The following is a 1,153,433-nucleotide window of genomic DNA, read 5'->3' on the forward strand; positions in this document are numbered from 1 at the left end:
TGATGTTTCCAATTCTGGAACCACCTATTATCAGACCAAACAATCCCTTATGGTGTCAGGTTGTAAGTCAACCTTGTTAGACATGCTATCCTAGGGGTAGCATGGACTAAGCAGCCTAAAGGCTTAACTTAAGAGGTCGTGTTAAGCGAGCTGTTTTACCACATACAATCCTGTAATATCAAATGAAAGGACACCACACAAGTATATATTATAAAAATATATGTGTTTATTACTAAAAACAATCCCCAGTATTCTTTATGAATAAAGGGGCACAAGCGTTAAATCAAAAGCACAGTTTAAACATACAAAGTTGCACAATTATGGATGAGGGCGGGTGGCCACTCAAACCATATACTAAACAAGTGGTATAAGAGATACCAATCGAACAGTGGTTAGGCCTAGGGCCTAGGGAATCGCTGGGAGCAGTCAGGACAAGCAGTGCTGAAGTCGGGAGAGGCCCACGGGATTCGGGAGCAGTGCGGAAAGCGCACGCATGCACCAATGTTAACCAATGGTGCGTAAAAGTTAGAAAGTTACAGTTTAAGGACACTTCCGCTGAACCTAGAGGAACAAAACTTAAGACACAGACCCTAGAGATGTGTACCAGTGTGGGAACACCGGCGGAGCAAAGTTACCTCACCCACAGGAAGCGGGTGCACAGGGTCGAAGTTGAGTCGGGTTTCGTCACGCAGGCTCTTGGTGCTTGAAGCTGAAAGGGCTGCAGGCGGGGTGAAGGAGAGGTGTCCGGTGGAGTCCAAGGGTGGACTCGAGTCGAAAAGTACCTGAAAGCAGAGGGGACCGAGTCTGGGTCACTCAGCAGTGACCAGGGTGGAACCAGGACGGAACCAGGCAATGTCGGGCGCAATCAGGTCGCTGTCGAGGTGCTTCTCTCCGCTGTCACGTGGGCTCTGGGGCATCTACGACGTCCAGGAGCAGGTCACGATCTGTCCCACGCAGGCTCTCGCCGTCGGCGCTGTCGGCTTCAATATTGGAGCAAACAACACTTGGCAAAAGCAATCCACGCGGAACCGGGAGATTGCTTCTCACTCGAACCAGGAGGGTCAGAGTGGGGGCTCCTTTTCAGGGGAGCGGGTGCAGATCTGGAGCAACCAGATTCACAAGTCGATTTCAAGTTTTCGTCAGCACAGGGGCCACTAGCCGGCTGGCAAGTGACCGGGCCAACGCGTTGAGCCAAAAGAAGCAGAAGGGCCCCACGCAGCAATCGTCGAGTGTAGAGGGCTGAACTTCGGTGCAAGTGTGGCTCAGGGTTGGGGCTTCTCAAACCCCGGTGTACAGCTTCGAGGGTCACTCGTGGGCTGCACGGTCAGCGTCTCGTGGTCAATTCAAGATGGCGTGCCCCACGCTTCCGGTCGCCTCCACGGGTCTCAGCTCTGCAGGGACTGTGGATCGGGCTGTTGGAAAGCAGGCAAGCTTGATCTCGTCGATCTCTGTCGCTCGAGTTCCGGCGGGAACTGCAACAAAGTAGACGTCGATAGCTGGATGGTGCCTGTTTGCACAGGGTGGGCACTCCTTGACCACAAGGGAGATTCTTCGGGCTTCTACGTCGAGTAGGATGTCGAAGGGTCCAGAATTTTGTTTCTTATGTTTCTTCAGGATAATCTCAAGTGCATTGGCACTGCTCCCAGTCTTATACTAATTTTGGGGGCTGGATTACCTGCTAGGTCCCCTCCTATGGGTGGGACCAAGGAAGGGGGTGGATACACCCCTTTCCTTTGATCCAGGCCGCCCTGGCACGAGGGCTGGAGTGCCCCAGAACCGGTTTGGCCGGATTATGCAAGGGGCAGCCTTGTGCGCCCCAGGCAGTGTCTGGTTTCTTTCAGACCTCCCTGCTACAATCCACTATCTCCTGTCTGGAGGGTGGTGACACCCTCCTGCGACAGGAAACCCTTTGTCCAGGCCCCATTTGGCTGAGTTTCGGTCAGCTTCAGGGGGTCAGACTCTTGTCTGTGGCAGAGGCATCCATTTTGTGGATCTAAGGCCCTTTTAGAAATTAACCGCATTTAAGCAAAGTAACATGTCTTACCCCTCTAGAGGGGTGGAATGCTATCCCCGTCGCCAGAACTGGCGAGGGGATAGTATTCCAAATCGTATGACACCTTACACGACATGTTTTGATAAAGCCAAACCAAAGTTGCTATATAACCGCGAGGATTATAAGGCACTTAAGAGTATATGGTATGGCATTATCCTGAAACAGCTTAGGGAGTTGTTCCCGACAGCTGCAGACAGGCTCAGCTCATGCTAGAGCTCCATCTCACATTAAACCACGCACTCTGCCTCCAGGATTGATGAGGCCTTCCATAGGAGTGGCTCACAGGTTTATATGTGTCCAGATATAGGTTTAGATATAGGTATACTATATCTAAGTAAGGGGTGCTTACACCACCTTACCCCAGCTGAGTGATCAGCCAGTTGTGTCAATTTAAGAACCAGCCAGGGGTGGCAAAAGATATGCTGCAGCCCCTGGTAGGCCTTGGTGGCCCCTATGCCCTGGGCACCTATAGTGCATTATACAGGGGCTGACAAGGAGTCCATTTCCAATTGTGGTATGTGCCTATAGCACATGTATCATTAATTTAGTGAGAGAACAGCAGGCTGGGGGTCTGATCAGCAGGCCCACAGCCTCAGTAGTCGAAAACCAGTGAAGCAAAAAGCAAACATTTGGGGTGACCATAGGATAGCAGACCCTACTCTCCTACACAACCCCCCCCCAAACGCAGGGACATTAAACTAACCTTGACCAGATAAGTCTTCATGTTCTAAGTGGAAGTACCTGGAGAGACCATCTGCATTACCATGGTCAGTCCCTGGGCGGTGCTCCACTGTAAAGTCCATCCCCTGTAGGGAAATGGACCACCTGAGCAGTTTGGGGTTTTCACCCTTCATCTGATTGAGCCACAAGAGGGGCTTATGGTCTGTCTGAACTAGGAAGTGAGTTCCAAACAAGTAGGACCTCAACTTCTTCAGGGCCCAAACCACAGCAAAGGCCTCCCTCTCAATGGCTGACCAACGTTTCTCTCTGGGGGTCAGCCTCCTGCTAATAAAAGCAATGGGCTGGTCTTGACCATCTTGATTAAGTTGTGAGAGCACAGCTCCCACTCCCAACTCAGAAGCATCTGTCTGTACAATGAACTGTTTGGAGGAGTCAGGACTCTTCAGGATAGGTGCAGAGCACATGGCCTTCTTCAGGTCATCAAATGCCTTCTGACAGCTAACTGTCCACTGAACCTTTTTTGGCATCTTCTTGGATGTCAAGTCATTTAATGGTGTCACTATAGACCCATAGTTTTTCACAAACTTTCTGTAATACCCAGTCAGGCCCAAGAAGGCTCTGACTTGTGTCCGGGTAACTGGAGGAGCCCAGTCCTGTATGGCCTGGATTTTGTTCTCCAGTGGCTGAACCTGACCTCCACCTACTAGGTGGCCCAGGTATACAACCTTACTCTGCCCTATCTGGCACTTGGTGGCCTTGATAGTCAGGCCTGCCTTTTGCAGGGCCTCCAGAACTTTCTTCAGGTGGATCAGGTGATCCTCCCAGGTGGAGCTAAAGACAGCAATATCATCTAGATATGCTGCACAAAAGTCATCCAACCCAGTAAGGACTTGGTTCACCAACCTTTGGAAAGTGGCAGGTGCATTCTTCAAACCAAAGGGCATTACCACAAACTGATAATGTCCACTAGGGGTAGAGAATGCTGTTTTGGCTTTTGACTCTTCAGCTAGTCTGATTTGCCAGTAGCCAGCTGTCAGATCAAATGTGCTCAGAAACTTGGCAGAAGCCAATCTGTCAATGAGCTCATCTGCTCTTGGAATGGGGTGAGCATCTGTCCTAGTGACAGCATTGAGACCCCTGTAGTCCACGCAAAATCTCATTTCTCTCTTTCCATCTTGGGTATGAGGTTTTGGCACAAGGACTACTGGGCTGGCCCATGGGCTCTCTGATGGCTCAATCACTCCAAGCTCTAACATCTTTTGCACCTCAGCCTTGATGCAATCCCTGACATGGTCAGGTTGCCTGTAGATCTTATTCTTCACAGGCAGACTGTCACCAGTGTCCACCACATGGGTACACCAGTCAGTCTGGCTGGGTGTGAGTGAAAACAAATGCCTGTGGGCCTGCACAACTTGTCTGCAGTCCCTCTGTTGCTGGTCAGTGAGGCTGCCTGCCAAGGCTACTCCATCAACTGAACCATCATCAGGGTTCTGAGAAAGCAGGTCTGGGAGAGGGTCACCCTCTTCCTCCTGATCCCCATCTGTGGCCATGAGCAAGCTCATGTCCTCCCTGTCCACAAATGCTTTCAACCGATTCACATGGATTACCCTGTGAGGGCTCCTGGGGGTTCCAAAGTCAACCAGGTAGGTGACTTCTCCCTTTTTCTCAATGATAGGATAGGGTCCACTCCATTTGTCCTGGAGTGCTGCTGGGGCCACTGGCTCCAGTACCCACACCTTCTGTCCTGGTTGGAACTCTACCAGTACAGCCTTTTGGTCATGCCAAGCTTTTTGTAATTCTTGGCTGGCCTCCAGGTTTTTGGATGCTCTTTCCATGTATTCAGCCATCCTGGAGCGGAGACCAAGTACATAGTCCACTATGTCTAGTTTAGGCTTTTTGAGAGGTAACTCCCATCCTTCCTTCACCAAACACAATGGACCCCTTACAGGGTGGCCAAACAAAAGTTCAAAAGGGCTGTAGCCAACCCCCTTCTGTGGGACCTCTCTGTAAGCAAAGAGCAGGCAAGGTAAAAGAATGTCCCATTTCCGCCTGAGCTTCTCTGGTAATCCTTTTATCATGCCTTTTAGGGTCTTGTTAAATCTCTCCACAAGCCCATTGCACTGTGGATGGTAGGGGGTGGTAAACTTGTAGTTTACCCCACACTCCTTCCACATTGCTTTCAGATAAATGGACATAATATTGGTGCCCCTATCTGATAATACCTCCTTTGGGAAGCCCACTCTTGAGAAAACTGCAATGAGGGCTTTTGCCACCACAGGTGCTGTGGTGGTCCTCAGGGGAATAGCCTCTGGATACCTGGTGGCATGATCCACTACCACCAGTATAAATCTGTTCCCAGATGCTGTTTGGGGGTCCATGGGACCCACAATATCAATTCCAACTCTTTCAAAGGGAACCCCCACCACAGGTAGTGGTATTAGGGGGGCCTTTGTTGTGCCACCTGACTTACCACTGGCTTGGCAAGTGACACAGGAGCGACAAAACTCCTTGACATTTTCTGACATATGAGGCCAGTGAAAGTGTGAAACAAGCCTGTCCCACGTCTTGTTCTGACCTAAGTGTCTTGCAAGGGGAATATCATGGGCCAAGGTAAGGAGGAACCCCCTAAACTGCAGAGGTATAACCAACCTCCTGGTCATGCCAGGCTTGGGGTCTCTAGCCTCTGAGTAAAGGAGTCCATCATCCCAATACACAGTATGGGTACCTTGGGCATCCCCAGCAGCCTCAGCAGCAGCCTGCTGTCTGAGGGGTTCAAGGGAAGGGCAATCTAATTGAGCCGGCCTCAGGTCTGCCCTTGAGGGTCCCCCTGTCCCCAGAAACTCAACCTGGTCAGGTTCAAGTTCCTCAGAGACAGTCTCCTCTTGGACTGCAGAATCAGTTTCCTCTGAAACTTGATCCTCAACCTGGGGCAAGGTGGAAGGCTCAGCCTTTCCTCTCTTGCTCCTTCTCTTGGGTTGTGGTTGGTCTATTGTCCCAAGATCCACCAGTGGTTCAGGAAGGCACTTCTTAGCCTGAGACCTTGTCACTGCAAGGACATGAGCTGAAATCCCTAGCATTTCTGCATGAGTCCTGTACTCCACTTCTGACCAAACCGAGCTTTCAAGATCATTGCCTAACAGACAGTCTACTGGAAGGTCTGCACTCACAACAACTTTCTTTAGGCCATCTACCCCTCCCCAGGAGAAGTTCACAACTGCCACACTATGGGAAGTAGTGGAGTTGCTTGCATTGGTCACTAGGTAACTTTCACCTAGTACAATCTGTCCAGGGTCCACAAAGTCAGGTGTCACCATTGTGACACTGGCACATGTGTCCCTGTAGGCCTGAGCCAGTTTCTCATTGATTAAAGGCGTCTGCCTATATTTGCCCAGGTTACTGGGACTCACTGTAGTGGACAAAGCTAGGTCCACATCATATAGGAGAACTGCCTGAGTAGGGGTTCTGACTAGGCCAGATCCTACTTCAATACCCAGGGTCAACCCTGCTACACCCTTGGACTGTGTTCCACCACTGCTTACTGGACTAGGGGTTGCAGTTGCTTTAGGAGCTGGAGTGGTGGGGACTGGATTTGTCTTGGTGCATTCACTGCCCCAGTGGGAAACTGATTTGCAGTTATTACACCAAGGCTTCTTTGGGCCATTGTTCTTCTTCTTTTTGTTTCCATTTTGGGAACCACCCTCCTTACTATTAGTTTGGGGGCCTGAAGACTTCTGGTCTTTTTCTTTATCTTTCTGATTTCCACCCTTCTGGTCTGTTTTCTTCTGGTCACCACCTTGGTTCTGGGGTTTCTGCTTAATCCTTGTTCTGACCCATTTGTCTGCCTTCTTTCCCAATTCTTGGGGAGAGGTCAGATCAGAGTCAATAAGGTATTGATGCAACAGCTGGTTTGTACAGTTATTAAGGATCTGCTCTCTCATTATAAGATTGTACAATCCTGTATAGTCTGAAACTTTACTTCCCTGCAACCAACCCTCCAGAGCCTTAGTGGCACAATCCACGAAATCTGTCCAGTCTTGAGTCTGTGCTTTTTGGGTGTCTCTGAACAACAACCTGTATTGCTCAGTGGTTAGGCCAAACCCTTCAATAAGAGCACTCTTCAAGACAGTGTTGTTTTTGGCATCCTCAGGTCTAACTGTGAGGAGCCTGTCCCTCCCTTTCTCAGAAAAGGAGTACCATAAAATTGCAGCCCACTGATCCTGAGGAACCTGCTGTACCATGCAGGCTCTCTCAAGAGCAGTCATCCATTTGTGGATGTCATCTCCTTCCTTGTAGGGGGCCACAATTTTTGTCAGGTTTCTATTATCATAGCTCCTGTCTTTTTCTCTAGGAATATTGCTGCCACCAGTGGCATCTAAGCCACACAATTTCTGCTCTCTTGCCAAGGCAAGTCTAGCTTGAGCCAAGGCTACCTCCTCCCTCTCTATTTGGAGTTTGACAGCCCTCATTCTGGCCCTATGCTCTAGCTTTTGAGAAGCAGTCATGCCTCTCTGAGATTCTCTTGAGGCACTAGAAATATGAGAGTCCCCTGAGGGAGATCTCACTCTTCTGTTGCCTGGGAGAATGACATGGTTGGATCTGGGGAGGTGCTGGCCCTCTCCATTTCCCAGTAGGTCTAAGTTGGCCTGGTTAAGCCTGGCAACTTGGACCTGGCTACCCCTCTGATCCTGATTCTCTGGGTCCTCTACATCTGAGTCCTCCTCCTCCTCCTCTTCTTCCTCTTCTTCTTCCTCCTCTGGAGTGGTATCAGTTACAGGGGGGTTCACTCCTTCTCCTGATTCTAAGGGAGGTTCATTTCCCTTCTCTAAGTCATCCTGCTCTAGAATGGCTATCAGGATAGGACAGGTGGGACTTCTGCCCCTTTTTAACCCTCTTGATATGCACAAGGCAATCAAGTCCTTTCGGGTTAACTTGTCATAGCTGGAAGTTGCCTTGGTAAGGTCAACTGTCACAGGAGCAGACCCTGAGGCTTTTCCTGTGTCAGACATGACTGCTAGTGAGGTGTAAGTGGTGTACTTACCTACACTAAGTGTTTTCCTACTGTACCTTGCTAGTGAGTTGTAGTCAGGGTGTGCTAATCCCTTTAACCTACAACTACTACGTTCAGTAGAACTTAATATGCTAAGCTTTTGATTTATATGTACCTAGAGGTACTTGATGTGATCTTTCAATTTGATAAAAGATTGCAATGGTAAAACAACAGCAAGCTCAAATCCGCACCGCTGCTCACCAATGTGAGAAGTTGGCCTGATAGGTGATGTTTCCAATTCTGGAACCACCTATTATCAGACCAAACAATCCCTTATGGTGTCAGGTTGTAAGTCAACCTTGTTAGACAAGCTATCCTAGGGGTAGCATGGACTAAGCAGCCTAAAGGCTTAACTTAAGAGGTTGTGTTAAGCGAGCTGTTTTACCACATACAATCCTGTAATATCAAATGAAAGGACACCACACAAGTATATATTATAAAAATATATGTGTTTATTACTAAAAACAATCCCCAGTATTCTTTATGAATAAAGGGGCACAAGTGTTAAATCAAAAGCACAGTTTAAACATACAAAGTTGCACAATTATGGATGAGGGCGGGTGGCCACTCAAACCATATACTAAACAAGTGGTATAAGAGATACCAATCGAACAGTGGTTAGGCCTAGGGCCTAGGGAATCGCTGGGAGCAGTCAGGACAAGCAGTGCTGAAGTCGGGAGAGGCCCACGGGATTCGGGAGCAGTGCGGAAAGCGCACGCATGCACCAATGTTAACCAATGGTGCGTAAAAGTTAGAAAGTTACAGTTTAAGGACACTTCCGCTGAACCTAGAGGAACAAAACTTAAGACACAGACCCTAGAGATGTGTACCAGTGTGGGAACACCGGCGGAGCAAAGTTACCTCACCCATAGGAAGCGGGTGCACAGGGTCGAAGTTGAGTCGGGTTTCGTCACGCAGGCTCTTGGTGCTTGAAGCTGAAAGGGCTGCAGGCGGGGTGAAGGAGAAGTGTCTGGTGGAGTCCAAGGGTGGACTCGAGTCGAAAAGTACCTGAAAGCAGAGGGGACAGAGTCTGGGTCACTCAGCAGTGACCAGGGTGGAACCAGGACGGAACCAGGCAATGTCGGGCGCAATCAGGTCGCTGTCGAGGTGCTTCTCTCCGCTGTCACGTGGGCTCTGGGGCATCTACGACGTCCAGGAGCAGGTCACGATCTGTCCCACGCAGGCTCTCGCCGTCGGCGCTGTCGGCTTCAAGATTGGAGCAAACAACACTTGGCAAAAGCAATCCACGCGGAACCGGGAGATTGCTTCTCACTCGAACCAGGAGGGTCAGAGTGGGGGCTCCTTTTCAGGGGAGCGGGTGCAGATCTGGAGCAACCAGATTCACAAGTCGATTTCAAGTTGTCATCGGCACAGGGGCCACTAGCCGGCTGGCAAGTGACCGGGCCAACGCGTTGAGCCAAAAGAAGCAGAAGGGCCCCACGCAGCACTCGTCGAGTGTGCAGGGCTGAACTTCGGTGCAAGTGTGGCTCAGGGTTGGGGCTTCTCAAACCCCGGGGTACAGCTTCGAGGGTCACTCGTGGGCTGCACGGTCAGCGTCTCATGGTCAATTCAAGATGGCGTGCCCCACGCTTCCGGTCGCCTCCACGGGTCTCAGCTCTGCAGGGACTGTGGATCGGGCTGTTGGAAAGCAGGCAAGCTTGATCTCGTCGATCTCTGTCGCTCGAGTTCCGGTGGGAACTGCAACAAAGTAGACGTCGATAGCTGGATGGTGCCTGTTTGCACAGGGTGGTCACTCCTTGACCACAAGGGAGATTCTTCGGGCTTCTACGTCGAGTAGGATGTCGAAGGGTCCAGAATTTCGTTTCTTATGTTTCTTCAGGATAATCTCAAGTGCATTGGCACTGCTCCCAGTCTTATACTAATTTTGGGGGCTGGATTACCTGCTAGGTCCCCTCCTATGGGTGGGACCCAGGAAGGGGGTGGATACACCCCTTTCCTTTGATCCAGGCCGCCCTGGCACGAGGGCTGGAGTGCCCCAGAACCGGTTTGGCCGGATTATGCAAGGGGCAGCCTTGTGCGCCCCAGGCAGTGTCTGGTTTCTTTCAGACCTCCCTGCTACAATCCACTATCTCCTGTCTGGAGGGTGGTGACACCCTCCTGCGACAGGAAACCCTTTGTCCAGGCCCCATTTGGCTGAGTTTCGGTCAGCTTCAGGGGGTCAGACTCTTGTCTGTGGCAGAGGCATCCATTTTGTGGATCTAAGGCCCTTTTAGAAATTAACCGCATTTAAGCAAAGTAACATGTCTTACCCCTCTAGAGGGGTGGAATGCTACCCATCGTCGCCAGAACTGGCGAGGGGATAGTATTCCAAATCGTATGACACCTTACACGACATGTTTTGATAAAGCCAAACCAAAGTTGCTATATAACCGCGAGGATTATAAGGCACTTAAGAGTATATGGTATGGCATTATCCTGAAACAGCTTAGGGAGTTGTTCCCGACAGCTGCAGACAGGCTCAGCTCATGCTAGAGCTCCATCTCACATTAAACCACGCACTCTGCCTCCAGGATTGATGAGGCCTTCCATAGGAGTGGCTCACAGGTTTATATGTGTCCAGATATAGGTTTAGATATAGGTATACTATATCTAAGTAAGGGGTGCTTACACCACCTTACCCCAGCTGAGTGATCAGCCAGTTGTGTCAATTTAAGAACCAGCCAGGGGTGGCAAAAGATATGCTGCAGCCCCTGGTAGGCCTTGGTGGCCCCTATGCCCTGGGCACCTATAGTGCATTATACAGGGGCTGAAAAGGAGTCCATTTCCAATTGTGGTATGTGCCTATAGCACATGTATCATTAATTTAGTGAGAGAACAGCAGGCTGGGGGTCTGATCAGCAGGCCCACAGCCTCAGTAGTCGAAAACCAGTGATGCAAAAAGCAAAAATTTGGGGTGACCATAGGATAGCAGACCCTACTCTCCTACAAGGTTACTTCCACGGGAACGTAGGTGGAGTGCAATAGAGCGAGAAGCCTTTGCTGTGGTCTGGGAACTGAAGAAGCTAAGACCCTACTTGTTTGGGTCTCACTTCCGGGTTCAGACAGACCACAGGCCCCTCAGATGGTTGATGCAAATGAGGGGTGAGAACCCAAAACTGTTGAGGTGGTCCATCTCCCTACAGGGTATGGACTTCACGGTGGAACATCGCCCTGGCACAGATCACGCCAATGCTGATGGTCTGTCCAGGTTTTTCCGCCTTAGTGATGAGGAATTCCCTGGGGAAGGGTAGTTCCCCCCACATTTCAGCTGGAGGGGACACGTGTTAGACCTGGCACCTTGGCGTGAGTTTCCCTTCCACTTTTTGCTGATGTGCCTCAGATGTTTTTGCTGGTGTCCGCCGCTCAGGGCACTGCGCCACGGCCAACTTGTGCCGCAGTGCAAGTGCTCCCTATGAAAAGTATAACTGTGATTGGTATACCTGATTGGTTCATTGGATTTACTGTCAGTCCCCAGTAAAGTGCACCAGGAGTGCCAGGGCTTGTGAATGCCAATACTGCTAGTGGGCCTGCAGCGCTGGTTGCGCCACCCACAGAAGCAGCCTTAAAATGTGTCTACGGTCTGCCATTAAAGAACCTGCGTGCAGTCAGGTACTGTCATGCTGGCTGGGCAAGTGCACACACTTGCCAGCCTCTAAATCTTTCCTTAACTTCATATTAGTCACCCCTATGGTAGGCCCAAGGGCAGGGAGCATTGTAAGTGTAAGGAAGGACATGCACTGATGTGTGTGGCATGTCCTAATAGTTAATTACAGCCAAATTCGGTTTTCACTATTGTAAGGCAACCTGTTCTCTTTAGGCCAGATGGGCTGCTGGAATTATTACACTCTATAATCCCAGCAGGCTCAGGGAACATGGTAGAAAATAATGTTTAGTATGCCTGAACTCAGAATAATAAAATACTTCTTTTAGTAAAGTTTATTTTAATATCCTGTGTTTGCAAATGCTACTTTTAGAAAGTTAGCATTTGCTTGCCTAACCATTTCAGCCCGCCTCTGCTTGGATGTGTATCTGACTGTCTGGGATGTGTGAGTGACAGGGCTGGGGGATGACAGGTGGTGAATGCAAGGATTACACCTTAGTGGGAGGTAGGAGTGCCCCTGGACTCTTAATCAGGCTGTGCTCTGCCACCACAATGCTGGCGCCGCCCCCCTGGGGGGCGACTGATGACTCAGCCTGCACCTGGCCCAGGAAGGGCGAAGCACTGTCATCAAGGTACTCCTGGCTGCCCCTGTCCCCACAATGCTGGCTCCACCCCCCTGTGGAGCGTCTGATGTGCCTGCCCTCACACTGAAAGCAACAGCCAGAGTACACCCAACAAGTGCTCAGAGGCTGAAAGGAATTATGCAGAAGCCCCCCTGGCCTGAAAAGACAAAGGAAATGGTGTATAAAAGTAGGAGCCCTGCTCCTTGTAAATCAGATCCTGTTTGCGCAAAGAAGAAGCTCTGCCTGAAGAGGAGGACCCTGGAAGCTGCATGGAGAAGTACTGACTCGGACCCCAAGAGACTGGCCTGTGGTGGGTGCCCTGCTGCTGAAGGAGAGCAGGAGAGAAAGACTGAAGGACTTTGCTTTATTTCAACTTGTGCCAAACTTTTACCAAGATCTCCAAGGGCTTGCTGTGGAACTTGCCCCCTGAACTGCGCCCCAGGAACAGTGGGCGCTACCCCCCCCTGGAAAGAGAAAGCTGTCGTGGGGTCTGCATCTGCCTGGTAACCCTCCTGAGGAAAAGCGGAGTGCGCTCTGAAGAAATCACTGCGCCTTCTGAGAGGCCCTTGGCACCCCCGTCCAGCCGAGCAACGCATCTGCTTCCTGGCAGGCCCCAGATAACATCGCCAGGACCAGCCTCGCTGGCCCCAGCACCATGCCTGTCGCCTGCCTAACTGCGGACTGCACCACAAGACCGGACTCTGCCTTTTGCCACCTGCTCTAAAGGAAGGATTGCCCCGAAGCCCCAGCCGCCGCCGTTCGTGTGCAGCAGCGGCGTGGGGAGAGAAGGAGCAACCCCTGTGCTTGTCAAGGCTTGTTTGTGCCTCACTCTGCTGCACGGGGCGCCGCCCCCTCTTTCTAGGACCCGAGGCGCTGTGTCCCAGTGACCCGGCCCGCGCCGCAACGCCAACCTTCGAGCCCGAGCCGAGCCGCCGCTCTGACTGGCCCAGGAAGGAAGACACCGCAACGCGGGACACCGAGCCGACCCCCGACGTTGTGGCCTCGACCCTCTTCAAAGATCTCCCAAAGGTACTGTGTTGCCCCCGCGGTGCGAGCCGTCCTGCCTTCAAGCTCGCACCACTCTGTGTCCCTCTGCTGTCCCCGGGAGCCCCGCAGCGTTTGCATCCGAGCCACGGTAGGAGCCGCCACTTCTGCGAGGCTCGCACCGCTCCGTGACCTTCTGCTGCCCCCGGGAGGCTCGCAGCTGCAGTCTGCACTGCGGTACGAGCCGCCCCCCTCCAGTGAGGCTCGCACTGCTCTTGGCCCCCCGAGGCACCCCCTGGCACTCTCCGTGGCCGGCGCCCCCTCCGCATCAAGTCGCGCACAGCAGTGCGACTCGTACGAGGAGCCAGACCCGGTCGTGCCATACGCCTCTCACGCGAGAAGCGTGAGCTTTGGCAGGCCGGGCCCGATTTACTCACCAGAGGCGCACGGAGGCGCTGGGAACCGCGCCGAAGCGCTAAGGAGCACTGTACTTGTTGGAAACTGGGCAGAAGGCCCCAAAGAACACCTTTTTGAAACTATAAGAAGCTGATTAAGAACGGTGGCATATTTAAAGAGTAACTGGAACCATTTTGAACTACACAAAGCCTGTATTTAAAAGTCTGCTTGAGATAAATATATAAAGAGATATATTTTTACACAAAATACAGTCTAGAGTCATTGTGTGGTGGGTTGACGGTTATTGTGTGTGATACTGCAAGTGTTTAACCTGATGCACTCCGGAGTTTAGCCTAGACTGCCTGCGCCACACTACCTAGAGGGTGAGCAGGGTTTATTTCTGTGAGTAATCCTTTGCCCTGACTTGGAGGAGAGGGTCCCTGCTTGTCGCCAGTGCTGCACTGCGCCAACCAGAGACCCCCAATTCTAACAACTATGTGTTAAATACACGTTTGAAAGACTGAAAGGTCACTTGCAGCAAGGCAAGTTAGTTATTTAGCATCTCAATTACCAACTGGTGACATCACAGTCCTCCAATGTCCCACTTTCTGACACCATTTTGATGGGGAAATACTGGCACCCTCCCAGGAGCAAATGAATGAAACTCACAAGACATAGCAGGTTTGCTCAGAAACAGAGTGAAATGTATTTATTGGTACCAAATGCATGCATCATTGCTAATTAGCAAGAATGAAGTCAGATCTGCCACCTTAGGGGTTCTCAGACTGCTTCTTCCCAGAGTGACAAGTTTCTAGGTGTTATATACAGTATGAAATGCCATATCAGCTGAACTAGAATAAGGCACCAAGCCAAATATGGCTAACATGGATGTGCAATGTCTACACCATGAAAATTATAAACAGCCAGATATGGTCAGACCAGAAAGGCTGGCTCGGCACTGTATAAGCGACTTGCACAACCAGAATAAGAAACATCATGTAGTCTGGACAAGCAAGGTGACCTCTAAGGGGTACAGAATAGCTTGTTGAAGCTTGTCCAGTCAAGGTCAGATAGGAAGCCCTTTTGAGCTCCAGGCCTCATGTTAATGTGATCTATCAAAGCATGATATCTTTTGAAGTGCATACACATGAATTTTTGTATGGATATTCATATATATTTTGCAACATATTACACCCCCCACTTAAATTGATCGTTTTGCCCATATAATGGCTATGAGGTTAGCTGTGACCCCGTTTCTGGAAATTATTGTCCTGCTACATTGCTGATAGGAGGACTAACTTTAGGACGGTGCAACCAGTGCAGCCGCACCTGGCGTTGACTTTGGTGGGGGGTGCTTGATTTAAAAATAATTTTTGGTTTAAAAGCACATGAACTTCTTGTGCATCAGGATGTTTTCAGACAACTATAAAAATGTCAAGATAACTCTGGTGATTAGTGTTCTTACTAGTGAAAGTTCTGAATTGTATCTAGAGGAAGTTTTGGCTCATCGTAAAGTAGCAAAGAGGGTTAGTGTGCCTGCTGCAAAAAATGTACCATGCGGATCACAGAACTGAGTGTGGGTGAACTATGAGAAGCACTATGAATAAATATACATGATTTTTCCACATTTGGTGTAATTACTTTGTGAATGTGAATAACTATAAAGCATATGTGCAAACTGTGCCTGCATGCCTGCCTTTCTCAACATTTTACTTCAAAACTATAAAATTGCATTCTTTCAACGGGTGAACGGTCTCACACAACGGGTGATTTGTATAGGGTCACTGGAAATTCAACAAGGTTGCCCCCCCCCCCCCGAAATGGTGTGTCTCCTACGCCCCTGGATCAGATCAATTAAATCATCGTCTGAGCAGCTGCAGTACCTGCCTGCCTTCTGTTCCTGAGAACCGCAGTCACACAGTCTGTCTTCAGTTAGTGCCCTTCCATTCCTGGTGCTATGCATCAATTTTAAGATCTTCTTAGAGTTTCTCGATGGTCAAATGGGTGCAATTTCTGATATTTATCTGTTTTCCTCCTTTTTATTGCTTGATTTTGCTCGCAAGAAAGTGCCACTTATAGTCGTTGAACAGTCACTCATAATTACACTGATTGTATTCAAATGTCACACATAACAATCTGATACATTGGCAGCTAGGTTTCTCATTGTTTATACTGCACTAAAAATATTGATGCACCAAATGTTCTTAAACCAGTGCGCTGGTAGGAATCGGATTTTCTTTAAAGTCTCCAGTTTTTGTACACACATTCAAGCTGCTTGAAAAGTTGGCTATGCTCTGATTCATCGAGACAATAAGTGTAGCGCTCTAGTGCTCCGAGGGTCTCTCCTGAGCCCCGGAAGCACTAGCACACATTGTAACACCTTCTGGCCACGCGTGGCCAGAAGGAGATAAATAAACGGGCTTGAAGTGGCACGGCACTTCCTGCCCAGACCAGTAAGCTGAGTACGTGCATCATTTGTGAGTGTGCGCACAGCACACATGTGTAGTGACCCCAAGGCCTTGGAGTCCATCAGTCTCCACACTGGCGACGAGGGAGTGGAGCCACCCACGCCCACGAGCAGACCAGCTGCGGGAGCGCCGGAGCCGCCGAGCCCCGTTTCGGCCGGAGCCCGCCGACCCAGCGCCTATGACCGTCCCGTGAGTCCCAACACCAACCCCAGAGTGAAGACGTCGCCTACCGGTAAGCAGCACATGCCAGAAGCTGCGTGGGGACCGGTACCGGCGACGCGCTGAGGCGAGGAAGCAGGAGGCGCCGGAGAAAGGCCCAGCCGGCCGCGTCTGAAGTGCGCGCATGCGCAGACGCTCAAAGCCGACGCAGGCCTCAGACTTGCACCGCGTGTGTGCGCAACGCCTCGCGCTGGAGGGGGAACAATGAGGCAGTGACCTCGCTGTGATTAAGAGCACGCCCAGCACTCTGTCTAGATGCTCAACCACACGAGCGAACAAAGGGAAAGAATTACAATATAAAACAAGCACTGGACAGCACAAGCAAACAAGCACAGGGCAAACCAATTCAACAGGCACAGAACAACACGAGTAAACGCTAAGCTAGCGTGACCAGCGCCTGAAGAGAACACTGCCCACGACACCATGTCTCAAGGCCAGGGAGGGGCCACTGGTGGGGCCACCGGAGGGGCACCACAGGTGGCAGCACCCCCTGCAGCTCAAGCTCCAACACCCTCCGCACATGCACAATTACAGGCGCTACCGCCCTTCAGCGAGCTAATCGACCCGGGGACAGCAGCACCCCGATGGGCAGTATGGCTAGGGCAACTTAACAATTATTTCACGGCCACCCGAGAAAAAGACAATGAAGTGAAGCGATCTCTACTCCTCCACTTCGGAGGCACAGAACTGTACAAGTTATTTAGACACCTCCCCAACACAGGTGCCGCCAATGATTTCGATGCTGCGGTCAACGCGCTCAACGCCCATTTCGACCCTCAACTAAACCCCCATTACGAGAGGTTCAAGTTCCGACAAGCCAAACAACGAGAAGGGGAAACAATGGACGCGTTTCATGCGCGACTAAGAGACCTGATAAGCACGTGCACCGAGGACGACGAAAAGAAGGAAGTCACCGCACAACTTATCCAGGGTTGCCGCAACAAACACTTGCGGACATTGATCCTGAGGCAGCCGCGAATCTCACTCGACGAAATCTTGATCCTTGCACGGTCCCACGAGCTGTCTGACGCCCGCGCCACCGCGATGGAAGCGGCCCTCAATCCACACCACGAAACAGGAACAGTGATCAAGACAGAACGGGTGGATGCAGTGCGTGTGTCGAGCCGAGGAAGCAGAGGTCGAGGGCCGACGCGAACCCGACGTCAGACGCTGTGCGGTTACTGTGGCAGGGAGGAACACACCCAAGATGGCTGCCCAGCACGAGGGAAGACATGCTCCAAATGCGGCATCCCCAACCACTTCGCCAGCGTATGCAGAGGAGGGTCCCGAGGACGGAACGCCTCAGGACGGCGATCGGCCGCTGGAGCAGTCAAACAGCTGTCGCTAGATGACTCCACAACGTCACGCTCCACTAGGTCGCACAGGTCGCAACAACCACAATACGATGATTCGTCCACAGACGAAGATGACGAATGCTATTTCGTATCCTTTGTCAGTGAGCTGAAGAAGAGTCGACGGCCGCAACCCAAATGCCAAATACACATCCACGGTTCACCAGCGGTTGGAGTCATCGACACCGGAGCCACGGTAAATGTAATGGGCATCCAACATTACAAAGCACTCAATCCGAAACCCACACTTGTTCCGTCTAAGGCCAGGATCTTCACCTACGGCAGTCAAGACCCCCTCCCACTGCGAGGCAAGATGATTGTGCAAGTCCGAGCAGAAGACCAGGAAGTCACGACCACATTCCATGTGATCGATAAAGAGGCGGACCTATTAGTAGGGAGCAACACGGCAGAAGACCTAGGCCTCATTGCCTTCGCGAACGCAGTGCGAGCAATGCAAGTAGAAGACATCCTACTCATGTTCCCCAAGTTGTTCACAGGCCTTGGAACCATCAAGCACCCACCTATCAAGCTACACATAGACCCGACGGTGCAACCAATTGCACTCCGACACCGAAGAGTACCATTCCACCTGCGTGCTGCAGTCGAGCAAGAGCTGAACCTGCTAGAATCACAGGGAGTGATCGAAAAGGTGTCCGGACCGACACCATGGGTGTCCCCCATGGTCATAGCCGAGAAGCCGAAACAACCGGGGAAAATCCGAATTTGCATCGACATGAGAATCCCAAACAAAGCCATCCGCCGTGAGCGACACCTCACACCTACAGTCGATGACATCCTGACGGACCTGAACGGCGCCCAGTGGTTTTCTAAACTAGATCTCAATGCAGGTTATCACCAGCTGAGACTGGCTGAAGAAAGCCGATACATCACAACTTTCTCGACACACCTGGGATTGAGGCGCTACAAGAGGTTGAACTTTGGGATCTCATCGGCAGCTGAGATTTTCCAGAATACGATCAAAGAAATCCTCTCGGGGCTCCAAGGGGTGCTGAACGTCAGTGACGATATCTTAATCCATGCCAAAACGAGCGAAGAACACCACAACAGGCTAAAAGCAACGCTACACCGGCTTGCACAGTATGGCGTAACCCTCCACAAGGACAAATGTCAATTTTTCAAGAAGTCCATCGAATTCTTTGGCTACGTGTTCGGGTCTGAAGGAGTTGCTGTCGACCCTCGCAAATCAGTGGCGATCAAGAATGCCCCTGCACCTACCACAGCATCGGAAGTGCGTAGCTTCCTGGGGATGGCACAATACTGTGCAAGGTTTACCCCCAACCTGGCCTCGATTGCAGAGCCGTTAAGGAACCTAACGAAGAAGGAAAACGCATGGCGGTGGACAGAGACTGAAGCCAACGCGTTCGACAAAATCAAAACTGCGCTGCTAGACAGCACCACAATGGCCTACTTTGACACCTCCAAACCTACTGAAATAGTAGTAGACGCCAGCCCGGTTGGTCTAGGAGCGGTGATATCGCAGGAAACTGAACCCGGCACGTGGTCACCACTAGCATTCGCAAGCAAAGCACTATCCCCGGTCGAGTCAAGATACTCGCAGGTTGAGAGAGAGGCCCTAGCGGTGAAGTGGGCATGTGCTCATTTCCACTTATACATCTCTGGACACCCGTTCCGCATGGTTACTGACCACCAGCCGCTGATACCTTTGTTCAAGGGAACCGCTCCTCATCCACCCCCGAGGATAGAACGCTGGGCCATACAAGTGCAGCAATACCAAATGGAACTAGCCTACCGCCCTGGGGCCAAGAACCCCGCAGACTTTCTATCCAGGCATCCAGGCCCAAAGGAATGCCAACAAACAGATCTTGAGAACCCCACTGAAGAATTTGTGGACATGCTGTCAGCTGCCTCTTGTCCACAAGCCCTCACAGCTGACGCCATCATACCTGAGTATATGAACGACGCGGTCATCCAGCGAGTAGCCGAGGCCGTACAATTAGGGTCCTGGGAGAACTTCCTAAAGAATGTCAGCAATTGGAGCGAGGACGACCGGACACGCCTGACACAATTCTGGAGAGTGCGCCATGACCTGAGCCAAGCAAGCAATGGCCTTATCCTCAGAGGCCACCGGGTGATCATCCCCAAGACCCTACAGGAAAGGGCGACTATCCTAGCACACGCAGGACACCAGGGCACCCGCCGGATGAAAGCTAGAATGCGAGAGAAGGTCTGGTTCCCGGACCTGGAGGGAGCTGTTGACACCGTGGTACGCCAGTGCCGAGCGTGCCAGATAACTAGTTCAGCAGACACTCCCGCGCCTGTGATCACGGAGGAACACGCTCCATCACCATGGTCATGGCTCAGCCTGGACTTTGGGAGCTTCCCAGATGGGAGAGTCACTGTCGTGCTGATCGACAACTACACGAAATACCCGATTGTAGATCTTGCCACCTCCACCAGTTTTGCCAACATCCGCCCACTTTTGAGCAAGTCCTTTGCCATGTTTGGTGTTCCGATGGTCATCAAAACAGACAATGGCCCCCCATTCCAAGGGTGCGAGTTCCGAGAGTTCCTACACAGCCTAGGCATCCGACATCACCGGATCACGCCCCAATGGCCTCAAGCAAATGGAGAGGTGGAGCGGTTCATGAGGACAACCAACAAGATCCTGCGAATTGCCACTGCTGAAGGAAAAGACCCAGAGGAAGCCCTCCAACTATTTCTGCGGGAGTACAGAAGCACGCCCCACAGTACCACGCAACAATCACCGTGGGCGTTGATGCTGGCTGGCCCGAGAAGAGATCTACTCCCCATGGCCGACAACTGGTCACCTCCACCTTACTCCCCCGGGCGCACCCAAGAAAGGCGGAGGAGAACAAACGAGAAAGCAAGCAACAAGAGGCGTGCCCGGTCCCGAAGTATACTACCTGGCGAGACTGTGCTAATTCGAACCCGAAGGCCGGGAGGAAAGTTCAACACCGCCTTTGAGCCGGAACCATGGGTCGTCAAGGAGATGCGGGGCACCGCTGTCACAGCTCGCCGAGATGGAGAAGAAGTAACTAGGAATGTCTCCTGGTTCAAACAAATACCAGCCACTCAACAACACAACTCCGACCAAATAGAACCAGCGGAAAGAGAGTCCGAGACTGGAGCGGGAAGACCCCATGATGCGAGCACGTCTATGGACACTACAGACCAGGGTGACGCAAACATCTCGACACCCAGCCCGAGAGCTGAGCAGGTACCGGTAAGAGGCAGATGGAGGTATGATCTTAGACCTAATCCAAAGCCGAGCCAGAAGCTGGCTGACTTCAGATGCTGAACTTTCACTGACTGTTGTTTTCAAACCCAAGTTTTCAAAAATCCAAGTTGGGGAGGGATGTAGCGCTCTAGTGCTCCGAGGGTCTCTCCTGAGCCCCGGAAGCACTAGCACACATTGTAACACCTTCTGGCCACGCGTGGCCAGAAGGAGATAAATAAACGGGCTTGAAGTGGCACGGCACTTCCTGCCCAGACCAGTAAGCTGAGTACGTGCATCATTTGTGAGTGTGCGCACAGCACACATGTGTAGTGACCCCAAGGCCTTGGAGTCCATCAGTCTCCACAAATAAGGACCTGAAGCAGAACTACAGAAATATCCATATGCATGGTGAAGAATAAACGAAACAGCCATAAACTTGGAAATACAGCAACGTCCTGGAAGCTCGTTGACAATGTGTGCTCTCATGATTGCCAAACTGTGCCCTGTTAAAAATGGGTAGGTTCTCAAACAAACGCATGAGGACCAGTGGGAAGAGAATGAAGGTGCTGTTAGTATAAATAAATCCAGCGAGTTCAGCCGACGGTGCAGCAGGTGGCAACATCCGACCAAAAAGTGACTCCCAAAGCCCCATTTACAGTCACACCTTTAGACCCAAATGCTTAAGTGGGTGCCATGTAGGGAACCTGATTAAAAGATGACAGGCTTCATAAAATATGATGTACGTCCGTATTTTATTTTATCCATGTAGCACTTAAGTCTACCGACGATGGTGGCTGCGTATCCAAAGTAAAGCTCGGTGACTCACTCGTGCAACGAGCCTGACTTCAGGTGTCTGCCTAGAGCTCATTCTTGGGCAGAGAAGCCCCGACGGGCAGAGAAGCCCCGAGGGGCGCACCTCCCTCTGACAGCCATTGACGCAACAGACTCTTCCTCTTCTCGGCCGCCCGCGAGGCGGTGCGGATAAACAATAGAAAAGGGCGGTTCCAGCCAATCGGGCGGAGGCATTCGGAACTACGAGAATCCACAGTGGCCTATCGGGTGGGGTCTTCTATTGTGCACCGTTCAGGCCAGCCGGGGTAGGCGGGGTCATGGGCGGGCCCGGCGGCGGCCGTCCGTGTGAACCACAGTGCGGGGAGTGGCAGGGGGCGGGCGGACGGCGCGAGAGGGGGCAGCGCACCTGAGAGCAGACCCGGGCAGCCAGTGGGCATTGGAGACCCCTGGCAGCGGCAGCAGCAACAGCCTGCCACCCTTCCTTCCCACTTGGTAGGGGCGAGGATCCCGATGTAAAGCTCGTGTCTGGGATTTCCGACAGCAGGGGGTATCCGACCGCCTGTCAATGGCTCACCGGGGGAAGAGGCGGTGAGGAGGAGGCTCTCTGCTCGGTAGCCGGAGCCATGGACTGCAGCCGGCTGCGGAGCCTCATCAACCGATACGTGAGTACCCGCCGTCGCCCTAAGTAAAGTTCGGGGGTCTGGGTGATGGGAGGCCCGGGTGCGGCTGCACGTGCTGGGGCAGTGTCCAGGAAAGGGACCAGGCTCTAAGAGAGCGACGGGTATTGGGCACTTCATGTGAGCCATCTCAGAAGTGATAGCCCCCACCTACTTGTAGACTCTAGAAAGTAACACGTGTTTTTCTACCAGGTGTCCACTTTTCTTCTCTTTTAGCATGCCCATTCTTACTTTTAAGAATGCCCATCTAGGCTCTTTAATGGACTGGCAAAGTCAAGTCGGTCGATCTAAAGTTTCTGAAGAGGTTAGACAGATGCCCCTTCCCATCCCACTTTACTGCCCCCTCCCATCCCACTTTGGTGCCCCCTGCCCTGAGGCACGCATCACTTCCTCTTACCCCCTGCCCTTAGCCACGCATCACTTGCTCTTCGCCACACTGTGCCTGCTTTAAAATCTCTGTGCCCACCTTCCACAATATTGATTTACTTGACATCTCACGCACTGTGGGCATAATATAATGTCCCTATTCATAAAATATGAAAATATTTTTTGCAAGGTGACAAAGTACCTTGTGGATTGACTTATTATTTGTGGCGCGGTGTGGGCGATAACTTCAGTGATTCTCATCTAAGTCTACCAGTTCATTGCCCTGCACTACAGAAACGAAACGAGTGTTGCTTTCGCCGCTGCAGATTGGCCTACTTGTTGCTCATGAAGTTCCAACATGCGCTTTGACCGAGTTAGTAAAGAACGTCTGAACTGAAGGGTGTATTAGCTCCAATTACTCAGCTCTACAGCTCGTTTAAGTTCAGAACAAAATACCCTCCAGGCTACGACGTGCTGTATTTTTTCATGTCCCCGTCCAATAACGATATTTTGAGGTGACTGAAGGCAGGCGTTCCAGCAACACAATTTTTGCAGATTATTTTTGCTGCATGAATTCTGTTCCACTATTTCCAGTACCAAAATCTAAAATGTAATTGAAGCTGAATGAGATTTTGATTAGTCATTACACACAATCTTTCTTATAGTGTAAGTTCTGCAGTTAGTCTGTGAATTGACAATGCTGCCTTTCGAGATGAGAACGTTACTGTCTTGTCTCTTTGTTTTTCCTGCATGAACAATAAACCGATTTGTACCCTCGCCGCCTGAAATGTAGTTAAAGCCTAGTGACACTTTGATTGGATTCTATCCCCTATTGTAATTACAATTTACTACTAATGATGCCTTTCTGGGATGTGTGTGTCCCTTTTTTTGCCCTTATTAACTATATAGTTATTTCATTTTCATTCACTGATGTGTAGTTTCTCCAGTTAGGGCACTTTATTTGAGAAACTAAATCATTATGCAGATTATAATTTTGAAAATCCCCGAGTTTTTCAATTTTCTGATGAGTTATTTGTAGCTCAGTTAACAGCCATTGTAGTTTTATGCTGAAAATTTTGCATCCTGCGCTCTTCATACCTCTTGCGAGGCCTGAAGCGATTTGACATGGTAGTGGTATGTGTTGGAATCTTTAGCCACATAGGATGGCAGTCCATTTAGCCTCAACTTAGATTAAGGCAGTCACTCGTGCTGTGAAGTCTCATGACTTGCTCTGACGATTCTTCAGAGGATTATCACCGGGACAAATCCTCACATGACTTGCCACAGGCATTTTTTCCCTAATGTTTCCAGATATTTTAAGCATGTTCTAAAAAGCTTACAGCGTTTTTATAATGGGGTTTTCTCTCATTCATTTCTTTGTGCAAATTTGTGACTGTGAGAGCCATGCTTTAAGATAGGAGAAAACTGTATTCCAATTTTTATTTAGCAACATCACAAATATAACCACATACGTATGCAATCCATTCATCATTGAGGATGTCATTCAGCAAATGCCCACATGATTGAGTCTAACGTTGTAATCCGCCATTAACTAGCATCATGGATATTGTGGCTTTGAAATGTGAAAACACGGATGCAGACTAGATACTTATTTTTCTTTGTAATTTCTTCCTATCCACTGCCCCATTTAGTATGTTGGAGTCCCACAGACTAATATGGGGCTGCCCTACGAAATATAATGATGTTTTACAGAGATATACCATTGCTGTATGTTTTCCCGCTCTGCTGAGAAATGCTGTCACTGGCCCATTAAACAAATTGCTGTCTTGTTGAGAATTGTGCTTAAAGTCTGAGTACCTGCATATTGCATTCCCGCTCAGAAGTAGAAGTGGGGCTAGAATTTCAGAGGTTTTTGGTGGGGGATTTCCCCTTCACAGCATGTCAACCCTTTCTCACACCTTTAAAATGGATGCTTTTCTCCCCCACGCTTGCAAAATTTGTAAAGGGCCACACTTAACTCATTCACCCCCCTGAACCATAGGACAATACCTACTGTCAACATTGAAGCCTATCTCTGATGAAATGTGGTCCAACATATGGTCTATAGCTGCTAAGATGTCAATAAGTACCCAACATTAAGAAAACACTGACAAATTATTACTAGATGGTATTTTACTCCATCCAGACTAAAGGTGCTGAATGGTGGCTCTGACCTGTGTTGCACGTAATTCCATATGTGGTAGTTCTGCGTTTACATTCAGTCTGATTGAAAAGCACTGGAGCTGTGGAATGTTAATATTTGATTAACAAAATGCCTTTACTGTGTAATGCCGAACCACATGTGCATGAATAACTTGTATGTTCTTTTTAAACACATCATTTAAAAAACATTAATTCTTATTTGAAATACATTCTAGCTCACATCATGTCTATCAGAAGGGTGGAACTTCCACTCATCCTCACTCTAATGTTACTGGGCGACCATAGGGCAGTTAGTCTATTCACTCACTACTCTAAAAGGTAAACTAATTACACATCCGGTGCTATCCTTTACCTGGAAACTACAGTTCACTGCATCATTGTCCATACTTTGAACAAAAGTGTGGAACATTGATGCAGGGGAGAAACCATATCAGCCATGGTAAATAACAAAATGCATAAATAATAAAACATTACTTGGATACACTTTAAGACACCTATGTAGATAGACCATATAGGTGTCTGAGGTCCCTCCTCTGAGCCAGATGTTTTACACCTGTATAGACTATATTATATGTTATGTTCCTGTGAAAGTACTAATGATTCTCATGAACTGCAGCGGTACGGACTCACAAACATACACACTGCATTGAATGATCTCACAAACTGCTGTTTATGTGAGTTAAAAAAAAATTGTTTCGACTTTTATGCCGTTTCACCTTCACGTCTTGATGTTCTCCAGCTTTGTGATCGATTTTGTTCCCCCTTGGACTCCCCTTTTAAAAACTTACATGCAACCAAATAGATAAAACAAGAACTCGAGACTTGTGAGAGCATGTTGGAGTGAAAGTGCCACAACCGACATGGCACCATCACTTTCAGAAGATGTATTTCTGACCCGAAATGGATTAAGGGAAAGAAAAGGGCACCAAGATGGAGCACTTAAAGATACATCATATCTCTGAATGTGCTGCACACTGCATTGGAGGGTCTGATTCGACTTGGAGTCTCCTTTAGCAAATCACAGGTGTAGGACAAACCAATAACTTCTAGCACATGATACGTTCAAGTGTTCTCCTGCTACTGCAGATGAATCTCTGGGTTATACATAAGGAGCATTAGTTGTTTCACATCTAGACTATTGTTTAATAGTCTGTCTACAAGATTTCACGCAGGCACTTTTAGGCCAATGCTGCGTCAAAACCCTGCGCCTGCTTGAAGCAGGCGTAAGGCTTGACGCAGCATTGGGCAGATAGGGCCCCCCAGAGCATTGCTGGAGCTGCGTCGCGCTTGCGACGTAACTCCAGCAATGCGCCGCCTTTAAGGCACAGATGCGTCACGCATCTGTGCCGTTTTTGCCCCCATGGTGCGCCGCATTGTAAATGCGGCGCACCATGGGTGGCGGAGCTGCGGCGCACAATAACTGGCGCATCCCTGGGGATGCGCCAGTTATTGTAAATCTGCCCCTGAGTTGGCCCACTGGGTTTCAACCCACGTGCCTTGTAGTTGCTAACATTCGACTGCAGCAAACGTTTTAATACAAAGCTGTACTTGTATTTCTTGCATCAAGCGTTTTATGCTAAAAGACGCAGCATTTCATTTTCATTTTTGAACTGATAGGCAGGTACTGAAAAGGGTTCTTATTTTAAATGACTCATGCCATCAGACCAAGTTTACTTACCTATAAGGAATGTTAGTGATTATGAAGTATTATGTTGCCAGCTGCAAGCAACATTGCTATCGTAAGCATGTTTAACACTCATATGTATAAGATATGGATTACATTGTCAATGAATCATGAGCATTAATAAGGGATATGTTGAGCTCTGAAAATGAATCTTTTCCCCGGGAGTGTGGAAAACTCCCGGTTTTAATAAAAAATAAGGGGATATTTCTCCCCTCTGTATTAAGTCAATGGCAGGTCTCTGTACTGGTCAATAAATAGAAGTGTTGCAGGCTTAAATATGAGGTGCCATTATTATATAGGTCTAAATATTGCATTTGTACTGAGGGACCTATGCGGTCTTCTGAAAGTAGCACAGTCTTAGTGAGAAGTGGCAGTACTCTGTTCCGAAAATATGAACTGCCAGTACTGGTAGAATAACTGAAATTGCCCATGAACCTGTTAACCAAAATTAGGTAGTTACCGCTGGTAGGTTGAACAGGATGATTTGAACACAAATGGAGAAGTGACATACGTTTAAAAATCTAGCGCCAGTTCTACTTTCTTGGATGTGAGTTCTTTGAACAAGAAGCCGCCACTGGACAAGCTGAACGGATGGCAGGATATCAAGTAACGAACAAGTGTGTGTGGACAGCAAATCCGTTTTGTTTCCAGCCACGACGTAGTAGCAAATCAACGTGCTTACAGTTTGTTTTTGCTTGTCCGTGATGTCAATGTTGTCGGAAATGTCGCCAAGAAATGAGTCATGTTTCTATGGATTTGTGCTGCTAGTGTGTAGCGAGGTGTGTCTCCCAGTGAATATTTCTCTCCCACGCTTCAGGCACCTTTCTTGGATATTTACACATGTAGATGCAGATTTGATAGGCGGTTAATTTCCTAAAAGTGATCCTACCAGAATTTCACCCCAGCCCCGAAGCAACTTGCTTTTATTAGAAACCTGTTCCCCTGCAGTCTCCACATGTTGTTGAGATGCATATAATGCTGCAGTAATTCAATCTTCCGTTGACAATCTTCTCTGCCCGGGCTCTGTATTGAGCTTTTAATGCACATGTGAATGGGTTCCTGCCCGTACATGTACAGTGTGCAGGAATGATGTATGGCAGTGCTAATGGCATACGGAATGAATCCTTAAGTGGGTCAGCAGAAATAGCTCTCCTTTTCCTTCTTGTAGGCATGCTTGGTGATGCACAGTAGCAGGGTGTTTGCATGCACCTGTTCGGTGGTGTCCCCATTTTCAGCTGCATACTGGCCTTACGTGGGATGATAGAAATTCGGGCAACTCAAGTGTCTTCATTTCCCTACTTATAGAATGTTGCATTTTTAAATTATTTAATTCAAATGCGCCATACCTTTCTCTAAAGTAGAGATGCTCAACATAGGTCTCGAAAGGTCAGATTCATGCTAGATTTTCAGTAAACCACTAACACTGTAAAATAATATTTTCATTTCATAATCTTTATTTCGGCACAGTTTGAGCCATAAAAGATACTTGAATCAACAATACATGATAAAATTAATGAATACAATACATAATACATTTTCTATATAGCGGAACGAATAACGATGGAGTTGCCAATGATATGGGCAGGGATCGTTAAATAAAGGAAGTAACATTTTAGTTAAAAAGGCATACAATGTTAAAAATGTATCTTATCAGATCTTTAAAAATAGGTACAGGTTAAAAAGATGAAGTGGATAGCGGAGCATAGTAAATTCTCTTTGATTTTACAATTGTAGACCCTTCTTGTTTCGTACAAAACTTATTGAAAGTAGAAATCTATTAACACCAAATACAATCACTCTTCTAGTATCTGACTTAATGATCCTCAGTGCCTCTTTACACGATCTTACTCCTAGACTGTTACACATTGGCTTTATTCATTTTTTCCTGGCTGTCTCATAGGCAGGGCAGAATAAGAGGATATGCTGGTCGTCCTCCTTGGTGCTGTTTTGACACAAAGTACATAGCTCACTTTGCTTAGGTTCACTTTGCCCTGTTTCGCCTGTAAAATAATATATATTTGCCGTATGAACATTTATTTTACATGGATTTCTCAAAATTATGGTATGGGTCCGGCGCTCCTCGAACTCTGTGGATATAGCAGAGTAAAGGTAATGAATGCTCAGTAGTGCCAGCGAGGGACGGCTTGGTTACATCCAATTCAAGATTTCATCCCAAAATATTTTTAGTGGTTTATGAGGTAATCCATTTTGAAATGTGACGTGGCATTAAGTTTCGGTTATGCTTTTGCTCAGTCCAGTTGGGTTTAGATAACAGGAGATTTGGACTCTCGTTTTGAGGTTGTGTATTTGTATTCAGCAGAACCGGATGCATTACTATTTAAAAATGACTTTATATTTGTTATTAATGTATTAGGATGTTTTATAAATTTATATGACTTAATGTCCCACATCCATCTTTATGGACACCCAGGATATATAAAAAGGGGTGGTGGCACCCATCCGTAGCGCTGCCTTACTTGAAGTCTATTGACCAGATCATACCATCCTAGTTATTACAGTATCAAAAATAAAATATGTGCCACAGTGAGTGAGTAGTGTAAGCCCACGTCTGAAACCATGTTTTCGAGGTGTAGCCTTTTTCATGGCTTCTAGAACAATAAACTCTTTGGTAGACAGGTAGAAAAATGAGTGGCCATTCCCTGAGCTGTCTGGAATCACTGCTTTGAGCAATTTATCCCTGCAGGTTGCACCATTTCCATTAATTTGAAAGTAGGCACATTGATTTAGGGAAATTGCTATATTTACTACTCAAACAATAGCATGTCTTATCATTCCATGACTTCTCACACTTTGTAAAGTAAGTAAATCTGTACATGCAATTCTTAATTTAACAGAGATACAGAGTATGTTCCTCATTGGCAGCAGACTTTAGTAGTTTCAGGTAGGCATGCATTTCTTGAAATTACCATTTTGTGAATATCACGGTTCCTTCTAGTGTGTTGATAACACACACCCTGATCAGATTCACCAAAATGCTTGCTTTTCAGAAATATTTGGTATTGGCTGGTGTGCAAAGTTTGGGGATGGTTGGACGACAGGTTACAATTTGATTCTCCACAGTATGAATCAGTGCAGAGTAGATAGGGTGTCGGAGAACGCTTGGCATTTGTCACAATGATATCAGCCTCCGAGTTTAATTTTCAGTTCCATAGTGTTTCATGCTTTTGAATGTTTATATGGGTTCCTAAAAACTATGGGCCAAGGCCACAGGGATTTACAAGCACTTATACCTTTAATTTCCAATCCAGCTAGCAAAATAAGCATGTTCTTTTTTCATGTTTAAAGATGTGCAGAAATGTAAAAAAAATACTGCTTGCTACCATAGTTTTACAGGTTTCTGGATTCCTTCTGAAATTAGATATGGTAACCCTTTTTATGGTCACCTCTTAATTAGGTGGCACAGCTCGTTTTTTATGTGGACAAATGACTGTAGAACTGTTTCTTTCTCATAGAATCAATTCTCAATTCTGTATGGTGCTGGGTGATGTCTTCGAAGAACTGGTAGCTTTCAACTTTTGAATGAAGGGTTGGGAATATATACCACTTTGCTCCTTCATGCTGAATTTCGGAGCCTATATCAAAATTGTGGCCATCGCGATAAAATGGCAGTGAAATTAACACTGATATGCAACTATCTTGACATTCATTTTTTAACGATATTTGCCTTGCAACACATTGGCTGTTCTATACATAACCGAATCAGTTACCTCCTCAGCTATGCTCTATGCGCCCTAAACTACAGTAACTGTTAGTTCAGGGTGCTTATCATTTCCCCTCCTCTTAGGAGGGTTTGGAGAGAGCTGCATAGGCAGGAACAAGGGACTTGTTGAAGCTGTGGCAAGATTTTGCAATGTGTTTAAAAATCTACACACTATGGGGCCGATTATGCCACCATAGAGTAGGAGGGACCGTCCGCAGGGGCAGCGGCGGTCCCTCCGTGCAAATTAGGATGTGACTGCCACCCTGGCGGTCACATCCTGTATATTTATCATTGCGGCAGGTGCTGCAATGATAAAAATGTAAGTTGTGCATTTGCATGCACAAAGCGGCAGGCACCGCACGATGCCTGCCGCTTTGTGCAGGCAAATGCAGGGGGGTACCATAGGTACCCCCATGTGCACCTCCCTTCACCCCTGGGGGCCCGCAACGGGCCCCCAAACAAAAATCCGTATGCCTTTGCACGGCGGAAATGCCACAGTGTAAAGGCATGTTCCTCCAGACATCCTAATATGGCTGGCGGTGTCTGATAGACACCGCCAGCCATGTTAGTGCTTTTCCGCCGCGGACAGGAGGCGACCGCGGTGGAAAAGCTGTGGACTGAAAAACGATCCACCAGCCATCCTAATCTGGCAGAGGGTCTTTTTCAGTCCGCTGCGATTTTTACCGCATCCTCTGGGCCGGTGGTCGCTTTCGCCGGTCCGGAGTATGCGGGAAAGCCGCCATCATAATCGGGCCCTATATTTTGATGCTTCTGTAATGTATTTCTCCGCAGTTGGCAGTTTCAGGCTGATTTATATATTGTGCATAACCCCTTGCACACAAAGGTAGGTAATCGATAAAAGAAACCCAAGGACCGTTGAACAGTACACAGCCACTGAGACTTTGACCAGAATTTGACCCAGCCTCGTCTTTACTGTCTATGCAAATTAGTAGACTTCAGCTCTAGGATTTCTGGGACTTCTGAACCTTAATATCTTTCTAGAGGTGTAGGAGAATTCTGTAAGCACTTTGTGAAATATAAATACAGCGCTGTAATATAGCACGAGTCACAGAGTGAATATGTGTTAATCTTGACTGTATGCTGCATGTTTTTTGTTTTGAGTGGTTATGAGAACATTCCATTACGAGTTTCATAACATGGGAGTTGTGCGTGTGCCATGAATTATCTAAGCAATGATCTGGCACTGCAAGACTGGGGGCGAGGCTGGTTTGTGAGCTGGTACCATGGAGAAATTCAGATAATTTGATTGTATACGGTCACCTTCTTGCAAATGACTGCCCACAGTGTTGACAACTTAGGAACTATGAAAAAATAGAGCCCGCTAGAGCAATCTTTTCGATCCGTAAGACAACCTCCCAAATCCGTAAAGCTCAATTCATATAGTGTGACTTTCTGTGTACTTGAGGCACTTGAGGGGAATCTTTAAAAGTCACTGACTGCCTGGTCCAAGGAGTGTCTTCTTCGGGATGCTCTAACCTTCTCTCACCTAGGTGAGCATGAAACTTTTTATGAAAGACATATATGGCATTTGTGATATAGTGTTGGATTCTGGATAAGAATGTGCATTATTTTTTAGTTCTTTTCGTATAATGTTATGTCCTTCATGGAGGAGGCTGGTGAAGTTTGTCTCGTTCTCGCTCTCTCTTTTTTGGTGGTTGTTTGCGTTTCTTGGTTATGACTGAACATTTCCCTATTTCCTTACGAGGCTGCTGACTCATAGTCTCATTAAAAAAATAAATGGTTCTACTGATTTCTTGGCTTTAACTTTAAAGACTTCCTCTTCACTACAATTCTGACTTATGGGAAGTAATTCTTCTTTGGCTATAGTTTTCCACACAATATTGAGTTTTTTTGTGGTGTCTTTTCTATAAAGTCTGGTGTGTAGTTTATTGTCTTTGATATCAATGATGAGGCACAGAAATTGGCTTGATTTCTTGAACTATGTGATGTGAGTTTAATGTTATAATTGTTGGTATTCATTCTCTCGATCTACTCCTTGAGTTTGTCCATTTCTAATTTTTTTTAAGTTTCAAAAAACTTTGTTGCAAGCAAGTACTGTTGAACATGCTTGGTGCCTACAACCCTGTTAGGGCCGGCAACATAGAATACGACGGGTATAGCAGTATTACCAATGTATGAGTACACAGCAAGCCGCCTACAACCACTTCGGGCCAGCTGCGTCAAGTTAAACATTGCACCAGAGTTTGTCCATTTCTACTTGCCATATAAGTATGTTACCATCGATGTACCTTACCCAGAATATTTATGGGGAATGTATTGTAAGGAATTCCCCCTTCAGAGCTGGTGTCTTTCTTCATGTCCTCTAAAGATGCAGACATTTGGGGAAGCATATTTGGTTTCTGCCTTCAAGCTCGCACCACTCTGTGTCCCTCTGCTGTCCCCGGGAGCCCCGCAGCGTTTGCATCCGAGCCACGGTAGGAGCCGCCACTTCTGCGAGGCTCGCACCGCTCCGTGACCTTCTGCTGCCCCCGGGAGGCTCGCAGCTGCAGTCTGCACTGCGGTACGAGCCGCCCCCCTCCAGTGAGGCTCGCACTGCTCTTGGCCCCCCGAGGCACCCCCTGGCACTCTCCGTGGCCGGCGCCCCCTCCGCATCAAGTCGCGCACAGCAGTGCGACTCGTACGAGGAGCCAGACCCGGTCGTGCCATACGCCTCTCACGCGAGAAGCGTGAGCTTTGGCAGGCCGGGCCCGATTTACTCACCAGAGGCGCACGGAGGCGCTGGGAACCGCGCCGAAGCGCTAAGGAGCACTGTACTTGTTGGAAACTGGGCAGAAGGCCCCAAAGAACACCTTTTTGAAACTATAAGAAGCTGATTAAGAACGGTGGCATATTTAAAGAGTAACTGGAACCATTTTGAACTACACAAAGCCTGTATTTAAAAGTCTGCTTGAGATAAATATATAAAGAGATATATTTTTACACAAAATACAGTCTAGAGTCATTGTGTGGTGGGTTGACGGTTATTGTGTGTGATACTGCAAGTGTTTAACCTGATGCACTCCGGAGTTTAGCCTAGACTGCCTGCGCCACACTACCTAGAGGGTGAGCAGGGTTTATTTCTGTGAGTAATCCTTTGCCCTGACTTGGAGGAGAGGGTCCCTGCTTGTCGCCAGTGCTGCACTGCGCCAACCAGAGACCCCCAATTCTAACAACTATGTGTTAAATACACGTTTGAAAGACTGAAAGGTCACTTGCAGCAAGGCAAGTTAGTTATTTAGCATCTCAATTACCAACTGGTGACATCACAGTCCTCCAATGTCCCACTTTCTGACACCATTTTGATGGGGAAATACTGGCACCCTCCCAGGAGCAAATGAATGAAACTCACAAGACATAGCAGGTTTGCTCAGAAACAGAGTGAAATGTATTTATTGGTACCAAATGCATGCATCATTGCTAATTAGCAAGAATGAAGTCAGATCTGCCACCTTAGGGGTTCTCAGACTGCTTCTTCCCAGAGTGACAAGTTTCTAGGTGTTATATACAGTATGAAATGCCATATCAGCTGAACTAGAATAAGGCACCAAGCCAAATATGGCTAACATGGATGTGCAATGTCTACACCATGAAAATTATAAACAGCCAGATATGGTCAGACCAGAAAGGCTGGCTCGGCACTGTATAAGCGACTTGCACAACCAGAATAAGAAACATCATGTAGTCTGGACAAGCAAGGTGACCTCTAAGGGGTACAGAATAGCTTGTTGAAGCTTGTCCAGTCAAGGTCAGATAGGAAGCCCTTTTGAGCTCCAGGCCTCATGTTAATGTGATCTATCAAAGCATGATATCTTTTGAAGTGCATACACATGAATTTTTGTATGGATATTCATATATATTTTGCAACATATTACACCCCCCACTTAAATTGATCGTTTTGCCCATATAATGGCTATGAGGTTAGCTGTGACCCCGTTTCTGGAAATTATTGTCCTGCTACATTGCTGATAGGAGGACTAACTTTAGGACGGTGCAACCAGTGCAGCCGCACCTGGCGTTGACTTTGGTGGGGGGTGCTTGATTTAAAAATAATTTTTGGTTTAAAAGCACATGAACTTCTTGTGCATCAGGATGTTTTCAGACAACTATAAAAATGTCAAGATAACTCTGGTGATTAGTGTTCTTACTAGTGAAAGTTCTGAATTGTATCTAGAGGAAGTTTTGGCTCATCGTAAAGTAGCAAAGAGGGTTAGTGTGCCTGCTGCAAAAAATGTACCATGCGGATCACAGAACTGAGTGTGGGTTAACTATGAGAAGCACTATGAATAAATATACATGATTTTTCCACATTTGGTGTAATTACTTTGTGAATGTGAATAACTATAAAGCATATGTGCAAACTGTGCCTGCATGCCTGCCTTTCTCAACATTTTACTTCAAAACTATAAAATTGCATTCTTTCAACGGGTGAACGGTCTCACACAACGGGTGATTTGTATAGGGTCACTGGAAATTCAACAAGGTTGCCCCCCCCCCCCCGAAATGGTGTGTCTCCTACGCCCCTGGATCAGATCAATTAAATCATCGTCTGAGCAGCTGCAGTACCTGCCTGCCTTCTGTTCCTGAGAACCGCAGTCACACAGTCTGTCTTCAGTTAGTGCCCTTCCATTCCTGGTGCTATGCATCAATTTTAAGATCTTCTTAGAGTTTCTCGATGGTCAAATGGGTGCAATTTCTGATATTTATCTGTTTTCCTCCTTTTTATTGCTTGATTTTGCTCGCAAGAAAGTGCCACTTATAGTCGTTGAACAGTCACTCATAATTACACTGATTGTATTCAAATGTCACACATAACAATCTGATACATTGGCAGCTAGGTTTCTCATTGTTTATACTGCACTAAAAATATTGATGCACCAAATGTTCTTAAACCAGTGCGCTGGTAGGAATCGGATTTTCTTTAAAGTCTCCAGTTTTTGTACACACATTCAAGCTGCTTGAAAAGTTGGCTATGCTCTGATTCATCGAGACAATAAGGACCTGAAGCAGAACTACAGAAATATCCATATGCATGGTGAAGAATAAACGAAACAGCCATAAACTTGGAAATACAGCAACGTCCTGGAAGCTCGTTGACAATGTGTGCTCTCATGATTGCCAAACTGTGCCCTGTTAAAAATGGGTAGGTTCTCAAACAAACGCATGAGGACCAGTGGGAAGAGAATGAAGGTGCTGTTAGTATAAATAAATCCAGCGAGTTCAGCCGACGGTGCAGCAGGTGGCAACATCCGACCAAAAAGTGACTCCCAAAGCCCCATTTACAGTCACACCTTTAGACCCAAATGCTTAAGTGGGTGCCATGTAGGGAACCTGATTAAAAGATGACAGGCTTCATAAAATATGATGTACGTCCGTATTTTATTTTATCCATGTAGCACTTAAGTCTACCGACGATGGTGGCTGCGTATCCAAAGTAAAGCTCGGTGACTCACTCGTGCAACGAGCCTGACTTCAGGTGTCTGCCTAGAGCTCATTCTTGGGCAGAGAAGCCCCGACGGGCAGAGAAGCCCCGAGGGGCGCACCTCCCTCTGACAGCCATTGACGCAACAGACTCTTCCTCTTCTCGGCCGCCCGCGAGGCGGTGCGGATAAACAATAGAAAAGGGCGGTTCCAGCCAATCGGGCGGAGGCATTCGGAACTACGAGAATCCACAGTGGCCTATCGGGTGGGGTCTTCTATTGTGCACCGTTCAGGCCAGCCGGGGTAGGCGGGGTCATGGGCGGGCCCGGCGGCGGCCGTCCGTGTGAACCACAGTGCGGGGAGTGGCAGGGGGCGGGCGGACGGCGCGAGAGGGGGCAGCGCACCTGAGAGCAGACCCGGGCAGCCAGTGGGCATTGGAGACCCCTGGCAGCGGCAGCAGCAACAGCCTGCCACCCTTCCTTCCCACTTGGTAGGGGCGAGGATCCCGATGTAAAGCTCGTGCCTGGGATTTCCGACAGCAGGGGGTATCCGACCGCCTGTCAGTGGCTCACCGGGGGAAGAGGCGGTGAGGAGGAGGCTCTCTGCTCGGTAGCCGGAGCCATGGACTGCAGCCGGCTGCGGAGCCTCATCAACCGATACGTGAGTACCCGCCGTCGCCCTAAGTAAAGTTCGGGGGTCTGGGTGATGGGAGGCCCGGGTGCGGCTGCACGTGCTGGGGCAGTGTCCAGGAAAGGGACCAGGCTCTAAGAGAGCGACGGGTATTGGGCACTTCATGTGAGCCATCTCAGAAGTGATAGCCCCCACCTACTTGTAGACTCTAGAAAGTAACACGTGTTTTTCTACCAGGTGTCCACTTTTCTTCTCTTTTAGCATGCCCATTCTTACTTTTAAGAATGCCCATCTAGGCTCTTTAATGGACTGGCAAAGTCAAGTCGGTCGATCTAAAGTTTCTGAAGAGGTTAGACAGATGCCCCTTCCCATCCCACTTTACTGCCCCCTCCCATCCCACTTTGGTGCCCCCTGCCCTGAGGCACGCATCACTTCCTCTTACCCCCTGCCCTTAGCCACGCATCACTTGCTCTTCGCCACACTGTGCCTGCTTTAAAATCTCTGTGCCCACCTTCCACAATATTGATTTACTTGACATCTCACGCACTGTGGGCATAATATAATGTCCCTATTCATAAAATATGAAAATATTTTTTGCAAGGTGACAAAGTACCTTGTGGATTGACTTATTATTTGTGGCGCGGTGTGGGCGATAACTTCAGTGATTCTCATCTAAGTCTACCAGTTCATTGCCCTGCACTACAGAAACGAAACGAGTGTTGCTTTCGCCGCTGCAGATTGGCCTACTTGTTGCTCATGAAGTTCCAACATGCGCTTTGACCGAGTTAGTAAAGAACGTCTGAACTGAAGGGTGTATTAGCTCCAATTACTCAGCTCTACAGCTCGTTTAAGTTCAGAACAAAATACCCTCCAGGCTACGACGTGCTGTATTTTTTCATGTCCCCGTCCAATAACGATATTTTGAGGTGACTGAAGGCAGGCGTTCCAGCAACACAATTTTTGCAGATTATTTTTGCTGCATGAATTCTGTTCCACTATTTCCAGTACCAAAATCTAAAATGTAATTGAAGCTGAATGAGATTTTGATTAGTCATTACACACAATCTTTCTTATAGTGTAAGTTCTGCAGTTAGTCTGTGAATTGACAATGCTGCCTTTCGAGATGAGAACGTTACTGTCTTGTCTCTTTGTTTTTCCTGCATGAACAATAAACCGATTTGTACCCTCGCCGCCTGAAATGTAGTTAAAGCCTAGTGACACTTTGATTGGATTCTATCCCCTATTGTAATTACAATTTACTACTAATGATGCCTTTCTGGGATGTGTGTGTCCCTTTTTTTGCCCTTATTAACTATATAGTTATTTCATTTTCATTCACTGATGTGTAGTTTCTCCAGTTAGGGCACTTTATTTGAGAAACTAAATCATTATGCAGATTATAATTTTGAAAATCCCCGAGTTTTTCAATTTTCTGATGAGTTATTTGTAGCTCAGTTAACAGCCATTGTAGTTTTATGCTGAAAATTTTGCATCCTGCGCTCTTCATACCTCTTGCGAGGCCTGAAGCGATTTGACATGGTAGTGGTATGTGTTGGAATCTTTAGCCACATAGGATGGCAGTCCATTTAGCCTCAACTTAGATTAAGGCAGTCACTCGTGCTGTGAAGTCTCATGACTTGCTCTGACGATTCTTCAGAGGATTATCACCGGGACAAATCCTCACATGACTTGCCACAGGCATTTTTTCCCTAATGTTTCCAGATATTTTAAGCATGTTCTAAAAAGCTTACAGCGTTTTTATAATGGGGTTTTCTCTCATTCATTTCTTTGTGCAAATTTGTGACTGTGAGAGCCATGCTTTAAGATAGGAGAAAACTGTATTCCAATTTTTATTTAGCAACATCACAAATATAACCACATACGTATGCAATCCATTCATCATTGAGGATGTCATTCAGCAAATGCCCACATGATTGAGTCTAACGTTGTAATCCGCCATTAACTAGCATCATGGATATTGTGGCTTTGAAATGTGAAAACACGGATGCAGACTAGATACTTATTTTTCTTTGTAATTTCTTCCTATCCACTGCCCCATTTAGTATGTTGGAGTCCCACAGACTAATATGGGGCTGCCCTACGAAATATAATGATGTTTTACAGAGATATACCATTGCTGTATGTTTTCCCGCTCTGCTGAGAAATGCTGTCACTGGCCCATTAAACAAATTGCTGTCTTGTTGAGAATTGTGCTTAAAGTCTGAGTACCTGCATATTGCATTCCCGCTCAGAAGTAGAAGTGGGGCTAGAATTTCAGAGGTTTTTGGTGGGGGATTTCCCCTTCACAGCATGTCAACCCTTTCTCACACCTTTAAAATGGATGCTTTTCTCCCCCACGCTTGCAAAATTTGTAAAGGGCCACACTTAACTCATTCACCCCCCTGAACCATAGGACAATACCTACTGTCAACATTGAAGCCTATCTCTGATGAAATGTGGTCCAACATATGGTCTATAGCTGCTAAGATGTCAATAAGTACCCAACATTAAGAAAACACTGACAAATTATTACTAGATGGTATTTTACTCCATCCAGACTAAAGGTGCTGAATGGTGGCTCTGACCTGTGTTGCACGTAATTCCATATGTGGTAGTTCTGCGTTTACATTCAGTCTGATTGAAAAGCACTGGAGCTGTGGAATGTTAAAATTTGATTAACAAAATGCCTTTACTGTGTAATGCCGAACCACATGTGCATGAATAACTTGTATGTTCTTTTTAAACACATCATTTAAAAAACATTAATTCTTATTTGAAATACATTCTAGCTCACATCATGTCTATCAGAAGGGTGGAACTTCCACTCATCCTCACTCTAATGTTACTGGGCGACCATAGGGCAGTTAGTCTATTCACTCACTACTCTAAAAGGTAAACTAATTACACATCCGGTGCTATCCTTTACCTGGAAACTACAGTTCACTGCATCATTGTCCATACTTTGAACAAAAGTGTGGAACATTGATGCAGGGGAGAAACCATATCAGCCATGGTAAATAACAAAATGCATAAATAATAAAACATTACTTGGATACACTTTAAGACACCTATGTAGATAGACCATATAGGTGTCTGAGGTCCCTCCTCTGAGCCAGATGTTTTACACCTGTATAGACTATATTATATGTTATGTTCCTGTGAAAGTACTAATGATTCTCATGAACTGCAGCGGTACGGACTCACAAACATACACACTGCATTGAATGATCTCACAAACTGCTGTTTATGTGAGTTAAAAAAAAATTGTTTCGACTTTTATGCCGTTTCACCTTCACGTCTTGATGTTCTCCAGCTTTGTGATCGATTTTGTTCCCCCTTGGACTCCCCTTTTAAAAACTTACATGCAACCAAATAGATAAAACAAGAACTCGAGACTTGTGAGAGCATGTTGGAGTGAAAGTGCCACAACCGACATGGCACCATCACTTTCAGAAGATGTATTTCTGACCCGAAATGGATTAAGGGAAAGAAAAGGGCACCAAGATGGAGCACTTAAAGATACATCATATCTCTGAATGTGCTGCACACTGCATTGGAGGGTCTGATTCGACTTGGAGTCTCCTTTAGCAAATCACAGGTGTAGGACAAACCAATAACTTCTAGCACATGATACGTTCAAGTGTTCTCCTGCTACTGCAGATGAATCTCTGGGTTATACATAAGGAGCATTAGTTGTTTCACATCTAGACTATTGTTTAATAGTCTGTCTACAAGATTTCACGCAGGCACTTTTAGGCCAATGCTGCGTCAAAACCCTGCGCCTGCTTGAAGCAGGCGTAAGGCTTGACGCAGCATTGGGCAGATAGGGCCCCCCAGAGCATTGCTGGAGCTGCGTCGCGCTTGCGACGTAACTCCAGCAATGCGCCGCCTTTAAGGCACAGATGCGTCACGCATCTGTGCCGTTTTTGCCCCCATGGTGCGCCGCATTGTAAATGCGGCGCACCATGGGTGGCGGAGCTGCGGCGCACAATAACTGGCGCATCCCTGGGGATGCGCCAGTTATTGTAAATCTGCCCCTGAGTTGGCCCACTGGGTTTCAACCCACGTGCCTTGTAGTTGCTAACATTCGACTGCAGCAAACGTTTTAATACAAAGCTGTACTTGTATTTCTTGCATCAAGCGTTTTATGCTAAAAGACGCAGCATTTCATTTTCATTTTTGAACTGATAGGCAGGTACTGAAAAGGGTTCTTATTTTAAATGACTCATGCCATCAGACCAAGTTTACTTACCTATAAGGAATGTTAGTGATTATGAAGTATTATGTTGCCAGCTGCAAGCAACATTGCTATCGTAAGCATGTTTAACACTCATATGTATAAGATATGGATTACATTGTCAATGAATCATGAGCATTAATAAGGGATATGTTGAGCTCTGAAAATGAATCTTTTCCCCGGGAGTGTGGAAAACTCCCGGTTTTAATAAAAAATAAGGGGATATTTCTCCCCTCTGTATTAAGTCAATGGCAGGTCTCTGTACTGGTCAATAAATAGAAGTGTTGCAGGCTTAAATATGAGGTGCCATTATTATATAGGTCTAAATATTGCATTTGTACTGAGGGACCTATGCGGTCTTCTGAAAGTAGCACAGTCTTAGTGAGAAGTGGCAGTACTCTGTTCCGAAAATATGAACTGCCAGTACTGGTAGAATAACTGAAATTGCCCATGAACCTGTTAACCAAAATTAGGTAGTTACCGCTGGTAGGTTGAACAGGATGATTTGAACACAAATGGAGAAGTGACATACGTTTAAAAATCTAGCGCCAGTTCTACTTTCTTGGATGTGAGTTCTTTGAACAAGAAGCCGCCACTGGACAAGCTGAACGGATGGCAGGATATCAAGTAACGAACAAGTGTGTGTGGACAGCAAATCCGTTTTGTTTCCAGCCACGACGTAGTAGCAAATCAACGTGCTTACAGTTTGTTTTTGCTTGTCCGTGATGTCAATGTTGTCGGAAATGTCGCCAAGAAATGAGTCATGTTTCTATGGATTTGTGCTGCTAGTGTGTAGCGAGGTGTGTCTCCCAGTGAATATTTCTCTCCCACGCTTCAGGCACCTTTCTTGGATATTTACACATGTAGATGCAGATTTGATAGGCGGTTAATTTCCTAAAAGTGATCCTACCAGAATTTCACCCCAGCCCCGAAGCAACTTGCTTTTATTAGAAACCTGTTCCCCTGCAGTCTCCACATGTTGTTGAGATGCATATAATGCTGCAGTAATTCAATCTTCCGTTGACAATCTTCTCTGCCCGGGCTCTGTATTGAGCTTTTAATGCACATGTGAATGGGTTCCTGCCCGTACATGTACAGTGTGCAGGAATGATGTATGGCAGTGCTAATGGCATACGGAATGAATCCTTAAGTGGGTCAGCAGAAATAGCTCTCCTTTTCCTTCTTGTAGGCATGCTTGGTGATGCACAGTAGCAGGGTGTTTGCATGCACCTGTTCGGTGGTGTCCCCATTTTCAGCTGCATACTGGCCTTACGTGGGATGATAGAAATTCGGGCAACTCAAGTGTCTTCATTCCCCTACTTATAGAATGTTGCATTTTTAAATTATTTAATTCAAATGCGCCATACCTTTCTCTAAAGTAGAGATGCTCAACATAGGTCTCGAAAGGTCAGATTCATGCTAGATTTTCAGTAAACCACTAACACTGTAAAATAATATTTTCATTTCATAATCTTTATTTCGGCACAGTTTGAGCCATAAAAGATACTTGAATCAACAATACATGATAAAATTAATGAATACAATACATAATACATTTTCTATATAGCGGAACGAATAACGATGGAGTTGCCAATGATATGGGCAGGGATCGTTAAATAAAGGAAGTAACATTTTAGTTAAAAAGGCATACAATGTTAAAAATGTATCTTATCAGATCTTTAAAAATAGGTACAGGTTAAAAAGATGAAGTGGATAGCGGAGCATAGTAAATTCTCTTTGATTTTACAATTGTAGACCCTTCTTGTTTCGTACAAAACTTATTGAAAGTAGAAATCTATTAACACCAAATACAATCACTCTTCTAGTATCTGACTTAATGATCCTCAGTGCCTCTTTACACGATCTTACTCCTAGACTGTTACACATTGGCTTTATCCATTTTTTCCTGGCTGTCTCATAGGCAGGGCAGAATAAGAGGATATGCTGGTCGTCCTCCTTGGTGCTGTTTTGACACAAAGTACATAGCTCACTTTGCTTAGGTTCACTTTGCCCTGTTTCGCCTGTAAAATAATATATATTTGCCGTATGAACATTTATTTTACATGGATTTCTCAAAATTATGGTATGGGTCCGGCGCTCCTCGAACTCTGTGGATATAGCAGAGTAAAGGTAATGAATGCTCAGTAGTGCCAGCGAGGGACGGCTTGGTTACATCCAATTCAAGATTTCATCCCAAAATATTTTTAGTGGTTTATGAGGTAATCCATTTTGAAATGTGACGTGGCATTAAGTTTCGGTTATGCTTTTGCTCAGTCCAGTTGGGTTTAGATAACAGGAGATTTGGACTCTCGTTTTGAGGTTGTGTATTTGTATTCAGCAGAACCGGATGCATTACTATTTAAAAATGACTTTATATTTGTTATTAATGTATTAGGATGTTTTATAAATTTATATGACTTAATGTCCCACATCCATCTTTATGGACACCCAGGATATATAAAAAGGGGTGGTGGCACCCATCCGTAGCGCTGCCTTACTTGAAGTCTATTGACCAGATCATACCATCCTAGTTATTACAGTATCAAAAATAAAATATGTGCCACAGTGAGTGAGTAGTGTAAGCCCACGTCTGAAACCATGTTTTCGAGGTGTAGCCTTTTTCATGGCTTCTAGAACAATAAACTCTTTGGTAGACAGGTAGAAAAATGAGTGGCCATTCCCTGAGCTGTCTGGAATCACTGCTTTGAGCAATTTATCCCTGCAGGTTGCACCATTTCCATTAATTTGAAAGTAGGCACATTGATTTAGGGAAATTGCTATATTTACTACTCAAACAATAGCATGTCTTATCATTCCATGACTTCTCACACTTTGTAAAGTAAGTAAATCTGTACATGCAATTCTTAATTTAACAGAGATACAGAGTATGTTCCTCATTGGCAGCAGACTTTAGTAGTTTCAGGTAGGCATGCATTTCTTGAAATTACCATTTTGTGAATATCACGGTTCCTTCTAGTGTGTTGATAACACACACCCTGATCAGATTCACCAAAATGCTTGCTTTTCAGAAATATTTGGTATTGGCTGGTGTGCAAAGTTTGGGGATGGTTGGACGACAGGTTACAATTTGATTCTCCACAGTATGAATCAGTGCAGAGTAGATAGGGTGTCGGAGAACGCTTGGCATTTGTCACAATGATATCAGCCTCCGAGTTTAATTTTCAGTTCCATAGTGTTTCATGCTTTTGAATGTTTATATGGGTTCCTAAAAACTATGGGCCAAGGCCACAGGGATTTACAAGCACTTATACCTTTAATTTCCAATCCAGCTAGCAAAATAAGCATGTTCTTTTTTCATGTTTAAAGATGTGCAGAAATGTAAAAAAAATACTGCTTGCTACCATAGTTTTACAGGTTTCTGGATTCCTTCTGAAATTAGATATGGTAACCCTTTTTATGGTCACCTCTTAATTAGGTGGCACAGCTCGTTTTTTATGTGGACAAATGACTGTAGAACTGTTTCTTTCTCATAGAATCAATTCTCAATTCTGTATGGTGCTGGGTGATGTCTTCGAAGAACTGGTAGCTTTCAACTTTTGAATGAAGGGTTGGGAATATATACCACTTTGCTCCTTCATGCTGAATTTCGGAGCCTATATCAAAATTGTGGCCATCGCGATAAAATGGCAGTGAAATTAACACTGATATGCAACTATCTTGACATTCATTTTTTAACGATATTTGCCTTGCAACACATTGGCTGTTCTATACATAACCGAATCAGTTACCTCCTCAGCTATGCTCTATGCGCCCTAAACTACAGTAACTGTTAGTTCAGGGTGCTTATCATTTCCCCTCCTCTTAGGAGGGTTTGGAGAGAGCTGCATAGGCAGGAACAAGGGACTTGTTGAAGCTGTGGCAAGATTTTGCAATGTGTTTAAAAATCTACACACTATGGGGCCGATTATGCCACCATAGAGTAGGAGGGACCGTCCGCAGGGGCAGCGGCGGTCCCTCCGTGCAAATTAGGATGTGACTGCCACCCTGGCGGTCACATCCTGTATATTTATCATTGCGGCAGGTGCTGCAATGATAAAAATGTAAGTTGTGCATTTGCATGCACAAAGCGGCAGGCACCGCACGATGCCTGCCGCTTTGTGCAGGCAAATGCAGGGGGGTACCATAGGTACCCCCATGTGCACCTCCCTTCACCCCTGGGGGCCCGCAACGGGCCCCCAAACAAAAATCCGTATGCCTTTGCACGGCGGAAATGCCACAGTGTAAAGGCATGTTCCTCCAGACATCCTAATATGGCTGGCGGTGTCTGATAGACACCGCCAGCCATGTTAGTGCTTTTCCGCCGCGGACAGGAGGCGACCGCGGTGGAAAAGCTGTGGACTGAAAAACGATCCACCAGCCATCCTAATCTGGCAGAGGGTCTTTTTCAGTCCGCTGCGGTTTTTACCGCATCCTCTGGGCCGGTGGTCGCTTTCGCCGGTCCGGAGTATGCGGGAAAGCCGCCATCATAATCGGGCCCTATATTTTGATGCTTCTGTAATGTATTTCTCCGCAGTTGGCAGTTTCAGGCTGATTTATATATTGTGCATAACCCCTTGCACACAAAGGTAGGTAATCGATAAAAGAAACCCAAGGACCGTTGAACAGTACACAGCCACTGAGACTTTGACCAGAATTTGACCCAGCCTCGTCTTTACTGTCTATGCAAATTAGTAGACTTCAGCTCTAGGATTTCTGGGACTTCTGAACCTTAATATCTTTCTAGAGGTGTAGGAGAATTCTGTAAGCACTTTGTGAAATATAAATACAGCGCTGTAATATAGCACGAGTCACAGAGTGAATATGTGTTAATCTTGACTGTATGCTGCATGTTTTTTGTTTTGAGTGGTTATGAGAACATTCCATTACGAGTTTCATAACATGGGAGTTGTGCGTGTGCCATGAATTATCTAAGCAATGATCTGGCACTGCAAGACTGGGGGCGAGGCTGGTTTGTGAGCTGGTACCATGGAGAAATTCAGATAATTTGATTGTATACGGTCACCTTCTTGCAAATGACTGCCCACAGTGTTGACAACTTAGGAACTATGAAAAAATAGAGCCCGCTAGAGCAATCTTTTCGATCCGTAAGACAACCTCCCAAATCCGTAAAGCTCAATTCATATAGTGTGACTTTCTGTGTACTTGAGGCACTTGAGGGGAATCTTTAAAAGTCACTGACTGCCTGGTCCAAGGAGTGTCTTCTTCGGGATGCTCTAACCTTCTCTCACCTAGGTGAGCATGAAACTTTTTATGAAAGACATATATGGCATTTGTGATATAGTGTTGGATTCTGGATAAGAATGTGCATTATTTTTTAGTTCTTTTCGTATAATGTTATGTCCTTCATGGAGGAGGCTGGTGAAGTTTGTCTCGTTCTCGCTCTCTCTTTTTTGGTGGTTGTTTGCGTTTCTTGGTTATGACTGAACATTTCCCTATTTCCTTACGAGGCTGCTGACTCATAGTCTCATTAAAAAAATAAATGGTTCTACTGATTTCTTGGCTTTAACTTTAAAGACTTCCTCTTCACTACAATTCTGACTTATGGGAAGTAATTCTTCTTTGGCTATTGTTTTCCACACAATATTGAGTTTTTTTGTGGTGTCTTTTCTATAAAGTCTGGTGTGTAGTTTATTGTCTTTGATATCAATGATGAGGCACAGAAATTGGCTTGATTTCTTGAACTATGTGATGTGAGTTTAATGTTATAATTGTTGGTATTCATTCTCTCGATCTACTCCTTGAGTTTGTCCATTTCTAATTTTTTTTAAGTTTCAAAAAACTTTGTTGCAAGCAAGTACTGTTGAACATGCTTGGTGCCTACAACCCTGTTAGGGCCGGCAACATAGAATACGACGGGTATAGCAGTATTACCAATGTATGAGTACACAGCAAGCCGCCTACAACCACTTCGGGCCAGCTGCGTCAAGTTAAACATTGCACCAGAGTTTGTCCATTTCTACTTGCCATATAAGTATGTTACCATCGATGTACCTTACCCAGAATATTTATGGGGAATGTATTGTAAGGAATTCCCCCTTCAGAGCTGGTGTCTTTCTTCATGTCCTCTAAAGATGCAGACATTTGGGGAAGCATATTTGGTTTCTATAGCAGTGACTTTTTGTAGTATGCAGATTTCTACGGGTAAGGTGAAAGGGTATTGTGAATATTTAGACCCAGAATGTCTAGCATCAGCATATGACTTGCTTTGTAATGTGTACTTCTGGTCGGTAGTGTTTGCCTAATGGCCTGGATCCCATCTTCTTTTCTTATTGAAATGTAACACTAATGACGTCTCAAGTCTCCAGGATGAAATCAGGTTGTGTGTTTGTGGGAGTAAGTATAATGTTGATCTCCTTGAGTGATTAATAAAGACAGATTTTATTTTTCTTCTACAGTGAGGAGTTCCTGGACATATTACATGCCCAGTTGTATAAGTTGTAGTTGTATAATGTGTAATATCGTGGCCATCTTTTTGTTGCCTGGCTCATATTATAATTCCCTTTCTGCCTTCTTAATGTATACATTGGCATGGTAAATAACTATGTACCCTTTTTTTATCTGATTCTTTTGTTGTCAGATTAGCGTTCTGCCGTGAGTTTTTTTAATGCCTTTCACTCTTGATTGGTGATATTTTTGTTGAAGTATTATTTTCTCTTTTCGGCTCTCTGAAAGGCTTGACGTAGATCTTCAGTGACCGCTGTGTGAAATATCTATTGAATTTTCTGTAGGCAATAAGTAAATGTAGATGTTGGTCAGCAATGGCAATTTACCAGCTGTAGATGTCAATATCCAATTCCTGGGCTGGGTTCTATAAATTCTTCTGCTCTGCAGTATTATCTATATTTGAAAGATTATCCAACAAATGTATGTCTCCTAGGTACTAGATGGACACATTGGTTGTCTTCTTTCCTAAAGACATTTTGATTTGTCTTTGAAGAAAGTGTGTAGTTTCAGCCTGCGAGTTTTGATAAGTATTATGCTCAATAGATTAACAGGGTTTTGTTTTGACTGAGTCGTGTTCTTTTCTGAAGTCGTGTCAGTATTTTCTGGTATATTCTCTTAGTTTCTTGGTTTTCTTTTGTTTCAGTATTATGTGTTCTTGTGTCTTGTCTAAGTTTCAGAATGTTGCCACTCCAATATCTTCCGATTTATTTTAAACAATATAACCTAATCTAGATATTGTGCCTCTTCTGTTTCTCTTTGTATTGATTCCATGTCTGACAAAGATGATAAATTGAGTTTTGCATTTTCTGATGGCGTTTTGTTTACTTTATCATATTTCTTAGCAAATGTGTAGACTCATCTATACTCTTCTATAGGTGTAAATCTGAATAAGGCTATTTTCTGTACATTTAAAGTATTCACAGCTGTCCCATATGGTAAATATGTTCAGAATATATAAAACAAAAAATACTTGAATAAATTCAAAGAGCTCATCTGTAGTGTACTTTGACCACTCTTATTTTTATGGCCTATACAAAAGTTGGCATTTACTGTGTAAAAGGCAGGTTATTTAGTTTTCAAGTTTTATAAGGTATAACGTTGTTGCTTTTATTTAGGTCATCCCTACAACAAACTAAACAATAACTTACAGTACAATTTCAAATAAATTGGAGCTTGTTCTACCTTTATTAAGTTTATGGCCCTTTCTAAAACAATTACATTTAAAGAGCGCACATTAAATTAATAAAATGCTTTCTTTTATTTACATTGAAGTACACAGTATCATGTTAAATTGGATTGTATGACTCATGTTCAGGCCTAAAAGAAGTTACGGCGCTATAGAAAAAGTAAAACATCTGAATTTGATGCACTGATACAGTTAGATGAGTTCAGTCTTCAAGGTTTTGTGGGTACTAAGGTATTCACTTAACAAATGAATCTGGTCAAAGACTCCCAAGGGTAGGCAGACCTTCATGAACACCTTTTTTCCGCAAGAGCCATTTACATTGATAAGTCTAAAAATGTAGTGTTGGACAGAGAAGCCAAAAGTATATATTTGACGTGAAACCTGTGGAAGTGCAGCAATGCTTTCTTTTTCTAGATTTTCCGTGCTCTTGTCAAAGGAAACAGAATATCATCTTGTGTTAGAAATCCCTTTTCGATATTCTAAAAAAAAATAATTGAATGCAAAAACCGTAAGGCATGAAGAAAATGTATTTTATTGACACAATGAGGATCCGATAAAGGTAATTGTTATCCTCTGTAGAGGTAAAGTGAATAGTCTAGGTATGGTTGACTGCTAAAGTTATTCCACCACTTTTGATTACCTTGAAATAGTGTATTGTTAATAAATGTGTTCATGGACTACAGTCCTATTGGCCACAAAGTGTCACGCATTTTGGGCAAAGTGATCGAGTTCCTTCAGAAAGTGTATCAGATTTGGATTTTGATTAGTCTGTGTCTATTAGTTGTTAAACAGTATTCACTCTTTATTTTTAACTTTTGACAGTCCATCGCTCTTGCATGCTGAGATTATCAAATGTCCTGCTCCCTCTTTACTACCCTGCTGGCTCATATTCTTTTCTACTTAAATACATCCTTCCCTGCTGTAAGGACTCTTGGTGCGCTCTTCAACTACAGTGTGAAAATGGAGTCCTTTATCTCATTTTTCACCGCCACGACTTCCAAGTACCAGGTTCTAAACATCTGTACTGTTTTCCCACACCTCTCACTACAGTCAAAGCCCACTCCATTAAGTTGCTGGTCGTGAATAACGTTAATTACTGAAATGGTCTCCCACTTTACCCTTTTGCCCCTTGGACACTATATAATTGGCTCTGCTACATAAACCCTTCCTAATCTTAACAGACTCACTCTCACCTCTTCTTAACAAGCCCAAGTTGGATGAATGCCGGTGAAAAACTGGACCTTTGCAAGTTCTAACTTTGGTCTATAAAGTTATCTTAGCACTTCCCTGCACTCTCATTCACACCTCCAACCATAATCACCTTACAGTTTCTAAATTGTATTGTACCTCATTCCGATTTTGATCTGCTTTTTCTCCTACATTGGAAGCAGTTATTAGTGAATCAGGCCAGTTCTTCGGTCCCTGCTTTCACGACTGCTTTGGAAGTCCATCTCTTCCATGCTGAGAATAAGATCTGCTCACAAGCCACACCATCAATACCATCAAATCACCCACCCTCCTTACTTTAACTGTCATCTCACCCCACTCACTTTCATGTAAATGTACAATATGCAACATCGTTTGTGCAAGTAATATTTGTGTTAATTTATACACAACCCGCTATATATCACCAGATTCTCGAAGTATTTTAACTTAGTCTACAACATTGTCCAATATCCTGTAATCATAGAATATAAGGTGTTTCTGTTCAAAGCCCTTTTTTTTAATTAAAATAAAGCCTTAAATGGCTAACCATGATTATTTATATATTTGTTTGTCTTTTAATTTTTTTGAGGTGGAATAACCTAAATGAATCTCTTCTTTGTCTTAAATATATCTGGTTTAGTATTACATTAACCCTCGTGTATTTCTCTGCATAGAACATTTGTGTGCTGTACTTTTATAGTAAATTTAAAGCAACCAACAAGCCCTCATAGACATGTATAATGAGCAGGAGTCAAATGCAAACACTTTTTCTGAATACTGTTGGACCCTGTTCACTTCCACGGGTGTTCCATATCATCTTACATCAACCACTGACTGAACTTCTACCTGCCTGCAAGACACCTGTGTGACGCCTCTCTTGCCCTTGCACAGACTCCCGCATTTATCGCAGCGCTCCTTCTCCCACTTTGCTGTCAAGCCTTGGAACGACCTGCCCATCCACCCCCAAACAGCACACTCCCTGGCGGACTTCAGAAAGAAGCTCAAGACCTAGCTTTTCGACAGACACAGCACCCTCCGCGCCCAGATACCCCTGGGGGAGACAGTGCTGCGCTCTACAAATGCTGATTTGGATTGATTGATTGATATCGTCCATTAAAATCTGGGTGTACGCCCACATTTCAAATTTCCACACTTTTTTTGTGTGCAAGTTTTGTCTTTGAAGAAAGTGATTGTTGCCACAAGCCTTACAAAGAGTCACTCCAATCAAAAATGGCAGTGTAGATATTGTGGTAGTGAATAAGTGGTGCTGGTATGGGGAACTTAGATGCTTGCCAATGCTTCAGTACCTTCTAGGTAAAGGGTGGCGAGTGAGGCGGAATGCTGCTGTTAAAATTGCTACTGCTGTTCAGTTGATGTGGTGCCAACGCAGGCGGCGCAACCATATGACTGGGCAACAGCGAGCAGTTGTGCATTGTTTTTTTATTGATGAACATATAAGCTTGATTCAGGCTGTTGCATATGTTACCGGTAAAATAGAGATATGGGGACCTCTCCGTCTCGGAATTAGGACTGCATTATTTTATTTCTCCCCTGGTCCCCTTTTCTACCCAATTTTCCTGCCTCGCCTGAGCGTTTGTGAATTCAGCAGCAAACCCGAAACTTGCATTACTTTTGACATTTGAAGATGTTTAAAGTTAAAAATGTCGGCTGTAGGAGAGAAGGGTAGTTAGTCTGCGTGTCCAAGAGGAGTGTATAATACATTACTAAACATTAAATGAAGTTTGTATATTAAGAAGTAGCTAACTCCTAAGTTTTAGTTGCTACGATATGTTGAGTAAAAGCTGATGACAAATATATTGTTATCCTTCTATTAAGCATTTTCAATTAACTTCCCTGCCGTGATGATTTTGCTCTTGTGAAGCGACTGCTTGTTTCTTTCCTAACAGGCTTGTAACTTCACATTGGCTCTCTCTGCTCATCTCTTTGTTTATCTTGTCTCGTGTCTGCGGGTATGCGTGGGCCACACACTCTTGTGACATCTCGTCTTCTGACTTTAATTAGATCGTCCTCGTGCGCCGCGTTAATTGCTTTAGCTGACTGCTCGGCCTTGTTTACATGCCCTTGCCTCTCTCAGTGCGACGCAATATTAAATCTGAGATCTGCAGGTGAAAAATGCTAGGAATGCGTGAGAGTAGATGTGGTGAAGTTGGAATGGCTAGAAGTCTGATCCTTCTTGGCAGGCAGTGTGAGAACAGAACAAAATGAACACCTGCGTCCTGCCGACAACATGGAGGGGCAGATTTAAGAAGGCCTTGCGCCACCGGTGCGTCACTTTATTTGACGCAACGGCGGCGCAAATAATGCACCCTATTTACAACGTGACGCATCTAGGAGATGCGTCACGTTGTAAAGCCCTGCGCCATAAGGAGGTGTTCCTGCGCAGGGGGGGGGGGCGTTCCTGCACAGGAACGCCTCCTAAAAGTGGCTGAGTGAAATCTATGAGATTTCACTCAGTCACTTTCAGGACAATGCTGCGTCAAAACCCTGCGCCTGCTTGAAGCAGGCGTAGGTCTTGACGCAGCATTGTGGAGATGGGGCACCCCCGAGCCTTGCTGGAGCTGCGTCGCGCTTGCGACGCAGCTCCAGCAATGCGCCACCTTTACGGCACAGATGCATCACGCATCTGTGCCGTTTTTGCCCCATGGTGCGCCGCATGATGACATCTCAAATGACATCACTGATGACATCATGACACACCAATACCAGTTACTACATACTCACTCACTGATTCCTACGTCTACACACACATTCACTCATTCACCCATACAATCACTCATACATACAGTCACTCATTATTACAACACTATCTACCTTGCCCCCTTTCCTTCATTTCCCCCTTCGTTTTTCACCACATCTTGTCTCTCGATCGTACCGAGTGACAAGATGGCGGCCGCTCCGGACTGTTTAGAATGTTGACAGACACCGGAGAGCCAATCAGCTTCGCTTCGTGAAGTTCCGTTACGCGTCAGGTACGCGAACCGGGGCGCTAACCGGAGCGCTGTCACAGATATATATATTTTTTTAAACGTTAATTTCTCAAAATCCACTGGAGCACATATATTGAGACATAGCAAAGGCACGTCGGGCAAACCATATCTACAATTTTGTCAAGTTTCATGTAAATCTATTCAGCCGTTCGAGCTAAAAGTGAGTCCAACCGCCCTATGGAAAAATGAATGGGAAAAACGCGTTTTGGGACCCCCTTGGCTAAACCCCCCCAAATTTTCAGGGGCTGCTCAGAAACAAAATGTGCCATTTTCCTGAAAATTTAGCCAATTCCGTCCACAAACGCCAAAGTTATTAGACATAGAATTTTCAGAAATCCCATAGAGAAAAAATCCTAACTATATATACCCACTGGCTATCGCCAGTAGGTAATATACATATATAAACATATATAATCTGCATATCTATATAAATATAAATGCATGCATACATATACATATGCATGTTATTTACATGAAAGTTTTAAAAACACTAATAAAAGCAAAGCTAAAAAGCCACCTCATTACAAACAGAATGGCTTTAACTTAAACGAGGGCGAGATCTATTGCATTTTCAATGCTGCTAATCATGGTTTGCAGCCATTTTCCCGCATTTTTTATCCCGCAGACTTTCAGTCCGCATACCATTATCCCGCAAGGTCATTGACCTCGCATACCATTATCCCGCATTTTTTCAAAACGCATGTGCATTTATCGCGCATGCCTTTACAAAGAATTACGTTTTAAAGGCATGTATGGTAAATGCATTTGCGTTGTGAAAACCGCGATGACGAGAGAGGTAAGTGGGTTTGTGTTAATTTTTTCGTGGGTTAGTGATTGTGTAGTGTAGTGTAGTGTTGTGTAGTGTAGTGTTGTGTTAGTGTAGTGTAGAGTTGTGGTGGTTGTTTAGTGTAGGGTCATGCTGGGGGTAGTGTTTTAGGGTTGTGTTGTAGTGTTTGCGTAGTGTAGGGTCATGCTGGGCGTAGTGTTTTAGGGTTTAGGATAGTGTTGTAGTGTTTGCGTAGTGTAGGGTCATGCTGGGGGTAGTGTTTTAGGGTTTTGGGTAGTGTTGTAGTGTTTGCGTAGTGTAGGGTCATGCTGGGGTGTAGTATTTTAGGGTTTAGGGTAGTGTTGTAGTGTTTGCCTAGTGTAGGGTCATGCTGGGGGTAGTGTTTTAGGGTTTTGGGTAGTGTTGTAGTGTTTGCGTAGTGTAGGGTCATGCTGGGGTGTAGTGTTTTAGGGTTTTGGGTAGTGTTGTAGTGTTTGTGTAGTGTAGGGTCATGCTGGGGGTAGTGTTTTAGGGTTTTGGGTAGTGTTGTAGTGTTTGCGTAGTGTAGGGTCATGCTGGGGGGTAGTGTTTTAGGGTTTTGGGTAGTGTTGTAGTGTTTGCGTAGTGTAGGGTCATGCTGGGGGTAGTGTTTTAGGGTTTTGGGTAGTGTTGTAGTGTTTGCGTAGTGTAGGGTCATGCTGGGGGTAGTGTTTTAGGGTTTAGGGTAGTGTTTGCGTAGTGTAGGGTCATGCTGGGGGTAGTGTTTTAGGGTTTAGGGTAGTGTTGTAGTGTTTGCGTAGTGTAGGGTCATGCTGGGGGTAGTGTTTTAGGGTTTAGGGTAGTGTTGTAGTGTTTGCGTAGTGTAGGGTCATGCTGGGGGTAGTGTTTTAGGGTTTAGGGTAGTGTTGTAGTGTTTGCGTAGTGTAGGGTCATGCTGGGGGGTAGTGTTAGGGTTTTGGGTAGTGTTGTAGTGTTTGCGTAGTGTAGGGTCATGCTGGGGGTAGTGTTTTAGGGTTTAGGGTAGTGTTGTAGTGTTTGCGTAGTGTAGGGTCATGCTGGGGGGTAGTGTTTTAGGGTTTTGGGTAGTGTTGTAGTGTTTGCGTAGTGTAGGGTCATGCTGGGGGTAGTGTTTTAGGGTTTAGGGTAGTGTTGTAGTGTTTGCGTAGTGTAGGGTCATGCTGGGGGTAGTGTTTTAGGGTTTAGGGTTGTGTTGTAGTGTTTGCGTAGTGTAGGGTCATGCTGGGGGTAGTGTTTTAGGGTTTAGGGTTGTGATGTAGTGTTTGTGTAGTGTAGGGTCATGCTGGGGGTAGTGTTTTAGGGTTTAGGGTAGTGTTGTAGTGTTTGCGTAGTGTAGGGTCATGCTGGGGTGTAGTGTTTTAGGGTTTTGGGTAGTGTTGTAGTGTTTGCGTAGTGTAGGGTCATGCTGGGGGTAGTGTTTTAGGGTTTAGGGTAGTGTTTGTGTAGTGTAGGGTCATGCTGGGGGTAGTGTTTTAGGGTTTAGGGTAGTGTTGTACTGTTTGTGTAGTGTAGGGTCATGCTGGGGGTAGTGTTTTAGGGTTTAGGGTAGTTTAGTTGTTTAGTGTATGCTAAAGGCATATTCGTTCTAAAAGTTTTCGTTATTTTAATTTGCGGCCTAATAGTACATGCAGGATTTTTTTTGCGGACTGATGGTATGCGGGATTTCGTCATATATTCGCTAATCATACTTTCTATGGCAAAATGAACCCCCTCATTTTGTTCCTTTTTAAATTAAATGTTTTAAGAGTTACCACTTTATTCCAATCAAGATGTCTTCAGGTGTGCCATACCTTTGTAATAAGTAGGACTGTTAGCACTCTAGTTGTTCTTTAGAACACTCTGGGACATTCTGTCATTGGGCTATAGTTGGGCTACATCTGGCTGATATTTGGGCTACATTTGTTTTTTTTTGTCTCTGGTGGCCATCTTTGGGCTTCATTGGGCTACATTGGGCTACATTGGGCTACATTTGGGCTCCAAGATATATATAGCCCAATGTAGCCCAATATATATTTTTCAAAGTTAATTTTTGTAAAAACCACTGGAGCCTATATCTTGAGACATAGCAAAGGCACATCGGGCTACCAGTCCCTACAATTTTGCCAAGTTTGGTGTAAATCCATTCCGCCGTTCAGGCTAAAAGTGAGGCCAACCGCCCTATGGAAAATTGCATGGGAAAAACACGTTTTGGGACCCCCCTTTTTTCTCGGCCCCCCCTTGACGAAACCCCCCCAAATTTTCAGGGGCTGCTCAGAAACAAAATGTTCCATTTTCCTGAATATTTCAGCCAATTCTGTCCTCAAACGCCAAAGTTATTCGACATAGAATTTTCAAAAATCCCATAGGAAAAAAATCCTAACTATATATAGCTACTGGCTATCGCCAGTAGGTAATGTATAATATACCCATTTCTAGTGATACCCGTAAAACCTTGAGTTCATGTTTTTACATACATTTTGGAAAAAAGCTGGCTAATATAGGTCCTGTTTTGCTGTCTTTTGTGAATAAAAAAATGTCACAGCATGTTACAGGGTGAATGTTCCGTCCTTTCGGGGCTACAAAGGGTTGAGCACGTTTATATGTTGTGCACAAAGGGATGCGCAACTGAGAACGGACAGCAAAAAACATTGTACTTTTGCTTACCCTGCTACTACAGAGTCTGTTGCGTATGGTGTAAAAGTCTACCTTTTCATGCAATCCGCTTCCGATACCTTTCCAGCGGCCTATTATTATTCTGTGTGTTGAATGTTTCTTAAAGCAATGTCTTCACGGAGTGGGAGGATTTATTACATTAACACGGCAGTAAAGCTTGATTACAGTGGCTTGTACACTGAGTGGGCTTCCCTACAACAAGAAAAGGAATGTAAGGCAGACTGGTTTTTACAGGCTAATTTTAACTCGCTTCTGGGGGGACAGACATCGTAACTTGACATCCATGACTGTAACACCTAATATACGATGTTATGCATTATGTTACAGTGGCTGCAGGACATTGTAAGCTCGTGGCTGTAGCAGTTGTGTAGTGATCTCAGCCCTTGCTGCAATTGGTAGCTTGCAAACATGTCTCATTGTGCAAAAGGTTCATCTACCTGCTGCAGAAAGGTAGACACCCTAGGACCACCCGCTTGCAATTCTGGTGGGTGGACTCCGTAGACTCTATATTGCGCTTTATGATGGTGGTTCGTCAGTGGTAAAAACATTTTGTTTAAAGGTCGTGAAGTCTATGTAAAAAAAACACAAAACCCTCTGATAAACAAACACTGCCCTGTTGCTCTCTAACTGTTTTATCTCTAATGCCTTTTGTTCTCTCTCTCTCTCTGTCTCCCCACCCCTCTTTGAATAACACACGGATGGACTGCAACAGAAAATCCACAACGTTGTTCTAAGAATCCTTTTTGCTGTATAAGTACATGTTAGTTCCATCCTGGAATACTTACTATTTTCACCCCAGAATGCACGCCAGAAGTCATGTACATATGTACTGTTTCATCTTCAACAAATTCATGGGTATGTGAGCTCATCCCAAAGGCAACGGCTGGGTGTGTTTCCCTTTCGGATAAATGGCTCCTCTGTCGCTGCTTTCATGCACTGCTCAGTATTTTCTGGAACTATTCATTCTTTTTGTATCCTACTTAAAGTGCACGCAGATTGGCTAGCATGAATAAAGGGAGTTGCCGTTGCATGTTAGCTGCTGTATAGAAAATTTACCAAATACTATTTATGTCAGTGGAAAGGAATATGTAGGTTCCGTGGAAATCCTTTTTAAAAGATTGCAGTTGATAAAGCGAAAAAATATTTTTACAGCAGTTTGGCAGGGCGCAGCTGTGCTTTGTTTGCCTTAATTATTGTGTTCCTTCTTTTTAGATCTAGTTTGTTTGCCTGAATGTTTATTGTGAGCAACAACAAAAAAACAGAGATGGGCTTTGGGGAGCTTTCTTCTAGCCGTGTAATTCATATTTTCGGCCAACTCCCATGAGTACTTCCTCTTAACCTTCCTGTAGCCTTTTCATTGGTGCATATGGAGTACCAGTCCGCCTATGTAATGCTTCCATTGCAGTGCATGAACTTTGAAGAGTCCTTTCACCGCAGTGGAACAGCATTTACTTACATCATTTAGGCTCGCAGCAGTGAAGTAATCCAGCAGGCAGGATCAGTAAGAAGAATCCGTTTATTTCCAGGAAACAGCTTAAACATCCACAGTGCAAAGAAGCAACTCTCTCTCTGCCCAACTCCCACATACAGAATGTACAGAGACAGAGAAAACATAACAATTCTAAAAGAGTATTCCAAATGAGAATACTACAAGCAGGAAATGGCATGAAGTTCACTCACCAATCATGTACCCCTCTCTCCTAATAGCCCCAACTGGCCGGTATCTTTGTGAGAGGTTTGCTGAATTTGGACGTCACAATGGCTCTCCTTCCAGAGCATCATGTTAAAGCCGGTGACTTGGGGGCAGGGGCAGCAGTGATGGAGGCTGGGAGCAGCAGACCGCTTCCATCCGCTGCGATTCGAGAAAGCGCCGGTCCTCTCCATCATGGCTGCCATGTGTAAACACACTGGGGTAACAGCTGACCCATTCTCAATTCCTGCCCTTCCAGCTGGGCTTGGGATGTCAGTGTCCGTACCAGGAGGCCGCTATATCTGCAGTGTGTTAATGTCTGCATGCCTTGTATTACACTTTCAGTATATTGCATGCAGAAAGTAGTAGAATAATAAGATCGCCTTTTTTGCGGCTTGTATTCAGGTACATATAGTTTTGTAAGTGTAAAGGTACATTTTCTCCTTTATCCCCAAATTCTATTTTTCTTTCCCAAAGCCCTCAGTTATTTGTTGTAGTTACATTTTCTCCTTTATTCTCAAATTCTTGATTTCTTTTCCATGGAAAAGAAATAAAGATTTTGGGAATAAAGGAGAAAATGTACCTTCAACAAATGACTGGACTTTTCTTTGCGTGCACCTTCCAGTGATTTACTCATAATATTTCTGTTTATCAGAAGTGTCAAGCAACGACTGGTGTTTTGGTTGCAGTGCAACACGCTTTGAAATTGAAGGGAATCGTGAGGGGGTGCGGACCCTGGGTTCCGCCGTTGCAAGTATAAAATACATGTAGTTTTGTGTCTATCACTTGAGAGCACGCTAAAGCCACCACTGTTGGCTTTGTCAAAGTTCATTTTTTCAGTGTTGAGCTGTTCTCTCTGTCCCAGTTCATTTAATAATTTACATGATGATTGTTATTGGACAGATTGGCATGGCAGGATATGCTTCACCCTATCCGTCTTTTGACGTCGCTATAGTTTGATCATTGTAACTATCTCATATGAACTGAGTTGCTTGTTGGCACTTGTATGCATTTTGGTGTTCGTATTTCATTACTTGCAATGATGGTCAAAAGTTGCAAAGCACAGGAGTCTAGAGTTCGTCACAGTTGTGCACGCTTCCCAATGTTATCCTCTTTCGTGTGCCAGTCACAATTCTAGAGAGTATAGAATACATCAGGCTCGTTCTCACCAAACTATTGGTCTGTCTGCTGACAACACCAGATGTTCTGCATTCTTTAATCGTTATTGTTTTCCATTGAGGTTGGGTTACTTTCCAGTGGGAGGCACTGTTTCTACCGTGCCATCTGACACTCTTCATCAATTAGTGCAATTCTTTAATGTTTTGTGTAATATCATTTCCAGTAAAACCATTTTTTGCTCTTTATGTTACATTCAGTTAGAGAACACACTTGAATATTTGTGGTTATCCATTTTCCGTGCTCCACCTATATTTTTATTACATCATCCCTTAAGCATAGAAAGTGTTTTCGTAATCAGCGTCCCTAAAAAAATACTCTCCAAATTAGCAGAGTTGCCCCAAAAAACAAGAACGGTATCTAGGCACAATTAATGAACAAAAAATATATATATATTTTAATTAAATCCATGAGATCCTTATATATTTATATGAATTCATCTTTATTGCAACAGAGTTGCATAATTCACACATTGAATCAAATTTACTTCACAGTTTGAAAGATACAGCTTTATCCAAAAAACTGTTAAAAACAGCTAACCAAGCAGACCGCTCATTCATTGTCTAAATTCATTAACCCCTTCGACGCTCATGACGAGCTGGGCTCGTCATGAGGTAGCCTCCTCGCACGCTCATGACGAGCCCAGCTCGTCATGTAAAGTGCGAATCCGCAAAATCCAGCGTACGGGGGGAAATCATGCCGCACGCATGCGGTTAAACAAACTTGGTAGAGGAAGTTCGAATAAAAGTGCAGCATTCTTTTAATTTCTGTGTCTTTTCCACTTTAATGTATAGTTCATTGGACTCCTCTCTTAAAGCCATATCCATCGTCTTGCACCATAGACTAGGCAATCGTCCATTGCCTGCCATAGTGCCTCTGAGTGTTCCCAGCTTGCCATACGCCTGCCCTTCTCTGCGCTGTACATCAGCAAACTAACCAGACCTCTCCTTACAAATCATAAACTCTTCTTCTGAGTACCCATTCCTTCAATAGCTAACCCTTTCAAGCCCGTCTACTCACCCAAGGCTCATAAATCACAAATTATCTGTGTAACCCCTCCTTGCAAGTTTACAATATCTAACCTCCTCTACCCTATGTACTTAACCTATTTCGCCACTTGAACTCAACGTAACAATCATACCTACCTCATACTAACTTAATGCACAACTAGACACTGGAGGAAATTATTCAGTCCCCTCAGTGCACAAGACAAACCCGATAACATACAAAGTAATAGAATAACTAAAAACCACTGGGTTAAACCACTAACTTTGGGTTACGGAGTGGCGTGCTACCAGCCATAAAGCACTTCAGCACCGTGTCATGGATAGTAAGTGCTATATCATTGTTGTTACAATACAATAGAGTGTGCATCCAGAAACCTGTCCTTTGCTATTTCTGAGGCTCCTAGAGAGAGCACCATCCAGGCCTCTTACCAGGCGTAGGCGACCAATAGCATTCCTGCTAGGAGATCTCATCTTTCCACACACCATGCCTATAACTGTTGGTTTCATGAGCAGTTAGAAGTATCGACGTACAGTAAGTTAGACTAGGCCATTGATAATTAGCCTCTGATTTGCTAAAGTTGCACCAGGCAAGTGTGATGACTGCCTGAGTAACAGCACAGTTTTCCTTTACTTCATTGCCTCCTTTAAGGGTTGATTGTATTCCGATGCAAAGGCGAGTTCTCCTTTTTAGGATTTCTATATACATCCCGCCATTTGTTAGGAAATCTTTCATGTGTAGGAAGGGATGTCTGTCATGTAATTGCAGTTTTTTGTGCTTCAGCAGTTTGCCATTACCCAGGCAGAACCACTGCACTGGCATTAATTTATTAGTGGGCAGCAATTTGCTGCGGCCAAATATGTAATTTGCGTAGCCTAGTAAGAAAGTGGTTTAACAATAAGAAACTGCCTGCCTGTCCCTCTATCTTCCTTACGTCTTCGTAATACTAAAACAAAATCCATGAGCGCCGAGTAATTGATACAATGGTACCAGAGTCACGATCAAAAAGTAAATGATTTGCAGTCCCTGTTAGTACAAAGAGCCTAGTTTTGCAATGAATAATTAACACAGTGCAAAAAAAATTCACTCAGCAGTCCGCGTCTGACGTAAACGACCAACAGGATTGGTCCGACAAGCCTCCTCGCCATCAAATTGTATCGAAATCGTTAATCCAATAAAGTATAAGATGTCCCTCATTTTAAAGTAGTTTAGGGAACCACAGTGTGGTATCTTCATGTCTTTGCCATGCATTCTTTCCTTAGTTATGTGCCCTGCTGCTCAGCCAGAGTGACTGTGATGTAATTAGAATGCTGATGTGTGCCTGGTTGAGTGAATGCGGGCTGGAGTGCGTGGGCTAAGCAGCAAGAATGCTGCTCGCAGTGGGGCTTTCCTGATGCCTTCCTGCTTCCTTACTACCATCTTTACCTGCAACCTGAGACTCCTACCTTGTGAATAAATGTTAACCTGTTTCACTTATGCTACTGGCTACCCTGCATCTTCATTTACCACACACAGCTTCCGTATAAAGCCAGGTGATGAGCGTTGAAGTGTAATACACTTGCTTTCATCCTCTAAGATTCAGTTACGAGCCCGCTCCACCGTCTATCCTCATGGCACCAGCAACTGGCTTCAGGGCAGAAAACCAGTGTCATTAAAACTGAGGGGTGTACTGGGTTACCGTACTTACGGTTGAGCAGGTGGGTTCGTATACACATGGTTGAGCAGAAATGCCATGGTTTGGAGCAAACTGAGGGCCTCTAATTATACTTTGGGGTTGTTATCAGTATGCCAGTTAACAGTCAGATGGTTCAGAATGTGTATTTTCCTCATGGCTGAGCATTAAGCAGCAACTATTAAGTTGTTTGGGAGCGCCAGCAAAGGTAGGAACATTAACAAATCTAATTTTGGTTTATACAAAAGGAGTTCAGAGAATTGAAAGGCATTTATGTTAGGGAAATTAATTTTATTTAAAAAGTGAGCAATTTGTGAGGAGGTACAAGGGCCCAATCACGAGATTTATGGAATGGAGACTCAAAACTATAAAAGCTTTAAAAGAAAGTGCTATTGTGTACTTACAGAATGATTAACTTTCATCATGAAAACATTGGAGCATTTTACAGCAGGGGTCTCCAACTTTTTCTACAATAAGGGATATGTTCAGTTAAAAAGCATCCCGTCCTACTTACTAGTTTTGTAATAGTGATCAGATCAGATTATATTGGTGGCCACCATATGCAAGAGTATAAGCAGCGACCATGTCCGTTCATCAGGCATGGCTTCCAGAAGTAATGTTATAAAAAAAAGGCGTTGTCAAATGTGGAATGTCTCTATGAAGGTAATACTGACAGCCACAGCTGCAGTGCCCCTTGTACCAAGGTAACAATATTAGTACTAAGTCGCCACAACTCTGCATGATTTATCACTCAAATACCAGCTTTAAATATATTTCGGCAATTCAATAATTTTCTCTTAACACCAACCTCTGAGTTCTGAAAATACACATATTTCCGTCCTTGCTACACACTTTTCACTATTGCTATGCAAATATTGGTTTAACCAAGGAAAAGCATCTAATTTAGTTGTGTTGGCTGCACATAGGAGACACAAGGGTCAACATTGTATTTACGTATGTCTGGGTTCAAGCTGAGGTGGCACGGCGGGCAAAAGAACATTGGGTTGGAATGCTTCCCCCAGCGATTGCCAGTGCTTAGACTTATTGCAAATAGTCCTCCCATCACCTTTTATGGGTTCGATGAAACGCCTTAAGTGGCAAGGATATGTCCAGACGTGGTCACTTGCTCAATGTGTTACTGGAACGCAGCGCACCAAACTGGCTAGGCCCAAATAAGGGCAAAATCTGTCTTGAGTTGCTTGTGTTCTTGTTCAGGCAGGAACTGGTCTGCAGGTCGGGCTATACTGTTCCTATTGGAATGGGCTCAAGAAAGCTTTGCATGTGGCTGGGTACAAACTGAGGTGGCATAGTGGGCAAAATAAAAACACGTTGGAATGTTTTGCAAGCATTCCGCCAAACTCCTTTTGTGTTTTTCAACCATAATTCCTCCCTGGAGGGCCTTCCCAATATATTTCTGCTTTACCTGGATGGACCACTTGAAAGCTACTCTTAGTTTAGCTGCCATGTTGTTCTTTTCATTGTCTCAACTCCAACCTACTCTGCATATCACTGTGTGAGATGTGGGGCTTGCAGTTTTGCCATATACATTTAGCACAGTCATTTGTAGATGCAGTAGCTCTTGTTTAGGCATTGCCACAGGGAGAGCCTGAAAGAAATGCTGAAATCTCAGTGAGATGTTCATTTTCAGGGCCACTCTTCTGCCGATCAAAGAGATACATAGGGGCCCGTATTGTGCAGATAATTTCTTTATAAAGCTTGCATAAATGACTGTATAGATATCATGCAGAGTTAGAGTTACATGAACGTCAGAGTATTTCATACTGCCTTTCGCCTACTTAACCCCTTCCATGCTCATGACGAGCTGAGCTCGTCATGAGTTGCGCCGCTCGCATGCTCATGACGAGCTCAGCTCGTCATGTAACGCGGTATTTCCAAAAAAGCCGCACAGCGTTAAAATTACCGCCGCACGCATGCGGTTAAAGGAGGACACAGACTCTACCGATTGGTTGGTGAACCCGGATACACAATATTTCCAACTTATTAAAGTAAACCTGGAAGCCGCTGGACACCTCTTTGAAACGTTGTATGAGTTGAATTACTGTGGAAATGGAGGTTTTGGGGCTCATCGGTGTCAAAAGAGTACGATCTACAAATAGGTGTATTGTATGTGTTAGGCCGTCAAAATCTGATCAGTTGGGCTAGAAACTCGACTGAGAGGGCAAATAGTAATGTGGATAATGTACACCCCTGATATGTGCCACGATAGGTGTGAAAACTTTCTTTTTATTCTCCATTGAGGACTCATGCCAAGCATGCCATGTACCCTGGCCAGATACAAATATACTTCCGCATGCAGGGGGCCATTCTGTTCTTCCCCAATACTTGCTGCGAAAATGGCCACTTCACATGGTTGATTGCCTTTTTCGCTGAGTCTGTGAGAATTAGTATTGAAATGGATTGCTTGTAAGCTTTTTTGACACACTGAATTTTATTGGATGCCTGTTTTTAATGAAACCCGAAGGGTCAGGGTCAACAAAGTAAAGCACGCATCCCTCCAGCCTGCTAGTCAGTATTTTCATATATATCTTAAAGTCAACATTAAGCAGTGATATTAGACTGTAAGACAAGCACTGCTCCTTTTGGTTTCCTTGCTTTGTTTAACAAGCATTTACAATGCAATGGTTTCGCCTTTGGAAAAGTTTGAGCTATTGGCATTGTAAATGACAAAATTTGTATTTATGTGTTGGTTTTGAAAACAGATAAATAAATGGCATTGTCATTTACATTGCCATTAGCTTAATCTCTCGCAAATGTGAGACCTATTGTACCCTACGGACGAGCTCAGCAGAGAGCAATTACTAGCACACACACACACACCCAGAGCCACACAAACACACCCAGAGCCAGCCACACACACACACCCAGAGCCAGCCACACACACACATTTCTGCAGTGAGGGTGAATATGCAGTGCTGCAGAGGAGGCCAGAGTGTGCAGTGCTGCAGAGGAGGAGACAGTGTGCAGTGCTGCAGAGGAGGCCACAGTGTGCAGTGCTGCAGAGGAGGAGACAGTGTGCAGTGCTGCAGAGGAGGCCACAGTGTGTAGTGCTGCAGAGGAGGAGACAGTGTGCAGTGCTGCAGAGGAGGCCACAGTGTGCAGTGCTGCAGAGGAGGCCACAGTGTGCAGTGCTGTAATTAGAGTCGGTCTGAGCAGTGATGTAATGATTATCACCTTGCAGTGTTGCCCTCTAGTGCAGTGCTGCTGAGGGGGGTACTGTTTGTAGTGTGGTAATGAGGATTATTCTGTGCATTTCCCCATTAAGCGCTTCTTTGTGTAGTACTGCACGGAGGGCTGTTCTGCGCAGCCCTGCAGTGAGGGTCACGCTCTACAGTGAGGTCTCTCCAGTGCAGTAATAATGGCGGTCCCTCTGTGCAGTGCTGCTGTGGGGGTGTCTTGGTATACTGGAGGGATGCTGTTCAGCCCTGCAGTGAGGGTCAGACTCTACAGTTCTGCAGTGAGGCCTCTCCAGTGCAGTAATAATGACTGTCACTCTGTGCAGTGCTGCTGTGAGGGTGTCTTGGTATACTGGAGGGACGCTGTTCAGCCCTGCAATGAGGGCCAGGCTCTACAGTGCTGCAGTGAGGTCTCTCTAATGCTGCAGTGAGATCCCTGTCGAGTGATGCAGTGAGGGCATAGTCTGCAGTGCTGCACTGAGTCAGTGCCACCATGTGCATTGCTACAGTGACAGTCACTCTGTGCATACAGGCCAACATTTTAGAGGAGGGAGGTGGGAGAGTCTAAAAACACAATCGGGAGCATGGATTTACCCCTTTCACTTCTATTGAAACAGATGCTGTTCAGGCGGGAGACAGCCTAAAGAAAAGCATTTTTTGCTCCAAAAATCGATAGCATCCCGCCGGAATCGGGCCCACGAGCATGCATGCTCTGTGTAGAGCTGCACCGTGTTACCCCGTAGAGTTCTGAGGGTGAATGTGCAGTGCTGCTGTTAGGATCACACTGCCCGAGTACTGCAGTGAAAATGACTCAGTGCAGTGCAACAGTGCAGCAGTGATGTTGTCTGCGTGATGTGCAGCGCTGTCTGTTTCACGTTGAATGTTCCTCTGTCCCCTTCAGAAATAGCCTGAGACCTTGTATGTTGTGAAGAATGATGGGCAGAGGCCAGACTGAAGGAAAGGAATGTTCGGGTTCCAAATTAGAGTGAAGTGTGTCCCCTTATTTCTTGTCTTTCCTTCTCCTAGTGCGGGAATGGATAAGTCACTGAAGGTTGGAACAAGGGCGGGGGAAGAGTGGCTGGCTGTGCCCGGCCGCCGTGCGGAGCACAAGGGCGGGGAAAGAGTGGCTGGCTGTGCCCGGCCGGACGGCGGAGCAAAACCCGGCCGCCGGGCGGAGCACAAGGGCAGGGGAAGAGTACAGGAAAGGCTAATAACCTCGGAAACACAGATTCCGAAAAAAGAACGTAAATAAACGAACATAGACCTATGCTGTCCCTGAGATGGAATTAAGAGTACAGCACTAATGCAATCTCCAAACAAACAAACAGCCAGGGAAGTAACCGCCGACAATAGCAGTCACACGGAGCACGGACAGCGGAAGGGGGGGCGGGAACGGACAGCGGGAGGGGGGGCTGGACCGGGCACACGGACAGCGGGAGGGGGGGGGGACGGAGAGCGGGACATCGCGCAACCCACCCCTGAAAACGACACTTTAAAAATGGCGAAAACAAAGCTTGAAAAAAAAGATAAACAACCGCCCACCGCCGCATGACGATCGCAAAGGGGCAGGATGAGAAAAACATCCCCGGAACGCCCACAAATCGCCTCGAACCATGACAGACAGATCTCACTTCCAATGGCTAGCCTCCATTTATGGAGCTAGCCAATGGAAGTGAGAGGCGTGACAAAGGCACCACACTCTTCTCAAAAGTTTTCGCCTGCGCGAACGCTGCTGCACAGCGGACGCCAGGCGAAACCTAAAAACTATACCTGCTTCCCCCATTTAGCCAGTAGCTCTACATGACTCTCCAAAGGACTTCTAGAGAGAGTACAAGTGTGGGGGTCAGCAGTCTTCAGAATCTTTTATAGAAGACGTATGAAACCATTAGGGCATGACTTTGTTGGATGGAAGGTTTTTAATGATTGATTCTGCCTTATCTACCGAGATCTCACACTCCAGGTCATCTCACATCTGTGGGAGAATTGGCAGCTGTACAGACTTCAGAAAGTCTGAAATCATGCGGGTGTTGGCTACTGTACCGGTCCCTGTAGAATACTTGGAATGCATCCTTTTTTGCTTTTTCTTTTTTAGATAGGTAGTCATTCTACAGGTGTGCATTTGCTCTTCAAGTGGACTTCCTGGAGTGGTGCAGTCTAGCACCCAGTAACCTTTCATCTATATTGACTTTTTAATAAAATTTTTGTTTTAAACACAAATGTTCTTTTTCCATATTTCTTTAGCTCTTTGTTTCTCCTCTAATTTATTGTGGGTAAGGGATCAATTGGGGCTCCGGTGTGCTCTTAACCCCTTCTACGCTCATGACGAGCTCAGCTCGTCATGGGCGTAACCTGCGCTACGCGGATGACGATCTGACCTTGTCACGTAACGCGGGATTTTTAAAATCGCAGCGCGCAGCGGGAAAACCGCTAGCGCGCATGCGGTTAACAATGTCACCTTGCCGTGAAGCATTGCCCCAAAGATGTCCCAAACAACACTCTGTAGGGTTGTTTCTGGTTGCTTAAGTGCTAAGTATTCCATAATTTGATCTGTTATCTCCTTTTCATGTAATTTGTCTTTCAGGATCGTTTGATCAAAGCCCCAGACATGTTTGGGGTCTGTGCATTTCTTTCTCAGTTAATGTCCTGTATTGTGGGCACTGAAATGGCCATAAGGCCTAGCTCAGTTTTAATGGTTTGCGGTAGTCCGGATCTTGTATTCCTAACCAAATTGATCTTTGTGTATGATCTGTGACCTTGTGGAACTGCTTTTCCCATGGGTGTTTCTCACACCAGATGTTTTCCTGTCCCAGTCCCGAGATGCATGACATGAGGGACCGAGACATTACACTCCTTAGTATATGTTTAGAGTATTTTTGTCGACCCCAGGATTATTATCTAGATTGAAATTTAATTCCCCCACTCAGGTCACTTCTCCATGTTTTGTCATCAATGTCTAGAATTTGAACCAAATGGTGTTCGGTGCGTAGGACCCCGCCATGGTAATGTCCAGTGTGATTAGTTTGGCTAGGATAATAATATGTCTCCTTCTTGTGTATCTATGACTGCATCTGACCCTTCCCTGGGTCGCAGTCTGTAGAAGGCTAAAATGATGCAGCATACCTTCCTACATCTGGAGGTAGCATAGAATTGTATGGTGTAGGTTCTATGTGACATCAACCATGTACAGGATATGGCGTAGCTGCTAGAGTGGTTGACCTCAAAGCTGGGGAACCGGGTTCAAGTCTCAGCAGGGTCGCTCAACATCCTGTGATTCTGGGCAAATCACCTAATCTCCCTGTGCCTAACAAAAAATGAATGGGTTCTTCTGGAACGCAACTGGTGTTTATGTAAAGCACTCTGATACCTTTGTGTCAAATTCGTGCTATGTAAAACTCCAGAGAGAAAATGAAAAACCAAAAATAATATCTTTCATGAAAAGGTGTGATTCTTGAATAAATGTTATATACGTTGGGTCCCTCAAGATCACTTTCCACACTTGTGTCTTTTAATCGGTAAATTTAGACCCACACATTTCTAACCATTAGGTTATATCAAATCAATGTTGATTTCTTGCCCTTAGGTCCTGGATAGCACCTGTTTACCTGTAGTAGGTGGGTGTATATTGCCTCTGATGTGTTTGTTGTAACCCTTACTTCTCCAACGATAGCAGCAACTTGAAACCAAAATACAACCATTTTGAGACTATATCTACAAATGCGCCGAAGAAAACGCCACGGTTGACAGCTCTCCCTTCCATCAGCATTTCTTACAAATTCCAAGACAAATTACAGCAAGGTCTTACTATAAACCGCTTTGCACCAGAAGGCAGAGCAACTAGTGTGGCTCCCCTCCTACTGAAATATCAATTGGTAGATGCTTCACCACTGCTTCCTCTCTTGAGGTTGTGTGGCTATCTTCTCCCATCTTCAATTTCTTCTCTGTTGACTTGTGTAGTCTATTCGCCTCAGTGTCAGATAGTTTTCTAATAATAGACTTGTGATGTATTCCTTGCCTTTCTCTGCCGATCTAATTATGTAGGGCTTGTCATTAATAGTGCTGATTATTGAAAATAGGAAAGCCCACCTGTACCCAATGTGCTTGTTTCTAAGCTCAGCCATTATTTCAGACACATCCTTCCTCATGCCCAGGGCAGCCTGAGAGATATCTTGGACTAGATGCTTTGTGCATTCTTGTAAGTCTGTGCCAGCGCCCTGCCCTGAGGATTTCCTCCGTAATCTCAGGTGAGCTCAATTTTACTATTAGGTCCCTTGGTCTTTTCCCAGGTCCCAAGTAAAATGACCCACTCCATGTGCCCGCACAGTGCCAATTTTCTGGTTGCCAGCCTTGCCAACTACCTGCTTGTAGAGTCTTTTGCAAAGTTCTATCACACTCATTCCATAAATGAATTGGTGGGCATCACGTATGCAAATGTTACTTCTGTGGGACCTATGCTCTAGAGCTTCACATGTTCTTTTAATTTCCTACATTTCCTCTGTTAGCACCCAAAAAAGTTGTCTGGGTTTTTGGATTGTTATGTTGTGATTGCGTTATTGCTACTAATTCTGCCCTGTCCCCCCCAGAAAGGTCACTCCTGTATAGACCAGCCAGAGAGGTTTGCACTTTGGTTCTGACTACTTGCATTTTTTTTTGTTAACTTGGTGATCAATTTGTTCTGCATGTCTCAGATGCAGGACAGCAGGTCTTCTTATGCTAGCGTTGGTAGGTGGGTGTGTGTGAAGGAATAGGGTGTAAGGGGTGATTTCTTTTCAGGTTGGCCACCTCGTAGTCTGGAACTCTGACTGGCGCTGTGACTTCGTTGAGAGCCTTTTGATAGCCCATGCTCCTGGCGAGCCAGCATGATTTGAGATCATGCTGGAATGTTGGTGGGTCTTTACTCTTCATGTATCCCTGTAGCTTGGAATGAGTTGCTTAAGCCCAGGACTTAAGCAACTCCTGGGGGAGTTTCGTATCTCCTTTCTCCAAATAGCTCAAATCCTAGTCTCTCTCTGCTGGTGTACTTACTTGGCAAATGACTATAGATGGTTGCACTAAATTCTCTGTGCGTATTAGTAGGACGGGCCTCTTGACTTCTCTGCAGGGGATAGCACGTTCAAGGAGTCCCAGCACTCTCAAGTCTCCCCCCCCCCCCTTCCGACAATGCTTGTGGGGGCATGTTCAAACAATCCCTGTGGTGCTTTACTAATATTCTGTTGCCCCTTTTATGTAGCTAAGTGGGACTGTCAGTCGTCCTCTGAATCTTTAGTCCGTGGTCAGGCCTTCTGCTAGGTACCCCATTGACCTAGCTCCTTCCAGGTCTCTGCAGGTGCGCAAGCACCATGCGCAGCATCCGCTTGGCACGTAGCACCTCCCCGAGGCCCTAACATCCACACGGGGCCGCTGCTTCTTAGGCATCCCTCCACTATTCCAGTAATTATGATGGCTAAGCCTGGTTCCTCTCCTCATTGGGCGGTCAGCTCAATCGATGTTACGCTGTGGCTGTAAAGTTCTTGGGGCACCTCCCATCGGGCTCCGGTACATGTGTGCTCAACAATCAGGTACTGATACTTCATATTACACATTGTTGGGGGATTAGAGCGACCACATTATTCCAGCTTCGGCTACGCACCCAAGGCATTTTTTTTTTTACAAAAATTGAATTACTTTATAGGAAGTTTTTGATAAACTCACCAGTCATTCTGAAATGTTCCTCCTTCCAAGGCTTGAAGTAGCCATCTTGTATTCCAGGAGGAATAGTATTGGAGTATTTGGAGATTCGAATATCGGTTTTCATAGTTTGACAATCGTGTTCTGCCCCAAATCTATAGTGGAATTAGGTTTCAAACTCCCTAATACAGCCATTGTTTCGCATTCAGCAAAATAATAAATATTGTATTCGCTTGTAACACTGCATTTCTGCCTTGTGGGCAAGACAGGGAATTCAGAGGTAAGTTGCATATCTTTCCCGTGATTGTGGTTTTACTCTAAACAAAAAATGCTTTTTTTCTGTATTTGCATACAGATTAACATCTCGGCATATGGAACTGAAGCGATAATGGCGAAATATGTCGTATAGCTTCTAGTTTGCTCATTTTCAAAGAAATATCGTCTGCACTTTAAAAACTTATGCCTCTCAAATTCTCAAAAAAATGCTGTCTGGCAGCCCCCTTGGAAACACAAGGTCCACGAGTATGCACGGCAGGCCACTTTCCCGAAATAGATTTTCTAAGTGTAAATGATGGCACCATTTAGACCTTGTCTCTTTTATGGCAATTAACCACCAAAGTTTGCCTTGTTCCACCTTTCGTCGTGCTGTATCTGTGCTCCCCGAAATAGTCTGTTCTTTACAATGTGATTCATTGTAGCGACAGAAGCTTTCACGCTGTGCCTTTATAATTGTATCGCCCCACTTGCAGAATAATTTAGATACAAAACGTTGCTAAGAGTACCTTTCTGTGAGGGAATCATGCTCTGATTAAAAAAGACAGTCAACGTTCTACTTTAAGTAAAAGACCAGTTTAAGGAGTCCAGACTCTGATTACTTGCACTAGTTCTGCAAGAATGTCCTATTTATAATGTTATAGCCTTTTTAACATCCTACATAAAAATTATTTGTCCCTCTGTGTTTAATTAAAAGCAAGCAAGCATTGACAAGTCGGGTAGATCTGGCTCGCACGATGAGTTCAGACTATTGTTAATGCATCCTTTAGTGGGACACATTACACAAACGGTTGCTTCCTGCATGCACCCATCGAACAAAGAATGTAATGTGTTTTTATTCAGTGTACTTTTGAGGTGTAAAATGCCCCCCTTTCCTCATAAACCAAGTGCTCTATAGGAGGCGGAATGATAAACAAAAATGCCAATAGCGTTAGGCTAAGTTATAATACACCAATGGGGTGAAAACACAACCCATTGTGTGTATATGCACACTAATTGCTAACAATAGACAGCTACGTTGTGCTAGCCTGTGCTAAAAATAGAGACTTTAAAATAAACTCAACTTTTTTCATTTCTGACAAGTACCAACCACACAACCCTAGCCATTTATAATTTGTAGGTTCGATATTTGTTGTTTTCAGATCTCAAACTTCTCTTGCATATTTAAGTCTCTATAGTTCAACATTAGCATTGACTGAAGAATGGAGGTAGCTGTGGTGAGATTGGGGCAAAGATGACCTAGAAAAAGAAAGAACTGCTTCTCATATTGAAAATGCACTTCTCTTCAACTTATCTCATTTTCCAACTTGACCTGATAACCAAAATGATACATGCCAATTTGCCATTTTCGAAATGCTGGTATTATAACTTTGTTAGATGTATATCTCTTTTTTTAACCACCAAATTTGGTTTTGGGTGTCTTTCCTGCTTCTCCATCCTTCAGTTTACAATGTTAATGAGGAACTATAGCATGGATATGACCTCCTTGCAAACATAATTAACACAGAATCTTGTGAGTCTGGATCAACTAATTTTATACATTCCTTAACATGTCATCTTTTAGCTTCATATATGGCTCCAGTCCAGGTCCTGCACTCACTCTTAGATTCACTGTACCCTTGGTCAACAGCTGACTGCACCTAAGCTTGCCATTTTGTATTCCTGAAGCAAGGATACCTAAAGAACTTCTGAAAAGGCTGCCACAGAGATGTGATTGAAGGATCTGTGAATTGTCTGGATGATATTTCCATAGAGAGAGAACGCTGATGCCTGACTGATGATTAGCTGACTGGAATGGCAATCGTATTCTTTATTGTTCTTCCATCGTGTTAGCTGTAGCCCACATTCTTTACTTTTTTTCTCCGTGTCCGTGGTTCAGCCTCCAGTGTGAAAATTATCGGGAGTTACGTGAATACACCCACCAGGACCACAGGGTAAATCAGTAGCTATCAAAGGAAATTTATTGAAAATTGCCATAATGAGATGTTGCACCTGCCACATTCCCCACATTTTTCCATCTAATTACACAGGAACCAGATCTTCACTGCCAAGGCCTATCAGAATTTGTCATCATAGCTATCTAGTCCGACGCGGGTTATACGGAAAACCTTTGTTTCCCTCCATCTAATCAAATCACATCTTTATCCCATATTATTCAGTGTTTTTTTTTATTGGAGCTTCTCCTCAAAGGAGTCTGTGAAGTATGACCTTGAACTAGAGCCACTGCCTATCTACTGCAAAGAGCTCATCATTTGCATTGCACTTGTTGCTCAAGCCCACCCCCTTTATTTTTAGGTAAATAGCCACTAACATTTAGAGGCAAGTGAGAACGGTTTACCTTCTGCTACTCGTATCACTCCCTCCACGTCAGCTGAGGTTTGCTTTGTGAAAGACGGTGCAATATCCTATGACTAAAATTGTTGCTAATACACTATAGCATTGTAAAATGTGGTACTTTAAAGGCTGTTTCAATCTGTGAGTACAAAATTGCACATTTTAGCCCTGTACATCAGCTGCGGTTGATGACTTTTAAAAATGGTGGATCGTAGAGTACCTAAATTCCAGCAAACAATAATGGGAGTTCTAAGAGCTGAATGCAAAACTTCACTTCCTTTAGGGCAATAAAAGACACCCCTTTGTCAAAGTAATCTGACTTTTCCTCCGTTTTCGTCTGATTACTGCCTTTTTTTCGCTCTGCTCTTGGGCACAGTGTAATGATAACAAATAATTACCAGCATAAATCTCTGTTCCACAGCCATTTTTTTGGGGACATTTTACTTGACCCCTGTTCCTTGCATGTGCCAGCAATTCTTATACCAGTCCTCGAATCCTTGCTGCAGCAGCAATACCATTGAAGTATAGCGGTGTGCGAGGGGAGGCAGCTTCTGCAAAGAGCTCTGCCTTCACTTTTACCCCTTCATAGCGTGGGCATGTAGACAGACTGTAGCCAGTTAACCTAACTAATCTAGATGCTGCTCTCATGTTGTTTGTAATAGTCAATCGCATGAAAGCAGCGGCCGATTGGTTCAGGCAGGCAAACCCAGCACTCATTAGGAGACTGAAGGCTTGTGTCTGCATTTGCCACAGCTTCTTGACACTGCGCTGGTTTAAAAGGCCTCCAGTGCGCATGTCTGATTGGGCACCACAAGAGAGCCATCCAATCTGACATGCACACTTTGAATGTTAGGGCATTATTCATCCCTGCTGTCAATCAGCAGGGATGGACACGCCACGCCCTTCAAGACACTAGAGCAAGGTAGCAAGGCCTTTTATTTTGTTAAAAGTGAATAATAAGTATTACTTTATTGTATGTGGTAGATCGATGGAGGGGGGCTACGCTATATTGCCTCCAAGGCGGCACCTCCCCTGCTGTACATCATTTTTGTCATTGCATCACGAACAATTCCTGGTCTTGTTTGGGTGCCTTTTTAGTGAACCTGGACGTTGTATATAAGCAATATCAACAATGTACCATGTGATGTGGTTACTTTTATTTGGTATTAGAGTGTTATACATTGTAAGTGACTAGCAAAAATTGTCATTTTAGATTCTACTCGTTTATCTTTAGGCATTTTAGCTGAACAAGATTCCATTTTAATTGAATATTGGTAAGAAATAACTGATAAAAGTGGGAAATAACCTTTGCGGTATCATTGGCTTCTGGCACATGGAAATGTTATGGGGTTTTAAGCATGGCTGGTCCCCGCAGAGTGGTCCAAATATAATTTCAGGACATGTCACGTTTATTAATTTCACCTTTTGTCTGGCAGAGGCAAGAAAAACCTATGTGAAAGGCATTAACTTCTGATCAGCAGTTTTAGCTGGGCATTAATTCAGCACAGTGTTATAGTGAGGGAAACACTATTTTGTGTTTATTTCAGAAGGGCATCAAGCAGATTTAAAGCTGCAGAGTTAAATAGCAACAGGTATGGATCACTGACATAATATCGAGGGACATAATATCGACTATCAAAAATATCGGCGACAAAATATCGACAGACAGAATATCGAGTTTGTATCAGGTAAGTACAAAAATCTCGAGTAAAAAATATCGTTTACAAAAGTATAGTTTATAAAAATATCGACTTTATTAAAAACAATGTTAAATTAAATTAATATTAAAAATTAATTACTAAAATATACTTAAAAATACTTAAATTAACTTATAATAATTAAATAATTAATGAAAGTTATAAAAAAATGTACAATCATATTTGTTAAAACATATATATATATAGTAACATAATATAATTAAATAATATCCAATATTATTACCGTACAATAGCGGAAGTGTAAAAATTACTATTCCCACTCCAGAGAGTGCAACAGTAGGGACAGCGTTGGATAGCGTAGGGATAAAAATTACTATTCCCACTCCAGTGAGTACAACAGTAGGGAAAGCGTTGGATAGCGTAGGGGTAAAAATTACTATTCCCACTCCAGTGGGTGCAACAGTAGGGAAAGCGTTGGATAGCGTAGGGGTAAAAATTACTATTCCCACTCCAGTGAGTGCAACAGTAGGGAAAGCGTTGGATAGCGTAGGTGTCAAAATTACTATTCCCACTCCAGAGAGTGCAACAGTAGGGAAAGTAAATACTTCATATATTATTTATAAAAATATAAATTAATATCTATAAAAAAGTGAATTAAAAGTAATTACCAATTTAATATAATATAATATAATAATTAATTAAAATTACAAATTAAAATTAATTATTACAATTAGTTACCTATTAATACAAATTAATTACACATTAACAATTAATTATTTAACAATTAAAAATTAATTAACAATTAATTAAAATTAAATACAATTAAATAAATTGAATTATTTAATTAATTACAAATACATTGCTTCCCACCCTATTCCCCTATAAACCCACAACCCGCTACAGAAAATAAATTAGTAAAATTAACATAATTAGCAATTAATCAATTAAATTAAACTAATTGGCAATTACAATTTAATTAATTACCCATAAAAAATTAACAATTAACTCTAAATAAATACCAATAAATAATTTTGCATATTTAATTAATTATAAATAAATTACTTCCCACCCAATTCCCCTATAAACCCACAACCCGCTACAGAAAATAAATTAGTAAAATGAACATAATTAGCAATTAATCAATTAATTCAAATTAATTGACAATTAACATTTAATTAATTACCAAATATAAATTAATTAACAATTAATGAAAAATTAATACCAATAAATACATTTACATATTTAATTAAATTACTTCCCACCCTATTCCCCTATAAACCCACAACCCGCTACAGAATTAAATTACGCAAAAATTAATAAAACAAAATTCATTATTTAAAATTAATTATAACATAAATACACACTTTTCACACATATAATAACATAAAAACCACTATAAAAAATTCGATATTAATAAAAATTCGATAATTTTAATAACCTATATTATATACTTTGATATTTTAACTTTCTATATTTTTAACATTCTATATTACATTACTTACCTTAAAAACGATATTTTTGATGTCTATATTCTGTCCATTTGATATTTTGTCCATTCTATATTTTAAACTCTATATTATGTCCATTCGATATTTTGTACTCGATATTTTGACTGTTTACCACAGGTATACATCATGAATAAACTTTTGGAGCTGGCCAAATAACGAGGTGTTACAGTTGAAGGTTCCAAATGCACCATGTTGCTGCGTAAGGTGTTGTGCATGTGAGGGTCAAATGCCTTAGCATTGAATCTAGATGGTAAGGTTTTTAACCCACCGAATACATTTTATTTCATTATGTAAACTAAACCAAATACCGTATTTTATTTACTTTTTCTAACACATTCCATGTTATGATTATGTTACATATTGTTGACTTAAAAGAACCAGTATTTTTAGGTGTTTATTGTTGGACATTATTTAACAGAGACTGAAAGTAAGCGGGCATGAGTACATAATCTAGCCCTGTTGGGGCAATGAAGGTCTTTGTCTTGGTTTATCAGTTGTGGAGTACAAGATAATGGAAGACGAAGTGTAGGCCTACAAAGAAAGATTCCAAGTTGAGTACCTGAACCCGAGCCTCCATTTTACTGTTTGTCACATGGTGTTATATATATATATATATATATATATATATATTTTACTTTCAAATCCTAACTGTTTTTGTTGAAATAGTTGTGGACAGTGCAGTGCTTAATTGGTGCACATGCTTGTTGGTAGTGAGCACACCCTTTTTTATTAGGTTTCGCCTGGCGTCCGTTTTGTTCATTTCATAGTGGCTTTTGCAGGAGTGGGCTGCGAGATTTAAGTTGCCAGGATGCGATCAGGTAAGCAGCATTTTGATAAAATTGTGTTTTCACTTTGTACGTCTACCCCGTCTCATGTCGTCTCCCTGTTTGTTTTACGTCTTGTGTGCCCGTTCCCGCCCCTCTCCCGCTGTCCGTTCCCGCCGTCTTCCCTTTTTGGAGCCCCAAGCTCGCATCCAGCTCTCCTGCCCTTTGAAGCACAGACCCTCTCCTCGCCGTTTCTCAGTAGACGCTGCTGTTCTCTCTTCATGAAGGGCCTACAAGATTGCATGGACACTTGCTGTTTCACTTTCCAGTTTTCGGTGGCGCCTTGTGGTCCATTCTTTATCAATTCTTTATGTTTTTTCCCTCTCACGCTCCTTCGCCCTGTTTGCTGGGCCCTCCGTTGTCTTGTCTCTCTGTTGCTTCCCGTCGCTGGAATGTTTATTCGCACCTCTCACAAGCCTCCTTCCTGCACAGCGGCGAACAAGTCACTGTGATTTAAAGTCCCAACCAACGCTGTTCGCCTTGAATTTCATTCCCTCCATCAGACGCTCTGACTGATTTCCACAAGGCCTTGTGCGATAATATCTACAAACGCGGGCCTTGTTGCAAAGACGTTGCCTCGCTGTGCGAAAAGAGCCACCTTCAAGCGTGGCATTATGTGTGAGCAGAGTGGCGTGCTGGAGACACCGAGCAGTTAAAGGCGCACGGTGCCCGGGTGTCGAGTTTTGTGAAGCTCATTGGAGTATCGCGCATGTCAAGAACAGAAAGTAGCCTGCGTTTCCCCAGTCTCGCCTTTCGCAGGCGTAGATTCCCTCCCGGAATCCGCTAAATAATTTCAGCTGGCCCTCAGAGTGTCTCGTGGCGTCTTCTCTCGCGGCCCTGCGCACGTGCTTGCTGATTCAGACCGAGGCCGTAAGTGATATTATTACCTGCGCCTCCGATCGAATGTCTGGCCAGCCGGCCTTTCCCGGCGCCTCAATAAATAATGCTGCAAGTTTACTTTTCAGTCACACTGCACTTTAAACAACGCGACCTGCAGCGTTGATAGGATAATTCTTATTGCACCACCACCACCCCCGCCACTTTCATAAAAGTTTGGCTGCACGTGCTGTTCACTTTCCTAAAGCTTGGCTGCACGCGCTGTTCGAGAAGGATTCTAATCTGCAAGGCCACACAAGGGACATGGACCAAAACTCTGGGCCAGGTATATTGCAGTGGGTGGGTGGTCTAAGGGCAGGGGCGCAGAAGTGGGGGTGCGAGAGGTACTGCAGTACTTCCAAGATATCCTTGCAGTGTCAGGAGGTCAGAGGGGGCATGATCAATAACCAGGCATGTGCATTGTGTATGGTGTCAAGCGTGATGCAATGTATTCTGCAAAACTGCTACTTGTTTACCTTGACCACTGGCGTTTTCTTTTCTTCGAGTGTATAGTAAGGGGTTCTTTTTAATGTGAAGAAGGTGACAATCTCATAGGGGTACAGGAAGTATGGAAGAAAAGGTCCAGCAATGTTAAATGTTTTCTACTATTTAACGAACTGCAAAGGCTTGCAAAATGAATTTTACAAATATTTCAAAATATATCAGCAGTAAGAAAAGTTCAGATGAGGCTCGTTTTTAGGTCGAAGCACGACCTGCATTCAATGCGTAAGCATTGATTGCAGTCAGCTTCGACAACTATTGTGACCCGTATTTGGGAATGTGGACAGCAGTGTGCCACCCGCTTTCCCATTGTCAGTTTTCACCGCGGGAGCGAGCGCGCCTGGGTAGACGCACACACAGCCCCTGCTTTCGCCTGGCTTGCATGCAAACACGGCGCGCACACAGCCAGCCCCCATCCCCTGCACGCACAGGCACGCGCGCACACACACACACACACACACACACACGCGCGCATGCACACGCAGGCACACACATGCAGGCACACAGCCCCCCCCTTACCTCACACACGCGCGCGCATGCACACGCGGGCACACAGATGCAGGCCCCGCCCCCCCCCCCCCTTACCTCACCGGAGTCGGACTCTGGCTCGCACCATCTGTCAAGGGAGCCCCGCAGAGCACTCGAGCTCCTCTGCCACTCTACCAAGAAGCGGAGCTCTCCCCATAGGCATGGGGGCCCCCGCAGTCTCCCCGCTGGTCTTCACCCGGGCCCCCTCCTGGGACCCGGGACTTCATGCGGCACTTCTCTTCTCCGGGCTCGCGCTCGTCCAAACGAAACGAAACTGAAGAGTGGCGCGCATGCGCAGGCAGCCCCCGCCCTCCCACTGTTCACAGGCCGGCAAAGAGCTGATGGCAGCGCAGGACCGGTTTCAGTCTCTTTTCTGCCCGATCTCCTTCCTTGTTAATTATGTAGCTTGTAGTTTTAAGTTTGCAATTGTGAGTATTGGCCTACAGTTTCAGCACGCACACTGCATTTAGTCATTAAAAATATGCGACTGGCTGTGTGACCCACATGTTGACATCTATGGCTATGCGTAGATGTCCATTAGTGCCTATGTAATTGCTGAGAAGACCTGTGTTGCTTTGCTCGACATATTTCAAATGAAAGGATACACTGTGAAATCAACACCAGATATTCAAGCATCCATACTCAACAGCCAAATAATTTCCAAACCACACGTATATAATGCCCAGAGAACCCAAACAACTGTAGCATGGCTTGCCAAACTATTTCTTTATTGAAAATCTAATTTTCGAAAGCAGCAGCATGCCAGCTTGTTTCCTTTTGCCGCGGCTAATTTTCTTCGCTTCCAGCTGCTTGTGTTCGGAGCTCTGCTCCAAACGCTACCCGTTGGTTCATTTTGCCTTTGCTCCTGCCCCACCATGGTCTGAAAAAGCTGTGGCAATAAACAGAGGATTGGCTTCTTTCTTTGTGTCAGGGAAACACGCATAGCAACCAGAGCGAAAGTGCCGGACTCGAGCTTCATCCCTTCTTACCTTTCATTGCTCAAACCAAGAAGGGGCGCAATGGTACTCTTCAACATCAGAATCAATAGTAATCATGTTCCTAGCCCGCCCCTTTATGTTCTGTGTGAACTTTGATCCCAGACCACTTGCTATATGTCATGATCCATAGCGCACTAACGAGATCGACTCTCTACAACAGGGTGGAACTAAATCAAGTTGGATGGGTAAACTAATTTATTTATTTCTGAAGTGTGCGTTGTATGTATTTATTTTACAAGGAGTCTTTCTACATTTCCGTGTTACGTCGAAATATTACTTTTTACTGTTTTTTTAACTGTTTATTTTATGATATTTTTGGCATATTTACTAAGCGCTTGTAGCTGTAGCTGCGGCACTGTAGGGGCTCTGTATGCGGAGGAGCTCGGCTTTAAAGGGCAGTGCTCCTGTGTCTACCGTATTTGCTCTTTAACCCAGGCTTCAGGCGCTGAAGAATTTTTTAGAACAATCTGGCTCACAGTTGGTTCCCTTCTGCTTTTGAAACTCTGTGAGAAGAGATTATTTTAGCTTTTCGTACACTAGGTAGTTTCAGTTGATAAGCTTCTCGAGCCAACCAAACAGCTGACCAGGATGCTGTTTTGTACTATATTAGCAGCCCGGGAAGAGCCTCAGAAGACCAGACCGCAATTACTGCTAACTTAAGCTTGCTTGTATCAATAAGGAAGCATATATTGTCATCCCCACATCCTGACTCTTCCTGAGAGAAGCAAGTGAAGGCTTACGTCTGACAAATGCACTTCTCTCTCCTTCACCACACACATACAACCCCACACACATACAACCCCCCACACACACAACCCCCACACACAAACAATACCACAGCACACACACAACCACACACAACCACACTCAACCACACACAACCCCACACACACACACCGAAACCCCCCCCACACCCACACACCCACACACACACAACCCACCACACACAACCCCACACACAACCCCACACACTCTGCCCCCTCACACACTGCCCACTCACACACTGCCCACTCACACACTGCCCCCTCACACACCCCCACACACACAAACACACAACCCACACACAACCCCGCACACACAACCGCACACACACACAACCCCACACACACACAACCCCACAACCACACACACACACATCCACACACACACACACACACACACACACATCCACACACACACACCAGGATAGCAAAACATAGCATAGCAAAACAAAACATAGTATAGCATAACAAAACATAGCATAGCATAGCATAACAAAACATAGTATAGCATAACAAAAAACATAGCATAGCACAACAAAGCATAGCATATCAAAACATAGCATAGCATAACAAGCACAACGAAACATAGCATAGCATAAGAAAGCAAAGCATAACAAAACATAGCATGAGAAAGCACAGCATAGTATAACAAAACATAGCATAGGAAAACAAAGCATAGCATAATAAAACACAACAAACATAGCATAGCATAACAAAACAAAGCTTAGCATAGCATAATAAAACGTAGCATAACAAAGCATAGCATAACAAAACAGCATAGCATCACAAAACATAGCATAGCATAACAAAACACAACAAAACATAGCATAGCATCACAAAACATAGCATAACAAAACAAAGCAAAGCATAACAAAACATAGCATAGCATAACAAAACACAGCATAGCATAGCATAACAAATCAAAGCATAGGCTAGCTAAACATAGCATAGCATAACAAACCAAAACATAGGATAGCAAAACAAAACATAGCATAGCATACAGTGTCACTCAGCATCACCACAGCATCACTCAGGGGCACCACAACATCACTATGCGCTACCACAGCATCACTGAACGCCACATCATCACTCGTTCGCCACCACAACATCACTCAGCGCCACCACAGCATCGATCTGTGCAACCATTCAACAACAACTGGTTCAAATATGTTCTCTCAATGTTTCAAGCTTTATTACAAATGTCACAAAAAGATGTTAATATTTCACTTCTGTTCTCGGATTTTCGTCACAATAAAATACACTGAACATAATCTTCACACAAGTTATTTACAAAAGTTTAAGCTATTGCCATTATGAATTACAATAACTTTTATTTAAGTATTAATTATTACAAAAAAGCCATTGTTATTTGTAATATCAATACATGTAAGTCACGTAAATACAACACATATTGCATTACAAATGCTATAGGTGTCACATTTGCAAAAGTTACTACTATTGGCATTGTAAATGACAAAGCTATTAATTTAGCTATTTTCAAAACCAACACATAAATAAAAAAATTGTCATTTACAATACCAATAGCTCAAACTTTCCTAATGCGAGACCTATTGCATTGCAAATGCTTGTTTTGTGTGATTCTGAACTGTGATTGTTACAAAGATTTTAATAGGATAAAAAAGAGACACTTTACCTGTGTGATGCAAAAATGATGAATATGCGCAGACAATCGATTTCCACGTCTTAGCATTTATGCGCCACGCAGGGTTAGCAGTAAAGCTGCTTGATTGAGGCAAATTTAGTGCCCATTTGTGCTCTGTGTAAAAGGCAGTACCCTAGCACACCTTGCTTCAGTCATGTACTTTGGACAATGGGTTCCTCACTCGCCCACCATTCACCTGTTCAATAGGTGTGGTATGTGCAACCCCTAGAACTGACGTATCATTGATGGCACCCCAACAAAATAGTTGCAATGCCACTAAAAGATGCTGTCAATGCCTTTAAAATCACATTTCTTTATTATTCATAGAAGAGTCAGTTTGCCATATTTCACCTATAAGACTGATTGTAAGTAAGTGAGTGACATGAATTTAAAGAGCACAGAGGTTCACATTACAGGTATCTTGGCCCTATAGTGTCTTGCCCTATCCCTCTCCCACTATATAGTCCAGAAGCTAGAGCCGTGATCAGGTTCTTGGAGGTCTAAGGCTAATTTCTGGGAAAGAGCCAAGTTTTTAGTTTTTTTCTCTGAAACTATTCAGATTTCGACTAGGTGAGATGGAAGCTGGGACACTATTCCACAACTGGGCAACCTTGATATGGAAGGTCCTTTCATCCGCCCTGTCTTTCCTATATTTTTATACAGAGACCCAATTGGTCGTTACTGACCGTAGGCCTGTTCCTCTGTGGCCTATAGTAACTGAATTTCCTTCGCAGCAGCGCTGGGCCAGTTCCCTTTAGTGCCATATAGACTAAGCACATTGATTTGACGATAATCCTCTCTTTCACTGGTAGCCAATATAGCTCTCTCAGTGTCGCTGTGGAGGAGTCATATCTCGATTTATTCACAGCAAATTTTGCTTCAATTGTCTGGACCATATACGGTCTCACGATCAAGTACTCTGGGGCTCCCAGGAGAAGGGCATTACAATAGTCAAGTCTGCTCAGAATTTTGCCCAGAATTGTGCCTTGCATTACTAATCTTGCTGGTGGCTGAGGTAGCACAGACACTATTTTCCTCAGGTTCCTTAGAGTGCCAAAGCCTGCAGCTGCTGTTTTCTTAACGTGTGTGTGTGTGTGTGTGTGGCTCTGGGTGTGTGTGTGTGTGGCTCTGTGTGTGTGTGTGTGGCTCTGGGTGTGTGTGTGGCTCTGGGTGTGTGTGTGTGGCTGGCTCTGGGTGTGTGTGTGGTAGTAATTGCTGTCTGCTGAGCTCGTCCGTAGGGTACAATAGGTCTCACATTTGCGAGAGATTAAGCTAATGGCAATGTAAATGACAATGCCATTTATTTATCTGTTTTCAAAACCAACACATAAATACACATTTTGTCAATTACAATGCCAATAGCTCTAACTTTTCCAAAGGCGAAACCATTGCATTGTAAATGCTTGTTTTGGGGGGCAGTACTTATTTGACCCAGAGAGAGAAAAGCAGAAGTAGGACAAATTAAGATAAGTGTAAGAAAACAGTGTCAAAGAGAAATACGGGCTGAAAAAGAGCCTGTAAGAGTGAGGTAAAGATACAGGAAGTGTAGGGTAGGGAAACAAAGAGGGGTGAGGTAGAATGAAGATTAGGCAACCTTTGTATTCTGCAACCTCTACCAACTTTGGACGCGATGGCAGCAGGCTCGTAACCCCCCCTCGACCCCCCTGTTTTTATTTATTTATTTTATTGCAACTTTAGTACTGGGCAGCTTTTGTTAACTGTTAGTCTGGCTTCTGTCTAAAGTAAAAAGAAAGTTAAAGCACAATGGTCGCCACTGGAATCCAGGATTTTCTTAAAGAAGGAACATTTTCATTGGCTCTTTAGTGTAGCACTTACTTCACTGCCCCATTCTCTTCCCTGAGGTCTCTTGCACTACCACTGTCCCCATCACCAGACACCGAGCTGCAGCTGAAGGAAAGACGGCGCTTTCCCCACTCAGTGTTTTTTTGTGGTGGTCCAGGTTGCTGGTGAATGTTGAGGTGCTCCTCCACCCTGAAGCAGTTTGGTATGTCATCAAGGTGCTGGAAGCGTTAAAGTTGTGTTGCAACGCGCAGGTGGTTCAGTGATCTTTAATGAACAAAGCCACTTATGAACTGAAGACCTCCGATGGGGCGAGGTGCAACAGTCCTTGAAATCCCACAGTATTCATTCCTGAAATATTTCCCATATTGTGCTTTCACTATTCCTTTGCATACATCAGCCATGCCATTTACTACCCTAACAGTCCTCAAGGCAAATATGTACCGAAAGAAAGGCGTGTGAAGTTGTAATAATTATTAACCTGTAGTTCATTTCAATTTGTCTTGAGACACAAAGTGATTATTTAGACGCAATTTTTAATCTGTCACCTACATTTCACACGTACTGTGACTTTCTAGTGCCACGTTGGGCCTCTTCCCACTAGTTGCCATTACTCCAGGTAATACCGTATTTCGGTCGGCCTCTTAGTGAAGGGACGTTTTCTGTTCAAGTTCAGTCAGAGCTTCAAGGCAGAGTGACACTGGGCGACCCTGTCCTCTGGAGCAGCAGTCGCCATGGCAACAGCTGCAGGTAGCGCGAGGCTCCATTTCCTCCGGCGCGCGCGTCTTTGTGTGTGGTGTGGCTGCATTTAATCCGAGCGCGAGCTCCTTGGAGGCTGCCGCGCCGATCTGCTCTCCAGAGGGGATCCGAGTTCAACCAATCTCAAACACGACTGCACTGTTCAATATTTCAAAGCAAACACCACGGCGAAGAATTCGACACCCCACCTTTCCTTTCTTCCACGCCACAGATGTATTTTTCTTTTGTTTTTAGCTTTCGTAATCGCTTTTAGAAAGCAATTTTCGCACCGGGCGCATCAAAAAACAGGTTTCCTCATTTTTGAAGCATTAGTACACACTTACGTCATCGGCAGAGTTTCCGCTCTGTACTACTCCGATTGTGTTTTGGAACATGTTGTAATATGCCGAGTCTTTTACAGTCACCCCGAAGCCACAACAAACACTTTCCTGAAAGGTACAGAGTGCAAGTATTTCAATTTCTATGCATCCTATCACACGTTGAGCCCTTTGCTCTGCTAGAGGTCGTTTTACGCTTATTTTTAATAAGTTCGTTTCTTTAGTGTCCCCATGTTTTGTACTGTGTGTAGTCTCCGCCTACATGAGTATTCTTGCCAAACCGAAACAAGGCAGATTTTTATCCTGCCGGCACCGGTTAATCCCATGCTAAATTCAAAAGAGGATTTCAACCAACCTATTTAAAGAGAGGCTTACGGATAATTGACTGGGACATAACTGGGATGTGAGCGGGAAAAATCCACTGAAAAGCTGACCTCCAGTGGCGGTGTCTTAAACTTACCTGGATATAGCATACTTCCTTCAGATAAATACAGAGGCCACATACTTTAGCAGGGGCTTGTTAAAATAGGGATCACTTTCAGCTAAGGCCCATTTTAAACATGGCTACAGTACAGGCACATGTTGTAAAAGGGTGACGCTACCAACCAGAATATAAGATCCTTAAGTATTGCCCGGCGGTGTCGCCTCTCGAACCCACAAGATATTTAACAAATGAAGAGGCAGGCGCTGGAGACTGGAAGGCAGGAAACAAGGTTTTATTTTCTCCGGAGGAGAAACACATCAGTTGGACAGCAGGTATCGTTCTGAGGTGCTCTACCCGCATCTCTGAGGCCTGGCCTCTTATACACAAGTTTGTCACTTTATTGCATGTAACACATTCTCGTCAATACTTTGATGTACGGAAAGACATCCTCGGAATCTCCCCTTCAGGCCCGTTCCCACATATAGTTACAGTTGAAGTCCCCACCCCGGTCACAACAGGTGATGATTATCGCGCAGCTGGATATTCCGCCGATTCACGGAATGTGTGGGGTTCGATCGGATCTCGTAGGGTGGGGGCTTTGATCGACCCGAGGGTTCTTTAACCACTTCAGCGCTAATGACAAGGGTAACTCGTCATGGACTTTCCATTGATTTCAATGGAAAGTCAATGGAAGATCATCAGGTGCCTTAGCAGCCAAGTGGTTAATGGGAGGAAGCTTCCTACTGTACTGGGGGCAATAAACAGCATCCGCAGAGTCAGGTGGTGGCCTGGGAACGAGGGAGACAAACGGGCACACAGGAAAAGGGGGTTTGTATCAAAAGACCTGGGACCATGAAAGGAATGAAGGGAGGTGTCGTGCTGGGAACAGGATGGGATTCCGAGGCAGAGCTGCGTTGAAGAGGGGTTTATGACCCGAGGCATGTGAGGGCGAGGGGGTTGTCAGCATGCGGGGGATGCCTGCGAGGCTAGGAGAGGGAGAGAGACGCGCTGGCTATCGGCAAAGAGCAGGGAAGCCATGGTGTTCAAAATGGCGGCTGTTTACGTGCACAAAAAGGGTTCGAGAAGAGCAAGAGGGCGCCGATAATGTTGACGGTTTCAGCCTAACTTTCAACAGTCCTCCCTTTTCAACGTATCTAGCCAACTTGCTTACGCAATGTCAATTTTCATCAAATTCCTAACCTCGGCATCATACAATGCTCTCATGTGTTCGCTTCCAAAGTCCACAGTTTTGGGGAAAATACAACTTGCACATAAAGAACACAGAGGTGGCAGACATTGAATTCCTAAGCATAGACCACATATTACAACTACAGGAATCATGATAATGGTGAGCAGTCTCCAGCCCCAGTTCTTAACGGTGTCCCAGAACCAACCACCAAGCGACCATTCTTCTTGTTCTTGGTGGACTTCTGAAGAGAGTCTGTGAAGATGTTCGATGGCTTTGTACACTGAGGGTGAGTTGTCCGGTATGTATGTACAACAGCTGGACCCAATAATGCGGCATGCTCCACCACGGTCCGCAAGAACCACATCTAGGACAAGGCGGTTCTGGAGGGCCACCAAGCGGACTGCTTGGAGCTCGGCAGTGTTGTTAGCAAAGATACCAGCTGTGATGTTCATGGTTGTCTCAACTGCCTGAGTCAGATGTCGGATGGCACGGCTGTTTGCCATCGGGCCCCAGAGGGGGACGAGTCCTTTCATAGCATCGAGGAACTGCGCTCCTGTTGAGTCGGCTTGCTCAATGTCTTTGGCTCGCTTTTGTCTATGATGATTCGCTGGGGCCACATAAGTCGGAGGAAGGATGAAAGAGATGAAACAAGTGCCCCCCCAGCCTTTGGGGAGCCAGGTGTAGGCCTTTGTGCCGCAGACGAAATACATGTTTGGGGACGACACAAAGGAAGGAGGATCCGAGGAGTCCAAAGTTCTGGTGAAGCGGCAAGCACTGTGGCCCACCTGTTGTGTCCCATGTCCTTCTATGCACATGTGGCCTGTGACGTTGATGACTGACAGGGCCACAGTCAGGGTGGCAGCCACTCGTTTCCGTAGGTAGGAGAAGGTGGGTCTGGTTGGATTGTTGAACACCTGCATTTCGATTCGTTCTTTAGCAGGGATGTCCATTTGGATTGAGTCGTTGGAGGTCTGCGGGCAGAAGTGTATCTTCGTTTTGTTTCGCCGGCCCCCGTGGGAGAAATGCGTTACGGTTTTGCTGGAGGTGGCATTGTCCTTATAGCTTTCCTGCAGGAGGATCAGCCAAGCAAGGCAAGAACCATGAACTGAGAAGGGCGAAGGGATGAATGGTATCGAGTGTCCAGTGGCGTGGGGTAGCAACCCACAGATCCAACAGTTGGTGGCATTGGTGGCGAGATTGTGCTGGTGAAGGAGCTGTACGAAAGAGTTATTCCAGAACTCCTTTCGCCTCTCTCTGAGTTGAGGAGAGAGCGAAACCAGATAATGTTCTTTCGTGGTGGTAGGCCGAGCGGTGGTCAGGAACGTTTCGTGAGCAGGCGCATTTTCCTCCACAATCCAGAATGTGGTCATGAGGAGAAAGCAGAAAAGGATTGCGATGAAGAGTGCAATTGTCTTTGAGCTATGGAGTCTGTCTGTTCTCGGATTTCTGTAGTGGGTATTTCCTGTTGTCTCCATCGTCTTCTTATTTGGCGCTTCCATCATCTTCTTATCTGGCGCTTCCATCATCTTCGTTTTCAAGGTGCTCGGTAGTGGGCAGAACCACAGACTTAGTTTAGCTTCTCTCCAGGTAACCCTTGGTAGTTTTGGGTCACCGTTCTGAGACCTTTTAACCTAGTCAGTGGCCTACTTAGCCGAAGCTCCCTCCTTTCGACGCAGGAAATACCCTTCTCGAGATGGCACAGTGGGATCAGAATGTTTTGAAAGTTCAAGTGTCTCTGTGTCGGGATAACAGTTCAATGATGGTCGGTCTTTGTTCAGGAGCTCTTCTTGGGTACTGACGTTGTCTGTCGTGGCCAGGGCTGAGGAGACCTTTTTGCAGTGATGGGCGTGCAGCCAGTGCTTCTTCCCCTCCACTCGAAGAGCTGTCCGAGTGGTGATCAACACTTGCCAGGGGCCCGTCCACCGGGGTTCCAAACTCTTCGACCGCTGAAAATTCCGGATCAGCACGAAATCCCCAGGTTGGATGGCGTGACCCGGACCCCTGGAAGCATCGGGGATGGCCTGCTGCACCTGCTGATGAATGACAGACAGAGTTTCAGTCAATTTATACAGATAATCAGACATTAGGACGTCCGGGACGTCATGAATGGAAGTTGGTTTTGGGGCAGACCAGACACTCATGGGTCGACCGAAGACAACTTCATAAGGAGTTAAGTGATGTCGGGTGGGGGTAGAGCGCATCGATAGCAATGCCAGTGGGAGGGCGTCTGGCCATTTCAGACCCGTGGTAGCCACTATCTTGGCCAGTTTAAGCTTTAGCGTGGCATTGTGTCGCTCAACAAGTCCAGCAGATTGGGGGTGGAAGACTGCGTGAAATTTCTGTCTGATGCCCAACCCCTTTAAGATGAGCTGGATAACTTCGGCTATGAAGTGGGGGCCATTATCACTCCATAAAATACGACAGAGGCCGTAACGGGGGAAAAATTCCTTTAACAGTACTTTTGCAGTGGCCATAGCGGTGTTGTCACAGGTTGGATATGCTTCCACCCACTTGCTAAATGCGCACACCACAACAAGTACATATTTTAGGCCTTGGCACCTGTCTAGCTGGATGTAGTCCATCTGCAGGACTAAGAATGGGTGGTTTGGGACCCCAAATCCCCCCCGGGGTACTACAGTTCCTTTCCCGGGGTTGTGTTGCAGGCATATTAAACATTGTTGGACCAGGCGTTTGGCGGAATCTGGGATTTTAGCATTGTGCCAAACTCTGGAGACAAGTTCGATCATGGGGGCTGACCCTATGTGGGCAGGGGAGTGTGCCATGGTCAGTATGGGAATCCGGTATGAGTCAGGTAGCAACCATTTGTTTGTGGCTTTTGTCCGCCAGCAGCCTTCGTCATCTTTTAATCCCACCCGTGTCCATTCAGTCAGTTCGTGTTGTGTGCTAGCCGTCTGAATGTCTCTAATAGTGTCCTTAGCGTCAGTCCAGTTTTCTGCTTGTGACCTGGTCACGTACATACGTGTTGTCGTCCTATTTTCAGCTGTCGTTCGGGCAGTGATGTCGGCTAGCGCGTTTCCCTGACAATAATGTCCGTCACCTTTTTGTGTGCCTGGCATTTGATGACTGCAAGCTTTTTGGGGAGAAGGACAGCTTCGATCAAGGCGGAGACTAGATCCCCGTGCAAAATGGGTGTGCCGTGTGAGGTCAAGAATCCCCTTTCCCTCCAAAGGAGCCCAAAATGGTGAACCACCCCGAAGGCATACTGGCTGTCGGTGTAGATGTTTGCTGTGGTTCCTGCTGCTAGGATGCAAGCTCGTGTTAGGGCAATCAGTTCCGCTGCCTGGGCAGATCGTTGCGTGATGCGGGCTGTCTCGATTACAGTTCGAGCCGTGGTGACTGCATAGGCAGCGGAAGTGGTGCCATCGGGGAGTTTGATGCAAGAACCGTCCACCCACAGCTCCCCGTCGGGGTCAGGGAAAGCCGTGTCTCTGAGGTCAACCCTACTTCTAGTCTGTTCGTCTGTGAGAGTCACGCAGTCATGTATAGGGTGTACGTTGGGATCGTTCTCTGGTAAGGGTAACAGGGTTGCCGGGTTCAGTGTGGTGCATCTTTTCAGGGTGATATGGGGTGCAAGCAAGGTCAGTTCGTATCCGGTCAGTCGTGCGCTCGTCAGGTGTTGCGTCTTGGTTTGGTTCAGGAGGGTGTCAACTGCGTGGGGTACCAGTACCGTGAGGGAATTCGAGAGTACGATCCCCTCACTCTGTCGGATAGAGATTGCAGCAGCAGCCACGGCTCGAAGGCAGGCAGGTAAGGCCCTGGCTACAGGGTCAAGAGTGGCAGAGAAGTAAGCGCACGGTCGTTGTCTCGGGCCAATGGCCTGGGTCAGGACGGACAAAGCGCACCCCTCCCTTTCGTGAGTGTAGAGGGAGAAGGGCTTTTTGTAATCAGGGGTACCTAAGACAGGGGCCGAACAAAGGGCATCTCGTAGTTCCGTGAAGGAGGTCTGACACTCAGGGGTCCAAGGGAGTGGGAAGGGGATGTCTTTACTTAGCAGAGAAAGCAGCGGTTTCACAATGAGGCTAAAGTTTGGTAACCACTGTCGGCAGAAGGAGGTGAGGCCTAGTAGGGAGCGAACCTGTTTCTGGGTCTTAGGGACAGGAGTTTCAAGAATGGTTCGGATCCGGTCGGGAGTGAGTTTCCTTCCTTCTTTGGACAAAAGGTGGCCTAGGTAAGTGACCTGGGGTTGGCAGAATTGCAACTTCTTCTTGGAGACCTTGTGACCATTTTCCGCAAGGAAGTGCAGGAGTTGAATGGTGGCGGTAACCGCTAATGGGGTAGTGTCGGCTGCCAAAAGGATGTCATCGACATATTGTACTAACACCACTCCATCGGGTAACTGGACTTGATCCAGTTGTCTTTTGAGGGCCTGGCTGTAGATGCTAGGGCTTTCTGTGTAGCCCTGGGGTGCTCGGCAAAACCTATATGAGCGGGCTTTTAGGGTAAAGCCGAAGAGATATCAGCTGTCTGGGTGGATGGGGATGGAAAAGAATGCATTTTTGAGGTCGATGACGGTGAAGGTGGTGGCAGTAGAAGGAATCAAAGTCAGGATGGTGGTGATGTCTGAGACCACAGGGTACTGGGGTACCACCACTTTGTTGATCTCTCGGAGGTCGATGATAAAACGGTATGCTTTCTCATCTCCCTCTCCCTGTTTCTTGATGATGGGCAAGATAGGGCTGTTGCAAATGTTGCTAACCACTTCCTCTACCACTCCTGCGTCTATCAGTGACTGGATAATCTTTACCAATGCCTTCTCGCCCTCGGGCGATATCCGATATTGTGGAAGTTTTGGGAGTGTTGCGTCTGGTCGGACAGTAATGTGCACTGGGTCAATCAACATACGCCCTACGTCCGAATCCGCTTTTGCCCACAGATACGGAGGCAGAGTGTCAAGCAGGGATGTATCAGCGTCGGTGATGGAAAACATGTGTTGGGGAGAGCAATGTCTAAGCAGAACGGGGTTGTCGTAAAGAAACACTCGAACTCCATCTTGAGAACATCTGATCGTCGCTCTGAAGTGTTTCAGTAAGTCAAGTCCCATAATGGCGTCAGGGCTATTGGAGGAGAGCAAAAACGTGGTGTCAGTGGTGTTGTTTTCTACGTCAAAGAGAATCGGGGCAGACAAAGGGTTAGTGGAGGGCGTTCCATCGAAACCTGTCGATGTTATGAGTGAGCCAGACAAGGGTGCCCTTGGAATCAGTCGTTTAGATAACGCACTACGTGTTGCGCCAGTGTCTACCAGAAATGGAGACTTGGTACCCAGGACCTTAGCAGTGACGTAAGGGCCCTGCTGGTCAACATGGAGCTCGACTGGATCCCTCCCTTGCCCTTGGCTGTCCTATGCGAAGTTGTGGGCGTCCTCATAGTCGGATTGCTGATATTGGTTCTGCCTGGGTCGATCAAACGTATTTGGTCTGCCTGATCTGTCGTTAGTCGTGTCATTTGGGGGCCCTCGCTGTTGTCCCTTATTTCTCAGTCCATTTGCTATGTCCCTGGGGTCTCTGTTTTTGATTATTTCCAGAAGAACTGGGCACTGGGATTTCCAATGGCCAGTTCCTTTGCAGAAAGCACACTGGTTCTCTCTAAGGTCTGTACGTCCACTGTAGGAAGTCAGAGTGCGGTCCTGGGGAAATGTAGTCTTAGGGACGTTCGTCTGGTAGTTTCCCCGGTATTGGTCTCGTCCTATAGTCACCCCTTGCAGTTTGGCAATCATCACCCTCTCTTTCAGGTCCTTCTTCTTTTTCTCTGTTGCCCTATCGTTTTCATTTTTCTGATGTTCATAATATTGGGCCATTTGGAGAATAGCTGTAGGTTTGGAGGCTGCCCAACTACTCTCGCTGGCCTGTAGTTTCTGGGAGATCTCCGATGACAGGCCCTTAACATAATTCTGGACAAACAGATGGTGTCCGGTCGCAGTGGTCATGTCCTGGCCGCTGTAATCGGAGAACACCGTTTCAAACCGGGAGAAGTATTCCGATACATCCTCTTGGGATTTCTGGCGACAGGCCGTTACTATCGACCAGTCCACTTTCTTTTCTGGAATCAGGGTTTTTAATTTCTCTACGATTTTATCTGGAAGGTCTAGAATGGATTTCAAAGGCTTTTGTCCTGGTCCCCGTTGTTTATCCAGGTCATCGAGTTGTGACCAGGTATGTCCAAACAGCTCAAGGTGGTCGACTTTCCGGATTTGCTTCCACACATCAGCTGGTAGACATAACCCGAAGAACAAGTCGATGTCAGCCAGGGTCATAATCGTTGAACCCAGGGCTGTACCCAATTCAGTATAAAAGGCAGTGGGGTTTTTACGCAGGTCAGGCAGAGATTTCCGGAATGTCAGAATCTCTTGCCGGTCCCATGGCTGGTAGACCCAGTTGTACACTACCCTTCCCTTTGCATCTTGGTTGTTTGCATCATCGTGAGTCCCTGTACCTCGGGGAGGAACACAGTAAGGGGCAGCTTCTCGTATCGGCATCATGGTGTTAGATTGCTCGGTTGGTGGCTCGGTCACTACGGAGGTCGTGGGTTTAGTTCCCGACTCTCGTTCAGTGAGGTGGCGGAAAACCTCAAGCGTACGCGTAAGGAGGTCCGTCACATCACACTCGCCCTCATCCCCGATATCGACCTTCCGATACAGAGTCGTAAGGCTCTCGGGACCTTTGTCTCGATATCGGTCCTCGTATGTGTTCAAGACATGGTAACACAGTCGTACGGTAAAATGTCGTCTGTGACTCCCTGTATACGATTTAAACATATCCGTGATGTACTCTTCACCTTCCTTCCTTTCTACCAGTGTCCTTGCTATCCTGTCGATCCCTGTTCGCTCATCTTTGCTTAGTCTGTTTGTTCTTGCAGAACCAGCCCTTCGGGTCTCGGGGTCGTCTAACGTTGTTGTCGACGTAGTATTTAATGCAAGGGGTTCGGCCGGTACAGAGGCCATGGGGGCCGAAGCTGTGGCGGTACCCTCATCCGTGCCTGGGGGTGGTGGGTGCTGTGTCAAGGGTTGGGAAGGGGCATATGGAGGGGGCATGTAGGTGATCGGAGGACCCAACAGCAGATCATCGTTGGCTCGTTGTTTCGAGGGTAAATCAGGGTAGAGTGTGGAGGGCGTTCTAACTGGACACTGGTTTGATGTTTCCCTTTCTAGTTTCTGTTTAGCTTTTTCCCTTTCCTTTATCTCTCCCTCTAGTTTCTGAGCAGCTAGGTGGGCTGCTTTTCGCAGCTCTTTTCCCAACCTATTCTCAGTTTTCTTTTTACGTTGTTCAGTTTCTTTGCGCCACATGCCGAAACTATCGAGCATAGTGGGTGTTGTCTTGTTTTTACCAAGGGCTGTTTCTAGCGCTTTTATTTTATCATCATCGAAAGATCCTATCAGTGGCCACTGACTTTCTCGATCCTTTTTCGTATATTTATGCCATAGTTTGCTATAGGCTATAGCGATCAATCCATGCTTCATGAACATGTCCTTATTAGGGGTGCCTTCCAGTGGAGCCGGATGGTTCACCTCTAATAAGCGGTCCGGGCTAAACAGGCTACTAATCAGTGGGGAGAAGACAGACATGACGGCTCGCAACGAGGGACAAAAAGTCAGCACTGCCTATCTTATCACTGTGTGCAAAGACTAGACAGAATATTTCTATTCTACGTTGTTTGCAGGCAGTGAATACCTCATGGATAAATAACAAATGACCAATAAATATTCAATGGGGAGAATAAGTGGGCCCGCAAAGGTCTGCGGTACCTACCCCTTTCACTATCTGCAAAAAGGGTGGTCTCTTTCCTGTTTGCAGACAGAGAATCTCCAGAAAACAATAGTTTTGCGAACAACAGTTCAGTTTCAAGTAATTATTCAGTGGGGAGAAAAAAATAGGCACGACGGCTGCCTTACCTATCCTCCACTGCTTGCAAAGAGAGAGCCTGTTGTTTCTCCGTTTGCAGACAGTGAATCTCCAAATAAATAAAAAGAGCAATACTAGTATTTCCTAAACAATCAAGCAATTATTTCGCAACTCGTCGTGTTTACACGACCTTACCCGGACCGCATGGACAGTTTCTTGTCTTCCGAATCCAGCGCCCGATCGTCCTCTTTTCTCCGTTATCTTCGCGGCACTCCTGATGGTTCCCAGTCAGGACCGTAGATCACTCGAGAGAGGTCTGTTCGGAACCAGTGAAGTTCGGATGATCGGCTGTCAGACGAGGGTCTATCGGACAGGCGCGCTCCCGATCGTTGCAGTCGTTCACTCTGTCGTCAGGACCTCTCCCACTGGATCCACGAGTCGCTGATGGGCCCCACGCTTGGGACGCCAATTGTAAAAGGGTGACGCTACCAACCAGAATATAAGATCCTTAAGTATTGCCCGGCGGTGTCGCCTCTCGAACCCACAAGATATTTAACAAATGAAGAGGCAGGCGCTGGAGACTGGAAGGCAGGAAACAAGGTTTTATTTTCTCCGGAGGAGAAACACATCAGTTGGACAGCAGGTATCGTTCTGAGGTGCTCTACCCGCATCTCTGAGGCCTGGCCTCTTATACACAAGTTTGTCACTTTATTGCATGTAACACATTCTCGTCAATACTTTGATGTACGGAAAGACATCCTCGGAATCTCCCCTTCAGGCCCGTTCCCACATATAGTTACAGTTGAAGTCCCCACCCCGGTCACAACAGGTGATGATTATCGCGCAGCTGGATATTCCGCCGATTCACGGAATGTGTGGGGTTCGATCGGATCTCGTAGGGTGGGGGCTTTGATCGACCCGAGGGTTCTTTAATGGGAGGAAGCTTCCTACTGTACTGGGGGCAATAAACAGCATCCGCAGAGTCAGGTGGTGGCCTGGGAACGAGGGAGACAAACGGGCACACAGGAAAAGGGGGTTTGTATCAAAAGACCTGGGACCATGAAAGGAATGAAGGGAGGTGTCGTGCTGGGAACAGGATGGGATTCCGAGGCAGAGCTGCGTTGAAGAGGGGTTTATGACCCGAGGCATGTGAGGGCGAGGGGGTTGTCAGCATGCGGGGGATGCCTGCGAGGCTAGGAGAGGGAGAGAGACGCGCTGGCTATCGGCAAAGAGCAGGGAAGCCATGGTGTTCAAAATGGCGGCTGTTTACGTGCACGAAAAGGGTTCGAGAAGAGCAAGAGGGCGCCGATAATGTTGACGGTTTCAGCCTAACTTTCAACAATGTGTGCAGTGAGACGCTGGAACATTTTAAGGATTTTGGGGGGCCCGGTCAAACATATTTTTTGGGCCGCGTTCAGAACAGCTTTGAAATTTATGATACAATTTCAGCTTTGATGCCCTCTTTTGTCAGGTCACTGACAGTGCACTGGCACACTTGTTCAGATACCAAATGTGTTTACATCTAATATTCAGGGATAGAGACGTGTTTTCAATATTGTAACACAGCAGCAGCACAATAATAATACTGCACATAATCTCTCTGACATCCTCCCTTTTCTCATATGTGAGGTCCTGTTTTGATCAAATAGAAACTTTTTTATGGATATTGCATGAACCATAATGCCAACATTCCTCTGAAAAATGTCTGTATAGACCCTCACACCACTCACATTAACGATAAAGAGGAAAACGCTATTCAAAACAATTCTGTTTAACTAATATTCAAGGTCATAAGGACAAGACTCTGCAGAACAGAGCTGGCTCTAGGGTGGGGGGGGCATAAATGTTGGGGCCCTGGGCCAGAGCCCACTTTGCCCATGCCTTAAAACGTATCCGGTGAGATGTTCTATTACTACACCCATTAAGCCCTCTCTGCTCAGTCTGTACTGTCTAAAGCCTATTCGCAGTATTGTATGTGGCATCTAACGTCTGAGCAGTGAGAATCTGGAATTGTATGTGTCCTTGAAAGGGATCCAGTGCCGTCTGACTAAAATCGACGACGCGTCTATCCGTCATTTGTAAGTGGCACTCACACCTCTGCTCTTGAGTTGGAGTAAGCTCGGAGGCCATTGTATATAAGGTTTGCCATATTCCAGGTGCATTAGCACAGTGGCTGCGAATATGTGATTTATCAATTGCTTTGACCAGTATTGAAAAATCAAGTAGGATTATTATCGTAGTTAGGATTTGTGATCACACATTGTATAAACAAAGAGGAAGTCCAAGGCATATCCGCAATACCACCAACCAGTCATCTACAGTGTGGCAGAAAGGGGCGCATTGTGGGTCTGCAGTGCCCTATTGTATTGTAGCATTTGTATAGTAAGTACTTACTAACTCAGTGTGGAGTATAGAAGGCGCGCGGGGCTGTTGGTCCCGTATAGATTTTTGGCTGACCTCCCCGGATGTCCTGTCCTGTCTCTCCGATGTGAGGCACATGGCTTGCACCTTCTCCGACCACGCGCCTGTCCAGATCCGTCTTCGCCCTCCCCATTTCCAGAGGCGGGCTTTTACTTGGCGCCTTTCCCCTACAGCTCTCCGAGACCCCGTCTTCTGTGCGGACATCCAGACCGCGATCACCGCCTATTTCGATCTTAATGTGGGTTCGGTGGAGTCCGCTTCCACCTTATGGAAAGGGTTCAAGGCCGTCATCCGTGGTGAGTGTATATCTAAGCAGGCAGGCATCCTTCGCCCTATTCTTTACACTTTGGAGAAGCTCGAGGGGGAAATCAGGGACTTGGAGGCCGCCCAGGCTGCAAACCCCAGTCCAGAGACACTGGCAAAACTGCACCAGAAACACACCAAGTTCTCCAACGAGGTTGGTCGTGAGTTGTCATTCCTGCGCATGGAGGGCCCAGTGCGTTGTTTTGGTGAGGGGGACTGCATTGGGTGCACCCTCGCCAACCTTCTTCACCTACCACGTGCTGCTTCCTATGGCGTGGCATTAAGTGATGGCGGTTCGGACATCCCTGGATGTCATCAAGTCCCGTTTTCCTGACGTTTATTCGCAACTCTACTCCGCTGGCACACCCCTGCCACGAGTGGACTTTGACCTATGTTTCGACTCCATCGCCTTGGTATGGCTGGAATACCACCATCGCAAATTTCTTGATGAACCATTCTCCAGAGAAGAAATATTGGCAGCCATCAATAGTCTACCCGGAGACAAGGCCCCTGGTTTAGATAGTCTGCCGGCCTCTTTCTATAAGACTTTTGCCGGTCTTCTGGAGCCGCATCTCGGTGGAATGTATAATGACTTGTTTGACTCCGGCTCCTTTCCGCCAATCCTGCGCGAGGCGCTGTTAACCCTCCTTCTTAAACCCGATAAACCTTCTGACCGTCGCAATTCCTACCGTCCCCTGTCTCTTATTAACATCGATAACAACATTTTTGCTAAGTTGATTGCTTCCCGTCTTCTTTTACTTATGCCTACCATCGCTCTTCCCGATCAATCGGGTTTCATCCCTGGGAGGGCGACCTCCCACAATCTCCGTACGATTTTCTCGGTATTGCATCAAATTAACCCTGACCTACCGGCCGTGGCTGCCTTGCTTGATGCCACCAAAGCGTTTGACATGTTGGAGTGGCCCTTTTTATTCTACATCTTGCCACGCATGGGCTTTAGCGACAACTTCCTGCGCAACGTCAGACTCCTGTATACCAACCCCACAGCGTGTCTCCGCATTAACGGCCAAGTTTCGGACCCTATTTCTATAGCTTGTGGCACACATCAGTGGTGCCCACTATCGCCCATGCTTTTTGCTATAGCGATGGAGCCCCTGGCTGCCAGGCTGCGGCAGCACCATACTCACAGGGGCCTTGGTTTTTCGTCTCGTGCCTTACTTGTCTCAATGTATGCGGACGACATTATGCTCTATGTCCGACACCCCCAAGAGAACCTTAGCCCCCTTGTCCCTGAAATCATTCGGTTTGGTGGGCTGTCTGGCATCCAGGTAAACTGGAGCAAGTCTGTCCTTTTCCCCCTGACTGACGCCACAGTGCCCTTTCCCCTTGACTTTCCATTTGTAGGGGCCTCCGGCCCAACGCGCTATTTGGGCATTTGGCTCAGCAGAGATCTGGCCGAATTGTGGAGATCGAACTTTGGATGCACGGTGGACTGGCTGGAATCCAAGACCCCATTGTGGAGTAGGCTCCTGCTGTCTTGGGCGGGTCGCATCGCCATCGCCAAAATGGTGGTTCTCCCAAAATTCCTCTTTTTGTTTTTAAACATTCCCATCCCCCTTACCACACACTTTTTCCGCAAATTATGCTCTCTAATTATTTCATTGGTCTGGGCAGGTAAACAACCGAGAGTAGCTTACGATATTCTTACTCTCCCCATGTCTGCTGGCGGAATGGGTACGCCTGACTTTAAGCTGTATGCACTATGCGCTCAGGCTAGTTTCCTGCATTTCTGGATCCACCCTTCTCCCTACCAGCCTCACATTGCCGTTGAGAGGGATTTGGCTGCTCCCTGGCCACCGCTCTGTTTGCGCCCGCAGTGCGCCCTCGAGCTGAGGTTGACAGGGTCGCAACGCTCCGATGGGCCTGTTCTGGCCTGCGCCGGCTGTCTGACGTCCCCTTGCTCTCTGCTAAATCCGTGCCCATAACAAACCACCCGGATTTTCCCTCCCTCCAGGCCTCCAGTATGTCCAGGAGTGCGGCGCACTTGGGTCTTGCGACGGTGGCGGACCTCTATCCGGAGAACACCTTTTTTACGCTTCCTGACGCATCGGGGCCACGGGACACGCTCCTGTTCTACCAGCTTTGTGCCACGTGTCGGAAGTTACACTCCACCTTTCCTCAACCTCCAACCAATATGCCCGCTCTGGATCTCATTTATACCTCCCCGTCCCAACACAAATTATTTACTAAACTTTATGCTCTTACTCTGGTGTCCCATCACCTCTGATCGTGCGCGGGAGGCATGGGGAACTGATCTTGGAGCCGAGATCTTGCCAGCTGACTGGCTTTATTGTTGTAATCAAACGAGGAAACTGTCACCGAATTACCGGCTTTGCTTGATCCATTTTAAGTACCTGCATAGGTTCTACCATACCCCGGTGGAACTCGATAGGCTCTGGCTCATTCCCGGAGACAGCTGCATGCGCTGTGCCACTCCTGCGGCGGACTTCACACACCTGGCTTGGCTTTGCCCGAAGGTCTCGGAGTTCTGAAGGGCAGTTTGCTCTGCTATTTCTGACATCACTGGGTTGACAGTGCAGCCCAATCCACCTCTGTGCCTCCTGGGGTTTGTTAAGTTCTGCCCTGATGCCTCCCGCCGCTTGATTGCAATGCTGCTGGTCCTTGCTAGGCGTAGGGTGGCCATGTGCTCGGGTCGCAAGCCGGCTCCCAAGGTTGAAAGTTGGCTCGAAGATGCCTCCCGGTGCCAGAGTCTCCTGTCGGAGTTCTGGGATTTAATGCCTGCTAGGTCCCGTCCTGTTAATATTTGGGGCCCTCTGATTACCTACCTCCTTTCCTGCTCTCATTCTAGTAGCACTGCCTCTCCCGCGCTCCCTGCCGGCCCTGAGTCCGCGGCAGCCGCCGGTGTTGGCCAGTGACTGCATCACCCCCCCTGTAGTGGGCGCCTCAGCCACCTTCTCTCTGGCCCTTCTATAGCCAATAACGCTTGATCTGTGTTTTTCCCAGTGGGAGGGATCTTGTTGTGTTGGAGCTGTGGTATTCTTTTCATGTTTATCCACTGTGTTGACAATTGACACCAATGTATCATGGAGCGCATGTTCTGCTTTTTTTGTGTATTGCACTGTGCTCTTGCAAGCTGTACTGTGTCTGCCTTGATCTTTCTCAAAAAAGTTTTTTGAAAAAAAAGTGTGGAATATAGAAGCTCTTTTCCACATGAATTGCAAGTTACACTTTGTGGGGAGTGTGTTTGAAAGGATATTGTTTTTGGTACTGAGACTATGTTGGAAGTGTTTTATGTCATGCGTGATATCCCGTACAGTGCAGTGATCATGGTATGGGATGCAGCGCCTGACGGTGTGATGGGTAATGCTATGGGAGAAATGAGATACGTACATTATAGTTGTAATAAGGACAAAAACATATAGGCAGCTAAACAGCACCAGCCTAGACATTGGGTCAGCGGAATGCTAAATGAGTGTACGCTAAAAAAGGGGATATTCAGAGAAGGCCCAGTAATGCTTATGGCAATACATGCCTAGCAGAGATGTTGTCAAATGAATAGGATGCCAAAAGGGCAAGTATAAGAATTGGTGACATGAGCATTAACCATGCACAAGGCAGGAATACTGCCTTCTGGTGATAGAATAAACGCCATGGATGAGTAAGTAAGGAGAAGTGCAATTCAGACAGTCAATTTGAGTAGAAACTACACATATATTTGAAAGGTTCCGAATCCACCAATTCCAGCTAGGCCGTAGGTAGGCAATATTTTGAGCAGGGGTTCACGTCCCAAGACCCTCTCTAGCTCCTGAAGGCTCATCAAATCTGAAACCCTATTTCAAAGTCTTTAAATCACTCCCTGCGTACGCCTTGTAATTTCCAGTTTTTCTTTATTGGTAACAAAAAGAAAAAGATCGAGAACTTGCAAGACATGAGCACTCTTGTAACACATGTGACTGAACATGGATATGACTTGCCTATGTGGCTAATGATGAATTTGATTTGTTTACTTGGGATAAATTGGATGAGCATTTGGGTTTGACGGTTGACCACATTATTGCAATAATACTGAAGCCGAATGAGACACATATAAAATAGAGTGTGAATATACTTCAGCCCCAGACAGATTTCAAGTTCTACTTAAATCCTTCGGTCCACAATCCCTTCCTGGAAAAAGCAAGAAGCTTGGAAACATGCAGACAACACTGATCATGTTTAACCAGAAATGAAGAACAATGTCATTATACCTATGAAGGCCCTAGATTGATCAGTAAGGAGAGGGCTTGTAGATCTGCTCCCCTATCTCAGTGATACTAAATGGGAAATCGGTGAAATTGCGGATTTGTTATCAAGAATTATTTTGTTAGTCTTATGTAGGAAAGATTAAACAGTAAATTAAAGAGGAAAACTGTCAACAAAAGTGAGTTAAAAGCAACAAAAAGTAAAAAAAAATGCTGGAGGTTTAAAGATGGTGTATATATATTGGTAAACATTTGTTTAAACTGTCCCACCACAAAAATGGATCAAACAGAAATCATGACACACAAAAGCATTGGTTGGCCGACCAACACTACACTGAAATGGAATACTTTTAGGCAGATGCTGACATATAGGCAATCAAACTGCTATTAAACACATTGAAGCGAGTCAATGGCTGAAGTGGGCTGAAGCAAAATGTGAAAGACATCTGAAAGACAGCCAGACGGTTGAAAAAATGAAAAATGACCGATTGAATCATGAGAGTGAGAAAGAGAGATAGAGAGAGAAAACGAAAAAGAAACGTGGCTCTAATATTTTTCAAGTATGTTTCTTTGATCAGTGCAACAACGCTGCCCAACGCATTTCGGAGCTCTCATCTCCTTCATCATGGTTCAGTTCACATTCAGCTTCCTCCTACTTTTAACACCGTGTGTCATTCCTAGTGCTTAGCAGATATAGAAAACAGACTATCAGAGGTTCCACCACAAAATCGTCTTTCGGTTTTACATCATTATTACATCCAGTGATCGCCATGATGCGAAAGCAGGCAAAAATACTTTATATAACTTACATACGTAAAACATTTCAAAAGAAAAAAGATTAACATTGATTATTTCCACATTTTTTAAACAATATTATATATCCTTACATTTTAACTAGAAAGATATTACATTTAAGAAAACATCAGTGCCTTTGGATGTTTTCACATTCTAATTCCAATTGAGTAATACTGTTACCATGAATGCATTTATTTTTATATATCTCTATATTCTCTGTACATATGGATATTAGGATGTTTTCTCAATTCTAATTCCGGATGTTGTTACTGTAGGTGCATTCTTAGTATTCTCTGTACAAGTTTGCTCAAGTGGGCATTTTAGACTTTTTAATTAGAATATGCTAAAACAATTAAACTTAATTACCACAAATGATCAACATTACTCTAAAACAAAAACCTGCTCACGTCCTTCGGCAGAAAGAATCAATTGCGCACCCCCACCTCCTGCTAGGTATAATTAGCTATCTTGCATACAGTCCTCTTCTTGTAATTTCTGATACATCTGCAATAAACATTGCGACAAAACCAGTAAAAAAATCACAACTTTTTTGTGATTAAAATTTAAACATCCTCTATTTATTGTACCAGAGAGGTCTCTTACTCAAAAACATCATTCTAATACACCTATTTCTGTATTTCATTATTTTAACCCAAATTCACTGCTAATTCTTCGTCAAGATTAAGCCCTGAGGGATGTATGGTATTATATCTGATAATCAATTTGGATTCCAATCGTCTTAGCTCTGTTGCCTCCTCTCTCTCTTACCGGAATCCGGTCCAATACACAGAATGATAACAGATTTGTATTCTGATTGTGTTATGATTTAAAGTGTCATGCGATTGGATACTGTTTGTCCTCTTTGTTTATCGCCCTAAGTCTTTCTAGCAACCTTTTCTTCGCTTTATGGATAGTACTTACAATGTAGTATTTGTTACATGGACAGCTTATTTCATAAACCACATGATCCTGAATTACTGTGTGTCCAATGCCATGCTCGGTCAGGCCACACACCCTTTGTGATTTATTTTTTACACTACCTATACTATTGTAACATGTGGTCCCACACTGTCTTTCATACCTATATATCATCATCAGTCTCCTCAAATACCAGGAACGGCCATCAGTTGGCTGTGGTTTTCATTAACAATATTCTAAAACTTTCTCAAGAATGGATACATTAAGCTAAAGGCGGACACCATTATGCCAGTGCCTCTGTTATGCAACAGATAATCACAATTGTGTCAACAATTCCCATAATATTTCAAGGATGGACTCCATTATATATGAATAGTCAGAACGGTGTCCAGAATGGCCACCATAGTTTTAGTATGAGCCTCTCCTGTGCCAGCTAAATCCTGATTGTTGTCCCTGACGATCATTATTACACCAGGGATAACCATAATGTTGTCACAAATGTCCACAATAAGTCAGTGGGGGCTCCTATGTAATAGGAAATGCAAAAAAGACAAGAACACCTACATTATGTATGCCATTGGCCACTGCATTATGGGAGGTAGCTCTAGCGCTTTTAAGAGCCCTCTATATATGTTGAACATGGGCCTCTATTATAACAGGATAGCAAAAAGGTGGTTAGGAAAGTCTACAATTTGATATCTATCTATCTATCTATCTATCTATCTATCTATCTATCTATCTATCCATCCTATTGTAGACTTGCCTAACCACCTTCTTGATGTGTATATATATATATATATATATATATATATATATATATACATACATACATGTGTATATATGTATCAATCTTTAGGAATGCTCACAGTATGCCAAGGATGGGCCACCTGGATGCTTAACATAGTCATAATATTATTAAGAATCCCCAGTGTGTCAGTAATGCCCAGTATCGTTCTAGGAATAGGCAGAGTCCCCTCAAGAATACAAACAATATGCTAAGGGCAGTACTTATTTTGACAGGGTTACCAAAGTTGTCATAAAGGTCTAAATACTTCAAGGATTGGCCACTAATATAGCAGAGCCAGCACGAATCTCACCAGGAATAGAATATCCACTGATCTTGTAGATCTCTTTCATTTTTGCTCTCCTGACACCGACCACAAGGATTGTTTGTGCAAGCAGCTCCTCCAATTTACTTGATTTAAAATTCATAGCTCTGCATAGACTACCTGTCTAGCGTTCTACATCTTCTTTTATACTATTGGATTTGACGACGCTAATGATATTTATGCTTTTTTGGTCGCGTCAAAACATTTCATCGGTGAATGCTGGAGGCATGATGTGTGCTGCTGAAATAGGTACACACAGAAGTCACTTCTGGATTTGCAAGTGGTGTGATGTGCACAACAGGTTTCTCAGTGGTGTTGTCAAAGTCAAATGGTGATTACGGGTACTGGGATATCTTTAAATGTCACTGCTTGATGGTTGGTCGTAAAGGTTGCTTTTTGCGGATAGTCATGTATGTGCCACCTCTTGAAAGTGAAAGTGTCTCCAGAAAGACTGTGTTTTACTATGACACAAAGTCACATTCCTTTACAGTACAATTTAGGATGTGTTTCTTTCTGCAGGTTTATAGACACAGACCGCATGCTACGCAAAAAATCTCCCTGCTGTATTCCTAAAACCCTACATGAAAAAAATAACCTTGACTTAACCCCTTGCATGCTTGTGATGGCTGGGAGCTGTCAGCTGTCACGCGTCACGGTGGGCGTGTGCAGAGGACGGCCCCTGGCCATCCGAATCCCGCCCACTAATAAAAACTCCTGCACAGCGCGAAAATTCGCCGCGCACGCAAGGGGTTAAACTTTTAAATTGTTTTCCTCCCATATTTATTTTGAATACCCCTCTCCTCTCTTCTCCTTCCCTTCTATTTTCTGCATGTCTCCTGCATGTGTGTGTATATATATATATCAAAGAGAGATTAGGCTGTGCATGCAATTTCGTAATATATATATATATATATATATATATATATATATATATATATATATATATATATATATATATATATATATATATATATATATATATATATATATATACTAAATTGCATGCACAGCCTAATCTCTCTTTCTTTGAAACCAGATTCCTGCAACCTAACAATATCTACTCATTCTATCAAGCTAGGGTGGTCGACCTCGAAGCTGGGGAACCGGGTTCGAGTCTCGCAGGGAGGCTCGGCATCCTGTGATTCAGGGCAAAATCACTTACTCTCCCCAGGCCTAACAAACAAAAAATGAATGTGTTTGTCTGTAAATCAACTGGTGCTCATGTAAAGCCCTCTGATACCTTTTGGTTTAGTTCACGTTATATAAAACTTCCCAAACAAACAATAAAAAAAAAAAAAAACAGTAAATACATTGAATATTTTGCTTGAGAGCACAAGACTAGTTCCAATAATCAGTGGATTGAATACTACCGTTGAGCTCCTGAGTAGTGTGCTACTTGCCGTAAAGCGCTTCAATGCCTCGTCAGTGCTAGTAAGCGCATTACAAATGCAATTTCAATACAGTGCAATACTGTCCGTATGCCTAATACCTCAAGAACATATATGCTTTCCAGAGCTAGATCCGCTCCCTCAACTCATAAGAATTTACATTTTTTGGCAAAGTGAACAAAATTAATAAGGATGGGTTACTCTGTTGCACATCAGCGCCTTCCCACATAAACACACAATGGCTGAAACCCTCTGATACATTAGGCTTGTTACTCTTTGATACATCAGGCTAGTTGTTCGAGTCTCAACCTTGCTAATTGACGACACGGTGTGGCTGAATTGCTTTCTCGTCCTTACCCGACACTACGGTCTACCAAAAAAAGAAGCTCTTGGAAGCAGGCTTAGCCACCCGTATTGTACAGTATATAAAAGCCTGTAAAACGCTGGGACTGTGTTGTTGCCTTCACATTTCCCAGTCCACGAGAGTAATGTTTCTTCAAAGGTATGTTGACTTGGAATGCTGCCTAGGGAGGCACAGAATTTGAGGGTACTGGGAAAGGCTGTCATCATTTTCTGTTTTTTTGTAATTTGTTTATTTTCCAACTCTATTGAACATTTAGCCTGAACCTCTGTCTTGTAGTAACAGTGCAGGAGCCACCGAATGATTAATTAATGGGCCTGTGGCAGACTCGTTGTCTCGGCAGAAGTAAAGGGAGGGAAATTGGCTTTTATTTCAATTATGTAGGAAATAATGTACACAACAGCATTGTTTGGCTTCGCTGTTCTGTTTATGACCGGAGGATGACAAGACTAATGCCACCAGCGTAGTTTAAAGTGCATTTTCTGCTGTCTGGTGCGTAAAATGATCCATATACAAATGTAGATTTTTTCCAAACAAGCACAGTAACCAGAATCTTAATGACTGTGTGCGATGATGGGAAGAGCGAATGGGCATGTACTGCGGGCCTAGCGAAACAGTAACTTGCCTGTCACTTACAGACGAAATTTCTGTTACTTCCCCGTAATCTCGTTTCATTTTGCGTTACGCTTGTAACGCAAAAGTACCTAAATTCGTTATTATGGCATGTCGTGTAATTATACTGTGTTGGCGGCACAAATTTAGCGCAAGGACGCGATAACGATGCCGATGACCAGAACACAAGCAGATGATGTTTGCAGTGCTTGTGTTTTTTTTTTGCCCTTGTGTAGTGCAAAAATGCAAGGACGCAATTCGGTCGAAAAATACAGCACCAAATGCCTGTTTTGCCTTTCACGTAATCATGCTTAATGTTACATAATTTCCATAAAATTTTGGCATAGCTTTGCTGATGCGCATTTCGCATAAAGTGCTAATCAGAGGTGGAGATTTTTCTGTGGATTAAACAAATTCCTAAGTTTCCTGCAAATTTCTTATTTGTCCAACAGATATCGACGTTCTGCAAATTTTTATGCAAGTTTAAAAATGTTGCAAATTACCTGCAGTTTATAATTCCCAGGCAGAGAGAATGTTTCTTGAAATGTCAGGAAAGCAGAATGAATTGGGCCGAGGCACATTCACAGTGGAAGGAGGTATTGTCATAAAGAAGCGACACCGTAGCACTGACAGAGAGATACTCTTGAGTCTTGATAGCGGTTGCAGGATGTGTTGAGCAGCGAGCACCCTTAGTGGTGTAACAAAGTTGCTATGGGCCCTATTGCAAGCAAGTTAAAAGGCCCCACCAACTCCAAGGTTGGGTAGCATAATTAGGATGCAGTGGGCCCATATTAACTCTCAGCCCCACTGCCACCGAAAGGGTTACGCTAAAGATTGCTGCGCCATTGGGCACATAGATAATAAGTATTTGGAGGCAAGCCATCCAACCCATCTCATTGAGTTGCGTAGTGACTTCTGTCCCTTGTATGTGAGTGCAACAAAGTTTTGCGTTGTTGAGTATACAACCATGCAAAGGGGAAATATGGAGGAAACGGTATGTGATGGTGAGGATACCCTAGAATCAGGCCCCAGAAAGGCTCCAGCGCGATGTCTGTGAAGGGAGTTCAGACCTTGACATCAGGAGTCGCAAATTGTAGCTGAGGATAGATGTCACGAGGGGAGGATCACTGCCATTCTTCAACAAACGTATTTTTTAAACATTAAAAAATATTGAAAATAAACCTACTGAGTGCAGTTTGACAAGCCCTTTTAGCTTATTTTTTGTTTTGGTCTAAAAAATATTAATATGATTTTGCATTATCTGGTATGCAGAATTTATTGTTTTCCCCCTCCGAATTGGTAATTATTTTCTGCCATTTTCCACATATTGTTCCGCGGATGTAGACTGCAGCTAGTCATAAGAGTGTAGCAGCATGCCATCAGGTTGCAGCCTCCCCTGTTTTCATGTGCTATGGGTACCCCAAATGGTGTTGGACAGGGGCGGTGTTAAGGAATGAGTTTCTAGTCTACTGCCTATGGTTCCCACCAGTAAGTTCACTAGATTACCGTTAAAACCTTTTTAGGTCTCGCGCCTGCGATGCATATGGCGAAGCCATATGCCATCGCGCAGGCGCGATACTATTGCTGGCGGGTCTGCTTCCCAGGAGACAGGAGATGTCACGCGCACGCTGTGGAAAGCGATCGGCGCCGGCCGCGCGCGCGCGTTTCCCAATCTCCTGTCTCTCTGGGAAGCGCCGTGGCAGGCAGCTGAAGCGCGAGCCGCCTCAGGAGGGGGTCTGCGCGCGGCCGCCTCAGTAGGGGGGTCTGCGCGCGGCCTCGTTACACTCCCTTTCACTTGTGTGCACTGAAAGTGAAGCGAGGTGCGTTTAGCCCGCAGGTAACGTCAGCAGCCGCGAGACCTCCAGCAACAAGTCTGCGGGGATTAACGAAGCCTCTCGGTCATTAGCGCCGGGTAAAAATATGCCTCCCCGGGAGGAAATCATGGCCGGGACTCCTCACACATTTCACAATGAGCTCCCCAAGCAGCGCAGGGCTCCGTCGTGTCGTTTCGGGAAGCCAAGGGTGTGAACAAGAACGAGATCTGGGAATGCATATTGCAACTGCTTGACTTGCTCACTTATTCTGTGGTGGGTCAAACTATATTCCAGAATCTCTTCTAATAGGATGGAGTCCTCATAATGCATTGTCTGGTCCTATGTACTCACAGTCCTGCATGCAGTGAGACCTATGCACCCATGAGTCCCAGACCCTTTGCTTTTCATCCCTGCGCACACCGCCATGCACATTCAGGCACTCGGGACTCAAACATACAAGCATGCAGACAACAAACCTACATCAACACACATACATCAACACACACCAGATTTGCTCACTTTATTGTATTGGGTGCAAAAGTTTTCTAAAGGCTTTGAAATCCTGCAGGCAGCAGCTATCTTCAAACACTACATAGCACCTAAGTAATATAATGTTGGTATGAGAATTACTGCAGCTTTGGGGTACACAGTTGTGGGAAAAATCCATGGATGTAATTAAATGCGAGGCTATTTCAGTGCGGTGCACTAAAGTAGTTATGTATTGTTGCATGTTCAATTCCTTATTAGTTATGCAAATGTTAATAATTTCCTGGCCGTACTTGGTTTGTGAGGGCGCGCCTGTGTATGTTATTGAGGGTTGACGTCAGTTTTCTTCGTGTAACTGTGCAGTTCTTCGATACTGATTTTGCACCCCTTGTGTTCTGTGAGGAGGTACTTTATTCCCATCGCTGCACTGTGCTTCAGCGTGCATTAGTTGCCCCCTTGACTTGTCCTCATTATTTCTTTGTTGGTGTTCTAGTCCTTTGGAGGAGGGAAGAATGGCTTCAGCAGGGGGTGGAGTGGCATGTTCTGCCTCTGAGCAAGGCATCGTTTACTTCCTTCTTCACAGCCTCCTTGACGCTGTCGGGAAGAGCTTTTTTTAGGTGACGCTTCCTGAAGGATTGAAGCACTGTATACTGTACTGCTTTTCTTTTCTTTCCGAGCACAGTGCTGATTCTTGGGGCATGTTTTTTTCATTGTTATATTGTGCATTTATATCTTCTCACTCCTGCTCCTCTTCTCCTGTGCATTTCTCCTATTCTACTTTCCTTCCACGTGGGAGATCCTTGAGTGCTTAATTTAGGTCTCGAGTGCAGCCAGACCGTTTCATCCATTGGTCTGTTATGTTAATGCTCGCATTTTCCTTACACCCACTACAGCATGAGACAACTGGGCAGCCCACTGCAGCCATTGCTAACTTTACTGTGATTGACCCCTTCACAGAGGGCACATCTGCCCACAAAGTAGTTCCTTTCAGTGCTGTGGAGTACTATTGCACTAAGTGCTTGTAGAGACAAAAATAATATTATACACCTCAGCCATTTTTTCTTACATTGACGAGGCTCCAGCAGCTTCCCAGTAACAGTTTTGAAAATAAAATACGCATTGACAGACCTATCCGCTTTGCCAACGCTTGTTTTAGGTCTCGTCTAGAGACCACTTTGCCTCGCCGCTTCTTGTTCTCTAGAAAATTCGTAATAAATATATACATAAATACAAATACTTTTGGTCCGTTCAGGTGTTAGTCACAATTTCCTTCCCCCCACCATAGCATACAGCATGAGGCAGTGAGTCAGGCCACATCATCCACTGACTGTCCAGCACTGCGAGGGACGGCATTTTGCCTGATTACTTGTGCTCGGCCACCTGACAAGGAGTGCATTTCAGAGTCGGGGCTGGTGTACCTCTGCTGCTGGGCCACTCCTTTAGTTTAGTTATATATATTTTTTATTCTTATTCAAGTGGGGGGCTTTTCACATTGGGAATAACAGTTACAACTAATTGTATGCATGCTAAGACCTGAGGTTTTGGCTTCCTTGGCAATGCTTGTGATTATTTATTTAGTCAACTACTAGACAGTGCAAAAACTTAGAGTGGGCTTAGAACAGGACCCTTGGTTAACATTGGATGGCATTATTGTCACTCATTTGCTTTCTTGTTATTTGATGGCTTGCTTTCCCATTCCTCTGTTTATCCCTCCTTTGGAGCATAGCCTTTTTGTGACCCTTATGGTTGGTTGACTTGTATTCTTCCCCTGCTCACATTTAGGGAACTACATTTTAGGGCTCGTCCTATTAATCGCGCAAGCGAAAATAGGACGAGAGTATTGAGGGCAAAACAAGCTCTGAAACCACCAGGCGGATTACATCGAGTGCATGTGCTCGTGAACGCGCTTACCATTTGCTCCCGAGCCGCCTGCCTCCGAGAGCTTCACTTCAAAGGGATCCACTCCCCCGCCTTTGCACTTTTCACGGCTGCCAGGCCGTGTCTCGCATTTCTCTCCCCCCCCCCCTACAACATTCTTTATCTACTCCGCATATGCTTTACCTTCCCTCGCTCGCTCCCCCCCAGGCTCTTTTATCTACTTGTTCCTATTGCTGTCACAACATGCTTTTCTGCAACATTCAGCATGTGATTTGCGCTTTCACTTTCCAAACAGCCGGTCACTTCCGTCACATGTTTTTTTAACTAACTCATTTTATCTTTCTCCCACTCCTTCCGAGATGTTGTTTATTTATTTATTTTTAATTAAAAAAGTGCCAGATCTGCTAATAATTACAGATGTTGAGCCATCGCCAAGGCTCGAACACTGGTCCCCAGCTCCACAGTTCTCTCTTCTCTCTCCATGCTTGTTCTTTTTAAATTCAGTTGGGAGCACTTCACTTCACTTCCCATGCTCGCTAACACAGCAACACTGTCCTGTCCTTACTACATAGTGCCTTTGTAATGATGAGTGTGGGGGAGTCTCATGCTCCTTACAGTTGAATGAGGCATGCCTTTCGCCTTCCTATGCCTTGTTATGCTCCTCCCGCACTTTTCTTATTTGTTTATTTTACCTACGGCAGTGCTAACACTGCAGCAGAGCGCATGCACACACTACTTAAAAGACACATTAAACATAGATTGTGGAGGTGCTAAGTGGAGTCGCCCACTCAACAGATATGCTCAGGTCAGTTAAATTGTTGTAAGTTTCCAGCAGCTGAAACGTAGAGTGACCTCACAAACAGGCAGCTTCAGAACTTCCACTGTAAAATGCGGCTGCGCTTGAATTACTTGTTTATTTTTCTTTACTTTCTCAGGCTTTTTTAATTAAATATCGTCAGAAGGAAAAGAAGCTGGCATTAGCCCCAGTGTGGTGTGAATGTCCTTTCTTATATTAAAGATGCTGCTGGCCACCTGTCTCTGGTCCCACGGGCAGAACTGGGAGGGAAGGTGCCGCAGCTCTCATACCCAAGTGTGCTCCGAAGTGCGTGAACAGAGCTGCTGGGAGACAGGAACACACTGACAGAGCGAGGAAGTGGCCTGATGTAAAATGAAGTGCTTGGCCAGCAGATTTCAAGGAACTCAGACGAGAAAGTACATTCTTTCTGTACTTCCTATTTGGCTTTCAAGAAGCTACACGAGAGCCGGTTAAAGGTTGCCCAGAATGCCAAGGGTCCCGGAATTGACACAGTACAGTCTTCAATCTCGGACATCCCTGGTCTAACGCCCCAAACACCCCACATAGCACCCATAGCCTCCTAAAAGCCACCTGTTTGTTGCAGAATAGCTGTACGTAGGGCCATAGACTGCAGATGGTACTTGGCTCTCCGAGCTCTGCCCTCTGTTAGACTCGTTTTTTTGTGCCTTTCTGCCCCCTGTTAGACTGGTTTTTGTGCCCATCTGCCCTCTGTTAGACTAGTTTTTCCCTTTTTTTTTCTGCCCTTCTGCCCCCTGTTAGACTCGCTTTTTGTGCCTTTCTACCCTCTGCATCGCCACATCATCACTCAGCGCTACCCCAGCATCACTCGGCGCTACCCCAGCATCACCCAGCACCACCACATTATCACTCAGCACCACCACATTATCACTCAGCACCACCACATTATCACCCAGCACCACCACATTATCACTCAGCACCACCACATTATCACTCAGCACCACCACATTATCACTCAGCACCACCACATTATCACCACAGCACCACTCAGCAGCACCACTCAGCACCACCCCATTATCACTCAGCGCCACCCCAGCATCATTCAGCACCACCACAGCACCACTCAGCACCACCACAGCAGCACAACAGCACCACCACAGCAGCACAACAGCACCACCCAGCACCACCACAGCATCACTCAGCACCACCACAGCATCACTCAGCACCACCACATTATCACTTGGCACCACCACAGCACCACTCGGCACCTCCACAGCACCACTCAGCACCACCAAAGCATCACTCAACACCACCAAAGCATCACTCAGCGCCACCAAAGCATCACTCAGCATCACTCAGCACCACTCAGCGCCACCTCAGCGCCACCTCAGCACCACTCAGCGCCACCTCAGCACCACTCAGCGCCACCTCAGCACCACTCAGCGCCACCTCAGCACCACTCAGCGCCACCACAGCACCACTCAGCGCCACCACAGCACCACTCAGCACCACTCAGCACCACTCAGCACCACTCGGCACCACTCAGCACCACTCAGCACCACTCGGCACCACTCGGCACCACTCAGCATCACTCAGCACCACCCCAGCATCACTCAGCACCACCCCAGCATCACTCAGCATCACTCAGCATCACTCAGCATCACTCAGCATCACTCAGCACCACCCCAGCAACACACCAGCACCACACCAGCACCACCCCAGCACCACTCAGCACCACCCCAGCACCAATCAGCACCACCCCAGCACCACTCAGCACCAATCAGCACCACCACAGCACCACCCAGCACCACCCAGCACCACCCAGCACCACCCAGCACCACCACAGGACCACCACAGCACCACTCAGAACCACCACAGCATCACTCCAGCACCACCCCAGCACCACCCCAGCACCACCCCAGCACCACTCAGCACCACCCCAGCACCACCCCAGCACCACCCCAGCACCACCCCAGCACCACCCCAGCACCACCCCAGCACCACCCCAGCACCACCCCAGCACCACCCCAGCACCACCCCAGCATCACTCAGCACCACCACAGCACCACTCAGCACCACCACAGCACCACTCAGCACCACCACAGCACCACTCAGAACCACCACAGCATCACTCAGCACCACCACAGCACCACCCCAGCATCACTCAGCACCACCCCAGCATCACTCAGCATCACTCAGCACCACTCAGCACCACTCAGCACCACTCGGCACCACTCGGCACCACTCAGCATCACTCAGCACCACCCCAGCATCACTCAGCACCACCCCAGCATCACTCAGCATCACTCAGCATCACTCAGCATCACTCAGCATCACTCAGCACCACCCCAGCAACACACCAGCACCACACCAGCACCACCCCAGCACCACTCAGCACCACCCCAGCACCAATCAGCACCACCCCAGCACCACTCAGCACCAATCAGCACCACCACAGCACCACCCAGCACCACCCAGCACCACCCAGCACCACCCAGCACCACCACAGGACCACCACAGCACCACTCAGAACCACCACAGCATCACTCCAGCACCACCCCAGCACCACCCCAGCACCACCCCAGCACCACTCAGCACCACCCCAGCACCACCCCAGCACCACCCCAGCACCACCCCAGCACCACCCCAGCACCACCCCAGCACCACCCCAGCACCACCCCAGCACCACCCCAGCACCACCCCAGCATCACTCAGCACCACCACAGCACCACTCAGCACCACCACAGCACCACTCAGCACCACCACAGCACCACTCAGAACCACCACAGCATCACTCAGCACCACCACAGCACCACCCCAGCATCACTCAGCACCACCCCAGCATCACTCAGCATCACTCAGCACCACCCCAGCACCACCCCAGCACCACTCAGCACCACCCCAGCACCACCCCAGCACCACCCCAGCACCACTCAGCACCACCCCAGCACCACCCCAGCACCACCCCAGCACCACCCCAGCACCATCCCAGCATCACTCAGCACCACCCCAGCACCACCCCAGCACCACCACAGCATCACTCCGCGCCACCCCAGCATCAATCTGCGCAACCATTCAACAACAACTGTTTCAAATATGTTCTCTCAATGTATCCAGCTTTATCACAAATGTCACCAAAAGATGTTAATATTTCACTTCTGTTCTTGGATTTTCGTCACAATAAAATACACTGAACATAATCTTCACAAAAGTTATTTACAAAAGTTTAAGCTATTGCCATTATAAATTACAATCACTTTTATTTAAGTATTAATTATTTAAAAAAATTAAGCCATTGTTTTTTTATTATCAATACATGTCACGTAAATACAACATATGTTGCATTACAAATGCTATAGGTGTCACATTTGCGAAAGTTATAACTATTGGCATTGTAAATGACAAAGCTATTAATTTAGCCATTTTCAAAACCAACACATAAATAAAAAAAAATGTCATTTACAAGACCAATAGCTCAAACTTTCCTAATGCGAGACCTATTGCATTGCAAATGCTTGTTTTTGCAGACTCCTTTGTAGTCAAGCGAGGGTGGCATGGCATTGTATAGGGTGCCAAACAGTCCTACCATAGGCCTGTAACAGGAACAACATCACTTGCTTTTGATTTCGGGTTGCTGGAATCTCCTCTGCTGAGCAGTCAAATCTTGCAGTCTTTTTGGGTGCTGTGCGAAGCCCACCAGCTACTAGTGGCACTGCTTCAGTTTCCTAAACATTTCAGGGTGAGGTTCTCCCCTCCTGTAAGAAGAAAGGGGACTGGATAATTTGGCCGGCAGAGGTGTCAACTCTGACAAGCCTTGTTCGGTGTAGTTTCGGTACCATGTAAATTACAAGGCCCATTATGAGCAGAGCAGTAATTCTCTCTCCCCCTCTTTGCTCTAAGCCCCCTTCCCCTATACAGGAATCAGTGGTTTGTTTCTGCATCAATGTCCTCTATGATATTTCACTCAATACTATACTTGCTTTAACTTTCAAAAGGCACAGTATTAGGATAAAAACTCCAGACCTACTGTGGTCCAGTGGGAGCTATAATCTCGATGGAGCCAATAACTTGTATCTTGGAGGAGGATAAGGCCGTGTCACAGCCTTGGGGATAAATGGTATGGCCAGGGACCTTATTTCATCTTTCCTGGAAAACCATACCCAGACAGTGAGGCTGGGAGATTTCTACTCCCCTATCTCTGCACTCCCTTGTGGAGTCCCACAGGGCTCCTCGCTAAGTCCTATGCTATTTAACATCTACGTAGCGGACTTAGCGAGGGTAATAAAGGCCCATGGGGTACGGCTTACATCCTACGCAGACGATACCCAGCTGGTTCTGGCAATCCATAGAGATGGCCCTATTGTGGCAGCCAACTTCCAGAGAGCCATGCTCGAGGTCAGCACTTGGATGGCCTGGAACTGTCTGAGGCTTAACTCGGATAAGACCGAGATCATGACCTTCGGCAGGCTCTCTCCTGAACGGTCTTCTATCTGGTGGCCTGAAAAGCTGGGCCCTCCACCTGTCCCAGTAGAAAAGGCCAGAAACCTGGGAGTGATTTTTGACAGTAAACTGTCTTTCGACCTCCACACAAACAAGGTTGTCTCTTCAGCATTCTTCATTTTGAAAAAAATTAAGAAACTATTGCCTTACCTCCCTACCTCAGCTGGGAAGACCTTGGTCTCTACCTTAGTTTTCTCAAAAATAGACTATGGAAACGCTCTCTTTTTAAACACACAGAAGCGTGTCCTAATGAAGTTGCAGTCTATTCAGAATGCGGCTGCAAGGATTCTTCTTAACATTCCTCGTCGCAAGCCCACCACTCCTGCCATTCGTCATCTCCACTGGCTGAGAGTCGAAAGCCGTATCAAATTTAAGGCCCTCTGCATTGCCTATAAGGCAGTACATGGCGTTGGACCCAGGTTCCTCACAGAAGCCTTTCAGCTATACACCCCCAAGAGGCAACTAAGATCGGCTAACATCTGTCTCCTCCCTGTACCGCGTACAAGAACTGCCACCTGGGGAGACAGACGTTTTCTGGTGGCCACTCCAAAACTTTGGAATCTCTTGCCATTGGCTATTAAAACTGCCCCGAACCTGATGAGCTTTCGCAGGCTCTTAAAGACATGGTCGTTCAACCAGTAAGTTAATGGCTGATTTCTAGTAGCTCACAAGCGCCGAGACACCTTAGGGTATTTGTTGCGCTATAAAAATTTCGAAAATAAAATAAATAAATGTTACCCTTCGCCAAATTGCAGGAGGTGTGCGATCTTGCTGCTAATCAGCAGCTTAGATTCTTACCGGGCGGGCATGCATTAGCTAGATACATGGATCTTCTGCAGAATGTAGAAGAGGGATCCCCTCAAGAGTTTAGGGTACCAGCGGGCTGCTACTTAGCCAGGCTATATCACAAATATATGAGACACTTCTGCCTCGTGGGACACTGAGCTTATCACTCTAGGACATGACTGCAGCACATGGGAACGATAAATGGGGTCATGTTTTTCAGGGGCTGGGGCCGAGTCTGGACACTTATGCACACTTTTTGGGAATACCCACGACTTCAACCGTTCTGGATTAGTGTGCGCCGGCTGGTGGAGGAGGTCATGGGGGAGGCAAATATTCTCACCCCAGCATTGGCGGTTTGGTGGGGAGACCAAATGTTGTCAAAATACACCCTCTTGTGGTGCAACGTCGCCCTGGTTGTGCCCAGGAGGGGCATAATATACCCCAGGTTCTCTAACTCAATTGAGGGTTAGTTACACAATGGGAGAGAAATATGGACTGGTGCTGCCGTGCGGAATAAACAATTTATAAACCACGGGGGCCCAAGCAAATTTTACCAAATAAGGGAACCTTGGAACAATCACAGGGATAGCAATGTTTGAGCAAGTGGCGATGCAAGACGGTCCGGCGATGATGGCTGCGACCCGGCAATTCCTGGACTCAGTATGCAAGATTAAAACTGTGCTTTCCTGTTGTGGGTGGGATGTTCAGAATTGATTTGCATATACGGTTATTTTACCTTCTGTACTGAGAAGCTAAAGGGAGGTAAAAAAAACACTAAAACATTTTATTAAAAAAAATAACTGCCATTGGTGGCCCATTCGGTTTAATGGAGTGCTCGCAATGGGGCACTTTATAATGAAAATATTTATAAAAGGTGAGAACATTTATACAGTTGTTATTTTTCCGAGTTTGCAGTTCAGTTTTGGAGAACTTGTATTGGTGCAGAAAACAAATTTTACAAATACAAGTGGCGTTAAGGCACCTGCTGCAAAGATCTTTGCATGCCCAATAAACCTCCGGGAATAATAATGGTAAGATAACTTTGGTGGTTACTGCACTTGCTGGAGAGTTATGTGTTTTATCTAGTCACGGTTTTAATTGATAAAGTAGCATAGAGGTTTACCACATCTCCTGCAGAACACATTGTGTAAAATGCAGATCAGAACTTTTTGTTTTATGTAGATAGTTAAGTGGGTTACTGCTTTAGACACCGAGATCCGTTTGTTTCTCGCAAATTATGAATTGCAATCTTTCTGGTGTACGATAGTGAGCTATAAACCTGCATCGAAGAGCTGTACACGGACTGTAAGGCATGGATTAAAAAATGTATTGTTTTTCTTAATCCATTGTTATAGGGCTGCTAAAAAGGGTTTCCTAGGGTAATAATAAAGTGTTATTAGTATGGGCAACCACAACCCCCATGCACTGTGTTACTTTTAAAATCCTGTCTTTGTGTTTCTCCCAGCCATGCACTCTTAACATATAATCTTTACCAGTGAAGATGATTGTGAGACCTTCACTTTGAAACCCTCATTGACTTGTGTAACATCCTGCACATTGATTTACACACGTGTATGATTGTCAGTGTATAATGTGTGTGATGTCAATTCCCAACATTTGGATGAAAAGCGTTATAAATTAATTAAATAAAACATTATATTATTTAACCCATTCGGTGCTGATGACGGCTCCCAGCCGTCATGAGTTACGGTGGGCGTGTGCTGATGACGGCCGGGAGCCGTCATGACCACGCCCGCGATCGGAATGTGCCGCACAGGCACGGAATTCCGGCCGCAGCCAGGGGGTTAAATTGTTACTTGTGTAAATACTCATACAGACCCATACATGTGCCATTATTACAGTGCATGCATACCTCTTATATTCAGGGACTGAACACAGTTAAAAGCTTGCCTCCAAATCTTAAATCCTCTTAAGTACTTGTGACGTTCTAACAAGCTGCTTGCCTTTGTTTTCCCCTCCATTACATTGGTATCTAGGTTGCTCCCAGCCAGAATCATACGCAAACAAAAGAAGGGTTGATGGCCCCCCAACTTGGTTCTTTGTTTTGGGCCCATCTGAACTCTAATGTAACAAAGCCCCCTCCACCACTCCGAACAGAAAGTAGACAAGGTACTGAATTGTTTCCTGTGTTGGCAAATATACCAAGACAAAGTCAGTCAGTATTTTCCGCCGGGGGGGGGGGGGGGATTGGGGTCCCCGAAGGATCGCCGATCCGGCTCAGTAATAGCGCAATCACTCAATGTTTATTGTTATAAGTTCATAAAAACCATCACAATATTACCATGTACATTAATTTCATAAAACATATAGCTGCCGGATCTGGCTGGTTCCCCTTTCATTCCAGCACTGTACAGAGGATATGTTCTTTAAGTGATATTTTGGTGCATATACATCATTTTTAAAGTATACCGTACTCTACACATATCACACAATTTACTTGCTTCAAACTTGACAGCACCAGGCCCTTGTACCAACGCAGTTTGGGTGAGGAAAGCCATTTTTGTGCAATACACGTCAAGCACTTGCTTCAGTTTTATTTTCACTTGATGTAAATGTTGGTCCTTAGATGAAGGTGGCACGGTGAGGGAAATGGAGTCTGGACTACTCCACATAACTGCAAGCCCCCACACGGCACCCAGCATTGTGCTACTACAGGGTGGTGGACAATAGGATATTTAGAGCCCATTCACTAACGCTCCTTGGCCTTTATGGCGAAAATGCTAATAAGAAACTGACTAGTTGTTCGTGCTTTTGTTAACAAGCTAGATTTGAATTCTGTGCTTTAGGTTATGATATGAAACTCTGGTTGGGTTTGTTTGGTGGTTGTGCTGTAGCTTGCAGGTAACTTGGGAAGAGTATGCGGTGTTACAGCCAGAGTGGCCAACTTTGGAACTGGGGAACAAGCTCAAGTCCCGGTGTCGGCTCATTGTCCTGTGATTTTAAGGAAACCACTTAAACTCAAGTGCCTAAAAAAAAAATGAATCTGACCTTGTTTATTTATTTTATTTATTTTATTTTAAGAGTTTTATATAGCGCTGGCTAGACCCGGAGGTATCAGAGGGCTTTACATGAGGTTCCACAAAATTACAAGATTACATCAGTTCCAATTTACATCAGTTGCTAGACAAACAATTACAAGAGCATAGAAAACGAGATGTAATGTGAAGTGCTCATGTAAAGCACTCCAGTGCCCTCGGGCTGAGTTTGCACTATATAAAACTGCAAAAATAAAATGAAGTAAGTCCCATTGTTTCCCTGCAACTGCCATTGTTCTGAGGAGCGAATGTTGCGGATAGGGTGGTTCTTGTTTGTACTAGCCTGCACTCCATAGCCTTGGGTGTGTTTTGCGTAGCAGGGCTCTCTTGAGACAGTGTTCACACGTGGGAGTAGTCTGATTAAGCACAGGTTGGATGATCTAAGGGACTTTGTTCAGTCATAACAATACATGTTTTGAGCCTAGGAGTTGAAACCTGCCCGGTCGTCGTCAACATGCAGCCTTTTGTGTCCAGTGTAGAGCATGCAGGGATCTGCACTGCGTTTGAAGATGGGCAGACTTTTTCCTTGCACCTTCACTTGGAGAGCAAACCTTGAAAACTGCTATTTTGGGGACTGAAAATGGCAAGATTTGTGTCAAATTGCCTCTGTGCTGCTACATGATCGTGTGATGTCTGTCCAGCCGAGTTAACTTACTCATTCTGTACCCAGAGGATACCTGTTCCCTGCTTCAGCTGTTGGTTTCTGTGCCGACTGTAAGAATTGTCTTTGTCCTATTTTTCCTGGCTCTTGACTTGAAGCAAAGCCTAGAGTCCTAGGCGGGAGGATGTAAATCTGGCAGGAGAATCCCTTGCCTCTCTTCTCCACCCTGGAGGGTTCACGTCTAATGGTAATAGCTTGCAGATGGTCTAACATCCTCTCCTGGTCTCTCTCCTGCTTTACTCGCAATAGCCCCAGGTGGCAGATGGGTGACTGTGCATGGAGAGGCAGTCTTGCATCGGTCTCTTCCTTTCGTCTTCAGCCCCAGAAAGAAGTGTCCTTTTGGTCCCCAGAAAGGTTCCCTCCCCTCTGTTTAATCCATCTCATGGAAACCCTTGGGTTCACCCAGTGTCATAGTTGCTTCACTCTGCGACTTCACCCTCCGATTTTAAGTGAGGGCTATAAAACGGCGCATAAACGACGCATCTTTTCCTGCCCTTATAATGTATTCCTTTTTCTGTAGCTCTTGAGTGTCATAGAAGCTTCCCAGTGTTCCCATATTCACCAAAAAGCAACAAAAAAGCAGTGTAAATCCTAAACAAAAGTCTGTTAAGTCATAATTGTGTTGGAAAAAATACAGAATTTGGATTTATTTATGTGATTCAAGTAATTCTAATAGCTGGCAAGCAATTGTATGAAATGTTGCACCTCTTGATATGACTTACTGTACCTGCATAGCGATTAATTTATAGATGTTTGCCCAAGTCTAGCTGCAACTGAGTGGTATGCACTTATTTGTTGCGTGAGTGCCCCTGATCAGGGTTATAAAGTAACATCCACTGCACTTGATTCCTAACCTTTCATTGATATGTGCTTGCAGCGCCTGTTTCATAATGCATTCAGTCGGGCTCGCCTAGATAAGTGATCTCTTTTTGTGCTGGCACAACTATTTTTTTTCACCCACAAATCCTTGCTCGAACTTTAAATATTCAATAAAGTAATGGATGGAATGGTTGAATTATTCTCAGCCACTGGTATGCCAGATGTGGGTCCCATGCATCCTGTGGCTCTGGAACCGAGCTCAATACCCTACTGACGAGCCCTAATAAGTGTGAAACCAAACCTGGGTGGCTTGTGATTCGGTTTGGGGAGTACCTGGCCTGGCAATTTGGACTGGTCAAGACTGATCTACATATGGCTGGGTCCAAACTGAGGGGAGAAAAATAATGGTGGATTGAGATGCGCCCGAGTAGTTACCAGTGGCTGGGATTATAAACCAAGCATTCCGTCCATCACTTTTTTGTATACTTTGGAACTGTAACTAATGCAGCATATTTGACTACCTACTCCCTCCCCCCCAGGGTAGGCAACAGATTTAGATCAATACGAGACCAGGGCAGGCCTGGAGTGGCAGATGATTTTACATTTCATTTGCATATTTATAGGTCTTGTTGAGCACAGTCTGGATGGTTTTGTCACTGGAGAACAACGGATGTATGACGTTACAACGCATACTTTTACAACGCATGCCTTTACAACGCGGTTTTTACAACGGAAACCTTTACAACGCATAGCGCTTTGGGGTGCTGGATAGTGAATAGTTTAATTTACTATTCCAACTCCAGTCCCCGTGGACACTAGGGAAGGTGTTGGATAGTAAATTAAACTTATTCCCTATCCTAGAGCGCCCCCCAGCGCAATGCGTTGTAATGGTTTGCGTTGTAAAAGTTGCGTCGTAAAGGCACTGCGTGGTAAAAGTTGCGTTGTAAAGGATGTTTCCCGAGAACAACATAAGGAGGCGTTCAGAAATAATCCTCCTACTCCATTGAGGTATGAATGTGTTAGGTCTTGACTTTTGCTTCCCGGAACCTGAGCTAGATGTACATAGTTAGTTATCCCTGGTTGAGTACAACTTGTGCGTAAATTAGCTTCGAGGTGGAGTTGGCTAACCTTCTTGATCCGTCGAAGCACACCTGAGGAATCAAAATATTAAGCAGGCGTAGGGAGCCCTTAATTTTTATTAAATTTGTCTGTGACAAGAATTGAGTACCATAATGTTCAGTTTTAAGGGGAATGTTTGCCAGGCTGCCATTTTCCTTCCATGACTTGAAATAAAATAATTTCAGAACCTACTCCTCCAGTTATACAAGTTGCAAGTTGTAGTATTTTATGTTGTGTTCATGAAGTCACAGTAACTTGCAACCAATTATACGTGGGTAAGCACTACACATGGACAGTGTAATTATGTGACATCTACTAACGTAGTTAGGTTGCATTGATGGGGGGGCTGTTTCTCATTGGTTATGGGAAAGATCTTGCTCCTATAAGTTTGCTCTACCGTGCTGTGCATAAGAGTTATAAGCATGCTAATGGAATTGTCCATAAGTATTTTCGTGTCTGAACGGATATGTTATTAGCACTGACCATTTGGGAAGGGAAACGAGCTTCATTTTGCTATGTTTAGCACACCAGTCTGCCTCTGGACTCTCTTGATAATGTATTGAAAGATATGTTTTATGCATGTTAAGACATTTTGGCACCTGTGGGACCTTTGAGGGACTCATGATGCCTACGTCTTTGGCAATGATTGTGTGTTGTGGACACAAGCATATAAATCGTAGGTATTAGGAATATATGCAGTGTGTTGCAGAGGTATTCTTTTATAATAATAATCATGAATTTCATCAATAGTGCTGGCCGCCTGTGTATTTGTTTGGTCACTGACGATTGCATAGGTTCTGGGCATTGTATGAAGGCCAAACATTTTGTGCTGATGACTTTTAATGCATATTGTTGCATGTGTAACATTTAAATAATCATCTTTATGTATAATATCAAATAATTATTTCGAGCTTCATGTTTTAGGAAATGAGTGGAAACATATGTGCACAGCTGTTATTAGGGAGTCGCCAACTGTGTCTAGGACAGCAAGTCCTGTTAACTCGCAGATAGGATTGCGAGATATAAGTGAATTTGTATTTCCTGAAGAGGGTAGTGTTCAGCCAGTGATCAGTTAAAAACAATATGAAAGGGACCAGATTATTTGGAGCCCCTTAGCCTCTTCTTGGTTCTATTTCATGAGTCTTTCGTCCACCAACCTACACTTCCGGTCTCTTTATCGCACTTTGCAGATTATTTTTCAAATGTGCTTTCTCACTTTCCCACTGTTTTCCTACCTTTATTTTCTTCCTTCTTTTATCTCATTTTACCTTTTACTTTCGCGTTTTTGGTAAAGTCGAAAAATTAACAAGTACCGCCCTCCAAAATGAGCATGTCCTTACAGGAAGACAGAGGAGGGAGGAAGTTGGTTTTACATCCTAATGTACTTTTTTGGATTCACTGCTCTTCTGAAGCAATTACTGCATGCACTCCCAGCAGTGAGTTGTAGGGGGATAATGTACAATAAATGCAACTTAATCATTGTGCTGGAAAGGGAATTTTTGCAATGGGGTAGAATTTCAGCCTGACTGCATGGACGTGACCATATTCCTGCACTCATATTGCTATATGGAGGTGATAATGTATTTACCCACTTAAAGAAAAAAATGAGACTCGGCTCCCCTAGAGTTTTAATACTACAACTGCTTGTAGTTACTAGGGTCAGTCAAGGGCAGAAAATAGGCCTTGGTCCAAAATAAAAGTGCCCCCATTAGCGAATCCGATAGCTGAAAAAGTGGCTCACATTTGCAAATCAGGACATGTTTAAACATGCATGTAAAACCCGTACTGGTGTTTTGCAAGGTGTGGGAGACTGCAAGCTTTTGATATTTCTGCACGCAATATTTTTGATAATAGCAGGGAAATCAACAATAACAAGCACTGGCGTTGCCAATAGGTCTCGCAGTAGGAAAGTTGGAGCTATTGGTTTTCTAAATTACATTTTATATTTTTGTTTTGTGATTTACAATGCCAATACTTTAGCATATGTGACGCTTTTAGTATTTGTAATGTCACATGTTTTGTATTGACTTGACTTGGATGTATTGATATTACAATTAACATTGCCTTTTATTTTTTATAAATAATTAATACTTAAATAAAAGTGATTGTAATTCTTAATGGCAATAGCTTAAACTTTTGATGAATGAGGTGAGAGGATCAAGCAGGTGAGAGGATCATGTGAGCGGGGCAGCCGGACGCGGTCTCACATGGAGAAGACGCTGGACCAATGCCGGGTAAAAAGCAAAAAAAAAAAAAGCACATCCAGTTGACGTGAGGACGTAAGGGTAAATTCCATCAGAAACTGTGCCTATAACGGCGGACATGATGTAATGTATAAATAAGCGTATGAAGAGAAGCAACATGTAAAGTGGCATAACGTGTAACATTGGGGTTATGCAAATTGTGATAAGGACTTTGAGAAGGCATTGCAATGAATACAGAAAAGGGGCTGTTGGAGCATATTTAAACATGCACAAAGAGAAAAGCCCCAGAGATTGGACAGTAGGGAAAAGATATAACGTAAGCCAGGCATTGGAATGATAGAATGCTATAAAGAAAGAATAAGGAGAAACAAGCGCGCGCTGGAGAAGCGTGAGCCTGGTGGGGGGGGGGGGGCGCGTTGCGAGCGAGTGGGAGGGAAAGGGCCAAGCGCGCGCAAAGCGGCCACGAAATGAAATTAAAAGCTGCCGGGAAATGTTCTCGGCAAAGTGTGAAGCAGGGGGGAGCGGATCCCTTTAAAGTGAAGCCTCTCTGCATTTGTGCTGGCGGGTCCGTTGCAATGATGCGAGGCAGGCGGCTCGTTCAGATGCCTGCAGGATAAAGACTTTCAGGTGGGGGCGTTAAATATTAGACTGCAGAAAATAAATTCCAACTAAATGTTCGTGCCCTTATGAAGATGAAATGCGTGGAATCCTTGAGACACTCTCCTAAGTGTTACGTTCAAACAATGAGCCGTTACTCCTTATCTGGGACGTAACTGGAGAATGTGAAGTGACTCAATACCGTGAAGCCCACCTCTGAGAATAAATTAGCATACGGGTGGTATTGAGTAGCGCCTTCAATGTCTTGCATGAATCTACAATAATAATGCGTTGAAAAATACTTTCTTCAATTGCATTCTTGCATTCAACTAAAACATATGTTAGCCGGAGGCACAGTGCTGGTTGGCAGACAAACTGCTTTTCTACAGAGATGACCACATGCGGGATGTAATCCGTAGACGAGACTGATTTGGAGACGTCCCTGGAGCGCCTACTTGATGCAAACTCCAAGAGCACACATGGCGACGGCAGATTGTATCTGAAATCCGTGCGGAAAAGGCCCGGGAAACAGGCACAGGGACATCTGTGGGTCTGCCAGGCCAAGAATCGCAACAGGGCCAGACAGGCAGCATTTTCACAGCATTTGAACGAAGTGTGAATTGTCACAGAGAGAATGTGAAATGGAGTGGTTTGCGAGCAGTGGTGTGCGCCTGGGAGGCTATGGTGGGGGAAGAGGCTGGGCAGGCAGCAGGAAAGTGAAGGAAGATGAGAAGAGAGGGCGGTAGAGAGAAGAAATACAGGACGAAGCAGAGAAGGTGGAGGGGGTAAATGGAGAGGCAAAGAGAGCAGCAAGGGACGAGTGGTGGAGAAAAGGAGAACAGACAGGGAGACGTGGGAGGGAGACAGTCTGCCCAGGAGCGAGACAGATAGAGAGAGGGAGGGAAGATACATTTAACGGAGCCGATGGCGCTCCACAGGAAAGAAAGCAGAACACCAGGTGTCGACAGACTTTAACACAATGATGGAGACCAAAAGGCGGCCAGGCTGTACAATGCTGTCACGTTTTGAAGGCATGAGTTTGGCCTGGGCTGGAAGCAAGGAGCACGACGAGCAGGGAGCGGTCGTGAACAGGGATGTAATTAGAGGGGAGGAGGGGGGAGGAGAAGTGGAGAACTGAGGCCGAGCAACAGATGGCTTTAACGGCGGGCAGGGGAGGGGGCGGAGCGGGGAGAGCGAGAGCGGCATGTGGGTGTGAAGAAGCCGGGCCTTTGAAGTGAAGCTAAGCTTCACTTCAAAGGTGTCGGAGGAATGCGGGCGGCTGTGCACGCGCTTTTAAGCTCAATGCACATGCGCATTGAGCTTAAAAGTCACGGGCACTGCAAGGAATCGCCACGATTCCTTGCTTGTTAGTTAAAGCGTGGTTAGGCCGCAATAGGCTCGCAAGCTCGATGCGCATGCGCATCGACAGGCGAGACCTAAAAACGGCCCATCAGACTATAAAACGGGCCCACAACAGCTGCCCACACACTGACCTGCCAGATCAGCTCTTCTGACGCTGCTAGATTTCCCTATAGACCAATCCGACTTTAGTAGTTTGTAGTAGGTGGGGGAAAGTTGCAGGGAGACTTGTACTAGTCATCCTATTTGTGTCGGATTTAATCACAACTATAATTTGATCTTTATACTGCAATTTTCACAGTTGAATGTCGTGGGCCTGGTTAGAATTAGTTGGATGGGAGTCTGATTTTAGCATTTCTGCAACTGCAGTGTGGGTTAAGATTAGGACATGGCCTCAAGTAAAAACAATCACGACTCAATACTGTTAGTTCATCAAACCAGTTTCCAGTCATATGGCCACGAGCCAACTTCTGTGAACGAAGATTTCATTCTAGAGGCATTAATCACATATTTAAGGTCATCTCGCAACTTCATCACAATACAAGGTACTATGGGAAGGGAATATTAGATGCCAAAAAGCACTATAAAGGTTGTGAAAGACTTCTCAAAAACCACTTAGCTAGTATAGGTGTTTAACGTGTGCTTTGGAAGAATTTGGAGAAGTTTGGAGCTCAGAAGTGTGATTCATGTAGCGTCGATTCAGCCTTTGAATCTGCCAACATGAATAAAAAAACACCACTGATTGAGTGATGTGTAGGTGCGAGTGTTCTTTGCTGTTGGTAGCATCAGTTGTTTTTTGGCTTTTCCCTTGCTAAGTGTATCTGGAATTATTGAGTGTGTCCTGTCTAAGTGGCCCCGACTCCAGGAGCTGCCTGTACACCAACTGTAGTGTTCCCCTAAAGACCCCTGCTGCTGGGATAGTTTGTAGCGGGTTCATAGTGGTGAGGCAAGGTCTGTAGACTGCCACCAGGTGTTCCCTCTGACATCCTTCCACTACTAAGGACTTATTAATACCCTCTCAATCAGTGTGTGAGTTCCTGTGACTTGGGTGCGTGACTGCCTCGAATTCTGTGCCTGCAAGCTGCTTTTTACCCAAGGATGGGGTAAACACTGAGGCTCTGCCCAAAACCCTGCTGCTCTTCTCTGCCTGGAATTAAACTTCCTATGATAACACGTGACTCAGTCATCTCACCAGGATCAGAGAATGAATCATGGCAACAGCCCACAAAAGACTCATCCTCGTGAAATAGTATATTCTACTTGTTGTTATTCACTAAGTGCATTTGAGCAGCCCCAAAAAGCTGTTTGCCACTGCCTGATGAGCGCATTCGCCTGTTCAAACAACTGCATGCTTATGTGTCTTGCCAAATGTAGGACTCACCCTCACTCCCTCAAGCCGTGTGACTTGAGCATGGTGTATCATATGTCTCTGGACTGGGTGGAGTAAGAGTGTCTTTGAGCTGCACTTAATTCCTGAGCTTGCTCGGATGTGCAGTTCTCCAGCAGCCAGTCGGTCCCTAAACGCCTGTGTAGTTTGACTGCAAGAAGCCCCTTTCATATGGCTTGAATCAACATTTATGCTATGCTTTGAAGCCGGTGCTGTCCCTCTTCATCCTCAAGAGAGGAGTCGTTCACCCTGTGCTGTAGTGTTTTTGCCAAGTGGGGCGGGAGATTCTCCCTCCCTTGCTCTGTGTACGCCTACATTGGAAGTTTTTATGTGTGACCAACTGTTTGTAAGGTGGAGCTTTATAACGTTATGTGGGCACCTTTAGTCCGACAGTTGGATCTCCCAGTATCCCATCAATTTCAAATACTTGAAATTATTGACACATTTTAAGACATCTGTCCAATAAGCCATGGCAGTAATCTAAAATTTCAACTGAATCAAATAAGAACCATGATAGCTAGAATTTTAGTTCAGCTTTAAATCAACTTTAACATTGATTTCACTGGGTTCAGATTTAGATTTATTTTCAAAAGCCTTGCCATACAAAGTTAAGGCTATGAGTATTTTAACACAATAGGTCCGCATGCATGCCCTTTGACTTCTACATATGTTATGTATTCTGTCTGGAGAGTACCCTTGCAACTCCTCCTAGACTTCAACGTTATTATATTTCAGCACACGAGAAGCTGGCTCTAACCGTGGTACTGAAATCATATACACCCAGCAGTGGGCATCTGTGACAAGTGTACCACCATGCCAACCAACAGAACAGTACCCATACCGGTCTGCTAAGCTCAGAACCTTGTGCTTAAGCATATTTTGCTCAACATTTTTGAAAAGTTAAGTTAGGGTCTTAAATGTACCAACATTCTTCATAATGTTAGTTGGAGTTATTTCTTTTCAATAAATAACCAGGGCTGGTTATAAGTATTTATTGTTAATAAAGTTTGTGTCATACTGCAAGTGACGATCTGCCTTATCGTTCACAACAACCTCTATGAGCGATGCTTGACAATGCAACAGAGCCACCACGGAAGTTTGGAGTACTGATCTTCTGGGTGAGCTCAAAGCACCATACAGAGTGGTCAGTAGGCAACAGCTGTAGTGTTAACTTTTGATACATAAGGTGAATTTTTATAGTGCTGCTTGTCACCCGTGAGCATTTCCAGGCGTTGAATTGTTAGGCCGTCCTATTTCTAGGTCGATTTTGCAAGTTTTAGGATCTGACTAATTGTGATACGTATTTTCATGTTTTCATTCCCTGAGACTTTCGTGAGCTAACACTCTAAAGAAAGATATTTTTTAAAATAAAAAAAGGCTTTGCGATAGACTTGCCGCTCAGTGCCCCCTCTGATGCCACAATCCTCCTTTCGTTAACTACAGAGCGCTGATGCTGTTTGAGACATGCCTAGACGAAGAAGATGCATGCATTTTTTTTAAAATACATTTTTTGAGAATGACCTTGAAAGTTGAACTGCATATTCAGAAGTCCTAAAACAAGTCCTACTTGGGCCTCATTTTATTGCTGTAGATGAAGAGAACCTTAATTGTTACCTTTTCTTTCATCCTTTAAAACGTCGTACAAAGTGTTTACACTGAGCTGCATGCATCAACTGGTAGGAGAATGGGAAAAAAAGATTTTTATCACTCCATTGTTTTCTGCCAGATTAAGTCTTCTCAGGTTGGAGCTTTAGACTCCGACATGGGCCCGCGCCTTTTGTGCCAGAATAGAGGCCATAAGATTCTCCAGTGGATAAGACTTGTTGAAGCAATTTCACCCATCACTTTATTTTTGCTGTCTGGGATAATCTGTTCTAGTACTTTTTTTTACTATAAGCGGTTAGATTTGATACATTTATTCTGTATATGGCCTGCGGAAGGAGGAACTCTTGCAAATGAATTGAAGGCCTCACAGTAGCTACTGCTGTCCTTATGATTGCTATGGACCAGGCAGCGACTGTCATCTCTGGGTGTTTCAGAGCAGAACCAACTTTCCATTGTTAAGGATCATCAGTTGAAATTTCACTTTTTGTTATCGATTTTCCTATTTTTTTGGGGGGGGGGGGAGGAGGAGGAGTGTGTGTGGTGGCTCCTAAATTCTATTACAAATGAGATTTTGACTGGGATTAATGCACATAAACAGCAAAGAATAATGTTACTTGCACATATGAGTCAATGAAATATTGGTAATTGGATTTACAACACTTGCTATCCCTCTCATTTGTATATCGTGCTAGTAAACAAAACTGGGTAGATCAACGGAGAAGGCAGACTTAGTGCCCCCACAGTGGAAGCTAATGCACCAGGCACTACATACTCTGTGCCAGACTATGGGTTGTTCTAGCCCTCCCCCTATGCACCGTCGGTGCAATAGATGTTGCTTGCTGATGAGTGGAAACTTTATTGCTAGAATGCCTCGTCCTCCATTCCACTGATATGAAACTGTAAGGCAAGTCTTTTACATGTTTGAAGCTCAGACATTATTGGGGACCCTTCTTGCCTTCCCAGTGCCAAATCTGAGAGTGATTAATTGAAGCTGTTTTTAATGATCTTAGGGGCAGATTTATGAAGGCGTTGCGCCGCCGGTGCGTCACTTTATTTGACGCAACGGTGGCGCAAACAATGCGCCCTATTTACAACGTGACGCATCTAGGAGCTGCGTCACGTTGTAAAGCCCTGCGCCATAAGGAGGCGTTCCTGCGCAGGGGGGGGGGCGTTCCTGCGCAGGAACGCCTCCTAAAAGTGGCTGAGTGAAATCTATGAGATTTCACTCAGTCACTTTCAGGACAATGCTGCGTCAAAACCCTGCGCCTGCTTGAAGCAGGCGTAGGTCTTGACGCAGCATTGTGGAGATGGGGCACACCCGAACCTTGCTGGAGCTGCGTCGCGCTTGCGACACAGCTCCAGCAATGCGCCACCTTTACGGCACAGATGCGTCACGCATCTGTGCCGTTTTTGCCCCATGGTGCGCCGCATTCTAAGTGCAGCGCATCATGGGTGGCGGAGCAGCGGCGCAGGATGACTGGCGCATCCCTGGGGATGCGCCAGTCATCATAAATCTGCCCCTTAGTATTCTTCCTCATGTTTCACCTTTTGCTCATAAAAAAGATCTCCCAGCCTATGTGAACTGGTGCTTTTATCAGATTTTTTTTTTCTGTAGATTAGTTGCTGGATATTTCCATGTATAAAACACATATCTAGTTCCCTCAGCTGTAACTGTGTAGTACGTACATGCTGCAGTTAGACAGTTTTGTGGCTGCTCCGTTTTAAGTAGTGCTTCCGCATATGTATATTTTGATGGGAAACACCGAGTTTTCTGTAAAATTTAACAGATTAATTATATTATTATCAGCCTTCGTAACAATGGAAGAGTGGTAGCCTTGATTAAAAATTGTAATATTCCTCACGTTAACTCATATTGTTTTGGGAAGGGGCATTCTGTTATACGATTGCTTCAGCAGATCTTAATTTATTGAAGCCTCAGTTTGCAGTTTGCATTTAACTTTGCCAGCAGAATTAAATTAAGGTGAAATAAATTACATCCTCTATCGTACTTCTTGTCCCTTGTGAACAGATTTTAAATATTTTCTTATGCACAGTCGTGGATTGCTGGTTTGAGCCAAGTAAGCCTGTGTCTTTTTCATCCGTACTCTTGCGATTACCTTACTTCTTGACCGTGGGAAAGTATTTTACCTCTTTGTGATTCATTTCGTCTACCAAGAGCTGGAAAACGAAGTAGTTTCATTAATGGCAAATGACTGTGCAATGGGGCAGGACCTACACTGATGGCTTGTTGTCCGGTGTAGTTGCCTATGTACAAGTCTTAGGCTTTTTAAAAAAACTTTTATTACAATAGAAAGCATTCTGTTCCCAACACCTAATGGTAAAATTATTTTATTGAAAAGATTATTAGGAAGTTTGCGCTTTTAAGGTCTGGCTAGAGGGAGCATTTCAGCAATTAGACCAGTGGTGCCCGTGTCCGGGAGAGCCAATTCAAACCATATTTTAAGATGTGCACTGTCTAAGTAAATGCCACCCTTAAGTTTGTTTAGTGTAAATTTGTCCTGTCTGGATATCCTGAAACTCTGGTATGGATCCTCAGCCACTTAACTCCCTCTCCCGATCTTAAGTTGCATACCCTTGATGATAATACTATAATGAAAAGACTCCTGGGAAAGGTATGGCAGAAACAACAGGAAGTTCCAATAGTCAACATTTGACAAAACAGGAAGTGTACGGATACAGCAATCCTTCTGGTCCAACTCTGACCACTCCAACCACTTGTTGCAACTAAACTACTTATTATGAAAAATAGTCATCTGTTAGCTAGGTTTGACGACACGCATCAGGAAGATGGTGCTGGAAATGAGTTGCTGGCAAACCAGGACTATTAAACTGTTAAAGTTAAAAAAACATTCTAGCATTAAATGTGATTTGTTTCATTTCTCATTTTGTGTTGATCATACATGTGAGAAGTTGGCCTGATAGGTGATGTTTCCAATTCTGGAACCACCTGTTATCAGACCAAACAATCCCTTATGGTGTCTGGTTGTAAGTCAACCTTATTAGACAAGCTATCCTAGGGGTAGCATGGACTAAGCAGCCTAAAGGCTTAACTTAAGAGGTCGTGTTAAGCGAGCTGTTTTACCACATACAATCCTGTAATATCAAATGAAAGGACACCACACAAGTATATATTATAAAAATATATGTATTTATTACTAAAAACAATCCCCAGTATTCTTTATGAATAAAGGGGCACAAGCGTTAAATCAAAAGCACAGTTTAAACATACAAAGTTGCACAATTATGGATGAGGGCGGGGGGCCACTCAAACCATATACTAAACAAGTGGTATAAGAGATACCAATCGAACAGTGGTTAGGCCTAGGGCCTAGGGAATCGCTGGGCGCAGTCAGGACAAGCAGTGCTGAAGTCGGGAAAAGCCCGCGGGATTCGGGTGCAGTGCAGGAAGCGCACGCATGCACCAATGTTAACCAATGGTGCGTAAAAGTTGTAAAGTTAAAGTTTAAGGACACTTCCGCTGAACCTAGAGGAACAAAACTTAAGACACAGACCCTAGAGATGTGTACCAGTGTGGGAACACCGGCGGAGCAAAGTTACCTCACCCACAGGAAGCGGGTGCACAGGGTCGAAGTTGAGTCGGGTTTCGTCACGCAGGCTCTTGGTGCTTGAAGCTGAAAGGGCTCCAGGCGGGGTGAAAGAGAAGTGTCCGGTGGAGTCCAGGGGTGGACTCAAGTCGAAAAGTACCTGAAAGCAGAGGGGACAGAGTCTGGGTAACTCAGCAGTGACCAGGGTGGAACCAGGACGGAACCAGGCAATGTCGGGCGCAATCAGGTGGTCGTCGAGGAGCTTCTCTCCGCTGTCACGTGGGCTCTGGGGCATCTGCGACGTCCAGGAGCGGGTCACGATCTGTCCCACGAGGGCTCTCACCGTCGGCGCAGTCGGCTTCAAGTTTGGAGCAAACAACACTTGGCAAGAGCAATCCACGCGGAACCGGGAGATTGCTTCTCACTCGAACCAGGAGGGTCAGAGTGGGGGCTCCTTTTCAGGGGAGCTGGTGCAAATCTGGAGCAACCAGAATCACAAGTCGTATTCGTAGTTTCGTCGGCACAGGGACCACTAGCCAGCTGGCAAGTGACCGAGCCAACGCGTTGAGCCAAATGGAGCAGAAGGGCCCCACGCAGCACTCGTCGAGTGTGGAGGGCTGAACTTCGGTGCAAGAGTGGCTCAGGGTGGGGGCTTCTCAAACCCCTGTGTACAGCTTCGAGGGTCACTCGTGGGCTGCACGGTCAGCGTCTCGTGGTCAATTCAAGATGGCGTGCCCCACGCTTCCGGTCGCCTCCACGGGTCTCAGCTCTGCAGGGACTGTGGATCGGGCTGTTGGAAGGCAGGCAAGCTTGATCTCGTCGATCTCTGTCGCTCGAGTTCCGGCGGGAACTGCGACAAAGCAGACGTCGATGGCTGGATGGTGCCTGTTTGCACAGGGTGGTCACTCCTTGACCACAAGGGAGATTCTTCGGGCTTCTACGTCGAGTAGGATGTCGAAGGGTCCAGAGTTTCGTTTCTTATGTTTCATCAGGATAATCTGAAGTGTCTTGGCACTGCTCCCACTCTTATTCGAATCTGGGGGGCTGGATTACCTGCTAGGTCCCCTCCTATGGGTGGGACCCAGGAAGGGGGTGGATACACCCCTTTCCTTTGCGCCCTGGCACGAGGGCTGGAGTGCCCCAGAACCGGTTTGGCCGGATTATGCAAGGGGCAGCCTTGTGCGCCCCAAGCAGTGTCTGGTTTCTTTCAAACCTCCCTGCTACAATCCACTATCTCCTGTCTGGAGGGTGGTAACACCCCCCTGCGACAGGAAACCCTTTGTCCAGGCCCCATTTGGCTGAGTTTCGGTCAGCTGCAGGGGGTCAGACTCTTGTCTGTGGCAGAGGCATCCATTTTGTGGATCTAAGGCCTTTTTAGAAATTAACCGCATTTAAGTAAAGTAACATGTCTTACCCCTCTAGAGGGGTGGAATGCTATCCCCGTCGCCAGAACTGGCGAGGGGATAGTATTCCAAATCGTATGACGCCTTACACGACATGTTTTGATAAAGCCAAACCAAAGTTGCTATATAACCGCGAGGATTATAAGGCACTTAAGAGTATATGGTATGGCCTTATCCTGAAACAGCTTAGGGAGTTGTTCCCGACGGCTGCAGACAGGCTCAGCTCATGCTAGAGCTCCATCTCACATTAAACCACGCACTCTGCCTCCAGGATTGATGAGGCCTTCCATAGGAGTGGCTCACAGGTTAATATGTGTCCAGATATAGGTTTAGATATAGGTATACTATATCTAAGCAAGGGGTGATTACACCACCTTACCCCAGCTGAGTGATCAGCCAGTTGTGTCAATTTAAGAACCAGCCAGGGGTGGCAAAAGATATGCTGTAGCCCCTGGTAGGCCTTGGTGGCCCCTATGCCCTGGGCACCTATAGTGCATTATACAGGGGCTGACAAGGAGTCCATTTCCTTTTGTGGTATGTACCTAGGGTACATGGAATCCATTTTACAGAGAGAGCAGATGGCCTGGGGCCCTGATTAGCAGGGAACCAGGTCAACTAAGTCAAAAACCAGCTAAACACAAGGCAAAAAATCGGGGGTAACCATAGTCAGGTAGCCACCTTCCTACAATACACTTTGTCATGAAATGACAATTTGTGTATTAAAGTTCACAAGTACTGTATTCATTCCCTGTTGCCTGGCAGGGCTAGTCTAGTCTACAATAGTGTCCTTTTTAGTGAATGTTCACAACCTTTATTTTGTTGAGGTCCTTGGAATTTATATTTGAAATCTTTGACACACCAGATTTCAGTATTTATTTCAGTATACATTTGTGAATGCACTTTTCATATCCTCTATAGCTCTACCATTCCAGTCTAGTCTAATTAGTTTTCCTCGGCTGACTGTTTACAGCCATTTCCTTATCTCATAAGGTCAGTGTAGTTCCTGGCCTGTTTATCTGATTAATTGATTTGGCCATTGGAATCCAGATTTTACAAAAGTCCAATTTAGTTTTTTTTTAATGTTAAATTGTAAGATTATTTAGATTTGAGATAGATTTAAGAACGATTAATGATTTGTTCCCCGATAGTAAAACAACTGATAAAAATACGTCAGTTTATTCTCTTTCATGGTGGAGTAAGTTCCTTAAAAAAAGGTGGAATTCCGGCACAGTGTTTTTTTTTTTTTTTTTTTTGCAGTACAAATCCTGAATATACTTCAGGACATTATGGCAAAGACATTAATAAAGAATCCTGATGTGATATGGTGTAGTTTTAAAGATAAAATTACCTCATTGGGCGGTACCAGTTGCTTTACATACCTAATATAGATTCAGTTTTTTGTATATTTATAAATAGGTCGTCATCCATTACAACGATTCACAGTTGAATTCATATATAGTTATAAGTTTACCTGTTTGTTTCTTTGCTTGCTTGGTTGAGGGAGCATGACTTTACTGGTCTCTGTATAACTCTAAGCTCTGATGGGCTACGAAGCAAGAAGGTGTATATCTCTAAATAGGCATTGCAGAGGGCGGGATCTTTGACCCATTCACTAACTATAGGGATTTGCCATATGACCCACTTTAGTGTAACTCTACTTTTGGCTAGCAGTAGGGCAATTGCTCTGAATATCCTGCAGACTTGAAGACTAATTTAACATATCCTAGTCCGGCTTCCAGTGGGTCATTGTCCACTCCACACATCATCTTTGCCAACTAATTCCAACCAGTAAACTCTAATGAGCAGGCATTCACAAGCCAGATGAATAAAGCCTGCATTCAGGATCCTACCTCTCCTGTACTCTGTGCAAACCTCTAATACCATGTTTCTAAGTCCCACTAGGTATAGTAGCTTCTGTGTAAGAACTTGTAGTGTATCAATCTCAGTCTACAATTCAGAGATAGGATCTGCTGACGGAATAACCTTTGTGCGTCTGTCAATTCCTACCCTAGGACTCCCTCCCACCTGTCACATAGGCATCTGCGACTTTCCTGTGTTTTGTCTAATACTGTATTGTACATGCATGTTTTAGGTGTGTATGTGAGGAGGTGGAGGTCAGCATGGTGGCAGTTGCCATTCTGCAGCAAGTTTGTCTGGAAATTTTGGGTCCCCATCTACTGTGGATTTCCGCAGCCCATGATACAGGAATAAGTCTACAGGGGATGCATGATGCTCTGTCTTTATAACTCTTTAGTGTAATATATGTGGGTTTTTCACATATATTGCTGATTTTGTATATTTGCCTGGGTTGTACTCTTGAATGTCGCCACCAACAATATTGTGGTATAAGAATATTGAGGACAAAGTATTGAAAGTAAAGTACATATAGGGAATTAAAGATTTACTATTCCTAACTCCACATCTACGTACCTTGAAGACATATGTACTCCGTAGATGCATATACGGGGAGCTAAGTGTAGAAAAACTAGACTTAACTTTTATATTTTTTTGATGTTTGGTCCTTGATATTCTGCCCCACCGATATTGTGGGTTCAAAATTCAGGGGGCATACCATTTGCTTGCTGTGTAATTGCCGCTTTGGGTTCTGATGTGAGTGGGATAGATGGTTTGCTTTTTCAACTGAAGTAGTGACGAGTATATTTTGTCTGTTGCACAGATATCTATTAGTCTGCACATCCCAAACTATTCAGTAAGTTATACACAAATGTGTCGTCATAATTACCAAATGTGTTTATAGATCTAGATTTTGACAGTGTAATTTCAAACAGACCTACTGCCACCAATATGCTTAGTTGGCATTTGAGTCTTACCCCTTTCAACTATTGACTTTCTTCAAGCCAATAGCCTCTTCAGCTACTGACTTGAGACTTTGTTAATCATGTCTTGGTTCAGTGAGTAAACATTTCTCGCCTAATAAATTGGTTGCTTCTTTGTATCCTTCAGTCTCTTCTCAAGTGCTTCCATTGAGCTACATGATGGACTATGGTACAAATGTACCCCTTGCTGTTCACTCCTGTTGGCTACCTCCTTGTGTGTCTTGCTTTAATGTGCTACGGCTAGCGCATTAATCCCAGACTTAGCTTTGCCACTGTTTGTTTAATTTGCACCTACCCGCTTCCACCCATATTGTTCATCTTATTTTTAGTTGGACTTCCAGCATCTTTACACATCGGAATAATTATTACATGCCGCCTCATAGTCATAGTCTGTGCCCTGACACAATCTACATGAAACAGTGCTTAACTTGAGCTGGTCCTTTGGTTGCCTGTGGTGGTCACTGGGACTCATTTTTGGGGACTAGCTCTTACTTCTGCATGAGCTCAAGAGAGGGAAATATACACAAAGCGAAAGGACGGAGTAAAAGATGAAAAAGATGTCACAAAGGGATAAAGCAGGAACCTGCAAGAGAGAGATAAACGGGCAGGGAGTATCTGGTAGTGAATTAAACAGGCATGAGTTTGATTTAGCATGAGGCAGCCTTTTTATTGGCGTGCCCACATTTAATTGCACCAGCTTTCTTCCAACTAGAGCCCTGGACACCAGCACTAATTATTTTACAAATTAAGCACTGGTATAAAAGTTATTTTATGCATGAGGCCACCTAGGCACCCTCAGTTTATTAAGTTGAGGGTGTCTTAAGCAAAAGTGCAAACAGCAAATGCGCTGGATTGAGGACAGACCTTCTGCCAGTGGCCTATTCAGGTCTGAATACTGTCATTAACCCAACAACCACTGTTTTCCCAACCAGATGCTCAGTGATCCAGCACCTATCGCAGTACCAAATCACAGTCTTTATCATCAACGTAATCTACCATCATTTGCTTTATGGGGCCTTAATAGACAACAATTGTTGTAAGAAAGTGTAATATAATTTCTGATATTCCTGTAAGGACGGCACATTGCAAAGTAGAATCTTCATACATTACTCCTGGCAATCTAGAGGTTGTGGTATTAATGATATAATCTACTGGTTAGAGGCGTTGTACTTCCTTGCCAAAGCAGCATTCCACCTATCGCCTTTTTTTTCCATTTGGTGCCTTAAGTGTGCCGGATATGCCCAGACGTGGGTCTCGTCTCACTGTGTCACTGGAACCAAGCAGTATCTGGCTGAAGAGCCCTAATGAGAGCGAAACCGGTCCTAGGTTGCTTGTGTCCCGGTTCAGGGAGGACCAGGCCTGGCAGTTCCGACTGGACTCATCCCATTAGGAGCAGGGCCAAGACAGATTTGCATATGGCTGTGTTCAAACGGAGGTGGCATGATGGGTGAAAAACAATGGATTGGGATGCTGCCCAGAGCAGTTGCCAGTGTCTGAGATTAATTCAAGCATTCCATCCATCCCCTTGTTTTTGCAAAGCAGCAGGGAAGCTACAACTCAGCTCTAATAGCTCAATGGGTTTAAGTCTAAGTAACTTCAGCATAGTGCGCCAAAAACAAGCCTCTATTGTTATTTTTTTTATTGTATTCTTTTTAATAAATAGTGTGTTAACTCCAGGCAAATGGATACAAAAATTCAAAAGTAAGAAAATAAATACTTTCTTCACAGCCTGGCATATGCCTTTGTCTTCTACTTTCCAGTAAGTTAATTCCCTGATATTCTCGTAGCATTACAATCTACACGTTGTAAACCATGTAAATAATAACCGTTTTGCCTATACAGTAATAAAGTGGATCTATAGGACTTTTATAAAAACAAGTGCTCTGACTCTCGAGCAACGAAGTTATTCGCCAATATGTACAATAATCATAAACTTGTGCAAGCAAAACACTTTTTCAGTATCTTTTTTTAGTATCTTTTTTATTAATGCTCCGTTTTTGTAAGTTAGGTAAACATACATGTGTCATTAGAGCTTCAATCAACAGTCTTTCAGGAATCATGCAAAAAGATACATACATTTACAATTTTTGTCATCGGTCATTGTAAATTACGTTATTCCTGAGGGTGTCATCTAGGACATATTTAGAATTGAAGGCCCAACAGCTAATTATATAAGGTGTGGGAGTTTGTTCCCTATGTTCACAGCAATATTTCAAAAGTATCATATCTAAACAAAGTAAATAACAAATACTAAGAAAACGTTTTAACGGTAAGAGCACCCCCGGGTCTCAGTAAGGATAGTTAAGTATATATCTGCCTGTCCTGCTGACAGGTGTCGTAGGAATTTATTCAGGATAATCTAGTGTTACTGTCAGGGGAACATGGAGTTGAACGCTCGGGGTGGTTGGACTTCCTCCTTGGTTTGGTCATAATAGAGCATATATATTCCTTGCGAAAGTATAAGATTCCCCCTTAGACTGGTCATAGTTGAACAGGGGTGTTATGTATGCTAGGAGAATGGGTTATGTATGAGCTTCCGACAGAACCATCCTTTTTCCCAGGATTGGATTGGGATTAAAAATCGGCCCGGGCACGCAATAAAAATGTGGCCCACATTTGTACATTGCCCTTTCGCAAAACACTGCTTTGGGGAAATTGTATAAAAAAACGGGGAGGGAGGGTGGTGTTAAAAATATTCACTGGTGAAACACACATAAATATCTGCTCAGGCCCCTTTCCCCCGCTCGGTATGCACACATTAACCCTTTCTGTGCGTACAAAATGTTAGCGTTGTGCGGGAGTTTTTATTAGTGGACGGGATTCGGACGGCCAGGGGCCGTCCTCCGCACACACCCACCGTGACGGCTCCCGGCCGTCACGAGCATGTAAGGGGTTAATGGGCAGGCCCAGTGAGAGAAAGGGAGTGACAATTTCGCCCCGTGGTAGACGGGAGGTAATGGACGCCCATCTATCTCCAGAAAGACCACACAGGCACCCACTGGGCCACTGGCGGCAGCGAACAACGCAGACACCCCCCAGATCGGCACCCCAGGCTGCTAAAAAAAAGGATACCGGCCCCTCGGGCATTGCCCTAGTGCCCACATTACCAATCCGACGCTGCGTTTTTCCCCAAGTTCCGTGCTTCCCATTCCCGCAATACCTCGGACCAAAGGGCCGCTATAGGGCAGCGTCTCACACCTTTGTTATCTTCTTCCATGAGTGCTCTCTCTTCGGCCCGTGCCCAGTCCGAAACATCTTTTTCCCAATTTGAGCTTTTTGGGCCTGTGGAGGATTTCCATTTTAGCGCTATTCGTCGCTTTTTGCATTCTTAAGCTTTCATTACAAACACAAAGTTAGAACCGTTGGCTTTGTCTGTGCTTATGTTGTGGTTTTTAGGTTTCGCCTCGCCGAAAGCTGCGCAGAAGACTTTCGCGCAAGTCGAAAACTTTTGTTTACTAGTATGGACAAAAGTCCCGCCTCTCTGTTCCATTGGCTAGCTCCATAAATGGAGGCTAGCCATTGGAAGAGAGAGGCGTCCGTCATTCTGCGAGGCGACTCGTGGACGTTCCTGAGATTTTTTCTCATCCAGCCCCTTTTATCACGTCAGTGAGGCGGTGGGCGGGGTTTATTTTTTTGGTTGTCCATGTTTCTTTTGGTCATTCCGCGGCTGACCGCCGCCGGAGGAAGTCCAGGTCCAGGTGAGTGCTTTTGATTGTGGCCGTTCCCGCCGCCCCCCCTCCCGCTATCCGTGCTTTTCCCGCCCCCCTCCCGCTGTCCGTGCCTTTCCCGCCCCCCCTCCCGCTGTCCGTGCCTTCCCTGCCCCCCTCCCGCTGTCCGTGCCTTCCCTGCCCCCCTCCCGCTGTCCGTGCCTTTCCTGCCTTCCCTCCCGCTGTCCGTGCCTTTCCTTGTTAATATTTCAGTCAAGACTCAAACACAAATCAGATCTATTGGCCTTGTCAGTGCTTGTTGAACCAGTTCCAATGTATTGATAATCTTAACATCAGTGGATGTTAAATAAACAGTATGGGAAGGTGAGTCAGCCATTACCCTTCCACGGTCAAGCCCACATTCCTCCACAACTCCAGTTGTACTTCATTCACAACACATCTCAGCGTGGTTCAAGTGTGAATGTTTCCAAGTGGGCATGAATGCCACCTGCTCACAGGGAAACCTTTGCTGCTGAAGGTGGCAATTCAGTTTCTCGGCCCTTAGCCTATCGGGTGGTAGACAAGCTAGATTCCTCTGTATCAACCCCTGCACAAGTACACAAGGAATTCATTCGCCCATAAATACAGCCGCAAACAACGTAGACACGTGGAAAAAAGAATTTGGTGCCAGTTGGTTTTGACAGGGACTTTTTAAATCAATCAAATAACTAAGCATGTAATAAAACACACACTTCTTCTGCAAATGAACTGCCATGAGATTGCCAAGATGCATTAAATCCTTCTCAAAACAGTGAAGTCACAAAACACACAGAGCAGCCACGGACTTCTCACGTGAGGCTCTGAGGCTGAACCGGTCGCTTAGGTTCCCTGGCAGGTCATCACCGTACGGTTTCCTTTCACAACCATTCCTGGTACACATTTATGAAAGGATAATTCGCCCGTCCATCAAAAGGGCCCCTTAGGTTCCCGGGCGGAATGTAAGACGCGCAGCTCGCCCGCACGTGAGGGAGCCTGCTGAGGTGAGCATCAGAGAGGGAAAAAAAAGTAGTTGAACGTCAGCACCACCCTGGAGGCACGAGGCGCTGCATCTTCACGGCACCCGACCAGGGGGCACACATGCCTGAGCGGTGACCTTTCGCAGCAGCACCACAGATCATCCCTGTTGACGGAGAAGGCAATTAAGGACAACAAGGGACACCCGACTCACAAAGAACCAGGGTACCTAAGCTTGCACACGTAAACCGCTAATTCCAATTAAAGTTTAGTCCAGAGGTTTTCATTCTGTTAAACACACAGCATGTCAGTCACGTTGACGGTATCGCAGGGACGTACTCTTCTGCTCTTTCTTTAACGTGCCTTTTAAACGTTTTGTATTATGGTTTTAATTAACTACACAATATATTTTCGTACTACTGGTACAGCATGTGTTGCACTTCAATCTTAAACACATTTTTTTAATGGAATGTCTTCCTTTTTGGTACTCGCTCTTGCATGCGCACGCCTATTTCTTGTGGCCGGAGGGACTCTTCCCGGTGGTTGCTATCGCAGGCCCGTTGCCCTTTCTCCTTACGTGCTCTGCACTTTGTAATGTTGTATAGGAAGCTGCATGTGCAAGCTCTTGATACTGGAGTGCTCGATACTTGTGTCTTCAATGTCGAATTGCTTACTGTATCGCGTATGTGTCACCATTTAGCCACAAACATAAATGTTTCAGGTTTGTATATTTGCATCAATAAATGTACAGATATTTCCACCATCCTTTTTATAAATCATATACGCTTTGTGCGAAAGTCCGTCCCTGCGCCATGGCAGAAGCATCCATGTTTCCTTTCAACAAATGGCTGCGTAGTCCTTTCGCTAAATGTCATTCACCCACCTTAATTTGTGTAGTTATTGGTACTATGATAACTATATGTTTCTTATTCAGGGATGCAGAAGACGCTGTATATGGGCGTGATGGCTACGACTGTGACTGCAGAGTGCTAGGGAGTGCAGAGTGACTACAGAGTGCTAGGGAGTGCAGAGTGACTAGGGAGTGCAGAGTAACTAGGGAGTGCAGAGTGACTGCAGAGTGCTAGGAAGTGCAGAGTGCTAGGGAGTGCTAGGGAGTGCAGAGTGACTAGGGAGTGCTATGGAGTGCTAGGGACTGCAGAGTGACTGCAGAGATTAAGCTAATGACAATGTAAATGACAATGCCATTTATTTATCTGTTTTCAAAACCAACACATAAATACAAATTTTGTCATTTACAATGCCAATAGCTCTAACTTTTCCAAAGGCGAAACCATTGCATTAAAAATGCTTGTTTTTCTTCATAAAGGTGCATCACTCTGTGTATTCCATGGTGCCCTTTTTCGGTGTGGGAAACGTATCCCGCTGGCTCCACCCTCAGATTTATATCGGCTTGAAAACGTGCGAGTGTGCAAGTCTTAAATCAAGGCAGTGTGTCAGTTCTCTTAATTAAAAGGACCGCTAAATATATCTCTCATGAAGGCAGGCGGAATGAATTCTCCACATAAGTGCAGTTTAAATGCTGGCTGCACGCGGGCATGGCTGGAAACCACTGACTGCCTCAGACCGGTATGCAGATTGAAAGCAAGCACAGGACAGTCTGAGAAAGCAGGATAGTGGCTTTGCAGTCTGCCCTGCTCGAGGCTCTTCTCCCATTAACGATAAATCGAAAGCTACTCAGCTACCGCCCTCCTTCCTTACAGGAAAGAGGTTGCAGCGCTCTCATTTGCGTACCCTCGTGAGTCCGACCTAGGTCCTTGGGGGACCAGAAAGAGCGGCTTGCGCAGGCAGGGCCTGAGTCAGCCCATTCACTTCATGCAGACCGTTTTACAGACGTTTTAAAGGGGATATTTTCTGTTTCCCGTTGGAATATGACGTCATGTTCTTTCGCGCGCCTATTTGTGGAGAGTTTGACTAGCAGTAATATTGTCACGGTTGTACTTCATGATGCCTCTCTGCATAGCTGGCAAGGTTTCAGATTGCTTATGTGTGACATTTTCATAATTTCAGTGTCATTATGACATTTAACGACTGTGAGTGACACTTTCTTGAGAGGAGAGGGAAACGAATATCAGAAATTACACACAAATGAGCAACTAGAAACTCTAAGAACATCTTAAAACTGCTGCAAAGTACCAGAAATGGAAGGACAATAACCTAGTGCCATATATAGGGGTGCTCCCTGGAGGCAATGCGTCGCAGCAGCCAGGCCCCAGGTTCAGGGGTTATGGGGGAGGTGTGAGAAGGCTACCGTTGGGGGTGCTGCCTGGAGGGTGTGCGTTGTTGCAGCCAGGCCCCAGATTCAGGGGTTTTGAGGGAAGTAGAGAGCTGTGAGAAAGCTTCATTCTTCCAAGGCTTGGTTTCACTCATTTCTTGTGGGTGTGCCTCCCCCTACCCCTTTGTGGCAGATGGTACCCTCCATTATGAGATTCATTGATGTTGTTGATCAGTGGGTAGTAGCACAGCTGAGCTTAGAGGTGTGAGGTAAGTGCAGCATGACCGCAGCCTGAGGCTGGTATGTCCCTGCAGTAAGTGGTGCACATGTTTCAAGAGCATGAGATTTTGTTATAGAATGAAAAGAATAAGTTCTGAAGCAGAAAGTAGAATACCCTGCACATGTCATTTCAAAAGACAGCAAGTATTCACCTTGTTTGGTTACAGCTATTGTTGCTGTTGCACAACCAAAGGACTTGGAGTGTCTTGAAATCATTTGTGCGTTTGTGAGAATTGTATTTACTGTAATATGGTTAAAGCAGCACGCATGTTTAAAAAAAAAAATATGACAAAAAAGTTAATTTTGACTGGAATCAGAAATGTCAAGACACATTTAAATGAGTCATGGCCAAATGGTTGATGCTAAAACACTGTCATGCAACTCTGTTGAAAGCTTATTTATCCTAACAAGTGAGAAGCATATACATAGTGGAGTGGAGTGGTGTGGCTCACTGGTTAGAGGCGGCAGACCCGGAAGCAGAGAACGGCCCGGGACCAGGGTTCAATTCCCGACGCGGCAGGGTCTTGGACCAGGGTCAGTGGACTCGACAAATCTCGCCTCGGTGCCTACTCTAACCAGGGATCACACTCGGCAACTCTGGGCATTAAGCTTGCTTCATCTCTACAACGGCCCCCACAGACGCCGGGGATGCCTGGTTTCACCTTGGAGATACCCAGAAGGGACCATCTCACAGGGAAAGCCAGGACGGGTTCCCCAGCGGTCTTCAGTGCCGGGACGCCTACGGGCAGCCGTGCGCTTTACAAGTCCCACACATTTAAATTTACATTTAGTTTGTTTGGATTAAGACCACATACTGTGTGCAGAAGTACTCACCCTTTAAGTATCGATTATTCCCCATATTCTCACTCCTGCAACACCCTTTAACACTGCTCCCACATGTACAATAATTTAGCCTCCACCCCAATCCTCTTGACTTTGTACCCTAACTGCTTGGAGTCTCTAAAGAATATCAATCCGCCTCAGGCTCGGGCTTAAGAGCATGGTGAGCAGACTCTAGCTGTAACAGGCTCAGAATGATGATGCTCCAAATTAAAATATACATTAGAGGAGATTATTAACCCTTTGGCTGCGGGGGGGCAGGTGCGCACAGAGCCCCGGTGCTGATGACGAGCTCACCTCGTCATCAGCCACCGTGCTCGTGTGCTGATGACGAGCTGAGCTCGTCACTGCCACACCCATTTCCTAAAAATGCTCAGCACAGCGGGGGAATTATCCCCGCGTGTGAGCGTTCTAACGGACATGACAAGCTCAGCTCGTCATCCGCACACAAGCCCCTTGACCTCGTCATCAGCAAGGGAGGGGTTAAATATAACAGGCTCTGTGAATGTTCCTGTGTTACCAGCATCTTTGCTAACCATCTTCCTCCTCACTTCTTTGTCTCGTCTGCTGTTCTTCTTATATGTAAGAAAACAAAAAGTGTTCGTTGGAATGTTACATTTATCTATGATAGAGGTAAGTATTCAGGATTGCATTCCAGTCCATCTGTTTTTTGCCAAACATACTACTGCAGGCACTCACCAGCTATAGCAAATCAGCCTTGGTCCTGTGCTCTGTCTGCCGCAATGCTCAAGCTGCACCTCACCTATGTAGGCCAAAACTAGTCATGGACTGCTTGTTTTTCCGTGTGGACTTGGCCTCTCTGTTCAGGATGACTTTTGTTGTTGGAGTATGACCGAGATTGATTTACATATGGCGGGTCTCTTTTGAAAGTGTTCTAGTGGACGAAAAAGGAGGACTGGAATTCGGCCACAAACGATTACCAGCGGCTGAGATTAATTCAAGTTTTTCTTCCATCATCTTGTCATTTGTTACTGTAAATGCCTTAATTGTGACTAGCATGCCCAGTAGTGCGTCTCGCACTCACTGTGTCACACGACTAAAGTTGTACCTCACTGATGTATATGGTATGCATCTATATGGAATTTCTGTTTTGTAAACCGAGCAAAAAAGGCAGCAGAGCTCTCTACAGGGTCACAGAACTGCATAAAGTCAATGAGTGATAGGAGAAGTACCTGAGTGATAGGAGAGATAGCTGGATTGCGGACACTTGGGTCCTAAGTAGATGAGGCTTGGTGGTTGGGGCCTATGACTGATGAGGCCTAGGTCGACCGTAACTGGTATGAGGTTACTTGTCCTACTCTCTGGAGGTAACCTGTCTGGCATTTCGTGCTGGGCTGTTCCTTCTGGAGCTGGACCAAGACTGATTTGCATGTGGCAGGTGTCTGCCCAGAATGAGATAGTGTGCGAAAAAGAGGGCATGGAATGCGGGCCGAGCGATCGCCAGTGGTTGAGATGAATTCAAGCATTCATTCCACCACATTGTTTGTTGCCATTTCCGTCTAAGGTACTCGGAAGTTGACTACAAATAGCCAGTGGAGTAAATAAATTGCCAATAAATAAATGTTTTAATTCATAGGATAGCATCAGTTAAGCGGAACATTCTTGTGTACAGAAGTCTTCAACTTCCTAGAGTGGAGTTCTTCTCTTAGGCCAGCCCAATAAAATATCCAATTTTTTGTGTCGCCTTGGCATATGTGTTGGCTTCACACATTCACATTAACACATCCGGTATCTGTGTATATGGACACACAGACAGGAAACTCTAGCATCTATGAAAGCACATTGGCATGGGTTGTGAACCAGGATGGACACACTCTGTGGCTCCAGCCTTTAGTTCCGCCAGTGAGTTTGGGTTGAGTTTTCTTAAAGTTCACCCCGCTTCCTTCCTAGCCTTTTGTTCATGTTCTTATGTCATCTGTACATTTAATTAACAGGCTTTCTACATCATATCTGCTGACGTAGGTAATCATTTCAAGCAATACACTGCCGATAAAGATGGGAATGAAACGTGTTGCAAAGTTAACTGTACAGGAGTGAAGTCTAAAACCAGTATAGGCGCTGGAAATGGGGGTGCAGGGGGTACTGCAGCACCCCCCCAAAAATAATGAAGCTGGAATTTAGAAGGTGAATGACCAATAAAGATGTCTTTAAAATGTGTGTTTATCTAGGTACATTAGCTGTGCATTCAAAGACCACGGTCAAATGTCAAGTTATGTCTTCTGACAAATTACTGCTTATTCAGAAACTGGGGCTTACTTTTGTTTCTCTGGCTGCAAAGTGAAAGGATTTTTGATTGTGACCCAGGTGACCATCTTGCTTGGGTACAGGAAATAAAAGGAAAGGCTATAAGGCTGTCCATTTTTTTTAACACTCAACGATTGGAAAAGAACAAATGAAGTACATTTTTTGTAATCTTTAAGTGTGATGGAAACAAAGATTTTAATGGGGTCAAAACAATTCAAGACACTTGGTGATGCGCATATTATAAATAGTCGCTGTAACTGGATTTCCACATATCATCGTATGTGCATTAAATAGTAATATCAGTAAACTGCAGGTCTATGCAGAATTAGTTAACATTTCAGCCGAAAATGTGCTGTCAGTTCATGACATTGCACTACCATACCAATGCTCCAAATTGTCCCACCAGCTGCATACCACACCCTTACAACTCTGCTGAATGGGTGTCGAATAGTTGCTATATATGTTAGGTTTCATCTGCACAGTGCTTGCACTGTGATTGAGAAATCTATTATTTTTAATATACACATAAAAGGGACTTGTATCATGCCTCCTCTCTTTCCTGGCTTCTCATTGGTTTCTGTGTTTGCCACTTACCTTTCCTCCTTTTCTATTGGCTGTAGCATATTTTCCTGCATTTACCAATGCTTGCTCCTCTTCTGCATCTCTTATCAGTTTCCTGCTGCCTAAATACTGTTAACATCCGCTTTGGTGGAACTATATGTTCTTAAAGATTTGCCTTTTACTATTGCAGCATATTCATATAACAGTGTATCACCCAGAGAGCTTAAGTGATTTTCAAAGAATCACAGGTTGTTGCGCGGCCCCACGGAGGCTCGACCCGGGATCCCCAGCTCTGGAGTCAGTAACTCAGGCAGCTGCGCCACATCCTCTCCACTCCTGTGTTATCTGCCAGGGAGCTATTTCCTTCTCCCAGCCGATGACTGATGAAAACGGCTCTTTATTCATTACAAATGCAAAGCTAATGCATTACCAATGCTTGTTTTTTGAGTGATGCTTGGGCTTTTCACAATCCACATGACTTCAGTGATATTACATAGATTTTAGCACCCCCACTCTGAAAGTTGGCCCAGCACCACTGACTATGAGGGTCTTGAGCTTGGAGAGCAAACTTAAGCTTCATAATAAAGCGCTCCATGTCAAAATTGACCGAGGAGTGGTACTGTTGTATGAAGGAGCCTCTCCCCTTTCCGGTGGCGCCTATCTCAGTGTTGTGACCAAAAAGACACATAGCAAACACTGCACTTTCCCTCCATTCTGGCTCCTGGATTACTCATGTGGCTGAAGTAGATTGGCGTGAATAGACCATGAGATCCATTAGTAAAGAAGGGTCAGAATGTAAAAATATCCTCACCGCTACTCCTACACAAAGGCAGAGTAATGTGATTACATATCTTCTCAATCCATCGATACACAATGCCAAGCAGTTGGGACCTTGTTATGCTGGACGGATAAAATGCATGTCATCTTTCCCCTGGATAAGAACATGTCCTCTGTCCTTTGGAGTAGATCTTGCATCACTGTAATTACAAATGCCATTAGGGAATCAGTGACTGCGATTGATATTTTAGTCAATGAAAGAGCAATTGATGCAAAAAAAAATAAACCAGTAAAGAAAAAGCTGAGGCCAGAAGGAAAGAGAAGGGGGGGGGGAAGTTGGACCCCAAAATGCATTTTTAGGAAACCTGCTTAGAGCGAGTGTATCAATAAAGTTATGAGGGTATAATAGATTAGTTAAAATGTAACTTTAGTTGACATTGTTGGGTGGCGGAGTCTGGGTTATTCTTTCTTTTTCATAGTTGAGCTTATTTTGAGCTTCTTTTGTCAGGCAGTTGCACTTGTGGTCCAACCCCCTGCAGTGCAGGCCAAAGCACATTTAAGCCAGTAATTCGCTAATACTATTTCGTCCACGCTGATCATGTTAAATTATGCAACAACAAAGGTGAAATTTGTTATAGAAGTATAAGAGGAAAAGAAGGTAGATTGGCAGATAACTAAAGCTATAGGATGGGGCACACATTTATTCATTATACTGATAAAAATAGCTGGCTACTAACAAAATGCATTGGTCCTAGAGATCAGAAGTTATAGTCCTGGCAAGGCAGACAGTGGTTTACAACCTTACGAGTTCGTAAAATTAGCCTAATAAATTAACGTCTGATATTTACACCACTTAGAAGAGGCAGGAGTGTGGTGTGTAACGCTATTCAAAGTCAAATATTATTATTGGGTAATAGTAGTAGAACAAAGCGATGGGTCAACACATTGTGTACACAAAATAGGGACTCATGTAAAAAGTAACCAAAATAAGACAACATTTCCAAAGCAATACATTTATAAACCTAGGGATTCAGGGGAAGTTGGAGCGGAGTTCGAGAGCAATAGGAGTTGAGTTCGTGAGCACCCCAAGCCACTAGAACGGGTATTCTGCTGACTGCTGACTGGGGCTCCCATTGATGACTGACTTTCTGGTCATCTCTGGTTGGGTAAGAACGGCGTCGGCGGATCATACATTGTCATCCTGCTCGTGGTAGCGTCCATTACATAGTGACCTGCAACTTTCATCTCTCTGTATGCCCTCAAGAAATCTACATTTCCCCAACACGGATTCCGCTTGTCCTATACCAGGCCATTTTGCATTTCAATTATACTCAAGTATGAAAAAATCCACAATAAATTCATCATTATTGTTCACATCTGATGGTATTCTTCGTATTTGAACTCAGCTGGTAGTGTAATACAGGATTGAACATGTAAGTACTTCTAAATTTCTTGATTGCACCTGTTACTTTTGGTGAGCAGGGTTACTTAACTCAATTTTACAGTGAGGATGCATTGTTACATCCATTCTGTTTCCGGATTAAACGTGTTTTGTTGTACCTCTTTCAAAAGTGTTGTGTTGTTTTCTAGAGTTTTTTCTTAATCTTCACTGTTCACACCTGTCACCACTGTTAATTTCACCGCCTGTAAAATATTGCACCGGGGTAGATCGCAAAGGGGTTCATACTTTATATTTCTGAGGGACTCGGAATGGCTTAGATTGGAGCCTTGGACCGAACCACATGAGTGTGCCTTTTTTCATTGATGGGAATCCCAACGTAAAACCTCGAACGTTTTCCATTTTGTATGACGTTTCTAAAAATATTAAACACTTTAGTAATTATAGTTCAGTTGTATGGCCAATAAGTAACCTTTATAATAGATTCAAAAGCATGGATATTTGCTTCAATATTCTGCTTGCATATCCTGTTTTGCACACTGTAGAAGAGCCACCAGATCTCCAGGTAATGGTTCCTACTACGCGCTTCCGTGCGGGTATATTGCAATTCGGAAAGTATCTCACTAGTGACATTGAGTACTGCGACAATCCTGCTCTTCTGTGTCCGCGTACTCGGAGTACCAAACCCTTTGCACACACCGAATGCCTCCCCAGGATATGTGTTTCTATTATTTACACATGCCGTGCGCTTTGCTGCACCTGCTGTCTTAAAATGACATTAGAGTAACGCTTTACTATCTGACTGTGTGTTTGTTGTCATACCCGAGTTTCTGTATTATCTGAAATGTGTGATTTTACAAGCTGTTGAGTGATTTGAGTTGTGATAGTTGAAAATGTTATCTATTTGATTTGTACAGCGCTTGCCTAATACGGGGTTGTGGGTTATCTTGTCACTCGTATAAAAAGGTCAGACATAACAAGAAGCAGTACAGCCGTGATACCACCCCCCCCCCCCCTATCCAGGGCGCCTGGAATTCATTGATTCTGCTGCTGCAGCCCTCCCCTTGTTATTAAGCATTCTCTTCACTTAATACATAATTCACCCGCAGCTTCATAATTTACAGCTTTCAACAGCAGAAATTCGTTTCTAGATCATATGAATCAAAAGATACTTAAAAAAAAGTACCACGGTGTTGGACTTTTCAAAAGGTGTTGAATGATCAATTTTCAGGTGTCTATTGCTTTATTCAAGTGTTAAACTAGTTGTGAGGAAGTAACATTTTTGCCCAGACAATATAAGTGTGTGTTAAAATGACCAACTAATACTTCCACACGCAGGGGCGTAGCTTGGTTGGTAAGATTAGGAGGGGGTGCGTGCCAGGTTTTACAACAACCATGCTGGCATATCATATTAAAATACATTATAAGAGAAGCAGTGCAGAAGCGGGGTTTAAGAGACGGTGGAAAGGAAACGGGGTGCAGGTTGTAAGGAGTACTTTAAAAAAATACTTTGTAAAGTAACCAACATTTTTTAAGACATTCAAAACAGACGTGTGTGTTTTTTATGTTTGTGTGTGTGTAAGAAAAAATTCCAGATATAATATCCGACAGATTCCTCACCATACCCGACTGAAAACACCTCTACCCAACTATTTACTATAGAATAGAGTTATTCGAGGGTTGTAACACCCCAAACACCCGCCCGCCTGAAGCTATGTCCCTGTCCGCACGATTTGCAGAATTAAGCCACATATGTCTTTTCTAGCCCCACTATTTAATCAACTGTACAACATAACTTGTTCCTCAGTTCCAGTGGCAATGCTCAAGCCAGGCAGTGTGACACCGAAGTTGTCTCCTTTGACTAGTGAACATCGCACAAATATTGTTTGAAAGACAGCAGATGACAAATATTTTGTTACGTTTCTGCTTTCCTCCTCCTTTCCTAAAATGTATCCAAGGGTTACATTTAATCAGCACTTTCTTCTATTAAAGTGCAGTGTCTCTTGTTCCCTCAGTGTCCCGCCCTAACATTTCTGCAGTATATAAAGAGAAAAGAAGAACTCATAGATTATCCAGATAAACTTTTTTTTAAATAAAGCTATACTTTGTATTCCATTAGTAGTTTGTGGTTGCCATCTCACTGTAGCAATAAAACACTGTCCCTGTGGATGAATCTAAGTATGTGAAATTTAAGCCATTAATAGTTGCAATTAGATCCTAACTTCATCGTAGTGGTGTATTGGCATTCTCGTTTTTTGTTCTACGTGAACCTGTGGATCGATCTTGTGTGCCCCAAAAATAATAAGAAAAAAAAAACACCCCCCCCTTTGCTCAAACTCCACTTGCATATTTTTCTTATCAGTACAATAGCATTGACTTCAGTTCTGAATTCAGTGAGCCACCTTGCCGGTCACTAGCGGTCAGAGTAGACGGGAACTAATGGAACTGAGTTCCACTACTTTTACTGGTACTTTAAAGTATTTCACTTACTTTTTATAAGTCTTTTCTCAGTTGAGGTACTTGTATTTGTTGCAGTTGCAGCGCAAGTCTTTTTGTTTCAACTGAATTTGACTTGATACTCGTTTGTCTTAATTATTTAAAAAGTGTTCCTGCTGAGCTGGAATACGTCAGAACTGTAGTCCGTGCCACCAAAGGGAAGTAAAACGAAAAACCCAAAATCCATCAGGCTGTTGTGTACCTCCCTATCATCTTCCCCCCTCTTTAGTCCACCCCCCTCTAGTGGTCACCTGGCCCCTACACACCCCAGTATTCTTTCCTTTCTTGACCCCTTCCCAAGTGGGCAGTTAGAGTTGGCTACATCTTTTTTATTACTGCCCTGTCTTTGTATGACACACAGCCTCTCAAGCAGATTGTGAGCAGGTGACCAACATGAATGCTTACTAAGAGACATCTACCTCTTCTAGGTCTCAGAGTTCTACTGCCTCTGTTCCTTCCTCCTTCTCTGCACAGTTTGCCCCTGCTCGCCACGTCCCTACTGACAGAGGTAAAAGTAGGTCGCACTACAGACCAAGTTTTATCTGAACCACTAACCTCCCTGCAGTAGCATATCCTGTACGACTAACCGTTCCCTCTAAGGGAACCCTATGTCCTTTGGTGTTCCCTACCAATCCTGTATCATATGGTGTTCTTACCTCGGAGATTGAGGGAAGAGGCGAGGTTGGTGAGTTCTGTGTATGTATGTAAATGTATTTGTGTAGTGTGAACTTAGCTAGGAAGCAACCGAGTACTGACAAGAGTGGAAAGGTCTATGGCTTCTTTGCTCAATGTCATCCATAGACTCCGCAGACCCAGCTTTGCTCTTTTGCAGGGAAATACTGACTGTTTGACAAAAATATGTTAAAAAAACCAACCTTTTGTCGCATTAGATAGATCGAACTGGTTTGTCAATGCCAGTAGAAACAATTTAGCAAGCAGTGGGGTCAGGCACCAATACTATGGAAATCTGGGTTTCTGAAAAACCCAGGAAGAAAGACTTGCTAGCACACAGTTTACGCAGCTCTACAATCACCATCAAACCTTTATATCAGTTCATGCCTTTAAACGAGAGGATCAGATATTTACATTAGACTGCATTCTTTGGACATTTCAAAGGACTGAGGAAAACAACATTTCTTAAAAAGTCCAGATTATTCAACATTTCATTTGCAAATGAATAAACAAATACAAGAAAAATATTAACAAGCATTGGCAACGCAAATAGGACTATGCAATATCGTTTGGCTTTCTCATTGTTTTTTAGATTAGACCTATTGGCTTAGCCAGTGCTTGTTTTTGTTACTTGCACATCTCCTAGTTTAGTGTGGGAATATCCAGTCTCCTGGTATGGCGCTGTCTGCCTGAGCTGGTTAGTGTTTTGGGCACAAATACAGATGTGCCATTTGGTGCCATTTGGTATGTTCTTGTAGGTGTTGCAGCTGGTCACGAAAAGTAATTTGGGCGAGTGGGGAGAAACACTGTAATTTCTTCTGTTGTGGGGAATTGTGGATGAATTTCCTCGATAAGCCATACTAGAAAGATGAGTGTTTCACGAGCCTGGTTTAGTAAAGGAATTTGTTTTTATTTCAGCTGAGTTTGCTGCTCAGTGAAAGCTATTACATACTGGGTTTTAACAGCAGCCCTGTTCTTTCTTGCTGCAGTTGGCATTTCTATAGGAGGTGCTGAAGCAACAATGTAAGTACTTAGAAGGAAAGATGCTCCTTTGACAATACTGTCGCCTAAAACAATTACAGGGCTGGCTTCTATTGCTTAAGTTACAATCGAGCGCTAAAGCTCTTTCTGCGGTATTGTCTCAATTTAAATTCAAAACCATTTCCCTGGGTGCTTTGCTGCAGTAGTGCTGTGGGAAATTGATTTTAGTCAAATCCTCTGTTATTTGCTCTCCGTTTTCCTCTTCATTTGCAATCCACCCTACTGAGCCTCGTCTCTATTGTTATTATGTCATGTTTTCTAGTTCGTTCCGGGTGGGAGTTTCTGTAGCAAGTTCGGTGTATGTTTGCTTATAAGCACACTCCTTTCATTTGTGTCTGTAAACTTGAATTATTTATTCCTTGATTGTGAGTTTACTATTCAGCCGACTGGGGAGCCTTACTTGTGGGAAACGGAGTGCTTTCTGATTGAATATATTGTCTGACCTCATTTCATGTTCTCTAATCTTGGATTTGTCATATTTACAGTTAAAGTATTCAATCAAAAAATAGTATCAAAGTCGCACTGGAGTGGTATTGCTCAGCACAGAATTTCAGACTCTTAAAAAGTCACCGGGCCAGCCACATTATTGTAATGTTTTTGGGTCCGATACTTGTGTGACAAAGTCAACAAATGGCCGCAATGTACCTTAATGTCTCCTTCTAGCCTTGTTTTAAAATCCTACTTTTTTAAAATTAAGTGCTTTGATCTTCGAAAGATCACGTTGAAGCATGATATTCTGGAATCGCCATTATGCATGCAATACTATCCATAAATCATGAGTTTGTGTCTGCTCTTGCCTCTTCAAAGGTATGCTGCCTTCTCACTATGCCCTTAGATCTACCAGGATATTGCTACAAGGACAAAAAATATCATGGGATATTGCACCAGTTGTGGGACACAATTGTATTTTTCTACCGTTTGGAGCACTACATTTTATTCAGGTTCGTTTGTAATGTTTTATTTTAAGCCTTAAGCATATATTTTCTATTCCAGCTGCACGGATTGTACTGGGAAATAGTCATGTTTAAAATGGAATTGGATTTTTTTAATACAACCATTTGTGATAAGATTTTGATCTGAAGCCTTGACCAAGTCGAACACAACTGTATCTGACTCCGCCCAGAACCACAGCAGCAAATCCACGGCAGTCTGTAGTCTCCCCCCACCTAAATAAGCCAACACCTGTCATTCTGCAGCCTCCTCTCCAGGCAGCCCCTGCTGCCTCCCCCCCAGTAGCAATACACCCCAGGCAGCAATACACCCCAGGCAGCAGACACACCCCAGTAACAAAAGTCTTGACTCCGAACCCAAAATCCTGCCTAATCCTCAACCCTATCCTGTGTCATAACCCTTTGTCCTACCACACCCCAGCTCTTAAGTAAAGCGTTATACCTAGTTTTCCTGCCTCCTTATTTAGATATTTATGCCGCTTGAAACAGAGTGCACACAATGTGATTATATGACGTTATAGTTCTGGAAGGAATCCAGTGTATAAATAATATGCCCACAGGTGTGAATAAAAAGTGATTTTCTCACGTGAATGAGGGAAGATGGCGGTAAGGATGACCTTGGGGATTAGTATAATATTGGCGGAAGTGTGTTTTATCGTTCGTGAAAGGAGCTTGCCGAAGGAGAGGTGACTTTCTTTGAGGAGAATTCATGGAGGCTTGTGCATAAAGGCTCTTGCTTCTAGCGCGTTCCATATTGAACAACGGGAGGCTCGCCATGGAGTTAGCTGTAGTGCAAAGTTATCAGCTCCTCTGAGAAATGTTTAACCACTCTTGACAAATAGAGAAGGAGATCGCTTTAAAGTTTTTCCAGTTATTTAGTATTAGCTTGCATGACAGAGTGAGCATTAGATCTATTAAAAAACGTTTGTTGTCCTTCTTGAGTTGGGGCGTCTAAAGGGCCTAGAATAATGTATGAGAACATTTTTGTGGGAAGATTATTTAGGGTATGTTTGATACAGTCTAAAACTTGATTCCAGAAGTCTTGGAGGAGGGGGCATTCGAATAGCATGTGTGGTAGGGAGCCTTCTTGTTCATAACGTTGCTGAGAAATGGTACCTCCCAGACCATAGATTATATTTGTTTCAGCATGAGGGAGCTGCAAAATTCTCCTTCTTTTGGTTTAACCAATGAACAGTCTTTACTGGGGTTTGCTCTTCGGGGAAACTACTGTTTCCTGTGTCGTGCTTTAGGTATAGAACCCACCTGGTTTAGTCAAATTAATACTCGTGAGCCAAGTTCTTAACTTATTCTATTTTGAGATTTCAATTCTTATTTTTTCATTAAGGTAGAACAGTAACATACATATATATTTACATGTGACTTAGAAATTTAAAAAGCGCAGAAAAATCAAACGAAAGTTATTGAAACATAAAGTGACAATACATTTTACACATAGACATTTTGTGTACCGTGAGACTTAATTTCACACAATCTACACAACCGACATGAAGTTTCATATCTTGTACACTTTATTTTATGCGCAAGTGTCCAACTGGAATTTGATGTTGGTACCTGTTGTCCTTGTGTCCTCATACGTTTTTTGTGTGATGGATTGAGGTCCTGTAGAGGTCAGAGCTATGCTAGATTCTTTTATTGTCTAAGCAACCATAGTTATGCTTTAGTTTATGGTGCTCTTTGTGCTCCGATCACTTGTTCGTGCTGGCTCTTGGCACAGTTTGTAATATGCCAACACGTTTCGACCTTCTTGGTTGGACCTAGGGCTGATATAAATGGAAGGTCTTCCTCAGGGCAGTTTGTGTTCTTTGAAGGACACTGGGGATATATTAAGGGACAACGTTGGTTATGGCATTTGTCGTTCATGCTTGTTTCTAAATGTTTATAAATGGGTACTGTTACCGTCCTTTTTACCATCTACAAGCTCGGAAGACAAGAAGTGTTTCAGCCCCTCCCAAAGTATAGAAAGCTGAGTTGGCCTAAATGGAATTCAAACTCCTGATTTGCAGAACACATACACCACACACCAGGGACCACATAGCAGCAATCTCTCTGTTTTTGGCTGGGAGCCCTGGATACTCCTCGAGAAAAAGACAAGAATGCCTGGTATAAGGCTATCTATATATGTTTGTGGAAAATGTAGAAGGCCCAAAGTCTGCTGACATCTGTCATTTACCATTTCCCTCAGTCAAACAGTAAAACGTTGAGCCGGCCTTTTCCATCTTATAAGAGTTTTTTAAGGAATGAGTGGAGTAAAACATTTGTTTATTCTTATTCCACTTTACACTTTGTTTTGTCAGCAGCTTTTAGCTGTGTGAAACTGAAGTGCTAAAACTGAGCAAGAGCAATTTCTGCTTAATTAGCAAGAGGTGGAAACGTAAAAACTAATGCAAAAAATATTTTGCTCCAGGTGTGTCTTTGCATCGAGCACATGTTTGAGGCCTAGTTAACAGTGAGCACGCTTACCTATAAAAGCTGTGTTGGAGGCAAAGATGTCGTTTTGGTCATGAAAATGAAGTCTCTTTACTTTAATTTCTCAATACTTATAACAACCCGAAAGAATTTTTGTTCATGTGCAGACATAGTAGCAAGAATATTTATTTTCTCCTAGGACATTTATGTGAGTAGCCCCGGGACATTTGTCTGACAAATATTTAGAATATATTTTCTTTTAATAAACATTGTGGTCGGAGAGGCAGCGCCTTTCAGCATAACACCTCCTGAAGAGTTCTGTGTAGATTCCATGCCACTTACACACTGCCACACACTTCATCAGCTAAAGGAGTGTGGGCAGAGAGAGGCAGCAGAGATATTTGGCCTGCTGATTAATTTGAAGACTTCAGCAATGTGAGACCTGCTTCTGAGTCTCATCTTCTTTATTTGACCTAATTTGTGATCCTGGGTATATCCCTTTGTCTCCCTTAACCATTGTGTACAGTGGGTAAATGCATACAAGGAGTGTGTACAAAAGCTTACTTTCGTTGTACCTTATATATAAGAAAAATGATTAAGGGTGAGATATCCGTTAGTGATGCAGTAAGCCTAGACACAAAACCTTGTGGAAGAAGTAAGGCCGTTGGACCCATTAGCCATTGGGTTGCGGTTGTCCTGCTGCGTAAGTGGATGGTTTTGTTTTGATGGTCTAATGTGTACATTTGTTTTTTGTTTGTAAGAGCGTAACAGGGAAACCAATATCTGCATGTTCTTCCTCCCAGCACAGATGGGAGGATTGCTGTAGAATTCTTTTTTTCTTGAAGAGTTTTTGCAATGAATCATGTCTTATTTTTGACTGTGACTCGATACTCCTGCTGCAAAATGATTTGCCATATAATGAATTGAAAAAGTAGAGTTTGAAGATTTTACTAAGTCACTGTCAGTAGAGGGTGACAGTTTTACAGCACATTTCAGTGACCTTTGCCAACATGCTGTACAGCTGGATTATGAGAATGGAAGCATCAGGCTTCATGGCGTTTTTGCCACAGATTTTCAAAGCTCTAACCTGGACGGCCAGTATAAAGCATTGGCCAATTTCACCGCCATTTCTTGCAGTAGTAAATTGCTCTCCCATTATGACCTTCTGCGCCACACGCCCGTGCAGATCTCTATCCAAAATAGAAGGGTGTTTTGCCGGGGTATCCGCTCTTAGCTTCAGTGAGTCCCCATGGAGATTATCTTCTCAGGTGCAAATTTAAAGGGGATGTATGTTTTCTGTATGTTTTCTCTTGCATACTACGGTTGGTGGCTTTCCTTTTTAGTTCTCGGCTACACAGCGCATGTGCTGTCTCGCAGAGACGTGTTGTGCTCCATCTGGGGGCTTACAGGCTGCCCATCTCCTACCACGGCTTTGTGGCCAAAGCCCTGCTGTGGGGTTGGCTGCATACAGGAAGTTGTAATATTTTTTTTAAGAGCAACTGGTATGTCCTGAAATGCGGTTCAGAGTTTGCACTTTACTTCTTTACTTTCGGTATTCAACAAAAGCCATTTACTTTCCGCAGCTGCTCTTCAGTGAAGGTATTGTTTTACCTCCTCATACATTATCATGTTACTGGCCAGCACATGCCAGCACAAGTTTCACATTCCACATGCCTGAGTTATCAAGAAAGGATTTGCAACACAAGCCGAAACCCAGACACGTCACCATTGCCAGCGCTCGGTCAGGGCCATCGCCCGCTTCACGGGCTTCCTTTTATTAATCGAAAGTCAGGGTTAGAAAATGAAAAATGTATTGACGCACACATTCTCTAATCATGGCATCTGTACTTTGAAGTGGCATGTCTGTTCTCTGTTGATACAAACAGGAGAGTTGATTGGTAAAATGATAATATGTTCCAGGAACGGTTCGCTGTGGGGGTCTACAACCTTTTATGTTCAGTGGAAAGCATCCTGAGCTACTAATATTAGTGTGGTACTAGTGACCACGTCAGACAACATTACATTAGTGCCCCTGCCCCCGCAAGATTACCAGCAGCGTTCACCTCAGGAAATCATGCAGGGTTGCCAGCAGTGACGTAAAAAGGCTTGCTCAATTTAGAAAGTCTCTAAATGGGTAATACCTGACCGCTATTGCTGAAATGATCTTGTCACTCAGTATCGGCTTTAGATATAGTTGTTGGAAATTTGTTTTTTTGAGTTCTGCAAATACACACATTTTCATCTTGAATACACATTTTTTTTTGTTTTGAGAAAGGAGTGCAGTAACTCCGAAACACGTCGGGATTTGTGTTGCCAACTTTCAATAAACACATTGGTTTATAGTGGCCACGGCACTGGTGTCTTCTTGTTTTATGAAAACGACTCGATTACCGGAGGAATGTTGATATATCCCCTGCTCCCAAAGGAAAACAAATTGCACACGAGGACTGCAGGATTAAGGCGTCTTTAATGCATTGGCCCTGTCTCGAACCAGCAGCCACGAGAGACGCGTTTCGGCAGTAGCAGAAGCCTTGATCAATCTGGTGAGCGCCATTTTCCTCATACTATTTATTGTGTCACATTTATAAACATCATAAAAATACCCCTTGTTTCAAATATCAACTAGTGCAAAAATATACATTGCATTTTGTGTGCATAAATCAATTGATACCTTAAAATACGAAAATTGCTTTGCACCAAAACATGACGTACAAAATAACTTATTTCATCTTTTAAAACATATTCTATAAATCTTCTTTAGAGATTAGCGCAAACCACCGCCGGTAGCATTGACATATAACATGATCTGCTTGTACTTCCAACATTATGAAGACCGCAATAAGCCTTAACTGTTTCCTTGCTTTGCTTTGTGATCACATATGCTGAACATCATAATTGTATCACAACTCCGTCTAATGAGTGAGATAATCTCCAGATTTGAAACAAATTAAATAAATTGAATATCCATGCATGGTTTTCCAAAGCGTGATAGTACTGCGCACACCACATGTATACAGTTATCGCCATCAATGTGTTTCAAATGCCACACAATTGTTCAAAAGTCACAGGGGACTACTGGTCCCATAACGTCACAGTGGAGCATCACCATTATTCCAAAACCAAGTATTGCATCAGACGATCATGATTAAAAAATAAATAATAACATACTGTTCTGTTTGACATTGCAAAGCTGAGAATGTCAAGCAAAATCCAATGTCGTTATTTCTATATTGTTCTCGGGTTGCAAAATAAAACAACTTTTGATCAAAATCAGTTCAGCATATTATGCGCTCACATAGCAGGTCCAAGGCATCCACATCCTCATCTCTCTGTGGGTATCCTACTAGGGAAATCTCCAGCTTCTTGAACAGCCCAATGTGAACCAAATCACGGGGTCGGGGGAGATCCTCCCCTCAAACGCACAACAATCCTTACCAATAAAGCGAATGTTTGTATGATGCCCAGTCACCAGACCTCCCTCGACTTACTGAGTGAGGCTTTTGTAGACATGGAGAAACACTGTTGCCGCGTTGAAAATCAACAGACTTCCCCGCACTGAGTCTACGTCTCCCAAATTGCCCAATATATATGTATATATCTCTGAAAAAGGCAGTTGACTGACTGACTGAATTATTTTTAAAGCGCTCTTATGCCGAGGCGTCTTGGCGCTGTAGCACGGAAGGGGGTACAGATGATGGTTAGGGCATGGCAAAAAGCCAAGTTTTTAATGCCCTCCTAAAGCTTGCTCTGTTCTTTTCCGAGCGCAGTGCGATGGACATGCTGTTCCACAGCTTAGATGCTTGGTAGGAAAAGGATTGGCCGATACTCGTTTTTCTTGTGTTCTTGCTACTGGGGCAACCTGATCCAATAAACAGGTTCTTTTCCCCCGACTTTGAGTGCCGGTTTTCATTCTCCTAACAGAGTTTGGAGCAAATTTAATACACTAGCGCTAGTGGCAGCGCTGTTTTCTGAGCACCACCAGCGATAAGGCAGCATTCCCCATATGTTTTTGATGCATATTATTTTTAACCAATTAAAAGCTTCGCTTTAGTAGTCTGGGCTGCACACAGGAGAGCTACTTCCAGGTAGCTGAAGAGCTACTAGTTGCTCCCGAGCTACTTGTTGGAGAAGCTGCTGTAAGCAGGGCCGTAACACGCCCCTGCAGCCCCCGCGGTGCGGGGGAGCCCAAGGCTCCAGAGGGCCCCCTCGGCACTGCACTCTGGCCAGGGAGCTCCTAATTGGGCCTGGAGGGGGGCCCTGTTCCTACCCTGCAAGTTGGCCCCCTCAATTTTCATTACGCCAGTTATGCATTGAATCTCATCTGTTTTGTTGCACTTTACTACGCCCAGAGACCTTTTTTTCTGGTGAGTAGTGTTCTGTAAAAATGTTAAATAAACATATAAAGGAACAGAGTAGTAAAAAAGTAATCCAAGCGGCTGGAAGATGCAGCCTGGACAGCTGAAGGATGGAAGATAGTGGTCCTGCTGCTTGCAGAGCTTGACTTTTTGAGTATCTCTATCCATGCGAGTCCAATTAAATGCTTTTGGAGTGAGAGTCAATTGAAGCTGGTGGAGAAAAAGCATTGTAAGGGTGAGTAAGTTTTCAGGGGTGATCCCATTAAAGTCTGTGCGGAGGGAGGAGGCATTTTGATTTGAAGGTCACGAGTCCAAGGAGGGGATGATGCCCTTCCATGAAGGATGATTTGAGGGGTATGTACTTGTGGTTCACAACAGCATCCTGGCACACTTTAATCTGAATTTCATGTGTGGGTAGGAACCTAGCCCAAAATCGGAGATGTTGTCAGTGACAATGGGACCTTTTTAAACTCCTATATAATTTCCTTCTACAAGCTCGTTATGAAACTGGAACTTACACACAGTAAGGGATATTAACAGTGAACTCGCCAGCAGTATGTTACTCTAGTGAGTTCTGATAAACATCACTACCAGTCGCTTCCACATGACTTGTTGGTGAAGGAGTATTTCTGCTCACTTTCTTTCACAAATTGCATTTATTTTTAAAGCGCATGTGGGTGTCCACTCGTCCGCGCTCCTTGTATAGCGCTTCTTCGATTGCAATAGCATTTTCTCGCCCAACATCCTCATTTAATATTTCTGCCAAACACTATCCCAGTTCCCGCTCTTATGCGCCCCTTCCCCCAGCCCGTGAAATTTTCATGATGGCCGATGAGCAACCTTATCATAGTGTGGTTGTGAAACTTTGCAGTGGTTTGTATTTGCAGTATCTTAATTACTTTATGTTCAGGGAAGACTGTTCAATGCGTGTCAGTATTAGGAAGCACGAAAGAGGAATATTTAGAAAATTGAATGAGGGGGAATTTGTTTTCCTCATTGACATACATTGACTTGGAGGTATTTTTAGCTAGGAGAAAATCAAGACAATTTAGGCTTCAAAAATGGGGTTCTCTAGTCTGAATGCTGTGTGTTGACATGTCAGCTATATGATACATGTTTCATACATTGTATGAGAGCAGAGACCGCTGGACTATTGTGGCTTCAGATAGTGTTTGCTTTGCTCTTAGTCTGATAATCCAAAGCCAAATGAAGGCTAGGACTAAAAGAGAGTGATGTAAAGCAATGAAAATGCTATTGTCACAGACTGGGTCTTTACAATGCACAAAAGGATTATCTTAAAGAAAACAAGATCTATGTTTTAAGTTTCACTAAAGGATCTGTTTCCGAAGTCCAAGAGCGAGCAGCCCATACAGTCCAGGTTTTTGCTCTGTATTTTAGAACTGGCAGTCCTGTTCATACTATCATAAATTCAAGACTACCAGTCCCAGAATGCCAAGGGAAAAGAATTGGATCATAGCCGTGCGAAAATTGAGAGCTCTCCTGTTTTGTTTTCTTACGAATAGCTCCAGAATAGATACGGATATCGGAATGGCAACCAGCAGATAGCCGAGTGCTGTAGCCACTGTTGACCTGGGGAGAATCGCTTGATTTGTCCCTACAGATATCAGAGATCACACCCCAAAGTGAATGTTCAAGTATTCTTTTTAAAAAACTAGAGGAAGACGAATTTGGACTGTTGTGGATTTGTCAGGGACGCATTCAAGTGTTGCTGCTATGCTAGTGTCTCCACACCAGGTCACTCGTCGACACACATGCTATGACTACACTGAACCTCATTACAGTGTCTGGGACTGGTTAGAACTTGTACTATAGCGGCGTTAGCAGATTAGTTTTTGTCACGGCACAGATAACCAGTGCCAAAAGCCATGTTGCAACAGGAAAACCTGGCCCCTCTGCCTCTCCGTTAGAGGGGGGGGGAGGGAGGGGGGGGGGTAAGGCAATTCTAACTTTGGTGCAGTGGGTCCTTCACTCCAGTTGTGCCACCAGCGACGGCTCCTCTGCAATGGCGAAGGAGCGTCGCACCACTGGCTCAGAGTTAGCAGCTGAAAAATAAAATGATATCTTACTATCGTTTTGTTTTTTAGCTGCTGGCTTTCAGCCAGCTTGTGCAGAGAGGGACGAGTCTGGGCCATAAAAGGGGGTAGGAGGAGTGACATGTGCACTTGTAAGTGCGCATGTCAGTATGGTCGTCCGTCTCAGGACGACCAAACTGACATGCGCACTTAGGTTTCTCTAACCCGGCTGTATTGTACAGCCCGGTTCGAGAAACAGCACAGACCCCCTGTGTCTGAGCGTTCGCTGTTCGAGCCTCTCAGGCCAATCCCCACGCTGCTCTCATGGTTGAAAGCAGCACGGGAATTGTATGGGAGTTGTGATGCTGTCCCAGGGACTGCTGGGACCAGGAACTGCAGCAGAGGTGCGCACGGCGGCCAGCAGCACCAGGTAAGTGTTTTGCTTTATTTAATGTTATCATAAACACCCCGCCAAACGCTCCCCCCTTGCTTCCCGTTGGCCACCTCCTACCCCTGCACCTGGTATTTTTCTGTGTCGGCCGTCACTATGTGCTACTGCATGCTACTGCATCTCTTCACTGTGTGCATGTCCATATAGTTTCTCTCCCTTTCCCTCTGCTACTCCTTCTCTCTCCCAAGTTCATATGTTTAATTATGACAGTAAGTCAGTTCTGGATAACCGATTTGGCACAAGCAGGCTGTGTCATAAAATGCCTTACGGGGTTAAGACACCTGCTGAGGAGAGCTTTGTATATACCCTATCATACCCAGCACTTTCCTGGGTATATTAATAGTATGGTAACTCTTATGGTTAATGCACTTGCTGGAGAGATCTATGTACCACCTAGTCACAGGTATGACTAATCATAAGCTGCAAAGCACAACGTAAAACATACAGGTCACTGATTTGTGTGTTATTGCTTATGTCGCAGAGATCGTTGTGTTAACAGCAGATCATAAATTGCAACCCTTGTAACATAGCACATTGAGGTATAGCCCAGCATTCAGGAGCTGCATGCAAATTGCATGACCTTATTGTTTCTCAATCTTTCGTTATTTTAAGTTTGCTAAAAAGGGTTCGCTAGGGTAGTGATAAATACCTAGGGGCATATTTACATGTTCTGGCGCATCTCTGCAAATCAGCAGGGATGCGCCAGAACAGATGAGTCATGCAATTCCCTCCTTCCGCCACCACAGATGCGCCGCATTTACAATGAGGCGCACCATGGTGCAAAGAAGGGAAGATGCGTGACGCATCTTGTGGCGTATGGGCGGTGCATTGCTGCAGTCACGTCGCAAGCGCGACGCAACTCCTGCAATGCACAGGGGCCACCCATACTCAACGTGGTGCATCACACCTTACGCCTGCTTCAAGCAGGCGTAAGGATTTGACACAGCAGCGTCGTAAAACTGACTCAGTGAAATCTTGTAGATTTCACTCCACCAGTTTTACGGGGCTTATCCTGCGAGGGAACGCCCACCCTGCAATAGAACGCCCACATGAAACCTGACGCAGGTTTCATGTGGCGCAGGGCTTTACAACGTGACGCATCTGCCCCCTAATTGTAGAGACAACCCCAGTCACTACGTTCTATAGACTCCACACGTTTTAAATCCTGAATTTTTGTTTCGGCAGAACAAATCTTCTTAATATATGTAATGCCTACTAGTATACTTGATGAGTGATTCCGGCACCTTGTAACTCAAATCATCTTATGTAGCATTTACTATATATTGACTTAAACACTTGTATAATTCATTTCATTGGTATAATATCTGTATGATGTAAAGCGCTCTGACACACTACATTGGGGTGAGTAGCGCTATGGTAGAAATGAAATAAAATACAATTCGTAAATGCTATGCAAATGGTTATTAGTGCAGTTACTCATACAGACAGGTACATGGGGCATTCTTAATATGCTTGTATATTTCTTACAAACGTGGGCTGAAAAAAGTGAAAAACCTGCCTTCATATCTTAGTTTTTCTGAAGTACTAACATAACATAACATAACATAACATAACATCTTAGTTTTTCTGAAGTACATGCGAAGTCATGAAGTGACAATAAGCTGAGAGTCTTTGGTGTTAAGCTCCGATTGGCTTCCAGCCTGGGTGAACACAGGGAATGCTGCTAATGGCCATTAAAGTGAAGCATTTGTGTTCGGATGGCTCAAAATAAAAATAAGAATGCTTCGTCACCCCTGCAGGTTGCTGCTCTAAATGAAAAGCAGATAAAGTGTGGTCGCAGCTGAATGTGTCCCACTCTCTGCAAATTACATTGGGACAAATTCAGCATTCAATAATACCTACAGTATCCGGGGTCCACCTGGACCCCCGTCTTTTCCTCCACTGCGCAGGCTCACGCAGAAAGTCCTTCAAGCGAAATGGAGGTAGGAGTGCTGAGGTTACAGACGTAGGTTTTCCTCCTTCTACACAAACAAGCATTTGCAATGCAATAGGTCTTGCATTTAGGAAACTTTGACCTATTGGTATTGTAAATGACCATTCCTTTTATTATTGCAGGTTTTTTAAACACATAAATAAAAGGCATTGTCCTTTACAATACCAATAGGTCCAAATCTCGCAATTGCGAGACGTATTGCATTGCAAATGCTTGTTTTGTAAAAGTGCCCTGTGAAAGCGCGCATGACGCGCTGAATGTTGCAGGAACGCGGTTGTGTCTGCAGAAAAAGAAACTCATTAAAGAAAATAGTGCTTCCAGAGTAAAAAATACAACCAAAGTAAAAGGGCCAGCCCTCACGGGAAGTTACAAATGAAGACAAGGCGGTACTAAGGAGGGACTAACAAGCCTATTTACCAATCAGAAGCCAGCATTTACGAAGGACAATGACATAAGCCAAAGACAAATGTGAGCGGAGAGTGGGCATGGCTTAAAGTCCATACTCCAATACAGCATGCCTCGCAGAGCAGCGCATAAGCTGCCGAGGCTGACCTAAAAACACCATAAAGCTAGTCACGATTAATCGGCTCCAGCTCACTGCCTGTAATAACATTCTCTTCCTCCTAGACACGAGAGTCCAAATGGAATCTGTTCTATGAGAAGGAAACTATACATTAAGTTGCATTAGCATGCCTCTGAAGCAATACATAAATTCAAAGAAAACCCGAAAGAAAGCTTGGGTAACTATGAAAAAGTAAAGGCGTGGCTGGAATGTATTGTACACCCTCCTGGAGAGGACTTTTTAACCTCCGGCTACTTTAGCAAATTATGCATTGCTTTAACTTCACACTCACTGGGAGCTCATGTGGAATTCCAGTAAGCGCTCTATAGTAAAATTTGCATTTTCTCTTATATGAGCCTTTGTGGTACAGGACTTTACATAATTACCACTATGCCCTCTAAAGGTTAGCATTTCCGGATGATATTTAAAATATCCGAATTATTTTGAACTTTTGCTGACAAGGTCGTTTTCAAAGTGACTTTGCCCTAGATTACATTTTTTATTAGAAAGTGGAGTCATTCGTCATTGAAAACCTCTGAAATCTCATGCTGCTTTCCATTAGTCCAGTTCACAAATGCTGAACTATATACTAAACTGAATGCGTGTGAGGCAAGAGGAATATTCTCGAAGCCTTTTGTAACTGACAAACTGACTGCATTTCTGTAAGCACGGACTACCCGACTGGGTCTCTAGGTCTCGACTCCCTGATGTGCAGATGGTGATAGGAACCTGTGCCTTCATTTGCTTTGAAAAGCAATACCTTATTTGATGTTGTATATTTGTAGTATGGCAGAGTGTATTCTTCCTTACTATTTAGTCACGTCTCTTTCTGATTATTGGTATGTGATTGGCATTCCAGTTTATTGGTATGTGATTGGCGTTCCAGTTTATTGGTATGTGATTGGCGTTCCAGTTTATTGGTATGTGATTGGCGTTCCAGTTTATTGGTATGTGATTGACGTTCCAGTTTATTGGTATGTGATTGGCATTCCAGTTCGTAGCATGAGTGAAATCTGCTTGTGTTACTGTTGAAAATGCAGATTTTTCTGTATGCTGCGACTATGTGCGCATGCATACGTCATATCTGGCAGACCCTCATTCCTCTGCCTATGCGCTCTCTCACCTGTTCACGTTTGTTTGATCTATTGGTGTGGGGTTCAAACCTGCTTCTCGCATGCTCATTAAATTATTGAAGCCAGTCTTCGCCCCTGTTGTTTGGGTCCTTTTGTGCCTATTCGTTTGCAGTTTTCACTTCCATATTCTTTTCCTTCAGATTGGGTAGTTGATGCCAAAGCGCTTTGGATTTTAGTCATGGGAGTCAACCCATCAGCCGTTCATAGCAGCTGACCTCCTTAACCACTGTCTTTTGTGCTCAGAGAATAGTCACCCAGTGTTCATCTGATCTGAGCTCTCTGCGATTTCATTGACACTATGTCCCAAGGGCAGAGCCTAACTTTCAAGCAGAGTAAGCGGGGCACTGCTTCTGAGCGAGTCAATGGATTTCATAATAAGGAAAAATGCTAGGAGATAATCACATGGCCGCATCGGTGTGGCAACAAACACCCTTACTTCTGTGTAGAGCGTGAACAATCGCTCTTCTTCCAGGAATCCTCCTGTTCCTCTGGTGCTCTGTAAGTGGTATGAGTAGCTTCAGGGAAGGTGAACTTTCTTGGCTGTAAGACAGTTCTCTATTCAAGCTGGAGCCTGTAATCGCCTCCTACAGGAGTGGCTGAAGTGCCTAAAAGAGTATGCTTGTGGATCGAAATCCAATTCTCTTGAGACTACATTGCACCAAGGACTAAAGCCCACCTCCTCCTTTGTGTGTGAGAGCCCCAAGCCGCCTTAGTTCCAAAGGGTCAGGGCAGTCTGTCCTTCTTTGCATTGTGCTCCGGGGTCGTTAAACTGAGAAGTAGAGTCTCATCTCCTTACCTGGGTGCTGGTCTAGGTCACAGGTCTCCTTCTACTGTGGTGGCTCTAGACTTGCACTGTAGACTGATTCTCCTGAGGTAGGTCTCTGACGCCGTCCAGGCCTGACGAAGACCAATCTACTGATGACCCCGCTGTCCATTGTATTCATCCGAGTTTATACACTGTGGAGGTGACCAATGAGTAGGGCATCACACACTCATCAAATGATGAGCCTCTGACCATGTAGAAGGCCTTCACCAGTACTCAAACACCCAGATTAGACCTGAAGAAGACAGTAGCACAAAAAGAGGTGGAAGCACATGGAAACTCACTAGCCCCTATCATGTTATCTTCTCTGATAGTCCACACTCACCATACCTGTAGGCAGGTTGCCATACACTGGAGGTGTTCTGAACTAAGGAACGGGAGTATGCACCTCTGCTGCCCTAATGATACAGATTTGACAAGCCTACTCTCTCAAAGTCGTTGGGTTCCATGTAGTGGGCCCTCCCTTAATGCCTGATGTCATGCCTTTTTCACACCACCGCCTCCATCTAGGTGCAGGTGGATACCTCCAAGAAATAATTAGCAGCTTACATCCTATGGTAACAAGCTTGAGGAGTCCTTTTCCACGACGAAACATCAAACAATCAGTTAAAGGTACCTAATGCAGAACTTCAGGCTCTTTACGCCTCTGAAACCTTTATGCTGTTTAAGAGCAACCGTGATTTTTCTAACACATTCTTATTTCTTACCAAAAGCGTTGCTCAAGTTCCACCTGAATAAGATCGTTTTCCTGACTTTCTTCCCAACCCCTCATTCTTCCATGGTTCACAAACTCCTGCACACCTTGGATGTGAAGCGCCGGGCCCTTTTACTGTGTCTGCATAAGTCAAGCTTTTCATTGATATTGAGGGCAATGTTTGCTGACCAAGCAGCTGCTCAGGCCAACATTTCTAGTGGGGTAACATGAAGCAATATCCATTGCTACAATCTACGTGTTGTCCATACTCCATCCATTACAAGGGTACACTTCACCAGGGCTCAGGCAGCAACTGTTGCATTTTTCAGGCATGAGCCTGCCTGAGATGTATGTTGGGTGGCTATGTGGGGACCCCACGCAGATTCTGTCGACACTGCTCTCTTTGCTCAGTGTGAACCTGTGACCCGAATAATATAGTATCAAGTACTTTATTCGGTTAGAATGTATAACCATAAAAGCATAAAACAACAAGGCATTAAAATTTACTTTACAATATAAAATACAAGTTTTCCCTATGGATACACATTTCAAATTATCCATATTGGTTGGAAAAAATAGGATCATTCATTACATGTTGGAAAAGAAGAGAAAACAATTTCATTTAAGGTAATGACTATATCTGTTCAGTTCATCCGAATTAGACCGAAATTATGTCAAAACGATTGAAGGTGGGAATGGTATAACCACTTGAGACAAGACTACTTCTACCCAGGGAACGGTTACTCACTACATATGGTTTCAGAGGGAGGAAGAATGATGCTCTCGGGTAAAAATCACAAAGATCCCAGGTGGATATGGGGCCATCTCCTATTCTTGGCTGCCAGTTGTGTAGGTGTTGGACAACGTGTTTGTTCCTGAAGTTGACTAAAACTAGGTCACCTGGTATATCTTTACGAAGGGGACCCAACCAGCCCACCCTTTTGACACTTGCTATTCTACCGTCGATGTTAGCAGGTAGGGGTCTGTTTTTAGATAACCAAAACATGACCTTATTTCTTAGATCCTCTTGTTTTTCCGATTTTCGATTTGTGAGTGCTGGCACTCCCGAAAGTATACACACAAATGGAGCGGCCTCTGGCGGTAAGTGTATATGATTAGCTTTTTGTGTCATGATGCCACGATTTACAGCTCTCTCCTTAGGAGATGTGGGATCTTTATTCAACCCTACTCTGGGGGAGGTGCTCAGTGCTATTGGGGGTTTTATTAGGGCCTTCGGAGTGTTTGAGGTTCGCATCTGCGCTACTACCGGGTGATTTGTAACAGTATTACATGCAGTTGTTTTGGGCACTTCCCTGTCAACTAAAGACTGTGGGTGGCTGAGGCTTTTTTAAGTGTGGCGAATTGGCTTTAATCATTTCCTCTAAACCTGTCATCCTGTCCCCTAAGTTGTTTATTTTTTCTCGCAAGGGGGATATTATGGATTGAACCATATTTGCGATTTGGGCCAAGAGTGTTGGCTGAATAGGGGGTACAGGAGAATCTGGGTTAGCAAGTACCCTAGAGGGTTTTGGGGTGGTAGTGATGGGCGTTGGTGGGCTTAGGTGCAGCTTTTGTTGTTTAGGTTGGCTCCCCGTGTGGTCAGTCTCTGCTCTCTTTCTTTTAGTGGAGGAAACCTGCGGAGACACTAAAGGTTGCCTACTAACTTTTACTGGTAATAAGGGGGGGGTACACGACAATGTTACATTTGGTTGGGAGGGGGTAGTAGTCTTGGGACTTGTGTTATCTGTGGAGCAGGTAGGAGTGCTGGGAGTTCTAGTCCGCATACTTTCTGCCTCCACAGGAACAAACGTAGATTTACATAGAATGTTTAGTTCCTCTAACCAAGATGGAATTTCTGCTAGGTCCGTTGTCTGTCGAAGAGATCTCATACTAGGTATGCTCTCGGTGGACGGGCACCGTACTGGACTTTCTAGTTCACAAGCAGTGGGAGGTGTTGCCCTGTTCACATAGTGGTCCAGTGTCCCCTTGCGCGAAACCCTCTGAGGGATTGTATATTTGGGCACCCCCTTACAAGTCATGATGTGATAGTTTTTCTCAAGTTTGTAATGAGAATGGCAACAGCACCTAAAATGTCCAATGTTTCACATAATAGTGCCCCATGGGTATGAAGCGAAAGTAGCTGTGTATAGATGAGTCGATTTTACCTCCTTCTGTCGTGGGGAACCAAGGGGGGTGGCCCGTCCCGTCCTCCTCTGGCCTCCGGAGGGCCACAGAGGGCCCGCCCTTTGCCCGGGCTTCGCCCGGCGTCCCGCGAAGCGGAGCAGAGCGCTGCTTTATGGCGCCTCCTGGCGCTCTCGTGCTGTCCCGATGCAGCGCCGCCGCTGAGGCTGCCGGGAGATGTAGTCCCGGGGCGGCGGCGCTATGGGCAACAAAGATTGACTCCTGGCGGTGACGGCTGCAGTGGGGGCCTCCTCGCTTCCCCCCTCCAAGTGAGTAAATGTCCCCCGCGCTCCGCCGAGCAGAGCGCTGCTTTATGGCGCCTCCTGGCGCTCTCGTGCTGTCCCGATGCAGCGCCGCCGCTGAGGCTGCCGGGAGATGTAGTCCCGGGGCGGCGGCGCTATGGGCAACAAAGATTGACTCCTGGCGGTGGCAGCTGCAGTGGGGGCCTCCTCGCTTCCCCCCTCCAAGTGAGTAAATGTCCCCCGCGCTCCGCCGAGCAGAGCGCTGCTTTATGGCGCCTCCTGGCGCTCTCGTGCTGTCCCGATGCAGCGCCGCCGCTGAGGCTGCCGGGAGATGTAGTCCCGGGGCGGCGGCGCTATGTGCAACAAAGATTGACTCCTGGCGGTGGCGGCTGCAGTGGGGGCCTCCTCGCTTCCCCCCTCCAAGTGAGTAAATGTCCCCCCTTTGCTCAGTGTGAACCTGTGACCCGAATAATGTGGCAGGTTACTCGGGCAACTGCCCCATGGAAGCTTATTATTATGAACATTATTGTTAGTAATTTTGTTGTTTTTAGCACTGTTTTTGCTGTTGTCATAATGATTTTGACAAGTATTATTATTCATGCTGCTATTGCTTTTATAACATGTGGGCTCCTGCAATCCGTGTATACAAGCCCAACTCTAATTTCATTACAGTTGAGTTTGGACATCTCTAGTACGTGTAATAAAGAAATTATGTCGCTGATTAATTGTAATAAATTATTACCTTTGAGTTATGGGGTTACAATGTGTTCCATTTTTTTAAATGTAATTTACATTAAGCGGATTCTAAAATATGTTTGCGAAAAATGTTAACTGCTCTATGGTGTGTTTAATGTCGCAGCAGAGATTCTGCTATTATTCTTCATGTTTATAATGAGCATGAAAGAGAAAATACTAAGGGGCAGATTTACAATCCCTTTGCGCCACTTTTAGCATGGGAAAAGTGGCGCAAGGAGCTTGTAAATCTGCCCCTGTGGATTTAAGTTGTTTGTGGAAAGACTGAGTGTGTGAGCCTAAATTATAAGGAATAAAATACCCCCTGCTGTACATTTATGGTGTGTTACACGTCACCTCAGAGTTCAGTGAACTGACAAAGGAACTCTGCCTTCTGCCTCGATCCACTGTATGGTGCGGGAACTTCTCTGTAACTCACAATGTTGTTATAATGTAAGGCAAGGTGTACATTATCCCATATTTTTGCATACATAAAAAAAATAAAGGTTCTATCGGCGCTGTCGAAATGTCAATGGAGGGACAGGCCACTGTAAGTGACAAAAACTAAGCAATTTGATGTGATTGGTCGCATTTCCTCAGTGATCAAAACTTACTCAGCACATCGAGGCATTTACCAAGACCGAAGAGGGTGACTTGCACGCTCACTCTGCAGGGAAATAATTCATACGGAAGGTAGAAATGAATCATGTTTAATTTCAGAACTTTTCATAAAATGCAGCCAGTGCAGCGCTCTGAGTGAAAGGTCTTTTCACTAGCAGAGAACCCTGCTTTTGCATTAAAAAAGGTATTACTCTTGAACAGGATTGCGTAGCCTTCCTCTGGGCATGAACAGAAAATGTATTTTTTTGTTAAGTTTGTATCGAAATGCTAAGAATAGAAGGCAGTTTAATCACAATGTAGGAAGGGATGGGTATTTTTGTAATACAAGGATCATTTCACCGCAGTAATTGGACCTGTCAGGCTTGCCCTGGAATGTAATGGATGAATTAACAAGCTTTCTGCTAAAGCCAGTGAGACCTTCTGGGAAGAGGAAATGCTTATCAGGGCTATTTTACTTCTGCTCAATGGAAAAGAAACCAATAGCTCTTGCTCTGTTTAAGACAGTAAGTGATGAATTCACTTTCAATCTCCGCAGCTTCAATATTTCAGGTTGATTGGATTGCATGATACTCACTGTCACATTAAAAGTATATAGAAAGAGTAACCCATGTCCGAACTCTACCCTGGGCCACCTTTAATTTCTACCTTTTATAAGCTGTCAGGACTCCGGGTCTGATGAGTCTGTTTAGAAAACAATCCTAGATTAGTGACTTTGGGCCATATTTGAAGCTTAGCGGATGGGATACTCTTGTCACTAGAGTGACGGGTATCCCGTCCACCCTATTACAAGGGCATTATGTCCTATGGCACTTGTAATATCCCATCCGCCAAGAGCTAGATCGGGCCCTATGAGTCAAAAACAGAAAGACTTCGAGCCTGTAACTTTCATTCACTTAAAAATATTAATTCATTATTGTCCTTCTCAAGTCCTTCTCAGTTCCAGGACAGGACAATGTAATTAGATTCCATTTTTTTATTTTATTTTTATTTTAGTTTAATAAATTGTATGAAGGATAAATCATAGAATAAACAAAGCATAACTATGTCGATCTGGTAAAAGACAGGAAAAAAACATGATTTGAAAAATAGTAATAAAATGCAAAAGCACAATGTGAAAATGAAAGGCTAGCCTATAAGATATGAAAATATATAAAAGAAGTATTTAAAAAATATGGAAAAAAGGAAGGAAAAGAAATTCAGTAAAAGCATTTTGTTTTTCTAAAGATGATTTTGAGATTAGTTTATTGTTCATGCTTCTTTCATTACGATCCTTAAACACATACATTCCTTGTGAATTCATGTAGAAAAACTTTAATTGACTGTAAATGTAGAATATCTTGCTTTTTGAGACTGTTTTAAAGAATGAAGCCTTGAAGAAACCAGTACAGAGATGTGACAATTTGGTTGAAAAGACAAGAACCATATATTTGTAGGTATTAGGAAGTTAAGCTCACTGAATAAGCCGTTGTTCCTTCACCCCCCCAAAAAAAAAACTCCTCTAAAAAAATTGGAACTATAAATGTTCTCCTTTGACTTATAAATGTTTCCTTGCTCACTGTATGATAGGTCAGCCTCACAGAACATACCTGACTTCTTTTAGACGTAGGTGGAAGCATTGCCTCTAACCAGGAGTAAATACCTCCATCCTCCTGCGATGTGGGTTATGGAGTAGGAGGGAGGTGGCTCGGTGGTGGTGATACAAGCACTGTCATGGTAATGTCCCTCTTTATCTTGGCGGCAGTGAAACCTCAACAATCCTTGAATTGCGTATGTATGCAATATCAGCAGGGGCACCCTTGTGAATTCCCCAGGACACGGCCTTCCCAGGGACATGGGTAGCACTAAGGAGCACCTTCCCCGGGTTGCAAAGATACCCCCTAACACTGCTGACCCTGCTCACATGTGCAGTACAGAATAGGAATCAAAGTTTGTGCCATACAAATTCCCCATTTGTACCACAGTACTATCCAGCAATCTACTTTTGTTTCACTCATTCACATAGTACAGACAATATCTTTTGTACTCTACATGGTTGCAGCGTCGGCAAGGCAATCCCCAGGATTCTCGTTTAGTCAGGAAGGAGGTGTGAACATACGTCAGGGAAGGTAATTCTCGGTGAAACCAATGTGTTTCCGTGAAGTGGAGACCGCAACGTCGCTCATTCTCAGTGACTATGTGAATCTGTCGGGATTCACGTGGCCTGAAGAGCATGTGTGGCAGCCCACGGAGGGAATCCATGCTTATTCCCTAAGAGTGAGCTACAGGGGTCCCAACAGCCATACAAGTACCATTGCTCTGCTCTGCTCTTCTAGGTATGTCAAAATGGAGTGGAAATGCCAATGCCTGATCCTAATAGGTTAGTGGTTTGGTGATCCAGGTGCACAAATAGGGCCACCCGGTTGGCAATGTCCCAAAGCCTGCGACCACCTAGGTATTGTTACTGGGTGGCAATGTCCCAAAGCCTGCGACCACCTAGGTATTGTTACTGGGTGGCAGTACCTTGGTGAAGGAGGCTACTGCCACCCTCCGCCAAGGTTTAAATTGAGCACATAATGGTATACCTACTATAATTCCTCAGATGAGTCTACTGCATTGAGGTGTGCTTTGCTCTTTTGGTTGCAAGATGCTCCAGTAACCTAAACGCTTGCTGCTGCCATCTGCTGTGCCCTCCTGATCATGGGTTAGAATCCTGGTAAAGCTTTTCATCCTTTCAATCTTCTCAGTTCGGTAACATGAGTACAATTAAATTGGGTTCTAATAGTACCTCTTACATAGCTGTTTAGAGATTGCAGAACTGCGGTTTTAATCCCTACATAAAATCACTGTATTGTTCCATGTATTTTATGTGTGATGACTTGCATTATAGCCTGCGGCAGTTGGCTATTTATCTTTGATGTAGGCTGCACCTCTGTTGGGCTCTCTGCAACCTTACCCTTTTGAAATCTAAGGCAAGTTTTCAAGTTAGTAAGAGATTTTCCCACAGCTTTTCTGTTCTGTTGGACAGAATTGCCTGTTACCTTTGATATATTTTATAACAAGAGACATCCCAAACATTTTTTAGAAGCATGTGTAATAAACCATATTGGAAAAAAAACGTGTTTCACCATGAATAAATCCTCTAAACAAGAGAAAGTCTGGTCTAAATGCATTTTTTACCAGACTATTGGTTAATCCACCATGGCAAATATAGAAATAGGTTCAAGAACGGTGTTTAACCTGCAATTAATGTATTCATTGCATAGTTTTTTGTTGCAGAATATTTACATTAAGCATTCAGATAGTGTAGAAGAAGATCCAGTTCTCACATTTGGGTGAAAGAGCGTGCAGTAGCAAGTGTGTGATAAAAAAATTGTCTGTTAAAATGTTTTTATATAGACCAGCCTTTCTGTTGTTTATTTGATTTATTATTCATAGTGAACCCCTGTCTTTTTCAATACCTGTTACCTTTGAGGCTAAGCACCATGGTATTTCGGCCACTTTCTCTATGATCCCATTGACTGTGGTTAATTTTGACTGTTTCCAGATTGTGACCTTCACTTCCCTTACCATGGCCTGCCGTAAGGGGAGAGGATGTGGCCTAACAGCTTGGGCGGTCAACCTCAAATCTGGGGTACCGAGTTATAGCCTCGGCAACGACGCTCAACATCCTGTGATTCTGGGCAAATCACTTATTCTCCCTGTGCCTACCAAAAATGAATATGTCCTTATGTAACACAACTGGTGCTCATGTAAAGCACTCTGATACCGAATACCTTCTGGTCAAGTTTGCGCTATATAAAACTCCAGAAGAGGATAAGATGCATAGTTCCTGGAGAGGTCCAAAGAAAGTGGAAAGAGTTACAAACAAAAATTATGTTTTGTGCGACACTGAAGGCCACTGATTTAGTGCGTATGCAGTGACTTTTGGCAGTGAAGAGTGCTAAGACAATAACATCTTAGGTTCTTCCATGTTGCATTTTGCTATAGGAGTGGGGAAGTGTAATCTTCATGCCTTTTTGATTCTTTGTCTCCCTGGAGGGGCAACTATTCAGTGAGGTCGAAAATGTTGCTTCCTGCACCCATTTAATCCCTGATCTGTCATTAGATTAGATTCACTGGTCAGATCATTACTTGACCTGGTTTGATATCTCTATAAGGGATCTCCAGGCTCAATCGAAACCTTCTTCTTCTACCTTGATGAGAAATTGGAAAAAACTTGATGCAGCAGCTTTTAAACAACATCTTTACTCTCATCTGCCTAAAGATGATACCTTCAGGGACAGCGTAGATATAATAGCTGCCAATACTAACACCTGGCTCACTGAAGCCATTAACAGTTGTCTGCCTATGTCCAGCCATAAACCAATTATCCACAAACCTCCAGCCCCATGGTATAATGACCAATTAAAGACTCAAAAGTCACTTTGTAAAAAGCTGGAGAGAGCATGGCGAAAGGACTACTCTACTATTGATGATTTGGCTTATAAAAAAGAATTGAAGCACTATCACAAAGCTTGCCGCCAGGCAAGAACCATCCACGTCGCTAAAACAATAAACGACCCAACAAATAAATCAAAAGTGCTCTTTGGGTTAGTCAAGGACTTGGCAGGATCCAACACAGTAGCTGGGCCTCCACCCCTGGATAGATCCCAGTGTGAGGAGCTGGCTCAATACTTTACAAAAAAGATTGAGGAAATCTATCTAAATATAGCTGAACAACGTGAAGACAAAAGGCTCCCCCTTATTGACACCAGCGAGAGCCCCAGGAGCTCGTTGCAGGTCCCATATATACCATTGGAGGAATGGCCGGATCTCAATCCATCTTCATTATCGTCACATCTGTCTAAAATTAAATCTGGCTCCCCGAATGATCCTTTACCAGTCCCCGTGCTCAGACTGTTGGACGAGCCTCAGCTCGACAGGATTTGCTCCACGCTTAATGCCTCAATACATCAGGCCAGCGTTCCGACATGTTGGAAGCACGCCATGGTTTCTCTCTTACTAAAGAAACCTATGGCAGACCCTAAAATCCCCGCCAACTTTAGGCCGATTTCCTTACTCCCTATCTTTTCCAAAATCTTGGAGCGGCACATTTATCGACATATGGCAAGGTTCGTTGCGGATAACAGTCTGCTGCATGACTCGCAATCAGGGTTTCGCCCTGGTTTCTCGACGGAGACGACCCTCTTAGGTGTCATTGAGAACCTCCGCTTGATGCTTGACAGAGGGGACACAGCCGCACTGATTCTATTAGATCTCAGGGCGGCCTTCGATACCATCTCCCATACCATCTTACTTAGAGCACTGAGTTCTTGAGGCATCGGCGGAAAGGCTCTGAGATGGATTGAATCTTTTTTGTCGGACAGGTCTTTCCAAGTCTTCTCTCACTCCTCGACATCTAAGGTCCATGCCTCTCCATTTGGAGTCCCCCAGGGCTCCATCCTCAGCCCCCTTCTTTTTAATCTGTATGTCATCCCATTAGCCCTTATTGCAAAACGTGCTGGCCTCACGTTATTTTCCTATGCGGACGACTCACAGATAGTCTTTTCCCTCACACAATCAGATAGGTCCCCCACCTCTCCTCTTCAAGCTGGGCTTAGCGAAATAGCCTACTGGATGAGTCAAAATCTGTTGAAGCTCAATGGGGAAAAAACAGAGATTCTTATTCTTGGAGGTAAACCCGAACTGTGGGGCATTAAACATTGGCCGGCGGAAATGGGGCCAATCCCCCCAGCATCAACGCACGTTCGCAACCTGGGGGTCATCATAGATCAGGGCCTAACAATGCAGACGCAAGTAACGAAATTAGCGGCTACCTGCTTTTCACTCTTGCGCTGGTTGCGTAAGATACTGTGGATGCTGCCACCGGAAACTCAGAGGTCCGTAGTCAACGCCTTGGTGACCTCCCGGTTGGACTACGGTAATGTGCTCTATCTGGGAGTCACTAAGGCGGTTATCCGCCGCCTTCAAATGGTCCAAAATGCTGCGGCGCGCCTACTCTGTGGCTGCAAGAGGAATGAACCCATGACACGACATCTAAGGGAACTCCACTGGCTCCGAGTGGAGAATCGTGTGAAGTTTAAAGCGTTATATTACATGCATAAAATAAAAGCTGGCACGGCACCAAGATATCTTCAAGACTTGGTGTCAACATATTCCCCTGCCCGCACATTGAGATCATCCACCCAAGAACTTTTTTGTGTGCCCAAGGTTAAATTTGTCAGGATGGGCGGGAGGTCCTTTGCCTCTATGGGTCCTAGACTCTGGAACTCCCTCCCTCTGGTCATTCGTGCAGAACGCTGTCTTAACCGCTTCAGAAGGGCAGTTAAGACCTGGTTATTTAACCAGTAATCTCTCCTTTTACCCTACGCTAGGTTAGCTTTCATTTTAGCGCCGGGAAACCCTTTTTGGGTAGCTGTCGCGCTTTACAAACTGAAAAAATAATTAATAAATTAGTCACCTTACCTTTTATAGTTATAAGTGTTGTAAAATATGGACTAATATTTGTCTCATTTCAATTCCTGGCCTCCCCAGCTGGGAGGAGCTAGCGGGGTTGCCTGTGAGTGTGGATGAAAATGTAAGCCCATGCCCTTTCAATCCTTTATCCTGGCACCTGGACACATAAAATGTAGTTTGGGTAAGTGCACTGTGTAGGGAGTTTAACACACAAGGAAATGTGGTGTTGAAGTTTCAAGGTTGATCGGGCCTGCACACCAGCTAGGTATTTAGCCAGTGTCTCCTTTAAGCAAAGTTTGGTTTCAGTGCCCAATCAGTTTCAGATCTGACAGCTGCAGGGGTGGGTGGGGATGCTGAGGGTAATAAACAAGGCTGGTATACCAGGGAACATGCATTTCAACCTATATCAAGCGGCAGTTGGGTGCACTGCGCTAGAGAGAAATTTGTGAAAATGCTGTCTGCCTGCCTCACCTGTGGTGGGCCTCCAATTTATTACACCATTGACTGGGACTTTGAGAAGACACAAGAGCCTGCCAGCTGCATACTGCTTCCAGCCATATGCATTTACCGATTTGCCTCAATTTTTGTGTGAGCCCACCAGCTGCCCACTGGTACTACATTGATTGTTTGGCCTAATTTGTGCAGCATCATGCACATTCTTATTTATTTTTATTTGTCATCCATCTTTGAGTGCACTTGCAAGGCAACCATCTTGTAATAAAAAAAAATGTAACAGTAAAAAAAAAAGATAAAGAAAGATGGCTGCGGTGTGCATCTGTGACGGTCGTCTTTCAATGTTTTTCTTCTTTTGCTTTAAGAAAAATCCTTACAAGCTGGGTGCTGCATGTGGTAAGGCGATGGAGGAGGAGAAGGAGGAAAAGCATTGGCAGAACAACAGGATTTTGTGGCCTAGAGCTATAGAGCTTTGCCAATGCTTGTTTCCATGCAGTCGGATAGCAACTAAGTCTGGTTGTAAGCAAACGATGATCTGCAATTTTGAGTCAGACAATTTTAGACAAAGACAAAAAAAGGTTAATTCAGAAGCTGCATTAAACGACGAACGGCAGGGTACAATGGGGACGATTGGAAAAAAATAGATGCTAAATAAGAAATTCCATTAAGGGTACTGATTTATGCATCTGTAAACAGCCGTTTGCTTGGATGCTGTGCGAGTTCGGGTACAGCGCATTAAGACTTTCCTATCTTCTCCTCACCCACCTCTTGGCCCGTCACTGGCCTGGGCCGTGAAGTTCATTACACACAGAAATCGACATGTCTGTGATTCACAGTCGAGCAGGGTGCGAATAAATCACGGATACGGTTTTCCGTTGTGCAGATTACTCTGACTCGAGGACAGGACAAGAACGTTACTGTTTTCTATACTGACCTGTTTGTTTTCTTCCGGGTTTGACGGTTCTTTTCCCTTAGTATTATTATTTCACTGGCTCCGTACTTAGCAAGGGGTTTTATGTATGGCACCCCAGAGGTAAGCACTCTGGGCCCCATTTATGAGGCTGTGGGTCACTTATACGCCACGGTGCGTCACTTTTTGTGACGCACTCGTGGCGTAAAAAATGCGCCTTGTTGTGCCATATTTACAAAGTGATGCATCTAGGTAGATGCGTCACTTTGTAAACCCCTGCGCCACATTATACCTGCGCCAGGTATAATGTATGCAAGGGGGGGCGTATTGACGCAAGAAAGGGTCATGGAAGTGACGCAGGGAAATCTATGAGATTTCACAGCGCCACTTCTAGAACTCAAATGCGTCAAAATCTTACGCCTGCCTCACAGCAGGCGAAAGACTGACGCAAACCCTTTCACATGGGGCTTGCCCCATGTGAAAGGACACATTGCTGGAGTTGCGTCACTTTTGTGACACACTCCAGCAATGTGTCACTTTTGCACCTACAGATACGTCAGAAATACTGACGTATCTGTAACTCCTTGCGACATGATGCGTCATACTGTAAATATGACGCATCATTGGTGTCGCAAGGAGGGCGCAATGAAAGTGACGCATTGCTGTTTTCACGCAGCGATGCGTCACTTTTCATAAATGAGGCCCTCTGATGGTTTTTGCCATAGATCTCTGCCACGTCGAGCACAACGGTATCCTCACATTTGATTGTATTTACTTTTGAGTTCATTTTTGTACTTTGTGAAATGCGTTGCATTCAGTAACTCGTATCACTGTTTCAATATGGTTGCAAAAACTGTCAATTTAATGACGTTTATAAAAATGTTTCGAATGACCTAACCTCTCCCGAATAAACCCACTGAGCCTGCGTTCTGTTTTACGACTGCTCTAGCTGTATATTCGAGCCGGCAAATTAAATGTTGTGTAGAAAACCTACAATTTATTAGGTATGTGCACAATGCGTCACGAGTTCATGGTCCAAGAGGAGAACACTACATTTGCTTACCTATGGTTTAACTTTTTTTCGACAACCAAAACATGAACATCTGGAAGAACTGAGTGAGTTTATTCACAGTGAAAGGTAGAGAAGGTTTTTGAAAGGAGTGTAAACAGGAGGCATCCCTTTTTATTTTGTGCTCAAAATACATATTTTTTTTATCTCCGTGGAAAACGTCTGATGCAAGCAGCTAATTTTCACCAGCCTGTTTTGTGGTCAACACCAATAGACTCACACGATCAAGGATAGTAAAAGTGACTTGCTGTCTGGTAAACATCTTAAGTGTGACACACCCTGTGGTTAATTTCCTGCCAAAAAGCATTTAAGAGGATTTTATTTTCTTGCTAGTTAGGAAAATTGACTGTAATGCATGTTTTAATCTTTGGTGTGTGTGTGGTGCTATTTTTGTTTGTGTCAGTTAATTTTCAGTCACATCATCTGTTTAGGTCTCGGCTATAGGCGACGCTCATGCGCTGTCTCGACCTGAGACTGAGTTTTAGGCTTCAACCCGTCCATAAGCTTCTGATTTGCTTGTTAACCACTTGGATGCTAAGGCATCTGAAGGATGTTAATGTAATTTCCATTGAAATGAATGGCATTTCCATGACGAGCTGAGCTCGTCATGAGCGATTGCTTCTTTTGCTAAATTTCCTTTGTTTATTTATGATCCACTTGTCTGGTGTGTTGATTGCAACTTTTTTCCACCTAGATATTGTAGTCGAACAGGTAGATCCTTAATTGGGTAATTATCAAGGTTCTTGCGGCAACATGTTCTGATGCAGGTCTTCTTGAACCAGTTGGTCAGGGTCCAAGGGGGTGTCTGCAGAGACCTCTGTAATGAGTTCTGCTGGTGGGCTCAGATCAGTCGAGACACTCTCCACTCTTTTGAACTTTGGTTACCAAACCAAAATAGGGTCACTTCGATGACAGTTTGAGAAACCTAGTTATTTTCATGGTGGCAGAGCGGCTGACTCTGGAGCGCGGAGCTCATGGATCTATTACGGCGGCAGCTCAGCTCACCATCATGTGACTCTGAGCAATAGTTCACTTAATCTCCACTACAGCCTCCCAGCGCCTGGATAACACTAGGGGTGATAAGTTCGTGCTTTACAAATGTAGAATTGTAATGTAAAATTATAGACAGATGGATTTTAAGATGGTCCATGGAAAGCTCGAAAGTTCTCAGACTTCATCCTCATTGGTGGAATCGTAAAATATTTATGTGTTTAAGGTTATTAGATGGAATCCATGGAAATGCAAATAAGGTTACAGTATTTGAGGTTTGGATTGCTCCATATCGGTTGCTATCCTACTGCTCTTGGCTTGGTGAAATTGGCCATTGCAACTGTCGTAGATTATGTGAAATTAAACTTTAATCTTTAAACTACATTTTTTTGGCTATGCCGTAGATTATAGGATGTACGGAGACAGTCCATTAAACACATTCTTGTTGAGCATGTGGTTCTTCATATGGCAACAGTATTGGAGGAATTCAAGAAGGGTCGGCGAACTGGATTTGCAGTATGCTTTATGTTTGCGAGCGATAAAATAGCACACGTTTGAACAGTAGATTTGTTGACCTATAGCGAATAAGCTTTGTTAAATTTTTGTTCGCTGAACAGTTGTCATTGGTATGGATTGTTGTGTGTAATTAGTATTGGTTGTATCCAATCTGATTTTATTGTTTAATAATTTAGTATTGATGAGACGTTCACAAAAGTTTGTACAGATTGTTTTAGGCAATAGGAATTGATTTAATTATATTTTATTATATCAGTGACTATCACAATTTTAGAATCACACAAAGAAACCAAAACAGAATTTTACTATTTCTTTTTTTAATTTCTTTGGTGCTTGTTAGTTTGTGTGTCCATGTTTTCCCTATCTTATTCTCTTGTGTACCATTCTCTGATCATTGCCCGGGACATTATTAGAATCTCCTGTCTTTTGACTGGTGTTAATCGCTGATGATGTGGCTATTTATCAGAAATTGGTGTAAGTTACTAATGCACTGATGCTGAAGCCACCCTCTCATCATCTCTGCCACCAGCTTCTTCTATCACCAGTCATAGAGGGCCCCAAAGTTACTATTTCTGTACCGGCAATTGACATATTTGCCTTCTTCATAGATTATTCATAGACTCCTCACACTGATTATCTCTTCTCAAACAAGGTATGCTGCCACCAGCGTTCTGTGCACTATAGCCAGGACAGGAACAGTGTCCACTGCCACAGTGAGGGCATGCTTGCCCCTCTAGGTTACTGGACGGGTCCAGGAACAAACCTAGTCGAAGACAGGCCTAGGCCTCTGAGAACACTTTAGACTAAAGGAGACGTGACTAGCGCCAGGACACCCTTGGTTAACCGCTGCGCTCTAAAAAATATCTATAACATAACATAACATTATCATGACACCAGGCCTGCCCAATATAACAGTTAGGATACCAGATACAGTTGGGCACTCAGGTCAGGTGAATAAACCCGTTTACTATGCAGGGGACAGTCATGTCCCAACAGTTACGAACAGCGGTAAAGAAGAAAGTGAGTTGATTTTAATTGAGCATTGTAGACCTCGGCCTGCGGGAAGGTGGGTGATGTGGGCGTAACAGAGAGAAATCTTGAAATAAATGTTTGTGTCCTATTGATGAGAAGGCCATACATTATTTTAGATACACCATTTCCTGTAATGTTGCATTTCCCAAATGTATTTGTTTTTCTGTGTTGTAACCTGTTATAATTAATTAAAAACAGAATTTGCCCACAATCACAAGTGTTCCCTAAATGGTATTAGATTAACCTTTTCTCCAGATCACTGTTGGTACTCTTATATTCAATAATACTCTTGTGACCTCCTTTTTGGCTGTTTCTGGTTATCTTGACCATCGGACATATTACACTTAGATTTGCACAATGATGAAGTATTGACCAAATGAATGAACCTGGATAGAATTCTAAATGCACAATTCAATTTGATCATAGCTAAGCATAAGTTCCCCAGAAATGTGTCTTCTCTTCAGTTATCCCTATCTCAATTGCCTTGAGTAACATAAATGCATTAGTTGTAGCTGGGGTAGATAGAATAAAAAAAGGGCCGAGAGTCATTTGTGTGCGTATGCATATTAACCATTGGAAAATGAATCAAAATGTATCAGTCTCACATTCCAGCATCACCAATACGTCCTGCTTTCTGTAAATGTGTTTGAAATTCATTCTAATCCCACTATATGGTCCTAGCGATACATATAAAATCTATGTAATCACCACCTACAGTTTTATGTAATGGTCTCAGAAAACATGGAAGAGTGTTTTTGAATATTTTCTTTAAAATAAGGAAAGCAATGAAATTAAATTAATTTCGTACACTGTTCTACAATAGAAGTTGAGTTGAGGCCAAAACGCTGCTTTAGGTACTTCAACCATTAAAACGACCCACCACACTTCTTATTATGGCTTTAACTTATTTTACATAACATGTTTTTCACCTCCACTCGACTCCCGGAGTAAACAATTCTGCAAAACAATCATCTATTAAATACATTTCAAATAAAAACGTGTTTGATGCTCCCAACAAATATTCATTGTGTTTTTTATTTCGCAGTTTGTAACTGCTTTTGCTGTGGGGTGAATCAATATTCACACAATTTTGAGTGTGACTGAATCTTACTTGAAAATTTAAGCTACCTGTGACGTTATCTGCCTTTAGGAAATGTATGCGTTCAGCTTGGCGTGTTTGAACAACAGTGTAATGTTGCCCAAGGGAGTTTTTAACATAGAAGGCGCCTTTAATTTTACATGTCTCATGTTGAAAAGAATACACTTTAATTTGGAATGGTTAGTAGAAACGAATTGACTAATCTTAGGTATCTGAAATTCAAATCAGTTGTGTGTCTGTAGGCAACTTCTTCTCTGAATCGACATTTCGGAGAAATTAATTAGCTAAAAAACAATAACTCTCTAAACCCGCAGTGGCACCAATACAGGAAGACGTCAAAAGGTTTTAATGTAACTTACGACTCTGCTTGTGCTTTTGGTCTCTGTGCACAGTCAGCTGTGTGAATTTGTGGTCCCAATATGGCAGGTTTGTCTGGGGATTTTTTTGTATCTTCCTGTCTTATTGAGACACCTTATTTGATTTCTGCTTCTTATCTTCCCCTCAGAAGAGAGACAGAGGCACCATACGTAGACCTGGGCTTTCAAAACCGTCCTCCAAGGGCTCCAGCCCACTGGTGAAATGCCCGGTGGAATAATAGGTCTGTCTGGACCAGAGAACATTTATTGAAGGTTGGAGGTCACTAGACTTTGCGGTTATAGTAATTTATTAAGTTACTCAACTTGTCTATTGGCAGTAAGTTGAGTTTTGAAATCTTGCTTTGATGTCAAGAACCAAATGTATTTAAAGACTTTATTTTACCAGAGTTGTCAACAAATTTACAAATCATAAAAAAGTTAAACGTTTTAAATGAAAACCATAACGATTGCATTGTTCCTCCCGTACATGATGCCATTAACACATTCTGATCATCACATGATATGTCTTCCTCTTCAACAAAGCTGTAATGACATAGTCATATATTTATATCGCATAATGGGCACACAGGTGTTAGTCTGCCCCTAAAGCCTCTATGCCCAAGATCTGCATCCTCTCTTGCCACATTTGAGTATTGTCCCCTCACCTTTTCATCCTTTCTAGTATTTTTGAGATGAATCTCCTCTGTCAGTGCGCACTCCAACACATCCCTCACCCCTGCATCAATACTGGGTACTCTGGTACCCATCCAGCCTTATGGCCTCACTGTAGAAATCCATAGAACATTTTTCTCTTGGAATTTGATAATTCCTAATAAACATTGCCTAGGAGATGGATCCAGCCAGATCACCTTTGTTTAATTTAAGCGCTCCTGGACTAATTTCCAACAACCATAGACATCTGACAGGTCCATGCAAAGTTCTGAAAGGCAGAAATGCCGCCCTTGGTCCCACAGCTAGGGCACTGCACCAACCTACTAGGGTATTTTAAAGCCAGGTTGTTTATAGGAATCCAATTAACTCTGCCCTTTCCACTTCTGAAAAAGTACTTTACATGTACTCCTTGCACAGACCTTACTTTTCAAAGTTAAATTATTGCAGGTATAAAGACATGGAGCCACCCAGCACCCCTTGACAAATTCTAATTTACCATACTGCAAATAAAAACTCATAAGTGTGTTTTGTTAGCGTGCCAGTTCACCCTGGCTTTACTGGAGAGTTACTTCATTATAACTTTTAAATGCACAAACCCTGGGGAAAACTCGACAATACCAATTCTGATTTACGCGGTTTAGATCCACCTAGCTTAACTTACATTAACTTTACATTGGGGTGGTTTGACGCAGGCAACGCATTCGATTCTGTAGAGTGGCCTTTATACTTCCTCAAATGAGAAAATATGGGTTACAGGCATTCTTTTTTGTTAAGGTCACAGTTGATACATTATGCACCACTAGCTACAATCAGAGTAAATGGTACCCTCTCAAAGATTTTTCTTATACACATAGGAACCAAGCAGGGATGCCCACTCTTCCCTGTCGTGCTTGCCCTTATCATAGAATGCCTGGCTGAATGGATGCTCAAAAACGCCCTGATCGGAGGTTGGAAATTGAGTGGCAAATGGTATGAGCATCATTATCTGTATGCAGATGGTCTGCTGCTATACATAGCTGACCCGGGCACCTCACTAGACAGTCTGGCATTGATATCTGAAATCTACGAGAGATACTCAAAATTTCGTATTGCGTGGTCAAAACCCTTACTCCTTAGCATATGGACTTGGTCATCAAGATTTCCTTTGCCTTTTGGAAAGGAGCACAAATATGTAAATACTTGGGAATTTGAATAGCGAAGGATCCAGTTAACATTTTATGCAGGTAACTTGCACCTGCTGCTACATGATTTTAGCAAAGACTTTTCACATAGAACAGGCATCACCATTTGAGGTTGGGGGGCACAACTATGCTCACATTTTGATAGTTGTTTGACCAAACCCAGAAGAAACAGCCATCACCTAGCGTGGGAGCACATACGTAGGAGGTAGAAAGCTTAATCTAGTCCGAATTTGTTTTCCACTGTCAAGTGCGGAGGGTGAGCAAATGAACACAAGACACAATGCAACACAAACCTAATGTTAAACACCCATTAAAGGAATTTGTAAATAAAGTGGTGACACTGTCTGCTGACAGTTAACAGCACTCTGTTACGGCGTACTGTCCTTATCCCTTAAACAAACACTACGCATCTGTGTCAAATTTTTCTGCATGTATTACAAAACACGCCATATGAGATACCTGGCAGGATCTTAAAAAAAAAATGCACAACTTGGTTAGAGCACTATTTTGAAAAATAGCACTTAAGAGAAATAGTTTTGAGGGTGTAATAGCGCTTCCCAAGATTACACAATACTACAAAACTGATAATAGAGTGACTAAATGGGCATTCACCCCTCAAGATGAGCCAGGTTTCCAAAGTGATAGCACGCACTAAATAGAAAAGAATACACTCTTGTAGTGTACAGGTCTACTCTAGCTAAAGGCCTAACACTGGCCTCATACTCGGTGGTAAAGACTTGAACGAAGTTCAGCTAGGAAAAGTGGCAGCCTAGAACACCCACATGGGTAGGGCCAAGATTTAAGAGTTTGGCTGGCCTGAAGGTGTCAAGATTTGGGATGGCACAGACATACGTGTAAACAGTTGCCCTAAGTCAGTCTTGGGGGAATATTTAAAATGTCATGCCCGTCACCTAAGGTTCCCTCCATGCAATACAGAGTTGTTCTTTATGCTTATAGCTAGATTTTGATCCCAATAACAAGATCATTTAAAACATCTATATAGAGTGGTGATTTACCATTCTAAATATCCACACAGGATTCAAATTGCTGTAATAAATTTTCTGTGAGCCACAATTGATAGTACCAATGTACGAATACGTAATTTAAATATTATTACAATTATTTATTGGCCAGAATCTTTTTAATTCATTCAATTTGTTACAAACAGTGCAAAAAAAAAACTGTTTAATATGAATCAGTAAGAATTTGAAGAATGTGGCATCTCTCCATGCGATGAAAAGTCTCTAAAAAAATCTTTCTCCATTTTAAGAGTGCTAGTTACCTGCGCTGTCGACCTTTACGGATAAAATAGCAACTAAGAACACAAAACCATTAAAAAAAAATGACTTAACTTACGATAAACATAAGCCAAGTTTATTTGTGTTTTTTAAGTTAGACCTCATCCCGCGATTCAAGAAACCAGGCAAAACAATGACACTTTCCTTAACCCCTTCGATGCTGATGACGAGCTCAGCTCGTCATCAGCCTTACCTACCCTGTGCGGATGACAAGGTGAACTCGTCACTCAACATGTTGATTTTGAAAATCCAGCACACAGCGGGAAAACTGCTAGCGTGCAAGGGGTTAAGAATGATCAGAAAAGCATGCACTTGAGTCAGTCATGGGGGTGAGAAGTGGTGTAACGTACAACATTCATAAGATACACTAGTTGCACAAATGACAACTTTGAAAGTGAAAAAGAAAGACAAACCATTTTCTATAACCTCTAAATATTTTTCCCCAGCACCCCCACTTCTTTTGTGCAAATTTGATTGACTGAAGATTCTTAACGGGCTGGCTTGTTTTCCCAATATAATATGCTTTAGCGCATGGACAAATAATGCAGTAGATGACATTATGGGTGTTGCAATTGGTAAAGTCATCGTGTTTTATATATTTTTTGCCGTATGTGAACATTGTGCCTTCCATGGTGCTCTCGCACGATACACAATTGCCACATTTTCTATGGCCTTTAATGGGTGGTAAAGACAAGTAGTATCTTGTTTTTTGATGGTGGTGTCCGCTCTTACAAGTTTGTTCTTTATGCTGCCATTCTTTTTCAATGCAAAAATTGGTATCTTTAGAAAGGGTGTAAGACCTTTAACTGTGTTCCAATTTTTAGGTTGGACTAGGGCACCTGGTGACACATGGCCAGGCCCGGGGGATGAGCTGGGGAGAGAGGCCACGCAGCCCCCACCGCCTTTTGTATTTTGGCTGGGCCCTGGGCGATGAGGTCCCTGGGGCCAAAATTGGCCTGGAGAGGAGGCCTGAGACCCCACCCCCGCCCCATTCAATTAAGGTCATTTCATGAGTAATGTAATATGTGAGGGCATAAGCAGTGCATTGTGGGGATGTAAGTTACAATTAGCTCAGGTAACTATACTTGCTTAATTTCACAGGTTTTGTACACGTGAAATCTGAGCCTAACTATAACGTACCTGTAATATTTGGTTTTATGTTTGTGTGTGTCAATAGATATATATCTGTATATGCTACAGAGAGCATGTAGAGAGCATAGTCAGAAATAGAAATAAAAACAGAACAGCACAGGTGTATTTCGATTATAGAGCAGAGGACATCAGCATTTGTGAGAACGGTGCAGAATTTTCGGAAGGGGACTGGAACAGTCCAAAGGCACACAGGAGAAAGGCAATAAAGTAGCTGGCAGTGAAACCAACACTATAGTTGGAAAGGACTTTGATGCTTGTACAGAGAAGTGAGCAGTCAGGCCACATGCTCTCAAGGGGGATCATGCAGAGTCGGTGACATGCACGAGAGCAGGTGGAGGGCTATGCAGGCTGTCACTAGCTGTTAATCCATAGCCATACAAATAATAAGGACTTTATAATATCTACACAATTAAAATGTACCTCTCGGTTGCACAATTTATCCAAATAATATATTCCATACTGATCAGAAAGTGACATATAGCATTTGTCAATCGTTTGCAAAGTGTAACAAGATAAAAAAACAACTGATGCTTAATGGAGAATTTTTTTCCCCATGAAGGCGGATAAGAAACTGCAGATTTTGTTGCCCTTGTGTTATTTTTAATGCTCTTACGCAAGGCTGCTGCTGCCGGAAGGAAGTACACGTACATGCAGAGTAGATTCATTGTATTGGATTATGCACATTTCGTAATTTCTTTCTATGGTTGAACTATTCGGAACGTACACCTGATCTGTTCATGGCGGTAAGTGTGCTGCCAACAGGAAGCCCAACTTGAATTTGTCAGAATTGTGTATGTAATTGTGAAAGGATTACAAGGCAGATCAAGAGCAAATCCTACTCATCAGAGGATGCGCGACTCATCAGTGGAGGATTCACACAGATTAAAATCCCGTGACCTGGAGACCATCCTCACAGAGAGCTGAGGGGCTGTAAACAGATTAGTTAAAGCATGAGGGAGGCTTCTATATAAATGTGTGCCATATGCTACAGGATCTGTCGTATGTCTATATGTGTTGTGTAGACTGTAAAGGCACTGTAGCCTCCCAGTGACCACTCTTTCTGAAAGCATTTCAGTTTGTTTGTACTGTATCTACAGGGTGCACTGCTTGTTTATCCCTGTAGACAAGATATGGATACCAGTCCCTCAGTCTCACTGACTGTACGCCAGTGGGCAGTTCCAAACTGAGACTGCACTTTACCGTTTTCCCAACCACTAGTTCTCATAAATAGCCAGGTTTTTCTCTTTTCCAAAGCCCTGAAGTAGCAGTATATATACATAAGACTTGCACAGAAGCAACTATTTCCTGGCATACTTCTGTAAATTCTCGGGTGGTAATTCATGAAAGCTGTTTGTGACTTTCTTTAACCTATTGTGTGCTCATGGTGAGACCAGGCGTCATGAGTCAAAGTTGAGCTGGGCTCATGACGGCCTGGTCTCGTCATAACGCCGCCGCTCCGCCCACGAGCGGTTAATTCCCCACCTGTGCAGGAGAATTAATGAGTGGGCGGGGCTGTGACGAGACAAGGCCGTCATGAGCACAGCTCCACCGTGACTCATGATGGCCTGGTCGCGTCACGAGCACCGCGGCGCCGCGCTCACCCTCCGACCCCCGCACCATGGGGGAATTAGCCTCGCAGGGAAGGGGTTAAGAATTGGGTCCCTAATTAGGTCTGGTGTTAACCAAGTTGTTTTGTTTTGATTAAAATTCTCTCTCCCCCTCTCTCTCTCGCTGTCTCTTTCTCGCGCTCTCTCTCTCTCTCTCTCTCGTTCTCTCTCTCCCTCGCTCTCTCTCTTCATTGGCTTCACTATGAGTGACAGCATTGTGCTCTTTCACTAGGAGCATATCGGCGCACAAAGTAGTTTTGTTCAATGCCAGGAACTACTGGGGCAATGTGTGCTTTTTGAGACCAAAACATATTTTTGCTTTTAGCCAGTGTTTGTTATAATAGTCAAGATTTTGGCAGCTTCCACAACTATAAACCTTACATAACCATGTCAAAACAAGACATGTATTGACAAAATCAAAAGGCTGACTAACAATGTCAAACCTACTGGCTTTGCCAATGCCGGTTTATTTCCATGTGTCCCATAATCTTGTTGAAACTGGTTGCACTCATTTTCCATTATGAATATTTTTGGGAAATACTAGCATGCATCAACACATTTTACTAAATGTTGCTTCAAAGAAATAGTACCTAAAATTTAACAGTAGTTTAGCAAGACGTTTGTTCCCCCCGTTGCATTTTTTTGTTAAAATTTTTACTTTGAAAGCTCCATCTTGTTTTTAAGTTTATACAAATATTTGCATCTAATCCGAGAGAATTCCGAGAGCATTATACGTAGGCCTCATGTTGTTAAACTTTGCAAATGTGTGTACACATTTTTATACTGAAACTACTATCCGTATTGCAGTCCGAGCTTACAACATTTCCTTAGAGCGCTTCCCCTAATAATAATAGCTTTGCATTAGTGAACCATAAATGCAAGTTTGAATAGCATTATCATGGATACAAATATTACCATAACTGTAGACAATGCCCTTTCCTGATCCATTATGTGGTACTGTAAACTGGCAGCGAAACGGTTTGTGCTGCAGGGAGTTGGGCCTACTTGTCCGAAGGACAACATAAATATGAAAACTTGTTGTCCTTGACCTCAAACAATATGTTCTGGGCTTAGAGCTATAGGAATTCCACATCCCTGGGGATTGTCTAATAGCTTAGTTTGGGTCTGACTATTTTTATATAGCACTTTAAACTACAATGTTTTCTCTTTCAATGTGCGTATAGCAGCAGATGTCACTTTTACTCAGTTTACAGACTTTGGAAGGATAGAAGGCAGAGTCTGCCTTTCTGGGATTTAAACTTGGGACCTTAATATTACTATAGATGTCAGCGGCACATATTAACTTTGTAAGCTATTTTACCTAATATAGAGGCAAAAGAACAGAAGAGGCCAGAGCACCGAAATAGGTGGTCTGTAGGAAGTAACTTTAACTATCAATGTAAAAGTTTAACTCTGGCATTTTATTGGAAGAAAGCAGTATGGAGGGTTGATGCAGTATAATGCTTGAGTAGGTGTGTATCATTTCTTCAGAATGGTCCATCATGTATTTTTGATGAGGTAATGATTTTGATGAATGTGCTGTCCAAGGTAAACTTACATTATGGCAGACATGAATCTGCTTACTTTGCTGCTTACACTTGTATTGCAACATTTGATGAATAGAGCCCATTGTCTATAGGGGCGGCAATTCTTTTGTACTTAAATACATATGTAATCACTGATTATTTCCTCATACAACAGCCATCACCAGTGTTGGACAAATTTCCCAAACAAAATATATATAAATATGATATACCATGAATTGTAATTGCATTTTTGTAGTGCTTACTATCGTTGACAAGGCATCGTGGGTTACATCCAAGCTTCTTTGAAATGTGTTCTTTAAATTGGTTAGGTTATAAATTAGCAGTGTTAGGTAGAATTATAAAATAAGGGTTTAATTACACGAGGAGTTAAAAAAACGAATTGTTGGTAAGTGATTTGTTTGTTTGTGCAAATGATTTGTGAAGTGCACAGATTTTAAAGAGTAGAGCAAGTGAGGATAGGTCGATAGGGATTGGATGGCCTTCGAAGATAAAAGTAATGCTCATTTTCGTGTAAGGTCTTAAAAAATAAATGGTCATTGCATCTGAGAGGTGCTGTCTATCTTGTCTTCTTGGCAGCATCTCTTGCTATAACTTTTGAGGTTCACCCCCCTCTCGTCCCCATAGTCCCGGAGACGGACCTCATGTGCAGGGCAGATCATTATCGGGCAAGCCCTCTGTTAGTCATGCTTACAGTTGCCATGGGACTAATGGGGTGTTATCACTTTAATCCCGAGGTCCAGCTGTAAGGAACCTTGGGAACTGGCATGAAGAGCCCTCTTTGGGCTCCTTCCTGTAACTCATTTTGTTCCAAAATCCTTTGGATAGCCCTGTAAGTTTGCTGCATCTTAGGGTGGCACTTATCACAAGCTACAAAGGCAGAGAGTCCCAGGTACAGAATCATTCTAAACTCAGCTCAGCGACTTGCATGCTCGCTGCTGACATTGGCTTTGGGCAGCTTTCTCATTTGAGTACTGTTGATTGTCGTTGTAGTAGCACATTTTGTAGTTGTCAGGGATCCGCTAGTTATGGATCCGGTTTCGTGGGATGTCCTGTATTCGTTTGATGCTTCGGCACAGTTATGTAACGTGATGTTTTTCGCTTTTGTGTCAAAATGCAATATAATGAAACACTCAAGACGTTTGAAGGGTTGAGGCTTATCTGGTTTGCCAAAATTTATTTGAAGGAAGATCATCTAATATTAAGCTGTAGGGTAGGTTTCATGACTGGGGAATTTGATCCATGCATATAGATTCTATCTCTAATGCACATCCGAGAGAAACTGTCTTCTGCACACCGGGTACAAGTCCGGGCATTGGCAGTCAATTCAATTCATAATCTTTATTCTACTTTTACAGATAAAATTATAAAAGTCAAGTCATTAAAAACAACATACGGATTTTCAATACCAAGATCATTCTTGTTTTAAAACCCCTATTGGCAGTCATATTTAGTGACTAGTACTTGTTTTTCATCATCAGACTTTGAGCAAGAGGGAGAAAAAACGTAATGGGAGAAAGAAGGAGAAAGAGAAATTTAGGAAAACCATGAAAAAGACAGAAATCAGTGTTGAAAAATAACCTGCAAGACTGAGATAAAGAGAAAAGAAGTGGAAGGTGGTGGAAGAAAGAGAGCTGAGGGGGTGTGATGATTAGGAAGTGTTGGCTTTCGACATATTTGACATTTAGCACTGATGATGACAGGATCTTAGGAAACCTTCTGGGCCCTTGCACATATTATTTATTTCTCCCAAATTAAGCCAAGCTTCAACTGCTTGGCTTCACTTATAAGTTAGGAGGAGAATTATTTGAGTGGCACTAATGGTTAGTTAGGGAGAGGGGAAAATATTATGAAGGTGGGTGGACAATCTTAATTTATAATGTCCTTTTGGGAAAATACATTGATTGCTCCTCTAGTGACAGGGTAAATAAAAAACATGGTGTTCTGCTACCAAGAAACATAGCCTCGTGGTGCTGTGATTACACTTATCTTGTCTTTCCAGCTAAGGCTTTTCAACCAGCATTGAAAGCCACACAAAACGTATTATAAGCCTTCTGAGTCATCGCCTGATATGATAGATTCGGATTTATCTGAGATGTGATATCGTTTTCATTTCAGTAATGATATTGGCCACTGTGTCACATAGAAATGTTTGCATAAGCACATTGTGGCAGGTCCTAGTGAGTACAATGTTGAGGCTGCAGTCTCTGCTGTCAGGGCTGCAGGATGTGCCTGCTGATGTATTGGCAGCAGCAAGTGTTCCTGGAGAAAGCATGGCACAGACGTTATCACAGATCACTTAGACGTACAGGATGTCTCTGTGTGGCAGGGAACAAGGGACTGTGCAGGAAATAAAAAGGAAAACGCAATAAAGAGACCCATGGCTAGGGATATCCGTGGCGAAGCCGCTTTGCACCCTTACCCTCTAGATATCAGGGTTTCTTTTTCCTCCACTTGGATTGATTACCATTTCTTCCTATTTTTCTTGATTATGTTCATTTGTTTGCTTCAAATGTTTTGAAAGACCTCACCTTCTCTCTAGTGTTTTTTTGCATCTGTTGCATGTCAGTTGAATACCAGTTACCTCCCAAGTAGTTGTTTTTAAAACTTCATGCCCAAAGATGTGGCAGACGTCACTTGGATCTGTAAATACAAAAAAATGAAATTCTTTTAGGCGAAAGGGCTTTTTGCAGTGTGTGTGTGTGTGTGGGGGGGGGGTGACAGCAAATACAGCTGCAGTGCCCTCCCAAAAATGTATGTAATGGACTGTGAGGATGGCGTAGCATTGGAGTGGGTTGAGGGAAGCAATGGGGAGTGGGCGAGGGCAAAGGTGAGCGGTATTTGCACAAAAGTGCTGTATGGCTTGGCCCAGTAGCAAATGGTAGAGGACGTCTCAACACTCAACCAAATAAATAAAAATGAAAGCATTTATTTTCACTGCAAGGTGTAGGGGAACAACAGAGTAGTGGACGGGGTGTGGGTGCTAATAATATGTCTGCTAATAATATGCATGTTAGTGGCAAACACAAAGTGGGGGGAAGCAAGCCACTTTTTTACAAAGAAGCAAATGAGAGTGACAATAAAGCAATTAATGGTAAGCAATATGAGGGCTTAAAGCCCACTGTAAGGTTTCGGTTTGTTCCACAATAGGCTTTCACCTATAGATAGTTAAAAGCTGTCTGCTAGGGGGGACCTAAAATGTTCTGTGCGTTAACACGTGGGTGTTTGTGGAAAATTCCAAAGTGAAATACACTAGTGAAATGTACTAAGTTTGGGCCAAAATGCTTTCTGTTCAAAAAGGAGTATCTCTGGTTCCTCTGCCCATATTTCTAATCATAATTCAGTTCCAGAGAACGTCCATCAACATAGCCAACCTGTGTGAACTGGGTGCCTGAGGTACCCTCTTTAACCTATGGCCTAATGACACAAATGACTCAACCCTTCGGCCATTGAAGGGCCCTTAATTTCTGCCAGATCCATTGCAGAACATCAAATATTACATGTAAATGACGCTTCCCACTTTTTTCCTAATGCAAATCAGGTTGTCTCTGTGTCACACCACCAGCACCCTTACCAACCTAATTCAAGAATTATTTTGCGTTCCTTAGTAAACATTTCCCTCATATACTGCCAGCTTTTAAATCAAAATTAATTATTTTCCTTTTCTATGGAATACTTTTGTCTTCAAATCATAATATTCGTCAAAGTACTGTGGTTTCACATTTATCTTCCATATGTATTAACTTTTTTCAGTTTACACCTTTGTAACCTTCATTTGCAAGCCAGCGTCAAAACGATCTCCTTAAAGAGGATTTGTTCCCTAAACTGCTTTTTTCCCTTCCTTTGTCAAGGCTTCCCAATATATCTTGGGCAAGATTAACATACTTTTAATAATCCTCCAGAAACATGTTTTCTTAACAATGAGGTCACTTGACAACTATTAATACAACACGTACAGCCTCTACAGCATAATGAAACAGAGTAACTGAACATCCCCAATCCCTAACAAAAGGAAGAAGCGGGAAAAAATCCCTATAACAACCATGTGTCTTTGAAAGAGCGCACTCCATAGATGGGGTTCAGTGGTCAGGAGGATGTATTCGAATCCCTGCGGGAGACCAATGCATTCCATGTAGTTGGCAAATCCAGTAAACATTGTCATCACATTATCTGGGTTCAGTAACAACTTATAAGTCTAGCGAAACAAGTTCAATATTTGTAGTCGAACTGGACATGCGGCCATAGGCAATCCTTGTGACAAATGATCACGTATGTACCCCCAGTCTGATAAAGATGTCTTGCTGCAGGTTCTTTACCTTAGAATATCCCCAGGTAGGTTGTATGACAGAATAATGCATGCAAAAACAATGCATGCTTTAATAACGCCATCATTGCAATGCATGTGTCTTTAACACGCATGCCTTTAAAACAAAAACCTTTACCAAGCATGCCAGTACAATAAAAGTTTTGTTATAAAGTCATGCTTAGTAGAGAAATGATTGGGCCTGGTGGTTCAAAACCTGGCATGCTCTCTGAATGCTAGGGCAGACAAACTCACCCGAAGATGCCTAATGGGCCATGATGGTTTCTACATCCAGAGAGGGTGCAAGTACTCTCTCAGCAGTGGGTAGAGCCTTGGTTCGATCTGTTCACCACCTCTGAGAATGCTCAATATCAGCAGTTTTGCTTGCTGGAATTTGCAAGGTGACTCTTGCTTGGGTGAAACGCTGGCCTTCTGTTCGCCTTTCAGCCAATACCACTGCTGCCTAGAGTTCTCAAGAATATCCGGAACGACTGGGTCCAAGTTATTCTTGGGGCCCTGGATTGGGCACGAAGAGTCTGGTATCCTGAGCTGTTGAGCATGACAATCTCAACTGCAACAGGGGAGGGTTCAGCACTTGAACCTGCGCACCCTTCCCTTTCATGCGTTGAGATTGAGTGGTGACAGTTGACAACTTTCCTCGCAAAGTCTATGATGTTCTTCTGGCAGCCAGGCATCCTTCCACCAAGTCGGTATATGCCTGCCTGACTGCTTTTTTTGTGCTTGCCGAACTGACCTTCATTATTTAAGTCACCTGTTGTGGCTAGGTTTATTAAAGGCTTGCAGCAAATGTTTTCCCCAGGCCATTCGTCACTCTCAGTTTGATATGAATCTTGTTCTCACCTTCTTGTTGTGTGCACCTTTTGAGCTTCTGCACAATTGCCCTCTAAGGCTCTTAACTATCAAAACTGTTTTTTTAGTGGCCAAAACATTGGTTAGGAGGGTTAACGAATCACAGGCTCTCTGCGCATGCGCAATACACCACCTTCTAGCCGGACAAGTTGGTTCCCCAGACACATGCCCCCTTCCTTCCTAAGGTAATAAGTCTGCAGCCAGAAGTCTGTATCAGATGAACAAGTTGCTTATCTTTGTAACTCCTTATCTGGTTGAGACTATAGCAGCAGATTCCTAATGACCTTCCTATCCTCCCTGTTCTGGGAGCTAATTGTAATATCAGGGACATCCTTCTCAGGGCCTTAGTTTCTTCCGCTCCAGTGGTGTTGGAAAGTGCCTCTTTTGAGATGGTTTGCCCCCACTTTTTGCTTGACGTCCGATGTAATTTCAAACTGTAAGTGCACTGGGCCCCTGCTAACCAAGTCCCCAGTGCCAGCTCCCCACCCCCCAAAACTGTACCATGGAGGGAAACAACTTCAGTGGCCCCTAATAAACGGTTCCCCTGGCACCCAGGGCATTGGTACTGAAAAGGGTCTTCTGGGGCTGCAGCACTGATCGTGCCATCCTATGGACCTCTCAACAAGGCTAGACTCTGCTATTGCAGGCTGCTTGTGTTAGTGCAAGAAAATCTGAGGAGTTGACATGAAACAGAGCACTGTCTGCCAAGCCTCCCATGCACCACATAAGATATAGATATATTTAGATATATGCTATGTGTGGGCATACCTGCATGAACAAATATTCCCCTTCAATGTCCAGTCTGTTCTGGGATGTTGTAAGTGAACAGGGAAATCATAAAGAGTACATGGGCTGGATACTTGTGAACACGAGTTTCCTAGCTCCACGATGGCTTCACTGATTATGGAGATGTTTGGTACCAAACATCTCGTCTTAATAAATCCTCACTGATGCCAGTGATGGGTTTATTAATAAATTCACACCGGAGACCCTTTTAGATGGTCCTCTGAAAACCTACCTAGTACTGGTGTGGTTCCTGAATTGTTTTAGCCAGACTGCCATACCAAACATGTTTCTTATCTCATGAGGTGAGAACCAGCACTCTGAGGACAGAAGCAAAGCTAATTAATCATGTAATTACTTTCACAAAGTAGGCACTCCGTGGAGGCAGGGCATACATATTAGTCAATATCATAGGTTCCGCAAGGAGGAGACCGGTAACCACCACATATCTGCCCCATCTATCCTTCCACTCATGTTTCACCACAAAAGGGATCGGTCTCCCCACAAGAATGGCCGTGCCCCTGGAGCCCCTTACAAACTCTGCGTCAAAGACCTGATTGAATCCTTGTCCCAAATGGAAGAGACCCTATTTCCGACGAGATGGGTCTCCTGGAGAAAGAGTATATTAGACCAGAGACTCTTAGCTTTTTTAAGTACTGCCCCTCTCTTAATCTTGTCTATCTTGCCGCGTCCATTCCAGGTTATTATGCTCATCTCGTCAATATTGACCCATTGTGAGGAATCGACTGTTAGACAGGAGAGTAGATCTTATGACTGTGTATGTAGCGCTAGCCAGTGGGAGAAGATGTAGTGCCCAAATCCTAAACATAGAACAGAAGAATTACCTCCTCCCCACCCCACCCCACCCCACCCCACCCCCCAACATTTCTACTTGAATCACCTGTCGCAGGACACAACACAGTGCCAACCGTTGGTTCATATCCCATAATGTCAGACTAACAGAAGATCCTATACTCCAATGTAGGAAAAGTTGCCACTAGTGTGCACATTGTGTATGACTGACATTCTTTTCATTAATGAGTAGTAAAAAACTAAGAACTGTCAGATTGGCGGTTGTTTTTTTTCTCACTGTAATAAGGCATGTTTGCATTATTTATTTTTGCGTTTTTATATAGTGTGACCTTTACCCAAAGGTGTCGGAGCGCTTTATAATAGAACCAGTTGCATTGCATAAGAAATTCAGAGTACATGAATAACATAAAAGATACAAACAGATTAACTCTAAACTCATATAGAATGGTAGTAAGTACAGAAATCTACTACAGATACTAGTGGTTAGAGTTAAATATATACAAGTTGCAAATTCACTCAAGATTACATCTTAAGAAGCGATTAGGGTTGGACAATTATATATTACATATTTACAGAGCGTTATCTTCTCGCCGTCCTTCAGCCATGCCTTCAGGGTGCTGTTGCACTCGCGGCCTGTGATCTTGGGCCTGGATGGATGCCCCAGTTGGTGATGGCCGTAGGGGTAGAAGGCCGGGTGGAGGTGGGTTGGTCGGCATGCAGGATCATGTGCTGGGCTCCAGCTGTGGGAAGGCGGAAGACGCTCAGGGCAGGTGGATCCGCGCCACGAGGTCAAGTCACCCGCCGGGCTCAAGCACCCAAAGGGCCACTGGTTGCATTCAATCGTCCATGGGTAAATTGCTGCTTACTTCGCTTTTCCGTGGTCTGTGCTTGGGTGTGAAATGTAAGTGTTTGCACAGTTCTCTGCTCTCATTGCATTGTGCCATTTCAAGTATTTTTACTGGACAAACAGTCATGCCGCGAATGTTGCCTTTGTCAAATAAATGTTCTGCATGAATGCATTTATATTTATGCGCAAGGATGTTTTCTTTGAGTGTTTGCCCACTAATGTGTTTAACTGTTGCGAGACCTGTATTGCTAACAGAGTGTAAGTAGTGAAAACAGTAAGTGCTCTTTAAAGCAGTGATTGGCCTTATGCATTCTTGTACAAATATTCCAATACTCCGAGCCTCACAGGCTCTTATGAGACGTACTTAGGAAATGTTCGGTACGTTTACGTCTTGCTGAAGGGCAAGTGGGAGTTTTTAAGGGGGTTAACTGGAAGTCAGAGCATGAAAAAAGTATTTGGGGAATGTACCAACCAAATGACGTTAAGCCAACAGAAGATTATGGGTGAATGCTTATAAACTCGTCAGCGGCTGACAGTCACTTGTGTCACAATGTCCATTATTTTGTTCCAACCTGGTTTCTCTAGATAAGCAGCAATCCTATGAACATAAACCTTGGTAAAGTTCCAAAACGAACACTCCATTCCGAATTTCCAGGCCAGGTGCCCTCTGAAATTGAACTCGAGGAACCCCAAAGTGGTTTCAGCCTTGTGGGACCACTTGAGTGGGGTGCAGCCTGGATTCTGTAGCACAGTGGGGACAGTACAGGGCCCATATCTGGGCATACCCCCTGTACTTAGCACCTAGGGATGGGCGAAATTATTTCAGCACCTTCGTTTTCCAGGTTGAAAAATAAATTAAACCTTGACGAAATGGTCTGCGAAACGAGAATTTCTTGTTCTTGGCCTTGAGGAATGCAAGGAATGAGGAATTCTTGTGAATTGCACGGGCGAGTCCATGACTGTGCTCTTCTAAAAAACTTTCACAACAGGAGAGTTTCTGTATGGCGTTTGCTACCAGGTGGACCCTGCAGGATCGGTGCTGCATTAAGGCTTCCCTGTTGGGAGAAGTTGCTTTGAAGGGCTTTACCGCCAGGGGTCCCTGCAATACATTTGCCGTAACCCCTTTGCTGCGGGGGTTATTTTCCCGCTGTGCTGGGGGGGAGGGGGCGCGCACAGCGCCCGCATGCTCATGACCAGCTCAGCTCGTCACAGGTGCATTACCTGCCGTGGAACGCTCAGCAAAGCAGGGGAATTATCCGGAATTATCCCCGCATGCGAGCGTTCCACGGCTCATGACGAGCTGAGCTCGTCATGGGCACCGGAGCGCCGTGGCTCATGACGAGCTCAGCTCGTCATGAGCATGGAAGAGGTTAATGTCGTTGGTATTAAGGTAAATACATTGCCCAGCCGAAGCAACCGTGCTTTTTGTGTTTGTACCCACGCATAGAGCAGTGGACCAGCCCTCAATGTACTGGGCAGTCAGAAAAACAACAGGAAAAAAGTCTGTTTCTTTTCCACACCGGAATTTCACCACCTCTACTCATCTTTACACATGAAAACAGAAGGTGATGATGGGGGTAATGCCTGTAAACGTCTCAGCCACTGGCAGCCGCTCTGGCCGCATTCCGCTTCATTGTTTTGTTTTGGTGACGGTGCCTCGCCAGATAGTCAACATCAATATGCACATCTTCGTCCTCATTTAATAAGAGTACTCCAGCCCAAACTGCCAGGTCAGGTCTCATCTTAACAGGAAACACAAGCAACCTCAGATCGGTTTCTGCCTTGTGGGTCATTAGACCCATGTCTGGCCATAATCCGCTCTGTTCCCGTACCTGGGTCCTCTATGTAACTGACAGTTCACAATGACTAGGGTAGTATTTCTGTTTGGCTGTGTCTTGGCCTGAAGTGCATTGTCCACATCTTTCCTTCACATGACTCTCCACAAGCTGAGGACCTACTCTATGTTCCAACTCAATATGTTATGCCTTGTGCACAAGGCATACTCAAGGACTATCATCCTCCTTTCTGGCCAGTCTGATGGTGTTAAACCAGCCAGCCAGAGGCAAAAAGTTGAACAGCCGACATGGACGCACCCGGTGAGGTACAAATGTCATGGAGGGAGATCACATTATCCATCCTAAAAGTTATTCCATTCAGAACACGCTTCCTTGAACCCTTCCAGATGATTAAAGCTTTCAAACCATTAGAAAGTCCCTGGAGGAAGATTCAGTGGCTGTCTCTTTTGATGGTGAAAAAGCGCTTTATGGGAAGGAGTGCAAGTACCTATTCTGAGTCCGAGACCAAGTTGGACTGGGTCATAAGTTTATATCTACAGTTCAATATATATTTTCTGTATGCCATTGGATATGATAAACTCTGGGATATTCATAGCCCATCACAAATTGACAAAAAGATGCACAAGGCAAGAATGCCCCTTTTCCTCTCTCTCTCTTATTTCTCCTGGCCCAAAAGCCCTTAGCAATTGCTATCCTCCCATCTGATTTAAAGGCATACTATCCGGAAAAGTGCCTGTACACACTTTGCTCTATGCATACAATATTCTTATGACTATCACTGAACTTCATACGTGCACTAATGTCAGTGACTGACTCCTCACCGTTTTCAGGCTACAAAATAAATTTGAGGACATGTGAAGCAATGACTAGGTCCTGCTTTAGCACCAGAGGCTGCATCAGCGACTTCCCACTGAAATAGCAAAAGACAATATCCTACCACTTTGACCAAGAATGTGGCTCCAAACCAAGATGATGTTCCTCTCCACCCCATTCCCTTTCTCACTTATTTCCTCCAGTGCTCCGGTGGGGTTTCTCCCTGCCTGGGTTGAATAGATTAGTGGCTAATGCTCCAATCCGCCCTTCTAGAGGGGAAGAAAAACTGTTTAGGGAGCCGGACAATGCCAGAAAGACACTGACCGCATCCCAATGTTTTTTGTCAATATTTTTGTCCTGGTGATCGCAAGGGCTTTCTGATGCCATAGTATGGCAGATTGGGATGTTTACTCCTATCTGCCCTTTCAGGAGATTAAGGGTTGGGGGGGGGGGGGGGGGGCATCAGAACTCTACTAATGAAAAGTGAGAAATTGAATGCGGTGCAGGGTGTGCCTGTTCTGCACTGGGATACACTCCAGATCCCTGGGCAACAGACATGCCTTCTGCCCCCTTTGCGATGTGGTTTGGGGTTTCACCATCAGTCTTCCTGATACAAGGATGAGCCCCCGGTAATGCACATATTAAGGGTAAACCCCAAATTGCTGTTTCCAGGGTGGCAGAACGACTCAAAATATCGTTTTTTTGGGAAAGGAGCTATTGGCCCTCCCAGGAGCCTGCTCCACCCCCAATTCCCTGAAGTCATCCCTGGTGGCTAGTGGGTGGATTCCTGCTCAGGACCCACCCCCTTGTGGTGAATCCTGAGTATCCGCTATTGAGAGGCACCATTGGAAATGAGAGATGCTCTTCTTTCCAGCAGTGCCTTTCCCACTGTAATTAGTGCTTTGTGATTGAGGTGTGCCATGTCCCTCAGCAGCAACCACACTAAAAGCAGCCAGAGCCTGCTGATTTCAATTTCACTTTGTGTTGTCGGCATGCATGGCATGCTGTTCATCACTGAAACTGGGAAAGATAAACTTTGGGTTGGAAGGGAAGAGCTTCCCTTGCAGCCCGAAGTAAGAGTATAAAAAGGGAATACCTCTTGTGCAAGCACCTATGGGATTTCCTCCCTTTAGTAGGTAGATGTGCTGTTCTTGCCCTATGCACTGAAGAGACACTATTGAGGCTGTGAGAATCATGCCAACCATACTAACAAGCATTTACAATGCAATGGTCTCGGCATTATTAAAGGTAGAGCTATTGGCATTGCTTATGACATTTTTTTATTTTTTTTATTTTTATATCATAAATAAATAGCATTGTCATTTACATTGCCAATAGCTTAATCGTTAAATAAATGGCTTTGTCATTTACAATGCCAATAGCTTAATCGCTCGCATATGCATGACCTATTGCATTTACACCCACACAGAGCCGCATACACACATACAGAGCCACCCACACAGAGTCATTCACATAGAGCCACCCACACACACAAAGCCACCTACACAGAGCCACCCACACACAGACAGAGCCACCCACACACAGACAGAGCCACCCACACATCGAGCCACCTACAAAAAAAGCTATCTACACAGGAGGAAAAAGTAAGATGGGCAGAAAGAAAGACAAGAATGGAAGGGGAATGGAAGATTGAAAGAAGGAAGGAAACTTCGAAACAAAGAAGGAAGAAATGGTGAAGGGTGGAAGGATGGATGGACATTAGAATGAACCAATTGGAGCGATGGATGGAGCAATGGAACGATGAGTAGCAGAGTGAATTGTGGATTGGTGGAAGGATAGGTGATGGGCTAGTGACTGGATCAATGGCTAAAAAGATAAAAAAGATAAATGGATGCATGCACATACCCACGAGTGAATGGACAATGAAGGAAGAATGCAAATGTGGATGAATAAAGGGTGAACGTGAGAACCGATGGATGTGTGGATGGATACGTGACAAGAAGGACGACAAAAGGGTATAGGAAACTGTTCTAGGGAGTATGGGCTGTGTCCCTTGGTGCTATTTAAGATATGGTACAAGGTGGGAGCTATTTTACTGTTATTCCTACTCAGTTGTTTCAAAGTCTATGAAATGCTGCAATTCAAGGAGCGCTGTCCTGCACTCCCGAATTTTCATCTGTTGACAAAGTTTGATTTGTTTCCCCTGAATGTTTTGTCAATCTTTGTATTGCTAAATTAAAATCAACTACAAGTATGTGCACAGATTAGCAAATCTATAAATATGCACTTTAATAAAGCAATCTAGAAGAGTGGCTCCTACTAACAAAGAGAGAGGAATAAAATAAGATACAAGAGCGCATAAACATGAATGACACAATCTACAATGTGGTTTCCACTTGAATACAATCTGTCAAATGCAAGCGATTCTGAGAGGGGTAAGAATGCGGAGATTATTAAGCTGTAAAGTCAGTCCCGGCTGGGGAGCACCCTTCTTTTTCAAGCGGGGCAGAAACACGAAGAAGCAGAGCAGGGCCCCCGCGACGACTCCGAGCACCTCTCCCACGACCACGGCGGCCGCCATCAACCCGGGAGTCATCTGCAGCGACTCCACGGACACCCGCAGCACCACATCGCTCAAGCACAAGTCAGCCATCACATTCAGAGCTGGGACAAAACGAGCCCTGCTCTCCTAGTCTGCCTCTGCGGGGATGTTCCCCGTATTTGACCCGGCAGCTGGCTTCACCCCAATTTTGCTGGTGGATTCTTCCTTTAAACGAAACGTAAACAAAGTATCCGCGGTGCCTCTATAAGAGGCGGGTTGCTACCTTATATCTGCCCAGTATTTACAAAGCATTGAAAGTTTCTGACGTGCTCGTCTGGCAGCAGTTACTCTGAGCAAATCTGGGAGTGATGCGAAAAGAACAGCTGCTAGGGATTCAGGGACATTGAGTTTCTAATACTTTTCCACTGAGAGAAAAGCTGCCCAACATTTCAAGCGCTGGCAAAAGAAACATAGGAGACCAAGCACTTTTAATCACTTCATATTGGTTGTTTTTGTGTGTTTATTTTGTTTCACGGTGTTCAAAAGGGAGTAGAGGTGTACATGGACAGAGTAAAGCTCACTACATATCCCGGCAGCGCGTAGGCGAGACTTGAAAACACAGGCTGGCTGACCCGTTTACAACTCCAGAGAGGTGTTATGTTTTAACCAATGGGGAGAAGACAGGGCGGGGTTACAGGGCCTTGTGCAGACTGCAGTTTATGATTCAGAAATGTACGTGTTCCACTGCGTGGGTGAGTGCTAACTCACAGGCACGCTTAGTTATTGAATGAATGAGTTCACCGATTAATCAATATTTACACGCACATTGTGCATCAGCAGCCATAGGCAGTTATTGTCCCCTACTTCAGTGGGATGTGAAGCTCCCCAAAGATGCTCCTGCCAGCCTCATACCCAGACCCCTGCCAGCCTCATACCCAGACCCCTGCCAGCCTCATACCCAGAGCCCTGCCAGCCTCATACCCAGAGCCCTGCCAGCCTCATACCCAGAGCCCTGCCAGCCTCATACCCAGAGCCCTGCCAGCCTCATACCCAGACCCTTCCCAGCAACATACCCAGACCCCTGCCAGCCTCATACCCAGACCCCTGCCAGCCTCATACCCAGACCCCTGCCAGCCTCTTACCCAGGCCCTTCCCAGCAACATACCCAGACCCCTGCCAGCCTCATACCCAGACCCCTGCCAGCCTCATACCCAGACCCCTGCCAGCTTCTTATGCGGACCCCTGCCAGCCTCATACCCAGACCCCTGCCAGCCTCATACCCAGACCCCTGCCAGCCTCATACCCAGACCCCTGCCAGCCTCATACCCAGACCCATGCCAGCCTCATACCCAGACCCATGCCTGCCTCGTATCCAGACCCATGGCAGCAACATATCCAGGACCGTGCCAGACTCGTTCCCAGACCCCTGCCAGCCTCGTACCCAGACCCCTACCAGTCTCATAACCAGAACATTGCCAGGCTCATACCCAGACCCATGGCAGCCCCTTATGCAGACCCCCTGCCTATAAGTGGCTGTTCCGCTGGAACATCCGAATGCATAATTTACACACAAGTTATTTTTGAGCACATCTCTCACGCCTTCCTGCCCCCTGTTTCGACAGCATGGCTTCCTTTCCAAATGCAGTGTATTCCCTCCCTTTGTTTGGGAATGTTTACCTGCGCCTGCCAACGCTTTCCACAACTCACAGGCAGTAAATACGAAGCACCTCGAGGCGCCGCGCGCACAAAGAGGGCGAGGCCTGGGGGTGTAGGAACATTCACACACGTGCACTGCTGGAAAGAGGAGTGAATGCACGGAGCAGGCCCCCGGGGGAGAGGTGTAAACAAAAACAGCCAATGAATACAGAGGCCCTAAGAAGTGACTTTCATCAACTTTAAAATTCTCAATATTCCAAGATCGAAAGTTAGAATTTGAACCTTGTCTGTTGCCTGAAGTACGAGTCTCTCGCTACAGGCACGAAACACTGAAGTAATCACTTTGAAAGTGCTACATCTCTTATGCTGCACAGTCCCTGCTTGTCTGGTGATCACCAGGCATCGGTATTTGTGCTGGGTCTGCTCTGGGTTGCAATGTACATTCCGATGGGAAGCCCCATTAGCTCCGTTTTCAGCTTCATATAAATACCATAAACAGACGTGCCACCCAAGAAAGTGCCACATGGCACTGCCACTATTCACACGATTGCCTGCAGAACACACTTCAGACTGAACAGTAAATTGAGCCGGAAGCTTTTACAAGAGTTTGATTTCCGCTAGCGTAAGAAGTCTTTGCAATGTCCTCTAAAACCGTTGCAGGTATAGAAACCTTAAACAAGAAATCAAGGCTCACGTCTGCCTCCTTTTCAAAACACTTGCCCCCTCCCCCAAACTTCTGCCGGTGGATCCTCTCTCCTTACAACTTGCAGGGGGACAAGACTCGCGCAGGGGGACGGGACACGCGGGGGGACGGGACACGCGGGGGGACGGGACACGCGGGGGGACGGGACTCGCGGGGGGACGGGACTGGCGCGGGGGGTTAAAAAATACATTAAAATGGATCCTCTCTCCTTACAACTTGCAGGGGGGACAAGACTCGCGCAGGGGGAAGGGACACGCGGGGGGACGGGACACGCGGGGGGACGGGACTCGCGGGGGGACGGGACTCGCGGGGGGACGGGACTGGCGCGGGGGGGTTAAAAAATACATTTAAAAAAAAAAAGAAAACTTACCTGACTGCCCGTGTCCGCGTCAGAGCAGAGGAAGCGGCTCTAGTGTGGGTGGAAAGCGGCAGCATCACCTTACTCGGCGCCGGCTGGGCAACAATGGCGGCCACAAAGCTTACGACATTTTTTGGATTTGGGGGCGTGTTTTGCTGTGCTGAGTGACGGACGACGTCACTGTCTAAAGAACAGCAAAACTTACGCCCCCAAATCCGAAAAAGACGGGGCTTCTTTGGAGGGACGGCTCTCTCCTCCAATGGCTGGCCTCCGCCCTACTAAGTAACATTAATTCTCCGGACCGGAAGCTGCTTCGCAGCTTATAGGTCCCTCAACCTAAAAAGGTTAATTTCTCCTTATATTTACTATTCCTGAGTGACTTGAAAACATCATAAATCAAACCTATCCTAAAGAAGCAAGGAACTTGACCGGTCTGGCCTGGTAAATTTTAGGCCAATATCCAACGAGGAGTTCTTAGGTAAGCGTATCCAAAAGATTTCTTTCTCTCAAGTTTGTGCCTTATTTGAATAATAAAAGATCTTCTGAGACAGACCAGCAGAATTTCGACCCAGAGAGGCATAGAATATGTCTTATTTGCCTTCTGGGATGAAATAAAAACATTGCTGAATCTAATAGAGCTGTTACTCTCTACAATCCTCAAGGCTTTTTTACCTAATACCACCCCCAATACTTTAATAGCCTCTTTCTTATAGCACATAACTGTAATCACAGGGCTTTAACCATCTTCGAAACAATAAGTTATGCTCCTGCGATCTCCTCCGTGGCGTCTGCTGCTTCAGACAGAGTGTTCCCCCACCTCCCCCGCCCTATTGCTGAGACTTGGTATAACTCGGGCATGTACTGCATGGGAGATTTATTCCAGGATGATAATCATTCCATTTGACTTATTGGTTGAGCAATAAAGTATCCATGTCGGCCAATTACTGACATAAAAAAACCTTATGGCGGCTTCTACGATGGTTTGGGACCTAGCTCATGCAAGCCATTCCAAACCGATTCCATCTCCCCTCGAACACTTACGAGCAAAATTGGAAGCTAATGACATTAAATGTGAGACGCATCATTACACAAAAGGAATGGGACACAATCTTTTCTCACCCCTCCAAGAGTTCATGAAATGACAGATTTCAATTCATTCAATTTTACCATCCTACGTAGGGCTTACTTGACCCAGGCATACCTAGGGAAAATCTAGAATATGACAAACACTACGTGCCATCGCTGTCAGGCTCTAAACACATATTTTCTAGACTGCCTCATCGCTACCATCTTCTGGCTTGGAATAACTTGTGTGCTTACACTTGTCACAGGCCGCCATGACTTGCAGAGCCGGTAAAGTTGTTTCCTGGGTTTCTGTACATGTTCCAAAGCTGGGAAAGTCAACAGTCAGTTCTTGGACCTGACTTTTCTCGACGCACGACATACCCTCATCATGCACTGAAAGGCCTCCTCTCCTCCAGGATTCACTTACTGGCATGCCACAGTAACACGGAGGGCTAAACTTGAATCTGTCTACTTGTTGAGAGAGGATGTTAGGGGCCTTCTCAAACAACCCATAGCACCAGAGTGGGATGAGGTCTTATCCAGGTTTAGGGAACAACCAAAAGATGACTGGGTGCAATCGTGAGGGGTCTTCCATATTGTCCAGCTTTACTAGTTATTAGTGTGATTACTTAAGATTTCAACATTATGCAGCCCAGCCACACCACTTCATCAGGACGCTTATAAACACGTTTGCTCGGGGAGCCCTTACACGATTTACCTCAGTTGAGCCACGTTAATGCCTCCTCAGTTACTCCAATGTCAGTCTTACATCTCATTGATTTCTAAATTTCACACAGTTAGATAAAGCATAATTTTGGACCTCAGACTAGGCTTGAAGTTGAATTTGTTATTTCTGTTTCTTTGTTCATCAGTGACTTTTCATGCAAATGTTGATTTTTTTTCCTCATTTACTACTATGTAAACCTGGGATACACTGAAACACTAACTTTATCCTGATACGATATGCAATGCCATGAATATATTATCATTGATTACTTCAATGCAAACGGAACAAAAATACTTTTAAAAACTGGAGTTGCTTCCCCACTCTTGCCAGATGTTGACTCTTGCACACCAGCTGTTGATCCATGGCACAGCCCTTATTCAGACTAAGTCCTACCTCACCGACAGAGCCCAAATTGTAAAACTTCCCCCAGTCTGCTCATCTTATTTCACTGTTTAAATAGGTGTTCCCAAAGGTTCAGCAATTGTCCATTTACTCTCCAGTCAGTACCTGTTCCTGCTCTTGGGTGTCTTCCATATTTTTCAAATGTACCTGTTGAAGAAATATATTAATGTTCAGATCACATTAAAAGTGGAAGGTCCATGGAACCGTGACACTTTCTGCCCTCTTAGAATGTCTCGTGGGAATAGGCCATCACATGCTACAGAGCCTTTTGAAATGTAGTACCAAAAGAGAGCTCCTTACAACACTCTTTTCTCATTCCATTTAATGCGTAAGATGCTGCAGCAAGTTAATGCCACACCTTCAAGTCTCACACGTAACACCAAAATCTCTATTTAAGTGATAACATATAATAACACTGATATACATAGACCCTCGCACCCCTAGGGCCTACATTATGCCTCTAGCTATGTTGTAGTGTTATTACACGCTTTGTATGAAGGATGCTTAGGAACGGGAATGGATACAGAAACTACTAGAACTTTTATGTAACTGTTTCTTTTTGACAGCACAGTCACATTGGTGCAACACGAAATTAATTTTAAGTGAAGGGTTAAACAGCATCGTCCCACTGAACTTTTTTGTTATTTTAACAATTTACCTTTCATTTCACTTACCTTCAAGTCAGTTGGAGACCACTTTAGAGTACTAGGGGCATATTTACAATAAGTGGCGCATCCCTGCATGTCAGCAGGGATGCGCCACTTATTGTGCGCCATGCCTACGCCAACATGGTTGCGCTGCATTTACAATGCGGCGCACCATGGGGCAAAAACGGCACAGATACGTGACGCATCTGTGCCGTAAAAGTGTCGCATTGCTGGAGTTGCGTCGCAAGCGCGACGCAGCTCCAGCAATGCTCGGGGGGGCCCTATTCTTCCAATGCTGCGTTAATCCTTACGCCTGCTTCAAGCAGGCGCAGGGTTTTGACGCAGCATGGGCCCCAAAATGACTGAGTGAAATCTTGTAGATTTCACTCAGCCACTTTCAGGAGGCGTTCCTGCACCGGAACGCCCCCCGCTGCGCAGGAACGCCTCCTTCTGGCGCAGAGCTTTACAACGTGACGCATCTCCCAGATGCGTCACGTTGTAAATACCCCGCACCATGGCACATCTTTTGCGCCACCGCTGCGTCACAAAAGTGACGCAACGGCGGTGCAAAAGCGGCGCAAGGGGCTTGTAAATATGCCCCTGCTAGTGTTTAGATTCGCCAAACGACATTATATTAAAGCAGGTCGAATCTTTGCCCTCGGGTGCACATCATTTGCGAATATCAAGACGCCATGCCGAGTAGTTTTATTAACCGGTAGCTCCTGGCGAATGATTCCACCTGCACTCTGCACACAGTATTTCTCATTTATGAAGAAGTGTGATTTAATTACGGCCGATCCGAAAACAATAACGTGAAGCTAAAATGGCGGTCATTGGCAAAACAATCGTGTTTATTTCAGGGTGCAATGAATTTTGAGCTGCATGTAGAGAAATTTAATGGCTCGTCGGCCGATTTCAAATTGAATTATTTATATTAGCTAAGCAAATTGTGCATTACCATGGCACCGCGATCCATTTGGACAGAAACCGGACACTTGAACATTTTGCTTAAACTCGTGTAATAAACATTTTGTTCGTAGCTCATTTCCCCCCTGGTAATAGTTTTGAAACTGAACACCAGGGACATGGTTGACACTTGGGTATTTACGGCTGAGGTGACTGTTGCACTACTGTGATCAGATTCGGGAAACCAACAAGCATTTGCAAAGCCAATATGGGGGACTTGAATGGGTTAACATGTAGTGTTAGCACAACAAAGCAAGATGCACAAGATGGAGCCTGCATGAAAGGACAGAGACCATAGTAGTTGTAAAGTAGTCCCTCATGCAGTTCAATGCAAAACCTGGATGAAGGAAGACTTAATGATACACTTAGGCAGACAATATCATTAGGTGAAAGATAAACATTCCAATGTGCTGGGCCAATATGTGTTCAGCCAATGGCACATAGAGGTTGGCTGAAGAAAGACAGCGGTTCAATAGTGTGAACCCAGAGCCTACTCTGCTTTTATTGCTAGCAATAGGTCTGTATCTAGCTAAGGCTCCTTTTGCTCCAGACACCTGCACCCAGCTAGGACACAACCTGGACCAAAATAATGCTTGGAATAAGGTGTGTTTATGTACATTGGCGAACTGGGAGAGTAGCAAAGAACCTCCATGCAGTCCCAATCAGTGTGTGCGGGAGGTGATGGTGTTGGTGAACTCATGAAAAGATCCACTTTAGAGTATTTATGTGAACTGGCCAAGGCCTAGGTTGCAACATGAGTATAGTTGCCTGACCTGGATACCGGCTTGTTCTAGCTCCATTCCAGCACTATCTGAAGAACCCATAATGATTATAAAATGCGTTTAACATTGCTTTGACAATTTTGAAAAAAAAAAATACTAATGAATATAAAATGGAGGAAAATGGAGTGAACAATCCTAAACTTTAACCTTAACCTAATGTTACATCCAACCCTAAAGTGTATCCTCTAATCGTAGACTACAATTCTTAGTTCATCAATAGCTGTCATTGTGGCTTTTATTGAATTAATTATTTTAAAATTTTTCACATGACATTGTGTTTTGAGTGAACTATACCATTGTGTATTTAGACAGTCCGCTCTGGCTCCTTCTCCCTAATCATGATGGAGCCATTATGTTTTGCATTATGAATTAGTTGAACGCATTTTTCACTCCATCCAAGCCTGCTGTGTAGGCTTTGATAAATTTAACATGCCTTCACTTTTCCTAGTAACTCTAAGATGGGGTGCAGGGTAGAAAACCTTTTATATCTAGAGCATCAGTGGTGGTTCTCAGTGATGTCTTTTGGGACCATGATCAGCTTTGTGCTGGTTTTCTGGTGCTCACAAACATAAACGTGAAGGGCTGCTGCAGGTGAAGATGATTTTACAGAATACAGGAAAGGCCGCACTTGGGCTACTCTGACTGTGGCCACGTGATCAAAACATTTTTCAATGTGGAATGAAAAATTTCCTAGCTATCGTAACGGAAAGTTTAAATTCTATTAAGGACTCGGAGGCGAGGATTATGCTATTCTTTCTTCACTTTATTGAATTGCAGCCATTTAAAGATAACATAACTACCATTCCCATGAGACCTTGGGAATGACAACAAAGTTAAACAATAGAGTCTCTACAGATAGACTGTCCAATTCATCTCCACCAATCATGGGGCTTCAATCAGTTCAAAGTCCTATGTCATCATCCATTCCCCCTCTTTCGTCGTTCAAGATCAGGCAGCATGGACGCTTCATGAATCTTGCTAATTTGAATTCCCTCCTGAAAGCAAACAACATAGTTTAGGCAACAGCAATGGCTAAGGATTAGCCCTGCAAGGGAGAAAACAGCATAGAAAAACATTTAAGAGAAACTCATGCACAAACAATGTGAACATAAGTGAACAAAAGAGTTTACTTACTCCACTACGAGGGTGGGAAAGTTACAAATGAAGTTGTACCGTGGGTGGAATAATCCTCGCCTCCAAGTCCTTAATAGATTTGAAACTTTCCATTGCTATAGCTAGGACATTTTTCAATCTATGTCTGGACCGGAAGCGAGGATTATGCTAGTTTTTAAGATTACTCACTACCAAGTGAGCCATCTGAATTAGAGGTTTGAAGTAAAACCGCTTAAAGGTAGAGTCCGAAGACCAGTCTGCTGCATTAAGAATGTTTTCTAGACGGGCTCCCAAGGTAAAGGCTTTAGAGGCCATTGCCCCTCTGGTAGAATGTGCCCCCAGGCACGTAGGTCTGTGCCTGCTTCCTGCATCACCCACCTCACCCATCGGGCAATTGTAGGGGAAGATTCAGCTGCATGAGGTTTCTTTATAGCAATGAGCAGCTGATGCTCTCCTGGAGGGTGGATCTCTTCCGACATCTCCTCATAGGCTTTAAGGCAAGAGACTATACATAGCTTTGGAGAATCTGGGAAGGCTTGGTATGAAATGGTTTTCGTCCCACACTTGGTGTGCCTATGGATTGTAAAGCAATTGCCGGGCGCACGTTCCAGGTATGGGACAGCAATCACCACTCGTCCACCCTCCCCCTCACGAGCGGGGTCCCCCAGGGATCATCCCTAAGCCCTACGCTTTTTAATGCTTATATAGCCCCCCTTGAAGACTTGGTGACACCCTTCGGCATCAAAATAGTGAGTTACGCGGATGACACACAGCTGGTCGTCTCCCTATCCCAACTAGACGACCACCCAGACAATTTGGCAAATTGCCTTACGAAAATCTATGGCTGGATGTGTGAATCAGCACTCAAATTAAACGGGTCGAAGACCGAAGTGATGCTCATGGGAAAGCAATGGGTGACCATCCCCCCATCAGCCTGGCCAGACGTGTTCGGGAAAATTCCCACCCCGAAAAAAGAAATTAAGACCCTAGGAGTCTGGCTAGAACCCGAGCTCTCAATGAAAACACAAGCGGCCAAAACTGCAGGAACCTGTTTTGGGCTTATGCGCACCACCCGCAAGATTCTTCCCCTACTCCCGCCCACCTCCAGAAAACTCCTAGTCCAAGGGCTAATACTGTCACGGTTGGACTACAGTAACATGGTTTACCTGGGTGCCCCAGAGGCCACCTTGGCTAAAATACAACGAACACAGAACGCTGCAGCCCGACTACTCATGAACCTTCCCTCCAGAGTGTCAGCTAAACCTGCCATCAAAGCCCTGCACTGGCTCCCGGTGCGTCAAAGGGTGGAATTCAAAGCCATGTGCACGGCTTACAAACTGATTAATGGAGCTGGCCCTCCGATTCTCAGCGACCTGGTAACTCCTTATATAGCTCCCAGATCCCTGCGGTCCGAGAATGAACATCTAGCCAACATCCCCAAATTTAAAAATACACGCACTGGAGGCCGACGCTTCTCTGTGAAAGCCCCCACCGGATGGAACTCACTCCCCCGTACCCTCAGACTGGAACCCAGCTATCTTATTTTTAGAAAAAAATTGAAAACACTTCTATTTCCGAAATAACGTCCCCCCCTTTTCTTTTTTTCTCCTCCATCTCATCTGGACATCAAAATCATTACAGCGCGGGGATGCCTTCGGGTCACCAGGCGCTCTACAAGTCGTTAAAATAAAATAAATAAATAAAGGTAAACCCTGTAGGTGAAAATATCCTGCCGGAAATGGCCAGGGCTCTGACGTCTGGAACCCGTCTGCAGGAGATGAGGCAAAGGAGCATGGCCAATGTCACCGAGAGTTCCTTTCTAGAAAGGAACATGTTCGGTTGCCAGGACAGGAACAGATTCAAAACTTGGTTTAAGTCCCAGAGGGCCGAATATCGGGGCTCCGGAGGTAAAGAAAGGCGTATTCCTCTGAGGAGGCAACAGACAGGGGGGTGCTTCCACACTGGGGATCCATCCACCATGGTGTGACCCACTGAAATAGCAGAACAGAATGTGTTAATGGATCTATAAGCCAAACCTTCCTCAGCCAATGCGGGCAAAAAATTTAGGATAGATGTCACATCTGCTGTCACGGGATCGAAATCCCGTCGCACACACCAACGGTACCGGATGGAGTCCTTCGTCCAGCCTTGGATCGCAAACGAGCCCGCTAGTAGCTCCAGACAATATATATGTAATCATTGTTCTAGTGGAGACCACACACCTCCCGTGGTGAACTCGCCACATCTCGCGCCCCAGCCTGATCTGCTGGCGTCTGATGTTATAACAATGTCTGGCGCATAACCGAAAATTGCTCTCCCGTTCCAAGCCTCCATATTGGCAAGTCACCAATTGAGTTCTTCCTTGGCCTCCGTAGAGAGATTCACTTTCTGTGAGTAGGAGGGGCCTCTGCGCAGATGCGTGGCCTTGTGACGCTGCAGGGACCGGTAATGCAGCGATCCTGGGAAGATGGCCTGGATCGAGGATGAAAGGATTCCGACTATGCGGGTCAGCTGTCTGAGGGAGATTCGCGGTTTCGTGAGTGCCCTCCGAATTTCGTGGCGGATCTGTCATCTTCCAGGACGGGAGACTGAGAGAAGACTCTTCGGAGTCGATCAAGAAACCCAGAAAAACTACCTTCTGGGCTGGAACCAGGGTGGATTTGGTTTTGTTGACAACAAACTTCAAGCTCTGAAGGAGGTTGACCGCGGTTTGGAGTTGGCGTATGAGTACCTGGGGGCACTCAGCCATCAGCAAAATGTCGTTGAGGTACACAATGCGCCTCATGCCCGACGCCCTCTGGCGTTCCACTACCGGCCGGAGGACCTTGGTGAAGCATTATGGTGCTGAGGATAGGCCGAACGGCAGAGTTGTGAATTCGCACGTTCTGTTCGTCCAGAAAAACTGGAGGAACCTCTTGTGAGGAGGGAATATGGGAATCGAGAGGTAGGCGTCCTTGAGGTCCAGGCACGCCATCCAGTTGTGAGGTCTGAGGATGTCTCGAAGAACGTGAATCCCCTCCACCTTGAAGTGGCGATAGACCAGCCACTCATTGAATTCACGGAAGTTGATAACCGGCCGCTGGGCCCCATTCATCTTGTCCACCAGGAAAAGGTTGCTGATAAAACCTCTGGGATAGGGCAGGGTTTCTGCAGTCACTCCTTTGTCCAGGAGGGACTGAACCTCCTGATCGACTAAGGCGGCGTTTGCAGACGAGAGGCATATGGGCCGTGGAGTAACGGGTTGTGAGGGTTCCCCGTAGAATTCTATTCGGAATCTCTGCACTGTTTGCAGGATCGAGGCGTTCCTTGTGATGGAAGTCCACACCTCAAAAAAATGCGCCAGATGGCCCCATACCTTTAGAAGGGAGTACACTCACCATAAGTGTTGGAGGCGCCACCACCTCTGGCTCCTCTGTGCTTGTCGCGCCTTCCTCTGATCGGGTAAAAGTTCCAGAATCTGGCCTGATCTTGATACTGGCCTTAGTTGGAGCCTTGTCCCCTGTACTGGTTAGGGCGGCTGGACGAGCGGCCCCTTCCTCTCCAGCCCCACGGAAAACCCAGGGGTGAAACACCCTTTTAATCGAAGACTGGGCCTTATCCAGGGACGTAAAGGTGTTCACAAACCCCCCCAGCTCTTTAATAAAGGGCTCTCCAAAGAGGCCGCCCTGTGTGACCGGGCCCGCCTCTGAATCCGCTAGGTCCCCGAGCTTGCGGTCTACTTTAATGAGCAGGTTCCTGTGGCGCTCTGTAGACAGGGCGCAGTTGACATAGCCTAGAAACACCACTGCGCGTTGCACCCAGGAGAATAGGGTTTCGGGGGAGATAAGGGATCCTAAGGATTTCGCCTCCTCCACCATATCTAGGATCTTTGTAAGCAAACCTAGAGTATCCAAAAGCTTGTCATCGCAAGCCCGCCAGGATCTATCGATCCTCTTTTTTGGATCCTTGACACATTTTTGTAGGAACGTGGCCATACGGGGATCAATGTCTGTCATGGGCGCGCTTGGCCGTTAAGGGCTGTTAATCAGTGGGGGGCTTGTTAGGAGGGGTAATGGCCGGCAGGCTTGGCGCGGCTCTGGCCAGTTTTTCACATGCCTGCACGATTTGGCGAGACAGACTACTCTCTAGGGGGGCCATAGCTTCAGAGACCACTCTATGGATGGATGCATCTACTGCATCATAAAAATCGTCATCCCACTGTAGCGCAGAGAGGGGGTCCTCCTCCCCTTGGTCTTCTAGGTAGGGATCTATAGCGCAAGAAGACGCAGTGAACCAAAAACCAGGTAAGGTGTTAAGTATAGATTATGATAGGAGGTGTCAAATATGGGTGGCTGGATGTCAGCCTCTACTTTGGGCGGGCAAGTCTTGCAATTAGGTGGGCTGGAAGCCCGGGACCCTGTCGCCCTGGTGCGAGTAAATCTGAGGGCTGTCTGTTAGAAGCCCTCGCCGCAGTTTCGCGCATCCACAAATCCACCATGGGAGGAAGATCCTTCTCCTACTTGGCGGCCAAAACCTGGAATTCTCTCCCCAATCACCTCCGCCTTACCCAGAACCACATTTCCTTCAGGAAGGAACTTAAAACCTGGCTATTCGATAAATAATGCCCCCCTTCCCCAAGCGCCTTGAGACCCTCTGGGTGAGTAGTGCGCTATACAAATTCCTGAACTTGAACTTGAACTAGAAGAGAGGGTCCCAGCAGGACTTAACAGAGCATGCAATTCAGACTCCGCTTGGAGCAAAGCTAAAAAACCTAAATTACAGACCCCCAGGGCGTATTGGCTCAAAACTTGCCTAATGACAGCAATATAGACCCGTAAACTGGGCGTAACAGCAAGCAGGCGGACAAGGCTCCCCGCGGCGCTGCGCCTCTGATTCTGGAATGCACGGTATGCGCGGAATTCAGAGCTTGCGCGCACTGGGTTGAAGGCACCAACGGGCGCCCTGCCGAGCCAGCACTGTGAATACACGCCAGCGAGGGAGCTCAGACGCTCCCACAGCCCGAATCGGGTCAACCCGAGAAGCAGGTGACTCGACAAACAATTCCCTAAGGAAACAAGCACAATCGATAGGAAGAACAAAAAAAAGCTGGGTAGCTGTGTCAGTGACCACAATTGTAAAAGTATTGGCAAAGACAAATCCAATACTTGCAGTGGCAGACCATCCTTTTTATTGTATCCAGGCTCCAAAAGGGGAGAAAGAGCTGCAGATTGCAAGAGTGGGACCGAGAAACAGCAGGGGAAGCAAGAAATGGAGTACTGGAAACAAGCTACTAGGACAGAAAAAGGGGGGAAAAGAGGAAGAGCCTTGCACTCCCATTGAATGCATAAAGTAAAATGCCTTTGGAACATACTAAAAGAAAACTATTTCCACTATGTCAGTAGTGGAAGGAAACACTCCTCCAATCGAAGAACAGGGTGAAACTAAAATGCTGCAGTGGTGTAACAGACACATGAGTAGGGAGGAAATCCATCAAATCCGGAGCAGGGAATTGGAATAGACCTGAAATCATCCAGCCACCCAAAGCCCACTCTAAAGTATATGTTAAAGTACTGGGTATGGTGCGGTCTGTGAAAGACAGCTGAGGCAAAATGATAATAAAAATGAACACTGATTGCCATACCATGCGCTCTCGAGCTTCTCAAACAGTGAGACTCAAAAGGGGAAGCAAATGACTTTGGATGGGAGAAAGCTAAAGTTTTGCATGAAGTGCGCACGAGAATTAGCTGAATTCTCAGGAGAGTTAACTGATGTGTACTAAAAAGAATGTTGTTTTAGAATTTTATATGGCGCGAACTAGACCCGAAGATATCGGGTATCAGAGTGCTTTACATGAGCACCAGTTTCGTTACAGATGGACACATTCGTTTTTAGGACTCGCCTGAGCCAGCGCGCTTGCGCTGCTCTAGGAGGCATTAAGTAAGGGCTTTTGAGCTCTGAACACACTCTTGTGCGTGTGATTTTTTTTTTTTTCTGAGCCTGCATTTGGCTAGATAATCTGATCCAGAACCTCTAGTAATACCAACAATGTAGCCTTCAATGTGTAAATGTAGAGCACGAGAATTGCAAACATATGCCTGTAATATAGTTGTAAATATATTTTATTTTCTTTTAGAAATGTCAAGTGGTCTCCAGAAGAAGGCGTGAATACGCCGAAACGCGCGTAGAGACAAATCACTAACTCCACTTGTCTCTTTTTATTGAAAAAGAATAGTTTTTTAAAATATATGTGTATTAATTGATATGACTGTTATTTGAAATACTGTTATGTTACATCAAGGAAAAATCGATTAACAGAATTTTTTAACTGTGTTAATAATATGTTTGAATATTTTTTTTGTATTTTTAATAAATGAACTATGAATATAATTGTTGTTAATTGTTCATGTATTTGTCCTCTGTGCACTACATTAGCTATTGTTTAGATTGGCTACTAGAATTGATGCTGTTTAGTACCTATTATTTACTGTAGGACTCACTAGTTGCCTAGGATAAGTTATTTTGAAATATTTATGTGCCCTGACCTAGGAACTATCTAGCAGAATCAGGGGGTCCCTTTTGTTACATATCACACCCGCATTTGGCTTGTACATGTGTCTTTTTTTAAAACACAGCACGCAATTGGTGCTAGGTGGGTGATTGTCCCGCCTTGTTTGTTGGACAGCCTAGGGTCCTCGGACGTGAGCTTCAATCCCATCTGTCTTCAATTATCGCGTTGGCGGTATTGGAAACAGATGGTGCTCGCGTTTTTTAGTTCGAGCCGAGCGCCCGCACACCACTCCCACTGTGTGAGAAGTTGGCCTGATAGGTGATGTTTCCAATTCTGGAACCACCTATTATCAGACCAAACAATCCCTTATGGTGTCAGGTTGTAAGTCAACCTTGTTAGACAAGCTATCCTAGGGGTAGCATGGACTAAGCAGCCTAAAGGCTTAACTTAAGAGGTCGTGTTTAGCGAGCTGTTTTACCACATACAATCCTGTAATATCAAATGAAAGGACACCACACAAGTATATATTATAAAAATATATGTGTTTATTACTAAAAACAATCCCCAGTATTCTTTATGAATAAAGGGGCACAAGCGTTAAATCAAAAGCACAGTTTAAACATACAAGTTGCACAATTATGGATGAGGGCGGGTGGCCACTCAAACCATATACTAAACAAGTGGTATAAGAGATACCAATCAAACAGTGGTTAGACCTAGGGCCTAGGGAATCGCTGGGAGCAGTCAGGACAAGCAGTGCTGAAGTCGGGAGAGGCCCACGGGATTCGGGAGCAGTGCGGAAAGCGCACGCATGCACCAATGTTAACCAATGGTGCGTAAAAGTTGCAAAGTTAAAGTTTAAGGACACTTCCACTGAACCTAGAGGAACAAAACTTAAGACACAGACCCTAGAGATGTGTACCCGTGTGGGAACACCGGCGGAGCAAAGTTACCTCACCCACAGGAAGCGGGTGCACAGGGTCGAAGTTGAGTCGGGTTTCGTCACGCAGGCTCTTGGTGCTTAGAGCTGAAAGGGCTGCAGGCGGGGTGAAAGAGAAGTGTCCGGTGGAGTCCAAGGGTGGACTAGAGTCGAAAAGTACCTGAAAGCAGAGGGGACAGAGTCTGGGTCACTCAGCAGTGACCAGGGTGGAACCAGGACGGAACCAGGCAATGTCGGGCGCAATCAGGTCGCTGTCGAGGTGCTTCTCTCCGCTGTCACGTGGGCTCTGGGGCATCTACGACGTCCAGGAGCAGGTCACGATCTGTCCCACGCAGGCTCTCGCCGTCGGTGCTGTCGGCTTCAAGATTGGAGCAAACAACACTTGGCAAAAGCAATCCACGCGGAACCGGGAGATTGCTTCTCACTCGAACCAGGAGGGTCAGAGTGGGGGCTCCTTTTCAGGGGAGCTGGTGCAAATCTGGAGCAACCAGATTCACAAGTCGATTTCAAGTTTTCGTCGGCACAGGGGCCACTAGCCGGCTGGCAAGTGACCGGGCCAACGCGTTGAGCCAAAAGTAGCAGAAGGGCCCCACGCAGCACTCGATGAGTGTAGAGGGGTGAGCTTCGGTGCAAGAGTGGCTCAGGGTTGGGGCTTCTCAAACCCCGGTGTACAGCTTCGAGGGTCACTCGTGGGCTGCACAGTCAGCGTCTCGTGGTCAATTCAAGATGGCGTGCCCCACGCTTCCGGTCGCCTCCACGGGTCTCAGCTCTGCAGGGACTGTGGATCGGGCTGTTGGAAAGCAGGCAGGCTTGATCTCGTCGATCTCTGTCGCTCGAGTTCCGGCGGGAACTGCAACAAAGTAGACGTCGATAGCTGGATGGTGCCTGTTTGCACAGGGTGGTCACTCCTTGACCACAAGGGAGATTCTTCGGGCTTCTACGTTGAGTAGGATGTCGAAGGGTCCAGAATTTCGTTTCTTATGTTTCTTCAGGCTAATCTGAAGTGCATTGGCACTGCTCCCACTCTTATTCGAATCTGGGGGGCGTGATTACCTGCTAGGTCCCCCCCTATGGGTGGGACCCAGGAAGGGGGTGGATACACCCCTTTCCTTTGATCCAGGCCGCCCTGGCACGAGGGCTGGAGTGCCCCAGAACCGGTTTGGCCGGATTATGCAAGGGGCAGCCTTGTGCGCCCCAGGCAGTGTCTGGTTTCTTTCAGACCTCCCTGCTACAATCCACTATCTCCTGTCTGGAGGGTGGTGACACCCTCCTGTGGCAGGAAACCCTTTGTCCAGGCCCCATTTGGCTGAGTTTCGGTCAGCTGCAGGGGTCCAGACTCTTGTCTGTGGCAGAGGCATCCATTTTGTGGATCTAAGGCCCTTTTAGAAATTAACCCCATTAAAGTAAAGGAACATGTCTTGCCCCTCTAGAGGGGTGGAATGCTATCCCCGTCGCCAGAACTGGCGAGGGGATAGTATTCCAAATCGTATGACACCTTACACGACATGTTTTGATAAAGCCAAACCAGAGTTGCTATATAACCACGAGGATTATAAGGCACTTAAGAGTATATGGTATGGCATTATCCTGAAACAGCTTAGGGAGTTGTTCCCGACAGCTGCAGACAGGCTCAGCTCATGCTAGAGCTCCATCTCACATTAAACCACGCACTCTGCCTCCAGGATTGATGAGGCCTTCCATAGGAGTGGCTCACAGGTTTATATGTGTCCAGATATAGGTTTAGATATAGGTATACCATATCTAAGTAAGGGGTGATTACACCACCTTACCCCAGCTGAGTGATCAGCCAGTTGTGTCAATTTAAGAACCAGCCAGGGGTGGCAAAAGATATGCTGCAGCCCCTGGTAGGCCTTGGTGGCCCCTATGCCCTGGGCACCTATAGTGCATTATACAGGGGCTGACAAGGAGTCCATTTCCAATTGTGGTATGTGCCTATAGCACATGTATCATTAATTTAGTGAGAGAACAGCAGGCTGGGGGTCTGATCAGCAGGCCCACAGCCTCAGTAGTCGAAAACCAGTGAAGCAAAAAGCAAAAATTTGGGGTGACCATAGGATAGCAGACCCTACTCTCCTACACAACCCCCCCCCCAAACGCAGGGACATTAAACTAACCTTGACCAGATAAGTCTTCATGTTCTAAGTGGAAGTACCTGGAGAGACCATCTGCATTACCATGGTCAGTCCCTGGGCGGTGCTCCACTGTAAAGTCCATCCCCTGTAGGGAAATGGACCACCTGAGCAGTTTGGGATTTTCACCCTTCATCTGATTGAGCCATAAGAGGGGCTTATGGTCTGTCTGAACTAGGAAGTGAGTTCCAAACAAGTAGGACCTCAACTTCTTCAGGGCCCAAACCACAGCAAAGGCCTCCCTCTCAATGGCTGACCAACGTTTCTCTCTAGGGGTCAGCCTTCTGCTAATGAAAGCAATGGGCTGGTCTTGACCATCTTGATTAAGTTGTGAGAGCACAGCTCCCACCCCCAACTCAGAAGCATCTGTCTGTACAATGAACTGTTTGGAGTAGTCAGGACTCTTCAGGATAGGTGCAGAGCACATGGCCTTCTTCAGGTCATCAATTGCCTTTTGACAGCTAACTGTCCACTGAACCTTTTTTGGCATCTTCTTGGATGTCAAGTCATTTAATGGTGTCACTATAGACCCATAGTTTTTCACAAACTTCCTGTAATACCCAGTCAGGCCCAAGAAGGCTCTGACTTGTGTCTGGGTAACTGGAGGAGCCCAGTCCTGTATGGCCTGGATCTTGCTCTCCAGTGGCTGAACCTGACCTCCACCTACTAGGTGGCCCAGGTATACAACCTTACGCTGCCCTATCTGGCACTTGGTGGCCTTGATAGTCAGGCCTGCCTTTTGCAGGGCCTCCAGAACTTTCTTCAGGTGGATCAGGTGATCCTCCCAGGTGGAGCTAAAGACAGCAATATCATCTAGATATGCTGCACAAAAGTCATCCAACCCAGTAAGGACTTGGTTCACCAACCTTTGAAAAGTGGCAGGTGCATTCTTCAAACCAAAGGGCATTACCACAAACTGATAATGTCCACTAGGGGTAGAGAATGCTGTTTTGGCTTTTGACTCCTCAGCTAGTCTGATTTGCCAGTAGCCAGCTGTCAGATCAAATGTGCTCAGAAACTTGGCAGAAGCCAATCTGTCAATGAGCTCATCTGCTCTTGGAATGGGGTGAGCATCTGTCCTAGTGACAGCATTGAGACCCCTGTAGTCCACGCAAAATCTCATTTCTCTCTTTCCATCTTGGATATGAGGTTTTGGCACAAGGACTACTGGGCTGGCCCATGGGCTCTCTGATTGCTCAATCACTCCAAGCTCTAACATCTTTTGCACCTCAGCCTTGATGCAATCCCTGACATGGTCAGGTTGCCTGCAGATCTTATTCTTCACAGGCAGACTGTCACCAGTGTCCACCACATGGGTACACCAGTCAGTCTGGCTGGGTGTGAGTGAAAACAAATGCCTGTGGGCCTGCAAAACTTGTCTGCAGTCCATCTGTTGCTGGTCAGTGAGGCTGCCTGCCAAGGCTACTCCATCAACTGAACCATCATCAGGGTTCTGAGAAAGCAGGTCTGGGAGAGGGTCACTCTCTTCCTCCTGATCTCCATCTGTGGCCATGAGCAAGCTCATGTCCTCCCTGTCCACAAATGCTTTCAAACGATTCACATGGATTACCCTGTGAGGGCTCCTGGGTGTTCCAAAGTCAACCAAGTAAGTGACTTCTCCCTTCTTCTCAATGATAGGATAGGGTCCACTCCATTTGTCCTGGAGTGCTGCTGGGGCCACTGGCTCCAGTACCCACACCTTCTGTCCTGGTTGGAACTCTACCAGTACAGCCTTTTGGTCATGCCAAGCTTTTTGTAATTCTTGGCTGGCCTCCAGGTTTTTGGATGCTCTTTCCATGTATTCAGCCATCCTGGAGCGGAGACCAAGTACATAGTCCACTATGTCTAGCTTAGGCTTTTTGAGAGGTAACTCCCATCCTTCCTTCACCAAACACAATGGACCCCTCAGAGGGTGGCCAAACAAAAGTTCAAAAGGGCTGTAGCCAACCCCCTTCTGTGGGACCTCTCTGTAAGCAAAGAGCAGGCAAGGTAAAAGAATGTCCCATTTCCGCCTGAGCTTCTCTGGTAATCCTTTTATCATGCCTTTTAGGGTCTTGTTAAATCTCTCCACAAGCCCATTGCACTGTGGATGGTAGGGGGTGGTCACACTCCTTCCACATTGCTTTCGGATAGCTGGACATAAAATTGGTGCCCCTATCTGATAATACCTCCTTTGGGAAGCCCACTCTTGAGAAAACTGCAATGAGGGCTTTTGCCACCACAGGTGCTGTGGTGGTCCTCAGGGGAATAGCCTCTGGATACCTGGTGGCATGATCCACTACCACCAGTATAAATCTGTTCCCAGATGCTGTTTGGGGGTCCATGGGACCCACAATATCAATTCCAACTCTTTCAAAGGGAACCCCCACCACAGGTAGTGGTATTAGGGGGGCCTTTGTTGTGCCACCTGACTAACCACTGGCTTGGCAAGTGACACAGGAGCGACAAAACTCCTTGACATTTTCTGACATATGAGGCCAGTGAAAGTGTGAAACAAGCCTGTCCCACGTCTTGTTCTGGCCTAAGTGTCCTGCAAGGGGAATATCATGGGCCAAGGTAAGGAGGAACCCCCTAAACTGCAGAGGTATAACCAACCTCCTGGTCATGCCAGGCTTGGGGTCTCTAGCCTCTGAGTAAAGGAGTCCATCATCCCAATACACAGTATGGGTACCTTGGGCATCCCCAGCAGCCTCAGCAGCAGCCTGCTGTCTGAGGGGTTCAAGGGAAGGGCAATCTAATTGAGCCTGCCTCAGGTCTGCCCTTGAGGGTCCCCCTGTCCCCAGAAACTCAACCTGGTCAGGTTCAAGTTCCTCAGAGACAGTCTCCTCTTGGACTGCAGAATCAGTTTCCTCTGAAACTTGATCCTCAACCTGGGGCAAGGTGGAAGGCTCAGCCTTTCCTCTCTTGCTCCTTCTCTTGGGTTGTGGTTGGTCTATTGTTCCAAGATCCACCACTGGTTCAGGAAGGCACATCTTAGCCTGAGCCCTTGTCATGGCAAGGACATGCTCTGAAATCCCTAGCATTTCTGCATGAGTCCTGTACTCCACTTCTGACCAAGCTGAGCTTTCAAGATCATTGCCTAACAGACAGTCTACTGGTAGGTCTGCACTCACAACAACTTTCTTTAGGCCATCTACCCCTCCCCAGGAGAAGTTCACAACTGCCACACTATGGGAAGTAGTGGAGTTGCTTGCATTGGTCACTAGGTAACTCTCACCTAGTACAATCTGTCCAGGGTCCACAAAGTCAGGTGTCACCATTGTGACACTGGCACATGTGTCCCTGTAGGCTTGAGCCAGTTTCTCATTAATTAAAGGCGTCTGCCTATATTTGCCCAGGTTACTGGGACTCACTGCAGTGGGCAAATCTATGTCCACATCATATAGGAGAACTGCCTGAGTAGGGGTTCTGACTAGGCCAGATCCTACTTCAATACCCAGGGTCAACCCAGCTACACCCTTGGACTGTGTTCCACCACTGCTTACTGGACTAGGGGCTGCAGTTGCTTTAGGAGCTGGAGTGGTGGAGACTGGATTTGCCTTAGTGCATTCACTGCCCCAGTGTGAAACTGATTTGCAGGTATTACACCAAGGTGTCTTTGGACCTTTATTCTTCTTCTTCTTGTTTCCATTTTGGGAACCACCCTCCTTACTATTAGTTTGGGGGCCTGAAGACTTCTGGTCTTTTTCTTTATCTTTATCTTTCTGATTCCCACCCTTCTGGTCTGTTTTCTTCTGGTCACCACCTTGGTTCTGGGGTTTCTGCTTAATCCTTGTTCTGACCCATTTGTCTGCCTTCTTTCCCAATTCTTGGGGAGAGGTCAGATCAGAGTCAATAAGGTATTGATGCAACAGCTGGTTTGTACAGTTATTAAGGATCTGCTCTCTCATTATAAGATTGTACAATCCTGTATAGTCTCAAACTTTACTTCCCTGCAACCAACACTCCAGAGCCTTAGTGGCACAATCCACGAAATCAGTCCAGTCTTGAGTCTGTGCTTTTTGGGTGTCTCTGAACAACAACCTGTATTGCTCAGTGGTTAGGCCAAACCCTTCAATAAGAGCACTCTTCAAGACAGTGTAGTTTTTGGCATCCTCAGGTCTAACTGTGAGGAGCCTGTCCCTCCCTTTCTCAGAAAAGGAGTACCATAAAATTGCAGCCCACTGATCCTGAGGAACCTGCTGTACCATGCAGGCTCTCTCAAGAGCAGTCATCCATTTGTGGATGTCATCCCCTTCCTTGTAGGGGGGCACAATTTTTGTCAGGTTTCTATTATCATAGCCCCTGTCTTTTTCTTTAGGAATATTGCTGCCACCAGTGGCATCTAAGCCACACAATTTCTGCTCTCTTGCCAAGGCAAGTCTAGCTTGAGCCAAGGCTACCTCCTCCCTCTCTATTTGGAGTTTGACAGCCCTCATTCTGGCCCTATGCTCTAACGTTTGAGAAGCAGTCATGCCTCTCTGAGATTCTCTAGAGGCACTAGAAATATGAGAGTCCCCTGAGGGAGATCTCACTCTTCTGTTGCCTGGGAGAATGACATGGTTGGATCTGGGGAGGTGCTGGCCCTCTCCATTTCCCAGTAGGTCTAAGTTGGCCTGGTTAAGCCTGGCAACTTGGACCTGGCTACCCCTCTGATCCTGATTCTCTGGGTCCTCTACTTCTGAGTCCTCCTCCTCCTCCTCTTCCTCCTCTTCTTCCTCCTCTGGAGTGGTATCAGTTACAGGGGGGTTCACTCCTTCTCCTGATTCTAAGGGGGGTTCATTTCCCTTCTCTAAGTCATCCTGCTCTAGAATGGCTATCAGGATAGGACATGTGGGACTTCTGCCCCTTTTTAACCCTCTTGATATGCACAAGGCTATCAAGTCCTTTCGGGTTAGTTTGTCATAGCTGGAAGTTGCCTTGGTAAGGTCAACTGTCACAGGAGCAGACCCTGAGGCTTTTCCTGTGTCAGACATGACTGCTAGTGAGGTGTAAGTGGTGCACTTACCTACACTAAGTGTTTTCCTACTGTACCTTGCTAGTGAGTTGTAGTCAGGGTGTGCTAATCCCTTTAATCTACAACTACTAAGTTCAGTAGAACTTAATATGCTAAGCTTTTGATTTATATGTACCTAGAGGTACTTGATGTGATCTTTCAATTTGATAAAAGATTGCAATGGTAAAACAACAGCAAGCTCAAATCCGCACCGCTGCTCACCAATGTGAGAAGTTGGCCTGATAGGTGATGTTTCCAATTCTGGAACCACCTATTATCAGACCAAACAATCCCTTATGGTGTCAGGTTGTAAGTCAACCTTGTTAGACAAGCTATCCTAGGGGTAGCATGGACTAAGCAGCCTAAAGGCTTAACTTAAGAGGTCGTGTTAAGCGAGCTGTTTTACCACATACAATCCTGTAATATCAAATGAAAGGACACCACACAAGTATATATTATAAAAATATATGTGTTTATTACTAAAAACAATCCCCAGTATTCTTTATGAATAAAGGGGCACAAGCGTTAAATCAAAAGCACAGTTTAAACATACAAGTTGCACAATTATGGATGAGGGCGGGTGGCCACTCAAACCATATACTAAACAAGTGGTATAAGAGATACCAATCGAACAGTGGTTAGGCCTAGGGCCTAGGGAATCGCTGGGAGCAGTCAGGACAAGCAGTGCTGAAGTCGGGAGAGGCCCACGGGATTCGGGAGCAGTGCGGAAAGCGCACGCATGCACCAATGTTAACCAATGGTGCGTAAAAGTTGCAAAGTTAAAGTTTAAGGACACTTCCGCTGAACCTAGAGGAACAAAACTTAAGACACAGACCATAGAGATGTGTACCCGTGTGGGAACACCGGCGGAGCAAAGTTACCTCACCCACAGGAAGCGGGTGCACAGGGTCGAAGTTGAGTCTGGTTTCGTCACGCAGGCTCTTGGTGCTTGGAGCTGAAAGGGCTGCAGGCGGGGTGAAAGAGAAGTGTCCGGTGGAGTCCAAGGGTGGACTCGAGTCGAAAAGTACCTGAAAGCAGAGGGGACAGAGTCTGGGTCACTCAGCAGTGACCAGGGTGGAACCAGGACGGAACCAGGCAATGTCGGGCGCAATCAGGTCGCTGTCGAGGTGCTTCTCTCCGCTGTCACGTGGGCTCTGGGGCATCTACGACGTCCAGGAGCAGGTCACGATCTGTCCCACTCAGGCTCTCGCCGTCGGCGCTGTCGGCTTCAAGATTGGAGCAAACAACACTTGGCAAAAGCAATCCACGCGGAACCGGGAGATTGCTTCTCACTCGAACCAGGAGGGTCAGAGTGGGGGCTCCTTTTCAGGGGAGCTGGTGCAAATCTGGAGCAACCAGATTCACAAGTCGATTTCAAGTTTTCGTCGGCACAGGGGCCACTAGCCGGCTGGCAAGTGACCGGGCCAACGCGTTGAGCCAAAAGTAGCAGAAGGGCCCCACGCAGCACTCGATGAGTGTAGAGGGGTGAGCTTCGGTGCAAGAGTGGCTCAGGGTTGGGGCTTCTCAAACCCCGGTGTACAGCTTCGAGGGTCACTCGTGGGCTGCACAGTCAGCGTCTCGTGGTCAATTCAAGATGGCGTGCCCCACGCTTCCGGTCGCCTCCACGGGTCTCAGCTCTGCAGGGACTGTGGATCGGGCTGTTGGAAAGCAGGCAGGCTTGATCTCGTCGATCTCTGTCGCTCGAGTTCCGGCGGGAACTGCAACAAAGTAGACGTCGATAGCTGGATGGTGCCTGTTTGCACAGGGTGGTCACTCCTTGACCACAAGGGAGATTCTTCGGGCTTCTACGTTGAGTAGGATGTCGAAGGGTCCAGAATTTCGTTTCTTATGTTTCTTCAGGCTAATCTGAAGTGCATTGGCACTGCTCCCACTCTTATTCGAATCTGGGGGGCGTGATTGCCTGCTAGGTCCCCCCCTATGGGTGGGACCCAGGAAGGGGGTGGATACACCCCTTTCCTTTGATCCAGGCCGCCCTGGCACGAGGGCTGGAGTGCCCCAGAACCGGTTTGGCCGGATTATGCAAGGGGCAGCCTTGTGCGCCCCAGGCAGTGTCTGGTTTCTTTCAGACCTCCCTGCTACAATCCACTATCTCCTGTCTGGAGGGTGGTGACACCCTCCTGTGGCAGGAAACCCTTTGTCCAGGCCCCATTTGGCTGAGTTTCGGTCAGCTGCAGGGGTCCAGACTCTTGTCTGTGGCAGAGGCATCCATTTTGTGGATCTAAGGCCCTTTTAGAAATTAACCGCATTAAAGTAAAGGAACATGTCTTAACCCTCTAGAGGGGTGGAATGCTATCCCCGTCGCCAGAACTGGCGAGGGGATAGTATTCCAAATCGTATGACACCTTACACGACATGTTTTGATAAAGCCAAACCAGAGTTGCTATATAACCGCGAGGATTATAAGGCACTTAAGAGTATATGGTATGGCATTATCCTGAAACAGCTTAGGGAGTTGTTCCCGACAGCTGCAGACAGGCTCAGCTCATGCTAGAGCTCCATCTCACATTAAACCACGCACTCTGCCTCCAGGATTGATGAGGCCTTCCATAGGAGTGGCTCACAGGTTTATATGTGTCCAGATATAGGTTTAGATATAGGTATACTATATCTAAGTAAGGGGTGATTACACCACCTTACCCCAGCTGAGTGATCAGCCAGTTGTGTCAATTTAAGAACCAGCCAGGGGTGGCAAAAGATATGCTGCAGCCCCTGGTAGGCCTTGGTGGCCCCTATGCCCTGGGCACCTATAGTGCATTATACAGGGGCTGACAAGGAGTCCATTTCCAATTGTGGTATGTGCCTATAGCACATGTATCATTAATTTAGTGAGAGAACAGCAGGCTGGGGGTCTGATCAGCAGGCCCACAGCCTCAGTAGTCGAAAACCAGTGAAGCAAAAAGCAAAAATTTGGGGTGACCATAGGATAGCAGACCCTACTCTCCTACACACTGCATCTGCTTTCACTTTTGCAGCCACTTGTTTCGTTTGCACAGAACAATTGTGAGGGGGCGCGGCCACGCCAGGCTCCTTCCAGCACACTTTCTGCTTGTCGGCTGATTGTATTTTAACAACTTTTTCTATGAAATTTTAATGCCATTCTTCTCCAGCTTCCAGTGGAGTTGCAACATTTAGTTGTCATACAAAGCGCCCCGTAGGAACCGTAAACCCCAGCCCTTAAAAACCACAAAGTAATGTTGTAGGCCAAAGCCTTTGAACGCAGTGACCTTTCACAACTCAGCAATTCATTGTGACAAAATATTGCTTAACATTTTCCAGTTTCAGAAACCATTTGCCTTGCAGATATGATTTTGACCGGTGGTTTAATGGAAATTGAAGGGGTCGGGTCTCCTGCAATGCAGGACCCCCTCCGGACTCAATAGAGAGCTCTGAGACCAGGGTACTTTGCCGAGGGAGGCCCCTGACTCGCCCCAGTGCCACGAGGGCTGCGGTGGCCAGTGTTACTTACGCCAGTGATTTTGCCCCCAAACTTCACTGATCAGGAACGACTTTTAACACTGCAGTCCCTTGCGCGCACAAGAGCAGCGGCCGACAGCTACAGCAACAAAAGACCCAACGCGAGCCCGAGGGAGGCAGGAGGCTCGCACGCCACAGTGGGAAGCCACCCTCTCCCCAGGACCACGCAAACAGGGTGGGGATCCCGCCCTCCCCCCACCGGGTTACCATGTCTCAGCCCAACAATTGGAGACAAGATAACCACAAACTAGTAAGTCTATACGAACCAATGTACATATTAAATGAATGCTCTAAGATTGAAATCATACAGACCAGGAATGTACAGCCGGAGATGTGTTAGTATTTTCATTTAAGGGCAATATCTGGTAGATGTCCGTTTTTATTTTATTTGATACTTCTTGTATTGTATCATAATTGCTTTTATATAGCACTTTCTACCCCTGAGGAGGCGTGGAAGCACTTTGCTCCGGGTACCACGTCGCTCTAGAGCCCAAAGTGAGTGGTATTGGTTATTTTTGGATTTTGGGCTTCGTTTTGAGCTCAGCCACTCGGGAAAACCATTACTCGTGGATGAGTAACCTAATAGGGGCTAGCTAGTATCACTAATAGGAGCCGTGTGCATTCGTGCAGGTGGTAGATGGGATTAGTAGATGGACTAAATGAGATCAGGTGTTGTTAGATTGTAGGAGTATGTTTGTATTTCGTACACTGCTGAACATTACCCGAATGCACAGAGGTTGGTGGATTAGTGTATGTGCCATGGGAGGTTGTCCTCCTGGAAAGAGCCATGGTCTGCTGTGTAATAAAGGCCCAAAGATTTTCTTATGAGTCCGACGTGGGTGTTGCTGAACGCCACTATTGCTGATTACTAAGACTGTCCAGTCTTCATTCCACCTCCCGCCTCTTTCTTCTTCATTTTATGCTTCCTGTCTCTTTTATCTCAGTTTTGTGGATTCTTTTCTTTCTCTTCCCCCTTTCCGCCTTTCTGTTTCTTGCTGTAGGTTAAAGTCTGTTGGTGGAAAATAAGTCCTGGTTATAAAATAAGGGCCTGTGCCAACTACCTGCAACCACTGGGACACTGGCCAGGTTCAGTCATGGAGAAACACCGCCCTCCTCAGATCTTACTTTGTTTTATTTATTTATTTATTTATTTTTCACATTTTTAAAACGCGCTGTTACCCGGAGGTGTCCTGGCGCAAGCAGTGCTTGAGCTGGTACCCAAGCCGGGAATGTCACAATTGTCAAATGTGAGAGGGTCACTGGGTGTGGATAATTGTACCGAACATAAATGTAAGTGGAGGAAGCCGACTCATAACACTTTTGGACTTGTGTAACCACTGCCTCCACTTCCCTTAACCGCCCAGAAAACTCAGTTCCGCACACCTCACAGGAACCCCGCGCATTTGCCACACTGGAGGAATATCTTTCACCCATCTCTCCCACCAAAGTATGAACACCCTCCCACTACAACTCCACACCACACTATCGCTCTCGGTCTTCAAGAGGGACTCAAGACCTGGCTTTTCAAATAAGACAGGCAGCCAGCGCCTGGATACACTTGCGGGTGACAAGTAGCACTATACAAATACCTCTTGATTGAAAAGGAACATGCAGTCCCATCAATGGAAAGTTTGGCTAGGCCTGCGTTGCTGGCTCTAGATGTAGCATAAGCTGTTTTGGCACGGCCCTTCTTCCACTGCCTAGCCCAGGGATGTCTAACATTGAGCAGCAAGGACCAAATCAGTGCATATTTACTAGATACCTCTGATATATTTAGTTACAATAAATCAAGATGGGAACCATTGCCATAGTCAGTTGATATCAATGCTTAAATGTAGCCGGTGGTTGCCGGCGCTCAGCACCGGCACTTAATTATCAACACCGGTGCTTTGCACAAGCACCAGTTCAAGACACATTCACAATCATTTATGAGGCTTTGGGAGATCACAGGATTTTGAGCCAACCGGAGGCTCGAACCTGGTTGCCCAGCTCTGAAGTCGGTGGCTCTAGTCATTAAGCCACATCCTCGCTCCTCTTTTAGGGTTGACAGTTGGTTCTGGCGGCACTAACAGGAGAGCTGGGGCTCTTGTCAGGGGGTAAACTGCATCCTGACGAGTCCCGGCACTTTTATTTTTTACAAATTAACCACTGGTTAATATAATTAAAAGCTGACTGATCTTCCCTGTGCCGGGCTGTAGCTCGTGCTGGCTGGTGATATTGCAGATCAGGCCTGGCGAAACGGTTATGTCTTGATGCCTCGGCGTTGATTCGAGACTGAGTCATTGAACTCGAAGGGGGTGGTGGTGTATGGCTCGGGGACGACCGATAGAGGGCTGCCACTCTCCTACTAAGGTGGGTGGTGTTGTTGAGGGAGGGGGGTAGTGATAACTGAGTTCCGGGGAGTTGGGATCCATCGGCATGGTTGGTCTTAAGCCCTCTGTTTTGGGCTTGGGAGTGCCCATGCCGCGACAGGTACTTCATTGTTTTGTGGAGTATAGGGGGGGGGGGTTGGGGGAGTTGAGGGTCGGAGGGATGGAGGTTGAGAAGGGTGGGGTTTGGAGGGTGGAGGAAGAAACAGAAGTTGCATTTCTTGTGGGGTTGTGTTCCTTTGGGGTTGGGGGGACAGGGGTAGGGGACTGCACGTGTTCTTTACAATGATGCTGATGTTGGTGCGTGGTGGGCGGTGTTGGCGCAGAGGGCCTACCAAATGGGTCCCGCTTGACTATGGCTGAAGGGTTACGTAGACTCCCGGAGGAGTCCCTGCGAGTGATTACATGGAATGTTAGGGGGATGCTGGATAAAGTTAAACGTGGGGCAATCTTGCGTTGGGGAAAGAGAGAGGTTGCTGATGTGCTCTTGCTTCAAGAAACTCACATGATGGGATCGAAGGTGCTCAGTCTTCAGCGGTTTGGTTATCATCAGGCTTTCCACGCTGGGTTTGCTAGGGGATCCAGAGGGGTGGCCATTTTAATTCATCGTAGAGTGGCCTATGTACATGAGAAGCAGTGGGTGGACCCACAGGGTCGATATTTATTTGTCAAGGGCAGAGTGGGTGTTGAGCCTGTGGTTTTTGGAAGCGTTTATGCTCCCCCCCCCTCTTCAGTGGGCCTTGGCTGAGAGGCTGTTCACGGTGTGGGAGGACATTCCGGAATCCCTGGCGGTGGTAGGGGGGGACTGGAATGAAGTGATGGACGTATGTACGGATCGCCAGAGGCGTCGTGAGATGCTTGGGCCGGCACACATTCCTCCCCCCCCCTAGTAGGTTACATGCTATGAGTGAGGGAATGGGCTGGATGGATGCGTGGCGACATATGCACCCTACAGCGCGCGAGTAACCGTTTGTATCTGCTGTACATGGTTCCTTTTCACGGTTGGATTATGTGTTTGTGCCCAAGGTATACATGTGCAGGGTGCGAGAGGTGGAGATTTTACCGAGGGGACTGTCTGATCACTCCCCAGTGTCGGTTCGAGTGGAAATCCTTAAGAAACGTCAGCCCTTCAGATGGAGAATGTCCTCGTGGCATCTCCAACAGCCTAGTTATGTTAAACATCTTAGGGAAGCTATCGACCACTACTGGCGGGAAAACCTAGTGGATGATGTGGACGCAGTAGTGGTGTGGGAGGCCTTGAAGCCCACTATGCGAGGGGTAGACATTGCATGGTGTACTGCGGCCCGACATGGGCGTCGAGAGGCGATCATGGCCGCGGCCGCACTGGTGGAAACCTTAGAGCGACAGAGCCGGGGTGGGGGGGACGAACTCGGAATACGGCTGCTTCTCCAGGCACAACAATCCTATGCGTCGGTCTTAATGGACGAGGCTAAACAGGCGTCGCTGGCCACGCGAAGTAGAATATACCAGTGGGGAGATAAGTCATGCACAATGCTCCACCGACTCTGTCAACGCAGCCTTCAACCCATTACGCTGCCAGGCCTTACAACGACCGACGGAGTGGTTATTACTGACCCGAATGAATTAGCGGCAAGCTTTGCTAGCTACTTCAAGACACAATATGCCCCGAATGACCATTTACCGGTGGACGACGTGGCTAAATTCATCGATGATTTGCCCCCAAAGGCAGTATCTGATGAGACCAGGAAGGCCCTAGATGCTCCTCTTACGGCGGAAGAACTAGGGGAGGCTCTAGGACAGCTCAACGTGGGTAAGGCCCCCGGGCCGAGTGGCTACCCATGTGAATTTTATAAGAAGTTTCATGTACAATTGGGATCCCACTATCGCCGCGCACTTGAGACGGCGCGCACACGAGGCAAGCTGCCCCCGGATTGGCGCCATGCCGAAATAGTGGTCTTTCCAAAGCCTGGTAGGCCCCCAGATAAACATGACTCGTATCGCCCTATTTCGCTACTGACCGTAGAAGCTAAGATACTGGCCAAGGCCCTGGCGAATCGGTTGCTCCCTTATATAACAGACTTAGTACATAAAGACCAAGCGGGCTTTATGCCTCGCAGGGCAACGCGTCACAACATCAGGCGCGCGTGGGCTGCGATAGATGCCATTGGGGCCACCGGGGAACAGGCGGCTTTATTACTAGCTGATATCCATAAAGCCTTTGACTCGGTGAGCTGGTCCTACTTATTTGCGCTACTGCCCCGCCTCAATTTAGGCCCAGTCTTTTTGTCGTATGTCAAGCTCCTCTATACTGATATCACGGCGGCGGTGCGAGTAGCGGGGGCGGTGTCGGAGACCTTTTGCGTAGGACGAGGAACCCAGCAGGGGTGCCCTCTATCCCCGTACCTATTCGCCCTCGCCATGGAGCCTCTGGCTGCCTGGGTGCGCATTGATGCACAGATGCGAGGTTTTGTGTGGCCCGGGGGCATTTCTGATAGGATTGCGTTATACGCGGATGATGTCCTTTTCTTTCTGACTGACCTGCGACGTTCCGGGCCGAGGGTGCTGGAAATAATGCGGGTCTTTGGGGAGGTCTCGGGCCTTTACCTCAATCTGCGTAAATCTACCCTGTGGGTCCTTGGAGGTGGTACTGTAACGGACCCCTGGATGTCTGAACTGCAAGCAGCAGCCGGTGGTTTGAACTACTTAGGGGTGTTTTTATCGGAATCGGTGAGCCTTACATGGGAACGCACCATACTGCCTGTCTGGGAGCGGGTTCAGGCAGATGTGAAGACGTGGTCTCGGATGCCCCTCAATATCTTTGGGCGGTCTGCAATTTTTAAGATGGTTGCGCTTCCACGCCTTCTGTACCAACTGCAGAATTATCCTCACCCCATCACGCCCCAATGGTTTAGGCAGGTAAACTCTGTATTGGGACGTTTCCTGTGGGCTGGAGGGGCAGCCAGAGTGGCACTACGTACTTGCTTCTTATCTACATATTGCGGAGGACTAGCCACCTCGGACCTTTTGTCCTACTACCAAGCTTCCCACTTGCTTATTCTAAACGACTGGTGGTATAGCGGCAGAGATGATCCAGCCTATGCTCTAGAGCGCGCATTGATGGGTGACCATACGCTCCACACGCTCCTCTACTCGGTCCGCCTGCGGCGGACATTGCCTAGAATTACAAACACTGTTTTCATAGTGTGGCGACAAGCATTACGCCGGATGGGTTGGTGGGGTAGGCTAACTGCGGAAACACCGCTGTGGCATAACGGACGACTCCCGGGACTGGCGTCGCTGTCAGGATTCGACGGCTGGGACAGGATTGGGATCTCGCTGCTGGGACATGTGATGTCCGGGGTCACGCTCAAATCATTCCAGGACCTGAGTGCAGAATTCCTTATGCCTCAGACCCAATTCTTTCGATATTTGCAGTTTAGACATGCCCTGGCGCCCAACATTGTCAACTTAGACTCGCTTCCCGAGTTTAGCCCGATTGAGGCGAAAGTCTTCATGGGTGATCTTGGAGATAAAAAAGTGTCCCGCATCTACCAGACGATGGTCACCCACTGCTCATCTACCCTTCTTCCCCTGCGGACGGCCTGGGAGACTGACGTTGGCCCTATGGATGAGGATGATTGGCGGGAGGCCCTGGAGTCCCCGCGAGGAACTGCCATAGCGATGCGGCTCAGGTTCATCCAATTTGTGATCCTCCACTGGGCGTATTATACCCGTGAACGATAGTGTAAAGCAGGGCTGATTGAATCGCCGGAATGTTTGCGCTGTGGTACGGAAGTTGGTTCATTGCTCCACACTATATGGTCGTGCCCGAGAATAGCTGGTTTCTGGGGAGGTGTGTGGCACTGCCTGTCCGAAGTACTGGGTTGGGAACTCCCACGCACTCACCGCCTAGGACTACTTCACATCCTTGAAGGGGTTGGGGGGAACATTTACAAACGTCATTTACTGCTTCTGGGGCTTGTGCTGGCCAAATGGGATCTGGCACGGGCTTGGAAAGATGAAAGGGCCCCTTCCCTGGGTGCATGGAGAGCTGGATTGGACTTTTGTATGGGTCTGGAACGACCGATATTTGAGGCTCGGGGATGCCCCCGCAAACACTTCAAAATATGGAAGAGGTGGGCTGACTACAGGGAGTTGACACTTGATCCCCCGGTGGAACCTGAGGAAGATCCCTAAAACACTCATCTTTAAGTGGGCCTGTGACAAGCGCCATATCTACCTCACCGAGATCACACGCTGCTGCTCCTACTACACACGTGCATAGGGTTAGGGAGGGTTGCTGGGAGGGATTGGGAAATGGGTGGTGGGAGTTGCGGGGGTAGGGGTGGGGCGGGGAGGGGATGTTCCTGTTATTCATGTTTTCCTATAATTCTTGATGGGACTCGGGTCCAGTAATGTCACTGTATCAAAATGCCTGGTGGTTTCTCCTGATTGTGGGGTGCCACATTGATTGCTCTGCCTAACCTCATCAATAAAAATTTTGTTATGAAAAAAAAAAAAAAAAAGCTGACTGATCTGTCAAATATGGACCCACATTAGATACCACTGGCTGCAGCTCTCTATATCCTCATCAGAAAGAAAAAAGCTTTAGGAAGCACAACTAAGAGAAGAGCTTTGGGTCCACTCACATATTGATGACAACATTCGATACGGGAGAAATTGTTTTAGTCCACTTACAAAGTAGCTCCATTCCCTCTGCTATCGGGTTGTGTATCACATGTTGTTCTGGCACCTTTGACACCCGCAAGGGTCATGTTTGCGCTATATAAAACTTTTTACATTAATTAATTAAATAAACCTGTGAACGATGACAGAGATCTGCAGGTTAGTGCTGCACAGGCTGGTCGTGTTTTTCCCTTTATGAAGGTGATATGGTGTATTAGAGGTGGTTATGTTTGTCAAAATAAAAGGCATCTATAAAAAGTATTCCTTGGAAAAGGAGTAAGAAGGAGCCCATTTCATCTAGGGTTGTTAGACCGCACTCAATGCAACATACACTCCAAAGAACACTAAATGCCCCATAATTACACACCACATGATTAAACACTACTAAATACAACATACAAGGCATCTATAAAAAGTATTCCTTGGAAAAGGAGTAAGAAGGAGCCCATTTCATCTAGGGTTGTTAGACTACACTCAATGCAACATGCACTCCAAGCAATACTACTAAGTGCCACATAATTACACGCCACATGCAAGTACAAAAAAATAGAAGGCATTTTTTTTATGAATATTTTTTTTAATAAGGTTTTTCAGTTATATATAATGTCATCTTTGTTTCTTTAAAGGTAACAAAAATGCTTAACACTTTGTATCATAACTTTTCAACATAATGCACATCAGCCACAAAGCTCTACAACCTATCCAAAAATTCTGCCTAAACACATAAGGTCCCAAAGGCGAGACCTATTGGCTATTCCAATGCTTGTTTTGTTTGACACGGGAAATCAAGTGATTTGCCCAGAATCACATGAAGTTGAACCTCGTTGCCGAGACTCAAACCCAGTTCCCCAGTTTCCAGGTCGACCGCTCTAGCTGTAAGGCTACACCCTCTCCCTTTTAATGCTTTCAGTCTGACACTCTAGCCTCTCTTTGCCTTAAGTAGTTTACTCCATGGGTGTGGTGCCCGGATATTGTGAACTACAGGACTCCCTTTTAATTAAACCTTCTTTAGTCAAATAAGCTACAAATCATTCCATACCACAAAATGAAAAGAAGTTGCTGTGAGCATTGTAAGAGTAATTTTTAATAGAAGCAGTGCCTCCAGTGAATGCCAGATCCACAAGTGCATTTTAAAACATAAACAATGCCCATGAATGGTCAGTTTCTCAAAGCCCAGGATCCCAAGTTCAGAAATCTTCATCTGTAGAATCGTTGTTCCGTTTGGAACAGATTTCAAATGTTCACGAGCTTCGCAAAGAATCCTAGAAAAATCTATGGAGTAGCTTTCCAAGAACTCAACATGTACTCGTGAAATTTTCACTTGGGGGAAAATTGCACATGGGTAAATGATGCAGAAAAGTAAGTACATTTGCCGGAAAAAATGTACTTTCTTTTCTAGTGGAATAATGTTTTTTATGGTGTGACAAAGCTTGCAAATTGTTTGTCCATACCCATAGCCTTATAAATGTGTCCTTGTTTGCTGCAGTTTTTAAGGCTAAACCTTCTGGAACACCAACATACCCGCCCCGACAATATATTTAATAGTAATAATAATTTGTTTTATGTGTGTGTATATAGGTGTATGTGTATGTATATATGTGTATATATATGTATATATATATATATATATGTATATATATATATATATATATATCACCAGAACCTCCTTTGAAGAAAAAGAGCAGAGGCCACAACAGGGGAATACAGTGAGGCCTCTTTATTCTGCAGCAATGTCAGCAAGGTGAATGCATTTCAGCATGTAAATATGCCTTCCTCAGCGCCCAGAGTCTTTTAGGAGTTGCAGATGACATCGTGCTTTTAAAATACAAACCGCAGAACAATTGGTTCTGGTCCGCTCCGCCCCCAAGGCCGATGTCCCTTTTCACCTTCTGCAGCGCACCGAGTGTGTATGCACTACAGGTCCCAGAATGCTCTGAAAATCCAGGTAGGTAACTTGCGGGGTAAACAGTTTTATAATGTGGATAATGGTGCCACAATGTCATATTGCCACTTCCCCTGCATGCTGCTCGAACTCCGGTGCCCCCCTGAGTCCCCAAACCGCACCAACCTCCAAGGAACAGGTTTCCACTCGGCGGGGGCAAGGCTGGTGATCCAATCCCTCTACCTGAGAGCGTAACAAATCACGTGCCCTGCAGAGGCGTAATACGTAAACACGCAATTCAAACGCACATTGAAATTTAGACGCGGGCCCATTTAGACCGCGAATTGCGATAAACAGTACACGGAGACGAAAGCTACAAGACTAAAACGGTGAGTGGAGGAGCGGAAAGGTCTTAGACATTTTCGGTTCATGAAACTCAAGCTCTCTCATTAAGAAACGAGAGGTGACGTAGCGGTTAAAGACAACAACGGTTTTTGTCAAAAATGTGTACCGTATCCGTCTTTAATTTTTAAAAATTCTGGGAGATTTAACGAACTCCGCAGTTAAGTATAGTTTGTATTAACCTTTGAGATAGGTTGTCTCGAACTTCTGATTAACATGCATGTATTGAGTGTAGTTTATCTTTAGCAGCACGTAATTTTGTACCCTACCACTATTGAAATACATACCACATCAGCTTATAAAAAAATGCATCATCACAATAATTGTTAAAACTTAGCGCTATGTACAGATATTAAGATCAACATTAGTGTCTTAGAGTATAGGTATTTTCAGTTTACATTTGAAATGTTTTTCAAACAATCTTTTTTTCTCCTCTTTCTTTCTTTCTTTGCATCAACTTTATTGACAGAGAAATGTATACATAAGATATATATAATACGCATGAACTGAACCATGTAAATTCAATAGGACTGAATGTTTTTCGATTTGCTTTATTTTTTAGACCCCTGAAGAAGGGTCCACTATTGTGACCCGAAATGCATTGGGTTTTGTAAAGACAAAAATAAGATGAAAACAATGTGATTACAACATTGAAATAAGGAAGAAATAATAAAATGATTCAATGAACAAGAATCTGCTGTTTTATGACGTTTCATTGAAACACATTTGAACCTACACAACTGTAAGATGTAAAGAACCACGTTCCAAAGGAAAGTACACTTATCCACTCCTAAACCGACCATTGGTAATATATGTTACAGGCACCGTGACTTGGTGCAACGGATACAGTGGCACACAAAGAACTTTGAATTAAACGAATAATCAACGAGTGCGCAGAGAATCTATTTTTGGATATGTAATTTGCTCTCACAAATCACTGATTCTGTGCACCTATATAGAGTTTGGGTGCGCAAAAACATTTGTACATTGGGTCCAAAAGGCATAATAAGCAAATTATTCACTCTAGTTGATCAAACCAAGTCCCAGTTGGTATGTGTGGATGAAACATCAGCACAAGCCTTTGTCTCATTGTACTTGTAGAGTCTTCGCTGATTGATTAGGAGTTCTTTAGTCCGGATGCCGACCACATCGGCTTGGCTTAAAGTGATTATCTGTTCACTTGAAATGGATACAGTATTTAAATGAGCATTCTTTATCATTACATGGGAAGCTCTTTGTGCAGTGACAGCTTAGCTGAGATGAAACTAATATTTTCCCCTTTAAATAAAATAGATGGATTTATTTTTATTTTTGCATCATCAAATTGGAATCGTAGCCTGGTCTGTGTGCACAGCAGTGCAGCCTACATCCTGCGTCCTACGGCATACCAGTAATTAAGCCTCTTCTCATCACTTTCCTAATAGCCTCGGGGTCAATATGTTAAATGTAGTAATAAATCAGTGTACCAAAGCAGAAAAAGCACCCGTCTATAAAAGATTGTTGTAGGACTTAATGGAGTCTTTCGAAAACTTGTCTAGATTCTGCCTACTCTGTATTCTAGAATGACTTGTATTGGGATACTTTTCACCCATGCCTTTCTGAAACTGTAGCTGACACAAAATCCATTCTCTGTGTTTTAGTGAAACGGCAAGGCAACTTATTCAAGGAATGACAATGGGCCTCATTGCGATGGTGGTCAGGTGAGCGTACCACCATCAGCAGCAGGATTGAGATTGCCCAACAAGTAGTTAACAATCCCACCTGCCATATTTTGATTCCGGGCCGCAGTATAAAAAGGCATGTTTTCAAACATCCATGCACTGATGTTTGTGGGGGCACTACATCTGCCCCCCCCCCCCACACTGGCCCCTTAGTAGTGGGCCTTGAGGGACGGGGCCACTGCTTCGGGACCTCAAAGTTGCTTTACGATAGCCTTTTCATGGCTGTGGGACCACCAGGAAAAGGTTGTGGCAAATGGACATCCCAATCCCTATGGCGGTGACTGCACAGGCACCGTCTAAATTGTAGGAATTAGTGTCCGACTGCCACCCCGACGGCCTCTTTGTGCATGTCTGAGGCGGCGGTCTGTCCCCCAGACCGCTGTGGTAGATGCGGTGGCCAGACCGTTGGACCAATGTTGCACCAACATCAAAATGAGGTCCAGTGTTACCAGAACTCACGTGACAATAAGTGAATGTTGCACAAACACCTTTGTCTTTAGTTTTATCATTGAAACCTTTATATCTGCATTACATCGTACATATAAAAATAGCTATCCAAATTGTTTTGGCTATTTAACACTTTTTCAGTTGTGAACAATAAAATGAATGTGAATAACAATGATCAATAACCATGCATTGTAAACATCAGTCAGTAATTCATGAATATTACGAAGTGATTTATGCCAATATCACTGTCCATTTATAATGCTAATGTTAAACAGCATTTTCAGAAGTTGTCTAGAAATATCTGTCACGCCAGCCTCATCAAATACAAAAACATAAAAATACATTCATGTACATTTACATATGCATACATTAAGGGGGCTTTGTGTCAGCCCTCTACGCTTATTTGTTTATTGGCTGTCATTCACATTTTGCTTCCGCCTACAAATGAATACAGCATGGGGCAATGGGTTAGCCGAATTCAGCCATCGTCTCTCTTGTACTGTGAGTGAGAGCATTATGCCTGATCACATGTGCACACTCACCTAAAAAGAAGTGTGCTTCTGTGTCAGCTGTGGGCCTATAATTTACGTTGCCAATGTTTTGTTAAACTATGTCTTTAGGTTACAGCAATCAATCAATCAATCAATATGAACTTTATTCAGATAAAAAACAACATATCCATAAAAGTACAAGTTAAAAAACATACATCAGGATTAATATTTGCCTCCAGTAATACAGTACATAATTCATAGTTAGACAATCATTAAGACATCCAGCTTAAAACATAGAATAAAATACATATGATTTAACAAGATTGCATAGATTTGCGAATACGCACCGCAGCTTTCAAAAACGATCCAACCCGGAAGGTTAGTTCATCATCGTTTAGAGCTAACGCCCTCCCATAGGCTACTTTATAATCAATTACATGTTACAGCAATATATATGTTATTTGCACGAATAAGAATGTTATTTTAATATGATATTCATTGAAACAAAAAAAGGGTTTCTATACCTACTCCAAGCCCATCATCCTGCTAGGAATCACCCATAATGTTAAAATAATGTGATGGTTATTTATTTGTTTTTCGAATGTACATTTTTTTACTGTAAGCAAATGGCGACTAAGTCTAGGTTGTGACGTGTTTTATTTTATCTTATTTTTTGTGGCATCTTCATGCATTCAAAAAACTTTTTTAAAGTATGCAATCATCGAACCAGCTTGCACAACTAGACCTGTTTACTTTGGCAATTATTGTTTTTTATCTGCTCCATGTCCAAGCATAGACTGAATTATTTTAGCCAAGAATATGCTCTTAATTCCTATTACAAGTGGCATTCCCACATACAATTTCATGTAGACTTTGGTTACTTTTGTACAGTTTTCCCATTTCCGTTATTTGGGACTCAGTGCCGTTTGTCCCAACCTCATCTTTATGGACAACCAAATCAGGTTCACATTTTAATGTTTAGGTTAGGGCCACTGATTGGTTGATTATTAATAGAAAGTTTAGGGAGTAGCATTCAGTTTTTTTACCTTCTTAATAATTTGTTTTCACAGGATAAAAGCTTGGCAGTACTGATGTGGTAAAAGGAGAGTTGGTGCAGTGCTTATTTCTTAATGTCTGTTCAGAAATCCCGAAATTTGGCGTGTCAGTAAGATATGGAGTGACGCCGTCAGGCTTAAATGCTGAGAGACACCCATAAACTTGTTGCTTACTGTCGCTGGCAGGAAGCACAAATTCTGCTTTGAGGGGTTTGGTTTGAAGGTAGGCCTTAGTCATCCAGGCTTGAATAATGGTTCCAGCTTCCTTCTGACTACCAACATTGTGTCCCAAGTAGGCTTTAGTTAGAACAGAGTATTACCCTCAGACTGATGGATCTTGACACTCTTCCGTCTTACAGGGGCTTCATATAAAAGTTTATCTTTGCTAGTGACAAGATAGAACCATGTGTGTCGCCTTGTCTCACACCTGGAGGAGTTCACCTGGAGGAGCTGAAATTTGATGAGCATTAAAAATTGATCTTGTTGCTGATATGGGAAGCTTAGATCTGCCTGCTGCTGCTTTAGTCAGTGCTGTGGGAAAGAGGTGCAGCTTGAGGTGGTATCTCCTTCCACTGTCCATGTTACTACAGTGTAATTGAGGCAGAAGAAGGACACTTCCGTCAGAAGTTGTGAGATGGTGTGCGGACACCAAGCACATACACACTTCTCTGAAAGAGGTTGGACCTTGCATTTTATTGCTTGTTTGTGCAGTGTACTCAGACAGTGCAGGCCTTTTTGACAGTTTCTTATAGGAAACATCCTTTCCCCAAACCCTGCCGCCTTGAATGATGGGGTACTGTGATAACATTTCTCATCAGCAATATGAAATTGCAGCAGATAGCAACATAATTTTCTTTTAAAGATGTGGAGAGTATTAAAAATGGTGGTATCCCATATTTATTTATTTAAAGAGTTTTATATAGCGCTGGCTAGACCCGAAGGTATCAGAGCGCTTTACTTGAGAATCAACAATGTAATAGAGAAAGTTCAACAATTACACAATACTTCCCAAAAAATTAGGCAATACAATTAGGAGAGGAAAGGAGAGAGAAAAGTAGCTGAGGGGGGAGGGGAGGTGGGAAAGGGAGGATAAGGGAAGAGTCAATAAGGAGAGCCTTAAAGAAGTCTTGTTATAAATCTGGTATGTGCACGGCTAGAAATGTTAAGATCCCGAATTGAGCTCAGGAAAACAGTCTTTGTGACATTAGAATACTCTGTGAAGAGCCCACAGACATCATTAACATTCAGATATATCCCACTGCAGTACCTGTACAACTTGGGGGCAAGTTTAAAAGGAATTCTCTGTTGTGCGTTTTAGGATTTTTGTGTAATAATGTGTGTTACTTGCAAGACACTGTAACCATGACTGCATATAATATTAGGGAATCCACGTAATAGATGTGGGGCGTAGAAAAAGCTGATGTGTTCTCAATCTGTGTGCTTTCAGTTTACAAACACCTTGTAGTCTGACACCGTTCATACTAACAAGGCAGAGATGGAAACCTTTCCTTGTAGAGACCAGTCTTAGTAGAAAGAAGAGAAATGTAGCATTAGCTTCTATATACTGCTGCAAGAAGGCATTGTTTGTTGTACATTTTTGTAGCAAAGCAGGAGACGAGCACTAGTGACCCCTCAGTCCATACATCATTGGTAATACATGTATATATATATATGTGATACAGGTGCAGGGACAATACAGCCATTTTAGTTCTATTCTGACAACAGTCCACACTTTGGGTAGAAACAGGTTAGTGAAATATTATTAGGGCCTATCTGAGATTTACCCTCATCTGCATAATAGGTGCGGAGTTATATACTTATGATCATTCTACTACACATGATTTGCACAAAAATATTGCAAATTAATCATATGATAGTGAAATACCGTTCATTGTGTGTGTGTCTACTGATTTGTGGTTTCATGGGCGGGGTTCCACTTAATCATCATCTGCAGATAGGAGTCAGAAAAACCTGTCTGAGAATAACTTACTAGAGATAGAGTGTAAGAAACACCTGCCGGTTTTCACCAAAAAGGGTTTACTTCCTTTGGTACTAAGCGAATCTCCTGGGCGTGGACCCAATAATATGGACTGAACACAACAATGCCGACAATGTATGTAGACCCACCAGTTTAAAATGCAGCTGCTGCATCCCATACTCCTGCATCATAGAGAGGCTTGTTCTCACTGGAAGCAGATGAGACTGGACACAATAGTTACTCCATTCCTCGTCAGTGCATATAACTACTGCATTATCGGAGCAATTTTAAAAATAAGTATGTTATTGATACAACTAATACTATTCGAGATAGAATATTCCAGAGAGATACACCTAACTCTATCAAATGTATATAATAGTAACTTTTAACAGAAGGATATTATCTTCTGCCGCTCCCTTCACCAAGAGACCCTGAAAACTTAAATATTTCTGACGCTGTTATGGGGGAAATACCAAATTCTGCAATGATGTCTTCCAGAGGGTATATTCTCCCAGGCATTATGACCCCTGTGAATGTCAAGAAACCAGTCTATCACCAGACCAGAGTATCAATATTTTTAATTTGTTCCATAAGCTCGGGATTATTTAACAGTGGTTGTCTTTGTGCCAGAGCAAAATGTCCTTAGCTTTTGTAATCATGCTCCACATTGTACACAGCACCAGTCATATTTTGTGAGTCAATGGTTTTAAAGCAAAAATCCTTTCACCTTCCATCATCTTTATCAGAAAATAATTGTTGTATTGCATTTTCAGACAAGGGTAGAGAAGCATCCTCAATTAATGCACAGCTGTGACAGTATAATAGTTCCCAAATTGAGGTCTCCGTCACCAGTGCTTGAAATGGAAAAATTGAAGTGCGGTACTCTCCAATTAAAAATATTGCATTTCTCTTGAGAAGTGCCGGTACTCTTGTCCTCAAAATAAAAAAGTGCCGGTACTCCGTACCAGCCAGTACCGGCCCATTTAACCCCTTCCGCGCTCATGACGAGCTGAGCTTGTCATGAGTTGCGCCGCTCGCATGCTCATGACGAGCTCAGCTCAGCTCGTCATGTAATGCGGCTTTTTTTTAAACGCTGCACACAGCGGGAAAACCGCTAGTGGCGATGCGGTTAAAGCACTGTCTGTTACTCATGGTATCTGACATTATAGTGAAATTATGAGCCTATGCTGCTGCTGCTCTTTCTGAGATTTCATAATTACATTTTATAACCCCTGGTGCTATTTCATTGCAGCCAGTGATGATGAATCAGAGCTAGAGGTACAGGACATTGTGATATCCCAAGTCCAAGTAGCAGTATTCTTCTTACAATGTTGTTATGATGGCACAAGAATATAACTGTGGTGGTGCGGTAAATCCAGCGTGATAAAAAAAAAACTGTCAGCTGTGTATTTATGTACATCCAGTCTAAGAATTTGACAGAAGAAGATGATAGTCTGGTTTAGTGCATACACCTCCTTTGGATTCAGTATACCTGTCCAAGGGTCCACTAATGCAGGAATGCAGTTTGTTACAGCTGACTATAAATGGGTGGTAGGATTTTCAAATCTAGTCATGGATACCATGCAGTTTAGCATGCCAATAGGTGAAGTCGAAGGGAAAGCCAAAGACTGAGCTCCCAGGCAGATGCTGAAACGCACATCCACAGTTAACTTAGTTCATCCGTTGTTTAGGCCGTTACAAAACAGTCAATCAATTATGCTTACTACCATTCTGCTATATTATGCAGATTTGTAGAGTGCACTATCACCCAGGAGGGTATCCTGGCATTGACCGGCTGTGAATCTAGCCATTCCTAGGCCTAGTGGGAGTACTCGAAAAGCCAGGTCTTCAGCTTCTTGCGGAATTCGTCAGCTACTTGTAGAGTTCAAAAAGTGAACTGGAGACTCTTATATGTAGCGGCAGATCCTTCCACGCTTTAGGCGTGATGTAGGAGAAGGCTTGATTACCAGATCTGGTTTTCCATATGCATGGGATAATGGAAATGTTCATATTTTAGAACTTCTGAGTATCTGTTATTTTTTAGTTAATTTATAACATGGTTTTGTATTTCTAAAATTATGGAGATTGTATTTTTTTATCTTTATAGAATTCCTATTTCTGTACTAAATACACACTTGTGTCTGGAAGCTCTGTAGCATTGCCGCTGCATTACGTGAAACGTCCAGATATTTTATGTTTCCTTTTTTATTGTTTTTCCTTGCAACCAAGCCTTGGGAAAATATGTTTCGGTCATAAAAATGTGCACAATTGTACCATCACCTTCCAGTCTCTATCTAGGGATTCCATCTCAGAATAAAGAAATACTTTGAAGCTGTGGTTCTATAAATTTCCACTTGGAAAAAACCCATCTATCTTTAATATGCTTACGAAAAACATCAGTGTGTTATAATCTGCATCTTGTGTTACTTCAAATAAATACTAAACTCAATGATGTTCAATATTTGTACACAAATTCACCCACTTTGGGGCTCATTAGTGCAAAGCAGCCAACATCTTTTTAAAAAGAGGACTGCAGATACCAAAATCTTTATTCTACAAAATATCCAATCCCATTGCCTGTCCCAAAGTGATTCAGACATCTAATTACCTCGTGCTATTGTTACTATGGTTTATATATCGCCTGCAAGTTCGTGTCTACATTGTTACTGTTGCACCCATAATGTTCTTTTAGGTTGGATACTTGCCCTCCTGGCAATGAGAATCCTCACGAGTGATAATTCATGTAGATCTTCTGGAATGGTATTGCCAAAAGAGAATCTGAAAGCATGCCTTTACCAACTCCCAGAGGCCTCGGTAAACAAGTAATAAGCATATACTATATCTCATTAGCATTGTTTATCTTTAAATGTGTCCATGTTTTCAGTAGCTCATGACTAGTGTCCCCGTTAGACCGTACATCTTTGAAAAATATTGTGAAGGCATTAGAGAAGCCTTTTTTATTGGTTTCAGATTCCTCTCGTTCTGTATCAATTCTCTTTTGACAGACAATTTACATTTAATTCCCCTATTATCAAAAGATAAGCAAAAAACCTGTCCAAAGTGAACAAATAATTCGTAGATCTTCCTTGTGTTATGACTATTTGGGCATTTTTCTCATAAACCAACATAAGCCCTTGCAGCAGAGTTCTGGGATTAATGTGCTGCAATGCTTACTAATTCTCGTCCTGACCTTGCCCCCCATCTCCCAAAGGCCCCCCCCCCCCGGCTTCCACCCATAACCTTGCTGTGCCTTCCATAGTAGCTGCCTTCCAGTTTTCCAGAAGGAAAACCTTTTTCTTGGACGGGGGCTATTCCAAACAATAATGCTTCATCTTCTAGTGTCCCATTTAAAAGATAACCCAATGATGTGACAGTTTTCGAGTGTTTCTTTGGATTCCTGTCAAGCAATCCAAAGTATTGCACATCAGAGAAAGCTTGTCAGTGTCATGTCTTCTCGTACCAAATAGCAGCGCAGTTTTCGTTTCTTTCCAGGATTTGACAGTATTGAAGGTATTCTCCAGACTGAAAGTTTAAAAGTGATCAAAATGTTTGAATGAATCTGACCACTGGTAATTACACTAGGCTCATCCCATTTCATCTTTTGATATTTAGATAGTTTGTGGGCGTATGTGTGTGTGTCAGTCTATATGTTTGTGTGTGCAAAATATAGATAGATATATCAATAGATACAGAGATATATAGAGATATAGATCTAGATAGATTGAGTCTTGGCGCTATCCCAAAGTCGAAAGCCTGCCTGAGCTGCCGGTGCACTTCCCCTCTAAACAGGAACTCAACACCAACATGATTTCAACTATTTGTGACTTATGTGAAGACCAATGACATTGCAAAACCTCACACTTGATGGGAAAGTAACGCTGGGCGTCTGCATAGCTCTGGAATCCCATGTTACGTTGAAATACGCCACGAAAGGCTCTGACAGCAATCATTAACAATAGACAAGAAAATACCAACAAGTGCGAAATTCTCTGCTATACCTTGTATATTATATCTGATGGAACAGCTCCCAGATGATTTGAATCCAAGGGTCCCTTGTTTTCTTGATTAAGCTGATGGTTAGTTTGTTTTTCTGCTGATGATACTTTGTTTCGGGTGGAAAAGAGCATTAATGCTTAGTTTGTGATGGAGATACAGCCCGGTTCTTTGTTTTGAATGGAGTGAGATGCAGCCATTTTTCATTGGCAAACATTCTTGGTGTTTCTGGTGAGTCATTTGCTCTTAATCTAATTTCCAATCACAGTTTTCATTTTTTGAATGCTCTACTGCAGAGATGTAGCTATTGGTTACACCCTTATTGTATACTTTTTACCTGATGGTTTTCGCCTTACTTGGAACCAAACAATAGTGAATGTGGGTATGAAAATAGGTTCATTTGTGTGAGAAGTTGGCCTGATAGGTGATGTTTCCAATTCTGGAACCACCTGATATCAGACCAAACAATCCCTTATGGTGTCTGGTTGTAAGTCAACCTTATTAGACAAGCTATCCTAGGGGTAGCATGGACTAAGCAGCCTAAAGGCTTAACTTAAGAGGTCGTGTTAAGCGAGCTGTTTCACCACATACAATCCTGTAATATCAAATGAAAGGACACCACACAAGTATATATTATAAAAAATATATGTATTTATTACTAAAAACAATCCCCAGTATTCTTTATGAATAAAGGGGCACAAGCGTTAAATCAAAAGCACAGTTTAAACATACAAAGTTGCACAATTATGGATGAGGGCGGGTGGCCACTCAAACCATATACTAAACAAGTGGTATAAGAGATGCCACTCGAACAGTGGTTAGGCCTAGGGCCTAGGGAATCGCTGGGAGCAGTCGGGACAAGTAATGCTGAAGTCGGGAAAGGCCCACGGGATTCGGGAGCAGTGCGGAAAGCGCACGCATGCACCAATGTTAACCAATGGTGCGTAAAAGTTGTAAAGTTAAAGTTTAAGGACACTTCCGCTGAACCTAGAGGAACAAAACTTAAGACACAGACCCTAGAGATGTGTACCAGTGTGGGAACACCGGCGGAGCAAAGTTACCTCACCCACAGGAAGCGGGTGCACAGGGTCGAAGTTGAGTCGGGTTTCGTCACGCAGGCTCTTGGTGCTTGAAGCTGAAAGGGCTGCAGGCGGGGTGAAAGAGAAGTGTCCGGTGGAGTCCAAGGGTGGACTCAAGTCGAAGAGTACCTGAAAGCAGAGGGGACAGAGTCTGGGTCACTCAGCAGTGACCAGGGTGGAACCAGGACGGAACCAGGCAATGTCGGGTGCAATCAGGTGGTCGTCGAGGAGCTTCTCTCCGCTGTCACGTGGGCTCTGGGGCATCTGCGACGTCCAGGAGCGGGTCACGATCTGTTCCACGAGGGCTCTCACCGTCGGCGCAGTCGGCTTCAAGTTTGGAGCAAACAACACTTGGCAAGAGCAATCCACGCGGAACCGGGAGATTGCTTCTCACTCGAACCAGGAGGGTCAGAGTGGGGGCTCCTTTTCAGGGGAGCTGGTGCAAGTCTGGGGTAACCAGAATCACAAGTCGTATTCGTAGTTTCGTCGGCACAGGGACCACTAGCCGGCTGGCAAGTGACCGGGCCAACGCGTTGAGCCAAATGGAGCAGAAGGGCCCCACGCAGCACTCGTCGAGTGTGGAGGGCTGAACTTCGGTGCAAGAGTGGCTCAGGGTGGGGGCTTCTCAAACCCCGGTGTACAGCTTCGAGGGTCACTCGTGGGCTGCACGGTCAGCGTCTCGTGGTCAATTCAAGATGGCGTGCCCCACGCTTCCGGTCGCCTCCACGGGTCTCAGCTCTGCAGGGACTGTGGATCGGGCGGTTGGAAGGCAGGCAAGCTTGATCTCGTCGATCTCTGTCGCTCGAGTTCCGGCGGGAACTGCAACAAAGTAGACGTCGAGGGCTGGATGGTGCCTGTTTGCACAGGGTGGTCACTCCTTGACCACAAGGGAGATTCTTCGGGCTTCCACGTTGAGTAGGATGTCGAAGGGTCCAGAGTTTCGTTTCTTATGTTTCGTCAGGAAATCTGAAGTGCATTGGCACTGCTCCCACTCTTATTCGAATCTGGGGGGCGTGATTACCTGCTAGTCCCCTCCTATGGGTGGGACCCAGGAAGTGGGTGGATACACCCCCTTCCTTTGATCCAGGCCGCCCTGGCACGAGGGCTGGAGTGCCCCAGAACCGGTTTGGCCGGATTATGCAAGGGGCAGCCTTGTGCGCCCCAAGCAGTGTCTGGTTTCTTTCAAACCTCCCTGCTACAATCCACTATCTCCTGTCTGGAGGGTGGTAACACCCCCCTGCGACAGGAAACCCTTTGTCCAGGCCCCATTTGGCTGAGTTTCGGTCAGCTTCAGGGGGTCAGACTTCTGTCTGTGGCAGAGGCATCCATTTTGTGGATCTAAGGTCCTTTTAGAAATTAACCGCATTTAAGTAAAGTAACATGTCTTACCCCTCTAGAGGGGTGGAATGCTATCCCTGTCGCCAGAACTGGCGAGGGGATAGTATTCCAAATCGTATGACACCTTACACGACATGTTTTGATAAAGCCAAACCAGAGTAGCTATATAACCGCGAGGATTATAAGGCACTTAAGAGTATATGGTATGGCATTATCCTGAAACAGCTTAGGGAGTTGTTCCCGACGGCTGCAGACAGGCTCAGCTCATGCTAGAGCTCCATCTCACATTAAACCACGCACTCTGCCTCCAGGATTGATGAGGCCTTCCATAGGAGTGGCTCACAGGTTAATATGTGTCCAGATATAGGTTTAGATATAGGTATACTATATCTAAGTAAGTGGTGATTACACCACCTTACCCCAGCTGAGTGATCAGCCAGTTGTGTCAATTTAAGAACCAGCCAGGGGTGGCAAAAGATATGCTGCAGCCCCTGGTAGGCCTTGGTGGCCCCTATGCCCTGGGCACCTATAGTGCATTATACAGGGGAGTCCATTTCCAATTGTGGTATGTGCCTATAGCACATGTATCAGTAATTTAGTGAGAGAACAGCAGGCTGGGTGTCTGATCAGCAGGCCCACAGCCTCAGTAGTCGAAAACCAGTGAAGCAAAAAGCAAAAATTTGGGGTGACCATAGGATAGCAGACCCTACTCTCCTACAATTTGGAATGAGTGTGCTTGACTAGGGGAAAACTGTGAAACATACTTGTTTGTGTTTTATGCTATGCTGAAATATTTTGCTTTTATTTGTGTTGGTAACAAAGCTGAAAAATAAAACTGTAATGAAGTTTATTTATTACCGTTTTATGTTTTTTCAGCAACTGACCTGTCCTGAACTGAGTGACGGGATGGGGTGGGGCCAGTGCCCAGTGACAGCAGCAGGGGGCTCTGTGCTTAAAAATGCGCATGTCTAGCCAGATATGTGCATTTTAAACTACTCTACAGCTAGGTTAAAGAAAGCTCAGGCCTCCAGTGCTCTTAGGAGCACTGAGAGTGCCTGCTCTATCCAATCCTTACACTGCTCTCATGTTGTGAGAGCAGTGCCAGGATTGGTTAGAGTAGTTTACTGCAGGGTCCCCAGAAGACCACAAGAGAACATGGCATCACGTCAGAAGGTAAGTCTGTTTTATTTTTGTTTTATTGTGTCCCCCCCCCCCTACCTTCCCTACATGGTAGCCGCCACCGCATTTTACATATCAAGTATTCAGAATATCAATCATATTTCAAATGCCCGTTAGTACAGCTATCCTATAGAGTCAAGCAAGATTCAAACAGGTGAAAACCAATTGCTGTATATCATCCTTATGCCAGTGGAAGAAGGAGGTAAGGGAAGTAGAGAAAAGATGATCAAGGGATACAGTCTAAAATCGAGAAAGGACAAATGTAATATCTGCACCGATGTGATTAGCATAGAATACCAGCTGTATTAATAACAGGTTGCAGGTATAAATAAATAAACAATTAAACATGAAACTAAACGCCTCCTTATGTATAGTTGCCATTCAAATATTTTAATATACACAACTTCATACCCATTCTTCGTCCTGTGATATTGGGTGGAGATGAGAGGTAGAACATACATTTTTGCCTGCTAGCTTAGATGTTTTCTTTTATAAACTTTATTTTTTACTTTTTTCAGCAAACATTGCAGCAGACATTGTTACGTAGAAGTGTGCACAACACTTGATAGTCCAAGGCCAACATTTAGTTAGGTGTACTATTACAACTGACAATGAGGGATAATAAAAAGCGATTACCGTGTGCCTTCTGGGTTAGAATGAGTATTTATTCCAAAATAACTTGGATAGTAATTTGAGTTACAAATGTTTGAGTGGGGAAGATGAACTTGATGTGAGAAGGTGGCAAAAATGAATAGCAAGACACAGGGCTATAGCATAACCCTGCCCTTTTATGAGCAATCAATAATCCATTATTCCTTGACCCACCCTAGATCAATGTATTTAACTATTAGTCCTTATTCCTACTTCTGTAGAAGGCCCCCCAGGTCTTTTCATATTCAGATATTTTATTCACTTTGTAAAGGATTCTTTCAATGTGGACTATCCTAGCCAGCACTATGATCCATTTTTAATTTGTTGATAAGGTGACTTGCTGCCAATGTCTAAAAATGTAGATATTGGCAGTCACCAGTGAAGTTGTTAGCCATCTATTGGATTGAGAAGCCAATCCCAGGATGTTCACGACATCCTGTATTAGGGCTAAATGGATGGATGAGGTAGGATGAGGAGAGTATTCACTCAATAGTTCTGACCACGCGACTTGCCAGTACTGTCACAACATGTTGCAGTGTCACAAGACGAGAGGTATATCACAAAGCGGTGCATTGCACCTCCAGCAACTGTCAGTGGGTAACAGGCCAGCCTTGTGCAGACGTTGCAGCATTGAGTAACATAGTTATAATCATTTGAAATACAAATACTTCATGCTAATCTTCTGCACCATTTTTCAGGGGGATCCACTCTAACTCATAATAACCATTGTTCGAATATTTCACTCATGCAACCTGGTAGTAGGTTCTGTGGGTGCAGAGCAAAGTGCCTTGCACTAAAACATTATAAATCTCCGATACTAACCCCTTCTTGTCCGAACGTATTCAAGTATTAGGGTGGGGAACTAAGAAGCTCTAGAGCTGTTGGTCCTGGGTGACTTCAAAGGCAGCTGCGTATCTGCCTGTATCACCAATACTACAAGGCCAAATCCTCTGTAGAAGTCGTAAAATATCTTGTATCCCCCTATAATCAGGGTCCAAATTCCGTTTGCTTCCTCTCCTCTCCTCATGGGTTTATTATTGATCTGTAGCCCACCGTTCTCCTACGGGGGGGGGGCTTCTAACAGTTTGGATCGGTATCTATAATTTTTGACTTGGGATTCATGGAGACATTTGGCAAAAGGTTAAACAGGAGTCAAATGCTTAGACATACACCATATTACACGTTTGACTGTTCTGTAAATTAATTGCATGCTAAACTCAATATTTCAAATTGCAAGATACCACCTATATTTTTAGGTCGAGCCTGGGCAGCACATTAACTGCTCTGTGAGACATGCTGTTTTCGAGAATGGATTCGAAGCTCCGCCCCTCTCCGCCCATATTTCCCATTCGGTTGTGTCATTGACCTTTGTAAATGCGGGCTTCTGATTTGTTAATAGGCTTGTTTGTCCCTCCTTAGGACCACCTTGTCTTGATTTGTAACCTCCCATGAGGACTGGCCCGGTTACTTCTGTTGGTACACAGTATGTCTTATTTAGTCTGTAGGCACAATTTTCTTTAATGAGTTTCTCCTACTGCAGGCACCACATGCTCTCCTGCCACATTCAGCTCGCCATGCACGGTTTTACTTCCAACCAGCCCGGGACATTGGCGGCCACTTCTTTGAAATGAAATAGGTCTCACATTTACAAGAGTTTGAGCTATTGGCATTGTAAATGACAATGCCTTTTATTTATGTGTTCATTGTCAAAACAGATAAATAAAAGGCATCGTCATTTACAATGCCAATAGCTTAAACCCTTGCAAATGCGAGACTTATTGCATTGTAAATGCTTGTTTCCGACAGGGGTTGTATCAACATCTGGGAGGACAGTCTTAGCTTGTGGTTAAGAATACGCGCTATTACTACCAAGTGGAAAATGAGCACGTGTTCAGTACATTGTGTACTAATAATAGAAATTGATTACTGTTTAATTATGTTAGCTTTATTGTAGAGTAAACGTGCCTTGGGAATCTAACATTTACATTTGGTGCACTTGTTTGTTTATGCATTACTCTGTGTTCAGGATTAATCATCATGGTGTCGGAAATCCTGTCTGCGAACCAGCCTCCGGGCTTAAAATACTTTGCTTCTTGTTGGATTCATGGTCTCTGCGGAGCAGTATACTCCATCATTATATTCAACATGAAATGCTGCAACTCATGCTATACGTACACCTGATATATATATATATATATATATATATATATATATATATATATATATATATATATTTATTTTTTATTGAGCAGAAATAACCAACATGTAACAGTTGGGGAAAAAAAATGCATGCTAAAAAGATAAAGTAGAGATATACATTAGCTGAAAAAAACAACATTATGGTGACAAAGTGCATTATTCTGATCAACAGAATAAGTACACAAATCCAAATTGAAAAACGAATCTGGTTTCAGAAGCAATAATAACATTGCAAGGTCCTTCCAATACCCGTCTTGGTTGTCAAAATCAAAAAGTGCAACGGTGCATATAGAAAACATGGTCAGTGACCACATGGAAATTAATAGCAGCTCATCATATCTTTTGTAGCAGCAGGAGGCCTACGAATAAAACATGTGCAGTGCTCGAAATCCTTGGCATATCCATTAATCAATCAATCAATCAATCAATCAGAGCATTTGTATAGCGCACTACTCACCCGAAGGGTCTCAAGGCGCTGGGGGGGGGGGGTCCGCTACTGCTCGAACAGCCAGGTCTTGAGCTGCTTCCTGAAGGCGAGGTGGTCCTGGGTCAGGCGGAGGTGGGTCGGAAGGGAGTTCCAAGTCTTGGCGGCCAGTTAGGAGAAGGACCTTCCTCCTGTGGTGGCTCTTCGGATACGGGGGACGGCGACGAGGGCGTGGCTGGTCGATCGAAGCTGGCGCATGGGAGCGTAGAAGTTGAGGCGGCTGTTGAGGTATCCTGGTCCTTGGTTGTGTAGGGCTTTGTGTGCGTGGGTGAGGAGCCGGAAGGTGATTCTCTTGTTGACCGGGAGCCAGTGCAGGTCTCTCAGGTGTCCGGAGATGTGGCTGCGGCGGGGGATGTCCAGGACGAGTCGTGCTGAGGTGTTCTGGATCCCCTGGAGTCTCTTCTGGAGTTTGGCGGTGGTTCCGGCGTAGAGGGAGTTGCCGTAGTCCAGACGGCTGGTGACGAGGGCCTGGGTGACCGTCTTCCTGGTCTCGGTGGGGATCCATCGGAAGATCTTGCGTAGCATTCGCAGGATGTTGAAGCACGACGAGGAGACGGCGTTGACTTGTCTGGTCATGGAGAGGGAGGAGTCCAGGATGAAGCCCAGGTTGCGTGCATGGTCAGTTGGTTTGGGTGCGCTGCCCAGGGCGGGGGGCCACCAGGAGTCGTCCCAGGCGGAGGGTGAGGATCCCAGGATGAGGACTTCCGTCTTGTCCGAGTTCAGTTTCAGGCGGCTGTTCGACATCCATTTGGCTACGTCTGTCATCCCTTCGTGCAGGTTGGCTCTGGCGGTGGTGGGGTCGTTAGTGAGGGAGAGGATCAGCTGGGTGTCGTCGGCGTAGGAGATGATGTTCAGGTTGTGCTGGCGTGCGATGGCTGCGAGGGGGCTCATGTAGACGTTGAAGAGAGTTGGGCTGAGCGAGAAGCCTTGAGGAACGCCGCAGATGACTTCGGTGGCCTCCGATCTGAACAGGGGGAGGCGGACTCTCTGTGTCCTTCCGGCGAGGAAGGAGGTGATCCACTCCAGTGCCTTCTCCTGGATTCCGACGTTGCTGAGGCGCTGTACTAGGGTATGGTGGCAGACAGTGTCGAAGGCCGCGGAGAGGTCCAGGAGGATGAGGGCCGCTGTTTCTCCGTTGTCGAGCAGGGCTCGGATGTCATCTGTAGCTGCGATCAGGGCGGTCTCGGTGCTGTGGTTGGCCCGGAAGCCAGACTGCGAGAGGTCGAGGTAGCCGTTCGTCTCGAGGAAGGCGGCCAGTTGCTTGTTGACGGTCTTCTCGATGACTTTGGCCGGAAACGGGAGCAGCGAGATGGGGCGGTAGTTCTTGAGGTCGGTAGGGTCTGCTGATGGTTTCTTGAGTAGAGCGCTGAGTTCGGCGTGCTTCCAGCTCTCCGGGAAGGTGGCGATGTCGAAGGAGTTGTTGATGATGTCCCGCAGGTGGGGTGCGATGACAGCGTCGGCCTTGTTGAAGACGTGGTGAGGGCAGGGGTCTGTCGGAGATCCGGAGTGGATGGAGTTCATCGTGCGGATGGTGTCTTCGGTGCTGATCGGGGTCCAGGCGCGGAGGGTGGTGGTGGGGGGCGGTGGTTCGGTCGTGGCGTGCGTTGGTTGAGTGCTGAAGCTGTTGTGTATGTCTGCGATCTTGTTGTGGAAGTAGGAGGCGAGGGAGTTGCAGAGGTCTTGCGAAGGGGTGATGTCGTTGTTTCCGGCGTTGGGGTTGGAGAGCTCTTTGACGATTTTGAAGAGTTCTTTGCTGTTGTGTGCGTTGTTGTCTAGTCGCTCCTTGAATGCGGTTTTCTTGGTGGTGTGGATCAGTTGGTGGTTTTTTCGGGTGGCGAGCTTGAGGGTGGTCATGTTGTCTGGTGTTGGGTCTCTGCGCCAGGCTCTCTCGAGGGCTCTGCAGTTCTTCTTGGAGCTCTTGAGTTCGTCGGTGAACCATGGTGCTTTCTTACTGCCGGGTCTGCTGGGCGGGGTCCTCAGTGGGGCGAGGTCGTCTGCGCAGTTGCTGATCCACCTCGTGAGGTTGTTGGCGGCCTGGCTGGGGTTCGCTGAGCTGGCGGGGGGGTCCTGGCTCAGGGATGCGACGAGCTGGTCGGCTGTGATCTTGTTCCAGCTTCTGCGTGCAACCTGTTGCTGGTGGTGGTGGATCGTGTTCAATTTGAAGCTGAAGTGGACGCAGCTGTAGTCCGTCCAGTGGAGTCCGGTGGCGTGGCTGAAGGCGATGTCCTTGCTGGAGGAGAAGACGGGGTCGAGCGTGTGTCCGGCGTAGTGGGTGGGGGTGGTCACCAGCTGCTTGAGACCAAGGTTGGCGAGGTTGTCCAGTAAGGTGGTGGTGTTGCGGTCGTTGTTGTTCTCCAGGTGGAAGTTGAGGTCCCCGAGGAGGATGTAGTCAACGGAGGGGAGGGCGTGCGGGCTGATGAAGTCGGCGATGTCTTCGCTGAATTGTGTGCGTGGTCCCGGGGGTCTGTAGATGAGGGTGCCTCTGAGGGTGGTTTTGGGGTCGGTGTGGATCTGGAAGTGCAGGTGTTCGGCGGCTCTGAAGGTGTCGTCGATGATGGTCGTGACACGGATGGTGTTCCTGTGGATGATGGCGATGCCTCCTCCGGTCTGATTGACGCGGTCCCTCCGGGTGATCTTGTATCCGTCTGGGACGGCGATGGCGATGTCGGGTGCTGAGGAGGCGTTCATCCATGTTTCTGTGAGGAAGGCGATGTCTGGTGATGTTGTGTCGAGCAGGTTCCAGAGTTCCACGGCGTGTCTGTGGACGGAGCGGGTGTTGAGGAGGATGCACTTGAGGTGGTTGCTGCTGGTTTTCGGGTTGGCGGGTGCGGGTGCCGTGCAGGTCCGGATGCAGGAGAACTTGCAGGAGTGGCAGCTGAAGGGTCCGTGTGTGCGTCTCGGGGTGGCTCGGTAGCATCCAGGGATCCGGCCGGTGTTGAGTGCGTTGAGGGCGGCGGCGTCGTAGGTCTGTCGGGGCATCTTGCATCGGCGGGGGCCAGGGGTCCTGGCACTGGGCGCGGTCCAGGCGCGGACGGGCGCAGACGGGCTTATCTTTGGCGTGCCTTCGGCGCACAATCGGCGTGCCCGCTGCGCGTCAACGCTGCGCGTGGGAGTGGGCATCATAAGTAAGGAGCCGGGAGGGCGGGTCAGCTGGGTGGCGGGAGCGGGGCGGCGAATGGGCAGGAGGGGGGCGTGTCCGCCGGGAGTCAGCGGCGGGAAAGTGGCGGCCCAGCGGCGGCCCAGCGGCGGCTGGGGCGTCCAAGGCAGGCAGCGAGGCAAGCGGCAAAAAGCGAGGCAGGAGTCGGCAGGATCAGCGGAGAGTGGGGGCGACCTCGCCTGAAGGTAGGCTCGCCAGTTGGTTGCGAAACAACCTAAACCAATTTCCAATACCTGTGAGCTTACTCTTAACAAGTGTACGCATACAAAAGTGGACTTCTTGACTTGCTTCCTGAATATTAGTGGCTAGTATGAAATGAGTTATCTGCCCAAAGCTTAAAAAGAAAAAAAAACACAAGTTCCACTGTGTCCCATACGGCGAGATGAGTTCTTCCCATTTGGTGTGGTTGTCCCTTATTACAAAATCACCTAACTCCTTGAATCCCTTAGAATTCCAGAATCTTATCCTTGCTATAGATAAATTCAGTCCAAAATATTTGTTATCCTGTAACTTCAGGTAGCTATACCCAGCTCGAACCTGATGTGATCTATACAGGGCTCTAATCCAACTACCTACTGCTGGAGTGCATTATATCTGTTTTTCTTTGGCATTTTTGCATTTTTAATAAAGGCCCAACTTGGGGGTAGGGAGGCTGCCCGTGTGACCTCCGCACCCCCCACCCTTGCACCCGAAAAAAAATGCAATGGTTCTGCACCCTGCTACACTTATGACCCAAAAACGGCGGGAATCTGCACCCCTTACATGTACTGTTTTAACCACTACATTACTCAATTGTGCTAAGAGAGAGTAACAAAAGTTAGAGAAGAAAAACACGCCAGAACTCCTGAGCCTCTAGTACATTAGTAAAGAGATCAATCAATGTAATCAATCAATCAATCAGCAAGAGATGAAACTGTCCTTTCTCTAGCACCTTCAGTTTAGACTGTTGCACAATAGATGCCCGGGCGCCCTGAGTTCTTAATAATCGTGCCATCCTTGTAAACTTCTTTCCTGCTGGCGCTGGGCCGCCGCTGCTGACATGTCTGAGAAAAGGCAGAACTGGGGTATTTCTGGGATGGAGAAACCATTCCTCTCCATTACTTTAGACAGAATACGCTCTTTGATTTGACAGTCACCAAACTTCACCAAGATGGTGCATGGGTGAGCTGCTAAGCTACATCTTTGATGAGATCAGTGATGACATCACTAATTATCACTGATAATACCATAGTGATAGTGATATACATAGTCATATACATCATAAAGTTACTGGTGACTGAGCACGTTGAAAGATATATAGCGCACCGTTTACAAATCATTAACACTTGAATTGCAAGTGGTACTCCATTTTAAAAGAAGCACAGGCTGAGCACATCTTATTTAGTTTTCAGAGATATGTTTCAAAGTCAGTTTTTGCTCAAACCAAAGCCTGTTTAAAAAAATCTGTGCGGAAAACAAAAGCTTATTTGATAATAGATTATCCACCAGTGCCCACGTTAAATATTACTAATATGTTAGTACAGACAAAGTCTATGTAACAGGGATGTTTGGAAGTAGTGGATGTGTATTTTGAGGCAGGAGAGTAGTGACCCCCCCGAAGGAATATTGAATGGAATGAAGGATAGAAGGAAGGGTGTATGATTGAGTGGGTTGATGAATGAGTGGGTGAAAGGATAAGTGAATGAATAAGTGGATAGATATGAATAAGTGGATAGATAGGTGAAACGTTGGCAGAGTAAGGGGATGTATGGATAGGTGGATGGGCAGGTGAAAGGATGGCAGAGTAAAGAGATGGATGCGCGAGTGAATAGATAGATAGATGGATGGGCAGGAGAAAGGATGGCAGAGTAAAGGGATGTATGTATGGGTGGATGGACAGGTGAAAGGATGGATGGATGGATGAGTGGGTGACAGCATGAGTGAGTGAAAGGATGAGTGAATGGATATGTCTCTAGGTGGATAGATAGGTGAAATGGTGGCAGAGTAAGGAGATGAATGGACACGTGGATGGACAGTTAAAAGGATGGTGGAGTAAAGGGATGGATGGATGAGCGAGTGAATGTATAGGTGGATGGGCAGGTGAAAGGAAGGCAGAGTGAGGGGATGTATGGATAGGTGAACAGACAGGTTAAAGGATGGATGAGTGGGTGAAAGGATGAGTGAATGGAGAGGTGGATAGACAGGTGAAAGGATGGCAGAGTAAAGGGATTGATGGATATGTGGATGGACTGGTGAAAGGATGGGTGAGTGGGTGAAAGGATGAGTGACTGGAGACAGAGTGGCTGGCAGAAAGAATTGATGGGTATATGGCTGAATGGATGGTTGAATGATGGGTGCATGGGATGGTAGAGCGGAGGAATAGATGCATGCCAGAGTGGAGGGATGGGTGGCAGAGTGGATTGATTGATGGATGGATTGCAGAGTGGAAAGATGGAACAGGAAATTATATGGAATGAATGGTTGACAGAATGTAATGCTGAAATAGTGGATACCAGCAGGTGGATAGGAGGGCGAAAGGATGAAGGGATAGATGCTTGAATGGAAGGGACAAGGGAACTCTTTTAAGGAGTTAAGGGCTCATCTGCTTCGTTGGTGCCCTCAGAGCATTAGTTTAAAGTGTGGGGTTATCTTAATTTTCTGGCTACTCCCTTGTTTTGAGGCATTTAAGATTGGTGAATAATGTAGAATGTAGGGATGTCCCACTTAAAGGTGGCTTATCTCACACTGGGGTTTTAAGCAAGGCTCTAAGTTGTAAGTCATTATGCTCATCTCAGGAACGTTTGTTCTGTCAGTGGCAAATTCATACCTGTCAACCACTTTACTTAAAATTGCGGGTCATGTGAGAGTAATGCATTTAAGGTGATTTGAAAATTGGCCACACATGTAGCGTGTTGAATTACTTCAAGTCCACAAACCCATAGAACACTTTCACAAGGACTGGATGATGTAACCAGTTGTGTCATTTGAGATGTCATAAGTGATGCTATTTAAAATGTCATGAGTGAATTAATATGTAAGGTTGTAAGCACTGTATAGTGGGGGCGCAAGTTCTAGTTAGCTCAAACCGCATCTTATGAATTTTAGGGTGTTTCTTATTTTTTAAATGGCAGTTTAACATCACTTTAACTTTTGAATATTTTCTTGCAGTCAATTCAGTTTTTTAAAATCATATTTGTCCAATGCCCCTACAGTGCACCTGTTCAACTACGCCTCTGGCCAGGTACTGCACCCAACATTCCACAGGAGCCCAAACCATATTTCCATTTTTTTTCTGTACATTTCTTTTTCCGGGTACCTCAGTATCCACTGCTCAAGTCTCCCACCCATTTTGCTGCTACAGCCCAGAGGAAACTTGCATTGTACCACTGCACCATGGGGGTGAAGATTGAACTGCTGGTTTTAGCTCACAGGAGGGCCGCACTGGATACCACAAGAGTACGTGTACATTCGGTTAACATTTTTTCACCACAATTTCTTTTTGGGGTCCTCCGGGTCTCTGTCCACTTATGCCCTATTTCAAAAACTTTTTCAGAACACGTGGGGCGAGTCCTTGAGTCTTGCAATGGTGACCGCTACATTTTCTTCCAAGTTGCTTACAGTCAGTCAGATCACTTGGAATAGCAGGATCGAGACCGCATTCCATGGTACCGAAATGGCTGACTGTAGAAAGATTTCCCCAAGTTAATCAGGGGGCCCTATTTTCTAACATTTCTGTACCAGGGGACTATCCTGATATTCTTAACTTTTTAACCCACCTAAGTACCTGTTTGAAATCTAATTTTGCAAAAGGCTGAAAGGATTTACACCAAATCACAAAATGAAAACTTTCTGAGTAAAGTTTAAAATTTCTGCCAAATTTGGTGTATTTCTGTTTAGTTGTTTTTTCTGTATCAAGAGCAAACTTTTGTATGGGAAATCAACGTTTTTGGGACCCCTCCCCTTTATCTTGGTCCCACTTGATGGATCATTGCAAATATTTTCTTGAAGAAGCTGAGTGTTTTTTTTGTGTGGAAAGTAATGTAAATCTGGTGAACGCGGCCAACGTTATTAGTCAAACAAAAAGCGCACTTTCTATTGAAACTCTGTCATAACAATAACTGCACAGTAGTGACTGACACTGTTTAATTTATAAATATGTGTATCAAAAAAGACTAAAGAGCCCCGAGGCTCCCGCAACTAACAGCTCTATGCGGGGAAGTAAAATTAGATAGTTTAACAGCCTACATGAATTTGGTAAATACCGAGGACAGGCTCTATAAGTCCATTCCTCTGGCTCTGGTCTCCAGTAATCTATGCATAAACACTGTGATACACTAATGAAGGTGGCAGATAGATCCAGTAAGATCAAAGTAATCTTGAACCACCACTGTTCAGCAACATTTGACAGAGGCAAGAGCAGTCTCTCTAACATATGCTGCTCTAAATTCAGTTTGAGCACAATCCACTAAATTGATGGTATGGATGAAGGAGGTAATAATAGGATCAGAAATATGAAAACAACATGACATGGGTCTAAAGGTGATCCCACCTTTACTGAATGGATCAACTTGAGAACAGACAGACTCGTGAGATAGGTGAGACCTGCTTTTTTTTGAAAGTGGAGGAATAAATTCCTTTAACTTCTAGAGAATATCCGCCATCCTGTCATGCTACATACAGTGACTTACATTGTCACTTATGAATAATAGAGCTGTTAGAGTGGCAGGAAGCTGAATCAGAATCCAAATACAGTATGAGAGTGCTGCAAGTGATAAGTAGCAGAACTACGCATATAGTCTTGTCCTACAATACAGATTTAATTCATCATTTATTCTTTGCATTTCAGTTTGTTGTTGTTGAACCATCACTTGTTAGACTGATATTTTATGTTCAGCATAAAAAGAAAGTACAAGGTAATATTCTTAAGTGAAAGGTACCAATGTTTATAGATATGTGGTTTTTTAAACTCCTGTGTGCTTCTCTTATGTATTATCTGAAAAAGTCAACTGAAAGACCCAACAGGAGTTGAAAGTCGAGCAAATTACACCTTCCTTTTGAAAACAGTTTGAGCTGTTTTCAAGGCTAAAGGTGTGCAGTTGGGAAAGTCGTAACATAGCTGGTAACAGTGGCTGTTGCCTTGACAGATATTATATGTGTATCACAGACCCACATCCCAAACTATTTTGGTATTGTGTCAAGAGGTGAAAGGCAATTAAAATAGTGAATCCACATGATGTATATATCATAGAGACATAACTATAGTGTTGGAATGAGTAATAGTTTCTACAGTGTACTCCCAAGAGAAACTCCCATCACCACCCTCAGCCCTAAAATCTGTCTTCCATATGTGCACCTTAGCCATGCATAGCTTGGTATACTTCAGTGTGACGCCCGAAGTGCAACGGGTATGTGGCCGTCACACTTGACTGAAGAGCCCCAATCAGGGCAAAACTGATCTTGGGTTGCTTGAGCTCCAGTTCAGGAAGGACCTGGCTCAGCAGTTTGGGCAGGATTGTTCTGATTGGAGCAGGGTCAAGGATTGTTCTGATTGGAGCAGGGTCAAGACTGATTTGTATATGTCTGGGGCCAAACTGAGTTGGCATGGTGGGCAAAATAACAATGGTCTGCGATGCTGCCGCGAGAAATTTCCAGTGACTGAAATGAATTCAAACATTTCAGCCATAACTTTCTTCTATACTTAAATACATTGCTTGGTGACACTAGATTTAATATGAGAACACAAGGTAACTTATAGCCACTTATTAGCTAACAACAATTGTATTAGCCACGTATCATGTTACGGTAATATTTAATGAGGTACTAGCGTACTTATTTATAGAATCTTGCTCAGAGGTAAACTATTAAGAGCATGTGATGTTGGCTTTGTCGCGTATGCTGCTTTAATTGACAATCATAGCTATGTGAAAGGAATTTTTAGCCACAAAGCATTTTCAGTTAGACCTTCATGCAATGACTCATTAGTACACACCATGTGGTGGGGAGACATATCCGAACTCACACTAATGAGTTAATTCTATACCATGTTTAAAAACAAATGTTTTATAGTGATGTCTCAAAGAAACCTGGTGTTAAATGCCATGTAGCTGTGGTGTTTCTTAGGAAGTGGGTGTAAAGATTGTCCACAAACCTTTTAGTTACCAGTTTTGCAGAAGACTTCACATCAGAATGTACATTGCATTTACCAGTGTCATTTAATGATTCACTTCTTTTGCCAAGATTAGGATTTAACAACCTGTTTCCTTAAAATCTGATTCACGCGGCATTAGTTTGGTGTCAAACTGTCCTTCTCCCATGTAGTGGAAATTAGTTGTGCCCAAGGGACAGCAGGGCAAAAAGACAATATTTTTACATTGCAGTTCTTATTTTTACTGTAAAGCTTTTGTAAGTTTATCGCTGGTACTTGACAGCTTTTACAGACTCTATTAGATGAAGTAGCTGGTACATTGTGGCACCCTCACAAGTTCTGTTATTCAATTGCTTAAAACTGGGTTAGCCTTTAATAACGTGTTGTTTTCTCAACTACAGTGTGCTGGGGAAGAAGATTGGGTAGACAATCGCACAATTTACATTGGACATCGAGAACCCCCTCCTGGCACAGATGCATATATTCTGCAAAGATATCCTGACAACAGAATAGTCTCTGCAAAGGTAAGATTACTTCCTTAAAAATTTGACTTGTCCAGTCTTAACTGTATGAATTTCAAAACAAAAAAAACCTTTGTTGAGCTTCTTTGTATTGTTGCATGGTTCCTACAAATCTATATAGGATCTGCGCGTTTAGACAACATAAACTTAGGGGTTGTTGTCCAGAATGATTCCATACACCCCCTGAGGATATGGGAGTCTGTAGACCAGCTAGCTCATAGTGCCACTATGAGCCCCTCTTAGCAAGGAGCGAATAGTCTCTGGCAACTATCGAACATGGCAACACTGACCGCTCAGGGATCGTGGAAACAGTGCAGTAATTTCCGCTCAGTCACTGGTGCTCACTTGATCTCAGAGAAATATAAAGAATAAACAGTGGGGACGTTTTCAATAAATATTTATTGAACCTGCGTCATTCTAGTATAAAATACATGTGCTGCAAAAAGCATGAGACAGAAATAGATATATACAGTTATAAACACCAGCGTAATAAAGAAAAGGTAGAATTCTACAATAGTTCTAAAACAATGAATTTAGGCAGGCATATAGATACATGACAATAATAATGCGTACTCCTACGACGCAATCCTGACTAGGTGTACCTAAGTATACCTAGCATGTATGGAGGTGTATAGCCAAGAAGTCTCCTAGGAAAGAGCCAACCCCATTACCAGATGTGAGAGCGCATAGCATCCCATCTTGGTCTCGAGTTGAACACCCCACAATGGATGTCAGACCACTGTGTGCTGGAGTATCTGGTACAGGGACCTCAGCGTCTCCCGTCAGCATGTCAGCATGTCAGCATGGACGTCTTTCTCCTGTGGTTTGCCCAGGGAAGATGTGGTGCTTATATACCCAAAAGGTACCCTTAGCGATTCTACATAGATGTGTCATGGTACTGTGGGCATGTCAGACAAGGATGACAATAGTGATGACTCTTATACAGAGTTATTATGCAATAGATGATAATCCTGCTTTGATACCGAGAATCCTCATGCATAATAAAAGAGGATAGTTTTTGGAGAAAACAAAACGACATTTATGCAGCACCGAACTAGGTAAAAGGTCAGCGCCAAACCCATTATGTAGAACAATGGTAGGACGAATGTAGGTAAAAGGTCGTGCAACCACTTAGACCTATTTTGGGGTACATTGGGGTTCATAATAGTATATCAATCCAAAACAAAGCGCTCCTCTCATTACCAAGTTTGTAAGTAATCAAATTCAGTTTTGAGCTTGAATTTTTACTGTGCTTACTGCACATGTCTGTCTGTTATGTACATCATTTATTCAGGGTTAGGGGGAAACATTACACAAATGCGTTTCAACCTCTCGGTCCTTTTCACAGCTGATGAGAGGTTGTTTTCTACTCTTTTTCTACTCTTATGCTGCATATTGGGGGACGTAGTCGACCTCTAAAAAAGACCGAGAGGTTGAAACGTGTTGGCATAATGTTTTCCCCTTAACCTCAATAAATTAATATTGTACTTAGACTCTCGGAGCATAGGGTGAGGCATGCTCTTTTGTTGAATTTATATTGTGAGAGATTGGTGACCTGAACACCAGCATCCACGATTAAGCGCACCGGAACAGAGAGAGAAAGTAACTTAGGCCCCATTTGATAAAGCGGGGGTACCAAGAGGCAAAATCCTCATGCATTGTTCATTGACATCTTTATACAAGGCTACAGCAAAAACTGCTGAAATTCATCAGGAAGCCAGATCTTGGTCCTCAGATTGTGCTGTCTGTGATTTGGTGCAAACCCACTTAGTATTAGTCTATTTTGACAGATGGGCTTGCAAACGTCCTGTGACTAGTGCAGAATCAAAAAGGGAGGCCTGTGATTGGTCAAGAGGCTCGTTTTTCCCATGAGCCCTCACGCTCTTGCGGGAGCGAGAGGCTCCCCTTGAGTCCCCCAACAACAAGCACTCTGATTGGCTTGATGTTGGAATTTTAGAAATGAAATGACTGCCATTACTGTTTACTGTGAAAAAATGGAGGTGTTGTGGAAATGAAGAAAATTGCTATATAAGAATGCAGCAGAAAAGCATGTTGCCCTCTTAGATTTAGAGAGGAGGTGTCTAAGGGATAAGTACTGTAACGAAAATAAATGTATATTGTTTTTAACTTAATTTTGACAATCTCGCATGACTCTTGCGGGATTGTGAATAGTAAAAAGGAGTAGATGAGCTCTCAATACACTCTACTAGTAGGATTGAATATTGAGGTCCTTGTTTTTGAGACGATCAGAACTATGAAGAGTATAAGGTTTTTTTTGTTTTTTTTTTAAGTTACCATCTCGCAAGACTGTTGCTGGAAATGGTGTTTATCAGAGTCTACTATTTATGCTTATTGGTTTGTGCAGAGTTATGAATAGAGTTAAGGCTCTTCCCACACCCTACTATGCACACCCGTCATCTGAGAGAGAGAGATGTCTGAAAGGAGAGCCCAGTCCTTATCCATATCCTATTGCGCAAATCCATCATTACAGAGAGAGGTCTCAGCAGAGATCTGAAAGGAGAAACCAGTCCCTTCCGCACCCTACTACGCACACCTGTCATCTGAGAGATGGGTCTGAAAGGAGAGTTCAGTTCCTTCTCTCACCCTACTACACACACCTATTATTTCAGAGAGAGGTCTCAGCAGAGAGGCATGTCACTCCCCAAACCCTACTATGCACATCCGTAATCCTAGAGAGTTGTGCCACCGGAGAGGTTTGTCCCTTTACACACCCTACGGTGCACACCTGTTAGCCCAGAGAGCGGTCTCAGCGGAGAGACTAATTTCTCTCCTCACCCTATTACACAATCGCCTCATTACAGAGAGGTTGCAAAGAAGAGCCTAGTCCCTTCACACACCCTAGTATGCACACTTGTCATCTGACAGAGAGCTCTCAAACAATAGGCTAGTACCTCTCCACATCCTACTTTGCATATTTGTAATCTAACAGAGAGCTCTCAGCGGAGAGACCAGTCCCTCCTCACCCCCTACTACCTACACCTATCAGCTCAGAGACAGAGGTCTCGGCGGAGAGACCAACCCATTCACACACCTTAGTATGCACATTTGTCATCCTACAGAGAGGTTTGAAAGAGAGGCCAGTCCCTCTCCACATCCTACTATGCCTTTTTCTCCTCTGACAGACCGGTTTTAGCATCGAGGCAAATGCACACCCTATTATACACACCCATCATCCAAGAAAGGGGTCTCAGCAAGTACTTTCACACATCCTACTATGGTCACACATCACCTGAGAGCATATTCTCAGTAAAGAGGCCAGTCTCTCCCACACACTAGTATGCATATAGGTCACCCGGAGAAGAGGTGTCAGCGGAGAAGCCAGTCTCCCCTTCCACCCTACTACACACTCATGTTATAGCCTGGAAAGCTCTGAGTGGAGAGGCTACTTTCCCCCCATACCTCAGTAGTGAGAGCTATTAATTATAAGTATTGTAATCAAAGAAAATGTAAATTCTATCCCCTACAAAATTTACAATGTTGCTAGTCTTTCGCGGGATCGTACAAAAAAAGTAGCGTGGGGTAGAGCAAAATGTGTCTGAAAAGAGAGATCTCAGCTGAGAAGGTAATATGTTTGCACACTACTACCCACACATACAGGAGTGTTTGAGCTTACAAGACTCCTACGAAGGCTTCGGAGAAATGTACGGGCAAAGACAGGCATTTGCATGCTCCCGCTTTCTGAATCACATAGTATAGCAATAGGGTGTCTCTGACAAGAGTCTTTGTGTGTGTATAGTGTGCAGTGTTTAGTTGCACATAGAACTGGATGCATTCCTTGATGTTATTAAAGAAGATCCTGTTCCCTTCTGCAGTGAAGTGCACTCCATCTTGCCTAGACACCTGGCATATGAAATTGGTTATTGTTATAATATATAGAGCCCATTTCAGCCTTGTACCAGTGTACAGCTGTGTGGTCCATGATTGGCACCAGGGCTGACATGGAAATTGCCAATGCCACCATCACTACCAGAGCCGCACTCTGTCCCATCAGCGCCTCCTTCTTGACTGCTGAGCCCCATCCTCAGAAGAGATCCAGAAGGGAGGCTCAAAGACGTATGGAAGAAGAGTGTTATAGGAGAAGCAGCCATATCTTGTTGATAGAGATTTTAACCCTTTGGATCTGTATGCCCAGGATGATGATGCCGGCGAAGACCCTTCTGAGATCCCGAACTGTCCTCTGCCATTGACCTGGACACTTTGCTATAATTGTTAATGGAATTCCCTCCTGGACCTCCTACCCCAGAGGTTCTGTCTTTACCCTGCATATTAGAGATAGATAATTAGGTTTTGGACCTGCAATTACCCTCAGTGGATGTAAAAACAATTGATCTAATGGAGGTCTGACTACCTCGACACCCTCATCAGAGCCCTGCTGCCTTTTTAAGAGGCTGTGGTGGAATCTGTCTTAGCAGCCTGGTAAAAGCTGTCCTCTGCACCTGCAATAAACACACTAGTGGCCAGATGCTTTTGCCCTGCTCCTGGTGACCCATACTTGCTCTTTGCTCACCTTTCTCTGGAGAGCTGGTCTTTCAGGGATCCTACTCATCAGTGCAGGCAAAAGGCATGTTATCCCCCAATCCCCTCAGACAGAGAATCCAAAAGGCTAGAAGCATGGTGGGAAGAAGATATCGTCAGCTGATAGTATGGCCCTGAAATCATTAAGTATAAATTGTCTGTTGGCTCACTATGTACATGCCCTGCGGGACATGACCCAACTGATCCTGCCTCATGTTCCTGAAGAGATACAGACACTTTTCAGGAAGTCTAGCATGATGGTCAGATGGCTGTTCCGTGAGCCGAGACGCCTTTCTAGGAGACTGCAGGAATACCTTATTGGCCCTTATCAGGGAGGCCCATAGATTGTATGCAGCTACAAGACCAAGTACACTTGTAATTTTCTCAGACCAGGGTACGGACCAGATTGGGCCAGCAGAACCTCCTTTCACAAGCACCATAATAGACATATACACCTTCCGCTACGCTTGCCCTGATGAAGTTCAACCTTTGGACGAAACGCGTTGGCTGACGTTTTGCACAAATCCCATGGATTGTTTCAAATAAAGATTGATATATTTTTGCAAAGAAAACACTGATCAAGCTTCTTTATTGATGCTATATTAACTTGGTAGTGCACCCCTCCATTGTTCTCAAAATGATGGTCAGATTGCGTCTAGGTACATCGTCAAGTCTGGATTTAATACTGCGGACTCTGTGGCACAAGCGATGGGTATCTCGATCAGATAACAAAAACACTACGGTAGGGGGGGACCTAGGGGAAGTTTACAGACCTCGCTCTGGGTACAATCCCCAACAGGCATATAAACAACAAAAGGTACCAGAGGGTCTCGAGGAGTGTGCCCACAAGGAACAGAAAGCCAACCTATCCCTGCAGACCAAAGTGATACAACACAGAAGATTCTCAACAAGATGAGGAAAATACCCATCAGTCACCATACGGATCCGCCCTTCATCATTTGGGATTTTATCCGTACCACCCGTCTGAGAAGCTCGGTGCCAGGTGACTTCTTTGCTCTTGCACTGTTACCCTGGTGTCATTTTTCACTTAAATTTTAATTCACTTGGTGCAGTAGTTTTTATTTATATTGGTCCTGATGAATGCAAGGGAACAACAGTCCCAGTATTGCAGAAACTAGTTGACCTATCCTGACCTAGAGCAGTCTACCTTATGAGAAGGCCTTAGGTTGTATTGTTTTTATACTTTGGTATGTTAGGCTAACACGGAATAAACTTCTTTTCAAGTGCCTATTCAAACCAATTTTAAATACACTCTTTATTGGTTTCTTTCACTTTATCACTTTCTCTAGCACTGCACACCCCAGTCCCATATCTAGGGCCACTTACTAACATCGAGTGGTCTACCACACTGTCACTGCCATTCTCCTTTGAGGAACCCCCTTACCACCGGGTTGACCTCTCAGTGTGGCACCGAGCTTCTCAGACGGGTGGTACGGATAAAATCCCAAATGATGAAGGGCGGATCCGTATGGTGACTGATGGGTATTTTCCTCATCTTGTTGAGAATCTTCTGTGTTGTATCACTTTGGTCTGCAGGGATAGGTTGGCTTTCTGTTCCTTGTGGGCACACTCCTCGAGACCCTCTGGTACCTTTTGTTGTTTATATCTCGATCAGATGCCATGTCTGGCTCAGAACCTCTGTTGTTTCATCGAATGTACAATCTAATTTGATGGACTTACCCTTTAACAGAACTCATTTATTTGGGGGAAAAGCTGATGTCGCCTTGGGAAGATTGAAATTCAGCAAGGCAACTGCCCACTCTTTGGGTCTTCAACAGCCGTAACTCCAAAGAGGCTACAGGAATCTTTGCTGCTGTCGGGGATTTGCCAGAAGTTCCTCCTTTTGGCATAGACAACCCTATCAGGGACCAGACACACCAGTCCCTGAACCTGCTGATCCAACGCTGCTGGGCCATGATGTAGAGGCAGAGGTAAGGGATGTGGATCCTTCCAGCAAGTCTCCTCCTCCCCGGAAGGCAGTCTTTAGTCTCTTCCCTAACCTCGCTCAGAACTGTGGGAAGCCGAATGTCCTCCTTGTGCTGTCCTGGAAGGCCATTAATTAGGACCATTGTGCCCTTCTGATAGTGGAAAGAGGTTACACCCTTCCCTTACTTTGCAATCTGGAAAGTAGATGATGCCACTCTGCCTGCAGGATGTGTATTTCCTCATCCGAATCCTGTGGGCAGAAGAGTTTACGATTTGTGGTGGGTTCTAGGCATTACCAGTTTGCAGTACTCCCCTTTGGCTTAACATTGCCAACTTAAACCTTCATCAAGGTTATGGCAGTGGTTGCAGCCCATCTCAGACAGTCAACTATTCCAGTTTACCTGTATCAGGACGACTGGCTGATCATGTCGGGACACAAGAGGTGGTGTTGCACCCTTTTCAGTGACAGTGTCCCTGCTGTTCGACCTGGACATTTCCACCAAGGAGAAAACATCTCAGGTGAGGCCCTCCCAACGATTCCAGTTCATAGGGTCAGTACTGGATACCACTCTTCTCTGCGCCTTTCCTCCTCATGCCTAGAAGGGTTTCAGGCATAAAGGACGTGGCCCCACACTGGGTAAGAGGAATCCAGTCCTATGATTCCAGGGTCTGCTGGCTTCCTGCATTCTCCTTGTCACGCATGCACATTGGCACATGAAGGCCCTGCATTGGTGTCTTTGTATGCAGTGGCTACAGTACATAGGAGACCTGTCAGGCTTCATCGTGATATTTCCCAGCACTGAAGCAGTAGTAGTCTGGTGGAGGAATTAGGCGAACAACCCCCCCTCCCCCCACCCCCATATCCATGGCCACTGCAGTGACAGATGGCTTTACCTCAGGGTGGGTATCTCACTTGCAGTATCTGGAGATGATTGGCTTGTGGTTTCGGAAGAAAGGTTTCTTCACATGAACCGGTTAAAACTACAGGCGATTTGCCTGGTGCTCAAGGCCTTCCTCCCCTCCATCAAAGGTTGGTCGGTCCAGATCTTGATGGACAGCAAGATAGCAATGTGGTGTGGGGAAAGTAGGCTGTCAGTGGTCTTAGGCATTCCTCCAATGGATCTGGCTAACTGCCAATCACTTGCCAGGGACTCTGAATGTCAGAGCATTATCTTGTTGATTGTCAGAATCCCTTTCAGAGACCCACGGGGCAAGCAGGAGCTACTGGACCAAACCGTGGTGGTTGAGGCCTTTTTCTCCTGATGTCCCGAAGCCCCACCTATTATGGACAATGCATACCTGGGTCTAGTATCCATTCTGCACTTGACTCTCAGTGGCAGTGTGAGTCAAGTGGTCCAAGGCCTCTCGAGGAGGAGGTAGGTATAAGGAGATTACAGCCTCACAACTCCATCCATGTTCAGTTACCACAATAATAGAATGTCCAGCCAAATACTCCCTTTTCTAAAAAGTAGTATTTATACACACACACACAAAACAAAATAAGTACACATTAAATAATAACGCACTCTTCTTAAGGTCTGTATTACGAGCACGGTCCCCACGGGCACCAGCGTCACACTCTTCTAGCTATGGACTTTGCTAGTTCACATTTACTTGAGGCAACATCCCAGCTAGGCCGGCTAGAGAATACAGGTTTTAGAAGTCCCACAATGGCTATTCAAAGTTAAGTGCCCCCAGTGCTTCAGTTAGTGCATTTTTCCTCCCCAAGGGCTCAGTGACTTGAGGTGCAGTCTTACCCGCTCCTGCTTGAGACAAGATGGAAGGCACAGGAGAGTTCGGCCGTCCTGGATTAAGTCAATTTAGGCTGGTGCTGATGATGAGTTGTAGTCTAGTAGTGGCCGGCACTGGTTCTGAACCTTCTGAACCTCCCCAGTGTTTCCTCTGTTGTCATGCTAAGTACTGTGTGTCTCTGATGGCAGACCAATGTACTGCATGCGTTCCGATAACTCAGTAGCCTCTCCCAACTCCCAGTGGCAAACAACTTACAGGCAACAACCCTCAACTTCTTGTGTGGCTCACACTCAGCATACAGGGTGATAGCCCTCAAGATTCCCAGCGGCACCTTTCAGGCATACATGGGTTGTGATCCTCACCCTTAAGGTGGAATCCCTCTTTGGGTCACAGTGCTGGACAGGGCAACATCCCTATCTTCACCACAGTGCTTCACCAGTGTGACTCCCATTAAGATTTCCTGCGGCCCCGGCCTGGCATATAGGTGTCATGAACAATACACATGGGCAGATGGCCCGTTTCCTGCAGCAACATGTACCTGAATCTCACACACTACTTTAGGGATTGACTTAACAGGATCCATTGGATCTCGCTCCCTCCAAGTAATCTCTCCAGTTCCTCACAGATTCCTCTGATCTTATGTCAGGCAGAAGCTGGCGCTCCACGCCGCCCAGCATTGGAGGGTCCCCCTTATTGACTCTGGTTGGATGCAGCTATAAATGTGTCTAACTTAGCCCTAGTGGGGGCAGATCTGTGAGGTTTTCAGGATAATGATTATGTCCATGAGTTTAGCTTACATCACTGTAAATAAGTTCATTCTGTGTGGTTATTGTGGAAATCTGGCGTTGTTTTGGCCCTCTTGGAATATGTTTCAATAAAGGAATTGCTCAGTGACCACCCCAGAATATTGTGAAAATCATGTACTGATGGACCTGATTTGATCTGGCCCCTGACATTAATGTACACATCTATTAGTAATCTTTGTGAATAACAAATTACTTTGGTGGACAACATTGTGACAAACAGTTTTTTTGTTTGCTTTCTTATCATTAGGAATTGCGATTCTCCTATTAACATGACCAGAGAATCTGGATTTCATTAAAGACACGGAGGCTGACATTATGCATTTATCCTTTAATAGCAACTCACACAGCCGCACTACATCACAAAGGATAAAGTTCTAGAGTCATAACAAAGGATGTATCTAGGAGATGATCTGCCTCTTTTAAAAGAATCGCAGCAGGAAGAACTTCAAAAGGAACTGAGAGATCCGGTAACGGGAAACAACTTCATGAGAAGAAACATCAAGGAAGAAACTTCAGCAAGTCAAAGGCCAGCCGGTTAAACGGAGTTGCCTGAAAGAAAGAAATGAGTAAGAACCAAGAGCCTGAAGAGCAAATTCATCACATGGTCATAGCAAAGATTAAAACCAATTGAAGCAATTCATAAAATCATGCACAAATACAATATATCAAAGATGTAGATGTAATAAGTTGACACCCCTCAAGTTGTGAAAGGGAGGAGGGAGGGATAATGTCAGCCTCCGTGTCTTTAATGAAATCCAGATTCTCTGGTCATGTTAATAGGAGAATCGCAATTTCATTACAAGACCGGAGGCTACATTATGCATGTTCGTAGCCCCGAAGGACCACCTCAGACATATGCTCGATAGGCTTACAGTAATGACGAGCAAAGGTATTAGCATTTGACCAGTCAGCAGCTTTCAGAATATCATCCAACTTACCACCTGACCAGAAGGACTTACTGGCCATAGCTCCTCTGACAGAATGTGCTTGAAACTTAGAGAGGTCAACACCAGCGAGCTTCATGGTAGACTTAACCCATCTAGCAATGGAGGTGGAAGAAACAGGTTTGAAAGGTTTCACAAAGGAAACTAAGAGTTGATTTGCGTCATTGGGGCGCAGGAGAGACATCCTAGCGTCATATTCTTTCATGCAAGCAACCACACAAAGTTTAGGAAAGGTGTCAAAACGAGGATAGAAGATAAAATCTGACATCGTTTTGGTTCTTCTAAGTAATTCGAACTTGACACCAAACATATCATAACATCTATTTGAAATGTCTAAGCTTCTGATGTCAGAAACCCTCCTACAGGAAATTAAGCACAAGAGTGTAGCAAGCTTAAAGGAGAGAAACTTTCTATTAAGGGAAGAATTATCTGGCCAGGAACAAAAAAGGTCTAAAATGCACTTGACATCCCAAAGGGTCTGGTATTTAGGTCTAGGGGGTCTCCTTAGTCTTATACTCTTGAGGACCCTACAAATGATAGGATTTTTACCTACCGATTTACCGTTGATAGGAGCGTGACCAGCGGAGATTGCGGATCTGAAGCAGTTAATAGAGCGATAGGAAAGGCCTCTGTCAAATTGTTCGACCAGAAAATTAACGATATTCACGACAGGAGTCTCCACGGGATCCAGACTCCTTTCCAGGCACCAATGAAACCATTTCTTCCAAATGCTGTTGTATCTAAGGTGTGTCCCAGGTGCCCAAGATTCTCCGAGAAGAGAGAGAGCTGTCGACGAAAGTCCAGACAGCTCGTTAGATTGCCTGACACTTTCCAGGCAAGAAGGTTCAAATTCCCCTCGAGAATAAGACGGTGATCTTCCCCGTCTGCGTTTGAGACCAGGCCTGGAGAGGCTGGGATCAGAAAGGGGATGTCGCATGCTAGTTCCAGGGCTGTCGGGAACCAGGCTTGGGACGGCCAAAAGGGAGTTATCAGGATCAGGGAGCATTGATCCGATCTGACCTTCTGAAGGACTCTCTGAATCCTGGCGAAAGGAGGAAAGGCATAACCCAGGAAGTGGGACCAGGGTTGGAGAAACGCGTTCACAGCAAGAGCGCCCGGGTCTGGCATCCAACTGAAGTAGTTGGGAAGTTGGAAGGTAAGCCTGCTGGCGAATAGATCCACGTCCATGGGACCCCAAAAGTGGGAGAGGGAATTGAAGACGTTCACATCGAGTTTCCAGTCCGAGAAGTCTATAAGGAATCTCGAATTCCAGTCTGCTGAAATGTTCGATTTCCCGGGGAGATATTCCGCCCTGAGGGAGATTTTGTATTCCAGACAGAACATCCAAAGTCTCCTTGCAAGATTTGAGAGATCCGCAGATCTCGTCCCTCCAAGGCGATTGATATAGGCCACAGCGGAAACGTTGTCCATCTTCAGAACAACGGACCTCCCTTGGATGGAGTGTTTGAAGCTCATAAGAGCGTATAAGCCAGCCGTTAATCCCAGAAAATGTATGTGTTGGGAGGATTCCGATAGGGTCCAAACCCCACCGGTGTCCTGGTCCCCCAAACGAGCCCCCCAGCCATGAAGACTGGCGTCTGATTCTAGGACAAAATCCGGGGATGAGCCGAAGATAGCTTTGCCGTTCCAGGCGTCTAAGTTCTCCAGCCACCAAAAGAGCTCTGTTCTGGCATCCGGATCCAGAGAGACAAGGTCCCCATACCACAGACCTGAATTGAGAGCATTCCTCTTTATTCTCTGAAGTGCACGGTAGTTCAGAGGGCCGGGAAAAATAGCCTGGATGGAAGAAGAAAGGAGCCCAAGAAGTCTGGCTAGTTCGCGGAGAGTTAAAGACTCTTGTTTCAGAACGGACCTGATCTCCTTCCGGATCTTGGCAATCTTCTTGGCCGGAAGAAGGAGGAGACATTTTGTGGTGTCTAGAGTGAAGCCGAGGAATTCTATAGTTCTGCAGGGAGAGAGCATGGATTTGTCTCTGTTGATGATGAACCCTAGGCTCTCTAACAGGTTCATGGAGGTTTCTAGATCTCTTAGGAGGTCTGAATGTGATTGGGACATGATAAGAATATCGTCCAAGTAAATGATGAGGCGGATACCTCTCTCTCTTAGAATTGTAACGACACACTTCATGATCTTGGTAAAGCACCAAGGGGCAGAAGAGAGGCCGAAGGGAAGAGCTTGGAACTGGTAGAGATGTTCCTTCCAAGCAAATTGAAGGAAGGGTTGATGTTCCTTGTACATGGGAATCGTGAAGTAAGCGTCCTTCAGGTCTAACTTGGCCATCCAGTCCCCTTCCAGAAGGAGATCCCTCAGGAGGTGGATACCCTCCATTTTGAAATGGCGATAAACTAGGAATTTGTTGACTTCTCGAAGGTTTATTACGGGTCTCCAACCCTTGTCCTTTTTCTGAACGAGAAACAGTGTGCTTATGAATCTCGCATCGGACCAGGGAACCTCCACTATTGCGTCCTTTTTGAGCATGGAAGCGATTTCTTCCTCCACGATCTTTTCTTGATCTTCTGAGAGGACAAAGGGGCGGGGTAAGTGTGACTGGACGGGAATCTGTAAGAAGTCTATCCTGAAACCCATGACGGTCTCTAAAACCCATGGGTCTTGGGTAATTGAATCCCAAACATGATAAAACTGTTTTAGCCTGCCCCCTACTATGGGAGGGATAGAAGAAGGAGTAGTACTTACTTGTAGAGTTGGAGGTGTTGGAAGTACCTCGACCTCTTGAGCCGCGGTTTCTCGGGCCTCTTCCTCTCTGGGGAAAGAAGGGTTGTCTAGGGGGGTAGAAGCCCCTGCCTGTTCCTCTGAAGGATGAATAGGGTCGTTGGTTGCCTCGGCCGGAAGAGCGACCCCTTCTACCGGCCTGGCCAAAAAGGTTGTTGTTGAACACCCGCCTCAGGTTACTTTGGGCTCTGTCGAGGGCGGTGAAGGTGGAAACGTATTTGCCAATTTCTTTGATAATGTCCTCTCCGAAGAGGAGGCCCCTGGGGTTCTGGGAGGGCTCTTTTTCAGCCATATCACCTAATTTAGGGTCAATCTTGTTCAAAATGGACCTTCTTCGTTCAATATTTAAGCTCGAGTTGGCATTACCAAGGAGGACGATGGCCCTCTGGCTCCATCCTCGGACAAGATCAGTATTTAAGGGTGTGGAGGAGAGGTGGGATTGCTCGGCCATATCGAGGATCCTAACAAGGGGTCCCAAGACGTCCAGGAGGCGGTCTTGGCAGCCTTTAAGGGCTCTTTCCAATCCTTTTCTGGGGTCTCGCCCTAATTTAAACAAGAATTTGATAAGACTAGGATCTAGGTTGGGGGTTTGACAAACCCTCTCATCGATGGTAGGTCTGGGGGATTCAGACCTCATAGTATTCCTGGTGTTTCTGTCTAAAAGGTTTCTCAACCAACGAGAAACGAATTTAGAAACATGATCCTGCGGGAACCATTTAGAACTGTTGGGGTGAGAGATGTTCAGGGGAGAGAACATCTCCTCTCCGACAGGATTGAGAATAATATTCTTAGAGGAGGGTTCCGGGTCAGGTTGGGAGTTAAAGTCATGGTGGACCTCATCCAGGTCGAAGACGAATTCGTCTGAAAGGTCTTTGGAGGCATTATCATCAAAGGAGGATGAGGAGGAGTCAAGACCAACATTCTTCCTTTTTTCGTTAGCACTATCCCAAAGTGTGTCGCGAGGGACACCATACACATTTGTGCCGCCATGGGCACCGATCAGGGTAGTGTCCCGAGGGACATCAGGTTCAAGTGGGGCGCGATGGCCACCCATCCAAAGCGAGGTGCTAAGACCTCCTGTACTGTGAGAGGCGCTAGGGCCCGCAGTGCTTTCGCAATGTTTGGTCTTTTTGGGTCTCTTACCGTGTAGGGGAGGATCCTGAGGATCACACGGTCTTTTGGAGAGCATAACTTCTTTAAGAGAAGACATCATACATGCTTTAATTTCCTGCTGAAGGAATTTTTTGAGGGAGTTGTCAAGGGGGGCCGGTGAACTAGCAGTGGCGTCATCGGAATCCATGTCAGACATGGTGTAGTAGGGTCAGAAGAGGGTATTAGCAGGTAGAGTAAGCAACTTCTCCTCTTTATTTCCTCCTTCCTCTATCACCTCCTCTTTTTTTTTTTTTTAGGTATTATTATTGTTTTTTGATTTTTTTTTTGGTTTGTAAGGGGTAAATCTATTTATGAGGGACGTGTAAATCTAATCAGGGAATATATCACAGGGTAAAGGGGGGGTTTAAGCATGAAAGGGCAGTTACAGCATGTAAGGGCAGTCAATCCGGTTTAAGTACTGTTAATCCGGCTTTAATATGGATTAAAAGAGCCTTGGGGGATGTTTATAGCGTTTGTAGCCCTAACGCAATGCGTGGAAGTCTCTCCGGCGGCTGGAGCGGAGCAACTGGCAAAATTGCCGAGGAGTGCTCGAGCTCAGCCGCCGGGGAGAGGAAAGTCGCTTGGGAGGAAAGGCACGCAACGCGGGCGTTGCTAAGGTGCCTTCCTCCAAGCGGCGCTTGCTCCGGGAAACCGGAGAAAAGGAAGCAAAGCAGTCGGGAAGGCGAAAGCGCCGAGAAAGCAGTCGGAAAGGCGAAATCTCAGACGGGTGAGAGGCGGGCAGCGAAGGGGACGCTGCGGGGTCGGACAGGAGAAGGGTGTGAGGGAGAGCGAAGGACGACCATAAATTGGAAGTCCATGGAGGGGGGGGGGTGGGGGAGGTAGAACCAGCGCCACCCGGGTGATAACAAGAACGTCCCTGGAAGGGGCAGGGCGCAATAGGATTAAAAACTACATAACAATTCAACAATTAAAATTAGCAAAACAACATTTACATAGCGGACCCTCAACACAATATGAAAAAGGCATTAGATAAAGATATAAGCCCAAAATAGCTTAAACAATACAAGGAAATTGCCATAAAATAGCGTATCAAGGAAAGATATGAGAGAGAAAGAAAGTAGTGACTTATCTGCTGGCGAGCCGCTTTTAAAAGAGGCAGATCATCTCCTAGATACATCCTTTGTTATGACTCTAGAACTTTATCCTTTGTGATGTAGTGCGGCTGTGTGAGTTGCTATTAAAGGATAAATGCATAATGTAGCCTCCGGTCTTGTAATGAAATTTACTTTGCAGATTGTGGGAAATGATTGTGAACCACACACCTCTTTGATGAGTCCCTTTCAGTTTGCATTCATTGCATTACCCTTAACTGTTACAGTTTTGCTTGCTAACTCGGCTCTCCCTGTAACTTGACAACGAACGTTTGCACCTTTCTCTAGCCAATGTTATTGACTATAGTAAGTGGCTCTAGTTTTTGGTGCAGCTCGGATAGGTTGTTCTTATAAGTGAAACTGAGCCAGCAGGAAGGCAGCCAGTGCTTAATTTGAACTAGTGCCTGCCGGTGAGCTTATTTTGGGGGATCAGCACTTATTTTTCCTTATTAGACTTTTACAGAGAACAAGGGAGGGAAAAACAACAAAGGGGAAAGTAGACGGAAAAAAAAGACTTGAAAACCGTCACAAACTAAGAAAGCAGGACCCTACGCAAGTTATAAAAAAATGGGCAAGGAGTGTCTGGTAGCAGATTAAAGTGCCATTCGGTGGATTCAATACCACATAGCCTTGGTATTCGGCGCACTGACCTTTGATAGTGCCGGCCGTGGGCTTCTCAGCAGAGTTGTGGGTGCCAGCACTTATTCCTTTACAAATAATCCACTGAAGGCAGCCAATGAACTAATTACGTCAATGTTGCTATACTATTTTTTAACTGAAGGTCAGGTCCAACCACTTCATCTGATTATCAAGGGTGGACATTCATTGGTATTAGGAGTTATAGAATTATTCGATACAGACGAGTAAGTGCCTAGTTCTTATTCTAGTTGTAATATTCTTTGAATTTGCAATTTACCAGTCTGTGAAACAAGGTGGGCTTTAACAAAAATGCACAGTTGGTTGGAGTGGCAGGCAGTATTGATAGTGCTTGGCTAGTAATAAAGAATTACATTCTAGCGAAATTGCAAGCTAAGGTTTGGTTGACATCTTCATGTTTACCTGTCAAACAGTGAGTATGAGTGGAGTGGATTTATTGACTGAAAAGGATAGACTTTAAGTATTCTCTGAGATTTTAGTTAGAGGGCAGTGATTCAGCTCGACTTGCCTCAACATGTGCTGCTCAGTTAAGCCAGCAGCCATTTTCTTCACAAATAACTTCAGTGTTATAAGAGGATCCTCCCAGCCATGAAGGGCAATTTTCATCTGTTGAATCTGAGGGGGACACTAGTAACTCATACCTTCTGTGATGCTTTTCTTAGATTTCTTTTTTTATTAAGAACATTGTTCTTTCTGGATCAGAGAGCTTGGCTGGAACTTTTTGACCCAGTTCATTACTGGAGTGATTTATCCTGTCTCGTATACAGATTAGAGATTTAGTCTCATCATGGGACTGTCTGCTAGATTTAATCCACAGTGGCATGGCTCTCATTAATTGCAGTTAATTTATGGACAGAATAAATTCAGACGAGTGCCTATCTTTAGTTTCAGAAATATATAAAATGAGTGCCTATCTTTAGCTGCAGTAATATATATTTTTAAAAACGACACAGTAGAAAACATGGTGTATTTAATGTGTGTGTATTATTTATTTAGGTATCCCTTGAGGGTAGCACTTCAAAATGCTTAATAAGCCCTAATACTGACCCCCTCCCTTAAACATAATCCCAGCCCAATTTACCTCGTCGTCTCCGTCCTTAGTGCAGTTCCTACTTTCGGTTCCTCTCCCCGGCCGCCAGAAGCTAGAACGCTGACTGAATTAACAGAGCGGTTCAGCCATAGGCATGGTTAAGGCGAGCAGTGTTCAGCTTGCGTTGAAAGGGATTGTGTGCTTTAAGCTGCATTGTAAAGTCGGTTTCCCTTATTTGACAGCAAGTCTCGCCTAGCAGCCGTATGATAGCGCAAAGGTGGATGGGAAATGGGCGCATGCACAGTAGGGCTGAGAAGGCTTGGCTGGTGGGGATAGTCGAGAATAAACTGGCAGGAACTTTTATGAAAGATAGTGTAACATTGAGTTAAAAGTGGCACAAGTCCAGTTGTAGTTATCCATGAATGGACAGCCGTCAGACTCCATAAACAGGCATTGTTACTTTTGAGCTGCTCAGGTTTCTTGTTTCAGAAAAATAGAACAGTTTTGTATTTTTTTTTGCACATATATCTAGCGCGAACGTAGCCAAAAAAAGGACAGACTGGACCCCTTTGGCATTTTTTCTCGTGAGAGCTGCTCACTCACTGATCTTATTAGCAGGGCTTTAAGTGGGCCGGGTCTCACCAGTGCTGAGCCCCCGGCAGTTTTTTAAACAAGGCCTTGAAACAGGTCTCTATCGGGCTCTGTTTTGTGCCCTGGCACAGGCGGTCCACTTTTTAGGTCTCACCTAGCGACGCAACGCATGCGCTGCTCGCCTTGGCTAGACCTCTTGTTGTCGGTTTGGTGGGCGAAGGGGGACAGGACATGTGCACGTGTACGGACAGGAGATGTGCACTCCGTACACGTGCACATCTCCTGTCCCCGCGTTGGCGGCGTTTCAACACAGCGCACTCATGGCGCGCTTTCACTTTCCCTCCCTCCCCAGTCGGCTCCAGATCATATCAGAAGCTCCCGGGGACCCTGCACGGCATCAGCAGTAATGCACGCCATGGATGTGCACACGTACGGAGGCTGTCCAAAAAGTTCTGTTGCTTCCCGCGAATTCATGAGTTTGTTTAATCCAGCGTCGTTCCTGAAAGCCTTTTCCACTGCCTCTTGCAATTAGTATCCCTTCTTTTTTTTTTTTTTTTTTATAAACCTTTATTTGTACAGAAAGGATATACAAATCTGGGCCTACAACCAGTCCAGCCGGCCACGACACGATAGAGCAGTCAAGAAATCCAGAAGGAAAATATACAGAATCAATCATAATGGAGCGCAATCAATACAGCCCAAAAAAGGGGAGGGGGGGGGGGAAGGATCTGGACGGCCCGCAAACAGGAACAAAGAAGGTTAATTTTTATAATATTACGATAAGGAGTATAACAGGCTCGGTTACAGCATAAATGAATCCGGGTTCCCAAAGCAAACCAGTGGCTACAAGAAAGCTAAAGGGCAGCAATGCGGAGGAGCGTCACTACAGTATACATCAGTATGAAAACAGATGCGGTTAACACAAATCAATATTCAATTAGACTCATCTTATGCACATCCACCACCCAGTAGTACATCGGAAACAGAACAAAGGAACCGGAATATTGACATCACTAGAACTAACCCGTCATACTAACCTTTGGGAGAGAAAAAAGGAGGAGGGGAGGGGAAGGAAGAGGGGAAAAAGAAAAATACAGACTGAAAGAGAAGAACGCCGCGCCGATACAAGCACCCCGTAGCAAGGACACATAAAAGAGCAGGAATATTAGCAACGAGGAGGGGATGGGAGTCGCAATTGAAATGCAGCATAGCCACAAGAAGGAGAGCAGCGACGATACAGACCCCACCCCAATCATACCATGGGAGGCAGGGACAGACGCGGTGCTCCTATAAAGAGACACAAAAGGGCCATAGAACTAAGGAAAATAAAACAGCAGATAAGACCCATCCCACCCATCCCACCCAGCACCCCTGCAGAAGGCTACGGCCTACGCCCCCAGCAGCGTGCCTGTCGCCCTAAATCAGAACCCGAAATGTAGTAGAGACAAGAGAGAGAAGAGGAATAAAGAGACAAAAAGAAGGACATGAAGACAGAAAGAAGTAGGAGGGAGGAGTAAAGGAGCAGAGACAAAACGGTCGGCCTCAGCCCTCCGCCCAACCATACAATCGTAATACGTTTAAACGAAAACGACACAATCTCGAGCGTCATAAAACTTACAAGGGGGTCACCCACAGCACTATGTATACGGGCAACTTCGCCACGGATCTGTACACCAGCAATCCACCGGGAGCAATGTTTCTCACCCCAGGCCTTTCTTAGCCACAATTACCACCCACCACATGACAGCGGGAAGTGAGCAACTCAGTGTGGGGCAATCACACGAATGAAAAAAATTCCGATAAAAACGTAGGCCAGGGAGGTCAATCCATAGGCAAGAGAACAAAAGTCCGGGTATGCAGTTCAAGTGTCCCAACAATGTTAACAAGGGCAGTAAAAGACAGGAGTTCAGTCTCGGCGTTCGGGAAAGCGGGGGTTCCCCTGCAGTACAGAAACACGACCTCATCAAGGCAAAGATAGGCAGCAATCCACCATGCTTCTCGGGCACTCGGGTAGGATCGGGCCCCAGCACGATATCCAAGTCCCCAAACTCCAAACATTGAAGCGCAGGAGGTTCCAAAGCCACTTGCTTGCAGACCTGTCGACGGACAGCGGTAGTAACCCTCGTCGCGACCGAGGGGGGCGAGGCAGTGGCATCACTGAGACGAGAGGAGACCATGAAGAACCGTCCATCTAAGATGGCGGCGGACCGCACCGATCCCCCAGGGACACCGGGGGCCAAGGCCGCATGCAAGGATCGTAATGCGTCAAGAACGTCGCCAATTGTAGGCTCACGCACACATGTCCAGGCCCCCGTGCAGTCCAGCAACCCAAGTCCGCCGTCTTGAGGATATCCACGGCCTAGTTCGTCGGCCGCCATTTTGTAGATTCAGCCTCGTCACCACCCTCCGCGACTCTCGGAGCAGTCCCACAGATGCGGACCCCCTCAGGTACTAAGGGGGTCCCACTAACGGCAGCCTTGGTGCAGAAAGGAGAGCCGCCAAAGTCGGGGGTCCGCCTGTACTATCGCTGGCGTGTCTGACGAACAGAGCCCGGGCGCGAGGCTCCAGGGTGGATGGACGGAGCAGCGGCGGGGGGACCCCTTCACACGATCAGTCCTCGGAGCACCGCGCCCCACACCAGCCTCACGGCCGCCAAGGCAAGCCCGGATCAGGACCACCGGGATGCTCGCACAATGGCCTCTCGCTAGTGGCTCACTCTCTCGGCCGGGGCCGACGTTTACATCAACGCCAGGCTGGGTCCAATAGGCGAGGCCCCGGTCTCATCACCGCAAAGGCCCCGGTCCCTCCGGGGGCACAACTTCGGAACCGCGGCACGCAGGAGCCTCCAGGTCAGACGGTGAGTAAGAGCAACACGTTACGTTTCTGTTTCTTCTCGAGTGTGTCGTCTCGGGGCAGGATATGCAGCAGGATATGCGAGTCAGGCCGGAAGGCTGACGGAGCCGAGCTACAAAGCGACCATTACGATCGCGAGCTTGGCTCCTCTTAGTATCCCTTCTTGGGCTTTACCTGGATGTGGCGTTTTTTTCCGCGAGCTGCCAAGGCCTGGACATTGCGCAGAACAGTTTTTGTCACACGCACCTACCAGAGCTCAGGGACTGGGCAGAAACGCAGCCAAGGCCTGGACCGGCGCGAGAGGCAGCGGTCGTGGGGCAAGCGGTGTATCGATCTCAACCCAAGACAACAGTTGCAACCACTGGTGGTCAACACGGATACCGTCAACACTGTTCAGCTGCGCTGTCTGTACTGCTGTCTGTCAAGTGTCACACCGTCCCTTGACTTGTCAAGATGAATGCTGGAAAGAGGTGAGCGATGCTCCTAGGTGGAAATGTTACCGAACATGGCGAGAACCGTCCTTGATACACAACAGAGGCATGTAGAGAGGGTGCCATTGTTTAAAGTTCAAGGGTGTGTTTAATTTGAATCTTTAACAGCATGAAGCGCTTTATAAGTATGCTGAGGTTTTCTTATCTCAATTCAATCTTTTTTCAGTTTTATTTTATTTTATTCCTTTCTCTTCTATTTTTAATATTTACTCTTTTATTCTTGTGTGTTTAGTCGTTTTATTTGAGTTTATTAAGACACTGCACTCTGCCTATTTAAATTTTACTGAATTTATACATCACTTTTATCCAAAGCGTGGATTACATGAAAAAGTGGAGTGGAGCACAGCACAAAACAAGTGACTTTAAGGACATGAACAACAAGCATTTGCAATGCAATAGGTCTCGCATTTACGTGAGTTTGAGCTTTTGGCATAGTAAAGGACAATGTGTTATTTATGTTTTGGTTTGTGAAACAAAATAAAAGGCATTGTCATTTGCAATGCTAATAGCTTAAACTCTCGCAAATGCGAGACCTATTGCAATGCTTGTTTCCCGACTGCAGCGACAGCAGGCACATCGATGTGCGCATGCTCACACTGCTTACCTCTCACTAGTGGAGACGTTACGGCACGACGGCATGCCAGGTGAGCATTGTAGGGGAAGGGAAATCCTTTAAAGAGAGTCTTCTCTCTATGGATTTCCCTTCTCGTTTTGAAACTCTGGAACAGCAACATTGTTGTGGTGTCACCAGGGCTTTTAAGTGGAAGCTTTTTCAATATTATATACACGCCATGGTTGCTGCTTATTTATCTTATTGACAAAGCAAATATGTCCTGACTTGTTGTAGGTATGTTACTTGTCGTATCATATATCTGGATGCACAGACAGAAACAGCAAAATACAAGTCGGGAGGTACACTATGGTAAGCACAGACTTTTAGCTTACGTGTTTTTAAACCACACCCTTAATTACATTTGTCACGCCCCTATGAGCCCCCCTTGCCCCCTTTTAGTTTTTTCATCCCACTTAAAGCCCTGCTTATTAGTCATCATTGCGAAATAAAAGTTATGGGTTTTCTCTTTGATAATGACTTTGTCATATTGAATGAAGTTTTAGAAATGCCTTGTATTTGTGACTTGAAGAAGTGTGCAGATGGCTGGGGCCTTCAAGGTACCTACATTCTAAACAAAGTTTTGGGCCAACTGAATAGTTACTGGCCTAGTGATAATCAAGCTAGAGCCCTATTCAAAAGTGAGTACAGATCTTAGATTAAAACATGTATGATTTTTAGACATTTTTATTACTTGAATGTGTGTAATCATATGGCCTGAGCAACAGCGAGAAGTAGAGACTCTGTAAGCAATATAAAACAACCACTGGCAAAGCCAATTTTGGCTAAGAGATTAAATCAATGGCTGCAGTGAATAAGTAATCTGAAAAAACATTGCTTACTTGTATATAATTAATCCCGGGGTGTTTAAAAAAGGTAACTTTATTTACATGGCAATAGTCCCTCATGCACTACAGTGCATGCATTCCAAAAGTTGCCTGATACGCCAAACAGCCAATAGAAGGAGGGGCTAGAGATATACCCCCCTTGGAGGACTTAAAAACCCACTGTATGTATATTTTATAGAAATGGGAGCAATAGGCTTTGCGATAACTTCACTGTCAAGCCAGATGTAAAAAATAATAACATTTGGCATGTATGAGCAATTTTGTAAATCAACAAAAAGTTTAGTGATGTATGATGATAGTGGGGGTGTGAGAAGTTGGCCTGATATATGATGTTTCCAATTCTGGAACCACCTTGTATCAGTCCAAATAACCCCTTATGGTGTCTGGTTGTAAGTCAACCTTGTAGACACGCTATCTTAATGGTAGCATAGACTAAGCAGCCTTAAAGGCTCAACTCAAGAGGTCGTGTTAAGCGAGCTGTTTTACCAATCACAATCCTGTAATATCAAATGAAAGGACACCACACAAGTATATATTATAAAAATATGTATTTATTTCTAAGAATAATCCCCAGTACTCTTTATGAATAAAGGGGCACAAGCGTTAAATTAAAAGCACAGTATAACATACAAAGTTGCACAATTATGGATGACGGCGGGGGGCCACTCAGACAATATACTAAAAAAATGGTATAAGGGATACCAATCGATCAGTGGTTAGGCCTAGGGCCTAGGGAATCGCTGGGAGCAGTCGGGAAAAGCAATGCTGAAGTCGGGAAAAGCCCGCGGGATTCGGGTGCAGTGCTAAAAGCGCACGCATGCACCAATGTTAAGTCAATGGTGCGTAAAAGTTACACAAATAGAGTTTTAGGACACTTCCGCTGAACCTAGAAGTACAAAACTTTAGACACAGGCCCTAGAGGTGTGTACCAGTGTGGGAACACCGGCGTTGCAATGTTACCTCACCGACAGGAAGCGGGTGCATAGGGTCGAAGTGGCGTTGGGTTTCGTCACGCAGGTTCTGGGTGCTTGAAGCGGAAGATGCTGCAGGCGATGTGAAGGAGAAGTGTCCGGTGTGATCCAAGGGTGGATCAGAGTCGAAAAGTACCTGAAAGCAGAGGGGACAGAGTCTGGGTCACTCAGCAGTGACCAGGGTGGAACCAGGACGGAACCAGGCAATGTCGGGCGCAATCAGGTGGTTGTCGAAGAGCTTCTCTCCGCTGCCACGTGGGCTCTGGGGCATCTGCGACGTCCAGGAGCGGGTCACGAGCTGTCCCACGTAGGCTCTCACCGTCGGCGCTGTCCGCTTCAAGATTGGAGCAAACAACACTTGGCAAAAGCAATCCACGCGGAACTGGAAGATTGCTTCTCACTCGGACCAGGAGGGCCAGAGTGGGTGCTCCTCTGGAGCAACCAGAATCACAAGTCGTATTTAAGTTTTCGCCGGCACAGGGGCCACAAGCCAGCTGGCAAGTGACCGGGCTAACGCGTTGAGCCAAAGGAAGCAGAAGGGCCCCACGCAGCACTTGTCGAGTGTAGAGAGGTGAACTTCGGTGCAAGAGTGGCTCAGGGTTGGGGCTTCTCAAACTCCGGTGTACAGCTTCGAGGGTCACTCGTGGGCTGCACGGTCAGCGTCTCGTGGTCTTTTCAAGATGGCGTGCCCCACGCTTCCGGTCGCCTCCACGGGTCTCAGCTCTGCAGGGACTCTGGATCGGGCTGTAAGAAGGCAGGCAAGCTTGATCTCGTCGATCTCTGTCGCTCGATTTCCGGCGGGAACTGCAACAAAGCAGACGTCGAGGGCTGGACGGTGCCTGTTTGCACAGGGTGGTCACTCCTTGACCACAAGGGAGATTCTTCAGTCTTCTACGTTGAGTAGGATGTCGAAGGGTCTAGAAGTTTCGTTTCTTATGTTTCATCAGGATAATCTAAAGTGCATTGGCACTGCTCCCATTCTTATACCAATCTAGGGGGCTGGATTACCTGCTAGGTCCCCTCCTATGGGTGGGACCCAGGAAGGGGGTGGATACACCCCTTTCCTTTGATCCAGGCCGCGCTGGGACAGGGGCTGGGGTGCCCCAGAACCGGTTTGGCCGGATTATGCAAGGGGCAGCCTTGTGCGCCCCAAGCAGTGTCTGGTTTCTTTCAAACCTCCCTGCTACAATCCACTATCTCCTGTCTGGGGGTGTGTGACAGGAAATCCATTGTCCAGGCCTCCTTGGCTGAGTTTCGGTCAGCTACAGGGGGTCAGACTTGTGTCTGTGGCAGAAGCATCCATTTTGTGGATCTGAGGCTCTTTTAAAAATTAACCGCATTTCAGTAAAGTAACATGTAACTTTGTCCAAGCTGCCCTCGCTGGAAGGACTCCCAGCAGCAGGAGGTCAGACTTGTGTCTGCGGTGGCAGCATCCATCTTGTGATGCTGAGGCTCTGTTTAACTTTAACCGGGGTTCAGGCTAGGTACATGTCGTGTCCCTCTAGAGGGGTGGAATGCTATCCCCGTCGCCAGGACTGGCGAGGGGATAGTATTCCAAATCGTATGACACCTTACACGACATGTTTTGATAAAGCCAAACCAAAGTTGCTATATAACCGCGAGGATTATAATGCACTTAAGAGTATATGGTATGGCATTATCCCGGAACAGCTTAGGGAGTTGTTCCCGACAGCTGCAGACAGGCTCAGCTCATGCTAGAGCTCCATCTCACATTAAACCACGCACTCTGCCTCCAGGATTGATAAGGCCTTCCATAGGAGTGGCTCACAGGTTTATATGTGTCCAGATATAGGTTTAGATATAGGTATACTATATCTAAGCAAGAGGTGACTACACCACCTTGCCCCAGCTGAGTGATCAGCCAGTTGTGTCAATTTTAGATAGCCAGCCAGGGGTGGCAAAAGATATGCTGCAGACCCTGGTAGGCCTTGGATGCACCAATGCCCTGGGCACCTATAGTGCTCTGTACAGGGGCTGATAAGGTGACCCAAGCCAATCTAGTTATGCACCTAAGGGTACATGGAATCCATTTTACAGAGATAGCAGATGGCCTGGGGCCCTGATTAGCAGGGAACCAGGCCAACTAAGTCGAAAACCAGCTAAACACAAGGCAAAAAATCTGGGGTAACCATAGTCAGGTAGCCACCTTCCTACAGGGGGAAATCATACTGATTGGAAAAAAATTGCAAAAATTAGGGATGGTGAGGGAGTGAAATCATGCTTACCAGGATTACTTGTGGAAAGAAAAATCTACCTTCTGTCAAGAGATCCTAGGTATGGAGAGGGGGCCTAGATCACCAATGTGAAAATAACAAAAGTCTTGGAGTTATAAAATTTGGTCAAAAGGTCAGCACTTCATACTTGCTGTAATGGAAGACTCCTTGTAGATTTTCAGGCAACTGGAATCTTTGTGATAGCTCAGAGGATTTGGTGCCCTCTGCATCGTTCGATTTAGACCCTTAAACACAGGTAGACCTGAAATTATTTTTTGTATTAATAATAGGTGTTATTAGAACTCGTCGTGTCAGTGGTACTCATTTTACTTCACAAACAAGAATGGCTACGTTTTCCCAGTGCAAAGTCAACCATGTGACCTGCAGGTCAAATGGGTAACTCCAACAGGCACATTATTAAGCGCCTTAACCCTCTGAGCTCTGTTACTAGAGGGTAGTAGGGGGTACATATTAATTTATTCATTTATCCTGAGGCCAAGATTGGAAACACATTTAGGGGGAGTACAGTCAGTGAGAGGTGAATGATGGCGCTACAAATACGAACAAATATAGCACACCGTATATTTAATATTTGCATATTAGTACTTAATCAGTCATAGTTTCATTGTGGCCGGACTAAGAAGGAGGTAAAGAGAGTCAGGGCGGCTATATGGGGGAGTGCGGAAGTGGAAGTGTGTGGGTTATTTGCTGTTATGCACGCAAGGTGAAAGATGTGACTTTATAGAGTAGTATTAAATGCTGGGTGGATGGTGATTGCCCACAGGTCATTGGCAGTGATTGGGGGGTGGGGGGCATACGAGGTTGAAGAACTAAAAACTGGATGAGTTGCATGTGGTGTAGCAGAAAAATACATGTTGGTGAGCCATGACAAAAACATGAATGGACATAATTATAGGTAATGACCTTCGGTTTGTAGTGTGCCCTTTTTTGTGCATTTGTCACCTGGCATGATATTGGTATTGGGAGCGGGCTGTCAGTCTGGGGAAGCCACAGAGGCGCTGCATAGCAAAGTTAATCATTTTGTTTAGGCAAGTGAATCCATATAGGCTGAATAGAAGGGATTAAGATGAACTAAAAAATGTCAATGTTTATTGTAAAATTAATTAAAAATATACAATACATAGAGCATTAAAATTAACAATTAGACTACAGAATCTAAACAGTCTTATTTTGATTGATGTAACTCATCTGCTTTCTTAAAAATGTAACCTCCAAAATCCTTCATCGTGGCCTAAAAGAACAGAAATATAAGAAACATACCGGCAAGCCTTAATTGGTCGTAGATATAAAACTATGATAATAAAAGTTTATAATTTAACTTAAAATCAGACCAGTGGTCATTTTGCTGGTATGGGCCAGGCTCTTTAGCCTATAGGCGTGACAGGGCAGCGTCTATGAATTTAACAAGGCATCTGGTTAATTTGAGATTCTCTCTGCCCAGTACATATTTCAGGGCATCTTTAACAGAACAACACCCTTTTTAGGTCTCGGCCTGCGAAAGACTGCGCACATGCGCAGTCGAGGTGGCGAGATTTAATGAGGCAGGGAGAGTTTCTCTAGCGAGGTTAAGCCACTCCCCTCTTCTCCATTGGCCGGCCTCCTAAACGGTGGCCAGCCATTGGAGAAGAGGTCCTAGTGACGTTCTTCGTTCTCTTTTAACCCCGTCCTTTTCAGACTGGGCTCCTTGACTTACTGCTGCAGTAAAAGGTTTCTTATCTTCTTTATGGGGTCATCTGTTTCGCCCCATAAAGAAGATAAGGAACCTTTTACCGCAGCAGTAAGTCGGCAGACAAAGAGAAAATGACGACATCACGGCCAGCGCTTGTTACTCTCTAACTTTCAAGACCCACCCACCCTTTGCACTGCAGCCCTTCCACCACCCAAAGCTTCCCATTTGGCAGGTCCTATTCACTTCCCTTAAACTTTTAGTGCCCCCATTTTCACTTGAAGTGCACCACCCCCTCACCTTCAGCACGCAGTCGCGCCCCTCGCTCTGGATGTGGAACAGGCCCTCCTCCTCCTCGGGGCTGAGGCCGAAGCTTGCGTTAGAGATGTCGATGCTGCAAAGTGCTGGATCAGTGCACTGCCCCCTCACTTTGAGCTTCGCAGTCGCGCCCCTTGCTCTGGATGTGGAACAGGCCCTCCTCCTCCTCGGGCTGAGGCCGAAGCTTGCGTCGGAGATGTCGATGCTGCCAAGCCCTGTATCTTTCAGGCCCTTATGGTAGGTAAGATGGCAGCGTCGCGGGTGGAAGACGAAGCAACGGCTCCGGAAGCCTCGGAGGGGCCTGTTTCGACACAGAAGGGACAGGGGGCCGCACAGAGGTGCGGGCCCGGGCAGAGCTGGGGCTGCCTCCTCAGGGACCACACCAGTGGCCGCCTCACCCTCCTCTGCTACGGGCATCTCTGCCTGGCCACGGTCCTCTCTTGCCACATGACTCTTGCGCCCCTATCACTTCACACATAACTCTTCTCTCTTTCTTATACAGACGTACGTAGACGTGCATTTTCTCTCTCTTACAACGTGCACACTTTCACAACTCGTGCACACACACACATTCACTCTTCCTCAAACGCAGTCACATACTCACTCTCTCCTGTACAGTCCATTTATCACTCTGTCACTCTCTTAAGAGTTCTTTACATGCATAAAGGCAAGCGGGCTCCCCCTTAAACCACAAACATCCTAGCACACATGTACCAGACGGGCTGGCACAAACAGTATAGTTCTCCACCGCGTCACCTGTCTGGGGCAGGTGCTGTTAAGAAATAAATAGCCGCCAGCAGCGGAGACGGTGATAATATCTAATAGTTTATCTGAAATATGCCAAATTGGCAGAGGTAGTTTCCTAGAAATTAGAGGCTTGAGGTCCCTCGATGCTATAAAAACAATTAATTGGGACTACAAAACAGAGGCTTGTGGGTAGCCGTGATCGGAAGTGTCGTGTCCCAGCCAGGGATGCCGGGAATGCGAGCAGTATCTGTGTGCAGGTGGTGGAACGAGAAATCAAAAGAAAAGCAGCATGACAGACAAAGGTGGCACGCGGTAGTGACACCTCCCGGAGAGACCTTGCCTTGGTGAGAGTGAGCCTGTGGTCCTTCCCAGTAATACTTATGTGGAGACCTTCTCAAGTGGGGCGAAAAACGAGGAGGGCTGTTTGGAGAGTGACAGCCCTCTGAGGTGAATGCTTTGGCTACCTAAAGAGTGACAACCCGGGAAATAATTTACCCTCGGAGGTGAGAGCGTCAGCGCCCGAGAGTTAGCCCACCTCCGCCTCCACGTGGATTTAGAGCCATGTAGTGGGGAGGGGGCTGAGGCCCCCTGACGTGAGAACCTTAGAGAGTGACCAGGGGAGTGACATTTCGCCCCCCTAGAGACACGTTCCCTGAGCGGTGAACCCAAGTGGTTCTGCAGAGGGATCCCCACCTCCCCCAACAGCTGTGCCGTAGACGTGGGGCTTGGAGGTCTTCAAACTTTTTTTCTGGTCCACACCCCCACCCATCCCGAAAATGTTTTAAGTCTGTGGCCCCTCAAACTTTATGATAGATAATGGCTGTAGGCCATAACTGTTTGGAGTAGACTGAGATAGAAAGTCGCTGTGGGCCATGACTGGTTGGACTAGGCTGAGCGTATTAAATCATTGGGAGAGGGGACACGTAAGCAAATGAGGTGTCAGCGCCTCCACGGTGCCCCGGATGCTTCTTCACAAGTAATTTTTTAACTACATTGGCTCTTGGGATTATGCTCTGTGTCTGTGTGTGTGTGTGTGTGTGTGTGTGTGTGTGTGGCTGTGTGTGTGTGTGGCTCTGTGTGTGTGTGTGTGGCTCTGTGTGTGTGGCTCTGTGTGTGGCTCTGTGTGTGTGTGTGTGTGGCTCTGTGTGTGTGTGTGTGTGGCTCTGTGTGTGTGGCTCTGTGTGTGTGGCTCTGTGTGTGTGTGTGGCCCTGTGTGTGTGTGTGGCCCTGTGTGTGTGTGTGGCCCTGTGTGTGTGTGTGTGTGTGCAAGTGTGTGTGTGTGCGTGTGTGTGTGTGCGTGTGTGTGTGTGCTCCTGTGTGTGTGTGGCTCTCTGTGTGTTTGTGGCTCGCTGTGTGTGTGTGGCTCGCAGTGTGTGTGGCTCTCAGTGTGTGTGGCTCGCAGTGTGTGTGTGTCTCTCTGTGTGTGTGTGTGGCTCTGTGTGTGTGTGTTTGGGTGTGGCTCTGTGTGTGTGGGTGTGGCTCTCTGTGTGTGTGTGGGTGTAGGAAGGTGGCTACCTGACTATGGTTACCCCAGATTTTTTGCCTGTGTTTAGCTGTTTTTTTGACTTAGTTGACCTGGTTCCCTGCTAATCAGGGCCCCAGGCCATCTGCTCTCTCTGTAAAATGGATTCCATGTACCCTAGGTACATACCATAATTGGAAATGGACTCCTTGTCAGCCCCTGTATAATGCACTATAGGTGCCCAGGGCATAGGGGCCACCAAGGCCTACCAGGGGCTGCAGCATATCTTTTGCCACCCCTGGCTGGTTCTTAAATTGACACAACTGGCTGATCACTCAGCTGGGGTAAGGTGGTGTAATCACCCCTTACTTAGATATAGTATACCTATATCTAAACCTATATCTGGACACATATAAACCTGTGAGCCACTCCTATAGAAGGCCTCATCAATCCTGGAGGCAGAGTGCGTGGTTTAATGTGAGATGGAGCTCTAGCATGAGCTGAGCCTGTCTGCAGCTGCCGGGAACAACTCCCTAAGCTGTTCAGGATAATGCCATACCATATACTCTTAAGTGCCTTATAATCCTCGCGGTTATATAGCAACTCTGGTTTGGCTTTATCAAAACATGTCGTGTAAGGTGTCATACGATTTGGAATACTATCCCCTCGCCAGTTCTGGCGACGGGGATAGCATTCCACCCCTCTAGAGGGGTAAGACATGTTACTTTACTTTAATGTGGTTAATTTCTAAAAGGGCCTTAGATCCACAAAATGGATGCCTCTGCCACAGACAAGAGTCTGACCCCCTGAAGCTGACCGAAACTCAGCCAAATGGGGCCTGGACAAAGGGTTTCCTGTCGCAGGGGGGTGTTATCACCCTCCAGACAGGAGATAGTGGATTGTAGCAGGGAGGTCTGAAAGAAACCAGACACTGCATGTGGAGCACAAGGCTGCCCCTTGCATAATCCGGCCAAACCGGTTCTGGGGCACTCCAGCCCTCGTGCCAGGGCGGCCTGGATCAAAGGAAAGGGGTGTATCCACCCACTTCCTGGGTCCCACCCATAGGAGGGGACCTAGCAGGAAATCCCGCCCCCCAGATTCGAATAAGAGTGGGAGCAGTGCCAAGACACTTCAGATCATCCTGAAATCACCTTTAAACTAAGAAGACGACTGGACTTCGACATTCTGATGAACAGAAGACTGAAGAGCATCTCCCTTGTGGCCTAGGAGGGGCCACCCTGTGAACACAGGCACTACCCAGCACCTCGACGTCTGCTTTGCCGCCGCCTCCCGCCGGAGCCCGAGTGCAGAGCCTGACAAGACCCAGCTTCCCAGACTTCTCCCAGCCCGATCCACAGTCCCTGCAAAGAAGGGACCCGTGGAGGCACCGAGAGACGTGGGAGCGGACATCTTGAAAGACCCCCGAGACGCTGACTGCGCAGCACCCGAGGCACCCTCGAATCTGTGCTTTGGGGTTTGAGAAGCCCCACAATCGAGCAGCATTTGCACCAAAGATCAGCCCTCCAGCATCTCCACGATCTGCGTGGGGCCCTTTTGCTTTGTGCCACTCGACTCGCCATCCCGGCCGCTTGTCACGTGGTCAGCGGCCATCTTGGCGACGAAACCTACGATTTACACTGTGGGTCTGGTTGCTCCAGACCTGCCCTCGCTCTTGTAGAAAGGAGTACCCGCTCTGACCTTGCTGGTCCGAGTAATAAGCCTTTTTCAGTTTCCCCGTGGCTTGCATTAGCCAAGGCTTGTTTGCTTCAATCGAGTTGCCAACACCGCCATCAGCTAGAGCCTTCGAGGGACAGCTCGTGATCGACTTCTGGACGTCCTTGACCTCTTCGTGTCCACGTGGCTGCAGAGAGAAGCACCCCCTCATCACCTGTTTGCACCCGACTTTGCCTGGTTCCAATCTGGTTCCACGGTGGTCACTGGTCAGTGACTTTGAACACTGTCCCCTCTGCTTTCAGGTCTTCACCACTTCAGATCCACCCTTGGATCCACCGGACACTTCTCCTTCACATCGCCTGCAGCATCTTCAGCTTCAAGCGCCAAGAACCTGCGTGTCAAAACCCGACGCCACTTCGACCCTGTGCACCCGCTTCCTGTGGGTGAGGTAACTTTGCTCCGCCGGTGTTCCCACACTGGTACACATCTCTAGGGTCTGTGTCTTAAGTTTTGTTCCTCTAGGTTCAGCGGAAGTGTCCTTAAACTTTAACTTTACAACTTTTACGCACCATTGGTTAACATTGGTGCATGCGTGCGCTTTCTGCACTGCACCCGAATCCCGCGGGCTTTTCCCGACTTCAGCACTGCTTGTCCTGACTGCTCCCAGCGATTCCCTAGGCCCTAGGCCTAACCACTGTTCGATTGGTATCTCTTATACCACTTGTTTAGTATATGGTTTGAGTGGCCCCCCGCCCTCATCCATAATTGTGCAACTTTGTATGTTTAAACTGTGCTTTTGATTTAACGCTTGTGCCCCTTTATTCATAAAGAATACTGGGGATTGTTTTTAGTAATAAATACATATATTTTTATAATATATACTTGTGTGGTGTCCTTTCATTTGATATTACAGGATTGTATGTGGTAAAACAGCTCGCTTAACATGACCTCTTAAGTTAAGCCTTTAGGCTGCTTAGTCCATGCTACCCCTAGGATAGCTTGTCTAACAAGGTTGACTTACAACCTGACACCATAAGGGATTGTTTGGTCTGATAATAGGTGGTTCCAGAATTGGAAACATCACCTATCAGGCCAACTTCTCACAGTGGGGCTCTGTGTATGTGTGTGGCTCTGTGTGTGTGTAGGGCTCTGTGTGTGTGTGTGTAGGGCTCTGTGTGTGTGTGTGGGTCTGTGTGTGTGGGGCTCTGTGTTGGGCTGTGTGTTTGTGTGTGGCATTTGCGAGAGATTAAGCTATTAGCATTGTAAATGACAATGCCATTTAGTTATCTGTTTTCAAAAACAACACATAAATAAAAATGTTGTCATTTACAATGCCAATAGCTCTAACTTTTGCACAGGCGAGACCGTTGCATTGTAAATGCTTGTTAAATGAAAAGCGGTCTTTGCCATCTAAAGCGTTGGGCAAGTGCAAACAGTGTATATCGGTGATTCAGTTTTGTAATTGCACAAACGTCCGCGTTTTGAGTAGTCCTTGTATGTTGAACACTGTTGCTTGAACTCCATTAGAGGGATCCATAAAAAGCAGATGCAGATAAAACGTCTCCCTGTTTGGCCAAAGGACAAGAAAGGTAGTTCATCAGTTTCTTGCCAGAGAGGCTCTCTGCTGTGTAGTCAGCATTTCTCCTTGACTCAAGCTCTCAATATCGCATGCAACAGAAATCATTTTTGACTGCTTTTTTTTCTTTCCTGCCTGTCTGAATTGAGATTGAGAGATTTTTAATTCTCATAGGTCTTTTAGATGCAAAGTGAAAAAACTTTTGGATAGGTTGAAGGTAATTATCTTGGTTGGTGCACTAAATTATGTGGTATATTCACAAGATCGTGTGAGCGTGTGATAACTACCGCAAGAGTAGCGCAACACAACTTTATCGCAGGAAAATAACCCTGTGTCAACGTGGAATTCACAATGCAGCAGTAGCATGCAATAGACACCAGATAACGCGGCAAATGTCAGCGTAAAAATCAACGCCACACCGCAAATATGCGATACGCGAACGCAAAAAAACATGCGATGAGGCCAACCGTGGTACATAAAAGTAGCAAAAATCAGCCACAGGCCTGCAAATCCTACGCGTCTGGCGGGACAATGCACCTTAAAAACCACAGCAAAAATACACCAGAAGCAAGTCAAAGCACTTAGCAACATGGATGCACCCTGACTCAGCGCAGAGGCCAACTCGAACCCCACAACCCTCACAGACTACCAGCAAGGAACAATGGGGTCGGGGAAGGCCTAGGAGAAGAGGGAGAGGAAGACGGGGTGCAGACCGCAGGAAAACAAAACCAGCGTCACTGAGGTGACAGAACACTACCAGCAACTGACCCACTAGCAGACCACCTGGAATGCAGTTGGAGTACTGAGGAGGCCAAACCAGGAGGCAATAGACGCTGTCATGACGTGACTACCTAAACCAGGCACCAGATGGCGGTTGGAGGTGGTCCCTGCGGTGGTGGCGTGCGCCTCCTGCAGTGATGCGACGTCCGGGCCAGTCTGGACTCGCTTTGGTGTGTGAGCCCTGGTGGGACGCATTTGGGCCCGGAGGCTAAGTACAGCACAGGGCCACACAGAAATGGCATTGATGAACCCAAGGCCTACGCTTCAGGGGCCATCCAATATCTCCGAAGATGGGTTCCCAGACCATACCAGAACAGAGTCAGTGGCCCTGGATGCACTGCGGCCGAAACAGGCACCCAGCCACGGGACGGTGACTTGCGGTGCAGTCCGATGGGTCATGCGACCTGAGCGGGTCACCATTAATGTCCGAGGTGTATGGTGCAGATGGTTGCGGGGGACAGTGGAAGGTGTCCTCCAGGGCATGACGCCGAAAGGTTTGATTTTTTCCGAAAGCAGCAAATGAAGGAGTGGAATGCGTCAGCCTCGTTGTCACCGCCAATTCGGTATCAGCTACATGAGGATGAAAACTGCCCCCTAGTCCATAGACTCAGACGCCACCAAAGTTCGACCAGAGAGTGTCCATGAATGTTGGGGAACAGACTTAGTGGCATCTGGGCTGAGAGGGGATGCAGTCTGCGATGATGAGATACACTGATGTGAACTCCGCCATTGCTAAATCATGACTCTGTGACCTACTGGACCGCAGTGTAGGCAGCGGTCAGCAGTGGCCCACAGTCACCTGTCGTTGGCTCGAGATGCACAGCGCTAGTGACACCAGGGCAGTTGTCGGTAGTGTACGAACACCTCTGTAACATTGATCCTTTTCTCTCCCCCAAGATGCAAGGCGTCATCCTCTTAAGCCTTTCCTTGTGTGCAATGATATGTAATCTGCCTTTGCATACTCGATGTTCAGTTCCAAATCTTTTTTTTTTTGATTTCAAGAAAATTTTATTGATAAAGAAGTGATAAAGAATAGATGGATCAAAATACAATACAAGTGATACAATTTGAATCAAGAGAAAATATACAATCAAGGACCAAACTTGAGTATTAAGCAAAAGAAATGCATATAAAAGTAAAAAGTAGCCTGTTATAGTGTATATAATTTGATTAGGTGAAAGCTACTATCCAAGCACGAAAACAAACGTATCACTATCAAATCTGGAGATGGGGGCAGGGGAGGAAAAAGAAGAAAAGAAAAGGAAAAAGGAAAGAAGAGGGAAAGCAATAGAAAAGATAAAAAAGAGTAGAGGACAGGAAAGAGAAAAGAGAAGAAGAAAAGAAGAAGGATTCCCACAGGACTAACCCAACCTAGAAATTATAAGACAACAATTAGACAGACAGATCAAAAGGAAACTGAGGAACCAACCCTTTTGAGGATAACTCCATATAATCATCCAAAGCTTTCCAAACCCCACTAGAAATAGATGGAGAGAGGTGAGCTTGATCCACCGAAGTGTGAGCACTGCGTAAAAAGGAGACCCAAGCCCACCATGTATGATAGGAGACCGAAGAGAAGGATTTCCACTCCATAAGAATAATTTTCACCGCAACAGTTAGGAGAAGATCGAACAATTGTAATTCCAATGGATCTAATGGGAGAGGAGTGGGGGCTGCCAGTGGACCCAATAAAATTAAAGGGAAAGAAAGTTGGAACTCAATATCAAAAATAAGAGAAAGATGTTTATGGACGAGGTTCCAAAAAGGTTGAAGCAAGGAACAACCAAAAAACATATGCTGAAAATCGCCGGCCAACAAACCACAACTCCAGCATAAGTTGTCATCTTTAAGTTTAAGCGAATGAAGACGCACAGGCGTCCAATGGAGGAGATTGATAGAGAAAAACTTAGACTGCATTAAAGATGGTGCAATTTTATTACGAAGGGAATATTTACCAATTAATTGCCAAGTGTCCGAGGAAATATGATCTGTAATGGCATGATCAAAATGATGTAACCATTTTTGTTGAGCAACCGTTTGTGCAGGTAGTGAGGTAGATGACAAAAATTTATAAATGTTGGAGGCGACATGACCAGATTTAATCCAGATATGAAAAAGTGAGATAGTAGAAGAGGTAGGATGAAGACGAACTTTAGAAAGGGCTACTTTAATTTTAAGAAAAGTATAGAAATCAAGATTTGTTAAAGAATGTCTGTGAGCCAAGGTGGAAAAAGGTAATGGCTCATCAGAAGCACCATATAAATATTTAACAAGAGAGACCCCCTTATCTGCCCAATAGGACATGAGGCTAGGAGTAATGTTGAGTTTAATTTTGGAATTCCGCCAGATAGATGACCACCTAGTTTTATGTAAAGGGATTGCCACCTTCCTGTCTATCTTCCTGACCGCAGCTAGAGTATCAATAATGATAGACCGAGAGAACAGGATATGTAAAGTAGAGGTAGTGCAAAAAGAGGCAGTAGGCAAGGGGGATGCTAATTCTTGTTCTATGAGCAACCAAGAGGGAACATGAAGAGATGGAGGAGAGAACCATAAAGCACCTTGGGATGCCAAAAAGGCAGTTTGGTATTTTTCCCAATCAGGAAAATTACAACCTCCCATGTCGCAAGGACGACGCAAAAATTTGTATGCAAGCCTAGCACGTTTGTCATTCCATCAAAATTTTGATGTCAGAACATCGATTTCGCGAAAAAAGGAGTCCGATAATTTTACCGGAAGCATAGATGAAACAAAATTAATAATCGGCGTGATCATCATTTTTAGAGTCTGGAGGCGACCCCACCATGAAATATGTATTGGAGACCAAGTATCCAAAAGACGACGCACTTTAAGGAGAGTCTGGGATTCATTATAGGTAGTGGTGGCATAGAGAGTAGAGCAAAAATAAATCCCTAAGTATTTCAGGTGTGTAGACTGCCACTTAAAGCCCGCTGAGCCCATATGAGAGGGAAAACAATAGGCATTCAAAGGGAACATTTCCGTCTTATCTTTATTTAGGGTATACCCGGAAACCGATGAGAAGAGGGAAATGGTATTTGAGATAGCAGGGATTGCCAAGGCAATATCATCCGAAAAAATAAGAACATCATCTGCGTATGCAGCAGTTTTAATACAGTGAGGCCCGAAAGAAAAACCTTTAATATCAGGATGTAACTCAATCAACCGAAGAAGAGGATCAATAGATAATAAAAACAAAAGTGGGGATAAAGAACACCCCTGTCTAGTGCCCTGACGAAGATTGAAAAAAGGTGACGTAGCGCCATTAACTCTAATGTTAGCTTTAGGTTGAGAATATAAGGACATTATCATATTAATGAAGGAGTCACCAAGGTTGTGCGCGCATAAAACAGCACGAAGAAATGGCCAAGAGACCTTGTCGAAGGCTTTTTCCGCATCAAGGGCCAAGGCCGCGGCAGGAAGTTGAGACCGTTTAGCAGCACCGAGAATATGACAGAAAGTGCGTATATTGTCTCGCGCAAGACGACCCTTCACAAAACCAGTTTGAGAAGGATGAACAAGATGAGGGATAAAGGATTCCAATCTTTTGGCCAGGATTTTAGCAAAAATCTTAGCTTCCATGTTAAGGAGAGAAATAGGACGGAAGTTTTTGGGATCCGAATGGTCTTTCCCTTCTTTCGGGATCACTACTATGGTAGCTTCAGCAGCTGTACCAGAGACAGACCCATCCCTAACAAAAGCGTCAAAGACAGATTGTAATTTGGGGACAAGCGTAGGAAGAAAGGTTTTATAAAATAAAATTGGATAACCATCAGGGCCCGGAGCCTTGCCAGAACGAGTAGCTTTAATTGCAGAAACGATTTCCGCAGGGGAAATAGGCTTATTTAAGAAAGTACGATCATCATCAGAGACCGACTGGAGCGGAATAGATTTTAAAAAATCCTGACATTGGTGAAAAGAAGATTGAGTAGAAGGAGTATACAATTTATTATAAAAGTCACGAAAAACTCCAAGTATTTCTCCTGTTTGGAATTTTTTAGACCCGGTGTGGTCAGTAATAGAAGAGATCTGCGAGGACTTGAAAGAGAAATCGTGAAATTTTAATGTAGCAGCTAAAATCTTTCCAGCTCTATTTTTTAGCAACAACTTCTTGGATTTCTGTGCTTGGACACCAATATGAGCTCTTTTAGTAACAATAGTATTATATTTGTATTTTAGTAGTTTTATTTGTTGTAAACAAGTTGGGTCCTTAGAGTGCCTAAAGGAAGCTTCCAGAGTTTTTATTTCAGATGACAAATCTGTAAGTTCCTTTTTAATTTCGAAATTTTGTTTGGACATACATTTAATGACTTGACCACGGAAAGTGCATTTAAAGGAGTCCCATAGAACGATTGGGGAAGAGACAGAGCCTTCGTTTTCATGGAAAAAAGTATCTATAGCTTTAGAAAATTCATCAACTTGAGAAGGGTCATGCAAAACTTCGGTATTCAATCTCCATGAACGAGCAAGTGACTTAGGGGCAAAGGATGACAGCGTAAAAGTGACCGCAGCGTGATCAGAAATCAAAATAGGATGTATAAGCGGAGAAGAAGAAGATGAAACAAGAGAAGAATGAACCAGGAGATAGTCAATACGAGAGAAGGAAGAGTGAGGCGAAGAGAAGAAAGAAAAATCACTACCAGTGGGATTATGAAGACGCCAAATATCTTGAAGATGAGTAATAGAACACATGTTAAGCATTTGTTTGTGAGATTTAGGAGGACGGAACTGAAATGCAGAGTTCCTATCTAAAAGAGGGTCCATCGGTAAATTAAAATCTCCGCCCACAATAAGATTGCCAGAGTGCGGGGTGTCATGTAATTTTTTGGTGACCGATTTCCAAAAGATCGGATCGTCAACGTTAGGAGCATAGATATTCATCACATACAGATCATGCTGTCCATCCGACAATCTAGATAACAGCCAGCGACCATCAGAATCATGATCAGACGAGATTATAGATAAACCAGAACTTTTTGAAATTAATGTAATAACTCCATTTCGTTTACCAAAAGCATCAGAACAACAAACATCCGAAACCCATTCTTTCTTCAAAAACAACGCTTCTCTGTTAGTGACTTTGGTCTCTTGAAAAAGAACCAGGTCAGAAGACAGAGATTTGCAGTAATCTAAGGCTTTCGATCTCTTCACCGGATGATTCAAACCCTTAACATTAAGGGATAAAACATTTAAACCCGGCATGGAAATGCATGATAAGAAAGAAAAGACGACATGGATAACAGAAAAAGAACCAACCACACAAATACAAGGAACCTATGAACAACCATAAGAAACACGGAGGGAGAATCCATGTGGGGAATCCAAGATAGCGAGAAAGAAAGAAAAGAAGAGAAGAGAAAAGAGAGGAGGAAAAGAAGAAGCAGAAGGGGAGGCCTAAAAAAGACCAGCATCATACTAGGGAGAACGTGGAAAGGCGAGTAAGGGACCCGTACTAGGAAGAAAAGCAATTGATAACAATAGCCTCAAAAACTATAGCAAACTGATAACAGTAAAATAGGAACTGGTGAGAATCAAAAGTAGCAACGCAAAACAGCGTAACGATGTAAACAGTCATATTGTAACCAAGAGATTTGTACAAACACATTTAGTTATCAAACTAGTATTAAGAGAACATATCTATTGTAATTAATACTATCAAACAAACTGATAAGAAAAACAAAAGCATGAGATAAATCATGAACAGAAGATGAATACATGACGGTCAATCTATATAACCTAAAAAGAAATACTTAGTTAATGATCAAACAATAATGTATACAATAGCAACATGTAGCTGAAGTGGAAAAAGTAGAAGCATATAAGTAGGTAAGAAGAGAAACGGAGGAAAATAGCCAAAGATAAAGAAAAGAGAAAGATATAAAAAGACAAATACCAGAAAAAGCACGGTAACTATTAAAAAGATAAGTATCAAGAAAAGAGAAAAGTAACGTGAAATAACCTTTTAGAGAAAGAAAAGACAAGAAGAGCTGAAGACAATAGAAAGAGCAAAAATAAACGTCATAATTGTACAGGAGGTAAGAAAATAGGAAGGAGAAATGACAAGAAGCGAAGGAAAATAAAAGGACAAGAAACCAAAAGAGAGATAGGAAGGAATGATGAAAGATCGAGGCAGTATAAGTCCAAGGAAGAAGGATAGAACAGAAAGTAGTGCGGACACAAGAGGAACAGAAGAATGCCATCAATAGCCTCTGAGGTTAAGACCAACATATAAGTACAACAGGAGAGAGGAGAGAACTAAGCATACAGAAAAGTACATCCAGGAGAAAGAAGGAGACAGTTCAAGTGCCTGAGGCACCAGGAGTCTGCGATGTCGCCTTTTGAATCTCCATCTCTATCTCCAACTGGTTGTCCAGGAATGTAGTTAAATCAGCCGGCTCATCGAAAATTCTAGAACGTCCTTTATAAGTAATGCGGAACTTCGATGGTCCAGAAAACGAAAAAGGAATGCCCATCTCAGAAAGACGTTTCCGAAGATTAAGGAAGCCCTTTCTCCTTATGACCGTATCTCTGGCAAAGTCCTGAGAAATTGAGATTCGATGACCTTCCCAGATGACTTGTTTAGCTTTCCGCATATGAGAGAGAATTTGTTCAGTATGCTGATGCCTCAATGGCTTAAAAATGATTGCTCTTGGCTGGGTTGCCGATTTAGACCGAAACGTTGGAACACGATGTGCTCTTTCTATCTCAAACTCTCTGTGGAATGAGATTTGTAGGGTGTCCGGAATCCAATGAGATAAGAACTCTATCATAGATGAAGATGATGTGAGAAGTTGGCCTGATAGGTGATGTTTCCAATTCTGGAACCACCTATTATCAGACCAAACAATCCCTTATGGTGTCTGGTTGTAAGTCAACCTTATTAGACAAGCTATCCTAGGGGTAGCATGGACTAAGCAGCCTAAAGGCTTAACTTAAGAGGTCGTGTTAAGCGAGCTGTTTTACCACATACAATCCTGTAATATCAAATGAAAGGACACCACACAAGTATATATTATAAAAATATATGTATTTATTACTAAAAACAATCCCCAGTATTCTTTATGAATAAAGGGGCACAAGCGTTAAATCAAAAGCACAGTTTAAACATACAAAGTTGCACAATTATGGATGAGGGCGGGTGGCCACTCAAACCATATACTAAACAAGTGGTATAAGAGATGCCACTCGAGCAGTGGTTAGGCCTAGGGCCTAGGGAATCGCTGGGAGCAGTCGGGACAAGCAATGCTGAAGTCGGGAACGGCCCACGGGATTCGGGAGCAGTGCGGAAAGCGCACGCATGCACCAATGTTAACCAATGGGTGGTGACACCCTCCTGCGACAGGAAACCCTTTGTCCAGGCCCCATTTGGCTGAGTTTCGGTCAGCTGCAGGGGTCCAGACTCTTGTCTGTGGCAGAGGCATCCATTTTGTGGATCTAAGGTCTTTTTAGAAATTAACCGCATTTAAGTAAAGTAACATGTCTTACCCCTCTAGAGGGGTGGAATGCTATCCCCGTCGCCAGAACTGGCGAGGGGATAGTATTCCAAATCGTATGACACCTTACACGACATGTTTTGATAAAGCCAAACCAAAGTTGCTATATAACCGCGAGGATTATAAGGCACTTAAGAGTATATGGTATGGCATTATCCTGAAACAGCTTAGGGAGTTGTTCCCGACAGCTGCAGACAGGCTCAGCTCATGCTAGAGCTCCATCTCACATTAAACCACGCACTCTGCCTCCAGGATTGATGAGGCCTTCCATAGGAGTGGCTCACAGGTTTATATGTGTCCAGATATAGGTTTAGATATAGGTATACTATATCTAAGTAAGGGGTGATTACACCACCTTACCCCAGCTGAGTGATCAGCCAGTTGTGTCAATTTAAGAACCAGCCAGGGGTGGCAAAAGATATGCTGCAGCCCCTGGTAGGCCTTGGTGGCCCCTATGCCCTGGGCACCTATAGTGCATTATACAGGGGCTGACAAGGAGTCCATTTCCAATTGTGGTATGTACCTAGGGTACATGGAATCCATTTTACAGAGAGAGCAGATGGCCTGGGGCCCTGATTAGCAGGGAACCAGGTCAACTAAGTCAAAAAACAGCTAAACACAGGCAAAAAATCTGGGGTAACCATAGTCAGGTAGCCACCTTCCTACATAACCCCCCCCAAACGAAAGGAGATAAGGCTATCCTTGGCCAGGTAAGCCTATATTGCCTGAGTGGCCATATAAGGAAGTACCTGCACTAGCATGGGTACCCCCTGTCTCATGGTCCACTAAGCAGTCCCTCACCCCTGGGGTATTAGAGGGTCTCCACCATAGGGAATCACTACCTTGGGTGTGTTTATGCAAAGTTAAAGGCTGGTTTGGATATGGAGTATTGAAGTGAGGCTCTACTAATTTAGGGCTTAGCTTCCTCCAATTATCTTCCACCATGTGTGCCTTTCTTTCTTTAACTGAGTTGCACTGTGCTCTCAGGGTCAACCTCTGGCTACCTAAAGCTGGAGGCTGGGTCCCTCTGTTTGGCTTGCTGGAGGGACAGTTCAGGTTTGGGCCCTTTGGGTCCCAGGTTTGGCTGTGCCCAACAGAATCCATCTGGGGGAGGTCCCTAACTGTTTTTAAGGGGCTCCCTCAGGAGTTTTTAAAGTTTTCACCTCACTAGGGCTACTAGTTTTGGTGCCCCTAATCTGTTGATGGGGGTGCTTTATTTGACAGGGGGCCCTCTGGGTCTCACTGTCCTTCTTGTCCTCTGCAGCCCTGGGCTGGCTAAGGCAAGGTAGAGAGGGGCAGGTTACCTGCTCCAGACTGGGTCCCACCTGAGAAGGGTCCACTGACATCAGAGGTTCTGTCAGGCTAGGCCCAACCACCTCTGGGGCAGTTCCTTCATCAGGGGTAAGATCAGTTCCCTGAGGAGGCTGATCCTGTCCTAAAGTCTGGTGAGGGGGGAGATTTCTCTTCCTCCTCCATGCTCTCAGTTTGTGTGGAGTTATCCATCATTTCAGGTTTCACAACACACATATCAGTTTGAGTTTGGGCTGTGGCCATCACAGCCCCACCAACCTTTTCAGGAGGAGACTCAGTTTGGGTTTCTGCTGTTATCATAACAGCTTTGCTATTCTGTTCAGGAAGAGCTTTTGCTAAAGATGGGGCAGAGAGTTTCTCAGCCCTACCAACCCTTTCAGGAAGGACATCTTGAATTGGGGCTGTAGCCATTACAGCCCCACTAACCTTTCCATTGGAATTTACCATTCTAGAATGGATTTCCTGTTCAACCTCAGCCCAGGCTGAGATTTCCAAATCATTACCAAGTAGACAGTCCACAGGCAAGTTTGATGACACTGCCACTCTCTTTGGGCCAATGACACCTCCCCAGCTGAGACTTACTACTGCCATGGGATGATTTGTTTTGATGCCATCAATGTTTGTTACCTGGTATGTGGCACCAGGTAAAAGTTGCTTAGAGGGGACTATACAGTCAGCCACCATGGTGATGCTAGCCCCTGTGTCTCTAAAAGCTTCAACTTTCAAACCATTGATGATGGGTTCTTGTCTATATTTGCTCAAAGTATTTGGGCAATCAGAGAAGTTGGCAAACCCCCTGCCAGTCTCATAAACAAGATCATTTGGGGAGGGGGACCTGGATAGGCCAGGGTCCTCATGTGCTCCAAAAGTAAACCCACCCAGATTCCTGGGTGTGCTCCCACTTCCTGGGGGATTACTGCTGACAGTAACAGGAGGTGTTGGAGCTGGCTTTGGAGGTATATTCTCTTTATTGTTATTCTTGGGACAACAGTTGTCTGTTTTGTAATGCCCAACCTGTTTACAGGCATAACAATAAGGCTTTTTCTCTGTTGAAGAAGTGTCGTGGGACCCACACCCCTTCTTGGAGTTTTGGGGCCCTGGGGAAGTCTTTTCTTTATTTTTATCCCCACCCTTATCTTGAGGCTTGGTAGACTCCTTCTTCTGGTTACTGTCCTGATTCTTAGGCCTAATCCTGGTTCTGACCCACTTGTCTGCCTTCTTTCCCAATTCTTGGGGAGAGGTCAGATCAGAGTCCACCAGGTGCTGGTGTAAGAGCTGGTTCTGACAATTATTTAGGATCTGCTCCCTCATAATCAAATTATACAATCCTGTAAAGTCATGTACTTTGCTGCCATGTAGCCAACCCTCCAGAGCCTTAGTTGCACAATCAACAAAATCAGTCCAGTCCTGAGTCTGTGTCTTCTGGGTGTCTCTGAACTTCAACCTGTACTGTTCAGTGGTTAAGCCAAACCCATCTATTAGGACACTCTTCAGGACTTTGTAATTGTTTGCATCCTCATGTCTGACAGTGAGGAGCTTATCTCTCCCTTTCTCTGAAAAGGAGTACCATAAGATTGCTGCCCACTGTTCCTCAGGAACCTGCTGTACCATGCAGGCTCTCTCAAGAGCAGTTATCCACTTGTGGATGTCATCCCCTTCCTTGTAGGGGGGCACAATCTTTGTCAGGTTTCTACTATCATAGGACCTGGGTTTCTCTTTAGGAATATTGCTGCCACCAGTGGCATCTAAGCCACACAATTTTTGCTCTCTTGCCAAGGTAAGTCTAGCTTGAGCCAAGGTAAGTTTAGCTTGAGCCAGGGCTACCTCCTCCCTCTCTATTTGGAGTTTGACAGCCCTCATTCTGGCCCTATGCTCAGTCTTCTGAGAGGCAGTCATACCTCTCTCAGATTCTCTTGAGGCACTAGAAATATGAGAGTCCCCTGAGGGAGATCTCACTCTTCTGTTGCCTGGGAGAATGTTATAGGTTCTGGGGAGGTGCTGGCCCTCTCCATTCCCTAGTAGGTCTAAGTTGGCCTGGTTAAGCCTGGCAACTTGGACCTGGCTACCCCTCTGATCCTGGTCTTCTGTGTCCTCAACATCTGAGTCCTCATCCCCTTCTTCTCCTTCTTCTCCTTCTTCCTCCTGAGGGGTACCAGTTACTGGTGGGTTCTCTCCATCTCCTGACTCTAGGGGAATTCCATTCGCCCTTTCTAAGTCATCCTGTTCTAGAATGGCTATCAGGATAGGACAGGTGGGACTTCTGCCCCTTTTTAACCCTCTTGATACGCACAAGGCAATCAAGTCCTTTCGGGTTAGTTTGTCATAGCTGGAAGTTGCCTGGGTAAGGTCAACTGTCACAGGAGTAGACCCTGAGGCTTTTCCTGTGTCAGACATGACTCTAGTGTGGTGTAAGTGATGCACCTACCTACACTAAGTGTTTTCCTACTGTACCTTGCTAGTGAGTTGTAGTCAGGGTGTGCTAATCCCTTTACTCTACAACTACTAAGTTCAGTAGAACTTAATATGCTAAGCTTTTGATTTATATGTACCTAGAGGTACTTGATGTGATCTTTCAATTTGATAAAAGATTGCAATGGTAAAACAACAGCAAGCTCAAATCCGCACCGCTGCTCACCAATGTGAGAAGTTGGCCTGATAGGTGATGTTTCCAATTCTGGAACCACCTATTATCAGACCAAACAATCCCTTATGGTGTCTGGTTGTAAGTCAACCTTATTAGACAAGCTATCCTAGGGGTAGCATGGACTAAGCAGCCTAAAGGCTTAACTTAAGAGGTCGTGTTAAGCGAGCTGTTTTACCACATACAATCCTGTAATATCAAATGAAAGGACACCACACAAGTATATATTATAAAAATATATGTATTTATTACTAAAAACAATCCCCAGTATTCTTTATGAATAAAGGGGCACAAGCGTTAAATCAAAAGCACAGTTTAAACATACAAAGTTGCACAATTATAGATGAGGGCGGGTGACCACTCAAACCATATACTAAACAAGTGGTATAAGAGATGCCACTCGAGCAGTGGTTTGGCCTAGGGCCTAGGGAATCGCTGGGAGCAGTCGGGACAAGCAATGCTGAAGTCGGGAACGGCCCACGGGATTCGGGAGCAGTGCGGAAAGCGCACGCATGCACCAATGTTAACCAATGGTGCGTAAAAGTTGTAAAGTTAGAGTTTAAGGACACTTCCGCTGAACCTAGAGGAACAAAACTTAAGACACAGACCCTAGAGATGTGTACCAGTGTGGGAACACCGGCGGAGCAAAGTTACCTCACCCACAGGAAGCGGGTGCACAGGGTCGAAGTTGAGTCGGGTTTCGTCACGCAGGCTCTTGGTGCTTGAAGCTGAAAGGGCTGCAGGCGGGGTGAAATTGAAGTGTCCGGTGGAGTCCAAGGGTGGACTCAAGTTGAAGAGTACCTGAAAGCAGAGGGGACAGAGTCTGGGTCATTCAGCAGTGACCAGGGTGGAACCAGGACGGAACCAGGCAATGTCGGGCGCAATCAGGTGGTCGTCGAGGAGCTTCTCTCCGCTGTCACGTGGGCTCTGGGGCATCTGCGACGTCCAGGAGCAGGTCACGATCTGTCCCACGCAGGCTCTCGCCGTCGGCGCTGTCGGCTTCAAGATTGGAGCAAACAACACTTGGCAAAAGCAATCCACGCGGAACCGGGAGATTGCTTCTCACTCGAACCAGGAAGGTCAGAGTGGGGGCTCCTTTTCAGGGGAGCTGGTGTGGATCTGGAGCAACCAGATTCACAAGTCGTATTCGTAGTTTCGTCGGCACAGGGGCCACTAGCCGGCTGGCAAGTGACCGGGCCAACGCGTTGAGCCAAATGGAGCAGAAGGGCCCCACGCAGCACTCGTCGAGTGTGGAGGGCTGAACTTCGTTGCAAGTGTGGCTCAGGGTGGGGGCTTCTCAAACCCCGGTGTACAGCTTCGAGGGTCACTCGTGGGCTGCACGGTCAGCGTCTCGTGGTCAATTCAAGATGGCGTGCCCCACGCTTCCGGTCGCCTCCACGGGTCTCGGCTCTGCAGGGAGTGTGGATCGGGCTGTTGGAAGGCAGGCAAGCTTGATCTCGTCGATCTCTGTCGCTCGAGTTCCGGCGGGAACTGCAACAAAGTAGACGTCGAGGGCTGGATGGTGCCTGTTTGCACAGGGTGGTCACTCCTTGACCACAAGGGAGATTCTTCGGGCTTCCACGTTGAGTAGGACGTCCAAGGGTCCAGAGTTTCGTTTCTTATGTTTCGTCAGGAAATCTAAAGTGCATTGGCACTGCTCCCACTCTTATTCGAATCTGGGGGGCGTGATTACCTGCTAGGTCCCCCCCTATGGGTGGGACCCAGGAAGTGGGTGGATACACCCCCTTCCTTTGATCCAGGCCGCCCTGGCACGAGGGCTGGAGTGCCCCAGAACCGGTTTGGCCGGATTATGCAAGGGGCAGCCTTGTGCGCCCCAAGCAGTGTCTGGTTTCTTTCAAACCTCCCTGCTACAATCCACTATCTCCTGTCTGGAGGGTGGTGACACCCTCCTGCGACAGGAAACCCTTTGTCCAGGCCCCATTTGGCTGAGTTTCGGTCAGCTGCAGGGGTCCAGACTCTTGTCTGTGGCAGAGGCATCCATTTTGTGGATCTAAGGTCTTTTTAGAAATTAACCGCATTTAAGTAAGGTAACATGTCTTACCCCTCTAGAGGGGTGGAATGCTATCCCCGTCGCCAGAACTGGCGAGGGGATAGTATTCCAAATCGTATGACACCTTACACGACATGTTTTGATAAAGCCAAACCAAAGTTGCTATATAACCGCGAGGATTATAAGGCACTTAAGAGTATATGGTATGGCATTATCCTGAAACAGCTTAGGGAGTTGTTCCCGACAGCTGCAGACAGGCTCAGCTCATGCTAGAGCTCCATCTCACATTAAACCACGCACTCTGCCTCCAGGATTGATGAGGCCTTCCATAGGAGTGGCTCACAGGTTTATATCTGTCCAGATATAGGTTTAGATATAGGTATACTATATCTAAGTAAGGGGTGATTACACCACCTTACCCCAGCTGAGTGATCAGCCAGTTGTGTCAATTTAAGAACCAGCCAGGGGTGGCAAAAGATATGCTGCAGCCCCTGGTAGGCCTTGGTGGCCCCTATGCCCTGGGCACCTATAGTGCATTATACAGGGGCTGACAAGGAGTCCATTTCCAATTGTGGTATGTACCTAGGGTACATGAAATCCATTTTACAGAGAGAGCAGATGGCCTGGGGCCCTGATTAGCAGGGAACCAGGTCAACTAAGTCAAAAAACCAGCTAAACACAGGCAAAAAATCTGGGGTAACCATAGTCAGGTAGCCACCTTCCTACAGATGATTTCTCTGAATCTTCCGGCAAACCAAAAATGCGTAGGTTAGATCTGCGATTACGGTCCTCCTGCTCAGTGAGATCTCTTCGCAATGCCGCCATTGAGCGCTCCAAGTGGTTGAGGGATCTGGAATGTTTCTGCACACCATCCTCTGCACAACTGATTCGTGATTCCATCGCAGATACACGTAGAGAGAGGGCCTTAAAGTCATTCCTGATAGCAGACACTTCCACTTGCAATAAGTCTGTATTAGTTTTTGTTGACTGCGCAATATCATGTACTTCATTCAGGCGCGTTAGTATTGTGTCCAGCGTGGAATTAGTGTCTGACTGAGCAGACTCAGGCGTAGGAGACACTGGCTTAAGCCTTTTCAACGACGTGCCAACATCTTTTGAGTCTTTGTTGCTCGAGGAACGACCCATATTTGCAGCCATGAAAGAGCAGCGACAAAGAAAAAAAAAAAAAAAAAAAATGTACAACCACTTGAGGGTAAGAGGAGAGCAAAAACTGCGCAGTCTGTATTCAAAAAGAAGAGATATAGTCCACTGAGCTCAATGGGCGCTAATTAAGTAATAGCGGCGGACTTATATGCAGGCAAGCAGGTAGCAGAGTAATGATATAATTGTAATTAGAGCAGGAGGACACATTAATGAGGTCGCAGAAAAAAGAACTACACCGGTATAAGAAAACTGCACTGAAAAGAAAAACAGCGCGTGGGCAACCTAATTACCAGCCAAGCAGCAATAAAATGACATAAGAAAGGAAAAAATGTTACCAAATGAAGGCATCACAGCATAGATATCCTGGACAGCCACCCCGACCTGCAAGAATGTAATCAGAGCGGCACTTCCGAGGAGAGAGTGCTGAGTGCGTCAGGAGCGGGAAATGGCGGCCGTATATGAGGAAACTAGCGTCTCTGGGTCGTGAAGAAGAAATCTCTCAGCCGGTGCCCAAATCATTAGGAAAACATCGTCAAGCAGCTCCGCACATGTTCCGTTGTTGAAAGCTGCTTTCTCCGCACACAGAGGCCGTCAAGGAACAGAGAAATGAGCCCGACGGGACACTCTCACCCCGGAGCTCAAGCGCGACCCGCCATGCAGAAGCGGCGCGCAAGCCACGCCCCTTCAGTTCCAAATCTTTGACCTACTCGAGCACAGCTTAGGTCGAGACCAGTGCAGGCTGGAGGCAGCGATCAGCACGGGCCATTCACCGAGTGTCGCCGGAATAGGTTGGTGGCCCGACCGGCCTGCGTAGTTCAGGTTCAGTGGCACCACGTGTTCGGTCACCACTTTCGTACGGCCTGAGCCGCATTTCCTCTTACTCCTCTCTGTGCAACCACTGGAGTGGACTCTGCCATTCGTGATTCGCGACTAGGTGCTGGATGTGAGATCTACTGGTCCGCAGGATAGTCCTGGTCCCTCATCCATGTGTCTCCGGCTGGCGTTTAACTGGGTTTGTGACAGCACGTGTTGCCGGCTGGCGTTGAACAGGGTTAGTGGCACCATGTGTCGCAAGATGCCCATATGGAACTATGCCTCACTGGACAGGGGGGGGGTCTGGTGCTCTGGCCGTTGGCCCGGATTTGGGGTCACTGCCATTCAGGAGCCAGGACACAGTTTCACACATGGGACCTACTGGGCCACAGGGGACGCCGATGGAATATGTAAATTAGGAAGGAGTAATTTTGGCCAGCGATGGGGGGGGTGGGGGTGGGGGGACAGCGATGGTCTGAGTGGCTAGCAGGGTCGTGGGCCTCGGGCTTGGAGCTTACACAGGCACGTGGTGAGCCCTCCTTGACACACGCCGGTGTCGGCTGGGGATCAGTGTGGCCTTGCTGCGCAGGGTCGGGCCTGACTGGTTTGTGGTCCAGTGGGCCGGGGTACGTCAGGCACACAGGATCGCAGGCAACTCCGCTAACGTGGACGCCGTCGGCCTCTTGGCGAGGTGGGAGGCGCCGCCCTGGCAGAGACCTTGGCCTTTCCGAAAGAGGACCACGCCCAGGCCAGCGTGCTTTTTATTCACACCCCTACGCTGGCTTGGCGTACGCCGCCCCATCCCACTCTGCTCATGCTTACGGTGGGGACGTAACAGGCAACATTTCTGCAAGTACCCCCACTGACTGGGCTGTCATTGTTGCGTCCACTGTCCACTACACTCCATACACCTGATGTGTATGTCCTAGAGGATATGGGTTTGTTCTGCATACTGCTGTCTGTCCAGCACATCGCCGCCACTCTTGGCATTGTGTACTTTCCCAATCATGGTTCTACTGCATCCTTCACACATGCCTGGTTGCCATCTCTCCCCACATTCGGCTATTGTGTGATTGAGGTGCCATGCCGTTGATTGGTCATGTTCACGGCTTGCCCATTTTACCATTGTAAGTTGTTCTATCGTGTCTGGTGGGTGGGCATGTTGTTGTGCATGTTGGTTGTGATTTTGTGATGTGTGCATTGCCAGAGTTCTGGATTGCATCGTTGTGGAGTTGAGGTGAGTGGGGTGTTAATTTGGAACTTGCCAAGGGGCTGTGCATTTCCCTTGGTGCCATCCTGGGAACGCTGGTTGCTGATGGACTGTCGGAGGGTGAAAGGATCATGCACAACCGCTGTGTATTTGGAGGTGACATTGGTGAAGGTCCCACGGTGTTCTGATGTTGCCTGCACTTTGAAGTGTGCTTCCTGTTGTGCTGATTGTGTGCTGCGTCACCATTGTGTTGGACGTATGGGGACTGGCGTGCCAGGGTGATGGTGATGTCCAGGACAGGTGTGGTGGACTTGGATGTGGCTGGTTGTGAGACTCCGATGACTCTGGCAGGTGTTGGTTGGGGTGTGCCAGGGGCCAACAGGTGTAGCACAGCCAGCAGCTTGGTGTGGGGTGGGATGTTGGTTGTCCGCTGTGTTGGTGCCGTAGGCCTGTTAGGCGATGATGGTCAGGATGCGTAGGATGCTTGTCCCTTTCAGCCTGTAGTGGACAGTGACATTGTCAGATTTTGGGCCTGTGAGGCAGGTGCGTTTCCTGGGGGGCCTCTGTCTTTGTCTGCGCTGCCTCTGTGGTGGTCCGGTGGGGGCACTCTTGGGTGTCCGAGCTGCATGATGAGTGGCTCCATGGCATCTGTTGCCCTTCCGATGACGCCCTGGGCTGGGCTCCCTTTTGTGGCGCAGGCTGCCATCCGACAGGTCAGAGCAGGTGTTAATTTCCTGCTGCTAACGCACCTTATTGCGTGTTTTGTGTTCTTATCACAGATCTGGCTGGTCGTTGTGAATGTTGAGGTGTCGTGTTGTTGCTGCTTTTTGCATGGGAACGCCTGCTCTGAATCTCAATAGCAATAGTTGCGGGGGTCCTCAGTGGCAATGTTTTTTACGGCTGCTATCGTGGGAAAACTGGTGCTGTGAGCTGTTAGCACCAGTTTGTGAATGGGGTGGTAAATTTATCACAACTTTTGGCTGCGATAAAGTGCAGTTAATTCGGCAATAGCTCCTTGTGAATGTGCCCCTATGTCTCTTAACATGCAGTATCTGAAAGAAACAGGTTAGTATTAGATTCCTTACCTTAGAATATCCCCAGGCGTCAGTCTGGATCCGGAAACTTTTGCGTAGCAGAACCCCTGCGCGTCGGTAGGCGTCGTCTGCAGGCGTCCCCTGCGGCTCCGCGTCGTCGGCGTCATGCGCCGTGATGACATCGCTGGAGTATATAGACGCCGCCTCCGCGCGCTGACGTCAGTTCTTCTTTTTTCCGCGCCAGTTAGCGCAGATCCGAAGAGCAGTACTCCGGTCTTTTGACCTAAGTTTTTTGTTAACTCTTTCAGGTGCCGGTAGGATGCCCGGTTTTAAAAGTTGCGACGGGTGCGACCGCCTGATGTCGGTCACCGACCACCATCGACTCTGCCTCCGGTGTCTGGGCGCGGACCACGACGTGGAGTCCTGCGTCGACTGCCGGGCCTTGACGGGCAAGGCTAGACGGGAGCGGTCCCGCAAGCTGCTCGAGCTCCGGGTGTCGGCCCCACGTCGAGAGCGGTCCCGGTCCGGACGGAGGTCGAGGGAGCGGTCGAGAGAGCGGTCGCGGAGCCGCCACGAGCGCTCCGGAAGTAGTCACCATTCCTCCGGTTCCTCAGGTAAGCGACACAAGAAGTCGGGGCGTCACCATCGTACCCCCGACTCCCCCTGACGCCCGCGCGATGCGGCCGGGGGTTCGGGTGGCCCCACCCCCGAGTGGGTCGCCGACGCCGCCTGCTCCATACCCGCCGGTCCCTGGGCAAGGCGCGTCGCGTGAAGAGGTAGAAGAGTTCCTCATGGCCATGAGGGTGCTGTCTCCTCCGGCGGGGCCTACGGCGCCTGCGGGCCCGTCGGTCCCGTCTGGGGGCCCGAGCGGTTCGGGTGCACCTGCCCCGACGCCGCCGGCGGTTCCGGCCCCGGCGCCGCTGGGCCCTTCAGGGTCGTCGCCGGCTGGTCAACCGGCCTCTCCGGCGCCGATTCCATCGGGGCAACCCGTGGTGCCGCCTCCGCGCGGCGCCGTGACTCCGACGCCGGCCGCGTGGCGCCACCCCCATTCCCTCTCCGAATCCGGACGCGGCGTCGGACCGGCATCGTCCGACGCCGAGTCCGGCGCCGTTGGGGCCCATTGGCTCCGAGGAGCCGGTCTATATCGTTGATTCCAACTATGGCGATGAGGACGATTATGGAGAGGGTTGGGAGGGGTCTGAGGACCCTCTGTCACGAGAATGCCAGTACGACGTGGACTGGGTAGGTGACTTGGGTGATGCCAGTGGTCTGGACGAATCGCCTAACCCTGGGTTTGTCTCGCCTCCCACTGTGGCGTCGGAGGCTGGGGCTGCCTATTCGGTGGTACTGATGAGGGCTGCCAAGGCCTTGAGCCTTGAGCTCCCCGTCGCTAAGGTGAAGCCTAACATCCTCACCGAGGTATTCAAACCGCAGTCATGTCCACAGGAGCCTCTGCTGCCGTTTAATGACGCCTTGACGGATGTCCTTTTGGGCACGTGGTCCAGGCCCGCTTCCGGTTCACCTGTTGATCGGAACGTTGCCAGGCGCCACCGTCCGTGTGCGGACGACCCTGCCTTCCTGTCCACCCATCCCTCCCCTGAGAGACTGGTGATCCAGGCCTCCACTTCCCAGTCCGCATTCCCGACGGCCCCGCCCGATCGGGAATCTAAGCGGTATGACCAGTACGGCAAGAAGGTCTTCTCGTCGCTGAGTCTGGGACTGCGGTCTTGCAACACCGCGTGCCTCTTGGGCCGCTATACCCACTCTCTGTGGGATACGGTCGCAGAGTGCCTGCCGCAATGCCCGCAGGAGGTACGGGACAAGCTCGGCCAGGCTTTGGTTGAAGGCCGGGACGCGGCGAGGTATTCCATATGGTGTGGTCTTGACACGACCGACTCGCTGGGCAGAGCAATGTCCACGACGGTGGCGATTCGTCGCCACGCTTGGCTAAGATCCGCCAACTTCTCGCCGGATGTCCAGAATGCCCTGATGGACATGCCATTCGATGGCAGTCGCCTGTTCGGCGACAAAGCGGACAACGCGCTTGAGCGCTTCAAGGACTCCAGGGTCACGGCCAAGTCCTTGGGTCTCTCGACCCAGCGCCAGCAAACGGGTTTGTTTCGCTCCTTTCGTGGCCACGGAAGGGGCGGTCCCACACGTGCTGCCAGCCACGCACCGCAGAACGCTCCTCAGCACGGTGGCGGCCGTGGATTCCGCCGTGGTGGCGGTCGGGGACAGCGGCGAGGTCAGTCCACACCTCCCCCCGCAGCAGCCTCCAAATCCTCCTAGTCCGAGCTTTCAGGCCCATGTGACGCCAGTGGGTGGCAGGGTTCGCCATCAACACTCCCGCTGGCGCACTATCACATCGGACAGGTGGGTGCTGCAGCTCGTCCGAAGGGGCTACTCCCTCCCCTTCGAGACCACTCCTCCAGCCATGCCACCGCAGAACCACCGTGTGTCGGGGGACCACTTGACACTTCTGCAGGAGGAAGTTACGGCCCTCTTGGCCAAGGGGGCCATCGAGCGCGTTCCTGGGCCAGAAGTAGGGTGTGGTTGCTACTCCCACTACTTTCTGGTGCCCAAGAAGGACAAAGGGGGCCTACGTCCTATCTTGGACCTACGGAACGTCAACGGCTTCCTCCGGAAGGAGAAGTTCAAGATGTTGACCTTGGCTCAGGTCTTGGCTGCTCTAGACCCACAAGACTGGATGGTAGCGTTGGACTTGCAGGATGCGTATTTTCACATCCCCGTCCTGCCGGCCCACCGGCGTTACCTGCGGTTTACGGTAGGCCACGAGCACTTTCAGTTTATCGTGCTCCCATTCGGCCTTACCAGCGCCCCACGGGTGTTCACGAAAGTGATGGCGGTGGTCGCAGCTCATCTGCGCCGGTTAGGGGTTTCAGTCTTCCCCTACCTCGACAACTGGTTGTTGAAGGCGGGCTCGCCCCAGACAGTCGTCCACCACCTTCAGGTGACGGCAGACCTCCTGCACGAACTGGGGTTTTCCATCAATGTGCCGAAATCACACCTGTGTCCCTCTCAAAAGCTCCTTTTCATCGGAGCGGTTCTCGACTCGGCGCAGTTTCGGGTTTATCCTCCGGAACGGCGGGTCCGGGATATTCAGGCCTTGATTCCCATCTTTCAGCCGTTATCCCGGGTTTCGGTCAGGTTGACGCTGCGGCTTCTGGGGCTGATGGCCTCCTGCATCCTTCTGGTGCATCACGCCAGGTGGCGGATGCGGGCTCTGCAGTGGGACCTGAAGTTTCAGTGGGCCCAGCATCAGGGCAATCTTTCCGACCATGTCCTGATCTCGGAGGGCACTGCGAGACAGTTGCAGTGGTGGCTTACGGACCGCGATTGGGTCAGAGGCAGATCCCTCTCCCTTCCCCAACCGGAGCACGTGGTTGTGACGGACGCGTCCCTCCAGGGCTGGGGTGGCCACTTGGGAGAGGCGGAGATCAGAGGCATCTGGTCTCCGGCGGAGTCCCGGCTCCATATCAACATGTTGGAGCTGCGGGCGATTCGCCTAGCACTGAAGGCATTCCTCCCCTTTGTCAACGGGAGTGTAGTGCAGGTGTTCACGGACAACACCACCGCCATGTGGTACTGCAACAAACAGGGCGGTGTGGGGTCGTGGACCCTTTGCCAGGAGGCCCTGCGTCTCTGGCAATGGCTGGAACGTCAGGGCGTGACTCTGACGGTTCAACACCTGGCAGGTTCTCTGAACGCCAGGGCGGACGAACTCAGCCGTCGGTGCTCGGTGGATCACGAATGGCGTCTGAACTCGGACGTGGCGAAAGGCCTCTTTCTGCAATGGGGAGAGCCTTGGTTAGATCTATTCGCCACAGAAGAGAACGCGCAATGTCATCAGTTCTGCGCGTTGGAGTTTCCAAGACGGCTCTCGCTCGGCGACGCCTTTCGGCGCGAGTGGAGTTGCGGTCTATTGTACGCCTTTCCGCCTATACCACTTCTGCCCAGAGTGCTGAAGAAGATCAGGCGCGACCGGGCCCAAGTTATCCTTGTGGCTCCGGACTGGGCTCGAAGGTACTGGTATCCCGAGCTACTCAGCATGTCAGTCGGTCCCTCGATCCGCCTGCCCCTTCAGGAGGACCTTCTGTCGCAGCAGCAGGGGACGGTCCTCCACCCGAACCTGTCCAGTCTCCACCTCCATGCTTGGAGATTGAGCGGCGACAGTTGAGGCCATTTGACTTGCCTCCTGAAGTCTGTGATGTGATTCTGGCAGCCAGGCGTCCCTCCACAAAGTCGGTATACGCCTGCCGGTGGAACAGATTTGTGGCATGGTGCACAGCAAAGGCTGTGGATCCCCTTTCTGCCCCTCTTTCCGAGGTTCTCCTCTTCCTTCTTTCTCTTGCCCAGCAGGGCTCTGCTCTGGGCACTATCAAGGGCTATCTTTCTGCCCTTTCCGCCTTCTTAAGGCTACCTGATCAGCCATCTTTATTCAAGTCCCCTATTGTACTGAGATTCTTGAAAGGCATCACGCACATGTATCCACCTGTTCCGTTCGTGATGCCTCAGTGGGACTTGAACCTGGTTCTGACATTCTTGATGTGTGCTCCCTTTGAGCCGCTTCATTCCTGTCCTCTCCGTCTTCTCACTTTAAAGACGGCCTTCCTGGTTGCCATCACCTCTGCCAGGAGAGTGAGTGAGCTCCAGGCTCTTTCTGTTAAACCTCCTTTCTTGTCCGTTCATCCTGACAAGGTGGTTCTTAGGACTGGACCTTCTTTCCTGCCCAAAGTAGTTTCTGCTTTTCACATCGGGCAGTCCATCACCTTACCCTCCTTCTTCCCGCCTCCGCATCCTTCAAAAGATGAAGAGCGGCTCCATCGTCTGGACCCAAAACGTGCGCTTTCATTTTATATGGATCGCACACGCCAGTTCCGGGTGGATGACCAACTGTTTGTTGGCTACGTGGGTGAGAAGAAGGGAAGGGCGGTACAGAAACGAACCATCTCTCGGTGGGTCGTCCTGTGCATCAAAGCATGCTACTCTTTGGCTCGGAAGGAGCCTCCTGTTGGGCTGAGGGCCCATTCCACTCGGGCCACGGCGGCTACTACTGCCCTGGGCCGGGGAGTCCCTTTGCAGGACATTTGCCAGGCGGCTACGTGGGCCTCGCTGCACACCTTTGCGAGGCATTACTGCCTGGACAGTCCGTTCGGTCCTCCAGGATTTTCTGGTGTAGGATTGTATTGGTTCGCAGACCCACCACCGGGGTTGGTATTGCTGGGGTATCTATTCTAAGGTAAGGAATCCAATACTAACCTGTTTCTTTCAGATGAACAAGTTACTTACCTTCGGTAACGATATATCTGTAAGAAACAGTAGTTAGTATTAGATTCCTTACCGCCCCACCCATCCTCCCCGTTCTGCGAACTGATACCTAGGGTTAAGGACATCCCTTTCAGGGCCCTAGTTTCAAATGGCACCAGTGTTAGTTCTCACATGGCTCTGCGTGTTCTGGCGCGGAAAAGCTGTGTGCAAAGAACTGACGTCAGCGCGCGGAGGCGGCGTCTATATACTCCAGCGACGTCATCACGGCGCACGACGCCGACGACGCGGAGCCGCAGGGGACGCCTGCAGACGACGCCTACTGACGCGCAGGGGTACTGCTACGCAAAGGTTTCCGGATCCAGACTGACGCCTGGGGATATTCTAAGGTAAGGAATCTAATACTAACTACTGTTTCTTACAGATATATCGTTACCGAAGGTAAGTAACTTGTTCAACGAGTAACAGTTTCTCAAAAATAGGGATATTAATTTCTGCTGTGGGTGCAGTAAATAAAATTACAACCTTATTCTTGATTGCTAAGTGGAATTAGGAAGTTAGAATAGCTGTCTAAGCAGAATGCACTGTGAGCTGTCTAACCAGGTGCTTAACTTCCCTGGGAAGGCCGCCAGCCTGCAGGTAGTAGGCAGAAGAAATTTTGCATTTAGTACCTTAAGTATTGGCTTAATCGTTGGTGCCTCTAGGTTGTTGTGTAGCTGACGTACGGCATATGAGAGTTAAGCAAATTTAATTTTCAGGTAGGACCAGTGTTCGTTGGCAGATCTTTTAGCAGCGATCCATATACCTAAGTAAAAAATATGTTGAAAGCTTCTCGATGGTGGTGAGGCCGACTTTCTTGCTTTTCATGTCACACCGTTTGTCGCTGAATACTGAAACGGCTGACTTGCCAGTGTTGACTGCTAACTTAGTATCTTTATTGAAATTATCAAGAGAGTCCAAGGAGTTCTGGAGACCCGAGGCTGTTCTCAGGGAAGTCTTTGAGTGTCATTCACCACACTACCTTTATTTTTTCCTTTTAACTGCGAACGCAGCTTGACTTCTGACAACGACTGTGACCTGCGCCCAATCAACAAGATTGGCAATGTAATATAATCTGATGCATACGGTTATAGGCTAAGCTGAAAGGGAAGATGAGTGTATAACATGATATTTCTGATGTTTTTATAATGATGTGAGATTTTAGATGTATTTTTAAAGTATTTGTGAAAATGTTTAAGGATCTTTGGTACAAATGAGCCTGAATAAAACTTGAACAAGATTGGCAAGATGAACAAAGATTGCCGCAAGAAGGCGAACAGCTCTAAACGGGCAAATGGCACACTCTATCAGTCAATATTTCCTCTTCCACCTAAACAATGATAATTTAGTCGCAGAAAGCAAACAAAGAACCTTGGACAAAGTTCATTCCGACCACACAGCTATAGTTTTCAGCCTTGTACTATTAATGGGATTACAATTAGTCAAACTCTCAACAAAATTAAAGTTACAGAAAAGTTTGAGCAGGTAGCATTTTGCTGTAGTAAGCTGAATATAGAACCCGAAATCCACGTTGAAGCAGATTATCTGACACCACGTGATGCACCTCTTATACTGAGTCAAAGCTTGCATTGTAGTCCGCCCTCTTGTGCCATACTCCCATCAGTGCAAGGCCCTTTAACACGTTTAGAATAGTCTAACACAAAAATAAAGGTGAGCATTACACCAAAGACGGGCGCTGTGTCACAGCGTCAGGCAGGGTGGTGCAGTCCTTTGGAGATACCGGGGTCGATTCAGGCCGTGTCCAGGTAGAGCATCGGCGGCGGGGAGGCACTGTTGAGTCGAAACGCAGTCGACCCTTCAGCGCAACTAAAGGGGCAGCCTTCATGGTTCCAACGAAATCATTCTCAATTCTTTTGTCAACCGTACATTTATGTCTAGAACCACCCCAATCACTGTACATTATTGCTCACTTTTTGCCCCGTTCCTTTTCGCTGTTCACCAATTGTCACTTGCATCCCCACTTTCTGTGTAACTTTCACATTCAAGCACCAAGGTCAATTCTAGTTGTTCACGCATTTTAGTTTACAGTGCTGTTATAACTGTATGTTGTTTTTTTATGTAATTGTTCTCAAATATATGATGCTGTATGCACATTCTAAAAATCTACATCTACCAAGAGTCTCCTGGTTTGTCCTCTCGTGTAAAGTTTTTGACTTGCATACCTAACCGTCCTCCTTAACTACACCAGTTGAGATATTGTTGTTTGTTTCACGGTTAACCTGTGGGGCACATTGTGTGTATTCACCCTTTCAATTCTATTGCCGCCTTAAAGATTAATAAGGCATGTCCCATAGAGGTGGGCGAGTCATCAGATTAACAGGGAGAGCTGAGCTGAGCCAGAGCCGTAGCCAAGAGTCTGGCTCGGATCTCAGCCCATGCATGAGCCGAGCCATCAACATATTTGCTATGAAAATCATACATCAAACATCACGCAAAATATGATAGTCTCATCATAATTCAAAAAAGTGAATTTCTTTAGCATGTGGAAGCTTTGACATTAATAGGGCACATTATAGCACTGCATGAAAAATACTTATTAAAAGTGATAGTTTTGTACAACTGGTATTCTGAACTCACTTAGTTGAAAGTGTTTTTATATGCGATAATGAAGAAAAGAGTTTTGGTGAAAAAAATATTTGCCTAAGATCGCACAATGTAAGCAGGGAAGCTGCAAGTTATTCGAGTTTTCTTGTTTCTCTTTGTGCAATGAGCCAGTACATGGGTATCTGTTTTTTTTCCTCATGTTCAGGCTTCATTTTTACCTCTTAGTGCATTTTTCTGTAGATTTTAAATATAGTGCAAACTCGAGCTCAAGGCTGAGCGCTGTACAGGAGCACCAATTACATTACACGACGTCATATGCATTGCTTATAGGCATGGGGAGATTACGTGATTTGCCCTGATTCTCAGTATATTGAGCTGATGCCTAGATTCCAACCTGGTTCCCGAGGTCTGCAGTCGGCAGCTCTGACCGTAACACCACATCCTGGGTAGAGGGAGGGACACAAGCAGAAGCCACATGAAAGCTCGCCTTGTTATGGGATCTGAATCAGAGCCAGACTTCAGGCTCCAGCCTGGTTCGAGCTTTCACTGGCTCGCCCAGATCTAGTGTGCCAATGGCTGTGACATGCACTTCCTATTGAGAAAGGCATTCTTAGATTTGATGATTGATAAGACGATACCTACAAAGCCACAAACCATAATTGCTCTGAATATTTGCATAGTGATATTTACACTCCAAAGGGAGAGTCTAGTAGCCAAGTTCGGCCTAGTTCAGATGGCTTGAGGGGTGATCTTATATGCCCGCAGGATCCTGATGAACGTGATCAGTATTTCATAACTTGCAAGCAAAATAGTGCACATTCCTAGGGAGGCAGATTAACTGCACTCCCTTGCCCCCCACAAATTGTATCGCTGTTTTGTCACTATCAAAATTAAAATAACGAAACGACCCTAAGGAACATATTATTTTCCCCCAAAACATCAGAAAAAGTCATGAAACACACCTCTTTTTAGGGCAAAAAACACTAATCGAAAATGATGGATTACTTTATAGAAGACTGTAATCCACAGAGTGCTGCCACACAGATCTTACACCAGCTCGATTGCCATCTCCCCAACCTTTTATGTCTTCGGATAGGAGCTCTTTCTTAAAGACTGCAGTGGCTACCCCTTGGTTGAACATAGTTTGTCCGTGTGGCCCGCTACTCAGGGGCCTTCATAATCATGGTACAATTGCGATTCTCCTATTAACATGACCAGAGAATCTGGATTTCATTAAAGACACGGAGGCTAACATTATGCATTAATCCTTTTAATGCAGCTCACAAACACAGCCGCTTACATCACAAAGGTAAGAACAAGAATTAGGTGACATCATAGTATCCATAAAGGCCAGGTGGAAAGGGAGATCAGCCTCTTTTAAATGCCTCAAGTGACAGGAGAAGTTGAAACGGAGGAACAAAACTTGAACTTGAATGAAGAACTGGAGACCATCTTGAATTCCATGTAGATTCATCAATTAGAATTGTCTGAAATGGAAAGACGAGGTAAATCAAGGAGAAGGAAGAAAAGGTCTTCATGAGAAGCATGAACAAAAAACATAAGAGTAAGAGAGCATGAAAATATTGTAAAACAGATTAAATAATTGTAAACCAGATTAAATAACAATTCACAATTACCCTCAGGGAGGGACGGGAGGGATAATGTTAGCCTCCGTGTCTTTAATGAAATCCAGATTCTCTGGTCATGTTAATATGAGAATCGCAATTTCATTACAAGACAGGAGGCTACATTATGCATGTTGGTAGCCTTGAATAACTGCATCAGAAACATGTTCAATTGGTTTACAATAATGATGTGCAAAAGTATAGGCATTAGACCAATCGGCGGATTTAAGGATAGCATCCAACTTACCACCAGACCACAATGATTTGCTGGCCATAGCACTCCTGAGAGAGTGAGCCTGGAACTTAGACAGGTCAATACCAGCAAGGTTCATAGCAATTTTAACCCACCTAGCGATAGAGCAGGATGAGATGGGTTTAAAGGGACTAACGTAAGAAACTAAAAGTTGATTTGCCGCCAGGAGGACGAAGGTTAGACATTCTGGAATCGTATTCCTTCATGCAATCAACAACACATAGTTTTGGATGAGAATTGAAACGAGGGTAAAAGATAGAATCAGACATGGTTTTAGTTCTTCTAAATATTTCGAATTTAACACCAAACATGTCGTAACATCTATTAGAGATGTCAAGAGCTTTGACGTCAGAAACTCTGCGACAAGAAACTAAACATAAAAGAGAGGCAAGCTTAATTGAGAGACATTTCCTGTTAAGGAGAGAATTGTTAGGCCATGAACAAAAAAGATCAAGCAAAAGTTTAACATCCCAAGACTGTAATCCACAGAGTGCTGCCACACAGATCTTACACCAGCTCGATTGCCATCTCCCCAACCTTTTATGTCTTCGGATAGGAGCTCTTTCTTAAAGACTGCAGTGGCTACCCCTTGGTTGAACATAGTTTGTCCGTGTGGCCCGCTACTCAGGGGCCTTCATAATCATGGTACAATCTTGATAAACTAGGAACTGGGCAGGAGTGTTTTTTCTCTAAATGGTACAGTAAGTAACCTGCTCTTGGTGGACTAACTGCCAAGAAGGGCCCGAGTATAGCTTTGAGTTGACGCCAAGAGACCTACCCGGTGATCGTGCGCTCTATAAATAACCAATAACATAACATAACCAGGTGAATAAATCAGTTTTCCTAAAGTCAGTCTTTCCAGTTAACTGCTGGGCTGTTTTGGTGCTGCACACTCGTGTTTCAATCTCTTTGTTCCTGAGGGCAATGCCATCAATTTACAGCACTTGCACACTGGTGTTGCCTGTTCCCTGGAAACAAGCTTCATACATCTGAATGTCCTAGGTTTCGAAACTTAATTTCGTTGAGGTTTGAAAATTACGTGTGGAGATCTGAAGGCCGATATGGCCTGACTATGTAATTCAGAATTACTTAGTCACAATAAAACGTGTTTTGGGGTAAACCTAGTATTCATCTTTTTTCATCCAATTCGAAAGGATGAAAGGCTGAGTTATTCTTGTGCCCTACGTGTTATTTGCCTACAGCAGACAAAATATAAATATGAGCTACCTACCATCCTCAGGTAAGGAGAAGGCCATTCGTATTGCTTAATAATATTGTGCACTCCACAAAGATAATTGTTATTTTACACTCCGAGTAATAGGTTACCACGGAAGTGTGCAATTTGTGTAATCTTGATTTGCGTAATTATGCGAAGTGGAAGGGAAATGACGCGACGTAAATCACGCGTAATTATGGAACATTTAAATCCGTCATGCAGCGTGATATGTTAAAGTAGTAGACATTGCTGTGATCAATAGCCACTTGCGTTCTGCATATTTGCATCCATCCTGTGCTACAATTTTGCCACGAACGGAAGTATCAGTTTTTCCAAGATGTTGCTGTACTTTGACATTTAACTCTGGGCGTCTTCCACTCCATTATCCCTTTGAGCTTGTCTGTAGTTATCTAGTGCAGCCTTACAACGCAGAGCCCAATGCGAACGCGGGGTTTCAACAGGTTAACAAGTCTGTTGGTTCTAAGGGCGGTACACGTGACGCACTTGTTTTGTGCCTCGATAAATTATCGAGGGATAGAGCCACTCGAATGAGATGGGAGGCGATGGCGTCTTACGAACGAAAGCCATCGCTCACGGAGGTTGCTACACAATTCTACCCTTGGGCTGCTGGCTCACTCAGGCACAGGACTGTATCTTGCCAGCTGGGCACAACGACTGGTGTTAATGGCTCCCTCGGGTGAGCTGAGTATTTATAAATCCGTACAGCGTTGCATTCGTCACGTTGAAGTAAATTCTCGACAGGTTTATGCATTGTCATGCATTACTTGCAGATGGATGTTTGCATCCATCCTTCAGAAACAACAGTGCAGTCTGGCGTGCATCCCCCGCCGCTCAAGGGGGTGAAGTTGGCAAGCACTGTTTTCAGCTCAAGCCTTCTGTAAATGGAGTGATTTGTCCAGGGTGCTGGGAAGAGGCAATTAAACAAGTGCCCGGATCACTGTCAACCAATTACTAGGCAGCCAAAACAAAATAAACACTCTGGGCATTCTTAGGAAGCGATTAAGCCTCTCACCCCCTGATCAAAGCGTAACAAATAATGACTTGTAAATGACTGTGCTGTCTCTTCCAGATAAAGTGTTGTTTTTCGAGAAGAAGGAATGACAATTAGACTCTTGAGCTCATCGACCTATTTAGTCAACCGTTTTGCAGGGCCCTTTAGTGCTCGACCTGCTGTTCCTGTCTATTGTTTAGACAAAGGCCTAGCTGCCCTGGCCCTGGACTAGGGCCAGGAGAGCATTGTGAACAGGGAAAATGGCTCGGTGTCTAGGAGGGCAGTTGGCGCCTACCGGCCTGCTGCAACTGAAAGATGAGGCAAGGTGTCGCGTAAATACAGAGATGCAATTGGCCAGTGCCCTTTGAAACAGCCAAACCGGCCAGGGCTCCACACTTCAAGAAGAGGGCGCACAGCCCCTGCTGCAGGCAGAGATGGCAGTAATTCTAAGATGATGTCAGACCAGCGCTGCAGAGCAAGAAGCCTAGTTGGGGAAGGGTTTGCGAAGCTCCAAGTGGAACTAGAGCAGCGCAGAAAAGCATCTAGGCAAGAAGGGAGCGTTGGGCTGCCGGCAGTCAGAAAACCCATCTAGAGCAGCTTGAGAGCCTTGGTGGAGTGGAGAACCAGATAGAGGCTGACCTCTGGTGAAGAGGGACTTGTGGCTAAAAGACCAGGACGATCCACACCTACACCACACCCTCCCCCTTCAACAAGTGAGCGCCAGGGCCCGGAGGAATTAGGAGGTTGGCCAGGCGTTGAGAGGAGATGGCGGGTAAAGGCAAAGAGCGACTCACACCCCATGCTCCCCTTATTGCAAGCGAGTGAGCGCTGGGCCCTTATAAAGTAGCCCAGCTTGCTTAAAAAGCAGTATGGAGCACGAAATTAAGTGTGGAGTGCTGTAAGCGAGTCTCTGGGAAAGTAGAACGGTTCGCAGGGCAAATTACTTCTTTTCTTATTCTCTAACAGAAGCAATCAATCAATCAATCAATCATGACATTTGTATAGCGCGCTACTCACCCGGAAGGGTCTCAAGGCGCTGGGGGAGAGGGGTACGTTACTGTTAGAACAGCCAGGTCTTGAGTTGTTTCCTGAAGGAGAGATGGTCCTGGGTCAGTCGAAGGTGGATGGGGAGGGAGTTCCAAGTCTTGGCTGCCAGGTAGGAGAAGGATCTTCCTCCGGCGGTGGCTCTGCGGATGCGTGGTACGGCGGCGAGGGCGAGGCTGGTCGATCGTAGCTGGCGGGTGGGCATGTAGAAGGTCAGGCGGTCGTTGGGGTACTTGGGGCCCAGGTCGTGGAGAGCCTTGTGTGCGTGGGTGAAGAGCCTGAACGTGATCCTCTTGCTGACGGGGAGCCAGTGCAGGTCTCTCAGGTGGCCCGAGATGTGGCTGTGTCGGGGGATGTCCAGGATGAGTCGTGCGGAGGCGTTCTGGATGCGTTGGAGTCTTTTCTGAAGTTTGGCTGTGGTTCCGGCATAGAGGGTGTTCCCGTAGTCCAGTCGGCTGGTGACGAGTGCCTGGGTGACGGTCTTCCTGGTCTCGGTGGGGATCCATCGGAAGATCTTACGGAGCATACGCAGGGTGTTGAAGTACGATGAGGAGACAGCGTTGACTTGTCTGGTCATCGAGAGGGAGGAGTCCAGGATGCAGCCCAGGTTGCGTGCGTGGTCCGTTGGCTTGGGAGTGGTGCCCAGGGCAGGGGGCCACCAGGAGTCGTCCCAGGCGGAGGGCGATGATCCCAGGATGAGGACTTCCGTCTTGTCTGAGTTCAGTTTCAGGCGGCTGTTCTTCATCCACTCGCCGACGTCTTTCATCCCTTCGTGTAGGCTGGTTCTGGCGGTGGCGGGGTCGTTGGTGAGGGAGAGGATCAGCTGGGTATCGTCGGCGTAGGAGATGATGTTGAGGTTGTGTTGGCGTGCGATGGCTGCGAGGGGGCTCATGTAGACGTTGAAGAGGGTTGGGCTGAGTGACGATCCTTGTGGTACGCCGCAAATAACTTCGGTGGCCTCGGATCTGAACGGGGGGAGGCGAACTCTCTGGGTTCTTCCGGCGAGGAACGAGATGATCCACTCTAGTGCCTTCTCTTGGATTCCGATGTTGTTGAGGCGCTGTACTAGGGTGCGGTGGCAGACAGTGTCGAACGCTGCGGAGAGGTCCAGGAGGATGAGGGCTGCTGTTTCCCTGTTGTCGAGCAGGGATCTGATGTCATCGGTGGCTGCGATCAGGGCGGTCTTGGTGCTGTGGTTGGCTCGGAAACCGGACTGCGACGGGTCGAGGGATCCATTTGTCTCGAGGAAGGCGGCGAGCTGTCTGTTGACGGTCTTCTCGATGACTTTGGCAGGAAAAGGGAGGAGCGAGATGGGGCGGAAGTTCTTGAGGTTGGTGGGGTCCACTATTGGTTTCTTCAGAAGGGCGCTGAGCTCGGCGTGCTTCCAGCTCTCCGGGAAGGTGGCGGTGTGGAAGGATGTGTTGATGATGTCCCGCAGTTGGGGTGCGATGATGGAGTCGGCCTTGTTGAAGATGTGGTGGGGGCAGGGGTCGGTTGGTGATCCGGAGTGGATGGTGTTCATCGTGCGGGTGGTGTCTTCGGTGCTGACCGGGGTCCAGTTGCAGAGGGTGGTGGTGGGGGGGGTTGGTTCGGCGCTTGGGTGCGTGGTTGGTGTGCCGAAGCTGTTGTGTATGTCGGCGATCTTGCGATGGAAGAACGAGGCGAGAGAGATGCAGAGGTCTTGCGAGGGAGTGATGTTGTTGTTTCCGGCGCTGGGGTTGGAGAGCTCTTTGACGATGCTGAAGAGTTCCTTGCTGTTGTGGGCGTTGTTGTCCAGTCGTTCTTTGAATGCTGTCTTCTTGGTGGTGCGGATCAGCTGGTGGTGCTTGCGGGTGGCGTGCTTGAGGGCGGTCATGTTGTCTGGGGTCTGGTCGTGGCGCCAGGCTTTCTCGAGGATGCAGCAGTTCTTCTTGGAGTCCTTGAGTTCGTCGGTGAACCAGGGGGCTTTCTTGCTGCCGGGCCTGCTGGGAGGGTTCTTTAGTGGTGCGAGGTCGTTGGCGCAGGCGGTCATCCACTGTGTGAGGTTGCTGGCTGCTTCGTTGGGGTCCATAGTGCTGGTGGGAGGGTTCTGGCGGAGGGAGGTGCTGAGCTGCTCGGCGGTGATCTTGCTCCAGCTCCGGCGAGGAACCTGTTGTGGGTGGGGTGGGTCGTGTTTTTCCTGAAGCTGAAGTGGACGCAGCTGTGGTCAGTCCAGTGTAGTCCGGTGGAGTGGCTGAAGGAGATGTGCTTGCTGGAGGAGAAGACTGGGTCGAGCGTGTGGCCGGCGTAGTGGGTGGGGGTGTTCACCAGTTGCTTGAGTCCGAGGTTGGCGAGGTTGTCCAGCAGGGTGGTGGTGTTGCTGTCCTTGTTGTTCTCCAGGTGGAAGTTGAGGTCCCCTAGGAGGATGTAGTCAGCGGAGGCGAGGGCGTGCGGGCTGATGAAGTCTGCGATGGCTTCGCTGAATTGTGTGCGTGGTCCCGGGGGTCTGTAGATTAGGGTGCCTCTGAGGGTCGTCTTGGGATCGGTGAGTATCTGGAAGTAGAGGTGTTCGGCGGCGGTGAAGGTGTCGTTGGAGTTGGTTGAGATGCGGATGGTGTTCTTGTGTACGATGGCGATGCCTCCTCCAGTCTGGTTGACGCGGTCCCTCCGGGTGATCTTGTATCCGTCCGGGATGGCTATGGCGATGTCGGGTGCTGAGGAGGCGTTCATCCAGGTTTCCGTGAGGAAGGCGACGTCTGGAGATGTAGTGTCGAGCAGGTTCCAGAGTTCCACGGCGCGTCTGCGGACGGAGCGTGTGTTGAGCAGGATGCACTTGAGGTGGTTGCTGCTGGTGCTCGGCTTGGCGGGTCCGGTGCAGGTCCGGAGGCAGGTGAACTTGCAGGCTTGGCAGGTGAAGGGTCCGTGGGTGCGTTTCGGGGAGGCTCGGTAGCAGGCGGGGTTCCAGCCGGTGTTGAGTGCGTTGAGGGTGGCGGCGTCGTAAGTCCGTCGTGTGGGCTGGTATCTTCGGGGGCCAGGGGGTCTGGCGCTGGGCGCGGTCCAGGCGCGAACGGGCGCAGACGGGCTTGCCTTTGGCGCGCTTTCGGCGCACAATCGGCGCACTCGCTGCGCGTGTCCGCTGCCCGTACGCCGTGCGGCCTCCATATGAGGGGCTGAGTGAGAGAGGAGCAGCGGGAGGCGGGAGCGGGGTGGCGAATGGGAGCGTCGGGGGGACGGGGCCGCAGGGAGCAGCGGCGGGAAACGAGGGCGAGGCGGGGGGCAAAGAAGGCTAGGGGTAGCGAGAGGAAAGACCAATTGACAATAACAAATAAAATATAAAGAAAACAAAAGAAAAATGGGAACAGAAGGCAAGAGGGGAACGAGGGGATACTAAAGAAACAAAATGGGTAAAAACGGCAAACTCACAGTGGGGTAAAAAACGGCGAGCTCACAGGCACAGAAATGCAGGAGGAAACCAGCGGGCAGAGCGCAGCACACGGCACGAGGAGGTCCACGCGGTGGCTAGGGGGGCGACCTACCTGGTGACAGGGTCAAGCACAGTGATGGAATCCCAGACCGTGGGGGTGAGAAAAGCCAGCCATAGAAAAACAAGTGGTGGGATTAAATAGGTCACCTCTGAAGGTAGTGGGGGCAGGTCAGAAGCAAGAGCGCCTCTTCAACTGAACTAGTTATCAGATGGATCTAGCAAGACTCACTAAGGCACAGGGGAGCAAAACAGCAGACCAGAAGCCAGGATGGAAGGGCTACATAGCCAAGAGGACATGCAGATACGGATACAGCAGGCACTTACAGTTGCTGCAAATTATGGCTGCAGATGTTTTTTTAGGTCGAGCATAGGCAGCGTAGATGCTCCGTCTTGGAGACATGTGGTATTCACTCTATGACCTTCAGGCACGGCATAACTTTTTCATCCTTTCCTCTACTGTCCTTTGTAAATTCTGGCTTTTGATTGGTGTAATTACTTACTGCTAGTCTGTCCTTTTGCACTTTTGTAACCTCCCATACTGACTGCGCTGACGTGCTCCCACTCTTCATATTATTTACGATACTTTCGGAGCACTCTTAATTTTGTTTACCTGCCTCTGCTTGTGTGGTGAGAAGTGTTATTGTTTACTTCATGCGCCGGCATGTTTTGTTTCTTCGAGACATGTGGTATTCACTCTAAGGGCTTCAAGTACTGGCCATCTTTTTCATTGGTTCCTCTTACTGTCCTTCGTAAATTCCGGCTTTTGATTGGTGAAATGGCTTACTAGTCCCTCATTTTGCACTTTTGTAATCTCCCATACGCACTGCCCCTGTTACATGTGCTTTTACTCTTCATGTTATTTACGATTCTTTCGGAGTACTTTTTTTTTGTTGGCCTGCCTCTGCTTGTGTAGTGAGAAGTGTACATGTTTACTACATGCGCCGGCTTGTTTTGTTTAAGACTACAATGTGCTTATGCACTTTTTTTCTAGGTTCCACAGTGGGTGCTTTGAACGTGGCTGTTTACAGCGCAGGTCTTTTGTTTTTCGTAATCCGGCGTCAGCATGCTGGATGCTTCAGCTTTACAACTCAAAAAATAATTTGTCCACTCCCTAAAATATGCACACTTATCTTTAAAGGAACTCGATTTATTCTAGGTTCCACGCAGGGTGCTTTGAATGTGGCTCTAGTGAGACGCTGTGCAATTGAACAGTGTTTGGTGCATAAATCTGACTTCAGCCACCCGGACTGTACTCTAGCTTTGAATACATCACTGCTCTGATGCCATCAGGAAAGTGACGCCTACCCTTCAACTTCAGAGGACTATAGTTTACCTTACAATTGGCCAGGCTGCATTGTTGTTGGGTCAAGAATTCGAGATGCCGATGGTATACTGGGGTGAAGCGGCGTCCCCTGCTTTCCTGCTCACTTCTGTGCTCTCGGCTCCTCCGATTCTACATTCATCTTTGTATTTCTTCTCCGCTTTTTGCGCACCCATTCTTTATCCACTGCTCCTCCTCTACTGCTGCCCATGTTTCAGCACTGACCTCAGGGCAACTCGTTTCTCCTTTTCTCCATTCCCCTCAGTAATTTTGCGCACACTTTAGTTCGCTTTCGTCACTACCTTCTCTTGCTTTGAGGCAAACATGCAGTTGCCTGGGGCCAGCAAATGAACTGAACTGCTCTATTTCAGCCTCCTGTGAAGTGCGCTTGCCGATCCTGCTGTTATGTTAAGTCTCCTGTTTGCTTTCAGTCCAGCATCTTCTTGGCATAAACAACAAAGTAAATAGTTTTTTATTTTTATTCAGCACACTTCCACATTTGATCTCAAAAGAAGGCAATGCACTCAAGCCTCACGGGGCCATATGGTGGTAACTCATCCAGTCCAAATTTGTATTTTTGTATTCCGAATTCCTCAGTTTTTAAAGTATTTTTATCATGGTATTATCAGGGTAGTACTAAACAAACCCAAGCCATCTCCGGCCCTCTGCGACTCTCTGAATACCTACTTTATCGACAAAACAACTACCATCAAAGCTAGCATTCCCCCCAAGACCTCGCAAGGAACCACCACACACACCTCCGGGAACCCCCACTCTATGGATTCCTTCACCCCCATCTATAAAGAGACCCTGAACAAACTACTAGCCAAGGTCAGATCCGGCTCCCTTCTGGACCCCTGCCCCCCTCACGTACTGAAAACTGCCTTCATGGCTTTCCCGGATCCAGCCCTTGCCCTCCTAAACCACTCCTTGGACCAAGGCTGTGTCCCCAATGCCTTCAAGGAAGCCATTGTAGTCCCCCTCCTTAAGAAACCAGGTGTAGATCCCCAGATACCAGCAAACTACCGCCCCATCTCTTTACACCCTTACATGTCCAAATTACTGGAAGCCCACATGGCTAGATGCTTGTCCAATTTCCTGGAACAGACAGGCTTCCTCGACCCTAGCCAAGCCGACTTTCGGCCATCGCATTCCACGGGAACAGTGATCATAGCAGTACTTGACTCCCTATGCGAAAAAGCAGACACAGACACACCCCAGGCCCTGGTGCTGCTTGATCTCTCGGCGGCCTTCGACATGGTTGACCATGACATCCTGGCTGATCGTGTCAATGAGGCAGGCATCCAGGGCCAAGCACTCAGCTGGATAAAATCCTTCCTAAAAAAAACGCACCCACGCAGTTCGCACCGGCCTTTTCATCGCCCTCAAACTAAAAATGACATGTGGGATTCCACAGGGCTCGTCCCTCTCCTCCCACCTGTTCAACCTCTACCTCCTTCTACTAATAAGATCGTTGAAAGAAAGAAGAGTCACCATCTTTAACCACGGTGATTACCTCCAACTCCTGTTCTAGATCGACAACTCTCCCCAGTCAATCTCAGACTTCCAAGCTACCATGACATTTATTCACCAATGGATGGATCATAATCCTTTAAAGCTGAACCCCAGTAAACCTGAACTGATACTGACGGGCGTTGCATACATACACTGGGGCCCACATTACTGGCCAAATGACCTAGGCCCCCCCCCCCACTCCCACCACCTCAGTAAAAAGCCTTGGGGTCACCATTAGTAACAACCTGTCCCTTAAAGCGCACATAGGCACCGTGATCTCCACCTGCTTCGTGCAGCTATGAAAAATAAAGAAGATAAGCTGGCTACTATCTCAAAAAAGGTCGTGAAAGCCCTGGTCCTATCTCGTCTCGACTATGCTAACGCCACGTTCCTGGGACGCCCACTCTGCCTCACCAGGTGACTTCAACTGGTACTAAACCAAGCGGCAAGACTAATATTCCAACAACCCAGGTGGCAACATGCTTCCCCTCTCCTCAGGAAACTGCACTGGCTCCCTATCCCCCAGCGCTGTGCTTTTAAAGTTAGCTGCCTGGTGTATAAATCCCTAAACGGTTGCAGCCCCAAATTCATCGACAACCGCATCTCCCATTACACTCCCTCACGCAACCTCTGCTCAGCCCATCTCCACCTCCTCACAGTGCCGACCTTTATGCTGAAGCGTCAAGGGGGATGCAGGTTCGCGACCATAGCCCTCGACTATGGATTTCCATCCCCTTGGAAATTAGACTAAGCACAAACCTGCTCAATTTCAGGAAGTCTCTCAAAACATGGTTATTCACACTTGCCTATAAATGATCTGCCTCAGGCTGGCGATCCCCTAGCCTCCTTAGCGCCAAGAAACCAACTGGTGATCGAGCGCTCTACAAAACATTGCTAACTTAACATAACTAACATGGTATAAAACCAAGGCTGCAAATTAGACAATGCAGTGAGAAAATCTAGGCTGGATGACCAACTCACACATGGACTTCAGGAAACTCTGGAGCTCTGAAACATTGCGTCAGCGGTGTTACTATGCTAGAGATGTGCAGCGGGACAAGAGGGGATTTACAGCGCACACCACAATATAGTGTTTTAGGTTTTGAGACACTATGCATTTTATTTATGCACATTTTCATCTTTATTACCTCTCATTATTTCGGTGGTAAGTTGACATTATAGCAACCGACAAATGATCTTGGAAATCTTTATTGATTTTCCTAATAAACATAAGCAACTGCAGCTTAGTAAAATTGCTTTTAAAACACAAAATGCGCTGCATCCTGTGATCTAATTATATTTTTCAAAATCATGCTATTTTAAAGATCCTTGAGTAGTCATCTCTTGTAAGTGGCATAACATACCTCATTCATGTAGTCTTCAAAGGGATCACTTTGTGTAAACATTTGCAAAGCCAATAGCTTTGGCAATGCACTTATAAAGTCCCAAAGACGAGACCTTTTATCTATGCCCATGCTTGTTGAAGTAGCTGCTTGGAGAGTCCCCGGGGAGCCAGCAAGTACTTGCAAGTCAGCTACCACAGAGCAGCCCGGGAGCCATCAGGATTCACAAACGACAGCAGCGATTGCTAATGGGCAGCCCAAGACGCAGCATTGGGCATTCAGGGCACCCTGCACAGGGGCAACAATTGTGGAACCCAGTTGGATGTTATACTTTGGGCAAGTGGTTGGAATAGGTGAGCCAATAGTGGCAGCAAACAGTAAGGGCACCAATCAGCACCAACAACAGCCACAAAATCAAGGGTCCATGGGGCAGATACTCAGGGGGGACTGCCAACAGTAGTTGCGGTTGCCGCAGTAAGCATGCCAAAGCAGCATGCCACTGCCATATGGCATGCAAGCAGGAGACAGTTAACATGCCTGCCCATGGGCGAACTGGGCAAGCAATGCAGTGTGCTCAGCAACAGGCTATGCCTTGTATCAGGCCCTGGGGGCAGTTCCAGGTCATGTTATATACCAGTGTCCTAGGTCAGATGCAAAATCTTATGGTGGCTAGGAGTAGCAAGTGCAGGGCACAGGGTCCCAACAAGGTAGAGGAGGCACCAATTTGGAGCAACCAAGGGGTCAGGTAAGTGCAACCCAGACAGGGCAAGTGGGACCAGGCAGCCTAGCACCATTGGGGTAGACCGGGCTTTGCTGGGCAGAATTGATTGGGGAGATCTAGCTAGGAGGCATAGGCATAATGTAGTTGGCACAGCCACACCATGGGGCACACTACACATAGCCTACCGTTCCTCAGGGTGGGCCCACAGGTTTCCTTCAATAAAGCATTGTGCAGTAATGGATGGGGACCATCCTTCTTTCTAATAGATGTGCTCTCTGGTACACCTTGATTTTTGAGGCAGAAGTACTTGCTGGGCTGAACAAAGGGGCCATAGATATAAAATTATACTTCTTGAAGAAAGGGTACAGGATTCTATTCCTTTTTAATAATTTGGCCCCAAGAAGGATGGCGGTCCAAGACCATTCTCAACCTTCACTTTTTGAACCTGTTTGGTATCCACAGGATAAGTCCAAGTTGTTGTCCCATGGAAAGATCTTGCTTGACTTCGATGCAGGATTGGCTGGCATCCCTTGACCAAATACAAGGTGTTGGAAGGAATGCTTAAAATACTCAGAGCCACTAGCAATCACTTGGGGCCACAACTCGGCCCATGATTTTTCACCCACTATGCCACTGTAGACAGTGAACTGCCACATGCAAATCTGTCTTGGTCCTGCACCAAAAGAAAAGTCCAGGCCCCAGGATTCAGATTTCCATATACCAGTTCTCCCTCCCCTGGGTGGTACTTGGGGTTCACCATGGGGTCCCAAGACTATTGGTTAATTGTTCTGCAGGTTGACAAAACAATTGCAACAGTTGTTCTCACCTAAGTGTCAACAGTTGTGGCGACATGATTGTGGAGAGCAGGAGCCCCTGTATTTTTGTACCTGGATGACTGGCTGCTGAAAGCAGGCTCTTTGGTGCTGGTCAAGGATCATCTTCAGTGCTGTACAACCCATCTCTATAACTTGTGCTGTATAGGAGTGGTACTGGACATGAACTTCATAAAGACTGATCCTCTTCCTCAGAGGATTTTGAATATTCCAGATATGATTGCAATGTATGACTCCGACACAGACCCCGGTTCTACAGGTCCGGTGCCTGCTGGGTCTGATGGCCTTGTACATCCTGTTGGTGCTTCACACTAGGTGACTGATGAGAGCCCTTTTAGTGGTGCTTGGGAAAGCAGTGATACCAACACCGGGGTTAACCTGTCAGCTCAGGTGCAAATCTTCGAGTCCATCCAGATCTGAACTGGCAGAAGTATCCATCCAGTCTGTTTGTGGTTTGTCCCTTCAGTTCTCTGCAAGTGGAGGAGATGCTTAAAGTTCCCTCTCTCTTTAGAGGACAACAAATGGTAACTTCATTCCCTATGTGATGAAAATGGTCATCTCCAGATTGGGGTGCCCCTGGGTCGATATCTTGGCCACTGCTTGGAACAGGAAGTGTCCTCAGTTTTATGCCATACACTTTCGTCTGAATGGTTACCTGTGGGATGGCTTTAGGTTCAGTTAGTCACAGGGTCTGTCATGTGTATTCCCTGCAATTCTGTTTCTGTCAAAGATTGTGGGAAACGCAGCTGATTCGGATCCTCCCAGACTGGGCGAGGAGGACTTGTATGCCGATCTGTTGGCACTCAGCATTTGACCCTTTCTGATGTCCTGCACAGTGCGGGCCTGCACTCGTACCAGGATGGTCAGGGCCTCTACCCCAGTTCCCAGATGCTGCGGCTGCACGTGCAGAGCTTCAATGTCTCAGCTAGAGAACTTTGGCCTATGATTTGAAGTTGCAGATGTCATTTTGGTTGTACAGAAACCCACCACAGAAAAATTGGTTTATTGGTGCAAGGTGGAAGGTCTAAACCCATTGAATTCCTGCCTTTCTGATATCTTAGGTTTCATCTTCTGCCCATCAGGGTTTAGCAGTAGCTAAGGTTAAAGATTATTTGACTACTGTCTCAACCTTCATGAGCCTTCCTGAGCGTCCTTTTTAGGTCGAGCCTAGCGCATGCGCTGCTCTAGGAATCGGCTTCTTGAAATCACTCTGGACTTCGAGCAAGCTCGTGCTTGAAGAAGTGACATTTCATAGGCCTTTGCGTGTCGCTTTAAAAAATGAAAGCACGCAATTGGCCAAAGGCAGCTTTTTGTCCCACCTTTTTCTTAAAATGGTGACGCCTACGGCCTAGACCTTGCGGTTACGCGCAGCGTGCCATATGTTCAGTGTCAGAATTCAAATGCTTTTTTTTTTATCTGCTTCGCGTGGCCTCGCTTGCGAAAGCTTCAATTGCTGTTTGGGAGTATGCCTTAGAGGCCGAATTGGGGCTCTTTTCTTGAGTATTCATGAGCAGCGGCACGCAGTGTGCCATATGTTCAGTTTTAGATTTCAAAGGCTTCTTTTGGTCTGCTTCGCGCTGCTGCGCTTGCGAAAGCCTCAATTGCTGTCTGGGGGTATGTGTAGGAAGGTGGCTACCTGACTATGGTTACCCCAGATTTTTTGCCTGTGTTTAGCTGGTTTTTTGACTTAGTTGACCTGGTTCCCTGCTAATCAGGGCCCCAGGCCATCTGCTCTCTCTGTAAAATGGATTCCATGTACCCTAGGTACATACCACAATTGGAAATGGACTCCTTGTCAGCCCCTGTATAATGCACTATAGGTGCCCAGGGCATAGGGGCCACCAAGGCCTACCAGGGGCTGCAGCATATCTTTTGCCACCCCTGGCTGGTTCTTAAATTGACACAACTGGCTGATCACTCAGCTGGGGTAAGGTGGTGTAATCACCCCTTACTTAGATATAGTATACCTATATCTAAACCTATATCTGGACACATATAAACCTGTGAGCCACTCCTATGGAAGGCCTCATCAATCCTGGAGGCAGAGTGCGTGGTTTAATGTGAGATGGAGCTCTAGCATGAGCTGAGCCTGTCTGCAGCTGTCGGGAACAACTCCCTAAGCTGTTTCAGGATAATGCCATACCATATACTCTTAAGTGCATTATAATCCTCGCGGTTATATAGCAACTTTGGTTTGGCTTTATCAAAACATGTCGTGTAAGGTGTCATACGATTTGGAATACTATCCCCTCGCCAGTTCTGGCGACGGGGATAGCATTCCACCCCTCTAGAGGGGTAAGACATGTTACTTTACTTAAATGCGGTTAATTTCTAAAAGGACCTTGGATCCACAAAATGGATGCCTCTGCCACAGACACGAGTCTGACCCCCTGAAGCTGACCGAAACTCAGCCAAATGGGGCCTGGACAAAGGGTTTCCTGTCGCAGGGAGGTGTAACACCCCCTCAGACAGGAGATAGTGGATTGTAGCGGGGAGGTTTGAAAGAAACCAGACACTGCCTGGGGAGCACAAGGCTGCCCCTTGCATAATCCGGCCAAACCGGTTCTGGGGCACTCCAGCCCTCGTGCCAGGGCGGCCTGGATCAAAGGAAAGGGGTGTATCCACCCCCTTCCTGGGTCCCACCCATAGGAGGGGACCTAGCAGGTAATCCAGCCCCCCAGATTCGAATAAGAGTGGGAGCAGTGCCAAGACACTTCAGATTATCCTGATGAAACATAAGAAACGAAACTCTGGACCCTTCGACATCCTACTCGACGTAGAAGCCCGAAGAATCTCCCTTGTGGTCAAGGAGTGACCACCCTGTGCAAACAGGCACCATCCAGCCATCGACGTCTGCTTTGTTGCAGTTCCCGCCGGAACTCGAGCGACAGAGATCGACGAGATCAAGCTTGCCTGCCTTCCAACAGCCCGATCCACAGTCCCTGCAGAGCTGAGACCCGTGGAGGCGACCGGAAGCGTGGGGCACGCCATCTTGGAAAGACCACGAGACGCTGACCGTGCAGCCCACGAGTGACCCTCGAAGCTGTACACCGGGGTTTGAGAAGCCCCAACCCTGAGCCACTCTTGCACCGAAGCTCACCCCTCTACACTCACCGAGTGCTGCGTGGGGCCCTTCTGCTACTTTTGGCTCAACGCGTTGGCCCGGTCACTTGCCAGCCGGCTAGTGGCCCCTGTGCCGACGAAACTTGAAATTCGACCTGCGAATCTGGTTGCTCCAGATTTGCACCAGCTCCCCTGAAAAGGAGCCCTCACTCTGACCCTACTGGTTCGAGTGAGAAGCAATCTTCCGGTTCCGCGTGGATTGCTTTTGCCAAGTGTTGTTTGCTCCAATCTTGAAGCCGACAGCGCCGACGGCGAGAGCCTGCGTGGGACAGATCGTGACCTGCTCCTGGACGTCGTAGATGCCCCAGAGCCCACGTGACAGCGGAGAGAAGCTCCTCGACGACCACCTGATTGCGCCCGACATTGCCTGGTTCCGTCCTGGTTCCACCCTGGTCACTGCTGAGTGACCCAGACTCTGTCCCCTCTGCTTTCAGGTACTTTTTGACTTGAGTCCACCCTTGGACTCCACCGGACACTTCTCTTTCACCCCGCCTACAGCCCTCTCAGCTTCAAGCACCAAGAGCCTGCGTGACGAAACCCGACTCAACTTCGACCCTGTGCACCCGCTTCCTGTGGGTGAGGTAACTTTGCTCCGCCGGTGTTCCCACACTGGTACACATCTCTAGGGTCTGTGTCTTAAGTTTTGTTCCTCTAGGTTCAGCGGAAGTGTCCTTAAACTTTAACTTTTCAACCGCACCATTGGTTAACATTGGTGCATGCGTGCGCTTTCCGCACTGCACCCGAATCCCGTGGGCCTCTCCCGATTTCAGTATTGCTTGTCCCGACTGCTCCCAGCGATTCCCTAGGCCCTAGGCCTAACCACTGTTCGAGTGGTGTCTCTTATACCACTTGTTTAGTATATGGTTTGAGTGGCCCCCCGCCCTCATCCATATTTGTGCAACTTTGTATGTTTAAACTGTGCTTTTGATTTAACGCTTGTGCCCCTTTATTCATAAAGAATACTGGGGATTGTTTTTAGTAATAAATACATATATTTTTATAATATATACTTGTGTGGTGTCCTTTCATTTGATATTACAGGATTGTATGTGGTAAAACAGCTCGCTTAACACGACCTCTTAAGTTAAGCCTTTAGGCTGCTTAGTCCATGCTACCCCTAGGATAGCTTGTCTAATAAGGTTGACTTACAACCTGACACCATAAGGGATTGTTTGGTCTGATAACAGGTGGTTCCAGAATTGGAAACATCACCTATCAGGCCAACTTCTCACAGTATGCCTTAGAGGCCGATTTGGGGCTCCTTTCTTGAGTATTCATTATACCCAAAGCACTTAGAAGCTCTGCATACTGTGCATTATTAGTGCATTCCCCATCGAATCGAAAAAACATGTTGCTCCCCAGCATGACGTTTTCTAGGTTTAGAACCCTTGCACATGCACAGCCTGTTACCTGTCTTCGTCCGAGAGACAAGGAGTTAATACACATTTTTTGTCATCTGTATAAAATATGAACAAAAGAAAAGATCTGCTCATCAGCTGTGCAGAGAGCCTTTGATGTCTGCGCTTGAAGTTCTCTCCTCCCCTTCCCTCTGCTTGCTACCTTCGAGTGGAACCTCCCCTCCTGACTCTGGGACGCGGGCTGTGCTCTCCGGGGCACCCTGACTCTCTCCTGGGATCGCACTGGTGCCAGAGTGCTACTAGCCTGCATGGAAATCTGGAGATTTCACAGCAGGCCGGTGGCTCCCAGAAGCAAGTAGGGCTGGGGCAGGGATAGTTGCGTGACAGAAAACTATGTAGGATTGTAACTTAAGCAGTTAAAAAACATTAAATCAATGCACTGTAATGATTTTCCATCCTTTAACTGGTATAGTTAGTGTGCCATAATTTAATTCAATATCCCATGATGCTATAGAATTCTCACACAGCCATTGTCTGCTAGAACAGCCAATCAACACATGACATTCCACAAATAAACTTCATTACTGAGAGAGTTGGGGTGGTATATTTGCCAAAAATGTCTGTTACACACCTAGCACTGTGCTCGCCCCCTTTCCTTTCGAAGTCCATGAACTCTTTCATCAGGTATACCCATGAAATACAAAACAAAGTACGTCCTCCTTGAAGTTATGCATGTGGATTGTTGTTAATACGACCGGCTGGACTTATTCAGAGGAAGTCAGAACAGAAACAGTAATGAAATGTGACCAGTACTATCATTGAACAGAACGTTTAAGGACATATTAATGGCATTGTTATCATGCTCAGGGCCCACAGGCTGCACTGCTCCTAGCTACAGCATGGCCATTCACCAGTGGCAGATGAAGTAACTGTAGATGTTGTAGCACCCAGGATAATGTGCTGCATGGCTAAATACTTATAAGATCCCAAAGGCGAGACCTATTGGTTATGCCAATGCTTGTTCATTTAAGTCACCACTAATGTTGTGTTTTCTAAAAGGTTTACTGTATTGGTCTGCTCCTATTTTGTTTATTATTGCTCACTGAGATTTGACTCTTTTGTTAACTATGCTCATTGCTCTTACATTCGTGCTGATGCCAAATTAACTGGTTTAACTCTGAAGACTATTCTTAATTGCATTGACGTCAGTCTGTAGGGTCAGATAACTTCAGTCAGAGACTGTTGTCATAATTTAACTCGACAAGTTCACTCTTCACACCTTCCCATCTCTTCTATTAATGGAAAAGATTCTAGATACGAGCTGGCACCTGGAACATATTGATGAGGCGAGGAATCTACAGTAAGATTTTTGGTGCCCACCAGAGATACAGTCACTAAAGGTATGTGACTTTTTTTTTCTTGGACAGAACCAACCCATGCACCCTCTTCAATGTTTGGGAAAACAGGAAATTCAAAATGTGCAGTTTCACACTCTGATCCACTTTCGCTATTGCTGACTTTAAATAAGTAAAATGCAGGACTTGTAAAAATATCAACACTAAATAATTTACACGCTTCGAAAATGTATGTTACATTTTTAATACGTGTGAGCAAATATTAATGCCAAGGCTTCCAAGCAAAAATTTTAATATATCAAAGCTGGACATAAAAAGCAGGCAGAAAATGTAAAATAGTTACAGAATTTTAAAATAATGGCATAAACATTCAGATGTCTCAATATGAACACCATCCTTGTGGGTCCCAACTTTCCCTTTTCTTCACTTCTCAAAGACTTCGGGGCAGATTTATGAGGCCCTTGCGCCACGTTTACGCCGCTGTTGCGTCACGCAAGGCGGCGTAAACGTGGCGCATCCCTATGAGGCATTTACAACGTGACGCATCTATGGAGATGCGTCACGGTGTAAGGCCCTGCGCCACATGAAACCTGCGTCAGGTTTCATGTAAGCGTTACGGTGCAGGGGTCGGCGTTCCGTCGCAGGAACGCCCTTGGAAAGTGACTCAGTGAAATCTACAAGATTTCACTGAGTCACTTTCTGCGTCAGGTTTCATGTAAGCGTTACGGTGCAGGGGTCGGCGTTCCGTCGCAGGAACGCCCTTGGAAAGTGACTCAGTGAAATCTACAAGATTTCACTGAGTCACTTTCTGCGTCAGGTTTCATGTAAGCGTTACGGTGCAGGGGTCGGCGTTCCGTCGCAGGAACGCCCTTGGAAAGTGACTCAGTGAAATCTACAAGATTTCACTGAGTCACTTTCTGCGTCAGGTTTCATGTAAGCGTTACGGTGCAGGGGTCGGCGTTCCGTCGCAGGAACGCCCTTGGAAAGTGACTCAGTGAAATCTACAAGATTTCACTGAGTCACTTTCTACGTCAATTCCTTATGGCTGCTTGAAGCAGGCGTAAGGGTGATGCCCCATGCAATGTAGGGGTGGCCCCTGTGCATTGCAGGAGTCATGTCGCACTTGCGACATGACTCCAGCAATGCGCCGCCCGTACGCCGAAAGTGCGTCACGCATCTTCCCTGCCTTGCACCATGGTGCGCCGCATTGTAAATGCGGCGCACCATGGGTGGCGGAGCTGTGGCGCACTGTGGCGCACATTAACTGGCGCATCCCTGGGGATGCGCCAGTTAACGTAAATCTGCCCCTTCATATTTAGATTTTTCACTATCTTCTGCGAAAATCATTTAAGCCCCCAAGGGCTTTCAGGCTCTTCATGTTTAAACCGTCAAACTTGAAATATTTTATTTTCTTCTATCACTTCTCCGCTTTCAGTTTAATGGCGATTCCACTCGCGTGCAAGAAAGTATGTCATCTTTTTCAGCTGTTTTTATTAGGTCTCATATAGAGACATCTGTAGCTGTCTTACCAGCCTTGTGTAATAAAAAAATCATAAGCTAGAAATGCATACCTATATGCATAGATTTTACAAATATGTTTGCCAAGTTTTATTTAGTAACCGTACATATCAAATGCTAACCATAAAAAAACTGTTTTTGTTGGTTGATACAGAACATTTCAAATTTACACTGCAAGTCCGCATATAATAGCATAGTAGAGAATATTCCTGACAAACTTATGTAGACACTCCCAGGATATCAGTGTCGAGGATATCCTAAGTAAGCAAACGTTTTTTGGCACCATTCACTCCCATCTCAATGTGCAGCTCCATCACAATAAGTTAACACAAAAAAAAAAATACAGCGAGGATGCTTTGAAATCTACCTATGGCCACGCCTACAGCATTTGGTTATAGTATTATCTAGGAATGTCTAGCTTCATTCTCCAGTGTCAGGGCTAATAAAATATTGTCACACCTTTCTATGCTGACATTCTTTATTCCTTTTATGTTTTGCTTGCGTAGTGCAGCACTCTGAGCTTAAGCCCATTTTAATTATTGAGCTTTCCGTAAACGCATATTTGGGAGCAATAATGCATCTTGGGGCCATCAAAAGTGCCACGTTGAAAACCTAAATACGGCTTTTTGCTTTTCAGACCTGGACATTAATCCCAAAAGCCACACTATCGGTCAGTTTTTAGGTCGAGCATCGAGAGACCTATTGTTGCCCGTATTTGGGAATGTAGACACGAGAGGGGCACGAGCGCAGATTTCACCTCGTGGGCGCGCACGGCGCCGTGCCCCTCTCGTGCCTCATATTCCCATGCGCAAACACACTCACACAGCCACACTCACGCATGCACACATACACAGCCACACGCATACACAGGCACACACACACACACTGCATACACACGCACACACACACACACTGCATACACACACGCACCCCCATGCTTTCACTTTTGCGACGCAACATGAGCCTCTCGCAGGCACCTTCACTGCCGCCGACCTCCCCCCCACAGTGCTTGGTATCTGGAGCAGAGACACCCGTGGACAGATGGCTTTTGCGAGTGTTGACGGAAGTTGCTGGAAGTAACTTTGAGCTGCAGAGTGAGACACGTGTGGGAGTACCTCCCCTGAAATAGCTTCACCGTCCCCGAGGAGCGCCCAGGGTCAGAACAGCTGTGCAAGCACGCGGCACTGGAGAGCACCGTCCAAACTCCAGGGACAGACCCTCCGAGCGAAGGAAGTTAGCACCCATCCTGAGGACAGACAAAGGGAGCACGCATCTGGAGCCGGGGCAATCCGGGCCGGTGAGCATGCGGGGACAAAGGGAGCACTCACAGTGTTGTACATCAAACTTGAATGGCACCTGCACCTACTGGACTCTACCACCCGCTGAAAGCACGACATCCCCCCCCTCCCCCCCCCCCCCGCAGCAGCCTGGCAACACACAAGCACACAACTCCCCGCTCCCCCTTCCAGCACTGCTGCGTCCCTGGACTCAGATAACACCCCCTGGGGGGCGAATTGCATACGAGTTCCTAAAAGTGAATCTTATTGTTAGCGATGTGCCGCACAGTAACTCACGTACGCTCCGCTCTCACGGCTGAGACCTCGTCTTCGAGCCCGGCAGGCGGCAGGCAGAGATGCGAGCAGATGCCGGGAGCGCATGGGACAGCATCGCCCCTCCACCCTCTGGTCTCGCCGGCTCTCGCGCGCTCCCTGCGTACCTCCCCTCATCCAGAGTTACGTGCCTGCCTGTGGTGTCTTCTAAGTGTGCATTCAGTTGAGGGTGCGGGCCGGGGTCTGTGCACGCGGAGGTGCGCGCGTGGCCGCCTCTGGGCCGTAAGTTTCACTTTCGAGAGCCTTTTCCGGGAAATGAAAACTTACGGAGGAGGAGGGAGGGTGGAGGACGCGCCAATGGCTGTCCCTGGGTGGCTACTTGTGCACAGGCTATTCAGTACACACCATATCTGTGCATGCATGGGAGCCAGAGGCAGGACGGGCAGAAGCAGGTAGCAGATGGCAGGGCACCCGACGCAGTGCCCCTGACTCGGTAAGTGTCACTCGCGTGAAGTGTGCCATAGTATACAATATTTTTGGTGCATTCTACTTGTGTGCTCGGTATTCTGGCATACAGTTCTGTCCATGTAATGCAGGCAATATACAATATATTTCATAAAGCGGCCACCCTGTAGTCTGGGCCACACCCAGCTGATGTCATTAAGGATGTCACCACGCTGGCTAGAGTACGTCTGATTTATGTGTCGACAGGGAAATCATCATGCAGCCTGTGCGCAGAATGCTTAAGTTGGAACCAGGCATTCTGAGTTAAATGTGCCTTCTTTCAGAGCGTCCATCTTCATGTAGTCTGGGTTAAATGCCATAATTTCACTTGAACATCCGGATGTGGGAAATGAAGGTTAAAGGTAGCTGATTTGAACATGCTACCTCCATGTACTGCAAGACATGTGTGTAGAGTCAGCTATATTTATACATGGTAAATATTATTCATATCGGTGCTATTATTTAATAGAATAAATAAAAAAAAACATTTCACCCTGCTAATGAGCCTACATCTGTCTCCGGCCTGTGAGAATGGAGTCTATTATGTAGCGCACAAAACTAATTCTGTTGTCTCTTAAGTTCTCCAGCGCTGCACAGAGATACATTTTTATTTAATGCCAAAGACAAGGTTAGATGGAATAAGGGAGTGAAAATCAATGCGAAGTAAAACTAACATTTAAGTGTCACCAGGAAACTGGCCGTGTCCGTGCCGTACACAGTTAATTGATTCTAAATGACATCTGAACCTAAGGACAGCTCTGTTTTCAGTGACCCGAAGCTGACATCCAGCAAATGTGTTATTGGATGCAAGGTCGCTGGACAGGCGAACCTGTCCTGCAGATTTAAGAGAGCAGAACCAATGCGAAGCACGCGTGGAGGAAGTGGCCTTCCTTGGGGAGAGGGTTGGCGCAGCGGCCAGAGCGGCTGGCTGACTCTGGAGCACGGTCCGATCCCCAGCGGCAGCTCAGCACCATGTGACTCTGGGCAATAGCTCATTTAATTTCCCCGACTTCCCCCACCGCCTTAAAAGCATAAGGGGTGATATCTCCGCGCATTACAAATATGAATTATTCCTTGCAGATGTATAAAATGATATTTCTTTATTCTAAAAGGTATAACATATTCACCCACTCTGACTGGCATCCTGGCTGATCTCTCTACAGCTGCCGAACACAACAGAGGTCACACATCACAGTCACTACATCACCTACTCAGCACCGAAAGTTACAGCTGCTTGTTTAGAAACATGCTGCAAGCAGACAGCATACGCATAATTGGCGAGAAATGCTCTCCAGATCTGAAATGCTTTTTTTTAACACTGCACATCTAAACGACTCTTTCCAAAGACGCTCTTCAGGCTGTATTTTTGGTAATGTTTGTTAACTGATAAATAGTTCCAGAAATTCAACAGCATGTAACGCCACAGCATCACTCAGCGCAACAGAATCACTCAGCACCACTGAATGCAACAGCACCCCTCAACACCACAGCACCCCTCAACACCACAGCACCCCTCAACACCACAGCACCCCTCAACACCGCAGCACCCCTCAACACCGCAGCACCCCTCAACGCCACAGCACCACTCAACGCCACAGCACCACTCAACGCCACAGCATCCCTCAACGCGACAGCATCACTCAGCGCACAGCATCCCTCAATGCCATAGCATCACTCAATGTCACGGCATTACTCAACGCCACAGCATCACTCAACGCCACAGCATCACTCAACGCCACAGCATCACTCAACGCCACGGCACCACTCAACGCCACGGCACCACTCAACGCCACGGCACCACTCAACGCCACGGCACCACTCAACGCCACGGCACCACTCAACGCCACGGCACCACTCAACGCCACGGCACCACTCAACGCCACTGCACCACTCAACGCCACTGCACCACTCAACGCCACAGCATCACTCAACGCCACAGCACCACTCAACGCCACAGCATCACTCAGCACCACTGAAGGCCACAGCATCACTCAGCACCACTGAAGGCCAGAGCATCACTCAGCACCACTGAAGGCCACAGCATCACTCAGCACCACTGAAGGCCACAGCATCACTCAGCACCACTGAAGGCCACAGCATCACTCAGCACCACTGATGGCCACAGCATCACTCAGCACCACTGAACGCCACAGCACCACTCAGCACCACTGAACGCCACAGCATCACTCTGTGCAACCATTCAACAACAACTGGTTCTAAAATGTTCTCTCAATGTTTCAAGCTTTATTACAAATGTCACAAAAAGATGTTAATATTTCACTTCTGTTCTTGGATTTTCATCACAATAAAATACACTGAACATAATCTTCCCAAAAGTTATTTACAAAACTTTAAGCTATTGCCATTATAAATTACAATAACTTTTATTTAAGTATTAATTATTTAAAAAAATAAAAGCCTTTGTTATTTGTAATGTTAATACATCTAAGTCATGTAAATACAACACATATTGCATTACAAATGCTATAGGTGTCACGTTTGCAAAAGTTAAAACTATTGGCATTGTAAATGAAAAAGCTATTAATTTCGCAATTTTCAAAACCAACACATAAATAAAAATGTTGTCATTTACAATACCAATAGCTCAAACTTTCGTAATGCGAGACCTATTGCATTGCAAATGCTTGTTATGAATTGTGGTCAGCGATGGTGTAAGACAATGGGTTATTAGTTGGGGAAAATGTGAGTTCGGCCCCAATAATGGGTCCCAAAATCCTATCACGTCAAACACAAGGTTTCAATAGTTGGAAACCTGGACTCAAGCTGTGGTAGGCATGGAAGAGAGCAGACAGGCTTGACCTTGGAAAATGGGCAAGGAATTAAGAAAAATGACAGCAAAACAGCAAAAAACTAAAAAGGGGAACTAGAGACATGAATTTATAAAGTTTTAATGGGAAAAAGTGGCATGAAAAAGTAAAGCACCAATCAAAAATCACTGTTCGTGGTTGACCGAGACCTAGGCGTATTTTCAGGCCTACCGTGATGGAGCATAGATGGGATATAAACAACCGGGTCGTCCCAGTGAAAGTGTTTACCTTCTGACTTTTTTACTCCAGTGGGGCAAGGTTGAAGACTATCTGCCGAAGTCCTCTGAAAGCCATATAGCCCTCTGAAGCCTTTGGTGTTGGCGGGAAAAGCTTTGGGCGGGAGAAATTCACATTTTGCAGCCGCAAAGTCCTCTTGTCATGCAGATACTATATAGGGCTCGATTCAGATCTCATTTGGAAAGCATACCGAACGACTCGGGTCCAGAATGCTTTCCAGATGACTAGGATTTGCCAAGGACCCCACAAGCCTTACAGTCTGCTTGTAGAGTAGTCTTGCAGGGATGATTTGAATAACCTCCACCGTCTCCCACCTCCACCTTTGTCCTACTTTAATTAGTACCAGACTGGGGCGTGGTGAAGGCCAGGGGAAGGAATCCTTGAGAAGTGATTTGCCTGAAGGTGTAGTGAAACGTTAATGGACCCTCCGTGGAGTTTGTTGTCTCTCCTGACCTGTAGCCTGGAAAGATAACCAACAATGGGTCACTTACTGCCTCAACCAGTATACACACATACACATACATTCGTCAAGAGGATGGTAGGGAGAAGAATAACAGTCACCTGAAAGGATGTGTTTGTTCCAGGAATCTCCGGTAGGTGCGCCTACCACCAAGGGACTAGGAAAGAACAAATAGTGCACCTGCGCTGGAAACCACAGTCTCAAAATAACAGGGGATTACTAAAATCAGCAGTTAGAGTATCAGGCGCTCCTACACTACCGTAAGGATTAAATTAACAATGCGCTCCTGCGCTCGATGTGTGGTAAAAGAAATGGGAGTCGGTGATGCACTCCAGCGCTCACCGTGGTGTGGAACAAATAGAAGGCGGCAATGCACTCCGGTGCTCACCAAGTAGTAAAAGGAAAAGAAAGCGGCGATGCGCTCCAGCGCTCACCATGGTGTGCGAATAAGAAATGAGCAGTGACGCGCTCCTGCGCTCACTCGCGAAAGGGAAAGGGCGGTGATGATCTCCAGCGCTCACTGCGAAGTACCAACACGGAAGGAACGGTGAGGCGCTCCAGCGCTCACCATGGTGTACAAACAAGAGATGAATGGTGACGCGCTCCAGCGCTCACCACAAAGTACAAACAAAGGAGGGATGATGACGCGCTCCTGCGCTCACTGTGTAATGCCACGAGGAAGAGTGAGTGCGCCTGCACTGGACTCTTCCGTGGCAGTAGCAGTGCTCTGGTGCTGACAAGGTCGAGGAGACTGGACAAAGGGGCGAGGGCGAGTCAACAAGGGTTCGAACACTGGGTACCTGACGTGAACGGCAGTTCCACTGGTACTGGCTCCGGATAACGTCTATATCAGGATCAGAAGCACTTGTGTTTGGGCATTGCGGGGTTTTGAAGGTGTCACCCGGCCAACCACACAACACTCACTCCCCACTACGTACGGGGACATGACAGGATTGGGTGGAGGTGTGCAAAGGCTTTTAAACAAATTGTGTGAGATCACCAAAGCCAATAGTCTTGAAATCAAACTGAAAAAAACAGTGGTCTCAATTAGCAAAAAGTCTAACAAATGGGGCCCCTGGTTTTTGAATAACCACAAAATGCCCAGAAGTCTGAATACAAATATTTGGGAGTAATCACCGACTCCCAAGAACCTTCACAGCACACAATGATCAAATAAAATCTAAATCCGGTTGAATTGATTTCAGCCTTCATCTCTGTATACAGCCCTGTGGGGACAAATACTATTGATGATGCTGACGGTTCTAAGTGAAAAGTTACTGCCAACCATCTCATATGGGCGCAAACCATTGTGTGGCGGCGAAATAAAATTGTTGGAAACAATAAATGTAAACACATATAGTCAGATTTTCTGGTCACCACGGATTGCATCTCCAGGGCAAGTTAGATTAGAATTTGTTGTCACTAAGCAAGCCATCTCAAGACATGGGGTCTTTGTGAAAATGTTTTTTAAGTTGAGATCTTCAAGAGAGGGCACATACTATTACCTGCTTCTGGCTGAACTATCCAACATAGTCAGGATATTGACACACAGGGAATATTAACTAGAATGTTTGAACTGCCTATACATATCAATGTCTGGAATTCATCAGCGTCACTTGGTAAGTTCAAGAAGAGCATGATTAAAAGTATGCAAAAGCGGTGATACATCCAAGATAAGAACATACAGGCGTCAGAGTCACATGCTAGGATCGTTTTAAACTCATATCGAGCCCCTGCTCATCAGTCGTACTTGGACTGTTGCAATTTAAAGTTCACAAAAAAGGGGTTTTGGTGGCTACCCTACCTTGGACTTGGCTCCCAAATGGTCTACTATAAAGCATGCAGATGGGCTAAATAAGTGCAGGAAACCATCTTACATGTGCCCCATGGTTCATTCAGAACATAGACATTTACTGCGCCAACGGGGTGCGGGCAGGGGGTGCGGAACTGTAGACAAGCAGTTATCAAATTCTTCAGTGGGAAGAATACCAGGCTAACTACATGCATGACCAATGTTTAGACTGGTTGAGAAAACCTTACACCTTATGACCTGATGTTACTTGTCAATCTGTTTAGTGTTTTACTGACCACAGCGACTTTTAACATTCATTATAAATTATTGAATATGGTGTTTTTATTAACCTGTTTCGCTAACCATGAATATCAATTCTGTTTTCTTAATACTGCTATATTAATGCAATTAATTAACTTGTGAATAAAATCTCTTTGAAGTGTGAGACATATAAAGTAAACAAAAAAATATTCACATCTAAACAGTTATCCCCAGGCTTCTGATAATCACTTGTTTTCCTTTGGCTTTTAAGATAACAGATTCCATTTAATAGAAATGGGACATTAACGTCCACAAATTATTCATTGAAGGTGGAATTTGGTTTTCCCATTTTTTAGGTATACAAAATCCAGCAACGATTATAGCAGTGAGTGCAAACAAAATTAAACACTTCACACGAATTACAGTTAAAAACATTTAAATTAAAACCAACTTAGCCTTCAGCAGTAGAAGTTAAAATATTGTTATTCGCTCTGTTGTCTTAAATGTAATCCCCCCAGAGTCTCTCGGCTAGTTTCATACATTTAACAAATGGGTCTACATGCAGTTATTCTGTAAACACAGGGCAAACAACTGCTTCTTGTTCTTTGTCTGTATATCTTGCCCATCTCTTCTCCCAAATAATCTAATTTATACATAGTTCAGTAATATCCCTCAGTGTACTGAGGATATTAGCTTTTCTCTTAAAATCATTCATAATCATTTGGTGAGAGAGTTTCCTAATGTGAAGCTTTAAACATGTATTTGAGAAAATCTATACCGTAAGCTTACTTACTTGGCAAAATGAAATGACGAGTGATAAATTACAAAATTGTTAGATTGAAGTAATTTGCTGCCATCTCCATTGTTATCAGTTTGATTACCACTTCCGTCAGCACTTGGTGTATGTTGGAATTAGTATGTAGCATCAGAATATTGCATTATACTGTCTATTTACTTTTAAAGCACCCTGTAAGCACTGGTAACACAACACTTTGTTTTGTGTTTTTTTTTTCAGTATACCTTTTGGAACTTTGTACCAAAGAACTTGTTTGAACAGTTCAGAAGAATAGCAAACTTTTACTTTCTCATCATATTTCTTGTACAGGTAAGTTAGTAAAAATGTATTTTTTTACTTGCCTGATTTTAGTAAAGCTGTGCTGCCTGCATATTAGGTTTACCAACAGTACATTCATTTGTTGTTAGTGTCACCACATGTGCCACCTTTCGAGTATGGGCAATGGAAAGTCTTGTACTAAAGCCCTTAATAGCAGGAATAAGCTGGACAATTGACCTGAGGGGATTTTGTCCTTCTTTAGCCATCTCTGCCTTGGCCTGTACTACAGCGGTACGATAATCTCATTTTATGACACCTACACCTAATTTCCAATAGTACGCTTCAAGAAACCAGAGGATCAGAGTATGCTCACCCCAGCACTGGTTCTGCATTTTTAATACTGCAAGTAATCTCACTGCAGTTGAAAGGCTAGCCCGGGTCAAATTGTTCACCTATGTAATTTAACAGCTGGATAGGCTGGCTCCTTGACAATTATAGCATGGTGTACGGTGCACCAGCAGGTATAACATGTTTACTTTCGTAGGTGTTCAGTCCCTAAGTTTGGAGGCAGCAAGCTGTATAACTCTAATCTGCCAGATCATTGTAACAGCAATGTGACAGGTTGTGGCGATCAGGTCACAACCCAGGTGGTATTTGAAGAGCATCTCCTCATGCCCACAGAGAGCTATTATGTTGATTGCACAATATATCCGTACACCATTTTACTCTTTACTTCTTCCAAGTCATCATGTTGTGAGCGGTTGTGCATTGCTGTAGATAATTTGTGAAAACCAGTTTTTCTTTTAGCGGAAGACATCCTAAAACTATGTTGTGTCAGCAAGATCACTAGACACGAAGTACTGGTAAGCACTCATATCATGGTGACAGGTTGAACACTGCCTCCTTATGTCAACTGATCAATTGTTTTTAAGCAGAACTTTCCCCCAGTTCAACTCTTTGCTGAATCAGTGAATTTTCATGCATCAGTTTCAAGCCCCCTGATCTAACCCTAGTGAGGGTGGCATCAAGCTCATGTCTGAGGACCCCTCCAGAGCAATCATAAACACCCCTTCCCATCTCCCCCTCCCCCAAACAGCCCCACACCAAAAGTAAAGGAACCAAGCAATTCCCATCATGGTGGTGAGACATGAAGTGGCCCTCACACCTCCCCCCAGGTCCCCCCACACCTGAAGAAAGCATTCTGAACCCCCGTCTACACAAAAATGCACCAGCTAGTCAAGAGCAGTAGTTGAGGCCCAGCTAAAACATCCATTTAATCTCTCCCATCTCAGGGAAGCTTTTAAATGTCCATGTGTCTCTCTCTTACTGCATTGAAATGCACAGAATGCCCCACGCATAAACATGCAGTGGAAACATCGTGCAGGTAGTAACAGTCCGGGTATGTGCGCCTCGTGCCTGGCTCTGCGACCTCCACCTCAGCTCCGGCCCCCACCCATCTTCCTCCGTGTCCGCTGCTAGTTGCCAACCTTTTACCACCTGTGCCTGTTGTGCCACAGCTTGGCCCTCTCTTCCAGTGGACCAGACGTCAGGATGATTCCCTGAACAGAAGTTTGATTCTCAGGAGCTTGTTCCGAGGTATCGGGGTGTTCCTTACAGGGCCCCAGAACCTCTTTTGAAGGCTCCACCGCGCAGACTACGTGGGTCCCAGCCTCCACCCTTGACCATAGCGCAAGGGGGAATATCCATCAGTAGCGTATTTGCCACCATCTGAGTTCTGCAGTCACCGGGGCTATCAATCGTCACCTATTGAGGGTAGCCAGGGATACTTCCTGGTACAAATCCATCACTCGATCCCAGAATGGTAATACCGTCCGTCTACCTGGCCTCCCTCATAATAGCGTCCTTGAGGTGAGACGATCTCCGTTTGGCTATAATGTCTCTCTGGCAAACACCAGGAGAGTCGCGGGATGCTCCCACCCTATGTCAAGATGACGTTGTCTATAAGAACAGAAAGAAAAGGAGCTTTGCATTAGTCTATCACATTGTTGCCTTTTTCTCCTTTTGGGACTTTGTGGATCCACAGATTCTTACCGCGAACGGTCTTCCAGGTCCGCACATTTGTCCCATATCGCTCTAATGTGTTCCTCCATCTTTCAGTGTGACTCCTCAAACTTGTCCAACTCTATGCTCATGACCATTAGATCGACCTCATTAGTTGCCAACCTGGTCACCCAGCTGCTGAAGGTCTTTAGTCACCTCAGAGAGACCCGAATCCAGATCTGCTTTCAAGGCCTGCAGTTGTGTTACCAGCATATTGGAGAACTTCTCATGAAGCACCCCAGGCAGGGAGTCAATTCCTCCTTCGTTAAGGAACTCCCCATGTCACTTTTCTTTGCTGCTATGGCTGCTTGCTGATCCGGCAGGTCAATCTCTCCACTCTGGCTACTCCCCAAGGGTGCCTGCCGTTGGTGTTTTCAAAAATCCCCCATCTGCTTCTGTTTGCCTGGCCCTGATGCAGCAGCCACCTCAGAGCACTTCTCTACTGTGTGCTGTATGGGTCCAGAGTGCCGGGGTCCACTCACGGTTCGGTACAGTAGTTGGTGGCTTCCAACAAACAGACAAATGTCAACTCCACTGTGTGTCCACCGTCTCCCAGTCCATTGGCCACATCGAAGAAAGAAGTGCCTCCACAGCAGGTGAAGGCAATCCCCCAGGGGGCTAGTCTCTTGAGGTTCTCCCGATGTCCAGCTTCAGCAGCCATCTCTAAGAACTCCAAGGCCCGGCCTCCTCATGCCTCCGGAGTCTCATGGGCTGGATGCAGCTTCCATCCCTGCTGCGGTCTAGCGTGGTCCTCCAAGCTGTAGCTATGGGGGGCTCAGCGGGAGATCAGCATTCACCTCAAACGCTACAGTGCGCCTGCTCCTCAGAGATGCACGCCTTCCCGCCCTCCCCGCAAGACCTCCAGCTGTCTATCTACTCGAGGGGTGGCCTCACTTCCATGCTCTTAGGCTGACGAAGAGCCTTAATATAGCTGCTGCAGCACTGCTCGTTGCTCGGTACCTCAAATGCCTCCGTCACCCGCTCCTGCTGCCAGGAAGCTCTGTAGATGGCTCCATCTGCGCCAGGCAAGGCCCCATGCTGTGAACTCAACACCATTACATCCACTCGGCTCAGGCCATACACCCTCCACCTGTTGTATTTTGACACCGTTGTGAGACGATATCAACCTAGCGTCATTGTTTGGGTACATGGCTTAGGACGTTTCTGGTTGAAAGTGAAGCAGGTACCTTAAATGTCTTACCCTTGAATAGTCTTTGCTTGCTGCAAAGTTAAGCTCTTGTAACCAGGAGATATTGCAGAAAGGAAGAGTAAGTAAAGGGGAATAGAGAAAGCGCGAGAGAAGTCTGAATTCTAAAGCATGTTATAGACATCGTTAAGAGATTGCTTGAAGCAAGCTATCAACATAAGGACGTATAAACCATGAATTCTGAAATACAGTCACAGCGACTGACAAATTTAAATGTACAGTGGAGTAAGTTGGCAAAACAGACAAAAAGGCATAAAAATTCAGTATGGGAAATCAGGTTAAACCTTGCCTACCGAGTCGCTGACGCAGAGTCCTTCCTTTCTACCTCCAGTATGTACCGTACATAGGGCAAGGTCATGCATTTCCGTTGTCCAGTATATATATTGAACTACCTTCATTTACCCTGCCAGACTGAAACATCAACTACTTGCAAGTGGCTTATAAAATTGGGGAGAGGGGTTGGCCTAACGGCTAAGGCGCTCGACCTCGGACCTGGGGAACTTGGTTCGAGTCTCGGTAACGACGCCAAAAACCCCCTGTGATTCTGGGCAAATCACTTAATCTCCCCGTGCCTAAAAAATATGAAAGTGTGTCCTCATGTAACGTAACTGGTGCTATGTAAAGCGCTCTGATAACTGATTCGGTTCGGTTCAAGTTCGCGCTATATAAAACTCTCTAAAAAAATAATAATAATAAATAAATAAATAAAATAAAAAAAATTGCTGTTGTGGATCAAACATTAATGTATTGTTGGTCTCATTTCCCCCAACTTTGGCCTGCCTCTTATTTAAAGGCTTTTATAGGAAACATACACTATCTTTTTTAATAATATTTTGTCTCACTTTGTTTGGCTTTACTCATTTTACACTGGGTACCTTGTTGTTAATCCCACATTTATTTTGTTTTATTTATTTCATATAATACATGGTTCCACACAAAAAGTAATATTTCCTTGGTGCTCTGTTTCTCTTTATTGATGCACCCATACATCCGTTTTTTACAACTGACTAGCATGAAAATGATATTCCGCTAAGAAATTATTTCAGTTTTAAACTTGTACAGCCTGTATGTATTGGTGTTTAGTAGGGAGTGGGAGACTGCCTGCATTTGTGCTTACTGCAGGCAATGTTTGTAGTAATATCAGAAAAATCTACAGTAAAAACTGGCTACCAGACCATAAAACTGGCTCACGAACAGCCAAAAAACAGTCCATACACTAATGTGTCAGATCTGTCGTTCGAGCACTGCCTGATTGCCCTATAGGCCAGCCCGACCCTGCCCCACTAGGTTTTGTTTTTTTCACTCCCTATAAAGGAAGACACAAAGGCTGCAGATACGGAGACTGGAATCTTGGTAGCAGTATGCCTGCACCACTGTTATGTCTTGATTCTCCTCCATTGCTTAGAAAAGTACTCTCAGTGTAGTGTTTAGTTTATTCATCAACAAGGATCTTCTCTGTGTGTGTTGTTGATGGCTTTAGTCTTAGGCAAAATGTATCTGCCAAGTACTACTTCAAGCTAGGTATTGATGGTGGCTAGGATAGTCTTCACATCAGTCAAAGAATGCGGCTGAATCCTAAAAAAATACTTTACGAATGTAAAATCTGGCCTTTCTCTAAGAAGACGAACCAGGCATATTATTTTGAAGGCCAGATTAGGGCTATCAATCAATCAATTAGTCAGACTTTGTATAACGCGGCTTATCACCCCAGGAGTATCCAGGTGCTGGGGATGGCGAGAGTTAGTCAAAGAGCCAGTTCTTGAGTCTCTTCCTGAGGTCAGTGATTGAGGGGAAGGTACAGAGGTGGAGTGGGAGGTTGTTCCAGGATTTGGCAGCGAGGTAGGAAAATGAATAACCTCCACAGCGGCTCTGCCAGATGCGAGGGTCGTTTGAGAGGATAGGGAGGCGGATCAGAGTTGTCTGGTCGGCTGGCGGAAGGTCAAGTGGTGGTTGATGTAGGAGGGTCCAGCGTTGTGCAGGGCCTTGTAGGTGTGAGTCAGCAGTTTGAACTGGCATCTCTTGTGGACGGGGGAGCCTGTGGAGGCTTCTGAGGTGGGGCGTGGTGCTGCTCTGTGTGGGGTGGTTGAGGATGAGTCTGGCTGAGGTGTTCTCTGTGGTCTGTAGTCATTTGAGGAGCTGGGAGGTGGTTCTGGCATAGAGTGCATTTCCTTAGTTCAGTCAACTAGTGACGAGGGCTGGAGGAACCTTTGGTCACTCCACAGATATTGCTCTTGGGTTCATAGGTAAAAGTGGTAGATGGATTTTCTGTGTGCATCCTACGCTTAAACTTTTGAAACGTGTCTCCATTTATATTCCTCTGTATGTAACAAACAGGTTAGATGCTTTATTTTCATTTATCAAGCTGTGTTTGCTCATTGGGAACTTCCACAATAGTGCAAGTTTCGCTCAATTGCCATTTTCAATTGCCCATTGTGGATAATAGTAACTAGTCATCAATACTTCCTTCAGGCTAGGTCCTTTTTCACGTGCATCCATTTTGTGCCTTTTTTTAAAGGACTTCTGCATAGCAGCCCTTGATGTTTGTTTATTCTTTGATGTTTGAATTTGACTGTTGTGATTTTGAGTAACATGTTCCACCCATAACTTGTTCCTTTCCATATTTCTTTTATATGAGTATCAATAGTTATTATTACTCTACAATAATGTGAGTTATTTTCTTATTTCTTTGTCGGCATCTCATTGTCATTTTCCTTTGCTCCCTATAGAATTTTCAGAATGTTTCTCTTGCTTCTAAAAATCGTCAATGAACAACAAAGTGAACTTTCAGCTTGCCTACTCTGGGCTTTGTGTGTGTGCGAACTTGTACGCGATCTCCTGGTTGTAATTGCGAATACCTTCTTCCATTGCATAGATGTGAGATACTTGTTCTGCATTATAGCGGGCCCTGAAAATTAATATTAATAACTATATTAGTATTAAATCTTTTTATTGAGAGAAAAGACATCACAGGTAATACAGCGGCTCGCATTCGAAGTGGTACGGGCCCATCAATGATAATACAGGTGTGTAGGCAGTTCTGTAACAAGCTCCTCACAGTTGCGTTTATACACAGCAAGCCGCCTACAACCCAGCTGGGCCGGCCGCGTAGTAAAGGATCAGGAGCCATCGTTGGTTGTGTTATGTCATAGAACAAAAGAAAAACAACCCCAACAAGCCCTCCTCCCAACACCACCTGCCCCACCCCCCTCCTTGTCCAACGAGCAAGTAAACAGCAGGAAGCCAACCAAGTAAACAGCAGGAAGCCAACTTAATAACTATATTAAATCATTTTTGATATGTAGTGATTCATGCAACAATACTGCCTTGTGTTGTAAAGAACCTGTGGTACCTGTGAAAGGATAAGGCGAGTTGCATTGCTTGGATTCAAATTTATGAATTGCTCATCATGACCTGTTTCAGGGGCAAACATTCAGCTCACTGAGCCATTGTGTTGGAGCCTAAATGTGCTTAAATAATTGAGTTGTAAGAACAGAAGCACACAGCACAATTTTTCTACCTTGTCTCACCTCCTCTTAAGTTCTGTCTGTAAAACTCCTCAGTTTTCCCTGTCTTTAAGTAGGATAATAGTTACCAGGGTCCTGTATTCTGACTTCATAGGCATTGAATCGAATTTTTTTTAGGCCTTGTCTACAGACAACTTTTAGCTTTCTGTTGCCGAAGAATTATTGTGTTTAGTACCAATTTTGCAAACACAAGGAGAGGAAGAAACGCCATTGAACAAGATGCTTTGGTAAAGCATGTGCATTCACTTGTTGCATTATGCGCTTCCTGCAGCGTCGTGCTTTGTGACTGTGCTAGGTGGCGACGAAAAAGTAAGGAGAGCATAGTCTGAAGTTATTGGTTACGTGTGCTTGCGTCTCTACATAGAGGCATTTTTACTTGGAGATCAGCACTTAACAGATTGGTGCCTCTCCACCTGTGAACCACAAAGGCCTGCAGTATAGAGACAGATTTAAAAGGTACATCATCACCAGATCGTCATTCATACAGTGACGAGTGGAGTGGAGTGGAGTGGACCGGACCAATAGGGGAAGTACTCCATATGCCCTTAGTAAATAGTAGATAACTGCTTGTTACAGTCCTATCTTTAGCCTTGTTAGACTGTAGTGAAACAAAACAAATCTATGCACTGTCTGCTGTAGTCTTCTAAATTTCTGTTGCACTCCCTTTGTCCACTTCAGATGTGCACATGGGTTGCACAAGGTTGTGAGTTATAAATCTCCATGACAGCTCCATGAGTGACAGAAGAGTATCCAGCGTCCTATTGATGCTTCTCAAATCTTGAGCAGTATGTGCTATCAATTCTTCTTTAGCCTCATCTAGTACAAGAAGTTAAATACATAATTTCCCTTTGGAGCGACTCAGTATTATCTCTAAGAACTATTATGGCTCTATTCACCCCAGTCAGTCATACAAATCATGCTCACATCTACACACGCAATAGAAGCGCTCTACTCCGGATGTAAAAGTACTTATGCACAAGTATAATAAGTCAAATAACAAAAAATGGCAGTCAAAAAATCAATGACAACTATGTCACGTCATAAAAAATACATACAAATCAATGAAACAATGCTAGTAGTTCAAGGAATCCAAATACATACAATATCAAAAAACCCTGGAAAGGAAAAGATACACAAGACAGAAAGATTTGGTCTTCTAGATCGTTAATTTGCATATAGTCTCAACAACAACCAGCAGGGTAAAGAACTGTCCTGTCTTAATTGCTGCTGCCACACAACAAATGTAACAAAACCTCTGCGTTGACACGTTTCGGTGGTATAGTGTTAATTAGGCCACCGTTAATTAGGCCACCTTCTTCAGGGCAAATAATATTCTTTTCTCCTCCAACTTATCTTGTTGTTCAATTTTTCCCCCGGTGCCCCAGGACTCATGTCAGTGTAGTTCCCATATACTTAGGGAAGTTTATGCCAACATCTTCAGTTTATGGCTTTATTTTATTTCTGATGTTATTCCAACACTACTGTAGTTGGATGGATAATCTTTTTTAATTGGATGCCTTCCTCGGTTTTTAGATATATATTCAGTTTTTAAGGGAGTGGCAGCAATGCTCTACATCAACCGGACCGGCCCACGTCTCAGTTGTCCTGATGTTTTGCGGCAAGCCCACATAGGGATAAAAAGAGGGCAATAAGTACCTCCTCTCGCCTGGTCACCGGAGCACTTTTCGGTTGCCTCAGTGGTCCAAGCCGTCCCACATACTCCGGCGTTTCCGTATCACGATTGAATGAAAAGAATTTCATCTAGTACAAGTCCAGAGACTCTCAGCCCTGCGAAGAACCATGCATCCTGGGTTAGACTAACACATTTTAGTGCTGGTTTCTGCATCACTGCGCTAAAATGCTTTTGTCACTCATTTACAGCTCCTTGACACTTCAAGGGGAGGTGGGTCACGCAGGGAGGGGGTTGCACGTGTGGGTGGAGTTAATTTAAAAAGAATTATTAAAAAAAAATTAAACTCACTTTTCCGCTGGCCAGGTCCTGCATCTCAACTTCTCCTGCTCTTCTGCTTCTGGCAGGAATAGAAAGCAGGCAGCCAGGCTCCCACCCCTAGGCCAATCAGAACGATGCAAGCAGCGTTGTGATTGGTCAGGATGCCGCCCAGCCAGCGGCTTATGGGGAGGCCATCTTCTCTATGCAGAAGGGCAGAGTGTGCATGATTGGTTTGGGGGCGGCCCCAGGGGGCCGACCAAACAGTCTTTGTGCACTCGGGAGAGGTCAGGCACACCCCTCCTCCCCTGCCCTGTTTGCAGAGTAGCCCCACCCACCCTCCCTCCCGGAAGCAAATATAAAATGGTAATAATTTGAAGTTATTACCATTTTATGTTTCTGCTTCTTGAACTGCAAGAAAGTAGTGGGGCGACGCTCCTCCACCCTATTTGTGGAGCCGCCCCTGCTGACAGCTCAGGACTTGACCACCCACAACTCTTATGAGCTTAATCCATACTGCCTGCTCCTGCAGCCAGGTGGCCCTTCAGGGCAGCTTGGAAAACCGGTGCACTGAAACTCAGCCTGGTAGACACACTTTCTTGCAGAGATGCACTTCTTTTGGCACACTGTAGTCAGGTGAGTCACTAGCTCTCTGCACTGCAGTTCACTCATCCCTACAGTATGTGCATTAATCCACTAGGCTACCCTTCGAGTTCATATTGTACTGACAACTAGAGCCATATTTTTCTTTATTTTTAACTATATTTTTTCTAAGGGACAAAATAAGAGGGGTTGTTCCACACAGCAATTGAATGCATGTGTTTAATATAATGCAAGCAGTTTTGTACACACACAGGTGGCAAAAATGACTTGCCACGCTTGCAAAAGGCACCCAGTGGAAAGAGGAACATTGCCAATAATCTGTGCTACAAATCTACAACAAAAGGACACTGGTCTGTAAAACTTATTTGTTGCATATTGTATAGTACTGAGCCTCAAATGTTGTCTAAGCAGGCTAAGCTTATGCCTCCACAGCCTCCCTGCACAATTCCTAATTTATTTTTTGTGTGAAACCAGAGACAAATGGATTTGACTCCTGATTGGCGCAGTAGGGAATAGTGACATCTCTATTATAGTGCTACAAAGTCCCAGACAGTGACTGAATGTATTGACAAAGAAGTGTTACTCTAACTGTTACACATTTGTCAGGTGAATGTCACTCATAAGTGCACTGAACCATTGAAATGGCACACGTAAGCGTTTGAAAACTTGGCAGCTAAGTAGAGTCTACCATAATTATATTGTATACTTCTAACATGCATTTGCGTTACCCCAGATTGGTATTTTCCATCTATCTACCTGAATTAGTATAGCGTGGCTAATCACCTTTGAGGGTGTCTAGGCGCTAAAGTGACAGATGTTTGTTTTTCAACTCAGTGACACTCATCTTAGCGTCCTCGGGAGAATGTAAGGTTGAGTTGACCTAGTGGGATTTGTATTACTGTAGGGCAGTTGTTAGCAAGCTACAATGACAAACAGTTGCTGAGCAGTATATCCAGGTAAATAAATATCCTTCACCAATGCACTGTCAGGGTAACCACACAAGTGAGGAAAGTAGTCACTGCATGAGTCTCCGGACTGACAATACAAAGACCAGTCCAGCAGGATTTGTTTATGTGGTATTGGGCATTGTATGTCTATTTTGAATGATATTGGTATGTCCCTCACCCCTCTTTAGTGTTTTGGGTCATTCCATATGTATTTATTTTTGGAATGCATCTTGTGAAAGGGATGATGGATTGTGAGTAAGGTTGGTTGGAGGATCAACCGTTTGACCAGTGGTTGGAGTGTCTTCATGTTATAATAAAGCTTTTCTTAGCTTTAACATCTAGCATCTGGATCTTTATCTTCTAATCGCACTTCCACATTTGACACAAGAATAGGATACCTCGTCCCGTGAAGGAACTTCAACACTGCGCATATTTTCACTATGAGGTGCTGTTTTGAGAATTTCTTGCCTCAATATTATTAAATTCCTTTGGAATCCTTTCTCTTATTAAATTTCACGTGCCGCTACTTCAATTGGGAGCCTTTAACAATTCGGTGTTATGCTTGTGAGTTTTCTTACCCTTTTTTACCGGCTTGCCCTGTCTTTCTCGTGCTGCATTCCGCTCTCTAAACAACTGGACACACACCACTGTTTCAGGGATCTCAATCTAGATTTCTACAAATCTTGGGCTCGAGGAAGTGCCTTGCCGTACCGTTCCCTTCTTGTTCTCCTTGCAGTGAAAAGACCGCAGTATCTATCGACAGCAAGATCAAAGCGTGCTCTGCTCTTTGCTCCAGCCTGCTCTTCGTCTGCTACTTGAGTAAAAGCTTTGGGGCAGATTTATGAGTTCTGGCGCATCTCTGCAAATCAGCAGGGTGCGCCAGAACTGATGCGTCACGCAATTCCCTCCTTGCGGCACCACAGATGCGCCGCATTTACAATGCGGCGCACCATGGTGCAAGGAAGGGCAGATGCGTGACGCATCTTGTGGTGTACGGGCGGCGCATTGCTGGAGTAGCGTCGCAAGTGCGACGCAACTCCTGCAATGTACAGAGGCCACCCATACATAACGTGGTGCGTCACTCCTTACGCCTGCTTCGAGCAGGCGTAAGGATTTGACCCAGCAGCGTCGTAAAACTGACTCAGTGAAATCTTGTAGATTTCACTGCGTCAGTTTTACGGGGCTTTCCTACGAGGGAACGCCCACCCTGCGACAGAACGCCCACATGAAACCTGATGCAGGTTTCATGTGGCGCAGGGCTTTACAACGTGACGCATCTGCCTAGATGCGTCACGTTGTAAATAGGTCGCAGGTATGCGCCACGTTTCCGCACCGTTGCGTGACGCAACGGCGGCGTAAACGTGGTGCAAGTCCGACATAAATCTGCCCCAACGTTTCTGCTGAGATTCAACGTCGTATCCTTATCTTCATTTATGAACAAGACAAGAAGACTGCCAACATTGGAGTAATTTCTCTGAGTATAGAACATTTCATTTATGCTACCGAGTACACCTTTGTTCAATGTTAAACGTTATTTACAATAACCTTATTTCTTTCCCCTTTAGCTGGATTCAGGTTCTGTTTCCTGGTGCCGGTGATATATTTAGTGGTATTTTCATTTTGTTGAGTGGATTTGTTTTATATATCATGCAATGCAACATATCGCTCTACTACTTTTTTTCTTGACAACAACAGGGGACCCTCCGCTTCCTTGACCGAAGTGCAAAAAGGTTTTTTAGGTCTCGTCCTATTCCATTCCGCAAGGAATGAATAGGACGAGACTATTGGGGCTAAACTAAGAGCTAAACTAAGCTCTGAAAAATGCGGATTTCCAGAAGTGCATGTGGTCTCGTGAACGCGCTTCTATCCGCCTGCCTTGCATCACCACATAAAAGCCATTTGTTGCTTGTTCACACTTCTTTCACGGCCGCGAGGCCGTGCGTGCTTCAAAGGGATCCACTCACTTCTCCTCCCCCCTCGCCGAGAGCTTCACATTTCAAAGAGCTCTCCCCCGACTCCTCCTCCCCGGCCCCACTCTGACTTCACATTCTTTCTTCCTCTTTTCTTCCGTTATCCCATTTCCCTTAATCAAACTATGTTCCTCATGTAGAGTTTGCAATTCATGTTTACTTGTTTGACGTGTTGCTACTTTCTCTTCCAGTAACGCTATTCCCTATGCCACATACAATGAGAGGCTACAATGTCCCTGGACTTGCAAGCTGCGTGATCTGATAAGGGAAACAGTGACGCATATCTCATTTGCACGCAGTAGCCAGCCGAGCACGCTGTATGAACACTGACACATGCTGCTTTTGTACATTTAATATTGTATGTGTTCAGATTGCGTGAACTACTTGTCCTCTCCGGGCCACTGCAGGCCACTGCAGCTGCGCCCCGCCAAGCACTTTTTTTTGTTGTTTAAGCACTCCATGAGTGCTTCTCCAGCAGCCCCCCACATGTTTGTTTTATTTCTTTCTGCAGTCTGGCTCTCTTATATTCTAGAAGGTCAGTAACTTCACCGTAGGGTAACGTAAAATTCACTTAAAACTTAACCCAAACACGTTCATAAATTTCTTCACTGTAAATGCATTTTCCAAGGAGCATGTTACGGTTTTTAAAGTTCTGCTAATACTTTCTTCCTCTTTGTGCAGCTGGTCAGTCTCAAGCACCTCCGTTGCTCCCTCACCCGCCGACTAACCATTGTTCCCCCCACCGTCTCCTTTGTTGCTCTCCAACACCTAGTGGCAATGCTTTTCCCCTTTCCTGCATGTGCTACTGCTCCCCTTCCTCCTCGCACTGCTGCTAGCCCTACTCAACGCTCTGCCCCCACTTCTCTTCTCCCTCGTCAACACACTACTGACCCTCCCTTGTTTATTCACATTTCATTTCTTTTCGAAAACCTCTCCAACCTCTCAGGACTCTGTTGGTTTCGCGGATTTTGTTAATCTCCTGAGTTTTATTTTTGACATTTTGCTACTATGGAGGTGCTCCAATTCACGATTTCTTTTCATGAATTCATCCTGTACCACAAGAGACAAAAATGTAAGCGAAGCACTATGTAATGTGAAGAAGGGGACAACTTAATCACAAATGTCACTCTGGAAGCTTTTCTTCGCACGTGCCCCATTACCACCTCTGGGGACACTGCTTTACACATACCAGCTTTCCCACCTCAGGAAACAATCTCAGCGCACATTCAACTCATAAAGCACTGTCTGACACGTACCCCTACCAACACCTCTGACTCTACCAATCTACTGCCCTCACTCTACCGCCCTCACTCTACCACTCCACTGCCCTCACCCTACCACTCTACCGCCCTCACTCTACCACTCTACCGCCCTCACTCTACCACCCTACCGCCCTCACTCTACCACTCTACCGCCCTCACTCTACAACTCTACTGCCCTCACTCTACCACTCTACTGCCCTCACTCTACCACTCTACTGCCCTCACTCTACCACTCGACTGCCCTCACTCTACCACTCAACTGCCCTCACTCTACCACTCTACCGCCCTCACTCTACCACCCTACCGCCCTCACTCTACCACTCTACCGCCCTCACTCTACAACTCTACTGCCCTCACTTTACCACTCTACTGCCCTCACTCTACCACTCTACTGCCCTCACTCTACCACTCGACTGCCCTCACTCTACCACTCAACTGCCCTCACTCTACCACTCTACCGCCCTCACTCTACCGCCCTTACTCAACCGCCCTCACTCTACCACTCTACCGCCCTCACTCTACCACTCTACCGCCCTCACTCTACCGCCTTCACTCTACCGCCCTCACTCTACCGCCCTCACATTACCGCCCTCACTCTACCACTCTACCGCCCTCACTCTACCGCCCTTACTCAACCGCCCTCACTCTACCACTCTACCGCCCTCACTCTACCACTCTACCGCCCTCACTCTACCGCCTTCACTCTACCGCCCTCACTCTACCGCCCTCACATTACCGCCCTCACTCTACCACTCTACCGCCCTCACTCTACCGCCCTCACTCTACTGCCCTCACTCTACTGCCCTCACTCTACCACTCTACTGACCTCACTCTACCACCCTCACTCTACCGCCCTCACGCCCTCTCTACCACTCTACCGCCCACACTCTACCGCCCTCACTCTACCACTCTACCGCCCTCACTCTACCACCCTCACTATACCGCCCTCACTCTACCACCCTACCGCCCTCATGCCCTCAGCTGCTCTCTTCCACCCTGCCTCCTTTTCTAACTCCCTGTTCTCTTCTCTTCGCCTGTGCTGATCTGCTGCTCTCTTCCACCCCACCTCCTTCTTTAACTCCCTGTTTTCTTCTCCTGCGCTAATCTGCTGTTCTCTTCCACCGCCTCTTTCTCTAACTCCCTGTTCTCTTCTCCTGTGCTGATCTGCTGCTCTCTTCCACCCGCCTCCTTCTTTAACTCCATGTTCTCTTCTGCTGTGCTGTTATGCTGCTCTCTTCCACCCACCTCCGTCTCAAACTCCCTGTTCACTTCTCTTCTCCAGAGCTGATCTGCTGCTCTCTTCAACCCGCCTCCTTCTCTGCCTCCCTTTTCACTTCTCCCTTGCTGTTCTGCTGCTTTCTTCCACCCCACCTGTAGGAAGGTGGCTACCTGACTATGGTTACCCCCGATTTTTTGCCTTGTGTTTAGCTGGTTTTTGACTTAGTTGACCTGGTTCCCTGCTAATCAGGGCCCCAGGCCATCTGCTCTCTCTGTAAAATGGATTCCATGTACCCTAGGTACATACCACAATTGGAAATGGACTCCTTGTCAGCCCCTGTATAATGCACTATAGGTGCCCAGGGCATAGGAGCCACCAAGGCCTACCAGGGGCTGCAGCATATCTTTTGCCACCCCTGGCTGGTTCTTAAATTGACACAACTGGCTGATCACTCAGCTGGGGTAAGGTGGTGTAATCACCCCTTACTTAGATATAGTATACCTATATCTAAACCTATATCTGGACACATATTAACCTGTGAGCCACTCCTATGGAAGGCCTCATCAATCCTGGAGGCAGAGTGCGTGGTTTAATGTGAGATGGAGCTCTAGCATGAGCTGAGCCTGTCTGCAGCTGTCGGGAACAACTCCCTAAGCTGTTTCAGGATAATGCCATACCATATACTCTTAAGTGCCTTATAATCCTCGCGTTATATAGCAACTTTGGTTTGGCTTTATCAAAACATGTTGTGTAAGGTGTCATACGATTTGGAATACTATCCCCTCGCCAGTTCTGGCGACGGGGATAGCATTCCACCCCTCTAGAGGGGTAAGACATGTTACTTTACTTAAATGCGGTTAATTTCTAAAAGGACCTTAGATCCACAAAATGGATGCCTCTGCCACAGACAGAAGTCTGGCCCCCTGAAGCTGACCGAAACTCAGCCAAATGGGGCCTGGACAAAGGGTTTCCTGTCGCAGGGGGGTGTTACCACCCTCCAGACAGGACATAGTGGATTGTAGCAGGGAGGTTTGAAAGAAACCAGACACTGCTTGGGGCGCACAAGGCTGCCCCTTGCATAATCCGGCCAAACCGGTTCTGGGGCACTCCAGCCCTCGTGCCAGGGCGGCCTGGATCAAAGGAAGGGGGTGTATCCACCCACTTCCTGGGTCCCACCCATAGGAGGGGACCTAGCAGGTAATCACGTCCCCCAGATTCGAATAAGAGTGGGAGCAGTGCCAATGCACTTCAGATTTCCTGACGAAACATAAGAAACGAAACTCTGGACCCTTGGACATCCTACTCAACGTGGAAGCCCGAAGAATCTCCCTTGTGGTCAAGGAGTGACCACCCTGTGCAAACAGGCACCATCCAGCCCTCGACGTCTACTTTGTTGCAGTTCCCGCCGGAACTCGAGCGACAGAGATCGACGAGATCAAGCTTGCCTGCCTTCCAACAGCCCGATCCACAGTCCCTGCAGAGCTGAGACCCGTGGAGGCGACCGGAAGCGTGGGGCACGCCATCTTGAATTGACCACGAGACGCTGACCGTGCAGCCCACGAGTGACCCTCGAAGCTGTACACCGGGGTTTGAGAAGCCCCCACCCTGAGCCACTCTTGCACCGAAGTTCAGCCCTCCACACTCGACGAGTGCTGCGTGGGGCCCTTCTGCTCCATTTGGCTCAACGCGTTGGCCCGGTCACTTGCCAGCCGGCTAGTGGTCCCTGTGCCGACGAAACTACGAATACGACTTGTGATTCTGGTTACCCCAGACTTGCACCAGCTCCCCTGAAAAGGAGCCCCCACTCTGACCCTCCTGGTTCGAGTGAGAAGCAATCTCCCGGTTCCGCGTGGATTGCTCTTGCCAAGTGTTGTTTGCTCCAAACTTGAAGCCGACTGCGCCGTCGGTGAGAGCCCTCGTGGGACAGATCGTGACCCGCTCCTGGACGTCGCAGATGCCCCAGAGCCCACGTGACAGCGGAGAGAAGCTCCTCGACGACCACCTGATTGCGCCCGACATTGCCTGGTTCCGTCCTGGTTCCACCCTGGTCACTGCTGAGTGACCCAGACTCTGTCCCCTCTGCTTTCAGGTACTCTTCGACTTGAGTCCACCCTTGGACTCCACCGGACACTTCTCTTTCACCCCGCCTGCAGCCCTTTCAGCTTCAAGCACCAAGAGCCTGCGTGACGAAACCCGACTCAACTTCGACCCTGTGCACCCGCTTCCTGTGGGTGAGGTAACTTTGCTCCGCCGGTGTTCCCACACTGGTACACATCTCTAGGGTCTGTGTCTTAAGTTTTGTTCCTCTAGGTTCAGCGGAAGTGTCCTTAAACTCTAACTTTACAACTTTTACGCACCATTGGTTAACATTGGTGCATGCGTGCGCTTTCCGCACTGCTCCCGAATCCCGTGGGCCTTTCCCGACTTCAGCATTGCTTGTCCCGACTGCTCCCAGCGATTCCCTAGGCCCTAGGCCTAACCACTGTTCGAGTGGCATCTCTTATACCACTTGTTTAGTATATGGTTTGAGTGGCCACCCGCCCTCATCCATAATTGTGCAACTTTGTATGTTTAAACTGTGCTTTTGATTTAACGCTTGTGCCCCTTTATTCATAAAGAATACTGGGGATTGTTTTTAGTGATAAATACATATATTTTTATAATATATACTTGTGTGGTGTCCTTTCATTTGATATTACAGGATTGTATGTGGTAAAACAGCTCGCTTAACACGACCTCTTAAGTTAAGCCTTTAGGCTGCTTAGTCCATGCTACCCCTAGGATAGCTTGTCTAATAAGGTTGACTTACAACCAGACACCATAAGGGATTGTTTGGTCTGATAACAGGTGGTTCCAGAATTGGAAACATCACCTATCAGGCCAACTTCTCACACCACCTCTTTCTTTAACTCCCTGTTCTCTTCTCCTGTGCTAATCTGCTGCTCTCTTCCACCCCACCTCCTCCTTTAATTACCTGTTCTCTTCTGCTCTGCTGATCTGCTACTCTCTTCCACCCAACTCCTTCTCTAACTCCCTGTTCTCTTCACCTGTGCTGATCTGCTGCTCTCATCCACCCCACCTCCTTCTTTAACTCCCTATTTCCTTCTGTTCTCCTGTGATGATCTGCTCTTCTCTTTCACCCGCCTCCTTCTCTAACTCCATGTTCTCTTCACCTGTGCTAATCTGCTGCTCTCTTCCACCCTGCCTCCTTTTTTAACTCCATGTTCTCTTTTCCCATTCCGATCTGCTGTTCTCTTCCTCCCGCCTCATTCTCTAACTCCCTGTTCTCTTCTCCTGTGCTGATCTGCTGTTCTCTTTCACCCCGCATCCATCTCTAACTCCCTTTTCTCTTCTCCTGTAACTCCACGTTCTCTTCACCTGTGCTGATCTGCTGCTCTTTCACCCCGCCTCCTTCTTTAACTATGTTCTTTTCTCCTGAGCTGATCTGCTGTTCTCTTCCACCCGCCTCCTTCTTTAACTCCGTTCTCTTCTCCTGTGCTGATCTGCTGCTCTTTCACCTGCCTCCTTCTTTAACTCCCTGTTCTCTTCTCTACTCCCGTACTGATCTGCTGCTCTCTTCCACCGCCTCCTTCTCTAGCTCCCTGTTCTCTTCTCTTCTCCTGTGCCGATCTGCTGTTCTCTTCCACCCTCCTCCTTCTTTAACTCCCTGTTCTCTTCTCCTGTGCTCATCTGCTGCTCTCTTCTATCCCACCTCCTTCTTTAACTCCCTGTTCTCTTCTCATGTGCTGATCTGTTGCTCTCTTCCACCAACCTCCTTCTTTAACTCCCTGTTCTTTTCTCCTTTGCTAATCTGCTGTTCTCTTCTACCCGCCTTTCTCTAACTCCCTGTTCTCTTCTCCTGTACCAATCTGCTGTTCTCTTCCACCCGCCTCCTTCTTTAACTCCCTGTTCTCTTCTCCTGTGCTGATCTTCTGCTCTCTTCCACCCCGCTTCCTTCTTTAACTCCCTGTTCTCTTCTCCTGTGCTGATCTGCTGCTCTCTTCCACCCCACCTCCTTCTTTAACTCCCTGTTCTCTTCTCCTGTGCTGATCTGCTGCTCTCTTCCACCGCCTCCTTCTTTAACTCCCTGTTCTGTCCTCCCTGCTGATCTGTTGCTCTCTTCCACCCGCCCCTTCTCCAACTCCCTGTTCTCTTCTCCCGTGCTGATCTGCTGTTCCCATTCACCACCTCCTTCTCTAACTCCCTGCTCTCTTCTCCTGTGCTGATCTGTTGCTCTCTTCCACCACACACCCAACCACACACCCAACCACACACCCAACCCCACACCCAACCCCACACCCAACCCCACACACAACCCCACACACAACCCCACACACAACCCCACACACAACCCCACACACAACCCCACACAACCACACACACAACCACACACACACAACCACACACACAACCACACACACACAACCACACACAACCACACACACAACCACACACACAACCACACACACAACCACACACACACTACACACACAACAACCACACACGCAGCCACACATACAACACCACACACAACCACACACAACCACACACACAACCACACACCCAACCACACACAACCACACACACACAACCACACACACACAACCACACACACACAACCACACACACAACCACACACACAACCACACACACAACCACATGACAAAGCTATTAATTTCGCTATTTTCAAAACCAACACATAAATAAAAAATGTGTCATTTACAAGACCAATAGCTCAAACTTTCCTTATGCGAGACCTATTGCATTGCAAATGCTTGTTTTTAACAGGGTCTGTGGAACTAATTTATCTCCGGAAAAGAAAACTTCATTATTGATGCATTGCCTTGGTGCTGAGGGGCAGGAAATTGTAGAAACATTACCATATATTCATCCTGAGGAGGCAGGAGAGCGTACTGCGTCTCTCAGTGGATTTGAGAGTACATTGTTAAAATTAGATAAACATTTTTTGTCCAAAATTTTTATTATATTTTAAAGAGTCTAGTTTGATGAATGTAAACAGGGTGATGACGAATTGGTTGAAGATTTTGTTACTACTCTCCGGAAGTTTGCAGCCTCATGCAATTTTGGTGAGTGTGTTGAAGGACGAATACATGATCAGTTCATGCTCGAGTGCAACTGTGTTAAGATTACACAGGAACTGTGGTCTAAAAGTGATCCAAGTCTTACTTAGGTACTAATGATAGCAAAACAAGTAGAGCATTCAGTGTTATGTATCAAGGAGTTACTGAAGTACAAAGAATCTACTGCTTCTGTGTATTCTCAAAATTTTAAGTCTTAAAAACAGAATCAAGCTGTGACCAAAGGAAAGTTGGTGTGTTACAGGTGTGTGTCTCCTAATCACTTGGCCAACTCAAAAGATTGTCCAGCCCTACACTTTGTGTGTAACATATGTGGTAAAAAAGGACACTTTGCTAATCTACAGACAAAAACCTAAGTTGAAGTTGAAGATGATTCTAACTTTATTCTGCATGTAGTCCATGATGTGAATTGTGTTTCAAATGTTGGCTGTGAGTATCCATCTGATGTGGTGGAACTAAATGGCATAAGTATATCCACGATGATGGATTCTGGAGCAAAGTTTTCACTAGTTTCGGAATATGATTTTTCTACATATTTTCAAGGGAAGGTTTCAATACATGACCCAGATGTCCAGTAAAAGGTGATACTATTTTTAGCTGGTCAGACCACAAGTTGTTGAGAATTTATCTACATCCAAATGCAGTTCCTCAGTGCAAATTCACAAAGTTGACATCACGAAAGATATATTTGAATAAAGTTGGTAACCAGTTGTGTAAAGCGGTCAGCAATGTCAAGGGGAAAGTTGTCCTAATTATCTTCCTTGGTGCTACTAGGGGTGAAGAGTACGGTTACCATACATACCCACTCAGGGCCACCAATGTGACAATGAAACAAAATTATATGTGTTCTCCCCAAGCACTCAAAAACAAATCTATAGTAAGTACACAATCCAATATCCTCAAATTCTCTTATTGTAGGAAGAAACTCTCAAATCCAATTAATCCACTGTAGCCAAGTTATCCAGTTTGGATTTATTCATCCACTTTGATCTTCAAAACGTAGCCAACACGTGTTTCGTCATGTTATATAAAACACATTGACTTCTTCAGGGCTGCAACCCAAACATATAATATGTATACAAATTACTAGAGAGTTTATACAATATAAACAGCTCAAAACCAAATTCAAAACACAAGACACAATCCAATGTGATCAATAACGATATTAACCCGAACATTAGTATTGTCGGGGTATTACCGAAATTAGAACACACTAAAAGATGGCGCCCATAGTTGACGACTATAAGAGGTAAAGCCAAGAAGGCGCCCATGTAGAACGCCGGCTACCAGAGTGATACTTCACTCGTGGACAGATTTTGCCACAGGTAAGATATATGGGTGTGCTGGTTGTTTATAGGATATTAGCCGAGTATTTTATTTTGTCAAGTTTGATGAAGTAGGACTGTAGTCGATAAGGTTTTACATGGACGGTATTATTTATGTATTGATGATTTGTGAAGTCATTATATTGCTCGTGGGAGACTGAGTATAGATGGGAACCCACGTTTCATCTAATAATGGGTGCATGGAAGACTGGTGACACATAGGGCTCTATTGAAATTATCAACAATTACTGTTGTTATAATGTGAGCCATTGATAGTGTGTTTTACATATATAATGAAACGAGTAGGACATAATTATGAATAGGTGTATTATAATTTTCTAGTGACCAGCGATAAGAGAAATAGACCCGACGCAGGGAATCTGATTATTATTGACATTCGAACGCGTGGGGTGAGTAGTTGCGGTCATTTATAGATATTATAGCTAGATTAAATTTAGCTTTTTGATAAATATAGTTACATACATATTTGGGTTATTTCAGATATAATATACAGAGTGTGATTGATATAAGTACAGAAGATTGGCAGTTACCGACGTGGGACAACGCGGAACGGTATTGATTTATAATTATATTTTTGTCTCATAGATTGTGCATACCCTGAGTGAAGTTGTAGAGGGATTGTTTTTACATAGTAATAAGAGTGTATTATTATGATTGCAGGATTACACAAAACATTTTTTGTTGACTCAATTGAGGAATAGTTGAGGAGCTTTATTTTGATCATAGGACAGGTGAATATATCTCTCCTAATTGTTCTATTTGCTGTTTTGACTCTTTTCTGTCATCATTTCTTCACTATACAGCATGAGTATTGTACGTCTTGAACTATGGTGGTGGCTTTCTTTGTTTTTGAGCACGATTTCATGAATAGGTGACTAGTACTTGGTTTGACTTTAAGGATTGTTCTACTCTTTCACGGGATTCTAGTGAGATTGGATTGTTTCTTGTGTTTTGAATTTGGTTTTGAGCTGTTTATATTGTATAAACTCTCTAGTAATTTGTATACATATTATATGTTTGGGTTGCAGCCCTGAAGAAGTCAATGTGTATTATATAACATGACGAAACACGTGTTGGCTGCGTTTTGAAGATCAAAGTGGATGAATAAATCCAAACTGGATAACTTGGACTATAGTGGATTAATTGGATTTGAGTTTCTTCCTGCAATAAGAGAATTTGAGAATATTGGATTGTGTACTTGCTATAGATTTGTTTTTGAGTGCTCGGGGAGAACACATATAATGAAAGATATATTGATTAAAAAAAAAAAATCTCAGATGTTTTTGATTCCAACGTTGGTTGTGTTAAAGGGTACAAACACGTGTACGTCTTAAGAAGGATGCATTATATGTCTCTTACAAGGTATGAAACATTAATTTTAGTCTACAAGGGAAAGTGCATTATGAACTTAAAAGGTTATAGGCAGATAGTGATATAGAAGCTGTTGAGGAGTCTCAGTGGATTGCTCCAGTACTGGTAGCCACAAAAAGCTCTGGGGACATCAGGCTTTGTGCAGATCTAAGGCATTTCAATGAGGAAGTTATTGAAGACAAATTTCCCTTACCCAATATTACGGAAATATTCTGTTTATTGTGGAAAGCCAAGTATTTTACTATATTGGACATAAGTTCTGCATACCACCAGGTTGAATTATGTGAAGAATCGAAAAATGTGACTCCCTATATAACTCCATTTGGAGTTTAGAGGTTTAATAGGATTCTGTTTGTACTATGTTCAGTGTCCTCTGTGTTTCAAAGACTAATGACACAGTTACTTGGTAGCATTAAGAGGGTTCCGTTCTTTCTGGACGATGTCCTCATTTTCACTGATACACTAGAGGAACATTTACATAAAGTGAAAGATGTATTGAGTATTTTCCACACAAAAGGGATCACTCTGAAAAGTGAGAATTGTAAATACTGTTGTCCAGAGATAATTTACTTAGATCATGTGATATCTGAATTTGGTATAAAATCTGATGATGAGTTAGTGACAGCTCTCTTAAATTGGGTACAACCTAACAAGAAGGAAGAAGTTAAATCTTTCTTAGGTATGGCAGAATTTTAAGCCAGATGTGTGCTAAATTTGGCTAAACGCTCATGTTGCATCAGAGAGTTGCTCTAAAAAGGGACTCAGTTTGAGTGGATGGGCTCTTGTCAGAATGAGTTCAGTGATATTGAATCTGTATTGTTGTCAGCAAAATCACTTTAAGTTTTCATCCAAGCTCACCATGCTGTGTCTCTACTGACCCATTTGATAAGGGTTTGGGTTTTGTCCTGAAGCAAATGCAACATGAAGAGGAAGTCACAATAGCTTTTGCCTCCCATGCTCGAAGAGGAGCAGAGATGCTGTATTCTACTATTGAGAAACAGGCTCTTGCGTTCTTTTGGGCTCTCAGAAAATTCAAGGGGTGTGCGTTTTGTAGTGCAATTGGATCATAAACCATTCCAAGACATTTTTGTAAAGAAGACTGTGTCTCTTATCATATTTGTCAATGAATTGTGGGTTTGCAAGGTTTTCAGTTTATAGTGAAACATATTCCAAGATGTGAGAATAAATTGGCAGACAGTTTATCAAGATGAACTAGTGAAGTTGAAGGGGCAGGAGAAAGTGATGGTGCTTAGTGGATTGAGGATGAGTTTAAAGTATGTGTGGTGACCAGTGGTTGTGTGTCAGAAAGTGAGCAGCTGGAAGGATTAAATGAGGATGTGAAGTTGAAGACTGTGAGAGAAAGTATTGCTTTAGCAAATGGTTTGTGTTCTCGTGATGACAATGTTATGGCCTAGTCAGCTCTTCACAGGAATTGTCTGTTGACAATGGTATTGTACTGAGAAGTTGCAAATTGATTCCTCCCATTAGTATTAAGGAGAGTTTGGAAAGTTTGGCTCATGAGGGACATCAAGTAATGAGTAAAACAAAGGAAAGGCTGAGACCACCTTATTGATTAGAGATTGTGAGGAATGTAAATTGTCTAATACGACCCTTAAAGTTAGAACTCCCCCCATGGTAATAAGAGGGATTCCAAAAGAAGTGTGGGGAGATGTTGATTTAGATATTATGGGACCTATTAGCTGTGGCTTCACATCCAAGTATGTGTTGGTCCTGATGGACACACTTTCCTGATGGTCTGAAGTCATAGTAGCAGCTGAGATTACTTCAGCATGAGTTATGAAGTTTTTGTCTGAAGTGTTTGTGCGTGAAGGCAACCCCAAAGCATTTTGACGGTTAATGGGGTGAAATTTACATCAAAAGCAATGGGAGAGTTTTTAGATTACAGAGGAATTTTACACAAACAATTTGCATTGTATCACCCAGAAACAAACGGAATGGTTGAAAAATTTAACAGGATACTTAAGGAAGCAATTCAAATAACTAAACAGAGGGAGGTGAGTTGGATTGAGATGGTAAGATGTAGAGTGATAGAGTATAGGTACATGCCTCACTCTACCACTTGAATTAGTCCATTTGTACAATTCATGAAACAGGTTCCCCATACCAAGTTGTGTCACCCATGGGTGGGAGTGTATGGTAAAGAACTGTCTGATTTGGATGAACAGTTAACAGACGGAATGATGAAAGAACTTCATATTAAAGAGCAAAGTAAGATGAGATATGATCTATGCAAATCAGTCAAATCCCTTGAGGTTGAGGTGGGGGATGTGGTGAAAATAAAATTACCCAGGAATCTAGGTAATGCTCTTTCTCATTTCAGTAAACCAATGAAAGTTATCAAAGTGTTCAAAGGAGCGATTAAGGTGGAGGATGGCCACATCTGGAATCTTAATTTTGTTGTAAAACTATCTTAATATATAATGTTTAGGTGTTAGATTTTGTTGTTGGGGTTGGGGGAGGGGGGTGGTGCTGGGCATTGTATGTCTATTTTGTATTATATTGGTATGTCCTTCATCCCTTCTTAGGTGTATTGGGTCAGCCCATATGTGTTCTTTCTTGGAATGCATCTTGTGAAAGGGATGCTGGATTACGAGTAATGGCAGTTGGAGGCTCGACCATTTGACCAGTGGCTGGAGTTCTTTCATGTTATAATAAAGCTTTTCTTAGCTTTACCATCTCCCGTCTGGATCTTTGCCTTCCGATCGGACTTCCACAGTTTACAATCTTGGATGAATTTGAAGAACTGAAATCTTCATTCTCAGGGAATACTTAATAATAAAAAAGAACTTGGCACAGAAGCTGAAAATATGAAAAGACATCTTTATTAAATTTAATAAGTGAGGCCACGTCACACAGAAGCCGTAGCAACTGAATGAGGTAGTCTCAGGAGTACAGAGAACCGAGGTCTTATATATGCTTCAGGGTTACAAAACTCAGCATAAAAGTAAGGGGCAGTCCTTGCTTTTGCAAGCATGCAAAATGCCTAACATTCCTTCTTACACAAGCCGGACAAACCCATAATAAAAGGACCACAACCCATATCATAAACTGACCATAAAAGAAGGAACAGAAACAGATAGAAGTAGGATAAGGCATGTTTGTGTGCAGTAAACTTTATGATGTCCTGTGCTCTGATCCTTAATCTTGATCAGCTAAAGGGCAGGAACTGGTTTAACAAGGTCAGCTTCAGGCAACAGGGTCAGTTCACTCAGGTCAAACAGGAGTCAGCACGAACTCGAGCTAAGGTGTACATGTCCTTAAAAAGACTAGTTCAGCCACAATCATCGGCCTATGTGAGGGCAACCACAAAATGGCTGCCAAACACAAAATGGAACCCACGGGTTCAGAATTCACAGAACCTCAGACCCTCCTTTTGCCCTTACATAGGCAATCACTCAATCTGTGTCTGAATCGATATCAATATTATCTGTTATTCCCTTCACTAAGGCATTTTTACTCGAGTTATCTTTCACGGAACGCAAGGGATAGACTTCGCTGGCATAAATAAACATCGTCTGATATGCCCATACAGACCCATTGTAACTAAATGGCAGAACCAAATAGGGAATACCTCTATCTGTAGTATGTGGCATAAGACCACATACCCAACAATTAGCGGTGTTCATTACTAACTGGTGTTGATGCAGAAGCTGTACAAAGGAATTATTAGTAAACTCTGACCTCCTAACCAGTTCATGTTCAGGTAAAGTATGGAAAGAATGCAAAGAAGTAGTAGTAGGAAGAGACATAGGTTGGGAGGTGGGTACAGATGTCAATTGGGTAGCAAAAACAATTCAACCCACAAAAGACAACGTCATGCCTAAAAACACTAGAGAACACGTTATTAAGAACATATAGACAACAGGAGAAAGCAATGACCACTATTACAAGCAAAACTATCATTTTTCACAACTCTAAAGAGAAAGCAAATCCCAAAATTATCTAGTAACACCTTTATGGCTCCTATGCATTTCAGCAACCCGTTATATGTTCAGGTGAAACAGTGGTGATATCCCCATCAATGCTTTGAGGTGAAAAGGGATACTCTTCCACAGAGAATGGACCCCATTCTGCTTTTACTAAACAGAATACCACTCCAAAACAATGCCAGCAAAACAGCAAAAATCAGTCTCCCAACACCCACCCTATGCAATCGCACGGGAAATATCCAGAGTCCGTCCAAGCCTCTCCGGCAGGCTTCTATTGTTCATCAAATCCTCTTCTGTTGTTTTCTTCCGCATGGGCCTCTTCATTCAGGCCTTTCATGAAAATGGTGCTTCTCAGTATCCGTTGGAGTGCCCTCCTGGCAAACACTCATAGCTCATTCGAAAGTCTCAATGTCTCAATGCAGTGCACCAATATCTCTTCTCTGCGGCAGGCACTACAGATAGTGTGCTCTCCAATGATCAAGGGCACAGATCATTTTATGCAGATCCGGGCCTACATTCTCAGGCTCCAACACTCATTACTCAGTGTCAGAGAACGCTCAGGCTGCTCTTTCATGGGCACCATAATGTAATGCCTTCGGCCAATCTCGAATCCTCCGGTGCACTGTACTTCAGTTGGAGCAAAGAAAAGGGGGTGTGTGGCCAAAACTCAGGCCAAGGGACTCAAGGGACGGCACACTGTCAGAGGTTACCAGTACATGACAGGTGGAAGACTGAAGCCTCAATTCTTTCGCTCTTTTGCACTGAAACTCTGGTTCTGTGGCAAAACCAGCTCCTCCTTCTTTTTTGATGTTCGACGCCTTCTGATGAAGCAAGCACAATACTTTGGCGATATTATTGATGGCACGCTGGCGATCGCTGTCTGGGTGCTGGGACTTTTCATCTGTTAGCTGTCGCTAATGGGATTGTGGGTGAGTTCCGCAGGTTATTATGACTTAATCCCGCAGAACCTAGTGACGTAGGAAATGACATAGTTGTTATTTTCCTTCAATTCAGTACAAAAACAGTTCATTTAACAAAGGGACTGCAAACAGGTGGCCTGCAATCTTCAAAGGAGTGGCTATACGCCATGGAACTATTGTGATCTAAAATACACTGTCATTCTCATAGAATACCAAGACAAAGGCAATAAGCAAAACAGTGCCTCTAATTTCTTCAATTGGGTTTCCATGTGAGAGCATATCCTCTACCATCTAAGGGTAGATAACTATATGAGAATTTTATCTAAATGGATGTCCTCACACAGTGACATCGTCTAATGGGGTAAACACTTTTTTTTCTATCAATGATTAAGTCTAGGTGTTCCTAAATTCCTTATCTAGAACATCTAAAAAGAGAAATCACATGATACAGATTATCAGGGACATGTAGATACCTCCCTTTTAATAACTGTGCATCAAGTGCACTATGCAATACACAAGTTAATGATCAAAATGTGGAAACTTGTCTTATAATAGCATTGAGTCAGTTAACCTGTCCATCACTACCATGACGGTCAGACTGGAAAACATCAGAGTAGGCCTAAAGAAAATTCTTTAAAAAAGGTCTGGTCATACAAAAGGGAATTATACATAATATGGGGTTCTTAGTACATTACTGCAATCTGGAAGTGTGAACCTAATACAATAATAACAATAAAAGAAGGCTAGCTGGTGAAAGGAATATGGAAAAGGGAAAATGGGACTTGGACACAGCTAAAATCCCCAATTACTAGGCACGATGCAACATCAATCAGGGGAGAAGTTACGAAAGAAAAATCTATAGGAAGAACAAGAAATTTCTTGGGTGATAGTCAAGCATGACACATTACCAAAAGTGGGGGGGTGATACACAAAAATCAAAATAGTTCATGAATGTTAGCTCTACTGCTGGCCTCTACACCATATACGGTAATCTCAGCTAATGTTCCAGTTCCTTTTTCAGGGAGGAAGAAAAAAAAATTAAGCCTTGTTTCCTTTATGGTACAAAGCCATACACTATTCAGGAAGCAGAACAAAACTGACTAATGGAATATAAAAATTAGGTCACCATGCACAAAAGTCACAGATCTATAATGTATCCTTACGTCCAATTCAGGATACATAATTTTGGGGCTGCCTCTTCCTTACAGGAAAGTGGGCAGTAACGTGACTGTAGGTGAAACCTTGTTTCCTGTATATCTCTTTTATTTTACTTCAATACTATATAGCCAAAATAGACATGCACTGGTGAAGTGTTGTCTGTCTTTCGGTGAAATTTAGTGTCAAAGCAAATCTACCCAACTGTTTGCAGGATACACATCGTCATGTATATCCCTTCACAACACAGGTAAACTTGTAATAGTATTAAAAGCAGCAATATAAAACAAAAAACATGCAAAAAAACGCACAAAACGCACATGTCAAGCCATCAGATATACTTGCTGTATATCAAGCACAAAAAAACATAGACAAGACAATAGCATATGTAAATGAGCGGCGACACACACACTTCAAGTCCTTTACTTTATGCACTGTGAACCTGCAGCCCAAAACTCAATATTTGGGCTTGCTTAATTTGTCAGGTTTAAAATCCTCACCCTCCTTTTGACAGCAAATCACCAGTTAGTGGACATTTGGCTGTCAAATACAACCCACTATGTCTCTTCTGACACACAGGACCCGCAGGAACAATTCATGATAGGACCAAATACACAAACTTTAAAAAAAAAACACATGAACATTTCTTCCCAAAGGCTACGCAAAAACACATCCCTTTTTAACCAACCAAACTCACGTGTCTTGTCAGCCTTAAAATCACCCAGAACAATCCATGAATGATCTGTGGGCAGAAGCAAAAAAATACACAACACACAAAAGAGAGACATTTCTCATAACAAACAGACATCAATTATAACTTTTAATCAGAAGACAAAACATAATACACATGAACAGACACAAAAATAAATGTCCATTACTTAACTGTTACCATCTTGTCAGTCAGCTTGCAACATTAAGCCATTTTAACTTTTCAAAAGTTACATTCTTTCACTGACACTCCATGTTATCTTTGGGCCACAATTTCCACTGTAAAAAATAATTCTTAATTGGAAAATCGTTCTCACTTAGGCATGTAGCCTTCAAAATTTCAATAAAAAGCTTTGTCTTATTTTCTGTCTAAGACTTAATGCAATGCTTCATTTTCGGTCAAATAAAAGCAACTAGCAGACATTATTTTTTTTAGAGCAGAACAAATGCTTGTTGCAATGGTACTTATTTCATCAACCTTAAATGAATCTCACTGGGCCATTTAAAAGCAAACCCCAAATGAGGACAGCCTGCAAATTTGTATTATACCTAAATATATGCATTCACTGAAGCCTAAAAGCACTTTAAAGCTATTATAAATGGCAAAAATATCCAAATTCGACTTTGATATTTGGGGCACTTAAAAATAAATATCCTATAAGTATGTTACATATTAATCATCCTCAGAATGTTCTTTACACATTACAGATATTAGACATTAGACATATCTCATGTAAATCCTTTGAAAAATGAGTTTTTTACGCCTGCGCTAAGTGAGATGTCATATGCTAATGTCCTCATTATGCAGTGCAACACAACTCAAATTAAATGTTAATGCTAGGGGGTAATAGTATGAGTATTAAGCTTCATGAATAGTAAAAAACGAATTTTGTAGCACTTATTTTTAATAATTATTTTTCATAATTTAATAATTATTTTTCATAAACCCAATCATTTTTGATAATACCACATATAAAAGCAAGCTGCATCCCTTATTTCAGACATAAACAGAAAGCGGTGAAACACTCAGGAAACACAATACGGCGCGCTTTAGCCATGCCTTTCATAAATAGCGCCAACGCTATTCACTTACAGAAATTGCACTAATGGGAAAACCACATAGACATTTAAACACACATTTAACCCACAAACCAATACTCAGAACAAAAACAAAGGACAGCCCACAGACTGTACTTAAACCAAACCATTTGTAAATACTAGTTGTAAGTCATATTTACAAGAAACGATTCTCAATTGTGTTTCCAAAGACTGCAAAAACAGCCCAACAGACTGATGTATGTCCAAGAAGCGAAAATACACTCAATTCACTAGCTTTGGCTAGCAGAACACCAAAAAATCGCTCTGCATATCTTCCTTCATAACATTGCGCAGAACAAAGGATCCTTATATGTATTATGTCATATTTTAATTCCCTGGGGATACAAAATCACCAAGGAAGAAATATGTTTGTAAATCTAAACCTATTTAGATATTCCCTCTAGGGAAGCCGGCTAATTAATTTCACATCACACTATGGTACCTTCCAAATAAAGCCACACATTCTTCTTATGTGAGCTTTTAAACAGGCATCCCAAAAATATTGCAAAATATGCAATATTATATTCAATGTAGTGCTTAATGTACTTTTCGTACGTGCACCGTTCAACTAAACCAAATAGAGAAATATCTCCTCATTGCCTGCCTACACAAATTGCAATTCGCATATACAAACCTATACAAATCCAAAAGTTGGCCAACACAAATTTCAAAGTTCCAAAGTTACAGTCCTAAATTTGCTAAGACCAGGCATCTTATAGCTCACTAATCTAGCTTCAAACTTCAAGGGGTTATCAAAAACGATATACTCGCAAATATACGAGACCCTCGGCTTTGGTAATTGCAATAACCAAATCAAAACCAAGAAACCAAACAAAGTTGTGGGAGCGACCCACTTGTACTTCTTATTTTTACTAATCAAAAGGTTATCCAAATTCTAACTGTCAAGTTCTACATGACCTAACAGTCTTTTTTAGAATACTCACGCCAAAAAGGTTCTCAGTCAGGAGTGACATCATGCGGAGGATCAAAATCAGGAAGAGCAGAAATATACTGGGCTGCAGAAACAGAGAATCTCCAGAATTCCTGTGCACAGAGTAGTAGAGTCCCGTCCTGTCCTCCTCAGTAGATTTCAGTCTTCTGAGAAGATCACTCCCACAGAAAGTCACTTCTCTGATGAAGCCCACGTTGGCCGCGCCATTTGAAGAACTGAAATCTTCATTCTCAGGGAATACTTACTAATAAAAAAGAACTTGGCACAGAAGCTGAAAATATGAAAAGACATCTTTATTAAATTTAATAAGTGAGGCCACGTCACACAGAAGCCGTAGCAACTGAATGAGGTAGTCTCAGGAGTACAGAGAACAGAGGTCTTATATATGCTTCAGGGTTACAAATCTCAGCATAAAAGTAAGGGGCAGTCCTTGCTTTTGCAAGCATGCAAAATGCCTAACATTCCTTCTTACACAAGCCGGACAAACCCATAATAAAAGGTCCACAACCCATATCATAAACAGACCATAAAAGAAGGAACAGAAACAGATAGAAGTAGGATAAGGCATGTTTGTGTGCAGTAAACTTTATGATCTCCTGTGCTCTGATCCTTAATCTTGATCAGCTAAAGGGCAGGAACTGGTTTAACAAGGTCAGCTTCAGGCAACAGGGTCAGTTCACTCAGGTCAAACAGGAGTCAGCACGAACTCGAGCTAAGGTGTACATGTCCTTAAAAAGACTAGTTCAGCCACAATCATCGGCCTATGTGAGGGCAACCACAAAATGGCGGCCAAACACAAAATGGAACCCACGGGTTCAGAATTCACAGAACCTCAAATTACATTCCTCGTTGCACACAGAACCTCAGGGTATCTTACAGTTTCTCTTATTTAGGCCACTCTGCATGTATCCATTCATCTGATAAGAGACATCTAGCGCAGATTCCTTAACGTAGAATAACCCCAGGCGTAAGCCTGGATCTGGAATTTTTTTTGCAGCAGAACCTCTGCGCGCCGGGGATGGGCGGCGCTACATGAACCCGCCCTGACCCCGTCCACGTACGTGATATCAGCGAGGTCATATAAGTCCCTCCTGGCGCCCTGACGTCAGTTTCCTTCTTTTCCGCGTGCAACGCGGATCCGGAATAAGCGGCTCTTCTGGCCTGTTTTAGGCCTTTTTTAACGCTTCGCGTCTGGATCAGTGTGCGATGCCTTCGGGCTTTAAAACTTGTACTTCCTGTTTGCAGCAAATGTCTGCGACGGACCCACATCTTATCTGTATGTGGTGTTTGGGCGAACACCACGACTCGACGGAATGTGATGCCTGCCAACACCTCAAGACGAAGTCCCGGCTAGAGCATCGGATGAAGCTTCTTTCGACTCGCCTGTCCCGGTCAGAGTCGTCTCGTCCATGGCCTCCTCATCGCCGGCAGGCCCCTCTGGGTTCCAGTTGCGTTGTCGGTCTCCATCCGGGGCCCGGGCACGTCGTTCGCCCCTTATTGGTAAGTCGTGGCTCATGTCGCCAAGGTCCTCGACCTCAATTTCATCTGTTATCGAGGGCACTGGTTCCCGGAAACTTCCGGATCTGCGCCCACGGCAGTCGCCCCTCCCCTATCTGACCTATCCGTGCGCGATACAACTTAGACCCAGATTGAGGCCTTTGCCGTAGCTCTGTAGGCCTCCCTTGGGTCCTCTCTTGTCCTCGGGGCCTCCGCTACTTACGGGGTTCCTGACAGACTATCCGGTGGGTTCGCCCACCGGCGCCACATAAACCCTTGCCCTCCAGGGACGACGGGGATGTGGTGTTGTCAGGGTGCGGCCCAGCTGGGTCCCCCTCTACGACCCATAGCACCCCTGTTGCACTGCATAGTCCCGTGGGGCTCCCTGTGGCGTCGCAGGTGTTTGCTGGTGCTCAAACCCTTGCTCCGAGCACACCTCACCCTTCCGGGCAGGCGGCTGCCTGTCCGGAGCAGGGGTCAGGGCCGTTCCGGCGCCGTAAACTCCCCCCCCCCCCCCCGGCTCCGACTCCGCTTCTTACTTCGGGGTCGGAGCTTGTTGAAGCTGAGTCGGTGCCGGTGTGGCGCCTGAGGCTTGCCTCCCTGGATCCGGCGCCATCTCCTCCTTAGGAAGCGCAGCTTATTGTGCTGGACGTGGAATCGGCGCCGGACGGGGCTGACTTGGCGCCGGATGGAGCAGAGTCGGCACCAGACGAGTCACGATCAGCGCCGACCAATGTCGTTTTGGCGTCGCATCGACGCCGGGTCGTTGACTCTTCTCTGGAAGCTTATGGAGACAGCTTGGCGTCGCCCTCACGTCTGGCGACGCCGGATATATCCTTGCCTGTGCCCCCCTTAGAATTTGTGGACCCGGCAGGATTCTCGCTTCCTCAAGAGCCCCATCAGGACCCCCATTCGTCCATGGGGCTCCCTTCTTTTGGACATTGGTTGCACCTTCAGTGTCTTGGAAGACTTAGTTTACAGCCCTCACCTACAGATGAACTGCTGTCCCCTCCACGGAGGGCTACCGAGGCCGGTGCGGCTTTTCTAAGAGTAGTATCCTTGGCCACTCGTGTTCTGAACATGCAGCCCCTTTCAGTCCCCTTGTTTGTGGACCCTCTGCTTGATGTCCTTCACCGTGGGTCAGGGAATGTGGAGCCGCTTCTGCCCTTTGAAGCTTCTTTTTATGATGCTCTTTTGGGCACCTGGGTTCGGCCAGCTTCCGGTGATCTGGAGGCTCGTTCTATCTTGCACCGCCACCATCCTGCTCCACATGATCCAGTTTGCTTATTTGTCTACCCTGACGTTCAAGGGTTTGTTTTGCAAACTGCCTTCCATTCCTTGCCTCAGTTAATGCTTCCTCCCTCCCCGGAGTCTAGATGGTTTTAGTTTAGGAGCTGGAAAATCTTTGCCTCCACTAGTGCTGCCCTACGGTCACTAAATACAGTGTGTGTCCTGGCTCGGGCTACCTCTGCCCTGTGGGACTCTGCAGAGTCTTTGCTTTCCGCCACCTCTGAAGGCGCTCTTGTTGACCTCCTTCATCTTCTCTGGAATGTTCGTGGCCTTGCTGAATTTACGATCCACTCGCCATTGGATACTGCTGATTCCTTAGGCCGGGATATGGCTGGTTCAGTTGCCTTGCGGCGCCATGCTTGGTTGCGGGATAGCGTCTTCCCGGAAAATATCCGGGAACGACTTGTTGATCTACCCTTTGATGGGGTTTTATTGTTTTGATGCCCACGCCGAATCAGCTGTTCAGTGCCTCCTTGCGGGCTTTCACCCTCCCCCTTAAGCCTGTACTTCTCAGTTGGCATCCTCTAGATGCATTAAGCGTTTTGAGCTGGCAGTAAGCCTCAGGAATTCTTTTTGCATGTTCTGGGGTAGTTACCCTTTCATTTGCATCTTTTAGATGCATTCTGTGTTTTGTGCTGGCAGTAAGCCTACTGTGGAAGTGTTCCACAGGTTGTTGTATCTGGTCCTCTGCCTATGGTTTGCCCTAAGAGTGTTCCCCATTGTTTGGGGTATGCCATACTCCAGGTGGGTATAGCTCTCCTTATGTCAAGTGGGCCTCGAGATCCTTTGGGCTCTATGCTTCTCCTGGTGCTGTTATCTTGCCGTTCTACGGTGCTCAATGTTGTGACTTGGCGCTATCTTCTATACGTCATGGGTTTTCTTCCTTATATGCCTCATTCTCCGCCTTGGGAGGTTTTCATGGTGTTGAGTAAGTTACTCAAAATGAGTAAGTTACTCATTTTGGTATTCACAGAAGGCACTTACTCATCAATGAGTATGTGCCTTCTGTGAATACCAAAATGAGTAAGTGCCTTCTGTGAATACCAAAATGAGTAAGTGTCTTCTGTGAATACCAAAATTGTAGTAAGTTTATGATTTTGTCATAAGTTAGTTCTGTGAATCGAGACCATCGTTTTAGTAGATAAATTCACACACAGATCTAGAGTTTATTCATTTGAATTAAACTATTTTTTCCAGGGTCTATTATCACAACTTTTGTTCTTCAAATTAAGTTTCCAAGATATGAGACTTAGAAACTTAACAATTTGAAGAATATAAATTGTGATATAACAGATCACAAGAAAAATCTCATGCTAGGCATTTGTTTGGGGTCTACTGATCTATGTGAATTTATCTGTCAAATGATATGTGGAAGATTTAGCGACATTATATGCATAATTTTCTCCCTGCTATTCCAGAAAATGTTCAACAAATAATTTACATTGTACGGTTTGGAAGCGCAAATAGTAAAGTTCATGTCTCAAGTTGGAGGAATAGGCGTATGTCTGTCTGTTTGAGTGACTGAACTGTTGAAGATGGGAGCTTTTAGTAATTTGTGACTTTCTTTTCGTTTTAGTTAATTATTGACACTCCAACGAGTCCTGTGACAAGCGGGCTTCCACTTTTTTTTGTGATCACTGTAACAGCAATTAAACAGGTGAGCATCACTTGTAATATGGATTTCATAGAAGGTATTGCTTTACTTGCATGATGTATTCTGTGTGCTCTTTTTCGCATACACATGAAAATACCTTGGTGCTCAAAGTGTTCTTTGGAAGCCTGTGTCTTACAGAGGTGGGCACTTAAACCTGTTTTCTTTTGTTTCAGGTATGCATGCATATTTACCAGTGACCAAATACAATTTCCTTTATTTCCTCTGCACCTAGAATCTTGAAATTCTTTTACTATGGTCCTCCTTTACCTTACAATGTTCAGTGTTATTTTTAACATATATGCCTTATCACCTCAAATATGAACAGAATTTGCAGTTGTGACTATTGTATACAAAGTTTTAGTGCCAATGTTGACACCAGTGTTATCTACGTATAATGCACACAATCCCCTAAAAAATATTTTGAGCTACAGCTCAAAAGGATATCCAGTCATATTTTCAGTGTGGCAACAATATGCGTCTTTTGTCAAGTTACACATCCTGAGCAGTAGTGGGAGAGTTGTCCATTCGAAGTATTACATGAGAAGACACCCAGACATCTTCGCTTCCATCAGTCTCTTTGATCCCATTTCTTTTGTATGCTCTCCTCTCGAAAGGGTCCAATACAATGCAAGCTCTCCCTGCATTATCACTGCCCCAAAGTTGAATATGTTTCTACCTTGATAAATCTCAACAGTTGTCAATGTCCACCAAAATATTAAAGTGTAATATATCAATTTGAAGGGTCTGTGGGGTGAAGTGACATATCAGCACTAGAATACCTTGTTGCAGACTGTATTTCTTCTTCATACTAACAATTGAGATCCCCCACATTGAAAGTGTGAGATACCTAGCATATCTGAACACTCCTTTATAATGAGGATTGTTGGGACACAGTCCAGATGCAGTAGAACTACCAGACTTAAAAGTTTCAGGGACTGTCCGGGACTATGTCTGGGACACAGTCGGGGACTTGAGCAAGGACTGGTGACTGGGTAGAGAACGTAAGCAGAAAGAAGAGTACAGCACTGCCCAGGATCACACAGGAAGTCAGAGGAGAAAAGGGATCCAAAGGGGAAGCTTGCACAAGTGAACACGATGACTTAGACTCAGAAAGGATGGGCACTCAAGGGGCAATTTAGCATTCTGAATAACTACAACCAGGACGGACGTGCAAGACATATATATACACATAACAACATTAACAATAAAGGGAATGTGGGGTAAAGCACCCGGGAACTCCACAACAATAAGAGTGAAGCTCAGTAAGTTCCTCACCCACAATTGCTGTTACAGATACTGACTGCAAATACCCACTTATAGGATATACATGCAAAGGCAGGGTCTGTGGAGCGGATACCGATGGTGATATAAATGTAACTCAAAGACAATAGTCATAGTAGACAAGAAACACCACCTAGGTTGTCAGCTGTGACCACTGATCCTGGCGATTAAACAAGAACACGTAAGGCAGTAACAGCAAGGGCGTAGAACTAAATACACAGCCACAATAGATAAGGAGCAAGCAAGGAGGAATGCTTAACAGAATTAATGAATACCTTTATTTGCGTGGTTACTCAAAACCATTACAATGGAAAAGAAGAACACTACATTTAAAAGAAAACAGCCTGATTAAAATCTAGAGGTCTAAAATCCAAGGTCTAAAAAGAGATAAATCTGTGTACGCAGCAATTGTTAAAAGTTTTACATGCTTCAATTAAACTAGTCCGGTAATGAAAGATGATAGGCAGCCTCCGCTCGAGTGCCTGCCTGATTGCTTAGGGGGGAGCGTCCATCAACTTTGTGCAGGTATATTGTACAAATTTGCCAAAAGTAGCCATGTGCTTCACTGTGTCCAGTGTGTAAAGTCGATGGACCGCCTCCTTTGCGGTGCGAGTACCCAATTGTAGCAAGATCGGCCTGAGCTAGATTCTGTGGGCTAAGAGCAGAGCCAGGCAGCAAAATAAGATGTGGACCAAAGACTGACGTTTATATTTACAAAGCCGGCACTCCATGATCACTGGTCTTGCTGACTCTGAAGGGTACAATTCTTTAAGGGGGAGAGGATGTAGTCTGGCTGCTAAGATCCTGTGTAGGGCTTGTCTCCCCACGGCCTGCGTGAGATGGTATTTGAGGTTGTGCTCTCTATGTGGGAGGCTTTGGGACTCATGGAATCCTCTTGTTGCCAGGGATTCCATGTCCAAGGTACGAGAGCGTAGATGTACTTGTTTTTTATTGTGCTTTTGATAGTGGCATACTTAACTATCCTGGGGTCCCAGTTTTCTGTTGCAAGTTGCAAGAGGTCTTTGGCGGAGGTGAGATCGTCAGACCAAGGATTACCGGATTCTAAGAAAATACTTTTTATAGCAGCCTTCATTGTGTTCTCCGGTGCCGCTGTTGTTACGTAGAAGTATTTGCTCAGAGAGGCCATCTCTTCCAGTGTTTGTTGGTTGAAGTTGAATTCCAGCCGAACCAGATTGTTCCTGGTGCAGGCAGGTAAGTGAAATAGCTTTTTGTAAGCTGTGCAGTAGATTATTTCTAGATCTTTTGTGAATTTCCCTGGGAATGCCTGTTGTGTGTAATTAAGAGATGGTATTAATTTCACCCTCAGAACTCTTTGGATTGCCTTTGTTGTAGGACTATGTAAGGTAGCCTATAGTTTACAGAGGGCGTAGATAATGCTTTTCCCTTTCATTTTGTGGAGGTGGACTCCTGGGCGGCCTGTTTCACTAAACCAAACCCCCAGGTAGTTGTAATGATGTATGCAGTCCAAAGTCAGCGACCCAGCCTCCATTTTGCTAGTTTTTAGGTCTCGGCTAGCGTAAGCTGCGCACATACTCCGTCTCACTGGCGAGATTTTATGTTTTCAGAGTACGTTTCACTAGCGAGGTTAAGCCCCGCCCCTCTTTTCCATTGGCTGGCATCACCGTTCATGCTAAACGGTGTCCAGCAATTGGAAAAGAGGTATTAGTGACGTACTTTTTTCTCTTTTGAAGCCGTCCCACTTGGACTGGCTTCCTTGCCTTACGTGTGTCATAAAAGGTTTCTTACCTTCTTTATGGGGCGAAACAGATGGTCCCATAAAGAAGATAATAAACCTTTTACCACACACGTAAGTCAGGCCAAGCCCGTCCAAGTGGGACGGCTCTAACAGAGAAATTTCTTTCATTTTAGTATAAATGTGGCACCCGCGCTTTACTTTTAAAATGTTATAAGTATAGCCCGGGTGCCGCGAATATACCAAAATGAAAGAAAAAAAACACATCTATTTCTTTCATTTTGGTATAATCTTGGCACCCGCGCTTTACTTTTAAAATGTTATAAGTAAAGAGCAGGTGCTGCGATTATACCAAAATGAAAGAAATAGAAAAAACATCAATTTCTTTCATTTTAGTATAATCGCTGCACCCACGCTTTACTTATAACATTTTAAAAGTAAAGCGCGGGTGCCGCGATTATACCAAAATAAAAGAAATAGATGTTTTTTCTATTTCCTGCCATCTCCAACTCCATGCAAACAGTGCGCACCACGGGCCACAGAAAGAGGTAATGGAAAGGAAAAAAAGACTAGCCTGCTTTTGGCACAGACGCAATGTGACTGGGCTTCCTGACCAAGGCCACAAGTATTCTTCCTTTTCTCAACCTCTAAAATGGAGGTACCAGCGTCAGACAGAGGTTTCAGTGAGCTTCCAGAAGGTCATTAACGGCAGCAGATTATGATGGTGTGGCTGAATATTCTTTCGTTCTTAAAATAAAGCGCTCCCTATCGTGTGCACCCCAGATAGCCCTCAGCGGATATTAACATGTTGGGGCAGTATCTATTAATTTATTCCCCCTTTTATTGAGCGCCCCTAGTCACCAATGGCTTCTTTGAAGTTGTGGCTGGCCGCTTGTTTCTATCGTGGTACATTAATGTTTAAATGACGCTTGATTTTACCGAATGCACGTGCCCTGTCTAGAAATCTCACTGGGATGTCTTTACCTGTTGCCGTTTCTTTCTTTTGCCTTGGTGACTGCTTCCTGTATGCTCTGACAATATTCGACCATGTTTATTCCAAGTTTATTTATACCCCAATGAAGACTACCGCTCCCAGAATGCACTCCGTTCATTAAACATCATGTATTTCAGTGACATGGAGTTACCTGCAAGCAACATCTATCGGCTTCATAGATTTTCCGATATAGGTCATTATCAATCTATGGTCAAAGGTTCTTCATTCCCTTTTAAACCGAGCACTCATTTACAAAAAAAAGTTTCCCCCCACATCCCCTTTGTGTCATAATCTAGCAAAAAGCTTTAAAATGTTTTCAGTGTGTGACAGGAAAGGTGGGGACTGGAAGTAGTGGGGCTTTATGCTAAGCTGCCCTTTGGATGCGTTCCCCTGTTGCAGCATCCTTCTTTTGCCAGGTTTCTTATTTCTGCAGTGTCCTCAACAGCAGATGTAGCTAAACGCATTGGAGTGTTTTGCACAAGCACCTATTACATTACACAAGGTCAGATCCTGCGTATCTTTTGTATGTATATATTTATTTATTTACTTATGCTGGAAAGTGCATTGCTAAACACTTATAGGGTCCCAAAGCCAACTGCAAATCAAAACACATAGGTAAAACACATTTTCATTTCCATTGCCAATAGCTCTAATTCTCACAAATGCGAAACCTATTGCATCTAACAAATACAATTCTAACAACATAAAATCACAACATATCACATACATACACTCAATAATACATAGCTATATACAATGCTATTAGCAAAGCAAATGGCTTTACCTTAAACAAAGGCGAGACCTATTGCATTTACAATGCTTTTTTTTTAGGGTAGTGCCCAAAAATCACTGTTTTGGACTTTGTTGGGTTGGCAACCAGCTTGTTTTAAGCATTGTAAGTTGCAAGGGCTGTGAGTGCTTTTTGTAAGCCAATTTTGGTGTGATCTAAGAGTACCAGGTGGTCAGCATATTGCATCAGTTGGATCTTGGTGCACCCAGTCCTGGGTGGGGCTAGTGTAGCTCCAATCAAGGCTTGGCCCATGTCTGCGGTGTATAAATTAAAAAGCATCAGGGCCAGGACGCAGCCTTGCTTTAGCCCGCGGTCCGTGCCGATTTTCTCTGTAGCAAATTCGCTCGAAACTTTGATTCTTACCCAAGTTTGTGAGTACAACTATCTGATCGCTTGTAATAAAGATGGGTTGATGTTCCAGCGTGTCAGCTTCTGCCAGAGGATGGTACGATCTACACCGTCAAAGGCTGCAGAGTAGTCAATAAAACAGGCAAAAAGCGGCAGGCTTTGGTAAGTCACGGCTTGTTGGGCTAGATATGACAGGGCAATTATGTTGTCCACCGTCTAGGCCCCAGGTCTGAACCCAGTTTGAAAAAAGGGCAAAAGGCCTTCTGTGCTGGCCCAGTCTGATAGTTCCGCCAGAAGGGTGCTTGCGTAGGCCTTGCCCTCGATGTCCAGCAGGGCGATCATACGGTCGTTTTTTGGGTCAGATTTTGGCCCTTTCTTATATATTGAATGCAATAACGATCCTCTCCAGGAGTCTGGAACGTCCCCCAAGAACCTGCATTCGGCATATAGCTGGGTCAGATTATCCATCCAGAAGTCTGCGTCTGCCCTGAAAAGGGAGCCTGGCAGGCCATTGGGACCCGGTGCCCCGTTGTGTCGAATCTTTTTTAAAATTGTACAAACTAAAATTTTACCTGGAGGAGCTGGGTCATCCTCTGGAGCAGCTGAGTGCTTAACAGGAAAGAAGGGAAACAATGACAGACTTGGCAGAAAGCAAGTAATAAACATACAAGGAATCTAGAAGGAAGACAGTAAACCAGTTAAGGGTCAGGGTTCAAGGTAGCACTGAAGACAGTGCTAATTCTGGAACAAGGAATGCTATAGCTCAGGAACAGGAATCAAGTTAGAGCCACAGGCAGTTATTAATTCAGAAACAAGGATAGCTAGAGCTCAGGAACAAGAGTAACAAGGAGTAACTATAGCTCAGGAATAAAGAACTATCAATAGCTCAGGAAGCAAGGATTGGTCCCACCGAAACACAGCTACAATGACCAACCTGGACTAAATGGAGATGGGGTTAAAAAGAGTTCACAGTAATCATGTGCATCAGGTGAGAGCAGGCTAGCAGCAGCCAGCCACAGGTGAACTGAATTCCTCCACCCATCCTTGGCCTGCAGGGGTGCAGACGAAGCAGTGAGCAGGGGATTATAGGTAATGGAGTTTCCAGCATGAGCAGACTGGCTTCCACAAAACCTGGCATGGATTGGGAATGGATGTCAATGCCCAAATAGTGTCAAAATGGCTGGAAGTCAGGGAATGCATGCAGGAGAATGTCTGGAAGCTTATTAGAACACTGGAAAGTCACACAATGCGGCCCCCTGGTGGTAGATACGAGGGCGCAGGGAGCGAATTGTGACAAAAAGGTAGAGAAACCTTCACCACCTTGTAAGAAACTAATACTAACTATTTCACAGGCCCAGCATCATGCCGCAGACATAATCCTGCAGCAGGAGACCCACTTGATGGGCAACCACTGCTCCTTCCTGGCGTGACATGGCTATGGCGGAGTCTGGCACTCTGCATTCAGTAGAGGGTCGAGGGGAGTGGCTACTCTGGTGCATCGCACTCTTCCTATGGTGGCACGTAGAGTGACGCACGACCCTCAGGGATGCTTCATCCTCCTGGAAGGGACCCTTGGGGACCGCACTCCTAACCTGTTGGCTGTCTATTCTCTTCCCACCCTGTTGGCCTTTACACTCCAAAGACTCACCTCCACAGTTGCTGCCTTGCCCTTGGGAATGACCGTTATTGGGGGAGATTTTAACGCAGTTATGGATCCCGGCCTTGACACCACCTCGCCCCCCTCCGCCTCTAGGATTGCCCAATCTGGCCTCCTCTCGGCATGGGCTGCCAGCCTGGGTCTTGGGGATGCCTGGAGACTTTGGCACCCGACAGCGCGACAATACACCCATACCTCAGCCTCCCACCACACACACGTGCGCATAGACTATGTTATCCTGCCGGCCCAGGATTGCTGAACGATCCAAGCTATTACTATCCTCCCCAGGGGCTTTTCGGACCATTCTCCAATGATGTTGCACATAGGCTCTCTCCCTCCGTCCTCGCGCCCGATCTGGCGACTCAACGCCTGGTTTCTCCAGGATGAAGAGTTCAAAGACCAAGTAGGTGCTGAGCTTTGCCTCTACTTCACCATTAATCAAGATTCAGTGTCCTCCTCTCATACCCTTTGGGAGGCCGGGATGGCCTACCATTTGGGTTTTGCCAAAGGCCAACTCAAACGTACCCGTAGGGCGTGTGATTCCCAGCTCACACTTAAGACCCACAGGCCGCCCCTCTCGAGAGACTGCCCCCTGAGGGCAGGACTGAGGCTCAGGACAGGAGGCTTGCGTTCTTGAGAGATGAAATCAGACCGACTTTCCTGGAGGCTGCCAAATTGCTTGGGCGATCTTCCATAGCCCGAGTATATGGTTGGCGAGATAAAAACGGGAAGCTCCTCCATCGCCTCGCTACCTGGCCAACAGTATACCAGAGGTGATCGACACGGGCGGTGAGATTCACCGCACCCTGCTGGCAGTGGCCCAGTGCTTCACCGCTTACTATGTGTAACGGGGTGGAAGGGGAGGGAGTGACTGAGTCAGAGACTTTGAATAGTGATTTAAGAGATGGCTTTATTTTGGTGTAAGACTTCCTTCTCCGACTTGTTATCCTCTCTCGGGCAAATGCTGCAGGGTCCGTGGCTGGTTTCTTAAGAGGATCCAGGGTGGGCCAGGGGTGGTAGGTCGGTCCTCCGTCCGGTTCGGCAGCCGTAGGAGAAAAGGAAAGACAGAGGGAGGGGGGTTAGATACTCGTTCGAGCTCTGGGGAGACCAGGACCGGGATTGAGGGAAACCAAGTGGTACGTGATATTTACAGAAACGGTAGTAGTGCTTCCAAAATTGCTCGTGAGGAGGGGAGGGTTTCTGGAGACTTTACAAGGGCTTTACAAGTATTTACACGCAGGTTATTAGTCAGTAGGTTGGACACGCCGTCCCACCCAACCCGCTACTTTGCCCCGTACCTGTTGGAGCCACAATCCTCCCGCGGGAGCGTGGCGGGGCGACTCATGAAGACGGTGGCCTCCTGGCTTCTCGGGGTCCCCTCTGGTCTTCTGAGTCGGGTCCATCTCGTCCTCTTCCTCCTCGCTCTTTGGTCTCGTCCACTTCCTTCGTTCTCCTTCTCGTTCTTCGTCCTCCTGGGAAACGTCGTTCGTTGCTTCCTGGGTTCCTCCCCCTTTTGACGGGGCCGGAGCGGTGACGTCCAACATAGGAGGGGTCTCGTCGGATCGACACTCCCAGTTAAAGGGACCGTACTTCGTAAACTCCTCGCAATTCCATAGGGGATTGGTATCCCTTACGTGCCACTCCTCCTGGGAGTATGGAGCAGGGTGCTGTAGAGAGGGGACAGAAGCAGGTGAAAGGGGGGCCACTGACCACCAGTCGGGTATATGATCCAGTCCCTCGGACGGGCGACCCGCCCCGTCACACTATGCCACTCTCTATTTGGCACGGACACCTAGCCTTTCGCTCCCGGAGCTCTTCTGACGAGAACGGTTCCCCCTACCACGCCTTGGTGAATTTGAGGCGGAGGCACTGGACCTCCCGATCACCCCCGAGGAGGTTCTGGATTCCATATCGTGCATGGCGGCCGGTAAGACTCCGGGACCAGATGGGCTCCCCCAAGAGTTTTACTGTTCCTACCAAGACACCCTGGTCTCGCCTCTAGTGGTGATGTACCGTGAAGGGGTGGATTGTGGCTTCTTCCGTCCAGAGACGGACCTAGCCCCAATTGTAGTGATCCCTGAGTCTCAGCCCCCCTCAAACTGCTGCTCGGACTACCGTTCCACCTCCCTTATTAACACTGAGCTTAAGATCTTCGCCTCTGTCCTGGCCAACCGCATAAGACCGCACCTAGCCAGTCTGGTCCATCCAGATCAATGCAACTTTATGCCTCTCCGACGAACCAGACACTGCCTTAGACACCTTCACCTTGCCCTCGTGAATCAGCACTTGCTGTCCCCCTATTTATCTCTTCTTCTCGTAGATTTTTTGAAGGCTTTCTATTCGGTTGACTGGGGTTACTTGAAGGCGCTGTTGGAAGAGATGGGCTTTGGAATCCCTTTCTGCAACCTGGTGAGGATGCTGTATTGTCACCCCTGGGCGCAGGTCCTCGTCAATGGAGCTCTTTCCCGTCCCTTCCCTATTAGAAAAGGCACGAGTCAAGGGTTCCCTCTCTCACCACTTCTGTTTGCTTTGCCAGTGGAGCCCCTTGCTTGCCTTATTCGATCAGACCGCGCTCTCACCGGGTGGAAGTGGCCCGGCTTTGAGGAGGACAAGATTGCGCTCTATGCGGACGATGTGCTGCTGTTTCTGGCAGACCCTGCTCAATCGGGACACCGATGCCTTCAGGCCTTGGACCTCCTTGAGCACAATTCAGGCCTCCGGTTAAACCCGACCAAGTCCGTTCTGGTTCCCTTTCACCTGTCACGAGAATGCTTTGATTGCGGCAATCCTGCAAGTACTTGGGGATCTGGGTGGCCCTTCTCCCCGACCTCACCTGGTCGCTTAACGTCACCCCGCTGGTTAAGCGGGTCCGTTCTGACCTCCTTAAATGGCAAGCGCTACCACTGAACCCTCTGGGCAGAATAGCTCTATTTAAAATGATGATTTTACTTCGATTTCTATACATGCTCCAGAATACACACCTCTCTTTCTCTAGGTCTTGGATTCGTGAGATGGACAGTTTGGACACTACGTTTTTATGGGGAGGGTGGAGAGCCAGGCTGGCCCTGGCCCAATGCCGGATCCCACCCTTTGGCGGAGGTCTTGGGATGACAAGCCTATATCTTTCTTATTTAGCAACTTGGCTCCTTACTGTGCACGATTGACTTAATGGCGGCTGGTCTGACCCAGCGTACCATCTGGAACTACACACCCTAGGTTTTTAGGTCTCGGCTAAGCGCGCGGAAGCGCGTTCTCGCCGAGAACCTTTTGTCGCCGTGTCTGCTTTCCAGGAGACAATCCTGGCCGCACGCATCGCCTTGGAGGCGATTCGAAACTGTCACGCGCACAAGTACGAGCGCTCAATTCACACACACACACACGAGCGCCCATGCACGCACGCACCCAGACATACAGAGAACCCACCCCCACCGTCGCGTACACACACACGCGCATACACACACACGCGCACACACACACACACACACACAAGTGTGTGATGTATTCCTATAGGTTCTGTATCGATCCCCCTGTTCCTGACCCTGTTCTGGTTAACAAACTAACTAGCAGCCATCCCATGATGCAGAAACCGTTATCTGATTAAGCCACACCACGGCACAGGAACGCGTTATCTGATTAGGTCATAACGCTTGCCATCTAATTAGGCAAGCAATATTCCTCCAGCCCCTGATAAGGCATACGGAGTTCTCAAAACAAATCAAACCTATGACAACCTGGGAAAATCCCTGCGGCCATTGTTTTGATTTCACCGAGAAGTTCAGTAAAAGAATGTGCTAACGACCAGTTCGTATGACATCCTTATTGACGTATCTATGTCCATCCTTACGTCCATCTCGGCACCTTACAGGTATAAATATTACCGATATTGCCTTAAGCAAACACATGCGGTGGTGACGAGATCGGAGCAGCGAGACTTGCCGAAGAGGCCAGCACAGAGCGGACCCCGCTGGCGCTGCCCCGCCTTCCTGACGCGCTGAGAACGAGACGCTGCTTTCTCCTGCCGAGAAATCCAGCTCCGGCGCTTCCAAGCAGCCCTTGCAGGCAGCCTGGAATATCGAGACCAAAGACGAGAGATACCATCCCTCAACCATCCTAGATCTCAGGTACAGAACTGAATAACCCCCTGCAGAGAATTCTTGAGTCAGTCACTTGGCAAAACAAACTTAACTTAAACTGCTACTTTCTATTCCCGCCCACGTATTAGGCTTAGGTCAGGTACACCGGGGTAGGCGTAGTTAGAAGCACCAGTTGAGTACGATTAGTCAAATGTATATATGTATGTATCTATTTTATCCATTTTAAACCACCATATGGCTTAGAAACCATATAAATGTTTTTACAGTATTATTTTATACTTCTGCTTTTATTGTATGCACTTTACTTAACCATAAGTATTGCAATAATATCGATTCATTTCTCTTGTACGAGAAAAGAGACTGATCAATAAATAACATCTTTTATTGAACACGCCCGTCTCTTCCTTTTCTCTGCAATCTGGTGAGACTAAGAATGCACGTACTGACTGAGTAAAATAAGTTGTCTTTTGTTTTCACACGACTCTAGAGATACACTCTTGATTAGGGGAGAGCAAAGTTGTCATGTTCTATGGTTGTCAGAAACTAAATCCCTTCTTGTCTATCCAGGGAGGTTCAACTCCTCCTTGCCTATTCTAGAAAGTTTCTAGTGAACTCTGAGCTAGCTGGCAAACCCAAAACTTTAAGTCTAATATAGACAATAGAAGACCTAGTTAACGTCTGGTCTAGGCCTATACTATTGAAGGTATTATTCCAATGCGCAGAGCCTATTGGGATAATAGGAACTACACTACATGGCGCCCAACGTTTGGAAAGGCGATAAAACTAACGCAAGACATTAGAGTAACTCAGTCGTGCTTTTTCACTCAGACCCCTTTTTTCCCATAATACTCCAAAGACGTCTGGAGTGGGTGAAAGGTCATATCCGCCAAACCTCGCAGGAGGAGACTCCTATGTATGGTTCTTGGTTTAGTCAACGTTGAAGGATACACTGTTCCAAAATATTGTGCATCTAATCTTTGTTTCCATAAGAAACCTGATCTGCAAACAAACGGAATAACCTTCCTGTCGGTAAAATGGTAGACAGTGATGAAGAAAGAGAGACAGCTAGAATAGCAGCTGAACTCGTAGCAGCTGATAATACTATGCAAGAAGCAGACCCGGATATAATACTCATCCCGGTTAACATAAGAAAATCTGTAACTTTAAAACTTATAGAAAATGGACTGACACCTAGAGGTGACACAGTCATATTCGTAATAGAGGCACACGAATATCGGCAGACAGAGGTATTCTATTCATGGATACACTTTCCAGCAGCAAACGCTGTAACAAAGCACTTCCACTATTACAAAACAGAGGAACCTCCTAATGAGTACACTCCTTTCGAGGAGGTGGAAGTACCACTTAAATTCCAAGAGCACCTGCTCTTGTTTAATGGCGCCCTAAAACATAACAATCACATCACCAGGCTCGGTCCATTAGGTAGACCAGGAGCAACGTGGCTGGTCCTAGCCGGATACACACCACATCCAGACATCGAAAGAATGTCTGCAGCAGATCTTTTAATACAACTAAAACAATTAATAAAAGTACATAGACAATTAGTCCAATATTTAATGCGGACTTCAACAAACCAACCAGCAATTAAAATTCCACAGCTGACCCCTCATCAGGGGAACACAAATAAAATTACACCACAGAACATACAGTCCTGCCTAGGTAAAGTACCAGCTAAACGGGAACAAATACCATTCTGGTTAGCACAAAAAATCACCCAAATAGAGGCGGTGTTTCCAGACACCACCCCGTTAGAAAAACACAGGATTCTGACTATCTGTCTTCCAATGGGAATCGCACCACACGTGGAGGACTGTGACACTTGGGGTACAGTCTTTGCTTCCATTTACACAAAAACGCATGGTGTTCCATCCATCTCGGTAATACCAGATGTGCCAAAACAAATTCAAGATGAATACGGTCCAGAACCCGCTTTAACTCTCGGTATGAAATTACTAAAAGACTTCAAGCAGGTCTCGGCAATACTATTAGCCAACATAAAGGGAGAAGCAGCAAACGTGGCGATCCGCCAAAGGTTAAAAGAGACAGTTTTGCAGCGTGAATCTTTCTGGATTCACTATGCTGTGCATTATTCCGCGGTCTTGTGGTTGGGTCCGGATTCGTAGTCTTTTTTTTTTTTTCTTAGCCCAGGTGGGCATCGGCGTCACACCCCCTTGGGTGTATTTCCGGTGACGTCGGCATGCTTCCTGCGGAAGCTCCCACTCTTGGGCGCCATCTTCAGATTCTTTTTTTCCGCGGTCGGGTCTGGATCGTTCCCGTTTGGGCTCCAGACATTTTTGGAGAAAGAAGAAAGAAAATACAGAAAAGACGAGGAGAAGTCATCTGAAGACTCCAGGGGACTTCATCGACGAGAAACCAGCAAGGATAAGGCGTTTTCCATCGAGATCTTCGACGACCGTCGACGAACACGCGACCAGAGAGGCCCTGGACACTCGAGGATGGACAACACGCCGTTCAAGTTCTGCCGTAACTGCCACCACAAGTACGCGCAGAAGGACCAGCACCCGGTATGCAACCTTTGCCTACCGGTGGACCACGAAAGCGGAGACTGCAACGCCTGTTCCGCCTTCACCCCGAAGACCCTTCGTGTGAGAGAGAGGCAGAGGGTAGCACACGCCGCCCTGCAGGGGAAGGCCCCGACTCCGTCACTCTACGAGCTGGGGATGTCCTCCGAGGAAGAAGACAACGCTGCCGCCGAAGACGACAGCTACACGGTCGTAGAGACCGATTACACGAAGACTTCTGACAAGGTAGGAGACTCTTCGGCCCCCAAGAACCCGAGAGACTCTGAGTCTAGAAAGATCGAGGGCAAGACCCCGAAAACGCCGACGCCAAAAAAGGCGGCGTCCGCGACTACTCCCAGGCCCAGCGGATCCTCCGAGAAGGAGTCCCCGGCGCCGAGAGATGCTGATCAGCACAAAACGTCGAAAATCGTCCCCGAAAAGGATCGATCGACGCCGAGGGAGAAAGACCCAAAACTGACGACGACGACCAGAGAACCGAAATCCGGTTCGACGTCGAAAACTTCGACTCCGAGAGGCACGGCGACGAGCCTTCCGCCGAAGAGAGCGGCCGACCCATCCGACGCGGAACACGCGGCCGAGATGGAAAAGAAGAGAAGGCGCCTCGAGGCAGAAATGGAGAACATCATGCAGCGGAAGAAAGATTTCGACGCAAAGATGAAAGCCTTCACGATCCCTCACAAGACCAAGCCACCGGTGATGGAGCCGGTCGAGGAGGAAGAGGAGATCGCCGAAGTCACCGAGGAACAAGACCAGGACGTCGAGGTGATCGACGACCAGGAGGAGTACGAGAACCCCTACGATAGTTACAACTATGGGGAGGAGGAGGAGGGCAGGACAGACACAGAGTCGGCACCCTCGGACCTTCAGGAGGTAGATTACATCGATGTCGACACCGACAGCCCGGAGGAGGTGGTCGACACCTACCCCTCGAGGCCCTCGCCGCCGGACGACATCGGGGCCTACAACTCGGTGATACAATCTGCCGCAGCAGCTTTCAAGCTCAAGCTCAACGAAGAGAAGCAGAAAGCAGACTTCCTTCTAGAAACATTGCTCCCAACACAAACGAGGAGCCAGTTCCTTCCAATGCTCGAGAGCGTCTTGGCTCAGGGGAAGGAAGCTTTCAGGGAGCCCGCAACATGCAAGGCAGTAACTCCCAGAACTGAGAAGAAGTACAAGCATGCCACAAAGGACCCGGCCTACATTCAGGGCACGGTCTCCGCAGACTCCATTATCACGGCCACAGCAAGGAGGAGGGCTAACGTACCCACTACCTCGGGGCCACCACCGGATAAGAAGAGCAAAAGGATGGATCTGGTGGGCAGAAGGATCGAACGGAATGCCGCGACCCACTGGCGCATGGCTAATTCCAACGCCCTGATAAACAGGCACATGTACCAAATCATGGAGGGACTAGGGCAGTTGGTGAAGGACTTGCCCCAGGATGCCAGGCAGAAAGCCGAAAAGCTGGTTGAAGAGGGAAAGAATGCGGCAAATTCTTGCCTTAAGACGGCCCTGGATGGGGCAGACACCGCCAGCAGGCTCATGATGATGGGCGTCACGGAAAGGAGGCACGCCTGGCTCAGAATATCCGGTTTTAAACCGGAAGTGCAACACAGTATCCTGAACACACCGTTCAACGGCAGCACGCTTTTCGGACCAACAGTGGATGAACAGCTCAGCCAACTAAAGAAGGATAACGAAACAGCAAGATCCATGGGAGCATTGCAGTTCAGAGGGAACAAGAGGGGCACCCCGTCACGGAGGCCCGGCGGGAGAGGCGGAAACCAGCCAGGTACATCACACCAGGCTTTCCAGCAAACGCACCAGGCAGACTCGCAGAGTCAGCAGGGTCATCAGAAGCAGCCCTGGCAGTACCAACAAAGAGGCCAGTCCTTTCGAGGGAGAAATGGACGGGGACAAAATAGAAGAGGGGGCCAGCAGCCCACCTCCAAGTGACTTCAAAAAACTCCGTGTGCCCGCCCGCAAAAAAGACCCCAGGGGGCAGCACGTACAGATGGGTCAAGACAAACTAGACACCTACGACCACAGGACACCAGTGGGAGGAAGATTAAGATTCCACCTCCAAGAGTGGAGAGAAATCACATCAGACAAATGGATCCTCAACATTATCCAATTCGGATACTGCATAGAGTTGGAGGCGAGGCCAACAAGCAGAAAACCAAAAAGAAAGCCACTAGCAAGCAAGCAGCTGCAGTGCCTTCAGGAAGAAACAAAAGAACTCCTGCAGAAGCAGGCCATAGAACGGGTACCCTTCAAGGAAAGAAACACAGGAGTATACTCAACGTACTTCCTGGTACCTAAAGTAGACGAGACAATGAGACCCATTCTCGATTTACGGTTCGTGAACAAATTCATAAGAACGCAAAAATTCAAAATGACCTCCCTGCAAGAGGTGCTCCCACAGTTGCAGATCGGGGACTTCATGGTCACTATAGACCTCAAAGACGCATACCTGCACATCCCAATGAACAGAAAGCACAAGCACATGCTCAGGTTCACCGTCGGAGAAAGCCACTACCAGTTCACGACACTGGCCTTCGGTCTAAAATCGGCACCAAGAGTTTTCACAAAGTGCCTCGCAGCAGTCGCAGCGCACCTAAGAAGGCAGGGAATACACGTATACCCTTACCTGGACGACTGGCTGGTGAAAGCAAACTCATACCAGAAATGCAAGCTGCACGCACATACAGTGACCAGCACGCTCATAAACCTGGGGTTCTCCATCCATTGGAAGAAATCATCAATGGAGCCGGAACAAGTGAAGATCTTCCTGGGAGCACAGATCAACACCTTACAGGGCAAGGTGTTCCCCAGCGAGAAGAGGGCGAGGGCGCTGGTGAAGGAAACTCGCCTCTACCGGAAGGGACAAGCTCGGACAGTGAGGACTGCGAGCAAGATCATGGGGATGATGGCATCATGCATCCACCTGGTACCGAATGTACGACTCCACATGAGACCCATTCAAGAATGGCTACAGGAGCAATGGTCACAAGCTACAGGCAGTTGGGAGGATCTAGTGGTTGTAACGCACGCAGTGCAGAAGGAGATGACATGGTGGACCATGGAGAACATAGCAAAGGGAAAGCCTCTAACGCCCCCAACGCCAACAGTGACCATCACCACAGACGCATCCCTGAAGGGATGGGGCGCTCACATGGAGGAGCTCAAGGTGAGGGGACTGTGGACACCGACGGATGCCACAAAGCACATCAATTACTTAGAATTGAAGACGATCTTCCTTGCACTGAAAGCCTTCCAAACAAGACTGTACAAGCACAAGGTGTTGATACAAACAGACAACACCACTGCGATGTTCTACATCAACAAGCAGGGGGGCACCCAGTCGGCCCCGCTTTCAACGCTAGCGCAGGAGATATGGAGATGGGCCATCCCTCTCAAGATAGACCTGCTGGCCATACACCTGCCAGGGAAGGACAACATACAAGCAGATTGGCTCAGCAGGCAGACATCGGCATCCCACGAGTGGGAGCTCAATGCTCAGGAGACAAGGCGCCTATTCGACAGATGGGGAACTCCATCGGTGGACCTGTTTGCCACACGCCAGAATGCAAAATGCCGAAACTTCGCATCCAGGCAGCCCGAGGAAGGGTCACTAGGGAATGCCCTATGGATAGATTGGTCAAGGACATTTGCCTACGCCTTTCCCCCGATACCACTGATGCACAGAGTACTGAGCAAGTGCAGAGCGAGCAACATGACACTCATACTGGTCGCACCACAGTGGCGAGGCAGACATGGTACTCGCAGATCATGGAGATGACACAGTGTGCACACCACAGATTCAGCAGGCGAAAAGACTTACTCTCCATGCAGAATGGAGAGGTGCTACACCCAGAGCCAGAGAGCATGAGCCTAGTAGCGTGGCTCCTGAGGACATAGAGTTCGCACATTTAAGATTGCCAGAAAGTACACTGAAGGTCCTGCGGGAGGCAAGAAGGCCTAGCACTCGGAAGTGCTATGTGGCAAAATGGAAGAGGTTCACAATATGGTGTAGACAAGAAAGACTTCACAATAAAATGAAGAAGGATTCCACAGTGCTAAAGTACCTGACGCACTTGCTAGAGAAGAACCTTAGCTCATCCTCCTTGAGGGTTCACTTAGCAGCGATAGTCGCCTACACAAGGGGTGAAACTTGCAGGAGTTTCTTCACGTCACAGGTGGTGAAGAGATTCCTAGAAGGGGCGAAAAGGATCGCACCGCCCAAGCGGGTGCCGCCACCGGCATGGAACTTGAACATAGTCCTAACGGAACTCATGAAAGAGCCCTTTGAACCGCTCCACAAGGCGTCCTTAAAGATGCTAACTATGAAAACAGCTTTCCTGGTTGCAATAACGTCCCTACGCAGAGTAAGCGAGCTTCAGGCTCTGACGCTACAAGAACCCTACATACAAATACACAATGACAGGGTTGTGATGAGGACTGACCCAAACTTCATGCCGAAGGTGGTATCTAAATTTCACATGAACCAGTCTATACAGATACCGAGTTTTTTCCAAAAACCAACAACTGCGGCAGAGCGAGCTCTGCACACCCTGGACGCCAGAAGGGCAGTCATGCACTACATCGAAAGGACGAAGGGACACAGGAAGACAAAACAGTTCTTTGTGTCATTCGCCAACAGTTACATGGGAAAAGCAGTAACCAAAAAGACCATTGCACGATGGATCGCACAGACAATCCAACTCTGCCACAAGCGGGCAGGACAAGAGCTAGCAGAGGGGACACGTGCCCACTCCACTAGGAAAAAGGGCGCTACAATAGCCTTCCTGGCTAACACACCCATACAAGACATATGCCTGGCGGCAACATGGGCTTCGGTGCACACGTTCACGAAGCACTACTGTGTGGACATACAGATGAACAAGGAAGCTCAAGTTGGACAGAAGGTGCTACAGCACATATTCAATACCCAACGCTCATCTTCCACCCAACCGCCACAGAAATGAGAAACCGCTACAAAATCTATGCACAGCATAGTGAATCCAGAAAGATTCACGCTGCAAAACGAATAGTTTTCTTACCTGTCGGTGTAGTTTTGCAGCTTGAAGATCTTTCTGGATTCACTAGCGAACCCACCCACCTCCGCCAGAAAGATGAGGCTGGAGAGAGAAGAGGTGGTTAACAAAAGAAAGGATATTTAAAAAGTACAAAGCGGTAAAATACCAACTAATTAGAACATTGCCATTACTTCGGAAACGAAAGAAACACGGAAAAAAAGAACCCGAAGATGGCGCCCAAGAGTGGGAGCTTCCGCAGGAAGCATGCCGACGTCACCGTAAATACACCCAAGGGGGTGTGACGCCGACGCCCACCTGGGCTAAGAAAAAAAGAAAAAAAAAAAAAAAAAAAAGAAAAGACTACGAATCCGGACCCAACCACAAGACCGCGGAATAATGCACAGCATAGTGAATCCAGAAAGATCTTCAAGCTGCAAAACTACACCGACAGGTAAGAAAACTATTCGATATAGCAGACCAACCAGCTGAAATTGCCAGAATTATAGAAAAATCCTATGAGGAATTAGGTAGAGATAGTTTAGGTGCAATACCAGTAAAACCCCAACTGATTGAAAGTCCTGAAAAAGTATTTTTTTTAAATAATTTAACAACACAAAAAAAGAGCTGGGATGGAAACAAACAATCCAATCCTAAAGAAAAGAAATTCCAGTCCAGAGGAAGGTCTCCTCGGCGGAGAGAAAGATCTCTGAACCAAGGACGCAGGTCTCCCCAAAGTGAGCCCTCTGGGAAAAAATACAATCTTAGAAATAGGGATAATATAAAGAAGCCTGATAGATATCAAGAAATTGATACACGTCCCTCTCAATCTTTTCAGACTTCCTCGCAGAAATCGGAAAGAAGAGGACGATCAGAACACAGGGAAGAGCACGTCAAGTCCAAAGACAAGGAACCTGCTCATCTAAATAAGAAATTACAATTTCCAAAAAAGAAGGTAGCCAGTATTAAAGTAATCAACAATGCCGAGAATACTGAGGACACAACTGAAAAACGGAGAATGGGCTCAGACAATGCTAGACAGCGCAGCAGAAGTGAGCATAGCTCGCAAAGTCCTTATGAATCATCTGGAGACAGTGGACACGAATGAATACCTTCAAGTGGAAACTGCAGACACCAGAGTTAGCAAACCTCACAAAATATATGAAATAACTTTACGTATAGAAGGGGATAAGACTAGAAAAATAAGGGGCCTATTTTGGGATAATCTCTCCAAGGGCTATGACATCCTTCTAGCTGAAAAAGACTGGCCACCAGAGTTTGTCAGGGAGTGCCCACATGGCGAAGAAATAATTATGCCTGCCTTCTCAAATAATATTCCAATCCATAAAAAATACACACTTGCTAGAAAATGGGCAGTAGCTCAAGCTCCTGCTTTATATAAAAATCATGTAGGATGGGATGAGGACTCTCCTCCTCACAAAATCCAGTTAAAATCACAACCTACTGCACAGAGACAGTATCCAATCAAGCAAGAAGCTAAAAAACAGGTAAAAGAAATCCTAGATCAACTAGAATACCAGGGGGTGATTGAAACTTGCACCTCACAAATGAACAACCCTTTGTTTCCGGTCTCCAAACCAGACAATTCATATCGTCTAGTTTTGGATTACAGACACCTTAACTCATGTTGCAAAACTTTTGCAGTGCAAAACTCGCATAGTGCTGCACTAATGAATAACATAGTGCGCAAAAAATATAAAACAACATTAGACATCTCTAATGGATTATTTTGTCAAAATATAGCACCAGAGAGCAGATACTTGTCCGCGTTCTCAATAAATGGTGCTCAAAAACAATTCTGTCGGTTACCCCAGGGGTACAAGAACAGCCCAGGATTATTCTCAGCGAGAGTAACATAGTTACTACAAACCTATGATGACGAAGCGTTATCTTATGTCGACGACATATACCTAACAGATGATGACTTGGATACTCACTTGAAGAGAGTGAACACCATAATACTTGGGTTCGCAGCAGAGGGTTACAAATTCAACTTTAAAAAATCTAGAATTGCCCATCCAAACAGTCCTGTTCTTAGGATATGAATTATCAAGTGAAGGTAAAAGCCTGGCTGACAATTTCCTAGAGAAATGTGCCGTACTCCAAGCACATAGAACACTAAAAAACCTACAGTCAATTCTAGGCTTCCTAAATTTCGGAAGAACATACATTGCAAATTACGCAGAAAGAGTGAAACCCCTTTATGATCTAATAAAAACAGATTTTAAAAGAACCAATTGGACTCAAATACACACAGAAATTCTGAGATCCTTACAAACAGACATGTTAATTAAAACAAAATTAGAAACACGTGATAACACACGCAATCTTGTGATTCGAGTCATCCCAGGAAGATGCGGATTCACATACCTGACCTCTAATGAGGGAGAAAAGGTACCAATTGCATTCAAATCAAACTTGTACACTAAAGCTGAAATGAAATTTAGCCCAACGGAAAAAATTCTTACTGCAACACAGACCGCTATAGCAAAAGAACGAGCCCTGGCACAAGGTAAACGAATAATAATCGTGACACCAATACCAGCCCTAGAGGCGGTAACAAAGGCAAGCATTCCGAATGCTAAAGCACTACATCCAAGGTGGATACAGTGGGCTAATTCTCTTGCTGCAACAGACGTGGTATATGAATTTGATCCCAACTTAAAAACACAAGAATTTCTCCAATACGAATTCGAATGTCCTCCGCCGACCGAAATTCTGCCTCTAGCACATTACGGCTGTATAATATATACAGACGGATCAGCACAACCCGCAGTGGGGGGTAAGCAAGCTTACAGTGCTGCGTGCGCGATTGTTAAAGGTCACTGGCACGAAGGGAAATTTAAACCAGCGGTCACTAAAACGCAATCTCTAGGAGATTGTACAGCTCAGCGAGCTGAACTACTGGCATTCAAGATGGCGCTTGAAAATACAGATCGAGAATTCCCCACACTCATAGTGTGCGATTCGTATTATTGCGTTCAGTCTTACAATGAATACTTGCAGATCTGGCTTCAGAATGGTTTTAAGGATGCAAAAGGAGGCACAATCAAGCATAAAATGCTCTGGGAACAAGTAGTTCTTTTACAGAAAGAACTACCAAAGACTCACGTGATACATACACTGAGTCATCAACGTGATGGCGTTCACGTTGCAGGGAATTCATTGGCTGATGAGGCTGCGAAGGCAGCTGTGCAAACGGCTTCCGTAGCTGCCATCACACGGTCAAAAACAAAAATAGACAGCGATATATTACAAGCTGTCAGCGCTACAGAAAAAGATTCGATAGAAACACTCCCGAAAGGCTTTCCAGTGAAGTACTCATACATAACTGATGCAAACAATGTTCCGTTTGCTCGAATCCTTGGAGTGGGGGATAGGGCAATTCCAAACATGGAACATAGGTTAGGACTCATCATAGCGGCACACGAAGGGCTCGCTTCTGTACATGCTGGCGTCTCAGCCACAGTATCGTTATTAAAACAGAGATACTGGTGGCCACAAATGAGAAGACAAACACGGAACTATGTTCTAGAATGTGAAATATGTCAAAAAATGAAAGTATCAACAGTGAGACGACCAGCGCAGACGCCCCTTCTAATCTCGGATAAACCATTAGCCTGTGTTTACCTGGACCACTGTGGTCCCTTACAAAGGGATGGTAACTATAAATATATCTTGGTTGCAGTGGATTCATGCACGAGATTCATATGGATGTGGCCCCAGCGATCGGCTGACGCCAGAACTGTTATAAAAGATTTGCGAGTCTTTATCGGCACATACGCAGTTGGCATGCTGCATTCTGACCAGGGTCCTGCCTTTAGCTCTAGAGCTTATAAGGAGGCCATGACCAGCATGGGCATTGCATTGCGGTATTCTTGTCCATTTCATCCTGAGGGTAACTGAATTGTAGAAAGAAAAAACCGTGACATAAAGCAATCTATAACAGCGAAGGTATTAGGTTCAGGAGCTGGGTGGGTCAAACATCTAATAAGTGTCCAACGTAGTCTAAACAACCTGCCAAGAAATTCTCTGAAGGGATTCAGTCCGTACGAATTGTTGTTTGGGACTAGGATGATGGTCTTAGATCTTGACAGTCAGACTTCAGTGGTGAAAGAAAAAAGCTTTGATATCAAAGATCGTTTGGCTATTTTGCAGGACTTAAACGAAACAAGAAAAGACCTGAGCAACATAAAGTTGAAACAGCAGCCAACAACCACTGAAGAAAAACCACCTGTCCCAGCAAGACCTGTCTGTATTCCAAAAGTCGGGGATCTAGTCAGAGAAAAGATCGCGGTAAAGAAGGAATTTGGGCCTTCTTACAGAAAAGCAGCTCCTGTCTTGTCTATCAACGGGACAAGATCAGTAGTACTACCGCCCCTTGCTGGTAAAAAGGAGAACAGAGTTGTATCAATCGACCTGGTAAAACCACAATCATGTGGCCGATAACAAACAGTAGGCCAAGTGGACTCCCGATAAGTAGTAGAACACCAAGGTTTGCTACAAATACAGAGGTCCTAACTAAGAGGCTAATCACATTCGAAACGCCTACAGAACAACAACAAGGACTATGCAGCAATGCATTGGAACTCAGACCTCTAAAAACCCAAATAAAAACATTTAGTAGAGACACACCAACCTACAATGAAGTAACAAATGAATATGCTGAAGCTGCATGAAACGGTAATCCTGAAGCAATTGGAACAATAGACAGAACGGCATCCGGCTACTTCATCAACTTCGATGATTCTTCTGAAGATCTAAGTGAATCAAAGGAACGGACATCAACAAAAACCTTTAAAGATAAAGCTAAGGACCTTTTGAAACAACTGAAAGAAACCTATCTGATTTCTCCATGGATTGAATTTTGGGTGGCCTTTGGTGTATTTATCCTCATACTTTGGCTCATCATGGTACTATGCTTGGGACGCTTCATTGAGGGAAAATATACTAAAATGGACACAGCAAGCCAGAAAATCAACTTGATCCTCAAGCCACACACGTCTTCACACGTCGAGAAAAGAGAACTTTCTTCAGTCAACTTCACAGCCAATCCTATACCGGGTGGGGTAGCATGGGACAATACTGACTATGAAATTTATGGTCCGGTGGAAATCCTGAAATATCTACACCAAATCAAGATCTCGTTGAATGACTTTGTAAAACCAAGCTCATTTGCTGATGATTGGGACTTTGAAAGCATTAATGATATGATGTCTGACCTAGTGATGTCTGCTAAATTTACCAAACATGATTATTTGCAGGGTTCATCTAATTATGATAGTATGTACTGTTACAACCACTATGGTAACCATTTTCTACATAAATCGGCACAACCTAGAAATGTTTTAAATTATAATCAATGGGAACATTGTGCAACCCCTCCAAAAGGAAGCTCAAGGACCTTTTATGACAAATATTCATATTTTTCAGGGTTCAACACAAGTAATGCTGAAACATTTTATTTCAAATTGTCAAATAAGACAGGAACAAAAACTATGCTTACAAACACGAAATTGATATATTCGGACTCGTTTTTTGAACAAATGAATACATTTGGTTTTGATTATTGGGACAAAAATGTTGCAGTAAAAAGTGTTTGGGGTACAAAAGAATGGCAAGTACAAGGTATAGAATCATTGTTTAGAGCCTGCATGATCCCGGAACAAATTGTATTTTTGAATGACACTATTCAACAAACTACCTGTCTTGGCCTAGCCAAAATCAAAGACTTAAATAAACCGTCTATCCCAAAGCCAACAATGAACAGCAATAGCTCTACAGATGAAGAGATAGACGTAAACTATGTATTAAACCAAAACAGAACACATCCTGATTGGAAACAATGGTTAATCTGGCCCGCAGATACTAATAACTGTCAAGACAGATTCCTGAACAAAACACAGGGGTTCACATTGACCAGGCCAGACCCTAGATATTCCCAAAGACAACACCCAGGGATAATCACAACCTACAGTGTGGGCAAACTATGCCTTCAATGGCTACAAACTTCCACACTGACAGAAATTAAGCAACACCTAACTTTACTTACTGATGGTGCTGACTTGCGTGATTTCATTATAGGAACCGCGCAAACAGCGTCAAAAACGCTTCATAGCAGCCTCTATATATGCAGCTTACAACGAGGCCTGGAAGATAACTCAAATTGAGACAGCAGAAAGTATACGGGAAATTGACCGTATTAATTTGGAAAAATCACTTTCTGTAGTGGACAATGGGTTAATGACTCTGTCCTCCAGAATCTTTTCATTGGACAGCATTGTGTCTTCAGCAATCGACATAATATCGCAAGACTTACTGTTGTTACAACACGGTCAGTCTCAATTGCGTTCTATTATACAGCTTGGCTGGACGTTACAAAATCTGCGTTCAGGCTATGTGCCTTGGCGTTTAATCAACACAACGTCACTATTCAATATCTTTAACCTTACTGATAAACAAATCAGTATGGCACAGAAGGGGGCTGATTATGCAATCCTGAGCATTGAGAAACTCGAGAGATTACCATTGACAATGTCAGAACGACCTGTCATTGAATGGATAATACATGGGATAATTAACATTCCAATATCTACTTTCAGGTTTCAATAATGCCAAAAATATATACAGGCTGGCATGTACGAAAAATTGGGAAAAGGGTACATTAAGTCAACATGGAACTTGCCCTATTCACATGCATGTGTCAGTAATAAAGGACAGAAAGTGTTTCTTAGTCGCAATAATTGTGCGATGTCACTAAGCGGTACACTTCTGTGTAATGGAATTAGTTTGCATGGAGCCTGTGAAGGGAACTCGAACAACCTTTCATGTCACCAGCTAGGCACACCTGCAACACAGATAGAACCATTCTTTAAAAGACTCTATAACGGGAGTTACATTTTAATTGTGGATCACAGATGTTGTAGTTTACTGCCCGGGGTTCCTTATCTCATAAGTACGACTGCGAAGGTCATGTGCTGTGGACGCTTATTGTTCCCCAGCTCCTTTCCAGACAGGGAGGCAAGGACATGGCCCAACTTGAAAATTACTTCTATTCGAATTGATACTTTAAGCAGAATGAAAACAGTGCTTCTTCAGACGCCGACCAGGCTCACGTCATCAAAAGAAACGTATGATCTCCTAGTCGCAAGGACGACTGCAGAGATTCACTCATTGTTATCAACTAATTCCCCCATACATTTCGCAGAAATCCTGAATGAAATCTTAAATATTTCTGATACCAGTGGAGTCTCAAATATATTTAAGACAGTGTTTTCAGGGGCATTAACACCATTCAAAGCCATACTGGGTATTTTTCCAGACTTTGTCCATTCGATTTTTGGCGGACTTCCCCTCATTTTGGGACTAATTGCAGGAATCCTATTCTTGGTCCTTATATTACGTTATGGCAAACCATGTCACAGACAAAACACCTGCGACAAGGGAAGAAACAATCCGAGCCATTGGATACCGGGACCGGATATCAAAAATCCTAGGACTATCCCGGCTTAGAGACCTAAACATGACTTGGTTTCTTTCATTTCAACCAATGTGGCATCGATGTGTTTTACCTGTATTAAGGTGCATGCTGTGCGGAGAAGAATGCGTGTTGGACACCTGTCTGACGCTACAATCGGATGCGCCAATGGATGCAGAAACATTGTTGGGTCCGGTAACGGCTCATGCACTGTGCTGCCCTCAGCGGCTGCCAATCCTGATGACGGCATTCGTGGAAACTTCACCACTACGATTGAGGGGTAGTGAAGTTCAAGATGAAAGCAGCATCGATCAGGTACGACCTTCTGTCAGCAATACTAATCAAAACGTCAATGGAGACAATCATGCACATGAATGCATGGTTACGTCCTTTTCCGAGTTAGTGGAACTTTCACAGGAAGCTGTTGACAGCTTTTTCGACAGTCTCAATGATATGATGTTCTCTCCAGAGCAGAAATAACGACTTTTTAGCAAGCTAGCACACGGCGTTCCCAACACCCTGAATTTGGCCTTCAACTTTAATAATAAAGTAGCATGAACAATTTTCCCTCCAGTTCACGGACAGCAATTTTTCAGCAGCCCCAAAATATTTTTACAATTTTTCGGGACACTTATCTTCTGCTTAAAGTAGAAACTATTCTTAGAGAACTAAATTTCTATTTTTAGTAAATTCATAGACATTAGCTGCTCGCTGGTATGTTCATAAATATTTTGATCTGTGATGAAGTGGTCTCGAACTTTTTTCTTCTGTATTAAGAGCCATTTCATGTGTAATTCTCATATTCGATTAATACTAATGTATACATATGCGTGATTAATTTAGCATTTTTCTACAGCTTGAGTGCATATAGTACATGTGACTATTTTTTTCCGTATATTACATAATTTCGAAATGCATTATATGTATTTTGGGGTGGTAAGGTATACACGATACTCTACAGTATGTTTTACTATGCCTAGATTCGTAAATATGGCCATAGTTAGCGTGGAGTGGGTGTGATGTATTCCTATAGGTTCTGTATCGATCCCCCTGTTCCTGACCCTGTTCTGGTTAACAAACTAACTAGCAGCCATCCCATGATGCAGAAACCGTTATCTGATTAAGCCACACCACGGCACAGGAACGCGTTATCTGATTAGGTCATAACGCTTGCCATCTAATTAGGCAAGCAATATTCCTCCAGCCCCTGATAAGGCATACGGAGTTCTCAAAACAAATCAAACCTATGACAACCTGGGAAAATCCCTGCGGCCATTGTTTTGATTTCACCGAGAACTTCAGTAAAAGAATGTGCTAACGACCAGTTCGTATGACATCCTTATTGACGTATCTATGTCCATCCTTATGTCAATCTCGGCACCTTACAGGTATAAATATTACCGATATTGCCTTAAGCAAACACACCTGGTGGTGACGAGATCGGAGCAGCGAGACTTGCCGAAGAGGCCAGCACAGAGCGGACCCCGCTGGCGCTGCCCCGCCTTCCTGACGCGCTGAGAACGAGACGCTGCTTTCTCCTGCCGAGAAATCCAGCTCCGGCGCTTCCAAGCAGCCCTTGCAGGCAGCCTGGAATATCGAGACCAAAGACGAGAGATACCATCCCTCAACCATCCTAGATCTCAGGTACAGAACTGAATAACCCCCTGCAGAGAATTCTTGAGTCAGTCACTTGGCAAAACAAACTTAACTTAAACTGCTACTTTCTATTCCCGCCCACGTATTAGGCTTAGGTCAGGTACACTGGGGTAGGCGTAGTTAGAAGCACCAGTTGAGTACGATTAGTCAAATGTATATATGTATGTATCTATTTTATCCATTTTAAAGCACCATATGGCTTAGAAACCATATAAATGTTTTTACAGTATTATTTTATACTTCTGCTTTTATTGTATGCACTTTACTTAACCATAAGTATTGCAATAATATCGATTCATTTCTCTTGTACGAGAAAAGAGACTGATCAATAAATAACATCTTTTATTGAACACGCCCGTCTCTTCCTTTTCTCTACAATCTGGTGAGACTAAGAATGCACGTACTGACTGAGTAAAATAAGTTGTCTTTTGTTTTCACACGACTCTAGAGATACACTCTTGATTAGGGGAGAGCAAAGTTGTCATGTTCTATGGTTGTCAGAAACTAAATCCCTTCTTGTCTATCCAGGGAGGTTCAACTCCTCCTTGCCTATTCGAGAAAGTTTCTAGTGAACTCTGAGCTAGCCGGCAAACCCAAAACTTTAAGTCTAATATCGACAATAGAAGACCTAGTTAACGTCTGGTCTAGGCCTATACTATTGAAGGTATTATTCCAATGCGCAGAGCCTATTGGGATAATAGGAACTACACTACAAGTGCACCGAGACACCCCCCCCGCCCTTTGGAACTTACCGCCCCAATCTCGAGGGAATCCGCTCTCAGCACGCGGCAGGGGCAGGCACCGGGCATGTGCCTCGTGCCCCCTCCGCAGCGTTCACGCTGCAGCTCTTCAACACTTGCGCAACATTCTACTGGCGGCCCTGGGGCTCTCCACCGCTCACAGGAGCCCCGGGCCGCGAGACGCATTTCCTCCGCCCGCCTCCTCTTCCGGTCCGAACGCGGCCCGCCCCCGTCACAGGCGACCTTGCCTGACTTCCGGTGCGGCCGCGGCGGGATTCCGGGGGCAGTAAGAGTTATTTTTAATATATGTATGCCATTGGTTACAGTGTGTGCTCTGCTCTCCCGGAGCCTGACTCAGTCACCGCATCCCATGTGCCGCGGCGTGTGATCTTACTACTGGGTCTCATTGCAGGGTGTAAAGTGTGCACCACGTCTTGGGTTGCTTTACGCAGTGTTTGGTTTTGGCACTCCGCCCGTGCATGCTTTTACTGCCTCTTGGGTGAGCAGCCGGATCCTGCCGTGGGAGTTTTGTTTAACTCGCTGAATGTCGCCCGTGTAGCTTTAATGAGACTCCGCACCCAGAGTGAGCTGTTTACTCCCTCGTCTTGGTTTTATTTTACTTTGACAGCCAGCCGGTTCTCCCATGGCCGCGGGTGCAGCTTGTCATGCTGCTGAGTCACTGGGGGTAGCTGGGACAGTTTTAGGTAGGGGAGTCTGCAGAGGGGTGCGCGGCGCCGATAAACAGGCTGGCTTTGCCTCCTCACGGACACGCCCGCTGTCCGTGTTCGAGTTCCCGCCCGCTGTCCGTGTCTTTGTTCCCGCCCCCCTCCCGCCCGCTGTCCATGTCCTCGTTCCTATCCTCGTTAAAATCCCAAGATTTCCAAAGCGTGCAGCCCTTGGCCTCCAAAATAGTCATTGTTGTTCGCTGCACAGTGCAGGACATTTGTCCGGCTAGGCGGCTTGCCACGTCCTCTGTGTGTGTTTGCTGGTGGTCCGGTATGACGCGCTGTTATGTGCTTCGATACTGTACATTGCAGTTGATAGAAGGTATGTATGTATGTATGTATAGGCATTTATATAGCGCACTACTTACCCGTAGGGTCCCAAGGCGCTTCGACCGCTGCGAAACCCTTCCTGGCTTCCCTGAGAGATGGTCCCTTAATGGGTATCTCCAGGGTGAGACCAGGCATCCCCGGCGGTCTGGTGGGGCCGTTAGTGAAGATGAGGCAAGCTAAATGCCCAGAGTTGCCGAGTGTGAACGCTGATCAGAGTGGGCACCGAGGCGAGAGAATTATCGAGTCCGCTGACCCTGGTCCAGAAACCTGCCGCGCCGGGAATCGAACCCTGGTCCCGGGCCGTCCTCTGCTCTCGGGTCTGCCGCCTCTAACCAGTGAGCCACACTACTTCAAGTTGTGTGTTCATGTTCCATATTGAGGGCTGGGTGCCTTTGTGACTCGCACTGAGACTTCGCAACTGTGGCTGTCGTGCTTTGGTGTGTCTTTCCTGTACTCCTTTGGTGTGTCTTTCCTGTCCTCCAGTCGCTTTCTAGAGATTGTACTTGGTCTGGTGTTGGTATTGCAAGGTAAGCAGGTGACGACGTATTTGGCTTTCCGAAAGTCTGCGCATATTGTGTGCCTCGAGTTCTGTTCAGGTGTAGCCAACTCAGCCTTTCATCCTTCTGGGGCCAGTGAAAAGAGGAGCGTTTATATTTGTGCAATATTGAACATAAAAGTACAAGGCGTCATGACAGCTCAGCTAGTTGAGCGCGTGCTCGAGGGTGTGAGCCTGTGTGAAAGAGAGCTTCGAGTCCAAGCTGAGCAGCATCCGCCTTCGAGCCTTCCGGTTTGGATAAATGAGAACTCTGAGGTGGGAGATGGTGACTTCTATTATTGTAATCTTCTTTTATACCATAGTGTGTTTAGCTGAGCGTTATTGTATATATTATTTATGAAGATCAAAAAGCACTACGTAGGGGTATCTTGGCGCTATGCAGACACATACATGATATGATGCTGCTACCACAAATGAGGATGAATTAGATCAGTGAAAGGCAGAGTGAGTCAGCGGCTCCAAAAATCCGGGTTTTCAAGGTATTTCTGAAGCAGAGTTCTGAATGAATGAGGCGGAGATGACAGGGAGGCGTATTCCATGCTTTTACCCCAAGAACCCGTGTCTGGGTTTTAGTAGATTTGCAGACAAGGACCAAAGAAGGCATGTGGTGAGTCCCATGAACAGGTGTTGCTGCAAACATGGGGGCTGTGGATAGCGAGGCATTTCCATATGTAGAGCTTCCCCAGCGACCGGAAGTGTATGTCTGAGGGGGTCAGGCGCCGGCGCCCGCTGGCAGTAAGTGTCCTGGCATTCCGCTTTTAGGGAAGACCAGTGTACACCCGCAGGTATAAGAGCACTTTAAATCAGCATGCTTATAACAAGCAAGACTAGCACTCTATATTACTGCCAACTTTGCTTAGCATAAGCAACAGCTAACCATTCACAAACAATGTTTATATACCAATTGTTAATTAAAGAAAAACATTAATGCAAATCATTGTCATTTACAATGTCAGTAACTCAAACTTTAATGCTGCGAGACCTATTGCATTGCAAATGCTTGTTCTACTATCCAGGGCACAGCTTTCCAAACTTTTCATGTTGGGGACACACTTTTTAGAAATGCATCATTTTGGGACACAGTAAGGCAGTGTAGTGAGCCCGAAACACCTAAGGGGAGTTTGCGGGGTTCTCTGTCTTACTCCCTCTAGCTCCCTCTCTCTCTGTCTTGCTCCCTCTAGCTCCCTCTCTCTCTGTCTTGCTCCCACTAGCTTCCTCTCTCTCTGTCTTGCTCCCTCTAGCTCCCTCTCTCTCTGTCTTGCTCCCTCTAGCTCCCTCTTTCTCTCTGTCTTGCTCCCTCTAGCTCTCTCTCTCTCTGTCTTACTCCCTCTACCTCCATCTCTCTCTGTCTTACTCCCTCTAGCTCCCTCTGTCTCCCTCTCTCTCTGTCTTGTTCCCCCTAGCTCCCTCTCTCTCTGTCTTGCTCCCTCTTACTCAATCTACCTCCCTCTCCCTCTCTCTTGCTCCCTCTAGCTCCCTCTCTCTCTGTCTTGCTCCCTCTAGCTCCCTCTAAATCCCTCTCTTGCTCCCTCTAGCTCCCTCTCTCACTCTGTCTTGCTCCCTCTAACTCCCTCTCTCACTCTGTCTTGCTCCCTCTAACTCCCTCTCTCTCTGTCTTACTACCTCTAGCTCCCTCTGTCTCCCTCTCTCTCTGTCTTGCTTCCTCTAGCTCCCTCTCTCTCTGTCTTGCTCCCTCTAGCTCCCTCTCTCCGTCTTACTCCCTCTAGCTCCCTCTCTCTGTCTTACTCCCTCTAGCCCCCTCTCTCTCTCTGTCTTGCTCCCTCTAGCTCCCTCTCTCTCTGTCTTATTCCCTCTAGCTCCCTCGCTCTCTGTCTTACTCCCTCTAGCTCCCTCTCTCTGACTTGCTCCCTCTAGCTCCCTCTCTCTCTCTTACTCCCTCTAGCTCCCTCTCTGTCTTGCTCCCTCTCTCTGTCTTGTTCCCTCTAGCTCACTCTCTCTCTGTCTTACTCCATCTAGCTCCCTCTCTCTGTCTTACTCCATCTAGCTCCCTCTCTCTCTGTCTTATTCCCTCTAGCTCCCTCTCTCTCTGTCTTACTCCCTCTAGCTCCCTCTCTCTTTGTCTTGATCACTCTAGCTCCCTCTCTCTCTATCTTACTCCCTCTAACTCCCTCTGTGTCCCTCCCTCTCTCTTACTCCCTCCAGCTCCCTCTCTCTCTGTCTTACTCCCTCTTGCTCCCTCTCTCTTACTCCCCGTAGCTCCCTCTCTCTCTTGCTCCCTCTAGCTCCCTCTCTCTGTCTTACTCCCTCTAGCTCCCTCTCTCTGTCTTACTCCATATGGCTCACTCTCTCTCTGTCTTACTCCCTCTAGCTCCCTCTCTCTCTGTCTTACTCCCTCTAGCTCCCTCTCTCTCTGTCTTGCTCACTCTAGCTCCCTCTCTCTCTATCTTACTCCCTCTAGCTCCCTCTCTCTCTGTCTTACTCCCTGTAGCTCCCTCTCTCTGTCTAGCTCCCTCTCTCTCTGTCTTACTCCCTCTGGCTCCCTCTGTCTCCCTCTCTGTCTATCTTATTCACTCTGTCTCCCTCGCTCTCTATCTTGCTCCCTCTAGCTCCCTCTGTCTCCCTCTCTCTATTGCTCCCTCTGTCTCCCTCGCTCCCTGTCTTATTCCCTCTAGCTCCCCTTGTCTCCCTCTCTCTCTGTCTTACTCCCTCTGTCACCTCACCCCAGCTTACAGGGCACATATCTATATCATAGACTACTTTGACTCTAAATTCTCCTCTTTAAAACTCGTTCACTCCCCTGCGACACACCCACCACTTGCAGGCGACACAGTACTGTGTCGGGACACACAGTTTGGAAAGCTGTGATCCAGGGGATGCTGTACTGTGACTCTGTTTCCCAAGCTCTCACTGAGGAGTACTCCTGGCCTGGCGGGCCTCCCTGCGCCATACCCGCTGGTCGGGCAAATTGACCCAGTATACCCCCCTGTGGTGCGGCACCAGACTCCGGGAGGTTGCTTCTCTTTCGGGATTCCGACCCTGGGATCTCATTGGGATTTCCCTGCTGGGTGATGTCTGGAGTCGGACGTGCTGGCTTTGTTGAAGATGTGGTGTGGGCATGGATCTGACGGAGATGCGGAGTGGATGGTGTTCATGATCTTGATGGTGTCATCGTCGTTGATGTTGGTCCAGTAGAGCAGGCAGTTGGTGCGGATGGTGGTCATGGGGGTGGAGGTCTCAGTGGTTGTCGGGGGGGTCGTGGCATTGAAACTGTCGTGGATGTCTGTGATCTTGCCGTGAAAGAAGGTGGCCAGCGAGTCGCACAGGTCTTGCGAGGGAGGGACGTCGTTGGTGTTGGAGCTGTGGTTGGAGAGTTCCTTCACGATGTTGAAGAGCTCTTTGCTATTGTGCGCGTTGTTGTCTAGGCAGTCTCTGAAGGAGGCCCTTTTGGCGGATCTGATGAGGTGATGGTGTCTGCGGGTGGCATTCTTGTGGGCAGCGTGGCTGTCCGGTGTTCGTTCACGGGACCAGATCTTCTCCAGCTTTCGGCAGGTTTGCTTGGAGGCCCGGAAGTCTTCAGTGAACCAGCTGGCTTTCTTGTTGGTATGATTGTTGGAGGGTTTATTGATCGGGGCGAGGGTGTTGGCGCAGTCGTTGATCCACTGTCTGAGGTTGCGGGCGGCGGTGACGGTATGGTCGGCGGGGCTCTGGGCGAGGGTGGCGGTTAGCTGGTCTTCGGTGACTTTGCTCCAGCAGCGGTGAGGCGTCTGTTGGGTGCGGTGGTGCGTGGTGGGTTTCTTGAAGGTGAAGTGGATGCAGCGGTTGTCGGTCCATTGGAGTTCGGTGGTATGTGGAAGGAGACGTGGGGGCTTGCGGAGAAGATGGGGTCAAGCGTGTGACCGGTGGAGTGGGTGTGTGTTGTGACGAGTTGTCTGAGTCCGAGGTTGGCTAGGTTGTCGATCAGGGTGGTGGAGTTGGTGTCGTCATTGTTCTCGAGGTGGAAGTTCAGGTCCCCGAGTAGAATGTAGTCCATGGAGGCGAGGGCATGCGTGCTGACGAAGTCGGCGATGGAGTCGCTGAACTGTGGTCGGGGTCCGGGCGGTCTGTAGATGAGGGTTCCTCTGAGGGTGGTGTTGGGGTCGATGTGGATCTGGAAGTGCAGGTGTTCGGCGGTGCTGAGGGTGTCGTCGGTGTTGGTCGAGACTCTGAGAGTGTTCCAGTGGACGATGGCGAGTCCTCCTCCCGCTCTGTTGGTGCGGTCCTTGCGGGTGATCTTGTAGCCTTCCGGGACAGCTATGTCTATGTCGGGTGCCGAGGCGGGGTTCAGCCAGGTCTCCGGCAGGAAGGCGACGTCTGAGGAGGTTGAGTCGAGTAGGTCCCAGAGTTCAACGGCATGTTTTCGGGTGGAGCGGGTGTTGAGAAGGATGCATCTGAGGTTGTTGGGTTCTTTCCTGGTCGGCAGCATGGTGGGGCGTATGCTTGTGAAGCTGCAGTTCCGGCAGGTGAAAGCTCCGTGGGTGCGCTTCGGGGCGGCCAGGAAGCAGGTGTGTGATTGTCCGGTATTGAGTGCGTGGAGGGTTCTGGCATCGTAGCGGTGTCGGGCGTCGTGGCGTTCGTGGTGTCCAGGGGTCCTGACGCTGGGCTCCGTCCAGGCACGGACGGGCCCAGACGGGCTTGCCTTAGGTGTGCCAGCGGAGCGCCCGCTGAGCGCGGCCTCGTAGCGGCTTCCATATGAGGGGATGTGGGAGGGAGGAGCAGCTGGGAGGCGGGAGCGGGGCGGCGTATGGGATTGCAGGTGGGCAGGGCCACAGGGACGCAGCGGCGGGAAAAACGGGCGGGGGCCGCGGGAGAACTGGGCACCGGAAGGAAAAACAAGTTTAGGCAAGAAAACAAGTACAGGCACAGAGGAATAAAAACAAGTCTGGGCAAGAAAGCAAGTTAGGCACAGGGAGAAAAAAAAAGATTAGGCAAATACAATGCAGGCAGAGCCGTGCAGCAGAGTGAGCTAAAGAATGATGATGGATTAAACCCAGATCAGTTGACAGGGGGTGAGTGCTTGCATTGTTCAACACTCTGTCCATCATCCCCTTTGGTTTTGGTTTGTTCGACCTAAGTTGGCAGGGTATGCCCAGACGTGGGTCCCTTCCTCATGGTGAATCTTCAGTTGAGAAGCTACCCTATGCCATGTCAGTCAGTAGCAGTTGCCACTTGGAGGTCCGTCTGGCCCACAGTGCTGGGAGGGATTCAGGACTTGGTCGGACAGGATTTATTTCGGGTTCTCGGATGATCTGCATCTGAGGCTGATGAGTCTATCAACTCCTTGGGAACCACCGACCTGTGGTAAATAAATAATTAAATACCGGTTCTATTTTTCGGAATAATCAATAAACAGGTAGCTCAATAAATAAGAGTCAGGATTCGAGGTATCTTGAGTTTTGCAGGTTTAATAAAGCATAAGGGACAGGAACAGGACCACCTGCACGGGAATAGGATGGCAGCTGCCGGGGGCAGGGTTTGGAAAAGGGATCGCTTTAATAACAGTGCACAACATATATATACTAAAACAATTACATTGCATTCAATACAGTAGGCGTAGCAGTAGGCGGAGTTTGTAGCAGTCGCGAAAGATAAGGCATAAAGTGGGTGTAACAAGAGGTGTGTACAGGGCGTATACATAGACACGTGATGCAAACGTAACAGAATATGTCATAAACGGGGCGGAAACATGGAGGGGGCTACCTAAGGAGCCGGGACCTCTAACCTAGTGGTGCGCGCAAACGGGCAATGACGTGTTACTAGGGAGAACTGGGGGCTATGACTTCTGCACTAGAAGAGGAGACGAAAGTCTGGAGGGTCAGAGCGACATGTACCTAGGCATATCTAGTATCTGGTGTTTATAGTACATGTTGATAGAATCCAAAAGTTATCAGGGTAAAGGCTAACAGACACTAAGACTGGTGCATGCATTATTCTAAATGTATTGCATGTGCGAGGAATATTCTATGAATATGAATACAGTATTTCTCTTACATGGAGACATAAAGGCTAGACCATGACGGAAACTATTGATGCGATTCAGTAGCTTAGGAATGCAGAGAAGGAGGGCTGGACTGATAACTAGAAACATAACATACTCTTGGCAGACTGGGAGGCAGAGCCAGGCCTAGCCGGGCACTGCGAGGCATGAAAGTAAGTGAAGGGTCAGGGATACAGGTGGGGGCTGTATCGCTCCTCGGAGAGGGTTCAGGAGACAGGAGCTGAATCTGGTGTTCAGGCCCTTTTGAGGCCTAGAAACGGGGACAATTCAATGAATTAACGTGCACACTGTAAAACGTGGCAACGTAGCTTTACATAGGCCTGATATTCGTTATATTTACGAAAACTGGAAACTGGCATACTAGAGATGGACACAACTGTAATTGCGTCTTTAATCGATCAGAGGGGAATACATGCATATCGATCATGCACATATAACATAAGATGGGGAACACGTAGGCACATATGACATGGCAAAATTTACTTTTCCACATTCCCTCCTTGTGCCCTACGTTTCCATCAGGAAACATCAATATTCATGATACCATCTATCATTTCATACAGTATCATTTGTTCGTCTCGAATTGTCTTGGAACGGGACTTAGGACTAGGAATACAAGAGGTAGCACAAATGCCGCAAATCGCAGGGCCACATTGTATACAGAGGCAGCAACTGAATAGGATCATTACTGCAATACCTAGAAATGACAATACTTTCCATCCCCAGGCAGATATGATACTCCAGAGCCAACCGGACCATGTCCAGGTGCCTGGATTCTGGTGTAACTGATGGGCAATTTTATGAAGTCTGGTTATAGCTGAATAAACAGACGGCGCGTTATTAGGAATGAAAATGCAGCAACTAGATCCGATGACTCTACATGCTCCTCCTCTATCGGCCAGTATGACGTCAAGAACGAGACGATTTTGGAGCACGACAAATCTCATAGCAGATTGCTCTTCGGTTAAATTACCTAGAGCAGAAGTAGTCTCATTCACTACTGCTTCAAGGGTTCTGGTTAACCTACGTATTAACTTACTATTCTGGACAGGGCCTATAAAAAAGAAGAAACCTTTATTAAAGTCTTGATACTGTTCTAGAGTAGTTTCAGTTTGATCGACAATTGGGGACTCAATCTCCCTTCTATGTCTGATGTGTACTAGATGTGTGTTTCTATGATAATCAGATGGGGCTAGAAAAACTGGTGGCAGTAGGAAGGCAATGTAACATGTTCCATCCCAATCGAGGGGCAGACGAACATATGCGGTCTGACCACAAACAAAATAAGAATGACGTGATGCTTTGAAAATAGATTTCCCACTGTCACTATACTTGACAGTAGTAGTACAATCACTATGTCCTACATGTGCGGAACCATTCTTTCTGACACATAATTCGCCTTTGACTGGTAGTACTGAAATAGCAGGTAAGTCTGGAGTAGTATCGGATTGAACATTCAGGACCATAAAATTCGAGGAATAATTACCTAAATCATATACTTCATTTTCTAGATCTAACCCTGTTCTATGGGGGAGACCTTGCTTGTCTGGGAAACATGTACTATTCAGAAGGGACATATCAGTTGAGGATGACGTTAACGTGGACCATGCTCCACATGAACCATTATGTGAAAACGGATAAGGAAAGAGTGGCAGAACTCCCTTCGGTGTCTGGAAAGGGGGGAGTCGACCACACACCCAACAATTAGTGGCATTGCTGGTCTGGTGTGAATAGTGTAACATTCTGATAAATGTATTATTTCGCATAGCAAGACGATAGGATAGCTCGTGAGGAGGCAGATCACTAAATGTGTGCTCTACTGTAGCATTAGAAAACATATTTACATGAGAAATTGGAAAACATAAATGTAATGCATAACTTGTGCAGGTAACCATTAAACTCAAAAATAGAAGAAAACTTAGAACAATGATACATTTGATAGAGTTTTGACTAACTCTCTCACTATGGGGGTCTATCTCATACATGTCAGAAACCTGTCTAACCGTTTCACCCGAGGGGGACTTAGACAATTAAACTGGCTGACTTATTTTACTAGACCTGAGTTTCTTTTTATACTCCTGCTGCGGAGTTTCCTCTAACAGGGGAGGCTTGAGTTCAGTGTCAATTTTTAGGCAGTCTTTCGGAAAAAGGTAGTCCTTTGAAATGTTCTTGGCAAATGTTTTTATACGCAATCCATGGAATTTCTTGATATGGGACATATGTACCCAGCCTTTGCGGCCCTCCAACTTGGCCGCGGTCCTTGTGGTAAGTAAGACTAGGCGTGGCTCCCTCCAGCGGGGCTCCAGCGGACTTGAACGATCAAAGTTCCTGACCAATACGAGGTCGCCTGGAATGACCTCATGCGGTTTCACTTCAGTATTGTCTGGAAATGCAGCGGCAACCTGTGAACGACAAGAGTGTAGGGCAGACATCAAGGAAGCTAGGTAATCTGTCAACATATTGCTGGAAACATCTGTAATACTGCGGGGTCTAGGTGTACCCCACATGTTTGGGGGGCGGCCGAATACGACCTCATAAGGGGACAGACCTGATCTGGAATGTGCAACCATGCGCATATAAAATAGGGCAACTGGCAGGGCTACTAGCCAGTCTACACCTTTCTCTTTACAAACTTTGGCAATTCGGATTTTCAATGTCTGGTTATGTCTCTCTACGAGACCTGCTGCTTCAGGATGGCGTACACAATGGAACTTCCACTGGTACCCTAACAGAAGGGACACATGTTTCATAAGCTCAGATGAGAATGGCTGGCCGTTATCTGAATACACGACCCTAGGGAGTCCATAACGAGGAAAGAATTCACGAACCAACTGCTTGGCAGTGGTCGCGGCTGTGTAATCTGGGACTGGATATGCCTCTGTCCACCTGGACAAAGCGCATACAACTACGAGGACATACTTGAAACCTCGACATCGCTCCATCTGAATATAATCCATCTGGAGGACCTCAAAAGGGTGGTCAGGAGGTTGGAATCCCCCTTGTTCCACCGGGACACTTTTACCTGGATTGAACTGGCAACATATCATACAGGCACGGACTTTCTGCTTGGCTGCAGCTCGTAAATGCCTGTTGAACCAAATGTTCTGGATACTGTCTAGCATAGCTTTTTCTCCTAAATGTGCAGGACTATGTGCGGTATTAATAATGACTTGAACCATTGAGTCGGGGAGAAACCATGTGGCTTTTCCCTTCGTCAACCATCCTTGATCTGTCTGGACCCCTCCTTGTTCGGACCATTTCTTGATTTCATCGGGAGTAGCATGTGACTGGATATCTATGACATCTTGTGTAGGGTCCTTAACTGTCATACAAGTTGTCTGTTCTGGAGTGTGTGTCAGTGTCGTGTTAACTGGAATGTCTGGAGTCTGAGCTGTGAGCTTGGCTGTTCGATCTGCTAGATCATTACCTTGGGAAATAATGTCAGTGACTTTCGTATGTGCTTTGCACTTCATGATAGCGATAGCTGTCGGTAAATGTATTGCATCTAACAGAGCTTGAATGAGGAGACCATGCTGAATCTTGGTTCCATGAGAAGTCATGAAACCTCTCTCCTGCCAGAGTACTCCGAAGTCGTGTACAACTCCGAATGCGTAACGTGAATCTGTATATATGTTTACTTTCAGGTTCTTGGCACGTATGCAGGCTTGGGTCAGAGCAACTAGCTCTGCTGCTTGAGCAGACAGGATGTCAATACGGTGTGTCTCTATAACTTCAGTTTCAGTAGTCACTGCATACGCGGCTACTAGTTCTCCTGTACTTGTTCTCATACATGAACCATCCACATAAAGTGTCAGGTCGGGATCTGGTAATGCAATATCTGTCAAATCTTGTCTTGGCTTTGTCATGGTGTTAACAACTTCCACACAGTCATGTGTGGCAGGATTGGAAGTAACTGACGGTAACAGTGTAGCGGGATTCAGAACGTTGCAGCGTCTGATTTCTATGTGTGGCTGGAACAGTGTCAGTTCATAACCTGTTAAACGTGCAATAGTCAAGTGCTGGGTCTGTGTTCGGTTTAAAAGAACTTCCACGGAGTGTGGAACTTGTACTGTCAGGGAGTGTCCTAACACTATGGAATCACTTTGTCTGATAGCTAGAGCTGTGGCTGCAACTGACTTGAGGCACGCAGGCAGAGCCTGGGCTACTGGATCTTATGTGCTCGAAAAATAAGCACAAGGCTTGTATTGTCCTGCTTGATCTTGTGTGAGAACAGATAATGCTGTACCTTCACGTTCTGTGACAAAAAGTGTAAAAGGCTTACTGTAGTTCGGTGTAGCTAGAACAGGAGCTTGGCATAAAGCTTTCTTTAATTCATTAAAAGCAAGTGTATGTTCGGATGTCCAAGAGAGGACAGTCGATACGGCTGCCTCCTGTGTCGTTAACTGTATCAGTGGCTTGGCTAGATATGCATACCGAGGAATCCATTGTCTGCAATAGGAAGTGAGGCCGATAAAAGCTCGTACCTCCTTCTGGGTCTTGGGCTGAGGAAGACTCGCTATTAACTGGATACGGTCAGGTGTCAACTGCCTACCCCTCTTGGACAGTAAGTGTCCTAAGTAGACCACTTGCTGGACACAGAATTGAAGCTTCGAAGGGGACACCTTGTGCCCCATCTCGGCTAGGAAATACAGAACTGTAAGTGACGCACGCTCGCAGTCACGTTCAGAACGGGCTGTGATCAGTAGATCATCGACATACTGGAGCAGGGCAGTGTCAGTTGGCATGTGAATATTGTCTAGTTGTCTCTTAAGTGCTTGACTGTAAATACTAGGACTTTCTGTGAAACCTTGAGGAGCTCGTGTGAATTTATAGCTCCTTCCATTTAAACAGAATCCGAAAAGGTACTGGCTGTCTGGATGAATGGGGACACTGAAAAATGCGTTCTTGAGGTCTATAACTGTGAAGAACGTAGCTTCAGAATCAATGGCTGTCAATAGGGAAGAAATATCTGGAACTACTGGGTACTGGGGAATGATACATTTATTAAGTTCTCGAAGGTCAATCACTAATCGATATACTGGAGGTGCATTTGGATCAGTACGTTTCATGACTGGAATGATAGGAGAATTACATACATTGGAGTCAGTTTCTACAACCACTCCTTGAACAATGAGCTCGTCAATAATTTTGGATAAGGCTGCTACAGCCTCAGGTGGCAATTTGTACTGTCTGATTCGTGGCAGGACAACACCTTGTTTCAGAGTCACACGATGGGGTGTGATTTGCATACAACCAACATCAGTTGGACCTTGTGCCCATAGATGCTGGGGGACATTCAGTAATCTTGGATCAAAATCACGTAATACATAATGACCTTTATAGTCCCTTAAAAACAAACGAACTCCCTCTGGGGAGCAACAAATTACTGCACCTAATTCTTTTAATGTCTTGATGCCTAACACATTTTCTGGACATGACTTTGTAAGTAACAAATCAGTAGTTCGGGACAATGGACCTACTTCTAGAGAAACTGGTTTCGAAATCTCGTTAACAATTGGCTTTCCTGGAAATCCAAGGGAAACATTTCTTGAGCCTGAGAGCGGAGCCCCTGGAACCTCGTCATGACTGATAGTAGTCCTACTTGCCCCTGTATCAATCAGAAACTTTCTGTCTTTCCCTAATACTTGACTGTGAACATAGGGACCCTCTTGATCTACAGGTATCTCGATGAGAGGCAAGCCTACCTCCCTCTCTAGGCTGTTTCATGAATACTGCTGGTACTCTGGATACTCGGACTGTGCGTACTGGTACATCTGTTGTGTAACATGCTGTGTTGCAGCTATAGGCTGCGGTACTGTAACTGTCTGTTGTGCATTCTGTGGTGACTGAGAAGTCTGTGTAACTTGTTCTTGTCTAGGCGGACGTGGTCTTTCTTTAGTCTTACCAGTAGCTATGTTGTGTTTCAGAACTGCACACTCGTTTATAAAATGACCTGGCTGTTTACAATAATTGCAGGTCCCTTTAACGGGAACTGCAGTATGACTGGCTTGATTCGGACCCCTCTTCTGACTGTCTTGGGGAACAGATTGTGCAACTAATACTTTCATTTTCGTATCTTTCATACGTTTCCTTTCGTGTTCTTGCTCTTCTCTGATTCTATTCTGGTGATACTGGAGCATTTGAAGCATTTGTGACGGAGTATTAGCTTGCCAGGTACTTTCGACTTTCAAAACTCGATTTTTGACTTGTGGGCTTGAATTCTCGACTAGTTTAGTAACAAAAAGATGAGGGTATGACTCGCTACTTGTCTTCAGACCACTATTAATAATAAAACATTTCTCGAATCTAGAATAAAAATCACTAGTATCTTCGTCTGGTTTCTGTTTACAGGCTGAGATGGCATCCCAGTCTTCCTTTTTCGTGGCTAGTAATCTTGGCAAAACTTGTATCAATAACTCAGGTAATTCTTTACATTTATCTCCAAGACCGGTACCTGGTACACGTGCATTATCTTCAGCTTCTAGAGCTGTCCAATCTATCTTTTTCTCTCCCACCTCCCATTCTTTTTCCTTGAGTTTTTCATATATGCCCGCAGGCAACAGGACCTTTAACATTTTAATGATATCTGGATACGTGTATTCTCCCATACGGAGCATGTCTTTTAATTCACGGTGGAACCCTGCTGGATCTTTGTCGTGACAGGGAATTAACTTCTTCATCTCTAAGAGTTCCATCTTGGTAATCGGGGTGTAAACAAATACTCGTTCTAGATCGCCACCCGTTCCTCTAACTGGGTGGACTTCTCGTAACGGATGCTGTCTGTCTATATAGAATGGTTTACTGTCTGGAGGTGAGACATGAACAAAATGCGGATTCAGAAACGTTCGGTATTTGTGGCGCTGTTCTAGAATGACACTAATTAGATCGGTACCTAGACCTTTCCATCTATACTGTAGTAACTCGTTTAATACATCATGTAACGGACCTGGATCGGAATGTTGACCCTCATACAGAGTGATGAGGTGCTGGATCATATACATACCCACCAGTCGCTGCTCGGCTGGGGATAGTTTCAGAAACATTTGTGCCACTATTTCGTCTGGAAAAGTGGTAGAATCAGTAGTCCATCGGACTGCTGATCGGGCTAGTTCTTGTTCATGCATAGTACTAAGTTCACTATAACCTATTCGTGATTTCAGGATTTTATCGGTAGCTTGGAATACTTGTTCGAGGGAACACTGTTCTGGTACTGGAGAAGGAACAGTTTTCTTGTAGTCTAGACGTGAATGTCGGTCGGAAAGTCTAGTTCTACCTACATACGCTATTCTGGAAGGATTCTCGTCGTCTACCTCTTCAGTAGAAGAGTCATTTTCTTTCTCGGTTGCTTGTGTTGCTTCTCGTTTCTCGTGTAACTTTATTATTTCTTTACGGATTTTCTTGTACATACTCTCTATACTGTTCTGTGTCTTGTGTCTTCCCTCGGCTATATGATCACTCCACTTTGTCAGAATTTTCATTTCTTCTGGATCTTTTCCTGGATAATCTTGTTCTCTTATTAAACAGTTAATTAGAAACTTTAAAATCATGAGCTGAATTTCGACTTTTCTTTGGACCATGGTGTCGCCAATACTTTCTGGATCTCTTCCTGTACGGATGAAATGATATATTCTGTCTAGATAACTTTTCATATTCGGCAGGGTGTCTAAATACTCGGTCACCCTTCTTACCCGCAATGAATACAAGACCATATCATCATCGCCTGGGACTGGATCATAACGGCATTCTGTAAGGGCTCGCTTGATATCTGCAACTGACTGAAATTTGGGCGAGCGCTGTAACGCTCGTTCATGTAACTCGAGTAACGTTAGACGTTTGTGTTGAGGCGGGGTACGAGGAGAACCTCCCCCCGCGGCTCCTAGACTGGAATCGTCGGTGTGTACTGTACGGGCTGGGAGAGTGACTGATGTAGCGGGTACTTGTACTGTAGGCTGGACCGGGGGTACCGTAACAGGTGCTGTAACGGGTGCCCCGGTGGCCAGAGGAACAGGAATTACATTATTTACAGGAGCTGGCGGAACAGAATTTGCATACTCTGGAACTGTGTCGTCCAAATAGGACGAGAGAAAAATATCAGCTGCGGTCGGTTTATGACGTAGCTTGGTCGGAACTAATGGTGGCGGGAAATTACTGGATGCCTCCGGGGTTGCCTTTGGCAAACCCTCGGCAAGAAGAGGGTACATACCCTTAATAAGGGCATTCCTCTGTCTGTCTGACTGTTCGGTTTTAACTCGTTCACCTACTTCGATTAATTCTTTTTCTTGGGCTCTTTCTGAGGATTCTCTACTTAATTCTGCTTTTCTGATTTCCTTTTCGGTTCTTTTATGAGATTCCTTGCGCCATAACTCGATGGCATCTTTCTGTGACTGTCTGGCTTTCTTTTTCCATAATACTTCTTCTACTCGCATGATGCACTCGGCATCCCATGTGCCTGATACAGGCCATCTATATTTCTCTTCGAGATGTCTGGTATAATCAGACCATAAATCTAGATATATTATGGCACTCAAGCCATGCTTATGATAGATAAAATGTCCTGGATTGTCCCTAGGCGGGACAGGGACTGCTTCCTCGAGCAGCCCTTTTCTAGTTTTTAACTGACGTAACTTAGAGAACAGAGGCATACTTTAGGCTGAATCTGAACACAATACAATACACGATAAACACAATAATAACTTGAAGAAACAAATCACTCATACCACGACATTGAATACACATTGAAATAACATCTAAAATAACAGTTCGGACAGAATATTACCTGGAATACTGAGAACAGAAACACATGAATTTCTCGAGAACAGAACTTACTAGAATTACTTAGATGCACTGCTGAAACAGTACGAAACATACCGGTCTCATAAAAAAACACGTCAGGACCCGCATCCACCTAGGTGGACACTTCGTGTTGGATTTGCGTACCCAAACCCACGGACCAGAGACAAATTAATTGACCCTGTCTAGATACTACCCCAGCAACGGTACTCACCGGGCAGCAAGAACGGAAGGCCTCGGACTGGACTGGACTGCTACGACGACGGACGACGAACTTCGGACTTCAGTTACAGGTGGGCCTCCGGATACCTCGAACCTTGAACTCTCGGCTTGGGCTCTGGTCGGGACTCGCCGCGTTCCTCCACAGCCTCGTCTGGATGCTGGACCGCAACCTCCGTCTCCTCCGTGGACCTGAGGGATACTTGAAGCAGAAATATCTGCCGCTGCGCAGGATGGTTCCGTCACGGCTGCAGAGGATCAGGGGGCCTGCGTGGCTTCTCCGGCGCGTGGGGAAAGGGCAAGTCCCTATTCGGGCGCCATTATGTGGTAAATAAATAATTAAATACCGGTTCTATTTTTCGGAATAATCAATAAACAGGTAGCTCAATAAATAAGAGTCAGGATTCGAGGTATCTTGAGTTTTGCAGGTTTAATAAAGCATAAGGGACAGGAACAGGACCACCTGCACGGGAATAGGATGGCAGCTGCCGGGGGCAGGGTTTGGAAAAGGGATCGCTTTAATAACAGTGCACAACATATATATACTAAAACAATTACATTGCATTCAATACAGTAGGCGTAGCAGTAGGCAGAGTTTGTAGCAGTCGCGAAAGATAAGGCATAAAGTGGGTGTAACAAGAGGTGTGTACAGGGCGTATACATAGACACGTGATGCAAACGTAACAGAATATGTCATAAACGGGGCGGAAACATGGAGGGGGCTACCTAAGGAGCCGGGACCTCTAACCTAGTGGTGCGCGCAAACGGGCAATGACGTGTTACTAGGGAGAACTGGGGGCTATGACTTCTGCACTAGAAGAGGAGACGAAAGTCTGGAGGGTCAGAGCGACATGTACCTAGGCATATCTAGTATCTGGTGTTTATAGTACATGTTGATAGAATCCAAAAGTTATCAGGGTAAAGACTAACAGACACTAAGACTGGTGCATGCATTATTCTAAATGTATTGCATGTGCGAGGAATATTCTATGAATATGAATACAGTATTTCTCTTACATGGAGACATAAAGGCTAGACCATGACGGAAACTATTGATGCGATTCAGTAGCTTAGGAATGCAGAGAAGGAGGGCTGGACTGATAACTAGAAACATAACATACTCTTGGCAGACTGGGAGGCAGAGCCAGGCCTAGCCGGGCACTGCGAGGCATGAAAGTAAGTGAAGGGTCAGGGATACAGGTGGGGGCTGTATCGCTCCTCGGAGAGGGTTCAGGAGACAGGAGCTGAATCTGGTGTTCAGGCCCTTTTGAGGCCTAGAAACGGGGACAATTCAATGAATTAACGTGCACACTGTAAAACGTGGCAACGTAGCTTTACATAGGCCTGATATTCGTTATATTTACGAAAACTGGAAACTGGCATACTAGAGATGGACACAACTGTAATTGCGTCTTTAATCGATCAGAGGGGAATACATGCATATCGATCATGCACATATAACATAAGATGGGGAACACGTAGGCACATATGACATGGCCAAATTTACTTTTCCACAGACCTCCTCCCAGAACCCCTGCACTTGTTCTGTCTTCAGGGTCTGACTAGGTCAGAACAAGAGTCTCTGTGGCCCAGTGGTTCCTGGGATTGGAAAGGGTTGCATCTGAAGGGCTGTTGTTCCGTTGTCCACTCTAAGCCACTTCGGGATTATCAAAGGAGAGGGACTTTCGGGGATTTTCTCTTGGCTATCAAACCAGCAGCAAATTTCCAAAGAGGGGGATGCCTGGGCTAGTACCCAAGTCCTCTGTATGACTGACCCCAGAGTGCGCTTCAGCAAAAGGATGAAGGCCGATTTCTCCCGGGGGGAGTTGAAATGTCATAGCAGGACGTCCACCGTCTTAGCCATCCAGGCTACGTCCCCGCCAGGTGGAAATATTAATGTGTATCGCAAGGTGCAGTGTTTGTTTTTCTCCGTGTCATTCCTGCCACATGGGGCAACAGTCAAAAGCTGTGGAGGTGGGACATAAGAGGGGCCAGGACAAATGGAGCTGGGTCACAGGCGCCATCTGACCCCTCTATAGAGATGTAACAGGTAAAATCTATTTTCTGATACATTTTGTAGATGGAAGCTGTAAATGTTAATTTGTAGGTCCTCCTTCTATACTACAGAAAGAGTTTAAGCGAAGTGGCCCATAACCTGCAAAGACTCATTTACACATAGTTATATTATTAGTTTGTTTAACTTCTCACTGCCCTGAAGAACACTACAAAGATAATCCCCCGCTTTGAGAGGGGAATAAAAGGTTGTGTCAAATTGCAAGTTGAAAGATTGAAGGAACAGCAAGAAGGTAGGCTATATTACATGCAAAAGACAGGTTATTTCCCTCTCTCTTACCTCTCACTCTGTATCCGATGCACAACAGAGTTCTAAAATTCACATTCAATCCTGTGCATTTTTTAAGATTTTGCTACTGCACACTGGAACACAAGTCACTTCATGTTGAAAGCAACGCTTTGGGGGAAGGTGTCATTTAGAATCAGGCTGGGCAAATGTGATTCCAAAGAACTCTGCTGTCTGCCCCGTTTTGTCCAAGAGCCTGGACAGCATTGAAGTTGAGAAATATTAAAAATATCCATGAATGCTCCTCCAAGGGATGCTTGGCATGAGTGTGAAATGTCTGCTCACTCCAATGTTCAAGGAAAACAAAGAGAAAGAGGACCCGCCCACTCCCCAAGAAGTGTAGAAAGTGAGGCCAGCTTAAGGACAAATATGTGGTGCTTGGTTTCAGACTCTTGTGAGCAGGCTCGTTTGGTGGAAAGTCGCTTGGTCCCAGGGGAGTGATAGACACTGCGATGACCAAGAGTTGATCTACATTTGCAGCAAGTTAACCAAGTGTAAATGAGAGCTCTTTCCATGACAGATGGGGGCAAAGAAGAGTAAGAAGGGCTGGACAAAGGCACACATTGGGTTAAACAGATCAAGCACACATTGGTGAAGCGGGTGGAAATTGAAGTACTCTCCACCAACTAGAGGAGTAGAAAGGACAGAAGAGGAGAGAGTATACGAGCGTTGGGGTGCCAGAATAGAGAAGCAGAGAGAAAATGAAAAAAATAATACCATAGCGAAAAATGAATTAAATGGAGCTACTGGCCCTATATAAATAGTAATTACCGACCTAGGAGGTAAGGGCCAGAAAAAAGAAGTACTGGATGGATTAATTGGAAATAACATGTATATGAATATGTGATTCTGTGTTGGCATACAGGGCATAATGCTATTGGTAGAATTGCATAGCACCCAAGTTGGAGCCATGCATATGTTTGTATTGTTGTGAATCTATCTAGGACCCTAATCAAGATATCCCCAATTCATGCCCTTATATGGTTATAACAAAACATATCCTTATAATGGCATAGGAATCATGTCCATATCTAGTCATAGCCCATGCAGTCCAAATACGACAAGGCTACTCCCATAGACTCCTAGAAAGTACAACGCGTTCTTTAAACAAACCAAGCCTCCAGCAGCCCGGGAAATCCCCCTGCTTTTGTTTTGATTTGCACAAGAACTCCTGGAGTCCAGAAAGAACTGTTAGTTCTTAGTGACGTCTTATGTCCAACCTTACGTCAAACTCGGCACCTTTCAGGTATAAATATAGCAACAGTTGCCTTAAGCAAACACACGGTGGTTTGGAGCAGAGCGGCTATCTACTTGCCCGACACCCAGCTGATGCGAGTGCCGAAGGAAGCCGACCCTCCCATTTGACGCACTGTAAGGCGGAGAGGCCGTCAAACCCCCAGCGCAGGAAAACCTTACCCCCTAGTGGGGATTCATCCTGTGACCCCCCCCCCCTCTTGTTTCCACAGCATAACGACTGGAGGTGTCCGATAGACCCCGGCTGCTCCCGGGACGAAGAAGAAGTAGACGGCGACCTCTTTAACTGGGAGATCCTAGAGGAGGAGGAGGAGGAGGAGCCTGCAGCAGAGTCAAATCTGGAAGACGACGGCACACAGGTGTGCTTGTTCACCGGAGGAGTTGGAGGCGAGTGTGGAGCGGAGTCGAGTGGGGAGTCGGAGAGAGCAGAGAAAGAAGAGGACGAGGGAAGAAGAACCGAATTACCATCAGCGGAAAGGAGGAGAAGAGACCCGTTGGCGGCGCGAGAGCCAGGAGGCCATCGACACCACGAGCCGCCCAGCCGCACACCAGGAGGTGTGTGGCTAACCGAGGTACGGAGCCGTATAGCGGGCTGGGTAGAGAGAAGGGGGAGGTCAGTCCCGTGACCTGAGACCCTGTGGAGTAACCCGGTTTCCCCTACCGTCACTTCCCCATCCTCTCACCTGTTTGTACAGAACCACGAGTGGGGTTCCCTCACTCCCCTTTCCCTGTAATAATCCCGAGAGTGGACGTAGGACTGATTCCTGTCCTTTCTTCCTTTCCTTCCATACGGCTGACCTACCACCATCACGGAGGCGGAGGAATTGCGTTCCCGTAGAAGCCCTCGACGCAGCCCAAGGGACGAGAGCACCTGCCCACAAAGGAGAACGGTCTGAAGCAGAGCACCCCGGAGGCCCCCGTGGAGAAAGACTTGTACTGACTTTTTGTTTTCCCAAATAAAACCAGCTATCACTAAAACACGCCTCCTGCCCTTTCCTGCGCAACCCGCTACACGCACTGAGAGATGCTGTCTTTTCTCAAGCGGAGAAATCCAGCTCCGGTGTTTCCAGTCACCCTTGCGGGTTGCTGGGAGATCGAGTCCTGAGAGAGAGAAACAAGACCTCCTACATTCTATTACCAAGGTACGGAGCTGACTAAACCCTAAAGAGAATTCTTGATTCAGATTCTTTGCAAAAAAACAACTTAACTTAAACTGCAACTTACTTACTCCTTCCCACGTATTAGGCTTAGGTCAGGTACACCGGGGTAGGCGTATCTTAGAAGCACCAGTTGAGTACGTTAGTCAAAGTTTTTATGTATGTATATATTTTATCCGTTTTAAAGTATCATATGGCTAAGAAACCATATCAATGCTTTTACAGTATTATTTCATAATACTCCTTTTACTGTATGCACTTTACTTTATGATAGGTATTGCAATTGTGGCAATTCATTTCTCTTCCATGAGAAAGAAGACTGCTCAATAAATAACACCTTTTATTGAAAACGCCCGTCTCTCTATTTCTCTGCACCCCTGGTGAAATTAAGCATGCACGATTGACTGAGTGAAATAACTGTCTATTGTTTTCACACGACTCTAGAGATACACTCTTTATTCTGAGGGAGCAAAGTTGTCATGTTTATATGGTTGTCAGAAACGAATCCCTTCTTGTCTATTCAGGAAAGTTAACTCATTCCTGTTCACTCGAGAAAGTTTCTAGTGACCTCTGAGCTAGCTGGCAAAACTAATTAAGTCTAACATAGTCAGTAGAGACCTAGATGACCTCAGTCATACGTCTAAACTGCTGTTTATGTTATTCCAATGCGCAGAGCCTATTGTGAATTTAGGAACTACACTACATGACGCCCAACGTTTGGTAAGGCGATAATCTAACGCAAGACATTAGAGTAACTCAGTCGTGCTTTTCACACAGACCCCTTTTCCCTTAAATACTCCAATAGACGTCTGGAGTGGGTAAAAGGTTAATATCCGCTGGAACTTAGTAGGAAGAGATTCCTATGTATTAGTTTTTGGTTTAATCAACGTTGAAGGATACAGTGTTCCAAAATATTGTGCACCTAATCTTTGTTTCCTTGAAACTTGCTCTGCAACAAACAACTTTCTGTCAGTAAAATGCCGGACGGTGACGAAGAAAGAGATGCTACAGCGTCTCAACTGTTGTTAGATGACACAACTCTCCAACAGAATGACCCGAATGTTATAATCATTCCGGTTAATGTAAGAAGAACTATAACTCTTAAGCTTATAGAAAATGGACTATCACCGAGAGGTGGTACAGTCATATTCGTGGTAGAGGCCCATGAATATCGGCAGACAGAGGTATTCTATTCATGGATACACTTTCCAGCAGCAAACGCTGTAACACAAGACTTCCACTATTACAAAATAGAGGAATCTCCAGAGGAATACGCTCCTTTCGAGGACGTTGAAATTCCACTAACTTACCAAGAGCACCTGCTCAGGTTTAATGGCGCCCTAAAACATCAAAATCACATCACCAGGCTCGGTCCACTAGGTAGACCAGGAGCCACGTGGCCGGTTCTAGCCAGCTACACACCACATCCAGACATTGAAAAAATGTCAGACCGGGAACTTTTAGCTCAGCTAAAACTACTAATTAAAATACATAGACAATTGGTTCAATATGTCATGAGGACTTCAACAGTCCAACCAGCAATAAGAATTCCACAACAAACCCCTCAACAGGGGAACACAAATAAAATCACACCACAGAATATACAATCAGCCATTGGCAAAATACCTGCAAAACGGGAAGAGATTGCATTCTGGTTAGCACAAAAAATCACTCAAATAGAGGCAGTATTTCCTGATACTACACCTCATGAGAAACACAGAATTCTGACTATCTGTCTTCCAATGGGGATCGCACCACATGTGGGGGACTGTGACACTTGGGGTTCAGTCTTTGCTTCAATTGACACAAAAACACATGGTGTCCCGTCTATGGCGGTATACCAGACGTACTAAGACAGATTCAAAATGAATACGGTCCAGAACCTGCTTTAACTCTGGGTATGAAATTACTGAAAGACTTCAAGCAGGTCTCGGCTATATTATTAGCCAACATAAAAGGAGAAGCAGCATCTGTGGCGATCTGCCAGAAACTGAAAGAAACAGATATAGCAGAACAACCTTTTGAACTTGCCAGAATCATAGAAAAATACTATGAAGAACTAGGTAGAGATAGTTTGAGTGGCAAACCACTAAAACCACAACTAATTGAAAGTCCTGAAAAAACTTTTATTAAAAATAATCTGAACACTCCAAAAAAGAGTTGGGATGGTAACAAACAATCCACTCCCAAAGAAAAACGTTTTCAGTCCAGAGGAAGGTCTCCTCAACGGAGAGATAGATCTCCAGAAAGAGGAAACAAGTCTCCCCAAAGGGAGCCCTCTGAGAAAAGATACAACCTTAGAGATAGGGATAAATTGAGAAAACCTGACAGATATCAAGATATTGATACACGTCCCTCTCGATCTTTTCAGAATTCCTCACAGAAATCGGAAAGAAGAGGACGGTCAGAACACAAGGAAGAGCACGTCAAGTCCAAAGACAAGGAACCTGCTCATCAAAGTAAAAAATTACAATTTCCAAGAAAGAAGGTAGCCAGTATTAAAATAAAACATGCCGAGGATACGGAGGACACAACTGAAAAAAGGAGAGTGGGCCCAGACAGTGCTAGACAGCGCAGCAGAAGTAACCATAGTTCGCATGATCCTGATGAATCTTCTGGAGACAGTGGACACGAATGAATACATTCAAGTGGAAACTGCAGACACCAGAGTTAGCAAACCCCATAAATTATACGAGATAACATTGCGTATAGAGGGGGACAAAACTAGGAAAATAAGGGGTCTCTTTTGGGATCACTTATCTTTAGGCTATGATATCCTGTTAGCTGAAAAAGACTGGCCACCAGAGTTTGTCAGGGAGTGCCCTCATGGCGAAGAAATGATTTTGCCTACCTTCTCATATCATATTCCAATTCATAAAAAATACACATTTGCAAGAAAATGGGCAGTGGCCCAAGCCCCTGCATTATATAAAAATCATGTAGGATGGGATGAGGATTCTCCTCCCCACAAAATCCAGTTAAAAAGTCAACCGACTGCACAAAGGCAGTATCCATTTAAACAAGAAGCTAAAAAGCAAGTCAGGGAGATCTTAGATCAACTTGAATATCAGGGGGTGATTGAAACATGCACCTCACAAATGAACAATCCTTTGTTTCCTGTCTCCAAGCCAGACGATTCATATCGTCTAGTTTTGGACTACAGACACTTAAACTCCTGTTGCAAAACATTTGCAGTACAAAACTCACACAGTGCAGCACTAATGAATAACATCGTGCGCAAAAAATATAAAACGACATTAGATATCTCTAATGGATTCTTTTGTCAAAACATTGCACCTGAAAGCAGGTATTTGACCGCTTTCTCAACAATGGGGTCGCAAAAACAATTCTGTCGACTCCCACAGGGATTCAAGAATAGCCCAGGATTATTCTTAGCAAGGGTAACAGCGTTACTACAAATATATGATGATGAGGCATTATCTTATGTCGATGACATCTATCTAACAGATGATGACCTGGAGACTCACTTAAAAAGAGTGAACACCATAATACTTGGGTTCGCAGCTGAAGGGTACAAATTCAACTTTAACCTCTTCCATGCTCATGAAGAGCTGAGCTCGTCATGAGCCACGGCGCTCCGGTGCTCATGACGAGCTCAGCTCGTCATGAGCCGTGGAACGCTCGCATGCGGGGATAATTCCCCTGCTGTGCTGAGCGTTCCACGGCAGGTAATGCACCTGTGACGAGCTGAGCTCGTCATGAGCACCGGAGCGCCGTGGCTCATGACGAGCTCAGCTCGTCATGAGCATGCGGGCGCCGTGCGCACCCCCCTCCCCCCCAGCACAGCGGGAAAATAACCCCCGCGGCGAAGGGGTTAAAAAGTCACGAATTGCTCATCTAACTGTCCTGTTTTTAGGATATGAATTATCAAGTGAAGGCAAGAGCCTAGCAGACAATTTCTTAGAGAAATGTGCTGTACTCCAAGCACCAAAAATGCTGAAGAATTTACAATCAATACTAGGTTTCCTGAATTTCGGAAGAAGATACATTCTAAATTATGCAGAGAGGGTTAAACCTCTCTATGAATTAATAAAACCTGATTTCAAACCAATCAATTGGACTCAGAAACACACAGAAATTTTAAGATCATTACAAACAGACATGTTAGCTAAAACAAAACTGCAAACACGCGCAAACGAACGCAACCTTGTAATCTGAGTCATCCCAGGAAGATGCGGATTCACGTACCTGACCTCTAATGAGGGAGAAACTGTACCAATAGCTTACAAATCACATTTGTACACCAAGCTGAAATGAAATTCAGTTCTACTGAAAAAATTCTAACTGCGGTTCGAACTGCTCTAGCAAGAGAAAGAGCCCTAACCCAAGGCAAAAGGATATCTGTTTTAACAGCAGAATCAGCGCTTGAGGCATTAACAAGTCCACGCAATCTGAAAACTGTGGCATTAGATCCAAAATGGATACAATGGGAAAATTCTCTTGCTGCAGAAGACGTGAAACACTATTTTGACCCGAAAATGAAAAAACTAGAAAATCTACAATACGAACGAGAATATCCTCTGTCAATCGAAATTCTGCCTCTCGAACAGTACAGCTGTGTAATCTACATGGACAGATTTGCACAACACTACGATGTGGATAAAAAATCCTCCAATGCAGCGTGCGCGATTGTTAAAGGTCGTTGGCGCTTTAGTAAATTCAGACCGATAATCACCAAAACTGAATCACTCAGAAACTGTACAGCTCAGCGAGCTGAAATAGGATCTTTAAAGATGGCGCTTGAAAATGCCGATCGCGATTTCCCCACACTAATAGTGTGCGTTTGTATTACTGCATCAGGTCTTACAATAATGACATGCAGACATGGATCAAAAACGGTTACAAAGATGACACAGGTGCCACAATAAAGCATAAAAAGCTCTGGGAACAAGTAGTTCTTTTACAGAAAGAACTACGAAAGACTCACGTGATACGTACACTGAGTCATCAACGTGATGGCATTCACGTTGCAGGGAATTCATTGGCTAACAGAGCCGCAGCGGTTCAACCGGCTTCCGTAGTCACAAAAAAGTGTACTAAAAAACAAATAGACGGGGGAGGAGCTACGCTAGCAACCAAGATGGCCGCATAAGCTCCCGGCTCCGCCGACCTCCGCCGGAGGCTCATGAATCCTGACTCCCATCCTGATTTCCCACCGGACTCCCGTGCAGCTGAAGTGCGCCTGATTCTAAAGGTGCAATCCCGGAATTTCTAGCTGCTCGGATGACGAAGATACGTCGTGCACCATTCTTGGCCTAACTCAGAGTTGCAGCCGGGGCCTCGAGTTATAACCCGGCCGGGTTGGAGTTGAACAACATCGGCCGCGGGACGTGGGTGGTTCCGGTCTCCCGAAGTGGCATCTTTCTTTTCCGTTTTGGATGGTGACCTGGTGGCAGCTTTCTCTTGCAACTACGGCGGCTTCCATATCGACTGCTTTGACTGGGGATCCGCTGCCCGGACGCCCCGTTGAGCTCCCGGGGTTGATGGGCTTGGTTCCTCGTTGGCGGCGACGGCACTGCGATCGTGCTTTGGTAGCGCCCACAGTTGTCATCTACATTGTTTCTGGCTGGTGCCCCGGAGAAGTCTACCTCCGGGGTTCAGATACCCGCCCGGTCGCTCACTGAGGGGCGATGTAACGGGCCGAAACTACACCGTCGCTGCGCAATGTAATGGCCGCCATTGGGGAGCTCCACAAACGAGTCACCGCCACCATCCAAAGGATGGTCTTAACGGTTGATCACATCTGCCGGAGACCGGATTCCGACCCTTTGTTGGTCGTGAGCCGAGATGCCTTACCCGCGGAGCAAGCTCCGATTGCTACCGAGGACCCTGTGCGGACGTCGGACTTGGAAATTTCTTGCGACCCTAAGATGGCGGCGAGCGAGCCCGAAAGTACTGGCTGTGTGTTCTGCCCTCTGTCGATACCGCCCGAGATGGATGTGCCTATTTCTGTACTTCAGTGTGTCTTCTCCACGGACTATCGGATTCATACCTCGCCTCTTTCAGAGAATGCTCAAAAACGCTTTGCTGACTTATCGTTGGTGGGCAGTGGACCTGGTTTGACTTTTGAACTTTGTCAGCGTTTATCCTGGTATCACTCCTTCTGTGGCGACCTTGAGCCGTTTCTGTCTTTGGATGTTCTTGTTGTGATGGCGGTTCGAATGGTCAGGGCTCGCATGAAGAATCGTAGCGTCCTGGTCGTACTTGATGGGGTCTGCGTAATGGATCGTCAGGGCCAGGGCTGACTTTGCAATGTTTTCTTTTGGCTTTGCCGGGTTGTCTCTGTGCGAGCGAGGGCCAGATGGGATTTTGATTGTCTGGGTATTGTGTAACTGCTATGTTCGAATCGGGATGTGCTGCCTCTGTGGTGCCGGGAGCCGGGCGGGACGGTCCTTTCTCTGTTTGTGGCTCCCCTATTGAAATTTTTTATTGATCTGCTATAACTTGCTTAACGCTGCGGTAGGGGATGTCTGCTTCTGGTGGGGGGATGGGAATCTGGGAGCCCGTATCGTTTTGTACCATATCTCCTCCTCCAGCTTTTCCCTTCCTTGGGGTGTAGTTTAGTGGGCGACAGGCACGCTGCTAGTGGGGTTAGGTCGAAGCCATCGGCAGGTTGTGTTTTTTTTTTTTCCTTTATTTTTTTCTATGACCTTTCTATTCCCTTTTCCTTTCTTCACAAGAAATGTGGCATACTCTCCTGGTCTTTTGTTCATCATATCTGGGTGTCGCATGTCCAATTCGTATATCCTGTATTCCTGGTGGGCGGGTGCTGTTGCGATGTACTTGTGGTCCTCTGCATCTTATTGTTTTGCTTCAGCTTTAAGCTGGTATTGATCTTTTTTCGATGCCTATGATTGTGGTTTATTTCTTCAACTTATTTGCCTGTCCCCAGCTGGACTGTATTTCACCAAATGACACCGGATATGTATATTCTTTCTTGTGTTATAATCAATAAAAATATATATATAAAAAAAAAAAATAGACGGAGAAACCATGCTGGCGGTAAAAGCGTCTTTAAAAGGCGACTATGCAGCATTACCTCTCGACTATCCACTCAATAATACATACATAATTGATGCAAACTCCGTTCCTTTTGCTCAAATCCCTGGAGTGGGGGACAGAGTAATTCCAAACACGAACTGGAGAATCTTCTTGATTGAAGACGCACATATGGGATTGGGTCTAAGGCACCAAGAGATCGTGAAATCTCTAAAAGAACTACAATCAAAATACTGGTGGCCGGGGTTGAGCCTGCAAAATTACAAATTTGCAAAGGGTTGTCCAGACTGCAACAGAGATCGCAGTTGTGAACCGGACCAGACTACTGCCAGGACTCCTTTAGTAGAAAGCATAAGGCTATCTATACGCAGAAATCCAGCAGGAGAAATGCGTTCCCATAATTATTCAGACTAGATTCACTTAAGATGTAGACCCCAGCGCTCGGCTGACGCCAGAACTGTTATAAAAGATTTGCGAGTCTTTATCGGCACATACGCAATTGGCATGCTACATTCTGACCAGGGTCCTGCGTTTAGCTCTCGAGCTTACCAAGAGGCCATGACCAGCAGGGGCATTGCATTGCGGTACTCTTCTCCCTTCCATCCTGAGGAAAATGCAGTAGTGGAAAGAAAAAAACGGGACATAAAGCAATCTATAACGGCGAGGGTATTAAGTTCGGGTGATGGGTGGGTCAAACATTTAACAAGTGTCCAACGTAGTCTTAACAATCTGCCAAGAAATTCTCTAAAAGGTATCACTCCATACAAACTATTGTTCGGTACTAGAATGCACATCCAGGATTTAGATTGTCAGACTTCAGTGGTGAATAAAAAATCCTTTGATATCAAAGACCGTTTGGCTGTTTTACAGGACTTAAATGAAACAAGAAGAAGTCTAAGTAACATAAAGTTAAAGCCAACAGCCACTGAAGAGAAACCACCTGTCCCAGCAAGACCTGTCTGGATTCCAAAGATTGGGGATCTGGTCAGAGAAAAGATCGCGGTGAAGAAGGAATTTGGGCCTTCTTACAGAAAAGCAGTACCTGTCTTAGCTGTCAGCGGAACAAGATCAGTAGTACTACCGCCACTTGCTGGTAAAAAGAATAACCGAGGTGTATCAATCGACCTGGTAAAACCACAATCATGTGGCCAAGGATAAGTAGTAGGCCCAGTGGACTCCCAAGAAGTAGCAGAAGACCAAATCTTGCTACAATCCAAGAGGTTCAAACTGAGAGACTAATCACTTTTGATAAACCTGCAGTGAATAAAAAAGGACTATGCCACAAAGCCATGGAACTTGTGCCTCTTGAAACCCAAATTGCAACAGTTCGTCAAGAAACACCTGTCTACAACGATGTAGCTTCAGACTATACTAACGTGACAAAAGAAGATTCAAAGACTAAAGAAAATCTGGCCGCAATTCCAACAATTGACAGAACTGCATCTGGCTACTTCATCAATTTCGATGACTTTTCTGATGATCCAAGTGAGCATGAAGAAACGCCAGCAACAAAAACTTTCAAAGAAAAAATGACTGAACTTTTTCACCAACTAAAAGAAACATATCTGATTTCACCATGGATTACATTTTGGATTGTGTTAGGTGTACTTTTCCTCCTACTTTGGCTCATCATGGTTCTATGTTTGGGAAAATTCATTGAAGGAAAATATAGTACAATGGACACAGCAAGTCAGAACATCAACTTGGTCCTAAAGCCTCACAGATCCTCTCACATCGAGAAAAGAGAACTGTCATCAGTGAACATCACAGCCAATCCAATACCCGGTGGGGTAGAATGGGACAAAACTGATTATGAATTTTTTGGCCCGATTGAGCTCTCGAAATATCCACATCAGTTCAAGGTTTCATTAAGTGACTTTGTGACACCAGGTACTTTCTCTGATGATTGGGACTTTGAAAATATTAATAATATGATGTCAGATTTAGTAATGTCAGCTAAATTCACAGAACATGATTATTTACAGGGTTCATCAAATTATGAAGAATTGTATTGCTATAATCATTATGGTCATCACTATTTGCATAAATCTGCTCGATCTAGAAATGTTTTTAATTATAATCAATGGGAACATTGTCCAACTCCGCCAAAAGGCAGCTCGAAAAACATTTTATGAGAAATTCCAATACTTCTCAGGGTTTAACAGTGATCCAGAAACATTTTATTTTAAAATGTTAAATAAGACAGGAATGAAAACAATGTTGACAAATACTAAATTGATTTATTCTGAAAAATGTTATGACAAAATGTCTACATTTGGTTTTGAATTTTGGAAAAACAACGTTGAAACAAAAACCATCTGGGGTTAAAAAAACTGGCAGGTACAAGATCTAGAAGCATTATTTAGAGCCTGCATGATCCCAGAACAGATAATATTCCTGAATGACACTATTCAGCAAACAACCTGTCTTGGTTTAGCCAAGATAAAAGAGTTAAATAAACCGTCTATTCCGAAGCCCATACCTGATAGTAATAGCACTACAGATCTGGAGATAGACGTATCCCATATTTTACACCAAAACAGAACAAATCCTGATTAGAAAAAATGGTTGATCTGGCCCACAGACACAAATAACTGTCAAGATAGATTCCTGAACAAATTACAGGGGTTAAAACAGAACAGGCCAGACCCAAGATACTCCCAGAGACAACATCCAGGGATAGTTACAACATACAGTGTAGGGAAACTAGGAAACTATGCCTCGAATGGCTACAAAAATCCACACTGGCTGAAATTAAGCAACACTTATCTTTACCTAAAGACGGTGCTGACTTGCGTGATTTCATACTGGGACCACGCAAACAGCGTCAAAAACGTTTCATATACGCCGGTATATACGCTGCTTACAACGAAGCTTGGAAAGTAACATAAATTGAAACTGCAGAAAAAATACGAGAAATTGATCGTATAAATTTGGAAAAATCACTTTCTGTAGTGGACAATGGGTTAACGACTCTGTCCTCCAGAATATATTCACTGGACAGCATTGTATCATCTGCTATTGATATAATAGAGCAGGACTTACTAATGTTACAACATGGTCAGTCCCAATTGCGTTCTATTGTACAACTTGGCTGGACGTTGCAAAACCTGCGTTCAGGCTACGTGCCATGGCGTCTAATCAACATAACGTCATTATTTTCTATCTTTAACCTTACTGATAAACAAATCAGTTTGGCACAAAAAGGAGCAGACTATATGATTCTGAGCATTGAAAAACTTGAGAGATTACCATTGACAATGTCAAAGAGACCTGTCATTGAATGGATAATACACGGAACAATTACAATTCCGATAACAACGTTCCAGTTTAAGTATTGCCAAAAATATATACCAGCAGGCCTGCATGAAAGGTTGGGTAAAGGATACATCAAGTCAACATGGAATTTACCTTATACACACAAATGTTATAGTGAAGGAAAAAAGGAGGTATTTCTTAGTGGTAACAATTGTAAAAAATCACTGAGAGGTACACTTCTGTGTCAAGGTATTAACTTACATGGAGCCTGCGAAGGTTCATCAAATAACCTTTCATGTCACCTGCATGGCACTCCTGCGACACAGATAGAGCCATTTTTCAGACAGCTTTCCAACGGCAGCTACGTTCTAATAAGTGACCACAGCTGTTGTGGCATGGTGCCAGGAAAAGCCTATCTCGTGAGCGTTACTTCCATGGTCACTTGCGGTATGCAAGTATTGTATCCAAACAGCAATCCAGACATGGAGGCGGCAATATGGCCTTCTTTGAATATCTCTTCTATTCGAATTGATACTTTAAGCAGAATGAAGTCTATTCTTTTACAGACAACTGTGTCTTTAACCTCGTCCAAAAAGACGTATGATCTGCAAGGACAGCGGCAGAGATACATACACTATCAACAAATTGCCCCGTGCATTTCGTGGAAATGTTAGGTCAAATCTTAAACACGTCTGATACCAGTGGCATCGCACATGTATTTAAGACAATTTTTTCGGGACTGTTAGCACCATTTGAAACACTCTGGGCATTTTTTCGAATTTTGGCCATTCCCTTTTCGGCGGTCTGCCTCTTCTTTTGGGACTCGTAGCAGGAATTTTATTTTTGATCCTTCTTCTCCGATATGGCAAGCCAAGCCACAGACAAAGCTCCAGCTACAATGGAAGAGACGATCCTAGCAATACGCTACTGAGACCGAATCACTAAAGTCATCGGATTAGCACGGCTAAGAGATCTGAACACAACATGGTTTCTTTTATTCAGACCCATCTGGCAGAATTGCATCTTACCTGTGCTTCAATGTCTGCTATGCGGAGAAGAATGCGTGTTGGACGTCTGTCTTACACTACCATCAGCAGTACCAATGGATATCGATACTTTGCTAGGTCCTGTAACGACTCATGCAACGTGTTGTCCCCAGCGGCTACCTATTCTGATGACGGCATTCGTTGAGACTTCACCATTACGAGTAGGTGGCAGTGAAGTACGAGAGGAAAGCAGCACCAAACAGGTACAACCTTCTGTGAGCATTGCTGATCCAAACATCGATGATCGCAATCATTCTCACATATGCACAATTTCAACTTTTTCAAACTTGGCCGAACTTTCACCTGATGTTGTAGACCAATTTTTTGCAAGCCTGTCTGAAATGATGTTCTCCCCTGAACAACGAGAATAACTTTTAAAACAACGAGCACACAGCGTTCCCTGAACTCTGCCTTCAGTTTATGATAAACAAAACTACTGAAAACATTTGGAACTATTTTTTCCCCTGAAAGCGAAATTATTTTTTTTTCACTTCCAAAATATTTACCTTTTTCTGGCACATGGTACTCTGCTTAAAGTAGAACTATTCTTAGAGAACAGAGCTTCTATTTTTAGAGATACTAGAGACAATATTTTACCTCAACCTCTAGCACATGTACAGTATTGTATAAATATGTGATGGAATGGTCTCGACCTTCTTTTCTGTATTCAGAGCCATTTCATAAATGTAATTTTCGCAATTCATTCAGCTAATATTTATATATGCATTTCCTGAATGATAACATTGCTTGAAAAACGTACAGTATAAATACTCATTTTCGTGTATATACCATACGCCATTTCAAATGCAATTTATGTATTTTGGGGTGGGTTGGAAAACACATGCATCGTTATATGTTTAGTATTGCTTAGTATTTAAGTAATGATGGACATTAATACGTGGAGAGGGTTTATGAATCTATCTAGGACCCTAATCAAGATATCCCCGATTCATGCCCTTATATGGTTATAACAAAACTTATCCTTATAAAGGCATAGGAATCATGTCCATATCTAGTCATAGCCCATGCAGTCCAAATACGGCAAGGCTACTCCCATAGACTCCTAGAAAGTACAACGCGTTCTTTAAACAAACCAAGCCTCCAGCAGCCCGGGAAATCCCCCTGCTTTTGTTTTGATTTGCACAAGAACTCCTGGAGTCCAGAAAGAACTGTTAGTTCTTAGTGACGTCTTATGTCCAACCTTACGTCAAACTCGGCACCTTTCAGGTATAAATATAGCAACAGTTGCCTTAAGCAAACACACGGTGGTTTGGAGCAGAGCGGCTATCTACTTGCCCGACGCCCAGCTGATGCGAGGGCCGAAGGAAGCCGACCCTCCCATTTGACGCACTGAGAGAGACGCTGTCTTTTCTCAAGCCGAGAAATCCAGCTCCGGTGTTTCCAGTCACCCTTGCGGGTTTCTGGGAGATCGAGTCCTGAGAGAGAGATACAAGACCTTCTACATTCTATTACCAAGGTACGGAGCTGACTAAACCCTTAAGAGAATTCTTGATTCAGATTCTTGGCAAAAAACCAACTTAACTTAAACTGCAACTTACTTACTCCTTCCCACGTATTAGGCTTAGGTCAGGTACACCGGGGTAGGCGTATCTTAGAAGCACCAGTTGAGTACGTTAGTCAATGTTTTTATGTATGTATATATTTTATCCGTTTTAAAGTATCATATGGCTAAGAAACCATATCAATGCTTTTACAGTATTATTTCATAATACTCCTTTTACTGTACGTACTTTACTTCATGATAAGTATTGCAATTGTGGCAATTCATTTCTCTTGCATGAGAAAGAAGACGGCTCAATAAATAACACCTTTTATTGGAAACGCCTGTCTCTCTATTTCTCTGCACCCCTGGTGAAATTAAGCATGCACGATTGACTGAGTGAAATAACTGTCTATTGTTTTCACACGACTCTAGAGATACACTCTTTATTCTGAGGGAGCAAAATTGTCATGTTTATATGGTTGTCAGAAACTAATCCCTTCCTGTCTATTCAGGAAAGTTAACTCATTCCTGTTCACTCGAGAAAGTTTCTAGTGACCTCTGAGCTAGCTGGCAAAACTAATTAAGTCTAACATAGTCAGTAGAGACCTAGATGACCTCAGTCCTACGTCTAAACTGCTGTTTGTTATTCCAATGCGCAGAGCCTATTGGGAATATAGGAACTACACTACAGTATAAGGGGAAATAAAAAAGAACTATCTTTGTTTCAGAGTAATCTAAGACTGTAATACTGAGCTGGTGATTGTTCGTGGCTGCAGGTTATTGGAAGCAGCAATCCTTTTTAGTGGACTTGTTCTTAGTTTTCATCATCATCAGACTTTGACCCAGAACAAGAGAGAAAAGGGCAAAAAAGCACAAAAGGTATGAAGGAAGTGCCAAAGGGAAAAAGCAAGGATTATAAAGAACCAGCATCCGTGCAACAGAGGACAGGTGGTAGGTGGAAGAAAGAAACATGAAAGGGAAGCAAAACTAAGTAGCTGTATGTGGCAACCCCTTTGGGTCCTTAAGGTAACATTTGGGCTGCTGCACTTTCTGCACTTGAGATCTATTTGTGGAACACAGTACAATCTGTGTGTGTTCCAAAAAAACAAGAAACCTTTTTGTAATGGAGACTGCAACATGAAGTTTATCGTTAAAAATTCAAAGAACCATATTTTCTACATGCTGTAATCATACCTAGACAAAAGTTGAGTTTATATCTTTATATTATAGCAGGAAGAAGGAGGGCATCTTAAAAAAGTGATGCAACATGCAAACATTGAAAACTAGTACTCTTTCCACCTTGTTCATCACAGTTTTACTATGGTTTCAATCGGATTAATATCAATAGATTTGTGCATGTAATACTCGTTGGCAAACATTGTTTGATGTTTTGGATGGTCAGATAGTTTTTGTGAGTTTTAGAGGGCACATTGACCAGTAGTTAAAAACAAATGAAAGTAATTAGGTAGTCGGTTCTGTGAAGGCTTTTTAAACTTCCGTTTACTGTTTTCTAGGGCTATGAAGACTGGCTACGGCATAAAGCAGACAATGCAATGAACGAGTACCCTGTTCATGTTATCCAACATGGCAAGCTAGTTAGAAAGCAAAGCAGGAAGTTACGGGTAAGAAAGTGTTTTTGTTTTGTATCTGATTTTGGAGAGTATGTGCTATCCAGGTTTTCTGTCTTGCCAAAGACAGCTCATGCACTGTGGCTTGCGGGAGAGATTGTTGACTAGAATGGGCCTCAAGCCTACCCATTGCTTACCTTTCATTGGCTTTATTGTCACTCTGATTTGCTGCCCCCTAATTTCCCAGTGTGTTGCAGTTTCACTTCCTCTTCTTTCATGTAGAGCATGGACTAAGGACTGCTTCATTTTGATTAGTGTCCTTCTGCTGCTCGAGCTGTGATTATGGTACTATTTTTCTTCTTCTTTGCTGTCCATGTTATTTTTTTCCCTTCCACCCCCATTTTTACCTCCCTCCTCGTTCTCTCTGTTGCTTCTGCCCTCTCACTCCCACTTGTCTGTGTTGCTTCTTCACTCCCACCCTCCCCTTGTCTGTGTTGCTTTTTCCCTCTCTCCCTCTCTCCCTCCCTCCCTCCTTCCCTCTCTCCCACCCTCCCCTTGTACTTGTTGCTTCTTCCCTCCCACTTTCCCCTTGTCCGTGTTGCTTCTTCCCTCCCACCCTCCCCTTGTCCATATTGCTTCTTCACTCCCACCCTTCCCTTGTCCGGGTTGCGTCTTCCCTCCCATTGTCCGGCTTGCTTCTTCCCGCCCACCCTCCCCTTGTCAGTGTTGCGTCTTCCCTCCCACCCTTCCCTTGTCCATATTGCTTCTTCCCTCCCAACCTTCCCTTGTCCGGGTTGCTTCTTCCCTCCCATTGTCCGGGTTGCTTCTTCCCTCCCACACTCCCCTTATCCGGCTTGCTTCTTAATTTTCTGGTTTGCTTCTTTCCTTCCACCATCCCCTTGTCCGGGTTGCTTCTTCCCTCTCACCCTCCCCTTGTCCGGGTTGCTTTTGCCCTCCCACCCTCCCCTTGTCCGGGTTGCTTCTTCCCTCCCATCCTCCCCTTGTCCGGGTTGCTTCTTCCCTCCCACCCTCCCCTTGTCCGGGTTACTTCTTCCCTCCCACCCTCCCCTTGTCCGGGTTACTTCTTCCCTCCCACCCTCCCCTTGTCCGGGTTGCTTCTTCCCTCCCACCCTCCCCTTGTCCGGGTTGCTTCTTCTTCCCTCCCACCCTCCCCTTGTCCGTGTTACTTCTTGCCTCCCACCCTCCCCTTGTCCGTGTTGCTTCTTGCCTCCCACCTTCCTCTTGTCCATATTGCTTCTTCCCTCCCACCCTCCCTTTGTCCGGGTTGCTTCTTCCCTCCCACCCTCCCTTTGTCCGGGTTGCTTCTTCCCTCCCACCCTCCCATTGTCCGGGTTGCTTCTTCCCTCCCACCCTCCCATTGTCCGGGTTGCTTCTTCCCTCCCACCCTCCCCTAGTCCGGGTTGCTTCTTCCCTCCCACCCTCCCCTAGTCCGGGTTGCTTCTTCCCTCCCACCCTCCCCTAGTCCGGGTTGCTTCTTCCCTCCCACCCTCCCCTAGTCCGGGTTGCTTCTTCCCTCCCACCCTCCCCTAGTCCGGGTTGCTTCTTCCCTCCCACCCTCCCCTAGTCCGGGTTGCTTCTTCCCTCCCACCCTCCCCTAGTCCGGGTTGCTTCTTCCCTCCCACCCTCCCCTAGTCCGGGTTGCTTCTTCCCTCCCACCCTCCCCTAGTCCGGGTTGCTTCTTCCCTCCCACCCTCCCCTAGTCCGGGTTGCTTCTTCCCTCCCACCCTCCCCTAGTCCGGGTTGCTTCTTCCCTCCCACCCTCCCCTAGTCCGGGTTGCTTCTTCTCTCCCACCCTCTCCTTGTCCGGGTTGCTTCTTCCCGCCTACCCTCCACTTGTCTGGGTTGCTTCTTAATTGTCTGGGTTGCTTCTTCCCTCCCACCTTCCCTTGTCCGTGTTGCTTCTTGTCCGTGTTACTTCTTGCCTCCCACCCTCCCCTTGTCCGTGTTGCTTCTTGCCTCCCACCTTCCTCTTGTCCATATTGCTTCTTCCCTCCCACCCTCCTCTTGTCCATATTGCTTCTTCCCTCCCACCCTCCCATTGTACGCTTGCTTCTTTCCTCCTACCCTCCCCTTGTCCGGGTTGCTTCTTCCCTCCCACCCTTCCCTTGTTCGGGTTGCTTCCTCCCTCCCACCCTCCCCTTGACTGGGTTGCTTCTTCCCTCCCACACTCCCCTTATCCGGCTTGCTTCTTAATTGTCCGGTTTGCTTCTTCCCTCCCACCATCCCCTTGTCCAGGTTGCTTCTTCCCTCCCACCCTCCCCTTGTCCGGGTTGCTTCTTCCCTCCCAACCTCCCCTTGTCCAGGTTGCTTCTTCCCTCCCGCCCTCCCGCCCTCCCCTTGTCCCGGTTGCTTCTACCCTCCCGCCCTCCCCTTGTCCGGGTTGCTTCTTCACTCCCGCCCTCCCCTTGTCTGGGTTGCTTCTTCCCTCCCGCCCTCCCGCCCTCCCGCCCTCCCCTTGGCCGGATTGCTTCTTCCCTCCCGCCCTCCCCTTGTCCGGGTTGCTTCTTCCCTCCCGCCCTCCCCTTGTCTGGGTTGCTTCTTCCCTCCCGCCCTCCCCTTGCACGGGCTGCTTCTTCCCTCCCACTCTCCATTGTCCGGGTTGCTTCTTCCCTCCCACCCTCCCCTTGTCTGGGTTGCTTCTTCCCTCCCACCCTCCCCTCGTCCGGGTTGCTTCTTCCCTCCCACCCTCCCCTCGTCCGGGTTGCTTCTTCCCTCCAACCCTCCCCGTGCCCCGGTTGCTTCTACCCACCCACCATCCCCATGCCCGGGTTGGTTCTTTCCTCCCACCCGCCCCTTGCCCGGGGTTCTTCTTCCCTCCCACCCACTCCTTGCCTATGTTTCTTCTTAATTGCCTGGGGTTCTTCTTCCCTCCCACCCGCCCCTTGCCGGGGGTTCTTCTTGATGCTCAGGGTACTTCTTCCCTCACAACCTCCCCTTGTCTGGGTTTCTTCTTACCTCCCACCCTCCCCTTTCCCGCATTGCTTCTTACCTCCGACCCTCCTGTTGCCTGTGTTGCTTCTTACCTCCTGTTGCCTGCATTGCCTCTTCCCTCCCACCCTCCCATGGCTCGCGTTGCCTGTTCCTTCCCACACCCCCTTCTGTTGTTCTGTTGTCCATGTTGCCCCCCCCCACCCCCCACTTTGTTCTTCAGGTTTCCCACTTCCATAACACGGTAATAAGTACAATAGAGGCCATAGCAGGCATGTTGGCAAAAGGAGGGGTGCAAGAAAGATGTCTCAGAACAACCATACGCGTATTCCCACTGACTCGCTTAGAGAGCACATTTTAGTCAATCATCATCTTCGTACAATATTACTATTTAAGAGGAGGAGGACTAGGGCAAATGTAAAGTTAAGAAAAGAGAGGGAAGACAACATTTGGATAAATTTGAGAGAAGCAGTGTCAAAACGCCAAGTAAGAAAGTATTGGTCTCTCATTGGAGAGGGATGTGGAGCTAGATCATGTCCTCTCCCAATTGCTATTGAGGAGCATAAATGGGTTAGTTATATACAGGAACTATATGCGAGTAATGCAGCTACAATGGTATGCACTGCACTAAAGGAAGATCTATCATTATATGGCTCGCCATCTGAAAAAGATATTGAAATGGCGATCAAGGGGATGCGATCCTCCGGGGCGATGGGCCCGGATGAGCTACCAATTATGGTTTTAAAAAGGAGGAGGAGCTACGCTAGCAAGCAAGATGGCCGCATAAGCTCCCGGCTCCGCAGACCTCCGCCAGTAGCTCGTATATCCTGCAAGTTATCCTGTTTTCCAACCGGACTCCCGGATATATGAGGAGTGACTGACTCTGAAGGCGCAATCCCGAACTTTTTATCACACCGGATGACGGAGATACGCCGTGTTTCATTTTCGGCCTACCTGGGAGTGGAAGCCGGGGCCTCGATTTCTAACCCATCCGGGCTTGAATTGAACAACATCGGCTGTGAACCTTGGGCTTTGTCCGGTCTCCCGAACGGGGACATAATCTACCTGTTTTAAACGGCGAATTTGTATCCTGCCTGCAACGCACACGCCATGGAATGACACATCGTTTGCTGCGGCCCTGTATCCGACGCCCGGAGACATAGTAAGCTTGTCGGGGGGGTGCGGACGGGAGCCCCGACCAGCAGCGAAGGTGCAAAATTGTGAGGTGAGAGCGCCCGTGGTTGGTGTCCGCTCCAGATTTGCCTGCTTCCCCGGAGTAGCCGGCCTCCGGGGTCTGCAACCTGATCTGTTGCTTGCGAGAGGAGATGGAGGGGACGAAAGACACACCACCGCTGCGCGCCGTAATGGCGGCCATTAGAGCGCTCCACTTACAGATCATCGTCAACTACCAGGTACTGTCGGTAACAATGGATGATCTTTGCCGGAGACCGGACAGCGGCTCTTTGCCATCATCGCAGCCAGCGGTGCCACCAGTGAAACATCGTGTATCCAACTTCGAGGTCCCTGTGCAGACGCCGGATCCCTTTCGCGCTGCTGATTCCTATGAGACGGATCGCGCGCTAGTGGACATTGTCAGCGTCCCTTGCTTGCACCCTATCTCGCCGAATATCACTATGGACAACTTTGACTGCCTTAACAAGATCACCTGTGACTATTGGAAAGTTTTATCATCCCTCCACGCTTTTCCTCGCTTGCTCTGTGGAGATCGTGAACTTTTATCCTTTATTTGGCTTGCTCATACTGACTTGAACTTTCATGAAAACTTTACCTCTCTCATTGTTGCAGTGGCCTGGGTTATAAGTGCTCCAGTGGACATTCGTACTGGCCAGGGTTAACTTGTGGGACTTTTTAGGATACGTGAAAATAATTTAATCTGCTGCTGGGATTGTGACCTGTGAAATGCGGGAGTCGGGCGGTATGTTTCGTACTTCCCGGATTGATTGTGCATCTCGCTACATTTATTTTACACTTGTTTCCGGGTGGTTGCGTCTGGTGGAGGGTAGGGGAGTCCGGGAGTGTGTTTTTTTGTCTCTCCTCCTCCGCTTCTTTCCTTCTCTCTTTTAGGGACGTTTCTGGGCGACAGGCACGCTGCTAGTGGGTTAGGCCGTAGCCATTGCAGGGGTGCAGGGTGATGGGGGGGGTTTGTTATTTTGCCTTTGTTTTGTTCTATGGCCCCTTCTTCTTCTTTTTCTCTCTCTTTAGGGTATTCCTCTGGGCGACAGGCACGCTGCTAGTGGGGTAGGCCGTAGCCATTGCAGGGGTGCAGGGTGGGGGGTGCGGGGGGGGGTTTGTTATTTTGCCTTTGTTGTGTTCTATGGCCCCTTTTCTTTTTCTCGCAGGGTCCGGTAGCGATACTTTCGATCTCATCCTGCAGCATATGAGTGGGCGGGGTTTGGGGTGGGTGGTACTGATGATAGATAGGTAGCTTTGTTCTTCTCCCTTAGTGAACATACTGGCGCTTGCATTTTTACTGTTGGTCTATCTTGATCCATGATTGCCTTTTAACGCCTACCCGCATTTTTATATCTCCAGTGTGTAGCTCCGGATATCCTGTATCTTCTTCTTTATCTTGTTTTTTTTGGGGGGGGGGGTTAAATATAAAATGAAACCTTAGGCATATCCTTGATCTCGAAATGTTTTCAATACATCATCTATCCTCTACCGCTGCCGGACCCATGGGTTGTCGGCTGAAGAGCTGTGTTATTGGATTTCCTGATACGTTCTGCATACATGTGGTGACCGGCCCCTGTCGATGCAGGGCTACTTCTGTATTTTGTGTTGACCGATATAATAAAGGTTTTCAAAAAAAAAAAAAATAATAATATGGTTTTAAAACAAAACAGTAAAATGTGGAGTAAAATCCTTTATCCGGTGTTTAACTACTGCTATGCAAACAAAACGGTCCGAGATGCCCCAAAAAACTATCGTCAAATTGCCCTTTTAGATGCAGTAGGTAAAGTTTTTGCTAAATGCCTCCTGATGCAAATAAATGATTTGGTGAATGGGGGTGAAATTTTACCTTTTGAACAAACAGGGTTTAGGTCAAAACATGGAACTATGGATAATCTAACGGCTCAGAGGTGGAAGAGTGTATAGACTTCTCCACAGCATTTGATAAAGTAGATCGATTATTGCTGTGGGGAAAATTGTCGAACCTGGGTATGCCAGCCATCCTCTTGGAGTTAGTCCGTGCCCTCTATACAGATACCTGGTGCAGAGTCTTATTGGGAGGGGAAAGAGGTCTCTCCCAAATAATTCCCACTGTAAATGACCTAAAACAAGGATGTTTATTGGACCCCCTACTTTTCTCCCTTTATATCTCTGACCTTCCCTATGTTCTGTCTCAAAGTGAAGGCATTGCCCCATTATTGGGGGGAAAATCAATTGTTTGTTTACTCTCTGCGGACGACATTCTAATATTGGATTTGACACCGAGGGGATTAAATAGTCGTCTTAAGGTGCTTCATGAATATGCAGAGGCCCATTTTTTAAAGATAAATGGAACTAAAAGCAAAGTAATGTGCATGCACAGTAGAAAAAAGGTGAAGTATGGAAACTTCGTTTGGTCTGTAGGTGGGCAAAAACTAGAACTTGTAAAATCCTATGTCTTCTTGGGAAAAACGGTGTGTAGCAATTTAAGTGATAAAGCACACATAGAAAATAATATTCTTAAAGCAATTACACAGGGGAAAAGTTTGGGTTCCCTCTATAGGTCAACTGGAAGGAGACACTTTGGAATGCTATTGGAGGTCTTTCGTGCTAAAATTCCTGCCTCTTTGTTATATGGTATGGAATTACTTGACCTAGGAAAATGGGGTTTCCTAAATATAACAGAAGGCAAACTTTTACGGGGCCTAGCCTCAGTTAACTCTGCTTGTCCCGTGGCCGCTTTAAGGTTGTAATTTGGATTAAGAAGTACCTGGGTACAGGGACTTGCGGGGATAGTACGTTGGGTTATAAGTCTTGTAAAGGGTGAGGTAGGTACAATAAGATCTTTTATCCGGAAAGAATTACTGGGAAGTTTAAATGAGCAATCTCTAATTGTTAAAAATTTTAGAGCTGCGGTAGACTTACTTCAACTGGATGAAACCGTACTTTTCACCCTAACACCATATCAATTAAATGCCACTCTGAAACAGGCTACCTGGAAATTGAGTTTTTCGAGGGATAGGGAAGCCCGCATCCTAAAGAGAGGCACCGACCCGCCTATTGACTCCTGTATGATAAACAAAGCACAGGCATATATTACTTGGAACCTGCCGCATGGAGTGCGCCGTTTTTGGTTATTAATGAGGCACGGTCTACTCCCTTTAAACTACTTACTATCCAAATGGTATGGTTCATCTCCAGCCTGTAATTTGTGCAATAATCCTGTCCAGGACATTATGCATGTACTGTTTATTTGTCCTGCTCTATTATTTTGTCGTCGTAAATGGATAAGGCCTATCTGTTTATCTTTATCTATTCTTTCTGCCCGGGCTCTGACAGATTCCATTTATGTACCACCAAATACAATATTTTGTCATAGAATTTTTAACTTTTTTAAGTGTTTTTTAGATATATATTGAAACATTTATATGCTGGGTATTTTAGTTAAAATTGGTTTTACTCTGATGTTTTTTTATATTTATAACATTTGTATATTATAGTTGAATGTTTCGAAAATGTAGATTTCAAATTTTATGTGGATCTCTTCAAAGTTCCAGGATCATAAAAAAATAAATTGTCCAATTGTCAATCATCATCTCAGACTACACTTCCCCCTCTTCTCCTCGTACCATTGCAGCATGGGGCTTGACCTATCATCTCTGCTGGCTCTTTTGTCCCCACCTTTTCTGCACCAATGTGGAAGTACAATTACCCCTTTTATCCTAAAAATAATAGTCTTAGAAGTATAATAGATGCAGATGCAAAAATCTATACAAACGTAATACTCCATTACTTGAAATAATGGCTAGATAATAATGATTTGGTGTCTGTCAAGCAAGATGGCTTTAAAGAGGGCACTCCATGATTGACATTTGTTTTAGCATCTGGTCAATAAGCCAGAAAGCAATGGAAACACAAGGACACTTATTTTGTTGCTTCATTGATTTCCGCTCAACCTTCGATCTAGATAAACAAGAGATTATTTGAGTAAAATTAAGAAGCATGAATATACCTAGAAGCCTAATAGCCTTGTTGTAAGAATTACATCAAGGAAACTGGGCCAAGGTAGAATTAGACAGAAAGGGAGAATTATTCTGCAAAATTCCAAAAGCAAGTGGGCTATGGCAGGAATGCGTACTAGCGCCAACTCTGCTGGCATTGTACCTCACTGACCTTACTGCGAGCCTTCAATGAAGATGGGACGGAGACATATTCTGTGTTTGCTATGTGCAGATGACTTAGTTATTCTCGACATTACACAAGTGGGACTTCAAAGGCAATTATACATTTGTATTAAATATTGTGAGGCGCATAACTTAGCAGTTAATATAGGGAGAATGTAAATCTTGATAATAGGGAAAAATTTACATTTTTACATGGTTGATTAGGGCAATGGTAGTGGAAGAAGCCTCCTCATATAAATATCTATGTATGTTGTTGAATAGTAAACTAATATGTGGTAATTCATCTAGACACTTTAAAAACTCAGGCTCGGGCTACAAAAATTTAAAGAGGGATTTTGATGGCCCTTCCATTGAACCTATGCTTACACTATATTTAATGCTATGGTACCTACACAAATGATATATGGAACAAAGATCTTATGCCTGTGTTCAAGGCATGAATTGGAGAAATTTAAAAGTAAATGCTGCAACAATCTCTTTTAGGTTTTACCCTTATGTGCCATGGTGCATGCTATTAGAGTAGAAGCAAAGCTAAACTCTTGGAACTGTATTGTGATTCATCCTCTGACTGGTAATGCGCATTGGGCATTGGCTGCATTGTTGCATTGTTTCCTTCCGCTGTCTGGTGTGGATGTGTGTCGCTGAAGCTCCTAGTCAGTACCTCATGATGCCCCACCTTGGGGCCTTCCCGTGCTTCCACCCTTGTTGGCACAAAATGACTGCATTGTCTGTAGTCTTTTCAGCTTCGTCCCCTTTCCGTCAGCTCCGTGCCCAAGTTTTCTTCTATTTTCTTTAGGCTCTCGGCTCCAAGTCCTCAGCTGCCCTCCTTGAAAATACGCAGGCTATTATGGAAAGGACCTCTTTCCATACTGTCCAGAGTGCCACTCTAAGTACTTGTGGCAAGATCACCATCTGGTCTGTAATCTCTGCTTGTTGCCTGATCATGATGAGACCTCCTGCCCTGCTGCCTCACTTTTCGGTTCCAGAAGACCTACTAGTACTGATGTGATTGATGCTTCGCTTGATGCAAGATGGTGCTGCAGCAACATGAGGACATCCCCCAACATCTTCGGGGAGGATGCTGAAGGGGAAACGGATGCCTACACCTCCACCGATCAGTCAGCATCCTTCAGGCCGGGGTTGATCTCCATCTGGCACAGAGACCAATCAACCGCCCCTGCCAGGCCAATGCCCAAAAATATGGACCATGTGAACTGTATTCCACCACCAAAAACAACCAGTTGACCCCCCTCCTCTCCGGGGTCATATGTCCATCCCACTACCAGCCCAACAGCCTTCCGCGCCACCCCTGCATCATTGCTTTGGTAAGAAACTGCACGAGGCTTTGGAAGCGACTCCGATCACAGCTCTGAAACATCTCCTTAAGACCCAGCCTTTTTCTGCACCAACAGTGCCCTCAACACCTTTCAACTCCTCGGCACCAGAGCAGGCGAGCTGTTTGAAGCTGAGGCACCATTTGACGTCTAAACCGGCTTCAAACCGGAAACAGGTTTTAGCACCCACTCGACCATCCACTGCGCATTTCTTAACAGACTTTAAGGATCTCGACACCCTCATTCTACAGCGCCTCCAGAAGGACCTGGACAATAGGCAGAAGAGACTATTCATCCATCTGCAAATGGGCAAGATTTGTGGCAAACCACTACAGAAGGAGCAGGACATTCTTGTTCGCAAAAGGGAGCTTACCTTTGACCACCACCATATCTCAAGCTGTAGAATAATTGAGACAGGAGCACTAGCTGTATACGCTCTCATTCCTCCATTCCTCCTCCAACCAATGTATACCTACCTCTCTACCTAATGCTCCACTTCCATCACAGGCCACATCCTCCTTCCTTGCCAGAGGGGTCCTCAAATTCCTCCTGTAGGAAGGGTAGTCCTCTAGATCGTACAGACCAGTGTGATACCCCATATAACCCAGAGCCCAAGTGGGACCTCCAGGATGATTATGGTGTTTCCTCTACAGGTGACAACAGCTGTGACCTCTACCCAGCCAAGCCTTTCTCTCTGGATGATACCACCTCATAACATGAGGTCATCCACAGGGCGGCACCTTGACACCTTTCACAAGATGGACTTACCCACCCTTGAGGAGGATGACTTCTTAGCTCTCACACACTCAGCAGTCAACACAGTACCTACCAATTCTCAAGGATATGTTAAAATTTACTGAAGATGTCTTTAAAGACCCTGTTAAGGACAGAGTAGTCATTCCCATGGTGGACAAAAAGTATAAGGCCTCCCCTTTGGACTCTCCTTACATGCTTCCACCAGTCTCTGGTCATGCATACCTCTTGTAAACACACAAATGCGCAGGGTATGGAGGATGCTCCGCCGCCTGACAAAGTAAAAAGATTGATGCCTCAGGCAAGTGGGTGGGCAATCAATCTGCAACCCATTGGTGCATCGCCAACTTGGTTTTCCTACTCTCTAGGTACGACTGAGTGCAGTGGGATGAGATGGGAGACCTGATCCAACACCTCCCAGAATAATGCAGGCAAAGGGTTCAGGAGCTCGTAGTGGAGGGCCAAATCATCTCCAATGCTACCATAAGCTGTGCTCTAGAATGGGCCAAAACCGCCTAGGGGTATTATCGCTAGCATTCTCATTTGCCGACATGCTTGCCTCCGTGTCTCTGCCTTTAAGCCAGAAGTTCAACATACCCTTTGATGGGGAAGACGTTTTCGGGCCTCAAGTTGATCAGATGCTAGAGAGGATCAAGAATGACACAGTTAAGGCTATGAGGGCCTCTCCAGTCCCCATCACCCTGTGGGTCCTTTAGTTGGTCACAGTTCTGTGGGGGTGCTACAGCAACCTACTTAGAGGCTTCCACCTCATATCACCGGCAACAGAAATAGCAGCAAGCCTCCCGGGCATTTTTCAGAAGTGCCTACAGGGAAAATAATAACCACAAGAGCAGAGGCGGTTCGGCAAAGGGAGCTTCCCCACCCAGCCATGACTCCCTCTCTCTTCCTCTAACCCCATTACACCTGTTGGGGGATGCTTGCAGCAGTTCCTCACACAGTGACAAAACATAACCTCAGACAAGTGTGTTCTGTCCATTATGCAATAGGACTACTGCCTAGAACTTACTGCTCCACCACCAAACATCATCCCCAGGAAACACTGTCTCTCTGCTGAACACCAGTGCCTCCTCCAGGAGCAAGTGGATGTGCTATTACTCAAAGGGTCAATGGAGCCCTGTGCCGCCACACCTAAGTGGCAAAGGGGTGTACTTACTGTACTTTCTCATTCCTAAGAAAGACTCCGGTCCCTCAACAAAGGCCTCCTGTCACAGCACCTCCACGTGGTCACCCTCCAGGACGTCATTCCTCTCTTCAACAAGTTGACTTTATGACTGACCTCGACTTGATGAACACCTATTTCCACACCCCATTCCACCCTGATCACCGTCTATACCTCAGGTTTATGGTAAGTGCACAGCACTTTCAATTCAAGGTTCTGCCTTCACCGTAACTACAGCTCCCAGAGTCTTTACCAAATGCCTTGCAGTTGTAGCTGCTTATCTCTGGAGGAGTGGCGTCCATGTTTTCCTGTAACACAATGACTGGCTCATTAAGAGCACAAGCAGCCTACAGTGCTTGCCCAAACTCAAATCACCCAAGATATTCTCTACTGTCGTAGTTTCACCATCAACAAGAGCAAGCCCGCCTCCAACTGCTTCTGATACAGACCTTTTTAGGGGCAATTCTGTATTTGTTCACTTGGAAGAGTTATCCCAGCTCCTTATGAGTCCAAGCTTTTCAGCTTCTGCTGCCTCTTTTTCAGCCCGATTGCCAAATAAAAGTCAGGATGGTAATGTTCCTCCTCGGCATGATGGATTCATTCATCTCCATCGTTCCCCACGTTCTATTACACTTACTTCCGCTACAAAAGTGCCTGGTGCCACAATGGTCACAAGCGGGGAGCGTCTCGAGGATGATCTAGTGTTGATTTGGGCCATCACCCATCGCACTCTGCAGTGGATGGAACACAACCAACCTTTTGCAGTGCAGGCCTTTTCTAGACCTGGTTTCCCAAGTGACCATCACCACAGATGCCTCTCTTACATGGAGAGGGGCACATTTACAAGGCATGTGGATGCCCCTTCAGCAGACCTTCTACATCAGTTATCTGGAATTGCTGGCAGTCCAACTGGCACTCAAAGCTTTCTTCTGCCACGTACTCCACAGAACAGTCCTAGTCAAAACAGACAGCATGACTGCCATGTGTCAGCTTCAGAAACAAGGGGGCACGTATTTTCCCCAGCTCTCGCCGTTAGCGCAGACCATTTGGCGTTCCACCACAAGGTTAATCTGTTAGCGGAGTACCTTCTGGAAGCAGGCAATAACTTTGCAGGTCTACTCAGCAGGATGCTGCAACGAGTCCTCTAGTGGGAACTCCACCCCCAAGGCCTGCTCCCATTTTTTTTTTTAATGTATTTTTATTGCAGACAATAGAAAAGTTGCATGTTACATATTTCATAATTACAATCCCAGCGGCTGCAACATATCCAACTCTTAAAATCTCGTTACACAGCCCATGAGCCCACATCACGGAGGCCGGGCGGCGTCAACCAGGAGAAAGTGAACAACTTACAGCAAGAGTCAATTGCAGCCGTCTAGTAAGGAGATCTTGTGTACGCTTTTCAATTTTTTAACAACCCCTCTCAGGTAGCCCCCCCCCCCTCAACAACTCCCATCTCGTAACCATCCTCAGGACACAATTATGAGCGACTAGGAGCACCGTAAACCAGCCTACCCTGCCAGGTCTCGCCACTCCCCCCCCCCAATATCTTGCGAGCACCTAGGTGGTTGACTATACCCATCAGGGACACCCCTTCAATATTAAGTGGAGTGTCCTCCAAATTACCAAGCTTCTCAACCACCTGGATTTTCTCCCTCAACACGAGGGCCCAGTCAGACACCCCAGCCCCAATCAGCTCAACTTAGTGATGTGGCTCCTGAGGTCCTAGAGTTTGGCTACCTCAGTCTCCGCACTGAATGTATGTCCATCCTCAAAGAGACTCGCCGTCTCACTATTTGAGCCTGCTGTGCGGCAAAGTGGAAGAAGTTCATCCATTACTTCCTACCAAAACACATTGATTGAGTCAACCATCAGTGCAAGACATCGTCTGCTACCTGCTTTACTTACAATGCTCCGGCCTGGCCAACTCTTCAATTTATTTACATTTGGCTGAGGTGGCAGTATACCTACAGACCTGGGAACACTCTTCATCAACCCAAGTCTGAGCAATTAAGGCCTTTCTAGAGGGCAGGTAAGAGGGTTATCCCCTTAAGTTACACACAGCCCCATCCTGGAACCTCACAGCAGTCTAAAGGGAACTCCTTTTGAGTCCCTTCACTTGTGCCCTCTCCAGTTTTTGTCCTGAAAGGTAGCGTTTCTGGTCGTAATCACTTCCCTTAGGCACGTGAGTGAGATCCAAGCCCTCTGACAAAGTAGTACTTAGAACTAACCCAAAGTTTGTTACCAGGGTGTTCACCCCTTTCCACCTTAACTGCACAATTGAACCCTAGGTGTTCTTACCAAACCCAGACTCATTTGTAGAGGGAGCCCTTCAGACACAAGAGGGCCCTCATGGACTACAATGACTAGACAAAACCATTTTGTAAAATGAAACCGGTATTTGTCACACTATGCTACACAAAGGCAGTGCCATTTCAAAAGTAAAGATTGGTTACTGGCTAGTCAAGTGCTTTCAGACCTGCTACGCCAAAGCCAAATGACCACTCCCCGAGGCTGCATTCCACACGTAAGAAGCTAGCTTTGGTGGCCTGTCTGGGTAATATCCCAATAGCCGATATCTGTAAGGTAGCTTACCTGGTTTACACAATTCACATTTACCAAACACTACTGTGTCACCATACAAGCACGTCAGAAAAGCTCAAATGAGTCTGGCTGTACTATGAACACTTTTTCAATCTACTGACTATCCACCACTTAGGGGACAACTGCTTTACAGTCTATTCAGAGTATGCAGATCTACAGCTACACATGCCAGGAACGGAAAATGTTACCCTATAAGTATCTGTTTGTGGCATGTTGCGCTGTAGAACCCCAAAGCATCATCTTACATGTAGACTAGCAAGTACTATCTCTGCTGCATCAGTAGGGGATGAAAAAACGCATTGCAAACTATTGGTTAGTTAAGCTTGAATTTCACTTACTTGTCGAATGTATGATGTTACAACGCATACATTTACAACGCATTTCTTCACAACACAGTTTTTACATCGCCACATCCTTTACAACGCATTCTTTTACATTGCATGCCATTATATCGCATTTTCAGAAACTACCATTACAACTCATTCCATTGCTTCGCATTGTACCTTTACAACGCATACCATTACAATGCATACCATTACATTGCATTTAAGGTAAGTGTTGGATAGTATAGGGGTAAAAATTACTATTCTAACTCCAGTGAGTGCAACAGTACGGTAAGTGTTGGATATTGTAGGGGTAAAAATTACTATTCTAACTCAAGTGCGTGCAACAGTGGGGTAAGTGTTGGATAGTGTAGCAGTAAAAAATACTATTCTAACTCCAGTGAGTGCAACAGTAGGGTGAGTGTTGGATAGTGTAAGGGTACTATGCGTTGTAATGGTATGCGTTGTAATGATTTGCGATGTAATGACTGCGTTTTAAAGACATGCATTGCAGTGACATGCAATGTAACGGCTGCGTTGTAATGCCATGCGATGTAAAGGATGTTGCGATGTAATGACTGCTATGTAAAGGTAGTGCGATGTAATGACTGCGTTGTAAAGGTTGTTTCCCAGCTTGAATACACTCTTTGTTAATTCAGAAAGAACCATATTCGGCTACCATGAAACTGGCGGCCTTTTCACTACTGAATAAACTCAATAGACCCTTGAGGAATTCTTTAGCAAGTCTCCTAGCCTCCAATACTAAACAAGCATTTACATAGCCAATGGGACCTTATAAGTATTTAGCCATGAAGCACATTATCCTGGGTGTTACAACATCTACTTTTCTTTCAAGTGGAAACTTTGGCACTAATAGGCACATTATAGCACTTAATTGAGAAGTATTCATTTAAAGTGTTATTTTTTTTACAGCTGGTAGTCTGAACTCACATATCTAGAAGTGCTTTCATACACGATATTGAAAAAAAAAGAGTTTTAGTGAAATAAATAATTTGCCTGATAACACAGTTTAAGTGAGGAAGCCATGTTGTACCCAGGTTTTTTGGTTTCACTTGTTCAAATCAACCAATAAATGGGTATCAATGTGTCTTTCTTTATGCTAAGGTTTATTTTTATCTTAGTGCTCTTTTCAAACTATAGAGCAAACTGGACTGTGAGGATATTGGAGCACTTTACATGTGCACCAGTTCCATTACACAAGGTCACATACAATTGTTTATTGGGATGTGGAGATTAAGGGCCATATGTAGGTAATCACTATTTACCGATTCTCAAATACCGAATTTTACCGATTCGGTATTTGAAAATCGGTAAATAGTATGTAGGTAAAAATTTGGTAATTTTTACTGAATCGGTAATATTCGGTATTACCGATTCGGTATTTACCGATTCTGTAATTCCCATTCATTCCTATGGGCCTGGAGGCCCATAGGAATGAATGGGAAGCCAATCACTATTACCGATTCGGTAAATACCGAATCGGTAATAGGGGGAACATATTCAAGGGTGGCAGGGTGTCACATTGACACCCTGTTGCACCCCTGAATCGTGCATGTGTGCACATGTGGCACACATACATGGGCACGTATGTCTGCCACATGGCACATTTAAAAAAGCACAACATTGCTTTTTTAAAGGTTTTCGATATTTATCACCAACTTGTAGTTGGTGGTAAATAACGAATCCTTAAATGAAAAATGCACTCACTTGAGTGCTCCCTACATAGGATATACATAGGATATAAGGATTCGGTAATTTACTGATTCAGTATTTTAAGGATTCAGTAATTTACCGATTCCTTAAATTACCGAATCGGTAAATTACCGAATCCTTATATCCTGCCACATACATCTCAAATCCCTAAATACCAGTCGGGAACGGTGACATTTACCGAATTTCACCGTTACGGCCGGTATTACACCACCTACATATGGCCCCTAGTGATTTGCCCAGAACCACAGAATGTTGAGCAAATGCTGAGACTCAAACATGGTTCTCCAGTTAGCAGCTCTGACTGTAATGCCACATCCTGAGTAGAGAAAGGCAGGCAGAAGCCAAATGAAACCTCAGCTCTTTATGGGCTTGAGGTTTCATCAGGAATGTTAAGAAATGTTTATAGGGATTGGACAGTAAGATGCAAGTCCCCTTAAACAGTACTGAGGGGTAGGGTAGTGTGGCAGACTTTGCCCGACATGCGACATGCAATGCCCAAAAGCTTGGGGCAAGGACCTTTGCTATGGAGAGTAACCTCAACTCTGACACCGGCAAGACCTTTAGAATATACCACCACGGTCGACTGACCCGACTCCTCATGGATGCATGATGTGGACAATCGAGTAGGAGAGGCTGAGTGGAAAGCCTGCCCGCCTTTTTGGGGGGGGAGTTTTATATAGCGTGAACCAGACCCAAGACATCAGGTATCGGAGCGCTTTACATGAGCACCAGGTTCATTACAGATGAACACATTCATTTTTGTTCGGCACGGGGAGATGAAGTAATTTGCCCAGAATCACAGGATGTTGAGCGTCGTTGCCGAGACTTGAACCCGGTTCCCCAGCTTCGGATTCGACTGCTCTAGCCGTAAGGCTACATCCTCTCCACTAGTGACCCCAGACTGACCTTCAGAACATAAGGCAAAACGTTAGTACATTTCCTGCTGCCACTTTCATGACCCCCTTGGAAGGGCCAGATTTACAGGCACATTGAATGTAAGGCCAATTTCTTGGTTATGTAAGCGTTTGCAAGACCCATTATATTATCCGCAGTGCTCAGTGCTTTAAATAGAAATATAGAAGTACAGGTACTCGCTATTCAGAGTACCTGTTTGCTCCTGAAACCTGCTGGTACTCTCCTGGTAAACGTATTGCAGCAGTGGTAAGAAGTGCAGGTACTCTCCCTTTCAAATTCATTTAAGAAGTGCAGGTACTCCAAACCGAACAGTACCTGCCCACTTAAAGCGCTGGCAGTGCTGTAAGATGAAGCTTCTGAGCGCTTTTTTGATATGTGAACTATTAACAAAATGGGTCATAAACTTCGGTTGTTTCTTTTTTTTGTTATTGAATACTGCTGTTTAAACATACCACATAGTGTGCACACGTCCCACGATCTGAATAGCACACACTTGCAGTAAGCACATTATCAGGAGAGAGAAAGTAAATAATACCGATGAGTGGGGGACCACAAAATGGAGAAAGTGGAATCGGGGTTACATATGAGAGAGTATTAAGGAGGAGTGAGAAAGTGTTAAGGAGGGGAAAAGGAAAAGATGCATAATAAAGGGGAATAACATAAAGGGGAAGCAAGTAGTTAACAAAAATATTTAAAGAGAGTTAAAACTTCATACAGAATAAACAGATTTTTAGAGAAAGGTCGACAACCTGAGAAGGAAAGCAACAACGTGTATGGGAAAGAGAGTTAAAAAGAAGAAAGGCAAATATGGGTGGTTGGGGTAAGTAATAAGACAAAAGTGAGAAGGTCACAGAAACCACAGAAGGGTTATGAATGAGTTAAGAGTAAATCGAAGTGCAAATGAAAGGAGAGACTTAAGGAAAAAAACTCAAGGACAAAATATAACTTGGGAGGAAACAAATTTAGAAAATAGAGGTAGTGCGGACTTGACCTCAATTATCAGATTGGTGCTGGAAAAAAAAGTTCACTGAATCGCCACAAAAAGAGCCCTAACCCTATATTTCCTAAGTGAAGCATGCAGTAGTTTCGAAGCACTAGTTAGCTTCCGCTTTGACTATGGCCATCCTCATTTTTACGTCTCACCTACGCAGCGCGAAAGCGCTGCATTGAAGTGACCTTTTGAAATCGCTCCGGGCTTTTGTGGAAACTCGTGCGTGTTCTGCACTGTTTCCAATCAGCCCTCTTGAATGTACAGCGTTTACCTTACGGGAACGAGCAGCGGTGCCATCTTTTTGCAAGTATTGCGGCTGCCGCTGCTCGCTCCCGCAAGGTAAACGCTGTACATGCCCTCAGCAGATGGTGGTCAGCGCTGGTCGTACTGGTTTTCCCTTGTAGTGCGCGCGCGTGCACCCCACTCGCAGATAGTTTTCTAGTGCTTGTCTGCTATAGCTAATGGGATCTCAGCAGTGCACATGGTTAAATGGATTTAGGGGTCAGCAGAGGTCGATCTGGAATAGAGGGCGCCCTTCCTTTGATAAACAACCATGCAATGCCATTTAAAAACAATACAGCTAACTTCAGACTGCTGTCATTCATACATACTGCCCTGTAGTGGTTTCATTTTGCAGCATTACATTGGCACGGCTCCAACATGCAAAATGTGTGAAGTATGTCCTCCGTTATGGTTGTGCATTGAAAGTGTGGCTCAACGCGAGCTTTCTATTGAAATTCACACCATTGCCATTGTGCCACATTGTGATGTAAAAAGGTGAATGTGGCTAGTAGGCGTGAGTTTCCGCCTGCCCCCTGGTGCTCCTAATGCTGTGAATTATTATCGCGGGGTAACTGCAGACAGCCTGCAAATGTTTACGTTTAATTTCTCTCAGCACTTCCTCTGTAAGCATTATCTCCAAGAGGCATTTCAGGCAGGCTGAGCTAAATCCCAGCAGCCCCGTCTCCCCGCCTGCTGAACTTGTGCGTCCCCGCCCAGTCCTCCTCCCCGGAGAGGTGCTGCCTGGCTCAGGTCAGGCCACCTCCTGCACTTTTCAGTGTTATTGTGGGAGAATCGTGAAAGGCCGACTGGACTTTGGGCACAGTGGAACAGCGCGCTCGCAGTGCATGAGGGGTTTGTGAACTTGCTCCAGAACTCCAGCCTCTTCTGTCCGTCCCTACTGGTGCGGAGGAGCCGCCTCACCCTCATAAGTAAGCTGCACGGAACATGCAAACCCCCCACTGATGATGAATTACCTGCCACCCATCCCGAGGGCACGCACAGCTGCCAGCATGTTTGAAGGTACGAGATACATTGTTTTACGTTTCCTGGTTTCTACGGCATAATCTTGTAAATAGTTTATTTTGTAAAATTCAAAGCAGAGTTTAGTTTAATAACTTCTTTACGATCTTCTTGATCCTCTCGTATAAACACATGGTATTTTTTTATTTCATTGATCCGCTCTTAAACGTCATGGTGAAAGTAATAGGTCAACTAGTTATGCTTTTTCTCCTAATTTTGGTATCTGTATTTTATGTTCGTAATTAAAGCCTTCATGTACCAGAATGCTGTGTAAAGGAAGCAGGGCTAAATGAGCGTCTGGTATCTAACACGATGACGCAGCTCAAAGCCCGCTTCCACGCCTCTCTCACTTTGGTGCCGATTTAAGTACTGTTTGTGTAGTGAGCACCTCTCCCCCAGGCCCGCTTTTGTTTGGTTTACCCAGCTGTTCCAGCAAACAGATGTAAGTGACCGCAGCCCTGCGAGCCAGAAGCCCTGCGTGGGCCTTGTACCCCCGTGGCATTCCCCCTCGTGGCAGGTGTATTGCTTCAAACCAACTTTCACACAGTGGAGGGCGGGCAGCTCCCCCACTCCCCTCCCTTACTCCCCTCAGTGCCCAGCTAAGTGACGCAGCTGCAGGTGCCCTGTTTACTAATTTGAATTATTTATGACCTGGACCTGCTTTGGTGCAAATGAAAGCCAAACTTGCAGGTCAGAACCGGTTATGTACCGGCATTACTTTGGTTCCAACTTATGTGCAGTAAGCACTGGTAATTTTGCTCGAGCCACGGGCATTCGTAAATCTTGAAAGTTGCATTACTGGTGGTTAAGCTATGATTTTTAAAGTAGTGCCGTAGCGGTGTCATCATAACGCAGTATAACTTGTGCTCATCTGCAACATTTTATCATTTGAAATTATTTCTTTAGCAGATTATATTTTTTGGGTGTGGTTTGAAGATGATCATGAAAGAGGCAACCTGGAACAATTCACAAAAAATATATTTATACATTGAAAAATGACTACTTTGTAAGTTTACTATGCATAGAAATATATGTGCATCACTGCCTAGACAAAAGTGTATTTGTTATAGATGAATTTGTATAGCGCAGTTTTGCCAGTTTATTTCCGATGTATCAAATAGCTTGTACTTTGAAATGAAATAGTCCGTGCTATATAAAATCCCACAGTAAACAAGCTTGCTTTTGGGACCTTATAAGTATTTAGTTATGCAGCACAATATCCTTGGAGCAGCAACATCAACTATTGCTTTGCTAAACACTTAACAAGTCCCAAAGGCGAGACCTATTGGCTATGCCAATGCTTGTCGGGTCTTGCCACACACCAGGTCCAGAAACTGCAGAAGGCTCAAAATGCAGGCATCCGCCTCACTCATCTTTTGGCTTTAAAAAAAATCTATATGTGACATCCAAATTAAAGGCCTGCACTGCCCAATAAAAATAGTACCAGGGTTCAATGGAACTTGCTTTATCTACAAATGCCTGGAAGGATTCGCCGTCATACACACAAAGGAACACCAACCATCCTTCCCCTTCTGCTCTGCAGAAAAGAAAACAAGCATTTACAATGCAACGGTTTCGCCTTTGACAAAGTTAGAGCTATTATCATTGTAAATGACAAATTGTTTATTTATGTGTTGGTTTTGAAAACAGATAAATAAATGGCATTGTCATTTACAATGTCAATAGCTTAATCTTTCGCAAATGCTGAAGTGGTGCAGTGTTGGAAAAAAAACCACTTCACTGAACTTAGAGCATTTTTACAGCACTTTCCGTATAGGAAGCATAAAGGAAGTTTTTTAACACTAGATCTGCCTGGGGCCGAACTACCAATATATACAAAATGTTTGTCCGGAGAGGAAAGGGGATATTGAATATACCAGAAATACTAACTAATACTGGACATATAAAACGGATCCAATTAATTCTCGTTTTTACTGGAACTGATATGGAGGAGGGGTTACTACTTTTGGACACCTAGTGCCTATGATGCGTCGCACGGATATGGTATTTGCATTGTGCTTTTCATGCCGCCCTTGAATACCCAAGCCTTGCATTTTCGAATAAATGCATAATTATCAGTCACTCTAACCATCTGGATTTCCCCCAATGTGTCTCTGATAGACATACTACAGCTCACTTGGCCGAAAGAAAATGTGCACGTCGCCAGTAGATCAAGAGTAAAGTTAATTTCCGGCATGGCTTATAAACGTGTGCGCCCAAATTCTACAACCTATTTGCCTTCATAAAACAAACTTTAGTCGCAACTGTTTCCAGCCCCCCAACCCCCTCCCATTTAATTTAGCTGTGGGCTCTGCACAAATAACAAAAAAAAGTCCAACGAACAGGGCCTTTTCTTTCTGTAAGACCCTTATTAAGCTCAAGTTTACGCCCCCTGAGTGAGGGGGGCTGGGTCGGTGTGGTTCTGTGTCGTCAGAGACTGGCGCTCTGCGGTGACAGGGAAAACACTGCCCCCGCCAAGAAGAGTTTGCTCAGCGGTGCCGTTTTCTCCGCCCTCGACTTGGCCATTAGAGTCCCTTCAAACTGCACGTCCCAAAAAAACTAAAAAAAACGCACTACGTTAGGAAGGGGAAATCTGTGTGCGCCTCGAAGTCGCCCCAATCCTCCTAAAAAACTGACTACAAACACCAGCCCTTGCGCCCCAGAGACCCGCGTGACGCACGGTGGCCAGCCGGGCAGAAACAACCCGCGCACGACACGGAGAGACGTAGGAGAGAGGGGGGCGGCGACGTGGAGCGCTTCCCACAAAAGGCGAGTGCGTGCAGACGGGGCGGTAGGCGGGGGAGGCCCATCCTTCAATGTCAGGGCTTTCTCGGAGCCCAGCAGGAAGCGTGAGGCCAAACAAAGGGCCGGTCTGTGCCTCGCCATACGGGGACGCCTGCAGACGGCGGACCGGCCTTTGTTGTGCTGCGCCTCCTGACCGGCCTCTCACCAATATTTACCACTGCCAGGCACATGACTCCGCTCTCTGCTTCTGACCGGCAACCGATACCTAACACATGACCACTTCGAGCACTCTAACACTGTTCTGCAGAACTACTCGTGCCTTGGTATGCACAAAACAACAAGACTGTCGACAGGGCACAGTAAATACAAGTCTACAGAAAGAACGCAAAGCTTTCGAATGGTACTGCATAAAGGAGGCTTAGTGTGTTTGAAAAGGAAGAGGGGGCGGAGAGCCCGTACAGAAGGGGCCATGTCAGAGCCTGACAGGAAGCAGCGCTGGCAGAGCAAGGCTGAGAAACAGAAAACACAGTTACTAAAAATAAATAATAAAAAGGTCTTACCTCTCATACTCGTAATGAACACAAAAACAAAATGCCGTGACGAAAAAAGGGGCGGGTGACGAAAAAAGGGGGCGGGACTTAAAAAACGCACGGGAACGCCCCCGATTCGCGTCCTGACGGGGGAAAGAGTGACGGACAACAATGTCTGCCAATGGCTAGCCTCCATTTATGGAGCTAGCCAATGGTAGACTAAGGCGGGACATTGCCACATAGTGTAGATCAACAGATTTCGCCTGCGCGAACGCTCCTGCGCAGCGGATGCCAGGCGAAACCTAAAAAACTTGGCACGTGTAGATTCAGAAGAAAAGCAGAGGAGATGGATGAATTTCAAAGGTGGCACCTTGCCTTTGGAACAACTGGTGCTCAGTTAGCCACAACGCTCCATCTCTTATGAACTTGGTGTTTGATGGCTATTCCTTTGTAGCCGAGGCTGCATAAGAGCAACTACTTTTGTTACGCCTCTTATTCTGTGTTTTTAAAGGAAGAACCAGCATTGTAAGTAAGGGAGCCAGAGGCTCGGTGAACCTACCAATGCAGCAATGTAGTGTAAATAACAACAAAACACGACAAAAGACAACAGTTTATAAACTTTACATAAGGTAAAGGCGCTAGGATACCGTGATTGCATGCTGTTAGACGGGGACCCTGAGGGTCGGCCGTCTACTGAGGGAGAGGTCCCCGATGAGGACCACCTCCGGCGATTGTACAGATATGTCACCTCCCTCCCCACAAACCGCCACCACACCAGGTTGAGTTCAATACTTTTATATAAGGTTTGTAGAGCACGGATATTGGCGATACAGGATATCTCGGACCCGAGGGTCCTCTCACTTCTAGTCTCTGTAGGGAAAAGGGGGTAGCGGGACAGTCTTGGTACCGGGTCGGTACAGGAGGTGGCAAGAGGTGAGCTCACAATCCTCGAGCTGGCGAGTCTGCAAGTCGGGCCGCGGCAGCGCCAGCAGGCCAAGACGATGGTTTCACGAGGCAGAGGGCCGCGGCAGCGCCAGCAGGCCAAGACGATGGTTTCACGAGGCAGAGGGCCGCGGCAGCGCCAGCAGGCCAAGACGATGGTTTCACGAGGCAGAGGGCCGCGGCAGCGCCAGCAGGCCAAGAGGATGGTTTCACGAGGCAGAGGGCCGCGGCAGCGCCAGCAGGCCAAGACGATGGTTTCACGAGGCAGAGGGCCGCGGCAGCGCCAGCAGGCCAGTCGCGGATGAGTTCTTCTCGGGTCTCTCGACCCCAGGATACAACTGCCTTCCTGGTCTGGCCCTGCCCCAGTTATAGGTCTGGTCCCCTTTGATGTCCGGACCCTCGCGCCTGGGGGCCGGGAGGTCCGGGATGAGGGAGTCCAGACACCCAGCAGGGGGGTGGAGCCAGCGCCCAGGGCGGCCTGGGGTGATCGACACCTGGCGGAGGAGAGCCGTTGACGATTCCTTCTCCCATTGACTCGCCAAGTGGTCACTCTGCCTCCTGGGAGGAGGTTGGTGCCTCGATGTCGGGGCCGGCCGGGCCCAGGGTTAGGGTCGAGTTGAGGCCACGCGGCCTCGTGCTGTAGTACCCCAAAATGGCGGCTGGGCCGAGGCCGGGGTGCGGATGATGACCCGGGCCAGCTGGGTCCGGAGCTGGTGTCTTGTGGTGGAGGGATTGCAGGTTACTTCGGGTGGTCGCCGGGGACTCTGGCTGGGGATTCAGGGAGAGCCAGGGTCCGGGTCCCGTTGCGGGGAGGGGGGACAGCCCGACCATGCGGCCTGTCCAACATGCGTCCCCCCCAGCTGAAGGCGGGGAGAGTCAGCCATCTTCCTGGGGACTCTCCTCGCTGAGGCGGAAAAAGCGTGACAGGCCGTCTGCATTGGCGTGGTCCTGGCCTGGACGATGTTCCACCGTGAAGTCCATCCCCTGTAGGGAGATGGACCAGCGCAACAGCTTCGGGTTCTCCCCCCGCATTTGCATCAGCCATTGCAGGGGTCGGTGGTCTGTTTGCACCCGGAAGTGGGTGCCGAAGAGGTAGGGCCGGAGCTTCTTGAGTGCCCAGACTACGGCGAAGGCCTCCCTCTCAATGGTGCTCCAGCGCTGTTCTCGGGGCAGTAGGCGTCTGCTGATGAAGGCCACTGGTTGGTCGACCCCTTCGGGGTTGAGTTGGGAGAGGACGGCCCCCACACCATGATCGGAGGCGTCCGTCTGCACAATGAATTCCCGGCTGTAGTCGGGAGCCTGGAGCACGGGGGCCGTGCACATGGCGGTCTTCAATTTCTCGAAGGCCGATTGGCAGTCCGGGGTCCAGTTGACTGTCTTGGGGCTCTTCTTGGAGGTGAGCTCTGTGAGGGGCCCCACGATGCTGCCATAGTCCTTCACGAACCGCCGGTAGTATCCGGTGAGCCCCAGGAAGGCCCGGACCTCCGTTTGGGTCGTAGGGGGTTGCCAGGCCTGGATGGCAGCAATCTTGAGCTGGAGGGGGGCCACCAGCCCGCTTCCCACTTGGTGTCCCAGGTAGGTCACGGACCCTTGGCCAACCTGGCACTTGCTGGCCTTGATGGTGAGCCCGGCTTGCTGGAGGGCGTGTAGAACCTCCCGCAGGTGGCGGAGGTGGTCGGTCCAATGATGGCTGTACACAGCAATGTCGTCCAGGTAGGCGGCGCTGAAGTCTTCCAGGCCCGCCAGTACCTGGTTCACCAGCCGTTGGAACGTTGCCGGAGCGTTTTTCATGCCGAAGGGCATTACTTTAAAGTGGTAGTGCCCGTCCGGGGTAGAGAAGGCGGAACGTTCTTGGGCCCTAGGGGTGAGGGCGATCTGCCAGTAGCCCGCCGTTAGGTCGAAGATGCTCAGGTAGCGGGCGGCCCCCATCCGGTCAATTAGCTCATCTGCCCGGGGGATGGGGTGAGCGTCGGTCCTGGTAACTGCATTCAGCCCCCGATAGTCCACGCAGAACCGGAGCTCAGGGGCAACGCCCGGGGCGGCCGCCTTGGGAACCAGGACGACTGGGCTTGCCCAGGGGCTGTCTGAGGGTTCGATCACTCCTAGGGCCAGCATTTTGGACACCTCGGTCTGGATGCAGGCTCGCACCCGGTCTGGTACGCGGTACGCCCGGTGTCGAATAGGAGGGCTGTCCCCGGTGTCCACATCGTGAAGGCACCAGGGGGTGACTCCGGGTGTGAGGGAGAACAGGGAGGCGAACCGCCTCAGGAGGGCTTGACAGTCTTGGCGTTGCTCCGGGGACAGGGCCTCGGAGAGCTGGACCCCTTCCACTGAGCCATCCCGCTCGAGGGTCCTCAGTAAGTCCGGAAGGGGTTCGGAGTCTTCTTCCGTCCCGTTATCGGTAGCCATCAGGAGGCTGAGTTCGGATCGCACAAAATGGGGTTTGAGCCTGTTGGCATGGAGGACCCGTAGGGGGTTCCGGGCAGTCTCCATGTCGATTAAATAGGTGACGGGCCCCTTGCGTTCGATCACCTTGAAGGGTCCGGACCATTTGTCTTGGAGTGCACAGGGTTCAACCGGGGACATCACCCAGACCCGTTGTCCCGGTTCGAACTCAATGGAGGATGCGTGCTGATCGTACCATCTCTTCATGTCCTCCTGACTGGCCTCGAGATTGGCTTTGGCGGTTTCTCGGAACCGCCGGGTCTGGTTGCGAAGAGCCAGGAGATACCTGTAGATGTCTGGGGGAGTTTTCTGGGGAGGCTGCTCCCAACCTTCCTTGACTAGGCTGAGGGGGCCCCGGACGGGGTGCCCGTACAGGAGTTCAAATGGGCTGAAGCCGAGGGATTTCTGCGGGACCTCCCGATAGGCAAACAGGAGGCATGGAAGTAGCACGTCCCACTGGCGTCGAAGGGGTTCCTCTAGGCCCATAATCATTCCCTTGAGGGTGCGGTTGAACCTCTCGACCAGTCCGTTTCCTTGCGGGTGATAGGGGGTCGTGAATTTGTAGGTGACCCCGCATTGTTGCCAGAGAGACTTCATATATCTGGAGATAAAGTTCGTGCCCCTGTCGCTGACGACCTCCCGGGGGAACCCCACCCGGGAGAAGATCCCCATCAGGGCTCGGCCCACCACGGGGGCCGTCACAGTCCGAAGAGGGATGGCCTCGGGATAGCGGGTGGCGTGGTCTACTAGGACCAGGATGAACCGGTGTCCTTGGGCTGTTCGGGGGTCGAGGGGCCCCACAATGTCTATTCCCACTCGTTCGAACGGGGTGGTGACGACAGGAAAGGGTTGTAAAGGTGCTTTGATTTTTCGGCCACTTTTTCCGCTGGCCTGGCAGGTGGGGCAGGCCCTGCAGTGGTTGGTGACATCCTTTCGCATTTGGGGCCAGAAAAAATGGGTCACCAGGCGGTCGTAGGTTTTATCCTGTCCCAGGTGTCCGGCAAGGGGGACATCGTGGGCTAAGTTCAGGAGAAAGTCTCGGAAGCGAAGGGGCACCACCAGCACCCGACTGGCTCCTAGTTCTGCAATTTTCTGCTCGCTGTAGAGCAGGTCTTGGTCCCAGTAGATCCAGTGGGCCCCCGAGGTATCCCCTGTGCTCTGGGCCAGGACTTGCTGCCGGAGTCCTTCGAGAGAGGGACATGTTTTCTGTTCGGCCCGGAATTGTTCCTGAGTGGGGCCTCCCTCCTGACGCCATTGTGCCAGGTCAGGGACATCCCGAAGCTGGTCGGATCCTTCCTCTGTTTGGGTCGAGGGACTGGCTTCTGGGGCGGCCTCCTCTGGGACGAGCGCGGGAGGAGGTTCCGGCCACTCGGGCTCTTCTAGACTGGGGACCGCGCGGGCGGTCATGGACCGGGTCGTGACGCAGACCCATTCGGGGAGGCCGAGCATCCCCAGGTGTTCTCTCCGTTCGACGGCTGCCCAGGGAGAGCTTTCGAGGTCGTTTCCTAGGAGGCAATCCACGGGGGCATCATCGCGGACAGTTACCTTTAACATCCCTGTTACTCCTCCCCACTCGAAGGGGACGCAGGCCATGCGACACAGACTTTCGGAGTTGTCTGCTGATCGGACAGGGCAAAGAATGTTCGGCAGGATTTGGTCTGGAGTGACAAGGTGGCGTCGGACCGCCGTTACACTGGCCCCGGTGTCGCGGAGGGCTTCCGCCCGGCGGCCATTAATGTTGACCCACTGGCTGTACTTCTGCGTGTTGGCGGGAAGGGGGGCCCGCGGAATCATCTCTCTCTCCCCCAAGCAGACCAGCGCCATGGCGGCTGGTGCCCACTCAGAGGGGTCGGTCTTGTACTCTTCTTGGTCGTCCGGGATTAGTTCTTCCCCTAGGGCGGCCGCTGCGACCTGGCGGGGGGTAGTGTTCGGATTCTTTGGGCAGTTGGGATCACTGGCGTAGTGGCCGGGTCGCTGGCATCTGTGGCACATAACGTTGGCCCGGAAACCGGCCCGGATGGCCGGGCTCCCTCGGCCGGCCGGGGTCGAGGGGCTGCTTGTGGGCGACAAGGGGCCGGGGTCTCTCCCCCGACCCTGGCCCCCTCCTCCTCCTCCCCGGGGGCGATGGGGCCCTGGGTACGGTCTGGATGATTTGCTGGGTCCGTTCCGGCTAACTCGGGTGCTTTCCCACCGGTCGGCTTCGGCGGCGAGTTGTCGAGGTTCGGTTAGTTTACTGTCCAAGAGGTGTTGCCGGAGTTCCACGAAGCAGTTGTTAGACAGGTGCTCCCATACGATAAGGTCGAAAAGTTGTTCGTAGGTGGTCACTTTGTTGCCCTTGATCCACCCTTCGAAGGCTCGACTAAAGAAGTTCACGTACTCCACCCAAGTCGTACCCGGAATCCGTTTGCAGTCGCGGAACCGCTGGCGGTACATCTCGGGTGTGAGCCCGTATCGAGTGAGGAGGGCGGCCTTCATGTGGTCGTAGGATGTCATCAGATGGTCCGGGAGTTGCAGCAGGGCGTCCCGCCCATTCGTTGACAAACCTCCCCCATAACCCGGCTCCCCAGTCGCTCCGTGGAATCCGGTGGGAGGTCATGGCCACCTCATAGGCTTTAAACCACTGCTGTATATCATCGTTCTTGTGGTATTCCCGGATGACATCTTTGGGGATGTGAACCTTGGGCTCGGTAGAGGCAGGCAGGGTCGGTCGTTCGGGGAACCCGAGTTCTTTATTCTGTTTCTGGATTTCCAGTTCCTTGAGATTGCGCTCATGTTCGTACGCTAGTTTCTTTTCCTCTAGCTCTCTCTGTTTTTGCTTCTCTTCTCGCTCCTCTCGGAGCCGTAAGTGTTCCAGAGTTATTTTTTGTTCCGCCAGTTTGAGCTCTCCATCCAAGCGAAGCCGGGCCAGTTCTAATTCGTGGAGTCTGCTTTTTTCTCTTTCTTGGATCTCTTCCAGGGAGAGACCCGCTCTTCTTTCTTCAATTGGTGCGGGGCCCGTCTCGGTTGTTCGTGTTCGGGGTACGGCCGTACCCGTTTCTGCCCAAGCTTCTAGGGCTCGTTTGAAGTCTTCCTTTGTGCTCAGACCTGTGGTTGGAAGGCCAAGTTCTATGCAATATTGCTTCAGTTCCCGGTGGTTGTAGTCTTCCAATTTTTCCATCTGGAATTTTTCCGTTGTTCCGCTCTCTGTTGTCATGGTGGTTGTGTGTCGTGGGGAGAGTGACTCTCTGTACTATTATGCGTAGGTTCGGATCGCGCCGCTGGCCACCAATGTTAGACGGGGACCCTGAGGGTCGGCCGTGTACTGAGGGAGAGGTCCCCGATGAGGACCACCTCCGGCGATTGTACAGATATGTCACCTCCCTCCCCACAAACAGCCACCACACCAGGTTGAGTTCAATACTTTTATATAAGGTTTGTAGAGCACGGATATTGGCGATACAGGATATCTCGGACCCGAGGGTCCTCTCACTTCTAGTCTCTGTAGGGAAAAGGGGGTAGCGGGACAGTCTTGGTACCGGGTCGGTACAGGAGGTGGCAAGAGGTGAGCTCACAATCCTCGAGCTGGCGAGTCTGCAAGTCGGGCCGCGGCAGCGCCAGCAGGCCAAGACGATGGTTTCACGAGGCAGAGGGCCGCGGCAGCGCCAGCAGGCCAAGACGATGGTTTCACGAGGCAGAGGGCCGCGGCAGCGCCAGCAGGCCAAGACGATGGTTTCACGAGGCAGAGGGCCGCGGCAGCGCCAGCAGGCCAAGACGATGGTTTCACGAGGCAGAGGGCCGCGGCAGCGCCAGCAGGCCAGTCGCGGATGAGTTCTTCTCGGGTCTCTCGACTCCAGGATACAACTGCCTTCCTGGTCTGGCCCTGCCCCAGTTATAGGTCTGGTCCCCTTTGATGTCCGGACCCTCGCGCCTGGGGGCCGGGAGGTCCGGGATGAGGGAGTCCAGACACCCAGCAGGGGGGTGGAGCCAGCGCCCAGGGCGGCCTGGGGTGATCGACACCTGGCGGAGGAGAGCCGTTGACGATTCCTTCTCCCATTGACTCGCCAAGTGGTCACTCTGCCTCCTGGGAGGAGGTTGGTGCCTCGATGTCGGGGCCGGCCGGGCCCAGGGTTAGGGTCGAGTTGAGGCCACGCGGCCTCGTGCTGTAGTACCCCAAAATGGCGGCTGGGCCGAGGCCGGGGTGCGGATGAAGACCCGGGCCAGCTGGGTCCGGAGCTGGTGTCTTGTGGTGGAGGGATTGCAGGTTACTTCGGGTGGTCGCCGGGGACTCTGGCTGGGGATTCAGGGAGAGCCAGGGTCCGGGTCCCGTTGCGGGGAGGGGGGACAGCCCGACCATGCGGCCTGTCCAACACATGCTGTAGTAAGAGGTAAATTCATATTGTAATAAATGGAGGCGGATGCTTTTTAAAAAGGAAATAGTAATAAAGTATACAAACAAGCACTGCCGTATTACCATTTTTTGGGGGGGCAAACGCATAGAAAAAAAGAAAAAAGCAACGTGTTTTTAAGAGACGTCTTTTCAAATGTGCTAATCGTTAGAGTTTAGTTCATCTTGAATTTTTTTTTGCAATGTGCAATCCCTATTCAGATTTCTAGTATAAATCAAGTGATCTTTTTTTACGCATGAAACATGTCAAACTAAAAACTCAGAATCGACATAAGTACAGACTCGCATCAGAAATGTAGTCATTTTGAATGTTCAGGTTTTTTTGGGCACAATGTAATCAAATACATTTTTAGAAATAGTCGTATGGTTAGTGTTTGGTGATGAGAATGAAAGAAATGCGTTTTTAAAAGAAATATTGCATACTGATGTGAGCATAAAGGCACATCCAAATGAAAACAACAACTGTTAAGCATTCACACCTCTTTGTTTAAAAAAATAGAGATACGGCAGGATGTAAACAGACCTGCTGTGCTAAGCTGGCGGATTTAAAGGCTGTGTCTGGTTTCCATGCTGCTTTGTAGACATACCAGTAATTAGGCTTGTATCCAGTGCTAAGTTGAAAAAGTTGCCAGCAAGTAAGATAAGCATCACTGCAGTAAACAGCATGTGTTTGAAATGTAAAACATTTGTCTTCATTTGAAATGCATGGTAACGACTTTGCTTTATACCAAAGAAAAGAACAACCCTGCACCAACTGCGTTTGTATTAAACCTAAGCGGATATGTGTTTTTTTAAAAGAGATAGCAGTTGCATTATCGGTAATTTTACATTTAGGATACCATGATTGCATGCTGTTTGAAAAGGAGACTCTGATTTGAAGAAAAATAATAAAACATCAAAGTATACAAATAATGACCGCTAATGCTTTTCAGTTGGCCTAACGGCTAGGGAGTCGACCTTGTATCTGGGGAACTGGGTTAAAGTCTCGGCAACAACACTGAACATCCTGTGATTCTGGCGAATCACTTAATCTCCCTGTGCCTAACAAAAAAATTAATGTGTCCTCATGTAACGCAACGGGTGCAATGTAAAGCGCTCTGATACCCAATACCTTCGGGTCAAGTTCCTGCTATATAAAACTCCTTAAAACATTTTTTTTAATTTAAACGAGCATGAAAAAAAAGAAACGGCAGCGTTATATTATGTGCATGTGTGCTTTCCACAGAGAAATTAGTTTCAGTTATATTTCTATACATTTGAGAAAATGGAAAATCCTTTTGCAGATTACTATTGTAATGAAGGAAGCTGTATGGCTGGTAGAAATGAACCATTTGCCGGGTATGCGCTGACTCTGTAGTTTTTTTTTTTACAAACAATATTAAAAGAAGTTTATGATGAGTTTTACCAAGAAGCTAGTGGAAAAAAAGCTGCACTAACAAAGTATAAAAACACATCCGTTGGCGTGTATTTACAATAAAAACCGACATTGTAACAAAAAGAGCAGAGGATCGGGGAACAAACCGGTACAGCAACGGATTGTAAATATAAAGGAAATACGCCAAATGAAAACATTTCGTAAAGCTTACTTCGAGTGAGGTCCCATAGGATACAGTGAATGCACACTGTTTCACAAGGAGATGGTGGTTTTTGAAAAAGCATCGAAGTATATGAACAGGAGAGCAACAGTATTTCAACATCAACATAATATCATGCGCTTGTGTGTTTTCAAAAACAAAAGAGATTTTTGTTACAGTTTAGATCAATTTAATGTTTGTAAAATAAAAAAAACCTTTGCCGATTGCGCCCTGTAATGAAAGGTGGCGAATGCTTGATTTACCTAAACCATTTTCTAATTTCATATGGAATCTGTAGTTTTATTTGCAAACAATATTAAAACAAGCTCACGATGAGTGCTACAAGGAGGCTAGTGAGGAAAGCCAACACCAACATAGTGCAAAAACACAAACGTTTGTGGTGCGGTTTTAAAACCTGTTCCGTTTTAAAATAAAGAAACTGTTTCAAACCAAAATAAATACCTACATTAAAAAAACATGCACGGAAGTCTGACTTTCATTGCGCACAAATTCACAAAATAAAACACGTTGTTTCCACCAAAAAATATCTGAAACACACAAACATCTCTTCAATTTCAGACCCAAGCCAGGAGGAGCTGCAAACAAAACATACACATACGTGCAACATGAGCAGGGTAAAAAGAAAATAGTTCCAAAACAAACACTTCAACACACCAGTTGAAACTTGTCAGTAGTTAGGCGCTGTGCTTTGGGTGTTAACAAACAACAAAAAATAGGAACTAAGAAGACAGGTTTGCCACTAGAAAGGAAGACGTTTTACACGACAATCAAAGTTACCAATAAAAAGCCAATAGGCGGGCTGAAAGCCCAAAAACTGATTACAGAATGTCTCAGAGAGTGTGCATGCGCTGCCTAGGCTTGACCTAAAAACTACAGTGTACATATAGGCAATGGGACTCATACCAAACAATTACAGTGGGCTTAGAACCCTCCCATTGCTTACCATTGGCTGACCTGCCAACACACTCATTTGCTGGCTCTTAATTTGATTGTTGCTTTCCTGTAAATGTATTTATTGCTGTAAAGCATAGTTTCTTTATTATCCCTGTGTTCTTCCACTGCTCACATTTAGGGATCTAATTCTTTAATTTCATTGAACTCTCCATGAGAATGCATGTATTTTCTTTCTCCACCCTCTCTTGTGTGCTGCCTTCCACCCTTCAAATACCCACCCCCAATAACTCACCCTTCAAATGTCCCCCACCTACCCCTATTTTGCTCCCCCACCCCTCACTGTCCTTTAAATAAAATATTTTCATTTTTTGCGAGGCCCCGGCAGCTGCTATTTGCTGTCAGGCTCCAATGTGATATAGAAAGTTCTTTCAAGGACCTGTTGCTCCCTCACCCCCACACACTCACTGTTGCTTCTTTGCTCACTCTCTCCTCTGTAGCTCTCACTTAACCTCTCCCTTAACTATTTCATTTTTTGGCAGGCCCAGCAGCTGCCATTTGTGCTATTTGCGCAAGCATATATCATCACACATGTACGCACCTAAGTATTTTCTTATTCCTTTTTTTGCTGATGCTGCACAGCATTGGGCCAACACATTGACAAAGCCATTAGGTCAACATGGTGAGAACTATTAGCTTTGTTAGTTGACCTATTTGCTTTGTCAATGCTTGTTTTCATATTAAAATCAAAGCTTACTCTCCAAAATGGCAGTGAAATTGCGTGCAAGGGCACCCACTATAGTTTGTCCTTCCTTCATGCTTAGGAAGAGGAGTGCAAGATCCAATTCAAAATCTCAGGGTTGGTAGACATGCAGTTAAGAATAATAAATCTGCTGTTATCTAAATATACTTTCTGTCACAGTGTTGTGGTAGGTTATATTCTGGACACAATATTTTTGTAGGTCGATATTTGAAAGTCAGTATTCTGGTAGTACACTCTGTCATCCGCCACTGTTCCCAGAAGATGTTCCAAAGTAGATAAGTCGGATCCTGCCTGATCCCGTTCACGTGTGTCACTGAAGTCTCCCTCAGATCTGGTTTAACCTCACTATGATAAACCAAGGAGGTCACCCAGGGAAATACGAGTATGTCTGTCTTGGGTTCCACAGGCAGTGACCAACTGGCCTCTGTCACTCCCGTGACTAGTTCCTCATACCTCACTTTTTACACTGCTAAATGAATACCTTCCACCGACCTTAACGCTTGTGAGCTCCTGAATGCTGCAAAGTCTGACCCTGCTGGCTGTAAATATGAGAAAAAAATAAGTTGTTTAACAGAGCTCTTTTCATCCTGGAGCGTGATCCCTCTTGCAATTTATGCAAGTTGTCAATATTATTCCAATTCTGTATCAAAGCACTGAATAAATAATTGGATGCGGGGAGACAGCTGAAGCAGCCAGGGCATTGGGGCTACCCCGCGGCCTCCAACAGTGGACGAGGTCCCCGGGACCAATGTAGGTCCAGGGAGGAAGGCTATGTTCCCCTCTCCCCCTTCATATACTGGTTGAGCCCCGGGATATGGGGTCCCCAGGGCCAGTATTGGTATGAGGAAGTGGAATGCGTACCACCCTTTCCCTTTATTTACTTGCCGGGCCCCGAGAGATGGTGTCCTCTGGGCCAATGTTGGCCCAGGGAGAGGGTTGTCTGCCCCCATCATGGAATGGCCGCGCCCTGGAAGATGGCGTCCCCCGGGCAGAAATCTGCCCAGGGAGAGGGGCTGAGTGCCCCACCTCCCTTCACAATAAGGCCTGGCCCCGGGAGATGGAGTCCCAGGACTGAGATGCAGCCCGAGACAGGGGGGCAACGTGCCCCCCTCTTAAATATGGCAAGGGCAAGGAGGTCCCCGTGGCCAGAAATCGGCCTGGGGAGTTGGGCTGCGTGCCCCCTCCACATTTACAATAAAGCTTGGCCTTTTGAGATGGGGGCCAAAATACAGCTGGGGAGCTTTCCTCAAGGGGGGCTGTGTGCCGCCTCCCGGTTGGCTGCCTTAGAGGTTTAGCCACAGAGCACTGGCCGCAGGCCAAGCCCTGCGGTCAACCCCCGCTGCACAGAGCTAAAATTTGTGTGTGGTGTGGATTGGCTACATGCAAAGGTTTGGTCCGGAGGCCTGTGGTCAAACCTCCGCTCTGTTAAAAATTCACTTACAAAACAAAAGGTTACAGGGACTTTATAGTTTGGTTCACAATTTACACACACAAAACTTTATCAATTCAGCAGTTATAGTTTGAGTTATCTCAAGAAACTACAACTCGTTCCCTAAGGTAACTATAATTTGAGCACTCGCCATGTATTGCTAATTACCCCACATATTACATCACTCGTGACATCTTCTGTGACATCATTGATAATATCAGTGCAGTATTTGCTGTAAATTTATTGATAAGAAAACTGCATGGCGGAGAGTGTTTTAGTGAATTTCTAAGGTTTTATCATTTCTATTTGCTAAATAAAACGTCCCTGTAAATTTTGTTTTTTTCAGTGAAAATATATTGGCGAATTGTACGTTGATCTACATTAATCATTAATCTAACCCCTCTTTAACCATAACCCTTAACTTTGTTTCCCATACACCTACTTGTCTTTACCATTTTATGGAGGGTGTACCTCTCCAAGTCTCCTTCTGTGCCACCCTGCTTATCCTTCTTACACCATGCTTTACAAGTTTCCAGCTCTCATTCTATCCCAAATCATGTGCCTAACTGAACGTTAACCCCTTCACTTACCTGAATCCTAACATTGACCCTTACTCTAACCCTAGCCATTACTTCTTCCCTTATTCAATCCCCGAATGCATGCATTTTTCTACCTTTTTCCTAGTTTGAAAACCTTTCTTTTGTGCATTGTTTTTTTGGTCACTCTACCTTTTAAAAGTGTTTTTTTTCTGACGCAGACTTGTTTCATATGACCATCGACTTATTTTTTGTTGCGATGAGAGCGTTGAAGGTACTAACGTTAAGGGATCACAGGTATGTTTGTATCATCTGTGGTCCGCCTTCGTGTTTCCCCTGCAATGAAGTTAATTGTGACAGTCCATCTGGATTGGCCAAGGTGAGAACTTCAGCAGCCTACCACAAAAAGACAAATTTAGCTGGCTGACCACCCAAAATGGTGTATGCAACCTGTTTTCAATCTCGGGGTCTCAATTCTGCGATGTCTGTGACCTGTTGCTGGGGAATTACTGCACTCGTGTGTTAGTCAGGCGTTTCTTTTCAGTGGGTTGTCATGGTTGTTACCACCAGAATTTGCAAACTTCTAATGATACTGGCCTTTATTGAGGTGGAGTTATATGAACGCAAATTCTGCATTCAAAAAGGTGGATGTTACGAGCATTCACCCACCAACTGTTCTTCCGATGCAGAAATGATATTGCAAACCAAGCATTGTAGTGACTAAAGTGTGTAAGTGTATAAAAGTAATCCATGGTGATGCAGTGTTGGGTTTAAGATGTGTGGGGTCCCATGCTGAATGCATACTTCTCTAACCCAGGGAACACGACCAAATAAATGTTAATGTTTGATCAGCACCTCTCTGTTGAATATGCATGCTTTGTCCAGGCCCTGGAGTAAAAAATGTTGAATTGCTTTCTTTTGAAGGTTGGTGATGTTGTGATGGTCAAAGAAGATGAAACCTTTCCCTGCGATTTAATTCTTATATCATCAAGCAGAATGGACGGGACATGTTTTGTTACAACAGCCAGTCTGGACGGAGAATCTAGCCACAAGGTAATCTATATTGTTAATAGTTCTAACAGACACAAGGAAGTGTCCTTCAGTGCGACAGAAAATGAACGTTCTTGTGATGATCTTTTTAATGCTTTCAGTGCAATTATTAGAGGCACCAGGCAATTGAAATGTGGTTACTGTTCCACATGTACATTGAGCACTGTTGATTAAGAGACTTTGTGTCCGCCTAGTCAAAACTCCTCTCTCACTCGATTTTATTTACCATAAATATGAAAATCTCAGGTAGTTTGCCAGTGGAACATAATGAATAACCCACGTCGGTTTGTGTTTAACTTACATAGGCAATGGCTAGATTTCAGCGTCCATATTCCTTTGCTGGACCCAATGAAAATTAATTGTGCTGTTGTTTCCTTATTGCATCGTTAGGTTCTCCCTTCCATCAACTTATCTCTGAGAGCTTACCTGGTGCAAGTGTATTGTTTACATTTTCATGGGTGATTTAAAAACATTTTTTAATTTGTATTGATTTTGTGTAATATCTTAGATTGCTAGTGAAAATATTTCGTATGCAATTTGCATTTATAGGTTTCTAGGGTATCATTGTTGCAACAACATCCTATTGTTACCTATTTTCAACACCCTGCCCTCTTATGTACTGTTTTATTTATTTATTTTGTTAATTACAGGGAGTGAGCTCTGCATCCGCTAATGGTGCCCAGTCAGAGACTTTGAGTTCAAGAATCCAGGTTTAGGCTCTAGGACTTGAAATTAACTTTTCAGGGTTATATCAGACTTCTGAATCCATACCTTTTGAATTCACCCAGGTGCCAGACTGAATCCGAATATGTTTCCTACCACAGATCTTGCGGGCTGATAGTTGGCACACTTGGACTCAGTGACAGCGATGTCCCGCCTCCGAAACGGACAGTGCAGAGCTGTACATAGGCACCATCTCTGCATGCTGATTTCAGTTCCTTTGTTTGCACCCCTTTTGACGCTAGTCTGTAGCACCACTCCTATACATTTTGTTCACCATCTCCCGAAAATCTGCCAACGATAGTGTGCAGAGGAAAAATCCCCCTCTGAAGGCTAGAAGCATTAAACCATGGCGTACCTGCAGAACACCGATGTCAGTCCAGATCCGTCAAAGTCTGCCTTTGGTGCTTAGGTTCAAAGCCAAAGACATGGTCTCCTTAATGCTCCCTACCCCTGGCAGGGAGCCCTAAAGGCAATGCATTTATACCACGAAACACAAAAAGCACTGGGACGATTCCAGTCCAGTTCTTGGCCTTGGTCCCCGTCCTCTGGTAAGTCCAAGAGAAGTCAGAAAAGTAAGCCTGGACTGAAGCACATAAAATCTAAATGGGAGTCCACTCCTCCTCGCCGCTACCACTCTATGGAGAGGTTGCGCAGTCATTGTTTTAAGGATCTGACTCCATTGTCAAACTCTGATCCCTTTCCGTGGTTAGTATTGATGGGCTCCAAATTTCCTGGGCCATTGTCGTCTCTAGAAACCTTCAGGGAGGTGTTGCAGCTTGTTGGGAATACTTCTGCATCATAATGTAGTACCATGGATCTGCTATGCCCTCCAGTTGGACTTATGCCAGCGGGACCCTCCTCAGCGCTAACGGAACTCGCAAATTCGTGCCTGGCCTCTTGCTAGCACCAAACCACAACTCCATACCTTTGCTGAAGGCCACTCTGGTTCCAGCCAGTTTATTGGTAGCCTTGGGCGCAGAGTTGTCTTTTCCACATACAAGCCCGCTGCCAGTTTTGGATCGGATCTGAAACAGATTTCAGCGAAGCCCCAGCACTTGGTCTTAAAAGAGAACTCTAGGCTGCCCTAGCTTCTACATCATTATCACAGATGGCTGGAGGCTATCTTTGGATCCGATTCTGATGCAGGACAGAACATTCAGCATTTTATCCAGAATGAAGGCGACGATGAGTAGGCTGACCGTTTGGTCCTCTCTCACTACACTGGTCTAAACTTAAACTTAGAGAATGCTGGGGTCCTTGACACCTCTCCTGAAGCTGAGTTGGACTCACTATTAGGCCCCTCCCAAAGAGATAGCCTTTTTCGGGGTCGAAGTTCAGAGAGCCACAGAGGTAGTAGAGTGCCAGATGCCTACTGAGGAGACTAAAGCAAAGGTGCTCACAAGGAGTTTGCAACAAGGTCTTCCGACCCATTGCTACTTTTCAGTGGGGCTTTCTTGATGGCTGCCTAGTATAAACAGATTTCTGGGGGTTTTGGTCACATTGCACATATTGAACTTTTTTTTTTTTTTTTTTTTTTTTTTATTGAATTTGTATTGCGCTCAGCTACCCGTAGAGGGTTTCCCGGCGCCAGGGACAGCCTAAAGAAGAAAGATAGGTAATTGCTGAAACAGGAGAAGCAGAGAACATTTGACCAACTAAAACAGAAAAGTTTTTAGTTTTTTGCGAAAGGCCAGAAGATTGGTCTCCATTTTAAGCGTCAGCGGAAGAGCATTCCACATCTTCGGCCCCAAATGGGCAAAAGAGCGGCCTCCCATTTTTGTCAAGCGAATTCTAGGAATTACAAAATTGGCTTGATTTGATGACCTAAGGGAGCGATTTGGCTGGTATGGCCGGACAAGATTGTGCAAGTATGTGGGAGCAGAACCCTGACGGATTTTGAACATAAGGCACAAAGTTTTAAAAGCTACACGGTCAGCAATTTTTAACCAATGAAGGTCACATAGGGCTTGTGTTGCAGACATTCTGCGTGGGACATTGCACAGAAGGCGGGCAGCTGAGTTCTGCACAACCTGGAGTATATTCATTGTAGCTCTATCAGCTCCCAGATAGAGCACATTGCCGTAGTCGATACGGGACATTACAAGAGCCTGGACAACAGTTCGACGAGTAGACTCAGGCAGCATCCATAGGATCTTCTGCAACCAGCGTAGAGTGTTAAAGCAGATTGCAGCGACCTTAGTTGCCTGTTGACGCATCGAGAGTTTCTCGTCGATTAGAAAGCCGAGGTTACGAACAACTGGCACGGGGGTAGGCAGTGGACCCATGTCACTAGGCCAGTGTCTCGAACCCCACAGATCTTTATGTTTGCCAAGTACGATAACCTCGGTCTTTTCACCATTGAGTTTTAGCAGGTTGACCTGCATCCAGGCTGCAACCCGAGAAAGGCCGATTTTAAGGGCAGAGGTGTCCTGAGACCTACTGTCAGACAGGGAGAACACGATCTGCGTATCATCTGCATAGGAGTAAATAGACAGACCGGCGTCCTCTACTATCGTGGCAAGGGGTCTGATGTAAATATTGAACAATAAAGGGCTCAATATAGACCCCTGCGGAACGCCATAAGCAGATGAGCAGATCGCCGATTCAGCTTTGGTTGAAAATACCTGAAAGGTGCGCTCATTAAGAAATGAAGCCACCCAGGCAAGCGCAGATCCTGCAACACCAAGGGAGCGAAGGGACTCTAGGAGAATGGAATGCGACACGGTATCAAAAGCCGCGCTTAAATCCAATAGTATAAGCGCAAAGGTCTCACCACTATCAATACCGTGTCGGAGTCGCTCAGTCACCCCCAGGAGTGCGGATTCGGTGGAATAATTGGCGCGAAAGCCTGATTGGGATGGATGGAGATATCCCGTATTTTCAACAAATTCGTTTAGCTGAAAGTTGACATGGCGTTCTAGTATCTTAGAACAAGCTGGCAGCAGGGATATAGGCCTAAAATTGGCCAGGTTAGTAATGTCCATACCAGATTTCTTCTGTAGGGGAACGACCATGGCGTGTTTCCATTCCTGTTCCACCCGAGATTCACTAAGAGAGATGTTAAGTAACCTCATTAGGAATCTACGTGGTTCAAGGTCAAGTTGTTTCAATATCCTCATAGGGACAGGGTCCCGAGGGGATCCTGACTTAATGCTTTTTAGGCACGACAGGAAGGAAACATCATCAAATAATTTCCAGTTGTGCAGAAACTCAGAAGGAGGGACAGAGACATTACAGCAAGAGCCAAGTAGGAAGGGATCAGTAGGGGGCGGAAGGGAAGCTAAGGATTGGTGAATGTCCTGAACCTTCGAAATAAAAAAGTCCGCAATAGCATTACAATGTTTACCATCCAGAGCCGGCAACACAGGAACAGTGTCAGCACCTGTGAGGTTATTAACAGTAGCAAAAAGAGTCCGAGGACAATTTTGCACTGAAGTAATAGTAGAGGTAATGTAAACTGCCTTGGCCCGTTTACAGTTGGCATGATAGGCTTTTAGCTCATCCTTGTAAATCAGTTTAGAGGGAATGGAATAGAATCTCCTCCACTTCCTCTCCAAGGCTTTACATTTAGCACGTTGGATTTTTAACTCATCCGAGTACCAAGGTGCTGGGGGACGCAAAGATCGAAATTTACTGCCCGAACAGGGGGCATGCACAGATACTGCATCCGTAAGCCACCTAATAATAGGGGCATTCAAATTCTGCTCAGTATTATTGAGAGACGGAATAGTCTTCGTCAGATGCAGATTAAAAGTGGCTATATCGATTTTGTCCCATCGATAAGAGGGTTTTGTTTCCTCTACGTAAACATTGGTTGTGTAAAGACTTTAAGCTTAAGCATGCCGCTAGGTTGCTGCACAAGACCCCAACAGGCAACCAACACACACTGCACACAGTATTTGGCCATGCACCTTAGTAGTTGGATACATAGCCTGGCCTAATGCACGCTATGCACCCAACTTTCCATAGTTGCTCGACACCCTCTACACACGTAACACCCAGCCTTGAAGACAGGCAGTCCTCGTCTTCAGTAATGTTTTTTTTGGTGCGGGCAAGGTTCCTTTTTTTAATGTGTTTATTGGGTTTTACATTACATACAGTAATTGCAACCAGTAATGCCTTCCAAAGGGACATGTCTACTGGTCATACACTATGAACATACCATCATGCAGCAAACCGTAGATTGGTACTTAGTCATTGTGCTAGAAGTAACAATAATCGTGAAGGACTTCTTATTGTGGACTAGTGAATATCATCAGCGTACCGCCGCAATGTCGCCAACTAGGGATGAAGCCTAAAACTAGGGTGGGAGCAGGGCATGTATGGGAGGTGGCAGTGTCAGGCATATCAATTGAAAGAGAAATGCGTAAACATGGACTGGTGTGCATGTGAAACTGAAGTCGCTAAGTTAGGCTGGGTGTAAACAGCAGACAAGTGCGTTTGCTGGGCATGGGTGTGTAGGGGGACGAGAGGGGGCCCCAGAAGCTCTCCCGGCCACCCAGTTTGGAAAGAGCAGGAGTTAGCGGGACAGACCAGGGCTCCAGCTGAGGAGTCCTCCCTGGAACGGGTTTGCTTAGGTCATGGGGGAGATTGTTGTTACCCAGCCCTTGTAGGATTTGTATGAGGAGGGTAGCCCACTGAAGAGAAATAGGTCTCTTGCGCAGGTGTCGGACCTCCTCGTAGCAGAGGGCCTCTCCCTCTCCCTCCCACCTACTTGCTCATTGCCCCATGCCAAGCAGCCACTGGTGGAGCCGTTGAAGATCACTATTGGAGTGTGAGGACACGTTTGGCGAGGAGGAGTGCCAGTGCCACAAAGTCGGCATGCACTTTGCGTTGTTTCCTGCCTTTAAAAATGCCCAAGGCGCACATTTCCCACGTTTGGATGTCCGTAATTCTGTGAACTCTCACGGGGTAACATGCACCGACTGGCAGTAACTCTGTAGAGCCAGACAGGACCGTAGCATATGTGTGAGATCCGTGTCAGGGGCATGGCATTGTGGATAGCGGATCTGCCTGTCAGGGAAGTAGCGACGTAACTGGGCTGGGGTTCTTGTGTTATAATTTCTTTTTGTAGTTTTTTAAACAACCTTTTTATGTTATTTTATTTGTAGGTTTTGAAACACAACATTTTCTCTCTTTTTTCCAGTTTCTAATTGTAAACTACTTTTTGATGTATTTTTTTTTTATATGGCTTATTTTATTTCAAGCTTGAATAGAAGTCTTTATGTTGCTAATTAACATGTTTATTCATCGTTGCTGAGATGGTCCTTAAATTAGTTTTCCCCAAGCAAATAACTTTTTTGTACGGGATACAGTATTTTGCTAACTTCTGCAGTCACGGATGAGAATGATCTTGATTGCGCCATGCAAATTCAGTTGCAACATCTTCCTGTTGCCTTCTTCTTTGAACTTCACACTAGAGTTCACTGGGATGCATTGTTCCGACTGTTGACAACCTTGTCGTCCCACACGAGTACATGCCTAGATGCTCTCTTTTTTGGTAACTTGTCACGAGGTATGCAAGTTACCTTGCTGGCATTGACCTTAATTTCACCTCCTGGTTTTGTGAAAAATTGCCAGGTCAAGGATTCCTTTGCTCACTTTGTATTGAAGCGGTGGGCTTTAAAATTAGTTGTTGACTTTTCCGCATGCTGATTATTTGAAGCCCCTCTGGCTTCATGTACAATTTGTTGGGTCTTGGCTTTGCTGCCTTTGTTCCTTCCTTTTTTGTTTTGCAAGATGCCGTGCTTCCCAGCCTTTTTTGCTCCTTCTCTATGCAGAGATGTATTTATCAAGCATTGGTAAATGCAATAGGTTTCACCTATGTGATTAATAATACGTTATTTTTTGTTGTAAGTTTTAGATTGTTGAGCAGTTGTGCAATATAAGTTACTGAAACTGCGTAAACGTGTTAGGACTTGTTTATGGAGAAAGGCAATATATTGTGCAGTAACTGGTGGTAATATAAAGCAGGGATATTAGGTGAAGGGCGGAGGATTTAACTAAAATGAAGTGCAGCCCACAACATTCTTCAAATAATATTTGTGACAAACATGTTTTAGTAGAGTTGTGATTTAGGGAGTGGAAAGGTGCATCATAGAAACTACGAGAAGGTCCTGCACTTCACTTCTATAGTGTCTTCCTCCAGGAGGAACATCAGAAAAGTTTACTGTCGAAAGCTTTCTTGAAGGCTGGCAGGAATGTTTAGAACCAAGCAGAGGTCCTTGTTGCTGTAGAAGAGTGTTGGTTTGCTTGTGATACTAAGGGACTTGGTGGAACGGTGCTGGGTAAGCATTGATGTCAAGGGTGTTGATGTACAGCTGTTTTTTGAAAATATATTGGGGTCTTGGATGAAGGTGGGCTCTTGGTGGATGGCAGTTGGTTTACCAGTGGTATGGGGGCCTTGATTTAAGATTGTGGAGAAGCAGTTACCTTGGAAGTCTCTGCACCCTGACACTAATGTTGTTTCACACGTGAAATCCGGGATCTTGGAAAATTGGACAGACTTCTGTCGCTTTCCCAGCAGAATCACAAGACTGGGTGGAAGGGTGCTGATGAACCCATTGGATGGAATGGGTTAGGCCGCCGGAGAAGTGCTGAAATGGCTCTCTAGATAGAATCTACGCACTTTCTGTGCGGAGCCTGTCCTTGTGATGTGCTCTTGGTGTGCTGGTGTAGTGTAGTTCCTATTATCCCAATAGGCTCTGCGCATTGGAATAATACCTTCAATAGTATAGGCCTAGACCAGATGTTAACTAGGTCTACTACTGTCGATATAAGACTTAAAGTTTTGGGTTTGCCAGCTAGCTCAGAGTTCACTAGAAACTTTCTCGAATGTTCAGGAAGGAATTAACTTCCCTGATTAGACAAGAAGGGATTTAGTTTCTGACAACCATAGAACATGACAACTTTGCTCTCCCCTAATCAAGAGTGTATCTCGAGAGTCGTGTGAACAAAAGGCAATTTATTTTACTCAGTCAGTACGTGCATTCTTAGTCTCATCAGATTGTAGAGAAAAGGAAGAGACGGGCGTGTTCAATAAAAGATGTTATTTATTGATCAGTCTCTTTTCTCGTACAAGAGAAATGGATCGATATTATTGCAATACTTATAGTTAAGTAAAGTGCATACATTAGAAGCAGAAGTATAAAATAATACTGTAAAAACATTGATATGGTTTCTAAGCCATATGAAGGTTTAAAATGAATAAAATATATTACATACACATATACATTTGACTAAACGTACTCAACTGGTGTTTCTAGATACGCCTACCCCGTGTACCTGACCTAAGTCTAATACGTGGGCGGGAATAGAAAGTTACAGTTTAAGTTAAGTTTGTTTTTGCCAAGTGACCGACTAAAGAATTCTCTGCGAGGGGTTATTCAGTTCTGTACCTGGAATCTAGGATGAATGAGTGATGGTATCTCTCGTCTCTGGTCTCGATATTCCAGGCTGCCTGCGAGGGCTACCCGGAAGCGCCGGAGCTGGATTTCTCGGCAGGAGAAAGCAGCTGCTCGATCTCAGCGCGTCAGGAAGGCGGGGCTGCGCCAGCGGGGTCTGCTCTGCTCTGGGCTTCGGCAAGTCTGGCTGCTCCGTCCTCGTCACCACCGCGTGTGTTTGCATAGGGCAAGATCGGTAATATTTATACCTTTAAGGTGCCGAGATTGACGTAAGGATGGACATAGATACGTCAATAAGGATGTCATACGACCAGGTCGTTAGCACATTCTTTTGCTGAAGTTCTCGGTGAAATCAAAACAATGGCCGCAGGGTTTTTCCCAGGTTGTCATAGGTTTGATTTGTTTTGAGAACTCCGTATGCCTTATCAGGGGCTGGAGGAATATCGCTTGTCTAATTAGATGGCAAGCGTTATGACCTAATCAGATAACACGTTCCTGTGCCGTAGTGTGGCTTTATCAGATAACGGTTCCTGCATCATGGGGGTTTTCTGCCTCATGGGATGGCTGCTAGTTAACTTGTTAGTTTGCTAACCAGAATAGGGTCAGGAATAGGGGGATCGATACAGAACCTATAGGAATACATCACACCCACTCCACGCTAACTATGGACATATTTACTAATCTATGCATAGTAAAACATACTATAGAGTATTGTGTATACCTTACCACCCCAAAATACATAAATGCATTTTGAAATTATCAAATATACGGAAAAAATGCAGTCATATGTATAGTATGCACTCAAGCTGTAGAATAATGCTAAAGTAATCACGCATTTGTATACATTATTGCTATTTTGTATATGAAAATTTACACATGAAATGGCTCTTAATACAAAAAAAAGGTTCGAGACCATTTCATCACAGAACAATAATAACTATGAACATGCCAGCGGGCAGCTAATGTCTATAAGTTATCTAAATTAAGAAATCTTAGTTCTCTAAGAATAGTTCTTACTTTAAGCAGAAGATAGTGTCCCGGAAAATATGCAAAAATATTTTGGGGCTGCTGAAAAAATTGCTGTCCGTGAACTGGAGGGAAAATTGTTCATGTGACTTTATTATTAAAGTTGAAGGCCAAATTCAGGGAACGCCGTGTACGAGCTTGCTCAAAAGTCTCTATTTCTGCTCTGGTGAGAACATCATATCATTTAGGCTTTCGAAAAAGTTGTCAACAGCTTCCTGGGAGAGTTCCACTAACTCGGAAATAGGTGTAACCATGCATTCGTGCGCATGATTGTCTCCATTGACATTCTGATTTGGATTGCTGACAGAAGGTCGTACCTGATCGATGCTGCTTTCATCTTGTACTTCACTACCCCTTAATTGTAGTGGTGAAGCTTCCACGAATGCCGTCATCAGGATTGGTAGCCTTTGAGGGCAGCACAAAGCGTGAGCCTTTGTTGGACTCAACAATGTTTCTGCATCCATTGGCGCATCCGATTGTAGCGTCAGACAGGTGTCTAACACGCATTCTTCTCCGCATAGCAGGCACCTTAATACAGGTAAAACACATCGTTACCACATTGGTCGAAAGGATAGAAACCAAGTCATGTTCAGGTCTCTAAGCCGGGATAGTCCCAGGATTTTTGATATCCGGTCCCGGTATCCAATGGCTAGGATTGTTTCTTCCCTTGTCGCAGGTGTTTTGTCTGTGACATGGTTTGCCATAACGAAATATAAGGACTAGGAATAGGATTCCTGCAATCAGTCCTAAAATGAGGGGAAGTCCGCCAAAAATCGAATGGACGAAATCTGGAAAAATACCCAGTATGGCTTTGAATGGTGTTAATGCCATCGAAAATACTGTCTTAAATACTTTTGAGACTCCATTGGTATCAGAAATATTTAAGATTTCATTCAGGATTTCTGCGAAATGTATGGGGGAATTAGTTGATAACAATGAATGTATCTCTGCAGTCGTCCTTGCGACTTGGAGATCATACGTTTCTTTTGATGACGTGAGCCTTGTCGGCGTCTGAAGAAGCACTGTTTTCATTCTGCTTAAAGTATCTATTCGAATAGAAGTAATTTTCAAGTTGGGCCATGCCCTTGCCTCCCTGTCTGGAAAGGAGCTGGGGAACAATGAGTGTCCACAGCACTTGACCTTCGCAGTCGTAGTTACGAGATAAGGAGTCCCGGGCATAAGACTACAACATCTGCGGTCTACAATTAGAATGTAACTCCCATTATAGAGTCTTTGAAAGAATGGTTCAATCTCTGTTGCAGGTGCGCCTTGCTGGTGACATGAAAGGTTATTTGAGTTCCCTTCACAGGCTCCATGCAAACTAATTCCGTTACACAGAAGTGTACCGCTTAGTGACATTGCACAATTATTGCCACTAAGAAACACTTTCTGTCCTTTATTACTGACACATGCATGCGAATAGGGCAGGTTCCATGTTGTTTTTATGTACCCTTTTCCCAATTTTTCGTACATGCCAGCCTGTATATATTTTTGGCAGTATTGAAACCTGAAGGTTAATATTGGAATATTTATTATCCCATGTATTATCCATTCACTGACAGGTCGTTCTGACATTGTCACTGGTAATCTCTCAAGTTTCTCAATGCTCAGGATTGTATAATCAGCTCCCTTTTGGGCCATACTGATTTGTCTATCAGTAAGGTTAAAGATATAGAATAGTGACGTTGTGTTGATTAAACGCCAAGGCACATAGCCTAAACGCAGATTTTGTAACGTCCAGCCAAGCTGTACAATAGAACGCAATTGGGACTGACCGTGTTGTAATAACAGTAAGTCTTGCGATAATATGTCGATTGCTGAAGACACAATGCTGTCCAAAGAAAAAATTCTGGAGGACAGAGTCATTAACCCATTGTCCACTACAGAAAGTGATTTTTCCAAATTAATACGGTCAATTTCCCGTATTCTCTCTGCTGTTTCAATTTGAGTAACCTTCCAGGCCTCATTGTATGCTGCATATACAGAGGCTGCTATGAAACGCTTTTGACGCTGTTTGCGTGGTCCCATAGTGAAATCACGCAAGTCAGCACCATCAGTAAGTAAAGTTAGGTGTTGCTTAATTTCTGCCAGTGTGGAAGTTTGTAGCCATTGAAGGCATAATTTGCCCACACTGTAGGTGGTTATTATCCCTGGGTGATGTCTTTGGGGATATCTAGGGTCTGGCCTGGTCATTTTGAACCCCTGTGTTTTATTCAGGAATCTGTCTTGACAGTTATTAGTATCTGTGGGCCAGATCAACCACTGTTTCCAATCTGGATGTGTTCTGTTTTGGTTTAATACATAATTTACGTCTATCTCTTCATCTGTGGAACTATTGCTGTTCATTGTTGGTTTTGGAATAGACGGTTTATTTCAGTCTTTGATTTTGGCTAGGCCAAGACAGGTGGTTTGTTGAACAGTTTCATTAAAAAATATAATTTGTTCTGGGATCATGCAGGCTCTAAACAAAGATTCTATACCCTGTACTTGCCATTCTTTTGTACCCCAAACACTTTTCAATTCAACATTTTTGTCCCAATAATCAAAACCAAAAGTATTCATTTGTTCAAAGAATGAGTCTGAATATATCAATTTTGTGTTGGTTATCATGGTCTTCATCCCTGTCTTATTTGACAATTTGAAATAAAATGTTTCAGCATTACTTATGTTCAAACCTGAAAAGTATGAATATTTGTCGTAAACGGTTCTTGAGCTTCCTTTTGGAGGGGTTGCACAATGTTCCCATTGATTATAATTTAAAACATTTCTAGGTTGTGCAGATCTATGTAAAAAATGGTTACCATAGTGGTTATAGCAATACATACTATCATAATTTGTAGAACCCTGCAAATAATCATGTTTGGTAAATTTAGCAGACATTACTAAGTCAGACATCATATTATTAATGCTTTCGAAGTCCCAATCATCAGCCAATGAGCTTGGTTTTACAAAGTCACTCAATGAGATCTTAATTTGGTGTGGATATTTCAGGATTTCAACCGGACCATAGATTTCGTAGTCTGTGTTGTCCCATGCTACCCCACCCGGTATAGGATTGGCTGTGAAGTTGGCTGAAGAAAGTTCTCTTTTCTCGACGTGTGAAGATGTGTGTGGTTTGAGGATCAAGTTGATTTTCTGACTTGCTGTGTCCATTTTAGCATATTTTCCCTCAATGAAGCGTCCCAATGTTAGTATCATGATGAGCCAAAGTATGAGGATAAATGCACCAAAACCCACCCAAAATTCGATCCATGGAGAAATCAGATATGTTTCTTTCAGTTGTTTCAAAAGTTCTTTAGCTTTATCTTTAAAGGTTTTTGATGATGGCTGTGTCTTTGATTCAGTGAAGCCTTCAGAGGAATCATCGAAGTTTATGAAGTAGCCGGATGCAGTTCTGTCAATAGTTCCAATTACTTCAGGATTACTGTTTCTTGCATTATCATTTGGTACTTCATTATAGGTTGGTGTGTCTCTGCTAAATGTTTTTATTTGGGTTTTCAGAGGTCTGAGTTCTATTGCATTGTTGCATAGTCCTTGTTGTTCTTCTGTAGGCGTTTCGAATGTGATGAGCCTCTTCGATAGGACCTCTGTACTGGTAGCAAACCTTGGTGTTCTGCTACTTATTGGGAGTCCACTTGGCCTACTATTTGTTATCGGCCACATGATTGTGGTTTTACCAGGTCGATGGATACAACTCGGTTCTCCTTTTTACCAGCAAGCGGCGGTAGTACAACTGATCTTGTCCCGTTGACAGACAAGACAGGAACTGCTTTTCTGTAAGAAGGCCCAAATTCCTTCTTTACCGCGATCTTTTCTCTGACTAGATCCCCGACTTTTGGAATCCAGACAGGTCTTGCTGGGACAGGTGGTGGTTCTTCAGTGGTTGTTGGCTGTTGTTTCAACTTTATGTTGCTCAGGTCTTTTCTTGTTTCATTTAAGTCCTGCAAAATAGCCAAACGGTCTTTGATATCAAAGCTTTTTTCCTTCACCACTGAAGTTTGACTGTCAAGGTCAGAGATTAACATCCTAGTTCCAAATAATAATTCGTACGGACTGAATCCCTTCAGAGAATTTCTTGGCAAGTTATTTAGACTACGTTGGACACTTATTAGATGTTTGACCCACCCAGCTCCCGAACCTAATATCCTTCCCGTTATAGATTGCTTTATGCCTTGGTTTTTTCTTTACACCATCCCGTATCCCTCAGGAAGGAAGTGAGAAGATTCCCGCTGTGCTATGCTCATTTGGTCATGTTTCCCATCAGGCTGGAAGGCTAGAGTGAAAACAATGATCAAACATAGCATGCTCTTAGCGTATATGCCATTTAGACTCGCAAATCTTTGTATAACAGTCCAGACGTCAGCCGAGTGCTGGTGATCTACATTATAAGTGGAAACTAGCCTGTATATGTTAATCGCAAGCCTTGCTTTTTACTCTTGATTTTTTCTGGAGTGAAACGACGAGGTATTACACTGTTTCTCTCCCCACTGCGATTTCTGTTGCAGTTTGGGCAGTTTTTTACAAACATGGTGTGATGCAGGCTCATGCCTGGCCACCAGTACCTTGATTGTAATTCTTCCAGAGAATCTTTTAGTTTGAGGTGTCTGAGACCCTCACCCATATGCGCGTCTGCGATTAACAAGTTTCTCCTGTCCATGTTTGGAATCACTCTATCCCCCACTCCAGGGATTCGAGCAAAAGGGACGGAGTGTGCATCGATTATGTATGTATAATTGAGTGGATAGTTGATCGGTAGCGCTGAGCAGTCGCCTTTTAATGACGTTTTCACCGCCAGCACTGTTTCACTGTCAATGTATTTTAATGTACGCTTTTTTCGAACAACGGAAGCCGATTTAGTTGCTACCGCTGTGGCTGTTTCAGCCAATGAATTCCCTGCAACGTGAACGCCATCACGCTGATGACTCAGTGAGTGTGTCACGTGAGTCTTTGGTAGTTCTTTTTGTAAAAGAGCTATTTGTTCCCAGAGCAGTTTCTGCTTTATTGTTGCATCTGTGTCATCTTTGTAACCGTTTTGAGTCCATGTCTGCAAATCTTTGTTATATGATTTGACGCAGTAATATGAATCTGACACTATAAGTGTCGGGAATTCGCGATCCGCATTATCTAGCGCCATTTTCAATGCTATTATTTCAGTCTGTTGTTCTGAATTAGTTTCTACTGAGTGTGATTTTGTTAATAGAGGTCTTAGTTTACCTCCGCGCCACACTTCTTTTGTAATCTCACATGTGGGGTTGTATGCTTGTTCTCCCCAAACGGAGGGTTGAGCATGTCCGTCTGTATAGATTACACAAGCGTAGTGTCGTAAGGGCAGAATGTCGATTGGCAGAGGGAATGTTCTTTCATATTCTAGATTTTTTAAATCCTCTAGTTCTGGATCAAAGTAGTAGTATACTTTGTCCGTTGTGATTGAATTTACCCATTGTATCCATTCCGGATTCAATGTCGTTGTTGGTAAATTACATGGGGTTGTTAATGCCTCAAAGGCTGGTTCTGCTGTTCTGACTGTGATATGTCTACCGTCAGCTTGATCTTTTTCTCTAGCTATTGCGGTTTGAACTGCATGAACAATTTTTTCTTCAATGCTGAATTGCTGTTCAGCTTCTGTGTACAAGTGTGATTTGAATGCAATTGGTACCTTTTCTCCCTCATTAGAGGTCAGGTATGTGAATCCGCATCTTCCTGGGATGACTCGAATCACAAGATTGCGTGTGTTATCACGTGTTTCTAATTTTGTTTTAATTAGCATGTCTGTTTGTAAGGATCTCAGAATTTCTGTGTGTATTTGAGTCCAATTGGTTCTTTTAAAATCAGGTTTTATTAGATCATAAAGGGGTTTGACCCTTTCTGCGTAATTTGCAATGTATGTTCTTCCGAAATTTAGGAAGCCTAGAATTGACTGTAGGTTTTTTAGTGTTCTAGGTGCTTGGAGTACGGCACATTTCTCTAGAAAATTGTCAGCCAGGCTTTTGCCTTCACTTGATAATTCATATCCTAAGAACAGGACTGTCAGATGGGCAATTCTGGATTTTTTAAAGTTGAATTTGTAACCCTCTGCTGCGAACCCAAGTATTATGGTGTTCACTCTCTTCAAGTGAGTCTCCAAGTCATCATCTGTTAAGTATATGTCGTCGACATACGATAATGCTTCGTCGTCATATATTTGTAGTAATTCTGTTACTCTCGCTGAGAATACTCCCGGGCTGTTCTTGTACCCCTGGGCTAACCGACAGAATTGCTTTTGAGTGCCATTTATTGAGAATGCAGACACATATCTGCTCTCTGGTGCTATGTTTTGACAAAAGAATCCATTAGAGATGTCTAATGTTGTTTTGTATTTTTTGCGCACTATGTTATTCATTAGTGCAGCACTGTGCGAATTTTGCACTGCAAAAGTTTTGCAACATGAGTTAAGGTGTCGGTAATCCAAAACTAGACGATATGAATTGTCTGGTTTGGAGACCGGAAACAAAGGGTTGTTCATTTGTGAGGTGCAAGTTTCAATCACCCCCTGGTATTCTAGCTGATCTAGAATTTCTTTTACCTGTTTTTTAGCTTCTTGCTTAATTGGGTACTGCCTCTGTGCAGTAGGTTGTGATTTTAACTGGATTTTGTGAGGAGGAGAGTCCTCATCCCATCCTACGTGATTTTTATATAAAGCAGGAGCTAGAGCTACTGCCCACTTTCTGGCAAGTGTATATTTTTTATGAATTGGGATATGATTTGAGAAGGCAGGCATAATTATTTCTTCGCCATGAGGGCACTCCCTGACAAACTCTGGTGGCCAGTCTTTTTCAGCTAGAAGGATGTCATAGCCCTTGGAGAGATTATCCCAAAATAGTCCCCTTATTTTTCTAGTCTTATCCCCCTCTATACGTAATGTTATTTCATATATTTTGTGGGGTTTGCTAACTCTGGTGTCTGCAGTTTCCACTTGAAGATATTCATTCGTGTCCACTGTCTCCAGATGATTCATAAGGACTTTGCGAGCTATGCTCACTTCTGCTGCGCTGTCTAGCATTGTCTGAGCCCATTCTCTGTTTTTCAGTTGTGTCCTCAGTATTCTCGGCATTGTTAACTACCTTGATACTGGCTACCTTCTTTTTTGGAAATTGTAATTTCTTTTTTAGCTGAGCAGGTTCCTTGTCTTTGGACTTGGCGTGCTCTTCTCTTTGTTCTGATCGTCCTCTTCTTTCCGATTTCTGCGAGGAAGTCTGAAAAGATTGAGAGGGACGTGTATCAATGTCTTGATATCTATCAGGCTTTTTTATATTATCCCTATTTCTAAGGTTATATCTTTTCCCAAAGGGGTCACTCTGGGGTGACTTGTGTCTTTGGTTCGGAGATTTTTATCTTCGCCTAGGAGACCTTCCTCTGGACTGGAATTTCTTTTCTTTAGGATTGGATTGTTTGTTTCCATCCCAGTTCTTTTTCTGTGATGTTGAATTATTATTAAAAAATATTTTTTCAGGACTTTCAATTAGTTGTGGTTTTACTGGTATTCCACCTAAACTATCTCTACCTAGTTCCTCATAGGATTTTTCTATGATTCTGGCAATTTCAGCTGGTTGGTCTGCTATATCTGTCTCCTTTAACCTCTGGCGGATCGCCACGTTTGCTGCTTCACCTTTTATGTTGGCTAATAATATAGCTGAGACCTGCTTGAAGTCTTTTAGTAATTTCATACCAAGAGTTAAAGCGGGTTCTGGACCATATTCATCTTGAATTTGTTTTAGCACATCTGGTATTACCGAAATGGATGGAACACCGTGCGTTTTTGTGTAGATGGAAGCAAAGACTGTACCCCAAGTGTCACAGTCCTCAATGTGTGGTGCGATTCCCATTGGAAGACAGATAGTCAGAATCCTGTGTTTTTCTAACGGGGTGGTGTCTGGAAACACAGCCTCGATTTGGGTGATTTTTTGTGCTAACCAGAATGGTATTTGTTCCAGTTTAGCTGGTACTTTACCTAGGCAGGATTGTATGTTCTGTGGTGTAATTTTATTTGTGTTCCCCTGGTGAGGGGTCAGCTGTGGAATTTTAATCGCTGGCTGAATTGTTGAAGTCCGCATCACATACTGGACTAGTTGTCTATGTATTTTTATTAATTGTTTTAGTTGTACTAAAAGATCTGTGTACTAAAAGATCTGCTGCAGACATCCCATTGATGTCTGGATGTGGTGTGTATCCGGCTAGGACCGGCCACGTTGCTCCTGGTCTACCTAAAGGACTGAGCCTGGTGATGTGATTATTGTGTTTTAGGGCGCCATTAAATAAGAGCAAATGCTCTTGAAATTTAAGTGGTACTTCCACCTCCTCGAAAGGAGTGTACATTTCAGGAGGTTCCTCTATTTTGTAATAGTGGAAGTACTTTGTTACAGCATTTGCTGCTGGAAAATGTATCCATGAATAGTATACCTCTGTCTGCCGATATTCGTGTGCCTCAATTACGAATATGACTGTACCACCTCTAGGTGTCAGTCCATTTTCTATAAGTTTTAAGGTTATAGATTTTCTTTTAATGACCGGGATGAGTATTATATCCTGGTCAGCGTCTTGTAGTGCAGTATCAGCTGCTGCGATTTCAGCTGCTAATCTAACTGCCTCTCTTTCATCATCACTGTCTGCCATTTTACCGACAGGATGGTCACTTTGTTTGTTTGCAGATCAGGTTTCTTATGGAAACAAAGATTAGATGCACAATATTTTGGAACGGTTTATCCTTCAACGTTGACTAAACCAAGTATCATACATAGGAGTTTCCTCCTGCGAGGTTTGGCGGATATTACCTTTCACCCACTCCAGACGTCTTTGGAGTATTATGGGGAAAAGGGGTCTGAGTGAGAAAGCACGACTGAGTTACTCTAAATGTCTTACGTTAGTTTTATCGCCCTTCCAAACGCGTTGGGCGCCATGTAGTGTAGTTCCTATTATCCCAATAGGCTCTGCGCATTGGAATAATACCTTCAATAGTATAGGCCTAGACCAGACGTTAACTAGGTCTACTACTGTCGATATTAGACTTAAAGTTTTGGGTTTGCCAGCTAGCTCAGAGTTCACTAGAAACTTTCTCGAATGTTCAGGAAGGAATTAACTTCCCTGATTAGACAAGAAGGGATTTAGTTTCTGACAACCATAGAACATGACAACTTTGCTCTCCCCTAATCAAGAGTGTATCTCGAGAGTCGTGTGAACAAAAGGTAATTTATTTTACTCCGTCAGTACGTGCATTCTTAGTCTCATCAGATTGTAGAGAAAAGGAAGAGACGGGCGTGTTCAATAAAAGATGTTATTTATTGATCAGTCTCTTTTCTCGTACAAGAGAAATGGATCGATATTATTGCAATACTTATAGTTAAGTAAAGTGCATACATTAGAAGCAGAAGTATAAAATAATACTGTAAAAACATTGATATGGTTTCTAAGCCATATGAAGGTTTAAAATGAATAAAATATATTACATACACATATACATTTGACTAAACGTACTCAACTGGTGTTTCTAGATACGCCTACCCCGTGTACCTGACCTAAGTCTAATACGTGGGCGGGAATAGAAAGTTACAGTTTAAGTTAAGTTTGTTTTTGCCAAGTGACTGACTAAAGAATTCTCTGCGAGGGGTTATTCAGTTCTGTACCTGGAATCTAGGATGAATGAGTGATGGTATCTCTCGTCTCTGGTCTCGATATTCCAGGCTGCCTGCGAGGGCTACCCGGAAGCGCCAGAGCTGGATTTCTCGGCAGGAGAAAGCAGCTGCTCGATCTCAGCGCGTCAGGAAGGCGGGGCTGCGCCAGCGGGGTCTGCTCTGCTCTGGGCTTCGGCAAGTCTGGCTGCTCCGTCCTCGTCACCACCGCGTGTGTTTGCATAGGGCAATATCGGTAATATTTATACCTTTAAGGTGCCGAGATTGACGTAAGGATGGACATAGATACGTCAATAAGGATGTCATACGACCAGGTCGTTAGAACATTCTTTTGCTGAAGTTCTCGGTGAAATCAAAACAATGGCTGCAGGGTTTTTCCCAGGTTGTCATAGGTTTGATTTGTTTTGAGAACTCCGTATGCCTTATCAGGGGCTGGAGGAATATCGCTTGTCTAATTAGATGGCAAGCGTTATGACCTAATCAGATAACACGTTCCTGTGCCGTAGTGTGGCTTTATCAGATAACGGTTCCTGCATCATGGGGGTTTTCTGCCTCATGGGATGGCTGCTAGTTAACTTGTTAGTTTGCTAACCAGAATAGGGTCAGGAATAGGGGGATCGATACAGAACCTATAGGAATACATCACACTGGCAGATGCATTTTTTCTATATTTGGAAGGGGTGGCCATGGAGGGGGAGTCCTTGACCCAGTCACACGCCCGGCTCTTCATTTAAAAACAGGGCAGCCCGGGAATGGTGCCAGAGAAGGCTGGTGCAACGTTGTGTGGCACAGCCTGCTTTTTGTCAATAGAAGTGCAGGTGTGGCTGGGAGGACCTGGTCGTGGAAGTAGGGTCCCAGGGCAATTATGCAACCGTTATCAGCAAAGCCATTAACACCGATGGGCCTGTGTACCAAGGCCTAGCGAGTGAGGAAGGAGGGAGGAGGGGAGGCTTGGGTGCATGGACATGTGGTGGAGATGGGAGGGTGGTGGGGTGGAGGTGCGTCCAAAGCAAAGACACAGGTGCATGGTCACCAAGGCCTAATAACTCAGTTATGAAGGGGATGTTGAATGCATACACACAGGTGCTTGGATACCAAGGCCTAGTAACTGAGATGAGGGATGGGGCGAAGGGAGCCCACGTGTCTGTGTATCAAGGCCTTGTAACTGAGATAAGCGTTGGGGTGAGTAGACAGATGCTTGGTACTAAGGTCTAGTAACAGAGGTGGGGGTGCAGGTGGCTGGGTCCCAAGGCATAGTAACTGAGTTATGACATGGGGTTGGGGAGCAGAGGCACAAGTACTGGCATACCAATATCAAATAACAGAGGTGGTGGGCAAGGACACAGGTGCCTGGATAGCATGATCCTGTGACTGAGGTAATGAGAGCAGTGGCGTGTGGCACAGATGCACGGGTGGTATAATCTAGAGAGCGAGAAATGAGGACAGGGAAAAAAGAGCACAGCATGCACACGGATACCATGCTCCTGTGAGTGAGAAAAGAGGGCAGTGTAGGCAACAAGTATGGGACGAATGTTCCTAGGCATCAAGGTCTAGTGACCGACCAACAAGGGCCATGCATGGGGGTTGAGGTGACTGAGTAGGATACGTCACAACAATCAGGCGTCGCAGTGGAGGGGGCACAGATAAACTGGGTGCTTCTATCTCCTCCCACCTCATCTGCTTAGGGGACACTTGTGCCAGAATACTCCCCACCCCCAGTGAGCACATAGACGCAGAGGACACACATGGCACGCCCTGAAGCACACACAAACACTCATAGCTATGCTGGTCGTTAAACAATCCTTACTGTACGGTATGCGGGTGCTGGAGGAACAACTTTTCACAGGCTGGCAATTGCAGTCAATGAAGAGGCAAGCAAAAAGCCGGCAGCTACCGGTATATCACGAGAACTCAGAGCGTCTCTTGGGTAAAAAGACCAGAAAACCCAGTAAGCAGCTTGCAAGTGACCCAGGGGTAACGCTGTGGTTATGACATGATAGGAAACCAGAATGACCCTCAAAAAAAGGCAGAATGATGGATGTCTCTCTGGTTGTACCACCACATGCAAAAAGTGAGAGCCTCCTAACAGAAATGATAGCACTTAAAAAACAAGCACAGCTGAAGCACAGTGAAAGAGTTCCACAAAAGCGGATGAAAACAGTACTTGGGCCACAGGACATGGATAAGAGAAACACACAAGTAGAACAAGAGGATATATTATGCTACAGAAAAAAGAAATAGAGGAAAGGTAAGTGGCAAGCACACTAACCAGTGAACAGTGAGGGCGGGATGTAAGCCCCTTTAAAGATGAATATTAAATACTATAGATTTCACAAGCACAGCGATGTTCAGGCGAAACCTAAAAAGGAGTTTACACAAGGGTGGGGGTCCTTGTTTCTACAGTGTATGATTTGTGACCCCCCCCTCAGGGTCTGTCCCGGGTGGCAATAGGTCTAGCTACGCCACTGGAATACAGGTAATGCAAACTCAAGGCAAACACCCATGCCTACTTCCTAGGGTCTTTGTTGGATCTGCAAAATTTTATGGACCAGATAAGAGGTTTCATTGGTTCCTGATCATTAATTCACCCCCCATACAAATACTTATTAGGTTTTTGACGCATCTCATTTGCCACCTTGCGACGGCTATGTTTTTTGCTGCAGATTTGTTTTCCAGGGAACCAAAACCGTTTGCTGGTTTGAAATGACTTCTAGACAGGTCAGATTGACAATAGTTTCACCTTATCTGATTGCCTGCCCTTCCACTAATTAAGATTTGTACCTGTGTTAAACCAAACTGGAAGTGTAGCATCTCATTCGAATGTCTGAAATACTTGGCGTCTTACTGCCTCACATTCCAAAAAGGCAAAAGGTTGTGGGGGTGCCCTGTGCTGACAAAGGTGCGAGTTTCATCTCGATGGAAATCAAGAGTAGAAATTATATGATTTATTGCCGGTTGATTACTAAAATAAAATGATGTGGAGTAGCAGTGTTATTTGTTGATCTTTTTTTATACTAGGATTTTCGTATTCTGTAAATAGTGTGCCAGCCTTGTGTAGTTTTGTTTTCAGTGTTAAAAATGTGTGCATTCAGACAAACATTTTTCTTCATTCCAGACACATTATGCCATCCAGGATACAAAAGCCTTTCGTACCGAACAAGACATTGACACCCTTCATGCTACCATAGAGTGTGAACAGCCTCAGCCTGATCTGTATAAGTAAGCACATTCTTATTGCCATTTACAATATCTTTTAAACCTGTTTTAATTCTAAAATGAAGTTGTTATTCCAAGTTCATATCCCTTTTTTTTAAATATAGCTTAATTCGATTGCACAAGTAAGTTGCATTGCTATGTGGTAGGGAGGGCAAGCGGTGACACTAAGGCTGGATTCTTACACATGAGGAGCTTAGTTTGAAGTTGCATCATTCTGTTTCGTCCATAGATTTTTCCTATGCTTGGTAATTTGTGCAAGGGTAAGACATCCCCAAAAAAGGTTGACTCGTGTGTAATCCTTTTAAGCAAAAATTGCCTTATCTTTGTAAAGAGCACTTCGGAAACATAAGGTAAATGTATTGAAATAGAAAAATAAGTTTATTTGACAAATATGAAAATTGGTGCTAAAAATTAAATTACAACTAGTGAATGTTGAGCTTTCTCAAAATGTTTAATATCCAGAGAGACTGCTCACCTTCGCAGTCTGGTGTGGGCTGAATTTAGAGTGTGATAGAATGAGATTTAGCTGTGTTGGCTTCTGGAGATGATCTGCTATACTCACTTATTACAAAACCTTGTTTCAGAACTCCTTTCAGAGGGCCATGGGGCATGCAGGAAGTGGTTACTGGGCCCAACCGTGGAGGTTGAGACCTTTAACTCCTGATGTCCCAAGGCCCGACCTACTATGGATCATGAGCAACTGGGTCAAGTACCCATTCTGCACTTGACTCTCAGCGGTAGCTGTGCATGAACAGTCAGCGGCTCCATTGGGGTGGGAAGTGTAGATACAGGTGAGTTAATGCGAATCATAACTCAAAGTGCACACAGTACTGTTAAAAAATCAATGTCCAGGCAAATACTTGAAATACTTACTTTAATAACAATAAATAACTCTTTTATTTTTAACTCAACGCATTCAAAGGAAGAATGACATTCATAAGCAATAATAGAGTTCCCTTGAGATTAGGGCTCTTGTGTTTGTTATGCAAAATGCCTGTCCCACCCTTTTCCTTGTATTGTGTTGGGTTTATTCCCTGTTGGCTGGTTGTTGCATCCATGGAATGCTCACTAGTAGGCTGTACTCAAGAGTTCTCCTGTTGACTGTAGGAGAGTAGGGTCTGCTATCCTATGGTCACCCCAAATTTTTGCTTTTTTGCTTCACTGGTTTTCGACTACTGAGGCTGTGGGCCTGCTGATCAGACCCCCAGCCTGCTGTTCTCTCACTAAATTACTGACACATGTGCTATAGGCACATACCAATTGGAAATGGACTCCTTGTCAGCCCCTGTATAATGCACTATAGGTGCCCAGGGCATAGGGGCCACCAAGGCCTACCAGGGGCTGCAGCATATCTTTTGCCACCCCTGGCTGGTTCTTAAATTGACACAACTGGCTGATCACTCAGCTGGGGTAAGGTGGTGTAAGCACCCCTTGCTTAGATATAGTATACCTATATCTAAACCTATATCTGGACACATGTAAACCTGTGAGCCACTCCTATGGAAGGCCTCATCAATCCTGGAGGCAGAGTGCGTGGTTTTATGTGAGATGGAGCTCTAGCATGAGCTGAGCCTGTCTGCAGCTGTCGGGAACAACTCCCTAAGCTGTTTCAGGATAATGCCATACCATATACTCTTAAGTGCCTTATAATCCTCGCGGTTAAATAGCAACTTTGGTTTGGCTTTATCAAAACATGTCGTGTAAGGTGTCATACGATTTGGAATACTATCCCCTCGCCAGTTCTGGCGACGGGGATAGCATTCCACCCCTCTAGAGGGGTAAGGCATGTTCCTTTACTGTAATGCGGTTAATTTCTCCAAAGACCTTAGATCCACAAAATGGATGCCTCTGCCACAGACAAATGTCTGGACCCCTGCAGCTGACCGAAACTCGGCCAAATGGGTCCTGGACAAAGGGTTTCCTGTCACAGGAGGGTGTCACCGCCCTCCAGACAGGAGATAGTGGATTGTAGCAGGGAGGTCTGAAAGAAACCAGACACTGCCTGGGGCGCACAAGGCTGCCCCTTGCATAATCCGGCCAAACCGGTTCTGGGGCACTCCAGCCCTCGTGCCAGGGCGGCCTGGATCAAAGGAAAGGGGTGTATCCACCCCCTTCCTGGGTCCCACCCACAGGGGGGGACCTAGCAGGTAATCACGCCCCCCAGATTGGAATAAGAGTGGGAGCAGTGCCAATGCACATCAGATTTCCTGGAAGAAACATTAGAAACGAAACTCTGGACCCTTGGACCTCCATCTCAACGTGGAAGCCCGAAGAATCTCCCTTGTGGTCAAGGAGTGACCACCCTGCAGCAGCAGGCACCATCCAGCCCTCGACGTCTACTTAGTTGCAGTTCCCGCCGGAACTCGAGCGACTGAGATCGACGAGATCAAACTTGCCTGCCTTCCAACAGCCCGATCCACAGTCCCTGCAGAGCTGAGACCCGTGGAGGCGACCGGAAGCGTGGGGCACGCCATCTTGAATTGACCACGAGACGCTGACCGTGCAGCCCACGAGTGACCCTCGAAGCTGTGCACCGGGGTTTGAGAAGCCCCCACCCTGAGCTACTCCTGAGCCGAAGTTCAGCCCTCCACACTCGACGAGTGCTGCGTGGGGCCCTTCTGCTCCATTTGGCTCAACGCGTTGGCCCGGTCACTTGCCCGCTGGCTAGTGGCCCCTGTGCCGACGAAACTACAAAGAAGACTCGTGAATCTGGTTGCTCCAGATCCACACCAGCTCCCCTGAAAAGGAGCCCCGACTCTGACCTTCCTGGTCCGAGTGAGAAGCAATCTTCCGATCCCGCGTGGATTGCTCTTGCCAAGTGTTGGTTGCTCCAAACTTGAAGCCGACTGCACCGACGGTGAGAGCCTGCGTGGGACAGATCGTGACCTGCTCCTGGACGTCGCAGATGCCCCAGAGCCCACGTGACAGCGGAGAGAAGCTCCTCGACGACCACCTGATTGCGCCCGACATTGCCTGGTTCCACCCTGGTCACTGCTGAGTGACCCAGACTCTGTCCCCTCTGCTTTCAGGTACCCTTCGACTTGAGTTCACCCTTGGACTCCACCGGACACTTCATCTTCAACCCGCCTGCAGCCCTTTCAGCTTCAAGCACCAAGAGCCTGCGTGTCAAAACCCGACGCCACTTCGACCCTGTGCACCCACTTCCTGTGGGTGAGGTAACTTTGCTCCGCCGGTGTTCCCACACTGGTGCACATCTCTAGGGTCTGTGTGTTAAGTTTTGTTCCTCTAGGTCCAGCGGAAGTGTCCTTAAACTTTAACTTTATGACTTTTACGCACCATTGGTTAACATTGGTGCATGCGTGCGCTTTCCGCACATCTCCCGAATCCCGAGGGCCATTCCCGACTTCAGCATTGCTTGTCCTGACTGCTCCCAGCGATTCCCTAGGCCCTAGGCCTAACCACTGCTCGAGTGGCATCTCTTATACCACTTGTTTAGTATATGGTTTGAGTGGCCACCCGCCCTCATCCATAATTGTGCAACTTGTATGTTTAAACAGTGCTTTTGATTTAACGCTTGTGCCCCTTTATTCATAAAGAATACTGGGGATTGTTTTTAGTAATAAACACATATATTTTTATAATATATACTTGTGTGGTGTCCTTTCATTTGATATTACAGGATTGTATGTGGTAAAACAGCTCGCTTAACACGACCTCTTAAGTTAAGCCTTTAGGCTGCTTAGTCCATGCTACCCCTAGGATAGCTTGTCTAATAAGGTTGACTTACAACCAGACACCATAAGGGATTGTTTGGTCTGATAATAGGTGGTTCCAGAATTGGAAACATCACCTATCAGGCCAACTTCTCACATTGACCCTTTAGGAATTAATCAAAAGTGTCTATGGTGCTGCGGTACCTTCAGCAGCAAGTCCCCCGGGGACCCAGAGGCCTAGTTCAAGTCTTACCCACTCCTACAGTGTGGAAGCAGTAAGCCTTGCAGCAAGTGCCCCCTCTGTGGGCACTCACAAGTTGGGATCTTGCCTGGAGAATTCAGACTGCTTGCGTTACACACAACAGCACCCGGGAGGCGCAGGCTCTCTCCCATTAGCCACGCTGCTGGCTTTTCCCAGTGATCAGAGCTGGCTCCCAATCCTCGAAAACGAGGCAAGTTGTTCTTTCCCGCACGCGAGCATAAGGGGGTGGGTGTTAAATCCTGACTGGAGCCCAACAGGGTATGACATCTCCTGTGGCGTCCTTCACGGTCTTCGGGGGGAGGGAGTGGGGGGGATCAGTAAGGGCCAGGCCTTGATGTGCTGACTTGACCTGCTGGCCACAGCTGCAATCTTCTTTCTGGGTAATGACCCGAACGTCTGGTAATTTTGGCACTGGCAGCCCCTTCTGACATACAGGGTGGCAGCGGTACTTTCTAGCCTAGGCACAGACTCCTCTGGTGCAATTGCCTACACCACAGAGACCGCTCCTGGCATACTGGGTCGCCACTTAAGGCAGACCCAAGTTTCGTCAGGCTGGCAACAGTAAGTTCAACAGTGACCCCCTCTGGCATACAGGGTCATAACAACGAGGCGGTGCGGGCCTGGCGCTTTTCGCATGGCACTCAGTACACAGCTTAGGTCACGGCAGCCCTCTCCTGGCATACGAGGGTCGCCGGATCTCCGATGCACACAGGCAACGCCCTGTGGTCACAGCCGTTTCCTCATACCGCACTCAGGGAGTCCTCACGGTTGGGCTCCCTACTGGACCTCACACCCTCCAACGCTCTCCTCTTCCTCACAGGGCACACTGGTCTAGGCAAGCAGGCAGGTGCTGGTGGTCCAGTCTCCAGGGCAGGTGATTTTGGTTTTACTGGGTGATGTCCCAAGGAGGATAGTGGGCCTTTACCTCCAGTCCTAGTAACAGGCAGAAGTCGTGCAGAGTGCCCCCTTCTCACACAGCCTGTCTGGCTACTTCGTAGATGACATAGTTTGGAGTCTCAACCTCCCCTTCTTATAGTCTATTTCCAGACACCAAATATAATTTAGGGTCTGAATCTTTGAAGTTTTATGTTGGGGTTCTGCTTCTTTTGAGGTTTAGACTTTTCTTTCTCTTCCTTTCTCTTGGGAAGCTGTCTCTCACAGCAGGAAAAACTCTGAAGCGGATTATCCCACAACACAGGCCATGGGGGTGACTAGAGCTCACACCTGGCGTCAGCCACAGTGATATGTGCATCAGAAGGTTATTCCTGGGCTCCCAGCCCCACCCTTTATGATTCACTTGCCAGCCCCATCTCTTTTCTGAGATGTGTCCAGGCCCCTTCCTTGTGATCTATCACTGAATCAAAGAGCAGGCTCTTGAAGTGTAAAGGATGAGTCTATTTCTCCCTTCCTCCAGTGTGTGTCCATCCCAGCTCACAAGAATGCAGCAATGCGGTAATCTGCCTGGGGATTCCTCTACTCCTCATGTCTTCACCAGGCTGGGCTGGGCTTCCCAAAATGAAACCCAGGGTCCTCCATGTCATTTACCATTGCAAGAACGCCTACACTCCGTGTACATTCACACCACACGTACAGTCCAGTACTGTTAACTCCATGCATAGTGCCACTACAGACACACATACAATAAGCTTACAAAATCAGTCTGTGTGCTCTGGTCAGTACTGTAGCCTTTCTGTATTGTACCAGGGTGTTCTATTTGTAAACACACTGCCAGCGTAAATACTTGCCATGTGCGTACTGCACAGCACAGCACTTCGCCCTTCACGCATACACCGAGCACATGCTTTTATTTGCGCATGCACTTCAGTGCACAGCACTACATTTCTTTGCATTCCTCGCAGGCATACATATACTCATTACATGCACTAACCCGTTAGGTACTACACTGTACTACTTACCTTCATACTGTACCCTTCCCTGGTAAACATACATCAAGCGCAGCGCCACTACTCCTGCACTGTGCAGCAATATACATCTACCTGATGTAGGCCAAGGGCGAGTTAAGGACCTAGCAGCGGAGCTTTGAAAAAGTGAGTGAGACTGTAGGCCTTACTACAGTGGCACGGGGTAAATAGGACTTGTTCACTCCTACAATCACTACACTGTATTCTGACACCACTGTGCCCGTGCTTCTTAACTCTCGGTAAAGGCAGTATCCTTTCACCACTATGAGCGTACCGCTTTGGATGCCCCTCCCGGTCTAACAAGACCGCAATTCGGGAGACAGGCCTCTGACATGGCGCACACGTATGATCCAGGTTTGCCTATGGCAAAAAAAATCAACATTAGGGATTTAGACATCAGTACAGTTCGGCACCCAGGGCAGGGGAGCACTTCCCTTACCATGTGTAGGACTTTTCTGTCCCAACTGCTTGTGTATGTCTGTATCGGTTAAATGATTTACAAAGATATTTGATGACAGGCTTAAACAAAAACTAGCAATATGAAGAATATGATCAAAAGTGATCTTCGAGAGAGATGTGGCATAATACTGCTTCTAGTACCATGGTCCCATGGTAGGTCTGACCAGTGCATTAGTAGTGTTGCTTAAATAAATCTTGTGTTCTCAGTGGTCCCATGGTTTTGGTCGAATATGGTAGGCATGCTTAGCATGCCAGTGGCAGGGTCCATGGTTTTGAAGGTTATAGATAACCTTTAGGTTACAGATATAAGCATGAGGTTTTTCCAAATCCCGAAGTACAAATACTTTGCCATGCAGGTTTAAAATGGCCTCTTTTATTGCATGCCGTGCATATTTCTGCTTCTTCACAGTGCAGTGTAGGAACTGATATGATCTCATTTGCAGGATAAAACTAGGCAAAGATGGTTGCTGTAAAAAATAATATGAAAAAAAGTCATAACAAAGCTAAATATCCAAATATGCAGCCCTGCTTAGACACTAGAGAAGGCAAGACGTATTAATTTCATGGAAACTAACGCAGAGTGTATTTTTCAGCAATAATATTCTCTGATTTGAGAAGAAAGGCAAATATGGCATGGGAAGAGTTGAGCCAAGGCACTTGGAGGCCATATGAGATGACCTTGGTAGTGCATAAAACGGAGCACATTATAAAAGGGTAAATACTTTTGAAATACTGACATGTGAGCATTCATCAATAAGGCCAAGGTGAATAAGCAAGCTAAACCTACTACATTGGATTAAGAAAGTGTTGCCTTCTTTTCACTGGCTAAGAAGGTAGCAATCTGAGGGAGCAAGGGCCCTTTTATGCATCATGGTAGTTTGAAGATGCTGTTAACCTTAACTTCATTACATAAAAAAGCGAAGTTGTGTTTTTTTAGTTATGTAAGTATAAATGCAAAAGCCATTAAACCACCTGATCTGCACATGTGGGCAGCAATATATAGTAAGCTGGCTACTGTGCAGGTGCTTTTGTAGAGCAAATACTGGCCAACAGCGAGTATCTAAAATAAGACGGAGCCCTTACTGTAATGTGTGGTAGAAATCTCGGTGAAAACGTTTACTTACCATATGTGTATGTATGTATATGTATGTGTGTTTATTACCTACTGGCGGTCGCAAGTAGGTAGTTATAGTTAGGACCTAGTTTCCATAGGAAATCCGCAACATTCTATTTTGAATAACTTTGGCGCCGGTCGACGAATCTTCGCGAAATTCTCCAAGAAGATGGGGCACTCCGCTCCGATCCTGAAAGTTTCGGGGTGATTTGTCAAGTGGGGGCTGAGAAAAAAGGGGGGTCCCAAAACGTGTTTTCCCCATGCAATTTTCCATAGGGACCTTCAGACACGGCTACAGCCTGAACTGCTGAACGGAATTACACCAAATTTGGCAAAAAGGTAGAGTTTGGTTCGCAGATTACGCTTTTTGTTAAATGGTGTAAATCCGTTCAGTAGTTCCTGAGTAAATCAAAAGTCATAGATATATCTATAGCCGAAGTACCGTACGCGTATTCTTCCGAGCACTAGCTTTATGCTAATTGGCTGTCAACACTCCAAACCAGGAAGTGTTGGCAGCCCCCTGGTGCATACTGGAGGTTCCTGGTGGGCTACTTGGCCCCCAGGGACCCCTAGTATTCAAGGGGATTTAGTTCCCACTCTGGAAACGCGCCAGGGGGCTGTGTTGCAGGGAGGTGTAATGAGGCCACGCCCCTTTTTACACCTCTCTGCAACGCAGCCCCCTGGCGGATACTGGAGGTTCCTGGTGGGCTAGTTGGCCCCCAGGGACCCCCAATATGCAAGGGGACTTAATCCCCCAACTTAGAACACGCTACGGGCGCGTTTGCACAGTGGTGAAGGTAGGGGGCGGGGCTTGAGGTGATATGATATGTGTGCAAACATGCCCTGTGGCGCGTTTTAAGTTGGGCAATTCCTCTTCAATCCAGAGGTACCCTAGGGGCCAACTAGCCCAACAGATACCTCCAATAAGCACCACGGAGCTGCTTTGCAGACTGTTGTAAAAAGGGGGCGTGGCCTCTGAACACCTCTCTGCAACGCAGCTCCCTGGCGCATACTGGAGGTACCTGGTGGGCTAGTTGGGCCACTGGGGACCTCAGGATTGAAAAGGAATTAATTCCCCAACTTAAAACGCGCAACAGGGCGTGTTTGCACATATGCCACCTCAGGCCCCGCCCCCTTCCTTCACTATTGAGCAAAATATTCCTCTAAAAACAGCCAACCTCCGAATTCCGATTTACTCACCTGTTATCACGAGAGACGTCAGTGCTGCATCTTTGAGCCCAGTACGGACCCTGAAAAGTAAATCTAAGCGTTCTTACCAGTAACTTGTATTTCCTTCCATAGGAATCTATAGTGTGGTTTTCACCAGAAAAGTTTCTAAGTGTCTATTTTTGAAACGTACAAATATTCCTCTAAAATCAGCCGAACTACAATTTCCGATTTACTCACCTGTTATCAGGAGAGACCTGTGCTGCATCTTTCAGCCCACTGCTGATCCTGAAAAGTAATTCTAACCATACTTGCAGTAACTTGAATTTCCTTCCATAGGCTAACATTGACTGGTTTCACTTGGAAATTCTTCTAAGTGTGGAGTTTCGAAAACTAAAAAAATTCCTCTAAAGTCAGCTGAACTACGAATTCTGATGTACTCACCTGTTATCAGGAGAGACCTCAGTGCTGCATCTTTCAGCCCAGTACTGATCCTGAAAAGTAATTTTAACTGTACTTACCAGTAACTTGAATTTCCTTCCATAGGATATCATTGCCTGCTATATAAAGTACATATAAATTAAAAAATATATAAAATAAAAAAATAAATATTACAATTTCAATATTTTTAAAAACATTTTTTTTCAATTTATATTAGAAATATGTAATGTAATTTAAAAAAATAAAATATCTAAAAATAAATACTTTAAAACAATGTAGTAAATCAGTATAAAAAAAATAACAATTAATCCATTTAAAAATTACCATTTACAAAACCTTTGAAATTCACTGAAAAAACCATAGGTTTCAGCCACGTTATAGTTAGGAATTAGCATTTAAAAAACCTTAGAAATTCACTGAAAAAACCATAGGTTTCAGCCACGTTATAGTTTGGAATTAGCATTTCAAAAAACCTTAGAAATTCACTGAAAAAAACAAAGGTTTCACACATGTTCTAGTTAGCTGGACATTTCACTCATACAAAACCATTGAAATTCCCCCGTTATAGTTAGTTCAGCTAACCATAACTCGCGCGCCCGCAATGCACTGCTGATGACATCACATATTACATCACTCATGACATGGTCAGTGACATCACTGATGACATCATCCAGTGAATGTGTGTCTTTCTGAAAAATAAATATTTTTTATATATGTATATCTAAAGGTCGATGGAGGAATAAATGGGTAAATAAGTGTCTAAATAGATTTTTTTTGTAAAATTGATTGTATAACTGACTTATTAAGTGCATCTTAGTGAATACATGTGCTAGTGAGTAATGTTTAAATATGTAAATATCTGTATCAGTGTCTCACTTTGTGGATAAGTGGCTGCATGGGTTGGTGAGTAGCTACATGAGTGTCTATATGGGTTATTAGTTGTTTATTTGAGTATCAGAATGAGTGTCTGTATGGTTTGGTGGGGGGGTATTACTTAGCGCACAGATGCATGAATGACTGACTCACTGTTTGTATGTGTTTTGAAGACAGCATGTGTGCAGGACTGTATGGGTGAATGAGTGTGTGTATGGGTGGGTGTGTTAGTGAGTGAATGACTGTCTCAATAGTATCTTTATGAGTAACTACATATGTTTTAAACTAGTATGTGTGAGTATTGATGTATATAAGTGAGTATATGTGAGAGTGAGAGATTGGAAGAGTTCCTGTATAAATAAGTATGTGTTTCTATAAGTGATTGTTTAAGAGAGTTAAGGTAAGTGTTCATATCTGCTGCAGAGAGTGGATGTGTGTTTTCTTTTACCTGGACTGTGTTTCAGTTGGATGCCTTTCTTGTTAAAGCCTGACAGAGTTGTTTCCAAAGTGCAAAGTGGGGTTGAAAGAGTGGAGAACACAGCTCTGTAAAGAACAGGTTCAGTACATTTCTGCAATGAAGCACAGAGGTGCACCCTTGGCGACAGCTGGGGAAAAGCCAGACCGGAAGGTATGCATGGCTCTTTTCTGAAATTGTGCCTTTGGCAACTTAGGTACCTCATGTGTTATCTGAATTTTGTTGAATGTATAGGTTGATTTGTGTGTGTTAGAAGAAACAGTCCATATATTCCTTGGGTAAAAAAGAAATCAGGTTTGTGAAAGTTAAATCTTTCAGGTATTTGCAACAATATATTGGCTTTAGTTAGGAGTAAGTCCCTTACTAGTAGTCCCTGGATCCCCCATGTGAGGTACTTTTCTTTTAAGAGTAGAGTCACTTCCTCTTTCCCTGCCAGTTCCGTCCATTGATCAGACATTTGTTCGAGTGCCCACTAGAAGCAGGGAAAGCTTCGCGATGGTGGGGGTTTGAATATTAAAACAGAATGTGAGTTTGTTTAAGAGAAGTAGCAGCATTAATACATTAAAAGTAACAGAACAGAATGCTGGGAGACAAAGCTATTTTGGAATCCTCAACATAACCCATGCAGCCATTGATAAGAATTGCATTAGAAGATGGTGGAAAGAAAGTACAAACAAGAAGCTACGTTTAGGTTTTCGTACAACAAAGTTATGAGAATTTTAATATACGGCGAAGTTAACAGAATTCTAGGAAACATAAGAAAGCCCCCCCTCCCATAGACACGTAATACGAATCCCAATACCACCAAGTCCCTAGTTAATTCAATCCTGTGTTATGACCTGGGACAGTGGTAAGATCCTTCCATGTAGAACAAGATGGCATTTGGTATTTTAGACTACTGTGGGGATTTTGTTTTTAAAGAAAACAATTTTCATCAAACCAGACTCCTATGTTCTTGACTAAATGTTGAAATGAGACAGGAATGGGAAAGTTATTAGTAAAGCAAGCTATAATCTGAAGGGCTTTCCAATCTGAGAATTGTTGTCTTCATTTTGTTTAGGCAGAGCTAGCTTTCTTTATGCGGTATTAGATGTGATTCAGGCTTGTGTACATGCATTTGTGATGCTCTGGTAGTTCTCACAGATTCATAAGAAGTTGGATGTCTGTTTGCATTACTAACTGAATGTAGAATTGGTGTCAGTAGCCTATCTAAATATTAGGTAGCAGAGGATATCCCTGCTGGAGCCCATATAGAATCTATTTGAGTGTGGAAAAGACAAGCCAATTCTAATATGCTGGCTTCTGTTTGTGAGCAACGATTGAAATACTTGGTTGGTCTTCCAGTGATTCCAGATCTGTTTTCCAGCAGATTTAGGAATGTTTTGTTGTCCGCTCCTGCATTTTATGCAGCTAAGTCAATGCATCAAGAAGCATCTGAATTTATGAGTCACCTCCATCGGGGGATGCAATCAAGTCTTCTCTAAAACCAGCCGTTGCAGTCTCTGTTCCTTTCCCCAGTCTAAAACCAGTCTGTCTATTGTGTAGAATATTATTTCCTTTTGCAAAAAATTATAATTGCCGTGTTGTCTGTGACTTCAGAATTTGCTGATTTAGGGGAGGTTAGAGATGGGACAGTAGTTTGTATGTATAGATTAGTAATTTTTTATGGTGCAATCCTAGCTAGAAAACAGAGCGCTTTACATTACGTGGGTGAATGGGAGACTATCTACAAGATCGTGCACATCAAATAGGAGTTGCACAAACACAAGTCATACATTTGGTGTTTGGTGCTTCTTGTGGATTAGTCAGTGTGGTTTCCAGTAAGAAGGTAATCATTGCATGTTTTAGGTTTGTGATACTCTTTCCTATTAGAATGAGATCTTTATCCCAATTGAATGAATGTCTTTCCTTTATTGTAGGCCGGTTTACCTTTATTATATAAAGGATATTTGTCTATCAACGTACTACCTTCTTTCAAGATGTGCAGCATCAACATTATGGCCTAAAGGTGTGCAGGACAGAGATGATTAACTATCTACATACTGTGAAACAAAGAGCTTCCTTTCCCTTCTAATACTTATCATTGTATGGCCTTACATTGACGATTTCACAATATTTACAATTTGCAGTATACAGATATTATGAAGAGTTTCCTGTGCGGACTAGTTCTATGGTGAGGGATACAGTAATATGTGTTTAAGTATCTACTTTTGTATTCCTTCAGTCTGTTTTATTTTGTTACAAAACCAATAGTCAGCTCCTTGGCTTGGCCATGATTAGTTAGAGAAATTCTCCACTATTTCTGGTGGCTCTCACTGTTGGTAGTCAACCAGGTGGGTGTGCGGGGGAGGGGTGCATTTACAGCCCTACAGTTAGAGTTGGATTCTCTCTTTCTCTTTCTTTCTGTATCTTTCTTTCTTTGATGATGTAATATGGGAGATTGTATGGTAGTCAGCCCAGAGTTAATAATGTAGACCTACCTGTGTTATGTTTGAAATTAATTATGATACGATTCGGGTCAGGTTTGCGCTATATAAAACTCTGTAAATTAAAATAAATAAATATTGGTTCCTAAATTGCACACAATACAGAATTATTTCTGCCAAAGTTAGAATCTATGATAAAAAAATATATTCTTGATAATTGTGTATTTACTGTCCTCAAAATTGATATGGTCTTAATTCCTGGACAAATTGATCTCAGGCCTCAGCCTAATGTATGTTCCATCACTTGTGTGGGAAGAGTGACCCAGTGCCTCATGATAACACCTCTGGATGTCTTCGGAGGGAAGTGATGCTTTTAACTGGTCTGCTAAGTTATAAAGGTCTCCCCAAAGAGAACTTGCTTGTCACATTCAGTACGAAAATTGAAAAGGTCTGTATTGTCTGTAAATACATTTTAATCCACAGAGGGCCTAAACAGGGAGACTGCCACCTAGGTGATCCTCACAGAAATAGGTATTTACAAGCAGCTGCATGTATGTATATATGGATTGATGTATATGTAGGTGTTAATTACATAGTGCAAACCTATCTATAAATGGTAGAGTGGTGTACAGGGCCTCAGACAACGAGACATTTAACATGTGAATATTGGGTGATTGGTTTGTAACAGAGAAAGTGGTCGTTATAGAGGCTCTTTATCAGATTGGAGCATATTGGGGCAGTTCCGATAGTAGATATGGGGAATTAGTTCCAGATGCTGGATGCATAGATGGAGAAGGTATGTTGCCTTGCTTTTTATTTTTTTCCACTTGTCTCCCATCTTATGGTGTCATAGCTGAAAGGGGGCTTCGAGCCACCGGACATACTGAGCTTATTAGCCAGATAAGCAGGGGACCTGATCATAATGAAATTGTTTTTGATGCAGCTGATTTTCAAGATGAGGAGGGCTAATAGGAGCAGCCAGAGGAGGCCCCTCAGAATAGGGGATATGTGATCATATTTCTTCAGACCTTTGAGGCATGCGACTGCAGGGAGGGTAGCATAGTATGGCGTCTGACCGGCTGTGGAGAGGAAGGCATTGCTTCCATCCAGATGCTTGAATAGTAGTTCTGAAGTCACTTTCTTGGAGATGTTGTTTCAAATTCTTTAGTGGAGAGAACTGGTACCAGGTTGTCTTCGTTTACTTGATAATCTGTTTCTTGAGGCTAAGTTCAGTATCATAGGGTAAATCCAAGAGAATTGGAATTGGGTAAAAGGTGTGGTTCGAGCCTATCCAACTTCAAGTCGCTGAGCCATGACTTCAAATAGTCCATACTCAATTAATTTTGAAGTCCATTTGGCCTTTGCTGGTAATAGTATCCTAATGTATTGGCTCTGATGTTGGTTTCATGGATGATAGACTAGTCAAATGGTAGTATGGCTTTATGCCTAAATCCTAGAAAGGTTCTTGAACTAGGTTTGACCTTTAGTAGGATATTTATTGCATATCTTACATAGGGTAAGGATCATAGACATAAGTGTGTCCTTGCCCTCAAATTAATTGACTCACGGTTTCTGCAACTACTTGCACAGGGTAATAACTGTCTGCTGGGAGAGGCAGTAGTCTCAAGAAGGAAAGACCTGCCCTAGGTGGTTTGCCGCAGAATTATTCATGCCTGTGATGTGGAGAGCTCCAAGAGTGAGCATATTTTTTACACACATTAGCACATCAGAACAGACAGCTTGATCAGAGCTTGCAACATGGTATCCCATTGCTTGTCAATGTAAGCTTTTGACACCATTTTGTTTTTTGAGCTAACACAGCCTGGCCATGGCATTATGAGGCAAATGTCAAGCAAGCTTGCTATTGGATAAGCCTTCCTGCAGAACCCACATCTAAAGAAATATATCTAGGTAGTGGAGTCATTCTGGATTTAGGGACCAGATATGAATATTTTGAAGTGGGGACAGCTGTGACCATCGTTACTTTTTTACATGCTACATAATCATGGGGTGCACAGACGAGCTGGAATTTGAAGATTTTATACAAACCTTTTAATCTTTTTTCCTTTAACCCTTTCCACTTTTGAGTGACATTGGGCCCAAAAGTGGGTTCAAGACTTACAAAGAATTCATAAACTTAATGTCAGTCTTCCACTCCCACAAGTGGTTTATTTAATGTTGTGTATTAGGTTTGGTTTAGTATGCATCCCGAACCTATCAAGTCGAGGAAGACCAACTTTTTTCGTCTGCCTCTAAACATAAGACCTCTTTTAGATGGCATGCCAGCATTCTGGAGGACAAGATTGATTTCTGCCACACTGAAGTGCAGTCAATGCTTCTTGAAGAATTGAGGAAGCACCATAAGAAGGAGCAGCAGTAAAGGTTGCACTCAACTTCAAGGCTCTAGAATGCGTTTGCCACCGCTGTGCAGTGCACAGCAGTCACTCGCGTTTGAGGCCACCACACCATATTGAACATATATTCCAAAGTAGCAGTGTAGGTCTTTGTGATTTCATTTTTCAATGGCATCTTTTAACATGGTGCACAGCAAATGCATAAAGTCATCCCCTGGGTCTCCTCTGAAAGCTTTGACTACTGCTGAGTACCCTCTGCTAATACCATCCTGCCCACGTATTTCCAGTATGGCACATGCCACCGACAGATTGCTTTTTGGTACCTGCACCAGTGGGCTTGAGACACAAAGGTTCCAGTGCAAATCCATCTGTTTCTTTAGGCAAGGGAGAGAGAGTCCTGCTTCCTAATGTTCATTGTCAAGCATTCCAGAGCAGCCAGCCGACATTCGGTAATGCTCACTGTGTTCTATGGATGCTCATGCACTGGGGGTATCGCCTACCCAGGGGGCTACCCGTGCTAAACCCGAGGGCAACTCTTGTGTAGGTCTAACTACATTTTGGATTACAACAGATTTTAGAGACTGTAGTCATTTTCGTTGTTGGGCAGGACAATACCCAGTGAGCACTGTTTGGAGATGTTAATTTGCAGGAGTCATCTTTGAACTACATGGCCATTAGATTAGTATAACATTCTGATCTTTTGCAGGTATTTTGGAATCTATATTTTGACAGCATTTCGGAAACAGTGCGAAGAAATACCAATGTATTTATTCTTTTTTTGTGGTATTTCTTGATACAGGGCTTCGGGCAGTAGAGCATTTAGATCATTGTGGAGAATGTTCCCATTCCACTGAAAATAGATGTCTCTAGTCTTACCAGATGTGTAATAAGCACTCAGTTTCTGTAGTTGATTCTCTACTCAATACACTAGACACGTTTGCATTTGCTATGCACAGATTTCAGTGTTGTTGCTTTTTATCACTTCTTAATGGCAAAAATGGTTAATAGCTGAAATAATACAACATTCACTCTCCACTAGTCACTATTGCTGTTATTTCCTACACTGCTTGTGTGAGATCCCTTTATGATCTGAGAGACTTTGGTGTTGAAATCCTTCCTACACGTATAATACTATTTTAATACTCTTTGCAGGTTATGGTGCACTTTTAGCTCTGTATTTTTTCCTTTTCTCATCATGTGGTGTATGAACAGGCACACCTTAATTGCTTTAGCTTCATTGACGCTTGAGCAGCGAGAGCTGTATCACTAGTGCAGGTGTCTCCAATGAGTAGCTTCTGAGCTACCAGTAGCTCTCCAGCTCCTGTGTGTACCTCTCCTGTGTGCAGCCCAGCCTACGACTATCAAAGCTTTTGCTTGGTTGATTTATTATATGTATACCAAAATTTAAAAAACTTGTATTCAAGACGCAAATGTGTGCATTTTCACAACTCAAAAGCTGATGTCTGTAGAAAAACAGTTACGTTTTCAAAATGTGGTTAAAGCTATTATTTGAGTTGGAGAGACGTATTACTCATATTTATACCTTGGTGCCAGAGGGATTGCAGCTATGGTTTGTATGTACCACCCATGTCATATTTCAGTTAGTTCAAATTATCAAAGCCCTTTTGGCAGTATTGCTGTAAACCCTGCCTAATGCACCCAAGTGATAACTGCTGTCACTCTTGGACAGGACGTTCACTTTTACATCACTAATATTAGAAGCTCTCTGGATGGTTTTCATTGAACATAAGCAGCTCTTGTTACAGAAAAGGTTGCAGACCCCTGCACTAGTGGCTCCAGTTAACTTGATGTCACTGATCCTTTTTTGCCTTCATTTTCTTTGAACGATAACACCCGTTATGGAGTAATCTAGGGTGAACGCTGTTGTTTAGCTTGTTTCCAGCATATTTTGAAATCCCTTGTGACCTTTCTCTCTTCACTAGTTATTGTAAAGGTTTTCCTGGATAATTTATGTGTAATATGATCATAATGTATATATTAAGATGCCATGAAGAGTGCAAGTTTCGTTATGTTATGATGTCATTCCAGTTGCTTGGGGAGAAATTAATGCTAAACTGGAGCCACGTCCAAGTGCTGCAGGGAAAGAGAAGTAGGAAACAAATTGCGTGAGAAAGAGCAAAAAAGAAAAGAAAGCTGTGGAAAGAAAGCAGGGGTAGTGAATCAGGAAGAGAGAAATAGGAGATATGACAGAGGAGTGTGCAAGAAAGAGGAATTAAAGGCACATGAGAAGGAGTCTGGGAACAAATTTATTGAGAGGGAGGGGAGATGAGATTAAAGGAGAAACAAGAAAGATCTATGAAACGGACACAAAAAGGAGGATGATAAAGGAAAGGAGTGAATAAGAAAGATGAGTAATGTGGACATAAAAAGGAGGTAGGAAATAAGTCACATGGTGGTATTGGGCTTGAGGGAAGGAGCCAACAAGAGAGATTGGTCTGTAAGAAAGATGGTAAAAGCAATCTTGTTAAGTCATGTTGTGTAGGCTCCTTCAGTGTGCTGAGGGAGAACGGAAGACATAAACCAGAAACAAAAATAAGGGAAGGCAATCACTGGAAGATAAAGTAGCTCATCCTGAGGTTTAAAGGCTGAGAAGCAGCGAGATCAGAGTGCAAAAGCCATTGCGGGACCCATTGACCATTCCTCCTTCTTTGCTCCTTACTCCATCCAACTTCTTGTTTGTCCAATTTACCCTCTGTACGCTCCCTGTAACCCACCACGCCACCATCTTGTGTTTCCTGTACACAACCCCAGTATTTCCTCCTTACGCCATCTTATAAATATTGCGGGAACTGGATTTTTCTTTTGTGTCATTGACATGAATGGTGTGCTCTATTGAAGGCTCCCTTTCCTTCAGTTCTGTCTTCTTTCTGTTTCTATGTCAAATGAAGGGCAGATGGCAAAAGAAACTTTGTTGTAGTTCTTTCTTCCTTTCTTGCTATGTCAAAGAAACTAACAAAAGTCTAATGAAAATTCCCTTACTGTGTGGCCTTTGTTTGAAATGGAACTAAAAGAAAAACTGTATCTGTTGGACTTGGCCCTTTTTTGGCTAAAGTTACCTAAAACTTTTTGCTTTCCCCTAGACTTTTTTAGGTCTCGGCTAAGCGCGCGGAAGCGCGTTCTCGCCGAGAACCTATTGCTGCCGTGTCTGCTTCCCAGGAGACAATCCTGGCCACGCGCATGGCGATTTGAAACTTCCACGCGCACGCGAACGCGATCTGTGGCCAGGCGCTGTCTCCTGGGAAGCTCGAAACACCACACACGCATGCGCATACACACAGACACACACACAAGCGCCCATGCACGCACGCACATACATACAGAGACACCCCCCCCCCACACATACACACACACAAGTGCACCAAGGCCCCACTCCCCCTCCCCTGCCGCCGTCACCGTCACCGTCGCACACATACATACACACACGAGCATACACACACACACACACACACACACGAGTGCACCAAGCCCCCCCAGCCCTTTTGAACTTACCTGGCCAATCTCGGGGGACTCTGCTCTCAGCACGCGGCGCGCAACCTCCTGCTGGCGCGGCCCTGGGGCTCTCCACCGCTCACAGGAGCCCCGGGCCGCGAGACGCATTGACTCCGCCTGCCTCCTCTTCCGGTCCGGACGCGGCCCCGCCCCCGTCACAGGCGACCTTGCCTGACTTCCGGTGCGGCCGCGGCGCGATTCCGGGGGCATTTTCTGCACAAACCTTGTTTTCATAAGGCGTTTCGTTTGCTACCCGCGCTAGGGGGAACCCACAGTACTGTGTACAAGGATTGACACCACCCCAGACAACCACTCCCCAGGCATAGCCCCACTCCCGTAACCTTCCGTCGCCTTTCTCGGTATGTTCCGAAGGGAGCCCTTACACCTCACCAGGGTCCCGCCGACTCGCCAGACTGATGATTTCAGGGACTGACGACTGACGGGGATAGAAGGACACCTATATGATTCAACCTACCAAAGGCGGCCTGTCAACAGGTTTTATGTAGTACCAAATACCGTACTTGAGTCGTTGTACGCGTTAAAAATAGCATATGTTAAAATCGGCGAATTTACGTGCTTTACAAACAGCTGAAAGGATAAAGGAGAGCGTTACTATGTGCATATGGACCCCGGCGGCATTCCTGTATATTCGCCAGGCCCTTGCATGCAGTCCAGCATGGCCTCAAATGCCCCCCCCCCCGGCTCAAGATGGAAGTTGCCGAGCAAACACAGTCACCCGCTGCCACCCACCCAGGAATGCTACAAACTGGCAATCAAGCTGTAGGCCTGCTAGACAATCAATGTCTCTGCTCAAAAGTACCCTTAAAACACGGCTGTGACGAATAGTCTTCCGAGAAAGCATGCCGGTTTCTCAACAATGCGCCGGAGCAGTCACTAACTGGCCAAGAGAGGACTGCAGCCTAAAATCGCGGAGCAGGCCTCTGGGATTATAAATGTGTGTTTTCGTGCTTCTAAACGTGGGTCGTTTTTTCTTACCACCATTGTTTTCAGTGTATTTGTGTCTAGATTTTTGTAGATGTCAGTAAATACATGCAGATAAATATTATAGTTGTGTGTGCGTGTATATATATATATATATATATAATTATTTATATATCATTTATAGCATGGATGGAAGAATGTTAAATATATATGCAGCTTATGTGTAACTTATATTCATGTATACATCTTGTTTATATATAGAGACATGAGGGGGCCTGCATCTTACTTTTAAGACGGGTCTCAAGGGGGTTAGTGCAGTGTTGATTCCATTAGTTTCTCTCTTTCCGCTTGGACAGGCTTTGCTTCAGCCTTGGCTAAGGGAATTTGAGAGGATTGATCTAAAAAACTTGATACAGGAAGGACAGAAATGTTTAAAAAAAAATAAGTAAGGGCATTTGAGCAATAGTAACATCTGTAAAAAAAAAAACGTTTCAAGTCTTCTGTGTGTCATGCAACTTAATCTCCCCATGTCTAATATAATGAATGTGTCCGTCTATTACGCAACTGGTGCTCATGTAAAGCGCTCTGATACCTCCGGGTCGAGTTGGCGCTATATAAAACTGCAACAAAACTAATACAAATACGTAAGAGATAGATGTATCGTCCATACTTATGAACAACTCATGCAGTCCCCCACGCCAGTTACAAGTGCCTCCTTGCTGCTCTGAATTCCAATTTTCTGCAGACTCCTGAAGCTACCGCCCTCTGCTGGAGCTCATCAGACAAGAACACGACATTGCTTGTTTTCATGAACTAGCAGGGTTCTCCGAGTCAGCCTAAACACAGGTTTTAACAATGGCACTAATTATTGTCTTCCTACAGCGAAAACATGTTGCACTATTCAGCACAGTACAGAACAGGTGTCACGTATGGATGAGCAGTGCACGCACCTCCCCTCCACGCGACAGGTGCAGCATAGCGGCATGGGACAGGTGCAGCATAGCGGCATGGGACAGGTGCAGCATAGCGCCACTGGACAAGTGCAGCATAGCGCCACGGGACAGGTGCAGCATAGCGCCACGGGAGAGGTGCAGCATAGCGCCACGGGAGAGGTGCTGCATAGCGCCACGAGACAGGTGCAGCATAGCACCACGGGACAGGTGCAGCATAGCGCCACGGGACAGGTGCAGCATAACGCCACGGGACTGGTGCAGCATAGCGCCACGGGACTGGTGCAGCATAGCGCCACAAGACTGGTGCAGCATAGCGCCACGGGACTGGTGCAGCATAGCGCCACGCGACTGGTGCAGCATAGCGCCACGCGACTGGTGCAGCATAGCGCCACGCGACTGGTGCAGCATAGCGCCACGCGACTGGTGCAGCATAGCGCCACGCGACTGGTGCAGAATAGCGCCACGCGACTGGTGCAGCATAGCTCCATTAGCAGTGAAGATGTGCAGCTCTGGACCAGCAGCGCGAGCATCCCTCCCTCCCGAATACCTATAGCACGGCCTCGGGGGTGGAAAGTTCCATCACCCAGCACAAGTCCATGGCAGGTGGTGGCAGCCAGAGTGCACGGTACCCTCACACGCGCCTAGTGCAGCACAGGATGTAGCAGTGCGACTTCCACACCCACTCTCTGCCCTGGGGAGAGTAGACAGCCATCTCAGCTTTTTTCTCTCTCTCTCTGCCTGTCTGTCTATATATTCTACGTTCTCTCACCTTCCCTCCCGTAGTGTGAGAGGCCTTTTATTATGTTTTGGCATTGTTATTTGCAATGTCAATAGCTCAAACTCGCGTAAATACGCGACCTATTGCATTGCAAATGCAATAGGTCTCGCATTTGCGAGAGATTGAGCTATTGGCATTGTAAATAACAATGCCATTTATTTATCTGTTTTCAAAACCAGCATATATTAAAAAGTTTGTCATTTACAATGCCAATAGCTCTAACTTTTTACAAAGCCGAGACCGTTGCATTGTACATGCTTGTTCTGACATGGTGTTGCCAACTTAGATGCTTGAGACACTTTGCCACGGCTAATCAGTGTCAAAATGCAAGTGCTCCCTGTATAGAGTGTAATAGTAATTGGTTGTTCATGATTGGTATGTTTGCCTTACTTGTAAAGTCCCTAGTAAAGTGCACTATGTGTGCCAGGGCTGGTAATGCAAATGCTACTAGTGGGCCTGCAGCACTAATTGGGCAACCCACACAAGTAGCCTTAAAGAGGGAACTCAGGCCTGCCATTGCAGTGCCTACGCACAGTTTGTTAAACTGACATGTTGTTATGACAACTACACTCACTTGCCAGACATTACCCTTCCCTTTCTATGCACATCGGATACCCCCTATGGTAGGTCCAGGGTATCTCCTAGGCAGGGTGCAGTGCATGTGACAGGTATGCCATGTACTAAGGTGTGTACCATGTCCTGACAGTGAAATAATCTCCATTTCGTTTTTCACTGTTGAAAGGCCATCTTGCCCATAGGATAGAATTGGGAGGCTGTGTAATATGTTTCCCAGCCTATCTTCCCAAAGGCTTAAGATGGAGAGGTGAACTTTAGTGTGCCTGAACTCACAATGTAATAACACATCTTTTTATGAAGGTGGTTTTTGCATTGTGTGTTTAGAAGCCACTCTTATAGAAGTGGCTGAGTTTTTGTGCTCTAACATTTCTGTGTTTCTCTGCCTGGTTGTGGATTGACTGTCTGGATTTGAAAGTGATAGGTTCTGGGGAATGTCTTGACCCAGGGGAGAAGGTCAGACAGCAACAGGCTGACTTGCATCTGGAGTGTAGGGGGAGTAGTAGCCCCTATAAGTGAAGAGGCCTGGGTTGCTGCCATAAAACAATTGTCCCATCTCCTGCTGAGTAATTGAGAATCCAGACCCCCACTAATCAAAGGAAGAAGGTGTCACTGGCAAGGAGACACCCAGAACTGGTTTGAACAGGGGACAGTGCCCCCTGAACACAAAGACTTCAAAGACATTTAGGGGTATAACTATGAGAGCTGAAGCCCCTAAACTTTAGAGAAATGGATTGATCAAGATTGAACAAGACTGAAGCTAGTTTGTGGTCAAGAGGAACCTTTGCCAAGGAAGAAACAACTGAAGAGACTGAAGAAAAGGACTGACCCTTGCTGTGTGTTCTGGGGCTGGCTGCAGTTTGCTGTTTTAACCAAGGAAAGGCTAAGGGGACTTTGTTGTGTGCTGTGTCCCCCTGCTTAAAAGGACTTTGCTGTGGTTTGTCCTGAAGTAACTTATCCCCAAGGGGCCGAGGTGAGCTGGCTCCCTGTTGCGGAAACTCCGGAACACAAGTTTCCCTGAGATTCTCAGTGACGCTGTGTGCAAGTGCTTGTTGCAGCCTGATACCCCCATAAGAAGTGCCCTGTGATCGTGGGCACCTGAAGTCCAAGCGAGGATCATCTACGCTGTGTGTGTGCTTTTTGCAGCCTGAGCCCTTCGTGAGGATTGTCCTGTTATTGTGTGCACCGTAGTCCAAGTGAGTCTCAGCGACGCTGTGTGCGTGTGCTTTGTGCAGCCTGAGACCTTCGTGAGAATTGCCTTGTTATCGTGCACACCCGGAATCCAAGTAAGCCTCAGCGACTCTGTGTGCGTGTGCTTTGCACAGCCTGAGACCTTCGTGAGGATTGCCTTGTTATCGTGCACCTGGAGTCCAAGCGAATCTCAGCGACCCTGAGTGGTTGTGCTTTGTGCAGCCTGAGACCTTCGTGAGGATTGCCTTGTTATCGTGCACCGGAGTTAAAGTGAGTTTCAGGGACTCTCTGTGCGTGTGCTTCGTGCAGCCTGAGACCTTCGTGAGTAGTGCCCTGTGTTCGGGCACCCGAAGCGCAAGTGAGTTTCAGCGACGCTGTGTGCGTGTGCCCTGTGGCAGTAGCGGCCTGGACCAGCAGCCCCGGAGGAGCTGAGCCGCCGGCCTGAGCCCGCCTTTGCCAGAGCGGGACCTCGAACCAACCTCGTCGATGGAGGATCTGAGTCCCGCTACCCGGAATTCGCAAAGATTGCATTGGAGGCCCAAGTCGCTGGAAGCAGAGAGGAGAGCGAGGTCGCACCCTCACAGGTAATGTGTGTTGACGCCTGGGGCGGGGTGCGGGCTCGGAAGGAGACGCTCTCGGCCGCTCTCATTCTGGCAGCGCAAGCCTCTGCTTCGGATCGTATCATGGCCAGTAGTTGCCAAGGGAGTGGCAGTACCGGGGCCGGATTGCTGAGCTGCACTTTTTGTTACACCATACCTATGTTGGGGGCAACTGTTGACAGAGGCTGACTGCGAGTCAGAAGGAGATAGCGGAGAGACCACCTAAGGCGCCGTGTTCGGTACTGGAGTGTATTGCGCATTGCATTATTTCTGCATAACGAAGTACCTGATTGTCGAATTACACATTGCATAATTTCTGCATAACGAACTACCTGATTAGTGCATTAGGCATTGCATTATTCCTGCATAACGAACTACCTGATTAGTGTATTACGCATGGCATTATTTCTGCATAACAAACTAACTGATTGTCGTATGATGCATTGCATTGTTTCTGCATAACAAACTACCTGATTAGTGTATTACACATTACATTATTCCTGCATAACAAACTACCTAGTTAGTGTATTACGCATTGCATTATTTCTGCATAACGAGGACCTGATTTTGCATTACAAATTGCATTATTCTTACATTGCAAAGTGCCTGATTCTAGCATTACAAACTGCATAACTTTGTATTTGGATTGCCATGGAACGGTTAGAAGTGCTCATTAATATCGCAAGAACATACAAGGACTGGCTGACATAACAACCAGCCAGGAGGAATATTACAAAAACGCATATGTTGGATTTATATCGTGTGGTCTTACCGTTTATCTTTTTATATAAATTTATACTCGTTTTTATGAAACTCGTGTGGAGTCCATTTGTGGTGTCATCATTGGTTGCTTTGAGCGTGGTTGCAAATACTTTACACATTCGCCTTGAAGATCAGCCTGGCTGCTCGTGCCAAGCTACCAAGGGGGTGAGCGGGGGCTATCTCAGAAGGTGTTCTTTCTTTCCCTGACCTGGAAACGAGGGTCCCTATTTGGCCTAAGGTACCTACCTTAGCCAACCAGGGATCCCGGGTCTAACAGTATCATAGGCGAGGGAGCCTTCTATGCTGTTTGCCTTTTGTTTCTTGTCTGACTTTAATGTGCTAACGCCCCACAGATTAGCATATTAAAGATTTAGTTAGCGAATCCCAGTTAAAAGTTACGCAAGCACAGTCTATAATATCATCTCCCTATATGAAGAGGTGGACGACTGTTTAGCTGTGGCACCAGTACTTCCAACCACACTACGGAACCAGACCTATACTGGAGTACTACAAGCAGAGGGCAGTCATAGTTCTCATTACTGTTAGAGTTGGGCATGGTAATGTTAGATCGGCTCTATATTTATAGTTTGTGGCGTTATATTTGGAGCTCTGGTAACACATATAGCTTTGAATGAAGAAAGAAGAGATGGAGGAGATGAAGAAGAGGGCCTGGTAGTAATATATTGACATATCAGTTTTTATTCGTACATTTGGAGTTAAGTTAGTTGAGAGAGATTTGGACACAAAACCAATCCTAGGCAGCAGCTGAAGCCCACATTATCTTTTTGCAGCCCCTCTGACTAAGTGTCATGCCTTCCTTTAGGTTTTATTAAACGATTTGGTGAGGCTGTACTGCTGTGCAGAATGTGTCTTTGTAGAAATGGATTTTCTTGAACGCTGTGACCGTTTACTCGAATTGATAACAACCCTGTTTATTACCACTAAACTAAAATACATGTTTTTGAAATGTATTTGCTTTGCAGGTTTGTTGGCAGAATCAACATTTACAAGGAGCGGGATGAGACTGCTGCAAGGTAAGAGATTCTTTATGATTTCAGAAATGTTTGTTTCATGTCCTCCTTTTTGGCACACAGTGTATTTGTTTCACTTTATTTTTTATTAAATTTTCAATAAAGGTAGTTACAGGAAGTCCGGATACCCGTTGTTAAGTCCATGTGCATGTGTTCACATTTTCAATTCTCCCTGAGGTTCAGGAGAGGCATATCTCCCTAGGTAGAAATAGGAGTTTAACTTATGTATTATGTCCCCAAAATGGGAAGTATGTTGTCCCATGCGACGAGGCAAGCAACCGAAACGCTATGAAGACAGCTGCCCAGAATGGAGGGCACACTGAACTAGATTAACCTGAGAATCTTAGGACAAAATGACAAACGTTTGCGGAGCAACCCATTTAGTGAACTAAAACTGTACATTTTGGATCGTACCTGTGTTGTGAGACCTACCAAACCTGAGTGTTTCCCATTATATTGTGAAAAGTGGGGTGTGCAAGAAATATCCGATTTTCTAACTGTTTATGTTTCGTGTTATATTTAATTCCACTACTTAACCTTTTGACAAATACACGTCTGGTTTGCTCTTTCTCACCTGCCAGGCCTTTAGGATCGGAAAATCTGCTGCTCAGAGGTGCTACGTTAAAGAACACAGAGAGAATATTTGGTAAATATATATTATTTGAATGAATCACAAAGGCATGGGTGGGACAGGGCGGGCGAAGGGAAGGGGACAGATCACGTTGCCAGACGTTTCCTTTGTTCGTGTCTTTTGTTATAGATTGGATCCGGGCCCTTTACCATTGGCAGCCCCAAGATAAGACTATCAGTATTGGCTTGTTGCTAACCTCACATTAACATAATGACTGCTGCCCGCCGCGATAAAGTGTGCGCGAGAGGCCTTTATTGGCGCGATAAAGGAATCAGAACAAAATAGAGAGAAGATAAGACAGCTGTGACGTTTATCATGCTTACCATAGCACGGCCTGTGCTCCAGCCAGTCGAGGATAAATTATGGGACAGTGTGGGTGGGTAATATTTCTCGTGGCGTTGTCCTGGCTGCAACATGACGTGGATGTGTGTGTCATTCCATAAAGGATGTCCTGTTGAGATGAAAGCGCTTAGACATATATCTCTGGGTCTGTCTGTGACACGTAACAGTGGCACATTGCAAACCATTTATGACTCTTTTCGGGCCCGGTGTATGATACTTTGAGGCTACAAACCCTTTAATTCACAAAAAACAGGATTTACGACCGATCCCAAATTAATGGTTTGCAGTGTAGCAAACCCTTTTTACAAGTTGGGGAAAAAATCTGACTCACAAAAGAAGTTCCACAACCTTTTCCAAATCACAGTCAGGTGGGGGCTTGCAGGTGACGTGCCATTCTTATTGTGAGTCGCAGTGAAATGTGAAAATGCTTTGTGACCACATTTGGAGCTGCTGCAGACCGTTTATCAGTTACAGAGCATTGAGTTGAGGGGTGGAAGCATGACTGATTCGCAAATTTCCTTTTGGGAGTCATGTGAGGTAACGGTGGTGAGGACAACTGCATGCTCCGCTGATGTCTTTTCTGCTGAAAAATTTATATAGCACCTGTGCCTGTCAGGCACACAAACTCTCTTTAAAAAAAAGAAATTATATATATATATATATATATATATATATATATATATATATATATATATATATATTTATTTTTTTTGGGAGACATTGAGGAAGGCGTAGCTGAAACGCGTCTGTCCATATGAACGAGTAACGATTAATTAACTTAAAAGACTTACGGTGTCAGTGTGCGCCTCTATTGGTAACCGGAGGATTTTGGGCACATGCTGGGAATATATATATATATATATATATATATATATATATATATATATATATATATATATATATATATATATAATGTGGACACAGGGTAATACGTTTTCTGCCATTTGCAGGCCTTCGTCTCTGTGCTTGCACCCATTCATAGAGGTTCGCAAACTGCAGCCCAATGTTCGCAAGGCAGGAGTTTTAACAAATATCTTTTTAGTGATGCAACTTATTAGTACTTTAATTTCAGTACAATTTTAAGAAAGTTAGCAAACCTGTTGGCTTGCAATTTGCACACCCTGGTTTGTGAACTTATCTTAGTACCCTAACTTCATGATCAGGGAGGGGGGAGGGAGGGCAAGGTGGGATGGCACATCAGCTTGTTCCTTTTTTTTCCTTGTTGCATTTATTACCTTGCCTACTTTGCAATGCCACTGGCTTTAGATGTCTTGGATGATTTATTTGTAAACATTGCTTTTTTTTAAAACTTTACATTGTTTTTCTCGTAGGTGTGGCTACATACACTGGCATGGAAACCAAGATGGCATTAAATTACCAGTCAAAATCACAAAAGCGATCAGCTGTTGAAAAGTAACGTTTATCTTGTTTTTTTCTCTGTGGGGCCTTAAAATATATGCCATGAATTTATTTTAGCTGCTTATAATTTAACAAGCATTTGCAATGCAATAGGTCTCGCATTTGCGAGAGTTAGAGCTCTTGGTGTTGTAAATGGTAATGTCTTTTACCTGTGTGTTTTTGTTTGGAGTGTTGTAAATGTCTGTGGTGTGGAGTGGAGTGGAAATATGTGGGTTGGATTGAAATTGTTAGTTGTGGAATTGTGTGGGGTGGTATTGTGCGGTGTGTAGTGTATTTATGTTGTGGAATTATGTGGCATGGTGAATAGATAGGGGTGAGAGGTGTAGAGAATAGATAGATTGGAAGACAGAGAGGGATAGGCAGTTTGTGCACAAAGTGGTGAATGAACACCAGACAGAGGAGCAGAAAGAGTGTGTGGGAAAGAGAGGAAGAAGGGGAGAACAGGCTGCAGACATATAAAGAGGGAGGACGTATATACGCAGAAAACACCCCAGGAGGAGGAGGGGAGTGTGCGATTGGGTCTTACTGGCTTACTTTCGTGCCATCGTGCACAGCTAAATACCATGTAGAACATCAATAATTATTGAGAGGACAAAGAAGCCTTCAAATGGGATTACTCAACTTCCCAAAAATGTATACTAGAATCATGAAATGTGTTTCCAAAGAGTGGCATAGATGTTCACCTCATCCGCTCTAGGTGTAAGCAGTGCTCACCCTCTGTCTCGTTGGCACATAATGTGTGCAGAGGCAGGATAGTGCAAAATTAGACACACATCCGGTGTAATGCAAGTAAGGGCAGAGGGACCGTTGCTGACACACCCAGTGCTTTTAAGTATATCAGCACTGTGCACCCACCTACATTTATGCCACTGTTGTGGCTGTATGTATACTTCCAACCAGTGCAGTGTTGAGATGGTGTACACTCAGGCACCTACTTAGTATGAACAGAACTTAGTCAGTACACACTGACTGACATACGCCTGCTGTTTGTAATTTATTTGACTGTCTACACACCCCTTCTGTGAGCAAATCTTCTGGCTCTGTTCACACGCTTACAGACGTGCATGTTTCATAGACACGCAGTGTGCACAGAGCTAGAGAGGTGTTAACTGTTAACTCACTAACACAAATCTAGTTTGTGCCAGTGTCTGGACTGTATGCACTCTTGCGTTTTCAAACTCAGTGCATGCAGGTATTCTGAATGGGTGCAAATCAAGCAGTGTGCCCCGCAGTAGCAGGTACACACACCTTGTGTTATACACAGTTATATACACATTATTCACAGAGGGATAGAGAGGTGTTAACTCACAAGCACAAACTGATTTGTGCCGTGACTCTATGCACCATCATGTTCGCACACCCACTGTATGCGGGTATCGTGACTGTGTGCCAATCAAACACCCACCGTGCACTGGCAATGGCAGGTACACCCACAGTGCCAGCATGTTTCCTGCTAGTGTAAACACTTGGGGCAGCGGCAAAGCATTACTAGTCACACAGAAATTGTACACACAAAGCACTCCGAGAAAGCTGCCTCTCCGAAAACTTTGTAAATCAGTGTACTTGCATAATAATTTGCATTTAGCTTGCATTTATAATTACACAGAACACGCTCATTATTGCAGCCAAGAGAGTGGGCAGGATGCAGGGCTTCTGTTTAGAGTGCTTCTGTGACAAGTCTGTGCAGCTGAGAGAAGGGGGGCCCAGAGGTTAGGCAAATGTGTGTTTTATTTTGGGGGCGAATGGAGCGTGACTAAAACTGCAATGTCACCATACTCTGACACCTCATAAAACAACTGTGTATATTTAACAACGCAGACAATTTTCATCGAAAGGATATTGTCCTGCATTCTGTGTGCACAAACCTCGCATGCACACTCACAGATTACCAGACACTAATGCAGACAACAACAAAACGAAATATACTCAACAGCACCAAAGAACTGGCATACATACGCATGCAATCACAATTTGGAACGGCCCCACTGCGTATTGAAGGGTTACGTCCCCAGCGCCAAGCCTAGCGGTTTTATGAGTAAGCAAGCCCCCAACACACTGAGATAACTGTGAATATATAACCATTGTGCGGATAGAGTGTTGTAAAGCAATAATCACACACCGCTTGCACAATAAAACACAAGCAGCATCACACATTACATGAACTTGTAAAGCAGTGTTCTCCACTGATATGTTGGCACTGCGTGTCTTGTTTAGTGATACCCAGCTCCATGGTAATCAATTTATCGACTTCAGAAGGAGAACATACTGAGTGAAACCACCAAAATCCTAATCTGTGACCATACGGTTTAGCACAGATAACTAAAATGGATGCACTAATCCAGTGAGCAACGAGACTGATCCTTAGCTACTCATCTCACAGTGTGCACCCAGAAGCTGTCTGCAGCATAACAAACATACACATGTGCTAACCGGCGCACACAAATATATTGTGAGTGTACGCATTTAATGTGGCCAGGGCTGGCTGTCATAGCGTTTTTCGACCCCCACACCCTCTGTCTCTATTGCCCCCATAACCCTCCCTCTGTATTGCACTTTCCCCCCACCCCCCGATAAAAGCAAGTGCTATGACCCAGCAAGCAAGCTGGCTGCCTCACACCGTTTTTTTTGATTTTTTAACTTTGCTAATGTTTTTTGCCATGTTGTACAGCAGTGGCTGAAAATGTAAAAATAAAAGCAGTATGATGCGACCAGCACTAGCTGCCTCATAGCACTTTTTTTTTAAACTTTCAGCTATGTTGTACAAAAGCCGCACTGTTGTACAACATGGCTAAAAATATTGCCAAAGAATATAGTTCTTGTAGGCAAAACCTAATGGCTGTACCAATGCTTCCTTAAACCATGCTGCAGGGCAGTTGTGCTGCTTTACCACATAGCTAAACACTGACAAAGCCAATAGCTCTAGTCTCACAGGCGAGACCTATTGGCTTTGCCAGTGATTGTTTAAAAAAATATTCTAAAATGAAAAGATGGAGCAGCAGGTGGCAAGTAGAATATGAGTAAAATTAATAAAGGACTGACAAGTGCTTTCATTCAAGGATGGTAATTCAAGAGCAGAGTTCAGGGCGGGGAGGGCCAGTTTACCTCAGTTCAAGGTAAAAGGTCTCCCTCCCTCCACAGACTGACACCAGACGCATATCCGGTGCACACATTTCCACACTGAAATGTGTTCGAGCATAATCTCATAGTCGCAAAGCCAGTAAATTAGTCACTATGTTATTAATAAAAAAAGAGAAGTTATTGCTGCTTATAATTATATTTAGCAGAGCTTTTAGCTCACTTCTTGCAAAATGTTCATCAACGATTTTGCCAAGTCACACCGTCGGAAAATGAGACCAGTCGGGAAACCGCTTCCACCGACAGGCTTGCACCTGTTACACTTCAAGTGTTTTTTTTTAACCACTTCTTCCCCATTGTTGTGCGGGATGTCTGAGCCTCGCATGACGTACATCTCTGATCTCTGTCGGGATAGAATGGGTTCTTGAGGTGGCAGTCACGCGAGGCAGGAAGCACTAGAATGTTTGCACCACTGCTGCGTTGGAGGGCGAGCCCGAGCACCCAGCAGTAAATGTTGTTGACTAGGCAGTACTGCCCGCATTGCCTTTAACCCCTTCCATGCTGATGACGGCCCCCAGCCATCATGCACTACAGTGCTCGTGTGCTGATGACGGCTGGGGGCCGTCATGATCGCACCCGCGCTGAAGTCTTCAGCACGGGAGCGGAATCGGCCCAGCATGCAAGGGGTTAACCAAGGCTTTCTGCTTTAGCTGTGTTGATGTAACTCATAAAAAAAAGCAATGACAAGCTTTTGCATTGCAATAGGTCCGATTGCATTGCAAGTGCTTAAGTTTAAAACTGAGTGCGGCGCTCCTTGAAGGACACCGCGCTCTTTTTTGTTTTTTAACTTTTACACTGAGCGTGGTGTCCTTGAAGCGGGCGCTGCGCTGAGTGTTAAAGTTAAAAAACAAACTAACAAACAGAGCGCGGTGTCCCTAGCGGGTGAAATAAATAAACATACAATTTAGAGGGCATAGCGCTGCAGCATCGCGCTTCGTGGACGACTGACAAAAAGAAAGTGCCTACCAAGTAATTGAAGGACACAGTCCAACGCTGCAAGCAAACAATCCAGTCTGGATGGGCGGGGCCTAAAGGAGACAGGGCGGTCACCAAAAAGCCTCACTTTCAATCGGAGGCCAGCATTTACCATAAAGGATGACACGCGTCAATCAAAAGCATGGGTGGAGCTTCCACTCCACTTCCGAAATCAACTCAATGACAATAGATCTTGCAGAGCGAGCAGCGCATGTGCTGCGACGCTAGACAATACCTAAAAATTACTAAGCATGTATGATTTTTTAAATCGCAAACTGGTTGCTTTTCAAAACTTTGAATTTTCGTTAAAAGGAGAGTACTCCGCTGTTGGATGCCTGAGAATTAGTTCACTGTATGTCCTGGCTAGGTTGAGTTTCTTTGTACTTAAAAAGCTTGTGTGAGAAAAGCGGTTTATCATATTGGGCCGTTGTGATACTTCACCCTTTAATAAACTCACTACCTGTAATGGGTCCAGACAGATTCATTTGAAAAACCTTAGGTCAACCCTGGGTAGCTGTGGCTCTGAGCAGCGAGGCTTTAAAAGGAACAAGTGTAAAGCATCAAGAAGCACCAAAGCAGCTGTATAACACACAAACAAGACTCTGTAGAACTCCGACACCAATTTATACAAATAGGTTGTATTTTTATCTTAAGATGACACCTCAACAAAAAAAATCTACTGGAGCGTTCCAGACATATAAATTTTTAAAGGAGCCATAAACCACTGCTTTTTCATTGAATGCAATAAATTATTGTAATGGACCGCGCTTGTGGTCAAACTTTGGAAAGCTTTGATAAAGTTGTAAACTACTATTTTGGCTTGTGTTGGCAAGCAAAATCCGACAGGGAGCAAGTTACATGGACGAAAGATGCTTGGTTGAACAGTTACCTTGCAAGCAACGTAGTTTCTAGTCTCGTTCCAGACCTTGTAGGCAAACTGCAAATGACTTTGAGGGAGTGGTCCTCATGCAAGGGTTACCTTACAAGATGCTGAAGACTGCTGATCCAATGACTGGAGTCTTTGTGGGGCTACTGCTTGGTCCACAGTTGAGGCGACTTTGGCCACTGGGGTTGATGTCTCTCAAAGTCCGGTTGAAGTTCTGCTAAAACCAGTTGCTACCGGTCCCTGGTTACAGCGAAACCAGCCATTCCCTTACACTGGGAATAACTTCCAACTAGGGCAAACACATTGCACTCCGACAGCTCTCCCGGGTCCAGCTGGCTCCGGTACAACCTTTGAGGGTTATGACTCAGTCTCCCAGGCTGCACTTCGGTGGTCAGACTTATTTAGCTACCAACTCGCCAAGGCAAGCTACTTCAGCGATTGTGACCCAGTAGTCTGCCAACTGACTCTTGGAGTTACCATTTCTGTCTGAGGCTCAGGGCTAACTTTTCCTCAACCAGAGCACCACAGGGACAGTCCTTGATTTGCTAGCCCAAGGAGCAACAAGTGCAGTCCAGTCTTAGCGCAGCCTCTTTTTACTGGTTGCAGGGAACAGCTGCGAAGTCTTTCATCAGTTCACTCTTCAGAACAGACGTGATGTCAGGTCTGGGTTCCAGGGGTGCCACTTTTATACCCAGATAGTGCCCTTGGGGGATGTGGCAACTACTAGCCAATGGGATAGCAGGTCCCTTCATGCCTAGTTACGACTTCCTGTGAAGTGTGGCATCTAGCTATCACAGAATATGGGACCAAGATGGCAGAACCCTTTTCTTGGTGTGTGGAGCTCCCTATCCCACCCCAGAGGTGTGGCTACTTAGGGGCAAAACACCCACAGAATTAAACGGTTTTATGCCAGACGGTATGCAAGAACACTTAAGCAGCCCCTCATATGTTTCCACCATTTACCTTTCAAAGTTGACTTGTCCTACAAAGCTAGCTTTTGTACCTCACACCCTGTTTTTCCTTCTTGCCAGAAAGTCACACTTCTCCCAACAAGTCCCTTTGTGTTTCTTCCTGAGAGCTGTTCACGCCTCTCGCCAGGAGAGTAGAAGGCTGTCTCGTGGCCACCAACTATTAACGGTCACTGGAAAGTATTGGGCGGGCAAGTGGCTTTTTAATAAAGTTGCTACTTGTGCAAACTTACATTAAATTCAATTGAGCATACCTTGAAGTATCATTATTAGTAGTCTAATTCATAAGTTAGCACTGCTGAGATGTCGGTGTGTAACTCTATATTTCCCAGTGGGACAACAATAACCTTTCCATAGTAATAACAACATGCAAGGTTTTTACTGTTAGGACATTTAAAGTTAAGATCTATATGTCCAATCTTTTTAAAATAAGGCACCCTGCTGTAGGGCGCAATAGGCCTGACTTAGGGGTGGCTTATAAGTAGCGCTTCCAGTTGTCCGTTTTTTACTAACTTTTACAAATTAATACAGACAGAAACTATTTATTTTCCTGTCTGTATTTATTTTTAAATACAGAAAAATATGGGAAATAGGCATTCTTTGGATGATTTTTTTTCTATTGTCAATCACAAGTGCCAGGTTAGTAGGTGCACAGAGGTAGAGGTAGGGGAGATGAAAAAAGACAACATATTTCCAAATGAAGCTTAACTAAGTGCAGATCTACAGTTAGTTATGCTATTCTACAATGCATGTGTAATGCTATTGCACTGCATACTGCTGAAACGTTTTGGACATTTAAATGTGAGAATACATTTATCAGTTAAATGTGGAAAAATACCTATTGTAACTTCATTTATACAGAAAACAAAAAATAAAAAAATGGCTAAATACAGAAAAAATGGGGGAAAAATAAATATGGATAAATACAGACGGAAATGTCAAAAAAATAAATACCATAAAACTGGGTGCCCTTCTTATAAGTATTAAAAAGGAAGGTTTTGGGCTTTGCTATTACTTTAAATGGCAAAGTCGAGTTAGCAGTTTGAACCTGCTCTGTCAGCCAGAGTGGTGGGTTTGAGAGTCATACTTTGCTTTGTCACACTCATAATGCAAAATAAGTGTTGCAGTACACGAGAGACACTTTAACTTCCAGGCCCTGAGTACCCCTGGTACCATATACTAGGGACTTAACCCCTTCCATGCTCATGACGAGCTCAGCTCGTCATGCAGTACAGTGCTCCTGTGCTCCACACCCGTTTTTATTGCTGTCCAGCACAGCAGGATAATCTCCCTAACAGCGATGCGGCTAAAAGTAAGTTAACTTAGGTCAACTCTGAGTGAACCCTTCTGATGCATACCTTTTAAAGGTCAGAGCACTGGCACCGAGGGCTGTTTAGCAGACCTCAGTGCACTTTCAAAGTTGAAAAACCAGCCGCCTCAGTCCAAAAACGAAGGGGTGATCATACAAAAAGAGGCATTTCCTTAACAACATTCTATTTGCTCTATGACATGCTTTGTTCACTTTCAGCTGAATCAAGTTGCTTCTCGACTTGGTCATAAACAGAAAGCTCAAGTTTCTCAAGTACATGCGTGATTAGCTTGTTCAGAATAGGTTTTTAGTTCCGTCTTTTGCTTTAGCCATTACGCCAAATATTGTTTTTTCTGAAAATTTCATACATAATCAACGTGTATAAAGAGGCTTTTAGGGATTCTACTTCACCCATTGGTCTGTTAAACTGTTGCATTTTGCTTCTGCCGACCACATTATATAGCTCGGGGAAGTGAGTCAGCCCACTATTCTCGTTATCTCCCGTTACTTTGAGTGTCTGCACAAAGCCTGTGCACATTATTCATATCCTTCTAAAAAAAAATCCCTTTTTCCAGTCACAAATCTGGTTCTGTTTCTTTATTTATTTATTTTTTTACATGTATATTACTGGTTCTTTATTTTTCCTGGTCTTAAGATCTTCAGTTAGATGGCAAATAAACTTTCTGTCTCCCTTTTTAGGTTGTTATAAAGTGGTTAAGTGGCACTGTGGTATTATAGCTGCTTGCAATTTGAGTGGTTGGTTTGGTGGTGAAATGTATCCTGTCTGCTTCATTGATAATAATAGTATTAATAATAATAAAATGCATGTCACAACTAAAAGGCCTTTTTTTTCCAATCACAATTAAAGTGAAAATATGAGTGAATGTTTTTAAAAAAAGAAAAATGTATTGGAAGCAAGTGGCTGCAATATTTAGGTGGCAGCTTGTTTTCCTTTTTTCTGTTTATTTTTGTGGCATGTGCTTGCGGGAAACATCATTTACTACGAAGCAAATAACACGCATAACGTTTACCACGCGTCACTCACCACGCAAAGGTCTTTCCCACGCGTAAGCCTTCAACGACCGTCTTTACCACGCGAGTGGTATTCCTTCCTGTCGTCGTTCTGCAAGTACGATCTGCGTTGGCTTTGGGGGGCTGGGGGGAGGGGGGGATTAAGGGGCTGGGGGGGGGACTGGGGGGAGGCTAGGGGGGGTTGGGGGGGGCTCCCCCCCCCAAAAAAAACCAAGCGGATATTAATAAATAAATAAGAAGAACATTTCAAAAACGTAAAAAAAAAACGCTCTACAATGCCTCAAAACGCTGAAGGGAAAGAGCACGTCATAATAGAAGTCCGTTATCAGTTTTGATAGACGTGTTTTGACGCTTGTTTCCGTGGTCGGTGGAAGAAAGGGCTGATGGTGAAAGACGTACAGGGGTAAGATATAAATCAAAACTTTGTAAATTAGGGTATTAATTAAGCGCATTATGAAAAAAATAAAAATATAATGTAAGGGAATCTGTTTATTATTGTTTAAAACATCGATCTTTTCCTTCGTACTGCATGTAGCCTATCAGTATCATTATGTAAATGTAAATGGGACGTCAGATGTTTCGTAACGTTATGATTGCGGAGTAAAAACATGCGTTGTCAAATGCTGCGTGCAAAAGACACATGCGAAGTAAAATTCGCGTGGTAAAGGCATGCGTGGAACTTGAAATCGTTGAATAATCATATATTCGTGCTTGCAATAAAAATATAAATAGTTATCGCTCTGCTTGCTAAGGCCAGACTTAGTTTATTTCCAAAGCGTGTTTTGCTTTGCATTCTGAAAAATTATAGTCTTGATTTCACAGTAGTATGATCAGTAGCATCTGCTGCCCCAGGGTGAGCACCAACTCCAAGAGCACGTTTGTCTTCTCTGGGAGCTACGCTGTTACGCACAGTCCAGTTCTGAAAGAAGGCAAGCTGTAATGCCACTACTCGTAACATCTGAGGTGAGGTACTGGGTTTTTCAGAACCGGTACTGAACCGGTAACCCAGCGGTGTCAGGGAACAACACCCAAAGACCTCGAGTTCTTTCCTGATTCAGACCACAGAAACTCAGAGTCTTCTAGGTGAAGTCAAGGATCGATTTTATTGGCTGCAACCAAGGTAACAAGCGTCCTAGAAGTACAACACACAGGATGTATATTCTCAGGAGACTGCTGCAATTCACAAAGTCAGGTTTCTCCTTTTATACGAAATATTGTGCTTTAGGCAAACATTCTTAACATTTTACTATACTATTGAAATGTTTCCATTACAAAGAAAAAGCAGAGTCATGATGACAAGGCCATAGTTCAGTTTGTTCAGCCCACGATAAATTACCCGGCAAGGCCCAACATTTTCATCAGATATCGCTGGACCCCCAATAAAAACGGGCACCTCCCCATCATAAAGCAAGTGAGAGAAAAGAGCAGGGACAGGTGTGAGCAAGATTCGGCAGGGTGTGTGTGCGATGGATGGGTTTATGGCCTGTTGAGCCTTGATGCTATCTTGCTCGGCCACTGGGAGAGGAACTGACCAAACAGGTTCGGCCTGGGGCAATGGTTCCAACTTGCCCAGGTCAGAGAAAAGTCAATTAAGGTGTACGTGTCATTTGGAATCGAATTTAGCGGTATTATAAGCCTATGTAAAGGGCAACTCACAAAATGGCTGCCGCATACAAAATGGAAGCCAAGGGTTCAGAACGAAAATGACGATTTCGAGGTGAAATCGTCACTCGAAATTGACGAAAATGCTTGTACATAGTGTACTAGCCATTTTCGGTCTTTTGATACCAAATTCGTCATTTTACGACGAAGTTTAATTCTCGAGTCCAGAGTGTTTACACGAGTCCAGAATTTTCAGAACTACAAACCCTCCTTTTGCCCTTACATAGGCAATTAACCTAATCTCATGCTAATCTGAGTCCAGGTCTATATTCCTAAAGTCATTGAGATGTTGCTGTAACATCATTCTAGTACTTAGTTCGTCTCTTGATACAGGCTTCCTTACACATGATGTAACACAGAGGCCACATATTGCAGGAGCACACTGTACACACAGACAGAACAGGAAAAGAATGGCTAAGACCATCCCAATGACCATCAGAATTTTCCATCCCCAGCCGGATATCGGTTCCCAGAACCATCCCATCAACGACCAATCTCCTTTATCTACATGAATAGATTCGGAAATCTTATGCAGTTTAGAGATGGCCTGGTACACTGTTGGAGCGTTATCTGGGATGAAAACACAGCAACTCGATTGGATCAATCTACATACCCCACCTCGGTCTGCAAGTATGACATCTAAAGCGACCCTGTTCTGAAGGGTCATAAGACGATCCGACTGGAGCTCAGCAGTCAAGTTACTAAGGGCACCAGCAGTTTCAATCACGGTGGACTCAACTACCCTTGTCAATTGCCTTATGTTCCTGCTGTTAGCCATGGATCCCCAGAACGGCAGAAAACCCTTTGCAAAGTCCCCAAATTCTTGACCTGCAGTGTCTTCTTCACTCAAGACACCTCTAACTACCCTTGTCATGAGCCCGAAAAGTCAGGGGGCAACCATGTATAGGCTCTATCATGGCAGATGAAATAAGTACCCTTAGCTGCTAAAAACGCAGGGGAAGTCTGAGACCCAAAAACATACGTTTCAGTACAGACACTCTTCCCTAACTGAGCTCTGGGATTCTTGCCAGTACCTTGCAGACACAGGTGACCCTGATGGGGTACAATCCAAATCGGGGAGGATCTCTTAGCTTGCTGTTTCTCACTCAGAGTAGTTCCATATCCGGTCACGTTCCATCCTACGTAGGCACGTATCTCATCTTCGGGGGTAGTTTCATAAGAAATATCATCCTTAATCATGTCAACTATACCTTTGACTAGGGCGCTATTCTTAGGATTGTCTTTTACAGAACGTAGGGGGTGGACTTCACGTGCGTATATGAACATTGTTCTGTATGCCCACACAGAACCATTGTGGCTGAAGGGCAGAACCAGATAAGGGATACCCTTATCCGTTGTGTGAGGCATAAGACCACACACCCAACAGTTAGTTGTGTTCATTACTAGTTGGTGTTGGCTCAAGAGCTGAACAAAGGAGTTATTAATAAACTCTAATCTCCTAGCTGATTCGTGTTCAGGAAGGGGTTGAAAAGAATGAGAGGAAAAAGTAGGAGGAGGTATGGGCGATGCAGTGGGTGCAAATGTTACACGAAAAGAGAACAAAACATAACTTATTAAAAATATCATCACAGTGAATAACATACAAATGCACAATATCAAAAAGCTTTTCCTTGTCATTGTTTTACAGATCCTTGTTTTAAAGTTCACTCTTTTGGCAGGTCTCTCCATCTCGGAAAACTCCATTGTAGGAAGGTGGCTACCTGACTATGGTTACCCCAGATTTTTTTGCCTGTGTTTAGCTGGTTTTTGACTTAGTTGACCTGGTTCCCTGCTAATCAGGGCCCCAGGCCATCTGCTCTCTCTGTAAAATGGATTCCATGTACCCTAGGTACATACCACAATTGGAAATGGACTCCTTGTCAGCCCCTGTATAATGCACTATAGGTGCCCAGGGCATAGGGGCCACCAAGGCCTACCAGGGGCTGCAGCATATCTTTTGCCACCCCTGGCTGGTTCTTAAATTGACACAACTGGCTGATCACTCAGCTGGGGTAAGGTGGTGTAATCACCCCTTGCTTAGATATAGTATGCCTATATCTAAACCTATATCTGGACACATATTAACCTGTGAGCCACTCCTATGGAAGGCCTCATCAATCCTGGAGGCAGAGTGCGTGGTTTAATGTGAGATGGAGCCCTAGCATGAGCTGAGCCTGTCTGCAGCTGTCGGGAACAACTCCCTAGCTGTTTCAGGATAATGCCATACCATATACTCTTAAGTGCATTATAATCCTCGCGGTTATATAGCAACTCTGGTTTGGCTTTATCAAAACATGTCGTGTAAGGTGTCATACGATTTGGAATACTATCCCCTCGCCAGTTCTGGCGACGGGGATAGCATTCCACCCCTCTAGAGGGGTAAGACATGTTACTTTACTTTAATGCGGTTAATTTCTAAAAGGACCTTAGATCCACAAAATGGATGCCTCTGCCACAGACAAGAGTCTGACCCCCTGAAGCTGACCGAAACTCAGCCAAATGGGGCCTGGACAAAGGGTTTCCTGTCGCAAGGGGGTGTTACCACCCTCCAGACAGGAGATAGTGGATTGTAGCAGGGAGGTCTGAAAGAAACCAGACACTGCCTGGGGCGCACAAGGCTGCCCCTTGCATAATCCGGCCAAACCGGTTCTGGGGCACTCCAGCACTCGTGCCAGGGCGGCCTGGATCAAAGGAAGGGGGTGTATCCACCCACTTCCTGGGTCCCACCCATAGGAGGGGACCTAGCAGGTAATCCAGCCCCCAAAATTAGTATAAGACTGGGAGCAGTGCCAATGCACTTCAGATTATCCTGAAGAAACATAAGAAACGAAATTCTGGACCCTTCGACATCCTACTCGACGTAGAAGCCCGAAGAATCTCCCTTGTGGTCAAGGAGTGACCACCCTGTGCAAACAGGCACCATCCAGCCATCGACGTCTGCTTTGTTGCAGTTCCCGCCGGAACTCGAGCGACAGAGATCGACGAGATCAAGCTTGCCTGCTTTCCAACAGCCCGATCCACAGTCCCTGCAGAGCTGAGACCCGTGGAGGCGACCGGAAGCGCGGGGCACGCCATCTTGAATTGACCACGAGACGCTGACCGTGCAGCCCACGAGTGACCCTCGAAGCTGTACACCGGGGTTTGGGAAGCCCCAACCCTGAGCCACACGTGCACCGAAGTTCAGCCCTCCACACTCGACGAGTGCTGCGTGGGGCCCTTCTGCTTCTTTTGGCTCAACGCGTTGGCCCGGTCACTTGCCAGCCGGCTAGTGGCCCCTGTGCCGACGAAACTTGAAAATCGACCTGCGAATCTGGTTGCTCCAGATCTGCACCAGCTCCCCTGAAAAGGAGCCCCCACTCTGACCCTCCTGGTTCTAGTGAGAAGCAATCTCCCGGTTTCGCGTGGATTGCTTTTGCCAAGTGTTGTTTGCTCCAATCTTGAAGCCGACAGCGCCGACGGCGAGAGCCTACGTGGGACAGATCGTGACCTGCTCCTGGACGTCGTAGATGCCCCAGAGCCCACGTGACAGCGGAGAGAAGCTCCTCGACAGCGACCTGATTGCGCCCGACATTGCCTGGTTCCGTCCTGGTTCCACCCTGGTCACTGCTGAGTGACCCAGACTCTGTCCCCTCTGCTTTCAGGTACTTTTCGACTCGAGTCCACCCTTGGACTCCACCGGACACTTCTCCTTCACCCCGCCTGCAGCCCTTTCAGCTCCAAGCACCAAGAGCCTGCGTGACGAAACCCGACTCAACTTCGACCCTGTGCACCCACTTCCTGTGGGTGAGGTAACTTTGCTCCGCCGGTGTTCCCACACTGGTACACATCCCTAGGGTCTGTGTCTTAAGTTTTGTTCCTCTAGGTTCAGTGGAAGTGTCCTTAAACTTTAACTTTACAACTTTTACGCACCATTGGTTAACATTGGTGCATGCGTGCGCTTTCCGCACTGCTCCCGAATCCCGTGGGCCTCTCCCGACTTCAGCACTGCTTGTCCCGACTGCTCCCAGCGATTCCCTAGGCCCTAGGCCTAACCACTGTTCGATTAGTATCTCTCATACCACTTGTTTAGTATATGGTTTGAGTGGCCCCCCGCCCTCATCCATAATTGTGCAACTTTGTATGTTTAAACTGTGCTTTTTGATTTAACGCTTGTGCCCCTTTATTCATAAAGAATACTGGGGATTGTTTTTAGTAATAAATACATATATTTTTATAATATATACTTGTGTGGTGTCCTTTCATTTGATATTACAGGATTGTATGTGGTAAAACAGCTCGCTTAACACGACCTCTTAAGTTAAGCCTTTAGGCTGCTTAGTCCATGCTACCCCTAGGATAGCTTGTCTAACAAGGTTGACTTACAACCTGACACCATAAGGGATTGTTTGGTCTGATAATAGGTGGTTCCAGAATTGGAAACATCACCTATCAGGCCAACTTCTCACATCCATCCTCTCTAAAGTGCTGCCCGGGATGGAAGGTTGATTCTGCTAAGGAATGCTTCTGTCAGTCTAGGGCAACTCCCTTGGACCAACCAGAACTGCCGACCTAACGTCGTCAGCTGCACCCCAAAGACTTTGGGCAATCGCGGCCCTAGCAGCGGAACCCGGATGGCAGTTCGAAAAACAAAAATAAGCAAGTTTTCAGATGGGAGAGCTTCACTTTCAAAAATAGCACTTGGAGGGAAAAAAGGTTTTATTTGTCCATAGGTCTCGGCCTCAAATTATAGCGCTTCTTTCCCGGTACTGTCTGATCCTGAAACAGGAGTTCAGGGTCCAAAGTGTTCAATCGCTTTGATGGTGGCACAGCTTCCTGCAAAATGTTCTTTTTTTCACGTTCAGAGTTAGTTCCTTTTACACGTGCATCACTGAAAGGCAGAAAACGTGGCACGGTGTCAGTTTCTGAGTCAGCGACACCCTTCTGGACCCACTGGTCATACGGCAGGGGTAAAGGGATCCTTTTACAATGGACCTCGTGGATCCAGTGCTTCTTCCCTTCCACTCGAACAGCTGATCTTGTGGAAAGAAGGACGAGGTGCGGTCCGGTCCACCTGGGCTGCTCGTTCTTGGTTCGCTGGAAGTTCTTGACAAGGATCCAGGATCCAGGGTCGATTGCGTGACCTGGAGTTTCAGAGACCGGAGGCAGGGTGTCGTGAACCTGTTGATGCAAAACACGCAATTTAGCCGTCAATTCGTACAGATAATCAAGCAAAACAGGGTGTTCGATCTCGCTGAAGTTGGTGGGTCTAGGCACTCCCCATATATTGGCCGGGCGGCCAAAAACTATCTCATAGGGACTAAGTTTCACTCGCGAATGCACAGTCATTCTGGTGGACAGGAGTGCTAAAGGGAGAGCATCAGGCCATTTAAGACCTGTGCTCGCTTGAATTTTGGCCAATTTAAGTTTTAAAGTGCCGTTGTAGCATTCTACTAATCCAGCTGATTGGGGGTGATTTGCAGCGTAGAACTTCTGCTGGATACCTAGCCCTTCACACACTCTCTTCATCACACGACCCACAAATTCACTCCCATTATCACTCCAGACGATTCTAGGCATTCTGAACCTGGGGAAGTACTCTTTCACTAGGGCTTTTGATGTGGATAAGGCAGTGTTGTCTTTTAGGGGTTAGGCTTCCACCCATCTTGAAAAGGCACAAACAACACCGAGTACGTATTTTAAATTGTTGCACCTCTCCATGTGGATGAAATCTAGCTGCAAAACCTCGAACGGATACGTAGGAGGTGCAAAATGACCAGCTGGAGTTGGGGTTCCCCTACCAGGATTGTGTTGCAGACACACCATGCAATTCTTGACGACATTCTCTGCACACTTGGGAATTCCTGAATTTTGCCATACTGGAGCCAGCAACTTGCAAACCCCTTTCACTCTGATGTGAGCCATTCCATGAGCCATTGTAACCACTGCAAGCACATATGCATCGGGTAACAACCATCTCTGATACTCTGACAATTCAACCCAGCAACCATTTGCATCCATTCTACCCGTACTTTCTCTCCACACACTCAACTCTTTCTCTGTGGCCTCAGCTTGAATAGACTTCACACTCTCTATCGTGTCTTAACACATTCCAACATCACCAACCCATCTTGCAGGGCCTGCAACATACATTCGGCTCATCACATTCCTTGCAGTTTCTTTCGCGATTTCGTCAGCAAATGCATTTCCACGACCAACATCATCAGTCACCTTCTTGTGAACACTACATTTCACAATCGCCACTTGCACAGGCAAGGTCAGTGATTCAAGAAGCTCATTCACCAACTGACCATGCTGAATCTTAGCTCCATGCGAAGTCAGGAACCCACGTTCTTTCCACAATCTTCCAAAACTATGAGCCACACCAAATGCATACTGACTGTCGGTATAGACAGTCACTTTCATTCCTTTTGACAACACACATGCTCTTGTAAGTGCAATCAATTCTGCTGCTTGAGCTGAATTATGTGGAATACGTGCAGCTTCAACAATTGTATGCAAAGTCGTGACAGCATATGCTGCAGTCGTGTCACCATTCGGGAGCTTGAAACATGACCCATCCACCCACAATGTACCATCACATTCAGCAAGAGGAGTGTCGTAGAGATCTACTCTCCCTTTAGTTTCCTCTTCTGTTCTAAGAAAACAATCATGCTGTTCTGAAGCATCTAATTCCTCTGCAATTGGTAACAACGTAGCTGGGTTTAATTTGCTACATCTTTTTATGTGCACATGACTCGCTAACAATGTCAATTCGTAACCTGACAATCGAGCACTAGTTAAGTGCTGTGTCCTGGTTCTGTTTAACAACATGTCTACTGCATGTGGGACCATTACGACTAGCATGTTATTCATCACTAGACCAGCAGACTGCCGAATAGAAACAGCTGCTGCTGCTGTAGCTCTTAAACAACTTGGCAATGCTTTAGCTACCGGATCCAAAGTCGACGAAAAATATGCACATGGACGTTGCCTGCCTCCAAGCAACTGAGTCAACACTGACAATGCACAGCCTTGTTTCTCATGGACATACAATGTAAAGGGCTTACTGTAGTTGGGGGTACCTAACACAGGAGCCGAACATAATGCTGTGCGCAATTCAGAAAAACTTTTCTGACACTCTTCAGACCAAGGAACGGGATTGGGTGTATCTTTACACGTTAATGCCATCAAAGGTTTGGCCAATAACGAAAAATTTGGTATCCACTGTCTACAGTACGATGTAATGCCCAAGAAAGCACGCACTTCTCTCTGTGTTTTTGGCACACTTAATTTCGCTATTGCCTGAATTCTTTCTGGGGTCAGTTTCCTACCCTCCTTCGATAAGAGATGACCTAAGTAGGTCACTTCTTGTCGACAATATTGTAATTTGGAAAGTGACACCTTGTGATGCAAATCACACAGATGACGCAACAATGACAACGTGGCTTTCTTACATATTTCCTCAGTATCTGCAGCAACAAGCAAATCATCAACGTACTGTACAAGAGTAGCACCATCAGGTAAAACAATTGTATCAAGCTGTTTTTTTAGAGCTTGACTGTATATTGATGGACTTTCACAGTAGCCCTGGGCAGCGCGTTTAAAGCGGAAGCTTCGTCCTCCTAAAGTGAAGCCAAAAATATCCCTGCTCTCCTTAGCAATGGGGATGCTGAAGAAAGCATTCTTCACGTCAATCACCGAAAACCAGGTGGCAGAAGCTGGAATCCTAGTCAATAGGGCAGTAATGTCAGGAACAACTGGGAATTGTGGCACAACTATTTTATTCACCTCTCTAAGATCAATCACAAATCTGTAAACAGGTGGCTGAGAGGGATCAGTTCGTTTCAAAACAGGCAGAACAGGACTATTGCAAACGTTGCCTCTTGTCTCTTCAATGACATCTTTTTCAATTAGATCGTAAATGATCGCTAGCAAAGCTTTTTCACCTTCACTAGAGATTCTATATTGGGGAATTCGTGGCATTTTAACATTGGCTTTAAATGTTACAACATATGGTGGTATTTCTAAAAGACCTACATCATTAGGACCAGTAGCCCAAAGAATATCAGGAAGAAACGACAATTCTGTTGGAAGTTTATCCCTTGACAAATACATTGAGGAAACCACTTTCTTACCTAAAGTAAGTTGTACTCCTGAAGGAGAACAGTACAAAGTCGCATACAATCTTTTTAACAGATCTAATCCCAACAAATGTTTACCACAACCTGTTGTCAGAATAAGGGGTGCTTCTAATTCACAAGGACCAACAGAAAGAGAGAAAGGGTCAGAAATCGGATTTCTAACTGGGGCGCCAGAAAAACCTACTGATACATTCATTTCGCCAGACAAGGGTGCACCAGGGAGTTTGGAGTGCATAATAGAACTCTTCGTAGCACCAGTATCCAACAGAAAAGGCTCTGACACACCTGATGTAATCACCTCAACGTATGGTCCACTCTAATCTACTGGAACTGAAACAACTCCCTCTCTTTGTCTATGGCTGTCCTAGCAATCATTACTTTCCATATGCTCATCTTCTGTATAGTAATCATCAACATAGTACTGAGCTGTCCTACCAGATGCGTTATTCTGCTGATCGAACCTATTCATAGAATTTTGAGGTGGAAGAGACTGTGTGTTCTGGGGGAGGTTTCCACGTCCTCTACCTCTAGAGGCTTGCTGAACACCTCTACCTCTTGTGTTTGGACCACCATTTGCGCGCTGTAACAGAATAGGGCAACTATACTTAAAATGACCCTCTTCCTTGCAATATGAACACTGATTGGGGCCTACAGGGACACGTGGTTGAGTATACTCGACTCTTTGCGAGTTCCTCTGATACTGTTGAGGCTGCTGATAATTATTCTGGTAGTTACTCTGACCACCATTATTCTGGCCACCACCACCACATGGCGGGTATGCTTGCTGTAACAAAACCTTCGTTTTTAACTCTTTAGTTTTCTTTTCTGCTCTATCTTTCTCGTCTTTGTCTCGATTTTCGTAATATTGTGCAGTAGCCAATATCTGTGCTGAAGAGGAAACTGCCCAAGAACTCTCTGAATCCTTTAACTTTTTACACAACTCTGGAAGCAGATTGTGCACAAATTTATCGGCGAACAATTGCTGACCACCTTCTGTGCTCATATCTTGACCACTGTGGTCGACAAACGTTTCTTCTAACCTGGTGAAGAAATCAGACACCGTTTCATCTTTCTTCTGCTTACATGCAGACAACTTATCCCAGTTTACACGCACCGCAGGCATTATTGTTTTCATGTAATTAATGATCCTACCAGGAAGTTCTGCTACTAAAGGCTCAGGTTTAGAACCACCAATTTGTAGGGCATCTGCAGCAGCAATATTAGCCCATGAGTCACCTAACTCCTGATCATGATCTACATGGCGAATCTTTCCCCACAAAGGCTGTGGAACAACGTTCCCAAACAACATATCTATGTCTGCTAAATTCATGATGCATGACCCAGCAGTCTGTGACAACTCTTTGTAATACCCTGCGGGATTTTTACGGGGATCAGGCAATGTCTGTTTAAGGGCCAAAACTTCAGCTCGCTTCCATGGCACATGTACCCACACACGCTGAAAGTGTGGCAGAATAGGTGGGTTAGCATTTGCGTCACCCTCTCTCCATTGTGGGGGAACTTCTCTCATGGGGTATTGTCGCGCCTTTTTCCTACTGGACGCGTCACGCTCAAATAGTGATCGAGAAGTAGTGCCCTTACTCCGATATGACAACAATATCTCAACCGCTCTCTCGACATCAGGACCTACGATCATGCCCTCTGCGAAATTGAACCGCACACGACACAACTCGGGCGGGTTGTATTCCAGATCATTGTCTTCTAAATCTTCACAGAGAAAAACACACATTTGTTCAAAAACGTATCTCTGCTTTGGTGCTTCCCATTGACGGAAGACTTCCATGACAGACTCTACATCATACCTTACAGTGTCGATAACCCATTTATGCGCTAAACGATTCAGTAAATCTCTCTCTCGATAGTCAGGCAGTTGACTTCGTTCTGTGTTAGGGGTCGTAATAGGCGACCCGAGGAAAGGTGAGAGAAGATTAGTAACAGTGTTGGCCATTCTCTGTCGAACGGAAGGAGAAACTGACGGAAGAACGGGCTGAAAAACAGGGTGAGATAAGGCAGGAGCAGAGGCAATAGCAGAGGGAGCATCAGGAGAAATAGAAGGTGCACTAGGCAAAGTAGTAGAAAGCACAGGTGAAGCAGATGTGATCGGTGGGCCTTGAGGAGGCTGCACCGAAGGAGCAGGAGCCAGCTGAAGAACAGCTGGTGGGTGCTGTGGAGGAGCTGGAGGCAATGCAATCACAGGTTGTGCAACTAAAGGTTGCGCAGGTGCCGTGGCATTTTACGCATAGGGGGGTGGCGAACTTAACAAATGCGTAATTAACGGATCTTTTCCAATCTCTTTTGCTGCATCTTGCTTAAGAGGCGGCAAAACTGGATAGCACTTATCTATTACCATTTTACGTTGCCTGTGCAACTGCTCACTCATCTGTTTTTCTTCATTGTCTTTAAACTGCATAGCAGCTTGCATTACCGAAATAACCCCTTCTCTCTTATTTTTCTTAGCTAATTTAATTTCCTTCTGTTTGGCTTCCGTACGCCATAGGCGGAAAGAGTCAAACATCGCCGGCCGGGCTTTCTTCTTGAAAAGTTTAACTTCGAGGTTATCTAGGATTTCCGTGTCAAAGCTACCATATTGGGGCCATTTTAAAACACCATCTTTTCTGGTGTATTTGATCCACACTTCGTTATAGGTGATGGGGCCTACTCCATGTTTCACATATAATTCATAAGTTGGAGTTCCAACCGGAGGAACCGGACACGAGTCCTCCAATCAGGAGTCCCTATTATTACAACCAAGACAAAACAAATTTCCAAGTCTAAGACCAGGCATCTTCGCTCTCTAGTCTAGCTCCAAACTTCAAAGGATTATCGATTACGATATTTCTCGTGAATACACGAGTCCTTCGGCTTTGGCACTTGCAAGTTCCAAATAGATCCCAAAGGGATACCCAAGACTAAGACCAACTAAGGACTGGGAGACGCTCCACTTATACTTAACTGAGATATCGATGACGTCACCAGAAGACTCGTCTTATCGTTTCGCTCTACCAAACTTCAAGGGTCCAAATCAGGGCGATAGCCAGGGCAGCAGTCCTTTGTAGCCGTCGGGAAGCGGGGAACCTCGCAGCAAAGACTTTCGGACCACGTCGACATGCAGGGGTCGATGAAGTGGATGGCCTTCCTCCAGAATTTTCTCACGAAGCTCCTCACAAACCTCTGGCTGGACCGGTACCGCTGGTATCGCCCCACGTTGGGCGCCAACTGAGGTACTGGGTTTTTCAGAACCGGTACTGAACCGGTAACCCAGCGGTGTCAGGGAACAACACCCAAAGACCTCGAGTTCTTTCCTGATTCAGACCACAGAAACTCAGTCTTCTAGGTGAAGTCAAGGATCGATTTTATTGGCTGCAACCAAGGTAACAATCGTCCTAGAAGTACAACACACGGGATGTATATTCTCAGGAGACTGCTGCAATTCACAAAGTCAGGTTTCTCCTTTTATACAAAATATTGTGCTTTAGGCAAACATTCTTAACATTTTACTATACTATTGAAATGTTTCCATTACAAAGAAAAAGCAGAGTCATGATGACAAGGCCATAGTTCAGTTTGTTCAGTCCACGATAAATTACCCGGCAAGGCCCAACATTTTCATCAGATATCGCTGGACCCCCAATAAAAACGGGCACCTCCCCATCATAAAGCAAGTGAGAGAAAAGAGCAGGGACAGGTGTGAGCAAGATTCGGCAGGGTGTGTGTGCGATGAATGGGTTCATGGCCTGTTGAGCCTTGATGCTATCTTGCTCGGCCACTGGGAGAGGAACTGACCAAACATTTTCGGCCTGGGGCCATGGTTCCAACTTGCCCAGGTCAGAGAAAAGTCAATTAAGGTGTACGTGTCCTTTGGAATCGAATTTAGCTGTATTATAAGCCTTATGTAAAGGGCAACTCACAAAATGGCTGCCGCATACAAAATGGAAGCCAAGGGTTCAGAACGAAAATGACGATTTCAAGGTGAAATCGTCACTCGAAATTGACGAAAATGCTTGTACCTAGTGTACTAGCCATTTTCGGTCTTTTGATACCAAATTAGTTATTTTACGACGAAGTTTAGTTCTCGAGTCCAGAGTGTTTACACGAGTCCAGAATTTTCAGAACTACAGAGGGTGTTGCTGATGTTTGTGTAATAGGTAACTGGATATGGTTCTGGGTGAGGTTTTGAAAGCTTAGTTCTGGACACAGGACATAGTGAGACACTCATGTTCTAGTAACCTACGTTAGTAATTAGATTATGTCTCATCCATTTTGACTTTGCTTGTAGGCTTATGACAAGGTTGCAGTTTCATTTGAGATCAGTGTTTTCCAGAATCTTCTTTTGTGGGTGACTAAATTGTTAGATATTGAAACGCCTCCGCCCGACTCATCCTGGACATCCCCCGACGCTGCCACATCTCCGGCCACCTGAGGGACCTGCACTGGCTCCCCGTCAACAAGAGGATCACGTTCAGGCTCCTCACACACGCACACAAGTCTCTCCACGACCTGGGCCCCAAGTACCTCAACGACCGCCTGACCTTCTACACTCCCACCCGCCAGCTACGATCGACCAGCCACGCCCTCGCCGCCGTCCCACGCATCCGAAGAGCCACCGCCGTAGGCAGATCCTTCTCCTACCTGGCGGCCAAAACATGAAACTCCCTCCCCATCCACCTTCGTCTGACCCAGGACCATCTCGCCTTCAGGAGACAACTCAAGACCTGGCTGTTCGAGCAGTAGCGGACCCCTTCCCCCAAGCGCCTTGAGACCCTCCCGGGTGAGTAGCGCGCTATACAAGTGTTATGATTGATTGATTGATTGACTGTCGTTCAGTGTATTTTTCAGTCATTTATACTCTGGATGAACATTCCTAACACCCTACTAATCAGTGAGACTGCAGCTTATTTGGGCAATGATAGAAAATACAGAATGTTTAAAAGACTTTGACTGTTTTCTCAAGTGATTAATTATTCTTTGGTGTTTACAGCAACAAACAGAGTAGGAATCATTGTAGCTGAAAGCCTATTCCTGCTTAAAAAAATTAATGTGTCCTTGGGAACAGGCAGTTTTCTCTTGAAGAAGGTTTAGATCTAAGGTAGGTTGAGACTCTCTTGCCTACTTTAGCAGGTACATTAGTTTAATCTCAAGGTAAAGGATAACATACCTGAGTTTCCAGAATAGAATCTTAGCATGTCACATGGTGTGCCCAGAAATCCAGTGAGAATAGCAAATTCATCAACTAGGAGTGATGAATGGCTGCCTCCATTACCTCCAAGTCACTATACTCAGCCACATTGCAGGGGCCAGCAACAGCAAAATGTGGTTATTCGAGATTCCTACAAACCTAAAGATCTAGTACTTGGACTGTGACAGAATGTAAGCCTCCTAAATGTCCTCGACTCTCTGGAAGCTTTGTCAAGCAGTCAAAGCTTTGCTCAAAGAGGGTGGTGAGAAGGTCGACCTAGTTACTGTAGAGAATGACCATCTTTTGTGTTGTGTTCCCCCAGCTTTGTGCCATGTCTGTTTTTGGCTGCTGTAGAATTGTGAATGTTAACCCTGCCAACTAGTTGTGACATGCCTGTGTGGCCTTTTTAACATGATTGAATTGGCATATTCATGATTGGCGTATTTAACTTGCCTTCAAGTCCCAAGCATATGGTAGAAAGTGTACCCAGGGCCTAGAAGTTAAATACTACTGGTGGACTGTAGCACCTATTCTGCTTCTACTAGAGTGGCAGTGAAAACATGGCTTCACGCCTACTACTGTAGCCTGACTGGAGCAGTATAAAAACTGTAGTTTGACCTGTCACAATAAATCCTGCTTACAGATGTAAACCTTCCTTTTAAATATTAATAAGTCATCCCTAAGCAGGCCTTGTAGCCAACAAGACAGGACGCATGGCACCCAAAATCTATTTTCATTGTAGGAAAGCAGGCAGACCCGTTTAAAAACACAGGCAAGTAATATTAAACATCAGTTCTGCTATTTCTCGGTAGGGACCCGCTGGAAACATGATTCACTGACTCTTTTTAATATTTATTAAACACAAAACAATGTTAAAGTCAGCTTTTCGATAAATGTTAGGGAAAATTAATTTTGAGAAATTACATTTTTCCTTCCTGAGACTTCTAGAAGCTAATTTACATGAGCTATCCACCTATCGTCCAGCTGGTGATTAGCCCTAAATGAGGTGTGAAAACTGCACCACAGTAGAGACAAAAGCCTGGGTGTGGGGAGGGGTTTTTGTTACTCTGACAGGATGACCTTTTAGGCTGTGTCTGGGACCTTAATTTACTTCAGATGGGCCTCCCTGTTTCACAGGCAGATATCAGATGACACCTGGGTAGGCCCCTTCCTTTGCAATCCCAGTCAAGAATTCCCATAACCCAGTGGGGAGAGCTTCCCCCAAAATTAGTTTGGAGTGACCTCATTGGAGGCCTGCTCATTACCCTGGCCACACCTATGGGGAGTACACAGACTTTGCTCAAGGGGAGAAGAGTTTCACCATTTTGGCATTTAGCAGTGATGGGGGCATCTGGGATTGTTTGTAGTGGGTAGGGTTACTCCTGGAAACTTTTACCCTATTGGCAGAGTAGAGGCCAGCGGTCACCCCCTCCCACAAGCAAGTGCCAGTGAAATATGTGGCATCCCCTGGCAGCATCTTCATAACATTAGTGTATCTGAGGAAGATCAGAAGATGACAGACCTTCTTTCTGTGATTTGAGAAGGACTGGACCTGCTCCCACTGTGCCCAGGACAAAGAAGTGGACTTCAAGGGCCACAAGGTGGACATTCTGTTCAAGCTACAGACATTAAAAAATCTACAAGGTGCCTTTTTCTGAAACTTCCCAGATGACCACTTCCAGCTGGACCTGCGCCAAACACTGCTTTTTTCCTATGCTGGGGACAGTCCCGACTCCCAAGTGCTGGTCCTAAAGTAATGGAACTTCTCCTGTCACCCCTGGGAATCTTGAGATTTTTCAACTGCAATCGTCCGGAGGAATGGGGCTGTTCTGCCAAGCTCTTCTGCTGGGCTGAAGATTCAGGGTTCTCCTGCTCAGAGCTTCTCCGCAGCAACAAATACAATTCAGCTGGACCTTGTGAGAAGTTGGCCTGGTATATGATGCTCACTAGTTCTAGTGATCACCTTGTACCATGCCAAGCAACCCTTATGGTGCAGGTTGTAAAGTCAACCTTATAGACAAGCTATCCTAGGGGTAGCATGGACTAAGCAGTCTTAGGCTAAACTCTGTAAAGGCATGTGAAGCAAGCTGTTTTACCATACACAATCCCTTGAATACCAAATGAAAGGACACCACACAGATATATATTGAAAATATATATAGATTTATTTCTACAAATATCCCTGATACTCTTTATGAGCACAGAAGCAAATGCGTTAAAACAAAACACAGTTTAAATACACAAAAGTTGCACAATTATGGATGAGCCCTAGGGGCCACCTAAACCATATACTAAAATAGTGGTATAAGAACCACTATGGGGAAAGTGAAGAGGCCTAGGGCCTGGGGAATCGCTGGAGCTGTTCGGGACTAGCAGTGAAGAAGTCGGGAAAGGCCCGCGGGACTCGGGTGCAGTGCGGAAAGTGCACGCTTTACCAATGCAATGCCAATGGTGCGTAAAAGTTACAAAGTTAGTTATTAAGGAACCTTCCGAGTGACTTAGAAGGATGAAACTTTAGACACAGACACTAGAGGTGTATACCAGTGTGGGAACACCGGCGTTGCTGAGTTACCTCACCCACAGGAAGCGGGTGCACAGGGTCGAAGTAGTGTCGGGTTTCGTCACGCAGGTCGATGGTGCTTGGAGCTGAAGATGCTGCAGGCGGCTCGATGTGAAGAGTTCCGGTGGATCCAAGGGTGGATCTGAAGAGGTGACGACCTGAAAGCAGAGGGGACAATGTTCAAAGTCACTAGCCAGTGACTACCGTGGAACCAGATTGGAACCAGGCGATGTCGGGTGCAAACAGGTGATGTCGTGTAGCTTCTCTCTGCAGCCACGTGGACACGAGGGGTCGAGGACGTCCAGGAGTCGGTCACGAGCTGTCCCACGCAGGCTTCTCGCTGTTGGCGGTGTTGGCAACTTGATTGGAGCAAACAGGCCTTGGCTAGTGCAAGCCACGCAGGAATCGAAAAAGGCTTGTTACTCGGACCAGCAAGGTCAGAGCAGGTGCTCGTTTTTACAGGAGCGAGAGCAAGTCTGGAGCAACCAGACCCGCAGTGTAAGTTGAAGGTTTCGTCGCCAAGATGGCCGCTAGCCACGTGGCAAGTGGACGGGATGGCGCGTCGAGTGGCACAGTGCAAAAGGGCCCCACGCAGATCGTGGAGATGCTGGGGGGCTGATCTTCGGTGCAAGGGCTGCTCGAGGTTGGGGCTTCTCAAACCCCAAAGCACAGCGTCGAGGGTGCCTCTGATGCTGCGCAGTCAGCGTTTCGGGGGTCTTCCAAGAGGTTCGGTGCCTCCACGGGTCCCTTCTTTGCAGGGACTGTGGATCGGGCGGTGAGAAGTCTGGGAGTCTGGGTCTTGTCAGGCTCTGGGCTCGGGCTCCGGCGGGAGGCGGCGGCAAAGCAGACGTCGATTTGCTGGTTGGTGCCTGTGTTCACAGGGTGGTCACTCCTTGGCCACAAGGGAGATTCTCTTCCGTCTTCTGTGCAGCAGAATGTCGAAGTCCAGTCTTCTTCTGTATTTCAAGTTGATTCAGGATGATCTGAAGTCTCAGGACACAGCTCCCACTCTTATTCGAGTCTGGGGGGCCGGATCACCTACTAGGTCCCTCCTCTGGGTGGAACCAGGAAGGGGGGTGGTTACACCCCCTTTCCTTTATCCAGTTTCGCGCCAGGACTGGGGCTGGAAAGCCCCAGCACCGGTTTGAACTGGCCTATGCACAGGGACACCTTGTGTGCCCCAGGCATGTCTGATTCTATTCAGCCCTATCCTACCCAATACACAAAATCCTGTCTGTAGTGGTGCTAGCACCTCCCCAGGCAGGAAACCCTTTGTCCAAGCTGCCCTCGCTGGAAGGACTCCCAGCAGCAGGAGGTCAGACTTGTGTCTGTGGTGGCAGCATCCATTTTGTGATGCTAAGGCTCTGTTTAACTTTAACCGGGGTTCAGGCTAGGTACATGTTGTGTCCCTCTAGAAGGGTGGAATGCTACCCCCGTCGCCAGAACTGGCGAGGGGGTAGTATTCCAATTCGTATGACACCTTACTCGACATGTTTTGATAAAGCCAAACCCAAGATAGCATTTAACCGCGAGGTTCATAATGCACTTAAGAGTATATGGTATGGCAGTATCATGAAACAGCTAAAGGACATGGTTCCGAAAGCTGCAGACAGGCTCAGCTCATGCCAGAGCACCATCTCACATATTTCCAAGCACTCTGCCTCAAGAATTGATGAGGCCTTCCATAGGAGTGACTGATAGGAACATATGTGTCCATTTTAGGTTAGGTATAGGCATACTACACCTAAGTAAGGGGTGGTTACACCGACTTACCCCAGCTGAGTGATCAGCCAGTTGTGTCAAATATGGAGGCCAGGCCAGGGGTGGCACAATACATGCTGCAGCCCCTGGTAGGCCTTGGAAGCACCTATGCCCTGGGTACCTGGGTACACTGTTACAGGGGCCAATAAGGTGAACCAGTTCCAATTTCGTTATGCACCTAAAGTACATGGGTAACAATTTAGAGAGAGAACAGCAGGCTGTGGGTCTGATTAGCAGGCCCACAGCCACATTAAGTCATAAACCAGTGAAGCAAAAAGCAAAAATTTGGGGTGACCATAGGATAGCAGACCCTACTCTCCTACACAACCCCCCCCAAACGCAGGGACATTAGACTAACCTTGACCAGTTGTGTCTTCATGTTTTAAGTGGAAGTACCTGGAGAGACCATCTGCATTACCATGGTCAGTCCCTGGGCGGTGCTCCACTGTAAAGTCCATCCCCTGTAGGGAAATGGACCACCTGAGCAGTTTGGGGTTTTCACCCTTCATCTGATTAAGCCATAAGAGGGGCTTATGGTCGGTCTGAATCTTGAAGTGAGTGCCAAACAAGTATGGTCTCAACTTCTTCAGGGCCCACACCACAGCAAAGGCCTCACTCTCAATGGCTGACCAACGTTTCTCTCTGGGGGTCAGCCTTCTGCTAATGAAAGCAATGGGCTGGTCTTGACCATCTACATTAAGTTGTGAAAGCACAGCTCCCACTCCCAACTCAGAAGCATCTGTTTGGACAATAAACTCTCTTGAGTAGTCAGGACTCTTCAGGATAGGTGCAGAGCACATGGCCTTCTTCAGGTCATCAAATGCCTTTTGACAGTATTCTGTCCACTGAACCTTTTTGGGCATCTTCTTGGATGTCAGATCATTAAGAGGAGTCACAATGGACCCATAGTTCTTAACAAACTTCCTGTAGTACCCAGTCAGGCCCAAGAAAGCTCTGACCTGAGTCTGGGTGGTTGGAGGAGTCCAGTCCTTTATGGTCTGAATCTTACTCTCCAGTGATTGAACTTGGCCTCCACCCACAAGGTGGCCCAAGTACACAACCTTACTCTGCCCTATCTGGCACTTGGTTGCCTTGATAGTGAGGCCTGCCTTTTGCAGAGCCTCTAGCACTTCCTTCAGGTGGACCAGGTGATCCTCCCAGGTGGAGCTAAAGACAGCAATATCATCCAGATATGCTGCACAAAAGTCATCCAACCCAGTAAGGACTTGATTCACCAACCTTTGGAAGGTGGCAGGTGCATTTTTCAAACCAAAGGGCATCACCACAAACTGGTAATGCCCACTGGGGGTAGAAAATGCTGTCTTGGCTTTAGACTCCTCAGCTAACCTGATTTGCCAGTAGCCAGCTGTCAAGTCAAATGTGCTCAAATACTTGGCAGAAGCCAATTTGTCTATGAGCTCATCTGCCCTTGGAATTGGGTGTGCATCTGTCCTGGTGACAGCATTGAGTCCTCTGTAATCCACACAGAACCACATCTCTCTCTTTCCATCTTTGATGTGAGGTTTGGGGACCAGAACCACTGGGCTAGCCCAGGGGCTCTCTGAAGGCTCAATGACACCTAACTCCAGCATCTTTTGCACCTCAGTCTTGATACAGTCTCTGACATGGTCAGGCTGCCTGTAAATTTTGTTCTTTACAGGAAGACTATCACCAGTGTCCACCACATGGGTACACCAGTTAGTCTGACTGGGTGTCAGGGAGAACATATGTCGAAATGACTGCAGAACCTGTCTACAGTCATGTTGCTGATGTTCAGTGAGGCTGCCATCTAAGGCCACACCATCACCTGAGCCATCCTCAGGATTCTGAGTCAGCAGGTCTGGGAGAGGGTCACTCTCTTCCTCCTGCCCCTCATCTGTAGCCATGAACAAGCCCATGTCTGCCCTGTCAACATATGCTTTCAGCCTGTTAACATGGAGCACCCTGTGGGGGCTCCTGGGAGTTCCAAGGTCCACCAAGTAGGTAACCTCTCCCTTTTTCTCAAGGATTGTATGGGGTCCAGACCATTTGTCTTGGAGTGCTGCTGGGGCCACTGGCTCCAACACCCATACCTTCTGTCCAGGCTGGTACTCAGTCAGGACAGCCTTTTGGTCATGCCAGGCTTTCTGTAATTCCTGGCTAGCCTCAAGGTTTTTGGATGCCTTCTCCATATACTCAGCCATCCTGGAGCGGAGACCAAGTACATAGTCCACTATGTCTTGCTTGGGCTTTTTGAGAGGTAACTCCCATCCTTCCCTCACCAGACATAGGGGTCCTCTTACAGGATGTCCAAACAACAATTCAAAGGGGCTGAAGCCAACTCCTTTTTGTGGGACCTCTCTGTAAGCAAACAGAAGGCAGGGCAGAAGGATATCCCATCTTCGCCTGAGCTTCTCAGGTAAACCTTTGATAATGCCCTTTAGGGTCTTGTTGAATCTCTCAACAAGCCCATTGCATTGTGGATGATAGGGAGTGGTGAACTTATAGTTGACACCACACTCCTTCCACATAGCTGTCAAGTAACCTGACATGAAGTTTGCACCTCTATCAGATACTACCTCCTTAGGAAACTCCACTCTGGAGAAAACTCCAAGTAAGGCCCTGGCCACAACAGGAGCTGTTGTGGTCCTAAGTGGAATTGCCTCTGGGTACCTGGTGGCATGGTCCACCACCACCAGTATGAATCTGTGCCCAGATGCTGTAGGGGGATCCATTGGTCCAACAATGTCAATCCCCACCCTTTCAAAGGGCACCCCCACCACAGGTAGTGGTATTAGGGGGGCCTTTGTGGTACCACCTGCTTTGCCACTTGCTTGGCAGGTTACACAGGAGCGACAAAACTCCTTTGTATCTTCTGACATGTGAGGCCAGTGAAAGTGACAGACAAGTCTGTCCCATGTTTTGTTCTGGCCTAGGTGTCCTGCTAAGGGAATATCGTGTGCCAAGGTAAGAAGGAAGCCCCTAAATTGCAGAGGTATGACCAACCTCCTGGTTGCACCAGGCTTGGGGTCTCTACCCTCTGAATAAAGGAGCCCATCATCCCAATAAACCTTATGGGTACCTTGAGCATTCCCAGCAGCCTCAGCTGCAGCCTGCTGTCTGAGGGGTTCAAGAGAAGGACAGGATAACTGAGCCTGCCCCAAGTCTGCCCTAGAAGGTCCCCCTGTCCCCAGAAACTCAACCTGATCAGGTTCAAGCTCTATAGGGACAGTTCCTTCAGGGGTCTCAGAATCATCTTCCTGTGAAGGCTGATCCTCACTTGTAGGCATTTGGGAAGGCACAGCCTTTGCCCTCATGTTCCTTATCTTGGAAGGTACTTGGTCCATTGTTCCAGGATCCAAGACCTGAGGTTCCGAGAGGCACTTTTTGGCCTGTGACCTGGTCACAGCAAGGACATGTGATGATATCCCTAACATCTCTGCATGAGTCCTGTACTCAACTTCTGACCATAGAGAGCTCTCCAGGTCATTGCCCAACAAACATTCTACTGGGAGATCAGCACTAACCAAAACTCTTTTTAGGCCAGTTACCCCCCCCCCCAGGAAAAGTTAACAATTGCCACACTATGTGTAGTAGTGACATTGCTGGCGTTGGTCACCAGGTAATTATCACCTGGTATGTACTGTCCAGGGTCCACAAAGCTAGGCGTCACCATGGTGACACTGGCACATGTGTCCCTGTATGCTTGAGCCACTTTTTCATTAATTAGAGGTGTCTGTCTGTACTTGCCCAAATTATTGGGACTGACAGTAGCTGAAAAATCAATCTCCCCATCACAAATCAGAACAGCCTGTGTGGGGACTCTGACTAGGTCAGAATCTCCATCAGTTCCCAAGGTGATACCCACTACCCCCTTAATCTGTGGACCAACACTGCCAACTGTACTAGTGGGTGCAGGTGCCTTAGGGGCTGCAGTGTTGGGGGCTCCACCCTTTTTACAATCACTTGTCCAGTGAGTGGTGTTTTTGCAAAAGCTACACCAGGGTTTTCTTTGACCTTCTTTCTTCTTCTTCTTGGAAGTTTGGGACCCACCCTCCGTATTAGTTTGGGGCCCTGTTGAAGACTTCTGGTCTTTAGCTTTCTGCTCCCCACCCTTCTGGTCTGTTTTCTTTTGGTCACCACCCTGGTTCTGGTTCTTTTGCTTAACTCTGGTTCTAACCCATTTGTCTGCCCTCTTTCCCAATTCTTGGGGAGAGGTTAGATCTGAGTCAACCAAATGTTGATGCAACTGCTGGTTCTGACAGTTATTTAAAATCTGTTCTCTCATAAGCAAATTGTACAATCCTTCATAGTCTGTAACCTTACTTCCCAGCAACCAGCCCTCCAGAGCCTTAGTGGCACATTCAACAAATTCAGACCAGTCCTGAGTCTGTGTCTTCTGGGTGTCTCTGAACATTAACCTGTACTGTTCAGTGGTTAAGCCTAACCCATCAATCAGAGCACTCTTCAGGACCAGGTAGTTTCTAGAATCCCCATCACTAACTGTGAGGAGTCTGTCTCGGCCTCTACCTTCAAAGGAGAGCCACAAGATTGCTGCCCACTGCTCCTGAGGGACCTGCTGTACTTTGCAAGCTCTCTCAAGTGCAGTCATCCACTTGTGGATATCATCCCCTACTTTGTAGGGGGGCACAATCTTACTCAGGTTTCTATTGTCATAGGACCTGTCTTTATCCTTAGGGATAGTGCTGCCACCAGTGGATTCTAATCCACTCTCTCTAGGCTGCCTTGCTCTAGCAAGTTTCTCTTTGGCCAGGGCAACTTCTAATTCTTGTCTCTGGATCCTAAGTTCAGCCTCTCTCATTTTGGCCTCATGTTCCCTTCTCTGAGGGCTAGTCAACTCCCTTCTGGAGTTGCCATGAGAACCTTTAGAAACATGGGAAGTATTGGACTCACCTGAGTGATTCCTTCTCCTATGCTCCTGGTTAAGTCCATTTGGGGGTCTGAATGGGTTGGACCCACCTTCAGTCCCAAATAAGCTTAGGTTAGCCTGGTTAAGCCTGCTGACTAACACCTGGCTATCTCTATCATCATCAGAATCACTTTCTTCCACCTCCTCCCCCTCTTCTTCTTCCTCAGGCTGAGAATTCCCAGGGGTCTGGTCTTCCTCATCTATCTGGATGACAGGGGCAGGGGCATCAGGGTTATCATCTTCAGAAGGAGAGACTTCCTCACCAGTCCCTGAGGGGCCTGGTTTGGAGTTCTTTAGAGCTTCAGACTGGTCTAATAGCTCTCTGAGGTGTCCTGCTGTAGGAGTAGGACCTGTTTTGATTCCTCTCATGGAACACAGTTGCCTCAGTTCCTTAAATGGAAAGATAGCAAATTTGGATGGTGCCCTTGGAGGGTCACTCTCAACAGAGGTGGTTCCAGTGGATCCCTCTGCTCCAGACATTGCTCTAGTGTGGTGGATGTGTTGCAATCTACCTACACTTGTGTTTTCCTACAAAACCTATCTAGTAGTTGTAGTCAGGGTGTGCTACTCCCTATCCTCTACAACAACTAAGTTCAGTAGAACTTAAGTATATCTAGTCTTGTTTTAGTGTACCTATCAGGTACCTGTATGATCTTTCAAATGATATTTTCAAAGATTGTAATGGTAAAACACCAGCAAGCTCAAATCCCAATCCGCTGCTCACCAATGTGAGAAGTTGGCCTGGTATATGATGCTCACTAGTTCTAGTGATCACCTTGTACCATGCCAAGCAACCCTTATGGTGCAGGTTGTAAAGTCAACCTTATAGACAAGCTATCCTAGGGGTAGCATGGACTAAGCAGTCTTAGGCTAAACTCTGTAAAGGCATGTGAAGCAAGCTGTTTTACCATACACAATCCCTTGAATACCAAACGAAAGGACACCACACAGATATATATTGAAAATATATATAGATTTATTTCTACAAATATCCCTGATACTCTTTATGAGCACAGAAGCAAATGCGTTAAAACAAAACACAGTTTAAATACACAAAAGTTGCACAATTATGGATGAGCCCTAGGGGCCACCTAAACCATATACTAAAATAGTGGTATAAGAACCACTATGGGGAAAGTGAAGAGGCCTAGGGCCTGGGGAATCGCTGGAGCTGTTCGGGACTAGCAGTGAAGAAGTCGGGAAAGGCCCGCGGGACTCGGGTGCAGTGCGGAAAGTGCACGCTTTACCAATGCAATGTCAATGGTGCGTAAAAGTTACAAAGTTAGTTATTAAGGAACCTTCCGAGTGACCTAGAAGGATGAAACTTTAGACACAGACACTAGAGGTGTATACCAGTGTGGGAACACCGGCGTTGCTGAGTTACCTCACCCACAGGAAGCGGGTGCACAGGGTCGAAGTAGTGTCGGGTTTCGTCACGCAGGTCGATGGTGCTTGGAGCTGAAGATGCTGCAGGCGGCTCGATGTGAAGAGTTCCGGTGGATCCAAGGGTGGATCTGAAGAGGTGATGACCTGAAAGCAGAGGGGACAATGTTCAAAGTCACTAGCCAGTGACTACCGTGGAACCAGATTGGAACCAGGCGATGTCGGGTGCAAACAGGTGATGTCGTGTAGCTTCTCTCTGCAGCCACGTGGACACGAGGGGTCGAGGACGTCCAGGAGTCGGTCACGAGCTGTCCCACGCAGGCTTCTCGCTGTTGGCGGTGTCGGCAACTTGATTGGAGCAAACAGGCCTTGGCTAATGCAAGCCACGCAGGAATCGAAAAAGGCTTGTTACTCGGACCAGCAAGGTCAGAGCAGGTGCTCCTTTTTACAGGAGCGAGGGCAAGTCTGGAGCAACCAGACCCGCAGTGTAAGTTGAAGGTTTCGTCGCCAAGATGGCTGCTAGCCACGTGGCAAGTGGACGGGATGGCGCGTCGAGTGGCACAGTGCAAAAGGGCCCCCACGCAGATCGTGGAGATGCTGGGGGGCTGATCTTCGGTGCAAGGGCTGCTCGAGGTTGGGGCTTCTCAAACCCCAAAGCACAGCGTCGAGGGTGCCTCTGATGCTGCGCAGTCAGCGTTTCGGGGTCTTCCAAGAGGTCAGGTCCCACGTCTCTCGTGCCTCCACGGGTCCCTTCTTTGCAGGGACTGTGGATCGGGCGGTGAGAAGTCTGGGAGTCTGGGTCTTGTCAGGCTCTGGGCTCCGGCTCCGGCGGGAGGCGGCGGCAAAGCAGACGTCAAATTGCTGGTTGGTTCCTGTGTTCACAGGGTGGTCACTCCTTGGCCACAAGGGAGATTCTCTTCCGTCTTCTGTGCAGCAGAATGTCGAAGTCCAGTCTTCTTCTGTATTTCAAGTTGATTCAGGATGATCTGAAGTCTCAGGTCACAGCTCCCACTCTTATTCGAATCTGGGGGCCGGATCACCTACTAGGTCCCTCCTCTGGGTGGAACCAGGAAGGGGGTGGTTACACCCCCTTTCCTTTGTCCAGTTTCGCGCCAGGACTGGGGCTGGAAAGCCCCAGCACCGGTTTGAACTGGCCTATGCAGAGGGACACCTTGTGTGCCCCAGGCATGTCTGATTCTATTCAGCCCTGTCCTACCCAATACACAAAATCCTGTCTGGAGTGGTGCTAGCACCTCCCCAGGCAGGAAACCCTTTGTCCAAGCTGCCCTCGCTGGAAGGACTCCCAGCAGTAGGAGGTCAGACTTGTGTCTGTGGTGGCAGCATCCATTTTGTGATGCTAAGGCTCTGTTTAACTTTAACCGGGGTTCAGGCTAGGTACATGTCGTGTCCCTCTAGAAGGGTGGAATGCTACCCCCGTCGCCAGAACTGGCGAGGGGGTAGTATTCCAATTCGTATGACACCTTACTCGACATGTTTTGATAAAGCCAAACCCAAGATAGCATTTAACCGCGAGGTTCATAATGACTTAAGAGTATATGGTATGGCAGTATCATGAAACAGCTAAAGGACATGGTTCCGAAAGCTGCAGACAGGCTCAGCTCATGCCAGAGCACCATCTCACATATTTCCAAGCATTCTGCCTCCAGGATTGATGAGGCCTTCCATAGGAGTGACTGATAGGAACATATGTGTCCATTTTAGGTTAGGTATAGGCATACTACACCTAAGTAAGGGGTGGTTACACCGACTTACCCCAGCTGAGTGATCAGCCAGTTGTGTCAAATATGGAGGCCAGGCCAGGGGTGGCACAATACATGCTGCAGCCCCTGGTAGGCCTTGGAAGCACCTATGCCCTGGGTACCTGGGTACACTGTTACAGGGGCCAATAAGGTGAACCAGTTCCAATTTCGTTATGCACCTAAAGTACATGGGTAACAATTTAGAGAGAGAACAGCAGGCTGTGGGTCTGATTAGCAGGCCCACAGCCACATTAAGTCATAAACCAGTGAAGCAAAAAGCAAAAATTTGGGGTGACCATAGGATAGCAGACCCTACTCTCCTACAGACCTCACAGAGAAGGTATCCGACCTTGTAGAGCCCTCTCCGGCTACAACCTGCAGCATTGTCCTGCTGAAGGATTCTGATTTCGAACAGTGACAAAGTGCGAACAAAGAAGTCTTTACCTGAGTGAGGAATTCAGATTTGTCCAGCTTTGAGCTTTTCATGCCAAAACCAGTTGCGTCAACTTGACCAGGTCCAATCACTATCCAGGCTCTTGGAGCCCTCTTCAGCTACAGCCTGCTGTTTTGCCCTGTTGAAGAACTTTGATTTCCATTTTTAAGACTAAGTCGCAAGGTAAAAACTCCCACCATGTTGAACATGGTTTCTGTATCCGACCCATGCTCCATTGTGGTTGGCTCAAATCTGGCTGAACTTTGAACATTATTTACCTACCCACAAAGTGAAGTAACTTGAATGGTCCGAAGGGAACCCTTCCGAATGCTATTTTGTGCTTGGGAACCGAAAAAAATCACATAATTAACCTGTGCTTAACCCTCTAGTAGCTTGGCACAAAGCAGTGCGGTTTAACTTGGAGGCAATATGTAAAGTATTTATGCAGCACTTAAACAGTTTTTAAGTAAAAACACAAGAAAATCAAAAAACACTGAGAAAATAGAGCAAATGTAATAAATAAAATGATACCAGATTGATAAAAATATAATACGTAGAACTGGAGATATTCAATTTTAAATGTTTTAGGGAAAATATTGCCTAAAAGCACAAAATTCCACTTGCAGTCATCTGGTCACCCTAGACCAGGGGAAAGTGACAAGTTTAGGCTGACAAGAAGGAGTGCAGACTGGACACTGAGACCAGGTTAGTCCCACTGAAAAGTTACCTCTTAAGTCCGGACGAAAGAGTTCCATTCGCGTTAGGGGTGGCCACGAGGCGAAGGCTTCTGGCGCGAAAAGCAGGTCATGGACGGGCGTTGTTATAGTGCGATGATCCGGTCGTCACTGGAGCTTTGCATTGGCGGTTGTTGCAGGCTGCCGTTGATGTAGCGCAAAATGTTGGTCAGGCGTTACCAGTCATTGCTGGTAGTCACTGTCTGCGCAAAGAGCAGGTCTTACCGGAGCTTTGTATTTGCAGAGTTTTGGCACTAACGGGCCTGTTCATGGTTGCAAGGAGCCCAACTTCAGGATTTTCACCATTTCTTCTTGGAGGAGCTTCCACTTATCACAGCTAAGGGTCCAGGATTTGGGGGCATCCCTTGGAGATTAGGACTTAATCTAGCAGAGAACAGCAGCAGGGCTCAGGTAGTTCCGGGCAAGTCAAGTTTGAGCTGGTCAGCTGAGCAAGAGTAGGGAAGAATCTGTAGCTGATTGTGTCCCTATTGCTCACACAGGCGGTCAGTTAACTGACCCTTGGAGTTACTCTGGGTAGCTTGGAATCAAGGCAAGCAGGACCAGTCTTCCATCTTCAGACAGCAAAGTAGTCCTTCAAGTAGCAGGAAAGTCATCTGGCAGCGAGACAGTACTTCTGATTATTCAACAGTCCCATGCGTGATCTGATGAGTGACTCTGGAGGTCCAATAGTTATGGTGCCAGCCTTTGTGTAGGGGATTCCCTGACCTACCCCCAACACTGGTTCTGGAATGTTGATCCCTTTTCCCCTGTCAAGGCTCCTGACTATCAAGGGCGACTAAAGGCAGAGTAGGCCTAGTGTCAGGTTCCTTTGTCTGTGCTGTAGGGGAAAACCCCTTTGAAGTATAAAAATTGGGCTGGATATAGCCCGCCCTAGTAGCACTTGCTTTACAGGCTCTGGGTATATGTAGTACCATTAGTGAAGGACTTAAACGTAAATTAAAGGTACCAATTGAGTACATGCCAATTGCACCATGTTTTAGGGAAAGAGTACAAGCACTTTATTACTGGTTATCAGGGAAAATGTGCAGTCTCATGTCAACATAACTTGTTTAGCAACAGATGGCTAGAATCAGTATGTTACCCTGCAAAAAGGGCCAGTTCCATCAATGTGTATTATTGGATGATGGTGAAAGCTTCTCAATGGAGAATATAAATTGGTATAATTACCATGTACAACCACTATGCTGCATCTAATTATTCTACAGCATTCTTTTGTACTTATATGATTGTGTTTGCTTTCTCCAGCACTCCATTTTGACCTTAACGGTGCTTCGGTCCTTTAAATCCACTGCCAAAGCCTACAAGGTGTATTTGGAAATTCGTGTTTCTACTACAAATTAAAGGGAAGATCTACACCAGTGTTTTAATGCCTGGCACCACAAAAAATACCAAACACCACATTAACCTGTCTGTAGGTTGCAGTATACTAACATCAATATAACTGTTGGGTAATATGTAATTTCCTGTCTGGACCAAGCTTATCGTACTCATAAAAGCTCCTCCAATTGGGATTAGATGTTTGTGGAAGCAAAACAAGTTTACTTTATTAAAACGTGATCATAGACATGGTGGTCTGCTAAGCCCACAGTTACAGTGATGACATCCAATCAAGGCGAGTTGCAATTTGCATAGCTGCCAAGGTTTCAGATTGTGTGACTTCTTAATAATTTTAGTGTAATTATGAGTGACATTTCAACGACTGCAAGTGACACTTTCTCACAAGCAAAATCAAGCAATGAAGGCGAAGGCAATATGTAAATATCAGAAATTACACCCATTTGAGCAACAAGAAACTCTCAGAAGATCTTAAAGCTGCAAAGCAACTGAAGTGGAGGTGCACTAACATAGTGTCCTGTGACAAAAACAGTAACTCTATGAGCTCATCCACATAAAATACTGCGATATGCTGGTGGTGTTCTGAGCTGTTTTATGGTGAATCTAACCTGTGACTAGACAAAACTCTGATTCTCTCCAGCAGGAACATTAATCATCCGAGTTATCCTTTACATTTTTATTGTTGCCTGGAAATTGCACATTAGTAGCATGTGCTTTTAAACCCACACGTTATTTCGAAGCACAGCACCCCAACCCAGCTCATCTCCACATGGGGCTGAACCACAAGTAACTAAAGGATGTCTGTTACAAAGGCAATAACCAGCGGAACTATCCTCATAATCCACTTCTGTGATATGCATGGTACACATTCTTTGCAGCAGGTACATGAACCCTCTGCGCTACTTCATGGTAAGTCAAAACAGCCACTAAACAAAAGGGGGAACATCAATTATCAGAGTTTTCTTTGATTTACCAACTCATTAATCCCATTAGACATATAAAAAACTGTAATAGCTGATAAGGTTCTATCGAAGATAGACTACTGTAATGCTCTCTATTTGGGAGCACCTAAGCCGTTGCAGTCGAAACCTCAGTCTTTTCAGAATGCGGCAGCCCGCTTACTACTACAAATTCCAAAATTGAGTTCCATAATAAAGAGCATTAGGGATCTACACTGGCTGCCTGTCCAGGCTAGGGTAACATTTAAGGCGTTGTGTATTCTACATAAGGTTCTCCATGGTTCTGGCCCTTCTATCTTTCAGAAGTCCCTTACGCGGCATGTCCCTCGACATGAGCTAAGATCATCCACCAACCGGATGGTGTTTATCCCCAAGGTAAAAAAGGCAAATTGGCGAGGGCAGAAGATTTTTACATTTGGCATGTAAGCTGTGAAATTCCACGCCTTTCTCACTGAGGTCTTAAATAAGCAGGCTGGAGTTTAGAAAATCCTTGAAGACCTGTCTGTTTGCTTCCAGTGTCTAAAGTGTGTGTCTCTCTCTCTCGGTCAGTGATGGCATTGATCAACGCTAAGATGCCTTGGCATTCACCGGCTTTAGAAAAATATTACTTACTTACTATTCAGTCAGGGGCAGTGCTTGGAAAAGTAATGCCTGCCTCGTGCTGCTGCTGTCACTACAGCAGTCTGTGGACTCAGCACACTTGGAGCTGCTGTCAGTTTCTGCTGGAGATAGGAGTGAGAGTTGCCAGCCGGAGTGAGGGCAGGCTGGCACCAGGATGATGCTCCTCCCTGTCTGCATTACTGTAGAATGTGTGGTGAGAGCTCATGTCTTGGCACGCCGGCAAGTTCAGAGCAGGCCTGGCTGTGCAATGGGCCTTTTAAAGGCACAGTAAGCTCTCACCGCCATTTCCACCCCCTGTCCCCCCACACACACAGACACCGGACAACAAGTGTCGAAGAGGACACAACTCGAGATGTTCACTGTCATTCAGGTGGGCAGAGCCTGGCAGCGGTAATTCCTTCCCGGGTAACCAGGCCGGTAGTAATTAATTACAAATATTATACTTGCGCCAACTGTACCCTTATGTCTAGCTGGAAGACAGCTGGCTACTTGGAGCCAAAGGGGACGGGGCCAAACTTGTTTTCATCGGGTAGGAGCACCGTATTCATCAGACTGCATGTTCCTTGAGGTGCAAGGTTCCCTGGGCTGCGAAGATCAGGCGACTTGAAAACATCCTGATCCTGAGATCATAAGGGGCCCATCACAGTCATACTGTAGGGTTGGGGCACTGGTCAGCAAGGCCAAGGGAACAAAGCTGCATGCCATAGTCTGTGATCTCAGCCTCAGGCCAATTAGCACCTGCCTTTCAGTTGCCAGCAAATAACAGATGCAACATGCGGCCGGTCCATCTGATCCATATGAACACAAAGTGTCGGGTGACAGTGTGGCAGGCGCCTATTAGGATGCAAGACTAATCCTAATCACCAATGGACTGATCACTAACTATGAACCTGGGCAGCGTGCTACTTGCCGTAAAACGTTTCAATGCCTCCCCAGAGGTAGAAAGTGCTATCTAAAAGCAATCTCAATTCAATAAATGAATTATAGTAATTTCTCAGCATTTAAAATGTAGTGCTATGCTTTAAAGGTACCATTAGGTCCCCAGTAACAGGTCAGTAGTTTCTGACCTTCCTTGATGAAGCTCCACCTCTGCTCTGAGTGATTCCAGCATTCCCAATTACAACCTGTTGAGAACAGGTGGTGAGAAGTAAACAACATGTTTATCAAGTACATCAAAACGAGTTTGTGATTTGAGATAATTTGCATTCCCAATGTTCATTTTCCTGTTGCATTTAGTACTTATTTTTGCCTATATAAATGCTGTCCACTAGAAGCCAGGCTTCCATTTACTTCCAGGAGTGGCTCTTTCACGGTCATACAAAATTAAACGTGCACGTTTCCCCATATAAGTAGCATTTCTATCACAACATTTCCAATTCGCTCATGAATCTGATCAATCAAAGTCATGTTACAGATTTTTGCTAAGAAATGCTACGTTTTCTGTGAATGACCATCTCTTTATTTTGTTGAGATAATCGGCGCCGCAGTCCCAATGGGTTAGCCGCCAATGGGGTGGGGTCAGGTCTGGTCGCTTGATCATCATAATGGATATTAACCACCTCTGTGCAAGCAGTGGCAGGCTGCTCTGCCATTGCCAAATTTCATGAACTAAATTGTCTGCCGCCCGCTCACGCCTATTAAAGTGTGTATGACAAAACTCATTCTTTCCTGACCTGGCTGACAGGCTTGTCAGTAGTCATTGGGCACTGACTCCTCGTGATGTCAGTGAATATATGCAGAAATTCCACACCGGTGTTGGGAGAATCAAGGTTATTATGTTGTTACATTTGTAGCCGAGTAGGTGCTAGAACTGCGAGCAGCAGAGCCAGCCCCCAAACATGCCGAGAGCAGCGCGGACAACACGCTGCCACTACAGCTTTCAGTCAGTATGGTGCAGTAGCAGCACTCCAGCTTGACAGCTGAGGGGCTATGATGCATTACTTTGCATTTCAGTGCAGTGATGCGGACCACCACTCTGAAATGCGTTAGTCTAACTCTTGAAGCGTAGTACTTGGCATGACTAAAGCTCATGATTATCAATGAAGTAGGTCAAAGTGCGCCTCACTATGCTTTGACTTTTAATGAGCAGATCTAGAAGTGCATAGGTCAGTTTGCAAAATTCTGTTCCATTCACAAAAAGTCGGTGCACAATGTGTGACTACTTTTTACAAGTGGAAATTTGATACATTGTGCCCCATGTTCTTTATTTCTTGTAGAAATTTGATTTATGTAAATATTGTTTTTGCATACTCATGATCTCTTTCAATGTTAAGCCTGGAGCTTGTACAATGGATGAAAACGAATACGAAGTGAGTCTAAAGAACCTTTTTGCAAATAGAGCTTGAGTGATAGTTCAGGAAGAACATAGAAGCTTTTCTTCTGGTCCAAAAAGTCCACTGCATTTTAAGTGAAAAAGAAACATGCCAGTCTCACAAAATACAAGAATGCACATATTTAACTTTTAAAGTTGTATGTCAGCAGTGCAATGCTTTCATTGAATAATCAAAACCCCTTGGTTATTCTAAAGGTGTAATCTGATTTTCTGCAGAACTTGAAAATGTTTCAGATTTTAAGTTAAGGTGTCACAGTTGTCTTACCGATGAACCATTAAACAGTCAAGATGTTCAGTGATCTTCAAAGTTTTAGATTGAAAGAATCGGACGTTACAAGAGCACTTTACTCTTTGATTCTAAACATGAACTTCACGCTGGTATAAAGGCATTCACAAATACTATTGTGAGAAGATTCTTACATTTATTTCGCATGTTCTTAAGTTTGTATGGAGCACGATTCTGTTAGGCAGTATCTCAAGCTTCACCGATAAATTGGAAATCTGTATAACCTCTTTTGCTTAATCTTGTGGCTTTTCAGTGACATCGCTTTCAGATTTGGTACTTGGTTTTCTTAGGAAGATCTTTATTTTATTGAAATTATTTTATTTGAGGCTTTTATAACTCACTCATATAACTAAAAGGCACTACAGACTGCGGGTACATCAAAGAGAAGACGGAAAAATATTTGCCCTGGAAAGTGATTCGGGAGCAAACGCCATCCAGAAAAGTCAGTAAGGGGTTTGAAGTCATTCATGGTTCAAAATTCTTAAAGGAAGATGTAGGTCTTCGGTTCCTTTTTTAAATGTTTGATGTTGATAACATTGTGAAAATGCAACATTTTAACTGGGATGCCTCCTATAATTCCTTTGCAGTAGTCCATGAAGTAGAGAGTAATCGAAGTGACAAGAGTGATAAACACTTTTTTGATTGAAGGAATGGAGTACCCTACGTGGGTGACAGGGGTGGAAGTGGAAGAACGCTTCTTGTTTACAGAGTTAATCTAACAAGTGAAAGATAGTTAAATAATGAATACTTTCTGACTTGTCTGTTTGATTCCTTGTTCTGCTGATCTGTCAGCTTTTCTCTGTTCTTTCTTAATAATGCATCAAACAGTTTGGGGAGGAGGGGAAGGCAGGGTGAAAGCATGCTTTCTTGTGATTTATCTGCTTAGTCCTTCGTCTCCCTGCTTGACAACCTGTCATCACTAACACAGTTCATCATCTCTTGATATAGACTAAATTAGGTGGGGCTGATGTGAGACGGTGTTGCTCATGTGAATGTGTGACTGACAGTGCCCTTTTGAAATGTATAACTGAAATGTATAAACATTTTAGTTTTCATCCGAATCTGTTTATGAGCAGGGGACCTTGCAATTTTTTCAAGAGCCTGGACTGAGTGCCAGGGTTTACAGTAAACACACATAAGGTGAACCGAAACACAAGGAACCAAGGACCAGCCTTCCCCTGGTTTGGGCTCTTCAGCCAGGTGTAGCTTTCTTCCAGTGGCATAGAGAGCAAGGGACCCATATCTAGCTATACCCTTGGCCATTTAGGGCGGTACATCAAACACACAAAAGGTGAAGGGAGGATGCTTGCAATACGTCTTATCACTGTCAATCGCTCTGTGTAGCATTCCAGCCCATCATTCATTTACCCAGCATGCCATATCAGATAAGACCCAGCCATATGCAAATTAGTTTTGACCTGCTCTAATAGGAACAGTCCAGCGTGAACTGCCAAGCCAGGTCCCTTCCAAACCGGAACACAAGCAACCCAGGACCGGTTTTGTCCTGATAGGGGCACTTCTGTCAGATCTAGCTTAATTCTAGTGCTACAGTCAACAAGGAACCCGCGTCTGGGCACACTGATGGCCACCTAGGGCAGTACATCAAACTCACAAAAGGGTGAAACTGGTCCTAGGTTGCTTGTGTTCCTGTTCAGGAAAGGCCTGGTAGTTTGGTCTGGACTGTTCCCATAAGTAGCAGGGTCAAGACTGATTTGCATATGGCTAGGTCCAACCTGAGGTGAGATGGTGGGCAAAAAACAATGGATTGGTATGCGACCCGAGCAGCTGCCAGCGGTTGTGATTAATTTGATCGTTCAATCCATCACCTTGTTGTTTTTGGAGTTGTAGGAAAGCATTTTTTAATATCTGTTGTCTGCAATTTTGACTCCTTCCGTATTTTAATAGAACTCCTTGTCCACAGCCTTGAATTCTAGACCGTTCCTAAACTTTCAGGCCTGGACCTTTTTGTCTTTCACTGCTTACTCACACTGCTGTGACATAGCAGAAAGAGAATCAAGCACCGAAATTAGCTTAGACTAAGTGGGTGGTAAATTAATTGCCGTGGATTCATGCTTGTTAAATCATGAACCACAAAGGGTAAAAAAACATATTTGTAAGGAAAGGCAGATTATGTAAACATATCTTGATCTTCGTTTTCACTGCTTTTGCCGAGACGTTTGCCATTTAGGTTGCAACTTTGTATTTTTGTATTTCAACATTGTTTTGCTTAAGATTGATTTTTCATCTAGTTTCTCATAGCATATTATTGATTCCCTCCTCTGTCGTGGAAAAGGCTGCCACAGTGTTCAGTTAATAATCATTAACTTCCTCCTTCTGCTACTTTCGGCCTTATTTCAGGGCTCTGGCATTTTCTCTTTTAAGCATTCCTGGTATTTATTGACCAACACGAAGACTATGAAGCTATTATGTGTGTTAGCAAAAAAGAATGTGACCTTGGCAAGTGAAGTGTACCACTCCTTCCATCCAACCCACACTGGCTGGACTCTAATGCTTCAGACGGACTTTTACGTTAACCTTCCAAAATGTGGACTTCACTTTATTCTTTGGGATACCTGAATATCCATGTGGCGTCTAATATGGGCTTTCCACAACAAATACATAATTCCAAATAATATTTTCAATGAAATTAGACTCTGCTAAACCAGATGATCATACCTAAATTGCTCTATCAGAAATATTTAAATTAATTGCATTTAAATATTTTGATAAAGAGAGTTGAGTTGTACTGCAATTTTTTTTTCTTCAAGTAAACAGATTTGAGTAATTTTACATTTTTCGAAACAAAATTAGAATTTTAATGACTAGGTAAACTTGCATAGTTTACAAAGTGACCAGTAAACCGATGAACGAAAGTGGTCTATAAACCAGAACCTTATTTTGAACAAGTCTAACAACACTACTACCTGCTGGCACATTATTCCACCATCCCATGATGTATGCACATTTTAATCATAGCCCACCTTGCAGTGTGTATTTGGCATGCAGACAGTGTGGTTGCAACTGTGCTAATGCACCTTTCCGTGCTAATTCACAAATTATTGATCAGGACTAAATAATACATGAGAAACACAAAATATAATAATCACAAAGCCATATAGTAAAAAAAAGAGCAGACTTTGGAATGATGCACCTGTTTAATTGGAATAAAAGTGGCAGTCTTAAAAAATAAATACATGCACATAGTTTTCTTCTGTAGTTGTAGTCCAGCAGTGCAAACCTTAAGTCGACAAACGCTTTATGTGTACCAACAGTGTGCTTTTAAGAATTCTTATAGTTTCGCTCTAAGAATCCATCACAATACATTTTTAAGGCCTTTTAGGAAAATAGGGAAGAAAATACCTTACTCAGGGGAGGCATTCGACAGGATAATAAATTGTAAGTTATTCAAAGAACTAACTTCTTGAGATTATTAAAGTAACTATGCTCAGTATGTAGATGTTGGTTGAATATAGAGCCAGCAAAGGGCTGTGCTCTTTAAAATTGTCTTACATTGATCCTCTCAAGCATGCAACTCCATCATGTGTCCTAAAATCATAAAGAAGAGTTGTATGCAGGACATGAATGTTAAGGAATCAAAGCAAAATGGCAAACAAATTAGCAAGTATTACTTGGACCATAGGTATGTAGAGGGGGGAAATCATCATGCTAGAAGTGATGACAAATGTGAATGTTTTATATCCAGAATCGGTGGACTATTTTATATCCAGAAGCAGTGGACTGATTTAAATAATCCACCTATTCGGAAGTGGAGAAAAAACCTCAGTACACAGTTGAAATACATTTTTAAAAAGAGAGGGAACCTCAAGATTGTATGCCACTGAGAGAAACACAATTTCTAAGAGTAATGCAATGCAAATAGAAATAATTTCAAATAATTTAAGAATCCTACATCACAAAATATTGCAAAAACAATTTTTTGAAAACCAATCTTTTTCATCACATATTTATGTTGTGTAATGCATATTTAACTGGAGGTGGAATCTAAGATTGTGTTTATAAGAGTTTATGTTCGCTTTGTAGATATTAGAGAAATGGATTTCACTTAAAACTCCGGATAAAAATCCCCAGGTGTAGTTCCTGATCCAACTCTGAAATCCCTGCAATATAACAGGAAGGGCACATTGTTTATAAATTTGACAAGTTACGCAACACCACTCAAACAAATTGAGACTATCCTTAATACTTTTAGGGCTTTTAGTTTGTTTTCTTTTATAGGGAGCTTTTGTCCACATCTCTAGCTCAGAAACATGCGTTTTTAACTGCTTCAACATTCAATGTAGGTTATTTTCTGAGTGATAATCTTAAACTGAGTGTTAAACCAAGGAATATATTTGTGAAGTGATGTGTTCACACGTCCTTTGTAGTTTATGCACTGAAATGATGTTACTTATGTTGCAGCTAGTATGAGAATTCACAACATTGGCATGATTTTCTTTGCAAGTACCAGTGGTGAAGACTTTACAAAGCTAAGGCACTGTACTGAGATATGGTGCTGTGTGGAAACGTGTTTGTAGAAACACTGGTTCACACGGAAATTAATCTTTTTTAAAGTTTCACCAGCTGGGAAACAGAAGTGGTTTATGCAGAAAAACAAATTTTTGCAGACAATCAATGAAACAGGGTCACTGACACACATTTATAGAAAAAGATACTATTTTATTACTTAAAATATATTTACTTTTTTTATAGTCAACAAAGAAATGTATAGTGCTCATGCTTTTCAGTAAAGGGAAGGTGTAGTGGCGTGTATAGGACTGTAGGAAGGTGGCTACCTGACTATGGTTACCCCAGATTTTTTGCCTGTGTTTAGCTGGTTTTTGACTTAGTTGACCTGGTTCCCTGCCAATCAGGGCCCCAGGCCATCTGCTCTCTCTGTAAAATGGATTCCATGTACCCTAGGTACATACCACAATTGGAAATGGACTCCTTGTCAGCCCCTGTATAATGCACTATAGGTGCCCAGGGCATAGGAGCCACCAAGGCCTACCAGGGGCTGCAGCATATCTTTTGCCACCCCTGGCTGGTTCTTAAATTGACACAACTGGCTGATCACTCAGCTGGGGTAAGGTGGTGTAAACACCCCTTACTTAGATATAGTATACCTATATCTAAACCTATATCTGGACACATATAAACCTGTGAGCCACTCCTATGGAAGGCCTCATCAATCCTGGAGGCAGAGTGCGTGGTTTCATGTGAGATGGAGCTCTAGCATGAGCTGAGCCTGTCTACAGCTGTCGGGAACAACTCCCTAAGCTGTTTCAGGATAATGCCATACCATATACTCTTAAGTGCCTTATAATCCTCGCGGTTATATAGCAACTTTGGTTTGGCTTTATCAAAACATGTCGTGTAAGGTGTCATACGATTTGGAATACTATCCCCTCGCCAGTTCTGGCGACGGGGATAGCATTCCACCCCTCTAGAGGGGTAAGACATGTTACTTTACTTAAATGCGGTTAATTTCTAAAAGGACCTTAGATCCACAAAATGGATGCCTCTGCCACAGACAAGAGTCTGACCCCCTGAAGCTGACCGAAACTCAGCCAAATGGGGCCTGGACAAAGGGTTTCCTGTCGCAGGGGGGTGTTACCACCCTCCAGACAGGAGATAGTGGATTGTAGCAGGGAGGTTTGAAAGAAACCAGACACTGCCTGGGGCACACAAGGCTGCCCCTTGCATAATCCGGCCAAACCGGTTCTGGGGCACTCCAGCCCTCGTGCCAGGGCGGCCTGGATCAAAGGAAGGGGGTGTATCCACCCACTTCCTGGGTCCCACCCATAGGAGGGGACCTAGCAGGTAATCCAGCCCCCAAAATTAGTATAAGACTGGGAGCAGTGCCAATGCACTTCAGATTATCCTGAAGAAACATAGGAAACGAAATTCTGGACCCTTTGACATCCTACTCGACGTAGAAGCCCGAAGAATCTCCCTTGTGGTCAAGGAGTGACCACCCTGTGCAAACAGGCACCATCCAGCCATCGACGTCTGCTTTGTCGCAGTTCCCTCCGGAACTCGAGTGACAGAGATCTACGAGATCAAGCTTGCCTGCCTTCCAACAGCCCGATCCACAGTCCCTGCAGAGCTGAGACCCGTGGAGGCGACCGGAAGCGTGGGGCACGCCATCTTGAATTGACCACGAGACACTGACCGTGCAGCCCACGAGTGACCCTCGAAGCTGTACACCGGGGTTTGAGAAGCCCCAACCCTGAGCCACTCTTGCACCGAAGTTCAGCCCTCCACACTCGACGAGTGCTGCGTGGGGCCCTTCTGCTCCATTTGGCTCAACGCGTTGGCCCGGTCACTTGCCAGCCGGCTAGTGGCCCCTGTACCGACGAACTTTGAAATTCGACCTGTGAATCTGGTTGCTCCAGATCTACACCAGCTCCCCTGAAAAGGAGCCCCCACTCTGACCCTCCTGGTTCGAGTGAGAAGCAATCTCCCGATTCCGCGTGGATTGCTCTTGCCAAGTGTTGTTTGCTCCAAACTTGAAGCCGACTGCGCCGACGGTGAGAGCCCTCGTGGGACAGATCGTGACCCGCTCCTGGACGTCGCAGATGCCCCAGAGCCCACGTGACAGCGGAGAGAAGCTCCTCGACAACCACCTGATTGCGCCCGACATTGCCTGGTTCCGTCCTGGTTCCACCCTGGTCACTGCTGAGTGACCCAGACTCTGTCCCCTCTGCTTTCAGGTACTTTTCGACTCGAGTCCACCCTTGGACTCCACCGGACACTTCTCTTTCACCCCGCCTGCAGCCCTTTCAGCTTCAAGCACCAAGAGCCTGCGTGACGAAACCCGACTCAACTTCGACCCTGTGCACCCGCTTCCTGTGGGTGAGGTAACTTTGCTCCGCCGGTGTTCCCACACTGGTACACATCTCTAGGGTCTGTGTCTTAAGTTTTGTTCCTCTAGGTTCAGCGGAAGTGTCCTTAAACTTTAACTTTGCAACTTTTACGCACCATTGGTTAACATTGGTGCATGCGTGCGCTTTCCGCACTGCTCCCGAATCCCGTGGGCCTCTCCCGACTTCAGCATTGCTTGTCCCGACTGCTCCCAGCGATTCCCTAGGCCTAACCACTGTTCGATTGGTATCTCTTATACCACTTGTTTAGTATATGGTTTGAGTGGCCACCCGCCCTCATCCATAATTGTGCAACTTTGTATGTTTAAACTGTGCTTTTGATTTAACGCTTGTGCCCCTTTATTCATAAAGAATACTGGGGATTGTTTTTAGTAATAAATACATATATTTTTATAATATATACTTGTGTGGTGTCCTTTCATTTGATATTACAGGATTGTATGTGGTAAAACAGCTCGCTTAACACGACCTCTTAAGTTAAGCCTTTAGGCTGCTTAGTCCATGCTACCCCTAGGATAGCTTGTCTAACAAGGTTGACTTACAACCTGACACCATAAGGGATTGTTTGGTCTGATAACAGGTGGTTCCAGAATTGGAAACATCACCTATCAGGCCAACTTCTCACAAGGACGAAATAACAAACTGTGCATCACTTATAAAAAGACTAAAGACTCTTATCTTGATCGATTTTTTATAACTATTAAAAAGGAGTCTCTTTTGGTATGGTGTCGGCGACAATTCAAGCTTTACTCTAAGGGCATCATCAGGACAGCGCAAGAGCTTTATAAGTCTTTTGTATAGGGGCCGAGAGCGATAGTAAATAATCAGCTGTGTGCGATAATTGTGGAGCCCATATGCAGACGGTCCTGAATGCGGCTTGCATCAGACCGAGACAGGGAAAGACAGCCTATGTCCTCATGGCCTGCCGGCGTGAGGAGAAAGCATCAGTTACTGGATGTGGCTGTAATTAAGGGCTAAGGGGGTACCGCAGGCTTCTCAGCAGTACGTGGATTTCAAAGAATAGGAAGCACATGGGGCAGATGCTGCATTAATGTGAGAATCACTTGTATAAATTGCAAACAAAAGAAGTCAATTGACATGACAGCTGTACCTAACGAATTCCTGCCCGCCTGAATGTTCAGGGGTGTAGTGGCAACGCACACACTCTCTCGGGAGCCGGCGTCAGTAGGCAAAGACACAATTTGTTCCACATAATAGGAACCTCTCCCGGCTCTGCAAATGTTTCACATCAGCAGTGTGTCAAAATTCTGATAGTTATTGTGATAAGTTTTTTTAATGCTTTTGTGTTTAATGCATTGGCTTCCGATTTCTATACACTAACCGTTACAGCTGAGCTTTAACAAGGTGAATGGATACCTTTTAAAGTAGCTTTGTAAATTGTAAAGATGTAATTTAACTCTTCACCCAACCTCATTCCTTGTAGGTAATGTTTCAAAATAAAGGAAAGGTATTTTTGAACTGCCGCAGTACCATTTCATATTCCTTGCCGTGAATAAAATTGCACACTTGTACATTTTTGTTGTGAATACGTCAAGCCATCTTCATGATACTGAGTGTAAATAAAAGTGGCTTAGAAAGAATCCACTAAAATTGAAAATCTGAAATCCAGGTTTCGTCAATGAAAATATCTTATTTTTTTCCAAACAAACTTTATTGATTTTGTATTCGTACATGCACATGCGCCTCTACATTCACTTTAAATTTCGTAACACATTTAGGATTACAGCAGTTGATTAAGGCCAGGGTGGGGACCATTGTGCCTACATAAAAGCAAATGATGCAGATTAGTTGCCGCAATTAGCATTCATAAGCTGTAATAATACAACAAGAAACTGCTCCCCCCGCTTGGCTCGCCCTATTCCTGTTTAGGAGGCCCCAGACAATACAATCCTCATCTGATATCGTCTCTCCGTCTCGTAGCCGCAAGGCTGCGCAATCATAGACAGGGTCAGGTTTGTTTTATAATGTTTGCTCCTGAAAGGCACCCAGGGAAATCAGTTGTTTTGTATAGTATCATTATATCGGAAGGTCAGTAGCCTGAAAGGCTTCCAACAGCGTATCCCACTCCATTGAGATCAGTATTTTCCTCAAACCTCTATAGTCCACCCTCCTTATTGGCACACTCTCCGCCTCCTCCCAGTCGGTAACCTCCTAATGCCAGTTTATTATAACAGGTCGCTTAGCCGATTTACATCTTATACTGATGGCATGATTTGCAATAAGTAAGGCTAAGGCTGCAAATCTTGCTTGTACTTTCCGATTTTTAGATCAGCTGTATAATTCCACCAAACCGGGTTCTACTGTGTACCGACTTGTACTCCCGGTCACCATTTCAATTATGTCTGTAACCTGTATCCAAAAGCTAGATAGGGATGGGCATGTCCAGAGCAAATGTATTGGACTGGCCTCTGGGGAGTGGCATCTTGGGCAACCTCTTTGTGTGTCGGTAAACATTTTGTTCAATCAATGGGGGGGGGGGGGCGATGTAGGCCCTATGGACTATCATATACTGTATAAGTATAAATTTAGCGGTGCATGATACTTTTTTTGGGTGCTTCAATATGGAGTTCCGCTCCTTGTGCAAGAGTTTCCTTCCTAGATCACGTTCCCATTCCTCCTTCAATCAGGAAAGGGGTGTTGTGGCATGTGTACGCATACCTCAATAGAGCCACCGAATTAGGTGGCAGTCGTTGCCCATTAAATGTAGAGAGTGGACGAGCTCGTGTGTGGGGGGTTTGTTGTTAGATGGGGCCAGTATTTCTTAATGAATATAGTGATGTTTGTGTGAGGTAAAAATAGGGACCCGGGCACTCCCTGCCCATGAGTAAAATCATTGTCACTTTAGAGTGCTCAGCCAGCGAATAGCACTCCCACGGTTGTCACTCCCTCTCCTACCCATTTTTGTGCGCGCCGTTGTGTGACTAAGTCAATGAAAATATCTTTAACTGTTTTTCAACAAGACATACTCATCAGTGTAAGGGTTGTTTGTGTTTGTTCCCAGCTAGGGATACAAATAGTACTCTGTGACAACAGTAGCCCAAAGTATCAAAGACTGATTTACGTTTTTAGATCTTGCCTACAGAAAGCGTTGGATGTTTGTTGTCGGTGACTTAATGTAAACAGTCCAAACAGGCTTTGGGTCAGCACCATAGCTGTGATTGGATGACTTTTTTGTCTATCTCATTTCCCTGCTCCAACAGCTTTCTTTCATATTCTTGTGTTTTTATCACCAAGAGTATTTTGTTCTCACAGTGTTCTGATTGGATGGCATGCATCCTTCCACTGTTGATATCAAACCTTGCAGTGTATTGGAGGTACTATTTTTTCTTCCTTCTCCTCCACACCCTGTCTTAATTAAAAATCTCCCCAGCACCCGCTTTCTTTCCCAGCTTTCTCTCACTGAGGATCATCTGCCATGGAGGCGCATATTTTAGAATGGGGCCCTAACCATTACAGGGTGGTTGCCAGTAGCGGCTGCTACTGGATTCCGGTGGTGGGGCAGGAAGTCGGGGCGACGGGGGACGACGCCAAAGAAAGAATAAAGAAAACACTTCCCTGAAATGGCCGGCCGCCGCCTCTCTTACGTTATCTGTCTTCTTGCTCCCTGCAGTCCTGGCCAGCAGCAGGAAGCACCCGGCTCCCAGTTCCCCTAAGCCAATCACAACGCTGCAATACAGCGTTGTGATTGGTCTGAGCGCCGCGGTTTGGCTCTCAGATTGTCAATGAAGACACAAAGTGCACAGGACCGTTTTACCGGCCTGAGAGGGCCGGTCAAGCAAGCAGTCATGCCCACTTAAGGAGTGCAAAGCACTCCTCTCCGCTGCTGTACACTGCTCGTCCGCCCCGAGAGCCGCTGACTGCAAAGGAAAACTAAAATTATGTTAAGTATAGATATCTGTTTAAATAAATTCAATTGCTTACTGCTGTAAACTTAGAGGTCTTGGAGGACATGTCTGTTCTGCAGTGATACCTCTTAGGATTTTCAGTATTGTAGTTTGGTACAGTCCATGTGTTTTGACCATCTGAAACTGCAAAATGTGAAGGATTTGTGTCAATCACAAAGTCCTGACTCGGAAGAGCATGAAAGTAGTGGTCTTCTTGGAAGAGAGAATGTTGTTTCAGCAGACAGGCAAACCTGAGAATCAAAAAACGATTTCTTTGCTCTTAATGTATTTTTCTTTTTACATATATCTATATCTATCTGTCTCTCTATCTCACTCTCTCTCTCTCGCTCTATCTTTCTCTCTCATATATATCAGATGAGGTTGTAAAATAGTTGAGGGGCACAGTTAGCTGGACTTCCATGTTGGAACACCATGTAATCTGGGTAAAAAAAGAGTCTTATTGATACCTTTTGGACCTTTTGCCTTTGGAAAATTGAGTACGTGGAAGTGAGTCTTTGTAAAACTGAGTATGCTGGGTTGGACACAGTGCATCCCTTGTGCACCTCCGTGGCCTTAAAAATGCATTTGTGTACTAGGTAATTTTGCTGCTATTATTACCTGCCACCAACGCAAGCAATTTCTTCACTCTTCATTTTTCAAATGTCAACACATCTATTGAGCTTGCTGATAGAGTGGTTGGAGTGGTTGGTGGTAGAATGGCAGCTTTCTATTCTTTATATATATTGTACAAATTCATAATATTACTTGAAGAGCCAGAAACACAGTGTAAGGCGATGCCTCTCACCACAGTTATAGATTGGGTAAAAACATAATTGGGGGAAACATTAGTGTAACAAGTTGCCACTACTTTTCCTGACAATCCCGTTCGGAAGTTAATACCTTTGTATGCACCTATCTACAGTCAGAGTTCCGCCCCTGGAATCTTCCAATGTGACAGGGAAAGTCACAACAAATACAAGCATTGGCAAAGCAGATAGGTCTGGATTTAATGTGACAACACACAAGAAGCACAAACATTTCACCCAAAAGCTGGGCGTTTTGACTTTTCTAAAGGCTTGTTTTAAATTACAAGAGTAAGTGTGCCTCTGACAGATTTTCAGAGTGATAGAGTGTGTGAGTAATTTACAGAATGAGTGTGTTATTGAGTTCCTGCGCCCGGAGGAGTATCCAAGTGTGTTTGTGATGGAAGCGCTCCACTGGAGGGGGAAGGATAGACCCAACTAGCAAGTAGCATGAAGCATGAAGCACAAAATACTCCTCTGGGCTGAGCCAAGATGTGATTCAGAAAGTCTCAAGCTAGTGCCTGAAAGGGTTTGACTCAGAGCGAGTGGGACCCACCCAAAGCTCACTCAATGTAAAACTGTAAGCCATAGGCCACAGAAAGCTGAACTCTCACCCCCACACCTATGTAGAGGGCTTATACTCGTTGCTAGTTATAATTATTGGAATATTAGTAATTTGCATTAATTTGGAAGGCTTCTAAAAGGTTTCAAGACAAATTGCCAGCACCTGTTGTTCACTTTTACCTGTCACATTGGGTGTTCCTAGTTTACGACTTTGGGTCCTTTCGCTAAACACTTTTTACTTGGCACCAGTCTCTTCAAAACTGATTTCAAACTTGCTCTCATCTTCTCTTGTATTGTCTGTTTTTTTGGGGTAATTTTGAAAAATTAGTATTTGAGACAAGCTGCGTCTATAAATTAGTGTGTCACACTGAAGTCTATAAAAAAGGGATGGGTGAATTATTTGAAATAATCACAGCCACTGGTAATCACTGGAGGCTGCTCCAGTGTGAACAGTCCCACCTGAACTGTTAGGCCAGGTCCTTCCTGAACCAGTCCAGGGAGAACAAGGCCTGTCAGTTTGGGCTGACTGTTCCTATTGGAGAAGGGTCACAACTGAGCAGGGTCATCCGTCTTGACCCTGCTCCTATGAGAACATTCCAGCCCGGACAGACGGCTATGAGACTGTTCCCACTGGAGCAAGGTAAAGACGGATTTTCATATCGCTGGGTTCAAACTAAGGCAGCATGGAGTGCAAAATAACGATGGATTTCAATGCTACCCCAAGGTATTGCCAGTGGTTAGATAAATTGCAAGTATTCCTCCCATCACCTTTTGTGTGCTTGATATAAATGACTGCAGTCACTCTCCAAGGAAGATTCCAAATACTAAGGGTTGATTCATTTGATGGTCACATATGTATGCCACATTCTACCAAAGGCCTATTTTATCCCCGAACCCCTCCCCCACCGCCTTGCCTCTACTTTCTTGATGCTCTCTACAATACCTAGGTTTTATTGTTTCCAAATAAAGTTTGATAACATGCCTTTATTCTATGTATATAATGTATCTACATTATATAGTTGCTCTGCCCTTCATGCTACCAGGTATTTAAGAAAAATGCAATAAATCAGTAAGCTCTATATGCGAGTATTCTCTCACTATTTCTCATGCTAATGTTCTCATACTCCTTCTTATCCTCTTCTTTCACTCTATGAGAAGTAACACAAAACGGCAGGATACTCTGTACAGGTGGTGACGAGGACCAAACCAACTACCTCCTAGGATGTTTGGTGAATGCCCTCGGCATAACTCAGGAATATCCTTGGAATGTACTAGCCTTGGCTGTATTCAGCCTTCAGGTGCATATGCAGCTTACTCCAGTATTGGAACTTTAACAGGTTCACATGCTTGAATCATTCTCTGTTGTCGTGATGGGAATCCCAGGTATATTAAAATAGCAATGTAAGGTTAACAGAAACTAGAAAAGGCATTAAGCCCTTTAGTTTTTTAACATATCATAGTCTTTTGTAAAAAAGAGACCAAATATAGGTTTCAACCAATCAGAATGCCCTACCCTCTAGAACACTCCCGAGAGAACCCCAGCCCCTCAGATTTTCTACCGCACGTCATGCTAGGGAGTCTCCATTGAGCTCTGCTCAGTGTTTACACTCTATAACTACTCCCAGATCTTTATTAACAGTTGTTTTTTTTCTTCTTCATAGAAGATTTTGCACTTATAGCCCCTTCAACTTTAATTTTGAATTCCTTTTCTCCCGACTTTACTCTGTAAGATAAGGAACAGAAAAGTCACTTCAGAGCTTGTGCTCCCTGCTCCAAAAAAAGTCTTCATGCTGTTGACCCTCACAAGGACAGCATCTATTGCCTTTATGCCAACCACAAGGCTAAAGATTGCAAGGTATGTCTCACTTTTTCTACCAAGACATTGCGAGACCGTGTGGGCTGCCTCCTAATTTGGCTTCAAAAGCCAAAGTCAAGAAAAGACACTCACTCCATTGAGGACAGTGATGAAGCGTCTTCTTCTTCTACTAGAAGGTCACATGAAAGGGAGAAATCGCCTCATTTCCACTCCACTAGTGAACAACCTAAAAAAAACTCCAAAAAGACCACACATGGGACTAACAGGCGCAGCTCTTCAAAATCTCCTCACAAAGAGCATAAGCTTGGAACCTACTTCCACCTCAAGATCAAAAACCAGTGCGGCAACTTTGGTGACCTGAGGCCACAGCCGGCCCCCGCCCTTCAGGAGACACAAGCCAGCCCACCATCCCCAACTGGATACCGATCATGACTGAAGACACCGCCTCGACCATGCAAAGCACCCACTCAGGTGCGCCCACAGACCCCTGCCCTCCTCACATCTACCACAGAGCCACAGCCGTCTCCGCACCCAAACTACAATGCACCATCAACTCCACCTTCGAAACAGGCACCTTCCCAGATGACTGGAAGTGCGCTGAAGTCAGGCTCCTGCTCAAGAAGCCCACAGATGACCCCACTGATCTCAAGAACTACCGGCTCATCTCACTCTTCCCCTTCGCAGCCAAAGTTGCAGAGAAAACAGTCAACAGGGAACTGACTTGATTCATCAAAGAGAATGCCATCGTCGACCTGTCCCAATCCGGTTTCCGAAGCAACCACAGCATCACGACTGCCCTACTCGCCGTCATTGATGACATCCGCACCCTCCTGGACCAAGGCCACTTGGCAGCCCACTCAACCTATCAGAAGCCTTCGACACCATCTCCCACCGCACACTAGTCGCCAGACTACACAACGCCGGCATACAAGGAACAGCCCTGGACTGGATCCGATCATTCCTCACCGGTAGAAGTCCAATAATCAGACTACCCCCCTTTGTCTCCGATCCCACAAAAATCATCTGCAGAGTCCCAGAGGTCATCACTGAGCCCCACCCTCTTCAACATCTACATAGCCCCCCTCGCAGCCATCGTTCAACAACACGGCCTCAAAATTGTACCCTTCGCCGACGACACCTAGCTAATCCTCTCCCTCACCAAAGACCCGTACCACCGCCAAGCTCAACTTCCAGAAAGGAATACAAGACATCACCGTCTGGATGACCAACATCTGCCTGAAACTCAACGCCGAGAAGACAGAAGTCCTCGTCCTCGAAACCACCCCTTTAGCATGGGACAGCACCTGGTGACCGACCACCCTCGGAAGCTCACCTACCCCCTCAGACCATGCCAAAAACCTCGGATTCGTACTTGACTCATCACTCACTATGAACCGACTGGTCAGCACCGTCGCCTCCAGCTGCTTCAACACACTCTGCATCCTCTGCAAGAATTTCAAATGGATCCCCCCTGAGTCAAGGAAGACAGTCATCCACGCACTCATCACCAGCCCACTGGACTATGGAAACGCACTCTACGCCGGCATCAACAAGTCCCTACTCTGTACACTCCAGACAATACAGAACACTGCCGCCAGACTTGTCCTCGGCATCCCCCGTCACGAACACATCAGCCAACACCTACGTAGACTCTGAGACAAAGTCCTGTGCACACGTAAAGGAGTAGTTAGGCTTTGTGGTCAAAACCAAATATATATACAATAATGTTCTTAGAAAAGTAATGGAGGTCGACTTCCAAGGTTTCATGTGGTATGGATTGTATTTCAAATTGGATCAATACAAAAGAAAACAAACCAGCCGACACGTGTTTCGTCACACTTAACAACAGTGTGAGTCTTCAGGGCTGTGGTTAAGAAGCGAAGTAGTGGGAAATCACGGCACAGTTGTGAGTTCAAACCGGCTGCGGTGAATGTAGGTACAGGGAGAAACAGGGAGGGGGACTCAATTTGAAATAGCTCCTGTTGCACAGACCTGTATTGGCGGCGAACTCTGGACTCCTGACTCCCTATTTTTGCCCACGCTGCCTGATCTTGACTCTGACGCCAGTCTCCCCCCGCCGCCTTTAGCAACTTCGGCGCGGCCGCAGTGAGGGGGGGGGGACTTCAACACCCAGCGTCCCTTGCGACAGGAAGTTGCATCCACCTGGTCCACGCCCGGAGGCGCTTAAAATCCCGCGAGAGCTCCCGCGTCACGGGACACGCGCGGGTGGTGCTGGGCAAAGCCCAGGCCAAGGGCGGGCCCGTCCGAGACAGGTAGAGACTGGACTGGGCCACCTCCCGAACATCGTAAATATTGTATTATCTAGATCTTCTGTCTACAAGTCCCTTAAAGGACAAAAATAGTGTTTGCATATCATGGCTTCTAGAGGTGGGAGAGGTAAAAAGGCTTTATCTGCAGTGACAGGAGGGGGAGTCGCTGGGACCTTGGACCAGTTTATTATAAGAGCAACCTCGGTTTTAGAACACGAGATTGCTCTGACTGAACGCCGCCTGTCCCAGGAACCCATGTATTTGAGGAGATCGTCGATGGGAGGAATAGCATTGGCGTCCTCTCCAAATCAAGGGACTGTTCCCGCCTCGTCCCCTGATATTATGTTGTCAGAGGGAAATAACCAATAAACGAAAGAGGAGTAACACCTAGAAAAGATCAAAAGGTGGTCTGGATGGATAGATGATGAAGCAAAAGAAGAAAGATAGGAGTCCTTGTTAGGTTATAATAAACCCCTCACTCACCACCTAGTGGTGACATGCTTCATCATCGGGGCCACCCCGAAGGCCGAGTGCCAACAGGGTGTGCTACAACACCTGGAATGCAGTGGAGCAGGTTCTTGTGAGTGGTGCAGAAAAAGATGTTAAAAAATGTCCTGGTATGTCTGTGAAAAATGAAATTTATTTTAAGACTACTGGACATTGATAAAATGTGTGGTGATACAATTACAGTAAGTTATGACTGTGTGTATCAATGTGCAAGGTCTACATGTTTCAACCCGTATTAAGGAAATTACCGGGTTTTCTTCAGGACCGTAGGAAAATGGGTGGTCAAGGTTCACTAACACCCTGCCAGTCCACGATTCCTATTGTTGGAACCTACATACAAAAAACTGTAGTAGGATCTAGTTTCACTCCCACAATGGGTGAGAAAAAAAGAAAAACCTGTAGGAGAGAAAGAGTAATTAAAAGAAAGATCGCTACAAGCCTGTAACGTCGTGCAGTGGTTCTCACACGTGTCAGGTAGCATTTGCGTGAAAATAACCAACATTTGCTTGAGCCAGAACAATCTGACTTGCTAGATACACGGGAATCTAGTGCTCTGGTCACATTAGACGACCCTTCTATAGATAGTATTTTGAACATCAGTGGACCTAGCATTTCCACTAGATCTACTACCCTGCATATGGTAAATCCTCAAATTCCAAAACCGATAGCGAAGAGAAAACGCGGGGGGTGTACATAAGGGTGGTTGTACAAAGAAGACCAAGGCAACAAAACCAATGAATGTTCCATCAAAACTAGTGGTGGATGCCAATAATGTGTCTTCATCCTTGACTACCACTCAGTTGCAAAAGGCCCCTTTAGCCAATATGGTAGACCCTTTGACCTTAACGTACAATAGTACAGAGGGTTTCTTTGAAAAAATAGAACAGTTGGTTAAGTCACTCATGTTGCCGTTAATGGAGAGATCCAAGCGAATCAGCGAGAAGCTTGGGAAGTTAGAACAAGTTACCCAAGCTAACTCTGTGCTACTGGGAAAGCTTCTGGATACTACTGTAACCCAGTGTGATTCCAATGCTAAAACTACAGATAAATCTGTAAGTAGGCCAAGCATGAGTTTAAATATCACTTCTAATATCTCAGCAAAGCCAACTAATATTACGGCACTAGAAAACCCCGTGGGTTGTACATCTGTTCCAGTGAGAGGGGGGCCACTAGAGGGAACAGTTAAGGAGCGTGTATTGACTACAGGGGAAATAGAAAAGGCGAACAAAAATCTGTCGCGAATTAATGATGCTCCCCTAATTGATACAGAAACAAGCAGTTCAATGAGAATAGACCTTCCACCAGACTCATATCCCTATGTAGTTGTCCTATCCGGGGTCCCAAAGCTAGTAAATCAGAAAACTGAAACCTATCATGAGCTTAAAAATAAAGTAACCTTCTGGTTAAATAAAAATAGACCACTACGTCCAGATCTACGTGGAGAAATCTTAAATGTACGTAGAGTTAGTTGGTTGGGCCAAAGAAGGAAGGACGTGGACGGGGACTGCATTATAGTCAATTTTAGGGACTGTAGGGTGGTTCAGTACATTGGTGATTTCTATAACCACAGAGGAACAGGTGGCATTTATACTCTGGATCTAACATACTTCTATCCCTCTTCTCCCCCAGCCCCGCCTGGTATAATACCTCATAGCAGATGGCGTGGAGGGATAAGGACCCTGTCTGAAACTCAGTTCAACATCCCAGTAGCTAATTGCTTTGAGGCATTTTCTGGGCTGGAAGGGGTTGACTGATTGTGCAAAGAGAAGGGTATAGGTGATTGCATGGAAAATACAAATAATGACACTCCAGTGGTAAAAGAAAATATAGTAGGTGCAACCCCATTTTTAGAGGCTCCTTTAGATAGCGCTGTGGTATTGAACCATGGTGTATATGGAGGCATATTAAATAAAGACTTAGGCGGACACAATCTCGATACACTCGCCCAGCCAGCTTTTGAGAGAGCAGAGAATGAAACAAGACCAGGACATAAGGCGAAAGGGAGTACATGGTCTGTCATGTCCTGGAATGTTGCAGGCATACGATCTAAGAGAAACAATCCGATATGGGTAAAGCTAATTAATGAACATGACGTAGTCTGTCTTCAGGAGACTTGGGCAGCAGAAGCATATCATTTGAATGGTTTTAAAACCTTTTTTTCGCCTGCTATAGGTTCTGTACATGGCAGAGCAAAAGGAGGGCTCTGCACTTATGTTTCCAACCTTTTTAATTGTGAGAAAATAGAATTTCTGCGAAATAATAGGTTTTATCATACGGTTAGGATGCATATTAGCAAAAAATTGTGGTTGATTATCGTGAACTTTTATAATAACATTGAATTAACTCTGAAAAATTTTAAATCAGACATTAACTTGTTGCGTGGAGAAAAACTTAAAGAGGCAATAGTTGTCTGGGTTGGTGATTTCAACTGTCAATTATGCAATAGAGGAGATTTGGGGCTTTGCGGCTTATTGGTGGACATGGAAACTGATTTACTGCATTTTGAGCACACGGAGGGGACCTATTAAACAACATTATTTTTTCGTGTGATTTGGCCTTTGCTAACAGAATGTGTCATCCCGAGATCCCTTTTTCTCCTACGTTTAACGGTAGAGGAGTGTTCTCAACAATTGATTTTATACTTGTCTCCTCCTGTTACCAAGATACTGTGTTAAACTTCCAAACATTGGATAATTCCCTAAGTGATCATTTTCCCATTAGAGTGGATGTACTTAAGCCGCATTTTGATAAGGCGGCTGAGCGTACTCATGGGCAATACATGGGTAACGTTGACATAAAAAGCCAAAATGGGTATTCTTTAAAATGGTTAAAGGTAGTTCCAGAGGAATTTTTACATCACTTAATTAGCTGAAAACTCAGAAATAATTAATAATTTTAATATTTTTTCCTCACAAGTTAAAGCTAGTTTGTGGGTAGAAGTCAAAAACCACAAAGAGAAAGCCACGAGCTGGTTTGACACAGCCTGTACTAAGGCTTATTCGAACCTCAAGTGTGCCTTAAGAAAATCCAATAAGGATAGGACCTCAATTAGAGACCTACGCAAGGCATACAAGATGGCTCTAAAAAAGAGAAAGGATGTTGTGAAAAGGGAAGCGTGGGATTCACTTTGCCAGGCTTCTTAAAGCCGAGATTCATCAGCCTTCTGGAAGGCAGTAAACGCTCCATTTTGTAGAGTTCACTCTAGGGCGAGGATAGAGATTGCCATCACTGAGACTGAAATGGTCAGGTATTTTGAAACGCTGTATAGTGTACCATCTTCGGAGGGGCAATTGCCCAGTGAGCACGTAGAGGAGGAAACAATTATGCCCCCTTACTATAAAATAGAACTCAATATTACTATAGAGGAAGTGCGATTGGGTATAAAAGCCAGCTTGGGAGGTAAGGCACCGGGCCCCGATGGGGTACCGGTTGACCTCTTCAAGAATAATATGGATTTATGGGCCTCACTCCTGATGAAATTATTCAATGCTAGTTGTCCTGATGGTTTGATATCAACTTGGTTTGAGTCTATTATCATACCTATTTTTAAGAAAGGCGATAGAACTAGTTGCACGTGCTATCGCCCTATATCTTTATTAGACTCGACCATTAAGATCTGGGTAGAGTTATTTTAAATAGGTTACAAACCTGGGCTGATGAGCATGCTATAATCAGTGACCTCCAATACGGCTTCAGGAAAGGTCTTGGTACAGTTGAACAGGGCCTTAACTTGCATATACTCTTAGAGAAGTATACTAAAGCTAGAGGTAGCCGGATGTTTTTAACTTTGGTGGATTTGTCATCCGCATTTGATTGTGTTACCCATAGCAAGTTATGGCTGATACTGGAACGTTTGGGGGTCGAGGAAAATATTATAATATTCCTTAGGAATCTTTACAAGGGGGCTAAGGCTTCAATAAGATTTGGTAAAAATGGTGAGTGCACTAAGACGTTCAGAATAGCTAGAGGAGTCAGGCAAGGATGTGTCCTTGCCCCTTTTTTATTCACCATCTACATTAACGATTTAGAAAGCACATTACTACATGAATGTCGGGATACGCCTTTGGCATCAAATCGTCCAATACCCGCATTATTATATGTTGATGATGCGCTTCTGATGGCGAGGACTCCGCTAGAAATGCAAAAAATGATAACGTCCTTCACTAATTTTATGACCAAATTGGATTTAAAAATTAATTGCACAAAAACATTCTGTATGAATTGTGGCTCGGGGGCAGATAGAATAAAGAAAACTATGTTCATTGAATCTAACCCCCTGGATTTTACTACCACTTTTCCGTATTTGGGCATTTTGTTTGATCGATCTGGCCTTTGGACGCAAGCTGTAAATACCAGGAGACTGTTGTTCTCCAAGTCCATTATGGCCTTGCTAACATTTAGTAGGAAAATGGGTAGAAAACCTATCAAAGAACTGTTATGCATCTATAAAGCAACTTGCGTGGCAATTGCTTTATATGGTGCAGGTATCTGGGGTCATGCCAACGTGAAATCGCTGCAGGTAATTGAAAATTGTTTTTTGAGACATCTTTTATCTGTGCCAGATAGTGTGTCCACCCATAATTGCCAAGCAGAATTGTGATTACCATATATAGAGGACGTTATTAGGATACAACCAATTCTCCTCTGGCATAGGGTGTGGACCTCTGAGGAGTGTTCTCTCAACCGTTTCATTTTGGGGAATGTACTAAGCCTTGATAACGCCCATAAAATGAAATGGCTATACTATATAAAATCGTTCCTTATTAAAATAGGTCACTTGGACTATATTGTAGAACCCTCTCTGATGCAGCATATCCCAAGGAAAATGTTATAGAAATTGTGCATGACCTACCTAGAGGATGTTAGAAATGAGGTGGAGTTCACAAAAATATCTGTGTTTTCCCATCAACTTATCCTGACTAGGAATGATATGCAACCATACACAACATTACAGATGCAAGACTTTGAAAGGTTTTTATTGATACGTTTTAGATTTAATATCTTTTTTAGGCTATTAAGTTTTCCTACTATGAATGACTGGTCAAAGCAATTAATCAAATGCCCATGCATTGACTTGTCTAATCAATCTGACATTCATATATTGTTTTTCTGCAAAATATATACGATTCCAAGGAAAAGATGGATTGTACCAATTTTAAAGTACATGGACCTTAGACAGTGTCGACCTGCCTTTTTAGCTATTCAGATGTTAGATGACATTTTTACTGTTGCATCTGTCTCGGCTTTTCTTTAAAAAAAAATTAATTCACGGAAATCAATACTTGAATGAAATTGTTATGAGCCTATGGTATTGTATTTTTAATGCTGGTTTTATATCTCCTTTCTTAAAACTGTTGTGATCTGATTTTATTGTACTTTTATGGTTATCTTTGATTTATAACCGAATAAAGTTATTGAACTGAACTGACTATGAAGAGAAATATGAGAATCAACATTAATATGCTCCTCAAGAGCAGTATCACCAACAGTACCAGGAGGAGATGGTTTGCATGCAACCTTCATTGCTTGTGGACTTACAATTCATGTTGTCGGACTGTAAGTTAAGGTTTCTACTCCTACTGAGCAACGTTCAATACCAGCTCCACCACTGTCTATTCCCCCATCCAGCCTGCAGCGACATCCAACTTTATTGGCTACCTCTTATCACCATGCACCTCAGCCTGCTCGCCAACGAGACCCTGTGACTACTGACAACGACCATGAAGAGGGAGAACTCAGACACGCGCACCAGGAGTGGGATAACTATCTCATACCCACACCATCGCCTCAGTCACCAATTCCAGTTGATTCTCCTCCGAAGGATATTGGTGGATTCCATAAGGTACTTGAGCGAGCCACCAAACCCTTTGACTCGCCAATGCCCTACTCTCAAACAGAATATTTCCTTTATGACTTCAAGGATCCTTTCCGTAAGTCTGTATGTGCAGTGCCCATTATCAGTTATATATGGGAGAAGGGTCGCAAAGTCATGAAGGCTCCAGCGATTAGAGAAGAAAACTAAAGCCCCAAACGACGATCCCGCGTGTCTTATATGCCAACTAAAGCCTGATTCGGTCATAGAACCCATTGGCTCCAATAACAGCGCCTTTGGATAGAAGCCTCGACAATGTAGGGAAGTGGTTCTCTTCTATGTCAGTACTCATTGTGAGGACAGCCATTGCTCTCTCAGTTTTGGGGTGATGTGATCGCCAGATGTGGTGCAACCTAGCGCCGTATTTGGATCAACTCCTGGAGGAGAGTAAATCCGAGGCCAAAAAGATCCTCCAGGAAGGGCAGCGGACCTCCTCTGAGGTTATTGACTGTGCTATGGACATTTCTACCATGGCTTTTAGGTCACTGGCAGGTGCAGCCGTCTTTCGCAGACACGGCTGGCTCAGAGCTACATTCTTCCGACCAGAGGTCCAGAACAAAATTCTTCACCTCCCTTTTGATGGAGAGGTCCTTTTCAGAAAACATGTTGATGAGGCACTTCAGACTATCAAGATGAACACAGACACTGCCAAGTCATTGGGGACGCTTCAGTACCGGAAGGTACCCTTTAAGGGATCTCGAAGAAATGGTCTTCCATCGTATACGGGAGGATACCAACAATATCAAAATCCCTCATACACCTCTTCCTCTCAGCCCTACAGTCCTCAATACGCTCAGTGTCTGCCAACACCAGCAGTGTACAACAGATTTACCCAAGAGGTAGAGCAGGGCGACAGGGAAAGGATTCGGCTTGACACCAATGACAACCTTTAGGCTCTGGCTATATCTCTTCCTTCACTGGTCAATTTAAGGGGTAAAATATCTTCACATCACCACCACTGGCATAAAATAACATTCGACCAATGGGTACTCACCTTATTCAATTTGGCCGTACTCTAGAATTTCTTCAGGCTTAACCCTATACTCCACCTGGACCAGTGGTTGTGAAACATCTACGCCTCCTGCATTTAGAGATCCTTACTATGCTGGAGAAAGGAGCAATAGAACCAGTTCATTGTATCACAGAGAGAAAAGGGGTTCTACTCCTGCTTCTCTTTGGTCTGCAAAACGTTCAAACTATGGCGACCTATTCTCGACTTGAGGGCTCTCACTACCTAACTCAAGAAGCAGTCCTTCTGCGTGCTCACTTTGCAAGAGGTTCTATTGCTCTGTTTACCCTCAACCTACAAGATGCATACTTCCATATCCCCATTCATCCCGCTCAAAGGAAGTATCTGTGATTTGCTATAGTCAGGAGCCATTATCAATTCAGAGTCCTACCGTTTGGCCGAAAGTCTGCACCAAGAATATTCACAAAATGCTTTGCTCCGATATCAGCTTTCCTAAGAAAACACCAACACCAAGTGTTCCCCTATTCAGATGACTGGCTGATCAAGGCGCCATCCATATCTGCTGCAGGATCTACAGGTCAGCAGCCGATGGCAACAACATCAGCACCTCCACATCAAATTATTGGAACTCGGAGCAGTGCATATGGCCTGACAGGCGTTCCTACCAAAGGTAAAGGACTTGGCAGTTCTTTTCTGGATGGACAACACAACCACAAGGCACTACATCAACAAATAGGGCGGCACCAGATCTCGTCTTTTCTTGAAGTACTGGGTTTTTAAAAACCCAGCGGTGCCAGGGAGCACACCCTAAGACTTTGAGTCCTTCCTGTCTTAGACTACAGAAACACAGAGTCTTCTTGGTGAAGTCAAAGATCGAATTTATTGGCTGCAGCCAGTAACAGGTATCCTAGAAGTACAACACGGTGTATATTCTCAGGAGACTGCTCAATCTTAAAAAGCCAGCCTTCCCTTTTTATACAAAATATTATGCCTTAGGCAAACATTCCTTATTTTACAGTTGACCATTCACATATTTTCACTACAAAGAAAAAGCAGAATCATGATGACAAGCTTATTTTCAGTATGTCCAGCCCACAATCAATTACCCGGCAAAGCCCAACATTTTTCATCAGATATCGACGGACCCCTAATAAAATCAGGCACCTCCTCCTCGTAAAGCAGGTCATAAAGTAAGGAACAGAGACAGGTGTGTGTAAGATTAGGCGTGGTTTGTGTGTGATGAAAGGTTTACGACATGCTGTGCCTTGATACTAATCTCGATCGGCCACTGGGAGAGGAACTGACCGAAAAGGTTTGGCTTCAGGCAGTGGAGTCAGCTTGCCCAGGTCAAACAGAAGTCAGCAAAGGTAAACGTGTCCTTCAGACTCGTTTTCTGCCTTAGTCATCGGCCTATGTGAGGGCAACCACAAAATGGCTGCTGTATACAAAATGGAACCCGAGGGTTCAGGACGGAATCTCTAATTTCAGGGTGATTTCGTCACTCGAATATGACGAAAATGCTTGTGTGTGGTATACTAGTCATTCTCGGTCTGTTGATACCAAAATCGTCATGATTCGACGATGTTTATGACACGGGTCCAAAATTTTCAGTACCACAGACCCTCCTTTTGCCCTTACATAGGCAATTAACCTATACTCACGCTAATCTGAGTCCAGGTCTATATTCGTAAAGTCATTGAGATGTTGCTGTAGCATCATCCTATTACTTAGCTCGTCTCTCAATATCGGTTTCCTTACACACGATGTAGCACAGAGGCCACATATAGTAGGAGCACACTATACACACAGACAGAACAGGAAAAGAATGGCTAAGATCATCCCAATGACCATCAGAATCTTCCATCCCCAGGCGGATATCAGTTCCCAGAACCACCCCAGCAACGACCAATCTCCTTTATCCACATGAATAGATTCAGAGATCTTATGTAGTTTGGAAATGGCCTGGTACACTGTTGGAGCGTTATCTGGAATGAAAATACAGCAACTTGATTGGAACACTTTACATACCCCACCTCGGTCTGCAAGTATGATATCTAATGCAACTCTGTTCGGAAGAGTCATAAGGCGATCCGACTGGAGCTCAGCAGTCAAGTTACTAAGGGCACCGGCAGTTTCAACTACGGTGGATTCAACCACCCTTGTTAACTGCCTTATGTTCCTGCTGTTAACCATGGGTCCCCAGAACCCTTCACGAAGTCTCCAAATTCTTGTCCTGTAGTGTCTTCTTTACTGAAGACACCTCTAACTATCCTTGTCTTATGGTAGTCTGCCGCAGCTGTGTAGGTGAGAGGCAACAGGAACGAAACAAAACATGTGCCCGAGAAGTCAGGGGGCAACCATGTATAGGCTCTATCATGACAGATGAAATAGGTGCCCCTAGCTGCTAGGAACGAAGGGGAAGTCTGAGACGCAAAAACATATGTCTCATTACAGATGCTCTTCCCTAGCTGAGCTCTCGGATTCTTGCCATTACCCTGCAGACAGTAGTGACCCTGATGGGGTACAACCCAAATCGGGGAGGATTGCTTTGCTCGCTGTTTCTCACCCAGAGTAACTCCATATCCGGTCACGTTCCATCCAATATATGCTAGTGTCTCATCTCTCGGGATAGTCTCATAGGAAGTATCATCCCTAATCATATCTACTATACCCTTAACTAGAGCACTATTCTTTGGATTATCTTTTCCAGAACGTAGGGGGTGGACTTCATGTGCATAGATGAACATCGTTCTGTATGCCCACACGGAACCATTATGGCTGAAAGGCAGGACCAGATAAAGGATACCTTTATCAGTAGTATGAGGCATAAGACCACACACCCAACAGTTAGTCGTGTTCATTACTAATTGGTGTTGGTGCAAAAGCTGAACGAAGGAGTTATTGATAAACTCTAATCTCCTAACAGACTCATGTTCAGACAAAGAGTGAAAAGAATGCGAGGAAACAGTAGAAGGAGGTATGGGCTGTGTAGTGGGTGCAAATGTCACTCGAAAAGAGAATAAAACATATCCTATTAAAAACATCATTACACTGAACAACATGAAAATGCATAATATCAAAAAACGTTTCTTAGTCATCATTATACATATTTTAGCTTTAAAGTTCATCTCTTTGGCAGGTCTCTCCATCTCGAAAAACTCCATCCTCTCTAATTGCTGCTCACGGTGGTAGGGTGTTCTATGCTAAGGAATGCTTCTGTCAGTCCAGGGCAACTCCCTTAGACCAACCAGAACCGTCGACCTAACGTCTCCGGCTGCACTCCAAAGACTTCGGCAACCGCGACCCTACAGCTGAACCCGGATGGTGGTTCGAAAAACAAAAATTAAAAAAAGTTTCTCAGATGAGAGAGCTGCACTTTCAAAAATAGCAACGAAAAAAAATCTTTTATTTGTCCATGGTCCTCGGCCTCAGGTTATAACGTCTTTTTCCAGGTAACGTCTGGTTTTGAAACAAGAGTTCAGGCTCGGTGGTGCCCAATCGAGTTGACGGTGGCACAGCTTCTCGCAGAAGATTGTCACTCTCACGTTCAGAAATTGTTCCTTTTACACGTGCATCGCTGAAAGGCAGAAAACGAGGCACAGTCTCAGTCTCAGAGTCAGCAATACCCTCCTGGACCCACCGGTCGTACGGCAGTGGCAAAGGGACCCTCTTGCAGTGTACGCCGTGGATCCAGTTCTTCTTTCCTTCCACTCGAACGGCTGATCTCGTTGAGAGAAGGACTAGGAGGGGGCCTGTCCAACGGGGCTGATCGTTTTTCGTCCGCTGGAAGTTTTTCACCAAGACCCATGAGCCAGGATCGATGATGTGGCCTGGATCTTCAGAAACTTGAGGCAGAGTATCATGAACCTGTTGGTGTAAAACACGCAATTTAGCCGTCAATTCATACAAATAATCAAGCAGTACAGGATGTTCGATCTCACTGAATTTTGTCGGCCTTGGCACTCCCCATATGTTGGCCGGACGGCCGAACACGATCTCATAAGGACTAAGTCCCACTCGCGAATGCACAGTCATTCTTGTTGATAGGAGTGCTAAAGGCAGAGCGTCAGGCCATTTAAGACCAGAGCTTGCTTGTATCTTGGCCAGTTTCAGTTTTAGTGTGCCATTGTAACATTCTACTAGTCCAGCTGATTGGGGGTGATTTGCAGCGTGGAATTTTTGCTCGATTCCTAGTCCCTCACATACTTTCTTCATCACTCGGCCCACAAATTCACTCCCATTATCACTCCAGACCATTCTCGGCAAACCGAACCTAGGGAAAAAATCTTTGACAAGGGCTTTAGCTGTGGACAGGGCAGTGTTGTCTTTCAGGGGATATGCTTCTACCCATCTTGAAAAGGCACAAACAACAACAAGTACGTATTTCAAATTGTTGCACCTTTCCATGTGGATGAAATCTAGCTGCAAAGCCTCGAACGGATACGTTGGAGGCGTAAAATGAGCAGCTGGAGTTGGAGTTCCCCTACCAGGATTGTATTTCAGACACACCATGCAATTCTTGACCACATTCTCTGCACACTTAGGAATTCTAGCATTTTGCCATACTGGAGCCAACAACTTACAAATCCCTTTCACACTGATGTGAGCCATTCCATGGGCCATTGTCACCACTGCAAGCACGTTCGCATTGGGTAACAACCATCGCTGATGCTCTGACAATTCAACCCAACAACCATTTGCATCCAATTTGCCCGTACTCTCTCTCCACACACTCAACTCTTTCTCTGTAGCTTCAGCTTGAATAGACTTCACAGTCTCTATCGTATCTTCACACATTCCAATGTCACCAACCCATCTCGCAGGGTCTGCAACATACATTCGACTCATCAAATCCCTCGCTGTTTCTTTCGCGATTTCATCAGCAAATGCATTGCCACGACCAACATCATCAGTAACCTTCTTATGTGCACTGCATTTCACAATCGCGACTTGCAACGGCAAAGTAAGTGACTCAAGAAGCTCATTCACCAACAGACCATGCTGTATCTTGGCTCCATGCGAAGTCAAAAACCCACGTTCTTTCCACAATCGTCAAACTATGGGCCACACCAAATGCATACTGGCTGTCGGTATATATGGTTACTTTCATTCCTTTTGATAACACACACGCTCTTGTAAGTGCAATCAATTCTGCTGCCTGAGCTGAATTATGTGGGATACGTGCAGCTTCAACAATCGTATGCAAAGTCGTAACAGCATATGCCGCAGTCCTATCACCATTCGGAAGCTTGAAGCATGAACCATCCACCCATAAGGTACCATCACACTTCACAAGAGGAGTGTCTTTCAAATCTATTCTCCCTTTCGTTTCTTCTTCTGTCCTGAGAAAACAATCATGCTGTTTAGAAGCATCTGTCTCTGCTATAATCGGCAACAACGTAGCTGGATTCAACGTGTTGCATCTCTTTATGTGCACATGACTCGCTAACAGTGTCAACTCGTAACCTGACAATCGAGCACTAGTTAAGTGCTGTGTCTTGGTCCTGTTTAACAAAGTGTCCACTGCATGTGGAACCATCACAATCAATGTATTATTCATCACTAAACCAGCAGACTGTCGAATAGAAACAGCTGTTGCCGCTGTGGCTCTCAGACAACTCGGCAATGCTCTAGCTACCGGATCCAAAGTCGACGAAAAATACGCGCATGGACGCTGCTTGTCTCCAAAAGACTGTGTCAATACTGACAATGCACATCCTTCTTTCTCATGGACATACAGTGTAAAAGGCTTACTGTAGTCGGGGGTACCCAACACAGGAGCCGAACACAATGCGTCACGTAATTCGGAAAAACTTTTCTGACAATCTTCAAACCATGGAAGGGGATTCGGTGCGTCTTTACAAGTCAATGCTATCAAAGGTTTGGCCAGCAAGGAAAAATTTGGTATCCATTGTCTGCAATATGATGTAATACCCAAGAAAGCACGCACTTCTCTCTGTGTCTTTGGCACACTCAATTTTACAATTGCTTGAATTCTTTCTGGGGTCAGTTTCCTTCCCTCCTTCGATAAGAGATGACCTAAGTAGGTCACTTCTTGTCGACAATATTGTAATTTCGAAAGAGACACTTTGTGGTGTAAATCAGACAAATGACACAACAACGACATCGTTGCTTCTTTACAAATTTCCTCAGTATCTGCAGCAACTAGCAAATCGTCTACGTACTGGATAAGAGTAGCACCATCAGGCAAAACAATCGTATCAAGCTGTGTTTTAAAAACCTGACTATATATTGATGGGCTCTCACAATAGCCTTGGGGAGCGCGTTTGAAGTGGAAGCTTCGACCTCCTAAACAGAAGCCGAAAATATCCCTACTCTCCTCGGCAATTGGGATGCTGAAGAAAGCGTTCTTTAAGTCAATCACCGAGAACCAAGTCGCGGAAGCTGGAATCATAGTCAATAGGGCAGTGATATCAGGAACAACTGGAAATTGTGGCACAACTATTTTATTCACCTCTCTAAGATCAATTACAAACCTGTAAACAGGTGGCTGAGAAGGGTCAGTGTGTTTTAAAACAGGCAGAACAGGACTATTGCAAACGTTGCCTCTTGTCTCTTCAATTACATCTTTTTCAATCAAATCATAAATGATCGCTAGCAATGCCTTTTCACCTTCACTAGAGATCTTGTATTGGGGAATGTGCGGCATTTTAACATTCGCTTTCAATGTCACAACATATGGCGGTATTTCCAAAAGACCCACATCGTTAGGACCAGTAGCCCAAAGAGTATCAGGAAGAAATGACAATTCTGTTGGGAGTTTATCCGTCGACAAATACATGGGAGAGACCACTTTCTTACCCAGTGTAAGTTGTACTCCCGAAGGAGAACAATACAATGTCGCGTACAATCTTTTTAACAGATCCAATCCTAACAAGTTTTCACCACAACCTGTTGTCAGAATAAGGGGTGCTTCGAATTCACAGGGTCCAACAGAAAGGGACATAGGACTAGAAATCGGGTTCCTAACCGGGGCGCCATAAAAACCTACTGAAACATTAATTTCGCCAGACAAAGGTGCGCCAGGAAGTTTAGAGTGCATAATGGAACTCTTTGTAGCACCAGTATCCAACAGAAAAGGCTCTGACACACCTGATGTAATCACCTCAACATATGGTCCACTCTGATCTACTGGAACTGAAACAACTCCCTCTCTTTGTCTATGGCTGTCCTAGCAATAATTACCTTCCATGTTCTCATCTTCTGCATAGTAGTCATCAGCATAGTATTGAGTCGTACTACCAGACGCGTTATTCTGCTGATCGAAACTATTCAGTGAATTTTGAGGAGGAAAGGAATGCGCGTTCTTGGGGAAATGTCCACGTCCTCTACCTCTAGGTGCTTGTTGAACACCTCGACCTCTTACGCTAGAAACACCATTCGTACGCTGCAACAGAACAGGACAGTTACCTTTGAAATGACCTTCCTCTTTGCAATATGCACATTGATTAGGGCCTGCAGGAAAACGTGGTTGAGAAGACTCGAACCTTTGCGAGTTTCTCTGAAACTGCGAAGGCTGTTAATAGTTATTCTGACCACCACGAGGCGGATACGCCTGCTGTAAAAGCACTTTCGTTTTTAACTCTTTAGTTTTCTTGTCTGCTCTATCCTTCTCATCTTTATCTCTATTTTCGTAATACTGTGCAGTAGCCAACATCTGTGCTGAAGAGGAAACGGCCCACGAACTCTCTGAATCTTTCAGTTTCTTACACAATTCGGGAAGCAAATTGTGCACAAACTTGTCAACGAACAACCGTTGACCACCTTCTGTACTCATATCTTGACCACTGTGGTCGACAAACGTCTCTTTTTGAAGAGACGTTTGTCGACCACAATGGTCAAGATATGAGTAGTGAAGAAATCCGATACGATCTCCTCTTTCTTCTTCTTACATGCAGACAATTTATCCCAATTTACACGCATAGCAGGCATTAAAGTCTTCATGTATGTAACAATTCTACCAGGGAGTTCTGCAACTAAAGGCTCGGGTTTAGCACCACCAACTTGTCTGTCATCTGCAGCACTAATATTAGCCCATGTCTCACCTAACTCGTGCGCATGATCTGTATGGCGAATAAATCCCCACAAAGGCTGTGGAACAACATTTCCAAACAACATGTCTATATCGGCTAAATTCATAATGCATGAATCTGCAGTCTGAGATAGCTCCTTATTGTACCCTGCAGGATTTTTACGGGGGTCAGGTAAGGTCTGTTTGAGAGCCAAGACTTCAGCTCTTTTCCACGGAACATGTACCCAGACACGCTGAAAGTGTCCCGGAACAGGTGGATTAGCAGCTTGGTCCCCTTCTCTCCAAACTGGGGGAACTTCTCTCAATGGATATTGTTTCACTTTCCTTTTAACAGAAAGATCAGGCTCAAACAACTGTTGAGAAATAGTTCCACTCCTAACTGCTTTTTCAACATCGGAACCCACAATCGTGCCTTTTGCAAACTCGAACCGTACACAACACAACTCAGGCGGATTGGATTCCAAATCATTGTCCTCCAATTCCTCACAAAGAAAAGCACACATTTTCTCAAAAACATATCTCTGCTGTGGTGCTTCCCATTGTCGGAAGACATCCATAACAGACTCTAACTCATATCTTGTGGGATCGGTAACCCATTTACGTGCCATACGGTCAAACATTTCTTTTTCTCTAGAATCAGGCAGTTGACTACGCGACTGTTTACGCTCCGAATCAGGGGTCACACCACATGACCCAAAGAGAGGAAATATAAGACTAGCAACAGTGTCCGTCATTCTCTGTCGGACAGAAGGAGAAGTTGACAGGACAGGAGATAAAGCGGATTGAGAAGAAGCTAATGCAGGAGTAGTAGCAGAGGAAGTAACAAGAACAGGTGAAAAAGTCGTAGGAGTTAAAGACGGAGCAGGTAGCAAAGTCGGCGGCCCTTGAGGGGGCTGAGCCGTAGCAGTAGGAGCCAACTGAAGAGGAGCTGGCGGCTGTGGATGAACCTGAGGCAAAACAACCGGAGGTTGTACAACTAAAGGTTGCAGTGGTGCAGTACCACTCTGCGCATAGGGGGGTGGCGAACTCAATAGGTGGGACATTAAAGGGTCTTTCTCAAGTTCTTTTGCTGCATCTTGCTGAAGAGGCGGCAAGACTGGGTAACATTTATCGATTGCCATTTTACGTTGCCTGTGCAACTGCTCACTCGTTTGCTCTTCTTCGTTATCTTTATACTGCATAGCAGCTTGCATTATTGAGATACCCTTTTCTCTTTTATTTTTCTTTGCTAATTTAATTTCTTTCTGTTTGGCTTCCTTTCGCCAGAGGCGGAAAGAGTCAAACATCGCCGGCCGGGCTTTCTTCTTAAAAAGTATAACCTCTAGATTATCTAATATCTCTGTGTCAAAACTACCATATTGGGGCCATTTTAGAACACCATCCTTCCTGGTGTATCAGATCCATACTTCATTATATGTGATGGGGCCTACGCCGTGCTTCACATAGAGCTCATAAGTTGGAGTTCCAATAGGAGGAACCGGACACGAGTCCTCCAATCGGGAATCCCTATTACAACCAAGACAAAACAAATTTCCAAGTCTGCTAAGACCAGGCATCTTCGCTCACTAGTCTAGCTTCAAACTTCAAAGGATTATCGAAATACGATAGCCTCGTGAATACACGAGTCCCTCGGCTTTGGTACTTGCAAGTTCCAAATCAAAGATCCCAAGGGGATACCCAAACTAAGAACCAAACTATGGACTGGGAGACGCTCCACTTATACTTAACTGAGGTATAGATGACGTCACCAGAAGACTTGTCTATCGTTTCGCACTACAAATCATCAAGGGTCCAAGACAGGGCGATAGTCAGGGCAGCAGTCCTTTGTAGCCGTCGGGAAGCGATGAACCTCGCAGCAAAGACTTTCAGACCACGAACGACATACAGGGGTCGATGAAGTGGTTGGCCTTCCTCCAGAATTTCACACGAAGCTCCTCAGGAACCTCTGGCTTGGACCGGTACCGCTGAAATCGCCCCACGTTGGGCGCCAACTGAAGTACTGGGCTTTTAAGAACTCAGCGGTGCCAGGGAGCACACCCTAAGACTTCGAGTCCTTCCTGTCTTAGACTACAGAAACACAGAGTCTTCTTGGTGAAGTCAAAGATCGAATTTATTGGCTGCAGCCAGTAACAGGTATCCTAGTAGTACAACACGGTGTATATTCTCAGGAGACTGCTCAATCTTACAAAGCCAGCCTTCCCTTTTTATACAAAATATTATGCCTTAGGCAAACATTCCTTATTTTACAGTTGACCATTCACATATTTTCACTACAAAGAAAAAGCAGAATCATGATGACAAGCTTATTTTCAGTATGTCGAGCCCACAATCAATTACCCGTCAAGGCCCAACATTTTTCATCAGATATCGACGGACCCCTAATAAAATCGGGCACCTCCTCCTCGTAAAGCAGGTCATAAAGTAAGGAACAGAGACAGGTGTGTGTAAGATTAGGCGTGGTTTGTGTGTGATGAAAGGTTTACGACATGCTGTGCCTTGATACTAATCTCGATCGGCCACTGGGAGAGGAACTGACCGAACAGGTTTGGCTTCAGGCAGTGGAGTCAGCTTGCCCAGGTCACACAGAATTCAGCAAAGGTAAACGTGTCCTTCAGACTCGTTTTCGGCCTTAGTCATCGGCCTATGTGAGGGCAACCACAAAATGGCTGCCGTAAACAAAATGGAACCCGAGGGTTCAGGACGGAATCTCTAATTTCAGGGTGATTGCGTCACTCGAATATGACGAAAATGCTTGTGTGTGGTATGCTAGTCATTCTCGGTCTGTTGATACCAAAATCGTCATGATTCGACGATGTTTATGACACGGGTCCAAAATTTTCAGTACCACATTCTCTCAAAAAGCGCAGTGCATCTGGGAATGGGCAGTTCCCAACAGAGTAGTCCTAAAGGCAGAACACTTTACAGGCATCCAGAACACAAGATTAAACCCTTTCAGCAGACTAAAGCCGTCATTTCACGAATGGGAGATGGATCAGACAATTCTCAACGGAAATCTTTCTCCAGTGGGGCAAGCCAAGCCTCAGTCTTTTTGTAACCCCAGAGAACAAAAAATGGCAGTTCTTTGCAAGTTGGTATCACCATCAGGGATCATGGGAGAACGCGTTTATGATGGCATGATCAGGCATCTTTGCCTACACCTTTCCTCCAATTCCTCTCCTGCCAATGTTATTGATCAAGATGAAAGCAGAGCTTTGCAGCATCATCCTCATAGCCCCCTTCTGGCCGCGCCAGCATTGGTACACAGGCCTCCTCCTACTTTTGGAGAGGCATCCCATTATGTTGGACCCCATTCCTTCTCTTATGATGATATCCCAGAGCCAAGTGCTGCATCCGGATCCCAAATCGCTACATTTTAGCAGCCTGGCTCATGAGCACCATGAGTTTGGCCTTCTGAACCTCCCGTTTGAATGCAGAGAGATACTCTCCAATGCCTGAACACAGAGCACTAACAAGTCCTATCGACTAAAGTGGAAGCATTTTTACGTTTGATGCCAAAAATCTAACGTACACCCTATCTCCTCTTCACCGTATGGAATTCTTCCTAACATACTTCTGATAGCAAAATCTGGGTTGGCCCATGCCTCCATCAAATTCCATCCAGCAGCTATATCTCGTTTTAGGAGGTCTTCTACCTTACCGTCCTTATGGTCAGCTAGAATTGTCAAGCAATTGCTCAAAAGACTGTTAAGGGGTTTTCCGCCAGTTAGATCTCTTCCACTGCTCTGGCAGCTCAAGATAGTCCTTTCACAGCTTATTACATACACGTTTGAGCCTATTCACAAAGCTGATATCAAATTAATTTAATGGAAAGTAGCCCTGCTTCTTGTATTGACATTGTCCAGATGGGTTAGCGAAATTCAGGCCCTCACCATCCAAGAACCTTTTATATTGTTTAAGGATGATAGAGTTATTCTGCACACCAACACTAAGTTAATTCTTAAAGCTGCTTCGGACCTTCACTTAAATGAACATCTCATCCTCAAAACTTGCTTTCCAAACCCTGCAATGCCAGCAGAAAGGGCTCTTCATTTGCTCAATGTAGAAAGATGCTTGACTTTCTATCTTCAGAAAACTAAGAGTTTTCATAGGCCTAATCAACTCTTCGTGGCCTATAGCGCTCCAAGAAAGTGTTATCCTCTATCAAAAACAGAGTATTGCTTGTTGGATATCCAGTGCCATTCGATATTACCACCAAGCAGCTGGGAAACCACTGCAAACACCAGTGCGCGCTCATTCTAGCAGAGCTGTTTCAGCATCAACCACGCTGTTTGCTGGGGTACCAATCCAAAGCGGTACAAAAGGGGGTGGTGATGGACGGAGCATCTGAACCAATAAAACACTCACACCCAGTCAAAAGATCTGGGTTTGATCCATCACCGTTCTTTAGCCCACTCTGCCACCCCAGTTCAGACATGGCTATATGCAAATCAGTCTGACCCTGTGCCTCATGGGAACAGTCCAGCCCGAACTGCCAAGCCATGCCTTCCCTGGACCGGAAACAAGCTTCCGAGGACCGGTTTCTGGCATTCCAGCCGTCTTCAGCCCGGCTTGCTTGAATCCAGTGGCAAAGTGAGCAAGGACTCACGTCTGAGCATACCCTGCCACACTTATGGCGGCCAAAGCGGTACAAAAGGGGGTGGTGATGGACGGAGCATCTGAACCAATAAAACACCCGCACCCAGTCAAAAGATCTGGGTTTGATCCATCACCGTTCTTTAGCCCACTCTGCCACCCCAGTTCAGACATGGCTATATGCAAATCAGTCTGACCCTGTGCCTCATGGGAACAGTCCAGCCCGAACTGCCAAGCCATGCCTTCCCTGGACCGGAAACAAGCTTCCGAGGACCGGTTTCTGGCATTCCAGCCGTCTTCAGCCCGGCTTGCTTGAATCCAGTGGCAAGGTGAGCAAGGGACTCACGTCTGAGCTTACCCTGCCACACTTATGGCGGCCAAAGCGGTACAAAAGGGGGTGGTGATGGACGGAGCATCTGAACCAATAAAACACTCACACCCAGTCAAAAGATCTGGGTTTGATCCATCACCGCGGCCCTTCAGTCTCTGGTCGATCTGATCTATGATCTCTCAAACTCCCACTCCAAGTTCCTGGTATTGGGCGATTTTAATCTTTGGCCCTCCGGCCCTCAAGACCTAGCCTATAGAGAACTTTGCCAAGCGTGTGGTAATATCCAACTTGAACAGCTGGTTCTGTCATCTACTCACACGAAGGGGCATATACTGGACTTGGTATTTGCGGAGAGGGAATTAGTCACCGTGGAAGAAATTTTAGATCAATGCTGGACCGACCACTCACTGATCCTTTTAACCATAGCCCAGCCTGCCCTAATAAAACCAAGCAACCCTGGGAACACTAAGTTTAACCGACAATGGACCCGCCTTTTAAGGGAGCCGATTTGGCCCATGCTGCTGTCTGGAACTTTTAGGATGGAGGACAGTGCGGATAAGAGCTATGCTGCCCTCTGTCAGCAAATTTTGACATCATTGGACGAGGTGGCCCCTCTACGGAAAGTGAGGGATAGACCTAGAGGGACTAACGCCTGGTTTACTGAGGAACTTGGCCAGTCCAAGCTGCGCTGTAAGCAGGCGGAACGCACTTGGAGGAGAGGGTACAAGGAGCGGGACAGGGCTGCATATAAAGCTACTCTGCTGGAATCCAAGCTCCAGCTAAGGAACGCCAAAGCAAGGTTTTTGGAAGATACCTTGGCAAAAGCTCCTAATAAATCGCAGACCTTGTTCAAACTGGTTAAAAGCTTATCCAATCCCTCATGCGCGGTGCCATCCACTCCTGCGTCTCAGGAACTCTGTGATTCCTTAGCCCTCGCTTTCGAAGAAAAAATTAGGAACATTCTGAATGGACTAGAAGCTTCCAGACAGCATACACCATCTTTGCCTCCTCCTTTGGTATCCCCTAGTCATCCGGAATCCGAAGAGAGTAAGAACAAGGAGGGGACCTCCCAGTTGCTAAGCTTCCCTGTTCCCTCACTGGAGGAATTTTGCGCACTGGCCAGTTGCGTATCCTCAGGTTCGCCCCTTGATCCTATGCCACATAAGATCTGGAAGGCCTTTCAAGACGAGCTGTTTCCCCCGCTACACTCAATCTGCTGCCAATCGTTGGCTACAGCATCAGTTCCAGACAGTTGGAAGTTGGCAATAGTAACACCTTTGTTAAAAAAGGCTACCTTGGACCCTCTCTGCTCAGCCAATTACAGGCCTATTTCGCTCCTACCATTTGCGATAAAAATCATGGAGAAGTGGGTTACGAGAGCCTTGGCCAACTTCCTGGAAACCAACTTCTGCCTGGACGCAGCCCAATTCGGCTTCAGACCGGCCCATGGTACTGAGACTGCACTGGTCACCGTGTTGAACGATCTGCGAACGCGTGTCGACAGGGGCAAGTCAGCATTTCTAGTGCTGCTTGACATGTCGGCCGCGTTCGACACGGTGAACCATGAGGTACTACTGGGCGGTCTTCGAAATGCGGGAATAACCGGCCTGGCCTTATCCTGATTAACTTCATATCTCGGCAACAGGCAACAAGCTGTGGCGTTACCACCTTTTCGTTCGGCCATACGACAGGTGAACCAAGGTGTCCCCCAGGGATCTGCGATAAGCCCGATCCTTTTTAATCTTTACCTCCAACCCCTGATACAACTAATAAAGTCATTCGGCATACAAGTCATCAATTATGCCGATGACACGCAATTGATTTTTTCTTTTGAGGGTACCGAGGTGGTTTCGAGGGACACTTTTCACCAATGTATGTCGGCCACAGCAGAGTGGTTGCAAGTCAATTCACTCCAATTCAATGGGTCGAAAACGGAGATATTACATTGCTCCTTAGATCGACTCCCTCGTGCCTTGCCGGAAGATTTTTGGCCTTCTTCTATACCAGGTTCGGTGGAGGCCGCAGAATCGGCTCGTAATCTGGGAGTTGTGTTCGAACCAAATTTACAACTTGATGCCTCGGTGAACAGGACTGTAGGGACTTGTATGGGTCTGCTCCGTGCTCTTCGGAAGATTTTACCACTCCTTCCTCGGGAAGCTAGAGCGGAGGTAGTGCGTAGTTCCATTCTCAGTAGGTTAGACTACTGTAACGCACTACTTCTGGGAGCCCCAAAGACCCTGATTCTCAAGTTACAGAGGATCCAAAATATGGCGGCTAAATTAGCTTTGTCCCTCCCGCGTTCGGCTTCCTCCTCTGGAGCTCTGGCTGATCTTCATTGGCTACCGGTCCAGCAGAGGATCACCTATAAGGCTTTATGCCTGGTTTTTGGAGCTCTGCATGGACAAGGACCAATACCATTGCAAAATCTTTTCTCTTGGTACCAAGCTGCCAGACCTTTGAGATCCGCCTCGGCGTTCCTAGTGAGAATTCCTAGGATAAACAGAGTGAGAATGGGTGGCCGCGCTTTCAGCTTTGCAGCCGCCACAATATGGAACACTCTACCTCTGACGCTGAGGAGTAGACAAGATCTGGTTTCTTTTAAAAGGGATCTCAAAACACATCTCTTTCCAAGAGTAGTTTAAAGCATACACTGGATGGTTGAATTGATCTCAGCGCCAGGATATCCTCTGGGTGACAGTCGCGCTTAACAAGCATTAAATACATACATACTGTTCTTTAGCCCACTCTGCCACCCCAGTTCAGACATGGCTATATGTAAATCGGTCTGACCCTGTGCCTCATGGGAACAGTCCAGCCCGAACTGCCAAGCCATGCCTTCCCTGGACTGGAAACAAGCTTCCGAGGACCGGTTTCTGGCATTCCAGCCGTCTTCAGCCCGCTTGCTTGAATCCAGTGGCAAAGTGAGCAAGGGACTCACGTCTGAGCATACCCTGCCACACTTATGGCGGCCAAAGCGGTACAAAAGGGGGTGGTGATGGACAGAGCATCTGAACCAATAAAACACTCACACCCAGTCAAAAGATCTGGGTTTGATCCATCACCGCGGCCCTTCAGTCTCTGGTCGATCTGATCTATGATCTCTCAAACTCCCACTCCAAGTTCCTGGTATTGGGCGATTTTAATCTTTGGCCCTCCGGCCCTCAAGACCTAGCCTATAGAGAACTTTGCCAAGCGTGTGGTAATATCCAACTTGAACAGCTGGTTCTGTCATCTACTCACACGAAGGGGCATATACTGGACTTGGTATTTGCGGAGAGGGAATTAGTCACCGTGGAAGAAATTTTAGATCAATGCTGGACCGACCACTCACTGATCCTTTTAACCATAGCCCAGCCTGCCCTAATAAAACCAAGCAACCCTGGGAACACTAAGTTTAACCGACAATGGACCCGCCTTTTAAGGGAGCCGATTTGGCCCATGCTGCTGTCTGGAACTTTTAGGATGGAGGACAGTGCGGATAAGAGCTATGCTGCCCTCTGTCAGCAAATTTTGACATCATTGGACGAGGTGGCCCCTCTACGGAAAGTGAGGGATAGACCTAGAGGGACTAACGCCTGGTTTACTGAGGAACTTGGCCAGTCCAAGCTGCGCTGTAAGCAGGCGGAACGCACTTGGAGGAGAGGGTACAAGGAGCGGGACAGGGCTGCATATAAAGCTACTCTGCTGGAATACAAGCTCCAGCTAAGGAACGCCAAAGCAAGGTTTTTGGAAGATACCTTGGCAAAAGCTCCTAATAAATCGCAGACCTTGTTCAAACTGGTTAAAAGTCTATCCAATCCCTCATGCGCTGTGCCATCCACTCCTGCGTCTCAGGAACTCTGTGATTCCTTAGCCCTCGCTTTCGAAGAAAAAATTAGGAACATTCTGAATGGACTAGAAGCTTCCAGACAGCATACACCATCTTTGCCTCCTCCTTTGGTATCCCCTAGTCATCCGGAATCCGAAGAGAGTAAGAACAAGGAGGGGACCTCCCAGTTGCTAAGCTTCCCTGTTCCCTCACTGGAGGAATTTTGCGCACTGGCCAGTTGCGTATCCTCAGGTTCGCCCCTTGATCCTATGCCACATAAGATCTGGAAGGCCTTTCAAGACGAGCTGTTTCCCCCGCTACACTCAATCTGCTGCCAATCGTTGGCTACAGCATCAGTTCCAGACAGTTGGAAGTTGGCAATAGTAACACCTTTGTTAAAAAAGGCTACCTTGGACCCTCTCTGCTCAGCCAATTACAGGCCTATTTTGCTCCTACCATTTGCGATAAAAATCATGGAGAAGTGGGTTACGAGAGCCTTGGCCAACTTCCTGGAAACCAACTTCTGCCTGGACGCAGCCCAATTCGGCTTCAGACCGGCCCATGGTACTGAGACTGCACTGGTCACCGTGTTGAACGATCTGCGAACGCGTGTCGACAGGGGCAAGTCAGCATTTCTAGTGCTGCTTGACATGTCGGCCGCGTTCGACACGGTGAACCATGAGGTACTACTGGGCGGTCTTCGAAATGCGGGAATAACCGGCCTGGCCTTATCCTGATTAACTTCATATCTCGGCAACAGGCAACAAGCTGTGGCGTTACCACCTTTTCGTTCGGCCATACGACAGGTGAACCAAGGTGTCCCCCAGGGATCTGCGATAAGCCCGATCCTTTTTAATCTTTACCTCCAACCCCTGATACAACTAATAAAGTCATTCGGCATACAAGTCATCAATTATGCCGATGACACGCAATTGATTTTTTCTTTTGAGGGTACCGAGGTGGTTTCGAGGGACACTTTTCACCAATGTATGTCGGCCACAGCAGAGTGGTTGCAAGTCAATTCACTCCAATTCAATGGGTCGAAAACGGAGATATTACATTGCTCCTTAGATCGACTCCCTCGTGCCTTGCCGGAAGATTTTTGGCCTTCTTCTATACCAGGTTCGGTGGAGGCCGCAGAATCGGCTCGTAATCTGGGAGTTGTGTTCGAACCAAATTTACAACTTGATGCCTCGGTGAACAGGACTGTAGGGACTTGTATGGGTCTGCTCCGTGCTCTTCGGAAGATTTTACCACTCCTTCCTCGGGAAGCTAGAGCGGAGGTAGTGCGTAGTTCCATTCTCAGTAGGTTAGACTACTGTAACGCACTACTTCTGGGAGCCCCAAAGACCCTGATTCTCAAGTTACAGAGGATCCAAAATATGGCGGCTAAATTAGCTTTGTCCCTCCCGCGTTCGGCTTCCTCCTCTGGAGCTCTGGCTGATCTTCATTGGCTACCGGTCCAGCAGAGGATCACCTATAAGGCTTTATGCCTGGTTTTTGGAGCTCTGCATGGACAAGGACCAATACCATTGCAAAATCTTTTCTCTTGGTACCAAGCTGCCAGACCTTTGAGATCCGCCTCGGCGTTCCTAGTGAGAATTCCTAGGATAAACAGAGTGAGAATGGGTGGCCGCGCTTTCAGCTTTGCAGCCGCCACAATATGGAACACTCTACCTCTGACGCTGAGGAGTAGACAAGATCTGGTTTCTTTTAAAAGGGATCTCAAAACACATCTCTTTCCAAGAGTAGTTTAAAGCATACACTGGATGGTTGAATTGATCTCAGCGCCAGGATATCCTCTGGGTGACAGTCGCGCTTAACAAGCATTAAATACATACATACTGTTCTTTAGCCCACTCTGCCACCCCAGTTCAGACATGGCTATATGTAAATCGGTCTGACCCTGTGCCTCATGGGAACAGTCCAGCCCGAACTGCCAAGCCATGCCTTCCCTGGACTGGAAACAAGCTTCCGAGGACCGGTTTCTGGCATTCCAGCCGTCTTCAGCCCGCTTGCTTGAATCCAGTGGCAAAGTGAGCAAGGGACTCACGTCTGAGCATACCCTGCCACACTTATGGCGGCCAAAGCGGTACAAAAGGGGGTGGTGATGGACAGAGCATCTGAACCAATAAAACACTCACACCCAGTCAAAAGATCTGGGTTTGATCCATCACCGCGGCCCTTCAGTCTCTGGTCGATCTGATCTATGATCTCTCAAACTCCCACTCCAAGTTCCTGGTATTGGGCGATTTTAATCTTTGGCCCTCCGGCCCTCAAGACCTAGCCTATAGAGAACTTTGCCAAGCGTGTGGTAATATCCAACTTGAACAGCTGGTTCTGTCATCTACTCACACGAAGGGGCATATACTGGACTTGGTATTTGCGGAGAGGGAATTAGTCACCGTGGAAGAAATTTTAGATCAATGCTGGACCGACCACTCACTGATCCTTTTAACCATAGCCCAGCCTGCCCTAATAAAACCAAGCAACCCTGGGAACACTAAGTTTAACCGACAATGGACCCGCCTTTTAAGGGAGCCGATTTGGCCCATGCTGCTGTCTGGAACTTTTAGGATGGAGGACAGTGCGGATAAGAGCTATGCTGCCCTCTGTCAGCAAATTTTGACATCATTGGACGAGGTGGCCCCTCTACGGAAAGTGAGGGATAGACCTAGAGGGACTAACGCCTGGTTTACTGAGGAACTTGGCCAGTCCAAGCTGCGCTGTAAGCAGGCGGAACGCACTTGGAGGAGAGGGTACAAGGAGCGGGACAGGGCTGCATATAAAGCTACTCTGCTGGAATACAAGCTCCAGCTAAGGAACGCCAAAGCAAGGTTTTTGGAAGATACCTTGGCAAAAGCTCCTAATAAATCGCAGACCTTGTTCAAACTGGTTAAAAGTCTATCCAATCCCTCATGCGCTGTGCCATCCACTCCTGCGTCTCAGGAACTCTGTGATTCCTTAGCCCTCGCTTTCGAAGAAAAAATTAGGAACATTCTGAATGGACTAGAAGCTTCCAGACAGCATACACCATCTTTGCCTCCTCCTTTGGTATCCCCTAGTCATCCGGAATCCGAAGAGAGTAAGAACAAGGAGGGGACCTCCCAGTTGCTAAGCTTCCCTGTTCCCTCACTGGAGGAATTTTGCGCACTGGCCAGTTGCGTATCCTCAGGTTCGCCCCTTGATCCTATGCCACATAAGATCTGGAAGGCCTTTCAAGACGAGCTGTTTCCCCCGCTACACTCAATCTGCTGCCAATCGTTGGCTACAGCATCAGTTCCAGACAGTTGGAAGTTGGCAATAGTAACACCTTTGTTAAAAAAGGCTACCTTGGACCCTCTCTGCTCAGCCAATTACAGGCCTATTTCGCTCCTACCATTTGCGATAAAAATCATGGAGAAGTGGGTTACGAGAGCCTTGGCCAACTTCCTGGAAACCAACTTCTGCCTGGACGCAGCCCAATTCGGCTTCAGACCGGCCCATGGTACTGAGACTGCACTGGTCACCGTGTTGAACGATCTGCGAACGCGTGTCGACAGGGGCAAGTCAGCATTTCTAGTGCTGCTTGACATGTCGGCCGCGTTCGACACGGTGAACCATGAGGTACTACTGGGCGGTCTTCGAAATGCGGGAATAACCGGCCTGGCCTTATCCTGATTAACTTCATATCTCGGCAACAGGCAACAAGCTGTGGCGTTACCACCTTTTCGTTCGGCCATACGACAGGTGAACCAAGGTGTCCCCCAGGGATCTGCGATAAGCCCGATCCTTTTTAATCTTTACCTCCAACCCCTGATACAACTAATAAAGTCATTCGGCATACAAGTCATCAATTATGCCGATGACACGCAATTGATTTTTTCTTTTGAGGGTACCGAGGTGGTTTCGAGGGACACTTTTCACCAATGTATGTCGGCCACAGCAGAGTGGTTGCAAGTCAATTCACTCCAATTCAATGGGTCGAAAACGGAGATATTACATTGCTCCTTAGATCGACTCCCTCGTGCCTTGCCGGAAGATTTTTGGCCTTCTTCTATACCAGGTTCGGTGGAGGCCGCAGAATCGGCTCGTAATCTGGGAGTTGTGTTCGAACCAAATTTACAACTTGATGCCTCGGTGAACAGGACTGTAGGGACTTGTATGGGTCTGCTCCGTGCTCTTCGGAAGATTTTACCACTCCTTCCTCGGGAAGCTAGAGCGGAGGTAGTGCGTAGTTCCATTCTCAGTAGGTTAGACTACTGTAACGCACTACTTCTGGGAGCCCCAAAGACCCTGATTCTCAAGTTACAGAGGATCCAAAATATGGCGGCTAAATTAGCTTTGTCCCTCCCGCGTTCGGCTTCCTCCTCTGGAGCTCTGGCTGATCTTCATTGGCTACCGGTCCAGCAGAGGATCACCTATAAGGCTTTATGCCTGGTTTTTGGAGCTCTGCATGGACAAGGACCAATACCATTGCAAAATCTTTTCTCTTGGTACCAAGCTGCCAGACCTTTGAGATCCGCCTCGGCGTTCCTAGTGAGAATTCCTAGGATAAACAGAGTGAGAATGGGTGGCCGCGCTTTCAGCTTTGCAGCCGCCACAATATGGAACACTCTACCTCTGACGCTGAGGAGTAGACAAGATCTGGTTTCTTTTAAAAGGGATCTCAAAACACATCTCTTTCCAAGAGTAGTTTAAAGCATACACTGGATGGTTGAATTGATCTCAGCGCCAGGATATCCTCTGGGTGACAGTCGCGCTTAACAAGCATTAAATACATACATACTGTTCTTTAGCCCACTCTGCCACCCCAGTTCAGACATGGCTATATGCAAATCGGTCTGACCCTGTGCCTCATGGGAACAGTCCAGCCCGAACTGCCAAGCCATGCCTTCCCTGGACTGGAAACAAGCTTCCGAGGACCGGTTTCTGGCATTCCAGCCGTCTTCAGCCCGGCTTGCTTGAATCCAGTGGCAAAGTGAGCAAGGGACTCACGTCTGAGCATACCCTGCCACACTTATGGCGGCCAAAGCGGTACAAAAAGGGGTGGTGATGGACGGATGGGGTACCAATCCAAGACATCTGCAGGGCAGCTAACTGGAAAATCTAACAACCCTTCACCAGGCATTACTGCTTGTACTCCATGATCCGCAATGACACAGCAGTGGGTTAAGTGGTACTGAACAATCGTTTTCATTGACGGTGAACTTTCTCCTTTAACCCTCCTTCCCTTTTTTTGCTAAACTATGCTCTTTTGTTCCTCAGTTCTGTATTCTCTTTCACATATTTTGTATCCTTGTTGATATGAATGGATATTTGCTTGTTTAGCTATTTCTATTTTTCAACATGCTATGTTTATTTTTTCAAAATGATGATGATGAAAGATGATTTAATAAATAATATAATGATGATAATAAAAGAATAAACTCATACAAACGAAAGAATTATCGGAACAATATGCTTTTAACGGCTCTGTAATCTGATTCAGGTACGTCGTTCTATGAAACTTCCAATATTGGAGTAATAAAATAAGTTACTTACCTGTAACTGTATTTCCCAGTTTTGCAACCTTTCATAGATGCACATTAGACCAACCCTTCTCCCCCGAGAAACTCACCTTTCTTGCTTTTCTGGGATGTGTTTCCTACACTTGTGCTTTGAAAATCTAAGGAGCTGGAGCTTCTCACAGGAGTGTTCTACAGGGTAGAGCATTCTGATTGGTTGAAACCTATATTTGGTCTCTTTTTTTACAAAAGACTGATATGTTGCAAAACTAAAGGATCTAAGGCCTTTTCTAGTTTCTGTTAACTGTACATTGCTATTTTGATATACCGGGAACTCCCATCTCGACGACAGGGAATGATTCAAGCATGGGAATCTATGAAAGTTTCAATACTGGATAACTACAGTTAAACATAAGTAACTTATTTTCTTTTGTATGTTGCTTCTCCCATTAGCAGATTGCTAGCTACTAAAAATTAAGGTGCTATGCTAAGTCGGAAATATAAAATATAGCGATAGTTCTCTTTGCATATTGTGTAATAGATTGTAATATACTAAATAACTAATAACTATAGTATATGTATTTCTTTGTCTTTGTTGTATGTGGGCTGAGCGGTTTGTTCAAGGAGAACTCACCAATAACTCGCTACTCTCTGACAGTACCTATTGCACATCACTATGTGGCCTTAATTCTTGTATGGTGTGAGGGAATGCTCTTAGGACACCTGTCAGTTTCCTTTGCTCCAAAAGACAGAGGGCCAAAAATGTTAATACTAACGGTTTTCACACTATACCGTGCCAATGCAAATGGAAGTATGTGCACAGGCTCCCTACCAACGCAAGAACAGAAGTGGATCTTCTGATCATCAACTCACAGGCATTCCCAGAGTTGAGAGTGTCTCTAGTTCTTGGTTAGTACCTTCTTTATCAGGCTGATGTAAGCCCTATTCACAGGAATGTTGGTGCTTATTTTTAAAATAAAATAGATGAGACAACAGTTTCCAAGCTAATGTAAACATCCATCAGCATTGAAAGCTTGTCCCATTACCCTGTACCACTCCACATCCTTCATCCTGGTGGCCTTTACTTTTATGTTGTAGGAGCTTGCTTTGCCTGCCTGCTTTGCCTGATATTTTATTCTGTTGTGACCTCAGCAATCTTTCAGTTCATCTTTTCAACTTGATCCATCTCAGTTTGAGTTTTTTCAAGAAAGGGTTAAAACAAGTGCTGTTCCTAGACTTGCAGTTTAGGGGTTTGGATTCTGGGTAGTTGACCATGGTAGCCTGTTTGTACTCTCTGGGCCTGATTCACGAAGATATTGCTATGAGTAGGTGTGTCTTACTTTTACCTTACTTTGGTGTTACTCCTAAATTCAAGGAGTAAGCTAGAGATACTCTTAAGAATAAGGCACAGTGAAGAAAATGATTATCGTAAGTTGTCTCATTGTAATTGATGTACTGTCAGTCAACTCTCAATCTTATGGGATATGGTCTTGCCCTTTCCTAATTTAATGCCTGTCCTAACATGCTTCCTGGTATTGTTTTGCTGAATTTCAATACGAGTGGTGCCAGCTATTACAGATTCTGAGTATGTGGCCTAATTAACATCCTGTTATCGCATTCATGTATATTTTCAGTATTCATGTATATTATTCAGCGCCGGGACGCCCCTTTGCTGGGGCAGCCATGCGCTCTATAAACCATTATAACATAACATATAACATAACATATTCAAATGTTTTCTTAATACTGCTAATTGAGTTCTTTTCAAGTTGCTATAACTTGTACTCTTGAAGGTTTAGCTATTTATTGTCCTTGACATCTCATTTGGTTTTATATTTGGCATAAAAGTCTACATATGTGTTGACACAATTGTTTCTCTTCCCCTAGGTCAATGAATGCATTCCTGATTGTTTACCTCTGCATCCTGATCAGCAAAGCTCTAATAGATACATTACTAAAATATGTCTGGCAGAGTGCATCTACTCGTGATGAGCCATGGTATAACCAGAAAACAGAATCTGAGAGACAAAGAAACCTGGTAAAGACTACCATACATAAGGTTGTGGGCTGGCATGTTAGCCTGGGCGCGCCCCAAACATTAAGTACAATTGAACAGCATTGTTATATATGCTATTAATTGTCTGAATAGTGAGGTATAAAAGCTACTGATGTAAATAAGTCATATACATAGTTACTGATGAATTAACTTCGCAATAACCGTAATCTACTACTGGTTCTCCATTTTGTTAATGTTCTACAACTGTTTATGCTAATGATGGCAGATGGTAACAGTTTGTCAATGGAGAAAAGTTATACTGTTTGGAGGAAAAGTCAGTTATCTCCATTTTTTTTCAGAACCCCTCACCCCACCGCTGTGGGCTAATGGGAACTTAACCCAAAACCTAGGCCCACCATTCACTGTGTGCACTTACAGGAGCCAGAAAACCAAAACCAAGAAATCAATTACCTCTTCATCTGTAGCAGAATTAAAAACAAACGTATTTTCAGATACAATTGCCATCCCCCAATCCTTCAGCAGAGGTGCAGAACATAGGAGTTCTTTTGGACATTGACCTTGTCCCTATATGCCCAATCCGTAAATGTGTCCTGCACCTGTGCTTGTTGATCTCTTTTTCCATTCATCATTAGTTAACCCAGTCATTCAGTCTTGTCTTGAAGACACTAATTAAATCTACCAGCCATAGTCTTAAGCCGACTAAGTTGATGCAACTTGCTCTGAATGCTGCAGTACGAGTGCCAAATAAAATGCCAGGAAATCACGTATGTCACAAGTACTGTGATCTGTATGCTGGCTTTCCATTCAAACTCATGTAACTTTTAAAAGTTACAATTTTCCATAAAGTCCGACACCTCGGATCACCCTCTTTTATGGACTATTAGTTTTTCTTCGGTCAACTGTCCCACTCCCTCAGATTTGTTACATTATTTTTGCTAGCCACCACTAGGACCAGAATGATCACCTATAGAGACCATGCTATTTCTACACAAGCAGCTAAACTATGGAACTCTCTCTTGTTGTGTGAACTGAGTCATTGGCTCAGGTCTACAAGGTTTGTTTTCACACCAACGAGTGACATAAGTGAACATAGTACAATGCACCAACACTTGAATATGAAAGTCAGCTTTTTATAGCCCCGCAGAACCCAACCCAATGCATAGTTTAAGTGGTGTCAATGGGTTTTGGATTATTAACAGTCCCTTAACGGGAATCCAGGTTGCCGTGGTAGTTGGAAACAGAACTATGGCGTTCTTCTCAATACCGGATACACAAACTGCACTAAGGAAAAGTCACTTTAACTGAAAAGCTTGTTTATTTTAAGAGACTTGCCCTGTTGCTTAGCACATCTAATACAACCACATAGAATATAATTAAAACAGCACAAATGCATGTTGCAAACAGTGAGAATAAAGTGAACATTTCAACCATAGTTAAAATTTCATCTAAAGTCCAAACACCTTAAAACCTACTTTTATGCGCTACGCTAGGAGAGCATGGAGTAGTATAACTTGCATCTAGAGCCTTTTTGGGAGGATCCGCACACTGCATACCTGTTTAGAGCAAAGCGTTGTAGTTGTCAAAAGTCAGGGAGGTTGTGTTCCCTGAAAAAGGTACACTCAAGTTGCATCAGCTCCTCCTGCACTTGGGCTTGATGTCAGCTTTTTACACCCCTACCTTTCCCCCAGAGGATAAACTCGGTTGGCAGATCCCTATACTAAACTCCAAGAAGTTTGTTTTAGTCCTGGCTAAGCTGTTCCACAGCTCCCTGCTGAAATGCATATATTTCCCCTACTCCAACCTGGGTGTTTACCTCAGAATTAAACTACTGAATAACAACTCTCGAGGGTTATAATGATATTGCCAGTTAAAAGTATTCTATCAAGACACGGTGCATAAACCCCACCTACTCTCTTTTAAAACATTCAGGCAAGGCATACTGGTGTAAAAATGTATAACTCGCATGCATTTTAACACTTTTCTTGTGCTTGCAAGGCTTTTGCGTCTCTTGTTATTTAAAATTGCACAAAATACAGAATTTCTATTTAAAGTATTATCTTTATGTATCACCAGAATCCTTATCTAAAATTCAGTTACTCATATATATGATTCAGATTAAGTAAATATATTTGTGTAATCATATGGCGAGGACATTTTTGCAGTGGTTGTTTTAGCATCCCAGTAATGAAGGACATGCTCCTGATTATGAATATTGATTAGGTATTTTGTGTCATAAACAGGGGCCTTGTCCCTGACGTTACAAATCCTTTATTATTGAACTAAAGATCGAGTATTCTCGATTGGCCTCAATAAGTAGGAGAAACCCCTTTCCTACTGGAGCATAAGAATGGCTAGAGGATTAGAGATCAAATCAGACTTATTTGTATCCTTAATCTTGCTGTGCATTGAGACTCATAGGTCCAGTTTATATTTTAAACATAAGGCTTTATTAAAATAAATAACAGTTGCTGGCTGGATATGTTGAATCAGGTTTTAGGATAAAAACAACAGCCAGCACGTGTTTCACACTCTTCACAGTGTACAGGCCTTGGACTTTTTGAAGATGGCGAAATAAATAAATATTGACCACACACAATTTGATTTTGCTGAGAGCACTAAGAATCTTACTCGTACTAAACAGGGGTTACCATCCTAGTGACCCACAATACCTCTCCGGTAATACTGATTTATTTTGACGTCTTGAAGAAACCTGTGGCCTGCGCGCCGTGAAGGGACAAAGTGTGTTTGCTGTTGTGTTTCTCCTGAAGCCTGGTTCAATGCATGACCCAGCAATTCTTATTTATTTTAATCAAGCAGTATGTTCAAAATATAAACTGGACCTATGAGTCTCTATGCGGAGCAAGACTAAGGGCCATATGCATGAACACATTTTCCCATAGACACAGAATGGGCAAAACCCTTTGATGAATCTGGCCCTAAGGATGCAAATAAGTTAGATGTGACCTTTAATCCTCCAGCAATAATGATTAGATAAGTAACATCTCACTGAGACAGTGTACGGTCCAGCCTCAGTTATAGATTTGTATAAAGGGTTTCCTGTGTATTATCAGAAATAGGTTCCTGTTATAAAGACACATCCATTTTAGAATTGTTGTCTGTATACCCACTGCACGGTGTAGATTGTTAGTGGGAGGGCACAATGTGAAGGATTCCTTTGAGACAGTGATTAATGTAACTCTTGCACCTATATCTACCCTAAAAGGAAAGACGTTATTTCTAGTACGTTTGTGCTTAATAAACTCTCAATTGTCAACTAACTGGTAATTTGCAGCGTAGAATGATCAGAACTATCTGTCTCTTATCCCCTTGTGTCTCTCACTGCAAGAATTCATGCTTGAAAGAAGAGCAAAAAAAGTGGTGTTTAGTTACAATCTCTTAACTCAACATGTTTGTTTTTTGCAGTTTCTGAGAGCATTCACAGACTTCCTTGCCTTCATGGTTCTTTTCAACTACATCATTCCAGTGTCCATGTATGTTACTGTTGAGATGCAGAAATTCCTAGGTTCCTACTTCTTGACTTGGGATGAAGAAATGTTTGATGAAGCAACAGGAGAAGGGCCACTAGTAAATACATCTGACCTCAACGAAGAGTTAGGACAGGTAATTTTCTTATTATGTTGTGGCTGTTCAGTACAATTGACTGTGTGACTGTGGGTTCTTGACATCGTATGGATACATAAAGGTGCTTTTATAATTTCATTATGGACAGATTAATAATCCTGTTAATAGTTTGATGGAAAGGTCTATGACCGGGTTCTATAACCTTTCTATAGTGAGGGCTACTTCTGCTGAAGTAAAGTTCTGCCTTGTAACTACCACTTTTTATCACTGTAAGATGCTAATGTTACTCCAGTTACTCCAGTATTGGAACTTTTATAGAATCACGTGCTTGAATCTTTCCCCGTCGTCGAGACGGTAGTCCCAAGTATATATAAAAAAGCTATGCAGAGCCATTACAAACTATAAACCAGGCCAAGGCCCATTCTAGTTTTCTAACATATCCACCTCTTTTTGTAAAAGAGACCAAATAAAATCAACAACCAATCACACTAGCCTCACCCTCTAGAACCCTCCTGAGAGAACCTGAGACATCTGATTTTCTACCGCATGTTGTGCTAGGGAGTCTCCACTGAGCTCTGCTCAGTGTTTTCCTTGTTACAATAATCTTGAGAGCTTTTCAGCTGTTTTTCTTCAACAACTTCTTCAACTTCAAATTCAACATGAGTGATAAAGAGAAGTAAGGCATTTTTAGTGCTTGTGCCACCTGCTATAAAAATAGGCTTTACATGGATGACCCTCACAAGTACATCATCTATTGCCTGTATCCAGATCATAAGGCCAAGGATTGCAAGGTATGCCGTACTTTTCATTTCACTAAAACCTTGAGAGACCGTGAGGGACATATTCTGACCTGGCTCAGAAGCTAAAGTCCAGGAGAGAGCCAGTCTCCAGTGACGATAGTGATGAGGCCTCATCAGCTTCGTCCTCAAGGAGATCTATGAAAAGGGGGAGATCTGACCCCCCTTCTTATGAAGAACGTCCTGGGAAAGCCTCTAAAATGACCTTTCATGGGTCTGACAGGCTAAGTCCAAGCAAATCTTCTCACCGAGGTGCAAAGTAGAGGGAAGGACTGACTGCAAGAGAGACTACAGTGAGGAAATCAAGATCTGTGCCTCCATCTTCTCTTCCTGAGGGAAGGAAAGCCTTCAAAAAGGCCTCCTCTGTTCCTTCTGAGGGAAAACAGGCTAAAAATGACCCACCGTCGACGAGAATGACGACAGCCGTGGTGACAATGGCAACTACAGTGACGACGGGAACGGCGTCGACGGTAATGACGATGGTATCAGCGACGGCACCGATGAGGGCAACATCTGCATCATGACCCACTGTCGACGAGAATGACGACAGCCGTGGTGACAATGGCAACTACAGCAACAACGGGAACGGGAGCGACCTCGTCGACGAGTGAAACAATTTCGGGGGGAGATTATCAGGAAGTGTCATACAACTACTGAGCTCACTTCCCCCAGTAAGGCGACACCTCTGCTACCTACTCACCTCCTCGAGGAGGAAGATTCAGAGGAAGAAAGTCCTTTTGGGTATGCATATAGCCCTTCAGATTTGCCCTGTTAAGTGCCAAGATCTGGATTCGGAAGACTGATCTGGTGAAGAACAGGAATAGGATCCTCCCCAGGACTATCATAGAGGTTATCAGGAGGAGATAGTTTGCATGCCATCCTCCTTGATTTCAGACTTAAAATTCATGCTCTCCGACTATAAAAGGAGATTTGCGACACCATCTTCGGCTCAAGAGCAGGTATCAGTTCCCACTGGTCTACCTTCAGGCCTTACACCCCTCGGCTGCCACCACCACCACTGCAATTGGTAGTGGATCCCCCACTGGCTGCTCCCCTTATCCAGGATGATACCTCTGATGACGACCTGGGAGAGACAGATCTTCCGGACCCACATAGGGAATGGGGTGATTATATTATTCCTACTCCGGCTTCCCCTTCACCGGTTGCAGTAGATTCTCCACCTGGGGACATAGGAGGTTTCCACAATCTGCTAGAAAGGGCAGCCAAAAGGTTCGATTGCCTATGCCTTCTGTGCAGTCCGAAGGCTTCTTATACAACTTTAAGGAGCCCTTTAAGAAGTCGGTATTGACAATTTCCATTGTCAGTCATGTATGGGAAGAGGGGCTGAAAGTCATGAAGACCCCGGCCACGGTGGTCCCGGTGCTTCCTCATTTGGAGAAAAAATATAAAACCCCGGAGGATAGCCCAGCTTGCCTTGTGAGTCAGCCAAAACCGGACTCCGTTATATCACAGGCAGCACAGAGGAAGTCAAAAAATTCAGCAGCTCCTCTAGCCACGCCTCCGGTTTAAGAAGGCAGACGCTTGGACAATGCTGGCAAAAGATTTTCATCTATGTCAAGCCTGCTCGTCAAAGCGGCTAATGCTTCAGCCATTTTTGGGCGCTACGACCGCCAAATGTGGTGTGACCTCTCTTCCTCTTAGACCAACTGCCTGAAGCAGCAAGGCGGAAGCAAAAAAGATCCTCCAGGAAGGAGAGAGGGCCTCATGTGAGGGTATTGATTGCGCAATGGATCTTGGGACGACTGCGTTCCGTTCGCTGGCTGGAGCAGCGGTCCTTCGTATAAACGTGGACAACTAAGAAGATTTACTAGCCACAGGTTTGTGATGTGTGTATGAGATTGGTTGGTATGTTTTGATTGCATGTGAGGTTGGTATGACTGAATTTGGTATGGGGGCATTTTTGTAGCACTTTGCAGTTTTGTAAATATTTATTGTGTCATTTATTCTTGACTTGCCGACTGAATAGAGGTAATACAATGCCTCTTTGAATTCTTATGATTGTAAAAAAGGAAATTTACGATGGTTTGATTATTTATGAAATATTTTTGTAAAATGGAAAAAAAAGACATAAAAGAAACAAAACAATACATTTTTACTATGAGAAAATTAAAGTATACACTTTTTATGAGATTAATTTTTCCTTCTGCATTATTGAGGGATAGCCCTTTAGAGCCAATTGTGGCTGAAGTGAATCAGTGAGTGGTCGAGTGGGAGGTCCATATATTTCCAGTCAACGGTCCTTCGTCGCCAGCGATGGCTTTGAGTAACCTCGTTTAGACCTGAGGTTCAGAACGAAATTTTGGACCTTCCATTTGATGGAGAGGCGCTCTTTGGTAAGCACATCGATGATGTGCTCCAAAACATCAAGAAAGACACAGCGAGATCTTTAGGGACGCTTCAATACCGCAAGGTCCCTTTTCGCGGATCAAGGTGCAGAGGTCTTCCCTCATACTGAGGAGGTTACCAGCAATATTGGTACTCCTCGTATACACCTGCCTCACAGTCTTACAGTCCGCAATACAGTCAGCGCCAGGGTCAGTCAACAACATATACAAAATCAGCACCCAGAGGAAGAGCAGGGCTTCAGGGGAAGGATTTCTCTAGGCGTCAATAGCGGCTTGCTGGCTCTGACTACTGTTCCTCTCCCTCATCAAACACCTGTGGGGGCAGGATCTCCCTAGACTTCCAAAATTGGCAATGAATAGCATCGGATTGTTGCGTTCTCAATATAGGCCAATTCAGCCACATGTTGGAGTTTGTTCATCCTCCTCCAACCAACCCCCCTCGCTCCAGCATAAAAAACATCTTAGTCTCCTACGCCTAGAAGTCCAACGAATGCTGCAGAAAGGAGCTATAGAACCAGTCCCTTTCTTCCAAAGAGGAGAGGCTTTATACTCCCGGTTCTTCCTAGTTAGAAAGACTGTCGAAAAGTGGCGCCCTATTCTAGATCTGAGGGAGCTCAATACCTATCTCATCAAACAGTTGTTCCGAATTATCTCCTTTCAGGACATACTTCGACTTTTAAATTCAGGAGATTTCATGGCCACTTTGGACCTGGAGGACGCACATTTTCATGTTCCCATCCATCCATCGCACAGGAAGTTCCTTCGCTTCACAGAAGCCAAGAGCCACTTTCTATTCAAGGTCCTCCCTTTTGGCCTCAGGTCGGCACCAAGGATCTTTACCAGGTAGGTCGCTCCCCCTTCGCCCAGCACCGCCTGTGCCTCCATGACCCAGCTGCCGCTGCTGAGGAAGTTCGAGGCCCTCCACCACCCGCAGGCTACCACCAGCGCCCCATCCCTGGTGGCCAGTGGTAGGCCGTAGGTAGGTTTGTTCATCCTCAGCTTTATTGCTTTTATTGTATTGCCTGTATTTTCATTATTGTGTCTGTGACTGCTGTTGTCTGTTTTCTCCCGCTGCCCGTACGTGGTCTGTGCCCCTTTTTCTTCCCTCTGTTCCCTCGCTGCCCCCGTGTCCCTACCCGGTTTTCCCTTCGGTTCCCCTCGCTGCCCCCGTGCCTCTCTGCCCGTTCTGCCTTCTGTTCTTAGCTGCCCCTGTATTTCTGTATTCTGCCTCTGTGCCACTCGTTTTTATGGTATTTCTGTGCCCTTTTTGCCTTCTGTGCCACTCGCTTTTTCCTCGTTTTTGTGCCCCTTTTGCCTTCGGTTTCACTAGTTTTTTGTGCCCGTCTGCCTTCTGTTCCACTCGTGTTTTGTTCCCTTCTGCCCTCTGTTCCACTCGTTTTTTTGTGCCCTTATGCCCTCTGTGCCACTCGTTTTTCCCTCGTTTTTTGTGCCCTTCTGCCTTCTGTTCCACTTGTTTTTTGTGCCCTTCTGCCCTCTGTTCCACTCGTTTTTTTGTGCCATTCCGCCCTCTGTGCCACTTGCTTTTCCCTCGTTTCTGTGCCCCTTTTTCCTTCTGTTACCTTCGTTGTCCCTCACCGCCCTCGCCACTGCATCCCCTGCGGCCCCACCCCCCTGACTGCCCACTGCCCCTTCTCTGCCCCCGCCTCCCAGCTGCTCCTCCCTCCCACCTCCACATAAATGAGGGCCACGGCGTGGCCGCGCGCAGTGGCCGCGCCGCTGGCGTGCCGGTCCGTGCCTGGACCACGCCCAGCGCCAGAATCCCTGCCCCCCCCCACCCGTCAGGACGACTGCCGCCACTACGACGCCAGCACTCTGCAAGCTCTCAACTCTGGACGGAGCCACACCTGCTTCAAGGCCGCCCCGAAACACACACACGGCCCCTTAACCTGCCGGAACTGCAGCTACACCAGCCTCAGAGCCGACGAACCGCCCGCCAAGAAAGACCCCAACCACCTCCGATGCATACTACTGAACACCCGCTCCGCACGCAAGCATGCCGTCGAGCTCTGGGACCTGCTCGACACAACATCCCCGGACGTCGCCTTCCCGACTCGCACACGTAGCCCGACAGCACGACCTTAACATAATCTCCTACGCCGACAACACTCAGCTGATCCTCTCCCGCACCAAGGACCCCATCACCGCCAAAGCCAACCTCCACGAAGGAATGAAGGCCATCGCCGACTGGATGAAGACCAACCGTCTGAAGCTGAACTCTGACAAGACGGAGGTCCTCATCCTAGGCTCCAACCCTTCAGCCTGGGACGACTCCTGGTGGCCGCCGGCACTGGGGGCAGCACCGACACCCACCGACCAATCACGCAACCTGGGAATCATCCTCGACTCAACGCTCTCAATGACCAAGCAAGTCAACACCGTTTCCTCCTCCTGCTTCAACACCCTCTGCATGCTCCGCAAGATCTACAGATGGATCCCAACAGGTTCAAGAAAGACAGTCATACAGGCCCTCCTCAGCAGCAGACTCTACTATGGAAACGCCCTCTACGAGGAAGCCCCGACCAAGCTCATCAAACGACTACAACGCATCCAAAACGCCTTGGCACGACTGATCCTCGACGTACTATGCCACGGCCACATCACCCCCCACCTGAGAAACCTGCACTGGCTCCCCGTCAACAAGAGGATATCCTTCAAGCTCCTCACCCACGCACACAAGGCACTCCACAAGACCGGCCCAGCCTACCTCAACAGACGGCTCTCCTTCTACCTCCTCAACAGCCAGCTACGCTCTGCCGACCTCTCACTCGCCACCGTCCCGCGCATCCGAAGAACAACCACCGGTGGGAGATCATTCTCCCACCTCGCTGCCAAGACATGGAACACCCTCCCACTGAGCCTAGGAAAGACCCAAGACCTGCTGACCTTCAGGAGGATACTCAAGACCTGGCTGTTCGATCAGTAGCGCCCCCCACCTCCAGCGCCTTGAGACCCTCGCGGATATGTAGTGCGCTTTACAAATGATTGATTGATTTTTTAATCTTTATGAAAATGCTAGGTCCATGTGAGAAGTTGGCCTGGTAGGGGATGTTTCCAATTCTGGAACCACCTACTACCTGACCAAACAATCCCTTATGGTGTCTGGTTGTAAGTCAACCTTATTAGACAAGCTATCCTAGGGGTAGCATGGACTAAGCAGCCTAAAGGCTTAACTTAAGAGGTCGTGTTAAGCGAGCTGTTTTACCACATACAATCCTGTAATACCAAATGAAAGGACACCACACAAGTATATATTATAAAAATATATGTGTTTATTACTAAAAACAATCCCCAGTATTCTTTATGAATAAAGGGGCACAAGCGTTAAATCAAAAGCACTGTTTAAACATACAAGTTGCACAATTATGGATGAGGGCGGGTGGCCACTCAAACCATATACTAAACAAGTGGTATAAGAAAGGCCACTCGAACAGTGGTTAGGCCTAGGGCCTAGGGAATCGCTGGGAGCAGTCAGGACAAGCAATGCTGAAGTCGGGAATGGCCCTCGGGATTCGGGAGATGTGCGGAAAGCGCACGCATGCACCAATGTTAACCAATGGTGCGTAAAAGTCATAGAGTTAAAGTTTAAGGACACTTCCGCTGAACCTAGAGGAACAAAACTTAACACACAGACCCTAGAGGTGTGCACCAGTGTGGGAACACCGGCGGAGCAAAGTTACCTCACCCACAGGAAGTGGGTGCACAGGGTCGAAGTGGCGTCGGGTTTTGACACGCAGGCTCTTGGTGCTTGAAGCTGAAAGGGCTGCAGGCGGGTTAAAGATGAAGTGTCCGGTGGAGTCCAAGGGTGGACTCAAGTTGTAGAGTACCTGAAAGCAGAGGGGACAGAGTCTGGGTCACTCAGCAGTGACCAGGGTGGAACCAGGACGGAACCAGGCAATGTCGGGCGCAATCAGGTGGTCGTCGAGGAGCTTCTCTCCGCTGTCACGTGGGCTCTGGGGCATCTGCGACGTCCAGGAGCAGGTCACGATCTGTCCCACGCAGGCTCTCACCGTCGGTGCAGTCGGCTTCAAGTTTGGAGCAAACAAGCCTTGGCAAGAGCAATCCACGCGGGATCGGAAGATTGCTTCTCACTCGGACCAGGAAGGTCAGAGTCGGGGCTCCTTTTCAGGGGAGCTGGTGTGGATCTGGAGCAACCAGATTCACGAGTCTTCTTAGGTAGTTCGTCGGCACAGGGACCACTAGCCAGCTGGCAAGTGACCGGGCCAACGCGTTGAGCCAAATAGAGCCAAAGGGCCCCACGCAGCACTCGTCGAGTGTGGAGGGCTGAACTTCGGCTCAGGAGCAGCTCAGGGTGGGGGCTTCTCAAACCCCGGTGCACAGCTTCGAGGGTCACTCGTGGGCTGCACGGTCAGCGTCTCGTGGTCAATTCAAGATGGCGTGCCCCACGCTTCCGGTCGCCTCCACGGGTCTCAGCTTTGCAGGGACTGTGGATCGGGCTGTTGGAAGGCAGGCAAGCTTGATCTCGTCGATCTCAGTCGCTCGAGTTCCGGCGGGAACTGCAACTAAGTAGACGTCGAGGGCTGGATGGTGCCTGCTGCTGCAGGGTGGTCACTCCTTGACCACAAGGGAGATTCTTCGGGCTTCCACGATGAGATGGAGGGCGAAGGGTCCAGAATTTCGTTTCAAATGTTTCTTCCAGGAAATCTGATGTGCATTGGCACTGCTCCCACTCTTATTCCAATCTGGGGGGCGTGATTACCTGCTAGGTCCCCTCCTATGGGTGGGACCCAGGAAGTGGGTGGATACACCCCCTTCCTTTGATCCAGGCCGCCCTGGCACGAGGGCTGGAGTGCCCCAGAACCGGTTTGGCCGGATTATGCAAGGGGCAGCCTTGTGCGCCCCAGGCAGTGTCTGGTTTCTTTCAAACCTCCCTGCTACAATACACTATCTCCTGTCTGGAGGGCGGTGACACCCTCCTGTGACAGGAAACCCTTTGTCCAGGACCCATTTGGTCGAGTTTCGGTCAACTGCAGGGGTCCAGACATTTGTCTGTGGCAGAGGCATCCATTTTGTGGATCTTAAGGTCTTTGGAGAAATTAACCGCATTAAAGTAAAGTAACATGTCTTACCCCTCTAGAGGGGTGGAATGCCATCCCCGTCGCCAAAACTGGCGAGGGGATGGTATTCCAAATCGTATGACACCTTACACGACATGTTTTGATAAAGCCAAACCAAAGTTGCTATTTAACCGCGAGGATTATAAGGCACTTAAAAGTATATGGTATGGCATTATCCTGAAACAGCTTAGGGATTTGTTCCCGACAGCTGCAGACAGGCTCAGCTCATGCTAGAGCTCCATCTCACATAAAACCACGCACTCAGCCTCCAGGATTGATGAGGCCTTCTATAGGAGTGGCTCACAGGTTTACATGTGTCCAGATATAGGTTTAGATATAGGTATACTATACCTAAGCAAGGGGTGATTACACCACCTTACCCCAGCTGAGTGATCAGCCAGTTGTGTCAATTTAAGAACCAGCCAGGGGTGGCAAAAGATATGCTGCAGCCCCTGGTAGGCCTTGGTGGCCCCTATGCCCTGGGCACCTATAGTGCATTATACAGGGGCTGACAAGGAGTCCATTTCCAATTGGTATGTGCCTATAGCACATGTGTCATTAATTTAGTGAGAGAACAGCAGGCTGGGGGTCTGATCAGCAGGCCCACAGCCTCAGTAGTCGAAAACCAGTGAAGCAAAAAGCAAAAATTTGGGGTGACCATAGGATAGCAGACCCTACTCTCCTACACAACCCCCCCCAAACGCAGGGACATTAAACTAACCTTGACCAGATAAGTCTTCATGTTCTAAGTGGAAGTACCTGGAGAGACCATCTGCATTACCATGGTCAGTCCCTGGGCGGTGCTCCACTGTAAAGTCCATCCCCTGTAGGGAAATGGACCACCTGAGCAGTTTGGGATTTTCACCCTTCATCTGATTAAGCCATAAGAGGGGCTTATGGTCTGTCTGCACCAGGAAGTGAGTTCCAAACAAGTAGGACCTCAACTTCTTTAATGCCCAAACCACAGCAAAGGCCTCCCTCTCAATGGCTGACCAACGTTTCTCTCTGGGAGTCAGCCTCCTGCTAATGAAAGCAATAGGCTGGTCTTGACCATCTTGATTAAGTTGTGAGAGCACAGCTCCCACCCCCAACTCAGAAGCATCTGTCTGAACAATGAACTGTTTGGAGTAGTCAGGACTCTTTAGGATAGGTGCAGAGCACATGGCCTTCTTCAGGTCATCAAATGCCTTCTGACAGCTAACTGTCCACTGAACCTTTTTTGGCATTTTCTTGGATGTCAAGTCATTTAATGGTGTCACTATAGACCCATAGTTTTTCACAAACTTTCTGTAATACCCAGTCAGGCCCAAGAAGGCTCTGACTTGTGTCTGGGTAACTGGAGGAGCCCAGTCCTGTACGGCCTGGATTTTGCTTTCCAGTGGCTGAACCTGGCCTCCACCTACTAGGTGGCCCAGGTATACAACCTTACTCTGCCCTATCTGGCACTTTGTGGCCTTGATAGTTAGGCCTGCCTTTTGCAGGGCCTCCAAAACTTTCTTCAGGTGGATCAGGTGATCCTCCCAGGTGGAGCTAAAGACAGCAATATCATCTAGATAAGCTGCACAAAAGTCATCCAACCCAGTAAGGACTTGGTTCACCAACCTTTGGAAAGTGGCAGGTGCATTCTTCAAACCAAAGGGCATTACCACAAACTGATAATGTCCACTAGGGGTAGAGAATGCTGTTTTGGCTTTTGACTCCTCAGCTAGTCTGATTTGCCAGTAGCCAGCTGTCAGATCAAATGTGCTCAGAAACTTGGCAGAAGCCAATCTGTCAATGAGCTCATCTGCTCTTGGAATGGGGTGAGCATCTGTCCTAGTGACAGCATTGAGACCCCTGTAGTCCACGCAAAACCTCATTTCTCTCTTTCCATCTTGGGTATGAGGTTTTGGCACCAGGACTACTGGGCTGGCCCATGGGCTCTCTGATGGCTCAATCACTCCAAGCTCCAACATCTTTTGCACCTCAGCCTTGATGCAATCCCTGACATGATCAGGTTGCCTGTAGATCTTATTCTTGACAGGCAGACTGTCACCATTGTCCACAACATGGGTACACCAGTCAGTCTGGCTGGGTGTGAGTGAAAACAAATGCCTGTGGGCCTGCAAAACTTGTCTGCAGTCCATCTGTTGCTGGTCAGTGAGGCTGCCTGCCAAGGCTACTCCATCAACTGAACCATCATCAGGGTTCTGTGAAAGCAGGTCTGGGAGAGGGTCACTCTCTTCCTCCTGTTCCCCATCTGTGGCCATGAGCAAGCTCATGTCCTCCCTGTCCACAAATGCTTTCAAGCGATTCACATGGATTACCCTGTGAGGGCTCCTGGGTGTTCCAAAGTCTACCAAGTAGGTGACTTCCCCCTTCTTCTCAATAATAGGATAGGGTCCACTCCATTTGTCTTGGAGTGCTGCTGGAGCCACTGGCTCCAGTACCCATACCTTCTGTCCTGGTTGGAACTCTACCAGCACAGCCTTTTGGTCATGCCAAGCTTTCTGTAATTCTTGGCTGGCCTCCAGGTTTTTGGATGCTCTTTCCATGTACTCAGCCATCCTGGAGCGGAGACCAAGTACATAGTCCACTATGTCTAGTTTGGGCTTTTTGAGAGGTAACTCCCATCCTTCCTTCACCAAACACAATGGACCTCTCACATGGTGGCCAAACAAAAGTTCAAAAGGGCTGTAGCCAACCCCCTTCTGTGGGACCTCTCTGTAAGCAAAGAGCAGGCAGGGTAAAAGAATGTCCCATTTCCGCCTGAGCTTCTCTGGTAATCCTTTTATCATGCCTTTAAGGGTCTTGTTAAATCTCTCCACAAGCCCATTGCATTGTGGATGATATGGGGTGGTAAACTTATAGTTTACTCCACATTCCTTCCACATTGCTTTCAGATAGCTGGACATAAAATTGGTGCCCCTATCTGATAACACCTCCTTTGGGAAGCCCACTCTTGAGAAAACTGCAATGAGGGCTTTTGCCACCACAGGTGCTGTGGTGGTCCTCAGGGGAATAGCCTCTGGATACCTGGTGGCATGATCCACTACCACCAGTATGAATCTGTTCCCAGATGCTGTTTGGGGGTCCATTGGACCCACAATATCAATTCCAACTCTTTCAAAGGGGACCCCCACCACAGGTAGTGGTATTAGGGGGGCCTTTGTTGTGCCACCTGACTTACCACTGGCTTGGCAAGTGACACAGGAGCGACAAAACTCCTTGACATCCTCTGACATGTGAGGCCAGTGAAAGTGTGAAACAAGCCTGTCCCACGTCTTGTTCTGGCCTAAGTGTCCTGCAAGGGGAATATCATGGGCCAAGGTAAGAAGGAACCCCCTAAACTGCAGAGGTATGACCAACCTCCTGGTCATGCCAGGCTTGGGGTCTCTAGCCTCTGAGTAAAGGAGTCCATCATCCCAATACACAGTATGGGTACCTTGGGCATCCCCAGCAGCCTCAGCAGCAGCCTGCTGTCTGAGGGGTTCAAGGGAAGGGCAATCTAATTGAGCCTGCCTCAGGTCTGCCCTTGAGGGTCCCCCTGTCCCCAGAAACTCAACCTGGTCAGGTTCAAGCTCCTCAGAGACAGTCTCCTCTTGGACTGCAGAATCAGTTTCCTCTGAAACTTGATCCTCAACCTGGGGCAAGGTGGAAGGCTGGGCCTTTCCTCTCTTGCTCCTTCTCTTGGGTTGTGGCTGGTCTATTGTTTCAAGATCCACCACTGGTTCAGGAAGGCACTTCTTAGCCTGAGCCCTTGTCATGGCAAGGACATGCTCTGAAATCCCTAGCATTTCTGCATGAGTCCTGTACTCCACTTCTGACCATGCTGAGCTTTCAAGGTCATTGCCTAACAGACAGTCTACTGGTAGGTCTGCACTCACCACAACTTTCTTTAGGCCATCAACCCCTCCCCAGGAGAAGTTCACAACTGCCACACTATGGGAGGTAGTGGAGTTGCTGGCGTTGGTCACTAGGTAGCTCTCACCTAGTACAATCTGTCCAGGGTCCACAAAGTCAGGTGTCACCATTGTGACACTGGCACATGTGTCCCTGTATGCTTGAGCCAGTTTCTCATTAATTAAGGGAGTCTGCCTGTATTTGCCCAGGTTAGTGGGGCTTACTGCAGTGGGCAACTCAATGTCCACATCATACAGGAGAACTGCCTGTGTAGGGATTCTGACTAGGCCAGATCCTACTTCAATACCCAGGGTCAACCCAGCTACACCCTTGGACTGTGTTCCACCACTGCTTACTGTACTTGGGGTTGCAGTTGCTTTAGGAGCTGTAGTGGTGGGAACTGGATTTGCCTTGGTGCACTCACTGCCCCAGTGTGAAACTGATTTGCAGGTATTACACCAAGGTGTCTTTGGACCTTTGTTCTTCTTCTTCTTGTTACCATTTTGGGAACCACCCTCCTTACTATTAGTTTGGGGGCCTGAAGACTTCTGGTCTTTTTCTTTATCTTTCTGATTCTGGTTACCACCCTTCTGGTCTGTTTTCTTCTGGTCACCACCTTGGTTCTGGGGTTTCTGCTTAATCCTTGTTCTGACCCATTTGTCTGCCTTCTTTCCCAATTCTTGGGGAGAGGTCAGATCAGAGTCAATAAGGTATTGATGCAACAGCTGGTTTGTACAGTTATTAAGGATCTGTTCTCTCATTATAAGATTGTACAATCCTGTATAGTCTGAAACTTTACTTCCCTGCAACCAACCCTCCAAAGCCTTAGTGGCACACTCAACGAAATCAGTCCAGTCTTGAGTCTGTGCTTTTTGGGTGTCTCTGAACAACAACCTGTATTGCTCAGTGGTTAGGCCAAACCCTTCAATAAGAGCACTCTTCAAAACAGAGTAGTTTTTGGCATCCTCAGGTCTAACTGTGAGGAGCCTGTCTCTCCCTTTCTCAGAAAAGGAGTACCACAAAATTGCAGCCCACTGATTCTCAGGAACCTGCTGTACCATGCAGGCTCTCTCAAGAGCAGTCATCCATTTGTGGATGTCATCCCCTTCTTTAAAGGGGGGCACAATTTTGGTCAGGTTTCTATTGTCATAGGCCCTGTCTTTTTCTCTTGGAAAATTGCTGCCACCAGTGACATCTAACCACTTAATTTCTGCTCTCTTGCCAAGGCAAGTCTAGCTTGAGCCAAGGCTACCTCCTCCCTCTCTATCTGGAGTTTGACAGCCCTCATTCTGGCCCTATGCTCTAGCTTTTGAGAAGCACTCATGCCTCTCTGTGATTCTCTGGAGGCACTAGAAACATGAGAGTCCCCTGAGGGAGATCTCACTCTTCTGTTGCCTGGGAGAATAACATGTTGGGTTCTGGGGAGGTGCTGGCCCTCTCCATTCCCCAGTAGGTCCAAGTTGGCCTGGCTAAGCCTGGCAACTGGAACCTGGCTACCCTGTTCCTGAACTTCTAAGTCCTCAACATCTGAGTCCTCATCTAAGTCATCATCATCCTCCTCTTCAGGGGGATCAGTTACAGGGGGTTCCCTCCATTTCCTGTTTCTAGGGAAGCTTCCTTTGCCTTCTCTAAGTCATCCTGTTCTAGGATTTCTACCAGGATTTGCCAGGTGGGGCTTCTGCCCCTTTTTAACCCTCTTGCTTTGCACAAGGCAATCAAGTCTCTGCGGGTTAACTTGTCATATCCAAAAGTTGCCTGGGTAGGGTCAACTGTCACAGGATTAGACCCTGAGGCTTTTCCTGTGTCAGACATGGTTACTAGTGAGGTGTAAGTGGTGCACTTACCTACACTAAGTGTTTTCCTACTGTACCTTGCTAGTGAGTTGTAGTCAGGGTGTGCTAATCCCTTTTATCTACAACTACTAAGTTCAGTAGAACTTAATATGCTAAGCTTTTGATTTATATGTACCTAGAGGTACTTGATGTGATCTTTCAATTTGATATAAAGATTGCAATGGTAAAACAACAGCAAGCTCAAATCCGCACCGCTGCTCACCAATGTGAGAAGTTGGCCTGGTAGGGGATGTTTCCAATTCTGGAACCACCTACTACCTGACCAAACAATCCCTTATGGTGTCTGGTTGTAAGTCAACCTTATTAGACAAGCTATCCTAGGGGTAGCATGGACTAAGCAGCCTAAAGGCTTAACTTAAGAGGTCGTGTTAAGCGAGCTGTTTTACCACATACAATCCTGTAATACCAAATGAAAGGACACCACACAAGTATATATTATAAAAATATATGTGTTTATTACTAAAAACAATCCCCAGTATTCTTTATGAATAAAGGGGCACAAGCGTTAAATCAAAAGCACTGTTTAAACATACAAGTTGCACAAATATGGATGAGGGCGGGTGGCCACTCAAACCATATACTAAACAAGTGGTATAAGAAAGGCCACTCGAACAGTGGTTAGGCCTAGGGCCTAGGGAATCGCTGGGAGCAGTCAGGACAAGCAATGCTGAAGTCGGGAATGGCCCTCGGGATTCGGGAGATGTGCGGAAAGCGCACGCATGCACCAATGTTAACCAATGGTGCGTAAAAGTCATAGAGTTAAAGTTTAAGGACACTTCCGCTGAACCTAGAGGAACAAAACTTAACACACAGACCCTAGAGGTGTGCACCAGTGTGGGAACACCGGCGGAGCAAAGTTACCTCACCCACAGGAAGTGGGTGCACAGGGTCGAAGTGGCGTCGGGTTTTGACACGCAGGCTCTTGGTGCTTGAAGCTGAAAGGGCTGCAGGCGGGTTAAAGATGAAGTGTCCGGTGGAGTCCAAGGGTGGACTCAAGTTGTAGAGTACCTGAAAGCAGAGGGGACAGAGTCTGGGTCACTCAGCAGTGACCAGGGTGGAACCAGGACGGAACCAGGCAATGTCGGGCGCAATCAGGTGGTCGTCGAGGAGCTTCTCTCCGCTGTCACGTGGGCTCTGGGGCATCTGCGACGTCCAGGAGCAGGTCACGATCTGTCCCACGCAGGCTCTCACCGTCGGTGCAGTCGGCTTCAAGTTTGGAGCAAACAAGCCTTGGCAAGAGCAATCCACGCGGGATCGGAAGATTGCTTCTCACTCGGACCAGGAAGGTCAGAGTCGGGGCTCCTTTTCAGGGGAGCTGGTGTGGATCTGGAGCAACCAGATTCACGAGTCTTCTTAGGTAGTTCGTCGGCACAGGGACCACTAGCCAGCTGGCAAGTGACCGGGCCAACGCGTTGAGCCAAATAGAGCCAAAGGGCCCCACGCAGCACTCGTCGAGTGTGGAGGGCTGAACTTCGGCTCAGGAGCAGCTCAGGGTGGGGGCTTCTCAAACCCCGGTGCACAGCTTCGAGGGTCACTCGTGGGCTGCACGGTCAGCGTCTCGTGGTCAATTCAAGATGGCGTGCCCCACGCTTCCGGTCGCCTCCACGGGTCTCAGCTTTGCAGGGACTGTGGATCGGGCTGTTGGAAGGCAGGCAAGCTTGATCTCGTCGATCTCAGTCGCTCAAGTTCCGGCGGGAACTGCAACTAAGTAGACGTCGAGGGCTGGATGGTGCCTGCTGCTGCAGGGTGGTCACTCCTTGACCACAAGGGAGATTCTTCGGGCTTCCACGATGAGATGGAGGGCGAAGGGTCCAGAATTTCGTTTCAAATGTTTCTTCCAGGAAATCTGATGTGCATTGGCACTGCTCCCACTCTTATTCCAATCTGGGGGGCGTGATTACCTGCTAGGTCCCCTCCTATGGGTGGGACCCAGGAAGTGGGTGGATACACCCCCTTCCTTTGATCCAGGCCGCCCTGGCACGAGGGCTGGAGTGCCCCAGAACCGGTTTGGCCGGATTATGCAAGGGGCAGCCTTGTGCGCCCCAGGCAGTGTCTGGTTTCTTTCAAACCTCCCTGCTACAATACACTATCTCCTGTCTGGAGGGCGGTGACACCCTCCTGTGACAGGAAACCCTTTGTCCAGGACCCATTTGGTCGAGTTTCTGTCAACTGCAGGGGTCCAGACATTTGTCTGTGGCAGAGGCATCCATTTTGTGGATCTTAAGGTCTTTGGAGAAATTAACCGCATTAAAGTAAAGTAACATGTCTTACCCCTCTAGAGGGGTGGAATGCCATCCCCGTCGCCAGAACTGGCGAGGGGATGGTATTCCAAATCGTATGACACCTTACACGACATGTTTTGATAAAGCCAAACCAAAGTTGCTATTTAACCGCGAGGATTATAAGGCACTTAAAAGTATATGGTATGGCATTATCCTGAAACAGCTTAGGGATTTGTTCCCGACAGCTGCAGACAGGCTCAGCTCATGCTAGAGCTCCATCTCACATAAAACCACGCACTCAGCCTCCAGGATTGATGAGGCCTTCTATAGGAGTGGCTCACAGGTTTACATGTGTCCAGATATAGGTTTAGATATAGGTATACTATACCTAAGCAAGGGGTGATTACACCACCTTACCCCAGCTGAGTGATCAGCCAGTTGTGTCAATTTAAGAACCAGCCAGGGGTGGCAAAAGATATGCTGCAGCCCCTGGTAGGCCTTGGTGGCCCCTATGCCCTGGGCACCTATAGTGCATTATACAGGGGCTGACAAGGAGTCCATTTCCAATTGGTATGTGCCTATAGCACATGTGTCATTAATTTAGTGAGAGAACAGCAGGCTGGGGGTCTGATCAGCAGGCCCACAGCCTCAGTAGTCGAAAACCAGTGAAGCAAAAAGCAAAAATTTGGGGTGACCATAGGATAGCAGACCCTACTCTCCTACAGTCCAGTAGCAGCGTTCTTAAGAAAAGAGCGGCGCCAGGTTTTCCCCTACCTGGACGACTGGTTACTAAAGGCTCCTATCAAGGCAGCAAACAAGATTTCGTGGCAGCCTGTACAGCACTGTTCCAGAGTCTGGGTCTTATCCTGAACAGAGAAAAGTCGAATTTGTGCCCATCCAAAAACGCAAAATTCCTGGGAGCCATACTGGACACGTCCCGAAACGAGGCATTTCCTTCACTGGAAAGGCAAACCAAACTGATGTCGATGGCCCATTTACTTCTAAAAAGGTCACTTTCAGTTTGCCTCTACAAGTTCCTTCTGGGATCCATTTCGTCCTGCATTCCTCTAATCCCTCACTGCAGGCTACGTATGCGTCCTCTTCAGGAGCAACTGGACTTACAGTGGCATCAAGTGGAAGGATAATTTTGAGAACGTGATCAAGCTCACTGTGCCCATGAAAGAGGTCTCTCATTCATGGTCATCCCAGCTCCTCAGATGATTACAACAGATGCATCTCTGGAGGGCTTGGGGAGCAGTCTTGCAGGACCTCAAAATAAGTGGTTGATGGCTGCACCATCATCGTCTTCTGCACATCAGTTTGCTGGAATTCAGAGCGATTCGCCTGGCCTTGCAAGCTTTTCTCCCAAGAATATAAGATTTGTTGGTTCTAATGAGAACAGAAAATACTACGGCCATGCATTATATCAACGAGCAAGGCGGCACAAGTTCCGGTCTGCTGTCGGCGGAAGCTCAGGCTGTCTGGAAATGGGCGATCTTACATGGGGCCTCGGTGAAGGCGGAACATCTCCCAGGAAATCTTAACGAGACAGCGGACACACTAATCAGACTAAAGTCAGTCAGCCACAAGTGGGAGCTGGACCAGAAGACACTGGATGACATTTTTCATCTATGGGGCAGACCGTCCATGGATCTCTTTGCTACTCCCGAGAACAAGAAATGCCGGTTCTTCGCAAGCTGGTATCACCATCTGGGATCCTCAGGGAATGCGTTTTCGATGGCATGGTCAGGGCCTTTGTTTATGCTTCCCCCCCATTCCCGTGATTCTGAGGCTTCTCAGGAAGCTGAAAACGGAACCCTGCAAAATGATCCTAATAGAACTGTCCTGGCCTCACCAGTACTGGTACACAGAGCTCCTTCTCCTATCCTTGGAGCAACCGGTTCCCTTGAATCCTATTCCATCCTCACTGACGATGCCCCAGGGCCAAGTACTGCATTCGGATCCCCGATTCCTGCAATTATCAGCGTGATTTCTGAGCACAGAGAATTTCTCAACTTAAAGCTCTCCACAAAATGTAGAGAAATCCTTTCTCAGGCTCGTGCTCAAAGTACTAACAAAACCTACAGGATGCAGTGGAAGAGGTTTTGTCTCTGGTGCTGAGAATCGGGAGGGCACCCTTTCTTTTCTTCGGCACATGAAATCCTACCTTATATCCTTTCCTTGGCTAAGGCTGGCCTGGCTCACTCATCTATTAAAGTTCATCTCGCGGCCGTCTCTTGCTTCAGAAGGACATCTGCAGGCCCTTCGCTCTGGTCAGCAAGAATTATTAAGCAATTCATGAAAGGACTTTTTCGGCCCTTCCCGCTGGTAAAGCCTCCTCCACCGCTGTAGCACCTTAATGTTGTCTTGACTCAGCTCATTAAACATCCGTTCGAGCCGATACATAAAGTGGACCTAAAATTCCTGTCGCGGAAGTTGGGCCTTCTCCTTGCTTTGACATTAGCAAGAACGGTTAATACATTGCAGGCTCTCACTATCCAGGAGCCTTTTCTTCAGTTTAAGAATGAGACAGTAGTTCGGTGTACCAACCCTAAGTTCATCCCGGAGGTTCCTTCGGATTTTCACTTAAATGAACCTGTGGACCTGGAGACTTTTTTCCCTCAACCTAAGACTCCGGCTGAGATATCACTTCACTCACTTGACATTCAGCGTTGCCTGAAATTCTATCTCCAAAGAACTAAAAATTTCAGGAAGTCACCTCAGCTCTTTGTGGCTTACAGGGCTCCTCAAAAAGGTTTTCCCCTTTCCAAACAGGGGATTGCACATTGGATTTCCAGCTCTATCCAATTATGTCATCAGTTAGCTGGAAAGCCCCTCCAGAGGAAGGTCTGTGCTCATTCCACGAGGGCAATCTCTTATTTTACAGCCAGCTTTGCTGGGGTACCTATCTGGGACATCTGCAGGGCAGCGACCTGGAAAAGTATCCATACCTTCACCAGACATCACAGCTTGGATTCTTCGATAGGCAGCGACACTGCAGTGGGCCAAGCAGTCCTGATGAACCTGTTTCAGTAAGCGGTGAGCTTTCCCTCTCATCCCCCCTTCCTTTTCCTTCATAAGTTCCTCGCACATTCTTTGATACTGTGCTTTTGACTATTTGGTATGCATGTTTAAATATGTTACTTGCATATAATGTTGATGATAATTTTGTTTCCCTACTACTTCTTTAAATTTTGGAGTGTTAGAGTGTATAGTCTTCAAGTTAAAAAAAAAAAAAGTGGGAGAAGTCTGAATTGCCGAGAGGTGTATTCTTTCTTTTTCCCTAATCTGTTTGGGCATTGTTAATAATTGTTCAAGATAACGAAAACAAAATGTGCTCATGACTGCTTGCTACTCTGATTCAAGCATGTGAATCTATGAAAGTTCCAAATCCTGGAGTAAGAAAACAAGTTACTTACCTGTAACTTTAGCTCTCCAGTATTGGAAACTTTCATAGATTCACATGCGACCCACCCTCCTCCCCTGGGAAAGCTCGACCTTCGGCATCTTTTTGGTTATCCTGTGGCACTATGGCTACGAAAATCTGAATGTCTGAGTTCTCTCAAGAGGGTTCTAGAGGGTGAGGCTAATCTGTTTGGTTGCTGATTTTATTTGGTCTCTTTTACAAAAAGAGGTGGGTATGTTACAACACTGGATTGGGCCTAGGCCTGGTTTCTAGTTTGTAATGGCTTTGCATTGCTTTTTTATAAATACCGGGCACCCCCATCTTGACGACAGGAATGATTCAAGCATGTGAATCTATAAAAGTTTCCAATACTGGAAAACTACAGTTACAGGTAAGTAACTTGATTTCATATGTATTAACTTTAACCTTTGACCAATAAAGCACAATTATCAATAGTAACCACTCAAACATTCCTAGTGAAGTTACCAGCAGAACTGCTAGGAAAATGTTTATCAATATTAAATGCTCCACCTGAGTATTCAAGTAACATTCAAATCTCCAGATGCCGTGTGGCACGAAGGACATAACCACAGAATGAAGTCTCCCCAACTCAAAATGCATTATAATTTGGCTAACAACTTTAAATTTGTTTTAAAATTGCAATATTTTGCCTTCGCCAGCATATTAATTTTTGAAACTACACATTTTTCTACCAAATACCACTTTCCACTTTGGGCAAACAAATGTTATTTTCCAGAAGAAAAACTTTTTTCTGAAAAAACATAATTTTTGTCTTTAAAAAATGTAATCCGTTTTTCACTTTTAGAAAATACAAAGTCCACAAACATCAGCTTGTCATTTTCATTGAGTACACCATGTAAAAAATACCTCCCACAGACAGATTCAGCTGCAAATACCCAGATATTACCATCATAGGCCATGGATGCTTCCATAACACTGAGAATACCTGTGTTATGCTAACAATGGGAAGCATTATACCAGGGCTACCACTGTGCCAAGGCTAGATGCCCACCATATATTAGTTTCTGCCATTATTATGGGAGAAGTGGTTGCCATTCTGTAACGGATGGCTAAAAGCAGGCCAGTCATGCTCCTATTATGTCAAATCAAAAGAGACTTTATTCGGTATATTTCAACCATAAAAGTGCATAAAACATACAGTACATACATACAATGACATTAGATAAAATCTGATTACAAGTAATAAAAGGACTGAGTACATTAGTTTCGTCAATTCATTCATTGGTCCAAACAAGTTCGCAGTTTGAGAGACAGTTTTAAAAATTCAAGAACTTGAAGGACACTATCACTATGCAGCAATTGCAAATATAAAAAGGCTGGTCGTATCCGATTAAAATTCATTTTTTTTAAAAGAGCAATTAAAAAGCGTTTACGTGGGAATTCATAAAATCTGCATAAAAACATAAAATGCAACATATCCTGTTGAGACTTTCCGTCGCAGCCACAGGATATTGTATTTTTACAGAAACTCTCCTTTTTAGGCCTGATAAGCAGATGTTGAAACAGGTTAAGTCTAAATCTTGTTAATAAGAACTTGTCGTGAGTGCTAAGAGTACCGAGTAGGTAAGGCTCTGTTGTCAGACAGGTTTTAACCATAATAAATTTCCTTACACTGACTTTTTGTAACTCAACACCCTCCCTCACAGCCTTCTTGCGCAGAAGAAAGGCCTGCTTGACTAGATCAATGTCCACCTTTCCAATCCCTGACGGGTGTTCAAACAGATCAGGACAACCCATCTCAGAAAAACAAGTTTTTAAGTACTTCAACCAGGGGGTGCCCAACGCGTTATGAGCCATAAAATCATTAACAATTAAATGTGTTAGTGGAATGTCTTCGCATAACCACATTTTCAACCAGCATATCAGAGGTCGTAGGGACAGGATATCGCTCAAATACCCCACTCCTAATTCCTCATGAACTGCAAAATTGGAGGTAGAGGCCGGGACACACAGACGCCGTTTATAAAAAGAATTTTCTGTGATCTGAAGTTGATCCCCAGCCATGTAACCCCAAAGCTCACTCCCGTAGGCTGCGGTTGCTACAGATTTTGCGTCATATAATTTTATCATAGCAGCCGTGGGCTTTTTACCGAGTTTTGAAGCAAAATTGAAAATGGAGGCATTAACCCTAGTAACGTCACATCTTTTCTTCGCAAGTTGTGGGCCCCAGGATAATTTAGAATCAAAGAGAACTCCTAGATAGGAAAATGTGTTAGAAAACGGTATACCTGCCTTATCTAGTTTAAAGGTATATTGTCTCTTTGGCTGTTTCCCCACTTGCATAATGTAAGATTTAGAATTATTCACTAGCAGATCTCTGTCTTCCATGAACTTTTTGAATGCGTTCAGCAGTAATTGTAGGCCTTTTTCAGTTCTTGCCAACAACACCGCCTCATCTGCGTATAACAGGACAGGGATACTTCTATTCCCCACTCTTGGGCTGTCTGCTTTCACCTCCTGTAAAACGCCATCCAGCTCATTTATATAAAAGTTAAAAAGGAAATGAGCTAATATGCAGCCTTGCCGCACCCCCTTCCCTGTTCTAAAATCATCAGTTACTGACAGGTCTTGACAATACCTTACATTTGCACTTGTATTACTGTGAAGGTCAACCAGAAAATGTATAATACCGCTGTCCACTCCCTTATCCCTCATGGACCCCCACAGCTTCCCCCTGTTCACACAGTCGAAAGCTGAGGATAGGTCCATGAAGGCCAGATGAACTGAACCCTTTTGAGCAATAGTATATTTACTAAGTATTAAGAAGAGATTTAAACATTGTGTTGTGGTCGAGCGGCCATTACAAAAACCATATTGAGTAATAGACATGATGTTATTGTCCCGTGACCACTCAGAGAGACGCCGCAGTACAATTCTCACCACTAGTTTCGCCATAGAGTTAATAAGGGAGATAGGCCTGTAACAGAGAGGGCTATCCCTGTCCCCCTTTTTAAATATAGGCACAATAGTGGAGAGCCCCCAGGATAGCGGGCATCCGACTCTCGCGGCTGCATTGATAACCGCCACAATAATCGGGGCCCAAAAATTAGGATCAGATTTGAAGAGATCCGGGGGTATCCCATCAGGGCCTGGTGATTTGCCCGCTGTGAGCCCCTCTATTCCCACTAAAACCTCTCCTATACTAACATTAAGGCATGGGCCCCCATTGGTGCATTCAGAAAATACAGCGTTAACCTCACTACCCCCATACAGTTGTTTAAAATGTGCAACCCATTCATCTTTTGTTATAACACATTCTAACCCCTCACCCGAGTCTTGCACCAGGAAGGGTTTCTTAAGCGCCGCCCAAAATCTAGCACTGTTTTGCAGTGTTCGTGGTTCCAGGATCTCAGCCCAGGCCTCATTCTTCAGTACCTCCTTCCGTGAGGCAATGACTGATTTATACTCTTTACGTGTTCTCTGCACTAATTCCTTGTTTCTTGGTTTTACTAACAAGGCAGCTCTGAGGTCACGAGCTGCTTTAGAGCATTCCTTGTCGAGCCACCTTAAGCCATCCCTCCCTCTACTCTTTAAAGGTTCTGTCATTAAGATAGCTATTTTATCTGTTAGTCTCTGAAAATCAGACAGGAACTGAGTTGGATCCGAATCATCCTGGGTGCAACTAATGATTATGTCACTACAGTTATTTTGGATATTCTGATATATGAGGTCCGGGGTGCACATAGACCATTTTAGGCGGCGTCTGCCATCCATTGCTGTTACCCTACCCTTGGCCAGGTTGCGACTTACGCTAGCCACCCAGGGCCCCCTTAGATGAATAGTGAGTGGGTTGTGGTCACTGAGTGCGTTATTAACTATAGAAAATGAACGCACAAAGACCTGCATGGGCAAGGTTAACAGCATATAGTCGATAATAGTCCCCTTTCCATGACCTTTAAAAGTTGGGGTGACAAAGCGCTTTGAGGGGTCACATAGTGCCATTGCTAGAGTAAGACCATGGTCATTAAGAAAATTATTAAAACGTGCCCCCTCCATGGAATGTTCCAGATGTAAACCATTTAGTCTGGGACAGTGTAATTCCTGAAGGTTTTTCCCTAGGGGGTCACCACAGGGGTGAATATTAAAATCGCCCATGATCAACAAATTATGTGAACAATCCCTCATTGAAGTGCCTATGTAATCATTTAAGATATCTAAGTTGCCATGAGCTGTGCCATTGTTAATAGAATTATAAAAATTGATCAGGCCAGCTTTACAATTGCCAGCAGATAAAACTAGACCTTGTATGCCTGGATTGCTTGATACCCTGCTATCAATTGTACATGTCAGTGCTACTGAGATAAACATTACCATGCCACCCTTTGGCCTTCCCCGGTTTACTGGTGTCGCAGGTACAAAATATGCCTTGTAACCTTCAATATACATTTCACATTTAACTGACCAGGTCTCTTGAAGGCAGATAATCTGAAAACCCCTAATATATGATAACCAACTTTCATCTTTCATTTTGTTTTCTAGGCCCGCCACATTCCAGCATATAACATTGTTTTTAAGTGTTGTAGGTGGGTTCACCTCTGTCGGATGTCCTACAGGAGACTGTACAGTACTCTCACCATCCGGGGCCCTCAGTCAGTCACAGGCGTCCAGCCCCGAAAACATTTCAAATCGGTTATGAGTGGGAACATTGTACCCTCTCATACTCTGATTAATAGCATTGGTGTTTACTGCCGGAGTTTGCCAACCATTCTGCCCATTAGTATTATTGTTATACGTATGTGGTACTGCCGAAATTGGGGTCTGAACATGAGATGTGGGCCTATACCGACGAGGATCTTTAGGAGAATTCTGATCAGGGGCATAAAAGTAGCCCAGAGGGCGCACACAAACACTGTTTGCATTGTATACCAGTGAAGATGCACGCAGCAAGACTGTCGCGACATGCTGGGGATGCTGGAAATTTACAACCACACAATCCCCCGTGGTTGCCTTCCTCGAAGGGCCAACCCAATTGACACTTTCAGTTGAAATAATTTGGTCATAATAATGAGTTGGGTAACCACAATTTTTGTTTAACCACGCCACTGTTTTGTTTTTTAGAGAATCATAAGGTTCTCCATGTGGTTGGGTTGATACTTCTTCGTAGCGTGGAACATTGGTTAGCACCACCACATATGGCACACAATCAGGAGGGAGATTTACATTCCTAAGATTAACCCTCTGCGGAGCAGCTGCACGAGTACCCAAGGATGCACGAGCCTGCTGAATTGGCTGGATTACTGGTGGTGTAGGTGTCACAGCCCCAACACCAGCCAGACCTTGAGGATTCGGCTGCTGCCCGCTCTGCCCCCTGGCTGCATTCTCCTTCCCGCCCCTAACAGAAGTAATTTTCGGGGCTGTAGCTGCTGGGGCTGGGGCTGGGGTCAGGTGTGCCGTCACCAAACTGCCCAGCCTTTCTACCTCAGGGGCTACTACATCCAATCTGGACAGTATTGAGCTAATTAAATCAATAAATTTGGCCTCGAACTTTCCTACTATTGTGTTTATCAGTGTGTCTAGATTGGAGGCAGATAGGATTAGGCTTCCCTCGTTAGTGCCCTCTTTGTTGGTTTCTTCTATGACAGGATTGCTTGCGCTATTAGCGATAGTGGCTTTGCAATTATTGGGTGGATTGATATGGGATTTAGCTTTTAAAGGTTTCCCCCCGCGCCTCCCTTGAGTCTTGCTACACTTCCTCACTGGTCTTTGGGCATAAGGGGCCTCTACTGACTCTTCCACAACTGAGTCTTCCTCCGATGTGTTGTGCAGGTCCACAGGGTTCTCGGAATGTACCTGTGCCTGTACCACTAGGCTGGGTCCTCCTGTGCTATGTGGGGCATCTTCTATAATGCCTTCTGAGCCTTCTGTTGTTTCAGTGGGCACGTTATCCATGAGGGGGGGAAGACTTTTACTGCCTAGTGAGGCCCTACGATCGTTGTTTATTTGAGTGACTTTTTTGACCAGGAAATTATCCATGGTGAGCATGCCAGCTACTGGTGGATCCGGGATTAATTTGGGCATTATAGCTGTTACAATATGCCCCTGAGCCACCAGTAGGCGAATGGAGACCTGTTCTACCTCAGTCTAATGTAACATTTGTCCACGATACAGTACTAGAGCAAGATTAAAAATTAAAAATAAACAGTCCAATGTCTCACTTAAATGTACAGAGTCCTTAAGTTGGAGCCAGGGTCCGTGGCCCGTCCCGTCCTCTTCTGGCCACTGAGGGCCCGCCCTTTGCCCGGGCTTGGCCCGGCGTGCGCCCGCGCGCGTCCCGCGACGCGGAGGGAGCGTCCCTTGATGTAGCGCCTCCGGGCGCGCTCTGGCCGGATGCCGGAAGTGGCCGCTATGCTCCCTGGGAGCTGTAGTCTCTAGCCGCGGGATGGAATGCGATGGCGGCGAGACTCACAGCGTTTGGGCCCCAGGAGCTAGCAGGCGAGTGTCTGGTCTGCAGGTGAGTTTCTACCCTCTGTGCCCCGGCGTTTTCCTTGGCCCCCGTTCCATCGAGGGAGCGTCCCTTGATGTAGCGCCTCCGGGCGCGCTCTGTCCGGATGCCGGAAGTGGCCGCTATGCTCCCTGGGAGCTGTAGTCTCTAGCCGCGGGATGGAATGCGATGGCGGCGAGACTCACAGCGTTTGGGCCCCAGGAGCTAGCAGGCGAGTGTCTGGTCTGCAGGTGAGTTTCTACCCTCTGTGCCCCGGCGTTTTCCTTGGCCCCCGCTCCACCGAGGGAGCGTCCCTTGATGTAGCGCCTCCGGGCGCGCTCTGGCCGGATGCCGGAAGTGGCCGCTATGCTCCCTGGGAGCTGTAGTCTCTAGCCGCGGGATGGAATGCGATGGCGGCGAGACTCACAGCGTTTGGGCCCCAGGAGCTAGCAGGCGAGTGTCTGGTCTGCAGGTGAGTTTCTCCCCTCTGTTCCCCGGCGTTTTCCTTGGCCCCCGCTCCACCGAGGGAGCGTCCCTTGATGTAGCGCCTCCGGGCGCGCTCTGGCCGGATGCCGGAAGTGACCGCTATGCTCCCTGGGAGCTGTAGTCTCTAGCCGCGGGATGGCATGCGATGGCGGCGAGACTCACAGCGTTTGGGCCCCAGGAGCTAGCAGGCGAGTGTCTGGTCTGCAGGTGAGTTTCTCCCCTCTGTTCCCCGGCGTTTTCCTTGGCCCCCGCTCCACCGAGGGAGCGTCCCTTGATGTAGCGCCTCCGGGCGCGCTCTGGCCGGATGCCGGAAGTGACCGCTATGCTCCCTGGGAGCTGTAGTCTCTAGCCGCGGGATGGCATGCGATGGCGGCGAGACTCACAGCGTTCGGGCCCCAGGAGCTAGCAGGCGAGTGTCTGGTCTGCAGGTGAGTTTCTCCCCTCTGTGCCCCGGCGTTTTCCTTGGCCCCCGCTCCACCGAGGGAGCGTCCCTTGATGTAGCGCCTCCGGGCGCGCTCTGGCCGGATGCCGGAAGTGGCCGCTATGCTCCCTGGGAGCTGTAGTCTCTAGCCGCGGGATGGAATGCGATGGCGGCGAGACTCACAGCGTTTGGGCCCCAGGAGCTAGCAGGCGAGTGTCTGGTCTGCAGGTGAGTTTCTCCCCTCTGTGCCCCGGCGTTTTCCTTGGCCCCCGCTCCACCGAGGGAGCGTCCCTTGATGTAGCGCCTCCGGGCGCGCTCTGGCCGGATGCCGGAAGTGGCCGCTATGCTCCCTGGGAGCTGTAGTCTCTAGCCGCGGGATGGAATGCGATGGCGGCGAGACTCACAGCGTTTGGGCCCCAGGAGCTAGCAGGCGAGTGTCTGGTCTGCAGGTGAGTTTCTCCCCTCTGTGCCCCGGCGTTTTCCTTGGCCCCCGCTCCACCGAGGGAGCGTCCCTTGATGTAGCGCCTCCGGGCGCGCTCTGGCCGGATGCCGGAAGTGGCCGCTATGCTCCCTGGGAGCTGTAGTCTCTAGCCGCGGGATGGAATGCGATGGCGGCGAGACTCACAGCGTTTGGGCCCCAGGAGCTAGCAGGCGAGTGTCTGGTCTGCAGGTGAGTTTCTCCCCTCTGTGCCCCGGCGTTTTCCTTGGCCCCCGCTCCACCGAGGGAGCGTCCCTTGATGTAGCGCCTACGGGCGCGCTCTGGCCGGATGCCGGAAGTGGCCGCTATGCTCCCTGGGAGCTGTAGTCTCTAGCCGCGGGATGGAATGCGATGGCGGCGAGACTCACAGCGTTTGGGCCCCAGGAGCTAGCAGGCGAGTGTCTGGTCTGCAGGTGAGTTTCTCCCCTCTGTGCCCCGGCGTTTTCCTTGGCCCCCCAAATACCACTTTACACTTTGGGCAAACAAATGTTATTTTCCAGAAGAAAAACTTTTTTCTGAAAAAACATAATTTTTGCCTTTAAAAAATGTAATCCGTTTTTCACTTTTAGAAAATACAAAGTCCACAAACATCAGCTTGTCATTTTCATTGAGTACACCATGTAAAAAATGCCTCCCACAGACAGATTCAGCTGCAAATACCCAGATATTACCATCATAGGCCATGGATGCTTCCATAACACTGAGAATACCTGTGTTATGCTAACAATGGGAAGCATTATACCAGGGCTACCACTGTGCCAAGGCTAGGTGCCCACCATATATTAGTTTCTGCCATTATTATGGGAGAAGTGGTTGCCATTCTGTAACGGATGGCTAAAAGCAGGCCAGTCATGCTCCTATTATGTCAATGATGGCAGCAGGTAAGGCACAACTAGACCAAAATGCCCCATATATTCAAGGATGAAAATCATTATGGCTTTGGCACAATTATGCCATGAATGGACACACTTGCATAAGAGATAAGGCTCTTATGTTGGGGAATAGCATACATGTTTGGCAGTCCTTGACACTATTTGAACCTTCAATGATTCATCACTGTTTATTAGGGAAGGACACAATATAAGACAGACACATCCACATATAAATGAATGCAGATGCTTCTACTGTTCTCTGCCTGGATGCACACTCTCTTCTCCACCGCTATTGGTTAGTCATGCTCCCAACTAACACATTTTCACCCTAGTTCCTGCATTCACACACTTTGGTGGGCACTGGGTGCTGCTGCCACTATCCTTTCATGTCACATGTTTCACACGTGGTGTGACTGATAGAGCAGGTTGTGTAACATGGCCAGTGTCCTTGTTAGATTTAAAGTTGATAGAGATGACCGGAGGCCCCTCCAACCCTTGGAACTCTAACTTTTGGCCTCCCCTCCTAGGCAATCCCCCCCATCCCGCGGAATCTGTAAAGAGCCTAGGGGTTATCATCTGCAAAGATCTGTCTATGAAGCTTCAGATTGGCGCAGTGGTATCGTCTTGCTTCTTCCATCTTCGTAGAATCCGAAAGATCTCGAGATTGTTAACTACCGAGGCCTTAACCCTTGTCCTTCTGGCCTTGGTCATTTCCCACATTGACTCTGCCAACTCACTTTATGTTGGCATCCCTTCCTATCAGCTCCGTCGCCTGCAATTGGTACAAAACCAGGCAGCTAGGCTCATTTTTCACCAACCTAGACACCACCATGTTCGTCCCCTGATGAGGAGCCTCCACTGGCTCCCGGTGGCTAAACGCTGCAAATTTAAATTGGGCTGTACCATTCTCAAAGCCTTGGCCGGTCTTGGCCCAGCTTTCATCTCCTCCTTGATCTACCGCTATCTTTCCTCTCGTGACCTCCGCTCCTCTCATTTGTCCCTGCTCACTACCCCACCTTTAAACGAAAGAAACACGGTGGTCTCAGATTCTCTTTCCTTGCGCCTCATTTTTGGAACTTCCTTGCGCCTCATTTTTGGAACTTCCTCCCCTTGGAATTCAGATTAGTAACATCCTATACCCACTTTAGATCACTTCTGAAGACCCTGTTGTTCACTCAGGCATATGAGTAAGGTTCTGACCATCATACATCTGCCTTCCCCCGTTCACAGCGCCATGAAACTGTTTGGTAAAAGTGCGCTCTATAAATAACTTTAACATAACATAACACAACAGATGGTTAATGTGGCATACCCCATCGGCTAACACAGTGCGTGTTTGAGTGTTATCATGCAGCCCTGCCCTTGGTTTGGCTGGCTGAAACCCTTAAGAGTATTGAAACAAGCATTGCTGCCTTCTTTAATCTGCACAGACTCTCTGATACTGGCTTGGCCTCTGAAAGTTACTTTGAAGGTGCTGGTGAGCTATCAGTAGCTCCCAAGCCCCTCGTTGGAGACCCCAGCTTTAGAGTTTATTATGAGAAGGAACTCTTTTTTTGTGGGTTATTAACCTTAGTTTCAATAAATGTGTGTTTATATTTATTTCTTAAGCACACAGCTTTAGCTTTCCAACTCCTACCTTCTCAGTGTGTGAGTGAATTAACAGATTTAGTTCCCACATATTTCTTCATCTGCTGCTCTTCCCTCCCAATCAAATTAATGAAAAATGTTTATTAACGTATTTTTTATATTAAGGGAATATATATTCTGGAGTACAAGAAAGGATTTTCATCATGATAGAAGAATTCAAAAACGTACCTGCACTGAAAATAAAATATAGCAAATATGTATTTTATGTTTTTTGTAACACTTAAAACTCTGTAGTTGCCGAAACGAGCTTTATCCTCTTTTGATAAATGTTCAACTGTTAATTCAAGTATGCTCAGACTTGCTTTGATTGCTTCTCTTGAGCAGCACCGTTGACACAAAATCATTGGCTCCTCTAAGATGTGGATCGTTTTTGGAATGTTTTACGTGCAGGGTAAGGCAGTTGATCTTTCACCAATTAATGTGCCTCAATGTTTAATTTCTTTCCTTTTTTGCGAAGAGGACTGTGTTTAATGACACCATCACAACTCATGAAAATAATCAAAGGACATCCTATTTAAATTCAACAGAGTACTTTTCTCAATATACAGAATATCCTGCATTTGCAACTAGAATTCATTTGGGCTCATCACTCCTACTGAAAACAACATTTGAAGAATTGTAATTTATTTCTCATGTGAAGTATTGCAGACAATAATATTCCCAAGACGAAAATTAAAGGAGGCACATTTAAACAGTGTGTCCTATTAAAGGAGTCTAAAAAAAGCAGTACAGATGTAGCTTGGTGAAGAAGTAACTCCAAACAGCTGATTTAAATACCCCAGAACAGAGGAAAATGAGGGACAGCTTTTTCACCAGCAATTGGAAAACCTCAAGAATTGGCCCTCTTTTTTCCGCACCAGCAAACACCACAGTAGAGGGAAACATCATGAACCAGATTCCAGCATCATAAAACTTCACCAAAGACAGCTGAGAGCGCAAAATCTGTTTGCGTTCTAAAATTCAAAAGCACTCTGCCAATCATTACGCACATAAAGCCAAGAATACCTCTATGTCTGGACCAGATAGTTGCTTCTAAGCAAACAGAAAAGAGTGATGCTGAAATCAAACGCTCTTTTGGTTTTTGACCCCCACTCAGTTTTCAATATAAAGTTTGACTTGGCAGTTATTAGTACTTGCCCACATAATTGTTTTAGGAGTTAGGTAGATTAATGTCTAAACCTATCAGAAGCATACAGTGGCATCACGCAAAATGATGGGACCCCCGCAGAATGTTTTTAGGGGCCCTTGAGTCCCCCATATCTCACATATATTCATTGGCTGTGGGCTGAATGGGTGCCACCTGAAGGTTTAGGGCCCCTTAAAGGGTTTGGGGTTACCTTGTGTCGCAAGGACTAAAGGGGCCAGTGTTACGCTCCTGGATGCATTCTAACAATAGATGTGGTTGGTTTCCCACCGAATGTTTAAGCCCACTAAATAGGGTGAGTTTCCCACCACATGTGTACCAGTACTAAATTGAAAGGACCTTCTTAGACTGTTTTCCCACTTGCTTTGTTTCATTTTTATTTTTGTCTTAAGCAGAGCTATGGTAGTCATTTTGTTTGTCTCTCATATCCCACATCTTTAACCAGACTTGGTATACTCAATTAAGAGTAAAAGTTAATTGAAAGATGTAACTTAATCACATTACATGGGATCTTAGATTTTAACATATTTGTGTTCTATTTTAAACATTATTAGATGCATGTGTGTCCACAAACTGGAAACTGAAAGCTAATCTCATATTGAGGCTACTAGGAGCAGAATACTGGTTATATCTTTGATTGCTTGAACAGTCTCCTAGTAGACCTGTTTTGGACACTGCTACCCTATATACAAAAACACTCCTTCTAACCACAGCTTTCCCTTCAGAGGGCTGTTTCCCACTTACTTAAGCACTTTATTTCTGCCGGGACTGAGTAGCACCTATAAAGTCACTTGTATGTCTGTTTGTTATTTTCTACACATCAGTAATTCCCCTTTCTTCTATATTTACATAGCATTCTTAAAATCTGAAATTTATGTTACACCTGGCTAATTTTAGTGCTCACCTTTCAAATTGTCTGCTGAAATAGTCACGTCTGGGGAACAAGTGGGCAAAATAAAATTTCAAGTAACTATACCGGGTCCTTTATAGTGCTAGGTTGGACGAAAATAGTGGCAGAGTGAACATAATGACCTTATATAAAAGAAGATAAGTGAACTGCAATACAAATCTTGGAAGTGAAGAATGGACATTTAGTTACAAAGCGATATAGCGACTCCATCAACGTCAACATCCGGTTGACGATGTTGCCAAGGAGTCACGCGACGCCCTCAACCGTCGTGCAGAGTTTCTTCTGGAAACATTGTTTGGGATCCAGTCTGGCACGCACCTGGAGAGGGGGGGCGAATTCTAAGGTAAGGAATCTGTGGCTAGACTATGTCTCTACTAAATAAGGCATTACCGAAGGTAGATAACTGAACACTGATAAACCTAAACAGCCAAAATGGATCTGGCCCAGCAGTCTGGGCAAGACTGTTCCTATTAGACCAGGCCCGAGTCTAATTTGCATGTGGACAATCTCTGTCTGCAGTGGTATAGTGGGCAAAATAACATATACTGTAATACAGACCACATAATTACCCATGAGTGAGATTATAGCAAGGATTTCACCAATTACGTTTTTGTTTGAAACACCCTGGGTGCAACAGGTATACCCAGACTGAGGTCCTGTGCTCACTGTGACTCTGGATTAAAGCTGAACCTTACAGAAAAGGTGCAAACTTGTGTCAGTTGTCAATTTGATATGAGTTGGCAAAATGGGCTGTACTGCTACTCTTGAAGCGGAACCAAATGTATTTTGCATATAGTTGGTCTGTGCCAGGAGGGGCATAGTGTGAAACAAATTATGCACTAGAAAGTGCTCCTGAATAGTTACCAGTTAATTCAAGCATTACACCTATCACTTTTTAAATAGAGCTCCCACGGAGCCTTTCCTCAAAGCCAAGCTCCTTATCATCTATTATCTCACTGTGAATGTTAAGGACGCTGTTGAGACCATAATCAAGAGAGCCCTCTTTGTCGATGGCAAGAAGGACCTGCTCCTTGACAGGAGCCTCCAGCAGAGGATGACTTCAGTGTTGGGGGAGGTATGTTTGCAAGCCTACCTTTTAGCACCTGGAGGGACCTGCTGGGAAATGGAAATGAACAGGAGGTGAAGGGCTCTCATAGTTAAGGTAGCCCTCAGAAAGCCTGCACTTTGAGTGAAAAATGAATCTAGGCTTTTGGAAAAAATAATTATCTGTCTAATTTATTGTCGGGTTGTGTGAATCATGGCGTGCTTGATCCATGCTCAGAACTAAGACTTTCATCATTCTTGAGATCAGGTTCAGTTTAAGATGTATTATTTGGACCAGGGGTAAGGATTCCATCACTCTGCCCTTAGATAAAGAAATGAACCCATATGGTCGTATATATTTCTTGGTGCTAGAGGGGGAAAAAGATCACATGTCACAATTAGGAAATTCATGAACAGGTTAATACAATATATAGAATGTCAGATGGGTATTAGTCAGAGCAAGGTTTCTGTGATCAAAAAGGGAAAATTTTTAACAGAGAATTTGAATTTTGTTACATGGGACGGAAGCAAGGTTTCAGAACAGCGTCCCTGCAACTCATACCCTGCATTCCTTGTCCCTGTGAAGAGGTTACAAATCTAACACTTTTCCTGTGTAGATAGCGTTTTTATTCTTTAGATAAATGCTAAGAACAGGAAAGAAGCTGAAGTTTCACAGGTTTTCATTGTAGAGCTTTCCTTATTGTCTTTTTTATAAACACCATCATATACCTCAGTACAGATTATTAGCATTGATAGTGTGGTAAAATACGGTACTTCATTATAAAGCAGTCTCATAATCAGCATCGCTTTTCTGTATTAGTCATCTTGCTTTCTGTAATGCACATGTTGTCTAGTGTGCCTTTTCACCTCCTTATGTATATTTAAACCCTCACCCCCCATGTAGTATCATTTCCCTCGCGCGCTGAGTGCGCAGTAGGCTGATAAGTATCACAACATTTACAAACGACAGGTTTTGAACTTCTCCGGTTCTGGTCTACATTATACTAAGTGTGGCGTATAGATCTGTAGCCTTTGTGGCCGGTCGAGGGGAGACGATCATTTACAGTCATCATTCCTGTATCGGGGTTGGCGCTTTATTTAGTCTCAGGGCGTGCTGTCAGTATATTTGACGCTGGGGCTTACTCTTGCTTTCCTAGTTCACTATCACCATACCGACCCGTAAGCAGAAGTTTCACGGATGATTGACTCACCTTCCAGTCGGTTAAAGAGTCTGAGATGGCTGTCAAGGGTGGTATTAATATCTACTTTTTGACTGAGAGGAAAAAGGCCAAAGGAGTGCGTTTCTAGCTTGACATATTTTGAATATATTGTTCTTGAGTGAAGGATATCCCTACTGAAAAAACCCAATTCAGGTAAGTAATGTATTTATTCCCATTGTAAGTTTATAGTTTGATAGGACCCACCTCGCCAACAGCATCTCCACCCCTGTTTATGTGCCAAATCCCTTTGGCAGTATTGCTGTGTAATGTAATATGTGATGTTTTTATTTATATTTTGGGGTGAAAGGGAATTGAATTCAGGAATAGAAGAAATGCATCACCTGCATTTTGTTATATTCATGGTTCATGGCTGCTGATACTCAATAGCAAAGGCCAAGTAATGGAATGCAACTGTTTTAAAGTCTATCTGTGTTTTCTTTGTATTGAAAGGGAAGTGAGGTGATAGAAGCAATGCTGTTATTAAAATAAAATTGAAGAAAACTTCAAGGTCAACCAATCAATTTGTCAATCGATATACTTCTATCAGAGTTTACACCAAATCATACAAGTCACAAAAAGACGACATCACAATTATACAATAAAGCATACAAAAAATAAAAATATTGACATGAAATTGCATAAAAACATCAAGAACCGAATCGAGCTGATCTATAAACCCCCATATTAAACATTGACACATTATATCAAATTACAAAAGAAGCTAAAAGTTGTATATGTATAAAAGCAGGCTGAGTCGGATATAAATCCAGCATTAAAAAGAGAGATTTTAAGAACTTGTGCCGAAGAGATTTATAAAAAAGACATATCAAAACAATGTGCAAAGTGTTACACTTAGAAAGAAGATCAGAAGTACATATAGGTGGATCAGAATACGTGTACTAAGTTCCCTTGGAATAGAGTAGCTGTTGGAACACATTCAATCTGAAAAAAGTCAAAAGACGACGCGGATAAATTGGCATTTTAAAAAAGAAGATAAGCCTCTATCCCGGGTACTGTTTTGACCATAACACATTTTCGGTAAAGAGGCTTGACTAGTGCTAAAGATTCCCTTTCCATTGTCGTTCTATGAAGAAAGGACTCTTTTTTAACCGTACAACATCTTTTTTGGTGATGCTTAAATGATAAAATATATGTATCTCAGACCTCCCTAGAACCTTGACATTCTCTCTGATGTATACCATTCAGGTAATAATACACATGTTGTCCAATTTCATACAGTAAAATGTTCATACCTTCAGCTAAAAAACTCATTTTTTTGCATTCTAAGAGATACATTACTATCACATCCTTTGAGGTATGCTCTTTTGGAATTCTGTGTCATCACATAGGACTCTGCCTAGATCCTTGTCCTCATTGCTGTCGCATAATTCTTCGGTGACTTCATACATCCCAACAGTATATGGTTCCAGAAACATTAATGTTAGCACTTTATCTGCATGTTCTGCATATTATTTCTAGCATAGCTTCTCTGTGTTTCAACTGATGCCTTGACCTTCATATTGTGTTTTGTTTTTTTGCTATTCATTTTGACAGGTGGAGTATGTTTTTACAGACAAAACTGGAACATTAACAGAAAACAATATGGAATTTATTGAATGTTGCATTGAAGGACACATCTATGTACCCCATGTCATCTGCAATGGTCAAATCCTTCACGATTGTGCTGGCATTGATATGATTGATTCTTCACCTGGAGCTGGTTCAAAAGTAGGAATCTAGTTTTGTCTGTCTGTAATTATTTGTAAAATATCCAACAGTTCAATTTTTGTATTTCAAAGGAAAAGTACATGTACGTGTTTTGATACAATGTTTAATTCTGTCAAAATAACCTCTCTGATATTGTGGCTTTTGGGCATTTTTATTGTTTATTCTAGAAATATGCAGCCAGTTGATTAGTATCTGTTTTTCTTGAATGTGCCATTGTTGATAATCCAGTGTTAAGTTGTAGAAGCATCTAATTATTCCCTTGATACCCACAATCAAAATCAGTCTGTAATAACACGTTAGTCTTACTGCACTCGTTCATAATTGTGTTGTTTCAACTTGGGTGCCTCATTGTAAGGCACATTTAGTATGTATCTTTGGTTCCCCAGAACATTCCACCCAATCACTTTCACTCCTGAGTTAATGAAAACTTGATTTTTTTTGTCCACGAGTTTTAAATGTTTCTGACATTTTCAGTTTTTCTCAAACAATCTTAACACATTAGTCTAGACCTACAAATATTGTGACATTTTGGAGATCTTACTCCCTTTTTAGGTCGAGCCTGGAATACACGCATCCGAAGGATGCGGTCCAGGTGGAGAACTATAGCTAGCTGACTCGGGGGAATGAAGGACAAGAAAGTGCCACGCGCTCTCCGGCTGGATTTCACTGCGTGCACGCGCACCCACACTCACGCATGCGCACATCACAGCCACACGCATACACAGCCAGACGCACACACACCCCCCCCCTCGCCGCACCTACACACACACTAGCGCACCTACACGCACACACAGAGACCCCCCCACACACACACCAGCGCACCTACACTCACTCACGCACGCACGTACGCACACATACAAAGACCCCCCGCCGCCCCCGCCATCGCGCACACACACACACACACACACACACACTGCATACACACACGCTCACACACAGGTGCCAAGCCCCACTTACCGCCTCAGCCGCCTCTCCTTACTTCTGCTGCCATCCACTCTGTGGGCGCGGGCTTCTCGCAAAGTCGGAAGTCCCGCCCCACGACTGCCGTGAGCGTGCACATCCCAAGACCGGAAGTTCGGGAGAGTGCACGCTCACGGCTTGTTAACACCGGCGCCGTCACTTTCTCCTAGTCTTTTAATTTACAGTTTACTAACGAAAGCGATTGGAAATATTAAATGGGGTCTGTGTCTGATTTTATCAGTAGTCGTTTTTGTAAAATGTTTTGTTTTGTTAATGTATAGACGTGTTTAGAACATTAAAAGGTGACCCTTTTTTTCCATTTTTTTCCTGGAGTTCCAGCCGGAACGCCGCGGTAGTTTGAGACCCGGCCACTGATGCAAGGGAGCTCTCGCTTGTGAAAGGTCAAAACGGAGATTTCTGCTTTTGTTTTTCTTGCTTAAAGGACGTGTTTTTCCCACGGCTGGAGCGGATTCATTTTCGCCAGCGCTGCCTGAGTCACTGGCACCGGTTTAAAGGAGATGCGAGTCACTGAGACAGCTCAGTCGGTTGTGTGCCTGCTGCAAACATCTGTGCGTCCTCTGCACACCAGAAGTTTGAGAGCGGCCAGAGTGGCTAAGCCACTCATCCATCTGCAGGAAATAGAATAAGTTCCATTGAGGCGGTAATAGCAACGTGTTATTCAAGCGCCTAGATTCAATTCCGTTTGTGGTGTATGCTAAAAAGCATGGCAGTGATTAATTATTTACAAACCTACTCTCTTTGACTGGCTTAACAGTGAACATCCGCATAAAAGTGTGCCAATATTGTAATTGCATTACGCATATAATAATAATTTAGCGTTTGTATAGCGCTTCGTACACTGAAAGGGAAGTCGGTGCGAATTTTCGGGCGGGCAGCGGCTTTATGACAAAGGATTGTGTGATTTCCAGAACGCTGTATTTGTGGTGCTCACATGTGCTGTGGCGTGTTTTGGTGTGCTGCCTGCATGGCTGACCAGAGAGGCGCTATGCTGTTGTCTTGGGTCATAGCGCCTGGCGGTGCGATGGCGGAGGGGGTATGAGCCTTAGCCACACAAAAACGAGTCATAACTGTAAGTGCTAAGTTACTCTGCAGAGTGCAGTGATCTTGAATGGTCTCAGGCTAGGCAGGGATTTTATAACACAAACAGGGGGAGGGGGCGAGGGTGAAGTGAGCACGTGCGCCGGACACAGAGGGGTTCACAATGTACTAGTGATCTACTGTGTATAGCCAATCAAACAAACAGCAGCAGCTACCCCCACCCTTCTGTGCCTGAAGGCTGTCTACCAGTGAACCGCTATCTATACCCCACTTACCCCCGCTCTCCCAAGGTTACACGCACTCACGCACATATCGATATCATATGACTGAGGAACGGCAGACAGCCCGAAGCCTCCCCCAGTCGAGCAGATTTGCCGTTTTCCCCTGCTCGTGTCACTGTGACTTTGCACGGGCTGCGGTCTCCCAGCTGGTGTCAGAGCCTGTGAAACAAAAACAGAACTTTGTTTTACGATGTAAAAACATTGAGCTGTGAGACTGAAAGACTCGGTGCCACCCGGGCACCTTTTAGGTTCGCCTGCCTGCTTGCAAATCTCTTGTGAAGAAAACAAATCTTAAAGAGGGCTTAGAGCCGGTCCATCACTTCACTTAATCTACCATTGGTTGACCATGAAATCACTCTCGGATCCTCGCTTCCAATTGGTTCGTCTCCTCCTCCTCTCCGCCTGCTTCCTCCTGGGTTTCAGCCTTCCTGTCCATACTATGGACCATGGACCAAGCACTGCTCCTGTGTCCTTCCACTGGCCGCAGCCCCTTCAGGTACTCTTGTTTACTCTCCAGTCACCCTGCCCGACGTCATTCTCTGTAACCCACTCATCCCCGCCTTTATTGCCCACCCCTAGCTCTCGTTTAGTCTTTTTAGTTGTTGTCAGGTTAATATAGTGGTAACGCCACAGCTTTAAGTTAGATTAAAACACTGGTTGGAGGTGGGGGCTGGAGGGGTGGGAGGTCTCTCTAAGGGTTGTTTCCAATGTCATTAAGGGCGCAGCTTAAAAACACATGAGCTAAAAATCTGTGCTTACAATAGTGTACCTACCGACTTGTTGCTGTTTCTGTCATTGCATCCAGATATATGAAACAACAAGTAACATCATACCTACAACAAGTCAGGACTATTGGCTTTGTCAATGGTTGTTAGTTGCATAAGATAATAAAGCAGCAACTATGGCTTGTGTATAATATTGAAAAAGCATCCACTTAAATCCCTGGTGACACCACTACAATGTTGCTGCTCCCAAGTTTCAAAAAGAGAAGGGAAATCCAGAGATAAAATGACTCTTTAAAAGATTTACCTTCCCCTACAACGCTCACCTTTCATGACGTCATGCCGTAACTTCTCCACTTGTGAGAAGTGAGCACACTGCTCACTTCGATGTGCCTGCTGTCACTGCAGTCTGGAAAAAAGGGACAAAACAGATCCCAATAGAGACCCGTTTTGAGGCCCCCTTTAAAAAACTGCCGGTGCTCAGCACCGGTGAGACCTGGTCCACTTAAAGCCCTGGGTAACTCGACCCAGAGGTACTGGGGTGGATTACTTGAGCACCAGTTACATTACACAAGGACACCTTCATTTTTGTTTTTTTAGGCACAAGGATATTAAGTGATTTGCCCAGAATCACAGGATGCTGAGCAGACAAGAAGACTCAAACCCAGTTTACCAGTCCGCAGCTCTTGCTGTTTTGCCACATCCTTTCCCCCCAGAGGAAGGGTTGCTTGCTAACACCGTGCTGATTTAAGGCTTTTGCACAGTGAAACAGGCTGCGGTGCAACATGCTTTAGAGTGAATAAAAGCGCTATGAAGTGGTCAACGCTGGACGCGCCATAGCACTTTCTTTTTATTAATCTGAGTCATATTGCGCAGCAGATCGAGCTGCTCTGCAAACACCTTTAAATCAGTGACAATGCCAATAGTTCTCGCATAGGTGAAACATAATTGCTTTGCCAATGCTTGTTTATTAGGTCGAGCGTAGCGAAGGGACCTCTAGTATACTTTAGTATACTTTGTAAATGGGACAGGGGAGGTGCACGCGCTTTCCCTCGCGGATTTGACCTCGTGGGCGCGCACGCCCAGGCCGGCGCCGTGCACATCCCCTGTCCCACTTTCACTGCAAGTCAGCCTCTCGCGCGCGCATGCATGCACACAGACACACAGACGGCGCACACGCACTTACACAGACACGCAGGCACCCAGACAGGCAACCCCCCCCCCCACAGTCACACACACACACACACGCATACACACAGACTGCAAGACACATACACACACGCACGCACGCTCACACCCAGCCCGCCGCCGCACGCGCGCGCACACACACATGCCCCCCGCCCTCGCAGCCCAGCAACAACCCCACTCACCGGCTTCCTTGGTGCAGCGGCTCTCACCGGCAGCAGGACTCTTCCTCCCTTCTTCGGCACCGGGGCGCAGGGTATGCTCCTGCCTGCTCCGGTGCTCCAAACAATCGCGGCTCTTCCGTGGGAGGCGGGGTAGGCTCCCGCCCTCCTACTTCCTGTTTCCGGTTGTCCCGCCCGGCCTGCCTGACTTCCTGGTTGCAGGCCGGCGGCGCGACGTATTATTGCGCTCTCTGATACACTGAACATAATTTCACAAAAGTTCTTTAGAAAAGTTTAAGCTATTGCCATTATAAATTACAATAACTTTTATTTAAGTATTAGTTATTTAAAAAAATTAAACGCCATTGTTATTTGTAATATCAATACATCTAAGTCATGTAAATACAAAACATATTGCATTACAAATGCTATAGGTATCACATTTGCGAAAGTTATAACTATTGGCATTGTAAATGACAAAGCTATTAATTTAGGTATTTAAAAAAAAAACATAAATAAAAACTTTGCCATTTACAATACCAATAGCTCAAACTTTCCTAATGCGAGACCTATTGCATTGCAAATGCTTGTTTCATTTAAGTTCTTAAAGAAGACCGCTATTTTCAATTTGTGGCTTCTGCGAAGACTACCAAAGTTTAGCTTAAATGTGTGGTGTGTTTATTTCTGTCTCATAGTTTTGGGTAGGGTTTTCCAACATTTTGCTATCAACATGAAACAAGCATTTGCACTGCAATAGGCCTCGCATTTGTGAGAGTTTGAGCTATTGGCATTGCAAATGGCAATGCCTTTTATTTATGTGTTGGTTTTTAAAACCGATAAATAAAAGGCTTTGTCATTTATAATGCGAGATCTATTGCATTGCAAATGCTTGTTTGTAAAAGCACAGCATGGGCCGCTTTAAAAAAAAAAGCATTTTGTTTGTCGAGTTGACAAACAAATGTTTTTTTTTGTAAAAACGCCCCATGCTGTGCGTTCACTATAATGGTGGCCACACCCCTTTCTTTAGCTGCGACTCGTCTAAAGAAAGGGGCTTAGCCGCAATTAAAGTGAAAGCGCGGTATAAGGCGCTTTTACAAAAAAAAGGCATTTGTCTCCCAAGCTGACAAACAAATGTTTTTTATTTTGGAAAAGCACCCCTTTCCGCGCTATCACTTTAATAGCGGCTGCACACCTGGCTTTAGACAAGCTGCATCCAAAAAAAGGGGCACGAGCGCCTTTAAAATGAAATCACGGAATAGGGCGCCTTAAAACCAAAAAGCTAATATATAGGAAGAAAAACAAAACGTGCAGTTGCGTTCGGCTCCACAAACAACAAACCAAAGGCACAGCCGCCATTACATCAGCTGAGGTGTGCTGTGCTATGAAAATCAAAAAATAAAGCGTTGCGAGAGAGCAGGAGAAAACCATTTAACAAAATAGTTCTCGGAGGCTGTAATTAAAGCGTACCGAGAAACAGCACATGCAATAGGGGGTGTCCTCATGGAAGTTTACAAGATGAGACAAGGCAGTACTAATGAGGGACTACTAAGCCTATTGACCAATAAAAAGCCACAGTTTACAAAGGACAGTGACAGGAGTTAATTAAAAAGAGAGGCGAAACTGGGCGGAGCTGAATACAGCATGTCTCGAAGAGACAGCGCAATCGCTGCCTAGACAAGACCTAAAAAGAATGGCCCCAGGTCAGATTTTTCTGAAATTATGAATACGAGAGAGGCTTTCATCTGCCTAGTGTAAGGTTAGAAAAAGAATGCCTGAAATATCTCTTGGAAAAAAAAACCCTCTGGTATCATCTATTTATAGCCTGGTGAAGCAGACACATCAATTTTTTGACTGCATCAGGAGTCAATGTTAGGACGTGAAAATCTCTACTGTTGAATATTATGATACTTGGGAGTATCTCATGTACATAGTGTAGGAGTAGCAATCACAACCATTACCAGAGTTGCAACTCAATAAGAACATCTCGGATGTAGAAACATTTGTTTTTCTCAAGGTTTTTAGGTGAAAATATCATTTATTATTGGTTTAAGGAAGATATCTGTATACATTTTTGGACCCAGGGTTCATACTTGTTTCACAAGAGCAAAACAGGTTTCAATCGCCTCAGGCCAAACAATGGTGGGACACGATGTCATCTAGGTGCCTATAATCAGTATTCCCAGTTTCCGAGTGTTCATTTGAAAAGGCTTGCTCATCCAAGTAGCAGTTGTTATCAGGATGCCCACTTATTAGGGGGAAGATTGAAAAACATTTATGTATCATCTTCATAGTTAAACATAAGAGGCGAGGGAGACCAAAGGCTTTGGCATGCTACAAAAAAAGAATACGGAGAGAATTTATACATAAAAACGGCCTGCAGCATGCAAGTCTGGAAAAAAAATGGTTCCGGTTTAGTGCAGTTCTGTTACTCAGTTTTTATCTTACTAAAACCTCTTAAGGAGCAGAGTGGTCAACTGTGTTAAAAGCAAAAGATGGTTCAACTTGCAGTGTATGACTATTGTTGATTAAGAACCATGATTTCCATGATGGTGGCTGGATATGACAAAATTGAAATAGGATGGTATTTGAAAACTCAGCTGTCTGGCTTTTCAGTAATAGGATCTACTTCTCTCTAAGCACTCTAATTTCAACATGGTACTGTAATTTACCTAAATATGTTTTCTACAAACAAACAACCTCTGACTACTTCTGTCTGGGGTGAGTTAACACAATCACTGACACCCATTTGGTCAAACTATATGTTTAAATATCCTGTTTGGCTGTGTACAGTGTTTACTCACAGAGTGACTCGTGTGTTTGCACTCATTTTTTTACACACTTGTTTGTTAATCATTGTGATTATTCTATTTTAAAATGTATGCATTAAACCTGTAGACTCGTAATCCAATCTGCCACAGGTTTAAAACCCTAAGGCTTCTTTTTTCACATCATGTACTTTTTCTTGGTATATTCGATTTGTGTTCCTACTTTGGCAGAGAGTGTCAGGTTCTGACGAATGCCATCACAACTCTTAGGATAACTCAAGACAGAAACATGCCAATCATTCTCCGCATTAATCCCTGCTTTGTTTTGTTTACATTATCTCTGGAGACAAGAATACAACTTGGGGTCTACCAGGCAATAATTGTAACTCTATCCTGCTCACCAGTATCCCCTCTGCTCTTTGCACAAAAATCAAGCACCCCCACTAAAATCTATAGGAGACGCTCTGGCAACATCCATCTCCAAGTGCACCCCTCTTTTATAGAATTGTAGCCCACATTTTAATGTTCCAGGGGTATCAGTTTGAAAGGGAGCACTATGATGAAGCATGACACCAATTGGGTGAGTGAGGGCTTTTATCCTACAAAATGATTTTCCTTTCTTTGTAGGCACATTACAACAACCATTTTCATACCTGGAGTATCTTTTATGAGTTTTTGGAGGCACAGCTTTATTTGTTGAAGAATAAGTGGCGGTGCCCAAAGGTTTGCTCAGAAGCCTGCGGCCAGCACCGATGCTCCAAATACTTAGGCTACATACTCATATGAATCCACCTCAGGCTTCTTTCATCAACTTACAACACTCCCTGCCCCTTGCTTGATCTCACTCCTTCAGGCTCCTTCTTTCTCCCTTTGCCACAGATTTCCATCTTTCTCTTTCTCATTCTTTCTCCTTTGTACGTTTTCCCTCTCTTGATCTCCGGAAATGTTGGATGAGGAAAAATAAGTGTCAGTCCCCAAAAATAAGTGCTGGTGGCCCCCTCTGGCCCCAAACATAAGTGGTGGTGCCTCCCCACCCCCACCCAGTTACCACAGACTCAAAATAAGCACTGTTGGGAGGTTATACGTATGCATTGCAAAGAAATCTTTGTATTGATGACCGACAACCTGCTGGTCAGACCATACGTAAAAGTACTGCGCTGCTACGCAGTGTATATAGTCATATGTAATCTGGAGCGTGAATGCTAAAGGCAGATACAACCAGGTTTTCAAAAAGCAGTTATTGATAATCACAAAGTGCAAGATAACATTACAATTAGAAAGTAGTGAATACAAAGAGTGTGCAAAGAGACACCTAAGAATAAAACAGTTACTGACTCACCGGAGCCTGAGTGAAGAGAGCTGATACGACTGCAGCGCAAGGTGCTGCCACCCAGGCCAAGCACAGGGGTTGTGTTTACGACACTGGTGAGTCTTGCCAGGTCAACTGAAGGTCCGTCAAAGTGGTTGGAACAGGAACATAGCAGTGGGTAACAATCAGACAGGTTGCAGATATCTTTGAAAAGTCAAATGTTGTTTTTCAATGAAGGCAAAGACTGAGGCTGTTTTTCCAAAAGTCCTCAAGGATAATCCAGAGCCCAGCACATCTAAAGGCCTTAGAGATGGGTCACACAAACAGGTTCAAGATGAACAGCCAAGGGAGCAGGAGAGACCTTCACCCTCAATAACGCCCACTCCCAGAAATGGCTACAACGCCGCTGCTTTCCTGAAACTACCGCTATTGTTTGGTACCGCCAAAAGCAAAATATTGGCGATAAATGAACTGCTTGGGTAGAGGCATTTGATGATTTCATTGATGCATTTGAAGAGACTGATAAAAAAAAAAATCCAGTACCTCAAAAATGTTGCTGGTGTTGGTGTAAAAGAAGTCATAAAGAAAATGCTGCAAACCGATGAAGTCACTTGTCGTCGGATTAAAGAAGTGTTGAATCTCAAGTTTAATCCAATGCCATATGTGGATTATGAAAGATACATCTTCAACCAGGAACGCCAGAAAGCTAGTGAAGCCATTGATGAATTTGTGAAGAGACTCGATACACTCATCAGATATTGTAAGTTCAGTGAATGTAATGATGAAGAAGCTATGCATCTGAGAGTTATTGATGGATGCTTGTCAGATTCATCAGATGACAAATGCTGGCGTGAGTGTTAATGTTCGGCTCTCAGACTGATTTGTAAAGGCTGTGGTAAGGAGAACCATTTTATGAGGGTTTGCAAAGCGAAGGAAAAAGTAAGCGCGTCATGGCGTGAAGACAAAATGGCTGCCATAAAATTTCAGAAGCAACTTTCAGCACACACCCACAAAGCCAAGCGAAGACATCAGTAAAGACAAATCGACACTGAACGAAGAATCAGTTCTTCTATACCAGTATCAAGTGAAAGTGGAGAAAATTAATCTGTCATGTCAATGTTTACCTTAGAAAAGCGTGCTTATGTTGTTTTGACCACTTGTGAAGAAAAATGCCAATCATAGAAGGATTGACATGCCAGAGCACCAAAGTCATTCAACCATTGTCCGAAGATTACACTGAAATTAAATGGCTGTTTGATACCTTTCATTATCGACAGTGGTGCATCAATAAACATTTTGTTTGAGGAGAAATACAATCAATTATCTCCATTACCACAACTTATGCCATCGAAAACCAAAGTGTATACATGGGCTGCATTGACACTCTTAAAAAGTCAAGCTTTCTTTGTAGCGACAGTGAAACACAAGAAAAAGAAGATATAAGCAACCATCCATGTGCTTTAACTCGCAGCGTCCAGTGCCTCTCTACTCGAGTTCAGCACAGCCGCTGGTATGGGACTGATTTCTGTAAATTGCAACACAAATGCTCACTACGAAATAGTAAGTCAGTTCCCTCCGTTATTTCATGGTTTGGAAAAACTTAAGACCATGAAAGTGAAGCTGCATATTAATGAGGACATCCATTCTGTTTCTCAAAGACATAGACAAATTGCTTTTCATTTGCAAGAAGCTATTGAGAAAGAACTTGAATTGTTACTTAAACATGATATTATTGAGCGTTCCACTGGTCCAACGCCATGGGTTTCTCCCATAGAAGTAGTGCCCAAAAAGCAAAGTGAAGGAGCTGTACTCATATGTGTTGACATGCGTCAAGCTAACAAGGCAATTGAATGAGAACGACATACAGGTCCATACGTTGCTGGCATGATAACACAATTAAATGGTGCAAAGGTCTTCTCTTGTCTTGATTTAAATAAAGGTTATTATCAGAACTTGAAGAAGATTGCAACTACATCATATAAACTTTTCTACACATGTTGGTCTTTTTCGATACAAAAGACTATGTTTTGGTGTTCTATCTGCTGCAGAACTGTTTCAAGACGTCATTCGACACCTCATACACCCTGTCATGAATCCGTTCAACTACGGTGATGACATATTGGTTTTTTAAGCTACACAAAAAGACCATGATAAATCTCTTACACAAGTATGTAGTTTACTTGCCGAAGCAGGTTTGACTTTGAATGCAACCAAATGTGAGTTCCATAAGACAAAGCTAAAATTCTTTGGCCCCATCTTTTCTGATGGAGGTATGACACCAGATCCTGCTAAAGTACAAGCGCTATCAAATGCTGATCCCCGGCAAGATGTTTCCATGATGTGTTTATTTCTTGGCTTGGCCAATTAACTGTTCAAAATACATACAAGATTTTGCCACTGTAGGTACTCCGCTGAGAGACTTGACACGAAAGAATGTTTCATTTCATTGGTCACATGAATATGAGAAAAGTTTTAAGATAATTAAACAAGCTGTCGAGAACGCTACTGAAATGGCATATTTCAATCTGAAGCCTCATACAGCGATTGTTGTTGATGCTAGCCCAGTCAGGTTAGGCTCTATCCTGGCACAGCACAGTGTACTCGAAGGCATATTGTGGCATATGCAAGTAGAGGTTTGTCTGAAACAGAACGTGCTTACTCACAACCTTAGAAAGAAAGCTTAGTTGTGGTAGGGGCTTCTGAACATTTCTATGTATTCCTTTACAGAAAACCTTTTACAATGGTAACTGATCATCAGGCTTTACAGACTGTATTTGGAAATTCAAAGGCCAAAATGCTTCCTAGTATTGAACGATGGGGAATATGGCTACAAGACTATGATTATTCCATTGTGCATTGTCCAGGGAAGGATCAGAACCCTGCTGACTACTTTTCCAGAGTGCCTCTACAAGGTCACGGTGCTCCATCCAAGAAGGTTGAGATCTATATCAACTTCATTGTAAAATCAAACACACCAGCAGCCATTTTGTTACCCCAGATTATCACTGCCAGGGGCCATGATAGTGACATGTTAAAGCTGAAGGTTATAATTACACATCAGTCATGGAACCAACACACGCGACCGCTCACCATTGATGGTGAATATCAAAAGTACAAAAATGTCAAGGATGAACTGTTCATTATTCTGGAAGGAGCTATATTATGAGCGGTGAGAATCCTGATTCCTTAGAGTCTGAGACATAAAATAATTGAGGTAGCCCATGAAGGGCACCATGGAATTATAGCCCCAAAATGAGCTCTCCAAACCAGAGTTTGGTTTCCTTACCTTGATGACAGGGTTGAAAAAGAATTAAAGGCCTGTCATTTATGCAACTGCTTTTCTACAAAAACTATTCACCACACCTTGAACATGTCAGAACTCCCAAAGCATGCTTGGGAGAGAATAGCCATTGAATTTTTCAGTCCACTTGACATTGGACATTATTTATTGGTGATTATGGATGAATACTCAGGATTTCCACTAATTGAAGATTTTTCATGCACAAATCAACGAGTCATTGAAAGACTAGATGGCATCTGTGTGACATGGGGTGTTCTAATCATAGTTAAGTCTTACAATTACCCGCCTTTAGTCGAGAGTCCTGAGATATCTTGAAGCATTTGAAAATAAAGCATCAGAAGAGCACACCTTCATGGCCATAAGCCAATGGGCTTGTTGAGCATTTACTGAGTACTCTAAATAAAGTAGTGCAGCATGCCACTTTTTAGAAACTCAATTATAAACCTGTATTGAATGCCACCTTGAGAGCTTTTCGTTCAACACTCCCCTCGACCACAGGTGAAAGTCCTGCAACTTTGAAGTTCAGGAGAGCAATGAATACCAAGTTACCTCAGCAGACCAATCAGAGAAAGAAAGATGAGACAACAGCTCATGAGGAGGACTTGGTAAACAAACAAAAGATGAAAATGTGTGCTGACAAAAGACGACATGCAAATAACATCATCTTTTACAGAGGAGATCCAGTACATCTGTCTACTAAGGGATGCAGGGTGACTGCCCAGGGACCTGGGAAGTCTGTTATGTGAAACTCTTCTCATTTCAGGCACTGGACCAATCGTTCATCTTATCTAGTAGTTGAAAGGGATATTGGGTCTAAAACATCAGCAACTGCTGTCGCTTCTACACTATTGACGCAGATCCTAAACATCGGTGATGACACCTCCCAGTTTACCAGAACAAGATCAGGTTGAACAGTGAAAGTGGCAAGAAGATTGATGAAATTGGAATGTGCATGTCTATCTATATAAATATGTTGTAATATTTTTTTTTTATTTAACAGAGGGGGAGATGTAGTGTCTTGCGAATTAGAAATGGTGGACTCTGTTAGATCCAGATGGACTCTGTAAAACTGTGACGTAAGCGTTAGAGTGGAATGCATTGAAGGCTGGTTTAGAATGCTGGGTCCGCAGTTACACTCAGAAGAATAAGGGTATTACTAAGCTCTGTTTGTGGATTAGTCCTTTGCGGGTAACCAGGCTGGGGAGAAGGCTAAAGGTGGAATCCCCTTTTTATAGTTCAGAGGCAAAATAGAGACCTGCTAGGAAAAGGGAACAATCTGGGATTCATATGCCCAAATAAACATCTTGTCTGCCAAGGTGCACAACATTCCAGATAGGCTTTAAAGAAATTATTTGGGAGACCATTAGGACCAGCAGTGCCTTGAGATTTAGATGCCTTGATGATCTTACAGAGAGCGCTCCTTTCTAGAGGGGCCTTAGCAAGAGTTGAGGCATCCAAAATTTCCCAGCTGCACACATTATCCGTGTACAAAGATTTGATGGGGGAGACTCAAGCTTATTATGGTGATGAATTACACACATCCTATTCAGAATTGTGGTCGAAAATTAAGCTCAAAAACGTTTTGAGGCTGCAAGACATACAAATTTCAGTTACTGTTAGCCATTGTTGATGCATACAGCTCCTCCCAGTTTCCCATACCTTAGGTTTATCATTTTTCTTTAGGAACTTAACCGTTTCTAGCTAGGAAGAATTAAAGGAAAAACTACTACACTTTCTTACCTTTCTGTTCAAAAGCCTTTTTCGCCTACTTTAGTTTTTTTATTGAACTAACACTTTTGTATACACTGAACTGATTTTCTGGTGTTTTGGGAGGTGGTACAGTGCTCAAGTATAGATTTAATTATTTGTACCAGAACAAAATCTTCTTTTGATGGATTGTTTCCCTTCAATTAAACCTAGCAGCAGAGCTTGAAGTTTGTGTGTACCCATCCGTTTCGTAAATGTCTCTTGTTAGATTTGAGGGTCTCTGGTTGGCAAAGGTTTGCACTTATGACAAACAGGGACCCTCTCCTCTAATCAGGTTAAGGGACTTACTCCTTAAAAATAACCGCTGCTCACCCTCTAGGTAGTGTGGCGCGAGCAGACCAGACTAATCTTCAGGGCGTTAGTTGAGTTAAGCATTTATGACCATATACAGTAATAACACTGACCCACCACAAATGGACACTAGGCTGTGCTTTATAAAAAATATGTATGCTTTATGTAAAATATAAATTCTTATGCAGGCTTAATTACAAGACCATCAATAATGTTTTAAAATGCACACAATACTGTTTGGGATCAAGAGTGCTTGGGAAATATGCTTAAACTCAATTCTGTACTGGAGGTAAAAAGATGCTTGATAATCAGCTCTGTACTTGGCGTTAAAATCTGCTTAGTCTCAGGTTGGTAAAACAAGGGGTGTTCTCTTGGTGAATAGGCTGATCTTTATGTTAGCACAGTTCGTCCTGCCTAGGGTGACTCTTTGAGGGTGCAGGCAAAAAGAGAGCCTCTGACAACAAACACGGACTCTCTGGCCCGCGATGCGCACCCTGAGGCGATACGTGTAAAAAGTACCTGTTTACTTGGGGGAGATGTGGGGCAAAAAGGAGAAGTTCCCCCACAGGTTTCTGGTGAGGGTCCGGCTGCAGGTCGGTGCCGCGGTGCGGGAAGTCCAAGCGGGACCCCGGGAGGCACTGCGGAGTGTCCTGGGCGTAGGCGTTCCTTCTTGATGAACCTGGGTTTTTGGAGGCGGCAATGCGGCACGGAGCGGTCTGTACGACACGTACAGGACGGCTCTTCACGTGCGGCACGGCCTCGGGAGTCAAATTGCAGGCTGGTTGTCAGAGGCGGCGTACCAGCCGTATCTTCTTTGCTGGTGCGGGCGGCCTAGTGCGCTCGCAAAGGTACGCGTCGTACCTTGGTGTCCCTGAAGTGCCGTCCGGGACTTTGGGAATCCGTGTGAGACGTACTGGGCAGATTAAGTGTGGTGCGGCTCCAGGAGCTTCAGCATGCGGTACGGCTCGGTACACTTACAGCATAGGGACCGTACCCTGGCTTCCTGAAGCGGCGGTCGGCACTTTGGCAATCCGGGCGAGACGTACTGGGCAGATTTAAGTGCGGCGCGGCTCCAGGCGCTGTAGAGTGTGGTGCGGTTCAGTACGCCTGCAGCGTACGGGCCGTATCTTGCGGGACACAAGCTGGCTGGGTCGTGGCGGCTGGGATGCGGTGGCAATGCGGCTCGATCGGGGGAAAAGAGAGCACGGTGTGAGGCGGCCCAATCAGGCTACGGTGCGGACTCCGGCTCGAAGAGGAGCGGGGCCACCCGGAGTCAGGAGGCACAGCACGGGCTTTAGAAAGGCAGGGTTTCGAGGCGCATTCAGCGATGGCTCCAGCGGGCAGGGACACAAGCAGTCCAGCAACTCTCAGCAAAGGCGGGAGAAGAGCCCAATGGTCCTGGGGCTCAGTTCAGGGGGCCAGCTCGCTTCCAGGCCCTTGGAGATCGCTGTGAGCACAAGTTGCTTTTAGATAATAGCAAGTCTTTCAAACAGCAGCAGGTCTTTGTGAGGTCTCTTCTTCTCCCTTGGCAGAGGGTTCTTCTTGGTTCACAAGCAGGATCTACTGTTTAGGAGCAGGGCTCCTACTTTTATACACAGTTTCTTTTGTCTTTGCAGGCCAGGGGGCCAGAGCCGGGTTCAACCCAGTTTTGGAACACTTTGTTTACAGGAAGCTGCCTTCTTCTTTCAGGGTGCAGGGCAGAGACATCAGACGCTCCGCAGGAGGTGGAGCCAGCATTGTGGTGGCAGAGCACAGCCCTATTCAGAGTCAATGGGCACTCCTCCCACCTATCCTGGGGGTAACCCCTCTATTCACCACCTGGCAGCCCAGACTTATAGAGTGTAATAATTCCAGCAGCCCATTCTGGCCTATGAGAACAGGTAGCCTTGCAATAGTGAAAAACGAAAATGGCTGTAATTCACTATTAGGACATGCCACACACATCAGGGCTTGTCCTACCTTATGCTACAATGCACCCTGCCCTTGGGACTACCATAGGGGTGACTAATATGAAGTTAAGGGAAGGTTTAGGGACTGGTAAGTGGGTGCACTTGCGCAGTCAGCATGACAATACCAGATTGCACGCAGGTTCTGCAATGGCAGACCTTAGACACATTTTAAGAGGCTGCTTCTGTGGGGGGCACAACCAGTGCTGCAGGCCCACTAGCAACATTTGAATTTACAAGCCCTGGCACTCCTGGTGCACTTTACTGGGGACTGACAGTAAATCAAATAAGCCAATCAGGGAAATCAATTAGATGTACAATTTTCATAGGGAGCACTTGCACTGTGGCACTGATTGGCAGTGGCACAGTGCCCTGAGCAGCTAACACCAGCAAAACACCTGAGGCACATCAGCAAAAAGTGGAAGAGAGACTCACGCCAAGGTGCCAGGTCTAACATCTCTCAAACTGATTTGGTCCAAGAAATACCCTTCGAATGCTAGCAGCTATTCGGTTTGCCTACTCCCCTGTGTTTCTTATGTCTTGCTCAATTATGGCACAAGAGTGTCTGTTAGGCAGCAGCATTGTCACTCTCTGTCCGTATAATGACTTCAAAAGAGGTAAAGAGTCTAAAGATTCCGGGTGAAGCTAAAGTGAAATCAATTACTGCATTTCAGTAATTTGAAAAACAAGTGTATTTCTTAGGGGAATTAGGTAAGTCTACCATTCTCAATGATCGTAAATGGCAGTATGTAAAAATATGAATAACTTGGCCCCTTGTGCATCACGTTGAGGAGGGTAATTACATCAAGGATGCCCTAATTCGGGGTGTGGTTTAACGCACTTTAAGATGGCCACTTGCTAAGCACGCTCTGCCGGCCGAGACACAATCTTATCAAAATTCGCACATATGGAGGGCCATCATGGAGTGTAAATTGACCCTGGGCTCTGCTGACAAGGCCGTGCTTCAGACGTGCTGTCAACTGCGGCTGCAGTACGCCTCTGCGACGAACTGGGCACCCCGGACAATAGCGACCTACTCCGTGTGCTGTACACCACATACCTGCTTCGCGGCAGCTGGACGGAGGGCTGTTTCAGGAACCCTGATGATTATTCCTTGTGAGTTGGCAACGAGCGGGGGAACAGCTCCTGTCCCTCCGGGAAGGCACAGGCTGGGACCCGGTAGACACGTGAGAGCCGAGCCGCCATTTTACCATCAGGCAGCTTCGTGCATGCAGACCAGGCAGCTCTGCCGGAGGACTCGCAGCGACATGCAGCATCACTCAGACCGCAAGGTGTGCGCTAGACCCCCTCTGCGACTTCTTACTCTGGCGAGCTCCGTGTTTGACGACGAGGGTGGTTCCCGTGTGAGAGTAGAGCTACCATTTTAACATCAGGCAGCCCTGGGTGTGCAGACCAGGCATCTCTGACGAAGGATTCGCAGCGACATGAGGTCTCACTCAGACCGCGAGACGAGCGCTGGACCCCATCTGTGACACCTCACTCTGGCTTGCTCTTTGTTTGAAGACGACTGTGGCACCCGCAGGCCCTGATGTGGCGGGTCCGGTCTGGAGAGTATACGGCCCAGCGGAGCTACCCCAGGCAGAGGTGTGAGATGTGCCCTGTGCTTCCTGCAGGTTGAAAACGTCTAGCAAACCGGGCAAGAGGTGAGAGGACCCGTATACAAGTGCGACCGACGATTCGGGCTAGCGCCACTGTCTGTTGGCAGGATTGGATGAGACTCCGTAAGTGTCTGGCGAACTGTAACACATAGGTTCGCAAACACAATTATAGCACTTGTGCGCTATCGACCCGACTGGCGATATAGAGGCGTCTGAGCCAAGGGAGTGGGGCACCGTGATAGAGCAGCGTACTGGGGCAGCTACGACTAGTCCCTATTAAGTGGCAGTGCACTTCAGAAGTTTGACACCATAGGCAAACAGGACGCCAAACAGCTGAAACTGACGTTTGAAAATAGAAGCAATACTAGGCTAATGGAGTCCGACCCGGAAGGAGGTTCAGATCGCCCACCTAACATGCAGTCAGAGGATCAGGGTGAAGACTTACGCACACTAATGCTGTCAAGCCTCCGTACCATAGACACAAAGCTGGATTTTCACACCTCTCAGCTTGACACAGTAAAAAAACTGGGTAACACGCACGAGACAGGCCTGGATCTGCTTGAAAACCGTGGTTCGGACTACTACGAGTTTCAAGTTGAAACTAAGGAGCAGCTTCTGCATATGGACAAAGTGCTAAGTCTGATCAGGGCAAGGAATGAGAATTTAGAGGCCAGGTCTCGCCAAAACAATCTGAGGATAACCTGGATTCCAGAGACGACTGCCATTTCCAAAATGGAAGCTTACATTGATGATCTACTGCTAGAGTTCTTTGGCCCTGATTTGTCCGCATTGTTCGCGGTCGAGAGAGCACACCATGCATTAGGCCCCAAGACCCCAGTAGGAGCTACATCCAGGCCTATCCTGGCTCGATCTTAAATGATCAGGATCGTGATCTCATTTTGAGACTTGCAATGAGAGCATGGGAGCATCACCCATAAAGGATCATTCTACCCTGATTTCACCCCGGCAGTGCAGGCGGTCCGCCGGGAGTTTCTGCCTGCCAAGCGCATACTTCTGCAGGCCAAGATCCCCTACTCCTTGCTCTATCCTGCTAAGCTCAAGGTGACGCACGAGGGCATGGCTCATCATTTCACGGACGCCAAATCTTCACTGAAGTTCGCCAAACACGTGGGAGGGAAGAAGAATATGCACAGTTTGTCTGCTGGAAACACATCTGAAGCCAGACTAATTGATAATGACTAATTAGTGTTTCTGCAATTATATATCTGTAACTGAGATTTGATTTGTTTGGGGTTTAGCCCGGGGTGAGCCATTGTTCTGACGTGGGGAGGGCTATTGCACCTGAACTGCGGTTGCGGTGGGTTGGCGGTCTCTAACCCGCATTTGAAAGTTCTGGCTCTCTGTCACCTTTTTGGCCACCCCGCTTCTGGCAGGGTAGTATTATTGCGACACCTCTCCCCCCCCTATCCCCCGCCCCCCCTCCTCCGGAGAGCTCCCAGTCGTAGTCTTTGATTTACACTACGTAACAACCTGTTGCTGTTGTTGTTAAAGGGGGGAGGTTCTCCACAACCTGTTTGGGGGGTTGGAGTGGGTGGGGGGAGGGGGGAAAATGTAATGTTATGTTCTTAGCCAGCTTAATGCCACATAGCCAGAAACCCCACGTGGGGTCATTGCAGACTACACTCGCATTGTCTACAGGGTGTAACAGTGCGGGAGCCATAACGATAAAACCAACATCTCGCATTGTATTGGTATTGGGAGGTTGAAGCTATCGGAAGCTCAATACAAGGCCTCACACCTGTAAACAATAGTTGTGGTATGGCGACCCTAAACTTTTTAACCTGGAACATACATGGTCTTAACGATCACAGAAAGACCAGACTAGTCCCCTCCTACTTATTAAGGCATGATATCAATGTCTGCCTCTTGCAGGAGACACACTTGAACAGCACGCCCCCACTAGACTAAAGCACAGGCACTGGAGTCATATTTTCTCTTCCATATATTCAAACTACTCCCGAGGTGTGGCGGTGCTTGTGCTGCAGGGCCTGGACTGGAAGGAGTGTGAGTCTCGCCTCGATCCCGAGGGCAGATATGCTATACTGATTGGAGAACTTGGTGGAGTCAGGGTTACAATTGCAGCAGTCTATGGGCCTAATACGGACACCCCAGAATTCTTCCAAAACATATGGGCAAAAATTAAATCTACTGGCTGTGACACTATAATCTGGGGAGGGAACTTCAATGTGGTGCTTGATGATACAATGTACAGGAAAGGTTTGTCCTGCTTCCTTCGTCCTAATGCCAGCACTGCATTGAACGCCATTGTATCGGATGGCAATTTAACTGACATACGGCGACAGTGCAATCAACATACTATGGAGGGCACATTTATTTCCGAGCACCACAGGGCCTGATCCAGGTTAGATTACTGGCTTTTATCATGCAATGTGGTGGCATGGACATGCAAGATACCTCACCTTTCAGATCCTTGTTGGACCATGCTCCTTGCCTACTCCGCCTTAATATGCCGAACTCACCTAGCAGAATGTTTAGCTGGCGGCTTTCTCCCAATGCTTTTTTGGATGAGGCATTCAAGGAGGAAATATGGGGGACATAGTAGACTACTTTACTCTGAATACTGGCTCAGTTACAACCCAGGCCTCTTTCTTGGAGGCCTTTAAGGTTGTCATCAGTGGCAAATGTATAGCACGCCAAGCCGGGGTACTGAAGGCAATCAGAGGTACACTAACCTCCTTCGAGACACTCATCAAGGAGCTCGAAACCCAGTTTTACACTACTGACGACCCCACCCTCATCGCCCAATTGAAAGAAAAACTGCTGGAATGTGAGGAAGAGGCGCAGCTGGAAGTGAAGTTTATGGGCAAATAGACACAGGCCAGAAGGTACAGGGAGGGAGATAGGCCAGGGAGAACCCTTGCGAATATGCTTCGGGTTCCTCGCTCCGCTATGTCAGAGAGATCCAGGGTGATAACCCGCCCATGCGCAGAGGTCCTCAAGAAAGTTTGGATCAATATATTCAATTCTATGCCAACCTATACACGGCCACACATGGTTCAGTTTCAGAGGGCCTTCAACCCTTCCTGGACTCCCTAGAACTACTTTGGCTGGGACGGGGGCACAGACAATAATTGGATGTTCCTTTTTCGTTCGAAGACGTCACTCGAATGATTCGCGGACTTCCCCTGGATAAGGCACCGGCTCTGATGGCTTAACCACTGTGTTTTACAAAACATACGTTGAGGAACTGGCCCGTACCTGATTGCTGTCTATGTAGATGCCCAAACCTCGAGTATCCTGCCGCCCTTGATGCGTGAAGCCATTATTATTGCATTGCTAAAGCCAGGGAAAACTAATGATGAAATTGATCCATACAGACCACTTTCTCTTATCAATGTGGATGTAAAGATTTTGGCAAAACTGGTTGCAAACAGACTACAGCCCTTGCTTCCTCTCATAGCCCACCCAGACCAATAGGGATTTAATCTGGGGAGGTCTACGTCCATCAATTTTCGACCTTCTTTACTGTTTTACACTACCTACATCCTCACATGCAAGCAATTGTGGCATTCCTTGACGCCACAAAAGCATATGATCCGAAGGAGTGGACATACTTATTTGCCTTCAGAAGCTCTCCCTAGCGAGGGAACTGGGGCTGCGAGCGACTGTTGTGTGTTAAAAACGTGCACTCTGATTTTATACTTTTAAACAGCATTTTAAATCCACTTTGTCAGTGCTTCTCACTCGTTTTTTTTAACTGTTTGAAAATCTTTCCTGGGGGCTTCAAATTAATGGGGAATCGTTATCTAGGCACTCTGACACCCTAAACACCTTTGTTCTTCTTTTAATTCAGCCCTACCGCTCTTTAGCCGATCCTCGGCGGCGGTGGGCGCCATCTTGAGTGAGGCAGTCGGGGAGAGCGCTCTAGTCGCGCCCTACTCCCGCCCTCCTTGTGTATTTCAATCGATTTACTGCAGAGCTCTGCGCCCTTCAGAAGCTCTCCCTAGCGAGGGAACTGGGGCTGCGAGCGACTGTTGTGTGTTAAAAACGTGCACTCTGATTTTATACTTTTAAACAGCATTTTAAATCCACTTTGTCAGTGCTTCTCACTCGTTTTTTTTAACTGTTTGAAAATCTTTCCTGGGGGCTTCAAATTAACGGGGAATCGTTATCTAGGCACTCTGACACCCTAAACACCTTTGTTCTTCTTTTAATTCAGCCCTACCGCTCCTTAGCCGATCCTCGGCGGCGGTGGGCGCCATCTTGAGTGAGGCAGTCGGGGAGAGCGCTCTAGTCGCGCCCTACTCCCGCCCTACTCCCGCCCTCCTTGTGTATTTCAATCGATTTACTGCAGAGCTCTGCGCCCTTCAGAAGCTCTCCCTAGCGAGGGAACTGGGGCTGCGAGCGACTGTTGTGTGTTAAAAACGTGCACTCTGATTTTATACTTTTAAACAGCATTTTAAATCCACTTTGTCAGTGCTTCTCACTCGTTTTTTTTAACTGTTTGAAAATCTTTCCTGGGGGCTTCAAATTAATGGGGAATCGTTATCTAGGCACTCTGACACCCTAAACACCTTTGTTCTTCTTTTAATTCAGCCCTACCGCTCCTTAGCCGATCCTCGGCGGCGGTGGGCGCCATCTTGAGTGAGGCAGTCGGGGAGAGCGCTCTAGTCGCGCCCTACTCCCGCCCTCCTACCTTCCTATATAATGTGCATAGCATCCAGACGGCGCAGCGGGCTGGCGCAGCGGGCGCGCCGGATACGCGCCGAAGCCGCGCCTAAGCCAAGCCCGTCTGCGCCCGTCCGCGCCAAGACCGCGCCTGGCGCAGGACATGCTGCTCCCACTTACCCTGTACTCAGGTACGACTCTATTGAGCTGCTGTCTATGCGCCCTTCCTTACCCAGTCCCTCCTGCTGTGTGCATTCCTTTTCTGACCACCTGTGTGGCCCTTACATCTGTCGATCGTGTGGTTGGTCATCTTCCAGTCTCGCCAGCCCTATTACCCCCCTTCCCCCTCTTCCTCGGCATAAGACAACCTCCTTTAATGGCGGTCTTATCAATGCCAGATCTTTAGTTCGACATGGACAAGACATCCATGATCTTATTATAACAGCCAATCTTGATGCCTTGTTCATTACTGAATCTTGGCTGCACGAGGCCTCAAATCCCGACCTTGCCACCGCTCTCCCCCCTGATTATACCATCTTCAGGCGAGACAGACCCGTCGGTCGGGGAGGCGGATTGGCCATCATTGTAAAAAATGCACTCAAGTGCCACACATTTGATCTGGCTTCCCTCAAGGACTGTGAATCCCTGGGATTTGTCATCCAAACTAGTCCCTCCTCCGCCTTTTCTGGAGCTCTCGTCTACCGCCCCCCCAGAAATGCCACCACTTTCCTGGATTCCCTTGATGAAACTCTGGCAGCCTTCCTTACCCATTACCCTACCTTCACTCTTTTTGGAGACTTTAATCTTCATTTGGAATCCGATACTGATCCCCACGCTCTTAATTTCCGCCACTCTCTTGAGATTTTTGGTCTCTCCCAATTAGTTTCCCTCCCTACCCATTGTGCCGGACACACCCTGGACGGCATTTGCACCAACTTGACCTCCCTAGTTGCTTCCACCCCCGTGCCACAAATTTGGACAGACCACTGTCTCATTCCCTTCTCCATCAATAACAAAACTTTGCCCCCCCTTCCCATCAAACTCCCTCACACTCCCTTTCCTATTAATTGGAAAAAGGTAGCTGAGTACATCAAACTCAACCCTCAACCAGGGGTACCGCCCCCGTTCATCACGGGTGACGTGTCTCTAGACTCCACAAATTTCCACCAGTGGATTGAGAGAGTAATCTCTGCCAATGCAAAACCCGTTAACCAAAAACCCGTTCGTGGAAAAAAGAAACCTAATGCCCCCTGGTATACTCCGGCCCTCGCTGAATGCCACCTTAAGTGTAGGCTTTTGGAGAGAGAATGGAGAAAAACCTACGATCCAATGTCTAGATCCATTTACACTCTCCAGAGAAAGCAATATCTCTCATTTATAAAAAAAGCAAAAAAGGCATTCTTCACTCAAGCAATAGACTCTGCTAAACAGAAACAACAAACAATCTTCAACATCGTGAAATCTTTTACCCACCCCAAAGCACTGGCACTTGAAATCCCCCCCTCGCAAGCCCTCTGTGATCAAATTGCTGATTTCTTTGAGGAGAAAATTAATAATATCCACAAGGACTTCCCCCCGATACCTATTCCTACCCAAGAGCCTGACACAACTATTCCTTCATTAAACAAATGTAAAGCAGTTTCCCTAATGCAAACGCATAAAGCCATACTAGCCTGTAAATCAGGTGCACCCACGGATTCCTGCCCCCCAGTCATCTTGCACCACCTTGTTGAGGCTGTCAACCCTCTAATTAATGCAATTGTGAACAAATCCCTCGACTCTGGTATTGTTCCTTCTGAGTGGAAGAAGGCCACAGTCAAGCCCCTCATGAAAAAGCAAAATAAATCCCCCACTGACCTGTCTAATATGCGCCCAATCTCGCTCCTCCCTGCGCTAGGCAAAATCACTGAGCAACTAGTTCATGACGAACTAAAGAATTTTGTGGAAAATCATCGTATTTTGCACCCACAGCAATCCGGCTTTCGCTCCGGCCATTCCACAGAGACCGCTTTGATTGAGTTGTCAGACACCATCAAGTTCCTGCAGGATGAGGGCAGGCAGGCCGTTCTCATCCTGCTCGACCTAACCGCGGCCTTCGACACCATCTCACATGGCGTTCTAATTAAAAGGATGCGTGAGATTGGTGTCACGGGCTCCGCACTTGCCTGGATAACCTCATTCCTGTCCAATCGCTCTCAAACGGTCTCCTTGGGCACCTTTCTTTCCGATGAACGATCCATCATCTCGGGGGTCCCCCAGGGTTCCATCCTGAGCCCCCTCTTTTTCAATGTATATATGGCCCCCCTCCTCACGTTGATCGAGTCACATGGGATTCTCGTGACATCCTACGCTGATGACACTCAGCTTGTCGTCACTATCGATAAAAAACTTCCGGATGCCGCTATCAGATTCCAAAACTGTCTGTCAGAAGTCTTTTCTTGGCTAAATTTGCATCATTTAAAATGTAACAGCGCCAAAACAGAAATAATTCCCCTAGGTAAAGGCACATTCTTTTCCCCCAAAGATTGGTGGCCTCATAACTCCGAAGCACCGCCTAGCGCGGTTGCTTCAGCCCGCAACTTGGGTGTTCAATTTGACGCTGCCCTCAGCTTCGATGAACATGTGCGCATTACCGCTGGTCGCTGTTTCAGCCTGATCAGGCAATTAAAGAAATTTTTCAATTTTCTGCCTATCACAGCCAGGAAATCAGTCGCGGTGGCGCTTATCCTCTCCCGGCTGGATTATTGTAACGGCCTCCTAGCCGGCATTAAGAAGTCCTCTTTGAAAAAGCTGCAGAGTGTCCAACATGCAGCAGCCAGGCTTGTTTTGAAACTCCCCCGTAGGTCCTCAGCCTCTGCAGCCCTCAACACCCTTCATTGGCTGCCCCTCCATAAGAGAATTTTATTCAAGCTCCTTGTCACTGTATTTAAAGCAAACAGGGGCTTGGGTCCATCTTACCTGACCAAGCGCTTTCAGCACTATATTCCTATCCGCTGCTTGAGGTCATCTGGCGCCAACTTTATTTCGGAACCCCGCATAAAACTTAAATCCAAGGGAGGAAAGACCTTCTCCCTTCTGGCGGCCAGGGCATGGAACCGTCTCCCCCCCAACCTTAGGCACGCACCCTCAGAAAGCCTCCTCAGGAAATTTCTGAAAACCTGGATTTATTCTCAGTCTGACTCCTCAGTCCTCGCAGCTATTTGATCCATGCACCCCTAGACGCCCTTCTGTGTGCTCAGCGCCAAGATGCTCCCTCCGGAGCGAAAGTTAGCGCTCTACAAATGACAATAAATATCAAAAAAAATATCAAATATCATGGAGAGAATGGGGTTTAGCCCTCTTTCTCTGGGTCTCATACGCCTGCTCTATACAAAGCCATCTGCCAGAATCCGTGTGAATGGTATGTTGTCAGGCCCCTTCTGTATATCGAGGGGTACGAGGCAGGGGTGCCCACTTTCTCCCCTGCTCTTCGCTATTGCGATGGAGCCATTGGCGGCACGGATCAGGCAGCACCATGCCGCCAGGGGCCTAGGGTTTAGCACCAGGGGCCTTCTGATCTCGCTGTGCGCGGATATTACCCTTTACATTAACGACCCAGAGGTGAACTCTGCCCCTATCCTACATGAACTTATAAAGTACGGAAGCCTATCTGTCATTCCAATAAACTGGGCAAAGTCCACTATAGCGTTACTTACAGATGCCACAACACCATTCCCCATTGATTATCCTCTCAAATGGGCCACTAGCCTGGTGAAATACCTTGGCATTTAGCTTAGCAGGAACATGCAGGATATCTGGAACATGAACTATGGACGCACTATCACATGGCTGGAGGAAAAGGTTAGTGCATGGGCCGGGCTCCCCCTCTTCCTGGCAGGAAGAATCGCCGTGGCGAAGATGTTGGTCCTGCCGAAATTTTGATATTTATTTGTAAACATTCTGATTCACTCAGGCCTTTTTTAGCTCAATTCGCTCATTATTAATATCAATGGCTTTGGCGGTTCGACAGGCGAGGGTCCAATGGGAACTCCTAACTCTTCCTCTGTCTCAGGTTGGGCTGGGGGCCCCGGAACTCCAGTTGTAAGCATTTTGTGCCCAAGCTCAGTTTCTACCTTTTATGGGTACATCTCACCCCGTTCCAACCACACATGGCTGTGGGATTGGACGTTGCAGCGCTGGTTCCCCTCCAGGTGGCCAAATATTAGACATACAGACGGCCGAGAGATGGTATTGACACAGTCGAGACCCTCAGGTGGGTGTGGGACAGACTCCGGGATAGGGCCCACTTAAAAACTTTATATGCCCCATCCATTCCCCTGGCACACAATCCGTGATACCTACAATGACGGAGGACACCAGCAGATCCATAGCAAAAAAGATGTGTTTACACACCTTTCAATTTAGGGCTACTCCGGACCCCGCAGAGGAGGACGTTGTGACCTTTTCAAAGCTGTTCTTATACTATATAAACTTAGGGCAACATGTAGGCAACTACACACCACATTCCCCGGCCCTCCGCCAGGGACGGACTGGGAATAGAAACCGGCCCTGGTAAACTGCTCAGCCGCCCCCCTCCCCCCCCTTCCCTCCACCCCTCAAAGCAGCTGAGCAGTGTGCGAGGGCCGGTTTCGCCGAATTTGTTACAGGGAGCAGATATTGCCGACCCCCAGTAACAAAAATGGCCCCCCAAGGGCCCAAAACCGGCCCCCACCCTAGCGGCCTACCGGGGAAACACCCGGTGCCCACTATGGCCAGTCCGGCCCTGCCCTCCGCCCACATTGCTGGCCCTTGAAAATGTTCTCATGACAGCCTCTCCTCTGTGGCTCATAACGCCCCTTTACAGTAGTATGCAGGCTACAACCCCTCTTTTAAAACCTAAAGCTTTTCAGTCCTGGAACTCAGAATTACACACTCAGGTAACGGAGGACCAGTGGGCCTTCTGTTGCAGTCAACTCACGGTACTATCTCCCAACTACAAACTGCGCCTAATCCATTTTAAAAACATACACTGTTTTTACAGTACTCCCTCCCAGCTACACCGCATTCAGGATTTAACTTTTAGTCACACTCAGCTAACAACATTCTGGGAACTAATGCCGTCAGCATCTGGGCCGAAAGACATATGAGACGCGTTCCTGGACTGGGCACACTCACGTCATGATGGGAGGGAGGGATCTACGGAATCGACCAGTGCTTTGTAGGAATGGGCAAACATGCCTCGCCACTTGTCTCAGTTTGAGGTAGGAGTTGAATTAGCCCCACACTAACCTCCTAGTATCAAATTCCCTGATTATGTCCCGGATAGACTGTTGGTTCCTTATCTAGGAGTTGCCTGGTTCCTTAACCCGTTTCTTCCGCCCTACTGCTGTGCACTCCATGCTATTTTATAAAAGATGCTGTATTCATTTGTCTAATACGTTTTGCAGTTCACTCATGTATAATCTGTGACATTGCCACGGGCAACTAGCTGTATTGTTTTGTACTTGTTGGTTTTGAAATGCCAATACATTTTTTTTAAGGATGCCCTAATACGAAATTGCATGTACAAATAAAGCTTCATCTGACAAGTTCAGTGTCAAATTAAAGATTAACATCACCTGTTAATAAAAATGTACACATTCTTTTCACCGTCTAAAAACCTACTCAGAGAATAGATCCCTTTAGCACATTGCTCTACTTAAACGTAACCTCAGTGTGTAAGTAAACATAAACCTAATAGCATCAGTTGTGCTGTCTTACTTGAGCGAACTTTAAGCAAAACAGAATCACAGCTAACTCCAGATTCATATCTCAGAACGATTTTCCCCACAAAACAGTATGTCAGTAGAACAACCTGTAAGACCATCCTATGGTTCTGAATCAGGCACATGCTGTCAGAACATAATATATGTTTTGGGAAGCCCCATCATACATTTTTGGATTAGAAGCAGCGTCAGGATCTCAATAAGTCTTAAAAAACTGATTTGTATCTCACATATGTATACCTTTGTCGTTTTAGGCATCATTGAGCTCAAATTAAATATTGCTTTGCTTTCTTTACTAGGAGAGGGAAGAGCTTTTTTTCCGAGCTCTCAGTCTTTGTCACACAGTCCAAGTCAAGGAGGATGACTCTGTGGATGGGTTGAAGAAGACCACTCAACAGTACATTTCCTCCTCGCCTGATGAAGTTGCCTTGGTGGAGGGCATACAGAGGTACAGCATACCACTACACTGCTAATATTATAAAGAGAAAGTATTTATTTGCAGCAAGTTTGTCAATAAATGGTTTACTTGGAATTTAGCGATTCCCTCTGTGAATGTTTGCATTATTGAAAGTTTCATGAAAATATATAGATTATTACGAAGTTAAAAAACAAATCGTAATTTTATGTGGTGCAGTGTGCGATCTTTATTCCCATGAAGCAAAGATGACTCTGAATGTGAATGATAGTACTTTACATAAAGTATCCATTTATTCCAAATCAGCTTGCAGAAACAGTTGAATGGCTTATACTTGAAACGAGGCATACTACAAAGACCTTCAATAATAGAAACATATTTTTATACATTCATGTAATTTTTTGATTTTATGTAACACACACTTTAGCTGTGGCTGACTGAGGGCTGAACAGCAAGCTTACATTACCAACAGAGTTCATAAACAATGTCAATCATGACAACACAACAAATGAAATCTTACTTAAGAAATTGGTGGTCAACTCTCCTCGAAAAGCTAGAAGTGTAGGTGTGCATCTGAATATCAGGTAAGAAAATTCCCAAGTCTGGGGCCAGCTATTGGGAAAGTCTGGTTGGAAGTACACACTTTCTTGGCCTGGTTACGATATGCAGAGGATTTCCTGGAGGTGTTTTGAGTAATGCCTGGAAGTCAGTAGTTTAGAGGCAAGACTTGAGGGTTATTGTAGGACTTGAGTCTTGTAAGCCTGATAAGCCAGCTTGAACAGGGTGCTTGCCTCAGTGGAAGGTCAGTGCAGAGATCTGAGTGTGGGTGTGATACAGTGGTATTTTCCGGTTCGAGTGACAAGCCTACCAACTGAGGGCAGTACTGCTCTCAGTGGAACAAGAGCACGTTTAAGTTGTCTGATTAGCAGTGCATTCGCCCCATCAATGCAAATAGTATTAACATTGTGGAGCGCAATCTGTGCATCAGTATACTCATCTACCCATTAAAGAAAAAATGCATGCTAGGATAATATTATATACTTTTGGTGTACATTTCAAGTTAGGAAAGGTTTGGCTGGGTTATCACTGTATTATATAGTAAAATCTTTAAAACGATAAGGCAGTTCATTTCTTGGTTAGCCATCCTTATCTCTAGTTAGAATTCCTCAAGTGAGTAGATTTCAGCTAGTTGATCTTCTTGTGGTCGGTCCCTGCCCAATGTTTGTATTGTTTTAGTGCTAATTAGGGATGCGTTTGTCCATTACTATTAAGGAAGATAGGTAATTGAAATCTGCGATCTGGCCATTCTTAATGCTAATCAGTGGCCTGGCCATGTATGGCAGCTTAACTGCACTGTTTCCGCCACCGCAAACAGCAACGACAAACTACTGTGGCCTGCAGCCCTAACCGCGCTGCACATTCAATGGATCCGGGGGTCGGAACACCCACCTGTGACTCCCAAAAATCATTCCTACTCACTGAAATGTCAGCGCTTCATGCTGAGCCTGGGCGTGCATTTTATACTCTCAAGATATAGAGCTTTTGAACCGGGATCTGGAAGGTAACCAAAAGGGATATTTTACCAAACGGTGGAATTGGCATTATTGTTAAACTAGAGTTGCTCTGGTGGTTGGGCGGGTTCACTTACTGAATCGCCGTGATCAGGGGCCTCTAGTTGCCTTCCTGGTCATCGCGTTTGTCTGCACTGCCGCTGCTGTTGCGTTAAGGGAAACGGAAGGGCGGAAGCCAGGACTATATCCGCGTTCCGTAGTGTGAGATGTATGCGCATGCACACTCGGGTTCCAAGTACTGCTTATGTAGGTGTATGGACTGCTCACCCTGTCCTGATGATGATCTTAATCTACTAATAGATGGTAACGTCGTCGACCCCCCCCCCCACGGAAATCCCTCCATTGTATATATTTTTCCGGAGTTCACTTTGTTGTTTATGTGATGTTTTGTTTATTTCATTTCACTCGGTCACAATACGCACCCTGTCACTTATGTGAGCACCTGAACGTATTCTTGAAATACCAATATGTTGAAAAAGCACAATAATTAAAAATACACATGTTGCCCTACATGTTTTTGCTCCCATATCAATTTAGTGTCTAGTCTAACTAAAACTATGTGAGGCAAACATTGTCGGTAAACTTCTGTCCTCATATTTGAAACACAAGGAGAATCACAGGGGTATTAAATCCCTCAAAGATAAAACAAATGTCACCCATATGAATCCTGAAAAAAATCCTAGACATCCTCAGAGGCTTTTATCTATTCCTATACAATGAAGACTCAAACCCCCCGGTGGAGGACTGTATGGCTTACCTAAATAACACATTCCTAACTTCTGTCACTGACCAAGATAAGCTGACTCTTAGCTCACCAATAACAATGGAGGAGATCACTGTGGCTATCAAATCCCTCAAACCTCATAAGTCTCTACAGCTAACTTTTACAAATCATTTGCTTTCATCCTTAGTCCCACATTGCTGGCCAAATCCGCCACTATTCAGAATCAGGCGCCATTAGAGGCACTCCCAGCGAGGTCACTATTGTGGAAATCCCCAAAGAGGGTAAGGACCCAACCCTGGTGAAATATTACAGGCCAATTTAATTAATTGATCTAGATGCAAAAATCTATGCCAATATTCTCTGTAAGAGACTCTAACCCATATTTCCACACCTAATTGACTACACACAGATGCGGTTCATGAAGAATAAACTATCTGACAATACTCGCCTTCTATGCCACATCATTGAGAGAGCTAACACAGTTAATCCTGACACCGTTGTGGTCACCCTAGTTGCTGAAAAAGCATTTGATAGGGTCTCTTGGACGTTCCTCCAGGAGAACCTACTGAAGTATAACCTTGATGAGGCCTTCACCAAGATGGTCAAGGCCCTATACAGTGGCCCCTCTGCCAAGGAGAGATCAGGCGGCCTATTGTCCTGTGCCTTTGAAATTTGGAAAGAGACACTAGACAAGGTTGCCCCTTACCCCCTCCCTTTTCATTCTGACCCTAGAGCCCCATGTCCAGCTAACCCCTCCATAGCCGGCATATCCTTTAGTGAAACCACGGCAAAGGTAGCTGCCTATGCGACTATATTTTAATTATGACCGAAGACGCAGCCCAGTTGATCCTCTCATTTCTGCAGACCAAAGAGGACTATGCCTGGGTTACTGATTACAAACTCAGTTAGGACAAGGCCTAAATCATGGGTCTGAATAATCTGTGCACTAGCGACCTTTTCAAAACCACAGGAATGCCCTGGCAACACCAATTCATAAACTATTTGGGCCTAGAATTCTATTAAAGTCGATCCACCATAATGAAAACTTAACACTGAAAAAAATTGAGATCCTTCTGGATGGATGGAAACCCAAATTCCTTACCTGGTGGGGTCGCAGTGAGACCATCAAGATGATAGTCACCTCGATAGTTAATTACCTCATACGTATATTACCTTTATTATTAGCCGATGAATCCCATCATAAGCTAGACAAGCTGTTGACAGAGTTTATTTGGCAGAATAAATGCCCTAGAATCTCCATAAAAAAACTACGGCTGTCTCTACAGCTAGCAGGAGTTAATTTAGCAGATTCTCAAAATTACTAAACTGCATTCTTAGCCAGTCAAGGCCCCCTTTGGTTCTCCCAACATGTGGACTATACCCCATATGGCTACTAATTGAAAAGGAGATCCTTGGAGTCTGCACCCCATATCGCTGCTAACTATTAAGACAAAGTCCCCCTCGTCGGCCAAATAATCTTCAAAAATATGAAAAGAGCCTTCCTGATGAATGATTAACTTTTAGAGATCCCAGTGGCCCATTCTGACATGAACTTTTTCTGGCACAACCCTAAAGTCAGAATCCATGGGTAAACCATATTTTTTGGCTCATGGGCATCGAAAGGCATTCATTTTCTAAAGCAATTGGGCTTCCAACAAGCGCCTCTTTCCTTCAGAGAACTTCAACGACAATAACATTTTCATGACATAGACTTCTACGACTTCATCAAACTCGAAGTCAGACTTAAGTTTCCTGAAAGAGATCCCTCTCTTTTCAAGACCATACTCTCTTTCAATAAGATCGGCCATCAATTCTTCAAATTTTACCACCTTTTAAAGCCAAAATCTTCATCCCTTACTGTGAAGCGTCAGAGGAAATGGGATACCATGGAGAGTGTCTCTCCAGACATCTTGTATCTAATCTGGAAATCAGTTGTAACCTATAAAGTCACCCCTTCTCTCTCCTAAACGAAGTAATGACTCGTGCATATGACATTCTGGACCCTTGAAAGACTTCACAAGCTGACTCTTAGGGAGAACTCAACATGCTGGAACTTTGATGAAGCCAATGGTGACCTCCCCCACCTACATTTTTACTGTAGCACAATCTCGCACTTCTGGGATCGCATATTCTATTTTAGTCGCACTCTTTTTGGGGTCCAGCTGAAAAAGGCCTGTCTCTCACTAATACAGGGATTCCTAGGTCCACAACTCAAGTTGTATAGTGATAGTCTTGTGGAAAACAAGTTATTATCTGCGGCCTGTAAGTCTGTTCTTGCTAATTGGAAGAACACGGCTGCTACCTCGTTTCGATCCTAGCTGAATTGGGTTACTTACTTAAGGGGGTCCGACAATATCACTCTTCAAAACTCCCCCTGGAAATCACAGAACACCTATGTTTGGAAGACACTCAACAACTATTTTGCCACTACCAAACACCCATAAGTACCCTAACATGTTATAAACTGACCTTTTAGTCACTACTTATACTGAAACACGTACATATATGTATCCAGATTGTCACCTTCTAAAAAATGTGTTAATAGTATGCGCTATGTGAAATGTATACTCCAAAAAAAGTACTCTACAGAATATGTACTTGCACCATTTATTTCACTAGGTCTTTTACTATGCTTATATTGCAGGTTCGTCATGCCCTCTGCTGTAACCCTCTTGTTAACGTTTCCCCTTAAGTTTTATTTTGTATTAGGTTTTGCTTTTATTTCTTGTATGATTTACCTCTTTCGTTCCCGTATAGGTCTCAGTCTATCAACTAATCCTGCACACTAGATTTGTTCACTGTACCTGCGTACTTTGTCATGTATTTACATCACTGTTTTCTTTTGTTCCTTTTGCAAAAAAACTACAAAATTCTTTGAAATCAAAAAAGAAACTGAGACCTGATTTACTAAGGAATCCTTTCATCTCATTGCTGACTCTGCCACCAGTCACAAAAATCATGTTATCAAATATGATCTTTAACAAGTGATTATCTCGCAAGGCAATTGTTGTTAAATCATCAGTTTGTCCTCCACATGGTGACATGCATTTTTGTGGTATATCTCTCTCTCCTTCATGTAGCAGTTGGGTATGATAATGACTTATTTCTAAACGATTTGAATATTCAATTTGCCATGCATTCTGTGAATTAGTGCAAAACTACACTGCAGCTAACTTGAGTCTGTTTTACTGGGTATCCGCATGGAGATGAGCACTCATTAGTAATTATTTTTTCCAATAATATCAGAAGTTATTTCTAACTTCCATATCCCAGTCTTATAGTTTTATTACAGAATACTTACATTCTTGCTGATGTTTCCAAAATATATGCATCTCAAACCACCTATAATGAAACCTGTCTTCTGAAGGTGGATATACTTCTCTTCTGTATGTGAAAATCTGTTGGATGATTTGTATGTTAGATGAACCATAATGCTAAGGATAAATGTTTCCTCCTCAGTGACTTGTCTGAATAGCCATGTCTTCCCCCCAGCAGCTTATCAGAGAGATTTTCTTCCGGGCTTTCTTTGCTTTTTCCTCTTATTATGCCATTGTAAAATAACCTATCTTTAAACTTATTCCCGTAAGGATTTCAAATGTACCGCATGTACAAGAAAAGAACTGGAGGTATGGATTTCTTGTGGATGCTAAGATTATTCTCTCCAACTCAATTTTTACATTTAGTGAAACATAGCTGCTATTGTCAACTTCTTGCAGATGCAGGCATGACTTGGAAAGATGTTGTTAAGATAATGGTTACACTATAGTAGTCCTCATTACTATTCCCGATGGTTCCTCTCTTGTAGCATCTATGTAGCAACTGCTTTTCCCTCTTATTATGCCATTGCAAAATAACCTATCTTTAAACTTATTCCCCTAAGGATTTCAAATGTACCGCATGTACATGAAAAGAACTGGAGGTATGGATTTCTTGTGGATGCTAAGATTATTCTCTCCAACTCAATTTTTACATTTAGTGAAACATAGCTGCTATTGTCAACTTCTTGCAGATGCAGGCATGACTTGGAAAGATGTTGTTAAGATAATGGTTACACTCTAGTAGTCCTCATTACTATTCCCGATGGTTCCTCCCTTGTAGCATCTATGTAGCAACTGTTTTTCACAGTTCATATTTAGAATGTTCTCTCTCCCTCTATTTGGCAAATGAAATGCCTTTATTGGGGGATCTTCATCAAAAGCTTGGCCATTTTGAACCTTTGAACAGGTAAGAGAGTTATTGCCCAAGTGTAAACTTTCTGTCAGTCTCTGGTTCCTTACCCACTTTTATTTTCAAATGGATCTTAAATGAGACGATGAAAGGATTCATATTTCTTTAAACGTTGGCTTAGTTCCCTGACGGCGAGTGGGCTTTCCACTTCACTGAAACATGCTAAAGATACCCTCTGATTTAAAAAAATATTTATATATTAAAAAATGACGCATTATTCAGTAGGATCGTCCATCTTTAGTTTAATCTCATTTAATGGCAATATATTGAAAGAAGCAGTACCTGATTAATTCCAGTAGTTTGAATAGTCCAGTCCTCGGAGAGGAAGTGCTTTGAGAAACAGTTGGCTGACCTTAGCCTTTAACCTGATGATGGCGGTGTTGTGGACCTCATTGTATTATTTTTGTCAGCTGCCTTTGACACTACAAACCATGTTATCCTTTTGACAAGAGTAGAAGCAATAGGGATCACATATTCATCCATTGCTTTGTGTTGATCATTTCTGTCACACCATTCTGCATTGGTGTCTGTTTTACCATTCTTGTCCTTTCCTCAGCCATCTGGTGTCGCCATGGGTTTCTGCACTCTTGCCCAATTTTTAATGTGTACATTTTGCCACTCTGCCTTCCTTTGTTCATGTGCTGTAAATTGTTACAACGATGAAAATGACACCTAACCCCCTCTGAAGCTATTCAGGCTTAACTATATGGTACCAGCCAACTTCAACAGCTGCACGAACGACACCTGTGTGAAATAAAAAAGGATGTGAAACTACACTCTTGTAAAATAGTGAACAAAATCTTTCATCCATATGCGTGAGTCTGTACAAATGTTTTTGCACTCATACTTGGACCTTTGGTGCTGAGGAAAATCTAGGAATTATTCTCCCAGTTGGACAAGTTCAGCCTTTTTTACTCACTTTACTGTGATGGTTTAGAAAGACTCACCTCTTCTGTAATGCCTCAAATATATCTATACATATCTTGACTTGAACAATTCAGTGACTACCACGCAGGATTGCTAACATCAAAACTCTACTATGGAAATGGCACACTATTGTATCCCCCTAAATATGTTCCTAAAAATTTTCAATGGGTATATTTGGCGACTGCCTAGATTCTCTTGCATCACCCCTGGCATTTTTCAGCTTCAAGGCTCTTCACAAGTAGCCAATCCCACGTAGATTATTATTTAATGTTCTCTGAAATGCATCTTGAACGGTGTGTGCACTAGGCTTCTTGTTCTTGATAAATTTCAGTGCTAGTCCCTATGCAGTCGCTGTACTCCTCATTAGCTCTTCTTCTAAAGATCCATATCATTTAGTGAATCTGCCAAGAAGGGCAACTGTTTTTCTGTGTAGGTGGCACAACTGTGGAATACACTTGCACTACTGGATACTTTCGACTGTACCATTTAACTTTTAAGGAAGCTGCTAAAAATCATCGTTTATATTGCCTCAGTCGAACTTCCGCAACCCACTTGTACGCCCTTGGTCTCTCTGGTTTAGCGTCAAGATAGCCCTTTGGTTGAAGGCACACTCTGTAAATTCCTATATTATTGATACTGGTACATAATTACAACACATGTTCTCCTTGTGCTTATATTGATAACATGTCTTGCTGTCTTTGAACTCGCCCCCCCCCCCCAGTTGCATAAGTGAAATAACATCGGACAAGCTGTGGTTCAATCTGCAGAGCAGACAGAAGCCCGGTTTTGGATAGCGGCGAAGGATCCATGAAGCATTGCTACTACAGCTGCAGACGACCAAATTGGCCCTCTGGCTGCCCAGTGTTAGTCATCATGAGGTCTGTAGATATTTTCATCCAGAAGATAAGCTCATCGTTGTCCGTTCTGTCATCGGGCCCTGTTTCTTTGGTCCCTGAGTTTGGCATCTCTCCTTCTAGCTGTGTTGCAAGCTTAGGTTTCCTTTCTTCTCAGGCCAGTACCATCTCCACTGTGTTTCTGCACACTGGTTCTTTTGTATCCAGACACTGCGCAAGCTCACTTTTCCTCTTCCTCTTCAAAACAGCAAAACTGTTCATCTGTTACTAATTCTTCTTAGTTTATGCCAACTCACTCTACTTAGGTGTCTTTTTCTCCTTGATCTCTTGTTGATAAGTTATGGAAAAGGCTGCTGTCCTAAAGATTCTTGGTCTGCATCGCTTCATCTCTGCTCCTCTCGCCTTGTGGATTTGCACTAGCTTCCCATTTCAAAGTGTTGCCCTTTCAAAGACCTTTTGTATCTGCCAAAAAGTCTTCCTTAAAATTAGCCCTATCCTTGCAGCATCAACATGCTGCTTTTTAGCTGTCATGCCAGTTGTGCTCTGCATCTGCTGGTCTTCTGTATCATCCCTATATCCTAAAAAGTCTGATTGGCGTGCATTTCTTTTCCTGTTTAACTTCAGATCAATGGAACTCACTGCTTCTTTCCCTTTATCTTCAAACTCATCATCTCTATACTGTTGCATAGAACTCAAAAATTGTCTTTTCCCCCTTGACAGATAATTCCTTTTCGAATCCGGTCCATTCTCAGCAGCAGGCCTATCTTTCAGGATAATAGCACCGCTTGTAAATTACTTTCTTCAGCTTACGTTCATGTGGAGCTAAATCTGTCTTACTTCCAAACAAAATACTGCACATTGCTGAGACACATTGATGCTCACTCAGGTAACACGCAGTCCAAATGCCATAAGGCATCACGCCTGGAGTAAACATGGCTGCGGCGCACGACCTCACATTGTGATCATTGGACGTGACTGGAAAGCGTTGTGGATCTGACAGGGTTGGCTGCAGTTAAAAGCATGTTTGGTCGCTAGAAGTGAGATGTTTCGAACGTTGACTGGCACTTTACAGCAAACCGTAGCTTAGTAAGTAAACCAAAATATAAATCTTGTAAAGTATTCGTTGGCAACTAGACCTCCAATGAGGAAATCATTACCAGTGTTTTATTCATGTCCACCTTCTGCAATGGAAAGCCGCTTCCGGTGGGTAAAAAAAGTTTAATTTAAATGTATACTGTATCCTGCATCCTTCGTTTTAAATGCAGTCGTCTTGTTTTTGGCAGGTTGAGGTTCTTGTTTTCTGAAACTTGCTTTTGCTCTTGCAGATTGGGTTTTACATTCCTGAGGTTCAGAGACAATTTCATGGAAATTTCAAACCGGGATAATAATATCGAGAAGTAAGTATTTCCCCCTCAGAAGATTTACCAATGTTCCTGTTTAAATTTGTGCATGAAATACATTATCTGACCTATCCAAGCATTGAGCAGTATATCATGTGGCACAGAAATATTTGATTTGAATGGTAGGCTGCACATGTGAGTTTATAGAGACCCAGTGCTCATGGTTGATTTGTTATTCTTGATTAATAAAAATTCTCCCTTTTATGAACTGCAGTAGTTGCCCCCTGCAATTTACTCTGTAAACCCAATATATATATATTACCTACTGGCGATAGCCAGTAGATATATATAGTTAGGACCTAGTTTCCATAGGCAATCCACAACATTCTATTGGGAATAACTTTGGCGTCGATTGAGGAAATTGCGTGGAATTTTCCAAAACTTAGGCCTGCTCCTTCCCTGAAAGTTTTGGGGGGATTCGTCAAGCGGGGGCCAAGAAAAAAGGGGGGTCCCAAAACGTGTTTTCCCCATGTTAATTTCCATAGGACGTTCAGACACGGCTACAGCCCGAACCGCTGATTGGAATTACACCAAACTTTGCAAAATTGTAGGGACTGGTACGCAGAAGTGCCTTTACTATATTTGGTGAAAATTGCTCCAGTGGTTTTTACGAAAATTAACTTCGAAAACACATATATATCTATAGGCGCGCTCCGAGCGCTTTGGGGTACGCCTACCCGTAAGGGCACCCGGCGCGCCACGGAAGTGCGCGAGCGGAAAGCTGATTGGCTCTCTGGTGTCTGTGAACATTCCAAACGGTCCGGAGAGTCCGCCATCTTGTGTCTCGGTAGAACCGAGACACAAGAGGTGAAAAACAAAAGGGGAAAACTATAAAAGGGGGCAGGGTAGAGACCCCCTAGGTTTTCTCAGTGGGGCCTAGGAGGACCCGGAAGGGCAAAAAAAATTATATATATTTTTTTTAAATTTCACGGAGTACGCGCTGGGTGCGATGCCATGTACGCTTAAAGGTACTCGTACCCTGAGCGTACCACGGGGAAAACCCCCTGAGCAGGCCTAGGGGGTCAGGGTGCTTCTTCCCTGCCCCCTTTGCGTTTTTTACACCTTTGTTTCACTGCTTTCTTGTGCCTTGGTTCTACCGAGGCACAAGATGGCTGCCAACACTTCCTGGTTTGGAGTGTTGACAGACAGTGGCAGCCAATCAGCATGCCTTTCACAGGAAAGCAGCATGCTCATTGGCTGTCAACACTTCTAACCAGGAAGTGTTGACATTCATCTTGTGATAGGTAGACCGAGGCATAAAAGAAGCAGAAAAACAAACGTATAGAATGCAAAAAGGGGGCAGGGTAGAAACAACCTGACCCCCTAGGGCTGCTCAGGTGGTCCCACAAGGATATTAACATATTTAAACGTTATCCGCTAATAGAATTAGCATTTAAAAAACCTTGCGAATTCACTGAAAAAACCATAAGTTTCAGGCCTTATATAGTTAGGAATTAGCATTAAAAAAACCTTGCAAATTCACGGAAAAACCATAGGTTTCAGGCCTTATATAGTTAGGAATTAGCATATAAAAAACCTTTGAAATTCACTGAAACAACCATAGGTTTCAGGCCTTATATAGTTAGGAATTGGCATTTAAAAACCTTTGAAATTCACTCAATAAACTATAAGTTTTAGGGGTGTTACAGTTAGCTGGACATTTCACTCATACAAAACCATTGAAATTGCTCCTATATAGTTAGTTGTACTAACTATATTTCACGCACCCGCAATCCACTGCTGATGATGTCACGTATTACATCATTCATGACATGGTCAGTGACATCACTGATGACATCTCAAACATCACTGATGACATCACTGATGACATCATCCAGTGAATGTGGTTTGCTTCGTTATTTAAATATGCATTATATAAATAGCAATTTGCATTGAAGAATGAGTGGATATATAAACATATTTGGATGGAGGATTTAGTAGCATTGTAATTGGCTGTTTACTTGACCAATTTATAGTGTCTCACTAAATATAGTGGATAGACAAGATCTTCCCTGGTGTCCCCTTCGTTTTTGCTGCCTGTGCCCTTGTGACCCCTCTCCCCCCCTGTTTTTCTTCTGTGCCCCTGATTCCCTGGTGTCCCCTTCGTTTTTTCTGCCTGTGCCCTTGTGACCCCTCTCCCCCCGTTTTTCTTCTGTGCCCCTGCTCCCTGGTGTCCCCTTCGTTTTTGCTGCCTGTGCCCTTGTCTCCACCCTCCCCCGTTGTCCTCCGTTCCACCTTCCCGCCGCTGCGTCCCTGCGGCCCCACCCTCCCACTCGCCACCCCGCTCCCGCCTCCCAGCTGCTCCTCCCTCCCACTACCCACTCAAACGGAGGCCGCACAGCGGCGCACAGCGGCGCGCAGCGGGCGCGCCGCTGGCGCACCGAAGGGGAGCCTAAGGCAAGCCCGTCTGCGCCCGTCAGCGCCTGGATCGCGCCCAGTGCCAGGACCCCTGGCCCCCGCCGGAGCCAGTCCACCCAACGGAAATACGACGCCACCACCCTCCTCGCACTCAACACCGGCCGACAGCCAGCCTGTTACCGAGCTACCCCGAAACGCACCCACGGAGCCTTCACCTGCCATGCCTGCAAATTCACCTGCCCTCGGACCTGCATCGCGCTCGCCAGAACAAGCACCAACAACAACCACCTCGAGTGCATCCTGCTCAACACCCGCTCCGTCCACGAACACGCAGTCGAACTCTGGGACCTCCTTGACACAACAGCACCGGACGTCGCCTTCCTCACGGAAACCTGGATGAACGCCTCCTCAGCCCCCGACATCGCCATAGCCATCCCGGACGGCTACAAGATCACCCGGAGGGACCGCGTCAATCAAGCCGGAGGTGGCATCGCCATTGTCTACAGAAACACCATCCGCATCACGACCAACACCGACGACACCCTCACCGCCGCCGAGCACCTTCACTTCCAGATACACACCGACCCCAAGACCACCCTCAGAGGTACCCTCATCTACAGACCCCCGGGACCATGCACACATTTCAGCGAAGCCATCGCAGACTTCATCAGCCCGCTCGCTCTCGCCTCCTCCGACTACATCCTCCTAGGAGACCTCAACTTCCACCTGGAGAACAACAAGGACAATAACACCACCTCCCTACTAGGCGACCTCGCCAACCTCGGACTCAAGCAACTGGTCAACACCCCCACCCACTACGCCGGCCACACGTTCGACCCCGTCTTCTCCTCCAGCAACCACATCTCCTTCAGCCACGCCACCGAACTTCACTGGACCGATCACAGCTGCGTCCATTTCAACTTCAGGAAAACTACGACCCACCACCGCCCGCAACAAGCCCCCCGAAGATGCTGGAACAAGATCACCACCGACCAGCTCACCACCTCCCTGAGCCAAAACCCACCCACCAACACTACGGACCCCAACGAAGCAGCCCCCAACCTCACACAGTGGATCACCGACTGCGCCGATGCCCTTGCACCACTGAAGAACCCTCCAAACAACCCAGCCAGCAAGAAAGTCCCATGGTTCACCAACGACCTCAAAGACTCTTAGAAATCCTGCCGCGCCCTCGAGAAAGCCTTGCGCCACGACCAGTCAACGGAAAACATGACAGCCCTCAAGAACGCCATCCGCAAACACCACCAGCTGATCCTCACCACCAAAAGGTCATCTTTCAGAGAACGACTGGACAACAACACCCACAACAGCAAGGAACTCTTTAACATCGTTAAAGAGCTCTCCAACCCCAACGCCAGCAACAACGACATCACGCCATCGCAAGACCTCTGCGACTCACTTGCCACGTTCTTCCACCGCAAGATCGCCGATATACACGACAGCTTCAGCGCTCAGACCACGTACCCAACCACTGAGCCAGCGCCCCCCACCACCACCCTCTGCACCTGGACCCCAGTCAGCACGGAAGACACCACCCTCGTGATGAACACCATCCACTCAGGCTCCCCAGCCGACCCCTGCCCACACCACATCTTCAACAAAGCTGACTCCATCATCACACCCCAACTCCGGCACATCATTAACAGCTCCTTTGCATCCGCCACCTTCCCGGAGAGCTGGAAGCATGCGGAGATCAGCGCCCTCCTGAAGAAACCCACCGCAGACCCCACAGACCTCAAGAACTTCCGCCCCATCTCGCTCCTCCCCTTCCCCGCAAAAGTCATCGAGAAAACAGTCAACATTCAGCTGACCGCCTTCCTCGAGACGAACGGCTCCCTCGACCCATCACAGTCCGGATTCCGAGCGAACCACAGCACCGAGACCGCCCTCATCGCAGCTACCGACGACATCAGGACCCTGCTTGACAAAGGGGAAACTGCCGCCCTCATCCTCCTCGACCTATCGGCTGCTTTCGACACGGTCTGCCACCGCACCCTGACAACCCGCCTTCGACCATGCCGGGATCCATGGAAGGCTGTGGAATGGATCACCTCCTTCCTCTCCGACAGAACCCAAAGAGTCCGTCTCCCGCCCTTCCGCACAGCGGCCACCAAGATCATCTGCGGCATACCCCAAGGCTCCTTGCTCAGCCCCACCCTCTTCAATGTCTACATGAGCCCCCTCGCAGCCATCGCACGCAAGCACAACCTCAACATCATCTCCTATGCCGACGACACCCAACTGATCCTCTCCCTCACCAACGACCCCGCCACCGCCAAAGCCAGCTTCCAGGAAGGAATGAAAGACTTCGCAGAATGGATGAAGCTCAGCCGTCTGAAACTGAACTCAGACAAGACGGAAGTCCTCATCCTCGGCCCATCCACCTCCGCCTGGGTCGACTCCTGGTGGCCCCCTGCTCTGGGCACCGCCCACGAACCACGCACGCAACTTGGGATTCATCCTTGACTCCTCCCTCACGATGACCAGGCAAGTCAACGCTGTTACATCTTCCTGCTTTAACACCCTCTGCATGCTCCGTAAGATCTACCGTTGGATCCCCACTGGAACCAGGAAGACGGTCACCCAGGCCCACGTCACCAGCCGACTGGACTATGGGAACGCCCTATACGCTGGGACCACTGCCAAACTACAGAAAAGACTCCAGCGCATACAGAACGCATCTGCACGACTCGTCCTGGACATCCCCCGACACAGCCACATCTCTGCCCACCTGTGAGAACTGCATTGGCTCCCCGTCAGCAAGAGGATCACGTTCAGACTCCTCACCCACGCACACAAGGCTCTCCACAACATGGGCCCCGAATACCTCAACAACCGCCTCACGTTTTACACACCTTCCCGCCAGCTCCGCTCCCCCAGCCTCGCAACCATCCCACGGATCCGCAGAACCACCACAGGAGGAAGATCTTTCACCTACCTGGCGGCCAAGACGTGGAACACCCTCCCCACCCACCTACGACTGACCCAGGACCATCTCTCCTTCAGGAAGCAACTCAAGACCTGGCTTTTCGAGCAGTAGTGGCACTCCCCTCCTCCCCCAGCGCCTTGAGACCCTCGCGGGTGAGTAGCGTGCTCTATAAATGTTCCTGATTGATTGATTGATTGAGTGCTCAGCAACTGAGGGGTGCAGCCACGCAAACACTCCCCACTATGGACCAAAAGGTTCCCAAAATAACAGCATAGAATGCACGAAAAACAGAAAACATTCAGATCAAGAGTTGATATCCTTTGTTCAGGTCTGTTTCACATGTTTCTTCTGGATCTAGCCTATACTCTTTACTTTAGTTATTAGCTATGTTCCTCTGCTAAGTCACCTCTCACAGTTTCTATTCAGAGTACAGCATGTGTCTGGGTTATATATCACACTGAGATACATATGAAATACTTTATTCTAGCCCTGACATAGTCAAAGGTTACACCGATATGACGAAACAAATGTTGGCTAGATCCAGACCGAAGCATGTGAAACAGAACTGAATAGAGATCACAGGAGTATGTGTCAGCATGTTCAACAACAGACTGGTATGAGCAAGTAACCAATGAAAGCAAAACGGCAAAAAGATGATGACAAAGGTTTAAGCAAGTCACAGTATTGTGCCCAGAAGAAAGAAGCCAGAGAATAAAAGAAGAACACAGCTGCTAAGTGTTGTGGACAAGTGATAGAGCAGAAGAAAGGAGGCGGTAGAGAGGGTTAAGGTGATCATGCATAATGGAGAAATATAAGGGAGAGGGTTTAGGAAATAGGAAGGAATAAAGCAATAAACCTGATGTGGAGTGGCCAGAGGTAGAAAGAAGCCAAGGGTTACATGAAGAGTCGAGGTAACGCTACATGCCCACTAGACAGCCAACTCCCAATTTATAACATGTCACGCACTAATCTACTGGTTTCTTCCTAGTACGGGGCAGAATGCAGTTTTTCACTGTATTGCAATACCATTTATATATCGCTTTCTTGCTCTTTTAGAGGCTCAAAGTGCTTTCGAAGTGGACAAAGTTATACATGGAGACTTGGTTGATGTGTTACCAGTGAGTGACTGAGGTGCTGTTTGTCAGATTCGGGAGTGAGAAGGGTGCTGGCGGGGATGGGGGAAGATGACTCATCGTTCCATAATAAATAAACTCATACATCCCTGTGGTGCACCGTCCCTCTCTTTCGCGCTCTCTTCCTTTCTTCTCCTCTTCATTAACTCGCTCTCTCGTGTCTCTTTCCTCTCTCGTGTCTCTTTCCTCTCTCGTGTCTCTTTTCTCTTTCGTTTCCTTGATAAATTGGTTGAAATCCCATATAGGTTTGTGCAAAGGCTTTTCATTGTCGTGTTCCACAAATATCTTCATGCGCGGGTTTTACATTCTTCACTGCTTTGATTACAAAAAGGTTCCGCAGTGGATACAAATAGTGTTAATGTTAAATAGGCCCCGGTGAAATTTTCTTAATGCTAGTGTAATCTTGCGTAATTGCCGGCATTTTATGTTATGCTTGTTATGCAAAATGCCGGAAATTGTGTCATTTTGTATAATTTTTGCCGGGTTCGGGAGAACTTGAACAATGTAAATGAACAAACCCTTGCTGTTGTCTCGTGTGCTATAGTGCTATTTCTTTAGCACAAAATGCGTCCTTGCGTCCATTTTCGACACACGGACGCATTTCGTGCTAAAAAATAGTCCTAAATGCCGGATTTGCATTTCGCTGAATTTTCCCGAATTTTTCTGCAATTACGCAGACATCAATTTCGCAAATGTCTCACACCCTTACTGTTAAAGTTTGATACTGTTCGAGCTGCATCACGACCACAGTGTGGTTTCTGCTTGCAAGTATTGTTCCATTTGAAGTCGAAGGCAGCCATGGATTTCAAATGGGCGCCTGTCAGAAGTCGGTGAGTGATGGGCGTGGCCTTATTAAGCCCAGGAGCACGCTGTAGAGCTCCCATCTTGTGCTGTTGACGAGGAGAACACGTCTCCCGCTATACCGTCTGCGCCTTGGCAGACAGCAGGTAGGCCCTGCTGACTGCAGATTCGATAACCCTCCGCCTTGCATTGGAGCTCACATGGTGGCTAATGGGAATCCTGTCAGCGCCATGACAAGGCCAGCTAGATACCAGGCGAGCAGGCAGGAGCTCACACTGTGCTTCGTTGACCCAATATTTATGCACAACGTGGCACCGATTCCCGTACTAGATGCGGGCAGAAATATGTGTACGTTTTATTTAAAGCCCTAGAATTCAAGAATGCATTGGGTGTGAGCAAAGATGAACTGCAGCGGCTTCTTGTTGTAAAGGTGTGCGTCATAAACTTGCATCAAGACAGTTGTTTGGGCAAGGAAATATTATTTTTTCCTGATATCTCTATTTTTAAGTTACAAGGTACAAATCGAATGTGGACAATCCGACCTTTGCAGTATCCGCAACCTTCTTAAACCAATGAACATAAAACTAGTCTGAGCCTGGAAAAAAGGAGCAATTGGAAAGCTTTGGAACCCACAAGGACACGAGGCTACCCAGCTGATGTGGGACAGAGATGTGGGGGAGGGTTATTCCATGGTAAAGGGAGGTAGACTCACAGAAGTCAAAATTTGTTTGTTTTTTTGGAGGGGGGGGGGCGCGGGGGGATACACATGTGCCAGTATGTGACAAAAGGAAGAGAAATGTCTGAGGCATGACCTCATATACTTGCATTAATAATTCTATAAAGTAAGGACATGAGAGGCGAAGAGTATTGAAGGAGGCATTCAGGATAAGCATACGTGTAGGGCTACGGTCCTCCTAGCCTCAGTCCACTGGGAAGTGACAGTCACATATAGAACTGAATACCCAAGCAATGACCACCGAAGTCTACAATATCGAAACACACAGCAAGAATATTGTTCTGCATTCAAAACAGAGGTCCCAAACACATTCAGACCTTGACATTTGGTTTTGAACTCTGTCAGTAATGTACGCATTAGAAGCGAGTCTCATCTTTTTTGACAGCCTTTCAGCCTCTGACCCCGAATTGGTTCAAATCCTGGGGAAGGAATATCAAATTGTAAGACTGGACCGGGAACAGGATAGAGGGGGTGGACTAGCCATCATTTTTAAAGACTGCTTCACCTGTCGCTGCATCCCTAACCCCTTTCCGGAATGTGAAAGCATGTCCTTTACCTTGGAATTCTCCCCCAATTTAAGTTTCTCCGGAACACTTATATACCGCCCACCAGGCACTCCCAAACAGTTCTACGAAACTTTGCCACCGTTAGTCGCCGATTTGGCCCTATCTCCTTCCAACTTCACGCTATTGGGCGATCTCAATATACACTTTGACGACACCAATAACTCCATCGCTAACAAATTAAGCAGGGACCTATCTGCCCTGCAGTTGCTCCAGCTGGTCTCATCTCCTACACATACGAAAGGCCACTTGCTGGATCCAGTTTTCAGCAACTGTCCTCATTTGAAGGCCTGTCCTTCTATAGCACTTCCTTGGACAGACCATGCCTTAGTCCCGTTGCTCTGGACAACAGAGAAACCTACACTCCCAACACCTACTGTCCAAGAAACCCGAAATTGGTCTAAAATACCGCTGGCCCAGTGGACCCAGGAACTACAAAAATCTATTCCCTCAATCGGCCAGACCCCCTCACAGGCCAATGAAATATTCAATGAATGGATCCAGAGTTCCCTAAACGCCACGCTCCCCTTGAAGAAAACAGTTTTCAAAAGATCTAGAATTTCAGCTCCCTGGTATTCCATCGAACTAAGGGAGAAAAAGCGTCTCTGTAAGAGACTGGAACGCAAATGGCGACTGGGATACGCGGAAACAGATAAAACTATTTACAGAGACGCCATCAGACTATACAAAAAAGACATAAAAAGTGCGCAATCATCATACTACTCAAACCAGATCGCAGAGGCCAGCTCCAGCTCGAAAGAGATATACAAAATAGTCAAAAGCCTCACCACCCTCCCTTCCCCTCCGTCTATAACGGAGAATCCACAGCTCCGCTGTGAAGACCTGGCTAATTTCTTCTCTCAGAAAATCAATCTTATTTACTCTTCATTTCCATCTACAGAACAGATTGTTCTGACTAAAGCACTCCCTGGTCCTCCTCATAACCACTCACCCTATCACCCTCCGGTGTTGGAGGAATTCCCCCAGTTGCAGGTAGATCACCTCACCTCCCTCATGCACCAAGTGAAGTCGGGCTCCCCCAGAGACCCAGCACCCCCATATGTTCTAGTCTCGGCCATTCAAACCATCCTTCCCACACTGCTTGGAGTACTCAATACCTCGATTGCTACCAGCACAGTACCAACAGCGTGGAAGCAGGCTATGGTGAGGGCCCTGGTCAAAAAACCTAACCTTGACACCAAGAACTTCAACAATTTCCGCCCGATCTCCCTGCTGCCTTGGGCAGCCAAAATTCTGGAGAAACACATAAACAGTATAGTAACAACTTTTCTCGAACAATACCAACTGCTTGATCCATCCCAGACTGGCTTTCGCCCAAAGCATGGGACCGAGACGGCACTGCTGGCAGTCACGGAGGAGTCCAGGAGAATCGTAGATCGGGGAGGATCGGTGGCAATCATCCTCCTCGATCTAAGCGCCGCATTCGATACCGTTAACCACGGTATCCTCTTGCAGCGTCTCCTGGACATCGGAATATCTGACAGAGCTCTGGAGTGGCTCAAATCCTACCTGAGCGATAGATCCTTCCAGGTGTACGAGGGCAATGTCACCTCCTCCAGCAAACCTCTGGGGTGCGGAGTCCCGCAGGGATCATCCCTAAGCCCGACGTTATTTAACGTCTACATGAGGCCGCTGGCTGGGATCGTCCGCCCGTTTGGTATTAAGATCGTTACCTACGCGGACGATACCCAGCTGGTGGTCTCCTTGGCACAGGCAGGCGGTCCCTCGGCGAATGTAGATCTCGCAGGTTGCCTGGAGACGGTCAAAAGCTGGATGACCAAGTCTTGTCTCAAACTTAATGGAGACAAGACAGAGCTCATGCTCTTGGGTCACACTTTACCATCCACTATAGACACTCTTTGGCCCCCCAGCTTAGGTCCGGCTCCAGCTCCCAAAGACGCTATTAAGAGCCTTGGTGTCTGGCTCGACAGGTCCCTGTCCTTTGACCAACAGGCAACGAAACTTTCTGCCACTTGCTTCGGCATCTTGAGAGTCATCAGGAAGATCCTGCCTCTACTCCCCTTTGAAGCAAGAAAAACCGTAGTCCTGGGCCTGATCCAATCGCGGCTGGACTATGGAAACGCATTGTATCTCGGAGCTCCTGACTTCACTTTACGCAAACTACAATTAATTCAGAACTGCGCAGCCAGAACACTTTTACAAATCCCCCGCAGATCCTCAGTAAAATCAGGACTAAGGATACTGCACTGGCTCCCCGTAAAGGAAAGAGTAGATTTCAAATCACTCTGCATCGCACACCAGACTTTCTGGTCTCGAGGCCCGGCTATCAATTTCCCCCTCATCACACCCTACCTACCCACTAGACAGCTGCGTTCCACCTCTGCTAATCTAGCCACTGTGCCACAAATAAAGAAATCAAGGTCCGGAGGCCGTTCCTTCTCATACAATGTCGCAAAAAAGTGGAACGCCTTGCCTCAGCATCTCAGATCAAACCCTGACATTCTCTCCTTCCGTAAACAGCTGAAAACACTACTGTTTACTGCATAATCAATGAAGCTGAATCTGCCTTCCCTCCAACTTAAACCTCAGCAATATTCTTAGCGCTTGGACGCCTCAGGGCAGCTACCCGCGCTTTAGAAATCCGAATTCATTCATTCATTCATATGTTGAGACATTGTACTTTCTGCTGTGTCAAAAACTATAAACATTGGTACCCCCTAGAGAGGCAACAACACTCCTGCACTATTGCAGCATGGAGCCCTTTACATCCGGCACTTCATGCAAGAAGGCCAGTTTGCTGAGGGTTGGAATTCTCACCCACCAAGTGTGACCATTTTAGGGCCCATTGCAGATCAGAATGGTGTCAGATCCACACAGATCCGGAAATATGCATCTGATCACATGTAGGTCTTGTTATTGTTATTTAACCTTCTTACAAAGCGCACCGGGAACCAAGGTGTTAGGGGCTTTTTGTGTACCTCCTCTCGACATCACAGCTCACCATAGTAAAACAAAGACATATTGAACCTAAAGATACCAGAGGGTGATAACATTTAAAGGCAGTATTTAACAACGGTGACAGAGTTGTCATTTTTACATCATATAATATAAATGAAGCGATAAAGCACAAGAACACCAGCCAGGATGTGTTCGACTGATATGAATCCATACCCAACAATGGTAATTACGTTTACTGGATAGCACTGGGTTGAAGAGATAAGCAGCAAAGGAAACAGTGAATAATAAATTAGCGGCTCCTTCCGCTCATTTATTAATAATTTTGGTGTCCTGGTGCCAACCTGGGACACCCTATTTTTCTAAACTATATTTATTGGCAAGGAAAGGTCCCCCCACGAGCCTTTAAAGCTGCAGGGACCCAATGCCATGAGGCCTTTATTTTTTATGAAGTGGGCCCGTGGCCTTCCTCCATGAGACTTTACGGTTTCGGGGACCCCGTCCCTCGTGGCCTTTCTTTTTTCTTAATTGGAGGGAGGTGCACGGCCCCCCTCCTCAAGCCTTTATGGCCCCCATCTCCTGAGGCCTTACGTGGGTGCCCACCCAGGGAACCCACAAAAAACTATATTGAGGGACATGGAGAAGATCTCGGGACCCACGGTCCAGACTATTCCCCGCATGCACCCAGCTTGACTGCAACGGGAGCCAGCATTTCTCCTGCTCTGCAGGAGCACATTTTTTTGCTTGCTGCCTTCATTCAGAAGCAATCTGAGTTTCCCTACCCACTTGTCAGGAAGCACATGTCTGCTCCCACCCTAAATGAGCATTTTTAAAGCCGTTTGTGATGCCTCAGTGGGACTTGAACCTGGTTCTTACGTTTCTGATGAGCCACTTCACAACTGTCCTCTCCGTCTTCTTACTTTGAAGACTGCTTTCCTGGTTGCCATCACCTCTGCCAGGAGAGTGAGTGAGCTCCAGGCTCTTTCATGTACACCCCCTTTCCTTTCTGTCCATCCGGACACGGTTGTGTTGCATACTAAGCCATCTTTCCTGCCCAAGGTTGTCACGGCCTTCCATATCGGGCAGTCTATCACCTTGCCCACCTTCTTTCCGCCACCGCATCCCTCTAAAGAGGAAGAGCGGCTCCACCGTCTGGACCCAAAACGTGCGCTTTCATTCTACTTGGATCTCACACGCCAGTTCCGGGTGGATGACCAACTCTTTGTTGGTTACGTGGGCGCTAAGAAGGGGAAAGCGGTGCACAAGCGGACCATCTCTCGGTGGATCATCTTGTGTATCCAGGCATGTTACTCCTTGGCTAAAAAGGAGCCCCCTGTTGGATTGCGGGCTCATTCCACCCGGGCCACGGCGACTACAATTGCCCTGGGCCGGGGAGTGCCCTTGCAGGACATTTGCCTGGCGGCTACGTGGGCCTCGCTGCACACGTTTGCAAGACACTACTGCCTGGACAGTCAAGTCCGGAGGGATGGCTTCTTTGGCCGTTCCGTCCTCCAGGACTTTCTGGTGTGATTATTGGTTCGCAGACCCACCACCGGGGTTTGTATTGCTGGGGTATCTATTCTAAGGTAAGGAATCTATCACTAACGTGTCTCTTTCAGATGCACAAGTTACTACTTGTGTAACAATATATCTGTAAGAGACATTAGTTAGTGATAGATTCCTTACCGACCCACCCATCCTCCCCGTTCTGCGAACCGATATCTAGGGTTAAGGTCATCCCCTTTCAGGGCCCTAGTTTCAATGGCACCAGTGTTGGTTTTTAACATGGCTCGGCGCTTCTGGCGCGGAAAAGCTGTGTCTGAGAACTGACGTCAGCACGCGGAGGCGGCGTCTAAGTACTCCGACGACGTCATCACGGCGCCCACGACGCCGACGACGGACGCGGAGCCGCAGACGATGCCTACTGGCGCGCAAGGGTACTGCTACGCAAAAATTTCCGGATCCAGTCTGACGCCTAGGGATATTCTAAGGTAAGGAATCTATCACTAACTAATGTCTCTTACAGTTATATCGTTACACAAGTAGTAACTTGTGCATTACCCAAGTAAAGCCAAAATATAGCCAATAGACCTAGCTTCTACCTGAAAATGCAAATTAGGCCTATTGGCTTTGCTAATGCTACTTAATAGTCTAGTATTTGATTCCTAATTAAAGACTCAGTAAACAAGCATTGAAAATGCAATGGTCTCGCCTTTGACTAAGTTAAAGCCATTTGCTTTGGTAATGGTATTGTATAGCAAAGCAAATGGCTTTAACGTAATAAAAGGTGAGACCTATTTCATTTTCAATGCTTGTTTTATTTACTGCTCCAAGAACGACTTTTGATGGTTGATGACCTTCTTGTAATGAGTTTCCTTTAATGCAATACCCATTCTAAGATTGCTTGACATGTGTGCGCTTGGTGCGTATGTTCACATGCCGATGTAAACTAGCATTGCCAAAGTCAATAACTCGCCCAATTAAGACTGAGACCCAGGTTTGCGAATTCGTTTTTTGCTTTTATCAGAAATGGGGATTCTAGTAGCAGCCGTTTCACGTCTTGACCTTTTTACTGCTAGTGCTGACCACAGGCAGAAGCAGACACTCTTAAAGCCCTGAGCAGTGGGCAACACAGCACATACCCAGGGAGAGCCATGCCAGGTGTCTGGCCTGGACTTAGAGGCCAAAGCATGAGCCTAGCCACAGAAGGCTCATCATATGAATTGCACAACAGATGAGTTGTTAAAATGGGACAAGATTGCTTACAATAAAAAAAGAGGAGAAATTGCCCGGTCTAAAGTGGTGATTTCTTAAAGAAGTGACAAAGCCGGTGTAAAAGATTCCACACGTGTCGCGGTGCTCAAGTGCCAAACAAGAAATAGAAAAGGAAAACGACACTTGTACCAACGTGCCAAACAATAAACATGTGAATAAACATGTTAATAAAATCCTTCATGCCCGTAAGTTTAAATTAGTGCTTACCCGCTCTACATGGAATTAATTAACGTGCATCCGCGATAAAGGAATTGTGCTCACGAAGTAAACGAGAATGGAGAAACCCGGAAGACGCCGGTTTGAAATGACGTGCGAGTGAAATCGCCCCAAAAATAAAAGACAGACTGGACTCGAGCGGTGAGAAGTGAAATGTACGCGCTGATACAAAGTAAACTTAAACCCACGAGTGTGGATGATCCTCATTAAATAGGATAATAAAAATGATGATAAATAAAAAAGTGATAATAAAAAACAAGTGAGGGCGAAATCAGTAAATAATTTTACAGAATAAACCCATGCAGGAGATGGGTGAAAAACTATAGATAAAAGGACTGACAAAGGTCCGAAAAAATATACATAGAAAACAAGAAAAGCTTTACTCTAAAGATTAACTGGTGGAAGGGTGTAGAGACAAAGACATAAAAGAAGGACTAGACAAAGGTAAACATGACGCACCGTGCAGTTAAAAATGATAGCGGACCAGAGAGGGAGCATGTCTGAAAGGAGTTCTGCCTCCTGATTGGCTGTTTAAATAGAAACCTGTGGTGCGCGCGCACCACAGAGGAGCCGACGCGGGAATCGAAACTAGTGGTGCGCGCGCACACCAGAGGAGCGGGGGCAAGGGAGCGCGAAGACGCCGAGACGAGGTAGGGGATGTGTGTGTAAGTGCCGGGGGTTCTCTGCGTATGTGTGTGCGTGCGTGTGTGTATGCGGGAGGGGGCTCTGTATGTGTGTGTGTATGCGGGGGTGGGGGGGCTGTATGTGTGTTGTGAAGAGCCTGCTGGAATCGGATTGCGTGTTGACGCGCGCGACCTGATCCCGGCAGGCTGCTGCGTGTTTGCGCGTGCCAGTCTCTTGTCCTCTCCCTTTCAGTCCTTGAAAGCCAGAATGATGACAATAGTCTCGCTCTGCGACAGCAGGCTTTTGGCCGGCAATCGCAGGGCGAGACCTAAAAAGTGATGGTTAATTGTTTGAGTTAATCTCAACCACTGGTTATTACTCCAGGCCACAATCCAGTTCCATTGTTTTTTTGCTCACAATGCCACCTCAAAGAGGAACTAGCTATGTTCAAATCAGAATTAATCCTGCACATATGAGAACATTCCAGCCAGAACTTACAGCCCCCCCCCCTTCCCCCTCCGTGAAATCAGTGGAAGGGGGTGCAGCCTGAGTAATTACCACTGGCTGAGAGTAATTCTAGCATTCCACCCATCACTTTTTTGTTTTCCTCAGTGCGATGTTAAGCTATGTCACAGACTGCACCTAACTAGGCCAACACCGGTCTGGAGTTGCTTTTGTTCCTAACTAGAGGGGCCTAGCAGTTAGGGCTTGACGGATCCTGTTTGAGATGTACCAAAAGTCATTTGCATTTGGCTGGTTGCTGACCGAGATTGCATTGCAGGCAATAGAACCATGGACTGAAATGTGACTCCTAGAAGTTCCCCATGGCTGAAATGAGTTAAAGCAATTCCACCCGTACGTTTTTTATTTCCCTTATGAAAATCTGGTCACAACCCTGCAGGGCTCATGCTTATCAGCCACATGTGTGTATTAGTCATGTGTAACGCAATGTGCTGAAGGATCGTGAAATGATTATTTTTAAGAAAGGTTCATTCTTGAGTTACTTTTAAAACTACAGTTTATCTAACCATTACAACTTTCAATTGCAAATAGTTATAATCAGTAAAATTGAGATGAATGATTAAAATATTCCAATTCATTAGTTTCTGATAAATGATTTGAATTTATTTTTATTTAAAAGCGTAGTGTTTTGAAAAACATGGTAACAAAACAAAAGGACAGAAGAACAAACCATGTTGTTTCCCCTTTAAATACCCTTAATTATTTCATAGATAGGCGTCACAAGTGGTGTCCTTGTTCAGAATGCCTTGATATGGTGGTATTTGTATGCAGAACATTCTCACCGCATCTCAGCAAGGGTTGCATGCCGTGGCCAAAGGGAAGAGTCAGAAGCCTTGAATCATGGCATGCTGTGGAGAGCAGCCTCGTGCTGTGTCGAGGTCTGTTAACATTTACAATAAATCATTTCAAGATTATTCCTTTCCAAAGTCTTCTACAGCATCATCTTTGTTGGTGGTTTAGTAAGACAGCAGTACTGAGTGAATGGTTGGCAGAAACTAGCATGCCCCTCTTTGAGTCATGGTGGTCTTCAGAGACCTCCTTCTAACCCACAGCCACTACAGACACCGGCCTAGAAGCCGCCCCAGCCGCTCCACTTTCTCTCTGATTTTAGCACCATCTGAAGCAAGATGCTTGCAGAGCATACCCAATTCAAGCCCTCCTATGAACTAGCAGCTGATCTAAACTTGGATGACCTTTAAATTCCCCCTTCTGCTGAACCTGCTAATCACTACCCAGAATCAGCAAAACCATACCGAGAAGCACGAAAACCACAAGCCTCTTCATTAATCTGTTACATTCATGCACACCCGTTTGTGTTTGAAACTTTAATGGTGTGAAACACCTCTCATTGTCAGCTTTACATTTGGTTCAGAAAGTCCATGGAATCCAGTAATGCTTTCCCCTCTTCTACACTGCCATATGGAAGTGTATGCATTTTCCTTGGTATTCTCTGCTTTTGTTATGACCTGCTGTCTATTGGCTAGGTACAAACTATAGACATACATCTCAGGTACACTCATACATACATGATCCTCACAAAATGAGAATATGGGAGACTTTCATTAATGCCCTGGCTGCCTCAGTATTTATCTCTCTAAAGGCCCGTCCGGTGCTTAAAATAGTTGCCTTCCTTAAGTCTGTTCTTCCATCAGTAATGGGTCACACTGTTCCTACTGGCAACGTTTGGCTTCGCTGTTATGCTTTATTTGCTGCTTTGTGGTAAATAAAGCCTATGAGATGTGATCCAGGCTCTTATGAACAGTGAAGTACATTTGTTTTTATTATGCACAATCCTGTTGCTACCACATAACCGTGGCATGGCCACTTGTGTATCTTATTGGTAGTGATGAGAAGCAGAATATGCACACAAATTTGAGGTACATAGTTGTTTCGGTTGTCAACATAAACTGATGATTTTAATGATGAAATATGACATGAATCTAGATATGTTGTATGTTAGTAATGAAATGTACCTGTTAAATGCTTTGGGTAGGTCATGTAATGTAACCTCGAGACATTAAGTCATTGGAATGTAGAATGATGGGTCATGGTTAAGCCAGCACTAAAATTCACCTTGAAAGAATCACACATTTTCTACCTCCACCCAGTAATTTTGCATAATTCTTTTAAACGCTGCTGAAGCAGACACAAGCCCAAACGGCATACAGACAAATTATAATGCTCCTCCTGGGTTTATAAATAAGGTAAAGTGCCTCGATTCCAGATGCTACAATATCTGGTGGTATGCACTTGATACGTCAAGTGTTGAATACACTTTTCCCCCTTTAACTCCGGCCAACAACTCATTGATGTTAGGAATTGGATTGCGGTCCACCCATTTATTTTCATTTAAATCTCTAAAGTTCACACACATCCTAATGCTCCATTTAGTTTACGGGCGAGAACAACTGAATTTAACCAATCCGATTTCTAAATATGTGTGATCACTCCCAATTCCAATAATCTCGTCAACTTTTCTTTTAATGCATCTTTCCATACCACAGGCACATTTCCTACTTTATGAACTTTTGCAACAGCTCCCTTCTTTAGCAAAATTCTGTTTGAAAACCTTCTTAAACAACCCAGCTTATTCTCAAGCAAGTTTGGAAATTCACTCTTCTCCATTTTAACATCTCCATGGGCTACCAATAGCACTTGTTCCACAGTGTAAGGATCTAATAAGATATTTGAAGCTTTGGTCCCCCAACCTTGGAGACATCACCCTTTTTTTTTTACATGAAGCATGTGATTTCTCTGTGTTTAAAAGACAATTTGGTTTGGAAGCATCCAATAATAGGCAATTTGTTTTCCCTTACGCCAGTAACTCAACTTAAGTTGTGGATAGCTATTCTTTTATCAGGCTTTCTCGAGTTCCTTGATCAATGAGTGTACATGAACCTGAATGTGCCCACATTTGCACCAGAACTCCATTGATTGACATATTACGTTTACGAGTACTGTATTGCTTATCATCCGACATATACACTTTTTCCCCCCGTTTCCACCATCATGAACTCTTGATTATGAGCAATTTTTGTGATATCATCCAATATTAGCAGTTCAATGTCATTGTCAGATCAACATTCTTCAACTTCACTGGTGTTACCTTATACAAAATTCACACTACTTTTTCCGTGAAATTTCCCGTGATTACATATCCTTGGAAAATGCCCAATTGTGTTGCATTTAAAACATTTGGCCTTGATTACAAGACTAATACTCGAAAATGACATATGTCTTATGCTCCTCCTAACGTGCTCTGTTTTCTCCTTCGCAGTTTTTTCCTCCTTTTACCTTCCGTTTTCTGTATTTTTCTTTATTTATTACTGGTACTGTTACCTTTTCACCTCCTTTTTTCTCAAACTCTTTCACATAACATGATGTATCTTCCATGCGTTTAGAAACTGCAATGGCTTTTCCGAAAGAAGGATCTATCAAACGTTATAACTTTTCTTGTACCATCATATTTTTTGAACGATTAATTAACTGATCTCTTATCTCCTCATGAAGGTCACAGAAATGATACATGACAGCTAATGTACGCAATGTGCTTACACATTGGTCCATTGATTCACTCGATGCTTTCACTTGTGAAAACATATTTGTGACGCTCCACCTGCACATTGACTTTCTTTCCAAAATGCACTTCTAATGCTTTCATGGCAATACTGTATACATCATCCTCTTCATCCTTCTCATCTGACTCTCCATTCTTTTCTATTTCAGCATTTCCACATGGTATAGTCTTCAATACGTTCCTCCCCTCTACTTCCACAATATGTTTTAGCAAAGCCAACTTTCTCTTGGCTACAAAAAGGGTTCCCCCTAAATCTTCCAAATAGATCTCGAACGCTTCTAGCCAATCTTCCCATGGCAAACTTGGATCCCCTGGGGCATTAAGGAAAACAGGCGGAGCTGCAATGGCCTGCATGGTTTAACTCACAACCACAACACAAAAAGACACGGTGCCGACAACTCAACACGCCTGTACTGCAGCCTTTGACAAGCTTATCTCAAAACAGTGAGTGTCTCCACCCTGCAGCCAGATGTGCTCCACACAGGACTGTACGCGTAACCACAACCCCTCAAGACGTGTGGTAGTTCGAAAGACCACGCGCGAAACACGCTCCACTTTGCCTGCCGCACTCCGTATTGCTGCCTCAGACTGTTGCCACACAACGGATGCACTCTTTGCTCATGCTGTGCTTCGCTCGTGCCTTCACATGATCTCCTCACTTGTGCCATGCGCTCTTGTGCCTGTAGATGCACTCATCCCTCGCAGCGGAATGGCCTAAGTTTCTTTTATTTACATGCATAACATCTCCACGCTTCTCCTACTTACTGACATAGCGCAATCCACATGATCCAGACGTTGACTCCAGGTTCACGAACTCCTTCACTCATGTTGGACGTCTCCACTACGAGTTCAGCTGTCTGCCCACACATTTTTTATCACGGTTGGTTCTCCTAGGGGTACATCTCATTCCCGTCCTCGTCCTCCTTGAAAATAACATACTTCCATAAAATCCTTTTTTTCCTATTTATTTTCTTCAAGAATATGAGTGCGACCAATCCTGGCAAAACCGGATCAGCAACTGCCAGTGCTGGCTAAACCAAGACACATCGTTCTACATGCCATTACCACATCCCAGTGACATAATACTTCCAGGTTACAATACATGACCTACCCAAAGCTTTTAACAAGTACATTTGATTACTAACATGCAACTTATTTCAATGAGTAAATGTGAGTATATGGATACTGTTATGTGTATAATTTGTATTTGAACATACTATCGTAACCGTTTTTTATCTTATGCATCACTGTTGCATCAGTTACATAAGCACGCAGTAGTGCTTCATTTAACAACTTCCAAATTAATATTCAAAATAACGAATTGAGAACCCTGTTAAAAATGCACATATCTTTTCATGTTTTCCAGGTTTGAACTATTAGAAGTTTTGAGTTTCGATTCCGTAAGAAGGAGAATGAGTGTTATTGTGAGATCAGCTGCAGGTACTATTATCACATTCTGCATTTTAGTAGCACTGTTTTATGTAACACTTTTTGGCATTTTAGTATTTTTAGGGTATGCTACGTTTTATGTTATGCTGATTTGGACAGTGTACTGCTAAATTCCACATCCCCCTGCCATCTGTGCTTTGTGTGCCCTGCTGCCGTTGGTTTCCCTATATTCTTCTCTCCCCCCTGCCATCTGTGCTTTGGTGGCCTGCTGCCATTGGTTTCCCTATATTCTTCTCTCTCCTTTAAGTGTGAGACGCTATCACTCAGCAGAGCGTGGGTGTGGACACAGGAGTTCCGCAAAGCAATGTAGCATTGTTCCACACCCGAACATGAAATGCATGCAGTGTCGAGGCTGCCCACATTTCTGAATCCATATGTGTTTGTCATTGCAGTTGGAGGTAATCATGCCACTGGCCTCTCCCCCGCCATCCAATAGGCGTCATCAGTTAGCTTTAGAGATGGAGAGATCCAATGCCAGGGTGAACCTTATAGCAATAGCAGTGGAGGCACAAACAGTAAATTCCCTCAAAATGGCTTCTGGCATAAGCAGGGGAAAGATGTTGCTGGGAAAGACGTTCAGTCCCTGATTATTAGTGGCCCGGGTGGTTTCTGTGGCGAGGGGGCAGTTGAGATACCCCTCTAGGCCATTAGAAGTGGGCCTGTGTTTCCTCCCGGGCTGTCTGCGGAGGGCAGCGGCTGCGGGCAGGAACGCAGCTTGGTCCTTGCCAACAGGGAAAGCTTGCCACACTCCCCTCAGCATTCCTGGGAAACAGCGTTTACAGCGCTGCCATTACATCGCGTTCCTTTTAATTAACGCGGTCTTTACAACGACCTCGTTGTTAGAACACAATACCTTTGCGTCGCAAGTCATCAGATCGATTTGCTGTAGGGGGCGCTCTAACCTAAGGAATAGTATAATTTACTATTCCAACACCTTCCCTACTGTTGCGCACGCTGGAGTTGGAATAGTACATTATACTATTCCTAAGTTCAGCGCGCCCCCTATAGCAAGTCGATCTAAAGGTAAAGCGATGTAAAGGTATCGCATTCTAACAACGCGGTCGTTGTAACTACCGCGCTGTAATGGAATGCGATGTAATAGCATGCATAGTAACCTGCTATATTCGCATTCCTACCGCCTCCCCAGTCACTGCACTCGCCAACCACCCTGCCCGGATCCTACCAGCCTCTAAAGTAACAGTTACATCTTCAGACCTTAGCCAGTGCCTGGGACTGACATTTAGCAAAGCAATCCTACCACCCCTCTTTGCCTAAGACTAGAAAGTGTATTTCTTGACCAAAGAAATACACCTAGGGTAAACAGCAAAGTGTCCCGGCGTCAGAGTGCCTCTTCAGACCGCCCCACTTGACACCAAGCACCAAAGCTGCCTGAGCCTCACGGGTGCCAGCAGACACCCCACAAGGAAAGATTTCAGGTCATTTGGAATACCAGTAGTGGGTTTGCAGAATTTTGGGGGCATTTTTGAAAAAATGAATATTTGTTTTAAGCAGCTGTAATCTCATTTGTGGGCATTTACTACATGCAAGTGAGACTGTTTTGAAAGGACAGCGTTTTTCAGACCCATATTTTTTTGCTTTATTTGAGTTTCAAAAATGGATGCAGTGCTGCCCCTAATGGCTTTTTTTGTCACTTTCCACTAGCCCGCAGTTAACAATCCACCCTTTCTGAAATTATTTGTACCCAGTCCTTCTTATGCCCCTTAAGCAATATTTTTCGCTCTTGCAATGAACTATTGGTCACATACTTGTTTTGTAATGCAAAATATTCTTTAGAAGGACTTCTCAGTGATCTACCCTACACCCGCACTTATCTCAAGTTCGAGTTCTGCCCCTGAAGAATGATCGAGCAAACAAGACTCTGTGTCCAGATGAATTTGTACGTTTCTGAACTTGGGTTGAAATATTTTTTTTATTTGTACTTGTATTTTTATTTTTTCCATTTCTATTATCCTCTGCAAATACACCAGTCTTCTTCCTTCCTTTTTTCTGGTTGGTACAAATGTGTTTTTATCACCTTGTGTGTGGAACAATGAGCGGCTCAATGCTAAATAAAAACGGAAATTTAATTATGGTAATTTAGGGAAATGTGAACGTAATTGTCCGGAGAACTATTGTTATGAACTTTTCTTACTTCCTTTCCAAAAAATGTCTGCAATCTTTGGTTCACGAGTCTGTCTAATTTATTTAATTTGTTTGCCGTTCAGTTTAAAATGACTACCCAACATCAGATTGGAATGAGTTCCCCATTCTCCTTTTGCAGGTGATATTTTCCTCTTCTGCAAAGGTGCAGACTCCTCCATCTTTCCCAGAGTCAGAGAGGGCAAAGTGGATCAAATCCGATCAAGGGTTGAGCGTAATGCAGTGGTAAGATTAAAAATGCATCATTATTTATCTTTACTCCTACTATCTTCTACAGAGCCACAGACAAGTTCTTTTAATACGGTGTGCCCACAATATAGAAATGTTTGTTGTTAAGTGGCTGTAGTTTGACGTGATGAAAGATGTACCTAAACTGATCCCTAAATTGGAATGATCTATACATTTTATGTACTGGTATTGGAAAGTGTCTCTCAGCGCTCCTGATTGGGTAATAGTTGGCATGAAAACAGCTAGTTAACACTCACCTGGCTTCATATTCAAAGCTGGAAAGAGGACTCTGTATACTGTTATTGAAAATGTATTTTAAAACACATCATGGAGAGAACGGAGAGGTGTGGCTCACTGGTTAGAGGCGGCAGACCTGTAAGCAGGGAACGGCCTGGGACCAGGGTTCAATTCCCGACGCGGCAGGGTCTTGGACCAGGGTAAACGGACTCGATAATTCTCGCCTCAGTGCCTACTCCAACCAGGGAACACACTCGGTAACTCTGGGCATTAAGCTTGCCTCATCTCTACAACGGCCCCCCACAGACGCCGGGGATGCCTGGTTTCACCCTGGAGATACCCAGAAAAGGGACCATCTCACAGGGAAAACCAGGACGGGTTCCCCAGCGGTCTACAGCGCCAGGACACTCGGGTAGAGTAACAGTGCGCTTTACAAGAATCCCACATTTACATCATCAACTGGCCATATAAACTACATTTGGGAAATATTCCAGCAGTAATGTTTTTGTTTGAAACTTTATATTGTTTTCAGGAGAATGGGATGCATCATACAATTCAATAGTCAACCATAAAACATGAAGCAACTTCTTTATGTCCATCTGAAATTTCCACCGCTGTTTAGTGTGTTCCTGAAGTGCTTGCATCCTCTTGTTCGATTGCCACTTTCCGCTTACAAATCATCTAGGTCTCCATAAGATCGTCTGTGTAAAGGATTTGCACAGAGCTTTGATGCTCTCAATATGATTAGGCACAAAATAGCTGCTGTTCCCTTCGCGTATCATTGATAACTGGTTTCCAGATATACACATGAATTTTCCTGTCATTGACTTTGGGATGAGTTAGTTATTCCACACAGTGGTTTGATGGAGCCAAGGGCCGGCATTGTCTCTATGGTGAGCGAGATGATTTGACGAATGTTTGACTACAAGCGCTCCTCCCCTCCCGCGTTGAAGCTCATGGGGTCCAATTAGGAAACCTAAAATATTGTCAATTAAGAAATTGCTTATTCGTTCTGTTAATAATATTACCAAGTAGGTATTGAACTAATGTTTTGCACAGAATTCTATTAAATCAAAACACCTAACAGGCTAACAGCACTAGGCATTAGTCAGAGTGGTACCAGGTATTATTGGTTTTGGTCCTGAAAAAGAAGCTTGGGGGTAGGCTTCGAAACATGTCGACCAGCGAGGGAGACGCTCATTAAAACTTTTTCCCCTCCACTTTACCAACTTTTTTTTAACAATACCAGCTAAAGGGAGCATTAAAATTGAGTTTTTCCATAAAGCCAGGTATTTTTTAATTCACTCATTTCTGAACCTTCCACTCTCACACCAATACACATAACTTCACTTCACTTCAAAGTGCACCCACGTATCCATTGATTGGAGCACGCCCCGTCCTGCAGGGGGGCGGGAAGAACCCGATGATGAAGCATGCCACCAAGGGACCTTTTGGTGGGTGAGGTACATTTTAAGAAACTCCATTGCTTTCCCATGCTAGTAACCAAATGGTTCGCTTGGGATTAGTCACTTTTTGGAAGGTTAGCACTTTATTTTGTAACTCAGAGTGGACTCTTTTTCATTTTTGTTTTTTCATTAGTTATTCCTTGAACATTAGCCCCCTGATCGCCAGTGTTATTAGGTCATCGTTGGTGCATTTACCTTTTCTCATGAGCCTATCATTGGATTAGTGGCTATCGTATAATGTTCAAATCAGTTTCCTCCCTATTATGGGTCATGTTTTTCATGTTTGGGTTCCCCCAGTCCCAGACGTAGGAAGTCTGGAGAGGTGGAAAATGGTTGCCCACAATATCCCCGAGAGTACTCTGAATGTCCTTCTTCTCGAATAGAAATGCCCCTTCGCTCCCTGTCTACTCCATCTTTTATAGTCATATATTGAGAACATTTTATACATAAGCTTCAAATGTTAGCACGTTCAGTACTAGTGATACATAATATCATAATAGAATCCCTTATTTAGTATGCATCTCTGTCTTTTGCTCAGGTCTACCCTACTCACTGGTGAACCCAGCATTAATTGCTGATTAACAGGTTTCATTCTGCTTTTCGGTCTGCAAGTGGTTTTATGGACTCTTATTTACCCCAAAACAATAAACTGTTTTTAGGTCTCACCTAGGGTTAGCTGTCTGACAGGATCTGTCTTCATCACACAGCACATTCTACACACCACCCAACATACAACACATAACATAGACACAGATATACATGTCCTGGATTGGTTTTCAATCCCTTTACACCCACTGGTTATTGTTGCATAGCGGGCTTTAAGCATTGACTAATGTGGGTGTCCATCATTGTTGGACTTAGCCCATTACATTTCACAGATATGAACATTCACGAAGTAGTGCTTCTTGTCACTGGTCTTTCATTTGACTCTCGCAGTTCTTTTACCTCCATCCAGGCCGTTCCTTTGAAGCAGGACTGGCTTTCCTTTATTCAGTTCTCTTTCCTCTGCTGGGCCGTGTTTTTCCTGCGTGCTCCTGGCAGACCCCTGCATGCAGCTTTTTTACCCGACCGGGTCACTCCCTTCAGGTGTGTCTGACATGTTCCTTGATTCAGCTCTTATTCACCCACTGCTTTTGTTTGGGCATGCCAGTGCTTAATTTGAGCCGATGGTTGCAGGTGAGGCCCACCAACACTCATTTTTGGGGACCCAGCATTCATTTTCCTTACCAAACTTTGGCCTAGTGCATGAGAGGGAAAAACAGAAAATGAAGGTAAGGAGGAAGAGAAAAACTGAAAAACAGGGAAAAAGAAAGAAAGCAGGGAAGAAAAATTCAGTTCTAGCTGCATCCTTTCCTCCCGCCGGATTGATCCTTTCTTGCTCAGCCGGCGGTATCCTTTGGTTTGATTTACAGCGAGTGAGCAGGACTGTGGTGCACTGGAGATTCTCTTAACATTGGAAGTTGGTGAAAGACACATTTTGAGCATGACTGTAAAATGCACTGGTGGGCCTGTAGTATTGCTTTAATGAAGAGAAGTCATACCAGTTGCCTTTGTGGTCCTAGAATGCCCTTTTGAAGGTGAAGCTGTTCTTAATTTGTCCCAGTGCCTAGTATTGCAATTTTTTTCATAACACCAGCACACATTTATGACAGGCCACCACATTGTTGCGATGTCACTTTATTTTATTTTTTTAGCACGTGGGCAATGTTTTCAGGATTCCAATATACGATTAAAAGGTAATGATACAACGGTGCTGATCCCATTCTTGCAGTAGTATAGTCCAAACTGTCATATTTAAGGACTGCCGTGGTAAGAGGGTATCGTTGGTACTAGTGTTTGACAGTGCTGTCTTGGACCGTAGTTAGTGCACGCTTCAGGGGCCTCCTGAGAAATATCTTGGGTCCTGGAACACTTATTATTTTACAACCCAAGCACGGGTTGGGGCAGAGCCGTTTTAACGCATGGGCAACGTGGTCTCTCGCCCAGGGCCCTGGTCTTTCATGGGCTCTCGCCCAGGGCCCTGGTCTTTCATGGGGCCCCCTGGTAGAGCCAGATCTGTTCTGCAGAGAGTGTTGACCCGACAACCTTTAATAATTCTTAAACAGTTTGTTTTAAATCAATTTTCCTATCATTTATTTTGAATGTGGGTGATGTGCGAAAGTCTTTTACATACATTTTACAAAGAAATGTGTATATGTTTCATGCAACATCCATAAAAAGTTCCTTTATTTGCAGAAATATTAGTGAGCCGCTGCTGTGTTACAATATTGGAACCACACTTCACTATCCCTGAATATTACATGTAAACTAATTTACAATGTGGCCGGGTATACCTGTGCACTGTGACCAGGCCAAAGAGGGCATGAGAGTTGAAAGTGAATCATGAATTCAAAGCTGCTCCGAACAGGGACCCCCAAAATATGTTTGGTCTAGGGCCCCCAAAATCCGTAAGAAGTCCCTGGATTGGGGGTTTGTGTACGAGCTTTAGATGGCTCCTGTTAAATCATAACTGTCAGAATACATGACAGTTAGAACATTGAGAGGTAATAGCGATAAGAGTATCACTGTATTATATTTGTGGCTCCCGGTTTTCCGTTTAAACGGATTTTTACATATATATATACAGACCGAAAAAAAGTTTTCCTTTATCTGTATTTATATATAAAAATGGGAAAATACTAGTATATTTTGTCATTTACCATCTGGTGTCTTCCCCCTCCTTAGAGGGTTAAGAGGTGTCAGCCCGGGCTGAGACAGCTTCCCGGGCACACACTCAGCCGCACCTGAGTACTTCACAGGTCTTTGAAAGACCGTTTAGTTGTTAATGATGCTTTGATGTTCTTTCACCCTTAGCCTCTGCTGATTGCACCAGCACCCGTCTTTTCCTTGTAGACTGGTTTTCACAAGGGCAGCTTGCGATGCACGCACATACAGGTGGTAGGTTAAAAAGGGCTGGTGCGGTATATTAAACCAGCCAGTTTACAGTCCACGCCCACGCTGCGAACTGCTTAAGTTACAGCCAGAGCAACAGCAGTAAGCAAATCTTCATCTAGCCTCCGGTTGCAAATCCGTGATACGGTACAGGCAGGTGAAAATAGGAACCGACCATAGTTCAGCCATTTTTGTGATGTATAGCGTCGATATTGTCCCCAGTCGAGGTGCCGAAGGACTCGAAGCAGAGAGGCGTAGAGAAAAGGCCCTTGTTTTTAATACACGTCCTTTATTGTTCTATGTTCATAAATCTGCTTGATGACTTAAGAACTGCCTACGTTGACTTACGTGAAAGACTGTTTCGCCTTATAGATCTGAGAAGAAAAAAACCTACTGGGCACCCAGTTTAAACTTCTGGAAACAAGACCAGTGGTGAGGGGGGGGGGATCGTCAGGGCACGGCACGCCCCTACTTCCAAGGCCTGCAGAGAAGGCTCGGCATTACAGGGGGAAGCAGAGAAGGAAAAAGTCTCCGTCTCTTGCTGCCTGCCCAGACAAGACAAGGAAGGTGTCTTCTTCTGCTCTGCCGCTGGCAGCTGCCCCCCTCTCTTTCTTACTCTTATTCCCTCTCTGTCTGTCTAACTCCTCCTCACTTACAGAAAACCGTGACTCAAGAAATGATTCTCACCCTCTATTTCTTCCTGACGTTCATTGCTCCCCTGTGAAATGGATGCAAAAAAGAAAACCACTTTTGATGGAAATGCCGTTTTGACATTTTTCTATTCCAAAGTGCAGCCACGGAAATAAAGGTTTAAAATATGAAAAATCAATAACTAAGTAAAGCAAGACGGAGTGTTCTTAAAGTGGCCAGATCGGTTTTATTCAAACCCCAAAAACATTAGTGTTACTTTACCGAGTTTGCCAGTGAAGCACTGTTTTCCCCTGGTGGGGATGTGCGCCAAACCTAGAGGTACAGTAATACCTGGTTGATGGGTAGATTGGAAAACAAAATGTGTACGGCGGCTTTGTGTTCATGAATGTGGTCTTTTTAAACAATAATGTTTACGTTTTGTAAGCACATAAGCAGTGGACATTAAAATGGGTCCTTTCTGGGCCCTGTAGTTTTCTGGCATAAGCACACACTGATTTCTGAATAGTGAGTGTAAAAGCGTTAAATTCACCATGTTTTTCCTGCTTATATTTCATTATTTAATCTTTCATTCCCTGTGAATGTTTGCTTTTTCCACTGTGTTGTTACTATTTCCTTTAGGGAGCATATTGCTCTTGCCTAGTTCGTAATTTGAATTGAGTCGCATCCAGGTGTTTATAGTAGATCAAATTGGATTGTAGTTGAAGGTAGTGTGAATTTCTCTCAGTGGGGCAGTATGGTGTTCAGTGAGGGAGCGGATGTGGCACTCTGCCTATGACAGAAACTGCAAGGCTCTGAGACAAATGGCTTGTGATAGCACTTTTAAGCATATTTGGGACATTCTGCAAATGGCAAAGTTTTCAGATGAATGTATAGTGTTGACCAGTGAAAAACTGAGCGCATGTGTGCATTGTTAATTTAAATAAATGTGGAAAAATACTAGCTGTAGCGTCGTTTTTTGCTTGTGGCAAAAATAAATGTGGATAAATACAGAAAAAATGCCCCAAAAATAAATATGGATAAATACAGACGGAAATGGCAAAAAAATAAATACCATAAAACCGGGAGCCCTAATTATATCGAATAGGTTATTGTACATGAATGTTGTGGTACATGTCCAGAAGCGCGAGCACCTTCTACACTGGTGAAAATGTCATGGGTGATCAGACTAGAGATACATGAACCCGACTTCTTTCTTTCCCATGGCTCACGTTGGGTCATATTTTTAAAGCCTTCTCAGCAACAGTGAACATACTGACTTGCTGCTTCGAAGCACTGTAAACAACAGCTGTAGTTTGATATGTTGATCTCTCTCTGTACCAATGTATTATATTAACTTTAGAAGGAGGCGAGGCTGTTATGTATACCTGCAGCAGATTGAAAAGGGTGGCCTGATGCGGCCTCTTGGATCATGTTTTTTCTATTCCGTTCTGGAAATTGTTGGCAGTTGAAACTGCTTCAGGTAAAAGGATGCAACAGAACCACTTACATCCTGTACAGCAGCAGCCCAGCCAAAAAGAGTTGTCATATGCAGACATTTTCATCACAGAGGCATATTGGAACTTGTCTATGCTCCTTAAATCGAACAAAGAAAAATAAGTACATTTAATAATATGGTTCTTACTCATCACCCAACAACCTGGTCTATGAAAAGCACCCAACAACTTGGATTGCCTTGTAGCCTCTTCAAGGGTTTAAGCTCTCAAGTCAAATCAATTTTATTTTGCATAGTTAATACAAAACATTACATTACAATTTTAAAACCACCATAGCTGGTACTTTCAATTGTCACAAGTAATTAAAATTTGTTTAAACCAAAAAAAATAATTTAAGAAGCCCCTCAAAATGACGACTTTATGAAGACGATCTCAACACGCTCAACTAAAGTATGAGACAGAAGCCTTTAAAAACCCTTTCCTACCGTACGTTCAGTAGCAGGGGAACCCTGCTATTTGGATGTAATGATTCTAGGACTATAAGAGCTTGCAAGCCCCAATTGCTCCTGGGCACTTTCCCTGTGTTTTACTGAGGCCAGATTTATCCTTATGGGGGCCCCTTGTTTAAAACAGTAAATTGCAGTTCACCAGTGCAGGTAAGTTCACATTAGACTAACTTGTAAGGTGCGAGAGTCATGTGCAAAGGAGATGTATAAAGGTAGCCTAATCTTGCCCCATCATTTTCCCTCAAAAGAAACCCATTGCATTACAGTTTTAAAAACACCATGTCTGGTTCAGTCAATTGTAAAAAGTGATTAAAATGTTTTCAAAGAACATCAGTCTAAACATTCCCCCAATAAAGGCAGTTATAAAAAGACAATCTCAACATACTCATCTAGAATTTGAGTCCAAACACTTTTAAAACATTTTCCCAACATGGTGTCAGTTGATAAGGGATCCCGCAAGTTGGATGTAATAAATCTTGAATAATGAGAACTCGCTAGCCCCGATTGCTACTAGGCACTTTCCCTGTATTTTACATGGCCAGATTTACTTTATATGGGCCCTTTGTTTGAAACAGTGAAGTGCAATTCGCTAGTACAGGTAAGTACGGGTTATTGACCCTTTGACCAAGTTGTAAAGTGAGAGTATCGTGCGCAAAGGAGATCTGTAAATGTCATCTGACCTTGTCCCGTGATATTCCCACAAAAAGGTTTTAGGACAATTTGAAAGTGAACCTCTTGAGGAGGGGTTATAAAGTACATATTTAACCCTGAAACCTGTGTTATAAAATGTAATAGCCATGTACAAAAGAGTTCTAATTAGAGTACCTTGGTCATGCCCCTCAATGAGTTTTTGGGTGGTTTCACAAGTTGACCTCTTGAAGCGTGGCTGAAGATAGCTGGTAAGTTGTAAGAAGAGCGATCTTGGAGATAGTATATCCTTCACCTTTCAGTGGTCCCACTATTTTAAGAGTGGTCTCAAAAAGTTTACTCTCTTGCATGCTGGGGTAATTGAGCTGCCACTTAACCAGGGTATTACTGCTTGCCATCAGGAACAAATTTGCAACTTGATGAAAGTTGGTTTCGTTCGGCTAAGGGGAGCAGACACAGGCATGATATGTGCATTAGCGACTCTTGAGATTTTCACATACACGGCAGCTTTGATTTTGTTACAGCTTTGTCAATGATGTGGAGAAGTGTGGCTCAAAGTGGAGAAGTGTGGCTCAAATGGTTAGAGTGGCAGACCCTGATGCAGAGGTCTGGACCAGGACCAGGGTTCAATACCCGCCTCGGCGGGTCTTGGGCTGAATTTCCTCGGACCTGATAATTCTCGCCTCGGTGCTTATTCTAATCATGGGTCCCACTCTGCAACTCTGGGCAATAGCTTGCTTAATCTCCACAACGGCCCCAACAGCGCTGGGATGCCTGGCTTCACCTTGGGGGTGCCCAGGAGTGGACATTTCACAGGGAAAAGCCAGGAAGGGTTCCTAAGCGGTATACGGACAGCGCCGGGACACTTCCGTTGGAGATAGCTGTGCGCTCTACCAATGCCAGCATTTAATGATGGAATGAGATCTTTAGTATCTGTGATCCCTAATCGAGAAGTGCCCAGATAGATATTCCTGAGGACTCAAGCTTTGATATGAGTTAATCACTGTCCATGTTTGTGTTCTTACTGCGAGGGCGTTTTTTTTGCTGATCTTTTCCTATACTGATGGCCCACAATTCCTGAACACCTCGATTACCTGGCTTAGATATTCTCCTCAAGAACCTTTTTGGTTGTTGCTCTGTTGCCCCTCGATTTTAGGCCATTGTTAATTGAGACACTTTTTGAGGTGTAAAATCTCCTGCACATTTTGGCAAAAGTGCCCTTACTTTCAATTGATTTTTTTAAGCCAAACTCCAGTCGAACCTGCGCTAGTAAAACTCATTTGGTATTGAAAACACTGATTTATACACCCTCGTTTGGATCATGTTGAATGTGAATATTTCCCGTCCATGCTCGATTACCGATCCATAGGCCACTCTTGGCATTAACTGTGCTGACATTATAGTTAACAAATGGCTAAAGGACGGACAGTGCAATTTCTTTTTCAATATTTTGAAGCCAAAGGTTAATGACGGTGCTTTTGCTTGAAGGACTGCCACATAATGCTTGAAGGTCACATGGCACTCCAAGCTACTGCCTAAATATTTATATGTGGTTGCCACCTCAACCTTCTTGCCTTCTATAAACCAAGTGAATGTCTTAAATTTGGTATCGATCAGACGCACCACATTTGTTTTATTTAGGTTTAGCTCTAACCCTTGACAATCCAGGTCGTTTTTAGAGCGTTTTAGCTTCGTTGCAGGACTATTGGGGTTTGACTCAGCAGCACAATGTCATCCGCATGAAGCTCTCTATAAATTATCCAGTATAATGCTACTAGTGATTAACATATTTCTAAGTGTTGCAGTTTTTTTGAGGTGGCTCAACTGACGAACCTGGTTTTTGAGGCTTCGTTTGGTTGAAAAATTAGGACGAAGGGGAAGGCTTTCCAGAGTTATTACATGATCTCTTTGATCAATAGCATGCAATGTAAGCACAAAACCATGTCTACTTACAAATAAGGGCAAGAATGCACTCCAAAACGTGCATTGTTTCCTGCTCAGAAGCATAAAAACACTATTTGGCCCTTCATAAATTCAATATTAGAAGTATCAGGAATCAAAGAGGAAAAAGTAGTTGAAATGACTACCCAGTCTACTCGGTACAATACCGTACAATGCGTAGAGTTGGTTTTAGGTAAGCCTATTGATTATTACAGGTTTGCATTCTGGACTATCTCATTTCTTTGCTTCTTAATTTATGGCTTTCCTTCCTCTTCTTGTTTGTCCCTTCCCTGGAGTTTGTTTTACAGTGTTTCTGATTGTTAAGGCTGACTTGACTGCATTGCTGTTTGCAACACTCACTGTTAACTTTTTGAAAGATAGGTAAAGATGACTTTGGCTCCACCTAGAAGAATCAGAAGACTAAAGGATCTCTCATATCATGTTATTGGTTGTTTGGTGCATCACTTGGTTTCCTATTGGGTGCTTCCATTGCGGTGCATGGGGGATTCTTTTACACCTCAAAAGTACACAGAATCATCACACATTAAATTCTTTCGCTCATAGATGTATACTTAAAGCAATGTTTTGTTTGTTATGTTTATAACTTCAGTAGACTTTCTTTAATGTTTAGTCCAGACTCAAAATGCAAGCCTGACCTATTAGCTTTATAAATGATTGTGCATGTCTCGCCTGCAGACATCTTTTAGCTAATTGCTTTTGAAGACCTATTGTGTGCAATAGATTAAAGTGGACTTTGTGTCACCCCATTGATTCTATTTGGTTGCTTTTCTTGACAATCTAATTTCTTTGTTTTTAATTTGATGCCGATATTTTCTCATCTTGCGTGTGTCCCTCTCCTGGAGCATGGCTGTTTTACTGTGCTTCTGACTTTATCAGTTGTAACCTTCTACTTCTCACAATCTTGAAACTACTTTTTTCTTTTTCTTTCACCACTCTGTGGAAGTCTGTATGATTTTTTCTTGTCTCTCTTGTGTGAATGCTTTCTTGAACATTTTGGAACCCTCTTACCCCGCTTTCTGCAATTTGACCTGAGCAGTTCTTATTGGAGAAGGACCAAGACTGAATCCTGTCTGAGGTGCCTTGGTGGAAAAAACAATGCACTGGGATGGAGCAGTAAATAATTGCCAGTAGCTGAGATTAAATCAAGCATTCCACTCATCACGTTTTGCATTCCTCAGTTTGGCACCCTAAGTGAAATGGGTAGACCCAGACATGGGTTCAGTACTCATTGTGCCACTGGAACCAAGCTGCACCCTACTGATGAGGCCCAAGTATGCTGAAACCGATTTGGGGATGCTTGTGATTTGGCTCAGAGGGAGCTTGGCATGGCAGTTTGGCTGGACTGTTCCTATTAAAATGTTATGTTATGTTATGTTACGTGAATTTGTACTGCGCACAGCTGCCCCAGCCAAGGGGCGTCCCGGCGCATGTCAAGGTAACACACAACAACCACAGGAAACACAACAACTAAAAAAGGAATTAAAGCTTAAAACAGGAAAGTTTTTATCGCCTTACGGAAGGAAAAAAGGTCTTGCAGCAACCGAATCTCCACTGGGAGCGAGTTCCAGAGTTCGGCCGCTTTAACCCGGAAGGAACGACCACCGATACGACACAACTTGTATCGCGGAGTAATAGAAAGAGCTTGGCCCAAGGATCTCAGATGTCGGGTGGGGACATACCAGGACAGAAGACCCGTAAGAGTTTGAGGGGCCATGCCCTTTAGGATCTTGAAGGCCAAGCACAACACTTTGAATTGGATTCTTGCTCTGACCGGCAGCCAGTGCAGTGTTTTCAGAGTGCCGGAAACAGAGCAGGATCGGGGAAGGCCAAAAATGTAGTCTTAATTTTAGCAGGTGAAGCTGAAAAAAGATCAATGGACTGGGATGCGGCCCGAATAATAAAACAGTGGTTGAGAATAATTCACGCATTCTACTCAACACTTTTTATATATTCCTCAGTGCAGACCACCCATACTTCTTCATTTGCTCTTCCAACCCCATCTCTGGTTTTTATTTTTTCCTATTTTTTTTATCCTATCGGGGCCCAGCAGCTGCACGCAGCTAATGGGCCACTTTTGTTCTCGTTTGTTGCTCTCTGCACCTCCACCAACCAAGTCATGATTTTGAATGTGATTTTTCTGTAAAGTCTCTGCAGCTGTATACTTCTACTGGGCTGTTCAATTCTTTCTTCTCACTCTCCCACATGCTATTTATATATTTAAATTTACTGTTCTGAAATGACAATTGGCCATGTTGGAACCATAATTTAAACAAGCATTGGCATAGCCAATAGGTCTCGCCTTTGGGACCTTATAAGTGTTTAGCCATGCAACAGTTGATGTTGTTGCACCAAGAATATTGTGCTGGATAACTAAACACTTATAAGGTCCCAAAGGCGAGACCTATTAGCTATGCCATTTAATTAGGTATCAGTAACTACCGTTATGTAAAGCGCCTAGACAAGGCTGTCCCGCGAGCACTAAGAGCTATGCTAGGAGCGGCAGTTTGCAGAAAACACCTTAGTACTCGCACACATATTTCGATGTTTGCTCTTTAGAACTGTTGTCAGGGTGCGTACTCACAATATTCAAGTGACCTCCTACAGGAAGGAAAGCGAGCTCGGCACCTAGAGGATTAGGAGCGGCAGGGCTGAGGTTGAGGCTTCTTAGCCCGTTTTATTTTTGCACATTTTCTACAACGCTTTATTCAGCCTCATAAACGGAAGAGAGGTGGAATTAGTAATCTTATGTCGAGCAGACTTGGTGTTCAAAGAGACAAATGAGTATTAACGAAGGTTCCTTAGACATTGTAGTACCTGATGTAATGATGCAGGCACACACCAATAAGCACTCTGGAGCCAGTCTTGATTAACTGCTTTTTATTATTTGACAACCCCCAAAGAGCGCCGAGCCTCTGCTCCTTCTGCCGGCTCTCTCTGCTCCTTTCGCGCTCTTCGCGCCCTTGCACGCCCCTCTCCGCGCGCAGCCGCTGGTGCCGCCCACACGTCACGTCGCCGACGTGACATGCATAAACTAGACTGTCTCTACATATCTCCCTTTTTTCCACACAAACATTTATAACTTACAGTCCGTCGCTCAGGTCATAGTCTCTGAACCTCTTGGGCTTCACCACTGCTCTGCCACTCCGAGTCTGTCTTACTGGGGTGGTGAGGTTCTCTTCCTCGCCGTCTCTTCTGCTCTCTCTTGCTTCTCCTTGTCCATTTCTGTCACCGCCATTCTCATCCACTCTCATCTCCTGCTCGATGCTCCTTGCTTCACCTTGTCGTTGTTCTCCTCCCCTCAGGGCAATTTCATTCTCCTGGTGTTCCTGTTTCCCGGGCTCGTTTTCTTCTTCTTCTTCTTCTGCTCCTCCATAGTCCCAAGTTAGGATCTTATTGCATTTAGCCATGCGGTCCTGTGACCATATGTTACCGTCACTCAATCTGGCCGCTCTGCCCTTAATTTCCTTCACCTGCATGGGCTTGCTGTATTTGCTCTCTCCCTTTCTTTGTAGTGTGGGCAGCTTTACTCTCACCCATTCTCCTTCCTTGAGCTCAGTGTCACGCACGTTCCTCCGCTCGTTGTAATGTCTTGTGTATACTGCCTGAGCTTTCTCTATGTTGGCACGCACTACTGCAGGGGACCACTCGCTTACTATCGTTTTTTCCTTCCACACTCGGTTGTCCTGAGTGAATGGTTCCCTGCCGCGCAGTAACTGAAAGGGGCTATAGCCAGTGCCTGTGGGAGTGATCCTGTATGCCCATAACATGTGCCATATGTCCTTCTCCCAGTCTTTGTTGTCCGAGATGGCCGCTTGGATCGATCCCATCACCACTCTATTGAAGCGTTCAACCTGGCCGTTTCCCGCCGGGTGGTAAATGGAAGTGTGCTTCGCCAGGATGCCATTTCTTTTCATGAAGTTGTCCCATTTTTCCGATCGGAATTGTGGCCCATTGTCACTGAGGATGGACTTGGGTATGCCTTCCCTCACGAAGGTGTCTGCCAGGAACTTTACTATTGTCTCAGTGTCCATAGCTTCCTCTATCTTTACTTCTGGCCATTTCGAAAATTTGTCGACGAGGACACACACGTACTTCTGGACTCCTTGCGTGTCTAGGATCGGGCCTAAGATGTCAACTGACAGCTCTTCCAATGGGTTTCTTGGTGTTTCAAATGTACCCAATGCTGGGCGCAGTGGTTTGAGTGTCTTGTCCGCACCTTGGCACCTCGCGCACTCCCTTACGTGCCGTTCTGCTCTTATGTCCATCCCTGGCCACCAATAGTCTTGCTTGGAGCGCAGTTTGAGTTTACCAATGCCTAGGTGCCCTTCGTGTAGCATGTCCAGCAATCTGGGTATGATGCTTGTCGGGGGGATAACTTTCTCACCTCTATACACGAATATTCCTTGATTATCCAATGATAGTTCCTCCCTTACTTCGAAGTATGGATTGAGTTCTCTCTGGACGTGTCTCTTGTCCGGCCAACCTTGGGTGATGTATGTTTTCACCTCTACCAAGGTCTGGTCTTCCTCATACGCCTGTGTCCATTCTTGAAGGCTGATGACTCTTTCGTGATCCTCCATTAGTGCCACCCATTCTTCTGTACCGGCCTTGTCTTCCTCACCTGGTTCCATGGCTGCCGCTCGGCTCAAGTAGTCCGCGACCTTGTTTTTGCTGCCTGGTATATGTTCCACATCATACCTGAATTCAAGAAGTTTTAGCGACATTTTTGATATGCGGGGCGTGGCCTCTGCATGGCCACTCGATGTCAGCACTCTCAGTAACGGTTTGTGGTCAGTCCGCAACTGAAACCTGGTGCCCCACAGGAATTGTCGGAACCGCGTGGTGGCCCACACCACCGCCAGCATCTCCTTCTCTATCACACTGTATTTTTTCTCTGTTTCACTCAGTGTGCGCGAGGCGAAGCTGATCGTTTCCAACTGTCCTTGCCCTCGGTCTTGCATGAGAACAGCACCCAGTCCCTTGTCGCTGGCATCTGTGGTTAGGACGGTTTTGCCTTGAGGGTCGAATCCTTGGAGAGGTATAGCTCCAGCCACTTCCTTTTTGATGATCTCGAATTCCCTTTGTGTGTCTTCTGACCACTAGAATTTCTTTTGTGAGCTGTCTCATGTAATGAGTCTTTGAGGCAAAGTGCTGCACAAATTTCCCGTAATACTCTGCCATTCCCAGGAATGACCTGACCTCTTCCTTGGTGGTGGGGGATGGTGCTTCACAGATCGCCCTGACATTTTCTGCTTTAGGAGTTACACCCTGCGCTCCTATCTCATGCCCCAGGTAGGTTACCGAGTTCATCCCTATTCGGCATTTGGACCATTCGGCCGTGAGTCCTTTCCCTTCTAGGATCTTCAATACTTTTGCCAACTTCATGTCGTGGTCTGGTATGTCTCTTCCCATCACCAAGATGTCATCTTGAAAGTATTGGACTTCAGTGATGTCCTTGAATAATTGGTGCATCATCTTCTGAAACACCGCCGCTGCCGAAGCTAAGCCGAATGGCATCCGGCGGAACTGATAGCACCCAAACGGGGTGATGAAGGATGTTAGCTTGCGGCTGTCCGGGTGCAGAGCTATTTGATGGTACGCGGAGGTCAAGTCTATGGTTGAGTACCACTTAATCCCCCTGGTGTTGGCCAGCATCTCCTCTATCCTGGGCAAGGGGAACCTTTCCACCACAATGTTTTTATTCAGTTCTCTCAGGTCGACGCACAACCGGACCTTTCCGTTGGGTTTCTTAACCACTACTAAGGGCGCCAGCCACTCAGCGCACGTGATGGGTTCTATGATCCCCTTCTTTTCCAAGTCTTGGAGTTCTTCTCTTACCGCTTCTCTTACCGCCAACGGGACGTTCCTTGCTTTGTGGGCCACCGGGACGGCGTCCTCCTTCAGAATGATTTTGTGGGCGAATTTTTCCAGCTTCCCTACAGTGCCTCCAAATACTTTGGGATATTCGCTTCTCCATTTGTCCAGACTTGGCACTGTTACCTGGTCCGTCAGAAGTATTTGCTCCTTGCCTCCCGGATCCAGCTTGATGCCCAGGTCGCCTTGATCTAGCCATCCTAAGACCGACGGTCCTCTCTCCGATACATAGAGTTTGCAGTGTGCCGACCGGCCACGAAATTCGAAGGTCAAGGGTCTGAATCCCGCCATTGGTATGCGGTCTCCGTTGTACGTGACTGGGCGGATGTCTAGTTTTTCTAGCTCCGGGCCGAGACGTGGTGCAAATTTCTCCTCCCATACTGCTCTCTGGATGATGGTGAAGGGTGATCCTGTATCTGCCACCACGTTGATCTTGACACCGCCTTTAGCCATTTCCAAGACTGGTTTCATCGTACGTCTTCCTTCTCTGCCCAGGACTTTGCCCTCTGTGCTTAGTACCTGGTCCTCAATGTAAATCACGGTGACTTCTTCTGGCTCTGTATCGTCGTCCGGATCGTCGTTGCTTTGACCCACACATCTCACCATGCTCTTGGAGGCCTTCTTCCTGCAAACCTTCTCGTAGTGGCCAATTATTCCACAGTACGTGCACTTTGCGCGGAATGCGGGGCACTTCCGATCATGTGCCTCGTGCGACCAGCTCCCACACCTGTAGCAAGGCTTCCTGATGCCCCCTGCTTGTTTCCCTGACGTGCTTGTGTTGCTTTGCCACTTGTTGGGCCCTCTGTCCATTGGTTTCCTGTTCTGATACTCTCTGCGAGGCCCTTCTTCATCTACCTTGTTCACCATCGTGCTGGACGCCATTTCTTTTTTCGTCACTTCAGCACATCAACGTGCTAAATCCGCTCTTTTTACGATGACTAACACCTCTTTCAGTGTGGTGTCTCCACTGGCCCATAGCTTGTCCTGCACATTCGTGCACGTGGTGTGCATCACCACCTGGTCCTTGATGAACTCTTCTTCCCAGTTGGCGTACCTGCACGTAGCTGCCAGCCGTTTCAGTGCCGCCACGTACTCCTCCACCGTTTCTCCTTGCCTCTGCTTCCTCTGTTGAAAATTAAACCTGTCCACCGACACGCACACTGCCGGTCTGAAATGTTCATTGAGGTCGTCGAGTGCATGTGCGTACACATCATCGTCTGTGGCTGTTCTCTGTTTCGGGACTAAGCTCTTGTAAATCCGAAGACCTTCTGGGCCTAGGTTCAGTAGCAAGATGCGCTTCTTCCTCTGGGGTTTGAACACTTCTTCGTTCTCATCTTCCAGGACACCTATGAAATTGTCTATGTACTCTCTCCAGTCCTCCCATTTCATGAGGGGTTCCCCTGGGCGAGGTAAAAACTGTACCGGTGCCGTCGCGTAACCTGTTTGCGCGCTCATCTTCTCTCTCTTTACCGCAGTTAATGTTCCTCCTCGGCTGCGGGGACTCCCTGGTGTGTCGTCCTGTTCTTCTTCGCTTGCTTGGGCTCGGGGACTATCTGTGTCGGCCCCCTCAGTTCCCTGTGAGTTCTCCAGCGCGCGTTCTCTGGTCCTGCGGTTTATTGTGTGGGTCGGTGCCCTTTGTCCTGGTTCCTGGGGTCTGTCCCCCCTGTTTCACTCCTCTGCGCCGCACCTTCCGGTGTGTCTGGCTCTGCCACGCTCTTTGGGGTACCTGTTGTTCAGCACCAGGATGTTCCTGCTTGTCTGCGCCTTGTGTGGTGGTCCTGGTGCCTCTGGGGCTCTCCTTGCTGTCTTGGGGTAGGGTTGGTGGTCCTGCCTTGCTGGGGGGTCTTCATCCCACCCTCGTCGCCATTGTAATGATGCAGGCACACACCAATAAGCACTCTGGAGCCAGTCTTGATTAACTGCTTTTTATTATTTGACAACCCCCAAAGAGCGCCGAGCCTCTGCTCCTTCTGCCGGCTCTCTCTGCTCCTTTCGCGCTCTTCGCGCCCTTGCACGCCCCTCTCCGCGCGCAGCCGCTGGTGCCGCCCACACGTCACGTCGCCGACGTGACGTGCATAAACTAGACTGTCTCTACACCTGAGAACGAAATTAAGGATGGTATCAACTTTTGTCAAAATTTAAAACCTGCGACCGGAGTGCCACACGTTCAAACTAGTGAGTGTGCTTAGGCACAATGCGTAATTACCTTTTATAAGTACACCTTGACTTCAAGTGATAATTAACGGCATGGTCAAACATAATAATCCCAATTAGAATGTAGCTTTGGTCGCTACTGCTCTTTTCGCTGCCTGCTGCAGGTCAGAGTCCGGATGAGCCATCGGGTTTATTTGCGTAGCCATAAGATGTGCAGGTCTCCCATCAACTGGCGCACGAAACCGAGTAGCATTTTCCGTTTGGAAGTTCAGAACACTAGAGCCATCTAGTGTTCACTTGAAGAATTACACTGTTCCGCGCTCAAATATACATGTCAATACAACATCTCTTACATACATAATGAGGAATGGAAAAAAGTACGTTTAGCTTTTCCGAATGCACCGCACTTTAGTTGATCACACAATGGCAGTCTAAGAGGAAATATATCTGGGTCACAAGGTAAATATAATTGTACTGTTACTATAAATCATTGAACACGGACGCGACATTCCAACTCAGTGCAATGTTTTCACATCTATAACACAGACGAAGCACGGAAACTGGTTTTCCGGGAAAATAATTTTGTGAAATGAGACAGCCAGTGCTACGACTTAAGAGACAACATTTATTTTTCACATGAGTGATGTTTATGTGCACACAAAAGGATACATGCTCTGCAGTTTGGCGTTTCCCCCCAAGAAAGTTTACTTAAGACCAGCAGGTTTAAACAATTCTCTTGTAGTTTGACAGTGTTTAGGTCCAACTGAAAGCGTGCGACAGTGAAAAGCAGAGGTTAATGGAGATGAGCTGGTGAAAAGAAGTACTTGCTTTGCAATTTAAAAAAGCTTCGAGTTCCAAACCTAGTTGGGGACGCACCTTCTAATGAAAGCGCCAAGGAAACCTGACATAAAACTGATGGCCCCTGCGCGCCGCTGCTGGCTCCAGAGAGCAAAACGCTTTGGGACTAAACCTTTGAAAAGAAGCTGGGACACCTACATACCTTTAGCCAATTGCATACTGAAGCCAGACGCAAAGGCCAATAGCGTGTGAGCACAACATGCACACGCTTTAAAGAAAGCTGAAGTGATTCCACGAGGTCGATTTCCTATGCAGCGCATGCGCGCTCCCATAGGCTCGACCTAAAAAGCAACTGCTGTGTCTCAGCACACATCCGTGACCATCTTGCAATGGCTTTTCTATATTATAACACCCATTCGAGGCCAGTGCAGTACCAGCATTGGTAAAGCCAGTAACTCACTCTTTGGAAATCGAGATCTATTGGCTTTGTCAGTGATTGTTTATATAGAACCAACTGCCACCAGTTTTTGTATTTCCAAGTGATAACAGGTGTGGTTCCGATGGACATTTTATACCTGCACATCTCTCACCTGTAGAACAAACCTAGGTGTCATACTGGATTCAGACATTTTCAAGCGACAAAGTTGCCAAAAGGGGGAGCTGAATTCGGACATCGAGTAACACCACTAAGGCCATAAAGGGCCTGCCCTGGCCTACTGACATCAGGCCTTTTTTTAATACATTAAACGTGGACCCAGAGCTTCACCTGTGGAAAATCTTTACCTAATAAACTTGAATACACAGTACCAAAAGATGTATCCCCACCAAAGAAGTCTGGGTTCAAACCCTGCAGGGCTGCAGGGATTGTAAGGGACACACATCCATTACAGATCCCCATGCCATCTGTTTGTGGTGTTTGGTATCTGATCACAACACTACTTCATGTTCCTCATACATTAGTATGAACCCAAAGGCCATTAAGGAGAGCGAGGCCAAATTGTTTATGGCCCAGGGAAAGAATGACGGGTGTCACCATAAACGACCTAATTGCTCCTGTTATCCATCGACATCATCTGGTAAGAAGAGGCAAAAACATAAGAAGAAGGACCAGAAGCAGTGTCAAGGTTGGTCACCTAATCAGTCTCCATCTACAACAGGATCCTTGAAGCCGGAGCTCTTCCTTATCGCGATTGGACTCTACAGACTTGGGAGGCTGAGCGATGGGCATTTCCATCTCAGTGCAATGACCTCAAATTTCTCTTCAGACGTCCAAGCTAATTTTATGGATCTTCCATTTGATGTCTCTGGACTCCTCAGGAACAAGACCAATTTTGTGCTTAAGAGATTTTAGACCTGCAAGGATATCACCAGATCCCTAGGTCTGCTGCCTCCATCTGCAAAAGATTACAGATCGTTTCGTGACTTTTAAGGCTTTGAAAGAGTTTTCTTTTTGTCCATGCCAGTACCCACTGTCACTCCTGCAACAACAGTAGCATCATAACCGTGAAAGAGGAAAAGGCCGGGATCTACCTTGCAGCCTTCCTCCCTTTCTTTCTCCTCCTCCTCTCCTGCACCCCAAGGAAAGCACGCCTATTTTACTTCTTCAACCCCAAACAGAGCCACAGAGCCTGTGGGAGGAAGGGTGTCACATTTTCCGCTGGCCTGTAAGAACATCACTTTGGACTAGTGGGTGTTACAAATTGTAGAAAACATTTACTCCCTCTCCTTCCTCCAGGTTCTTTCTCCCATCCCTCCTCCTCCCTCCTCTCGGCCTTCTGACCATTTGGCCATTCTGCAGCAGAAGGTGGCGGCTCTCCTTCTCAAAGGACCAGTGGAGGTAGTGCCAGTGATGGAAAAGGACCAATGGTGTTAATCATGTTACTTTCTGCTGCCTTAAAAGGACAGCTGTCTGCATCCCATCAGGATCTCAGGAGCCGGAACTTTTTGTCTCAAAATGGAAAACCCTAGCCTAAATTTTACTAGCGGTGGAGCTTGGAGACTGGATGGTGTTCCAAGACCTGCAGGATGCTTACTTCCACTTCCTATTCTGCGGTCTTATTGGAAGTACTTGCGATTTGTGGTGGGTTCTATGCACTCAAAATATCAAAAGGTGGAGAGAAAAGGGCAGGAAAGAAGGTGTCCAATTCAGCTTCCCAACAGAGTATCAACAGACTTCGAAAGGAGTGGGAAAAAACAGTATCACATCGAGGGGTCTCATGTTATCCCCATTGGCGTAACTGACATAATCATCGGGTCTGTCCTTCACCACGAGGGTGTCTCAAACACCACAGACAAGTGTGGGATCTGTGACCTAGATTCTGTGTTCTAAAATTAACTCCTGTCACATAGATAGTGGAATTTATTAAAAGAAGGGAGAGGGGGTAGGATTTAAAGAAAAGAAAATGTGTATGGGAAAGAGCTAGATATTCCCCACATATACTTAAGCATATGGTCAACTACTTGCCCCTGTCAAGGTCAGTGGCTTTTGTCAGGGCTGTAAGGTTTCTTGAATTCCTTTCGTAGGTCAGAAGGGACATGATCCCTTGGTCAAATGCGTCCGTCATGTTCTCTCAGTGTAGATGTAGAAAAATGCAATGTCCACCAGAGGAACAGAAAGGAACAGTAAAGCACAGATATAATCAGTTTTATTGGTCTAAATATAATGTTCATCTGCTACCCTGTAGCTTTGAGACCCGGATGTTGTGACACTCATTCAGTGCATATCAAACAGATTATACCCATTGTGTATGTATAGCGTAATATGCAGTGAGGACATCAGTAGGTTTACAATTAGAAGACCTCTTGTGGACAGAGAGAAGCTCAGCAAAACCAGTTTGTCACTATTAGAAACATTCATGTGGTAGGTTAATCTTGCTATGGATATGGGGTATTGCCCCCCAAAAAAAGAACTGATAAAATTCTAGTTTGCCGTTAGTAAGATGCCCATAGTGGAGACGTTGTAAGGCCTGTGATCTTTATAAATGTAATTTAAAATTTCATAGCCCCGTAAAAATGCATTATCAGTCAGCCGTAAACATCCATTCTAACCTGTTCAGTCTATGTCTATGTACTGTTTCTTGTTGAGCGCATATATCACCCGAGCGTCTCATAGCGCTTTGCCGAGAATCAGGAACAGACAGAAGAAGATATCTGGGAGTAAGAGAGGTTAAAATAGCCAGGTCTTAAGGGACTTACAAAACTTTTTATGCTCTGATGCGTGATTTTCAGCAGCAGCTTGATAACTCAGTAATAATACTGTATATGAACTAGGCAGGTCTAAGAAAGCACCCCTTGTTCATTTTACATGGCAAATATTGCTAACCGTTGTTGTGTCCTGAGCCGATGTGGCTCAAAAACGATAAATACCCACAACTCATTTATGAGGTCCCATAGGTGCTAGGGGAGGCGGAAAAGTTACGCTCCTAAAGAAAGAGTTACTATTAAGAGACCGTAAACAAAAGAGTACACAATACACGAGCAATCGCGCTAGACGGGCGCATGTAGTGCCTTTAGTTATACAAAAGTGCTGATGTCAAAACTTACAATTGGTGCTTGCTCTCCACTTGAATCAAGGTCTCTCCTGTCCTGCATATTGGCGGTTGGAGTACCGGTGCTTATTTTAAAGGAAGGCAAACAACGGCCAGGGGCTAATCATTTACTGAAGTGACCATCAGTGAGGGTGAAAACTGAGAAAAGATTATACGCGTGCAATGGGGGGGATAGTTGATCTTCTGATACAATACTGCATGTGTTGATTCAAGAAAGATTCACCTTCCTATCAGGTCGGACCTTCTCTCTAATTTGGAGGGACTGATATTTCACCTCACTCTCAAAGATCTCCACCCTACTTGCTTGGAGATTGAGCAGGGAACCTGAACTATTTTCAGCTGCCACCAGAGGTGGTAGACGTGATCTTGTCTGTGTGTCGCCCTCTTCACCAAGTCGGCCTAATACGGCAGATGGGCTCATTTTGTTGCCTGGGTTGCGGACAATGGTGTGGATCCCTTACATGCCAGATTATACCATGTGCTACGTTTTGCGCTTTCCTTTACTCAGAGGGGGTGTGCCATTGGCACTGTGAAGGTTTATCTAGACCCCTAGCCTGCTTTCCTCTGTCTGTCAGATCAGCCATCCATGTTTACGTTCCCTGCTGTCGTGCATTTCCTCAGGGCCTGATCAACCTTTTTCCTCCCACTTCCTTTGTGGTTCTTCAATGGACTTAAATGTAGCTCTTACATTCTTAATAGGGAATCAGTTTGCGCCCTTTCACTGTTGTACCCTTTGTATGTTCACTCTCAAGGCTGTGTTTTTGCGATAATGTCTGCTAGGAGGGTCAGTGAGATGTAAGCCCTGAGCTGTCATCCTCCTTTCACTACCTTCTTCCCAGATAAGGTTGTGTTGCGGCCCAGGGCTGCTTTACTTCTAAGGTAGTCACTCCCTTCCATCTTGCCCATTCCATCACTCTTCCGACATTTTACTGTCTCCCTCATCCCACGAAAGAGGAAGAACGGTTGCATCGTTAGATCCTAGTCGGGTGGTCAACTTCTACCTAGACCGTACTAAGTAGCACAGGCTGGATGATCTGCTCTTCATTGACTACACTGGGGCCAAAAAGGGAAAGGCTATTCAGAAAAGGACTCCATCACGATGGATCATCGTCTGTATTAAAACTTGCTGCACCTTGGCCTAGAAAAAGCCACCTGAGGGGATCCGCTCTCCTTCCACCAGAGCCAAATCTATCACTTCTGCACTTACGTGGGGCGTTCCAATAGCAGATATTTGTAAGGCAGCAACGTGGGCCTCTCTACACACATATGCATAACTCTACTGTCTGTATTTGGCGGTGTGAAGAGTTGGTTACTTCACTAGGTTTTCCTAACGTAACCTCCTGGTTTAATTATCATCAACCCTCCATATACGTAAGGTATTGCTGTGGAATTTGGTCCACAGGTGAGGAAACTGCAGGTAGAAGTATTCATCAGAATAAAAAGTTACTTACCTGTGATAATAATCTTTCTGGTAGATTCTCTATCGCAATTGAGTAGTACTCAATATTTTAACCTCGGGAAGATGAAAGTCTTATTTGGTATTCACTTGTTTGAACTTGCAGCCTTCAGATCACAGTAGGTGTAATCAGTAACGACCTAACTCGCTGAGCCAGCATTTTACCAGAGAATAGCATGGGCTCTCTTTTTCTTTGCTTCTTTGGGGGAATCCGAGATGGGAGTGTCTATCTTTTGCATCTTGGTAAAGGAAATTATAGGAAGGTAACTTGACGCGGGTGTTGTCTAATAAGTCTGTTTTGTTGTTTATTTTTTTATTTTGTCATTTGTAAAGTGCAGAGCAGTCACCAAAACTGTTTCTTGGCAATGGAGTGGGCACGCTTTTGTCGGTGGAAAAAGTAGTCTCAACACATTGGTTAACAGTCAGGTCTAGCGTTTCTCTGGAATTGAGTGAGGTTTTATTAGGGCATGCAGAGTTGAAGACCAGTTTAAAAGCAATAACCAAGAGTGCATGGCCCACTTTTCTGACTCTCTGGAGCAGAGTGGCCTGGAGCAGCAGATTGGTCAAGCAGCGTGAGTCCTTTCTAGTGCATCTGCTGAGTTTACCTCCTAAGACATAGGGGAACATGTGGATTGTCCTGGATAAGCAGCCAGTGTAGTTTCCTGCTGAATATTCTGAAGTAGTCTCGCTGCAGAACTTTGATTGATGTGAAGCTGTGCTAATGTACCTTTGTTTAGACCAAACCAACACCTGTTGCCCATAGTCGAGGGTTAAACCAATCAGTGCTGTGGCACTAGTGAGAGAACTTTTAGAGGAAAGGTAGTCCTAAGTTTATCAGCTGAAACTTAAAAAAAAAAAAAAGAATAAGAGAAAGCTTTGAATTAAGGTACCAGGAGTGTGACAGTCTGCCTTAATCCCCAGTTGCGCACGACCTGAATTGGCATTGGACAAAACCTCTTATTGGTTTGGCCAAAAAAGCATGCCTCTCCCAAATTATAAACCTATGACTTTGCTACCTTCACTTATGTGTTGTGTGTTAATTTAAGCCGGGTAGATTCCATCCAGGTACCGAGGTCTTTACACAATTGCAAAATCTGTCAGTAGTTTCTGAGCGAGCACCCTCCTGCAGAATTAACTGGGGTGTCATCAGCGTACATATGAAAAAATAGCTATGGCATTAAATGACTCTTTCCAGAGGTTCCCTGTAACTGTTAGGCAAGCTGGGTGTCAGAGACGAGGGAGCTGGAACCCACAACATACCTGTACAATCTCTAGGAGAAAAGGGAACCTATTTCTTGAGTACCCCCTCTTAACCTATGCAATGTCGGACCACATTGCAGATCCCAAATCTTGGGGTTCCAGTGTACTCCCTCAATGACTAGGGAGGAAATACCCTAGCCCCTTTGTATGTGTATGAACCAATTGACCCCATATCTCTAAGTGAGGATATATTCCATGTTCATTTCAAATTTCATTTAATAAGTATGCGCTGAAAAGAACTATAGGAAAGTTAACAAATGAAAAAGGCAGTAACAAATGGAAATAATATCACCCTTAAAAAAGTTACTGTATATAATTAAATAGCACACCTTTCATATTTTTTATACTGGCCACAGAAAGTACTCTTCAGTAAAGTGTAAATAGAAATTAAAAGCAAATGATTAAATGACAGAAAAATAAACATTGCTTTATTTGGAGGAATTAATTTCAGACCCTCCGCATCATAGTTCACTGATTATTTAATGTTATTTAATGCTGAACTGAAACATTCAGTCCTGAACTTTGCACATTAAAACGCATGGAAACTTATTGTCGAAATCAGTTCGAATTGACTGTATTTGTGTTGACAGAAGACCAAAATAAGGCTCAAGGGCACGCCATAGCTTCTGCACAAAAAATAAAAAATAAAATAAAACCAGCAAAGAGAAAGCGTAGAATTGTAGTTCGTTCACTAGATATAAATGTAATGAAAATATACCGTTGGGCTTAGTAGGTAGTATAGGATGGGGAAATGTGTGCATGTATCCTCCTTTCAACAAAGATGGAGGCAATTAGTGACTTTAAAAGAACATAGAATGATCTACTTTAATTATGATTATGTGTAAGCTGAGCCTTTGAATAGTTTTAACACAGTTCCATATGTCTAGACTTTGTTGAATGTCAGGTACATGTACATTGCAAATGACCTTTAGTTATGAAAACTGTTACTTTCCACTTTAGGAAGGACTGAGAACTTTGTGTGTTGCATATAAGAAATTCACGCCGGAAGAATACGAAAAGGCGTCTAAAATTCTGCAGACAGCAAAATTGTCGCTCCAGGAACGGGAGAAAAAATTGGCCGAGGCCTATGAACAAGTAGAGCAGGACCTTATTCTACTTGGTGCTACCGCTGTTGAAGACAGGTGAAGTATTTTATTCATTATATTTGGAGCAGATATCCTGGCAGTTGTGACTAGATGCAGTATGTTATACCTTTGCTAAGCCAGGTGTGTCGGTGGCCTGGATTCCTTTAGATTGAATTTTAAAACTCCTTACTCATTTCAGGAAGTGGGCATTTCTGCACCTTTCAGAAAAAGGTCTGCAAATAACTTAGTCATAAATGGCAGTAGGACGTCCTGTAATAATTTGTATATTTCTGTCGGCAACCCGTCCGGTCCTGCTGCTTTACCCAACTTCCCCGCCCTAAGTGAGTTCTAAACCTCCATAGATGTTATATCACTATTTAGTACAGTCTGCTACAGTCACTAATACTAGGGGGAAAGTCCTGGTCTAGCCATGCCTTGACCTCTTCCTCGGTAACCACCATCTCTTCTTGATATAACTCCCCAACATATTTGTAGAAAGCTTCCTCAATTTCCTCGCATCTTGTAAGAAGTCTACCTGAATGTTCACAACTTATGGAGCTCCTTACTTGCTCCATCTTGGCTTTCCAGGCTAGCAGTTTCCCACAGCACTTTCTATACTCAAAATGTGTGATTTTGCTTGCCTGCCACCTCTTTCTTAGCTTATCTACCACTACTTCTTCAAGTTCCATTTTTTAAGGCATGAAGAGAAACTTGTAGAGTTGCTTTCTCACTTTTATCCACAGCACATACCAACTCCTGTTCTCGTTCCTGAATTCGGTTTTCTAATTTAATTGCATGTTTTTATTTCTTTATGTATTGAGTCATTTTGGCTTACATTTTTTAATATAGGCACACCAGCTCTACCCAGAGGACGTTTTACTTGTTATTATTCTTACACTTGTAATGCCTATGGCCTATATTTTCAAAACGAGAATTATATTGAAAACAGAATGCCAGGCTTGCCAATGCCCAAACCAATTAGCTTTGCCAATGCTTGTTTACATTGAGGATCCTCCTTCTACACACGCGCCGGGACACTTCCGAGTAGCTGTGCGCTTTATAAGTGGAGGCTAACATAACATAACATAACACATTCTGTATAAGCTTTGATATTCAGACCTCCTTGATTTCACTAACCACAGTCTTGATTCTTATTTCCCAAAACGGTTGTCAGATTGCAGGAAAAAGCTGCTGACACAATTGAAGCTCTTCAGAAGGCTGGCATGAAAGTTTGGGTCCTGACGGGAGACAAAATGGAGACTGCTGCCGCCACGTGCTACGCCTGCAAACTTTTTAGAAGAAGCACACAACTCCTTGAGCTGACAACAAAGAAATTAGAAGAGCAGAGTTTGCATGACGTTCTCTTTGAGCTAAGAAAAACTGTCCTGAGGCACAGCGACAGCTTGCCCAGGGACAACTTCTCAGGGTATGTATCTCGTTTTAAGCTTCCAATATCAGAAAATCACAGCAGGTGTTCCTCAAATGTAGGAGAAGTGTAGTTAATGTAGAGAGCTTGTATGCATAGTGCATCCAGCCAGTTATGGTATCTTGAACACTAGATTGTACCTAGAAAGCTCAAATAGGGCCTAATAAAAAGGAGAGGATGCGACAAAAAATCACCTTTTTACTTGGCTCCTAAAATCCTATCGTAGGTCCTTTTAATTACAGGTATAAACAGTGCCTTGACAGTCTCCGCTTTCATACCCTGCTTGTGGGTGAAAGTGTTAGGGGGAGTACCACGCCTTACACTCTCCTTTATCCTCCTGTGCATGCAGCCAAAACGATGACCAGGAGAAACGCATTGGCTCTCAGTACCATGGTAAGCCTTATCAGTAATGTTGGCACTGGCAGCTGTCCCACACCTTGGGTTCCGGGTCGCTTACTTGTTTTGGTGTTAGGAACCTATGAGTGGGTATGCACCCAAAAAGAAAGAGAGAGAAAGGGATGAAAACATCTACAACAAAGTACGGTGTGGTTGAATTGGCACTGCAGTAGGTGCTGGGAAAGCTAAGAGTTCAGTGGTACCACTGGCTGCAGAAAGGGTGAGCGACAAAGGGGCTTCTGGTTCATTAGTTACAGCAGATGTTAGGCTCCCACGAATGAAAACGTAGAACACATTACACGACGATTTTTCAGACCTGCAGATTGAGTACTGAGACTAGTCAACTTAATAAAGTAAGCTGTGAGCTTATTTCTTTTCTGGCCAAGGAAGCAAATACTAGGTGGTAATGACTGGCAAATTGCATTTATTGGCTTGGGTCATTGATGAAAGAGAACTATACGATCATGGAGTCCCTGGAGGACCAACTCCAGACCAATATGTGACTTATGGAACAGTGTAAAATCAGTAGAAAGTGAAATGGAGAGCCCAGCATCTGGAGATGGGGGAGGGGCATCAAGAAAAATATATTTTGGGGGGAAGAAGGAGACTTCTTGGAAGCTTCAGTTGAACATGTTACAAATTCAAGGAAGACGTTGGCTTTCAGGATTGTGTGTTTCACCACATATAGTGTTCAGAAAACAAGGATGGGGCACAGATAATAGATCCAGAGTTAGGAGTCTGCATGTCCTATAGAGTTTGCATGTCTTGTGGGACGCAAACTGAAAGAGTTTATTCAAATCCTGATCAGTGTAATAGTGATGATAAAAAGTATACAGCTTTCTCTTAGGTCCTCTACCAGGACCTTGGAAAGAACAGGGTCCTTGTGGCTGACTGTCCCCAAGATTATTAGATTGCTGGTGGCTATGCCAGTGGGAGAGAAATGGCATTGACATATGTTTTGCTGAAAAATGTTTGAAAATGTAACACAAAGAAGAGGTAGTACATGGAAAACTGTAGCAGGTGTTTACTTTCCACATGCAGGTATATTTGCACTGCTGCTCTACATGTTGTATTTGATCTATGTGAGCTGGTGTGCTGCTATCTATGGTTTTCTTGTGCTGTATGTTAATTAAGTTTAGTGGTATGTTTGGATGAGTTGGAGGTCGAATTTCGATCATCCATGGGGGGTGTTGTAGTGCAGAGTACAAGCAGGGAGCAGCTCAGAGTGGGAATTTAGCAAATCCGCGCAGCGTCAAGGGACGAACAGAACAAGGTGCAGAGTGGGGAGCAGTGTCAGGTGCTAGGAAGTATGTAATGTACAGCGCAAGGGGATAGTGAAAGGTGCACTGGGATGAGCATCTCAGTGTGCAGCGGGTGAACAGAACACGGTGTATAGAAAGCAATGCAAATCTTTTACCTACCTACTCGTTAATATATCTGGCCCAGTGCCTTGTACCCCCATTACAGTTCTATTACTTATAGAGGGGTGAAAAGTAGCCTGCACAAATGAACACTATATCACTTTTAAGGAAAAAATAAAATTAATTACACAATAGCACACCTGCACTACAATGAAGCGTGTAGCTGACCAACATGTCTAACTCGACAAGTCCAATGTTGGACTTAATTTCAACATTGGTGTCCTAACTTAAACATGTTATTTCCTTTGAAGGGTGGGAATGAAAGTGCTAGAACAAACCCTCCCTCTGCCTTTTCAATTGTATTCATGTCCACTCTGTACCAGAACGTTTGTTGCACAATGTTGAGTTTTCTTAAGAAAGGGATGTAAAGCCTGGTTACAATGAAAAGGCCTCTGCTTGTGTCTGTGACCATCAGCAACATAGCCATTCCAATATGCATGAATCACTCTGAAAGAGTGTGATGAAATTCGTCCATGGATGGATCAGAGCAAGGCTGAACTCTGAGCCAAAAATAGCCCTGGATGGTTTTTATTATAGGACCCAAATTGCACCTATAAGCTAGCGTCACAAATAAGCTATTTCCAAGACCTCTTCATGAAGTCTTCAGGAGTTTCTACCACTTGAGACATTTATTTAAATATGGGGCCAAGCTGTGTATTTTACATATGGTTGTCCAAAGACAGTATGCGAAGGTGGAATAGTGAATTGTAACAAGTATATTCCAGTCCTCCAAAGGTAATGCTTTTAGTGCCCAACATCTCACAGGTGCTAACTTCAAGGCCGTGGCAGAAGGCTGTACAACAATGGTTGCAATGTACGGTTTAAGCAAAGATAAACACATTGCAAGTATAGTATGCCTTGTAATGCATTTACCATAGTGAACTACCTGGGGAGAAGTGAAACAGGCTTTGATGCATTGTGCAACTCCACCTTCAGGTATTGTGTTGCGAGCTACTGCCTTTTGATGGAAATGGTGCATGGTTTCAGGGGTCTAGAGTTAGCACATATTAGCTGTTGGACACTAATCCATGCAAAAAGAGCAGCGGGTCCTGTTCATGCAGCAGAACATTTGCCATTTGGATTAGTACACAAGGATAAAAAACACTAGTTTAAAAGGCTATACAGTACTCACTATGCTTCAAGACTTAAGCAATGACAAACTTTGTACAGTATGTACTATGATAGATTGTTGGGGGAGGTCTGGAATAGACTTTAAACTGCTTGTAGCAGTTGTCAAAAAGTACTGGTTAAAAAGTAATAGGTAATGCAGTCAGTTCTCAAGCAATGTCGTTTTAAGGATTTATGGGGCCCTGGGCAAGACAAGATTTGGGGGCCCCTGTTTGGACCAACTTTAAATGTTCTTACCCATTGTCACTTGATGCTAAACAAACTTTTAGAAATTGGATTGAATCAAAAACAGTTGATCTATGCCTTGCCAAGGGCCCTAAACTCCCTTAGATGACATTGGGCACAGAGACAGTTGTAGGCAGAGGGGATAGGGGTTGACATACAGAAATAGTGATGAGAGAAAGAAAGTATCCTTTCCCATGGTGGCCTTTGGAAGGTGGAGGCCCTGGCCAATTGCCCACTTTGCCCATGCCTTAAAATGTCATTGGAGGGGACACTCATGAAATATTCAAATATACTTTGAGGCTTTCTAAACAAGTCTGACTTCAGTAGATGTTTTTTGGCAGTGTTTCACTTCACCCACCCTCCTCCCACCCCCAAAAAGAAAACTTGGCCGCTGGCGAAGATTTTATGTAAATGGAATGCAAATAATTAGCTTTCCACTAGTATGATGCAGGTTCTCGACTCCAGTACCCCTCCCGCAAACAATGTAACAAGTTGATGATTTTGAACATGTTAAGTCTCAATTTTAATACACAGTAGCTAAATGCCATAGATTTTACTAGAAGTATTGAAGGAGAATGCCTGAAATGTTTCAACACTTTCATGGTGTGCTAAACAAGTCTGTGCCAAAAAAAGTTAGTAACAATGAACTAAAGACAAATTATGCACTGTTCAGTCCAGTTTCTCTAATAATGGTATCAAAAGCCAAATATTTTAGAGCACTTCAGATATACTGAGTGTACAATATGACATCCTCCTTTCATAATTCAAGATGTAGTATATCTTTCCTCAGTTCTTCCTTCAACTACCTTTCATATTCCCAACTCATCCCTTCTCAGTAAATTGTCAATACCTTAATATGACAGGGAATCTACTTGTAGGAGATAGGGTGGAGTAACTAATTTCAGTCAGTATACAGAGATGCTATCCTTATAGCTAGTCAGATGGTACCGGCTCACATGCCAGACCTACCAGTCTAGTTAAAGACATGCAGGTTCCAACATACTAATCTGAAAGTTTACACTATTCTTACAGGCTCTGCCCTCAGACTATAGTACTGATAACTTCAAGAAAAACTTTATCAGTAAAGATAATCTAATGTTTTCACAACATAGCAGTAAAGCAAAACAATTCAATGTGGTATGGTGCAATAAGGGGACCATCTTAAATGTTTTTTACACATGGAAGATGGCCGACAAGTTGATTCACACAATGTTGCCAAACGGTCGAATGGGTCAGCTTCTAAAATGTCAAGATGCCCACAAAGTTTGTCTACATGCGATATGATGGGCATCTTGGAAGTCTAGAAAATACACAAGCTATCTGGAAACTGCTATTGGCTTTGCTATTGTCGGTTCAATTTAGTAGGCATTGGCAAAGACAATAGAGTCAAGCAAGAAGCTTTGGCAAAGCAAGGCTGATTGCCAGTGTTTGTTTCATTTGTATCAAATTTCACAACTTTCAAACTCCAGTGGCTTGCAACACAAGATGATTGAAATCACTGATGGCCACGATGACTGTTTCCGTTGATTAAATAAGCTACAGGTTTGATGAGGTTAATATTGCCCAAAACAAGGATTTCCATGTTGGCGTTTGTAGGAGAGTAGGGTCTGCTATCCTATGGTCACCCCAAATTTTTGCTTTTTGCTTCACTGGTTTTCGACTACTGAGGCTGTGGGCCTGCTGATCAGACCCCCAGCCTGCTGTTCTCTCACTAAATTAATGATACATGTGCTATAGGCACATACCACAATTGGAAATGGACTCCTTGTCAGCCCCTGTATAATGCACTATAGGTGCCCAGGGCATAGGGGCCACCAAGGCCTACCAGGGGCTGCAGCATATCTTTTGCCACCCCTGGCTGGTTCTTAAATTGACACAACTGGCTGATCACTCAGCTGGGGTAAGGTGGTGTAATCACCCCTTGCTTAGATATAGTATACCTATATCTAAACCTATATCTGGACACATATTAACCTGTGAGCCACTCCTATGGAAGGCCTCATCAATCCTGGAGGCAGAGTGCGTGGTTTCATGTGAGATGGAGCTCTAGCATGAGCTGAGCCTGTCTGCAGCTGTCGGGAACAACTCCCTAAGCTGTTTCAGGATAATGCCATACCATATACTCTTAAGTGCCTTATAATCCTCGCGGTTATATAGCAACTTTGGTTTGGCTTTATCAAAACATGTCGTGTAAGGTGTCATACGATTTGGAATACTATCCCCTCGCCAGTTCTGGCGACGGGGATAGCATTCCACCCCTCTAGAGGGATAAGACATGTTGCTTTACTTAAATGCGGTTAATTTCTAAAAAGACCTTAGATCCACAAAATGGATGCCTCTGCCACAGACAAGAGTCTGGACCCCTGCAGCTGACCGAAACTCAGCCAAATGGGGCCTGGACAAAGGGTTTCCTGTCGCAGGAGGGTGTCACCACCCTCCAGACAGGAGATAGTGGATTGTAGCAGGGAGGTTTGAAAGAAACCAGACACTGCCTGGGGCGCACAAGGCTGCCCCTTGCATAATCCGGCCAAACCGGTTCTGGGGCACTCCAGCCCTCGTGCCAGGGCGGCCTGGATCAAAGGAAGGGGGTGTATCCACCCACTTCCTGGGTCCCACCCATAGGGGGGGACCTAGCAGGTAATCACGCCCCCCAGATTCGAATAAGAGTGGGAGCAGTGCCAATGCACTTTAGATTTCCTGAAAGAAACATAAGAAACGAAACTCTGGACCCTTGGACCTCCTACTCAACGTGGAAGCCCGAAGAATCTCCCTTGTGGTCAAGGAGTGACCACCCTGCACCAGCAGGCACCATCCAGCCCTCGACGTCTACTTTGTTGCAGTTCCCGCCGGAACTCGAGCGACAGAGATCGACGAGATCAAGCTTGCCTGCCTTCCAACAGCCCGATCCACAGTCCCTGCAGAGCTGAGACCCGTGGAGGCGACCGGAAGCGTGGGGCACGCCATCTTGAATTGACCACGAGACGCTGACCGTGCAGCCCACGAGTGACCCTCGAAGCTGTACACCGGGGTTTGAGAAGCCCCCACCCTGAGCCACTTTTGCACCGAAGCTCACCCCTCTACACTCATCGAGTGCTGCGTGGGGCCCTTCTGCTACTTTTGGCTCAACGCGTTGGCCCGGTCACTTGCCAGCCGGCTAGTGGCCCCTGTGCCGACGAAAACTTGAAACCAACTTGTGAATCTGGTTGCTCCAGATCTGCACCAGCTCCCCTGAAAAGGAGCCCCCACTCTGACCTTCCTGGTTCGAGTGAGAAGCAATCTCCCGGTTCCGCGTGGATTGCTTTTGCCAAGTGTTGTTTGCTCCAATCCTGAAGCCGACAGCGCCGACGGCGAGAGCCTGCGTGGGACAGATCGTGACCTGCTCCTGGACGTCGTAGATGCCCCAGAGCCCACGTGACAGCGGAGAGAAGCACCTCGACAGCGACCTGATTGCGCCCGACATTGCCTGGTTCCATCCTGGTTCCACCCTGGTCACTGCTGAGTGACCCAGACTCTGTCCCCTCTGCTTTCAGGTACTTTTCGACTCGAGTCCACCCTTGGACTCCACCGGACACTTCTCTTTCACCCCGCCTGCAGCCCTTTCAGCTTCAAGCACCAAGAGCCTGCGTGTCAAAACCCGACGCCACTTCGACCTTGTGCACCCGCTTCCTGTGGGTGAGGTAACTTTGCTCCGCCGGTGTTCCCACACTGGTGCACACGTCTAGGGTCTGTGTCTTAAGTTTTGTTCCTCTAGGTTCAGCGGAAGTGTCCTTAAACTTTAACTTTACAACTTTTACGCACCATTGGTTAACATTGGTGCATGCGTGCGCTTTCCGCACTGCTCCCGAATCCCGTGGGCCTCTCCCGACTTCAGCACTGCTTGTCCTGACTGCTCCCAGCGATTCCCTAGGCCCTAGGCCTAACCACTGTTCGATTGGTATCTCTTATACCACTTGTTTAGTATATGGTTTGAGTGGCCACCCGCCCTCATCCATAATTGTGCAACTTTGTATGTTTAAACTGTGCTTTTGATTTAACGCTTGTGCCCCTTTATTCATAAAGAATACTGGGGATTGTTTTTAGTAATAAATACATATATTTTTATAATATATACTTGTGTGGTGTCCTTTCATTTGATATTACAGGATTGTATGTGGTAAAACAGCTCGCTTAACACGACCTCTTAAGTTAAGCCTTTAGGCTGCTTAGTCCATGCTACCCCTAGGATAGCTTGTCTAACAAGGTTGACTTACAACCTGACACCATAAGGGATTGTTTGGTCTGATAATAGGTGGTTCCAGAATTGGAAACATCACCTATCAGGCCAACTTCTCACAGCGTTGAGGATGTTTAGGAAAGTATGAATCAGTTTGAATTTCAAACGTTGTCATCAGCAGTGTAAGACATAGGACAATGTACAGTTGATGGCTACTCTAATCTCTTGTCCCCATCCCCAGTGCTTGAGCTCAAAGTGCATCACTGTGTTTCTCTCCAAAAATGTGGCGCCAGACTTTCAAGCCACAACTTGCAAAGAAGATAGAATCTGTGCTGAAGATGAAGGCCTTGGCACTGACTAAGTCTTTGGGTGTGATATCTTTAATCTTGAATTATTTTTTTATTGATCACAGTGTGGATATTTAAATAATATCCTGTTTTGTGCCTAATCTGGTAGCAAACACACAAATGCTCACATGGCCTTTGGGTACTGTCATTGTCGTTTTCTAAGAAAAAGGCAGTGAAGCAGCCAAATAAGTTTCATGGTCCAAAGTTGAATCAATACTGAGACTTAACTCTATTATGAAACCTTGGTTGCTCATGCATGCTTACAAAAATGGCTGTACAATTGATTGATTGATCATTCTACAGATTGTATCAAAACGGTTTGTTATTGTTAAATGTCTCGAAGCAGTTTGTGCTATTTGTCAATGTAGCCTATTTATATCCATTGTACCCAGGTTTGCTGTTATGCAGGAAGACACAATAATATGATCGAACGCGGAAATAATACACACGCTATGGTCTTGCCCTTTTCTGACTGGGTACTGAGGAGGGGTCTCAAAGGCACTATCGGAGCTGACAGGCTTGCACCACTGGGCCACGCTGGAACACTGCATACTAGGGCTATCTCCATAGCCCAAAACTGCTAAAGTGTTGCAGCGCTTTACAGACCTCTCTCTGCTGCTGGCCAGATGATTACTTATACAGCGCAGGAAATCCTCACAAGCACCTAAAGTAGAGACCTGGAGGGAAGAGGTGGTATGTTGAGGCTTGGCAGAAAATGAAGCGCTGAGATGTGAGGAGTATAGGGGCCTACATAAGAAACAAATCTCTTTCGATTGAATCGTACTACTTGAAAAGTTTTGTGCACAGGTGCCAGATGCCTGAGTAGGGAGAAGCGGGATACATACCTGGTCATCGCCCTTGAGGGGTTCATGGTGCAAACTCAGAGGCGTGGGGCGGCATAGCTAGTGCCTTGTGGATCCATACCTAGCACCTAATGCTTGTTCAGTAGTGTGACCCGAATACCCTCACTGGGCTATTCTTTCTTCCCTAGTATTGAAGCACCCCTCTATAAGTGTTCACAGGGTGAGCCGGCCACATCTAATCAAACACCTCCCGGGACACACAAGACTGTGCAAACGCCCTATTAATTGTAACTCTGCCTACAATATGATCACCCAATGTTCTAGGGGGGGTGTTTGGGTATTGTTTAACTTCTATTTTGTTGCTACACTTTTGCGGTCTTGTTATCCATGCTGTTGCAACCCACGTGGTCTGCATCTTATACATTGCTAAAAGTATAAATGTAACACTTTATTCTTGCTTACAGCACTGATGAGTGTTTGTTGTATCTTATGTCAATTAAAAATGGAAAAAAATCTGCTCTAAAAAAAAAGAGCTAGAGGTCTATTTTACCTCACTTTCCTTTCAGCCTTTGAACTTCATACCAATCCTCTAACTCCCTCGTAGCAGCATTTTAAGCAGCCTTAGAGTTGCAGAGGCATTAACAGATCACAAGTTAATTTAACCTTTTGACTATGTAACATATGGCATTTATATAATCGGTATAATAGATAAGTAATTAGTCCTAACATCCCATTGCCCCATACTTGTTGCCAAGTTGTTCTTTAAGATTGAGACCACAAACCACTGAGATTGTAGCAGACATGTTCGTCTCTGTTCACTCCAGAAAATTCTTAGACTTTTATCAGAGCATCAGCATCAAGTAATTCACCAAGAATTTGAGCAAACCTAGAGGGGCAAAGATGGCTATGGAATAATTCTGTGGACTTGCAGTGTGACACACTAAAGCTTTCTCAAAGTCACTCGCCCTTAAAGCTACCCAGTATCAATTGAGTATCCAAAAGTTAGGCTGTGGCCATGCTTATTCGATCTCTGGGTTTACTTCAGTATCATAAAGTCTTGTAATCCTTTGGATTCTCATCCATTGAAGCGAAAGCTAAAGATTAATGGCCTTGTTTGTGGTTCCCATTAAGGGCTGGGTTGCCCTTTATCTGGGATTGTGAGAAATTGCTATTCATGTTGCCTTAAAAATTGCTAGTACATCCACAAGATTCTATGATGTACCCTCAGCAGTGCATATTAGCCTTAAATGGTTTACACAGTGGCATGATCCTTCTTGCACATTATGGTTAGGTTCATTGCCTATAAAAGTATTTCGGTAACCATTGTGAGTAGTTGCCACATGAAGCATTTATTTTGCCTGTAAAACAGCAACAGTGTAAATCAAAAAGAGTCCCTTATGTCTACAAGTGGATTGAGCACAGAACATCCTTATTTGATTCTGTCAAATACTTTACTGTTAGTACATTAGAGCCTGTTTTTTTCTCAAAAAACTGCCTACCACTATTTTACTGAATTTGAGAAATCCATGTTTGAGGCAGCTGATATGCAAACAGGCCCTCAAGTACTTTGCATGTAAACGTAATGCTTTGAACAAACTGAAGGCCGACTATTGTATGCAATTCTAAATTGCCTAAATAACAACATAAAAATAAGTTCTAGGTATGTGTGGCTGTAGATACACATGCTTTGCACACTCCTGCCATCTAGTGTTGGGTCTGGATGTGTGCAAGTTTTTCTTCGGAAAAGTCTTTAGAGTCATGAGGAAAGTGACATCTCCTCTTGGCGATAATGCGCATGGGCATCGACTTAAATTGTTAGATTGTTTTCTTCTGCTGTCGGGTACGGACCTGTATTTCTGGAATGCGGTTCGAGACCGTTTCGGATTCCTTTCAGTTTGTAATTCACCCTTACCCTCGTCGATATTGTCATCGAACTCGTTCCCATATTTGCGTTTCTCAATCTGGAAAACTATCTCCTGTTGAATTAATGTGCCCCAACCGCTGCATTCAGCCCGCGCCCTAGCGGGCCTCTTTTTCCATCTCTTTGGCTTCGCCTCAGAATTCCCTGCTAATGGAATGGGCTCCATTCCGTTTCTGCCCGAGGTGCCTCACTAAGGACTCAATTCAATTAGATCTTTATTCGGTTATTTGCGAAAAAGAACAACCATAAAAGCACAGTATAATATACATCATAAAAACAGTTTGATAAAAGAAACCACGTTGTCCACAGGAATAAAACACGATTGATCTGTAGGTGAATGTATACAACAATATATACAACAATTTCACGCATTATCCCTCCATGCTGATTCTAAATTTTAGGGCTAATTTAAAACAAGCATTGGAAATGCAATAGGTCTCGCACCATTAGAGTTAGTGCTTTTAGAATTGTTTATGGGTTTTTTTTGTAAATGTTTAGCATTTTTGTTTCCTGTAGCCAATGCTAAAGAATTACAAATAAAAAAAGCCATAAACATTTCTTAAAGCTCTAACTGAAATGGTCTGAGACCTATTGCACTGTGTGAGGGTGAGGGGTTGAGGATGAGTGAGGGTGAGGGTGAGAGTGGGTGAGGGTGAGTGAGGGTGAGGGGTTGAGGGTGAGTGAGGGTGAGGGGTTGAGGGTGAGTGAGAGTGAGGGTGAGTGAGGGTGAGTGAGGGTGAGTGAGGGTGAGTGAGGGTGAGGGGTTGAGGGTGAGTGAGAGTGAGGGTGAGTGAGGGTGAGGGGTTGAGGTTGAGGGTGAGGTGTTGAGGGTGAGTGAGGTGTTGAGGGTGAGTGAGGGTGAGGGTGAGTTAGGGTGAGGGGTTGAGGGTGAGTGAGAGTAGTTGAGGCTGAGTGAGGGTGAGTGAGAGTGAGGGTGAGTGAGGGGTTGAGGGTGAAGGTTTGAGGGTGAGGGTGAGCACACAAGCTTAGGAGTATGTCTTAGCACAACTTGCCCTCACCAATCACCTTTCACTTCTCAGGGCCTATGGACTTTCAAGGCTACAGATAGCATCTGCCATGTGCCTTAGAGGAACATTTATGTTTTAAAAATGTATTTGACAAATAATTATCGATCCATAGTTCAGCGCCGGCGAGATTATGCATTTTTGATATTTTTTGTTGCTGCACAGGCACTCGTGAGCATCATCTTTACCAGACTATACTATGGGTGGGCCGAGAGTTAGGCAGTCCAGGATCTGGGTGTTGCCATTTTAGAATGGCCCCTTACTTGCCAACTGATGGAGAATTGTTGGGTGGTCTCACTACTACTCGCTGATCTTGTAATTCATGCTCTAATACAAATGAACACTAAATAGCTTTTTATTCACCATCTCAGCAAGAGGCCAACAATTGAATAAGCAGAGTGTGAACCCTTCAGTGAACAGCACCAGTGTAAGTTGTGGATGACTTGAGGATTGTCGCTCATATTTTAACAGATTCGTAACTATTTCACATACATCTTTTTAGTACGAAAGATTCGCTGTTTTTTATTTTCTCATCTCTGATGCATTTTACTTGTTTCTTTTCATTCCTGCATAAACCATAGAGCCAACTCGGCACAAACGTGTTATAATGTGGTCAGAGGGAGGGGCACTAGATGACGAGATGTGGACTACCGCCACATTATGCAAGCTTGCCAGAGCCTCTGTGCCTTGTGGTAAACTACAGCTGTTCTTGAAGTGCTCAGAGCTGCTTCTTCATTCAACGTAAGCCATCGCTTCACTCCAATGAGAGCATCTGAGCATCCTGAAATTGACGTCCTTTGCATAATAAAAGTGTTTACATACCTCAAGCTTCTTTCTCTAGGATTCTTTCTGTAGGATTTCCTTCTGTTTCCTGCTCAATGGTTTCTTCAATGAAATGTTCTTAATTGCTTGTTTCTTTGCTGATTTTTTGGAGAGCAGAACTAGAGCACAGCTTGTAGCTACTCCTTTCAGTCTTTCGTCATATTTCAGTTACTGGTGCGTGTACTGCATCATTGAGGCACACGGCCCTGGTGCTGGGTGTGCAGGGTCGATTTTTACATTGACACAAACATGGGAAATAAGTGGTGCAAATTGAAATTATACTGTTTTCGTGCATGCTATTTAAAAAACAAAAATACGCTATTCCCTCAAAGTTATTACCAGCAAAATAACGAGAGTGTAGTTTGCACAAAGCTCTAAAATAGCACTGGAAACAAAGACAACAAGTGAAAGCAAGTTGCGGTAAAGCTGGTTTGGGCTTTCATTTAATGTTATTCCCGAAATGTGCTCCAGGCAACACGTTAATCTCTTTGTACGTCGTGTTTGTGCTGCATATTTGGAGGCTTGACAATAACATGCTAGTTGGGGCTGAGCAACACCAAAATGGTTAAAGGGACTGTAAGAAGGGACGGTGCAAGGAAAACAAACTGCGAGGGGCGGAAGGAAGGAGACAATGTAAAAAAAATTCAAATGAAAAGAAGCGAGACGGGTCAATTACATGTTCCCTCCAAGCGCAATGCCGCTGCCAGCAGCGGCAGAGCAAGAAAGTCAGCACAAACAAACGGTGCGAAGAGGTGGCTCAACATATAACGATGCCGACTTTGGAGAAGGAGAACAGGGTTCGAGCCTCAGCGTGGGCGGCATCATTAATTATAAATTAAATAAACTGAGATCTCCTGCATATTAAATATAAATAAATAAACAGCGTGCGTGGGGTGAGGGCAGGAAGCTGCCAGATATGGAAATACCAGCATCAAAGAAAACAAGACGGAGGGAAGAGAGGGGAGAGGGGAGGGGGGAGGAGAAATGCGACACGGCGGGAAGGGGCAGGCAGGATGACTCAGGGGAGGGGGCGGAGCGGGGCAGAGCGGCATGTGGGTGTGAAGAAGCCGGGCCTTTGAAGTGAAGCTAAGCTTCACTTCAAAGGTGTCGGAGGAATGCGGGCGGCTGTGCACGCGCTTTTAAGCTCAATGCACATGCGCATTGAGCTTAAAAGTCACGGGCACTGCAAGGAATCGCCACGATTCCTTGCAAGTTAGATAAAGAGTAGATGAGCCCCTATAGTCTCGCTTGCTCGATGCGCATGCGCATCGACAGGCGAGACCTAAAAACTGACTACAAATAAAGTGCATTCGTTATTTAGCAGCTTTAGGTAACAAAGTGCAGGTTTAATCTGGGTAAAATTAAGTCTTTTAAGAAGAGGCTTAAGGTAAACCCTCCGAGGAATGTCATAAAAAGGACAAAAGAATAAAAAGTGCACCAAATCCTGCGGAGACACAGAGTCGCAGCCGCAGGTAGGTAACACTTGGCCTTGATGGCTTCCTCTTGGAACGGCTAATAATGAAAGAGGTTCAGCCGAAACCTAATTAACAGGAAGCGGTCAAAGCTCGACATTGGCCAAGTCAGATATGGTTCCATACATAAAGTAGTTTGTATGACAACATAATTTCTATTGCTGCTTTTCTTTAAGTCCACCTCCTCCCGCTAGAAAAGCTGAGAAAGAAAAAAGCTATTTTTCACAAGCTTCACGTCGGTTACAGTAATTGAGTCGGGATTTGAGAAGAGTTCCGGGCGCCCCAATGCAGTGAAACAATTTTTCAGGTATTTTAGCCACGGGACTTTTAACATGTCCGTGCTTCTCTCAGGAGTTGATGGTTTAACGGGAGGTCCTTATTTAGCCAGCATTTCAGACAGAATGTTAAAGGCCGAAGTGCGATGGTGTCTCCTTAATATGGAGAGCCTAACTCCTCATGCACTATGAAATTGGCGGTTCCTTTTGGGACCCCCAGAAGCTGTTTCAAAAAATTATTTTCTGTTACCACCAAATCTTTACCATTCGTGTGCCCCCATAACTCACTTCCGTAGCAGCCTATTGCCACACTCTTGGCCTGGTATACTTTTAGCAAAGCCGCAATTGGCCGTTTTCCCATTTTCCTCGCAAAATTAAAAATTGCTGCATTTGCCCGTGTTATCTCCCCTTTTTTCTTCTGAATGGCGTGGCCCCATTTCAGTTGGTTATCAAACAGGACCCCCAAGTATGAGAAGGTTTTAGTCGTGGGAATCTTCTCCCCGTTTACATGAAATAAAAACTCTCTCTTACGTGCTGTGCCAACATTCATAACAAAAGATTTTGAGTTATTAATGGAGAGATCACGGGATTTCATAAATATAAAAAAAGTATTAAGCGGCAGTTGGAGCCCTTTAGCGGTCCTTGCCAACAAAACGGCGTCGTCCGCATACAGTAAAACAGATAACCCTTTACATCCAACAAAGGGATAATCAGCACTTGTTTTTAAGAGGGTATTTTCCACTAAGGACTCACGGACCGACCTACATCAGGTCTGCAACCTGTGCTTGTCTCCCGCTCACAAAGAAGAAGACTGTGAGGGCTGCTGATCGTTTCGGTCAAAGAAAGCCTTATGGGACCAAAGGGCCCATCGCAGGGAGATGCAGCATCAAGAGGTCGATAAAACACCGGACATCTTTGGTCAGCAGGATGTCGAGGATCAACTTCATGAGGATTCTGCGGTCGAGGAAGAGGCTTTTTTCAAAGAAGACTCCGGCTCCAATTTCGACTTACAGATCGACCTCCAGATGCAGGACCTTCCATTGGGTCAGCGTACTGCCTCCCCCATGCTGCCAAACCATCGTCTCCTGATGACAGCACCTCATATCAGAAACTTATCAGCAGGGCTGCAGGCTACCATTAGGTTCCCCTTCATAAAGATCCTGTTGAGGAAGATTTCCACTCTGAAACCCTATCCAGTACTCATAGGGCTACCCAATACTTCCCTATGTTAAAGGCATCATGCGTCACCCTGATGACATCTTTAAAGACCCTGCTCGAAGGTAGCTCCAGGGGAGTCTGCTTTTCTGTCCACCCATCCTTCGTCGGAAAGCTTGATGGTCCAGGCTTTGTGCTCTTAAAGGCTTGTCTGCAGGTTCCTTCCCATCTACGCATGCAGATAGGGAGTCAAAGCGCATGGAGCAATCGGCAAAAAAGGTGTTCTCATCAGGAAGTAGGGCTCTTAAGTAGACAAATGCCACATGCCTAATGGGTCGCTACATCCATGCTCTCATCCACTCAACCAGGGAGATTGTCCCTAAGTTGCCCGAGGAGGTACAAAGGCATTTCTGAGAGCTGTTGTCGAATGCCCAAGCTGCTGCCCGCCAAGTGATACAATCTGGTCTAGACATGGCCGATTCGGTAGCCAGGGGGATGGGATCGTCTGTAGCTACTAGGAGGCATGCATGGTTGCGTGGTACGGGTTTCGCGCCTAATGTCCAGGCTACTTTGCTGGATTTGCCCTTCGATGGATCTCGCCTGTTTGGAGCTAAAGCGCAATGTTGTCGCCCCGGCTTATTGATTATTTTGACTGCAAAAATTATGGGGAGAATATTGCTGGAACACTTACAGACATGGGCTAGTGAACACAACATGCTCTCTGAGCTTCAATTTGGTTTCCTTCCTGGCCTGGGCACAGTTAAGCCGTCTCTCAACCTGTACCTTTTAATAAGTAAATATGCTGTGTCCAAAAAGGAGAAGCTGTACCTGACATTTATAGACCTGAGCTCTGCTTTTGACTCCGTAAAGAGAACCACATCAGGGCTCAAAAAATTCACTCGCCTGCTCCCATATGGGAGCCAGATTTAATCAAGGTGAGCTATTGTTAGGTCCTACTCACCCCTTCTGACCAGTAGGAAAATAAACTGACTTTTAAACTCTGTCTCTGAAAGCAGAGGAAATGTGACAAGATTTAAAGGCATCTTTACTACTCACAAAGTAAATGAGCAATAAAAATGCCTTTAAATCTTGTTGACTTGTCACATTTGCTTGCTTTCACAGACAGAGGTCAAGTGCACTTCAGTTAGGTCGAGCATTTTTTGTAGGTTACTAGACCTGCAGGTCTAGTAAAAATTAAATGATTTTTCGAGCCCACAGATTGTGGAGCATTATGTCTGATATGGGGATAGACCAGTATATTATCAAGTTCCTGAGGGAACTTCATATTAAAGTCACTGCCAGTATGAGATTTGGCCCATGTGGGGGCGGGTGGGGAGGCGGGACTAGTCAACAGCAGCTTTAAATCTTGTCAGTGGAGTACGTCAGGACTGCGTCCTGATCCCTTTGCTCTTTTCATTATACATAACAGGCATGCAGGAATAGCTTTTGGAGCTTGGGGCTGATTGCCCCTGTATAGGAGATTTCAGCGTTCCTACTTTAATTTACGTTTTCATTACAGTCCTAATATTTAGGACTGCCATTGCTCTGCAGAGCCTGCTGGACTATTTCTGTAAACTTATGACGACCCTGGACCCGAGTGTTGATTAGGCCAAAACACGTTATGGTCTTTGGTGCCAGGAAGAAGAAAAACACTGTATTTACAGTTAACAACAATAAAGTTAATATTGTTCCAATTTTTTCTTACCTAGGCATTCCTTTTGATAGGCACCTTACCTGGGCCCCACTGAAGACCAGTAGAGTTGCTGCTTTCTCTAAAGCTGTGGAGGCCTTCCTCAATTTTGCCCGTGAACTAAGTCAGAAGCCCATTAGAGAACTCACTGCCATTTATAAAGCTAACTGGTGGGCAGTTGCCGCCTATGGGCCAGGGATGGGGGCATTAGTGATCAGGAGGGACTGGAAAGTGTTGAGAATGGTGTTATTAAAAGGCTGTTAGCAGTCCCTAAAAGCTCCAACTCCTTCATGTACCACTCTGAAGTCGGGATAGGGTACATTAATGATATTATAAAAAAGCAACCTTTCCTTTTGAGGCTCTGATTCTGGACAAGGAGTCAAACTTCCTTTAACCGGGCCGTGCTTGCCGGCGGGCTGACACTCGTCCAATGCTTAAATATTCTTTGGATAAGGTATATTTGCAACACTTGCCTTGTCCTGGGCCGGGAAGATCTCTTCAGCTCCCCAGCAGTTTAAATGCAAGCTTCCTAAGCTCCCTGAAGAATAATTTTTAGCAGGTTGTTTGGACTATCGAATGCGGAGGGAGGTTGATAAGCCAACTATTCAGGCATATATAAGGATTTGCACAAATATTGGTCCTGAACCATACTTAACATGGGTATGAAGCCAGTTTTTTAGGCTTCTACAAATAAGATTCACACTGAGCACAGTGCATTTTTTAGCTGCCTTTCCCCTTCAGGGTTCTTATTTCATGAACCTACCAATTTGCACCTGTGATGATGGGTCTGCACAAAACACATTACATTTTATGTTCTTTGTAAAAATGTGGACGACCCTGAGGAAATGTTTTTTTTACCTTTCAACATACATTACAGTAGAGCTGCTTTTACGTATTTGCAAACACTTCTTCCCACTGTGAGAATCTGTTTTTAATTGCTATTTTTATTCAACGTGCCATAAAGCAGAGGGCAACTGTAGTCATGTAACAAGTTTTAACCTTTTCAATCTTTTTTTTCTCTGCCTGTTTGTATGGCTTTTTATATTGCTGATCAAAACTGTTGGTCAAACCAAACTTTTCGACTCATTGTTGTATATATTAACGTCTTATGTACTTTTATGGTCTAACTAGACCAAATAAAGTTATTCTGGCTGACTGAGCAGACCCATGTTATTATATTAAATACACAGGCTGCATACAGAGTGTGTAACTTGTGATACACTTTTTGTGTACTTGTATCAAGCACCATTTTTTCACTCCACTATCACTTATGCACTTGGAAATAGTTTTTCATTTCCTTTTTTAGAACATTGTTTTTGGCATACATTATTTTTACCTATGAGCCGTTGTTCAACTATTAAATTAGGGACCTCTGTTTTTGGGAAACTTTGCTAATTTACCCAGGTCCCTATGGATCCCAGAGTTACCCTTGTGTGATGAAACATAGACTGCATGATAATTGCATGCACTTTTGAGATATAACATAGTCCTTATCATGCCAATAAAAGCACTTCCTGGAAGGCGGAAAGATACTCCAAATAGCCAATAGTATGAGATGAGACTGTATTATGCTAGTGGGTGGAGTCAAGGCCCCCATCTGTATATTTGAAGAATCTGTAATAGTATGTGCCGCAAACAACTGAGCTAATCCTCAAAAAGGCAAAATGTTATTTAACTATTTTTTAGCTAGTGTAGAATTATTTATTGATGGTTATGTGTTTCACCACTTAGGGACTGATTTAGACGTTGGCGGTTGGGTTTACAGATTCCCGCCCGCCATTTTTAGATGTAAACATGATAGAGAGTAGACTGCAGCAGCAGCGGTCTTCCCTCCTGGCGAACTGGTTGCTGGTCCGTCACGGTCAAGGTGTGCCAGGACAGGGGGGATCTGGACGAAGGTGAGGAGCCTGTATACCGAAAAATGTGAGTGTTTACCCCATTTCATTCCTTTCCACTGAGGTATTCCTATTGGAATTCCCTTCAAAATAAGCCCGAACCAAATCCAGACAGTGGGAATTTTGCTGCAGTCCACCCTGCTGAAAAGGTGGGGAGCGAAGTCCTGACAGAGTTGGCGGCACCGCAGCGGTCTTCTCGCCCATTGAACTCCAGGATCTAAATCTGCCAAAAAAGCCCACTTGGTCGCTGTCTCGCCAAGATCTAAATCAGGTCCTCAGTGTTTCGAATTTTACCACCCAGTGTGGCCAGTAGTTAGTGTTTCTCATTGTTAGGAGTTAGTATTTGGAATTAAAACTATTTTAATGCTCCTACATTGGTTTAGTACTGCTGAAAATGTTCCTGGAGGTTTTTGTGATTTGCCAATTATATGAACATGTTTATTTTATTGTGTATTTCTTGTATATTTGTAACAATTGTCTTTTACTTTTGTACAGTGTTGTGGTGTCTCAAGTTTAGGTTTTCATAAAGATTGCTGGAGAAATAAATATCTCTGGAATTTTAGTTGGTTTCCCTGCTTTTTGTTGTGGTGTTTTAATGGCGGGCATGTTAGTCCAGCATTTTCATACGTGCCCAAAACATTACAGAGACTAAGAAGCTTCTTGGAACCTTACTGATTTAAATGGGGCAGATTCTCAGTTTGACATACTGGTTACTAGATTAGTTTGCAGATTAAATAATTTGATTTACACTTCAGTTGTGCCTACTCTGAGCTAGCTGTGACCTAGCTCACAGCTAGCTCAGAGCAGGCATATTCTGAGTTTGGTTCATGTGTTTTTCTCATTTTAAAAGTATGTTACAGTGTTTGTTACTGAATGTCTGAAGGGCTTTGAAAGGTGACTTTTGCATAATTGGGTCAACTTTCCTATTGAGTGTGCAGGTAGCTAAGTCTTACATGGAATCCTCTTATCATTCAAGCCAAACAGACTTTGATGCAGGTCCTTAAAACAAGTATTTAAATATTTTAATATAATACTACCTATGTGGTGTGGTTATTTCTGAATAGATGTAAAAGACATCCTAACTTTATGTGCAGTCAAGGCGTTTGAGACCACAAGGCTGGTTCTTGGCAAAAGTGAGTCTAACACTGATGTTTCAGTTGACATATTAAGCACTGTGGCAATTTCTGCTGCACCCATAAAGGGATGAACTGGGCTCATCTCAACTGCTCAAGGCATGGTTTATCAGTCATATACCAATTCACAGCCTCCTCTCCTTCAGTAGTCTCCTATGTTTTGTGCATGTATTTGGCTGCACATCTTCGGTAAATCTCTACCATGGCAATTAGAAGTATCATGATACGAAAGGTCGGTGTTCTTAGTTGAGATCATTGTCCATTAAAGCCACTACTGTATGTTCTACTTTTGTAGTGGATACAGCTGGTAGGACTCTTGTTTATGGTCACTGAAGGAGATAAATACATCAGTGATATTTGGGAAGCTGCACTGTTGGGATACAGGACAACCAAGACACATTCCCACACTCTCCTCACTGTGGTATCAAAATAAGGCTTTAATTCTGTGTTGCCTTACGATCATCTAGGGTAAAAGAAGGACTTTAACTCAATAAGACAGAAAGAGGTGAAGTTGGAGAATATTTCTGTCTTCAGACTTTTCACACCGGGGAAAGAGGATTGAAGTGGTTGCATTTGCTTACAAATTTTAGGTTACAGTTTTCCAAAAAGAGTCATATATCTAATAGAAACTTAACCAACATGATTTTGCCTGTGCCTTCCTTCCAGGTGATATTGTTAACCTTACGCAGATGTGGCGTATACATGTTCTTAAGGAGTGCATTATTTCTCCTGTAGCTTGTCAAAATATTTAATGACTACTTGATTTTAAAGCGGGAGGGGAGCAAGACTCTCTGTAAGAATACCAGCATGTGGATAGCTGGGTTGGCCTTGACCTCTTAGAACTGGGATAACATTCTTGTATCACTTTGTAATTCAGGTATACTCCTGAGTGAATTTAACACTAGATGGTTACTGCAGAGGCTTATATTGTCACACTTTCTTTTGTGGAATATGTGTTGCTTAGACATATCCTCAATGAATTATTTGAAAAGATTTCTGTACCCTTCAGGTTCTCAACTGAAATGCACGACTACGGTTTAATCATTGATGGTGCATCATTGTCCTTGATTATGAAGTCGAGAGAAGGTGGTAGTTCGAGCAACTACAGAGAGTGGTTCCTGGAGATCTGCAGAAACTGCAGTGCGGTGCTCTGCTGTCGAATGGCGCCCCTGCAAAAAGCACAGGTTTGTATTTTTGTCATTCTTGCACCTCAGAATAAATATAAAAGATGAGATAAATAAGATGGATTGTGGCTGTGATATTGCCTTAAAGGCAAATTTTTCCCGTCACCATTTGGTGGTGGGTGATGACCCTTCAAACTTATAGGACATAAATTGAACATGTCCGGCCAGGTGAGTTTATTTGAAATTCTCCTTTTCTGGCAAACCGTGGGCAGAAAAAGCGCTGATTTTCATTTTAGTCTACCTACAAAATAATTTAAGGCATCATAGGTTCTACCGGCATTTCAAATAGATAGAGTATGGAATTCTACATTGCATCCTGTTATTTTTCAAAGGAGATATTACATTTGCCTTCACTTCTACTTTTCATTCAGAAGTTTTCATTACACAGAGAATGTCCTTGCAAGGTGCAGATCTCATAATCTGAGGCCATAAACATAATAGATATCCCACATTTTAGACATATCTTAAAGGCTCTGACAGTAGAGCTGTCATGCTACAGGGACTTGCGAAGTTTATACAGCCAACTTAGTCTACCAATTAAATCAGTCTTATAAGCTCAGACATCAGACAGGAGTAGTAAAGACAATGTCATAACAATGTGTATGAATAGAGATGAGTAAATGCCTTCCAGTGGGTCATAAAATATTATCAAGTGCACCCTGGCATTGAGGACATTGGGTCTGCATTCAGAACCTCATTACAAGTCAGGCAGAGTGACATTACCTCCTAAAGTTCCGCACCTCCTGATTCCAAGAGGGTCGGTTTTTCCACATCCAGTTTTTTACAGGTGTGAAAGAAAAATACCCGAATTTACCTTAATTCACTTGATAAAATCATATGAGCCTTTGGCTGCAGCCAAGAATCATTCCTTGTTTTTTTTTCTGGTGTAAGCTCACAGTGGTTCCCAACCCCCCCACCCGCCACCAAAAACACCTTTGCTTTCCCTTCACTAATCCCACCCTTGCCTCCCATAGGTACAAGCATACATTTACCTGTATATGTATGCATTAAACTCCGTTGGAAATGTTGTTTGGTTTACAACTGGAAAAATCGGTACCATATTGTAATTCCCCTTTCCATGGGGGTTAACTTGTAATTGCACAATTCTGGTGTGGATTTAATGCACAGTAATGGTAAAATTGTACCACCAGACTACAGCGGACTTCCTGCACTTACTGGGGTTCTCTGTCAACGTGCCAAAATCACACGACTCCCTCTCAGGTGCACCCTTTCATCTGAGCTGTTTGGACATGGTGCAGTTGTGGGCTTATCCTCTCAAACGGCTAGTCCAGGATATTCAGGCTATCATACCATTTTTCAGCCTCTATCCTGAGTTTCAGTAACACTGACTCTGAAGCTGCTGGGCCTCATGGCCTCCTGCATCCTGCTTGTGACTTATGCCGACCAGCTTATGCAGGATGTGCAGTGGACCTGAAGTTCCAGTGGGCACAGCATCAAGGGAATCTCTCTGACATGGTTCAGATCTCGGAGAATCCTGCAAATGATCTGGAGTGGTGGTTAACGAACTGCAGTTTGGTCAGCCGCTGACCCCTCTCCGATCTCCAACCAGATCTGACAGTGGTGACAGATACATCACTCCTGGGATGGGGCGTCCATCTGGGTGAGGTGGTGAGCATAGGAATCTCCGGTGAAATCGGGACTCCACATCAATGCTAGCCGGATCGCTTGGAGCTAGATTATTAGAGCTCCGAGCAATCCTGCTGGCGTTGAAAGCCTTTCTACCATCCATCAAGGGAAGGCTAGTACACAACACCACTGCCATGTGGCACTGCAACAGGCACGGCGGGTGTGGTTGTGGACTCTTTTTGTCAAGAGGCCCTGCGCCTCTGGACATGGATGAAACAGTATAGCATTTCCCAGGTGGTTCAACACCTAGTGGGCTGTCTGAACACCAGGACAAATGAACTCAGCTGAAAATGCCTAGTGGTTTATGATTGGAATCTCTATCTGGAGGTGGTCCAAGGTCTCTTTCATCAGTGGAGAGAGTCTTGGTTATATCTGCTGGCCACCGCAGAGACCGTGCAATGTCAGCGGTTTGGCACGCTAGAGTTTCCATGGCAGTTCTACTCTGAGACACTTTTTATCTCAAGTGGAGCTCAGGCCTCCTGCACACCTTTCTGCCCATACCACTCCTGCCCAGAGTTCTCAAGAAGATCAAGAACAACCAGGCCTAAGTCATCCTTTTGACTTCGGACTGGGCTTGGAGACTTCAGTATCCTGAGCTATTAAGCATGGCCGTTGGTCAGCCGATCAGGCTGCCCCTTCAGTAGGACCTTCAGTTGCAGCAGTGGGGGAGGGTTCTCCTCCCGACCCAGTCAAAGCTCCGCCTTCATGCATGGAGATTGAGCGGTGACAGGTGACAGCTTCTGACCTTCTGCCCGAAGTCTGCAATGGCAGCCAGGCATCCCTCCGCCAAGTTGGTATACCCTTGCTGTCAAGGCAAGTTTGTGGCATGGTGTGCAGAAAGAAAGGTTTATCCTCTTACTACCCCCTCCCCCCCCCCTTCCCTCGTCTTTCTGTTTTCTTTTTCTTTGGCCCAGCGGGGCTCTGCTTTGGGCACTTTAAAGGGCTATCTTTCTGCCATCTCAGCCTTTCTGCGGTTGCCAGATCAGCCATTATCAAATCCCTATGTGTAAACAGGTTTTTGAACAGTCTCCAACCCATGTTTCCGCGTTCACACTTTATCATACCTCAATGTTACTTAAATGTAGTACTCATTTTTCTCAAGTGCATGCCCTTTGAGCCACTACACAACTGTCCTATCAGGCTCCTTTCAATCAAAAGGACCTTTCTGGCGGCCATAGCATCTGCCCAGAGGGTCAGTGAACTCCAGGCTTTATCATCTAAGTCTCCATATCTCAACAACTTCCCAGACCTGCTGGTCCTTCGCACCATTGCTTCCTTTTCCTAAAGGTGGTAACTCAATTTAATGTTGGCCAGTCCATCTCTCTGCTTACCGTTTTCGCTTCGCCGCATCACTAAGGAAGAGGAACGACTCTATTCTTTCTTGGATCCAACATACCCCATTGAAGAGCTAGTCATCCACCCGTAATTATTTTGTGCTGTCAAGGTAGAATGAAAAAGCTCTATTTGGGTCCAGTTGTGGAGTCACTCCTCTGGCTTTGCTACACTCTTTCCTTAAAGATAGGAGGCTCACGGTCGAGATTGATGCCTTCCACTCAGACTCGTATACCCTCCCCCCTGTGGAGTGCCTCAGGGCTCTTCTTTAAGCCCTTCACTCTTTAATGTTTATGTCTCAGAGCTGGCCCCATTAATTCAGAGCTTTGGATTCTGCCTCTCGTCTTATGCCGACGATACTCAGATTGTCGTAACAGTACATAAAAATGAGACACCTCCCACCGCATAATTTTAAAACTGCATGCGCACCATTAACCATTGGATGAACACCCACTGCCTCAAATTAAACTCTGACAAAACAGAGATTTTGATCTTTGGCAACTTACTACCGAGCTGGGGCAACTTCTGGTGGCCAGTGGAGATGAGTGAACACCCAAAACCGGCGGCGAAAGCCGAGAACCTGGGGGTGAGGCTGGATCATAAACTCTCTCTTATCCAACACACCAATGCTACTGTGTCGGCCAGTCACTTTCTCTTCAAAAAGATTAGGAAGATTCTTCCATACATTCCGGTAGGATCTAGAAAAACGGTAGTGACAGCCTTAATCCAGTCTAAGCTGGAATATTGCAACAGATTATTGCGAAATGCCCTGAAACAATGCTTAAAAAAACTCCAAACTGTTCAGAATTCAGCGGCACGACTTCTACTTAACATCCCTAGAAACAACTCAGTCACCGCCGAAATTCGAAAGCTGCATTGGCTCCCAGTGGAGCAACGGATCAAATTCAAGGCACTGTCTTTAGCCTGCAAAGCCCTGAACAATAAAGGGCCGATCTTTCTTCAGAAATTGCTTTCTTGGTACGAACCTTCCAGATACCTCCGTTCCTCTGGCACAAAACTTCTCCAAGTACCAAAAATCCACACTGTGAAATGGGGCGGGCGCAGTTTCCACTTCTATACCTCCAAGCTCTGGAACTCTCTTCCTTTCGAGCTTAGAAACGCCCCCACTCTCATCGCCTTTAGGAAGGGCCTGAAGACCTGGCTATTCCAGAACTAGCTGTCAGTGTAGACCCACCGCTGTCCATAGCGCCAAGGCACCTACGGGTATTCGCGCGCTCTATAAATTAAAATAACATAACATAACATAACATCTGCATACAACAGTATTGGTATTTGCTGCATCCCAATCCTAGGGGTGTCCACACCAACCGCCTGGAGCGTTTCTTCCTCTCCATTAATATATAGGGAGAAGAGGAAGGGTGCCAATATATACCCCTGCCTGACCCCTCTCCCTATACCAAAGGATGGCGTTAATTCACCCTTTGTTTCAATGAGGACCATGACTGTTTGATTACTACATATATATATGAGTCAAAAGGCAGATGAACCCCCATGGGTGTCAGCAGTTTGTCCATACACTCCCACAGTCTGCTGTGATTGACTAAATGTAATGCCCAGCTCTGGTCAAGGAAGCATATGTGTAGTGATTCTTCTTTGGACAAAATGTACTTAACCACTAAAAGGTTGAGGTTGAGCGATTGCTCAACTGTCTCCAAGCCTTTCTTAAACCGATATTAGGCATTAGAAAGAATTTCATTTTCTTTTGCCCACTGTTCTAGTCACTCTAGCAAGACTCTTCTCAGCAATTTAGCCGAGGAGTAGAGTAAAGAGATGGGATGATAACATTTGGGATCATTCCTTGATCCCTTCTTGAAGATGGGTATAATGAGAGAGGGAAATCTAGGATGGGGGTACATTACCAGCTCCTGTCGGGTTGAGGACCTTTGTCAGAAGCGAGGCCCATAATTCAGGTTCTGACATATAAGTATCTATTGGAACCCCACTGGGTCCAGAAACCTTCCCCTTGGGACCTTTATTTAATTTATTTAGTGTGTCTTATATAGCGCGCGGCTACCCCAACGGGGTGTCCCGGCGCTTCTGAGAGTGTAACAATCTTACTCCTTTAGGGGATCAGCAAAAAAGGAGGGTCTTAAGTGCCTTACGAAAGGAGGGCTCTTCAGGAATCAACCTGATGGCAAGAGGAAGTTTATTCCAGAGAGTGGCGGCACAGACCTGGAAGGTTTTCCCTCCAGAGCGGGTTTTCTTAAATCTGGGAGAGATGAGAAAGTTTTTCGTGTCAGAGCGGAGAGATCTAACATTTTTGTATGGGCGCAGACAAGAAGTCAGGTAGGCAGAACCTTGTCCTTTCAAAGCCCTATGAGTCAGGATGAGGGCTTTGAATTCAACTCTCTTCTGGATTGGTAGCCAGTGAAGAGAGCGCCGGTGAGAGGAGATACGCTCTCTTAGGGAAATGCCACATACTAAACGGACCGCTGAATTTTGAACTGTCTGTAGTCGGTGGCATAGACCTACAGACAGCCCGGTGTACAGACCGTTGGCATAATCCAAGTGGGAGGTGATTAGTGCTTGGACTATGGCTCTCCTGGTGTTATTGGGGAGGAAATTGATGAATTTTTTTACCATCCTAATTTTGGAGAAGCAAGCCGATGCTACTGTCTGTACTTGGTTATGTAAAGAGAGGTTGGGGTCCCATCTAATACCCAGGTTTTTTACGGATTGTTTAGGCAAAGGGGGGGAACTCAGATCATGTGGCCACCAAAGGTGGGGGTCCAAGGGAGATGGCTGATGGAAAAAGAGGACCTCAGTTTTTCCTGCGTTAAGACGGAGGCAGTTATTATCCATCCAAAGTGATATTTTACGCAGGCAATCTTTTAAAGGGTCAAAAGCCGACTGGGAGAGTCTATCATATGTGAACAAAAGTTGTATATCGTCCGCATACGAAGTGGCTTTGATCCCGGCCTGGGCGATCATCTCGGCAAGCGGGGAAAAATAAACATTAAAAAGAAGAGGGCTCAGGGAGGAGCCCTGCGGGACTCCCCTCCTGAGCGGACGGCTGGTGGACGTGAACGGGGGGGGTGAAGACCGCCTGAGTCCTATTGGACAGAAAGGAAGATAACCACCTCAAGGCCTGGCCTTGAATACCCTTAGAGTGGAGGCGATCCAACAGGACAGAGTGGGAGACGGTGTCGAATGCTGCCGACAAGTCGAGCAGCACCAACACCGCCTTTGAACCTCCATCGAGTTTCCAGCGAACAGCATCGGCCATCTCAATCAGGGCTGATTCCGTGCTATGGCCATGTCTAAATCCATGTTGTGTGTCATGGAAAGACCCGTTGGATTCAAGAAAATTAGCAAGTTGTTTTTGTGCTAGTTTTTCCAGAACCTTGGCTGGAGCCAGCAACAGAGATATAGGTCTATAATTAGCCGGCTCATTAGGGTCAGTGTTAGCTTTTTTCAAGATGGGGACTAGTCGTGCATGTTTCCAAGAATAATGCCCTTGCCCCCGCATCAAGCACTCATATTTACTATGTAACAGATTGTACCTTAGGTTTGTCTATCTATCATCATCATCACAATCCTGGGATTTCCACCACGTCGGGGTTAACAGAAGATATCAGGGAGGCCTAGTTTTTTCCATTTAGGCCCTGTAAAGTTTGTGAGCAGCGACAATTGTACATTAGATAACCACCATAATGTGCGACATGCCCACTTTTATGCAAGTGTTGTCTACCATTATGCCAGGGTTGGCCACTCTACAACTATGTATCAATGTATAGTCATCTCTATCTCGTCCCACATTCTCAACATCTCATGCTTCAGCACGTGTACATGTTAGCACATAAACACACAGACACATGCACTTAGACCAACACATGTATACACATGCAGGCACAAAATACCAGCACTCTCAACCATCTAGAAGACACAATAGCCATGAGACACAATACTCATGATTGGAACTTGTGCATGTACACACACTCAATTCTTCAATCCTTCAACCCCTATCTCGTTGACATCCAGGACATTGTGGTGCATCTGATCAATCCTTAAGGAACTATCCTTTAACACTTATGGAGTCTGCTTGTCAGAGCCACTAACGAGGCTGATAGCCCTAGCGCATCTGAACTCAGGGTATTAGTTTGGTTACTGGAGGTTGTTGCTTTAAAAAGCAGTGGTATTCTTCACTTGCGCCCTAATGGGAAAACCATCGCTGTTGCCAAAATATTTGCAGAGCTTAAATGGTTAACAAGTAGATGTTCCCAGTGTTTGTTCAGCTGTCCACCGGTCATGATCACAGCCACAAGCAGATTCAGACGGCATTTTTTTTTTTACTTTTATTTATTTGTTTTTTTCTTGTACATAGACAAGCATCACAGTGCAAATATGGAACATTAACATTACCAGTGCATGTACCGTTTCGTTGATTATTTCAGTACTACAACCCCATCGTCGCATATCTAAGCATCTATACATTGATATTGCATGCGTTATGTTACCAATGTGGCAAAGGTACATCCTCAAGCCCATCTCTCCAATTAGTATACTTCTGCAATAGTTATACATTTTATGGAACCTCATTCCACCCCTTCCCTGTCTTGTTCTGAATGCAGACCGCATTTCACAACCCAGTTCACCAGATGCACACCCTTGTTGCAAGCTGACATGATCTGAGTTTCCAGAACCCGTACACTAATGCGGCTTCCTTTTATGTACAGTAAAATACATATATTGACACTGATATGTGAAATATTTTATAAAAAGGAAGTATGTCTATTTTTTCCGGCTATTGCCATGCTTTTAAGACAGCCATAATTTGCTAGTCAGCAGACAGAAATGGTTAATTTTACTGCAGAAACAGTAATACTGAAATGCCTGTTTTTGCTGCTGTTTTCACTCCTACAACCGCCCATAAATGTAAAAATATGTGTTACCCTTAAAACTCTGCCTTCAGGCTTATCCTCTTCTCATGTAAAAATGCCAAGCTGTGAAAAATATATGACTTGATTTGAGACTGGCAGATTTATCAGCACAAAGCTGTGTGAGGTGAAAGCCAATGAGCCTTCCATCTCCTGTAAACAGGGATTAAGGTCTAAGATATTCTTTATCATCCAACTCATTTCGAAATTGACTGGATGGTCGACCTGAAGGTGCAGTGAGATAAGAAGGATGCACAAGCACATGATATGTGTTATGCTTGTTGTACTCAGGGAGTATATGTCTGATTGCCCTTTTATGGAGCTGCCCAGCACATAATGTTGGCCTTCTTAGCATCACATATCCAGGCAGTGGCAACAAGTGAAATGTTGCCAGATCGTTGACTTAGCTTTCATGCATTCTTGAGCCTGCAGCTGACACTGAATGGTGCTCGCATCGGACAACTAGACTACTTGGCAGACCAGGTGCTGCATCCACATGATGCAGTTGAGATAAGAATGCTTGGGTTGGCAGTTCCCCCTCATTCACATAGTTTGAAAATGTAGAGGGCTTCAGTTCCTCCCATAGAATATTTGTAATCTGGATTTAAAAGGGAAAAATACTAATTGCTGTTGAAGTTACTCCTGAAGTTCAGACACCAATCAGGAACATGTGTAGTGAATATGACTGGAGAATTACAACATACCCGGATTTTCTATGTATGTCCCTTCACGTTTTGAAAGACCCCAAAAATGTGTAACTCTATGCAAATATTAGGCGTAAATCCACAATGAACTGATTTTTCTAATTGTTGGTCAATTGGACATAAAATCAAGCTTATAGGAACTCTAAATATATGCATGAGCTGTGTTGATGATTGTGGTTGCCTGGGTACCAAATAAGTCTACTATCTAGCAGTCACAAAAGAGGTTTTCCTAAATGTTCTCCGATTTTTTTCAACAATATGCAGCTGTGCAATATGGAACTACAGATCACTCAAACATGCAGAAATATTAAAAGTTTGCACAAATGTATGCACTTGTGCTCAGTGAATACTGCATGAACATACTGTAGTTCAGTGGTTCCCAAAATTTTGACTGCTGAGGACCCCCATTGAGTCACCACTGGAAGCCGGGGACCCCCAAGCAATTTGTAGGATTTAATTTTCAAATATAACAGTAATTCAAAAAAAATAAACGCACATGTGCACACAAAACAAATACTCGAATTACTAAGGATTTTAGGGGCATATTTATAAGCCCCTATCACCATGGGAGCGTCAATTTTTGTGATTTTCCCGTGGCGAAATAAGCTTTGCCTTATTTACACAGCAGCTTTAAGCCACTTATTGGGGCTTAGCACTGCCTTGTAAATAAGCCCCCCTTTCACACAATACTTAGTGTGAAAGGGGTGGGCAGTGGGAGTTGCAGTGGGTGTCCCCCCCCCCCCACCTATTGATTTTGACGCTGCCCTCTATTAACAAGGGCAGCGTAAATAGGAGGCAGCACCAAGATTAAGACCGTGGAAAACCAGGTCTTAACTTGGCGAAACGAGGAGAAATACGTTATTTCTCCTCGATTTTCCTTTATCCCAGGGAAAAAGCAAAGCGCCTTGAGTTGGTTATGTTCAGGAAGGTGACCATTTTGGCACATAAACAATCTTTTAAAAAAAAATACATTTTATAACTTCCATGTGTGCTGCATCAGGCAGCACACTTAGAAGTGACAAAACAGCATTTCAAAATTGTTCATGTGCAGGAAGTGGGAACTTCCTGCACATGAACAATCTTTCCCTACACGCAGACACCCATGCACTGTGGTGCAAGTGTGCCTACCTTGGCACAACACTGCTAAGTGAAGCGCCGGAGCAGGGGGAAAAGCAGGGCTGCACCATATTCTTGTAAATATGGTGCAGCCCTGCGCTTCTGTAGTGGTGGAGTATGTCGTTAAGCCAAGGAGGCTAACGACATGCTCCGCCAATTCTATTGTAAATATCCCCTTAGTATTTCATTTTGAAAGAAATTTCAAAAATCATTTTAATGGGAAGGCTGGTGCTGCATCTCCAAGACTAACTTTGAATGGTTGCTTTTATTTCGTAGTACGAGGCTCCTGCCAGGGCCAGACTGGAAACCCAAAGCAGCCCTGCCAAATGTTCTCAGACCAGTCCCTATATGGTGCACACCAAGTGCAGTGAGTGAGCCTGACCACTACAAATGGGGCTCTGGGAGGCTCGCCCCCCCCCCCCCCCCCCCCCCCCCCCAAAAAAATTTTTAGGAAACAATGGTGCAGTCTACAAAACATGTATCATTATACAATGAATTGTATTAGCTTTTACAAAATAGTAAATGAAGACGTAACTATACACTAGGATACGAAAATTTTTGTTTAGGGTTCTTCAATGATTCCCTTATTATCACCCTCCAACAGGGCCAACATAGCCCATATGTCACATGTAATTAATTTGTTTTATAGCATCTCTCATACCATTGTAGGATGTCAAAGCACTTTACTTCACACACATATAGAGGCAATGAATCATACGTGAAAATCAGTTGTTAGAAAATGTTACATAAGGCAAAGGGGACTACAAGGTGTAGTATTCTCATGTCATTCATACTGGTAGGCATTTTTAAAGAGTGCTGGGTCTGGTGTAGCACAAACTCGGGATTCAGAATAGAAAACAATGGTTAGCATTGACTTTAACAATAAAAATGTATTTCCACCCAAATAAACCTTTTTAGCAGCATGCGGATAATTATAGACTGGGAAAAAACATAAGTTACTAACTTGGACCATGCACTTTGCAAGTAGCTCTTTGATGAGAGTTTATAGGTCATTGTGCTAGATTACGAATGCCCTTTATGAATGGCACAGTAAAAAAGAATCTCTGACAAAAGCAGTAAACCACTGCCCTATGCACATAAAATACTGTTTTTTTTAAATGTGTGGTACAAGTTCTTTGCAAGAGGCATATTAACCCTCTGTGCTACATTAGATAAGTCAAAGCTGCCACTGAACAAAACTCTCAACTCACTCCAGCAGATACATTGATCACTGGCATTTTCATGACACTTTTATTGTTGTTCGAAAACTGCTAAATTTTACCAGGAATTTTGCAGTGCTTTTCAAACTGCTGCATGGGGACCCCCTCGGAATGTGCCACGGACCCCTGGGGGTCCACGGACCACAGTTTGGGAAACACTGCTGTAGTTCATTCCCTAAATAATAATTCTTGTATGATGTGTTTGCGTCCATTCGGAAAATTAGAATGAATAAGAAAGTAGCCACTCATTTGAGACATATTGTTTTTTTAAATGTACATGCTTCTTTCAATAGTTTAGTCCGTGCTTTTCCAGTGATTCAACTAACACACCAGTGGCTTTGAGTGCTTTATGATTTCATCCGCTTCCATTCAGAAAAGTCCCTCAATTTGGGGGGCAAATTTGGCTCATCCCTACTGCATAATGTGTTGGTTAATTTATGATCATACGAATCATCATTTTTTCCAGATTGTAAAATTGATCAAAACGTCCAAGGAGCGGCCAATTACCTTGGCAATTGGCGATGGCGCAAATGATGTCAGCATGATTCTAGAAGCACACGTTGGCATTGGTAAGCTAAATTGTATGTTTACTTAGTCTTAAAGAAAAAATTCAATCTATTAGTAAAAACGTAAAAGAATGCAGTCCTAAGTCATTCCAAAGACCTTGCTAAATTTAGTTGTTCATATCTAGCATCGTCTCTGAGTCTAGTTTTCTGATAGATACATCTGCCGTGTGGATTCCTCACCTTGTGACTACCCCCTTGCGTCAGCAACATTCGGAAATTCTTTTTTCGTAGCCTCGCGCCGACGTGGACTCCTGACGTCATAGAGACACGACCTCGCTCGCGACTCCGCTGACGTCACCGACGCCTATAATAGGCCCACGCCGGCGTGATGACATCAGTTCCCTTTTTTCCGCGTCGTCTACGCTAACGGTTATCGGGAATCTCTGTAGCCAACGGATACTTTGTTGTCTATATTGTTAACATTTTCTGCGTCTCTGTATCCTGTCTCTTCGACAATGTCTTCAAAAAAGACCGGCTTCAAGCCCTGCAGAGAATGCGGCAAAATGATGTCCATTACCGACCCACACAGCGACTGCATCTGGTGCTTGAGCTCGGACCATGATGTGGAGGACTGCTCTTCGTGTAAGAAAATGAACCCGAAGGCCCTGAGGGAGAGAGAGGCGAAGCTCCTGGTGGCTAAAATGAAAGCTGGAAAAGGAAAATCGTCGAAGTCTCGTTCTCGAAGGTCGAGGTCGAGATCGAGGTCCAGGTCTAGATCTCGAGGAAGGTCGTCTTCGAAGTCGGCTTCGGACCATGTTTCAAGAAAGAGGAAACATAAGAAGAGGAGACATGAGTCCCGACGTCGTTCTGGTAAGGAGTCGGGGTCGAGGTCACCGAAGGTTCGTTCGAAGGTGGTGACCATTGAAGTTTCGGATCCAGAACCTGAAGGTGAGGCTTCCCCTTCTGAGTCACGGGCGCCGTCTCCGGCTCCGTCTCCGACTCCGAATCCAGTTCCGAATCCATCTCCGGCGCCGTCCCCGGTCCGAGATGAGGAGGAGCCTCATGAGGATGAGGGTTCCGAGCCCTTAGGTGAGCCGAATCCGAACGCTCCTCGGGACAGGCCTGAAGGTTTTCATCCACCATTTCCTGCCCCAGGCCAGGACCCTTCTGCGTTTCTCAACGCGATGTATGGAGTCTTTTCGAGGTCGTGGTACCCCTCTGGTGCACCTTCGGGTCCCATGGGTCCTTTGGCTTTTAACTTAGGAGTCCCTCACTCCTACCCTCCGGCTCCGTTTATGCCTTACATGCCGGCTCCGACGCCGCCGTGGCATTTTCCGGCTCCACCGAAGCCGTCGACGCCGGTTCCGGCTTCGCCTGCTCCGGGTCGGCCTAGAACACATCCCTCTGAACCTGCGGATTCGATCCCGACGTCGATTCCGAATCCGTCGGAGCCGATGGTGGATCCGAGGGCAAAACGGGTCAAGATGAGATCCAGAAGAGAGGCTCAGCGCCTTCTGGAGGAAAGGAGGTTTTTGGATTCACAATCTGACCTTGAGGAGGGTGAATTGGATGAAGATACTTTTGAGGATTTGGCAGAAGCAGGAAGCCTGGATTTCTCTCCAGAGTGGGAGTTACCATCAGGTTCTAGTACTCCTTCTAAGGACGTTCAACCCTATCATTTGATTATGAGAAAGGCTGCCAGTCTGCTTAAGTTGACTTTGCCTACAGCAGAATTCAAATCTAATATTCTGACTGAAGTACTCCATTCTCCGAGTTCAGTGGTGGAACCTCTTCTTCCTTTCAATGATGCTCTAACAGAGCCCATTCTGGAGGTGTGGAAAAAACCTTTGTCGGCTCCAGCTGTCTCTAAAAGTGTAGCCAGAAGATACAGGGTTGCCCCTGATGATCCTGCCTTTTTAACCTCTCACCCTTCACCGGAGAGTTTGGTCATTCAGGCTGCATGCTCCAAGAAGAACATTAGTGCTTTCCCTCAGGTTCCTTTTGAGAAGGAGGCAAAGAAGCAGGATCAGGTGGCAAAGAAGTCCTTCTCCTCTGCCAGTATGGCATTGAAGTCATCAAATGCCACTTGCTTGATGGGGAGATATTTACACGCTCTGATGGACTCTTTGCATGTTCTGGTTCCAAAAATTCCTGATGACAGCAGGAAGGATTTTGAGGAAGTCATCTCTGACGCTCAGGCAGCGGCTCGCCAGGTCATTCAGAGCGGTTTGGATACTGTAGACTCTGTGGCGCGCTTTATGGGCACTGCTGTCGCTACTAGGAGATCTGCCTGGTTGAAATCTTCTGACTTTTCGGCTGATGTTCAGGCGACATTATTAGATCTTCCTTTCGATGGTTCAGGCCTTTTTGGGAAGAAGGCTGATGCGGCCCTTGAGAGGTTTAAAGATTGCAAGGCGACTGCTAAATCCTTGGGTCTTCAAATGAGAGGCTCTTCAACTGGCAGAAGATTCAGAGGTTTTGGCCGCCCTGCCTTTCGGAATTTCCGGCAAGGCCAGCAGCAGCAACAACAGCAGCAGCAAAACTCCTTATACAGGTCTTACAGGGGAAAGCAAAGAGTGCGTCCTCGTGGACGTCAGGTCTCTTCCTCCTCCACTTCCTCCAACCCTCCTGCCCCTGAGAAGCAGCCCTAGATCCGACATTCAGGATCATGTGGGTCCGGTTGGGGGCCGGCTTACCCATTTTCTACAGGATTGGGAATCGGTTACGTCAGATCTTTGGGTTCTCAGTCTTGTAGAAAATGGGTATGCCCTTCCCTTTCGGGAATTCCCTCCCAATTTCCCTCCTTGCCAAGGGTATTGCTCCGAGGAGCATCTGTCTCTGCAAGAGGAAGTTTTAACTCTGATAAGAAAGGGTGCGATAGAGGTGGTCCCAGAGCAGGAAAGGGGTCAGGGATGCTACTCCCGGTATTTCCTGATTCTGAAGAAGGATGGCAGGCTTCGTCCAATCCTGGATCTCAGGATCTTGAATCTCTATCTGAAACAGGGGAAATTCAAGATGCTCACCCTTGCTCAGGTTCTTCAAGCGCTGCAAGAAGAAGACTGGATGGTGTCACTCGACTTGCAGGATGCTTACTTTCACATCCCAATCCTGAAGTCGCACAGGAGGTATCTCCGTTTTACGGTGGGATCGCAGCACTACCAGTTTGCGGTCCTTCCGTTTGGACTTACTACTGCGCCTCGAGTCTTCACCAAGGTGATGGCAGTGGTGGCGGCACATCTCAGAAGGTCAGGGATTCCGGTATTCCCTTATTTAGACGACTGGCTGATCAAAGCGGAGTCGTCAGAGAGAGTGCTCCATCATTTGCGGGAGACAACCCAGTTGTTGTACAGGTTGGGTTTTTCAATAAATGTACCCAAGTCTCACCTGGTGCCCTCCCAGCGCAACCTGTTCATAGGTGCGGTACTGGACACAACCGTATGTCGTGCATTCCCTCCCCCTCAAAGGATTCGCGACATACGGGAGATGATTCCTTTGTTTTACAATGGAGCGGTCGTTCCAGTCCTGAAGGTCCTTCGCCTGCTCGGTCTGATGGCTTCATGCATTCTGTTGGTCAACCATGCACGCTGGCACATGAGGGCGCTTCAGTGGTGTCTCCGCAGGCAGTGGTATCAGCACAGCGGAGATCTCAGGGAGTCAGTGAGGATCTCCAGAGAAGCTGCAGCGGATCTGTCTTGGTGGGGCGTGGAAGGCAATCTGTCCCAAGGAAAGCCTTTTCAACTTCCCCCATCGGTGGCCACGGTGATAACGGATGCATCCACTCTCGGGTGGGGTGCTCATCTGGGGGATCTGGAGGTCAAGGGCCTTTGGTCTCCAGAGGAAAGGTTGCTTCACATCAACCTTCTAGAATTGCGGGCGATACGTTTGGCGCTCAAGGCCTTCCTCCCTTCCCTTCGCGGTCAGTCTGTTCAAGTCCTGACGGACAACACGACTGCGATGTGGTACATCAACAAGCAGGGAGGAGTAGGGTCGCAGTGTCTCTGCAGAGAGGCTCTGCGTCTCTGGTCCTGGGTTCAGGACCATCAGATTTGTCTGATGGCAAATCATCTGGCCGGGGTTCTGAACGTTCGTGCAGACAGTCTCAGTCGGCAGTTCTCTGCCGACCACGAGTGGAGGCTTCACCCGGAGGTGGTTCACGACATCTTTCAGATGTGGGGGACTCCTCGGGTGGACCTGTTTGCCACTCGCGAGAATGCGCACTGCCTGTCGTTCTGCAGTCTCCAGTATCCGATGCAAGGAGCCTTGGGGGACGCGTTTCAGTTGAGTTGGAGAGGTCAACTCCTTTACGCGTTTCCCCCCATACCCTTGATTCCTCGGGTTCTGAGGAAGATTCGCCAAGACCGGGCCCAAGTCATATTGGTCGCTCCGGATTGGCCAAGAAGGGTGTGGTATACAGATCTACTCCACCTCTCCTCTCACCCGCCGCTCCGTCTCCCTCTCAGGGCAGACCTCCTCTCTCTTATGGAGGGGCAGGTTTTACACCCCCACCTCCAGACATTGCACCTTCATGCCTGGAGATTGAGCGGGGCAACCTGAATTCCTTTTCCCTCCCGCCTGACGTTGTGGATGTCATCTTGTCAGCCAGGCGTGACTCCACTAAGTCCATCTATTCTTATAGATGGGCGAAATTTGTCACGTGGTGTGGGGAAAGGTCTGTTGATCCTTTGAGGGCCCATTTGTCTAATGTTCTCCAATTTGCTCTTTCTTTGGCGCGGCAGGGTCTGGCGGTTGCCACGGTAAAGGGTTACCTGTCGGCGCTGTCGGCTTTTCTCTGCTTGCCTGACCAGCCCTCTCTTTTTAAGTCTCCTGTGGTCTTAAGGTTTTTGAAGGGTGTTACTAATATGTTCCCTCCTTCACCTTTCATTGTGCCTCAGTGGGATTTGAATCTTGTATTGACCTTTTTGATGGGGGCTCCCTTTGAGCCTCTCCACAAATGTCCCATGAGGCTTCTTACCCTTAAGACAGTCTTCTTGGTTGCAATAACCTCGGCAAGGAGGGTTAGTGAGCTTCAAGCTCTTAGCTCCAAGCCCCCATTCCTGACCATTCATGTTGATAGAATGGTTCTTAGGACCAGGGCTGCTTTTCTGCCTAAGGTGGTAACTCCCTTCCATCTAGGACAGTCCATTACCCTTCCTACCTTCTATCCTCCCCCTCACCCTTCCAAGGAGGAGGAGAGACTGCACCGTCTGGACCCTAAGAGGGCGGTGTCCTTTTACTTGGACAGATCCAAGGACTTTCGCTTGGAAGACCAGCTCTTCGTTGGATTTGCTGGCTGCAAGAAAGGAAGAGCGGTCCATAAAAGAACTTTATCGAGATGGATCGTCCTCTGCATAAAGATCTGCTACTCTTTGGCCGGTAAGGAACCACCAGAGGGTATAAGGGCTCATTCAACTAGAGCTAAGTCTTCAACCTCAGCATTGGCTAGAGGTGTGCCTGTGGAGGATATTTGTAGGGCGGCGACTTGGTCTTCCCTCCACACTTTCGCGAAGCATTACTGCTTGGATTCCGAAGTGAGGAGGGACGGCCACTTTGCGCGCTCTGTCCTTCAGGATTTCCTGGTTTAGAAGAGTGGACACCCTCCTCCGGGAGTGGGGACTGCTGTGGGACTCTATTCACAAGGTGAGGAATCCACACGGCAGATGTATCTATCAGAAGAACAAGTTACTTACCTTCGGTAACGCTTTTTCTGGTAGATACTATATCTGCCTGTGGATTCCTCACTGACCCACCCGCCTCCCCGTTGTCCACTCTTCTATGCCAGAGTTACTGTAGTGTAATATATATATATTTTATTGTCAAGGAAATGTTTCAGTTGCTTTCCTGCTTTTGCTTAACACTGTGTGTTTTGCCTTGAGTACTGTGTACTGTGTATACTTGTATATTTCTACTGTCATTGGTCCGTCCGTGTGCCTCGATGGCACGGAAAAAAGGGCGGAACTGATGTCATCACGCCGGCGTGGGCCTATTATAGGCGTCGGTGACGTCAGCGGAGTCGCGAGCGAGGTCGTGTCTCTATGACGTCAGGAGTCCACGTCGGCGCGAGGCTACGAAAAAAGAATTTCCGAATGTTGCTGACGCAAGGGGGTATTCACAAGGTGAGGAATCCACAGGCAGATATAGTATCTACCAGAAAAAGCGTTACCGAAGGTAAGTAACTTGTTCTTTAGGTATATTCAGGAAGTGATCCTTTCCTACTTACCTCATTTGCCAAGGGTTGGCCCTTTCATAAGTATTCAAGAACTTTAGACCTGTGATATAGCTTAAAGGGGCATGGTCTTGATTGACTACTTTATACGTACTTCAAGTGTCCTTCTGAAAACATGGTATCAGTTCCTAGATGAGCAACTCAGACCGTATTAGCTCCCCAGAAGTTGCAAGCTAACATAGCATGATAAACCAGCTAATATTGTTAGCTAACGTTTTCCATGAAACATGCCAGGGCTTGCACAGTGAGAAGTTTGGTCTATTTAAAAAAATGTCACATTTGGAAGGACAAAAAGGCGGTGTTAGATAACATGATTTTGTCATTCATTTTTTGTAGGTGTCATTGGAAAAGAAGGTCGCCAAGCCGCAAGAAACAGTGATTATGCAATTCCTAAATTTAAGCATTTGAAAAAGATGCTTCTTGTTCATGGACATTTTTATTATGTTAGAATATCAGAGCTTGTGCAATATTTTTTTTATAAGGTAGGAAACTCAAGAACATTCATTGTTTACAATATCATGACTTACCAATGAGACACTATTACATTGCTGAATTTACTTGATTTCATGATTTTTTTTCTTTCAGAACGTCTGCTTCATTTTTCCTCAGTTTTTATACCAGTTCTTCTGTGGATTTTCACAGCAGGTTTGTGAGATACAGTTATTTCTCATAATTCCCTCTCATTTGGCGATATGTAAATCAATGAGACACACACGTATTGAAGAAATTACTACTAAAATAGAATATGTTCTTCTTATGCAAACTGACATCATGTATGACTATATATGTATGCATTACAGAGTGAAAGTCACCAATGTATATTAATAGTACTGAATGGCCTCCGTTTCCTGCTTTTCTTGAACAAATCCTCATATTTGACACCCTAACTAATCATATCCCTGTTTGTTGTATTTCGACTTTTCAAATCAGCTCTATGATAAATGCCTCAATACTGTTGGTGGGTCGTGAGCACAATATGAAGATGTTAAATAAGTACATTTGAAACGTATGTTTGCCGTGTGGTCTCACCAATGTCAGCTTTACACCTCATTCCATTATTTTTCATGCTTTATGTATCATTCTCCCTGTTAACGTGTTACTTCCTATGTTCTCCCTCATATCTTTACACTGGCCACCTTTTTGCATTATCTCTCTCGTCCTTCAATTTAGTATCTGGAATTCTGCTCATTTAAGATGAACAAATTACAGTAAAGGTTGTTTGTCTTTCAGATCATTTAAAGCATATCCCTTATGTTCTTATAGAACACTTCTATGGCTCAATGAAAATCTTGTGTTGTAATCTCCAAAAGCACATAGGTTATTTTTATTGCGCTGGTTAGTATAATCAGATAGCTTGAGTGTAGGGTTTTACCATTAAGCTCACTAGAATGGTTATGTGAGGCAATTTCATTACTCTGCTTTCATGCACTATTTGGTAAAATTATTCTGTGCAAAAATAGAATTGTTTTGTATCATTTACTATTCTACTAAAACCACATGATGTATCAAAACACCTCTTTGTTCCTCTCTCTCTCCCTACAGCCTTTATATGATACAGCATATCTTACGTTGTACAACATCAGTTTCACGTCCCTCCCCATCCTGTTGTACAGCCTTATTGAGCAACATGTCAGTATGGACATCCTCAAGAGAGACCCTTCTCTGTACAGGTAATAGCATTTAAATTGCTTCAAAATACAAATTGAATTAATTGCTGTTCAACTTGTCACAGAATTTCCGTGCATTGTCATTTACAGAGCACACGTTTGCCACAAGGGTGGCCAGCAGTGCTGTCATCTTTGTCATTTGAAAGCATATAGGTGTGTGCATGCATGTTGATCATATTGTGATGATATGTGGTAACTGTTTGTGTCCAGCTCAGTGCAGCACCGTGCAGGAGCAGTCCACTGTATCTGGAGCCACTAATTGATCACACTTTATTGTAACCTAGAAATGCTTTACAGCACACTTATTCTAAGGACATAAAGGAATCTACTTAGGTGACAGTGCGGGGAGTACTGCCAGGATCAAGCCCTCTTAGTGATTCTTTTAAAAAAGTATTCAATTTTTCACACTGCATGTACATGCAGATGAACCAGAAACAGGGGTTTTGGATGAATTTTGTCTTCAAAAACCGAGAAAATAATTCAGGAATAGTATTAAAAAAGTAAAGGTTCTCTTCAGACAGGTGTATAACCTTCCTTACGACACCTGCTCTAAGATGGTTTTAAGCTGACATTTTCAAAGCTGCTCATCAACTTGAGAATGACTACATCTATGTACGTAGCAAGGCAAGATCTTGTAAGTGCGAGCTTTTGGTTTTAACACCAGCTACAAATACAATCAGTAATCAAAATAATTAGACAACTTACAAAAATTGACTAGGAATGGGTCAAATGAAAACTTTACCAGCAACGTCTGGAATCTTTGCCTATGGGTGAAGCGCCCCTGCTTGACCTAAGACCAGGTTTAGAATCTCCAACCCTGGTTCTCTGCTGTTCGGAGGTCTGCCAAAGCGGTACAGGCTGCTGAGCAAGAAGCATTGTCCCTGCTGTTACTCTGGGGTTCCCTTGGCCTTGCATGACAGTGGGGAAACACAATAGCCCCCACCATGTAGCCACATGCATCCCATCCCCTGGGGCTGGAAGTCCAATCCACTAGAGTGGGACCGCTCAGAGAAACCCCACCTTTTGATACGTTTGGCTCCTGGCAGCAGGAAATGGACTATAAGAGGTTTGGGCATTTTGAAATTGAGTCTGTCTTACAGTGGTGTACTTGATGCCCTCAGAGGCACCAGGCACAATGTGAATCTTTTTTTCCTTTTTTGTCTGAGCCAGTTTTGAACTATGCAAAGCTGGCATAGTAAAACAAATGTATGCACATAATATACAAAATTGGGAATCGTTTCTTTTCACACCTCTATAAATGAGTAATTCATGACAAAAGGTAGCTGCTTTAAACTTTATCTAAAAATCTAAGAAATACTGAGGAGATCATAGCCTGCTGTGGACCTTATTAGTTCATCTTAAAAAGATTTTGGAAGAAGACGGTTAACTTGATTTGGTCCAGGTGAGCATCTTAACTCTGATGAGTACTTATGTTGCTGACGCTCATTGAGTCTTTATTTTAAGGCTATTTATAGCTTTATTGATGTCACCCCTTGTCTTACGAACTTCTTCTAGGCTAGTAATTGGCCCAACATTAAGCTTCAAATATGACAAGATTCTCTTAGCTATTTGTAAGAATTCATCCGAGAAAACACCCGGCCCTGACAGGGTGCCCATAGACATATTTAAATGTAATATAAAACTGTGGGCTCCAATATTTTTAAACAATTTTCTTTACTACTGAGCTACCCGTTTCTTGGTTGGCTTCCTTTTTTTTTTTTTTTTTTTTTTTATTTATTATTGAGACCGGACATTTAGCAATACAGATTCCTTCTTACACAACATAATTGGTTATTAATACAGAATAACAAACAGAGTCATTAAACAAAATAGGCAAACGATACACCAAAACATTCCTTGAAATTGAAAATAAGGAAAGCAGAACAGAAAAAAAGAAATAGAAGACAATAATACGGCAATAAAGTTGCTATTCCATTATCCCACCCATTCCGCCACCGGCGCCCAAATCCTGGTTGCTAGTTGCCGCCTCCTCCCCCCTTTACATGAAAAAACAGAAAATTCTAGCTGGTGTATAGCTAACAATCTTGCTCGCCACTGCACAAAAGTTGGAGCTTCCGGAGAAAGCCACTGAGATGTTATACACAGACGGACCTGCGACATAGCAATAAATATAAGGGCTGATTTATATAAGGAGTTACTGCCGGCTAGACTGTTACCAACCTCAACCCCAAATATCACAAGTGCCGGGGTCAATGCACATCTAATCTTAAGATTAGCATTAATAAAACGCTCAATATCTTCTAGAAACCACCAAGGGATGGGCAGGAATGAAACATATGTATTATATCGGCTGCCAACAGCCCACATCGTGCACAGGCATTGCCCTTTATGGCACCCCACTTTGCAATCTTAGCGGGCGTGTAATATAAATCTAACATTGCCATATAGCTTTGAGTTTTAAGTGAGCCTGACACGATAACCTGGCTAGCAAGTTAAATCAATACCAGCCCTTCCAAGTTTCAATTCCCACTTAGTGCTTTGAACTGTCAGATCATCCGGAAGAGTTAAACTATGTATTGATACAGCATTCCTATTCTGCTTCTCTTCTTGATCAGTTCAATAATTGGTACTTTATCCAACATACCAGGTGTTTTCTTCAAATATTTTTGGATAAAGCTTTGAATAGCTAATTTCCTCCTAATCAACCGCCAAATAGTACATGCAGCAATCAAAACTGTAAAGCGGGTTCTCTTATAATAACTAGGTTCGAGGACCTCAAGTAAAATACCCTTTGTCGCAGACCCCAGCCCGATCTCAAAGATAGTAGGGCGATTACATATTGGTACATTTGCTTTGTCTCCACATAGCAGTACGCCCATTACTTGTAACATTGGTTGGCTTCCATTATAGTCCCTATTTTCAGGACAGTTAATAGAATGAAACTGCAATGCTATAGATCAATTTCTCTTATTGATTCATCAGTTAAAGTTATTGTGAGAGTAGTTTTTAATAGAATTTAGGCATGGGCTACTGGGAATAATGTTTTAACCCCGTGTCAGTTTGGGTTTAGAGAGTGACTAGGCACAGTGTAGCAATGCCTAGACCTCAAACAGTGTAGCATTTGTGGACCTTTATAGTGCCTTCAACAAGGTCAGCCGGTCCAAGCTGTGGCTTTTTTTTTTTTTTATCCGATATGGATCTCGTCCCAGAATTTGTTCATTTTTTCTTTGATTTTCAGTGTAATCATACTGCTTTGGTAATATTCAGCCCCATTCTGGAGTTATCCAACTCGTTCACTGTAGAAAGAGGTGTTCATCAAAACTGTATACTTGCCCCACTTTTATTTGTTCTGTATATAAATAAACTTAGGGTCAGATGGACGACCCGCCAATTTGTGACTCATAAATTGCGTTGCATTTGCGACTCGCAAATTAGGATGCATAATAGTGTCTCAGGCACAGTTTGCGATTCCTAGTGGGGTCGCAAATTGCAAGCCTCGTGAATATTAATGAGGCAGGCCCAATTTGTGACCCCATTAGGAATGGCTAGTACTCCCGCTGAGTTGGTGGCCTGCTGGGGTCAACTGACTACCATGTCTGGGACTGATTTTAAATAAAGCAGTCTTTTTTTTTTTAATTCAGCCCGTTTTCCTTAAAGGAAAACGGGATGCATTTAAAAAAGCAAAATGAAACTTTTCAGTCTAATTTTTTTTAATCGCAGGCAGTGGTCCCTGGGACCACTGACTGCTCTTGAAAAATATTTCCTCACATACTCACAAACGGACCCCTTCCCGTTTGCGAGTGGTTTACCACCTACTTGAAGTAGGTGGTAAAATGCGAGTGTTTTGCTGCGCAAATGCATTTGCAAAACACTTGTACATGGCATGATGACTCACTATTAGAAAGGGATGCCCCTTCTTAATAGCAGGAGATGCAAATGCTATTTTGCGAGTCAGTGACTCGCAAAATAGCATTTGTACATGCCATTACCCTTTTTGTGGTCGCCAAAGGGAGCATCTCCCGATTGCGGCAGCAAAAAAGGGTCGTACATCTGGTACTATATTCATATTTGGTGAACAGCTGTGTCAATGGTTCTATGGTGAATGGTAAACCCCTACCTGTTTTACTATACACAGATGATGCCGTCATTCTGGCCCACACTACCAGGGTGCTGAGGGATTTTCCTGGAAGTTTTTACTAATTTTATAATGAGTCTAGCTCTTGACACTGAATTCGCCAAATCTCAGATAAAGCCTTGTGGACCCAATAGTTCTGATCTGCATACATTTATTTTAAACAACAGCAAATTGTTTATATCGGCGCCTTCTCTACATACCACTTAGCCCCTCACAGTATCTGTGTCATGAGGAACTTGGTCGTAATTATTTGGAGGATTTTATTAAACATTGCCCCTTAATGCTATGAATATCTATTTAGTTAAACCTCCAAGCTACTCTTAACCAGTTAATCATTAATGACTTTTTAACCTGTGATAAACTTTTGAAAATGTTATGGCTATCCCTGTCACTGAGAACTTGTAGAAGTTGGGCCGCTTGTCCCTGTTTGAAAATCCTTCTTCAATTTGTTTGAAAGAAAAGGGATGGGTCAAAATGGTGTTTTTAGAAAATATGTGTTTACCATGGAAGGATATGAATTGTATAAACCTACATTAGGAGACTATACCACCATACAAACTTACTCTGGCATTGAGCCCTATTTGAAGTTGTTGTCGGATCTTTGGGAAACGGATCTACTATTTAGATTCCTATCCGGAACGTTTCACAACTTCTAGTGCTTCTCTTTAAGGCACTACATAAGCTGTAGTATTTGTACATGACTTTGCTAAAGTGTATCAAGCTAGACTTTACTACACTTTGCACATATTATCAATATTTTACTAAACAGTTTTTCTTAGATATGTTATGGCAACATAATTTTACAAATTGTACAGTGGCTTTGTGTGCTTTTGTTACAGATGCTCAATGATGTTTGTTTTACTGGTGGATCTTTTTTATAATCTATTGTACGCCACCGCAACTCGATGCTTTTTTAATTCTTTCATAATGTTTTTTATTTTTCTGCACTTTTTATAAATGTCTCTGGTATATGAAATAAAACTAATTTGACTTTTGAGTCATTTATAGATAACCTGTATCGCCAAACTGCTTACTTAGGTGCTTCTAGCACTACACCGTAGCAAGAACAAAATCAAGATTAAAATAAATGTTAACAAACAATATTTCCATCATTTTTTGCAAATTGTTTGTTAACTTGAAGAATGTAAACTCCCAACTTAGTTTAGGCTGTTGATGCTACCATACCCTTTAACTCAATATTTTTAACACTTGGGCGTACTCAGTCCTTGATGTTACAGCCTGTCATTTTATAAACATGTTGAGCCTGTAGAGTAAATTACATGCTAGGATCTTAAGAACAAGGTACTCTTCACAAACATACGTTATTTTCTTGGTGTTTCTATATTTTCATTGCCGAGTAATTTCAGATGAAAATTATTTAGAACCATCAATACCATGAAATTAGAGGAGGAGCTACGCGAGCGTCCGTGATGGCCGCGTGAGCACAGAGCTCCCCGGACCTTCGCCACTCTTTGCACCTCATCCTGACCAAATCCTGAATTTCTGGACAGCTCGTTACTGAGGAACCTTGGCTGATGCCATAACTCTTTTCAAATTTTAATTTGGACTTTGGGAATCATAACTGAGTCGTTTTGAACTTTTGAGGCCCGCCCGAAGGTGAGCCGGGGTCTTGGTGGATTGTAACGCCGGGACAGAGTTGAACAACATCGGCGGAGGGGTTGTCCCCCAGTCGCCCTGCCTTAACTTTCAGTTTCGCTTTCGATTTCTGGCATTGTCAGACTGCGGAACAGCTCCCATCGGGATTCGGCCGGCTTGGTTGGCGTGTGCTTCTGGCTCCTTAGGCGATCGGGTCTGGCTGCGATTTTGCTTTGGTCGAGCGACCTGAATTTGTGGACTGTAGTCGCCTTGCCCGCTAGCGGCCATTTTCACCAGGTCCCACGGGTCCCTCCGGGGCGCGTCTTCCAGCATGACTGCCAGGATCGACGTCGAGAAACGGAAGACTAAGACGCCCCTCCGAGGAGGCCCGGTCCAAACCAACGTTATGGACCGGTACACCTTATCCAGAGGTTCTCCTGGTGGCACCAGCCAGCCCCCGGGGGACCCTAAGGACGATTCCATCGCCTCTACGGAGCTGTCTCTCCAGGATATCATGGGCGCCATTGCCAGTATTAAGGAGACCAGAGGCCAACAGTATGAGGCTCTTGCCAGTAAAATCGACACAGTGGCGATCAATATCACCCTGATCAGAGCTGACCTGGCTAAAACCAACGAGAAGGTGAAATCATTGGACCTTAAGACTACTAGCCTTACGGCTGACGTATCTGAGCTTCAGACCGAGACTGGCACGCTGAAATCGGCTGGTGATCTCCTGTCTCGACGGTTGGAGGATTTTGAAAACAGGGCAAGGCGCAATAACATTCGCCTCATAGGTGTTCCAGAGGATTCCAGAGGATTCCAGAGATCTCCCGACTGATCTCCTGGTCGAGGATCTTGTCCTGAACCATCTTGCCCCTTCTGGTCTGAGCAAGTTCTTTGCCGTGGAACATGCCCACCGAGTCCCGGGTGGTAAGCCCAAACTGGGCACCCCTCCGAGGCCTATCATCATAAAACTTTTTCATTACAGAGACCGTGATGCTATCCTGCAGGCTTCGAGGGTGGGCGGCCCGGTGAAATTCGAGAATTCAACTGTCAACTTTTACCCGGACTTTACTCAGCTCGTCCAGAGGCAAAGGATGAGTTTTCAGGGGGTAAAGCGACGTCTTCGAGATCGGGGCCTGAAATATGCAATGCTTTTCCCTACTAGGCTTCGTGTGGAGTACGAGGAACGGACACTTTTCTTTGATCGACCGGAACCTGTGAGTGACTGGCTGGATTCTCTGCCCGCCCGGAGCGATCGCACTGAGCACCCTGGTGGTGCCGAGGGTGGTGAGCCTCGCTAAACCTGATGACTCGGTCCCTCTTTCCCGATATTTGACATTGTTCAGCTGGATTCTGGGGGGTTTTATATGTATGTTTCTACTTGCTGTTCATCTTAGGGTGGCGGGGGAGAAGGGTCTCTCTCCTCCTCCGGGGTCTTTTTGTAGAATGGGACTGTTAGGGCGACAGGCACACTGCATGTTGGGGTGGCTATTTAGTCTATTGCAGGGGTGCAGGGAGGGGGGTGTTGTAACGGGTGTTGGTGGAGGGGTGGGGGGGTATGTTCGTAAGTTTGTTTTTTCTTCTCAAGGCAGCGTATTGTTTTTTTTCACTTTTCGAATGCTCTGCTCTGTGTGGGGTGACTCATGCTTTATCTGTTGGGGTGGGGGGTAGTGGGTTGAGGTTGATGTCTTGGAATGTCAATGGATTGGGAGACCGTATAAAACGGGGTGTAGTGCTGCAATATCTGCGTCGCTTGTCGCCTGACGTTGTACTTTTACAAGAGACGCATCTGGTGGGAAATGTGTGTCATGCCATGAATAGATGGGGTTATCGGCTTGTTGCTCATTCGGGGTTTACCACTGGCTCTAGAGGGGTGGGCATTTTGGTGCGGTCTTCTCTCCCTTTCGAGATTGATGATGTGATCCTTGACGATAGAGGGCGCTACGCCGCCCTCGCTGGTAGGTGGGAGGGTAGGACCCTAACTTTGCTCACTGTTTACGTTCCCCCGGGTCTCCAGACTTCTACCTTCTCTGATATTGGTCGTTTGTTACTGGAACTCCCTGAGGGTACCCTCCTTGTGGGTGGGGACTTTAATGCGGTGTTGTCTGGCACTTTGGATCGTCACCCCCCCAGGGATATTCCTACTTCCCAGTCATGGCTATGTGGGTTCCTGGATACTTTTGGTCTGGTGGATTGCTGGAGACTGATGCATCCGACACAGAGTCAGTACACCTTTCACTCTGGGGCCCACGGGAGTCTTTCCAGACTTGATTACATTCTTATTCCCGCTGTCCTATCCTCTTCTGTCAGGGAAATCAAGCACTTGGCTCGGGGCATCTCCGATCACTCTCCATTGTGGATCTGTATGGACACTGGGATGGGTGTTGAGGGACGAGTTGCCCCTATTAACCCCTGGCATTTGCCTAATCCCAAAACTCGTAACAGTTTGGTAAAGTCCCTAGACCTCTATTTCCTGGAAAACGAAGGGTCTGTTTCTTCCTCTATTTCCCTATGGGAGGCCTTTAAGACTGTTATCCGTGGACAGGCCCTATCCCTCATTGCAGAAGCCAAGAAGGTCAGGAATCAGGAGGTGGTGTGTCTGGAGGATGAGATATTGGGGTTGGAGGCTGACCTAGAATCCAGTGTCACCCAGGATAAACTCCACGCCCTTGCTCTGAAGCAGTTGGATTATAAATCTCTTGTTACTGATGCTGCCAAGTCGATGTCTAGGGAGCAACAGGGTAAACTGTATGATGTTGGGGATAAGGCGGGTAAACTGATTGCATGGCTTGATAAGAGGGAGAGAGCGAGTCGTGTGGTTCCTGCGATTCAGACTTTAGATGGTGTGAACGTGACTGACCCGAATGAGATAGTGGAGTGTTTTGCGGCTTATTTTCGTGGTGTGTACTCCCTGGTGTCTGACAGGGATGAGGAAGACTCTCATTTGTTGCTGCGCGACATCGCGTTGCCTTGCCTTTCTGAGGAAGATCGGAGGTGCATGGATGCCCCGCTGTCCGTGGATGAGATTGCAACAGCGATCCGTTCTCTCCGTTCGGGCAAGGCTATGGGCCCGAACGGCTTGCCTATCGAACTGTACAAACTACGACCTGATATAATTGCTCCGTATCTCCGTGATATGTTTTTGGAGTCTCGTGACCTGGGCACTCTCCCTTGTGACCAGCGACTGGCAACGATCGTGGTCATTCCTAAGGAGGGTAAGCCTCGGGACCTTTGCTCTTCATACCGGCCCATCTCCCTGCTGAACGCGGAGCCCAAGGTTCTTGCTAAGGTCCTTGCTAACCGTCTGCTCTCTGTTATTTGTGACCTGATCCATCCGGATCAATCCGGTTTTATACCGCATCGCAACGCTGCCCTCAACCTGCGGCGGCTGCACGGCGTTCTCGCAAGAGCTGGGTCTCTCTCGGAGCCGGCCATCTTGGCCTCCCTGGACGCCACGATGCCTTTGATACGATCGAATGGCCTTATCTTTGGGCCGCCCTTGCGAAATTCGGTTTTGGTTCGGAATTTGTTGGATGGGTGCAACTTTTATACAAGGAACCGTTGGCGCAGGTTGTGGTAAACGGTCGGGTGTCCGCGCCCTTTGTTCTTGGGAGGGGCACCAGACAGGGGTGCCCGCTATCCCCCCTTCTTTTTGCTCTGGCATTGGAACCGCTTGTGGCCAGGCTCCGATGGGAGCCGTCGATTAAGGGCATCCGGTGGGCCCCCGAGTTCGAGGACCGAGTTTCGTTATATGCAGACGATATTCTTTTGTACCTCACTTCTCCTTGTAAGTCTCCCAACGTATTGTTTGACGTCCTTTCTTCGTTTGGTAGGAACTCTGGATTGATCATTGGTCGACATCCTGTGTCTACGCCATCTCGGGTGGCCTTCCCTCGTTGCCAAGTGGATTCCCCATTCAGATTTCTCGTTCTGGTTTCAGGTGTTTAGGAATTTTTATATCTCTGGATCGGGCTGCCCGCTATGAACATAATCTCCTTCCTCCTCTCCGTCGATTGAGACTAGACGTGGCGCGGTGGCGTAAATTGCCGTTGTTGCCACTCGGCCGCGCCGCACTTTATAAAATGATGTCTCTGCCTCGATTTCTGTATGCTCTCCAGAATTCGTTTGACGTCATTCCTGCGAGCTATTTTCGGGAGGTGGAGGGCTTGCAGAGACGGCTCGTTTGGGACGGCCGCGCGCGAATTGCCCTCGTAAAATTGACTCTTCCCTGGTATGACGGGGGGCATAGCGCTCCCGGATATCAGGCGGTATTATTGGGCCTCCCAGCTGTCCGCTATCAATCACGCATTGTATACTCCCAGTCCGAACCCTGCTTTTGAGATGGACAGGTGTCAACTGCCGGGTGGTGACTACAATAGGGCACTCTACTCTCGGGCAGCGGGGAGGAATTTGACTGGTCCAACTAGGATTGCGGTGCGTGTGTGGAAGGATGCGAATGCGGCCATGGGATGGTCCGATCGATTTGACGCGAGCCACCCCGTTGTATGCGTCAGAAAAATTGGGAAGCCTCTGGACATCGAAGGGTTTTGAGAAGTGGGACTTGATAGGTATAAGCAGAGTGGGCGACCTCTGGGTGAAGGGCGCGGTTAAGTCCTTTGCGGTCCTTCAGACGGAGTATGATTTGAGTGATAGAGAGTTCTTTAGGTACGCGCAGATCCGCCATGCTCTGACATCGGTCTTCGCCGCTGGCACTGACGTTCCCGAGTCCTCCCTGCTTGAGGATCGTGTTCTTGATGGTCACCTGCCCGATAGTACGATATCGTTGATATATAAGAAACTGTTTAATGTTCTGGCTGATCTTCTTGTGCGTCTCAGGGTGGCCTGGACTGGGGACGGGCTGGAGTTGGATGACGAGGACTGGCAGTCGGCTGTGTCGTCCCCGAAGGAGGTCGCCATTCCGGCCCGTCTCCATCTTGTCCAACTTAAAATTCTTCATCGGGTTTATGTTACTGGTCCTCGATTGGTTGCCATGGGCTTTTCCCCGGATGGGTTGTGTAAACGCGGGTGTGGTTCGAGTGCCACTTTCCTTCATATCATCTGGGAGTGCAGGGATGTAGCTGCGTATTGGACTCGTGTGCATGCTGTAATGGAGTGTATTACCGGGGTTGCTCTGCTACCTGAGGCTCGGAGATGCTTGTTGAATGTGTGGGAGCTGAATGATTACAGCGTTGCTCAGACCCGGTGGGCGGCCCTCGGGAACATGATTGCGAAGAGAGACATCGCACAGCGGTGGGGTTCCCGACAGGCCCCCTCCGTCTCTATGTGGAAGGAGAATATGGACTGGTGTATGTTTCGGGAAAAGACCGTGTATTTGGCTAGGGGCAAACCTAAGGCATGGAATAAAATCTGGAGTCAATGGAATGCTTATCGAGGAAACATTTGCACACCCCCACTGGATGACACTCTTGATCTTTCTCCGTCCCCCTGATCCGGCATTCCTGGATGACTCTATTTCTCTTCTGATTCACCAGCTTCCCCACTGACCCGCCCCCCCGGCGGTTTCTGTCTATTTCCTGGTCATTTGTCCTTACTGTGGGTCCCCCCCGTTGGAGCAGGCTTCATCTACCGTGGTCCCCGCCTTGAGCTTTGTTTGTTTGTTTGTTTCTCTTGTGTTTTTCTAAAAGTAAAATCATGATGTCCTTAGTTCATCCTGTGTTGCGGAGCCTCTCATACTGTATGTACCAGGCCTCTGGGCTACCGGCCGATACTTTCTGATGTTCGACCACGCCTAAGATAATCTAGCGGCCGGCCCCTGTGGTTGTAGGCCCATGCTTGTATCATGTTGCTTTGCACAATAAAAATCTTTAAAAAAAAAAAAATACCATGAAATTAGAATCCATTAGGAGAATGCATTGTCATTAACAATTCAAATTGTCTGACATGTATTGCATCACAGAAGTATAATTAGTAACTATGAAAATGTTATGAAAATAAATGTTCAAGATTTGGTTAGGATTGCAATTATTGCTGTAGTTATTTGTTTTTAAATGCCTGTAAAATTCTTCCCATAATTAATCTGGGCTATGGTCCCTGGTGCAAAGCAATATTTAACTCTGTTGTCTAGCAATAGATATTTCATAGATGAAAATACTTAAATAATTTCCTGTGGTCAAGTTGGGAGTCCCACAGTAACATAACAATAGCAGAAAGCCCAAATATCCATAGAAAGGAAAAAATTTACTTCAGTGCCCTTTTCAACTGAATGGAAATGAATGACTTAAGTCCAACTAGCAAGGTACGAACTGACTGAACTCCTCGCCCCATGAGACCCCCATACCTCAGATTTCTAACCGCACATCATGTGGAGGTGATTCCCTTTTTGAGCTCTGCTCAGAAACATTCTTAGTTCTTTTGGTTACAGCTTCTACCTATCACCCACAAGGTAATATTTTAACCCAGGGCATATCCTCTTTTGAGACCACAAACCTGCCTAGCAGCTCAGTGGAATTTCAGTTTTTTTCTTCTATCAGAACAGCAGACTTAAAGTTAGGAATGCTAGACCTGCCACAACTTTCCACCAAAACCATCAGTGTCTCTGATGGACACGTTCTTCCATGATTACAGAGCAAGAAAGCTGCAGAAGTGGCTTCTTCACACGAGCAGTCTTCCTCTAAGAGAAGGAAACCCTTCAAAAAACACAGTAGAGCTGAAAAATGTGAGCAAATGCAAACAAACAGCAACCCTGGACTTCTGATGAACTGCCCAGAAAGGCCAAAAAATAGTCTGACAAATTGTCAACCTGGCTGAGCCTAGTGCCTCCTGAGGCACTGCTTGCTGAGAAAAAGGCTTCAAAATCTTTTTGAACTAAAGTACTGACCATTATCACTCCGTTCCCAGCATGACCTGTTGCAATTCCTGTAAAGAAACTACCATTGATGACTATACAGTCAGCACTACTAGTCATTAAACTATCTTCAACTGGAACTCTGTAATTGACAACACCTGCCCTTCTACAGTCAACAAAGTCCTAAATGACAAACAGCAACCAATTGGCTAGTCTGGCCAATTCAAGTGAAACACCAGTTAAGGAATCTACTGCCCCACTGACTCCCCTAAAGCCAAAGGATAAGTCTCCACGCAAGGTTTCAATGTATCACCTGCTTTGAGGGCCCTTTTAGGATGCTATCAGCCCTCCATGTCAAACGCCAGTATGACTTTGACTGGGTATACCAGTATGAACACTGGAAACTTCAGAAACATCAGTCTGGCAGATATATGATAGAGACATCTTGTCTTATATTCATTACCTTTAAATATTCCTCAGGCCTCAGACTCGAAGCAGACGTTTTCAAGGAGTACCCTTGCATGCGGGTAGGTGGCATCGTTTAGCTCCGCATTGGTGTCGTCCACGCCGGAAGTGAAGTGCTAACCCTCAGTCACTTTTTAACAGTTTTTTCTCTACTTTTTGTCAAAACTTTTTTGAGAATTTTATTCTCTGGTTGTGACAAAAATGTTCCCTAAGAAACCTACGGGGTTTCCAGACATGTGGAACCTGTCACAGGATGATGTCAGGGCTGCTCAGCGCCTCCCTGACTTTCCTTGAGCGATACCCACCCAACTAAAATAGTTCTATAAGCCATGCACCACATATTGGGGTAGTCCAACCCCTGTGGAGCGCCTTTGGACCCGCAATGGATTCCTACAGATGGGCTCATCCTCGCCACCTGTCGGGCCTCTTTTATTTTTTTGCCAATCCGTAGCGGTGCCGTCTGCGAGCCCACAACCTTCCTCGGCTTCTACTCAGTACCGATGTTCTTGGTTCTGCCAACGACCCACAGTGGTGCCAGCCTAATTGTCATTCCCGACTCTGACACAGAGCTGTAAGGGCATCGGCCAACGCTGGCTCCGGCACTGACCGGGACTATGCTTTACGATTTGAAGCCAGTGCCTTTTTCATTCAACAGGCCTGGAGAGGGGAGACAAATGGGAGGAGTATGGGGACCCTTATGGATAACATCATTCCCTAGATGACACAGAGGATAACTGGTATGAGGAACTGGAGGATGCCAGACGGTTAAACACCTAAGCACCTTACTAGCTTGGTCTCTTCCCCCTACCGTGGCTACAGAGGACGGTGCCTCATTCGAAGTGATGGTGCTAAGGGCAGCTGAAGTCCTGGGCCTTCAGTTGCCCACAGGGGCAGTTAAGATGAACATATTAACAGAGGTGCTTCTGCAGGGAGTTGACCCCTCTTAACCCTAACTCCCAGTTAATGAAGCTCTCGATGTTCCACTTGGGGCCTAACCCGATCACCCGCTCCAGTTTCCTCTCCATCTGACTGTGTCAACCCCCCGGGTCTCTCTCCCCTCAGTGGATACATAAATATTATGTCTTTGCTTATATCTTTATATAAAACTTTATTAATAAAAATAAAAAAAACATACCACCCTGGAGAGCTTGGTTGTCCAAGGCTCCACTTCCAGAGTCAACCCTGGCGTGTTCCCTACCACTCCAAGAGGCTGAATACCTTCGGTAGGAGGATGTTCTCCTCCACCAGCCTAGTACTGCGGTCGGTGAATACCACGTGCCTATATGATCTAGGACTCAATTGCACAAGTGCTACCCATGGTCTGAGGAGGCTCAAGTCATATTGTCGCTGGCAACTGCAGACAGCAGAGACGCAGTGAGGTTCTTTGTCAGATATGGACTAGATCCTACTGAATCACTGGGTAAAGCAATTTCATCATCGTTGGCCCTATTTGGGGGATGTCCACGCTTTGCTCATGGACATGCCCTTTGATGGCTTTCACCTTTTTGGTGCGAAGGCGGACTCTGCGCTGGAGCGCTTTGAGAATAGCAGAGCTAAGGCCAGGTCTTTGGGCCATTCCATGGCCCTCACCAAACCCAGTCCGCCTTCTGCCCCTTACATGGCTACGGAAGGAGCTCACAGTCACGTTCCTTCCCACCTAGCCACCACAGCCAACAGACTTCCAAGACTTTTTGTGTCGGAGGGCAAGGTTCCCACAAACCATGTGGGGCCATTAGCCAGAGGTGGGCCCAGTCCACTGCCACCCCCGATCAGATGCAGCCTCCAAACCCCTTTAGTGTTCCCTCATACCCACATGGACAACCAGTGGTGGACAGAATATGCCATCAACGGCACCACTGGCATTTGATAATATCTGACAAATGGTATTTACAGATAGCCCAAAGAGGCTACTCCATCCCCTTTCTGGATACCCTTCCACCCAACCGGCAGACAGAGGACCATCTCTCCTTGCTCTGTCAGGAAGTGTTGGCTCTCTTGACCAAGAGATCTATCGAAAAGGTAACGGCATCAGAAGTAGGTCATCGTTGCTATTCCCACTACTTTCTGGTTCCCAAGAAGGACCTACGTCCTATTCTATACCTGCACCTTCTCAACTTCTTCCTGAAAAGGTAGGAGTTCAAAATGCTCACATTAGTTCAAGTCCTGTCTACCCTGGAGACTGGATGGTAGCATTGGACTTGCAGGGCGCATATTTCCACATTCCCGTCCTGCCTGTCCACAGGCGTTACCGGCAGTTTACAGTGGGCCAAGAGCACTTCCAGTTTGCAGTGCACCCTTTCGGCCTCACCAGTGCCCCTAGGGTGTTCACGAAAGTGATGCAATGGTTGCAGTACATCTGAGGTTCCAGTCTTCCTCTACATCGATAGTCTGTTGAAGGCGGGCTAGCCCCAGACAGTCGCCCCCACCTCCAGACTATAGCAGACATCCTGCATTGTCTATAGTTCATTATAAATGTGCTATAGTCACACCTGATGCTCTCTTTCATTGGAGCCATTCTGGACACAGTGCTGTTTTTGGCCTGTCCTTCTGAATGACGAGTCTGGGATGTTGGGGATATGATACTAATGTTTCAGCCTCTATCCTGTTGGGCCTCATAGTTTCCTGCATCCTGATACTTACACATACCAGTTGGTATATGCAGCCTCTGCAGTGGACACAGATTCAGGGCAGTCTCTCCAACATGATCCAGATCTCGGAGGGAACTGCAAAAGACCTGCAGTGGCAGCTCACCTTGATTGGGTCAGCAGCAGACCCCTCTCCCTTCCCCAGCCACAGTTGACTGCAGTGACTGATGCATCATTCCTGGGCTGCAGCGGCCATCGGGGGTGGTGGAGAGCAGGGGACTGGTCTGCAGCGTAGTCTGGGCTCCACATCAACCTGTTGGAGCTTTGGCCGATCCGATTGGCATTGAAATCCTTTGTTCCCTTAGTCAGGGGAAGTCTAGTGCAGGTGTTCATTATTTCCCTTATCAGAGTGGACACCCTCAGCCGAAAATACTTAAAATGGCGCCTCCAACCGGAGGTGGTGCAAGGTCTCTTTCAGCAGTGGGGAGAGCCTTGTTTAGATCTGTTAACCACGACGAGACCTTGCAGTGTGAGCAGTTCTGCACATTTGAGTTTCCATGGCGGCTCTCGCTCTTAGACGCTTTTTGTCTTGTTTGGAGCTTTGGCCTTCTGTACACCTTTCTGCCAATGCCACTTCTGCCCAGAGTTCTCAAAAAGGGCAGGAACGACCGGGCCCAAGTCCTCATTGTGCCTCTGGACTGAGCACTGCATTAAGATCTGCTACGCACTGGCCAAGAAGGAACAACCCAAAGGGTTTGCTTGCTCATTCCACCAGAGCAGAGGCTGCGTCCCCTGCATTAGCATGCGGAGTTCCGGTACTGGACATCGCCAGGCAGCAACTTGGGGCTCACTGCACATGTTCACCAAACACTACTGCCTGAACAGTTGTCGGGATGGGCACTTTGCCCGTTCGGTCCTGCAGGACATTTTGGTCTAAATCCGGTTCACAGACCTTCCTCTGGAAAGTAATTGCTTGGGTAACTATTCTAAGGTAAGGAATTTGTTACTAGAATTCTCTATCAGACGAACAGTTTACTTACCTTCGGTAACGTCTTATCTGGTAGAGACTCTATCTAGTCAGATTCCTTACTGACCCACTCATCTTCTCCACTCTGCGACCTCATTTCTAGGTACATGGCTATTCCCTTTTCAGGTTCCTAGTTCCACACACCCGTAGTCAATGTTCTTAGTGGTTCTGCGCAACTGAAGTGTAAAGTCGAGAAAAGAGACTGACGTTAGCGCGATTGGGTGGTGCCTTATAAGCACTGCACACGTCACTTCAGGCACAGATGATGCTTAGGATGCCACGTGGAGCCAAACAATGCCACCTACCTGCATACAGGGGTACTGCTCACGGACATGTCCAGATGCAGACTGACGCTTGGGGATAATTTTAAGGCAAGAAAACCCCGGCTAAATAGAGTCTATACAAAATAAACCATTAACAAAGGTAAGTAACTTGTTCCTCAGTACTGCTGCATGCTGGAGTTTCCAAGGCGACTTTTGCTTGGAGATGCTTTTTGTTTTGTCTGGAGTTCTGGCCTCCTGTATGCATTTCGGCTGAAACCACTACTGCCCAGAGTTCTCAAGAAGATCAGGAACAGCTGGGCCCAAGTCATTCTTGTGACTCTTGATTGGGCATGGAGAGTCTGGTATCACAAGATATTGAGCATGAGCATCTGTCCTCATGTCAGGCTACCTCTTCGGTAGCATCTTCTGTCGTAGCAACAGGGCATGGTCCCACAGCCGAACATGCACACCCTCCACCTTTAAGCTTGGAGATTGAGCAGTGACAGTTGACATCTTTCAACCTTCCTCCCGAAGTCTGTGATGTTATTCTGGCCACAAGGGATCTGTCAACCAAGACGGTATGCTCCTGCGAAAAATGTGTGGCATGGTGTGCATCCAAGATCATCGACCCGCTCTCTGCACCCCTTTCTGAGGTTTTATTATTTGTTCTCTCTTTGGCCCAGCATGGCTCTACTCTGGGCAGAGTTAAAGGCTCCTTATCAGCCACTTTGACTATGTTCCTTAACGGTCTCCAACACATGTTTCCTCCCAGGCCATTCATCATGCCAAAATGGGGCTTAAACTTAGTTCAGAATTTTATGATGTGCATAACTGCCCACTGTGGTTGCTAACCATAAAGACAGCTTTCCTCCTGGTCATAATATCAGTTGGGAGGGTCAGCGCGCTGCGGGCAGCTTGTGTGCATCCTCCTTATACCACCTTTTACCCAGACAAGCCGGTCCTTCGAACACATGCCTCCTTCCAAAGATAGTTACATCCTTTCATGTAGACCAAAATATCACTTTGCCTACCTTCTGTGCTCTGCCTCAGTGTAATAAAGAAGAGGTGAGACTCCACTGACAGTATCCAAAAAGAGTGTTGGCATTCTACTTTGATCGTACCAATGAGTTCCGGGTGGATGATCAACTCTTCGTAAGATAAGTTGGAACTAAGAAGGGGAAGGGCGTGCAGAAACGTATCATCTCATGATGGATAGTCCTCTGCATAAAGATCTGCTACGCATTGGCCGAAAAGCAACCCCCTTGGGACTTGCATGCTCATTCTGTCAGAGCCATGGCTGTGACCACTGCGTTGTCTCTCAGAGTCCCTGTCCTTGACACCTATTATGCAGCTATGTGGGCATCTTTACATACATTTACAAAACACTACTGCCTGGAAAGTCAGGCCTGTCATGATGGGCACTTTTCCAGTTTGGTCCTGCATGACCTTTGGTCTAATTGGTTTTGCAGACCCACGTTCGGGGAGGCATTGCTTAGGGATCCATCTATTCTAAGGTAAGAAATCTGCGGCTAGAAGTCTCCATCAGGTGAACAAGTTACTTAACTTCGCTAACGCCTTCTATTATAGAGACTCTATGTAGTCGCAGATTCCTTACCGGCCATCCCATCCTCCCTGCTTTGCGTACTGATTACATTGTGAGGGTCACCTTTATAAGGGCCTTTGAAATTCACACCAGTTGTCAGTGTTCCATGTCGTCCTGCCTTCCTGGTGTGGAAAGTCGCAAAAAAGAAAATGACATCAGTGTGCTGGGGTGGCACCAATATGGGTACTGCGCACATCACATCTGGCGTGGACAATGCCGAAGACGTGATTCCGAACAAACGCCACGTAACGGGGCAGGGATTCCTCTTGAAAATGTCATTACCCAGTCTGACCTTGGAGAATATTCTAAGGTATGTTATGTTATGTTAATATATATTTATTAAGCGCTCGTACGCCCAGGGGCTTCATGGCGCTATAGAAGGGAACACAACACAACAGTTAAAAATGAAAGCAATAATGATCTCAGCAATAGGCCTGCGAAAATAACCAGGTTTTAAGGGAGTGTCTAAAATTGAGAAGGTTGTCACTCAATTTCAGCTGCAAGGGGAGGGAGTTCCAGAAGGTGGCCGCCAGATGGTCAAAGCAGCAACCACCTAAGCGCTTCCTTTTGTAGTGTAGCTCCTATTTTCCCAATAGGCTCTGCGCATTGGAATAGTACCTACAGCAGTAAAGGCCTAGACCAGACGTTAACTAGGTCTACTACTGTCGATACTAGACTTAATTTTTGGGTTTGCCAGCTAAGCTCAGAGTTCGCTAGAAACTTTCTCGAATGTTCAAGGAAGGATTAACTCCCCTGATTAGACAAGAAGGGATTTAGTTTCTGACAACCATAGAACATGACAACTTTGCTCTCCCCTAATCAAGAGTCAATCTCAAGAGTCGTGTGAGCACAAGGCAATTATTTTACTCAGTCAGTACGTGCATTCTTAGTCTCATCAGAATGTAGAGAAAAGGAAGAGACGGGCGTGTTCAATAAAAGATGTTATTTATTGATCAGTCTCTTTTCTCGTACAAGAGAAATGGATCGATATTATTGCAATACTTATAGTTAAGTAAAGTGCATACATTAAAAGCAATAGTATAAAATAATACTGTAAAAACATTGATATGGTTTCTGAGCCATATGATGTTTTAAAATGATTAAAATATATTTACATACACATATACATTTGACTAAACGTACTCAACTGGTGTTTCTAAATACGCCTACCCCGTGTACCTGACCTAAGTCTAATGCGTGGGCGGGAATAGAAAGTTACAGTTTAAGTTAAGTTTGTTTTTGCCAAGTGAATAACTAAAGAATTCTCTGTGAGGGGTTATTCAGTTCTGTACCTGGAATCTAGGATGGATGAGGAATGGTATCTCTTTCTCTGCTCTCGATATTCCAGGCTGCCTACGAGGGCTACCCGGAAGCGCCGGTGCTGGGTCTCTCGGCTTGAGATAGCAGCGCGTCTCTCAGCGCGTCAGGAAGGCGGGGCTGCTGCCAGCGGGGTCTGCTTCTGCTCTCGGCTTCGGCAAGTATGGCTGCTCCGTCTTGTCACCACGCGTGTGTTTGCATAGGGCAAGGTCGGCAATATTTATACCTTAAAGGTGCCGGGATTGACGTAAGGATGGACATAGGTACATCAATAAAGATGTCATACGACTTGCTCGTTAGCACATTCTTTACTAAAGTTCTCTGTGAAATCAAAACAATGGCCGCACGGATTATCCAGGTTGTCATAGGTTTGATTTGTTATGAGAACGGCGTATGCCTTATCAGGGGCTGGAGGAATGTCGCTTGTCTAATTAGATCTCAAGCGTTATGACCTAATCAGATAACACGTTCCTGTGCCGGAGTGTGACTGCGTCAGATAACGGTATCTGCATCATGGGGGATTTCTTGCCTCATGGGCTGACTGTTAGTTAACTAGATAGTTAGTTTAACCAGAATAGGGTCAGGAATAGGGGGATCGATTCAGAACCTATAGAAATACACGACACCCACTCCACGCTAACTATGGTCATATCTACTAATCTATGCATAGTATAACATAGTACAACATACTATAGAGTATAGTGTATACCTTACCACCCCAAAATACATAAATGCATTTCGAAATTTTCAAATATACTGAAAACTTGCAGTCATATATATTGTATGCACTTAAGCTATGAATTAACTGCAAAAGTAAACACGCATTTTTATGTATTATTGCTCTTTGGTATTTGAGTAGTACACATGAAATGGCTCTTAATATAGCTATACAGAAAGGAAAGTCGAGACCATTTCATCACATAATAAAATATTTGTGAACATACCAGCGGGCAGCTAAAGTCTATATAAAGTATCTAAAAATAGAAATCTTAGTTCTCTAGGAATAGTTTCTTACTTTAAGCAGAAGATCAGTGTCCCGGAAAAAAAATATATAGAAAAATATTTTAAGGGGCTTGCTGAAAAAAGTTGCTGTCCGTGAACTGGATTGTAATTGTTCATGTGACTTTATTTTTTAAAAGTTGAAGGCCGAATTCAGGGAACGCCGTGTGCGAGTTTACTCAAAAGTCTCTATTTCTGTTCCGGAGAGAACATCATATCATTCAGGCTTTCGAAAAAACTGTCAACAGCTTCATGGGAAAGTTCCACTAAGTCGGAAATAGGTGTAACCATGCATTCATGCGCATGATTGTCTGCATTGACATTCTGATTTGCATTGCTGACAGAAGGTCGTACCTGTTCGATGCTGCTTTCATCTTGAACTTCACTACTCTTCAATCGCAGTGGTGAAGATTCCAGGAATGCCGTCATCAGGATTGGCAGCCTTTGAGGGCAGCACAAAGCGTGAACCTTGGTAGGAACCAACAGTGTATCTGCATCCACCGGCGCATCCGATTGTAGCGTCAGACAGGTGTCTAACACGCATTCTTCTCCGCATAGCAGACACCTTAGTACAGGTAAAACACACCTTTGCCACATTGGTCGAAATGATAGAAACCAAGTCATGTTTAGGTCTCTAAGCCGGGAGAGTCCCAGGATTTTTGATATCCGGTCCCGGTATCCAATGGCTAGGATCGTATCTTCCATTGTCGCGAGAGTTTGATCTGTGACATGGGTTGCCATAACGAAAAATAAGGACTAGGAATAGGATTCCTGCAATTAGTCCCAGGATCAGGGGAAGTCCGCCAAAAATCGAATGGACGAAATCTGGAAAAATACCCAGTATGGCTTTGAATGGTGTTAATGCCATCGAAAATACTGTCTTAAATACCTTTGAGACCCCAGTGGTATCAGAAATATTTAAGATTTCGCTCAGGATTTCCGCGAAATGTACGGGGGAATTGGTTGATAATAATGTATGTATCTCTGCAGTCGTCCTTGCGACTTGTAGATCATACGTTTCTTTTGATGACGTGAGCCTTGTAGGCGTCTGAAGAAGCACTGTTTTCATTCTGCTTAAAGTGTCTATTCGAATAGAAGTAATTTTCAAACTGGGCCATGCCCTTGCCTCCCTGTCTGGAAAGGAGCTGGGGAATAAAGAACGTCCACAGCACTTGACCTTCGCCGTTGTTGTTACTAGATAAGGAGTCCCGGGCATAAGACTGCAACATCTGCGGTCTACAATAAGAATGTAACTCCCATTATAGAGTCTTTGAAAGAATGGTTCTATTTCAGTTGCAGGTGCGCCTTGCTGGTGACATGAAAGGTTGTATGAATTCCCTTCACAGGCTCCGTGCAAACTAATACCGTTACACAGAAGTGTGCCGCTTAGTGACATAGCACAATTGTTGCCACTAAGAAACACTTTCTGTCCTTTATTACTGACACATGCATGTGAATAGGGCAGGTTCCAAGTTGTTTTAAGGTACCCCTTTCCCAATTTCTCGTACATGCCAGCCTGTATATATTTTTGGCAGTATTGAAACCTGAAGGTTGAGATTGGAATATTTATGATTCCGTGGATTATCCATTCACTGACAGGTCGTTCTGACATTGTCAACGGTAATCTTTCTAGTTTTTCAATGCTCAAGATTGTATAATCAGCACCCTTCTGTGCCATACCGATTTGTCTATCAGTAAGGTTAAAGATTTGGAATAGTGACGTTGTGTTGATTAAACGCCAAGGCACATAGCCTGAACGCAGATTTTGTAACGTCCAGCCAAGCTGTACAATGGAACGCAATTGTGACTGACCATGTTGTAATAACAGTTTGTCTTGCGATAGTATATCGATTGCTGAAGACACAATGCTGTCCAATGAAAAAATTCTGGAGGACAGAGTCATTAACCCATTGTCCACTACAGAAAGTGATTTTTCCAAATTGATACGGTCAATTTCCCGTATTCTTTCTGCTGTTTCAATTTGAGTAACCTTCCAGGCCTCATTGTATGCTGCATATACAGAGGCTGCTATGAAACGCTTTTGACGCTGTTTGCGTGGTCCCAGTATGAAATCACGCAAGTCAGCACCATCAGTAAGTAAAGTTAGGTGTTGCTTAATTTCAGGCAGTGTGGAAGACTGTAGCCATTGAAGGCATAATTTGCCCACACTGTAGGTTGTTATTATCCCTGGGTGATGTCTTTGGGGATATCTAGGGTCTGGCCTGGTCATTTTGAAACCCTGTGTTTTATTCAGGAATCTATCTTGACAGTGATTTGTATCTGTGGGCCAGATCAACCATTGTTTCCAATCAGGATGTGTTCTGTTTTGGTTTAATATATGGTTTACGTCTATCTCTTCATCTGTATCAGAGCTATTGCTAAACATTGTTGGCTTTGGAATAGACGGGTTATTTAAATCTTTGATTTTGGCTAAGCCAAGACAGGTGGTTTGTTGAACAGTGTCATTTAAAAATATCATTTGTTCTGGGATCATGCAGGCTCTAAACAAAGCTTCTAAACCCTGTACTTGCCATTCTTTTGTACCCCAAACACTTTTCAAATCAACATTTTTGTCCCAATAATCAAATCCAAAAGTATTCATTTTTTCAAAGAATGAATCTGAATATATCAATTTTGTGTTGGTTATCATGGTTTTCATCCCTGTCTTGTTTGACAATTTGTAATAAAATGTTTCAGCATTACTAGTGTTAAAACCTTGAAAGTATGAATATTTGTCATAAACGGTTCTAGAGCTCCCTTTTGGAGGTGTAGCACAATGTTCCCATTGATTATAATTTAAAACATTTCTTGGTTGTGCAGATTTATGCAAAAAACTGTTACCATAATGGTTATAGCAATACATACTATCATAATTTGTAGAACCTTGCAAATAATCATGTTTTGTAAATTTAGCAGACATTACTAAGTCAGACATCATATTGTTTATACTTTCAAAGTCCCAATCATCAGCAAATGAGTTTGGTTTTGCAAAGTCACTCAAGGAGATCTTGATTTGGTGTGGATATTTCAGGATCTCGACCGGACCATAAATTTCATAGTCAGTGTTGTCCCAGGCTACCCCACCAGGTATTGGAATTGCTGTGAAGTTGGCTGAAGAAAGTTCTGAAGAAAGTTCTCTTTTCTCGACGTGTGAAGATGTGTGTGGTTTGAGGACCAAGTTGATGTTCTGACTTGCTGTGTCCATTTTAGCATATTTTCCCTCAATGAAGCGTCCCAAAGTAAATACCATGATGAGCCAAAGTATGAGGATAAATGCACCAAAACCCACCCAAAATTCAATCCATGGGGAAACCAGATATGTTTCTTTCAGTTGTTTCAAAAGTTCCTTAGCTTTGTCTTTAAAGGATTTTGATGATGGCTGTGTCTTTTGTTCGCTGAAACCTTCAGAGGAATCATCGAAGTTGATGAAGTAACCAGATGCAGTTCTGTCAATTGTTCCAATTGGTTCAGGATTTTTGTTTCTTGCATTTTCACTTGGAACTTCATTGTAGATTGGTGTGTCTCTGCTAAATGTTTTTATTTGGGTTTTCAGAGGTCTTAGTTCTATTGCATTGTTGCATAGTCCTTGTTGTTCTTCTGTAGGCGTTTCGAATGTGATGAGCCTCTTTGATAGGACCTCTGTACTGGTAGCAAACCTTGGTGTTCTGCTACTTATTGGGAGTCCACTTGGCCTACTGTTTGTTATTGGCCACATGTTGTGGTTTTACCAGGTCGATGGATACAACTCGGTTCTCCTTTTTTCCAGCAAGTGGCGGTAGTACAACTGATCTTGTCCCGTTGACAGACAAGACAGGAACTGCTTTTCTGTAAGAAGGCCCAAATTCCTTCTTTACCGCGATCTTCTCCCTGACTAGATCCCCGACTTTTGGAATCCAGACAGGTCTTGCTGGGACAGGTGGTGATTCTTCAGTGGTTGTTGGCTGTTGTTTCAACTGTATGTTGCTCAGGTCTTTTCTTGTTTTGTTTAAGTCCTGCAAAATAGCCAAACGGTCTTTGACATCAAAGGTTTTTTCTATTACCACTGAAGTCTGACTATCAAGGTCAGAGATCAACATCCTAGTTCCGAATAATAATTCGTACGGACTGAATCCCTTCAGAGAATTTCTTGGCAAGTTATTTAGACTACGTTGGACACTTATTAGATGTTTGACCCACCCAGCTCCCGAACCTAATACCTTTGCTGTTATAGATTGCTTTATGTCACGGTTTTTTCTTTCAACAATTCCGTTCCCCTCAGGGTGAAATGGACAAGAGTACCGCAATTGCACGCCCATGCTGACCATGGCCTCCTTATAAGCCCGAGAGCTAAAAGCAGGACCATTGTCCGAATGCAGAATGCCAATTGCGTATGTGCCGATAAAGACCCGCAAATCTTTTATAACAGTTCTGGCGTCAGCCGTTCGCTGGGTCCACATCCATATGAATCTCGTGCATGAGTCCACTGCGACCAAGATATATTTATAGTTACCGTCCCTTTGTAAGGGACCGCAGTGGTCTAGATAAACACAGGCTAATGGTTTATCTGAGATTAGAAGGGGCGTCTGTGCTGGACGTCTCACAGTTGATACTTTCATTTTTTGACATATTTCACATGCTAGAACATAGTTCCTTGTTTGTCTTCTCATTTGTGGCCACCAGTATCTCTGTTTTAATAATGATACTGTGGCTGAGACGCCAGCATGGGTAGAAGCAAGCCCTTCGTGTGCCGCTATTATTAGTCCTAATCTGTGTTCCATGTTTGGAATTGCCCTATCCCCCACTCCAGGGATTTGAGCAAAAGGAACATTGTTTCCATCGGTTATGTATGAGTATTTTACTGGAAAGCCTTTAGGGAGTGGTTCTATCGAATCCTTTTCTGAAGCGCTGACAGCTTGTAATATTTCGCTGTCTATTTTTGTTTTTGACCGGGTGACGGCAGCTACGGAAGCCGTTTGCACAGCTGCTTTCGCGGCCTCATCAGCCAATGAATTCCCTGCAACGTGAACGCCATCACGTTGATGACTCAGTGTATGTATCACGTGAGTCTTTGGTAGTTCTTTTTGTAAAAGAGCTACTTGTTCCCAGAGCATTTTATGCTTTATTGTGCCACCTTTCGCATCCTTGAAACCGTTCTGAAGCCAGATCTGCAAGTATTCATTATAAGACTGAACGCAATAATACGAATCGCACACTATAAGTGTGGGGAATTCTCGATCGGTATTTTCAAGCGCCATCTTGAATGCTAGTAGTTCAGCTCGCTGAGCTGTGCAATCTCCTAGAGATTGTGTTTTAGTGAGGGTTGGTTTAAATTTCCCTTCGTGCCAACGACCTTTAACAATCGCGCACGCAGCACTGTACGCTTGTTTACCCCCTACTGCGGGTTGTGCTGATCCGTCTGTATATATTATACAGCCGTATTGGTCTAGAGGCAGAATTTCGGTTGGCAGAGGACATTCAAATTCATATTGTAGAAATTCTTGTGTTTTCAAGTAAGGATCAAATTCGTACACCACATCTGTTGCAGCAAGAGAGTTAGCCCATTGTATCCATCTCGGATGTAGTGCTTTAGCATTTGGAATGCTCGCTTTTGTTACAGCCTCTAGGGCTGGTATTGGTGTCACGATTATTATTCGTTTACCTTGTGCCAGGGCTCGTTCTTTTGCTATAGCTGTCTGTGTTGCTGTAAGAATTTTTTCCGTTGGGCTAAATTTCATTTCAGCCTTAGTGTACAAGTGTGATTTGAATGCAATTGGTACCTTTTGTCCCTCATTAGAGGTCAGGTATGTGAATCCGCATCTCCCTGGGATGACTCGGATCACAAGGTTGCGTGTATTATCACGGGTTTCTAATTTTGTTTTAATTAGCATGTCTGTTTGTAAGGATCTCAAAATTTCTGTGTGTTTTTGAGTCCAACTGGATCTTTTAAAGTCTGGTTTAATTAGATCGTAAAGGGGTTTGACCCTTTCTGCGTAATTTGCAATGTATGTTCTTCCGAAATTTAGGAAGCCTAAAATTGACTGTAGGTTTTTTAGTGTTTTAGGAGCTTGGATTACGGCACATTTCTCTAGGAAATTGTCTGCCAGGCTTTTACCTTCACTTGATAACTCATATCCTAAGAATAGGACCGTCACATGGGCAATTCTGGACTTTTTGAAGTTGAATTTGTAACCCTCTGCAGCGAACCCAAGTATTATGGTGTTCACTCTTTTCAAGTGAGTCTCCAAGTCATCATCTGTTAAGTAAATGTCATCGACATAAGATAATGCTTCATCATCATATAGTTGTAGTAATTCTGTTACTCTCGCTGAGAATACCCCTGGGCTGTTCTTGTACCCCTGGGCTAACCGACAGAATTGTTTTTGAGTGCCATTTACTGAGAATGCAGTTAAAGATCTGCTCTCTGGTGCTATGTTTTGACAAAAGAATCCATTGGAGATGTCCAAGGTTGTTTTGTATTTTTTGCGCACTATGTTATTCATTAGTGCAGCACTGTGTGAGTTTTGCACTGCAAAGGTTTTGCAACATGTGTTAAGGTGTCGGTAATCCAAAACTAGACGGTACGAATTGTCTGGTTTGGAGACCGGAAACAAAGGATTGTTCATTTGTGAGGTGCAAGTTTCAATCACCCCCTGGTATTCTAGCTGGTCTAGTATTTCATTTACCTGTTTTTTAGCTTCTTGCTTAATTGGGTACTGCCTTTGTGCAGTTGGTTGTGATTTTAACTGGATTTTGGGAGGAGGAGAATCCTCATCCCATCCTACATGATTTTTATATAAAGCAGGTGCTAAGGCCACTGCCCACTTTCTAGCAAGTGTGTATTTTTTATGAATCGGTATTTGATTCGAGAAGGCAGGCATAATTACCTCTTCGCCATGAGGGCACTCCCTGACAAATTCTGGTGGCCAGTCTTTTTCAGCTAGAAGGATGTCATAGCCCTTGGATAGGTTATCCCAAAATAGTCCCCTTATTTTCCTAGTCTTATCTCCCTCTATACGTAATGTTATCTCGTATATCTTGTGGGGCTTGCTAACTCTGGTATCTGCAGTTTCCACTTGAAGGTATTCATTCGTGTCCACTGTCTCCAGATGATTCATAAGGACTTTGCGAGCTATGCTCACCTCTGCTGCGCTGTCTAGCATTGTCTGAGCCCACTCTCCGTTTTTCAGTTGTGTCCTCAGTATTCTCGGCATTGTTAACTACCTTGATACTGGCTACCTTCTTTTTTGGAAATTGTAATTTCTTTTTCAGTTGAGCAGGTTCCTTGTCTTTGGACTTGGCGTGCTCTTCTGATCGTCCTCTTCTTTCCGATTTCTGCGAGGAATTCTGAAAAGATTGAGAGGGACGTGTATCAATGTCTTGATATCTATCAGGTTTTTTAATATTATCCCTATTTCTAAGGTTATATCTATTCCCAGAGGGGTCACTCTGGGGTGACCTTTGTCTTGGGTTTGGAGATTTCTCTCTTCGCCTAGGCGACCTTCCTCTGGACTGGAATTTCTTTTCTTTAGGATTGGATTGTTTGTTTCCATCCCAGTTCTTTTTTGGTGAATTATTATTATTGTTAAAAAACATTTTTTCTGGACTTGTAGTCAGTTGCGGTTTTACTGGTATTCCACCTAGACTATCTCTGCCTAGTTCTTCATAGGATTTTTCTATGATTCTGGCAATTTCAGCTGGTTGGTCTGCTATATCTGTCTCTTTTAACCTCTGGCGGATCGCCACGTTTGCTGCTTCACCCTTTATGTTGGCTAGTAATATAGCCGAGACCTGCTTGAAGTCTTTCAGTAATTTCATACCAAGAGTTAAAGCAGGTTCTGGACCGTATTCATCTTGAATTTGTTTAAGCACATCTGGTATTACCGAAATGGATGGAACACCGTGCGTTTTTGTGTAGATGGAAGCAAAGACTGTACCCCAAGTGTCACAGTCCTCAATGTGTGGTGCGATTCCCATTGGGAGACATATAGTCAGAATCCTGTGTTTTTCCAGCGGGGTGGTGTCAGGAAACACCGCCTCTATTTGGGTAATTTTCTGTGCCAACCAGAATGGTATCTGTTCCCGTTTAGCTGGAACTTTACCTAGGCAGGATTGGATGTTCTGTGGTGTAATTTTATTTGTGTTCCCCTGGTGTGGGGTCAGCTGTGGTAGTTTAATCGCTGGCTGAATTGTTGAAGTCCGCATTACATACTGAACTATTTGTCTATGAATTTTTAGTAATTGTTTCAGCTGTGTTAATAATTCAGCTGCAGGCATCCTATCGATGTCTGGATGTGGTGTGTATCCGGCTAGGACCGGCCACGTTGCTCCTGGTCTTCCTAAAGGACCGAGCCTTGTAATGTGATTATTGTGTTTTAGGGCGCCATCAAATAAGAGCAAATGCTCTTGGAATTTGAGTGGTACTTCCACCTCCTCGAAAGGAGTGTACGTTTCAGGAGGTTCCTCTACTTTGTAATAGTGGAAGTTCTTTGTTACAGCATTTGCTGCTGGAAAATGTATCCATGAATAGTATACCTCTGTCTGCCGATATTCGTGTGCCTCAATTACGAATATGACTGTGCCACCTCTAGGTGTCAGTCCATTTTCTATAAGTTTTAAGGTTATAGATCTCCTTTTGGCGACCTGGATGAGTATTATATCCGGGTCTGCTGTTTGCATGGTAGCATCAGCATCTGCTATTTCAGTAGCTAATCTAATTGCCTCTCTTTCATCATCACTCTCTGCCATTTTACAGACAGGATGGTATTATGTTTGTTTGCAGATCAGGTTTCTTATGGAGACAGAGATTAGATGCACAATATTCTGGAACTGTTTTATCCTTCAACGTTGACTTGACCAAAAACCATACATAGGAGTTCCCTCCTGCGAGGTTTTGGAGGATATAACCTTTCACCCACTCCAGACGTCTTTGGAGTATTTGGGAAAAGGGGTCTGAGTGAGAAAGCACGACTGAGTTACTCTAAATGTCTTACGTTAGTTTTATCGCCCTTTCCAAACGCGTTGGGCGCCATGTAGTGTAGCTCCTATTTTCCCAATAGGCTCTGCGCATTGGAATAGTACCTACAGCAGTAAAGGCCTAGACCAGACGTTAACTAGGTCTACTACTGTCGATACTAGACTTAATTTTTGGGTTTGCCAGCTAAGCTCAGAGTTCGCTAGAAACTTTCTCGAATGTTCAAGGAAGGATTAACTCCCCTGATTAGACAAGAAGGGATTTAGTTTCTGACACATAGAACATGACAACTTTGCTCTCCCCTAATCAAGAGTCAATCTCAAGAGTCGTGTGAGCACAAGGCAATTATTTTACTCAGTCAGTACGTGCATTCTTAGTCTCATCAGAATGTAGAGAAAAGGAAGAGACGGGCGTGTTCAATAAAAGATGTTATTTATTGATCAGTCTCTTTTCTCGTACAAGAGAAATGGATCGATATTATTGCAATACTTATAGTTAAGTAAAGTGCATACATTAAAAGCAATAGTATAAAATAATACTGTAAAAACATTGATATGGTTTCTGAGCCATATGATGTTTTAAAATGATTAAAATATATTTACATACACATATACATTTGACTAAACGTACTCAACTGGTGTTTCTAAATACGCCTACCCCGTGTACCTGACCTAAGTCTAATGCGTGGGCGGGAATAGAAAGTTACAGTTTAAGTTAAGTTTGTTTTTGCCAAGTGAATAACTAAAGAATTCTCTGTGAGGGGTTATTCAGTTCTGTACCTGGAATCTAGGATGGATGAGGAATGGTATCTCTTTCTCTGCTCTCGATATTCCAGGCTGCCTGCGAGGGCTACCCGGAAGCGCCGGTGCTGGGTCTCTCGGCTTGAGATAGCAGCGCGTCTCTCAGCGCGTCAGGAAGGCGGGGCTGCTGCCAGCGGGGTCTGCTTCTGCTCTCGGCTTCGGCAAGTATGGCTGCTCCGTCTTGTCACCACGCGTGTGTTTGCATAGGGCAAGGTCGGCAATATTTATACCTTAAAGGTGCCGGGATTGACGTAAGGATTGACATAGGTACGTCAATAAAGATGTCATACGACTTGCTCGTTAGCACATTCTTTACTAAAGTTCTCTGTGAAATCAAAACAATGGCCGCACGGATTATCCAGGTTGTCATAGGTTTGATTTGTTATGAGAACGTCGTATGCCTTATCAGGGGCTGGAGGAATGTTGCTTGTCTAATTAGATCTCAAGCGTTATGACCTAATCAGATAACACGTTCCTGTGCCGGAGTGTGACTGCGTCAGATAACGGTATCTGCATCATGGGGGATTTCTTGCCTCATGGGCTGACTGTTAGTTAACTAGATAGTTAGTTTAACCAGAATAGGGTCAGGAATAGGGGGATCGATTCTGAACCTATAGAAATACACGACACTTTTATAGGAGGGAACCGTCAATAGAGATTTTTGAGCGGAACGTAGGTTACGCGAGGGAACATATCTAAGAAACATATCTTTTATAAATTTAGGGCCAGCGTCTTGTAAAGATTTAAAAAGGATACAGCCTGTTTTAAATGCCACACGCTGCGCAACAGGAAGCCAGTGTAAGTGCTTCAACCCAGGTCTAATGGATTGTCTGTTTGAGAGTCCCAGAATCAGTCTAGCAGCTTGATTCTGGACCCTCTGAAGACGTTTTAACTCTCCAATTGGAAGCCCCAAGTAGAGACTATTGGAGAAATCCAACCGGGATAGGACCAGAGCAATTATGACTTGAATAAGGGCAGCCTGTGAAAGAAAACAGGCAATCTTTCTTATCCTTTTTAACTGAAAAAAACTAGAGGACACCACCGCGCCAACCTGTCTTTTCAAAGAAAGATCTTCGCTAATTAGTACACCCAGACTTTTAACTGAGGACGATCTAACCGGTGGGGCCCCCATGCTGGATGGCCAAAAGCATGGGCTCCAGCTTAACATACTCTGTCCAGGCAAGACCAGTTCGGTCTTGCCTGGATTAAGTTTCAGGTGGTTACAGCTCATCCAAACCTGAATGTGTGCCATGGTGTTTTGGAATTCCACCACCGAATCCCTGGTGTTCAAAGGAAAGATAAGTTGCAGATCGTCCGCATAATTAAAGATGGTAACTTTCGCCTTTCTTAGGGAGTACAATAGCGGGCGGAGATACAAATTAAAAAGTAGAGGTGACAAAGATGAGCCCTGAGGTACTCCACAAGTGGTGGGAGTAGTGGGAGCAGTAAAAGGGCCCAGCCTTACAGATTGGGTGCGGCCCGTAATGAATGAACGGATCCAGCTCAGAGCAGGTCCCCTAAGGCCAGCCTGTTCGACACGGTTGACCAAGATGGTATAGTCAACCGTGTCGAACGCTGCCGAAAGGTCCAGTAACACCAGGGCCTGATGAGTCCCGTTATCCGCATTCCGCCTCAGGGTGTTTTATACCGCCAGGATAACTGCTTCAGTCGAATGGCAAGAACGGAAGCCAGCTTGATTAAATTCAAGATAATCTGTTTCCTCAATGAATTTGGACATGTTAGCACAGACATGTGCCTCCAATAGCTTCGAACAATACGGCAGCAATGAAATGGGCCTGTAATTTAACGGGTCAAGGGGGTCAGCTCCTACTTTCTTAATAAAGGGAATAAGTAAAGCCTTCTTGAGATTATCAGGGACTTTACCCTGTGAGAGGGAACTATTTAGCAGAGGTAGTACACCTTCAGGAATGACAGTGCCGACCTCTCTCAGGATGTGCGGGGGACAGATATCGTCTGGTGAACCCGATTTGACCCGACCAAACAGTTTAGAAAGGGTATCACCGTCGATAACGGGAAAAGATTCCATCGTCTCACAGTTATAATACGTATCATCCAGCAGAGAGGGAGGCAAAACAGTGGAAATACTAAGTTTTATTGTACAGATTTTGTTGAGGAAGAAGGAGTTCAACGAATTGCAGAGATCCTGAGTGGGAGCGACCAATGGTGTCGTTCTGTCACTGCCACTAAGACCATCTACAATATTGAACAACTCCTTAGATTTATTCTGAGAGTTCATTATTTTCTCCGAGAAATAGTCAGATTTATGTTTCAAGACAAGTTTCTGATACTCTTTCCGAGCTTTACAGTAATTGGCTTTATCTTGTGCCAAATAACCGGTTCGCCATTTCCGCTCCTTTTGACGAACTTCTAGCTTTTGAGATTTCAAGAGTGATGTATACCACTTATGTGCGTCATTAAGGCGGGAGCGGGGAAAGTTAGAGCGAGGGGCATGGACGTCTGCTGCCTGACGTAGCCAGTTGGAATAGGCTTCTTCCGTGCCGTTGATGTCCTGAGGCATGAGGGGGGAGAGACACCTTCAGAGAGTCTAAAAAAGCTGAAGTATCAATGTTCTTCCACAATCTGACTTTCCCTCCTGTTTGAAATGGCTGCTTTTTGCTCCTAACAATGGCGAGAGTGAAGTGTATCAAAAAGTGGTCCGACCAAATACAGGGAATGATGGAACAAACCGAGAGGGGAATATTCTGAGACCATATTTGGTCCAGATGATGGCCTTTTTCATGAGTTGGCAGATGAATCTGTTGAATTAGGTTAAGATCTAATAGAACCTCTTTCAATGCAGCTGCTTGGGTGTCCAAATCAGTAGCATCAAGCCAGAGATTAAAATCGCTCAGCAGCACAATATTTTTATAATTAATTATAAGAGGCGCTAGATGTTCTGCCAGTGAAACAGCAAATGCAGGCATAGTTTGGGGGGGGCGGTAGACAAGGATCATAAGTAGTGTACCACTGTCGGTATCCATTTTAAAAACAATGTTTTCTGACCCCACAAGGTCAAGAGAAGGTAGTAATGAGAACTTGTAGGTATTGCGAATAATAGCTGCTACTCCTCCACCCCTTTTATCAGCAGGTCTGTTGACATTTAAAATGTAATAATCTGAAGGAACAGCTGCCAGGATATGTGGTAATGAATCAGCATTAAGCCAGGTCTCCGTGAGGAGCAAAATATCAGGTTGCTCAGTTTTTAACATAAAAAATACGTCCATATGGTGTTTAACCATTGACCTGGTGTTCAAATAATAGCATTTAAGCAGAGTATCAGGTTTCAATGACGAATGAGGAGGACGAGAGGGATTATAATGCAGATCATTACCAGCAATGTACTTAGGTTTGAGAATACCATGAATGGCAGCACGATTAAGTATGTGCGGTGGTAATTGAGGGCATAAACTCTCTGACGGTTTTAGCAGCAGCAAGTCCTGGGAAGAGTAGGTGTAAAAACGACCAGGGGGGACTGGCCCCAAGCCCCGGTCTGCCGCGGACGGGCGCAGACGGGCTTGACGTAAGCGCGACTTCGGCGCGCATTTGTCGCGCCCGCTGCGCTCGTCCGCTGCGCTCCCGGAAACACATTGAGTTATATGCCCTGCCTCCCGGAATGACTAGACCGCTAGCTCCGGTCTAGCCCCACCCAAGATGGCGCCTCGCCTCGCCCTCCACACAAACGGCACCAGCCGCGGTGGAACGGAGCGGGGTACAGATGAAATCAGCACAGTCGGTAAATGGTAGTGAGTGCTATCAATTTTGCATTTAAAATTACAAGCATAAAATCTTATGCAGCGCTGACACCTAAGTCGTGCCAGTACTGCAGCATTCACCAAACATTAACTGCGCGTTGATAGCAAGGCTAAAGGTCCCCAGAGAGCTGAGATGCTGCCACCAACCTCACGTTCTCGAGGAGCCCTGGGCGTTCGATCGTTATATGCCCTGCCTCCCGGAATGACTAGACCGCTAGCTCCGGTCTTGCCCCACCCAATATGGCGCCTCGCCGCGCCCTCCACACAAACGGCACCAGCCGCGGTGGAACGGGGCGGGGTACAGATGAAATCAGCACAGTCGGTAAATGGTAGTGAGTGCTATCAATTTTGCATTTAAAATTACAAGCATAAAATCTTATGCAGCGCTGACACCTAAGTCGTGCCAGTACTGCAGCATTCACCAAACATTAACTGCGCGTTGATAGCAAGGCTAAAGGTCCCCAGAGAGCTGAGATGCTGCCACCAACTTCACGTTCTCGAGGAGCCCTGGGCGTTCGATCGTTATATGCCCTGCCTCCCGGAATGACTAGACCGCTAGCTCCGGTCTAGCCCCACCCAAGATGTCGCCTCGCCTCGCCCTCCACACAAACGGCACCAGCCGCGGTGGAACGGGGCTGGGTACAGATGAAATCAGCACAGTCGGTAAATGGTAGTGAGTGCTATCAATTTTGCATTTAAAATTACAAGCATAAAATCTTATGCAGCGCTGACACCTAAGTCGTGCCAGTACTGCAGCATTCACCAAACATTAACTGCGCGTTGATAGCAAGGCTAAAGGTCCCCAGAGAGCTGAGATGCTGCCACCAACCTCACGTTCTCGAGGAGCCCTGGGCGTTCGATCGTTATATGCCCTGCCTCCCGAAATGACTAGACCGCTAGCTCCGGTCTAGCCCCACCCAAGATGGCGCCTCGCCTCGCCCTCCACACAAACGGCACCAGCCGCGGTGGAACAGGGCGGGGTACAGATGAAATCAGCACCGTCGGTAAATGGTAGTGAGTGCTATCAATTTTGCATTTAAAATTACAAGCATAAAATCTTATGCAGCGCTGACACCTAAGTCGTGCCAGTACTGCAGCATTCACCAAACATTAACTGCGCGTTGATAGCAAGGCTAAAGGTCCCCAGAGAGCTGAGATGCTGCCACCAACCTCACGTTCTCAGCAACTTCACTCGACTAAGGTAAGGAACCTGTGGCTTGATAAAGTCTCTGCCAGATAAGACGTTACCAAAGGTAAGTAACATGTTCATTATGATGACAATGGTGGTGACGAATCACACTGGAGGTATGGTCATCCTTATTACGACTGGTCATATGATGAGTACTATAAGGAACCACATAATTAGAGGGAGCAAGTTATGAGGGTTTCTGGAAATCTCACCATTGAATTAATCAGACTTTTGTGCCAGGTTTCCAAAAACTCCTGTCACCACCCCACCTCCATCTGAGCCACATTTTCCTGCTAAGCGACCAAGATCAGGGACAATGCCCTTGCAAAGGACCTCAACCTCCAGCTGAATCTATTCTATTGCCACCACCAGATCCTCTGCAAAATAAGAATACATCGGATGTGACAACCATGGTGCATCCTTTGTAGCCGCAGTCCGTGCAGGTAATGGCCGTGGGGTGGTGGGGCCGGGTAAGGGGGGATTTCGAGGGACGATGCCAAGGGAAAATTAAATCAATAATCAATTTTTCCTCTGTATCGTCCCTCAAAATCCCCTTACCCAGCCCCACCTCCCCACCGCTGTTATCTGCACGGACAATGGCTGATCCTTTGGATCAGTCTGATGAGCCTTTAAAACCTATTCAACCCCATGTGGATTATTTGCCAGAGGGGTTTGCTTTTTACCATTCTCTGGTAGAGAGAGCCTCCAAAAGGTTTCAGTTACCTGGGACATTTACAGAAAAGAACTGTTTACTATATGACTTCAAGAATGCACCTAGGAAATCTGTAAAAGTAATACCCAGTATTGATTTTATTTGACAAGAGGAAGTAACTAAAATGCAAGCTCCTGCATCTGTTCCAGCCAAGGTCTCTTGTCTTGATAAAAAAAATATCAGGCGCCAGATAATACCCCAGCGTGTCTGACTGGTCACCCTCAAGCTGACTCTGTAGTGAAGAAGGCAGCCCAACAAAGGTTACACTGCCCCACTTCTCCCTGCTCTCCCCTCCTGACAGCAAAGAAAAAAAAAATTAACAATTTTGGAAAGTGGGTGTCCACGCTAGCAGCGACTTCCATGAAGGCTGCTAGTGATTAGGCCATTGTGATAGAAAGATGTGGACAGAAGTAGCACTGTATTTAGATCTTCCTCCTGAAGATATAAAGGGGGCAACGAAAGGCATACTAAGAGTGGGGCAGAAAGCACCAGTGGCCCTGAGAGACAGAGGGCTGGATTTAGTAACTCCAGGTTTCGTGCATTAAGTAGGAGCTGCCGCTCTTAAGATGTCCAGATCGGCTACGGTCAGCAGCTTTGTGACCTGAGGTACATCACTGCATAGTTGATATGCCGTCTAATGGAGAGCACCTGTTAAAAAACGCCATGTGGCTGAAGCTCTACAGACAATAACATCGGACACTGCCTGATCTCTGGGTATTCTGCATCACAGATTTTGGTTCCTTTTCAAGATGCAAGAGACATGGATATAACATCATTTAAAGGTGGTTTTCATCTGCTAAGGTTTCCATCAATCCAACATAACAGTTAACTAATTTTCGCCAGCCATATTTCCAACCGCAGTAACAAAGACTGGCCACATCCTCTTCCTATGGCAAACAGCACTCCCATAGGCAAAGCAGAGGTCAATTTAAACGGGGCTAACAACGAAAGCATTGACAAGACTCGGGCACGGCTACTCCAAATATTTTGTCCCCTCCATTCAGTTTATTGGAGTGAAGGATTTTGGCTTTCTATTGTCACTGGGAACAGGTGGATCTTAAATGTGATCCCGTATGGTCATACACTTGACTTCCTGTGAAGGCTTTCACCTACCCCCACTTCAAAAAACCTCTCATCAACATTGCAAGGATAGATTTTTCCTATGATGACCTAAGGAGCAATAGAATCGATCCCCAAATTCCAGTTAAGTAAAGGCTTATAATCCAGATTTTTTTTAAAGGAGAGAGTTGGAAGAATGGCGACCCATTTTGCTCCTCCGACAGCTCCACATATACTGCACAAACCGCACACAACCTTTCAGAATGATCATCGAGATGGCGAATACTTAACATCATTGAGTTTGCAGGGCGCCTCTTTCTTTTCATATACCAATACATGCCAACCATTCAGTCTCCAGTCGACATCCAGGATCTTTTCAAAGGTGTAAGGTTCCTGTCGCGTTTTTTTTCCAGGAAAAAGGTCACATTTCTTTCATATCTAGACGATAGGCTGTTAACGAATGGTCTCACAAAAAAGCAAAATCTTCAACAAAAGCATGCGTGTATATCTGGGTCTAATGTGCAACATGTCAAAGTCTCAATTGATGCCTATCAGGCACATTTGGTTTCTATGTACAATCCTGTATACACCAATGGGGAAAACGTATCCATCAGAAGATAAAGTTCGGAAGTTGCACTCCCCCACATCACAATGTCAACGATTGAAAAGCACAGCAATTCACAGCTTCATGTCGCTTTCAGGGATATGATGTCTTTGTCCTATTTACTGATTCCTCACTACACACTGTCTACTTTGCAAAAGGTGCTGGATACAAAATGGCCTCAGGTGTCTGGATCTTTCAAGTATCAAAGGCAAGTGTGGAGCAGAATTAAAGACGCTCTACAATGGTGGAATGTGCAATCCAATTAAGCCAGCAGGGTTGCCCTTTTGGCTGAAAGTAGCCATGACAATGGTGAAAGTTATGACAATTATGACAGTAAACTAATTTTTAAAAAGATGAGGAACTCATTTGTGAGACCTGTGAGCCAGAAAATATTAGTCCAAGATGAAAAAAACTACTTCATATGAATGTTCTGGACTCAAAGTAGCCAGATGAGGCCTTCTGTATTTCTTTTAAAGTCGAGCAACCCTTTAGTTCTTGGGAGGTCGGACAATATTACAGTCATGTTCTATGTAAACAACAATGCAGTACCAAGTTACTAGCTCTCTCAGAAGAGTCTCAAGATTAATGGAACTGGGCCATCAGCCACAGCATCTCACTGTCGACGAGCATGTTCCAGGAGCAGACAACACATGGGCAAACACAGACAGCAAAACAGCAAATGTAACCCACGAATGGGAATTGAACCAAGATCTAAAGAACATAAACTTTCATGGGTGTGGACATTGGGCAAACAATAAATGCTGCTTCTTTGTTAGAAGTCAGTGCACACGGGGTCAACTTACTTTCCATTACCTGGTTAAGGATATTTGCTAATGTCTTTTTGACTTTCCCCCTCATTCCACGGGTAATCAGAAAGATGAAGAGAAAAACTTGCCTAGTGATCATAGTGGCACAGGTGTGTCATCTCAAGTGTTGGTTTACGGATCTCCCTCGATCAGAAGACCCATACAATCATCTGGGCAACCTTTAGGATCTACTTTCCAAAGAGGAAGGCCATGTTTTTAATCGCAATTTGAGATATCTCAAATTGACAGCATGACTCCTGATTATAAGGAATTCTCTCATATAGATATCTCATCAGAATGTAGAGCAATCCTGCATCAAGCCAAATGCCTTTCAGTAATTCATATGTAACTGGGCAAAAGGAAAAGATTCTGATTCCGGTGCTGCGTCAAACGTTTGCATCTTTTATCCTCAGAACCATACTGAGTACGTCCTTATTATATTTGGCCAAATCTGGCTTTAAACATACTTCCATAAAAGTACACCTGGCAGCCATATCAAGGATTCAGCGCGCTTCAGAGGATTCTGACTTGCTAGCTTCTAGAACCATCAAGCAAAGGCTTTTTAGAGCATTCTGCTGAAAAGGTGCCCATCCTCAATATGGGAGTTGAATCTAGTCCTTGCACTGCTCATGAAGCTACCCTTTGAGCACATAAATAGAGCATTTATTAAGCATGTTACATGAAAGACAGTATTACTTTGGCCCTAACCTCAGCCTGGGCAGTAAGTGAGATAAAAGCATTCACTATAAAGGAACCATATTTAAGCTTCCACAAAGAGGGGCTATTTCAAGGACAAATCGAAAAATCTATGTCGAAGGTACCATCTGCTTTTCCTTTAAACAAATCTTTTGTACTTAAGTCTTAGAGTCTGGCAGACATTTCCTTTGTCGCACATTTGATGGATATCCCTTTCACCTTATTACAAGTGCATTATATGCTAATGCTCTAGTATCATGTTTATGATAGAGTGCTCGTCTTCCATTCTCTAAATTCAGCATTTGCTAAGAGACGTATTTAGTCATTATATTCAAAGGTGTTTGAAATTTTATCATGACATAACTAAATCTTTAAGAAAATCAGGCCAATATTTCATAGCCTTTGCTCATCTTCAAAGAGGACAGTCAATTTCTAAGCAAGCAATCACAAGTCTGATAGCTTGGGTATTTCTGGGTAGGTCTCTACTGAAGACTTCTGTGTCTGCTTCATACCTGCTAACTTAAACAAAAATCTCACCGTGTGAGGAGGGAGTAGGGCCTTGAAGGGGCGGGCCTTGTGCAGAGAACTACCTAAGAGACACCTTTGCCCCCACCCTGCTCCCCAGCCCCCTCCTCTAAAAACTAAAACAAAAAAGCTTGCTAAGGCTGGGACATATATCCTAAGGTGTTTTTCTCACCCCTTAATGGATGTCAGCAGTTCAAATACTCGGAAAGCGAGCTGGAAATCCACTATTATAGTGGTTTTCAGCTCATTTTCCCTGCCACCGTTTAATATCGCCTCCTCACCATGTGACCGTGTGATGGGAGCCGATATTGTGTGTCACACTGTCGCACCATGTGAGTTGGCTGGTCTGCTGCCTACTTCACAAGGAGTGTAGGTTCAGCTGATGTACTGTATTCTGGTGACCACTTTGTGATATTTGTAGGTCGGCAACATGGAAGAGGTGCCACACTTTTGTGGAGCACTTCTGCCTGGATGAGGAAGGGTTCAGCGACTCAGCTTTGGACAAATCAGTTAAAGTAAGCGTTGTTCCTCTCTCATCAACGTAATTAATCAATGTTTTACTTGACAATGTTTTGTAGTGTTTTTCTTTTACTATCCATATTGTATATTGCATACTGATTGCTATTTTGATTCAAGCATGTGAATCTCTCACCGATACAATGCTGAGGAAGATAAAAGTTATATACCTGTAGCTACAGTTATCTAGTTTGGTATGTTTCATGGATTAGCATGTGGCCCTTCCTCCTCCCCGGCCAGAGGTTTTCAGTTTTATCTTTTCACGATTGTGCTACTGAAATTCTGAGGTATGGTGGCCTCGGGAATAGAGGAGTTCATTGTGCTTTCCCCTCATTGGCTGGACTTTGGGTCCTTTCGAATGTGGGGTAGAGGCTACTACAGTGGATGTTTTCCTCTGCGTTTCTGTGTAAATGTGGGCTTATTGCTATTGTAATGACACTGAGGAACACCTGACTCCACAAAGTGAAATGATCCAAGCCAGTAAATCTCTGAAGGATACTAAGGTTGGAGAACTTCAGTTAAAAGTAGCTTTTGCTCACAATAGATGACAGTAACAATTTTTCTGTCCAGCACTGTGCTTTTAGATCCTCCTGAGTGGAATATCTATTTATTTTACAGGGATATTGCCAAGAATGCACTTCTCCGCTGGCGGTTGTTCATTTATTGGACATTCCTTGGACTGTTTGACGCAGTGGTATTTTTCTTTGGTGCATATTTCTTGTTTGACACTGTAACAATAACCAGCAATGGACAGGTGAGTGGTCAATCTGCTCTACATTTGCTGTTAGTAAATGAGATAATTTGGGGCGCAGCTACCTACTAAAGAAATCAAAAGTGTGTTGCAAAACTGATGTAAAAGAAATATGTGTTTTCTTTAGTTTGTCACACCAGACACAGGGCTGTTCATTTTTGTTATTTTCTACTTTTTGTTTAAAAAAAAAAAAGTGGCGAAACCTTTTGGAAAAATATTTAAAAAATGTATTGTATTGATTCCCTTTCTTTTTAGTTATCTTTATAAAAATATTCAGAGGCTAAAACAATCTCTGTATTTAACCTAACCTCTGCCATCGATGTCCCCTCCTGGTTACACTATGGTGTGCTCACTGGCTACACCCTTTTGACCTATCTTCTGTCTATTGTACCTTCTTCCTGACAGTTTTATTCTGTGTTTGATCCCCTCTCCTCTCTGGTAGGGGATTTGCGGCCATTGGGGCTTCACTGGTGTCTGGCACCCTAGAACCAGCTGCCTGAGTATCAGCTAAGCAACTGTGTTTCTACCGTTGCCCTCCAAGAGTGGTGCCCAAACAGTGGTTTTAAGAGTTAAATGTACTGCCAAAAGGCCATTAATTTTAATTAAATTGTAATAGCTATTTGCTTTCAAAGTTTAGAGTTTTGAAGATGAGCATATCAGTGTGTACATCTAGCATAGCTTCAATATATCAAATATTTTTTTTAGGAAATATAAGGACACAACTCTGCAGCAGGGCTAGTGCGTTTATCATGTTGGTACATTTCCACTCTGATTCTTATGTTATTGTGTTCTCTTAGGAATTCTCTCCCAGAGAGAAACAGTGTTTTGTACTTTCAGCATCATCATCATTTGATTTTATTCGGTTAGTTTAAAACCATCAAATTATACAGACAAACATTAATACGTATTGCATAAGAAAATGAAGTTAACTGTAAAACTTTGATCAAGATTATAAGAATAATATAAATATACTGAACCATAAATAACATGAATAATACAATCCGAACAATACATTTTAAGATGTATTTCCTAAAAAACATACTAACCACACAGTTATAAAAGCGAACATTACGATAGCCAAAAATCCACGATACTTTGATACGCCACAGTTTAGTGACAATTCACATTGTAATGCAAACAGATTGTATCACTACCAGTTTGAGCTCTCATGTTCCCAATGATCTAGCCTGAATAGCCCAGCACCATCTCAAGTATTTGGCCACTGCGCAAACTATAGATTCTCTAGTTTCTGTGCACAGTAGCCTAAGTGAGATATAGTGCTGCCGGCTTCCCGTCAACCTACATATGGGCAAAATCAATTTCTTCCTTGGCCAGATGTAACCTGGACTGAAAAAGAAGGGATATGCTAGGGTCTCTTCCACGCCACAGCAAACAGGGCAAGGGTCCCCACCAAGAGACTGAGGCTGCCACTTTACAGTGAACGACAAAATAGTCAATATGCTATATTGTAATTTGAGGAACAAAGATCTATCCTGTGGGGTCAACAGGAAATCGAGAAAGGGCTCGAAGGCACAAAGCAGTTTAGTAAGCAGATAAGCATCTGTCAAGGAGCCAGGATCTTGACTTTGAAGTTCCATCTCAGTAACCCATTTCTTTCAGCACCTCTCTGGATAGTGGTGGAGAGTCAAAACCCCAATATTTTCCCTGACCCTGGGCCGTCAGTGTTTCCTTAATAAAGGTCACCCTTTTGATCATTCGAAATTTATCCAGGGTGGCTATTTCTCTGAATGCCATATAGTACTTAATTAGGGCAGGTGTATGCTTGAGTCTCCACCAAAGAAAGAGGGCCCTAAGTTTAACTTTTTGGGCCACTGGCTGTAGCCCTGAGTCATGGAATACCGGTAGATTTACCAATGTACGCAGGAATTGATTTTCTGCTCTGCTAAGATCATTTACGCTAGAACATCCCAAAATCTCTGCCCCATATAAAGCACTGGCCTCCGCCTTAGCTCTATATTGTTTTAGGACAGGTGACATCCTTTTGGCTTTTGCAGCTTTAAAAGGTCTGAGGATGGCTGCCGCATGATTTGTCAAACTCAGCTTACTTTTCCTCATCTGTTGTGCCCAAGACATATTCTTTGTCAATGTGATACTTAAGTAATTAAACTCAGATACTCTTATTAGAGGTACACCTTACAGAAGGATAGAACCAGTAAATTATCTGTGTGGGTTTACAGCGATAAACTTTGGTTTGCCAAAGTATAACACCAGACCTCTTTTTTAAAAAACAAAATACCCAAATCTATCTACCACCGTCTGCAATCCTCGCAGGGTCTTTGAAATTACTTGTATTTTCAGCTGAACCTTTCTTATGAGTGGCTTTGGAAGTTTAGAGGGGTGACATACAAACCTATATGTTCCACATAGACCTTTTGTGTCAAAATTATGAAGTTAATGTAGGTACATGACAGAAGTTCTTTTACAGAGCTGTCACTTTTGTGGAATTTAGTCCATTTTACAGAAGCGAAATATGAATGGGCTACGATAAAGCATGTTAGTGGTATGAGAAGGAGTAATATGAAAAACAATACCCATTGTTTATAAGATAGCAGTTAGTACCAACATGCTCCCTTTTGTTTGGCTCCAGAGATCCATATCCCGAAAGGTTGAGGCAAGCCTCATTACAGTCACAGTCTACATATCACTACAGCCTGTTTCCGTAGCAGCCATGTGTAAGGATCATGTCTTTGTAATAATAACCAAGAGCTCTAACATGGTTCATTGAATGGGCCAGCAAGGAAGACATCCTGATGGACAGAACTGCTTTAGACTGAGGTTTCCAAAGTATTCTTTTTTTTCCAATTTGTTGTCATATATATTTAAAGTGTTCCCAGGCTGTGAAAATTGTTTTGAACTGCAATTTATTCCACTACTCAATGTTTTTACGGTAGATGCCGCTACTTTTTAGATAAGCACACCGGGGAAGACATTATTGGCTTAAGAATATATTTGCTTGGTTTATTAAGCAGGGAAACAATTTAACGGATTCAGAGGAGCACTGCATCAGGGTAAAGTGGACTATAGGGACAGCAGGAACATTGATGAGGAGTGCTGCTACTGATGCAAGCTGAAGATTTATTTTAAACCCCACACTCCCCAATGCATGGCTATTTCCCCAATGCATGGCTATTTCCCCAATGCATGGCTATTTTTATTTGACCAACACTTTCACTCAAGAGTTTTGCTACATGCTTAATTTTTCTTTACTAACATCCACACTTGTACCCAGAAATGCACTTATGCAAAATTGGCAATGTGCACGCTTTTGTTTGAAGTAGTTTTGATCAGTTTGTACAATCAGATGGTTTTACATAAGTTTTACATCTTCTCCGAGGGATATGCTCTAGCCTAGCAAACAAAGCCCACAATTTGGTTACGGGACCCCTGGGCACTTTTTATAGTACATACACCTGGCTTCAAAGAAAGATTCACCCATCTTCCACAGAGACCCAGATTCTTCAGTAGCATACAGTTTCAAGCACAGTGGTTTATTGTGTATCTTTATATGTTTCATTCAGTTCTTTGGCACTCCCTGTGAATATTGAGAATACCTGTATTCATATACCTTTTCAGGACTAAAATGATATATTTTGATAATAATGCAAGAGTAGACAAAAATATAGGACAATGTTCTGTGTTGGAATACAGATTTGTTGTAATGGCTTTACTTTTTATCAAAATCTTTCACTTAATCAGACCACTCGAGAATTTTCAATATAATATTTAAAATATGTCAGATCATAATATAAAGATTATAAAAACATGTAATAGATGTATGTGTTACAATGTTTTCTCTTTATTAAACAAGGCAATGCGGCCAGGCTCAATGAAAATGATCATTCACATCTCAGGCCTGCTGGACATTTTACTCCAGTTTGGTTATTTCATCTTGCTTAAACTCTGTAAAGAGTGTTTGATTCCCAGTGAATCATTGATACAAATCAAATCAAACCAACTTTATTCGGTTTTCGTATTTTGAAAGCCATAAAAGTACATAAAAACATAATAAATATTTAAAAATACATTCAATTTAACTCTGATAATTCATATAACTTAATGTTGGACATCTGACAAGTTCATAAATTCAATCGATGCTTAATACAAAGTTTAAGATATTGGGCAATCGATTTAGTCATCATATTGTTTTCCAGGAATTGTAATGCCAGAAAGGCAGGGCGACATCTACGGATTTTTAGTACTTTTAGTACTGGTATTATCCATCGTCTGCGAAGTGGAATGTAAAATTTACAAAAGAATAAAACATGAATAGTGGACTGGGATGATGTTAGGTCACAGGGACACAGTGAGATTTTATGAGTCCAATCATTTTGTTTGGGAAACAAAACCAAATAATGAAATAAATTAAACCTAAAACGGGTGAGAAGAAATTTTTCAAATTGTGTCAAATCATATTGCAAATAAGGTTGGATGGTAGGGACCTGCTGGATCATTAAGCAATGCTGGACTGAAGGCTTCCCTATTTCTGTCATCAGCCGGATTTGGGATAAATGTGACATACAAATTGATTTAAGTTCCTTTTTTGATATATCTGTGACCGACGATGGGTCATCAAAAAACCCTGAAAGACCGATGTCTGTGAAAAAGGATTCCACATAGGCCAGCCATTTTATCTTTCTTGCTTTATCTAGTTTCAGACAATCCTGGATTATTGTTCTTGTAAGATGACACTCATCCGTCGCCCATATTCTACGCCATAACATGATGGGCTGGATTTTTATAATGTCAGAGATAAATTCAATCCCGAGTTCAAGATGACATCCGTAAGTTGTTGTACTTCTCAGGACGGCCAACAAAAATCTTAGGAATGAATTTTCGAGTGTTTGCAATTGCTCGACATTAGCATTATAAATCTTGATCATTTCAGTGGGAGGTCTTTTTCCCAGGCGAAGGGAAAAGGCTTTTAGTGCGCCAGTTAATCTTATTAGAGACAGTTTCCGTGAGTTTACTGCTTCTTTCCAGTTGAGATCGTCGTCCATTGTGATGCCTAAGTAGGGATACATTTTAGTCCTTTCAAGGGGTAGATTGTCCACAAAGATAGTCTTTACTTTTTTCCCCTTAGTACCCACATGCATCACGTAAGTTTTTTTGATGTTAATTTTCAAGTTTAAACTAGTCATGAAGGAGCAGTAATTATCTAGGGCCCGCTGAAGTTGGATAGGAGTCTGGGCAAGAATTACCGCGTCATCAGCGTATAATAACGCAGGAATCTGCCGACGACCTGCTTCGGGGAGATCTTTCACATCCTTTAGCATTGCCCTCTCGAGCCCGTTGGTGTAGAGCGTGAATAAGAAGGGGGCCAGTACACAACCTTGTCTGACCCCCTTCTGGATCGGAAAGCTGTCTGTCAATTGGCCATCTAACCCGAATCTGACCTTGCCTGACGCTCCTGTGTATAGTTCTCGGAGAAAGTCTACTATTGGTGGTTCAATCCCCATTTGCAGCATTATTGACCACAGTTTTGAGTGTTGCACACAGTCGAATGCTGCCGTGAGGTCGACGTAAACCATGTGCAGGGAAGATCTTTTTGCGTTCACGTATTTTCCAACCAATAGTGATAGATTTAAGACTTGATCTACGGTACTCAGTCCAGCCCTGAATCCATATTGCAGGTCTGATAATATGCCTTGTTCTTTGGACCATTCCTGGAGGCGGTCCAAAAGAATGCGACCTGCCATCTTTCCGGTGGAGTCCAAAAGGGAAATAGGGCGGTAACAGGATGGACTGTCCCCGTTTCCCTTCTTGAATATGGGAATGAGTAATGAAGTGGACCAAGAGTCAGGGTGGTTAGTGCTCTTTGCTGCATTTAGTACTATGTTTAGAAGCGGACTCCAAAGATCCGGTAAAAGTTTGTAAAGGTCCATTGGGACCGAGTCAGGTCCCGGTGCTTTACCCGACTTAGCCACTTCAATGGCTTTCCTTGTTTCATTCAGTGTGAAGTGGATGTCAATTGGATACTTCACCGGAGGTAAGGGGTGAAAGGATTCCTGGACACTAGGGTCTACAAGATGGTCCTCACCAAATACTCCTGAAAAATGTTGGACCCAGTCCTGTGCTTTAATGGCTACATCCATGGAGGGTTCTTCATTTGTGTCTTTTAGAAAAGGATTTTTTACTATCTCCCAAAAGGCTGAACTATCTTTTAGCAGGCTGCTTTTTAGTAATTGTGCCCAAAGGTTGACTTTCAGGTCCTTTTTCCTTTTCTTAATAGCTAATTTGTAGATTTTTCGTAGCCTTGATACTTCTTGTCTATTTCTTTCTTTTTTAGTTAGGGCCTTCTTTAGTTCAGAATAAGCTTTAGTGCATTCTGTGTCAAACCATCCTGTTCTTGCAACCTTGTTTGATTTGTGAGGTTTAGTTAATTCATTTCTTATGTTTGTCACGATCTCTTCGTAGTTAGTCATAACCTCTGTGGGAGATGAGAAGGGATCTAAGCATTTATCTATTTGTTCTTTGCAGGTGGCAATTATTCTTGTGTTGATCACATCTTGGTCAATTTTGCACCATTTAAGGGTATATCCGTTAAGTCTATTTAATGTAAGTGCATCCTGATTAAGCAATCCGGTGTTAGCCTTATCTGTTTTCTTTCGATGGCTCAGTTCCTGGTAAGTCAATTTTAGTGGAAAGTGATCACTAAGTACGTTCTTAAGTACCTCAAAGTTCTTGATACGTGTGGCTTTATTAGTGGATATCAGAATATAATCGATTAAAGTTTCGAGGCCTCTTCCATGAAACGTGGGGGTAAACTCGATAATAGGGGTTTTTAACATGTTGGCAAATCCTAGGTCTAGTTCGGTCATTACGGTCAGCATATCGTTTCCCTCGGTGGTGTGAGAGAAGTGCGTATGGCAGTTTTCTTCATCGTCTGATATTCCGCAGATGAAAGTGTTTGTCTCGTTACATATGTGGAGGTTAAAATCTCCACCCCAGATTATTGTATGGGAGACCTTGATATACTTTGTTTTAAAAACATTTATGTGGTGCTGGAGTTCGTTTAAGGTTTTGGTCCATTCTGTGTTATTCATATTATTGTAGAAGTTTATGATAGTAAAAACTTCGCGATGGTTGCCTTGAAGGTTGATGATCTGGTAATTTTGGTGTAGTATCATGGGAGTTATTTCATGACATGGCCATAGGTTCGAGATATACACTGTTAGACCACCTTTACTTCTCCCAGAATTTGATCTTATGGCTTGGGAGAAGAATGTTTTATAACCCAGATGGTGGATTGGGTTATTTAGCCACGTCTCCTGGAGGCACAGAACTTCGATCGATTCAATTAGTTCAAGGAAACTTTTTTCTGCGTGTTTGGTCGCCAGTCCCGCGACGTTCCAGAAGAGCGCCCTCATCTCAGCTTTTTCTAAGGTTGGTTTAACAGACATATTCTGGGCAATAATTTCTTCTTGATAAATGGTTTGCGAAGCAGATGTTACGTTTAAGGCAGTTTCCTGCGACTTGTTGGGTGTTGACAACATTGATGAAGGGGTTGTATAGGTCTTTGGATGACAGTATGGATCATGTGTCGTGTTTGCCTTAATTTGATCTATTGATGATTTTATGGGTTTTTTAATCTTTGTTATTTGTGTGTGTTCCTTGATGGGTGGATTGCTTGGAGGAAAATTATCTAGGTTATTTATTGCAAAACTGTTTTCCATTGAAGGAGACTTATCGTAAGACTGTGGTGATGGTCAGTCAACCAAATCTAAACAACTATAGGTATTAAAGGTTGGTAATCCGGCCCATGGTTCCCTCTGTGGTGGTTGGTACTGTCCCCTGCGGCCAAAGGTGTTCCACTCATTCCGATCTCTTTGGTCAAACCCCCAATCCGCTTGTGGTCTTCTCCTAGAGTTGTTTCCAAAACCCCATTCGCCCTGGTTCCTGTTTCTCTGCTCAGGCTGGTTCCAGGACCAATTTGATGGCCAGTTAGGATCCTCGGGCTGATGGCTGTCGAGGGTAGAAGAAAGATAGGCGTTTGGTATCTATTCCGCCACTACCTTCCAATGATTGCCAGGAGCATATATAATCCACAGCGTGTGGATTTTCAAGATTGACAATTATACAGTCACCGGGGATCGTTTTAGGTTGGTGACCTATCCAAGAGACCCTTCTGGCCGTGGTGATCCTGGTGATGTTATTAGGGTGGTTAGGTCTGTTGGTATTCAACCAATACCGGGCTTTGTTAAGCAGAGACCAGGTAGGCTCATCCATATCATTGCTTAATTCCGGAACCCCTGTTAAAATGACTACGAAGGGGGCTGCTTCCGGGGGGAGATTTACTGGTCTAGTCCATTTTTTCTTTGGTCGCTCTGATTTATTAAAGTGCTTTTGTGCGCACTCTGGCTGTGAGATGGAGGTCACAGGTAGTCTGGGAGAGACATTTACTGGAGAGGCTTTGTCTAAGGGAGCACTTACTGGTGATTGATTTTGATTGCCTGGTGTTGGTTTTGAGAGTTCTTGAGATGGTTTAACTTTGGTTAAGAGGGTTGAGTTATTGGGGGTTTTTACTGATTGGCTTGTGTTTGTATTAGAAGTCTTGGCTGTTTGTTTTGAGTTAATAACAGATTTCGCCTTTACGGGTGGGGCTTTAGGTGGAGGCAATGTTAATAGCTCTTGAGATCGTGGATTTGTAGTCTTTTTAGATTGGGCGACTAATATCGCAACCTGTTTTTCTATCAGTTCTAGACTTTTTTGTATGGGTCGTAGCTGATACTTAACTATGTCCTCTATATCTTTGATTAAAGAAGATTGTGAATTAACAATATGCAAGTCACTATTTTGCATAGGCACCAATTTGTTTTGGAGAGTTTGGGCGGGATTACTGCCATTATGTACTTCCCTTGTGAATAAGATTTCATTGGTGTTACTGTCTTGGTTTGAAGGTGCTGTGTTACTGATAGTATTCGCACTTAGAGATTTATTTAAGTCACGTGGGTTTTGTAATACATTAGGTTGAGAAGTCCTTCCTCTGGTTTTTTCTTGATAACCTTTATGAGTTTCGGTAATCGTTGGTTTTTTTCGGGATAGCACCTTCCCGTGTCCCCCTAGTTTCACTTTGAGAGTGATCATTTGGGGGTAACTGAGGACTTGCGAATATGTCTGGCGTTTGCTCTAAGCCCTGAGACAACTGTGTATCCGAGAGTTGTAAGGATACCGATAGGTCAACTGTATTTGGAATTACATGGATATCGGCATGTGAATCCAATGTAATGGTGTCATGAAGTTGTGCTGTTGGTGTTCGTGCTTGAGCTAAGGAACCCATCGAGGAGCGTCTTGCTTGTTCAAGTTCAAAAGAAACACGTTTATCAATCAACATAACAGTGTGATCTATTGTTTGATTCACCTTGGTGAGAAATTGCTCTATAGGACCAGTAGAGGACGTCATATTTTTCAGTGTTTTACTCCTTAGTCCTCTTGTTGACATTGTGTGTGAGTTAGGCTGTAGATGAATAGAGGATAATCACATGTAACTCTTGGGAGGTGAGATAAGTATTCAGCCAACCCTCCTTGAAATACATACAGTTAAAATTGTAGATGTATGATACCTGGTAGTAGATGTTAGGGGGGTGGGCCCAGCCCAGTCTCCTCCGGTCTGTGACGGGCTTGGACGGGCCCACCCTTGGCCCAGGCTTCGCCCGGCGTCCCGCTCGCGTACCGCGAGAGGGAACTATGACGCCCTTTAAGCGCCACCTGGCGCGTCCTGGAGGGGGTGTGGCTGGAGACCTCGAGGGCTGCCGGGAGTTGTAGGCAGCCCCTCGCCTCACTCCACTCGGCGGTCCCGGTGTCAGATTGCAAGACACAGCAGGACGGCGGGAGGTAGGCGGTGGGGGGTCTCTACAGCCCGTCGATGTAGGGGATAGATGAATCCTTTCTTTTCCTTTTGGCAGCGAGGAGTAGGACACGGTAATCTGGTCACATAGAGAATCATTGATACTGTTTTGTATATATTTTGTTGCTAGTGTTCTGAACGTAGGGGAATTTATTAAGGTGTTTTGATATCGTACTTCTAATCTTAATATAATAAATAGCCATACATATAAAGGTGGTGGGATCTGGGATTACTAGATTTGTTGAGTGCAGTGGAACAACTCCCCAAGGCTGAGAAGGTATATTCTTCTTGAATTTGAAGCATGAAAGATGCTTCCTTTACGGATACAAAAGACTGCCAAGGGCTGATCCTGCTTTAAAGTCAAATTTAATTTCTCAACTTGAGCTAGAACAGCCCTTGAATGAGAGAATTTCCTGGGAGAGGGTCTTCTGAATTATGAATAGGAGTCTGAGAACCCTAGTGGAGATGTTGTTCCTAGAGGTGGCCGTACTTTGTATAATTTTGCGTTATTTAATTACGTAAAATTACTACTGAATAGCGCAGAATTATGCGTAATTACGGGAAATGCATTTCACACTCCAAAAAATTCCCAAGCTGTCCATGTTTATAAAAATTCAATTCAAAAATGTGATTTCGATTTGATTTATAGTTGGTCACGTTCAAAACACTACCACTTATATTCGAGTTTGTAATTGTTCACCTCAAAAATGATCCTAATGGTCGGCTCGGGTAAAAAATCTACCTGAAATATTTTTTGACTACCAACGTTGAAGGACTGCTGCTCACATTCGAAACACTGCTGTTCTTCTTTGGATTTGGATTTTCGTGCTCAAAAATTGCTCGAAGAGTCCACATAGATTAAAAACAATCTATCAGAAATCCCCTCACATTCACAAATTACCCAAACGGTACATCTCACCTTAACATTTCTCCCCGAAATCACGCTATGTGGCCTAATGACATAGTATCTGTACTTTTGCATAAGTTTTGATACTTCAAGTAACCAAAATCACTCCAATTACTATGGCGCAATTACAACTTTGCTCAGGCCTTGCTATTTTCCCCACTTCAGGGGACTAGCAGAGCATTTCCGTTTCTGCATTCACATGGCTCTGTGAAGTCGATTGTCATGTAACTGGATACTGGTAGCATACTTGTACAAATAAGAAGCAACAACATTTCACACTCCACGTCACCTTGACTAGTGGAATACAAGTTTGCTTTCTGTGGAACCGGCTATTGCCAACTATATAGTACAGAATTTAGGGGTGCCATTTGAAGGATCGACTATTGCCTCTGAAGTATGAGGACCCTACAAATTTGGCCAATCCTTAATAAATGCACCATACATTTTCTGGAAGCTCTGAGCATAGGTTCTGATTGCCCTTTTTGATGCCAAAGTGTTAGAAATGTCTCTTGGGAACTTAGCAAAAATCCATTCTGCCCGCTTACTCCTGCCAGTTGTACTGTTCTTCCTGTACTTTATAAAAGTGACTACGATCAGCTTGACCTGTTTTACAAGACTCTTGATCCAATTAAAGTTAATAAATCCATTTCAGAATGTGGCCTCAAGCTGTGGATGTTGATAGGGTTCTAGTCCTAATGCATCCAATTATATTCTTTAGTGTTTCACGACAGTGACACCTAATGGTAATTCAGCATATGATTTCAAGGGAAAGGGCATGCATGTGGTGTGCCATGATGTGGATCATGCTACCATCCCAATCCCTGAGTCTCTTACCAGTGTTGGGCTTCCAGAATTTTAGGTCAAAACCCTCTTGTTTCCTATGAAATTTCTCCGAATGGTGTGTGGACTGTAAAATGTTTTTTCACAGGAAGATATTTATAAGTTGCAAGCAATTTGATTTGATCTAACCAAATGTCAGCCTCTTTTCTCTCCCTCCTCTCCTGTTCATGGTACTCTTGCCTCATGAGGGTCACGCATCAGCTTTGGCAGCTGATTGTCATCCTTGGGCAGGCTCTCCTTCAAATCGTCCGAAACAGGCACCAGTTTCTGCACATGCTGCTCTAATACCTCTCCTCTCAGTACCAATTCTTTTGGCAGCACTTCCCTTATTGGTTCCTGCTTGTGTTCCAATCTCTAAGGCTGGTACTACGAATCCCGGGGACAAACCTGTCCAGCTGACTTCCCAATCACCTCTGCATAGGTTGTCAATTCCAGGGCACTGGCTTGTACATGGATGCCAGTAGCAGTAATCAAAAGAATGCCCACCTAGTGAAGAGATAATTTTCAGTTCTGGCCCACACTGTTCAGGTGCGGTCCATCGACGCACTGGCTTCCTCACAGGAACACAGGACATCTATACCACATTGGAAGCTTCAGATTCCCCACCAACGTCTTTTCTCCACATGGGGCCCCAAGCGGTCAAACACTTGCCAGAGCTTTAGAAGAAACCATGTTCCGAGCTTTTGTTTCCAAGTCAGGTGATAACAAACAGAGGGCTACTAACAACAGCAGCATCTTCTTTACTGAGAGCTAATGGTGTTGTGGCGGCAAAGTCACTGAAGGCGTCACATGTTTAGAGTACCATGGAAAGGAAGCGTGCCAGCACGGTGGTCTGTTACTCAGCAATGCACACGCCAGGGCAATTAAGCAAGCTATGCCATGCAACTCTGTGCTACACATAGGTGTGCCATCAGTAGTGACAGAGGCAGCAGAGCAAAAGCTGATGTCACTTGACTTTTTCAACATTGCTATATTGTTCATGAATAGTTACCCCTTCTGTTCAGGTCAGTGGTATGGTAATCTTTATTGCTTAATTAATTAAAATTTTAGCAATCTGTACAAAGAAAAAAACACATATTTAGAACGAATTCATATTTCATTTAAAACTAGAACTCTATATTCTTAGTCTTGGGATTTCCTATTTAAAATATATACACAATGCAGACAACGAAAATAATAAAAAAAAGAAGAAAGAAAATAAAAAATAAAGGGTAGTAAGGTAACGGGTACTACTTGGAAGAGTCCACCCGTTAAAAGTCAGTTACAGGCTTGGTTGATTTGGCCATTAAAGCTGTTCGAGCATGATAGATGAATTTTGCGAAGTTGGCCATATGCTTCACTGTGTCCAGCAGGTATAATTGGGAAACAGCCTCTTCTGCCGTCCGTACTCCTATTTGGAGGAGGATGGGTCTTAGATGGATTCTTCTAACTGTCAGGAGGACAGGGCAGCATAATAGAATATGAGATAAAGATTCCCGCTTGTATTGACAGAGTCGACATTCCGTGATCTCTGGTTCAGCTTTAACAGATGGATATAGCTGTTTTAAGGGGAGCGCATGCAGTCTTGCAGCCAGGATCCTTTGAAGGGCTTGCCTGCCCACCGACCCTGTCAAATGTGGTTTTAGACCATTTAAAATGTGCGGGGAGCTTTGGGTTTCGTGGAAGCCTCTGATCGTCAAGGCTTCGATATCCAGGTTTCGTGAACGAGTTCTTACTTGTTTTCTCATGACTGCTTTTATGTTTGTCTATTTTATTATGTTGGGATCCCAGTTTTCTATTGCTAGTTCCAGATGCTCTTTAGCTAAAGTCAGGCAGTCCGACCAGGGGTTACCAGATTTTGTGAATATTTTATTTGTTACTTGTTTCATCGAATTCTCTGGAGCTGCTGTCGTTAAATAAAAGTATTTTGCCATGCCTGCCAATTCTTCCAGGAAATGTCGGGTAAGGTTAAATTCAAGGCGAATTAGAGTATTTCTTGTACATGCTGGTAGACAAAATAGCTTTTTATATGCTGCGCAATTAAGCTTTTCGAGGTCTTGCGACAGTTTTCCTGGAAACGCCTGTATACCGTAATTGACGGAGGGTAGTAGTTTTGCTTTCAAGACCCGTTGGATTGCCGTGGTGGTCGGGCTTTCCAAGGTTGCGTTTAATTTGCAAATTGCATAGGTTACCATTTTGGCTTTCTGCATGAGCTTGAGTCGATGAACGTGAGGCCTGCCGGTTTCACTAAGCCATACTCCAAGATAATTATATGCTTGAGTGGTGGATAACGTGAGCGATCCCAGTCTCCATTTTGTTAATTTCTTGTTTGGGTATCTGCCAAAGATCAGTATTTTGGATTTTGATTGGTTTGCCACCAGTTTATTTTTGGCGTTATAAATTGCTAGGGCAGTTAGCCCTTTTTGAAGGCCGACTTTGGTATCATCCATTATGACCAGATGGTCGGCGTACTGCATCAATTGAAGTCTGGTTTCCCCGATCTTCGGAGTCACCAGATTTGCTCCCTTAAGAGCTGTACCCAAATCAGCTGTATATAAATTAAAAAGGAGCGGGGCAAGGACACACCCCTGCTTTAGGCCTTGATCAGTGCCAATTTTTTTCGTGGCTGATTGGCTCGAAAGTTTGACTCTTACCCACGTCTGGGTGTACAGGGATCTGATGGCTTGTAAAAGTTTCGGGCAGATGTTCCAACCTGCCAGTTTGCTCCATAGGATGTTCCGGTCGACACCGTCGAATGCTGCTGTGTAGTCAATAAAACAGGCAAAAAGAGGCTGGGCACCCTCGGCCGTTGATTGTTGAGCAAGGTATGAGAGGACTATGATGTTATCTATGGTTGAGCCTCCCGGGCGGAAACCCGTTTGGTGGAAGGGGAGCAGGTTTTCCTTAGTTGCCCAGTTTGTTAGTTCTGTAAGGAGAGAGCTTGCATATGCTTTACCTTCCACATCCAGTAGGGCAATCATTCGATAGTTCTTAGGGTCGACGCATGCCCCTTTTTTGTGGATTGGGTGTAGCAGGGATCCCCTCCAGGAGTCCGGGACGTCCATCATGAGTCTGCACTCCGCGTACAGCAGACTCAGGCTCTCGGTCCAAAAGTCGATGTCCTCTCTGAAGAGAGAGCCAGGCAGGCCGTTTGGTCCAGGTGCCCCATTGGGGCGTATTTTTTTCAAGATTGCTCTCAGAGCCTTATATCCAGCTGGTGTTGCATTGGCAATGAGGGCGTTGGTTCTGTTAAATCGTCAATTAGCAGGTCATCAAGAGAGGATTTTTTACTTGAGTTTGTTTCCCGGTCGTTAGTGTAGAGGGATTTTACGTGGGCTACCCACGTACTCGCATCAATCGAATTCTCTCTGTTACAAGACCCATGGCTGAGTTTGTTTATATATTGCCAAAATTCTTGTGACTTGCAAGGAGCGAGCAGTTTGAAGATCGTCAGCCATTTTTGCTCAGTTGCCTCACGTTTCACTTGCCAGACGATTTTTTTGTGAGCCTTGGCTGCCTCCTGTAGATCCTTTTTTTCGATTAGCGTTCCAGTTGCCCTGTAGGCCCTGCGTTTGGAATTGAGCGCTTTTTTGGAACCCTTTATTGCGGGATGGAATCCCAGTTTGTATGCGGTGTTGTCACGTGCTCTTTGATTAGTGTTCCCTCGGAGCTGTTGGGCAAGATCATATGCCAGGACACCCCATTCTCCAATTCTTCCCTGGTCCTTATGGTCAGTCTGCCACCCTTTCCAAGATGATTTCCATTCGGCAAACTTATGGGTCGGGAGCAGTCCCCATTTGATTCTTTTGGGCAGTTTGTATAGTTCATCTCCATTTGAGGATCCTATGTGTTGAATAGGCTGTCTAAAGTTTGCGCTCATGGACAGCTCTAACAAGAGTGCAGCGTGATCGCTGTCAGTCCGAGGTTGGACGATGTAACGTATCATGTGCTTTTGTAAGTATTCGCTTAATAAGATATAGTCAATTGTTGTTTGATTATTAAAGGTCGGGGGTATCAATACTGTTGGTTTGTTCTTCATGGAGTGTTCAGGTCAGTGCGTTGCAGTCCTTCTTGAAATTGGAAAGTGAGTGCAAGGGCATTGAACTGAACAATTGGAAGGAAATGTACACCGAGTAACGTACAGATGTTAACCATATAGAAAGTGACCTCACTTTGTTAGGCACACCGATTCAGGTGTGCTGTTCTGCTTTAAACTTTAACTTGGAGTAGTACTGCTACATGGGTTTGAACCTCACCTCACTGAATTTGCTTTTTTTGATAATGTAATAGCCCCACAGCTCACTTTCCTTCCTCAAATTCTGCTAACCAGACTTTACACAGCTTCATATCAAAGGTAAGTTCCGCAATCTCAAAGTAGGTTGTAGCGACTTGAAATGGTGCGATGATTGGTTACGACAAAGGTCAGCCGCTGCATTACTTAACTTTCTTGATGTTTTGTTTTATGTTATTTCTAGTTTATTTTCATTCTAATTTATGAGTTTGCTAATATATTTATAGGCATTTTGCATATTATTTATCCATCAACATTGTTTATTTGGGTTCTACTTTTTTGTATTTTGCTTCACTTTTGTTTCCTTTTGCTCCTTGCTTCTCCACCTACCCACAGCTAATGACAGCCAACACGTACATGGTAAGACTGCAGCGGTTGTGTCATGCCGTGCCCTTTCCCTTTCTTGTACAAATAAAATCACACTTGACCCATATTTCTTGTGTGATTTCATGTGGTAGCTCCCTCCTTTTCTCCATCTTTATTTAATAGAGTGACTGTCGAATTGATTCCGTTTGCTGCAACATTCCCTTTAAATAAATTGGGATGGGTGAATAGCCTTCCCGATGGTGTGTATTTTGCCCTTTCTGTTTTCCCCACCTTGTGTGAAGTCCTCTTGCCTGTTTTTCACAGGTTTTACAATGTTTAATCGGTCGTGATAGTTTGTATGTATGTAGTGTTTTCCCAATAGCAAATGGTTTGTTGTTTTCTTCCTTTGGCATTATCATTTGCTGCACAGCTCAATTTATTTGTACAGAACGCAGTCTTTCATTGTACAGTGCATTGGATTCTGTCCGCCTTTACGGGGTAAAAAATAGAAACTAGAATTTGTGCAATAACTGAGCATGTAAAATGGTGACTCAAAAAATGATCCGAAATTCAGAAACCGTTTCTTTTGCACTTTGGGTAAAACAATGTGGGCCATTTAACTAAATTCCCATTTTTTCAGTTCATTGCCCATTACCTTGTTCATTGTTTTGTGGTTGTGTTAAAGTTCACATTTTCCAAGAATCCAATATGCGTACTTAACTGAAAATGTGAACTGAACCTCAGCTCCTAGCACAATACAAAGGTTTTCATGCTTGTGATACTTCTGGTGTAAATGTGAACTAAATACAAAACAGCTGCCTAGTGAAATCTGATCACGGCTGGACTGAGAACCTAAAGCAGCCCTGGCAATTTTGCAGACCAGCCCTGGTAAGGGGGGCGGTGGGTGTAAATGCACATATTGTGTACTGCTGCTTTTGTTACTGATGGCTTATATAGCAGTGCTGCTGAAAAACTGCCCCCCAGTAACAAACCAGTCGCCACTGCTGAGACACCATCCCCCATCCTTCCAGGCTCTTGGTAAAACGCCCAGTTCCCGCTATGGCCAGTCCAGCCCTGAATCTGATGTCAATAGAAATGATCCAGAGGCCGCTCGACACCAGCAGTGACAACAGACAAACCAGTGGCGTAGCTAGACCTTCGACTGCCCGTGGTGGCCCCTACCATTGCCGTTCTGCGGTGGCGGAATGAAAGAGCGGGAGGTGCTAGACATTGCTGTGGCCGTCTCCCCCGCTACCGCCACAGATAAGAGGGAGTTTGGGGGAGTCTGCTGCCCCCAAAACACATGCCCCCCCCCCCTTGCTACGCCACTGAGACAAACACTTGTGAGTAACCCATCTTTTAGTTAGTCACGATCCTGCATCTACTTTTATCCTGGAACTTTTCATTCGGCTATATGAGGTACGTCATGGCGGTCTCTTTCACTGTTGTGTGTGGGGGGGCAAGTGATCCAGGAATAGAGCAGGATTAGGAAACATCGGATATATGGCCAGTGTCTCAAAAGTTTATCCAACTCTGAGAACATTATTTTACGTCACATGGCATGAATCAATTTTGTTGCGTATCTCACATAGACCCATTTCTATTATTTCGGTAGCAGGTAGTGCTTTATTATTTTCCCACTACTTTTATTATACACTGCGTTCATAAACAGAGTTTGTAGCAGGGTGGTATTACTTATAAAACCTTGACAATGATATCTTGTTAATCAATGGGATCATTTACTCGTCACAAAAAGATGTTGGACCGTTGTGCATTAACTCTATAGACTAAGGAGGAAAATACATTGTAGCTAATTATATAAGTAGGTTTTATAGGTTGGTAGTCTTTGATTGTGCCGAGGAGAGGTGAAACCTGTGGTCAAAGGGGTTTGCAGGTATTTAGGCAGGATCACTCTGCAGGTAAAAGCAAATGACAGAAGGGGGCGGCAAGTGACAGAAACATGAGCCCAGAACAAAGCACTACCCATTGACAGATAGTGAGACCGGAGGGAACTTGTCTGTACATTCCTGAGGTGGGATGGCACATTGAAGCTGTGTTAGACATGCTTATGTAATGACTAAGATACTGAGGGGAAACACATCCAGAGAAGGGTGACAAGTGATGTGTCGCAATCTCCTTTGTGCACACCTTCCCCACACCTGCAGTGCACGCCAAGTTCACTGTATCCGGTTTCCATTTCAGTTTTTCGATCCATGACTGTGCCCAGATCACAGTGAACCATTACTGTGGCCATTATCTGAAGCCTTAAAACCCCGAGGCAGACTTCCCTGTAATTTGTAGGAAACTTCATTACGTATTGTTATTGTCAATTACCACTCGCATAGCATACGATCTCTCATTAGTACCATGAGTGAAAAAAGAATGCATCTGGTAGAGAATGAAGGAAAAATAGTATCACTAGAAACTGCTTTTTTAGTCCAGAGATTCAAAGCTACACTGTTTCTGAACTATTTAAAGTTCCTCAGATATTACACAAGCAGCCGATGCATGGAAGGTGTGGCAAAACATAACAATCACAGGTATTCACGTATCGCTGCTGAACTCGATCTTTTGAAATGTTTCGGTTGTTAGACTTGTCCTGGAAGAAAAAACTTTAGCTGGAGAGGGCACCAAATCTAGGACAGTACCTGAGTAAATTAACACTTTACTCTTTAAGGACCATCTGCCTTCTTGTGATTTTTCTTTAGAATGTTTCAGTTTTGGCCAACACTTAAAGTTTCTGTTTAACTGAGCATTTACCTAGTTTATTGGGGAACTAACAGCCTGATTCATCAAGCTAAATTGCACTTGCAAAGGGCAAGATTCTCAGAATCTTGCCTTTTGCGAGTGCAATTTTTGCATTTGGGATTCATCATCCCAAATGCAAAATTCGCTATTAAAGAATTCGCACATTTGCGAAGATTTGCATTTAAGGAATCTCTATTTGAGATTCCTTAAATGCAATTCATGAATCATTTTAAAATTGCTAAATTGCAATTTTGGGCCTCTATTTACCGAGAGGTCAGACCTCGTGGTAAATAGCAAAAACTTAGAAAAATGCATTTAAATGCATTTTTCTAAGTTGCATGTTACACACACACATGTCCTTTGGACATGTGTGTGCGCAACACCAATGTAGATTACATTTCAGGGGTGTTACAGGGTGTCCTTTGGACACCCCTGCACCCTTGAAATCGCATCCTTATTTGTGATTAGCTAATTGCTAATCGCAAATAAGGAATAACTCCCCATGCATTCCTATGGGCCTACAGGCCCATAGGAATGAATGGGGAGTTATTCCTTATTTGCGATTAGCAATTAGCTAATCGCAAATAAGGAACATGTAGGAATCGCAATATTTTTTGCTATTCCTACATGAATCCCGTTTTGCAAGTCCTTAATAACGATTCCTTATGAATCGCTATTAGGGGCTCGCAAAACGGGAGATTGATGAATCAGGCTGTAAGCACCTTAAATTAAGTGACATCTCTTATTTTCTATTGGGTACTTTGTATTTTTCATGCTTGCTGTACACTGACTACTTCTAGTGGATCTATCTGTTGATCCGTCTGCTCTCTGTTAAACCAAAGGTCTTTCTGCATTTTTACCTCGATATGATCTCATTGATGGGTTTGCCTGTGTGCCAGAACCAGATTATATCTTTGCAAATGACATGTTTATTTCAGTCCATGCCAGTATAGGTTTTAGCATAAACCTATCTGAAAAGTTTAGGTGTTAATGTATTACTTTACTTAAGCATGGAGAGCTGTAGAAGTGATCAGTGGCAATGTGAAGCAGTAACTTGCCACAATCAGTTGCTTTTTCGGTCTTACCTGCAAACAGCCTTTAGTGGTCTGTTTGTGAAAAAGCTGTTGTGGACTATATAAAAAAACTTACAGTGAGCTTAGAGCCAGCTTATTGCTTACCATTATTTGGCGTTTTTGTCACTCTCATTTCCTCACTTCTTATTGGATGGCTTTGTGTTTGTCTCTCCTTTGGAGTGTAGCTTGTTTACCATCCTTTTGATTTGATGACTGTATCTTTCCACTGCTCACATTCCGAGAACTACTTTTTTTTCTGTAGCACTGCATGAGAAGCATGCTTTCTTGTTCTCTCCTTCGTGCACTTTTTCCTCATCCCCATTTACACTCCACTCCTCCGTGCATTATCCGTGTGGCGTTCTTCTCCCCACACCTCCAGCTAATCCGTTGTTTCCCTGGTTTGGGGGATATTTTCGTCTTTTTTCCCCTGCCCACCAACCTCAATCTCCACCATTGCTCCCCCGCCACTTCATTTTTCTCCCCCCACACCCAGATTAGTTTTGCCAGTCCTGTGAACCATCAGTAAAAAGATTTTGCTGATAATGCACAGCATTGATAAAAGCAGTGGGAAAGCCAATTTATGATAGAACATTTAATATTATACCTATAAAATTATCTTTGGAATTGAAGGACTGAGCGAGAGATATAAAGGCCTACAAGACAAGTCTCTGCTTTGAAAGAAACAACCTCAATTTAAGAAAGTCAAGATTTCGAGATCCCCAGGCAATCTGATAGCCATTTCATTTTTTATAAATCTTAAAATGACCGCCATAAATATTTTAGCATTTCCATGTATCAGCATTTGGATGAAATGACAGGTTTCTCATGACTTTCGTGTAACTGAAAAAATATGAAAGCATTATAAAATGTATTGAAAATATACCACTGGAATAACTCGTTGTGAGTAGTTTTTAATGTAAACTGGTTTCAGCTCTTGCGAGCTGCTTCTCCACGCTGGCCGTTATGTTCTCTTTTTTTGTTTGTTTTTAAGCTCACCATTCAACAAAGACACCCTACTTATTCTGCTAAGCAAGTAGGCTTTTATCTGCTCTCACCTGTGGCGACCGCTATGTACCTAGGGTGGTGGGATGGGGGGGGGAGTAAAAAATAAATAAAATGAAACACTTATCTTTGAGGTGCGACATGACGTCCTCCTCTGCCGGTCATCTCCCATTCAGGCAGGCTCCAACACGGTACCGGGAAATTGCACTAACCAGTGGCGGCTGGCAGAGACCGGGGGTGGGGGGGAGCAGGGGGAGGTTTATGGCTCCCCATAGTCAATCACAACTCTGCAATGCAGCATTGTGATTGGTCTGAGTGCCGTGGTCGGCTCTCAGACGGGGTCAGGGCGCCTGTGCATGTGCCTCACCAGGCTGTGCATTACAGTCTGGTGGGGAAGATGCAAAGTGCGCATGACTGGTTATTTGTCCCGAGACGGCCAGCAAAGCAATCATGTACACTTGGAGTGTGCAAACCACACCTCCCTCTGTGACCCCAGCCCGCCCTAACCCAGCCCCATAGCACAGAAAAAGAAAATGATAATAACAAGTTTATTTTCATTTTATTCATTTATTTTCTTCTTTGCGAGCAGAGGGGCAATGCTCCTCTGCCTTAGCAGAGGAGCTGCCCCTGCCACTAACCAACCCTGGAGATGCTCTCACAGCATGAGAGCAGCACCAGGATTGTTTGGAGCGGCCTCTCTCAGCACTCCTAATAGCGCTGGAGGCCTGCGCTTTCTCTAACCCAGGTGTCTAAGACAGCTAGGTTAGAGAACTTTAAAATGCGCTTGTCTGGCTGACCGTCGCAAGAAGGCCGGCCTCACAGACATGTAAATTTTAAAGCGCACAGCTCCCTGCTGCCGCCACTCGGCATGGCAGCAAGTTTTTTCCCTCAAAAAACAAATTAGGATAAATCCTACTATTAAAAAAAAAATAGAAGCAGCCAAAGAAATAAAGACACACTCATGATTGTGTGAATGAGAGCCAAAAGTGAGTGAACATGCGGAGTATCACTGTTAAGTATTAATGCATCTTGCTGCCTTACGATGAGATGAAACAGAAGCCTTCCCAAGTACTGGACCAGGTAACTATGGGCAACTTAAAAAACGCATTTTTCACACCAAAGCGACATCTATTAGAATAGACCAATGTGATTGTATTCTTGTTTGGCCAGATCTATTCTTACGGTGCTAGAGACCCAATGAGACAATTCACATTTGTTTCTGAGGCTTAGACTGAATGCAATAACAATAGTCCATATTTTGCACTCAAGACTATCACATCTTACCTTGTAAACCAAAAATAATGTATGTTTTCCCAATGAATTGGTGCAGTTTATTCATTCACAGGCATAGTGACAGCAGTTAACCCTCTTATCAATTGAGATACTTATATCCAGTGTAGAAAAAGTGTGGAAAACAAATCTCATTTGGTAACTTCTATTACAGCAGTTTCGCAAGCACCAAAGTAACCCTTTCATTGTAAGCCTAAGACTTTATAGATACTCGCATCCACAAACTAGAAATCATTAACCACATCTGTCTTTCAACCATGGGATCATAATTTTCTAAAGCTTGTAGGAAATATTGCTAGAATTCCAAGCACATCCAATGATAGTTTAGAAGCAAAATATTCAAAGGTGCCAAAGTCCAATGTCTTTAACCTAGGTTATCAAAAATGGAAGTAGACATTTCTTCCTTAGGACTTAGCATAGATGGCAAAAAGTGAATTTCGTATTTTTGTACACCCATCATTACACAGAGGTGTACGTTGAAAAAAGTTGTTGCCCGGCCATATTCCCTTGTTTAGTTCTCACCTGTTGTCGAACACATATTTTGGACAATATCAATATTTAAAGTAGTCTTTGGTTAACCCCATTGCTCCTCATTCTTAGCTTTGTCATTCTCATGTGCAAGATTCATATTCAACAGCTTTCCTTCCTTTTCTTGTATTCATCCCCCCCTTGGACCTTTGCTTCTATACCATCCTTTTAAATTGGTAATTTGCATCCTTCCACTGCTTATATTCAGGGAACTACTTGTTTCTTTTGCTTTTAGCACTCTTTGGGAATAGATGCGATTTCTAATACTCTTCCCCTTTTTATGCTTTTTCTGGCAAAGACAATGGGTCTGCATTGGCAGCCGAAAGGTGAAACCGATTAGCTTTGCCAATGCCTTTTTTAATTAAAAGGTGGCAGTTGAAGGATCCATGTCAGTTGGTCCGTATAATTGATAACAAAACTCTTAATTTAAATCATTCTTAAAGCAAGCATGATTTTTTCCCCAATTTAAAGTGTAAGGCTGTGTTCATTTTACTGAGTGTGAAATAAGCTCTTTCACAGACTATCCCTTTGGTATTTCGCAATGAGATCTAGGGGCTTATTACGATGCCGGTAGGACGTGGGTCTGACCGGCATCGTGTCAGAATGGAAACGAACTGACTAGTAGTTAGCTTTTTCATCCAACACATTAGGATGCAACCGCCAATGAGGCGGTCGAAAAAAATCTATTTTTCCATTGCGGCTTGTGCTGCGGTCGGAAAAGGGCTGCAGCACAAGTGGCATTGGAAAAATAGATGTTTTCAAACATCCATGCACCTTGTGTCAGGCACCATGTGTTGGCCGGCACGCGGGTATGGATGTTTGGTGCCTCCCAGTCCTCATAGTGGAGGCCGCAGAAGGACGGGGGCCGGCTAGGGGCCCCCAAAGTCCATTTCCAACAGCCTTTCAATGGCAGTCAGACCGCCATTGACAGGCTGTCTGCAAGCGACACCCTATGGCGGTGGAGTTTACTTTAATATATCATAAACATTTATGCATGAAGAAAGAAGAACACACCTAGTTTGAATTAATCAAAAGGAATTGTATTAGAAACTTATTTTTTCTTTTTACAATTGTATCTGGTTGTAACATAGTCAGTCTGTAACAAAAAGCAAAACATTATTGATAAATGACGCAAGGCAAACTAATTGGTGATAAGGTGATCTAGAGGTGGCAAAGCAATTTAAGTGAATAAACTATATACAGTGCTGTACAAGAAGTATCTAAAATGTTTATTCAATATCTTTTTCATGACACAGGAGGACAGCCAGTAGGTCTTGAAACCAAACGCTAGTAGAGTACTTTAATATGTGATCCACCAGAGGTTGGATTCTTGTCAGTGATGATGATGCATTACATCAGTTTATTGTCACCAAAAAATGGATTCTTACAGCAATGATGTTCACGAATCACATCAGGAGTGGCATGAGTCAAAGGTCGGCCCAGACAACAATGTGCAGATGGGGCTCTCTTATTTCTGACTCCTGCTGGGCCCATAACAAAGGCCGAATCTGAAGGGTCATCAGGTCTCCTTTTGTTCGAGTCTCCTGGCCAGCAGCAATCAGGAGCCTCACACCTAGAAGCAAATGCAGCAGAGGGGAAACAAAGGCTCACACCTTGTTAGCACTTACACATACTTAAAAGAGGCAGCTTTTCACTTTGTTCAAGCTCTGTTTAAGAGATATGCATGCACTGTAAGACCTTCAGATGTGCTTATCTTTCCTAAGTTTTTGCACAAAATAAATAGCATTTATATAGAGCTTACTACCCCTGAGGAAGCGTTGTAATAATTTAAATATCACTATTTTTTCTTTTAAAACACTATGGCTAGGTGAAGCTTTACGCTGACAAAAGGCAACATTGTTGTATGTGTAGCGTACAAAATTGTGAATCTTTTTCCTAAATCAGGAGGGTTTGCAAGTATACTCGAAATGTTTGGGCGTAGTTCGCGAAGTAGCGCTACGCGAAGAGCACTTCGCACTACGCAAACTTCACGTAGCACTACGCGAGCTGCGTAGTAGCATGTTCGCACTGTGCAAGATGCGTTTTCAATGATTGCACAGTGCGGACAAGCATCCGGCACTGTGCAAGCATTGAAAACGGCATCTTGCACAGTGCGAGCTGTAGTTTTCTGCTGCTCGAGTAGATTATTACTCGAGCGGCAGCTTTCTCAACGCGAACAGGTAGTTTCTCATTGAGAGCGGTCGCGAGCATGCGCAACCACTCACAATGAGAAACCTGACCTCTTCGCGTTGAGAATCTCGCCGGGATGTCATTTTGCTTGCTCGCGGTCGCGAACATGACGTTCAGGACCGCGAACAAGCAAAAAATGACCACTACGCTACGCTGCACTACGCATGTTCGCACTGTGCTACGTGCAGCTCGCGTAGTGCGAAGTTGCAAAAACTTCGCAAACTCCGCGAGCGTAGCGTAGTGCTTCGCCCAGGGTTAGCTCAAATGTACTCATGAAACACCTGCTAAACATATATGTGAGGGCTTAAGATCTGATGTCACTTCTTGTGATGCCACTTGCATACTGATTAACTCGGTTAGTCCCCCCCCCCCCACTTCTCTTTTTTAGGACTTGTGCCCTGAGCTAAAGCGTGGGTTCCGCCATTGTAGCAAAAGTAAATACATTGAAGAAAAAAAGCATGCAGCTGCATTTCTTTCTATTTGTTTACTTCTGTAGCAATGGTGGCACCTGCGCTTTAGCTTTAAACATCTTAAGCCAAAGTGCTGGTGCCACTTTCTATTTATTTCCTTTTGAAGCAATTATGGCACCTGTGCATTAGCTTAAGATGTTTAAAGCTAAAGTGCGAGTGTCGCGATTTATTTGGAATGCAATAGCTTTCGCATTGCTGAAAGTTTGAGCTATTGGCTTTGTATTATTATTAGCAACACCAATAGCTCAAACTTTCAGCAATGCGAGACCTATTGCATTGCTAATGCTTGTTCTCAATCTTGCGCCAGATCAAAGTCTGCTGTGGAAAAACGAGTGTCGGTTCCCAAAAAATCAGTGCAGAGGGTCCCATCTGCAACCACTGGCTCAAATGAATCATAGCTGGCGTAGCACCGTGCTGCTAACCACTGACTTTGTTGGATGACCCTTGGAATCAAGGACCTGATATTAAGAAGAGAAGATAGACAATTCCAGTGACAGTTAATTTCCATGATGTGAAAGTCGGATGATGCCGCATTTTAGGGGATTTCCTATTGCCTACCTCTGGCACCAGAAATGCCACCAATCAAGGCTAAAGATTTTCCTTTATAGTACCATGGTTCGAGTCATTTCATTGAGCAGGCGAAGGAATCTGCGTTCCCGCCAAATCAAGATTTTGTATTTGTGTCTCAAAATTATGAATCACGATGGTTTCAGAATAGGGCTCCATTTTCCTCTTTACCACGAAGGCTAGTGAAATCAATCTCCCTTGTTTTTGCAGTCATGGGACTGTTGGCCGCGCTGAAATGCATGCACCAGCAAATGCAGTGCCTAGTTGTAGTTGCGTCGCCTCTCTTGTGGGGAGGGAAAGTTGCACTGCTCAGTGGTCCGCTCCAGAGGTAACAGACAGATCATTGGACCAGTTTCAAGAATGCCCGATATATTCACTTTTATTATCCCTGTATTAATCTCGAGGCCTCACAGTTCACTTTGTCTTTGAGCATGCCTTTTATGTGTTTCCTATCTAGTTAGCTGGCTGACATCACCTACCCCGCTCTCCTGTATGAAGAAACGTTGCACTTAAAAAATCTGTCTGTAAATACATTATGCTTGGCTGGCGGACATTGCCAAGACAACATAGCCCACATATCCGTCTGTCCCGCAAGCTACCGGTACACTAGACGTGATATTGACCTATGGTGCAGGACAGGTCGACATTTAATCATGCACCTCTACAGGTCTATGAAACAGGACTCGACTGGCCCATCGCCTAAAGCGCGGACCTTGGGACCCCACTGACCGATAGCGAATTGGCAAATGTAGCAGGGCTCACACGTACAGTGTCAGGTAATGCCTGGTTTAAATTGATCCATTTAATTTCCTTCATATGGCCTATATAACCCCCAAAACGGTACATAGATTTAACCCCCATAGACCCTACGACTGTCCACAGGGTGAAGCACACGGAGCAGACTTAATGCACATGGCGTCAGGGCCGAACTGGCCGTAGCGGGCACCGGGCGTTTCCCCGGTGGGCCGACATGGTGTGGGCCCTTGCTGCCCGTTTTTGTTACTGGCAATATCAGCCCCCTGTAACAAAATCGGCCGAAACCGGCCCTAGCAAACAGCTCGGCCGCACACCCCTGACCTTACTGACATGAATATAGGGCCAAATGAAAAGGCCAAAGAAAAGAAAGATGGCTGATAAATTTACACAATTGGTCCTGGTTCTCGCACAGCGAAGGGTGGCCATCACGTGGATGGGACAGCGTCCCCCCACGATAGATTGCTGGCGTTGAGATGTTTTGGAATGGGCATTGGCTGAAGAGATGAAATTGACCAAGAGGGATGATAAGCTGACGGATGACTTGAGTGGTTGGAGAGAACTTAGAAGTGCTGTGATTTTATCTGTAGTGAATTCAGACACGTCGGAAGCGCACACTACAGACGCTAGTGCGGACGAGAGCGATGGGGACTGAGATGGGGCAATATGGAGGACAACGTATGGAATCATAATACAGTAGAATAGTGGGAGGGAGTGGGGCAAAGAGTCCTCTCCTGGTAGAAAACTAGAAATATTGATTCCTGTAAGAAATTTACGCTATAATAAGATCCACCTGATAAACGCTATTCTATCACTATACAATGTGGCCAACTGTTCTGTGAAAATGAAAAAATAATGTTTTGAGAAAAAAAAATATTTCTGTAAGCGAACCAAGCAGTAGAAACCCGCCTTTTTCACGTCTTGGTGTTAGCTTTCAGTCTTAGGAATATAAGGAATCTTGATATACGTCGTTCACTTGGAGTTTCATTATTCCAAGAAGGCATCTCATAGCAAAAAAAGAGAACTTCGGTGGCTAGCAGTGCAAAACAAGTTTTCTTTGTTCTGGTATAAAAATATGAAGAAAGACTTGACATGAAATGTAGGTTAAAAGGCCAAAGGGGCAGGTTTTCAACACGCCCGTGCCTTCATCTTAAGTAACTTTGGGCACGTGAATCAGTCGTGTAAAAAGACAATTGAATTCCAATCTACTAATCATGAATTATTTGAATGTACAGACAATATTTATTTCTACAAAGATTTTACGCAGCTACTTATGTAATGCCTTAAAGATAAATAATACATAAATAATACATACTTACTAATGACATTAATTTACTCCGTGATACAAAATCCCCCCACAATTGTTAGCTTGCCAGTTTAGGCCTATGAAATGTATTCACAGAAGCATTTCCACCTCGGTGGTTATTAAACATTGTGCCACTAGATGGCACCCCAGCATACGTAATAGACGGATGATTATTTTACGTGATTCATGGAGCAATGCATCCCAGTGCCCCCTTCTTCGTTGTATACATTTATTTATTAGTTTGTTTAATTAATTATTTACTGATACAATCGCCTAATTCTTATTCTGTGAATCCCTTTGATTTTTCAGACAGCCATTTCTATGTACATTTAAAAAAACTGTCCAGTGCTGGAGCTACATTCCAGCAGCTGTTTCTCGGCCGGAACCCTACGGACACATACTGAATTTGGCCTGGTATCATTTTCAGACACCGAGACATAATTCAGCAGTCTCTACAATTGACCTGCAATCTGCAGGCACAGAGGGGGGCTTTCTTACTTTTACTTCTAACCTGACCTGAAACAAAGGCCTGATTGAAAGGACCATCAGCCCATCTTGTCAGTAATATTTAAGTGGGGGTCCACAGAAGTCAAAATGTTACGAACTATAGCTCTGGATAGTGCACCCCAACACCCTGTCTGGAACACTGCAACACTCTTTGCTGTAATATCAGATGTTCTCTATCGCTTGATGCCTAGGGGTTCATTTCACAGCACGAAAAGATGCTGCAGTTGCTTTCAGTAGACATAACAGACTACCTGGGGCCTGCAAACCTGATATGTGTTTTTTAAAGGCTATTCTTTTATTTGAAAGGTGCCTCAGCACCAGTTATTGATGGGTTGATGCTGCTCGTTGGTACATTCAAGAGGCGGCTACCAAGCGCAACATATGATCGAATTGATTAGATGTGTTGACATTACCTCTTCAACTCTAAGCCTTTATTTCTAGCTGACGTTTTTTCAGCTGACTCATTTCTCCCTTTGACCAGGCCATCGAAACAACCATATTTTTGCATATTAGCTGTGTCGGTGCAACTACCTTACCTGGATAGTTCTACAAAAATGACCTTCCTGTTATTTAAATATGAGAGGTCGGTTCTTTACCCAAAAATGTATTCAGTGCGGATTTAATCGCTGGCTCCATTAAAGTAGATTTTTATTCTTGCCATACCGTCGTTCAGCCGTATTGTATACTCAAAGTTAATTCATTGACATTCCTGTAACATATTGCTTGCTGTGTGAGACTTTACACCCAGGTGGGGGAATAGTTACATTCTCAGATGGTGAGTTTATGAAATACATAATAAAGAAACCGTCACTCTGTACCTATAAACCTACAGACTCGCTATGGATTTTTACTGCTGCTTCAAACAAATATGTGGTCATCATATGTCACACAAACCTTCAGAGGCAGTTAGGGGAGGGCAGGTGTTCAATCTTAGATCTGCATGTTTCACAGTTTGGACAAAATGTGTGTTTGGAGGGGGTTGTACCTAGAGTTAATTTTTTTCAGATTATGTGTGTTTTGTTGTGTTGTCTGCTCCGAAGCACATACAAGTCATTGCACAGGATCAAGTCTCACATTTGTTTTCAGAGATTTCTTATCGCCTGCAGTTCGTAATGATGGTTGTGTTTTCTCTCACGCAGATGATGGGCAACTGGACCTTTGGCACACTGGTGTTCACGGTACTGGTGTTTACAGTTACACTAAAGGTAAAACACTGCATTTATTTTGTTTTCTTACCCGTTCAGTACATTTGCTTTCATTGCAGCTCTTACAATAAGTTGGTCGAGTTTCAGGTTAGCAAGGACCTAGTTGTGCAGTAACTGCCATCACAACTGTCTGAGTTCTGGTTGCTGCACACTTTACTGTTTGTGCAGAAACCCGAATTCCGAGTTTTCCAGTAAACACCCTACCAATGCAGTATTTCCCAAATACATTTCCGCAGGTTTTGCCTTCAGAAATACACTGATGAAAAACATACAATAAGTTTGGATACATGCGGAATTACATGGGCAAAACACTGACATTCGCATGTATTCCTCATTTTCCTGAGAAAAACACGAATTATAAGTCCTCTCCCTTCTGAGCAGCCCCAGGTTTGGTGTTCTGTCCCTGCTCTGACACTTGAGGATGTGCTCCTTCACAGCCTGCACTCTGAGAGCTGCTTCTAGATTGTCACTGGACTGAGGCACGAGTCTTCCTGAAGTGGGGAGTGGATGTTGCTTTTACTGGACCAGAGATGCTTCTGCCCATCTGTTGCAGTATATGAATGCAGAAGGTCCTCCAAAGAAATAAAATGGCGTTTTTTTGCTCTGTTTATCCGTGCTTTTTCATTTGTCATATTATTTTTTTTCTTGTTAATTTTATTCATGACTGCAATTATTTCCCAAGACTTAGATTATTGTTTTAGCATCCATTTCTTTCCGTAATCAGTTGCTTAACTGTAATGAAAGTCCTTTCGATTAGTTATCTCTTACTATTATTTTAGTCTTTAGTATCCATTTGTTTGTATAGCCAACTATTTGGCTATAACGAAATGTAGCCCCTGTAATATGCAACTACAGGGTTTTAACTAACCTAACCATTTTCAAATGCAGGAGCGAGTGCAGACCTGGGCTGCTTTAGCTTGAAATCACTTGTTCTGTTGTCCACTTATGAGGAATGTCATCGTTTTGTCTTGCTGCTCTTGGTGACATGAACAGAACTATTTCAAAGAACAGCCATTCTCCTGGTCGCATCATTTACCTGATCCATTTCAACATGGCTGATAAACAGTGCAACTTGTCCAGCATCAAACATGCAATAGTCGTCTCCTCCAATTTCAGGAATATAAGCAGTAGAATTCACCGCTAACACTATGGAATTCTCGGAGGATAGCTGACTCCAGGTTCTTGAAAATGATTTGACCCTATGCCCTGAATGTAGTTCCCCCCTCAGGATTGCGTTTCAGTGTCTCGAAACCCCATGACTAACAAATGGTTCAGCAATGACTTATCTTTCAGTGGCAGCTGGTACTGATCGGGTGTGGCGGGTGGGGAGTGGGTGGATGGAGCTAAAGAAAATAAAAATAAACCTTTCCTCCTTACAACGTCTTGTATCTCCTCCGTCGTCTGTCTGTTGGACCGGAACAGGAAGCCCCCATGCTCCCCTGACCAATCACGATGCTGCCATGCAGCATTGTGATTGGTCTGAGTGCCATGGTTCGGTGCTTAGACAGGGAATGGGAGCCTGGGCATGTTCTGCACCCAGACTGGGTGGTGAACATGCAAGCATGGGTGGTGAACATGCAAAGTGCGCATGACTGTTTTGCTAGCCCGAGAGAGCCGGCCAAAGAGTCATTGCCCACATACAGAGTGCCCACCACTCCTCCCCTCTGCTCTGAGAGCAGAGCAGCCTGCCCCACAAAGACGCAGCAGGAACAAATAAAAAGATAAAAACAACAAGTTATCATTTTATTTTTCCCATACTTACACTGCTCAAAGCAGTGTAGCGACACTCCTCTCCCTTAGAGTAGGGGCCGCCATTGTTCTCTTTAGTGTAAATGACACGGAAGGTCTATTAGAAGGCTCAATACGAAATACAAATCCACCTGTGACCCCAGATCCTTTTTTATAACCAAGGCGAAAAGATTAGCACACACAGAACTACATACCCCACTCCTAGAGTGTGATTCCTACCACCTATAAATCTAGTGAACGGTTCCTCACCTTAAGAGAGTTCATTCTCCTGAACCAGACTTCTATCTTCAGCAACGCTGTGTGAAGACTGAGTGCAGTACTTTCAGTCAAGAATTGAATCCCTTAGAGCCAGCACTATAATGCTCCATGAATATCCTGATCTGCCTCCCTACACTCTGGTTTCACAGTTGTCTCAGCATAATACATGGTTAAGACCGTGAAGTCCTCCAGCACATTAGTGCTAGTTATGATATCTAGAGCGGAAGAGTAACTAAGGTTAACCTGTTGATTATTGTGCCCGCTTAACTTAACTAGTTCATATTTTTCTCGGCTGTGGTGGAAGTCCACCGCAATGTCAGTGCGGAATCCGAAGAAGGTGGTGCACAACCAGAATTAGGTGGTTTATTAACAGGGTATCCCAGCAACTTCCAGTAATAACTGAAATAGCAGGTCTCTGGCATGACAGTTACAAAACTAAGTTATGTAAGTTACACAGAGACGTTTTACAGAGGGCAAAAATAGTACAATGTAAACTTTGGGAAAGAGGGTAAATACAATTGTGTTGTGAACACACACACTAGTCAACATACATATACGTTTCCAGACACAGACTACCTAATAACGCCCACACACTCTACAGCAAATAGAAAGAAAAATGAGTGGAAACACTCAATCAATCAGGGGAATTGTAAGCGTCCTACTCACCCGGGAGGGTCTCAAGGCGCTGGGGGGAATAGGGCGGGGGAGGGGGTGGGCCGCTCACGATCGGTGGAAAAGCCAGGTCTTGAGCGTCCTCCTGAAGATGTTCAGGGAGGGGGCGCGCATGATATTGAGCGGGAGCTCGTTCCTTGTCTTGACTGCGATGTAGGAGAAGGTTCTTCCACCTGTTCTGGCTCTGCGGATGCGAGGGGTTTCGGTGAGGGCGAGGTCAGCCGATCGGAGGTTTCTCTTGGGTATGTGGAAGGAGATTCTCTCGTTGGGGTATTGGGGTCCAGTGTAGTGGAGGCATTTGTAGGCGTGAGTGAGTATCTTGAAAGTGATTCTCTTCTCAACGGGGAGCCAGTGTAGGTTCCATAGGTGTTGGGAGGTGCGTTTGTGTCGAGGAATGCAGATGACGAGTCTGGCTTCGGTCTTCTGTATGGTCTGGAGCTTGCGGAGCAGAGACTTGTTGTTCCGGCACTCACTTTGCCAACTTCATTAAAGGTGCAACATACGTGGAGTGTTCATGACTCTATCTACACCTCAAGTGTGATCTCTACTAGACGAATACTGGCCCAGAGCCATGCCCCTCTGAATGGCAACTCAGCTAACTCATTCCAAATGTTACCATCGTTAGCCACTTCACGGTCATTAATGATGTTTGTCATTTTAATGCATTTAGATCTGCCTTTAATGTACCAATGACAACACCGGATTATCATTCAAACACCCACCAAAAAGTTATGAGGAACCACCTACCTTTTGAAATCCCAATTTGCAAACACACTTATTTTCCCCTATCCCTTTCACCAGTTATGGATTTCACAATATTTACCTCCTTTTCCTCAGGCTTACTTAACTTCAACCATCAGGGACAATTTTTGGAGCCAGGAATGCTTCCCTTCCACCGCTGAAAAACATGTATTCCAGTGACTGAATGCAGAGTGAACCCTTTGTTCCATATTTTTCCCCAAGTACATCAAACCATCAGATCATACCTCCAGACACTAAACTATATCAGGGCCATCCCCTGGTCAATCCTAATGTTCATGTAGTACATCAGCTGACGTTTCTCTGGACACAGGATTAGACTGATACTATATCGAAATAACACATCAGGGTTTCATGTCTCTCATGAAGTAACACAAGAACCCGGAAATGCCTGGGGCGCTAAACAAGACAACACACTTTTATATCCAAACAAATGTATTAAGGGCACCAGAGTACAACACTTGATGTACTACATGAACATTAGGATTGACATGGGGATGGCACTGGTATAGTTTGCTGCTGGTGTCTCCTATCAAGAACTCTTGGACAGTGCTTACTGAGATTGTTTGCCCTGAAGAAGCCCATTCTAGGGCCAAACGCGTTGGCTATACCCACTTTTCAAAAGAATTTAAGAATTAATGAACCTTTTACCTACCCGTGAAAGAACTGTTATTGAACATTGAAGTATCAACGTATATATTGTATTGCCTCCCATCTTTCTGTCTAAGGAACCAAAACACGTCACTTGGTTGCTATAGAGAGTTAGTAAACTAAACAAATAAGCCCTCCTCTGGATACAATCACAGTGAAAGCATGTGAATCACGCATGAGAACACACTAATACTCACTGAATAGTATTTGCGCTTGAGTATGCACCGCAAGCGTAATTGGATCCCATCCAGATCAAGGGTGTCTGTACACCATGGGGCACTATTCAGTCGGGGAAGTCAGAAACAAATGTGCTTCTACTGGAGGGGATTGCGATGCTATAGAGTATTGCATGAAGTAATCCTATGAAGGGAAGTCCATGAGAGAGTGTAAGTGTTACTCATTGAGTACACGTGTATTCTCACCCGTGATTCACATGCTTTCACCTCGAATGTATCCAGTGGAGGGTGTACTCATTTAGTTTCTGCCTTTTGATAACAAACCAGCGCTTTGATTTGGCTCTTTGGCACTACTCAATCTTTTGTAACCCCATGGGACTTATTGCCCCATCCCATGTAAGTGCTCTGATTGCATTTATACCCTGATAAAGATCTCAAATTCATAAACAAGGTTGTAACGCTGTTCTGGTGGGTGGTCCTGCGGCGGTCTCATGGCGGCTGCTGGGAGGGTCATACAAGAGCCTAACCGCCACCCTCAGTGTGCTGACTGCACCTTCATGCATGCTGTGGCATACATGCAACACCATGAATGAAATGGTAGTACAAATCTAGGGGGGCACTACATGTCCCCCTTATCCCACCCCCCTCCCCCCAGGCCCAAGTGCAGCAGGAGTTCCCTCTCGGCTCCCTTTTCATTGCAGGCTCACCGCCATGAAATTGGCAGTGGACAGGCTACTTATAATATGCTTGGCGGTTGCGCAGCGGCACCGCCTGCATATTGCTGCTCCTGTCAGCACCGTGTCCGTCGCATGGGATCCTTGATCCCGGCGAGTCGGTAGTCTTGTGGCAGTCCGACCACCACAGTCACAATACTGTCAGCAGACCCGCAGTGTGGCAGTGGTCAGATCGACACTACAAGTACGACTGTCCTGTGGACCTCCGTACTCGTAATCAGGCCCTTAATGACCATTGGATCCTATTGCATTGCCTGAGGTGTTCAATAAGTATCCATCACACAGCACTGATGGTTCACTTGCTTTCTCTCCTAGGTTGTATTTCAAGGATTGTTCATTTCAGACTAGGTTCTGGATCATGTACACAAGGGACGATTCTCATATGGATATCAAAATAAAAAATAAAAGCACAGGATTTATTCCCTTGGTCATTACTGTTCCTTACTTTTAGCACTCAATGTATTGCGTATTGAATGAATTGTCTTGACATCGTAGATAGAAGAGATTTTCTAAAAGTTGTCTATACATTCCAATATTATGATTATTAACATGTAATTAACCTGTTTGACTGCCAGTGGAACCGTGTGATTTTCCATTTCAGCTTGCACTGGATACACACTACTGGACTTGGATAAACCACTTCGTGATTTGGGGATCACTGCTGTTCTACATTGTTTTTTCTCTACTCTGGGGAGGAATTATCTGGTAAGAGTGTTCATGCATGTTTTCTATGGTGGAAACGTTTAGAGTGCTCATTTTTCTGATGCTTCTTGACACTAACGTTTTGCTGGATCATTGTAAAGTGAGCTTCCATTTTGTAATCACCTCGTTTCCTTTAGTTAAGGGCACTTCCCATTCTTTAGACTTTGACAGAATGTTGGAAAGGTGGAACATCCTTACAGGGAGATTAAACCATCTCTGATTTGTAAAATATTATCTCTATAAGAAACTTAAGATGTATCGCTGGAGCAGGCAGATGCAACTATATACCCTCGTTCACCTTTGCCCTTTTCTATGCTGGCACTGATATAGTGCATGCCATTGCTGTTTTTGATATGGCCACCTGCCTTACTATCATACAGTCTAAGTCATCTTAGAATACGAAAAGTGGGTGAGGATGGCAGTGCCTTCCCATCACCTCATATGCTACAACCCATATACCCTAATACTTCTCACCTCCTGGTGGTTAAACAGTGTTCCTTTTTTGCTGGCTGTATAGTCTATCAAGATGGGCATACCTATATTCCACATTACTCCTGAACCCTCTACATAGCATCTCAGTTGTATCCTTAAAGCTTTCCCCTGGCTGCTGCTGTTCAGACCATACCCCACATCCCTTCACCATTACACACAGATTGGCCTGAACAGACTGCCTATTTCTTTGAGGACTCGTATCACATCTCCCCCTTTGTGAACAGTTCATTTGCTGTTCAGAACTTCTGGGGCTCTCATTGTCGTCCTTTTCATAGAGGATTTCTGCCACCCAATTTCTGCATTTTCTATTAACAGTCTTACTGCATTTAGAAGAACTGTTTTGGCAAAGGTTAAACTAAGGGCCTTCCCAGGAGCCTCAACACATTTGACCACAGTCCCTTGTCCTGTTCTGCTCTTACTTACTGTACACCTCTGTTTCACAATTGCTCTAGCACATGAAGTGTAGTGTTCCTCACATCACAATACTGAAACCCAATGATGCCCATATGGACATCAGGTTTCTTACCCAATAGCAGTTCATAGCAGCCACGATCTCCATTTCGGCGAATCTATGACAATTTGACTAGTGGCCCTTTACGGTAATTCTCTTAATGGCAAATATCAATGCAGCCTTTGACACAATAAGCCACCTAACCCTTTGAGCAGGGTTCTCCAAACTCTGTCCTGGAAGGCTGAATCCATGCCACATTTTAAACATAACCACATGTATCTAAATGTGGATAAGCTAAAACTCTGGCGTGGATCTGGCCCTCCAGGACTTTGGAGAACCCTGCTTTTGAGTCACTGGGTTCTGGATTTTCTTGTTTTGATTTTCTCATGATAAGCCTCTTCTTTAATTGGAGTTTTTAAAGAGGGCTGTTGACTGAAAATCCAGGAGTGGGTGACATTGGCCCTGATGACAAGCTAGGAAGAATTGAACGTTGTAAACCAGGTGTTTGTGCTTTGATTTGAGCAGTGGTTGCAGAGTGAGTAGGGGTATTCAATTACTCTTTATGGTTTTCCTTCCCCTTTTCAGGCAGCTTGATTTTGAGAATGACATGACTGTAGAATGCATCTCCTACCCCTGATGCCCCCTTGATATCGACCTCTAGAAAAGTCAGGGCTTTTACTTTGGATGTCAAACGTATGCCCCTTGCCTGAGTGTTCATTTCTGTCTTGTGGTCTTTGCTCCCTTTAGGCCTTTCCTCAACTATCAGAGCATGTACTACGTCTTCATGCAAATGTTGTCAAGTGGTCCTGCCTGGCTGGGTATCATTCTCCTAATTATCATCAGCCTTCTTCCAGATGTGCTGAAGAAAGTCCTCTGTAGACAGTTATGTCCAACGTCAACCGAAAAAATTCAGGTAAAGTCCACGTTCCTGCCTCCAAATTATTTTTATTATATTTTAAAACCAAGAATGCCTGTTTTTCAAATTCGTACGCCTTGGAGGAAGTCAAAGACGAAGTGAAATGCTACAGAATTTACTGTCTGCCGTAATGTTGAAATCATTTTAACAAGAAAGCGATAAAACAACATGTTTTCCCCAAGGAACATATTCCATCAGAGCACTGTTATCTGGTAGAGATGTCAGGCTCTGCAGCATGGAGTTTTGGTAAAACGAAAGTATAAACGCTGCAGGCACAAAATCTTTCTACAGCGCAGTTAGGGATTTGTGGTTATTCAGTTGGTAGAATCAATATAACATTGCCCTCAAGGAGCCATCCTGTTTTCCGGTTAAAAAACCTACGAAGCAGAGGTGGCCGGATGGGACAGATTGCTCCTCTGACATTTCACTTTGTTGTTCCTTTCATAGAACAAAGGGGTAAGAGAGTGGTCATTTCAGAATATAGGTTATATATAGTGAAAATTCTGATATGATCATTTTTTACACTGATCACTTCTACGCTCCCCAGACCTTTTTTTCACACAGACTTTCTGCCACACATCTTACTGCTCGAAGTGACCGAAAGGCACTGTACAACAATTGTGCATCCAGGTTTTTACATTTCAGAGGTAAAAGCAAAAAAGTATTCATGTGGCAGGAAAACTGGAATCCTGGATGGGGCTTTAAAATGCAATCCTATTGAACTGTTTGAGGTATATAAAAACACAATGCCCAGTCCCAGCATTTTAAACAGGGAACAGTGGCGGACGCCGCACATTCACATATGTACAGACACACACAAGTGTACACAGGCAGATGTGTGCAAGCAACGCGCATAGCAGTGACAGCATTCAACGCTGTGTTTTTTAACTCCCTTTTGCTGGCTAACTTCTCCATGTGTTCTGCACAGGCTATACACCTAGTGCCAACACCATCAGTGCTTACTCCGCCCTGCGCGCATACACTTACATACCAAGGAAACCATGAGACATTTTTTGTGGGAAAGCCGTGATGCAGGTTTATTTCATACAACACAGGTACTGGTAGGTGGGTCAAATCAAATCAAATCAAATAAGCTTTATTCGGTTCATTTTGTTTAAACCATAAAAGCAACAAATAAAAATACATACATGTATAATTGACTCAACAGAACATATACAGAATAAAAAGAGTCCAACTTGAAACAACTAAAAATCAATTTGACAGTCTACGTGCAGAATCAGAAAGGGTAGATGGATTAGTGGGACTAAATACTTTGGAACCCCTTTCACCAAGAATTGTGGTCCAATGTCAATTGCGTTTTGGGAAGATTGAATCGGGGGCCAGGATAGAAATCATGCAGGTCCCAGATGGAAATGGGGCCATCTCCCTCTTTGGGCAGAGAAAATCGCAAGTAGGGGACAATGTTCACTCTCTTAAATTTAATTAAAATCAAGTCGCCCGGGATGACTTTGGGTGACGTGCCTAGCCACCCCACCCTCCTAACACTCAAGATTCCACCATCCAAACCAGATGGCAATGGTCTGTTATGTTGTAGCCAGGAGATGGTTTTGTGTAACAAGTCTTGTTGGGTTTCCAATTTACTCTGCCTGGATGCTGGGACCCCAGAGAGAACAGCCACATAGGGGGCGGCTTCCGGTGGTAAATTAATCCGGGGTGCGGTCCTGGGGACTCTAAGAGGTACAGGTACAGAGTTAAGGGTAATACTCCGGCTTCTTGGATTGGGTATCGACATTAAAGGTTCAAGAGTTTGCGCTTTCGTCATGGGCTTAAGCTTTTCATTTTTACTGGGGAAGATGGGGTGGGTGGGTGTAGCATTATTTTCAGTTGGGGTGTAGGTCCTTAAAACAGATTTTTCGATAATGGTCAGCCTGTCTCCCAGGGCGTCGATTTTTGTGACCAAGGGTGTTAAAGCAGATACTAAAAGTTGCTCTATCTGGGCCAGTAAGGTCAAATGAAGTGGTGATACAAAGTCTGGTAATATGTTCACGGTCTCACCCGGCAAATTTAAAGGTGGATTGAAAGGAGATGATGAAGGGCTTGTGCACGTTAATTTGGCGTTAGGTGATTTCCTAGAGACATTGTCTTTTTTCGCGTCAGGATTTCTACTCACTATGGGGGGGTAGACACATCCTGGGCGTAGTTCGTACCACACAAGGCATTCAACTCCTCCCAGATAGACATGTTGAGAAGAAAACGATAAAAGAGAGTTCAACGACTAGGATTAATGAAAGACAACCCAATACCTCCACCTTCGTTGGGGCCAAGTGGGGTGCCCCGTCCCATCCTCTTCAGTCCTCTGAGGGCCACAGAGGGCCCGCCCTTTGCCCGGGCTTCGCCCGGCGTCCCGCTTGCATCCCGCGAGGGAGGTCCATCGGGATTTTAAAGCGCCTCCTGGCGCTGCTGTTTGGTCACGTGGTTTGCAGGGGTTCTGGGGATTGTAGTGCCCTGCCCTGCACTCCACGCAGCGACCAGCGCTTCCCTAGATAGTAGTGGGAGCGGGCAGCGGGAGGCAGGCAGGCAGCAATCCCAGCAATTACCAGAGGGTCAGCAGTCCTCCCGGGCACCCCAGCGGTAACGGAAGGCAAAGACCCAAGATGCTCCCCCCGCTCTGCAGGTCCGTCGGGATTTTAAAGCGCCTCCTGGCGCTGCTGTTTGGTCACGTGGTTTGCAGGGGTTCTGGGGATTGTAGTGCCCTGCCCTGCACTCCACGCAGCGCCCAGCGCTTCCCTAGATAGTAGTGGGAGCGGGCAGCGGGAGGCAGGCAGGCAGCAATCCCAGCAATTACCAGAGGGTCAGCAGTCCTCCCGGGCACCCCAGCGGTAACGGAAGGCAAAGACCCAAGATGGTTTTGGCAGTGGGTGGGTCATCTTACAGGCGATCCAATGCGGCAGCCTCTCGCTGACCCGCATGCCCAAGGAGCCATTTTGCACGGCGAGGCGATGCTCAGACGGTGCAGTCCATTATCACTTTATTTTGTTAGACTCCCGCCCCCCCTGTCAGGGCGGGGAGATGAGGCACACCCCCGGTCGGTTCAGGCCCCCCGACCGCCCGAAGGACTAACGGGGCGCCGACGCTGTTTCCTGGAACCCCCTCGGCTCCAGGTTCTTGGCTCGGGCACCCTACTGTGCCAGGCAGAGGTATTTAGACTGTATCCTTCTGCCACAGAGGTACCCCTACTGTCCATCTGCTTCCAGATCGCCCTGTACTCCGCCACAGCTCTGGAGGAGGCCCCCGTCGATGACAGAGCCCCCCACCTACCCAGTTACCGGCACCCTGCCGCCGACAGGGCTTCATGTAAGTCTAGGAGAAAGACATCCATTCCCAGCCCAGACAAATGTACTCCGTCGCTTTCATAATATCCTTCAGTTCTTTCCTGTATCAGCACGTGCCTAATAAACCCCAGGCCCCTCCTTTCCATGAATTTCTGCATGGACCTGTTGACCCTCTTCCGGCCTTGCTCTATTGCAACCACCGACCGTGCTCCCCTCCAGGCCTTGCGGGGCACAATCTCAGACCATATTACCTCCGTGGCTCCCAATTGGTTAGTTATAGCTATCACGTCCTTCTGCATGGCTTCCATTAAGGCTCCCCTCCCCACTTTGACCAGGTCGTTCCCCCCTAGATGGATAATCAGGATGCTGGGAGGACCGCCCCGTGCTGCTAGACATTGCTGAAGTCTGCCCCTCAGCTGACCCCATCTCATTCCCGGGAAACCCAGCCAAATAATTCGAGTCCTCGCTAAAGTCAGATCCCATCTCTTGCGCATCGCCCACTGCTCCAGCCTGGTAATGTAAGAATGGCCCATCACCCACACGCAACAATCGGCTGCAAGAAAAGACACCATTGGCATTACTGTTTTATTTATAAGTTGAACACTGCACTCCAAACAAAATTATTTGCTTTTTTTTTTTTTTTACATCTACAAAATGAATTGCTGCACTGCAAACAAAATCGGCATTGAAGAAATATCTGACAACACTCCAAAATCTCTACTTTTGACCGTTTTCATGAGAAACATGCCTGCCGCCCTAAAGGCTCCTCTTCCCTACCCACGTGGATAGGCACGGCCGCCTGCGGCCACCGGAACTCAGGGGCGGACATAGCGCTGATAGCAAGAGGATGACCACCTACCCACCCTCTTGACACCTTCCTCACCCAGCCCAGCCCTGTAAGCAGCAGTGGCCGCCCCTATCCTAAAGGAATGGCTTGAAAATTTTTGACCTTTGTTGGTGGCTGGCAAACCTGCCCTGGCCATCACTGAGGCCATCACTCGCTCCAACTGGAATTTGGTCAATGGTGTGCCGTCTGCGTGAATTAAGAAGGTGCCTGCTAACAGAGGCCTGATTTTCAGGTATTCCCTAACTAAGGTTACCGGGCAATACCTGGGATCCTCAAATGCATGTAAAGTGATGGACACACCCTTCCCCACTTGATCTGTTTTGGATTTTCGTAGCCACAGTACCAATGGATCCCTGGCGCAGACGTCCATCATGTCTAATGCCCTCCCTGATCTGTCAGATTTGGATTTGGCCACTAGCTCGCTGGCCCTAAAGGCCCCAAAGAACGCTAAGCAAAAGGCTGTCGAGAAGAGCTGGGCCTCGAATGCCGAATTCGTGACTGCCGGAACTGTGTCCAACATGCGCTGGAGAGCCGGGAACTCTATTCCTGCCCTTTTGTTGGGAATCCTCACTTCCTCCCTGGCCCACCCTTTCAGTGCTGCCCTAATCCTGAATGAGCACGTTGGATCCTGTTCTCCATTTAATTGAGTCTCATGTTTCAGTGCTGCCAGGTGGCCGCACACCCAGGAGTGGGACTTGCCAGCCTCCCTTGCCCATACTACAAAAGTCTCGACTTGTTCCGCTGTACTCAATGCTGATGCTCCCAGGGACAGGATCACATCGCTGAAAGTTGTCTGTTGGGCCGCATATCTTCTCCTGGTTGTATGGGCCAGGGAACGTTGCCCCATCCTCTTCAACCGTTCCCCCACTGAAAGGAGCCGCCATAGGGTAGTCGGGAATGGTGTCATCTCCTCCCCCGCCTGCGGCCAGGCCTCCCGGAATCGTGACAGCTGAAAGCGAGAGAGAGCGTCAGCTGCCACATTCTTGACACCTTCGACATGCCTAGCCCTGAACTCAATGTTACTTCGCAACCCTGCCCTCACTAACTCCCTCAGCAGACTTAAGACTAACGGGCAGTTGGCACTCAGGCCATTGATGGCTTGGACCACCGCTAAGTTATCAGACCAGAACACCACCTTCTTGTTGGCCAATTCCCCTGGCCATAAATGCAGTGCCCCACAATGGGGAATAGCTCCAGGACCGTTATATTGGCAGTCACTCCCTTCTTGCTCCACGCATCCGGCCACTTCATGGCACACCATTTTTCTCCAAAAATCACCCCAAATCCTACTCGACCGGATGCGTCTGAAAATAGACATAAGCCCTGGCTACTCTCCCAGGGGGCCCTCCATATCACTGTGCCATTGAAACTCCTCAGGAACTCGTCCCACATTCGTAGATCTGCTTGCAACCCCGGCCCCAGCCTTACAAAATGATGCCTCTTCCTCACGCTGGCCGTCACCTTTGACAACCTGCGGGAAAACACCTTACCAGCCGGTATGACCCTCGCTGCGAAGTTCAATTTGCCCAACAGCCTTTGGACCTCCTCAAGCGTTGCCCTACCCTTGCCAATCATTGCACTAATGTCCTGCCTCAGTTCACCCACTTTCTCCGCTGGGAGTCTGGATTCTCCTCTGATTGTGTCAAGTTCTATGCCCAGGAATGTCAGTATCTGAGCAGGCCCTTCAGTTTTTCCCGGTGCTAATGGAACACCTAAATGTTCCGACATGACTTCAAAGGCCTGTTGGGCCTCAGCGCATTCCTGAGAACCCTCCCTGCCAAAAAAGAGGAAGTCGTCTAGATAGTGGGTGACTTGGTGAATACCATGCCTGCCCATGAGGGCCCACTGGAGAAAGGAGCTGAATGCCTCAAAGTAGGCGCATGAGACCGCGCAACCCCTGGGCATGCAACGATCGAAAAAGAATGCCCCCTCCCACTTGAAACCCAGCAAGTGTTGACTGTCTGGGTGAACTGGTAGGAGGCGGAACGCTGACTCGATGTCTGCCTTGGCTAACCACGCTCCCTTGCCTGTTCTCCTGATCAAGTCAATGGCCATGTCCAGCGAGCAATAGGAGACCGAACATGCCCCCTCCTCTAACCAATGATTGACTAAATTGCCCTCCGGGTAAGATAGATGGTGGATCAACCTGTATGTCCCGCAGAGCAGCCTCGGACTAGGCGCGGGAACTAAAGGCCGAGCCTAGATGCTGGCCCGGTCATATACCCTTGGACACGCCTCCCCCGTCCCCAGGTGAGCCCTCCCCATAGGCTGTTGGCCGAGGGGGCGTCTCAGGGGGGCGCGCTGCAGGGTACGCTCGCCCGACGTGTGGGACTAGGGCGCTGTCCCCCCATACTCCCCTTCGTGTCGTGGTGCCAGCGGCATTTGTCACAGTAATCTGAACCCATTGACAGTCTATTTGTCTTAAGTACCACTGAACCTGCACTGTGTATGGTTTTAAATAAGACGTGGGCCTCTGAATGGCTGTGGGGTGCTGACATGCTGCGGCTTGCTGAAGATCTATGGGGTGCGTCTTCAGGTCTGAGCATGATGATCAGCCCTCCAAATCTACACAGCTCTTTTCGTTAGCACTTCAGGTAATGTCAGTGTGTATTTCCCCCGGCCTCTTGGGAGCAGACCGTCAGCGTGAGGTTGCGGGTAGGTACCCTTTCCCTGTATTTTTTGCAGCGTTGGTCAGGTTTTGGCAGTAAACCTAATCGTAGATGAGCACAAAATATCTCCACTCTGACTTAACCCATGACTTTTTGTTAGGATCTCCGTTTGTGCATAGATTCTTTAACTGGAAGAGAGCCTGACTTTCTCCCTCATCCGGAGTTCATTTCCGTCCCGCTCCAGTCCCTCATCTAGACACAACCCATGAGCCCTTTGAATTTGGGAGTTATCAACCCCTTACTCTGATAGCAGTGCTAACTACCCTTTCAATCACCCCTCTCTGGACATAAAGAATTACTGCCATCACGTATAGTTGTGTCCATGGCTTATTTCTTCTAGAGCAGGAGGCCGTTCCTTCCGTAGCAGTGCAGCCCTCCTCTGGAATTCACTGCCCACTCACATTCGAAGCCACACCAACTACATGACTTTCAGGAAGGCCATAAAAACACACCTTTTTCCCATCATGTAGCCTTTGCCTTCCCTCCGTGTTAGTTACTTTGCTGACAGCGCCGGGACTCACCTTTGCTGGGTTGGGCAACTGTTGCGCTATTCAAATTGCAGTAACATAACATAACAGAGCCAGACAGCCATAGTTCTTCAGGGGAAGATAAATGCCACCTGTAGGTGGCCTTGCCTCTCTGCCCAGGTTGATGTTGCCTGTGGTGCTTCTCAGCTCCTGCTGGATCAAACATACTCTATAATCTAAAGTTACACCCACGTTCTTACTTGAACACAGGCGATTAGTCGCAGGTCAAAGGATGGTGGCAATTACATTTCTTAGGGGCATATGTAGGTAATTTCCATTTTGCGATTCTCAAATAGCGATTTTTAAGGGATCGCTATTTGAGAATAGCAAAACGGAATGTAGGTAATAATTCGCGATTTTTTTGCGAATCTCTGACATTCCTTATTTGTGATTAGCAAATTGCGAATCGCAATTAAGGAATGAGTGTCCCATTCATTCCGTGAATGGGGATACATTCTCAAATTGCGATTTTCTGTGAGAAAATCGCAATTTGAGAATTGCAATTCCAAGGGTGCCAGGGTGTCCAAAGGACACCTGTTGCACCCCTGGAATGTGCCTGTAAGTACATGTGGCACACATACATGCCCTAAGGGAATGTCTGTGCGCTGTGGCACTTTGAATTTTTTTTAAAAATGCATTTTTAAAGGAAATCGCAAAATACCATCTACTTGAAGTAGGTGGTATTTTACGATTCCTTATGCCAAAATCACAATTTTTAAGGCACCCCTACATAGCATTTAAGGAATCGCAAAATTGCGATTCCTTATTTTGCTAAGTGCCACCTACATACCAAATGGGCGTTTGCAATTCGCAAACGCCTTCCTACATATGCCCCTAAGATCCTGCTATGATGGTCTTTTTTTCGCTAATAAATGATGAGTGCCCTACATCAGTATTGTTCAGTGGACCTGTAAACTACTATAATTGCACTGGCGTGGATTGTGGAAATATAGACCCACACAGTAAAGTCGCACAAATGTATGCTGTCAAAATAAATACCATGCAAACATATCTAACTGCAAAAATTTCGACCTGCACCTAATCTCACCATGGTGCAACTGGACTCAAATATGTTAGGACTGAAACTGAAATGATAACTTAACCCAGTCTTAAAATAGATTGGAACTGGGTAAGTTTAGGAATTCTTGTCAAAACGCACATTTTTTTAGATTTTTTTTTTAATGGTTTGTTTTTTCTTAAGTGTACATTTTTGCTTTTTTACAGTACAAGTCTGTGTTTTTGAAGTGTGCTTTTTCACCTGCAACCAACATTGATGACTATATGCCTTGGGAATTCATTCATTCATTTAAATCTTTATTTCGGCATGAATACCATAAAAGAACAGTTACATAGATACAATAAAACATTTCTTTTAAAAAAAACACCACTTGCTATATAAGTTCGTTCGATTTTCATGTCAGTTCTCAAGTAAAATCCAGAGGGTTAAAACATTCATAAAAACTATACGATTTGTTAAGAACAATTATGGGCGACAGGAATGAAAATTCATCAATTATCCTTCTGTTGTTAATAAGCCGCAAATTTTGACATTTACAATTCGTATCCCATTTTTTTTCTTAGGAAAAAAATGCTATGCAAGAATTTGCTGACACTAAATACAATAGGTTGGCTAGTGTTAGACAAAAAAATCCTTAAAGCATGGGAACATGATCTTACACCTAGTATTAAGCATATAGGTTTAATCCATCTTTTTCTAGCCTGAGCATATGCTGGGCAGAGAAAGAGGATATGTGACTCTGAGCATATGCTGGGCAGAGAAAGAGGATATGTGACTCATTTTCTTTTTGGTTACATCCACACATGGTACATAACTCATCTTCTCCGTGGTTTGTCGGGTTTGCGCCGCCAGACCAACGAACCATCGTTGAACCGATTTGGAGATTACCATATCTAAATTTCAGAAATAAGGTCTTTGCTAAAGGTGGTTCTATTTCATCCAAAAAGGTCTCGAAGAATGGATCATCTTTGAATGTAAAAAACCTTGTTACAAGTGACCCACTAGATGAAGCGTTTTTGGTCATATCCTTAATGTACGACCAAAATCACTCCTTTACCATAGTTTTTGAATTAGGTGGAAGTGAATCTGGGTGTTCCCAATAATGCTTCAAACCTAGTAAGGTAAGCCAAAATTTAACATGCTTAAACCAGGGTATCACCTTGAAGCTGTCAAGCTCCAGGATTTCTATGAGCCCATCTCTATATACTTGCAGCTCGGGTACCCGCCACAGCCTGATCCATAATAATAAAGGACGTAGAATAATATGATGGTCCGTTCTACGAAAATTTAAATCTAGCTGAAGTGGGACCAGAGGGGTACTTTTAGGGACTCTGACCAAACTTCTCAAAAAGTTATTGTCCAAGACCCTGAAAGCATCTTTGGACCATGGGCCCCAGATTTCAGAACCGTATAACACTGCCGGTTGAACCTTAAATTTAAAAAGTTCAACTGCAGGGGACACGGCCTTACTGGTGCTTTTGCCTTGCTCTCTAAGAATAGGTTTTGTATTCTGGCTAAACGTCATTTTACATTTTTCCAATTGGGCTTTCCATGTGAAATTGGAGTCTAATGTTACCCCCAAATAACCAAAATGCGGGAAAGATTCCAGTCTTAGTCCATTTAAAGTTGGGCAGCCCTTGTCAGTTTTAGTTGGATTTAGGACCATACACTTTGTCTTTTTCCCGTTAATCTCCAGTCCTTTCTTATTACAATAATCGTTAAAAGAATTTAACAGAACTTGGAGACCTTTTTTCGTCTGGGAAATTAGAATGGTATCGTCCGCAAACAATAGGGAAGTAACTTTTTCGCCATTCAACTTTGGAGAATCATTTTTGCATCCCTCCAAATATAGAGGAATGTCGTTCACAAATAGCGAAAACAATGTGGGTGCCAGTACACACCCCTGGCGCACTCCACGTTCAATTGGGATTTTGGGAGTTAGTTCCCCTTTTGGGCCCCAACGAACTCTCGCAAAATTACCTCTATGGAGCTCTTTAATTTGGGCTATCAAAGTGGGTGGCATCCCTACTAAACTCAATGTTTCCCACAATAAGTTACGTGGGACTAAATCAAACGCCGCCCTTAAGTCGACAAATGCGACATGAAGTTGGCCCTTCTTAATCTTTATGTATTTCCAATAGAGGCAACAAAAGCGAAAGATTTGATCAATTGTACTAACTTTAGGTCTAAATCCCGCTTGGTATCTAGACAGGATTGCCTCTTCATCCAGCCAATCATTGACACGAAATAGGATATGTTTTGTATAGATTTTTTGTAAAATGTCCATCAGACTTATTGGACGATAATTTGAGGGGTCCATCCTATCGCCTTTCTTGTAAATTAAAACGATTTCCGCCCCCTTCCAGCTCTCCGGGAAGTCCAGGTTCCGGGATAACTCGTTACACAGATGATTAATATACGGAGCCCATATTTTTAATTCGTGTTTATACAAGTCTCCCGGAATCTTATCTAGCCCAGGAGCTTTGCCAGACTTGATCTGTGTTATTGCTAATTCTGTTTCCCCTAGAGTAAAATCCAAAGTATCCCTCAGGGTAGCATGGCTTGGGGTTCCATCTGTAGTGGGTCCCCCATATTCCTTATAAAGGTTAGAAAAATGGTTTACCCAGGTCCGTTCGTCTAGATAGACGTCCTTAACCACTCTACCTTGGTGATTCCCATTCGCTATCAGCCTCCAGAACGCTATGTTATCACGTATTTTTGCTGCATGGAGCAAATCTGCCCATTTTGCTTCCTCCCATGTCATTTTGCATGTTTTTTGGATCAGTTTGTAATTCTTCCTGGCTGCCATGACATCTGGTTGTGCCTTTGATTTGATCGCATTTAAAAGCGTCCTCTTAGACTCCCTACACTCTTTATTATACCAGGGTTTACTATGTGGCAGATTATGGGTCTTCTGCTGCCCTTTCCTCGGCATCTTAGTGACTAGGAGCTTCAAAGCATCAAAAAATTTTTGGGTGCAACTTCATAAAATAACTACCATTATCCTCCTTTGGGGTATTATTTGAATATGCTCCAAAGATGCTAGCAAAGAGCTTATAAATTTATATTATAATTTCCCCGTTATCCAATATTAGTGGCCATTTAAGAGAACGTCTATTATTACTAATGTGAATCTCATTGTGGTCACCATCGGTTGCTTCTCCAATCGGGATAGAAGCTATGTCCCCAAATAGGGAGTCCTCAATCTGAAGAACTAGGGGGAAATGATCACTTTCTAGTCTTTCAATTACCTGCATGTCATGGAGAAATCTCCATGATGACACCGAGGCAGTAATGTAATCTATATTGCTTTTGTATTTCCCTCTATAAAAGGTATGCTTCTTCACAGTGTCTGATGGTAACCGACCATTGCATGCCCTAATGCTATGTTCTGCACACAGTTTCATCATTTGGAGGGCCAGGGGCGAACATTTAACTGATTTAATATTATCTAATACAGAGATCCCATTTGCCTCGTCTTCTTCTAACAAGATATCGCTAAGCCCCGTAATGGGCTCAAAATTACAATTAAAATCACCTGCCATGATGACATAATTCTCTCTAGTATCCAGTTTACCCAATAGAAGATCTAAATGGATTAGTAAAGGGGATTCTCTTGTGAGGGGTGTTGGTCTATTATAGACATTCACTAGATAGAGTTTTTTCCCTTTACAAGCAGTAATTTCCAGAATCAATATGTCAGGGGAGTTGGTATCCATTACTTCTATATCCACTCTTAGGTTGACTTTTACCCAGATCAACAACCCTCCCGAGGGCTCAACAACCCTCCCTTGGGAATTCACATTCAATATTCAAGCTTTGCATTATGCTGAAGATCCCGTGACCCAAGGCTTCACACTAGCAAGGGTTGGTGCAAAGGCTCAAGGCAAAGTTTGTGATAATGCTAACTGCTTTACTTGTTCGTTTGCCTCTTGCCTTTGACCAACTAGTGAGAGCTGCTGCCACTTTGTGTAGTCACCAAATTACCTTATTATGGTGATGTTTAAACAAATGCTGCATAGGCTTTACTATAGATGCACTTTTCTCTTCATGGCTTGACCCTACCACTCTTAAGCTTGCTTGAAACATTTCATGGCCATGTCACCTCTGTAGGCTATTCATTCTTCCCTTTACATGATAGCTGACTGGATCGACTGTGTTGCTCTTTATCTAACTTTTATGATGCCCGCCTGGTGAGATCCATTGTTCGTCATAATAACACTAAGTTCCTACAATGACTTTGAGAGGGTTGCTGGCGATAAGGCCTAGGTCCCAGAACAGCAGTTTCAAGTGAAGTTTTCCAAAGAAGTAGTAACTGACAATAAGGATGACCGTACCATGGTAGAACCATCTTCCACATACTTGAGCGATGTGGTGCACTTGTGCTTGTCTACATGAGAGAGCGTAACCTTCCAGAAAGCAAAATACTAAGTTTGTGTTGCATCCTCTAGTATTTGATGCCTTGTTGAGGCGATTGCTGTTGGTTTCAGTACAGGAAAATTGCACTTGTATTTCTAAATCTGGCACAAATATGGATGAAACCTAGAAAAAGAATATTTGCCATGGTCATAGTGCAACATTTGTGCCACATGCCCCTAAGGTTAATTAGACGTAGGCCGAATTCCCCAAGTGCTTTCCGACTACTTGTATACACACAGGAAACAAAGATAACCCTGTTTCATCTGTTCCCCTCTGACCCACCCCTGTTCTTTCCTCTAAGTAATTTTGCAGTATTCAGCGTGGGGACACACTGTTTTTGGGTAACCAGTCGCTTTATAAATGGTTTTATTATTATTATAATAATATGGAGCTGTACACTAAAGCTCTTGATTTCTTAGTTTGTCGTAATCCCAGACTCTCCTTGCTGCAGCAAGCCTGTGTCGCGTTCTTCTCATTGAGTACTCCCAAAACACCTTTGTCAAAATGACATTTGTGTTATGTCCTCCCTCAGCTTCAATTACCTCCAACTTAGGTTACACCTTCTAAGGGGCTATTCAACAGCCTAATATGTCTGAGCCAGAGAGATCTGTGTCTGGCCTTCTTATTGATTGGTTTAAGTAAGCATTGTGCCACAAATACTGTATCAGTTGTTGATCCAGAATTTGCTCATGGTGTCAGTCATAGTTTGTGGGCTCAAAGCCATGCATGAGCAGTGCTGTCTTCTTTTGGTAAGAGCCAGATGTGGTAGTAAGAACATATTATCCCTGTTGTTTTGTCCTTTTACCAGTGCCACTCTCCTTCTGTGCCTCAGTGAATGGTTAATGCTATGCTATGGTCCACATGTTGCTTTCGGCACAAGTGAATTCATGGTGCTAATGCAGAATGTTGACGAGAAATAAACAAGACTGCTCATTGTTGGTTAAACATAAAAGATTTCAACAGATTCATAAATGTTCTCAAGTAGTAAATAAAAAGTTACATAGCTCATTCCAGAGGTCAAAGGTCAGAAAATAAAACGCTTATCCTTTAGAGAATCCCTCTGGCCCGCTGGGCTCCCCTGCCCTAGTGGGGAGTGTGGTGTCGCCAAGAATCTAGGAATCTGGTTCAGAGCCGACCTGGGCTTCCGTGAACAGATTAAGAGACTCTGAGGGACATGCTTTGGCACGCTCAAAGCCCTAATGAGGTTCTTTCACCTGCTCCCCCGCTCTGCCATTCTATCGCGTCTTGATTACACTAATGCCCTGTACATTGGCATCCCCGGGTATCTCCTGGGGAAGCTGCAGGTTATTCAGAGTGCAGCTGTCAGGCTCCTGTTTAACATCCAGAGGAGACTGAGCATACATAAGCAGCTCAACAACTTGCACTGGCTTCCCGTGGCTCAGCGAGTGCGCTTTAAAATTCTGACCCTGACACATAAAGCCCTACATGGTCCATGCCCCTCATATATGAGCTCTATGTTTGCTTTTTACCTTCCCAACCACACTCTCCGCTCTGCCTTCCAAAGACGGTTGGTAATTCCCAGGTTTCGACGAGCACGACTTGGGGGACAGTCTTTTGTGGTTAAGGCCACCACCATGTGGAATGCTCTGCCTGATGCTCTGCGACATACCAAGGAACTAGCTACCTTCAAAAAGTTCCTCAAAACCCATCTGTTCAAGCAATCTGTGTAGCCTTTCTCTCTGTTTTGTCACTGACCTCCCTCCGCGCCAGGACACTCTTGAGTAGCAGTGCGCGATACAAATCCCTATATAACATAACATAACATCAACGTATTCAAATATCATGTGAGTCATGTTATAACAAGAAACAGTATCTCAGTTCTATGAAATGTACTTTAAAAAATAAATGTTACTAAAAACCATACAAATATGTCACAATCTAGGTTATGCATCAAGTATACAGTGATACAATTCTGGGTTTATTAAAAAGTTACGTTTTTAAAATGTTTGTGGATCCTTACATAGAAATCCACAAATCTTAACCTAGGATATTTCATTAATGTATCAAGTCAAAAAAGTGATATTAAAATGCTAATATGGTCCAAATAGCCATGCACATAAGGGACACACGCAGAGCTGCCTCTAGTGGATTAGATAAAAAAATAAAGGATGTCACAGAATCTTTATCTTTCAGTTGAGAAAAACTCCTTAACAGAAGCACTGGTAATAGTTCATTCTGTTTTTTAGACTTCACTTACAGTCCTAAATGATGCCAGAAGTGATCCAAGTTAGGGTTTTGGAGCACTTTTTCCGCGATACCGAAGCTCTGTTTTCAGTTGGTCCTATGTACAGGAGAAGAATATTTGAAGGTGTCTAAAAAATGCACTTGCTGTAAAGATGAACCAAACTCGTACCAGGAGAGCAGAAATTAACTGTTCAGATTTCCAATTCTTAGTTAACTACATTGATGGCTGTCTATATTGTACATCTAAAGATTTTAAATAAATATCTTTTATCTCACTGCATGGTATTACACTTTTACCACTCCCCACGGTTTGGACCCATAAAGTGCTGATGTTCTGATTTTAGCGCTATAAGCATGACAGAGGTGGCCTTTTCTTTACCCTCATTCATGAAGAATCTAGCCACTGCAGAAGCCTTTTTAGCATTTTACTTTCTGGTCTTATTAAGATCCCTTCTTTGCAAATCAACTCCAGTGGATAGCAACTCATTGGTACTGTGTTGCAGACTGATTGCCTGAGCCACTGCTTTTTTTTAGCAACAAATCTTGGCTGTGACTCGTGAGTGAGTACTACTGAGCTCTTCGGTGAACTGTAACTCCTCAGCACTGGTCAGTAGTCTTAAAACAATCCATTGGGTGAATGGGACAGTCGACCTCACCATCATCAGCAAACAAGGAGGCGTTGCACTCAATTCAAATACTTTATTTCGGCCTATAAGGCCATAAAAGTAAAAAAAGACAATTAAATGCAATACATACAGAGTAAAAATTTAAAAAAAACATTCCTCCAATATTCACTACAATCTGGTCTATATACATATGGTTCATTACAATTAATTTTCAGTCTAGATAATTTCCATCAATTGGTCTTTTTTTTTTTTTTTTTTTTTTTTTTATATCCTCATATTGCGATTTTTATGTTTTTTTGGTAGTATCAAGGTTCAGCCTCTGCAATTACCATGCCAGCCCTGCCCCAATATGAGGGTGTGAGGGGAGTTTCTCAGCCAACAGATTTTGCAAAGGGGTCTCCTTTAAAACCAACACATAAATAACTTTCTGTGTTTTTATCGTTCGTGGAGGGGAGATAGCCACCTTGACTACTCGATGAAAATTATTTTCATCCACAGAAGTTTCTATTGCGTAATCATCGGATCACTGTTCCATCTCGACCATTAATTAACAGGATTAAAGTGGTTTTCCCATATTTCCCAAAAGTTATTTCTATTGGATTGCTTTCCCCTTCTGTCTAGTTTGTTTGTTTTTATGACTGAATTCATCCATTCACCAACCGTGGGGGTAGATGAACCTACCCATTTAATGCATATCTCCCTTCTCGCAAGAAGCATCATTACAAAAACCAGGTTTTCTTGTATCTTTGTTAGGCTACCCACTCCTATACTGTTATTATCAATCCCAAACAAAACAAGGATGGTACTTACAGTTAGTTGCTGATGTAGTATCGCGCTCAATATCTTACCCACTTCGGACCAGAACTCAATGAGGGAAGGGCAGTCTTTGAAGATGTGTATATCATCTGCCTTTTCCTTTCCACATTTCGGACATTTTCTTGATGGTGCACCCTTAAATTTGGACAGTTTTTTAGGAGTCCAATACGCCCTGTGGATTGTGAAAAGATGATTTATTTTTAACGCTGCAGATTTTAATGTATCCCAGCACTTTTCGATTGACTTTAACCAAACATCTTCTAGATTTGGGATTTGTAGGTCTCTTCCCCAAATTGAGTCTGCTATCTTGGCATCTTCATCGTCAGAAGTTATTAGTACCCAGTACCATCTGGCTATCTCTTTTTTTATGGGTAAAACTTTCTTCATTTCTCTTTCTAGTTCTTCGGTATCCTTTTCATGTTTTGTCAGGGTTTTTGCCCAGCTGGCTAGCTGGTAATATTTAAATTTGGAGATGGTGAAATTTGTAATTACTTGGAGATCTTCCCAGGGTATCAGTGTTGACCTCTTCAGTATTTGTCCTCAATGAACTATACTTGCATTTTTCAAAGGATTTGCCAAACTGTCTTTAAAGCATTCTGGGGTACCTGGGGAGTCCCATATAGGAGCTAAAGAGCTATAATATGAAATGTTTAGGGTTCCTCTGATCTGAGCCCATAGCCTAGCCGCGTCCTTTAAAATCTTTAGTTTTATTTTTTTAAAGTACTTTGGGTGCCCAAATTTATACAGAAAGTGGTCGGCTTTTCTGGTTAATGCTTGGAGATAATCAGGGTAGTAGTGATGAACGCCCATCATTGATCTCATATTTTTGAAGGAGAAAGCTCTATAGTATTCCCATAAATCAGGGCTCGCTATCCCTCCTTGTAATTTCCTTCTCCTGATTTTTTTCCACGATATTCTGATTCCTTTGGAGGCCCAAATAAAGCTTGAGATTTCTCCCTGCAGTTTCTTTAATGACTTTTTTTTAAATTCAAGCGGTATTGTATTAAACAGATATGTATATTTCGGGAGAATAGACATTTTAATGATGTTTGATCTGCCTATTAGGCTTAAGGGGAGGGAACTCCAGGTTTTTAAGAGCTTTCTTACTTCGCCTGCCACTCTGTTTAAGTTCAACTGAGGAATTCTTTCCAGGTAATGGACTACTGTGATCCCTAAATATTTGATTTCTTTCTTAACTTGTTGATTGGTGAAGTTAGAGTTCCAAGACATAATCTCTGTTTTTGAGTGGTTTACCAAGTAGCCTGAATTTTTCCCAAAATTCTCAAGAATGATTTGGATTTCAGGTATGGAGGATTCATAATCAGTAGTAAAAATCATTAAGTCGTCCGCATATAGGGCCACTTTTTTGGACCACTCCTGGTGTTTAAATGGGAGTATTTTTTCATTTTCCCTGAGTAAGCTTGCTAAGGGTTCAATGTATAGATTGAATAATAATGGCGAAAGTGGGCACCCTTGCCTTGTGCCTCTTTCGATTCTTATGTTATTAGTTAAATCTCCGTTCACCAAAATTTTAGATCTTGGAGTCTTATAGATCTCTTTCACCATATGTCAGAAGGAATCCCCCAGATTGTTTCTTATCATTACCTCGTTTAGAAAGGCCCAGTTCACCCGGTTGAATGCCTTTGCGGCGTCAAAGGTAAGAATTGTGAGTGGAATTTTTTCGGAGGAAGCGACATCTATTGCCCCAAATAGTTCATGAGTTAAATCATGAATCTGTCTTCCTTTGATGAATCCTTTCTGGTCAGAGTGAATTAGCTTGGTCATCACATCCCCCAGCCTTTTTGCCATGATTTTTGTGCAGATCTTGTAATCACAATTGAGAAGTGATATCGGGCGGTATGATTCACATAGTGTCTGCTTTTTTCCGGGTTTTAAAATTATGGTGATAATGGCATCGTTCCAAGAGTCTGGGATCTTTTCATGTTGTTTTTACACCCCATTAAGTAAGTCTGTTATTTGTGGAGATAAAGATTCTCTGAGTGCCATATATAGCTCATTTGGGATAGCATCCGGTCCCGCCGCTTTTCCTCTTTTCAGCCCTTTTATTGCATCTTCTACCTCTTCTCTAGTGATTACTTCATTTAGAGATATTTTCTGTTCCTCTGTTAGAGATATAGTGGGTAGACTATTAATGTAACGTACTATTTGTTCTTCTGTTGGGTTTATGTCTTCAGAGTATAATTCACTGAAAAATTTAGTAAATTCCTGCCTTATAACCGTATCTTCAGAGGATGGTGGTGATTGGCTATCTTTTTGGATACTTGCTACCTTATTCCTCGTTAAATCTGATTTTAGTTTCCAGGCCAGAAATTTCCCGCATCCTTCCCCATACTCATGGTTCGCTAGTTTGCTAGCTTCCCATTTCGAGCTTACTTTTTCTTCGAGAATGTCCGCAAGGCGATCTTTTTGTCTTTGCCTTTCTGTCTCCATCTTCTCCCTTTGATTGTGCTTTGCTCAACCACTATTTGCCCATCTATAAGAGTTATAGAGTCTTCCAACTCCTTTATTTTGAGTTTTATTGTTTTAGATCGATATGCTCCTAGGCTTACTAATTTCCCTCTAATTACTGCCTTATAAGTGTCCCATAGGATTTGTCTTGATGTGCCTATCCTATTATTTTCAAAGAAGGATTCTGTTTCCAGTTTAAGCTCATGTAGGCAGTGTTGGTCTGACAATATAGCCCTTTCGATTGTCAATCTTCTTTGCGTTTGGGTTTCTGATCTTTGTATCGTAAGCTGGACAGCAGAGTGGTCTGACATATGAGCAGGGAGATGTTTTAATGTAATTATGTCTTTTGTCAGGACTCTGTCAGTTAGGAAATAATCAATTCTGGACCTATGTCCAAGTTTCTTATTATATAGTGTAAAAGGTTGTGTTTTGTTCCCTTTTATTTTCCAGATATCTAAAAGGTCTAAGTCTCTCTTGTAGTTTCCGAGCCACTCTCTCATATTTGGAAGATTTTTGTGTCTTCCCAGGGGCGATCTGTCGACTTTAGGGTCTATAATTATGTTGAAGTCGCCTCCTATTATTATTGGAGAAGTAGCTGACAGGAGGTGGGTATATAGGTGTTGTAGTGGCCCTGAGTCATCTATATTCGGGCCGTAATATCCTACTATTGTGTAACGATTATTTCCAATTTTTGCTCTGACGATTGCCCATCTGCCTTTATTGTCTACTTCGGAGTGCTCGAGTTTAACTTTAAGAGATTTCTTGAACATAATAGCTATTCCTGTTATGTTACAATTCTGATTTGTACACACATTGTAGTCCAACCCCTCTAAATTTTTTGAAATCTGGGTCCACTCTTCTTTTAATAGGTGGGTTTCTTGTAAGATAATCACCTTACAATCTGAAGCTTTTAAGTATTCTAAGATTCTATTTCTCCTGTTTTTTACCCTTAATCCATTTACATTCCACGAAAGTATACTAAATTTTTTATCGATTGATCCCATCATTTACTCGAATTGTATATTGCATGCAGGGTATCATTGCTATTAAATTGGCTGACACCTTGATTGCCCTGGTTTTCAGAGACTTTGAGGATTTTTTTTGTTGTTTTTTTTCCCTATCTTGCTCCCCATCCGTGTTCTTTTCCATATATTTTAGTTTTAACTTAAGCACATCATGTTTACCCACCCTGGGGAAGCCTCCCTTTTCTTTTAGTAGGGCTATTCTTTTGCCCCTTTCAGGCTCCTGACTCTTATATTTCTGATTACGCCTAAATTTTGTTTTAACCACCTTCTCCCTTATACGTCTCTTTGGCAGTTCTAGTGGCTTGTAGGATTTTCAGATCTTATATTGGTTCGGGCCATCTCAAGAAACTCTTTGACCTCCTCGGGGTCTCGTATGTTCCGCATTTTATTCCTCCACATGATTCTGAGTGATGGGGGGAACTTCATTTGCACTGTGGCCCCTAAGGCTTTTATTTCAGTCATATATTGGCCCAGTTCCCATTGCCGATCTTGTGAGGCTTTGGACATATCCGACCTTATTCTAAAAGACCAGTTGTCTTTACTGAAGACCCCTTTTTTCAATGCGTCACCGAGAATTCTCTCCTGTATATGTTTTGAAGTTTACAAGAATTTTCCTGGGAGTTTTCCTCTCTTTCGCTCTTCCGAATGGATCTCGATGGACCCTTTGTATGTCTTTTTCTAGATTTTCCTTGCTTGCCCATGAGAAGTGTTCTGCGATGAGGGAGATCACAAAGCTTTTAATATCAGAACCTTCTTGATTTTCTGGAACATTTAAAATCCTTATATTGTTTTTCCTGGCCTGATTTTCTAAAGATTCGAGTTTCTCGCTCATGTTTTTTCCCTCTTGCCTTAGTGCTCTGATCTCTTTCTGATTGATGTTTACCCTCTTACTGAGAGCTCCCACCTCTTCTTCTACTGCTGTGACTCTGTCCCCAGTGCGTTTAATTTGCAGTCTAATATTTCACATGCATTTTGTATTTTTCCTTGGTTGGCCTCTGAGATTGCAAATCTCTCTCTCATTTCATTTAACATTTTTTCCATGAAGTTCTCCGAAATGTTAACCTGAGGGTTATTATTGCCAGTTGAGGGACTCTCCGCTATCTCTCTTGGTACTTCCTTCTCACTATGTTGTTTTTTCGCTATTCCTGTTCCTGTTTCTGCTTGAACTGCTTGAACTGCTTGAGCTGCGTTATCAGCTCCCTCCATATCTGCCGTGTCTATGTCTATGTCTTTACAATTTGCAGGTCCCTTCCCGGAGTTCTCTATAGGGTTTTTCCTTTTTTCTTGCGTCTTTGAAATTGAGTCGATTGAGTCTATTATTCCTGGGCACGTGGAGGGGTTACTCCTTGCTTCTATCACCGAAGACTGATTCTGTTCTTTCTGATTCCTGTGCTATGAACTGGTAGCTTGCTGACCTAGGTGTTGAACTTTAAAGAAAGTTTTCAGGGAAGTAGTGATTTTTGCCTTGGGAACGCCCTGATTTTTTCCGCTGTGACAGCTTTTTCTGCTCTGAATTTAGGAGTGGGACGTACCTTTTTGGGCTTTTTACCAGACTTTTTTGGGGTTACTCCTTTATTTATTGGAGGAACAAAAACTTGATTGAGGTATTGTCTTCCTCTTAGGTTATAGCAAGATTTTGCAATATAGTTCAGTTCTTTTTGCGTGTCCTCTAGTCGTACTACTTGAGGTTCTACGCCCTTTTTTGCTCCTTTTTGGCTACATAGGCTTTGTGTTATAATAACTTTATCATTGTCCTTTGTCACCCCTTCATTGCCTTTCTCTCCGGAAGAGTCTGTGGAGTCTGTGGAGGTATCTATGACAGGGTTTGCTGGAGCGTTAGACCCATTGAGAGCCCCCTCGTTGTCCCCACCACTCTGTTTCTTGCTCATGGACCAATGAATGCTATAACTTAGGGAGGTCAGTTGGTAGTTTAGGTCTTTTTCCTCCTCTACTGTCTCTGTCTTTTAATCTGGAGCACTGTCATAAGGAATCTCCTTAACGCTTTTTTGGGCGTGTGCGGAGTTAATTGCGAAGATTGTGTTGCTTGTGTCTGTTTTACTTACACTCACCGTCTTTCTGTAAGTACGCTGTCCTTTGAGCCGGCTGTCGTCTTCCTTCTGTTTTCTGTGTCCCCCTGAGCAATCTTGTGCACACTCTTGTGCACACTCTGGTCGTTCTAGCTTCTCCCAGCCAGCACTGCCGCTCTCACCCCGGAAGCAAAAGCCGAGTCTCCCGGCAACACTCCGGAGACTCCTCCTTGCTCGGACCGCAGCAGCCCAGGTCCCGCCACACAGACCAGCCGCGTCTCGCGTCTCCGCAACCACCTGATCTTGCAGCCACAGATCCTCACTCTTCCCGGCGTCCGTAACCGGGTAAGTTTTCATGGGTGCTGAGCGCTTCGGTTACTGCACATAATTGTAGTAGTCGGAGTATGGCGGTAATTCTCTCTCTCTGTTACGATGTCATGCTTAAGGCAGGTTTTCGCGCAATTCTGTATTCAAGACAGGAGCCTCCGACCGGACAAGTTACCCGGCCGCCATCTTCCCCAATTCCGTCTTCTCCATCAATTGGTCTTAACAATCTGGAGGTAAGCCACTTCTAAAGTGCTTGTGCAATGTAATCAAGGTAAAAATGCAGCGTGTTCTATAGTAATAGCCAGTACCTAGAAAGTACATATCTAATAAATGCTTGATGGAGCAATATCTTGTACTCTATCATTAGACTCGATCATACACTTGAGGAATTTTAAGAACACCACTCTTTGTTGGGCCTAGGTCAAGACTATAACAATGGAAAAGAGTCCTGGCTAAAATACATACCCACCTCCTTTAAACAGGAGTGTTTTTTGTGCATTCCCGGCCGGTTCTGTAGCTAACAATTGCCTTAATGTTGGCATAGAACACAGTAAGACCCTAGGCACAGCTAATAACATCACTGTGTGACTTGACACATCCCTTGATTACCATTGATGAAAGTTTTAAAATATGGAAAACCAAGATTGATGGAACTTTATTTAATCTGTGTATTCTGGGCTCTGATGAGTTTAATACATTTGCACTGTTTTGCCAATTCATTCCCTCTGAAGAAGCCGGATGCACATTTGAAATTCTTTTCTCATCTTCTCAAAAAAAGTCCAATGTAAACAGTATGGGGTATATTCCTAAAATTAATTTTACATGTGCAGATTGCCTCATGTATAGTACACTTACACCTTGGTGCAAACCTCCCCATAGATCGAATTTACCATTTCATGTAGAGCTCTCGACCTAGATGTTGACATTTGAGGTGATGCTGACTCCTATGACTGAATTTACAACTGAAAAATTGCTATTAATAACTTTTAACCTGTTTGTGGAGATCCCACCCACAGAGGAGGAGATCTCCCTATGTAAAGTAATCGGGCATTTTAAGAAAATACATTTTGAATTACTAATTAAATAATGTCCTTTATTATAAATAATTAAACTCAGTTTCCTAATTCATAGTCATCTAGGACTACCACAGAAAAAAGGACCATATCATGCAACATTTAGAAAGTAATACAAAATATTTATTAAAAAAAGTTTAAAGTTTATTTTCAAATAATATTCAATTCAATCAATTTATTTGATATATTTCCCTATGTGTTAGTATTATTCTTGTCTCCGATGATTCCACTGGAGGTGTGTTTCAGTACCAGTGGTTAGCCATGTATGATGCTTGACTTCCTCCAAGGCATGACTGTTGTACATTTGACCATTTCTGATTAATACTTCTAACTACATATTCCTCACCTTGTGAATACCTCCAGGCGCCAGTCTGTATCTGGAGAAATTTCTCAGCAATATATTCGCGTCACAGTAGGTAGCGTCATACTGTTCCACATCGACTTCCTTCCTCCCCAGAAATTACACCGAAGCCACATATAACCGCCACCTCTAAGTGATAGTGTCATTTCCTTTCTTTCAGTGCCTTTGACTGCAGATCTGGACTGCAGATCTGGAGCTCTCTACCATGGCTTATGTCTCTTAGAACATTTAAGCCTAGTTATTTTCCTACAATGTGCAAGAGAATATATTCACTCTGCAGATCACAGGTTTTAAACCCTGCAAGTACAGTCACAAATAGTTGTCCATGACAGGTTCTCACCGGGTTTGTCTCTGGTTCCTGGCTTAATTGCACAACTCAAAATCATGAGGGGACTTGTACAGGATGAACCCCAAAGCAATCTGGGACCACGAGGGCAAGCTCTACATCACCAAGCATGTCGGAAGTCGCATAAGGGCCGGTCAAAGTCAAGGACACGTACTCAGTTCTGAAGTCATTTTCGAGAGCGGTCTGTTTCCCACGCAAAGTCATCAGGTAAGTCTAAGTCAAAGTGAAAACATAAGAAGTGAAAACTTGATGCACCTTCATCACGCCACTTTCGTCAAGAGAAGTAGTGTGGATATCAGGGTTCTCTTGGTACTGATCCCAGTCAACTGCTACAGAACCAACCCCCGCACTCGTCCTGATCCCACCTGAGTGTCCAGGTTCATCAGCCACGCGCGAAACAAGTTGAGTGCTTTGAGGAGGCCTTGTTGCCTATTTTCAGCACCCTTCTGGCTCTCTTAAGTGGGTCTCAGAGCACCAAGGTTGCAAAAAGGCCTCCAGTCAGATTACAGCTGGCAGATCCATCCCTAACACAGTCTGTGACTCTTGACCCCACTGTGTGGTCCGCCCTGACTACGTGGCTGACCCCAACATGATTTCTCACCCATTCCTGAGATCCTCAGTGATTCCCTGTCTGGTTCTGATGCCATTGATGCCGGAGGAAGAACAAATTGTCCTTTTGGACTCTAAAGCAAATCCACCTAGACTAAAGTCGCTCCTTGTTCATCCTCAAGCAAAATCAGTTGTACCTCAGTCTGACTCAGACGGACACTACCTTTGCCCAGCGAGATTTTACCCACAGTTCCTGAGGAATTTTGTGCCAATTTAGCTCAAATTACAAAAGGCGGACAGGACACTGTGAAGTACGTCATTCAATCTAGTCTGTTTGGGTAGGGCGGTGGGTTCCAATGTAGTGCTTCAATGTTAGTATGCATAATATCTACAGGCTTTTTCAGTGACATCCAGGCTTCACTAATGGCCTTGTCATTTGATGGTGCACATCCCTTCAGGTGCAAAGCAGATTCGGCCATGGTGTGCTTCAAAGAAAGCAAAGCCGCAGCAAACTCTCTTGACCTCTCAGAAGCCATGCAGCACTATTCCCAGCAGTTTCATCCTTTTCAGGGCTTCTAGCAAAGGCAATGTTCAGACGTGCTTCTGCAACAACAGACCCTCCAATGTTTTCAAGGTCAGGATTGGGGGTCCGGCTAAGAACGTCCAGGCCCTCTGGGGCAACATACTACTCAGGGGGCTATTGGGAGGAATCCAGCATCAGAAATAGGGACTGGATGCTACTCCAGTAATTTTTGTGCCGAAAAAGGATGGAAGACATCCTCCTATTTTAGATCTTTGCCCTCTAAACATCTTTCTGAAAAAGGACAAGTTCAAGATGCTTACCCATACCCAAGTTCTATCTACCATGTATCTAGACGATCGGGTGCTGGCGTTGAACTTGCAGGATGTCTACTTTCACGTCTATGTCCTGCAGTCCCCCGGACATTACCAGTGTCCTGTGCTCCCTTTCTGCCTCACCAGTGTCCATCAGGTAGTCAAGAAAGTGATGGTGGTGGTTGCTGCACATCTTTAGAGTTATTGGTGAATACCAATCTTCCCATACCACGGTCACTAACGGCTGAAAGTAGGCTCGCCTCAGTCAGTCTTCGACAACCTCCAGATGACTTTGAACTTCCTCAGATCTTTGGGGTTCTCAACTAGCATGCTGAAGTCACAGTTGACTCCTTCACAGAGGCTCCCATGAGTTGGAGCCATTCTTGATACAGTGCAGTTTTGAGTCTTCCCTCCACCTCAATGATTCAGACAGTGATCCCGATGTTTCAGCCTTTGGCCTGAGTCTCACGGAGAGTGGCTCAGAGACTTCTAAGCCGCTTGGCCTCCTGCTTCCTGCACATGGTGGCTCTGCAGTATGGGACCTGAAGTTCCAGTGTGCTCTGCAATGGGGGAATCTGTTGCATTCCATCCGGCTGATGAAGGAGACTGCAAAAGATCTGCAGTAATGGCTGCTAGACTGCAATTGGACGAGTGGGGCACCCCTCTTATTATTTTGCACAGAGCTGACGGTAGTGATAAATGCATAGTTGCTTGGATAGGGGATCATCTGGGAGAGGTGGAGGTCAGAGTAGTCTGGCCCCCAGCGGAAACCCACCTCTACATCAACTTGTTGGTGTTGCTGGTGATTCTTTTGGCACTGAAAGCTTTATTTCTGTCCATCATAGGGAGGGACTAGCGCAGGACCTCATGGCTAGCTCCACAGCCATGTGGTAGTGCAACCAACAGGGTGGAGTTGGGGTGTGGGTCCTGTGCAAGAAAGCTCTTTACCTCTAGAAGTGGCTAAATCATCAGGGCATTTCTCTTGTCGTTCACCACCTGGCATAACCTTCAAACATCAGGGCCAACAAACTCGGCTGTCGTTGCCTCGTGGATCACAAGTAGCAATTACACTCCGAGGTTGTGCAGGGTGTCTTCCGGCAATGGCGAGAACCCTGGCTCAGTCTTTTTCCCACTGGACATAACGTGCGGTGTCCATGCCATTGCACATTTATGTTCCCAAAGCAGTTCTCCCTTGGAGGTGCCTTTCCGCCTACAGAGGAGCTCTGGACTTCTGTATGCCTTACTGCATTTACCTCCCCTGCCCAAAGTTCTAAAGAAGATTGGAAACTAATGGGCCCAAGTCATCTTTTTGGCACCTGATTGGACCAGAAGAGTATGGCACCTGAACTTCTGTCCATGAGCATTGGTTCTGGCTTCTGCTTCAGGAGGATCTTCTGTCCCAACAGTAAGACTGAGTCCTGCATCCGGGCTGACACAACCTACAACGACTTGAATAGAGATTGAGTGATGACAGTTGACTGGTTTCAAGCTCCCTCCTGAATTAGTGGATGTAATTTTGGCCACTAGGCATCCATCTGCCAAAAACATTTATGCTGGATGAAATGAGTCCCTTTGCCTGCAACTCTGCTTCAAGGTCAATTGTCATATGGGACTTGCTGTGGCTACTGTTAAAGGTTATTTGATGGCCGCCTCGGCATTTCTATGGCTACCTGATCAATCATCGTTGCTCAGATTACCTATTGAGATGCTCTTTTTGAAAGGGTTGGCCCACAGGTTCCCCCCCAAACCATTTGTGAAACCTTAATTCGGTCTATACATTTTTTATTTGCATCCCCATTTGAGCAAATGCATAGCTCTGTCTTCTGCATCTTTTGATTCTGAAAACAGCTTTCCTCATAATGATATTGCCAGCCCATCATGTGAGTGAGTTACAAGCACTGTCCATCTAGCAACCACACAACACATTTTTTCCGGAGGAACTGGTGCTTCATATTAGGGCGGCTTTTATGCCCAACATTGTGAGACCTTTTCACATCTGACAATCCATCACCTTTCCAGCATTCTTTGCTCTTCCTCATCCCTCGAAAGAGGCAGAAAGACTCCATTGTTTGTTTCTTAAAACAGCCTTGTTTTTTTTATATTGATCGCACCATAGATTATCGGGTGGACAATTAGCTATTTGTGGGGTTCGCAGGAGTAGAGAAAGGTAAAGCAGTGTTGAAAAGCACTATTTCAAGGTAGATAGTCATCTGCATAAACATTTGTCATGCACTGGATACAGTGCAGCCTCCAGAGTGATTGAGGGCTCTTTCCACCAGGACCAGGGCTGCTTCCACCACATTAGTACATGGAGTGCCTGTCTTGAAAATCTTTCAGGCTGCAACGTGGGCGGTACGTCCCACATTAACAAAACAATGTTGCCTTGTTAGCCAGATTCAGCAGTAGGTGCAGTCCGCCAGTTCAGTCCTGCAGATGGTTTGGTCTGAGCCATTCCAGAGACCCGCCACCTTGAGAAGTAGTTCTTTGGTATCTGTTCACAAGGTGAAACCAATGTGTGACACATCTTGCACAAGCAGTAGGCGTAGAAGGGATACCACAGAGGATTTTAATTTTTGATTGAACTTTGACCAACAGACAATAATATTAGGGTTTGTGATTGCCTAGCAATAGTGCAGGTGGTATGCAGAATAACTTATGCTGAATGTTTCCAATTGAAGCCAGCCATTTAGATATTTAGGTCCGGCTCAAAACAACATAGTCTCCAACCAAAATGCCACAAAGACACAGTGGAGTATGTTTAGTTACACAAATTGGTCTGATCAAAGAGATAATGTATTGGGTCTGTTGTTGCCTAGGTGTAAAAAATGCAGGTCAGATTGTCCCAGGCCAGCCAAAAGTTAGTGCGTCCCAGAAGCGCCAATCAGGGCTTTTGCAGTTGGTGTCCTCGGCCCCCGTACTACGGACCCCCAAACAGTTACCCAAGTACTCCTTTCAGCACTTGACATTTAGGTTAGGCAGGTAGAACAGTTTAAAGCTCGCTTAGGGGGGTGTGGTGGGCTTGAAACTCAGAACTTAGTAAAGCAACACATAACACAATGTTCAGCCACTGATTTTACTTTTGAAAATTAAAAGTATTTTAGTAAGTGAAAAGCCAAATAATATGTAGATTTTTTTAAGTATGTAGAGAATGGAAGGTGGAAAGCTAATGTGAACACCCCCTCAAGGGACTTGTAAGACCACAGGAGGTGCAAACTAAAGAAAGGTCGCAATCATCAAAACTACCTCAGAGATGCAGTCTAGACACTGTAGGTGTGAGGCACCATTAAGTGTGTGTCTGCTTACAGATCAAAACCCCTAGAATCACAATACCCTTAGATGTACCTAAAGCAAATCATGCAGTATGTAATTATAAAATGTGGAATTGCTGGCTTTGTCACAAGTTGTTCACCATACATTCAACAATGAGCCCTGACGTCCTCTACGGACATGATGTCAGCGGAGCCAAATATGCCCCTCCCGGTGCGCTGATGTCAGTTTTCTTCTTTTCCGCATGCTAAAGCGGATCCATGAAAGCGATACCTCTGGCCTGTTTTGTTATTCACAGGCCTTTTCGACGCCCTTTTGGTGTCGGGGAACAGTGTGTCGATGCCCTTTGTGGGCTTCAAGCAGGGCTGGTCCTTCTCCCGACAAATGTCAGCGACAGACCCTCACCAAATCTGTATGTGGTGTTTGAGGGAGCGCCATGACTCCGTGGAGTGCGACGCTTGCTGACAGCTGTGGCTTAAAGCCATGCGCAATGCCGCATGAATTTACTGTCTGCCCGGATGTCCAGTACTGATCCCATGCGACGCAGGTCTCCTTCTCGGCTGGGGCCGTCCACTCAACGCAAGCACGCGCACGAGGCTGTTCCTGTTTGGGGCAGGTCCCAGGACCAGCGCCATCATCCACCTCCTTACCGGGCTCAGATCCTCAGGAGTCGACCCAGTGTACCCCCCCGTTTCCAGGTGCTGGGTCTACTCAGCCTCAGATGGAGGACTACTGCAGGGCCCTGCAGTCTTTTCTGGTTTTGCTCCCCCTCCCTGGCGTGCCTTCGGGCCCCACAGGGGGGGGTAGGGACTACGGTTTGGCCCTCACCAGCGGGTTTTCCCTCGGCTCCTACCCAAGGCCCAGACTCAGACTCTGGAGTCTCCGCAGCATTTGGACACGGGCCGGAGGGTCACCCTGTTTCGTCTAACCTTACCACAGCGCCCCCTGCGGTGTCGCTGGAGGGGGCTGCTGCGCAGTGCATGCCACCACTTGAGCGCACTCTCTCTCCGCAGGTTCCCACCTCGGAAGATGTTGAGTCTCCACAGGTCCGTCTCCAGATCGTCGAGGCCTCTTCGGAGGTCGCCGACGCCGGATCGACTCGGACAGTCGAGGACTCTTCGGAGGTCGTCGACGTCGGATGGACTCGGAAAGTCGAGGCCTCTTCGGAGGTCGCCGACGCCGGATCGACTCGAACAGTCGAGGCCTCTTCGGAGGTTGTCTATGTCGGATGGACTCAGAAGGTCGAGGCCTCTTCGGAGGTTGCTGATGCCGGATCGACTCAGGCATTCGAGGCCTCTTCGGAGGTTGTCGACGTCGGAAGGTTGAGGCCTCTTCGGAGGTTGTCGACGTCGAATCGACTCAGACAGTCGCTGCCTTTTTGGAGGTCATCGATGCCGCCGAGGTCGTCGACGCCAGCTCGACTTCGCCGGGCGAGACCCTTCTGACGTTGTTAATGCTTGTTCGCCTCGCTTGGTCAAGGACTCTTCAGAGGTCGCCGAAGCTAGCTCCTGTCCGCTGGTCGAGGACCTCTCTGAGGTTGTCGACGCCGACTCGATGTCGCCTGTGCGCCATTCGACGCCGGTGCCATCTCCAGCTTTATTGGTGGAGGAAGGGCTTCCTTTGGATTCCTCACTTCCTCAGTTATTTCAACGCTCTCCGAAGCAGGCACAAGTGGGGCCTTGGGCTGCTCTGGTAGGTGGACGGCTTAGCTTGCGTCCGTCACCTACGGACGACTTGTCACCGCCTTGTGGGGCCACTGACGCAAGTGGCACGTTCCTCAGGGCTGTATGTAGGGCTGACGACCTTTTGCGGATGCAGCCCCCCTCCGTGTCTAGACCTCCTGAACCTTAGCTGGATCTTCTCCACCAGGGTGCGGGGGATGTGGAGCTTGACATCCTTCTCGGAACATGGGCGAGGCCCTCTTCTGGGGACCCAGTGGAGTGTGCTGTGGCACATCACCATCGGCCAGCTCCCAATGACCCCGCCTGTTTGACCCTCCATCCTGGGGCAGGAGGTCTTGTGCTTCAGGCTGCTCTCTCTACCGCTTCGGTTCCAATGCATCCTCTCACTCTGGAGTCTAGTTGGTTAGAGTCCTGTGGCCGCGATGTGTTCGCATCCACAAGCTCCGCGCTGAGGCCCCTCAACACTGTGTGTGTGTTTGCAGAGGCTACTTTTGCCCTATGGGACGCTGTAGAGTTGCTCCTCCCCTCCTTGGCGGAGAGTTCTCATACCGATCTGGCCCGCATAATCTGCGATGGCCATTATATGGCGTAGTTTTCGATTAGGGCTGCCATGGTCACCACGGACTCCGTGTCTAGCCGCAGATTCCTTAACGCCCGCCCGTCCTCCCTGTACTGTGAGGACCTTTCAGGTTGGGCTTTCTATACTCGCCTCCCGCTGGGTGGCTTGTCCTTCTGCAGGGTAACGTTTTCTCTACACTCCGACACAGAATGCTTCATTCTATTTTCATTGCTGCTCGGCCCGTTCTCGGGATTGGGCGGTATGCTCATATGTCATGTGTTCTTTTGTAGTGTAGTTCCTATTTTCCCAATAGGCTCTGCGCATTGGAATAGTACCTACAGCAGTAAAGGCCTAGGCCAGACGTTAACTAGGTCTACTACTGTCGATACTAGACTTAATTTTTGGGTTTGCCAGCTAAGCTCAGAGTTCGCTAGAAACTTTCTCGAATGTTCAAGGAAGGATTAACTTCCCTGATTAGACAAGAAGGGATTTAGTTTCTGACAACCATAGAACATGACAACTTTGCTCTCCCCTAATCAAGAGTCAATCTCGAGAGTCGTGTGAGCACAAGGCAATTATTTTACTCAGTCAGTACGTGCATTCTTAGTCTCATCAGAATGTAGAGAAAAGGAAGAGACGGGCGTGTTCAATAAAAGGTGTTATTTATTGATCAGTCTCTTTTCTCGTACAAGAGAAATGGATCGATATTATTGCGATACTTATAGTTAAGTAAAGTGCATACATTAGAAGCAATAGTATAAAATAATACTGTAAAAACATTGATATGGTTTCTGAGCCATATGATGTTTAAAATGATTAAAATATATTTACATACACATATACATTTGACTAAACGTACTCAACTGGTGTTTCTAACTACGCCTACCCCGTGTACCTGACCTAAGTCTAATGCGTGGGCGGGAATAGAAAGTTACAGTTTAAGTTAAGTTTGTTTTTGCCAAGTGAATAACTAAAGAATTCTCTAGGAGGGGTTATTCAGTTCTGTACCTGGAATTTAGGATGAATGAGGAATGGTATCTCTTTCTCTGCTCTCGATATTCCAGGCTGCCTGCGAGGGCTACCCGGAAGCGCCGGTGCTGGGTCTCTCGGCTTGAGATAGCAGCGCGTCTCTCAGCGCGTCAGGAAGGCGGGGCTGCTGCCTGCGGGGTCTGCTTCTGCTCTTGGCTTCGGCAAGGGTGGCTGCTCCGTCTTGTCACCACGCGTGTGTTTGCATAGGGCAAGGTCGGCAATATTTATACCTTAAAGGTGCCGGGATTGACGTAAGGATGGACATAGGTACGTCAATAAAGATGTCATACGACTTGCTCGTTAGCACATTCTTTACTAAAGTTCTCTGTGAAATCAAAACAATGGCCGCACGGATTATTCAGGTTGTCATAGGTTTGATTTGTTATGAGAACGTCGTATGCCTTATCAGGGGCTGGAGGAATATCGCTTGTCTAATTAGATCTCAAGCGTTATGACCTAATCAGATAACACGTTCCTGTGCCGTAGTGTGACTGCGTCAGATAACGGTATCTGCATCATGGGGGATTTCTTGCCTCATGGGCTGACTGTTAGTTAACTAGCTAGTAAGTTTAACCAGAATAGGGTCAGGAATAGGGGGATCGATTCAGAACCTATAGAAATACACGACACCCACTCCACGCTAACTATGGTCATATCTACTAATCTATGCATAGTATAACATAGTACAACATACTATAGAGTATAGTGTATACCTTACCACCCCAAAATACATAAATGCATTTTGAAATTTTCAAATATACTGAAAAATTGCAGTCATATATATTGTATGCACTTAAGCTATGAATTAAATGCAAAAGTAAACACGCATTGTTATGCATTATTGCTTGTTGGTATATGAGAAATACACATGAAATGGCTCTTAATATGGCTATACAGAAAAAAAGTCGAAACCATTTCATCACATAAAATATATTGTGAACATACCAGTGGGCAGCTAAAGTCTATATAAAGTCTATAAAGAATCTAAAAAAATAGAAATCTTAGTTCTCTAGGAATAGTTTCTTACTTTAAGCAGAAGATCAGTGTCCCGGGAAAAAATATATAGAAAAATATTTTAGGGGCTTGCTGAAAAAAGTTGCTGTCCGTGAACTGGATTGTAATTGTTCATGTGACTTTATTTTTAAAGTTGAAGGCCGAATTCAGGGAACGCCGTGTGCGAGTTTACTCAAAAGTCTCTATTTCTGTTCCGGAGAGAACATCATATCATTCAGGCTTTCGAAAAAACTGTCAACAGCTTCATGGGAAAGTTCCACTAAGTCGGAAATAGGGGTAACCATGCATTCATGCGCATGATTGTCTCCATTGACATTCTGATTTGCATTGCTGACAGAAGGTCGTACCTGTTCGATGCTGCTTTCATCTTGAACTTCACTACTCTTCAATCGCAGTGGTGAAGATTCCAGGAATGCCGTCATCAGAATTGGCAGCCTTTGAGGGCAGCACAGTGCGTGAACCTTGGTAGGAACCAACAGTGTATCTGCATCCACTGGCGCATCCGATTGTAGCGTCAGACAGGTGTCTAACACGCATTCTTCTCCGCATAGCAGACACCGTATTACAGGTAAAACACACCTTTGCCACATTGGTCGAAATGATAGAAACCAAGTCATGTTTAGGTCTCTAAGCCGGGAGAGTCCCAGGATTTTTGATATCCGGTCCCGGTATCCAATGGCTAGGATCGTATCTTCCATTGTCGTGAGATTTTGTTCTGTGACATGGGTTGCCATAACGAAAAATAAGGACTAGGAATAGGATTCCTGCAATTAGTCCTAGGATCAGGGGAAGTCCGCCAAAAATCGAATGGACGAAATCTGGAAAAATACCCAGTATGGCTTTGAATGGTGTTAATGCCATCGAAAATACTGTCTTAAATACCTTTGAGACCCCTGTGGTATCAGAAATATTTAAGATTTCGCTCAGGATTTCCGCGAAATGTACGGGGGAATTGGTTGATAATAATGTATGTATCTCTGCAGTCGTCCTTGCGACTTGTAGATCATACGTTTCTTTAGATGACGTGAGCCTTGTAGGCGTCTGAAGAAGCACTGTTTTCATTCTGCTTAAAGTGTCTATTCGAATAGAAGTAATTTTCAGACCGGGCCATGCCCTTGCCTCCCTGTCTGGAAAGGAGCTGGGGAACAAAGAACGTCCACAGCACTTGACCTTCGCCGTCGTAGTGACGAGATAAGGAGTCCCGGGCATAAGACTACAGCATCTGCGGTCTACAATAAGAATGTAACTCCCATTATAGAGTCTTTGAAAGAATGGTTCTATTTCAGTTGCAGGTGCGCCTTGCTGGTGACATGAAAGGTTGTATGAATTCCCTTCACAGGCTCCGTGCAAACTAATACCGTTACACAGAAGCGTGCCGCTCAGTGACATAGCACAATTGTTGCCACTAAGAAACACTTTCTGTCCTTTGTTACTGACACATGCATGTGAATAGGGCAGGTTCCAAGTTGTTTTAAGGTACCCTTTTCCCAATTTCTCGTACATGCCAGCCTGTATATATTTTTGGCAGTATTGAAACCTGAAGGTTGAGATTGGAATATTTATGATTCCGTGTATTATCCATTCACTGACAGGTCGTTCTGACATTGTCATTGGTAATCTTTCTAGTTTTTCAATGCTCAAGATTGTATAATCAGCACCCTTCTGCGCCATACCGATTTGTCTATCAGTAAGGTTAAAGATTTGGAATAGTGACGTTGTGTTGATTAAACGCCAAGGCACATAGCCTGAACGCAGATTTTGTAACGTCCAGTCAAGCTGTACAATAGAACGCAATTGTGACTGACCATGTTGTAATAATAGTAAGTCTTGCGATAATATATCGATTGCTGAAGACACAATGCTGTCCAATGAAAAAATTCTGGAGGACAGAGTCATTAACCCATTGTCCACTACAGAAACGTGATTTTTCCAAATTAATACGGTCAATTTCCCGTATTCTTTCTGCTGTCTCAATTTGAGTAACCTTCCAGGCCTCATTGTATGCTGCATATACAGAGGCTGCTATGAAACGCTTATGACGCTGTTTGCGTGGTCCCAGTATGAAATCACGCAAGTCAGCACCATTAGTAAGTAAAGTTAGGTGTTGCTTAATTTCAGGCAGTGTGGAAGTTTGTAGCCATTGAAGGCATAATTTGCCCACACTGTAGGTTGTTATTATCCCTGGGTGATGTCTTTGGGGATATCTAGGGTCTGGCCTGGTCATTTTGAAACCCTGTGTTTTATTCAGGAATCTATCTTGACAGTTATTTGTATCTGTGGGCCAGATCAACCATTGTTTCCAATCAGGATGTGTTCTGTTTTGGTTAAGTATATGGTTTATGTCTATTCCTTCATCTGTATCAGAGTTATTGCTAAACATTGTTGGCTTTGGAATAGATAGGTTATTTAAATCTTTGATTTTGGCTAGGCCAAGACAGGTGGTTTGTTGGACGGTGTCATTTAAAAATATCATTTGTTCTGGGATCATGCAGGCTCTAAACAAAGCTTCTATACCCTGTACTTGCCATTCTTTTGTACCCCAAACACTTTTCAAATCAACATTTTTGTCCCAATAATCGAATCCAAAAGTATTCATTTTTTCAAAGAAAGAATCCGAATATATCAATTTTGTGTTGGTTATCATGGTTTTCATCCCTGTCTTGTTTGACAATTTGTAATAAAATGTTTCAGCATTAGTTATGTTAAAACCTGAAAAATATGAATATTTGTCATATACGGTTCTAGAGCTCCCTTTTGGAGGTGTAGCACAATGTTCCCATTGATTATAACTTAAAACATTTCTAGGTTGTGCAGATTTATGCAAGAAATGGTTACCATAGTGGTTATAGCAATACATACTATCATAATTTGTAGAACCCTGCAAATAATCATGTTTTGTAAATTTAGCAGACATTACTAAGTCAGACATCATATTGTTAATACTTTCAAAGTCCCAATCATCAGCAAATGAGTTTGGTTTTGCAAAGTCACTCAAAGAGATCTTGATTTGGTGTGGATATTTCAGGATCTCGACCGGACCATAAATTTCATAGTCAGTGTTGTCCCAGGCTACCCCACCAGGTATTGGAATTGCTGTGAAGTTCGCTGAAGAAAGTTCTGAAGAAAGTTCTCGTTTCTCGACGTGTGAAGATGTGTGTGGTTTGAGGACCAAGTTGATGTTCTGACTTGCTGTGTCCATTTTAGCATATTTTCCCTCAATGAAGCGTCCCAAAGTAAATACCATGATGAGCCAAAGTATGAGGATAAATGCACCAAAACCCACCCAAAATTCAATCCATGGAGAAATCAGATATGTTTCTTTTAGTTGTTTCAAAAGTTCCTTCGCTTTGTCTTTAAAGGATTTTGATGATGGCTGTGTCTTTTGTTCGCTGAAACCGTCAGAGGAATCATCGAAGTTGATGAAGTAACCGGATGCAGTTCTGTCAATTGTTCCAATTGGTTCAGGATTTTTGTTTCTTGCATTTTCACTTGGTACTTCTGTATAGATTGGTGTGTCTCTACTAAATGTCTTTATTTGGGTTTTCAGAGGTCTAAGTTCTATTGCATTGTTGCATAGTCCTTGTTGTTCTTCTGTAGGCTTTTCGAATGTGATGAGCCTCTTTGATAGGACCTCTGTACTGGTAGCAAACCTTGGTGTTCTGCTACTTATTGGGAGTCCACTTGGCCTACTGTTTGTTATCGGCCACATGTTGTGGTTTTACCAGGTCGATGGATACAACTCGGTTCTCCTTTTTTCCAGCAAGTGGCGGTAGTACAACTGATCTTGTCCCGTTGACAGACAAGACAGGAACTGCTTTTCTGTAAGAAGGCCCAAATTCCTTCTTTACCGCGATCTTTTCCCTGACTAGATCCCCGACTTTTGGAATCCAGACAGGTCTTGCTGGGACAGGTGGTGATTCTTCAGTGGTTGTTGGCTGTTGTTTCAACTGTATGTTGCTCAGGTCTTTTCTTGTTTTGTTTAAGTCCTGCAAAATAGCCAAACGGTCTTTGACATCAAAGGTTTTTTCTATTACCACTGAAGTCTGACTATCAAGGTCAGAGATCAACATCCTAGTTCCGAATAATAATTCGTACGGACTGAATCCCTTCAGAGAATTTCTTGGCAAGTTATTTAGACTACGTTGGACACTTATTAGATGTTTGACCCACCAAGCTCCCGAACCTAATATCCTTTCTATTATAGATTGCTTTCTGTCTTGGTTTTTTCTTTACACCATCCCATACCCTCAGGAAGGAAGTGAGAAGATTCCCGCTGGGCTGTGCTCATTTGGCCATTCTTTCCCCCCCCCAGGCTGGATTGCCTGAGAAAAAGAAAAAAATGGTCGAACGTAGCATGCTCTTAGCGTATATGCCATTTAGACTCGCAAATCTTGTATAACAGTCCGGACGTCAGCCGAGTGCTGTGGATCTACATTATAAGTGGGAACTAGCCTGTATATGTTAATCGCAAGCCATTCTTTTTAGTGGTGATGTTATCTGCCTTGATACGACGAGGTATTAAACTGCTTCTCTCCCCACTGCGATCTCTGTTGCAGTTTGGGCAGTTTTTTACAAACATGGTGTAGTGCAGGCTCATGCCTGGCCACCAGTACCGTGATTGTAAATCTTCCAGAGAATCTTTTAATTTAAGGTGTCTGTGACCCTCGCCCATATGTGCGTCTGCGATTAACAAGTTTCTCCTGTCCATGTTTGGAATCACTCTATCCCCCACTCCAGGGATTCGAGCAAAAGGGACGGAGTTTGCATCGATTATGTATGTATAATTGAGTGGATAGTTGATCGGTAACGCTGAGCAGTCGCCGTTTGATGACGTTTTCACCGCCAGCAATGTTTCGCCGTCAATGTATTTTAATGTACGCTTTTTTCGATCTACGGGAGCCGATTTAGTGGCTGCCGCTGCGGCTGTCTCAGCCAATGAATTCCCTACAACGTGAACGCCATCACGTTGATGACTCAGTGAGTGAGTCACGTGAGTCTTTGGTAGTTCTTTCTTCAAAAGAGCTACTTGTTCCCAGAGAAGTCTCTGCTTTATTGGTGCATCTGTGTCATCTTTGTAACCGTTCTGAATCCATGTCTGCAAATCCTTGTTGTATGCTTTGACGCAGAAATATGAATCTGACACTATAAGCGTCGGGAATTCGCGATCCGCATTATCTAGCGCCATTTTCAAAGCTAATATTTCAGTTTGCATTTCTGAATTAGTTTCTACTGAGTGTGATTTTGTTAATATAGGTCTTAGTTTACCTCCGCGCCACACTTCTTTTGTGATCTCACATGTGGGATTGTATGCATGTTCTCCCCAAACGGAGGGTTGAGCATGTCCGTCTGTATAGATTACACAGGCGTAATGTCTTAGAGGCAGAATGTCGATTGGCAGAGGATACGTTTTTTCATATTTTAGATTTTTTAATTCTTCTAGTTCTTAAAAGACTGTCAACCAGGCAATACTTGATAATTCATATCCTCCGTACTGGATTTTCAGATGGGCAATTCTGGACTTTTTGAAGTTGAATTTGTAACCCTCTGCAGCGAAACCAAGTATTATGGTGTTCACTCTTTTCAAGTGAGTCTCCAAGTCATCATCTGTTAAGTAAATGTCATCGACATAAGATAATGCTTCATCATCATATTGTTGTAGTAATTCTGTTACTCTCGCTGAGAATACCCCCGGGCTATTCTTGTACCCCTGGGCTAACCGACAGAATTGTTTTTGAGTGCCATTTACTGAGAATGCAGTTAAATATCTGCTCTCTGGTGCTATGTTTTGACAAAAGAATCCGTTGGAGATGTCCAAGGTTGTTTTGTATTTTTTGCGCACTATGTTATTCATTAGTGCAGCACTGTGTGAGTTTTGCACTGCAAAGGTTTTGCAACATGTGTTAAGGTGTCGGTAATCCAAAACTAGACGGTACGAATTGTCTGGTTTGGAGACCGGAAACAAAGGATTGTTCATTTGTGAGGTGCAAGTTTCAATCACCCCTTGGTATTCTAGCTGATCTAGTATTTCATTTACTTGTTTTTTAGCTTCTTGCTTAATTGGGTACTGCCTTTGTGCAGTTGGTTGTGATTTTAGCTGGACTTTGTGAGGAGGAGAATCCTCATCCCACCCTACGTGATTTTTATATAAAGCAGGTGCTAAGGCCACTGCCCACTTTCTAGCAAGTGTGTATTTTTTATGAATCGGTATTTGATTCGAGAAGGCAGGCATAATTACTTCTTCGCCATGAGGGCACTCCCTGACAAACTCCGGTGGCCAGTCTTTTTCAGCTAGAAGGATGTCATAGCCCTTGGATAGGTTATCCCAAAATAGTCCCCTTATTTTCCTAGTCTTATCTCCCTCTATACGTAATGTTATCTCGTATATTTTGTGGGGCTTGCTAACTCTGGTATCTGCAGTTTCCACTTGTAGGTATTCATTCGTGTCCACTGTCTCCAGATGATTCATAAGGACTTTGCGAGCTATGCTCACCTCTGCTGCGCTGTCTAGCATTGTCTGAGCCCACTCTCCGTTTTTCAATTGTGTCCTCAGTATTCTCGGCATTGTTAACTACCTTGATACTGGCTACCTTCTTTTTTGGAAATTGTGATTTCTTTTTCAGTTGAGCAGGTTCCTTGTCTTTGGACTTGGCGTGCTCTTCTGATCGTCCTCTTCTTTCCGATTTCTGCGAGGAATTCTGAAAAGATTGAGAGGGACGTGTATCAATGTCTTGATATCTATCAGGTTTTTTAATATTATCCCTATTTCTAAGGTTATATCTATTCCCAGAGGGTTCACTCTGAGGTGACCTTTGTCTCGGGTTTGGAGATTTCTCTCTTCGCCTAGGAGACCTTCCTCTGGACTGGAATTTCTTTTCTTTAGGATTGGATTGTTTGTTCCCATCCCAGTTCTTTTTTGGTGAATTATTATTATTATTAAAAAACATTTTTTCTGGACTTGTAGTCAGTTGCGGTTTTACTGGTATTCCACCTAGACTATCTCTGCCTAGTTCTTCATAGGATTTTTCTATGATTCTGGCAATTTCAGCTGGTTGGTCTGCTATATCTGTCTCTTTTAACCTCTGGCGGATCGCCACGTTTGCTGCTTCACCCTTTATGTTGGCTAGTAATATAGCCGAGACCTGCTTGAAGTCTTTCAGTAATTTCATACCAAGAGTTAAAGCAGGTTCTGGACCATATTCATCTTGAATTTGTTTTAGCACATCTGGTATTACCGAAATGGATGGAACACCGTGCGTTTTTGTGTAGATGGAAGCAAAGACTGTACCCCAAGTGTCACAGTCCTCAATGTGTGGTGCGATTCCCATTGGGAGACATATAGTCAGAATCCTGTGTTTTTCTAGCGGGGTGGTGTCAGGAAACACCGCCTCTATTTGGGTGATTTTCTGTGCCAACCAGAATGGTATCTGTTCCCTTTTAGCTGGAACCTTACCTAGGCAGGATTGGATGTTCTGTGGTGTAATTTTATTTGTGTTCCCCTGGTGAGGGGTCAGCTGTGGAAGTTTAATCGCTGGCTGAATTGTAGAAGTCCGCATTACATACTGAACTAATTGTCTGTGAATTTTTAGTAGTTGTTTTAGCTGTATTAATAGCTCTGGTGCAGTCATTCTATCGATGTCTGGATGTGGTGTGTATCCGGCTAAGACCGGCCACGTTGCTCCTGGTCTTCCTAAAGGACCGAGCCTTGTAATGTGATTATTATGTTTTAGGGCGCCATCAAATAAGAGCAAATGCTCTTGGAATTTGAGTGGTACTTCCACCTCCTCGAAAGGAGTGTACGTTTCAGGAGGTTCCTCTACTTTGTAATAGTGGAAGTACTTTGTTACAGCATTTGCTGCTGGAAAATGTATCCATGTATAGTATACCTCTGTCTGCCGATATTCGTGTGCCTCAATTACGAATATGACTGTGCCACCTCTAGGTGTCAGTCCATTTTCTATAAGTTTTAAGGTTATAGATCTCCTTTTGGCGACCTGGATGAGTATTATATCCTGGTCTGCTGCTTGCATGGTAGCATCAGCATCTGCGAGTTCAGTTGCTAATCTAACTGCCTCTCTTTCTTCATCACTGTCTCCCATTTTACAGACCGGATGATATTATGTCTATTTGCAGATCAGGTTTCTTATGGAACAAAGATTAGATGCACAATATTTTGGAACTGTTTTTATCCTTCAACGTTGACTTGACCAAAAACCATACATAGGAGTTCCCTCCTGCGAGGTTTTGGAGGATATAACCTTTCACCCACTCCAGACGTCTTTGGAGTATTTGGGAAAAGGGGTCTGAGTGAGAAAGCACGACTGAGTTACTCTAAATGTCTTACGTTAGTTTTATCGCCCTTTCCAAACGCGTTGGGCGCCATGTAGTGTAGTTCCTATTTTCCCAATAGGCTCTGCGCATTGGAATAGTACCTACAGCAGTAAAGGCCTAGGCCAGACGTTAACTAGGTCTACTACTGTCGATACTAGACTTAATTTTTGGGTTTGCCAGCTAAGCTCAGAGTTCGCTAGAAACTTTCTCGAATGTTCAAGGAAGGATTAACTTCCCTGATTAGACAAGAAGGGATTTAGTTTCTGACAACCATAGAACATGACAACTTTGCTCTCCCCTAATCAAGAGTCAATCTCGAGAGTCGTGTGAGCACAAGGCAATTATTTTACTCAGTCAGTACGTGCATTCTTAGTCTCATCAGAATGTAGAGAAAAGGAAGAGACGGGCGTGTTCAATAAAAGGTGTTATTTATTGATCAGTCTCTTTTCTCGTACAAGAGAAATGGATCGATATTATTGCGATACTTATAGTTAAGTAAAGTGCATACATTAGAAGCAATAGTATAAAATAATACTGTAAAAACATTGATATGGTTTCTGAGCCATATGATGTTTAAAATGATTAAAATATATTTACATACACATATACATTTGACTAAACGTACTCAACTGGTGTTTCTAACTACGCCTACCCCGTGTACCTGACCTAAGTCTAATGCGTGGGCGGGAATAGAAAGTTACAGTTTAAGTTAAGTTTGTTTTTGCCAAGTGAATAACTAAAGAATTCTCTAGGAGGGGTTATTCAGTTCTGTACCTGGAATTTAGGATGAATGAGGAATGGTATCTCTTTCTCTGCTCTCGATATTCCAGGCTGCCTGCGAGGGCTACCCGGAAGCGCCGGTGCTGGGTCTCTCGGCTTGAGATAGCAGCGCGTCTCTCAGCGCGTCAGGAAGGCGGGGCTACTGCCTGCGGGGTCTGCTTCTGCTCTTGGCTTCGGCAAGGGTGGCTGCTCCGTCTTGTCACCACGCGTGTGTTTGCATAGGGCAAGGTCGGCAATATTTATACCTTAAAGGTGCCGGGATTGACGTAAGGATGGACATAGGTACGTCAATAAAGATGTCATACGACTTGCTCGTTAGCACATTCTTTACTAAAGTTCTCTGTGAAATCAAAACAATGGCCGCACGGATTATTCAGGTTGTCATAGGTTTGATTTGTTATGAGAACGTCGTATGCCTTATCAGGGGCTGGAGGAATATCGCTTGTCTAATTAGATCTCAAGCGTTATGACCTAATCAGATAACACGTTCCTGTGCCGTAGTGTGACTGCGTCAGATAACGGTATCTGCATCATGGGGGATTTCTTGCCTCATGGGCTGACTGTTAGTTAACTAGCTAGTAAGTTTAACCAGAATAGGGTCAGGAATAGGGGGATCGATTCAGAACCTATAGAAATACACGACACTTTCCAGCCCTCGGCCTGGATTGTGCTGTGTGAAATCTATTCATGTTTTTTCCTTCCACTCCACTCTACCCTTCTCCATCGCCTTGGGGTCATTTACCACCCCGCGACCCCTTGGTTCAAGTCTATTGGCTCTGCCACATTCTATAGGTCTTTTATTGGGGTTACGTAGTCTCTTTTTGGTGATTTCTTGTGGTGAGTTATCCTTAATCCTGTGTTCCGGACTTGTTGTCATTCACGGTTATACATTATGGATGTGGGCTTTCTGTTGGCTGCCAGGCTGTTTTTTCACATCCTCATTTCCCTACAATAGGTGATTTGGTCTTCACTCTTGTGAGGTTGCTTTTCAAAGCGGTGCTTTGTTCTTCCTTTTTCTACTTTTCAGCATCCAGTGCCTGGCACTGTCCTTTACGGTGCTGTTTTTCACCTTTCAATTTCTTTTTCTTTTTCATCATTTTGGCACACTGTTTCCATATTATTATCATAGTTTTTTTGTGGTGGCTCCACGTTGTAATGCGGAAAAGTTTCTCCAATGAAAACTGACGTCAGCGCCCCGGAAGGGGCATATATGGCGCGCAGAGGTGCTGCTGCGGCAAAGTTTCCGGATTCAGTCTGATGCCTGAGGATATTCTAAGTTAAGGAATCAGCGGCTAGATTATGACTCTACCAGATACATCGTTACCAAAGGTAAGTAACTCGTTCGTTTGACACAATATCTATCCCATTTCATCTTACTTAACAGACTTAGAGATATTGGAATCCGTGGACAAGCCTTTCAGTGGTTATCATGTTTTCTAACTCACCGTACCCAGACTATTAACCTTGGCTCTTTTCGATCACAAACTTTGGAATTTACCAAAGGAGTACTTCAGGGATCTTGTCTTAGTGCCACTTAGTTCAACATTTATGTGACTTCATTAGCGGATTTACTCTTGACTATCTCAAACACTGATGACACCCAGGTTTTAATGTCTTTTGATAAAATCTCCCCCAATACCCAGTCGGCCTTCTCGGAAGGCATGGCAGCCATTGCTACTTGGATGAGGAACAATGTCCTACAGTTAAATGCTGGGAAAACGGAGATCATGCTATTTGGAGAAGCCCCTTTGCTCTGGTCCCCAGAATGATGGCCCCCCGAATTGGGCGTTGCCCCTGTCCCTAAAGCCGTGGTAAAGAACTTAGGCATACATCTGGACAAAAAAAACGTACAATGAAAGAGCAAGTCACAACCACCGTAGGCTCATGCTTTTACACGTTAAGCCTTCTACGTAGGGTTTTCACTTTTCTCCCTCTGACTGTACGTAAATCACTCCTCCAATCATTAGTGATAAGCCGCCTAGTCTACTGTAATGCCCTTTTGATTTCAGCTAATGAATCTTCCCTTAATAGACTACAGGTGGTCCAAAACACAGCGGATCGTCTTGTCTCTAATGCCAGAACCGCCTCTCTTCCGCTATTACAAGGACTACACTGGTTACCAATTTGCAAGTGGATTAGATTTAAGATTTGCTGCATTGTGCACAAGGCACTAAACGGCAACTGCCCTAGTTATTTAGCAGATAAACTTACCCAATACCAGACATCCAGACCACTCCGTTCAGGATCTAAATCCCTGCTGCTGGTGCCACGTTTTAAGAAATCCTGCAAGGGTGGGAAAGTATTCCACTATCTAGCTCCCTCCTACTGAAACCAGCTCCCCAGCCACCTCTGGAAATGCCCAGATTATCTACTATTCCGAAAGCTCATTAAAACGGAGCTTTTCTGAACTCTTTTCTTTTTGCCCTACCTGTAGCACCTCCATAGCGCAGAGATACCACTTTGGGGGTGATTTGGGTGTTTTACAAGTCAATAAATAAAGATGTACTGAGTGATGTTATATGGCGGGTAATTAGCAGTGCATGGTGAGGGCCCGAGTTAGAGTTACCTTGGGGCACGAGTTGTAGTTATTTGAGATAACCCTAACTATAACGGTTGAATTTAAGTAGCTTTTAGAGTTTAAAACTGAACATTTCACTTAACTATAACGTTACATTAATCTTTGGTTTTTCAGTGATATTTAATTACCATACATTAATCGAACCCCCTGCCTTGCAAGGCTTCCAGCCTTGTGCAGTTGGGGGGTTGGCTGCAGAGCCTGCAGCCAACCCTTTGCATGCAGTCAAACCTACGCTCCCCAGGGCGTTCAGTCATGCATGGCGAGGTGTTGGCGAAAAGGCATGGGGTGTGACTAGTCTCCCTAATACAGCCAACCTTTGGCTGTCTGCAATGGCGGGCTGTCCACCAACCCCCTAGAGGCAGCCAAACCCATCGCCGCACACGGCCAACGGCCACAAGACCTGGCTCTGAGGATCACACTTCTTTTTAAAAATTAAATTTTAAAGAGGAGGCGGGTTGCATGGCCACCCTCCTCAATCCTATTATGGCCAAGTGGCCCCTCTCCCCAAGCCTCCTTAGGCCCAAGGGACCCCTTCCCCCAGGGCCACTATTAAAATTAAAGGGAAGGGGCCGCACGGCCTGACTCCCCGAGCCGTGTAAGGCCCTGGGGACCCCATCCTCCGGGCCACGAATTCAAATAAAGGGGAGGGGCCCGCTGCCCTCCTTCCTGGGCTGATTTTGTCGTCCCCCCCCAGTGCCAAGTGCATTTTTTTGGAGGGGGGCATGTGGCCCCCTCCCCTGGCCACATTGGAACCCAGGGGCCCCATCCCCTGGGGCCGGGTGCTTTTGTTTGAGGGATGGGGACACATGACTCCCCTCCGTTTGCTGATTTTGGCCCCGGAGACCCTATTCCCACGCCCTGGTCAACAAACGATGTGTGCCTTCCCAGGGCATCTGCCCCACTGTCATTGCAGGCCACGAGGGGAGCACCAGGCCCCTGCGGCCCCAGACGGCTTCGCTCATCAAGCGAGAGCCAACATTGCCCCGGCCTGCACTGAGCTGCTAAAAATGCTGCTCTCTGCAGGTGCGAGCAGTCTTTTCATCGGTTTCCAAGACCACTTCACTACGGGCAGGGAACAGATAAACAGTCTGCTCCCAGCAGGCTAAAGTATTTTACAAGCTCCTACCTGCTTGAAGTGGACTTGGTGTTTGCTCTCTCTTGGCTCAAGATTTGAAATTGCTCCCACCAAGCAAGACAAAACACAGGTTTGGTGCGGGCAGGGAAACCACAATGTGCTGAGGTTGGGCTTCCCAGTACATAGCCTGAGCCGGCCCTGGGCGATGGGGTCCCCAAGGCCATTAATAGCTCGGGGGGGGGGCACACCTCCCCTTTGCAGATGTGACCAGGCCCTGAGTTTGAGGTCTTCTGGGCTGAAATCGGCCCGAGGAGGGGAACTGCACGGCCCCCTCCCCTTTGCATATTTGGCCGGGTACGAGGGGATGAGATCCACTGTGCCAAAATTGACCCAGGAAGGGGAGCCGCGTGCCCCCCCCCCCCTGTTGAAAAATGGTTGAACTTAAGGGGATGGGGTCACCGGGCTGAAATTGGCCTGAGGAGGGGCTGTGTGCCTCTTCCCCCTTAACAGTGCAACCTGGCCCCGGGGGATGGTGTCCCTGGGACCGAAAACGGTCAGAGGAAGGGGCAGCGTGCCCCCCCCCCTCCCTCTACAATGCTGCTGGGCCCTGGGAGATGGGGTCCTTGAGTCCAAAACCGGCTTGGGGAGGTACAAATAGGCACCCCATCTCTCAAAATATACATATTTGTTCCCCCCAGGACCTGGAACACCCGGGGGCATTTTTAAAACAAGCGCAGGAGACTGTGCATGGTTTTTTTTAGGTAAATCCTCAGCAGATTTGCTGCAACATTTAAAAAGAAAACCTCTTTTGGCCCCAGCAGGGTCCCTCTGGGACCCCACCCCCTGGCCTAGGGGGTCAGAATAATCCTACCCAGCCCCCTTGTGTCTTTTTTTAAAGTTTTTTTAGGACTCTGGAAAAAGTTCTAAGTCTTGAGATGGCTGCCACCACTTCCTGGTTGAGATGATGGCACCGAAACAGATCTCAGTTTGACATCTGTTGGATCTGCGGATGATATACAAAGTTTTTGAGCATTAGTTTCTCAAAGACTACTAAATGGATTTACACCAAAACACAAAAAGCACTCTTTCTGGAACTAGATTTAGTTTCTTATGCCAAATTTGGTGTAAATCCGTTGAGCGGTTTAGGCTGTAGCTGTGTCTACAGATCAAGTAGGAATATGAATGGGAAAAATGTTTTTTCTCAGTCCCCACTTGACTGATCACCCCGAAACTTTGCATGTGCAAACTAGGCAAAAAATATCACTTTTTAGATAGTTTTGTGGAGATTCATCAAACTGTGCCAGTTATTAGCAACACAAAAAGTGCATTTCCTATGGAAACACAACATGATCTTAACTGTAACTCTCCAGCGGGGGCCACCACTAGGATATATATATATATATATATATATATATATATATATATATATATATATATATATATATATATATATATATTGTAAACAATGGCCTTGCAGCTTGGGAGATCACTCGACGGCGCTCATGTGTGATGCAGCCTCCCTCCTTACTTCACATCATTTTTCGTTTTTGCCCAACGCGTTTCAAGGTAGAAACCTCTTCTTCTGGGGCCTGGGGCTGTGAATGAAAAAACATCTGAGTCTCGCATACCATTTCCGGTTTTATTTCATTCTTGCACCTCCCTCCAATGATGTATGGCACAGTTCAAGGCATTATGGTGCATGATGGGACATTTAGTACTCAGTGCGAGAGTCAGATAGTAATTCCATGTTTTTTTCACCTTTTTAGTTCATATTATTACCTTAGTAGGTTGTTTTTCATTCAGGCAGGCTTAATTAGCATATTCAGCGCCGTGCTCAGCAGGTTTAAAGGGTATAATCCTGAAGCCTCACTTAGCTGGCTTTCCTTTTCTCTGCCAGCTAACGATGGTGCATCTCCCCACGATCAGGCACCGTGAAAAATATTGTAAACAATGGCCTTGCAGCTTGGGAGATCACTCGACGGCGCTCATGTGTGATGTAGCCTCCCTCCTTACTTCACATCATTTTTCGTTTTTGCCCAACGCGTTTCAAGGTAGAAACCTCTTCTTCTGGGGCCTGGGGCTGTGAATGAAAAAACATCTGAGTCTCGCATACCATTTCCGGTTTTATTTCATTCTTGCACCTCCCTCCAATGATGTATGGCACAGTTCAAGGCATTATGGTGCATGATGGGACATTTAGTTCTCAGTGCGAGAGTCAGATAGTAATTCCATGTTTTTTTCACCTTTTTAGTACATATTATTACCTTAGTAGGTTGTTTTTCATTCAGGCAGGCTTAATTAGCATATTCAGCGCCGTGCTCAGCAGGTTTAAAGGGTTTAATCCTGAAGCCTCACTTAGCTGGCTTTCCTTGTCTCTGCCAGCTAACGATGGTGCATCTCCCCACGGTCAGGCACCGTAAAAAATATTGTAAACAATGGCCTTGCAGCTTGGGAGATCACTCGACGGCGCTCATGTGTGATGCAGCCTCCCTCCTTACTTCACATCATTTTTCGTTTTTGCCCAACGCGTTTCAAGGTAGAAACCTCTTCTTCTGGGGCCTGGGGCTGTGAATGAAAAAACAGTTTTTGAGCATTAGTTTCTCAAAGACTACTAAATGGATTTACACCAAAACACAAAAAGCACTCTTTCTGGAACTAGATTTAGTTTCTTATGCCACATTTGGTGTAAATCCGTTGAGCGGTTTAGGCTGTAGCTGTGTCTACAGATCAAGTAGGAATATGAATGGGAAAAATGTTTTTTCTCAGTCCCCACTTGACTGATCACCCCGAAACTTTGCATGTGCAAACTAGGCAAAAAATATCACTTTTTAGATAGTTTTGTGGAGATTCATCAAACTGTGCCAGTTATTAGCAACACAAAAAGTGCATTTCCTATGGAAACACAACATGATCTTAACTGTAACTCTCCAGCGGGGGCCACCACTAGGATATATATATATATATATATATATATATATATATATCAAAACCATCCTTCCAACCAACTCCAAAGAGAAAGTGGCACGTACTCATGATCGGTATGAATAGGGCTAATTATTTTGTTCAGGTCTCCCACGACCCCACAATGACAGAGAGACGCGTTTCGCCTGCGCAGCAGGCTTTATCAATCTAATTTGGCGCAGAAAACTCAAAACTATATATAGCCCTCCCCTCTAGTACAGGCACTGATAAACCTAGAGAACAGACTACATGGGTTAATCCATGGCTGGAAAAAACATTCAATACATGTTAAATAGGTAAAGTGCATAGTGCAACAAGTCAATACATTTAAATAGCAGCATAATGCAAAGCCACCCTATTTTGTCAATATGTTGTCAGTTCGTTCTCAGCCTAGGAAAAGAGCATATAAAAATAACATTCCTAAGTGAATTGGTAAATAATAATAGTGCGGCCCCAAATCTCTCAAAGATATGCAGCCCACCCAATATTTCTTCAAGATTAGACATACTTTAAAAGACGTGCTCATTGATGCATTCATGAAAGTCGGAAACCCACATATTGCCACATTAAAAAAGGAACACATTTCCCCAAATAGCAGATGCGGCGATCATAGCAGGATACTAATATAATTACAGATTGTGTAAACCCTTTGGAACAGATTGAAGAGATAACAGTCTTGTAACAAGTCCATGGGGCTCAGATTGCACCAACTGAGTGCATTTACGACCTAAATGTCAGGCCCCGGACAGTCTCTACTGGCGAGTAGAACTACAAGATCCAGAATCCCCTTCAACGGAATTGCCAATATAAATCCGTGCAGGAATTGTTGCAACACTTCCAAGTATGGATAAAATAAACCTGTGACCTGGTCCAAACCTACAGTAATGTTCCTTTGTTCCTTTGAAGGGCCGCAACCTTAATGTATAAATGGAAATGTGGGCAAAAGTTATCCAAACCTCCTGTGCGAGAAGCACGCTGATGTGATAAAATCATGGGCACACATGAGGGGCCGGAGAAGACCGATGAGAATAAAATTCGATACGCCACACCAACCTCACCGCATACCTGTCAGCATCGACGGTTCCCAGTACCCAGAGTATATATATATATCTATATATGTCCGCCTCTGTATAGATCTATAGTTAGGTCAGAGTTTCCATAGAAATAGCATTTTTGTTTTGCTAATAACTGTTCCACATTTTGACGAATCGCCATAAAATGTACCCCCAAAAAAGCTCATTCACCTCACCTCGGCAGAACTGATTTACACCAAATTTGGCTATAAGTTAGAACTTTACTCACAAGCTTGCTTTTTGTTTTTCAGTGTAAATGTGTTCAGACATTTTCAAGAAATTCACGCTTGGGGTGGTCATGAAGGTGTCAAAAAAATTGGTATATCTAGGCAGTTGGTCCTGAGGTACCTTAAGTCAGAAAAATAAATAGAACAATCCGATTGGTCAAGGGACTTTTTTCCCTTTAGTTGTCATTGATCTGATTGGCTGGTCGCAACCCAAAGGAAAATACTGCGGCTGCTATTAAAGGATTCTGGGACTCAGTGACATGTCCAGAATTTAGAAAGAAAAATAAAGTATATGGGGTCAGGGTATGGATACTATGCTGCCTGGCACTTTTGGGAGGTGGGTGGGTCTTGAGAAGGACCCTCTCTGGGGCCAAAATAAAAGAAATCATGGAACCCAGTGCTTCATTCATGTGAGGTACCATGGTACTCTCATGGAACCCAGCACGGCCCTCCCATAAGGCACTGTGGTAGCCTTGCAGTGATCGTGGAGGTTCCCAAAAAATGGTATCATGAGAGTACCGCAGTACTCTTTAAAATAAAAAATATATGGCAAACATGTTGGATGGGGGTCCGTGGGAGATTGGCCACCTGCACCCAATCCCCGTTATGCTTGTGGGTGTTGGGTGCAGGGCATGGCCTCAGTGCAGCCTCTCCACCAACCCAGCCCGTGCACAGTCAAAGACCACGCAGGGGTGGGGGGCGGGTTGGCCTGGGTTGGCCTACTGCGGGGTGTTGCGCACAGGGCCTGGCCTTAGAAATTCACTGAAAGAAAAAAAGGTTAATGTGTCGTTATAGTTACGTGAGGTAATCTTACTTTATATTATAAAAACCTTAAAAGTTCACTGAAAATAACGAAGGTTAAAATGACATTTTAGTTGGGTACGGTAATAAGAATTTAACTTCTGTTAAAAAATGCCTAGAAATGCACTGAAAAAACATAGATTAAAGTGACATAGTTAGGTGTTGAAATAAAGGTAAAAAACAAAAAATAACACTGAAATTCACCGGCTACAGTTTACCGAGTTAAGTATAACTTGCGCCCCACCATGCCCTGTTTATGACCTCACATATTACAACACTCATAACATATGCAATGACCTTGTTGATGATATTGGCATGAATTAGACAATCATAAGCGTATCCATGTAATTAGTTTCTGTACCTCTAACATTACAATACAATCTGATTAAAGGTCTTTTTTAATGCATGTCTTGTAAACTGGGTAATACTCCCAATTGTTCACTTCACTACTTAATGGTTTTCAGTATTCTGATGTTCTACTTGTACATCTTTCACTTGATTTCTGCACCTAGAACCAGCCTATCTCACTTTATATACTTCACTATATGCAATCCCCTCTCAACTTACATTTCTGTTGGTTCAAACTGGATCGCTCAGGGAGGTCACTTTACTATTAATGCCATACACATTGTGATGTATGAGCATATATATTTATACAATGTTTCATTTAAAGCCTAGAAAAAACAGAGGTTTTTAAAGATACCCACGATCAGGAATGCCACTGATTTTACAAACTTGGGCATATATTTTCCCTGATTAGTAAGAAGTTCGGACGAAGTGGACAGTGTGGATAGTATCCTCACTTTCCCAATGTTGGCACCAGATTCAGTACTAGGGCCCTGTAAAATTTGATGATTTCTGCCACTCCACTATTAAATCAACAGAATTGAAGAAAATTCCTCTAGGCTAGTGTCTTTTGTACTGTTGCAATGAAAGGGTATATCACTCTATCCATGCACTGAATAGGAAGAAGCTGTTCATTATTTTAATATGTGATACAGGCTCTTTAACAGTCAACAGCAAAGAACATTTTCTCACTGACTGAGCAGAGATAAGAGGCTAGCAATAGCTGTCAATGACCCTCTGCAAACAAGATCTATGTCTTTAAGTTGCTTCTTTAATCTTCCACTGCAGTGGCATATGGTGAATCTACTCTCATCCCACTAGAGCAAAGGTTGGATCTATTTCTTTGCAGAGGCCTGTTCATGTAAGACAATGTTAAGGACAGCAACATGGAGAACGTCACATGCTTTTTGGATTCAACATTTCAGAGCACATGCTTAGTTTGAACTATTTACTTGAATTCTAGAAATATTGAGTTCTGATTTATATATGATTTAAAAAAGATAAGAATCTAAAAAGTACTGAATATGAAACGTTACTTGACTCTCTTGTTCCAAATGTTTTACTTTTCTTTAGTCATTCACATTACAAGCATTCCCCACCAGACCTAACACTGGTGATGTTATGAGGTCACTCTAACTGGTTTGCTCCACTCTTGCAACAAATGGGGTTGGTTCCAAATGTGTGCAAATAGAAAACAGCCCTCACTCATACAGGATAAATGTTATATCTTAGTCTTCTCACTTTGAAATTCTTAAAGTATTCTGCATGGGTTCTGGTTGTCTTGTGTCTGCCTGAGAGTTCCCTCAAGTTGGAAAATGTAACTAGCTTATAAGTACTGAAGCTACCATGATACGTTTTCTTTCTGGTATATTTAGAAATTAAGAATCCCACGTGCATATACTTCACAAAGCAGAAACTCTTTATTATGGAAAGATTAAAAGACAGCTTGCTCCAGTTCAACATATATCTGCCCAGTTTAACAAATAAATGATGTATATACTGTATAGAACATTCAATATTTTCACCAACGTACAATGGTCCCTTATTTTAAGTGCTAAAAGGCTTCACTGTAGTTCTGACCTTGAGTTTGTGTAGAATGTACAATGTGCAAAATGACCCATCTCTACAAGTCCACTTGTCAGCACACATCCGTAAGACTCACACTTTGGCATTACATGTTCCTTAGTATTGGCTTTGTGGCATATGGTGCTATACCCTCTGATTCATAGCTAAATCTTGCAAAATCTGATCCCACAACATAGGGTCTGCCTGTCTCCAAACATAAATGAATGATATCATTCATCACGTACATTTAGCAATCGTGCTGTAAATGGTTGGATCGTTTAACTTATCAGTCGTGCCTAGAGTATTTTTTGGAGCAGCACATCATTGGTTTACTTGGTAGTAATTGAGATGGTGAAAGTGCAGTATGACTGCTGACAAACGTTTGAAACATCCCCTCCTCCTGATGTACTCCACGATTGTTCACGATTCTCAGTTTCTTTTTTGTCAGCAGTGCAGACCTGGGAAGCTCATGAGATATCTTCTCTAGTAGAGTGCTTCAAATCTGGGAATAGATTTTATATTCCTACTTTTAACAAGAAACTTGAATACTCTAACTGCTAGACTGCTTAATCTAATACATTAAAAAAGGCTGACTACAATAACCAGGCATCCTTCTCCTTCACACTTTACACTGAGTATGTCCGGTTTGTGGGGATTCAAATGATATCTTGCAAATTCATTCAGCAGTTGAACTACTAATACATCTTCACCATTTTAGTAAAGTACTAATATCGAGACTGTATACAAACTTTCAACTACTCAGTCAATTTTCATCATCAGCTTGTTAATGTCTATTACGAAATCATTTTATGATGAGTTTTCCATACAAAGGGCATGCTTCAGCATTCATTCGTTATCATGCTTACTGATTACGTCTTCATGCGATAGATCAGGGGTTTCTTACCTTTCCTATAGTGAGAGCTACTTCTTATCATTGAAATCTATTGTTAGCTACTGTCTCATATACTTATTTGATGAATGTATACAGAGGCCAAATAACCAAAACTCTGCTCCTAAAGTACCCCATTCACGGAGCATGCAGTTTTAATGACACAGGAGATGTATCGTGTAGGAAGGTGGATACTTGACTATGGTTACCCCAGATTTTTTGCCTTGTGTTTAGCTGGTTTTCGACTTAGTTGGCCTGGGACCCTGCTAATCAGGGCCCCAGGCTATCTGCTCTCTCTTTACAATGGACTCCATGTACCCTAGGTGCATAACTAATTGGATATTGGGTCACCTTATCAGCCCCTGTACAGTGTACTATAGGTACCCAGGGCATAGGTGCATCCAAGGCCTACCAGGGGCTGCAGCATATCTTTTGCCACCCCTGGCTGGCCATCCAAACTGACACAACTGGCTGATCACCCAGCTGGGGCAAGGTCGTGTAATCACCCCTTCCTTGGATATAGTATACCTATATCTAAACCTATATCTGGACACATATACACCTATAAGTCACTCCTATGGCAGGCCTTAACAATCCTGGAGGCAGAGTGCTTGGTTTTATGTGAGATGGTGCTCTAGCATGAGCTGAGCCTGTCTGCAGCTTTCGGAACCATGTCTTTATAGCTGTTCTGGGATATTGCCATACCATATACTCTTAAGTGCATTATAATCCTCGCGGTTATTGCTAACTTTGGTTTGGCTTTATCAAAACATGTCGTGTAAGGTGTCATACACTTTGGAATACTACCCCCTCGCCAGTTCTGGCGACAGGGGTAGCATTCCACTCTTCTAGAGGGCTAAGACATGTGGGTAACAGTAAATGCGGTTAAAACTAACCAGAGCCTCAGCATCACAAAATTGATGCTGCTGCCACAGACACAAGTCGGGCCCCCTGCTGCTGACCGAAACTTGGCAGGGGAGGCCTGGACAAAAGGTGTCACACCACCCCAGACAGGAGATAGTGGATTGAGGCAGGCAGGGCAAGTGAAACTAGACACTGCCTGGGGCACACAATGTGTCCCATGCAAAGCCCAGTTCAAACCGGTGCTGGGGCACTCCAGCCCCAGCTCTGGCGAGAAACTGGACAAAGGGAAAGGGGTGTAACCACCCCCTTCCTGGGTCCCACCCATAGGAGGGACCTAGCAGGTAATCCAGCCCCTTGATTTGGAATAAAGGTAGGAGATGTGCCCATGTGCATTAGATTATCCTGACTGAAACTTCAATACAGAACTCTGGACCCTTCGACATCCCACTCGACGTGGAAGACTGAAGAATCTCCCTTGTGGTCAAGGAGTGACCACCCTCTGCAAACAGGCACCATCCAGCGCCCAACGGTTTGCTTTGTTGCAGCTCCATCCGGAGTTCGAGCGACAGAGATCAACAAGAACCGGATTCCCAGACATCCAACAGCCCGATCCACAGCCACAGCAAAGCTGAGACCCGTGGAGGCGAGGTGAGACGTGGAACCGGCCATCTTGAAAAGACTGCGAAGTGCTGACCGTGCAGCTCCAGATGTATCCTCGAAGCTGTGCATTGGGGTTTGAGAAGCCCCAGCCCCGAGCAGCTCGTGCACCGAAGGTCACCCCTCCACACTCACCGAGTGCTGCGTGGGGCCCTTTTGCATTTTACTGCTCGACGCGTCTGTCCGGACACTTGCCCATTGGCTAGTGGCCTCTACGACAACTAATCTTTGAAACTACTCTGCTAGTCTGGTTGCTCCAGACTGGCCCTCGCTCCCCTAAAAAGGAGCCACCTCTCTGACCTTGCTGGTCCGAGTAAGAAGCGATCTGCAGTTCCTGCGTGGGTTGCATTTGCCAAGGCCTGTTGACTCCGATCCGGAAGCCGACACCGTCGACAGCGAGAGCCTTCGTGGGACAGCTCGTGATCCACTCCTGGTCATCCTCGGTGCCCCAGAGTCCACGTGGCAGCGGAGACAAGCTTCTCGACAACCACCTGATTGCGCCCGACATCGCCTGGTTCCTACCTGGTTCCATCCTGGTCACTGGCTAGTGACCCAGACTCTGTCCCCTCTGCTTTCAGGTACTTCACATCTTCGATCCACCCTTGGATCTAACCGGACTCTTCTCTCCTGGCCGCCTGCAGCATCTTCATCTCCAGGCTCCATAGAACTCCACGACGAAACCCGACGCACTTTGGCACCTATGCACCCGCTTCCTGTGGGTGAGGTAACGATTGAACGCCGGTGCTCCTGTAGTGGTTTACACCTCTAGTGTCCTAGTTTTAAGTGGCTAAGTTCTAGTCCAGTCGGAAGACTTCTAAAACAGTAACTTTGTAACTTTTACGCACCATTGACTTTGCATTGGTGCATGCGTGTGCTTTTAGCGCTGCACCCGAATCCCGCGGGCTACTCCCTTCCTAACTACAGTTAGTCCAGTGTATTCCCAGCGATTCCCAAGGCCCTAGGCCTTACCATTGTTCGTAAAGTGATTCTTATACCACTTATTTATTTTATGGTTTGAGTGGCCACCGAGCCTATCCATAATTGTGCATTTTTTGTATGTTTAACTGTGCTTTTGTTTAAACGCTTGTGCCTCTGCACTCATAAAGAGTACAGAGGATTATTCTAGTAATACATATATTTTTACAATATGTAACTTGTGTGGTGTCCTTTCATTTGATATTACAGGATTGCATATGGTAAAACAGCTGGCTTCACATGCCCTCTTGAGTTTAGCCTAAGACTGCTTAGTCCATGCTACCCCTAGGATAGCTTGTCTATAAGGTTGACTTTACAACCACCACCATAAGGGATTGTTTGGACTGATACAAGGTGCTCACTAGAATAGTGAACATCATACATCAGGCCAACTTCTCACATATCGCAAAACGTTTGAATTTGAAATCCCTGATTATCAGGTTTGACCTTTTGATATTGAGGTAGCAAAAAGGAGAAAGAGAGAGACATGGAGAGAGAGAGACAAAAAGGGACAGAACGTGAAAGAAAAAAGAGGAGGAGAGAAAGAGACAGAAAAAACATGACAGAATGAGGAAAAGGAAAGAGAGAAAAAGTAAAATAAGAAAGAAAGGGAAAGAAAGCAAACAAAATAGAAGAGAAAAAGTGAGGTAAAATAAAAATATAAACAGAAAGGAGCAAAAGAACAGCGATATAGCAAGATAAAATTAAGAAAAAACGAAAAAAGTGAAACAATGAAAGGAATAAATGAAAGGAGAGGAGGAATTGAAAGAATTATAAAGGAAGCAGTAAAAAGGGAAATTAGAAAGGGCGCGAATGAGAGAATAAAAGGAAAAAAGGCAAGAGAAAGAAAATGAGAAAAGGACAGAGAAACAAAGGGAAAGAGTGGAAGAAATAAAGAAAGGCAGAAAGAAACAGCGAAAGAGTGACATGGAGAAAATTACAGTATTGGGGAAGAAAGGAGAAAAAGAAAGAAAGTACAATAAATATTTGCAAGAAAAAGAGAAGAATGGAAAGAATAACAGGGAAAGAAGATAAGACCGAAAGAATGGCAGGAAAGAAGAGAAAAATGCAGTGAAAGATAGAAATGGATACAGAAAGAAATAGGACAAAAGAAAGGAAGGCGAGAAATAAAGAGAGTGAAGGAAGGAAAAATAAATGGTGAAAGGGGAAAGACAAAGTGAAGTTAAAAAGAAAGAATTAAGGAAATAATTATTTAGAAAGGAGAGAAATAAAGGAGAAGAAAGAATTAAAGACAAGAAAAAAGCATAGAAAAAAAGAAAAAGTTAAGAAAATGAAAGCGGAAAAGAAGAAAAAGGAGGAAAAACAAGGAGGAAAAGGAGAAAGGCAGAAGTAGAGTAAAATGCAGATAAGATAAACGAAAAACTGAAAAAAGAATGCACACCAAAGGAGCAACAGAAAAAGGCAGGGAAAGAAACTAAAAGCGTAAAAAGAAAGGAAAAAAGAAAAAGAAAGGAAACTCAAGGAAGAGGGGATAAAAACAATTGGAGAAAGGAAAGAAAGACAAAGAAATAAGGAAGGAGCAGCAAGAAAGAAAGAAAAAGAAATAATCAAAGAATTTTTCAGACCTGGGTATGTGCTAGTAATCTCGCACATTACATAAACGAATGTAATCATGTCTGATGTGGTCACCATTTCAAAACTAATAATATTAGTAGTTTGGTGTTATTTTTATTGAACATAAGTGGCCCTTACTACCCTTACTATAGAAACGGTTGGAAACCCCTGCTGTATACTAATAGAAGAAGCAGGACTTGCAATAGGTTGCCTTAGTGTATTGCTTAATTTATGAGAGTCTGAATGATCTCTGAGATGACAGAAAACAGGATATGCACATATGTACACAAGAATAAAGAACAAGGTAGTAAAGGTTCAAACTTGTTAAGACTAATTAAGTTAGAAAGCTGCCAGAATAAAGAAGAGGTTTGCCCACTGTTATCTGTTGCATGATGAAGTAATCCATGACAATAATTGTTAATAAACTTTAAGGCACAGCCTTTGTGTTTGAGACTGTCATAATAACATCTTGGGATTTAACAGTTGTCATAATGGAGAATATGTTGATGAAGGCAAAAATTGACAGAGAAGCCAAACTTTGTAAACAGGGTCATGTTTTCCCTCACCCTTTAGGTTAACCTTACCTAGTCCTTAACCTTTCTTTAACCCTTAATCCATCCATCCCTCATCCTAACTCTAACTACAAACCTTCTGTAACCTTATCCCTAATCTGATTCCTTTACCCTAACTCTAAATTTCACCCATACCTTAAACGTGTCATTTTTTACCTACCCCAATCTCAGTAACAAAAGCGCACTGTAACCCTAACCTTACTCTCAACTTTCACTCTAATCTTAACTCTCAGCTACTCTTACACTAACTCCTTCTCAAATTTATATCTCTTCTCACTGTTTACTTCTCCCTAATCATTTTTTAAACAGTTTTCTTAGATCTACATGTAAACTGAACCTAATAATTTTAACAAGTCTCCGATTACCTATGAGGTAAAACACCATTAAAGGATGCCACATTAGTAAATCATTTCATTCTAGTCACTGTGGCACACATACTCAGTAATTAAAAAGGTTTAACCATACAATAAGGATTTTTATTTTTAAGCAAAAAGGAAATTCTTGATACAAGTACTCAAATGCTGTGAAAATGTTAATCTCATGACTACTCAGATGGCCTAGGTTTTGATTTGGAAGGCTTGTGACTTGGTTCTAGAACATCTTATGATGGTCCAAAGAATAGAGTTCAATGAAGGTGGTGCAAACCACCCTGGAGAAGTTACAGTGTTGCCCCACACTCCTCGACTACATTTCTTGACGGCATCTCACAATGAAGACTGCAAGATCATGCCGTGGTGAGATCGAATTGGGTAGGGTCAATATTGGTTGTAAATTCTTCACCACTCGTGCTTTCCATATGCAATCCAATTTGGTTACTTGCTGCACCCATGTAGTGCTAGCATGTGGGGCGGAAGGTAGGCTACTGCAAAACTCGGGCATTGGACAGTGTGAGAAACTACAAACTAGAAACGATGTATTGGTTCAAAAAACAAACAAATAAGTAAGACTTGGTGGAGATTGCTTTTTCTGTATGATTAGAAAATGTAAAGACTGGAATGAGGTATCTTAGAGGGCTTTCCTAACGTGGGCATATGGAACATTTTTGACTGCACTGTTATGCATTAGAGTGTCTGTTATTTAACCCATTCTATCCCTTGTGTTTCTCTCTTCCTTCTCCCTATTTCCTTTTTCCTCGCTTTGCCTAAATAACTGTTCCTTTGATTAAAAAATAATGATGCACTTGGGTACCTCCTTCAACCTTCTTGGGAAACCACAGACTAAACAGCCGTGCCTTTCTGTCGAACAGTCCACCATCTTTATGCTCTCTCAAACCTCCGGCAATATCCCTTTCTAATGGAATACAAGGTGAAACACTTTTACTTTTAATCGTTTGCATGGTGGGATATTTCCATTTTCACCCGAGCCACCCAGCATGAACAAGTGGTGTAAACCGTGTGGGCTCTGATTTCACCAGTGACCTTGTCTTATCCTTTCATCTGTAATTCCTGACCATACATACATATCCTCTGGTAGAAATGTATTCATGTTATGGGAATATTGCGGGCATTTTTCCATCAGGTCTTTAGTCGGGCGAGTCCAGTGTTGTCGGTCTATGCCAATGTCCAAATGTTTGTAGAGTGTATGTCAAAAATGCCCTTTCAATATTTGTCACTAAAAATGTACGTTTAACTAATATTTTTTCTCATCGTTTATAAATGACATTTTCAGTTGTTAATTTTGCCACAAACCGATTTCCTATTCGTGGTTTTTGATACATACAGTAGGACAAAGTGCCATATAATATACATGTGTGCATAGAAAACGGCTGATGTGCATGTAGAATGCTGGGGGAGTAAAATAGTGAATATTAGTTTTTTGTTTTGTGAAAACTCAGCGGAGTAAAGGGAGGCAACTCTAAAACACATTCATCTATACAAATATGAGCTTTAAGAGTTCAATTAAGTAATTTCTTTCTAGAACCAAGGCCCACGCAGAAGCTGTGAGATGCACTGTGCTGTTGAGCTGTCCCTTAAAAATGTGTTTTGAAAATATACTTCCATTTGTTGTGTTGGAACTCTGGCCTTTGCAAATTCTGATTTCCTTTTCTACTCCATAACTGGTTGAAAGTTTGTTTGTAGCACTGCAGCTCACTAATCCGTCTAACGTGTTCTACTGTAACCGTGTTTATCATGTCTGGTTTGTCCATCGTTAGTCTCACAGATATTTGTAGTAACAAACCGTTGGTGAGAGAGCATTCAGTCATGTAGTCTAAATGACCAGCCTTATTGCTTTCTTTTTCTAGTTTTCATTTTGTAGCTGAATCGCAATTGCATGCTCACTCTATACACTTCACTAATGCTACTCCCAAATGACTGAATATTGTGAAGCTGGCTTGTTATGCTTTGTGATTAGTTTGGTTAGAGTAACAAACTAGTGCAATACATGGAGTGCAGTTTCACATATTAATGTTATGCATGACACTCAATAACATTGTGTAATGTTTACTCTAACCTTTTCAGTTGGGCTGCAAAAGCTTTGGAGGAACCATCTTCATGTAAAGCTCCTTTCTTTTGGGAAAGCTACCGCACATACTGTTCTTATACATGTATTATAAGATACCATATGTTTTCTGAGGCTGTGGACAGTCCAAAAAGCGATCCTTGATTTTTTTTTTCACTAACCACAACGTTTTTCCAAATCAAACTACGCATCTTGATCAATATTGGCATATTCCATATTAGTAAATTCCTTTGTTTCGTTTTAAGACACCAATTTTAAAGCATTTAAAGGTTGGTGTAATATTTTCTTACACTTTTCAGACTGTTTCTACATTTTTTTAAATGTCTCATATTGTAGTGTTAGTCATTAGTGGCACCTTTCTCCTGTCCTCCAGACATTTTAAGATCTAGCTCTGTCAAACAAGGGCAGTTTCACTGTACCGCTCATAGAAGTTCTTGTTTGCTTCTCATGCCTATCCTGCAATTACCACTGCTTTAGACCCTTTACCACAGTCTGCATGTTAACAGCACCTTGCACATTCCATAGTAAGTACAGCTTTTCTCTCTCCTCAGTCTTTTTGCCCACCATTCTGCAAGGGCTACAACGAGCGATGGGAGAGCTGTAACCGGTAGCTCAGAGGCTGTTCCAAGTTTTAGGCAAGAGTGCAAATGGTGGCCATTCAGTGGCCTTTCCCCTTCTACGGTTAGCAATGCTCAATGTTTTTCCTCATCCTTGCAGAAGATTATGAAAAGCACAGCTGCTTATAATGAAGTGTCTGGCAGTGACGGGCCACTTCTCGAAGAATCTCTTACCCGGGCTGAGGCAAATTAGATCAATCCTAGGTAATCGTATTGCACATATGGCCCATTCAAAATCCTTGTTTGCTGTGCTGTGGAATTTTGAACCCATGTCAGTTTTTCCTCCAAAGTTTTTGCTGTGCTTTGTTAGTTTTCATAGCCAAAACTAAATGAGTCATCACATCGATGTGCATCCAATCATATTTTTGTGTTTCAGGTAAGTTGATTTTCTGAAACAAATCGGTGTATTTGTATCCAATCCCTAACAAAGATTTAATCTCTAAAAAATGTGCTGATGGATGCTAGTTCGTTAGCCCAATTAGCTACACAACTTGATCAAATTAGGGCTAGAAAAGCCCAAAAGAGCATTGAAACTGGCAGACAGGCATTGTAGTTGATTCAGTTATTCATGACTTAATCAGTGGTCCAGAGCTGGAATAATACATAACTAATCGTCTGGCTGTTTAATTTGCCAAAAGCACCAGTTGTCATTATGTACAGGGAGAGAAAAGTGGATCCAAAAGCTAACATCAGATTCCAGTTGTCAGTATGGCATCATGTTTCCTGAACTACATGATAAAAGCTCTATTGGCGACTCGTTTTAGAGATCTATATGTAAAGTAAAATCCATGGGGTAGATTCTAAACAGGGCACACAATGCCATTCTTCTTCTCAATGTTTATGAAAAATACCTTTATGTTGGGTGATAGACCACTTTATAGCCCTTTTCTGAATGGAGGCCACTACGTATTTTCAAATTGTGTTCTCTGCAGCTCTAGCTTGTAGAGTTCACACTTTAGTTAGCTGTAGACAGCACAATTATTTTTCAAAAAAGGCAACATTACTTCCTTCATATATGCACAGACACAGAACAAGATAATTTAGACCCTGTTGTTCGCAGCATGGCTAAATGGCAAAACTGATAGCTTTCAGCATCCTCTGGAACTCTACTTGACTGGGCATTCACAATGACACAAAAATTAAATCATTGCATAAACAGTTGAACATCCACCTCCTTGAAAATTTGGTGTTTAAAAACACTCTCAATGAGTGGAACACGACAAACAGCTGGCAGCACATCAATGATAAATAATTATAAATGGGCACTTGTCCATAATGGGTTTCTTTTCCAAAGAAGGGTACCAAATGGCATCTAATGGACACCAAGGGCAACGCTCAGATTCTATATGAAGTTACTAGGAAAGCCAAAATGGAAAGCTCCATGTTATTGACAACAGCCCTTTCAGAATTGTTTGTTACAGATAGGCCCCACATTCTTCTCCCCTGCACAGCTGATTGATGGATCATCTGCTCAATGGAAAAGGAATCACAGGAAAGTTGCATTGTTTCCCTAACTGTGCCTTAGACATAACCTTTACCCAGTATCTTATATTGCCCAGCCATGACCACCATCTTGGTCACCGCCCTCCCAACCACCAAATACCCTGGCACGCTGCCATCCTAGTTGATACCCTTTCCTTTCCCTAATACAGAAAATATACCTGGAGTCCTAGGGCCCTACTACACCATTTTTTAAATCACCCTCCCCAACCTAATATTAAAAAATAATCCAATAACTGATATCCTGCCAGTCTCCCACAACATCCTTGGTTTCTCCTTCCCCCAGGCATCTTAATTTTAAATATAAATATATAAATCTGTCCTGGCATCTGCCCACCTTCTCCAATCACCCTCTTTGCATTCCATCGCCAACCGGCCTTGCCCTATACTCTTCATTGCAGAGAGATGCAGTGCTGAGAGTGGCTCTTTAAGGACTCCTTATCAGCGAGGCCTGAAATACCCGGTCAGTGCTTATCAGCACTGACAGGGAAAGCAGCTCTTTACTTTCCTTCCTGGACCCCTCTCTCGGATCTGCTAAGACCTAAAAAAGACAGGAAAGCCTCTGAGCTGTCATCCGCCGTTCCACTTCCTTTCTTGGATGTATGGAAACTCTGGGGAAGGAGCAGATCAACCTCTTCCAGAACACTGGTTTTCAAGACTGGTTTTTGACTACTCTGACATCAGAGTATTGACAAGCTGGGTTTCAAATCCCATGCTCAAAATCATGGCTTCTAATAGAAACCACCTATCACACATTATTTCACAATAATAAACTTTACTTCAAAGTGGCTACGAATGTGAAGTGCTGTTAAAGCCCATTCTAACTTTGGTTGCATGCAGTGTCTTCACTGCTTGTGTAATGCCTTTTTGCTGTATTGGTAAACTAATTCAATCATATTATGCCTGTTTGCATTTCCAAATATGTGAAGGACTCGCAATATGCATCTGTCTTGGAGTTGCCTGTGGGCTGCCATTGCTCTGCACTTTGGTCTGTAGACAATGCTGATTTTCATATTTTTGAAGTTGTGAATCATAGAAGAAAGATTTTAGGCAGAGAAGTATGCAGTCTATCCTTATCAAGAGCAGGTAACTCTAGGAGAGTATATTCTCATAGAGTATTAGTTCTGGGCAGGGGTCAGCACCAAACATCTATTGTTTTTAAAAAATCAGCACATTTTCTAACGCTTCCATTTAATTGTGTGCTGTGCCTTCACATTTTGTGATTGAACTCTCTTCACATCTATAATTAATGACTCTCCTAGCAATTGTGTTGATGTAATTTAAGTGCTATATATGCACTTCAATTTAACAGTCTTAAAGCAGAAATGCCAGCTACCCAATCCTTTTTTTTAAACACATTTTTGTGTACCTTATGACAATTTCCTTTCCTATGCATTTCAAAATGAATTATAATTTTGGATGACAAAATTGCTGATGCTAACATGTTATATACAGTCTAACGTCTTCTTGGACATCTAACCCTGTGAATATTGAATGTAAGTTTTGCAAGCTTAGAGGTGTACATTAGTTGTTAAGCTCATTTTAGCGAACATAGGCTTTTGGTACTGGCATTTCTGTATTGAGACAAAGTGATTAATAAATGTTCCTTAAAGCAATCCATGTAGGTTTTAATATGCAAAGACCAGATGGAAAAATTAATAACTGAGTGGTGTCTCAAGGATTCTAATACAATAAGACAATCTTTCACAGAGCCGGAACGGTTGAGTGCCCATGCTTAAAGCAATGCTTTTAATTTTTGAAGCTCTTGGTCTAATTGGGTTATATTGTAATCCAATACAAATGTACCACAATTCACAGTGTTGTGCATGATAACACATTATTATTTGATATAACCGGGTGTTCTACCATTTGGCTTTCTATCGTTGCAATTCAATATTGTTAGTGTTTTTAATTTGATTAATTTTACAGATTTATAGCCAACCTTGTGATACGGACCAAGAACTAATACATTTTTAATAAGACTGTTCCACTAACTTCACAAGATGCCTTTTATGCTGAAACAAACAAGATGACAGCCACTCAAGTATATGGCACATTTGTAACAATGCATGCAACATAGTCCTCATTCAATATTTAAGTTAAATTCACCTTAATATTTCTATTTCAAAGTGACCCCTTTATTTCATATGCATTGTAGAAAGTCCTGGCACCAAAGTTCATGTACTTGAGGAGAAGGGCTGTATGTAATTTCACCTAAAAATATTTCATTAAATTTTAATTTCACTGAAAGCCATTCCAGTGAACATGTCAGATTTCACTGTAGTTTGCATTTGAAAAAATGATGGAACGATAGGATATGTGAAACTGTTGCTAAGGGAGTAGTTAGACAGGAAATGTCTTCCATACTCTGAGCTAACCAGGAGTGTGATCTTGTTTTTGGGATGATGCTTTTCTTTACATCAACTCCACACATAGAATACAACAAATAGCGTCTAACAAAAATGCCCATCTTTTAGGCAATTTGTATTTTGGGCCTCTGAGATTAATAGCAAGAGGCATCAGGTGTAGACCTACTCTTGCTAATTGTAGCGGAATACTGTCAGAGCACTGCATTACATAGGTGAACAGAGCACTTCTCTATTTTATCAGCTTTTATCAGCTCTGGTGTATTGTTACAAGTGTGCTATTCTCACATAGCACCATAAGCCAAATGGTACAACAAAAAAATAGTATGTGTGATTAAATTACCTTACAGGAATTTAGTATGTGTGTATAGTGGTATTGATAGCTGTTATAATGTGTTCTTATTGTTATCCTATTGACAGGATGCTTCAAGGCGGTCTCCGAACCACTTTTCAGAGTTCACACCTCTTGCACCTCTGCAGAGCCCCAGCTACCGGAGCAGTGACCACCGCAGTACCGCTGCCAGCAGGTCCAGTTCTCGTTCCAGAAAAGTGATGATTACTCATTGGGGTGGTGGCGAATATTTAAAACTCCCGTCCTTCTTTGGCTTCTCAAACAAACGCTGCCCATCCAGTGCAGACTCTTCCTACAGCGGGTCGGGCTTGGAGACTACCTTATGACAGATCACCAATTAAAGCCTTTTAAAGAACTGTTCTCTGTTGTTTCCCACAGGCACAAAATAAATGAGTTGTGTGGCAAGTTGTGCTTGCTTCATGGTATATGATGTAGCGTTGAGGCAGGCAACCTCCGGAGCCAAGCTTACTAAGACATCGAAGCTCATCGGCCTCTTTTCTGATGTATCTGCTGAAGCATAGACCAAACGGCACAGTCTGGAACTGTGTCAGTAACTGCTTCCTTCTAGAGCATTTCAGTGCTGTGTCAAGGTGTGTGTGTGTGTGTGTGTGTACTTGTCGCAGTTGTTCATCTTAATGTCTAGAATGACCTGCTCTACTCCTTTTTCATTTCCAGCCAGCAACAATAACCTCAGACCTCCCCAGTGACTAATACTAAAAGCACATTAATCGATTGCTGCTTCTGGTTTCCATAATGTTGTTTTCTCCCTTCTCTGGATCAACCAGTCATTTGCGAGCATATATTTTTTGCGTGCATATATTTTTCAGAAACACTTCCAACATTTATTTCCATTTACCAGGCCAAACCTGGAGTTGTCAGCGTGTCTTCAAATCCATTGCCACCCCTTCACCTATGGTAAAAGAGAGCGAGTCAGTCCATACTGTATGTGGGAGCCTTGTGGAGTCAAACTGGCTGTCAAACTGGTCCACTGTGAATATCGCCAGCAGCAGTACCACCAATGGGCATTAAACGTTAAGATTCATCATAAAGCTTCCTTGTGAATTTATTATACAATTGATGGCTAGCTAGCGTGTTTACATTTTACATGTGTGAAGAGCGATGGGTACCAAAGTATGAGCAACTAGACAGGTATGGAATGCTGCTCTTAGCATTCAACAAGAAATCACTAGTCATGACCCTGCTGCTCTCATATGTGTAATGAAGACAGAAAAACATATGATCTAGTGGCAGAACTGCACAATATGCAAGAAGAAAGCTGTTATTGGTCTCGGCTGCACTCCATACAAATTGTGTGATCCTCTGAAAATATTTTATATCACCTCTTCATTATCACATATGACGGCACCTTGAAAAACATGCCTTCTGGGTGTACACTGTACCAAAATATCTTGTGTTTGATTTAATTGACTATAATGTTGTTCCTTATATAAGAAGAATCTAGGCCATGTTTAGAGCATGCATGACAACTGATTTGCCTCTTAGATAACTTATAGCACTGTTATCTTGGTGGGCGGGGGCAAAAATGTTTTCAAGTTGATTTTTAAAAATGATCACTTTCTAACCGCAGATTCCACACCTTTAGAATAGTCCCCTGATGCCAGACTGGATTCTGAAGATTTTTCAGCATAGCCCCTCTAGCCGATAGGTGGTATCATGTAGCTCTACATCACCTTCCTTCCACCATGGTAGGGATGGTTGGAGCCGCATATAAGCACCACCCAAGGGGGATGATGTCATTTCTTTCCCTTCCACACCTTCCTATGTGGATACGGACCTAGGTTCTAACTCCTTCTTGTCAGTTGATGTGTTTTCCTCAAAACTCTTTTCCAGTGTGCAAGGACCATGTCTCCTCCTAAAACGACAGGGTTTAAACCTTGTAGGGTCTTTTGCAAGTAGATTTCTGTGAAAGATTCCAATGAGATATGATTCATGTGTTTGGTTTCAGGGCAGAATTCGATCCATGGCTTTGATGAGAATCTGATCGACAAAATAGATCGGATTCTGATCAAAGCCAACCAGCTTTTGGTGATGATGGGATTGAATTCCCCACACACCGGATTCAACACTGGATGGGAGTGGGTTCTCCCCCATGCCCTTGAAGAGCAAATACAGACTCGTTTGCTTTAGTCATCAGGTGTCCTGGACAACACTTGCCGTCGGTGGAGGCGAAAACCTTGATATCACTGAAGTCTTGTAGCCTAGGCAGACTTTGTCCAAGCCCTTGCTGCCATTCAAAGAAGACAATACTGAAACTCTCATTAATACTGGGGCTAAACCTTTCTCCTGTCCACCCATTAATAGAAAGGCAGCACTACACCACAGACACCAGACACTGCTTCAGGCGTGCCTACTTGTTTGCTGCAGCTTCCTGCTCCTGAGAGTTTGGTAGTTGAGGCATCTTCTAGCAGGCTTAATCCCACCACATTCCCTAAAACCTCCCAGATTGAGAGTGGAAGAAATTGAGGCATCAGAAAATAGAACTTCTTCTCTGTTCTCCTTGCCCTTCAGTCAGTCAGCGCCAGCTGCTTGCTGCGTAGATACTCCCACACATTATGGGACATGGTCGCAGAGATTTTGCAGGCAGTCCCTGAGAAATTTCATGCAACCCTAGCACAAACTATTCAAGACGGCCAGGAAGCTGCCAAATACATCATAATACTGGGACTGGACACTACTGGCTGCTTAGACAGAGCAGTTAGTATTAGTTTAGTGCTCCAGTGCCACTCATAGATGAGATCCATGGGCTTCTTGGGTGATGTTCAGGTGTCACTCAGGAATATGCCTTTTGATGGGTCTTGCCTATTTGGTGAGCAGGCTGATTCTTCACTAGAGCACATCAAAGAAAGCAGAGCCACAGCATGCTCCCCCAGGTTCTCCACGCCCCAAGGCAGTAGTCAAAACAGTTTTGCCTCTTTTGAGGCTTCTCCAGAGGTTTTGCTTCCAGGCAATGACAGGGCCCGCCACCCCAGCAACAGGCACCCTATCCCTATCAGGCTTGGGGGTCATTGTTAAAGTATACAGGCACAGCGAACCTCTGAGTCTTCTAGCCCTCTGACAGCAGCCTCCAAGTCACTTTAGTTTTCCATAGTGACACACAATCTCCCTGTGCGAGGCACAATCAGTCATTTTCTCCAAGGGTGGTAGACCATAAAATCCAACAGGTGGGTCCGGCAGATAGTTGCAAAGCCCTTCTATTTCTGTCAGACCTGATGTATCTCCCACCCACATCCGAACAGTGGGTGTTCCAAAAAGGCTCTCAAATCTGAGACTCATTCCACCTAGAGTAAAGCACAAGTCTTCTTTATGCCTTCCCTCTGCTACCTCTCCTACCATGAGTTCTGAAGCAGTTCAGGTAGAACTGGGCCCAAGTCATCCCAGTAGTCCCTGATTGTGCCAGGAAAGTGTGGTGTCTGGAACTTATGTTCATGAGCATCTGTCTTCCGATAAGGCTGCCGTTTTGGACGCTTTTTCTGTCACAGGGTAGGGTCTTGCACCCAGGTCTACATATTCTACACCTCCATGTGTTGAGATTGAGCAGCGGCAGTTGGCTGCAATCAATCGCCCTCCTGAAGTTGTGGATGTCATGCTGGTAGCCAGGCATCCTTCGACAAAGTATATTTACACTGGAAACTAGAACTAGTTTGTTGCTGTTGTGGTACCTGTAGTTTGGACTTGTTGCATGCCAAACTGTTGTATGTATTTTTGTGTTCACTGGACCAGTTGTCTTTATTCAATTGACCTATTATGATGACATTTCTTAAAGGCTTCCTTTGTTTCCTCCTAAACCCTTTATGATGCCACAGTGGGACTTTAATTTGGTCCTTAATCATGTGCAGCCCCTTTCAGCAGAAGCACAGGTGTCCTCTCACCTCCTGACCCAGAAGACTGTCTCTTCAAGATAACTTGAGCTTGTCACACCAGGCACTTTAACCTCTTTCCGTCCAACTGCCCTACACAACCTTTTTTCTGGACAAATTGATGCTGAGGGCTAGAGGGGCTTCTGATGGATACATCTGCCTGTGGATTTCTCACCTTTTGAATTACCCCCACGTGCAGCATTCCACTTAAACTTTTCTGCTCAGCTCTCCCATGTCGACGAGGACGTTACAATCAAATAGCTCCACACACGACTCCGCATGACGTCATTGGAGCCATAAGATAACCTCTTCGGCATGCTGAGGTCCGTTCCCTTTTTTCCGCGCTGTTGATGCGTAGCGGTTTTTCCCAGTGCTCTTCACTTCTGGGAGTTTCTTTGTTGCGAGTCATTGTGACTTTGTAGCATCGAGTATGGCTACTCAAAGAAAATCTGGTTTCAAGCCATGCAGGGAATGTGGGGTCAGATTTCTATCACTGACCCCCATGAAGACTGTTTATGTTCCAGCCATGTGCAGAGACACATCCTCCTGATACCGGGTCCACAACCCTATACAGCCCTGTTTGTTGCGATACCACATGGCAGTGATGTTGTCTCTGAACACCTGAACTAGCTCTCCCTTGATGGAAGGTAGAAAGGCTTTCAATGCCAATCGGATCGCTCTCAGTTCCAACAGGTTGATATGAAGATGAGATTCTGCTGGAGATCAGAGTCTTCTGATCTCCACCTCTCCCAGATGGCTGCCCCAACCCATCTGTCACCTCTGTGAGCTCTGGGTAGGAAAGAGGGAGAGGTGTGCCACTGACCCAAATATGGTCAGTACTGACCCAATTGTGGTCAGTGAGCCACCACTGTAGAGCTTTTGCAGTCCCCCTCGAGATCTAGACCAAGTTGGAGGGATTCCTGATGCTATGCCGAATGGGTCTCTATATTATTAAGACTCTTAGGAAGGTCTTCTCTTTTATTCCTGTTGAACTGCGTCATGTGGTGGTCATCGCTTTAGTTTTGTGTAGACTTGACTACTGCAATGCCCTTTATTTGAATATCAAGTCCTCCACATTCAATAAGCTACAAGTGATTCAAAAAGTGGCTGCATGTATTATTCTTGACATCCCTAAGCGTGCGTCTGTCAGAGAGGGTATTCAGGCACTGCATTGGTTCCCTGTTAGGAAGCACATCTTCTATAAGGCTATCTGCTTATTCTTCCAAGCCCTCCATCATAAAGGGTGTAAACATCTTTTGGCTGGTATATCCCTGGCATGGAAGCTGGTGATCAGTCTGGATCACACTGGATCTAATGGTAAAATGGTCTCCTATACAGCTAGCCTAAGGTCACTGAGCCTGGGTCAGTCCGTGTGCTGGTGGAACCCCAGGTGCTTCAGGACCATTCTACTGGGTCTGGCTCATGAAGTACCTTTGGCAGGACATTTTGGGCAGGACAAGTTCTTTTGACAGGATTGTCACAAAATTCTTTTGGCCACAGATGCGGTCTGATGCTCCTTGTAGGTCTTCCTAAACTTGCAGGCATGTGGTAAGAGTGGGAGGAAGTGTAAGGCTCCTCTCCAACCTTGTCCGGTTGTTGGCACCCCCTTTGAGAGGGTGAGGATGGACATTATGATGACCCTGGACCCTTAGACAGCCATGGGAAACAGGTACATTCTGTTCTTGGTGGACTGCGCCACCCTGTACCCGGAGGCTATCCCTCCCAGGACAACAACGGCTCCAGTGGTGGGCCGGGCATTATTGGGGATCTTTTTCCGTATGGGGTTCCCTAGAGAGGTGGTATCTGACCGGGGTACCTATTTCATATCGAAGTATGTGACATCCCTGTGGGAGGAGTGGTTCACCACTCCTTACCACCCTCAAGGTACTGCTTTAGTGGAGAGATTCAACCAAACCTTGAGAGACATGAATAAGAGTCTAACTGAACCTATAAGGCGTAAGTGGGACGTCCTCTTAGCATTCCTTCTCTTTGCTTACAGGGAGGTACCACAGAAGTCCTTAGGGTTTAGTCCCTTTGAGCTATTGTATGGGCACCCTGTGAGAGGACCACTCACTTTGGTGAAGGAAGACTGGGAAAAATCTCCCAGGAAAAGTCCCCAGGATGTATTTAGCTACATGCTGGCCTTCAGGAGCCAAACTTCCGTGCTTCAGGAAACTCGCTCAGGCGAACCCAGAAGCCAGCCAGAAGGAAATGAAGCACTGGTACAATAAGAATGCCACTCTGGTAGAGTTTCAGCTTGGCCAGAAGGTGTGGGTCATGGCCCCATTAGGTGGTGGAGTGCAAAAGTGATGTCACCTACATGGTGAATTTGCAGACTCCCAGGAACCCTTTGGAGTCCTCCATGTGAACGGCCTCAAACCTCACTTTGAGAGGTCTGAAGTAAGCATGCTATTGGTGACAGATGATGGGGTGGAAGAGGATACTGAACCTCTCCCTGACCTCCTATCTACCAAGGAGCACAATTGGTCAGTGGAAAGTGTGAACCTCTCCCCTACATTGACCCCAGAGCAGCAGGGTGACTGTCGGCCTGTTGTTGGGGCAGTTTGCCACCCTGTTCTCCCTGACCCCAGGTGTCACCCATTAGTGTACCCATGACATGGACACAGGGGACAGTCCTCCTGTGAAACACAAAATATACAGGCTGACTGACGGGGTCAGAGCCAGCATCAAAGAGGAGGTCTCTAAGATGTTGGTGTTAGGACTGATAGAGCCCTCCAACAATCCTTGGGCCAGCCCAGTGGTCTTGGTCACATAGGCTGCTGCACCCGGTGCCACTCCTGTACTTCTGTTCTGTGTGGACTACGTGGGCTCAATACCGTCACCAGGACGGGGGCGCACCCCATCCCTAGAGCTGATGAGCTCACCGACCGGTTGGGAACTACCAAGTTCCTCAGTACTTTTGATTTACCATCTGGGTACTGGCAGATTGCCTTGATTGATGGGACCAAGGAGAGGTCTGCATTCTCAACACCAGAGGGGCACTACCAGTTCCGGGTGGTTCCCTTTGGGTTGAAGAATGCCCCTTCCACCTTTCAGAGGTTGGTCAACCAGGTGTTGGCTGGACTGGAGGATTTCAGTGTCGCCTAACTAGACGACATTGCAGTGTTCAGTTCCAGCTGGGAAGATAACTTCAACCACCTCTGAGAATTGTGGCAGGCCTCATGATTAAGGCCAGCAAGTGCCAGATCGGGCAGGGGTCAGTGGTGCGGCCAGGTGGCACCCCTGCAGCCTAAGTTCGACACCATTCTGGCTTGGGAGCCCACTAAGAGCCAGACAGAGGTGAGAGCCTTTTTAGGTCTCACTGGTTACTATAGGAGATTCATCAAGGGCTATGGTACTATTGTTGCCCACTTGACTTAGCTGACTTCCAGGAAGCATTCCAAGAAGGTGATCTGGACTAATGCCTGCCAGACAGCTTTTGATGCCCTGAAGGCATCCATGCGCACGGCACACGTGCTCAAGGCACCCGACTTCTCCAAGCAATCCATAGTGCAGACTAACGCTTCGGAGCATGGTGTCCTTAGCAGGAGACTACTCCCCAGGGAACAGAAGTGGAGTGCCATGGCGCAAGAAGCTTTTGCTGTGGTCTGGACACTGAAGAAGCTAAGACCATACCTGTTTGGGACTCACTTCCGAGTTCAGACAGACCACATGCCCCTCGGATGGTTAAGGCAGATGAGGGGTGAGAACCCAAAACTGTTTAGGTGGTGGCATAGAACACGCCAACGCTCATGGTCTGTCCAGGTTCTTCCACTTTAGTGAAGAGAACTCCCAGGTGGTTGGGTAGTTTTCCCTACATTCAACTGGAGGGGACATGTGTTAGACCTGGCATCTTTTGGTGTGCTTCCCCAGTCTTTTTACTTTCTGGCCTCCTGTTTTCTACGCTCTCTGTCACTGCTGTTCAGTGTTAAAGTGCAAGTGCTCCTAATGTTAATTGTGTTTATCGATTAGTGTTTCCATGTTTGGGTTATTTGATTTACTACAAAGTCCCTAGTTCAATGCACTGTGTCTGTGCACAGGGCCTGTAAGTCAAATGCTGCTAGTGGACCCGCAGCACTGATTGTGCCACCCACACGAGCAGCCTTTCAAAGGGTTCACAGTTTTTACTGCCATTGTCGACCTAGCAAGTACACCCACTTGCCAGGCCCTAATCATCCCTTTTCTCGCATGTAAGGCACCCCTCAAGAAGGCCCAAGGTACCCCCATGGGCAGGGTGCAGTGTATGTGAAAGGTAGGACATGTACTGTTGTGTGTGACACGTTCTGATAGTGAAATACTGCCATATTTGTTTTTCACTATTGAAAGGCTATCTGCCTCCATAGACTGCCATAGGAGTTACTTTGTAACATCTTACAAGTTTAACTTTCCATGGAAAAAGATAGGGAAATAGATTGTAGGCTCTCTGAACTCTGAATTTAATACCACATCTTTTAGGGAGATCATTTTTAAATAGAAGGTGGGCATTTTTTTGTTTAACCTTTCTGTGTTCCTCTCCTGGGTTGTGTATTGACTGTCTGGTTTGGACTGGGGTCAGAGACCCTTGCAACAAAGAGAAAATGTGGTATAAATATTGTGGCCCTGACCCCAGGACTTTAGAACTCTGTTGGATCAAGGAACCTTTTTCACATTAGATATACACTCGTGTCGTATACATTCATATAGACTGTCTTATTTGGGATGGAGGTTTTTTAAGTTGGCAAATAAACGTGGTACTCTCTACCCCAACTACATACAGGAAAGGGGAGATCATTGTAAAATTACAATACGTTGTGCACGTTTGAGTTTATATAGAATTGCCTCTAAGAACCCGGTCATTTTGTATTGATGGATCAAGGAACCTGCCAAGATGAAGAGCTGGAGAAGCTGTGAGAAGGAACTACCACTTTGCTGTGTGCTTCGCTATGTTGACCTGCAGTGGCTGCTTCTGTCTTGGACAGAGAAAGAACTAGATTGAACTTTCTGCATCTTTGTTTGAGTTTCTCCACGTACTTGAGGTAGAGCTTGCCCCTTGTTCAAGAAGTCTCAGGAACAGCAAAGACTTCATGTACATCTGCCTCCGGCACTGGGAACTGTATGTTTTGTGCTGCAACAGAAGAAAAAGAAACCTGACACTATCCACCGCAAGGCTGCCAGCTCTGTGACCTGAAGGCACTGCAGAGGGCACTGCCACACTTCGTACTGCAACCCTGGTCTCACCGATGCCCAACGCCGCCACTGGTGCTTGCACCGTAACCTGTAGGCATCTCGCTTCACACCGCCGCCCTGGTATCCCAGATGATGCTGCTCCACACTGACATTGAAACTGGTACTTGCACTGAGGTTTGAGGGCACCACTCATAAGTTACACAATGCACCGCCCCGTCCCACACCACAGCCTTGGCCTACCGGCACCATCGACTCCAGTTCATTAGCTTACGACATTGCTTTAGCAACGAAGACGCCGCCGCTTGCACCGGTACCTGCCATCACCACAGCAAACTCAGCACGACTTTCCACTGCAGCCCTGGTCTCACCGACAACGCTGGACGCCTTCATCGAGCCGCTGCCTGCCCCGCAACGTGTGGGCACCTCAGGTCGCACCGCAACACCGACGCCCGCCGACGCCAGCACTCCTGACTTCAATTGCATGGAGTTCGATCTGCAACGCGTGTGACTTCAAGGGCCCGATGACTCCTGCACCAACCTCCTGAACCGACGCCGGCTCTTCAAGGCACATCACGAGGTCACCAAGGCCGTGCATTTCTAAAGGTACTGTTTGCAGGTGTTCCTGACACCATAGCTGGCTCGCGACACCGCGGTCAGCCAGAACTTTTTGGATTTGTTGTTCACAATGCTGTGATAGCCCCTGACAGTGCTATCAACATCAACGAACTGTATTTTAAGTCTATTTTTGCTTAATAGAATTTCTAAGAACTATATGGGGGATTTTTTAAAATTAGTTTTGGTACTGTTTTGCAGATAAAATATTGGATATGTTTCTAAAACTGGTGTGTCCTTTTGTAGTGTTTTCACTGTATTACTGCTGGTTATGTGCAAATGCTTTGCACACTGCCTCTGAGATAAGCCTGACTGCTCGTACCAAGATCCCAAGGGGGTGAGCAGGGGTTATTTTAGAAGTTTATCCCCCTTATCCTGACTAGGAAGAAGGGTTCCTACTTGGACAGGGTAACAACCTGCCAACTAGAGACCCCCATTTCTAACAGCGATTCCTTCGGAAATTGGCCTGGCCCCCCCATATCCAGCCTTAATGTAATCAATGGGGCACTAACTAGACGTTTCAGCAACTGCCTCAAAAATCAGTACTCTACAAGATCCAATGCTATAACAGCTTTGTGTCCCCAGAGCTCCTCACCGTAAAGCACAGATCAGAAGGCTTTGAGTACATAGATCTGCATTACCGGAGAGCTAGGCCTAAAAGACCTTCAATCAACCATTAGTGTTTCTTTCCATGTTGAGCCTTTATTTGATGGTATGTGCTGTCCAGTCCATTTGTTCAGTAAGTGAGAACCCCAGTACTCAAATGTGTGGACCCACTCCAGTGGGATTACGTTTAAAATGAGATTTGGACACGAAATACGACATGGGTTAAACACCGTGTACTTTGTTTTCTCCACATTTATTTCCAGACCCCTGTGCGCACCCAAACTACTGAATTTGTCTAAGATCTTCACCCGTAGGTGACTCAAAAAGAAGATTGGGCATCATGCGACATTATTGCCCTCCAGGAGACATGGGCATTAGAGGAATTACCACTCAGGTACGCGCACTTCAGCACTCCAGCAGAAAAAAACAGCAAGTATGGCCGTCCAAAAGGGGGGCTATCAGTTTACATTGCGACAGACATGAACATCAGATCAGAGCAAATAGCCCTGCACGGGCCAAACATGCAATTAATAAAACTGTCTCTTCCCGGCAGAGCGGCCCCTACATTACTAGTGAACACCTATGTACATCCTTATGTGAAAGAGGAGGAAACCATTTAAACCAGCCAGTAACTACAATTAATGACATTCGAATCAACAACCCTACCTGGGAAGTCATCTTAACAGGTGCTTTCAACTCAAATTTAATCCACACCCCAGATGAGGACGAAAAGCTAGATGCAGACAATGAATTCTGGAATGTGACACCACAATACCAACTCAAAACAGAGCGCTATGATCCAGCAGGGCAACATCTTTGAACAACCTTGGAATACAATAAAAAACAGAGAGTGGAGGGTCTAAGGGAGTTTATAGACCTGCCCAGGCTAACATCCCCTAATTGCCATACTGAAAAATACAAAGAAACCTGGGGGTCTAAGACAAGAGAGAAAAGAGCCAAACATGTACTCTCAAACAGTAAGACTGAATGCCACTGAGGTGAAAGGTAAAAACCTCTAAGTCCTACCCAGAGTTAGTAACCCAAAGCATACAACCACCAGCAAAAGTAGGTGAAGCCCAAGGTCCAGAGATGGATTCCCATCAAAATCTTGTTAGTGATCTGTTGTTATCATCTGGTCATCCAAGGGTAGGGCTAGAAAGTCTCTTGTGTATTGAGACAATTCCTATGCCCCCCTAATAGGACTGGGAAAAACCCACAATTACTTGAGGACCATGCATGTGATCACTAAATGGGATTGTGTGCAGTGCAAAAGAAGGTGAGTGTAGTGATGGTTAAAAGTAGAATAAAGAACAAACAGCGAAAATACTTTAATAGCTGTAAGCCTTTTTCTGTTTAAAAACCAGAACAGCGCAAAAAAGCAGTGTAACCAAATATCTGCTTAGGGGCCGACATGTTTCTGCCTTAAAGGGGATTTGTCTCCCAGGGCATTCCTCAGGGCCTCTGTTCTAATAAAGTTGTTTTGCAACTGCTAGTGTGAAACTACCAAAATAAACCATATAAACAGTGAATAAAGAAAAATGATAAAGGATATATATCACTCCATGTCAAATGGTATCTTGATCACCTACAATGGAATGCAAAATGGTGTAAATACATTGGGTATAACTCTGTATATTTGTAAAAAGATATTTCAATTATAAAGGCATCGCAGATTCCTTACTCACCCATACTGACAGGGGAAAATACCTCACCTCGCCTGGACCAAGCTCAGGTTAGGGGAGGCCACGCTCTGAAAGGGTAAGAAAAAGGGTTGCTAAAAAAACTGAAAAAAGCTACTGCTCCTTTCCAACAGTTTGAGATCCCTTATACCTGTCTTAACTACAGAGCCCTTTTCTCACAAACCTCTAACTCCTCAGCTCACCCACAAACTTACTAACTTAGAAATCAAAAAGTTTAAAAGAAGGAAGCAGAGAAAATATCTCCTACTCCTCTAACCGCTATAGAACGCTGTCATGTGTAATAACCACCCATGGATAAAAAAACCCTCCTTACCTCTCCGTCGTTACCTCGGTCAATACCTGAGGTTTGGGGGAGGCAACGAGAGAGGAGCAAAGGGTTGTCTCTTAAGGAGAGTCTCCTCCAATAGCCGCTATGAATGTATGTTAGTTTGAGAACCAATCAGAGCACTCGTTTTGCCTGTTATCGAGCGCTCTGTGTAAACATGAATGACAGAGGTCAATGACACTATCAGGCCGTGTGTGTGAGCGTGGCCTGGATACGTTCCATGCCCAACGTGAACCACAGTTTATGCAGCCAGCCAGTGTGGGTGGGTGTGGTGGTGGATCCCCAGAGTGACAGGATATGTTGTGATGCTGCTTGCACGGCAATGCCCATCTGTTTGCCATGAGGAGACCTCAAAGGAAATGTAAGTGCGTTGGGCAGCCCCAGGATTGTGTACGCAGGAAAGCGCGGGATTTCAGTTTCAAAGGTGGAATCTATATCATCCAAAACCGCTTTCCAGTACCCTTGCAGAGCGCAGCAGTCCCATAGAAGATGGGTCAAAGTGCCCTTTTCACCGCAGCCCCTCCAACACAGCGCGCTTCGAAGAGGATTGCTTTGATTGAGTCTGGCCGGGGTAAGATGCTAGTAAAGGCCAATTTCACCGCCGCTTCCCTGGCACTAGTATTACGAGTGGTGTGTGCAGCTCTGTAGTATACAAACCCCCATTCCTTGGGTGATAATGTCCTGCCGAGTTCTGATTCCCAGCGTTTCTGTCCCGCTGTCTTATCTGGGCCAGCCACGGGAGATAACATCTTGTAAAGGTCTGAAATAAGGTGCCTATCAGAGTCTTTCATCACCAGCCATTTCTCGAATGGTGTCATTTGCCGACTAACTAGGGGAGCGTTGTCCGGGCTCAAAAGCCAGTGGCGGAGTTGGAAGTATTGGAACATGTGGGACCTGGTCACTCCGTAGCCCCGTGTAATATCGGCGAGTGGGAGAAAGCCCTTTAAGTCAAAGAGATGGCCGGCCGAACGGCAGTCCGTACCACGCCATTGTGGAAAGGCACGAGGATCAGTGCCCGGCGGGAATTCCGGATTGTCGAAGAGTGGAGTGAGTGAGGAGGGGAAAGTCGTCAGGCCTCTCTTGACCGCCACCATGTCCCAGGTCTTCATAATGGTGCGTGTGATGGGGGATCGAAGGAGATATCGTGGCCTATGCTGGCGGGCAAGGAATGGGATCTTCCACAGTGACGTCTGGGCCATCGCCCTGTCCTGAAATAGCCACCTCTTTTCGGACTCAGGTCTGTACCACTCCACTAAGTAGCGGAGTTGTGAGGCTTGAAAATATTGCAGGAGGTTAGGGATCCCGAGACCCCCCTCGTCAGCACCTCTGTACACCGCTTGCTTTTGCAGCCGTGCGCGTTTCTTTTCCCAAATGAACTGATGGAAAGCGGTTTGCAGGTCAGCAAGCGCGCCAGGCGGCGGTAGTACTGGGATAGTCTGGAAGACATACAAAATCTTAGGTAAGGCTGACATTTTTACTGCTACTATGCGGCCTAGCAAGGAGAGGGGTTGTTTCGACCACTGTGTGAGGTCGGCCGGATTTGGGAAGCAAGTGTTTTATAGTTAAGGGTCACCGTCGAGTCTGTGGAGGAAGTAAGAGTGATCCCCAGGTATGGGAGCTGCGTAGAAGATTGTAAGTCGCAACCAAAGTCAGGCGTTTGGGTATGAGGGTGGGCATTGCTGCCCAGGGGTAAAATCAGGGATTTCCCCCGGTTGATTTTGAAGCCAGACACCGCTCCAAAGCTCTCCAATTCTTCCAGGAAAGCAGGTATAGAGCGGGACGGTCGGTGTAGAGCAGCGATGATATCGTCGGCATAAAGCCCCACTACGTGAGGTTCATGGCCGAAGGTGACTCCGCTGATGCGAGGATTGTCTCGGAGTTTCTGCGCCAGGGGTTCCACGTACAAGGCGAACAGGAGGGGCAAGAGAGGGCACCCCTGACGCGTGCCCTGTTGTATCTCGAAGGGGTCCGATTTAAGGCTGCCCAATCGGACCCGGGCCATAGGGTGGTGGTAGCAGCTTGCGATCCAGGCTTGAAAGCGGTCACCCAGCTGGTACCGCTGCAGGACCTTCTGCAAGTAGGTCCAGTCGACTCGGTCGAATGCCTTCTCCGCATCGATGGCCAGTAGCGCGAGTCCGACTTTTGGAAGTGAGTTTTATCCACGAGATGCAGTAGCCGTTTAGTATTATCGCTGCATTGGCGGTTTCGGACAAAGCCCGATTGATCCGGTTCGAGGATACCCGGTAGGCAAGGGCCCAAACGGGCCGCTAATACCCCTGTGAACAGTTTCAAATCTAAATTAGGTAAGGAGATGGGGCGGAACGCTGAACAATGTGTCGGGGGTTTGCCCAGCTTGGGCAGCACCACTATTTCTGCCGCCAGCATATCCGGGGGTATGGAGCTCGGGCCCTCGAACGAATTAAATAACCTCGCGAGTATCGGAGCTAGTACCGGGCCAAAGAGTTTGTAGAAGCCTGATGAAAAGCCATCAGGTCCTGGCGATTTGAGCGGGCGTAGGCGTGAGATGGCGGCCAGGACTTCGTCAGGGCGGATAGGAGCTTCTAAGGCCTCTGCATTCGCTGGAGACAGCGGTGTGATTTCCGCCGATTGCAAATACGCGTCGATGGCGGCAGGCAATACTTTATCCTCGCTATACAGGGAGGCGTAAAAGGAGCGGAAGGCGTCAGCAACCTGTGCTTCTTCGGTAAGGGTCTCACCGGAGTCGTCCAGGAGAGTGGTGATTTTTGAGCGCTGAGTCTTGGCTTTTAGGGCACTGGCTAGAAAGCGCCCGGTGCGGTTGCCTCCTACGTAGTATGTATGGCGGAGTCGAAGGGCGGCAAATTCCGCTCTGTCAGTATCGAGGCTGGCCAGTTGAGCCCTAGCGGCTTTCAGCTGACGCCAAATTCTCGGAGCGCAGGTGCGACTATGAACCCTTTCTAGTTCAGCTACTTGTGCCGTGAGGTCAGCTCTCTTGTCTTTGCGGATCTTGGCATCAGCAGCCGCGATGGCGATCAGTTCCCCCCTGACTACGGCTTTCAGGGCTCCCCAAAGGGCCGACACCGAGATTGCGGAGTTATCATTAGTGGCAAGGTAGTCCGAAATGCATTTATGGATTTGTTTAATAACGGCCGGTCTCTGCAAAAGGAGTTCGTTGAGCCGCCATGAACCAGGGGAGCATGACGTCTTGGGCATACTGAGTGTCAGTTCCACCGCGTCATGGTCCGAGAGGGCCGCTGGGACAATGGAAACGTCAGTGACATGGGGGACCAATTCTGAAGAGCCCAAGAAGTGATCTAGGCGCACGTATTTGTGGTGTACATGGGAATAGAAGGTGAAGCGCGCTGTGTTGGGGTGCGCCGTTCTCCAGAGATCTAGAAGACCCCTCTCCTGCAGCCATGACCCGCCCGCTTCCGATAGCGCTCCAGTGTCCCCATAACGGTGCCCAGACCTATCCTTATTCGTGTCCATGTCTAAATTGAGGTCCCCCCCAATGAGCAGCTGAGAGTTAGGTGACTGTAATGTTTCGGAGAGTGCAGTTTTCAGAAAAGGTTCCTGGCCTGTGTTGGGAGCATAGATGGAGCCTATCGTCAGTGTTCTATTCCCTACAAGGAAGGTGTAAGCCAGGAGGCGTCCTTTAATTTCTCCTACTTTGGCCCCCACTAGGCCCCGGAAACGCCGGGACATGAGAACGGCCACCCCTGCTTTCTTAGATGGAAGTGAAGAAAAAAATTGCTGAGGAAAGGCCCGGGAGCGCATCCTGTGGCAGTCTTTAGGTAGGAGGTGGGTTTCCTGCAATAAGCAGATGTCAGCCTCTGAGTGTTCCAAATATGAGATGACAGCCCTTCTTTTAATCGGATTATTGAGGCCTTTTACATTGAGAGACAATATCTTAAGTGTATCAGTTATCATGGGATAATACGAAGGTACCAGAGCTTAGCAGCGCAGTTCGCTGTTGCGTATAGTAAGTAATAGTTAACACCCGAAATCTGTAGACGTCCCTTGGCATACTGGTCCCCGCCCTCGTTCCCCACAAGGCCCTGCCTGCAACACCGTTCCCCCCCCCCGTCCCCCCTTCCCAACCATCCCCGAAGAACCTCCCCAACCCCAACAGAGCCCCCCTCCATACCCTTGTCAGCCCCCCTAACCCGCCATAACACCTCAAAACTAGAACTACTCATAGTCTCGGGCCTACTTGTGCATAACACAGGTCCGTAGAAAGTCAGTGTAGAGGGTAACGTGGTAGCAGCCGAATCGGCGGCTCCCCGACCCGTCACCCCAGGTAGCTATAGTGTGAAAGAAAACCCCCTGGATAATATTGTCTTACAGGTTTGTCGTTGTGTTATCCGCTACCTCCTGCACAGCCGCCCCCCGTTCTTGAGGGACTGTGGCTGGGTCCGGTTTTGGGACGGACCTCGGGGATCGCCTCCGTCGTACTGTCTGCCATCCCTCCTCTGATCGCCGCAAGGGGCCATCTTGCGATCTGCTTGGAGATGCTTCTCTAGATCCTGGTCCTTTCGGCATATCAATGTCCAATAAAGCACAAGTGTCGCGGAGTGACTTGAGTTGGTGCAGCGAACCCTTCCACCTAAAGATCAGGCGAAACGGGTGACCCTAGGAGTAGGGTATTCCATTGTCTCTCAAAAAGTTTGTTGCTATACGGATGGACTTACGTTTCTGCAGGGTGATGGTAGAAAGGTCCTGAAAAAGAGCTATGGGTTCGTCCCGGAAGAGAATAGGCTGCTTCCTTCGGGCCTCTCGTAAAATGCGTTCCTTCAGGGGGAAGTCCGGGAGGAAGGCCAGTATGTCCGGGGGTGGAGCTGGTGCCCTTCGTGCCATGCCGACCCTATGTGCCCGGTCAATCCGTATCACAAATTCCTCAGATTCCCCCAGGATCTCCCGGAATAGGTCCTGCAGATACTCGAACATATTGTTCTTTTCGGACTTCAACGGGACTCCACGGACCCGTATGTTGTTCCGCCGGGAACGGTTCTCAAGGTCTTCTGAGTGCGATTGTAAATCCACTTGCTGGTCGTGGAGACGAAGAATCTCCTGTTGCAGCCGTTCCACCTCCATGCTATGGGATTGGTCTGCCTCCTCCACCGACGCCACTCGTTCGCCCAGGCCGTCTAGGTCTCGACGCAGCTCCCGCTGTTCTCCCGCAAACTCCTGTTTCAGGGTTTGGAAGTCATCCCTCAGATTGTTGAAGAGGGAGGCCAGGAAGGCTTTGGTGATGGGGGCGGTCTCATCATCCTGTCCTTGGGGGCTTGCCGGCGTCTTCGGGGACACCATGGTCTGGGCCTTCTCCCCTTTTGGCGCGTTTTTGTGTAGAAGGTCTACGATATTCCGGGTTCCCTTGCGACTAGAGTGCGCCATGTCGGCGATGTGAGGGCCCTTGGAGTCCCGACTTGTGAGTTCAAAGGGGGCGCAGTTGGCGCTCTGGTGACATTAGGCTTAACTCCTGATGGGGCTGGTGAGTTGTCCAAGACCGTCGCGTGGAAGGTGCTGGGGACGGAGTGTGGCCCTCCGTTGTCGGGGTGCTTGGAGGTCATCAGATGGTAAGCCAGGGCCAGGCCGACAAGCAGGGCCTGGCGTGATATCCAAGGGGGGGGCCTGTGGGGCTCCTGGATTTGGCGTTATGGAGGGGATGTTTTTGTGTCCGGTCAGGCGTCTCCGCTGGGCCGTGGGACATGCGGGCCGGCCGGGGTCCACAGTGCTTTCGTTCGTGCGTACGGGGGTCCCACCTCAAGGCTCGTGACCCCAGCAGACTATCATTGGTGGCGGATACAGACCGCCCCGATCAGGACCCTTTTCAGGGGTCCCAGCGTGGTCCAGGGGTGGTGGCCGTCGGTGCTGCCAAGGTGACTGGGGGGGTCAGTTCCGCATTACCTCCGGGCCAGTAATTGCGCTCCGAGGTCCGCCACCGTTTTCCTCCCAGTGCGGCCTCAGATCGGTGCTGTTTGGGTCTGGCCCCCGCCCGGGAGCAGGGGGCTCTGTTAGGCTCCAGGGGTGAGTAGTGTCGCCCTTCCTAAGTCCTCCCCAGTGCGGCCGTGGCCTATTCAGGCCGGGTCGGTCCGGCTCCCTCGTTGCAGCCCACCCCGCTTACTTCTGTGCAGGCTCTCTGTTCCACCGGCGGGGGGGGGGCTTCCGCTCCCGTCACTGGGGGATCCGGCGATCTCTCTGGGGTCCCGCCAATGCCCAGCTCGCGGGAGCAGTTCTCCGTCGCTGACCTCCTCCCGGTCTAGGCCCAAAGCCGGGGGCTCGAGTGATCCGGTCGGCCGCGCACCCGCAGGCCGATGCTTCAGCCTCCGTATCAGCCGGAAGGCCGCCTCACGGTTGTCGCCGTGACCCCCGAGGTCCCGGCAGAGCCCGCGCCTGCCTTCTCCGACGGCTCCGGTCCAGGGTGTAAGGCTCCGGGCTCACTCCCGGCGGCAAGCGGCCGCGGCCGCCATTTTCCTCGCAAGTCAGTGCCGGGAGCTCCCGGCTTGTGGAATCGGGCACCGGGGGACTACAAAGTCCGGATCTTCAGCGGGAGGGCAGCAGGAGCAGGCGTTACAACTCCGATTACAAAACCAGCGATTTTGGGGTGTATTTCGCTTTTATTGTAGGGCTTTGGGGATCAGGGCCGGAGAGCCTCGCTGAGACACGTCCGATCAGGCCGCCATCTTGGCCACGCCCCCGCTGTTCTGGTTTTTAAACAGAAAAAGGCTTACAGCTATTAAAGTATTTTCGCTGTTTGTTCTTTATTCTACTTTTAACCATCACTACACTCACCTTCTTTTGCACTGCACACAATCCCATTTAGATTCAGAAAAAGGGGGTGGTGATGGACAGAGCATCTGAATTAAACAGAACACTCATACCCAGTCAAAAGATCAGGGCTTGATCCATCACCGTTTTTTAGCTCACTGCACCATCCCAGCTCAGAACCTTGCTACATGCAAATTAGTCTGCCCTGGCCCAGTGCATCATGGGAACAGGGCAGACCAAACTACCAAGCCAATTTAGTGATCACATGCATGGTCCTCAAGTAATTGTGGGTTTTCCCAGTCCTATTAGGGGGGCATAGGAATTGTCTCAATACACAAGAGACTTTCTAGCCCTACCCTTGCATGACCAGATGATAACAACAGATCACTAACAAGATTTTGATGGGAATCCATCTCTGGACCTTGGGCTTCACCTACTTTTGCTGGTGGTTGTATGCTTTGGGTTACTAACTCTGGGTAGGACTTAGAGGTTTTTACCTTTCACCTCAGTGGCATTCAGTCTTACTGTTTGAGAGTACATGTTTGGCTCTTTTCTCTCTTGTCTTAGACCCCCAGGTTTCTTTGTATTTTTCAACAACCTTGGAATATCTGGGCCTACGGTTCCTTAATGGGAGAATTCCAGGCGATAACCCTCCACAGTATACTCATCTGGGAGGGTCGACAACATCTAGACTCGACTACACAACAGTATCACTTCCATTTTTGCCCTTCGTTAAGTAATTTTCAATTAAATTTACATCAAAAAGTAATAATTCATACCAGCATATTTACTTCAATCTAAAGTCTATTAAACATCGTAACACTAAGACATTCATAGAAAGTTCCATTTCAACTAACCTGAAACGAGTGAATTGGACAACAGACAACATTGTAGACCTTCAGGTAAAAGTTCAGGGAATAAAAATAGGAAGTGAAACAATCACAGGTAACCAGATTAAAAAATGAGAGAGTTTCATGGAAGAGTTAACAACAATCATGTCCGCTTCTCATAAATAAACACTGGCCTCAACACACAATATGCCACTCCCGAAAGTACTGGTCAAACTCAAGCTAGAGACAAGGAAAAATGCAAGAGCACTAAAAAAAATAACCAGGACATCCAAAGACTGGGTCCAAAGACAGAATCTCAAGAAAAAATACAAAAAGGCAATGTGGGAATACAAAAGAACTCTGAAGGATGATTTTTGGGCAAAATTACTCTGCACAGCAAAGAACACCAACTCAAGTGCATTTTGGAGAATAATCAATGGGCTAAACCATCCCACAAACCCAATAACATCAAATGTCCAAGAAGCGGACTGGGTCGCACTAATAATAAAGAGATTTACTGACGTAACACCTCCGAAATATCTAGAATGGGGGCAGAGAACACAAGACCTGTCCAAGGCATGCTTTGAACAACAAATTAACAACAAGAAGGCCAGACAAAGAACAAATAGCTCCCTAACCTGTGGTTGACATATAACGCTCTGCACAGATGAAGCATACCCGAGTGAAGAAAGGAGTGCAGTTTAACCCCCAGATATGGGTCAACAATTGACACTGCACTACCTTGAAGAGGCACACTCAACGGAGAGCTATGCGATAGCAGACACGCTCGGACACCCAGGCTTCAATGAGGAAGACATAAGAAGAATACTTAGGAAGAGCCGTGGCAGTGGAGCCCCATGTCCAAACGGCATCCCCCCAATAGTTTTTAAATCTGACCCGGATTTCTGGAGGGGAAAGATTAAAAAAAACTATTTGTTGAGGTAGAGAGAGAAAATCAAATTCCATCAAGCTGGCAAGGCTCAATAATCTCACCACTCTTCAAAGGAGGAGACAGAACATCTCCAGCAAGTTAAAGACCGATAGCTCTCTTGGACGTAGACGTGAAGTATTATGCATCACTACTGCTTGAAGATCTGATTAGCTGGTCCGAAACGAATCCCGCCTAATCAAACAGGCTTCAGGAAAGGGTGCGGGATAATGACAAACATCTTATCACTCTCACTGTTAGCCGACAAATATATACGAAGGAAACAGCAGTTGCATCTCTGTTTCATCAACCTAAAAGCGGCATTCGACAGCGTAGACCAACATATCCTATGGGGGAAATTGCATAGCTGGAATATCCCGGACAAAATACTCAGAGGAATACTGCTCCTATATTCCAACACATGGATGGAAGTAAAACTGGGGGACGGAGCACGGCTATCAAGAAAGATCAAAACCAGCAAAGGGCTCAAGCAAGGCTGTGTCCTGGCCCCTCATCTCTTCAATCTTTTCATGGCAGACCTCGCACCAAGGCTCAACGAGATTACATCCCATCCACCTAAATTAGGCACTTTACCTCTAACCCATTTAGCCTATGCGGACGAAGTCGTACTGATCAGTCCAAGATCGGCCTTCAAAGGTCACTTGTGGGATTTGCGGAATTTATAACCAATAATATCTTGGAGATAAACACCACAAAAAGCAAAACAATGCTCATCACTAGACGACGGATGGTCAATCAACATACCCAATTGGAGGGAAAAAAGATAGAAGCAGTGCCTAATTACAAGTACTTGGGATTTTATTTTGATAGTCGGCACAATCACCAGCAGCAAAAGCCTACATCTCCCAGAGAGCAAACGCTTTATCGTTCGCCTTCAGGTCCCTAACAAAAAAGCTCAAGGGGCCATCATACAAACCCCTACTGGCAACAATAAAAGCCAAAATGCTTCCAACGCTATCATATGGCAGCACAGCCCTTTATGGGAAAGACGTGGACCTGCTTAACAAAGTACAGATGGCAATCTATAAATCAGTCTTCCAAATTAATCAGGGAGCTTCACCTGCGCAGACCAAATTAGAATTTGGAGTTCTAAATGAAACGCTGGGAAGAAAGTATACAACTATCAAGCATTGGTACAGTTTGAAACAGAACACAGCAGCCTCGGAACTGAATAAGGCCTTCTGGGACGAAATAGAAAATGACGTAAAGTCCCCATACAACCAAATCCTAAATAAAGCTTTAACAGACACCTGCACAAGAGACCTCTGGGAAACCAATCTGCCTTAACTGGCCTTCAAGCAAGCCATAAACAAATCAGCAAAATTCCATTCGCTATAAATCACTCATTCCAGCTCCATACTTAACAATTACATTTCCGGTCCACAAAAAATTACAGCTAATGGCCCTACGTTTGGGTAAACTTCCATCTACCATGGACCAGCCAACCCAGGTCCACGACTGGTCTAAAGACTGCAGACTAGGTGGGAGTAGCAAGGAGGACTTTATCCATCTTGTCTGGATTTGTCCGAATCTATCCCATGCACGCGGCATCTTTTTAAAAAAAGCCATGAACTACAGAGGTATAAGAATGTGCAGATCGGCAAGCATGGCAACCTTAAATCCAACTGACACTCCATTGAATTGCCAACTAATAAAGTTCCTTCTGGCTCGTACACATGCACTGAAATGTAACCCTGTGCCCTGCTCACAAAAGGGAAACAGGACGGTCAACTCTGCAGTAGAGGGCTCTCCCGAACACAACACAGAACAACACTATAACATTGGGAGGAACACTTCACATGGCCCAACAAATGCTTCTGATCCGCTTCAAAATTGTACATTGTGTATGTTAAAATGACTACATTTTAAAAATACTTGTACTTGAAACGGAAAGTTTTATGATTCAGAGAAACAAAATGTAGGTAAACACTAAGAGTTTTATTTGTAGTGCCTGATTTTACAAAATGTATTGTTAAGGTTTTAATTAACTGAAACAATAACCTTTTCTATTATTAACCCCTCCCATGCTCATGACGAGCTCAGCTCGTCATGAGCCACGGGGCTCGTATGCTCATGACGAGCTGAGCTTGTCATGCCCGTTGGAACGCTCGCACGCTGGGCTAATTCCCCTGCTGTGTGAGCATTCTGAAGAAACGGGTGTGGTCAAGACAAGCTGAGCTCGTCATGAGCACACGACCACCGTGGCTCATGACGAGAGCTCGTCATGAGCACCGGGGGGTTGTGTACGCCATTCTGCCCCCCAGCACAGCGGGGGAATAACCCCCGCAGCCAAGGGGTTAAGGTTATCATCTACGCACATTAAATCTGGCACCGTCATAATATCCAGTGTTGAAACATCATTATCACACTGATTTAGATGGGTTACGAGTTCATTTCCAAACAATATAAAGAGTGTTGGTGCTAACACCCAGCCTTGCCTTACTTCTCTATTGACTGGGAATGGCTCAGTTACTTCCCTCAGCCTACCACATCGGACCTGGGCAAAGTAATTATCATGAAGTAATTCAAAGATTGCATGGAGATACAAAGGAACACCCACCTCAGCCAAGACTTGCCATAAAGTTTGACTACGGACTAGATCGAAGGCCAATCTTAGAAAACTGTATAAAGCCTTCCCCCCTCAAGGATGACGGTTTTCCAATAAAGAAGCTGCACCCTGAATACTTGGTCGACAGTGTAGGTGCAGTTACAGAAGCCTGCTTGCAAGGGGCTTAAGATCTCATTCACATCCATCCACTCTTGTAGTCTTCTTAGGATGACTCTGCAGAATAACTTTTGGACAGAGTCAATGAGACTGATAGGTCTATATTTGGATGGAAGGGGGGCGGAGCCTTTTTTATATATGGGTATTTTTTCTGTGCCAGCCCAAGAATGCAGGAGGCATCCCTTTTAGTATGGCATTGAATAGAAACTGAAAGTTAGGTCCCCAGACATCGATCTCTGACAAAAATGACTCACCAGGAATTTTGTCAATGCCTGGAGCTTTATGGGGGACAGTCTGATAGCCAAATTGACTTCATTTCTGGAAATGGGTAAATGCCCCTCATTAGAAGAGCACCCTTAGCCTCTCTACAGTAGTTATTGAACCATGAGGGGGTAATCCTCTTAGCACCCACATTTTTAGCTTTTTTTAGCTTCCGCATAACTGTTTTATATTTAAGCCATCGAATAACTGTGTATGGATCTCCTCAATCCTCGCAATTGAGACTGGCTGGCCTAATAAGTCGGATTTTACGAAGGTCTTTGCGTAGGTCTCCTAGGCTCCTTTCGACCATCAGATAGATAGCTTTAACAGTTTCCTGTGTTCTCATGACTACACCTCACTTAATTCTACATCTGTTTGTTGACAAGTGATGCCTTCCATCAAAGTGATCTGGCCTAGTGGCCGTGGCCTTAACATTTGGGAGATTATTATCTAGTGTAAGGTCACTGTGAGAAGTTGGCCTGATAGGTGATGTTTCCAATTCTGGAACCACCGGTTATCAGACCAAACAATCCCTTATGGTGTCTGGTTGTAAGTCAACCTTGTTAGACAAGCTATCCTAGGGGTAGCATGGACTAAGCAGCCTAAAGGCTTAACTTAAGAGGTCGTGTTAAGCGAGCTGTTTTACCACATACAATCCTGTAATATCAAATGAAAGGACACCACACAAGTATATATTATAAAAATATATGTATTTATTACTAAAAACAATCCCCAGTATTCTTTATGAATAAAGGGCACAAGCGTTAAATCAAAAGCACAGTTTAAACATACAAAGTTGCACAATTATGGATGAGGGCGGGGGGCCACTCAAACCATATACTAAACAAGTGGTATAAGAGATACCAATCGAACAGTGGTTAGGCCTAGGGCCTAGGGAATCGCTGGGAGCAGTCGGGACAAGCAATGCTGAAGTCGGGAGAGGCCCACGGGATTCGGGTGCAGTGCGGAAAGCGCACGCATGCACCAATGTTAACCAATGGTGCGTAAAAGTTGTAAAGTTAAAGTTTAAGGACACTTCCGCTGAACCTAGAGGAACAAAACTTAAGACACAGACCCTAGAGATGTGTACCAGTGTGGGAACACCGGCGGAGCAAAGTTACCTCACCCACAGGAAGCGGGTGCACAGGGTCGAAGTTGAGTCGGGTTTCGTCACGCAGGCTCTTGATGCTTGAAGCTGAAAGGGCTGCAGGCGGGGTGAAAGAGAAGTGTCCGGTGGAGTCCATGGGTGGACTCAAGTCGAAAAGTACCTGAAAGCAGAGGGGACAGAGTCTGGGTCACTCAGCAGTGACCAGGGTGGAACCAGGACGGAACCAGGCAATGTCGGGCGCAATCAGGTGGTCGTCGAGGAGCTTCTCTCCGCTGTCACGTGGGCTCTGGGGCATCTACGATGTCCAGGAGCGGGTCACGATCTGTCCCACGCAGGCTCTCGCCGTCGGCGCTGTCGGCTTCAAGATTGGAGCAAACAACACTTGGCAAAAGCAATCCACGCGGAACCGGGAGATTGCTTCTCACTCGAACCAGGAGGGTCAGAGTGGGGGCTCCTTTTCAGGGGAGCTGGTGCAGATCTGGAGCAACCAGATTCGCAGGTCGAATTTCAAGTTTCGTCGGCACAGGTGCCACTAGCCGGCTGGCAAGTGACCGGGCCAACGCGTTGAGCCAAAAGAAGCAGAAGGGCCCCACGCAGCACTCGTCGAGTGTGGAGGGTTGAACTTCGGTGCAAGTGTGGCTCAGGGTTGGGGCTTCTCAAACCCCGGTGTACAGCTTCGAGGGTCACTCGTGGGCTGCACGGTCAGCGTCTCGTGGTCTTTCCAAGATGGCGTGTCCCACGCTTCCGGTCGCCTCCACGGGTCTCAGCTCTGCAGGGACTGTGGATCGGGCTGTTGGAAGGCAGGCAAGCTTGATGTCGTCGATCTCTGTCGCTCGAGTTCCGGCGGGAACTGCAACAAAGCAGACGTCGAAGGCTGGATGGTGCCTGTTTGCACAGGGTGGTCACTCCTTGACCACAAGGGAGATTCTTCAGTCTTCTACGTTGAGTAGGATGTCGAAGGGTCCAGAGTTTCGTTTCTTATGTTTCATCAGGATAATCTGAAGTGCATTGGCACTGCTCCCAGTCTTATACTAATTTTGGGGGCTGGATTACCTGCTAGGTCCCCTCCTATGGGTGGGACCCAGGAAGTGGGTGGATACACCCCCTTCCTTTGATCCAGGCCGCCCTGGCACGAGGGCTGGAGTGCCCCAGAACCGGTTTGGCCGGATTATGCAAGGGGCAGCCTTGTGCGCCCCAAGCAGTGTCTGGTTTCTTTCAAACCTCCCTGCTACAATCCACTATCTCCTGTCTGAGGGGGTGTAGCACCTCCCTGTGACAGGAAACCCTTTGTCCAGGCCCCATTTGGCTGAGTTTCGGTCAGCTTCAGGGGGTCAGACTCGTGTCTGTGGCAGAGGCATCCATTTTGTGGATCCAAGGTCCTTTTAGAAATTAACCGCATTTAAGTAAAGTAACATGTCTTACCCTTCTAGAGGGGTGGAATGCTATCCCCGTCGCCAGAACTGGCGAGGGGATAGTATTCCAAATCGTATGACACCTTACACGACATGTTTTGATAAAGCCAAACCAAAGTTGCTATATAACCGCGAGGATTATAATGCACTTAAGAGTATGTGGTATGGCATTATCCTGAAACAGCTTAGGGAGTTGTTCCCGGCAGCTGCAGACAGGCTCAGCTCATGCTAGAGCTCCATCTCACATTAAACCACGCACTCTGCCTCCAGGATTGATGAGGCCTTCCATAGGAGTGGCTCACAGGTTAATATGTGTCCAGATATAGGTTTAGATATAGGTATACTATATCTAAGTAAGGGGTGATTACACCACCTTACCCCAGCTGAGTGATCAGCCAGTTGTGTCAATTTAAGAACCAGCCAGGTGTGGCAAAAGATATGCTGCAGCCCCTGGTAGGCCTTGGTGGCCCCTATGCCCTGGGCACCTATAGTGCATTATACAGGGGCTGACAAGGAGTCCATTTCCAATTGTGGTATGTGCCTATAGCACATGCATCATTAATTTAGTGAGAGAACAGCAGGCTGGGGGTCTGATCAGCAGGCCCACAGCCTCAGTAGTAGAAAACCAGTGAAGCAAAAAGCAAAAATTTGGGGTGACCATAGGATAGCAGACCCTACTCTCCTACAGTCACTATCACACCTAGGCACTACACTCATAACAGTGATGTGGGGCCACAGTCTAACGTCAACTAGGATGTAATCTATAAGACTTGTGCTCACTGCACGATTAAATGTATGCCTTCCATCCCTAGCAAACGGGGTTCTTCCATTTGTTGCTGGAACAAGCAGATTAAGCGTTAGAGCATTGATTTGTAAGGCCAGTAGGGACCACTTTTTAATAGGCGGTAACGCTAAGTCCAGGACTGCCCACGCTCTAACCTCAACTTGTGTCAGATTGTTGACACTAAAGTCCAGTGTCTCAAATTGACAGTTAAAGTCACTGCCTACTATTTTATGAGCTTCCCACAGTAAAGCTGCATGTGTGCCGCTAGGGCACCCACAGCGGAGGATTCCTGGCCACTGCTCATGGGTCTAGAATAGATGTTGTAAATCAAAACCACAACTTTGGATGGAAAGGAAAGGTTAATACACAAAATATCATCAGAGGCGATCTCTACCAGGTCCACTAAGCACCCTAAATGTGTTCCTACCCGGGTGATCAATTCCCCTGCGGGTCTACTCCTGCCCCTCTCCATTACTAGAACATTTTTACTGAAGGAGGCAAAGCCTACACTTTGCACTTTCCCCATTCGCCAGGTTTCCTGAAAAATACGAACGTCATACTGGTTGAAGAAGCCCGCCCCCACAAATCTTGGTAATCAATTTTAGAAGCTAATCCTACAACGTTCCAGGAGAGCATCCTTACTGAAAGATTGGATTGCACAGTCACAGAATTATCTTCTGGCATCATCCCTAGCAGAGGCAACACACCCAGGACGATTAGATCTATGTTGGAGGCCCTGCCACCAACCACATCTGTCCTAGTGTCTGCACTTGCTCCTTTAGGTTCCTGTCTACTAGCAACAGAGAGTAGTCACCTATGGGGTGGTGACCCTGGTCAGGGGGCTGGATATATAACTAGTTGATGGCTCACTATCCTGGAGCAGATGGCCAGCCTGATTGATCAAATTGGGACGATCGGGAGGGCACCGACTTGCACAGTAGGTTGTTGAATTTGGAGCCATCTCTTTCTGATTGATACATCTGCCTGTGGATTCCTCTCTTTATGAATATCCCCTGCACCAGCATTCTGCTGACATTTTTTTCTAGCTCTCCATGCCGACGAAGTCGTCACAATGCCGCGGCTCCGCATAACGTCACTGGAGCCATAAGAGGACCACGTCGGCGTGATTATGTCAGTTCCCTTTTTTCCACGCTGTCGACGCTAACGTTTTTTCTGGGACTCTCCATACTTTCAACTGGATACCTTGTTATTTCGATTGTAACTTTCTCTCTTTTGGCATGTCTGCCCCAAGGAAGTCGGGCTTTAAGCCCTGTAAAGAATGCGGGGGTCATATGTCAATCACTGACCCGCAAGACTGTCTTTGGTGTTTGTCATCTGACCACGACGTCGAGGGCTGTCCAATCCGGCTGATGCTGAGGTTACTTCGGCTCCTGCAGCTCCGCCTGTGGCTCCAGCAGCTCCAACTCCAGAGGTGCCTCGTTTGGATCTCAAACCGGCTCAGTATCCACAGTTTCCGGCGCCCGGTTCAGATCCATCACATTTGGTGTGTTCGCAAGGGCCTCATACCGCTCTGGCGCACCTTTGTGTCCCATGGGTCCTTTGGCATTTATTTTGGGGGTGCCTCACCAATATCCTCAGACCTCCTTTGTGCCTTTCATGCTGGCGACGCAGTCCTGGCATTTTCCAGCTCCGAGGATGTCGACGCCGTATGATCTGAAAGAGACACGTTAGTGATAGATTCCTTACCTTAGAATATCCCTAGGCGTCAGACTGGATCCGGAAATTTTTTGCGTAGCAGTACCCATGCGCGTCGGTAGGCGTCGTCCGCGGCTCCGCGTCCGTCGTCTGCATTGTGGGCGCCGTGATGACGTCGTCTGAGTACCTAGACGCCGCCTCCGCGTGCTGACGTCAGTTCTTCTTTTTTCCGCGCCAGCTAGCGCAGATCTGGAAAAAGTTGTACCCTAGTCACTTTTTGACTAACCTTTTGAGATCCTTTTTGATCCTTTTTCGAAGTCTATTCGACTCCGATGGTGCTGGTAGGGATGCCCGGGTTTAAGCCCCTGCTGACTGCAACCGAATGATGTCAGTTACCGACCCCCATCGCCGGTGCCTGCACTGTTTAGGCCTGGACCACGACGACAAGTCCTGCTCCGACTGCCGGACCCTGATGTCTAAGGCTAGATGGGAGTGGTTCAGTAAGCGACTCGAGCTTCGGCAGTCCGCCCCGCGCCGCTCGAGGTCCCGGTCCGCAAGGAGGTCGAGGGACCGGTCGCGGGGCCGGAGCACCACAGTTCCGGGAGTCGTCATCGGACTTCGGGCTCGAAGTCCTCAGGTAAGAGGCACAAGAAGTCAAAGAGACATCGCTCTTCTGACTCCCCCCGACGCTCGCGCGACGCGGCCGGGGGTTCGGGCGACACCGCCCACGCGGCTCCACTGGAGCCGCAGGTGTTGCGGCCTACTCCACACCCGCCGGTCCCTGGGCAGGACGCTACACCGGGGGAGATTGCAGACTTCCTCATGGCCATGAGGTCGCTCGCTCCTCCATCGGGATCCGCGGCACCTTCGGGCCAAGCGGCCCCGACTGGGTCCCCACGCCGTCTGGTGCTTTGGCCCCGGCGCCGTCAGCGACTTCGGTCCTGACGCCTCAGGGCCCCTCTGGGTCCGGTTCCGGATCCGGGTCGCCGCCGGTCGACCTCACGATCTCTCCGGCGTCGGCCCCTAGGGTGTCCCCCCTGGCACCGGTCCTGCCCTCGATTCGGGGCCGGAGCGGCGCCGCTCTCGACGCCGATGGGAGATTTCTATTTCTATGACTTGGCCCCACCCTTTGAGCCGGAGTACCAGGGGATGGGTGACGAGGGGGACTGGGAGGGGTCTGAGGACCCTCTGGCACGTGAGTGTCAGTCTTCTGCGGACTGGACAGGAGAGCTTGGGGAGGCCAGTGGTCTGGACACTTCACCCGACACTGGTTTTGTCTCCCCTCCTAGCGTGGCTACGGAGGAGGGGGCTGCTTATAGCGTGGTGCTGATGAGGGCGGCCAAGGCCTTGGGCCTTGAGCTCCCCGTTGCGGCCATGAGGACTAACCTCCTCACTGAGGTCCTAAAACCACAGTCAAGCTCGGCCGAGCCTCTGCTGCCATTTAATGAGGCCTTGTCAGACATTCTTTTGGGCACTTGGTCCAAGCCCGCCACAGGGCAGCCTCTGGATAGGAACGTGGCCAGACGCCACTGCCCGGCTCCGGGTGACCCTTGCTTTCTGTCCACCCATCTCACCCCTGAGAGCCTGGTTATCTAGGCCTTCAATTCCCAGACCCCATTCCCGTCGACTCCCCCCGACTGGGAATCCAAGAGGTACGAGAATTACGGGAAAAAGGTATTCTCCTCCCTGAGTTTGGGATTGCGGTCAGTCAATACCGCGTGCCTCTTGGGCCGCTACACCCACTCTCTGTGGGACACGGTCGCGGCCGTGCACCAGAATGCCCATTGGAGGTACGGGCTAAACTCGGCCAGGCCCTTGTGGAGGGCCGAGATGCGGCACGGTATTCCATCCGGTGTGGGCTGGACTCTACCGACTCTCTAGGCAGAGCGATGGCAACGACGGTGGCGATTCGCCGTCACGCCTGGTTGAGGTCCGCCAATTTCTCGGCCGATGTCCAAAACACACTTATGGACATGCCGTTGGATGGCCGTCGCCTCTTTGGTGACAAGGCAGACCATGCGCTTGAGCGCTTTAAGGACCCCAGGGCTACGGTCAAGTCCTTGGGCCTCTCGGCCCCGTGCCAGCAAACGGGTGCCTTTCGATCCTTTCGTGGCCAAGGAAGGGGCGCCCCCGCACGTGCTGCCAGCCACGCATCGCAGTCTAACATCCAGCGTGGTGGCGGCCGTGGAATCCGCCGTGGCGGCGGTCGGGGACACCGGCGAGGCCAGCCACACCTACCCCTGCAGCATCCGTCTCAAAACCCTCCTAGTCCGTGCTTTCAGGCCCATGTGACGCCAGTGGGGGGCAGGGTTCGCCATCACCACCACCACTGGCGCACTGCCACAGGTGGGTTCTGCAAATCGTCCGAAGGGGCTACTCCCTCCTCTTTGAGGTGTCCCCTCCAGCCATGCAATCGTAGTACCACCGCGTGTCGGGGGATCACTTGACACTTCTACAAGAGGAAGTTACGGCCCTCTTGGCCAAGGGGGCCATCGAGCGTGTTCCTGGGCCAGAAGTAGGGTGTGGTTGTTACTCCCACTACTTTCTGGTACCGAAGAAGGGCAAAGGGGGCCTACGCCCTATCTTGGACCTACGGAACGTCAACAGCTTCCTCCGGAAGGAGAAGTTCAAGATGCTGACATTGGCTCAGGTCTTAGCTGCACTAGACCCTGGAGACTGGATGGTAGCGTTGGACTTGCAGGTCGCTTATTTTCACATCCCCGTCCTGCCGGCCCACCGGCGTTACCTGCGGTTCACGGTAGGCCACGAGCACTTTCAGTTTACCGTGCTCCCCTTCGGCCTTACCAGCGCCCCACAGGTGTTCACGAAAGTGATGGCGGTGGTCGCAGCTCATCTGTGCAGGTTAGAGGTTTCAGTCTTCCCCTACCTCGACGACTGGTTGTTGAAGGCGGGCTCGCCCCAGACAGTCGTCAGCCACCTCCAGACTACGGCCGACCTCCTGCACCTGCTGGGGTTCTCCATCAATGTGCCGAAGTCACACCTGTGTCCCTCTCAGAAGATCCTCTTCATCGGAGCGGTTCTAGACTCGGCGCAGTTTCGGTTTATCCTCCCGAACAGCGGGTTCGAGATATTCAGGCTCTGATTCCGATCTTTCAGCCTTTATCCTGAGTCTCGGTCAGGTTGACGCTGCGGCTTCTGGGGCTGATGGCCTCCTGCATCCTTCTGGTGCATCACGCCCGGTGGCGGATGCAGGCTCTGCAGTGGGACCTGAAGTTTCAGTGGGCCCAGCATCAGAGCAACTTGTCCGACCATGTCTTGATCTCTGAGGGCACTGCAAGACAGTTGCAGTGATGGCTCACGGACCGCGATTGGGTCAGCGGCATATCCCTCTCCCTACCCCAACCGGAGTACGTAGTTGTGACTGACGCGTCCCTCCAGGGCTGGGGGAGCCACATGGGAGAGGCGGAGATCAGAGGCCTTTGGTCTCTGGCGGAGTCCCAGCTCCACATCAACCTTCTGGAGCTGCGGGCGATCCGACTTGCACTGAAGGCATTCCTCCCCTCTGTCCGGGAGAGTGTAGTGCAGGTGTTCTTGGGCAACACCACCGCCATGTGGTACTGCAACAAACAGGGCGGGGTGGGGTCGTGGACCCTATGCCAGGAGGCTCTGCGCCTCTGGCAGTGGCTGCAACATCAAGGCGTGACCCTGGTGGTTCGACACCTGGCAGGTTCTTTGAACGCCAGGGCGGACAAACTCAGCCGTCAGTGCATGATGGATCACGAATGGCGTCTGAACTCGGACGTGGCGCAAGGCCTCTTTCAGCAGTGGGGAGAGCCTTGGTTAGATCTATTCGCCACAGAAGAGAACGCACAATGTCATCAGTTCTGCGCGTTGGAATTTCAAAGGCGGCACTCACTCGGAGACGCTTTTCGTCGCGAGTGGAGTTGCGGTCTTATGTACGCCTTTCCACCTATACCACTTCTGCCCAGAGTGCTGAAGAAGATCAGGCGCGACCGGGCCCAGGTTATCCTTGTGGCTCCGGACTGGGCACGAAGATATTGGTATCCAGAGCTACTCAGCATGTCTGTCGATCCCCCGATTCATCTGCCTCTTCAGGAGGACCTTCTGTTGCAGCAGCAGGGGACGGTCCTCCACCCGAACCTGTCCAGTCTCCACCGACAAGCTTGGAGATTGAGCGGCGACAGTTGAGGCCATTTGACTTGCCTCCTGAAGTCTGTAATGTCATTCTGGCAGCCAGGCGTCCCACCACAAAGTCGGTATACGCCTGCAGGTGGAACAGATTTGTGGCATGGTGCACAGCAAAGGCTGTGGATCCACTCTCTGCCCCCCTTTCTGAGGTTCTCCTCTTCCTTCTTTCTCTTGCCCAGCAGGGCTCTGCTCTGGGCACTATCAAGGGCTACCTTTCTGCCCTTTCCGCCTTCTTAAGGCTACCTGATCAGCCATCTTTGTTCAAGTCCCCAATTGTAAATAGGTTTTTGAAGGGCATCACTCACATGTTTCCTCCTGTTACTTTCATGATGCCACAATGGGACTTGAACCTTGTACTTACTTATCTAATGTGTGCTCCCTTTGAGCCACTCCATAACTGTCCTCTCCGTCTTCTTAGAAAAAACAGCAATGGACCGCACACCGCTTCTGGACGACACACCTGCGTGCTGGGCAACGAGGCCCGTGACGGTTACAAGGCGGCCTTCTCTTCCACCTCTATTGACTTTCTCTACTGATGAGGGAAGATATCCCGAAACCTGGGCCATGTCCGGGGTCTAGAGATCGGGGGAACAACAAGTATCTACTTGCACCTACATAGGTGAACCACTTACGAACTTTCAGTAACTCTTCGAACTTCAGGCACTGCACATACCAGAGTGCTTAGGGGTGACCCGGAGGAGGGGCTAGCGGTGTGCGGTCCATTGCTGTGTTTTCTCTCCGTCTTCTTACCTTGAAGACTGCTTTCCTGGTTGCCATCACCTCTGCCAGGAGAGTGAGCTCCAGGCTCTTTCTTCCACACCCCCTTTCCTCTCTGTCCATCCGGACAAGGTTGTGTTGCGGACAAGACCCTCTTTCCTGCCCAAGGTTGTCACGGCCTTCCACTTCAGGCAGTCCATCACCTTGCCCACCTTCTTTCCGCCTCCGCATCCCTCGAACGAGGATGAGAGGCTCCACCGTCTGGACCCAAAACATGCGCTATCTTACTATCTGGATCGCACACGCCAGTTCCAGGTGGATGACCAACTCTTTGTTGGTTACGCAGGCGCTAAGAAGGGACGGGCGGTGCACAAGCGGACCATCTCTCCGTGGAACATCTTGTGCATCCAAGCGTGTTACTCCTTGGCCAAGAAGGAACCTCGTGTTGGGCTGAGGGCCCATTCCACTCGGGCCACAGCGACTACTACTGCCCTGGGCCGTGGAGTCCCCTTGCAGGACATTTGTCAGGCAGCTACGTGGGCCTTGCTGCACACGTTTTCAAGACACTACTGCCTGGACAGCCAAGTCCGGAGGGATGGCTTCTTTGGCCGTTCCGTCCTCCAGGACTTTCTGGTGTGATTATTGGTTCGCAGACCCACCACCTGGGTTGGTATTGCTGGGATATCTATTCTAAGGTAAGGATTCTATCACTAACGTGTCTCATTCAGATGCACAAGTTACTACTTGTGTAACGATATATCTGTAAGAGACATTAGTTAGTGATAGATTCCTTACCGACCCACCCATCCTCCCCGTTCTGCGAACCGATATCTAGGGTTAAGGTCATCCCCTTTCAGGGCCCTAGTTTCATGGCACCAGTGTTGGTTTTTATCATGGCTCTGCGTTTCTAGCGCGGAAAAGCTGTGTATAAGAACTGACATCAGCACGCGGAGGCGGCGTCTAAGCACTCTGACGACATCATCACGGCGCCGACGACGCCAACGACGGACGCGGAGCCGCGGACGACGCCTACCAACGCGCATGGGTACTGCTACGTAAATAAATGTTGGATCCACTCTGATGCCTGGGGATATTCTAAGGTAAGGAATCTATCACTAACTAATGTCTCTTACAGATATATCGTTACACAAGTAGTAACTTGTGTGTCAGTCCCCGGCTCCATCCGTGAAGCTTCTCGGATTTGATCGGCGCTGGTTACTACATTGGATCCTCCTCCAATGCCGCCCCATGAGCCATCGACCCCACGTGTGGCGCCGCCGCAGCCGAAGATGCGCTCGAGGAGAGAAGCGCAGAGATTATTGGAGGAGGATCAGTACCAGGCTGAAGAGAGTGAGGAAGGAGAAGTGTATGACACAGAAGATGTGTTTGTGGACTTGTGTGAGGCAAGTGGACTTGACACTTCTCCAGAGTGGGACTTTGCTTCTCAGAAGGCTTCCCCCTCAAATGAGGTTGCTCCTTACCATTCTGTAATTAGGAAGGCTGCGGAACATTTGGATTTGCAGCTTCCTATGGCGGAGTATAAGCCTAATCTACTCACAGAAGTGCTTAATTCTCCGTCCTCGGTGGTTGAACCTCTTTTACCCTTTAATGATGCACTGACTGAGCCAATCCTCAATGTGTGGCGTAACCCTCTTTCTGCTCCTGCGGTTTCAAGGTCGGTGTCCAGAAGATATAGACCTGCTCTTGGGAATCCAGTGTTCCTTTCTTCTCACCCCTCTCCTGAGTTAGGTGGTGCAGGCTTCTTCTTCAAAGCAGTCTACAGGGGCTTTCTCGCAGGCTCCGACAGGGATTCCAAGAAGTTGGAACAGTCTGCAAAGAAGGTCTTTTCTTCAGCTAGCATGGCACTGAAATTTACCAACGTCACTTGTCTCTTGTGTAGATATATTCATGCCCTATTGGACTCTGCCAAACAGTTTCTTCCTAAGTTGTCTGAGGAGGACAGGGCAAATCCAAGTGAGGTGTTGGCGGACTCTCAGGCTGCAGCTCGCCAAGTCATCCAGTCTGGCCTGGACACAGCGGATTCTGTTGCCAGTGTGATGGGTTCATCCATTGCAACAAGAAGACATGCTTGGTTGAGGTCTTCTAGGTTCTCTCCTGAAGTGCAGGCTGCTCTTCTGGATCTGCCTTTTGATGGGTCTAGACTTTTTGGAGAAAGGGTGTATTCTGCCCTGCAAAGATTTAAGGACAGTAAGGCCACTGCAAAGTCTTTAGGTCTGCAGTCTCAGGCGAGAGGTTATGGTTATAAGAAATACAGAGGTTTCGGGAAGTCTTCCTTTCGAGGTTTCAGACAGCCTCACCAGCAGCATCAACAACAAAACCCTTTGTACAAGTCCTATAGGGGTAAAGGCAGAGGTCGCCTTCGTGGAGCCGGGCGTCAACCTTACTCCTACTCCTACTCTACCTCCCCAACCCCTTCTGGTAATGCAGGAAAGCAGCTCTAGACCCCCCATCCTGGATCATGTAGGTCCTGTGGGAGGCGGGCTTACCCATTTTCTACAAGATTGGAAGTTGATCACTTCGGACCTTTGGGTTTTAGATCTGGTAGAAAATGGGTACACCCTTCCCTTCAGGGAATTACCTCCTTGCCAAGGGTTTTGCATGGAGGATCATTTGCTTTTTCTTCAGAAGGAGGTTCTTGCCCCGTTACAAAAAGGTGCAATAGAGGTGGTTCCGGAGCAGGAAAGGGTCAGGGATGCTACTCCCGGTATTTCCTGATTCCCAAGAAGGAGGGCAGGTTACATCTTATCCTGGACCTCAGAATTTTGAATCTGTTTCTCAAGCAGGAGAGATTCAAGATGCTCACCCTAGCGCAGGTTCTTCATGAGCTTCAGCAAGAGGACTGGATGGTGTCCATCGACTTACAGGATGCGTATTCTCACATCCCAATCCTGAAGTCACACAGGAAGTATCTCTGATTTACGGTTGGGTCGCAACACTACCAGTTTGCGGTCCTTCCGTTTGGTCTTACTACTGCACCTCGAGTCTTCACCAAGGTGATGGCAGTGGTGGCTGCCCATCTCAGGAGGTCGGGGATTTCAGTTTTCCCCTACCTGGACGACAGGCTTCTGAAGGCAGAGTCCCCAGGGATTGTTGGTCATCATCTGCAGGTAACAACACAGCTATTGTACAAATTGGGTTTTTCGATAAATGTACCCAAGTCACACCTAGTGCCCTCACAGTGCAACCTGTTCATAGGGGCAGTACTGGATACCACTGTGTGTTGAGCTTTCCCACCTCCGCAAAGGATTCTCGACATTCAGGAAATTATTCCCTTGTTTTACAATGGAGCGGTTGTTCCAGTACTGAAGGTCCTTCGCCTGCTAGGTCTGTTCTCATCCTGCATTCAGTTGGTCAACCATGCACGCTGGAACATGAGGGCACTTCAGTGGTGCATCCGCAGGCAGTGGTATCAGCACAAAGGAGATCTCAGGGAGTCAATCAGGATCTCCAGAGAAGCTGCAGCGGATCTGGCTTGGTGGAGCGTGGAGGGTAATCTGTCCCAAGGAAAGCCCTTCCACCTTCTTCCATCAGTGGCCACAGTGATATCGGATGCCTCTACCCTAGGGTGGGGTGCTAATCTGGGGGATCTGGAGATCAAGGGGTTTTGGTCTCCAGAGGAGAGATTGCTGCATATCAATCTTCTGGAATTGCGGGCGATAGGTTTTGCGCTCAAGGCCTTTCTCCCTTCCCTTCGCGGCCAGTCAGTTCAAGTCCTGACGGACAACACTGCAGTGATGTGGTACGTCAACAAGCAGGGAGGAGTAGGGTCGTACCGTCTCTGCAGAGAGACGTTGCAGCTCTGGTTTTTGGGCTCAGGACCATCGGATTTGCTTGATGGCTAATCATCTGGCCGGGGTGCTGAACGTGCATGCAGACAGTCTCAGTCGGCAGTTCTCTGCCGACCACAAGCGGAGGCTTCATCCGGAGGTAGTTCAACACATCTTCCAGACGTGTGGAACTACTCGGGTGGACCCGTTTGCCACTCTCAAGAACTCGCACTGCCCGTCATTCTGCAGTCTCCAGTTTCCGGGCAGGGAGTGTTGGGGGACGTGTTTCAGTTGAGGTGGAGCTCACAACTCCTTACCGTGTTTCCTCCCATACCCTTGATTCCTCGGGTTCTGAGGAGGATTCGCCAAGACCGGGCCCAAGTTATATTGATTGTCCCGGATTGGCCAAGAAGGGTGTGGTACACAGACCTCCTTCACCTTTCGTCGCACCCTCCACTCCATCTCCCTCTCAGGGTAGACCTCCTCTCGCAGTCGGAGGGGCAGGTTCTACATCCCCACCTCCAGAGCCTGCACCTTCATGCCTGGAGATTGAACGGGGCAACCTGAATTCTTTCTCCCACCGGACGTGGTGGAAGTTATATTATCAGCCAGGCGACACTCCACTAAGTCTGTCTACTCCTACAGGTGGTCGAAATTTGTTGAATGGTGTGGAGAGAAGTCTATTGATCCCTTAAAAGCTCATCTTTCTGATGTTCTTTGTTTTTCGCTTCATTTGGCCCAGCAGGGTTGTGCTGTGGCCACTGTTAAAGGACATTTGTCTGCTTTATTAGCATTTCTTTGTTTGCCTGATCAGCCGTCTCTTTTTAAGTCTCCAATAGTTTTAAGGTTCATTAAGGGGCTGACAAACATGTTTCCTCCCACTCCTTTTATTATGCCCCAGTGGGATTTAAATCTAGTGTTAACTGTTTTAATGGGTTCCTCGTTTGAACCTATGCATAGTTGTCCTTTGAGACTGCTGTCATTCAAAACGATATTTCTTGTTGCTATCACTTCTGCTAGGAAGGTGAGTGAGCTTCAGGCTTTGAGCCCAAAGCCTCCGTTTCTGACCATACATGCTGAAAGGATGGTCCTCAGGACCAGGGCTGCTTTTCTGCGGAGCCATGGCATTGTGATGACCTCGTCGGCATGGAGAGCTTGGAAAAATTTCCGGGGCATGCTGGCGCAGGAGATATTCATAAGGTGAGGAATCCACAGGCAGATACTGTATCCCCCAGAAAAAGCGTTACCGAAGGTTAGAAGCCTTTCTATGTCTTCTTTTCTGGAAGGTTCAAACTTATAAGAGCATATTCCACTTCATCCCAACATGATACGGAAGAGACGCTGACCGCCGTAGCAGTAACCGGTGTTTATCAAGGCACTGTTGCAGTATTACCATACTGAGTGACTTTGAACTTGACCCTGGACTTTGGAGGGATTGGGCATATAAAAGAAATTCCGGAGGAGCTTGGCGGGCATCCGAGATGGCCGCGTGAGCACAGCGCTCCCCGGACCTCCGCCACTCCCGGCATGATATCCTGAACTTATCCTGGCTTTTTACGAGGATTTGTAAAGAGGACACTGGGCTGATTGCCCTGGACTTTTTGGAATTCGATTTGGACCCGGGGTTCCGGAGTTACGTCTGTTCGAACTTTCGGGCTCCACTCTCGAGGCACGCCCGGGACTGGGTGAGGCTCAGTGGCCGTCTTGAAGTTGAACAACAACGGCAGGGGGATTCGACCTGTGGGTCCCCCTCCTAAGTTTCGGTTTCGTTTCTGCCTTAGACTGAGACATCTGGCAGAGGAGCCTGGCCTGAGCTGCAGTCGGGGCACGGTACGGCTGTCGGGCCTTTGGCTAGCTTATTCTCCTATCTGTTGGCCCTTCTACTAGTGGTGTCCTAGCTGCGGTTCTTTGGTCCGAGGCCCTACTTTCCTGTGGCCATTCCATCCAGCCTGGTTTATCACCTGGTGACGCAGTTCTGATATGGCGGGCAGAGGGGACCGAGAGACTCGAAAGACCAAGACGCCCCTGCGTGGGGGCCCGGTCCAGTCTAACGTGATGGACCGCTACACCCATTCCAAGGGGTCCCCCGGAGCCGCCCTGCCCGGAGCCAGTAATACTGATCTCACTGTGGACGCGTCAACGGAGCCTTCTTTGCAGGACATCATGGGCGCCATTTCTGCTATGAAGGAGACGATAGGCCAACAATAGGAAGCTTTGGCCCACAAAATCGACACCGTGGCCATTGATGTCAACTTGATTCGTGCTGACCTGTCGAAAACCAATGAGAAGGTGAAGTCACTGGATCTTAAGTCATCCAGTCTCACGGAGGACGTTTCGGAGATACAGACGGAGGTCGGCAACCTTCGCAGGGTGAACGACTTCATGACCCGGCGCTTGGAGGACTTTGAGAACAGGGCACGTCGCTGTAATGTACGCGTGGTCGGAGTTCCGGAGAACCCAGAACCTCACTCTGTTGATCTCCTTGTTGAGGACTTGATCCAGAACCACCTCTCTCCGTCTGGTCTGACGAAGTTTTTCACTGTTGAACGTGCCCATCGTGTTCCGGGAGGCAAGGGTAAACCAGGTGCCCCGCCGAGGCCTATTGTTGCGAAACTCTTCCATTATAGGGATCGGGACGCTATCCTGCAAGCATCGCGTGTGAAGGGCCCGGTGGCCTTTGAGAACGCCACGGTGAACTTTTATCCGGACTTTTCTCAACAGGTCCAGAGACAGCGTATGGGCTTCCGTGATGTCAAGAAACGTCTCCGAGACATGGGGCTTCGCTACGCCATGCTTTTTCCGACCAGGCTGCGCGTTGAGTACAACGACCGAACCTTCTTCTTTGATCGGCCTGATTCTGTAAATGACTGGATGGACTCTCTGCCTGATCGATCTCCTGAGACTGAGTCCGCCGCCCACCCGGGTGGTGCTGAGGGTGGTGTGGAGAGCTGAACAATCCGCCTACGCCTGGGCCCTCGAATAGAGTAAACTCCTCAGGGATTTAATGCCTCAGTGCCTCTGCTGTTTGTGTATTCTCCTCATTATCTGTCTTACTCGGGGTGGCGGGTGGGCCGGAGCCTTTTCCTCCTCCGGGGTTCTTTTTGTAGAATGGGGGTTCTTGGGCGACAGGCACACCGCATGTTGGGGTGGCTATTTAGCATTTTGCAGGGGTGCAGGGTGGGGGGTGTTTTCTTGATTGTTGGGGGGTGGGTGGTTGGGATGTTCGATGTTTTTGTGTTATGTGTTCAAGGCGAATCAATCTGGCTTCTGCTCCTTTTTATGTCATGCTCATTGCGGGGGGGGTTTCGGGGTTGCTGTGTGGGATGGGGGGTAGCGGGTTGAGGCTTGTTTCGTGGAATGTTAATGGTCTGGGAGATCGCATTAAGCGGAGTGTGGTGTTGAAATGTCTACGCCGTTTATCTCCCGATATTGTTTTCTTGCAGGAAACTCATTTGGTGGGCAATACTTGTCGTGCGATGAATAGGTGGGGGTATCGCCTTGCTGCACATTCGGGGTTTACCACGGGTTCCAGGGGGGTGGGTATCCTTGTTCGGGCTTCCCTCCCCCTAGCTATTGATGATGTGATCCTTGATGATCGGGGGCGTTATGCTGTCCTCGTGGGTCGCTATGAAGGTCGTACCCTCTCTTTGTTTACTGTGTATGTGCCCCCCGGCCTACAGACTTCTACCTTTGCCGATTTGGGCCGTGTGTTGTTGGACCTTCCTGATAGTACTCTTTTTCTTGCAGGCGATTTTAATTCTGTGATCTCCGGTCTACAGGATCGCTACCCCCCTAGGGATACTCCTTTAGCCCAACAGTGGTTAGGTGGGTTTTTGGATACGTTTGGTTTGGTGGATTGCTGGAGGCTCCTGCATCCTACCCAGCTTCAATACACTTTCCATTCGGGGGCCCACGGGAGTCTGTCTAGACTGGATTATTTCCTGATGCCCGCGGCGCAGACGCCGGCGGTGCGTGAGATCAGACACCTCCCCCGGGGCATCTCCGATCATTCTCCGCTCTGGCTTTGTTTTGAATTAGGGGTGGAGGCGGTGGGCCGAGTGGCTCCAATTAACCCCTGGTATATTGCCTCCCCTGAGATCCGAACCCTTTTGACTAAGTCTTTAGACGCTTACTTTTTGGACAACGAGGGGTCGGTTTCCTCGGCGGTATCCCTGTGGGAGGCCTTTAAAACAGTGATTCGTGGGCAGGCCCTTTCTCTAATTGCTGAATCCAAGAAGGCTAGAAATCGGGAGGTGGTGGAACTTGAGATAGAGATTGCGGAGAGGGAGACCGACTTAGAGTCTGAGATCACCTCTGCTAAACTCCACGCCCTGGGTCTGAAACAATTTGCTTATAAATCCTTGGTCACAGATGCGGCTAGACTGATGTTCCGGGAACAGCAGGGTCGTCTGTATGATGTGGGGGACAAAGCGGGTAAATTGTTGGCATGGTTGGATGAGAAAGAGAGAGCGAATCGTGTGGTGCCTGTGATTCAGTCGTCGAATGGTGTCGGAGTGACAGACCCGGTTGGAATAGTTGAATGTTTTGCTGAGTATTTTCGTGTGGTGTATACCCCTGTGTCTGGACGAGATGTGGCTGACTCTCGCCTTTTGTTGCGCGATATAGCTTTGCCCAGTGTTTCCGATCTGGATCGTGTCTCGTTGGAGTCCCCTTTTACTACGGATGAAATAGCGACTGCCATTCGTTCGCTCCGTTCGGGCAAGGCATTGGGCCCGAATGGGTTGCCAATTGAGCTGTACAAGCTACGCCCTGATAAGGTAGCGCCCTATCTACGTGCCATGTTTTTGGAGTCCCGGGAGCGGGGTATTCTCCCGTATGACCAGCGTCTTGCCACGATAGTCGTAATTCCCAAGGACGGGAAACCGCGGGACCTTTGTTCGTCTTATAGGCCCATTTCCCTGTTAAATGTTGAGCCTAAGGTCCTGGCTAAGCTCCTGGCAACCCGCCTGCTGACGGTCATTAGCGACTTGGTTCATCCGGATCAGTCCGGATTTATCCCGCATCGCAACACGGCTCTTAACCTACGTCGTCTTCATGGCGCTGTTGCGAGGGCGGGGCTTCTGACGGAGCCGGCCATTTTGGCCTCGTTAGACGCCTCGATGGCTTTTGACACGGTTGAGTGGCCCTATCTTTGGGCAGCTCTCGAAAAATTTGGTTTTGGACCTGAATTTATTGGATGGGTGAAGTTGTTGTATGTGGAACCCTTAGCGCAAGTGGTGGTGAACGGTAGAGTTTCTGTCCCCTTTAGCCTTGGTAGAGGGACCCGTCAGGGTTGCCCCCTGTCTCCATTGCTTTTCGCACTGGCCTTGGAACCGTTAGCTGCGTGGCTTCGATGGGAACCCTCTCTCAAAGGGATCCGTGGTCACCGGACTTTGAAGACCGCGTCTCTCTTTACGCGGACGACATTCTTCTTTATTTGACATCCCCGCGTAAATCTTTGAACGTCTTATTTGATGTTCTTACTTCGTTCGGTGCTAACTCGGGCCTTGTTATTAATTGGGCTAAGTCCTGTGTGTATGTTCTCTCGGGTGTTTTGCCCTCTTTGCCGGCCAGATTCCCTATCCAGGTGGTCCAGTCTGGCTTCAAGTATTTAGGGATTTTTATTACCCGAGATTCCTCCCTCCGGTTTGAGCGTAATCTCCTCCCCCCGCTTCTTAGATTGCGACTGGATGTGGCCCGTTGGCGTAAGCTGCCCCTGTCTCCTCTGGGTAGGGCTGCTCTTTTTAAAATGATGTCTTTGCCGCGGTTCCTCTACGCCCTTCAGAACTCTTTTGACGATGTTCCTGCTACTTATTTCAGAGAAATCGAGAGTCTGCAAAGACAATTGATTTGGGATGGGCGTCCACGTATAGCCCTTGCGAAACTTACTATCCCTTGGTACGACGGGGGCATGGCACTCCCCGACATCAAGAGGTACTACTGGGCAGCCCAGCTATCGGCCATTAACCATGCGATGTACTCGCCGGGTCGCGATCCGGTGTTTGAGATGGATAAGCTCCAGTTGCCGGGAGGGGACTTTAATAGAGCGCTATACTCCAGATCGGCCGGGCGCCATCTTGTGGGCCCGACCAGGGCAGCGGTCACCGTGTGGCGCGCAGCGAATCTGAGTTTGGGATGGGAGAATCGGCTGACGCTGGCGACTCCGCTTTATGCTTCTGAACGCTTGGGATGTCTCTGGTCTTCTAAGGGCTTTGACCGCTGGGATGTGATTGGGATTTGTAGAGTGGGTGACGTTTGTGTGAATGGTCGCGTGAAGTCATTCCAGGCCCTTAAGGCAGAATACGACTTGAGTGATAGAGAGTTTTTCCGGTATCTGCAAGTCCGACATGCATTGGCCTCGGTTCTGACTCCTGATGTGGCCCTGCCCGAGTCTTCCCCCCTTGAAGATCGTATACTAGATGGACACTTGCCCGACAGCACCATCTCTCTCATTTACAAGAAGCTGATTCATAATCGCGCTGATTTGTTGGTCCGACTCCGAGAGATGTGGGTAGGTGATGGATTGGAATTAGATGACGAGGACTGGCAGTTGGCACTCTCCTCCCCGAAGGAGGTCGCCATTCCCGCCCGTCTTCGTTTGGTACAACTTAAGATCCTCCACCGGGTGTATGTGACTGGTCCGCGTCTGGTCGTGATGGGTTTTTCCCCGGATGGCTTGTGTAAGCGTGGCTGTGGGATGAGCGCTACCTTTATGCACATACTTTGGGAGTGTCCTGTGGTGGCAGCTTATTGGGTGGATGTGCTTGAGTTGATGACTGTGGTGACTGGTGTTGACCTGCGGCCTGAGGCCCGTCGATGTCTGCTGAATGTATGGGAACCCTCCGATTACTCTGTGGCCCAGACTAGATGGGCGACCCTGGGTTACATGGTCGCGAAGCGTGACATTGCGCAACTCTGGGGCTCATCCCGACCTCCTGATGTTTCAGTGTGGGAGGACAACATGGACTGGTCCATGTTCCGTGAGAAGACAGTCTACGTGGCTAGGGGCAGGCCGGGGGCGTGGACGAAAATTTGGGGTCAATGGAATGCATACCGTGGAGAAATTTGTACCCCTCCCTTGGTTCCCACCTCCGATGTTACCCTGTCTCCTTAGGCTGACGTTCCCGAAATTTTTCGCTCTGTTCTAGGATTTTCCTGTCCTCCCTGCTTCCCCCCCCCACACGGCCTTCCCGACTCTCATTGATGTGTTTTTGTTCTCCTGTTTCGTGACCTCCCCCTCTGCTATTTGGGCTGACTCGATTATTGCACTCGCCTTATGTTTGTGTTGGTTATTTTTATGTTTTATATAGAAAATTGTTGTATCCTGTTCTATGTCTATAGCAATTTCGTTCTACGATTTGGCCTGACCTAGGAAATGATTGTTTCTTTCATGTGTCGTACTATGCGACTTAGCGGCCAGCCCGTGTGGTTGTGGGCCCATCTATGTAATTTTATGTGATTGCTCAATAAAAGTTTTTAACCAAAAAAAAAAAAAAAAAAAAGAAATTCCAATGATTTGAATAATAACAGTGTTGGCACTGATGCTGTTGACCACAGAGGAATACAACTAACAAATACGCCCTGATGCAGTCCACAGATGCTGGACTAAATGTGTTAGGCTGGTTTAAGAAAATTCTTGTGAATTTTAAAGAATACTTTGGACACTAATTAACCAGATCGACTAAATCATTTTGGAAGCTATTTCATGGAGGTGCATTTCACAGTCATGAACAAATTAACTTTGGTCCCTTGGATCACTCTCTGGGAACAGCGGGAGTAGTGGATGTGCATGCAAAACAGTTGGGAATTTTTGTACTATGGACTAACATTCGGGGAAATTCAGGGATGTGCGGTTGCTCTATAGGCCTGCTTTTTCAATGTTGTTGTTAATAGTCGGGAGCTTGTGGCTCTAAGCTCGTGCTCCTCGTGCAAGATTCCCTGAGCCAGCCATCTTCTGACTTGTGAAATTCACTCTCTGGCTTGTGTTCATGTGCCAGCCAGGGTTTACTGGATTGTCTTTCGATATTTGCACAGTTGTGTTAAGGGCAGAAGTCGGGGAGAAGCCCCTAGAATCTCTTCACAGGGCAGGATTCATTGGTGTGGGATTTGAGTTACTGGGAAAGCTCCGCCCTCTGTTACACCCACCGGAGTTTGTGACTGTTGGTTTGATAGGTCCTTGCATATTTTCTCCAACAATGTAAGGCAAGACAGAATTGGAGTAAATTCAGTGGTTAAGCTGGCCTTTACTTTTTCAACGATTTCCACCACTAATTGTGCTGACTAACTAGGTGATAAGACTGAGCCCTGCCTGTTGGATCTATAAAGGCACAATGTATCTGAGCTGGCTCGTTACTAGCAGGCAACGGACCAGAATGCTATCCCAATTTCTGCTTAACTTGAGTAGCCCTCTGCCTTTTTTTGGGTACACATGGGTTATCCTCACAGTTGTCCTCCGAAGAGCAATCGACTGGATCAGTGACCCTCTTGGCGACCTCATTCTCGGAGTAGCGTTATCAGCGACTAGATTGTGTGTAGGTATCACTGGCAACGACAGTGCCCCCTTGTCCAATGAGAGCCGCTTTTCCACCAGATTGATTTCTGTGGACACGACCCCTATCCGACTCTGTAACATTCATTGTATCATTGTGGGCTTTGGAGGTGGGGTGGCCAGCTGGGACCCCACTGTGCATTTCAGCTTTCCATTTTCTCACCACATGGGGAGTGAGGGTCACTTATTTGTCCATTAGAATACAGTTACTCGTGCTCAAGATGAATCCTTGTTGGATGCTAGAATACATATACAATGTCACTCCAGCCTGCTACGGACAACTCTACGTGACCGCCATTAGTTAAGGGTGAGCAAGTGCATGAAGAATAGTAAAAAAAAACAAGAAATAATAGAGCTTGCTCACCCATTTTCTCTAGAGACGACGTTGGGAGGGTGGCCGCCTCTCGCCACGGAATGCATACAGATGGGCTCGCACTTGGCGGGATTCCCCTATGCGCTTTGTAGCGTGGCTGGGGATGTCATCCTCCTCCCCCATACTGGCGTCTGCCCCTCCTGGTGCGATGTCTCCTGGGGCAGAGAGTCCCCTTCAGGCACTGTCAGGTCGGGCAAAGTGGGGCTTCCCAGCTGCGGGAGCCTGCAATACGCTTTGTAGTGTGGCAGGGGGTTTGTCCGCCTCCTCCTCCATGCTGGCATGATGTCTCCTGGCGCAAAGAGTCCCCTCCAGGCGCTGTCAGGTCAGGCAGATTGGAGCTTTCATCTGTGGGAGCCTGCAAAGTGCTTTGTAGCGCGGCAGGGGGTGTGTCTGCCTCCTCCCCGCACAGGCGTCGGCGCCTCCTGGCACAATGTCTCCTGGGGCAGAGAGTTCCCTCCTGGTGCTTTCAGGTCAGGCAAAGTGGAGCTTTCATACCACTGGCATCAACCAAGTCCTCGTGCCAAGGGTCATTCGCCATGAGATCTACTAGGGGGTCAGAACAGTCATAGGGATCCTCAGATCCCCTTCATTCGCATTACTCAGAGGGTCCCATCTCCAATTCAGGCCATGTGGGCCTGGTCGGCACTGGAGCTGATGTTGTTCTGGAGTCAAGAATCACAATGGGTTCGGCAGCACTGATGGGCGTTGAAGATGCTGGGAACACCACTACTGGAATGGTCCCTTGGGGAGATCGAGGCTGAACCAGATCCACTAACTGATCCTGAGGGCCTGACTGGTGCCAAAGACGAGCTCGCTGGTGTAGCCCCATTCAAAGATCCTACCAAACCCATGGGACCTGAAGGCCCTCCAGGGAGGTAGGACTGCTTAAAAATTAGGCTCATGGCTTAGTAGATTTCACGCAATTAAGAGGGGTCTCTGGATCTAGGACATATGGGAAATGGCGGGCCCCCCAAGTTGTGAACGCCGGTTGCACAGGAACACCATGAGAGCGGGCCTGTATCTGTGGCGTTGTTCCCCTGCATGGTCCAAAGAGTGGAGGGACACGCAGAAGTGGAAGCAACTTACCAAAAGAAGTTTGGGATCGCCATGAGGATCGAAGCAAGAGACTCTGGGAGTGATCATAATACCTTCCTTGCGAAAGAGTCCAGAAGTGGGACAGAGTCACATGGCAAGCAGCCAACCGTTTCATGGCCCGCTTTTGGGTGGCCTTGGGTTCATGGTCTATCACTATACCCAGACCACAGAGTTGTGGTCTCTCTCTAGGCACCACAGACACACCAAGTGGGGGTTTGTCACTGACATTTGTCAATGACAGGCTCCACAAGGCGTGAACACAGTCAGTTTCTTTGAGGACATGGCCTCGAAAAAAGATTGACACACTAGTGTTCAACAAAACGTTGAAAACGAAATCTGTAAAAAATAACAGGGGAGCTCATTCTCAGCTACGTGGAAAAGAAGAAACTGAGGTTAGTGTGTTAGGGAGGCACCTATATAGGCAGGGCTGATTACACCAACAGCACCATGCAGAGCCAAACAATGCCACCCCGCTGCGCGTAGGGGGATCGCTCAAAAATTCCCCGATCTAGTCTGAAACCTGGGGAATATTCTAGAGTAAGGAATCTGTAGCTAGAAGCCCCTGTCAGATACAATATATTTATAACACATTACACTCTGCATGAAGAGAGATTTTTCGCAGCATGAGAGCCATTGTCAAACTGATTTAGGCTTGCAGGTGACAGTTTTGCACAGTCATTTTTAGCAAGCTTACTTACCATTTTACACTTTATGTACCTCGGCACTCCAAAATTTTACACTTTATATTGTTCTTGCCCAAAGGTGGGCCTGATGTATGAATGCTCAAATGGACTAGTGAGTGGTATAGTCTATTTGTCTTCATACACCTAAACAGAATATTTTTCCGGGTGCTTATAGTGCCAAAACGCCTGAAGGGTCTTCCGATTTCATCCTTCTGATACCTTTTGTTTCCTATTTGGCATTAGGGGGGAATGCCTTATAAGAGAATGGAGTAGACGTGTCTTCTTGGTGCTCCTGAAGTTTTCCTGTGTTAATAGGCGTTAAAACACCTCAAAGGCAATACAGCTTGCGAGACCGGCACTGCAGGGCTGAAGTACATGGTGACTGCACTGTAGTCGTCTTGCTGCAGAATATGGAAGTTTCTGATGGGAAGGTGAGGCAGGTCCTGGAGCTGAGCTCTGGCCTGATTCACATCCGACACACACAGAGTAATACAGGCAGGCCAGCAAGACCATAAGGAAGAGCAGAGGCAGAGGAGAGTTCACTCTAGGTTTGGGCCAAACAAGGGTGCAGACAGTGAATTATTGTGGTTGAAGGCTCGGAAAAGCATAACGTTATGGCTCTGGGTTTGGGAGCCCAACTCCCATGTGGTTGTGGGCCCTCTGCAGTCTAAGCAGAAGTGCTGCTGCAAGACGGCATGGAAGGTGAGGACGTAGTTGTGGTTGGACATGTGGCCTATTGAGATCAGGTAGCCACTCCTGTAAGGCCCTAAAAGGAGATGGAGGGGAGGCCAGTCAGCAATCCATTTGATGGTACATGAGCTTTCCCCGAGTATTCAGTGCCAGGGTCAGACCCGGCGGTGATCTTAAACAGTATGGGGGCAGATTTACAATTACTGGCGCATCCCTGCATATCGGCACGGATGCGCCAGTAATTGTGCGCCGCAGCTCCGCCACCCGTGATGCGCCACATTTACAATGCGGCGCACCATGGGACAAAAATGGTACAGATGCGTGACGCATCTGCGCCATAAAAGCAGCGCATTGCTGGAGTTGCGGCGCAAGCGCGACGCAGCTCCAGCAATGATCAGGGGGGCCCTATGTGTACAATGCTGCGTCAATCCTTACGCCTGCTTCAAGCAGGCGCAGGGTTTTGACGCAGCATGGGCCCAAAAGTGACTAAGTGAAATCTTGTAGATTTCACTCAGCCACTTTTGGGAGGCGTTCCTGCGCAGGAACGCCTCCCCCTGCGAAGGTACGCCTCTTCTGGCACAGGGCTTTACAACGTGACGCATCTGGGAGATGCGTCACGTTGTAAATACCCCGCACCATGGTGCATCTTTTACGCCGCCGCTGCGTCACAAAAGTGACGCAACGGTGGTGTAAAAGTGGCGCAAGGGGCTTGTAAATCTGCCCCTATGTGCTCGCTTTTTGATGGGTGTCTATGCCATCCTTGTTCGTGCTGGCCCATCAGCTCCATATGGACAACCAGTATTCCTCCCTTTAGTCCCGAAGCGAACTGGTGCAGTACCATGAACCTCAAAGTTGACTCCCCAATGCCTTGACCCAATCCTTCGATACATAACACCATGGATAGCTCCACAGCCAACAGCACCCCGCTGCCATCGCCCATGGCGCCAGATACAAGGCCACTGGTGCTGCTATCCAATGTCGTTCCAGAGAACAGATCCTGCAGAGAAACCCAATGCCTCATTCAGAAAGAGGAATATTTAAACTGAGTATATGCAATTTTCGGATCTGATTCTGACCACGGGATCTCTTCCTTGTTGGAGACGCAGGCCAGCATCTTCAGGGAGACTTCCAGGGTCTATACTTTGCAAGTGGATTAGACACCTCCATGGAATTGGCAATGGGTTTCTCATTTAGCCCCCCCCCCCCCCCCCCTCCGCCCCAGAAATGGTCTCCTGCAAAAGATTATGGTGTCCCAATAATCCCTGCTGACAGGGAATCAAAGAGACTGGACACCTGAGGGAAGAAATCTTTTTCTGTGGGAAACATGGACCTGAAAACTATCAATGCAAGCTGTCTCCGGGCATGTTTTAACCATGCCATGTGAGATATGGCCCAAGAGGTGTTACAAGACGGTCAAAATGACTCCCAGCATATCATAAAATGTGGTTTGGATGCAGCACTCCGTGGCCTGAGTGATGGGCTCTTTGATCGCCATTGCCAGACATGCCTGGCTCAGGACCTCCAACTTTTCACCAGATGTCCAGGTGAACCTAATGGACCAGGAATTCAATGGGGGGTGCATGTTTGCTGACAAGACTAAGTCAGCATTGGAAGTTCTGAAGACCAGCAAGGCCTCTGCTTGCTCCCTGTTTTTACAATTGAAAGACTACCATTAGTTTAATCATTTTCAAGGATTCAAAACAGGAATGTCCTTTCGCCAATGTGAGCCATACTAGCCGCAAACCCAACAGCAGCCAAAACCCACTGGTCAAACAGTACAGAGGCAGAGCCAGAGGAAGGGGCAATGAATCCACCCAGCAGACTTTCTCCTCTTTCCACACGACTAGGAAAGCAGACCTAGTTTCCTCCCACAAACCCTTTCAGAGTCTGTGGGAGGGCAGGTGTCCTGAATTCTCCCGGCCTGCAGGCCATTACTTCGGACCAGTAGGTCCTCCAAATTTATGGAAAGGGGTCACACCCGTCCCTTCCTTTCCTTCAGGTTCCACCACATCCACTCTCATCCCTGCCCAGACAATCATACCATGCTTCTACAGGAGGGGGCAGCACTCCTGTGGAAAGGAGCAGTGAGGTTAATGCCGAAACAGGAAAAGGGCGTATGGTGTTACGTACGCTACTTTCTAACACCCAGGAGGGCAGCGGTTTGCTTCCAATCCTGAACTTCAGAGAACTGAACTACTTCCTCAGAGGACACTATCAAGATACTGACCCTAGTGAAAGTACTACTGGCATTGGAACTTGGAGACTGAATGGTGTCACTTGACCTGCAGGATGCGTACTTCCACATCCTATTCTGTGATCACATCAGAAGTACTGGCAATCTGTGGTGGGGTCTATACACTTCCTTTTTGCGGTCCTACTGTTTGGCTTGACATTTGAGCCTTGAGTCTTCACGAAGGTGTTGGCATCTTGGAAGATCGAGCATCCCACTATTCCCTTATCTGGGCAACTGACTGATCAAAGCTGGTTCACCAGAGGTGGTGTTTCGCCATCTGCAGTGGACAGATCTCTGCTGTTCTTCCTGGGATTTTGAAATAAAAATCCCAAATCCCACCTGCGGCCTTCCCAACAACTCCAGTTCAGAGGGTAAGTACTGGAGACCACCTTTCTCTGTACCATTCTTCCACTGCAAAGGATCAGAGACATCCAGGAAATGGTTCCATCTTTCAGGAGCGAGATTTCCAGTCCTAAGATTCCTAGGTCTGCTGGCTTCCTGCATTCTCCTAGTTGTTTTTGCATGTTGACAAATGAGTGCCCTGTAGTGGTGCCTCTACAGGCAGTGTCTATGGTATGAAGGAGACATGTCGGATTCCATCATGCTCTTCCCCCAGCACTAAGGGGGAAAGTAGCTTGGTGGGAGAAGGAGGCGAACAAGAGCTGCAGGATGGCCTTCCCTCCCCATGACTACGGTAGCGATGGATACCTCCACCTTAGGGTGGGGAGATCATCTGGAGATCACAAGCCTCTGGTCTCAGGAAGAACAGGTCCTTCACATTAATCTGTTAGAACTGCAGGTGATTCAGCTGGCGCTCAAGGCCTTTCTCCCCTCCAGATCTTGATGGATAACATGACAACAAAGTGGTATGTCAAGCAAGTGGGAGTAGGGGCTCACCTTCTTTGCCTGGAAGCATTGAGACTGTGGTCTTGGGCACTCAATCAAGGGATCTGGCTCACTGCCTATCAAGTAGCGAGATCTCTGAATATCAGATTCTCCAGCATAATGCAGTGTTATATTGCCAACCACGACGAACGCCTTCTACCAGAGGTAGTCCAGGATATCTTTGCTGAGTGGGGCACTCCGCAGGTGGACTGTTTGCCTCCTTCGAAAATGCTGAGTGCTACCTGTTGGTCCATACAACAAGTGGTCCAACTGATCGATGAAATTTCTCAATGTGGAAAACAAGAATAACAAACACCCCACAATAATTAAATTGAGCATTGACCAGGTAAACTGGATTATCCCAAAAAGTTTATGGTAAGAATGAAACAATTGTTCACAAGTTTGCAATTTTAATAGTTGCTCCAAAGTGACAAGGGGAATAAAGTGCTCGAGGAAGTGCTCGTGGAGGGATAGTGATGTGGAATTAAATTAACAGTATTTAAAATATATTACAAGACTGAGTGTGACCTGTCTAACGTAGTAATAGGGCTGACTAAACCACCCAAGCAATGCAATGTCATGAATGTAGAATGTTTACTCCGCTGCTGGGTTAATTCAATAAGTACAGGTCCGATTTGTTAGTAAAGTGCTGGCAGTTATGCGCCCTCCAGTATCCATCGAGGGGAGCTTTGGGAAAATGCGTTTCAGTTGGAGTAGAACTTTCAGCTATATTGCATGTTTCCCCAATACCATTGATTCACTGAGTTCCCAGAAAGAGTCGCTAAGACTGGGCCCAAGTCCTTCTCATTGCCTCAGATTGACCAAAAAGGGTATGGTATGTAGACCTCCTCTGCTTCTCCACATGTACCCCATTATGACTTTCATTCAGGCTGGACCTACTCTCCCAGTTGGAGGAATGATTCTCAACCCCAATCTCCAAACCCTCCAAACATGCTTGGCAATTGAGCAGGGACATCTGAGCTTCTTTCAGCTGCTATTAGAGGTCCTAGACACCATCTTTTCAACGCATTACCCCTCTAACAAATCTGCTTACTCAAGCTGAAGGTACAACTTTGTTGCATGGTGTGCGGAAAAGATGTGGACCCCTTGCAGGCTAAGCTGTCTCGGGTCCTGCAATACGCTCTTCATTCTCGAAGGGATTGTGTAATATGCTCTGTTAAAGGGAATTTAGCTTCCTTGCCTGCATTCCCCTGTCTACCGGACCAGCCAACCTTTTTCCAAGTCCCACATTGTCATACGTTTTTGAAGAGGTTGACAAACCCTCTTTGTTGTGCCCCAGTGGGGCCTTAATTTCATCTTGACTTTTCTAATTGGGTCTCTGTTTGAGCCCCTACATAATTGTCCCATAATTCTGTTAACTTTTAAAACTGTGTTTTTAGTGGCAATCACCTCAGCCAGACGGGTGAGTGAGTTTCCATCCTTTTGATACAGACAAATTGAGGTTTCAAACAAGGGCTGCTTTATTGCCAAAAGTGGTCCCTACTTTCCACCTGGGTCAGACCATCACCCTCCCAACCTTCTATCCTCTGCCCTTACCACTAAGAAAAAGGAGTGATTGAATCAGTTGAATCGTAGGCTGCCTATCAACTACTATCTGGACCGCCCCAAGGACATACGACTGGCTAATCAGCTCTTTTTCATTTACTACAGTGCTAAGAAAGGAAAAGTGGTAGAGAAAAGCATCCTCTTGAGATAGATCATCCTATGGGTCAAAACCTACTATGCCTTGGCAAAGAAACACCCATCCAGAAGTACTTAGGACTCATTCAACCAGGGCAAAATCCATGACTTCTACTCTTGTCAGGAGAGTTCTCATCACATAGATCTGTAAGGCTGCGAAGTGGGCATCGCCTCACACTTTTGCTGAGCACTACAGCCTGCATTCTGAACTGTGTCAGGACTGCCACTTCACCATAGCTGTTATTCAGGATTTCCTTGTCTAATCATCCATCAACCCTCAGGGAATTGCTCTCTAATCTATTCTACAGGTGAGGAATCTATTGGTAGAAGTAGCCATCAGATGAAAAAGTTACTCACCTGTAGTAATGATATTTCTGGTGTACACTCCATCTCACCAAATTGCCCGCCTCCCCTTTTGATGGATGTGTTATAGGGAAAGTTAGTAATGTTCCACTTTAAGGTTTTGGTACTTCACTGCTCTATCGATGTCAGTCTGTCAATCATCTTGGAAGTTGGTGAAAAAATTGATGGAAAATAATGTTTTTATGCTGGGACGGGCACCATATGGCTTTGCAGCAGACACCACTTTCGGCATCCATATGAAGCCAGTGCCCACACTGGGACGTGAGCACTCTAAAGTTTCCAGATCCTGTCTGATGCCTGGGATTGTGCCACAGAAGAATCTGCACCTATCCACCAAAACATTGTTCCCACAAGTAGGTATCTTTTTCTTCGTTAACTACTTCCCCTTTTACTACAGTTTTCTTGATTTCAGCTGGCTTCTTCCAACTCCTTCATTCTGTTTGACCACAGTAGGGAAGCACAGCTAAAGCAATGACTGGCCTACAGAATTGTCTATACATAATTTTATTATTTACATAATTTTTACTCTTCATCAGCATCTGGTTCATTCTATTTTGAGGCGAGGCATGTCCAAATGGAAGCTAAAAACTACTAATAAGTCAACTATAAATATTGATTTTATAACATCAAGAATAACTGTAAGTCATGTAGCTGTGAGGCTTGATCAGACTCGATTTGCTGACTCTCATCTTGCGGAGACTCAACTAGTCCTTCCTTCAGTGTCCACACATTCCATGGGGTCTGACTTGGTGAATCATTGACTGTTGTCTGTATTTGGCTCACCCTCTTTGTCTGCAACACGTGAATCCACTGAAGCAATCCGGCACATTTCACAGCTGTGTTAATCACAATGATCACTTGCTGCAGGTTTTTCCATTGAAGCTCTTGATAGTTCTTGTGAACATGCTTTTTCACCAAAGCCTGGTCTCAAGGGTTAAGGTAGTGGCATTGCTTCTGCCTCGCTGTTGGTGCACCAAGTTGACCTGACGAGAAAGAAATGCACCACATCAGCCAGTCCTTTGCAATACTCATGACAATGTCATCTTTGAAGTTTCCAAGAGTTGCAGGGACAGAAGGAATTCTTATGACTATCCCCATCAGCACTTTATGCGGGTAGTCCTATTCCATGAGTGTCATAAACCCCTTTTTTGACAAAAACTGCCCAAAGTCATGTACCACGTCAAACCCATATTGACTGTTACTGTAGATCATAACTGTAAGATACTGGGTTGTTGGTTGACTGCAGTATAAGCCCTGGTCAAGCAGCAACCACTATCCTTGTCCGGGTAAGGCACCAGCAAAACACAAATTAAACTGTGCTCACCTCCTTGGTAGTTTGTCATAGAGCAGTCTGGTTTAACTTATAGGCAATGTGCAAAGTAAAAAACACACCACAAAAGGAGCCCACAACTGACTTAGAAAAACAGTGCAATTTCTAAGAAATAGAACAAGACCAAAAGGACAAAAATCCAATAAGTGTAGCACTGGAGATATTAAATGTTAAAGTTTGTAGTGAAAATAGTTCCAAAAAGCACAAAGTGATGCTGGAGATATCAGGTCGCACCGGACCGGGACAAAGGCACAAGTTCAGGACGACCGCAGGCTAGCTAGAGGAACCCATTAGGCCCGCTGAGCAGAGTACCCCAAATCCTGGTTGTGGAATGTTGCGTGGATCTGCATCGAAGATGCGCTGTGCAGCCAAAGTGATGCGTCAAGTCCGAGATGCGTCAAGGCTGTGGTGCGAGGTCCTATTGCACCTTCATCAAGGATCTCTTCTACGGGACTTGTGCAGCGAAGTACTGCGTCAGAGATCCAGTGGCAGGTGGTAATGTGCTGGTTCCGACGAACTGCGAGCTGAGATGCAGAGTTCGTTGTCGAGCCAGCTGTCTGTGAGAGATGTGAGGACTTGGGCTGTGAAAGCAGCATACCCTAGGGGCAATGGGTCAGTTCAGAGGACTGCATTGGGTGATGCGGGTCTTTGTGATGGGTTCAGTAAATAGAACAGCCATGATGCGTCGGTTCAGCTTGGGGATGTGCCGCTCAGCCAACAAGAAGCTTCGGTTCTGCTCGGGATGCCCAGCTCCTCCCTCCTCCCTCCTATCCTGCCAGCGACGGTCCATTCAGTCACACCTAAGTTTCCATTGTCTGTGGCTGTCTAGGAGGAATACACAAAGCCCAACTGCTAACTACACCCAGTCATATGACCAGCTTGTCTCTTCAACTAAGGCGGAGGAGCATCGCCCCTCTGCTTCAACTGCAAGCTGAATACAAAAACTAAAATGATGCTACAGTTCCGTTATTATCATTTCATTTTTGTATTCAGCTTGCAGTTGAAGCCAGGCAGGTGGGGCTGGGCTCCCCACATCATGGGGAGGAGTGGTGTTTGCACCTTAAGTGCACATGAGGGTTTAGCTGGCTGACTCGGGCCGACCAAACCGTCATGCGCACTCTGCATGTTCTCCACTCAGGTTGCATTACAACCTGGGTAGAGAACATGCACAGCCTGTGAGTCCCTGTCTGAGCGCCGAACCACGGTGCTCAGACCAATCACAACGATGCTGTAAGGCAGCATTGTGCTTGGTCAGAGGATTCTGGGAGGCTTTGTGCTTCATGCTGGGTGCAGAGATGAGGACGGAGTAAGAAGAGGCGACGGTCGGCCGTATTACGGTTAAGTGCTATTTTTTTTGTATTATTTACCCTCTTTCCCTCCCCCCACCACCCCAGTTCGGTAGCAGCTGCTACTGCATTTGACCAGAGACAGACTGCAGTCACCAAATGACAAAGGCAAAAAAGTATATAACAAGGGTATGCAGTTCCTTTCAAGAGAAAAAGTAAAAAAGTTGGACAAACACTAAAGGAGCAGAAGGGGGTCCGTTCCCTTAGGAAAAGGAGCCCTTGCACACCCAAATGGGTGTCATGCTTCATCATAAGGCGTACTCCTAGTCACACCGGCGCTGAAATGCCCAAAGGGCACCCACAAGTGGGGCTCTTTATCAGGGATCTTTTTATCCTAATGCCGTATGTGAAGTGTGGGTGTAGGGCCTGCTGTGTAGATTGGTGTATGAAAGTGAATATGTGTAAGAATGTGTGTGTTAAAATAGACGAAGTAGTCCTCTAGATAGAATTGTACTTTAATAAGTGAGACTACTTATCCGGTTAAAACCGTGGTGGCTATCACCAGACACAATAATCTATGATAGCTTTAAAAGGTCAACATATTTCTTGCCACTGGTTAGTCAATGATGATCAAGTGGCAATTCGTCAGGACCAAAATTATCTTAATATTACTAATGGCTAGAATCTGGTTATACAAAAAAGTATCCAACCACAATTGACCTTGGTTTGGTGTAATTATTGATACTAATTATCAAGAGGGGGGTGGATCACTTGTCCTGCTGAACCCGGATTACTCGGTATTCGTTGCGTCCCTTGGTAGAAGAACCCTCATGCACTCGAGTTGTTCAACGTGAGGTAGCGGTATATCTTGATTCTCCGCTAGGGCACTCGGGTATCTGCATAATCATAGTTTTTTTTTTATATATGCAGCCTCCACCAGGAGGTTTTAATCCAAGGTTGTGCAGTAGTGTCCAGTGATTAGTGGAAGTGGTGATATTAAAATAACTCAAAATCCAGGAGACGTATTTATTAATCTGGATTCGGGTTAGTAGTGCTGAAAAACTTCTTGGTATGCGCACTGAGAATATTAGGATTCTCTACGCTACCTGTCTTCGTGATTTTAAAAAGGTCCTTTTTAAAAACAGTGAAGAGTAAGACACGACATGACAAATAGGTGGCACACTCTGAAACATTTGCAGGCAATTTGGTTTCACACACAGTGTTTCGGAGGGATATAGGCTTACCAAATTAGGATGGCAATTCTGTCTCCTCAAGTAGGAGCAGTGAGTACGCTGATTTAGCATGCCAAAATTAAAAAAGAATGTGAGCTACAATTTCATAGTAGGGGCACAAAGCGGCAACCTGTATACACACAGTTGGTAGTACTTACAAAGTCGTTGTGTGGACTCTACTGGACGACTGACCCATACACTGCTGACTCGAGAGTGAAGGAGCAGGAGTACAGGTTCTCTTAAATCCCCTTGCGTGAATAAAAAGCGGGTGAATAATAAGCAGGTGTGTCGATTTTTCGTTTGCAGACGGTTTAGGCTGGGTAACGCTGTAGGAAATATCAGCGCCATGTTGAGGGACAGTGTGAACATAAAGATTATCCAAATGGTAGTATTCTCTGTAAATAAAAAAATATGGCCAAGAAATTGTGCCCGTGTCCCCCGAATGGAGGCAGATGCTGTACTTCACAGAAGTAACCAGGATGACTGCAATTGGCCGGTAGTAGATGTGCGCGGCTGGGGGGGAGTGGCCAAGGAATCACATCTGTGCCATTTTGTGGCAGTGTGTGAGTGGCTGCATGAGTGAGTGACTGAGTGTGTGTGTGTGTGTGTGTGTGTGTGTGTGTGTGCTTCTCTGAGTGACAGGTTGAATGAGTATAGTATGAGTGAGTGAATGGATGTCAGTTGCCTTATGGATGATTTAGTGAGTGATTGAGTAGTCTATGGGTTAGGGTGTGTCAGTGACTGCATAGACGAGGTGACTGGGTGTATAAGTAACTATATATGTGAGTGACTGAATGTGTGAGTAGCTGTGTGGGTAACGAGAGGATAGAGTGAGTGTATGGGTTGTGTGCAGACATGAGCCACTAAGTAAGCACTCAAAGCGAGCAAACTTAATTTCTGTGTGACATGTATTAGAGAAGGAGAATTAGCACATTACTATTGCATTAACTGTAAACAAGCAGATATGTTTTTCTTCTCCAGATTCTAGCACTAAAGGGGATAAAGCTGTCAAATCTGGAACCCTATTTTGGATGAAGTGACCAGATCTTGACGTTTAGAGTTAAAGCTTACTTGCTTCTCTTTCAGCACACGTCAGAAAATATATACTAAAGGTCCTAAATACAATATGGCTACAGGTCATCAGCAGTGGGTTCAGCTCACCTCAAACAATTAAATATCGAGAGAGCATTCCACCATAATTCAGTATTGAGAGAGCACATGTATTGAATAGTTAAAATAGAAATACATATGTTCACTTTATACCATATTTTTGTTTCTATATATCTAGTCATAATAGAAAGTGCAGGTCACTTGGAGGGTCTTTGTTCCTTGCTAGGGCGCCCTCCTGAGTCCAGGTGGGTCATCTGTTACACTTTTTCAATGAGTTATGTCCAGATCGGATGTCAAAAGGAGCCAGTATATGATAAGGCTGAAACTTGTGACCAGACTCGTCATTTAATCGCAGGAGAAACACAGATTTGTTCTCGCTGTAAATTCAAACATTAAACAAGAGATAAATTGTTTGACCTTATTAAGGATTCATGCATAGCATGCACATAGCATCGGGACATTGCAGTCACAGCTTACAGTGTAGTTTCTTCATCCCCTTTCAAGGTCTGAGGCACTTTCCGCACCCGCCCACCCCAAAGATTCAATGTGGGGGGCCGAGGGGACCATCTCCTAGGGAGAATATGCTGGTTGGTATGACCTGTGCTGTGGAACGTGAAACAGTGGCTAACTGGGTCGAGGGGAGGAGTGTAAAAAACAGAGGAGAGGGGGAACTATATTGAGCCATTGAGGATCGGACCAAATATAAACAGATCCACTGCAGTTATGTAAATAATATTAAACAGTCAAAAAAGCTGTATTTAACTGATAGGAATAATTACGCCGCAAACTCCAACAAAGAACTCTACAAAATTGTAAAGGAGTTTACTACTCCTTACACTGACCAGCGTATCCTTTCCCCCACACAAGACTGGGTTGACACTGTGTCCTCCTACTTCGACAAAAAAGTTAAAGCCATATATAGGTCCTTTCCTCTAGACAATATTAACAACGCTGATCTCCTCCCGGCCACCAATAGCCATTCTATTCTGCCTCTGCTGACGGAATCTAAAGCCGTGACCTATGAACAAGTATCTGAGGCCTTAGTAAAGATCAAATCAGACTCCCCAGCAGACCCTCTTCCACCCAGTTTCTTCTCGAAAATAGCTCCTCTGTTAAAAACCAATCTTTTGGAGATTTTCAATATGTCATTAGTTCAAGCCATGGTCCCGACCAGATGGAAATCAGCCCAAGTGAAGCCCATTCTGAAAATGCCAACCTCAGATCCCTGGGTGCCTGGGAATTATCGTCCTATCTCGCTACTGCCCTATTTCAGGAAGGTACTTGAATCCCTGGTAAACAAGCAACTTACCGCTCATTTGGAAAATCATGGACTGCTTGATCCATTGCAATCAGGAATTCGGTCGGCACATAGCACCGAAATGGCGGTGGTAGAGATGGTCGACAATATCAGCCTGGCTTTGGACAAGAGAGAATCAGCTATGCTGGTCCTTCTTGAACTATCAGCCGCCTTTTTTTTTTTTTTTTTTTTTTTTTTTTTTGTATTAAAAGAAGAAAAAACAACATACAAGGCAGAATACAATGTACATGGACATGTGTTCACATAGGGGACACCTGAGCACGATATTACACAGCAGATCAATAGCACATGGAGTGTGGAGGGGGTTAGCGGGGAAACAAATTTGAATAACATAAAGAACACAATCTATGGAATGTCGGATCAGGGGGACAGGGGGACATCGGGGCTCTCCGCGAACGGGGCGTACATATATTTCCACGGTATGCGTTTCATTGGCGCCAGATGTTGTTCCATTTCCTAGGTTTGCCCCGAGCTACATACACAGTTTTCTCTCTGAACATACACCAATCCATATTCTCCGTCCATACTGATACCGTGGGCGGCCGCTGGGAGCCCCACAATATCTCTCTTAGCGATCATATTCCCAAGGGTCGCCCACGACGTCTGTGCCACACCATAATCATTCGGCTCCCACACATTCAACAGACAGCATCTGGCCTCGGGCAACAACACCACTCCAGTGACCCTTCCCATCACGGCATGCACACGATTCCAGAACGTAGCCACCTCCGGACACTCCCAAATTATATGAAGGAAAGTTCCAAGCATCCCACAACCACGCTTACATAACCCATCTGAGGAATAACCCATACGAATCAAGTGTGGACCATTAACATATACACGATGTAAGATTTTGAGCTGAACGAGTCGGAGACGGGCGGGAATCGCAACTTCTTTAGGTGAGGATAATGCGGCCTGCCAATCCTCGTCGTCCAGCTCCAAACCATCGCAGGTCCAAACCTCCCTGAGACGCACTAGCTGATCCACCCAGGCATTAATCAACTTCTTATATATCAAAGAAATGGTACTGTCGGGCACGTGGCCGTCAAGGACCCTATCTTCGAGGGGGGAGGACTCGGGGATGACAGTACCCGCAGGGAGAGCCGAATTTAAAGCATGGTGAATCTGTGCATACCGGAAGAATTCCCTGTCGCTTAAAGCGTATTCTGTCTTTAATATGGCGAAGGTCTTGATTTTGCCCTTGACCCAAAGATCGCCCACGGTGCCGATACCAATCACGTCCCATTTTTCAAACCCTTTCATTTCCCAGAGACATCCCAACCTTTCAGACGCATACAACGGGGTCGCAAGAGTCAATTGATCTCTCCATCCCATAGACTCATTCGCATCATGCCACACTCGTACAGCAATCCTAGTGGGTCCAGATAAATTCTTTCCTGCCACCTTGGAATAGAGCGCCCTTCTGTAGTCCCTGCCCGGTAGCAAATATTTATCCATCTCGAATGCCGGGTTAGGAGCTGGAGTTTACGTTGCATGATTGATCGCACTCAACTGCGAGGCCCAATAATAACGCCTAATATCCGGCAGCGCTATACCCCCGTCATACCAGGGAAGTGTGAGTTTAGCGAGGGCGATACGTGAACGTCCATCCCAAATTAACCGTCTCTGCAGGCTTTCAACCTCTCGAAAGTAGCTCGCCGGAATAATATCGAACGTATTCTGAAGCGCGTACAAAAACCGCGGCAGAGACATCATTTTAAAAAGGGCTGCGCGCCCGAGCGGTGATAAAGGCAATCCGCGCCAGCGCACAACATCAAGTGTCAATCTCTGAAGAGGAGGAAGCAGATTACGTTCATATCGAGCCACGGGGTCCAAAGATATAAAAATCCCCTAGTACTTGAAGCCCGTCTGAGAGACCTGAATGGGGCACCTGCGAGGCAAGGGAGGGGGACCGCCTGAGAGCACGTATACACAGGATTTAGCCCAGTTGATCACAAGGCCCGACTTCCTCCCAAACGAGGTAAGCACGTCGAACAAAACCTTCAGAGATTTTCGAGGGGACGTAAGGTACAACAAGATATCATCCGCGTAGAGCGAGACGCGATCCTCGAAGTCCGGGGACAACTGGATCCCCTTAATCGAGGGCTCCCAGTGCAACCAGGTAGCCAGCGGCTCAAGGGCAAGAGCAAAAAGCAGTGGTGACAACGGGCAGCCCTGGCGTGTGCCCCTCCCAAGGACAAAAGACGCAGACACTCGACCATTCACGACCACCTGCGCCAATGGCTCCTCATACAAAAGTTTTACCCAGCCGATGAACCCGGGCCGAAACCAAATTTCACAAGAGCGGCCCAGAGATAAGGCCACTCTAGCGTGTCGAAGGCCATCGTAGCATCCAAGGAAGCCAAGATGGCCGGCTCACGAAAAGACGCCGCCCTCGCGAGAACACCGTGCAAGCGCCGCAGGTTGAGCGCCGTGTTACGGTGTGGGATGAAACCGGACTGTTCCGGGTGGATCAAGTCACTGATAACGCTAGTCAGGCGGTTAGCTAATAATTTGGCAAGAATTTTCGGTTCGGCATTTAGAAGCGAAATTGGTCTATAAGAAGAACAGCGATCCCGTGGCTTCCCCTCCTTGTGAATCATCACGATAGTAGCAAGACGCTGGTCACGAGGAAGGGAGCCGGTGTCTCGCGACTCTAGAAACATATCGCGAAGATATGGAGCCATTTTGTCAGGACACAATTTGTACAATTCAATGGGCAGACCATTGGGACCCATGGCCTTGCCAGAACGCACTGAACGAATGGCAGTAGCCACCTCATCCGCCGAAGGCGCCGCGTCCATTAGGTCTCTGTCAGCCTCAGACAGGCAGGGCAATGTAATATTGCGGAGTAACAAGTGAGAGTCTTCCTCAGGCCTATCAGAGACCGGAGAATACACAGTTCGGAAGTGTTCCGCGAAGCACTCAACAATTTCAGCCGGGTCAGTCACACACGCTCCGTCAAGGTTTTCAATCACAGGCACTACACGACTCGCCCTTTCTTTCTTGTCCAGCCACGCAATCAATTTACCCGCCTTATCCCCAACATCATACAGTCTGCCCTGCTGTTCTCTGCTCATGACTTTTGCAGCGTCAGTAACCAGGGACCTGTAATCTAATTGTTTGAGGCTGAGAGAATGAAGCTTGGCTCGGGACACTCCACGCTCCAAGTGTTAAACGGTAGGGCCGAATTCGACCAAGAACCCTTCAGTATTTGCCCGGCGTTAGTCGCCTCTCATACCATTCGAGATTACCAAACAAAGAGGCAGGCGCTGGAGACAGAAGGCAGGAAACAGGAGTTTATTCCGACGGAGCAGAACACGTCAAATCAGACAACAGGGTATCTTCTCGAGGTGCTCTAAACGCATCCTTGAGGCCTGGCCTCTTATACACAAGTTTATTGCTTTATTACATGAAACACATTTTTGTCAATACTTTGATGTACGGAAAGACATCCTCGGAATCCTCACTTTGGGCCTGTTCCCACACACATTTACAGTAGAAGTCCCCACCCAAATCTCAGCATGATGGCTATCGCGCAGCTGGACATTCCGCTGGGAACAAGAATGTGGGCGATCGGTCGGATCTAGGGGTGTGAAGGCATTGATTAATCCCCGCTCCTTTGATGTGAGGCGAGGTCCTACTGTAGGGGGCAATAAACTGAATCTGTTGGGCTAGGCGATGGCCTGGGATCAGGTCAGACAATCGGGCAGGGAGGAAGAGGTTATCAAAAAGGGCCTGTTCTTTGAATGAGATGAAAGAGCGAGAGGGTTCAGCACGGGATGTGGCTCGGAGACAGAGTCGCGTTAGAGGTGTGTTTATGGCCCAAGCAAGAGAGACCGGGGGCTGTCGGGGCGCGGGAGAATGCTTGCGAGGCCGGGGAGTGAGGGGGAGAGACGCGCAGGCTATTGGCAGTGGGCAGAGAGGCCAAGGCAATCAAAATGGCTGCTGCTTACGCGCACGTATGGATCTGAAAAGGACAAGATGGCGCCGATAATGTTTACGCCACAATCCAGATTTTAACACAAGTCACCCTCCAGCTCGGCTATCTCTGTTTCCAAACGGACCACCTCTTCGTGCTTACTTTTCTTGGCGTTAGCAATTAGAGATAAAGCCTGCCCACGTATCACAGTTTTAAAAGCTTCCCACAATGATACAGCAGAGGACACAGACCCCACATTTTCAACAAAGTAATGATCGAGGGATTTCGTCAACTCAGCACGGGTCTTGGGATTGCGAAGATACCAGGGGTTTATTGGGGCGACTCGCCCCTCATTACTCATAGTAGTATCCATGCTAAGCCACAATGGGGAGTGATCGGATATGCCCCGGGCGAGGTGCCGCACCTCCCTGATGGAGGAGGCCAGCGCCGCCGGCATCAGAACATAGTCGAGTCTGGACGGACTGCCATGGGCTCCAGAGTGGAAGGTGTATTGGACCTGATCAGGGTGTAGCAACCTCCAACAGTCTACCAGACCCAGGGTCTCCATGAACCCACTCAGCCAGGATTGAGACTTGATAAGATCTCTGGGGGGGTAGCGATCCAAGTTACCGGAGACAACCGAGTTGAAGTCTCCACCCACCACCAAGATGCCATCTGGGAGCCCCAGTACTACACGCCCAGGATCCGCAAAAGTCGAGGTCTGTAGACCCGGCGGGATATATACAGTAACAAATGAGACAGTCCTCCCCTCCCATCTACCAGTGAGAGCAGCGTAGCGCCCCCTATCGTCAAGAATCACATCATCTATTGCCAAAGGGAGGGAGGACCTGACGAGGATACCCACACCCCTAGAACCAGAGGTAAATCCAGAGTGTGCCACAAGGCGATACCCTCGCCGATTCATGGCGTGGCACATGTTCCCAACCAGAGGCGTTTCCTGCAATAATACAATGTCAGGGGAGAGGCGCCGCAGCAACTGTAACACCACACCGCGTTTTCTCCTATCCCCCAACCCATTGACATTCCAACACATTAGTTTCAACCCACTAACCCCCATCCCGGAAAGAAGTGCTGAATCCACCCCACGATGAACACCATCACCAAATCAATAAAAGAAACAATACGTTGCCTTGAAAGAAACTCACAAACACCCAGAATCCCCCCTCCACCCCCAACTAGAGACCGTTACAACACCACCCACCCTGGACCCCTGCGTTAGACTCAAAAGCCACCCCAACTTGCAGTGTGCCTGTCGCACTATCATTAAACTAGTCTACAAGAAGAAACCCCTGAGGAGGAAGAGTCCTACTCCCCCTGCCACCCTCGGGTATAATGCAGTAGAACACAGTAGTAGAGAAAGTATCGAACCCAGCCGAATGACATGTGAAGTGTTCAGAAATCAGGAATCATAATGTCACTCTTGTTCCGACACACCGCCCTCGGCTCCACCCGGATGCCCGGTTGAGTCATTCTGTTTGGGAAGGGTATCCAGCCAGTCACTAACTCCGTCGGGACGGTCAAAGAAGAAAGTCCGGTCTTCATACTCGACTCTCAGCCTGGTTGGAAATAGCATTGCATATTTCAGGCCCAAGTCTCTCAGCCGTCGCTTCACTCCCTGAAACCCCATTCTCTGCCTCTGAACAAGCTGGGTGAAGTCCGTGTAGAAACTCACCGTCGTGTTCTCAAATTTTACGGGGCCACTCACTCTCGAGGCCTGCAGGATAACGTCTCTGTCCCTGAAATTGAAGATCCTGGCGATGATAGGTCTCGGAGAGGCACCCGACTTCGGTTTTCCGCCCGGCACTCGCTGGGCACGCTCCACGGCGAAGAATTTACTCAGGCCTGTAGGGGCGAGGTGATTCAAGACGAGGTCCTCCACAAGGAGATCCGTTGCCAGAGCACCAGAATTTTCGGGGACCCCAATAAGGCATATGTTGTTGCGTCTGGCCCTATTTTCAAAATCCTCCAGTCGATGGGCCATGAGATCGTTGGAGGATCGCAAGTTACCAACTTCCGTCTGCAGATCAGAGACATCGGTCGTGAGGCTCGAAGTCTTCAGATCGAGAGACTTGACCCTTTCATTGGTCTTCGACAAATCAGCTCTGATCAAAGTAACATCAACGGCTACAGTGTCAATTTTGAGAGCGAGTGCCTCGTATTGCTGACCAATGGAAGCCTTCATGTTGGCAATGGCGCCCATGATATCCTGCAGAGTCAGTTCGGTGGACGCAGTCGGGTCGTCCTTGTGGTCCTCCAAAACTCGACCGGTGCCACCGGGGGACCCCTTGGGTTGGGTATAGCGATCCATGACGTTGGTTTGGATCGGTCCCCCACGTAGAGGAGGTATGGTCTTCCGCTTCTCGTTGTCGAGCCTGGCAGTCATTGTGAATGGTGAGCCCCGAAGGGGCCCGCGAGACCTGGTGAAAATGGCCGCTTACCACCCGACCACCGAGATCACGAAAGTGGGCCACAGGGCGAAAGCAGCAGCTCAGACGATCACCCACGCACTCACGCCCGTTGGCACACAATAGAGAAGCAGAGTTAGGCTAGACCCCGGTGGGGGCGTGAAGCAATCAGGCAATCAGATGAGGCCAGAGGCACAAAAACGAAACCGAAGGTCAACTCAGGGCAACAGGGGCAGTCCCTCAGGCCGTTGTTGTTCAACTACTTCCCGGCGTCTTGGTGTGCCATCCCCCAGTGTCGCCGTAGGGCGGGCCTCAAAAACTCCGATCGGCTTATCTGCGGTTCCCTAAGTCCAAATGAAATTTTGAAAACAGCTAAGATGTCAGCTGAGGTTCATGTTCAAGAACCCGTCGTCAAATTCAGGATATCTTTCAGGATATATGCGGAGGGCGGCGAGGGACTCGGGAGCCCTGTGCTCACGCGGCCATCTCGGATGCGCGCGAAGCTCCTCCTCCTATCAGCTGCCTTTGACACCATCTCCCATAGCATTTTAGAGCAGCGGCTCTGGGAGGTGGGAGTCAGGGGGAAAGCCCTGGATTGGTTAAAAAACTACTTAATGAACCGTTCAATCACGTTACATATAGATACCCTGACCTCGTGTAGTAGGGCAGTAAGCATAGCAGTCCCTCAGCAATCCATCTTGAGCCCTATGCTTTTCAACCTCCACGTAACTCCTTTGGCCAGGGTAATAAGGTTGTATGGTTTTGAGGCTGTGTCATACAAAGATGACACTCAGCTGTTGATTACGTTTGGCCCTGACCCTGCAGACACAATGGCACGGTTTAAAAACTGCATGATCCATATCAACGACTGGATGGGCACAAACAAATTAAAGTTGAATGGCAATAAGACAGAGATCATCTTGTTCGGCAGGGCGGAAGAGTATTGGTCCAATAGTTGGTGGCCCCTGGTATTGGGCAAATGCCCATCCCCTAAACAAGCAGTGCGTAATCTTGGAATAACCATTGATAACAAACGGTCCATGAAAACTCATGTCAACATTGTACTGGGCACTTGCTATGGAATACTGCGGAAATTACGTAAAATCTTCAAATGGTTACCGATTGAATCCAGGAAACCATTGGTACAGGGTCTTATCGTAAGTCACCTGGACTATGGGAATGCTTTATTAGCTTCCCTAAATGAAGATCTTTTTTCCAAACTGCAGATTCTGCAGAACACTGCTGCCAGACTTGTCTTAAATCGTCCACCGAGATCTCCATCAGTCTGAAGGTCCTGCACTGGCTTCCGGTAAGGAAAAGAGGCTGCTTTAAAATACTTTGCATCACCCACAAGATCATATATGGTACGGGACCCTGTTATTTAGCGAAAAAGTTCAACATATATCAGCCAGGATGATTGTTAAGATCCTGCTCAAAAACTCTTCTTACCCCACTACGAAACCGCACTGTACGAAGTGGGGGACGATCCTTTCCTTTCTTGCGTCCCAGCTTTGGAATAAGCTTCTGTCTCATATTCTCTCTTTCACTGACCACAAATGTTTTCGTAAGGAATTAAAAACGTGGTTATTTGATCAGAAATAACGCTGTCCAGACCCGACCATCAGTCTTTTGAAGTTCTGCAAGTGCCATAAGACCTTATTGGTGATTTGTGCGCTCAATAAATTCCTTTGACTTTGACTATATCTCAGCGGCCCCCCTGTGGGTGTGGCAGTGTGGGGGTACTCAGGGGCCAGTTGTGGAAGTACTCTCAGTGCCAGGCAGGTGGTGAGGATCAACAGGAGAAGGAAGAACCCTCCGGCGGGGTAATCATCTCTTCCAGGTGCCCTTCCCATGCAAGAGCACTACAGCGATGGTTTAGGCCTCCCCCTTTGCACGGCCCTGGCCTCTGCCTCTCATAGCTGCCAAGGTATCAGATTGCTATGTGTGACATTTTCATAATTTCAGTTAATTATGAGTAACATTCAATGTCTATGTGTGGCACTTTCTGGCAAGCAAAATCAAGCAATGAAGACCAGGGAAACATATAAATATCAGAAATTACACCAATTTGAGCAAGGAGAAACTCTAACATCTTAAAACTGCTGCAAAGCACCAGAATGGAAGGGCACGTGGGACCCGACTATATCAAACAGGATGTGAGAGGTCCAAGTGCAGATGATCTCGGGTGCCAATAATGTATCATAATTAGTCACTACAGTCAGCTGACCTGCCGCTGCGGAACCGGGCAAGCCTAACTTAGGAAAGTGAGACTGAGGCACAAAGGCCGTAACATTTTCAAAAGACTTGTCATTTTAGCTCAGCTGCTTGCTAGTTCTCTAAAATGTTATGATCCCCAGCTGGAGCAACACCAGCCGCAGCCTGAGAGCACTCATCAGCCAGTCAGACTGACACAGACAAACTACAGGCTCCGAGGCCTCAGGTTCATGATGGATTGGAGAAGGATTGGGGAACTTGGTACTAGTGACCCACTGTGGCGGGGTTGCAGAAAGGGCCAGAGACAGGATCGAGATTGGTATGGTTTTATTTTTGTGAAGGTCTTTTTATAGCGTGAAGTAAGTATTTCTCTCGAATATTCTGCCGGGCGGGGGCGGGGGGGGGGCGGAGAAGGAAGTATCTTTGGCCTGGTTCTTCTTTCTCCGATATATTCGTCCTGCTCCTCGGTTTCCTCACCACAGGTCATGCAGGGAAAGAAGATATAGAAGAACCTGTCAGGACACGAGTCTTGTATCTGTACACCCGGAGGGAACCAGGGAGTGAAGGGGTCACCGCTGCAGACGTGTGTTCACAACACAGGCTATGTACAAGTGGCGTGAGGAAGGCGGTAGTGAGGAGAGGGTGATGAGAAAATACGGGAAAGAGGGGAGAGGAATGGATATTTACAGTAGGGGCGGTAGGCACAAGCAGATCGGTCGAGGTTTTACTGAAACGAGTCTCCCCGCCTCCCATCCCAGCCCGACACCCGCTGCCGAACCTGCTTAAGCCACACTCTTCCCGCGGGAGTGTGGCACGAAACCTCGTGGGGACGTTGGCCTCCTGGCTCCACAACGCCTTCGACTGGATCTCCTCGCCTCTCCGGGTTCCGGTAAACGCTGTCTTCTTCCTTCATCGCCACTCGAACTCCGAACTCCTCCTCGGTGATGTCACACGCCGTTCTTGGGTCTTCCTGGATTTTATCCAGTCCTACAGTCCATGCGTCATTCGGGGGTGTGTCTTCATCTTCAATATACGCCCAGTTAAAGGAGCCTTCCCCCATTTCTTCTTCTTGCAATGACCAAAGTGGATGCCTGTCCGGAGCCCACTCGTTCTAGTGTGTTTGGAGAGAGGGAGGGGTGTGTAATGACTTGGTTTTCTCTTATATTTTGGTGCCTCTGTCCGTTACCAAGCCATTACTTACCACAGCCCTTCTCAGGACTCATAAAAACACCACACTTTAGAATACTTACCTCAGAAAGGAATAAACACTAACAACATATAAGACCATTGCACAGGAGCTCAAAAATAACAACAAGTCACAACACCTCCCCATCCGAGAGGGTACACAGCAAATCACAACACCTCCCCATCCGAGAGGGTACACAGCAAATCACAACACCTCCCCATCCGAGAGGGTACACAGCGCATGCTCCTCCTAGCAATGTATTGGATAGGATAATTAGAATTTAGAAATTCCTGCTGGGAGCCAATTTCCCTTCCGTATCAACAACTACCCATTAGAGGGGAAACTTACCCATCCCTCTGTAAGCACTTGGTAAAAAAGGGGCCGACCTTCCCTCACAAGGAATACAAACAAAGTATATGCTCTGGGGTTTCTTTATTACACAATGATAGAATGACAAAAGAAAGAAATAACTAAACATCACAGTAGACATATTTCACAATAGCATTTACTGACATATACATATATGTAGAAGCTGAAAATAAAAATAATAGTTAGATACAATAGGTATACATGGAACACCTCACCATAATCTTAGGTATCTTTGCATTCGGAAAAGGGTCCGTCTCTCTCTCTCTCTCTCTCTCTCTCTGGTTCGGTCAGGACTCTCTGTTCCACAGTCACGACTGCACGTCTGCACCCGTGATGTATCACCAGACCGCCAAACCACCAGACCAACATCTCACCCTCTCTCGGACCCCCTTTCTCTAATATAGAATGCAGCTCTCCATCGAAGTTTCTAGCAAACTCCGCCTACCGTTCTCACTGGATTCCTGTACCACCTCGTACCAAGAGAGCACAACAAGCAGCTGGCCAAGCGTTTTGCTATGACTCCGGCATCGAGTGAGCGCATTCCTCTGATAAGAACCGGTCCTCTCTAGTTTAGCTAGAGCGAATTACAACTAGGAATTAAAACATAACCTCTCACCTAAAGAGGCTCAGAGGATGGCTGCAGTTTAGAATATGGAGTTGCTCAAGCATAGGCCTCTACTCCTGCAAAGAGCCAAAATAAGTATGCAAGAAGGCATAAGATCATGCCAAAGGCAATAGGCAAGCCCTGCCATTAAGCAAGATGAAGTCATAAACAGAAAGAGACATAATCAAACCCTTCTGTGTAGCTTCAGGTCCACACATCACTATGTCTATGTGATGATGTGAATTACAAAGCAAGATAACATGTCAAAGGCAATATAGTCAGCACTGCCATAAAACAAGGTAAAGTCAAAAACAGGCCTAAACATCACTATATTAGGCTAAACTATGCTGAGATGGTGGTGGGCAATGATCATAACCGACCCAATCATTTGAAAATACCTTGGTCACTACAGGGTGGTAGAATCAACAACCCACCAGTCACTTGAAGGGGAAACACCCGCCACCCGCCTAGTCTCCCTGTTACACCCCCCCCCCCCCCGATCGGGGAGAAAAGAGGACCTGGACAAATAATCCGCATTACAGTTCTCCCTGCTTTTCCTATGTTTTATTTCAAAGGAAAAGGGCTGTAAAAATAGGAACCACCTGAGCACTCTGGGACTTTGCGCTTTGTTCCTATACATCCACTGAAGTGGGGCATGATCGGTGTATAGGACAAATGACCGTCCCTCCAAGTAATATTTGAGCTTGTCAATAGCCTATCTTATGGCCAGACACTCCCTCTCTATGGTGGGTGTAGGAGAGTAGGGTCTGCTATCCTACGGTCACCCCAAATCTTTGCTTTTTGCTTCACTGGTTTTCGACTACTGAGGCTGTGGGCCTGCTGATCAGACCCCCAGCCTGCTGTTCTCTCACTAAATTAATGATACATGTGCTATAGGCACATACCACAATTGGGAATGGACTCCTTGTCAGCCCCTGTCTAATGCACTATAGGTGCCCAGGGCATAGGGGCCACCAAGGCCTACCAGGGGCTGCAGCATATCTTTTGCCACCCCTGGCTGGTTCTTAAATTGACACAACTGGCTGATCACTCAGCTGGGGTAAGGTGGTGTAATCACCCCTTACTTAGATATAGTATACCTATATCTAAACCTATATCTGGACACATATTAACCTGTGAGCCACTCCTATGGAAGGCCTCATCAATCCTGGAGGCAGAGTGCGTGGTTTAATGTGAGATGGAGCTCTAGCATGAGCTGAGCCTGTCTGCAGCCGTCGGGAACAACTCCCTAAGCTGTTTCAGGATAATGCCATACCATATACTCTTAAGTGCCTTATAATCCTCGCGGTTATATAGCAACTCTGGTTTGGCTTCATCAAAACATGTCGTGTAAGGTGTCATACGATTTGGAATACTATCCCCTCGCCAGTTCTGGCGACGGGGATAGCATTCCACCCCTCTAGAGGGGTAAGACATGTTACTTTACTTAAATGCGGTTAATTTCTAAAAGGACCTTAGATCCACAAAATGGATGCCTCTGCCACAGACAAGAGTCTGACCCCCTGCAGCTGACCGAAACTCAGCCAAATGGGGCCTGGACAAAGGGTTTCCGGCCGACGAAACTTGAAATTCGACCTGCGAATCTGGTGGCTAGCCGGGAAGACGAACAGAAGCACGCAGGACGTCCGCGAATACAGCGCTCAAGGGCTTACCGAGAGGCTTCCCTCGTACAGCGGGTATATGTGGATTATACTCCCCGAACCCATGCTGTGACCAAACGCGCAATAGCCTGATAAAGAAGAGCAAAAGAAGGGTTGACAAGGAGGCTTCCCTTGTACAGCGGGTATCTTTGGATCATACCTCCAGAACCCATGCAAAAGCCTGATTAAAAAGACCGAAGTTGGAATTGAATACCTGACTACTGCGTGCTTAGGCACTAGTTTTTTAATTATTTCTACCAGTCAGTCAGCTGGAGATCTCCATGAGTTAAAAAGACGTATTTACGCCTCATACCATCAATTTTTAACCAGTTTTTATGTATAAAAGAATAACGAATTCGCTGGACGAATAAGTTGTGGTGATACGAAGGAGGCTGAATACCCCTAACAATATCTGTCAGACTTGTCTTGTGTCTGAGAATTTATTTGGGAAACGTTATTACTGTCCTGATGAAGGCGGATTTAAATGAATACACCGCCGAAACGCGTCGACGCCTAAGGAGTGAATCTGGGAATACAAACTAAGGAGGAATTCAAAATTGTTGTCTTTTTGATTGAGTTCTATCCTTTTCCCCGTATACTCCTTTTTACTTGAGTGTGGTTTTTATTGTTTAATGCATCGTCTTTTGTGTGTTTCCCATTTTCTGATTCTGTTTTTATTTAATGTAATGCATCCTGAATAAATTGTTTTTAGAAAATATTTTTAGAGTGTTTTCACATATATTAGTTTCATCTGTCTACATTGCTTCCGTGTGATATGTGGGTGACTTAAATGGTTGTTTGTAAGTATTTTTGTACTATTGTTACCTTACCCAAAGGGAATTTCTTTAATTTCTTTCTGACTAATGCTCCAGATCTGCACCAGCTCCCCTGAAAAGGAGCCCCCACTCTGACCCTCCTGGTTCGAGTGAGAAGCAATCTCCCGGTTCCGCGTGGATTGCTCTTGCCAAGTGTTGTTTGCTCCAAACTTGAAGCCGACTGCGCCGACGGTAAGAGCCCTCGTGGGACAGATCGTGACCCGCTCCTGGACGTCGTAGATGCCCCAGAGCCCACGTGACAGCGGAGAGAAGCTCCTCGACGACCACCTGATTGCGCCCGACATTGCCTGGTTCCGTCCTGGTTCCACCCTGGTCACTGCTGAGTGACCCAGACTCTGTCCCCTCTGCTTTCAGGTACTTTTCGACTCGAGTCCACCCTTGGACTCCACCGGACACTTCTCTTTCACCCCACCTGCAGCCCTTTCAGCTTCAAGCACCAAGAGCCTGTGTGACGAAACCCGACTCAACTTCGACCCTGTGCACCCGCTTCCTGTGGTTTCCTGTCGCAGGGGGGTGTTACCACCCTCCAGACAGGAGATAGTGGATTGTAGCAGGGAGGTTTGAAAGAAACCAGACACTGCTTGGGGCGCACAAGGCTGCCCCTTGCATAATCCGGCCAAACCGGTTCTGGGGCACTCCAGCCCTCGTGCCAGGGCGGCCTGGATCAAAGGAAGAGGGTGTATCCACCCACTTCCTGGGTCCCACCCATAGGAGGGGACCTAGCAGGTAATCCAGCCCCCAAAATTAGTATAAGACTGGGAGCAGTGCCAATGCACTTCAGATTATCCTGATGAAACATAAGAAACGAAATTCTGGACCCTTCGACATCCTACTCGACGTAGAAGCCCGAAGAATCTCCCTTGTGGTCAAGGAGTGACCACCCTGTGCAAACAGGCACCATCCAGCCATCGACGTCTGCTTTGTTGCAGTTCCCGCCGGAACTCGAGCGACAGAGATCGACGAGATCAAGCTTGCCTGCCTTCCAACAGCCCGATCCACAGTCCCTGCAGAGCTGAAACCCGTGGAGGCGACCGGAAGTGTGGGGCACGCCATCTTGAATTGACCACGAGACGCAGACCGTGCAGCCCACGAGTGACCCTCGAAGCTGTACACCGGGGTTTGAGAAGCCCCAACCCTGAGCCACACTTGCACCGAAGTTCAGCCCTCCACACTCGACGAGTGCTGCGTGGGGCCCTTCTGCTTCTTTTGGCTCAACGCGTTGGCCCGGTCACTTGCCAGCCGGCTAGTGGCCCCTGTGCCGACGAAACTTGAAATTCGACCTGCGAATCTGGTTGCTCCAGATCTGCACCAGCTCCCCTGAAAAGGAGCCCCCACTCTGACCCTCCTGGTTCGAGTGAGAAGCAATCTCCCGGTTCCGCGTGGATTGCTCTTGCCAAGTGTTGTTTGCTCCAAACTTGAAGCCGACTGCGCCGACGGTAAGAGCCCTCGTGGGACAGATCGTGACCCGCTCCTGGACGTCGTAGATGCCCCAGAGCCCACGTGACAGCGGAGAGAAGCTCCTCGACGACCACCTGATTGCGCCCGACATTGCCTGGTTCCGTCCTGGTTCCACCCTGGTCACTGCTGAGTGACCCAGACTCTGTCCCCTCTGCTTTCAGGTACTTTTCGACTCGAGTCCACCCTTGGACTCCACCGGACACTTCTCTTTCACCCCACCTGCAGCCCTTTCAGCTTCAAGCACCAAGAGCCTGCGTGACGAAACCCGACTCAACTTCGACCCTGTGCACCCGCTTCCTGTGGGTGAGGTAACTTTGCTCCGCCGGTGTTCCCACACTGGTACACATCTCTAGGGTCTGTGTCTTAAGTTTTGTTCCTCTAGGTTCAGCGGAAGTGTCCTTAAACTTTAACTTTACAACTTTTACGCACCATTGGTTAACATTGGTGCATGCGTGCGCTTTCCGCACTGCTCCCGAATTCCCGTGGGCCTCTCCCGACTTCAGCATTGCTTGTCCCGACTGCTCCCAGCGATTCCCTAGGCCCTAGGCCTAACCACTGTTCGATTGGTATCTCTTATACCACTTGTTTAGTATATGGTTTGAGTGGCCCCCCGCCCTCATCCATAATTGTGCAACTTTGTATGTTTAAACTGTGCTTTAGATTTAACGCTTGTGCCCCTTTATTCATAAAGAATACTGGGGATTGTTTTTAGTAATAAATACATATATTTTTATAATATACACTTGTGTGGTGTCCTTTCATTTGATATTACAGGATTGTATGTGGTAAAACAGCTCGCTTAACACGACCTCTTAAGTTAAGCCTTTAGGCTGCTTAGTCCATGCTACCCCTAGGATAGCTTGTCTAACAAGGTTGACTTACAACCAGACACCATAAGGGATTGTTTGGTCTGATAACCGGTGGTTCCAGAATTGGAAACATCACCTATCAGGCCAACTTCTCACATTGGTGAGCAGCGGTGCGGATTTGAGCTTGCTGTTGTTTTACCATTGCAATCTTTTATCAAATTGAAAGATCACATCAAGTACCTCTAGGTACATATAAAATCAAAAGCTTAGCATACTTAAGTTCTACTGAACTTAGTAGTTGTAGATTAAAGGGATTAGCACACCCTGACTACAACTCACTAGCAAGGTACAGTAGGGAAACACTTAGTGTAGGTAGGTGCATCACTTACACCACACTAGAGTCATGTCTGACACAGGAAAAGCCTCAGGGTCTGCTCCTGTGACAGTTGACCTTACCAAGGCAACTTCCAGCTATGACAAATTAACCCGAAAGGACTTGATTGCCTTGTGCATATCAAGAGGGTTAAAAAGGGGCAGAAGTCCCACCTGTCCTATCCTGATAGCCATTCTAGAACAGGATGACTTAGAGAAGGCGAATGAAGGTCCCTTAGAGTCAGGAGATGGAGTGAACCCCCCTGTAACTGATACCCCTCCAGAGGAAGGAGAAGAGGAAGAAGAAGAGGAGGAGGAGGACTCAGATGTAGAGGACCCAGAAGATCAGGATCAGAGGGGTAGCCAGGTCCTAGTTGCCAGGCTTAACCAGGCCAACTTAGACCTACTGGGAAATGGAGAGGGCCAGCACCTCCCCAGATCCCACCATATCATTCTCCCAGGCACCAGAAGAGTGAGATCTCCCTCAGGGGACTCTCATATTTCTAGTGCCTCAAGAGAATCTCAGAGAGGTATGACTGCCTCTCAGAAGATAGAGCATAGGGCCAGAATGAGGGCTGTCAAACTCCAAATAGAGAGGGAGGAGGTAGCCTTGGCTCAAGCTCGACTTGCCTTGGCAAGAGAGCAGAAATTGTGTGGCTTAGATGCCACTGGTGGCAGCAATATTCCTAGAGAAAAAGACAGGAGCTATGATAATAGAAACCTGACAAAAATTGTGGCCCCCTACAAGGAAGGGGATGACATCCACAAATGGATGACTGCTCTTGAGAGAGCCTGCATGGTACAGCAGGTTCCTCAGGATCAGTGGGCTGCAATTTTATGGTACTCCTTTTCTGAGAAAGGGAGGGACAGGCTCCTCACAGTTAGACCTGAGGATGCCAAAAACTACTCTGTCTTGAAGAGTGCTCTTATTGAAGGGTTTGGCCTAACCACTGAGCAATACAGGTTGTTGTTCAGAGACACCCAAAAAGCACAGACTCAAGACTGGACTGATTTCGTAGATTGTGCCACTAAGGCTCTGGAGGGTTGGTTGCAGGGAAGTAAAGTTTCAGACTATACAGGATTGTACAATCTTATCATGAGAGAACAGATCCTTAATAACTGTACAAACCAGCTGTTGCATCAATACCTTATTGACTCTGATCTGACCTCTCCCCAAGAATTGGGAAAGAAGGCAGACAAATGGGTCAGAACAAGGATTAAGCAGAAACCCCAGAACCAAGGTGGTGACCAGAAGAAAACAGACCAGAAGGGTGGAAATCAGAAAGATAAAGAAAAAGACCAGAAGTCTTCAGGCCCCCAAACTAATGGTAAGGAGGGTGGTTCCCAAAATGGAAACAAAAAGAAGAAGAATAATGGCCCAAAGAAGCCTTGGTGTAATAACTGCAAATCAGTTTCACACTGGGGCAGTGAATGCACCAAGACAAATCCAGTCCCCACCACTGCAGCTCCTAAAGCACCTGCACCCCCTAGTACAGTCAGCAGTGGTGGAACACAGCCAAAGGGTGTAGTAGGGTTGACCCTGGGTACTGAAGTAGGATCTGGCCTAGTCAGAATCCCTACTCAGGCAGTTCTCCTATATGATGTGGACCTAGCTTTGTCCACTACAGTGAGTCCCAGTAACCTGGGCAAATATAGGCAGACGCCTTTAATTAATGAGAAACTGGCTCAGGCCTACAGGGACACATGTGCCAGTGTCACAATGGTGACACCTGACTTTGTGGACCCTGGACAGATTGTACTAGGTGAGAGTTACCTAGTGACCAATGCAAGCAACTCCACTACTTCCCATAGTGTGGCAGTTGTGAACTTCTCCTGGGGAGGGGTAGATGGCCTAAAGAAAGTTGTTGTGAGTGCAGACCTCCCAGTAGACTGTCTGTTAGGCAATGATCTTGAAAGCTCAGTTTGGTCAGAAGTGGAGTACAGGACTCATGCAGAAATGCTAGGGATTTCAGCTCATGTCCTTGCAGTGACAAGGTCTCAGGCTAAGAAGTGCCTTCCTGAACCAGTGGTGGATCTTGGAACAATAGACCAACCACAACCCAAGAGAAGGAGCAAGAGAGGAAAGGCTGAGCCTTCCACCTTGCCCCAGGTTGAGGATCAAGTTTCAGAGGAAACTGATTCTGCAGTCCAAGAGGAGACTGTCTCTGAGGAACTTGAACCTGACCAGGTTGAGTTTCTGGGGACAGGGGGACCCTCAAGGGCAGACCTGAGGCAGGCTCAATTAGATTGCCCTTCCCTTGAACCCCTCAGACAGCAGGCTGCTGCTGAGGCTGCTGGGGATGCCCAAGGTACCCATACTGTGTATTGGGATGATGGACTCCTTTACTCAGAGGCTAGAGACCCCAAGCCTGGCATGACCAGGAGGTTGGTTATACCTCTGCAGTTTAGGGGCTTCCTCCTTACCTTGGCCCATGATATTCCCCTTGCAGGACACTTAGGCCAGAACAAGACGTGGGACAGGCTTGTTTCACACTTTCACTGGCCTCATATGTCAGAAAATGTCAAGGAGTTTTGTCGCTCCTGTGTCACTTGCCAAGCCAGTGGTAAGTCAGGTGGCACAACAAAGGCCCCCCTAATACCACTACCTGTGGTGGGGGTTCCCTTTGAAAGAGTTGGAATTGATATTGTGGGTCCAATGGACCCCCAAACAGCATCTGGGAACAGATTTATACTGGTGGTAGTGGATCATGCCACCAGGTATCCAGAGGCTATTCCCCTGAGGACCACCACAGCACCTGTGGTGGCAAAAGCCCTCATTGCAGTTTTTTCAAGAGTGGGCTTTCCAAAGGAGGTACTATCAGATAGGGGCACAAATTTTATGTCTAGCTATCTGAAAGCAATGTGGAAGGAGTGTAGAGTAAACTACAAGTTTACCACCCCCTATCATCCACAGTGCAATGGGCTTGTGGAGAGATTTAACAAGACCCTAAAAGGCATGATAAAGGGATTACCAGAGAAGCTCAGGCGGAAATGGGACATTCTTTTACCTTGCCTGCTCTTTGCTTACAGAGAGGTCCCACAGAAGGGGGTTGGCTACAGCCCTTTTGAACTTTTGTTTGGCCACCCTGTAAGGGGTCCATTGTGTTTGGTGAAGGAAGGATGGGAGTTACCTCTCAAAAAGCCTAAACTAGACATAGTGGACTATGTACTTGGTCTCCGCTCCAGGATGGCTGAATACATGGAGAGAGCATCCAAAAACCTGGAGGCCAGCCAAGAATTACAAAAAGCTTGGCATGACCAAAAGGCTGTACTGGTAGAGTTCCAACCAGGACAGAAGGTGTGGGTACTGGAGCCAGTGGCCCCAGCAGCACTCCAGGACAAATGGAGTGGACCCTATCCTATCATTGAGAAAAAGGGAGAAGTCACCTACTTGGTTGACTTTGGAACCCCTAGGAGCCCTCACAGGGTAATCCATGTGAATCGTTTGAAAGCATTTGTGGACAGGGAGGACATGAGCTTGCTCATGGCCACAGATGGGGATCAGGAGGAAGAAAGTGACCCTCTCCCAGACCTGCTTTCTCAGAACCCTGATGATGGTTCAGTTGATGGAGTAGCCTTGGCAGGCAGCCTCACTGACCAGCAACAGATGGACTGCAGACAAGTTTTGCAGGCCCACAGGCATTTGTTTTCACTCACACCCAGCCAGACTGACTGGTGCACCCATGTGGTGGACACTGGTGACAGTCTGCCTGTGAAGAATAAGATCTACAGGCAACCTGACCATGTCAGGGATTGCATCAAGGCTGAGGTGCAAAAGATGTTGGAGCTTGGAGTGATTGAGCCATCACAGAGCCCATGGGCCAGCCCAGTAGTCCTTGTGCCAAAACCTCATACCCAAGATGGAAAGAGAGAAATGAGATTTTGCGTGGACTACAGGGGTCTCAATGCTGTCACTAGGACAGATGCTCACCCCATTCCAAGAGCAGATGAGCTCATTGACAGATTGGCTTCTGCCAAGTTTCTGATCACATTTGATCTGACAACTGGCTACTGGCAAATCAGACTAGCTGAGGAGTCAAAAGCAAAAACAGCATTCTCTACCCCTAGTGGACATTATCAGTTTGTGGTAATGCCCTTTGGTTTGAAGAATGCACCTGCCACTTTCCAAAGGTTGGTGAACCAAGTCCTTGCTGGGTTGGATGACTTTTGTGCAGCATATCTAGATGATATTGCTGTCTTTAGCTCCACCTGGGAGGATCACCTGATCCACCTGAAGAAGGTTTTGGAGGCTCTGCAAAAGGCAGGCCTAACTATCAAGGCTACTAAGTGCCAGATAGGACAGAGTAAGGTTGTGTACCTGGGCCACCTAGTAGGTGGGGGTCAGGTTCAACCACTGGAGAGCAAAATCCAGACCATACAGGACTGGGCTCCTCCAGTTACCCAGACACAAGTCAGAGCCTTCTTGGGCCTGACTGGGTATTACAGAAAGTTTGTGAAAAACTATGGGTCTATAGTGACACCATTAAATGACTTGACATCCAAGAAGATGCCAAAAAAGGTTCAGTGGACAGTTAGCTGTCAAAAGGCATTCGATGAGCTGAAGAAGGCCATGTGCTCTGCACCTATCCTGAAGAGTCCTGACTACCCCAAACAGTTCATTGTACAGACAGATGCTTCTGAGTTGGGGGTGGGAGCTGTGCTCTCACAACTTAATCAAGATGGTCAAGACCAGCCCATTGCTTTTATTAGCAGAAGGCTGACCCCCAGAGAGAAACGTTGGTCAGCCATTGAGAGGGAGGCCTTTGCTGTGGTTTGGGCCCTGAAGAAGTTGAGGTCCTACTTGTTTGGAACTCACTTCCTAGTTCAGACAGACCATAAGCCCCTTTTGTGGCTCAATCAGATGAAGGGTGAAAACCCCAAACTGCTCAGGTGGTCCATTTCCCTACAGGGGATGGACTTTACAGTGGAGCACCACCCAGGGACTGACCATGGTAATGCAGATGGTCTCTCCAGGTACTTCCACTTAGAACATGAAGACTTATCTGGTCAAGGTTAGTTTAATGTCCCTGCGTTTGGGGGGGGTTGTGTAGGAGAGTAGGGTCTGCTATCCTATGGTCAGCCCAAATTTTTGCTTTTTGCTTCACTGGTTTTCGACAACTGAGGCTGTGGGCCTGCTGATCAGACCCCCAGCCTGCTGTTCTCTCACTAAATTAATGATACATGTGCTATAGGCACATACCACAATTGGGAATGGACTCCTTGTCAGCCCCTGTCTAATGCACTATAGGTGCCCAGGGCATAGGGGCCACCAAGGCCTACCAGGGGCTGCAGCATATCTTTTGCCACCCCTGGCTGGTTCTTAAATTGACACAACTGGCTGATCACTCAGCTGGGGTAAGGTGGTGTAATCACCCCTTACTTAGATATAGTATACCTATATCTAAACCTATATCTGGACACATATTAACCTGTGAGCCACTCCTATGGAAGGCCTCATCAATCCTGGAGGCAGAGTGCGTGGTTTAATGTGAGATGGAGCTCTAGCATGAGCTGAGCCTGTCTGCAGCCGTCGGGAACAACTCCCTAAGCTGTTTCAGGATAATGCCATACCATATACTCTTAAGTGCCTTATAATCCTCGCGGTTATATAGCAACTCTGGTTTGGCTTTATCAAAACATGTCGTGTAAGGTGTCATACGATTTGGAATACTATCCCCTCGCCAGTTCTGGCGACGGGGATAGCATTCCACCCCTCTAGAGGGGTAAGACATGTTACTTTACTTAAATGCGGTTAATTTCTAAAAGGACCTTAGATCCACAAAATGGATGCCTCTGCCACAGACAAGAGTCTGACCCCCTGAAGCTGACCGAAACTCAGCCAAATGGGGCCTGGACAAAGGGTTTCCTGTCGCAGGGGGGTGTTACCACCCTCCAGACAGGAGATAGTGGATTGTAGCAGGGAGGTTTGAAAGAAACCAGACACTGCTTGGGGCGCACAAGGCTGCCCCTTGCATAATCCGGCCAAACCGGTTCTGGGGCACTCCAGCCCTCGTGCCAGGGCGGCCTGGATCAAAGGAAGAGGGTGTATCCACCCACTTCCTGGGTCCCACCCATAGGAGGGGACCTAGCAGGTAATCCAGCCCCCAAAATTAGTATAAGACTGGGAGCAGTGCCAATGCACTTCAGATTATCCTGATGAAACATAAGAAACGAAATTCTGGACCCTTCGACATCCTACTCGACGTAGAAGCCCGAAGAATCTCCCTTGTGGTCAAGGAGTGACCACCCTGTGCAAACAGGCACCATCCAGCCATCGACGTCTGCTTTGTTGCAGTTCCCGCCGGAACTCGAGCGACAGAGATCGACGAGATCAAGCTTGCCTGCCTTCCAACAGCCCGATCCACAGTCCCTGCAGAGCTGAAACCCGTGGAGGCGACCGGAAGTGTGGGGCACGCCATCTTGAATTGACCACGAGACGCAGACCGTGCAGCCCACGAGTGACCCTCGAAGCTGTACACCGGGGTTTGAGAAGCCCCAACCCTGAGCCACACTTGCACCGAAGTTCAGCCCTCCACACTCGACGAGTGCTGCGTGGTGCCCTTCTGCTTCTTTTGGCTCAACGCGTTGGCCCGGTCACTTGCCAGCCGGCTAGTGGCCCCTGTGCCGACGAAACTTGAAATTCGACCTGCGAATCTGGTTGCTCCAGATCTGCACCAGCTCCCCTGAAAAGGAGCCCCCACTCTGACCCTCCTGGTTCGAGTGAGAAGCAATCTCCCGGTTCCGCGTGGATTGCTCTTGCCAAGTGTTGTTTGCTCCAAACTTGAAGCCGACTGCGCCGACGGTAAGAGCCCTCGTGGGACAGATCGTGACCCGCTCCTGGACGTCGTAGATGCCCCAGAGCCCACGTGACAGCGGAGAGAAGCTCCTCGACGACCACCTGATTGCGCCCGACATTGCCTGGTTCCGTCCTGGTTCCACCCTGGTCACTGCTGAGTGACCCAGACTCTGTCCCCTCTGCTTTCAGGTACTTTTCCACTCGAGTCCACCCTTGGACTCCACCGGACACTTCTCTTTCACCCCACCTGCAGCCCTTTCAGCTTCAAGCACCAAGAGCCTGCGTGACGAAACCCGACTCAACTTCGACCCTGTGCAACCGCTTCCTGTGGGTGAGGTAACTTTGCTCCGCCGGTGTTCCCACACTGGTACACATCTCTAGGGTCTGTGTCTTAAGTTTTGTTCCTCTAGGTTCAGCGGAAGTGTCCTTAAACTTTAACTTTACAACTTTTACGCACCATTGGTTAACATTGGTGCATGCGTGCGCTTTCCGCACTGCTCCCGAATCCCGTGGGCCTCTCCCGACTTCAGCATTGCTTGTCCCGACTGCTCCCAGCGATTCCCTAGGCCCTAGGCCTAACCACTGTTCGATTGGTATCTCTTATACCACTTGTTTAGTATATGGTTTGAGTGGCCCCCCGCCCTCATCCATAATTGTGCAACTTTGTATGTTTAAACTGTGCTTTAGATTTAACGCTTGTGCCCCTTTATTCATAAAGAATACTGGGGATTGTTTTTAGTAATAAATACATATATTTTTATAATATACACTTGTGTGGTGTCCTTTCATTTGATATTACAGGATTGTATGTGGTAAAACAGCTCGCTTAACACGACCTCTTAAGTTAAGCCTTTAGGCTGCTTAGTCCATGCTACCCCTAGGATAGCTTGTCTAACAAGGTTGACTTACAACCAGACACCATAAGGGATTGTTTGGTCTGATAACCGGTGGTTCCAGAATTGGAAACATCACCTATCAGGCCAACTTCTCACATTGGTGAGCAGCGGTGCGGATTTGAGCTTGCTGTTGTTTTACCATTGCAATCTTTTATCAAATTGAAAGATCACATCAAGTACCTCTAGGTACATATAAAATCAAAAGCTTAGCATACTTAAGTTCTACTGAACTTAGTAGTTGTAGATTAAAGAGATTAGCACACCCTGACTACAACTCACTAGCAAGGTACAGTAGGGAAACACTTAGTGTAGGTAGGTGCATCACTTACACCACACTAGAGTCATGTCTGACACAGGAAAAGCCTCAGGGTCTGCTCCTGTGACAGTTGACCTTACCAAGGCAACTTCCAGCTATGACAAATTAACCCGAAAGGACTTGATTGCCTTGTGCATATCAAGAGGGTTAAAAAGGGGCAGAAGTCCCACCTGTCCTATCCTGATAGCCATTCTAGAACAGGATGACTTAGAGAAGGCGAATGAAGTTCCCTTAGAGTCAGGAGATGGAGTGAACCCCCCTGTAACTGATACCCCTCCAGAGGAAGGAGAAGAGGAAGAAGAAGAGGAGGAGGAGGACTCAGATGTAGAGGACCCAGAAGATCAGGATCAGAGGGGTAGCCAGGTCCTAGTTGCCAGGCTTAACCAGGCCAACTTAGACCTACTGGGAAATGGAGAGGGCCAGCACCTCCCCAGATCCCACCATATCATTCTCCCAGGCACCAGAAGAGTGAGATCTCCCTCAGGGGACTCTCATATTTCTAGTGCCTCAAGAGAATCTCAGAGAGGTATGACTGCCTCTCAGAAGATAGAGCATAGGGCCAGAATGAGGGCTGTCAAACTCCAAATAGAGAGGGAGGAGGTAGCCTTGGCTCAAGCTCGACTTGCCTTGGCAAGAGAGCAGAAATTGTGTGGCTTAGATGCCACTGGTGGCAGCAATATTCCTAGAGAAAAAGACAGGAGCTATGATAATAGAAACCTGACAAAAATTGTGGCCCCCTACAAGGAAGGGGATGACATCCACAAATGGATGACTGCTCTTGAGAGAGCCTGCATGGTACAGCAGGTTCCTCAGGATCAGTGGGCTGCAATTTTATGGTACTCCTTTTCTGAGAAAGGGAGGGACAGGCTCCTCACAGTTAGACCTGAGGATGCCAAAAACTACTCTGTCTTGAAGAGTGCTCTTATTGAAGGGTTTGGCCTAACCACTGAGCAATACAGGTTGTTGTTCAGAGACACCCAAAAAGCACAGACTCAAGACTGGACTGATTTCGTAGATTGTGCCACTAAGGCTCTGGAGGGTTGGTTGCAGGGAAGTAAAGTTTCAGACTATACAGGATTGTACAATCTTATCATGAGAGAACAGATCCTTAATAACTGTACAAACCAGCTGTTGCATCAATACCTTATTGACTCTGATCTGACCTCTCCCCAAGAATTGGGAAAGAAGGCAGACAAATGGGTCAGAACAAGGATTAAGCAGAAACCCCAGAACCAAGGTGGTGACCAGAAGAAAACAGACCAGAAGGGTGGAAATCAGAAAGATAAAGAAAAAGACCAGAAGTCTTCAGGCCCCCAAACTAATGGTAAGGAGGGTGGTTCCCAAAATGGAAACAAAAAGAAGAAGAATAATGGCCCAAAGAAGCCTTGGTGTAATAACTGCAAATCAGTTTCACACTGGGGCAGTGAATGCACCAAGACAAATCCAGTCCCCACCACTGCAGCTCCTAAAGCACCTGCACCCCCTAGTACAGTCAGCAGTGGTGGAACACAGCCAAAGGGTGTAGTAGGGTTGACCCTGGGTACTGAAGTAAGATCTGGCCTAGTCAGAATCCCTACTCAGGCAGTTCTCCTATATGATGTGGACCTAGCTTTGTCCACTACAGTGAGTCCCAGTAACCTGGGCAAATATAGGCAGACGCCTTTAATTAATGAGAAACTGGCTCAGGCCTACAGGGACACATGTGCCAGTGTCACAATGGTGACACCTGACTTTGTGGACCCTGGACAGATTGTACTAGGTGAGAGTTACCTAGTGACCAATGCAAGCAACTCCACTACTTCCCATAGTGTGGCAGTTGTGAACTTCTCCTGGGGAGGGGTAGATGGCCTAAAGAAAGTTGTTGTGAGTGCAGACCTCCCAGTAGACTGTCTGTTAGGCAATGATCTTGAAAGCTCAGTTTGGTCAGAAGTGGAGTACAGGACTCATGCAGAAATGCTAGGGATTTCAGCTCATGTCCTTGCAGTGACAAGGTCTCAGGCTAAGAAGTGCCTTCCTGAACCAGTGGTGGATCTTGGAACAATAGACCAACCACAACCCAAGAGAAGGAGCAAGAGAGGAAAGGCTGAGCCTTCCACCTTGCCCCAGGTTGAGGATCAAGTTTCAGAGGAAACTGATTCTGCAGTCCAAGAGGAGACTGTCTCTGAGGAACTTGAACCTGACCAGGTTGAGTTTCTGGGGACAGGGGGACCCTCAAGGGCAGACCTGAGGCAGGCTCAATTAGATTGCCCTTCCCTTGAACCCCTCAGACAGCAGGCTGCTGCTGAGGCTGCTGGGGATGCCCAAGGTACCCATACTGTGTATTGGGATGATGGACTCCTTTACTCAGAGGCTAGAGACCCCAAGCCTGGCATGACCAGGAGGTTGGTTATACCTCTGCAGTTTAGGGGCTTCCTCCTTACCTTGGCCCATGATATTCCCCTTGCAGGACACTTAGGCCAGAACAAGACGTGGGACAGGCTTGTTTCACACTTTCACTGGCCTCATATGTCAGAAAATGTCAAGGAGTTTTGTCGCTCCTGTGTCACTTGCCAAGCCAGTGGTAAGTCAGGTGGCACAACAAAGGCCCCCCTAATACCACTACCTGTGGTGGGGGTTCCCTTTGAAAGAGTTGGAATTGATATTGTGGGTCCAATGGACCCCCAAACAGCATCTGGGAACAGATTTATACTGGTGGTAGTGGATCATGCCACCAGGTATCCAGAGGCTATTCCCCTGAGGACCACCACAGCACCTGTGGTGGCAAAAGCCCTCATTGCAGTTTTTTCAAGAGTGGGCTTTCCAAAGGAGGTACTATCAGATAGGGGCACAAATTTTATGTCTAGCTATCTGAAAGCAATGTGGAAGGAGTGTAGAGTAAACTACAAGTTTACCACCCCCTATCATCCACAGTGCAATGGGCTTGTGGAGAGATTTAACAAGACCCTAAAAGGCATGATAAAGGGATTACCAGAGAAGCTCAGGCGGAAATGGGACATTCTTTTACCTTGCCTGCTCTTTGCTTACAGAGAGGTCCCACAGAAGGGGGTTGGCTACAGCCCTTTTGAACTTTTGTTTGGCCACCCTGTAAGGGGTCCATTGTGTTTGGTGAAGGAAGGATGGGAGTTACCTCTCAAAAAGCCTAAACTAGACATAGTGGACTATGTACTTGGTCTCCGCTCCAGGATGGCTGAATACATGGAGAGAGCATCCAAAAACCTGGAGGCCAGCCAAGAATTACAAAAAGCTTGGCATGACCAAAAGGCTGTACTGGTAGAGTTCCAACCAGGACAGAAGGTGTGGGTACTGGAGCCAGTAGCCCCAGCAGCACTCCAGGACAAATGGAGTGGACCCTATCCTATCATTGAGAAAAAGGGAGAAGTCACCTACTTGGTTGACTTTGGAACCCCTAGGAGCCCTCACAGGGTAATCCATGTGAATCGTTTGAAAGCATTTGTGGACAGGGAGGACATGAGCTTGCTCATGGCCACAGATGGGGATCAGGAGGAAGAGAGTGACCCTCTCCCAGACCTGCTTTCTCAGAACCCTGATGATGGTTCAGTTGATGGAGTAGCCTTGGCAGGCAGCCTCACTGACCAGCAACAGATGGACTGCAGACAAGTTTTGCAGGCCCACAGGCATTTGTTTTCACTCACACCCAGCCAGACTGACTGGTGCACCCATGTGGTGGACACTGGTGACAGTCTGCCTGTGAAGAATAAGATCTACAGGCAACCTGACCATGTCAGGGATTGCATCAAGGCTAAGGTGCAAAAGATGTTGGAGCTTGGAGTGATTGAGCCATCACAGAGCCCATGGGCCAGCCCAGTAGTCCTTGTGCCAAAACCTCATACCCAAGATGGAAAGAGAGAAATGAGATTTTGAGTGGACTACAGGGGTCTCAATGCTGTCACTAGGACAGATGCTCACCCCATTCCAAGAGCAGATGAGCTCATTGACAGATTGGCTTCTGCCAAGTTTCTGATCACATTTGATCTGACAACTGGCTACTGGCAAATCAGACTAGCTGAGGAGTCAAAAGCAAAAACAGCATTCTCTACCCCTAGTGGACATTATCAGTTTGTGGTAATGCCCTTTGGTTTGAAGAATGCACCTGCCACTTTCCAAAGGTTGGTGAACCAAGTCCTTGCTGGGTTGGATGACTTTTGTGCAGCATATCTAGATGATATTGCTGTCTTTAGCTCCACCTGGGAGGATCACCTGATCCACCTGAAGAAGGTTTTGGAGGCTCTGCAAAAGGCAGGCCTAACTATCAAGGCTACTAAGTGCCAGATAGGACAGAGTAAGGTTGTGTACCTGGGCCACCTAGTAGGTGGGGGTCAGGTTCAACCACTGGAGAGCAAAATCCAGACCATACAGGACTGGGCTCCTCCAGTTACCCAGACACAAGTCAGAGCCTTCTTGGGCCTGACTGGGTATTACAGAAAGTTTGTGAAAAACTATGGGTCTATAGTGACACCATTAAATGACTTGACATCCAAGAAGATGCCAAAAAAGGTTCAGTGGACAGTTACCTGTCAAAAGGCATTCGATGACCTGAAGAAGGCCATGTGCTCTGCACCTATCCTGAAGAGTCCTGACTACCCCAAACAGTTCATTGTACAGACAGATGCTTCTGAGTTGGGGGTGGGAGCTGTGCTCTCACAACTTAATCAAGATGGTCAAGACCAGCCCATTGCTTTTATTAGCAGAAGGCTGACCCCCAGAGAGAAACGTTGGTCAGCCATTGAGAGGGAGGCCTTTGCTGTGGTTTGGGCCCTGAAGAAGTTGAGGTCCTACTTGTTTGGAACTCACTTCCTAGTTCAGACAGACCATAAGCCCCTCTTGTGGCTCAATCAGATGAAGGGTGAAAACCCCAAACTGCTCAGGTGGTCCATTTCCCTACAGGGGATGGACTTTACAGTGGAGCACCGCCCAGGGACTGACCATGGTAATGCAGATGGTCTCTCCAGGTACTTCCACTTAGAACATGAAGACTTATCTGGTCAAGGTTAGTTTAATGTCCCTGCGTTTGGGGGGGGGGGTTATGTAGGAGAGTAGGGTCTGCTATCCTATGGTCAGCCCAAATTTTTGCTTTTTGCTTCACTGGTTTTCGACTACTGAGGCTGTGGGCCTGCTGATCAGACCCCCAGCCTGCTGTTCTCTCACTAAATTAATGATACATGTGCTATAGGCACATACCACAATTGGGAATGGACTCCTTGTCAGCCCCTGTCTAATGCACTATAGGTGCCCAGGGCATAGGGGCCACCAAGGCCTACCAGGGGCTGCAGCATATCTTTTGCCACCCCTGGCTGGTTCTTAAATTGACACAACTGGCTGATCACTCAGCTGGGGTAAGGTGGTGTAATCACCCCTTACTTAGATATAGTATACCTATATCTAAACCTATATCTGGACACATATTAACCTGTGAGCCACTCCTATGGAAGGCCTCATCAATCCTGGAGGCAGAGTGCGTGGTTTAATGTGAGATGGAGCTCTAGCATGAGCTGAGCCTGTCTGCAGCCGTCGGGAACAACTCCCTAAGCTGTTTCAGGATAATGCCATACCATATACTCTTAAGTGCCTTATAATCCTCGCGGTTATATAGCAACTCTGGTTTGGCTTTATCAAAACATGTCGTGTAAGGTGTCATACGATTTGGAATACTATCCCCTCGCCAGTTCTGGCGACGGGGATAGCATTCCACCCCTCTAGAGGGGTAAGACATGTTACTTTACTTAAATGCGGTTAATTTCTAAAAGGACCTTAGATCCACAAAATGGATGCCTCTGCCACAGACAAGAGTCTGACCCCCTGAAGCTGACCGAAACTCAGCCAAATGGGGCCTGGACAAAGGGTTTCCTGTCGCAGGGGGGTGTTACCACCCTCCAGACAGGAGATAGTGGATTGTAGCAGGGAGGTTTGAAAGAAACCAGACACTGCTTGGGGCGCACAAGGCTGCCCCTTGCATAATCCGGCCAAACCGGTTCTGGGGCACTCCAGCCCTCGTGCCAGGGCGGCCTGGATCAAAGGAAGAGGGTGTATCCACCCACTTCCTGGGTCCCACCCATAGGAGGGGACCTAGCAGGTAATCCAGCCCCCAAAATTAGTATAAGACTGGGAGCAGTGCCAATGCACTTCAGATTATCCTGATGAAACATAAGAAACGAAACTCTGGACCCTTCGACATCCTACTCGACGTAGAAGCCCGAAGAATCTCCCTTGTGGTCAAGGAGTGACCACCCTGTGCAAACAGGCACCATCCAGCCATCGACGTCTGCTTTGTTGCAGTTCCCGCCGGAACTCGAGCGACAGAGATCAACGAGATCAAGCTTGCCTGCCTTCCAACAGCCCGATCCACAGTCCCTGCAGAGCTGAGACCCGTGGAGGCGACCGGAAGTGTGGGGCATGCCATCTTGAATTGACCACGAGACGCTGACCGTGCAGCCCACGAGTGACCCTCGAAGCTGTACACCGGGGTTTGAGAAGCCCCAACCCTGAGCCACACTTGCACCGAAGTTCAGCCCTCCACACTCGACGAGTGCTGCGTGGGGCCCTTCTGCTTCTTTTGGCTCAACGCGTTGGCCCGGTCACTTGCCAGCCGGCTAGTGGCCCCTGTGCCGACGAAACTTGAAATTCGACCTGCGAATCTGGTTGCTCCAGATCTGCACCAGCTCCCCTGAAAAGGAGCCCCCACTCTGACCCTCCTGGTTCGAGTGAGAAGCAATCTCCCGGTTCCGCGTGGATTGCTCTTGCCAAGTGTTGTTTGCTCCAAACTTGAAGCCGACTGCGCCGACGGTGAGAGCCCTCGTGGGACAGATCGTGACCCGCTCCTGGACGTCGTAGATGCCCCAGAGCCCACGTGACAGCGGAGAGAAGCTCCTCGACGACCACCTGATTGCGCCCGACATTGCCTGGTTCCGTCCTGGTTCCACCCTGGTCACTGCTGAGTGACCCAGACTCTGTCCCCTCTGCTTCCAGGTACTTTTCGACTCGAGTCCACCCTTGGACTCCACCGGACACTTCTCTTTCACCCCGCCTGCAGCCCTTTCAGCTTCAAGCACCAAGAGCCTGCGTGACGAAACCCGACTCAACTTCGACCCTGTGCACCCGCTTCCTGTGGGTGAGGTAACTTTGCTCCGCCGGTGTTCCCACACTGGTACACATCTCTAGGGTCTGTGTCTTAAGTTTTGTTCCTCTAGGTTCAGCGGAAGTGTCCTTAAACTTTAACTTTACAACTTTTACGCACCATTGGTTAACATTGGTGCATGCGTGCGCTTTCTGCACTGCTCCCGAATCCCGTGGGCCTCTCCCGACTTCAGCATTGCTTGTCCCGACTGCTCCCAGCGATTCCCTAGGCCCTAGGCCTAACCACTGTTCGATTGGTATCTCTTATACCACTTGTTTAGTATATGGTTTGAGTGGCCCCCCGCCCTCATCCATAATTGTGCAACTTTGTATGTTTAAACTGTGCTTTTGATTTAACGCTTGTGCCCCTTTATTCATAAAGAATACTGGGGATTGTTTTTAGTAATAAATACATATATTTTTATAATATATACTTGTGTGGTGTCCTTTCATTTGATATTACAGGATTGTATGTGGTAAAACAGCTCGCTTAACACGACCTCTTAAGTTAAGCCTTTAGGCTGCTTAGTCCATGCTACCCCTAGGATAGCTTGTCTAACAAGGTTGACTTACAACCAGACACCATAAGGGATTGTTTGGTCTGATAACCGGTGGTTCCAGAATTGGAAACATCACCTATCAGGCCAACTTCTCACAGTGGGGTATTTGCTTTCCCTAGGGTGTAGTTTCCTGCTAATGAACAGGATGGGGTGTTCCAACCCATCACCTCCTAACTGCGATAATACCGCTCCTAGTCCAGTGTTGGAGGCATCTGTGGCTAGGGATCAACATCGGACTAGTGGTCATGGCTGTTTTTAGACTGTCGTGATCTAGGCAGGTATCCACTAACCTGTTCAGCCGGGTACAGCGGGAGAGATGAACGTAGCTAATTCTCCCCGTCCCCAAGCAATGGCACACCCTGTGAGTATGTAGCAAACACCACAGAGAGTATCACTACCAGGGAAGGGGAAAAAAAGGGACAAAGGAAACAATAAAGTTGCAGCTCAAAATAAAGTGGTAGATATCTTTGGATATCTGTGCGAAGTATAAACCTCTCTGAGTTCTGGTGGTGAACTAGTTTTACATAGCTGCATGAACTCCAAAGAACACATTCAAAAACATGAAAAATAAAGCATAAAAGTAAAGAAGCGTAATCCTGTAGTTAGCAAGGCACTCAGGATTCTGTAAGTTTAGTCACCATAAGATCCTCTGGCAATCACGTACATAATCTCCTGGGTAACACAGTATAGGCAAGGTAAGTAGTACAAGCAATGACCAGCAAAAAGAAAATCACTCGCCTCACTCTAGTGAAATGGAGAAATATACGAGCTGCTGCAAAACAAAGAAAAAAACAGTGCTACTGGCAAGTTTGTAGCACTTGGGAAAAACCCAAAGGTAAAGTTTATGGATGCTTTTGGTTGCTCCGATATTCGGTAGAGCCTCCGCTCTACTAATGGTATCCAGCGCGTGTGGAAACGCGATCAAGCAGTGAACAATGCGCCTTACCGTGAGGCTGATGATTTTCTTGATTGTTTGTCGTAATCTTCCGACTGCTGGCCGCGCCCGCCTCAGATCCCAGCTCGTTCAATGCGCGATCGAGGCAGGGCTCCTTAATGATTCAGGAGGCTTACCAGAGCGCGAAGTTCCTGTGAGGCAAACAACAGGTTCCAAAACAGGGGGGGGGAAATACTTCTAAATCCAAGGCGACTTAGAGGCTGCCACAACACAGCTTACTCCTGAAGTCAGGTGACAAGCACCGGACTGTAGGTTAGGAAGAAGTTATGTGTAGGAAAAAGAAAAGAGAGGAAGGACATCGCCCCTAGGCATTCTGGGCGATGTAGTGTTTCGTTCATTCCCACACATTCCTCTTTCGCTTGGTTAACCCAGGGTGAAATGTGACATAGACTCTGAAACGCCTGTTTAGCGCTTTCAGGTGGGTTTTGTATGCGTGCGGTTTTAACATCTTTTCTTAGTAGGTCTGTTAGGGGGCTTGCAATGTCTGCAAAGTTGTTAAGAAATCTTCTATAATACCCTATCAGCCCCAAGAAGGCTCTCAAGTCTCTTTTGGATGTCGGAAAGGGTGTATTCAGTATCGCTTTGATGTTTTCTTCTTGTGGGGCTATCACTCCTTCACCTAACATAAAACCTAGGTATTTGACCTTGGGAAACGCTGCCCTGGATTTCTTGGCATTGATATGCAGTCCTGCCGCCTGTAATGCCTTCAGTACCGATTTAATGTGCTCCATATGCTCCGTCCAGGTGGTTCTGAAGATGACTATGTCATCTAAATACACTGAACAGTAGGCGGTTTACAGTTGCAGTACCTCATTCATCAGTCGTTGATACGTCGCTGGAGCCCCGTGGAGGCCGAAGGGGAGGACATTACATTTGAACAATCCATCGTCAGTAGCAAAGGCTGTCTTGCGTTTATCTTCTTCTCTCAGGGGGACCTGCCAATATCCGTTGGTTAGGTCTAGTGTGGTGATGAACCAGGCCTTCCCTATCCGTTCGATTAATTCATCCACTCGAGGTATGGGGTAGGCGTCGAAGGAGGAAATGGCATTTAATGCGCGTAAATCTATGCAAAATCTGGTCGTCCCGTCAGGTTTTGGTACCATTACTATCGGGGATGACCAGTTACTTCTGGAGGGACATATTACTCCCAATCGGAGCATCTCCTGTATCTCGCGTTTAACGTCTTGTCTCCTTGCGGCCGGTATTCGGTAAGCCCTCTGCTTTACACATTTTCCTTCTTCAGTTTCGATGTTATGTTCAATTAGGTTTGTTCTTCCTGGAGTATCCGAAAACTTTCTTGAAAATGGTCGGAGGGTATCTAGTAACTCCTTTCTCATTTCTCCAGAGAGGTCCTCGTTCAACGGGAGTTGTTCTAGGGTAGTGACACTCAAGGCTGTAGGCAGACCAAACTGAGAGGACTTAGGGAGGGGTCCTAGCCATTTTTTTAGTAGATTTATATGAAAACTCTGTTGTCGGGAAGGTGATATTTGTACCCTATAGGTTGAGTTACCCAAGGTGTCGATGATGGGGTAGGGTCCTAGCCACTCACTCTGGAACTTCTTGGCAGACGACAGTAGCAGTACCAATGCCCAGTCTCCTATTGATAGCTTCCTCCATCTTTTCCCGCGATTGTAGTATTTCTTCTGTCGGTGTTGACTCTTTTCCAAGTTGGAATAAGCCAGGTCTCTCAATTTCCGAGTTTGGTCTTCAATTGTTGAGTATATTCAAGCAGCGTTTTCTGTTCAGTCACTTCTTCCCGTTCCCAGGCTTTTTTAGTGATCTCAAGCAGGGATCTGGGCTGCTGCCCATACAGCATTTCGAATGCCGAGCAACCCAGGCTACTTTGCACTTGGGCCCTGAGTACATAAAGGGCCAAAGGCAGTAGACGATCCCAGTCTTTGTGCTCCACTGACATCTTCTTTAAGGTGGTCTTTAGGGTACGGTTGTAACGTTCAACCAGACCATCGGTCTGGGGATGGTAATCCGAGGTATGTATGTGGTGTAGGTCCAGAATCTTACAGACTGCTTTCATGAGGTGGGACACGAAGGGTGTCCCTTGGTCAGTAAGTATTTCCTTGGGGAATCCTACTCTTGAAAACAGTTCTAGCAGCTTTTCAGCAATATTCTTGGTGGCAGGGGCCCGAAGTGCAAAGGCCTGAGGAAAGCGAGTGGTATAGTCTACTATCACAAGGACATAGGTGTGACCTTTGGATGTGTGGGGCAGAGGCCTCCTGAGCCTCTCCTGACAATAAGGGTGCCAGGAAGAAGGGCCAATTTTCCTCTGGCCACCCACATGCTCTGGCTGCTCTTTCAAAGTTGGTTAGGAAGGCATCCGGGTCGACTCCAGCCACGTACTTTGGTAAAGAGACCCCGGAAGGGTGTGGAACGGGCCCCTTCTCTCCACTACTGGAGTTGTGCCGGGTTCCTGTATGGCTTTTTGCAGCCCCTCGATCTGGGCTGATATGGTATTTTTAAACACCTCTCGGTCAGCCTGTGCTGACGACATCTGGCGTTCGATGGCCCATTCCAATTTCTCCTGCCCCTTGATAAGGTGTTGTATTATTTGATCCATCTTAGGTGCGGGATGGAAGTGGAAGATCCCACTTTTGACACCAGTTGTGGCGGGGTTGCAGAAAGGGACCGGAGACGGGATCGAGATAGGTATGGTTTTATTTTTGTGAAGGTCTTTTTATAGCGTGAAGTAAGTCTTTCTCTCGAATATCCTGCTGGATCCGTGGTAACGGGCACCCTCTGGGGGGGGGGAGGAAAAGAAGGAAGTCTCTTTGGCCTGGTTCTTCTTTCTTCAATATATTTGTCCTGCTCCTCGCTTACCTCACCACAGGTCATGCAGGGAAAGAAGATATAGAAGAACCTGTCAGGACACAAGTCTTGTATCTGTACACCCGGAGGGAACCAGGTAGTGAAGGGGTCACCGCTGCCGACGTGTGTTCACAACACAGGCTATGTACAAGTAAGTAAGTAAAGTAAAGTAAGTAAAGTAAAGTCCACATTTGTAAAGCGCACAATCACCCGTAAGGGTCTCTAGGCGCTGGGGGCCGTCGGGAAGATTAAGCGAGCTATTGCCCAGAGTCACATGGTGCTGGGCTAACCTGCCGCCGGAGCCGGGGATCGAACCGTGGTCCCCAGATTCCAGCATCAGTCACCCTGGCCGCGGCGCCACACCTCTCCCTCCACAAGTGGTGTGAGGAAGGCGGTAGTGAGGAGAGGGTGATGAGGAAATATGGGAAAGAGGGGGGAGGAATAGATATTTACAGTAGGGGCGGTAGGCACAAGCAGGTTGGTCGAGGTTTTACTGAGTCGATTCTCCCCGCCTCCCAACCCAGCCCGACACCCGCTGCTGAACCTGCTTAAGCCACACTCCTCCCGCGGGAGTGTGGCATGGTGCCTCGTGGGGACGTTGGCCTCCTGGCTCCGTGACTCCTTCGACTGGATCGCCTCGCCTCTCCCGGTTCCGGTAAACGCTGCCTTCTTCTTTCATCGCCACTCAAACTCCGAACTCCTCGGTGATGTCACACGCCGTTCTTGGGTCTTCCTGGATTTTAGGTAGTCCTACAGTCCGTGCATCATTCGGGGGGTGTCTTCGCCTTCAACATACGCCCAGTTAAAGGAGCCTTCCCCCATTTCTTCTTCTTGCGATGACCAAAGTAGATGTCTGTCCGTAGCCCACTCGTTCTGGTGTGTTTGGAGAGAGGGAGGGGTGGTAGAAACAACAACCCACCAGTCAATTGAAGGGGAAACACCCGCCACCCGCCTAGTCTTCCTGTTACACCCACTTACTAGTAGTCTGTAGCATGCAGGCAGCGTCTTGATGACCCCCTCTGCGCGGGCTGCGGGCAAGAGCTGCAGTCCAGGACTCAATGACTCACGCTGCATCATTCTCATGGCTGCTGGACTGTAGTGCAGCTGTCTGCTAAGGCACCACCACTCTGGTCTTGTTGTGGTTTGGGTGAGTCGTCACGTCATTAAGGCCGTGCGGCACACAGTGGTGTAGCTAGACTGTGGTGTTGGGCCTCAGGCCCACATTACGTGAATGAATGACACAGACACCAGGAGTGTGTAGTAAAGTAACTGGCCTCGAGCACGTGCACCTGGGCCCTTTTATTAGCGGGGTCACCTCACTTGTGACACCCGTGATGGATGGGTGTGGGGGTGCAGTTTGTCCAGCCCTCGAGGGAGTGGCTGGAAGTCTAGCTTCCTGCGGAATACTAGAACGTGTCCCACAGGACATTACATTCCTCCCCAACTTTATTGAGGAACAAAAAAGTGTTAGCCCAACCAGTGGGGATAAAACAAACAGTTAACGAGATACCACAGGGTCCATCAGTCTCTCGAGTCAGGTGGCCGGATGACAGCAGACCTGGGCTGGTGACTTTGCTTGCGGCAGAACCTTCTTGGCGGGCAACCGTAGTTTAACCTGAGGGCTCAGGACACGACTCCTGGCTTGGAGACATCTGCTGCATACCGTCGGTTCGCTGAAGATGACATATCTTGCAGGCCTTCCGCTTTGCTGACATCGGTGATGGTCTGTGGTAAGTTCTAACAGTTCCTTTTAGTGGGTTGCGTCGTGAACATGGATGGAGTCCCAAGTGAGTATTCACAGAGGTGTTGCTGGGCCGACTGTCCCTGTTGAACTGCTGGGCTGTGACCGGTAACCTGTCGGTGGGGCAATGTCTCTTCTCGCTCTCCCGCTTGGTGAGGCCCGTTGTCGGGGTTGCTGCAGGACTGCAGGAGGGCTGCGCTGGGGGCCGCTTGTGTGCCGTCTGGGGGCAGCTGCAGGACCGCCGAGGAGCCGTTACTTAGTCGCACGCCCAACTCCAACAAAGTCCCACTGGTGGATGAGTCTTGGCCAGGACTTGCACGCGCTGCCGCGGTTCCGATGTAGGCCAGGTTCACAGGTGGCCTCTGGTTTCTTTTGTCAGCTGGTGTGGTGACGGTGCAGAACTCCAGTCCGGCGATCTTCTGGGAGTGGTGTTGTTTGACGCATGTGCTGATGGCTTGCGTGATGGTGGTTGCCAGCCATGTGGTGACTCGGGATGACAGGTGGTGGTGACTTGCTGGAGGTGTTGGATGTCTGGAGGGACTTGGCAGCCATGTGCCTCCGCCTTGCTGAGCTGGAGTGTCTGTGGCGGCTTGACACAAAGAGTGTGGGGATCCTCTCTTGCCTGGCTTGGGGCCACTGCCGACTCCATCTTGAGGCGGTGTGAGGACGGACACTCTGTGCTGATCTTCACCCGTGGCATCTGCGGACAGGAGCAGGGATGCCGCTTGACTTAGACTGCCGACGCTCGGGACGGACGGTCGCCTGGGGAAGCGTTAGGATGAGACGCGGTTGGCGCTTGCTGCAGCTTACGTTCGGTTCACCCATGAGGCTGTATCCAGGGACGTCGGTCCGCCTTGGTGGCTGTCTGATGTGTCAGGGTGTGCTCTTGGCTTGCTGTGAGTCCTCGGTCTTCTCCCTTTGTTGGTTTGTTCAGCCCACCTGTGCTCATCTGGTTTTCGGGGTGACAGGGCTGTCACTCTCTTTCTTTCTTCGAGGGTGTTGCGCTAGGACCTCGAGGCGGTGCTGTCATGGCGCCGGCTTCTGCCTTCGCTCTGGCCTGGTCACTTTGTGATGTGCTCCTTGCTTGCTGGGCGACGTGACGTCCGTTCTTGTGTCACTGAAGAGGTGTGGCGCCGCGGCCAGGGCGACTGACGCTGGAATCTGGGGACCACGGTTCGATCCCCGGCTCCGGCGGCAGGTTAGCCCAGCACCATGTGACTCTGGGCAATAGCTCGCTTAATCTTCCCGACGGCCCCCAGCGCCTAGAGACCCTTACAGGTGATTGTGCGCTTTACAAATGTGGACTTTACTGTTTGATGGAGCGCATGGTGCAGTGGCGGCCTGCCACGTGGGGTGTGCGACTCCTCTCTTGCCAATCTTGGGTCGCGGCCGACTCCATCTTGTGGCAGTGTGAGGGAGGATACTGTGTGAAGTCTTTGACCTACTGTGGGGTTTCGCTGGGGCGGTGGAGACGTAGGTGTTCTCCTACCTGCATTCAGCAGTGCTTCTTTGTGGAGAGGTCTCCTGGGTGCTGTCTGTGCAGTCAGGTTCACTGGTGCGGCTTCCTGGCTTTGTGTGCTCTTTGTGTGACCTGTCTCTTCCTTGGACGCTTTCTTCTAGTACTTGGGGTGCCTGCGGGGTGGTTGGCAGTTGTGCCAGTTTACCAGTGGGGGTGGGTGATGCGACTTCTTCACTGGCAGTGGCTTTGGGCAGCCATGTGTGTGTGGTGCATGCTCTGCACCAGGCTTTCTTGCACTATTTCTGGGGGCAGCTTCCCTTGAGACATCAGTGTCTTAGCTGGTTGTTCATTCTTGTTGGTGGTGGTTGTCCGTGCATAGCTCTGAGCTTCTTGCGGCTCTTTGCGGGGTTTGGCAGTCTCTCCTTGTTTTTGCAGAAGTGGTAGGCAGCGCTCTTGCTTCTCTGATGCTGGTTTGCACTGGTGCGGCTGGAGGCACCTTGGGGCTCTTGGCTGTGGCGGCTACCTGGAGACTTTGCTGTCTTTGAAGGGGTCCTTGCTGCTCTCGCTTGCAGGTAGCAGAGGTCCACTCACTGAGCATTCCTCGAGGGCATGTCTTGCTGTGCCTGGTGCAGTCTGTCTCCTTAACTGGGTGTGATCAGGCAGTCTTCACTGGGGTGACGGTGCACACTATGGTGTCTGTTAGCTGCTGCCGGGTGGTTAGCTGGGCGCTGTGCCGTGCGGTTGCTGGTCGTAGTGGGCAGTTAGTGTGCTGGGCCAATCATTGGATGCGCCGGTGTTGATCCCCTTGCTTGGAACACTTTGCAATTCTCCCTGCTGACCCTGTCACTCCCTGCAGGGTAGTGTGGTGTCAGGGTGTCTCCTGCGGTGCTGCTAGGATTGACGTTCGCGGGGTGCGCTAGCTGTCCCGTCGGGCCAGGGTGCAAGTCTATCCCTCTGTGTGTTGCATCTTGGGGGCTGCTAGGTGGGGCTGCGGTCGTCGCTGTGGCTTGCCTTGATTTCTGCAGACTTTGGGACCTGGACGAGGAGGGGGTACTGCTCCGTGTGGCGACTGCCGGTCGGTGGTCTCTGTGGAGGAGCTGGGATGACTGTGAGGGGGATCCTGGGCATTTCTGTGCAGCCCAACCTTGATCATCCTTGTGTGCTGGCTCTGGGAGGTGGCGAGAGAGGCAGTGGGCACCTGTTGCATGCAGTCTTGGGCTGGTGGCAGCCTTGGTGGCCTCTGGTTGGTTCCTCCGGTGTGTGTGTGCTCACAATATGTCTCCAACATTAAGGCCCATTCAGCAGGGCAGGTAATGCTGCCAGGCTCCTATTTTCAGCTGTGTCCAGCTTGTGCATGCCCGTGGCAGTCCTTTTACGTGGTGTGGTCCACAGCGCGGCAGCTAGGTGGTGCCGTAGTCTCTCCACGTGGATGGTTGCCTTCACTCTCGGAGCTGCATGCTCCCCCGGGGAACACCGATCGTGGTGCTGCTGGTGTAGCGTGTCGTCAGGTCACCAGGTGGCGCGCTACTTTATGACGATGCCAGATGGTGCTTGCAAACCTTGCTGAGCCGCTCCTGCAGGCGTATGAAGGCTGGCGGGGAGGCGTGCCATGCAGAGAGCCGCTGGGGTCAAGGTAGGTGTTTCCCTTCTTCGATTCTGCCGTGAGCAAGCCAGCTTGGGGGTTGCTGGCAGGGAGGGAGGTGCAGCGGGAGACCGTCGTCCAATAGATGTGCCCGTACATGCAGATACTACGCCCTCGCGCTGCTGGCCATACTTGCTGGACAGTGATAGCACATTCCCTCGGGGACAACGAGTGGTCATGCAGGTCAGTGCATGTCAGCAGGGCAGGCAGCCCACGCAGTCCGGGTGTGTCCGAGTGGGTGATGCAGCCTTGCATGAGGCTGGGAGTGGGAGCACCTGTTGGACGGTTCTTCCTGATGCCTCGGTGATTGTGGTGGCTCCTCACTGTGCTGGTGCGCAGGTCACTTGCGGGACGAGTAGGCGCAGCTGCAGTGCCGGTACCCTCTTCCCCACGGTATCGGGCGGCTGGCACTCTCACGCTATTGGTGTGCCTTGGCTACACACTGTGGATGAGGGTGTGCTTCCTGCGGGCTTTGTCCAGCCGGGCAACACTACCGGCATGGCGTAGACTCAGATACCATGCCGTGTCATGACCCTTGCAGGGTCTGCGGGGTGTTCAGGTCAGGGCTGTCGCGGCCCCTTTCTGTATCGCGGCAGATAGCAGGGCCACCGCAGGCAGAGCTGCCTCACGCTCCAGGGTAGCGGGGTTACTCACAGTTGCTGTGTCGTGAGATTTGCTGGCCTCCTTAGGTGCGGCTGTCCATGTCGGGCACTGCGGTGACCATGTCACTGGCGCGGTGGTGTCTCACATTTCCGACGGCGTGCAGGCGGCTGCGGTTGTTGGGGTGATTGTCCACTACTGTACCTTCGGACCCGATGTGGTCTGGAGATGGCCACCATCCGTGTTCTTGTCTCCCAAGGTGGGGCTGTGTTACGATGTGGGGTCTGACCCCCACTGCAGCCGCGGGCGGTAGCACATACTTCTCTCCCACAAGCCACCGTGAAGCGCCGGGCACACGGGGTAAGTTGCCCACCTCGTCGCCAATGTGGTGTTGGGCCTCAGGCCCACATTACGTGAATGAATGACAGACACCAGGAGTGTGTAGTAAAGTAACTGACCTCGAGCACGTGCTCACGGGCCCTTTTATTAGCGGGGTCACGTCACTTGTGACACCCGTGATGGATGGGTGTGGGGGTGCAGTGTGTCCAGCCCTTGAGGGAGTAGCTGGAAGTCTAGCTTCCTGCGGAACACTAGAATGTGTCCCGCAGGACATTACATAGACCTTTGGCCGCCCATGGAAGCCCCAGAATGTAAGACAGGGGGCAGGGGGTAATTGCTGGCAATTCCTGTGTGTCTGCCGCCCCGTGACGGTCTCACGTATGAGCAAAGGAGTGAGGGGGTGGCTGCCACCCCCAAAACTCGTGTCGCCCAGGGCGTTCAACCCCTCCCTCTTTTGCTACATCACTGGCGGCACAACAACATGAGGTGCAAGCAACAGCCAGCAGGCTATGCTACCAAATCTAAATGTCTGCCACTTGATCGTACATCTGGTGGCCGGGCCCGCCTATTGTGCAAATGCTACGCTGCCAAACTTAACTGTCTGCTGCCTGCTTGCGCCTGAAGTGTCCGGGCCCGCCTACTGGGCAAATCCTATCTGCCAAACTTAACTGTCTGCCAGCGGGGCCCACCTATTGGGCAAATCATCACTGACTAAAGTTATGATGCCATGGTTGAGAATCATGTTGTTACATTGTTTGTGCCTAAGCCAGCCTATAGTGAGTAGCGCCAGTCACCAAGCCTGCCGCAAGCAGTACTGACGCGCTCTGCCAGCCAGCTTTCTGTCAGTGGTGCTAATAGCGCTCCGGCTTGATAGCTGAGGCGGCGCTATTATGCATGCCTTCACATTTCAGTGCAGTGATGTGGACCTCCACACTGATATGCTTTAGTCTAATGACTGATGCCTGGTACATGGCCGGACTGGCCTCTGATCAGGGGATGAGGGAGGTCCATCAGTGTATGTTGCACGGGGGCACACCCTTCTTCCAGTGCATGGTGTGGTACATTTGGCTAGGAGAAAGGCCAAATCAAGGAAGCACTGTTATGGTTCATAGGGTACCTCAATATAGGTTTGAATAGTCCCCTAACCCTTCACCTACATTTACCGTACCATTACATTACATAACGGGTTTTGGTATTGACCTTTTACCTAGTTAAGCGCTGCATTAAAGTCATGTAGTTTCCCCTAAAAAACTAGCCTCATTAATTATGCATGAAGATTCACAGAATCACATCAGGATTACCATCTTCTGCATAAAAACCATGTATAAGGGTCATCCCTTCCATCATCCTCGGCCGACATGACACAGCAAGGTAGAATCCCCCTGAGGGTACCTTTTGGGTATATATACACCATATCTTTACCAGGGCAGGTAGAGGAGAAAGACTTCCATGCTGACACAATGACGCGAGACGCTGAGGTTCCTGCACGCAGACACTCCAGCACGCAGTGGTCTTACATCCCTCGCGGGGTGTCCATCTCGAGACCAAGATGGGGTCCCACAGTCACTCACTTCAAGTAATGGGGTTGGCCTCATCCTTGGCTCTACACCTAAATATATGATAGGTACACTTAGGTACATTTAGTTAGGGTTGCATCGTAGGAGTACGCAATAATACTGTCATGTATTTATATGCTTACATATATTCATTGTTTTAGCACTATGGTACTATCTACCATCCATTTACTCTGTTGGTGCCTATAATCGTGTTTTAGCTGTTTCTGTCTTATGGTGGTTTCAGCACACCTATTTTACACTAGAATGATGCTGGCTCAATAAATATAAAAAATAGATTCCTTTCTGTGTTACTGATTTCCGTTTTTGTGGCCAACAGGCCTACACACTAGTATCACTTTACTCGTGTTCAGATTTTACTTTCCTTTTATGACCAAAAAGATTAGACACTTGTCTTACTTTAATAGTGTTTAGGACTTGACTTTCACCTGGTAGCCGACAGGTCTACACACTAATCACTCTTAAGTGGTATTCATATATGACTCAGATAATTATTTTTACACATACACAAGAATTATTTATCTCTCAAAAATTTTTATTTTATAAAATTTTAAATTAAAAACATTTTGATCACTTTTATAACATCAGAATTTCTAATGAACATGTACTCTAGATTGATCCTATTCTAATACAAATGACCAAACCTAATCTAATTTTCCTTAAATTAAAACAATTCATATGTAATTTCAAAATCATACATGATATTTGATTTTTTTTTTTTAATTTATTGAAGACAGTCCTTTGTCGACAAAGGACTGTCTTCAATCCAAAATTTTTTTGATTGGCCACAAAAACGGAAATCAGTAACACAGAAAGGAATCTCTTTTTTATATTACTTGATACCCAGTCCTTTCTGGTTTTCTGGGAAACTCTCTTTTTTGAAAAGGCTGGCTCAATAAATACTTATTGAAAACCGTCCCCACCGTTTATTCTGTGTATCTCTCTGAGACAAAGTGCGCATGAGTGACTAAGCGAAAAGTACTGTACAGTTTCCACGATCCCTGATGGGACAGAGTTGTTATGTTCGATAGTTGCCAGGAACTATTCTCTCCTTGGCAAAGAGGAGTTTACAGTGGCACTGTGAGCTAGCTGGTATACAGGCGAACATAACCGGTGGAGGTGTCTGGAATCAGTCTGTACACCAATCCCACAGTTTATGTTGTCTAAACGTGCAGATCCCATATAGATTTGTAGGAACTACACGACACCACAGTACAGTTTTTTAAGAGTGTCTTTAGGGATACAGGGCCCCTGCCTCTCAAGAGTTGAGACCAGCCACCCCAGTGATAGTGTAAAATTGCGTAGTCACCTCAGCCCAATAGGGGGAGAGTTCAGGGCTGTCTCAAAGAACATGTTTAGAGGCGGCCACCAGGGAGTTGCAGTGGAATTAGGTGCCTGGAGTCTCTGAAAAAATTCTGTGTATCTTGGCCGGGTAGAATTGTATTAGTTTCAATTGTGCATTCCGAGAGATCCTCTGGGAGTTTTCAAGAATTCTAGATCTTTCTTTATCATGGAGGGCTCAGATGATTTCCTTTCTTAGATTTCCTTGAGGGGTTCCAAAGGTGCCCATGATTAGGTTGCCTGGCCCTGGTGGAGTCAAGTTATAAATTGTTTAACCTTCTTAAGCACTGTTTCTGTCTAAGGCGTGTAAATATGCATATAATTACATAAAAAATTAGTCCTATGTGATACCCGAAACAAACTAAATGGTCTTGGCCCCTAATTATTGACGATAACTATTCATTTTAATGGTAATCATTTTAACAACAAAAGGAAAGATTGAAACAAAACCAGCGAGAATTCAAACATATTAGTTCGCTGGTTAAGTGTAGTTGTTGCAGTAGGTGGATTAACCACCAAGCTATTTCACCAAACTTGAAGAATGTAATTTGCAGGTTACACAAGGATCTCTCCAATAAACATGCTAATCCACTGAGGCATGTTACTACCATACAAACAAATGACACATAGTTTTGTGCCACAGGCTCTATAACATACAAAGCTATTTTATGACAAGAAATCATAAAATGCTATCTCTAACAAATAAAATAGGTCTGATCATCTTTTACTATGCATTATCGCCCAGTGAGTTAAATGCTTTCCACAGACAACTGAGGCGAGCATAGAATGCATTTGGATAAAGCGCCAGACCAAGACTTACATTTTTGGTAAACTGAGTAGCATCAAAGTGTGTGATAGTAGCACCAGTTAGTTACACGGTTCAGAAAAGCCATAAGAGTCAAATAAATCACCATGTAAAAATAAGTTATCACATTCATTCTTGCAGAATAGGGCTTTTGCAAAGAATGCATATGTACTGGAAGACGATATAGTCTGGCACTCCTCCCTCCAGTCCTCATGATATCACCATATGTGAGTATATCCCCAGGGGTGGCTCCTCCGTTAAAAGCAGGGGAGCATCACCAACTAATCAAAATGCCCCAGATGAAAAATAAAATGGCATTAATCATTATTACTATTTTATTTTTCATTTTCTCTGCAAACCGCATCCCGAGCAGAGTGTCAGGATGGGGCAGGGCCTGCCGAGTGACAGCAGCAGCAGGGCGGAGTAGTGGGCTGCCTGTGCACAAGTTTACTGAGGGTGCCTGTACAGGGGGTGAGGGTGTTTGTACAGGAGGGGAGGGTGCCTCTGTACAAGGAGGGGGGTTGCCTGTAGGGGGCCTGTGCATGGTGGGATGCATGTACAGGTGTGGAATGTGCCTGTGCATGGGGGAGGGTTGCCTGTATAGGTTGGGGTGTGCCTGTTGTTGGAAAAAATCTTCCTCCCACTGGCCAACATGAGCATTTACCAACCCCCTCTGCACGGAACACCCTCTGATACGACCTTCTGGTCAACCAGCAAGGGGAAGGGTGGCATCTGGGAGACTGGACTGTGGGAAGGAGATCCATGCCTAGGGGATACCTGCTCCTCACCAGAAATGTTAGGTCCTTCAGATGCTTGAGAGAAGGCTGGAGGTGCACTGTCATGGGAGGACTGTGTAGGAGACGGAAAACATCTACCTTGGATGTGAGGGCTGTGAAGAGGTAATGGCTGTGTTGGGGTAGGTGAATGCTGTGGCTGGTTGGCTGACTGCTGGGTATGGGAATCCTTAGAGGGGAAGTGGGGGGTGAAATACTGTCCGGACCTGATTTGCCTTCATCCTTTTGGCCAGTGGGCCAACAGTGAACTCCTCCTCATCCAGGTCCTTCTCCACGACCAGCACCTGTTCATCGTCTTCCTCCTCATCTTCCTCTTCTTGAGCAGTTACGGCTTCATCAATCAACTCGTTGTCCTCAGCACCTGTAAGACAGAGGTTGCAACATGATAAGTATTTGCCATAGTATATTGTGCTGCAACACAAGGATTATATCAATTTTTCTTTGCATTTATCCAAAGTTCACATGTGATCTAGTTTGTGTAAAGCTATGTGTGACATCTCACAGTGTAGCATTGAGGTGTTCAACGAAGATGTGCAATGCAAAATCACACATTCACCAGCTCCAGCCACAGCGCTGTGTTCTATTGAGATCCACTATGATGTCAGCTGCTGAACTGAGCCCCTTTGATTGTATGGCAGTAGACATGGTCCTCAATCGAGCAGCTTCAGAAGGAAGTGACACCTTAATTAATGTTCAGCATGAGTTATAAGTGAAGTTGCACAATAGGCACAGATATCACTTAATACGTTGGGACTATATCAAACAACAACATTAGATGTTAAGTTAAAGTGGTAATATCTGCAAATTTACTTTCACAATGATTTGGTTATTGTGAACTATTTGGGAAACATAGGTTTACAACACTCAATGGTACACTTACCTGAAAGACTGATGCTAGTGGGGTTGACTGCTGCAGCCAGAATGTGTCTCACATCCCTGGATGTGGTATAACAGAAGACTGAGGTACTCCTGGGAGCAGCTGCAATGACACAAACATGTCCATATTTCTATACAAATGACAATGTGTATATGTTGACATGTATGTATCATTAGAATACACTTTCAACACTGGTAGTACTACTTCTTTTTAGATGAGACAATATAAGCAATTTGGTACATATTGTATTATTGAAATTTAAATATTGTCATCCTTTCATTAGCCAAAATGTTATGAAGTAGTATACTCTAGTGAATCATATCTGAGCATATGGAGATTGACAATAACCGGGATATTTGACTCACACCACATACTGCTAACATGTCATCCAATATAATGTACTATGAGCTTTCAATAAAGTTTATTGTCAGTGAGCTTACCAGGGTCTACCTTCAACCCAGTTTTGAGGCCTGACCATGTTTTACACACGTACGTGGAGCAGAGATCACTGTAGCATGTGATTTCCCGGGCAATGTCATAGGGCTGTTGGAGTGCAAAGTTTGCTCTTTCATTTGTAGGGGTGCATTATAATCATGGGTAGTCCGCACCTACACGTAATCCTTTATCTTATTAACTAAGGACATTAGAATGTGAACTGTAATAACATGAAAGGAGACATGTTCGCAATATTTTCAATGTTAATGTGAAGAAATTAACATTGCAACTACATGTGTTTAGCTGAAAACATTAAAATACAGAATTCGTACACGGCGCTGACAAATATTCACATATTTGATGGGCATATGTAACATGTTAATTTAGTAAATAATGTTCAATTTATATGTGTAATTTCATGAGGGCTTGTGCCTTTTCTTATGTTGGTCGATTTCTGTAGGCCTGAATTGTATTTTTCCTCTGGAGGCTTTAGCATTAGTTTTGCTAGTGAATTTCACATGCATGTTGGAGTTGTTCTTTCTCACGTTTCTGTTGCAGGTGGAGAATTCATCCTTGTTAGCTAGAATAATGTCTTTGTTTTAGGGTTTAGGCTTCAGGAGGGGAGGATAGATTGAACGTTGGTACTGATAATAAAGAACTGTTGTACTTTTTCATTGGAGTAAGCCTGGGAATCAAGGTCATCTTGCCAAGTCCTGGGAGCATCGCTGCCTAGTGGAAAATCACCGACGAGGAGGTGGCTTGACTGGATGGTGTGATGCTGCAATGCAAAGTCAAAGTTTCACTTTATTCGGTTAAAAATGTTAAAACCATCAAAGCATATTCAATAAATTCCTTTTCCACTATTAATCACATCACTGGGTCCTAATTACACAACAAAGTATTATACAGTATAAAATGGTTGAAACATATATACAGTAAAAAGGTTTTATCACCTGAGGGAGAGTTAATAGGTTTTAAAATCCCAAAAATGTCATATACAATTATATAAAAACTTTCTAATAAACTGCGTACGAGAAATGCAGAATGGACCAGTTATGGTAACAGCATTTTCTTTCGACATCTCACGGCGCCTGTGATATAGCTCGCCATCCCAAAACATATCACAGCAGATCCTAACATTTGCAAATAGACCAGGGCTGGTCTGGCCTGTTCAAAATTGCACCCTCTTAGTAGTGGGAGAATACATTTCTTTCGCTGCAATGCATAAAACTTACAGAAAAAGATCATGTGGAGGGTATTTTGTTCAGATTTGTTTGCGCATGGACACGGTCCCAAAATCCCACTTTTCGCAAATCCCCTTGGAAAAGATAACAGCCAGGGGAGGATGCCGTATTTAAACCTCAGTAGAACAAACAGGTGGAATGGCTTATTTATATATGTCAAGTACGGCTGGATCTCATTCCCCGTGCTTAACATAACACATTTTCTAACTGAAGGTTTAGCCAATTCCTCCTCTTCCCTTTGAACCTTCAACCTGGTTAAAAACTGAGATTTTACTGCCTTGATCATTATTTAGCTCAATGCCCTAGGGTTTGTGAACAAGTCTGGGCTACCCATTAAGTCTGTTTGCATTTTAATGTATCGAATCCATGGTATCGCTAAAGCCTTATCTAGGGACAAACAATCCTGGATAATTAATTGGTTCAGGTTCGGCGCTTGCTGTGCCCAAATCCTCAACCACCCTAGTAACTGCGCTACAGCAATCTGGTAAGAAATATAGCCAATCCCCAGATCTTCATGAAGGTTAAAACAAGCTACGGACTGGGGGAGCGCTAAAACTTTCCTAAGAAAATCATTTTCTACCGTTTGGATCTCGGTTGAATTAATGTAGCCCCACACCTCACTCCCATACAGCGCATGGGCAAACACTTAGCGTTGTAAATTTTCATAATAGCAGGTAATGGCTTACAACCTAAACGTTTAGCAAAGCCCAACAGAGCCCCTGTTGCCCTCGCTAATGTGTTTTTTTCAGCGCATGCTGCGCGACCCATGATCTTCTGTCATCAAAAACTAAACCCAAGTATGGGAAGGTGGGTACTTTACTTAGCTCGAGACCCTTACAGACAAACAAAACCCCTTTTGCCCTTCTGCTTCCTAGCGACATAGTATGCGATTTTTTTAAATTTGTTTTTAAATCCAAGGAATCCATAAAATTTATAAAACAATCTAACAGGGATTGTAAGCTTCGTGCGGTTCTAGCTACTAATACAGCATCATCTGCATATAATAATGCAGGTATCTTTTTATGACCGACTCTGGGGATGTCCTTACATGATAAAATCAAGGCTTCACCCAACATGTTTATATAGAGTGTAAATACCAGAGGAGCAAGGATACACCCTTGCCTTACCCCTCTCTTTACCGGCCATGCATCTGTCAAGCTTCCATCCTTATTGTAGCGAACTGCTGCTCTGGTATCTGTATGCAAATCTGCTAAGAAAGATATCAGTGCTGGGTCTACTCCTATTTCAGAGAGGGAACTCCAAAGTTTTTGACGATTTACAAGGGCGAAAGCAGTGGACAAATCCATAAAAGCTAGATGTACGTCCCCCTGCTTTGCGACCGTGTACTTCCCTATCAGAAGATGTAAATTGAGGCACTGCCCGCAGTGCCTCTTCCCTTTCTAAACCCATATTGTAGGTCTGAGATGACTCCATTCGCTTCCAACCAGTCTGTCAGCCGTTCCAAGACTACTTTCCCCATTATTTTGGCAGCTGAATCCAAAAGAGAGATTGGTCGGTAACACGCCGGGTCCTCTCTGGAGCCCTTTTTAAATATTGGAACAATCACTGCTTTTCCCCAAGATGCTGGGGGGCCCACTATGGTAGCTGCATTAAAAACAGAAGTTAAAACCTTTGCCCATAAATCCGAGTCTGCTCTATAAAGGTCAGCCAGAACCCCGTCTGGCCCGGGTGCTTTCCCATGTGCAGTGGATTCAATGGCCTTCAACACTTCCTCCTCCGAAAAAACTATCTTCCCTAACTGAGTGACATCACATTGATACACAAGAGGTAGATTGTTTATTCCTGCATATAGGCCACCATAATGCTCCACCCACTTGTCTGGAGGGATAAGGCAGTCCTGATCTAGATTTTCTGCCTCATTAAACAGGGGGCTATTAATTACTTTCCAAAATTGAGTGCTACTTTTCAGTACACTCACTTTGGTCAGCTCCTCCCATGCCATCTCTTTCAACTCCAATTGTCTTCCTTTGATCGCCTTTTTGTAGGCCCTTCTTGCTTCCACCACCTTCTGTGCATCCTTATCAGGATGTTTGAGTATCTCAATAAGTGCTGTGTGGGAGTTACGACAGGCTTGGTTGAACCAGTTTTTTAATTTCTTTCGCCTAATTTTACTTTTCAAGGTAAGATTGACTACTACCTGTGCTGTAATGCGATTAAAGTTCAGGAAGCACAAAACAAATCACACATTTAGAAAGAGCCAGTGCCTTTCTTCTTCTAAATAATAAGAGACAAGGAAAACAAAAGAAAAGAAAAAGTGGGGGGAAAAGGAGAATTGTGGGGATGGGGTGCAAGACTTTGTTTAGAAAAATATAAAAATCAAAGAAACTATCATTCATCAAATTTGAAAAAATATCACAAAATTTATTATAAAATGGTACGCTCAATAAATATTTGCTGGTTTATAGAAATTCAAACCATATATACAAAAAACCAGACAGGTGGCAAACAGAGTTTGTGTTCTAAAAAGAAGGGATACAACATATACAATGATTATGTGCCCTCTAAAGTTCATCAGCCACATAAGCGTCGACGGCGTTTCAACCGCTGTGAGAAGTTGCGGTCATCATCAGGACAGAAACAATTGGAATGAGCGTTAAAAAGTCTGTAAATGAATAAAATCCCTTCTTTTTAGAACACAAATTCTGTTTGCCACCTGTCTGGTTTTTTGTATATATGGTTTGCATTTCTATAAACCAGCAAATATTTATTGAGCGTACCATTTTATAATAAATTTTATGATATTTTTTCAAATTTGATGAATGATAGTTTCTGTGATTTTTATATTTTTTTAAACAAAGTCTTGCACCCCATCCCCACAATTCTCCTTTTCCCCCCACTTTTTCTTTTCTTTTGTTTTCCTTGTCTCTTATTATTTAGAAGAAGAAAGGCACTGGCTCTTTCTAAATGTGTGATTTGTTTTGTGCTTCCTGAACTGTTGTTAGGAACAATCATTTACTACCCCTGGTTCAGGTTGGTGGGTTGCCTCTGTTGATATCAAGTGTAATGCGATTAAAGGCAAGCAAAATCTCCCTAGGGTCTGGATTACCTCCTAGGCACGTCGTCAGGTCCACAGTATTACTGTTATACAGGTTTTCCAAAAAATCACTAGGAGTGACCGCCTCCCAACGTAACCTGCGACCTTGACATTTAGAAGCTATATTAGAGTTTGAAATCATGGATAAGACAGATTCGGCATTTAATACCTTAATATTAATAGTCAGGGTAAGTGGATTATGATCGCTATAGCCTCTCTGTGTGACACTAAAAGGACCTAATAAATCCCTCAACAAACATGACACAAGAATATAATCAATTGTAGATTCATTGCCTTGCCCATTAAAGGTTGGAACGGGGTGCTGGCTTTCCCCCTGCACTGGAGCAAACAAACAATATAATGATAAAAAAACTCTCCAAATAAACCCCACTCCTAGTGTGCTCGAAGTGAGTAGCCTCAAATGGATCTTCCTCAGAATCCAAATTCTGATAGCATTTGGTTTGACAAACATGAATATTAAAATCACCAAGCACTAACAGATAATAAAAAGTATTGTTGCATTCTTCATAATCATCCAGGAACCCAGCTAGTACATGTAAATGTTCTAATTCTTCATTCCTAGTGAAGGAATTATAGAAATTTACCACTAAAATATTTGGGAGATTATCTCCCTCCAGTCTTGCTGCTAAAATGTTAGGGGAGCTTGTCGCAACTAATACAATTTATATAGTAGTTTCAAACTAAATAATAGCATAAGGCCACCCCTAGGTCTCCCCATTCTTGATGGAGTTGCAAACTTTATGAATGATTGGAACCCATCCAGGAAATAGCTTTCTTTGGCTTCCCATGTTTCCTGGAGGGCAATAACATGATAACCTCCAAGAAGTGCCTCCCAGTTAGTATCCCCTCTTTTCGATCTAAGCCCGGCGATGTTCCAGGATAGGATCGCCAACTTGTTCATAGACATGGCAGGACTTAGTTCCTTAGGGTATTGGCTTACTAATGGCAGGCTATCAGTTACTAGAGGGTCACCATCCCCATATTTCCCTAGGGGACTCACAATTTGATCTTCCCAATCAACATCCTCCCCCGTTGATGTAGAACTGAAAACTCCCTTACTAACTTGTGAGGCCCTATTTCCCACTAATTCACACACGTCACGTGCTGCTTTTAACTCAGTGGTCGAGGTGACCCTACACCCGTCCACTCTTTTTTTTTTTTTAAAGACGTTTATTATGTTCTTCCAGCTATACACAGCGTCTCGCCCACAACCCTGAGGCTGGCCGCTATTTACCACATGTACATTTCACATCAGTAACGCAATGTTAACGACCATCCTCGCCAAGGCATAATCGTGTATACACTAGCTTAGTACATTCGTATAGTAACGTTCACAGACCTAGTCCGTCTTATTTTATATTTAACAACCATAACTTGTCTCTATCAAAATTAGGATTAAACCAGTCATTATCAATATCCTACAGGGTTACTTATTACAAGCATTTTGAAAGGGGTCATAAGCACAACTATCTTACTATGGAAACATTTCCTATCCCAAGCTATACCACTAATCTTGCTTGGCCCACTTTGCGTCCCCCATCGTCTAGCATGACATATCTAGTGAGTGCAACTACTAACCCCCCCTGGGTGCATTCCGAGTCATACAAGCTATAATTCATTTTCCTTACTTCCACTCAGCATATTTATTCCAAAGACATTCCTCTCTGTGCCCCAAACCACATAAAAAGGCCATAACAGAGCAAAGTCACTGTCTCACCCCCTCTACGGGTCATCATCAGGTTCTGGCAGTTCCTCCGGGGGCTCACATAAGTTCCCTCGATATTCGTTCCATTTAGTCCATATTCTCGACCATTTCCCAGGACACCCCTATGCACATATACTGCCTTTTCTGCCACCATTGCCGAGTCCATATCATTACACCACCGTGTACATGAGGGTTTCACACCTGATCCCCACCTCCTAGCAATGTTACGCTTTGCAATGGCCATACCCAGTGTCGCTCAGATTTGCAATCCCTTGTTCATATCAGTAGGCGACCAAACATTCAGTACACAACATTTAGGTTCATTCTGCAATACTACCCCTGTCGCCTCCGAAATCTCAAACAAGACCTCCTCCCAATATGATTGTATTTTGGGGCAATCCCATAATATATGAAAGAAAGTTCCTGGGGATCCACATCCTCTGAGGCAAGTAGGTTCCGAGGTGTGCCCTAGCTTGTGCAGTAGAGTACGTGAATAGTACACTCTATGTAGTATTTTTAATTGTACCAGTTTCAGTCGTGAAGGTATTTGTGGTCTCTCTGGGCGATGCCAGTGCATGTAGCCAGTCCTCATCCGCTATGTCTCCCAGATCCACCTCCCATCGACTGCGTAGGACTACCGTGGGGTCAGGGAGATTATTGACGAGTTTCCGATACGTAAGGGAGATCGCCTTCTTATCTAAGTGGTCAGTGAGGAGTCTATCCTCCAGGGGGGAGGATGCGGCAAGAGTCGTACCTGATGGGATGGCCCCCTGCAAGGCATGTTTGATTTGTGCATATCGATATTGTTCATTTTCTCCCATTCCATACTGCTCTTGTAGGGCTGGGAATGAAATAATCTCTCCCCTTATCCATAGGTCTCCAATTGTCGAGATGCCAATTAGATCCCATTGCCTGAAACCTTTCGAATTCGCCAGCGTGCCAAGTTTGCGTGTATCCCAGAGTGGTGTGGCCAGCGTAAGGACTCCCTCCCACCCTAGAGCTCTCTGTGCAGTGTGCCAGATCTTGATTGTGTGAGCCGTAGGGCCTGTGAGTGTGTGCCGACGTTTGTCAGAGTATAGCGCCTTCATAAGTTTGTCTGGGGGGAGGACGGTCCTGTCAAGAGCGTAGGCCGGATCGTGTTGCGGGGCATGTATCCATTGATTCACCACCATAAGTTGTGCGGCCCAGTAGTACAACTTGACGTTTGGCAAGGCAATGCCCCCATCGTACCAACTACGTGTCAATTTAGATTGTGATATACGGGCTGGTTTACCGTCCCATAAGAGCGCGGTGATCTCCGCATCAATCGACTTTAGGTATGCGAGAGGGACCGGAAACGGGGTGTTTTGTAATGCATAAAGGAGTCTAGGAAGTGAGAGCATTTTAAAGAGGGCCGCTCTTCCCAGTAGAGTCAAAGGAAGGGAACGCCAGTGCTTCACATCCGACTTCAGCCTCTGTAGAGGTTTCAGTAGGTTTTCGTCCATAAAGACTGTATTCTGTGGGGTGACGTATATTCCGAGATATTTAAACCCTCCGGTCACCGTTTGTAATGTGCAGTCATGGGGTAGCACGGGCGTCGAACCGCGTAAGACATACAAGAGCGATTTGGACCAGTTAATTGTATACCCCGAGACTTCCCCATAGGTCTTAAGTATGGCCATTAGTGTTGTTAGGGACGGGGTCGGAGACATTAAATATAGCAGCACGTCATCAGCATACAGGGAGATGCGGTCTTCCCAGCCCTCTCCCCACGAGATGCCTCGGATCTGTGGATCCATACGGATTTTCACCGCCAGTGGCTCCAGTATAAGGGCGAATAATAGTGGGGATAGGGGGCATCCCTGACGGGTGCCGCGACCCAATGTGATCACACGTGACGTGTGCCCATTCGCAATGATCTGTGCCAGGGGTGCTGTATAAAGGAGCCTGACCCAGCCACAGAATTTAGGACCAAATCCCATTTTCCTGAGCACCGCGAAGAGGAACGGCCATTCTACCAGATCGAACGCCATGGTTGCGTCCAATGAGAGAATCGCGGCATCCTCCCGGAGTGAGGGAATGCGGTGTAGTATTCCGTTTAGTCTCCGCAAATTAAGGGAGGTGTTTCGCCCAGGCATAAAGCCTGATTGGTCCGGGTGCACCAGTGTTGTGAGGTGGGGCTGTAAACGTAGAGCCAGGAGTTTCGCTAACACTTCAGCATCCGCATTCATTAGTGAGATCGGCCGGTAGGAGGACGTCTGGTCAGGTGGTTTACCAGGCTTGTGTATAGTAACAATAGTGGCTAACCTCTGATCCGGCGAGAGGGAGCCCCGTTCCAAGCAGTCATCATACATGGGAAGCATACGCTGGGTAAGGGTTTGCGACATTGTCTTATATAGTTCGATTGGTAGGCCGTTGGGTCCCATTGCCTTTCCAGTGTTTAGGGCTGCCAGGGCCATCCCCAACTCCTCCCCCGTTAAGTCAGCCTCTAGTGTCTGTGCATCTTCCTGCGAGAGTGTGGTGAGAGGTATGTCATGTAGGAATTGCGTGCATTCGTCTTCTGACACTCCAGCACGTGCTGTATACACCGACTCATAGTAAGAAGCCAGTTCCTCCACTATTTTAGGGGGAGAGGTTGTGTGCGTACCGTCCGAGAGTGTTAATGCGGCTATCCATCTACTCGCCCTTTCCTTCCTTTCAATCCATGCAAGCATTTTCCCAGTTTTATCTCCTAATTCATAGACCCTGTGTAACGTACTAGTAAGCCTTGTCTTTGTCATGTCTTCTGCGTACGCCCTGAATTCTTGAGATGCTAACGTCAGCGTATGTGCTGTGTCCTCCGTGGGGTCAGAGGCGTGTGCCAACTCCGCGGTCTGGACCGCTGTTTCGAGCGACTCTATGGTTGCCCTCTGTGCTTTTTTATGCCTAGTGATAGTGGAGATGGCTTGTCCCCTGATCACTGTTTTGTAGGCCTCCCACAGGACCGACGGTGAGTCGACCGAGCCCACATTTTCTTCGAAGTAATTCGCGGTAGCTGTTTTTAGCGCTTTAGCAATGGCATGATTTTTTAGATATCCAGGATAGACCGGATAAATCCTTTGTCGTCTGGTGGGGTGCACTGTGTAGGTGAGTAGCACTGGGGAATGGTCAGATATCCCCCGCGGTAGATGTTCTATGGATGCAATCTTTTCTGGGGGAACGGCTAGTGTCAGAAAGTAGTCTAACCGGGAGAGACTATAATGTACTCCCGAAAGAAATGTGTAATGTCGGTCCCGCGGATGTTTGAGTCTCCACATATCTAACAGTCCCAACGCATCCAAGAATTCTCGGAACAGGTGGTCTGCTCTGGCAGCCTCTCGAGGAGGCTGTCGATCCATGGATGCGTCTATCACCGCGTTGAAGTCGCCTCCAATAATTAATTCCCCTTCCGGGAATCCAAGCAGTAAGTTACCCAGGTCTCGGAAAGCCCCTTGATGCAACGCCGGGGGGATGTATACTGTTAGTATATTGTACGGCCGTCCCTCCCATTGGCAACTGATCGCTGCAAAACGTCCCTGGTCATCAGTCCATGTGTGCTTGATAAGTAGGGGTGCATTTTTGGACACTAGGATACCTACCCCACGAGAACCTGAGGAGAATTCTGCGTGTGTGACCATTTTAAACCCCCAGCCGTTAAGGGCCTTACAGGCAGTTCCCACCAGATGTGTCTCCTGAAGCAAAACTATTGTCGGGCCCTTCCTCTTAAGAAATTGGAGGACCAAACCCCGTTTAATTTTGTGGCCCAGCCCATTCACATTCCATGAGATGATAGTAAGCGGGGTAGTAACCAGTGATTGTGAGTGGGGGTGAGGCGTTAAAAGGTCCCGGTCAGCCATGACTGCAGGTGCTCCGGTGTGTCATTGACTCTGAATATAGCATTCGGACCGGGGTCCGACAACATTGAGTATGGGAAGCATTGTCTGTGGTGATGTAGAGTGCCTGGCCTTGTGTAGAGGTGATACAGAGAGTGCCCTGCGCTTGTGTGTATAGCTAGCCTATAGAGGAGCCTGAAACTATTACAACATTGGGACCTAACTAATGAATAATCATGGCTTACCAAGTGCCGGGGCGTTAGTTTCCCCGAGTAGGAAACTCGGACCAGGGTCCAACACCATCTACCGTATTGAATACTTCCTAGAGCGTTTACAAAACCGTCCCCTTGTCGAGCTAGGTGTTCCATAGAAATTACTAGGCTTACTAGGAAGCCTCGTCTGTGCCGGTGATGAAGACCCAGCTGTGTGTACAGGCACGAGAGAAAGTGTCTTGTGTTCGTGTGTACATTTAACCCGAGGAAAAACATGAGACTTAGATGAGAACAACAGAACGTGGCAAACAATCCCCCCTTCCCGCCCCCCCTCCCTGCCTCCCTGCTATACGGACCTATAACCGCCCGCTTCCCCAACTTAGCAGAGTGCCTGCTCCCATTCCCCCCCAAAGTACTTGCTTGCGGGGTAAGTGGTTCCGTGGTACTAGTGACCCCATCGGTCACAGTCTGCTCTTCCCGTTCCTAGTCCAACGGCAGCCTTTTCACCTTTCGCGGCCACCTGTGGATCTTACTATGCCAGTAAGGAACTCAGGATTCAGGTCATTGTTAGTCGGCTTCCGGTCCTCCTTCTAGCTCCTTGTCATGATTTTCCCTGGCCGATGCTGGTGAAGCTTCTGTATTCTCGAACCGTTGGTTTCTTTGGCCTCTGCCCGTGCGTCTAGTCTCCTCCACCCGTCGCCAACCGTCCAGCCAGTCCCACGCCGCCTCCGGGGTATCAAAAAACCAAGCTTTATGATTATCCACGACCCTTAGTTTCGCCGGGAACAGCATCCAGTAGGGCAATTCCTTTGCTCGCAAGGCCTTTTTTACATCCATGAAGGTTTTGCGACGTCGGGCCACCTCGGCCGTATAGTCAGGAAAGAAGGCCAACGTAGAGTTTTGTATTTTGATGGGCAGGGCATTCCGAGCCGCTTGAAGTATGACATCCCTGTCTCGGAAATTAAATAGCCTGGCCAGGACAGGTCTTGGTGCTGCCCCCGGTTTCGGTGTTCCACCTGGGACCCTGTGTGCTCTCTCCACTGAGAAGAAATGCGATAGACCTTTCGGTTGCAGTTCGGTCTTGATAAGGTCTTCTATGTAAAGGTCCATCGCCCGCTTGCCTTCCGATTCTGGTATTCCTAGGATTCGGACATTGTTGCGTCTAGCCCGCCCTTCCTGATCATCCAGCTTGTCCTGCAGTTTCTTAGTGACCGCTTCCATCCTTTCCATGGCCAACTGTAGTTCGGAGGTGTCCTCAACCAGGGATTTCGTGACCACCTCAACCTGTGCCACTCTCTCGGTCATCTTGTGAAGGTCCGCCCACAGTAAGCCCACATCCGAAGAGATGGCCCCCACTGTAGTTTGGACATTGGTGAGCGTTCTCATTAAGTCCTCGAGTGTCACCTTTTTTCCTCCGTCACCCTCGGGGCTTTTGCCTGCGGACGTGCGCCCTTCTGGGTTTTGCGATGGGGTCTTCTCAAACGCGTACTTGTCCAGCCTTGACTGAGCCGCGTTGTGCCGCGTTCCTTTCCCCGCCATGTCGCCGTCCCCCCGTGGGCCATTAGGCGTGTCAGCTCCGGCTCGAGCCCCGATGGCGTCTTGGCCTCCTGAGAATCGGTTATGCAATTACGACAGGCCGTCGAGGAGGCAGGCCCGTTCAAGCGTCAGGGGTAGGCTCCGAGTATGTTACAAGGGGTGGGACCCCCCTAGTCCGAGGCTGGCCAAAGTAGTGTATATGTCCTTCGGCAACAGAGATGATCAGGGGTGAAATGAGGCTCGGGCAGATGTGCTCCCCTGTGCAGAGCGTCTCGTGGCTCTCTGGCCACTATGCCACATCCATCTCAATGTCACCCTGGGCGATTTAAGTCCCCGGGGGGACGAGGGTGCACACAGTGGTTGGTGTTCGCAATCCCCGTTGTGGGGGAGCCGCTCCGGACCAATGGACCCCTTCTAAGCTATATTATGTCCGCAGTATGTGGAAGCGACCATGCCACAGAGCTGATGTGTCGGCGGCCCCTGTCTGGGGTTTGTTGTCTCCTGCTCGTCCCCTAATGGAACCTCGGTAAGCCGCCGTCACAGCCCCAGCGCGGTCCCCGGATGAGCAGCCATGCAGTCGAGGCCGGCTCCGCCGGATGGATGGCACGCCGTCAACAATGTTCTCGGGTCCGCCCCGGCACCGTGGTAGTTGGGTTCTCCCCGCCCGCCGGTAGTATAGGTGTCGGCAGGTGTGGTGAGGGGCGGATCGGGTGCAGGCTCCAAGTTACAGCGGCCGCCTCACCCGTCTCTACCGACGGTTCCGACTCCCCTGCCTCCGGGGGTCCTCCGCCGGCTCTCTCGATCCCAAACAAGCCAAGGGAGGGGGGGTGTGGGGGAGCCGCCGGCCCACCTCAGGAGCACGCCGCCACTGGTGTTCTCGTCCTTCGTCCGATGCAGGATTTTTCCTCCGGGCGAAGGTCAGAGTCGCGATGCAGGAGCTTCCGGTCCGGTCTCCCGACGGTCGTCCACTTCCGGCCGGATAGTGCTTCAGGCCAGGCCGGTGCAGCCACGATGTCAGTAGGCCGCAGTCAGGCACTTCACCGCGAGGCTGATGCCGGTGTCGGATCCACACCGGGGTTTCGGCGGGGGATGCCGCTTGGTGTCCTCTCGCGGAATCAACCTCCTTAAGAGCAGAGATACCGGATTTAAGGAAGGATATATTGATGGGGTCTCGTTGACCACGGAGCTCCTCAGCTAGGCAGCCATTCCAGTCGGCTGCTAGCCACGCCCCCCTCCACCCGTCCACTCTTGTAGCAGTTCTCCATAGTACACTTTCACTGACCCCAAATGATTCTTGATTGGCCTCTCCAATCACCCTAGCAGGCTGTTTAGATGGTTCAAGTTGTGGTAGTCTGGAGTGGGATACCCCACAAGATCCTTTAGCTCTTGGCGATGCGGCGTTAGTGGGAATACCAGAAGTGAAGATGTTAAAATCACTCTGCGAGCTAGCCAGTACTAAGGGGTATACAATGGAAGTGTGAGGGGTATCATGTGAGGGGTAACCAGCAGAAATGCCAGAGGTGGAATTTTCTAGGCCACTCTCTTGACCGACTAATGCAGAAGAGCTTACAGGACCAGTGTAAAGACAGTCATGGCGAAGGTGACTAGAGGGATTTCCTCCCAGTCAGTCACAATCATTTAGACCCGAAAGGGCATTAAATCTATTGGTGACCTCTATGTCTGACAGATAGGCTGGTCCCCCCTTCATTTGGACTACATTAAGTTTCGGGGGTATTGTTTCCCACCCTTCTGGCCTTCTGGGGTGGACCTGGTTATTATTACCGGGCATCCTATATCTGTGTGTGTAGTGACTAGAGGCGCCCTGCCAACCTGGTTTATAAAAGAACCCAAGATGCAAAATTTCTATTCTATTCCCTGTCCTCCTCTACCTCCCTGAGAATCATCTCGACTGGGACTGGACTGTTAAAATGTATTAGAATACAGTCTCCTTCTCTGGTTTTCCTAGAGTGTCCCACCCAGGATACTCGACGAGCCATGATTATATTATGAATTACCCTGTTACCTCCTACAGTGTTACAAGAGAGCCAATGTGTGACCTTATTTTTAATCTGGGAAAAGTCCTCTCTTTCTCCTTGGCGGAGAGGCGGGATGTTTCCCAGGACGATCACTAAAGGAGTGCTTTGGGGGGGGAGATCTAAAGACAAACAATTGCCAGCCCCCTCCCTTAGCTTATTGGGCTGAAATTGTCAATTGGTCATTGCAAGTACCTGTTCACACTCATCCATAGTGTTTGGGGGGTCCTCGCAGACCTACAGCTTCCCTCCAAACTTTGTGGCCTGTCCTTTATGACTGTTAGACTTGAATCTTTGATATCGGGGATTCTTTTTACTACTGGTGCTGCAAGGTTTGTGGAGGCTGGTGCGGGAGTTTGTTTGAGATTGGGGCATTTGCCTAATTGTGTAGCATGTCCTCCCACCTTATCGATGTCTATTATAGAATGTAGCAGTTGAGTATTGTCGTCGACAACCCGTTGAAGCTTGTCTATGCTAATGGTAATAGTTTTTAATCTCTCAATGAGAGGTAACATTAGAGATTTTACAAGCTGTTTCACCCGTCCAATCAAGCCTTCCTCTCCCTGGACTGTTGGTGGTAAATGTTTCATTTGTTGTCGTTGGCCGTTTTTAGGGCTCGGCCTACGTCACCACTTCGTCAAAAGTGGGGCGGAGCTCCGTGCCGTATTGTTACGGGGCTCAGAATAGTGAAGTAAAAATTCCTCACTGCGCGTGATTTTTCCGTAGTTTATTTTGGCATCTGCATGCTAATTGGTCCTCGCAGTGCTGTGTTTCTAGTAGCCTTCACGCAATAGGCCATATGGATTTTACTTTGTGCACTTCCTGCATATTCTGTGCGGTTATGCGCAGGGGAGTGCAATAAATTGTCAATTACGAGCTGTCAGGGTGCCGCGGTAATTGAACCCAGATGTTCCGGGCGCGTTCACCAGTCTGCAGTGAATTTGGTGGGCGCGCGTTCGTCTGCATCCTTTCATGCATAACCTGTTTTACATTCTGTTCACATACTTAGTACAGAAAATGTTTAGGACATTGCTATTTAACTAATGCATGTTACATTGCCAGTATTTACAAGGCAGCTTGCCTTATTTACTTTTTAATACAGCTGTGTATGAATTGTAATGCACCAAATTGTAATAGTAATTGTTTTTTTCAGACTGTGCGCATCTACCTTATTTGATTTTGTGACACACCTATTGACATTGTAAACTAAAGCCTTTTAGTTGTCTTTTACAGAAATGGAAGTTTAATGACTGCAACACTTTGCTCTAATCCGTGGGTGTTAGCTGTTTGGGAATGCTTGCTTCGACCACAGGGCTGCCTGTTTCAAGCACGTAGGTGAGGTGCCTGCTTCATTACCTCTTCAGATGCTCCCCTTTATTACCAGTATGTATGAAGCTCTAGACGCACGCCGGAGTCGGTGCAATAGCACTCCTGCTCTCCTGGCCACGTACGCTCGCTAAAGCCCTGCGAGGAAGGGACTGAGGGCTTCATGGCTGCTGGCAGCAGCCACTGCTATCTACCAGCAAATGTAGTCTGTAAGGGCACAAGTGACAACTTTCAGATCCTCTCTTCAAGAGTTTTGCCCCCTAAAGACTCCCTCAAGCCTTTCTATGGATAAACTCGAACGGCCTTTAGCCTCACGCCTACATGTTGTAATAGCGAACACTATAAAATAAATTTAGTATTTTTAGGAGCATGGTCAAGGACAATAGTGCCACTGTTTGTCGGCTGTTTGACATTACCTCGTGTATGGAACCAGGCAGGTTCTTTCTTTTGTGAAAGAAAGTGCCAGTGAGCAGCCAGAGGGCCATAAACATAAGGAAACATAAAGAAATAAACAAGCACTGACAAAACTCAAACAGTTTTTCGTACAAGCGACAACTTTTGCCATTCTCGTGGTCTTAAAGTGTTGCACAGAAGCGCTGGCTGCTTTCATTGTGGCTTAAAGGACAGAAAATATTACCAGTAGTAGGCCACCAGTGTGGCCAGTGTCATACACTTAATATTTTCTCTACGTTTACCCACGGCTTTCAGTGGTATGAAGAAAGTTGGCCAACATTAAAAACAGCGTGACGTCTATGTTTGTATGCGTACCTTAACGCCATAATTAGCTACAGTAAATGTATACCTTTCCCATAGGGTGACTCCCAAACAATATTTTAGAGAGTCTGAAACATTTCTGTAATTCAATCGACATTTCATAAAATCACAATGATACACACCTAAAACTTGTCAGCATTTTTTAGCTTCTTTCACAAGGGTTTTCAGTGTGAGCTGTGCAAGCATGCGAATAATTGGATAACTGTGCATTGTAAAAACTTTTTAAACAAGTGATAGGTATCAAGAGAAACTCAAACCCCTTTTAGCCTCACGTCTACATCTCATAATAGGGAACACTATAAAATTAATTTATTTAGTGTAGCCTGCTCAAGGACAATAGTGCCACAGTTTTTCACCTGTTTGACATTACCTCGTCTGTGGAACCAGCCAGGCTTTTTTTTTGTAAAAGAAAGTGCTAGTGCCCGAAGCTGTCCTCCATAGCCAGTGCAATTAATGATGGGCGAGCTGCATTGCAAAGTACTATTTAATTCACTATCCCGCACTCCCTACCCCTTATCTCACTATTGCAGTTTTTTCCTAACGCCCTTTGTGGCACATTTACCGTCTTTCTCACACTCTCTTTGCAATCTGTGTGTCTTTCCATCCATTGCACAGCAAAAAATGTCATGCTAAAAAGAAACTGCAGGTCCATAAACATAACTACCAGAGGCTCCCACTTAAAATCCCAGACTCAAATTGAGCACTGACCCTGTCCCCAGTATTCAACACACAACTTTACACTAAGGTACATGAACGCTTTGTCTCCTTACTCTTGTTTCCCTCCCTGACCCATGAATTTGTATCCTAGACTTCCCCTTAAGCTGCATGCCCTCAAGTGGTGCACATTACAATGCCAACTCCGGCCCATTCTAACTTCCAATGTTTGTCCCATTGTCCTTAATGAACTTCACAGCACATCGCCAACAGGAAAAAAACTCCACCTTCACCAACGCCCATATGAAACGCAACCCACACCCACCAGACCATGTAAAGTGCTCAGACCACCAAAACATTACAAGATCCCTTTTTTTAGCTGTGAAACAAGGCAGGACACAAGCAGCAAACGCTATACTTGCTTGAAACCACGCGGGGGACAAAGTAGGATTTTATAAATGAACATCTACATTCTATAGTATCTATCCTCTTAATGCTATCTCTATCCTGCAACAACAACCCCACCTCCTCCTGTGCCCTGCCAGCAGCCCCCCATTCCCTCACCTCCATTCACTTCCGCATACCTATACGCCACCCCCGTGTGCACTACTTACACCCATCCCCCTTCTGCCTCCTCCCAAAAATGCAACTTTCGTCAGCCAATTAAATTACAATGGCAACTCCGCACCATTCGAAGTTTAAATCTTTGGCCCACTGCCCTTAATTACATTTACATCAAATCCGCAGGAAGGAAAAATAATCCATGTCCATTAACAAACAGCTATAACGCACCCTCACCTACCATACCATCTGAAGCTCTTTCGCACCACAAACACATTACAAGATGCTTTTATTACCTGGCAAACAGGGCAGGAAACAAACAGCAAACGCTACAGTCCTTCAGGGAAGCACGGCATCAACCATCTGGGAATTTCCAAATTAACGGCCAACAGTTGCTACGCTACGTAACACAACGTAGCACTCTCATTGGCTGCTGTACATGTCACTCAAAATATGAACACCAAAGGGGGGAAAAAGTAAACTTCAACAGTGAGTGCAGAGTGAGTGTAAAGTGACAGTGAGTGCAGAGTGACTGCAGAGACAGTGTGTAAGGGTGCAGGGTGCACATTGTGTGAGTGTGCAGAATGAGTGTGCAGGATAAACAGTGTGTGACTATGCAGGGTGACATTGGGAGTGTGCGGGTGAGCAGAGTGTGAATGTGTAGGGGCAGTGTGTGAGTGTGCAGAAAACACCACACACACATACACCACACACACATAACACACACACACACACACACCATACACACACCACACACACATACACCACACACACAAACCACACACACCTCACTCTCTCAACACCACACACTCATCACCACTCACCGCAACACACTCACCACCACACACTCACCCCCCCAGGCTCACCCCCACAGACTCACCACCACGCACTCACCACTACACACAAAACAACACACACAACAACACACCCCCAGCCGTCAATGAATGCTTTCACCAGGCACAAACACCATCAATGTACGCTTTCACCAAAAACAAACACGACCATGCATCAGTGCCGCTAAACACACACACACACCAACAGCTGACAGTGCACCAGCCACTCTTTCAATTGGCACAATCATCAACAGCTGTCAGTGCACCCTTTCACCAACCACACGCATTACCATCCAGCTCTGTACGCTTGACAGCCACACTCAGTAACAGCTCTTACTGCACGCTACCACCAGTCATACACACCTCAAGCCACCACTACACGCTTCCACCAAACACACACCCCAACAGCCATCACTGCACAATTCCTACAGGCACACACATCCACCACCCATCAATGCACACACCAATTGATAACGCATCCACCAATTAATATTGTACCTATCGCACTATGCTGCACTTTACCTTTTAAAGATAATGCGTTAAAGTGCAGCATGCCACCATTGATAACATTCCAATCCAACACACATATCTCCAACACACACCACATGCTTCCACTCCAAAACACATGCCTAAAACACATTGCCATTTACAATGCCATTATCTCTAACTCAAACAAACCCGAGCCCTAATGCATTCCTAATGCTTGTTTTGAAAGGGGGCTACACTCCTATTCTGAGGGCAAGAGTCCGCCTCTTTCTGGTTGTGTGAGCCCACTCATTTACCCATCTTATTTGATACTTTGGGGACCTTTGCTCGTTTACCTTTCTGTACGCTTCCTCCCCGCTTACGTTTCCCTGTATTTGTAGTGCGTGATAATAATTCAACACTAGGGCATACCAATATCTTTGTAGGTGGAGGTTTAGAGGACACATTTTCCTCATTGATATTACCATCCTGAATGCTATTCCCCAGGGTAGTATCACTGTATGCATCAGACCCTATGCTTATGTTGGGTAATCCCAAATCGCTAAGGCGTTGGTTTAAACGGTTTTCGGCGGTATTGCAATTATTGATAGGGCCTAAAGAGGATCTTTTCGAGAAAATCTCCAATGAAAGCCTTTTTTCTGCATCTGCTATCTCCCGGTCTAATGCAACAGCTGCCCGGGTGATGCAGTTATCTAAGGTGCCCATAAGGCTCCCACCTGGATGTTTACAAGATAGATTACCCCCTTTATCTACTTGAGTAGGCATAATGTACAAGCCAGGACCAACTTGAAGTATTTCAAATAACGATTACTCCCAACACGTGTGTAATAAGCCCTTAGGGATCCGGAGATCAATTGTCCTACAGTACTTACAGTCTCAACAATGCATTTCTGAGTCTTAGGGGGTGGCCCAGCCTGGCCTCCTCTGGCCCCGGACGGCCACAGACGGCCCGCCCTTTGTCTGGGCTGCGTCCGGCACGTCCCGCGCGCATCCCGCAGGGGCGGGAGGCGTTCCTCGCTTTTCAAGCGCCTCCGGGCGCGGGAGCGGTGTCAGTGGCGTCAGGTGTGCGCCAGGCCGCCGGGGCACCTGGGAAATGTGGTCCCAGCCCTCGCGGCGCAGCCGTTCCCCTCACGGCGTTTTTAGGAGAGACTCCGGCGCAGCCAATCCCCTCACGGCAAGAACAATGTCAGGAAATGCCAGGTAAGACTCCCAGCCAAATTGTAGCAGCATCCCCATCTTGGGATACTACCTGTGAGTTTGTTGCATAGAAGGAAAGGACAGTGCCCGGGGACTTCTGCCTTGACTTGAAAGAGAGAGCATCTTAAAACTTATGCTACTTGACCCATCCAACTTGAAGAGACTTCTTAGGAAGATTTCACATGCTGACACCTTAATGGATCTTGTTTTGGGAAATGCTAGATAGGGATGTCACACTCGTTGTAGAGTATGGACAGACTAATGCTTTATACTCACGAACTTCAAATGAAGGGGAATCTCAATGTATATACTGACATTTTCTGTATTCTGGTACTCAAATTGATTATTCTGTGTATTTTGCACTGCCTTAACTTCACCCGTAGGTTTGACTTTGTATTAGTTCCAATGTATTTCTACACCCTCATATAGAGGTGCCTGTATGTCCAACTGTTCTTGGCTTTGTAATAAAATAACAAAACTTATTTGGAGTCTGTGATTCTTCGAAGTCATAGTTCATTGGAAGTGCAGTGATTGATTGGCTAATGATTTCTCTCTTCTCCACGCTTTCATGCTGATAAAAAGAGACATCGACCAGGGGTTCCAGAGCAGGTCTAGAACATGGAACCTGGTTCCTTCAGGGCCTAAAAGGATATCAGTGTAAATAATTTCAATCTAGTTGACACATGTTAAAACAAACATATACTAGTTACGATCACGTGTGAGAATAATGATAGAGTTTATGTAAAATATCCATAGGTTGTCTGATGATGATGTAGTACATGGGATCAACTTCTGGCCATATATATGCACCAGGTTGTGCCGGTGGAAGAGGTTGATCTGCCCCATGACGTCTTCCTGCAAGTGCAGGAACGTCTGCTCCAGTGGGTGGATCTGCTCTGGCTGTATGTGGAAATTAAAGGAAGAAGTCACCAGCCAAAATGCCACAAAGAATAATTATGTATATATTTTTACATAATTGCTTAATTGCAATTACAATACAATTATGATGGTTGCGGATTCATGAACAATTTCATGTGCTAGTTACAAAACTACACTGAAAGCACCAGAATAGCAGGCCACTGTTTGTGAAGAAATTAGAAGTTAACACTTCCAGGACATAGGATTCTTGGACTTTTAGTGTGATAGACAAAATTAAAAACATGAGAGTCTAAATCACCTTGAATATTTGCACAAACTTAAAGAGAATTCTATAGTCAAATGTGTTGTTCATTTAAACATTTATCAAATAAAGTCATTGCTTAATCATCCCATATTACTGATTAGTCTGTGTATGTTGCACCGCCTTAACTTCACACTATGTCACACTAGTTGTAGAGTATGGACAGACTAATGCTTTATACCCACAAACTTAAAATGAAGGGGAATCTCCATGTCTATGCTGACATTTTCTGTATTCTGGTACTCAAACTGATTATTCTGTGTATTTTGCACTGCCTTAACTTCACCCGTAGGTTTGGCTTTGTATTGGTTCCAATGTATTTCTACACCCTCATCTTGAGGTGCCTGTATGTCCAATTGTTCTTGGCTTTGTAATAAAATAACAAAACTTATTTGGGAGTCTGTGATTCTTCAGATTCATAGTTCATTGGAACTGCAATGATTGATTGGCTAATGATTTCTCTCTTCTCCATGCTTTCATGCTGACAAAAAGAGACATCGACCAGGGGTTCCAGAGCAGGTCTAGAACATGGAACCCGGCTCCTTCAGGGTATATGAACAATTGCATGTGCTAGTTACAAAACTACACAGAAAGCACCAGAATAGTAGGCCATTGTTTGTGAAGAAATTAGAAGTTAACAGTTCCAGGACATATGATTCTGACTGGTAGTGTAATAGACAAAATTAAAAACATGAGAGTCTAAATCACCTTGAATATTTGCACAAACTTAAAGATAATTCTATAGTCAAATTTGTTGTTCATATTAAACATTTATCAAATAAAGTCATTGCTTAATCATCCCATATTACCTGGTACCCCATTAACATCATCATTCACAGGCAGCCCATGCAACAAGTGAGAGTGCATGGTGGAGAGGACGTTCTTATCTAGTGGTGGGAGAGGGAGACGGGGTCCAGTTTGTCCACCAGGGAGAGCTCTGGCCACCTCTATCCTGGTGAACCTCACCTTCACCCGCCTTCTCTCGCCCTACCAATAATTTTGATATCTGCGCTTGTCCAGACATCCTCCCCAATGCACCGACTGCATTAGCCAACTGCTACTATAGGGCTGCCTTCTGTGTTGCATTCCTGAGGAATTGAGGAAGACCGTGTAGTTTTTTTGTAGTTGCTCACAAAAAATCTGACAATCAGCTCAGTCTCTTCCTCAGTGAAGTTCTTCTTCCTCCTGACATTTAGCATGCGTATGCTTGGCACATTGCAAGGCAAGGAGCAGAGCAGGCAGGTGATCTCTGTGTGTGGGAGAACACAGACTTGGATGTGGGCTGCTTTTATGTGCTTTGCAGTGCATGGGTTGCAGGTGGCCTTAATACTCAGCAGGTGTGTGTAATTATACTTTCTCCGCCTTGAGTGCAGACCATCCGCAGTCCTAAAGATTATACTCGTAAGTCGCTTTGTGAATACCGAAAGTAGTCAAGTTAAACTTTTGGTCTAACTTTACCTTTGTGAATTGGAGCCACAATTGCTAAATTGACTCCACAGTGAAAGTGAACGTTTCCATTTCACCAGTATTCAGCCTGGCTTTCAACATTGACAGCTCTACTATCAGAACTGACGCTCTCCATCCTCTGTGTCAATGTAAATTGTTTGGTCCTAAATGCCACTTTGCCATCGATCCTTATGCTGGTTGTCGCTCCATTCTAACCTGTATAGCTATCAGATTCGCTTTAAAATGGTTTCCACATACTTTCTTTGCAGCCAGGCCTTGCACTTTTTCGGTAGTTTAATTTTCAGCTACTCTTCATGCATTCTCATAAGCTCTATGCCACACAATGAATGAAAGTGTTCTTTTTGACGTCATTTTACATGCCTTTAAGGCTCAAATTTTATTAGCAATATGCAGTGTTTCTTGTCTCAATATTGGTTTCGTGGACTTGAAGGCGCTGGCCCTTACAGCTTACCTCCGTATGTATTTTTATATAACAAGCTTGAGAGAACATGTTTAAAATTGAGATTACTTTAAAAAGTCTCACTTTTTGTTTGTCTTATTAGCATATATTTTCGTACCATACAACAACAGGTTGTAACGTTACAGTTATTGCCACTCTTGATAGAGATGCCAACAGCCCTGGTCAAAGATGATGCATATTAATCACGAGACACAGGCACTTTCAATCTTTTAACTCAGCATCATTTTTTGCATCTTTGGAAGTGAAGTTCTGCTCTCTTTATAACCGTCATTGCTACTTCTCATACCGTGCAGCTTTAGACTACCACACCAGATAAGTGTTTGTAAAGCGGACGTTGCCCTGGAAGGATATCTTGGCGCTGAATACCAGGGGGCAGATTTATGAAGGCCTTGCGCCGCCGGTGCGTCACTTTATTTGACGCAACGGCAGCGCAAACAATGCGCCCTATTTACAACGTGACGCATCTAGGAGATGCGTCACGTTGTAAAGCCCTGCGCCATCAGGAGGCGTTCCGGCGCAGGGTGGGCGTTCCGGGGCAGGTGCACCTCGCAAAAGTGGCTGAGTGAAATCTATAAGATTTCACTCAGTCACTTTCAGGACAATGCTGCGTTAAAAGCCTGCGCCTGCTTGAAGCAGGCGCAGGTCTTGACGCAGCATTGTGGAGATGGGGCACCCCCGATCCTTGCTGGAGCTGCGTCGCGCTTGCGACGCAGCTCCAGCAATGCGCCACCTTTTCGGCACATATGCGTCACGCATCTGTGCCGTTTTTGCCCCATGGTGCGCCGCATTGTAAATGCGGCGCACCATGGGTGGCGGAGCAGCGGCGCAGGATGACTGGCGCATCCCTGGGGATGCGCCAGTCATCATAAATCTGCCCCCAGATGTTTATTGTTATCTAATTCAAGTGTACTCATTTTATCAACCTCAGAAAGAGAAAAGACTGAGCAGACCTGCCGAATTTGAACCATGGACCATAAGGTCAAACTTTTCTTCTGCTCAATGCAAACTGCTTTCCTTTAAGAAACTGGCATGCAAAGTATTTTGCTCAGCGGTCTACAATACTGCTTCGTACCTCCCATTAGCATTTATTTTAAAAATATATAAGACATAACAGCTGCACTTTCTGACAAATTTTATAAAGATCTGGACTCATTTTTTAATTCTATTTTACGAATGCTCATAATGTGCACTTTTAATTAATTTAAGGCAGCTGCCGAAACTATTGCTAATAACTTTAGGTAGGACCGCTGGAATTATGCGGCAGGGAAGGAACAAATTATGCGGCAGAGTCAACTACGTTAGTTGGCAAGAAAAGGCAAACTATGCAACGTAATGCAGCACATTTTTTGATAGTTACTTCATAATCATGTCATTGTTTCACATATTAAAATTGTCTGGATACAGGTTTTAGTTTATTAGTACAAGTTTAACATCCAAATACAGTAATATTCAAATAGAAGATGACCAGTTAACCTTTGCATTGGGCTTTCCATTATGCGGCAACGTGGCACCGCAATTTTAGTAATTTTTTATCCATTTGAACTACAAACAATTTTTGGGGTAAAAATCTGCACATTATGTGGCAGATGAAGGATTATGTGTCAAATCCTTAACTACGCAGAAAACACCACAGCATCGCATTATTCCATTAAAGTGAAAGTTTTAATTTTATTACTAATATCTTTCTTTTTTATAGCTAAAACATTCCTCCTCACTACCCTGCCATCCTCACCAATGTCATTTTTAAGATACAAAACTGCATTTACCCTCTGTCCAAAATGTTTATCCCTCCATTCCTAACCTTCTGTAGCATTTAATGTACGTACCTTCACACCAGTGAATCGCTGCACTGTTTGGTACTTTAATTGTTACAGTTTTACTTACTGTGCTGCTTCATAAAATATGCTATGGCTTGGCTAACATCCTTCTTTACTAAACGTAAACAAAGTGCGGCCCTAGGACATTTCCTCTCAACCGAACGTCTGACCATCTCAGGCGTTCCACAAGGCTCTTCTCTCAACCCGCTTCTATTTAATATCTATATGGCTCCTTTGATCTCGTTAATATCCTCCTTCAATATCGCTACAACCTCATATGCAGATGGTACACAATTGATCTTGGTCCTGGATAAAGACACAACCAAAACAGAGCTTAATTTTAAGCAATTTATGACAGAGGTCAACCTCTGGATTAGACTAAACAACCTCAAATGTAACACGGACAAAACCAAGATTTTATTGATAGGAAAAGACAATCTTTTTAACCAGATTCAATGGTGACTGTAGGAAGGTGGCTACCTGACTATGGTTACCCCAGATTTTTTGCCTGTGTTTAGCTGGTTTTTTTGACTTAGTTGACCTGGTTCCCTGCTAATCAGGGCCCCAGGCCATCTGCTCTCTCTGTAAAATGGATTCCATGTACCCTAGGTACATACCACAATTGGAAATGGACTCCTTGTCAGCCCCTGTATAATGCACTATAGGTGCCCAGGGCATAGGGGCCACCAAGGCCTACCAGGGGCTGCAGCATATCTTTTGCCACCCCTGGCTGGTTCTTAAATTGACACAACTGGCTGATCACTCAGCTGGGGTAAGGTGGTGTAATCACCCCTTACTTAGATATAGTATACCTATATCTAAACCTATATCTGGACACATATAAACCTGTGAGCCACTCCTATGGAAGGCCTCATCAATCCTGGAGGCAGAGTGCGTGGTTTAATGTGAGATGGAGCTCTAGCATGAGCTGAGCCTGTCTGCAGCTGTCGGGAACAACTCCCTAAGCTGTTTCAGGATAATGCCATACCATATACTCTTAAGTGCCTTATAATCCTCGCGGTTATATAGCAACTCTGGTTTGGCTTTATCAAAACATGTCGTGTAAGGTGTCATACGATTTGGAATACCATCCCCTCGCCAGTTCTGGCGACGGGGATGGCATTCCACCCCTCTAGAGGGGTAAGACATGTTCCTTTACTTTAATGCGGTTAATTTCTCAAAAGGCCTTAGATCCACAAAATGGATGCCTCTGCCACAGACAAGAGTCTGGACCCCTGCAGCTGACCGAAACTCAGCAAATGGGGCCTGGACAAAGGGTTTCCTGCCACAGGAGGGTGTCACCACCCTCCAGACAGGAGATAGTAGATTGTAGCAGGGAGGTCTGAAAGAAACCAGACACTGCCTGGGGCGCACAAGGCTGCCCCTTGCATAATCCGGCCAAACCGGTTCTGGGGCACTCCAGCCCTCGTGCCAGGGCGGCCTGGATCAAAGGAAAGGGGTGTATCCACCCCCTTCCTGGGTCCCACCCATAGTGGGGGACCTAGCAGGTAATCACGCCCCCCAGATTCGAATAAGAGTGGGAGCAGTGCCAATGCACATCAGATTTCCTGGAAGAAACATTAGAAACGAAACTCTGGACACTTGGACCTCCATCTCAACGTGGAAGCCCGAAGAATCTCCCTTGTGGTCAAGGAGTGACCACCCTGCAGCAGCAGGCACCATCCAGCCCTCGACGTCTACTTGGTTGCAGTTCCCGCCGGAACTCGAGCGACTGAGATCGACGAGATCAAGCTTGCCTGCCTTCCAACAGCCCGATCCACAGTCCCTGCAGAGCTGAGACCCGTGGAGGCGACCGGAAGCGCGGGGCACGCCATCTTGAATTGACCACGAGACGCTGACCGTGCAGCCCACGAGTGACCCTCGAAGCTGTGCACCGGGGTTTGAGAAGCCCCAACCCTGAGCCACTCTTGCACCGAAGCTCACCCCTCTACACTCATCGAGTGCTGCGTGGGGCCCTTCTGCTACTTTTGGCTCAACGCGTTGGCCCGGTCACTTGCCAGCCGGCTAGTGGCCCCTGTGCCGACGAAAACTTGAAACCGACTTGTGAATCTGGTTGCTCCAGATCTGCACCAGCTCCCCTGAAAAGGAGCCCCCACTCTGACCTTCCTGGTCCGAGTGAGAAGCAATCTCCCGGTTCCGCGTGGCTTGCTTTTGCCAAGTGTTGTTTGCTCCAATCTTGAAGCCGACAGCGCCGACGGTGAGAGCCTGCGTGGGACAGATCGTGACCTGCTCCTGGACGTCGTAGATGCCCCAGAGCCCACGTGACAGCGGAGAGAAGCACCGCGACAGCGACCTGATTGCGCCCGACATTGCCTGGTTCCGTCCTGGTTCCACCCTGGTCACTGCTGAGTGACCCAGACTCTGTCCCCTCTGCTTTCAGGTACTTTTCGACTCGAGTCCACCCTTGGACTCCACCGGACACTTCTCTTTCACCCCGCCTGCAGCCCTTTCAGCTTCAAGCACCAAGAGCCTGCGTGACGAAACCCGACTCAACTTCGACCCTGTGCACCCACTTCCTGTGGGTGAGGTAACTTTGCTCCGCCGGTGTTCCCACACTGGTGCACATCTCTAGGGTCTGTGTGTTAAGTTTTGTTCCTCTAGGTCCAGCGGAAGTGTCCTTAAACTTTAACTTTATGACTTTTACGCACCATTGGTTAACATTGGTGCATGCGTGCGCTTTCCGCACATCTCCCGAATCCCGAGGGCCATTCCCGACTTCAGCATTGCTTGTCCTGACTGCTCCCAGCGATTCCCTAGGCCCTAGGCCTAACCACTGCTCGAGTGGCATCTCTTATACCACTTGTTTAGTATATGGTTTGAGTGGCCACCCGCCCTCATCCATAATTGTGCAACTTGTATGTTTAAACAGTGCTTTTGATTTAACGCTTGTGCCCCTTTATTCATAAAGAATACTGGGGATTGTTTTTAGTAATAAACACATATATTTTTATAATATATACTTGTGTGGTGTCCTTTCATTTGATATTACAGGATTGTATGTGGTAAAACAGCTCGCTTAACACGACCTCTTAAGTTAAGCCTTTAGGCTGCTTAGTCCATGCTACCCCTAGGATAGCTTGTCTAATAAGGTTGACTTACAACCAGACACCATAAGGGATTGTTTGGTCTGATAATAGGTGGTTCCAGAATTGGAAACATCACCTATCAGGCCAACTTCTCACAGTGACCAGAAGATGTACCTGCCCCACCTAATACAGTGGAAATCGCCAGGTACCTGGGAGTAAAATTTGACTCCTCTCTCTCATTTCGGCCACAGGCTCTTGCAGTAGCAGGAATGTGCTTTAGCTTCATAAAAACCCTCTAAAAATTCTTCGATTATATGTCCTGCTCTGCAAGGAAGACAGTGGCAGTTGCACTGATCCTTTCGTGATTAGACTACTGCAATAGCCTTTTCGCAGAAACCAACAAACAAGTAATTAAAAGGCTACGATCATACAGAACGCTGCGGCCTGTCTAGTGCTGAAAATGCCTCATTATTCATCGGCCACCTCAGCTGTTAAAACACTGCATTGGCTGCCCATACAGAAAAAAAATTGTATTTAAGATCTTGGTGATTACTTTCAGAGCCTTTAGAGACACTGGACCTAAATATCTGCCAGCCAAGCTCATTCATTATGTCATGGCTAGGACCCTCACATCCTCCACAGTGAACCTTCTTAGGCCACCCACCTTTAGGTATGAAACCAAAGGAGAAAAATCCATTGCTTTCTTGGGAACAAGAGCATGGAATCTCATGCCCGTACACCTAAGGGCGATAGAATCAGAGACTCAATTCAGAAAATCACTGAAAACCTGGATATTCGGGCTCCCGGATGAATTCTGCTCCTCACTTGTATAGTAGGATCATTCTCATACTTACCCAATCAATCTGGTTTCTTCTGTGTAGCGCAAAGATACTCCCTCTGGAGCGATTGCTTCACTTTACAAAATATCTAAATCAAATCAAATCATAACATAATATTAGATATGTGTTTGTAAAGCGCATGTTTGACCAGAGGCATGTCAATGAAAATCAGATGTTTATTGCTGCCCAACTCAAAGGTAATACTTTTATTGACCCTAGAGGGATAAAAGACGGCGTTGACCCACTAGAATCTGAAACTGTGGCAATGATGTCAAACACCTGTCCCTGTAGTAATCCACTGTGCCACTGTCACCCAAGTGCTTCTCCCTGCCTCCTCCCTATTGTGATTACATTTGTGCTTCTCTCCACTGCCTTTCCGTGCTGCTCCCACCTACCTATGCACTCCTCTCTCACAGTTGTTCCCTCTCCTAACAACTGTGCTGCTTCCCTACCCCCTTCCACCCTCTTCCATGCTGTTTTCACTTTCCCTGTTTATTTGGTGTCCCTAGCCCTCGCATGCGTTGCTTCCGCATTTCCCCACCCTCCCTAATGTTGCTTCAGCCTCTCCTGTTGCTTCCATTCTCCCCCTGTTTACTTAAAAAAATGCTTTGCACATTTCATTTTCCTTTTAGTTATTTATCCAACTTGGATCGGTAACTAAAAAGAAAAAAAGTCTAGCATCATTTTGTAAGTGCTTGCATTCGTTGTGCGTACACCTATAAAATTCTGGATGGCCGCTTCACAGGCTTATAAAAAAACTTTAGCTACCTTGGTCAAAAAGGAATTTCATCCTGGAGTCATTCTGAAGTCATCCGATGACTTCAGCTGATCGATTCCTGTAATTATCTAGGTAAGTCATCCCAAACCATCCTCAAGTAAGGTGAAATATTAAAATGAGATGACTCTGGAGTCATCACAAAAACTACTCTAGGATGGTGTTCTGATGACTTCCATTGGCAGGTATTGATGACCTTTTACAACTCCATGAATACTAATTGACAACTTCAGGAAGAGTGAGAATTACTCCAGGAGGGGCTCTAAAAAATGTATGGATTACTCTAGGATGATTGAACAACAATTTCAGGATGCCTCTCGATTATTCCTGGAAGATCCTATTACCACTTCAGGATGGATGTTGATTATTCAGGGATGATCCCATGACAACTTCAGGATGAGTGTGGATTATTCCTGGATGATCCTATTACTATTTCAGGAAGGCTGTTGATTACTGTAGAATGATTCGATGACAATTTCAGGATGAGTGTGGATTATTCCTGGATGATCCTATTACCGCTTCAGGATGGTTGTTGGTTACTCTGGAATGATCCCATACAGTTTCAGGATGAGTGTAGATTACTCTAGGATGATTGAATGACAACTCAAAAATGAGCATGGATTACACAGGATTACTTTAGGACAACTACAGAATGAGTGTGGAATACTAAACAATGACAACATAAGGACTTTCAGATGATTGTGAAATACTCTTGGATGATGTAATGCCAACCGCAGGCCAAGTGTAGAATACTCCCAGATGATTTAATGAATAATTTAGAATTGCTGTGGTTCACTGATAAATCATTAAGGGTTGGATTACACCTTCATAATTTCATGTTACAAGCACATTAGCCTTCTGCCAGTATTCCCTTGCCGGGTCCCACTAGTAGTTTAGGACTATGGATTTGCTGTTAGGGAAATATTTAGAGGACCACCTCATCAATGTACCTTCCTGTTACAAATAGGCTACTTAGATGTAATATGCCTTCTTTACACAACACCATGAATTATTTGCAATGCCATGAGTTTTAAAGTAAGGCCTAGATTTACAAAACTGTCACTGAACGCAACGCAGCGCAGCACCCAAATTTGCTGCATTGCATAACAGGGAGAAAGTGCCATGTCTACCCGTCTCTCTTGCACCACTGCACCATTAGGCAGCCAATCACCATGCACACACATTTCCACTATAGTGCAAAGGTGTCTGCGAGAGTCTAGCTTAGATTTTGTACTGGAAGGGTCCCCTTCCAGTACAAAAAATATTATACCTAGACAAACTTGGAAACTTTTCCAATTTCGGATGAGTGCTATATCAAATACCAATTTGTTTTGGTTTGTAAATCCTGAAAAGGATTTTGCGTCAGGTCTGCATTATAAAACTTAAGCAAACCGAAAACAAAACTTCCATAAATCTGGTCCTAGTAATCAGATCAATATTCTCCTTCTTTGGAAAGATCTACAGTGAGAAGTGGGCACCTGTATAAAATATATTCTGAGAAACATTCTTTTGGGCTAGGTTTGTGATGTGGAAATACCATATACATACAAAACTAGTTGTCTGTAACTATATAATACTTTGCATTCAGAAAAGCTTAACAACTTGTGACACTACTCCCATACTACTGACACACTGGGACTTGCCTTACTTTGAGGTACAGAGCTTATCTGAAGCTGTTTTACATGGTGACCAGTGGCAAAAGACTGAGCAAAACAGTGGTTAAAGGACCAAGGATCGAAAGGGATGTGTCAAAATGTACTTTAATTGATCTACAGCACACATTTGACCCCATAGGAACCAGGATACTGAACAAGAGAACAAAAAGAAAGTCCTGCACACTGTACAAGAGGGAAAAAAGGCTAGAATACTACAAAAAGAACAAAAAACTTAACGAAAACCAGCAACTTCGTTGTTTGTTTATAGATTCAAGGTTTGCTTTAGTCCTCTTCTAGCATTTATAGCCAGCTTCCTTCTCATAGTTATGTTGTCCAGTGATGGCCAGCCGTTGGCCCTGCACACAGACTTCACAAACTCTGGAGATTTTTTTTTAACATGCATTAGTATCATGTTACCAGCATTATATTAGGTTTTTAATAGGGCTGGGCTGCCTTGAAAATGTTCCAATCCCGTTATTTCATATTGTATGTCCGATGAGATATGGTTATGTTTACAAGGGTTCATAAGTTTAACATTAAGGGCACTTGGTCAAAGAGGCACAGGTGAGAGCAAGGCATTGATGAAGTGGGTAGCAGGAGATGAAGAAAGAAAATGTTCCTTTATTAACTTAAGAGTGAAGCAGCAAATTGTGGATTCAAGAAATCTGTTGGGAGTTACAGTAAGAGGATAGAAAAGGCCCATCTACAACAAAGGTCTTTTAACTTTTGTGCAGTGAGCCCCCGTGATGTAAAATGTTTCGAAGTTGGGCCCCCTCCAAAACTTCGTACAAGGCTTGGGGCAGCACGAGTGGGCAGGGCTAAGAGTGGAGGTACTTTTCTGCAGCTCAAAATCTGCCCTAAATGTGAGAATTATGAAGAGCAAACACGACTAACTGACATCAGAAATGTAACACAAAACACCACTACATATAACTTGGATGTTTAGCCACCCATGCTCCAGGTCCCTAATGGAACTGCACCTGATGCACTAATGATAGCTCCAGCCCCAGGCAGCAAGCTGTCTTCTCTGCCTCTTTCACCCTTTGCCTGCCATGCCTGGCTATTTTCCCAGTGCTGAAATACTCTGCCCTTTCCTGGAAAAAAATTACACCTACAGCCCTACGAAGAAGGTTTTTCCATCTGTACACTCCACAGGGTGATCCCTCCTAGGCCTGAGGCCCAAAGTACACTGTCTGTCCCTTTGTGTAAAAGAGAGGCCATTTTCACTTACAAGATATTTTGTGCCCCACTGGAATATAGCCATAGACCCTAGGGGCAGCAAGCCCCACATTTTGAAGACTTCTGATCTGCAAGCTTGCTGCTTCATCACAATATGTATTTTCCCCCCAAAAACACAAGAACATTTGAGAGGATCAATATCTGGCGAATATGGACTTGGGTGTTTAACACAGATGTATGTCCACAATTACCCAAGATTTTGAAATGCTGGGGTACTTGAAAGAAAGATTGATTCAAGTACCGAAGTAGAGGAGTTGAAACAAACATATGGGTCCTAGTCACGTTCACCAGACGCTGTCACGCTTCCTCTACAAACAGAAAGTAATCAATACCAGATTTAATTAGCAAAACCATTGTGGAGGCAGCCATGTTGAGCTTGAACTCTACTTGCAATATTCATATTAGGAAAACAGTGTAAGAAACTATCTTACTGACCAGAAATAAAAATAGGAGCTTACAACCAAGTGCATGGAACAGGGCAGCGATCTAATTATTGGGAGTGTTGATCAGGTCTGAATAAAAGCTGTGAGCAAAGTGTTTTATAAGTGCAGTTTTCAATTACCCATTCAATAAGTTTGAGCCCCACACCTGGACCTACAGATTTAGAAATTAAATCTCCACTCCAGGCTTTGCACCAGATTTACATGCTCTTTGTAGCGCAAACTCAGCACAAACTATTAATAAATTACCCCCCTCCCCCGCATTGCTATTTTGCTGACAGCTGTTAGTTAAGTGTGATGGGGTCCTTGTACAATAATATGATACAGGTCCACATATGCAAACATATTTTCACACATCATGTATATTAATATATTTTCATAATCCTAGATTAACTGAATGTTAATTTGAATATTTGTAATATCTTACCAAATAATGCATCAACTTTCTCCTCATCAAGGATAGCTGTTTCACGGATGGCCTGGGGTTGTGCTCATCCCCTTACTGAGTTTCAAATAATGTATACCCAGCCACAGGCTGATGTAGCTCACACGTGGGCCTGCTTCCCTTTGTCTTCCTAGTCAGCTTGTCTCCAACCACAGTAGGACGGGGGAGCTGCCCTAGAACTGGTTTAGAGTGACCACAAGGGAGAGATTGCCCATTATCATAGCCAGACCCTAGGTGGGCATGGGAATTCCAACTAGGGGAGAAGAGTTCTGGCATGTTGGATTTGGGTAGGGAAGTGCACTGTGGGACAGTGCACAGTAAAACACACAGGAAGTGCTATAAAAGTGGGTAGGGTCAGCCCTGTGCAATTTTGTTCTCCATTGGTTAGGAGTAGTTTCCCCATTCCCACAGGCTGGCACTGGGCACAGTTGTGGCACCCCACAGTACCCTCATAAGAACACTAGTGGACCTGTGAACAATCAGAAGAAGGACCGCCCTGTTTGAAATATAATGACCCAACAAGCTTTCAGAATTCTCTCTCCCTGCAACTGCCCAGCTAACCATCCAAACTGAACCTGCCCTGGACCCTGCTGCTGGCTTCTAGAGAGTGAGTCTTAACCCTCAAGTGGTGCATCTAAGTTCCTGGACATTTGGCTGGTGTTCGATTGTATTCCTACTGACAAAACGGCAAAAGCTGGAACTTGGAAACTTTTCTCCAGGTTTTACTCCAGTGAACTGCCAGGAGACTGGAACACTGTCAAGACAAAACCGTTAAATTGACTGTATGATTCAATCAATCAATTCAAAGCTTTATTCGGAGTGTAAAACATCCATATAAGCATACATAAAACATAAATTACATTTTCTATTAGATACTGCATAATAGGCACTGAACGACGAAGCCAGGACAATTAAATTATCAAAGTATAGTTGCAATACAATATATACAAAAGTGACTTGTGCTTATATCATTCACTGCTTGATCAATACATTTGTACATATGATTCTTCTTTATCGAAGTTTTAGTATGACAAGAAGGTACATTTTAGGTGCAAATTAACAATAGCAGCATAGTGGTTATTGAGTACATAAAACATGTGCAAATTACGCCAAAGTGTCAAGTATAAAGTAAGTAGTGCAAACATTGTGTAATTGCCATCTGTATCCTTAAATACGTTTAGTGCAAATAAAATGCATATTTATACAAATATGGAGGTTACTGCATTAACGCTATGTGATCAAGGTTACCGGTTAACCGAAACGCATCATGCTTGAGAGAAAAATGTGAGAGGAGAGAATAAAAACTTCCTGGAATATCTTACTTGCTGCGTGGTGGTCCGTCATTCTGCGGTGTAAGCACGCTGGTTGCAGAATCTACACGAATATATATATATATATATATATATATATATATATATATATCCAAAAAACACAAGGTTGCCCTATTTCAAGAGCGCCAGCACAATTGCGAGTTACTGCCTCCTTTTATTTCGGTCACAAGCACAGCATGCTGACTTCCCCATGAACAGCGCCAAATGCATTTCGGGCTCCTGCCCTTTCTCAATGGCTAAACACAAAAGTCCCGGCAGCTGTAAAGACTTATACCATATTGTCCCGCCCAATTTGGGACATCGTATATGCAATGTGTGATGGGACTGGTAGTCCGTTTATTTTCCAAGTGGTTGCATACTCGGGTTTTCATGCCAATTTCATTCCCCAAGTGGGTTTCCATGGAGAATCGGCTCGACTTGTGCTTGAGAATGTCACATACCGAAATACTGGGCACTCACAACTCCAACGGCACTCGAAAGTTCATGTGCCAGGTCCGCTATGATATTGCAGCAGGGCATTCTTACGACGAGACGCGCCGTTAATTAAATCCAAAAAACACAAGGTTGCCCTATTTCAAGAACGCCAGCACAATTGCGAGTTACTGCCTCCTTTTATTTCGGTCACAAGCACAGCATGCTGACTTCCCCATGAACAGCGCCAAATGCATTTCGGGCTCCTGCCCTTTCTCAATGGCTAAACACAAAAGTCCCGGCAGCTGTAAAGACTTATACCATATTGTCCCGCCCAATTTGGGACTTCGTATATGCAATGTGTGATGGGACTGGTAGTCCGTTTATTTTCCAAGTGGTTGCATACTCGGGTTTTCATGCCTATTTCATTCCCCAAGTGGGTTTCCATGGAGAATCGGCTCGTCTTGTGCTTGAGAATGTCACATACCGAAATACTGGGCACTCACAACTCCAACGGCACTCGAAAGTTCAAGTGTCAGGTCCGCTATGATATTGCAGCAGGGCATTCTTACGACGAGACGCGCCGTTAATTAAATCCAAAAAACACAAGGTTGCCCTATTTCAAGAACGCCAGCACAATTGCGAGTTACTGCCTACTTTTATTTTGGTCACAAGCACAGCATGCTGACTTTCCCATGAACAGCGCCAAATGCGTTTCGGGCTCCTGCCCTTTCTCAATGGCTAAACACAAAAGTCCCGGCAGCTGTAAAGACTTATACCATATTGTCCCGCCCAATTTGGGACTTCGTATATGCAATGTGTGATGGGACTGGTAGTCCGTTTATTTTCCAAGTGGTTGCATACTCGGGTTTTCATGCCAATTTCATTCCCCAAGTGGGTTTCCATGGAGAATCGGCTCGTCTTGTGCTTGAGAATGTCACATACCAAAATACTGGGCACTCACAACTCCAATGGCACTCGAAAGTTCATGTGCCAGGTCCGCTATGATATTGCAGCAGGGCATTCTTACGACGAGACGCGCCGTTAATTAAATCCAAAAAACACAAGGTTGCCCTATTTCAAGAACGCCAGCACAATTGCGAGTTACTGCCTCCTTTTATTTCGGTCACAAGCACAGCATGCTGACTTCCCCATGAACAGCGCCAAATGCATTTCGGGCTCCTGCCCTTTCTCAAGGGCTAAACGCAAAAGTCCCGGCAGCTGTAAAGACTTATACCATATTGTCCCGCCCAATTTGGGACTTCGTATATGCAATGTGTGATGGGACTGGTAGTCCGTTTATTTTCCAAGTGGTTGCATACTCGGGTTTTCATGCCAATTTCATTCCCCAAGTGGGTTTCCATGGAGAATCGGCTCGTCTTGTGCTTGAGAATGTCACATACCGAAATACTGGGCACTCACAAATCCAACGGCACTCGAAAGTTCATGTGCCAGGTCCGCTATGATATTGCAACAGGGCATTCTTACGACGAGACGCGCCGTTAATTAAATCCAAAAAACACAAGGTTGCCCTATTTCAAGAACGCCAGCACAATTGCGAGTTACTGCCTCCTTTTATTTCGGTCACAAGCACAGCATGCTGACTTCCCCATGAACAGCGCCAAATGCATTTCGGGCTCCTGCCCTTTCTCAATGGCTAAACACAAAAGTCCCGGCAGCTGTAAAGACTTATACCATATTGTCCCGCCCAATTTGGGACTTCGTATATGCAATGTGTGATGGGACTGGTAGTCCGTTTATTTTCCAAGTGGTTGCATACTCGGGTTTTCATGCCAATTTCATTCCCCAAGTGGGTTTGCATGGAGAATCGCCTCGTCTTGTGCTTGAGAATGTCACATACCGAAATACTGGGCACTCACAACTCCAACGGCACTCGAAAGTTCATGTGCCAGGTCCGCTATGATATTGCAGCAGGGCATTCTTACGACGAGACGCGCCGTTAATTAAATCCAAAAAACACAAGGTTGCCCTATTTCAAGAACGCCAGCACAATTGCGAGTTACTGCCTCCTTTTATTTCGGTCACAAGCACAGCATGCTGACTTCCCCATGAACAGCGCCAAATGCATTTCGGGCTCCTGCCCTTTCTCAATTGCTAAACACAAAAGTCCCGGCAGCTGTAAAGACTTATACCATATTGTCCCGCCCAATTTGGGACTTCGTATATGCAATGTGTGATGGGACTGGTAGTCCGTTTATTTTCCAAGTGGTTGCATACTCGGGTTTTCATGCCAATTTCATTCCCCAAGTGGGTTTCCATGGAGAATCGGCTCGTCTTGTGCTTGAGAATGTCACATACCGAAATACTGGGCACTCACAACTCCAACGGCACTCGAAAGTTCATGTGCCAGGTCCGCTATGATATTGCAGCAGGGCATTCTTACGACGAGACGCGCCGTTAATTAAATCCAAAAAACACAAGGTTGCCCTATTTCAAGAACGCCAGCACAATTGCGAGTTACTGCCTCCTTTTATTTCGGTCACAAGCACAGCATGCTGACTTCCCCATGAACAGCGCCAAATGCATTTCGGGCTCCTGCCCTTTCTCAATGGCTAAACACAAAAGTCCCGGCAGCTGTAAAGACTTATACCATATTGTCCCGCCCAATTTGGGACATCGTATATGCAATGTGTGATGGGACTGGTAGTCCGTTTATTTTCCAAGTGGTTGCATACTCGGGTTTTCATGCCAATTTCATTCCCCAAGTGGGTTTCCATGGAGAATCGGCTCGTCTTGTGCTTGAGAATGTCACATACCGAAATACTGGGCACTCACAACTCCAACGGCACTCGAAAGTTCATGTGCCAGGTCCGCTATGATATTGCAGCAGGGCATTCTTACGACGAGACGCGCCATAATAACAATTATGCCAGTGACATGCCGATATACAGCAGGATTGAGTACAGCCAGACCGGCATGGGTATAACATCAGATAAAATGACATATTAAACTGTGTATTTGTTTATGGAGAATAACCCATTTATAAATGGCTGCCCGTTGCAATGTCACTTACTTGTCCATCATCCCTTTCCACAACAGGAAGGAAGGTGCATATAATGTGTCGCAAAGACATGGAAATGTAAACACTGACGAAGGACTCTTAGGTCTGAAACGCGTCTTTTTTTTGTTCATGGCTGATTAAATTGTTGCTGCATAACCCCCGTGAGTGCGTTATCGTTCTTGGCAAGAAAGAAACGATTGGAGCTGCTATAAAAACGCGTCAGTACCGACGCGCAACGGCACCCGCCCGGGAGTGCCCCGGGATTGTGGTACGATTTGGAGCTGGAATATATATATATATATATATGTATATATGTAATAAATAAAGGACTTCCCAAGTAAATATCTTTACAGTACAATTGATTTCCTAGCAGAAATACATTTTAGGATATAGGACGCAGTAAAAAAAACAGGCATCAGGGCTTTCAAGCAGGGACAACAGCCTCATGGCATTTTTGGTTGATCGAACGTTATATTTTAAAAACAATGGTTTCAAATAAAATTTCCTTAAAAAATGATAAAATTTGCAGAACAATAAAAAGTGACAGGAACTTTGTACAGATGTACTGTCGCATGGGCATACTAAGCTCATGCTTCTCTTCATTTCCGGGAAGGCCACTATATGATGCACAATCCCTAACCACAAACGTGTTAAAACATAGCGGTGGGAAGGCATGGTTACTTCGCTCAAATATGCCCGAAAACCAGTTGTAAGGTTCAGTTCTTTGTAAAAAACAACAGTGGGCTGAGACCGGGTTAAAATTCCCCTATTCTCATTCTTATGGGCTAGAAACGCTTCTTTAAGATCTTTTTTGGAAATGGAAACTGCATACTCAAGATCAGTAAAGATATCACGTTTAAATAAGAGACTGTACCAGTGGCGAATATATCTCGGCCACGGAATGCATAAATTGTTGTCAAGTTTAATACAGTCTCTTATTATACTTCGAGTAAAAGCTGTTTCAGGTTTAGCCCAAATAGAGCGCCATAATAAAAGGGGACGTAGGCCAGCCACATCTGAAATATATATCTGAAAGAAACAGGTTAGTATTAGATTCCTTACCTTAGAATATCCCCAGGCGTCAGACTGGATCCGGAAATTTTTGCGTAGCAATACCCTTGCGCGCCGGTGGGCGTCGTCTGCGGCTCCGCGTCCGTCGTCGGCGTCGTGGGCGCCGTGATGACGTCGTCGGAGTACTTAGACGCCGCCTCCGTGTGCTGATGTCAGTTCTTCTTTTTTCCGCGCCAGCAGTGCAGATCCGGAAAAGTGGTACTTTAGTCATTTTTTGACTAAACTTTTTACGATCCTTTTTGATCATTTTTCGAGTCTTCGACTCCGATCGGTGCCGGTAGGGATAACAGGTTTTAAGCCTTGTGAGGACTGAGACCGACTGATGTCGGTCACCGACCCTCACCGCCGGTGCCTCCACTGTCTCAGCGTCGACCATGACGACAAGACCTGCTCCGACTGCCGGGCCCTGACTTCGAAAGCTAGGCGGGAGCGGTCCCGCAAGCGACTCGAACTCCGGCAGTCGGCCCCGTGCCGCGAAAGGTCCCGGTCCGGACAGAGGTCGAGGGACCGGTCGCGGGATCGGAGCCATCATAGCTCCGGGAGTCGACATCGACATCACTCCTCAGGTTCGAAGTCGTCAGGTAAGCACAAGAAGTCGAAGAGACGTCATCGCTCTTCTGACTCCCCCCGATGCTCGCGCGACGCAGCCGGGGGGTCGGGTGACGCGGGCGTCGCGTCCGGCCCCACACCCTCCGGTCCATGGGCCGCACGCGACATCGGAGGAGATCAAGCGTTTACTCATGGCCATGAGGTCCCTCACTCCTCCGGCGGGCTCCGCGGCGCCTTCGGGCCCAGCGGACCCGTCTGGCGGCCCTAGCGGGTCGGGGGCTTCGGCCCCCGATGCCGGCGGGTGTTTTGGCCCCGACGCCGCCGGCGCCTTCGGGTTCGGCGCCGCAGGGCCCCGCTGGATCCGCTTCTGGATCCGGGTCGTCGCCGGTTGACTTGACGACCTCACCGGCAACGGTCCCTCAAGTGTCACCTCTGGCGCCGTCTTCAGGCGGCGCCGTCCCCGATGCCTCCCTCAATCTGGTTCCGGCGCCGCTGGGCGCCGCTCTCGACGCGGTTTGGAGAGTTTTACTTCAATGAACCGGCCCCATCATTTGACAACCCTGAGTATCAGGAGATGGGTGATGAGGAGAATTGGGAGGGGCCTGAGGACCCTCTGACACGAGAGTGTCAGTCCCAGGAGGACTGGACAGGTGGACTTGGGGATGCCAGTGGTCTGGACACCTCGCCAGACACTGGTTTTGTCTCACCTCCTACCGTGGCTACCGAGGAGGGGGCAACCTACAGCGTGGTGTTGACGAGGGCGGCCAAGGCCTTGGGCCTTGTGCTCCCCGTCGCGGCCGTGAGGACTAACCTCCTCACTTACATCCTTAAACCGCAGTCAAGCTCGGCTGAGCCTCTGCTGCCGTTTAATGAGGCCTTGACCGACGTTCTTTTGGGCACTTGGTCCAGGCCCGCTACAGGTACGCCTGTAGATAGGAACGTGGCCAGACACCACCGCCCGGCCCTGGGCGAACCTTGTTTCCTGTCCACCCACACCACCCCTGAGAGCCTGGTTATCCAGACCGCATTCCCGTCAGCTCCGCCTGACAGGGAATCCAAGAGGTATGAGCAGTACGGAAAAAAAAGGTATTCTCCTCCCTAAGTCTGGGACTGCAGTCTTCCAACACCGCATGCCTCTTAGGCTGCTACACCCACTCTCTGTGGGATACGGTCCCGGACGTGCTGCCAGAATGCCCGTTGGAGGTACAGGCTAAACTCGGCCAGGCCCTTGTGGAAGGCCGAGATGCAGCACGGTATTCTATCCGGTGTGGGCTGGATACCACCGACTCACTGGGCAGAGCGATGGCAACGACGGTGGCGATTCGTCGCCATGCCTGGTTGAGGTCCGCCAACGTCTCGGCCGATTTCCAGAATACACTCATGGACATGCCGTTTGATGGCCATCGCCTTTTTGGCGACAAGGCAGACCATGCGCTTGAGCGCTTTAAGGACTCCAGGGCTACGGCCAGGTCCTTGGGCCTCTCGGCCCCGCACCGGCAAATGGGTGCCTTTCGTTCCTTTCGTGGCCAAGGAAGGGGCGCCCACACGTGCTGCCAGCCACGCACCGCAGAGTAATATCCAACGCAGTGGCGGCCGTGGAAACCGCTGTGGCGGCGGCGGTAGGGGACAACGGCGAGGACAGTCCACACCTTCCCCCGCAGCATCCACCTCAAAACCCTCCCAGTCCGTGCTTTCATGCCCATGTGACGCCAGTGGGGGGCAGGGTTCGCCATCACCTCCTCCACTGGCGCACTGTCACATCGGACAGGTGGGTGCTGCAAATCGTCCGAAGGGGCTACTCCCTCCCCTTCGAGGTGACCCCTCCAGCCATGCCACCGCAATACCACCGCGTATCGGGGGATCATTTGCGACTTCTGCAGGAGGAAGTTACGGCCCTCTTGGCCAAGGGGGCCATGGAGCGCGTTCCTGGGCCAGAAGTAGGGCGTGGTTGCTACTCCCACTACTTTCTGGTACCCAAGAAGGGCAAAGGGGGCCTACGCCCTATCTTGGATCTACGGAACGTCAACGGCTTCCTCCGGAAGGAGAAGTTCAAAATGCTGACACTGGCTCAGGTCTTGGCTGCCCTGGACCCAGGAGACTGGATGGTAGCGTTGGACTTGCAGGACGCTTATTTCCACATCCCCGTCCTGCCGGCCCACCGGCGCTACCTGCGGTTCACGGTTGGCCACGAGCACTTTCAGTTTACCGTGCTCCCCTTCGGCCTTACCAGCGCCCCACGGGTGTTCACAAAGGTGATGGCGGTGGTCGCAGCTCATCTGCGCAGGTTAGGGGTTTCAGTCTTCCCCTACCTCGACAGCTGGTTGTTGAAGGCGGGCTCGCCCCAGACAGTCGTCAGCCACCTCCAGACGACAGCAGACCTCCTGCACCAGCTGGGGTGTTCCATCAATGTGCCGAAGTCACACCTGTGCCCCTCTCAGAAGCTCCTCTTCATAGAAGTGGTTCTCGACTCGGCGCAGATTCGGGTTTATCCTCCCGAACAGCGGGTCTGGGATATTCAGGCTCTGGTTCCACTCTTTCAGCCTTTATCCCGGGTCTCGGTCAGGTTGATGCTGCGGCTTCTGGGGCTGATGGCCTCCTGCATCCTTCTGGTGCATCATGCCCGGTGGAGGATGCGGGCTCTGCAGTGGGACCTGAAGTTTCAGTGGGCCCAGCATCAGGGCAACCTGTCCGACCATGTCCTTATCTCGGAGGGCACTGCGAGACAGTTGCAGTGGTGGCTCACGGACAGCGATTGGGTCAGCGGCAGATCCCTCTCCCTTCCCCAACCGGAGCACGTAGTTGTGACGGACGCGTCCCTCCAGGGCTGGGGAGGCCACATGGGAGAGACGGAGATCAGAGGCCTCAGGTCTCTGGCGGAGTCCCGGCTCCATATCAACCTTTTGGAGCTGCGGGTGATTCGTCTAGTATTGAAGGCATTCCTCCCCTCTGTCCGGGGGAGTGTAGTGCAGGTCTTCACGGACAACACCACCGCCATGTGGTACTGCAACAAACAGGGCGGGGTGGGGTCATGGACCCTTTGCCAGGAGGCTCGGCTGGAACATCAGGGCGTGACCCTGGTGGCTCAACACCTGGCAGGTTCCCTGAACGCCAGGGTGGACAAGCTCAGCCGTCGGTGCATGATGGATCACGAATGGCGTCTGCACTCGGACGTGGCGCAAGACCTCTTTCAGCAGTGGGGAGAGCCTTGGTTAGATCTATTCGCCACCGAAGAGGACGTGCAATGTCATCAGTTCTGCACGTTGGAATTTCCAAGGCGGCACTCGCTCGGCGACGTTTTTCGTCGCGAGTGGAGTTGCGGTCTGTTGTACGCCTTTCCGCCTATACCACTTCTACCCAGAGTGCTGAAGAATATCAAATGCGACCGGGCCCAAGTCATCCTTGTGGCTCCGGACTGGGCACGAAGGTACTGGTATCCCGAGCTACTCAGTATGTCAGTCGATCCCCCAGTTCGTCTGCCTCTTCAGGAGGACCTTCTGTCGCAGCAGCAGGGGACGGTCCTCCACCCAAACCTGTCCAGTCTCCACCTCCATTCTTGGAGATTGAGCGGCAACAGTTGAGGCCATTTGACTTGCCTCCTGAAGTCTGTAATGTCATTCTGGCAGCCAGGCGTCCCTCCACAAAATCGGTATACGCCTGCAGGTGGAATACATTTGTGGCATGGTGCACAGCAAAGGCTGTGGATCCACTTTCTGCCCCTCTTTCTGAGGTTCTTCTCTTCCTTCTTTCTCTTGCCCAGCAGGGCTCTGCTCTGGGCACTATCAAGGGCTACCTTTCTGCCCTTTGAGCCTTTCTAAGGCTGCCTGATCAACCTTCTTTGTTCAAGTCCCCTATTGTAACTCGTTTCCTGAAGGGCATCACAAACATGTTCCCTCCTGTTCCGTTTGTGATGCCTCAGTGGGACTTGAACCTTGTTCTTACCTTTCTGATGTGCGCTCCCTTTGAGCCACTTCACAACTGTCCTCTCCGCCTTCTTACTCTGAGGACTGCTTTCCTGGTTGCCATCACCTCTGCCAGGAGAGTGAGTGAGCTCCAGGCTCTTTCTTCTAAGCCTCCTTACCTTTCCGTCCATCCGGAAAAAGTTGTGTTGCGGACTAGGCCATCTTTCCTGCCCAAGGTTGTCACGGCCTTCCATATCGGGCAGTCTATCACCTTGCCCACCTTCTTTCCGCCACCGCATCCCTCTAAAGAGGAAGAGCGGCTCCACCGTCTGAACCCAAAACGTGCGCTTTCGTTCTATTTGGATTGCACACGCCAGTTCCGGGTGGATGACCAACTCTTTGTTGGTTACGTGGGCACTAAGAAGGGACAGGCGGTGCACAAGAGGACCATCTCTCGGTGGGTCGTCTTGTGTATCAAGGCATGTTACTCCTTGGCAAGTCAAGTCAAAAACCACTTTATTCGATTTTGTTAAAAGTCATAAAAGCATACTATAACAATTAAAAGGCAATCCAAGTGCATAATAATTGGTCTGCCCTGTTCCCATGATGCACTGGGCCAGGGACAGACTAATTTGCATATAGCCAGGTTCTGAGCTGGGATGGGGCAGTGAGCTAAATAACGGTGATGGATCAAGCCCTGATCTTTGGACTGGGTAAGAGTGGTCTGCTTAATTCAGACACTCTGTTCATCACCACCCCCTTTTCTGAATCATTTTGTCCACCATAAGCGTGGAAGGGTATACTCAGACATGAGTCCCTTGCTCACTGCTCTATCAGGATTCAAGCAAGCCGGGCCGACAACGCCTGAAATGGCAGAAACCGGTCCCCGGAAGCTTGTTTCCTTCCCAGTACAAGAATTGGCTTGGTAGTTTGGTCTGCCCTGTTCCCATGATGCACTGGGCCAGGAACAGACTAATTTGCATATAGCCACGTTCTGAGCTGGGATGGTGCAGTGAGCTAAAAAACGGTGATGGATCAAGCCCTGATCTTTGGATTGGGTAAGAGTGGTCTGCTTAATTCAGACACTCTGTTCATCACCACCCCCTTTTCTGAATCGTTTTTGGCCACTATAGGTGTGGCAGGGTATACTCAGACATGAGTCCCTTGCTCACTGCTCCATCAGGATTCAAGCAAGCCGGGCCGACGACGCCTGAAATGGCAGAAACCGGTCCCCGGAAGCTTGTCTCCTTTCTGGTGAAGAATTGGCTTGGTAGTTTGGTCTGCCCTGTTCCCATGATGCACTGGGCCAGGGACAGACTAATTTGCATATAGCCAGGTTCTGAGCTGGGATGGGGCAGTGAGCTAAATAACGGTGATGGATCAAGCCCTGATCTTTGGACTGGGTAAGAGTGGTCTGCTTAATTCAGACACTCTGTTCATCACCACCCCCTTTTCTGAATCATTTTGTCCACCATAAGCGTGGAAGGGTATACTCAGACATGAGTCCCTTGCTCACTGCTCCATCAGGATTCAAGCAAGCCGGGCCGACGACGCCTGAAATGGCAGAAACCGGTCCCCGGAAGCTTGTCTCCTTTCTGGTGAAGAATTGGCTTGGTAGTTTGGTCTGCCCTGTTCCCATGATGCACTGGGCCAGGGACAGACTAATTTGCATATAGCCAGGTTCTGAGCTGGGATGGGGCAGTGAGCTAAATAACGGTGATGGATCAAGCCCTGATCTTTGGACTGGGTAAGAGTGGTCTGCTTAATTCAGACACTCTGTTCATCACCACCCCCTTTTCTGAATCATTTTGTCCACCATAAGCGTGGAAGGGTATACTCAGACATGAGTCCCTTGCTCACTGCTCCATCAGGATTCAAGCAAGCCGGGCCGACGACGCCTGAAATGGCAGAAACCGGTCCCCGGAAGCTTGTCTCCTTTCTGGTGAAGAATTGGCTTGGTAGTTTGGTCTGCCCTGTTCCCATGATGCACTGGGCCAGGGACAGACTAATTTGCACATAGCCAGGTTCTGAGCTGGGATGGGGCAGTGAGCGAAATAACGGTGATGGATCAAGCCCTGATCTTTGGACTGGGTAAGAGTGGTCTGCTTAATTCAGACACTCTGTTCATCACCACCCCCTTTTCTGAATCATTTTGTCCACCATAAGCGTGGAAGGGTATACTCAGACATGAGTCCCTTGCTCACTGCTCCATCAGGATTCAAGCAAGCCGGGCCGACGACGCCTGAAATGGCAGAAACCGGTCCCCGGAAGCTTGTCTCCTTTCTGGTGAAGAATTGGCTTGGTAGTTTGGTCTGCCCTGTTCCCATGATGCACTGGGCCAGGGACAGACTAATTTGCATATAGCCAGGTTCTGAGCTGGGATGGGGCAGTGAGCTAAATAACGGTGATGGATCAAGCCCTGATCTTTGGACTGGGTAAGAGTGGTCTGCTTAATTCAGACACTCTGTTCATCACCACCCCTTTTCTGAATCATTTTGTCCACCATAAGCGTGGAAGGGTATACTCAGACATGAGTCCCTTGCTCACTGCTCCATCAGGATTCAAGCAAGCCGGGCCGACGACGCCTGAAATGGCAGAAACCGGTCCCCGGAAGCTTGTCTCCTTTCTGGTGAAGAATTGGCTTGGTAGTTTGGTCTGCCCTGTTCCCATGATGCACTGGGCCAGGGACAGACTAATTTGCATATAGCCAGGTTCTGAGCTGGGATGGGGCAGTGAGCTAAATAACGGTGATGGATCAAGCCCTGATCTTTGGACTGGGTAAGAGTGGTCTGCTTAATTCAGACACTCTGTTCATCACCACCCCCTTTTCTGAATCATTTTGTCCACCATAAGCGTGGAAGGGTATACTCAGACATGAGTCCCTTGCTCACTGCTCCATCAGGATTCAAGCAAGCCGGGCCGACGACGCCTGAAATGGCAGAAACCGGTCCCCGGAAGCTTGTCTCCTTTCTGGTGAAGAATTGGCTTGGTAGTTTGGTCTGCCCTGTTCCCATGATGCACTGGGCCAGGGACAGACTAATTTGCATATAGCCAGGTTCTGAGCTGGGATGGGGCAGTGAGCTAAATAACGGTGATGGATCAAGCCCTGATCTTTGGACTGGGTAGGAGTGGTCTGCTTAATTCAGACACTCTGTTCATCAGCACCACCTTTTCTGAATAATTTTGTCCACCATAAGCGTGGAAGGGTATACTCAGACATGAGTCCCTTGCTCACTGCTCCATCAGGATTCAAGCAAGCCGGGCCGACGACGCCTGAAATGGCAGAAACCGGTCCCCGGAAGCTTGTCTCCTTTCTGGTGAAGAATTGGCTTGGTAGTTTGGTCTGCCCTGTTCCCATGATGCACTGGGCCAGGGACAGACTAATTTGCATATAGCCAGGTTCTGAGCTGGGATGGGGCAGTGAGCTAAATAACGGTGATGGATCAAGCCCTGATCTTTGGACTGGGTAAGAGTGGTCTGCTTAATTCAGACACTCTGTTCATCACCACCCCCTTTTCTGAATCAATGCCTTTCCTAAAGCCATATTTGGCTGGTGAAAGAATGTTGTTGTCCTCAGCCCACGTTTCTAATCTTTTCAGCATGACCCTGCTCATCACTTTGAGTGACGAGTCCAGCAGCGATATCGGGCGATAGTTGCTGGGCACTGATTTGGACCCTTTTTTTAAGAGGGGGATACTTAATGATTGACCTCATGTAGTAGGAATTTGGCCTTCAACTGCAGCATTAAAAATTACAGTTAAAATAGGTGCCCATAGGTCCTCCTCACTTTTGTATAGGTCAATGGGGACGCCATCGGGCCCTGGTGCCTTCCCCCCTTTGCTATCCAGTAGTCCTTCCTTGACTTCGTCTCTATTTTTTATTTTTTTTAACCATCTTTTTATCAAACAAAAGGACATTACACAACTCAAAACTGACCAGAGCGCATTGAGTACTTTCACATATACATATAGAGAACATAGACCTCCAGAGGTAGACAAAGAAAGCAAAATATAATGAATAGGTTTAGGTGTCTTCCAAATCCACACCGGCAGGGTCCATCTCAGGTGGTGTACAGATGTCCCCACGATAAGCATTCCAAACACCCCATATCTTACCCCACTTGCGAAGCCACCCCCTGGATACATACACAGACCTCTCCCAGAACATACACCAGTCAATGTCCTCCATCTACTTCCCAATCCGAGGTGCCTGAGCCGCACCCCAGAGTTGAGCAATATTGCGCTTGGCAATTGCGCAAGCAAGAGCGACCCAGATCTTACCATGGCTCGAAAGGTCGGAGGGCTCCCAGACATTCAGTAAACAGCGACGCGCTTCCAACTCGATCCGTACACCCCACACTTCACTCATCTTCAAGTGTATCCTCGTCCAAAAATCACGGACCTTGTCACACTCCCACAGAATATGTAGGAACTTTCCCGGCCCTCCACACCCTCTTCGGCAATCCGCAGACACAGCCAACCCCATCCTCAACAATCCAGGACCCGTGGTGTAGGAGCGGTGCAGAATCCTAAGTTGGACCATTCGAAGTCGCATTGGGACCGCCACTATTCTAGGGGATGACACCGCCTCCCTCCAGTCCTCCTCATCCAAAACAAAGCCATCTGCGACCCACTGGTCCCTAAGCTTCACCAGGGGATCCTCAGTATGATTAATCAGCTTATTGTATGTCAATGATATGGCTCTGGTTGGCATGTGACCATCTAGCAATCGATCCTCAAGCGGAGAGGCCACCGGAGGTTTCTCACCATGGGGGACCACTGCACGTAAAGCATGACGAATCTGAAGGTACCAAAACCGTTCAGTATCATGCAGCTGGTACTTGGCCTGTAGCTCCTCAAACGTCAATATCTCATCCTTACCCCACACATCTCGCACCTGCACAATTCCAATCAAATCCCACCGGTCAAACCCTTTCGTTTTCCACAGTGTCCCCAACTTCTCCGAGCTCCACAAGGGAGTAGCCATTGTTATACGCCCTGCCCAGTTAAGGGCCCTTGTAACCTCGTGCCATATCTTTGTCGCTGTCGATGGAGGACCCCCAAGGGGAAACGACCACATTTCGCGTATAACACCCTAGTATACTCTCCCCGGGCACTTGGCCACGGTCCATAGCGAAATCCGGATCCATCGGCGAGCCATAGATTGCTTGATTAATGGGCGCCAACTGAGACCCAATAGTATTTCCTGATGTTGGACAGACCGATGCCCCCGTCGTACCAAGGCAACATCAATTTCGACAATGCAATACGGGGCCTCCTCTCCCACAAAAGGCCTCGCTGCAGCGATTCTATTTCACTAAAATATGACGGGGGCACCGGATCACAGGAATTCTGCAAAGCATATAAAAAGACTTCGTCTATTTTTATCATTAAAGGTAGTATAGGCCAGGTCGAAATAGTTATTGGATTTGTGTTGGCATTCTCTGGGTTAAAAATTAGTGTAAAATGTTCGATCCATTGGTCACTATTTATATGTGAAATTAATTCTGGTCAGCTATCATCTTTTAAAAACTGGGAAGTTGACAGTCTCCCAGAATAGCTTACTATTTTTAGTTGCTGCCGCCAAGCTAAAATTGTCCCATGCCTCATGTTGTAATTCTTTTTTGCGCTCCCCGATGATATGTTTATAATTAAGACGTAGCGCTCTAATATTCTCCTTGTTACGGGGTTTCATGCCCAATGCAAGCTTTAAGGCATGCAGGGCATCGGTACAGTTTTTGTTAAACCATCCTAAACATTCCTGTTTTCTGGCTTTATATTTTTTGGTGAGAAGTTGTTCTATGAATACATTAATCCTTTGAAAGTTAGAAATCAGGGAGCTAGAGTCCACCTCCTCACCTAAACAATAATCTATTTCTTTTTTACAGTGGGTGATAACTTCCTTTTGTATTTTATTTGGGTCAACGGATGCCCATTTTAATCTCATACCATTTATGGGGAAAATATCTGTTATGCAACTGGATGTGTTTACCTGTTTATTTCCCCAGCATAGCAAGGCTATGGAAATGCTATTATGGTCACTGACCACCTGTTCCGTGATCCATAAATCCTTACAGTCGCTGTTATGAGATAGTAGAATATGGTCAATGGTTGTTGATGCACCCCTCCCGGTGAAAGTTGGGCAATAGATGTTATTTTGATTCCTGGTACAGCTTAAAAATTCAAGATCATATTTTGACAGCAAAGTATTTAGAGCTGTGTTGTATTCACCATGGGGGAAATGCAGCAATTCCACATCATCTTCTCCGTTGTTACCTTTGATAAAGCCACATGTTTTGGTAAGGGCGATAGGGCACATTTGGATGTTAAAATCTCCCATCCATAGGATGGTTGCTTGCGTTTTTGGCATTTCCAATGCTCTATCTACTTCATTTTCGATGTCGTGGATAACACCTCCCCTCTTATTGCTGAAATTATTGTTATGCAAATTAATAAGCAGGAGGTCAGTACCCTTATTAAATCTAAGTCTCATTAGCTGCCAATTGTTGTTGATAGTTGTACAGCTAATGATTTTAGACTTGGCTTATTTATTAGAGACAAGTATCACGAGACCTCCCTTTGCCCTGCCAGAAGTAGAATTGACCGCTGTAACCCAGTTAGATATATACCCATCAACATAGAGTGGTTCTCTATACCAAGTCTCCTGCAGGCAAATTACATCGTATTTGGATGCAATGAGATTGTTCCAATGAGGAGTATTTATTTTACTATTTAGACCTGCTATATTCCAGCTCATGAAGGTATAACCTTCATGTTCAATAACCACATTACTTTCATGTTGATTAGCTATATTAGGTGTGGCTGGTGATTGTCCAATAGATATGCCCTCATTATGTATCAGTACTACTGGTGTTGCCTCAGGTAAAAACTGGTTTACTGCAGCCCCCCTTATATTTAATTCTAATATACTGTTTCCGCTTGTTACAGTAACACCTAGATTAGATATCTTACCATCCTGGATAGCTTTTAGTTGGATCTGAGCCGGACTATCATGAGCTACCATTGTGCAGTTGCAGCACTCCCCCCAGTTTGTTTCAGTATTGGTGATGATGGAACTCCCTCCATTGACATAAGTCAGTCGTTATCCTCCATAGAACCCTGTATCTTGGTCAGGGTTCCCTATTAAATGTCTGTAGAAGTAGCCAAGTGGTAATAATGTCATGTTGTATTACCATTGGGATTGAGGGGGAGCATTTTCTAAAGAATTCTCTCTCCCTGCAACTGCCCAGCTAACCATCCAAACTGAACCTGCCCTGGACCCTGCTGCTGGCTTCTAGAGAGTGAGTCTTAACTCTCAAGTGGTGCATCTAAGTTCCTGGACATTTGGCTGGTGTTCGATTGTATTCCTACTGACAAAACGGCAAAAGCTGGAACTTGGAAACTTTTCTCCAGGTTTTACTCCAGTGAACTGCCAGGAGACTGGAACACTGTCCAGACAAAAACGATAAATTGACTGTATGATTCAATTTACTGGTTTGCCCCGCTGAGGCAGATCGGACTTCCATAAAAATGTCTACGTCCGAATGTAGAAGGATTCATTGGGACCAATGCGGAGCAGCAACCCCGACATCGAGGCCTTCCTAGGCACAGACCATGGACTTCACCCGCTCTGAACTTTCCCGCCCTCGTTGAGGACAACAATGGGACCCTCTTTTTCAGCAACCAGCCATTGTTGAGCGCTGCTTCAGATCCAGCTTGCCCCACCAATGACTCGTTGACAACCTCTTTTTCGCCAGAAACATTTCTAAGGTAAACTTTCCACCCAAGTGAACTTAGTCCTTGTATCCAACCCACCCTCCAATGCAGTCTGCCTTGACTTTTGTCTTTACCCCGGTCTTTGTTACCATATAACCACCTTGCGGCATTGTGTTTTTCTGCACTATTTTTAATTTAAACTTAAAAAATGTATATCTCTGGTTTAACCTATTGGATTTTTGTTTTTCGGTGTCCTTTTATTTATGAAAATGTATTCTATTTTTCTACATTTGTGTGGGATTTTTGTTATGCTGTATTTTCACTTTAATACTGTTTGAGCTCTTCATAAATACTTTACATATTGCCTGGAAGTTAAACCTGACTGCTTTGTGCCAAGCTGCCAGAGGGCTAAGCACAGGTTTATTTAGTTGATTCTAGTAATTCACCCTGACAAAGATTGTGATTAATATTGGAGGTGAGTTCTCACCCTCCTCAACTAACACTCCAATTTTATGCATGCATTGTATATTGAAAACAATTTTATATTTGTTTTTTCATTGCAGAAGGATTCTTTTGATTATGTCAGGACTCCGAACGCAAGCCAGACCTATTGGCTGTGCACACACTTGAGCACTTTGGTTTGTGACGCACAATACCCTGGAAGTGATATCCATTATAAAAGAATAATGATAATAAGAATTACACTAACGTACCCCACTGGTATGTTGCCCACAATGGCTATTCCAAACTGGGCATGCAGCTTTGCTCCATAGGATATTCCAGTGGCAAAAAAAAGCTGGAAAAAATTAAACAAAGGAGAATACAGTATTAAGAAAGAATGACTCCTCACACGATTAACATCCCAATGCTCTCTGAAATCACTGGAGCCTCGCACATGGTATTGTAGTGGTGAAGGTGGCAAAAGATGTAATCTTGTAGAATGAATAACAACACAGAGAACCAAGGGCTGGTAGATGTGCATATGGGCATTGAACAGTAGTATAAATGATAACGGAAAGGTGTAGAGTTAGATATAACTACTTTATATTAAGAGCCAAGAACTGCCGGCGGCATGGATCTGAAAAAGACACTGAAACCAAGAACTAAGGACCAGTGTCTGTAATTAGCTGTCAACAGATACCATGTGGATGCATTCTTAACAAGGGTGCGGATGTTGATCAGCGATGCATGCCAATATGTGTTAGCAAGGATCAGTGTAGAGCTGCTTACTGCCAATCATTATGATCAGCAAGAACAAAGGCTTAGTGGAAACCTGCATATTGATAAGAGGCACCAATATCAAGTGATGGATAGAATAGACAACCAGATCCAATATACCCTTGTAGCGGCGGGGAATGACCTGGGCGGAAACTGGCTCTAGGTAAGTATGGCTTTATTTTCTTTATAACCCATTTGTGTCTACTAGTTAGTCTCTCAGCTGCGAATGTTGCAGGATCCGTGATGGCGGCTGGCACCCAGGTCTTCCTGGTAGCTGAAGGGTCAGGCCTCAGACTTTCTCCTCTGTCCGGTGACGAAACGGCGGCCCCCAAAACCAAAGAAAGAAAGGAAGCGGTCAATGAGGCTGTTTAACTCTTGCTTACTTCCAAAAAGGGGCCGGGAGTGAGGAGACAACTGTTGCACTCTTGTGAACTGTGCACGATTTATACAGTGGCAATTCAGTGAGGGTGTGTGGAGTCGGAAGACAGGGGAAAGGGAGTGAGGGATACGGGAGGGGTTCCGCTAGTGACCAGGAGTGTGTTGCCCCATGTGGTGCTTTACAGGCGTCCCCGCCTCCCCACCCAGCCCGAGATACAGTCTCGGAACCTGAAATAGCCACGCTCTCCCGTGAGTGTGGCTCGGGGATGAGAGGGATCGTTGGCCTCCTGGTTCAGCCTCCGTCGGCGCTGGCTCTACACCCGTGGATGGCTCCTCGCAGATCTCAGGAAACAGCTTGTTCGTTCTCGTCTTTGCCGCGGCTCCACTGCTCTCCTCCACTGCCTCGGTGACGTCGCACACCGGTTGGTGTGTTTCCGGGATTATATCCAATGGTTGTCCAGTGACGTCCTCAGGGGGCGAAGCCTCGTCGCAGAAGAAGGCCCAATTAAAGGGCCCCTGTTCTTTTTCATCGTAAGCGTCTTGACTCATGTCCCAGGCCCAGTCGTCCTGTTGGGAGTGAGAGAGAGAGGGGGACGGAGGTAAGACAGTCCACCAGTCCTTCGTGTCTTCTTGTGACCCCGGGGCCCGGTCTGCCCGGTCACACACCACCCCCCCTGGACTCTCCCGATCGGGGAGAGGAGGGACCCTAGAAAGGTAGTCAGCGTTACCATTGTCCATACCCTTCCTATGTCTAACTTCAAAAGAAAAGGGTTGAAGTGATAAAAACCAGCGGAGTACCCTCGGTTTTGTGCCTTGTTTCGGCACATCCACTGGAGCGGAGCATGGTCAGTATATAAAAGGAAAGGGCGACCCTCTAAATAGTACTTCAGTTTATCCACTGGCCACTTTATTGCAAGGCACTCTAATTCAATGGTAGGGTATTTACACTCCCGGCGAAAGAGTTTCCTACTAATGTATAGGATTGGATGTTCTAGCCCGTCCTCCCCCACCTGTGAGAGAACAGCCCCTAACCCTGAATTGGAGGCGTCTGTGGATAACATGAATGTTTTGTCAAAATTTGGTGAGATCAGGACTGGGGCAGTTGTTATGATCTTTTTAAGTTGCTCGAAGGCTCGAATCACTTCGGCTGTGGGGTGACCTAGTGAGTGTTGTTTTACTTCTTTTCGTAGTAGATTAGTCAGGGGGGAGGCTATGTCGGCGAATTGTGGTATGAATCGTCGGTAATAGCCGATGAGGCTGTGAAATGCTCTAAGTTCCCTTTTATTGGAAGGGAAAGGCGTATTGGAGATGGCCTTGTCTTTTTCTGCCTGAGGGGCTATCACTCCCTCTCCCAGTATGTACCCTAGATATTTAACGTGGGTACATGCTGCTCTGGATTTTTTTGCATTAATATGCAGGCCTGCCCTTTTCAGGGCATGGAGAAGTATTTGTAAGTGTCGCAGGTGTTCTGACCAAGTTGGGCTAAATACCACGATATCATTGAGATATGCTGAACAGAACGCAGAGTATGGTTGCAGGATGGTGTTCATTAGACGTTGAATGTTGCCCGGGCCCCATGTAGTCCAAACGGTAAAACATTAAACTCATATAATCCGTCTTCTGTGGCAAAGGCTGTCTTTTTCTTGTCCTCTTCCCTCAAGGGGACCTGCCATTACCCCTTCGTTAAATCGAAGGTCCTAATGAATTTGGACTCTCCAAGCTTTTCAATTAATTTGTCCACCCTTGGGATTGGATACGCATCGAAGGATGAGATGGCATTCAAGGCTCTGAAGTCCATGCAAAAATGGGTGGACCCGTCCGGCTTGGGGACCATTACTATCGGTGAAGCCCAATTGCTTGTGGAGGGACGGATTACTCCGAGTTTCAGCATGTCATTAACTTCCTTTCTTATTGTTTCTCGTCGAGCTGCTGGGATGCGATAGAGTTTCTGCTTTACGTGCTTTCCTTCTGGGGTTTCAATATGATGCTCGGCTAGGTGTGTTCTCCCTGGTAGATCCGAAAATATATCTGCAAACGGTTTCAGGGTATTTTGTAGACTGTTTCTGCTCTGGAGTCAAATCCTCATTTATTGGAAGAAGGTCCAATGTTGTTGTGTCTGGTTTCGCCAAAACCAATACTGGGGTGCTTTTGGGTTTGGGCCCCAACCATTTTTTTTAGCATATTGATATGATAACATTGTCTCCTGGAAGGGGAGACCTGTACTCTATACGTGGTCTTTCCTATGGTCACAACTACTGGATATGGGCCCAACCACTCGCTCTGGAATTTATTTGTCGAAGAGGGTAAGAGTACCAACACCCAGTCACTCACTGATAGCGTCCTCCACATCTTCACCTTATCATACTGCTTCTTTTGTTTTTCTTGACTTCTTTCTAGGTTGGTGGCGGCCAGTTCTCTGAGTTACCCAATCCGGTATTTTCGCTCTTGGGTGTATTCTAACAAGGATTTTTGCTCGTCTTCTTCCTCTTTTTCCCATGCGTCTCGTGTAATCTCCAATAAGGACCTGGGTTGCCTGCCATATAGGAGCTCAAAGGCTGAGTAGCAGGTACTACTCTGTACTTGAGCTCGTAGAACATACAAAGCCAAGGGTAATAGCCTGACCCAATCTTTTACCTCTGCTGAGAGGATTTTTTTCAAGGTGGTCTTGAGTGTTCTATTGTACCTCTCGACTAATCCATCCGTTTGTGGATGGTATACAGACGTACGAATATGTCGGAGGTCTAGTGTTTTACATACTTCCTTCATTAACCTTGAAACAAAGGGGGTGCCTTGGTCCGTTAAAATCTCCTTAGGAAAGCCAACCCTGGACAACAGTTCAATCAGTTTGTCTGATATATTTTTGGTTGTGGGGGCCCTAAGCGGAAAGGCTTCAGGAAAGCGAGTGGTGCAATCCACAATACCGAATGCATATGCATTTCCTTTAGCGCTCTTGGGGAGTGGCCCTATTAAATCCATCCCTACCCTCTCAAAGGGTTTCCCTATGAGCGGTAAGGGTTGGAAAGGAACAGCTGGTGGACGCTGTAGATTTCTTTTTTGACACACTTCACAAGATTGGCAGTATTTTTGGGTGTCTTTATAGATGCCGGGCCAATAGAAGTGTCGTACTAGATTTTGCGTGGTCTTTTCTGCTCCCGAGTGTCCTGCTGTAAGATGGGCATGAGAGTAAAAAAGTATTTGGTCCCGAAAAGATAGCTACCACCAACTGTAAGGTTTCTCCCTGAGCGGCCTCTCTATACACAAGATCCTTTTTTATAACAAAGCGCGGAAAGGGAGGAGAGGGGACATTTTTGTTCACGTGGGCATTTTCCCATGCATTAAAAAGCGTAGGGTCGTTAGCTTGTGAGAACTTAAAGCTATGATCTAACAACCATGGCTCGTTTGTGGTCATAGCTGGGTATGCTTGAATGGGTTTGTCTTCCTGACTGTCTAAGTTCTTTCGAAACATAGCTAGGAACCTGGGATTATCTACCCCAATGATAAGGGCCTCCGGGAGAGTCTCCACCACCCCCACCTTTACTGTACATGGCGATTGGCTGTCCTGGATTAGTGTGACTAGGTCTACAGGGTATGGCTTTACGTCGCCGTGAACACAGCGTATATGGACTGTGGTATCGTATATATATTGGGTCGGGAGCACCCATTCCTTTTGTATAACCGACTGTTTGCAACCGGAGTCCAATAAAGCACTCACCACCTTACCATTAACCCTTACACTTACATGATATGAGGGGCCCATTTCAGCAAAGAACAGGACAGCCTTAGGGATGTACCCCACCTCCATGGGCTCCTCCGCTGGCTTTCTTTGGGGGCATAAGCGGGCAATGTGGCCCCATTCCCCACATTCGAAACATTGTGGGCCTCTAGTCAGTGGGGGTTCAATATTTATCGGTTTACTTCTTGGTATGTCCATTGGTGGTTTCAGCTTCTTCTCTCTCTCACTTTTTTGTAGTGCACTAGTCTTGGAGTGTTTTTCAATCTCCCAGGGACAAGCCCGAGGTTGAGCTCTTGCATAGTTGGTGGCCATCTCAATGGCTTGTTCCGGTGTGAGGTGAGAATGTTGTTTGAGCCACCTCTGTGTCCCATAAGGTAGAGCCTCCATAAACTGCTCTAAGTAAATCCTATCCATGATTTCTTCTTTTGTGCTGCTGTGAGGACTTAGCCACTTATCAGCGGCCATCTTCAACCTGTGAAACAGGGTCTTAGGATTCTCACCCGGCACCCCTCTCTCTTTGCGAAATCTGACGCGGTAGGCCTCTGCATCTAGTCCCAAAGATCCAAGATCACTTCCTTTATATCGGCATAGGGAGTGACCCCACTAGCATTCGCTACTTGATGCGCTGCCTGCGCTTCCCCTGTCAACAGCGGCGCTAGAAAGAATGGCCACTTATCCTCGGGCCATCCGCAAGCTCTGGCAGCTCTCTTGAACTTTGTGAGGAATGAATCCGGGTCCTCCCCTGTCATGTATTTCTGCAGGGATACCCCTGAAGGATGAGGAAGGTGGGGACGTCTTTCTACCTGTGCCACGGCAGTTGGTTCTTGTACTACTTTCTGTAGACCCTCCAGTTGTGTGGAGATGGTAGTTTTAAACACTTCCCGATCTTGTTGGGCAGAGTCCATTTGCCTTTCTATGGCCCATTCCAGTTTTTCCTGGCCTTTAATCAAATGTTGAATGAGGGTATCCATTGTGGGATCACTGATGGATGGATATCCCACTTCTGACACCAGTTGTAGCGACGGGGAATGACCAGGGCGGAAACTGGCTCTAGGTAAGTATGGCTTTATTTTCTTTATAACCCGTTTGTGTCTACTAGTTAGTCTCTCAGCTGCGAATGTTGCAGGATCCATGATGGCGGCTGGCACCCAGGTCTTCCTGGTAGCTGAAGGGTCAGGCCTCGGACTTTCTCTTCCGTCCAGTAACAAAACGGCAGCCCCCAAAAGCAAAGAAAGAAAGGGAGCGACAAATGAGGCTGTTTAACTGATGCTTACTTCCAAAAAGGGGCCGGGAGTGAGGAGACACCTGTTGCACTCTTGTGAATTGTGCACGATTTCTACAGTGGCGATTCAGTGAGGGCGTGTGGTGTCGGAAGACAGGGGAAAGGCAGTGAGGGATACGAGAGGGGTTCCGCGAGTGACCAGGAGCGAGTTGCCCCACATGGTGTTTTACGGGCGTCCCCCCCTCCCCACCCATCCCGAGATACAATCTTGTACCTGAAATAGCCACGATCTCCCGTGAACGTGGCTCGGGGATGAGAGGGGTCGTTGGACTCCTGGTTCAGCCTCTGTCGGCGCTGGCTCTACTCCTGTGGATGGCTCCTCGCAGATCTTGGGAAACAGCTTGTTCATTCTCGTCTCTGCCGTGGCTCCACTGCACTCCTCCGCTGCCTCGGTGACGTCGCACACCGGTTGGTGTGTTTCCGGGATTATATCCAATGGTTGTCCAGTAACGTCCTCAGGGGGCGGAGCCTCGTCGCAGAAGAAGGCGCAATTAAAGGGCCCCTGTTCTTTTTCATCGTAACCGTCTTGACTCATGTCCCAGGCCCAGTCTTCCTGTTGGGGGCGAGAGAGAGAGAGGGGGACGGAGGTAAGACAGTCCACCAGTCCTTCGTGTCTTCCTGTGACCCCGGGGCCCGGTCTGATTGATAATGTTTGGAAAAACTGAATAAAGAAAATGTATTTAATCAAGGACAACTGTTTCAGCACAAGCTTTTGTTATCCTTTTGCAGGTGCAAGTTCTTTTGGTGAAAAAAGTATTTAGTTGACACCATTCAGAAGAAAACCTGTACTGTCCCGAGCTGTCATGGCTTCCTCCAAGAATTTGTGCAATTCCCTCTTTGGCACAAGAACATTTCTGAACCGGGAAGGATCATTTGAATCCTTCACCAACTGCTGCATATCTGTCTGCAAAATAACAAAACTATTAACTAACTGCCATCATGTTAGCTTACATACTTAAATACAAATATATTAGAAGTGGTGGTTTTTGGATGTTGATTTGGCATCCTTACATGCTAACAATCTAAGATTTGCTGGGTTAGCTCCATAAATATAAAACATCCATATTTAAAACACATTGCATGCAATAAGATTTGAAAGTCTACTCATGCAGGAAATCTACAGTGTTTGTCCTATATAAAATGTAATAGCAGAAAGGTTTACAAATTCCATCACAAATGGTATGCCAATAGAGTGGGAAAGAAAACATATTCCTTTTTGTACCGTGACCGCATATGTTTGAGGCTGCTGTATATGTTAAGTTCCTTGTGCTTGTCAAAGCAGACAGCGCAGCTTTCAAATGCGTATAGCCAACTTACTGTTTCAAGTGCCTTGTAACTGTGCAATAATGAAACAGAGTTGTTAAAGGCAGCAGATAATAAATAAAATATACACATAACACAAGCATACTTTTTGGCAATGGAAATTAGTCATATACCATTTCCTTAGGTAGAGAAAGCAAATCATAATTAGGCCATACAAGTCGAAAGCCTTGGCAGCAGCAACCCACGAAGATGGTCAAGCAAAGTTACAGTTTAGACCAGCAAGGCCCAGGCGACTCACCAAACACAGGGGAGTCAGGGCAAGCCTGGAGCAAGAGGGGAGCCCAAAAAAAGCAATGTTGACCCTCAAGAGGACTCACAGGCCGGAAGCAGAGGAGTCTCGAGGGGACCTTGAGCAGAATTACAAAGCAACAGCCCACAGAGCACTCAATACGAGGAGACCGAATTTCTTTGGTGGAAATGGTGCCAGAGGTCAGGGCTTTTCGAAGTCAAGTGCACCTTTTTCGGGAACGCCAACAATCATATGCACTTGCAAAAGTTTGCGGTGCACAAGGGTACGGGTATTGCAGCCCCCACGAGGGATTCTGACCTCAAACTTGGTGAGAGGGCAACTCGGACGTCAAGGGACTTGGAAACCCACCTCCTGTGCTGCTGGAGCCTTCAGAGTCCGTAGGAGCTCAGGAGCAGCAGACCGGTCAATCGTGATGTGGTTTTGCTGCGGTTGCTGGGGAGTGACTCCTTCACTCCAAGGGCGATATCTTTGGTTGTCCTTGATGCTCCACAGGTCCGGCACGGAGCCTGTAGGATGAACGGGCACAGACGATGCTTTGGACAGAGAGGGAGACTAAGACGGGCCCAAACGAAGTCCAGCAAAGGCCAGAGTGTCCAGACGGTTGATGTTTAGTGGTTTCTGGTTCAGAATCTTGTCCATGTCAGATTTAGGGTCCTAGAGCCAGGTAAGCCCTTTTGTACCCATGGGAGAGGGTTGGACAGATTCAGGGGACCCTCTCAGGAAAGGATCTGGGCAGTGGGGAGGTTACTCCCATGTCCTCTGTCCAGTTTCGCACCAGAGCAGGAGCCAATGGCTCCCAGGACTGGTTTGAATTGGACTATGCACAGGGACACCAAATGTGCCCCTTGTGCAGACTTTCAGTCGCTGGCAAGCACACCCACCCAGGCCTAATACACTAAATCCTGTCTGGGAGGTGGTCACACTTCCCTGTGACAGGATGCCTATTGTTCTGCCTTCACCTGCTCGAGCTTGGCTCAGCAGCAGAAGGGCAGAATTGTGTCTCTGGTCAGCAGAACTCCTTTTGGGCTGCCTGGGACTAGAAGGCTGATACCCGGAATACCAGGGACCTCACAAAGCTCATTTCTGAGGGGTGGAATCATACCTCCCACACCAGTTACTGGTGTGGGGGTATGATTCCACAATGTTTGATACCAAACACAATAGGGTTACTTTCAGCCATTTTAGAGCCGGTCATCAAGCGGTCGCATAATGCCACACTATATGTCGTAAATGGCTGCACCACTAACAACCCAGGAGAATGAACTCCGTAGGCTGCAGGGGTGTCCGGATCATGCAGTGGCACCCTCTCACTCAGACCCAAGCACCCTGCCTTCAGGACTGTCAAGGCCTGCTATAGGGGTGACTTATAGGTTTTCAGTGTTGTGACCCTTAGATATAGTAAACCTATAGCTTAAGTAAGTGGTGGATGCACCAACTTACACAGGCTGCAATGGTCGGCCTGTAGATCCATTTTGCATGGCCTCTCGTGGGTGGCATAATACATGCTTCAGCCCATGGAAGGCCTCTGGGGTACCTATTCCTTGTGTACATGGGTACCATATACTAGAGACTGACAAGGGTACCCCAGTATCCAATCTGGTGTGTACCTAAGTACATGACATAACATTTTAGGGAAAAAGCAGATAGACTGGGGTCCTGATTAGCAGGCTCACGGTCAGACTAGACAGAAACAGTGTAACATGAAGCAAAAAGGGGGGTAACCATAAGAAGCAGGTCCTACTTTCCTACTCAACCCCCGCCCCCAAACGTATGAGATGAAACTAACCTTGCCCAGTTGAGTCTTCATTTTCTAAGTGGAAATATCTGGGGAGTCCATCTGCATTGGCATGGTTACTCCCAGGTCTATGTTCCACTGTATAGTCCATCCCATGTAGGGAAATGGACCACCTCACAAGTTTGGGATTTTCACCCTTCATCTGATTTAGCCATAGGAGGGTCTTATGGTCTGTCTGAACAATGAAGTGTGTGCCAAACAGGTACGGCCTCAGCCTCTTCAGGGCCCAGACCCCAGCAAAGGCTTCCCTCTCTATAGCTGACCAACGTTTCTCTCTGGGGGTCGACCTTCTGCTGATCAAATCTACTGGTTGATTCTGAGCCTCTGCATTAAGTTGTGACAACACAGCCCCTACCCCCAACTCAGATGCATCTGTTTGGACAATAAATTGCTTGTAGTAGTCAGGACTCTGCAGAATGGGAGCAGTGCACATGGCCTGCTTGAGATCATCAAGTGCCTTCTGGCAGCTAACTGTCCCCTGAACCTTCTTGGGCATTCTCTTTGATGTGCGATCATTCAAGGGAGTCACTATAGACCCATATCCTTCAACATATCTCCTGCAATACCCAGCCAGGCCAAAGAAAGCTCTGACCTGAGTCTGGGTAGTTGGAGCAACCCAGTCCATTATGGTCTGGATTTTGCTCTTTAATGGCTGAACCTGGCCTCCACCCACAAGGTGGCTTAGGTACACAACCTTGCTCTGCCCTATCTGGCATGTTGTAGCCTTGATAATGAGGCCTGCCCTCTGCAGGGCCTCCAATAAATTCTTCAGGTGGATCAGGTGATCCTCCCAGGTGGAGCTAAAGACAGCTATATCATCAAGATATGCTGCACTATAGGCTTCCAGGCCTGTAAGGACTTACTTTGTTCACCAGCCTTTGGAATGTGGCAGGTGCATTCTTCAAACCAAAGAGCATTACAATAAATTGATAATGCCCACTAGGGGTTGAAAATGCTGTTTTTCGTTTGCCATCCTCAGCTAGTCTGATTTGCCAATAACCAAATGTGCTCAAGAACTTGGCTGAGGCCAAAAGTGTCAATAAGCTCATCTACCCTAGGAATTGGAAGAGCATCAGTCCTAGTGACTGTATTGAGTCCCCTGTAGTCAACACAAAACCTCATTTCAAATGCGTATAGCCAACTTACTGTTTTAAGTGCCTTGTAACTGTGCAATAATGAAACAGAGTTGTTAAAGGCAGCAGATAATAAATAAAATATACACATAACACAAGCATACTTTTTGGCAATGGAAATAAGTTATATACCATTTCCTTAGGTAGAGAAAGCAAATCATATTTAGGCCATACAAGTGGAAAGCCTTGGCAGCGGCAACCCACGAAGACGGTCAAGCAAAGTTACTGTTTAGACCAGCAAGGTACAGGAGACTAACCAAACACAGGGGAGTCAGGGCAAGCTTGGAGTACGAGGGGAGCCCGAGGAAAGCAATGTTGACCCTCAAGAGGACTCACAGGCCGGAAGCACAGGAGTCTCGAAGGGACCTTGAGCAGAATTACAAAGCAACAGCCCACAGAGCACTCAGTACGAGGAGGCCGAGGTTCTTTGGTGGAAATGATGCCAGAGGCCGGGGCTACTCGAAGCCAAGTGCACCTGTTTCGGGATCACCAACAAGCATAGGCACATGCAAAAGTTTGCGGTGCACAAGGGTACGGGTATTGCAACCCCCGTGAGGGATTCTGACCTCAACCTTGATGACAGGGCAACTCGGACCTCAAGGGACTTGGAAACCCACCTCCTGTGCTGCTGGAGCCTTCAGAGTCCGTAGGAGCTCAGGAGCAGCAGACCGGTCAATCGTGATGTGGTGTCTGCGTTTGCTGTGGAATGACTCCTTCACTCCAAGGGCGATATCGTTGGTTGTTCTTGATGCTCCACAGGTCCTGCACAGAGCCTGTGGGGTGCACGGGCACAGACGATGCTTTGGACAGAGAGGGAGACTAAGTCGAGCCCAAACGAAGTCCAGCAAAGGCCAGAGTGTCCAGACGGTTGATGTTTAGTTGTTTCTGGTTTAGAATCTTGTCCACGTTGGATCTAGGGTCCTATAGCCAGGGAAGCCCTTTTGTACCCATGGGAGAGGGTTGGACAGATTCAGGGGACCCTCTCAGGAAAGGATCTGGGCAGTGGGAGGTTACTCCCATGTCCTCTGTCCAGTTTCGCACCAGAGCAGGAGCCAATGGCTCCCAGGACTGGTTTGAATTGGACTATGCACAGGGACACCAAATGTGCCCCTCGTGCAGACTTTCAGTCGCTGGCAAGCACACCCACCCAGGCCTAATACACTAAATCCTGTCTGGGAGGTGGTCACACTTCCCTGTGACAGGATGCCTATTGTTCTGCCTTTCCCTGCTCGAGCTTGGCTCAGCAGCAGAAGGGCAGAATTGTGTCTCTGGTCAGCAGAACCCCTTTTGGGGCTGCCTGGGACTAGAAGGCTGATACCCGGAATACCAGGGACCTCACAAAGCTCATTTCTGAGGGGTGGAATCATACCTCCCACACCAGTTACTGGTGTGGGGGTATGATTCCACAATGTTTGATACCAAATACAATAGGGTTACTTTCAGCAATTTTAGAGCTGGTCATCAAGCGGTCGCATAATGCCGCACTATATGTCGTAAATGGCTGCAACACTAACAACCCAGGAGAATGAACTCCGTAGGCTGCAGGGGTGTCCTGATCATGCAGTGGCACCCTCTCACTCAGAACCAAGCACCCTGCCTTCAGGACTGTGACGGCCTGCTATAGGGGTGACTTATAGGTTTTCAGTGTTGTGACCCTTAGATATAGTAAAACTATAGCTTAAGTAAGTGGTGCATGCACCAACTACACAGGCTGAAATGGTCGGCCTGTAGATCCATTTTGCATGGCCTCTCGTGGGTGGCATAATACATGCTTCAGCCCATGGAAGGCCTCTGGGGTACCTATTCCTTGTGTATATGGGTACCATATACTAGAGACTGACAAGGGTACCCCAGTATCCAGTCTGGTGTGTACCTAAGAACATGACATAACATTTTAGGGAAAAAGCAGATACACTGGGGTCCTGATTAGCAGGCTCACGGTCAGACTAGACAAAAACAGTGTATCATGAAGCAAAAAGGGAGGGTAACCATAAGAAGCAGATCCTACTTTCCTACTCAACCCCGGCCCCCCAAACGTTAGGAGATGAAACTAACCTTGCCCAGTTGAGTCTTCATTTTCTAACTGGAAATATCTGGGGAGTCCATCTGCATTGGCATGGTTACTCCCAGGTCTATGTTCCACTGTATAGTCCATCCACTGTAGGGAAATGGACCACCTCAAAAGTTTGGGATGTTCACCCTTCATCTGTTTTAGTCATAGGAGGGGCTTATGGTCTGTCTGAACAATGAAGTGTGTGCCAAACAGGTACGGCCTCAGCCTCTTCAGGGCCCAGACCCCAACAAAGGCTTCTCTCTCTATAGCTGACCAACGTTTCTCTCTGGAGGTCGACCTTCTGCTGATCAAATCTATGGTTGATTCTGAGCCTCTGCATTAAGTTGTGACAACACAGCCCCTACCCCCAACCCAGATGCATCTGTTTGGACAATAAATTGCTTGTAGTAGTCAGGACTCTGCAGAATGGGAGCAGTGCACATGGCCTGCTTGAGATCATCAAGTACCTTCTGGCAGCTAACTGTCCCCTGAACCTTCTTGGGCATTCTCTTTGATGTGCGATCATTCAAGGGAGTCACTATAGACCCATATCCTTCAACAAATCTCTTGTAATACTCAGCCAGGCCCAAGAAAGCTCTGACCTGAGTCTGGGTAGTCGGAGCAACCCAGTCCATTATGGTCTGGATTTTGCTCTTTAATGGCTAAACCTGACATCCACCCACAAGGTGGCACAGGTACACAACCTTTCTCTGCCTTATCTGGCACGTTGTAGCCTTAATAATGAGGCCTGCCCTCTGCAGGGCCTCCAAAAAAGTCTTCAGGTGGATCAGGTGATCCTCCCAGGTGGAGCTAAAGACAGCTATATCATCAAGATATGATGCACTATAGGCTTCCAGGCCTGTAAGGACTTTGTTCACCAGCCTTTGGAATGTGGCAGGTGCATTCTTCAAACCAAAGAGCATTACAATAAATTGATAATGCCCACTAGGGGTTGAAAATGCTTTTTTTTGTTTGGCATCCTCAGCTAGTCTGATTTGCTAATAACCAAGTGAGGTCTAATGTGCTCAAGAACTTGGCTGAGGCCAAAGTGTCAATAAGCTCATCTACCCTAGGAATTGGATGAGCATCAGTCCTAGTGTCTATATTGAGTCCTCAGTAGTCAACACAGAACCTCATCTCTCTCTTACCACCCTGGGTGTGAGGTTTTGGTACCAAGACCACTGGACTAGCCCAACGGTTATCTGAGGGCTCAATTACTCCCAACCTTAGCATCTTTTGGACCTAAGTCCTTATGTAATCTCTGACATGGTCAGGCTGCCTGTAAATCTTATTTTTAACAGGTAGACTATCACCTGTGTCCGCTTCATGGGTACACCAGGTGGTCTGACTAGGAATCAGAGAGAACATGTGTCTGTATTGATTAAAGACCTTCCTACAATCAATGTGTTACTGATCAGTGAGGCTGCCTGCCACAGCTACACCATCAACTGATCCATCATCAGGCTTCTGTGGGAGGAGGTCAGGGAGTGGGTCACTCTCTTCCTCATGTCCCTCATCAGTTGCCATGAGCAAGCCCATGTCAGCCCTGTCAATGTATGGCTTGAGCCTGTTCACATGGAGCACCCTGTGGTGGCTTCTGGGAGTACCAAGGTCCGCCAAGTAGGTGACCTCTCCCTTCTGCTTATGAATGGTATGGGGTCCACTATATTTATCTTGGAGAACTGCTGGGCCCACAGGTTCCAACACCCACACCTTCTGTCCTGGCTGATAAACAGTCAGTACAGCCTTTTGGTCACGCCAAGCTTTTTGCAATTCTTGACTTGCCTCAAGGTTTTTACTTGCCTTCTTCATGTATTCAGCCATCCTGGAGCAGAGACCAAGTACATAGTCCACTATTTCTTGTTTGGGAGGTTTGAGAGGTAACTCCCATCCCTCTTTCACCAAATACAAGGGACCCCTAACTGGATGTCCAAACAAAAGTTCAAAAAGGCTGTAGCCAACCCCCTTTTGTGGGACCTCTATGTAGGCAAAGAGAAGGCAGGGCAACAGGACATCCCATTTTCACCTAAGCTTTTCTGGGAGGCCCATGATCATGGCTTTTAGGGCCTATTGAACCTTTCAACCAACCCATTGCATTGTGGGTGATAGGGTGTGGTGAACTTGTAGTTCACTCCCCACTCCTTCCACATTGATTGCAGTGATATAACTTGACATGCAGTTTGTACCTCTGTCAGTTAAGACCTCCTTAGGGAAACCCACTCTGTGAAAAATTCCCAGGAGGGCCCTGGCCACCACAGGAGCTGTGGTGGTTCTAAGGGGTATAGCCTCTGGATACCTAGTGGGATGGTTTACCACCACTAAAATATAACTGTGCCCAGATGCAGTTGGAGGGTTCATGGGACCAATGATATCAATTGCAACCCTCTCAGAGGGAAGCCCCACAACAGGTAGTGGAATGAGGGAGGCCTTTGTGGTACTGCCTGACTTAACACTGGCTTGACAGGTGGTACAGGAGCGACAGAACTCCTTTGTGTCCTCCGATTTGTGAGGCCAGTGAAAGTGGGGGACAAGCCTGTCCCAAATCTTATTTTGGCATAGGTGTCCTGCTAAGGGTATTTCATGTGCTAGGGTGGGTAGGAAGCCTCTAGACTTCCTGGTGGCACCAGGCTTGGGGTCTCTATCTTTGAGTATAGGAGTCCCTCATCCCAATAGATCTTGTGAGATCCACTGACATTCCAAGCAGCCTCGGAAGCAGCTTGCTGTCTCAGGGGTTCAAGAGAGGGGCAGGTTTGCTGCTCCAAACTCAAGTCTACCCTGGAAGGGCCTCCTGTGCCCAAGAACGCAACCCGACAAGGTTCCAGTTCATCTGAGACAGTTCCTTCACAGGCACTTAGATCATCTCCCTCAAGAGACTGAACCTCATACTGAGTCTGGGGAGAAGACACATCCTTACCCTTCCTGCTCCTTCTCTTGGAAGGCCCTTGGTCCATTGTTCCAGGATTCAATACCTTTTCAGTGTTAGCCAGCTTGGCCTTGGACCTGGTCACAGCAAATACATCTGCAGTGATGCCCAGCATTGCTGCATGAGTCCTTAACTCTACCTCAGCCCAGGCTGAAATTTCCAAATCGTTGTCCAACAAACACTCCACTGGAAGGTCTGAGCTAACCACAACTTTCTTAGGGCCAGTTACCCCTCCCCAGCTGATATTAACAACTGCCAAGGAATGATCAGTCCTGACATTGTTAGCATTGGTCACATGGTACATTTCCCCAAGTATGATTTGGTCAGGGCCCACAAGATTCTCTGTCACCATAGCGACACTTGCACATGTGTCCATGTTTGCCATGGCCTCCTTGCCATTGATCAAAGGCTGTTGTCTGTATTTGCCCAGGCTACTGGGACTGACAAATAAGTTGGCAAGATCCATGCCACCATTACAGAGTAGCACATCTTGAGCTGGAGTTCTGACTAGGCCAGAACCTATCTCACAGCACAAGGTTAACCCTAGATGCAGGTTTTTGGGGCCCTGATGAAGACTTTTGATCTTTACCATTGTCCCCACCCTTATCTGGAGTTTTAGCATCTTGCTTCTTTTGGTCACCACCATTGTTCTGGTTTTTCTGCTTCACCCTTGTTCTGACCAACTTATCTGCCTTCTTTCCCAATTATTGGTAAGAAGTCAGATCAGAGTCAACCAGATACTCATGCAACAACTGATTTTGGCAAATATTAAGGATCTGCCCCCCATAATCGAATTGTTCAATCCCTTGAAATCATTCACTATGCTGCCAAGCAACCAGCCTTCTAGAGCCTTAATGGCACTATCCACAAAGTCTACACAATCCTGATTCTGTGTCTTCTGGGGAACTTAATCCTATACTGTTCAGTGGTTAAGCCAAACCCATCAATGAGAGCACTCTTGAGAATTGAATAGTTGTCAGCATCTTCTTCTCTAACAGTGAGGAGCTTATCTCTACCATTGTCAACAAAGGAGAGCCACAAGATAGCTGCCCACTGCTCTTGAGGGACCCTCTGAACATTACAGGCCCTCTCTAAAGCAGTTATCCATTTATGGATGTCAGCACTTATCCATTTATGAATGTCATCCCCACCATGGTAGGGAGGGACAATCTTGCTCAGGTTCCTATTGTCAAATGAATGTTTTTTGACTCTAGGGACACTGTGGCTGCCACCATGGGACTCTAGTCTCAACTTCTTTCTAGCTCTCTGGACTTCTAGGGACTCTTTATCAAGGACCAGTTGCTCTTGCCCGAACCTAAGCCTAGCTTTCTCAAGTTCAAGCAATTAGTATTCCCTATCAAAAGAGTAATCCCTCTTGCTAGATACAGAGGTCCCTACAGACTGCCCAGAGTGATCTGACTCTGCAGAGGGAGATCTAGAGCTTCTTGATTAACTCTGCACTCTTCCAGGAGGGGTGAAGGGGGAGCCATCTTCTGCACTAACTCCTGAGAAATCTGAGCTGTCCAGGTGCGACCCATCTTGGTCCTCCTGGCCAGGGTTTTGAGTCTAGGTCATAAAAGGTGTCACCTCCTGACCCGTCTTCATTCCCTGCCCCACCCAATCTGTCCTGTTCATCCAACCCAGGGATCTTCCTAAGGTCATCTAACAGTGACATCTCAATTAAACATTGAGTGTTGGCACTTCTCCCTGTCTTCAGCTTTCTAGAGGCACACAGGGCTTTCAACTCTTGGAATGAAAGCTCACTGTATTTAGAGGGCAGAGAGCCACTGGCATCTACTTTAGTAGACATACTAAGTATGGTGAGGTGTTGCACTTACCTAACCTAGTGGGAACTAAACTCTCTGAGGTTGGAGAAAGGGTGTGCTAATCCCTTGACTTGCCCAGCCCTAAATTCAGTAGGACTTACTTATTCTAAGCTAGTATTATATGTACCTAGTACTTAGTTGTTTTCAGTTAATCAATGCAAAATGTATCTGGTAAAACAATGCAGGCTTGAATCCCAACCACTGCACACCAATGTGAGAAGTTCTTCAGGCTTAGTCTTGAAGGAATGTTAAGCAGCCTGTTTTACCAGAATGCAACATTATTGTATTGGTTAAATGAAAAGCAGAACCACACAGTAGTTTAAAAATGTGCATTTATTATTATAACACACTCTAAATACATCACAGTATCTGCTACATGCAGCTAAACACAATACACACAATACTGTAGCACAGAAACAATCATAAGTAGTACTAATACACAGTGGGCTCCAGAGGGAGATCAAACCATATACTAAAATAGTGGTATAAGAACCACGACTCGAGTCAAGACAGTGTCTAGATGTTGTAGAATTGCTGGGACCCCAAGGAACCACCCAAGGTGAGTATGTAGGGACCCCACAGAGGACGGGTGCAGTGTGAGAACACGACCGCGTGCTACGTACAATTCAATGGGAAAGTCGCGATTGGAGATTTAGTCTTTAAGGACCCTCCCAGTGGATTACGAAGAAACCCTTTAGAACAAAAAAGGTTGGAGAGCCACCCCACCCGTGGATACCAAAGTACCAGAGTTACCTATCCCAGGGAAGCTGGTGCACAGGGTCGAAGTGGCGTCGAAAACCGCTGTCGTTGTCAATGGGAGTCTTCAAAGAAATGCCACTGCTGGAAAGAAGAAAAGTGTCCGGTGGAACCCAGAGGTGGATTCTTGAAGGAAGGAACCTGGAAGCAGAGGGGACAGAGTCTGGGTCACTCAGGAGTGACCAAGGGCTTGGTAGACGATGATCACTGATGTTGGGTGCTTTAGGTGTGAAGAGGGAGACTTTGACTCTACAGCCACGGGGACCAGGAGACGTTGAGGATGACCGGGAGCCGGATACGAGCTGTCCCACGAAAGATGTGGGGTGCTATGGGGTCGGTGTACGGCGGGAACACCAACAAGCCTTGGCAGCGGCAACCCACAAAGAAGGTCAAGGAAGGCCACGGTCTGGTCCAGCAAGGACCAGGAGACTCACCACAGCAAGGGTGGGGTATGATTCCACAATGTTTGATACCAAACATGATAGGGGTACTTTCTGCCGTTTTAGAGTTGGTCATCACGCAGTCGCATAATACAACTCTATATGTCGTAAATGGCTGCAGCACTAACAACCTGGGAGAATGGACTCTGTAGGCTGCAGGGATGTCCTGCTCATGCAGTGGCACCCTATCACTTAGAACCAAGCACCCTGCCTTCAGGATTGTCAAGGCCTGCTATATGGGGTGACTTATAGGTTTTAAGTGTAGTGACCCTTAGATGTAGTAAACCTATCTCTTGCGTAAGTGGTGCATGCTCCAACCTACACAGGCTGCAATGGCAGGCTTATAGATCCATTTAGCATGGCCTCTCGTGTGTGGCATAATACTTGCTTCAACCCATGGGAGGCCTCTTGGTACATGGGTACCATATACTAGGGACTGACAAGGGTACCCCGGTATATAATCTGGAGTGTACCTAAGTACATGACATAACATTTTAGGGAGAAAGCAGATAGACTGGGGTCCTGATTAGCCGGATCCCAGTCAGACTACTCAAAAACAGTGTAACATGAAGCAAAATGTGAGTTTCATTTAATTTTTTTTCATTTATCAAAAGAAGCAGGACCTACTTTCCTACATTTATTCACATTTTAAAAGGTAGGTATATGTCAACGCACCATATTAATTCTATGTTGTAATAAGGATCAAGGCTATTTGCAGAGATAACAGGCAGAAGTTATGCAGTTATTTAAAATAGCTTTTGGCAGCAAAAGGCACGTTACGGTCACCAAGAAAAAACGGCTGCCATGCAGGCTTAACAATATGGGATTGTATATAATGGCAGCACTCACTTAGCTCTGCTTACATCATGGTCACTGCTTTAGTTGCTAGTAAATGGGTCATCGCGACAAGGGGTATTGTTCATATCCACATCTGTGACTGTTGATGTAGTTGGAAATTCACTCTAGGCCAGGCTGTGGGACTGTGAGCCAAAAAACCTTGTGGTGTCAAAACATTTGATGCCAAGTGTGTCATAATTTTGTGATCTCTTTTGCAGGGTCTAATAGGTGTTACTCCATTGCTCGAAACAGCCAGTTCTTATGTAGAAACTAGTTTTAGGGGTATTAAATGATGAGGTGGTGAAGGAAAGGCATGTTTTTGTCCTTGATCCTTGAATTTAAGGTGGGACTCCAAGACAATTTCATTTTCACATTCTACTGCTTCATATTTACTTGTAGATTTTGGATGAAGGACAATAGCCATTCCTGCTATAAAGGCCAGGTTTTCAAGTTTCTGTATGTTAATCTGTGAACTTGCAGCACCAGGTTGAGAAGCTGTCCTTTCAGCATGAGCTTGGTCAGCAACTCTTATATTATCCTGCCCTGCCTGACTTAATCTTTTTCCTTTCATCTTCTCTCTGCAATCTTTTCCTTTTGGAGTTCACGTAACACCCTCTTAAATCTTCCAGCACTTCTCTGACTTCTATAGTCTATTATCAACTGTTTCCACCTGTGCCCTTTAAAGTAACACCTGTTTTAGACCCTCTGGTGTGCCAGAATAGCTTGCAATTAAGTCTTCAAAAATATTTTGAATCATAAGGCACTGTTTCATCAAAAATATATATATCATGTGATCAGGCTCCATGGAGCCGAAACGTTATGGCGACTCAGTAGCACGCAATAAAGAATATTTCGCATCAAATTTCCTGGTCCGTGTTTGTGTTGGCTAAAGCAAATGCGACGAACAGATTGCTGCAGCGGTATCACGGATTGAAGCATATATATATATATATATCTTCAAAACTGAGACAAGGACACAGTAAGCATTTATAATATCTTCACCGGATTGCCAAAAATATGTAAATAAACAGATATTGAAATTAAAGGACACAAATGTACAATCTATCCATAACAAAGTAAGTTTTCCTTAATAGACAGTCACATTGAACCTCCAGAAAATAGTCACCTAACTAAAATAGTTCTTTGACCACAAATTTCTGCCTTATAGTAGTGCCACGAGTTAAATGTTTAAGCCCCTTTCATAAAGGTGTTACGTTTTTCTCCGGAGATAGTTGCAAGGTATAATCAAGGAAATAAGTGTGTTAACTTTTACTATACCATCATTGGATTAATTTATGTCTGAATGTATGATTTAAATGACTCATATTGGTAATTCTTACCATTACCCTGTAGTTGGAATCCCAATACAAAGGTTTTAACTTATTTTGCTTATCAGATGATTGGAAAAGACCCATAGCTTTGAAATATTTCTCTTCAGTGATGGGCTAACAAGTTTCATCTATATTTTTCAACCAGCCATTTACAAAGAACTTCACTGTGATTGTCCAAAACCAGAAATTCTCCATCTTTTCTAACTGAACGATCACAAGTGATGAACAGGACGTTGAATGAAGCCATGATTATATTCTGTTAGATATAAAAATCAAGAATTAGTTTGCAACTGGTTTAAGTTTTAGAGGTATGATACATAGCATATAACAAACTGATTCACAAATGAATTAACTGAAGAAAAGCATCACAAAAAGTACACTGACCTGGTGCAGTTTATATCTAACATGCCCTTATTTTGGAATACAAAGAAGTGTGTAGGCCTACACTGTAGAGCTTTGAGGAAACTGCATAACTATCCAGTATGTGGTCACTAGACTAACAGCACTACAGATTCCAATTAATATAATGTAAAAGTAGGCAGATCCCTAAGGAGCTCCAGTAATATGCCTCATTGCCATCATACTACTTGGCAGAAAGCACTGGAGTAGGCATTGCTTGATAGCGCAATACAGCTGTCCACACCTTAAAAAATGGCCCATCTCATCCATTCTACTACATGCTTCTACGGGTAGAAAGTGACCACTGTGAGCCTCATAGGACTAAGGGAAAAGACTTCTGAGGCTGGTTACTGGGATAGAAATAGCTGTAGTGGGGCTTTCGTGGAAGAAAAGGGAATGAAAGGTAGGTGAATTTGTCATGTCTTACATGGTGTTGAATATCTGTTTAGCGTCACCTCTATTTCATATACACAGAGTGGAACAACAAACCGGGCTGGTGACTGCAGACAGTCCAATGAATGCCACATATATAGATGGAATGGTTGAGCCTAGTGGCCACATGCATGTCAACACAAACATTGTATAAAAAACAACCACGAGGAGCTTCAAGGCACCAGGAACTAAGAGTACAGTGATTGCAGACTCTGGCAAACATCATGGAAATAGGATGAATAGTTGGAGCAAGGGAACTCCCAGGCATCTGCACCATTTGTAAACCACATGCAGGTCAAGGAAACAGGAGGAAAGACAGATTTTGAGACTGCAGACATGGTGGCAAATGCCATAGAAATACTTGGATAAGTTGGGTCTAGTGGTACCACACACAAAACACTATATGCTGACCACATGTAACTTCAACATAACACAACATAAAGTGTATTTGTAAAGCGCATGTTCACCCAAGCTTATCTTGGTGCTGAATAACAGATGGTTATTGTTACCCAACTCAATGGTACTCATGTTATTGACCCCAGAAGGATGACTGGTTGAGTGGACCCACGGGAATTTGAACCTGTGACCATGAGGCCAAAAACAGTTCCCTGCAGTGTAAGCCTTATTACAGTAAGCCACCAGACCCAGCTATTTCAAGGCACCGTGAGCAAAGACAGAAGTTGGGAACAGAGTAGAAACCAGAAACAGGACAGCAAGTGCAATGTACACAAACAGTTTAAAGCAGCACATATTTTAAGCAGGTAAGCCATGATTTATAGCAGACCTCTGGTTTCATATTCTACAAATCAGCCAGTAAACGGTATCAATTTGAACTCCTTTTTGTGTTAACACTGGGTTTTTACATCTTTGTACATTTTGTGTAGTTTTTAACACAAACTTGACTCGAGGTATTTTCAGGGGCCTAGCTTGATCAATATGACCAAGAGGGGTGAACTATACATTTCCAACAATCACCATGGCTTGTTAACATACATTATCTGAGAAGCAGGACATGAGGGGGCTTAAGGGACTATGCAACTATTTACTACAGAATACATTTATAGGGGGGGGCATTTACCACCCCAAACACCCCTCGAAGCTATGCCCATGCCACCCTTTCCAATACTCAGCAACGCCGCTATACCATTAATAGTAGAGTACAAGCACTTCATAGCAGCACTGCTATTTAATACAAGTACACGCGCATTTCTCAGCATTACTGTGATACCTTTAATGGGAGAGTGTCAGCACTTTACAGCAGAACTGCTGTAATTGAAATGAAAAACTGAGATGCTTTACTTGTAACGGGACAATACCATCACGCACCAGTGAGACTGAAATGCTTCTAACGAGGGAACCCCTGCATGTCTTAGTAGTGCTGGCATACATTTACTTGGAGAGGGCCTGCACTTCTGAGTAGGGCTTGTTTAGCCTTAATAAGAAATAAGCAGCACTTCTCAGCAGAACAGAGCTCCTATGCCAGTAACACAAGAGCGCTTGCACTTCTCAGCAGGGTTGCTCTCCCTTTAAGTACCAGTACTATTCAGCAGGGCAACAATTTAATGAGTACCAGTGCTTCTCAGCAGGACTATGCGATAATGTTAACAGAAGGAAGCAGGTGCCTTGAAACAGGGAATGACTCCCACTTGTATTCCTTTTGTAACATTGTCATAAGTAAAATATATGAACACAAAATGAACCAGTTGGTACCACCCGATGTTAGGATGACGGCGAGAATCAAACCTCTCAAATTCCGTAGTGCTGGCTGTAACGCCATCCGTTATTCCCGTTTGCAACATTCTCATAAGTAAAATTAATGAACACAAAATAAGCCAGCTAGTAAGTATATTTATGAGGTATTGTACCTGCATTTATGAACTTTGTGCAAACCAAGGGTGGTTCTCGCTAGGAGACTGCATCATTAGCGTACAGCAGGGCAGTGATGAGTTGGGACCCCACGCAAGGAATATCTTTGCTTGTCACACACAAGGTTGGACCCAATTTATTAATATACAGTGTGAACAGAAGTGAGGCAAGGACACATCCCTGTCTCACCCACGCTGCACCTTAAAGGCAGAGGTGCAGCTACCATCCGGATCATATCTTAACTAATACTGTCAAGTCCCTGCATAACTCATGCTAAAGGGAGACAATATCCTTTTCCACTCCCCGGTTAAGCAGAATGACCCATAACGTCCTTGTATTTATTACTATTAAAACTCTGTGGAAAGCTGACGTAAGGTCCATAAAGGCCATAAGGAGGGAGTTGGCTACTATATATTTTCCTATAGTCATTTACAAATTCAGGCACTGGTGTTGTTGGATTTTAAATCCAACACCTTCTCCCCCCTCCGCAAGACGACCGCGTTGTAATTCCCTGCGGGGAAAAAGTTTTGTGGTAAACGTTGTTTACCATCTAAGGTTCCACGTCCTGGCCTGAAGCCATACTGCATGTCAGATAATGTATCATTTTCTTCTATCCAGGTCGCTAACCCGGAAAGAATAACCCGCCCCATGACCATGATCACTGAATCAATGAGGGATATGGGCCTAGTTCATCGCAGGTCAACCTTCTGCCCTTTCTTGAAAATGTGAATAATTACAGACCTAGACCACTCTCACTCATCGGTGGGTGGCTGCAGGCCGTGCAGAGATATTGTGGTAACCTTTAGTGTATTTTCTGTCCCCTCACTCACACATACAGCACTTTCTGCTCTCACTAGGGTTGGAGCAGAGATGCCCATGCTGGTCTTACCTCTAATTATGTGATCCAAGGACATCCCATCGGGCCTTATAACACCAAAGACTGCGCAGTTTACATGTTATATTTCATACGTTGTAAATGTGAAAAAACTTCAACAAAAATATATATATTTTAAAAATGCCATTTGTGTTGCCCCTGAGGCTCTGTGGTGCTGAATAGTCACTTCCAAAAGGAGCCTTTCAGAAACACCCTTTTGCCATTTGGCAGCCACAGCAATGCTTTTACCACTACTCACTGTCTTAATTAGATGTTCATCAGAGTCCTCTCCCTTCGTCGCCAATCCGGAGATCGCGAGGCTTAGGGCGGCAGCACTCATCATGGTCTATCAGAGCATATGGGCCGTGCACCATGGAGTTGCCTTTATTATCTCTGGTGGTGACCCCCTGGCTCCAGAGTGTGTGGGACAATATTACCAGGGTGTGTCTGTCAGCACACTACAAACTTGTATTCCAAGGAATAGTCACAAGGCTGTTCATGGCTTATATTTGTAAAGAAACAAGCACATTAACCTTTAACTTCTTTACTACAGACTCCATGCACATCACTTCAGGTGTGAACATATTTTGAGTTGGGAGATCTTCTTGGAAAAAAATATAATGAAACATAACCAGTTATAGCACAGACAAAAAGTTGTTGGAAGCCCAGAGACCTAATACCATCAACTCTCCCCAATACAGGAAAGGGCATGTGTGGCTCTTAATCCTGTTCCACATTGAGCACCAAGATATGTTATCTGTATCCTGTTAAACTTTAAGTGCTTGAATCAAAATGTTAAATGTTTTTATAGGGCCAAATGCATATAGTAATAATACCTCCAGAGGACCAATGATACACTAGTTCTTGGAGAGTTCCAGGGCTGACTTGAATATTCGACACTCTAAGTTTACTCTCAGAATAGTTTTTTTTGTTAGCATCATTACTTGTTGGTACCAACTCAAAAAGAGCAAATCTGCACTGAACTTCATTAATCAATTTAGGCTCACTGTAAACTTAGAAATATTACAAATGCTCATAGCTACAGAAAACGAGGTAGCTATGGTGAAAACTCTAAAAAAGAAAACCTCTAAAAATAAAAGTATTACGTTCAAGAAAATATTCCAACTCGCTGCCTCGCAGTTTCTATGCCTTGTCAAGGGTAGTAAGCACTATATAAACAAGCATTGGCAAAGCCAATAGCTCTTGTCTTTAAACGGCAAATGCTGGTAGATGTTTTTTTGTTGCCAATTGTTGTTTGCATTGGTGCCACAAAGCATACATGTGCATGCATCACAATGCTTGTGCACAAATTGCTAGACAGTTTACAGTGTACACAGTTGCCATCTTGGAATGGTGTATGCCGCAGTGAATGCTGATACTCTGTGCTCCGGTTTGCAGTGCGTGGAGGCAGAGCCCTTGCTGAATGAAAAGGACGTTGTCGGCGCTACTTACTTAAAGCGCTACTGGGCAGCGTTGTAAAGAACTTTGTTGTGCAGAGTTTGAATCCCACTGCTCGCGTTTCCCGCTTCGCGGGAAACACTCGTATTTTCTGGCTGGTCGGCGGTCTGTGACACAAGACAGACTCCAAGAACCACAAACCATCTGGCCCTGGAGCACCGCCCCGCCACGCCCCCCTCACCTGGCGATAATTGGGCAGTAGGCGCGCTGGATAGAGGTGTATGCCGCAGTGAATGCTGATACTCTGTGCTCCGGTTTGCAGTGCGTGGAGGCAGAGCCCTTGCTGAATGAAAAGGACGTTGTCGGCGCTACTTACTTAAAGCGCTACTGGGCAGCGTTGTAAAGAACTTTGTTGTGCAGCGTTTGAATCCCACTGCTCGCGTTTCCCGCTTCGCGGGAAACACTCGTATTTTCTGGCTGGTCGGCGGTCTGTGACACAAGACAGACTCCAAGAACCACAAACCATCTGGCCCTGGAGCACCGCCCCGCCACGCCCCCCTCACCTGGCGATAATTGGGCAGTAGGAACGCGCATCGCGGGACGCGCGCGGGCGACGCCGGGCTAAGCCCGGGCAAAGGGCGGGCCCTCTGTGGCCGAGGTAGGCCGGGCTGGGCCCTGACCTTTTATATTTTCCTTTTTTAATGATCTTTTTTGTTATTATGTATTAGGGAGCAACCGGCATCATCGTGTATGGAAACTTGTAGACTGGCTGACGGTTATAAAGCACGTTAACTACTTGTATAAGCGTCACCCTCTTCCCCTGTGATTCATACTATTTTATTTTTTATTTTATTAGTTTCTATTCTGTGACTGTGCTCACCTGTTGGAGGACTAAAAAAAAAAAAAAATTTCTTTGGTAATATGGATGCAAAGAAACTACGTTCTGGGAAAGTTTTAGTGGAAAATCTTTGTACTAATCCAGACTCTGTTGCCCTGAGGAGAAAGAACGAAAATAGTGCCCTTTTGAAAGGCCAGATGCAACTGGTCCAAATCTGGGAAAAAAGCATGAATAAATCATTAGAAGTACCAACAAATACTGATAAAATTCCTATACTACAATCGGAACTGCAAACTAATACAGAGAAAGTTTCTCAACTAGATCCTACGATGGAAACAAAAACACCTTTGTACAATCAACAAGATGAAGTAATCCTTCCATTATGTATATCAAATGGAGCTCGCGTAGATCCCTTGTTAATAAAATCACAATCTATGCATAATAATACTCCTAAGGGTAAAGACAACGAAGAAGAGAATATGGGTGATGTTTCCATTGCAACAAGTATTGATATGGAACTTTGTGGTCGATATGTGGACAATAGACCCACGTCTCATTTTGTTGACTGTAAAACACCAGCTGGAGTAACTCCGTCAGGATTGCTGCTATACAGCAGCACCCCTTCTATTAACTCCGAGGATAATCTCTCAATTCAGAGCGATTCGAAATCCCCACAACCCAATTTATCGGGGATTTGTGCTTTTACGTCATCTAGTTACCCACAAAATGAGAAACCTATCTCTGAGTCACTCATAGTACTGGAGCAAATATTGTCCTCTATATTACTTTTACTGGGCAAATTTGCCGTGAGTTCAGATTGTATTATGGCCTCTGTTACTGAGATACTACAGGTATTGCTTGCTAAAAAAGTCGAGAATGTGACTACTTCACCTATTGACTGTATTGATCCTGTGGTTCAAAAAGTTAGCGATAATACTAGTGTGGTAGGGGGAAATGTATCCTCTGAATTATCTATAAAAGCTGATGTTCATAAGCCCCCCGAGCCCTCTCCCTCATCATCACTTTTACAGAGAAAAGATTTAGTGTTGATAGAGAAGGATAATATTTCGTTAGAAATGTCTCAAACAGGGGGTAATGAACTTTTTCCCATTTTTATGCAGGACAAAAAAGAACCAGAAGGATCATTGACGACTCTTAGAGACTTAAAAGTTAAATCTAGAGGGAAAAACAAGAAGCAGCTACGCAAATACAAAAAGAAAAGACCAAGGCAAATAATTTTTCCCAAACACATAAAACCTGAGGTGCCTGACACTCTCGAAAGTGAACATAATTCACTCACGGTTATCTCTAATAATGAGGGAGTAGAGAGTATTATTAATGATGAAGGCATGGGTACCCCGGTTGAACCAACCATGGTTCCCTGTGCAGCTCTAAAGGTCTCTGATCCAATACCTTTAGTGACTGAAGTTATAGGTAACACGCCGCTATTAGAAAGGGGACTTAATACATTGGCACCCATCTTTCGACCACAAATTGAAGTAACTAGGAGCTCAGTTATGCAGCCTGAAAAGAGTCCTAGTTTGGATGTTGATACCTTGTCACTGGATTTTCTTCCCTTATTTGATTCAGATTTAAAGCTAAATAGATCATGGCTGCTTAAATGCTTTAAGGAAATAGAAGGTTTAAAACTAATTCTAACAAATGACATTGATTTAGTTTTACCAATAAAATCAATAAATGGGCAACGAACAAGGGTAAAGTTTTACTCTAAAATAATTGCTAATCTTGTTCTTCAGCAAGCGGAAGGTTTCCAATGTAGAGGAATCGATGTGTTACCCTATGTTAATAACGAACATTGTTTTTCCTCCAATGAAAGACCTGCAAAGTTGCCTTTTGGGCAAGAAAACTATTTTACAAGCAACAATGACCTAAAAATATGGGTCTCCAAAGGCAAACGAATGGTCTCTCAGGTACTACCACCACCTGTTAATATAGATATTCCTTTAACAGATGACAAGCAGATGTGGAACTGGTTACCAGGAGTGTTATCTAAAACCACATCGAATAATCCACGACTATTTTCACATCTTTAACAATCATTTAAAAATAGTTTCATGGAACGCCGCAGGCTTGTATAATTGCCCAGAGAAATTTGATTTTCTACTTTCCTTAAATGCAGACGTGTTATGTATCCAGGAAACATGGTGTCAAAATCTTCAATATGCAGGGAAAGATTACTATGCCCTGGAGGCTCCTGCAATTCCCTCAAAAAAAGGTCACGCAAAATGTGGAATTGCCTGTCTGTTATCTAACACTTTACAATGGCAATTCTCCCACTATACGGACGTTAGTAATCTTTTCCAATCCATAACCATTTCTAATCTAGCCTCCACAGGCACTCGGTCTTCTTTTATAATTTTAAATGCTTATATTCCACCGGAAGATAAGTTTAACACAGTCTTAAAGCGGATATTTTCTTATGTCAAACAAAAATTAGAGGTAGATCACCCCCCATATATTTTATTGGTGGGGGACCTAAATAGCAAAGTATCTAACTTTTCTTTGGACATGTATAGAAATAAACCTAAGGAAGAGGCATATAATATACCTCAAGCACTTCTGCCCACTAAAATAAAAACTAATAAAAGAGGTAAGATACTCCTTGAGGAACTTAGTTATGGGGAGGGTCTTATCCTAAATGGCAGGATGCCTTCTGATACTCCTGCTAACTGTACACATAGATCCGCTAAGGGTGAATCCATTCTAGATTATGTAATTACGGACTATGACACGTTCTCTTTTATTAAAGATATGGAGATCTCTCACTCTCCCTTGAGTGACCATAAAATTATTAATATAACTGTCTCATTATTTCCCCCCGAAACTAATGCCTGGTCTCTAAAGAATAGAGGTTTTTCTATAAAGTGTAATTCAGGTAGATGTTATTGGGGCTCTACCAAGAGGGAAGATATACAAAACATTCTTGCCCAAACGCTATTAGAATTAGATCATTGGCAAGGTGAAGAATTCCTTTATTTTGAAAATTTCCTCAAAAAAATCACTGCCATAGCTAAGATTACAGGAAATCCTAAAAAAACATATTTCGCTCCTAGTCAATTATTAATATTAAATAAGGAGATAAATAGAATTGTTAGGAAACAATATATTAATAGAACCGGGGAAAATGAGCATTATTTAGCGATGTTAAAAAGAAGGAGGGTAAGATTGAAATCTAAGATAAAAAGAGAAAAGGAAGACTCTCTATGGATCAAGCTAAGAGAGGCTTCTATTTATAAAAATTCTAGAGATTTCTGGTCCATAATAAGGAAAGGATGTGGTTCAATAATATCTTCCACTCCTATTGCTATCTCTGAAGATGTCTGGACTCTATTTGTGACCTCCCTATATGCTCCGAATAGGAAAGGGGGGGATACCTGGGTCCCAGACTCAAACAGTGATTACGGAATGGAACTCCCTACGGAGAAATCCATAGCTACCGTGATAAAGAGTATGCGCTCTTCAGGAGCTATGGGTCCTGACGAACTCCCCATGTCTATAATTAAGCAGGATGATATCACTTGGAGTAGAATTCTCCTTCCAGTATTTCTAGCATGTTTTAAATCACGCTCAGTCCCCCACTCTTGGAGGGGAAGTATATTAATCCCTATTTTCAAAAAGGGTGAACGGGATAATCCTTCTAATTATCGTCTAATAGCTCTATTGGACTCTATAGGAAAAATTTTCGCTAAACTTCTTTTAATGTTAATAATGGAATGGGCAGATTCTAATAATATTTTACCTATGGAACAGACTGGATTTCGAAAAGAGCATGGAACTTTAGACAACCTTACAATTTTACAAGTGATAATGGATAAATATGCTCGTGTTCGAGGTGGTGGCGTATACGTAGCATTTATAGATTTTTCCACGGCGTTCGACAAGGTAGACCGTCCAACACTCTGGAAAAAGTTGGCTGCATTAGGGATGCCAGGATATTTACTTGAACTAGTCAAGTCCTTACACTCGAATACATGGTGTAAGGTGCTACAAGGAGGAGAGAGGGGTCTTTCTCAATCTATCCCCTCTCTGAATGGATTAAAACAAGGATGCATATTGGCGCCCATATTGTTCTCCCTGTATATGGTTGACCTACCATCGTCTATAGCAGTTTGTGATGGAATAGCTCCTTTAATCGGAGGGTCAACTATATCGATTCTAATGTATGCGGACGACATACTTGTACTAGATTTGACACCGAAGGGTCTATCTAATCGCCTGCATGCATTGAATCAATTTGCGGAAGCTCACTTTATGAAAATTAATAGTGCAAAAAGTAAAATTATGTGCATCTTTGGTAAAAAGAAATGCAGGTCAAGTAATTATAACTGGTCTATTAATGGACAAAGGCTTGAGGTGGTTAAAACCTATACCTTTTTAGGTAAATTAATTTCTGCTAACCTTAGTGATAAGCCCCATATTGAACATAACTCACGTAAAGCGCTGGCTCACGGTTCGGGGCTATGTGCCTTATACAATACCACTGGGAAGAGGCATTTTTCCCTCTTTCTGGATGTATTTAGAGCAAAAATTCCAGCAACACTCTTATATGGAATGGAATTAGTGGAGTTGAATCAATGGGGCTTTATGCATAAAATAGAAGGAAAGGTACTGAGAAAAATTTCTTCCCTTAATACTGCATGTTCTACATCTTCATGCAGGTTGGAATTCGGACTTCGAAGTTGTTGGGCACAGGGGTTAGTTGCTCTCGTAAGATGGGTAGCCTGTTTGGCCAGAGGTAAATTAGGTACCCTGAGAGATATAATTAAAAAAGAACTCCTGGGTAACTTTAAAGAGTACTCACAGCTAGTAAAAAACTTTAGAAAAGCGGTATCTCTGCTTGAATTGGATGAAAGTACGTTATTCTTACTCTCTCCATCTGAACTCAAGCGTAAACTAAAAAGTACATCCTGGGAGTTCTGTTATAAGACAGATATACTTGCCCATCCTAGACATAAAGAAAGTGAAGCCCTGATAAAAACATATACTCCTAAATTAGCCCAACAATATCTTATTTGGAATATTCCTCATTCTGTCCGTAGAATATGGTACCTGCTAAGACATAATCTGCTCCCTCTTAATATACTCTTAGCAAAATGGTATGGGGTATCCCCTATATGCAATTTTTGTAGTAATGAAGTACAGGATGTTAATCATGTTTTGCTTATTTGTCCGGCATTGCGCCCACTGCGCCACAAATGGTTAAAACCAATTTGTTTACAATTGGGTATTGTAAATGTAAAAATGTTCTTCCATGCACTTTATTGCCCCCCAAATGAAATGTTCTGTTCTAGAATTTTTAAATTTTTTAAAGGCATTTTAGATATTTATTAATGAAATATAGGGAAATGTTGATTGCTTATCTTGTCGATAACTAGTGTTTTTTCCGGTTTTGTGTTGTTATAATTGTATTATTGATGTATAATTGTGTTTATAACTTTATGTGGCCCTCAATTGAGAGCCAAAACATAATAAATAAACTTTGAACTTTGATGGTCAACTTTGAACTTTGATGGTCATCTTGGAATGGTAAAAATCAGTCAGAAGTTGTTGTGAGTCTCTAGTTCAAATCAAATATAGACTTTATTCGGCTATACAAAGATAACCATAAAAGATACATAACAACAATACATAAGAAAGATCAAGCATATGTAAAAACACATAAAATACAATAAGAAGGCGGAGGGCCATGATCAGTATAATTTAAAAGGAAAAAGACCAGCTTGCACAGTGCTCTAAGAGTTCACAGCTCATCCCATTGTAAATATTCCAAGATTTCATCAGGCCCCGCATCAGTTGTCCACGCATAGTCTTGATTTTAATATTGACTTTAGGTACCCCACCACAAATGGTATACAATCATCCTTTAATAATTGCAGATATAAAAGTACAGGCCGCACTTGCCTAAAGTTAATCTTTTTTAGAATATGGACCAGAAAATGTTTTCGTGGAACTGAATACAAATTACAAAAAAATATAAAATGAGATAGGTCCTGCGGAGACAGGCCGTCGCAGCCGCAGGGTACTTGTTGTAGACAAATCTAGGACTCTAGTTAAATATTCCCGATTCATGCCCTTATGTGGTTATATCAAATCATATCCTTATATAGGCATAAGAATCATACCCATATTAAGACATAGCTAATGCAGTCCAAATACGGCAAGGCTACTCCCATAGACTCCTAGAAAGCACAACGTGTTCTTAAACAAACCAAGCCTCCAGCAGCCCAGGAATTCCCCCTGCTTCTGTATTGATTTGTCCTAGAACTCCCGGAGTCCTGAAAGAACTGCGAGTTCTTAGTGATGTCTTATGTCCAACCTTACGTCAAACTCTACACCTTCCATGTATAAATATACCAGCATCTGCCCTAGCAAAACACACGGTGGTTTGGAGAAGATCGACTATCTACTTGCCCGACGCCCTGCTGTAGCAAGTGCCGAAGGAAGCCGACCCTCCGGCTGACGCACTGAGAGAGACACTGTCTTTTTTCCAGCCGAGAAATCCAGCTCCAGTGTTTCCCTGTCACCCTTGCGGGTTGCTGGGAGATCGAGTCCTGAGAGAGAGATACAAGACCTCCTTCATTCTATAACCAAGGTACGGAGCTGATTAGACCCTTAGAGAATTCTTGATTTAGATTCTTGGCAGAAACTATCTTAACTCAAACTACATCTCACTTACTTCTTCCCTGTACTAGGCTTAGGTTAGGTACACCGGGGTAGGCGTATCTTAGAAGCACCAGTTGAGTACGTTTAGTCATGATTTTATCATTGTATATATTTGATCTATTTTAAACACAGTATGGCTTAGAAACCATACCATGCTTTTACAGTATTATTTTATAATACTCTTTTTACTGTACGCACTTTGCTTTATGACAAGTATTGTGATTGTAGCAATTCGCTTCTCTTGCATGAGAAAGAAGACTGTTCAATAAATAACCTATTTTATTGAAAACGCCCGTCTCTCTGTTTCTCTGTACTTCTGGTGAAACTAAGCATGCACGATTGACTGAGTAAAATAGCTATCTATTGTTTCCGCGACTCTGGAGGTATACTCCTTATTCTTGGGGGAGCAAAGTTGTCATGTTTATGCGGTTGTCAGAAACTAATCCCTTCTTGTGAATTCGAGAAAGTTTCTAGTGACCTCTGAGCTAGCTGGCATTCATAAATAAGTCTAACATATTCAATAGAGACCTAGTCGACCTAAGTCCTATGTCTAAACTATTGTTTATGTTATTCCAATGCGCAGAGCCTATTGGGAATATAGGAACTACACTACATACTAACTCAAGACTAGTATAGCAGCCCTTGGGTCTTGCTAACAAAAGATGTAATGTGCGCGTCCTAAACCTGGTTAAGAGAAACTTTTCATGTGTGGACATTGACCCTAAGAGATATGGCTCTACTAATGGGGTTGTTTTGAGCATTATGTGTCTATGAACACTTTCTTTTTTTAATTCCTGCTCATTCCTGTCTGATTTTTTTAATGCCAGGTAGGAAGCCTCAACAAGCTCCACATCCATCCTAGTAATTTTTTCAGGCTTGTGGAATAATTCTGCACGCCCTATCCCTTCAAAGCTGTGTCTAATGTATCTGAGCCACGAAATTCTGGAAGCCTTATCCAGGGACATACATTCACGTATTATATTGTGTGTGAGGGATAGCCCCGGGTTCAGCCAGCATTTTAACCAGAATACTACGGGGCGCAATGCTAAAGTGTCACACAGATACTGAACACCCAATTCCTCGTGAGCCACCATATTAGAGAGACATTAAGGGGCCAAAAGCAGACGCTTTAAGAATTTATTCTCTACTATCTGCAGAATGTTAACCTTGTTGTGGCCCCAGATTTCACTCCCATAACTTGCAGATGCCACACTTTTGGCGTGATACAACTTCAGCATTGCGCCTATTGGTCTTCTCCCTATCTTAGAAGAGTAATTAAAAATTGCCGCGTTGGCCCTCTACATGGTTCCCCTGTTCTTACTGATTTGAGGTCCCCAATTTAACTTATCATCCAAAAGGACTCCTAAATATGAAAAAGCACTAGTGCGAGGAATAAGAGCAGATCAGACCCTAAACTGGAAAACCTTCTTTGGTCTCGTGCCCACCTGCATAACAAAAGATTTAGTGTGATTAATGGCCAGCTCCCGATCCGTCATAAAACTGGAGAAAGCATCCAGTAGAGTTTGGAGACAGAGTGCCATTCTTGCCAATAAGACGGCATCGTCCGCGTAGAGTAGCACGGGAAGACCACGGCACCCTACATAGGGAAAATCTATCTCCATGCTACTCAGAGCCTTGTCCAGGTCATTTATGTAAAAGTTAAATAAGAAGGGGGCCATAATGCACCCCTGTCTTACCCCCCTCTTAATCTCCAAATCCCTAGTAACCCTAAGATCCTGGGAGAACCGTATGTTAGCCCTGGATGACCTATGTAGGTCTATCAAAAAGGTCACTAGGCTGTCATCCACCCCCCATGCCCTCATGGACTGCCACAGCTTGGCTCTGTTAACACAGTCAAAAGCTGAAGACAAGTCCATAAAGGCATGATAGACAGTGCCCGAAAGAGCAACTGTATATTTACTTAATATTAAGGAGAGATTGAGGCACTGTGACACAGTTGACCTACCGAGGCGAAAACCATACTGGACGCCGGAGAAGATATTAAACTCCTCCGCCCAGCTGGACAATCTGTCCAAAATTACGTGCCCCACAACCTTAACCACTGAAGCGAGATCAGCCTGCAGCATTTAGTGCTACTCTTATCCCCCTTCTTGAAAACAGGGACAATGGTCGAGGTCGCCCAGGACTCAGGACATCCATGCTTCGTGGCTGCATTAAACACAGCGACCAGGATGGGCGCCCAAAAAGAGGGGACTGATTTGAAAAGATCCGGGGGAACACCGTCCGCGCCCGGGGCTTTATTACTTGTTAGGCTAAGGATACCTTCCATTACCTCACCCATTTCAAACGTCACCGTAGGAGAATTACTGATATGACTAGCGTTAAGGGGGAGCTCCATAGGACATCCAAACATAGAGGTGAAATTGAGTACCCATTCCTCCTCCGTTATGTGGGAGTCGAGAGCCCTTGTCGTAGTTTCATCAAAGAGAGGACCATTAACAATGCTCCAGAACTTTGAGCTACTCTTTAACGTACAGGAGTCTATCAGTGCCTTCCAAGCCTCATCCTTAAGTTCTCCTTTCCTCTTTGTCAGGCATTACCTATAGTCCTTTCTACAGGCTCGCACTAGGGAAATATTTTGGGGGATTACAGATCAAGACTCCCTGAGCTTTTTAGCGGCCTTAGAACAAGCAGCATCAAACCATCTTGGCCCGTGCAGTCCTGATCTGCCTCCAGCGGTGCTTAAAAGTTTTCCCACTTTACTTACGATGGAAGCATATGCCTTGATTACCTCGCTTGGTGGGGAGCTAGCATCCAGACATAGTCCCACCTCAATGTTGCACAATTCTCTAACCTTCCGATGGAAGGTATTTGGAGAAATCTGGGACCATTTTAGCCGACGACTATTATCACTAGCCCTTAGCAATCCTAAAGGCTTCTCGCCTCCAACCCCTACTGTCAAAGGACCCTGTCGTTGCTCGTGTATGGGATTGTGGTCACTATACATACTATCTGCAATATGGAAATTGCCAACAGACGACTGCAGGGACGAGGAAATCAGGATGAAATCAATAAATGATCCCTTCCCTCTCCCTTTAAAGGTAGGTACAGAGAAGTTGCGACTAGGATCAGTGATGAACATGGTGCACATCAAGTCCAAATCATTTGATAAGTTATTCAGAGCCTCTCCCATCCTTGAATGTTCAAAATGGAACCCATTGTAACAGGGACACCCCATCTCGGAAACTTTGATAGTCATGGGATTACCACATAAATGAATATTAAAATCTCTGGCAATAACAAGATTGTGGAGAATAGAACTATAGGAGTGATGAATAAAACTGCCCAGGGTAGCAATGTTGTTAGAATCTGAAGGGGATGACACTGCATTATAGAAAATAATTAAACCCAATGTTTTGTCTCCCTGCTTCAGTTTCATAGGCAGTATGCATGGGCTAGGTGATGGAATAACCTGACTCTGGCAATCCACTGTCAAAGAGATTTAAGTTACTAGTCCCCCCATGGGTCTGCCCTGAGCTGATGGTGTGGCAGGCACAAAAAAGGCCCGATAACCCTCCAAAAAAAGATCTCAGTCTGTCGACCAAGTTTCTTGGAGGTTAATAACAAGGAATTGTCTCACAAATTTGATCCATACAGGGTCTTTAAATTTGTTCACCAAACCTGCTATATTCCCTGATAGAAGGTTCTTATTAAGTGTGCTATCCACCTCCAGAGTGTCAATTGCTAGAGTTTGAAATTGTGGGGGCTGTGAGCCAACTAAACTGTCCTCACCTACATCGTTACACACATCTACACATGAATATCCCATGGATTCAGTCACCAGCTTATGTGGCTGTAATATGATGGAAACAGTAACAGAACCCTCTCTTACTTCAGTGCTCATGGGTGCCCCCAGTCAATCGCACCTCTCCATCCCTGATAATGGGGCCAATCTGTTATGTAAATTTAATGATGGCCAGTGGGTAGAACTAGGGGAGGGGCCTCACGTAACGGCTGTTGTATGTGCCTAAGGGATGATTCATAAAAAGTCCCACGTCTCTAGTTAACTTTGTAAGGTGGTGCCCTTCCTAGGATGAGGGAATCTTTTGGAGTTTATTATAAAAGCCCTGTAGGGAAAAACACACAGCAGATCCGAAAGAAATCCTTAGATTAAAATCTTTAAATAAATGAGGCAGCACAATCAGCAGGTCCAGAAAAAGTGTGGACCTGGGTTACAATTACCCCTCTGCCTCGCTTACTGACAGGCCTGTTGATTTCACACTGCCAGTGCTTAATTTGAGCAGATGGTTGCAGGTGGGCCCCAGAATCACTCATTTCTTGGGGACCGACTTTGTCTACGAGCAAGAAAGTGAAAAACGCAAAAAGGGGAAAGAAGGAGGAAATGAAAGATGAAAAAGTAGTGATAAAGAGAGAAAGCAGGGATGAAAATAGAATGTACAGCAGGAGTGAGATAAAGGGGTAGACATGTCTGCTGGTGGATGAAAGAGCCATGAGGTGGAATTGTGTTAAAGACCTTATTACTTTTCATCAGCTACCATTCTTCAAGTAGCGGATGCCTTAGTGCAGATATGATTTCATTTCTTGGATTCAACTTCTTTTACTTTGTAACTACAATAGTACTGTATATCTTGTATTGCAGCCTTGACAAAGTCTAAGGGAAGACAAATCACGTGTTGGCTCAGTGGCAGTTTTGTTTTTGGAATTTACGACCACAAGAAAATAAAATTACATCTTTGAAGAAATCAAACGATGTGGACTCTGCTTTTCCAGTAGTATTTGGAACTGGGATTAGCTATTATTGTTTAATAAACAGTGTATGAGTGTTAGCTCCATAGATTTGATATAAGGCTATTACATTGGCCCGCAATTTAGAAGTCATTTATGAATATGAGGGTGTGCTGAATAGCTTTTTCTAATTTGTATAACTTTGTCCACACAACAACATCTTTTGTTGTGTTATCAGCATCTTTTTGGTAGTAGGTGATAGAAAGAACAGAATAGCACCCCAACAATAATATCAGTACATTTTGTTTCACTGTTTCACATTACAAATGTTAACCTAAAGTGATCTTTTGATGTGCTGCTCCATTTCCTTGCATAAGGAAACACTACTACCTATCTTTTGTAAACACAATCACAAATGTATAAGCTCAAGAAACACATTAGAAATTTACTTATACCTTGTGTAGATGAATAGTATACAAGAAATTAGGGTGGGACAATCCTTGCCTTCGTGTCATTATTTGAATTGAAAATTCTTATTGCATAAGATAGAAACTGGTTTTATTCCATGCCAGAACCAGAGATTCTTATTATGCTTTTTTAATTCCGTGACACCACCACTGATGCTATATCAACAATTGACTTATAATAGAAAGACTTAAAGTTTGACTCCTAGGAACAATCCACTGCTTTCAAAATATATTCTAAGCATAGACCTAATGCAAATGACTTAGAAGCCATAGCTCCTTTGGGCTGAATGTGCACCAAAAATGGAAATGGCAATACCAGCCTCAGATAAAAGCCAAAGCATCCATCTTGCAAAAGTGGGGGCTGTCATGGGTTTGGAAAGTTTTTGCAAGACAATGAGCACTTGCCCACAGGGATCCACCCAAAATTCACTGGCAGCAGCTTCGTAAACTTTAAGGCATTGTACAACACACAATTTAGCATTAATGGGAAACGCTGGGTATGCTACCATCCTGGTATTAAATTAGGTCCTTCTGGAAATGGAAAAGAAAACCCGGTCCAGGGAAAAAACCCTGCCAGCGAGATCAAGAACTCGGATATCAGACACTCTTGCAAGAGATCAAACACAGCAACATAGTAACTTTGATTGACAGCTGCTTGCGCAAAAGTTACTTGTTCTCTAGCCATCTGTTTAAGAAATTCAGGACAATATTAACATCCCACAGCGATGAATATCTGGCGTGTGGGGGCTCACATATGCATATACTTCTCATGAGTTTGCACACTACTGGGTGCTCTGCAACAGGTTTCCCACCAATCAGGAGATGCCGCACGGAAATGGCACACCTATAATTATTAATGGACCTATAAGCTAGGCCTAAAGTCACCAAGGAAGAAAAGCAATGAATTACTACAAAGACATCCATCCCAGTGGGATTGGTATTCTGTTTGCCAAACCAATCAACCCATCATCACCATGCTGAAGCATAAAGCTTGTGGGTACCCGAAGCCCATGCCTGATTGATTCAGAAGGAAGCTTGTTGAGAAATGCCTGGCACCTGTCATCTACTCCAGAACTTTTCCAGGCTACCGACCTGAGTTTCTCCGACAGAATCAACGATGGGGTTGCCCCACTGGGTCCAGCAATAGGCTCTGGCGAAACGGAATCAAGAGAGGCATGTCGCACAACAATTCCAGAGCCAAAGGGAACCACGTCTGCGCTCTCCAGAGCGAAGTCACCAGAATGATTTCCACTTTCTGACAATGCACCTGAGACAAAGCTCTGGGGATCATGCTGGATGGAGGAAATCTGTACCCTAAATAGAGAGGTCAGTCCTGCAGGAAAGCTGTTGCTATTGTCTCTGGATCTGGATGGCAACTGAAAAACAGGGGCGTCTGCCAATTGAGGTGGGAGGTAAACAGATCTACTGAACCTGGTCCTCATTTGTGATTTAGGCTGAAGAAGACCTTTGGATGAAGTTTCCAATCACTGAAGTCTCGGAGATAAAGGGAGTGTCAATCTGCCACTGAATTCTTCTCCCCGGGAAAATATTACGTTATGACCAATATCCGATATTGAAGGCAGATGTGCCAAAAGTCTTTCACAATCTCCACCAACATTCGAGATCCCATACCGCCCAGCTGTTGACTTAACAAACTGCTGAGATATTGTCCATCTTCTGCAATATGCAATAATCAGTGCACAAGAGGAAAAGGCTCTTGATCACAAAGGAACCCACAAGGATTTCCAGACAGTTTACATGGAGCTGAAGCTCGGTCTCCAACCACTGCCCCCCTGTGGAAAGGACCCACATCTGGCTCCCCCGCCCCATCTGCTAGTATCTGACTCTAGAATGAAGTTTGGGGAGCTGCCAAAGATTGCATTGCCATTCCAGGCATCCATGTGTTCGGGCCACCATGTAATCTCCATTTTGGCCTCCTATGAGAGGCAAACCGTGTCTGAATAAGACAGGCACTTCTGCAGATGTTGAATTTTGAGACTCTGGAGAGCCCTGTAATGAAGGAGTCTAGGAAAAATGGCCAGGATGGAAGAAGCCCGGAAACCTGAAATCCGTGCTACTGATCTCAACAAGATTGTCGGTCTGCATAATGCAGACCTCAACACTTTCTTGATATTTCAAATTTTCTGGGCATGAAGAATCAATTGAGGCAACACAAAATCTATCTGGAATCCCAAAAATTCCATGGGTTGTGAGGGGATCAGGCAAGACTTTGGTTGATTTATGGTAAACCCTAGGTCCTGGAGAAGTTGAATTGTTCAGGACAGGTGGAGGGATACCGTCTGAGGATCCTTGGCCAATAGGATCAGATCAGATCTTCGAGGTAGATAATCAATCTCACACCCTTAACTCAAAGTGCTTTCACCATTGGTCTCATCAGATTGGTAAAGCACCAAGGAGCCAAGGATAGGCCCATCAACTCGAAGAAAAGACCTATCTCAGTGAATTGGAGAAATTGTCGAAGAGGGGAAAAAATGGGCACCGTCAAGTACGTGTCCTTCAAGTTCAGACAGACCATCCAGTAGCCCTCTTTTAGAATGTCTCGGAGAACAGAAATACACTCGATTTTGAAATGCCTGTACACTATCTAGGCATTGAAATCCCTCAGGTTTAAGACTAAGCAGGATATGCCCCCTCTCTTTTTGACCAAGAAGATGGAGCAGAGGAAACCCCCTGGATGAGGGGAAGGACATATTGTACTGAGATGACCTCTTGCTCTTGTAGGAAAACATTCAGCTCCTGAGAAGGGCATAGCTGAGTGGGGGTTCTGTAAAACTCCACTTTGTCCCTGGGCAGATTCGAGAACCCAAGGGTCTTGGATCAGAAGTTGTCAATTATGCAAGAATAATCTTGCCCTGCCCCCCCAAATGACTCGAAAAGAGGACAAATTCTCACCGGTGTAGCCGGGATCTTGGCAGGTACCCTGTTGTACTCTGCTGTATCCCTTGCAGAAACGCTAACGTTCCCCACTTGACCGGGTGGGGTAGAAGGTATTCCCTGACATACACACACCATGATAGACATTCTCACAAACATTTACACATGCACAACCCCACAAAATACACACACATACACAAACACACACAGCCATATACATGCGCACACATTGGTATACACATACTAACTCACATGCATATATGCTTGCAGAAGCACACACAAACACAGGCAGACAGTTGCACAAGTGCATTCACAGGCTGCGCACTCACACAAAATGTGTACCCGTATACACATGCGTACAGACAGACATTTGTGCACTTTCATAGACACAAGCATTCACATACACACCCACATGCTCACACATATATACACATAAGCTCATACATACAAATGTGCACATTCACACACAAGGGCGCTCAAACTTAGCACATATACATGTACTTAAACATGCGGACATCCTTCCCCCCCCGCCAGTTCTGTCTAATCTGAACGATTAAATATGGGTAGAAGGCCACAAACCATACCCCTTGTCTTTTAATAGTCTTACTAGCACTGCCCCTCACCAAAGACCCCTGCCTCCCCATAGCGTACTTCATACCATCAATGGCCAGGCTTGTTGCTAAACTGACTGCTCATTAGAATAACATTGTTTTCTCCTCCACACCCATCGGTTTAATTGCAGAAGAGATGCCATGCACGCTTCCTGAATTTGAAAGTTTCACCTACTGTAGGAGGTTGGCTTAGTATATGGTGCACACTTATTTAAGTGAAGCACCTTGCACTAATCCAGACAACCCTTATGGTTATTTTAGTGATCTAAGACAACCATAGAAAGCTCTCTAAGTGGTAGCAATGGAGAGCAGCCTTCAGGCTTATCATGAAGGAGTGTTAAGCAGCTTGTTTTACCAGATCTAATCATGTAGTGTAGGTTGAAATGAAAAAAACACACAGTGAATATATATTAAAAAATGTCTATTTATTACACAACACTCACTAACACATTGGTATTTCTCCTACTCTGAGATATAAACACGAATACACAATAATACTTCAACTACAATAGGTAAGTAAGCACAAAATACAGTGGTCTCCAGAGGGAGACCAAACCATGTACTAAAAAATGGAATGCAAACTGCAACTAGTTAGGACTTGAACCAGGAGACTCAGAGGAGCTGGGGACACCAGGAACCACTCAAGGTAAGTACCAAGGAACCCCATGGAGGCTGTGTGCAGAGTGGATGCACAGCTGTGTGTCCAATAGAAGTCAACAGCGAAGACACGGTTGCAGTTTTGAAGAAGAAGGACACTTCCCAGTGGACCCTGAAGAAACACAGTGGATGACATAAGGTTGGAGAGTCATCCCACCCGAGGATACCCCAGGAACCAGGATACCTACACCAGGGAAGTCAGGTTCATAGGTGTGATATGACGTCGGAAACCGCCGTAGACCACAATGGAGGACTTCAGGAAAGATGCAGCTGGAGAAGACTGTGCAAGAGTCAGGTGGAATCCAAAGGTGGATTCTTGAAGTGAAGAACCTGTAAGCAGAGGGGACAGGGTTTATGCCACTTGGAGGTAACCAGGAGGCACGGAAGTGCAATGCCCACCGATGACCGATGGTTCAGGAGTGATAACGGTGACTTTGTTGCTGCAGCTGTGAGAACCGGGCAATACAGAGGAATAACCAGGAGCTGTGCACGAGCTGTCCCATGTTGGAAGTCGAGAACCAGAGGGTTGGTATCCGGCTGGAACACCAACAAGCCTTGGCAACTGCAACAGACATGGAAAGCGAAGGAGGAGCAACATTGGGACCAGCAAGGCCTAAGGGACTCACCACAACCAGGAGAATCAGAGCAGGCCCTAAGCAAGCAGGAGAGCCCACTGAAGCAGGAGAAGACCCTCAAGAGGACCCACAGGTAGGAAGGCACAAGAGTCGCAGGAGGACTTCGAACAGCTCACCAAGAAGGAAGGCCCACAGAGCAAAGGATGCACTGAAGAAACTGTACTTGGCAGAAAGATGCTGGAGGCCAGTGCTTCTTGTATCCCGAAGATCCCTGGAGTGCAGAGCCAATAAGCCTTGCCTCGACGAGGGATACTGGCCTCAAAATTGCAGATAGGACAGGTCAGGCTTCGAGCGAGTTGCAGAACCACCACATGTGTTGCTGGGCCTTTCGAAGTCCATGGGACGTCAGTACCGGCAGACCGGTCAGCTTCTTTGCGGTGCCTGCAGATACAGGAGTGACTCGGTAACTCTAAGGAAGATTACTTTGGGTGTCCTTGATGCCCACTGGTCTATTGAGGATCCTAGAAGAAGCACAGACACAGACGATGAAGAAGACTTGCAGAACAGCGAGACCAGGAGCAGCAGGAGCCTTCCTTGATGGAGTCTCGGTTCCAGGCAAAGTCCAGTGAAGTCCAAGTGTCTAAACAGTTGAAGAGGGGCGGGGTTCAAGCTTGAGTCTTGTCCCACAACCAGGGCCGGACTGGGAATCAAAACAGGCCCTGGCAAAGTGCTTGGCCGGACCCCCCACCCCCCGGGGGGATGGGAGTGCGACCGCGGTCTTTGCCAGGGCCGGTTTTCGGCCGATTTTATTACAGGGCGGTTTTTGCAGCAACGCTGCAAAACAGCCCTGTAACAAAAACAGCCCCCAGGGGCCCAAAACCGGCCCACACCCTTGCGGCGCACCGGGGGATTGCCGGTGCCCGCAACGGCCAGTCCGGGCCTGCCCACAACGAATCTGAAGAGCCTGTAGAATAAAAAGCCTTTTTAGGGGCTCACTGATGCACCGGTGCTTAAACCAAAAAAGAAGCGATGGGCACGGAAGCTGTAATATCAAACGAATAAATGTATTAACCTCACATGAGGGAGACTGCATCAATACGGTACCCTCAGGCCACTGTATGAGGCCGTCCAGGGAGTACAGAAACCATGGGCCTTTTATAACCAGTTTATTGCTGAGTTAGCATGAAGACTCAAAACGAGGCTCAAACAGACAATCAGGGCCCAAAGGTTCCTTTTTTCTTTCAGGATAGGGCACAGGCCCTCAGCAATCCTGTCCAGTGTCTCAGGCAGTGCACCAGTATTCTTCATTTTAATCTAACAGGCATCAAAGGCACAGCACCTGTACCCTGAACTCAAGTCCTTCCCTAACTCCTGTGTTGCTCCGCTGGCGCACTGCTCTTTTGTCAGGCCACAGATTGTACCTAGTATGCCCAGGCACCTCTTGATCAACAGAGGTGCAGACTTGCATTCACTTGGGGACCAGGACTCAGAGGCCTGATGCTGAAGTATTTGAAGCAACCCTTGTTTCAAAGGGGGTCACCTCAAGCTAAAGCCTCCTTGCCGTCCTTGTCGGTCTGTGACTCTCTCAGCTGGGCATCAAAAACTGGAGCCACGCAAAGAATCCTCCATCCTGATTTGTCACTGCACCGTTTTGTTACAGGCCCCAGTGCTTCCAGCCTTCTACCTTCACTGTAGTCCTAGTTGCCAGCACTGCCTGTGCTGGTTCCCTTTACCTCAACTCAAAGCTAGATTGGCGCTGACTCCCCATGCTGAATCTGATGTCCAGACCCCTCTGGCAATGGTTGTAGGGCAGCAGATATCTATTGGTGGTCAGAACAAAAAATCTTTAGGCAAGGCATACAAATAATCTATCAACAGAGAGGATACTCTATTTCAGAAAAAGTCTTAGTCTTGGGGCGCCCCATACATTAGCAAGGCACCCAAGAACCATTTCATCTATCTGAGAGTAAAAAACCAGCGGGAAAATCTAAAAACTGCTGATTTAACAGGGATCCTTATTACATAAATAACTAACAAAACCTCAACGTAGTGGGTACATGAATTTCTCCAGCAAAACCTATTGTGGCAAAACAAACTCCTATAAAGTGTTGAACTGCATTTTTAAAATTCCATTTTGTGTTGCCATGCTCTAGGCAACTTGTCTGAAAACTGTCCTCCACGTCCCCATTGAATCTTGCACAACCCCCTGATCCTTGTGGCCGAGCCAATTCCAAGAAGCCTGCCTGTGTGCCTTCCCCCAGTTGTACCAGAGACTCAGCCACATCCTGTCCATTGTTGGTAACTCAGCCTGTCACACCAGCTGCCCTGTGACCACCCCGAACTGAAAGAGGAAGCACAAGGTTAGGCCCTGAAACCACACCAACTAATAGAGGAAGCACAAGGCTGTACACTGTGACCACACATTCCTGTTGTTCTGGCAATTCTGGGAACCAGCAGCAGATAGTTCCTGTTTTAAGAAATAGTTCCTGTTCTTGACTGTAAGACACCCTGCACCTGGCATCTTAGTTCATTGACCACACATTTCTGTGGTTCTGCCAATTCTGGGAATCAGCAGCAGATAGTTTCTGTTTTTAAAGATAGTTCCTGTTCTTGACTCTAAACTGAGAGATGACCCCCCCCCCGGATGAGGAAGGGCCTTCAACTGAAAAGAGCAAGAACACATTTCAACATCACATGCACTCTCACGAGACATAGGACATGCCCATACCTTGACACATCTTGTTTATAATTACTGTTTGTCACTTCTGCTTGTCACTTCCTTTTTCTTTCTTTTGCCTACTGATTGGATATGTATAAATATTCTGCTGTGTGAATGAAGCTTTAGACCACTCCTGAACCTGCTTGGTGAAGGAGCTCTCCCTTAACTCGAGTTATTGAATAAATCCCTCTTTAATCGAATACCACGGACTCCTCTCTTTACTTAATTTAAAGTATTTACTAATATAGAAATTCTAAGATAAGGTAATATTAATTATTTACCACAAAAGCAATATTTGCCTTCAACATGTTTGCTGAAGATCACACGGGCATCTTTCCTAACAGTGTGAACCCTTGTGCATTCTACTTTTCTCAATCTGGACTATGTAACATCATTTTTAAAGAAAAAAAACCTATTCACCAGCTCTAATAAGGGCTGTCAGCTCAATTACACAGACTAACTAATAAGGGACTAGCAATGCCTTTGCAAAACTGTATATAGCATGAGAATAATATAAACAATAATGGTGTTATCACCTGAAAATTTTAGAACAAAAACTACCCACATATAGTTCCCCTTAAAGGTCAAATAAGGGAACACCAATCTAGACTACTCATCCTTTCATAATTTCATCAGAAAGAATGGGCAGTAACATGGCGTATTTTTTTATTCATTTTATTAATCTTAACAATTTTAAAACAGTATTACTGAATAGTCAATTAGATGTTTCATGGCCGTTCCTAGACAGTTTAGACAGGCTCAAAAGAGAGTGAGAAAGAGAGAGAGAGAGAGAGAGCACATAAAGCAAGAAAAAAATGACAATGTGTTACTTAATTTTGCTTACCCTTAATTTGCCCAGGAGCTAGTCTCCCTAATCTCCTCCCCATTCGACAGTAGGTCACCGAAACAGGTGACCTCCTGTCGACAATATTTACCCTCCTTTTTGGCAGCTGTGCACAAGCCGTGTAGCATAATAGCACATTAATGCAAATTTTATTTCATAGCCTTTTGATGTGGCCCTAGCACAACCATTTTGAGTGAAAAGCAGTATTTCTGCATGCATGGCTGAGCTATTCTCTGCATATGGTCTACAGACGCTGCTATCTCTTGCTAATGTTATTCAATAGGATTAAGCCCACCTGCATATCTCCTACACTTGTATTATTTCTCAAGAAAACAGTGATATCCCCATGTGCTCCTAACAGAATATGCAATATTTCCTTTAGCTAATGTTACCTAAAACAGATCTGTGGTGTCCAATCT

At 45.8% G+C, this 1,153,433-nt stretch overlaps 1 protein-coding gene across 3 annotated transcripts; it reads left to right on the top strand.

Annotated features, from left to right (window-relative positions):
• The first annotated feature begins 35,801 nt into the window (after positions 1-35,801).
• On the top strand, positions 35,802-948,771 carry ATP11A (ATPase phospholipid transporting 11A). 3 transcript variants are annotated; one of them, XM_078657659.1, is made up of 30 exons: positions 35,802-36,146; positions 268,812-268,934; positions 358,372-358,461; positions 394,114-394,194; positions 458,291-458,398; positions 494,968-495,096; positions 517,023-517,126; positions 542,582-542,632; positions 543,211-543,275; positions 544,934-545,015; positions 635,146-635,296; positions 638,699-638,896; positions 674,719-674,892; positions 702,952-703,100; positions 712,696-712,767; positions 733,329-733,402; positions 735,693-735,796; positions 761,684-761,865; positions 762,983-763,234; positions 784,165-784,339; positions 795,723-795,825; positions 802,322-802,467; positions 802,571-802,630; positions 803,528-803,655; positions 844,660-844,795; positions 874,554-874,619; positions 880,220-880,323; positions 882,011-882,176; positions 941,644-941,732; positions 947,791-948,771. In XM_078657659.1, the coding sequence occupies exons 1-29, from the start codon at positions 36,108-36,110 to the stop codon at positions 941,719-941,721; spliced, it is 3,390 nt and encodes a 1,129-aa protein (XP_078513785.1). In that variant the 5' UTR covers positions 35,802-36,107; the 3' UTR covers positions 941,722-941,732; positions 947,791-948,771. The 3 variants fall into 3 exon arrangements, with proteins under 3 accessions (XP_078513785.1, XP_078513784.1, XP_078513783.1); XM_078657658.1 differs by lacking the exon at positions 941,644-941,732 and adding an exon at positions 943,605-943,708; XM_078657657.1 differs by lacking the exon at positions 941,644-941,732.
• Positions 948,772-1,153,433: the final 204,662 nt, after the last annotated feature.

The sequence above is a fragment of the Lissotriton helveticus genome, chromosome 8 (genome assembly GCF_964261635.1).
Source record: "Lissotriton helveticus chromosome 8, aLisHel1.1, whole genome shotgun sequence".
Lineage (NCBI taxonomy): Eukaryota > Metazoa > Chordata > Amphibia > Caudata > Salamandridae > Lissotriton > Lissotriton helveticus.

What these genes read in the sequence shown, in the direction of transcription:
- ATP11A (XM_078657657.1), top strand. Translation starts at nt 36,108, where the DNA reads ATGGACTGCAGCCGGCTGCGGAGCCTCATCAACCGATAC. An exon ending in GGGTTGAGCGTAATGCAGTG is followed by an intron (nt 735,797 to 761,683) that starts GTAAGATTAAAA and finishes TTTCCACTTTAG; the next exon opens with GAAGGACTGAGAACTTTGTG. An exon ending in CGCCCCTGCAAAAAGCACAG is followed by an intron (nt 784,340 to 795,722) that starts GTTTGTATTTTT and finishes CATTTTTTCCAG; the next exon opens with ATTGTAAAATTGATCAAAAC.